We start from the raw sequence: 1,153,433 nt of genomic DNA, 5'->3' as shown, positions 1-1,153,433 counted from the left end.
GCAGGGAATGATAACCCAAGGCATGTCATAAGGTGATCAAATCCTTGCCCTTCCCATCAAAGTCATGTGGCCTCATGGAATGAGGATGCTATTTGGGAGAGGCTGGGAAACAGAGCAGGAGAATAGGAATCCAGGGCCATTAATCACCTTGCCTGCCAACGAGGTGCAATTCAGAAACCAAAGGGAAAAAACAGGGCTAGCTTCCCCAGGCACTCAATCTCCTGAAAGAAACAGCATAAATAGAGTCACAGTTGCCAATGAAGGTTTCTAAATGTTTAAACTAGCCAGTAACGCCACACAGATGGAGAAACTAATGCTTGCGGAAGTTAATGATTTGTACTGTAGTCACTCAGTGAGTTGGAGATAGAGCAGATGTGAACCCCAATCTCTTCTCTCCCAGATCTGCACATAAACCATCAAAAATACAAACCTTCTAGCTCTGAAATCTGCCAAGCCCTTTGTCTACTGTGTGGTCCCCTGTCAACCTTCAACATGGCACTACACAGAAGGGATTTCTTTCCCCTCGCACAGTCTGTACATGTTGGTGAGCTGCATAACCGGGTCTCCATGTTTTTTCTTTTATCCTTTCATTCATCTGACAAATATTTATTGAGTGCTTCCTAAGAGTCAGGCACAGTTCTAGATGCTGGGGACACAGTGGAAAACAAGACGAAGGCCTGGATCTTTTGGAGTGCAGATTCTAGGAAGAGAAGACAGACAGCGAGCAACAAACCAACAAATAAATACTAGAGAGTGAAAGCGCCATGCTGAAAAAAAAGCAGCGTGATGGGATGGAAAGTGACAGCAGGAAATACCTAAGATAGAGTAATCAAGAAAGGCCTCTTACAGGAGGAGACTTGTGAGCTAAAACCCGAATGCCAAGAAAAATCCAGCCATGCGAAGATTGGAGGAAATCAGATTTTTCTACCAAAACACACTCCTATAGACTTCTTCCCCATTTCTGCTCCATGAAACTTTTACCCGAGATAACTTAATTGCAAGGGAGTGAAAGTGTCATCCTATCAGAAATAAAGGAAAAATATTTCATTCTGAATTTTAAAGTTTCATTAGTAAGCTTTGGCATTTTTGGTTAGTGTTAATATTAATTTTTCTTGATATGAAATCCCTTACACATTTACAACAGATGAAGACACAGCAGCGTCCGGTATCAGAGAGGCTGATGTACAAAGGAATTGAGAGGCTCACAGAAGAGATCAATAGCATGGCACATGGGACATCCAGATTGTGCTCAAACTCACCTGCACAGCGGATCCTACACACTGGGGCTCCCTGCTGTCACATCCCTTCCCGTTTTACCGTAGCAGCCTCCTAGCTGGTCTGCCCACTTCTCAGCAACCAAGGCGATTCCTCAGAGAGAAAGTCGGATCACATCTCTCCATTCCCCGCCTCACTCTGACTCACAGCCATATGCGATTGTAGATTGTTGTGGACTGATTTGTGTTCCCCATTCATATATTTGAGCTCTAACCCCCACTGAACCTGTATTTGGAGACAGGGCCTTTAAGAAGGTAATTAAGTTAAATGAGGTTGTTAGAGTGGGGTCCTAATCCCATAGGACTGGCGTCCTTCTAAGAAGAGGAAGAGACACCAGATCTCTCTCCTTCCCTGAGGGTACACAAGGGAAAAGCCATGTGAAGACACAGTGAGAAACTCATCATCTACAAAACAGGAAGACAGGCTTCACCAGAAACCAACATTGATGGCACCTTGATCTTGGATTTCCTAGCCTCCAAAACTGTGAGAAAATCCATTTCTGTAGTTAAAGCCTGTTCTCTGGCGTTATGTTAGATTCCCCCTAGCAGACTACTACAGGGTATTTGCCATCTGCCCTCCTCATTTCCCCTCTGATATGCTCCCCTCTCCCATTTCGTTTTGGCCTTGCGTGACCTCCTGTTCCCTGTACTTGTAACTCTCCCCCCTAGATATCCAATGGCGTTCTCCCTCTCCTCCTCAGGGGCTTTGCTCAGATGTCCCTTCACAGTGCTACCTTCTCTGACCACCCCTGTTTAAAATTATGATGTTCCGTCCCCCATGGCTCATCGCAATCCCCCACTTTATTTTTCTTCACAGCACTTATCACCTGCCAATATAATATATGATTGACATATTTATTCCCATTGTTATGAAGCTCCATGAAGGTAGGGATGGCTAGCTGTTTGTATTCTGCCAAATGGGGATCAAATGCGGATCAAATGCAGAGTATAAGGGTGTGTCTGTGTGTAAAAAAGAGAAGAAGGGGGTGGGGAGGGGGGATAGAAAGAGAGAGAGAAAGGTCATTAGTCAGATTAAGATTTTGCCTGCTGGGGAAAGTTCTATTGAGTTCTTTAACCAAGTTCCCTAAATGTTGACTTACAAATGCTAATCAAATAAAATAACAAAAAAATGAAGAGTTTAAAATGTAGGAAAGAGGTACTATTGCCTAGCACCTGGCAGAGGCCTTGTTACAAAGCAAATATTCAGTAATTATGTGTTGAATCCAATAGTCATGGCTACCAACCCATCACCTCCATTATCTGGTGACCCCTCAGCTACTATGGTCTCATTATGAAAAAGTTTCCCATCCTCTGAAAACTTCACATGTAAGGCAGTGCAGGGTCTTATGTACTGAAGTGCCTAGAACGATGTCTGGCTTCTAGAAGATGCTCAGTTAATAGCTATGATATTAACTGAATGAATTTTAACACCATAGAAAAGTCTAAAGCTCTTCCGTATAGCCCTTTGTAAGGTATCTCATCCCTTTCAGCAAATGAGTTTTCTTTATTCCGCTTAGCTCTGAGCATAGTGTTCAAATTAATCACATACCAAGACATTATATCTTTACCTTTGATGCTAAGAGAATTCAGAATATCTGACATGGCAGGGTGGGAAAACATTACCACAAAATGTAGTAATAGCATTTCACAGTCTGTATAAGACACACAAACTATGTCTACCAAAACCTTGCTGTAAAACTGACCTTTTTAAGTGAACTATTTTTTGAGATTTTAATTTTAATTTAGTTGCTTTTTCAGTTTCATTGGGTAGACTATTTTTTAATGCAATGGAGAGGTTTCTGAGTTAAACAGAAAAAGATTGAGAACGAGCTTATGTAAAACAAATACTCTATCTGCAAGTAGTCACTCCTTAATTAATCCTGAAAATTAGGAAAGTTTGTCAGCTTATTTTGTTGTCATTTTATGTAAATGAATTTTAATTGAATATAGTTGACAGTAAAACTAATATAACATTAGATTAGTTTTAGTTGTACAACACAATGGTTTGATATATGTATATATTGCAAAATGTTTACCACAGTCCACTTAGTTAATAACCACAGCCACAAATAGCTACAAAAAATTATTTGTACCTTTGATAGAACTTTTAAGCTCTATTCTCTTAGCAACTTACAAATATAAAATTCACTGTTGTTAACTATAATCATTATGCTGTGCACTGCACCCCCAGGACCTATGTATCTTGTAAACGGGAAGTTCTTGCCGTTCAACTCCTTTCGCCAATTTCGTCCATCACCCCACCCCTACCCCTGGCAGCCTTCAATCAATCAGTCCTCTGTATCTAAGAGTTTGTTTGTTTGTTTCAGATTCCACATGTGATATCATATAGTATTTATCTTTTTCTGTCTGACTTATTTCACTAAGTCCATCCATGCTGTTACAAATGACAGACTTTCCTTCTTTCTCTATGGCTGAATAACATGCCATTGTGTATTCATACCACATTTTCTTTATCCGCCTGTCCATTATAGATACTTAGGCTGTTTCCATGCCTTGGTTGTTGTTAATAATGTTGCAATGGACAGGAGAGTGCAGATACCCTTTTGAGTTAGTGATTCCATTTTCTGCAGAGGAATACCTGGAAGTGGACTTGCTGGATCATATGGTAGTTGTATTTTAGTTTTTTGAGAAACCTCCATACTGTTTTTGATAATGGCTACACCAATTTACATTCCCACTAACAGTGCACAAGGGTTTCATTTTCTCTACAATGTTGCCAATACTTGTTATTTCTTGTCTTTTTAACAGTCATTCTAACAGGTATGAACTATATGTTAAGTGATTTTCTTAGAGGGTATAATATTGGAATTGGCTGTGTTGCCTATATTGTAGTCAGTCTTCAAATAATTGCCTGTCTGTTGGTTTAAGGGTTTCTATTCTCTTTACACCCATCCCCAAGCCCCAGGCACTTCCAGGCTCTGAGTATGCTTTTGAGCATCCCCACCAGAAAGCAATACAATCAGTCTACCTAGGTCCAGGTAAGTAAAAATTATATGGCATTGGAAGTCAAAATATTGTCCAAAAATATCATGCTTTGATATTTGTCTGGGGATGTCCATATACCTGGGGCTCTAACCCACTGAGCTAGATAATTAAGTCATCTTTGCAGAGGCTAGATTGGTTTCTACATATATCTAACAAAATTTATATTACTAAATCCTTAATATGTTGAATATAATAAATTTATATTTTTTAATTTGAAGAGCTACAGGTGTCATTTTTATGTATTTCCTGTTTAGTTTGTTGTTGAAACAAAATCAATAAACTGATTGTATTGATTTGATATTTGCCCAGGAAACATTTATTCAATGGTATGTTAGTATTAAAACAGTTGAAGAACCAAAATAAAAACATACAAGTGCTTGTTCTTTAGATATTAGTTTTAAGTAACAAAAAATGCTACGTTCTGATTCTAGAATGCAGAGAAATGCAGGAAGTGATAGAAGGAGGTGAGTGTGAGCTGAGACCATATGAGGACATTTAGGCACCTTTACATTTCACACTGAAGAAATGGTGGAAGTGAAAAATGTGCCCCATCTTAAAAGACCAGCAAACCATGAAAAGAGAGGAAGCACATTTTATATCTATGCCAGAGTTCATTTTGGAATTTTTTTTACATCCTTCTGATAATTGTTTTAAAAGAGATCAAAGTTGAAACTGTAAGTAAATAATTAAATTTAGTTGATAAATTTTTAAATATCTCTTCCAAATTACCAAAAATTGAAATACACAGTAAAGAGAAAAAAGAAAAAGAGTCACAACATACAGTGGGATTATATGACTCTCCAGACCCCCATTTCTGCAAAAAGCTTTCCAAATATTCCTAAGTCTAAGTAACTTCCTAGCGGGACATCTCCCAAACCAAGTGTGGCTGAACTCAGAAAGCTGAAACACATAAAAAACAGGCTTTGGGTATATACTTTGTCTGGAATTTATTAGGAAGCAGAAATGCCACCAAAATGGAAATTGCACACAGGGAAAAAAATTGAACCATGCTTTTATCCAGATAGGTTGGAAGTGATGTAATAAAGGCACCATAATTTATATACATAAATGTGTGGGCAACTCCTTCAGAGAGTGACAAATGCAGAATTCCAAGGGGGGAAAAATAGTGGACATCAAAGAAATTTGACCTGCTGCCAACAACCATTAATCTCTTCATGACCTTTTAAATATATAGATACAAAATACAGCTTGTCGTTTTTTAATTAATTTCTTTTATTTTACTTATATTTTAAATTTAATCTTTATTGTGTTTTTTCCATTACCATTCAGTCCCCTTATACCTTCATTACCCCAGCAATCACCACACTGTTGTCCATGTCCATGAATCCTTTTTCCTTTTTGCTCAATCCTTCAACCCCCTAACTTCCCCCTGCCCTCAGTGAGCTGTCATCTGCTCTCCATCTATGAATCTGTCTCAGTTTTGATTGTTAGTTCAGTTTGTTCATTAGTTTCCACATGTGAGTAAAATCATATGGTAGTTTTCTTTTTCTGACTGGCTTATTTCACTTAGCATAATGTTCTCCAGGTCTATCCATACTGTTGCAAAGGGTAAAATTTTCTTCTTTTTTAAGGCTGAGTAGAATTCCAATGTGTGAATGTTTCATAGTTGTTTTATCCACTCATCTACTGATGGACACTTGGGCTGCTTCTATACCTTGGTGATTGTAAATAATGCTGCAATGAACATAGGGGTGCTTATGTTTGTTTGAACTAGTGTTTTGGGTTCCTTTGGATATATTCCCAGAAATGGTTTTGCTGGGTCAAAAGGCAGATCCACTTTTAATTTTTTGAGGTATCTCCATACTGCTTTTTACAGTGGCTGCACCAGTATCAATTCCCACCAACAGTGCAAAACGGTTCCCTTTTTTCCACATTCTCACCAGTACTTGGTATTTATAGCTTTATTGATTATAGGGAACTGTTGCACATGTGGGAAATGTAGCCTAGCTCCCACTTGGAAAAGCCAGTGGGTGAGAGGTTTGGCAGGCAGGACCCACACCCACGGACAGGTTCTCCCGTGGGGAATCAGGCCTGTATTATACCTAGGCTGCTATGAGACTTGCTTTTGCTAAAACTCCCTCACCCTGGATTGAGGCAGCAAATGTTTACTGAGTATCTTTAATTTACTAAAGTCTGTGCTAAACCACCCAGGGATGGAGTGTAACCATTTCAACCACTTTTCCCCTTGAGCTGTAACATCCTTCTCTTTGAAGTAATTTGCAGCATTCTGTCCTTTGTTGCTGTAAAAGGTAATCACCTACAGCAAACCTGTGCATAGTAAATGAGGACCATCCTCGATGTAATGTGCCCAGAAAAGCAATAAAAGCCTGTCCAGGCAGGGGTCGGCTCACTCTTGGGCTCTCTCTAGCCCTCTCACCCTCTCTCGCTTAGAGAGTGGCCATGCCGTCCCTTTTTCTCCACAGGATTTCTGTAGTCCGTGTGTATTTGTCTATTGCTGCCAGAACACAGGATCCTGCTGGCCAGGATCCGCATCAATTGATGATAGCCATTCTGCCAGGTGTGAGAAGGTATCTCATTGTGGCTTTAATTTGCATTTCTCTGATGATTAGTGATGTTGAGCCACTTTTCATATGTCTATTGGCCATCTTTATGTCCTCTTTGGACAAGTGCCTATTCAGGTCCTTTGCCCATTTTTTAATTGATTTGTTTGAGTTTTTGGTGTTGAGTTTTGTAAGCGCTTTATAAATTTTGGATATTAACACCTTATAAGATGTATTGAGGAATATGTTCTCCCATTCTGTGGGTTGTCTGTTTATTTTGTTGATGATATCCGTTGCTGTGCAAAAATTTTAGTTTGATGAAGTCCCATTTGTTTGTTTTATTCTTTTGTTTCCCTTGCCTGGGATATGTAGCTGATAAAAAAAATTCTACAAGCAGTCTGAGATTTTGCTGCCCATCTTTTCTTCTAGGACTTTTATGGTTTCAGGTATAATATTTAAGTCTTTGTTCCATTTTGATTTTATTCTGTGTGTGGTATAAGAAGATGGTCTAGTTTCATTTTTCTGCATGGACCTGTCCATTTTTCCCAACAAATTTATTGAATACACTACACTATCTTTAGCCCATTGTATGAGCTTGCTTCCTCTATCAAATATTAATTGACTATAAAGTTGTGGGTTTATTTCTGGGCTTTCTGTTCTGTTCCATTGATCTATGTGTCTGTTTTTATGCCAGTACCAGGCTGTTTTGATGACTATGGCTTTGTAGTATAGTTGGATATTAGGTAGTGTGACTCCTCTAACTTTGTTGTTCTTTTTCAGGATCACTGTTGCTATTTGGGGCCTTTGTATTTCCACATAAAGTTTTCAAATATTTGCTCTAGTTTTGTTAAATATGTCATTGGAATATTGATAGGAATTGATTTGAATCTATAGATTGCTTTGGGTAGTATGCACATTTTAATGGTGTTAATTCTCCCTGTCCATGAACACAAGATATGCTTCCACTTATTTGTATCTTCTTTAATTTCTTTCTTCGGTGTCTTTTAATTTTCTGGGTACAGACTTTTTACATTCTTGGCTAGGTTTATTCCTAGGTTTGGGGTTTTTTTTTTTTTTTTTGTAACAACTGTGAATGGGATTGTTTTCTTAATTTCCCTTTCTGTTATTTCGTTATTGGCACATGAAAAGGCAACTGATTTCTGGATACTAATTTTGTATCCTACTACTTGCTGAGTTCATTTATCAGTTCTAGTAGTTTCTTGGTGAAATCTTTGGGGTTTTTTAGATACAGTATCATGTCATCTGCAAATAAAGACAGTTTTACTTTCTCCTTTCCAATTTGGATGCCTTTTATTTCTTCTTCTTGTCTGATTGCTGTGGCTGGGACTTCCAGTACTATGGTGAAGAATAGAGCTGGAAGCAGACACCCCTGCCTTGTTCTCAACCTTAAAGGGAATGCATGTAGATCTTGCTCACTGAATATGATGCTGGCAGTGGATTTGTCAAATATGGCCTTTATTATGTTTAGGTATGTTCCCTCTATTCACACTTTGCTAAGAGTTTTGACCATAAATGATGCTGGATTTTATCAAATGTTTTTTCTGCATGTATTGATATGATCATGTGGTTTTTATCCCTCATTTTGTTTATGTGGTGAATTACATTTATTGATTTGTGAATGTTGTATTAAACTCGCATCCTTGGAATAAATGCCACTTGATCATGGTGTATGATCTTATTGAAGCATTGCTGTATTCAGTTTGCTAATGTTTTGTTGAGGATTTTAGCATCTGTGTTCATCAGGAATACTGGCTTGTAATTTTTTTTCTTTATAGTGTCTTTATCTGGTATTATAATTAGAATAATGCTGGCTTCACAAAATGAGTCTGGGAGCCTTTCTTCCTCTTGAATTGTTTGAATTAGTTTGAGAAGGAGAGGTGTTAGTTTATTGGAATGTTTGGTAAAATTTACCTGTGAAGCCATGTGGTCCATGGTTTTTGTTAGTTGGAAGGTTTTTTTTTTATTACAGCTTCAATATCATTCTATATAATCTGTCTATTCAGATTCTCTGATTCTTCCTGATATATTTTTGAAAGATTGTATTTTTCTAGGAATTTATCTATTTTGTCCATGTTGTCTAGTTTGTTATTCATAATATATTATTACAACCCTCTGTATTTTTTTGGTGTTAGTTGTTATTTCTCCTTTCATTTCTGATTTTATTTACTTGTATCCTTTCCCTTTTTTTCCTGATAAGTTTGGTTAAAGGTTTGTCAATCTTGTTTATCTTTTCAAAGAACCATCTCTTGGATTCATTGATCTTTTGTATCACTTTTTAGACTCTATTTTGTTTATTTCTGCGCTGATCTTTATTATTTCCTTCCTTCTACTCACTTTGGGCTTTGTTTGTTATTCTTTTTCAAGTTATTTTAAGTGTGAAGTTAGATTGATTATGTGAGTCTTTTCTTCTCTTTTGAGATAGACCTATAATGCTATGAATTTCCCTTAGGGTTGCTTTCCCAGTGTCCCACATATTTTGGATTGTGTGTCCTCATTTTCATTACTTTCAATGTATCTTTTGATTTCTTCCTTGATCTTGTTGTTAAGCCATTCGTTGTTTAATATCATGTTATTTAGCTTCCATGTCTTTGTGTGTTTTCAGTGTTCTTCTTGTTATTGATTTCTAGTTTCATAGCATTGTGTTCATAGCATCAGAGAAGATGTTTGATATGATTTCAATTTTCTTCAATTTATTGAGACTTGTTTTGTGTCCCAACATGTGGTCTATTCTAGAAAACGTTCCATGTGCACTTGAAAAGAATGTATATTCTTCTGCTTTGGGGTGAAATGCTCTGAAGATATCAATTAAATCCATTTGATCTAGTGTGTCGTTTAAGGCTGCTGTCTCCTTGTTCATTTTCTGCATTGAAGATCTATCCACGAAAGTCAATGGTGTGTTAAAATCCCTGACGATGACTCTATTTCTGTTCATCTTTCCCTTTATGTCCATCAAGATTTGCTTTACACATTTAGGTGCTCCTATCTTGGGTGGGTAAAGATTTTCTTATTAGATTTTCCTTTTATCAATTTTGTGTCCTTTTTTTGTCTCTTACTATAGCCTTGGTCTTAAAGTCTATTTTGTCAGATATAAATACTGCTACCCAGCTTTTTATTCCTCTTCATTTACATGAAACACCTTTTTCCAACTCTTTACTTTTAGTATGTGTTTATCTTTCAATCTGAGATGGGTTTCTTGGAGGCAGCATATATATGGGTCTTATTTTCTTATCCATTCAGTTACCCTATGTCTTATCGTCAGAGCATTTAAGCCCTTTATATTTAAGCCATTTATCCTTAAGGTGAGTATTGATAGATGCACTGTAGTGCCATTTTATTAGACTGTTTTTCTCTGCCTTTTTTTTCCTTTCTCTTTTTCTTCTTCTTCTTAAAGCAAGCCGTTTAACATTTGTTGTAGTACTGGTTTGGTGTTAACAAACTGCTTCAGCTTTTTTTTTGCCTGGGAAGATCTTTATTTCTTCTTCAATTTTAAATGACAGCCTTGCTGGGTAGAGTAAATTTGGTTGTAGGTCCTTGGTTTTCATCACCTTGAATAGTTCATAATAATCCTTTCTAGCCTGAAATGTTTCTGTTGAGTAATTAGATGCCAGTATAATTGGTGCTCCCTTGTAGGTAACTCCCTGTTTTTCTCTTGCAGCTTTTAGAATTCTCTCCTTGTCATTTTAATTATGATGTATCTAGGTGTAGGCTTCTTTGTGCCCAATTTGTTTGGGATTCTCTGAACTTTCTGGACTTGTGTGACTTTTTCCTTTACCAGATTAGGGAAGTTTTCAATCATTATTTCTTCAAATAGTTTCTCAACCCTTGCTCACTCTCTTCTCCTTCTGGTATTCCCATGATGCAGATATTGTTATGCTTCGTGTTGTCTAAAATGTTTCTTAAGCTCTCCTCATTTCTTGAAATTCTTTTTTCTTTTTGCTGCTCTGCCTGGTTGTCTTTTCCTACCTTATCTTCCAAAACATTGATTCTATCCTCTGCTTCATTGATCCTTCTGTTTATTCCTTTTGGTGTATTATTTATCTCAGATATTGCATTCATTTTTTCTGACTGATCCTTTTTTATGGTTTCTATGTCTTTTTTCATGCTGTTGAATATCCTTATAATCATTACTCTAAAATCTCTGTCTAATAAATTGCTTGCTTCCATTTTATCTAGTTCTTCTGGAGAATTCACTTGTTCTTTCATTTGTGGTCTCTGTCTTTCCATTTGGCTGTTCTGTACTTTCTTAGTTGTTAAACTAATCAGTCATTAAGTTGATCAGTTATTAACCTTATCAAGCTTTGATCAGCAGCCTGGCTTAAGCACCACAGGGCAGGGCAGGTAATTCCTAGGGGCAGGACTCTGGTTACCCCTCAGGCTGATACCACTTGGAAAGGAGTGCTCCGCATGAAAGTATTGGCTTCTGCAGGATGCAGAATGACTCAGCACAGAGATCCTGGTGGCTGTTCCTTCAGTTCTCTCCCCAAAGCCACCAACCCCAGACTCTCCTCAAGCATCTCTAGTCCACTCTTCCTTCCTTTTGCCAACACCCAGAGTAAGTGGCTACAAATGAAATTTTGTGCTTTGACCCTTTAAGGGATTCTCTGCATCTCTAGCCATCTCTTCCTGGCAGACAGAAATCTTGCTGCTTTTCACAGCTGGGTGTTATCTGGGTTACTTTCCTGCTCTGGTGCTCTAGGCTCAGGAGCCCTGCTTGGGGTTTAGACCCCACACTTCTCAGGGGAAACCCCCTGGCTGCTGAAATATCCCTCCGACACTTCAGCTACCACCTGCAGGAGCCCAGCCAGTCCTCTAGCACCTCCTCGCACTCCCCACCAGTCACATTGTGGTGAAGTGATTTCTTCTGTCTGTCCTTGGTTATAAGTGTTCACTTATTTATTCTGGATGATTTCTCTACAATTTAGTTGTAATTCCAGATTGGTCCTGGGAGGAGGTTCATTTACTCCTCAACCATCTTGGACCCAATCACCAGGAAGGAGAAACTCTTGATGTGCATCATTTGGATGAATTCTGAGCTCTGCACCCAACTACGGGGCTACAGGGGAATGGGGGAGGAGTCATGGCCTTCCAGCTCTCCGAGCAAACTCCCTCATGTGGTTGTTATGACTTTCCCTCTCGGGATCCACCCAGCTTGTCATTTTATTTCATCCTCAAAGCAATACATTCTTATTTATGATGTTATGAGAGGATATAACATTATGCTTCATTTGACATACATCCACAGAGTGTACAACAACTATGAGAAGATTTCATTCTTAAAAATGAGACATTGATAAATTAACAGCCATACACCTCAAGAATAATGGTTTAAGTCTGACCATAGCCCTCAACTTAACGTGACTGTGATCTTCATTCATCTTCCCGTGGTCAGCAAACCACATCACAGAAACCACTGTATGTGATACATCACCAAGAGCCAGCTTGCTAACCAGGAAAGACTTCAAATACAGATAGCATTGAATTGTTTCAGATGTGGAAGCATGAGAAAAACCTTCAGAATGAAGATAGAATACATTAAATATTGCACTAAAAGAAAACATTTGTGTGGTTGTCTAGAAAACCTGAGAGTTGTTGGCTGCAGTGACCACAGAATTACAGCATTCCATGTGCTAACATTGTTAAGTGATAAACCTTTTTAATGATGGGGCTTTACCAGAAGCCACTTAGCACTCTTCAAATTTATAACTTGATAGGTTTTCAGGGAGAGCTTCCCTTAAAGATATTTCCTTCTTTGGGTTTCTATAATTCTACATCCTAGACACCTCAGCAGTAAAACACAATGTGTTCTTTATTATTTCTTCTGAACTAAATAACCAATATTTACCACCTTGAAACATTACTTCAACAAAGTCTAAATCAAAATAGTTCTGCTTATCTGGACATGAAATAAAGAGGCCTCATAAATAATAATTTAAAGTTCACTGAACTAATGGTAACACTATATTATTGTTCCTCCCACTTCAACCTCAATAGTTAGAATGAAGAGTATGTGGGGGGCGGGGGGTGGAGGGGTGTGAGAGAGAGAAAACAGAAAGACAGAGGTAGTAGATCAACAATCAAATCAAAATTTTGCCCACTTGGGGAAGTTCTATGGAATTCTTTGACCACGTTCCCTAGATGTTGACTTATAAGTGCTAATAACATAACAAAAATTATTTTAAAGAGTTCAGAATACAATGAAGACCTACTACTGTCTAGCACCCAGCAGAGAGCCTGTCACAGAGTAGAGGTGCAATGACCATGTTATGACTGACTGGTCATTGTTACCATAACCATCACCTACTTAATCTAGTGACCCCTCTGCCCTCATCTCCTATCACCATGGAAACGTTTGTCATCACCCGGAAGCATCACCGGTCCAGCAGAGCAGGCTTGTATGTGCTCACCTAGGCCTGCTCATAGCAACCAGCCCTGCTGGCCTGGAAAAATGAATTTCCCTGTCTTTTTCACAATAGACCAAAAATGACATTACTTAATAGCTTGTAAGAAAGCGATTAAGACAATTAATGGGCCCTATCCTCCCCTTGTTTTTCCATTTGAAGAACAGCCCAGAGTCAGTATATAAACTGATCCCAAGCCTCCTAAAACACCCTAATTCTGGGTCCATAGAGAAAGATGAAGCATTGGAATTCAAGGTCATCCTTCCAGGTTCATCTGGAACATTGAGCTGGTCACAGAGTAGGTCTGTATTTTCCAGGAGGAAAAAGGAAAAGGAAGTTAACAAAACAATCATTGTTTACCGATTACTCAGGACTAGTCCTTGCTCCCTTTCTGTTGGCTAGGGGCTGTTTCTGATAGTTCCTGAAACTGAAGCAGCTGGCGTCATTGCTGTGGAAATATGAATCATAACTGGCACTTAGAAAGTAACCAACTAGGGGCTACATATTCACAAATATGGGTGGGGGAACAGAAACAAAAGGTGAAGACCCAGAATGTACCAAAAGAGGGCAAATCAGATGCCAGTCTAACTGGTGCTCCTGGGGGTCAAAAACGGAAATGCAGAGAGAATGATGGTCTTGTCCAGGAATCACCGTCCCACAGAACACAGATTTTGACAAAGCTGGATGGTGTGAGCCATCCAGGAACACGGGGAGGGTCCCCTATGGCAGGGAAACAATTTTTACAGTTTATTTAAACAGGGCACATTTTTACAGTTTTTGGTAGCCTGTGTCCAAAGTGCAGAGTCAAAAGTTACACCCCAAGCCTTGGTGCACCCAGACGCACAAACCGCACCCCCACCCAGCCCTGACATCCTGTCCCTGCCTCTAATTCAGCCTTAAGAGAGCCAGGTCCTCTTGCTGACCATCTCAAAGCCAATTCATGTCAGTCTGTTGCCGCTCAGTGGATTTTAGTTCCATTTTTAAATGACATATTGATGTGAACTTGTTTCATGCTCACCATCCGGAATTTACTAACTTGTAATTTCCTAAGACCCCAGGCTTACCAACCAATGAATTCACATGGTTCAATTACCGAGTGATCCCTAAAATCTTATCACTTGAGTACAACATTTTCCTAAAGTGAAACCTATAAAGAAAAAAAAAAGATGTTCCGGTGATAAACTACTATTGAAACAGAATTGTAAAGTTAGATGTCAAACCATGGGGTTTTGTAAGTAATACCTTCCCAGAAAACTTCTCTGTGATAGCCACAGCGAAGGAAAACACATGATAATTATAAATACGACTTCCACGACCCACAGTGCTTTCACCACTTGCTCCATGTGGGGATGATAAGCAATCGTCCTGCTCTGCATTTGTCGTTAAAGAAGAAATTCTGCTTCACAAATAATACACTTACAGCAAGAGAATATCTTTGTGACTCCAGCATCCATTTTAACGTACTGTTTTTATGGACATAAATTCCAGCCTATGCGTGGGAAGTTTGTTTGGGCAACTTGGGATCGGTGGGAATCGGTCAATGTCTAAGAGGAAAATATGCAGTTCACTTTAGAACCTTTTCCATTTTCCACAAGATGCCTGTCTATATGCGAGTTATGCTACTTCAGTCACTCTGGATTAAGCAACAGTCCATATCAATTTATTTTTTGGGGGTAAAGAAAGATGAATCGAAAGAAATAACATGGCGAGCATGAATGTGTGTATCATGCCAGTTAGCTGTATGTGTGTTTCAGAATAGCATACCCTTATTTATACTTTAGAAACAGTTTCATTCTTAAAATTATTTCAGTGTTAAAATAGATTCATTTTTCTAGTGTTTGAAAACAAACAGGGACCATATGATACCAGAGATACTCCATGTATATAATTTATTTTACTTAAGCAAACAAGTCAGTGATTTTTATAGATCAACAGTGCCCATGCAATTAAATATTTTCTTTCAAAAGAAAAGAATATATAATGGAATGAAACTATTTGAAAACTACCAGTATTGATCAGACTGTCTATATTTCAATAGTATGTTAATGGCTCTGAATTTAATCTAAACTATTATCCTCTTCCTTTTGTTCCCCAGCATAGAACCATCTAAGCTGGTACTACTCAAAGGGCCCTGGAAGGACAGTGTGGCCCTGAGCTCACTGCCACCACACTGCTATGAGGTAGAGACTGAGAGCACGCATCTAGAAACTTTTATTGCAATTTGACAGGGTTTTTTTTTTTTTGCCTGTTAAATCTAATATTAAACATTAAAGGCTTGCATTTCTCATGATTTGTGATTTTTTTAATTTCATTTTTCTTCTCATTCATTTTTACTATATTTTACAAAAATATCAGGCATGAGTTGCTGGAAATTTGAAAAATGGAGCTTTGCTGCAGGTAGTTTGAAAATCACAAAGGGATTTAGACAGTCAGGTGACTGTCTTGTGAATTAAATGTATAACCTCAAATATGTATATTTAAATATACACACTGGTCTTATATATATATATAACAGAAAAATCAACTCAGCAAAAACAAAGCTTAAAGTTCTCTGCAAACTCACTTCTTCATTCTCTCCGGATGTGCCACAGCTGAGGAGATGGCTCAGAAATAGGAGCCGTTGGATAAGATGATGGAAACAACAACGGAATTTGTTATCCCGTGATCCTGTTTATTCTTTCCGTCCCTCTTGCCCTCCCTCCCTTCTTTCTTTCCCGTGGACACTGTATCACCTTCTCTCTCTTTAAAGAGTGAAACCAAGATCTCATCTTCACACACACATAAATTAAATACATCAACAAACTTCACAGAGGTGCAAGAAGGAAAAAAGCGTGTGATAAATGGAAACAAAACTATGGGTGGAAAATATAGCTACATTAGGCTCTAGAGAAAAGCATCCACAGCAAACAAAGCAGTATTCCATCATGAATACCCAGGGCCCCTTTTATTAATATATTTTAATTGTCTTAAAAAGGGATTTCGGATCTGAATTTTTGAAGAACTCTATTTCATTGTGCACCCACGAAAATCCAAAGAAATGTTTTCTATGTAGTGAGTGAATGTTCCTTTAGGTTCTTTGGGGAAAAGAATTGGTAAAGCCATTTCCCCTGCTGAACTCACCTCACTCACCCCAGCTGAACTGTTGTGGACCACAGGACTTTCATCGGGCCCAAGTCATTTCTCCTAGTCTCTGAAATATGGATGGTTAAAATAGGATGGCCAAACAACCATAGCTCTTCCCACTGTGCTGCCCCTTTATGTGTATTCAAGACAATGGAGATTTGTTCTGCCTCAACGTATGTTAGACACATGCCCAAGAGTCTCTGACAACTTTTGTATTTCATTTTACAGTCAAGGAAATGTACTGCCCAGGCTCACAAGAAAACACAGAGAAATGAATCTACATCCCTGAAGCTTTGCAATTCATTTTTCTTCTTTGTTCTGAAAACTGAATTCCCTGGGTTGGAATTTTTTACTAGAATTTTATCTTCTGCTCCTTTCTTTTTTTTTCTTTTTTTTGGATATATTTATTGATTATGCTATTACAGTTGTCCCATTTCCGCCCCTTCACTCAACTCCATCCTACCCACCCCCTCCCTCCCACATTTCCCCCCTATAGTTCATGTCCATGGGTCATACTTATAAGTTCTTTGGCTTCTACATTTCCTACACTGTTCTTACCCTCCCCCTGTCTATTTTCCACCTATCATTTATGCTATTTATTCTTTGTACCTTTCCCCCCTCTCTCCCCCTCCCAATCCCCTATTGGTAACCCTCCATGTGATCTCCATTTCTGTGGTTATGTTTCTGTTCTAGTTGTTTGCTTAGTTTTCTTTTGTTTTGGTTTTAGGTGTGGTTGTTTATAACTGTGAGTTTGCTGTCATTTTTACTATTCATATTTTTTATCTTCTTTTTCTTAGATAAGTCCCTTTAACATTTCATATAATAAGGGCTTGGTGATGATGAACTTCTTTAACTTGACCTTATCTGAGAAGCACTTTATCTGCCCTTTCATTCTAAATGATACCTTTGCTGGACACAGTAATCTTGGATGTAGGCCCTTGCCTTTCATGACTTGGAATACTTCTTGCCAGTCCCTTCTTGCCTGTAAGGTCTCCTTGGAGAAATCAGCAGACAGTCTTATGGGAACCCCTTTGTAGGTAACTGTGTCCTTTTCTCTTGCTGCTTCTAAGATTCTCTCCTTCTGTTTCATCTTGGCTAATGAAATTACGATGTGCCTTGGTGTGTTCCTCCTTGGGTCCAGCTTCTTTGGGACTCTCTGAGCTTCCTGGACTTCCTGGAGGTCTATTTCCTTTGCCAGATTGGGGAAGTTCTCCTTCATTATTTGTTCAAATAAGTTTTCAATTTTTTGTTCTTCCTCTTCTCCTTCTGGCACCCCTATAATTCCGATGTTGGAACGTTTCAAGATGTCCTGGAGGTTCCTAAGCCTCTCCTCATTTTTCCGAATTCTAGTTTCTTCATTCTTTTCTGGTTGGATGTTTCTTTCTTCCTTCTGGTCCACACCATTGGTTTGAGTCCCAGTTTCCTTCGCATCACTGTTGGTTCCCTGTACGTTTTCCTTTGTTTCTGTTGGCATAGCCTTCATTTTTTCATCTAGTTTTCGAACAAATTCAACCAGTTCTGTGAGTGTCTTAATAACCAGTGTTTTGAACTGTGCATCCGATAGGTTGGCGATCTCTTCCTCGCTTAGTTGTATTTTTTCATGAGCTTTGAGGTGTTCTGTCATTTGGGCCATTTTTTTGTTTGTTTGTTTGTCTTGGCGCGTCTGTTACTTAAAGGGGCGGAGCCTTAGGTGTTCACCAGGGCGGGGTAATGCTGGTCGCTGCCCTGTGATGCTGTACGTGGGGGAGGGGCCCAGAGGGAGCAATGGCGCCCGCTCCACTCTCCACTGGATTTCAGCCACTCCCTCCACTACCCACAATCAAATTGGGCCCCTCTGGTGCTGGTTCCCGAGTGGGCGGGCTTGTGCACACTCTAGGCCCCTGTGGGTCTCTCCAACGACCTCTCCTGTGAGGCTGGGAGTCTCTCCTGCTGCCGCCCCAACCCCCATGGGCATTTTCAATCAGAGGTTTGAGGTCTCATTTCCCAGCGCTGGAGCCCTGGGTTACATGGTCTGCTTTGCTCCCCGCCATTTGTCCTGGTTTATTTGTGCGCGAATGTGGGGCTGTGGGGTGCTACCTGCCACTCTGCCTGCCCCATTCTCTGCCACTCTGAGTCCGGCCCTCTTGGTTTATCTGTGCATGAATGTGGGACTGCAGGGTCTGCTAGTGGTCAGACTGCCTGCCCCATTCGTCCCACACTCCGCCAGTCTCGGTCCCACCACAGTAACGCGAGTCCTCTCCGCCCTGGTGCCTGTCTCCACCCCTCCTACCGGTCTGGATGTATGTTTCTTTTTTATCTCCTTGGTGTCGGACTTCCTTTTCGATTTTCTGTCAGTTCTGGTTGTGCAAGGAGGCGCAGTGTGTCTACTTATGCCTCCATCTTGGTTCTCCAAAAATCTTCTGCTCTTTTCTCCATTTCCCCCAGTCTCATGGGGTCATTGAGTCCAAATCAAAACAGTTTTCAAGTGACCAGAACCAAGTTCCGAAGCTCCTACATTTCCTGGAGATTTTCCTTCTTTCCTAGATTTTCCTAAGTCTGGCTGACTTTTCCCTATTAATTTCTTTTCCTCTTTCATCCATTCATTGGCTGATGAGTCTATGAATACACTTCATCTGCTTTTACTTTGCTTTTTAAGAATAAACTGATACCAAGCACACTGTGTTAATTATACTCACAGACAAAAGCATAACAAGTTTAAATGTTGCCACAGTAGAGATTTAAAACTTTATATTGTTAATTAAGCCAGCTGTGATGAAACTGGCAAATAAAAATTCTAATTTGAATGTGTAAATGAGTAATTTGTCTGAAATGGCAATTTTAACTATTAAATGACATTACCCAGAAACCTACTAAGCAAAAGAAGAGAGTGGGCGGGAAACTGGTAAGTGGATTGGTAGGGAAGCAGGGAAGCATGGCCCCCAGGTCTCTGGGTCACCACACTTACAGTGGACAAGTCAGTCCTCCCAGATTTACACCCAACAGGTCCCTGTTCCATTCTTGAGTGTCCACATTTTCTAGTGGCTACTCATTTGTGAAGACCTGATCCTAGGGCACACCAGGGAGGAAGACCCAGGACGAATTATGAGTCATTCCCAGCACATAGTAGGTGTTAGAAAGTTCTGCTTCTGAGATGCAGATAAAATTAAAGAAAAGGAGTAGTTGAAAACCTTGCCAAGATATTCCCACAGGGTCTGCCCAAGGTAGTGTGACAAGCCATTGTCTTTCTGAGGTTATTTTTCTTTGTTATTGATTTTTGTTTGTTCAAGTGCCTTTTTTAAATGCACCCATGATATCATTATCTCTTACATTTTTCTTCACCAAAGAAAAGGGAGAAAGTCTATCAGCCCAAAAGAAAAATTATAATCTTTGAGCTGGTTAAATAATCGTGATTTATTATATGACTAAGCAAATTTTCATTCAAATCAAATACCTCTCAAGTTATTAAACTTATAAGGATTTACTTCTTTTGTAGTGTCCCAAATGGCTTTTTCAATTGTTTCTATTAATTTCACTCATATTCTTGTTGTTGTTGTTGTTGTTCTTGTTCTTTTTCTTCTTCTTCTCCCTCTCCTTCTTCTTCTTCTTTTAACAAACAAGGCCCTTACCCTCATCACAAAACACAGATGTATGACTTAGCACATAAAACCAGTAATTACATACTAATGTATGAAAAATTAAAACATAAAATATTTTTATATAAATAATGATCATAATAACAAGTATCACTCTTATGTTCTTGATAGAAAGTATTGATTGTGACAGTATGAGTGATAATTTTTAGATAACAGTATCCCATTGGGATAAATTAACATTCTGAGTTTTGTAAAGAAACCCTTATTTTCCTGAGGTATTCTGACGTAATACACATTCTTATTTGACAAAGAGCACTGGAGAAATAAAAGTTGATGGAAACTTTGCCAGGTATGAAATTATTATAATGTGTCATTTTTCACACATGAAAAGCCACAAGAAAATAGAAGTTAATATACTTTGAGTCATGTGTGAACACTGGTAGACACGTCAAAAAAGTTTTAACTGAGCCAAAAGAAGAAAAGACTTACAGATGGCTGAATGGTCTTGACATTGATGGAGAAGTATAGGAAGAGGGGCGATCAGATGTTTTACTATTTCTATGAGGACAACTCAAAATTATATGATTAAACTCAGTAGAAAAATTAAGTTTGGCAACATGTATGAAATTACAGACTAGCTGGAACCCATTTATCACTAGAAACATTTACTAAAGGAGACTGTGGAAGAATCTAGTTTCTTTGAAGAGGTTCCTTTAAAGAAAAGAAGAAAACCAATGTCTGTGTCAGTTGTTCTCAGACTTCATTGCATCAGAATCATCTGGAAAGATTTGCTGAAACACAGATAGTCCACCCCACCCCCAGAGTTTCTGATTTAGTGGGTCTGGGGTGAAACCCAAGAGTGTATTTCTGACAAGGTCCAAGGTGGTGCCAATGATGCCATCTGGTTGCAACACTCCGACAGCTATAATCTGTTTACTATACACCAAAACCCCCCTTTTGTACGTCATTTGATGAACAGACTTTTTGATAGACCCCCTCGGGCTGCCTGCCAGCTACAGTACAGTTTGGGCAGCAATCCTGTGTGGCACAGGCAGTGTGATCCTGTTTCTCTCCTGGGCAAACAGGAAAACTGCATCTCTCCGTCCTCTTGCATCTAAATGGGAACTTGTTTCATGGCCAATGGAATATGAACAGATATGATGTATGTACTTATAGTCTTGGCCCTTAAAAAGAAATAGATTCTCCTTATTCTCTCTCTTTACTCATCAGCTGGCTGAATATAGCAGATGCAGCAGAGGTCTCCCAAGGAGGCCCTAATTGGTGGTGGAGCCACTCAGGGAACATGCCAGGACCCCTGAGTCCCATCTTGGAGAAGAGCTACCCATGCAAGATCAGCCCCATTGGACTCTATGTGAGCAAAAAAGATGAACTAAGTGACTGGGGTTTGGAGAATTCTTCAGAGCAACAGCTAACAGTAACTACCCCAATAAATAACTTCTGTGGATAGAGTAATCCAAATAATGTTCAATATTTGTGCAGTTATTTGGATATTTCATTGCAATTCATTTTTTTCTATTAAAATGATTGAAAATAGAAAAATAAAGGCATGTATACTAGTAATAGGAGTCTCACAAACAGTATCCAGGAAAAGATGAAAACTACTAGGCATGTTAAAAATGCTAAATCTTTCACCTCAGCCAAATCTCAGTTAAACAGGCTGACTGCATGTTCACTTGCAAAGAAAAATTGACATGGATGACATGCTAGAATTTAAATCATTCAAATAGCGTGTCTAAGAAGCAAAACTTATATGAAAACAGGACCCCTCACCCATTAAATGAATTGTTTCACTATTGTACAATCAACTTGCAGCCATGTTTTAAGTATCAAAAGTAGAAAAGCTCCTATTTCCTCATTTTTTAATATAAGAAAATTAAAAATCAGAGGGGTTGAACAATTTCCTCAAAGTCATGTTAATAAATAATAGAACTAAGATTTTTGCCAAGATTTATATCAGCCTACAGCTTGGTTCTTTTTGTGATACCTTGCTGCCTCTCACCTCTGCGAAAATTTGGGTGTCTGCCTTTCAAGAAAATATATAAAATGATCTTATGGTGCCCGCTTTGAGCACTTCGATTCTATGATAATGGTATTCCTATAACTTTCTAATCTTATGAATGCAGGAACCCTGTGGAAAATGTCTCTTTGCTATTCAGGTGGATTAGTGCCCAGAAATAGGGTTCTAGTCAGCTACATCATGCTGCTTCTATAAAACATTATTCCTGCAAAGTGTTTCTGTTCACTCAACGTGGAAAACAAAGTTACAACAATATTAATGATCATGCTGCAGTTTCTGTTGGCAGAAAACTTGGCCCCTGTCCCAGTATTCAGCCCCAACCACATCTCAAGAGGAAAGAATTCCTCCCGTCACTCCACAGCAGCCCATTCTAGTTAAGTCAGACCCCTACAGACAGGTGGTGAGGAAGACAAAAGATTTCTCCAGACAGAACTGGCAAACAAAGACACTCTAGCCTTTGGAAAGAAGAAAATAAATTATTTATTTATTAACATCACAATAGTCCTCATAAGAATGTCATAAAGCACCCTTTGTCACTAGTGACATACTAAACCCAATATGTATGAGATACTTCAACTGGAAAAATTATTTTTCATTGACCAGCCAACAACTTTGACCTCCTACAGTATTTTGAGAGCCCACTTTTACAATGAATCAGTTCCACAGTCTTTTGGACCCAATAAAATATGTACGTAGTGGTTAGACTTTGGCTTGTGGGTAGTATAAATGTAAAAATAACCTTTAATAAAGTTACCAGCATCCATGTACCCGTGTGGATACTCTGTACCCATAACTACTTCATGCCTCCGCTTCTGCTGAGATTCGTGCTTGATGGGTGTTTCCTGTGAAGGTTCCCTTGCCCTCTTATCCACAGCACTTCCCTGTGGCCTGCACAGGGGCAGAAGCAGCCACTGGGAGAAATTACTAGTCAGGTGAACTTCCCACATCAGTCAGAAGTTGGAACTCTTCATTGCTCAGGGCACCAGCGCCACAAGCAAGCCCCATGGCCCATCCACGTCTCTGCAAACCTTCTGGCCTTTCTCGTTCCCTTCTGTGAGCTGTGTCCAAATGTGGAAAATGAAACATGATAACGAATGAGAGGAAGGGAGAAATCTTGGGGTGAGGGAGGGAGAGATCTTGGAATGAGTATTCATGTCAATACAAGACTAAGAACACTCTCAGGAAGTGTGTACCCAACAGGAAGTGGTACTGTGGGGACCAGCATTTCTCAAAATTTAATGCACATACGAGTCCACTGGGATCATGCTAAAATGCAGGTTCTGGCTCAGAGTCCAGAGTGCAACCTGAGATGATACTTTTCCAACAAACATTAAGATGGTGATGCTTTGAGAGGCAATGGTATAGAAAGTAAAAACACCAAATCCAATTTTAGAATACGAGTGTGAAAACTTGGACTTCAGTCTGCTTATCTGTGCGATAGGGATTGAGTATTATCATGTAGGATTCTTGTGAGCATTAAAGGACAGGATGACATATAATGAGGCACATAAGTACTCAGTGCCTTGCCTACCACCCGTATTTTTACTACTCTGAGAATTGCAGCAGCTTCCAAAGAATGACGCCCATCGTACACTTGGCTTTTTGATGGTGAGACCAAGATGTGGGGGATGCCGTGAAATGTGTGTGTGTTGAGGTGGTGTGACAGAGGGGTCAGGCCAAATCACCGAGGGAAGGCAGGGGCGGGGAGAAAATCCCGGAGTGAAACGGAAGGTTAGAAGGGGTTTGCCCGCCCTGTGAAGGGCGGAGCCGCCGGAGCAGGGAGCTGGTACAGAGCGTGCGCCCCTGGAGACTTCCCTTTTGCTGCACAAGCCAGCTGAAAGAGCAAACACAAACGTGGCCAGCACGGGCCCTCACTGGCTGGAAGGCTGAACACACCCACTGGCTTCCGGCACAAGCGATTCTGGGAGGAGACTTTTAAACCGAGCACACCAAGAAGCAAAAATTGGTTCTTTCCCCTCCCCCAGTGTGTGGGGGGGTGCGTGTCAACGGTCACCAGGGGGCCTGCCCACAGTGGCCAGTGCAGGCCTGTGAGCGGAGGCCTGGGGCACAGACTCTGAGAGATGCTTGAATCCGGACAGGGACTGCAGACCAGCTGAGCCCCCTGCGCTGACGATACTTTTGGGTGGGAAGAGCGTTTCCTGGCACAACCTTGAACTGAGCTGGCAGAGGGTGGTGACAGGGTGATTTTTCTTTGCTTGTCTCCGGAGAAATGGGCTTTCAGGCAGAAACTTGCCATTACTTCCAAAGACTTTGGTGATAATAGTCAGCACTGTGAACAGATTTTTGTTCTTGTGTTATTTTCAGTTCTTGAACTTAGGTAGCAGTTGTAATGACAAATAGTTAAAGAGCTATTTTTGATGTCATACTCTGACTTTTTCTTTGCGCTTACTTTTGTTTCCCAGATATTTTAGGTAGGAACTTGCCATTAAATAAAACATTCCTTTGTTTTCCACCGAACTCTGTCTTTGGAGATTTGCCTGGTAGGCAGCAAGCACTAGGACCTCCCCGCACCGGTTAGGTTTTGTAACAGTGGGGGCCAGGTACAGAAGGTGGGTTGAAAAGCCAATCCAGGGAATAATAAAAGGAGAGATCCCACCTATACCTTGATTAATACTTAGGTAGAAACTAGACCAGTAACAAATGCATCTATTACATTAGGAGAGGAATTTCCTGGAGAATATGAGGAACAAACTTTGTGGTTTCTTTCTTTATGCCAGAAATAAAGGTATTGAAGTAAGACTGCAGCTACCAAAATACCACATTGCTTTAATCCTCATACTGCTGATTCTCACAGAACACATCCATAGGGATAGATTTATCAACTGAATAAAAGAATGTAAACCACATTATTTTGATGCATTCCCAGAGTATTCCACCAAAATTTTAGTCAAGTGCTTATCCCCTAAATCTTTCCCCAGTTCTCTGAGATGCAGATAGTGTGAGCTCATTTCAGAAAATAATACATTAAACTAACCTCCAATTTAATAAGGATTTCTTGAGTGCTTCCTCTGCCAGGCTAATCTATGTACTAATCACTTGGAATATAAAAAGACATAGCTCATTCCCATGAACAGTTTTAACCTAATTAGGAAGCTAACAAAGAATTATAATACATTTTAGTGAGCGTAACAGAGATACCCACTGAGGAGATACGCACATGACAGAACAAGTGAAAAACACCTAAAATAGTAGTTGCATCCTGGTGGCCCAAAAGCCAAACAGAGCCCCCCAGTATAATATATACAGAGGTGGTTTTTGGTTTTGGTTGAGTTTAATTAGTTGACTACATTAACACAAAAGAAGAGTTGTGCTCAATTTCCTCCCAGCCACAGTCAGCTGAAGCCGAGTAGTGGATGTTCCAATTCACTGCTCTCCCCACTATTTCCTATCATCACACATAAGCTTCACTCATTGAACTTATCAAACTGGCTTGTGTAGGGTGTTCAGTTTGACCTAAGGAGAGATGGTAAAGAAGTACAGAATTTCTTTCTAGAAGGGTGGAGAGAAAAAAAAAACATGTTTTTTTAAAATATATATTTACCTACATATTTACCATTTGGATTGCTCTTTATCTCTTACTGTGGACCTAAATTCCCATTGGGTATAATTTTATTTCTGCTGAAAGAGCTTTTTAAAACATTTCTCACAGTGAAGCTGTCTTATCTTTTATTTACTTGAAATGGTTTTTATTTTGCCCTTAGTTTTAAAAAAAATCTTTGTTGGGTAGAGAATGCTAAGTCGGCAGATTTTTCTTTCAGTGCTTAAAAGATAGCATTCTATTGTCTTTAGGCCTGCATGGTTGATGATGGAAAAGTCCGCTGTAGTTCTGTCTTTGTTCCTCTGTAGATAATGTGTCTTTTTACATCTGGCTCTTTAGATTTTCTTTTTGGCATTGATTTCAGAAATTGAATTATGATGTGCCTTGGTGTGGTTTTCTTTATGTTGTTTCTGTTTGGAGTTTGTTTTTCATAAAATTTGGATAATTTTCAGCTATTACTTCCTCAAATAGTATTTTCATTTCCCTGGTACCACATTTCTAGGATTCTAATCTCACATATGTTGTATGGCTTAATATGCTTCCAGATTCACTGAGGCTTTGTTTGAGTGTGTGTGTGTTTTTGGCTTTGTTTTTAGTCTTTTTTTTTTAACCTGTGCTTAATTTTGGGTAGTTTTTGTTGTTATGTCTTAAAGTATGGTTATCTTTCCTTCTGCATCATATAGTATACAGGTAATTCTAACTAGTCTATTTTTCATTTCATGTATTTTTATTTTTATTCTACAAGTTACATTTGTGTCTTTTTTATATCTTTAATTTCCTTTCACGATGCTCATTTTCTTTCATAACCTTAGCATAAGAATAAGCTTTGAAATAGCATTGTTAAGGTCCTTGTATACTAATTCCATTATCTCTATCATTTTTTAATCACCCAAAATTATTTCAATGTTCCCTTGTTATGAATCATATTTTCACACTTCGTGGCATATCTAGTAATTACTTTTTGAATTTCACATATTGTGAGTCTTATCTTATTGGGTGCTTACTGTGTTCCTTTAAAGAACCTTAGATTATAGGGCAGATCAGTTTGACCTATGAGAGACTAGCTTTTAAGCTTTTTACTGTGGGTTCACAGCAGCTTTTATTCTAGTACCAATGTAACCCCACTACTAAGGCATGAGCCTTCTAAGGACTCTGCTAACGCTCCATATATTTTAAAGGTCCTTAATTCAGGCTGGTGGAAACACAATCTCTTCCCAGTCTTACGTGAGCTCCAGGTATTGTTCAGCTAAGTGCATTCTGGTATTTCTTTCCCCAGTCTTGGTAATTTCTTCACATGGGTGTGCAGATAATAACATTCAGCCAAACACGCATGGGGTGAACTCTGGAGTTACCTTCCCATTTCATTCCTTCTGTTCTGGTAATATGCCCCGCAAAGTCTAGCCTCCTTGGTCCTTCCAGACTTTGATCTTTGTCTCCTCACATCAGGGAGACCGCTGGGTTATGCTTTCATTCCCACACTGGGAAGTGGCCTGGAAACTGCCTTTAAACAAAAAGCTATGCACATCATAGAGCTCACCTCATACACTTTCTCACTCACAGGAATAAAATCTGGTGATCCAACATCTGACACTTTGTATGATTTCTAATTGTTTACAGTGGGATGGTGATTGGTGTATAACTAACTGTCCATGAGCAGAAGCAGAGATAGGCATAGTTGTTAGAAAGTGAAGACACGAAGATCATTTCAGGCAGAAATGATCACATACGCCAAGGCAAAGAGGTGACAAACAGCAATCATGAGTATCAGGAGGTAACAGTTTGGTGTCGCTGCACCCTAAAGTTAGAGGCAGGAAAGGACTGGCAAAATGTGTGCCTGGAGCTGGGGAATTTGGGCCTCGGAGATCATATGACTGAGAACTGTGAAACAGGAAGAAAGGCAATGGGCAAAGAGTTAAGAGACCTGGGTTTGAGTTCTAGTCTATTATTGGCTCTAACCTTGAGCAACTTTGTGTGCTTTTGTTTCCTCAACTGTAAAACTGGCCTTCACCAGTTCTTATCCAAGACATTATTTCAGGACAACATTTCTGTAACAGAGCTCAGTGGAAGTGGAGGACAGTTCAAGCTGGAGTCTTTAGAGAGAGTAGATTATTAACAAATAGTATTTATTGATCACCTACTAAACTACATGCCAAAATTGATGCTGAGAGTTTTAAATACATTGTCTTTGCTCCTTACAACAACCAATCTTACAAATTAGGAAAGAGAGAGAGGTTAACAGCTTGTAAACATTGACATAGTTAAAAATGGTGGAGACAGGATCTGAATCCAAGCCTCGGTGACTACACTTTGCTGCTTCCATCCTGGGCCCAAACATCAATATGTCTTTAAAACTCCTTGAGTGATTATAATGTGCATTCAGGGTCAAGAACAAACCTACTGGAAATATTAAAAGCAGGTTTGAGACATCCAACTCAATAATAACAAGTAATGCCTTCAATACTGTTTCTCCTCCCCCAGTACACCGGTTGGATACACTGTAATTATGCATGCACTACACTCCAACCCCATAAGGGGCTGGGTGGTAGGTGGATTAGTAAAGTTTTAATTTTCTGGAAGACATCTTCCTGGACCTTCCCAGTTTAACAAATGGTCAGTTTTACTATCTACTTGTGCTTTTTGCAACAGTGTAGACCAACTGAACATATGTTATTTATTAATGTCAGAGTAAATTCACCCCACATTTTATTCAATTTAATTTTTGGAGCATGTTGATGGCATTGGAGAAGATTTTACAGTACTCGTGGCAACAGATTAAAACCTTACATACTAGGGTCTAGGTACTGTGCTGAGCAATCTACTTGTATTATCTTGGTTAATTCTCACAACAATCTCATGAGGTAGGTACAGTTATGATTCCTGTTTTACAGGACAGTGCGGCCGTAAGCTACACTGCGGGTCATCCAGAAAAGAGGCCCAGGAGTCCGGCTCTAGAGCTAGGGCCCTGCATCGTGCTGCCCCTCTCCTAGCAATGGTTGCTGGTCCGACGGAAATGTTCTTTACTTCTTTTTAAGTTGTAAACAGCAAAACTAGAACAATCAAAAGGGTTAAAAAGTATTGTCCTACCATCCTTTTAAAAGGTAGAATGAACAGAAAAGGAAATTCTTGGTACCCTGAAACCAAACTTTCATATTCTTCTGGTCTATTGTAGGTGAAACCTCGTTTTTGGTACATGGGTCATTGCTCAAAAGCAATGCGTTCCTTTATCTTTTTGATCTGTGTGTGGTCTCAGTACTGCACGAGTGCTATGGGCCATGGCACAAGTCTGGCTCTCCCTTCCCCAGCAAGGATTTTACTACGCAGACCACGTTAACGTGAAAAATCTGGAACAAAGAGAAACTTTGACCAGCAACATTACGCTCACAGCTAAAGGGGCTGCGTGATGAATCACCCATTGAGAAAAAAGGACAATTCTAAAACATTTTCTTTCAGTATGAGAATCACTAACATCTAATTCAGAGATGAGTACTTAACAGATCTAGGGAGTTGAGAAGCCAATGAACACAAATTGGCTTACTATATAGGTCTCTGATATGAAGTAAAATGGTTTATACAGAGCCATTTAACCTGGGTGACTACATTTTGGGTGACTAATTTTTAGTGTCGAGCAGGCCACAGGCTTCCATGAGCTTCTCCGGGGGACAAATAGACATTTTTCCGCCAGCATGTAAAATGGCTTTTCACCCTTCTAAAAGAAAAAGACAGGGGAAGAAGTCACTTTCCCAGTGGCCTCCAACACTAGATTCCCACACGCCTCCCAGAAAATCTGGCAGTGAAAACAGCACACACTAGAAAAATGCATAGATGACTCTGTTGTTTCCTTTAGGCATTGGTTTCAACTTCCCTTTAACAAATAAAACTCTTTGATCAAGCTTACTATAAAATATTAAAACGAACACATTGTTTCACCCATACCCCCAGCTCCAAGGTAGAGGAGGTTAACAAAAACTGAAGAAGGGAAGCCAGATGCAACATAATTGGAAATTGGATATTAGCCCAGAATAATAGCTGATCAACCTTACAGTTCTACCATTTTTCATGTAAGAAGCTTTTGACCCAGTGTAGAGATTATTTATTCTGTAAAACCCTGAGAGGAGTGAGTGCTCTGTCCCAGGGCATATTCAGTGTCAGTATTCTAGGCGGGATTTCCCCATCGGGCAGGAGCTTGGCCTGAATGACTCTGGATTTGGGGTAGCACGCGCTGAATTTGACACTGCGCAGATCCACCCAAGGACAGAGCCTGCCCCCGGGCTAGAGCTGCTGAAATACTTCCGACAAGGTTTCCTTGTGGCAAGGGGCGATGGGCTGGTTCCTCGTGAAGGAAAAACGTTATGCAGCCCCTGGGTGTGTTGCGGTGAACATTCACTATGGGGGGCGGGGGCAGATGGATAATGAGATCTGACTCCCAGAAACTTTGCGACAGCTTCTCTCAGCGCTCTCCGTGGTCCGCTAGCAAAGGCCAAATTCCTGACTCCATGGAGGCGTCCATCCCACCCCAAAAAGTGGGAGGTCTTTGTTGGGTCCCTAACCTACAGAGTCTGAGGCAAAGCGGCGGTCACCCGCAGCAGAACACTGTGACGCTGCAGGTCCTAGGGACGATGTCCCAACCACTGCCCTGCCGAACAGGCTCCTGCCTGCCTGTGTCCTTTTAACAGCCGGACACCCACAGTGCTGTTTCTCTGCTCCTGTTAGAGAACCAGAGTCGTCAGCCAGCAGGACCAAATCAATTCGAATTTCCCAGATTAAAACTTGAAATTCTTCTGAATACAGTCACGTGAACATGTTTTTGGGTCCTACATTTAAAAAATAAAATAAAAAAGCCTAACAACTGCTTTATTCTTCTAAAGTAGTAGCGTGAGTTCCACAGCTCGCTGTGCTACAGAGGCAGGACCTGCAAATCCTGCTTGAAATCTAAGATCTGCAGAGAGCCCGGGACTTTGCTGCCACCAGAGCAGGCCTGGCAGCTGCGAGTCCGTGGGGTTGCAATTCATCCTCCTTTCCCTGCGCAGACAACACTGCAGGGCTGTGCGGGAAACAGTATGTGTCCAAGCCGATGATGAGAGCCTTCCTGTGCATTTCATCAAAACCAAAGCCGAGACCAGAGGGTTACGTCAAGGAAATCACATCAGACAGTGCCCTTTCAACATCTAAACTCCTGTGCCTTGAAAACACTAAATAGAATTGATGATTTTTCCCCCCTGAAGCTATTTGTTCTAAGTTCATAAGGAATGCCAGGAAAACCATCTCTCTTTTCTCTTGCTTACAAGAAGCACTGGGTGGAAAGGACAGGCAAGAATCAGCAGGGGACAACATTAATGAGACAGCATGAAAGTGAGTATGAGCTGTTGTGCTACTCCTATTTTTGGCTGTCAATGGAAGCAATTGGAACTAATAAAAAATAAAATAAATACAGTTGGTGGTGGTGAGAGTGGCCGGGGGAGAAGGAATGCTCTTTCTGGTCTTCCCTGTTGCTAAGCAGATAGAAACTGCTTCAGAACATTGCATCTGATTTCCTGACTACATGCTCTCTTCCTTCTTTATACAGGCAAGACAGTGAGATGCTTAAAAGTCGCTAGAGGCCTGAGTTCTAGACTCAGCTCTACCGCCACACTGTCTACAGTTGTGCTCATAACCTTGGACAGTAATAAAACTAAGTAACATGTATAGAGTACCTACTACAAGCCAGGTACTCTTGTCAATGCTTTGTGACTTAGCTAATCATCACAATGATAGTAGGTACCGTTTTCATACCCTTTGTGGACGAGACAGCAATTCAGTCACTTACCCAATGTCATGTGACTCATGAGTGGAACACCTGAGATTCAGGTCCAGACCGTCTGCAGAGGACAAGCTCTTCATGACTACACGACCTTTCACCTAGCTGAGCCCCGGCTTTCTCATCTTGAAAAAAAAATGTAGGTTCTAAGCCTCATAGATTTATTGTATTAGTTAATGAGATATTATATATATACTGAGCACAGGGCTTGGGGTATAATAAGCAATCAAAAATGCCAGCTATTCCCTTTTGCCTTTCTTTCCTTCTCTTTCTTTCAGCCCAGTCCCAAAGAGGTGGGACTGGTAGAGAGGGCTTGGAGAAGTCGTGCCGGTTTCTTTTCTTCCCCGCCCAGGGCGTCCCGCACCCATATACTACTGTGTTGCATGACTAATATTCACAGGAATAATAGGCCACTGGGTGCCAAGCACATGTGAGAAATATACAGAACCCATCATTTTACAAAACCTGTTTGTTTCCCAAGCCCGCCCAGGCTCTGCTGAGTGAGTTTAAGATTACTAGCAAATATATCCATTGCAAACCCTTTTAGCCAAGAGGGTCTGCTGCTTTGTCTTGAAGGCTTTGTCTCTCTGCAAGCATACAGGACTCTTTTATTTCAGCTGCAAGGGAGTTTGGGTAGCAGCCAGAGTCTGTAACATTTGGGGTCCCTAAGCCTTTATGCATCTGTTGTTTGGCCATCAAAACTGACTGCATTGACTTGGTTGGAATTACAACTCAATTTACACCCTATATTTCCCCCTTACTTATTCCTCATCGTACAGGACTCGAGATTTAACAGCACTTCTTTGACTTTCTGGCCTCCTCTCAAGACTTTATTCGATTTCTACAGCTTATACAACAGTGTTCTCTGCAGCCAATACTAACTCTTCAATTGGATACTCTAATCAGACACTTTTTTTTTCAACAAGCTTCTAGCAGCCTCTTCCTCTTCTGTCTTGGAGAAAAGAGAGACAACTCAGCAAAAATAAATAAATAAACAGACAAACAAATAAATAAACCTCCATTTTTAGAATGAGGCAAAAGCTAGCTCCACAGGTGAAAGAAAGCCGACTGTCCTCAGAGTGGGGACAGTGCTTTACCTGAGAGAAAACCACCTCTGCAGGTATTCCATTGCTGAGAAAGCGACAAGGCCGCCACAACTGGGTGTGATCAAGTCACTGAGTGTCGTTCCTGATGCTCACTTGTCACATGATTTGGGACAAGTCTGTTTGCTTCTCTGGGACTCAGTTTTCAAATCTGTAGAAGAATATTCTCTGGCATCTTTGACACAGAGCTTAAAGTATTTCACCATATGTTACCTCTTTCATTCTCACAGCCCTGGAAGTCAGGCACAAATACTTTGTTTTAGGACCTGAAAGGAAACAGAGGAGCAAAGAATGTTGGGGCTGCCCACAGTTGTGATGTAGCGCAGATAGGAATTCACACTATTTTAATGCTAAGTGCTATTGTTTTCTAGAAATGTCTTTGCCTCAAAATGGAATTCTTAACAAAGAAATAAACCACCTTGCTTGCATTGAATGGGTATGTAAATGAACTTAGGGGATTTGAAAACCCAATCTAATAGAAAACATTAATGCTCGGTCAGGAAGAATAGGTCCAACAGAGTTTCACATTATAGAAATAATTCATACTCAGGGTCTACCACCTTGAAACCCTGACTATTTAATCCTCACAGTTACCTTGTGAAACACATTATTAGTCATTATTAGCTCCATTTTACAGCTGGAGGAACTAAGGAAGAGTGTTGGAATGGCTTCTCTGGGGCCTCAGAGGAAGTCAGTACTGCACAGGGGAAATTCTTGTATTTGCTCTCTCTTTTCTTCATGCAAATAGAGAAAACAGGTTGTCTGGAGAAGTTCTCACAGCTGAAATCATGCCTGCGCTGGAGGCACATTCCCATCACGCCAGCTTTTGGGTACAGTAGCAGCTATCAGATTTCTAAAGTCCAAAATAAAGACAAATGTGAGCTCCATGTTGGGAAAACACCCTTAAGGGTGTGTTTCTCTAATTGTAGTCCCTGGGCCGTCAGGAATTTGGGAGAACCCTAAATCATTCACAGACTGTGACACTTGTGCTGTGATTCATGACTTAACTACATATTTGATGGCATTCAATTAAAAGCTGATGTCTTCTTAGGCATGTCTTAACCAAAAACAGTGCCAAGCTTCCCATTGGTTTTCAACATGTAGGGATGTTTGTATGTTGTAGTGAAGTGTGTGTGTCTGTAATGTCAACTAGGCATTTACTGAGCATTAACTACACATCAAGCACTGTGTCTACTTAGTGGGAAACAGAAACAAAAGTGTTCTCTCTCCCCTAAACAATTTAAAATTTAGGTAAGAAAACAATACAATATACTAAGCTCTGGTAAAACATGGAATTTAAATATATGTTATTTTTAATTTTGTGGAACCCTGCATTTCTTTAACTTTTTTAATCCTGAAAAAAAATTTAAGTACCTAATAATGCCATTATAATTAGTTCTTCATATTTTAAAAATAATTTTTAATCTCCCAATCTATATTCAGGTTTAGAATTTCCTAAAAGGTCTTACACTTAAACTCCCTTATAAAGCAATTACACAATTAAAATACAAATAAAGACTGCTTATTTTACATTGATCATCTATGAATTTAGGATAAAATGGGGACTTCTACCTGCCAGGTGCTATGCTCTGTGTTGAGCATCAGAGGATCAAACATGATTCTGACTCAAGAGTGCGGTGGGAGAGAGATGCGAGCCGATGATTGCGGTGCGGCAAGGAGAATGCTGGCTGGCACACCTACAGTATATCGGAGGATATACAGCCGGTTCCTAGAGATCAGCCATATGGCCGTGTGCGTGCGTGGCGGGGTTGGGGGGGCAACAAGCCCAACTGAGACACCCTTACCTTCTGCTACCTCCCCTTCTTCCACTGTCAAATAATAGTTGTGTTGCTCTTGAACTTCTCAACCATGTGAAAAAAGACCTTGAGCCCCACCAGTGAGAGGACCAAATAGACATAAAAGAGCTTCCTTGAACAAGAATATGTAGTCAAAATTCCAGGGCATGGTTGCTTAATTTGTGTATTAACCATGGCTCAATACCTCCTCCTTCTGTTGTTGGCCATCTGGCGATTTCACTCCTGACATTTGTGCATACAACTGGTTGTGAGATTCCACTCTTTCAGCTGCCATCACTTCCTGTGGTGATAAAAGTTAAAATACAGGATTGCAATAGGATTCAGGAATAATCTGCGAACACTCTGTTTTTGTTTGATCTGTTTCACAGAAAAACAACATACTTGTTTTATTTTATGGAAAATTAACATTCCTGTCAAATATTCTTTTACAGTGGTTTTGATGAAAGACTGTTCTAGCTAGTCTCCAAAATTATTCAATGGTTATACTTTTGCTTAATGTCTTAAGTACTAAGAGAAGTAGTAAGAGAAAACCCTGTAGCAAACATACAGTTTTGACATTATTAGCAAGGGAAAATACTGTACAAAGATAATGATGTGTGCCTAAATACCTATCTTAGGCTAAACTCTTTGAACATAAGAGAGTTATAAATATCTTTGTTTGAAGTTTTGTGGTGAAATAATCATTAGAAGCTTATGTAGATAAGCCTTGATTGATAACTATCTTATGAAAATATTGTTAAAAGGCTGTGCTTTTGCTAGGTAATGCAAAGTACATTTTTAAAATTCCATATTGGTGAAGTTTATGTAGTTTCACTCTGCAAATCCTTACTGAGTTGCTTCACTTGACACTGTTGTCTATACATGCTTGTCATTTTTAAAAGAAGTAAAGATTATAGTTACCCAAGAAGTACTTACAATGATTACCATAGCAGAGATAAAATTGTAACATTACCTCATTAAGTATTGAGCAATTACAAAGTACCACACGCAATGTTAGATGTTCAATGTGTGTATTATCTCATTTGATCCTCTTGGTTACCCTTGAGATCGGTTTATTATCTACCCCCCGCCCCCCTTTTTAGATGAGGAATCTGAGAGTCAGAAAGAGAAAGACATTTATCCAAGTGTATTAGAGTTAATAAAACACAGAGCTGGGTTTTGAACTCAGGAACATCTAATTCCAAAGACTTGTCTCTTAACTATTATCTGCTATTTCCCTGTTGTCTTTGGTAATATACTTGCTAATGGGAGATCTACTTGGAGCAAATACTTACTCCTAGTTGGTAATATAGTAACATAGCACCTTACAGTTTATCAAATGTGTTTGTATATCTCAGAACATGTAATCTCTTAACAACCTTTGAGGTAGGTGTTATAAAGTTTAAAGTTCTCTTTTTTAGACTGAGTTCATTGAGGGTCAAAGAAATTAAAGGACTTACCTTGCTTAAGGCAGCATGAAGAAGGGAAGCTAAGTCTTCTGGTGTCCAATTCTCTGCTCTAATTACTACACCATTTTTACTCCAAATAGCTAGAAAAAAGGGTGATGGAAAGTTTGTTCTACACAAACATATAAGCAGGTGAACCCAACAAATAAGGAGGCATTACTATACCTCTTTATGCTAATAAAATGTAATTCAAATTAAAACATGTCAATTTTTATTTGTTTACAAAAACTTAGTAGCAATTAAAACTGTTAACAAGCCTAATAATAAAGGCCAAAAGCATCAAATATTTATCTATCATCATAAAATTGTAAGTTTTACTGATTATAAGATATATTTATCTTAGTTTGTCTATTTAATAACCTTTCAAAGACTGCAGACTTTTAAAAATGATAGGTAATAATTTAATTTTTTTTTCACTGCAGAAAATAAAAAAGGGGAAGCAATCATTATCTACCTGTTTTAATGTGGAGAAAGGGACATTTTTTCAAAATGAATTGTTAATGAAAACTGGGAAAAGATAAGGAACAAAAACAGCTTTGAGTCTTGTTAGTTCCTGAAGTTTAAATTTTTATGTCTAAAATGGAGAGGAAAGAATAAAAATTTAGCCCTCTGAAAGATGTTCAGAGAAAAACATCATTCAAGAAGTCACTGGCAACAATAATTTACACATTGTATGCAGAGCAACAAATTCTGTTTCTGTGCTTTGTATTTGGAGAGGAAAACAAGTCAAAAGGAAAAATTCCAAAGAAGGTTCAAATTTATTCTCCAACCTCAGAGCCAAGTTCAAGTTTGCCTGTGTGGTTTTATTGCTTAGTTCACACACACAAATTAGCACTGGCAATCCTAAGAGCCAGCTTTGAAAAAAATCTTTTGCTTCTGGAGTTGATGAAAGAAAACACTCTTTCTCAAAAATGTGATTATTTGGTTCCTCACAAGTTCAAAATGTGTGAAAAGAGAGAGGGGAATTTCTTTAAAGGAACTTGCTTCTACCACATTTTAAGATGTTGATTGTTCATCAATGGTGGGCAATCAGGGGCTTCTAACAGCAGGGAAACATAGTGGCGTCTTTCAAATTAGTCAACAGGGAGCTTAGTGTCAAATTAGGTATATAACCAGAATACCTTGGAGTTGCTTTTTTCAGTTACTCTTTTATAGGGAAAAAATAATACAATAATTTACATTTCGAATCATTGGGATTTAACAGTGACATTTACTACAGTAAAATCTCATTGAAAAAAAATCTTGCTATAACATTCTCTCAAGAATAAGTTGTTATAGTGATAGCCAGATAAAATGTGATTTGCTCGTAATGTGAAAACTACTACTATGCCCTACCATCTGCACTATATATTACTGTGAAATTATATTGAAGTTATATTGAAATAAGTATGAGAATAATGCCAATTGTCTAACCAAAGAAAACACAAATCTAACAGTTTAAGAAAGGATACGAGAAATGTAAGTTATAAAACGTGCATTTTGCTAAAGTCTTACAACACAACGCGCGGGAAAAGAGAAGTCCAGAAGTTGAGAGCTCTGTGTTAAGCTAATACGTGGGCAGTCTCTCTGTCCTGGCAAACCACACAAGTCACTTGTAAAACACCCTGGGCGTTCACATTAGAACTTTATCTAATGTCTTCAACACTTCAGAAGCCACTGCCAGTCAAGAGAGTTATTAAAAATGCATTCGCTCTTTTTTCTTGGTCAAACCGGGAAAGTTTTTTGAAATTTTGTTCTTGGTGATATGCATGGTGTTTGTACGGGTTTGAGTTAAGAACAGCCTTAGAAATCATTTGTTTACTTCTTTAAACAGACACCAGCCCCTAAATCTGTGTTTTCATCCAAGTGTGCTCATTTCCATGTATTTTATCTTAGCATCTTTTTACACTTCATAGAAGAAAATTCTCTTCTTGACATAACACTCTCAAGAGATAGAACTTCCATTAGATGTGAAGATTTTAAAACTGCTTCCTAAATTGGAAAGCATTATTTACATCTCAAAGAATGTACATCACAAATGGTTTCTAAAAATTAAAAAGCACCCCCAAACAAGATACACAATATATCCACTGAGGATTTTGAATAAATCTAATATTTAAGTGATTAAGAAACCACACCGAGTCTTTCTGGCTGAACCTCTCATGACCACCTACTCTGGGTAGATGGAATGAAGTTGAGGTATGGGGGTATGACATCTGGCAAGGCCTTGCGAATTACGATTTTCTTTTACAACTGCAAACCATATCCTGGTCAGGTCTCAGTGGGGTTTACCGCTGTCAGAGCACACAAGGTTTGTTTTGATCTGCTACGGAGTAACACACATCGCATTCGCTTCACACTAATAACATCCCCATGTCTGGTGTGCACCAATCCAGAGCCTACTAATTAAAGGTTGGAATTAACCAAACACAGTTTTACTACAAAACATGTGAAACTTATTAAAACTTAAAAGTAACTGCTGATTCTCAATGTAGGCAGAACTGAAGAATGTGGGAGTCTTGTGAGGTTACTTAAGCAAAAATGTTAAAGCGCATTCAGAATGCTTGGGCCTGTCTTTTCAGTACACAATGTGTTAACATAATAGAAAACGGTGCTGAAGTTTTCAGATTACACAAACCAAGAGGTAAAAAGGATTCACCGGGGTTAACTCCTGCTCTGAGTTTTTGGTTTAACAAGTAATTCTATATGCAGTTGTTATCTTAGCACTTTCTCACCAGAAAACTGTTGGTTGATTTGGGAATGAAAGGGGGTGCGGTGGTGATCGTTGGAAGACAGCAGAGAGGGTGTGAGTTTTGGCCACTAAGTTACATAATTCAATATAAGACTACAGCTTGACTTTTTTTATTTTTTAACTATACATAATATACATATTTAAAAGTACTGTTTCATAAGTATACAATTTGCTAAATTTTTCACAAACTGGATTTATCCTTGTAACAAGTACCCAGGTCAAGAAACAAAACATTCTTGGCACTCTCCCAGATTTTTCTTTAACTTAGCAATGCAGTTTCACCCACAGTGTGCACCTAGATCTTGCTCTTGTCATGATTTGAAAGAATAGCAAATTTCTGAAGCTGGAAAACAACAGAAATGAAAATAGCCATCACTGAGTTCCCTCTGCATGTGGTTGTGACAGAGCTACTGGGTCCCAACACGGGATATGTGACGCCAGCCACTCAAGCTGCATCCCAGGAAGGCACAAAAGAGGAGAAAAGCATTTCAATGAAGAGATCTAAGGTGGCAGTGGAGCAGGTAGATGTTATGCTCACCTCCTCCCAGGACCAAACTTGAATTACAACTAAAATATAGAGCCATCAACCTCAAGACTAGCTGAAGAGAAGTGTTACAACCACATCAAGACTAATAGGAAGGGCAGAGACATGAAAAGGGCTGGCCCTGCTTCCACAGGCGGTGACTCAGATTCCAGAGGGATATCTCAGCTGCAAAGGTTCCCCGTGAGGAGCTGGGGTCTCAACCCCAACCTGGGCTTCCCAGCCCAGAGCACCAGAGCTGGGAAAATATGCCCACATAACATCTAGCTGTGAAAAATCACTCAGGATTCTGTCTACCAGGGAGAGACAGGAGTCTGCTAGAGACACAAATCCCTCTTAAAGGGCCAACAAACAAAATCTCATTTGCAGCCACTCACCGTGGGCTCAGACAGAGGGAGGGTGGAGCAGACTAGTGTTGCATAAAGAGATAGGGGTTTGTGGCTCTGGAAAGACAGCTGAGGGCACAGTCACCATGAATACTCCCTCCCATACCCCCTTCTTGAGTGCAGAAACCTGTTTGGAGGTTGCTCCACTCAACTCTCCTCCATATGGCATCAATCTGAGGGAATGCAATAGCCCCAACCTCTGGACTCCCTGCTACCCCACCCTGCAAAACTCATGCCCTCTTGAGGAATCAGCTACCTGGGCCAGGGTGTACACTTCTGTGCAGACTCTAGGGGTATCAGTGACTGAGTTATGTGGCTTTGGGGTGGGGGCCATTCCTCTCACTTTCCCATGAACCTGACTGGCGTCTCCTCCTCAAGAAAAATTCTCTGGGTTCTGATGACCCCAACCTCTGATGCCTAGTGGCTCAGCCCTGCTAAGGTCTGGGCAGAATCAGGGACAAGCTGTGTTGTGTGATTCTGGGGGGAGAAGGACACTTCCCATACCTTCTCCCAAGCCTGTCTGGCACCTCCCCCTTACAGTAGATCCACTAGCCCCATCCTCCCGACTCCTGGCAGCCCTGCCCTGCTGAGATCAAGCTCCTGGAAGAATCTAGGATAGACGAGTTATGTGGCTCTAGGATGGGAAACATTTTTTCCTCACATGCCCAACTGGTGCAGAGCCTTCCCTTCACACAGCCAAATCTTGATCTATTTGGACCTGGTAAACTCTCCTTCTTTTTTTAAGATTTTATTTATTTATAGTTAGAGAGCGGGGAAGGGAAGGAGAAAGAAAGGAAGAAACATTGATGGGCGAAAGAAACATCAATTGGTTGCCTCTCACACGCCCCCAACTGGGGATCTTGCCCACAACCCAGACATGTGCCCTGACCATGAATCAATCCAGCAACTTTTCTGTTTGCAGGATGACACCCAACCCATTGAGCAACCCCAGTCAATGCTGCGCATGAAAACCTCTCTGTCCTCACCCTTATGATTCCCTGAACTCCTGCCCCATCACAAATGTGCAACTCTCCCAGAGAGTGGCAGCTAGACTTGATACACCTTGGGACATTTGCTGAATGGCCTCAGACACAGCACTGGCACTGAGTTTGACTTGTATCAGTCTAGTTAACACCACTCATTCCTACCTAGGAATCCAACTAGAACCTACTTTGTGCAACTCAAGTACTACAGTGGCTCTTTCAGTGAATGAGCCTAACAGGCAGCAGATGGGCAGAGGACAGTCTTCAGGTGCCTTGGGACTTTTGCTGACCTGCCTCCAAGCCCAGTGCTGGTAAAAGCTGGCTTTCTGAACAGCTTGGTCCTTCCCATGCACACCCAGGCCAAGCAGAGGGAGCCACAAACTGTGGATCACTTTGTAGCTCCAAACAGGTTGCCCAAGGCCAGTCATATGCAGGGTCTACCATTGGTCTGCACACCAGAGTCCCTCCCAAGGGACCCCAGAACAAACACACCCAATGGCCAGCTTCAGACAACATCACAGCAGAATGCAATTAGCTTGACAAGCAGCATATCCAAAGAAAGTTCTTAGCAAGCACAAGACCCTCATGAGGTGAATTCTGCTTCTGTGATCGGCATCTGCACAGCAGTTTGTACACTGTGGTCAGGGTTGATCCTTAGAGTCAGCCAGCCTGAGAGCCAAACCCACACACAGGTGGGTCAATAGAAATGAAGACTAAATAATACCTGGAGGGCTCACATGACCCACACAAAGGGACGTTCCTGGAGCACCCAGCTCAGGTGATCAAGGAGACTGCACCATTGTGTCCCACAGGACACCCATTACATAAGGCCACTCTACCAAGACTGGGAGTCATGGCAGATCTACCTAATACACAAAAACAAACACAAAAGGGCAGCTAAAATGCGGAGACAAAGAAACATGGTGCCAAATGAAAGAACAGTGGAATCTCTAGAAAATGAGCTAAATGAAATGGAGACAAGCAATTTATCAAATATACAGTTCAAAGCAATGGTTATCAGGATGTTTAAGGAACTTAGTGAGAACTACAACAGCATGAAACAGGGCATAAAAACCATAAAGAAGAAGCAATCAGAAATGCAGAATACCATATCTGAAATAAAGAATGCACTAAAAGGAATGAACAGTAGGTAAGAAGCAGAGGATAGAATCAGTGATTTTTATAGACAGTGTAGCAGAAAATACCCAATCAGAGCACCAAAAAGAAAAAAAAAATTTTAAATGAAGATAGTTTAAGGGACATATAGGACAACATGAAGCATAACAACACCCACATTATAGGGGTACTAGTAGAAGAAGAGAGAGAGCAAGGGATTGAGAACTTATTTGAAGAAATAATAACCAAAAATGTCCCTAACCTGGTGAAGGAAAAAGACACACAAGTTCAGAAAGCACAGAGAGTCCCAAACAAGACAAACCCAAACAGAGCCACACCAACACACAACATAATTAAAATGGCAAAGGTTAAAGACAAAGAGAAAATCTTAAAAGCTGCGAGAGAAAGGTAGTTAGTTACCTACAAGGAAGCTCCCATGTGATTGTTAACTGATTTATCAACAGAAACATTTCAGGGCAAAAGGGATTGGCATGAAATATTCAAAGTGATTAAAAGCAAGGACCTACAAGCAAGACTACTTTACTCAGCAAAGCTGGAATTTAAAATTGAAGGGGACGTAAAGAGATTCCCAGACAAGAAAAAGCTTAAGGGCCTTGGCTGATGTGGTTCAGTGGATTGAGCACTGGCCTGTGAACCAAAAGGTCACCAGTTTGATTCTTAGTCAGGGCATATGCTTGGGTTGCAGGCCAGGTCCACAGATGAGAGCATGTGAGAGGCAACTGAAAGATGTAACTTTCACACTTTGATGTTTCTCTTCCTCTCTTTCTCCCTCCCTTCCTCTCTCTCTAAAAGTTAATAAATAAAATCTTTAAAAAAAATCTATTACCTAAAAAAGAAAAAGGAAAAGCTAAAGGAGTTACCACCAAACCAGTGTTACAAGAAATGTTAAAGAATATTCTTAGAAAAAGAAGAAGAAGAGGGAGAAGGAGGAAAAGGAGGAGGAGGAGAACGGGGGGAGGAAGAAGAAGAGAAGAGGAGAAACAACAGAAGAATATAGTTAAAAGAATAAACTGTCAAGAAATAAGTACCTATCAAATCACTTTAAATGTAAATGGATTAAATGTTCCAATCAAAATACATAGGATAACTGAATGGATAAGAAAACAAGACCTATATACACAGAGCACATGGAATTATGGGCTACAAGATTTGAAATAAAAGAAGGGCTCTCGGGCTCTCAGGCTCTCTCGCTGGCTCTATCTTCCTCAAGGAGGCCTGAATGATCCTGCTGCGTCTGCCTGCATTTCCTAATGGACTGTATGGGAAGGGACTCTAGACACAGCTGAGGATCAGGCTGGCCTGGCAGAGGGTGGCAGGTTTATTCTCTGGGTGTTCTAGAGGGGACAGGTTCTGAGGCACAAGCCTTCCATTCTTCCAAAATTGTGTAACTTTTGTGTCTTATGTTGTTTGAGTTTGTAAACTAACCCTATAGAAATAAAATAATTAAAACTAACAGGGGGAATGATAGGAGAACTCAGGTATTAAAGAGTTTAGCCTTAATTGATAGACTTAAGTGCCTAATGCATGTGGAAAGTTGTTATTCCAAAATTGTGAAGCTTTTGTCTTTTTTTAAATTATTTTATTGTTGCTCAGTTACAGTTGTCTGCATTTTCTCCCCACCCCTCTACCCCACCCCAGCCAAACCCACCTTCGTCCCCTGCTTCTACCTTCCCCCTTGGTTTTGTCCATGTGTCCTTTATAGTAAGTAGTTCCTGAAAACCCTTCTCCCCACTGTCCCTTCCCCCCTCCCCTCTGGCTATTGTTAGATTATTCTTAACTGTAGTGTCTCTGGTTATATTTTGTTTGCTTTTTTCTTCTGTTAATTATGTTCCAGTTAAAGGTGAGATCATATGGTATTTGTCCCTCACCTCCTGGTTTATTTCACTTAGCATAATGCTCTCCAGTTCCATCCATGCTGTTGCAAAGGGTATAAGCTCCTTCTTTCTCAAGACTCCTTTCCCATATCAGTGAAACTTTGCCTCTGGAACTTTGCCTAGAGGGTATGGCAGGCAGCAGGACCCCCCTTGCTGTTTGGTAACAGATCTGTCAGACAGAAAATCAGCAAGGAAACAGCCGCCTGTTTAATTGACATATTCAGAGCATTTCACCCAAGCAGCAGAATATACATTCTTTTCAAGTACACATGGAAAATTCTCTAGGATAGACTACCTGTTATGATACAAAGTAAGTCTCAATAAATTTAAGAAAATTGAAATCATATCAAGCATCTTCTCTGACCTTAATGGTATGAAACTAGAAATCAATCACAAGGAAAACACTGAAAAACACACAAAGACACGGAGGCTAAATAACATGTTACTAAACAATGAGTGGGTTAACAATAAGATCAAGGAAGAAGTCAAAAGATACCTTGAAACAAATGAAAATGAAAAGAAAACAACCCAAAATCTATGGGACACAGCAAAAGTACTACTAAGCGGGAAATTCACAGCATTACAGGCCTAGCTCAAGAAGCAAGAAAAAATGTAGATAAACAATATAACTTTATACTTAAAGGAATAGAAAAAGAACAACAAACAAAGCCCAAAGTGAGTATAAGGGAGGAAATAATAAAGATTAGAGCAGGAATAATTAAAAAAGAGTCTAAAAAATAACACAAACGATCAATAAAACCAAAAGCTGGTTCTTTGAAAAGATAAACAAGATTGAGAAACCTTTAACCAGACTCGTCAAGAAAAAAAGAGAAAGGACCCAATTATATGCAATCAGGAATGAAGGAGGAGAGTAACTGACACCAAAGAAATACAAAGGATTGTAAGAACATGTTACAAACCACTATATGCCAATCAGTTGGACAATCTGAACAAAATGGATAATTTCCTAGAAACATACAAAATAAATCAAGAAGAATTAGAAAATCTGAATAGACAGTTTACAATTAATGAAGATGAAGCAGTAATTTAAAAACTCCCAACAAACATATGTGCTAGACTGGATGGCTTCACAGGCGAATTTTACCAAACATTCTAAAAAGAAGTAGCTCTATCCTTCTCAAACTATTCAAAACAATTCAAGAGGCAGAAAGACTCCCAAGTTCATTTTACGAGGCCAGCATTATACTAATTCCAAGGCCAGATGAAGACACTACAAAGAAAGAAAATCAAGAACAATATTCCTGATGAACATAGATGCAAAAATCCTGAACAAAATATTAGCAAACAGATCCAGCAATACATTAAAAAGTTCATATACCATATCAAAGGGGATTTACTCTGAGGATGCAAGGTTTGTACAATTTCTACAAATCAGTAAATGTAATGGATAAAAACCACATGATCATATCAATAGTAGCAGAAGCAGCATTTGATAAATTGCAGCACCCATCTATGATAAAAACTTTCAGCAACATGAGAATAAAGGGAACATATCTCGGCATAATAAAGGCCACATATGACAAACCCATGGCCAGCATCACACTCAAAGGGCAAAAACTACAAGGATTTCTTTTAAGATAAGGACCAGACAGGGATGTCCACTTTCACCTCTCTTATTCAACATACTACTGGAAGTCCTAGCCAGGTACATGCAAAAAAAAAGAAAAAAGAAAAAAAGAAACTAGACCACCTTTTTACACCACACACAAGATTAAATTTAAAATGGAAATGACTTAAGTGTTAGACTGAAAACCATGAAGATCCTTGAGGAAAGGCAGCAAAACCTCAGACACTTTTCATAGCGATATTTTTTTCTGATATATCTCCTTGGGCAAGGGAAACAAAAGAAAAAATAAGTAAGTGGGACTATACCAAACTAAAAAGGTTTTGCATATCCAAGAAAACCATCAATAAAATGAAAAGACAACACACTGAATGTGAGAACTTATTTGCCAATGATATATTTGATAAGGGGTTAATTTCCAAAATGTATGCAGAACTTACAAAACTCACCACCAAAAAACCAAACAATCCAATTAAAAAGTGGGCTAGGGACCTGAATAAACACTTATCCTAGAAGACGTACAGATGGCCAACAGACACATGAAAAGATGCTCAACATCACTAATCATCAGAGAAATGCAAATAAAAACCACAATGTGGTATCACCTCACATCTGTCAAAATGACTATCATCAATAACTCAACAAACAACAAGTATTGGCAAGGACGTGGAGAAAGAGGAACCCCTAAGCATAGTTGGTGGGAATGCAGATGGGTGCAACCACTCTGAAAAGCAGTATGGAGTTACCTCAAAAAATTAAAAGTGGAACTGCTTTATGACTCAGTGATCTCACTTCTAGAAATATACCCAAAGAAACCCAAAATAGTAATTCAAAAGAATATATGTACCCCTATGTTCACTGCAGCGTTATTTACAATAGCCAAGATTTGGAAGCAGCCCAAGTGCCCATCAGTAAGTGAGTGGATAAAAAAGCTGTGGTACATTTGCACAATGGAATACTACTCAGCAGTAGAAAAAAAAAAATCTTACCTTTCGTGACAGCAAGGATTGACCTGAAGAGTATTATGCTAAGTGAAATATGTTAGTCAGATAAAGTACCATATGATTTCACTTTCGTGTGGAATCTAATGAACAAAATTAACAAACAAAAGAGAAACAGACTCATGGATCCAGAGCACAGAATAACAGCTGCGAGGGGAGGGAGATTGAGGGGGCTGGGTAAAAACTGAAGAGATTAAGCAAAGAAAAAAAAAAAACTTCATAGACAGACAACAGTATGGCGATTACCAGAGAAAAGGGGTGGAGAGAGATAGGAGAGGGTAAAGGGGGGTTAAATGGTTGTGGAAAGAGACTTGACTTGGGGTGGTGAACACACAATAGTGGACAGATGATGTGTTATAGAATTGTACACCAGAAACCTACATAATTTTATTAACCAATGTAACCCCAGATAGTCCAATTAAAATTTTTTTTAAGTTCTTTTCAAGTTTGCTCTGACCAATGTGGTTCAGTTGGTTGGGCTTCATCCCACAAGGGAAATGCCGCCAGTTCTATTCCCGGTGAGGGCACACACCTGGGTTGCTGGTTCGGTCCCCATTTGGGGCACATATGAGAGGCAACCAATCAATGTGTCTCTCTCACATCGATGTTTCTGTCCCTCTCTATCTCCCTCCCTTCGCCCCTCTAAAAAACTAAATACATAAAATCTTTTTAAAAAATTAAAATACTTTTCAACTTAAAAAAAAAACCCTCTTTTCCTGGGAAGTATGCTCAGCCTGTTTATAAGAGTCATGAAAGCACTGTGGCTTGGGGACCAAGATCGCAGGACCTGGGATCAGAGATGCTGTCACCACAACTTACTAGAAGCAAGACCTGGTCCAAGTTGTTTAATCTCTCTGAGCCTCAAGAGCCCCACTAATAAAATTAAGATATGCTAATCTCACTGAGTTTTTGAGTGGATCAATGAGATCCCCTACAGTTCCTTGTGAAAAGTGCTGAACACAAGACATACTCAAAGATTATTATAAATATTATTGTATAACAATCAAATCATTATTATCATTATTATGTCTGAAAAACTGATTCACCCATTGGAGAAACCTCCCGGTTTTCTCCTCTGTTGAATGTTAGTTCACCCTCCTCGTGTAGGTTTTGTTATGTGTCTTTCAGCCTTTTAGAACAAAATTCAAGGCTAAAGAGTAAGTGACCTCTGTTGGTGAAAGAACCTGTGTATTCCATCCCTTCTTCTCCGGACTTACATACATCTTTAAACAAGTAGTACCTTCTAACATGTATCCTACACCAGGTTTTCAAAATATGATGTGCATAAATGTCACCTGATTTCTCAGGCTCATACTTAAATATTCTTTCAGCAGACCTGGGAGGGGCCCAGGAATCTGCATATTAGCCAGTGCCCAGGTGCGTCTGACCTAAGTGGTCTCTGTACCACCCTTTCAGAAACACAGACCCCCTGAGTCTCAGGACCTAAGAGATTATAAAAAGAGCATCTGTTGATGCAGAGGAATGTTCACTGACTAACTTTTCTAGGCTGAGCAGATAGTATTTACAGTTGACACTTTCCAAACATTAAAGGAATTTTTTAAGGAATTCTCCAAACATGTGGGTTGCTGGCCTTCATTTCAGTTAGATCGTTTGCATGTCATTAAAAGTCCTAAGCGGAAATGAGATGCTAATGAAATTGGTTGAGTGAAATCAATGCAAAGTTAAAATTCATAAAAGCAAAAATAAGATTCCTACAAATGTATAAATGTAAATTTTTCTCATTATGGTTTTCTATTTCTTGAGCATTTTCTCTATATTTTTGGCTTTTTCAGTTCCTCTTATTTCTTCCTGAAATGGGCTTATAAGCACCAGAACCCAAGACATTTTTGTAAAAATTTTATTTGTACATATGCACTTAGAGACATCTATTTATATATCTTGAGTTAAGTTGAATGCTTTGTTGAAAAATAATTCTTCCTAACCTTTATGCTCTGCCCTTTTTTCTTGCCATCATCATCACCTTATTCAGTGCGTAGTAAATTATGTCCACTTCCTTAAAAGATGTATCCCTTAACTAAGTTCAGTTATAGGTCTTTCATGAAAACAACTTGATATTCTTAAGTGAGATTGCAGTTCAGATTATAAGCTTTCTTCAGTTGCGCTCAATAAGCATTCATGTAGGACCCGCTATGTTCCCAGTTCCATTAGGCTGGGCTGATTGTTTTCACAAGTTGATGAGAGAATACCGACCACATTGTGGTGGATCACAATTGGAACAAGGAAGAAGCACCAGTTCTCTCCAGCAAAGAAGAGCTCGTAGCACATCTTAGCAGCAGATAGATGGTACAACCCCAACACATTTGAATTTGCTTTTATGGAATAGATAATTTTCATTTTCCTTCCTAGACACCCCACTTACAAATTCCTGCCCAGAGAGCACAATTGTTGGAAACTCTTCCCTTATATAGTTTTAGTCTGCTCAACCCTGTCCCATGGCCTGACACTGTCAAATTTGCTGGCTTTTCTAAAAGGTCCTGAGCCAATCCATTTCTAGGAAAGCACCTGCTGAAGTGAGGAAAAAAGCTTTGGGACTAGATAAAAATATGCCAAAATCAGTGCTTGTCTTGAGGAGAAATAGGGTTAATTAAGAGTGATTTTTTTATATTCTCCAAATTTTCCATAATTAAACTGGTATTTTCATAATCAGAAAAAGTAACTTAGAAAAAGAATAAGAAAAAGTAAATCTTAAATTGGGGTACCCTACCACCAGAAAATAGGGTATAGAGCCATTGTAATCGGGGCTATTAACAGACATCCTTAAATTTAAATGCACATTAAGTTCAAAATGTACTTGCTTTGAAAAAGGACTCTTGATAGAATACACAATTGCTTTTTTCTTGGATGTCAAGATTTCAGGCATGAGGAAGACCAAAGATGGTTTAGTTTTCTTTTTGCCCCTCAAATTTTCTAAAATAAGCACAAGTAATTTAAGCACAAAACAATAAATATTCTTATTTGGAAAGAAGATTTTAGACTCATGTAAGCCCACAGGTAATTAGGCTTCACCCAAATTTATCTCTGCTCTACAGGAATTTGCCTAAACATTTTGAGTGTGGTTGTCAATTTCTTCAAATAACATTCAATGAAATTTAGTTGCTTTAATGATTTTAATAATTCGGTATCTTGGAAATATTCTTGATTTTTAAGTCTATCTGGTTTTGATATAAATTGAATCCAGGAAACTGTACAATTAACAAAATTCTATCTTTTTTTGGATATGGCCTTTTAAGTAATCAAGCTTCAGATTTACAACGTGGGACTTGTGGAAATGTCTCGTTACCTAAGATTATCATAACCCTGGAAATGACAAACTTAAAAATTTGTAGATTCATTTTAAGACCACAAAGAAGGCTGAAAGAAGGAGTCTATATTTATTGTGACCAGGTGTTCCTGGCCACTATCTTTAATAGCTAAGACCACATTGTTCTATCCCCAGAGCTCTGTTCAGGAAGACATAAAAGGTATGAACGTCTAAGAGGGCCTGGTAAACTCTTCACCCTAACTGCTCAAAGTGTACCTCATTCTTTGGGTAGAACTTAGCAGCTTCCAACTAAAGGTGAGAAGTGCTAAGATTTATGAAAACAGATGTTGAAGTCAGTAAACTCAGTCTGTGTCTAACACATCATCCCAGTGGATCAAATAGGAGTATAAGAAATTAAATTCCTTCAAACAAACAAAAACGAGAAGGCAAACAAACATGAAAAGACAAATGATAGAATTGGCTAATTCTAGGCTCAGCCTGAGTGGACTCATCATAGAAATCATTTTATTCTTATGTTTCCTCATTTAATTTTGAAAACAAAATATTGTTAATATTGAAAACAAAATTTAAGACATATAATACTTTTAAATAATACAATCAGAAAAAGGCAAACGATACACATATCCATATGGTTTAACATGCAAGGTCCATATTTGTAAGCCTAAAAAGAGATTATATGTTTATAATACAACTAAGGATAATTTTCTTCAATTGAACCATTTCTGAAAAGAAAGCTTTCTTATTTTATCTGTTAACAACTTTTGTCATGAAGATTAAATTGATCTTTAAAGTTAGGGGTGTTTTTACTTTAAGCAACAAAGCAATGAATGACCTCTAGTGAAGGGAATATGAGCAGACAGCTCTCCAGCACTGACCCAGAGGACACTGGTTGCCTTGCATGATCCTCCAATAACTTGCACAGTCCTTGGGTGTGGGCTAGATAGGCCCTCTCTGCGGTTTACTTTGCATAGACTAGGTTGGAATGACAATGGAGAATAGTAGTTATGGGCTGGAGCCAAACAGCTTGGGTTCAAATTCCAGTTCCCCAACTTCCAGCCAAGAAGGAGGTATAGGTAGCTATACTTTGCCTCCTCACACAACCAAAAGGAGTACAATAAATTTTAAAAAACAAACAAACAACCAGAATTGCCAGAAAATCAAACTGTATGGAAGCCCTACAACCAAGGAGTTAAAGAAGAAACATTAACTCAGACTGGTGGGAGGGACGGAGACAGGCAGCTAGGACAGAGAGGATGCATGGAAAGCTGGTGGCTGAAGGACCGGGTAGGTGAGGTGGCAGCTGGCGGTTCCACATTTGCATGTGGATAATCTGGGAGGAAAAATTGGAGAATAAGATAGACCATACAACCAAGGGTGCTGGTGTGGGGAAATAAAGCCTCAAAACCTCTGGCTATAAAAACCTGTGCAGGTTGTGGTGGTGGAAGAAACTTCCAACCTCACAGGAGAGTTCATTAGAGAGACCCACAGGGTCCTAGAACATACACAAACTGACCCACCTGGGAATCAGCACCAGAAGGGTCCAATCTGCTTGTGGGTAGTGGGAAAAGTGACTGAAAGCCGACAAGAGCCAAGCAAGGGGCATTGTTCCCTCTCTTACCCCTCCCCCACATACAGCACCTCAACACAGCAACATGGGTTGCCGTGCCCTGGCCAATACCTAAGGCTCCACCCCCTACAGTGTAACAGGTGAACCAAGGCAAAGAAATATGGCCCAAATGAAAGAACAGACCAAAGCTCCGAAAATACAACTAACCAATGAAAAGATAGTCAATCTATCAGATACAGAGTTCAAAACACTGGTAATCAGGATGCTCACAGAAATGGTTGAGTATAATCACAAAGTAGAAGAAAAAGTGAAGGCTATGCAAAGTGAAATAAAGAAAAATATACAGGGAAGGAACAGTGAAGGCAAGGAAATCAGGACTCAAACCAATGAGTTAGAACACAAGGAAGAAATAAACATTCAACCAGAAAAGAATGAAGAAACAAGAATTCAAAAAAAATGAGGAGAGGCTTAGGAATCTCCAGGACAACTTTAAACATTCCAATGTCTGAATCATAGGGGTGCCAGAAGGAGAAGAGAAAGAGCAAGAAATGGAAAACTTATTTGAAAAAATAATGAAGGAGAGCTTCCCCAATCTGACAAAGGAAATAGACTTCCAGGAAATCCAGGAAGTTCAGAGAGTCCCAAAGAAGTTGGACTTAAGGAAGCACACACCAAGGCACATCATCATTAAGTTACCCAAGATTAAAGATAAAGAGAGAATCTGAAAAGCAGCAAGACAAAAGGAGACAGTTACCTACAGAGGAGTTCCCATAAGACTGTCAGCTGATTCAAAAGAAACCTTCCAGGCAAGAAGGGGTTGGAAAAAAGTATTCAAAGTCATGAAAGACAAGGACCTACATCCAAGATTACTCTATCCAGCAAAGCTATCATTTAGAATGGAAGGGCAGATAAAGTGCTTCCCAGATAAGGTCAAGTTAAAGGAGTTCATCATCACCAAGCCCTTATTATATGAAATGTTAGAGGGACTTACTTAAGAAAAAGAAGATGATCAAAACTATGAACAGTAAAATGACAAAAAATTCACAACTATCAACAACTGAACCTTAAAAAACCCCCCAAAACTAAGCAAACAACTAGAACAGCAACAGAATCACAGAAATGGACATCACACAGAGGTTTATCAGTGGGGAAGGAGGGGAGAGAATAGGGGAAAAGGTACAGGGAATAAGAAGCATAATTAGTAGGCACAAAATAGACAGGGGGAGGTTAAGAATAGTATAGGAAATGAAGAAGCCAAAGAACTTATATGTACGACCCATGGACATGAACTGAGGGGCAGAGAATCCTGGTAGAACAGTGAGTACAGGGCAGAGTGGAATAAAGAGGAGAAAAAATGGGACAACAGTAATAGCATAATCAATAAAATATACTTAAAAAAAGTAAATGTTCATTAAAAAAACAAATTCCAGCTCCCCTATTTACTAGCTTGCAACCTTAGGTGGCCTATTTTAGTTCTTTCTGCCTGTTTCCTCGCCTGCAGATAAAGATAATACTACTTATCGTAAGTTTGATAGTGATACTATTGAAACAGGGCACAGCCAAAAGGGGGGCCTCAAACAGGGATTTGCAGTGGGGTCCAGAACTCAAGGTGTCCAGGAAATATTAGAAAAATATATATAGGATGCCCTCACCCCCACAAGCCTGAGCTGGGGGAAGGGACACAGGGAGCAGGGCCATTCAGAGCTATTTTGTATGGCAACAGCTTTGCAGCTAACCCCTGGCATGGTCGTTTAACATATCTATAACCTTTAACTGGTTTCATGGATATGTTAAATAGCTGTGGCCAAGCTTTGAGCCAGGGGGATGGGAGTGACTTCTACCCAAGATGTAACTGGGAAGCAACTCCCCCTGGTTACAGTGCCTGGGTGAGAGCTTGGAGATGATTGGCTCCATGCCGTGGGCCTACACCTCCCCAGACTTACTATGGCAGCCCAGTAAAGCTGGAAGAATATGGGTACGCTGGCAGGTGTAACTGATTGTAGGAGGAGTCGGAAATGGGGCTGCAGAGGAAAACTGGCGCTGGGACTAAAAAGCTAGGCACGGCAGCCATACCAGAGAGAGGACCATGTGGTTTGGGGGGAGAAGGGAGAGGATCACACAGCTTTGGCAGAGTGAATAGGAGAGAACCACATGGTTTGGGGGGAGAAGAAAAGGGAGAGAGGACCACTGCGGTTTTGAAGGAGAAGAGAGAGGACCATGAGGCTTTGGTGTAGGAGGGAGAGAGGAAGACGCAGCTTTGGCAGAGTGGGGACCCCTTGGCGGCCACACAGCTGATGGTGCCAGGAGCCTGAATCACACAGACTTCTACTTCTTTTCCTGAAATACGGTACCCCAGACTGGGCAGAAGGAGAAGGAAGAACTGTGTGTGTCTGTGGGTATTCTGAAGGACTTTAGTATCTTAATGAAGACATTAAGTCATTACTCTAAGTCTGTATAACTTTTAAATGAATAATTCCTTTCCTTTTCACCAGCCTCTGGCATTAAGAGACGTCTTTCCTCTGGGGGCAGGCAAGGAGAACCTGAGGGGGACCCCCAGAGAGAAAGGGGGGTCTTTTATATTGTTCAGCCCCCACCTGCCCCATCTGTTCTGTAACACTATCATAAGTATCAATAAAGTTAACCCATGCAAAGTTCTTAGAGTAATGTCTATGCATAGTAAATAGTTTTAACTGTATTCATAAACGCAGTGAAGGTACAAAGGAATGAAATCAAAAAGGAAGAAAGAACAATTGCCAAATAGTATTGTGGAAATTGTTTTAGAAAAATTGGAAATCACATGCAATGCATTCATAGTCATAGTTATGCAATTTTAGAGTTGTCTATCTTTTTTTTTCCCTTCGTATATCTGGGTAAAAGTCTCCAGGAACTTGGAGTGGAGATCTCTATGTTGCCATCTAAATTTTGCCATAAACAACAACCAATCTCCCACAAGGCTGAGATGGTGTTTTTAAAGAAACAGCAGTAATCTGTGGCACATTTCCACCTATAAAAGTAATGGCTAAAATGTGTTCTCAATTTCACTTAGAACCCATTGTGTTAAGAAGCAAATCTTTTGGGGACTGGATGTCTGTCACATTCCTGTGTAAAAAGTATTTTTTAATCCCACTCTGCCAGTGGGAAGTGGTACAGAAGAAGAAAGAGGCTACCTAATGAACGGGAGGCACAATGATGAGTCTAATTCATCACATTTCTCAACAGATTTCTTACAGCAGTCAAATGAAGAGGAAGGTAACAGAGAATTACTACCTTTCACTCAGCACTTCTCCCTCTGCCAAGAATTTTTAAAATGTCACAAAAACAATTCACACGCTTCATGGATTGTGAACAATTTTCTCTGAACCTTCCACTATGTATCCAGCAGCACCCAAACCCCATGTAATCCAAGCAAGACAGCAAATAGCCAACGAACCCTCTGCCCTGCTACCCAAATGCCCCGGGGTATGGAGGAGAGGACCCCGTGCAGCACTCGCCCACAGAGAAGGGAAAGCAAATGCTGCTGGGGGGGGTGCACTGTGAACACACTGCAGCTCTGCCAAAACTTGGGGAAACCGGAAGCCATCACGCAGAGTGAGCGCAATGAGAAGCTCCCACCGATGGTCATCTCACCAGCATGGCTGGTTGCAAAGAGGAAAAGATACTCTCAAGCCCTGCAGTGCCAATCACTTGCAAGCCATGAAAAGGATTACCTCTTTGGATGGCCAGAATTTAATGCACTTCCTGAGGCATGAAAACAATAATTACCACTAACATCGTTGAAAGCTTACTGTATGCCAGAAACTGTGCTAATGACTTGACTACAAAGATTATCTCATTTAATCCTAAGAACCTTATTTTACATGTAGAGATTAAGTATTTTACCCAATGTCACCCATTGGCAATGGTGACTCACATAATCAGTATTCAATATGTATTTGAATGAAAAAGTGAAGTGAATGCATGGCAAAGTGGATATAGTTTTCTAATAAACTATAAGTGCGCACATATTACTAGCACTGAAGGGAAAAGACACCAAAAAGAGACTGAGTGATCTGAAAATGACTAGGCTCAAAGTGCTTTATAATAATTGTGTTGTGGGGAGAATCTTTAAGGGAGGTCACTATTGTTAATCTCATGTTTATGTTGTAACCCTGAGACTCAGAACCTTGTGTGTGGTTTTGGAAAGGTATCTCTGATAGAAGGGGTTACACGTAATGATGCTCTCCATGACATGGAAATACTAAGGATCTCCAGTGTCAGGAAAACTTATGAGTGTTGTAAGAGGTAGTTTTCCTCCTCTAATTTGAGACAGCTCATGCAAAAAGAAATACAAATAGCCAATCAACATACAAACATATCTTCAAACTCAACAGCAATCCAATTTGAATTGCATCGATTTTTTTTAAAAAGAAAATTACTAGGATTGTTTAAGAGATAGGAAGCATTGTTGCATACTGCAGAGAAATATAATGATAATCACACTCCCTCTTCCTCATTATCTCTTTTTTAACTGAATTTCCCATGAGTATTAAGCTTCAACTAACTTTTAAATATTCTGACTAACCATTATCATTACTGTTGGGTTGGGGGAGCAATTTGAGCTAACAGTTTATTGGTCTCCAAGAAATGGTAGCAACCCCTTTTTCTCTTCCATCTAGTAGTAATCCAAGCACTCATTTGTTCATTTATTCATCCTACAAATATTCCCAGAGCATCTATTATATGTCGGGCTCTGGCAAACCAGACACAGTCCTACTGCCAGCATCTTACAGTCCACCAGGAAATCTAGTGGTAAACAAGTAATCGCTCCAATAGTTAACAGATTACAACGAGACATGCTATCAGGGAGAAATACATCATGCAGGAGGGAAGCGGTGATGACACATGCCAGCCTGGAACAGTCAAGGAAGAGTTCGCTGATAGGATGTTTAAGCTGAGACCTGAATAGAAAATATGGAAAATGAATGGAGTTGGCTGGGGTGGGGGGTGGGGAGATAATAAGTAAAAAATGTGCCGAGCGAAGAGAACAGCTTGTGACAGCGGGTATAAGGACCACGAGGCAGAAAGAAACTGAATGCAGTATGGGTATTTGTTCCAATTATTAAAAATTAACACTTCATTGGTTATCAACAGAGCAGTATTTTTCTAGAAACTGTCATGTAAACTAAGCACTGGAAAATAGGGTACTACAAGACAGACCAAGAAAAGTATTCAAACCCTAAATAATCACATCATTGACCATGGTGTAAAAAATTGTTAGGAAATATTTGCTCAAGGAGCAACCTCTGGGAAGTTCATAAGTCTACCAAGGTTCTCCTGCCTCTCTGAGGCTCTGAGGCTCTCTTGCTCCACCTCTCACCATACAGAATGAAAGAGAGAGAGAGAGAGAGAGAGAGAGGGAGGGAGAGAAAGAGGGAAACCTGCACAAGAACCTCTTCCAAAACATTTAGGTCTCCCAGCAAAACAGTGTGGCAGCTAGCTGGCGCCATTGCCTTTTCATTTTGTTCCCCCCACACTTCCTTCCCTGAAGGCCTCCACCCACCTTTAACTGAGATTTATGCATCTGCCAAAGTAAGCAGAGATGCCTTAAAAAAAAAAAAGAATAAGAATAAGAAGAGGGAAAAGGGGGAAATGAAGAAAGTAAATCCCCTCAGGACGTCTTGCACTTGGGGATTCACACAGCAAAACTATCTGAATGCCAACCTGACTCCTGTAGCTTTTCAAAACACACAACAACCGGGTCACTCAGCTTAAGTGGCATAAAAAGCAGACCCACTGACTGATTGCATTCACAGTGTGTGGTCCAGAAAATTAATCCATTTGGAGAACAAAGCCCACACCTCTTCTTTGCAAGTTCATTTGGTTTCCTCACTTATTGTTTCCCCCAGGTAATGCCTGCAACCTAAGTAGGATCAGTAAAGTAAGTAGCTCTTGATAAAGTGCAGGAAACATGGGTGGGGGGAGGTGTGGAGGTGGGGCAGGAGAGCCTCCATTATCCTGGGACCCAAGGAAACTCTTAAGGTATGGATAGTGTAGTATTGAGCTAAAAGTTACTAAAATTTTACTTATAAATGAATATAAAGCTCAACCACAGATTGTTCAGCATTTTTCTAATCTGGAATCCCTAGAGACCACTTTGACTAAAAGAGTCCCAACGTGGCACGGATATGGGGTGTCTCCCAGCACACATGGGCTTTTCAACAGTCTCACACCTTCGTTAAGAGGCCAGGCGGGGATTTACTCTTTCCCACCACTCTACATAGTCACTCACAGTTTGTAAGAGGCTTTTAAAAGTAAGTTCTGAACAAATTGTGTACTATTTAAGTTTATCCTTAGTTCTGTTTAGGTTTGTCCTTAGTTCTGTTTTGAGTCTTATAGCAGTCTCATCGTTCTAAATAAACAAACAAAAAAACAGTCCTTTTTTTCTTTCTACATTTTACTATTTCAAACCAGGTGAACAATTCCATAAAACGTGAAAAAAGCAAGGAAGTGTTCAACGCTGAAGGACCCGAGCTGGGGGGAGGGCAGGAGGGACATGGCCCCTCCGCAGGCAGCGGGGGCTCCCACGTCAGCGCTAAGGAGCTGCGTGTAGGCGGCTCGCGCCCGGGGCTGCTGGGGAGGCCGTCCTGGCGGCTGTCCCGAACCGCCCTCGGCCCCCGGCCAGCGGTGTGGGCAGGGCGGGGGCGCGGCCGCGCGGGGCGGGGCGGGGCGGGGCAGCCAGCTGGAGTGGGCGGGTGTAAACACGCAGACACGCTCCAGGCACGGAATCTCTGGAACGCGGCTGGGTGAGCGCCGGTCAGGATCGTACAGTTTTAAATAGTTTTTCTCTAAAAAGTGCTCTAGGTCTGCAGTTTTTTTTTCCTTTACTTTTTTTTTTTAAGCTACGAGAATGAGCAGGTGGACTGTGGTCTCCAGGAATGGTGGCGTCACCCGCTTCTTGTGCTTTTCCTTTGGGGCCCCCGAGCAGCTGAGGGGTGGGGAGGGCAGGAGGCTACAAGTAAACATTTGGACTTGGGCTGGGTCAGCGGTTGGTGTTGGGCGAAGCCAGGGGTCCCAGGCTGGAGAAGTAGGTGCCCCTCCAGACTCAGGCCTTGGGAGACTCAGCATGTGCTCCCCTCCCCCGTCACAGAACAAGACAAGGGTTAAAGCCAGAACAGATGCCCAGGAAGGGGGTACCGCCGCTGTTCCCAGCACCGGGGACAAGAGTGGTCTTCGAACAGGGAGGCCTGTGGCAACCCCTCCCCCAAGTCTCTGGAACTGAGGGAGGGGGTGGGGTGGGGCGAAAAAACCAGTTTTGAATTGAGCAAAATAAATGTTTTTCTTTGTCACAAATGTCCTGTGCAGTGGTGGTGGCACAGAGTCGGGAGGTCAAGAGGACTATGGGAAGTAGGGCCAAGTGAGAAACAGGTTTCTTAGAAACACATTCAGTCATCCAGCTGAGCCACGAAGAAGCCTAAAATCCATTCCTTTTTTTTGCATCTCCTTAAAATGAAGTATTCTCAGCGAGTGCTGTATGAGCCACCCTCCCTGTGAGCATTACACACGACTCTCAGAGCGTGTGACCACAGTGCAATGCACAGTCGAGCCCTAGAGCTACTCACTACTCTTGGTGTCCTATTTCCCCTAAGCTTTTGCTCCTCAAAGAGGGACATCTCTGGGCAGAAGCACCAGTTTTACTGATAAAGTTAAATCGACCCCGTTGAAACAGGGCAGTTTGAACTAACAGGGAGTTCAAAGGAAGCAGGGTAAGGGAAGGTGCTTGGAAACTAATGGCCTGGCTTTTGAATGCTCAGCCCCCAGGCTGTGATCCAGGGAGTATCAAACTTCGAGGACACTCAGTATTGTGGTGAAGGTATACCGGCTCAGCAATGCGCTGCTGACGGGACAGGGAACCAGAGGGAAACAATTTTCTCCGGAAGCTTTGGGGGATGCACAGATACATTTAATAATAATATTTGATGGGGGTGGAGAAAGAGGTTTTTTTCAAGGAGGACTTTCTCCGGCACCACAAAATTAAGGGTTTTTCTAACTTGATCTTCTTTTCATCCTTCCCAGAGGAGGAAATTGTAAAGGCCAGCCCTTGAAAAATAATATAGTAAACTCTAACTTTATTCCCCTAATCTCTTAATAATGCTGCAGCTGGCCATGATCTATTTAGCATAACAAAAAAATAATGTATTTGTACCAAGCAGATTTGAAATGCTTTAAAATAGTGAAAGCTATTTACTTGATTGATTAAGTTAAAGTGTTTACATAAAAGTGTCGTATTTTGACATCAGTCATACAACACCACATCTGGTACTTTTAATTAAATTGTGTGAAAAAGACTACATTTTATATTCAGTCACAACAATATGGCTAACGGGAAGTACAAACGTATTCGTCATGCCCAGGGCCTGGGATCTGCAGTTAAGGCATGTGGCTGCTAAAATCCCCAGACTTGCAGTTTGCAGAGCTTTCATAGCCTCCAACACATGTTTTGCCTGAACAAAGATGAGGAAACTGGGCCCCACCTCTGTGAGCCAACGGTTATTATTTTTCCTATTTTGATTTAAACCTCTCCAAGCGCCATCAGTGAACTAAAATGTAATGAGAATTAGAATAAAGTTATCTTAAGGAATTGGTGCTCAGAGCCCAGGTAAGGCGTTTTGTTTTTTTAAACTTTATTCCTGCAGATTAGGAAATAAACTCAAGAAACTTTAATGGAGGAACAGGGGAGTGAAGCCCTATTATTCATTCAGTGTGGGAGCTCATTTGTATCTTTGAAGGGTGGAACTCACACATACCTTAAACATGGCCGGCTCCTACCGAGTCTCTTGATTTAAACCACTGGTCTTTTCTTGGAAGAAAATTAAGATGAAATATTTTAAATATAACAAAGGACAAAATGGCTTGGCCTGTTAAGGCATGCTTATTTCACTTTTAATATAGACAAATAATACTTCAAAATCCTCTTTCTATTTTTTTTTAAGTTAAATTATGTCCACCCCATGTGCAAATTCAATTTACTGACTAAGTACACAACGAAGTCTAGCCTCCCTGGGAACCATCCATTTGCCTAAGACGGTAGAGGAGACACTGCTATATTTTCTTAAAGAGATTCTTGGCATTTTTTTCCTCCTTCATTTCGACTTAAAGACTACCTTGAGAAATGTTGCCCAGCAGTAAAAGGAAAATGAGTTCAAGCTTCAAAATCAGGAAATTTGGGTAGTAAAAATGTAAGTTATAAAGTCAATGCTGATCGGAAAATAAATTGAGCTCTTTTAAATGGTGGGCTAAGTGTCAGCCCTGAGAAGTAAAGACCATCCAACTTCCTATAGAATTATTCACCCTTCCTCAGGCAAGCGCTGCCTCCAAAAGGCTCTTAAGCTGAAAAAGGATATGTGGGCCCAGGATGGTGAAGTATTTGAAGGCACACAGGGGTACGCACTTGTTTACCAGGTACTATGTTCAATTTAAGGAAAATAAACGTGAAGGCAGGGACCGTGAACAAATAGAGGGCACGGTGGCTCATAATTGCAAGGAAGCTTAGGTAATGCTCTACGCGGTGTTTGATTTAAAATGTTAAAATATTAACAGCAGTTTTCTATAGCAGAGTGTTCCTATCACAGTGAAATGACTCATAAGAATGCTAAATTCAAACCAGATGGGCACAAACATTAACTGGAAAAAAATTCAGATTTTTAGGGGTCAGCATGGGTCTTCATAAAAATGAAGACCTTGTCTGAGTTAGTGAAAAATGAACTTTCAGTGAGAAAAAAAATAAAACAAGAGAAAATATTAGTGACTTTATTTTAATTATACAAGCCACCGTCAATTAGAAGAACTAACATTTACAAAACTTTACATTGCCATTTTAATTTGAAAAAGATGACTATGGTAATCTTGAGACTTCAGATAAACAGGGACTTCAATGTCTCCTGTGCAGCCCGAGTCAGGGACACATGAGTTCAGCTGTGTGACACGCTAAGATTCTACAAGAGTCTCTTTGCTTCCCACCGGGAAGTTACCCTCATTGAAGATTTGTGTGGTATAGAAACCTCCAACCGTCAGCCACGGCATAATGCCAGCCTCTGCTCCTCTTTCAACAGACCACAGGGGAAAATTCTCACTGCTGGGTCGGATACCCAACCAAATCTCCTCTGCTCTCTTGTTAAAAATACGTTCCCTTGCATTTCTTCCTTTTCGTTTTTTTCTCCAGAACTTTTTACCATTTGCAGATTGTCTACAACATGTGCTGTGTTTAAATGTGTACATACCCTACAAGAAGAAAAATATGTGGGCTCAGAATTAATATTGTTTTTGACTTATAGGGAAATTCCAGTTGTGTTTAACTTGGACTGTGGGATCCAGGAACGTTACAAAGAGGAGAAACGAATGTGTTTTGAGCAAAAATGTGTATGGGGAGTTCCCTACTGTTTTGTTGCTGGAATCTTGGACAACACGGGGGGAAATGACAAGCACATAATTTAGTCTGGCAACCATACCACTTTGTGCTGTGAGCCTGTCAGTTCTTACTAGCTAAGTAAGGGCTGGCCTGCTTTGGTGCGAGGATGAGAGACCTCCCAGGAACAAGTAGGTACTTCAGGAAATGGTGTTTCTCATTCAGTAGGTGGCCTCTCCTCTTTGGGTCCGTGTGAATCAACACCCCGCGTGGTGTTGGGGGCACTGTGCTGTTTACCTTTTGGATGAAACCTAAAACCACAGACCTAACCATTTGTGGTCACCAGACGTCGTATGGCAGACTTTCTAAGAGCAGTTGTGTTAACTCAGGAATCCTGGCGCAAGTCCAACTAAAGTAATTACATTCTGCCTTCCTAAAATTCCCCCTGCAGTTTCAATTGAATACGATAGTCTCAACCCTCCAACTCACAGCGTCGCTAGGCATGGTGGTTAGCATTCCATGGAGGTGCAGCCTGTAATTCCATGCTGGAAGAAGTGATTCCCTATTCCTCACCAAGGTGTGGTGATGCTTAATTAATTCGTGTTCGTAAAAGCATGTGGAGAACCTCAGTTTAAAAGTGCTCATAGTTGGAAAAGGGGCAAGAATGTACACATGCTCATTTGCCCATTAAAGCCAGTGGCCAATGTGCTATGTGACTGTTTTAATAGAAGTACAAATTCAGGACAAGAGAGGTAGAGTTAGAGCCCCACGGCCCTGTGACCTGGAAACATAACAGTGGGGCTAGTGTGTTCAATTCAGGAGGTGCATTTTAAAAAAGCCTCAGTTAAAAACAGCATGTCTTCAGAGGCCACCAGATATGAGAGACATGCTTAAAGGAACTGGTGGTGTTTAACCAAAAAGTAAAGGAAGGAGGAGAGAAAAGAAGCAAAAAAGGAACCTGAAATTTGAAGAGCAAATATACTTTGTAGCCCCACAGAACAGAACCAGGACCAGTGGTTGGAAGTTACAAAGAGAGAAGGGCACTTCTTCCCAGATTAACCAAGGAGTAGACGATGGTGCTAAAGACATGGGGAAGAGGGAGGATTGAAGAAAATGGAGACTGATTTCACAGAACTTCAGCAAGTTTGCCAGAGGGATATAAAACAAGATCATTACATTAAAATCTACATTTTTAAAAAATAGAAATAAAGAAATAAGGAAAAGTACCTGTTTTATGGGAAAATAATTAATTTGCTTTTCACATGTCAAGTTTAGGAATCTGTGCTGAATCCAAGTGAAGACTCTAGCATGTAATACTGGTCCCCAGGGCAAAGGACCTAGTGATGTACCTGCTGCCTCCATTGACATGGGGGAGGGGCCGAGAGACAGAGCATATGGGAAAGAAGAATTCGTAAAAAAAGGAGGCAGCTAGCCAGACCCTCTCCTGTGCAGACATGATAAAATGACATATGACTTGACGATGAGAAGGCCACAGGTTACCTTCAAGAGTAGATTTCAGTAGAAAATTGAATGTACAACATCTAAGAAAGTAGAAATTGGAGAAAATAAATATATTTGAATTCTAGATTTAGAAAACCTGTCATAAAGTACATGATGAAACAGAATCAACAAGAGATAGATTTTAAAATGTTGAATAATAGTGAGTGATATGGGAAATTATCATAAAGATATTATATACACCAAAACAAAATACAAATACAAATAATAAACACTGACTTACGGTTTTTCTTAGTAGTACACAGCATCCTGGGAGTGCATTGACCGGACAGTACATAAGGTTGATTTGGGTGGGGATTTGGTTATTAGGGAAGCAGGGAGTACAAGTTGATAGCAAGTACAATATGAAATTGACTCTCTAGGATGGAATCTAATGAGGATGGAGATAAACCTGGTCACATGATCTGATTAAAGTTGATATAAGAAAGCAGGAGTGTCCTGTCAAGTGTGGCCCAGTTGGTTTGAGCATCATCCCTTAACTGAGAGGTCACAGATTCAATTCCTGGTCAGGACACATGCCTAGGTCGCCGGTTTGGTCCCTGGTTGGGGCACGTAGGAGGCAACCAATCAATGTTTTTCTCTCTCTGTCACATCAATGTTTCTCTCCCTCTCTCCTTCTCTCTCCAAAATCAATAAGCATATCCTTGGGTGAGGATGTGAAGGAAGGAAGGAAAGAAGGAATGAAGGAAGGAAAAGGGAGGGAGGGAGGACGAAAGGAAGAAGAAAGCAGGAGTGGTAGAAACATTCCCTGACACCTGCCCAGCACCACGGGAGGTGCTAGGGGTGAAGGAGATGCATGTATCTATGAGGGAGTATTTAAAGAGTACAAGTGGGAAACATTTGCGTTGATGATGAGGTACAGGTATGATGATCACATCCAGCCTACACCACTTCCTAGCTATATTATCCAAAGCAACTACTTAACCTCTAAGCTTCAGTTTCCTAGTCTGTAAAATTGGGGTGGCAACCTATCTCACAGAGTTGTTACGAGAATTAACCCATGCACTCGGTTCAAAGTAATGACCTAAAGAATTTCCCCAGCTTACCATGTGTTCTTCAACCTACTCTAATCTTCAGCCTTTTCTACTCCTGTCCCCCTGTTGTATGTGATGGCATGCTGTGTCACCATTCCTGACCTCCTGTGAGTGGCTTGCTCTGATTACTGTCCTGCTACACCTCTTCTCTACCCTGCCCCCACTACCCTGCCACACACACACCCATGACAGACTGTGTAGTATATTCAGGGGTGTAGGTTAAGGGTAATGAGCTCAACCTTTCTACATCTTGATGAATTTTCCAGCCCTTTATCTCTCTGTACCCATATCCCATAGCCGAAGCTCAGATTATTAGCTGAGAGACTGTACCCAAATAGAAATTGGGTGTGTATTAGCGGAAAGTGAATTCTTTCTTTAATTGTTGGGCCTGGCTCCAAGATTTCTCTTTCTTCAGTGGAACACCTTAGCTAAGAGTCATTCTGCAGGAACATTTCCTCAGGGTAACCTGATGAGGAAAGAACTTGAGTAGCAAGCCCCATAGAGACAGCTATAGCATAAGAATAGAGAAATAAGAAGAAAGTGTATGGTGGGAGATCCCAGCCCCTCCACTCTGTGATTCCTTCCACTCAGAGATTTTCCTTTGCAAACAGTGCAATCCATACATTGGGTGGGTGAGAATTTAGCTCTTTACTGCACTTTGAGGAGACCAGGGTGCATTTTGCCTTAAAATTAAGCCAAACATTTTACCATCTTCACAGACTTTATAATTCACTTCCAACACTGAGATTTTTAAAAAGAATAAAATATTATTTTTAATTATATTTTATTTATTATGCTATTACAGTTGTCCCAATTTTCCCCCTTTGTCTCTCCACCCAGCACCCCCACTCCCTCAGGCAATCCCCACACTATTGTTCATGTCCATGGGTCATGTATAGGTTCTTTGGCTACTCCATTTCCTATATTATATTTTACATCCCCATGGCTATTCTGTAACTACCTATTTGTACTTCTTAATCCCCTCACCTCTTCACCAATTTCCCAATATCCCCCTCCCATCTGGCAACATCAAAATGTTCTCTTCCGTGATTCTGTCTCTGTTCTTCTTGTTTGCTTCATTTGTTTTTTAGATTCAATTGTTGACAGATATGTATTAGTTTCCATTTAATTGTTTAAAGTCTTGATCTTCTTTTTCTTAAATAAGACCCTTTAACATTTCATACAATAATGGTTTGGTGATGATAAACTCCTTTAGTTTTCTCTTCTAGGAAGCTCTTTATATGTCCTTCAATTCTAAATAATAGCTTTGCTGGATAGAGCAATCTTGGCCGTAGGTCCCTGCTTTTCATGACTTTGAATATTTCTTACCAATCCCTTCTAGCCTGCAAAGTTCCTTTTGAGAAATCAGCTGACAGTGATTTCCACTGTCAGGAACTAACTGCTTTTCTTTTGCTGTTTTTAAGATTCTCTCTTTATCTTTAACCTTTAGTATTTTAATTATAATGTGTCTCGGAGTGGGTCTCTTTGCATCCATCTTGACTGGAACTCCCTGTACTTCCTGGCCTTGCATGTTTATTTCCTTCACCAAATTAAGGATTTTTTTTCATTATTTTTTTCAAATAGATTTCCAATTTCTTGCTCTTTCTCTTTTCCTTCTGGCACCCCTATTATACAAATGTTGGACTTCTTGAAGTTGTCCCAGAGGCTGCTTGCACTATCCTCATTTTTTTAAATTCTTTTTTCTTCTTGTGTTCTGATTGATTGATTTCTGCTTCCTTGTGTTCCAAATCATTGCTTTGATTCTCGGCCTCATCCACTCTACTGTTGTTTCCCTGTAAATTGTTCTTTATTTTAATTACAGTATCTTTTGTTTCTGACTGGTTTTATTTTTATGCTGCTGAGGTCCTCACTAAGTTCCTTGAGCATTGTTATAACCCGTGTCTTGATTTCTGCATCTGATAGATTGCTTATCATCATTTTGCTTAGTTCTTTTATAGGAGTTTTGATCTGTTCTTTCATTTGGGCCATATTTCTTTGTCTTCTCTTTTTCGCAGCCTCCCTGTGTTTGTTTCTATGTATTAGGCAGAGCTGCTATAACTCCCTGTCTTGGTAGTGTGGCCTAATGTAGTAGGGTCCAGTGGCACAGCCTCCCCTATCACCCAAGCTGGATACTCGAGGTGTGCCCTTCGTGTGAGCTGAGTACACCCTCCTCTTGTAGTTGAGTCTTGGTTACTGCTGGCAGATCAATGGGAGGGATTTACCCAGGCAAGTCAGCTGCAAAGATTGGCTCTAACCACTGACCTCGAACCTCTGCCCTCATGGAGGATCAGCTGTGCAGGGACAGGGTGGTGGTGCTCCAAAGTGGTCTATAGTTGTCCACTGGGTGTGCAGGCCCTGGAGTTTCCTGGGTGGTGCAGGTCAACATCAACCCCCACATGTGTTTTGCCAACGGCTGCCCTTCCTAACCTATGAAGCAATCTAGGATGGCTGCTACTTGTGCTGGGCTTGGAGATTTCTAGACAAAAACCAAGATCTGAATCCAGACTGGTTGCTTCTAGTGCCTGGCCTGGGGCCCCTTAGCAAGAAGTATGAGGGATGGGGCCTCACTGAGGCTAGCTGTTACTTGTTTGAGAGGATTTAGGAAGTTGTGAAGCATGAGCCAAGACCAACCATTTATATGGAAAAGCAGTGTGGGTGGGCCCATAATTTGGGTGAGACAGAGTCTCTGGGGATCCCCAGGTTGTGGCAAACAGAGTTAGCCAGGTTGACGGAGTCTCAGATATGGCACCAGCCTGCCAGCTCTGTGACTCCATGGGGGAGAAGGTTCAGAAAAGTGGCAATTGCCTACCTTTCTGGCTGGGAGAAGTCTGTCCCCCAGCTCTCATCTTGATGCCAGACACTTCTGATTCTCCTGGTTTGCCACTGGTGCCTTTCAAGCTGCTGCCTTGGTACTAGAGTTCAGAGGGAGTAAGTCTGAGTAGGTGGGTCCTTGTGTGGGTTCTTTAAAAGGAACTGCTTGGGACTCCAAAAGTTTCTTCCACTGACTTGATCCCTGCTGGGTTTTGTAGCCAAAAGTTGTGGGGACTTATCTTGCTGGCACTGGAACCCTGGCTGGGGTGCCTCATGTGGGGCTTGGACTTCTTGCTCCCAAGATAGCCCTCCTTAATGTTTATCCTCCACACGTGGATGTGAGACCAGCCCATTCTGAGTCTCCAGCCCTCCTACCAGTGTGAATGGATGTGTTTTCTTTAATTCCATAGTTGTTAGACTTCCATTCAACTCGATTTCTGACAGTCTTTAGTGATGGTTGTTTTGTATTTTAGTTGTAATTTTGATGTGGTTGTGTGAGGAGGCTAGCCATGTTTACCTATGCCTCCATCTTGACCAGATGTCAAAGGTGTGTCCAAAAATATTGTTTTAAATTGAGTGAAATCAACATGTTTTTCTAACTTTTCTGGCATAAATTTTGACTTGTTGCTTTGGCAACTTACTAGCTCTATATGCTAGGAATATGTTTTTGCAGCTCCCCTGTTTTCAGCTTTTCGATACTCCAAAGATACCCTCTTACTAAATGTTTTATTAAGAAAAGATCGGGTGTGTGATATAGAATATGAGTCCTTCAAAGACAGTTCAAGACCAGGAGAAAAAAAATAAATCAAACCTATGATGCGCCTTGTACCAGCATTCACACATGACCCCCAGTAAGGTGCCTTTTAGAGAGTCACCGGTGGACTGGAAGGTCTGCTTATACCAATGACTTCAATTTACAGATGAGTAACACTAAAACTGTAAGAGAAATTTTCTTAATCCCATCATAAGACATAAATTAGATACAAGACAACTTTTATAGTCCTAGTGGTTGGTTCCTTGAACCTGTTTTTCGATCTACTAATTACAGATTCTAATGCAAGAGGCATCAGCACATAAAAATCCATTCTTTCGTGGGAACAATGGTAATTGAAAGGGAAGACAGTAGGATTTATCTATTGCACACTGTCTTTAGTTCACAGGCCAGCACTCAATCCACTGAGCCACATCAGCCAGGGCTTATTGCACACCAGTCTTATCTCAGGTCAGGCTCTTAGCATCCCTGTGGGGATGGCATTACCACCTTGCTGTAAGATGAGAAAACCTATTTGCCTAAAGTCACACAACTTACAAAATGTGAAAGTGACTCATATTTGGCTTCCAAGACCAATTGTCTTTGTTGTTGTTTTTAGTTACGACACATTTTTTTCTGTGTTGATTTCCCATCGATCCTGGGTTTACATGTTAAAATTCCATTTGTAATTCCCTTTTAGCAATAGCACACACCTTGAACCAGGTGAGGGTCGTCATACAGTTTATCCTCAAGTAGCCTTAAGAATTACTTTTAATTCTTCTCATCTCTTTCCTTCTTGGTACCAGTAAACCATTCCCTAAAAACAGTGATCCACAAGCCAGATCCAGGGATGAGAAAAAGGTGGACGGAAAAGAGGCGAATGATGAGAAAAAGGATAAGAAAAAGAGGCGAATCCATTCAATCCCACCTTTCCTGCTAGAACAAGGTTCTTCCTTCACTTGTTAGCTATGTCAAAGATAACTGCCCTGCTTGAAAATGAAGGTGCAACAATGTTTTATTCAAAAAATAACCAGTGCCTCTTCTGGTATATTTGAAAAAGAAGTTCAACCCAAAATTCAAAAAGTTTCACTGCACTTGATCGTGGCGGAGCTATCTTTCTTTTTAATTGAAACAATGACAAGGAATATTTTCTGAGAGGCGGTACAGATTGTTTTTCATGAAAAGATACATTGCAATGTACTCTGTAGTGAATATATCTATTTATTCTTTTAACAAATACTTTTGAGTACTGATTATGGATTAGACACTATCAAACTTGCAATTTAGCTTCATAAGTGAGATATTAAATACATAAAACTTTAGGAACTCTCGCTAGAAATATAATCTTAGCATTAAGACTTCCATCTCGTAATACAAATTGTTAGTTAGTCTTTTCATAAAAAATAAAAAAAGGGACAAATTCTATCATGGAAGTAACTTGTTGATACTAGTTGCAAGAAAGAACAACACAAAACTTCTGAACTTGATAATAATGCTCCAAGCATTTCTTGCTTCCCACACAAATATATATCCGGCCACAAACATAAACACCACCCTCCCACGTAGTCCTGGCACTGCAGAGAAAAGGAGGCATGAAACAAGAATTTCTTATCTCATAGCCTCTTTGTTTCCCAGCTAACATACGGCAATGGGACCCTTTCTGATTTATTTTATTGAAAGCCCCATACACTACTCTTAAATAATATACACTTTTCCAATATAAAATATGGAAAATATTTTCATAATACTCCAAATTCGGTCCTCTAGAAAGAAAATGGATCTCGATGTTTGTACCCTATTATAATTACTGTGTTGGATATAAATAACCTCTTTATTAGAAAAAATCAGAGGGTTTCTGACAGAGAAAGTGAAATTCAGATTATTTAATTAATTGATCTCATCACACAGATGGTTACTGAAGGACAAAAGTAAAAATCATACACTGTCGTTGGAACTGCCACCACTATTTCGAGACACAGTTTCACTTTCAAGACTTTAGGTATGCTCATTCAGTGTAGAGAGTGCACATACATGGATGTTTATTGGTGTTAGATGAAATGAGAAACTGAGTGCCTTTCAACAGAGGATTGGTTAAATAAGTTATGATGCATCCACAAAATGGAAAATCAAAAGTTGCTTGAAAAAGAATGATTTAGGGCAATATGAGCTGATATGGAATGAGTATAACGTATAAGGTCTTTGAACTCCGAGTTCAGTGCTCCGTATACTATGTTGCCCATTTCAGTCAGGGTTTGATCAGGAAAACAGAAGCCACTCTGCGTATCCTCAGCTGGGAGGGCTACATTAGAGGGAGGTAGAAGCTTTTGCAACTGTAGGCAGGACTGGGAAACAAAGGTCGGGAAGGTCATCACCAACGATCTCAGTCTGCAGTACTGTGCTGGTGGTTCTCAGGAGCTCCTCCAGAAACCTTCCTCCTGATCACCCAGCCTGCATGCACTAAAGCAAATGACTTTCACAAAGCCACTGCTAACTGCATCTACCACTTAGAGTGATTAACCACTTGACTCAAATATAAGGCAAGTTCGATGAGAACCAAAACTATTAGCAACCTAATAAACCTTGGTTCCAAGAGAGCTTCAAGAGAGAGTTCTGGGAGAGCTCTCTTAGGTTAATAGCTATGCTAAGAAGCACGCCAGGTCACTTCGGGTTAGTTTACAATAGACCAGATGACAGGCTAAGCCTTAGAAACATCGCTTCGGCCCTTGGATGCTAGATACCGTAGTCCCAGCATGACCTTCAAACCACTCTAGAATCTGGCCCCAATATATGATACCTTTCCAAACTTGTGTTTACCTCCTAACCTCGAACCTAGACTCCACCCTTCCTCACTTCCTCCTCCTGTGCTTCCTTCTTCCTAAAAGGATATGTGATAAATAACACTGTATAAATCTCTTAGATGCAAAAGGCAGAAACTCGCTGAAATTAATTTAAGGAAAAGTAAAAACATTTCATTGTCTCATGAAACTGAAGATTATTGTATCACCAAACACAGCTGGGTCCAGGAACTCTGATGATACCATTAGGATTTGTTCTATCTTTTGACTCTTATTTTCCTCAGTGTTATCTCCATTCTCATGCGAACTCTGCCCTCACTGATAGCAAAACAGCTGCCAGTACTCAAGGCATATGGCCCATCTTCTCTACAACCTCAGTGGAAAAGATTTTCTCTTAAAGCTGCTTTGGCCAACATTCTGAATTTAGGGGTTATAGATCTAATTGGGCTCTGCATTTCCATCCACAGCACTCACTATGACCCAAGTTACACAACATTCCGATGGTTAGGCCTGGGCCACGTGGCTGTCCCTGAAGCCAGGAGTGGAGTCCGCTCCTTACAGTCTGTGTGGAGGAAGAATGGAGATAGGAAATCAGGGTGCTCTTATAGGAAAAAGGAGAACAGACGTTGAACAAATGAAACAAAAACATGTGTCCACTGCAAAGATGGGATTCTTCTTACTCCAAAGCCGAAATTCTTGTGAGTGAGATATGCTCATACACGTGAAGAGATAATTGACAATCTTGTGAAATTCTGCAGTTCTTAATATTTCCCAAAGTGCATCTGTGCAATAATTGTTACAAAGAGTTTATTTTACTTCACTGCTATTTTTAGGAAGTGTTGCTATTTGAAGCAGAATAACTAAAACTCATTTTCTTTGTGTCTGAATCAATAACAATAAATTGTTTCAATTTGGGGAAAAATACACATAATCCTATGCCTGAAAACTGTTTTTATTTTCTGTAACTTTATGTTCTTATTTGTATGCATTCATATATTTTCGTAGTTAAAATATATGGTGGTAGCCCCAGCTGGTGTGGCTCTGTGGATTGAGTGCCAGCCTGCCAACCAAAGGGTCACCGGTTCGATCCCCAGTCAGGGCACATGTGTCTGATCTGGGCCTGGTTGTGGGCCAGGTCCCCAGTGGGGGGTGAGCAAGACACAACCACGCATTGGCATTGATGTTTTTCTCCTTTTTCCTCCTTTCCTTCCTCTCTCTAAAAATAAATAAATAAAATCTTAAAAAATATATCCTGGTGGTAAACAATGTTTTTCATTCAATCATTTTTAAGTTATATAATTATAAACATATTTCTGTATTTTTACAGAAAAAACTAATAATCTGGTTCAGTGATTGCATAATATTCCATTGAACAAATCTCTTATGGTTCCCTTAACCATTCTATTTGGAGAAAAATAGGGGGCTTCCAAATATTTATTATTATACAATCCATTATAATAGACATCTGTGTATATGTAGATATTTTTTAAAGATTTTCTTTCTTAGGTTACGTTTCCTAGAGCAAAATTACTGGGACACAAAATTAAAGTACACAATCAGGGTTAAAAATATAAAATTTGAAATCAGATATCCCTGAGTTTGAATCCCAGCTTTATCACTTAGTCTGTGACCTAAATATGTCACCTAGCCTTTCTGAATTTCTGCTCTCTTCCTGTGAAATGGGGACAAAGATGTCTATTACTAAGGTTGTTGAGAGGATCATATGGAATAATTAATGTATTTAACACAGTGTCTGACTCTCAGCAAACATCTCCAAAATTATACTTAATATTGAGATTGTTTTCCTATGGTTTTAATATATAGTGTCATACTGTTTCCTAAAAATTTTACTAATCTGCACAGGAATCTACTTAGTTTTATTACATTTGTAAAAAAATTTTCAAATTTTACAATTTACCAATTTAGAATGGTTCTACAAGGCTATTTTAACTGGAAGTTTTCTAATCACTTAAGTAAATAAAACTTTCCTCACATGTTTAAGACCAAGCAGTTCTGAACCAAAGAACATCATCTTCTCAAACCTCAATAAGTGAGTCGTTTGAAATCAGTGGTTGTCAAAAGTTTTCTAACCTAAAATAACTGAGAGATGCAATGTACCTGGTTAATAACAGTGATATTTTATGGCAGAGTGTTTCTGCCTGAAGAGCACATCCCTTAGATGTTATACTAGAATTGGGTGATTTACCTTATTCAATTAAGAATTACATATATATGTGCATATATATGTATCTGTATATGTAATTCTTAATATATGCAATATATATTTATTATATGTGAACACATATACAACCACCCAGGACCATGATGGCTTCAACCTCAAAGAGTCTCTCTTCACAAAGAGTCAGTGTTTGGGGCCCAGATCAGACACATGGGAGGATTCAGTAAATAAAAACTCTAGTGGAATGAGCAAGAAATGGGAGAAGAGAAGCCCACAGGAAGAGAGAGACCGAGGACTTTCAAGCGGAATATAACAATATAAATTATTAAGGGGAAAAAATTCATAGTATTAGCATCTTCTTTGCTCATCACAATCCCAGAATAAGAAATCAATGTTGAATTTCTAAGTTAGTCAGTTGTACTCATAATACTGACTCCCAATACTACTCCCAGTAGTCCTCACTCAAGATAGGGAAGAAGTCATAGTTTCTGTAGCTTGTGCTCACTGAAGATTAAAGTGCATTGCCCTTGAGCTAAAGATGGTAGAGTTGAGCTCTTAGAGGAGTTTGAGTTTCCTGAGACTAGGGAATCGATGCAGGACAAGTAGCGAAGGTAGCATCCCTTTACACAGAAGGGTGGCTATGGGGTGCTGAGTCTGTGAGCAAGGGAGGATGACTGGCAGAAGCATCTCTAAGCCTGGCCAGAGCATCACACTGAAGAGACAGAGGGCAGAGACTAGTAAAGACAATTGCATTGGACAACAAACTGTGACAGTAAAAGTGACGTGCTCACAGATTGAGGTCTGTGCCCACTTTTTGTCCCTACTTAAAACCAAGATTCCTGTCTGATAAGACAACATTAAAGAAGAAGCTTCTCAAGTGACCGAAGACAAATTCATGGCCAAACATGTTATGGGCTGAAGTAGAATAAACGTCATCTATAAAAGTAAAGCAGACGTCTGGTTAAGGATGGCAATACCCTCTGTTCTCTCCCAAAACCAAACTGAAACAACAATAAAGAAAATAATTTTAAAGTATAGACCCACAAGTATGAAGAGGATAAGAGACAAAATAACAACATTTTGGAAGCCAGAAAGCTAATGGACAAATGGCAATGCACTGAGTAGACTTAAGAGTTAAACTGTAAGTTAACAACTAAGAGTGCTGATAAGCAACCTGAATTACACTGGGCACCCAGAAAAGGTTCAGATATTAGTGGCATAACATCTCTGGAAGCAGGGATGAGGATGAAGCTAAAAACAGAAGACTCTGTTGGAAGTGTGTTTGAGAATAGACTTCACTCCTCACCAGATCCCTCTATCCCACTCCGTGCAGTTGGCCAATTGCCCTCCTTCCCCAAGCAGAAGACAGGAAGCTCAACTTCTATGGAGAGTAAGACGGAGGGTCTAGACTGAAGGCAAAGATATCATATTGAAAACATAATAATTAAGTGAGAAATGACATCCTTTATGTCGAGACACCCAGCCGCCTTCTTCCATTGAACTTCCAGAATCCCAATACTCAGGCAGGAGGTTGAAAGTCTTCTCTAGATCGTGTGATTAGCCCAACATGAAAGTCTTCAATCAAAAGGCTCAGCCCGCTAACAGTCCACATACACCAAGCCCCTACCACATATACAAAGTTCTAATCGGCTTTTTTCAAAGTCCAAATATTAAACATGAGCAGACAATAAAATGACCAGAAATGTGAAGAAATCCTCTGACAAACTGACCAACCAACCAACAAAAAACAGTGTCAAGGAAATGACTATGTCAAAAATTGTCACTGATAGCCTAAGAATGATAAAGCATTTTCAATGTAAGAATAAGAATCTACTTTTTTAAAAAGAAGAATGTTCATAGTATTTTTAAAATGTCTTGTATATTAATATATAATCAGAAATAAAAACTGAATTGAAAGAATTACATGACTTTTTAAACTTTTTTCAACATTATTAAGATCGTATTTGCTATTTGCCATGTCTATTAGGATATGGAGTATCTTGAAAACGTTTATTAAATGATTACCTAGTCATAGTCATTTTGAGATATTTATTAGCAAATAGGAGTGGATGCAGAAAAGCTCTAAATGTCCAGTTACCCTCAGTATGTAGGGCTTTCAAAGAACTTACAAGAACAAGTTCATTGAATTTCACATTCATTAAAAGAATGGTTTTATATCACCAAATCTGAACCAAATACTTACTAACTTGTCATCACTACCTCATAGCATCTGACAGTTCATTGGAACACCCACTTATGGCAGATTATTTTACAGATTCCCTCCCCACACTACTAATGTTGGTCTTGGACATGGGTTTACTTTTGTCAGTGCAATGTGGGCTGAAGTGACAGGACATAAGTTCCTAGCTTAGGCCTTCAGAGTTATCACCTGTACCCACTCACCTCTCTGGGAGCTTCTGGGAAAACATGCCCCTGTAAACTGCTGCTCCTCCAGTCTGGGTGCCTAGAATAAGAAAGGATGAGCAGACCTGAATTCCACCTGCACTCAGGTTAACTCATAGACCCATGCAAGAGTTACATGCTTATCATTGTAAGACACTGATGGATTGTGGGTTGTTATTTCACAGCAAAACTAGTACACTTATAGATTTTTTTAAAAGATGCTTCCATATTCTGTTTGGAAAAAAAAAGGCCCTTAAAATTCCACACCAATGAGGAGCTAGAAGAAGGAAAAGAATCAGGCTTCACACTCTTCTGCAATGATGCTCATATTAATCGGCCTGTGTATTTAGTTTCCATTTTACAGATACCATTTTCCGAAATGAGCACATATTCACACCCGCTTCAGAATCCCATTATTTACAAACCAGAGCATTAGCAATCCTCCAAACATGGCAGAACTAAACCACGTGTTTGACCAGTCTTCCCATGAAAGAGAAAGAACAGAGGTAAAATAGTTCTTCACAAAATAGTGAAGATTCCTGGGCCAAAATCCAAGTGAAGGCCCGGGAGAGGTAAGCCCAGGGTTCAAAGCAGCTCTGCCCCGAGGGCATTTGCTGATGCATCGGAAATAGTTTTGAAACAAAGCTGTGCTTTGAATGGACTTCAAACGATCAAGAGGATAAAAGTAAAAGCCAGGAGTGTGCCAAAGACAAAGACTATGATAAAGTCTCTCTTACTTAATGTCAGCATAAGGATGCCTTGAAGCAGCCCAGTCTTCACGTGGATTTACAGCTAGCATCTACCTGGGTTGTTTAGGAAACCTGAATCCTTGAAAACAGATTATGATGCCCCCAGCTTGGGAGTGTTCCAAGGCTCCTGGTTGAAGCACAATAATACATTCTACAGGAAAAAAGATGTTTAGGCCTCAAAGCAGCCCCAGATGTGGTGTCCAGCACATAGACAAAAATAACCAAGCACACAGAAAGCAAGAAGTTCAATTGACAACTGGAAGAAACAACAGTGAACAGACCCATAAATATTTGAGATATTAAAATTATCAGATGAAGACTACAAAAAATTATGCTTACATTTTACAAAGATATAAAAACTAAGCCTGGAAATTTTATTGGGAAACAGGAAACTATAAAAAATGAAAGAGCAGATTTGAAAAAGAATCAAATAGAAATTCTACAAATTCACAATACCTATAGTAAAAATATACAAAATCAAGATTTTAGACAAACCTAAGGAACTACCTGTATCAGGTGCAGGACAGATCCTGGCACTACCCTTCCTCCAAGTTCACATATTTCTTTTTAACATTTTTTTAACTGTTGTTCAAGTACAGTTTTCTGCCTTTTCCCACCACCCCTCCCCACCTCCCTCCCCTGTTTCCACGCCGTCCTTGTTATTGTCCATGTGTTTAAAGGGTTCCTGCAAACCCTTCACCCTTACCCCCTGTAAGCCCCTCCCCTCTCCCCTCTGGTCACTGTCAGCCTGTTCTCAATTTCAGTCTTTGGTTACAAGTTCACATATTTCTACAGTAATAATTCTTGCAGTCAAGATAATTCATTTAATTCTTCTAGCTATTACCGCTAGTGCACAGCCTAGGCCATGTGACAGAAATGTGCTATGCTGAGTAGTAGCATTTTACTTTACTTTGCATTCGTACTCCCCACCCCCAACTGAACTATTTCTGTTGATTAGAAAGCGAAGTCCATACCATTGATCTCTTCTGTAAGTAGAACCTCCAAATACACAATCATTTTAAGGAGCAGTTCCAATACAGGATGTTGGGCTAAAGTCCCCAGTAATTACTGGTTTCTATGCAACATTTAATTTCAGAATACAGCAGAAGGGGTTCCAGGAGAAAATTTAGAAAGAATAACAATAAAAACACACAAGGTAAATCAAACAATATATCTCTTCTTTTTTCTCTCTTTAAAATAGTAATAATCCTTTCCTTCCCCATGTTTTCACTGAAGAAAGAATGAGCTCTGTCTTCAGAGGAGCTTGCAAATCAGCTCTTGCACATTAGCTTTCTCAGTTTGCGGGAAAAACAGCTTCTCCCCCGTGAACCAGCATCTAGGGCATAAATAATAATGAAGAAATTTTTTCAATTAAAACAATTTTAATTCATGAGCTGTGTTTAGACTATAGTAGGCATTCAATACATATTCATTTTCATGAATGATGATATTTCTACATTCATTTCTAACGTGCTTGCATTTAATCTTTGAGGTAGATGTCACCGTCAAACAAAAGCTCAGAGAAGTTACGCAGCTTGCTGAAAATCACGCAGTGTGTGTTGGATCAACAACTCAAAACCAGATCTGACACCAGGCTAGAGCCACACAGTGATACTTCATTGTGGAATGAACTTGCTAAACTCCCCGATGTCCAAACATCCCTTGTCCCCGATGAAATGGAGAGAATCAGGCTCAGCTTGTTTTTGCCATTTAGAAGCAATTAGGCATATTTTCTCTCTGCGCTTTCTCCCCTTAAAAGTCTTAACCATTCCTGTGGACACTAAAGCAATATTGTTCTCATGATTAACTGTTTGCTGGAATAACGGTCTAGTCCCTTTTCGTGTGTTTCAGGCAATTCAACAGTCTTCATATTTTTTTATGGTTTGCCATATGAAATATCTACTTGGAAGACTAAGAATAAAACTGCTTTTTCCACAGACTAGTTTCTGTTTCCATTTGGTAAACTCTAATATTTCTTTCTTCTTGTATGTTGAATTCTACTGAAGTCAACGTGCCTTTGCTCTTAGCCCCCTTTTACTACTTTCATGCATGGGCACCAAGGCCGCTGAGCTCATGAACACATGCCTGCCTCAGGGAAGGGCCATACAAAGACCCCTAAAGCCAACTACCTTTGAGTCTCTTCCAAATTCCATGTGCAAAAGCATTTCCCCCCAGTAGACCAAGGCTCCTGGTGACACTTGAGACCTCCATCGCTGCTGTCACCATGCCGTGGGCAAGGGTGCCTCTGACTAGGCCTTCTCTCCTCCGGTCCTGCCTGCCCTCCTCTCCCTCTCAAATTCCTGAGGGATTTCCCCAAACCAACTTTAAACCCAAATCATTGAAACTCCCACAGAAGCCCAACACCAGCTCACCCTCTCTGGACCTCCCCGTGATTCCTCCTCCCCTTTGAAACTAGGATACCTCAAAGACAGATGATTTTATTTTCTATAAAATATAACTTTGTGTCAAAGCTAAAAATTAAATACACTCTGAATTAATGATTTAATCAGTGTTTGTGATTTACAAGAGATCAGCAAATCAGCAAATACTTTATAAAGAAGGAGGAGGGGGAGGGGGGCAAGAGCAAGAAGAACAAGAAGGGCAGAGAGGCGTCCTTGAATGTAGATCTTGCATCTCCAAAAGGAATAAAATTACCGCAATGTTCATCCCAGGAAGCTAACCTCATACCCCTTCTCACAAGTTCTAGTCACAAGTTCCATGTGCACCTTTGTCTTGAGTCCTGAGTGTTCCATGGTTTCTCCTCTTTCATGTGCCTTTGGAACTTCGGTGTCCCTCACGAATACCCTTCTGATAATTGGCACCTGACTCTGCTTCTGTCCTAAATACAGCTTCGGCATGTGGCTTCAGTCTTCCACCCTGCCATCTCCCCTGCAGTATTTGTTTGTTCTTCACCTCATCTAGTTTGTCTGCTTACCCAGCAAGTAGTATACCAGCGAAGACATACTTCCACCCAAGGTAATGGCTTGTTTAGTTAAGGGATAGCTTCCTTTCCAAATGCTATAGCTACAACCAAATTCTAAAAGTCACATCCTACTCTAAAACCTTGAGGTTTGGGGGTGGAGTAGAGTCTGAAACGGGGGTGGGATTCTTATGCTAAATTATATCCATATATTTGTTCATCTTGATCAAGGGTTGTATGCGCTTGTGCACATATCTCCATACAGATATATGTATTAGAATAAAAACATTTATTTACATTGTTCCTTTAAACACACACACACGGCGTGTTGCACTGCATTTCTGCTTCTTATTATACGAGTGAGTTTCCTTTACAGGGATACTTAGATCATGAAAAATATTCTCCTGAGTCTCACTGAGCAATAGTATGACACATAACCACTAAACCGCATATTAAGAAAAAATTAGCCTAAATAAGAAATTGAAAAATTTGTCCCTAAATAATACTGTAAAAGTTTACGGTCCTTCCTATCAAGGAAGCTGTCCATAACTTTAGGGTTTGATAGTAAAATATATACACACACATACGCATATTTCTAATAACAAAGCACCAAAGTAAAATAAACCTGCTTGTCCAAATACGGTTGCATTTCAGTCAAAGTTTTGCTTAATATTTTGAGACGATAAATATTCTCAGCCTGCGGTCTTACATCAGATGCTTATGGTGCCATCTACTGGCCACTGTGAAGTGAGTCTGATGGAGAAACCCGGATTTGGAAAGCTGTTTTCAGTACAAAGCTAACTCCACAGATTCCACGGCAGCCCGATTTTAAGATGTCAGCTATGCTGATGGGACATCCAAATTGTTGAGCTTCAGTGAAATTATACATCTCATTTTTGAACACGGATGTTTGTAATAATACAAAGCCTACGCTGCATTCTGCACCAGGAGCCGTAGACTACCACCTAACTGCCGTGAGATGCCCTGCTCTGTCTGAGCATCAGAATGAGAAGCGGAAGCAGACCTGGCCAACAGTGTCTCACACTATCCCAGGAGCACAGAATGATCCCAGCAGAGTGAAACTGATGAGAGGAGAGGGGAGGTGCTGGGTGTTGCTGCTACAATGATCATCTCTCTGTAAAGACTGCAGTTGGCAGGATTTGTGCCACCCCTTCGGAAGTCATGAGCTCACTGAGGGCTGCAGGAGGTGGCCCCCCTTCACCAGGGACCTTCTGAGCCAGTTCTCTGTTAGGATGCAGTCTTTGAGAGCAGGTCCAACATCTCTCTTCCTCCGTCATCTCCACACTGAGTGCAAGCTCTTTTCATGGCATTTTCTACTTTCATTTGTCTTTCAGAAACTATATTTGTTCTCCCCTTTAAAGCCGTCTGTGTCTCAGGTGCAAGAGACCTTTGTGCGTATTCCATACCTCGCTAACGAGTCCATTTATCATCCTGCCTGGCCCCCTGTGGAGCTACTCTGGGTTTGGAGCTCCCAAGGGGCTGGCCTATTTCAAATGTAAGCCCACCTCAGCCGCAGCAGGAGGGCTTCAGAGCCGTCCCAGCTCTGGGTTAGGGTGGGACCGCGCGGCTGTGGCCCTCTTACACAGGGGTTTGCTCCCCAATCACAAAGTGTTCTGCAGGTCTGCGTGAGGAGACTACCTGATCAGATCAGACTTCAGCTCTCTTTTGAATTTAAAAATCTATGAAAAAATTATTTTCAAACATTACATTAAATTCCAGACACGATGTATATTTTGAGGCTGGACTCCAAGATTCTGAGAGGAGCATAGGGGCCCTCTTGAACCAACGTCAATGAAACACTGTGACTACCTAAGGTCTCTAAAAGAGATGGTGTGAAAAATTTGGTAGAAATTAAGAATCAAGGACAATTCTTTCACCTCTTCACATAAACACAGGTCTCTTTGCATTAAAAATAACAGTATGACTCAGGCAACAGTATGGATGCACATTGAGGATTTTAGCAATCGGTCTCTCCTTCTGAGAAACAAGAAACGGAAACGTTGAAAGGATCTATGTGTTTGCAAGAGCACGCAATATAACGTCCCAGACCACAATAAGAATTTTAAGCAGCAGGTTCTACAAGCATGAGTGATTTTAAAAATAAAGGTTGTACCCAAACATTGTTTTACTTTAAAAAGGCTGGTCTCACTTCAGTTAACAAAGAAAAGGAGGCTGGGGGGGTGGGGGGAATGGTTGTTTCCTGAAAGATAGCACAACCTTAAAGATTCTCTGCGGAAATCCAACTGATGCTCATGTGTCCATAGGTAAAAGGAGGATTCACTGCCCAAAACAAAACACTAGTTTTTCTACCTACATGTGTGAGCCATAGAAGAAGCCTTTTAAAACAGGGTAAGTCTTCAACAATTCAACGCAAGATGAAGGGATACAAATAGATGTGTGCAGGACAGGGAAAGAATGTAAGTTAATACTGACATCATCGACTCCACCCATTCAGAGCCCAAATCTAGCTGACAGAATTTGTGAATTTTCAACTTGATATACTAACAGAGGTACAGGTTTTAGTGTGGGTTTTCTGAGGATTAGTCTTCGTTTCAAGTTTTTAAAATAAAACTACCAATCTGTAAGTGCTATTTTTACTATAGCAAGGAGCTCAGATTGTCCTAGAGGGGCACTCAAAATGTGGCCCCCCCCACAAAACATAACTCCCATTGAATTTGTACCCCAGTCCGATCTGCCGTGGCAGATATGCGCAGAGAAGCTAGGGTAATGTGTTTTCAGTGCCCAAACTTCTGTCTATTCCAAATGTTCATTTCTGTTTTTTGAAATATATGGACCACTCAACTGAGTTTTCTTTGATCAATCCTCCTGTTATTCTCCAGGGATCTGACTGTGTGTAAATAGTGTGGCAACGGAAAAATACGGTGTGCTGAATTCAATGAAAGAAAGAAAAAGAAGTGGGTAGGGAAAAGAGGGAGAGAAGACAACATTAAGAGAAAATAGAGATACAGAAAAGAGTGAGGGAAAGGGGGAGACAGAGAAAAAAGAGGACGAGGGGATGAGGGCAAGTGAGTGAAAGGCATAGAGAAAGGATATCTGGAAGGGGAAGGAAAGAAGAGTGGGAGGGAGTCAGGAGGAAAGAAAACACCAGAAAGGTGAGAAAGGGAAAGAGGGGTGGGAGGGAAGCAAGAGAGAAAAGATTTTTTAAAAGGCAGAAAGGGAGAGAAAAATTACAAGGGTGAGTGAAAGAGTCAAAGAACAGTGGGGGTGCTGATGGGGACAGATTTCTGGAGAGGCTGAGGAACAGAGATGACAAAATAGCCGTTTAGAAACTCAGCAGGCGGGGCTAGAAGGGACAGTATAGGACATCTCCCCCAAGCCTTCAGAGCACAGGTCGGGTAAGAGAAGACTGGCGAGGTTAATGACTAAAGGAGCCCCGACTGGTGCGGCTCAGTGGGTTGGGGGTCACTCAGTCAATTCTCAGGGCACATACCTGGGTTACAGGCCAGGTCCCCAGCTGGGGGTGTGCAAGAGGAAAATGATCCGATCAATCAGTGATCAGTCCATGTTTCTCTCCCTCTCTTTCTCCCTCTCTTCCTCTCTCTCTAAAAATAAATAAAATCTTAAAAAAAAAAAACCCTAAAGGAAAGTCACCCAGTCAGACATCATTGTTGGAAAAAAGTCAGAGGAACAAAACAAACAGGCCCTTAACAGCAGCTTTCCATAATGAAATGCTTGAGCAGCACCCCCTGCCTTCTCTGAGAAATGGGACCCACCATAAGGCAGTCAGAGGTGGTGGGTAGCCAGGGACCAGGCAGAAACAATCGTGATTCAGCGTCTTCTGATGTCATTACACGGCTGGAAGCCAATTCCCAGTGCAGCCGACAGCTCCATAATCAAATAGAAGTATCAAAAACAAAAGGGCAGTAATAACAAAACTCTAATCCCTCTGGTATTTAGAGGGGGTAGACCTTGCACTCCCGGGTCAGGCTGCCTCCGTGCGAATCCTCACTGAGCCACTGCCTGCTGACCTTACTAAAGCCTTTTCTTTACCTGTTTCCTAGTCCGTAAATTGAGATGACAATAGTATTTACTGCCCAGTATTGTGAAAATTAAATAAAAGAATCCATGTAGTGTGACGACTACAGTGCCCGGCATACCGGACACAAGAGGCGCTTGGATTCCTTGCTGGACTATTTGAGCTTCTGTGCCACCCAGCTGTGTTGAAAGCATTGGACTGACTGTATTTCATTTTTGTACAGCACTTGATTATGAAATGCCTTTGGCCTTTATTATGAATGAATGAGAAGGGATAGTACTAGGCTGGCAACCATGCGGTGAGATTTTCCAATCTCTATTTAGCTACTTTTTGAGAGCCTAAATGTCTCACGTCACCAGTCTTAGTTAATGAAGAACAAACTTAACTTGGCATTTGACTTGTTTGGCTGCAGACCTACTGAATACTAGTTGTTTTGAAATGAAAACGGAAAATTTAAACTAAAGCAGGACTTACAAACTTACAAACACTAATGTTGATCTGTTGGTTTTACTATTAAAATAGCTTCATGTCTATTTCAGACGAGGTGCTGATCCCTCGTGACCACCTCCGAGTCGTTCCTGTCACTTCTGAGTGCTCTTTCATTAGAGAGAGTGAAGTAAATCAGTGGGGAAGCTGATTAAAATCCCTGTTAGAGGCAAGTGGATAAAAATGAGATTAGGGAATGGGAGTGCATCTCTAAATCACTGCACTTGACCAAACCAATTACATTTAAGTATGCTTTTGCCTCAGTCCAGGGGAGGAAGAAGTGATCCAGTGAAAAGGAGACTCAACCTCGGAGAATGGTGAGCAATAGTCATTGACTGGTGACGCGCGCGCGCGCACACGCACGCACGAGTTTCCTCGCGCGAAGCGGTAATCTCCCTCTGTAAAACTTCTCCAGATGTTCTTAAATCTGCTTTGCGATAACAATACTTCTTATTTATGGAGTACATTCTAAGTGCCAGGCCCTTAGAAGTCTTACGTATGTAACTTCATTTAATCTTCACAAATCTGTCCCTGAATAGTGTTGCCCTTATAAGGATGAGGAAATGGAAGCTCAGAGAAAAATAGTTACATTTTTAAATACTAATTTGTGCTACATGGTTTTATGTATGCTACTTCATCTAATCTTTTTAATGATTCTGTGAGATGGATTTGTGTCCCCATTAAAGGTGAGAATAGTGTGGCTCATAATTATTTATAGTAGCTACCATTTATTGCATACTAATTGTGTACCAGGCACTTGTCATATCTCTTAAATACAGCACATTATCTCCTATAATTCTTACGACCTATAAAATAAATCTTAATTCCACTTTACAAGTAAGTAAATGAGAACACAGCAAGGCATGCACATGGCTCAGTATCAGTCTGTTTAGATAAGACCAAGCCAGGATTTTCGCCAAGATTTTGGTGATTCCAAAGCCCGAATGCTTAACCCATGCCTTGTAAATAGAGATATAATAAAAGAAATGATAGATCTAGAAGACATGGATTCAAAACCAGTTTGAAGGAGTTCACACTGTCCAAATCTGAAACAATTGAGCATCAAAATAAATAATACAGTCATGGATTATAATCCATGTGATAAGAAGGAATTCATGAGTCCACACTGATATGAATAAATGAAAAAATGAATGAAAAGCAGAGCAAGCTCATCCTTAAAGTAGAAAGCCGACAATAAACAGAAAAAATAATGGAACTGGAAAGCCACCATAATGGCCACCACTGTTGCAATATTAACTCTTGAAAGAAACATCAATGGATGCCAAAATCAGTGGGTGAGGAATGTGGGGTAAAGAATGAGATTTTGTATGGTCTCCAAGGTGCCTCCCCACAAAACATTTATTCATAACAATGGGGAAAATAACTTTACAGTGGAGAGATAAGGCAGACACCACAAACTTAACCAAGAGGTTAACATTAATACCACCAGTAATAAGACAAATAGACACCACATGTCTCTCAGTAAAATGCAATGAAAAGAACACAGCATCCATGATATTTTAGCTAAAAATGTGCTCGGGTCTAATCACAAGGAAACATTAGAAAAACACAAATTGAAGGACATCCTACAAAATAGCCATTGTATGACCTTCAAAAATACCCAGGTCATGAAATGACGGAGGACCTGTTCCAGACTGAAGAGACGAGAGACGAATGGCGGACTGCCACGCGCACCCTTGGATTAGAGAGTCTTTGCTATAAAGGGCATTCCTGAGGAAATTTGCAAAGTTGGAATGGGGTCTCTGGGTAAAAAGTATAGATTTATTCATACCATTCTTGCAATGTTTAAGTTTGAAATTTGTCAAATATAAATATTTTTTAAAAGCCAACCGCTTTCTTTCTGTGTGACCTTGGGCAAGTCATTGAACTTCCCTGAGTTTGTTGTTTGCTCTGTACAGGTGGAGAAATAATTCAGTAATTCCATTGGGACAATAAATGAGATGGTGAGTACAAAAACACCTGGCATTTATTAGGTGATAAATAAATACTGGTTTCCTTTTTCTTTTCAACCTGCTTATCTAATACCTTAAACTTGATCTATCAGAGGTTGGGGGGAGATGGATAGCATGACTTACGCTTGTTTTACAAGGTGAACAAGTAATGAAACATCCCAGAAACTTCAAGCTCAGTGCTCTACTTCAGCTGACCTTCTAATCTGCTTAAGAATTAACATTCCATGGAGCAGTGTTTCCAAAATCAGTGTTCATGGGTGTATTCTGGGAGATCCAGTGAGTTTTCTGGAGCAATTGTTGTCTTTTCATTTAAATTAAAAGAAAAATTAATATAATATTATCAGCATGATTGTATTTAATTGAGAAATGTCAATGTCTATGCTTGCAATTGCTTTTGCAATTTCAGTGCCCACACTTATAATTGTGTTTAAAATTGTTTGGAAACCAAATAGTCCTACTTTTCTTATCATGGGTAATGAGAAAAATAAATCTATTCTATTATATAAGTAATTTATATATTTGCACCAAGTGAAGGCTACTGCTGGTAACTAGAGAACCTTGAATAAGTACAAAAACATGTGCCTTCCTCAAGACATCTTATCATCACCTGTCAAATTGTCCTACTATAAACAATAAGCAGAATAAATTAGTAAACGATATGTTGTTAGAAGGTCATAAGTGTTACAGAAAAAGAAAAATTAGAGCAGGTTAAGGGGAATCAGGAGTGCTGAATCCTGATTGGAGCAAGGTATCAGGTTCAGTGTGAGACAGATTAGCCAGAGTGGGTCCCATTGAGAAGGTAACAATTGAACAGAGACTAGGTAGAGGAGAAGGAGCTATCTGGAGCAGATGTCTGAGAGAAGCAGATATGTTGAGGAAGAGGATTTGAGAAAGAGAAAGCCAACTCACTAAGGCACAAGTATGCCTGGTATGCTTAAAGAACCGCAAGGAACCCAGCAAGGCCGGAGCAGATTAAGGGAGAAGGAGAATGCAAGGAGACGATTGTCAGAAAAGTGAGGGTGGGGAATGGGTGATATGCAGTGTTGTAGGGCACGGTTGGGGCTTTTAGTCTGGGTGAAAAGGGGTTTTGAGCAGAAGAGTAACTTGAAGTAAGTTACAGTTCAAAAGGACCACTCTGAAGGGACTGGAGGTAAGAAAAGTCGAAGCAGGGAGACCAGTTAGGAGACTGTCTTAGTGTTCTAGGTGAGAGATGACCATGGCTGAGAAGGTGGTAAGGACTGGTAAGATTCTGGTTCTGGTTTGCAGGTTGAACCAACTGGATTTGCCTAGAGATCGGATCGGATAAGGGTGTGCACGGGAAAGCTCAGTAATGACTCCAAGGTTGTTAAGGCCCGAATAATCTAAAGACAGATTTTCCAACTACTGAAAAGAGAGAAAGTCAGAGCAGTTTTGGAAGGGACATACTAAGTTTGAGATGTTTATTAGGCATCCAAGAGGATACACGCATCTGGAGCTCAGAACCGGCTGGAGATGGAAATGTGGGTGTCCTCGGTATTTACAGTCACGGTCTGCAATGTGACGACAAGGGAATGCAAGCCAATGGAGGGTGCAAAACAATGAGCCCTGGAATCTTCCATGTTGAATGTCTGGGGAGAGAAGGATCCACAAAAGAAACTTAGAAGGAATAACCAGCGAGGCAGGCAGAAAACCATGAGTAAAACATCTTGGAAGAGAAATCAAGATAAGGCTTTTTGGTCCACTTCTTCACTCATCTGTAACAGGGCTCTACATCACATTGCAGTGCCCCCCGCCCCACACTATGCATGAGCTTTGGCAATGGCCTATTTTGGTGGGTGTGAATGAAGCAGAAGTTTGAAGCAGACTTGCACAGTTCATTTTATCTCTTGCATTTCTGTCGTTTTCTGTAAGAACACGTTCTGGGTAGCTGCTGGTTGAAGGAAAATGAAAGACCTGAACCCAACCTGTAGCCTAAACAGATCTGCCCCATCTACCTCACAGACCTGTGAGTAGAAGCAACAAATTTATTGTTACAAGCCACTGAGCTTGTGATACATCACTGTAACCACGCAAAAGTCTCAGGAACACTTATACGACCCTAAGAGAAGTCCCCTGCCTTGATTTAGATAAATGATGTGACATTTCTTGCACCTACATGATGTGGTGTAAATTCATTCCTGCCAGTGTGTGTGCATGTATGTGTTTTAATATTTCTCAGTTGATGTTCATGGCCAGGCTCAGAAACCACTAGATTAGATGACCTCTAAGGTTTCTTCCCAAACTAAAACTTAGTGATTCTATACAAGCCAGCTCATGTGATTTGTTCACCGTGTCACATGTAGCTGCTCCATTCTGGCAGCTTCTGCTTTAAGTCAAGTGGAGGTCACTCTCTCTCCCTATGCTTTAGCATCATTACTTTTGAGGTCTTTGCAACAAGCAAATGCAAGAATCCCCCACCCTCCCCAAGGCTTATAGTACAGCCTTCTGATAAGGGAGAAGGAGATGAGTGGGAGATGGAGTGGGGTGTGGTGTGAGTTACTGCGTGGTGTGGGAGGAGCAGGAAGACAGTGGTGCTGCAGGCTAGCCCCATGCCCCTGGACTTCCGGGTCAGACATCTACTCGCAATAGATCAGGAGGGGGTCTGGAAATAGGGCAAAATTTCATTAACAGCACAAATGTGGAAATAAAAGTACCATGCTGGAACTACTGGGTAAATGTTAATACTTAATAGATTCGCTGTTTGAATAGAAAACCTATACTAATTAGATAAAAAATAAAACTATGTGGAATATTTGAAAGTCTCATCATTACAGATGTTCCACTGATAACCCTAGAAATTCCTAGACAGGGCCTGACCTTAAATGTAGGTGGATATTGGAAAAATAACTTCTCTCTCTCTCTGTCTGTCTCAACAAGCTCCCTGGAACTTCTGGAGAGCACACAAAGTTAATGGGATATAAACTCCACATTTGAGGAAACTCTGAACACTTTTAAATTTCAAATTTATCTTAATAAGGTATAAACATAGAAAGCAGAGCGGTATTCGCATCAGCTCCAAAAAGATTCTTTCTATCCAAAGAGATTGAAGTTTACTGGATTAGAAAGGAATTTCCCTTTTTATCTTTAGAGACTATAGATTCCTTCCTTTGTTATTATTTCCTTCTGTTTTTCTCCTGGAAGGCTGATCTTTTCCTATTTTTTTCTTACTGATCCATCTCATCCTACCTCAAAGAAAGAGAGTTGAGGTCTGGACAGACCCTGGACTATGTTTCATTGTTCAACCATTCTATCCTAGGCTGTAGAGCTCAGCTGGTTAGAGCACTGTCCTAGTACCCCAAAGTTCTAGATTCAGCCCCCTGTCAGGGCACATACGAGAAGTAACCAATGAAGGCATAAATAAGTGGAACAATAAGTCTCTCTCCCCCTTCCTTTTTTTCTCTAAAATCAATCAATCAATAATTTTTTTAAAAGGAAGGATTATTTCTTAATTGTAAAGGAGGCATAAGGATCTTATATCTGTTCCTGAATTTTCTCGAACATCTTTAGACCCTGGTGTCTTTCCTTAGTCAACTTTCATTTCAATGGCGTGTGTGAAGGTACACATATTAGAGGTGATAATATATTTTTAAAACACAAGTCAACTTTCTTTAAAAACGTACCTGTTCTTCAGTCATTCTGGGAGGCTACATGCTTATTCCAGTTTTGAGACATCAAGAAGCTTTTAAGGCTGGCTACCCTGACGGGAATATTGTTATTTGACAATATAATCTCTATTAAGTTCATCAATCTCAGTTAAATATACATATCGGTTCAATAAATCAATTTCAGCTAAATAAAATTACAGTATGTACATACAATACAAGGTATTCCCAACCTGCAGCTGCTCAAAAGAATTATTTCACTCACCTCTAAGATACATTATTAAGTGAAAAAAGACACAACAGCATGTGTAGCGTGCCATCACTTACATGAGGGGGAGAAAACAATATGTGTGTATACATTTATAAAAGCACAGAGTATTTCTGAAAGGATATACAGGAAACATTAACCGTGGTTACCAAGGAGAGCGTGGCAGGGTGGGGAGGAGGCGTGGAAGGCAGAAACCGCCCTGTGACTTCATACATGAATTTGTCATGCATATGTTTTACCTAGCCAAAAAATAAGAAGAAGAAAGACGTCTCTCTCCATCCCATTTTTTAATGGTTCTGTTGTAGAGCACTCTCCTGACAGAAGGTTGGGTTTCGGGGTCCAGCAGGTGAAGGTCTGAACCCACACGCTAACTGACAGACCGTCTTTGGATCCATTAACTTTCCTGAACATTCATCCTCTTCTGTGTAAAGTGGGAGGAACAGTAACGACCTTAAGTGCGCTCCTTGGGAATTAAGGAGCACAATGACTGGAAAACACTAGGCACGCAGAAAACCGCAGCCCCGATTTCCTCCCTGCGTGCAAGAGGGACCGACTTTGGTCATGTGATGTCCTTAATAATTTTTAAGCAGTTAATTGATTGCAGCTTGTTCTTTTCCACCTCTGTCGCCTCCAAAGGTTGTAAACAAACTTTTGATAAGAAACCTCTCCCTATGTCAAGGGGAGCAGAGCTTGGTGTTTCAAAACCACAATCCTGGTTAAGGCTTTGCCATGGGAGGGGGGCGAGAAGGTGGATTTAAAGAAAAAAGAGGGAAAGAAAGTTTTACTACTTGTCTTAGGACATGAAATTTCGCCATTAAATTTCTCTCTTTTACATCTTGATGGCTAGTAAATCCCTAGCAGCCTTAGTATAAATGATATTTATACCTCATCTGCTAACACTTTGCAAGGAATTAGTTTAAGCAATTAAAATCTTTCCCTTCCCTAAACACCACCACCCATAAAACAGAGGACATTGAAAGGGGAGGCCAACCAGTCTCTAGTCCGAATTGCAACTTAATGTGATTTTATAACTCTCTGCTCAAGACCCTTTACTGCCATCTGCTGGAAAATTATAGGTATCAAGTGTACAGATCCCCCAGGCCTACAAAACAATGGCACCCTGGAATTGTGCAACAGGAAGCTCACACAACTGTGAGCAACGTCCTCAAACAAGCTTCCCAGCTTTGCCAAAGACGGGCACCACTCTTGCAGCACAGGCACCACTGACAGGTAGCTGTCACTTTCTGGTCTGTGTCCCTCTTGCCGGCTTGCCCGCAGGAACTTTCCTGGCCCATCCATGGTACTGGACTGAATGCCTTTTTGGTCCCTTTCCCCAGAACCGCTAGGATGGAATATCTGCAAGGCCCCTTCAGACCATTTCAAAGACCCCTTCAGGGGTTTATGACCTCCCCAGGTGAAAAAGTTGTTGAGGAGTGTGAATTCATCTTTCCCCCATTGCCTGAGGCAGCCCCATAAATTGTGACAGTCAGGGGAGGCGGAATGGAATGCAGCATTGCAGGCAAGCTCTGCGGTTGGGAAACAGATCCGACCAGATGCCATCGACACAAGGCAACCGGCCATTGGAAACGGCTGAGGTCTGGGGTGCTGGGGAGCAGGGAGAGGACAGGGGGACTAAGAAGTCCCCAGGGGCTCACACAGCCAGGCAGCTCCTCATCTCAAAGACAGAAATGAGGTTTAGCCTCATTTTTTTTCAGACCACTGATTGCTTTATTTCAAATTACCCTAACTACTTAGCATGGTAAATTAAGTTGAAACCCCCAAAAGTTTGTAGAGGATGTCATCTAATCTGATTAAAAGGAATATTCCCGTCACAAGTGAGGGAGGAAATGGAAATTACTCTGAATGCACTGCTATTAAATAATTTGCATAGACTTGCATATGCTATACATCAGAAAAGCATATGCTGTTTAGATTTAATGAAATAATTTTCCCGTGCTAAAGACTGTTGTAGTCTCTGTCCTCCTCTATCTGTCTTTTTCTTTTCCCATCTGTGTCTTTTGGAATGCTAAAACTATTTGATGGCGAGGGTACACAGCTATGCACAAGTTACATGAAATATGCTAGTAATCTTCCCGCTGGCAGGGCTGGGAGGTCCTCAAACTGCAACCTTCCCACGTGCCCCCCTCCGTTGTCTGCCTCACATAATTAAAGGCTCCCTTTAACAGCCCTTAAAAGGTTCAACTTGATTCATTTGGGGCTTCCATTGATGGGGGGAGGGTGGTTTTAACCTTTGGCTCTGCTTCCCAAGTGATGTTTTCCTAACCCTAAGGAACAGCATCTAAATCAAAGGGAAAATGAAAGGACAAATCTCCACCGAGCTCATGTCATCCGTATCTGTGGAGTCTGTGACGCCGCCTTTGTGCTCGCACGTGTGCACTAATCGCCCTTGAAAGATTGTTGTGCCTGCTCCACGTTTCGAGGTTCCAGACCTTTGACAAATGTTGGCTGCTGTGAAAGCCTCACCCTCATTTTTATCAATGGAGGCAAGGAAGCCCGGATAGATGACCGTGATGTGTTAGCGGCAGAGGGGTGGGAGGGGGGATGAAATCTATCTATTTTCGTATTCTCTGTGGATAGTCACTCGTTTTTGGTAATATTTTAGCAGATCTCATGTTCAGTTGTAATGTAGCCAACAGAGGAATTCTAGTGAATTCCCCAACAAAATTACATTAGGATCAAATGTGATCGTTATAAACACTAACCAGATGTTGGGGATGGACTGGATATAACTCTTTAAGCCCCAAATTACAGTATAATAAATGCAAGCATGGGGATCTGCCAATGCATCTGAACTTCGTGTCGGAAACCAGGTCTGACCTTGCGTTAACTCTATAAGGAACTGAGAGTTTCCCCACTTGCACAGTTAGGGTGCATCCCAAGTCCCCAAGTGCTATGTTGTCATGAGTTTTATCACTTACTTGAAGAATGACGTTATCGGGTTCTGGAGAAAAGCCAATCTCAATGCAAGCATTTTATTAACACGTTTGAAAGGAACCAGAATTGCAGATATAAATGACCATTGAGGTTATGAAACAAACCTGTGAAATAACGTACAACACAATATTAAGATCACATTTGTCCTTGGTAAATCTCAGGGAGTTGAGATACTATAATCAGCACTAAGCTAGTTTACTACATAAACCTGCAAACTAGCACAGGCCCAGAGCAGAAGATGAGATTCAGCACGGAAAACCTTCAATCTCTGCCTCTGAAATTTGTTTTTTATCTCTAGGGCTAATATAAACTGATAATTTGTATCATAGCTCAAGATCAGTATTAAATGCATCCTAATCAGAATGTCTGTGATTATCAGGGAAGATGACTATTTCAAATATCCTATTGTCCAGGAAAGGAAGAAAAAGGAGGCACTTTGGAAAGCTGGAATCAATAGACTAACCAATCTGTTAGGTAGTAAACTATAGCAAACCTACTATCTGCATGACATAGTGTTGGATGTTGCTGGAAGAAACAGAGAGTAAGAGGAAACATTTAAAGGGGTGCCAAATATGCATCAAATCCTTTAAGAAATGTATGTTTTTTATCTGGATATACCAAAGCATAGAATGGTCTCCCTGGAGAAATGTAAAATAAAGTGCCAAAGACATGAGCTATAAAATCCCCCAAATACTAAAGTTAAATCACCAAATAAAATAATAGATGTCACAAGTCAGCATAAGTACAGCATTGAGGGGCTCTGTGTATCTCCCACCACCAACTCTCCAAATGAGAAAAAGTTATCTTTAGCAGTTAAAAAGTATTTGGAAAAAAACCCCCACAAGAAATCAGCTACCAAAAAAATGTGAAACCTACATGATGATTACAAATTGTTAACCAAGACTATTTTTAAAATCATACACTTTTGCAAAAAGAATAAAAATCTCACTATCACGTTCATATCGTCTGTGAACTCTTCCTCCTCTCTTTGCCCATGGCTTCCCCGATGTTTTTGTCACTTAACATACAACTTTGAGGCAGACAAGGGGCACAGACAAAGGGGTTCCAGGAAGGGAAGGTCATCCTAGACGGGAGGACTTGGATGAGCTGGCATCGTGGACCTTAAGGTACTCTCCGAACAGCCCAAACCATCCACTGGTAAACGATATGTGATATATCTATACAGTAGAATATTATTCAGCCATTAAAATGAATAAAATTCCGACACAAGCTACAACATGGAGGGACCTTGAAGACATGCTCAGTGAAAGAGGCCATACACAGAACCAATATTGTCTGATTCCACTGTTGTGTGGTTTGCTTAAATAGGCAAATTCAGAGACGAAAAGTAGAACGGTGGCTGCTGGGGGCTGCAGGGAGCAGGGATTGGAGAGCCATTGCTTAGTGGGTACACAGTTCCTGGGTGAAACAGTTGGAAATGGACAGCGGTAGGTGATGTCAGCACAAGATTGTGAATGTACTTAATGCCATTGACCTGTACCCGTAACAATGGTTAAGATGTTAAATTTTATGTTATGTATATTTTACCATAACAAAAAATACCCAAAAGAGAGATTCTTAATATTCTTAGGGGCAAAGCCGGTGGAAGCCAAGACCGGAAGTCCATAGGGGAGAGATTACAAAGTGTGGTAGAGCGGGTTTGCTGAAGTCAGATTTCCTCCCAGGTCAGTCAGGCGACTGTGCATAACACAATAGGGAGCAGGGACTACTGCGAGAATTTAGACGGCCTGATCCACCTTAAGGCAATAATACTTCAATCAGAAAGCAAAGCAAACACTGTACAAAGTATCTTCAGGGAGAGGACACCAATTCTTCACTCCTCACAGCAGACATCAAACAAATGTCAACCTACAACAAAATGCTTATTTGGGGGCTTCTACTTGTAAGCTTATCTTATCAGAAACTGAAAGCAGAACTTGTGGAGTGAGATAAGAAGATGTGTAACAACAAAACAACCACCCTTTACAGTGAGCTACCATGAGCTAGGCAGGCACTGAAAGTGTTTTACTTGTGCTTTCTTATTTAATCCTCACGACCACCTATGAGGTAACAACTCCGGTCATCCTCATGTTGTCAGTGCAGAAACGGAGGTGCAGAGAGGTTAAGGCTCTCCCCGGGAGGTAAGTGGAAGAGCCATCTGGTTCCAGTCTAGAGTCTCTGCCCTCAAGGCATAAGAAAAGGTAAGCACCAATGATCCCCAAACTGGAAACCTTTCAAACACAGAGGGTTAAAGAGACATTACTATTTAAAGCCATGAGAGCGAACCAAGGTGGCAAAGGTAAGCATATACCAAAAGGGGACAATGGGGTCAGGAGCTCATCTTATATCCATATGCCAGTGGGAAGTGAAGGAAGGAAATGTAATGCAGATGGAGGAGTTGTCAGAGATGGAAAAAAACGCCAAGAGTATTAATAACACCAAGTTAGAGGAAGAGAAGTTTTCGAGAAATTCAATGACATCGAATTCTACAAGGAAAGGACTAAGACTAATCTCATACTATTGGGTTAGAGTGCAATAATAAACAACCTCCAAACCTGGTAGCTTTCGAAAAGCAAAGTCTAATTCTTGCTCAACATACATGCCCATGCCTGGTTGGTCAGGGATCGTCTCCACACTGATGCTCTTTCCCCAGAGTCCTGGCTCACCGAGCAGCCCCTGAGGCACTGCCCTTCATCGTGGCAGAGAGGATGGGAGAGTGGCTGACTAAGGCCTAGCTCTTAAAAGATTTTGTACTTAAGTACACATGTCACCTCATGTCACACTGTGCAACATCAGTCATGTGACTACATCCAAATGAAGGGGTGGGGAAGTGAAATCCCCCCATGAACCTAAAGGGAATCAAACGTGTGATGGGCAGCACTAATAACAACCACACTTCGAGTAGTCACAATAGCAATACACCCCTAATATTTAGACAGTGCTCCACAGATTTAAAACATTTTTACATATATTATCTCACAGGAGCCCCACAAAGCAAGGTCTGTTTTATTATTTCCATTTTAAAGCTTTGGAAACAGGCTCAAAGAAATTAAGCTACTTGCCGAAGGTCACTTACTACTAAGTGGCAGGGCTGGGATTTGAACTCTGGTTTCCTGACACTTAGTCTATCCAGGGCTGTTTCCTGGATGCCTCCAGGCAGACAAATGGGGACCGATGCCAGATTGCTGTGGCTGAGAAATCAGTTGGAAGTGAAGAACTGGAAGAGTGTACGCTAAGAAGCTTAGATTTGATCTTGCAGCCATGGGAAGTTTCCTAGCTGGAGAGTGACATATCGGAGGGAAGGTCGTAAAAGGCTTAATTTACAGCCCTTCAAGTGTGCCCCAGACAGGCATCAAGGCAGCCACACACTCCTGGAAGGATTAATAGTTTCAGCCTTTTGGGAAAGCGGTTTGGCAATATGGTTTGGGAGTGTTTTAAAGAACAGTTCATACTCTTCTAGAATTCTTCTACAAGAATATAACCAGATAAGGATGTACATGTAAGGTCATTAATATCACAAGAAAATATTTTAATAGCAAAAATATTGGGAAAAAGTTTAAATGTCCAAAAATAGGCAAATAAGAAAATTTATTGTTTACCCATAAGACAGAATAAGAGGGAACTTATCAAACAACACTTTCAAAGAATTTTCAGAGGCATGGGAAAAATCTTCATGGTACAAAACTATGGGGGGAAAAGGATCTAAAATGATACAGTGTGAGAACAATCACAAACATATACACGCATGTGCATAATCTCTGGGTGGTGGGATTAGGAATGACTGCATTTCATTTAAACTTTCCTAGAGCTGCTAATTTTCTACTAAATCCATGTGTTACTTTTATGAAAAAAAATTCATAAAAATAAAAAGAAATGGACAACTACACAGGTGAATTAGAGCCAAAAAAAACAATCCAGGGAAACGGGGTTTGTTGTTTTGTTGGAGTTAGAAGATGTCATACTGCCTGTGAGGCGAAGGGGCGCAGCTACCACCGAAAAGATCTAGCTATCAGCCACGGCAGAAGTGGACCTGAAGAAAAGACCACTGGTCACACACAATCATTTCATTTAGCAGTCCCCGTTTCTACAGAAAGAAAAAGAATAGAATGAATCCTGACATTAGGCAGAACGTTACTGCTGGTGTGACTAGTTGTCAGTGCGTTATGGTTTAGAAAGAGATTGGTCTGAGAGTAGAGGCCTGGGCTCCTGGGCTCTGTTATGAACTCCTAATACCTTGCAAAAATTGGGACCTCAATTTCCTCATCTGTTAAAAAACACAGGGTTAAAATAGGTGATCTCTAAAACATGTTTCAGCCTTAAATCCTATACTATTTTTGTCCGTATTAATTTCATGTTAATGAAACCAACCTGCAAGTGTATTTGGGTAAAACATTTTCAGCTAGACCACCCACCAAATCAAACTAGATTGGAATGCTTTCATATGTGCCAGTATTCTAGGTGCCATATTAAATTAAAACAGAGTCCTTGCCTCAGCATCTAACATTTCCAAAAATGGTTCATAGACTTAAAGGAAAAGTTAGCTGCAAGACTTTTGAAAAGCTTTAGAATGGAATGAATTTTTGCGGGGGGGTCCAAGGACTAAAAGAAGCTCAGTTAGAGGTGGAAGGTGGGGAACACCTCTAGCACACACACACACACACACACACACGACAACCCTCTGATGTGCCCCACCTTACTTTGATACTTAGTAAGGGTGAGTTTGGTTGTCTTTTTTCTGTTGGACACAACTGCCATCAAGTAAGAAATTTGGGGGCTGGCGGTACTTGCAAATATAAGATGCAACCGAATTTCATTCACTCAGGATGGGAGCATGAAACAGATCCAACTCACCTGAATTTCCAGATAAGAACAAAAGCATTCATTTAATAAGCACAGTAAATATTTAAAGCAGGAGGAAGCCAACTTTTTCTTAAAAGGCCAGACAGTAGATATTTTAGGCTTTGCAGGCCAGAGAAGGGTCTCTGTCACAACTACTGTGCCTTTGTAGCATGAAAGCAGCCATGGACAAGTGGGTATGATTCTCTTCCAATAAAACTTTATTTACAAAAACACATGACCAGCCCTTCTGCCTGCCCCTGTTGTAAAACCTTTTTTTAAAATTTTTTAAAGATTTATTTATTTATTTTTAGAGAGGGGAAGTGAGGGAGACAGAGACGGAGAGAAACCTCACTGTGTGGTTGCCTCTCATGCACCCCCCCCACTGGAGACCTGGCCTGAAATGCAGGCATGTGCCCTGACTAGGAACCGAACCAGCGATCCTTTGGTTTGCAGGCCAGAACTCCAACCTCTGAGCCATACCAGCCAGGGCGTAAAACATATTTTTTATTCAGGTACCCAGTTAACATTAGGAGATGGGGGTGAAAAGGAAGAGGAAGAAAAACATAACGAGTGGAAAGACTGGGATAAAAAGGGAAGATTCAAGTGGGGAAGTAGAAAAAGAATGCAAGAAGGGAAGTGATTTGAGACCAAGGAAAAAAATTAATGTTCACACAGAAGCATGGGGGAGGGAGAGGGAAATACAGAGGAAGAAAGACAAAGTGATGAAGAGAAACAGCGTAGAAGCAAGAAATATATTTCTACTATTGTCCATGAGTCACAAAGAAAAATGCTGGGTGTGTTTTAAAAACAAAATTCACTTACAACTAAACATGGTGGGATTTTTTTCCCCTACGAAGTAAATTAAAAGTGTTTGACTCACAGCTTTAAGTTTTTATTTAAATTTTTTAAAGTAATATGCAAGAAAAACAGACCGAAGGAGAAAGACTAAAAGTAAAGGGATGCAAAGAAAAGGGATATTCACTAGAGTGTCCCAAATGGGGACCAGGGCTGTGACAGCCAGGAGGGAAGAAGAATGTGTCAACCTTCCCTGTCCTTTCAGTCTCTGCCCTCTGGAATTCCAAGTGCCAAGTGTGATCTGCAACCCTGTGGTCTCACTGGAGTTTTCCTGGTCAAAATCTTCAGGTGGCACGTGCCCAGCAGTAACACAGCCATCCCTGTTCCCCAGACCTGCAACCCATCTCAAGTCCAAGTGGTCTCAGCCTACCCTTTGCCTTTCCAGAAACTGATCAATGACAGATTCCTCCGGGGCACTGTGAGCTCAGTGCGTACACTACTCTTTAATGACAAGGGTGGAAAATTAACCATGGGTCAATTTCCTCATCCATTGGTCACAGCTTTGCATTTCCCTCCAATTAAGAATTACACCAAAAGGACCTCTAGACCTATGGGTCCTCTGCCACTTTAGTTCTAACAACTGAAGTATGCTCTTCAGTTCTGACCTTTTAAACCTTGTGACCTGAGATGTGAGTGTGAGGAAAGAGCATAAAGGATTTATAACCATCAGGCAGAATTAAATTTTAACCATCTTAATTATGTGGGGATCTCCCACTCTCCACCCCCTTCCATTTCTTTCTTCTTTTATTTAATCTTTATTATATTTTTTCCATTACCATTTAGTCCCCTTGCACCCCCCTCCCCACAGCAATCACCCCACTATTGTCCATGTCCATGAGTTCTTGTTCATTTTGGCTCAATAGCAAAATGAACTCTCTTTCCTCCAGAGATAATTCAACAGCTTCTTTTCAACCTATATACCTGGCTTTAAATAACACGCACATTCAGGAAGTTCTTCTTTACATTTAACCCAAATCCCTTCTGCTACAGTTAAAACCCATTTCCTCAGTGGAGATTTGGAACAGCTGGTTCCCATTCTCTTTATGGCAACTCTTCTTAAAGATTCGTAGGCTTAGAAAGGTCGTCTATACCAACTTCACCTATAGCTTCCTCTTCTTAAGTATTTTCCAAGAATATTTTCCTATACAGTTATCAATAACCAATTGCCTAGTCTGTGGAGAGTTGACTCACTGAGCAAATTTCTACAGCGGAAGAAAAACCATAGCCCCTATCCAATTACTCAAGGGATTACCTGAATTATTAAATACCTGTGCTTTTTCTAAAACACTTAGCTGGAAGTTTGGGACAGAACAAAAACTGAAACAAGAGCACAATGCTTGCTTATGTCTGAACAGGGAAGCATGTGGGAATGGCCAATCTTTGGCCAACTGCCTACAGCTCTGCTCAAGCACATCACCTCTCTATGTGAGCAAAGTGAGGCATTTTAGAATTTTGACAAATAGCACCCAATGTCGGTCTCTCACTCAAATTTGTAATTGTCTTCTCCCCATCACATATCTCAAACTGTTTCTTCTCTAAAGCATTAAAAAAAAAATCTTGGAGCAATACAAAAGATCTTCAGCTGACTTTTAGGAGCAAACAACATATGTTCTCGAACATCTGTGCTTTTCCCAAGCTATTTTTTTCCCCATTATTGTCAAGAGAAAAGAAGTTTAGTGGAATGTTTCTCCACAGAGACACAAGTCTATAATACTCCCTGTTGATTACATATGAGACACAAAATATTAGTTTATTAAAAGCAGCTTCCACCACTGCTGTACAAAGCAGTTCTCCGATGGAATAGATTTATGAAGTAATAGCTGAAAGGTATGCAGATCACAAGATACATGACAAATGTACTTTATTACATGGATCAGAAATACCATATGTACTAGCAGTTACCCAACTAAGACTATTTAAAGGTTTTGCTGATATTGAAAACTATAAAGACACAATGTGAGAATGCGAAAGTGTTTCATAAGATAGTGCAATGACAAGATAAGTCATCGCTTTAGGAAATTAAATACATTCTGCATATTATAAGCTTAGTGTATTATAAAACTATGCCATTCTTTAAGTCAAAATGCAGGGGACTTTACCCCATTCATTGTTTAAAGCAGATGTTTATAACGTTTTTCCATAGTTTAAAGTGGAACTTAGTGGAATGAATACCAGACTTAACACTAACAAGTTTAGAAAGGTTTCAAATTTTGTTATTTCCACAAAAAGATACTAAAGTCTGCAATCATGTTGTGCCGAGACTATAGAGAGCAAAGCAAGCACCATACATGTCAGACACGACAACTTCCTGCAAGGCATTTCTTGACTGGGAAGGACTTTAGCAGCTTTCAACCCAAATTCCATGTATAGTAGTCTCCCCTTATCTGAGGTTTCACTTTCTGCAGTTTAGTTACCTGTGGCTAACTGTGGTTTGAAAATATTAAATGGAAAACTCTAGAAATAAATAATTCACGCCATTCTGAGCAGCGTGATGAAACCTGAGCTGTCCAGCCTCCATCCTGCCAGAGATGGGAATCTCCCTTTGTCTTGTGCATCCACGCTGTACATACAGTCCAGGAAGATATTTTGAGAGAGACCACATTCACGTGACTTTTTATTACAGTATACATTTGAGCCTTGAACAATGCAGAGGTTAGGGGCACCAACCCCACTTCCCACATAGTTGAAAACGTTGTATAACTTTTGACTCTCCAGAAACTTAAATACAGTTGTCCTTTGGCATCTGAGGGGAGTGGTTCCACGACCCCCCCACCCCTGCCCACTGCAAATCTGCAGATGCTGAACTCCTTCATACAGTATGGTGTGGAACAGCACATTCAGTTGGCCCTCTGCATCCCTGGATTGCTGACTGCAGATCAAAAACAGTTTTCAATCTGTGGTTGGTTGAATCTGCAAATGCAAAACACAGAGACAAGGAGGGCTGACCGTGTTTATTGGAAAAAACCTGCCTGTAAGTGGACCCTCACGGTTTAGACCTGTGTTGTCCAAGGGTCAGCTGTATTGTTACAAAGTTTCTATTTTGTTATTAGTTGTTGTTAATCTCTTACTGTGCTTAATGTATAAATTAAGTGTACCATAGTCTAAGTATGTACAGGGAAAAGCATAGTATACAGAGGACTCAACACTATCTGCAGTCTCAGGTACCCACCCACTAGGGATCTCGGACTGCATCCCCTGCAGATAAGGGGGGATTGCCATACAGTATCTGAATCCATTCTGCTACCTTCCAGCCAGGTGGCTCTCCAGCCGTAGCTGAACAGGGCAGTGCTCCTAAGGCTGCCTGTTCCACCTCCCAACATCTTGGTTAAGTTCTTCCTTAGGCTGAACCAGTCTGTCTCCGAGGGTCCCCATCACACACATTCATTCGGTCTACACTCTGGAACACTCGTGCTCCCTAGTTAACAGTTGCATGGATTTGAGCAAGTTTACTTACCTCTTCAAAACTGTTTCCTCATCTGAAAAGAGGGATAATAGGAATGTTGATCCCACAGTACTGTTTTAAGGGTTAAATGAAATAACATAGGTAAAGCGTTTAACACAGTATGCATTCTCTAAATGTTGGTTATTATTATTAATCTACCAAATGAGTCTTATATGTCATCACGTTCTGTTTTTCTCCTGCTCTGAAATAGGTGCAGAAGACCCTTGGCTTTCAACTGTGGAAAATTTAGGGTTTTTTGTAGGCAGGCACAAATCTGGCCCCGGCTTTCCTGCTACATGCGGGGCCCTGAGAACAGCAGGGGCTGCTGACCTGGTGTGAGTACTTAACAGCTCCCACTCTCCTCCGACAGTTCCTTGTAAAATCGGTATGCACCTGCTGCGGTGGTATTTTCATATCCTGGCAAATACAGGGGAACAGGATTCCATGTTATGCCTAACCTGATGCCAGGTGGCATCAGAACTCAGTCACTTAAATAGTAAGCTAAGTGAGCAATCCAAATATCTGCATCTCAGTAGAAGTATTTATAAATTTGGCAATTCCTTCAAGTCTCTTTAGATTTCTCCCCTTTATCTTACTTTGTGGCTAACACTTCACTAGTCTAAACCACACACCACTACCCCTCCCCATCATTATCCAGTCCATTTCAGATATTTAAATCAAGTCATTGTTAGCCAGTCTTTTCTTCTCCAACTCCTAAAAATCATATCCCAGATGAAGATTCAAATTTTGAAAACATCCAAACTTTCTAGTAAGTGAATATATTCTGCTACACATTTTATGCTAGACAGCATGTCAACTGGTGGAAGGAAAAGGAACCTACATCAATGTGATATTAGAAAAAAAAGAAGGGATCGAAATCATTATTTTATTCTACCTTAGTTTCAACTGCAGTCCCCATTTCTTCTCTGATTAGTAGCTTGGGCACTACTAATCTTGGACTTCACCTTTGGGGTTGGGTCGGCCCGTTCCAGGGGAGTGCTACCTGGGCAACTTCAATCCTGTTTAGGCCCAGAGATTTGAGATGGGGTCTATAAATCATTTCTCTGCTAAAATGTGCTTTTTATCTGATCCTAAGCTTGAATCGTGGATTGAATCAACAGTAGGTACTCTTCCCTAAAACTAGCTTTCTTTCTTAGCAAGTCTGCACATTCTTTAGAGGCAGAATAGCACTGTAAGACTGTAGGCTCTGGAGCCTGTCTGTATTTGAGTCGCACCTCTCCCAATTTTAACTGCATGGACTTGTGTGCCTATTTCCCCATGATTAATAGAGATATTAGTAGCCAACTCATTGATTGCTGGATGAGTTAATAACTTTAATTGAACAGTTTAGGATTAAATGATGTACACTAAGACCTGACATATGAAGCAACTGATAAAATGAAAGCAATTTTGATTATCCTTAAATATTTTAATTTCTTAAAAAACCAAAAATAAAATGTTATATTCTATTCAGAATGTGATTTGGCCCACTCAGTCTAATTCCAGAAATGACTTGGTGCTTAGCTTGAGCTCCACCTGGTGGTTCCACTGCAGTCCCCTAGAAACCATGAGTCAAATAGAGAGATGATTAACTTTCAAAAAAAGGATCTTTTACTCACTTAAAAGATTAAAGGACACTGCTATACTTAAGTTATAATCTTTAGGAATAAAGCAGCAACAGTGATCCTACCCCTGCACCCAATTTTGAATGCCAGTCTAAATGCCCTCCTTCAGAGGGGGAATCTGGCTGGCGACACAGCCCACCAGCTCGGAGCAAGACAATCGCCAGAGGCTACAGGCCACCTGAACATATTTCCCAAGTCAGATTTTTGATAGTGGTGCTCTGATTTACCATGTTGTTAACTGGAAGTTAAATCCTGACTGGACAAAGTTCACGACTGGACACACTGAAGTGAACATACCTACATCATTATGAGGCCCCGGATGAAAGCTCAAAGCAACTACCACTGGAGTCCAATTAGAGGTTTTCCGCAACAGAAAACATGTACACATCCTGGGCAGTGGCCTCTGACCTTAACTAAGGAACACCCAGTTAAAAAATACCTGACAATGTTGCCAAAATATAAATAAGCACTAAACATGTAACATCACTGATATGGACAATTCTCAATAGGGAAAAAAAGGCAAATAATTTTGTTAGTATACTTAGGCTGATAATCTTCAGTGCCTAAATTAGGTAATGTCAGCAACTTTACCTCATAAACATTTATTTACTTTTTCCTCACAAACTCCATTTATTGTTCATAACTATATGAAAGGGCAAAAAAGGTCATGAATGAAGTTTATTTTCCAACTCACATCTTCTATTCACTTCTTTGAGAAAACTTACTGTATTTAAAAATTATCCACTCACTTTTCAGTGAACTAACCACTGAGTAAATTGAGAAAAGTCTATTATATAAAATAATTTTTAAGACTTTACTGGCATTAAGTTTTGCAGATTCTAAACTTCTAAAAGATTTGGGTCAGGTCCTATTTATCTGTAAATTGTGTCCCAGCCTAGCAGTCTGGCACAAAATTTGTGTCCTGACGACTGACTGACTTACGGTAACAGATCTCACTTTTAACTTGGGTTTCCTCTGACGTAAACAGCCTCTTCTGAGCCGACGCCCATAAGGACACCTTGTGTGGTTCCCTGTGCCCCAGCACCTGGAAAAGTCCCTGGCACACAGCAGGGACTCAAAATAAATATCTGTTGTTCCAATGAATGTAAAGTGATGGTTAATATGATTACAGTGAAATTTCAGAGGGAATGCGAAGTTTAAAATACTTTACCAACATTTCCAACAGTGTATTCTATTCTACTGAATACTAGTTTCAAACAAAGTTAAACAAGTTTCCTTATTGCTAGGTCTCTATAATACAATACTAAGTACTAAGTAAATACTGTTTGTGTATCTTCAAGTATGTAGCATTTCCCAAAATGATGTGACCGTGAGAAGTATTTTTTTACCAATCTGGAAAAACTGATTTTGAGAAATGTTGCATTATATTAGGCTACATGATATAAAGACTGACAAACATCAAACCAGGCACCAGGGTGTCTAATCTCCTTAAAAGATGGATCGTACTAAACTTGTGCATGTTAATATTCTATATAAAGATTTAAAAGAAGAATATGGTCATTACTACTAGAATATCTTAAGGATAAATGAAAGAAAAGATATTCAAAACCTAAACAAAATATTTTATTATAAATTATATAAAATCAAAACTCAAGTACTACTTTTAAGATCCACTGACATTGTATTTTAAAATAACACCATGTAATTAGTTTTCTTTATATCTGGGTTAGTGTATCATGTATCTTTACTAATACCAAAACAGCCACAACTGCATTAATACAATAGAATTTTGATGTCTCATAATCCTTACATACCAAACAGCATCCAATTAAAATATCAATAGCTTTCACTCATCAAAGAAAATATTTTATTCAAGTTTCCAAAACAAATTTAAGGAGTTATGTTGAGTTTGAACTGAAGAAAAAGGCCCAGTTAAAATATGGAAACAAAGTTTTCATTTGGTAGAAGCTGAAATCAGTGTATACATTCTAATCAAAGATCTGTCCCATGTGCCACGTTTCACATTTTTAAAAATCTACCAGGCCAAGCCCTTAGCCGCCTTCACTGCTTTTGTTTTTCTTTTCCCCTTCCCTTTCTCTCGCTTTGCCTTCAGCCTTTTCCTCTGCCTCTGGTTCATCCATATGGGGTACTGTCCGTGCTGGTCTAGAAGACTCTTTTTGTTTCTCTTAATATCAGTCTCCATTTTCATGTCATCTGAATTAAAAAAAAAAAAAAAAAAAGGAAAAACTATTAATACTCCTGAATGAAAAAACCACCCTGTAAAAAAGCATATTAATGCAACGAGAACGTCAGAAGTGAAAGTGGTCCAAAACTACAAAAGAAAAAAATCTCTTATTTGTGTATAGCACTTTGACTCACACACTGAAAACCCCTTACGACACATTCAGTGAAATCACATACATGCTACTGTGTGTTCCTACAACCATGAAGGACACAAAAAGTATTTGTGAGGAAAGAGACATCATATATTTAGTCACTAAGAAACCTTCTAAAGAACGCTGTCATGGCTGTCCTTTGGAATAATAAAGGTTAAACAGGGACCATTTAGGATGTGTGAATTTGAGTTACTGCGTTAGGGATAAGTATATGGTTCTGAGTCAATGTGAATTACAATTCTTAAATTAAGTGCATTCTTGAGCTAAATAAGATAGTTGAGCCAGTAAGAAATGTACCCACATTTCTACTGGACAGGCCTTAGAAGTAAATGAGGTAATTAGGAGTGAATGGCCACTTCTAATGATGTGAAGTTGGAAGAGGTGGAGTAGCAGAAAGTAGAGGCTTTATATGACAGAGATGGACGGAAAATAGAGAAGAACTGGATATATCCTACCATGTTTTTCTATCCAGATAACACACAGAGATCCAGTTCTCCTAGAGACTCAGCTCTACTAACAGGAGACGCGGCAGGAAGCTCAGTGCAACCATGCTATGGCACATCCACCACCAATCTTATTTATTGCGGAGGACATGCCCAGAATGTCCCTCCCTGGGAACTGACCGGGGTACAGAAGGTCTTCCATGATCTCAACCATCTGACACTGTATTAATTCATTTATCTGGTTTATTTCTCTCTCCTCCAAAACAGTGTAAACTCCACTAGAACGAAAGCCATTTCTCTGATATGCATCTCTGCTTCCACAGTAGCTGGAATAGTGCCTGGTACATATTAGCCATTCAATAACTCATTATTCAATGATTATTCTGGGTGTTATTCTAGGTTCTAGGGATATAGTGGTCCAAATATCCTCTTTCCTCTCACGAGGTTTAAAATAGTCTGTTGAGGAGAATAACAAAGCAAACTTCGGCCTATGGTATGCAGTTTTTTAGAGTGGTTCTGCATCTCTCTGTACCAGAATCACATTAAGTAGGACATGGTAGACTCTGGTAAGCACATGAAAAGACAATGTAGTGTTTTAAGTAAGATAATGATAAGATTTGATTTATATTCTAAAAAAGGTCACACTGATTGATAGGCTGAAATGAATCAGAAAGGAACGAGAACTTAGAAGCAAAAAGGCTATCATAGTTCAGCCAAGAGATGATGATTACAGTGAAAGCATAAATGAGAAAAGTGGATAGATTTTCGATGTGTTTTGGAGATACTCAGGATGTGCTAATGGTGTAGATGTCAGAGATAAAGGAAAGAGGGATTGAAGGTAACGTCAAAGTTTGTGGCTTAAGAAATTAAGTGGGTAGTTGAAAGAGTATAAGGGGACACATAAATTTGAGGGCAGAGATGAGGAACCATGTTGAAAACAGGTAGATTACTAAATGTGGAGACCCCTCCAACCTCAGTTCCATCCCATTCAGTTCTTGAAATACTCCAAACATGAGGGCTGCCAGGCATTCCCCCAGGCAGGAGATGACAGAAAAGACCTATAGGTTTTGAGAGTTCTCCCACAACAAAACTTTCCAGGGCCAACCCAATCATTCTGCAAGTCCAGCAGGTGATAAGCTCTACTTCACACCTTGCCCCCTCTCCACAAGTTTCCACCCAACCAACATTTTAGTGCATTACCTTTCAATATAAACAAGTAGTGATCACCAGACATCGGAGAAAAGCCTCCAATAAGAAAGAGACAAAGTAATGGAAGGGAGGAGGAGAACCCAAAAAGAAAGATAAACAATGCATAGAAAAGATCAAAATCTGTAAAAGAAACTGTAATTAATACCCTCAGTGATAACAGAAAAGGAACAAATCTATAAATAACCACAGCCTACTAAAAAAAAGAATTTTAGAAATTAAAAATATACAAAACCAAGTAACAACACAAGAACTAGATGATAAAGTTCAAAAAATCACAAAGTATAACAAAGAAAACAGGAGAGAAAATAAAATTAGAGGATAAATCCAAGAGACTTGAGAGTGAATGGGCAACTAGTATGCAGAATATATAACTTTGAAACTATATATATATAAGTAAATATTAAAAATGTTTTGATTAACCCACTGCAATAAAATCAGTTTGAAGCTTATAAAAAAAAATTACGACTTAACAGCAAAAAGACAAACAATCCAATTAAAAAAAGGGGCAAAGAACTTGAATAGATCTTTCTCCAAATACACAAATGACCGACATACAATGAAAAGAAGCTCAACATCATTAGTCACTGGGGGAATGCAAATCAAAACCATGATATACCACTTCCCACCCAGTGGGAAGGGACAATACTAAAACAAAACAAAAAAAAAAAAAAAAAAAAAAAAAGGAGCCCTGGCTGGTGTGGATCAGTTGGTTGGAGTATTGTCTCATAACCAAAAGATGTGGGTTCAAATCCCAGTGAGGGCACATGCCTAGTTTGCGGGTTTGTTCCCTAGTCTGCGCGCATATGGGAGGCAAGCAGTCAATACTTCTCTCTCGCATCCATGTATCTCTCCCTTCCTCTCTAAAAGCAATAAAAAAAATTGCCCTCAAGTGAGGAGAAAAAAATAAATAAAAATTTAAAACATGGAAAATAACAAGTACTAGCAAGAACACGAAAGAACTGGAACCTCTGTAGATAGTTGGTAGGAATGTGAAATGGTGTGACTGAGAGAGAAAACAGTAAACACGGAGTATCACATGACCCAGCAATTCCATGCATAATTATATATCCCAAAGAACTAAAAACAGATATACAAACAAAAACTAGTGCATAAATGTTCCCAGTAGCATTATAAAAAAGAGCCAGAAGGTGGTATTTATTTTGCTGCCAAAGTGGTGCATTAACCATGTGAAAACCAGTGAGTCTTTCCCTGTATTGAAACTATTATGTACACCCTCCAACTTTAGACTATGATTAAAATTTGGAGGTCCCTAAAACCTGTCTGTCAAAATCAAATACAAGGAAATACTGATTTTTAGGATAATAATATAAAGGCATAGAACTCTTAGAAAGGGAACTAGTTTTTGCAAGGGGTGAAATGAAGAAAGGCCTACTTTTATCCTGCCTAGTCTTTGACTGAGTTGTGTACCTTCCACCGATGGCATCCAGGTTTGTCTACTCCTGAAGCACGTCTATTTCTGAGACATTTAGGCTATTGTGCAGGCATCAAAGGCCCACTCTGCATATGAAAACATACCTGTTCACATGAACTGACTATACAGTAGTTTAACGTAAAATCTCCAGTAGCACTATAAGCCTCCAAAGAATCATGTGGGCATGGTGGGAGGTTTGTAAGAAAGCATGTGTGGGAATGAATCAAAGACAGGGAGAAAGGAAGAAAGAAAAAAGTCACAAGAAACAATTTTTCTTAAAGGAAGCACATAAACTCACCTTTTTCATCTTTCCCCACACACTGGGTTTTCACTTCAGAATGTTTGGCCACCACCACGGTTGCTATCTCTTGAACATCTTTCATTAAAACATCAGTATCTACTTTAAGAATACTCTTTAGTCGGCTAAGTTCCTTTGGGGCATTCTTTTTTCTCTTTTCAGCACGCATCTTCCTTTTCCACTTACTCCGTAAGCTTTTAGCCATTTTTTTATCTGGAAAGTTAACAAAGATACATATTCAAAAGCAAGTATTTGCTATCAAAAAGGGGCAAATGCTTGGAAAACCAGATCAAAAGGTATCTCTACAAAACACAAACAAATAGAAGACTCTTTATTGCTCTTGATTTATGATGGCTTAATGTGCAACTTATGTGAGGATCAACACGGCTACATACAGCCGTTAAAGAATTAAGAATACCAAATCAAACTCCCACAGTCACCGGCTGAAAGTGAAGCCAATTCTGAAAGTTTCTGGAGTTTCCATACAAGGTGCAAAAATTTAATTTCCCCCCAAATCCTGATTTCACTCTACAGGACACCCACCTAAGTCATCATTATCCACCACCTCAAGTCACTTTAGCTTTTTAAACTTGACTGTTTCCACTCTTGCTTTCTTCCCATCCCTTATTCCCAGCCCCAGATCCTCCACAAAGTGGTTAGTGTGAGCTTTTAAAAACTTAGAGCACATGATTGCCTTTCTTTGATGACTTCCCACCTCCTATCAATATATTCAAGAACTACAAAGTTATTTGTGACCTGACCCCCTGCCTCCTTCAACTGTCTCACCTCATGCTCCATCTCACCCCCAGGAACCAATTACATAGGAAAAGACTCCAACTGGTGACAATGCGGGGAGAGTGGGGATGTGATGAGGGGTGGGAAGGAAGGGATAACAGTGATTAAACAGGGTTTAGAAGGAAATTTTTGAGTGATTTACAACATTATCTTAATTGTGTTGATGGATTTATGTTTGTCAATAATGCAGTTATATAGAAATCATTAAGACATGACTGGGAAGGGATGGGTGGGGGGAGTCCAAACTATGTCCACTTCACATTTGTTTCCCTGTTCCTGAGAACTGATCTTTTCAAGCCTTGCTCCTTCAATAGGTCAGAAAGGCCTTCTCTGACCCCATAAGCTCCCCTCCTTTTATTCTCCATGCTTTCATCCTCTTCCTTCCTTTTCAATATGTGCTACAGTCTGAAATTATTTATTTCCTGTCAACCCCGGTGGGCTGTGAGCTCCACTAGGTCTTTCGCCTTTAGATCTCCCAATACATAGCTCTTTGAATATATACAGCAAAAGCTAAATAAAAATTTGTTGAATTAATGACTATCTCTTTTTGGACGCCAGCAATAACAAACTCACTGTCGTCTTGTGTACAACCCAAGCCCTGTAAGCGGCGGGATTAGAAGGGTTTCGTTAAGCAACCCGGAGGGTCGAGGTTAACCTGAGCGAGAAGGAAGATGAAGGGAGGACTTCAATTCGCAGAGAGCACGGAGAAGCCCAAGTGCAGCCACCAAGGCCACGAGACCCTCGCCCTCAAGTAAGGCTTGTCTCTCTGGGCCGGGTTCACGCTTGTCCAGTGATGGACCAGGTTTCTCTACGGCACAAGTTTCTACAGACAAGTTTCTCTATGAGAGGCTAGAATCAAGGAGCAAGACCCACGCCCCACTGGACACCAACTCACCCGAAAAGGGTCACCACTCAGCCCACACTTACGACGACCGGAAGCCTCCTCACTTCCGTCTTCCGGCCTCCCCGGTCCACTCTCTCCCGCCCCCCCCGGCGCATTGCACGCCGGGAGCCAGAAGTCGCGGCGAGCCTAGAGGTGGCGTCTTCTGGAATTCGGCGCTGACGCGCTTCCTGCCTTTGGAGCGTGTGCAGACTTTGGAGTCTGGCTCCTCCCAAACAAGTTGCCAAGTTGAATTTGAAGAATGCGGAAGAGAATCCCAGCGGAGGTTGGGGGCCAGCCCGGCGCGCTTCCTGAGTGTGGCCGGGGTAGCCCTGAGATTTTAATTCAAGGAGTGACTTGGTCCAGCTGACCCAGCCTGTCAGGTAGGGAGCTCAGAGCCCACCTTTAGCTCTCGCGTTCAAACAATTCTAATGGATTTCCTTAGACCGAGAGGCCGAATTGAGATCTTTACTGCATCCCTTAATTACGTACGTTTTCCCATTCTGGGTGAGGGTCTCATGGATCTGTGCATCTGCCAAAACTTATCAAATTGTACACTTTAAGTATGTGCAATTTATTGTTATGTCAGTTATACCTCAAAGAAGAGGTATATATAACCAAAACAAAAAAGCCTTTCCCATCCAAAAGAGAAGTTCAAAGGGTAAAATGATCAAACTAATTCGGTTTAACCAATATTTACCTGGCTAATTATTAATGTATGCCAAACAGTTTTAAACTTAGGATAGCTGTCTTAGGTGATGATGGTCACGTTGGTCACAAACACCACCAGTGCTTTTAATTATTTTACGTGTGTTCCTAATATGTAACCAGACAGATCTGTGATGTATTTTTGACTCCAACACTTCCTTGTGATATTGGTGAATAATTAATGTCTCAGAGCCTGGATATCCTTGTCCATTGAAAGAAGCTAATACAACCTAACTGATCCCTAGGTAGGTGATATGAGCTCAATTCTTGGTAACTCATCCTTTTTACATTACAATTCAAACAAAGCACAGTACTATTTGTCAGTGGTGTTTCTTAGAGACTTACAAGATTAAAAAGAAGGAAATGAATCATCTGTCAGATGGCCTCGTAGATTCCTGCCTGGTTGTTAATAGAGTTCTTACTAAGACAATTTGTGGGTACCTTTTCTCTGTAAAATCGGTGTCCTTTTGGAAACCTTGCATCATATGGAAATTAGTAAACTCAGAATGTAGTGAATTTTTCTTAACAGCTGAAAAGAGCTAACATACATATATAAAAAAGCATGCCAGAGAGACCTACTTTCTTTAAATAGATTAAATTCTTATAGAGCAAGTGAGTTTCTATTTTACAAGTTAACCACATATTAGAACATAGCCACTTCTTCCAAAAATAAATGTTCACACTGCATTTTAAATTTGAGAAAGCTCACTTTTAGCTAATCCAAATTGACTGCACCTTGCTTAATATACTAGGCCAAGGCTTTTGAATAGACATTTGGCATCAGAAAAGAGTAAAAAAGACTTATGATAATGTCTTGGTGTTAAATATATGCCATAATTCAGCATTACTAATGCTTTAAAAAGCTGAATTTTAGACTGTATTATTGAAAAAACCGTTTTAACCTAAGTTCATCAGCGGTCTGTATAAAAGCTGTTCTAACAGAATAAATGGCCATGGTATATTTAAAAATCCCTAATTCATTCCCTCCATCAAACATTTGGGTATGTACTCTGTGATAGGCACAATGCTGGGTATACAAAGATGAAGGAAACCAAATCACAGTCTTCAGGAAACTTTAACCCCTAATGGAGGTACAAGGCTTAAGGACTAAATTGGACATTGCTTCTTTCTCCCTCACAGAGCTGGATGGAGCCTGTGGGATTGGAAGCACAATTGGGTACCTGACAAGAAGTGGGCTGCTTCTCCATTTAAATGGAGTACTAACACTATGGACACCAGCCAGTGGGGCCCCTGCAGTCAGGCCTCTTCCATGGAAGCCCTGATCTGTGTAATCACTGAATAAAAACCAGGAAGACTTCTGGGGTTCAGAGGGTGACTCCATGTTACCCAGGCCCTAGATGATGGGAACTTCAAGACAAAGCTCTACCGAGGGGTGACTAATTTTTTGGCATCTTGGACCACACTGGAAGAAGAGTTTTCTTAGGCCACACATTAACTACATTGCAAAACATAATCACAAAAATATCTCATGTTTTAAGTAAATTTACGATTTTGTGTTGGGCTGCATTCGCAGCCATCCTGAGCCGCATGCGGCCCAGGGACCACAGGTTGGACACTCCTACATGAAAAGAACAAGCAAAAAGAACCTAAGTTCCCAGCTACTCCAAAAGGTCCACAGCTGGCTGCTGACACCACTGATGGCCAATGCATCAAGTGGATCGAAGCTAGGTGTCAGAAGAAATGGAGGCAGATAGACAGGCTGCTGTACCTCTTCCCCCAAGTTACACTCAGTGGAAACAGTTCTCCAAAACTGCTTTTTCCTAGTTTTCTTCCTATCTCTGACTACATTTTATACCTTGCATCAGAGTTGCCTGTCATGCTAAGTCCTGCTAATTCCACATTTTTTATGATGTCTGGAGTCTGCATATTTTCACCTTCGCTTGATGTAAAAAATTGAAGTTGCACACACTTTTATCCAGTAATTCTGCTCACAGGTATGTTTCTTTCCTGGGCAAACTCTCTTATCTGTGCATACTGGTACACATTATAGGGACGTACAGAGCAGGCCTGAGTATGATGGTAAAAAAGGAGGAACCGTATAAAATTCAGTGACAGAAGAATGTATGAATAACTACCGTTCATTTATAAAGTATAATACTCTACACCAGTGTTTTTTTCTCTTTATTAACTTTATTGGGGTGCCACTCGTTAACAAAGTTATACAGGTTTCAGGTACACACTTGTGCAACACATCATCTGTATACTGTGTTTTGTGTTCACCACTCCAAGTCTATACCAGAGGTTTCCAAACTTATTGGTCTTATGATCTCTTTACACTCTTAGAAATTACAATATTTGTCATACCAAAAATTAAAATAATTGAAAATTTGTCATTTTAAAAAGAATAATTACATGTCTACATTTTTGTTTAAAAAATTGTATTTCCCAAACCAAGAAATAATTTACTGAGAACAGTAGCATTGTTTTACATTTTTGAAATGTCAAATCTGCTTTTGCTTATTTAGTATCTTTATTTCTAATTCAGTACATTCTGCCTTTGAACTGAAAAAATTAATAATAGCAGTTGACATTAACTAAGCTCTTAGTTTATATGCTATATCTATCTCACTTAATTCATGTATCAGCCAATAAGGTAGGTACTATTATACCCATTATAAAGATGATACAGAAAACCTAAGTATGGAAGGATAAATAACTTGCCAAAGGCCACATCAGTTAATTGCATAGCAATGATTCTAATCTAGATGCTCTTACCCACTATGCTGTGTTAAACTTAAGTACAGCATTAATGCAATTAAGTATTCAATGACTAATTAATTGATAATGATGGTCAAATTTACATCTAAAACTTACTAGAAGCTAATTACATACTACTAAATTTTTTCTAAGTTTTTTTAATCCTCACCAGAGGATATGTTTATTGATTTTAAAGATAGAGGAAGGGTGGGGGATGGGGAGAGAGAAAAAAAAGGAGGAAGGAAGGCGGGAAAGGAGGGAGGAAAGAAGGAAGGGAGCAGGGAGGGAGACATCGATCAGTTGCCTTTGTACATGCCTTGAGTGAGGACTGAACATGAGACCTTTTGGTGCATGGATGATGCTTCAGCCAACTAAGCCACCCTGCCAGAGCTCCATATTACTAATTTATTTCAACTTGACAGCTGGAAAAAAATCATGCTTAGTGAGTGTTATGGACTGAGTTGTGCCCTCACCCCCCAATTCATATGAGGAAGTCTATCTTAGTCTATTAGGGCTGCCATAACAAACTAGTAGAGACTGGGTAATTTATAAACAACAGAAATTTATGTCTCACAATTCTGGAGGTAGGAAAGATCAAGATCAAGGTGCCAGCAGCTTTGATCTCTGGTAAAGGCCCTCTTCCTGGTTCACAGACTACATGTCTTTTCACTGTAAGTTCACATGGGAGAAGGGGTAAGAGATCTCCACAGGGTCTCTTTTTTTACTAATTCCATTCCTAAAAGCTCTACCTTCCTGACCTAATCACATCCCAAAGCTGTACCTCCTGAAACCATCACACTGGGCATTGGCTTTCAACATATGAATTTTGTGGGACACAAACATTCAGATCAGACCACTGCAAAGTACTAACCCCCAGTATCTCACAATGTGACTATACTTGGAGCTAGGGTCCTAAGCAGGTAATTAAGGCAAAATGAGGTCACTAGGGGGCCCTAATCCAATGATGGCATCCTTCCAAGAAGAAATCTAGACACACACAAGTACAGAGAGAAGACCATGTGAAGGCACAGGGAGAATATGACCACCTATCTACAAGACAAAAGAGAGGCCTCAGAGAAACCAGCCCTGCCAACACTTTGATTTTGGATTTCTAGCCTTCAGAATGAAGAAAATAAATTTCTGATTAAGCCACCTGGTCTGTAGAACTTTGTTGTGGCAGCCCTAACAAACTAATACAATGAGGGAATTTGCCACAGTTTCACTGGCCCTTAGCTCACTGCTATAATTTTAAAATGAAACCTGTACTCAAGAAAACTAATAATGTCAAATTCTATGTCAAAATTTCTGACTTTCAAGCAGACTTCTCATTTTAATATGAGTAATTCTCTTTTGAATTTATCTTTTATAATATTTCTTTTCTAAATAACATTAAAATCTCCTTGTAAAAGGAGATTTATAATTTATATTGGTAAGGACACAAGTACTTTAAAATCAATCAAATCTACTGTAACTTAAAAGAAAATTTAGGTAAAGCCATTAGACAAAGATAAATTGATATTTGTAATCTAATCTCATGAAATTACTTTTGAATTGCAAATGAACAATCTATGTATGTATGGCAAGTTCAGGATTAAAAATATTTTTAAGATTTTTGATACCCCTTATACCTGAGATTCTAAATCAAGGATTTAGAAATGAGATACCATAAAGGATAGTAAGATTTATGTTACTATTATATAAACTAGTAATTATATATTTAATTTATGTTATATTTTACATATAATTACTGTCATAATAGTAATATAGCTATAGTGATGTTATATTACATTTTATATATATTATATTATATTATTATACAGTAAATCCTCATTTAATGTCATCAATAGGTTCTTGGAAACTGCAACTTTAAGCAAAACAACATATATAACAATGCCAGTTTTACTGTAGGCATATTTCTGGTCACAAAAGCATACCAAACTTTTAAATAAAGACCCAAAACACTTGTAATATTAAACATTGAAATAAATGTGAGTTATAAATTTAAGAAAGATCAATAAAAACAAGTAAGACCATTATTTTGCGACCCACTTCTCTAGTTTAGGGTGGTGGGTAGCGGAGCCTACTCACAGCTCAGGGCTCAGGAAGCACACGCGTACCCCCACTCACTCAGATTGGGGCAACAGAGACATGTAGTTCACCAAACGTGTACATCTTCGGGATGTGAAAGGAAACCAGGGTACCCAGAGAACGCTCATGCAGACATAGGGAGAATTTTCAAACGTCACACCAACAGTGGCCCTGACTGGGAATGGATTTTTTTTTCTCATCAACATTATAATGAAATAACGCTGAATGAAATGACATTATCCAAGGACCTGCTGTATTATAGTAATAGCTCCGAAGTACAGAGCATACAATAAATTAATGAAAGTATTTAATAGTCAATTATGTCTCTAACTTTATCACTGAGTCAGTAATAAAGTATTATTAATGAGTCAGTTTCTATATCCCACTTTCAGTCACTTTTTATGAATGAAATAGTTTCTACATACTGCTCTCAATCACTTTTTATTAACTGCTTCCAAAAACCGCAAGAGGTGAAGGAACAGATTGATGATATCCAAGTAGAGGTTGATGGAAGCTAATACATACTCTTCAGGTGACAGCCTATGCATCAGTGAGTGTGTGTCATAGATGATGAATCCGCAGAAAAGAAGGGCTCCTACAGCAGCCATGACCAATTCCATCGTCTCACTATAAAAAAATAACTGTAGGCAAGAGATTAAAATAGTATGTTTGTATTAAAGAACCCTATTAAATGCTTAAGTTACTTGCTCTTAAGTTACATATGCTACATATATATTTAATAATGCTGTACAACTTTGAATACAAATGTTAAAAGCAGAGAAAGGCAAAGAAGGTCCACTCTGGCTTCTGTTGGATGAAAGAATGAATGGATGAATCAATGGATAGTCCCCTATTAAATTATCCATTTGACTTTGAACAATAGCATCACAGATATTAAAGTTTTTTTTCATAATTACATGTGCCACTTGGAGGTTAGCAATTACAAATGAAGGCCTCTTTCTGTGTAATTTAACTCATTTGTTCATCTTTTTTTCAATCAATGATGTTAACGTAAGACCTTGATTTTTCAAAAGATAATTTTATAATCACTCTATATACAGATATTTCAGATAATTATAACTAAGTGTCCTATCATAAGATATACCTTACAAAGCTTTTTGAGATTATTTATACTGGCATGGCAAGAATTATATTTGAAATTACTATTCTAAAACAACTCACCTTCAAGATTCCTGACAAACAAAGAATCCACAAAACAGCAAACAGTCTATAAAAACAATATTAATAATTTAGAATATTGTTCCTTACAAAAAACCTTTGTAAACCCATTCAATATTTTCTCAAGAAATAAATCCATCCTGATATTTGTCAAAGAATAATTTAAATGTAAGAACTCACAAACATACAATGAATACTGTAGAATAACCAGAAATCGAAAGAACAGCTGTCTATTCAACATTTGTTTAAATGGTATACAAAACTAGTTAAGAGTGTCAATTTCTAAAGGTTTCAAATGAAATGCAAAGAAAATATTGATTTAAGTAGAAATACATTAGAAGTATTTTAATTTAACAGAAATCTATAAAACTTCTAGAAAATATTTACATGAACAAATAAAAATTGCACTTTAAACCAAATAACAAATTATTCTGTGAATATGCATATCCATTTAAAGTTCCCAAATGTATTCTCTATTTTATTCTAATGTATTATAGAAATTAATTATGTACATAAATTTGCCATTGTTAAAATTTTGATACCACTTATATATACATACAGAAATATATACACTAAAAAATAGAAACAAATTTAGAGTGACACAAAAATAGAATTAGTAGACAATGACATTAAAAATATATTCCATATGTTCACGGATGTAGAGGAAAGTATCAGCATGAGAGAAATGAAAGAAATATAGTTAAAAACTACAAACTGAACTGAATTTCTATAGACTAAAAAATACAGTATGTCAAATGAGAAATACTCTGACTCGTATTAATAGTGGATTAGACACTGAGAAAGAAAAGATTATTGAACGTGATTATAGCTGCAGAAACTAACCAAAGTAAATCACAGAGAGAAAACTACTAGAAAAAAAATGAACAAAGCATCAGTGAACTGTGGAACAACATTAAGAATTCTAACATATGTGTCATTGGAGTCTCAACGGAAAGGAAAAAGGGGAACATAAAACTATTTGAAGAAACAATGGCCAAAAATGTTCCAAAGTCGATGAAAAGTTTAAACTGATATATCCAGAAGCAGAAACCCTCCCCCCTCCAGGAATATCATAATCAAATTGCTGAAAATATTAATCAAATAACTGAGAAAATCTTAAAGACAGCTAGAAGATTTAAAAAAAAAAAAATTCCCTGGCTGGTGTAGCTCAGTGGATTGAGTGCGGACTGCAAACCAAAGGGTCGCTGGTTCGATTCCCAGACAGGACAATGCCTGGGTTGCTGGCTAGGTATCCAGTTAGGGGGTGTGCAAGAGGCAACCACACATTGATGTTTCTCCCTCTTTCTCCTTCTTTTCCCCTCTCTCTATAAAAACATGTACAAAGGAATAAAGGAAAGATAGCAGACTTCTTGTCTGAAACTACACAAGCCAGAATGCAGGGGAGTGACATCTTTAAGAACAAAAAATAAATAACTTTCAAAAACAAAAGTAAAATAAAGATTTTTTTCAAACATACAAAAGCTGAGACCAGACCAGCACCACAAGATGTGTTAAAAGGAAATCCCAAAGGCAGAAGGAAAATATTTGATGGAAATTAGGTCTACACAAAGAATTGGAGAATAGAAATGGTAAATATGTGGATGAACATAAAAGCATCATCTATTTTTCATATCTTTTAAAAAGATAATGTAATGTTTAAAGCAAAATTAATAACTATTATGAGGTTTATAATATGTAGAACAAAAAGTTATGGTACAAAGGTAGGGGAGAGCAGCTATAGGTACACTATACATGAAATGGTATGTTATTTGAAGGTAGACTATGATAATGTAAACATGTACACTGTAAAACCTAGAGCAGATTATATTTAAAAGAGCTATAGCTATTAACCACAAAGTAGATAAATAGAATCAAACACTCAATCCAAAAGAATAGAAGGGAAGAGGAAAAAGGATCAGGGAACAGATAGGACAAACAAAAAGATATACCATGCTAACACAATCAAAAGAAAGCCAGGGTAGCTACATTAACAAAGCAGATTTTAGGGCAAGGATATTGCCAGAGATAGCCCCTTCATAATGGTGAAGTGGTCATTAAAAGGAAAAACAAACTGACAGTGACCATGGGGGAGTTGGGAGGTGGATAACGGGGGGGGGGGGGGGGGGGGGGGAGAAGGGGACGGGTCAAGTCAAGGAATATGTATAAAGGACCTGTGGACAAGGACAAAGTGGGGGGTGGGGAGGAGGATTATTGTATGAGGAGGCAGTGGGCAGGGCAGGGGAGAGTAATGGGGGAAAATGGGGACAACTATAATTGAACAATAAAAAATATTTTTTTTTAATTTAAAAAAAGAACTGTGGACTTAGTTAAAATTAAACTTGGCTGATGGTTTCTTTGCATTGACACTGTGCAGAGGTTATTATGCCCATGGGAACCCAGTGTTAGGTTACTTAGTAAGCATTAACATCTGTGAAATGCTAAGACACATATACCAAAAAAAGGACATAGCAGTCCTAAATGTTTATGCATCTAAAAAGAGAGCACGTCATGAAGTAAAGTCATAGAACTAATAGGAGAACATAACCAGTCCACACTTGCAGCTGAAGAATTCAGTACCACTTTTACATTGATAGAATAAGTGGGCAGAAAATAAGTAAGCATACATAAGACTTGAACAATACTATCAAGCAGTTTGATCTATTTGACATTTTTCTGTCATTCAACAGCAAAATATACACCTTCTAGTACATAAAGGATATGAACCAAGATACTATAAAATGAATCTCAGTAAATGCACATGGACTAAAATCATATAAAATATGTTCTTTAGCAACAGAACTAAATAAATTAAATATACGTATTATAATTGAGTGTAGTGAACTGAGGGTATGTTGAGATTCCAGTCCTCAGCTCTCTTGGTGGAATGGCCACAAAACTTGTCTGGATACATCTGGCACACCTAAGTTAGAATGAAGTGTCTTACCACCTCATAGCATAGATCCTTCAAGATTGAAAGGGAATCAGGACTTGCTTTTTTATACTTAAACCCTAGGGAAACTCCACAGCTTCTGCACAAAGAAGTACGGGAAAGTGAGATTAAGAACTGCAGATCATCTGAGATTTTACCTTAGAAGCTGATGAGTTAGCCTGGCACAATTGTGTCGATGCTAATAGTAGAACACATGAGACTCCTGGGTCTGAGATGAAGGACAGTGTATTATGACAGTAACAGTAGGACTATCACTGTAGAATGGTGTTGTGAAAGTAAAGAAATGAGAGAGCTAGAAGGATAGAAGGTTGAAGAAAGAAAGTGGGGCACTGGCATTTAAGATTTCACCAATGGAACAATCCCTAGTGATGGCAAGGTCCACAAAGTGGCCATGGCAGGGAAATGAAAGTTGCTGCAGTAGAAGAGGTCCAGAGATATTGAGAGGCAAAGCTGATGGATAGGCCTAACATGTAGTTTAATGCTAAGGTCTTTAAAAAAAGAGGGAGGCTTGACCAAAAAAGGGATCAATGACAGTAATGAGGAAGGGTAGGAAGTGTATCACCAGAAAGCATAAGCCTTAAGTAATGAATTTCTGTTATGCTGAAGGAATAATGAAAAGTGGCACCAAGAAATGCTAGCAGTTTTCAACACTAATCCCCACCACCACCCGAAGCTACATAGGGTGTGGGAGAATGAACAGCTAGAGAATAGTTCTCAGGGAGGAATTAAGTTTCATCTGAGATAAGAAAAAAGAAAGAATATATTATGAAGAGACTGAAATACAGGGGAGATTATTTCTTGGGTTGGCCAAAAAATTCTATCCAACTTACACTCTATCTTACGGAAAAATTTTTTTTCCGTAAGATGGCTCTAGTAACGCCTAGTTGTCTTTAACTTCACTACAACAATTTTGTTAGATTGTGCTGTGACAGCTGTCATATCAGCATGCATTTTTAAAAAAACACCAAAACCGGTGAATTTTTGTGTAGCTATTTTAATATTGAAGATGGGAGAAAATATGCAACATTTTCAGCATATTATGCTGTATTATTTCAAGAAAGGTAAAAAGGCAACTGAAATGCAAAAAGGATTTGTGCAGTGTATGGAAAAGGTGCTATGACTGATCGAATGTGTCAAAAGTGGTTTGTGAAGTTTCATGCTGGATATTTCTTGCTGGACGAAGTTCCACGGTGGTTGGTAGACCAGTTGAAGTTGATAACAGTCAAATCGAGACATTAATTGAGAACAATCAATATTATACCTTGCGGAAGATAACTGACATACTCAAAATATCCAATCAATGAAGTTATTGGTGAAAATGAAAAATGTGTCTTCTAATTTACAAAAAAAAATTATGGACTTTTTGGCCAACCCAGTACCAGGAAGGAGTTCTAGTTGGTTAGGTCAGTTAGAGACTGGGATGGGAAGAAGCAAAGAGCAAATCTTTCGTAGTACAGAGCCGCAGATATGTATGAAGCACCTCCCCCCCAGTAAGGAGTTAAAAAATGCTGCCTGCCCCTAATTCAAACTCCATTTTAATAAAACTATATGCATCTTGCACACTTATCAGTGTTGCCTAACCAACTATATTTCATCCCAGCAGAGATTTCTGGTAATTTGGATAACCAGGGAAAAAAGGGGGAAGGAAAGAAAGTTTTGCAAGACTACACTTTTGTAAATTTTTAGTGTTGTAACAGGAAAAAGAACAGAAAATGGTTGCCTGATTATTTGCCAACAGGAAGCCAGGGTGAGCTTAAAGAGTATTCATTCTTAACAAGTGAGGGCAACAAAGTACCATTATCGTAATATAAAAAAGATCATTCCATGAATCGATTAGTTTCAAGAAAGATACAGGTTAATCGAATGGATCAAAAGATTTTAAGTGTCATGCAGACACTTCCAAACTCTTGCTTTTTTACCACAAAGATGTGGATGGTTTTGGTAACATTTATGTTAAGACAAAGACCTAAATAATATAGGTAAATTCCATACCATTCATAAAAGAACACAAGCCTAGACTCTCGGGAAACCTGATTTTTTTTTTTTTTTTGGCATTTACTTCCCTTTCAAGATAGAGGGGAAGGAAATGATTCAAAGCCACTTTTCATGTCCTTGGATGTTCTGGGAGAGTAGGGCCAGGTCCTGGAACTCAGAAGAGATGACCTTTCATTATGCTCCACTTTAAAAGACAGTATTCAAAGCTAACAGTATAGCACTTCTCTCAAAACTACCTATAATATTAAAGGTATCTATCATAGCCATGAGTATGTAACTTACCCTGCTCCAAATTTGCTGAAATCTTTCTTAGATTGTAGAGTATACATAGTCAAACCAAGAAATACTGCAGTCGTCAGTACAAAAGCTTGCAGAATAATATACACATCATAGAAAGTAACTGTAAAATTTAAAAATACTAATTAAACATTCATATAAATATAATGTAAAACAGCTTTTCCTGGGACTTACATGCTTTTAACTGTGCTACTTGGCAATAAAAACAATTATGAAAAGACTCCTTATTCAGCCTTGAATTTTGATTGGTACAGTAAAACCACACCCATAAGACAATAAATAGGCTCCAAATACAAAATAAGGAAGTCACATTATTATGAAATTAAAGAAATGACCAGAGATTACACAGCTAGCCAGTTAGGAGTTTTAGGGATATGGTGGAATGATTCTCACTCAATCCCTGTTCTAGCTGCAGTTTATCTGTGGTGATTATCCATTATGGCTTAGATATCAATAGGGATGATTCTGGGTACTGTAGCTGGCTGGGAATTCCTGGATAGCATACAGCAGTTCTAGCAATCACCTGGTTAACCACACCAAGTTCATCAGCCCAAATCAAAGAAATTGGGCAAGAAAAATACTGGGGCTATTTGGCATTGTCTGCCATTCACCAACCCTGCAGAGAACCGAAACCAACCACTATTGGCTTTATATCCAAATCTGCAGTATCTCAGAGTACATTGTACACCAAATTTCCTTCCATAACTTTAGAATGATCTTCTGGATTTACTATGACTAATGCAATGCAACTGCTTAACATTTTAAGAGAATGATAAATTATAACCTCTTTAAAGGAAGTTAACTGCTTTGAACCCAAAATCATTTAAGTTATTTTTAATTTGTCAGGGATTAATTATCCAAGTTCTTTCTATTCTAAGTGCTGCATTATTAGAATTCTTTTTATGCCATTACAGGATTAGGAAGGTGAATGCAGAAAGATAAAACATGAAATCACTTTGCTTCTTGTCAGTAATTTCAGTATATGATTATGTGGAAAGATATTTTAATAATCAGGAAAATGATGTTCTCAAATTATCCCACCTATGTATTTCTACCCCAGTTCTAATAACCGTGAAATAAATCTCTTTTCTACATCCCTTACAAATGGTGGGAGTCAAGGAGGGCAGAGCTAGACTTGATAATAACAATAATACATAATAGGTAACAATGCTAACAATAAATAAATATTAATAATACTTCCTGTGGTGTGAAATTTCAATCCTATTTATTTTAGTAGTTATTATTTTCTTATATTCTGATTCACTTATAAAAAGAGGTGGAATACATAGATTCAATAAACTGGCAAAGAAAGATTTAAAAAGTACTGATAAAATAGATAGCTATATTAACCATAAGGGTTAACAATTTACTGACAGTAATAGTTAATGCTGACCCTTTTGATTCTCCAGATTAAACATTTTGAGACAATCAGAATGTTTTAAATTGTTAACAAATCATGAAATATTTGAGGCATTACATAGGGTACATCAAGTAATTATAAAACACTTCCTTTCAAACACATATTTAACACCAAATACAAAACAGAAATTACTAGCTTTTTTGTGTTTTGATAAAATATAAGGATATAATATAAAGCACAGTTTGATGCAGGCATTTAAGAGGCTGAGCTGTGATGAAAGTACATGACTCAAAACATGTTATCAGCTCCTCTAAGATCTCTTTAAATTAGGGAAAAGATGAGCTATGGTTGTCTTATTTTTATAAATGGATAAACACAACTGAATATTGTTTTCCATTCCTATTGTTTTTCTAATTCTTTTCCACTTCTTCTATGCTCAGCTGAACAATGGAAAGTTTAAATGTTTAATTTTTACTTATATTTTAGAAATTCTTTATCCTATGCCATCTTTTTGAAATATAATAATCCATGATGTTAAGATTTAGCCCCAAATATCTTTTTACCCAGCATATTTATCTACATTAAAAAGTAAGTGTAGCCCTGGCTGGTGTGGCTCAGTGGATTGAGTGTCGGCCTGCAAACCAAAGGGTCACCGGTTCCATTCCCAGTCAGGGCACATGCCTGGGTTGCAGGCCAGGTCCCCAGCAGGGGGTGCGTGAGAGGTAACCACGCACTGATGTACTTCTCCCTCTCTTTCTCCCTACCTTCCCCTCTCTCTAAAAATAAATAAATAGAATCTTTAAGAAATAAATTAAAAATAAAATAAAGTTTCCAAATTAAAAAAAAAAAAGAAAGCGTAACATACAGAAGCACAATTATGGCTTACCAACAAAGGCCACAGTCAGAGCTTCCAACAGTGTCTAAGAGAAAAAAAATTGAAATTACATAAATTCATGCAAAATGAACTATGTCATGTACATGGTTCCCATTTCTAGTTCAGTGTGATTCCATATGCATGATCTCATTTTAGCTGCAGAGCAGCCTTTTGAGGTATATGGGACAGATAAGCCCACCATAATGAAAATGAGACCTCAATATATTGAGTGAGAATATTTAGATTCTAATTGTGATCCCATCACTCCTTAAACTCTAACTATATTTTTCATATTTATAAGAAGATTATGGAAATAACACAGAAAACTTTATTTTCTCTGTGTAATATAAATAAAAATGAAATTGCAAATCATGTGGACATTTATAAAAACTATCTCACTCAAACTCAGCAATATTAAATATTTATATTGAATCACTAGTTCTTAGTTTAATATTAAATGTATAGATAGCACTCTGATGTGGCAGATTCTTAAAACTAGCTCAAAATATTCTGTCTTTCTTCCTTAGTAAAAAAATTTTTACCTGGACACACAGTTGCTAAGATTAAACAGTATATTTTTCAGTATCCTTTACAGCTAAATCTGACCACAGGACTATGTTCTAGCCAACAGCATGTGAGTAGAGATGTGTACAACTTCTGAAAACAAAGAAGTTTTCCCCTTCCTTTTCTCATTTTAACACATAACTGGATGGAATAGATACAGTGGTGCACATCTTATAACATACCACGCTAGGAATAGCTGAACCATAGCGGGTACCTGGGCCCCTGACAACTCCACTAAACATTCATATTTTTTACACAAAAGAGAAATAAGCCATCTTGTTCAAGCCATGTCAGAAGTAGCTGAACTCTGATCCTAAACAAAAGATTTAGGAATATTGAGCTTTAACCTCTAGCTTCTTTTTCCCCTTAATTATATATCTGTATCTTGTTTTATATGCTTACTCTAGTTAATTTTTTTAAATCAACCATCTGATAGACCTTATCATAAAAGCAAAGCCAGAAGTAACAGCAGTGGCTGTATGATACATAGAAGCATTCCCTATAAACCTTTGCTACCTGAAATCAAGAAATCATTAGAACCACAGCAAAAATGGTATTAGAAATTGTAATGTGGAGGCAATAATGCCACTGACACATTTTGTTATGTTTGTTGTTGATAGTGTCAGAGACGTAGTAGCAAAAGATGACAGAAATATTTTTTCTGGGCAACATTCTAGATATTTGTGACATGATTTAAGGTGAGAAATCCTACCATGCTCAAGTATCAGAAGGGAAAAGAACAATATAAACAGGAGAAAAGGTAAAACTAGGACAATATACCATCACAAAATAACGCCCTTTTTTAAATGTGCATACACACACATTCATATACACATACATACATACACACCTCCTAAGGCAAAGTGAGACCCATCTCCTTCCTATTTTGGTAGAGCAGGACAAAATAACCTAGTATCAGAGGTCTCTGAGTAATCAGAAATGCATTTTACATACTTCCTTATTTGTTAAACCATTTTTACCTAGTTGTAGCTAAATGATCAATAGTTGTAGCAGTAAGTAACTATATCTTGCCCATAAGCATTTGGCTGATGCTTTTCTAGTGGGTCCTCTCCCTGCTGGGCAAATGCTGGTCCATACCGTTGGCTCACAGAGAAATCAACTAAGAGTCTTTCTGAAAGCAGACTGCCTATATGTAGAATTGAAGAGGAACTCTACATGATGCCGTTTCTTTTTCTACTTCCTCTTTCTATCTTTGCTGATTGGGACAGGAGTTGGCATCTAACCCAGGGGCTGTCAACTCATATTGGCTCTGACCTGTGCCATTAATTAGCTGTACCAATCAGATTCTTTCTCACTTAGAAATCTAAACTCAGAGAATAAAGCAATGGTAGCAGGAGCTAAGCTAAAACACTCATGAATCATGCGAGCGCCCACAATAAGCCATGTTAAAACCAAAGACAGCAGAGGGGAAAACTCTGTGTGAGGACAGCTGCACAATAGAGAAGAAATGTAATGGAAGAAGGAAGAGAAGACCACAAACTCTTGCTGTTGAATATACTACAACAGCATCATTTCTAGAACCTTCCTGCTAGTTCCTTTTTTCCTTGAGGCCTTATGGGTGGGTTGGTAGGTTCCCAAGATATTCCTTATATCCTTAAAATCAACTCCCTGCTACTAGTGATAACTTGAGTTAGAGTGTTGATACCTGGCGAACAGAAGAGCCTAAGATTTAAATGAATAACCTTTCTTATAACAGAAATTTCCAAAGTCATGAGCTTTTATTTCATCATATTAACAAAAACTTACCAGAATTCCTAAACTTTCTTTAGTTTAACGCAGTTTAATCTGATGAACAGCATTTTCAATCTTACTTGACTATAAATATTCTTAACATTAGTTTGGAATGTTTTGATATAAATTTTTAAGTCAGAACCCAAGTCACACTGGATATGAGAATGGGAAAAATAATTTTCAAAATATATAACTTGAGCCTTACCAACTTATTCTGGTCATATTCTAAGGCTGAGTTTTTGTAAGTAGTAGTTTGGATTTTAATTTTCACAAGTATCTCAACAAACATGACTTAAACTTGAGTTCCCCCAACAATGATTTTGAAAAAAGTTAGTAAAGCACATCAATTGAACAAAATGGTCCTTTAAAAGAACAGTGTAATAAGATAAAAGTAATATTGAGGAGGCAGGCATAAAGATTTCAATTTAAGGCCTATGAAATGAAGGCCACAGTATAAATTTTTTCCCAAGAAAAGCACAGAATATTAGGGGTAGAAAGTATCACAAGGATAATCTACTTTAATATTTTCATTTTACATATGAGAAAACTTAGGTACATGCCCTGTCATATATCACATAACCAGATAGTGGCAAACATTCTAGATATTTGGCGGTCATGATTCCAATTCATTATTTTTTCCACTACATCGTAACACAGAAAAAACTTTTGAAACTGACAAAGTTTAAAAATTTTTACAGACTAAGAGATTACAGAAAATTTCCTAAAATATTCAAATTTTTAAAAATCTCATTAATTTTGTTCTGCTACTATTATACGTATATACATTCAATTAAGTAAATAAATTTAAAACTCAGTAATAAATGTTAAAGGGACAGATAATTGTCAAAGTACTCACAAATCCAAAAAGCAGGTATAGGTTAAGGGGATGTTTATGTCTGTTTAAAGTCAATGCAAAAATCAAACCCAAAGATCCAATGGCAAACACCAAAATTAAGGCAGGACTGAAAGACAAAATGAAAAGTAGTTTCAAGTTTAAAAAGTAGCATAAATAGTATTATCAAATTTAATAACATATGTCTATTTTATGTGTTTGTGAAAGTATTAAAAAAAATTGGGAAGGATCCACACAAAATCGTAAAAAAATTATTTTTCCATCTGGGAAATTTGAGGAATATGAGATGGGGAGGAGCAGCCAGACAAAGAAGAGAGCCCACAATGCAGAGGGAAAATTTTTCCTTTTTACTTCATGAATTTCTATCATATTTGAATAATTTTTGCAACTAGCACACTGCATTTTAACTAAAAGACAAAGAAAAGCTATTAAATAATAAACATATTTTATACCTAACTACTTTTTTTAGGGTATTTGCTATGTAGCTATAATTTAAATTAAAGGATTTTTCCCCAAATCGCAAACTAACAATTCAAGACTCTCATGTAGGGAAAGGGAGGATAGAAATTGTGTACTCCTAAGAAAATATTCATTCCTTATTTGTAATAAAGAATCTATTTTAGCCTTGAAAATAATTACTTTGGAGGTCAGATCTTAATCAACTTTGGGATAAATCATATGGAGCTCCTTTGAAAACTTTTCAGTGAGATTATCCTAGTCCTGAGCCAACACTAAGATAAATTAAGTACACATTATTAAATACTTTTATTTTTCAAGCATTTTATTAGACTTTGTGGACAAGGCTTATGTCTAATAAAAGCACAAAAAAATGAAGTCTTGAAAACTGCATACTGTAAAAATTCTGAATACTATTCCAGGAGATAAGGGTTTAACCCTACAAAACAGTAAGCTAAAAAGTTCAGAAGTAAACACCAGGTTGTAGAATAGCCTGGTACTGGCATAAGAACAAACACATAGACCAATGGAACAGAATAGAGTGCCCCAAAATAAACCCAAGTCTGTATGGTCAATTAATATTTGACAAAGGGGGCAGAAGCATAAAATGGAGTAAAAATAGCCTCTTCAACAAATGGTGTTGGGAGAGCTGGACAGCTACATGCAAAAAAATGAAACTTGATCACCAACTTACACCATACACAAAAATAAATTCAAGGTGGATAAAAGACTTAAATATAAGTCATGATACCATAAAAGTCCTAGAGGAGAACATAAGCAGGAAAATCTCACATATTCTATGCAGCAATATTTTCACTGATGTGTCCTCTAGAGCAAGGGACATAAAGGAAAGAATAAACAAATGGGATCTCATCAAAATAAAAAGCTTCTGAACAGCTAAAGAAAACAGCATTAAAATGAAAAGAGAACCAACCATTTGGGAAAACATATTTGCCAAAACAAAACTAATCTTATTTACAAGAGTCAATAATGAACCTTTTTTACATTCAAACATAAAAAGTTAATAGAAAAAAAAAGAACTTTGTTTATGCCCTTTTGATCATATGCAGTGGCTGAAAGTGATTTAGAATCATCTTACCTTTCATGTACAAATGTCCGTATTGACTCAAAGTATAAAAATAATGCAGATGTCATGGTAGTTAAGAGAACTTGCAGAGAAAGGATGGTGTAGACTTTTCTTAGAAAGGCTAAAAAAAAATTTACACATGATTATTTTCTTAAGCATTTAGCATAAAACAGCAAGATCAAATTTCTTCTCATAAATATTAAATTTTTATATGTATTCTTTCTTAAATCTTAATCCAAATAATGTAATCTGTAACTAAAACTTAAAGAAAATGCTTCCAAAGGAATAAAATTTTAATGGTAACTATCCTCTAAGAAGCATGAACTTGAAAAAAATTAATGTGCCAGAACATAAATGTTTTCATCGAAATAAAAAGATAGTACTAAATGCATTATTTGTAAACAGCACCATACAACAAAACAAAAGATTAAAAACACAGTATTTTTAAAAGATTCTATCTTGAAAGTGAAATGAAGGACTAGAAAGCATAGAGTTACATATAAATTTAAAAAGTAATTTTAATTTCCAAGCAGTACAAATGTTTCCCTAAAAGGAAACTTCTCCTTAAAAGGCAAACAATATATAAACTTACTTTCACATATGTATTTTTATTTCTCACTTATGGTACCTCTGCCTCTAATTTCTATACAATAAGAAATTCTTACTTTCACAATATTTTATCAATATCCATAAATGACTCCAAGGCCTAATGATTTAAAAATACTTACTAAAGTCTTCCGCTACACAGATAATATAATAATACACAGAACACCCAACTCACCACCAGCTTCAGAAACAAAACATTAACAGTTCCCAATGTAAGTATACTATATAAGATATATAGTATATAAGTATATAAGTATAGTATATAGTATATAAGTATACCTCCTCAATGTAAGTATACTGTATAAAATAATAACATATTTCTTCCCCTCATTCTCTTAGCTAACTGATAATCATCTTCCTAGATTCAGCCTGACATATTCCCCCAGTCTAAATTAAATGTTCTTCCTCTTGTTCCCAAAGGACCCTAAACATACTTCTAATCATCTTACTTTAAAATTGATAAATCTTACTTGTCTTTTACTCTCATTAGACTATTAAGACTATAATCTCCCTAATAATATGGAGAATGTCTTATTCATATTCATACCACTAGCACTCAGACAAATAAATTTATATGTAATTAATGAAAGGAGAATATTGACAGTTGGGGGAAAGAAAAGGAAGAATACATGCCAGGGTGTTAATAAGTTTTCTTTGGACAGTATGACTAAGGATGGTTTTCATGTTCAGTTCTTTGCTAAGCTGTGTTTTTTACGTATCACTAATAAATGTGTATTACTTTTGTAATTAAAAAACATTTTACAGAAACCTGTGCTTAGCCAAAATAATCCTTATGCAGATATTCCAGATCACAGCTTTATCTATACTCTTTAAAAATGGGATCTTGCCTTAGCTGCTGTGGCTCAGTTGGTTGGAGCATCGTCCTATAAACCAAAAGGTCAAAGGTTTGATTCCTGGTCAGGGCACATGCATAGGTTGTGAGTTCACTCCCCAGGAGGGGTATATAGGGGAGGCAATCTATAGATGTTTCTCTCACTTTGATGTTCCCCGCGCTCGCTCACGCGCTCTCTCTCTCTCTCTCTCCCCCCCACACTTTCTGGAATCAATAGGTATATCCTCAAGTGAGGATTAAAAAAAAGGGGGTGGGGGAAGACCTTAAATCAAATGCCAGGAAAAAGCAACATTTGATACCCATTTTGAATAACTAATATAAAAAGTGGCAAAGGATATGCACACACTGATCACAGGGGAAAATAAAAGACTCAGTATGAGAAGACAAGCCCAACAGCAATATCTTCTATTTTTATTTTGAGTCCTGATTTCTCTCCTTCTAACATCTCAAACTTAACACAGCCAAAACAATAACTTCATTTCTACTTAATTCTGTCTTCCCAGTCTTCTCTTCAGTAACCAGCACCAACACCCATGAAGATGAAAATGTAGGAGTCATCTGATTCCCCTTCCTCTTCCCAATCCATTAACAACTACTACTGTTTCCAACTGCAATGTAGAACACTCCATCTCTTGGTTTCTACTGTTACCTCTCTAGTCAAAGTCTGTATGATCTTGGTCCTGGACTAGTAGAGTAGCCTAATTGGTCTCCATGCTTTCACTCTAGTCCCACCTAATTTGTGCTCCACACAGTTGTAAGAGTGATCGTTTTTGTAAAATAAACCATATCCTGTGATTCCCTGCTTTAGTACTTTTAATGATTTCCCTTACACTTAGAACAAAATTTAGAAGATTTGATGGGCCCTATAAGGCCATGTGTGGTATATAGAACCTAGCCAACCTCACCTCACACCACTCTTCCTTTTCCTCCTATGCTTTACCCACATCAGCCACCTTTCTATTCCCCAAACATGCTAAAGTCTTCCTTCTTCTGGGTCTTTGCCCTTGCTCTTTCTTCTACCTGGAATGCCCTTATCTTCTTTACATGGAATGGTAGTTTAAAATATGTCCACAATTTTTGACATTTCCTTTAAGTGACTCACTTCTAACAAAAAGAATAAGGCAGAAGTAGCAGTTTATGTTTTATCTAATGGAATGAATGTTAATAAGAAGCGTAGGATACCCTCAAAGTTTACTGAATAGTTTTATTGGCAAAAAACACACCAAATTATGCCTGTCCTAACTTTGGATGCTGGGTGTATGGGTACAAATATTGTCTCCTTAATGCCAAACTCTTCAAGAGGAACTTGGCTTGCATGTGGAAGATAAATAATTTGTGGCCAGAGGAAAAACTGTGGTGGTTTAAAGTATGCCTAAAAATTGTTTGACACTACCTTCAGAAGATGAAGCCTAAATCCCCTCCCATTGAGTGTTGACTGAACTTAATGACCTGCTTCTAATGAATAAAATAATGGAGATGTGACAATGTGCATAATTACCATGACAAGGTCATAAAAAGCTCTACAGCTTCCTCATTACTCTTAAGGATCACCTGCTTTGGGGGAAGCCAGCCACCATGTTGAGGACACTCAAGCAGCCCATGGAGTGGGTCAGGTGGCAAGGAAATGAGCTCTTCTGTCAACAGCCATATTAGATTTCCTGGTAGCTGATCCTCCAGCTCAGACAAGCCTTTAGCTGACTGCAGCCCCAGCCCACATCTTGACCGGAATCTCATTGGAGACCCTGAGCCAGACAGACTATCTAGCCGAATCTGTCACAGATTCCTGATTCTCAGAAGCTGTGTGAGATAATAACTATTTGTTGTTTTAAAGTACTACATTTTGAGGTGATAGTCTATAAAGAAATAGATAACTAATACACCTGGCTAGCTCCTTCTCACACAACTGTCACCTCCTTTCCCTGAACATTCTATAAAAGAGCTGCCACTATAAACCCTGGGGGTCTATTCCATCCCTATTTATTTTCTTCAGAGAACTTATCATAGCTAGTGTTCTATTTAATTGCTTACCTATCCCCAATCAGATAATATTCCTGAAGACTGAAATATTATCTGATCACTGCTATATCCCTAATATCAGTACAAAGTCCAATAAAGTTGTATAAATGAAGGAAAATGTTCACCTTCACTGACATGGCTAAATAAATGCAAATTAAAACAAGGTAGCATTTTTCCTGCCGCAAGAGTTAGCAAACTATGGCCCACTGGCCAAATCCAGCCCACCACTTGATTTTGTAAGTAGTTTTATTGGCCACCACCACATTCACTCATTTACATTTCCCCCTACAGCTGCTTTTGCACTATAATGGCAGAGCTGAGTCATTGCAACAGACACCTTATGGCCCCATAAAGCTGAAAATACTTACTATTTAGGCCTTTGTAGAAAGTGTTCATCAATTCCTGATCTACCAGATTGCCAAATATTAAAAAGTTTAGATGTAGTCAGTTTAGTTACCATCCTAATTATCAGAGTTCCTAAGTTAATAAAATGCCCTGGCAGAATTTAAATATTCATGAATGAACAAATGTTTATTGAGTTTCTGGTATTCAGTTCAGAATTGTTAAAGTGATATGAGACATACAGAAGTAAATCAAGTATAAGACAAATTTTTTTGTTTAAAAATAGTCTACATATGCAGACAGATAGAAAAAGCATTCATCTAGGGCATGGGTGTCAAACTCATTTTCATGGGGGGGGGGCACATCAGCCTCACAGTTGCCTTCAAAGGGCCGAATGTAATTTTAGGACTGTGTAAATGTAACCACTCCTTAACTAAGGGCAAGGAGCTCTATATTTGACCCTTTGAAGGCAACTTCAAGGCTGATGTGGCCCCTGGTGAAAATGAGTTTGACACCCCTAATCTAGGGGTTATGAAATCTGGTTTCTAGTCCCCCAGCCTCACTGCAAAGAATCATGTTATTTTAGACAAGTGTTCTGAAGCTTAGTTTTCTGTAAAGCCCGGGTGTACATTATTTCAGAGATTGTAATTCTAGGACAAATGGCAATACTATTACTAGAACATTTTTGAGCATTCATATATCTAAACCCAGCCCTCCAATGGGATTCCATTTCCTTCTTGAAGCTTTCCTAGATTATTCCAGTTCACAAGCTTTATTTATTTATTTATTTATTTAGCTTAAAAGTTATTTATTAGGTCATAGCCTTTAGGTTAGTTGGGTGGTTCATCTCTGGGCTGGCTCTACTGGGGCTGGATAGTCAAGGATGGCCTTCACTGCCTGGCACTTCAGCTCAATGGCTGAAATAGCTCCCCATATAGTCTTTCTTTTTCAGAGAGTTGGCTTAAGATTACTCACAGTGGGCAGAAAGTTTCCCATAATAGGAGAGGGTGAACTCCAAAGTGCAAGTACCTCTCAAGAAGTTCCTTATGTCACATTTATTACCAAATTGACCAAAGCAAGTTACATGGCCAAACCCATATTCCAGGGATGGGGAAATAGATTTCACTTCCCAATGGAAGAACAAGGTTGCACTGTGAAATGGAATATATATAAGAATAAAAGGGATTATGGCCCTCATTTTGTAAATAATCTACACGTACAATCAAAGTTAAGCTAGCTTTGAGTGTTCAACTAACACTGTAAGTAACTTCTCTCCATGTCTCAGTGCTCTTAGTTCCTTCCCTAAACTCCGTCTGGATTTGGCACTTTAGAATTTAATTAAGATGCTATCACAGATTAGTTTTGCTACTGGCCTATCTAATACCTTTAGGACAGCAATTGTGACTTCCAAACCTTTCATCTCCTCACTGCCTTTACATGTAGTAAAAAGGGGGCTGCTTATTTAAAATGTAATTTATTTATTAAATGTATAATGATAGTACCTTGACTCAACAAGGTCACTCTAATGATTGCCTTCTATTCACACACAGATTCCACCTCTGCAGAAATTTCATTTCCTGCAATGGCTTCCATTTTTTTATTCCCGTCCTTCCCGGAAGGAACTCATTTTCTTCCTTTATCACTTCTGGAATTAGGAGAAACTCTCATTCTGCCACTGGCATCCATGAGATAGCCAGGAGTTCTTATCTACTCCCAGTACTTCCATACCAATTATTAATTACTCTAATCTGTCACACTGTCAATGTCAACTTTATGGTTGGTTAGAACCTGAGAATGTCTTATTGGTTTAAAAAACAGAAACTAAAAAACTGAGTTTTAACACCAATCCTCCTAAAACTCTTCCAAAAAATTGAAGAAGAGGGAACATTTCTGAATTCATTCTATGAGACAGCATTACCCCAATACAAAAGCCAAAGACAGTACAGGAAAACTATAGACCAATGTTCTTGAATGAATACTGATGAAAAATTCTCATCAAAGTACTAGCAAGCAAAATTCACAGCAGATTGAAAGGATTACACACCATGGCCCAGTGGGATTTAATCCTGGAATGCAAGGATGGTTCAACATACAGAAACTAATCAACATAATATACCAAATTAACATAATGGTGGGGGAAAACATATGATCATCTGAGTCAATGCAAAAACATTCAATAAACTGAGAATAGAAGGAAACTACCTCAGCATAATAAAGAACATACTCAACAGTAAAGAATTGATAGCTTTTTCTCTAAGATCAGAAACAAGACATGGATGCCTGCATTTGCCACTTCTGTTCAACACAGTACTGTAAGTCCTTGCAAGAGCAATTGGGCAAGAAAAAGAAATGAAAGGATCTAAATTGGAAAGAAGTAAATTATCTCTGTTCACAGAAAACATAATCTAATATGTACTGAATAGAAGACCCTAAAGATTCCACAGACTGTTAGAATACAGAAATTCAGCAAAGTTGCAAGACACAAAATCAACATGTAAAATTAATTGCATTTTTATACACTAACAATGAGCAACCCAAAAAGGAAAAGGAAATTAAGGAAAAAATTCCATTTACAATAGCATGAAAAAGAATGAAATACTTTGGAAAAAATCTAACAAGAAGGCAAAAAGACTTGCACACTGAAAATGACAAAACTGCTGAGTAAAATTAAAGAAGTCACAAATGACATCCCATGTTCATAGATTGAAAGACTTAATATTAAGATGTCCATACTACTCAAAGCAATCTACAGATCTAATACAATCCCTATCAAAATCCCAATGGCATTTTTTGTGCAGAAATGGAAAAATGCATCCAAAAATTCATATGGAATCTCAAGGAGCCCAAATAGCCAAAACAATACCGAAGAAGAACAACAAGGGTCACATATGTCCTGATTTTAAAACTTACTACGAAGCTACATTAGTCAAAATAGTGTGGTACAGACATAAATACAGACATTTAGAACAGTGTAATAGAATAGAGGCACAGAAATAAACCCTTGATATATGGTCAAATGGTTTTTATCAAAGATGCCATAACCATTCCATGGGGAAAAGACTGACTCTTCAACAAATGGTGCTGGGGACACTGGATATCAACATGTAAAAGAATGAAGCTGGACTCTTACCTTGCACTATATACAAATTAACTCAAAATGAACCAGAAACCTAAACATAAGACCTAAAACTATAAAACTTCTATAAGAAAGCATAGAGGAAAAGCTTCATGACCTTGTATTTGGCAATGATTTCTTGAATATGAGACCAAAAGCACAGGCAACAAAAGTAAAAATAGCCACAACAACACAAATAACCCAATTAAAAAATTGGTAAAGTCAAGAGGATGAGAAGACAAGCCACAGACTAGAAGAAAATATTTGTGGACACATCTGATAAAAGACTAATCCAAAATATACAAGGAATTCTTAAAACTCAACAATAAGAAAACAAAAAAATCAATTAAAAAGTGGGGAAGTGACCTTAATAAGGTATCTCACCAAAAAAGATACACAGATAGAAAATAACATATGAAAAGATGCTCAACATTTTATGTCATAGGGATTTTCAAATTAAAACAATGAGATACTACCACACACTTATTAGAATGGCCAACATTTAAAACACTGACATCACCAAATGCTGGTGGGAATGTGGAGCAACAGCAACTCTCATTCTTTGCTGGTGGAATGCAAAATGGTGCAACTACTTTGGAAGACAGTTTGGCAGTTTCTTACAAAACTAAATATACTCTTAGTATATAATCCAGCAATTGTGCTCTCCGGTACTTACCCAAACGAGTTAAAAACTATGCCCACACAAAAACACAGACATCCAAACAAACCTGCACATGACTGTCTATGTAGCAACTTTATCCACAACTGCCAAATCTTGGCAGCAACCAAGATGTCCTTCAGTAAGTGAATGGATAAATAAACTGTGGTACATATAGACAATGGAATATTATTCAGCAGTAAAAAAGAAATGAGCTATCAAGCCTTGAAACATATGGAGGAATCTTAAATGCCTATTACTTACTAAGTGAAAGAAGCCAATCTGAAAAGGTTACACATACTGCATGATTCCAACTACATGGCATTCTGAAAAAGGCAAAACTACGGAGACAGTAAAAAGATCAGTTGGTTGCCAAGGGTTGGTGGGAAGGAGGGACTAATAGGGAGAGCACAGAGGATTTTTAAGATAGTGGAATTATTTGTATGATACTGTAATGGTGGGAATATGTTATCATATATTTGTCAAAACCCAACGAATGTTCAATACTGAGAATGAACCTTAATGTAAACTCAGGACCTCAGATGATAATGATGTGTCAGTGTAGGTTCATACATTGTAACAAATGTTCTACTCTGGTGCAGGCCATTGATAGTGAGGGAGTCTTTGAGTGTGTAGAGGTAGGGGTGTTACAGAGACCCCCTGTGGGTTCTATTACTCTGGGTTCTTTTTGCCCACTACCAGTGTGACCGACTCCCAATGCCAGAGTCTTATGAAAAAGAACTATTTATTCAAAAGTTATACAGATTTAGAGTAATGGCGGAATGTCGTCATTAAATCCCAAAGTCCCTTTAAAACATCCACAAACACACACACACACAGAGTCCTGCCTCCCCTTGCCAAACCAGGCCAGTCAGGGGTACCATAAATATCTCAGGAAAAGAAATAAAAGTCCAGAGCTCCGCTAGGCTCTGGTTCTTAATCCAAAACTGCATCCTCATGGTGGGCCCGGGAATCCTGCATTCTTCCGAACCACATGGCCAAGACCTGGCACTGCTGCTACATCAGCAAGAGGCTTCACCTTCCCCAGCTGCATGGTCAAGAGTGAGTGAGAAAGAGAGAGCCTCTCATGGTTCTTCTTTCCTTCCCGCATGATCCAGAGCTCAAGCATGGCTGCGAGGGAGAGTGTGAGACTAAAAGATAGAGTTCCTTCTCAGCTCCCAAACCGCAAAGTTAAGCCCCAGCATGCTGCCACTCCTGGGTTTAAATCCCCAGCTTCTTAACTTCAATTTCTCTGGTTATATTTTGTTTCCTTTTTAACAATAAAAATTTTTTAAAAATAAATAAATAAATCCCCAGCTTCAGTCTCCCTCCATAACCCCTTTTCTAACTCCTCCCACACTGGGTAACATTTGCCAGCACTCTGGTTTCTTCAGTGTTTTTTCTCCTTTCTCCACCAAGCAGGGCTAGGATTTGCAGGCGCAGGAAGCCCCTGCGGCTACAGGCCTGCATCTTGGGTTACAGTCACGCCCACCTCCCCTGCTCCAAGCAAGCCTTGCTTTTCATATTACAAAAACACTGGCCAGCCCTAGCTGGTGTGGCTCAGTGGATTGAGCACTGGTCTGCGAACCCAAGGATCACTGGTTCGGTTCCCAGTCAGGGCACATGCCTGGGGTGTGAAAGAGGCAGCCGCACATTGATATTTCTCTCCATCTCTTTCTCCCTCCCTTCCCCTCTGTCTAAAAATAAATAAAATCTTAAAAAAAAACAACACTGGCCAAGTTCTCCAAATATGCAAAGCAGCTCTCAAAGGCCCTGCTCCACTTCCCGCATACCCCAAGTGACCAAGTGACAGCTGTGGGGATTTTGGGATTTGGGGGGGATCTCTAGCTCAACACCCCATTACAGGAGTTCTCCAAATATGCAAAGCATGCTCTCAAAGGCCCTGCTCCACTTCCCGCATACCCCAAGTGACAGCTGTGGGGATTTTGGGATTTTGGGGGATCTCTAGCTCAACACCTCATTACAGGGGTATATAGGAACTCTCTGTACTTTCCACACTTAATTTTGCTGTGAACCTAAAACCACTTTAAAAAATAAAGTCTATAAAAAACAAAATAGGCAAAGTAATTGAATAACATTTCTGAAGACATACAAATGGTCCATACACATATATGACAAGATGTTCAACATCACTAATTATTAGGGAAATGAGAATCAAAACCATAATGAGATATTTCATACCCATTTGAATGGCTACTTGAAAAAAAAACCCAAAAACTGTTGGTGAGGATGTGGAGAAATTGGACTCTTAGACAATGCTGGTGAAAATATAAAATGGTGCAGCCTCTATAAAATAGTATGGTTGTTTCTTGAAAAATTAAAAATAGAATTACCGTATTATAAAAAAAATAGAAAATATATCTTGGTGTCTGTCTCAGGTTCCTGACACAGAGCTCCTGAAACCCTTATAATTTCCTAAGTGATAAAAGCACTAGGTGCACCTTTTGTTCTAATATTTAGTTTTTGACCCCTATTCCTAAAATGGCTGGTCCCTTGTAATGTCCTGGGTGATAGGAGTGTCTTTGTTCTACTTAGTGGCTCTTGGGATGGCTTCTGGATGGCTCCTGGACAAAGGCCAGTCACCAGAAACAACAAGCCATGATTAGAAGTTGGAATTTTCAGCCCAATCCCCATTTTTTTTTCTGAGAAGGAGGGATGAAAATGCACTTAAAGGTCAATCATGCCTCCATGAAGAAGCCTACATAAAATCCCAATAGTTTAGGGTTAAGAGAGTATCTTGGTTGGTGAACACATCCAGCACACTGGCAGGGTGACACATCCCAACTCCATGGGGACAGAAGCTCCTGCTCTTGGGACCATCCCAAGAGACCTTGACCTATGTATTCTTCATCTGGCTGTTCATCTCTATCCTTTGGTAAACTGGTAAATAAAAGGGTTTTCCTGAGTTGTGAGCCACTCTAACAAATTATCAAATCTGAGGATGGGGTCATGGGAATCTCCAATATGTAGCCAAGTCAGACAAAAGCAGTGGGTAACCTGGGGACCTACTACTTGTGACTGGCATCTGAAGTGGAGTGGGAGCAGCCTCATGGAACTGAGCCCTTAACCTGTGGGATTTGATACTGTCTCCTGGTAAGTAGTGTCAAAATTGAGTTACATTGTAGGACACCTAGATGGTGTCACAAAGAACTGCTTGGTATGGACAGGAAAAAAAACAAAAACACAAACCCCCACACATTTAGTGACCAGAAACGTCAGAAGTGTTCTGTGTGAGAAGTAAAGGAGATACAGGAGGAAGAACTGGGATTTTCTGATGGAAAAATAGAGTTTTTTACCAAAACATATTTGATGTAGCAATTCCTTTTTTGGGTATATATCCAAAGGAATTGAAAGCAGGGTCCCAAAAAGATATTTTTATACCTATGTTTATAGCAGTATTACTCATAATGAGGTGGAAGAAACCTAAATGTCCACCAACAGATGAATTTGTTTTATATATAAAATGGAATATTATTTAGCCTTAAAAAGGAAGGAAATTCTACAACAGGAATGCACTGTGAAAACATGCCAATTTAAACAAGACGGTCACAAAAAAACAAATACTATATGATTCCACTTACATGAGGTGTCTAGAATGGTCAAATTCAGAGAAACAAAAGGTAGGAAGGTAGTTCAAGGGCTGGGAAGAGGGGGTAAATGGGCCATTCTTTGATGAGTGTACAGTTTTGCAAGATGAAAAAGTTCTGGAGGTTGGTTGCATAACAATGTGAATACACTTAACACTATTGAAACTTAGTACCCTCAAAAATGGTTAAGATAGTTAATTTTTAATGTTATGTATATTTTACCACAATTTGAAAAATGTTTAATTAAAAAAAAACTGAGCTCACTTGCCAAAATAATTCCAAAATTCAATTTCAAAAATATAGATACTAGAAATCAAGATTCTTCGTGCATCAGAGCTTCATAATTAGTTTTCCAGAACAAATTCCAACTGCTCCGACAGGATGAAAATCTGGGGCAGCTCCCGAAATCAACTGGCTGAACTACAGCGGGCAATGAATTCCACTTACGTGAAACTGAGCATTTTAAATTCAGAATAATTTCTGCCCATTGGATACTGCATATTAACTTAAAACTAGTATGGTATTTTGACTGACTTAGAAAGCGCCCATTTCCAACAACTGCCCCAGCAACACTCAAACCTATGTTGAGTTCTAGGCCCTGCAGAGAGAAAATAGTGAACAAGTATAGATAAGGTCCCTCACAGATCTTACAATCCAGCAAAGGAGACAAACAGAAAATTAAAATGCGTTCACACGCCCTAACGCAGAAACATCCCAGCGGATAACTCGGTGCTGGTGTACTTGAAAATGATCAAACAATAAACTTATTTTCACCGAAAAAATAACCATAGTTTCTTTTGATTTAAAGATGGAAAGGTAAGGCTACTGAGGCTTTTATCTGCCCCTTTCTACACCGAAGACGAAGACGACAGGACTCAAGTAGTATGGACTCCAGTTTCGATTCCTGGGCGCTCAGCTAGCAGGCCTCTCAAAAGCGGGGAGCCCCGCCCCCCGGCGGCGAGGGCGCTTTTTCTCGGAGCCCGTAGAGGGGAGGAGGCGGAGTCGGAGGGGGCGGAGCAGGCGGAGGAGGCGAAGGGGAGGAGGCGGAGCCGGCGGAGGAGGGAAGGGCAGGCGGAGGGGCGGAAGAGGGAAGGAGGGGCGGAGTCGAAGGAGGAGGAGGCGGAGCCGGCGGAGGAGAGGGGAGCAGGGGGAGGGGGCGGAGGAGGAAAAGGCTTCCCCTCTGAAGCCCAGGAGACCTGCGCTCTCCCTCGGAGACTGGCCCGGGAGTGCACTGTCCCTTCCGTAACCCGCCTCTTGAGACTGCGCAGCAGGACCGACCAGGGGAGGTCGAGTCTGGAGGGACTGAAGGAGGGGGCGACGTACCCATTCGGATGTGCACGCTGGCAGAGGCCACGCAGCTTCCATAGTTGAAGTCGTCCTCTATCGAGGAGCAGGGATAGCGGGGGTCAGAGCTGGCCATGTTGGCAGCACAAGCCCCAGCTACCTCTCCGAACGAGGAAGGCGACACAGACGTCAACGGCCCTGGGCCACTTCCGGATGAAGCAACGCAGCTCGAACGAGCCGAACGGCTTCCGCGGAGAGAAGTCTTAGCCAATCCACGCTCTCGCGTCAGAAAAGAGTTAGAAACAGTGGCTCAGGTTAGGGTTGGAGCGAAGACGCGTCACATTCTCTGCGTCTCTGAAGTGAAACCTTGCTCAGATCGCCCTCAACGAGCTTTTTTAATCCTCTGGCTGGAGAGTTGCTAAAAGCGTTAGAAGCGAAGTCCTACCAATACCTCCTTTCAAATACTTGCTGTACTCCTTCAATAATCGCACTGGGGATACATTTTTTAAAAAAATTTTCAGATTAAACATTTACATGGTTTTCAAATTTTATTTTTTATTTACAGTGCACATTCATTATCATTTTATATGTTTCAGGTGCACAGTATAGTGGTTAGGCAATCATCTTCTTTATAAATGGTCCCCCTCATATTTCCAGTACCCACTTGGCACCATACATAGTTATTATAGTATTATTGACTATATTCCCTATGTTGTATTTTACATCCATGTGACTATTTTCTAACTACCAGTCTGTACTTCATAATCCCTTCACCTTTTTCACCCAGTCCCCCAACTCTCCTCCCTTCTGGAATCTGTCTGTTCTCTGTACCTGAGTCTATTTTTATTTTGTTTGTTACTTTGTTCAATAGAGTCCACACATAAGTGAAATCATGTTATATTTGTCTTTCTCTGGCTTATTTCATCTACCTTAATACTCTAGGTCCATCCATGCTGTTGTAACTAAGATTTCATTCTTTTTTTATGGCCAACTAACATTCCATTGTATATGTCGCACCACTTTATACCCACTCATCCATTGATGGGCACTTGGGCTGCTTCCATATCTTGTCCATTGTAAATAATGCTGCAATGAACATAAGAATGCATACAGTCTTTATAATTAGTGTTTTGGGTTTCTTTGGGTCATAAGGCAGTTCCATTTTTTATTTTTTTGAGGACCATCGACACCATTTTCCATACTGGCCGCACAAATTTGCATTCTTTTTTTTAAATTTTTTTTTGTTATTCAATTACAGTTGTGTGCCTTTTCTCCCCATCCCTCCACCCCACCCCAGCTGAGCCCACTTCCCTCCCCCACCTCCACCCTCCCCCTTGATTTGGTCCATGTGTCCTTTATAGTACCTGTAATCCCCTCTCCTCACTGTCCCCTCCCCACTCCCCCCTGCCCATTGTTAGATTGTTCTTAACTTCAATGTCTCTGGTTATATTTTGTTTCCTTTTTTCTTTTATTTATTATGTTCCAGTTAAAGGTGAGATCATATGGTATTTGTCCCTCACCGTCTGGCTTATTTCACTTAACATAATGCTCTCCAGTTCCATCCATGCTGTTGCAAAGGGTATCAGCTCCTTCTTTCTCTCTGCTGCGTAGAATTCCATTGTGTAAATATGCCATAGTTTTTGGATCCACTCATTTGCTGATGGGCACTTAGGTTGCTTCCAGTACTTGGCTATTGTAAATTGTGCTGCTATGAACATTGGGGTGCACAGGTTCTCTTGGATTGGTGTTTCAGGATTCTTAGGGTATAATCCCAATAGCGGAATTGCTGGGTCAAAGGGCAGTTCCATTTTTAGTTTTCTGAGGAAATTCCATACTGTTTTCCACAGTGGCCTCACCAGTCTGCATTCCCACCAACAGTGCACTAGGGTTCCCTTTTCTCCGCATCCTCTCCAACATTTGTTTATATGGATTTGTTTATGTTGGCCACTCTGACTGGTGTGAGATGGTACCTCATTGTGGTTTTAATTTGCATCTCTCTGATGGCTAGTGATGCTGAGCCTCTTTTCATATGTGTCTGGGCCCTCTGTATGTCTTCCTTGGAGAAGTGTCTGTTCAAGTCCTTTGCCCATTTTTTAATTGGGTTGTTTGTCTTCCTGGAGTGGAGTCGTGTGAGTTCTTTATATATTTTGGAGATCAGGCCCTTGTCTGAGGTATCATTAGCAAATATGTTTTCCCATACTGTTGGTTCTCTTTGTAATTTGGTGCTGTTTTCTTTAGCCATGCAGAAGCTTTTTATTTTTATGAGATCCCATTTGTTTATTCTTTCCTTTATGTCCCTTGCTTTAGGGGACATGTCTGTGAGGATGTTGCTGCATGGAATGTCCGAGATTTTCCTGCCAATGTTTTCCTCAAGGACTTTTATGGTGTTACGACTTATATTTAAGTCTTTTATCCATCTTGAGTTTATTTTTGTGTATGGCGTAAGTTGTTGATCGAGTTTCATTTTTTGCACGTAGCTGTCCAGATCTTCCAACACCATCTGTTGAAGAGGCTGTTTTTGCTCCATTTTATGCTCCTGCCTCCTTTGTCAAATATTAATTGACCGTAAAGACTTGAGTTTATTTCTGGGCTCTCTGTTCTGTTCCATTGGTCTATGTGGCTGTTTTTATGCCAGTACCAGGCTGTTTTGATTACAGTGGCCTTGTAATACAGTTTGATATCAGGTATTCTGATCCCTCCTGCTTTGTTCTTCTTTCTCAAAATTGCTGCAGCTATTCAGAGTCGTTTATGCTTCCACATAAATTTCTGAAATGTTTGTTCTATATCTGTGAAATATGTCATGGGTACTCTAATAGGGATTGCATTGAATCTATAGATTGCTTTGTGTAGTATGGCCATTTTGATGATGTTAATTCTTCCAATCCATGAGCATGGTACATGCTTCCATTTGTTTGTATCTTCCTTAATTTCTTTCTTCAGTGTTGTGTAGTACAAATTTGCATTCTTAAGAACACAGCATAAGGGTTCCTTTTTCTCAACATCCTCACCAACACCTGTTTATTGATTTAAAGATGATAGCCACTTTGATAGTTGTGAGATGATATCTCATTGTGATTTTAATTTGCATTTCTCTGATGATTAGTGACAATGAGCATTTTTCATATGTCTATTGGCAATCTGTGCATCCTCTTTGGAGAAGTGTCATTCATGGGGATGCATTTTTAATTATATTATTTTAACAATAATATTAATCCCTAAATTTAATGAACACTCCTATAAATCAGGTCTTTTGAATGAGATAATGCTTAATCCTGGAAGACAAGTAAGTAGATTCTCAAGGGACAAACATCTGCAAAAGAGGAAAAGGGGCAAAGCCCAGTGGGAGTAGGGTACAGATGGCAAAGAATAGGTTGGATAAACAAAGGCCAGATTGCTGTATGTTGTACCAAATGCAGAACACATTGGAGAGTGTCCAGACCAAAATCAGGAAAGAGGTATATTGTATTAATTTAAAAGAAATGATGGTGACAAATTCAATGAATCAGTGAATATTTGTGATATTGTTGTCATTCCAGTACAAAGATGAGATGTAGATATACCCAGAATAATGTCATCCCAAGATCCTTGTGAGATTTTTTGATGAATTTACATTTTTTAAAAGATTTTATTTATTTTATTTTTATAGAGAGGGGAAGGGAAGGAGAAACAAAGGGAGAGAAACATCATTGTGTGGTTGCCTCTCATGCACTGCCTACTGGGGACCTGGCCCACAATCCAGGCATGTGCCCTGACTGGGAATTGAACCAGTGACCCTTTGGTTCGAAGGCTGGTACTCAATGCACTGAACCACACCAGTCAGGGGTGATGAGTTTACATTTTCCCAGTCTCTACTTTAACCATCATATCAAAAGACTTAGTAAGTGGAATTCAGAATAGCTGTGGAACCATCCATTCTGGAACTAAATTCTTAAACTGTATGTTATTGGAAGCTTTTGTCAAAGGAAATAACCTCACTTCCATAAAGGTAAGCCAAAAATACCTTATATTTTGTGACTTTACAGTTTATAAGCATATTACTCATTTTAATATAAAATCATAACAATAGGATTTATTGTATAAAACAAATTGTAGTTGAACTGGCAACTGATCTTTTTACTGACTAAAAACTGCATTGCATTAGCAAAGTTTGATCCCATACCTCTTACCAATTACAAAAAATAAATTCCAAATGGATGGTGGATCTAACTGTGAAAGACAAAACAATAAAACTTTGAGAAGATGATATAGAACTTCATATGATGATTGGCATAAAGAAGGCTATGACTCCCCCACTACACCCCAACCCTCACAAAGCCCCCAGGGAAATAACAACAACAACAAAGAGTACTGAGAGTTATGGAACCAAGAAAGAAATTATTAATTTGGGGGATATTATATATGGCTTCAAAAACTATTTTAGTCTGCTGGGGCTGCCATAACAAATTACTACAAACTGGAGGGCCTAAAACAACGGGAATTTCTTCTCTCACAGTTCTGGAGGCCTAAAATCAAGGTGTCGGCAGGGCTAGCTGCTTCTAGAGGCTAGGATAATCTATTGCATGCCTCTTCTGTACCTTCTAGAGGTTGCCAGCAATTCTTGAATTTCCTTGACTTGTGGCTGCAACACTCCAGTTTGTGCCTTTATCATCACTAGGCCTTCTTCCTTTTGTGTCTCTTGTGTCCAAATTTTCCCTCTTCTTATATGGACACTAGTCATAGGATTAGGGCCCACTGTAATCCATTGTGACTTCATCTTAACTTTTGCAGATTGCATTTGCAAACCCTTAATATCCAATTATCCACAGAAATTAGGACTTAAACATGTATTTGGGAGGTATAGAAGTCTCCTCATAGCACCAGTGGTGACTTTTCACTTTTGTCTTAAATGATAAGTATAGGTTCACTAGACAGAAGATATTCAAAAAAATCCAAACATAAAATAACTAGAACAGATAAATTGAAAAAGACCCAGACACATATTCTAAACAGTACAGAAGGGTAAGTTTTGGTGACTAGCACAATGTCTACCACAGTAGGTGCTCAGTCAATTTTTCTGGATATATCAACCAGTCAAAATTATTAAGAGTTCCCTTGGTCTATGTGGCCAGAAACAAGGAAATTGATTTTATAGGCAATGATCAGTTTGGGGAATGGTGATTTGAGATGAAAACAAGAAATGGAAATAAAATTATTCAGTAAATCCTGAGCTAGGAGTTAAGAAGAGAATGTTTAGGTCAGGTTAAGGCTAAGAACACACATAAGAAAGTGGCCCATGTAGAGATAATAGATGCAGAGTGACATCATTTGAGATCTCTAAGATCTGGAATAAAAAGATAAAAGAATTCAGCTTGTGGGTACATAATTCAAGTCAGAAGAAGAGTCAGCTAAGAAAATAGAACAATCAAGAATATAGGAAGGGCATACTAAATATCATCACAGAGGACACATAAGTAAAATTTCAAGGAAGATTGAGTGATGAGGGACTAATGCTATGGGACTGTCGGGATAAGACCTGAGGAAAGGCTATTTGATCTGAAAAATTACTAATATTTTTAGACCCAAATATGCTGAATATTTAATATGTAAACTTGTTGAATTTGCCAATATTAAATCTGGGCTTTTATTTTTCTTTCAAGAGTTCAGAACAATGAAATAAATTCAGTACAAGAAGAACAAGAGGAACCATGACCTCTATGAAAGGCCAGAAAATGTGGATAATTAATTACCAAGTGTTTTTAGGATGTCCACCCTGAAACCAGGAGGTATGATATCATATTTCAAACTTAGGTACAGAGGGTTTCTTATGGTGTGAATGCTTGTGTCCCTTCCCAAATTCGTATGTTGAAGTTCTAAATCTCAGTTTGGCTGTTTTTGGAGAAGGGGCTTCTGAGGAAGGAGTTAAGGTTAAATGAGGTCATAAGGGTAGGGCCCTGATCAGATAGGATTAGTGCCCTTGTAAGAAGAGACACAGGAGTACATTCTCTCTCCTCTTTCTTTCTCTGTCCCTCTCCCTCCCTCTGTTGTGTATCAACCAAGGAAAGGCCATAAGGTGGGGAGCTCTCACCAGAAATTGAACCCTGCTGACACTTTGATTTTGGACTTATAGCCTCCAAAACTGTGAAAAAATACATTTCTGTTATTGAAGCCACACAGTCTGCAGTGTTTTATGTCGGCCTGAACCAATTAACTAAGGATTTATTTGGGAGATTTATTTAATAGCAAGGAAAAGAAAGTCAAATCATTGAGAAGGAATATACAAAATTTGTGGTTATAATATGACATGACAATGAGATTTGCTTTTGTAAACACTTTTTAAGTATTTTTTTCAACAAGCATTGCATCCAGAGTCCTTATAGCCATTAACAGTTTTGTCATCTGTAAAATGCAGGAATTGGACTAAATCCGCTTTGAGCTTTCCTCATCTCAAATTGCAAACAATCTCAGTAAATATTTTACTGCAAGAGAAAAAATTTTGCCATATTCTCAGATTCTTTCACATGTTTGGGGTTCTTCTAGGGATAAATAAATATTGGCTTCAAAAAATTAAAAGCTTAGCTAATATTGAAATTAGCATGAAAGCCCTTGACTTAAAATTATTTGATTATAAAAATCAGACTTTAAAAGTCAATGATGACTAGGGAAAAGTTATTATAGCAACACATCATGACATGCAAAGGGCCATAAAAATGTTTTTTAACATTAAAAAATCCCATATTTTTTTATTGTCGTTCAATTACAGTTGTCCCTGTTTTCCCCCATAATTCTCCCTGCCCTACCTACCCCCACCTCCCACATTTAATCCCCCCCACCATTGTCTTTGTCCATGGGTTCTTTATACATGTACCTGGACAATACTTCCCCTTCTTTCCCCCATTATCTCCCTCCCCCCTCCCATCTGGTCACTGTCCATTTGTTCTTTATTTCCATGTCTCTGGCTCTGTTTTTCTCACTTGTTTTGTTGATTAGGTTCCACTCATAAGTGAGATCATATGGTATTTGTCTTTCACTGCCTGGCTTACTTCACTTAGCATAATACTCTCCAGTTCCATCCATGCTGTCATGAAGGGTAGGAGTTCCTTTTTCTTTCTGCTGAGTAGTATTCCATTGTATAAATGTACCACAGCTTTTTGATCCACTCATTTACTGATGGGCACTTAGGCTGCTTCCAGCACTTGGCTATTGTAAATTGCACTGCTATGAACATTGAGGTACATCCATAAAAATGATTTAAAAAGAAAATAGTCAAATGGCTCAACCATGAAAGTCTTGGAAGAAGTAATTTTCTATACTTCAGAGTTTTCTAATCATAGAAACAATGCAATTTAATTGAAAAATTTCGGAAAACACAAGATAAGAAATAAAATCACCAATAACCTTTTCCATCAACCTTAAAAGGATAATTATTAAAATTTTAGTATATATCATCTTGTGAAATAATAGATTTTTAGAAAAATGTTTTGATGTCTTAAATGAGAAATAGTTGAGTTATAAGACAATGGAATCATAGTTAGTTATATAGAGAGAAATTATATATATAATTAAGGTTAAATGAGGTCTGGAGTATAAATATATATATAGAGAGAGAGAACTGGAGAAATAATTATTGCATGTTATTTTCATGAGGTCATTTTGATGGAAGTTGAAACCATTCAGTTTTCACTTTTTAAAGTTATGTGCACTCCAGATGTTCCATCCCATTACTGATCTTTACCGTGTCCCTGAACCCCGAGGCACCTATGACCCACTGTAGAAAGGCTCAGGGATAGGCAAGGCTCAAAGATGGGATAGGATGGTGATCTCTGTTTTGAAAAACCATGTCCAAAACCAGAAACTCTACATCCCACACATCTGTGTGTCCTTTGAATGTTTGTCCTTAGGGATGCTGGGTAAATAGCTGGCACCAAGATAGTTGTCTCATACACACTAAGAGCTGTTATCTGACTCACCTGTTTTCAGATTTCTGAGGCTTTGATGCCTGTGCTTAGCTGGGGCTTGGCCACTAGTAATACCCTATCTCTGTGCCACTGTCACCAAGGCCTTCAGGGTTTCCTCAGCACCTCCATTTGTTAATATTTGCTGTTCATTACACTCTTCTCTCCAGCTGGGAACTCTTCTTCTAGTACCCAACATTTGGAGGGGGGAGGTACAGTTGGAGAGGATTCCATGACAAAAGGTTAGGGTACATAGTAAAATAGTTTTGAGGTTTAACCACAGCCCTCTCTTTGCCAGAAAGCATGCATGTGGGAGGGTGGTATAGTGCAGGGTCTGGGTCTGCATGGATTCTAGTGCAGTCTCAGGTGAACCTAGAACTTCACACTGCTTCTGACCACACTGTCAGAATCATTCTCCACTGACATTTATTCCCTTAGTGGTGCAGTTGCCTTTGTCTGCATTCCAGTTCTGTGCCCATCTCATATCCCTCAGGTGTAGTTGTATACATTTGAACTCTAGTTTTCAACAGTTTCATTTTCTTCCCATAGGTTTTACAGGCCCTCAACAAATCAGGGAGTATTTATTACCAAATGTCTGTTCAGTGTATCAGTTAGGATGTGGTTGGCTGAATATAACAAGATTCCTGCCTTAAAAACTGGCTTAATAAAGTAATTTATGTTATATAAGTCCACAAGCAGGACCGTCTCCAGGCATAGAATGAATGAACCATTTAATGATGTTATCATGAATCTGGTTTTTTCTCCCATTGGACCATCCCCAAAGCTCATTTCATTCTAACACTGATGATCTTCATGTGGTTGCAAAAGGGTTCCAGAGGTGGCCAGAACTGCCATGTGTTCCTGTGCAGATCCAAAGACTAAGAGGTCTGAATGAGACTCCATCCCCAAAGCCATGTATTGCTGCCAATATCAGTAACATGCCAGCCTGAATCTCAGTGCATAGACCACTGCAATTTTAAAGTTGGAGGTCAGGGTAGACCTCTGCCATGTGGAAAGAGCATACCAGGCAAGCCAATAGCATGCACAAGGCTCTAATGTGGGGCTCGACCTGGTGTGTTCAAGGACCAGCAAGGAGACAGTGTGGTTAAAGCAGAATGAAGAAATAATATCAGGGGGTAACAGAGCAGAGTGGGAGAGGGAGGGAGAGAGACAATTCAGACAGTATAAAGAGTTTGACTTTTATTGTGACTGAAATTAGAAGCCAGTGTTGGCTTTTGAACAGAGGAGAAATGTAATCAAATTTGATTTAAAAGGATCACTCTGAATGCAGCGTTGAGGAAAGCTTGTAGGAAGCAATAGTCAAAGCTGTTTCAGTTAGGGGACAACTATAGTAATCAGACAAGATATAATGATGACTCACATCTAAGGTGGCAGCAGTGGAGGTGGGGAAAAGTGTCAGATTTTAGATATAGTCTGAATAGAATCAGTAGGATTTGCTGGTGAGATTGAATGTGGTCTATGAAGGGTGACTATAGTTTTTGGGTTGAGCAACTGGAAGGATGGAGTAATGTAGAGGGGGAAATGTGAGTAAAATTAAATTTGGGAAGCATGATTAAGAGTTCAGGTTTGGACATGAGTCTGGAGTTCAACAGAGAGGTCTGGGTTAAGCATACATGGCAGTCCTCAGTAGATAAACATTACTTAAAGCCTCAATACTAGTTGAGATCACAGGGAGCAGGTGTAAATAGAGAGGAAAACCACGAACTGAGACACTTCAATCTTAGAGTTAAGGGAGAAGAGGAGGAACCACAAAGAAAGATCAAGAGTGACTAACGAAGTAAGTGAAAATATTTGAAAATGTGAAAGACAAATGAAGAGTGTCCAAGAAGGAGGTGATGATCAATTGTGTCAAAAATTATTGATGGGTCAAGTAAGATTTGAACTTGAAACTATTGTATTTAGCAATGATGTGGACACAGATGACCCTGAAGAGAGCAATTTCAGTGGAGTAAGGTGGGCGGGGGTTCTAATTCCACTGGGTTTAGTCTATGGCCATACAACTCTGAATGCACCTGGTCTCGTCTAATTAGAGTGGGTTTAAGAGGAGAAAAATTGGAGACAGCAAGAATATTCAATACTTTACTACAAAAGGGAGCAGAGAAATGTGGTCGTTGATAGAAAAGGAAAGTGGTATCAAAGAAGTTTTACTTTTTCTTGAAGTGAGAAGAAATAACATCATATTTGTATGCTGATGGGGTTGATCAGTGAAGAGTGAGAAATTGACAACATGGCAGAGAGTGAGAACTGCTGTCCTTGATGTCTTGGAGTAGGAGAGAGGAGATTGGACCTGGTGCGCAGGTGAAGGGATTTGACTTAGCTAGGTGCCTAGGAAATTCAGCTATGGAAAAGCCGGGAGAGTGTAGGTTGGTAAAAATGCTGCCAGGTAGGTAAATGTGGTAGTGAGATTCTGTGGAAGTTTTTTCCTGATGCATCAGTATTCTCAAGAAATATTCTCAAGATCATCAGCAGCAGAGCATGAAGATTAGGGAGAAGATGATGGGAATTGAGGAGAAAAGAGAAAGCATAAAACAGTTGTTGAGGAGACCAGAAGAGTAAATGGACTAAAGGCACATAGTATAACTGCTTGAGAGCATAAATGACCCACTTGAGAGTCAAGGCTTTGATTTTAAACTAAATCTAATTAACAAGGTTCCCCCTCCTTCCCCAACAGCTACACTTAGGTGCGTGGGGGCAAAGCCAAAACTTGGAAAATTAGATTTAATCAGGATGGTAGATTTGCCAAGAGAGTTCAACAAAGTGACAGAGGAGCAAGAAAATGGAGGGCTTATACAAAGAGGAGTTATAATGATTGAGTGTAGAGTTAGGGGTAAGGAGAAAAATGAGGACCTCAAGAGGATGGGACCAGAGTTTGGATTTGTATTCTGCTAGGAAGGGAGTGTTGTTGAGGTCAGAGTACTACAGGGAATGCACTGCAAGGCCAGGTGGTGTGGACAGAGGGTGGATTCATACAACAGAAAGCATGGACGGGGCCAGTTATTGCTACTGACAAGCTCTAGGGCATGGGTGTTCACACAAGTGGTTGAAACTAGGTGGAGGACAGGATCATTGGAGAAGAGGAGTCTAGGAACTCAGTGCAGGATATTGGAAAGATCATAATCTACTCTACATATATTTTAAATCATCAAGAATTAAGACAGAACTAGTATCAAAGAGAATTACAATAAGAAGGAGCTATATAGTCTAAAAATGAGGAAACAGAATTGAGGTGGGGTGCAGAAGATGACAGCAAGAGTGAAGAGTAGCAAGTGATATAACCTGATGATACAGAATTCAAAATTCAGAGGCAATTCTAGGGAATGGGGGTAGGGAGGCATGGTCTGATACTAACTATCCACATTGAAAATACAAGAGATTTCACATAACCTATATAGATTTCATGTATAACTAATCTGGCTTTCACCTAAAATTCTTTCTTTTTTGTAATTCAGAAAATCTGGCAAAGTAGGCCTTGCTGACTGCGTGTCTTTCCCACAGTGACCTCCTGGCTCCTCGGTGTATCTGAGTGTGGCTCCCCTGTTCTAGCAATTCAAGAGCTACCAAAACATAATGGTGTCTCGCCTCCATTGTTCACCTTATTCATGTAGTCCCCTTGAGAGATACATAGGGTTTCTTAAGCATGTACAGATTGGCAATAAAATCTTAGCCATTTGAACAAACGGATACAGAAACTCTGGCCCAGACATTGCAGTTAAGAACAATCTAACAATAGCCAGAGGGGAGGGGGGAAGGGATAGTGGGGAGAAGGGTTTTCAGGAGCTACTATAAAGGACACATGGACAAAATCAAGGGGGAGGGTGGAGGTGGGGGAGGGAGGTGGGTTTGGCTGGGGTGGGGTGGAGGGGTGGGGAGAAAATGCAGACAAGTGTAACTGAACAACAATAAAATAATTTTTAAAAAAGAAAGAAACTCTTGCCCAAACGGCATCGCCTTTACTAATTTTCAAAAAATAGGTTGTGTAATACTTGAGCTGAGAGCAACTTGAAAAATGCGAGAAATACTAAATGATAATGTATCATCGCTGTTGATTTCTAGGGGGCGCCATTCCCAAACACTGCAAATCTGAAAGGTTTCAAGTAGGTGTTGATGTTTTTTCAGTTCATGGTCGTTGTCCACTCTTATAGCCACTATTGCTGGGATTTTGCTCATCACTTTCAAAGCATCTGCTCTCTTTGTCAGAGCATTTGTATCATGCCTGCTGGGGGATGTTACAGCATAAGCGGTAGAAGATTTCAAAGCAACAGTCAATTTTACTTAAACTCCATGTTGAAAACAAAAGGGAAATACTGTGAAGCCCTTTGAAGAAGCCCGAAGTAGTCAAACAATGTTTCAGCAGGAAAGCCCGAGAGAAGAGAACATAGTAAAGCCAAATACAGTACGGAGAAAGGGGCAGCCTCGTGAAGAAAATTACTACAATTTTCTTTTACTTAGTTCTCTCTTGTTTCTCTGTTCTTGGCATTTATGCACATCTTTTCCAATAATCAGTTCCTACACACACACTGACCTGTTTAAATTCAGTGAAAGCTGGGAGGAAAACCCAACCCTTTAGAGTGGTTGTTGGTTGTCTTCAGCGGAGTAGGGCTATGAGTGATTATTTTCTTCTTTCCATTTTTTCTAGGACTTCCAAGTGTTCCGCGATGTATTGGTTTTGTGACTGGATAAAAAGAAATGCACTTTTAAAATAAGTAATGACAGGTCCGTGATCCATCCACGCCAGGGGAGAGTCACGCCTGGGCACTCTCCCTTAGCTCTGCAGTTCTGGAGTTCCTCCAGCTTTCACTGTTTGCTTCATCTCTTCGGCCACGTCCCAATTGCAGAGGAACGAAAAAACTTCAAAACTTGAACCAACAATGAGGAATCAGCAGAGGTGGGGAGACCCCAGCGCCCCGCCGGTGTCCCCGGGGATAACCGTGGGGAGCGGCACTTTGCGTCACGTGGGGCCCGCCCCTTCCAGGGCCTGGGCTCTGCGTGTTCTGCTGTCTTGGGCGACGTCTGGAAGCAAGATTTCCGCGGTTGTGTAACGGCACCTCGCGGGCGTGCAGAGGCCTGGGCCCCGCATCGCTTCTCCTCCTGGCCCCTGGAGTCCGGCAGCCGTGCCATGGCCTGGGCGGCGGCGACTGGGAGCTGCGGGGCCCGCAGCGCGCTCTCGGTGCACACGCTCCTGTTCGACCTGCCGCCGGCGCTGCTGGGCGAGCTCTGCGCGGTGCTGGACAGCTGCGACGGCGCGCTGGGCTGGCGCGGCCTGGGTGAGTGCCGCCCGCGGGGGCCCACGCGGCCGGGGAGGGGCGGCGGGGCCTCCGCGCGCACTCTGTGTCCGACCCGCCGCCGGCAAAGCGCGCCCGACTCCTGCAGCCTCCGGGTGGTTCTCCCGGGGACGCTGCCCTTCCCTCCTCTTGGAAGGGGCGCAAACTCCCCGAGACGCGCGCAAGAGCTCCCCCTCCTCTTTAAAAGAAACTTTGGGTACCGCTGCAAGATTAAATGAGTGGAGGCTTGGGAAAAACAGCTACCCGCGTGAAACTACCTAATGTTATCGACCATTCCTGCCTTAACGTGGCCCGAATATTGTGACTTGGAAGGTCTATGTGATGCCTTCTTGTCATCATTGCTGTTACCCTAGATAGGGGTTTTCAATGCACTCTCAAGTGACCACCTGTGGCATGCTAAAGTAAAATGCTATTTGTAACTCATGTGGCTCTCTATTTTCTTAATTATTTCATTTTCCCAATTTGATGGAATGAAGGTTTATGCTAGAGAATGGCTTTTTTTTTTTTAATCTAGAAAGTTGGCTTCAAAACTCCATTTTATGCAGTCATTGGAAAGTTGAGCAACTGCCTGTTGGAAGTGTTGAGTGTGATCGCCAGAAATGATTCAGACAAAGATCTTTGTTTGTTTAAGCACAGGCATTTTTGGTTAGCTTTAATACTCCATGATGTCACATGTGATTTTAGTTGAAAATAAACACAATTAATTAGCCTTGAAATAGCTGTTTTTCTTACCAAGAATAGCAGAAGGCCTCTGAGGAAAAAAAAAACAGTCTTATTGTTGTTGATGAATATGGTCCCACTGTCTGGAATGTGGCATTGGGCTTCTAATTATATGAAAATTGTTTCTATATTAAAAACTCAATAATTTTAAATTGTGATTCGTAATTCCTCAGAAAATGTTACTTGAGTATTTGGTTTCTGAAGAGCACAGACATTTCCAACATGAGTTTGAGGGATAAGATCCCTCCCCAGCCAGATCTTTGGATAACGGATGATGGCCATTGGCAGCTCTTGCACCCATTGTCTTCCTAGGGTTATGTACTTTGTGAGAGAAAAATGTTTTCAGCCCAGCCCACAGATAAAATGAGGCAAGGTAGGTATTATAAATGAGTGAAATTCACTGATGGAGACGTTGAAAATGGAAGAGCATATGTCTCATTTAAAAGGGGCGGTTAATAATCAGCCTCCGGCCACTGCTGCTTTTCAGGAAGTTCAGCCCCAGTGTTTCTGGATCTCTCTTTCTCTCTCTCCATTGAAATCCAGAAATTCATATTTTACATAGGTTGTCTCATATAACCCTTCCAATTGCCCAATGAGGCAGGTGCCAATATCAAATCACCAATGTTTCAATAGGTGAGGAAACTGTGGTACAAATTAGTTAAGTAACTTGCCAAATTGACACAGCTAAGAAGTGGTAGAGCCAGGACTTGAACCATGGCAGGGCCTGTGCCCTTACCCACAGCCGCTCTGTACTTCCCGCTTCCCAACCATGGCATCATCAAAGTCATAAGTACTACTGTGCTCTTTCTGCTACATCTTACAACCTCCCTAAGATACAGGCATTTCTGCCATGATAGAACAATTCAGTGAGCCATTTCAAACAGGCAGCCCCATTTTTCTAGTGGTGGGAGTATATGAAGACCACCAAAATGAGAACAGCAAAGGCTGTTTATTCAAAGCAAGAAAGTCGGCCACCATCGCTTCATTTGACAGAGACACCAACGCAGGCAGAATGGAAAAACTTTATAGTGGAAAAAAGAGAAGGCTTCAGGTGGGTCCTGACTGGAGGCTGCTGGCATGAGGAGGCTGTAAATGTGGGAGGAAGCCGTAGACTTCTAGCCAACTAGAAGTGGGGCATCCTATATGACTGTTTATGGGGTGCATGTTTGGCTTTCTGTATTTGGCCCTAAGTTGGAGACAGGGGCAAAAAATAGGGAAGCTGTCAATGATTAATCAAGTTCTCATCATTTGGGCCGAATTGCTACAGGGGTTATTGTTTGGTGTCCTGGACTAGTAGCTACAGGTACCAATTTGACTTCCTAGACTGGTTCCTGTAGATGGTTAATTGACTTCCTAGGCTGGATGACACATGCTGTGGGTCAAGCATCCATTTTTACATATAGTCTGACAATATTCATTCTGTCATAGGGGAAGGGTCTCAAATGTCTGCCTTGCTTCTCCAGCTACAGTTCATTGTGCAAGGGAGGTGTGCCTCCTGACAGCCTACACCACATAGCTCTGAAAAGACCTGGAGCACACCAGCTGCTTTATGGATTGTTGTCTCATTAAGAAGGGAAGACTGGCTCAGTTCATGGTAGTGGAGTGCAACTGCCTGTGTTAAATATGACGAGTTTCTCTATTGGCCATTAAAAGAGAAAGAAGGGAAGAGGAGCAGGGAAGGAAAACTTGACCTTAGAAGGGGAGTAAGAGATTGTTTGGGAACTGGATTAAGGAGACAGTTCTTTTTATGCCCAGGACAGCTGCGAGCCTGAAAATACAGTGTCCCAAAATGCCACAGACAAAACAACTAGAATAGTAACAGGTAAGACTGTCTTGAGCTGATAACGACTCTTGATGGTGGTGAGTATCAGGCTGTATTTACAGAGGCAGCTCTGACATTGGTAAATTGTATGGCAGCTTATATGATATGATCAGGGTATACACAATAATAAAAATGCCCAAGCTCCAGTCCTAGAACTGTTGATACAATAATAAGTCTGCATAGAGGGTCCGGCATCTTTCTGTTTTTCTTGTCAAGACCTATAGGTGAGTCTAATGCCCAGCTTGCTTTGGGAGCCATTGCTTAGGCAAAATTCTCTTCTTTAATAGCATCCTAATATAACAGTTATTTTACCACACTCTTTTATTACTCCCCTTAATTCTTTTTATCTTTAAACAAATTCTACATATTAGTCTTCAAATCATTTATATAAAGTATTATTATTTAAAAGAATGTAATCACAAGGTAATATATTCTCTGGTTTGACACTGAAATAAAGAACAAACTGACAGTAACCAGAGGGGAGCCAGGAGGGGATAACGGGGGAAAGAAGGGGATCGTCAAGGAATATGTATAAAGGACCCATGGACAAAACCAAGGGGGAGTAGGATCGAGGGTGGGAGGTGGGGATGAGTGGGGAAGGGTGGAGTGGTGGGGGAAAATGGACACAACTGTACTTGAACAGCAATAAAAAAAATCAAAATATATATTCTTTGGTTGATGATGATTTTATGGCTGTGTAATGAAAGTAGAACTCTAATTGGGAAATGTTATTTATCTTACACTACCTCATAGACATAATGACATATCTACAGAGCCTGTGGTGACAACTCATTTCACTCTATTTGCAGCTGAGTGGTATTTGAATTAAATTGTTTGGAGCCCTTCGGTGATACACTGAGAAGGAAGCCCTGTTTACAAATACTATATAACGGGTTCTATTCAATTTTCTTCCTCTCAAAAAGGAAAGAAAATTATCATAGAAATTATTAATCACTTTAAAACAAATCAAGTGTAAAATCACATTAAACATGTATTTGAATATTCAACACAGATTTTAAATAGTAACAATAATAATAGCTGCCATCTACTGAGTTTACTATTTGCCGTACATTGTGTGCTAAGCACTTTATATGGATTATCTCACTGATTTATCTCAGAAACTCGATGAGGTTGGTACTCTTCCTGTTTCCATTTTATAGACAGGGTAACTGACTGTCAGAAAATTTAAGTAATTTACCTCAAGCCATAGCCTGGTAAATCACAGAGCAGGATTCTAACTAGATGGTCAGACTCCACAGCCTATTCTCTTTAAAAGAAAAGTTTAGACTATCATTTAAAACAGTTTTAAATTTCCAGAAATATTTAGAAGATAGACTGGAGAATGGACTCTACATTCTTCCCACATACTCTTCACCCAGTTTCCCTTATTATTAGCGTCTTACAGTAGTATGATACATTTGTTACAATATTGATACATGATTACTAAAGGCCATACTTCATTCAGCTCTCCTTCATTTTTACCAAACATCCCTTCCGTCTTCCAGGATGCCGTCCAGGACTCCACGTTATGTTTAGTTGTCACGTACCTTCCAGCTCTTCTTGCTGTGCTGCTTTCTCAGACTTTTCTAGTTTGGGGAAACTTTGACAGTTTTGAGGAGTACCGGTCAGTATTGGTCTCCTGTTTTGTACAGTCAAATGTCCCGTGGCTGACACTTGTCTGATATTCCTCTGATGATTAGATTGAGGCTATGGGCTTTGGGGAGGCAGACCACAGAGGTGACGTGCTGCTTTCATTACATCACGTCAGAGGCACACAATATCTGCCTGACTTCCCACTGTGGATGTTAACCGTGGCTGAGGTCGTGTCTGTCAGGTTTTTACACTTTAAATTACTACTCCCATCTTCCATAGTAGACTCTCTGGAAGGAAGTCACTAGGAGCAGCCCACCCGTAAGGAAAAGAGAGTTAGGCTTCCCCTCCCTGCGTGGAGTAGAACCCATGTTCTTCTGACCATCACCATGTTGTTTCTCCCGTCTTAAATGTTCTGCCTAGATCTCATTTCTACTCTAAGTTACAGCCTGCTTTTCTGTTCCCCTTTATGGTAAAATTCCTAAAAAGGGCTACTTACACTCTAGTTCCTCCATTCTGCCCTGAATCTGCTCTGGTCAGAATGTCACCCCAACTGCTCCATTGAAATTCCTCTCCTCCAAGGTCACTGTGGCTAAATCCGATAGTCAGTTCTTCATCTTATTTGACACAATGGATCATTCCGTCCTCCTTGACACACGTTCTTTACTTCTAGGACATTACACTCTATTTATTTCCTTCTCTTTTTACAGGTCACTCTTTACCTCTCTGATCTCTTAGAGTGCCCTGGGATCAGTCCATGGACCTCTTCTATTTATCTACTATACCCACTGTCTTGTCAATTCCCCTTTTGTGCTAATAACGCTCAAATTTCTAGCTTGGGTCTCTCTTGTGAACATCAGCATCATCCATCTACATGCCAATTTAACAGACAACTCCAACTTAACAGTCCAGAAATGCTCCCCTCCCCTGAAGTTTTTCTCCATCCCAGTTAATAGGCAATTCCATTCTTCATTTGTTCAAGCCAAAAATATTAGTCTTTTGTGACTTCCTGCTTTCTCTAACAAACCACATCCTGTCTCTCAGGAAATTCTGTTGGCTGTGCCTTCAGGATCAAGCTAATAATCTGACCTCTTCTCACCACTGCCACCCCAGCCACCCTGGTCCAAACAACCGTGAGATCCCAACTGGACAATTTCAGCAGCCTCCTAACTGGGCTCCCTGCTACCGCCCTTGCCCTCCGCAGTCTCTTTTCAACTTACAGGAGCCAGTGAGTAAAGTATACGTGTAAAGTACCTTAGGTCATCCTATTCAGAACCTTTCAGCAACTTCCCATCTCTCAGTAAACAACAAAGTCCAACATCGCTTTTCTCACTTCCTTCTTTTTTGATAGACTCTAGCTACACTGGCCTCCTTGAACATGCAAGGAATATTTTCCCTGTAAGTAACCTAGTTGAGGCTTACCTGCTCACTTCCTTCATGCTTTTGATTAACTGTTGCCTACCCTGACCACTCTTTTATTTTTTTTATTTTTTAATTTTTATTGTTGTTCAATTACAGTTGTCTACATTTTCTCCCCACCCCTCCACCCCACCCCAGCCAAACCCACCTCCCTCCCCTGATTCCACCCTCCCCCTTGGTTTTGTCCTTGTGTCCTTTATAGTAGTTCCTGTAAACCCCTCTCTCCACTGTCCCCTCCCCACTTGCCTCTGGCTATTGTTAGATTGTTCTTAACTTTAAAGACTCTGGTTGTATTTTGTTTGCTTTTTTCTTTTGTTGATTATGTTCCAGTTAAAGGTGAGGTCATATGGTATTTGTCCCTCACCGCCTGGCTTATTTCACTTAGCATAATGCTCTCCAGTTCCATCCATGCTGTTGAAAAGGGTATAAGCTCCTTTCTCTCTGCTGCGTAGAATTCCATTGTGTAAATGTACCATAGTTTTTGGATCCACTCATTTGCTGATGGGCACTTAGGTTGCTTCCAGCACTTGGCTATTGTAAATTGTGCTGCTATGAACATTGGGGTGCATAGGTTCGTTTGGATTGGTGTTTCAAGGTTCTTAGGGTATAATCCCAGCAGCGGAATTGCTGGCTGACCACTCTTTCAAAATTGACACTGCCACATGCCCCATATCCCTTTCCTGCTTCATTTTTCCCCGAGTCACTTGTCCTTCTCCACATACTTTATCTGTCTTTGTTTATTTGTTTATTAGAGACAGACTCCAGAGACATTGAAATTAAGAACAAACCAACAGTAACCAGAGGGGAGGTGGGAGGAGACAACTGGGGGGAAGGGGGAAGGATTGTCAGGGAACATATATAAAGGACACATGGACAAAACCAAAGGGGGTTAGGATCCAGAGTGGGAGGTGGGGATAGCTGGTTAGGGGGGACTGGTGGGGGGGAAATGGAGACAACTGCACTTGAAAAAAAAAGAATTAGCAAGGTAAAAATATATATATATTAAAAAAAATAAAATAAATTTTGTTTGTCACCTAAAAAAACCCTTCTGGGGCAGAATCTTAGACAAAGCATTGTACCACATCATGGTCTCTGCTTCTAAGGATTTTCCAACCTAATGAAGGCAACAGATCTATACAGATCCCATACAAAAGTTAACAAGGGAAGATAGTGGGGGTAGACAGTGCTGATCATTACCTGGGTATGGATTCTGAGTTCCAGACGTTGGTGTTGAGGGTGGACTGTTCTTAAGTTCTTTCCCAGAGGTAATGTTAGATCCTTACCTGGGTCTTGGATTGAGAGAGCAGGAGAGATGGGGGGATACCTGAAAAACCATGCACAGCACTTCCCAGTTACTAAGTTACGAGTCCTGTTCAAGTATTGGGGGAAAAAATACACATAAGCTTAAGTATAGATTAGTATGAATTCTTATAAAATTTCTTAGCTAGTGGGTATTGATGGTATGGTCTGGAAAAAGGAGTTGAGTTAACTTACACTTTAAAATTTTTTTACTCTTTGAAATTAAAAATATCTTCGATCTTAAATGTTCTTTAAAAAAAAGCCTAATTTTTTGTGTGTTTTGTAGGAAGAAGGGAGAGAGTCATCTTTTCTTTTTCCCATTATGTTCTCTCAACACAAACTTTGTGAGACTGCAGTCTTAATTTCTTAGGGGTTTTAGCACGTGGTAAAATGCAAATAAAAAAGACCTAAAAAGGGGTGTGTTGCGTTATTCTAAAAAACCCCTTCAGACACATATTTGCATATGGGGAGTGATTTCTGCAGCTGAATTCCCCAGCGGTTAGCACTACCTAGACAGCCCTGCCTCTGCAAACAGAGAGCCTTTGAGCACCTTTGAGCACTGAGTGCTTATGAAGCAACCAGTATCTTCAGATAAACTAGTCTCTGAACTGCTCCAGGCAACTTTTTGGTGTAGATTATGCCAAGATGCCTTTCAAACAAAAGATTTGCCTTCCCCAATGTGGTTTCAAACAATGCTTCACTACAGCATATTTTTTAATTTATCTTTTCATTTAGAATGCTGTTAATTTTAACAATACAATCATAGAGTTTATTCTTTTTTCCTATTAAAATTATTTATTTATTTTTATTGCTCAAATTTACTGTATTTTCCCTTTACCATTTAGTCCCCTTGTATTCTTTATTTGTTTAGTTTTGTGAATAAACAAAGCAGTATGTCCTGGGAGGGGACAAATACCGAAGGATAAGAGAAAAGTAGAAATATTGAGGATATAATTAAGGTCAAGAGTTTGCATCCTTTTGCATCAAATCGAAGGTATTGTTTTATAGAATTCAATCTAAATGAATTATACATTTTATGGATGCTAATAATGCTCTATAGTGGTGTTTATATTCAGAATGCATCATCATTGGACAAAACCTATTAAGGTTGCACTGTAAATCAGTAGTTAGAGAAAGAGAAAATACATTTCATTTCTAGTCCTGGAAGCAACCCATGCATGCAGAATCCATCTTAACTGAAAAGTAGTTCAGTTTCATGCCATGAACTATTCTTATTAGAAAAATGCCTTTGCCTAATCTGGCTTTCCTTAGACTTCGTGCAAACTCAGAACCCTTTGCCCCTGGTCAGGGTTAGGGAACCAGCATTTTTGGCATCTGTTCATTTACCCACCAGCTAAATCTCAGAAATGTGCTTAAGGAAGAACATTTTACATTAGCAGTTTTTCAGCCAAGTAACCGGATGGGAGAGCACAGACTCATGGCCTGTTGCACTTCTAAAAGGAAAATTCAAGCACTTTTTTTTTATAAAAGGAAAAATAGGGATGGAATTAGGTGGGAAATCTGACATCCCTGGGACTTGAAATGTTAACTCCGTCCTTTACTTCCAGAATATTGCACTCTATTTATTTTCTTCTCTTTTTCCTTAATAGTTATAAATCATTTCTTTCCCCCCATGAGAAAATGTTTACACCTTTTTATGTGCAAATCTTGTATGTGAGCCTCCTGCTACTATTGATACCAGATGAATCTTCCAGAAAGTAAAGCTTCATCTTTGCATCAGAAAACTTAGATTGGCCCATCTCCTTTCAGGAAAAAGTTGAACTCGTGCTGACACTCAGAGACCCTCTCTGTCACTCAGCAACTGTGTATGGAACGTCTACTGCGTGCTGCACACGTTCTTACCAAGGTAACTTGGGGACTTCATGAAGGTTGCTCACCTTTTCCGTAACACAGACCCTCTGCTGTAAGCAGCACTGGTCTCCCCTGCCCTCTCATGGCCTCTTCTTCTTTCCTGGAACAATTCCTATTCGACAGGCTCTTTCCTCACTCAGCCTATTTAAACTTCACCCCAATCCACCCAGCAGAGCAGCTGAGGTCCCATCACCTTCACGCTCCCTCCCTGACTGGTAGCTCACAAGACCATCTTCTTTCTTCACCCCCATTAAGTGATGTACATGTCTTATCCCAAAGATTCAAAGTGTAGAGGGAACTATTTTATCTAAAAAAGAAAAGAGAGAAAAAGAACCTTGTTATATGCTATATAAATATTATTAATGTATATGACACATTATGCCTAGTACTCTCTAAATATTAGCCAAATTAATTACCAATAGAAAAAGTAGAAACCTAAATTTTCCCTGTACTGAAATTTGATATTTAGCATTACCTTGTTGGAATGTTAATTTTGAGACTAGGAAGCATTTTAAGGACTGGGGAGGTGGGTTTTAACGTCAGTGCTCATGTAATGCTCAGGCCAAGGAAGGGCAGACTGATTTACTGTATGCTTTGGGAGGGATCACTTTGAAAGGCGTTTACTAACGAGAAGTTTGAGATTGCTCAGTGAGGCTGTGACTTGTCTGGAATTGCACGGTAGGTCAATGGCAGAGCCACCACTAAACCAACGTGTCCCTACATACTTTCAGGAGGCCAGAAATGCTGTCTTGACTGGCAGCTTTTCTCCTTAGAAGACAGTATAGTCCATGAGGCTCAGAGTTCATTCTTTTGTCTTTTTTCAAACTGAAACTCCCTGGGAGTGAAAAAGTGATTTTTTTCTTCCTGGGATAGTGTACCCTGTCCTATAATTCCTTTTAAAAATTGGCCTCTCTTTAGAAATACTCACAGTTTTAAACTTGGCTCAGGCTCTAGAAACCACTCCTCTAGGAAGCCTTCCATGATGCCCCCACCTTTAGTTAGGGACACCTTTTCTTGCTCCACTCACACTTGGTGCATGCAATTACTACACTGATTTGCAGTATTTCCTCCAAGAAATTTTAAAAATAGGTAGTGTTTATGAAAAATGTGCTTCAACCAAATAGGTCAATTATGTCATCATAAAGAAATACATTAGAGTTACCACATTTTTGCTCTAAAATTCCCCTTCTATTTTTTTAATGATGAACTATTAAAATATATATTAGCATTTGGATAGTCCTTGCCTCTTCATGTGAGATATCAACTCTTCAAAGAAATGAACAATGAATATATTGTTGCTAGAAGTTAAAATATGGAATAAGGGCATACACATTCCAACTTAATGATTCACACATTTTATTGTAGTTTTTTTATTGTGGCTTTATCTATAGCTTTAAGCACACTTTCAAACTGAGTGTCTCTACTTTATCTTCTCTTGTTTGATATGTACTTACAAAAGCTGCCATTCCCTTTCACTCTCTTCTGGTATAAAATGAGACTGAAATAACAGAAAATTCAAGCTAAAACTTGTGTGTATTAGTCAGGATAGACTAAGTTATGCTGCAGTAACAAACCCCCCAAAAATCTCAGTGGTTAACATGACAGAGGTTTACCTTTTGCCCATGGGAAGAGCACTGAGTTTCCAGGGCAGTTGACCTCCACGTGGTGATCCAGCATTCCAGGCTGCTTCGGTCTTAAGGCACCCCCATATCAGCATGTGCTTCTGCCATTGCTGTGGTGGGGATGGGAGCCTGGAGAATTGTACCTTGGCTCTTCAATGTTCCTGGCTGGACTTCTTGGAAAAGTAATTAATAGCAGGGCTGGGGCAGGGGAATACAAAATGGGCCTCGAGTATCTTGTAGGCCAGAAAATAAGGAAGTGTTGCAAAAATGATAGGGTTTGTCAAAAGAACACAGGAGCCAACCTGAATGGACAAAGCTGGAACAATTTTAGCAACAAAATAAATAATGATAGCATTAGATTTTAACCCACAGAAAAAATATTTATGAGTCCATGATGAAATAAATAAATAAATTAGTTAAACAAATGGGGGAGAAGAGACAGCACTTTCTTACAGAAGAATTCCAGGTAAGGAACATAGAAGGGAAATAAAAAATCACCATTAAGCAAATACCAGAGTAATAATCACAGTAAACAAGATCCATTAATAGATGCAAACATTTACGGGCAAAATCTGAGGAGAAATAGGGTATTTCCATAGTCTTGAAGTATTTCTCCCAGCGTGGTTATTAACTATAAATGGAAAGATAATTTTATAGTGCAGATTCTGCTTTACCTGAGCGATCCAGACAAACATCACCAGTGTATCAGACGTCAGCTCACGAACCTCTTGATATTATGCACGAAAAAAGACCTAACAGAATTTTCCTGTCCTGAAAGATAAGGAAAACCCAAGAAACATCAGATTGGAAGAGATTCAAAAGAAGTAACAACTAATTGCAATGTGGGAAACTGGATGGGATTTTAGAAGAGAAAAGGGACGGTGGAAAAACTGGTGAAATTAGAATAAGGTCTGTAGTTTCGTCATCATTAGTTCTAATCACTGGACTGTGGTTATGTAAGATGTTAGCATTAGGGGAAACTGGATGAGGAATTAAAGTTGGTTCAAAATAAAAAAAAACTATAAAGAATTGAATAAAACACATAAGGCACACCAAAACAAGTATTCTAATAAAGTGAACTATTCTTTGGTTCTTCCTATTGCAATTTCCTACAGCGGAGCGACTTTCAAGCAGCTGGCTGGATGTTCGTCACATTGAAAAATATGTAGACCAAGGTAAAAGCGGAACAAGAGAATTACTTTGGTCCTGGGCGCAGAAAAACAAGACCATCGGTGACCTTTTACAGATTCTTCAGGAGATGGGACATCATCGTGCTATCCATTTAATTGCAAATTATGGTAAACACTGATTTTTATTATATGGGTCTTGGTCCATTTTGTAGGAATTGTACTTTGTAAATGTAAATATTGCATTTTATCCAAGACAGTGACTGGTTGTGCTATATGTTACTGATTTGTTACCAGTGGCCTTTATCTGAAGTGGGCCTTACAGCTTCATAGCTTTTTTAGTGACACTTCCTTCTCTTACTACCCAATTTATGCAACAAATTCCTTTCTACCACTTTATAGCTCGAGGTGTTTAAAAAATTTCTTTTACTTACAAACTACACTTTTTGAAATGTTTTATTCTTAGCAATGCAAATCAACTCCCTGCCCAAAACTCTAAAACTCTTTGAATCATAAACATAATCAGAATTGCAATATGAATACAATATAGATAACGCTATAATTCGTTTCATCATATGATTAGAAGTTAAAAATATAATTGGGTTTCTACCCCCATATTTTAGTGTAATTGATATACTTCCAGAATAACTCTGGAATTTCTTTTATCTGTCCTGTTCTTTTTACGCCACGGCCTCTAATTCCGCCTTACCTGTTTACTGTCCATTCCACAGTGGCCTAATTCTTCTTCCTCTCTTGTCTGTTTCTCATACTGTGTCACACCTTACATTTAGAGTAACCTGATACGTAAAGCGCAGGAAGCATTCTCTGTCAATAAAATAATCTCCTAATGTCACCTGCTCTGTTTACTCCACTTTAGATTTATTCACTTCAACAAGAATGATCTTGAGTGATCTTGGGTCTTAAAGACTCAGGGCTGTTAAGTTGGAAACTTTTGAATCAGTGTCCTTCTTGTTTGCTTCTTTCATTCAGGGGTATTTTTATTTCTGTACATTTGCACACATACTCTTTGATAATATACTTTGTGCACTTGAGCTCTATCTTATCACTCACAGAAATTTGGCACACACAAAGAGGAAATCTTGAGAGATTGGTACCAGAAAACTGTAGCTTCAGACTGACTTTCATTTTGTAGATTTTCCGTGTTGACGGGATGTTAGACAATTCAGTAGGCTTCCACCATGATATTATCTGTATAACTTGGCTAACCCCTTTTTGTCTTTTGCACACCATTTCTTCTCTTAGTTTCATAAAGCAGAGTGCTTCACTATGAAGCTGACTGATAAATTAAAATGCAATGGGTCCCTGGGAACTGAAATCCAAAGCCGTATAATTATTTGAGCCTTTTCCAGCCAGTAAAACCACCCATACAACTTGCTGTTCACAGTATAAACTCACACCATTTTGACAGGACACATGGGTATGTTTTATATGTCAGTGTTCTGAAATATATTTCATGGTATCTTTCACTGTCTATGTTGTTTATTTATGTACAGAGAATGAAGTGGACTGTGAGTAGACAACAATTTCATATTCTTGGTTGACTCCTAGTCTGTTGCACATGCAATACTGATTTTATTTTTTAAGTGGGAGATTAGCTGATTGATGGAAAGATAATTATTTACTGCCCTAGTACCAGAAGATAGGTAAATCTGAGATGAAGTGTAGGATAGCACCTTGCTTGGAATCTGTTACTGAAGCAAATAGCATTATTTAACTGCAATTTATTGAATAGATGCTTTGAGTTATCTTTAAAAACATTAATTGTATATGTAGCTTGTTAAAAGCAGCAAAGTGATGATTCACTGGAAACGTTAAGTGTAGCCTGCTGAACAGATGTCTCCTATGATAGCTACTCACCGATTTAGGAATTAAGATAAAAGATTTAGTCTTTCTTTGTTGCTAACATGCACAAAGTTATCAGTTATACAAATAACTTATTATCCATCTAGATGTCCATTTTTGCCTACCTTTTCTTTAAATTGTTCAGTTTGGTGGGGTGGTTTTCATTTTAGAGAAATTTCTTACCTTTTATTTGCCAACCTCCAGAGATCACTTTATAGACTTGGATTTTCTTAGGAATCTTACTGAGAAAGGCTTTGTGTTTCTTGCTAGTCATCATTCCTGCAATTCAGCTGGCTCATAGGTGGTTTCTTCACATCCATAAATTCCCTCAAATCTCAGGACATAACCAAGTCATTCAAGAAACTGAAGTCTTTACTTGCTGCCATTATATTTCTGGCACGCATGTCTTTGCATATCACATTTCACATTTGTATTTCAATGATCAGCAACTGTTTTTTAGCTTTGGCGTGAAATCCACAGCTTTCTGCTGGCTTCATTTTGACCCTCCCATTTTATAAGACAATGAAGTATTTCCTCTCTTTTTATGAGCTACAAAAGAACAATGACTTTAGTGCCCTTATATAGGAGACTCTTCTGCGTGGCATGGGCCCAGCTCCCACTCGGAAAAGCCAGTGGGGAGCAAGGTCTGGCACACAGGACCCACGCCCAAGGATAGGTTCTCCCGTGGGGAATCAGGCCTGCATTGTACCTAGGCCACTTTGAGACTTGCTTTTGCTAAAACTCCCTCACCCTGAATTGAGGCAGCAAATGTTTACTGCATATCTTTAAAGAAACTTCCTAAAATCTATGCTAAACCTTCCAAGTGTAACCAGTTAACCACTTTTCCCTTTACATTTGCAAATATCCTTCCTTTTTGATGTAATTAGTAACATCCTCTCCTTTGTTTTCTGTAAAAAGTAACCACCTAAAACGAAACTGTGCATAGTAAATGAGGACCATCCTCAATGTAATGTAGCCAGAAAAGCAATAAAAGCCTATCGAGGCAAGGGTCAGGGCGCTCTCCTCTTGAGAGAGTGGCTGTGCTGTCCCTTTTCCTCCACAGGACTCAGTAGTCCATGTGAGCTGCAGACACTGTGGGCCAGGGTCCACATCATCCTTACAGCCCTCAAACTTCAAATTTTGTTCCACATAACAAGACCTTATTTATGATGTTTGGGTTTTTTCCCTGCCTAATTGAACTGATCAGAATCTCTAGTATATTGCTGAATAGAAGTGGCAAGACCAAACATCCTTTACTTGTTGCTGATCTACAAGGAAAATATCCAGTCTTTTCCAATTATGTGTGATGTTATCTGTAGGCTTTTCACAGATGTTCTTCATCAAATTAAGGAAGTTCTCTTCTACTTCTATGGTTGTTATTATGATAGGTTATTAGATTTTACAGATTTTGTTTTTCAATCTATTGATATGGTATATTTCACTGCTTGATTTTCATGTATTAAGTCAATATTGGATTTCTGGGATGAGTCCCACTTTGTCATGGTATATAATCCTTCTTATGTGTCTATGGGTTTGGTTTGCTAATATTTTGTTGAGGATTTTTGCAATTATATATATAAAGGATATTGGTCTGTAGTTTTCTTGTAATGTTTTGTCTGGCATTGGTATTAGGAAAATATTGGCCTGAGGATGATTTGGGAGTTGTTACCTCCTCCTCTATTTTGGAAGGATTTGTGAAGGACTGCTGTTAAATCTTTTTTAATTATTGGTAGAATTCACTTGTGAATTCATCTGTACCTGGACTTTTATTTGTGGGAAGTCTTAAAATATTAATTCAATCTTTCTTTGTTATAGGCTCATTAGTTTTCATTGTGATGTTTATTTCTTCTTGAGTTAGTTTCAGTAATTTGTGTTTTCCTAAAAATCTGTTTCTATCATCTAAGTAATCTAATTTTTTACATATAATTCTTTTTTATTGAATTAATTGGTGTCATACCAGTTAACAAAATATACAGGTTTCAGGTGCACAATTCCACAATACTTCATCTGTGTACTATATTGTGTGTTCACCATTCCAAGTCAAGTCTCCTTCCATCACCATTTATCCCCCCAAACCCTCCTCCATATTCCTCAATCCCCCACCTCCTAGGAACCACCACACTGTTGTACATGTCCATGAGTTTGTTCTCTTTTTTTATTTTTGCTCAGTCTCCTACCCTCTTCCACCCACGCTCCTACCTCTACCCCCCGACAGCTGTCAGTCTGCTCTCCATCCATGAGTCTGTCTCTTATTTTGCTTGTTAGTTCATTTTATTCATTAGACTCCACATATGCGTGAGATCATACGGTATTTGTCTTTCTCTGACTGGCTTATTTCACTTGGCATAATGCTCTCCAGTTACCTACAATTGTTCTTATATTCCATTATAATTCTTTTTCTGTAAGGTTGGTAGTTAGGGTTCCTTTTTTCTTTTTGTTTTTGATTTTAGTAATTTTAGTCTTTCCTCTTTCTGGATGAATTAAATAAAAGGTTGCCAATTTTGTGATCTTTTCAAAGAAAATACTTTAGTTTCATTGATTTTTTTTCTATTCTTTATTTCATTAATTCCATTTTAATCTTAACTCTTTCCTTCTGCTTCCTTCAGCTTAGTTTACTCTTCTTTTTCTAGCTTCTTAAAGTATAAGTTTTGGTTATTTTGGACATTTTTTCTTCTACTAATGTAGGCATTTACAGCTATAAATTTCACTTTAAGCATAGCTTTCACTATATTAAGTTTTGATCTATTTTCATTTTTTTTAAAGATTTTATTTATTTGTTTTTAGAGAGAGGGGGAGGGAGGGAGAGAGAGGGAGAAAAACATTCCTCGGTTGCCTCATGGAGGCATCCCCAACTGGGGACCAAACCCACAACTCAGGCATGTGCCCTGACCAGGAATGGAAGCGGCACCCTTTCACTTCTCGGAGCTACGCTCAACTGACTGAGACACATCAGTAAGGGCTGTGTTTTCACTTTCATTCACTTTCAAAGTGTCCTTTAATTTCCCTGCACTTTTTTGACTTATTTGTTATTTATGAGTTTGTTGACATGTATTTGTGAATTTGCTAAATTTCCTAAATTTTCCTCTATTACTGATTTCTACTTTAATTCCATTGTGGTCAGAGAATATGCTTTGTGTGATTTCAACCCCTCCAAATTTATTGAGGCTCATTTTATTGCCTAACATATGGTCTATTCTGGAGAAGGTTCGATGTGCACTTGTGAAGTATGTGTATATTCTTCTGTTTGTGGATGTAATGTTCTACAGATGTCTGTTAGGTCTATCATGTGTGGTTTATAGTGTTGTTCAAAGAGATTTGTTAACAGTTTATTGTGTTTTGTTGCCAGTCTTATAAGCAAATAATTTAAGAAACACTATAACACAATCTAAGAAAAATTTGAAGATGGAATTAAAATTTTCTAAAGTCTGAATGAAAATCTGAGAAGCAACTACAAAATACTGCAGGGTTTCAATCTTTTATAAGATGCCACATAGACTATCTTAGTTCAGCAACTGTAATAGAGAGAAGTTACAATCTAAAATTGGAGAGTGGGAGGAGAAACAAGGAGCTTCCCAGAAGAGAAAAAGCTAAAAAAGTTTGTTAACATCAAACCAGTACTGCAACAAATGTTAAAGGACTTGCTTTAAGAAGAAGAAGAAGAGAAAGAGGAAAAAAACAGAGGAAAACAGTCTAACAATAAAATGGCACTACATATATATCTAAGAATAATCACCTCAAATGTAAATGGCTTAAATGCTCCAACCAAAGAAATAGGGTAGCCAAATGGATAGGAAAACAAGACCCATATATATGCTGCCTCCCAAGAGACCCATCTCAGATTGAAGAAACACAGACTAAAAGTAAAGGGATGGCAAAAGTCATTTCATGCAAATGGAAAAGAAAAAAAGCTGGGGTAGCAGTACTTATATCTGACAAAATAGACTTTAAAACCAAGGCTATATAGTAAGAGACAAAGAAGAACACTACATAATGATAAAGGGAAGTATCCAAAAAGAAGATATAACTCTAGTAAACATTTACACATCCAACACAGGAGCACCTAAATATATAAAGCAACTCTTGATGGACATAACGTGAGAGATTGACAGAAATACACTCATAGTCAAGGGTTTTAACACACCATTGACTTCAATGGGTAGATCTTCCAAGCAGAAAATCAACAAGGAGACAGCAGCCTTAAACAACACACTAGATCAAAAGGATTTAATTGATATCTTCACAGGATTTCACCCCAAAACAGCAGAATATACATACTTTTCAAGTGCACATGGAATGTTTTCTAGGATAGACACAACACAAGTCTCAATAAATTTAAGAAGATTGAAATCATATCAAGCATCTTCTTTGACCACAATGCTATGAAACTAGAAATCAATCACAAGAACACTGAAAAACACATAAAGACATGAAAGCTAAATATCATGTTATTAAACAATGAATGGGTCAACAACGAGATTGAGGAAGAAATGAAAAGATACATTGAAAGAAATGAAAATGAGGACACAACAATCCAAAATCTGTGGGACACAGCGAGCAAACCCTAAGAGGGAAATTCATAGCATTACAGGCCTATCTCAAAAAAAAAAAAAAAAAGAAAGAAAAAGCTCAAATAAACAATATAACTTCAAACTTAAAGGAACTTGAAAAAGAAAAACAAAGCCTAAAGTAAGTAGAAGGAAGGCAATAATAAAGAGCAGACTAGAAATGAATGAAATAAAGTCTAAAAAAATAATACAAAAGATCAATGAATCCAAGAGCTGGCTCGTTGAAAAGATAAACAAGATTGACAAACCTTTACCTGGACTAATCAAGAAAAAATAGAAAGGATGCAAATAAATAAAATCAGAAGTGAAAGAAAAGAAATAACAACTGACACCAAAGAAATACATAAGATTGTAAGAAAATATTATGAAGAGCTGTATACCAACAAACTAGAAATCCTGGATGAAGTGGATAAATTCCTACAGACATTCAATCTTCCAAAACCAAATTGGGAAGAATCAGAGATTCTGAATACACAGATTACACCTAGGGAAATTGAAGCAGTAATCAAAAAACTCCAAACAAACAAAAGCTCTGGACCGGATGGCTTTACAGGAGAATTTTACCAAACATTCTGAGAACTACCTCTGTTCCTCAAACTATTTCATAAAATTCAAGAAGAGGGAAGGCTCCCAAACTTATTTTGTGAAGTCAGAGTTATCCTAATTGCAAAGCCAGATAAAGATACTACAAAGAAAGAAAATTAAAGGCCAATATCTCTGATGAACATAGATGCTAAAACCTCAACAAAATATTAGCAAACCAAACACAGCAATGCATCAAAAAGATCATACACCACAATCAAGTGGGATTTATTCCAGGGATCCAAGTTTGGTACAACATTTACTAATCAATAAATGTGATTCACCACACAAAAAAAATGAAGGATAAAAACCACACTATCATATCAATAGATGCAGAAAAAGCATTTGATAAAATCTAGCACCCATTTATGATAAAAACTCTCAACAAAGTGGGATTATAGGGAGCATACTTAAATATAATAAAGGCCACATATGACAAACCCACTGCCAGCATCATGCTCAATGGATAAAAACTGTAAGTGTTCCCCTTAAGATTGGGAACAAGACAGGGAGGTCCACTTTCACCTCTCTTACGCAACATAGACTGGAAGTCCTAGCCACAGCAATCAGACAAGAAGGAGAAATAAAAGGCATCCAAATTTGAAAGGAAGTAGTAGAACTGTCTTTATTCACAGATGACATGATTCTGTACATTGAGAACCCCAAAGATTCCACCAAGAAACTCCTAGAACTGGTCATTGAATTCATCAAAGTAGCAGGATACAAAATTAATATCCAGAAGTCAGTTGCATTTTTATATGCCAATAATGAACTAATAGAGATGAAAATCAAGAAAACAATCCCCTTCACAATATCTTCAAAAAGAATAAAATTCCTAGGAATAAACCTAACCAAGAATGTAAAAGGCCTGTACTCAGAAAATTGTAAGACACTGAAGAAAGAAATTGAAGAAGATACAAATAAGTGGAAGCACATACTGTGCTCAAGGATAAAAAGAATTAACATCATTAAAATGTGCATACTACCCAAGGCAATCTATAGATTCAATACAATTCCTATGAAGATTCCAATGACATATTTCACAGAACTGGAACAAATATTTCAAAAATTTGTATGGAACCACAGAGGCCCCACATAGCAACAGCAATCCTGAGAAAGAAGAACGTAGTTGGAGGAATCACACTACCTATTATCAAATTATACTATAAGGCCATAGTATTCAAAACAGTCTGGTAATGGCATAAAAACAGACACATAGATCAGTGAAACAGAATAGAGAGTCCAAAAATAAACCCATACCTTCATAGTCAATTAACATTTGACAGAGGCAGCAAGCACATACAATGGGCTAAAGATATTTTATTTAATAAATGGTGTTGGGAAAATTGCACAGATATGTACAAAAAAATGAAACTAGACTACCTTCTTATACCACACACGAGAATAAATTCAAAATGTACTAAATGTTACATTAAATGTTAGACCTGAAACCATGAAAATCCTAGAAGAAAACATAGGCAGCAAAATCTCAGACATTTTCAATGGATCTATCTCCCCAGGCAAGGGAAACAAAAGAAAAACAAATGGGACTACATCAAACTAAAAAGTTTCGTGCAGCAAAGGAAACTGTCAACAAAATAAAAAGACAACCCACAGAATGGGAGAACATATTCACTGATACATCTGATAAGGGGTTAATATCCAAAATGTATAAAGTACTTATAAAACTCAACAGCAAAAAAGCAAACAACCCAATTACAAAATTGGTAAAGCGCCTGCATAGACACTTCTCCAAAGAAGACATACGGATGGCCAATAGACATATGAAAAGATACTCACCATCACTAATCATCAAAGAAATGCAAATTAAAGCCACAGTGAGATACCATCTCACACCTGTCCAATGGCCATCTTCAATAAATCAACAAACAAGTGCTGGCGAGGACAGGAGGATCCGTAGAAAAGGGAACACTAGAGCAAACTAAAAAAGGACTCATGGAAATCGACAACAGTGTGGTTGACTGCTGGTAGGAGGGAGGTGTAACGGACTAAAATGTAATGTAAAAAATATACAATAAAGATTAAATTAAAAATAAATAAAATGAAATTGGGGAGTGGTGGTAGATGTTTAGTGGTTAACTCACACATAAACATGCATACACATACATACTTCTGATACCTTATAGCACAAGGTAGGATATGAAATAAACTAACCCGGGGAAATATAACCCCATTACCGAAAAAAAATTAAAATATATATGCAAAAGATGATAACAATGTTCCATTATCCTTTCAATTTTTTCTATCATACTATAATATTTTTAATAATGTCTAACAATAATTTAGGTAGATATTCATGTTTTAAGTGAACCAAATATTTTTGTGTAATATTTGATCATTAGAATGCTATTCAGACACAAATTTGTAACTATTCAATGGGAATGAAACTGAGCTTTAGAAATGAACATTACTGTCAAAGTGTTTATTTTCATGTGTAAGAAAGGATGAAAACCAAGTTTATTAGGAACATAACTTTGTTGTTTTATCTAGCTCCCCTTATTTCTTTCAGGAGCGGTGTTGAATCCCTCAGAACTGAGACATCAGGGAGATGGATTTCCAAACATGTTCTCCAAGGTAGAGTGTGTATGCAGATAATGACCCTTGAACTCTGTTGCATATGTAGTTGAGCATAGGAATGAAATGATCAGACACAAAAATGCTGGACTTACAGGTACTAGTTTAAAAGCAGAAAAGCCTTAGCTCTCTCACTCTGCTTATTTGAGGATTCAGAAAATTAGAGATTCATGAATGTGTGGAGAGTTGAGAGCTTTCTCCTCTCAGTGATCTGTCAGAGATGAGACTTAGAACTATTAAGGATACTGTGAGTTATGCATTTGTCTTAACTCAGCTTTTCATTTTCCTTTTCTAATTGGTGTTTTGCATATTGCTGTTAGCTTTTTATTAAAGCAAATTAGCAGTGTTTGTTTTTATAGCAATAGAAGTCATTTAAAATTGACTATCACTGACTATGACACTGATACTTGAGTTTTCACAGGTGGCCTGGAAGCCTTAAATATAGACATGGCAGTGAATACTACTGAACAAAATAAAATAAGTTTGCTTTCTACTAGTTTTCCTGTAAGTCAGATTTCAGTGTATTGAACTATATAGTCCAGGGGGAGCTTTGGATTCTGTTGAGGTTCTGTTCTACCCACACTCATGAAGCTGAATTTCTGTAACATGTATCTCTTCTCTTAGGAAACAGCCAATGTCACAGTGGATAATGTTCTTACTCCTGTAGATAATAAAAAAGGTAAAACAAAAAAAACCCCAAGCACCCCAATTTGTTTCATTTTTAAAGATTTTATTCATTTATTTTTAGAGAGAGAGCGAAGGGAAGGAAAAAGGAGAGAAACATCAATGTGTGGTTGCCTCTCGCCCACCCCCCACTAGGGACCTGGCCTGGAACCCTTTGGTTCGCAGGCCAGTGCTTAATCCACTGGGCCACACCAGCCAGGGCCCCAATTTCTTTTAAATCATGCTTTCAATTAAGTCAATTGAGAGAGGGAACTATCTAATAAAAAAAATATGTTACCTGTTCATTAATATGCAGATTCAGATAAAAATTTTTATAGATATCAAAATATTTGCAATTTTGACTGAGCCGGTTCTGATGAATGGTATATTATTGTGATATTAAAAATCTGTTGGCCAATTGAGGCCTCAAGGGGATTTCTTGTTTTCTGTTAGTGAAATTTGCTATGTTCATGAGTTATAGTTAAGCATTAGAAATTATGTTGGGTTTTATATAGTTTTAGAAATTTTCATAGCATTTGCAGAGACTTTAGAGATGTTCGTAGAGCAATCTGGAAAGTCACTATGAACATCCAGTTATTTTGTACCTCAGCTTTCCTACTTTCTTAGCAGAAAGAATAATTTCGTTGTACCTAGCAACCATTCTGAGAAACTTTAATGGCTATCTAAGGCTAAGGCTCCCTTGTCTAAACTTTGCTACTAGATCTGATGCTTCTTTGGTTCAAAAGAGATTTAGAAAAATTTGGTCCTTTAAGATTTAGCAATAAGGTCTAAATCAAACACTAAATGTGGAAATAGAGCCAAATTTGGTTTCTGAAGGATTTAGCCAAGCTTTTGCCTTTGAATTTGTATTTGATGATCTTTTCAATGTTTCCTCCCCATTTCTGCTTTAGCATCTTCCTAATTTACTCTGAGTAGGTTAGGCATTTAGCATATTTGGCTTATGAAATATGTTTCCATCAGTCGTTCTTAGGGAATGTTGTTTAGTCATACACATCAAGATTTCCACTAGTATGGGGTGTGTGTGTGTTTACTGGGTTTAGATTTATATTCTAATGACAAAGAAACAGAATCTTGGGAAAGTTCCCCTAACTATGCTTTTTGGCTGGTCTTTTAGGAAAGATGATAGAATCACTGCTCTATTATGGAAATATCTAAACGGCCATTTGCTCTGTGAAATGAGGGAGCAGAGAGCACATGGTGGGCCTCAGTTTGGTTCCTGGGCCTCACCCCACTGACTCTCCACTGGCCTCTGATGTGTTTCTAATGTGGAAATCCTGGTTCTTCGTAATGGTGGCAGATCTGACTCTTAAAAAAAGAAAAGGTAACTTATCTTCTCCCTACTTTCCTTCCTAAGGAATGCTGCTTAAATCCTCTATCAGCTTTGAAAACATCATAGAAGGAACCAACAACTTCCACAAAGACTTCCTAATCGGAGAAGGGGAGATTTTCGAGGTATACAGAGCGGAGATCCAAAACCAAACCTATGCCATTAAGTTATTTAAACAGGTATGGAAAGAATTAATATCCCAGGATAGTCACTGTACTTATTTGCTCATATTTCATATTAGAAGGTGTCATGTTTTCATCAAGATGGAGAAGATGTGTGTTTGAAAATAAAATTTCATAAGTGAAAATTTCACAAGTGATATGTGACCTCCAGTGACTGGAGAAATGCCTGAGAAATGAATGGCTGTCCTGCAGGAATGTGGAAGTTAAATCCTTCCCATCCCTAGGTGTACTGCATGAGAAAGTCTTTACTGAAAAGCCTTGCAGGGCCTTTGGGACTTTGCTTCAGATGATCAGATTGTGCCTGCTGCTCCAGTGTTCATGTTTGTTTGGTTTTTTAGGGTCGAAAGTGTCCTCTCTGGGCAGCCTCACAGGCAAGCCACAGGTTGGCATCCTGTGTTACTTTATGAATTCTCTTCTATCACAGCTCAGGAGTGCGGGAAAGGGAAGGCTTCAAGTAGGAGCAGCTTGGTAATGATCCGAGCAGGAAATCAGGAGACAGCTGAGTGATGGCAGCCAGGGAAGCAGAACGGGTGTGGAGCAGTCCAACTCAGGAGTCAGGAAGAGCTAGGTACACAGCACACACCCAGAAGAGCTTCGTTGTCCTTCGCTGTTAGGCAACAATTAATAAACATTGTCTAAACTCCTGTGTGGATTGGGCACTGAGCATACACAGATGAATAAGGCATATTCTCAAGTTGCTCACAGCTTTATAGGCGGAAACAGCTGGCTAAAAAAAAAAAAAAAAGATTAAACTACAGTGTGAGAAGTACTTTAGCAGAGATTTGTCCAAAAGATCCTGGGAGCACATAAAATATAACCAGAGTGGGGGCACATCCAGCCCCCAGAAGAGTGCCTGGCACAGAGTAACCAATTCAATAAACAGTTCTGCAGTTAACAAACGGGAAAGTGGTTGAAAGGAAGTGGCCTTTCAGCTGGATTTTGAAGGGTGAGTAGGATTTTGGCAGGTGGTGAGGGAGGGGGAGTATTTTTGCGGTGGAATAATAGCAGGTGCAAAGGCCTGGAGGTGCAGGCATGAAAGCAGACATCTTACTCATGATAATAGATCATTCAGTGGAGTAGAGGTTAGTGTGGGGATGGGAGGGTAGTGGCAGAAGATGATACTGGGAAAACAGATTACGTTCATGGATGATTTTTAAGAGAGAGCGAAAAGACTGGATTTGTGTTTTTAAAATAGAACTTGGGTTGCAGGTTACAGGATGGGCTGGAAGTGGGCAGGAGCATTGGAGTAAAGGGGACAAGAGCTTAGACTAGAGGTGCACTGACCTGGTAGAGGGGTATTTCAGATGTGTAAGTTAAGAAACAGACAGGCCTTAAGCCAACATTCTCAACCCTAATATTAGAATCACGTCAGGAGCTTTTAGAAACTGAGCCCCTGAGTGTCTGGTTAGGTCAGGGAAGTGGCGGTGGTGACAGGCATCAATATTTTTAAAGGGCTTCCCAGGGGGTTCATAGGTAGCCTGTGTCGAGAGCCCCTGCTGTGAGGCGGGGTAGGGATGTCAGCAGAAGGGATGTCTGAGATGTGATATGAAATGGACTCAAAATAGTGATCTGGTAGATAAGGCTGGGGAAAGAAGGGAGAAGGAGGGAGGACCTAAAGTGAATCCTACTTTGCAGCTGAGATTTCAGGGACTTCAAAAAGGTTATTAGCCTGATTTCTCCATTTCCTCAAATTGCCTTTTGCCCACTAATTCTAGACATCTCAAAATTTCTGATAAGATGAATCATCTAATAAAGAAATGAAACCATCTACTGGTAAAACCACTTAACAAAAAGAATGTGTTTACTCTGGAGGTGGCGTAACCAAAGCCTGTTTCTTGGGGCCTGTTGCATCTCTGGCCCCATTAGTACATTCTCTTTCAGTTGTGCCCCGGGCCACTTCCTCAAAGGCTCCATCCATGACCTTCCTCTTCCCTCTGCCGCTACCACCAACTCACACTCCCTTTTGGGAGTTTTCTTTCCAGGACTCTGGCTTCTGTCTTTGTTTTTAGATCTCCTTCCCTTCCTGCTCCGGAGACAATTATTTCTCTGAACCACCGGAGACAATTATTTCTTGGACTGCCTCTGCTCCCTCCAGTATGGTTTTGCCAGCCGTCCTCTGTGTCGCACGGCACCGCAGCATTATCTCGTAGTACTGATGTCCTCATCCCTGTTTCCCAATAGACTGGAAGGTTTTCTTTAAGGGGACTTATTTAACTTTGTATCCAGTGCCTCGTTACAGGGCCTGATCCATAGTAATTACTCAATAAATGTTTGTTGAACAATGAAATGAAGGACAAATGGCTTTTTAACAAATTTAGCTGCTGAGCTCTAGGAGTACACAGACAAGAGGTAACAGAGGCACCGAGAACTAGAGACTGTGCAGCGTCCTACGCACACTCATACAAACACACCCACACACACATTTATCAGAAAGATGAGATAATCTAATGAAGCATGAACCACAGAGCATTTTTTAAAAGGAATGTGGTTCTGTAAAATTGGACGTCGACTTTGATAACCTTTTGTAGAGGGACTGAGGCAGGGAAATGTACCAGCTGTGTTAGACAAGTGCCTCCAGCACCTGGAGAGCTTGTAGTTCTGATTCCGCACATCTGGGTGGGGATCCGAAATCGAGCATTTCTCGCCAGCTCCGGGCGAAGCTGACGTTCCTCGTGCACACACTACGCCTTGAACAGCAAGAATGCTAGGCTAGCATGAACACTGAAACGAACCCCTTCGTTTTTCAGATTAAGAAAACCATGACCTTGAGGTTAAGTGACAAAAAGTCACAAATAGTGAGTTTTAGAAATAGGCCTGGGGCCCAATCCACTTGGATCACACCACAATGTTTTTTTAATATAAATTCTCATAAAGATGTCTTTAATTATGATTTTTCAGCCTAGTTTATTGTTTCTGACTTCCTGAATTAACTTGGAAAATAGCTTTCAGAATTACTGGATTTCTCCCTCTTTATTCCTGAGGACAGAGAGCTCTGAAAACTCTGCCCTGTCTAGCATTTGCAAATGATGGACACTTACAGCTGGCAGGACCTAGGAGCACGTTTAATTTAACTCCTTTATGTAAAAGTTAGACACCTGAGATTCAGACATGCAATGACACAGGGTGTACGAAGCCGTTGACGGCAGTGCCAGGCACAAAGTAGGTGCTCAGTACAATGTTATGGAACCCATTAATTTATTCAATAAATATGTGCCAGGCACAGGGCTAGCTTCTGAAGCACCTTTGAAGTAAGGGGTTATATTTTTATTTGCTTCCTAAATCCATCTTTTCAAAATCAATACAGAGGTAAACTTGGACCATCATAATTCAAACGACCCAAGTCACAAATGTCACAAATCTTGTTTTTCTGTATGACATTTAGGAGAAAAAAATGCAGTGTAAGAAACAATGGAAGAGGTTTTTATCTGAGCTCGAAGTTCTACTACTGTAAGTATATTTTGCCTGGAATGTTTTCCTTTGTGCCTGGTTTTCATCTTTTTGTTCATCTCTGATTCTACAGCACAGAGCTTGGCATGGTTGGCATTTAATAAATGTGATATTAGAACTTTGGGTAAATATCGGACATGTGTTTTAGTATATTTCTTGCAGTACATTTTAAAATAGGCCATTTACATGGCCATTCATGTGAACATTTTAACAAGAAACTGTCATGAGGAAGTAGGTTAAATCATGTGTGACTAACATGGCTGAGTATAAAATGATTCTTAGAACTTTAGAATTGTATATATCTTACCATTTCCCCCTTCCTTAGAGACATCCCAGTCCAGAAACTGTTTTATCCGTACAATCGTCCTCAGGAAAAGAGTTCTAGACCAGGAAATCAAGTGTTTTGATACACATACTATTTTCTGGGAATTTGTTTGTGAGCCTGAGAGTCCTTGGGGACAAACTAAAATTACTTCATTTTTATACATATTCATATACGCAGCTGTGCAGCCTGCCTCGTTGAAGGCCCCTAACCCTAAAGAGTTCACTCATCACCCTTCACAAGTAGAAAATGTTCTTTTCCAGTGTTTTCTAAACCAATATGTGACTGGGGGGAGGGGGAGTCAATCCTTCTGCTTTTATACCCAGGCCCCAAAATCAAAACATTAAAGGCTAATTCTAAACACTTCATATTTATCATTTAGTCAACAGAAAACTGAAACCAAAATTGCAATAAAGTTTCTATATTTAAGCATTATTTATTTGCTTATGAATAAGTTGAAACATTTCCAAATTCCAAAAGTGCAAAACGGTGAACAAGAAAACAATTTCTTCCACTATTATGCAGCCGCCCAGCTGATTTCCCCAAAGGCAGTCATGTCGTTAGTGTCTCGGACGCCTTTCCGGAGAGAGATTCCGTGTGAGCGTGCATGTGTTTAGTCTTCTGCTTTCCCTCTTCTCCCACATGAGGTCGCACACTGTGTTCATTTTGCTCCTTTTAGTAGGCCATGTGCACTCTACTGTAATTTAATTAAACACTCTTCTACTGATGGGTTTTTATTTTATTTTTTATTAAAAAATAATGCTGCAACAAGAAAACTTTTACATATGCTATTTCATACCTGTTTGATTATATCTAAGATAAATTTACATAAATAAAATTATAGGGTCAAATGGTGATATGTATGACATATTACCAAATTGTCCTCTAGTAGAAGTTATACCAATTTATACTTACACCAGTCATATGTAAGAGCACCTGGTTCCCAATATTCTTGCCAACATAGCATTTATTCTTTTTTTTTTTTTAAGATTTCATTTATTTACTCTTAGAGAGAAGGGAAGGGAGGGAGAGAAACATCAATGTGTGGTTGTCTCTCATGTGCCCCCTACCTGGAGACCTGGCCTGCAACCCAGGCATGCGCCCTGACTGGGAATCATACTGGCAACCCTTTGTTCGCAGGCGGGTGCTCAATCCACTGAGCCACACCAGCCAGGGCATAGCATTTATTCTTAATGTTTAATTTTTGCCAGTGTGCTAGGAGGAAATAGTTTCTCAGAGTAGTCTAAGTTTCTTTTTCTATTATGAGTGAATCTTTTTATATATTAAGAGATATGAAATATAACTTTTCTTCATTTTTTATTGGACTGTTGTGTACTTTTCTCATGGTTTATAAGAGCATTTTATATATTAGAGAAACTTACTCCAGTTTTATGTTATGAGATACAAGTAATTTTTTATGTCATTTGTCTTTGCTTATTCTAGTTTTTGCCATGTGGAAATGGTTTTCATGTAGTTGAATTTAATATTTTCAACTATATTTTCTTTTATGAACTCTAGGTTTTATATCAAAGTTTAAAAGGCTTCCCCCACTGATAGGTTATAAAATAATATTGCCATTTTTTCCAAGTACTTTTATGATTTCATTTTTTTACATTCATATATCTGATTCCTTTGGATTTCTTCTGGTAAGGTATTTAAACATTAATTTAGAGAGAATGAACAACTCTGTGATGCTGAATACTCCTCATGTGCCATCATTATTATTTATATTTTAATATTTATTCACCAAGAACTTTACATGTTTAATTCTTTAATCCTATGTGGTAATCATAGGATTACCTGTGTGGTAATGAACTTACCTGTGAGGTAAGTACTGCTATTATCCCTATTTTACAGATGAAGAAATAGAGGTAGATCCTATCTTTTTCTTTTTAATAAGATCCAACTTATTTCCTAAATCATCTTCAATCTCCCTGGTCTCAGAGATTTACTTATAAGTCAGATGCAGCTTTCTCCTTTCAAAACATAGTATCTGAGATGTTTGGAGTGGGATTAAGAGAGAAGTACATGAGTAAATAGGCAATTTCAGTAAATTAAGTGATATGAGGAAGTACAGAACACTGAAGAAACAGGAAATGGTACCTTGGGTGGGGCAAGGGGAGCCACAGAGTAAGCTTCTTGGGAAAAGTAACATCTAAGCTGAGACCTGAGGATGAGTTTTTGGTTTTTATTTTTCTTTAATATCAAGGGAACTCTTAATCCTTGTGCCTTGAATAGAGTTGTAAATATCTTAGAACGTGGCTTCCGATTCTTTTTTTTTTCCTTCTTCTTCAAGGAAAGGGAAAAGACCTAATAATTTCTGAGGATCTGGGATTTAGCTAAAGGTTTAAACTTTAATTTAATTTTCACAAGAATCTCAGGAAGTAGGTGTTTTACCTACTTCCATAGATTGGCTGGCTTAAACAACAAAAATTTATTTCTCACATTTCTGGAGTCTGAGATGTCCAAGATGAAGGCAGATTTGGTTCCTGTGGGGACTCTCTTCCTGGCCTGCAGGTGACTGCCCTCTTGTTTTGTCCTCACATGGTGACGAGAGGGAGCAAACTCTCTGGTGTTTCTTCTCATAAAGGCACTGATTCCATCAGGAAGACTCCACCCTCATGACCTCATCTCACCCTAATTACCTCCCGAAGGCCTCATTATGAAACGTCATCACAGAGGGGGTTACGGTTTCAACATATAGATGGGGTGGGGCATAATTCAAATCGTAGAGACCAAATAACTTGTCCAAATTTACACAGCTGATAAAAAGAAAACCAGAGACTCAAACCCAGGTTCATTTGTTGTTCAAGCCTGTCTGCTCTTCCACATCGTGGTAGCTTGCATCATGTTTTATCTGCAGGGGCACTCAAAAATGTTTATTGAATTGATTTCAAAAGGTATCTGACCTGTTGATCTTCAGAGCTATATAATCCCAAGTCCCACTGACTTAAAGCTTTTTAGTGAAAGGATGGGTGAGATGGGTCCACAGAATTCACATCAGAAATCATTTCCTATAACAGTTCCATGTTCCATACCTTGACAACTTCTAAAAAAATCATTTTTCTGGTAGATCAGTAATCATTAAAAATAAGCAAACATTCATTTCTGCTCTGTGAGTGAGAGAGCAGAGCCATGTCTGTGTGTATACAAGGTCTTCTATCAACTGCTTATCAACAGATTTATATTTCAGTAAATCATTTTAAACTGCCAGACAATCAGCCAACCAGTGGCATAGATCAGCTGTTTAAGCAACCAAATATACCGACTCGGGTCCTTTGCAGCGCATTGCTGTGCATTTCATAGATGTGGTCTGAGTCATAATAAGTGCAGCGACCTTGTGTCACAGTTTTTCACATATTTAACAATAAAAGTCTCTCCGTGTGTTTGTGTATGTGTGTATGTGTGTGTGCTCACACACACACCCCCCCTTTCCTGAGGAGGAGGAATAGGACTAGAAGGGAGATTAGATTACATGATAGATAGATAAATATAGATAGATAACTCCCTATAGATAGAGATCTATATATGTGTGTGATTTATACCAAAGTTTTGCTGTTGAAGAAACAAATAATAGGTCTTTATAAATAGAACCATTTTCTAAAAAATAGCTTTATTTATTTGAATATCCCCAAGCATGCCTACTACATAGTACGTATTCATCAATAATTGATGAATTGAACTGAATTCACAGTATGTGTGAATTTCACATGTTTTATGTTTCACAGTTGTTACCCGGGTTCTGTTGGTTTTCACAGTGACGGCACATGCATTCAAGAAATGGAGCTTTTAAAGAAAGGAGCCTGAAGCGTGTGTCTTACACTGACACAGAATTCCATGAGTTAAAAGCCAGTGATATGTTTTTCATCCTCCGACTTTACTAGTCACGTGGATTTTAGATAACAATACAGTCTTTGTGAAGACTTTGAATATCTCTTTTACCTGCATGGCCGATGTCCAGTACAGTACCTGTGTACTAGCTCTCAACAAACAGATGACTGAAAACAAGTTTTCTGTGCTCTTCTATTTTGGTGACTTACATGTATCTACCTGAAGCAATGAAATGGATAATTTCAGTTGCATTATCTTTATTTATTTAATAAATACGTTACATTGGGTTTATGCTGATAAAAATAAGTTAATATTGAATATTGTTATCTATTTGTTGTAAAACTTCCAACACCCCAAATCTTAAGAACTCTTCACTTTCTTAAATTTTCTCTCTTATATTTGGATGTTTTCTATGTATTTGCATGGTCACAATTAATCACAGAGGGGCTAGCGTTTGTTAGAACACGTTTGACCAATTTGGAAAGCAAATCTGTGATGTATCCAATGAATTACTTCTCCCTTGGCCAAATTTATGTCCTGCTTTAGGCCTATTCCCATCCCCAAACCAGAATGTTGTTCATTTCCTATTCAAATAGCAATTTGATGGACTTAAATATCTTTTGTTTCAAGATATCATCATCCAAACATACTGGAGTTGGCTGCATATTGTACAGAGAGTGAGAAGTTCTGCCTGGTTTATCCATATATGAGAAACGGATCACTTTTTGACAGATTACACTGTGTAGTAAGTCATTTCCATTACTCTGCTTGCTACTTTGGTTCCCTGAAGCCCCTGGGGAGCTGCTGAAACCTTCGGCCAGAGCTGGGAGGTCAGTGTGTGTGGTCAGGTGAGGGGACAGCCCACGATGGGTCTCCCAAGGAGGCAGAGGACTTCTCCACAAATTAATTTCTTACTCTTAGAAGGCTGAATAAATTCCTGAGTCACTATGTGTTGTGCAATGTGGTGGCCAAAGAATTTATTGAGTCCTTACTCCTTATTGATTCTATATCTCAAATGAATGTACATCAACTACCCTTATTTCTCAGATAATTTTTATTTGTATAACTTTGCCAAGGTTCCACCCTTCAATACAAAGAATAGACATAAAAATGATACAGAATCCTTAAAGAGAAGGAAGCTGAACAAATGCCACCTCTTCTCATGTGATGCTTTTGAAATATAAGTTTAAAAATTGTTTCAAATAAGTTAAGTTTCATTTAATATGAGAATAAAACCAAATAATTCTCAATCTCTCATACTATTATGCCACAAATATTTTCTTTAATGAACTTTTAAACATAGTCACCTGATTATCCATATTTTCAGTAAGCCAAAACTAACATTATTAGGTATTTTCGCTGGTTACAAAGGCCTAGAACCATCATTAGGAGTAGAGGAAAGCCTATGTTGAATTAAAAATACGTATGGTAACCACACCCCACTTCGCCATCAGCTTCTATTCTGGCATACGGCTGTGTAATGAACATGCACACAGTTTTTACTCAGAAAGTTCCACTAAACCAATCACTGTTGTCTTTCTAGGGTGACACAGCCCCGCTCTCTTGGAACACTCGAATCGGCGTATTAATAGGAACAGCCAAAGCCGTTCAGTACCTGCACAGCACCCAGCCGTGCTCGGTCATCTGTGGCGGTATATCAAGGTAAGTTATCCCAGGGCTTTAGGTTACACCTGAAAGCCCCTCCCATCATTGCAAGTGAGTTAGACTTCGTGCTATTTTCTGTCTATAGTCCCTGGCATGTATGTATATGTTAAAAATGCTCATCTAGGTATTTAAAATCTTACCTTTTATTAATGAAAACATATCTACCAAATAAAAAGATATATTTATGCTGCCAAAGGGAGAGTTTATATTATCTTTGAGAATTATTAATGAATAATGTAAGACAGTTTCATGTATTCTATTAATTATACGTGATAGCAGCCTGTGAACTGAACCCATATTAATCTCACTTAAAAAAATGAGGTTAAAGGAAGGATTAAGTGACTTATACGGGGATTCCTAGCAAGATAACAGTAGTAAATGACAACTAAAATTCTTTGTCCTTGAGTCTCCTGTGCTTGCTGATGCCTCTGAGCCTGCTGCCTCCTGGCCGTGTGTATTCATATGTGACAAGCTGAGCAGCAACTCCTGTCTTCATTTTTGAGACATGAGAAAATTAGAAGCAATACTTTCCGTCTTCCTCCTTCTGCAGTGGACGTAGGAATCATTCAGAGAGTAGACAGCCTGAGCAAAGCCTCCCTGGTGAATTTTTCCTATGTGCCCTTCATCTTGAACTTGTCCAAAAGTAGCTAAATACACCACTGCTGGACAGCAGGGAAGACTCAATTTAAAAGGCTGCTCCCTCTTCTGAACCATCTCCTAGTACCTTGAAAAAAATTTTTGGCATGCTTTTGAGTTGACGAAAGAGGGGCAGATTGCTTGCTCCTTTGTTTTGCTGATGAAATGAACTCCATATGAAAAGACTAGATTTTCATTTAGTCCTGGAGGAGCCAGGATTACCACCCAGAGATGTCTGCTCCTGTAGCAATGTGGTGATTCATCAAATACTAGTGGCCTCATAAATCTGCATAAAGTTGGTGCACCCTCACGGCACCTGAGACATAGACAGACAGTGGAGGTCTCAGAGGTCTGTGGTGTCAGCCATTGGGGTTGGTTCCAAAGGGCTGAGTTGGCCACCCCCAACCTAAAACTACCCTCTTTCCACCCAGCTCTCAACCAGCCCTGCCCAGCAGGTGCTCAAATATGTTTTAACTGAGTGAGTAAGTAAGTAAGTAAATAAATAAATAAATAAATAAATACCTAGAATTTTGCTGTGCATATATTCTTCCCTTGGTTTAAACTTAAAATGAACATGAGCTTATTTTTAATCTCAAGCAGTAATGCATGAATTTAATTAATTTTCTGTAGCCTAATGTGGCTAAGTTGATCAAATTCTCCCCTGAAAGCACAGCTTGATAGGAAAGATGGGTGAGAAGAAGGACAGTGTCGAGTTTTGGTGTGTGATGGGAGAAGGGGACAGGGAAGGCCACCCACTGGAGCAAAGTGAACATGGCGGGGTGGGATACACATCCAGGCCCCTCCCGAGCCACAAGGTTTCCCACCTCTGACGCTGAGTGAGGAGACTTGGATGTGCCCCTCCAGCATCTCACTCCTGGTTTAAGTTAGAGCGCAGACCGTGGACTCCGATTTCTGCTTTCTCTCTAATGTTTGGTGCCTTCAGGCAGGAAACAAGCTCAGAGGCAGAGGATTGCCTGCAGAAGATTTTTAAGGGTGTGCTCTCAGGAACAACTAATGTCAAGGAGGAAAAGAGCAAGGGCGAATTGCGCTGTTGGAGAAGCTGGGCTGGGAGACTGTCATAGAGGCCTTGGCCGATGCCATGGGGACTGCTGACGTTGGGGTGACCCTTGAAAAATATCCTAACGTGAGGCAAGGCACTCAGGTTTTAGTACCCCTTCATCTGATTGGCCCTAAGAGGGGCTGTAACTTGGCCAAGACAGCTCCCTCCTTCCAAAGACAGATGCCAGGTGGGGGCTTAGCTGTGAGCCATCAGCAGCCCCCACCCCCGGATGGGGAGCAAGTGCCTCCCTGGATTTTGAAGGAGGGACCTGGGCCACCCCACTGCAGCCACCACAGTTATGCAGGAAGGTTTGACTGGGCGCCGCTCTGCAAAATGTGACCAAGTGATTCTTTTTCATGTACTTTCCTTCCCACCTCTTTTCATCTTTCCTGATAGTTCAATAGAAGATGACTTTCTGCTTAAAATGTGATTCTGAGCAAATTGTTTAACTTATCTAAGCCTCAGTTTTTTTCTTCTGCAAAATGCTGATAAGGATAGTGGCTTCTACCTTAGGGTAAAATGACAAAGTACGGATGGCGCCTGGCAAAGTGTACGCACTCATCAAATGGAAGCTCCTGTTACAATTGGTCACGAAGTGGTAGGAACAGCAGTAGACGAGGCTAAGAGACGTGATAGCTAGTCAGCCTTTTTACTTCTCCCTTTTTTACTTACTGTCTTAATTCATTCAGGATTCTATCACCAAAATATTATAAAGTGGGTGGCTAATAAATAACACACATTTATTTCTCACAGTTCTGAAGGCTGAGAGGTCCGAGATCATGATGCTGGCCTGCTCTTTGTCTGCGAGGTCCCACTTTCTGTTCCCAGACAGTCATCTTTTCCCTGGGTCTTCACCTGACTGAAGGGGCAAGGGATCTCTCTGAGGCCTCTTTGTAAGGCACTAATCCCTGTCATGAGGGCTCTACCCTCACAACCTAATCACTTCCCAAAGGCCTGCCTCCTAATTCATATCGTGTCAACACATGAATTTGGGAGACGCCAAACACTCGGTCCATAGCACTTTCCCTCCATCGTCAATTTATTGTGCTTGACAGTGGACCCACAAACTAAGATCTATTTTAAGTAAAATCACTTCTGTGTTAACTGACATACTGAATGCTTTAAAAAAATTACACATTTTAGTTTTAATTTTATTTATTGAATTGAGAGAGAAAGAGAGACATTAATTTGTTGTTCCACTTATTTAGGCATTCATTGGTTGATTCTCATATGCTCCCTGGCCAGAGACCAAACCGTAACCTTAGCACATCAGGACAGCGTTCTAACCAACTGAGCTACCCAGCCAGGGCATATACTTATTTCAGTTCACAAACATTTATGGAATATCTGTTGTGTGCAGACCACTGTATTAGATCGCAGAGGGGAAGACAATGATCATAGTCTCGTCCTTGAAGGTTCAGCCTGGTGATCAGAGAGACAACACAAACGTAACATATAAAGTGCAACTCTAACTACACCCAGTGCATGGTTGGTCTGAGAAGGCTTTTCTTCTAATTAGATAGTTGCAAGCCAAGCCTATGAGGAGATAGGTCATGGCAGTGGATTAGTTGAAAGGATGGAAGAGAATGGTCCTGATAGAAGTAATAATATGTTCAAGGGAATCAAGTGAAGAATTGCCAAGCATATGATGAAAGCAAGACATTGATTGACTGGAGTGGAAAGGGTAAGGTTGGAATAAGGAAAGATAAGACTAGAGAGAGGAGCAAGAAATGTGGGCAGGGCTTGGACAGCGGCTTGAATGCTAACTAGGCTGACGACCTAGATTTGGTAAGTACGGCTCTCTTTCAAGGGACTCTGAGGCTTCTCTGGGGTATAGGTAGCAACGGAAAAGTTCTGGAATCTCTTAGGTGATATCACAGTTTTAAAGGAGGACATTTATTCCAGGGCCAATACCCCAGGTATGTGTTTGGATGTGCTGATTTATAAAATCATCTAAATAACACTGCTAGATGTGTGCCCAATGGGTAATAGGGGTATCAAGTACCAAAAGACATCTGATCAGATGGGAAATTTCATGGAAGAGGCAGGGTTTAAACTGGAAATGTAGCTAGCAATGTACTTTATGTTTCTAGTTGGTGAAGGGTCTGCCAATTGTTGCCTTTCTGAGTTTTCCAAAAGGTTCAAAGACTCAATATAACCATCTACAGACTGTGCCCAGGTGTGGGTCAGGGTATGGAGTTCTGGGGCTGTGGGCATTTATTGAGAATTGGGGCTTCACAAGTGCTCATCAGTGCATTCCTCTCCGTTCCAGAGCTCATCAGCCTCTTCCACAGCACTGAACTCTTGAACTTTCTGCTGAGCCTGCCAGCAAATATGTGAATTAGTGCCAACTATAGCAGTAGATCTCCCCCTTCCTTTGGTGATGGGCACACCTGTTCTCTAGAAACTGGAATGAGACCAACTCATTTGGTTCAGGGCACTGAGCATCTGTCAGATGGTAATGGCCAACGGTCTTGGCCAAAAGTGAATTGGGTGACCTGAATAGTCTCCTGAATCTCTTAAATGAACCCTTCACTTTGCTCTAAATGTGGGCCTCCCTAATTCTTGGTTCCGCTACTCGTATGGACAGCCTAGTGCTCTTAGGAAGGTCTGCAATCCCTACTCTTCTGCCTTTGTCATATTAATTTTTAATTCTTTGTAAGGAAAGGCAGCTTCTAGGGGATATGTCATTTTATCACACAGCGCTGATAATTGACTGAAAAAAAAGGACATTTCAAAAAGTGTTAAATAGTGATCTTTTGATGAGTAAGTCAGGTCCCTGTATTTGTTGGAGTGAGAAATGGGAGCTATTATTACCTTTATTTTCTTTTCTGCATCTGGGCCTCAGACTGATGGATCACAGAAGAGTTTATTGTACATCATTTGATGTTATTAAATAATGTTTTAATAGTATGAAATAACATGGAACAGTATGCATAAAGTGAGATTAAGTGAAAAAAGCCAAGTTGAAGTAGTATAGAGTACTATAAATTTATGATTAAAAATAAATTAAAAGTAAAACAAGAACATAAATAAGGCTTTATTGAGACAGAGAGATACAGCGTTTTGCTGAATGGCTTAGTTTTTACTTCTACATTATGTTTTTTAAATTTTTATGTAAGGGTGATGTGCTATTCTTATAATAAAAATAATATTTATTGGAAAAATATAATTTGGCATCTGGCCTTTCTATCTCAAACTCAGGAAGCAAAAGAAATATCAGTGGTGAGTCTCTAGTTATTAAATTATGTCCAAAAGTTCATTTCATTCATTCTCCATAGTTACTTCCATCTACAGAGAAGCTTGGCAATCTTACACCTTTGTGGTTTTTCAAATAGTTTAAGAAATGAAGATTGTAAGATCATTATTGAGCAGTCTGGAGTGTGTGCAACACCTGTGTTTAAGCACAATGAAACGGTGTCTGCGCTGTCGCTGGAGGTGACAGGGAAAGAGCACAGGAAATCTGGGTTCAAGCCCAGTCCTGCCTCCTACTCTCAGGCCCTTGTTTTCTTCTCATGCGTACGCTCAGAGCCAGCTGAGATGATCTCAAGTTGGATCTCTTCTTGCTTTCAAATTCTGTGACATTGCACCAGCCGGCTTTTGTACTGTGCTCTATTTCCAAGTCTAAGGATTGTAACAGGAGAAGGATGCCATGCTACATTTTTAAAACCCCAGTCAAGCTTTATCCTGATCAGCTTCAGAGTGAGGATGAGGAGTGCAGCTATGTTAGGGAAGTGCCTCCAGAGACCTGCTCACCCTCGGGCAGGTTAGGCAAAGTCCAGACTTGCCTGTTTCCCAGAAACACCTTCCCCAGAGTCTTTTCTCTCTTTTTCCCCCTTTTCAACAACCAACCCAACAATGACAACCAGTGATGTCATTGCTGTCTCTGTCTCTGGCTGAGTGTACGGCCTTTGAGTCAGGAAGATCTCAGCTCAAATCCCTGCTCTACTACTTTCTAGCAGTGTGACTTTTGTTAGGTCTCCTCATCTGGAACTGAGTAGGCTCCACTCCTCCCAGATTGTGGGAATGGAGCAAGATAATCTGTATAAATTCTGCACCACCCAGAATTTAGCAATAAGCTGCAATTTCTCCCACCTGATGGAGACGGCCTCTTCCACCTCCCAAGTGACTCATCCAACCAGTCCTGGACCCATGCATGGCACGTTGTCAGAGTTCCATCCAGGTGCAGATCTAATGATTAGAGCTTTCTTTATATTAAGCTAAAATCTGTGACTTGTTCAGTCACTGTTTGGCACTGGAATTAACTACATGTACCTAAAAAAAGGGGGAGATAGTTCGCTTAAATTCTGCTTTGTAATCAACCCTTACTTATTTTTTTATGAGTAGCTGAATAAAAAGATTTATTTCCAGTTAACTATAGTAAATCGAAAGAGCACTGAACACAGGGAAAGCAGGACTAAGCCTTAGTCCTGGCTCTGCCATCAAAAAGCTGCTTTGCATAGAATAAGTTATTTTAGCCATGTGGGCCTCATTCACCTCATCTGAAAAAGAGCAACTACACTATAGCAGCGATGAAAAATCCATTTCATCTCACATTGATTGGTTGGCAATGATTTCTCACCTGCAGTATTGAAAGAGAATCTGGGGTGTGTACATTTTGCACTCGATTAGTGATGTCTGCCAAAAATATGGGAGGCTGTTTTGGCAACATTTGGGCCACGTATTTGCCATATGAAGAATGGCCTAACCTATTCGTGGTTTTAAATTCTCTTAATTGACAAACTGATTATATGAACAAATGTTTCCTTGCTATCACCTGTAGATTTGGCATTATGCTTATGTAAACAAGTGGGAACTTGGAGAGAGGAGGAGGAGCACTAGAACTCAGAGGAAACCTTCAGTGACAACTTCATGGAGGAAGTGAACCTTAGGCTGCATAGAGGATTGGATGAAAGTGAGGAAGGAATACTATGCAGGTGAAGGGAACAGTATAAAGAAAGGAGATCAAATGTGTGATGGCAGATGGAGACTAAACTTCTGGTGGTGAGCATGCTATAGTGTATGCAGACATCCAATTATAATGTCGTACACTCAAAACTTACATAATGTTATCAGCCAATGTTAACTCAATAAAAAATTTAAACTTTTAAAGAAAGAAGGACAGAAAACCTTTCAATGTCAACGTGCAGTCTGCCCTGACTGCATTAGTAAGTGCAGATACCTCAGGGTAGCTCACGGGCTGCAGATGGAGTGCGGAGCTCAGGGAAAGCCCGAGGACTTCAGACCCGACCTAAACGCCCACCACATCATTTATCAGGCTTGCCAACAACCCTGACTTTAGGTGCTACTGGTCTTATCTCAATTTGACAGAAGAGGAAGCCCAGACCTCCAGAAATCAGTACCTGCTTCTGCCACTCATCTGCAGATGGGGAAAGGAGATGGGTTTCCATGCCTGTGTGGGGGCTCCTGGGAGCACGTTGGCTTCATTAAGCAGAGGCAGGGAAATCGGGCAGAAAAGGAGAGCATAATTAATATATGCAAATTTGGAAATGTTGACACTGGACTCCTTGTGAAAATAGCAGCAGGCAGTGGACTGAGGTGGAGATTTGGCCTGGAGTCTGCATGCAGCGTCTTCGCCCTGTTCAAGCAGTGAGCGTAAATAGCCTTCCTACGGGACACTCTGTCAAGGACACACACAGTTGCAGGACACGAAGGAAGATGCCAAGCCCACATTTCAAAGGTATTTTCAAGAAGTCTGGTGGTTCAGTTAGCCCAAAGATGTCTTAGTAATTTGAACTCTTCAAAGAGGATGTTACAAAAACAAATATTTACTTCCAGATGGTGGAATTTGAGGAGGAAAGGATTTAAAGAAAACAATCTTAAAGAACTGAAGTCTCTGTTCGTGACAAAAAAGCCTCACATTTTTATTTGGGGAATGAAGATGTTTTTGAATTACAAGATCACATAAAAGCATCTGAAAGCAGTAAACCTCGCTATTTCCATCCTAGCCCTTGGTGAGCTTAATTGTTTTCATATTTATGAACGAACTTAAATTCCAATGCATTTTATCCTGGACGTTTTTCAGCCCACACATTCACCCCTGCTAGTTTCCAAAGCCAGGAGGCAATCTTGGTGAACACTTCTAATGTTTCCTGTAGGACTGTCATCCCTTTGTATTACCATTTGTCTTTTGCGGGTGAAACAGCCTTTCATGTATGGGAAGGGCTCTAGGAAAGAAAGGAGGGAAGAAGCTGTTTGTTTATAAATGAAGTTTTAAAAATGGACGTTGGTCCGAGATGTTTGGCTATAGTAGGTACACAGAATTTCCTCTGGGAGGGACTACAAAGGCTGAGTGGGAGGGAAGAAGAGCAGGAAGCCGCAGATTGGCCCCTTCCTACAACCAGCCCACCCTTGCCTGAGGGCCCGTGCTTCTCCTTACTCCCAGAGTGGATGGGTTTGGTGAGACCTGGCTCCCGCTCAGTATTTAGTGAGAATGGCAAAGCCTGCAGGAAATGCGAAATGTTTGTTTCAAAATGTTTCACTGATTGTTTAATTAACCAGTCTCCTCCCTTTCCCTCTCCCCAACAAAAATCTACATTTGTTTTTCAGAAACATTTTAGATATAAACAACTTTTTTTCCTCAGACTTTCCTACTTTCCCCTTAGGGCCTCCTTTCTTCTTAGATATCTAAATATGCTCATTTCCCCCCCAAGAGATGCCAAAAGAATGAAATATCACATAAGTTAAAATTTCCCCTCTTTTATTTACCACCACGGACTCTAAACACCAACATTCATTGATTAATACCCCTGGGCACATACATGTATGCACACATATGTACAAACTAATAGCTATATATTTTTTCTTTCATTGGTCTTAAAATGCCTGGAAATGTTAATTTAGTCAGATTCTTCCAGAACTTTTCTGGAACTGTTTTGAAACACAGCCACTACCTTGAAAGTAGTTAACCCAAGGGCCCTGGGTACTCCAGGGGCAGCCTGCAACCCCCTTACTTTTGGTATTTCAAATTGTTGTCCTTGAACTTGTAGTGATAGCCAGCCAAATTCCCTGGGACTTTGAGGTAAGATGGTAGGTATGGAATGGACAGTGGCTAGCCTACATCCTTCAAAGCACATTTCTAGGCCTTCCCTGTATATCAGGCACTCTGCTTCCATTTTCTCATTTAATCCCTGTAACAGCCTTGTGAGTTAAGCATTGCCAGATCTGTTTATTGACAGGGAAACTGAGGTTACGGAAGTTGTGCTAGTTCGGCTGGAAATGAAATTTCACATGTACAGGAGGAGTACCCTGTACTGACCGGGCCTTTAAACAGAGAGCCTAGGACTCATAAGGTAGCCATTAAAGCAAAACGAGTTTTAGTACTGTCTCTGAGTCCTGCCTGGCTACAACAGGAGAGAGAAGGCTGCCTCACCCAAGGAGGGAATAAGGGTCTCAGGCTCATACCGTTTTAGACCACATGCCCGCAGTCTGCAGTTGGGGAGTGGGTGTGTGCCCTTTCCCAATCATCTGCAGGTTCTCAGAGAAGCTGGGCCTTGCCTCATCTGGTGAGGGGGATCTTGGTGTTGCAAAGGCAGCAACACAGGCAGCAACATGTCCTGTTGCCTCAGGCTGTCAATGAGAGGCCTCTTCGGTCCTGTTTATCTCTACGGCCAGTTGGGTGGAGTCTGGACTTTTCCTGAGAGTTACCAGGCACTCGGGGACTGCGCTACTGGGCACAAATAACTCCCCATAAAACCCTATAAAAATAAACATATCTGCAAAAACCAATCATGCACTTACATGTCAAACATGGTATGTGCACTTAAGTTCAAATCTTGCATCGTAATCTAGGTGTGTCATCTTGCCTTATATTTAAGGGCCACAGACTTCAACTAAATTAGGAGACAAATTGGTGGGCAAAGAAAGCAGTTCTTGTAGCCTTTGGGGGACTCAGTTCCCCTAAAAGAATTGTCTTAGGACCCTTAGCAAGGGGGAGACTCAGTACAATAATACTCCCGGGCAGGATAAGATCACCACCTTGTGCAGGATTTTCCCTGTCTCGTTAGTGATCCTGCCACTGACCCTTCTGCTGGAAGAATTATCTAGAGAGGTCTCTCTGCTACAGCAAGTATCTTATGGGAAAGACTAGAAGAAATAGGATGTATGCCCTGGCTGGTGGCTCAGGTGATTGAGCACTGGCTTGCAAGCCAAAGGGTTGCTAGTTTGATTCCCAATCAGGGCACATGCCTGAGTTGCAGGTCAGGTTCCCGGTGGTGGGCGTGCAAGAGGCAAGCACACATTGATGTTTCTCTCTCTTTCTTCCTCCCTTCCCCTGCCTATAAATAAATAAAATCTTTTTAAAAATAAAATGAAATGGGAAATATTTTTTAAAAAAAGAAATAGGATGTAGGAACACTAAATTAGGTGGGTGGGCCGTTGTATCCTTCTCATCTGTGTCTTCGGTAGCCACAATAGCCAGCCAGCAAGCTGCCCTCTTATTGCATGGTATTGTCACATGATTTTAGCCATCTGTGTTGTTTTCATTTTGGTAGCCTGCTTTCACCCTATAGTATAAACGTATTCCGTTGACCTACGTGTTAGCTCAAGGCACTTTATGTTAGAACATTCTATTTAAGGTTGAAGCAGGGGGACGAATTAGGGCAGAATTGATTGTTGAAGGGCCTTTCGCAATTCCCACTTTCCTGAAACAGAACATCCTTCTTCCTTGGCTACCATTAACCTTTATTTAGAACAGAGTAAATCACTGGACTCAAAATTTATGTTATACACTAACGTCGGCTGGTAAACAACTTGTCTTTTCACCAAATGTCATTATTCAAAGTGTGAAAGCAGTGCCCTCGAACAATTTCGCATTCTTATTGATGGCCTCTCGAGGACCCAAAGTCCTCTGTTGGGTTTTATTGTGTAACACATTGTGGTCACAGCTCAACTCATACAGAAACGTGGTTCATCAATTGCTGGAAGCTTCCTGCCAGTTTTGCTGAGGGTCAAATAAATAGATTAGATTATGGTTGTTGTTACTTTTTTTTTTTTCTGCTTAGAAAAAAGCTATACTTCAGGGAGTCTAAGTGTTCCACACATTCAAATTTTTGGATTCCCCTGGTTCTGGCATTTTAAATTGAGACTTTTATACCTTCTTTAGAGTTGGGGTGGGGGAAGGAGAGGGCCAGATGTTCGACAATGAAAATCTGGCCGTCCCAGCGTTGCTGTCCTTCCCCAGGCTGAAAGGAAGTGGGGGCAGGGTGCAGAAGAGAGCCAGGCTCCGCGTGCAGCCCAGGCTGGAGGGGCAAAGGTTGGTCCTGGTGATGAGAGTTAATGAACTTCCCTGCTCACCTCACCTCCTGGCACACCTGGCAAACTCCTGCATTAAATACCTTGGCAGTCAGAAATGATCAGGGCATCTCCAGAAGCCCTGCTCTTGATCTGAACTAGTGAAGTGTACACCTAGGGAAGAAGTAATTATGGACCAAGTGTCTGTTCTTCCCGAGAGCTACAGAGAAGGCATGATCCGGCTCTAGTATATCCCTGTCTTCAGAAGCATGGCAGGGTAGCTAATACTGTTTCCGAGCGAGGAAAACAGAGAATGGGTGAGGAGTGACAGAGATGTGTGGGATCCGGGCTGGTTTTAGAAGCTGCCGGGTTTGAAGTAATCTGGGGTGAAAAGACAAGGCAAGGAGAAAAATGAGGACTGTGCTTATGATGCAAGTCTCCTCCCTGCCTTTCTCCTCATAAACGCAAGGATCACACAACAGGTCAGGGCTTTGGGGATTATGCAGAATGGGGGCTCTTTGGACTTTGTGATTCTGCTAGTTTAAGGCATGCCTTTCTGGTCCTGGAAACCCCATCATTTCGTCTGTTGTCAGCTCAGTCCTGGACAAAGTCTGCATTAGAATTCATGAGGCCTTAGTTTTACATCCTCTAAATAGAACCAGGGCTCTGAATATTCTGCATCATAATAATGCCTGCAGTTCAGGCCTGTGGAGCTGGGGTGTGCCTGTCAGTGTACTAATACAGGGACAGAAGGGACTTCTGGAACTTTCATAAGGTCCAGTACTTGTTCAGGATTAAGAACTTCTTATTTTTACCCTGCAGCTATTACCACTTTTAATAAGAGTGTGCAGTACTCCAGATGTACCATATGGCATTTTGGATGGGCAGGTCTTTTATTAGTAGCTTTGTCCACAGGGGACAAAAAACAAGTTCCAAACAGCCGTAAACAAAGTTGAAAAGTAGGTAACTTTCTTTTAGCCCACCCACCTCTTTTTATCCATATCCATCTTCTCTCTCGTGAGCAATTGCTAATCTTCATCTTAGCTGCCATTACTGAGCACTACCTATTGGCAAACAGTAGGCTATTTATGTGCCCCATATGCCTTCCTTGAGTTCTGTCGTTTTCCTCATTTCACTTCTGAGGAAAGATGATACTGAGGTTTAGTGGGTGAAGTAACCCACTGGCGGTCCCAGAGCCAGGTGTGGGCCAAGTGAAACGCGCCTCGCCCTTGGCTTATCGTTCCCACCCCTGCTGTGGCAGCCCTTCACCAGTCAAATAAGCTCATGCTTACTCTCAGCCAAGATGTTAAGTGATTATTAGGGTTTTTATGCAACTGATGAACAGCTAAAAATGACTCCAGGCACTTTGCCTTTGCCTCTATAGATTGTTATATTTTATAAAAGGACTCAAAGACAAGGCCCTGGCCAGGTAGTTCATTTGGTTAGAATGTTGTCCTGACACGCCAAGGTTGTGGGTTCAATCCCCGGTCAGGGCACATGCAAGAAGCAACCAATGAATGCATAAATAAGTAGAACAGCGAATCAGTGTTTCTCTTTCTCTCTTCTTTCCTCTTTCTCTAAAATTATTTTTTTTTCAAGACAACACAAAAAAGCCATGGATAATGGGACAATGGATTAGGGTTTTCCCTAAGGCAGGAGCTGCTAGAGATTCCTCACACCATTGTGCGAGTGGCTCCAGGCAGAGCATTCCACAGCAGAGCTCCACGCACATCACAGACTATTGTTATCTGGTTAAACCCAGATGATATGCTCATCACATGGAAGCAGAGCACAAGGAAAGCTGCTGTGGTTCACTTCAGTGTCACCTGCTGACAGAGCATCAGCTTTATCCGCCAGCTCCATAATGTAGCTGTAAATTCATAATGACCACTGTTCCTAGGTGAGGATTTTGTTTTAGGTTTTAATAAGACTTGGAGTTATACTTTAATAAAATTGAGCACATGTCCTCTATTTATGGAAAATTATGGATGGTTTTAATTTATCCGTGTTTGTAATTAACCCGATAAAGGTGAGCTTGCCATGTTATTTTTCACCAAAATGTCTTATTAATGTCTTTTTCTTGTTTGTCCTTGCTCATTATTTTAGCACCAACATACTTTTGGATGATCAGTTTCAACCCAGACTGACGGGCTTTGCCACAGCACACTTCCGACCGCACCTGGAGCACCAGAGCTCTGCCACAAGCATGAGCAGCAGCGGCGGCAAACACCTGTGGTACATGCCGGAGGAGCGCATCAGACAGGGCAAACTCTCCACTAAAACGGATGTCTACAGCTTTGGAATCGTAAGCGCCGGGAAGGCTCTAAATTGAGTTGTACTCTTGAAATCCCTGTGGTTTTATTAACCAGTTGCCACCCTGATAAATTCAAGTTTTAAAAAAGGCATTCACTTTGAGATTTATGATTTCCTGTTACTTGTCTTATACATTAATTTTGTATGATCAATCAGCAACAAAATATAAATTTATTAATTGGAATGAACTATACTCATTGCTAAGGTGAATAGTCACAACTCATTGTGTATATGTATTTAACTTTCTGTATATTCTTTGTAGGTAATAATGGAAGTTCTGACAGGTTGCAAAGTGGTGTTAGATGAACCAAAGCATATTCAGCTGGTGAGAACTGTCGTCCTCTCTGCACCTTGGTCATTTTCTGATAGGGTTCTCAAGGAGGTTGTCTTCTTCTCTTCCTAGAGGGACCTCCTTATGGAACTGATGGAAAAGAGAGGACTCGATTCATGCCTCTCGCTTCTAGATAAGAAAGTGCTTCCCTGTCCTCGGAATTTTTCTGCCAAGCTCTTCTCTCTGGCAAGCCAGTGCGCTGCAACGCGGGCAAAACTGAGACCATCAATGGATGAGGTACATATACACACGGTTTTATTACAAACTAAGCCTGTAGAATAATGGAAAATCTAAATGGGAGAAATTGTGTGTCTGAGTGAACTCTTCAGTAATGAGACAAATCTAGCCGTGAAAGAGAATTCTAATTCAGTACATAGCTTTTCCAGGTCAAAAGGTCACATCACTTGGTACTCTGGTAGAGGTCGTTATTGGGTAGAACCAGGGACCTGCAAAAATTTTAATGAAGAGACATAGTGAGTACTTTAGAGGGAATATTTCATTTAAACTTTCTTAAGAGAACTGCCCATTAAAAATTCAGTATTTTTCTTATTGTTTTTTATTTATTTATCTGCCCAATTGATTCAATCATCCATTCATTTAGTATTTGTTTACAAAAACAAATATTTATTTAGTGCCTGATTTGCATGTGCCACACTTCGTGCTGGATGCTGGGGACCCAATAGTGATCAAGCTGTGGTTGCTGCCCTCAAGTCCACGGTCCCTCAGTGAACATGCACTTTCAGTACAGAAGATCAGCGTAACAGTGGGTAGGAGCACAATTAGAATACAGTCTAGCAGAGGGAAGTCAAGGAAGCTTCTTCATGGAGCTGACAGCTGAGCTATGGCCTGAAAAGCAGAGTGGGTTTAGGTAGCCTTCCAATGGAAGGACTTCCCTGGCAGAGAACATACACCTGCAAAGGCTCAAAGCGGGTGGATTTCATGTTGCTGAGACCACAAGGAGTTCTGGGTAGTTCATGGAAATGGGATGGGGGTGAAGGAAAAGCTGCAGTGGTTATTATAGAAGGTTCCAGGTGGTTGAGGGACATGAATTCCATTGTAGAAGTTTGAGTTGTATCCTGAGTCTATTGCAGAGTAATGGAAGGGTTTTAATCAAGGAGTTGACACCATCAGAATATAAAAAGCACTGGGCTGGGAGTCAGGCGAGCCGTATTCTAAGCCTGCCACCACCAGGAAGGGCTGCGGGACCTTGGGCCCAGGAAGGAGCTATGAGGTCTGTAGTAGAAAGAACATGGAATTGGGAGCCGGAGGTCTGGGGTGAAGTAGCAGCAGGTCTGCTCCTTACTGACTAGTGATATTGATTGATTCCCTTTTTTGAGACTCAGCGTCATTATTATAAAGTGCAAATAATAGTGTTGTTTGTGCAGATTAAGTGGAGTGATGTGTGTAAAGCACTTTGTAAATTGTAAAGCTCTCTATCTGTATTCTTTTTCTTTTTAAATCTTTTTTATTTTAATTAAAAAAAAATTTTATTGTTGTTCAATTACACTTGTCTGCATTTTCTCCCCACCCCTCCACCCCACCCCAGCCAAACCCACCTCCCTCCCCCACCTCCACCCTCCCCCTTGGTTTTGTCCATGCGTCCTTTATAGTAGTTCCTGAAAACCCCTCTCCCCACTATCCCCTCCCCACTCCCCATATAAGGAATTCACACAGCTCTATCTGTAGTCTTTTAAATTACATATGTGTGAGAAGGTATGTTGTATATTATTTTATACCAGGTCAATGGTTCTGAATTTGGGCTGCACATCCAAATAAACTGCGAAGCATTAAAAATACAGATTCCTGGCCTCCCATCTCCATATTTTTTGAATGGCAGCCTTTAGGGCAGGGATAAGGGATCTGTATTTTAAGAATGCTCCTCTATGCAAATCTGGCACTTGAGAACTATAGATTGGGTTCACTGTACCACAGACCCTTCCAATTCTCCACATATTAAGGTTGCAGTGAAAAATGATAAGAAACTCACCCAAGATCACAAAGTAATGGTAGCAAATCTAGGCCTTAGGCCAAGTCTCGATATTCAATTCAATGCCGGGTTTTTTCTTTATGCTTTACTTCAAGTCACTTAATTTACTCATTAAAATGAAGGATTTAGCTAATCTCTAATACCTTCTCATTCAAAATTCTATAGAAGAACTGATTTCTTGAAAAGAAGAGCATGTTCCTTAATAGGTAGACAGAAAAGAAGGTAAAATGAAAGGTTATTCAACTTAACTGGATGTTTGCTTCTTGGTTAATTAGGTTCTAACTACTCTTGAAAGTACTCAAGCCTGCTTATATTTTGCTGAAGATCCTCCCACATCACTCAAGTCCTTCAGGTGTCCTTCACCTCTGTTCTTGGACAACGTACCAAGTATCCCAGTGGAAGATGATGAAAGACAGAGTAATCATTCACTGCTTCATGACAAACATTTGAGAGAAAAGAGAATGACTCAGAAAATTCCCTTTGAATGCAGCCAGTCCGAGGTTACATTTCTGGGCTTTGAGAGAAAGGTGGGGAGTAGGAGAAATGAGGACACTTGTAATATGCCCAGTTCTTCTTGTGAAGAATTTTGGCTTCCAAAGCATGCAGCTCCACCCCAGGACTCAAAGACCTCTAGTATGAATGCGGAACCTTCTGCAGAAGCTCCAGACCATTCTTACAGGAGCAGGCCTGTGGAGGAGATTAGCTGTTCCTCTGGATTCTGCTGGGACGAATGTGAACAGCTCCAGAAGGAATCCACTTTACCAGAAGATAAAGAAGAAGGCAAGTATTATTGAGGTGTGTGAGTACAGGTGCCATCCTGGAAGACATTGCCTTCCTAAGTCATGCCAAGAGGATGACCAATGGTGACCTTGGTAACAATATAGACCAACAGTCTGGACAGCCCCATTATTTACTTCCCAACTCGCAAAACAGAGTGGCTTAAAAGTGTATTTTATCGGGTAATTGCCTCATGAGTAAACTTAGGCTAAATTCTAGATTATTTGAGGTCATGGGCTCCAACTTCAGACCAACAAAACAACCAAAAACTACCAAAAAGAGACTGGATTCCAATGTCGTCTTCAGTATGAGTCCTCAGGGCTTTCAGTCTTCGAGGTATGTTCAGTTCAGTTGGACTCCATTGTTTAGTTTGGCTTGTGTACAAAGGTTGTAGGAAGTGCCTAATTTGTAAATATTAGTAGATGCCCTTTAAAGAGTTGCCCTTTTGTTTACTTTTATTGACCCCTTATTCTTTTTTTCTGTTCATCCCTACCAAGCCTGCAGTCTGAAAATGAGCCAGGTTCACCCTCGGCTATGACATGTTCAATGCAGAGAGGGGGTTCTTGCCCAAGATCTGTATTCTGTATTTAAATTCTTCAGGTAGTTTATCACATATGATATAGTTATTTACTGTTATTACAAGTTCTTTTTTAAAAAATACATACTTAGGGACCTATTATATCCTGAGTAGAATGTGTGAAATTCTAATCAAGTCATCTTTGTTTCTGAGAAAGTGGCTGGTCACAAGAGCCGAGCAGATTCCTGTTATATTCTGTAGCTTCCAATTCAGTGCCTTTACTCCTGCAGTTTCCTGGGTTTCTCCCTTTTGAAATCTCACCCAGTCCTTCAGGGCCCAGCAGAACCACCATCCTTCTGGCGGCCTCCCTAATCTCTCTAGCCAGAAGTGCTTTGTCAGCATTTTCAAAGCAATTATTGGTATTCCTATTTTATACCAGTCACTTCCTGAATTATATCAAAGTTGCTTGTGCCACCTTCTCTCTCTGACTAGACCTGTAAACTCCCTGTATTCATTTTCTATTGTTGCCAAAACAAACCATCACAAACTTAGTGGGTTAAAACAACATTAATTATTTTGTGGTTCTGGATGTCAGAAGTCCTTGGCATTCCTTCTGCAGGCTTTAGGAGGAGATTCATTTTCTTACCTCTTCAAGGTTCTAGAAGCCACCTGCCTTCCTTGGCTTGTGGCTTCTTCCTCCATCCTCAAAGCCAGCAATGTAGCATCTTTGAATCCAGATCCCCCTCTTTCTCTCTGACTTTTTCTTTATCATCTCTTTCCCATACCTTGGCCCTCCTGCCTCTCTCTTACAACAATCCCTATGATTGCATTGGGCCCACTCAGGTGGCCCAAGAAAATCTCTGCATCCCTAGATCTTTAATTTAATCACATCTGCAAATGTCCCTTTACTCTTGTAAAGTAATATAGTCACAGTGTTCTGGGAATAGGACATGGACATCTTTGGGGGGCCATAACTCTATCACATTTCCTGAGTGTGTAGGGGCCACCTCTTCAAGGCCTAGCATGTTATCCTATACACAGCAATTGTTTCCTTATAAGTTGAAGTAAAGTATCTCCATGAACTCACGCAATCAAAAATTCAGCTAGCGTAACATTGCTGAGTAAATTAACACAGTGAGGATAATGATTGTCTGTGTGATGGTGGGTTCAAATACTCCAGGAAAACCAGTTCCAGAGGATTTACAGAATCTCCCTCTTCAGGGCATTCACAATAAAAGGATAGACCTCTAGCTTTCTGTGCATCAGAGGAATATGCACATGCCCTGTGTGTGTGTGTGTGAGTGTGTGTGTGTGGTTGGGTTCATCACAGTCTGATTGGAGGCTGCATTCAAGAACAACTGATCAAGGAAAGAAGCCATCAAGAACTAGGGTCAGGTTAGCAACCAAGGTCAGACACATGGAACTATATACAATTCTGAGGAAAAAATGACGAAATGGCAGAAAATGAGGTTCAAAACACAGTAAGCCTTGGCCTGATTGACAGGCCCCAGAAAGGCCCCAGGTAGGCAGTTAGGAGAGGCCGCACCCACAGGCGGGTCTGCAGGGGGCCTGGCTGTGGAGTGCTGTCTTCCCACCGGAGCAGGATGCCTGTCTTCACGGTGCTCCCAAGTGGCCCCTGCGCTAAGACTAGCAGGGGAAGAGGCTTGGACTTGACTTCATAGGATTTTAATTCTTGTGACCTGTCCTAGTTGGCAACTCTTGATTATTCCTGTTAATGAAAGGAAATAGCAAAAGCCTTTGGCATTTGGCTTTATACATTACAAACCATTCTGAGGCTGATTTAGCTTGTTTTATAAATGTCTGAAAGTACCTTCAGTGAAAGGTCACCACGGAAGCTCTGATTAACACCAGGCCTGCACCATCACTCGATACATGTGTGATCTGTTGATTTGAATTCACGTATTTGACTTAAAGCATTGTTCTTAAACTTTAATGTGCATCAGAATGAAGTGGAAGGCTTGCTAAAAGCACATATTGCTGAGCCCACCCAGCTTGTGATGCAGTAGTTCTGGGGTTAGAAATTGGGCTTTGTAACGAGTTCTCAGGCCATGCTGCCCTAAAGTGTTCTCAGCCTGCTCTAGGGCAGTAGGTACTACCTTTCCAAAGAGGCTGCGTGGTTTTTAAAACTAGTGTCAATTTCTTTATATTCCAGCAATGTGGTTAATTAATCTCTGAGCTTTTTGATTAGATCACCTTGCTGGGGGGTGTGGGGGTGAGTATTTTGGACATCTGAAGGACCAAATCAGATTAGCTGGCAATACGCTGATTAATGATATAGTAAGCAGATGCCACCATGGCTGGAAATTACAAATTTTCTACTGAGTGAAATTACCAATTTTCTGCTGAGTGATCCAGTCCTCCTGACTAGATTTGCCTTCTAGTGGGTGCATTAAAAAATGTTGATTAAGTAATTAAGTCTGGCATTCTGTGATGGGCAGTAAGGGATACCTCACAGCTTCATGATGGGCAGAATAAGAAACCAAGAATGAGCCTCCAAGTAAGTGTTCCCTCTGATCAGCAAACATGAATTAGTCAAGAATTCCGCTCCTCTTCATCCTTATAACACACTGAGAGCAATCCTCCAGGCAGGCTCTGTTTATTTGTTAGAGTTTTCGTCACATTATATGATGCCCCAAAATATTTCATTGTTTTTGAAAATAGGTTTGAGATTTCTGACATAATCAATTTTATTGACTCCTTGAGAATTGTTATAATGATCTGTGACTCACTGCATAAGAGTAGTTTTATACAACGGCACATCAGCCTGTGTAAAACAACTTTTGTGACCTGACTATGGTGAGTACAGGAAGTGAGGGTTATCCTGGGTAGTATTTACTAAGCATCTGCCAGAACCAAGGCACTGTATCGACTACTGGGACACCAAGTAAGGAAGAAAAGACATGGACTCCAGTAAACAGCTGGGTGACATCTATTATTTGAACCATCAACCAATGGGACTAAAAGCAAAGGTGAAAAGGAGGGGACAGAGATTACTATGCTCTTTTGAGAGGCTAAAGAAGGCTTCTTAGAGAAGCTTCCTGGAAGACAGACAGGAATAAGAGGAATAGAATAGAGTGCCCAAGAAGCATTCCAAGAAGGCTCTCCAGAGAATTGGGGGCCCACAGCTCTACCAGAGCTGTGCATACTACCACCTCTGGGGTTGGAAGAATGGGGTGAGGGCAAAGGGAACTGGGTCCAGAGCTTTGCATGTCTTTTCCTATTTCATCATCACAACTACCCAGAAGGTATGAATCCCATTTTATAGATGAGGAAAATGACTCAGGGAGGTTAAGGAACTTACCTGAGGTCCTCCCAATCTGGAAGAGCCAGGAATTGAACCCACATCTGCCTGACTTCAAAGCCCAATGTTCTTTTCCTATGAAAAGGCATGAATGTGAAGTCATTTGCCGATCCCACAAATTTTCAGTAAGCGCACAAGCCTTGCCGCATCTTCTGCCGTTGTCACTGTCCTGCTTGTCTGCCGCAGTTCCCTGCCAATGCAGTCGTTTGATGTAAATAATATGAATTAATCCATCCATTCACTCACTGAATAAATATTTACCAACAGCCTCCTTTTCATCAGGCACTGTTCTAGGAGCTGGGGAAATGATGAAGATCAAACCCCACAAAACACCCTGCCTTCATGGATTGTACACTTGACTGACTGACTGACTGAATGAATGAGTGAATGAGTGGGTGAACAGGAAACACTGGGAGAGTTGTAACCACAGTTCTAACATTAACTGGCAGCTCTCCACTCCACAAGCCGCTGTCTGAGAGTGGTGTCTGGATGTAGATCCTGGCTCCTCCGCCAGCTCTTGTGTAGGGATTCCGAGGGGTTTTCTCCTTGTCCTGTTGGATAGCTGATCTCCGTGGCAGCCCATCACTTTGCTATTACTGTGCATGAAGCAGTCTGTGACACGTTTTGTGGCAAATATGACAGATCCTATTCTCCCATTGACCAATAGTTTTTTTCAGAGCAGTTATTTGCTAGGGTGGCGTCTGCAGCAGGCTGCTTCTCAGTCATCTGAAACACCTGCGCATACCTCATCTCACTCTCCGTGATGGAACTGTGGTTGGCTTCTTTCCTCTCCTCCACAACATCGAAGCTTCCCTGGGGACACAGGTTATAGCCTGCTCATTTTTGAGTCCCTAACAGCTAGTACAGTGGTTGGCGCATAATATGACCCAACAATATTTATAAAATGAATGAATCAAATAGTCCTTTGAAGTATCTTCAAAATCATTGGTATCTAGTGTATTGATACTAACATCTAATTGTACCCAAAGTTTGTCTTCCCGATACCCATACTATCATCAATCATTTGCTTGTAGAGTTCCATCTCAGCATTCTTGGATAAAAGTTATGAGTTCCAAACATTAACATATGAGATGTATTTTAAAAGAGGAATGAGGCATTGTGTACATTGCTTGTCAGTGTGCTTCACGGTAAGAAGTATTCCCACATCATGACTAAGCAATGATAGACCAACATTTTGACAGATAATAAACCAATTTTGTTGTATTTTGTTTCCATCTGTCTGTCCCAAATTATAGATATTTGATGGTTTATTGGATTTGACATGCAAGTACTTTCTTGGGAGGCATTTTCATTTCAAAAGATCAACATTACCTACCAAACCTTCACACAAGAGCCTTCTAATTGATGTCATCTGCCTCATTGCAAACTTCGTGGTCCTCTATATAAACAGCAATATTTCTATAAATATTTTCATAGTTTTTCATTTGCTTCTTAATTTTAAAATTTTCTTACAGATCAACATTGGTTGGAATGGGGGTAAGAGGGTAGAAATAGCTTACTTGCAATAGGGTGCAGGAGCACGTGCATATTTAAGCCTTCAGTACCTATTGAGCTGGTTGCTATCACTGTACATCAAGGGAAATGATCTCAAAGAAGTTGACTCTTACCCTGAGTCACACTGATGCTGGAATGGGTACCAAACTGAACACTTTTTACTCAATTGCAGGAAATACCTGCTCTGAAAAGGGGTGACTAAAAAATTTAAAGTATCTTCTATTTGAAAATTAAAAAAACAGCTGATAATATGTGTGTTCATTATTTTACTAGTGTTAATTTTACCCTCCCAGATTGGCAGATATTGAAGCAGTTGACAAGAATATGGGCAAATAGACATTCTTGTTCACTGTTGGCTGGTGTAAAAATTTGTACTTTTCTAAGAGAGCAGTATATATCAAATTTGGCAATACGTATCAAAAATTTAAATGGCACACTTTTACCCAACAATTTGTTTAAGTATGTATCCTAATAAATAAAAATTACATACCTGTGTAAACAAGATGGCAAAGATGTACTTTGTGATGTTTAGGACATTCAAATGTTGGAAACAGCCCAAATGTCTTTCAACAGAAGATAGGTTACATAAATTATAGTACATACGTAACGTTGACTTGTATGCAGCTGTCATGAAAGGTTATTTAGATCTTTATTGCTATGGAAATTTGTCCCTGAAATATTATTTAGTGAAAAATCAGATTCCAGAATAGCATGTTTAATATGGGCTCATTTATAACACTGGATACTTTATAATAATATGAGTTTCATAGAGAGATCTTTGCCAAAAGGTTAATGATTTTTTTTTTCTGGGCTGTAGTATTTGGGTGATCTTTACTTTCTTTAGAATTTTATGTATTTGAAATTTTTATAATGAGCATGTATCATTTTTTATTATCTGAAAATAATAAAGATATTCTTATTTTGGAAAAAATGTTTTCTACATTTCTGTATTTGCCTGCCTCTCTGCTTAGTTGTGACTTTGGTAAGAACTGGCAACTAGTAGCAATGCTTCTATTCCACTGGCCGTTCGTTCTGTCTGTGTTCAAAGCCAGGGGACTGAAGCTCCCAGACATCTGTCTGGTGTCCCCTGAGTAACAAGTTTTGAGAGAGCTTATACAAAAGCGATCCAAAAGGCAAAACCAGAAAAATTGCAATACAAGAACGGACAGTGGATTACAATACACAACTGAGACTACTTTGTAATTAAGTATTAGTCAATTTTGGTAAAATCTTTTAGAATTGTCCTTAGTGGCTAAACTTACAAATCAGTATTTCAGCAAATAACCTACAGTTAAATGGAACCTTCCCTTTGGGGAGATAAAACTTTCATCGTAAAATATCCATTCCCCAGGCTTGTGGCCCACCATCCCTTGTTAGCCTGTGTAGAAACTAGAACTTGCTGAATTTAGTAGACTCTGGGCTGTAGTTAGCAGTTGAAAATAAAACTTGCGATAGTGCAGAGAAATTGTGACTAAATACAGTGTTTTTCTCCAGCAGGTAGAGATAGAGTCGACATAACAGTGCTAAGGGGATTCACAATGATGCATTAATTATACAAGGAAACAGCAAACCACACCCCAGGGCAAAATTCCAATTCTAATTAATTCTATCTGGAGGACCTGTTTTGTGGGCATAACTAAGTTATAGAGGGTGTAAGTATGATAAAAAACACTTCCCTAGCCAACCCGCTAAAAGATAAATTAGTGTTGGCTTTTTAACAGCATGATACAGACACAAATTCTGTTCTTTTGGTACCAAATTAATGTGTTGGTGCCGTTTGTGTTTCTGGAAGAGAAATGCCAGGTAATACCAATTGCAGCACCACTGCAAAGATTTCAGCAAATGAGACGTTGAGGAATCTAATAAATAAATAGAGTGTAAAATAAAGTTATTCTGACAGCACATTAGAGTGAGGTATAAATAGCTTCCTAATCTTCTTAATCTCATTATTCACTAAGGATAGTTTCCCGTCATTTGAAAGTGTATATGCTAATTATACTGCACTTACAGAACCATTAAACTTGGGCCTTATGATATTTCTTTTTCTTCTTTGTTTGCAACACAGGGTTTCTTGAAAAGAGCTGCGATGACTTCAGCCAAGGGCAAACACTGTTTTTATTTTATATGCCCAGAGAGGAATGTAAGAGTCCAGTATGCTTACAAGGCAAACATGCATGATTACACTAACTCACTGCCCACAGCTCTAAGGCTATTGCCTGAGACAGGAAGCCAAGCAATCCCTGACATTTTCATCAAGCATTCGACCGCAGTTAGAAGAGGGGGAAACAATTCATGGCATTACGAGTGCCCTGTCTTAGCCATTAACATGTATTTGTCTAATAAAAATACTACCTTATTTTAGAAGACAGTCTGACATGTCCCCGTCTTTCTCCCTCTCTCATGTCCTGGCATCATCGTTCCTTACTTCAAGTCATTCGAGTGAACCAGGCGGCACCATCGCATCCCAGTTAAAAGACCACATCAATTCCACAAGGTTTCACGTCACTACACTCTCACTTCACGTGAGACACTCTTTCCAAGTCCGTACTCTGGACCCTATCACCACCTGAAGTTGTTAACATCAGAAATCATGGCATGCTGCCCCTGACATCTTGTTATATGATTTCTTCATTTTGTTTCTGGCCTATCAGTGATCATCTTCTTCCTTCTCCATCCATATTTCTTTTGCACAGGCTGGGCCATGGGTTCTCTGCATCAGTGGTTGTCCTTATGGAGAAATAGAACCCCACTAGGTATTTCAAACAGATGGAATTTAATACTGGGAACTGATTACCAAAGGATTGGAAAGACTGGAAGAGAGGGGGGATAATGAAAATGTGTCCTGGCTGGTGTGGCTCAGTGGATTGAGTGCCAGCCTGTGAACCGAAAGATCACTGGTTTGATTCCCAGTCAGGGCACATGCCTGGGTTGCAGGCCAGGTCCTCAGTTGAGGGTGTGAGAGAGGCAGCCGATCAATGTATCTCTCACACATCGATGTTTCTCTCCCTCTCTTTATCCCTCCCTTCCCCTCTCTCTAAATATAAATAAATAAATAATCTTTTTAAAAAATGAAAATGTAAAGTTAGAGATTAATAAGTACAGGAAACCATTCTCACTCTTATGAATGAAGGAGCCAAAAGAGGAAAAGTGTAACTGGGAGCCCGTGACCACTGCCCTGCTGAGGCCGCTGAGAGCCTGGTGCTGAAGCTTCTGCCTGGAGCTGCCACGGAGGGCTGCAGCAGTGTGGACTGCGCCACCTCTGCGGCTGCGCCTGCCACTGCTGGGGCCCAGTAGGAAGCAGGGAAAGATAAAGCTTCTCCATTGCTTCCACTCTCCATGAAGAGGAGTTAGCTTCCAGGAGTGTCTGGGGAATGCAGTGTTCTCAGAACTACAGAGGAAAGCACAGGAGGGCCAGAAGGGAGATCGCTATGGGCCAACAGACAAAACCTACCCTTTGTCTATTCAGCATGTATTCTCACCCTTTAGTCTGCGTTGAAACTTCCAGGGACAACAACAATATCACGCAAATACCCTTTAAATAATTGAAGATGCTGTCACTCTCCCCAAAGAGAGGCACAAGTTCTCATCAATCATCATTTCCATCTCTAAGTGATCTTAATATTGCTTCTGTTTGAATTTTCTAAGAATAAAAGTAATCATCACTAGTATTTCTTACATGATATAGGAGAGAAGAGAGGTTAAAAATAAACCGTCAGTTAATACACACAGATACATACAAAAGAAAGGAACTATGCCCAGCTGCTATAGTCTTCGTTTCTATGATTTCTCACAAGGCTGCAATTTACACTCACACTGTGCTTCTTCCATTCTTTTTCCACGTTCCCTTTGCCCTCGGCCAGCATACCAGTCATACGGGATTCCTTCCCTGATGGTGTGCACCAATCTTCACTCCCAGAGAGTGCGAGTCCTCAGGGGTCCTGCCTTAGTTAGTGTGCTACGATTGGACAGGTGAAGCTGCAACAGCGCTGCTCAGAATTCCCGGGATTGCCACCTGAGACCCCCCTGCCCTCCCTGTGCTCCCCGATTTGATCTCTCCTTATAATTGCAATCAGCACCCAGAGCTGCGTAATGACCTGCTTCTTTCTTTCTGGTTCAGTGGCCTGAAGAGCCAAAAATGAGTCTTTCAACCTCCAGGTCAGTGAAACCATTGTTGTGTCTACGTGGGAACATTTCTCACTTGAGATCTAAGGCCTTTAAATTAGCAGAGCTCAAAACTGAAGGGATGGAAAGCCCCCAAAAAGTGTCCTAATCATTGAGTAATGGGAAAAATGTTAACTCATCAACAGCGCTCTTAAAATTTATCATACCAAGTCAAATGTAATACTTTAAATAGGGTAAGCAATAAGAATATTAGTTTATTCTGTTATTTAATTTGGGTGTGTTTCTGTTAACTTAGTCTAAGGTTGTGCCAAGTGCACAGACATGCATGCACTTGTGTGTGTGTACATAGGCATATGTGTGGTGAGTGTGTATGTCTTAAAGTCATCACTTCATACCAGCTCTTCCTGAGCTTATGGAGCAAGCCCTCGAGGCCCTTTTTACATAAACTGCTGAGAGCACATATCTCTTTCATCTTTTCCTGTGTCAGCCCTGTTTAATAATAACAAGACGAAAACAGCTGAGTGACTAATCCAGGTCTTAGGAATTGTTGGTAGTGGAAGAGGAAGAAATTCAACACTGGTCTTGTTGCTCTAATCCGGTGTGCTTTCTGTTGTACTTTTCTATGTGGAAATACTGAGCAGCTATTCCAGTAGACTGGTTCTTAGCCTTTGCTGCCTGATAAAAATGTTTTTTCAAAAGGCTTGCATACATAACTTTGAAACATTAATAACATTTCTATGAATCTATCCTATGAAAATAATCATGGAGGTGCAAAAAATTATAGCCAGAAAGATGTTCATTGATACACTGCTTTGGAGTAAAAACCAAAACTTTAATAAAATAATTACAAGATAAAGTTGAAGAACACCCCAAGACAGTGATTTTTAACAAATTTTTTTATTGTTATTCAATTACAGTTGTCTGCATTTTCTCCCCATTTCTCCACCCCACCCCAGCTGAACCCCCCTCCCTCCCCCACCTCCACCCACCCCCTTGATTTTGTCCATGTGTCTTTTTTTAAAATATATTTATTGATTATGCTATTACAGTTGTCCCATTCCCCCCCCACTCCACTCCATCCTGCCCACCCACCTCCCTCCCACATTCCCCCCCCATAGTTCATGTCCATGGGTCATACTTATAAGTTCTTTAGCTTCTACATTTCCTACACTATTTTTACCCTCCCCCTGTCTATTTTCCACCTATCATCTATGCTACTTATTCTCTGTATCTTTACCCCCTCTCCCCCTCCCACTCCCTTATTGATAACCCTCATGTTCTAGTTGTTTGCCTAGTTTGCTCTCGTTTTTGTTTTATGTGTGGTCGTTAATAACTGTGAGTTTGCTGTCATTTTTACTGTTCCTATATATATTTTTTAATTTTTTTTCTTTTTTTATTGTTATTCAATTACTGTTGTATGCCTTTTCTCCCCATCCCTCCACCCCACCCCCGGTGAACCCACCTCCCTCCCCCCCCTCCACCCTCCCCCTTGGTTTTGTCCATGTGTCCTTTATAGTAGTTCCTGTAATCCCCTCTCCCCACTGTCCCCTCCCCCCTCCCCCATTGTTTATAATAGTAAATAGCTGACAAGAACCTAAAAGTGCAACAACTGGAAATTTGTGAAATAAATTATAACTTGGTGTCGTCATTAACATAATATTATACAAGAATGTTTGCCCTACATCATTAAGTGGTAAAAGATGGATTACTAAACACTATATAAAGTGGGATCCTATTTTTTGGCGAAAAGAAAGTATATGAATACACAATTATATAAAAAGGGCTAGAAGAAAATAAAAATGTCTCAAAGAAAGTGGGTGTTATGATTAGAGTGATGTGCCACTTTTTCATTTATCTGTATTTTCAAACTTTTCATCAATGAATATGTATTACTTTAATCTTTTAAATGATTGCCATTATTAGAATAGTTACAAATTAATTTTTGTAATAATATGTGGTGGAATTTGAATACTAAATAAAAATTATATGCAACAATACATCAGTATTTTCATTACATAGCTTTTTGTGTAAGAAAGCTGCTTTTTCTTTCTACTTCACGTGCAATTAATTTCTTGTAGCGCTATTCCACTATAGTAGCTCTTTAAACTTATTAACTGCCAGCATTTCTATTTGTAAAAAGCCCTGCATAAAAAGACGGGGCTTTTGTTGTTGTTCTCTGGGAGGGGCTGTTATAAGATAGTACAGATAATAACCACCGATCGAAGATTCCAGGGACTAAGCTTAATCTGCCAGACAGTCACGATCCTGCTTCCGGTGGGGAGAGCCGCTGTCCACTGAACCGCAGAGTGCACCCCTCACGATCCATCCTCGGCAAATGCGTTGGTTCCCCGGGGACCCACAGGAGGACGCGGGCAGATCAGCATGCCGTGTCCTCCCCTGGCCAATCAGGAGCCCCACGTTTCTACGGGAAGTGCAGCAGCAGCTGGATCAAGGAATGTCAATATTCAACTATAATTCAATTAAAATTTAGTTTAATGTCTAAATCCAAGGAATTTAAAGCCAGCATAATTAAAAGGAATGACTGTGAAGTCGTCAGGTGTTTATTCTCTCTCCCGTTCTCACCCTCACGCACTCTCTTCCCTCCAGGGTTGGCTCTCGCCCTGCTGACCTCCCCTCCCAGGCAGTGCTGCTCTGCCTGGTGGTGGAACTGTTCGTTTGCTTGCAAACAAACTTCTCTTCATTCTTAACCTGCTCAAAGACGTTTTCACCCTTCCTGTTGTCTTAACGAAGCCTGGCTGTCATCACGAACACCGCCCTTCTCCCTTTACAATTTTGTCCAGTGAGGGGTGCTCGTTCCCCCATGAACCTGACCCCTCTAGGTCTGGGAGGCGGAGGTCCGATTCTTCCAGCTCCACTCTGCTGCGCCCACGCCATTGACCTCCCGGCCGGCCTCCCGCGCAGGCATCAGCAGGTGTCCAGGGCAGTCGCACAGGGCCCCACGCACGGAAGTGCCCCGGGCTTGGGGTTTAACGCTCTCAAGTTGATCTTGAAACTCAACAACTGTTACAAGCTGAATTGTGCGACCCCACTTATCTGCTGCACTCCTAACCTTCTGCACCTCAAAATGTGACTGTATTTAATATTTTACTTTATTTTATTTTAGAGAGAGGGGAAGGGAGGAAGAAACAGAGGGGGAGAAACATCCCTGGCTGTCCTCCACAAGCATCCTGACCTGGGATGGGGCACAGCCTGCAACCCAGGCCTGTGCCCCGACCAGGAATCGAGCCAGCATCCTCTCAATTTGTGGGACACCGCCCAACCAACTGAGCCACACCAGCCAGGGCTGCGTGTGTCTGAATGTAAAAATAGGGCCCTTTAAAGACCCTTTAATTAGGTGGAATGATATCATTTGGGTGGGTCCTAATCCAATAGGATTGGCAAGAAGAGGAGATTCCTGAAGTTATAAAATTCCTTATAGGAAAAGGAGGTTAGGACGGAGACACAAAAGAAAAACGATGTAAGCACAGGGGGAGAGCGCGGCTTTTCACAACCAAAGAGAAAGGCTGCCAGACAGACCAAACCTGCCAAAATGTTGATCCCAGACTTCTAACCTTCAGAACTGTGATGAAATAAATTTGTTGTTTAAGCCACTTAGGTTCTTTGTTAGAGCAGCCCCAGCAAATTAACATAACAATTTCAACTAATTTGAGTTTTGAGGGAAATCTGAAGGGACAGTGGTGCATACAGGGGTGGGGGGAGTGGTGGGAGGGGGTGGGGGGGCCTCGGAGCCTTGGCTTTCGTGGGATCCCACCTTCTACCACCTCCCTACCTTTCCTGGTCAGGTTCTTGGCCTCCCACTACCCCTTCCCATCCCCAAACTCTTCATCCTGCTCAGCCCTCCCCTGCCTGTCTCCTCCCAGGGCAGGGACTGGCTCACGTCAGAGTATCAGGCCCACCTGTGTCCCACCATTGCCCTCCGGCTGGATGCAGGTGCAGGTCGTGTTGAGATGGGGGAAACATCACCTCTGGCATCTTCAGCGAGGGCACTGCAGCCCGATCTCTGCTCCAGGCTGGCAGGGCCTCAGGGTCTGTTGGGTGGGCTCTGGGCTGGGGTGAGTCTATCACCTGCTCCGATCCAGGCACCACGTATGTCCTGGCAGGTATCATTCCTTGCTAGCCGCCCTTTTGCTCTGGTTTGCTGTGGTGTGCTGTGAGAAGGGAAAGACTGATTTCTTCACGTCCAGCAGGGGTGCAGCAGATCAGCGTAGCTAGAAATCGAACGCCCAGTGAGCCACCCACAAAGTCCCCCACTGGGCATCCGTCAGGGTCTGCCCTCACTCTGTCCAAGGGACCGCAGTGTGTAATAAAAATAAAAACAGTAAATAAAAACACGATGACAGTTCGAGAGAGAGTGGGTGCAGCAAAAAGGCAAAGGAATGGCTTTTTCCTTAATATTTTAGTATCTTTAACAGCATTATATTTGAACAGGGCCCCCACATTTTCATTTTGCACTGGGCTCCACAAATTATGTAGCCAGCTGTGCCCAGCCCCCATGTAAAATGTCGCCACTCCCAGGGCTCAGACAACCTGGCTGCTTTTCCCTCTTCCCTCATACTCTTGCACACAAACAATTCACTCCGTTGCCCAGTCTCTTTATCCCGGCTCGCAGCCCTTGCAGTGTGGCAATCCACTGCCAATGTGTCAGGCCCATCTGCAACCCTCTGTCTCTCGCACCTACCTTTACACCCAGTCTCGGAGAACAGCTCACTCCTGCGGCCCACCCTCCTTCAGTGGGGATTTAAGGCATAAGCTTTGGGGCCGATCAACCAGCTGGGTGACACTGGAGGACGGAGCTGCTATATGGGTGTCCTCACCGGTTGCAAGGTTAAGTAAAATAATACAAAAGAGGTGTTTAGCATGGTGCGTATGTTTCCCCTTGGATCACAACTTCCTATCCCTCTGGCCCTCTGGCCCTTACTCCCATTGAGATGGTTCCCAACGCCAAGATCTCTGGACTCTCAATTTCTCTCTATTCTACCATGACAATCCTACCCCGACTCCTAGGCTTAACTTCCTTTTACTTTTTCTCTTTTTTTAAATTTTGGAAGCATCCTCAGTTTTTTCTGCCATATTTGACCTGCAAAATATCTGATCTGCAAAAAATTGTCTAGTTCTCTCCCCCGGATCTGCTTTCTGGATCCCTGGGCGGGTACTGGGACGTCACTGCTATGCTGACTGTGGCCTGCACACTGTGGTCTCCACTTTAGCCCATTCATCACGGCTGCTCGTCCCAGGTCATCTGTCGCCTCCACACCCAACCGTAGTCACTAGGTTTCTCTTCAAGACCCCCTTCCCTTTCTGTCCTCTGACTCCGAGTCCTTGTGTCTGATTTCTGTCTGATTTCTACTTCAGAGGGAAAAAAGCAGACGTTGGGCTTGACTCTTCACTCCCTCTCCCGCTCCGGGACAAGCCCGCCGATCGCACGTTCTTCCCTCCTCCTGCCCTCCTCCTGCCCGCTCTTCCTCCATCTGTTTTGTGGCCTTTTCCCTCTCTGCGGGGGATCCTTTTCCTCCCCTTTACTCAGTCAGTCGTCCTTTCCACTTTGTCTTCAGCCTCTCATTTCCCATGTCTGCTTCTCCTCAAGATAGAAATCGATTTTTAAAGATTTTATTTTATTTATTTTTAGAGGGGAAGGGAGGGAGAGAAACATCAATGTGTGGTTGCCTCTCACACACGCCCTCCTGGGGACCTGGCCCGCAACCCAGGCGTTTGCCCTGACTGGGAATCCAAGTAGTGACCCCTCTGTAGGCCGGCACTCAATCCACAGAGCCACACCAGCCAGGGCACAGCCAGGCTCTTTGATAAAGCAGTTTGCACTGGCTCACACCCTTCTTTCACTTCCCATTTGCTCCTGAGCTCCTTAAATACAGGGTTTGCCCTCCATTCCACTAAAACTCTCTCTGAGACAATCAGTGGCCTCCTAATAGCAAACCCTAGTGATCCACATTCACACTTTACCACACCTGATTTCTCTGCAGCATCCGACATTGCTGAATTCCGCTTTCCATCATGCCCTTGTGCCCACAGCCTAGCACAGTGCCTAGCACCCTGCAGATCTTCCGGGATTGACTAGGTAAATGAAAAACACTGCAGAAATGCTGCACCGGAATTCCACTAGGGGGCACTTTCTCTACATTTAGGAAGAAATAGGTCAGGCACTTAGGAAATCAATTCTTTATGAAAGATTCAGCTTTGTGTTTAATTTGTAGTCATTTGTTGTTTATTTGATGGAAACTGAAATTCTGCCATGTTGTACAAGCCTTGGAGCACTGTACGATTGCCAGCTCCTTCTGGTTCTAATGGATAATGTCAATATTCAAGTTTGTGTAAAAAACAAAATTCAACATGGCATTTAATTTTGCGTGTTATGAATTTAGACCACTGAATTTATGTGAAAATTTCTTTAGTGTTTTCCAGTTAATATCCTCAGATAAGGCTACTATTGAATTTGTTCATTACAAATAGGTTTATAGATTATCCCAAAGACCCGTTTTCTAAACCTTTATTTCTTTACCACCTCCTCTCTTATTTAACCTCAATTGCAAAATTAATGCTGTATCCCTACTGATCATATTGATCTGCCTAATGCCACAGAGATTTTAATCAGGGGAATGAAAAGGGAGAAACTGATTTTACTAGCAATTAATACCACTTAAATGCAGCAGAAATACACTTAGCATAGAAACAGTGTTACTCTTTTGATGACTCCCTTCAGTACAATATTCTTGACTGCTACAAAGCAACCACGGTACCAGGATTCTGTTTTTAAGGGACAACGTTGTTCTTAGCAACACGGAGAGCGTAATAGCACAGCTAATGGTCAAACGCCAGGATTATACTCGCTGTCAACCTTCTAGGAAACACAGACACATCAGCAAATGATAAAATACAATCAGGTAACTGTGTCGACGGACCATGCAATAAGAACCAAGGGGCACAAGGGAGGAATTAGTTGAAGGACGATTGCTTGATGGAATGAGCTTCAAGGAATATGTCGTCAGCTTCCGGAAAGTCCATGAAATGTCTCCCCCTCTAATGACTGCACATGGACGCCGGTTATTTCTCCATAGCGTGTCAGGGAGACTCTATCTATGTTAAAAACACTTAGTGTGTGTGTGTGTGTGTGTGTGTGTGTGTGTGCGCGCGCGCGCGCAGATGCTTAGAGGTTTTGATATTAGGGACAACCACATCACTTTGGACAATCTTCAGCATTCACTGAACTGGAAGAGGGCCTTGCTGCTTCAACTTGGCTTTTGCCCACCCCTGAGCCAATTCTGGAAAGCATTTTGGAGTAATTGGGTCTGCACAACCTCTTCTCACCAGCTCAACTTGGAATCCTGAAGGCATGTATTTCTCACCGAACAGAAAGCGATTTCCAGCCTCTGCCTGGAGCACTCTACCTGCCCACAGTGAAGTGAACGCTCCTCCGTCCTCTGGACATTAACAGAAGGGGGGCACCGGGTTTGGCTCAAGCGTTTCCTCAGAGAAAACCTGCCCTGACGTCCTGGATTCGGTTGAATGCCTGTTAAAAGTTCTCTTTAGCTGTAAATATTTCTCTTCTGGAGCACTTATCACTATTGTGATTTTGCATTGATTTTCTGGTGTTAAAAGATAAACTGAGGTATATATCAAATTTAAGAGTTTATTTGAGCAAAAATGGCATAAGGCAGTGCCAAACTGGAAGTGGTTAGGGGGGCTTCACTTACACAAGCTGGGGAGAGACTTTTATAGAGAAAAAGTGGAAGCGAAGTAAGGAAGTTATTCACTGGCTGTAACTGAAAGGGTAGATAGCTGTTTGTGATTGGTTGTCCTTAGGTTTCGATTTATAACCTGGGGGAATTTATAGGCTTAGATTTGGGTTTGCTTATGGAGGCTGCCACAGCATTATCGTCACCTTAGTCAAAAGGCCTCCTGGTTTAATTACTTTAACACTGGCAATTATTTAATTAATTACTGGCTCCCAGGCTTAGCTGAAAGTTCTGGGAGACCTCCAGGTATGTCATTTCTCACCATTGCCTGGCAAAATGTCTGACACAAAATAAGCATTCACTAAGTGTTTGCTGAATTCACACATGCACGAATGTTCCAAAGGATGAGTAAATAACTTTGCTAAGCTGTAACACTGATGGCTTGTTCTGGAAAAGAGAATGCATGTACGCTGGTTTTTCTCCCCGGAGAGACTTGAGGCGGGGAGATGAGCAAAAGTGCTTTGACTTCGAGCCCTGCTGAGAGAAAAACTCACAGCTTCTATCAATTCTTTAAAGGCAGAACTCTCGACTTAGAGTTGAGATACTTTACTTAGGAAACTTTTGGGAATGTCACTACATGCGTGAACTAGTGAAGGAGGGCCAGGTATGACAGGTGTGGCAGGAAGTTTCTCCGGGATGCCAGCAGTTGACATGTTCACCCATTTCTCTGTGCTCGTTTAGTCTGTCATTTTCTCTCCCTGTGGAACACATCTTAGAACCCTTGACTGCTAGGGCTGCCCAGGATTGCACCAATTAGCAGCGACCTCATTTTAGGTGAGCCACAGAAGTCACACCATTCTCCGGCCTTCTGTGGTCCTCCTGTACAAGCAAAGTATCCCAGTCCCTATGCTGTGTAGCTGCAGGAACTACAGTCACCCCTAACTCTCCGGGGGCATTCCCGGGAGGATGTTCACACGGCCTCTCGTCAGCTGCGACCACCAGTGCCCACCTGCCCCCATGCTCCTGCCTGTCGCCTCTTTGTCTCCCCTGACATTCCAGCTCTTTCAGAACCACTCCATCCTCACCTGGCCACGCAGCCCCAGCCTTATGGGTCCAGCACGGTTGTCTGTAATGTGCTTTATAAAAGGCTGGAAGGAAACAGAGTGGAATTGCTGTGTGAAGTAAGAAACTTTTGACTCAGCGGTCAGACTTACCTCACTCCTACTGGTCTTCCTTGGCCTGGTCAGATGCCAGGTTGCCAGAAGTGCTCTCCTTTATGAAACGTTTCTTCTCCTCTCTCCCCTATTCTCTGATCTTTACACCACAGCGCCCTGCCCCCCACCCGCTCCGCCCAATTCAGTTATCATCCAAAGAAGGCCTCCAAAGACAATGCCCTTTTCGCATTTTATCTACAACAGTTTCATTCACTTAAGTTTGCTTCTTCTTATTCTTGTCAGACTCTGAGTCTGCGTCCTGCATAGCCAAGAGTTTCTCCAAAGCTGTTATCTCTCTGAGATGAACTCAGCTGCACTTTTCAAATAGTAATTTTCCCCACAGGAGTCCAAAAGTCCTAGTGACTTCAAAGTTGCAACAGCTTGCCTGTGATAGATTTTAGGCCAGAACCTTTTTTTTCTGAGACTTCTCACTTCCAATCCAGTACACTTTCTGTATAAATCTCTCTAATCTTCTGGTCTGAGCGCTCCTTGCAGGCATGGAATAGTTATCTAGCTCAGCACAGTGCTTCATCCATATTCCCTCAACGTTCTTGACCCAAGCTCCCAAGGGCGCCCCTCGGGCGCCAGTGACCAACTGTGACCAGTAGAGGGCAGCAGAGGAGCGAAAGCACAGGCCCTGGAGGGAATGGGACGGAGTGGTTCAACCCAGTAAAAGCCAGAAACATGAAAAACAGAAATATCATGGAATGCAAAGTGCAGGGTTGTCAAATTTAGCAGATGAAAATACAGGACGCTCTGGGACATGCCTATATTAAACGTTATTTGTTGTTTTTCTGAAAGCCAAATTAACTAGACATCCTGTATTTCACCTGGAAACTCTCAACGAGTGTCATAGCCCAGGAACCTGACGCTCAAGAAGTGGCCTTGGTCCTTGTCAGAAACCTGTTGGATGGAGAGGGTGCCTGGTGAGCTTACAAAAATCGGATGGTAACAGTTCAGAGGGGATTGTGACATCTCGATATGTGGGCAATTCATATCTCCACTCGGGGCCTTTGGCACAGCGGACAGGGACAGTCCCGTTGAGAAGGTGACACTGAAAGATGGTGAGGGAGTTAGTCACACAGATCCTTGGGCAGCACTGTCCCTGACGGAACAGGCAGTGCAAGGGAATAAAAGGGGGCCTGTGGCTGAGGCGGAATGAGCAAAGGGGATTGCAGGGGTGGGGTGGGGTGGTGTTAGTGAGACCAAGAGAAGAGCAGAGCATGGAGGAACTTGTGAGCTTTTGCTTTCACCATAAATGTGATGTGGAGCCATTCCAGGGTTTTGAGCAAAGGAGTAACACTGTAAGACCTGTTTTATTTTATTTTTTAATTTTTTTTAAATACATTTATTGATTTTAGAAGGAGAGGAAGGGGGAGCTAGGTAGACAGAGAGAGAGACCCCGATGTGAGAAACATCAATCAGTTGCCTCCCATATATACCCCAGGTGGAGAACCTGCAACCTAGGTATGTGCCCTGACCCGGGACGGAACCCGCAACATTTTAGTGTATGGGACTACGCTCCAACCAACTGAGCCCCACCAGTCAGGGCCTAAGAACCATATTTAAAGGATCACTATGGCTGCTATGTTAAGGAAAGGCTATCGAGAGCAAAACTGGAGACAGAAGACCCGACTATGGGGTTACTGCACTAAGGTGGAACAAAGAGGAAGGCAGAGCTGAGACTAGGGCAGGAGCAGCGGAACTGGTCAGAGGCAAGGAACTCTGGGTTTATTTTGAAAGTGGAGTCAATGGGATTTGCTGATGGATTGGATATGGGGTCTAGGAGACAGAGAGTGGTCAGGGATGAGTCCAAAGGGTTTGGCAAGAAGGGAGAATTGCTGCAGTGGTATTCCTGAGCAGATGAGAGGGGACTGGATCTAGACTGCATCTAAATGAGGACTACAACTAAGGCGTTCATACTTTATAAAATCAGTGAGAAGGAACATGGTGCAAAGTACAATATTAATAATATGTTTGCATTGTGAGGACAATGGATAGGAAAGGAGGAAAGTGGACGAAGCCAACCAGGAGGAAGTTGTAGGAAGTTAGGTGAGGTGAGTACAGATTAAGGTGTTGGTGTGACTTTCAGACTTGAGTAATCAGGGCTCCTAACCAGGGCCCCAGGCATCAGCGGGTATCACTCTTTGAAGTGATTTCCTCAAATCTGTGGCCCTCCCTGGTACCTGGGACCAGATGAGATTGAATTGGCCTCCGTTGGGATGGGGCACTCCAAGCCAGGACTGGGGCCCCATGGGCTCAGTCCTGGGGCCCCATGGGCTCAGTCCGCAGTTCTCTGTGTTGGGCTGCTCTCCTACCTGCCATCTAATGAGTTGACCAGATGTCCCAAGTTGCCCCATGATTTATGTCTATTCAGTCATCCTGGGCTGTGGCCAAGTCCTGGTTCTGGAAGGGTGACATGGAAAGCCAATCATGCCTCTGGGCAATGCAGTTTTGTTTTGTTTTGTTTTTAAATTTAAGAATTGTGTGAGGTTGGGCTGCCAAAATGGCACTGGCATGCCGATTCCGGATGGCTTAAATTGTTTACATACAGTGGGGCCCTGCAAAAATAAACATGTGCATGGGGCCCTACACACCCTAAGGATGGCTCTCAGTGTGACAGAGCAACGAAGGGGCAATCAAAGAGACACTGTGTTTTAAAGGACAAGGAAGAACAGACACAGCCTGGGGATTATCGATGTAGTGATCTGCGTGTCATCTGCTTAGGTGAATCCCCCACTACAGAAATGCCTCACACCCTGTGCTCACCCACTTTGTTCGGTAATGATATGATTTAGCAAAGAGATAATGGGTGGAGCTTTTTGAAGAGCAGTATGGGAACTGCAAGGAAGTAGTTTTTTCCTCAAAATATAAAGTCATGGTCAAATATTATGGGAAAGGTGTCAGCCAACAATAATCTCTCCAAAACAGAGCCAGCCAGGAAAGGGGTGAAGAACATTCGTTTCTCCCACATGCACTATTAATCTTAGACCCCTTGCGTATAGAGTTCTTCCAGATCGATCCAGCAGCTACATGAAGAATAAGTAACCCCCATGCGGTTTAAGTTATTTATCACTTATATGTGACACTGTATTGTGGGTATCTTTTAAAGCCACTCTAAGATCTCAAAGACGTCTATGTATGTTTTAAAATCTCAAACAAATGAGAGAGGCAACACGTCAAGGGGTTCCATTCTGCTACAGAAGGAGTCCCCGCGCAACCCGGTGTGTCCTAGGTGTGTGCACAGGACTGTGCCTGACCATGCAGCAGCAAGCTGGCTGCGGGCACGACTCCCTGGGTTCAAGCCCTGCTCAGCTACTTCCAGCCTCGAGTCGTTTTACCTCTCAGCAGCAGTTCCCTCGTAAGTAAAATGAACATTTTAATGGTATCTGCTTCATGATCTGTTGTGAAGAGTAAATGAATTCATTCATAAAAAACACTTCCTGGTTGACATACTATAAACACTCCAAAATAGCCATTATTATTGTTTATATCTAAAGGAAGGAGATAAAAATACACAAATGTTCTATGTCCTGAATGTGAAAACATTTTCTCTGAACTCTCCAAATTCTGTTTTCTTCCACCGAAAAAAAAAAAGCTATTTTCAACATTTTCTATGCCTCACGGAATCTGCCGTTGGGTAGTATGAGTTGTTACCAGTGTTACAGCTTTTTTTTTAAGAAAACTTTTTGTTTTAAATTATTCACACCTGGGGACATGCCTATTGATTTTACAGAGAGTGGAAGGAAAGGAGAGGGAGAGGAGAGACATCGATTGGTCGCTTCCCCCTCCCGTATACAGTACAGGCCCAACCAGGGATGGAACCTGTAACCGAGGCATGTGCTCTGACCAGGAATCAAAAAGGCATCCTTTCGGTGCCCAGAACGGCACTCCAGCCAACTGAGCCACATGGCCCGGGCAAATTTTCACATTCTTTTCTCTGCTGTTCTGCATCTTCTTCCCTGCTCCTCAGTGGAATTCTCTTTCTGCATTCTACTCGTCTTTCAGTCATCCCTTCTTTTTTTGCTCATTATCAATTCAACTGATTCTTTATATTTTCCTTTTGTCCAGTACTTCATAAGCTAGGTGGGCTTTCCCCCCCTTGACCAGAAGTAGATGTTGTATGTGGAATCTCCCCCCAAGAGAAGGGAATTTTCCCACCATCTAGAGCCAACCCAGGAAAACACACCTGCTATCTGGAGGCAGTTTGATTTCTGCATCGAGGCTGAGCCTGTGGAACATTCAGATACATTTCTGTTCCGTGGAGGGCGTCTTCCTCTACTGCTGATTGTGGGTTGCACACGTATCACACTTTTCACTTGTTCTCCAATTTGCACCACTTCTGTTCAATAATTCATCCCTCAGCCGACATAGCCTGCTATTTATCAATGTCAATTTAGTAACATTTCTGCCTGTTTTCTTTGATCATGTCTGAAATAATAAATCTCTAATCCAGTCATTCTCTGTCCCCTTAATTGCTTTTATTTTGATTCTTAGTTCTTGCCGTCACTTGATATTTATATTTACTTGCTCTTTGACTGTCTCCTCTCACTAGAAATTTCAGGGACTTGGTTTGTTTTCTTCAGTGTTCTTCTCCAGGACCCAGAACAGTAACTGTCCTAAAGTATATATTGACTAAAAATGAGTTACAATCTTTTGCTGCTTCTTTCTAATACTTTCTAAACATTTGCTGCTGTTTTTTTCCTTGTTGTATAAAATAAGATCAATAGTTTTCATAAAATGCCTAAAAATCAAGACCGACATGGCTGACCAGGAGTCAATCCCCAGCACCTCTCTGGGGGTGGCAGAGGTGATGTGTTTTGGGTTTGGTGTTACCTTGGTCAGGCATGTTTGTTAGGAAAGTAGCTTATAGAAAATATATTTAAGGAGGCAACAATTTTTAAAGAACATATTCTCCTAGAACTTAAAAAGTCAAACATATATATAACTGAAATATAAAGGCATAGATTTAGCTCCATAACTATTTTAGCTTAAGTAAAATCTTAGGTGATAATGTGAGCTAGGTACATTGCATTGCCTCGAGGTGATGGGGGCCATTTTTCTGTAATATTTAGAGACAAGGGCTTAACATCAAAGTCAACAAGTTACATTAACATTTTAACTGAAGCACCCAGAGAGCAAAGAAGAGGGCATGAAGTTTTATCTTTTACCTTCAAAGTTCATGTCAAGTTTTTATTCCATATAATCCTTATTTTTGAAATGTCAAAACAATGTATTAAATATTATGAGTCAACTTAACACTCCAAAGGCCTTTTATCTTGAGTCTGTTTGTCTCTTTCCGGTATTTCACTACTTGGAACAAGATGTCAGCTCTCTGTGGGCAGGCTTTCCGCTTCCCCAAGTCTCTGCTGGCGCAGCACAATGCCATCCCAGGGTTCTACCATTCAGAGCTCCTCTGCACCAGGCCCCGACCCGTCCAGCCCTGCGTCCCATTGACTCCCAATCTACATACTTTGATTAAATTATAGAAACATTTTCGGCAGGGGAAATTATTGTTTCCTTACGTTTCTCACCAAACCTACCAAATACAGCCATCTAGGACAGGTCAGCCTTGTCAGGAAGGCTCCCCTAGGCTCTGCTGACAAAAACAAAACAACAACAACAAAAAACCCTGCCACTCTGCAATCTTAGCGGATTAACACAACAAAGATTTACTCTCATTTATTCCAGGTCCGCAGAGCTCTGCAGGGCATCTGTCTGTTACAGGGTGGCCTTTGCTGCACCGAGCACTCCCACAGTCAGCGGCGGAGAGTTGAGAGGTGCACTTAAATGCGTCCCCCTGAAGTGACATGTTGCTCTCATTTTATCAGCCACAGCAAGTCAGATGGCCATAGCTTCAAATACAGGGGGAAACACAGTCCTATTGCCTACCTAGAAGGAGAGGGGCACCAGTAATATGGACAATTGTACTACCTGTCACACATACGTCCATCTGTGGATGGAATGAAATCTAACACATTTTTATTATAATTTCTGCTCCATGAATACTTGCCAATCTCTTTGGTAATTCTATTATTTAACTCATTTCCTGTTTTAATTCTACCATTCTCCCTTGGACCCTGTTTTAACAAACAAAAAAGAGAAAATGCTAACTTAAATATTCATCAGGATAAATTAATTTGAAGTGTTTCTCAAAACTCTACCTTAGTCATAACTCTACCTCAGTTGGCTGCTTTACCTCATCTCATTAATTAAACAGGTCACTAAACCTTATTCCCTTCCCACTCTTCCAATAAAATGTTTAGATTTTACTAATGATAACTTCACAGTGTGTTACTTGCCTTGATACCATCCAGGCGCTCTAAAGGAAATGTATCGTAAATATAACCAGAAAACACATTAGATGTAACCTAGGAAAAACTTCTGTGTGAGAAGCAGTACAAATGATACTAAATTCTTTTGTTTCATAATTCAGATCAATTGATTTGTTTAATAAGAATTTCCTAGGAGAGATTTCAAGGGGATATTGAAATGAGAGCTTAGTTTCTGCTAGATGAATAACCACGTTTTTAGAAGAAAGCGGTTAAGCTTCTGTTTGCAGCCCTTGGTGGGCACCCTGTGGCCTCCTGAAGCCAGGAAAGTTGTGGCTCCAGCCTCTCTCTCTCCAGCCTCATTCTGGGCCCACTCCTCATCCACTTGACTTCAGCTACTGGCCTCTCTGTCAGCTCCCAAATCCCTCTTGTTCTTCCCCGCTCTTCCCCGGTAGCACGTCCCATATACTGGATTAGGTACGGGCAAATTATGGCCCGTTCTGTACAGCTCTGTAGGTAGGAATACTTTCACATTTTTAAAGGGTAGCAAAAAATAAGAGAAAGAAGAAGGATGAGGATGAGAATTACGTGAAGACCATATGGACTGCAAAGCCTAAAATATTTACTACCTGGTCCTTTATTAAAAAAAGTTTTCTGACCTTTTTTTCTAAATTGTTATGTTTCTTCATGATATTATTTACTTTGTGCCTCAGTTCCTTGGGTTTGGGCAAATTCACAGTTAGATCTAGAGCGGCGCTGCCAGGGTGGTAGTCAGAGCCCCACGCAGCCACTGGGCCCTCGAGAAGCGGCCAGTTCACGTGAAGGTGGGCTGTGAGGGTAAAATGCACACCGGATTCCAAAGGCCTGGGATGGAAAAAGTGTAAAATATTTCACGAATGATTTTTACATTGATTACCATGTTGAAATACTATTTTGCATATATCGAATTAAATTCATCAATTTAATTACATTTAATTAAATCAGTTATTAAAATTAATGTCACCTATTTCTTTTTTCAATATAGCTATATTATAAACTTTTAAATTATGCACGTGGTTCACATTATATTTCCATTGGACAACGCTCACCTAGAGCCATGACTGCACGCAGGTTAAATGCTTCTGGCAAGAATACTTCATAGGTGATCGGACGCACGTCACTGTTGCATCACAGCATGAGACACGTTAGTTCGTTCCATTTTTGATGACACTAAGTTGATAACTTGTTTAAAGGGTGACTGACAGGTGCGTATTTCCATTGTAAATGCACATTTTCCTCTTCACAATTTGGAACCCGCTGTAGTCACGAGCCTATCAGTTTCCCACTGATTTTTCACTTAGTGGTCTTAGTGCCCTTCGGTGACCCTTGGTTGGATCAGTTATTTCACTGGAGATTGCAGCATGGTGTTTAATGTTTTTCAAATTTCTTTTTGTTGTTGTTTTTTAGTATCACAATGGACCCACCAAATTTTTATTTGCTCAGTGCATGGCAATCAAGTGCGATCACTATTCTTTTTGATACTCAGATCTCCCTGATCTTGCCTACTGGGAGGCCCTTCACGTTGCTGCCTGAACCCCTTTATCACAACTCCATCAGATTCTGAGTGCTTCCTTACCTCGCGGCCCAAAAAGTCCCCCGCCCACCTTGTACTTTCCCTGTCCCACAGTGGAATGAGCAATTTATTTGTAGCCATGTCTTAAGAAACCTCCATTTCTTTGAAGAAGAAATGGCATTCCCAACCAAGATTGCGCCAGCAGACACGGCCAGAATTACTGGGTGGCACTGCCTCCAGCCCAGCCAGTAAACAGCTAGAAAATATATTTAAAATGTAAAAAATCACAAACTCATATTTATATTTCCAATTCAAGTTTAATATTGTAGGCATTTTTCTTAACTTCTTTTATTTTAGGTTTGTATTTTTTATGTACATTAAAAACCTTCACTTGGTAAAGCATGAAGACGTTTTCTTATTTGCTTTATCCTGTACTATGTAATTTCAAAATTACAATAACAATATTAATTAACATTAACCACAGTGTGCGGTGAAATTTAACATTTCTTTGTAGATCTTTTGTCCTTAGAATATAATCTACCACGGATCTACAGTCACGTTACCAAACAGACCTGCGTGGGGGGATGATATCCTATTACTGAATGGATCCCCCCTTCTCCTGGAGTCCCCCTGTAGTAGGTTTGCTTTGTCTACCACCAGGGACTTATATATCTCAATGTCAGAGATCGGTGAAAAGGAAAGGAATTGTTTATTCAGAAAGTTATACAGACTTAAGAATAATGACTTAGTGTCTCCATTAAGACCCCAATGTCCCTTAAAACACCCATAAACACACACAGTCCTTCCTTCCCCCCTTTGCCCAGTCCGGGGTACCATATCTCAGGGAAAGAAATAGAAGTCTGTGGCTCAGATGGCCCCCGGTTCTTCCCAGTAGTCCGTGCTTGGCTGGCAGGCCTCCCTCAGTTCCCAGCACCATCAGCTGTGCCGCCACAATCTCCAGTTCTTAATACAAACCCACGGGGCACCTTCTCATGGCCCACCAGCAAGAGTCCTTTCACCCCTTTCTTTCCCACAGCATCTCTCCTTCATTCTTCCAAACTGCTAAGAGAGAGCTCTGCATCACTGCTACATCTTGCTTCCCAGCTTCCTAAGCTGCATGGCAAAGGGAGCCCCAAAGCCGTGTGGTTCTCCCTCTCTTCTTGCCAAAGCTGTGTGGTCCTTTTTCTTGCCAAAGCTGTGTGGTGCCCTACCTAGCATGGCTGCCAGGCCTCGGTTTAAACCCCAGCACCAATCTTCCTCTGCAGCCCTATTTCCTATTCCTCCCACAATCAGCTACACCTGCCAGCATTCCTGTATATTTCCAGCTTTACTGGGCTGCTCTAGTAAGTCTGGGCAGGTATGGCCCTGTGGCATGGAGCGAATCATCTCCAAGCTCTCACGCAGGTGCTGTAACAGGCAGGGATTGGGGGTTCCCTCCCAGTCACATCCTAGGTGGAAGTCACTCCCATCTCTCTGGCTCAAAGCATGACCTCAGCTATTTAACATATCCAAGAAACGTGTTAAAATTATAGATATGCTAAATGACCATGCCTGAAGTTAGTTGCAAAACTGTTGCTATGCAGAACAACTCTCAATGACCTTGCTCCTTGTGTCCCATTCCCCAGTTCAGACTTGTGGGGGTGAAGATATCCTATATTTTTAATATTTCCTGGACACCCTGAATTCTGGACCCCATTACAAATCCCTCTTTGAGGGCCCCCTGGCTGTACCCTGTTACAGTCAGAGTAACTTAAAACATTTATTCAAAGTATTCCACAGTAACTCGAGGTATGTATTTTCCCTGAGAGTTTATGTTACCCGTTTGACAGACAGTTTGATTTATTTCTGTTTGTGTTCAATTTTAGGTTTTGCTTTCTGTTCTTTTTTGAATGCATGAAACATTTACATGGCTCAGATGTCAAAACCATTACCAAAAGTTTAACTCAGAGATCATGTCCCACTCCTGTCTCTTTTATCCTGTTTCCACCCGATCTGTAAGTTTATTATTTTCATTAATTCCTGGTTGATCTTGCCTGTATCCCACCCGCCCCCCCCTTCAAATCAAGCATAACATACACATAGGTAAAACGATATGCATCATTTATATCCTTCTCTTTCTTATTTAACATCTCAGAAAACACTCCCTGTCAAGTTCACAGAGATCTTTATTCTTCCTTTTTTTAAAAGTTGCTGAAGAGAACTACACTGTGTAGATACACTGTAGTTTATCAGTAAGTCTCGCACTGATGCACATTTCTGCTATTTCCAATGATTTGCTATGATAAAAATTACACAGTGAGAAACCTTTTTTCTATGTTGTTTTGTATTTTTGGAAATGTAGCTTCAGAAAAGATCCAGAAATCTCATTTTTAGAAATATCCCAAGTGATTTTGATGTTGCTTACTGTGTATAGCAAAAATGGTATCCAGGAACCTGGAATTGTTCACATTTAAGAAAAATGATGGATTGGGAAAACAATGAGGAAGCAACCGGTAGAGAAGCAAGGTTCTCACACCCTGAATCCTTACCTACGCTACCTAGTAGAATGCCATTGAGTTATTATACTCTTCACTTATGTGGAAAAGACACCGGCATTTGGGCTGCCTGTCACTACTGAACCCAATAAGCAGAGACGGGGATTGAAACTTTATGGGCGCTTTATTCAGATGACCAGCAATCTGAGTAGATCATGGGTTCATACCCTAACAGACCACCTTACATTTTCTTTCCAAGCCAGCGTTTTTCTCACAGAGAACAAAGTGTGGTAGGGGTTTTGAAATTCAGGGAAAATCAGATTAAACAACTGCAGTATTCTTGCCCTGGGCAGTTAGCTGTTCCCAGGGGAGGGTGGTCCTCTGTCTCTTCCCGGAACACAAAGGCCAGGATGCTTCCAGTTGTCTCCAGGTGGTCATCTTTAGCAGTACCCCAGGAGGTCGGCTGTTTTCCCAGGAGCCAGGATGGGCCTTATCTGTAGGATCTGAAACAAAAGCTTTAACATATGCATTACTTACTAGGCTTATAACTACCTTAAACTAAAATTTTTCAACCCTTGAGTCCCCTATCATTCCCCACCACTAGTATTAAACTGTCTTATTTCTACGAGATCAGCTTCATATGAAGTATTCATTTTGTTGTTGGGCATGTAACTTAGCATTGGACTGTCCGGTGAGGGGATTAGGAATAAACCCCACTGCAGACCCACATAAGGAGGCACACTGTATGCAACAACAAGCTATGATACTGAAGACAATGACGAGGACAAAAACAATAAATGCCTCTTGTTCTTGAAGACCAGTGATACTAGCCAGCCAGGAGGTTAGTTTAGACAAATCAATGCCAAAGAATCCCTGTCTGTGTTTTATATTGGACACCGCATCATTTACTTGCTTTATTTTATGCTCTATGAGCTGTGAACTATCAGTTAGCTTAAAACAGCAGAGTCCTTTAAATTCTTCACATCCATGATTATGCCTTAAAAGAAGGCAGTCTATAGCTGCACGATTCTCCAATACTGCTTCTCTTACTTGTCCTAATTCTTGACTAACGGCACTGATGGCTTGGAAGGTGGCATTCAAAGCTTTTGCCATAGTGCAGGCTAATCTGCTTATTTCTACATGCAAATAGGTTACCATGGCTGGCATTACAAATATGGTTAAAGGCACATATTCATCAGGGCTAAAAAGCATAAGTCACTGTTACAATCAGGTGCAAGGGAGAGATCCAGTGGAGCCTGGGGCAGGAGGGGCTTCTGAGGCATAAACACCATCAGTCTTCCCAGAGAGCATGGTCCCCCAGAACTGTTTGCTGGAACATAGGAAGAGACAGTCATCCCACATATCAGAAACCATCCTGTTGGCAATTTAACATGAGCATAAGCATGAGATACGTCAGTGGTGGTGGTGCAATTCACCTTCACACCTGCGGAGAGCACAAGACAGTCTTTAGTGCAGTTGACAAAGGTTGTACACTCTCTAGCTGGGGCTACATCAGCGACTTTCAATGAAAACATTTCCCTGTCCTTTATGGTAACTATAAATATCAGAGTAAGTCATTTTCTTTTTGATATGCTCAAACACAGTATAATTTCTAAGGCTTTCCAAAGGAGTACAAAAACCTATAAGACATGAAGTGAAAGTAAGTTTGACCTAAGTTCTTCCTGCAAGACAAAAGTCAGAAGTATTCAGAACATTTTTTGCTAAATATACCCAAATATTTTCATCCCATCTGAAGGGAATAAGTTGTCCATGACAAGGGGTTAAACAGGAGGTAATGAAGAGAACATAAGTCATTGCTTCCGAAGATTACTTTTAGGTCTTCTTGAGGTTCGGCGGTCCATTGTTCCTCTAGTGCTTTTTTTATCCTGGTGTGATGAATCCAAGGTTTGTGCCAACTTCACTGCAGTTGGGGTGGTGAGGAGTGTGTCCCAAGGTCCAGTCCACTTCTCTTCTAGTTGACTCTCTGGAGATCCTGTCCTCCAGGTTTTGAGTAGCACCTTATCTCCGGGCTCGAATGGATGCAGAGAACCTGTAGGGGAGAAGTCTCTAATACCTGCAAAGTCATTAGTTATGGCTAAAGTTTGACTTTAATGATGTACATATTTCTTTATCTTCATTTCTTTACCTTCATCTATATACATGTTTCCCACCCTAATCATAGCTTGAAATGGCCGCCTGTACACAATTTCATAGGGACTCAAGTGAATCCCACTTCGAGGAGCCACCCTTATCTTGAGCAGGGCAATAGGCAAAGCTTGACGCCGATGGAGATGAATTTCTTGGCACAGCTTGGCTATATTTTTCTTCAAGGTGTGATTCATCTTCTCTACCTTCCAAGAAGCCTGAGATCCCCATGCTGTGTGGAGTCTCCACTTGATTCCTAAAATTTACTAATTTCCTGTGTAATTTCTGAAAGAAAAGCAGGTCCATTATCAATCTGGATGCTGCCAGGGAGGCCAAAGTGAGAGGTTATTTCCTTCAGTAAGGCTTTCACTGCTTCCAAGGATTTCTCCGTTCTAGTAGGATAAGCTTCCGTCCATCCTGAAAAAGGTTTCAACAAAGACTAACAGATATTTCTACTCTCAGACCCTTGGCATCTGAGTAAAGTCTATTTGCCAGTCCTCAAGTGGACACTGTCCTTGGTATCACTTTCTTTCTCTCCTTTGATGGGGATCTGTCCTGGGGTTATTCTTCTGGCACACAACACATCTAGCAATTACTTTTCTTATGGCTCTAGAAATTCCAGGACCTGTGAGCCGTGGTTTTGAAGCAGGGTGCAGCCAAGAGGAGGGCCCCAAGAAGGGATTTGTAATGGGGTCCAGGACTCAGGGTGTCCAGGAAATATTAGAAAAATGTATGTAGGATGTCTTCACCCCCACAGGCCTGAGCCAAGGGGGATGGGACACATGGAACAGGGCCATTCAGAGCTGTTTTGGGTAGCAAGAGCTTTGCAGCTAACCCCTGGCACAGTCATTTAACATATCTATAACCTTTAACTGGTTTCATGGATGTGTTAAGTAGCTGTGGCCATGCTTTGAGCCAGGGGGATGGGACCAAATTCCACCCAGGATGGGACTGGGAAGCAACTCCCCCTGGTTACAGGGCCTGCGTGAGAGCGTGGAGATGATTGGCTCCATGCCATGGGGCCACACCTGCCCAGACTTACTATGGCAGCCCAGTAAAGCTGGAAGAATACGGGGATGCTGGCAGGTGTAGCTGACTGTAGGAGGAGTCAGAAATGGGGCTGCAAAGGAAGATGGGCACTGGGATTTAAACCTAGGCCCGGCAGCCATAGGAAGAAGAGACCATGCGGCTCCAAAGTAGTAGGGAGGACCACAAGGTTTTGGGGGAGAAGGAGGAGACCACGCGGCTCCAAAGTAAATGGAGAGGAGACCATGCGGCCCTGAAGGAAGGAGTGAACCATGAGGCTCTGAAGCAAGTAGATAGATAGAGGTCCATGTGGTTCTGAAGTGGGGAAAAGGACCACGCGGTTCCGAAGGAGAGTAAAGAGGACCATGAGGTTTTGGAGTGCTTCTTCTTGCCACGCGGCTTAGGCAGCAGGAGAGACTTTGCAGCCATAGAAAAGGGGAGAAAGGACTCTTGCTGGTGGGCCATGAGAAGGTGCCGCATGGCTTTGGATTAACTGGAGATTGCAGCAGCCACACAGCTGATGGTGCCGGGAGCCTGAATCACGGACTTCTACTTCTTTTCCTGAGACACGGTACCCCGGACTGGGCACAGGGAGAGGGAAGGACTGTGCATCTGTGGGTATTCTAGAGGACTTTAGTATCTTATTGAAGACATTAGGTCATTATTCTAAGTTTGTGTAACTTTCAAATAAACAATTCCTTTCCTTTTCACCAGTCTCTGGCATCGAGAGACGTCTTTCCTCTGGCGGCGGGCATTTCGAACCTAGCAGGTGGGTGTGGGGGAAGGAACCTCCAGAGACAGAAAGGGGGAATCCTTTCTGTAATAATTTATCGTGAAGGAACCACCCCCCCCTTGCTCTGTAACAGTTTGACATAGGTGGTTAATGAGTCTCCTCCATAGTGTGTGGCCCCATGCAAGTGCTTCACGACTGGCTCTACTACATGTTCAGGAAAACAGTATAGCTCCTTTCTTATTCTTTTTCTATCTGCTATCAGGACATTCTTCATCAAACCCCCAACCCCTAGCTCTCTCTAAGTCTGCAGTTGAATATTCACAAATTGTGACAAGCAGAACAGGTACCAAGGGCATTATAAACATTCTTTTAGCAGCCTCTTTTGCTGCCCATTCAGCCAGATTGCTTCCTCTAGCCACTTCAGTGTCCTCTTTCTGATGCCCCCGGCACTGCATAACTGCCACCTGTAAAGGTACCTGAAGAACCTCTAATAATTTAAAATTTTCTGCTGCATGCTTAATCTCCTTTCTATTGGAGGTTAACAGTTCTTTTTCTTCCCAGATGAAACCATGTGCATGCAAAATTAGGAAAGTTTCCCTTGAGTCAGTGTACACATTCACTCTCTTTTCACGCAACAATTTCAGCACCCTCGCCAATGCAGTCAGTTCAGCTTTCTGAGCAGAGGTTCCTGGTGGCAGGGCCTTGGCCTCCACTGCTCCTTCAAGTCACAACTGCATACCCAGCTTTTCTGCTTCCTTTATCCATATAACTGCTTCCATCTGTACAGAGAGTCCAGTCTGCTTCTTCTAGAGGATGGTCCTGTAAACCAATTCTGCTAGAATACTCTTCATCAGTTATCTCAGCACAGTCATGTATTAGCACAGCCAAGTCAGGCCCTGGGAGAAGAGAGGCAGGATTTACCTAACTTACAGTTTTCAGGGAGACGTTGGGATTGTTGAGAAGAATGGTTTGGTACCTGCCCATTCTTCCAGCAGTGAGCCACGTATTTCCCTTTTGCTCCAGCAGGCTCAACACTTACTTGCTGGGGCGCATAACTGGTATAGGCTGTCCCAAGGAAAACCTTTTCAGGTTCCTGCAAGAGCTCACAGGCTGGCCACCCATGGACAGTGTGATCTAATTTCCTTGACAATTATGCGATGGGCTGCAAATGTCACTAAGCATTTGGGTGAGGAATCCTAGGGCAACACCCTGTCTCACACACGTATTACTGAAAGGGCTTCAGTAGGTTTGGAAGCCCCAAGGCCATTGCAGAAGCCAGGGGCACCTTCAGGGACTCAAAAGCCTGAATACACTCCTTTGTCCACTGTAAAGGGCTATATTCTGGTCCCTTCAGAGCCGCATGCAGTGGTTTAGCAATGAGCCCAAAGTTTGGAATCCAAATGCAGCAGTTGCTTGCCATCCCCAGGAATCTCCTTAACTGTTTCCTGGTGTTGGGAGGGGTCCTCTGTGGACTTCTGTTGAACCGCCTGCACTATACTCAGACTTTTCTGCTCAGGGACGCCTTTCTCCATTCCTTCAAGGAGACATCTCTTATAAAGTTCTAAGAGAGCAAGGCCATCCCCAGTAGGGTCCCAGTTGGTCTTGGTTAGAGGTATTGCCCTGGGAAGGCCCAGAGCCCCCTCTGGATTTTCTTGGTGTAACCTCCATGCCTCTTCATTCACCTTATCCAACACCAGCCTCTGCTCATCCTCCGTAAGCAAGATATTTAATAAGGTTTGTATGTCTGCCCAATTGGGATGACGGATGGCAAAAACTGATGCAACCAAATCAGTCATTTTAGCAGGATCATCTCTATAAGAAGGGTTTCAGCTTTCCCAGTTTAACAGATCTGATGTAGAAAACAGAGTATGTGCCCATAATATCCAGCAGGCTGTTCCTCTGGCCCTACTCCCACTGGAAGTCTCCGCAAAGGACATTGTCCTGCCTCGGGAGGGGCCCTTTCTCCACCGATTTGGGTTCCCTGACTGGTTGCAGATGCTGATGCCAGTTCAGGCGCACTTTCCCAGTTCCCTCAGCCAAGTAGATCCCCTGGGGCTGTGGGAATTCTGAGCAGCTCGCAGCGGTCACAAAATCTAGATTTTCCTGGTCCCTCTCCTCTGAGCTTCTATCTTTCACATGCAAATTCCCTTTTCTCTGAGCCATTAACTTGTTTTTTTTTTTTCTCATTCTGCATCTTTATCATGTAAACTCAAAAAAAAAAAACCCACAGCTTCTAGGTAAGGCATTTTGTCCCACTTTTCTGATTTTTGACAAAACAACTCTGGTTACAGTATAATACAGTAATTTAAAGACCCATTCAGTGACCAGTGCTCTCCTGAGTCTAAATTATACAGGACACAAGCTGAACAATATTTAAATAACACCACATTTGCTCTAGTTATACGTTTATAAGTTGATGAACTAGCCAGAACTCGCTCCAATGGGCTATTTCCTGGAAGGGAGGCCTTCCCCGCCCCCCCCCCCCCCATTCTACCAGACAGCGAGTGACCAAACCAAATCAAAAGACATCCTTTTTCAAACAGAGCTCCTTCAAACAAAGGGTATCCAAACCAAATCGGATGTCATTTTTTCAAACTGAGCTCTGTAAGCCAGAAAGGTACCTTTACCAGATGAACTAAGTTGTGACTCGGGATTTTAACCTGAACCAGAAAGCGCAACGATTCAATCAAATGTGATAAATGACAAGAAGTGCGGGAATGAGGGGGAGAATCCCCAAGTGAAATCACTTGGCAGCTGCTTGGGATTCTCTGAATCCAAATCCCCGGGACCTCTCAGCCCAGCCAGCCAATGGGACTCCCCATCAAATACTCAGACTTAACCGCAGAATCCCAAAGTCTGTCCCGGAACGGAGTCGCCAAAATATGAAACCAGAATACACTGGCATTCGGGATGCCTGTCACTACTGAACCCAATAAGCAGAGACAGGGATTGAAACTTTATGGGCGCTTTATTCAGATGACCAGCAATCTGAGTAGATCATGGGTTCATACCCTAACAGACCACCTTACATTTTCTTTCCAAGCCAGCGTTTTTATCACAGAGAACAAAGTGCGGTGAGGGGTTTTGAAATTTAGGGAAAATCAGATTAAACAACTGCAGTATTCTTGCCCTGGGCAGTTAGCTGTTCCCAGGGGTGGGTGGCCGAATGGTCCTCAGTCTCTCCCTGGAACACAAAGGCCCGGATGCCTCCAAGTAATCCCCAGGTGGTCATCTTTAGCAGTGCCCCAGGAGGTCGGCTGTTTTCCCAGGAGCCAGGATGGGCCTTATCGGTAGGATCTGAAACAAAAGCTTTAACATATGCATTACTTACTAGGTTTGTAACTACCTTAAACTAAAATTTTTCAACTCTTGAGTCCCCAATCACTGTATGAACAGAACCTTAACTTCCGGAGTGCTGTCCCCAAATCATCACGTTGGTAACAAGGATATCCTATGTATACACACATAAGTGACCTGGATTTGGGCAGAGAACAGCTTTCAGTTTGGATGTGCTAAGGGGCATCCAATAGTGGCATCTAATTACTAGTTGTTTGCACAGGTGGAGATCAGATTAGAGTGTTGGCTGTAAACAAAACTAAGTATTCTCTAACCAAAAAGGATTTATCTGGGAGAAAGAAAGGGTTGTTATCCAGTTTGTGCATACATGGAGGGCCAGAAGGTGAAGAAGATAGAGAAGAAGCATGAAACCCCATTTTATAGAGAGGAAGAGCAAGTTAAGGGGAGGGGCTGTTACAACCACAGAGGTCTGTTGTAAACACAGAGGTCTTCTGGTAGGGCTTTAGTGATTGACACATGTTGTGAGAGCTCACACCGCAGGCCTGCCCCACCCCACCCCACCCCTCAGTAGGAGGTAGCTGACTGAATAGGTGAAGGATAATTGAAGGAAGGACTAGAGTGAGAAGGTGCTTAGGATGGAACTCTGGGGAATACCAGTACTTCAGAGGCCAGTGGAGGAGTCCAAGGAAAGTATACATAGCCAGAGGCAGGAGGGACACCTGAGAAGACAAATCTCAGGTGTCCCTCCAGAAATCTGAGTGTTACAAGAAGAAAACTGTTATCAGTGTCAAATACTGTTGACAGAGGGGGTAAGATAATAGCTAAAAGGTATCCACTGGGTTTAGCAACAAAGAGACCAGTAGTGTGACTTTTGACCCAGCAGATTCCATGTTGTAGTGGGAACAGCCACTGTGAGTGTTAAGGAAGGGATTCAACCTCATACAGATGATTCTTGGATACACTGGTGGTTTGTGAGCTGCAGCAGAGCACTTTTCTTCTCAAAGCAACAAACGAGGACATTTGTACCCAAAGGACAAAAAAAGAAAAAACAATACAATGTTAATAGTATTTTCTTTTGTAAATTTTTCTTAAACCTTTGGTGCTGGCTGTTGTTTATACTAGAATCTGTTCTATAAGATGCTTTTGGATTTAGCAAACAGTATACGCTCAGTTATTTTAGGTGTAGTATTGATAGAATAATTTCATAATGAACAGTGTCAGAATTGTAATTGTAGTAAATATTTTAGGTGTGCCTCAAAGAGCATGTTCAAACAGTATTCCATCAAGTATGAGAATCACAGCACCAGAATAACTGTTTAAACCACTGTCCTTTCTCTCCTGCTTTGCATCCCCCATCCCCATCTATACTCTGGGCTAAGAGTGGATGGATTCCCCCCACCCTGCCCCACTGTAAGCAGGTAGCAGCTTAAAGAAATTTGGGAGACCAAGGTGTACTTACTGAGAAAAAGATGAAAAGGACTTTGAATGTCACCCAATTCAGTGGCTTCCAGACCTGGCTGGGCATCAAAATAAATAACCTGGGGCGCCTTAAAAGACAAACCCCTGGGTCCCTGCCCTAGATCCAGATTCAATGGGTAGAATGGAGACTGGACAGCTGTACCCTGAATAAGTGCCTTTGAATTGATGATAGAAATTCAACTCCTTATGGAAACGGAGGCCCAAAGCAGTCACGACTAGCCAGAAGGGTCTCAGGATTGGAGATTCACTGTTTGGTGCTTTGGCTGGTGGCCAGCCGGCCTGAAGGGCACCTGGCACTTTGTTTTGGGGGCTTAAGGGAGGACTTGGTTTTCCCGGCTCTCTGGTCTCATTGGACGTGGCCTTTCTCCTCGATTCTCTCTCCTTACGAGATGTCCTGGGCTAGAGGCTCAGCAGGTGCCACACCTGCCGCTGCCCAGAGGGCTGATTTCGTCCAGGCCTGTGGTGGACACTCAAGCTTGGTTACCCCGCGCAGCGGAAGAGCGCCACCCCTCTCCGCCTGGCACACAGCCCGGCCAGCGGCTGGGGGCGGGGCTTCGCTGCTGCCCCGCCCCTCCGCGCGCGCGCCGGCGTACCGGGAACCTGACGGCCTTGCAGTCGCGGACCTGATTGGCTGATGGCGGCGGTGAGCCCGGCCGGGGTTTTCCTGAGTTTGGGTTGACTTTCGGAGAATTGAGTTATGGCCACTTCGAGTCCGCGGCTGCGGGAACTCTGCGGACCCCTGCTCCCATCCAAGGCCCTGGTGGAGGAGAGCGATGACTATCTGATGGAAGACGTGGAGGACGAAGATACGGCGTTTGTCGATGCCGAGGAGCTCTGCAGTGGGGGCGTAAAGGCTGGCAGCCTCCCTGGGTGCCTCCGAGGTGAGGAAGTGCCCGGCCCCTGGGGCTGGTAATGGGAGATAAACGAACTGCTTTCTAGTGTGGCCCTGTCCTCGGTGAGGCGCCCCATCGCTGTTAACAGGCTTGCCCTGGGACGGCCTCGCTGTTTTGTCCAACTTAGGATAAAATAATATTAATATAATAGCAGTGACTTGAGCAAATGCTGTGTGTTAGGCTTGTGCTGACGTGTATTATCTCATTTAATGTTCGCATCCCTTTGAAGTAGCTTTATAATCGAGGATATTTATAACAGTGGGTGTTGCGCCTGTGTTCACACGCGGAATCAGGGCCTGGAGTCAAATATGGGATTATTTTTCAGCTGCTTAGAAAACACACACACCCAAGAAACACCTTCAAGGCATTGTTGTGTTAATAATATTGATATCCTTGTTTACCTTGTGTTGTTTCCTTTGCTATAGATTATACTTATGACTGCTATTTAAGAATATTTTAATGTATAGACCAGTGCTGCCCTGTGGAATTTTCTTTAAAATAGTCTTGTTTTATATTTGCGCTGTCTAGTACAATAGCCACTACCTACATGTGGCTGTTGAGATCCTGAAATGCAGCTAGTGCAGCTGAGGACCTGAACTTCAAACAGTCACATGTCAGTGGACAGCACAGGTTTAGAAAATCTTTAAGTATCTGTGGAGGGTTTAGTCATTTATCCTAAAAGTATCAGTGACTGGCTACCATGTTCCAAGCAAGGTGTTTGCTGCTGGGATACCCTGGAGAGAGAAGGTGATGAGGTTGCTGTCCTGACGGAGCTTACTGTCTAGGGAATGAAACAGACATTCTTTAAATAATCACAGAAGTAACTATAATATTACTCAGTGCTCGGAAGAAATAGTAAGGAGTGCTATGAGAGGTTACATTCATGAGATTCAGGTAAGGCTTTCCTGAGGAAGTGACAGTTAAGCCAAGGTCTGTGGTAAACAGGATAAACAGTAAGGAGGAGGACATTTAAGGCAGATGGAACAGCTTATGCAAAGGCCCTGTGGTGGGAGGGGCCGTGGCATTTTTTAGAAACTGCAAGAAGGTCAGTATTGGCTGAAGTCAGAGTAGCGGAGAAAGGACTGCTTTTAGAAGCGGAACGGCAGACTTTTGCCAAGCACCATGCTCACCTCTTGGAGTACAAACGCTAATGAAGCATTGTTTTCTAGAGGGCTTACAGTGTGGAGGAGGGACACAGATGAACAAGTGAGTGGAATATAGACACTCTAATAAATATCTGTACAGGGTGCTGTGCGTGAGTGTGTGTGGGGGGAGTGCGGAGAGTTAAAGAGAATAGTGGATTTGATAAAAACATTGGGAGAGAGGTTTTAAAATACACTAAATTAACTTTTTTTTTTTTAAGTTGTAATTGCTGATGAAAACACTCAAGAGCAGTGTGAAGTGTTTGGACGTTTTCCATTAACGGGTCCTTGGTGGCGAGTGAAGGTGCAAGTAAAGCCTGTGGCATCAAGGAACTATCACGTTCAAGGATTTCCGTCGTACTTTTTACAGTCCGATATGTCACCACCAGATCAAAAAAGTATCTGTTCCCTCTTTCTTAAAGACTGTGAGGTCTCCAGTGACACTAGAAATACATTTTTAGCATGGGTAAAGAACACATCAGGCTATAAAAACCTCAACTTTGAAAATCTTAGGGAAATATTAAGAAAGTTCCACAAAGAACATGGGAGGAATGGTCAAAAACAATCTACACAGGCTGAACAGGAAGAGTCCCAACCAGGTCATGAGAGGCGCCTTCCTGTGGAAAACACAAGTAGGTGTGATTTTTATCATCCAGTTTTAGTGTAATTGAGAGACTTAATGACTTAATGTGTTTTCAAATATTGCCACTGTGTCATCTTGGCATAGTATTCTTTTTAAATTGGTTTGATGAAAATGTGTATATATTGCCTCTGGAGTATATTGATATTCCTGGTTCCTCATCTTTACTGTGAAGAGATTGGATGAGATGATCTTTAAGCTCCTTTCCATTCCTTTTCAGCTCTAAAACTATGGTTCTCTCTAACTTTCGTGTACATAAAATTACCTTGAGGTGTTAAAAAGTTAAGTTGTCAATTATTCTATTTAAGAAGGCAGAAGAGAAAGGCAAGCATATTAGTAATCCATTTTGGAAAAGTTTCAGTCCAAAATGATTTAAAGTAATTTTTAATATGGACATTCACATATGTGGAATATTTCAGGTGTTATTTCAAATAAATCTGGCAGGACATCATCAGATGACTTTAATGATGAAAGGATCATGATTACAGTAAAAAAGTGATTAAAAGGTTAATATGTACATTATTTTTTATGTTTAATTTTGAATTTATCTTTATATCATTGAATCAAGAATTCTATTCTTATTATTTGCAAGCAAAATGACGCAAAGGCTAAGAAGTGGTTACCTAAGCATTTAAAGAATGTAAATATTGGTGTTAAATACAATGAAAACTGTCTCAGTACGAAATAAATTGTTGCAATGTCAATTTCCTTGCTGGTTAAAGTAAATTTATTAATTTCTCTTTGATTTGCATTTCTCGAACTGGTTGTACTAAATGAGAAAATCCATCAAACCAGTTATCCTGAGCTCATTTGTGTGTTTTCATTTGCTCTTTTCTCATACCCTGTAGTTCCATTTATAAGTGTAATGACAGCGTTGCAGTTTCCAAAGATAATGGAATTCCTTCCAGTTCTTCTGCCTCGACACTTTAAACAGCTCATAAGCTCAAATTCTAAAGATGTGTTGGGAAAGATAGAAGAGATTTTAGGTACGCATCCATGGAAACTTGGATTTAGTAAAGTAAGTAGAACATTTGCTTAGCATTTGGTAATCTTATATAAGGTGAGATTTCTTAAACCTGACAATTTTTGCATCTCTTTTAAAGGAAAAAATTTGTATGGACCTGTGTTGATCTATTTTTCTTTGAGTGTTACAACTAAATATAAGTTCTTATGCCTCTAGCTCTTATGCAATCAATTTATAAAGGAAACAAAATAACAAAATAAGTGGCATTCAGATTATTAGTAACTTAGTTATATAATTTAATATGACAGAAATCTTTGGTAACTTAGTTGCCATTTGCAACTTGAGCATAGATCTCATTGAAGACACACGTTTTTATGAGTTTGGCAAATTCATTCTGCTCTGCAACTCAATCCCCCACTTTCCTATTGCAACTTTTGAAAACTTTCCCTGTTCATATGGTATAGAATGATATCATTTGATTTTTTTATTTGGTTCCTCAATTGTGATTTATTACAATAATACCATTTGTAAACGACTCCACGTCTGTCATTGTAGACCAAGAGTAGTAAAGTGACACTGTGAGGTTCCAGTGGCATTGGAAACTAAATGTGGCACTTTAATTTGTCATTAAATTTCATTTGGCAGTTTTCCAAATGAAAATACAATTTAAAAATTCTAATATAATTTTTGTATCCCCCAAAAATGTTTACAGACATTGCTCCCCACCTAGTTTGAGAAATACTAGAATAATAAATTTGTTCCCTACATCAAATGACTATGATTTCTGTATGCTTTGGAAAACAAAATTCTGGAACATTAGATTATTCAGCTATATATAGTTCCTCAGTAGAGGAGAGAGACAGAGCAATGAGCATTCTAGTGGGAATGCTCACTAGCAAGTGGGAAAAGGGGGCTTGAAGTTTCCTGTTCACCATCCAGAATAAACACTGTTACTGAGGTATTATATTAATTTGCTAGGACTACTGTAACTAATGCAGACTGGGTAGCTTATATAACAGAAAGTTACTTTCTTACAGTCTGGAGACTGCAAGTCCAGAATCAAGTGTCAGCAAGGTTGGGTGTTTCAGAGGCCTCTCACCTGGCTTGTAGCCTTCTCGCTGTGTTTTTACATGCACATCTCTCTGTCTGCGTTGGCTGTGTTCTAATCTTCTCATAAGTCATATTGGGTTAGGGCCCACCCCAGTGACCTCATTTTAACTTAATTACCTCTTTAAAAACCCTGTCTCCAAATATGATCACATTGTGAGGTACTAGTGGTTAAGATTTCAACATATGAAATTGTGGGGGTGTCGGGGGGGCACAATTCAACCCATATAAATATGTGTGGAGCTGGTGGATGACTGTTAGCATTTGGGCAGAATTACTGCGCGCAAAGAAAACTAAAGAAGCCAAGAAAATGAGGCAGTCACAACATACACAGAGTTTAACGTAAAGTTAATGTCATTATGGTACATTGTGTTGCTTATCTGAATCCTATTTATACTGATTTAGCCAAAATCGATGAACCAAATGTGTACTATAACTTTTTTCAAAGATGGAAAGGGGAGAAGCATAGGTGGAAGTGATGGTTTAGAAGAGAGAGATCTTCTATAGAGAAAGACTTTTCATAGTAGGGAGTTAATATGGAGGGTGGGCGGAGGTAGGAAAGGGTAAAGAGGGTCATATATATGGTGGTGGAACTTTGGGAGGTAAACACACAATAAAATATACAGATATATTTCATAGAATTTAATTGAAATACAGGTACATGTCTCCTAGGACTTAAAAAATCATTAATAAATAACATACTATAATTTTAATAATGCTCATTAACATTTATAGTTTTTATAAGGCACTTGAACTTTATTTTCTTAAAGATAACCTACAGAGAATTGAAGCTTTTGCGATGTGAGGCGAGTTGGACAGCGTTTTGTCAGTGCGAGTCTCTTCTCCAGCTGATGACTGATTTAGAGAAGAATGGATTGATAATATATTCTAAACTGAAGCAGCTGTGTCGAGAGCATGGCCACACGTATGTAGAAGAAGCTGACTTGACTTCTCAGCTGTCAAGCTGTATGTCTTTTCATGATGTTTGGCAGTCTCTGCAGTTTTTGAAGGATATCGGTGTGGTGACAAACAAGAAGACCTGTATCTTTCCTTATGAGCTTTACCGGGCCGAAAGAGACATCGCCTCTTTAATAGGTGCCCTGATGACGAGGCCTCCGTGGCGTTTGCATGTCGACGTCAGAAAGGTGCTTGCATCTCTTCATACCAAAAGACCCGAGGATTCAAGAAGTGACGATACACTGAACGAAAGTACACCTGATGAAACAAGATTAGAAACTTGGGAGGACATTCTGAACACACAGGGCAGTGGTGGCCATATCTGGGATAATGGTGAAAATGAAGATAATGCAGAAATAGGTCAAGGTCAACTGGACCAGGACCAGGTGGCAGCTCTGGAAATGATCTGCTCCAATGCTGTGACAGTCATAAGCGGGAAAGGCGGTTCTGGGAAGACCACAATTGTTAGCCGTCTTTTTAAGCACGTAGAGCTCTTGGAAGAAAGCGAAGTAAAAAAAGCTTGTGAGGACTTTGAACACGACCAGGATGTACCAGCAGAGTGGATTACCTTCAGCCAGCAAAGTCTGCTGAAGTCAGACAAGGCCATCGAAGTTTTACTTACTGCACCTACAGGAAGAGCAGCTGGTTTGCTGAGAGAAAAGACTGGTTTTAGTGCTTACACACTGTGTCAGGTAAAACCTTCTTCATTCTTTTCTCGAGAGAAAACTTTTGCTTTAGAGACAAACTTTACTTACTTTACTTTTCATTTCTTCCTGACAACAGTCAGTAGGTATTTATGGAAAGTCCTCTGGATCCTTGCCCTGTAGTAGTGAATCATTAATGATCAGTGTCTCTCAAAACAACCCATCTGTAAACTGTTGCTGATTGGCAGTGAGGTAGGAGCTGGTGCCAGGAAGTAAAGCAGTGTAGTGCTTCTTTCCTTGAGAAAGTCTTATGAAAAAATAAGTCAGCTCAACTCAAGTGTATGTTCCATGTTGTAGTCGTTTTAAATGCCAGCACAAGCTCTGTTTTGAGCTGGACTGGTTACATGTGTGTCGTAGTTCACAGACCCAATTTTAAAAGCATTGGAGTTGGAAGGAAAAGGTTTATATTTTGTAGAGTTAAAGCTCCATGAAAGTGAGAACTTCGATCATCTGGTTTAGTTTTTCACCTTCACCTACAACTGTGCCTGGCAAATAGTAGTCACATAATACAGTTTTCAAATGAATTAATATGCATGAAAAAATAGTTTGGGCTGTAAGTAAGAGTCATGAAGTTTTAAACTTGTAAAGTGTGGTAGAGGTTCGTCTAGCCCTGACCTCCGTTATACAGATCAAGGAACTTAATCATTGGAAGACTTCTGAAGGAAATAACACTTACAGGAAAGGCCTTTCCAAAAGCGTAGTGTGTATAGAGGGTTTTGAAGTGACTGCATTAATTGGAATTAAGTCTGTGTATTGCAAAATAATGGAAATTAAATTTGGTTTAGACAGGAAATTTGAGCTTTAAAGTTTGTAAAGTATTTTGACATCTCATTAAATCCTTGATAAACCAGTGAGGGGTCAATGATGCTACCTCCGTGTAACCAAACTGGCCGTTGAACTTGAGGGGTATTACACGATTTGCCCAAGATCTTCACCAGGCGCAGAACTAGCACTTGGATTCAGGTTTCTGATCTCCCAGCTTGTTCTTTCCCTGGTGACATATTTTCCTTTTGTATTATAGACCTTGAAACTTCACAAAGAAGCTTTATTGGTCTTGGTTTACAGGGGAGCCATTTAGATTACTAAGCAAGGGAGTAAAATGAAAGCAGTTTTAAGGAAGATTACATAGAATTACAGAGCCACGAGCCACCTCAGAAATTACTTTGCCCATTACCTTAATGTGTCACATGAGTGAACGCAGACCTGTAGCAGTTGAGTGCAAATCATTGTGGAAGGGTCTTCGATCAGTTAATGATTTCTCTCTATTACACTTTCACGTCTGATGAGTGGGAAGGATTGAATTAGGAGAGGAAAGGCCAGAGAGGGATCATTACTAAATTTCATCTTACGTTCCAACTCTGATCAACTAGTGGTGTCTAAACATCTGCTTGGGATGCTGGGAGAACATTTCTGAAGTCCCCTTTAGGCTCAGAAGAGAGTAAGGGCAGGGCTGGCACTTGCGCCACTGACTTACCGTCCTCGGGGTAGGGTACCAGACTCAGCGCATGAAAATACAAACAATCTTGAAGTAGAAATAAGTACCAAATATTGCACTGAACGTACTAAAAGCCCTGTGTTTTTTATCTGAAATTCAACTTCAGTCCTATGTTTTGTCTGGCCATCCCATCTTGTGTTGGTGGGTAGGGGACACGGCTGTAAGGTTAGTGGAGGAATCTAGTTTCTCGTAGATGTGGCCTGTATTGAGCTGGTGGCACTCAAAATACAAGGGAAAACGTTAACCAGTCATTTCTAACTAATGCAATACATAAAATAAGAGAAGGGAAACACTTAGCAGTGATTCAGATGTTCTATTGTGAGACAGGTTTTTTTTGCTTCAGGGGAATTGTTACATTTGGGTGGGAAATAATGAATGCTTTTACTTAATAGACATGTTGAATCTAGTCGCAGTAGAAAACTTAAATAAATTGGTAGTTACAAAATAGTCACATGGATGTAAAATATAGCACAGGGAATGTAGCCAATAATACTGCAAGGACTATGTATGGTGCCCGGTGGGTACTTGAAATATTGGGGCGATCACTTTGTACAGTACGTGATTGTCTGACCACTATGCTGCACACCTGAAACTAATACAAAATAATATTGAATATAAACTGTAATTGAAGAATAAAATTGAAAACAGATATGTTACCATTTAAAAAATATATAGTATATGTATATTTACAAAATAGAAATATTTCTGGAATGATAGAGACCTAAATATTTAACATTATCTGGCTGTAATTTTACAAATTTTTAAAAGATTTTTATTTATTTATTTTTAGAGAGAGGGGTAAGGAAGGAGAATAAGAGGGAGAGAAACATCAATATGTGGTTGCCTCGTGCGCGTCTCTTACTGGGGACCTGGCCTACAACCCAGGCGTGTGCCCTGACTGGAATCAAACTGGCCAACCTTCGGTTCACTGGCCGGCACAGCACTCAATCCACTGAGCCACACCAGCCAGGGCCCTCATCTATATTTTTAAAATAGGAAATATTATTACCTCTGTAATATATTGTTACCGAGTTGTTGATGGTGGTGGGTTTTTTAAAAGTTGGGAAGTTAGGGAGTTTAGACTATTAGAAGAAAAAGTAATATTTTCGTAGTTAGGATGGGAAGGCAGCACTTTTATTTCCAGGATGGAGTGTTATAGTTGGGAGACGAGGAAGACTGAAGTGGTCGCTCAGAAAGAAGGCCAAGGTTTATTTGGGAATGGAAAAGAATAGGAGCTTTCTCTGGTCAAAAGGAGTAAGGGAAGGGTTGAAATTTTTGCTGTGAAATAGTGATATTTGCAAAGCTTGTTAAACACACTTAAGCAGTCATTAGGAAGCACTTTTTAGTATTTGATTTTTTTTTGTTTTTAGATTTATTTATCTTTTTTGTATATTCATCTCTAACATTTGTATTCTCTTTCTTTAACCTTTCCCCCTATGTTATTAGACTTATACTCCCTTCCTCCAATTTAAGAGTTGTTTTAAAATAACATGTTGTAAATGGTTTGTTTGCTTTTTTTTGTAAATTTTATAACCTGAACTTAGAAATGCAATACTTTACTTGTAGGTCAACTATAGCTTCTATTCATGGAAGAAAAAAGCGAACACGAGCAGTCCATGGAAATTTTCTTCAGTTAGAGTTCTAGTTGTGGATGAAGGGAGTTTGGTATCTGTGGGAGTCTTCAAATCCGTGTTAAATTTATTGCTTGAGCACTCCAAACTTTCTAAGCTTATTATTCTCGGTAAGTTAAAATATCGTTGGAATTCTAATTGTTTAGTTCAAAGCATTGTGGTTAAGCGACTGTTTGTTCAATTTCAGTATTTAATGTCCACATTTTACAGGTGGGAAGTCATTTGTCAGAGCCCATGCTAAAACTACACTGAGTTCAATTTGACCACTCTCTTCAGCAGTTCGGGTGGTTCTTAGTTTTGGCCAGGGTATTAACAGGCTAGGATGTGAATGAAATAGAGTCGAGAGGGGTTACTGCTGATCTCCTAAAGGATGACTATTAAAATGGTAAAAGTGTCACAGATTCAGACTAAGTCAAGATACCGATTAATTTGGAAATAATAAAATATCTGGATTATAAACCTTAAAAGTATTTTTATGATTTTAAGCTAATAACTTAAATTAGACCTCACCAGTCTCTTTTTTTCTTTTCAATTTTAGTGACATTCAGTTAGATTCTATTGGGTATACTATTCTGAAGATTATATGAGTTAATGGAGAAAAAAATAGAATTGCAGTGTGAGAATCAAATTGTATATAAGTAACTTTTTTAGATATTTGAGGATATTTTATAAATAGTTGATTCTGCCCTGTCTGGTGTGGCTCAGTGGATTGAGCGCTGGCCTGTGAACCAAAGGGTCACTGGTTCCATTCCCAGTCAGGGCACATGCCTGGGTTGTGGACCAGGTCTCCAGGAGGGGGCATGTGAGAGGCAACCACACATTGATGTTTCTCTCCCTCTCTTTCTCCCTCCCTTCCCCACCATCTAAAAATAAAAATAATTTTAAAAATCTTTAAAAATAAATAGTTGATCCTATTAAAGGCTTAAGCATTCTCCCATCTTTCACCCAGAAAACAGCTTTTCTTTTCTGTATTGTTGGCTTGTTTGTTTAAAGTAATAAAAAAAAAAAAAAGAGTAAATCATTATATTACATTACTAGAATGTATCTGTATCAAGTGCATTGGATTTGTTTATTTTGTATTTTGTATGTTTATTTTATTTATTTGAGGCTGTAGATTCTTCCATGTTTGGTAAGACATTGAGCAAGATTGAGTCAATACAAGCTCTCTGAGGCCTCTTTTTTTACACGTTGGCCAAAATATATGTCCTTTAACAGTTTGCCTGTGGTTATTGGTATGAAAGAAGTTTGATTGAAATTTTACCTTGTTGTGTTATTGCTAATTTTTATATCTTGTTTAATCTGAATGGTACTTGTTTTTTTTTTAAAGATTTATTTATTTATTTTTAGAGAGAAGGGAAGGGAGGGAGGAAGAAAGTGAGAGAAACTTCAATGTATGGTTGCCTCTCACACACCGCCTTACTGGGGACTTGGTCCACAACCCAGGCATGTGCCCTGACTGGGAATTGAACTGATGACCCTTTGCTTCACAGTCTGGCACTCAATCTACTGAGCCACACCAGCCAGGGCTGAATGGTACTTTTTGTTAAATATTTTTAAAGACAATGTTCTCAAGTCATTTTAAACAAAGATTTTGGGGGCCTTTTTTTTCTCAGAGTAAGTTTGTTTTTATAATTATGGCATATATCAGTAGGAAGAAATAAAAGTAATTCCTAAATTTTAGGGCCCCAGTTACCTAAACCTGCTGTATCTATTTCCCCCCCCGTTCAGGTGATATTAGACAGTTACCCAGCATTGAACCTGGTAACTTGCTGCAAGATCTTTTTGACACTCTTAAGTCAAGAAAGTGTGCTATTGAACTAAAGACAAACCACAGAGCAGAATCTGAGCTAATTGTGGACAATGCTACAAGGTAAAAATATAAACTTTTGTGCTTTCTCTCTGTTGTATTAGAAATAAAAGTTTAAAAATACATAATAGTTTTTGAATTAGGGTGATTCAGTGCAGAACATTTACTGTGCCCTTTCAGCAAACCTATTCTGTCCTTCAGGTACATATACACACAGCACACACATTTTGCCCTACAGTTAAAAAACCAAAGTTAGTATTTTCTATTATTGGTCCAATAATGCATTTAAGAATAAATATGTTTTCCTGATTTAAAAAGTGTACGTGTGAATTAAAGTCGTATCAGGCATAGAGACTAGAATACGCCCAAGGGGAACAGGGACTTAGAAACGAGTTCAGTAGAGTTCAAAGGAGAATTGAGGGAAAAGATTACCCATAATTTTTGGAAGAGAGTCCAAAGCAAAATAAACGAGTATGACATTTTCCTTCTTGATGAATTTTGGTGGCATCCATGACACACGAATCTCCTTTAAGCAGTAAAGAGCACTTCTTTTCCCTTAGCCTTTGCCTCAGTCTTCAGAGTGGTCTTCTGTAGTAGATGTGATGGGGCCTCAGCGTACGAAGAGACTGTTTTAGTCATTGAACAAAACTTACCTTTGTCTTTGACTCTCTTTTACAAGATGTTTTTCTTCTTGAACGTTTCCTTGGTTGGATATTGGCAGAAACTAGAACATTAAAACCTGTTTTCTCTATGTCCTTGTCTACCCTGGATAGGATAGGGGTAGTAGAGGAAGAATTGTTAGGAATAGGGTAGATGATATAGGTATATATTAAAACATTAAGAAAAATAATGCAGTCGGATGTATAATATTCTTTTCCTGTAACACTTCTGCTGATTTTGGGGATGTTGGTAGATGTTTGGTCATTTTCAAGCCTAAAAATCTTAGGAGAATCTAAAGCACATTCGAGTTCTTAGAGCTCAGTTTTATCTGAAATTTAGGAATGCCTTTCAGTAACTTTTTTGATACCATTTGGGCTGAGCTGTGCTTCTTTCATCACTTCTTCTTAATCACCATCACCAAATATTCAATGACAGAAGCACCCGAGTGATACCAGGGAAAAGCTCCTTGAGATAGAAATATGTTACACGTCCTGGGTCAGAAATAGGAAATTTGTGGTGATTCTCAGTGCCCAAGAAGTTAAATCTGGGATATTTCCAGCAGGGACAGCCTTCTTCCCTCTCCTGCCCTTCCCTTCACCTCCACTGGGAAGGGTTGCAGATGCGTGGTGGGGTGCCACTACCTTGGTCTCCAGGGAGTCAGTCATCTTCCAAATAACCAAGGAGAGACTCCATTATGTCAAGGCACTTTCCCCTCACTCTGTTTTCTGATATAATTTGCTAATCTTGGGAAATACAAGAACTAAAGAGGGATGCGGAAGAAATAGAAGCAAAGAAAAGATGTGGATATTTGCTTCAACTGGGAAAATGAGGCCGTACATACGATATACACAGAAGAGGGGAAAAGAAAGAGTAAACCTGTGGATAAGGCTCCAAAGAGTGCAAACTAATTTAAATAGAAAAGGATCTGGAGCCAAATGGGCCCAGATTGATGCCTAGTTCCCCTGCTTCCTACCCCTGTGGCCTCGGGCAACCCACTAGAGTTGACTAAGTCTCATGTTGCTCACCTGTGAAATGAGGCCGTCACTTAACCTTGTATAGTTCTTTCGCCATTTGGAGAAAAGTAGGTCAAGTTCTCACAATGGTGCTTAGTAAATTCCCTGACAGTTTTTTCTAGTGCTTTAATTTGCTAATTCTGTTTTAAACCTCAGTTGCTATTTATGTGTATATGGGTAGTCTGTTTGCCCTATTTATATAATAACAGAAACTAATTATTGTAATGACATTATCTCTGATATCATGAAGACATATTTTTGGATATTAAGGTTCTTGGTGTATGATTTTATCTTTTTCAAGAATCTCAAAACGCCAATTTCCAAAATTTGATGCAGAGCTGACTATCTCTGATGATCCCGTATTCCCTGTCTCAGTACAAGATAAAACATTTATTTTTGTGAGACTCCCAGAAGAGGATGCTAATTCTCAGTTATCAAAAAATAATTACCAATCTCGTAAGTATGAACTTCTGTGTTATGTAGGGTTAAGTATTTCAGTTTTGTAGTATAGTTATTAAATCAAGAGTTATACTTGTATTTGATGGTACAGATAGATATGTATTGCTAGTAAAAAATCAGGCACTGAAGATAATTTATTAATCATCAAAAGCAGATTACTCTAGAATTTTGTAAAAAATAAGCTCTTGTCATGTACATACTAAGGGCTCAATAAATATTCGTTGAGTGAATAAATTAATGCAGATGATTAGTTTAAAATAAAGCAAAGCTCCAGTAATCCAGGTTCATTCAGGGGAAAGCATGTCATAATGAAGTTTTTTCCTTCATAGAAATTGAAAAAGTAAATACATTTGTTATTTTGAGTATATTTGTGAAACAAAATTAATGGCTGTCAACTGTTGCCAAGTTGAGCCCTAACATTTCTGTCCTATTTCTTATTAAATGGACAAGCACTGTTTCTAACTAAGGGTGTTAGGGAGACACCAGGGCAGGCTTGGGTGAGAGCGTGGGATAGGAATCTTCGCCCTTCTGCGTGCGATGCGGGTCACGTCACTCAATCCTTTGTAGAGGGGAGTCACGTGCAGTGCTTCTGGAGCTGTTGTGAGGGTTAAGGGCGTTCATCGATTTTGAGGAATTATATAAATGTACTTTTTGATAAATAATAGATACTAAATTATCTATTGCAAATGAGCCTAAATAGATTGAACCTTTTGATCTTTATTATAAATGTACTTAGCAAACTTTTAAAAATAGTGTAATGGTTTACTTAGAATGGAATTAGTGAACATTTGAAAGATTGTTATTTGAGAATTCATTGTAGTTGCCACAGTTCTTTTTTTCTATAATTTTTATTATATTGTGTTGATTATGCTATTACAGTTGTCCCACTTTTTCCCCCTTTGCTTCCCTCCACCCAGCACACCCCCCATCCCTTAGGTAATTCCTCCACCATGGTTCAAGTCCACAGGTCATGCGTATAAATTCTTTGGCTATTCCATTTCCTATCCTGTACTTTACATCCTCATGGCTATTCTGTAACTACCTATTTGTACTCCTTAATCCCCTCACCTCCTCACCTACTTTCCCTTCCCCCCTCCCATCTGGAAACCATCAAACACTCTTTGTATCCATGATTCTTTGTTCTTCTTGTTTGGTTAGTTTGTTTTTTAGATTTAGTTGTTGACAGGTATGTATTTATTGCCATTTGATTGTTCATAGTTTTGATCTCCTTTTTCTTAAATAAGTCCCTTTAACATTTTATATAATAATGGTTTGGTGATGATGAACTTCAGTCTTTTCTTGTCTGGTAAGCTCTTTATCTGCCCTTGGATTCTAAATGATAGCTTTGCTGGTTAGAGCAATCTTGGTTGTAGGTCCCTGCTTTTTCTTTGGTTATTTCTTACTAGTGCCTTCTAGCCTGCAAAGTTTCTTTTGAGAAATCAGCCAACAATCTTATGGGAACTCCCCTGTAGGTAACTAAATACTTTTCTCTTGTTGCTTTTAAGATTCTCTCTTTATCTTTAACCTTTGGCATTTTAGGATCTTCTGATCTGTAGTCAGATGCATATCCATTGCGCCACTGGCCTGCACCTACCTTTGGCATTTTAATTATGATGTGTCTTGGAGCAGGCCTATTTGCATCCATCTTGTTTGGGACCTTCTGTGCTTCTTGGACTTGCAAGTCTGTTTCCTTCACCAAATTAGGGAAGTTGTCTTTCATTACTTTTTCAAATAGATTTCTAATTTCTTGCTCTTTCTCTTCTCCTTCTGACACCCCTCTGATGAGAATGTTGGACCTCTTGGAGTTGTCCCAGAGGCTGTTCATACTATCCTCATTTTTTTGGATTCTTTTTTCTTCTTGTTGTTTCTTCTTGATTGGTTGTTTTTTGATTCCTTGTGTTCCAAATTATTGATTTGATTCTTAGCTTCATCTACTCTACTGTTGTCTCCCTGTAAATTGTTCTCTATTTTGATTAGTGTATCCTTCATTTCTGACTGAATCTTTTTTATACTGTTGAGGTCCTCACTAAATTCCTTGAGCATCCTTATAACCAGTGTTTTGAACTCTGCATCTGATAGATTGCTCATCTCCATTTCTTTGAGGTCTTTCTGTGGAGTTTTGAGCTGTTCTTTCATCTGGGCCGTGCTTCTTTGTCTCTTCATTTTGGCAGCCTCCCTATGTTTGTTTCTATGTATTAGGTAGAGCTGCTTTGACTCCCTATCTTGGTAGCATGGCCTAATGTCTTAGGTTTCCTGTAGGGTCTGGTGGCATAGCCACCCTTATCACCCAAGCTGGGTACTTGAGGTGTTCCCTTCATGGGACCTGAGTACACCCTCTTCTTATAGTTGATCCTTGGTTGCTGTTGGCACATCAGTGGGAGGGATTTACCCAGGCCAGTCAGGGGCAAGGTTTGACTATGACCACTGCCCACCTACCTCTGCCCTCCGTGGAGGATCAGCTGTGCAGGGGCAGGGTGGTGGTGCTTTGACTTGGTCTGTAGCTGTCCACTGGATGTGCTGGCCCTGGGGTTTCCCGGGTGGTGCAGACCAAGGTCAGCCTCCACCTGTATTTTGCCCCAGGCCACCCTGCCTGAATTGTAAAGCAATCTGAGATGGCTGCTACTTGTGCTGAGCTTGGAGATTCCCAGGCAAAATCAAGATGTGAATCTAGGCTGGGTACTGAGAATGCTAAGCCTGGGGCATAGGGGTTGGGGACTCACTGAGGTTCAGCTGTTGCTTGTTTGAAAGGATTTAGGAAGTTGTCAAGCGAAAGCCAAAACCAGTCATTATATGGAAAATCTACTGTTAACAGCTGTAAATTGGGTGGGACCTAGTCTCAGGGAATTACGAGGGCAGGGCAATCGTGTTAACCAGGTTGATGGAGTCTCAGATATAACACTGCTTATCAGCTCTATGGTTCTGCCTGCTTTTCTCTCTGGGAGGAAGCTGTCCCTCAGTTCTCACCTTGATGCCAGAAACTTCATTCCTCCCTGTGTGCCACTGGTGCCTTCCAAGCTGCTACCCCGGTGCTGGAGCTCAGAGGGAGTGAGTCTGAATAAGTTCATGTGGAGGTTCTCTAAACTCTCCATGAGTTTTTTCCACAACTCAATCCCTGCTGGTTTTTGCAGCCAGAAATTGTGGGGGCTTATCTTCTGGCACTGGAGCCCTGGGCAGTGGGTCCTGATTTGGGTGGGGCTGGGACTCCTCACTCCCGAGATATTCCTCCCAAATTTTTAATCCAACACACATGGTTGTGGGACCAGCCTGTTCTGTGTCTCTCCCCCTCCTACCAGTCTGATCCATGTGGTTTCTTTTATTCTGTAGTTGTCAGACTTTCATTCAACCCAATTTCTGTTGGTTCTGACTGATGATTGTTTTATATTTTAGTTGTAATTTTGATGTTGTTGTTCGAGGTGAACCATGTCTGCCTATGCCATTATCTTGACCGGAAGTCCTAATTGTCATAGGTCTTAGAGGTGTATCATTCCTTCTTTGCTTTCACTCTGTGTGTGAAATTAAGTGACATAGGACTTTATCTTTAAGCCTTTCTCCTTTCTGTATGTCACCAATCTCAGTTCCCTTGGGTCAGCATTCATTCACATGTTACAATATCCCCCTTTTTGTAAACCTTGGTTTCAAACTTTATTCTCAGCCTTCTTCAGCTTAATTAGGTGCAAAGAATGATTGGCGTATAAGCAAACACTGAAAAGAGCTGCAGCGTCCAAGGGGCTAGTAGGGCTTACAAATATCAGAGATCTGTATTTTATCAGATCCAGAAACAAAATTTGAAAAAGCAGTCATAATATAAAATAGCAGCTCCCAGTAACGTCTTCACATTCATCTTCTTCAGAAGTTGACTCAGTTCAGTTTGCTTCATTCTTGGAAGTCTCGTCAAAATTCTCCACGAGATCTGGGACTTCATCATCATCCTTCTCTCCTGTAGCAAGTGGCGCTTTCCCGTCCACAGAGTGTTCGGGCAGAGCTTCAGCGCGTCCCCTTAAACTAGTCCGACTCTGCGACAGGCTTATTTAACACGCTGGGCGGCATTTCTGTCCGCTGACGGCCTGTGATGGTGAAAGTGTTCGCTGCCAGAGGTGCTTGAACTTTAGGCTTGTTAAAGTGGGTCACTCTTGTTTTGTGAACATATTTACCTCTTCAAACCAGAGATATGTGTATCCCTAACTTCCTGAAGGAGGACTGAAGTTTTTTATCATCTGCTCTCGCTGTTCTGGGAACCACCTTCTTTTCTCTACGAGCAGTGCCGTTCCCACCAATGCACACTTGTGCCTGCAGTTTGCGAGTCCCTCTCGGTTCATGGTAGTTTCTTTCATCTTGCTGGGGACAAAGCAGGGCTGAGTGGGGGACGAGGGTTGGCACTCGGGGTCTTTGGCAGACCAGCTGAGAATAAGCACCCCTTTTTCTTTGTAATACATAATCTTCCATGAATGCCTTCTGCTGTTTTTGATTATAGAAATAATTTATATTCCATAAGATAGTCAAATGATACAGAAGTGCTTGAAGTAAAAATTAACATTTCCCTGTAATCTTCCTTTTGCCTCTCCCTCAAGACAACCCTGGAAAGGTCAGAGACATAGTAAGGGCTTGGTGTTTCACATCAATTGGGTTATAGGCTGCATGCTGTTTTGTGATTTTTTTACTAAACACATTGTAAATAGTGGATAGATATTTATTGTCACAGCCTAGTTAATAGTAGGTACTGGTATAGAGAAAGGAAATGAGACTTAGATGGTTAAGAAACTTGGCCTCTTTGCCACTCCATTTAGATTTATCTAAAATTCGGTTTGCTTCTTTCTGGCACCATTCTTTACATTAATGAAAATGTACTTAAAAAATTGTCTCTCTCAGAATGGTAGCAGAGCTTCACTGATGCTGTTTTCCTTTCTTCACTACAAATTTTACCTGGAAAATTAGTCTCTTCTTTAAGAAAATCGAATAAATATTCATTAGAGAGGCCTATAGTACTTTTTCATTAATTAATTAAGTTGTTGAGTAAATTATTCCCAGTATTGTGGAGTACAAAGACCTAAGACAGGCTTCATAGCCTGGTTAGCATTTTAGAGATGTTAAAACGTGAGAAAATCATTAATCTTAGAATTGGTGAAATCCAGTGTCCATGTTGAGATACTGTACCTATTATCAGCGAGATGCAGGGTAGAGAGACTGAAAAAGTCGAGGAGCAGAATAGCAGGATCCCGTCCATGTAGAAGCAAACAGTCTTCTTTGGAACCTTTGGAAATTCCTGTTCCGGAAGACCGGGGGTTGCCTGGGGGTGAGCTGAGTGTTGGCCATTTCTTGGTGATAATCCTCCCTTCATCTGAAAAATGAAGTGCCCAGCTGGCAACTAGTTCAGTCTTCCCCAAACAGGGCATCACAAGGCCCAGGCTTTTTCATTCTCCTGTGATACCCCTGCTGTGAGGGAAAAGCACACAAGCCTGGAATGTTCTCAATTTTTATAGCCCCTCTCTTTGCTGAGACATGTTTTCTGTTTTGTAAGATTTTTGAGAGAGGTGAGAGGAAGCCCGCTTCTCCGTGCTCTGAGGAAGGACAGGCTGTGAGTGCAGGTCAGCAGTGTTAGGGATCTGAGCTCTCTCTGCAAGAGGAGTCCAGCCTCCCTGCTCCATTTGGAAAGTTCCTTTGGCTTCCAAAAGCCTCAGTTTCACATTCATAACAAGGGTGTAGTGGTGACAGTCACTCTGGGCATAGTCACTGTGGGAGGGGACGCTCCTGCGGCGCTGGGCTAGCCCTTTAGTTACTGAATCCTGTGGGGGGGAGGGACACGGCTGGAGTGGGAGTGGGCCTTGTGGTGTTTGGGGAGTAACTGTCTTCCAGCCATTGTATAAGTATCTCAGTATTTTATACTGGTGTGTGCCCACTAAATAACTCATGCCTCGTGCGAGTGCCGTGCGGATGAAATTAAATGAAATAACAAATTATAACTCACTTCCTCTAGTGTCACCAGGACTTAAAGAAATCTTGCATTAGTGATTCTGTTACATATTTTATGCTCTTGTTTGTAGTTTAAATTCTGCATTCACAAGCCATCATTGAACACGCAGTGATATAGTACAAATGAGAAGCTGTCCTGTCTGTGGCCGGAACCCTTGTCTTCATTTTCTCTTCTGTCGCTCTGGCTGATGTAGGGAATGTGGTTGATATTCCCAGGGTGAACTTGTATGAACGTTTTTCCGCACCCGTTAGCAGGAATTCTGAACTTGTTTCTCCACAGAAACAGTGTTGTAATTTGGTGCTTTTCCATGTTAATTTTTTTCTCTTGAATTGTCAGATTTATATTCTGCCGTTAGCACTTTACTCAAAGAAAATGACCTACAGCATGCAGAGACATCACAATTTATTGCATTTAGAAGGTAAAGCATTTGCAATATTTTAATGTAGTTAATCTAGCTTTTAAATCTTATTGCTTATTAATATAGATACTGTTTGAATAAGAGTCTCTTCTAGTTCATCACTGTTAATCTCTCTTGAGGTATTTCTTTGTTACATGTGCAGAAGGCAGTTTCTAAACGGAGCTCTTTCTACAAAATGGTATCCAGTATTTGGAAACTCACAGGAAATTGGAATGGAAGAATTGTTTATGTTAAGATCAAATTTACAAAATACTTCTTCTGGGAGACTTTTTATAGAACCCAGTATGTCATAGTTGTTGATTACAGAAATGCACACTAAACAGGTACCATTACGTGACCCTTGCGTTTTTACGTGTTTCAGGCAAGACTGTGATGTCATCAACGTCTGCTGTGGCAAGCACTACACAGGCCACCTGATCAAGTGAGCACCGCGAACCGAAACTCTGGGGGCAGTCCTTCCCTCGTTCACTGCTCTTTGTTTGTTTGGACATTTATCACTGTAGCCACATATTTAAAAACCGTTTTTTCTCATTGGTGAAGATGATCTAGTCAATTAAATATAATATATATTCTTAGGAATTGAGTTTTTGTTAAGAAAAATAAGGAATGAAACTTTCCTTGTGGTTTCCAGGTTGGCAAACTCCAGCTTCTCCAAGATGAGCGTGGGGCATTCAGGAGCATTTTTCAAATTACGATATCTGTGTAGTGTCTCCAAGAACCTTAGCAACAGGATGCCCACAGAGAATACCATAGTGAACATCAGTCAGAGAAACACGAGTACAGAGAAGCCACTTTATTTACACATAGGGAAAATTAACTTACTTCCATTGCATTTCCCTGCACCTACTATTTATTAAGTGCAGAGAACCCAGAGAAATGTTAATTAAGGGAAGACACACACACACACACACACACAAATAAATGTTAGGTAGCCTAACACAGGGTTAAAAAGCACAAGATTAGGGCCATGCAGTCTGGGTGTCAGTGACTGTGAACTTGGGCAGGTAAGTTCACCTTTCCATGTATGTAAGAGAGGATACTTCCACAGAATTTCCTCATAGGGTTGTAGTTAAGGATGAAATGAAATAATATGTCTATGCATTTGTTGCAGCAACTGGTATATTGCCAGCATTCATTCAATTTGCTGCTATTTTAATGTGTTACAATTATTATAAGAGAAATACGTGTAAGTGCTGTAAGACCCGAAATAGGGTAGTGATAGGAGTGATTGGAGAGGAGAGGATAAATTTAAAAGGTAGAATCAGTAGATGCTTGAAATCAGTAGATTCTTAAAAATTACCAAGATTTTTGGTAATTTTTAGAATGTAGAGGGAAGGAGAGACGTCACCGCATATGCCGAGACTTCCGACTAACCATTTGGCTAGGCCGTGGTCTTGAGTTCGAGGTGGCGCAGAGAGTGCAGGGGATTACACCTGTGGGAGCCTTGTTTCTTGTGGATCTTTGGAGAACACAAGTGGAGCAAAGAAAGTGTAGAAATTATTTTGAGCATTGGATTGGGTCTGAGTGGAAGTTACTGCTTAAACAAAATGAAATTAAGGTTTTCTAGACTTAGTGATTGATTATCATTTTCTAACCCAGAGACTATCAGAAGAGACTTATATTTGGAGTTGGTGATAAAATTTGTTGTACGAGGAATGCATATCTCTCGGATTTACTGCCTGAAAATACCTCTGATAGTCAGCAAAATAGTGAACTAGGGGCCAGTGGTGAAGACTTGAATTGGACTCCACATGATGTTGCTAAAAATAAACATGACTTTGAGAGTGGTATTCGACTCTGCAACGGAGAAATATTTTTCATAACAAATGTGAGTGATAACAAAAGTACCTTTTTACCTACTAGAGATAGGTTTCGTTTTTCAGCAATTGCCCTAGGCTTGATTCAGAATCCAGACATTGGAGCTGACATTCTTCCTCCATAATATCTTGTTCAGGATTTTTGCATCCGTGTTTGTGAGGGATATTGGTCTGCAGGTCTCTAGTAATATCTTGTCTGGTTTGGGTGTCAGAGTGATGCCGGCTTCATCCAATGAGTTTCTAGAAGACTTTGTGAAGAAACATTTTTAATAAGCCTGAAGTGCTTAAGTAACAAGGACAAGAAGCAGGTGGCACGTGATATTTACAAAGCATCATTTCCGTGATGGCTGCATACATAAAGAAACTGGAGAAGTGGTCACCTTGAATTTGTTCTAATTGTGTGAACACCCTCTTAAATTTGTAAGCTTGTTCTTTAAAAGCGGTGAGGAGAAGTAGTTTTTGCAAAGAGTTATACGCAGACTTACGTTGTCAGTACAAGAAATAAAATGTATAGACTTCAAAATAAGAAAGGCAACACGGGCTGTTTTCCAGAGAGTCAAATTTGGTTATGTTTCAAGGACCAAAAACTTCCATTTGTGTTTATTAAAATGTTTGTGTGTATGTATAGTCAGGTGGTGCCTAAGCATAGATTTTCAGCCTTTTGAAATTCTTAACAATCACAGGGTATATGCATGCTGTTTACTTACGAGGGGCCCCCATTTTATGTTCAACGATAGATGTCTTCACAGTGTGCTTATTTGAAAACGTTCCGAACAGTTCTTTGTTGTGGTGACAGGATAAAACGGATATAACTGCTGGAAAGAAAAGATCTTTGACCATTAATAATATGGCTGGCCTGGAAGTCACTGTGGATTTCAGGAAACTGATGAAACATTGTCGCATAAGACATGCATGGGCAAGAACTATCCACACTTTTCAGGTAAGCCTGGAGGTGTATGAAGCTATTCAAATAGCTGGCCACACGACAGAATACCTTGTGTTATTTTCTTCCTAATTTTTATTGCTTTTTCTTTTTTTTTTTAAAGTAGGAAACAAAATGCACCAAAGTACAGAAAATACTGTACAGCCATAAACCTTTTACTCTTGTTGACTTTAGAACCCTCTTTACTCAGGAACTAAGACGCCATAGTTAATGCCCCCCTTCCCACCGGGGAGAGGGGTCAGGACCGCAGGGCTGAGTTTGTCTCTCACTTCAGTGTCCTGTGTTGCTGGGCATGGCACTGCTACCCGTCTTGTCTTTATTTAAAATTTTGATATTTTGTTCGTCATGGATCTTTTTGGGTTTAAATTTTGACTTTTAAAACTATTACATTCAAGTATTATTTATCTTGATGGTTGAGTTTCTTGGCATCCTCTTAAATTTTGCATCCTAGGCAAGGGCCTCACTTATTCCACCCTGGTCCAGTGCCTTCCCACCCTCCTCAGAAGTGGCTTCCGCTCTGCATTTGTCCTTCATGTGGAAACGAGATTACCAAGGTTTACACAGATGGTATTGTGATGCTTGGAGATTTTTGTGACTTGCTTATTTTTGAATTTAATCATCTATTATTGGGGTATAATTTGCATACACATTTTAATTATAAAGCTGGATGAGCTTTGAGAAATGTATCCCCCTTCTCCACCATTGCGAGGCAACCACCTTTTATTTGGGAGTAATTTTAGACTGACAGAAGGGTTGGGGAGATAGCACGGAGAGGTCCATATGCCCTTCACCCAGCTTTCCCTCATGTCGACATCCTACATAATTCCGGTATGTGTCAAAAAAGAAGTTGCTCTTGGTACGATGCTATTAAGTAAACTATATACTTTATCTGGGTTTCACCAGTTTTTCATGGTGCCTTTTGTTGTCGTTGTTCGAGGATCTAATCTTGGACTACAGTGTATTTAGTGCAACTTACTTTTAAGCTCTATTTTAATACTCTTGAGTTCTCATAAGTTATGTGTGGCTCTGTTACATATCTCATCGTTTCTGAGCTCCCCTCTCTGACGTTGGAATGTTGCTTTAATGATGAAGCTGTATCGACCTCCATTTTTATGCAGAAAAATTTTATAGGTTGGTTTATATCCTCTACAAGTATGTGGACATTAATTAGTATAGATTTTTAAATTTTTAAGTGAATGGTGGTGTATTTAACTTATCCCGTCTCAGTTCCAAAAAGCATTTGAAACGGCTACAAAAATGTGCGCAATTTAACATGGTTTTTAAAAAGATACAGAAGTGATATCAAGTGGAAAATGAAGGTAAGGGTGGTAAAAGGCTCCTGCCAGGAGCGGGTTGGCAGGCTGCTGCGCGCACCGGCCCGTGTGTTTGCTGGTGTAGTTGGACTGCGGGGCTGGCTCCAAGTTCCCAGAGTGAGAGAGAAACGGTCAGTTGATTGTGTCTGTATGGATAAAAATACAGCCAGCTGTGAAGATGTGCAGTATTTCTGGCTGTGAGATCCTGGAGAATTTTCCCTCGTGGTTTCTATAATCCTGAAAACTCATATCATTCAGTCCTGGGAAATTTTCTTGAATAATTTCATTAAAATTTCTTGTCTTGAGTTTTCTCTGGTTTTGTCTTTCTAGAACCTTTATTATTTTGGACCTCCAGAGGTGATTATCTCAATTTCTTATCTATCTCTTTTGTTTTCCATCATGTTATCATTATGCTGTATTTTCTGAGAGATTTCCTCAAAATTGTAATCTAGTCTTTCATTATAATCCAGGCAAATGAAGAGTGAAAGGGGCTTTGTGGTTACTGGGTTGAGGTTGGAGTAAATATCTCTAAGTGTTCCTTTTACTAAACCTGGCTTTTATTTCATGGCTGAAATAGCATCCCTTACCTCCGAGGACATTCATCATTATCTTATATAAGCATAGTTTGCTTCTTCCAAGTTTGGTTCAGTTCAACAAGTATTTATTCAGTCAAACTCTGTTCTGGGTGCTTGGTATAGGTCAGCCCATGAGGCAAAGATACCTGCCAGTGTGAGGGTTACGTTTGGTGGGGGAGAGGATAGAGACACACACAACTGTAAACAAATAGGTAAACTACGTAGGATGTTAGAAGGTGGTAGATGCTGTGGACAGAAGTGGTGGTGGGGTACAGTTGTAATTTTAAATAGGTGGACAGCATAGGCCTCATTGAGAAGGTGGCTTTGGGGCATGGACTTGAAAGAGGTAAAGAAGTTAATCATGTGGGTATCTGGGAGAAGAGCATTCTAGGTAGAGGGTAGAGCCAAGGTCAAGGTTCTTAGGTGGGAGCCTGTCTGGCATATTTGAAGAACAGGCACAGCAAGGAGGCTGCTGTGGGAGTGACTGGGGATGAGGTCAGAGAAGTAATGTGGGGTAAGGGGGGTAGGGGGATAGGGGACCAGGTCACCTTCTAGGGTCTTGTAGGACTACCTGTTATCCAGTACAGTAGTCAAATCCGGCTCACCACCTGTTTTTGTGAGTGAATTTTATCGGTGCGGTCACATTTATTTACGTACTGGCTGTGCCTGCCTTGCACCACACAGAAAGAGGTGGGTAGTAGCTGTAGAGATGGTCTGGCCTGTGGAGCCTAAATATTTATTCTTTGACCCTTTATAGAAAAAGGTTTTGGACCCCATTCTAAAGTCCCTATGGACTTCCAGATTCTAAATCTGTAAAAAGATGAAGGGTTTTAATCGTTTGTGTCTATTCACCCAAGTTGTAATTTTAGAGCAAATTTAGAGAGTAGTTATATATGTAATTAACAGTTAATGCATAGCCCTGACCAGGTGGCTCAGCTGGGTGGAGAACGGTCTAATACACCTAAAGGTTGCGGGTTCGATCCCTAGCTGGGGCACCTACAGGAGGCAACCAATCAGTGTTTCTCTCTCACACTGATGTTTCTCTCTCTCCCTTCCTCTCACTCTAAAATTTATAAACATATTTTTGGGTGGGGATTTTAAAAAAGATGTAAATATATAAAATGTGCCTCTTTAAGAAGTTTGATAGTGTTGATGGTTGAAGGAAGTGTTAAAGAAATGGATATATGATTTATATGATTTATTGAGGTGAGGTTAGGAGTCCGTGTCCTGCTTTCTGAGCACACCTTTGGCATGATGTTTTACTCCTTGTCATTCATTCAGTGCCACACCGAATAAAGAACAGTGAGCAAAATAGATGCGGTCCTGCCTTCACAGGGCTGACAGTCCACTGAGGAGTACAGTTAGGAAGTTACGTTCTGGTCTGAAAAATTCTGCCATAGAGGAAGTGTAGGCTGCTGGAAAGTACAGGGGTGGGAACAGGGGCCTAGCCCAGAAGCGGGCCAGGTGGGGGCTGTGGCCTGGGGAGCACTGGCAGGACCACAGGGAGGTTCCCTGTGCTGGACGGGCTGGGCTCGTGGGAAGGAAAGGGGAAGGAAGGAGGTAGGGGAGCCAGGCCGAGGCTGGCTCTTCAAGGGCCATGTGAGCCATATTAAGAAGATAGGACTATGAGAGCCTGGGAGCCATGAAGGGGCTTTAAGCAGAGTTGGATGCGATTGAATTTGCACTTTACAAATGTCACTGTAGTTACTATGAGGACAGTGGATTGTAGCAAGTGTGAATACAGAGAGACTGATTTTGAGGTTATTGAATTTTTCTCAGTGTTACTTAATCCATAAGTAAGAGTTCAGTTAGCTAAATTTAGGTAGACTTTTACCTGTTTAGGAATACACAGTGCAAAGTCCAAAGGAGAAATGGTGCTGTGTTTCTGTTAAATGCAGTTAGCATTTCTATAATGAAGGACCGTGTAAGTTAGTTTCTGAGACTCAGCAGTATTGGGAGGAAGTGTTTGTCAAACTTTTACCACCTGAAAATTGGATCAAAATCTCCGTGTTTAGGGGGATAGAAGTGCTTTTTGCGTAAAAGGTTGTTATTTGTTTGTTTTAAGTGTGGATCTGTATTTCCTCAATGTCAGTCTTGTCATTTGTCTCCCCACAGTTCTTCTTTTGGCAGGTAACATGGAACCTTAGGGGAGATAATGGTTCAACCCACTTCTTAGTTTATGTTGGTGCAGCAAATACAGCGGCCGAGGATAGCTATCAAACCTGGAACTTTTCTCACAGTTACATGGTGACTTTGGGCATTTTTCTTGTCTGGAAAATTCTTGGTTTGCTACATTTAAAAAGCAAAGGTCCATTGTTCTCCTTTGTTTATCTTGAAAAAGTAATTGGTTCAATAATGGAAAAATATAGAAAAGTACAAGGGAAAAAAATTATCCATAGGCCCTTCATTTTGGAGACAGTCTAGTTATGATTTTGATAGAATTGCCTTCTTTTTTGTGATTTATTTTGTTTTGTCACATATTTGTGTTTCTTTTGTAGGTACTTTTCTGGATCAGAGTAATTTTATTTTGTGTTACATAGTCGTGATACACATATATATGTACATATACATATATATATCCAGTTTTTAAAATTTTGTTTTTTAAAGCATCTTTGATGTTTGCAAAATAGTGTATCAAATATATGTAGATACTTGGTATAAATATATGTAAATATATATGTATTCTCCTATCATTGGATATTTAAGGAGTCTATTTTTGTAATATAAAATACCAGTGGAGTAGTACCTTTACACACAAATCTCACACAGCCATTTTAAATTATTTTATTACTTGGCATTGCGCATAGACTTTAGAGTTTATCTTTGGGTTTTACAGGCCAGTTGCTGGATCCATGGGGCCTGAGCTCAGCAGCATAATTAGAAAACATTAGCGCATGAGCTCTCGGATAACGAAGAAAAGGGACCCCATAGTACTGAGTAGTCCGGCCAGGGAGTGGGTGCGTGGGGGACTGGCCAGTTCTCTGCCTCTGTGGATGAGGACCTGAACCCCTTACGCAGTTTTAAGTCCTCCTGATGCCTTCTTCCCTCCCAGGGGTCCGAGGAGCAGACAGTCGTCTATGTGGTCGGCAAGGCGGGCCGCCAGCACTGGCAGCATGTTTACACCGCGGTGACCCGGGGCCGCAGCAGAGTGTATGTCATTGCGGAAGAGTCTCATCTCCGGAGCGCAATTTCGAAGAAGAGTGTCCGCAGAAAAACTCGTTTAAAACAGTTTTTGCAAAATGAGCTCTCCGTGAGCTGTGCATCCCCAGCAGATCCTGCGTCTCCGACACAGAGCTCCCGAAACAGCGGAGGGCCCGGTGTACAGCCCTCCGGGTCGCCACTCCCGGCCAGCGCTGGGACCGACGGAATCCCCGGGAGCCAGGCCTCTGCGGCGGGGGACCGGGTGCCTGCCTTTGCTGGGAGGTGGAAATTTTCTTTCTCTGATGAAGCAGAAACAGATGAAGATCCGCCCACATCGCGAGGGTTCAAAAGAACCTGTGTCATGAATGAAGATGGAAGTCCAAACAAAATTCTTATGGTAGGAGTGACGTTCTTATGGGCTCGACCTTCATTTAAGTATTGCTAGCTTCAGTGTGCTTACCTGTACTAAAGTGCTATGTATTTCTGTTAGTGTTGCTCTGTGCTGCAGGGTGCAAAACCAAGTGTTCTCTCCTCTCTGTCAAATTCCCTCTGCCACACCCAGTTGGGGCCGGTTGTGTTTCTCACTTGGTGAAGGCCGGCACTCTGGGCAGCCTCAATCACTGGGCCTGTGGGGGGAACGTCCTGGTCATCCCGAACCTTCTGTCCGCATGTCTTTCTGCTCAGCCTCCTCTCCGTTTTGTAGGCCAAAATCTCACTTTTATACCAGAATGCCACTGAAGAAGCGGCTGGTTCCAGTCATCTTGTCAACCTGAGAGGCCTCTCCTTAGGTCTTGTTCTTGACTTTTTCCCCTGACATTTCTAGTAGTTTTAAATGCTGCTGCCGTTTCAGCGTTTCCTTCCTTGATTGCACCGGTACCCGATCTCACACCCTCCCACCTCTCTGTCTCAATTCCCCTCATTTCTTCACTCCTCATCTTCCCATCCTCTGACTGGAGACATCGCCCCAAGGGCCAGTTCCTTTTTCCTTTGAGGACTGTGTCCCCTGTCTAAGTTTCAGCTGTCGCCTTTGCACTGATGATTTGGTCAACTCACAGTTTTCGGCTGCCTGCTACATTTAAGGGATTGGGAATTCAGCCGTAAGTGACAGTTCCCACTCTTGCTCTGATGGCCCACGGAGGGGACAGAAGGGATATGTGAGTAACTTGGTGCTTCATTAAGTGTTCTTGGCACTAGAGAGGAGATGATGAACCAGCTCCCCAATCTGCGTCTCTGATCCTGGAGATGGACTTTCTGGAACCACAGCCCGATCTTTTTTCTTTTCTTTTTTTCTGATTTCTCCATTTCAAGCAACATTCACCCAGTTATAGAAGCTTAAAATTTTGGAGTCACCTTAGACTCACCTTGCTTTCACCCTTTACCTCTACTTGTTAGATTTGTTGCTAAACGTATCTCTCAGGAATTTCTTTCATTCCATTTAGTCTGGGCAATTTTAGATCCTTATCTCATCTTCTTGGATGACTGCTCACCCGGCTACCTCCCCCTCATGCTCCCTTCTCCTAGTACTACTGTACACATCCTTACCAAATTAGCCCGCCTTATGTGCTCCGCTGTTTAAGAGCCTTCAGTGGCTCTCTCGTGCCTACAACATAAATCTAGACTATCCACCTTGGCATTTGAGACCTTTCGTAGTTTGATTCCAGCTTTCCCAGCATCATTTTATTTCCCCCTCTTCTTATTCTGCTTCAGTCAAACTAGTCTCTTCATTCACTAAAATGAACCAAATTTACTCTCACTTTTTCGTTTGGCTTTTATTGCACAACTTAGTTCAGATTCCTCATTCCTTCTGCCTTCCCTCATTTAGCATTTTTAAAAATTTAGATCCTTTTCTCACCGGTCTAAATGTTGGAGGGAGGAAAACAGGCCAGTCTCTGGCTTTCTTGACATTACAATCTACCAATGGGTCATAGGCAGTAAATACAAGAGAAATAAAATGTTCAGGTCAAGAAAGATTCTATGACGAAAATAAAGGTAGTGAGGTGGGAAATGACGAGGAGGGGGCAGGAGGTGCTACGTGGTGGTCAGGTAAGGCCTCCCTGAGGAGATGACCCATGAGCTGAACAAGGAACAGCCAGGCGAGGCTCAGAGGAAGTGCCTCCTAGGCTGAGGAGCTAAAGATGCAAAGCCTGGAAGGGACTGACAGTATTGGAAGGGGAAGACAGGCCAGTGTGGCCAGAGAATGAGGAAGAGACGGGGTGTAGGTGATGGTGGTGGAGGGAGAGCAGGGCTATGGCGGGGGTGGGGGGGTGGGGGGAGCTGGGATTTCATGCTATTTGCAGTGGGAACGCTTTGGAGAGCTGTGAGCGGAGGGGTGGGATCATCTAAAGTGCGCTTGGAAACAAAGCCTCTGGCTGCTGCGCAGAGTGAACTGGCGCAAGGCGGCTGGAAGCAGGAGCCCAGCCACAGTTGTCCTAGGGAAGGCCTAGTGAAGAGCAGGGAGGGCGAAGAGAAGGGGTCAGATTCTTGATGTGTTCCAGACATAGAGTCTCTATGACTTGCCGATTAGATGTGAGGGGGTAAAATAAAAAGTAAACCGAGAGGAGTTCTGGATTTCTGGCTGAAATGCCTTGTGAATGGTAGTGCCGCCTCCGGAGATGGCAAGGCCTTGAGCAGAACTGGATGAAGCGACTCACTGAGAAAGTCAGTGGTTGGTAGAAGAGTTTAGGACCTGAGGGTGGATTGGGGTGGATAATGTCTATTTAGGAGGCATTAGCATAAAGTGGTAATTAAAGGACTAGGTGAGTTAATTTCAGGAGAGACCACAGATAGAGGAGGGGCCTTATAGTAGACCTCCCAACTTACAGAGGTCCTGCAGAGGAGGGGGAACCAGGGCGGTGGGAGGAACGAAAGCCTGATGAGTGCAGGTGGGAGACTCGGAGCCGACAGTGGGGAGGAAGGTGTGGAGGCAGAGTGTTTGAAGAGGGTTCCTGTGAAAAGAAGCAGAGAGATTGGGTTGTATCTGGATGGAGGACTTGTGGTCAAGGAGGGATTTCTTTATTTTGGATGGGTACGCTGAAGCATCCTAGAGTGTTTCTAGAATGGTCCAATGGAGAACAAGACACTCATGACTGGGGTGGGGGGGCGGTAACTGCAGGACTGGTGTCCTGAAGTGGGTGAGATGGAACAACCAAGAGTGCAAGTAGAGGTGCTGCCTTTAGATACACTTGGGGTCGGAGCTCTGCTTCCATTGCAACTAGATGGTGGTGGGTGCAGTGTGTCGCTGAGTTTAGGGAAGGAAGGTGAAGCTGTTCTCAGTTGATTAGCTCCTCCCATCTTATCTGTCTTCATAGTAGAATCCAGCTTAGTTTCTGTTTTGTTCACAAAACCCTCCCTATCTCTGAACGAACACCTTTCTCCTCTGTACAGCACTAGTACTCAGTGTGTTTGACTCTGTGAATGGAGCTTCTTGAGGACAGCATGCTGATTACATAATAACTCAAATATACTTAGTGATTGAATTATGAGTTGTGAATATGTCGCATTCCATCCTTTAAAAAAAAATTGGACCTTCAGAGTATTGTTCTTTCATGTTGTGTTCAAAGTCATACTTATTTTATAGTGTCCTTCTTGCTTTGAGGATTTCTTTGAAAATTACTTTTAGAGGCAATATGAATGTTTATAAGGGAAGCAAACTTCTATTGAGACCTATTTTAGTTTTCAGAAATACTCTAAAGTCATTTCTTTCATAGTTTTATGAATTGGATTATCCAATTTGGGTAATACCATTTTGTGATTTTTAAAAATTTTTATCTTAAAATTTTTATTTTTTTAAATTATATTTTATTGATAATGCTATTACAGTTGTGATGATTTTTCCCCCTTTGCCCCTCCCGCACCCAGTACCCCCCAAATTCCTCAGGCAATCTCTACCCCATTGTTCATGTCCATGGGTCATTCATATAAGTTCTTTGGCTACTCCATTTCCTATGCTGTAATTTACATCCCCATGGCTATTCTGTAACTACCTATTTGTACTTCTTAGTCCCCTCACCTCTTCACCCATTCCCCATACCCCCCTCCCATTTGGAAACCATCAAAACGCTTTCTGTATCCATGATGCTCTCTGTTCTTCTTGTTGCTTAGTTTGTTTTTTAGATTCAGTTGTTGACAGATATGTATTTGTTGCCATTTTATTCATCATTTTGATCTTTTAAAATAAGCCCCTTTAACATTTCGTATAATAATGGTTTGGTGACAAAGAACTCTTTTAGTTTTTTCTTGTCTGGGAAGCTCTTTATCTGCCCTTTAATTCCAAACGATAGCTTTGCTGGGTAGAGCAATCTTGGCTGTAGGTCCCTGCTTTTTATGACTTGGAATATTTCTTTCCAATCCCTCCTACCCTGCAAAGTTTCTTTCAAGAATACAGCCGACAATCTTATGGGGACTTACTTGTAGGTACTAACTGCTTTTTTCTTGCTGCTTTTAAGATTCTCTCTCTATCTTTAACCTTTGACATTTTAATTATGATGTGTCTTGGAGTGGGCCTCTTTGCATCCATCTTGTTTGGGACTCTCTGTGCTTCCTGGACTTGCAGGTGTATTTCCTTCTCCAATTAGGGAAGTTGTCTTTCATTATTTTTTCAAATAGAGTTCTAATTTTTTGCTCTTTTCTCTTTTCCTTCTGGCACCCTATGTTGTGAATGTTGGACATCTTGAAGCTGTCTCAGAGGCTGCTTATACTATCCTCATTTTTTTGGATTCTGTTTTCTTCTTGTTCGGATTGGTGGTTTTTTGCTTCCTTATGTTCCAGATCATTGATTTGATCCTTGGCTCCATCCACTCTACTGCTGTTTCTCTGTAAATTGTTCTTTGTTTCAATTAGTGTCTCCTTTGTTTCTGACTGGTTCTTTTTTATGCTGTTGAGGTCCTCACTAAGTTCCTTGAGCATTGTGATTTTTGAAAAACTGGGTTGGATTATAAATTATTTCCAAGGGTCCCCCAGAAGCTTAAGAGCTGCTTTCCGTGCTGACAGCAGCCTTGTTGCGGTGAGCTGATGCGGACTCTGGCCAGCAGGGTCCACGGTGTTGTGGATGCGACAAAACAAATTCACATGGACTTCAAAGTCCTGTGGAGAAAAAGGGATGGCACGGCCACTCTCTGTAGTGAAGAACGCCTCACCCTTTCCTTGACAGGCTTTTATTGGCTTTCCAATAGCATACATCAACGAAAGTTCTCATTCATTATGCTGAGGTTTGCTTTAGGTAATTACTTTTTACAGATAACAGAGGAAAGGATGTTACTGATTACTTCCTACAGATTAACAAGGAAAAAATGTTGCAAATGCAAGGGAACAATCAGGGTAATTGGTCTGGTGACACTCTGTCTTTGGGACAATTAGCACAGACTTCAGGAAGTTACTTTAAAGATATGCAGTAAGCATTTGCTGCTTCAGCTCAGGGTGAGGGAGTTCTAGCAAGAGCAAGTCTCAAAGCAGCCTAGGTATAATGCAGGCCTGATTTCCCACGGGAGAGCCGATCTGTGGGTTTGGCTTCCCGTGTGCCAACACGCACCTATGGGCTTTCCAATAGGGCTGGGCTACATTTGCCATTCCATGTGGATAGGTACCCTATAGTGAGCCTTTGGTTTCCCGGGCTGTGTAGTAAAGATTAGATGGTGCAGGTCACTGGGGGCCTGTTGGAGAATGTGCTCACAAAACCTACCTGTCCTGGGCTGAGTTCTAAAGGGAGAAACATGTATATTCTGACCCCAAATAGGTGCGAGATGGTTAGAAAGATCTCTGAGAATGTGCTGACACAGTGTGAAGTACTGGCACATTAGTGAGCTACCAGCAAAGAAGAGTGTGGCCGGAGCACAGCATGCCAGCGGGGGCAGGGCAGAGGGCACCTGGGGAGTCAGGACAGAGACAGCGGCTCTTCCAAAGACGTCGTGCATTCTTCTACAGCTGTGAAGAGCACTAGAAACATTTAAAGGATTGAAATTTATGAAGGTGACTTTGACAGGACTTGAGTAGATTATGGTTAGGCAGACCCGAGGGGATGAGCTCCCAAAACAAAAAGATTATTTCCATAGCTGGTACAAAATGATTACGCTCTGAACTCAGGTAGTAGCAGCTGGGGTGGAGCAGAGAGGCTACGGGGTATAGTTGGTGGCACTTGGTCGTCACTTACTTATACAGGTAGGGTCGGACATGAAGATGATTCCTAGGCTTCTGGCTTGGGCATCCAGGGGGATCCAGGTACCATTAATCAGGATTTGGGAAAAGAGGCCAGGGGACAGGTTTTGTGGGAAAGTGGTAAAACTGGACATGGTGGAGAGGAAGTGTTTTCTCCCTGGAAGTGCTAGGACCACTGTGGCTTCGTTCCGTACTCCAACTCAGCTCTCGGGCAATGAATTTCTGTCTCAGCAAAGCATTTTCTTTTTCTGAAACTAAATGTATTAACTTACAAAGACTATGGGATAAATAAGGCTTTGACTGGACAGAAAAGTGAGGCAATTCCAAAGAAAGACTCTTTCTAAAAGTTTCTGGCTTTATTTCTGACTAACAACGTGGGATAGGGTTAGGTTTATGCAGTGGTGCCGAGAGGAAGCGGCAGCATTGTCCATCTTCAGGTCTGCGCTTGCCCCAACGGTCGCGCGCTGGTGAGGCCGGGGTTGCAGATCTGTGAGCACAGAGTGACTGGGGGGCGGTGCCTGGTGCTGACTGTTGTCACAGCATTACAGCCGCAGCACGGGCCCATTCTCTAACCGAAGGGGACACATTTTCTCACAAGGTCTGCCGGAAGTATGTGGCATTTACAAGAATCCCTAGAAATGAGGACTAGAATTCAAAGCTTCAGGGCTGATACATTAGGAACTTCTGTGCTTTTGTGATTCTAGACTTTCAGGTGCCTTGAGATGTGTCATTTCTAAAAGATTAAATTCAGTGACAAGGGCTGCCCACATCCACTTTTTTTTATATTCACTCTGCTGCACAAGAACCAAATCAGCTTTTAAGTTCTACAGACACTAATGCTGGGCTCCTCCCAGACAGCAGCTTTTGCTTTTCCATGGGTTAATAGCTTGGCTTTGGAAAAATGTTCCGAAAGAAAATGTTAGCCTGGTTTTTTTTCATTCCCTAGCCTACCCCCAACAGAAAAAGAGAGGAAAAACAAAAATCTCCCTTTAAATAAAAATATGTGTGTAAACATTCTAAAGTTTATCACATACATCAGTGATTTCCAGAATTTTATAAGGAAAATGACATTTTAACATAAAAAAATTAGGAAAGACATAATCACATAATCCCTGAAAAAAGAAGAGTCCTTATATTAGTCAGGGTTCTCTAGAGAAAGAGAAGCAATAGGATATGTCTGTCTGTCTGTCTGCTTGCTTGTCTGTGTCTGTCTGTCTCTCTGGGTTTGTTTTAAGGGATTGGCTCTTGCCCTCGTGGAAGCTGGAAGTCTAAAATCGACAGGTAGGCCGGTAGACCCAGGGGAGACTTCCTCCCTGGGGTGAGGTTGGTCTGTTTTTTCAAGGTCTTCAGTCATGGGAGGCCCACCTATATTATGGAGGGTAATCTGCTTTACTCCTAGTCTACTGATTTAGAGGCTAATCTCATCTAAAGAGTACCTTCACAGAAACACCTAGAACTATATTTGACAACATAAATATCTGGGCACCATGGCTTACCAAGTGGACACAAAATTAACCATCACAGGCACCTAAATGGAACAGATTTTGTGTTGTGAACGATTGAGCCGTGCCTGTTTTTCTCATTTCCCCATGGTGGTAAAACTTCCCCATGACCATACTGGTCCATTGACTTGTGTGGGGATCACTCATAGTGCCAGGAAGATGCTTGTGGCCTAGCCGTGCTTCATCTGACCACAGCTGGGGCCCACACTCGCTATACTGTTCTGCAGGAACCATCTTGAAATTCCTAATTTCTGAACACAGGGCCTTCATTTTAATTTTGTACTGGGTCACCAAATTATATAGCAGACTCTGTCCACATCTTTGGAAATTCGATTTATATACCCATTCAGCAAATAGTCACGTCTACACGCCAGTCCCAGAGCTGGGTGCTGGGGATACCACAGGGAGCAGAAGCCAACACGATCCCCCAGGGAAGGAGCTGACAGCCGATCGCTCTGGTCTGCTCCAGCCTTCCAGGGGCGGGGGAAATGTATTGGGTCTTCTGCGGAAGCAGTCGGGGGGAAAAAAGTGCATAGGGTAGACTGATTACATTTTTACAAAATTAACCGTATTTTTATTGTTTTCCTAACAGGTAGAGGAATCATCTCCGCAAGTATCTTCCAAACTTCAGAATTTGAGACTAAATAGTTTGACCCCCAGGCAACTTTTCAAACCCACAAGTAATCAAGAAACTTAATTTTCCTTCCTTTTACTCAAAATAATTATCTATTTTTTTCATTCAACAAAGTGAACATCATAACTTCAAAGTATCAGGATAAAAGAGGATATCTGTAACTGGAGTTTTATTTTAAGGTGTTCGTATTATAGATGTTTTAAACTCGTTTGATCAAAGAAAACCTTAATGATTTCAATGTCTGTCATGAGAACAGGTAGCACTGGACATAAATGACAGAAAAGTGCCATCTGTACTTTATAAAGAGTTTTGTTTTTAGAATAATGCCTTATTAACTTCTGTGATCACTGTGAGTGACCTTCGCCGAAGGGGTGGAGCAGTGGCCGTGAGAAACTGTAACGGCGTCTCTCACCGACACCAGAGTCAGGGTGTCAGGTCTTCTGCGAAGGGGTCGCCTCCCAAGGCTGCCATTTGCTCCCTCACTACTGCAGGCTCTGCCTTACCTGGGGCTTTTCCCGGAAACTCCTTTGAGTGGGGACACACCATTTTCTGTTTTCTGAATTTGAGATGTAGTGGACGTGTGGCGTTGTCTGAGTTGCAGGTGTGAGACTTGCACCTCGCGTTGTGATTACCGCTGTAGCATTAGCTAACGCCTCCAGCATGCCACGTGACTGTCATTTGCGGGGGCACATTGCTTTGAGGATTCTCTATTTTGGGAAAATCTTTTCTCAGAGTGATTTCTATTTTTTTTAAGTTTTATTTATTGTTAAATGGTAAAAGAAATAACTAAGAGGGAAGATTTACTTGATACTCAATGTTTTAAAAATAGCCTTATTGAGATATAATTCACATACAATTCCCCCCGTTTACACAGTTGAGTAGCTTTTAGTATATTCACAGTTGTAATACCAATACCACAATTTTAGAATATTTTTATATGATCACCCAAAGAACCATTGCACCTTTTAGCTCTAATGCCCTCCTCCCCCCTAGCCCTGGGAAACCGGTAGTCCACTTTGTCTCCGGATATGCCCTTTGTTATGACGTCTCTGATTTAGCATGATATTTCCAGGTTTCATCCATGTTGTAGCATGTATCTATCAGTGCATCTCTTTTTTAAAAAATAAAAGATTAAAAACGATCATGTACAAAGAGCTAGCATTGCTTCTTTAATTGAGTAGATGTCTTGGATAATCCATTCAAGGAACTGATTTCCTTGATGAAGCCAGTACCCTTTGTGTAGTGACGGATAAACTGGCCACATAGACCGAGGTCGTATTTCTACGTCAGACTGAGTGGGTTTGAGCCCATGTGGCAAGCTCAGGAACCTGGCCGAATTTTTGCAGGTGGCTCCCGTAGAGCTGCAGGTGGCCCACCTTGCTTTCAGTGGGTCCGAGAAGCAAAGGGCCTTCGCCTGTTTTTATTTACAAATAATGTTCTATTGTAAGGATATGGCACATGGAATTTATCCATTCATCAGCTAATGGACATTTGGGTTATTTCCACTCTTTGGCTATTATAGCTAATGCTGCTATGAACATCTGTGCCTAAGTTTTTGTGTGAACATATATTTTCATTTCTTTAAAGTATATACCTAGGAGTGGAATTGCTGGGTCACACCATCACTCTGGGTTGAGACCTTTGAGGACCTGACAGACTGGTTTCCAAAGTGGCTGCACCGCTTTGTATTTATGCCAGCGGTGTGTGAGGGGTCCGGCTCCTCGTGTTCTCTGCAGCACTTGTTACTGTCTGACTCTGCTTCCAGCCATGCAGTGGCTGTAAAGTGAGGTGTCATTGTGGCTTCCGTTTGCCTTTGCCTATGGTGGTGATGTTGGCCATCCTCTCATGTGCTTATTTCCATTCATTCCTTCTCTCAGGAGAAATGTCTGTTCAGATCTTTTGTCAATTTATAAATTGGGTTATTTTTCTTTTTATTATTGAGATATGAGTTCTTTATATATTCTGCAAAGAAGTCTTTTATTAGAAAATTTGAAAAAATTTTTTTTTGCACTTTGTGGATTTGTTTTCACTTTCATAGATTTTTCTATCATCTGCAAATAGAGAAAGTTTTACTTCTTCCTTTCGAATCTGGGTGCCTTTTAGTTCATTTTCTTGTCTTACTGCCCTGGCTGGAACTTCTAGTAAACTTAAATAGAAGAGGTGAGAATGGACATCCTAGCCTCGTTCCTGTGACTTTTCAGAGTCTGCAAGGCAGTCTGCAGACATGCAGGTGCGGTCTGTTCAAGTTTATGTAAACTTACCTCCTGGAGTACTTGTGACGTTCCCTGAGGGCAGCTGTGTCACCTACAGTAAATGTGCCGTTAGTCTTGGGAGTGTTCCTGTGTGCAGGCCGTTTCAGCACTTGGACATGCTTCACCTCTCGTCCTCACAACAGGCCTGCAGTGCGGATGTGACCGCCAGTGTTATGGGTGGGGAAACTGAGTCCCAGTAAATTTCACACCACCAGTGAGCTGGAATTCAAACCCAGATCTGCTTTCAAATCCTATGCTCCTCCCACTCTTCCGTGCTGCTTTTCAAGTTTACGGCAAAACCGCTCCCCTTTAAAAAATTATGTAGCAATTAGCGTTGTGTAGGCCTCAGCCTCTAGAACATGAAAATTCATTCAAAGCTCCAAAAAAGTGCATGTCATATTTTTTTGCTCTTTAAAATCACTGTTTATTCCATTTGGTAGAGGATTTTTTTTTCCATACAAATATTTGCAACAATTTTGAATCCCCCAAAACCATACATAGATGATAAATACCATGCTATTAAAGTATTAAATTTGTACAAAAATACTTTACAGTTTAATACTTGTTTGTTACAAATAAAAATACATATTTAAGTGACTCATGATCTTTTTTTTCTTAACATGATTCTGCTTTATACTTTCTTGCCCTGGCGGTCCTGAATTGTGATTGAAATAATATATCTCTTTGCACAAAAAGAAAGGTGAACGTTTTCCTTAAACAAAGGACACAGTGTTCAAGTGCTTCATCTAAGCGGTTGTTTGAGTTGTTGACCAAAATGGAAATGTTTGCAAAATAACCGTTTCGATATGGAGATTCTATAATCAATATACAGATCTATTTTTTTATATTCACCAAATAACAGTTATTAGTGTAACTATTCAAAATATCTGAACAAATGAAAACAGTTGCTGACAAACATTAACTGCAACTGTCCCAATTTATTGCTTTGAGGGATGGTAATAATTGGCAACGCATTCTGCGGAAATGTATTTACAGTTTCGGGAAGGGGCGTGGCTCCGAACAAAACGTCGTCCAGTGTCGTCTTTAAGTGCATGTGCTGTACACCCCTCAGTAGAACCAGTTTTTGAAACATGTCGAGCAAGGTGATTTTGATTCGCCTATGGTTAGGATAAACCTTTTAATAGACTTAATTCTTAAATTCTTAATCCTGAATTTTAAAAATAGGATAACTAACTCTCAGTGTTACTAAACACTCTAATTCATTATCAGAGATTTTCAGCTATTAAAAATGTGTCCTTAAAAAAAAAAAAACAACAGGTCACAAGACATATCCTGTTTGATAATCTGTTGCATAGGGAATAGCATACATCTTAGTTAAAATCATTCCTATACTTGGGCAAAACAGTTACCACCACCTATTAGGATCTCCTGCGTGCATCATTGCTGAAACGTTTTAAGATAATTGTATCCCTGTACCCCTCCCCTAGCAGCAGCCAGTCCCAGCAGTTACCAAACTAGTTCCTCTAGCAGAGCCAGCTCTATGAAAAGCCTTGTTGGTCAAGTTCTTACATTAGTGACTTCATAGTAAGAAACTGATTTCAAAGTGAATTAAGGGAATTATCATAGAGAATATTTTTAAACAGACATTTTTCAAAAAGTGATAGGAAGATGAACTTGTAAAAAAGTTCCTCCGATGTTCCTTGTGGTGGGGCGGCCTACCTATTTTTCTGTTTCTCTACCGTTGGGCTTGGCAGGGAACCGTCTGCTAGATACCATAGCGGTCACCAAAAAAGTAACCTCTTCTACTTGAAAAGGGAAGTGAACATGAGCCATGAGAGATTTAAAAGACCCCTGTGCTTGCAGTTAATGCCACGCGATTATCTGTGCTTCAGATGTCACAGAAATCTTAAAGGGATTTTTTTTAGCACCATGTAGATACTGTCTTTTGTCCTGCTTTATAGAAAGCGTTGCTATAAGGTGTTAGTGGGCTCTCGGATCTCCAGGTTACCGCCATGGCTGGGCTGTTGGAGAAAAGCACTGTTCTGTTCGCTCCGTTCTCCTGGTAGAGTCTGTTCTATAGATTTCTGTGAAGCCAGTGGGTTTCTGCTAATAACCAGGTCCAGCTTATTACCGGATTCTGCGATGAGGGGCACAACGAGGCAGCAGTCAAAGTCTCTCGTTCGGACATGATTAACCTAACAGGTCAAGAAGAGCCATTCTGAATTATTGTTCTAGTTACAAAACAATTCCCCAAACCCCAGGGTACAGGTCAGGCGTAACACGTTGCCTCGAAGGGATTTAAACCAGCACCTCTAAAGAGAGGTCCAGCCCTGCGCTGACCATACCATAATGAGCTCATTAGCTTCATAGTCTCTGCTACTGAGTTTTAATGCCCCTGAGTGCAGGGGACAAGGACACATCCCAGCAGCCCCATGGCGAACAGATTGCCTCGCTCACAGGTGCTCCAAGAGCTGAATGTCACCCCCAATTTACAGATGAGGAACACGAGGTGCAGAGCAGTTAAGAGATTTGCCTCAAGAAGCAGTTGGTAAGTGGTCAAGCTAAGATGTGATCCCAGGCAGTCCGGTTGGTTCCAAAGCCTGTGCTCTTGACCATGATGCTGAAATACCCCCATAAGTGGCCCACCCCCTCCTCAGCATATACATGCACACATCTGTCATTTCTCCTTATTCTTCACCATCAGAAGTTTTCACAATCTACATGCTGCTTTCATCCCGCGACTTTCCATTCTCTCCCCAGTCGGACCTGACGCTCATGTTGCACAAATGGCCCCACCGTCCAATACAGGACGCGGGTCTCGGGCTCTCATTCTCTTTGGCCTTCAGCACTGGTCGCTCTGAACACCTATTGCTCCTTAAGACTCTTTCTTGGTTCCTAGAACATTACTTCGTATTGACCCTGTTATCATTTTAACAGCTTGCTTTTAGTCCTTTCCTGCCTTTATTTCTTCCTGTCCTTTACATTTTGTTTTCCTTAGAATTTTATCCTTGGCTCTCCTCTGTTTGTGACTATAAAATGCGCACCATGGGCAACTTCTTCCAAACCCATGCCTCCAGCACCCAAAATCTTTAGCTGTAGCTCGAACACCTCTCCTGAACAGCAAAGCCGAGCCACCTCTCCGAGGGCCCCGCTAGGAGGCGCGGAAGGTGCTGAAGACGGGTGTGGTGTGGTGCAGCGCCGTCCCCATTCCCGCCTGCGCTCCTCTCCTGTAATCTTCCCCTTCTCCCCCTACCCCAGTGCCTCAGTAGTGCCATTGTATTCTTTCTAAATGGTGAGTTACGCCATTCTGCTTAAGAAATGAATATACCTCCAGAATACAGTCCAAGAGCTTTATCATGACGTTTAAAGTTCTTCACAGGCTGAATTCAGTCTACTTTTACGGCCTCAGTTTGCGTCAGAGTAGGTACAGCTCCAACATATGGATTAGGAAGACCCTCTCCGAGAGTGAGTGACTTGTCCATAGTTCCTCATCAACTGTAAAAGTACCCATGGAAAATAAAGTGCCCCGTACGTCCAGGACAAGACTAACTGGTCTACTGCCACGGCAGAAATAATCACCAGAACTGGTGTAAAACTCCCTAGCGGGTTGATGGCCCCTTGCTTCAGTGACCGCACCTCAGTGCCATCGTGCTGTGAAAGTCAGCTGTTTGGTGACAGACTCGTTCCAGTGGAGCACATGGGAAGACTGATGTCGGTGCTTTCCTTTTGCAGAATGTCCTCGTCCTGAGAACTGTTGGAGAACTTGCTTTGCTCAGTGAAAGTACACCTGACCACTACAGGACTCGATTAAATAAACAGGGTTCAGCTCTGTGGCTTCAGACACTGTGTTAGTTACGGAGATAGCACACACTGTACAACGGCGAATGGGAGAATAAGGTACTGGCCTCATCCTCGAGAAGTGTATAACATGCTGGGGAATATATACAGGGAGACAGGCAATTTCAATAACTGGTAAATTCTACCAAAGGAAAGCTTCTAGTCTAGGTTCAAGACAAAGGTGGATGGATGGGCACTGCCAAGTAAGACTTAGAAGAATTTAATTAATTAAAGTTCCACCTGCAGTCTTACCTGTAAGAGCCTGTCATAGGGCTTCAAGCCACCAAGGTCTCCCGGCCCGGCTGGGCGAATGTTTTTGACATACACGCCTTTCTCCAGCAGGCCGTCTGCGACGCTGAACCCAAAGTCCTCCATGTCGGAGCTTTTGTACAAGGTCACCTGGAAAGTGAGAAGGGGACATTTAGCTGGGCTGGAGAGTCTGGCCTGTGAATCTTCTTGACAATCTTCTCAACGTCATTTCAATAACACAATGGATTTGTAATATATTAGGCAGCTCCCCTAGCCCTGCAGCTTCCCCCTGCTTAAAACCCAAGAATATTCTTGGAATTTGTAAACTTCCACCCAGAACAGACAAGTAGGAGGAGAAAAGCTGGAGAGTCCTGGTGGGTGTTTTTGCTGTTGTTGTTTTTGAAATAGCAGTTCTTGGGTATATGAGACTTTCACTAGGGCAAGCTGACTCCTCTGTCTTCCTGACAACTCCCTAGTGTCGGGAGCAGCCGGGGCAGCCCCTTGTCCCGATGGGCACCAGAACCAAGCCAAGGACCCTTCCTTCCTGCCCACCCCTGCCTGGGGCTGTGCTGGGTGCAGAGCCCGGCATTTCTTCTCCCTTTGAAGAAGCCCATGAAGCCCCTCATTTTATTTGCTGTGGTACCCCAATCGGGACTTCAGTAGCATTGGTTAAAAAACCCCTGAGGTGCTCGTGTAACAAACACCTTGCCCTGGGGCCTGGCTCCAACAGCGCCCTCAGTTTGTGTCCAGGGTCGAGTTGAGCAGCTCATGGCATTCGACCTTCTCAGCCCTGGGCCGCAGCTGGTTTTCTCTGCACCTAAGCCAGCTGCCACCAATGAAAGCTTCCGCCAGTGCTGGTTCCTCCACCTGACCACCTACACAAGTTAGTCTGAGGCTCACTCATTCATCAAATCGTTCATTCGGCCAGTGGGGAATGAGTCCCGCCATGTTCTACGCACAGTTCTGGGTGCTGGGAAGCAGCAGGGAGGAGGCAGGAGAGTCTGCCTTTCAGAGGCAAACGTGTTACATGTTATGTTCACTGGGCCCAGTGTGGGACACTGCCAGGTGGCAGGCTCAGCACTTCACACTGTGTTTAATCCTCACCTGAGGACGTGCTTATTAATTTTAGAGAGTGGGAAAGGCAGGGAGCAAAAGAGGGAGAAAAACATCGATCAGCTGCTTCCTGTATGTGCCCTGACTGGGGATGGAGCCCACAGCCTAGGCATGTGCCGGGGCCGGGACCAGGAATCAAACTTGTGACCTTTCGGTTTAAGTTTACAGACGTCACTCCAACCAACGGAGCCACGCCGGCCTGGGCATGTCATGCTCACTTAGCACGTTAGGGTACCCACTGCTTTTTCTAAGTTTCGCCAAATGATCTCCGCAAAACCTTATGCATACTTCAAACAGTGATTGGGGCTTATTTTTTACTCTCTGGATTTAAAAGTATATATTTTATTCTGTTTCTACACAAAAAATACACAGACATTTTCTTGTAAAAGAGTAAAAAGTTTAGAGCTATACAGGGCAAAACGTGAAGATGAAAACTTTTAGAGCAGGTTTATTATCTTGTACCCAGTTATTTTACTTCAGGGAGGTATGGAATGTGGAAGGAAATGAAAGGTGGTCAGTTTGTGGATTTTTAACTTTACTGGGCAGACAGGTACATCACCAGGCTGGCTGGGCCAGCACTAGTCACCCCTGAGGCAGCCCTTGTGGTTGTCGCCATGCTGGAGGTGGGAAAATGCAGTTTCAGGGGGTGTGATAACTTGCCCCAAACCAGAAGGGTAACAATCGGTGCAGCTGTGCCTGCTGGCCGCCTGTAGCCAAGCATCTAACCGTCACTGCACCGTCTCTCAACACATCTTATTTCATAGATTCTAGGGCACGTGCCATTTTTTTGTAGTTTAAAATATCCGAAATCAGACTATATTTTATAATCAACAGCACCTTAGAGCCCATGAAATCAGGTGCCAACATAGAGCACCCGGGCCTGTAAAGCGCGGCTCAGCCCAGAAGGCCCCACATCGCTCAGGCGCGCGTGCAAAGGCAGAAGCTCAGGCCCTGCCCTGGGGCCGACTGAACTGGCACCTGAGGATCGCTAGTGATCTGGGTGCACGCTGAGGTTTTTCCTGCGCACAACTTCACAACCCAGGGCTGCCACGTGTTCTGGAAAAGGAAGCAAAGAAACTAATGGTTGATGAGACGACACGCTTTGCAGGCTCATTCCATGATTGTGTGTGTGAGCGTGCACACGCATGAGCGCTTGTGCACACACCCGCACTGGCCGCTACCATGTGCCGGCACTAGTTTAATGATTGAAGATGTATCAGTGAAAAAAAAAAAAAAAAGACAGCAGTGAACTAAACAGAGCTTCCATGAGTTTATAGTCCAGTGAATACATCTAATCTAACCCTCCTACCAATCCTGCCAGATGAGTAAGAGTCTCAATTTTCCATCAGGTAGTAGACACAAAGTGTTAATCTGAGATGACCCGATTTCTGTGGAAGGATCAGTTTCACAGCATTCAGCTAAATGGAATAGTAAGCCCCATTTTACCACAGAAGGCACGAGTGTGCCTATGCTCACGTGTAGCTTAGAAAATCCAGCGCCCCATCTGACGGTGCACCCTTGGATGCCTGGGGAGCAGAGGGTCAAACTGTGTAAATGAGACAGTAGTCTTCCCGCACCAACCCCACCTCCCCACCCCTGCAGGAGCGGAGGAGATGACTTTCTTGGTAAATTGAGCTCATGTAAAGCAGGAGAGAGTGTGAAGATGCCCCCTTCCAAATCCGTAATCCGGTGCCTGCCACATAGTAGGGTTATTACTTTTGTTGAGTAGATGAAAAGATCGGTTCTGACATGGTGAGTTTGGAAGCAGTTAGAACTGGCCACCATAGGCTGTAAATGTGAACTAAGAGGGATTTAATTTTGAGCTTCAAGCCATCTGCCCACCCCTTGCAATCCCTCCAAGGGCGGGCTGGAGATGAGCAAAGCTGCACACACCTTGAGTGGGGTGGATGGGGCTGTTTCCCACAAAGATCCAATGGCGACACCTTGTGGCCATGAGAGGTGAGAGCACTTCTGACAAGGGAGCCAGGCCTGCCCCACTTAACAGCTGAAGAAGCCCCATCCTCGGAGGGACAGGGAGAGAGGTGAGATGGTAGGTCTTCCAGCTCGAGGTGCTGGACTTCTTGCTAACAAGGTCTATGGGACTTGAGGGAGCAGATTAAAAAGCAAACAGAATGCTGCTGTCTCTACCAAGTTTGTGGAGCAGATCACGCAGACAGAGAAATGAAAGTTCGGGGAGGGTTAGAAAGTTGCCCGAGGTAAACAGATCGCAAGAGACAGAGGTGGCTCTGACTGAGACGCTCAGATCTTCCCATGGCACACGGCCTTAATAAGTACTCATTTTAAAGGAGAACTTTCAGGTCCCTTTATAGTTATGGTTTTGCCATAGGCCATAGGACAGGAGAGTTCTGCCTCTCTTTCCTACCGTGGGCCTGGAGTAACAGGGAGGTTCCTCATTGCTCAGTTGGCCAATGGATCTCGGGCGTGTGCTCCACAGCCAGAGCCCAGGAAGGACAGAGAGAAGAGTGGCACCAAGTGTTGCCAACACTGGTCAGTGGCCACACATCCAGAACATTCCTGGAGGGCGGTGAGCAGATGAAGGTCACAGCTGTTGACCAAGAGGCTTCGTTCTCCTGGGCCGTAGACTCGATGTAGGTCTATGGTAAACTCTTCAGAATAAGAGGCTCATAAGTGATTTAAATTTGAAAGTAACCTGTTTCTCTAGAAAGATTTCCTGAGGTTAGAAGAGATTGAATTTTAATAGCCAAGTGTATTGTTCTCCTGGAAACAGCTTAGAAGAGCACATAAGGAAAATGAAATTATTTTTAAATGACACAAAAGATAAGATTCCAGAAATCAATAATTCACCAAACCGGGCGGCCTAGCTGGCTGCTCTCAAAGCAGACGTAATAAATTGTGCCGTGTAGCTGCTGCTCTCTTGTTCCACTGGAGATTGGTAGCGGTTACTTCTGATTTATTTTCTGTCCAAAAATAATTCTAAGGATTCTGAGGTTTAGATCATATTTTTTTAAAAAAACTTCCTCTGCACAGATGCATCCCTTTTCCAGGCACTTTCCTACACAAGATTGCTGTCGGTCTCCCAGCCACCCTGTGCAGCGGACTCACTCCCTTCCTACTAAGGGGGATGCTGACTCTTGAAGACGTGGATGGACAGACTGGTCCAGGTAGAATGTATAAGCTCTAGAATTCACTACTAAAATATCTGACCTCGTTAGCTGTATTTGTCAAGTCATGATTTTTTTTTTTTCCTGGACACATAATCTCCTAGCTAGTCAGGCAGCCTTTATCCATTTCCAACCGCCCCGCCAACTAAAGATGAAATATGTTTCATGATGGCTGCATTTCTTCTCGGAGAGCCCTTTGTGGCTTTCTTTGGACATCCACAGGCACTCCTGCTCACGGCTCCCAGAGGTATTCGGGGTCCACCCCAGCCCATCTGAATCAAGACTTATCTTGTAGGGTTTCTATTCCGTGCAGAGCAAAGGATGCTTCCAGGGAACCTGGACTAGATTTTTCTGTTCTAAAAGGGCCAATGAACATAACTCTTGGAATGTATCCCCAGGCAAGGATACAGTGTTACAAAGCTCAGTTCCACTTTAACTCTTTGTCAGCATGTGTTGCTGTTGCTTCTAACCCTCCTGAGAGTGGAGCTTTGGCGGGAGGGAGCAGGGTTCACTACAATTCAAGCTGAGCCTTGTTTTATACTTTTGTGCACATGTCTGAACAATGTCCTTGAGGTAAAGATCAGAAACCTAATGCTTGCGTTTTCAGCTTTGACATGTGTGAAATGCTTTCGTGGCAGAGCCAATTTCCTCACCTGGATGTTAAGGGCAGTTGTGCCTGCTACCTTCAGCAAGTCACTTTGAATGACAGCCATCCCCAGAAGCAGTCTCTATACGCAGGCAGCCTCCCTATGGCTCAGCCTCTTGTCCAATGGCCTTAAGGACCAACTGATACCTACTTCTCAGAGATGGTACTGGTTTTCCCATAAACCACCGGGCAGGTGGGTTTATTCTTGCAGACACTGCTGGGGTAGCCTCCTTCCTTTAACCCTGACAGTGCAGTGATGTCAGTTTTGAGAACAAACCTACACTACCTGTGGGGCTGAAAGGAAAAACGAAGTATGGCCTTCCCAGCCGCATTCTTCCAGGCCAGGAGAAGCGATGTGAGTTTATGCCACTCCAACTCACAGCCTGCAAGATGAGCTGGGTCAGAGAAGGCAGCTGCTGCCCTCCTGTCTGGGGAGTCTCCTTGGCAGGGGAGAAGAAGAGACAGCTGCTTCACACGGCGCCTCCTGCTGCTCCCTGGCAAGGCCGTGGCACATGAGCTTGAAACATGGGGCCCGAGCGTGAGAGAATCAGCATAAGTATGAGCAAGGCAGGGGCTGACAGGGCCCTTGGAGAACCGCATCCCAACCGAGGGAGCTTCAGGGCTTCCCCATTCATCCAGAGCACCTTCATGGCTATCATTTCACATCATATCAAAGAGGAAGGAATTAGATCATTCTTCCAGGTCTTCAGGCAATCAAACCAAGCCACAGGCAGCTGACGGACACCTACTTATTGTCAGCTCGGTCCCTGGACCTTCCCATTTGCCCCGGCCACCATGAAGTCAGCCAGTGGTGGCCGCCTCTGCTCCTGTAGCTTTGCTCAGGACTGCCTGCTGGTTACTCGCAGCACTTGCCCCTTGGCTTTGCCTCCGCTCTCCGCTGCCAGGTCTGCCCTGGGCTGGCTCTCCTCCAGCCGCTGACCCTTCCTGATTCCCTCTGCAACTTGCTGACCTCCATTCCCTGCAGGTGTGTGGGTAAAAATGTGCTGATCACCATTCCGACGTGTGTGTGTGTAGGGGCAGGAGACGTTTCCCACCACCACCAAGCAATTCGGTTACACCAGCTGGGTGTCCTACAATTCAGCTCAATCCTGGAACGACTGACCTGAAGATAGTATCAGATCCCACCGGTTCAGGGCTCAGTCTAACAAGACTGCCCCCCAGCCCCTTCGGAGGCCAATTGCAGGTCTAGGTTATCACCGAGGCTTCAGACCAACTGGCTTGGACAGAGGTTCCAACAACCCCCTCCTTGCCAGAGCAGCTCACAGAACTCAGGAAAACACTTTACTTACTAAAATACCAGTTTAAAACAAAAGGATATAACTCAGGGACAGCCAGAGGGAAGAGATGCAGAGGGCAAGGTCTGGGGAAAGGGCCTGGAGCTTCAAGCCCCCTCCGAGGGCACCGCTCTCTGAAGTTCTCTGGGCTCTCCTTTCAGGTTTCTGTGGGCTATGGAGGCTTCATTACTTAGGCTGACTAAGTGAATCCCGGGCCATTTGTGATTGAGCTCAACCTCCACGCCCTCTCCCCCCCTCAGCCTTAGGGGCTGTCCGAACGCCAGTCACCTTAATAGCATGACAAAAGACACCATTATGCTCTCAACACTTAGGAAATTCCAAGGGTTTTAGGAGCTCTGTGACAGCAAGGACAAAGACCAAATATGTATTTCTTATTATAAATCACATCATCACTGTGGGCTTCTGTGCTTCTGGGGCAACTGCACCTCTGGGTGGGAGACCTGACTTCCACCCACCCTCCTGGCTGGTGGGGATTCAGAGCCCCGCCCACTGCCATTCAGGAAGGATAGCAAGTTGCAACTGACCACACGCCTACTGCACCGAGCACTAACAGCTTGATTTCATTTCCTCATTCCCAGGATGGCGGGATGGTGGGATGGCTGTGGTCTGACACTACAAAGATTCTCAAACAAGGAAAGAGCTCTGTACCCCACCTCCAGGAAAGGAGGAGACACGCACTGGCTGGACAGTGTCGATGTCCTACCATAGCTCTGCCGGACAAGCGACAGGGCAGAATGACGTAGGGGAAGGTGTCCGGCAGGCTTCTCTCCAGGGACTGAAGCAGGGTGCAGCCAAGAGGAGGGCCCCAAGAAGGGATTTGTAATGGGGTCCAGAACTCAAGGTGTCCAGGAAATATTAGAAATATATATAGGATGTCCTCACCCCCACAAGCCTGACCCAGGGGGGATGGGACACATAGAACAGGGCCATTCAGAGCTATTTTGGGTAGCAAGAGCTTTGCAGCTAACCCCTGGCACAGTCATTTAAAATGTCTATAACCTTTAACTGGTTTCAAAGATGTGTTAAATAGCTGTGGCCATGCTTTGAGCCAGAGGGATGGGACAAAATTCCACCCAAGATAGGACTGGGAAGCAACTCCCCCTGGTTACAGGGCCTGCGTGAGAGCTTGGAGATGATTGGCTCCATGCCATGGGGCCACACCTGCCCAGACTTACTATGGCAGCCCAGTAAAGCTGGAAGAATACGGGGATGCTGGCAGGTGTAACTGACTGTAGGAGGGGTCGGAAATGGGGCTGCAAAGGAAGATGGGCACTGGGATTTAAACCTCGGTGTGGCAGCATAGAAAGGGGAAGACCATATGGTTTTGAGGGGAAAAGAGAAGACCACGTGGTTCTGAAGTAAATAGGGGGCCACACGGTTCTGGAGTGAATAGGAGGACCACGAGGTTCTGAGGGGAAAGGAGAGAACCATGAGGTTCTGAAGCAAGTGGATAGGTAGAGGTCCACGCGGTTCTGAAGGGAAAGGAAGAGGACCACGAGGTTTTGGAGTGCTTCTTTTTGCCACACGGCTTAGGCAGCAGGAGAGACTTTGCGGGAAAAAAAGGGGAGAAAGGACTCTTGCTGGTGGGCCATGAGAAGGTGCCACATGGCTTTGGATTAACTGGAGATTGCAGCAGCCACACAACTGATGGTGCCAGGAGCCTGAACCACGGACTTCTACTTCTTTTCCTGAGGGAGAGGGAAGCACTGTGCATCTGTGGGCATTCTAAAGGACTTTAGTATCTTATTGAAGACATTAAGTCATTACTCTAAGTCTGTGTAACTTTTAAATAAACAATTCCTTTCCTTTTCACCAGTCTCTGGCATTGAGAGACGTCTTTCCTCTGGCGGCGGGCATTTCGAACCTAGCAGGTGTGCGTAGGGGGGAGGAACCTCCAGAGACAGAAAGGGGGAATCCTTTATGTAATAATTTATCGTGAACCACCCCCTGCCCTGCTCTGTAACAGGACCCCGACAGTCGGGAGACAGGGTGACCTCAGGAAGCTTGTAAGTGAACATCTTATGGGTAATAGGGTTACGACCTGTAAACACATTTGATCACAACAGACACCACGAAGACATCAGAGATGGATGATCAGTCCCCGGGCCAGAGTGGGACTTCGGGGACGCTTTGAACATTTCTGAGGAAGAGGCTGGTGGACCCAAGACTGGTGGACCCGAGACAGAAGCGGCGAGACCTGGGATCAGAAAGCGAGACACAGGCAAACTAGCACGCACACACACAGGCACACTACTAGCACATCGTCTAACAAGCCTGCCTGGGGTGGTCAGTGTCTGGGGACGGCAGCTCTGACTTACCCGTCCTATTGCTCCGAGCGGAGCTCAGACTCAGTGATAAGATGCAAATTGACTTCTGGCTGCTCCAAATGCAAATGATTTCTTTCCATTGGAAAAGATAACCTCAAAGGCTTTGCTTGTATTTCCCTACTGTCATCAAGAAGCTTTATCGTAACTAGGAAACCTTACTGTCATTCTTTTTCCTTTTTTACCCATGGACTAGAAAAATATGTATACGTGTGTGTGTGTAAACCTCCCAAACTCATTTGCATACAAATTACATTTTTTTACATTTTGTAATGTTGTTTTAGCGGCATCATAGACAAGGGGAACTGATGGAAATGATACGTTTTGTGGACTGCCAGGGCTGGATACCATTAGTCGTATGAAGCGTACACCCTAAATTCCAACCCTGATTCTACGATCCGTGGTCCCTCACACGTTTGGGTATTCACTCGCCCTGTTTCGTGGGGAGGGAGCGTGCTGGTCCCACTGGACTGACGGGTGATTAGTGACTACATACACACGCGACTGTCTTTGTAAATAGATCCTCACTCTGGCTGACACCTCCGTCTCTGTGGACTCTGAGGCAGTTGGCTGAGCCTCCTTTTAGTCTGGGATCCTGAGGAGATCTCATTTGCTGGGTTTCTGACAACATACGGCTTTGGCAAGACTCTGACTGACGGTGACTTCACCAGGGAAAATGGCGTTTGTGAAGTCTCTTCGCCCCATACTGGTTCTGACCCTTCTTTGCGAAGGGACCAAACTGAGGTTCTGGGAAGTGACAGGGCTAGTGACTGTCACGCTGGGACCAAACCTCGGTCTGCCTGGCAGTGAGGCTTGTGTCTGTCTCACTTGTCACTCCTCGTCTGAAGAAAGAGAAGCTGGATCAGACTGGTAGGCAAAAGATTCAGTGGGCCTTTGAGCTCCTGTGACTTCCCCAGTGCGATAAGTCCACACGAGCCGTTTGGAGGAGGCTGGGTGTGACGTCGCATTTGCTCTGGAGTAGCAACTCCTAATATCTGGTGAAGAAAGAGGCATGTGCCTGGATAAGATATGTATCTCCATTTTACATTTCCTCCTAGGGCTGAGCCTCTTCCTGACTCAGGGACAGCATCAGAAAAGAAGCTGCCACAAAACACCCTATAATGGCACTCCTTCCAGGGAGTCAACCCCCTTACACCATGGAGAGGAGCAAAGGTCCCCTCTCCAGTTACTCAAACAGACGCCGATGCAAAGGGGACCTGGCTGCGTCAGAAAGGTTGATGGCAGCAAACGCAGCCCCAGGAAATAAAAAGGCTCCCAAGTGACTCAAATGCCACCTGAGTCATAAATAAAAGTAGATGCTGGAAAATTATTTTAAAAACATTTCTGTAAAAAGATAAATAAAAATAGCTGCATAGGAATCAGGCATACAATTTAACTGAAAACACTCATCACAGAGTCCAGGAAATGCCAATGTGATTTTTTAAAAAAACCCAAATGCTCTGAATGTGCGGAACTTTCTACTCTCCTGAATTTATTTTCTTTTTTTTCCATAAACTCTGCAAAGAAGTGAAGTTAGACTTCATCTCAGAAATAGATGAAGTAGATCCCACAGGACATTTAAGCTTCAGAAGGGAAAGAAGGGCTATCAGTTAACTGTAGCTAAGATCACAGGCCTCTTATTTGTAAAGAGGAAGAATTTGTGATAAGCTACAGGACAAACCAGAATTCATTTTAAATATAAAACTCAGAAGTTCCAGGTCCAAAGATGCTACCTCATTTTTTTTTACCTTGCCGCCAAGTGTTGCCTATGAAATAGAATAATCACCTAATCACCTCAAGTTAGCGAAACCTAAGGGAATGATACTTGATCTTTAGGGTACAAAGGAATCCATTGAAGAGGTTGCTAAAATGCAGATTGTCGGCCTGCAGTCCCAGAAAATGCTGGCCAGGTAAGTCTGGGTGGGGTTTAGGAACCTGCATTTTAACCAGCACTCTGTGTAATCAATCAAGGTCATCAGAGGTTCACATGCCAAACTACTCTCTAAGGCTGCAGGCCACCAGCTTTCAGCTGAGACCCATTAAAAAGCCTTGAAATCAGCTTACCGCAATCACATGTTAAAAAGAAACAGAAAATAGGAAATCTCAGGGTACAATGTTTGGATCCGTTCACATGAGCGTGGCTGTGCGCCTGTACTGACACGCAAGATAAGACGTATTTCAGACTCTGACTCACCAGGAAAGCTTGACGAGCAGTGTTCTAAGGGGACATGAGTGCCACTTCCCTGGGACCTCCCCCTGCCCCCCAACTAGGCACTGAACCGTCAGTCAGCTCCAACTTCCTCCCCCATCCCCACGGCCAAGAGGGGAAGTGACGCTTCATTTGCTTGTTCTCAAGGGGTCAGGAAGGACAGCCAGCCTGTTGGGTTCAGGAATGAATATGGACCCCGGAACCATGCGAAGGAAGACCTGCCAGGACCTGGTAGAGCCTGAGGTACCTCAGGTGATGTGAAACAAACAGAAGCCACTGAGACTCTGACCTGCGCTAGGGATTCTGAAGGCCTAAAGGAAGGGCAGGACCGGTGAGGAGCACCGGCTGGAAAACGGGGGGCAAACTATCGAGAGAAGGTTGAAACTCAAGAAACTGAAAGATAAGCCCACACTTGATTCTTCCTGCACAAAGATGTCAATAATCCATCATCAGGAGATGGAGGGGGTGCTGCTTTTGTTTTTTCTCTCTCCAGGAATGGAGATGGATGCTTGCCAGCTTCTAGTGGAAGTTTGTAGGTGCTGGCCTGGACCCGAACAGGTGCACCCCTTGTTCTCATGGAGACAGCTTTCACCAAGTGGTCGAGGGCAGCCAGAAAGTAACACCGGGCATGTTCAGAATAGCGTGCTGTTCATCTCACCCAGCCTCTGCACTCTGGACTTTCCAGCCCCGTGGGAATTCATCCACTAGGTTCATTTAGAAAAGTCCACGCAAGGGGCCCGGGAACTGAGAACCAGCCCTCATTCCGTGTCATGCGGTGTATGCCGTCTTGGGGTGTTCTTCAGCCAGAGGAAGGGATGTTTTCTAATTCCCTGGCCTCTTCTCCACACCACCACGCAGAAGAGCACCTTTTCCTCACCCTTACAAAGATTTCACACAGGCTGGCAGCGCCCCGATGGACGGGTCACGCGGGTCTACCAACAAGCCACTGCACTTGTTCACGGTGTCAGGTAATCGCCCAGAGTTCAAAAGTCACCTGCAGGCAAACACGTCTTTGCTCTGAGCCAAGGGACTTCTCTAAGGAGCGACTCTCCTCTCAGGCGCTTCAAAACTGAAGAGCGTTTGTAACACACACATGTGGATGGCCCATCCGAGTAACCGAATTCACTTACAAAGAAAAGAAACCTGAGATGTGGGCAAAAACCACTCCCAAGAATTCCCTATCTCCAGGCCACAACACCCAGGACCCCATCGACTTATGAGAGTCTTACTTAGTTTGGGATCGATTCAGAAGGCGAGGCTATGTGGGAAGGGCGCTGAGGTGAAGGGGAAAAGCAGCATCCTATCGAGTCAGTCCGGTTGGCCCATCGGTGGCTGCGATCTGGAGGCCGCCCAAAGCACACACGGGCCCGCATGTCCAGCCAGTCCACCCCTGCCCTTCAGTGTGCTGCTGAGTGGATGATGTGTTTTGAAAAGATTTTAACAGGATCTATTTTCAGCCCAGGTACTTTTTAAACCTCAGCCATAACAATTCACACATCCAATTCACCATCATTATCTGTGCTAAATGCTTTCGGTGCAGGAGAGGAGTGGAGACGGTCCTTTTGCATTGCTGGGCTACCAGTAATTTTCCCTGGAAGAGACTGCTTTACTCCAGAAGGAAGAACGACTCTGTTTTAGAATTGCTATTTCCCTGTCCTGCAGATGGGGTTGGTCAATGTCTGCTGAAGAGGGCTATGGTGAGGGGCATAAATCGATAAATTATAGCACCTAGTAGGCTCTCCATACATGTTGGTGTCCTCTCCCTTGGGGGCTGAAGGGGGGAGGGCTGTTAAGCGGCTGCTCTTTGCCCGGGACAGCGGAGTTTTAGAGAAGAGGATGAGACAGTGTTCCTAAATTCCTGAACGAGGAAGGCCCCGCCCTTTTCCTGGCACAACAGATTTAGCACTGACTGTGCAGCTTCTGCAACTGAAGACCCAGGGGACTCCTTCTGACCTCCTCACGGTGTTTGTCAGGTAGCCCCTTAGGTCCTGTGAGAGGGGCTGAAGGCTGGTGTTTGCTACACAGACATATCAATTCACGGCACCTGGGTCACCACCCCAAAACGTCAGAAGCTCCTTTGCTTTTCTGTAAGGTTCTGTAACTCCCCATAGTGCACAAGGCCCCAAGTCAAAGGTCTGGTCATGTTGGAGTGTTCTCATTCCCTCAGCACACCACACTCTTTGACATGCCTTTGTCCACGGCTCATTTTGTGCTTGGCATACCTGCCCGTTCTCACCTTCCTGCAGAGCGAACACCTGCTTCTAGGAAGCCCTTCCTGTTCCTGCGTAGTGGGCAGGGTCCACCCTCTGTCCCCCAAGGCTGCCTCATCTTGCGTCTATCGTTATACCCTCTTCCCACTGTTTCCCACACTGTGCCCATCAGACTGTGTGCTTCCTGGGGCTCACCACCCACTCTTTAAGTGAAGGAATGCACAGTACCTGTACTAAATGAATGAATGAATGAATGGGTGGTGAGAGAATGAACCCAGAAATAGAATACCAAGTTCAGAACCCAACTTCCCACACTGTCCTGTCTTTCACCATATCCTTTGTCAGCTGTAAAGTGAATACCTATTTTTCATACGTGGTTAGGGAAAATGAAGTCTTTAGAGGAAAATAGGAGTAGCTAGAATGTCACCTCCTTTCATTCTGACATTTATTTGCTTTTCTGGGTAAGCCAAATAATCGCTAGTGAATAGATTATTAACTACAGGGCGGTCTTGGCTCTCAAGAAAAATGGAGAGACTGTAAGTATCCTTATGTATTAACAATAAACGAAGCATTGGTTCTACCAAAGAAAACCGGAGACGCCTCTCGCCACTGCTGTCCTTGGCCCCGGGTTCCACGAGCACTGTCACATACACACGCTCGGTTTAAACTCTGCCAGCAGCCCAGATTCACCTCCGTCTGCCATCGTGGGTTTTCCTCAGTGGAGTAAAGCAGGGCCACTACCATAGCAGAGATGGAGCATCACCAGGGCTCACCCGGTCCTGACCCAAGACATCTACATTGTCTTGAAGAGAGCTCCGTGTCCCCTGGCTAATGTGACAACCTGCTGGCATCTGTAATTATGGAATAAGCCTCCCCATAGTGTACCCGAACCCTCTTTTCAATGAAGCTATCAATGTAAACATTCAGGAAAATCCTTTCCTCCCTTCTGATGAAGCTGGAATGATAGACCAATCATCAAAGCTCTATGTGACACTGGAGCCTCAAACTTTTGTAAGAAGATTTTGGCCACAAACACATTTTTTGGGATTAATTCACTGCTTGAAATCCAATTATCTCTGTTTCACAGAATAGTGTCTCAAAGGTCCCGTTGGGAGAATGATCACAGTCTCTGCCGATCTACCTTTAAGCTCTGGCTTCCTTCCTTGCCTGAGCCCAAGTACAATGTCATTGTCATGCTTCCGCCTGGCACTCAGGCCGTGCGCAATGGCGAGTAAACAGGACCCTAAGGAAAGAGAAGAGAGCTTCCTGACCTTGTGCAGCTCCACGGGAGTTGGGGACACGATCTCCTTTATTTCTTGTTTCATTTTTCTCAGGGGGACGGACTTCCTGCCCACCTCTGAGGGCAGGGTGTTGCTCCGCGTTGTTTGGCTATAGTGTGGCCGTGAGCTGCTCCGTTCCTGGAAGCTGGCCTGTCGCCCCAGCTGACTTCGAGGTGTTGGGGCCTCATGATTCAAACTCATCGTGCTCCCCGACATGATTGTTGCCTGTGGCATTGACAATTTTCAGAAACAATTAAGCCATGGACAAAGAAAAGGATCGGGTTGCTCAACATTAAGCACATTTTTGCTTCTGCCCAAAGTACGGTCTCTTCAGGGCATAACCAAAGGCTGGAGAATGGACGTACTCATTAAAGTATGAAAGTCTGGAAAAATGCTTTGCAAGTGCCATTTATAATGCACATCTCAAATCCAATTTAAGTGCTTAAGCTGTTGAGTTTATTTAATCAAATACCACCCCCGGCCATTCAGAGGCAAATTGAAAAGCTCTGATATTTTGCTTACTGTAAACTACAGTTTAAGCATTAACTTTCCACTGAGTGGGCTCTAAAGATGGGGCAACCTTCATGAGGCAACCTTCAATCTACCTTACAGAAATGAACTAAGAACTTCTCAGTAGAGACCAGGCTGCCTCTACTGCCAATGCTGCCTCCAGCCCCACCTGGAGAAAACAATGGGCTGACACCAGCTATGGATACAAAGACAAGAGCTTCTACCCAAGCCTCCTTGTCTATGGTCTTTCCTTTAGCCCGTGGCCTTGGCCCACAGGCTTGCAGACCAGCCAGGTCTCTGCAGTATTTGGCATAGGTCAGTGTTTCTTAGAAATGGCCTTTGTTTAATAAGATCCTGAGAGTTGTAAAAGAATCACTATTTACTATGCTACTGGGATTCAGCCCTTTCCACAAAGCTGTGACACCTGGGTTGGATTTCACCAGTGAACTGGGAAGTTTGTTCAGTTTCAAGTATGTTCCTTATATAATATGTAGGGAACATGCATATTATGTTTGTACAAGGAACAAGATTACAAGATTAGATTCCCCAAAATGAGTGTCTTAGAAGGGAAACCAGTTTGAAGGGAAACCTGTGTGAAACCAGTGTCATGTCGGGGATACCCATTTCTCATGGTTAGAGGACGCTTAAGTCCCGAAACTATGCCTGCATTCCTCAATTTGACGGTTGCATGAAGGTAAAACACCACTGGTGAATCTGCCGGGAAGCCTGGGCACAGAAAACAAGTCCCAGGTGCTGCATTACTAACTGCAACAGGAAGTAATGGTTGCCCGTGATACTGATGCTAAAGGCACCAGTACCAGAAGTGTAATCTGTTGAGTGCTTGGAACGTATTTAAGTCCATCCATCCATTTAAGACTCACAACAACTTTGTGAAATAAGCACTATTATTCCTCCCAATTTATAGGTGAGAAAACTGAGGCACGAAGAGGCTGACTTACCCAAGGTCACATAGGTAGTAAATGAGCCAAGGGCACTACCTAAAATTATAGATCAGGAGGAAACACTGCAAAGTGAATGGAATTTTCATTTGTTATCTAAGGTTTTGTAATTCCAACTTCACGTGGTGTACAGCTATAAATATACCATGAACGAGATCTTTGAATGACAGGCTAGTTTTAGCACACTTGTACACATATCTACATCTCTGTTGAAAAAAGAAATAAGTAAACTCACTAGGATCCTGGCTAGATCAGTTTTTTAAATGATAATTTTGAAAAAGTAAATTATGAATAAAATCTTACTAGTCATTGAACATTAACACATGCTAAGTGCCATTTATATATGTATGTGTGTGTAGAATATTGTTTAATAATGTTGTGTGGGAGGTATTGTAATTATTATATCTCCCCATTTCGGTTAAGGCAAGGGATGCCCAAAAAGTCAAGCAACTCGCCCGAGAGTCTGGGATGGCAGCCTGAGCGATCTGATTCCAGAACCCTCATCGTTTAAGAGCAGGCTGTGTGCCTCTCAGTCAAGTCTTAGGTTGAAACATATAAAAATGACTTTTTAGCAGATTAAAACACCCTAATATTTAAGCCAGTATGAATTATCCATATTTTAGCTTATGTCAGATACACTCCCTTTTACAAATAAAACCTTTGAATTACTAGGTTTGTTGGTATCACAGGACGCCCTTTTATTTCACAGCACTTAACGCACCTGTGCCATTTTTCTGCTTAGTCTGCGGTGACAGACAGCACCCAATGACTGCTCTCTTGCTGTGTGACCATCCACCTACTGCTTTTTCCCGCTTAGACTAGTTATTTACTGTGTTAACATCTATTTTTTTGTATTCATTTTTCATGGGACCAGCAGGAAACACATTGGAAGTAAAACACTTCGTCACTACAACTGGGAGACATTAGTTTGCTTTGATAAGGCTTAGTCACTGCAGAAGGTTCAAAACGACCTAGGAAGGGTCTTGTGATGGAAGCAATGACATCTTATCAAAAGGCCTTTAGTTCCAGTGTTCAACAGGTGGCTGGACTGTTTTGTTTAAAATGAACTTCAATTGAATTAGTGACCTCCATGGCGGTCTATAAAAATTAAAGCGCAAATATATAAACCACGATAAAAAGTTAAAAGGTATTTTAAACTATCTAGGATTTGTTTGGGCTCTCAGAGTTATCTATTTCCTGGTTTATTCTACACGATTCATAATTTACAGTTATAATTCCCTTTTTCTAAATTAACAGGGAGATAATTGATATATACAAACAACTTAGAAGGCATATGTTCAAGAGTGTTCTCTCTGACATTTAAACCTTCTTCCTATATTAAACAAAAAATAGTTAAGGCAGTGTTCACTAATCAGACAAATGGCAACACATAATTCATTTCTATTGAACATTTATTAAATGCCATATAAACATTAGCTCATTATAAAACCATTTTAAAGAGATATATCTGATAAGACATATTAAGTGACTTGTCCAAAGTCTTAGTTAGAATGTTTCTCTTTTGTTAAAACTATACATTTTTCAGTGCTTAAGTTGAAATTATTGCTAACAATGGGGAAAATGACTAGTATAATTTTCATTTTCATTTCAATTGTAGTCATTTTTATCTTAGTTAATCCTCTACATTTGTTACAGTTATAGTATACTTTAACTTTTAATACTGGGTGTAATTTCATAGGCAGGGACCTAGCTCAAATATTTTTTTTTTGCAAGGGATCAGAGTTCACTTAAACTAGTAAATGAATGTATTTTGTGAAAAAAGTGTAAATAAGGCCCTAATTTATGGTTTGCCAATCATTCTTTCTAGTTGAGGACTTTAATTTCTCTTTGGCTTATACATTCAACCCATTTCCTTTCTGAATTTCTAATTTCAAGGACCACACTTGCCTGAAGCTATGTTATAGAAGATTTATATATAGGCTGTTGGAACATTTTCACTGGATAACTCAATTTCTGGATGAAAAACACAACCTCGTATTATCTTTTACATCATCTGCATTTTTACCTGATATAAAAGTAGCTATTAGAAGAACAGATGCATGTGTCTTCAAAAGAGCATCAGAATGCAAAATGAAAAAGGTACATGAGCCAAAACACGCTTTCAAAAGCAGGCATACGTTCAAGGCTTGTGAATTGAGCTCATTACCCAGTTTGGGCCCCTTGGCTGATCATTCTCCACACAGGAAGTGGTAACAGTTTAAATAGGCCCACTGAAGCTTAAGCATTCTACACTTTTTGCAGGTTGGGTAAAAAAGGAATCAATTGCTACCATTTTAATGTATTCAATTTTATAGGATTATCCATCTCCAGGTCCTTCAACCATGCTCTGAAGCTAAAATTCATGCCAGGTAATACCATGATGTTTATAAATTCAAATCAATACTTTTCTCTAGAATTCTCTTTGCAGATTCACAAACGTCAGAACCACACAAAATATTCACACATGCAATTTCGAAGCAAAATAATATAAAGATGAGTAATCATTTTAGAACTGCAAGAGTTCCACCCAGTTATGCCATTCACATTCCTTATGGTGACTCGGGGACCTCATATGACATCAAAATAAAAATGAAACTTTTGCCACTTTATTTTTTTACAGCTTAGAAATTTAAAAGAACATAAAAGGAAATAGTCCAGGACTTCCCAGACCAAAGCGTGAATACCGTCAGCAAATTCATGGCTTTGATTAAAGAACTCAGCAGGAGTTCAGCTCTAACACTGTCTCACCCAGACTCCTCAAGTTCACACTAGGTTAATACGGAATCAGGATTTGCAGTCAACAGCAGAGCTCTGTGTAACACTGTGGCTGCTTAAGCCGCAGACTGGCCTTCTGCGCCAGCTGCACCATCATCTATTTCAAAGGGCAAAACAAATGAGACAAAATTTCCTCTTATGTTCCTCTTCGCGATCAAATTAATTTCTATACCAGGTACAAATGAAAACATGCCAAAAAAACCTTTCTAAAGCAACTGAGGGAATGAGATGCGCCGCTGCTGGGAGACTTAGCTGGCTCCTTAGCGATTCGGTGGAAAACAGGTACAATCAGGGTTAGCAGGGAGCGATGGCAGAAGCCACAAGTCAGTCAGCTCGGGGTGGGGAGGGGGGGGTATGTGGAAATGGGGAAATAAATACTTTTAACTGCATTGTATCAAATCAAATTGCTGTCCGGAAGGCAAGGGGGCAGGGGAGGCAGCTGCACAAGCAAAAATATAAACATAAAGGGTAGCTACCAAGAGATTCATGTTTCTCAAAGACACACGCCTGTCAGCTTTCTCCTGTGGAAAGGGGTTAAAGCTTTTAAATGAACTGGTGTGATAAATGCAAACTCAAAAGGACCAGAAAAAATGAATGTCGAAACAATGAAAGTAAGGAGCAGGACGGAGGCTACCTCAAGCTCTCTCAGAATCCCCGACTGCCCGCAGGTCTCCAGGTCTTCCAGCGCCTGGGACCAGAAGTTTTCCTCTTGCTCGGCCTCCGTGCTGTCGGGCGCCCCTGTAAAACTGTCACCAAAAAGCACGGCTTTGGTTAAGAAGTTGCTAGACATCATTTTTTTTTTTTTCTGTGTTCAGAATCTCTTTCCTTCATCTCACACACACAAGAGAGAGTCATTTTGGATTTGCTTTTCTTCCAACTGTGGCCTCCAGCTAGGGCCAGCTACGATGTAAAGATGCTTTAGGAAACGTGAAGTGTGGTGCAGGATGAAAGGAAGGACCGTGGTCTTATTGACTGAGTTTCAGAGTACTCACGGCTACTGCTGAATGAGCTGCATGAACGCGCAGTTTGTGTGGGAATATCTTTTAGCTACCATAGCTACAGGGAAAGAGAAATCAGACTTTTCTCTAGGAGAGAAAAATGTGTTTTCCCCACCTTATGATAAACAACAGTATGGATCAATTCAGTGCAATCATTTTTTATGAATTTCCTTAATATATTTTGGTAAGGGACAAAATGCTAAAATATATCTCTGAGTTAAAAATATGGGACCCTAGATGGACCTTTTTTTTTTTTAATGCAAGTTAATGTGAAACTACCTTCTAAATGAAAAAAATTGAGGGGGAATGAGTCACAGATTGAGGACACAGTTTTCAGAAGTAGATTTCCCCCACATGGTGCTGCTATGGTTTTCTTCAGGGGACACCCAGGTCTTGCCCCGTTGTGTGGTGAGGCCCAGGCTCCCACTGCAGGCACAAAGTTTAGGCTCCTGCCATGAGGGCAGCATGGATACCTATAGCAGCCTCAGGAAGCCAGAGCTAGAAATCTGTGTGGACGCAGAGAAGCTCACATCTGGCCCAGAAGAACTCGGAGCAGCCTGGACGGGGCAACAGTCGATGGGAACCTCACCCGCTGACTGTGGACCGGTCCCAGTCTTCATTGCTCAGCCCCACATCCGGGTAAGTCTGGCTTCGAGGCTTAGTGACTGGGGACAAGCTACCTCTCGGCTTGGAACTCCTCCAGTCGTAGGTGTTGAAGTTGTATCCCGAGGCCTGAAAGCCAATGCCTGAAACAATAAAACAGGCATTTTATTCTGTGTCTGAGAACCTCAAGAGAAGTCTGTTGACTAACTTGCCTTTTTCTGTGGTTTCCACTAGTTTGTTCAAGGGATTGACTTGAACAGAATTTGGAATCACAAAAGCCATCAAGATAACACTGAAGTCTTATATTCGAAACACATCCACACCTATTATCCCAACTGATTTTAACAACATCCCAGAGGTAAAAGACCTTTAGACCCCAGCAGGAGGGGCCAGGGAGCTGGGCACGTGCTTTATATGGCTCCTGCCCTACCCTGTGTGGGCAAGAAACCTACTGGGTCAGAGGATGTGCCCAGCAGACTTATATCCAACCTTTTTACAGCAAGTTCCAGAAAGTCAGAATCCTGAATTTCCTGCCTAAAAAGCCCTGAGTCCACTTTGGAGCAGTGTGAGGGCTTCTTACCCAAGAGGGACCTTCTGAGAATGGACTTTGCCTCCATTCTCAGATGAGGGTTCTGGGCCCAAGAAGTGGTCAAGCGGCTGCTGGTCGCAGGGGTGTGGACAGAGCTTGGATATTGGGCTGCAGCCACAAGTGTTAGGGATGGGCCTGGGAATTAGTTAATCAGAGGAGATGGGCTGTGTTCGGAGTGGTATGGCCGCAGACGCAATTACTTACTCCAATGAGAAATGACATTGTCAGCAAGTAGAGGGGTCAAATAACAACAGCAGCAACAACAATAACAAATACATAGTACGTGCTTTTCTGCACCCAGAACTCCATTAAATGCCCTCTTTGAATAGCCTATGTACCTTACGTACCTTCATAACTGTTTCTGAAACTATTAGTATTTGCATTTCACAGGTGAGGGTATTTAAAGACTCAGAACCGTGGTTCCAGTACCTAAGGCTACTGCATACTTTCTTGGGGGATCCAGTCATAAATTTAGGAGACTTAATTTTCAGATCCTCAAGTTCCACCTGCACGTTTTCCCAAAGCAGCCCTGGTTGAGCAGCTACCGGGGTGTGAGGTCTGCCAGTTCTCCCCCTCACCTCCACGTTCACAACTGTTTTCTGCCTCTTTACAAATGAGTGACATTTCTCATCCAACTGAAGCCTTTGAAGGAGCTTGGCCCCCGGATATAAAGACTCTAAGATGTCAAGTCAAAAGATAATAATTTGGGAAAGGCTGGCTCCTGAGGGAAGGTCTCGGAAGAGCAAGGCTGTGTTTCTACAGGTACAGACTCACAGCCGGCTTTGACCTTCCCTCCTCCACGGGTCTCTCTGCACCTCAGAGTTGGAATTCACAAGTACTGGGAGGGGGGCACTTTGTTATGGTTATTTGAATTGCAAAACTGAATACTGACTTCCTCTCTGACAGGGAGTTAAGTCTGATTAGCTTGAAGCGTGAGACAGTGGGGGATGTTTTCGACAATTAGCTTATCTAATGGACATTGTCTATGAATTTGAGCTAAATCCTTGGCTTTGTATTTTGACAAAAATATATTTAAAGCGATTTACAACAAACTGGAAATTCTAGTCTTTGCAAGTATTTAAATTTTGGGAGAAACGCCTTTAGATGACAACTGTAAATGTATGATGGGGTATGCAGTGTTTCAGAATTCTTTTGGGGGCCCAGCGAGAGCGCCGGGGCTTGCTGCAGGCCTGACTCTCTAGCTTGTGCTGCAACCTCGGTCACAGCTCCATCCGCCACTGGAGGCTGTGGCCCACTGCGTATGTGTGTTCACATGTGTGTACAGGGTTGCAATATAACCTGTGTTTCTTCCTGTGCTTAACAACACTTAATGCAGTAAACAGGCCTAGGCTCCTGTTCTCACATACGATTAAATGACCGGATCATGGGTCTTTCTCATTCCTGTTCCCTGCACTTGTTAGATCCTACAATGCCATCCTCGCTGTTGGTTACGTACAGCCCAGAGAAAGCAGGGTGGCCAAAAGATAATGCTCTGACCAGCAGGGTTTGATCCCCAGCGTGCAGGAGAATGCCCACATGGAACTACTCCACCAGCCTTTTGTTTTAGGAGACCAAGGCTTAGAAGTCCTTGGTGCAGAGGAAACATGCACAGTTCAATATCTCAGTTTCGTCCCCAGATAACCGCAGGAGTGTGGCTAGCCATTTGGGAAGAAATCTTGCATGATGTATGTGCGGTTTTCTGTCAAAAGTGGCGAATGAATGGAACACACAAGTCCCCTCCTGTAGCGGAGTGACAGGGTAACACCACGTCTCTCCTGGCTCCCGACAGGGATCCGTTTTCTCCTTCTGAACCGAAACAACCACCCCTAAACACAAGAAGTTGTACTTTTCGTGATGCAAAAAGAGTTAGGGGAAGCCTGCTCCTCGCTCTTCTCAACTGGCTTTACGCCTGCTGAGAGCCAAATGCTAATGGTGTCCTCCTGGGGGTGACCTTTTCTGATAAGCATTAACCCATGTGACCATTCAGTTCCCTGGGGAAATTCCAACCTGTTTTAAACTGGGTGGATTAACTTTCTTATTTTCCCTCCAGCTGTTGTTCGGAAGGGGCTCTCGGTGACTTGGGCAGAAGAGCAGGTTGGGCTGGAGCAGATGTGCAGCATCGCCCCTGGACAAATGCCACCCTCGGCAGGCACATCTCTCTCTACCAAGACCGCTTTGTCTTATTCAGCACTATTAAATGATTATCATATTACAACAAAGCAGGACATGAAAAGGGAATAAAATTCAAATATCTTCAGGTCAGGCCTAGACTCAGAAGACCTGGGCCTGGTTCACGCTATGCTGGCATGGAACTGAAGTAAGAAAGGTCCTGGGTTCAAATCCCAGCATTGCCACTTCCTCACCCTGAAGCCTTGACCAATTGCCCTCCAGTACAGTGACACACGCCTCATCAGGCTGGTATGGGAATTAAGGAGAAGAATGTCCACAAACACTTAGGAAAGTGCCTAGAACGCAATGAGGTTTAATGAACATAGATGTCCATTACTTCCACTATTTACTAAGCCATTCAACTTCTCAAGATCTCAGTTTGCTTGTTATAAAATAGGAAGGAGGAAAGCCCCAGCGTTGCTCATTCAAGTACATGCTCGGTGGCCCCCTAAGTGGCTGGTATTGGATGAGTGGCTGATATGCAGACAACCACGAAACTGCATGGTTCAGTGTATGTCTGGGAGGGAGGGAGGGAGAAACAGTCACGGAAAGGAAGAGTTCTAGTAGCATGGAAGCGGTATTATCTTTTTAGTCTGCACACACGGAAATGCAAGTACGGAGCGACCCGTTTGGCGTGGGAATGTGGGCCATGAAAGGCGCCATAGGAAGGTGACGTATGAGCTTGGAGTTGGAGGGTAAGTTGGCCCCTACAGTGCAGGTATTGGGTCAGACAGTGTACGCCTAGCAGAAGAGGCTGGGAAAGCCTGCTTCCCGCTCTCACGTTCCATCAGTGTGTTTCCGCTCTGCTCCCAAGGAGGGAGCAGCATGCCAGGACTATGCCAAGGCTCCCCCTTACCGCCTGTACTTCCTCCTCCCCGCAGGAGGGGCTGTGATTTACCTAACTGTCGGGTTTTGGGAAAGAGCACTGGCATGTACACTTGGCCCCTTCTTGGCTTTCTCTGGATCCATTCCCTCCCACGGCTGCTGCTCTGTGAGACAAGCAAAACGGGGTCCCCTGCTTGGGCTCTCTAAGCTCAAAGGGGCATGGGAGACCAGGACCGTGCAGTTAGCTGACCGTGGCTCATCAAAACAGCGTTTTTTTCTTTATTCTTAGTATTGGAATACCAATGTTGGGGTTGGGCATTACTGCTCAGGATAAGACTATGGCTCCTAGCTTTTCTTAAAATTGTGTTAACTACATAAAAAGTTCTGGCCAGTGATATTGAAATGGAACTTCTAGAAGCCTCATTGCAACCCTCTTTCCTGCTGCCTAGAATGTAGATACAACAGGCGGAGCCCTGGTAACTGCCTCAGACCCTGGGATGGAAAACACGTGCCAAGCACAGTAGAGAATAAATATTTAAGAGCATGGGTCCCTTACGATGCTGGGAGTTTTATACCAGCTCTGAAATGCCTACTTCTTTATGACTTAAGGCTAGTATTGGGATTTTAAGTTCTATTCAGCTGAACCAAATTCAACTGATGTGCTGGCTTACAGCTTGCTCTGTGGACCTGACACCCCCTCATTTAAGTCTCAGTGTCTAGGTGTGGGGTGGGGGTAGGGGCATAACAATCTTAACTCTGTACAGTCAATCCAGCTTTCCCGGCAAAAACAAACAAGACACAAAAGTTGTTATTTTAATCCATACCTGACCCCAATTTCAAATTTTTGACTATTTTAGAATCGATAAGGGAACAGGTGAATTAATATATCGAAACGCCTGGAGCTGCCAAGGCACCAAAGCTTAGAGAAGAGCGGGAGCTCAGGATGCGTGGAGTGGAAGGCACGGCAGTGGAGTGTCAGGAGATAAAGTTGGTAAGCAGTTGAAGAGGCCTGTGCTTTAAACTGTGCTTTAAGGACCTTTCTTTGACTTTATCCTAAAATGAAAAAGAACCATCAAGAGAGATTTTCTTAAAGGGAATGGCAAATTAGATTTTGTTTTCTAAGGACGATCAAAGTAAGGAAATGATCGAGGAAGTAAGTATTTCAGGCCTAAAGGAAGTGTATGACAAGGGCAGCGGCGGTGGAAAGACGTGGCCCATGTTAAGTTAGGAGGAAGTAGGAAGATGCCTGGGTGCTGATGATCCCATGGGGCCACCTGCCCCCTCCAGGCTCTGACTGCAGTGGGAGAAAAATAACCCTGTGTCTCGTGGGAACACCAATATTTGGGTTTTCTTTTACATGTGGGTGAATTCGACCCCTAATTGATGCAGGTGGATGATGCTATAATGATTTAAAATCGGTGGAAATTAAATTCTAGCACAGGCAAGCTGGTTGCCGTAGGTGAGAAAAAGTTACCAGGCCCTGAGGAATATCCCTTTACACCAGGAGTTCAACTCATGAGCCACAGAAGGGGTGGAATAAATGAGGCAGCCCAGGTGTGAGGAAAGTCAGCTGCCAGAAATATGAACTTTGTTTTTACTGAATTATAGTTTAAGTACATAAAATTCAAATACAAGCATGATATTGGAAACTAGGGTTTAACTTCAAAACTGATAAAGGCAACAAATTGAAAGATGAAGCAGTTTCTAAATTTTTATTTCCTAAGTGATTATTCTTCCTACGTAAAATTAGAAAACTGTCTCTTTTTATTTTTTCTTCCTCTCCTCTCCTTCTCTTCTTTCCTTTCTCCTTCCTTTCTTTTCCTTTCTTCCTTTTCTTTTCTTTTTCTTTCTGTCTTCTCTAGATTTCTTATCTGGTCTTCCACTTTGTATCATGTTAGGGGTGCTATGGACTATTGTATCCCCTCCAAAACTCACATGTTGGAGCTCTCACCCGCATTGTGACTGCATTTGGAGACAGGGTCTTTAAAGAGGCCAGGAAGTTAGATGAGGACCGGACTGGTGTCCGTACAAGAACTGTAGACGGGCACCAGGGATGCAGACACACAGAGCAGAGGCCACGAGGACCCACTGCGAAGAGGCCATCTGCAACCCAAGGAGAGAGGCTTCAGGAGAAACTGAACCTCCTGACATCCTTATCTTGAATGTTTAGCCTCCAGAATGGCGAAAAGAATTTCTGTTGTTTAAAGGCATGCAGTCTGTGGTGTTCTGGTACAGCGGCCCAAGCGCGCTGATATGGGGTAAGAGATTTAGTCTAGATCCCTTTCACGGAGAGTAAGGTTAAGTTTTATTCATCTGCGTAATGGAAAACAGGCCTTCACCCATGAAGGCACTTCCGAAAGCTGATGGAAGCTTGATAACGATTTTTATTTTTAGGATAACCATACCTCAGATATTTGTAACATTCTGATACTACAATACTATACTATTTGGTTTTCAGTATCACATTATGCAAATTAATACCTTTCATTTAGCTCTAATTCACACTCCATATTAACTTAGAAAAGTGGACTCAACAAAGGTTCACATTCATAAGGTTTGAAATCCAAGAATGGCTTTGGAACTCAACCTCAGCTCTACAGGTTTGGGACTTACTTTCTTCTGTCATTGCTTCATCTTTGGATGCCACTTTCGGGCTAGGAAAATGAGTCAGCTAACCCCCTGCCAAACTGGTTTCCTAACGACCCAATTTTGTTAAAAAGGAGAAAAATCAAATCATATGTTTGTGTAACTATTTGTAATTGTTCTTGACATGAAGTGTTGAAGGTGTTTAGACAAGACTGGTTTGAAAATGGCAGAGTAGTTCTCCCTTCTCCCAGAAATCACCTCAAATCAAAAAGGACGACAAATAATAAATAGAACGTGAACTTTATCTTCTGCAAACCTACCAGAAAAGCTACCCAGTTCTCTGAAAGTCAAACGAGGCCTGCGGGGTTCTGCTAAGAAGCCAAGAGGAAATATTCACAGCCAAAGCTTTCAGAAAGGGCCCCATCTTCCAAATCAGAAGCCGCGGGATAAAGCAAGACAAGAAGCTTTGTCTGGATCACTGTGGGTTACACGGACTGGTGGCAGGAAGTGCCCTGAACCCAGTTCCATACTAGGGAAAAGCCAGGAGGTGGGCTGAAAGACAGCACCTACAGATGTGCCACAGACTGCGGGAAGCAATCTGTTAGCAAGGCAGGCTGGCAGGGTGTCTGTGTTGTTGGCAGTCTGCAGTTGCTGATCTCTGCTGGCTGAGAGAGAAAGCACTCATCACAGATACTGGGCACGGGGTACGTTTTGCTAGTCTGGGACACAGCTTGGGCTCTTCTGTCTCAGAACCTCTTGCAGACTTCCAAATCAGGAGGAAGTCATCTCATTCAAAGATGAACAATAATTTAAAAGAAACTGGTATACCAAGTTAATATGAGAGAGAGAGAGAGAGAGAGACAGAGAGAGAGGGAAAAGGGAAGAGAGAGAGAGAGAGAAGAGGAGAGAAAGAGAGGGAAGGGACAAAAAGGCTACCATGGAGCAAATTATAAATATAACCAAGTATTGATACATTATCTCAAAATTTAAAAAATACACACTGAAACCATCATCTCTGTAAGAGATCAAAGAGCTCAAGGAAAATTGGGCAAGGCAAGACAACAGAAGGAGATGAAAAATAAGTGTGTAGAGATCAGAAAAGCAAAGGAAAGGGAAAAAAAAACCCTGTGTGGGGAAAGTACTGCTGAGCGCCTTGCTCTGTGCTGCTCCCTGCATGCCCACGCTGTGCTCCCTAACCACGGTAAAGGGCGGTGGGGCTCTCCGGCTGTACTGTTGGTGTCTTTTACCAGTCATCACCGTCCTTATGAGAACTATAAGGAAGCATGGAAACCAATGATGCATCCCGTTCGGGTCATAAACAGAAACAAATCTAAGAACAAAATAAAGTTAATCAAATTAAAAGAAAAACTTTATTTTGAAAAGCCAGAGTGGAGCTAATAAATAAATGCAAGAGTCAGTTCTTTGGGGAAAATGCTAAATAAAAATAAGCCATTACCAATATAATCACAGGAAAAAATAAAAATACAAATTCACCAAATACAGAACAATATTTGGGATATAATTATAGAAATGTAGAAAATAAAAATAATAAAACAGGGTATTACTTAGTTGTAGGCAAATACATAAGAAAACTTGGATGAAACAATTTTTTTCCTGAGAGAATACAAATGATAAAAATGACCTCTAGTCCTGGCTGGTGTAGCTCAGTGGATTGATTGTGGGCCTGCAAACCAAAGGGTCACCAGTTGGATTCCCAATCAGGGCACATGCCTGGGTTGCAGGCCAGGTCCCCAGTGGGAGGCACATGAAAGGCAACACATTGATGTTTCTCTCCCTCTCTGTCCCCCTCCCTTCCCCTCTCTCTAAAAATAAATATTTTTTTTAAAAAGATGACCTCTAAAAGGATCTAGGAAGGATCCAGCAGTCCTACGTCTGAGTATAGATCCAAAAGAAATAAAATTGGTATTTTAAAGAGATGTATTAACTCCTGTGTCATTGTAGCATTATGTCAACGTAGCATTGTAGCATGTAACAATAGCTAAGATAGGGGGAAAAACCTAAGTATCAGATAAATTGATAAAAAGTGTGAGACATATATATATATATGAATGATATATATTATATACATGAAACTTATTTAGCCATAAATAAAAAGGAAGTCCTGCTATTTGCAAGAACGTGAATGAAACTAGAGGAGATTATACTAAGTGAAAGATGCCAGAGAGAGAAAGACAAATAATGTATGAGCTCACTTGTATGTGGAACATAGAAGAAGAGGGAGAAGGAAGAGGAGGAGGAGGAGAAGAAGATGAAGAAGAAGAAGAAGAAGAAGAACAACAACAACAACAATAAGAGCAAGAAGAACAAGAACAAGAACAAGAAGAACAAGAATGAGAATGACGACTCATAGGAACAGAGAGCAGAACGTGGTTGCCAGGGGCTGGGCAATGGGAGAAATAGATGCTGGTCGAAGGAGGAAAACTTTCATTTATAAGATGAATATGTTCTGGGAATCTAATGTACAGAATGGCAATTATAGTTAATAACATTGTTTTGTGTACTTGAAATTTGCTAAGAAAGCCGAACTTGAGTGTTCTCACCACACACACGGTGATGGACATGTCAACCAACTCGGTGGTAATTGTTTCATATATATATATACATATACATACATACATATATACACACACATACATACATATATATACACATACATACATACATATGTATGTAAAATCATCACTTTAAATCTACACAATTGTATTTGTCAATTATACATCAATAAAACTGAAAAAATCAGCTCAAAAGAGAGAAATATCTAAAGATGGTGGGATAAGAAGACAGAAATGTAAATACCTGAGTTGAGAGTCAAGAATTACAGACATCACAAGACACTCACTGTCTGAGAAGGACAGACTCCAGGTACCAACAATTTGTTAAATTTTTTCCTGTATTGATGACCTTTGCTAAGTCCAGGGAAAGCAATCAGAAGGCTTTCTCAGAGTTAGAAGGAGGAATAAATAAGACAAGGGAGCCCAAAGCATACGACTTTGATAAGGCAGAGGACATGAATATAGAGAATGGGACTGGAAGAAGCTGACTCAGAGGCAGACTAGAAAAAGTCTGTATCCCAGAGCTACAGTCTAGAATTGAGCCATCCCATTGTGGGACTTCTTTGAACACATTCCTTCTTTCTCTACCAGCTTTGATTTTCCGTCCTTTTCTCCTTTTCAATGACTGAGTACTACTTTGCTCCATTGGTTAACTGGCCCTTCAGCTGGGTAACCTCTTTCATGAGAACAAGGCCACATCTCTTTTGTCCAACATTGCACGCCCATTGTGTACTCACTTTACACCGTGCCAGCCATTACTTGTTTGCTGAAGGAATGAATGGGCAAGCCTGACATTTTGGACAAGAAATAGAGAACAGTAAGGAACGTGGCTGCAGAGACATCAGTTTCTGGCTCAAGGAGGAATCACAGAGGTGAAACACCCTCTTGAGAATGGGGCAAGTACTTTAGGCTGAAAGGTGCGGTGACATCGTGCAGTCTTCCTGGGACACAGCCGAGTCTGCGGAGAGGCTGGAGGGATGGGTTGGAGAGATCATCTCCATTTCACAACACGATCATTAACATGAAAAGAAGCATGGTTCTATGCCTTGCTTTTAAAAAGCCGACTTCACAAGCACATCTGGGGAGATCTGGGTTAGCCCAGTAACACAAGTAAAGGAAAAAAAAAACAGATTCTGAGTTCTTGGTAAACAGTAAGCTCAAGATGAGTGACAGATAAGATGTGACCATCAAAACGGAGAGGCCGCACTGGTAAGTTCTACAGCCTTCAGTGATGGAGATGACAGGCGTGAATTGCTCTGGGCTGTCAGACTACTGCGTGACTTCCCTTTCTGAGTACTGCACTTTGATAAGTATAGCATTAAATTTGAGCATATTCAGAAGAGAAGCCCCCAGGATGATGAAGATATTGAAAAGTAGGTTATGCGAGGGACAGTTCAAGGAACTGTGGCCGTTTTGCTTCAAGAAGGAGATTGAAAAGAGGCATGACAGCTGGCTTTGAGAACCTGAAGGGCTGTCCAGGGGAAGAGGCATCAGTCTCCTGCCGAACGACCTGAGAGCACAGCTCCCTCTCACAGGAGGGAGCTGCAGGCGGCTGAGGAGCTGAGACAGAGCTGCCTGCTTGGAGGAGGGAGAGCTGCCTCAGCAGCTGGGAAGCAACCATCACGGGGTGTCCAGCCCAGGCAGCGTGACGGCGTGCCACAAGGCTGGCCACGGCCCCAAGGGCTACCCTGACTTTTAAACTCTCTCCCAACACCGAAATCCTGTGATCCACGGGCCTTTTGATGTCTGTGTTCGTTATGAGGATCATCTGAGATTGATTTTGTGAAAGTGCTTTGTAAACACTTAACTGTTTTACAAATGTATTGTTACTATTTTCCCATCACCTTAGAAGACCTCTGTTCCGTCCTGATTGATATTTTCTCTACTTATCTGCAATCTCTCTTCAACTTCATATAGATTTCTGATTTATAAACACCAAATTTAATAGTATTATTACTACTATCCCCTGTCTAGGATTTCAAATGTCCACAATGTTTCATAAATAATAAATGGCTCTTCATTTTTCTCTAAAGAGGCAAAGGCCCTCTATTTGGCATGCTGATCACGGTTCTGGTCCTGTGGTGGAAAGGGACAGGGTCGCTAAGTTACTACACACCGTCTTATGGGACAGAACTCATAAAGTCATTGGCATCCTCACAAAATCTCTGTAACAAAAAGTATCCACATTCATAAACAATTAACAAACACATGAATGCATTAACCTCCAAGTCTAAGCTGGTACAATCTGACTTCTTTATCCAGAGTGACCTCTGGTGGCCCATCAACTCCCAGGCAATGAGAATATCTATTATTTCATGGCATAGTTTACTTGTTACCAAGTATTACAACTTAGAAGAGTTAAGTGCCAGATAAATAAAGAAAGTTCCAATAATACCATATGATCTCACCTTTAACTGGAACATAATCAACAAAAGAAAAAAGCAAACAAAATACAACCAGAGACATTGAGTTTGGGAACAGTCTAGCAGTGGCCAGGGGGGAGTGGGGTGGGGACAGTGGGAAGAGGGGATTGCAGGAACTATTATGAAGGACACATGGACAAAATCGGGGGGGATGGTGGGGGTGGGGGAGGGAGGTGGGTTCAGCTGGGGTGGGGGGGAGGGAAGGGGAGAAAAGGCATACAACTGTAATTGAATAACAATAAAAATTGGAAAAAAAAAAGAAAAAGAAAGTTCCAATTCTGTTTTGGGTGGTGTTCAAAATATTTTCTCCATCAAACCCTAATATCATCTCTAACCAGTAACAACCTGACAGTTTTGAAATATTTTTCATTTTTCTGCCCCCTTCAGGAGATTTAACAGAGAGTAAACTGGGGGGCCCGGAAAACCGCAAACTGGGTGTAGACTCTCCTGAAAAGCAGTTAACTACTAAGCTACAAAGCAACCCTAAAACCCAGACATTTGATCTTAAAACTGTCTATTTTATTCTCTGGCTGAGTTAAATCCGGGTCAGAAAGGGGATTCGGAGGCTGAAATTTCTACAAGGCAATAGACAAAAGGACGCCTCAGATAAGGAGAAATACAAAGACTTTTTGGACACACTTCTCTCTTGATGCTACGTATCATGAGGAAGGAGACAGATTTTTAAAAGAAGCTTTTAGTGTTCACTCTGAATTCAGTCTCACACATTGTGTTTATTCCCTGTTAATGAGGGTTAACTTTTAACGTAGGTTATGCTGGTCCACATGCAGATGGTGTCTATGACATCTATTAAATACTTTTATATATTGTCATTACAATCCTCTAATAATGAGTGTGCTGGGAACCCCCTACAGGGTTTTAAAAGTCAGGAGGAGGCAGGAATAAATAAATCATTGACTAACCTCTTGTGCTTACTGTCAGCATCCCCAACCCATCTTTGCTGGAAAAGGTAAGACAACGGGGCCTGTCTTCAGTGGGCCGCCTCATTGCATGGCTTCCCTCAGATTAATCTGTGCTGGAAGGACCAGCTCCAGACTGAACACTTGACCCTTGCAGGTCTAATGGGGGCCTACTGGTGTTTGATAAATGTTCATGATTTATCAGCATTAAGAAGGGGGAATGCGGAGCTACTACAGTAATGCGTTCTATATGTTACATCGACGTGGACACAAGGAAAATATATTCTTTTCGTGGAGCAGAGGGTGGATCTTTCAGGAACATGGGCTTCAACAATGACAAATCCACTGTTCCTCAGGGTTAGGACACACCTTGGTTCCCGTAGCTGGCGTCGATCCCAGAGCCGTCCCACGAGTCCACAGCACTGTCCACGCTGGGCACTGTGGAGGGGTACGTGTCGGGGAGTTTGCCGGGCTTCTGCGTGGGGGAGGGGTCCTCCTCCACATCTCCCAGGTCACTCAAGTGGCTGGGAACGGGGAATTTCTTGGGACTTGATGCTGACTGAGCTTTAAAGACAGGAAAGCAGTTTGAGTATCAGAATAAATCTAAATAAAAAGATATCAAACACTCCCCAGCTAGAGTCATTTTCCTAGAAATACACACATAGGCATTTGCACATGCTTTCTGGGACGGAAAGGCACAGGAAATTCTTAATTGTGGCTCTCAACCCACTCACCATCTGTCTGTTTCTTAATTTTCAAGGTGACAGTCTCTCCTGCCATCTGTAACAAATGGATGGCTTCACTCAGAGGCTTCCCTTTCAGGCTGCTGCTGTTGATGGCTAGGATTCGGTCTCCGATGTGGATCGCGCCAGTTCTGAAACACCAAGCAGGAATAGGAATGTAGAAACAATCCCTGCATGCTACTGAGTGTCAATTCCCGGCCAGACTTTATATATTCATAACAGTAAAGACTTGGCAAGAGTCTCTAGAAGCCACTGTTAGCTGTCTTCTGGGCAATGTTACAAGACGACTGCATCTGTTGTGAATTACTTTTTAGTTTCAAATAAAAGTAGAAAAATTGTTTTAATTAGTATTTAAAGTGGACTTGTGTGCTTGTTAAATTCCAAGAAAGCTGAGTCATTTGGTAACTCTCTTAAAAATCCCAAGGAAACAATGTTGGACAATAAATGTAGTGATGTTTTAGCATGGGGCATTTCTTCTTTGTACGGGTCTGAAATGTTGAACATAATCATTGTCCCAGCTCACCGGAAGTGATGTTCAGGGAGATGGGGAGTACCCCAGACCCTGGTGTAGCAGGGCCCCCTGCTGGTGGTTCCAAGGGTCAAAAAAGGCCAATCTCAGGAATCAATGAGTCCTGCACCGCATAACAATGGAAATATGTTCTGGGAAATGTGTCATTAGGCGATTTCAGTGTCTTGTGAACATCACAGAGTGCACTTACACAAACCTAGGTGGTATAGCATAGCACACCTAGGCTGTATGGTATAGGAGGAAGAAGTGCTCCTAAGCTCTAAGCCTGTACAGCACGTTACTGTACAAAACAACATGAAATCAAATCAAGCACAAGAGAAAGTGATGCAATCAAGAGACTCAGTGACCACGCGATGTATGAGGCTGCCGCCAGCATAACACAATGTAGTGCTTTACAGCAAACGTTTTTATGTAAGTAGAACGAGCACACTCTAACATAACAATAAATAGTACAGTATACTAACTACATGAACCAGTAACATAGTCATCAATGATCAATCACTATGTACTGTATGCAACTGTATGCTTGTGCTGTACTTTTACACGACTGGCAGCACAGTAGGTGTGTTTACACAGCATCACCACACACACGTGAGTAACGCACTGTGATACCATGTTTGGACAGCTACGAGTCATTAGGCGATAGGAACTTTTTTTATGGGACCTCTGTGGTGTATGTGGTGGTCGTTATGGGGCGCAAGACTGTAGTGATGGGTTCAAATCCAACTCTGCCACCTGCCAGCTGTGGGACCTGGGGACCTTATTTTAACCCCTCTGGGCATCCGTTTCCTTATCACTGCAATGGGGGTAATCATCTCATAGGGCAGACCTGAAGATTAAATAGGAAAACATAAGTGAAGGGCCTAGTAGGTTATTTGACACACGAAAAAAGAAAATGAATTTATTGATCAGTAAACTAATTAACCTTTGGCCTTTCTCCTGCTCTTCCCATCCTCACCCAGGTCTGAACTAGCAGAGTGGAATTTGTGATCTGGTGTTCAGCGCATCTGCCTTAGTTTGGAAGCACTGCGTGTGGAAGGAGAAGAATCACAGCAGCCAGCTCAGGGATGCTGAAACAGTCAGAGCTCTTTCTCTGAAGGCTGCAGAGTGGGAGTCCCGTGTGCCAGCCTCCCCTGCACTGCTCACTAACTACCCTAAGTGAAGGGATCAGCCCAGCTCACAGGGCTGCTTGTGACTGACAGCTGAGGCCGTGGGCAGCTGTGCTGGGCAGCCGAAGCAGCTCTGGGTCATGCAGCTTATGAGTGGCTGCTTAGCAAGTCCACCAATGCATCAACTCTCGAATAATTTTTTTCCCTGAAAAAAAAATCATTCATTCTCTCACAAACAATCTCCAGTTTATGAAAGACCTACATTGTAAGCCATATAACATTTGACCAGTAGCTTGCCACACCAGATAAATATTAATCTTTTCTTGTTTTCTCCCTAGCAGAGATCCTTAGGACAGAAGGATGCCTGAAGAATACCATATTGTAGGTGTCTCTGTTAATATCACAACATGAAATTCCTACAGGACGACCTTTCTGAGTGGCCTCAGGGCCCTCATCTGGCAGATGAGGATGTTGGATGAGATGACTTCGAAGGCGCCCTGCATCTCCAAAGTTCTGCAGTCCTACATCTCTAGTTTGAAAATGCTCATCCTCAGGTGTGAGCGTGAATGGCGTGTGTGCGCTCCTGAGTTGGTCACTGAAGTGCAGATCTGGCCGTGACGTGTGGCGTATCCTCCCCACAACATGTCTCAGGGAGACGTAGTTTAATGGGAGGATGGGGTTACGTGCTAATAAAAACAATTTGCCAAAGGAATAGGCGGACATTCCAAACTGCAAGATATTACTGAGATATTACACTTTGTTTCCTGAAATCATTGAAGATAAAGGCTGTGTTGTCCTCCCCTGAAAACAGGGCAGCTAAGGCCAGTGCCTGTCAGGTAACAGAGGCTCAGTAGGCGTTTGCTGAATTGAAGTGGACAAGCCTGTTAACCTCCCTGAACTTCAGCCTCCTTCTTTCAAAGTGGACACAATATAAATCTACCTCCAGTCAATTGTGGTCGGTTTATACATTTCTAGAGACTAATATCAATGCTAAGCCCACAGCACCTTTCACTGCCAGTAAGATGTCCCTCAAAGTCACGTTGGAGCGATGGCTGAGAGTTCTTAAGCTCTAAAGTCTCTCTTTTGTGCAGATTTGAAAAAGTCAACAAATCAGCTGAGCAGGAGAGGAGAGCCTGTCTTTATGTGGCTGTGAGGAAGGAAACCCATCTCAGACACAGGTCATGGTAACAGTTCCTTATTTTTACCTTTCAGCTAATCCCCCTTTAGTGAGGCTTGAAATGATTATAGGATCAAATGGCTCTTCAGTTCCTGAAATCGTGATGCCAAGGGGCCCCCCATAGCGCTTAAGCTCCACTGTGTAAATAATTGCTCCGGAACTTTCTTGTTCATCTGCAATAAATGCCAAGGAATCATAATTGGTTTCTTTGGAAAGAAAACAAAGCAATGAGACACATATATTCAGACATAAAATAAGAAATTCAGAACATCATCATCAGAGCATTATGTCTCAGGAAATAACTATTTTGGGAAGTAGCGTTTCCTTAATAGGGTATCACATGCTAACAGGGAGACAGTGGTCGGCTCACTGCCTGACGACTTACATTTTACATCTGAGAGTGGTCCGCCCAGCTGGCACCGAGGGCCCTTCACACAGTGCCCATGCCCAGCACAGTGCGTGCCCAGCATTTGGTAAGCGTGCCATCAATACCCGTGGAATGACCACAGGGCTGAGGAGACCAGTTGGGAGGAGAGAGTGGTGCAGTGACGAAGAGGTCAGGCCACACAATTCCTATTTCCAGGCCTTACAAGTAACTAAGTTTCAATACAGAAAAGCGGATCTTACCCAGGGTCAGAGCACACTCTAATGTATACATGGTTAAGTGGACCTGAGGGAGGTTGGACTGGAAATCTAGAATCCCTTATACATCATTCCACCGATTGTGTCTTAAAATGTAAATCCTATTGATGAATTCATGGATATTAAAACAGAGGTGTGAATGATTATCTCTTCTATTCCTGAGATTAAAAGCCCTGTAAGTTATGTTTCTATAGCACATACCAGGCTGCCACCCCATCATAACTTAATTTTTGCTAATTTTTTATATTTTTAAACTTTATTTTTATTGTCGACACTATTACAGGTGTCTCCATTTCCCCCCCTTTGCCCACTTCCACCCAGACCCCGCTCCCCCTTCCCTCTGGTCATCCCCACACTGCTGTCCGTGTCTGTGGGTTCGTTGGCTAATCTCTTCATTTTCTTTTTGCTATTTACCATCAGCATGAAGGAAGTGCAAGTGTGGTCTGCCTAAGCATTGGTCTGAGAGATGCCATGAGATGCCTTCAACAAGGGTGGGATGCAGATAGGAAGTCTCAGGGTCTTATTTGCTAACGGCATGCTGAAGGATTTTGAGCCTTTCTTGTTTTATTCCTCGGGCCCGGGAGCTGCAAATGGTTAAGGAGCCTTTTCATTTCTATACCTAAGGATGCAATGAAATGGTCCAGTAGCTACTTTAACTAAAGAGTCAGCGTTTGCAGTCAGACTGTACCACAGTGAAGCATGGCCACAGTCACATTTCTGCAATGACCCCCTGCTCATTTATGATAGGAGACCCTAAAATAAGGATGGGAAAAAAAGGCTTGAATTAACAATTCAAGTGTCTGTGCGTACAGTGAAAAATCACAATGAAAATAAAATGAAAGGTTTATAGTAATGTTGGAAGCGATGTGTCCTCTCCCCCCAGCACTTACGTCACCCCTGACCCCTGGGTGGGGAGTTCCGAATACGCCCATTGCCTGCACCTCCTCAGTGCTCTACTCCCAATAGTCTCCAGACACACAGAGTTAAAGACCAGCTTCCACCCACCACAGTGTTTAGATCAACACCTAGTGCATTAAAATCTCCTGTGTTAGACTCAATTTATACTGGCAGCGGAGAACCCTCTGTATCAGCAGTTTTCACCCGGTGTGCCGCAGCACACTGGTGTGCCGCAAGAATTTTTTAAACGTGCAATACCCGACTACTCGGTCAGGGGCCCTGACCTCTTTTCCCTTAGATTGTCGAATAAAAAAGTGGCAACAGCCAGCACACCGATAGCTTTTTGGTGTGAATGAATCCAAGTCATACCTATTTTTTGGTCAGATCGGCAAAAGATAGAACATTTATTGGTGTGCGGCAGAATTTTAGTAATTGGTCTGCGTGTGCCGAGATGGAAAGGGTTGAAAATCGCTGCTCTGTGTGAAGCCCCAGTGGCTCCGAGTGGCGGTTCACAAGCTTCTCTCAGGTTTCTACTCCCGCTGCCGCAACAGGCTGGGGGTGGTTTGCTAAGGAGCTACTGAGATCGATGTCAGTTAACCACCGTTAATGCTAGGGGAGGTATGATGCTTCATTGTACCATTTTTCTCTATTTTTAAATATTAAAAAATTTTATAATATCAATGAAATATTTTAATAAAATAGTACTTTATTAAATAATACTTCATTTAATATATTTATAATATTTAATTTAATAATTTTATAATATTTATGACAATACATATTCCACTTAATAACATTTAATTTAATAATAACTTTGATTCCCTCAGAAAAGTCTATCTGGATGCCTCAGGTAAACAGGTATTTAATTAGCTTGGCTTCCTCATTTTCCTAGATGGCGGTGCCGGCGGCTGCCTGCCTGGACACTGTCTCACCCAGACCCTTTTTGCCCATTTGCCGCCCAGGCGAGGTCCCAGAGCACCCACTGCCACCTGCTCGAGAGGAGGCCCCCATCTCAGCTCCGCCCAGGTTTTCTGAATAATGGTTTCTTCCAAACTGTTTTTCCTGGTAGGGATCCAGCCTTTGCCCCTCTCCCTCCCATTCATTTTCAACAGTACTGCCGACACACAATTCCTTTTCTTTTCTCCCTGGGATATTTTAAGGGCATAAATTTGAATATGTTACTCTCTCACTTGATGCTTTCCATTGGCTCCCCAATTCTTTAAGAATAAAACACAACCTCTTTCTTTGCATGAGCGGAGCTGGAGCCTGAGTGGATTTCTGAGGTCACACCATCTTCCCATTCCAACCCAATCTTCTAAATTCTCCCTCACTGCAGTTTCTTTCAAAGCACTTTCCTGACATCTTTACCCTTGTGCACAAACATCTTTCTTCCCCTGGGGAATTTCTACTGTGACTTTAAAACATGGCTCAGAGGTCTTGTCTTTCAGGAAGGTTTCCTGGCTCCTCGGCCGGAGCTAGAGGCCTTTGAGCTCGCTATGGATTCTTCTGGTGTTTCTCACCTTTTTAGTTCAGTCCTTGCTTCTGTCCCCAACAAGGAGAAAAATTGAATTAAAATTCTTCCTGACAAGAGGACTAAGATTCACTCAGGTAGGGCTGAGCTTTGCAGGGCCACTGACCTTTATCATGTAATATCTAAGATTCCTCACTCTCTGAGAACTGACTTTTGCCCCCATTGGGAAGGCATGTTCTAGCACGTTCTTTTCACTAGATGTTTTAATTATTTCTCTACTTGTCTCCTCTATTAGAATAAGATCACCTTGAAAACAAAGATTTTTATCTTCACATCCCCAGTGCCTGGAGCTACATCTGGCACCAAGGACACTTCAGCAGATGCCGGAACAAATGAGCAAGAGCAGGGGACTGACTGTGGGAGTGGGGCTGTCAGGGTAGGGGTAAGCCATGGGGAGAATGGTGGGACAACTGTAACTAAACAACAATACATTTTTAAAAACAAAACAAAACTATCACTGTCTTTATCTTTGTCTACTAACATTCTCACGGATAGAAATAACTGGAATATTAACTTCCAGTGGATTCTCCATCCTATACTCTATCATGAAACTAAGCCTAAATAAAAGGTTTCCACCCAAAAAAAAAAAAGGATGCATGAATGTTAATGATGTTAATGTTAGTATGTAGCCACTGGTTCTGAGGCAGGAGATTAAGAAACTAGGAAAATTCCTGGGCAACTGGAATGGGGAAACTGAGACAAGAAAATTAAACAAGGCCAAACAGTTTGAACAACTTACAGCCAGCTGGTAAATCACCAGACCTTATCTCCCCTAACCAAGGACACTTGAGAGCAAATGGTTCATACCTCTCCTCCCTGACCAGAGAATGCATAGCCTACCTGGCCATAAACGACAGGCCTCTGGGGAAGAGAGGAATACTACTGCAAACAGAGAGATAACCCCTGAACAACAGGACTGAGCTTGGGAGGAAGCTACACAGCTCCCCTTTTGGCTCCCTCTCCCCTTAGTCTCAAGGGAAAGGGTGAGTCTGAGCTCTCCTAGGACTTGCCCCTCCCCAACTCCCACGTTTCTGCTATATAGACTTGTTTCTGAAAGCTCCAGGGGAAGGTGGATGTTAGGGTTTCTACCCACCATCTTCTCAGATTGCTGGCCTGTGATATTAATAAAAGTGTAATCGCAATCTAATCCCTGTTTCTGCTTTCTGGCTAAGCATGGGCAGGCAGCAGCGCAGGGGCTGTGGACTCAACTCAGTTGCCCCCCAGTTTTGGTTCCAAGGGAAGAGCTCTCTAAGAGAGCTCTGTGGTCATCCTCCCTGCTCCTCCAAGGTCTAGTTACCTTCTCCAAAGTGAGGCAAACCCAATCTGGCTCATTCAAAGTGTGAGAATGAGACCTGGGCTGCCACTGTGGGAACCCGCACACATGGAATATCCTCCTTTCCCAGTCCCAAGAGTGGCTGAGCCAGCTTCAGGCTGCACTTCCAGTTCCAGCTGCCTTCTAGGGCTTTAGCTCAACTGGCATGTGAACGGTTCTGCAGCTTAGCAGCAGGGTGATAACTGCCCATGTGGCTCAGGTGGTTTTGGAGGTGGAAGCACTCCAAGATACCTTCTCCTTGGGGCTGCTCCAGCTTAGAAAGCAGCAAGTGGAGTGTTGAACCATAACAGAAACTTTCTGAAAAGGAAAAATGCAGGATCACCAGTAAGATGCAAAGTGAGCCTAACCAGATGGTAATGATATTATAAACAGCTTTTATATTACAACAGAAGGTTTACAACTATTAGTGAAAGACATGAGAGGGGGCCAGCCTACTTGTTTGTTCTGCTTAGCTCTAGTTAAGAAAATGAATGGGACCACGGAACAGATGCAAAATGGCAGCATTACTTATGGGCAACGTGATTTTCAGGCTTCTTGAGCACCGCCTGTTTAACAGAACGAGCACTCTCTGGCTTGAATCCACAATGGCAGCTGATTCCGCGGCCGAATAGGAGGCTTGGATTTGCAAGAGAGCCTTTGGAATGCATAAATGTACAGGTCAATCAAAGTTCATTTCAATGGAAAGTGATGGAATGCATTTCAGAGTAAAGCTGCATTTCTTGGAGGGGGACAGGCCTGTGTAAACAAACCATTTAGAACAGCTTCCTTACTGTTTGTTACATGATCTAAGCAGAACCTTAGAAGTTACCGGTATCTGGGACAGATTTGGAAGCCTCCATTTCTCTCTTCCTACAATTCCTTCAAATTCTCTACTGTTTTTGCTTCAGTTCCTTCTCAGATCTCCAAACTCTCCCTTCTGCATTTACATTGGACCTAGATGCAATCAAGGCAAAACAATAGATGCTACTTCAAGAGGGTTATTTGATCTTTGTGGGGCTTGGGATTAGGGAATAACCATTGTTTTAGAGCCTGGGATCCAGGGAAGAACCCTTTGGCTGTACTTAATTTAAGTTTCTGTGGTAACGAAAGATAGAAAATGCAAAGGCTCCCAAAGGCAGCATAGTCTGAATAGAGAGGGAGGGAAATCCCTACAATCAAGTGTTCCAAAAGATCTGGCCACTGTGAAATACAGCTAAAATTAGCTTTAATAACACCATAATAATGACTATTGATCATTAACATTCATTGGGCCTTATTAGGTGCCACACATTATTGCTGAGCACTTCCATTCATTACCTCCTTTGATCTGAAAGCAGCCAGAGAAAGTAGGCATTAAATGGACATTTATAGATGAGAAAGCTGGTGCTCGGAGAAGTTAATTTTCCTAAGTCTCCCAACGTATCAGTTGTGAAGCCCATCTAGTGCTCTTATTCACTTTATTCTCCTGCTTCCCCAGACTGGACGACAAACAGTTGATTCAGTTGCTCTCAAATGTCTCATTCAATGTTTTAGTAAATGGTTGTGACCTGTGTTCCCTGACCAGCTACTATGGCCTCACTCTCCTGCTATAAGTCTTCCCCATTGACTTCTGGGATAATTTCAAATGTCTTAACATCGTTTAGAAGGGCCATAATAATCTGGCTTCAGCAGTTCTTTACTCTCCTGCTTTGAGTCCTTACACATAGTTGTTGCTTTAGCTACATCTGCTAGTAGGATACGCTGTACACTCTGGCCTCCTGCTTGGTTCGTACTCCTCCTGTGACTAATTCCAGCAATACCTCCCAGACAATCTCAAGACCAAGGTTGTTAGAAGCATTCCTTGAGCTCTCCAGGCATCAATGGCAGCCTCCACATTCTCTTAGCATTCTGTGCATACCCCTAGAACATCCATCATGTTGTTAATCATTGACTTTCTTCTGTTTTCCTTATAAAGGTGGTGACTGATTTAAGGGCAGGCAGGGAGTGTGTCCCGTTTAATCTAAGAACTGGCAGTCCTTAGCACAGTCCCTTTCACCTCATAGACACTATGAATGCTGACTGCATGAACGAATGAAGAAACAAAGACTTAGACAACATCTGAAAATCATGCTTCGATTGCACTTTCTTTTGGGAATTTCTTTCAAAACTGGGCTAAAGCCTCCAGCACCACACTGGGTTCTGTGCTAGGGAAGAGGTAAAGCCCTGTGGAGTAAAAAGCCCTTACCCCATTTTGCATGATTTACCAAGCTAAGCAGATCTCAGCTACCTTCCTTGCAGAGAGAAAAGGCCAAGCCAGGGGTGAGGTACAAGGCAGAGCACTGAAACCAATGGGGCTGAAAGATATGCTTAATATGCGTATTATGATTACCATAGTGTTAGGTACAGGGACGGTAGGGAAAGGTCTAAAGGGGAAAAAGTGAGCCGGAGGAGAGCAACAACTGAAAGTAGGATCTGGCTCTTCCAGTGCTCAGTTGTTGCTGAAACTCCTCCCAGTGTGTCTGCTCAGCCTGGCTTTGGGATTGCAGCATCGCCACCCGTGAGCTCCAAACTTATCCACCCCTGGCTTGGCTTTTTCACTCTGCAAGGAAGGTAGCTGAGATCTGCTTAGCCTGGCAAATCATGCAAAATGGGGCTCTCCACACTGCTTTGCCTCTTCCCTAGCACAGAACGCAGAGTGATCCTGGAGGCCTTATCCCGCTTTTGAAAAGAAAACTCCCCAAAGAAAGTGCAATCGAAGCCTGCTTGTACGGAGAGGGATGCGAATGTTGGCAACATAAAATCAGTTGCTTGGGAAATAACAATGAGTAGAAATCTGTGCATATTTTAAAATGTTGGTTATATATTTGGACAGAATCATCCTTCCTGGCCGTACAGTTGGATCTAAGTATCGATTTGTTTTGACTTTGATTAGGAATCGTGAACACATTGCCTGACATAACCATGAACTCTAGGTCTAGAGGGTTTGATCACCGGTGATTCCAGAACATGGACAATAACTCATTATTGGTTTGGATGAAATTATAAACACCAGAAGCTCCCTTAACCAAGCTCCAATTCACCAATTCACTGGATTAATTGTGGCTCTCCATCCTCTGTCAATTACATTGGCCGATGACAGAGAATGCTCCAGATTAATCGGTTTCTCTCTAGCACCCCTGTGAATGTCTGCTCTTGCTACCTCTCGAGTTGTAAGCTTAAAAAATTTAGAGTTAATTACATTTATTCCCAGGCCTGTTTTGTCCCAGTTCTACTTGTTATTGTAACTACGTAATTTAATGAATCTTACATAACCTATGAAATATGAGATTAGTGTTTCTATGAAAATAAAATCAAATGCTTGGAAAGATGCAATAAGGGGGGCTAATTAAGCAAACATCTACTATTAATTATGCAGAGGAAAAACCCAACAGCATTGGGGAAAATAAAAGTCTAGATGGGGTAAGCATTCTGATTGCTTTGAATTTTTAAAATTCTCACTATTAAAACAAATAAACAAAATAACTCCTACAAGTGGAAATCATAAACTGTGTATTATGGTTTAGGCAAACAAGTAAAAAGACTTGTAACTATAATCAGCAGAATATTCTTATGAAAGGCCTTGGCTTTACCCATAAGGCTGGCAAAATTTTAAATTAAACATTTATATTGTAGATGTAAATATACTCCCTATAATTCCCCACATTAGCTGACTCTTTCAATCAATGGCCTTTTTCTAACGAGCTCTAGTCGTATAATCAGATCAAAGGGCTTCTACTGCGGGGCCTCAGAGTGCAGCCCTCAGACCAGAGCAGCACCCATCGTGGTGAAGTTTGTCAGAAATGCAGAATCTCACGCCCCATTTGGGAGCAGTGCCCAAGAACTGTGTTTTTTAAAAAAATAATTCTTAATATTTTAATTATAGTTGGCATACACTATTAGTTTCAGGTGTACAACATAGTGATCAGACATTTATGTAACTTATGAAGCAATCGCTCCTATAATTTTGGTACCAATCTGGCATCATACATAGTTATCACAATATTAGTGACTACATTCCCCATGCTGTACTTTACATAGGGAATGTACTTTACATTTAACGCCCCTTATTGAATGTACTTGACATTCCCAAGACTATTTCGTAACTGCCAATTTGTACTTCTTAGTCCTTCCCCCTTTCCCTACATTCCCCCAACCTCTCTCCCCTCTGCTAACCATGTTCTCTGTATCTATGAGTTTGTTTCTGTTCTGTTTGATTGTTTTTTAACAAGCTCCTCCGCAGATTCTGAGGCCCACTAGAGTTTGAGAAGCACGCCTCCAGTGGGTTCACACATTGCTGGAAGCAGTAAGAATGGATACAGCCCTTTTAGACGGAAACATGCTACAACACACATCTTGGTGAGATTTCCCTTTCCATCTGACCCAGCAATCTTACTTCTAGGAATATTTTCTAATGAAATAATTCAAGAGAAGAAAAGTTGAAGAACGATATCTATGCATAAAGACATCCATGATTGTACTATCCATAAAATAAATAATTAAAAGTGATCTAAGTAAGAAGAACGGTAAATTATAGTCAGTAAATAAAAATGACATATATTAAGAGTTATAAAATCATAATGTATTTATAAAATTAAGTAAAAATGTAACACGCACTATGGTTATAATTATGTAATATAACTATCAACTTGAAAAGGACTTGTTCTGTTGTATTAGGGTGGTACTGGGTGCTAATTTCATTTAATTCTTTAAAAATTATTTAAATACCAGTTGTAATAAGGACACTATCGTAATTATATCATTTAAAAGCACCATTACTTAAATACTGCACTTCCAATGCACATTTTAAAGACCCTTTTAACTATGTAAAACTCTGCCGCAGTGTCACTAGCCAGCTGTTGTTAGTAAAACAGCAAGATCTACTATCTTTTGGGACAGATGGGCAGTTAGAGAAATCAGTGTTAACTAAGGAGGCTACGAGTACCTGAGTTATCCTCATCTTTGCGGATCTTGAGCTTTACCAGGTCTTCGCACTGCTGCAGGATCTGAACCGCATCTTCCATGGAACAGTTGTCCAGCCGAATGTTATCTATTGCAAGCAATTTATCCCCAAGTTCCAGGGTTCCGGTTCTGTTAATAAATGCAAAGCAACACAAGAGTACCGATGAGCTCTTCACCAGGCCATTGAAGAGGCACTAAGCGTAACGTAGCGTTATGGTAGCCTGCAGAGGAAAAGGGGTTCTTCAACTGTTCAAATTGAATTTTATTGACAACCCCCCTTTTCCTCAGTCTTATTTTGGATGGCCACCATGACATTAAATTGCAGGGTATTAAAAACAGTTTTTTTTCTTGCACTGTCTTTGAGTAAACCAGGACAACATTGTAAGCTTCACTCAGAAATTCTCAGGTTCCTAGGAAGGAAGGTAATGTCTCTGGTCTATAGTCAGACCCCTGGAGCTTCTCTGCACTGTTGCGCTACCCTTTTGATTCTTGGCAGTCTAGATACTAGGACAGGGTTGAGGGAGTGAGGAACGCCAAGGTGGGATGCACTTCGGGGAGGTCTGAGACGTGGCGCCTCTGTCATTTCCCCTGCACGGGGAAACTCAGCGTGGCTGCAGTAGGAAGAAAACCTACCTGGAGTGCGGTGTTTCCATCGAGAGTGTAATACTGGCAGTGGACCACTGCAGGACGAGTGAAGATTTTCCCGTCATGAAGCGAGAAAAAAGTACAAATGCCTATGCGTTTGCATGCGCATATAATGTACGTGCATATACTGTATGTGGATTGTTTCTGCTTTAATTTAGAAACGCCTTGGAATGGACCAGAAAATCCATTTTGCTTACCTGTGTGCCACACTGCCTTTTTTGATATCTGAAATGACAAGGGGGTCTCCTGGTTTTCTACTGGACGGTGCTATAAAAATGAAGACAGAATAGTCACATCCTTATACCCATGATTCCCCTACTACTATACATTTCCTGTTTTATAACAACTGTTCATGCAAGCATAGTGGGTATGTAAAGCAGAAATGACCAACAAAGGAATTAGAAATGTGCCCAATGCATCTTCTTGCTGTAAAAACACCTTTACATTAAAGTATTTACACACTTAAAAACTAAAGTCAAGTTATTTTAAATTTGTAATTGCAAAAAGCAACTGGAGAGCTGCCCCTCAGATTTAAATCTGTTTTAACCTGTGATTCTCATGAGAGGGAGAATGATGAAGGGTGGATGCTGTAATAAGAGAATATTAACAGCCACGGGGGACTCCTGCTAGGGTCCCTTCTCCCTGCCTTTCTCAGCTCCTTTCAAGGCGGGGGGGACCCCTTCGTTCACGGAAATGCACTGTATCACTCAAGTGTCCTGGGGTGTGGGGAGTGGATGAGAAGCTGTTTTTTTTCCCCCTAGATGGAAATCTTTTGCTAGATATAGTATACATCTTTAAACGTTGTTTACAAATTCATACCTAGAATGTTCTAAAATGTTTTGGAATATGACCATTTTATTTGGTTCACAGTAGTAAATATTTGGTGTTACTTAATTATATTTTATGCATATTCATAAAATAATCATGTGCACATAAGTTTTCTTGAGTTGACAGATAAAACTATTATCTGGCGCAGTGGTCAGTTCTGAGCTTCATAAATTTTCTTAGAAATATTTCCATTTGATGAGAATGGAAACAAATTAAGAAGAAGTCTACTTAGAATTAATCTTAAAGATGAACTATAGTCCAAGTAAGTACAAAAATATCACCTTAATTTAAGAATTTAGAAATATCATTTAATTTAGGCTGATATGAAAATTAACCACAGCAACATTTGTAAAAAACATTTTGCTTCCAGGAGGAGATGTTTTGCCAACCTAAGCCTGTAGTGATCATTAAGAGGCCCCTAAAGTAAGATTTTCTTATAAACAGTCTGATCACCCCATAATAATCAGAGAACCATATCATAGCTCATCATCCCATCTGAATCCCAGGAAAATGTTTATACACAACAACAGATGGTTTAATATCTCAGCACAACATGGAAAGGAAAAGCAAACACATATACCAATACCTTACCCACTATCTAAATTAGTCCACAGGAAGTGTTAATGGGGCTTCATTTAATCATTATTTTTGGCTTCTAGCAAAGAATGTAAAACATTCTATTCACTACAATTAATTCATAATTTATATCTCTACTCAATGATTTGAAATAGTTCCTCTAGAGGAATATAAACTTCTAGCGTTTTTACTCATGTCATATTTCAGCACAGCAAATTGTTCTGGGCATGGGCACAAAAATAAAAACTTTGTTATTACCAGCAAGTATGACTTTTCTAGCATCTGCCAATGAATTTACACATTCACAAAAATGAATATTTTGCCAAACAGAAGTAACCATCACAGAATGCTCAATATTTCCCTTGGTTTAAAAAAAATCCATGTTCCCTTGAAATGATCTGAAACAAAACACTAGTAGAGGCAAGAAAATACATTAAACCCATCTGTGTCTTCTTTGCAGCAGGAAGAGAGCACGGTGACCTCTTGGACAAACTCACTCCAATTTGCAGGGAGGTCTGAAACTTCCTATGGTCTACAGACAAGTGTGGTGGCCATTCTCACGTTTGCTAGATCCTTCTCTTTCTCCTTTAACCAAGACCATACCTGAGGTTTGAAAGGTTCATCATGGTGGGTGCCCACTGGTTTGACAAAGTCGAGCCCATCGGTGGGTCCAAATCTCTGTGAGCTCCTGACAGCGTTACCACCGAGCCTACCAGGCACGTTAAATGTGGCGATGCATGCTTTGGGGACTTGGGCACGGTTTGTACACCCTGAGAAGATGTCACACACCAACATGCTTTGCTTGGATTATGGTGCTTAAAAAAATTAAATTAGCCGCCAGCATATCAAAATTGTAGGTTTCATATAAATGTATAGCTTCTTTAAAACAAATTGGAGGGGCAGTATGGATGGTACAGTGGTTACCGGGACTTGGCAGCCAGACTGCTTGTGTTGAACACCCTGGCTCTGCTGCTTATTAGCCATGTGTGCCTGAACATGCAGTCTTCAGGCTCTTTAGTTTCCTTCTCTGCAAAACGGTGAGGACGGCAATAGTGGTGCTTATCTCATGGAGTTTTTGCTGTAAGGTTGTTTTCGCAGGTGAAGGGATTAAACCAGTGCAAGTAGAATGCACTACGTAAGTGTTACTGTTATGATTATCCAGCCTCCCTGGACTCACTTTCCCACTGCCCCCTTTGGATGGAGCCTTCCGTCTCCCTTTTGTTCTCTTTTAAAAATGTTTTTCAAAAACAGTTTACATTCGATATTATTTTGTATCAGTTTCAGGTGCATAGCATAGTGGTTAGATCATCCTATTTTTTATGAAGTGTTCCCCTCAATGTTTCCAGTACCCACCAGGCACCACACATAGTTATTACAATATTATTGACTATTTTTCCTATGCTGTACTTTACATTCCTGTGGCTACTTTGTAAAGACCAATCTGTACTTCTCAATCTCTTCACCCTTTTTACCTGGCCCCCCAACGCACCCCCTCCTCTGGAAACCATCAGCTTGTCACTGTTCTCGTCGGAAGGATCTCACTCACTGACTTGTCTCACTCCTGAGGGCTTCTGAGTTTGTATTTGAGTGAGAATACGCTAGCACTCAGATATTTGAATTCGATCAGAGTTCTCTACAGAATTATTCCTTTAACACGTAGTTATTGAACACCAACTATGACGTAAGCACTTCTGCTTTGGGCACTGGCTATGAAGCCCCAGAAAAGTTGGATAAAAAGGAGAGGCTGGGCTGGTTAGGGAAGAAACAGTTTTCTCCCTTCCTAGAAGTGATTCCTGCTTGGAAGGCCATACAGACATGCCCTGTGGGGAGGAGGTTACACTAAATGAGGAAGGAGTGTGGCTTAGAAAAGAAGGGTAATGAAAGGTTGTTAGGTCCTGAAAAAGAAAGAAAAATCATAACCTTTTGAAATCTTGATATAAGCTGGGTCAACATACAGAATTAAAAGGCTGACAAAAGAGCAAAATCCCATGTTATAGGATATATATATATATAATTTAAAATACAGCCTTTTTCCCACTCATAGTTCATAATGTAACTTTAATTCAAACTCTTCACTTGTATCACCAATGTCAGTTGTTTTATTGTTACTGGAGACCATGTTTTAAGTCATCTACAAGCTTTTTCAGAGCTCACTGTCAGGTCTTCGACAGCGTCTTTGCTGCCCCAAAGCGCAGCTACCCATTTGTAATTACTGTGTGTCTCTCATGCTGCCCATAAGTACACAGTCTTGATCCTCACAAGGAAACTACTTACTATATTACTTTTTTAAATTTACTTTTTATTTATACAAATTTTTATTTAATAAAAATTACACATGCATACAATTTAAAGAGTTAAAATTCTAAAAGAGCAGCCCTTATTTTTTGCTTATCCAGATGCAACTTCTATATCTTGATACAACCAGATGCTGCTTATATATTGCTAATAGCATACAACTACTAACACTCACTTGCAGTGTTATTTATTTACTTCCTATTATGAAAAAGGAGGAGTTAGTTTTCTTTCACCTCTATACCACCATCATGTTCACATGTTTCTATTTTCATGAAGTATCTTTTTTCCATCCCTTTACTTTCAGTCTGTGTGTGTCTTTTGATTTAAAGTGAGTCTCTTGTAGTCAGCATATGTAAGGGTCTTGTTTTGTTATCTATTCAGGCTCCATTTGTCTATTGATTGAAGCATTTAATCCATTTGCAATGGATTGAAAATAATTGTTGATAGATATGAATTTATTGGCATTTTATTATGAATTATTTTGATCTTTTTTCCTTCTTAGAGAAGACCATTAATGTTTCTTGTAATACTGGTTTATTGGTGATGAACTCCTTTAGCTTTTTCTTGACTGGGAGCCATTCATCTGTCCTTAGATTCTAAATGATTGTTTTGCTGGATAGAGCAATCTTGGTTGTAGGTCCTTGCTTTTCATCACTTTGAGTATTTCTTGCCAATCCCTTCTGGCCTGCAAAGTTCCTGTTGAGAAATCAGCTGACAGACTCATGGGAGCTCCCTTGTAGATAATTAACTGTTTTTCTCTTGCCGTTTTTTAGGTTCTCTTTTTGTCTTTAACTTTTGGCGTTTTAATTATGATGAGTCCGGGCCTCTTTGGGTCCATCGTGTTTGGGATTCTCACCCCCATGATGGGAATGTTGGCATGCTTGAAGTTGTCCCAGAGGCTCCTTATATTGAACACTATCCTCATTCTTTTTATCCTTTTTTCTTTTAGCCATTCTGATTGGGTGATTTCTACTTCCTTATCTTCCAAATTTCTGATTTGATCCTCTGCTTCATCTACTCCATTGCTGACTCCCTGTAATGTATTCTTCATTTCAGTTAGTGTATTCTTCCATTGTTTTCTAAATTATGGAGTTGCTGTTGAGAAGTCTGATGCTATTCTGATTATTTGATTATTATTTGTATTCTGATACATTGCATAAAAACTCCCTCCTTCCTTCTGCCATTGGAAGCCTGTATATTTGCCTTTTTTGTCTTAGTGTTTTTAAAACTCATGATAATGTGCCTTGGTGTAGGTCTATTTTCATCCATGGCTCAAAGTACCCTTCAATTTGGAAACTGATATCCATCAATTCTAAGAAATTTTCTGAAATTTATTTGGTGCTTTACTTTCTTCTTTCTTCCTGTAATGGCTATTATTTGGATGTTGTGTTATTTGGACTCATCCTGTATAATTCCTATCTACTCTGGATTCCTCATTTATTTTTGTTCTAATTTCTAGAAACTTTTCTCCAATTTATTCTCTTATATTTCATTGAATTTTTCATTTCTGCCATATTATTAAGCTTCAAGAGCTCTTTTGTTCTCCTCTGTATGTTATTTAGCAATAGTAATCATTTCTTCCCTCCCGTGGATATAATATCTTACGTTGCTAATGATGTTAATGACAGTTTCTTCCTTTCTTCTTCCTGCACATGCTATTTTTATGGTTTTCTTCTCTATCTTTGGTGGTAGTCTTGCATATTAGATTCTTTCCTCAAGTGTCTGTTTTTTTTCTTAGCTCTCTGTTCACATGAGAGTGTGACCCTAAGAAGCCGAAACTTGGTACATCTGAGTGGAGCTTGTGGAGTTTGGTCTTTGTTGTCTAGTCAGACCAGGCTGTTTCTCTGGGTCAGACAGCCCTGATTCTTTCTCTTGTTTGGAGGGTATAAGTCTGGCTACCTGGACTCTTTGAGCGATCTCAACAGTCACTACGTAAACTTTCACCTGCGCTGGTTTTAGAGCAGCCCTGCAACACTCAGCTGTGCTCTCCCCGTCTGGGGACCTGCTGTGTCACGCTTCCCAGAGAATAAAGCTGGGCTTCTGCCAGGAAGGAAAGGAGCGCCTAGCTGTGCTAAGTGGGAGAAGGCATCTGAGGGACTAATTCATTCTTCATAGACTTCCAACCAATCCTCTTGTCTTAGTCCTACCATGACTCTCACTTAGAAGTTCCTGATTTCACCAATTCCTGGGCCTGTTGGGAGTTTAGGGTATAAGTCAGGTTCACTGTCAGCTTTCCCTTCTGCATCTTTAAATTGTCTATCTTCTTTGCCACTTCCGAATTTTGTTGCTGTGTCTATTTTCCCTTTCCTCATCTCTGTATGTTTCTTTTCCTTTTGAAAAGTCTACATTGTAATTTTAAAATGGGGTGTGGCGTGGGAGCGGAGCTAAATGCATGTGTTCAAGCTATCACCTTTGACTCCTGAAGTTTCAAAATGACTAGTCATCCCTTGTTACCAGAAACTTTTCTTACAGGGAATATGGATTCTTTTCCTTTCATATAGTTGTTGGAAGAGGTAGAAATGACAGTATGTATCCTTTGCTTTAAAAAATTTGCATTAGAAGACAGGTGAAATCTTCTGAGTTTTGTAGTGAGTTAAATATGAATCAAAAAGTATTCCAGGAACATTCTACAATATCTAGCCATTCATAGAACATACTCTGCTAGTCAAAGTACTTGCTCAAAGGGCCTGATAAGTGTCCAAATGTCATTGGGGTAAAACACACACACACAATCATTTGGTTTTACTTTAATTTCAACCATACATATATCACTTGACAAGTAAAACAAGTTATTTGATTTGAAGTGGAGCAGTGAGTAGAGACTTTATAGCAAAGTTGGCAAAAACCCTGAACCATTCTCTTCTAAATATGCTTAAGACTTTAGGGGAAATGACAGATTTGTTGTGCTTGCCACGAAGACTGCTTAATGATTTTCTATGTTTATAAACAGCAGGCCTTTGTTCTTGCAAAAAAATCCAGTCACAGCTAAAAAGGAAAGCCAACAAATTAACTGCACTCACAAGATGCTGTCTTCTGCTATAGTGTCTGGGAAGGTTCATCCATCAGACACCGGTGGGGACGAGTGGTAACGTGACAGCAAAGCCAGTGTTAAGTCAGACAGATGGGTGTGAATCCCTGTTTAGCCTTTATAGCTCTGGGTTTTGGGGCGGGCTATCCACTTAGCCTTACTTTCCTCTCTGTAAATTGGCATAGATGTCACAGAGCCACTGTGAAGATTAAATGGGAAGATACATAAATTGCTCAGAGCCATGCTCGGAACAAAGTAGATACAAATTCATTTGATAAAACCAAAAAAGAAAACATCAGTATCAGAAGGATATTACTGACAACTGCACATGGAAACCAGGATTCTCAGGCTTGAAAGTCAGGTGGGCTGCGCTCTCTGACTTCTGACTGGGTGAGGGGTCAGAACGTCACGATGCTACTTCCTGTCCCAAACCGCATCCTTCTGCTAGGTCGGTCCACTTTGTTTGTTATGATAAATTACTCCATGTTATAGCAAAAAACATCAATGAAAGTAATGCCTGATGCTAATGTGCTATGAATGTCCTATCAAGAACTTAAGAAAATTAGTCTAAAACTGTCACTACATCCAAATTCGGAGGGACTCATTTCTCAGTCAATTACGTATAAAGAATGAGTCTTTAGCCAAATGTGAAAGGTTCTGATGGTATCATTCAGAGATGAAGGCCCGTTTCTTACCACTCAGCATTTTCACAAGGTGAAGAAGACAAAAGTTTTATAAGGACAATGAGAAATATCAATGAACCTTGGCCGTACCTTGGTTTCACTAAGAGTACCTGTGTATGTTAGAGAAAAGGGCCCTTTGATTTCTTACTTTTAGTGTAGTTGCAGTTGGCACTAAATTTGGTGATGTAGAGCTTTGATTTAAATATTCCCCAGGGCTGTATGTGTAAGGTAAATAATAATCATCATAATGACTCTCATTTGTTAGGGTTATAGTTATATATAAATATATAGTTATATATTAATTGTATAAGGTATTTTAGGCACTTTACGTACACAAACTCTTTTAATATTCTCAACCATGCTACAAAGAAGCAATAAGTACACCATGTTATAGACAAAGAAACTGATCACAGGAAGATTAAGAGAGTCAGCGAGTGGGGCAGTCAGGGCTCTGAGGCCCTGCTGATTCACATTCCAAGGCAATGCTTCTTCAGTTCACACAGCAGCTTTTGCACAAGCATCTATGCTCATCATCTTCTTCAGGGTCTCGTTTCCTAAAGTGCACAGTGGTTAGTAGACTCCTTATTCATTCGCTCAATAAATACAATTTTTAAAATTTAATGTATTTTTTCATTACCCTTTAATCCCTTTATACTCCCCTCCCTCCAGCAATAACCACACTGCTGTCCATGTCCATGAGCCCTTTTTCCTTTTTGCTCAATCCCTCTACCCCTAACCACCCCCCTGCACTAGCTGTCATCCTGCTCTCCACCTCTGAGTCTGTTCCCATTTTCCTTGTTAGATCAGTTTGTTTATTAGATTCCACATTTGGAAATCATATGTTATTTGTCTTTCTCTGACTGGGTTATTTCACTTAGCATAATAGTCTCCAGTTCCATCCATACTGTCACAAAGCGTAAAACTTTCTTCTTTTTTATGGCCGAGTAGTATTCCATTGTGTAAATGTCCCACAGGTGTTTTATCCACTCATCCACCGATGGACACTTGGATTGCTTCCATATCTTGGTGGTTTCAGATAACATTGCAATGAACATGGGGGTGCTTATGTTCTTTCAAATTAGTGTTTTGGGTTCCTTAGAAGATATTTCCAGGAGTGAGACTGCTGGGTCATAAGGCAGTTCCATTTCAATTTTTTGAGGTATCTCCATACTGCTTTCCACAATGGCTGCACCAATCTGCATTCCCACCAATAGTGCAAAAGGGTTCCCCTTTCTCCACATCTTCACCAGCACTTGTTGTTTGTTAATTTATTAATGATAGTCATTCTGACAGGTGTAAGATGGTATCTCATTGTGGTTTTAATTTGCATTTCTCTGATGATTAGTGATGTTGAGCATCTTTTCATATGTCTATTGGCCATCTGTATGTCTTCCTTAGAGAAGTGTCTCTTCAGGTCTTTTGCTCACTTTTAAATTGGGCTCTTGGTATTTTTGGTGTTGAGTTTTGCAAGTACTTTATAAATTTTGGATATTAACTCCTTGTCAGATGTATCAGTGAATATGTTCTCCCATTCTGTAAGTTATCTTTTTATTTTGTTGATGATTTCCTTTGCTGTGCAAAAACTTTTTAACTTAATGTAGTTCTGTTTGTTATTTTTTCTTTTGTTTCCCTTACCTGGGAAGATATATCTTATAAAATATAGCTTAGAGAAATGTCCAAGATCTTGCTGCCTCTGTTTTCTTGTAGGATTTTTATGGGTTTGGGCCTAACATTTAAGTCTTTGATTTATTTTGAATTTGTTCTTGTGTGTGGTAGAAGAAGGTGGTCTAGTTTCATTTTTCTGCACATATCTGTCCAATTTTTCCAATGCTATTCATTGAATAAACTATATTTAGCCCATTGTATATGTTTGCTTCCTCTGTCAAACATTAATTGACAGTAACCAGAGGGCAGGTGGGAGGGGATAATGGGGGAGAGGGTCTTCAGGAACAACTATAAAGGACACATGGACAAAACCAAGGGGGGATGTGGAAGCAAGGGAGGGAGGTGGGTTTGGCTGCGGTGGGGGGGAAGTGGTGGGGGGTAAACTGTAATTCAACTGTAATGTTCAACTGTAATTGAACAACAATAAAATAATTTAAAAAATATTAATTGACTATAAAGGTGTGGGTTTATTTCTGGTCTCTCTATTCTGTTCCACCGATCTATGTTTTTATGGCAGTACCAAGCTGTCTTGATTACTATGACCTTATAGTATAGTTTCATATTAGGTAGTGTGATTTCTCTGACTTTATTCTTCTTTCTCAGGATTGCTGTTGCTATGTGGGACCTTTTGTGGTTCCACAGAAATTTTTGGAACATTTGTCCTAGGTCTGTGGAATATGCCATTGGAACCTTGAGAGAAATTTCTTTGAATCTATAGATTGCTGTGGATAGTACGGACATTTTAATGATGTTAATTCTCCCTATCCGTGTACCCAGTATGTGCTTCCACTTGTATCTTCTTCAACTTCTTTCCTCAGTGTCTTATAATTTTCTGAGTACAGGCTTTTTCCATCCTTGGTTAGATTTATTCCTAGGTATTTTATTCTTTTTGAAGCAATTGTGAATGGGATTGTTTTCTTTATTTCCTTTTCTGTTAGTTCGTTATTGGCATATAAAAATGCAACTGGTTTCTGGATATTAATTTTGAATCCTGCTACTTTGCTGAATTCACGTATCAGTTCTAGTAGTTTTTTGGTGGAATCTTTGGCATTGTCTAAGTATAGTATCATGTCATCTGCAAATAAAGACACTTTTACTTCTTTCTTTCTAATTAGGATGCTTTTTATTTCTTCTTTTTGTTTCATTGTTGTGGCTAGGACTTCCAGTACTATTTTGAATAAGGTGAAAGTGGATATCCCTGTCTTGTTCCCAATCTTAAGGGGAACGCTTGTAGTTTTTGCCCGTGAGTATGATGCTGGCAATGGGTTTGTCATATATGGCTTTTTTTATGTTTAGGTATGTTCCCTCTATTCCCACGTTGCTGAGAGTTTTTATCATAAATGGGTGTTGGATTTTATCAAATGTTTTTTCTGCATGTATTAATATGACCATGTGGTTTTTATCCTTCACTTTGTTTATGTGGTGAATCACATTTATTGATTTACAAATGTTGTACCAACCTTGTATTCATGGAATAAATCCCACTTGACCGTGGTGTGTGATCTTTTTGATGCATTGCTCTATTTGTTTTGCTAATGTTTTTTTGAGGATTTTAGCATCTATGTTTATCAGGGGTATTATTGGCTTGTAGTTTTTATCTGGCTTTTGGAATAAGGACAATGCTGGCCTTGTAAAATGAGTTCGGGAGCCTTCCCTCCTCTTGAATTTTATGAAATAGTTTGAGAAGGGGAGGTGTCGGTTCTTCTGGGAATGTTTGGTAAAATTCACCTGTGAAGTGATCGGGTCCAGGACTTATGTTTGTTGAGAGTTTTTTGATTACTGCTCTAATTTCACTAGGTGTAATCTGTCTACTCAGATTCTCTGATTCCTCCTTATTTAGTTTTGGAAGATTTTATGTTTTCAGGAGTTTATTTATTTCATCCAGGTTGTCCCGTTTGTTGGCACATAGTCGTTCAAAATATTTTCTCATAATTTTTGTGTTTCTTTGGTGTCAGTTGTTATTTGCCCCTTTCGTTTCTTATTTTATTTATTTGGGTCCTCTCTCTTTTTTCTGATGAATCTGATTAAAGGTTTGTCAGTCTTGTTTATCTTTTCAAAGAACCAGCTCTTGGATTCATCGATCCTTTGTATTATTTCTTTAGACTCTTTTTTGTTTATTTCTGCTCTGATCTTTATTATTTCCTTCCATCTACTCACTTTCATCATTGTTTGTTGTTCTTTTTCAAGTGCCTTGAAGTGTAAAGTTAGATTATTTATTTGAACTTTTCCTTGTTGTTTGAGATAGGCCTGTACTGCTATGAATTTCCCTCTCAGGACTGCTCTCCCTTTTGTCCCACGGATTTTGGGTTGTTGTGTACTCATTTTCACGTGTTTCTAGGTACATTTTGATTTCTTCTTTGATCTCGTTGTTGGACCATTCATTGTCTAACAACGTGTTATTTAGCTCTCACATCTTTGTGTGTTTTTCGGTCCTTCTTCTGATCGATTTCTAGTTTCATAGCATTGTGGCCAGTGAAAATGCTTGATAATGATTTCAGCCTTTTTAAATTTATTGACTTTTTTGTGTCCTAACATGTACACTATCCTAGAAAACTGACCACATGCACTTGAAAAGTAGGTATATTCTGCTGTTTTGTGGTGAAATGGTCTGAAGAATCAATTGAATCCATTTGCTCTAGTGTGTTGTTTAAGGCTGCTGTCTCCTTGTTGATTTTCTGTCTGGAAGATCTATCCATTGACGTCAATGGTTTGTTAAAATCCCCAACTATAAATGTATTTTTGTTGATCTCTCCCTTTATGTCCATCAAAATATGTTTTACATATTTAGTTGCTCCTATGTTGGGTGCATAAGTGTTTACTAAGGTTATATGCTCTTGATGGAATGTTTCCTTTATCATTATGTAGTGCCCTTCTTTGTCTCTTACTATAGCCTTGGTTTTAAAGTTTGTTTTAGAGGTGCGGGCCAGTGGCACAATGGATAAAGTCTATTTTGTTGGATATAAGTACTGCTACCTCAGCTTTATTTCCATTTCTACTTGCATGAAATATATTTTTCTATCCCCTTAATTTTAGTGTGTGTGTATCTTTTGATCTGAGATGGGTCTCTTGGAGGCAGCATATATATGGGTCTTGTTTTCTTATCCATTCGGCTACCCTATATCTTTTGGTTGGAGCATTTCAGCCATTTACATTTAAGGTGATTGTTGATACATATGTAGTGCCATTTTGTTGGTAGAGTGTTTTCCTCTGTTTTCTTCTTTCTCTTCTCTTCTGTCTCCCCCTTCCCCTCCCCCTTGTTAAAGTAAGCCCTTTAACATTTGTTTAAGTACCAGTTTGCTGTTAACAAACTTCTTCAGCTTTTACTTGTCTGGGAAGCTCCATTATTTCTCTTATTTTAAATGATAGTCTTGCTAGGTAAAGTAGCCTTGGTTGTAGATCCCTGCTTTTCATCACCTTGGATATTTCACACTACGCTGTAGAGTAATCAAATAACAATCTAATTGGTGCTCCCTTGTAGGTAACTACCTGCTTTTCTCTTGCAGCGTTTAGGATTGTCTTTAAGCCTTGTCATTTTAATTACGATAGGTCCCAGTGCAGGCCTCTTTGGGTCCAACTTGTTTGGGACTCTCTGAGCTTCCTCGACTTGTTTGTCTTTTTCCTTCACCAGATTGGAAAGTTTTCAGTCATTATTTCTTCAAGGAGGTTCTTGATCCCTTGCTCATTCTCTTCTCCACTGGTATTCCCACAATGCAAATGTTGTTATGCTTCATGTTGTTCAAAATGTTTCTTAAGCTCTCCTCATTTTGTAATATTCTTTTTTCTTCTCTGCCTGATTGTTTTTTTCTACCTAGTCTTCCAAATCACTGATTTGATCTTTGGCTTCATCTAACCTACTGTTTATTCCTTTCTGTGTATTACTTATTTCAGATATTGCATTCTTTATATCTGACTCGTCCTTTTTTATGGTTTCCAGGTCTTTTTTTCATGCTGTTGAGTATCCTTATAATCATTACTCTAAGCTTTCTATCTGATAACTTCCTTGCCTCCATTTTGTCTAGTCCTTCTTCTGGAGAATTCTCTTGTTCTTTCATTTTGGGAGTGTTTCTTTGTCTTCCCATTTTGGCTGCTTCTTTGTATTTCCTGCCTTAGTTGTTAAACTAATCAGTTGGTAAGACAATTAGGTGTTAAACTTATCAAGCTGTTATCAGCAGCCTGGCTTAAGCTCCACAGGGTGGAGCAGAGTAATTCTTGTGGGTGGGGCTATTGCTTCCCCTCATGCTGATGTTAGGTGGAGAGGAGTCTGCCTGAGAAAGATGTTTTCTGCAGGATGGGGAATGACTCAACATAGGCATCCTGGCTACTGTTCCTTTACTTCTCTCCCCATAGCCACCAGCCCCAGACTCTCCTCAAACCTCTCTTGTTCACTCTGCTCTTCCTCTGCTGGAACCCAGGGTAAGTGGCTGCAAATGAAATGTTGTGCATTGGCCCTTTAAGAGGCTCTCTGCATCTCCAGCCATCTCTCCCTGATAGACAGAAACCCAGCTGCTTTTCACAGCTGTATGTTATCTGGGTTCCTTTCGGACTCTGGTGCTATAGGCTCGGGAGCCCAGCTTGGGGTTTAGACCCCGCATTTCTCAGGGGGAACCCTCCAGCTGCTGCAATATCTCAGCAGAAGTTCAGCTGCTGCATGAGGGAGCACGGGCATCCCTCTCGTACCTCCTCTGCACTTCCTATCAGTCTTGTTATGGTGAAGTGGTTTCTTCTGTCTGTCCTTGGTTTTAGGGCTTCTCTCCAGCTAGTGTTCAGTTGGTTATTCAGGATGATTTCTTTACAATTTAGTTGTAATTCCAGATTAGTCCTGGGAGGAAGTTAGTGTAACTTCCACTTACACCTCTGCCATCTTGGATCATCCAATAAATACAAATTAAATGAGCACCTTGTATGTGGCAGGAGCTGTGCTAGGCCCCAACAGTTCACTATTTCATCACAATGAACATGGATTCTGGCTTTTCTTTCTCTTAGCAAATTCTGCTTTCTCAACTGGAAAAATATAAGCATTTTCCACAAGAAGACACAAACTCTGTATGGCGATGATTAGTCATGTAAATGGTGCTATAGCTCTAGAAGGGCTGACAAGCAAGTGGGACAAGCTTCTTTTCTCTTTCTGGGAAGAGCATCACATCTGTTGCTTCCACTAGTTACTTTAGCTTGTTGCTGGCTAATTCAGGCCATTCTCATGGTGGGTTGGTTGGGTAGTTTCCATTATTGGTATTAAAATCAGTTTTAAAAGTAATACTTGGTGCATATATAACACTATTACATAGTATGATTTGAAGTAGTTCTTTATGTGAGTAAAATATTTTGTAGTGTCCATAACTATACTTTAAACAAGCTGAACATATAAATATCAACTTAAGTAATATATGACAAGATTAGTTTTCAAATGAATATTCTCCTCTATAGTTAAATTATATTTTAAATATATCAATTTTAAGAATAAAAACACAAAAAGACCTTTTTCCTAATTAAAATTTGAGAATAAATAACTGTGGCAAAATGTGTAGCAACAGACACTTCTGAAGAAGTGTCCCCAGGAATGTACACTAGCAGAGAGCATTTCTCAGGCAGGCGGTGTTTCTCCAACACTTAGCACAGGGCCTAGGCATGGTGGGCACTCACAATGTAGTTATTTAATGGAGACAAAAGGAAGAAAGAATGGAGTGGAAGGAAGGCAGGGCCTCTGCATGCAGCCAGCAGGGTGTGCACTCCGCAACTCCAAGAGGTACCAGTATCACAGCCAGTACTGATGAAATAAATGAACAGAATGGAATAAATAGAAAAAAATGATAGCAGCCTTAAAGTTACATGGAGGTTGCAGAATCTATCTTTAACTCCAAATATTTTTAAAACAGTAAGTTCTAATGAGTTCTTTCTCAATTTCAGTAACCACAGCTGTTGACAGAATAATGGAATACCATCTTTGCTTCATAACGAACAATTTGAGAGGTTAAGTGAATCAACTAAAGGCACCAATGACTTTTGTAGCACCTAGAATAGGTCTGGAGTCTCCAAAACCTCCTTTCTTCTTTCTACTACCGTACAGAGGCACATCAGACTTGTGAGCCCTACTTTCCTCCCAGTAAGTCACCCTTGGGATTTGGGAGGGAGTGACACACAGGCCCTCTCGTATACATATAGCTTCTTGTTCTTACCATTTATTTTGTATTGTAGTTTCACTGCTTTTAGTGTTATACTAGTATATGTGATTTACTAGTTATAAATAAAATTTCATTTTCAGTGTTAAATTTATATGGCCAACGTTGAATTGGACAGCCTCCATTTCATACTGCTCAGTTGAGATCTCTTCGTTTTTGCCATAACCGCTGTGCAAGTGTGTAGTGAGGCGTGTTTACGGAGCTTCATCACTCTTTCTGGAAGGGACCACCCCTTGGTTACACACACTGCCTCTATGTCTCCTTTGGTCTTTAGGCATTAATCATTTGCTTCATTTTCTGGGGGGCATTTACGGATACACTTAGGTTATGGATATTAAAAGCACAAAGACCTCAATTTCCATTCTATACAACTCCGCTGGGACTGAAATTTTCGAAGTTGTTTTACTCAGAGCAGTTCTAAATCTAGAGCCTGATGAAAGGAGAGAATTAAATACATTTATATATTTTGTTTTTCTTTTTAGTTCGGTTACCCAGACACGTTGTACTATGGAGACATTCAGGAAGGTGCTAGAGGAAGGACATTGTTTTAGTCTTGCAAAATAGATTTTAGATGCACTGTGGCCAAATGGAAAAGTGGTTTTAAGTGTAAATAAATTTAATTTTTGTTAGTTAAATAGATTATTGTGAAAACTTAATCCATAATATATTGAAATGTAGAGAATCTACATGCATTTATATGCTCATTTAATTATTCACGGAGGGTGGCAAGAGACACATTTATTGAGTACTTATTACTTGCCAAGGGATACGCTGTAAATATGTTATTTAATACAACCCTATCTTTTGTAAATATCATTTCCATATTACAAATGAAGAAACATAAGATTAGAGAGCATTCAAGTAACTTACTTCATTCCCACAGCTTGTGAGTGCTAGAGATGTGATTGGCTTCACATTTTTGTATCATTACATAGAAATTTGGCAATGACACTGAAAACATTTGCCACACTTGTAAACCATTTGTCAACACAATTTTCTCATGTACTTTTAAAATACTACATTTTAAAAGAAATCACTTCTACTTACAACTTATGGTTATTCCAAGTTCCACATTGTGCTTTTTGGGGAGCTTTACATGAAATGTTCCACTACTTGGGATGACAGACTCTGTAATTTCAAAACAAAAAAGAATGTGTTCATGGAAGATCAGGAAGAACGAAGCACCCATCAATGACAATGCATCCTCTGTAGGTGAAGCTGTAGAACTGAAGTTAGGTGAATGAACGCCTGTAAAATCCCGGTAAACTAAGCTCCTGGTGAAAAATGTATGTCTCATCCACAGCAATTGTGCATAACTCACAGCATCAGTGGAGTTCGCTATTTCTGAAGTGCCACTAGGGAACATGTGCATCAGATTTGCCTGGGATGCAAGTTAAAAATATGGGTTCCTGAATCACCCCAGATCTATAGAATTGGAATCTCTGAAGATGGAGCCTCGAAATCTGCCTTTTAAACATATTCTTCAGGTGATTCTTAGGCATAAGAAAGTTTAGGAATCACAGGCCTGATTTTATTATTTTTCCCCCAACTGTATTTTCTAAAAGTTTGCTTTCAGCCATTCTTTTTTAAAATCCTTGTATGAAAGTACTAGGGGGAATAGATTTTAGGAAAGATTTCAATTTGGTGTAATAATTGTTGATTTGGGAGAACAGGGGAGGGAGGTGCCTTAATTTGTAATATAAACACTGAAAAGTACACTTAAAGAGCAGAAGTAGGAGTGATATTTGAAACATTTTGCAACAAGAATGGTACTGCCCATAACCAGCCAGGCTGGATATTGACCACAGTTGGGAACGCAGGGGGCCAGGAGGCCCCAAGTGCACCAATGGTGACTCTTTAGTTTTTGGGTCATGGGGAGCTACAGAAGGTCCCAAAGGGGGGCAGAAGGAAAGGTGACGCTCCACCTGCAGGGAGAAAAAGAGGGGATTCCAGTGTTTACTCTGTTGGAGTGAGGGCATCTTTGCCTTCATCAACTTCCTCCCACTCTTCTGAATTCTCCAGTCCTGGCAGGTGTGGTCCAGTGAGGGTCACAGACAGTGAGATGACACCTTTGGCTTTGCTATTGTCCTCAGCTAACATTCTGATGTGCCAGGAAGGACATTTATTTCTTTATTTGGTTGTTTATTTCTTTAGAATTTGTACCCTCTTCATTTCCCAATAGGATTTGTGCTAGATAAATTATTTATATCCCCCAGTAGATTTTAAAAAGGCTGGCTAATTTTGATATAATGGAACAGGAAGAGGAAAATGAGGCAAGTAAAAGACAGAGGTGTGCTTTTCTTTCTTATTTCAGTTGCTGCAAGTATCATAATTATTTACTTCCAAAATAGTTCTCAATTCCCTGCCTTCCCTCCATCTCTTTCCTGAGACCTCTCCGTTCCCTATTCCAGTAATGGAAAATTAACTGTCACCTTCTTCCCACTTCCAAAAGGACAGGTTAGGATTTTGCAATGAGCACGCAGACTGGGGGCAGAGAAGGCATCAGGAAGTGACCCCATTTTCCCCAATAGCCAGTGTGCACAGAGAGGGGAGGAAGAAACAAGTACAGACAAGGAGAGAGCAGAAGGTCCTCGAGAGAACCCGTACGCAGCTGGACAGTCTTTGATGTCTGGTTCTAGAACTTCCTGGGGCTCCCTGCTCGAGGGCTGTGACACACCTGTGTGCTTCCAGTAAAGGCCTCTTTTCCATCTAAACTAGCCTGAGTGCAGTTCTGTTGCTTGAAATTGAAAGATCTCTGATGAACCATTAATCAAGTAAAGGAAATGGGGTGGAGCTAAACAGAAGGGCCCCACAAGTGTTCATGGGTGTAGCATGAATAAATTATTTGATTACTCCGATAAAGCATGCAAGTGTTCCTAAGTAAATGTGTAAGAACCCACAGAGGAACCAATGGCTTCCCTATTTCTGAAGCTCATTTCATGTACGTGTTAGTTTTATCTCTTTTAAGAAAAAGTTCTCTGTGAAAAGGGAGGGGAGCCCATTGTGTGCTGGTATGTGTATATATGTACCCATGTAAGGATATAACGTCTTGCCCATGATACTATGCTATACAAGTGAGGTCCTGAATCCTAAGGGCTGGGAAACACTGGAATAGTTACTATAGCAACATTTTGCTTTTATAAATTTTTAATGCAGGGAACCTTGACCAAGATTAACATTGTTAATGACGCTGGAGGAGATATTATCACTTCCTGGGAAACAGTAATGGATCACTTTTGACTACATAAGATTTGAAATATTCATAATGATGAACAAATAATAACAAATAAATCTCTTTGATCAATCTGTGTGTTTATTTTAATCTTTAAATGCCAAAATGATTTATTTTATATTTGGTACTTTTTTTCCTCTACAATTACTTGGTGGTTAAGGGCACATTTAATTTGTTTTTTTTTTTTAAAGAAATACCAGTAAAGAGAAAAAAGATCCAATATTTGGAGAAATAATAGTTTTAGAATAAGTAAATAGAACATTTATTTTCTTAGACTCCCATGTCATTATTTTGCACTTCCCTGGTTTTGGTTTATTTTTGTTAATACTATAATTAAAAACACATTTGGGTAAACAAAGACTTCCTTCCTTCCAGCTGGTCTGCTCTTTCTGCCTGAGGCATTCATTGTTGGCACAGTAAAATAATCATAATTCAGCAACCTGGACGCCCTTGTGAGATTAGAAAAAAAAATAATGATTCTCAGGGGGATGAATGTAAATGCTCAGCTCCCGTCCACTCAGAGGAACGCACTGGGGGCTCCAGTCAGGATGGCAAACAGCATTCGACAGGATTTTCTCTGGGACATGTTTGCAGAACAAAGCCATAGTTTTTCCAACAAAAGAACTTCAGAGTTAAAGTAGAAATGACAAGTATTCATGATATGGTAGGTTGGTATTTTAAAAGACAGTGTTGAAAAAAGATAATATGTAAATCGTGCATACGTTATGACTATAGCTTTATAAAATTACATATATGATGAAGGAAGGTAAAGTAATGTAAAAAATTTCATTAGTATTACTACAATGTTGTTTGTATAGTAACACTCATTTAAAGGGATAGATTTAAACAAGAGTGTACTCACCGTTAAGATTCTTAACCACTCCTTATGTCACTTAAAATGTTTATAAAATAGAGATAGCGCATTTCCAAGACCCAATAGCTTGGGAATCAATATCTGGGTATAAAATATTTCTGAAGAAGTATTTTGGAAACAGAGGGCTCACATCCAGATGACTAGGAGTGAATCCAGGAGGACTGGTCAATCTTGAAATAGCTAATGTCTAGAGATTTCTTATCCATATTCCAAGTTCTCTAATGGCATTTTGGGGAGTTGAAAAAAATAATAAAGATTTAGAATAGTGAATGGGAAAATCAGTGAGAAAACCAACCAGACTCATGTAAAGGGGTTTTCAAGGTGGGTGTTGGGCCAATAAAAGTCAGAAGCTCTACACTCACAGCAGGTCAACTTGCGTGGTCCAGCAGGTTTTTGTCAAGAGACCTCAGCTGCCAAGGAATAAGAGCAGACAGTAGGTGACTGAATTGAGCCAGAGATTAAGACTGAGATTTCCAGCAGTTTCTAACAGATTCCAGTAATTGGTAATGACTGACTAGAGTGTTACATTGAGGATTCTGATGCTGTGTCTGAACTAGTGGGAGGATACTGGCATCAGTTAGTGATGGCGCAAGGGAGAAGGGAAGGACAGCACAGGAGCCTATTCTTTTCTGGTCCTCTTCTATGTCATTTCTGTCCATTAGAAATGGGTCATTTCTGGAATAATCAAGGGCAGGTGGAGACGGCCTGAGGTGCCTTTTTCCTGTCCCTTGGAACAATGTGGGTTTAATAGACATAATTTCTATTTTTTAAGAGCTTAAAGTTAAAGCACTTAGTCAACATATACATAAAATATACATATACATTAAGTATGGATTAAACAAAGAACGAATGTTAAAGATACACACAAAATAAACATGCCTGAATAGTACAAGTAAATATTTAGGTACTGCTTATGAAGAAGGTCACACTGTGCTGGGCTTTCCACTGCTGGAACACACTGACTAAACGCTGCTCAGCGTCCTGTGGTGCACAGGACAGCTGCCTCCCATCAGCAGACAAGGTCAATAGGGCAAGATTCAGAAAGCTAGATGGTTCATGCTGGAAACTCTAACATCTTTGTGAAGAGGCAGTAGAATAAGTTATGGAAAAGATGGGTGAAATTCAACAGACCCGGAACCTACTACTCACTTTGCTGCATGACCTTGAGTTCCCCCACCTGAACCCCAGTGCCCCCACTTACAAGTAAATAAAGGTCCTGGATTATGAGTCCTTTCACCACTAATGTTCTGTGATTGCAGTGAGGACGTGCTGAGGCCGGTGGACAGCCGCCTTTGAAAACCACGGTTGCACTGCCATCTGACTGATCCTTATAAGGTCCTTCTACTCGATTGTTGCTTGGCCATAGCTAACTAAAAGGTGAGGATACCAAATCTAAGTGGGGCCAGTTCGATCCTTTCTCTTGGGAATTATAAACCAGACCTGGCTGCTGCTCTCTGGATACTTTAGCAAACATGAGATGGTCATGTACAATTAAAAGTCGGAGAAAGTTTGTACAGAGACAAATGGAGCAGATGAGCAGAAACAAGCAGCACCAAAGGACCAGGAGTCCCAGAGAAACAGTGGATATGAAATCAGTTCTTCGTGCAAACTGAAATCCTGATGTGAATATCCATCAGGAGTGCCAGGTGAACATCATTCATTTACTCATTCATTCATGCATGCATTCACCAACTACTGGCAGAGAGCCTCTTGTATTCTAAGTACTATTTTGAAGTACATTCATGAACAAAAGGCACAACGTCCCTGACATCATAAATTCTTCTACTGGAGAAGAGAAGACAATAAACAAATAAATGCACCACACAACCTCAGAGCTTGAGAAGGGTTAAGAACCATAAATCTGGGCAAGAGGACAGAGAGTGATAGATGGTTAGGGAAGGCTTCTCTGAGCAAGCCACGTTTGAGCAAATTCCTGAATGAAGTGAGTGAGCCATTCACACATGCTGGGGAAGCGCTGCCCAGGAAGACATTCTTTGATGGGGTTGTGCTTGGCATGACAAGAGCAGCTAGTTCTTACCCACTTCCTCATTCCAACTCCTGTCCTCCTGAGAGATTTCACTGTGCGGAGGGTCTTTCCATCACACTGCATTCCCAATTCCCAGACCTCTGGTTGAGTAAGATTTGCTTCAGCAGCTCACTACCCTTGCTTGGCTGTCTCTGAAATCCTGAACTCTAATATACTACTTTGACCTCAATATCAACTTTCCCTCACTATACACATTTTTCTTCTTGAAGACTCCCAGTTACTTAAGCACCCTCTGTCTTTCCAGTCTATCAGGCTGATCCTTTATTAATTTCCATCCATCTCCAACCTAGACTTTTGCAAACACAGGCAGTATGTGTAGTGGTTAGAGGGTGGTCTTGGAGCCAGATTGCCTGGGTTAAGATCCCAGCCCTACCTTTAACTACATGGGCCTCCTGTTTCTGGGAATGTAAGGATAGTAATCTTCTCCATTGTTGTTATAGGACTAAGTGAGCTAATTACACGTAGTACTTAGACATGCCATAGAGTAAGCTATTGGTAAATATTATCAGGATCATATCAAAGATGCTATTACCATAATTATTCACCTGCTCTTCCTGCAACAATTTGAACCTCTGTGACTTAAGTTCTCCTTCTGTTGAACCTTTTCTGGAAATCTCAGTCTTTGTCTCAATCTAATCATCTACCATCTCTGCTCGTATTCCTCAGCAGCTGAGGTCTCCTGATGAAACAAACAAACAAATAAAGCCCAACTTGACTATGCTGCAGGTTGGAGCTTCTGGACTCTGCTTGGCCCACCTGCCAGCTTGAAAAATCTCTCTACATGAGTCTGGTTGGTCTCCTCCCTGATTTCCCATTAGCTATGCTAAACCTTCGCCATTCTTTTCAACATCCCACCATGCTGACCCTCTCACTCTCATTTGATGGTTCTCACAGGGACTTCCTAATCACAGCTAAAAATGTATCTATATTCTCGCATTTTTCTCTTCAAACTCATAGGAAGAGGTCTCCTACTTTCTGTTTTAGACTAGTTATCTACCCATGTTCTAGATAACTTCCCCTCTCATCTCTTTGGGGACCCAATTTCCCCAAATATCTCTTTTCTCCATTCATTTTAAGCCCAAACACATTCAAATCTCTCCAAGCTCAACAAAGTAACAAACCAAATGAACACCCCCTCTGAACCCTGGATCCCCCTCTATCTGTTGTCCCACTTTCTTTCATCTACAGCTAATTTTTTTGACTTTGCCAAATGTGCCCTGTGACAAACCCGATTCCTGGTTGAGAATCACTGATAAAAAGACAAGGCAATATAAAATGGAGCGCTGAGTACACAATTAAATGCTGTGAAGCTCTAAAAAGAGGAGCCCGCAGTGTCCTCCAGTCCCCTCTACCCATTCACTGCATTTTGCCTGCCAAACCCTCTTCCAAACACCAGTTGCTTGGCGGACAGCACGCACAGCTCGTCTGCATTCCCCTCTTCCCTCACTCAGCCCTCAGCTCACTACAGTCTGACTTCTGTCTTCCGGTTTCTGAGACTACTCTGCAGTGTCCCTTCTTCATTGTCACACCCAGTGGACACTTCCTGCCTAATATTATTTGAATTCTTTACAGCACCTTTATGCTATTGATGGTGACTTTTGCCTTGACACTCTTGCTTTGGCTTCCAAAATGCCACCTTCTTTTGGTTCTCCTCCCACTTCTTATAGTAGATACTTGTCATCACCTTTGCTAGCATCCTTTCCCTTTAAATCTTACTACTCCTTAAGCAGAGTCCTTTCTGCCTGGGACTTTCCCTAGTGGTCTCCTTATTACAATGACTTTAACAATCCCTGACTTGGTGGTCCCTCCTCGGTCCTGCTCTCTGGCCCAGGCCTGATCCTGGCTCCGGGAGGTGCTACCTGCAGTCTTCTGGGCACTTCCTTTTGCATTTCAGTGGCAACACACACAGTCAGTAGGTCTGTTCTCATCTTTCAGCAGTTCTTGCTCTTGTCAATTGACTGTGAGGTCCTGGATGATATTGATCCTTTTTATTTCCTCTTTCAATGATCCAAATATAGGACAGAGCCTAGTGCTTAGTAACTTGTGCTCGACAGTTGTCTTTTGAATTCAGGAATGAGTGTGCTTGTCCTTTTTTCCTAGCTTTAGTAGTGGACTTACCTGCTCACGTCTAAAATAGGATTTTTGCTATCCCCAAATTCCCACTCTTCAAGTCTTCTTCTCAGTTCGACGTCAGTATTTACTTAGCTGCTCTCATCTCCCCAATCTAATTCATGGGCAGGTTCTGTTAGCCGTGGTCTAATTTTCACCATTTGCCACCATCTCTAGCTCTAATCACCACCTTGTCCAAACCACCATTATTCCCTCCCTGTTCAACTGCAACCACCTCCTCATGGCTTTTCTACTGCTGCTGCTGTCCCTTCTCATCTCAGAAGGCTAGCTCCGAAACATTGACCAGGTTATCGCGCTCCCCTCCATAAAATGCTGCTTGATTCCATTATACTTGGAATAGAATCCAAATTCTTTACCAAGGCCCTTCATTACCGAGCCCTTTCCAACCTCTCCCACCCCAACTCTACATCCAAGTCTGACTCTCAGCCCCTACTCCCTTATCTCCCCTAGCAAGAACCCCCTCTGCTGTTTCTCAAACACACCAAGCTCATCATTCTGGTTCGCATCTTTTACTCTGGCTGTTCCCTCTGCCTGGAATGCTCTCCTCCCAGGTACTCACATGGCTGGCAACTTCTCAAGCTTCAAATCTCTGCTCACATGCCACTCCCTTAGAGAGTCATCCTATGAAAATAGCTCCCACACAGTCATTCTCTAAGCCCCATTCTGCTTTATTTTCTATTATTGTCTTAATTTATATTGGTTAATTTAAAAATTAACTTTCTGTACAGCTGTAATGTAATCTTCACTAAGACAGGGATTGGTTTTCTTTCCTGTCTACTGCTGCACCTCCACTGGATGGAAAGGAAATTGCCCCACAGTAATTACGCAGCAAATATTTGTAGGGACAATGCACTCTCCGTGTCCAAAGGCATATCTGTACTGACTGGTAAAGGTTATTGGCTCTGCGAGGTACTATTTCATGTGTGAAGACAACTTTCTTAAATGGGAACTGGTATCAACCCTTAAAAGCCACACAAATGTTAGCTACTGACAAAGACTCCCATCATGACCAAACTCAAGCTCCTCTGGCCCTCTGCTTGACTAGGACTTGTCCTTGTCCTAGTCCTTAGCCTGCTGAGCCATTTTAGCAAGGCTTGCACGAACTCAATGTATCAAGAATACCTCCATCCTTGAATCAAATTCCTCATCCCTCCTCCGTTGCTATCAAGCTCCTCTTAGTAATCTCCCACCCAATAGCTCCCTTACCCTCACCTTGCCTGCTAGCTATAAATTCCTGGCTGTCTTTGCTGTTTTTGGAGTTGAATTCAATCTCTTTTTCCTATTGCAAGGCTTGATCTCTCTTGCAATAGTCTTGAATTAAGTCCTTCTTCTTTTTAACAAGTGTCTGGTATAATTTCTCTTTAATACCAGAGACCAAATAGTTACCTACTGGGCTTGTATAAATCCATTTAATGAATTTTCATTGTTACCCTCCAAACCTTATGTTCTTTGCAGTGGGAAGGGTTAAAGAGAGGCTTTTCTTATCTGTGTGACTGAAGAATATGGTTTCTCTAGCATATAGGAGAAAGTCAGGAAGAATAAAGGTTACATGATTTTTTTTTATCAACTTTATAGTGGCTATTACTTACTTATTTTGTCACATTTATTTTCAACTGTTCTTGTGGTGACATTTTAATGAATAATACGACAACAATGCTCACTTCAAAATGACACCCCAAATCTCCTAAACAAAAGCATATTAGTATATAAAAAATAGCTCCCTTTCTGCCACATAATCCATATAATTCACATGCAGTCCACTCCTGACTCTGCAGCTGCCTTGTGACTATATGATCATACCTGCAACATCAAACTCGATTTCCAGTGTGACCTTGCTCGTGATTGAAGAGTCTCGGAGGAGCTGATTGGCTTCCTCGAAGGTGCTGTCTTCAGTTGGAATTCCATTAATGGCCATCACTCTGTCTCCAATCTGTAGTACCCCACATCTGAATTTAGAACCACATGTTAGAGGTTGTAGATAGGGTTGTAGATAGAGGTTGTAATAATTATCAGCTGCAGTTGCCAAATCTGCTTTGTTTGATCCTTGCAAAATGCCATAACCATTGGGTCTTGTTTTTGCAATGCTGTGGGAATCACGTTAGGTCAGCTACAATGTCTTACACTCTCACATCTCACGGCTACACATGTGAGCAAGGGAGTCTTGAATTATCACAGCAAAGTAATTAATAATTCATGGTATTGTCCTAATCTGATCTGAACCAATATACAGTAATGATGAATGTACATTCCCCCATGGCAGAGAAATTATTAAAGTTTGAATGGAGAGATTTTTAAATAGATTTTTTCCTTTTAATTAATATGGTCTCTAATCCCCGGTGGTCAAAAATCTGCTAGATAAAGGCATCCATGCTCATTATTCTTCTCAAAACTGATCAAGAACATAAAATTTTATTGTCAGAATGGAGAGTTCATTACATCTTACGTTTCCCACATTAAGCACTGTCCCATAACTCATTAGCTGTCCAAAGGCAGCCAGCACAGAAATGCAGAGCAGGAAAAGATGCCGTGGAAGATCTCACCTCTCTGCCGGGCTGTCGGCTTCGATATAGGATATCAGAGGTGGAGAGGAGAGAGTCTCAGTGGCAAACACGCTGCCCTGCAGCTGGATCCCAAATCCTGTGACGGGGTCTGCTGTCAGCACAACCTCTGTGGTTTCTGTGTGAACCACCTGCCCGGCCAAGCCCACGGTGCTGGAGGCTAAAGACACTAGAGGCAAAAAGACAGAAAAGAATGATTTTAGGTTGATACAAGCACCAGGAACACCAGCATTTCTGAAACAGATCATGTCTCTGAAAAACAGCTCACTGGCAATGGTGGCAGGTTATATTTTGACCTCGTGCAAACAGTGTAGCCAGAGCTGAACAAGATGCGCGAATCTTCCAGTACTGGTCACATTTCAGTCACAATACCAGTGTAGCCGCCTCCCCTCACATACATCCATGTGAGGGACAGTTGTGGGAACTGTAGGAAGAGGACAGCCCCAGGGTCAGGGCCAGGGCACCAGGGTTATGGTCCTGGCTCTGCCACTGAGCAACCGGTGGTAGATGAGTCATTTCTCTTTTCTATCTAGAACAAGGGGGGTTAGGCTAACTGGTCTAATGCTTTTTTCCACTTTAGCCATCTGTGTCTAAGCTTTAAGCTTTTTGCCAACAATCTGTCCTCCAGCTTTGAGGACAGGATGTAAGTCTGACTCCCAGAGTGGCGGGGAAGTGCTGGTCATCGACCTTGATCTAGCATTGGGCTGGCATGTTGGAGTGGTTTAAATGCGACATTCCTCTTGCTCTCAAATTTGGTCTCTTCAGTCCCCGTTTCTTCCCACTGGGTCTCCAACCTACTTTGTAATCATTTACTTCATTTGTTCCTCTGACTCGCTTCTGAGCCCCCAGGCGCACATCTCTGCCTTGTTCCCATCCCCAGCCCACGTCCTGAGTGGCGGCTCTGCTCCTGGATGCCTTCCTCTCAGTGCTGCCCACTGGGACCTCTGCCTCCTCTGTTCTCTGTGAGCAAGAGCTCTGTCGGCAGGGCTCTCTGATGGACTGTCACTTCCTCCAGAAAGGGACTTCTGGCCCTTTAATTGAAACCTGATGACACCATGTACCTCAAAACACTCTCCACCCAGAAGTTGTTTTCTTTCACTCTCCTTGCACGGCGCAAAGAGAGAGAAGGGTTTTTAATACTCCTTGCTTTCCACGTGCAGTGCTTTTTAAAAAAAAAACCCTCAAACCACTCCTGTTTATAGGTCCATATTCTGTACTTATTTCTGCTTTGTCTCATCTCCAAACCCATAGTTTTCTACGTTTACAAAACCACCCCTCCCCCATTTCCTCACTGACTTCAGGACTTGGCTCTTCATCTCTCTCCTCTAACCTACAGCTTTTCCTTGTCCCGAGTGTCTTTGACACCATGGTAATAATCTTCCAATGAGCTGGATTTATGGTTCTCCAGCGCTCCCAACGCTGGCAGGCCCACCCTACGCCAGCTCTCTGCCAGCAGAGCCTTGTGCTGCACCCTACCTTCCTTCAAAATGGGTAGAGCTCGAAGATCTCAAAATCTGAGTCCTTGTTGATCACATAACCTTATTAGCTATCTCTCCCAGTCTCTCTGGTCTAATTTTCTGCTCTTTATAACTTCCAGTCCCATTTCCTCTCAGCTGTCTCCACGTATAGTGGTTTTCAAACAGTATTTTTAGCAAGTTTTTCCCCCTTCAAATGAAAGCATATAAGGGATGCCCTTATATTCCAGACACAAAACAGAGCTAGCGCAGTTGTAGGAACGAGGCCCCCCAGGCTTCCTCCTCCCTCATGAGGGAATCTGGAGAATGCAGTTTGAAGGCATTTTTAACCATTGCCTTTTACCAGCATCATTTCCCTCCATACTCCAGCTGGGCCCCTAGTGGCCATTTCAATGATATACCTGCTAGTACCAGAGATTCTGAAACCTCATGTGATTTTCTATTCTCTGTCCCCTTTGGTAATGCCCAGGTAACTCCACCGCTGCTACTAAGTTGCTTAAGGGTATTAGAGAAAGTCACGACAAATTCTCATTACCACAGGAGGCCCAGGAATCTTTCACTTTGTGATGTTTTGGCACCTTATTAGATTCCTTACAGGGTGTCTCAAACATTTCTACCCTCACCAGGATCAAACTTGACTCTACTTCATTTCCTACAAGACTAAAAAGACACAACCATTGGACAAGAGTTCTGTAAACAACAGTGTTTCCACCTTGATTTCTCTGTATCAGTGATTTTCCCCCTTTTTCATTTCACGGCACACATAAAATAATTACCAAAATTCTGTGGCACACCAAAAAGTGTATTATTATGATTATTATTTTTTGCCAATCTGACAAAAATATGTATAAGTTTGATTCATTCACACTGGGTGGCTATGGTTGTGTTGGCTGTTGCTATTTTTTAATTTGACAATCTGAGGGGAAACAGGTCAGTGTGCCTGACCCTAGTCAGGTACTGCATTTTAAAAATTCTTGCGGGACTCCAGTGTGCCACCGCATGCCGTTTGAGCAATGCTGCTCTGCATCATCATCTGTTCTCTCCCCTTCATTTCCCTGCTGAAGGCGGATGTGTCATTCTCTCCACTTCCAGGCTAACTCTTGAGTATTTTTGACACTATTCCTTTCCACTCCTGTGATTGTATGCCATAAAATCTTTCTTGCCACTTTTTCCAACTTTCCCACTCACTACCCTCGCTTTCTGACTTCTCTCTATGATTGGTACTGATGCTAAATGGCTTGAAGTTTGGCTTCTGCCTTCACCCTTCCCTGAAACTACTCTCACGGATGGCTTCCTAATTGCTAAAATCAATGGCCTCATCTGCTCTAACCACTTCGCAGCAACTGGCTTTGGGAACTGCCATTTTCTTTCTGAAATTGCCCTCTTGGTTCTGATGAAGATTGGTTCTTTGTTTCTTTTTAGAATTTTTTTAGTTTTTAATTTTTGGAATTTTATATATTTAAGGTTTTTAAATTTTTATTAAATCATTTTTATTGTTATTCTATGACAGTTGTCCCAATTTTCCCCCTTTGCCCTCCTCTGCCATCCACACCCCCACCAGTTCTTTTCTTTTTTCTTTTCTTTATGGGTGTTCAAGTATAGTGCGACAGCGTGGGTGGAACTGGAGAGCACTATACTAAGGGAAATACACCAGGCGGTGAAAGACAAGTACCATATGATCTCACCTATAAGTGGAACCCACCAGTTCTTTTTGCTTTCTCTGCATTCCAAACATAGCACTGTCTGTGGTTCTGTCCTAAGACTTTTTAACTCTCATTCCTTCCCTCATTCACTTCCAATAAAACATGACCTCTGCCTGTACCTTCTCAAACTTACCTCTCTAACGATGAACTTCCTGACTTGATGGATGTCAACCACAGTGAGGTCACGTGGATTCCTCAAACTCAACATTTTCAGAAAGGAGTTAATCACCTTCTCTTTTTCCTTGCCACTAGTACATTTACAGTCCTTCAGGCTTGAAATCTGAGTAGCCTTTGACCCACAACTCCCCATTGTTTCAAACCGAATCAATTTTGTTTAAATATCCTTTTCCTTCTTACTGAAGGTAAGCCTTAATCCAGGCTTTCATTACTTTTTACTTCAATTACTCTAATAGAGATGTTTCTGGGTTCTCTCATGCCCAATGCTGTCTGGATATTATCGCCGGATTGACTTTCTCTTCATAACGAGGCCCCAGTTCATCTACTACTCTGCAGGAGAGCCTCACCGGTGCTCGTGTAGAAGACTAGGCTTTCAACAAGTGCCCCTGCCTCTTGGCTTCTGCCAACAGCCAACAAATTGCTGCCAAAGTGGCTTTTCTATCAAGGCCATCCCCCCAGTTTAGAATCTTTCGGTGTTTCCCTTTTTCTATAGAACAACATATTCAAATTACAGTAGAGCACACAGAACACTTCCTGAGTTCATTTTCTCCTGTCCATCTAGCCTCACATTCTTCTGAGCTCCTTTCGTGTGCCATTTGTCTTCAGCCCTGTGTCGTACCTCTGTGTCATTATACGGTGCCCTCTGCCCCTGGAGCCCTTACCCTGTGTTTTCAATGCCCCTTCCCCCGCCTTATCCAGGCAGAATTAGGTTATTTACTTTTCTATATGTCCAGATTCCAATACATGGTCCTATTTTAGCATTTGCCAGGTTTACACTTCCCTGCCTATCTCTCAACTTGACCTTCAGTTCTTTAAAGATTGGGACCAGATCTTTTCATCTCTAAAGCCCAGTGCCTCTAACATTCAGTGAATGCTAAACAAACAAACAAACAATGAATGATTCACATTTTGTGGTATCTGCATTTTCCATTTTGGAACCAACATTTCATGTAGATTCTGCTAAGAAACTATAAGTCATTCTTTGAGACCCAAGCTTTTGTATGATGTGGATCACTCCAGCACTGCAGCTGATGTGGCAGAGGATGGTGAGGCAGATCATTGTCTGGAAGGAGTGAGGACAACTACTTCTAAAGAAGCACCGTGGTTGTTCCATCTCAGCAGGATCAACGTCAATGAGATTCATGCAGCCTGCAGTGGGGAGTGAAAGTAGCCTCCAACCCTAAGCTTTTTCCAGGTGGTAGCCTACAATTTCCAATGCTAAATACATAACAAAGGGAGGAACCACATTTTGTGATATCTGCATTTTCCATTGGGCTATCATATATTTTAATTGAATTTATTGGGGTGACATTGGCTAATAAAATTATGTACGGTTCAGGGGTACAATTCTATACTACATCATCTGTATACTGTATTATGTGTTCACCACCCCAAGTCAAGTCTCCTTCTAGTCCTGGTTTATCCCCTTTACCCTCTTCTAGCTCCTCCCACCCTCTTTCTCTCTGGTAATCACCACACTGCTGTGTGTGTCTGTGAGTTTTGTGGGGGGTTTTGGTTGATCCCTTTATATTTTTCACTAAGCCCCCTGGCCTCCCTCCCCTCTGACAGCTGTCAGTCTCTTCTCTGTATCTGTGAGACTGTTTCTATTTTGTTTGTCAGTTTCTTTTAGTCATTAGACTATCACATTTTCTAGGGTGCCTTTGTTGACGTCAAGTGTACTTTGATTTCCCTCCAGATCATTCGTTTTTTTTTTCTTTAATTGTGGCACAAAATCAATAGAAGATACCATTTCCTGTCAGTAAACATCTGGAAAGTTGTGTTTTTTTTCCAGATAGTACTCATAGGAAGCAGGAATATAATATTAGAACATCATCTAATTGGCAGATTACTTCCACTTCTAGGTGAAGCTTCTTTTTTTTAGACTTCATCAAAAATACTTTCTGAGAATCTTCCTATAGGTTCACATTAATATTTTTGCCATTTAAGATCTCAATTTGGTATAGACTTTAAGCCTACTTAATTGAAGTTAAAAACTGATTTTGAACTTTTAAAGTCAGCTGATTACCATCTCCACTAAGAAAGAATAAAAAAGAAATGGTCAATTTAATAATAATAGGGGACATTAGGTTAGATGTAATGAGTACCTTTTCAAAGGAGAGACTTGTTATATTTTTTCAAACAGAGAAGATAAAAAATTTCATTCTGTAGAAGGTTTGAATACAGAAATAAGTACTAATTCACTGTGGGTATCATTACATTTATAAGCACTATCTAGAGGCAAGTTGAGGTGATAGAAATCATTAGGAACTTTAATTTAGAATTAAAAATGTATTAAACATTGGTTTTATAATCATTTGAGGTTGTAATTTATCTAATAAATATAGGATTATATTAAATCTAGGAATTTACAATTAACTCCGAAAGCCCTCTGATGCATTGGAATACATTCTTTGAAACAGTAAAATTTCATTTGAAATTGTGTGTATTGATTATTCCCAGGCATTAATGTCTTAAAAATTATTACCAGGTATGAAAAAGATAAATTTAAAAGGTAGATTTAAAGATGGTGAACCAGAGGGAAAAACAACCAATATGACTTGGAAGAGAAAAAGATGAGTTTGATTATCTTGCTTCATTAATGTGGTCAACCCGCAGAAGAAAATAAAGGTGACCTATGAATTATTATCCTATAATTTAAAATTTCTATAATGAATTCTCTCTCCAGTAGCAAATGCTCTTACAAGGCTCTGGCTCTGGCCCGAGCTGTGCCCATTTCTGCTTGCAGGCGGAGACGGAGATAACTGCACTGCTGACTTGCCTCGTCTCAGTACCACTAACTGGGATGCGCCACGGCCGCGGCCAGAGTTCACATCTGCCCTGCCCTGTCCTGCCCCGCTCACATTTGGAGGGCTCTATTCCCAACCCTTCAGGTTTGCGGTGAATGACCCTGAGTTTTGGTCAATTCTTGTCTTTCCTAGTGTAAGGAAGGGAGAAAAACCAAAGACAGCTTTTTAACTCCTAAAGTTTAAAAATCAGCCAACTGTCTCTTTAACTTAGAAGGCTTTGAGGTTCACTGTCAGATATAAACAGCATTTTAAAAGTATAGAGAGCAAAGGACCTCAAAGGTTTACTAATTACACAGTGTTTGCCATTATTTGACCCTGTAATTTAAGACAGCTCACCTAGGTGTCCCACATTTAGGACAACCTGCTGTGCACACGACACATTGCGTACCCCATATCCAGTTTAGGAGTGTGGGGGTGGCCAGCAGCTCCCCCACTGCGTGGAGGCTGGTGTGGGCAGCAGGTCTTAGGCTATCAACTGCCAGCCTGTGTGCATGGTCACTTACAAAAGCTTACCGTTAGCTGCCTTTGTCTTCCATTCTTTTTTCAAGGGTCGATGGAAGGGATAAAAGTAGTTAGGTTTTTTCATTCTCTTCCTTTCAGCTCTTTGCAATGCTGCCCTCCCTAGTTGTAAGTGACGGTGACAAAAGAGGCAAAGACCATTCTGGGCTTGCGTTTTAACTTGTACTCTTTGCTGCAACTCAGGCTGACTAGGAACAGGCAGAGTCTCTACATGGGCCCCGTGTAAAGGAGCGGGAGGCAGAAAGCCAGGGAAGTAGCCAGGGCCACCTCTCCGTCATGCCACCATCACAGGGGGGTAGTGGGGCTTCTGGAAGGAGCCTTGGCCTCCACAGTAGAAACAGGGGCAGCCCAGGCTGCGGGGGAAAGGTCGGCACCATTCCAGCAGAGGTGATGGGAGGGTACCCTCTGTGACACGGCTCTGCACCCTCCCAGGCTTTGTGACACTCCTCAAAGCCTAGTGCGGGGCTGACTCACCACTGTCCTGTGATGCAGACACAGAGCTTTGCTGTTTAATCTTTGGAACACGTTGCCACAAGTTTCCTGTACTTCCTCCTCTGGTCAATGGTATGGAAGGTTTTAATATTTATGTGAGAGATTTTATAATGCTCTGGCCATGTCCTTCCTTTGTACTAGAAACCTATGTGATAATTCTTTTTGTTTTTTAGGTTCTGGCCCCAACTCATCACCAATAGAGCAAAGGGACTTTTTGTCCTTTTCCTGACTTTGCTATCATTCACCATCTGTACAAGTAGCATGGCTGCTATAGAATGAAACGTAAGAATGAGAAAGGGGGCCAGTAAAGGGTGGCACAGAATGAAGGCCTAAGTAAGGCAGTGGAAAACACAATGGTACAGGACAGTGGAAATAAAACTTTTATTATCAGTTATTTGGAAAAACCCTTACATCTGATGTGATCATTCCAAGCTTAAGAAAAAAAAAAAAAGAATAGAACTTAATCCTCATTTGTGTGTGTGTGATTTTAGAATACTATCTTCTTTCTTTTTTTGTTTTTAGGTGTTTTTGAAGTTCAAGGAATAAAAGTTCATAGCTTTTGCACCTTATTATTTGATTAAAATAAAAATATATGCTCACCTGAGCCTACCATTCTGGCAGGTATAATATGTGTTGTTGTAGTGGCTAATGTCCACGGCAAACACAAATAGCTACAAATTTCTTCAACCAGCTTGGTGTTTACATATCGGCTATGTTGGAGAATGATGTGCTGATTCAGGAGAGAACTTATGAGTGGGCTATGGACATCAGAGACATGTGGCCTCAGCTTTGTTTCCTACTACAGAATTCGAGATGTGTAAATATCAGCCTGAAAGAGCCAAACATATTATCATTCATTTGTAGTCTCTAATGTCCTTAGTCAACACAGTAAGTCTTAACTAACACAAATGTTTAGCCATTGAAGCAGAAGTACAAACATTAATGAATTTGTTTTAGTTGCTCTTCCCTGCTGAGAGCTGTTAGCCTGTTTCTACCAATGAGGAGTGCTGTATGTGAAGCTATTACATGGAGAAATATTCATATACAAATATCCACCACAAACCCTGAAGGCACTGGATGGGAGATTCAAGACCTATGTATTTTGCTGTGTAACCACTCTGCAAAATGCATCCATTTGAGAGGAATGTCAGCAGAGTTTCACACATGACAGTTCAGATGCAGGCAGAATAATAGCTAACATTTAAACTATTCAAAAATAGCTAACAATTAAGTAGTGCTTACCATTTACCAGGTGTTGTTCTAGCATATACATAATTATAGTACTAATTTCATAATCTCGACTCTAGAGTATATTTCTTGCCTTTCTGGTGGTGAGGATATATATACTCACATAATCTTCACAATTACCCAATGAAATAACTACTATAATTATCCCTACTTTGTAGCTAAGAAAAATAAGTCTTGGAAAGCTTAAGAAACTTGCTCAAGGCCCTAGAGCTAGAGACTAACAATGCTGGGATGGGAACACAGGCAGCCTGGTTCCCAGGTCTACGCTTGTATCCCGTGCACCATACTGCTTTCAACTAGTTCCTTCCAAGAGTAAATATTTCACTCAAGTGTCAGGTAAGAAACATGAGATTCTATAAGCTCTTTCTTCTCCCTTTGACTAAACTCAGTCTCCCTTCTATCTTTCCTGATTTCAAATTTACTGTCATGTACATGCACTACAGGTGACAAATCTCACGTATGAAAGGACATGCACGTCAAATCAGGAGTGTGCCACAGTGGTGGCCCTATCTCTTGCAATGGTCTTCTTTGCACTTCTTCTGTTACATGAAGAGACCGTTGCCTGGGTGGTTGGTGGGTAGTCTCCTACACGATGGTGGCCTTGGTGGCACTGGCAGAAGACCCGCCTGCCCAGATCAATCCCTGGCAGATAAGCTGAGGGGCCAAAGGTTCAACCACGCTTCTTACAAAAACATTCTCTCTGCACTACCAGCTTTGAAGTGTCTGGGTTTGGCTTTATTTCGGTCGCTTAAAGATGTTCCTTATTTTATTCTCAAGGTAAGTGCAGCAAGAGACCCCATCTTCTTTGAGCTCATTTATAGGAATCACAATCATGGCCATGAGAAGGGACATAATAGGACAAAAACCACACTGTAAACTATGGTTAGGTCTGGTTGGAAAGATAGGTGTTTTCCTCTAAAACGTAAATGTGATGATGACGGGGTTATGATCTTCCTCCACAACAAGAACAAAAATCAGGAGTGACTTGTATTTCTTCCCTGTTAACGCATTCATTCACCCCTTTTCTCTTGGCGTGTACAACCAGCGATCCCCGAGCAAGTAGCCAACCACATCTTCCTAGTCTTGCTAGTCTATACTGTGCTTGGCTGTCCCAGAGGATCATATTCCCAAGAATTATATTTGAAATTCCTAGACCTTAAGGTGCTCATTGTAAAGACGAGCATCCTTCTAATCTTCCTAAGGCTGTAGTGGACACAGAAATGCACGCATGTGTTAGAGAAGTGGTTCTCAATGGGGTAGTTTGAAAAGGCAACTTATTACTTTTTGGAGGGAGAAGGGTCATGAAATATAATTTAATATGAAGCTTATAACATTAAAAATGCATGAGATTATTATATTTACCAAAAAGGGGACATAGTTTTCAAAAAATTACTTTAGAGTGATAAGATACTAAGAACAAAGGTCATCTCCAAAGCTACCTAGGACATAAGGAAGGAGTTTTAAAGGAAAAATCACATCTTTGGTTATTTTATTAGATCAAAGGAGCAAGAGAAAGTTCAAATAACAAGCCAAAGGCAAAGGGAGCATGAACTAACAAATTTGGCCTGAAACTGTATTCCCTGTAATCACTATCATAGAGGTAACACATATCATTTGAATGGTCTTTGGCACAGAGCTGGGGCTCCTTGGCATCCATCTATCCACCCGATGTAAACTCTCCCCATAGACTCTGTGCATCAAAGACTTGCACCTGCCCACATGTTTCCTCCAGGCCAGACGACGCTGGCTACCATTCCACTTACGTGAGCTTTTGAAGTCTTTCTTTTTCAGTCTCCTCCGCATCATGGTTCCACGTGGACTAGTGGAGTAGAGGCTGCGAGGTAAAGTCCCCATGTTCAGGGAGCTCAGGCTGTATGCACTCATGGAGGTAGGAGAGAAGGATGAAGACACCAAAGCTGCTGTAAGAGAGCGAAGACTTGGCACACAGCATTCTTGGGCGGGGGGCAGGTGAGCCTACCACACTTGCCAACCAGTAAGGAACAATCCAGAAAGACACACGTAATGCACAGCCATGGCAAGCCAGTGCCCCGACCAGACCAAGATCAGGTCTCAGGAGCCACGGAGGCAGTGCTTTAGAAGCTGAGTTACAAGAGCCCACGGGCACCTGAGGAGCAGCACGACCCTCGTGAGCACAGTGGAACACAGAGCTCTATGAGTTTTGCTTTAGACACACACGCACCCCCCCAAACGTTAACACACACACACACACAACCCCAAACATTAAAACGAGTTTCTGCACAAACAGCACAATGCATCAGATACATAATCTCATTTTCATGGCTGCTTTCTGACATGAATTTCCAAGTAATTCCACACATACAGAGGAGACCTGCAGACATCGTATGCTATACCATATTCTGAATTGTCCTGACCACATATAAAGCATTCTGCACATTTTCATCCTTTCCTAATGACAGATGCTTTCTGACAGAAAAGAAAAAGACTCAGGAGATGTCAGAAATGATTAAGTTGCTATTACAAAAAAAAAATTAAAGAAAGAAAGCATACAACACCCATGAAGCCAAATACAATATGAATCAGATGAGCAAGGAGGGAGAAGAATACGCGTATAATTTAAATGCGAGACCAGGAGGAGAAAGCCTGGAACATTACGAGGGCTGTTTGGAGGAGGCGCTTTCGGGAATGTCAGGGCAGGCACTCGGCAATGGTCGGGGTGGTGCGTGTTATAGTGATGGTAGGTGTGAAGGCTGCAGTGGTTGCTGGCCCAGGAATCCCAGGTAAGTTGCCTGTCGCTCCTCTGAATTTTCACTGCCCACATGAAGTGATGATGGGAAATAAGAAAAACAAACAAAGAACCAAAAAAGAGGAAAAGTAACTGAATTGCACAAATAAAAAGTATAACAAAAATGAAAGCCTCTTGCTAAAAAAACCGAAACAAAATGTGTATCTACTGTCTACTGGCTTAGCCCTTTTCTTCGTGGTCAGCAAAAGAGATGATTAACATCAGGACGGAAACTTTCATCTTCCCAAGAACAATGCATGTCTTTCCCCAGCCCATTTTTCCCTCTTTTAAAGACGTCTCTTGAATCAATTTCTAATATCCCCCAGCGCTTCACGGCAGAGATTAAAAACATTTTTTAAACTTAAAGTCAAGCCCATAATGATTTATGGCACATGATTAGTAATTGAAGATTTGCAAATCTTGGCTAGTTAGCAGCACTTGTTTTGAGAAAGAAAAAAGGAGAAACAATAAATCAAATGGACTCATGAGTCAAGTGGTTTACTGGTCATATCACAATGTATTGCTCTGACATTTTCAGTTCACTACGGTCCATCACTTGGACGTAATTTTCCTGGACGATAAACCACTCTGATCACCCATCAATATCAGAATCGCATCTGTATCCCAATAAGGAGAAGATAAAAGTCTCACCCTACTTAGTCTTTTTTAACTTTTGAAAGATGACTACATTTGAAAGCAATAATTCTTAAAATAGTTCCCATGTTCTTATATTTCCTGAAGAAAATTTTAATAAAGTTTATTTAAAAATTTTGGCATCCTCTTTATTTTAGAAAATGTATATTGTATTTCCATTCTAATTTCAGTATTGCTTAAGTTTGATTTTCTACCCATTGTTCTAAAAGACGACCAACATCACATTTGTTACTGTGTCTCGTATGCAATTTTCCATTTAACAATCTTAAATAATTAAAAATAACACACGAGCCTATATCTCCTTCTACTGTCATGATTCTAAAGCGAGATGCCTTACGTGTGAATAATTTAACAGCATTTAATCACGCAGAAAGGTCAAACACTCTGCAAGTATTTAAAGGAGGGCCGTTTAGATAAATGCTTGTTTTACCATCTGTGATGCCAGCCTCCCCCGCCGCTTCGAAGGCTTTGTTGAGGGAGACGGCTTGTGCAATGAACACTACAGCATGGACGGACCACTGAGGGCTGAGGTCGCCTGGGTTCCCCCTCTGGTTCCAGCCCTTCCCCTTTATGTAATCGTGGTTGGTGACTCAGCCTCAGTGTCCTCACACGTCAGGCAGAGATCCTGAAAACCTCTACCCCACAGAACAACTGTGAAATTTACGTGTGTGGGTACTTAGCATGGTGCTGGTACACACAATAAAGACTATTGAGCTATTATTAATAATATTGATTCTGCCTACTTGCTACTGACTTCCCCCAAAATGAAGTATCTTTTAAAGAAAATAGAAGTGTCTCTCACTCAACAAACTCCACACATTGAACACTTAAGTTTAGAGAATATCTCAGCAATGTGCAGCCACCGGAATTTTGCAGCTCCAAACCTTCTGGCCCTCACCTTCTACCCCAATGCTCTTTCTAGCTTGGGGTCCATGTCCTTCACCACTATTCTAATTCCAAGCCGACATCTGCCTCACCTAGACCACGGCCCCACTTTCACACTTGACCCCGTGGTTCATCTCCTACGTACCTACCTTCAGATCTCCTACGTACCTACCTTCAGGTATCCACCACACAGCATGATTTTTAACATTCGCAGGTTAGATTATGTCACTCCTATTTAGTCCACTTCGCTGGGTTACAATCACCAAGAGATTCAAATGTGACCCCTACTTACCTCTCCAGCTTCATGCCCTACCACTCCCCCCATCACTGACTGTTTCAGCCACACAGTCTTAGGTTTGTTTCTAACACAAGCCAGGCTCCTTGCCACCTCAGGGCATTTGCTATTCTCTCTGTCCCTAATATTCTTGTCCCACTGGTTTGCATGGCTGGCTCCTTCTCATCATTCGGGCCTCAGCTCAGGTGCCAACCCCTCAGAGAGAGGTTGTGGCCAACCTCCGTGGCCGAAGCAGCTGCCCTCTCCCACACTGTTCCATTACAGCTTTATAGTCTTCATAGCACTTATTACTATCTGCAGTAGCTTCATTGATTTAACATATTTTCAGTGTTTGAAACTAGAAGTCCATGAGAATAACAATCTACCTTGCTGTCTTGCTCACTAGATGTACCACAGCAACTTTAACCATGTCTGGTACATAATGGCCGACGAATGAATGAATGAGTAACTGAATGCATGACTAATAGGAATATCAGCAAGAACGTCCACGTCTACACTGCAGCAATATTTTCCTTGCGATACAGAGTGCTGCGAGGGAAGGCCCTAAGGGATTTTCCTCCACCCTTCCTACTCTACTTCGTGGTGTACGGAAAGAGTTTTGATAACAATGTGCCGTCATCGCTGGGTCGGGCTAATCCGCACCCACAGCCACTCTGTTTTACTCGTTACCAAGTATTGCCTGCGCTTCGAGTGAAGTACAGTGAGTGGACTTCAGAATTCTAAACTTAACTTTTAATCCAGTTCTTCATGGAGTGTTTTGAAAATAACTGGGCATTTTTGGGTATGGTCAGGCCCAATTAATAAATTGATAAGGAAGGTCATATTGACCACCTATTGTGTGCCTAGCACTGTGCTAGTTATTGCAGGCAGGTTAAATGTAGGTCATCCTCCTTACCTTAACTCTGAAATATCATTGGGGACTAATGCTTTGTGCATATGAAATAACTGAGGTAGAAATGACATAAAATAATGCACAAAATTGCACGTCACATATAATGAATACAAAAAGTACTCAACAAATAATGCAGGCCAAAGAAGACAGCTCTGCCTATTTTGAATGTTCACAGCAAATTTATTTTGTTTTATGGTGTGTACTTGATAGTCATATATTAGGCAAGTATTTCAGGAGTTAAAAAATAAAATGTTACATTTTTGGCACACTATTTCATTTTGCAAACAAGCATTCTCCCATTTAATGGTCTCAATAATAACAGAAAACTTTGCTGAGCACTTGCTATATGAGGAGGGACCCCATAAAAAGCCCGGAATTATCTTTTGGAGGGCGGGCCCCTGTAGTACAGGCTTCCTCCACTAGGTGAGTATTGTAGGAACCCATCTGTATCAGTATACCAGCTGGCACTGTTATGAGAGGCTGCATTCGGCTTCAGTGAATTTTTTTTGAAGACTCTTTAAACACTTTTGCCCATTTCATGATGGGTGATTTACCAGCACACCCGTCTACACCACACTGAGTGTTCGGCAGTTTTTGACCAAAAATAGCATAACCTGTCCCCCCCAATGCCCCCCTCCATATTCACTGGATCTTGCCCAGAGTGACTTTTTTTTGTTTCCCCTGATGAAAAAAGTCCTCAAGGGGAAACGGTTTGCCAGTATGGAAGAGGTGAAATAAAAAAACAGCAGAAGCACTAAAAGGCATCAAAATCCAAGAGTTCAAAAACTGTTTTGAGTAGTAGGAAAAAAGTCTTGGTAAATACATTGCATCAAATGGCAAGTACTTTGAAGGTGTCTGAAGTTTAAACATGCAAGAATAAATATACAATTTTTATCAATAAACAGGGTTTCTGAGGCCCCCCTTGTATACCAGATACTGGGCTAAGTGCTTTCTCATAGACTATCTCATAGTGTTCTCAATGTAACTATGGGGCAGCCATTATTATAACACGCATTTTACAAAGAAGAAACTGAGGTATAAAAAAGTTGGATAACTTGCTTTAGGCCCCAAATGGTAGGGCCATAATGAAACCTCTAGAAGTCTGAGTCCACAGTCCCTTCCCTCAGGCACCATCCTGCACTGCTTCTTCCTATGGGTGTTCCTAAGTCCTTTGTTACAGATTCATAAATAGTTCAAATACAGTGCTCTTCCCATCATTCTATGCTGACATCACTGCTGAAGTCTTAAGAGGTATCTGGCATGAAGTTGTCCTCTCTATCGGTGCCCTCTTGCCCCGTTGGGACATCTGAGGGTGCAGGCACAGCCCCTGGTGACGGCTCTGGGAGCTCCTTGACGGACATCCTCTTGGTACAGAATGTATCGAAGGTTGTGACTCTGCTCACATTTTCCCCCCCAAAGTCTCACTTTCCTTCAATTGTGATTATGTCTCCCAAAGACCTGCACTGGGAACAATTTCTAACCTCACTGCCAGCAAAAGGCACAGTTAACCTCTGATTCTTAGCTGATGTGCCCCGTTTCCACATTTCATGAGAACACTGTGGCGAATGCTTTGTTGCTAAGCAAAATCTGGAACATGTGGTATCCCCAGCCATCTATGGGATGAGAGACATGCTATTCAGGTATTAGACATCTTGAAAAATAACTAGAAATTTCTTGTGGAAAAAGTCCACTATATATGAAAACAGAAGTTTTAAAATGATAAATACCATAGATTTTAAAATATTTTTTTCTCTTCACAACTGTGATTTAACTATATTTAAGAGACAACGTTTATTTCCTTTAGGAAGTGCAAGTCTGATTTTAATGTAAAGTGTAGGGAGCTGCTCATATGCTAGATAAGGAAGATGGTGAACAGTTTTCAGCAAAAGTGCATGATGTGGTCAGAAATTAGAATTACTTAAATTACCCGTTCCCTGAGTAATTGTAAATGATATCACGTTTTTCACAGTGAAGAAAAAAAAATTGTTCTCGGTCTCCATACATTTTACTGTATACATTTATTTTATAAAATTGTCTTGGCAGGTAAAAATATTTACTACTTCATGAATTGGAAACTATTTGAACTATTTAAGATTTGCATACAGGACAAATAAAAAGGAGAAAAATGAGGTTGCTAAGGACAGTGACATTTTTAAACGAGCTTGTTAAACATTTCTGATTCACTGACGCCTGAATCTACCAAGCAAAATCTCATGCTGAGGAAGCACTACATGATGTGCGTTCTTCCACCTACTGTGCCCCCAATCCAAGGGCGACTTCAGATTAATTTAGAAGAAACTTACAGTTCTAGAAATCTCTCAGCCAGTGTGCAGGCCGAGAGGCCCGCGGGGCCTCCCGACAGGACCGCTGCGCATTCCTGGACTGCACCCCCTGGAGTGCCTTACAATTGCTATTCAGATGAGGCAGAGTTTCTCTTCGTGACCTGCCTATGCTGCATCATTTCTCTACTCCAATGTGTAAAATTAAAATCTGATAAAGGTAATGCTGTACTAGAGATTTTCATTAGCTCCAGGGCCAGCTAAGCTCCATTTAATTAAAAGCCGTTGCATCCAGCTGACTCATTTAGTATGAAAATTATCTGGTCCCTCTTTTTTTTTTTTTTTCAAACTGTGGAAAGTGCAGTGTGTTCTAGAAGGTGGGAGACAGGTAATACAAATGACTTCATAGGCAAAATTACAGTTTCAGAGAAAATTGTTCTCTTTCTCTAAACATACAGAAATGAGTCCTTCACCTCTAGGGCACCTTGAAGACACTAGTGAGTCTTCAAGGAATTGATTTCAAAGACTGAAAAGAAGGGTACTTGGCTTAAGGAAAAGGATGGTGGAGGAGTTGGAACAAAGACCCCACTTGGGAGTCTTTCTTCATTTGATTTTGGGTTCAGAGTACTTTTTCTCACCCCAGGTTTTGTTAAAAGACATCTAGCTGGAGTGGGGCAAAGGTGGGTTTATAATTGCGAGTACGTGAAACGCAGAGTTTATTCTTCTATTATTATTTGTTAATTATTGTATTATTTTCCATAAGAATGACTGTAAACCTACTTTTGCCCCACCCTGTAAATACTCAGCAAACATATCCGTGATCTTCAGGATGGTAACAACATAGATTCCCTTAGCTGACACTTGCTATTGAATAAATATAGTCAAATATTATGATTCTGCCCTGGTTGGTGTGGTTCAGTTGACTGGGCACCAGCTTGTGAACCAAAGGGTTGCTGGTTCGATTCCCAGTCAGAGCACATCCCTGGGTTGCAGGCCAGGTCCCCAGCAGGGAGTGCAAGAAGCAATCACACATTGATGTTTCTCTCCCTCTCTTTTTCCCTCCCTTCCCCTCTGTCTAAAAACAAGCAAATAAAACCTTTTAAAAAACCCTAAAATACATGTATAAAGGACACATGGACAAAGTCAAAGGGGGGGAGGATTGAGGGTGGGACACGGGGATGATTGGGGTGGGGGGAGTTGTCAGGGGAAAATGGAGACAACTGTACTTGAACAACAATAAAAAAGAGAGAGAAAAAAACCTCTCAAAACCTAAAATATAAAAAAAACCCACTATGATTCTCTCAGGAAAGATGTTTGGTCAGAAAGGTTCTTCTCCATTCTAAGAAATACACTATTCTGGCAAACAGACAAAACATACAAAAAATCAACTACTCATACAACTATGTCCCCCCCTCCAAATATCTGAAGAGTCTGCTATTCATACCCACTTTATAACTATTTTAAAAATGAGAGTTTTACTGTTTGACTTCATTATCCTTCAAACAGAGTGGAAATTCAATATAACAGGATGCCAAATTACTTCCCTCCTCTCCACACTCAATTTGCACCAAAGGCCTTTTTTTAAAATAGCAAATATTACTAGCCTGAAAATTCTTCAAAACATTCTCGAACAATGTTTTTTCCCTCAATTTGGGGTTTTTGAATAAATTCCATGCCGCGTGGCAAAAAAGATCTGGAGGAGAAAGACCAGTAAACAAAGGTAATCCATTGTTTTGAAAGGAAATGAGAAATTCAGTATCTGCCTAACTCTGCTGGAGGAAGCAAGCAATAATCGCAGGGCGCAGATACAGAGGCTTATCCAGACAGATCCTCTCACCATGGTCAGGTCCCTTCAGAGCCAGGCGGGTCTGATGATGGGGAAGGATCTCCAGCTTGACCTGGTCGGTGGTGTTGGCCAGGAACTGGGTGGCTTCCGCCAGCGTGCAGTACTCCATGCTGGTTCCGTCGATGGACAGGATGTGGTCCCCCACGTGCAGTGCGCCGCATCTGCGGAAGGGAGACAGGCTCAGTGCTCTTCCTCGTGTAATATGACTTTCATGTCCTTTGTAGTTAAATCTTCAGTGTCCATTTGCTCACAGAAAGGAAAGTTAGAGTGTTATAGGAGACACCACCTATAACAGTGTGAGCTGTTAAGTACCTATGAATGGGAATGTAAAACCTTGTAGAAAATACAGAAAAACTCAAGCCAATGTTTTTCTGTTGTCCCTCAAAAAAAGTTACTTTGGGGTAATGGTGCCAAAAGTTGAGGGGGAGTGAGCAGAAAGAGAGGGGAGGACAGAAAAAATGTTTCCCTTGACTTTTTCTGTGATTTTTTCTTCCTGGGTTTTCCCGTTTATAAATAGGAGTTGGTGAATATTCAGAATGTCAACATGTGACTTGCAGAGTTGGAATAGGGTTGTTTACAGCTATTTATGTCTGAAGGGGAAATAACCTGGGGGGACTTCAGCTAAGGCTTTCTCAGAATCCTTTCACACAAACTGCCAGAGGACCAGGTCTTTATTATTGTTTTATTTTGTTATTCTGGAGTTGTACTCTTATTAGTACCAAGGTTCTCGAAGACGATGGAAATTAATGCAGGTAGTAATAAAAACAAGCCTTTGTGGTGAGAGAAGGGGAAAGCTGGGGGTGGGGAGGGGCTGGCTGCCACTACATCTTGCTGAACTCAAGAGACTGGCTCCTGGGTGAGTTGAGAAAAGCAGACACAGCAGTCAGCATCCTGACATGCCAGTCAAGAGGACGGCTCCTTGCAGCGGTTACCACTGTGGAGCGGGAGAAAACAGAGGGAGAAAATGGAAGCATCCTGCACCACTGAACTGGGTGACACCCCTGGATCAGTGGCCACCAGGGTTAAAGGACTGATGTCGGGTAAGACCTCCGGGACGCCCTAGACTGACCGCCACAGGGGATGCTGTGGGTCATCGCTCCACCATCAGAGCTCCACCAGGCACGCAGAGGGCATATGGAGAAGGTGGCTGAAGACATGCAGGGTAGACTGGGCATCTGAGGATATCTAAACATTGCCACAGTGGGAATAGTCTACTTCTGAAGACAAAAGCCTTTCAAGCCACCCCTTCCATCTAAAAATAGAATTTTCCATGTGGATGTACTTGGAGTGCTTCAGCTATGGGAGGTGGGGTTTTTCTTACCAGGAGCTGTGAAATAATTTATTAGGTGGTAAAGTCATTCTTTTTATCCCTCTTCTAACTTGTAAGTCTAAAATATTAATTAGGAAAATGAATTCAGGAAAAAAGACTTCCTATTTTTACTGCCATAGGAATGAATATTTTCAGGGACCCTTGAAGATTGTGAAACCTTAAGATTGACATACTGTAACAGCTGGTCCTTTCTTTAGAGATTGTATAGTTAAAAAAAATCATTTCATTTATTGAAGAAAGAAGGAATAAGATTTCGTGGTGGCAGGATCTAATTGATAACAACAATTCGGGACAAGCCATGGCTTTTCTGTGTGGAGCATAATTAAGTTCTGCTTAGCTCCCCTCTAGGACACAGTAGGAAAACTTGCTCAGTTGTTTGCCTTTTTTCTTTTCCATTTTTAAAGGCCGTACCAAATGTTTGGCTGACGCGACATTACATCATGGGGTGGCCGATTAGGTAGGCAAGTTTTTAAGCCCTAGAACAGTAACTGGTTTTCTAATTGAAACTAATTGGCAGGAGAGCTGTATTTTACTCTATGTGTATGTGTGTGTGCCTGTGTGTGTATATATGTGTATGTATTACATGTGTGGATATATAGACACATATATGCAAAAGGTTTACCGTTGTCAACTGTAAACCTCTTTGCCCACCTCTGTTTATGTGTGTGTGTTTTAACCCACATGCAGTTTTGAAAAGTTGGCACCTGCTCCGACACTCACCTGTCTGCAATGCTTGCAGATTTAATTTTGTCTATGACAATGACCTGTTTGTTGCAGCACATCGAGGTAGTCAGGGCAACCCCAAGGCTGGCACCAGGAGTTTTGGCAACTTCAACTAGTAATGGCCCGGATGCTGTTGCCACAGAATCTATGAAAGAACAAATTTCAGAAAACAAAACAAAACAAATAAGCAAACAGACACACTCCAAAGATGGAGAATGTTCAGTCTGATACTGGTCTGAAGCTTACATTTGCCTCCAAATAACACCCCCACAGCCAGTAGTAACTTCTTAGGGCATCTTTTAGGATACCTGTTCTATCCAGCTTGTATTTAGTAATATTTACACAAGTTTATCTCTTCAGTTAAATTTTAAGTTTCACGTCATTTGGGATAAGGTCTGTGTATCTTTATGCTGTCTATATCATTTGGTACATACAGTGCCTAGCATATACATCACCCAGTAAATATTTTTAAGCTAATTAATTCAATAAACATCTTAGCATGTACTATGAATGGGCGGATGGTTGAAAAAAAAGGAAGGGAGGTAGGAAGGGAGAGGGAGAGGGAGGGAGGTGGGATGGATGGAAGGATGCATGGATGGGTGGATAAATGGATGATGTCCCTAATTAGCCACTTAATAGGAATGCATATACTAAATTGAATTTGTACATCCATTGGGTCTTTCCTTATTCTAGACCTGATATAGGGTCACCTCTCCCTCAGGAGTTACTTTCCACATGCTTTTTTTTTTGCTTTGGAACATTCTTCATTCCTTCAGTTCCTACTTACTCCTGGGGACTCAGTGTAAACATCAACTCCTCTGGGAAGCCTCTCCTGATCCAAGGTTTGGGGAGACACCTTTCTTTTGTGTACCCACAGCCTGCTATTCTCCTGCTGTTGTGGTACACACCTCACTGCTCCATAATAGCCGGCGTGGGTTACACGCCTTTGTCCTTCGCCAGACTGTAGGCTTGCTGTAAAGGCAGAGACTATGCCTTGTCGATCACAGCATCCTCAGGTCCTGGGATAATGATGGGTACACAGGAGGTGTGTCATAAATAGTTGTTGAATAAATGTATAAACAAATGAGAAAACTCATGAAATTGTTTAAAGCTCAGAAGAGGCAGGGGTTATACAGGAAAAGAGCCTTGGACATACAGTTAAAACATCTGCATTTAATTCTTCTTTTCAAAATATTTTAGTCATGATACTTTAGACAAGTTACCAAAGGCTTCTCAGTCCACTTGCTTACCTATAAAATGGTATCTGTTCCTCAGTGTTTATCACAATGAAATCAAAGTGTAGTTAAACATTTTATAATTTGCAAAGTGCTACATAGAATATTATTACTACTGATATGTGAGGACCTCAAGTCTTGAGTCATCTAATTTTTCAAGGCTGTACATTACTTTGTAATATTTTTCTCATTTCCTACTGCTCTGGTGTTTGAGACTTCATTAAAAGCACCTTGTTTTTTCTGCAAGCACATCTTTATCACCCACGTGCCTCTCAGACCCAGTGAGCTAGGGAATCTGCACTCCCGTTGCCGAAGCCCAGGCGGTACGCACTGACTCATGAAGCTGCAAGCTCCACGCGGAGAGCCATTTTCAGTGTGAGATGAAATAACATTTCTTAAATGAGGCAGAGACAGCATATTCATGCCAGCAACATTCATATTCAGTGCTAAGGATTCTTGTATGTGCTATGTTTCTTAAATGATTGGTAATATCGAAGTAATTTAGTCCTAAAAATTAATTTACTCTTAAAAATGGCTGAGAGACATTACATCCGGGCCTCTATCTTTTCCTGTCAAACTAGGTCAGTCCCATTACTAATGGCTGGGAGGAACCAAAGGTCGTGGTCTACTAAGAGGACTTTCCGACTCTGCAGTTTCACGGCTATGATTTTCCCATTATTTCATCACTAGCTCCCAGACTTTGTTCTAGACCTAACTCTACAGTGGCTGCTGCTCTCTGGTCTTGCTCACCTTGCTGGGCAAATTTTCCTCACCTAGGATTTTACAGAGAGGGGTTCCTGTGGGTATATGCAACAGTGGTTTGCTCCTCATCTGCCTCAGTTGGCACTCTCTGGAAAGAATTCTGGCCAATCCCTTTAGCCCCTGTTTTGGTTATCCTTCCATCATGCAAACGGGTAGTTGATTCTGCCCACCTTCAACTCTAACAGTCAAAGTTCTGCTGCTAACCCAATGCACATGACCTGATGTCTCTAGTTCCACCCCAGGAGCTTGTTGGCCTTTTCTTCCTGCTCAAGTCGAACCTCACGGGAGCTCTGGCCTATCAGGGTGTTTTCTACATTATCTTCATAGAACTTTAGAAAGACTAATTTCCTAAATGACTTCCCATGGACCTATTGAATTTTAATAGATAGGTTTGTGAGGTGACAATCACATATGCTCTTTTGCCTGTTTTTTTCATGTCTAAAGATAAACTTATTTAGTTTAACAGATGAAAGTAATAAAATTTCTCTGTTATTTATTAACTTAATGTCATACAAATGACAGAAACTGATAGTTGTTCCTTGGTATCCTATCTTCCCTTCCTGCCTTATCAGTAATAAGGTTCCTAAGTTTTAGCTGAACAAATGGCTGCCCAGCTAAGAACAGCATTTCCCAGACTCCTTTGCAGTGAGGTGCAGCCATGTGACTAAGTTCCAGCCAATGGGAAGTGAATGGAAGTGAGATGTGAACCATTCTGGATGTGCTCTTAAAAAAATGGCTGTTCCCTCCTCTACCTCATTGCCTACTCCTGGCTGTTACAGTGTGTGCCCAGAACTGTGAGCCATCTCCAACCCTGCAGACAACAGCACAGAGACACAACACAGGGGAAGCACATGTTCCTGAAACCATAACTCCAGAGATTGCTTAATCTCCCCCCAAATCTACAAAGATCCTGCACCTTAAAACCATGAAGAGACAGGAATACTCTGGGTGCCTGGGGGAAGGTGCTGGCTGGCCCTAGGAGAATCTGCCAGACTGGCTTAACTAGAGAGGACTCTAAGTAAACCGTGATGACTGACATCTGAACAGAACCATGGAGTAGAAGGTGCTTATTTAAGTTCTAGAAAGAAGCAGATGGTATACTCAAATTAGGATAATTTGAGGGGAGTGTAATAAAGGGACTATTTAGAAAGGTTACAGGGAAACCACAAGGGATAATGCAATACTCTAGGGCCAGAAGCAAAAGGGCACCATATCCCATTAGGCCAAAAGAGGCAAAGAATAGAGCTGTTTGTGGAGCCAGGATTCTGAACCAGGACTGTGTACACAGGGCTACCTGACAAGAGCTGGGGCCTTCAGTCAAAGGATGCAGCCAGCCCCAGTGAATGCACAGGGAGGAAGCTAGGAAATAGCATCCTATGTCATGGTCCTCCCTCCTGTGATCTCCTGCCATGATTACCAATTAGCTAAACCCAGAAGGAGCCAGAAGGCATGAGAACCCATCAATGGGCTGGTAAGTCATGGCACAGAATACATGAGAAGCATAGTGAGTGGCTCTGGGGGTATGAAGAAGGGTATCCTTATTTGTGTATGTCTCCACTCAACTTCTTTGCACAAAAGTCTGGAGGCTACTTGCTTTAAACAAAATACGTAATATAAGGAAGAAGAAAAAGTGACTACAAGTGCCTCGCCCACAAGGGTTAATAGAGAATTACATAAGGACTCTGAGCTACAGGTAAATACACAAAGAAAGTAGGTCACAAACTGCCAGGGGTTGGGGACAGAGTGATCGCTTCAGTTTTGGAACTAGACAGAGGTGATGGCCTCATAACATTGTGAATGTATGAAATGCTACATTCATACGATTTACACTTGGAACTGGTTAATTATGTGTTATGTGCACTTTGCTTTAATAAAAAAATGTTGACTCTGAACTTCTGGAAACCAAGACAACAAAGGAAACATGGCTAAATATGCAGCTACCACTGCTAGAAAGGAGACAGTCTGTCCTTACGATGGAAATAAAGGTTCTTCGAGCAGAGAGCACTAAAAGGTATCTCTCCCCTGGGTTTTATATGAGTAAATGCTGCCAACTGATAAGTGAGTAATGTCCTTAACACATTTTTATAATAGGGTGCAGAGGTGGTTTCCAATGGCTGCTCCTTCATCAAGGTTGAGACATGAGATTAAAAAGCAAATCAGTGATGTTGTCTCTATAATGGGACAAGCTCATGTGATGGTCAACTTGATCTAAAGACAGATCTTGGGGTAGACAGACCGGATGTCTGTCTGGGGGTCTTTCATAGGTACCAGCAGTTTTCCCCACTTAGGTTTCCAACAGAAGCTGCACAGTAGAAGCTGTGATGAGACCCTGGTATGCTGGCAGTTTATATACATGACGGAGACCACATCCAAAAGCTTTGGATATCAGACAAATCAGTGGCAGGATTAATGTACTATCTGGAGGCTGGAGAAGCCTAACTGTATTCTTGCAAGATTAGAAGGTCACCCACCTCACGTACCCACAGAGCAACAGTTTCTAAGCCTGCAGCCTAAGTCATTTATGCAACAGCATGAATTTAAAATACACCTTTATGGAGTGCTAACTATATACCAGGAATATCAGAAGGTGCCGGGGACTCATAGATGAAAATGTAGTAACCCCTTGGGGTCCCTCCTTGCAGAGAAGGTGGGGGAGCAGGTAGACTCTTGGCTATCCCGATGGAAACTTATTCCGTTGAACCTCATGAAATTTCCAGGCATTTTTTTTAACTGCAGGACATCAAATGTTTTCAATTCCCCTCCCTCCTCTGCCCTGATGAAACCTTTAATCTACTAGGGTCAACATACTTATAAAACCATAGTGGGTTACCTAATAGAATGTAATTTCCAGGCTTCTCGGAAAATTCCGCAAGCATGGCAACAGATCCACAGAAGATGGCTGAAGCTCCCTGTCCGTAAGGGCTGCTATAGAAGGGCAGTTACTATTACCAAACACCTACAGTGTGACAAGGGAATGGGAGTGACGGGAGAGACCGACGGGGAACTGAGCAGCTGAGCATGGTGAACTGGGATGGTTGGGATGAGTGTATTAGATGAGATAGGATTTGATCTGAAGGTCTCTCAGCTGCCTTTATTTTAATGGGTTGTAGGAAAACAACACAACTATTTTAACGAGTACTGCTTTGCAGCATTACCCATGTGGCAGTTACTTTCCTCATCGCAGAAGGGGATCTACAAATGTTAACGTTCAATGATTATTAGCCTTTTCTGGCAATTGCTTTCCATTATACAAGTTTCCCCACAACATCAAGAAGCTCATACTGCCTTGTGGTATTAAGCCTATTTCCCTAGCTGCCACCCAATTTCAGCCTCAGAGGGTCTCATGAAAAGTAGGGGTCCAAAAGCCCTGGCTTTATTCCAAGATGTCTAATAAGAGGCACATGAAAAGAAAAAGCAAGCAGACAGGGTGGATGAATGGGGTACTCTTATTTAAGGCTGTGCAGGAGAAAAAAAATGGAGTGTGTCAAAATGACAAAAAATAAACAGAAGAAAAATCAGGAAGAAATAATCAAGAACCCATCCCCCTGACAGATGATTAGTTTATCCTGCTGAAGTGAAGCATGGCTGAGAAAAATGGATCACGCAGATATAAATTATTCATGGTTAAAGATACCTTAGTCATTAAGATATTTGCACCACAGCTGAAGCCCTTGCATGCTGTGTTGATTTATAGGCTACATAATTATGTAAGATATGGCGATGATTGTTTGCACGGGAAGCACACTGGATTTTTTATTTTGTTAATCAGTTTTTCCACTCTGAGCCCTGCAGTTCAATCAGAGTACAAGGCTTGATTAGAACCTCCCGGGGGGTGGCAGAAAGACTGTGTGGTCACAGTAGCTTTGCCTGCCTTATATTCCTTCAAATAAAAAGTACCTTTGGGAGGCTTTTCGACTTACCCATTAGTTAAAAGGATGTTTATTAGTGATAGTCTTATTCAGACGATGCTACTAATAATGTCAACTCTTTTCAGATGAGCTAAACTTTAATAGAAATTTTTGTTAACTTAAAAAAAACCTGCCAGTTTATTTTTGTCTATTGAAATATACTACTTGGGCAATATTCCGGTATAACAAAAAGTAGACTTTCCATGTTCAAGGGAACTTTATCTTAAACCCTAAGTTTGTCCTGGGGAATTAAAGACAACTTGAACAGTTACTGTATTATAAGAGGGGTCCAGAGCAAGGGAAACACAGGTAGTGTCAACTTGGCTTTGGCTAAAGTGCAATTGGTGATTAACTTTTATTCTCTGTAGCAGGCTCACCCTAGTCATTTGATTAACTCTAGAATATTTTCAATCCCTCCACCCCCCCCCCCCCATTTTACATGACAGATTTTTTTTTTTGGTAGCCTGCCTGAGTTACAGTGTGTTTTTAAAAATTTATTGAAGTAAAAGGAATATACAGATAAATACATAAACCACAAGTTTGCAGTTGCTAAATTTTCATAAATTGAACACGTCTGTGTAACCACACCCTGACCTAGAAATAAAACATTGCCAGCATCAAAGAGTCCCCCCACCATATACTCCTTTAAATCGCTCCCCTGTCCCGCAGGGAACCACTATCTTGACCTCTGACAGCACAGGTTAGTATTGTTTCACCTTACGCTTTTTCAAAAGTAGACTTAGTTTATACTTTTCTGAATCTGGCTTCTTTTGCTCAATGCTTGGGAGATCGTGTACAATGTTGGGGGTAGTTTTCGATTATCCACTCTCATCACTATCTCATATTCCACCGGGAGAATGTGCCATAATTCATCCATTTTACCCTTTAGGCATTTTTTGGTTCCTGGCTAATACCAGTATTGTTGCTGTGAACATTTTAGGTTGTCCTTTTGTGAACACAGGTGTGCACTGCACAGGCGGGAGTCAGGACCGGGAGTGACACAGTTGGGCTGTAGCGGATGAATACGTTCAGATTAAGTAAATACTGTCAAAGAGTTTCCCGAAGTGTAAATCCACCTTCTCTCCCGCAGGAAGAGAGGGTCTCAGTTGCCCTATATGTTTGTCACCTCGTTCGGTCTTTTCGGTCGCAGCGCTGGGGGGAGCAAGCAGTGGTTTCCCATCGTGGTTCCAGTTGGCAATCTTTTGCAGCATAACGGTCATTCGGGCACCTTCTATTAGGTCATCGGGCTTACTGACTTGTGGGAATTAAACACAATTTGATATGCGTCCTTTATTGGATATGTAGTTTGCAAATATATTTTCAAGCCCCTGTATGGTGTACCATTTCAGATTCTTAATGGTATCTTTCGATAAAGAGCCCTTAGTTATTACTTTTTTTATGGTTAGTAGTTTATGTGTTCCGTTTAAGAAACGGACGTGCGGTAGTCGTGATGATGTTTTCCTGTGTTTTTTTCAACAGGATTTGTTATTTAATTTTCACATTTATATCAGTAGTCAACCTGAGTTGATTTCTGTGTCTGGTGTGGGGTAGGGTTACAATGCATTTTATCAACATGGAAATAAATGACCCATCATCATTTTTTGAAAAGAGCATTCTTTCCTCACTCCATTTTATTACTGCATCATAAACGGGTGACTGTGTGTGTCTGGGTCTGTTTCCGGGCACTCTCTCTGATCTGTTCCATTGGTCGGTAAGTCTGTTGTTCTTGTGACAGTTCTACACTAGCCTAGTTACTGAGTGTATGTTCTCTGGTCTTGTCGTTCTTCAGGACTGCCTTGGCTTTTCCTGGCCCTTTGCAGAGTGATATTTTACTGTGTATCTAATTAAAAAAAAAAAAAAAGTAGAACCCAGTAACTAAATAAGTGAAGGAGTTTAGGCTCCAGCTAAAGGAATAACAATACATGAAATAATTGTGTTAGGATTTACATATTAGGTTTCAGTGTTAAATTTGATAGAAGAAAGGAGTATTTATAGATATTTAGACATGTCTTGTAGAATACAAATAAAAGTCTTCCAACTTAAATTTCTAGGGCTCTTATTTTGTCCCATGTAGATAAAGGACAAAGAATTTTTAAACTTTTAAAAGAGAAAATTTTAAAAAGTCAGTTCACAAAATTTCTTAAAGGAGTGTCTGAGCTCAGCCATGGTGACCTGAGATATACTTAGTGGACAACACCGCGTCCCTCACCACACAAGCTCTGAAAGCGGCCGCTTCCATTGTCAGTTCTGTGTGGACATTTCTTTAAATTCTGTCTACTAGGAGAAAGCGTTCAGAAAACTCAAACAATTTATGTCCTATTTGCTTTAGAAAGTGTAAACAAGAAAATGAATCTGGCATTTTAGTGATATCAAATGGTAGTAAGTAGAAATGTTGGCCCCAAAGTGACAAATCCTTTGCCTTGACTATTCAAAAGATTTGGCATATACACAGGGCTATGCATGACCATCATATTCCATTTTATCATCCTCCAGAAAGTCTGATTCCTCCTCCCGACTCTAAAAATAGTCCCTGTCAGGTTTTTCTGAGGTGGATAAGAGTTCCACACAGAAAACAGAATGAATCTCCACCAGGTTCTGCTGAGGCAGAGAAAGTACTTAAGTAGGAGTAAGTGTCTGTCAGCCTGAAAAAGAATTCCTACTGCTCAGGATTCGTCACCTCCCAAGACTGGGAGGAACAGTCAGGAAGAGTTAATGACTCAATAGTGAAGGCAGACTCTCTCTGGAATCCTGTGCTAAATTTGGCTTTATGTTTACAGTTAAAAAAAAAAGTATCCTAGTTCTCTAGGAACCAGCTCTGAAATATGATGAATAACAACCAATGCAGACATCCTAAAAGCCACTTTAGTTGTAAGTTGCTAAAAATATATTTAGAAATATGTTAAGCACCTATATTTCTGCCTGACCTTGGGTTTTCACAGGAGGTAAACACAATACTAAAAAACAAAAACAAAAGAAAGTGCTGGACAACTGTAGACGTCTAAAGATATGGCTAGATAAAAAAAAGGAAAAACTATTTGACCACTATGTATTAAAACTGCCAATGCCGTGTCAACGCAGAAGCAAAGGAAGTCTGACCAAAGTGAAGGCACTAAGAGACCCTCCGCCTCACCCCTCCTGGGACCAACATGACCACTGACCATTGGGTAGGAACAATAAGCACACAGTCCGGTGTCTTGAATCCTGTGGGTCCTGAATAAATATTCATAATATTAATCATAAAATAAATAAAATTTATAATTGGAAGTTTTGACATATAGGTGGAAGGGAGAGAAAATAAATTGGATCATGGATGTCAAAATCAGGATCTAAAAAAGTTTTGACAGGTTGGAATGATGGGAGAACATTTAGAAATTATTATTTAAGAGGGTAAGTGGTAATATGCTTTACATTTTTACTGTGAGTTCCACAACAACCCTCTGGGATGGGCCTGGGCATTGGAAATGCTCTCCACATGATTCCGATGTGCAGTGAGGCTGGGGGCTCCTGCTTAACGCTGTAGGCCTTGGTTGTGCGGAAGTTGCCTATTATTAGAGGGGTTCCAACAGAGCTTGGCAAAGAATATCCTAGGGGAGTCCAACCTTTTGGCATCTCTGGGCCACACTGGAAGAAAAAGAGTTGTCTTGACCACACATTAAATACATTGTGACAAGTAACACACAAAAAATCTCATAATGTTTTAAGTAAATTTATGATTTTGTGTTGGGCCACATTCACAGCTATCCTGAGCTCTATGCGGCCCACGGGCTACAGGTTGGAACCCTTGAATTTCACTCATACGTGGAATCTAATGAACAAACTGAGCTAACACACAAAACAGAGACAGACTCATAGACAGAGAGCAGATGACAGCTAAGGGGGGTGTGTGGAAGGACTGAGCAAAAAGGGAAAAGGACTCATGGACGTGGGCAACAGTGTCATGATTGTGGGGGGCAAAGAGGGGCATAAGGGGGCTAAAGGCTAATGGGAAATACAATAAAAATTTAAAGAATAAAATCAATAAACATTAAAAATTAATAAAAATAAAATATTAGATGGAAAAAATTAGAAAATGTCCTGAAGGGATCCCAGCATTGGATAGTGGCACCAGTAAATAATGCTGAGATTCAGTTATGGTGGCGTGTTACCAATTTTGGAGAACACCTGCCTTCAGAAGCGTGTTTTGACCATCCTATTTTCACCTGTTTGGTTAGATAGGTCTATAGGCATTTCTTTCTTGGCCAGGTTTTAGATAGGGAGGGTATTTAAGTGAAAAATAGCACTTTGTGCCACTAAAGATAAACTACCACTCAGAGAAATGAAAACATCTGAAATACTTCAAGAGACCAAAGCAGAAAATTTCCCTAAACTAGTACACACAGCAGAAAGAAGAGCCAACTAGATGTGTGGGGATCTTGAGAATCTATGGTGTCCAAGTCCATTTTGCACATTTGTAGAATTAAGAAAGGCGAGCGCCTTTGCCAAAGGACAAAAAGTGAATGGACCATTCCATTTAGAACCCTTCACTTATGGAACTGTGATTTTGATGATGGTGCTACAGTACCACCCATGAGATCTGTACAATGTTCAGAAGTGAACACAGACCCTACTTTAGGGGTACAGTTAGGGGTACACTTGTGGTCTTCTCCTGGGCTCTCTGGTTCTCTCTTCTCTTTGGAGACAAGCTAGATTCTACCGCTTCTCACTTGTTACAGAAATCTGGGCTGCAAGAGCTGTGCTCAGGAAACCGTGAACATGTCTCTGGATAAGGAAAAAGAAAAAAAAGGTAGAAGGATTCCTGGAAAATTATGCCTTACTCCCTTAACCACCTTAATTTGAATCAATAAAAATGCCTGAATGATTAAACACCAGTAGATAATTAATTCAGTGTCTTACTTTCTTCCCTCTTACTCAGAACTCACTTAGGGTGCTTAATGTTACATATTTGATGTTCTGGGATTTTTTTTTCCTTGCTCAGTAATGTGCTTAGGCCTAAAATAATTATATTTTAAATGATTAAATTTTACTTTTATTTTTAAATACTCCCTGTAAGACTTTTCTTTTTAAAAGAGTCTTCCATTTCAATTTCAGACTCTTAAGTATAGAACACACAAAGATATATCCCATTACCTTTTTTGCTTTCAAACCTTTCATCCACACTTAAAACATTTATTGTGTCATATATTGGCTCTAATTGCTCTCAGTCTTCTGTGGGCATACTATTGGATTTGTGAAGTCAATCTGGGTTTAATCCCGGGTTGGACACAGTATGATGTGTGTGACACTGGGCAATTTATGTGACCTCAAGACAGTCACTCCATCTAGGAAAAATAAGGATAATCATATATATGTCAGAAGGTTGCTATGACAATTAGAATTGATAAAATGCATAAAGTACTTTGCACAGTGCTTGGCAGAAATTAGCCACAAAAATTGTTAGTTCTCTTTTTCTCTACTATTTTTTGGGTTAAACTCAGGGTATGTTGATGCTGCTCAAATAATTTCCTAGTTAATGTGAAAAATTACTTGCTTTACTTGGCCAGAGAAAGAGGAGACTCCAGTCAAAGAAATTAGATTATTAAGTTAATCTTTGCCTCTATGTAAGATGCAGTGATATTGTCCTTAAGAAAAAGTTATGAAGAGAGGAAGGAGGGCAGGAAGGGGGGAAGCCAGACAGTGTTCTAGTGCATCATTAGCTAGATTTTCATGTGTCGTTTCACTTACTTAACTTTAAGTGTTGTAAATGATTTCGATACTACTCTCTCTGCAATTTCAAATTATCTGCACTGCTATGGATTGAGTTTTATTATGTACACCTAGTGAATCCACATCTTGGGCAAAATACTCAAAACACATCAGTGCATGGAGCCTCTGAACTACACAAATTATGACAATCAAATTAAATTTTTTCACAGGTAGGATATTTAATATTCTTGCTAAATGATATCTTCGGCTTGACTGACCAAGCTAAATCCTATCTCGGGCCCCTTATATGCCCTCCCAAGGGTGAAAAATCCACTAGAAAGGCTGCGAAGCTTTTGCCATAACTCTGCTTGGATAGTAACATGCAAGGGAAGCAGATTCTGGAAGGTGAATGTGCCACTCAGCACAAAACTGCCTTTCTAGGAACTCAACAGATATGTTCAAGGGAAGGAAATCACCTCTGAGAAGAGGAACAGATATGTTCAATGAAGACAATCACCTCTCAGAAGAGGCTCCAGAGCACTCAAGGATGCCCCACAGGGTGAGACACCTCAGTAGAGTCTGTAACAAAACTTCAGAGGAGTCCTAAGAAGCAGGCAACCAACAGTGGTGAACCCAAGTGCATGAGATGAATAGACCAGTGGGATTCTACGTGAGCGCAGCTGAAATATTACTTGAGAGTTTCACCCAATTCTTGTAAGCTAATCATAATCACTCCTTCCTACTCTGTAAGAGAGAAAGTGTGTGTAGCTTAGTAGCTACAAACTTAGACATGACAAAATGAAAAGTCTCCAGTGGGCCTAAAGGTCAAGTGTCAACACTCTGCTTGTTTGAATATACGATGCTTATCTGAAACCACTTCTAGGAGTGGCTAATCGAATCTTCCTTTTACCTGTGCCTATAAGGCTCAGGCCTCTGTGGAAGGCATGGAGTATGACAGTGTTTGGACAATGAGTATCGATGATGCAATAGATTTATGTTTCTCATTAGCTGCTATTGTTGAAACTAAAGAGAAGCTGCGATCCTCAAATGGACTTCAGAACACCAAGATTTCAAACAGCCAAGACATCACAGCAGGGCACCTTTCAAAAGCCACATTACTATGGACTTATATCATGAACACTCATACATGCTGCTTTGTTAAAACAACGTTGTTCTAATGTAAGATGGCTGGATCCAGGGTGACGTGGGCCACTTTACACCATGATCCCAGTACTTCCCAATTTTGAGAGAACTGGAGAGAAATAATTTGTTGCTTATATATCTTCTTTGGGCAGTCTAGTATATATTTTTTCAAAGTCTTGATCTCTAGGCTAACATTTACAGTTAGAATTCGGAGCTATGGTGTTCCCGAATCCCTGGAAATAGCTAATGAACATTGGGTAAGGAATCAATTGTGGGTGTGGACCAATGAGTCATGGAAAACCCATCCATGTAGTTCTCTAGGATTCAGCACCATGGTGTTTTTATTTATAACCTGGAAAAAATGTTTTTTGAAGGGAAAGGCAGGGAAGAGAGGAGTGAAGAAAAGGAAAGGGAAAGAGGAGAAGGGAGGAAAGAAGGAATGAATAAAAATATCTGAATATGAATACATATTGGCTACATAAGGCTTTATTACATCTTTTACTACTATTTTTGGAGTTCTTTAGAGAGAAGGAAATGTTTACCCTCAAGTAAGCAAAACATAGTGGACACAATGCTTTTAAACTGTCTGCATTTCATTCATTCAACAAATACTTGGTATACACACAAATATTTTTCCCCTACATTGGACATATGAGGTCTCTCCAGAAGGTATCCAGCCATGTATTGTGAAAAAGAGATATTTATTGAAGGAGATACAAGAAACATTGTACATAGGATGATGACACCTCAGTCCCCTTCAAAAAAGGCATATTGGGACCTCACACAGGTCTCTAAATTGCCATCAGCTGCCCCATTGAATTTTCCTGAATCTTATCAATGGCTCAAAATCTCTTCCCTTCCAAAGATGATTTTAGTTTTGGGAAAAGCCAAAAGTCACTGGGTGCCAAATCTGGGCTGTAGGGGGCTGAGGCACCTCGGTGTTTTGATATTTTGCCAAAAACTCTGCATGAGACATGATGCGTGAGTGGGCATGTTGTTGTGATAAAGCTGCCAATCAGCAGTTGCCCACAGCTGCAGCCTTCTGAATCATCTGAATGGTTTCCACAGAGGAATGCTCAAGCTTAACTCAAAATTTGATGCAGATTCATTGCTCTACTCTAAGTCATTTTGATGTGATGGCCACACAGTACACATGCTCACTCAACAGTGTCTACCACCCCCACTGACTAGTACAGTGAAGTCATCATTGTTCACACATATGTATTCCAGTCCACTCTCCCTGGCTGCCAGGTTACATCTGTGTTGCTGCAGACCATTCTCGTTATGTTAACAATGGACTTTTTCCAGACAGACCTCGTATACTACACATACAGCAGTGAAAAAAATCCACAATAGGGATAAGGACATTATATGTTGGATCCTTGAGGTGGATCCTTATGGTATCCTTATCCTTACAGTTTAATGAATAAGATGAGGATTATTTCACCAACAAATTAGCATTATAATGGTGATAATTATTGAGAAAGAAAAGGATTTCCTAGGCAGTTAAAACAGAAAGACCTAATTTAGTGTCGGGGAAGTGACATTTAGGCTGAGACATTAGAGGATGTACATTAGACATTAGAGGAATAGTTGGGTAAGAAGTATGTGTTTGTACATGTGCAGGGGTTGGAGAATCACTTCTGAGGAAGAGGGAAGGGAATTTGCAAAGTCCCTGAGGATAGGAGCCTGGCTTGGGGGAGGTGCTTAAAAAAGAGTCTTGGGGCTCAAAGAGAAGTAAACAACAGAGAAACAGAAAGGATGAAGTAGGGGAGGCCACCCTAGAGACTGAGCATGCAGGGACTCATAAGCATGACACAGAGTTTAATTTTATTCAAAATTTCGTGGATGACATTAAATGAGAGGACACGGTTCAATACGTGCTATATAAAAGACTCCCAGCTTCTGTGTGAGCCTGGATGTGAATGGAAGTGGGCATAATAAGAGTGCAAATAGACCTGAGCTGGGGGGTGCCTGCAGTTCTCGGGGAGACAGGAGTGGTGTCTGTGAGATGCAAGGACAAGTGTGTGGAAGGAAAAATAGAGACAAGCAGGATGATTGGAGAGAGAAGAGTTTGGACCCTGTGTAAGGGGGAATAGGAAAAATAAAGGATGGCCCAGCCTTGTAATTTGAGAACTGTTTGGATGAAGGCACTACAGCCTGAGAAGGAGAAGACAGGAAGGATCAGAGTAAGGAGAGAATTTGTGTTCATTCTAAACATTTAGTTTGAAGACTTTTCAGGTAAGTGTTACACTAAGACTGCTCTGATGGTTAAACTACTTTTAAGTAAAGGTTCTGGAATTGAACATAACAGTTTGAATTCTGGCTCTGTCATTCTTTATGTTAGCAAGTTATTTATTTTCTCTGATTCTTCAAATGGGAATACCTAGCTCTGTCTCTGTTAAGGTAAGACTACAATAAGATAACATTTATAAAAGGCCTTGAACACAAAAGGTACTTAATAAATGAAAGTTACTATTGCTATGAGTTGCTAATAGCAGTGTATTATTATTTTTTTGATATATTTATTGATTATGCTATTACAGTTGTCCCATTTCCGCCCCTTCACTCAACTCCATCCTGCCCACCCCCTCCCTCCCACATTTCCCCCCTATAGTTCACGTCCATGGGTCATACTTATAAGTTCTTTGGCTTCTACATTTCCTACACTATTCTTACCCTCCCCCTGTCTATTTTCTACCTACCATTTATGCTATTTATTCTCTGTACCTTTCCCCCCCTCTCTCCCCCTCCCATTCCCCTGTTGATAACCCTCCATGTGATCTCCATTTCTGTGGTTCTGTTCCTGTTCTAGTTGTTTGCTTAGTTTGCTTTTGTTTTGGTTTTAGGTGTGGTTGTTAATAACTGTGAGTTTGCTGTCATTTTTACTGTTCATATTTTTTATCTTCTTTTTCTTGGATAACTCCCTTTAACATTTCATATAATAATGGCTTGGTGATGATAAACTCCTTTAACTTGACCTTATCTGAGAAGCACTTTATCTGCCCTTTCATCCTAAATGATAGTTTTGCTGGATACAGTAATCTTGGATGTAGGCCCTTGCCTTTCATGACTTGGAATACTTCTTGCCAGTCCCTTCTTGCCTGTAAGGTCTCCTTGGAGAAATCAGCAGACAGTCTTATGGGAAGTCCTTTGTAGGTAACTGTGTCCTTTTCTCTTGCTGCTTCTAAGATTCTCTCCTTCTGTTTCATCTTGGGTAATGTAATTATGATGTGCCTTGGTGTGTTCCTCCTTGAGTCCAGCTTCTTTGGGACTCTCTGAGCTTCCTGGACTTCCTGGAAGTCTATTTCCTTTGCCAGATTAGGGAAGTTCTCCATTATTTGTTCAAATAAGTTTTCAATTTTTTGTTCTTCCTCTTCTCCTTCTGACACCCCTATAATTCGGATGTTGGAACGTTTCAAGATGTCCTGGAGGTTCCTAAGCCTCTCCTCATTTTTCCGAATTCTTGTTTCTTCATTATTTTCTGGCTGGATGTTTCTTTCTTCCTTCTGGTCCACACCGTTGATTTGAGTCCCAGTTTCCTTCGCATCACTATTGGTTCCCTGTACATTTTCCTTTGTTTCTCTTGGCACGGCCTTCATTTTTTCTTCTAGTTTTCGAACAAATTCAACCAATTCTGTGAGCGTCTTAATAACCAGTGTTTTGAACTGTGCATCTGATAGGTTGGCGATCTCTTCCTCGCTTAGTTGTATTTTTTCTGGAGCTTTGAAGAGTTCTGTCATTTGGGCCTTTTTTTTTTTTTTTTTTTGTCTTGGCGTGTCTGTTACTTAAAGGGGAGGAGCCTTAGGTGTTCACCAGGGTGGGGTAACGCTAGTCGCTGCGCTGTGACGCTGTACGTGGGGGAGGGGCCGAGAGGGAGCAATGGCGCCCGCCCCACTCTCCACTGGACCTCAATCTTTCACTCCACTACCCACAATCAAACTGGGCACCTCTGGTGCTGCTTCCTGAGTGGGTGGGCCTGTGCACGCCCCAGGCCCCTGTGGGTCTCTCCAACGACCTCTCCTGTGAGGCTGGGAGTCTCTCCTGCTGCTGCCCCAACTCCCACGGGCATTTTCAGTCAGAGGTTTGGGGCTTTATTTCCCCGCGCTGGAGCCCTGGGTTACTAGGTCTGCTTTGCTCCCCGCCGTTTGTCCGGTTTATCTGTGTGCAAATGTGTGGCCATGGGGTGCTACCCGCTGCTCTGCCTGCCCCGTTCTCCGCCGCTCTGAGTCCGGCCCTCTCAGTTTATCTGTGCGCGAATGTGGGGCTGCAGGGTCTGCTAGTGGTCAGACTGCCTGCCCCTTTCATCCCACACTCCGCCATGGCCACTCTTGGTCCCGCCATGGCCACTCGAGTCCTCTCCGCCCCAGTGCCCATCTCTGCCCCTCCTACAGGTCTGGATGAATGTTTATTTTTTATCTCCTTGGTGTCAGACTTCCTTGCCGTTCGATTTTCTGTCAGTTCTGGTTGTGCGAGGAGGCGCAGTGTGTCTACCCACGCTGCAATCTTGGTTCTCATCAGCAGTGTATTATTTTAGAGAAAAGATTGAGTTTTGATATTGACATTTATAAACTATGTCATCCAAGCAAGTCATTTACCTTGTTTTTTTTAATTTTTAAAACAGCCTAATATCTTCCTTTCCTATTTTACAAGGTATATAAAAATAATAATTGATTTCGCCATTTTTGATTTAGCCTTGAACCTAGAGATCCCACTGATAGGTCCTGGAATCAAGATTCTTTTTTTGAGGCAATCCTCATGCAGATTTGTGTAACCACTATAGGAAACAGTATGGAGTCTCCTCAAAAAGTTAAAAATGGAACTGCCTAGTGACCAAGCAATTCCACTTCTGGAGATTTAACCAAAGAAACCAAAAATACTAATTTGAAAGAATACATGCACCACCATGCTCATTGCAGCACTGTTTACAATAGCCAGGATGTGAAAGCAGCCCAAGTGCCTGTCAACAGGTGAGTGGATAAAAAAAAATGGTGGTACAGGTATACAACAGAATATTACTCAGTGATAAAAAAGAATAAAATCCTACCATTTGAGGCAGCATGAATAGGCCTAGAGGGTATTATGCTGAGTCAAGTAAGTCAGACAGAGAAAGACAAATAGCATATGATTTCATTTATATGTGGAATCTAAACAAAATAAACAAACAAAATGGAAACAAGGGAATTAGGTGAAAAAGGTGAAGGTGTAAGAAGTACAAATTGGTAGTTACAAAATAGTCATGGGGATGTAAAGTACAGCATAGGGAATATAGTCAATAATATTGGAATAACTGTGTATGGTGCCAGGTGGATACTGAAAATACTGGAGGAATCTCTTTGTAATGTATATGATTGTCTAACCACTACGCTCTACACCTGAAACCAATACTAAATAATTTTGAATGTAAACTGTGATTAAAAACAAGGAATAATTTTAAAAAGGAAGATTCTTCTCTTTGTATCACAAGAACGAGATTAGGAACATCTATAGTCTGTGACCCAGGAGACCTGTGGGGACAACTCTGTGAGGAGAACAGTGGGGGGTAGGGAAGGTCTTTCTTGAGGTCAGTCTCATGTATGCTCACTGAGAAGGAACAAAACCCTCCCTAAAATATTCAAATGTGAATTCCAAAGTTCTTATGCAATATTCTAGAAATGTAACCTTCAACATTAAATGCTAAATGTACAATGGCCATGAAGCCTGTAAAAACGGGATGTTTTCCAGGAACATGTTTTATTTAGGCAGTGGGATTTGGTCCCCTTGTCCACTTAAGGTGTAAATGAGTTCACTGAGCCCTGTGTGAAATGACCTGTTGCAGAAGTCACATGCATTCCTGTATTTAGCAGAAAGTGCCAGAGTTCCATCATCAGCATAATCCTTTCAGGCTTTCTCAAAAAAAAAAAAAAAAAAAGGACGTTTGATTTGACAGTACTTAAATACTTAAATAGATGGTCAAGAACTGACCTTATGATCAACAAAAGTGCTTGTCTGCTATTCCTTTAAAAATATATAAATAAAAGCAATTCTCGTGTACGTAGGACATGTGCATGGCCTCAAAGAAACTTATCATGCCAAGAGAGATTTCCCCTGACAAAGTTCAGTCAGCTTTTCATTTTTCTAAACTACACTAAAATTAAAAGGCTAATTTTCCCCTTAAGGGATATGTTTAATTTTAGAAGCATAATATTCAATCTGAGGAAATTTTAGCCATTTTATTAATTTATTAAATGTCTCAGAATGCCAAGATTGATGGCTTCATAGCAGCATGTTGGCCTTATGCTTATGACAAGAATGCTGGGAAATAATCCTTGGGACATTTATTGCTGTTAATGGGACTGCTGGGTTCTTGTGATTAACAAGGGAAATGACCAACTTTTCTTTTTAGATAGTGGCTTTAGCTGTAGCCATTTTAATTCAGGTTGAACTACAGTTTACTATTGTATTTAAAATATTTTTATTTACAGTATTTTACTTTGGAGTTATGTTAGTATAAAAAGAAGTGATGATAACTTACATCTTTTGTGAGGAGTTACTAAACTCAAAGAGTCACAGAATACTGGAGCTACAAGCTCCGTTGAAATGATGTAGTCTAGTCCCCTCATGTCACAAGTGAAGTATAGTGGTAAAAAAGATTTAAAGGATCCTTCTGATTCTACCACAATGCATATCACTTAAAATATAGTCAAATGGGCCTTTAGGGATATTAAATTATGAATACATGTTTCTCCTACTCTGAAACCATACTCATCACCTTAGCACCTAATATAATACTAAAACTCTAGAAGGAATGAGCTTCTGAGTGATATTCTACAGTATTTTTTAAAATATATTTTATTCCCGGCTGGTGTAGCTCAGTGGATTGAGCACGGGCCTGTGAACCAAAGGGTTGCTGGTTTGATTCCCAGTCAGGGCACATGCCTGGGTTGTGGGCTGGGTCCCCAGTTGGGGGCATGCAAGAGGAAACCACACATTGATGTTTCTCTCCCTCTCTTTCTCCCTCCCTTCCCCTCTCTCTAAAAATAAATAAATAAAATATTTAGGAAAAAAAAGACAACCTTTAAAAAATATTTATGTATTTTATTGATTATGCTATTACAGTTGTCCCATTTTTTTCTCCTCTTTATTCCCTTCTGCACTGCACCCCTCCTCCCACCTTTCAGTTCATGTCAATAGGTCATACATATAAGTTCTTTGGCTTCTCCATTTCCTATACTATTCTTAACCTTCTCCTGTCTATTTTGTACCTACAATTTATGCTTCTTATTCCCTGTACTTTTCCCCCATTCTCCCTCCTCTCCTTCCCCACTGATAACTCTCCATGTGATCTCCATTTCTGTGATTCTGTTCGTGTTCTAATTGTTTGCTTTGTTTTTCTCTTATTAGGTTCAGTGGTTGATAGTTGTGAGTTTGTTGTCATTTTACTGTTCATATTTTTGATCTTCTTTTTCTTAGATAAGTCCCTCTAACATTTCATATAATAAGGGCTTGGTGATGATAAACTCCTTTAACTTGACCTTATCTGAGAAGTACTTTATCTGCCCTTCCATTCTAAATGATAGCTTTGCTGGATACAGTAATCTTGGATATAGATCCTTGTCTTTAATGACTCTGAATACTTCTTTCCAGCCCCTTCTTGCCTGCAAAGTTTCTTTTGAGAAATCAGCTGATAGTCTTACGGGAATTCCTTTGTAGGTAACTATGTCCTTTTCTCTTGCTGCTTTTAAGCTTCTCTCTTTATCTTTAATCTTGGGTAATGTAATTACCATGTGCCTTGGTGTGTGCCTCCTTGGGTCGAACTTCTTTGGGACTCTCTGAGCTTCCTGAACTTCCTGGAAGTCTATTTCCTTTGCCAGATTGGGGAAGTTCTCCTTCATTGTTTTTTCAAATAAGTTTTCAATTTCTTGCTCTTCCTATTCTCCTTCTGGCACCTCTATGATTCGGTTGTTGGAATATTTAAAGTTGTCCTGGAGGTTCCTAAGCCTCTCCTCATTTTTTTGAATTCTTGTTTCTTCATTCTATTTTGGTTCAGTGTTTTTCTTCCTTCTGTTCCAAAGCGTTGATTTGAGTCCTGGTTTCCTTCCCGTCACTGTTGGTTCCCTGTACATTTTCCTTTATTTCATTTGTATAGCCTTCACTTTTCCTCTATTTTGTGACCATACTCAACATTTTCTGTGAGCATTTTGATTATCATTGTTTTGAACTCTGCATCTGATAGGTTGGCTATCTCTTCTTCATCACTTAGTTCTATTTTTGGAGCTTTGATCAGTTCTTTCATTTGGGCCATTTCTTTTCATCTCGGCATAGCTGTTACATTGTAATGGGTGGAGCCTTAGGTATTTGCTGGGGCAGAACAACCCAAGGCGCTGTGTTGTTCTGCTGTATGTGGGGGCAAGTTCAAATAGGGAACAATGCCACTTGCTCAGCTCCTGGCCAGCTTTCAGTCACTTCCTCTGCTACCCACAAGCAAATTGGGCCTTTCTCGTGCAGATTCCCAGGTGGGTGGGCTCATGCATATTTCAGGACCCCCTGGGTCTCTCCAATGAACTCTCCTGTGAGGCTGGGAGTTTCTGTCACCAGCGCAACCCCTGCAGGTTTTTACAGCCAGAGGTTTTGAGGCTTTCTTTTCCCATGCTGGAACCCTGGGTTGCGTGGTCTGTCTCACTCCCCAGTTGTTCCTCCTGGTTTATCTGCATGCAAATGTGGGACAACCCAGCCTGCCAGCCACTACCTTGCCCACCCTGGTCCACCAGCTGCTGCCTCATCTGGTCCTCCAGCTGCCGCTTCTTCCGGTCCTCCAGCTGCCACTTCATCTGATCCTCCAGCTGCTACTTTGCCATGTCCTCTCCACCCTGGCTGCCCATCTCCATCCCTCCTACCAGTCTGAATGAATGTTTCTTCTTTAACTCCTTGGTTGTTGTACTTCCATAGAGTTTGATTTTCTGGGAGTTCTGGTTATTTTTTGTTTTTAAATTTGCTGTTGTCCTTGTTTTGGTTGTGTGACGAGGCAAAGTGTATCTACCTATGCCTCCACCTTGGCCAGAAGTTCTACAGTATTTTTTATATTGTTACCTTACCATTATTTAGGCATTTAAAAATGTTAGTATGTACCTTTTAAAAGGCAAAAGACTTATATGATATGAAGATAAACCAGAGTATAATGGGTACCTCTTACTTTAAAATCAGACTATCCAAATCACTTCAGAGACGTAGAAACAAATGGCTAACTTATTAGGGATGAGCCTTCAAGTACATGTCTGTCCCCAAGCCCAAGGAGACAACCAGGGTGTACCAGGCATGTGGAAGCTGGCCTAGGAGGGCTGAGTCACAAGATCACAGGGGATCACAGGAGAGGGACAGAGAAAGTGGGCTGTGCCAATGAGTTAGGTTGAATATCTCAGTTCTCAATTCTATTTTGCCCAAAATCTTCACATTCCTTCCAGGAGTCCTCACATACCTATTTTGGGAAATAAGAGATTAGATAGAGAAGAATGTTAAATAAGGCAACAGGAATTTCCAGTGGGGTCTTTCTTTCTGAAAGACCATACAAATTACTGTCTTGGAGCCTGGCTGGCTGAAACAGAAAGGTCATGGTCATAGAGCAAGGATCACAACCCCAAATGCCAAATGCTGCAGGATGTAAGCATGATATGGACTTGCTGTAAGGTATTGGTGTCAGGGAAACAATTTGGACCAAATGGAGAGTATATTCCAAAAAGGCAGTCTAAGACCCAACTCAAGCCAATGGGTAACATGCAGAAAGGCTGCCCAGTGTTACCAAATTGTTAAGCGCAGCTAGATATTTAGATTTTTTTAAACAATGAAAAGTCCTTGTTTTTAAATGTTAGAAACTAATTCCAACTATTCAAAACCACTATGCAGACCAAAAAAATACATGTTCCATGCCATGCCCTCCAGTTTGTTGCTTCTTCTTCAAAGGAGCATAAAAAGTGTGGATTAACCATAAGCAAAATCCAGTTGTGACAATACCAATAAACCTATATTTTTATTGCAAAGGAGTTAATCATCACTTATAAAGACCTATCACATTTAGATCCATCTCTGATAAAACAATTACTTGAGCATTACTTATTTATGTTTGCTTAGGATTAATTATAAATCAGGACTACCCATCCATGTAGCTGGGCAAAGGTAGAATACACTTGGGTATTTTTAAGGAAAGGGTAACATTCTTCTCAGTATCTTTGGCTTGCATGCTGGCTTATTTCAGGTGAGTAAAATGAAAGGTATAAAGCTGAGCAGAAAAAGTAATAGTTAAAAGTAGAGTCATGGATTTAGGGGAATTCAGAAAAACACTATGGATAGATTAAGAGGTTTTGTGATTTAAAGAGTCAGAATGTCATTCAATGTAATATGGTATCATAAAGTAAATTCATTAAAAAATTTAAATGGTATTTTTATTGTTTATGCTATTACAGTTGGTCCAATTTCCCTCTTTGCTGACCTCTACCCAGCACCCCTACTTTCTCAGGTGATTAATCCCTACACTGTTGTCCATGTCAATGGGTCATGCTTATATGTTCTTTAGCTAATCCCTTCACCTTTTAAACCTATAATATAAACATTGATGTTTCACTGTATTCTAAACACACCCACTTGATGATGATTAGTCATAAGAATGTCTAATCTCTGGGTGAATGCATTGTTCAATCCACAATTATCATCAAAGCCTCCTATGTGTATGTTTAAAGACTCTTGTATGAGAAGTGCTATAGAAATAGGAAAAAAGATAACTTAATTAGTGTCCCAAGGAGTCTAAGGAAGCTAGTGATACAACCAAAAGATACATAGATAACTAAGGCAAGGCAAAATGGAAACACCCCCAAGAGTTGCCAAGAAAGTGCTACAGGGGTTCCAAAGGGAGAGAAAATGAGAGACTGAGTGAGCCAAATAAGAGCAGGACCAGGAGGGAGGTGGATTTGACTTGAATATTTATGTAGTATATTTTTGAAAGGAATACTAAATATTGGGCACAACAGTGGGAAAATTCAGGACATTTTGGAGAAAGATTTTAGTTATCATTCCACATTTATTATCCACCTTTATTATTATTATATTTTGTTGGTTATATTTGACTTCTACGAAAATGACTAAGATTACTGTTTCTTAGTAAGAAAGCTTGTTTATATTACACTCCAGTGAGCCTTGTGTTATATAGCCAACAAGAAGTCCATATTAACTGACAGCTGTCCATAGCTCTTCCCATGGAGGACAGGGGGAAACTATAAAATAAACAATGATTAGAGAATCTTGTAATTTTTAAAATCCAGAGTAAGCTATAAGTCAGTACAGATTGGGGAAAATCTTCTATACCTCTTGACTCTGTTACACTGGCCTTAGAAATGATATTCAAAATGCTATCCATAAGATAACAGTATGCTCTTCTTTCCAGCAAAGAGTGAAGTATCTTTAACTTAATATACATTCTCAGAAACATATTTTAGAAATATTTTCAGCAAAAGTTTAAGTAAAATAAGTATTTTGATGAGTATTAGAAAATAAAATGATCCAGAACACATCATTTACCAAATATTCTTCCTACCAAGGACTTGATGTTGTCACAGATTAAAGCTTCACCTGCCTCAGTCCAGGGTAATGGGACAACTGGGGTTCATTTTAGCGAGGTGGACCATGGGAATACTAGTTATGATAGGTACTTTCTATATAGTCATTCACTTAATCTCCTTATCAATCTTTTAAAAAGGTACTATTATCATCCCTACTGTAGTGATTGGGAAGCTGAACCTTAGAGAGGCTAAATAACTTGTCCAAGGTCAACAGAGAGCCAACATTCAAAACCAGGTTTGTTGACTTCAAAAGACACTAAATTTTACTGAAGTCATTGTTTTCAAACTTTTGCCCTCCAGATGGATTTTACGTGACTTGATTTTCAACACAAGGGCTCTAATACTTAATTATTTGGTAATACATTTCACCAATAATGGAGGGGTTTTTTTTAACCTATAAACATTTAAAATAATTAGTTATATTTATTGAGTACATATTTATGTGCCAAACACTACATATGCGTTAATTCTTTTCCTCTTCTCAGCAACTTGTATGTGCAGTAGTATAATTATAACCATTTTACAAAGAAAAAGCTCTGGCTTCCGTGACTCCACGCTCTGCCTTGGTTCTCCATCTCCATCAATGAATGCCTCTTCTGAATTTATTTTCCAGGTTCCTCTTCATTTTCCTGACTTATCACTATTGGAGGGTCCCAGAGCTCAGCCCTTGGGTCTCTATCTTCTTCATTCAAGCTTACTCTCCTAAGATGCCTCATGCTTTTAAGATTCATCTCTGTGCTGATCATGCAAAAATTGATATCTCCTGTCCTAACCCCTTCTTAAATACCAAACTGTCTACTCCACACTTCCATTTGGATGACGGATGGACATCTCAAACATAACATATCCAAAACTGAACTCTTAATTTTCTCCCATAACTATTCCTCTCACAGTCTTCTTTATCTCAATAAATTTTCCTTAAAATTTTAGCACAGTCTCAATTCTACTTTAGTTAATAAAATTAATAGTTTCAACAGTGTTCCCAAATAGAATACTGAATTTACTAAAATTTATGATCTGATATTTACTAGAAAATATATGTGTCTAGAATCAAGATATCAATATCTATGATTGTACATGCATACGCACAAAGAAATATAGTAGTTTGTGTACTTTTAATAGTGTATAAATAAAGTCAATATTTATATCTATGATTGCAAACATATACTTCCTAAGATATATTATGCCATTAATTTAATGGTTTGTAAATAAATGAAAGCATTAAATGTAAAATCAATGCAAGAAGTATGTTCTCCTGGCAAATTAAAAGGTGCTCCACATGGTTATTCATCCAGGAAACATATATTAAACTTACAAGAGGATACCACTACATGCCCATCAGTATGGTTAGTCTGAAACAGCAGACTGAAAAGAGCAAGTGCTGGTAAGGATGTAAAGCAGGGGAAACTCCCATACACTGCTACTGGGAATATAATATTTAACTTTTAATTGTGTTTTCAAATGGGCATACTGAACTACAGAGTGAGAAAAGAAGTTGAGAGACGGAAAGAGAGTAAGCAAGTAATCACAACGGTGGTGAAAAGAAGAAAGAAAAAGGAACTTGAAAGAAATAAAAAATCCAACGTTTGTTCATTTGCTTAATAAAGTTAACAAGGCTTAAAATAATACAATAAGAGAAACTCAAGATGGCAGAGAAGTAAGTGAAAGCTACACTAACCTCCTCCAAGGACCGATCTGAATTACAACTAAATTGTAGAGAAATTATACTGAATAACCAATTGAATACAACCTGGAAAGAAGCCTTATAACCATGAACAGACAGAAGAAATCACATCACCATAACACGTCTGGTAGGGAGTGTGGAGGAGGTATGTGAGGACTGGCTGGGCTCCCATGGGTGACAGCTGAAGTTCTGGAGGGATATTTCCGAGGCTGGGGGATTCCCCCTGAGAAGTGTGGGGTCTAACCCCAACCTGGGCACCTCAGTCTACAGCACCAGAGCTGGGAAAGGAACACAGATAACATCTAGCTGTGAGATGCAGTGGGGTCTGTCTGCCAGGGAGAGACAGCTGGAGACACACAGAGCCTCTTTAAGGGCCAATGCACAAAATTTCATTTGCAGTCACTTACCCTGGGCTCTGACAGAGGGAGGACAGAGTGTGTTAGAAATGAGTGAGGAGGGTCTGGGGCTAGTGGCTCTGAGGAGAAAACTGAAGGAATAGCTTCCATCTTTCCTGTGCTGAGTCATTCCCCATACTGCACAACCCATCTTTCTCAGGCACAGACTCCTCTCTAAGTGGCATCAGCCTGAGGGGTAGTAATAGCCCTGCCCACAGGGAATTATTTTCCCTGCCCTGTGGAGCTTAAGCCAGGCTGCTGAGAACAGCTTGAGACTCCATCATTGATTAAGTTGAACAACTAAGGTGGAATGCTGGGAGCTCTGAGACGTTAGCTGATGCTGTCCCAGGCTTGGTGTTGTTAAAAGCCAGCTTTGGTGTCCAGCCTGGCTCTTTATGCATGCAAATAGGCCTAGCAGAGGGAGCCATGTGCTATGGATCACTGATAGCTCAAAAAAGGTTACCCAGAGCTAGTCACAAACAGCATCTGCCAAAGGACTCCACCAGAGGCTTTGCAGATCTACCTAATACACAGAAACAAATACAAAGAAGCAGCCAAGATGGGAAGACAGCAGTAGACTCCAAATGAAAGAAGAAATCCAAAAGAAGAGCTGGGTGAAATGGTGGCAAGCAATTTGTCAGATAGTTTAGAGTAATGATTATAAGGATAGTCAACAGCATGAAAAAAGACATAGAAACCATGAAAAATAACCAGTCATAAATAAAGAATGCAATATCTGAAATAAATAATACACTGGGTCTATGGCCATACCACCCTGAACATGCCCGATCTCATCTGAAATAAATAATACACTGGAAGGAATAAATAGTAGGTCAGATGAAGCAGAGGACTGAATCAGTGATTTGGAAGTCAGGGTAGAGAAAAAAACTCAGGCAGAGCAGCAAAAAGAGAAAAGAATTTTTTTAAAGGAGGAGAGCTTCAGAAACATTATAGACAACGTGAAATGTAACAACATCCACAGCTTGGGAATACCAGAAGGAGAAGAGAGCAAGCAAGGGATTGATAACCTATTTGAAGAAATAATGACTGAAAACTTCCCTAATCTGGTGAAAGAAAAAGACACACAAGTCCAGGAATCTCAGAGAGTACCAAACAAGTTGGATACAAAGAGGCCTACACTGAGATACATCATAAGTAAAATGGCAAGGCTTAAAGAAAAGAAGAAAATACTAAAAGCTGCAAGAGAAAAGCAGGCAGTTACATACAAGGTAGTGCCAATTAGACTGTCTCCTGATTTCTCAACAGAAACATTTCAAGGCAGAAAGGAATGGTGTGAAATATTCAAGGTGTTGAACAGCAAGGACCTACAACCAAGTCTACTTTACCCAGCAAGCCTATTATTTAAAATTGAAGGAGAAATAAGGAGCTTCCCAAACAAGAAAAAGCTAAAGGAGTTTGTTACCAACCAACCAGTATTGCAAAGAATGTTAAAGGAGGGCTTGCTTTAAGAAGAAGAAAAAGAAAAGGAAAAAGAAAACAAAGGAAAATAGTCTAACAATAAAATGGCAGTAAATATGTATGTATCAATAATCACCTTAAATGTAAATGCCTTAAATGCTCCAACCAAAAGAAATAGGATAGCTGAAGGGATAAGAAAACACGACCTATACACATGCTGCCTCGAAGAGACACATTTAAGATTGAAAGATACAGACACACTAAAAGAAAAGGGATGGGAAAAGATATTTCATATAAATGAAAAGATCCTGGGGTAGCAATTCTTATATTCAACAAGGCTATAGTAGGAGACTACAGAATCCTACATAATGATAAAGGGAACGATCCAACAAGAGGATATAACCCTAGTAAACATTTATGCACCCAACATAGGAGCACCTAAATATGTAAAGCAAATCTTGATGGGCAGAAAGGGAGAGATCCACAGAAATACAGTCATTGTCAGGGATTTTAACAACTCATTCACTTCAGTGGATAAATATTCCAAACAGAAGATCAACAAGGAATCAGCAGACTTAAACAACACACCAGATTAAAATGTATTCAATTGATATCTTCAAAGCATTTCACCCCCAAACAGCAGAATATACATATGTTTCAAGTGCACATGGACTGTTAACTAGGATAGACAACATATTAGGACACAAAACAAGTCTCAATAAATTTAGGAAGATTGAAATCATATCAAGCATCTTCTCTAACCACAATGCTATGAAACTAGAAATCAATCATAAGAAGAACACAGAAAAACACACAATGATATGAAGCTAAAAAACATGTTATTAAACAATGAATGGGTCAACAATGAGATCTAGGAAGAAATCAAAAATACCTTGAAGCAAATAAAAATGAGAACATAGCAATCCAAAATCTGTGGGAAAAAAAGGAAAGAAATCTTAAGGTGGGAATTCAAACAACAAAAAAAGCTCAAATAAACAGTTTAACTTTACACTTAACAGGAACTTGAAAAAGAACAACACACAAAGCCCAAAGTGAGTAGAAGGAGATAATAAAGATCACAGCAGAAATATATGACATAGAGTCTAAAAAATGATACAAAAGATCAGTGAATCTAAGAGCTGCTTCTTTGATAAGATAAACAAGATTGACACACCTTTAACCAGACTCATTAAGATAAAAAGAGAGAGGGCCCAAATAAATAAAATCAGAAATGAAAGAGGAGAAATAACTGACACCAAAGAAATACAAGGGACTGTAAGAAAATATTTTGAAAAACTATATACCAAAAAACTGGACAACGTGGACTAAAGGGATAAGTTCCTAGAAACATACAGTCTTCCAAAACTGAATCAGGAAGAATTAGAGAATCTGACAGACAGGTTACACCTAGTGAAATTGAAGCAGTAATCAAAAAACTCCCAACAAACAAAAGCCCTGGACCAGATAGCTTCACAGGTGAATTAACCGAACATCCAGGAAGAACTAACTCCTCTCTTTCCCAAACTATTTCAAGAAATTCAGAGGAGGGCTCCCAAGCTCATTTTATGAGGCCAGCACTATCCTAATTCCAAAACCAGATAAAGACACGATAAAGAAAGAAAATCGTAAGCCAATATGCATGATGATCATAGATGTAATATCCTCAACAAAATATAGCAAACCAAATATAGCAGTGCATCAAAAAGATCACACACCATGAGCAAGTGGGATTTATTCCATGAATACAAGGTTGGCACAACATTTTCAAATCAATAAATGTGATCTACCACATAAACAAAGTAAAGGATAAAAACCACATGGTCATAGCAATACATGCAGAAAAAACATTTGATTAAATCCAGCACCCATTTATGATCAAATCTCTCAGCAAAGTGGGAATAGAGGGATCATACCTAAATATAAAAAAAGACCATATATGACAAACCCACTGCCAGCATCATACTCAACAAGCAAAAACCACAAGTGTTCCCCTTAAGATCGGGAACAAGACAGGGATGTCTGCTTTCACCTCTTATTAAACACAGTACTGGAAATCTAAGCCACAGCAATCAGACAAGGAGAAATAAAAGATATAAACTGGAAAAGATGAAGTAAAACTGTCTTTATTTGTAGATGACATGATACTGTACATAGAGAACCCCAAATATTCCACCAAGAAACTATTAGAACTGCTAAATTCAGCAAAGTAGCAGGTACAAAATATCCAGAAATCAGTTGAATTTTATATGCCAATAATGAACTAACAGAAAGAGAAATGAAGAAAACAATCCCATTCCCAATTGCTTAAAAAAAAAACAAACCTAGAAATAAACCTAACCAAGGATGTAAAAGACCTGTACTCAGAAAATTATAAGACACTGAAGAAAGAAATTGAAGAAGATGCAAATAAGTGGAAGCACATACCGTGTTCATGGATAGGAAGAATTAACATCAATAAAATGTCTATACTACCCAAAGCAATCTATAGATTTAATGCAATTCCTATCAAGATGCCAAAGACATATTTCACAGACCTAGAACAAATATTTCAAAAATTTATTTGGAACCACAGAAGGCCCCACATACCAACAGTGACCCTGAGAAAGAACAAAGTTGGAGGAATCCTCTGCCACTTAATATCAAACTATGCTATAAGGCTATAGTAATCAAAACAGCCTGGTAATGACATAAAAACAGACACATAGATCAATGGAACAGAACAAAGAGCCCAGAAATAAACCCACATCTTTATAGTCAATTAATATTTGACAGAGGAAGCAAGCACATACCGTATTTTCAGACTATATGACGTACCCCCCAATTTGGGAGGAAAATGGGGGTGTGTCTTATAGTCTGAATATAGCTTATCTGGCTTGGTGGTGGTGGGATGGTGGTGGTGGAGCAGGGTTTTTTCCCCCTATTTTCCTCCTCTAAAACCAAGGTACCTGTTATGGTCTGGTGTGTCTTATAGTCCAAAAAATATGGTACAATGGGCTAAAGGTAGTTTATTCAATAAATGGTGTTGGAAAATTGGACAGATACATGCAGAATAATGAAATTAGGCCACCTTTTTACATTACACACAAGAATAAATTAAAAACATTAAATACTTAAATGTTAGACCCAAAACCATAAAAATCCTAGAAGACATAGGCACAAAATCTTGGACATTGCTCATAGAACTTTGTATGGGATGTATCTCCCCAGGCAAGGGAAACAAAAGAAAAAGTAAACAAAGGTGACTATCAAACTAAAAAGTTTTGCATAGGAAAGGAAAACATCAGCAAAATAAAAAGACAATCCACAGAATGGGAGAATATATCCACCAGTACATGTGTTAAGGGGTTAATATCCAAAATTTATAAAGAACTTACAAAACTCAACACTAAAAAACAAACAAGCAGCCCTATTAAAAATTGGGCAAAGGACCTAAACAGACACTTCTCCAAAGAGGACATACGGATGGTCAATAGATATATGAAATGATACGCAGTGTCACTAATCATCAGAGAGATGCTAATTAAAACCACAATGAGATCTCATCTCACACCTATCAGAATGGCTACCATCAATAAATCCACAAACAAGTGCTGGCAAGGATGTGGAGAAAGGGAACCCTGTTGCACTGTTGGTGGGAATGCAGACTGCTGCAGCCACTGTGGAGAGCAGTATGGAGATACCTCAAAAAGTTAAAAATAAGTTCTGCCTTTTGACCCAGTGATCCCACGTCTGGGAATATAACCGAAGGACCCCAAAACACTAATTCGAAAGAATATAAGCACCCCTATGTTTATTGCAGTGCTATTTATAATCGCCAAGACACGATAGCAGCTCAAGTGTCCATCAGTAGACGAGTGGGTAAAACAACTATGGGACATTTAAATGATGGAATTCTACTCAGCCACAATAAAAGAAGAAAGTTTTACCTTTGCGACAGTATGGATAGGCCTGGAGAACATTGTGCTAAGTGAAATAAGCTCGTCAGAGAAAGACAAATACCATTTGATTTCACTCATATATGGAATCTAATGAACAAACTTAACTAACAAGCAAAATAGACACAGAGGGGGAAGAATGACAGCTCATGGGTGGGGAGAGGTTAGGGGGTGAAGGGACTGAGCAAAAAGGACAAAGGACTCATGGACATGGACTACAGTGTGCTAACTGCGGAGGGTAATGGGGTAGAAGGCGCCAAAATGGTAATGGAAAAAATACAATAAAAAATAAAAGTAAAAAAATAAAAAAGAATACTATGACAAATGTAGTATGTAAAAAGTAATTAAAAAAATAAATGTGTGTCCTTTTAGGGCACTTGGAGCCCTTAGGCTAAGACTTTAAGTCAAAATTCCTGCCCTGAATGCAGGTGTGAAAGTAGGTGTGGAGATTGAACAACTAGCCCCGATCTAGTGTCTGGCATATTAAAAAACTTAATGTATGATTAAAAAAGTCACAAATCAGTGGGTATGTGATAGATTCTTTTTTAACCAATCCAGGTATATTGGTAGGTATTTAGAAAGATATTATTTACATCCTAAGAAAAATCTTAGATCCAAAAACCAAAACCAAAACCAAAAGGAAACAAACTTCAGTATAATAAAAAGAGCAAATAAACTACCAAGAAAAGTTTTTACAAAAAATTAATGTCTTTAATATATAAATAGTTTATGCAAACCAATTTTAAAAAGAACTAAGGGCACCTCCAATAGGTAAATGAAGAAAGGACATATGCAGAGAGCAGAAAACAAAAATGGCTAGTGTTCATGTGAAACAATACTCACTTGCATGAGAAAATTTTTTTAAGTCAATTAAAACATAAACGCAACTTTCATTCAACATCGGAACGATTAAACACCCTAACCGTCAGTGCTGCCGAGCGCCAGGGACAGAGGTGCACTTAAAGCACTGCGGGGGGTGTGAAATACAGGATGAGGCGAAAGTGGGCTTGCGGTAGTGAGTACATGAAACCCAGAGTTGATTCTTGCACTACTATTTATTACTTTTTGTATTATTTTCCGTACAAACAACTGTAAACCTACTTTTGCCCCAGCCTGTAGTACAACCTACGTGGGGGACAATTTGAAATTACATTATCAGATATTTCAAAAAGAAATATATTCTTTGACTTAATGAAATCAGAAATACTGACAAAGATTTGGGTAAAAGGATATTCATTCCAATTCTTTATAATACCAGTCTACTGGGAAATGGTTACATAAATCCAGAATATATTTCGGAGTGTGATGTGAAGTAGGAATTTAACTGACTTTCTCTCATGTGGCTGACTAATGAATGGACTCAGCATTGTTTACGGAAGAGTTAGTTCAACGCCTGCCCGCCGATGTAGGACTACGCCTCGGCTTCTCTGCCTGCACTGCTCTGTTGCTAGCCGTTCCATTCTCTTCTGTCGGTCTCTCCAGCCCACGTTAGTATTACACACACTTAAGGGCACAATTTTAGAAGAAGTCTTGATGTGGCTCAGAGCAAGCTTCTCTGCTTTCACATTGCTCTGAAAACATTTTGTTGTTTTCCCTCCCACTTTTCCTACTCTACTTACAGTTTAGAAACAGCTTATTAAGATCCCCCACCCTCAAGATTCTTTTGAGATTTTGAATAAAATTAATTTATGGATACATTTTAGAGAAGTGACATCTTTCAGATATTAAGACTCCCCATCTAAGAACATGACAGAGGTCTTCATCTATTACCGTATTCTTTGTGTGTGGGTGTGCATATATATGTATATATATATATAGACACACACATATGCATATATATGTATATAAACACACACACCTTAATGGCTCATACAACTTTTGTTATATTTATTTTTTACAGGAACCTTATTATTTTATTTCTACTACAAATGGTATCTTAAAATGTCAACTTTCTGTTTCTGGCTGGTATAGACAAACGCTTTGTAAAATAATCTCATATTTAGCAACTTAGAGGAACTGTTAATGTGTTCCCTTCCTGAGGGCCTACTTTCCTCTATATTAGGGGGATATCTGATAACTCTGGAGTGTGACAACTGTCAGGCATCATTCAAAATTTGAGTGTGAGCTGGGGAGAAGGCAGACAAGTGGGACACACCACCCCCTCTTGACTGACAATAATAAGACAGGGAGAAATCTTCTCTGAAGTGCTGCCCACCCCCAGGGGGAGCCCCTGTCTCTCTGAGGCAGACTGTGGGCCTTACAGGCTATTATATTGTCTTGAGTTTGGAAGCTGGTTCTCTCTAAACCTTTGGGTTTTAGCTTACCTGTCACCTCTTCAATGGCTACCCTATTTTTGGCACCTGCCAACACTCACCTTGCCTGCCCTGACTCCCTAGTACAGAACCCCACCCATGCCCTTCACGGTAGGCAGTGATCACACTTTATGACTGTTTGTTTGGTAAAGCCTGGTTTACTGTCTGTTCTCCCCATGAACTGCAAGCTTCATAACACCAGGGACTGGGTGTGTTATTCTGTATTCCTGGTACTTGCCACTAAGCTCAATAAATACTTTCAGACTGAGTGAATGAGTTAAATATGTCAAACATCTGTTTCAATTTTTAATGTTAATTATACTTTGTATCAACATTTAAAATATATTTACTGGTATGATTTTATTGTAGCTTCATCACTGCCTTTTAGAATAGGCATTAGAGTGCCCATTTGACAAATGAGGAACTAAGACACAGGAAAGTAAGTAGCATGGTCCAAATTAATAGCTAGAAATCAGTAGAGTTGAAAACAGAAGCCAAATCATCTAACTAAACATCTAATTCAAAAGCCATGTAACAAGTGAGAAAGAGAAAGAAAAGAGGGATGGAGGGAAGCCCAGACAAGGGAAGAATGAAGAGAGAAAAGTTCATTCATAAACAGGACATATTGTCCTATTTATTGCTAAGAACTCTGGAAGTCTCACACCCTTTAGGAAACCTTTTACCTCTCTAAACCATCTCATGCTGACAGGCAGATTAAGAATACTTTCAAGCAACCCTGCTCTTGAAGAGCGGGAAATAAAGGGATCTGTAGTTAGAGAATCCATCTCTTTTTCTGTGCTGCATTGCACAAGCATAAAACTTGTTGGTAAAGTCAGGTCACATAATCAAGTCTGGTAATTGTAAGGAGTACTTACAATATAGATTTAAGTTTCAATTTCAGGTTCCAATTCATTCTCCCATAAATTTTCCTCCTTAGTCAACATGTCACAAATCTTTGGCCTCTCTTAACATTTAAAAGCCACATGAGACTACCGTCCCGGTTTTATTATAGTTGTGAGAGTAGAAATAAAATTACTTTCTACTGGAATCATTATTGAAAGAAAGAATGAGGCATCCAACTTCTGATTTTAATCAATGATATTACATGTCTGTTTCCTTTCTTTGTCCCCAAGTCTGATGATAAAATGGTCATTTCCATTCATTCTGATTATCTGGCTTCATATTATAAAGTTACGAAAAGGAAAGAAATCCCCTACTGTTCCTAGTCTCTGTAGTTAAAGAACAAGTATCCCTTATGTTAATAACACTATTTTTGTGCTTTGGAAGGCAAAAATACTTTCTTGCCAAAGGGTGATCACCCACTTATAACTACTGATTGCTAGGTGAAACACTGACCGAATGAGACCTTCTTATAGAGTATATTGGCAAAAGAACTCTACATTGCTGAAAAGTACCACTCACCTCTTCCTGAACCCAAACAGAGTAATGATATGGTCTTGATGAAATGCTGTCTGCCGCAGGAGGACCTAACAGTTAATTCTCAATACAAAGTGGTTGCTCAGGGATGGAGGGTGGCATGTCCTAAAGCTTAGAGGTCACGACTGCAGGATGCGGACATACCCATTACTGAGACGTCGTATTCTATCAGCAGCGTTGCTTCTTGTCCACACTGTTTAAGAATACTCATGGCTTCAGCATGCGTGGTCCCAAGAAGGCGAATTCCATCCACACTGAGCAACCTATCGCCAGGTTTGATTGTGCCCTCTCTGAAGGGAGAACAAAGGAACAGTCTCTATTAATTTCACATAATGGGGCTTAGCATTAACAGTCATTTAGCCAAAGTTGTTCTTTCACACACGTTCTGCCATCCACCTCATTTACGTTTCCTTTCAAGCATCAGGTGTGACGGTAAGAGAGTAAAGAGGTAACCCTGAACAGAAAATTGCTGCAATATGACAGTCAAGAATAAGAAAATAACCACATATGAGCTAAAATCTAAAGTTACTCACAATTAACTCTTGGGGTGCAAAAGTAATAAAAGCACATTTCTCTCCTCTAGATTTTGGCCTACATGTCTAAAATTGATTTATTAGAGTCCAGGAAATAGCATCCACCTATTTTCCTAAAGCCAGGTGAGCAGAAAAGCCTGCTGCTTCCATTCAATTTATTACCAGTGAACCCAAGCAGGATAGGGAACACTGGTGAAAAATCCCCTAGTCTGTAAAATTTCCTACTGATTTATAAGGCCATTTGGCGATCATTAAATTGATTCAGTCTCACATTCACTGGAAAAGTCAGGCAACTACGATTCCCCCTGCTGTGACCACAGACAATGAAGGGCCAGGCATTGGGAGAAGGCCCCCTGGGGACCTTAGTGACATCACTAGGGTCTAGCTTCCAGATCATAACCATCCTGCCTCCGGGAGGGACACAGAGACGAAAAAATCAAGTGGCAGGATTTGGGAAGAATAAAAATGATCTCTTAAATACCTTTCAGCTAGATAACTATCTAAGTGTTTGGCTCTAAATTTTTAATCTTAAATTCTTAGATTTCCTTCAGGCCTACATTAATATGGTACCACGCTGCTCACAAACTAGTAGCCTGCTTCTGATTTTCTGTCAACTCCAACTCTAAATGTTAATAAGACATGAAAAGGCATGAGAAGGGAGAAAGGCAATATTTCCCTGGAAAATTTGGCTTTGTATTATTCTCTGGAAAGGCAAATATGCTTTAGTACAAGTGAGAAAACAGTGTCTTCATATTCTCTTATTTTATATTAAATATTAATTTTAAAAAAATGTGAGCTCATAGTATGAGCTTTGAAGGAGAGTAAACCTGAATTTCTACCCTAGTTCTTCAATGCACTAGCTGGCAAGTCCGCTAACCATAATGGACCTCAGTTTTGTCATCTGTAAATGTAGATTAAAATACTTCATTTCATGGGTGGTTGGGAGGATAAACTAAGATAACGTCTGCCAAGCACTTTGCACAGTTTCGGGCACATAGTAAGGGCTCAGTAAGTAGTATTTATTATTATTGCCATTTCTGTTGCTTAAGAGAGGTTTTCAACATTTATCCTGGTCTGAAACAGTGCAGTCAGGGGTGATCAGTGCATTTTTTTACCCTTCCACAAGATCTAAGGGTAGGTGTTGTGTTCCCCCACCCCTGTGGGGTCAAGTTTTGCTGTGGAAATTAATACAAAGATAAGTACCTCCTGAGATATTTAAGTGAGTTTTCTTGGGACATCCCCACTGAGGTTTATAATATTCAAATTAGCCAGGAAAAGACAGATCTAGAGACCAACGATATTCCTTTTATTTTATTAAAAGTTACTTCCATTCTGACATACATAAGCATCATCAAAAGGTAATCATAATACTGATAAGGATGTTGATAATAGTGAGAATCAGACCACTACCGCCTGTCTTCCAGGTTAGGAGACTAGCAATTGGAGCTGTTGCATTTCAAGTGCCTGCCTTAAAAATACCAGCTGCCTTTTATTACGTATCTACAGTATGATAAGTCCCCTGCGATGTACCACATATCTCCAGTCTTTGACAAAGCTTGAAAGGTAGCTATTATCCATATTTTACAGTGGCAGAAACAGAGCTCAGAACTCTTAAGTCACTTGCCAAAGACGAGTGCCAAACCTTTCGTTTGATTCGGCAGCCTAACTGAACTATTTCAGTTTTCACATTCTAACATATCTAGTTAACATCTATCTTATACTAGGAAATTTATAACTCATCAACTTCTATGCTAGAGTCCTTAAGTCTATTTGGATAATGACACAGAAAGATGAAGTTTACCTGTCAGCAGGCCCTCCAGGACGAACACATGTTATCACAACGGGACGAGATTTATTTCTATCATCATGTGCTCCCCCTAGCAAAGAAAAGAAATACAGCTTCTTTCACTAAAAAACTTCACTCACAAAATGCCAGCCGAGAAACTGAAGTACATTTTGCTGATGTGTGGAGAAAACATGCACATTCATTCCCTCTGGCATATAATAGCATCAAAAATCTTCTTCATTTTATATGGAATCTGTTTTCGAAATCATTTCTTCACCTCTCACTAAATACAGGTCTGTAATCACAGGTGATATATAAAACATTGAACTACTAGTGTGACAAGAGCGTCCACTAATCATAACAGGTACGAGCCCATTCAGAACAGGGGCCAGTAATAAACAAAGTGCCGGTGGCGATACCCGGCGCTAGTTAGCCTGGGCTATAATCCAGGTGAGTAGGTCTACAGCCTGACACACAGGGAGAGGAAATGAAAGTAAAAGAAAAAACCCAAGTAATGAAAAGAGAAAAGAAAAAAAGATCAAAGTGGCTCAAATGGCCTCCATTAAATTACTATGTTGAAAACTTGGGGGCCAAACTTGGCAGATTATGTCAAGCCAATTAGAAACCCTAGATGGGAATTTTAATTTGGTATAAAAAATTTCTTAAAAATGTTTGAAACAGAGATGCTTTGAGATGGAACGTAGTTTATTATACCTCTTCTCTTTGATCTAGGACCCCGTTGTACACCTGGTTTAATCTGGCTCCCCCAGGATCCACTTGAGATGCACCCATTGTTCTGCTTATTAGCTTGGAGGCAGCCCGTTGCACCTATGGACAGACGCCTGGAAGGTTCTTCCTAACATTCAGCTCACATCTATCTCTTTTCAACTTCCATCCACTCATCCTTGTTCTGTTATCTACAGCAGTAAAATAAAAATGTATACTCTCTTCTACAAGAAATGTTTTCCAAGGGTTGAAAACAGTGATTGTACACCTGCGAAATCTCATCCTAAGGTTGAACATTTCCAGTTTCTTCACTGCTCTCCACGAGACCTGACTTCCTTAAACATCACCATCCCAGCTGCCCATGGGGGTGGTCTCCAGTCTGCCAGCATCTGACTAATAGGACTGTTACTGTCACGTAGTCGTTCCTGAACCTTTGCCTGGGAGGACAGACTAACATTTCCTAAACTTGGCACAGGTAGGGAGGTCAACTTAAAGAACCTAGCCTAAGAGAAAAATACTATTGTGTAACTTCTCATTTTCAAGGTGACCATAAAAAGATAAATTTGCTTTTCTTCAAAAGGGTATTGATTTAGAAAAGACAGCAAGAAACCTTTCCATAGTTCTGATTTGGAGATCTAAATGTAAATATATAACAGTGAATGATGCTAAAATGTGAGAGAGATAGCTCTAAATTTCATGATATATGATATTTTTATCAGTGTTTAAAATAATGAACCAAATTTCATGGTCTGCTTAAGTTGCAGAAATTTGGTGATGCAAAGCCAAGTGTAAAATCGCTCAGTACAGTGGTACTCTCAATCCTGACTGCACAGTAGCATCGACCACCTGGGATGTGTTTGTAAAAGTATCAGCACCAGGCAGGGCCACAGTGCAAACCAAACCTGAATATCAGGCTCCGTCTGTTAGATGACTACACCTACCTGCAATTTTATAGTTGAGAATAACAAGATACAGAATAAGTGGACAGTTTTCACTTTTATCCAAAGTGAAAAGTAACTTATGGCAGAGTGATTTTCTTATTGGCCCAAACCAACTCCCATTGTGTGATGCTAAGGGAATTAACTGAAATTTAACTCTCCAAGACTTAGGTCACAATGTCATTTTTTATTCTATGGATGCAAGCAAGCTTCCATTGTTTAGTGAGTCAAGGTTTTAGAACCTGTGACATATCATTGGAAATGTAACTCCATTCAGTAGCTGAAAGCCAGCGTTATTGTTCTAAGACCCATTCCAATTGGTTAAGAAAAAATTCTCCAGGACTAAATGAATATGCTTCATCTGAAATACCTTCCCTTCCTCTCTGAATGTCCTGGTAGTCTCCACAGACCTAAGTTTAGCTCAATATCTATGCCGCTGTAAAGCATTATGTGCCACGGTAACGGTATCCACACTACTTTTTTACCGAGCAATTCTTTTTGTGATTAACCGATGATTCTTAAGAGATGGATGGTGGCCACCTTTCGAGGCAGAAAGACCCTCCAGATAAGTCTCAAACTGATCTAAAAATATGAGTTCTGTGTTTGATTCTCATGGAAAAATTACGCAAAATTCCACAAACTTTTATGGAATAAAAGTTCAACCAATGTAGTGAGGGGTTATTTAAGCCTACAAAAATGTGTTACTCATATACTAAAATTCATTAGTCCTGAGGTTTCAAAATCAGTATAATGCTAAGAAGTCTGATGTCCACACAAATCTAGGCAACATTCAATCATTTATTCATTCATTTACTAAGTACTGAAAGTGTGCCAGGTAGTGCCCCAGGCTCCTATGAAAAGACTCTTACTCTGCGTGCACATACGGGTATTTGAAAGTTCTGCAACCTGCGGGAAGAACACTTTGTTAACATTATATCATCAGTTGTCTTGAGGTGGTTGTGGACTTCAACTACACATTTTTAGTTCTTAATGCTAAATTACTGTTGGTCTAGCTTTTTCATTAGCAATTTGATTGGTTATTGATTAACCATACAGCAACTAGTGACAAATATTTGAACCAGCAGCAATTTTACAGCAGCTTTCCAATAATTAGTCCTGTAGGCTTGTGACTCAAGTGCCTCTCTTTCACACCTATATTGCAAAGACAGATTTGTATACACCACTCTCGTGCTCAAATTACTTGTACACTGACTTTTCATTATATCCATCTAGTTCTTTTACATGGCAGTGTGGAACTGGTGAAGGTAAATTATTAGGGTGCACTAGGGCCTGGTCAGAAAAGTGTAATAACTACTGGTCTAAGCCACTCAGTGAGTTCCTCATTGCCCATTTTTCCCGCCGCTCACTGGAGCACTTTATCAACTTATGTCTTAAATTCACTGGACTGTAAGTTACTGTAGATAGAGGTCCTGTCTTATGACTCCAGAGTACTTGGCACTACGCTGACTTGTTGACATATCCTTAATAAATGTTTGATTGATTGACTTGCTAAAGGATTGATGCAGAATGAAATCTAACGCTTAAAGCTCAGTCAATTAAGACAAGTCTATATGAATGAACGCATCTCTTTTACTCCTTGACGTTTGTATATTTATTAAGATACTTAGTTAATTTTAATTAATGTTTCAATAATTTAGGTAGAATTTTGACTGTCGTGAAATACAATGTATAATAGACAAAGACAAAAAAATCAAGACATGTGAAATCCTAAAAAAACTCCTTGTTGCCTATATAGTTCCCTATTGAGCCTTGCTTTCACACTAGGAATTATAAGTTGTCAATATCTGCATAGTCTTTAAGGGATAAAACTGCTAATGAGAAAAAACAGAATATTAAAAGCCAAAATTACAGCTCAGAATTAATGGTTTTACAGACAAGCTGGAGTCACCTGATATCCTTATTATTAATGTCATCTCATCCCCATATTAAGATGAGTTGAGCTGATGTACATAGGTCCCCAAGGGACTGAATTATCTTCAAGCCATTTTTAGAAAACTACAATATCAAAATATTTCAGGAGAATAAAAAGTTGCTTAATCTTAATGTCCTAAATCAAATCAAGCCATACTCAACATTATTTTTCCAAAGCAAACAATAATCTTTATTGAGTTTATGAACTTGGGGATTTATGGCAATAATGACTTTTTTTATTTTTGTTTTTATCTTTAAAAAAATTAAATTAAAATATAATATTATATTAGTGTACAATATTATATTAGTTTCAGGTGTACCACACAGTTATTCAACATTTATATACCTAACAAATTGATCACCAAGATAAAGTCCAGTAATGGTCTGTTACTGTACCAAGTTATTAAAATATTATGGACTACATTCCGTATGCTGCACATTACATCCCTGTGACTTATTATTGTCTTATAATTAGAAATTTGTTCTTTCCCACTTCTTTTTTTGCCCATTCCCCCACTCCTTCCTCTCTAACAACCTTCACTGATTGATGGTTTTGACTCAGTGACATAGAAAAGGGTAGAGGGAAGGTAAAAGACACGTGGAGAAGTGGCAAATAAGTAGGATGACCGTGGATAGACAAGGTCTACAGACAGTGACTTCTTGCTCTGCACTGACAGACTGAAAATAAAGCTAGGTCATCTGCACTCCACTTGTGATTCCCACTCCTCACTAATTTTCTTTAAAAAAGAGTGGGTGCAAATATTATAAGGTGACTTCATATGCTGGAAACATCAGTGTCTTTGAGGATGGCTCTCTAGTTCACTTCCGATATTTCATTGATGAATTCTCCAAGAATATCTGACGGTTGGTGTTTTCTAACCATCACCTACCTCGTATTACAAAACCAAAGGTATTGCCTTCTTTATGTAATGTGACCTCCACTGTCCGGAAAATAACACTTGATCCTTGGACAGCTGAATGCAGAAAAGAGAGAGGGAAACGTAAGTCTTAAGTCATAATAACATTTCTAAATTTTTTGATTGGCATAAAATATAGAAGATTCCTGTTGTAAATAATTCTTGTTTTGAGTAATAAAACAGCAGTAATTTATTTGCAAAGAAAATATTAGAAAAAAATAATTGGAATGACATATAAATACCATAAAAGTTATCTGCATAAGTGACTTATATAGGTTCAAAATCACAGGCATTTGCTTTTCGCTTGTGTAGCCAGTTTCTAGGTAGATGACAAAATTCCGTAGAATAAGAGAGACACTCTTCATATGATAAACAGAATTGTTTTTCCTTTGTGAAGTACAAAAACAATACGATTTTTGTAAAACTTATGAAACAATTAATGTGTTTATTTTTATTTTTCCAGCTAGCAAAGGAAGAACAAGTATTCTCAAATTGTCATTAAGAGATTAAGCTGATATGAATAGATTTTCTGCACAGTGCAAAGCAATTAAACAAAGATATCAGCAATGCAAATGAAATTTGGAGGGCAAGAGAAATCCTAAGTACATTCAAAATATTCCTATTGACTAATAAAATAAAGATCAACTTAATTTTACTTGATATCATCATGCTTACGTTGTTTTTGCCTGCTTATTGCTCTCATTTCACAACATAAAATTACACGGCCAGGGTGCAATCTCTAATTAGAGTACACACAGTGTGAAGGTATAAGTTGTGTAAGGGTATAGCCACTGAACTATTCTGTACAACCGTTTTCACGAAATTGGCGAATAATCCTGTTATATAGTAAGCTTGCTGAATTAAAAACAAAAAATGTCCACAGATTAATGTCTTATCATTATACATACAAATGGTTTTATTCATGAAGAGAGAAAAGTTTGGAAACTGTATAATTTGATGGTTTTAGATGTTGGTTGAATTTGTATAATGATACCAAATTATCTAATGCTATTTTCTTTTTTTATTTTTTAAAAGATTAAAAAATATTTTCAGTACATGTCAATGACACATTTTTACCTTGTTACTAGATCTTGAAGGCTATTTTATATAAAACTATCAACAAGAAATACATAGACATGATTTAAGGCATTTTAAAAAAGAACACTTATTTCCATTTCAGAACAGTTCTTTCCATTCCAATTATAATTAAGCATTAATTATAATCATTTTTATTAGAAATTCTGAATCCTCAAAGGAACAAACACGAGTATTAAAAGTACACAGCTACATACACAGGCTTGCACTCATCCAGCCAGGGCATAAAGTGTAATAAGAACTTGGATCTGCTGAAAAACAACATAAACCTAGCTGACCAAATGTTTTGGTATACTGCTGATTTAATTAAATGTCATATTCTCGCTCTCAGGGGAATTTCAGTTTATTCTAATCAGCCAGGAATAGTACATACACTGAGCTGAATCTATTGAGATACAGTTTTAAATAAATAAAAAATCGAGTGTTAAGCCAAATGTTTTCTTATTTCTATGACCCAACAAGCCACTTGAAGAAATTGGTAAAGAACATGATCTTTTTATTCTATTGCTAAGGCAGGAAAGGAAATGATATGGGGAGAAATAATTAATGAGCATCTACTGTGTGCCAGGAACTCTGCAAAGTAGTTTACAAATATTATTTTATTTAATCATTAAGTCAACATTCAATTATATACAACCAAATCTAATTCTGGGCCACCTGTCCTTGTTGGCTGCGTGTCTGCTCTGGCAATGCAATGTATTGTAATTTTAATTTTTTTGAGCTAAATCTTACTGACCGTGAAATCTTACAATCAAATCTAAAGTCAATATAAAGACTTTTAGGATTATCTACAGTTTAAATTGTCCTCACTATTGGTGTTCATTATTGACAAAGATAAATGTCGCTGTTGACTATATTTTAATACACTGAATGAAACAGATTTGGTCTTCCCAATTTTTATTTGTATGACTGGCTCCTGGTGACTATGTTTTTATATTCAGAACCGAGATATCCTATCAGGCTGCTCCTTCAGACTGAATCCCAGAATGAACCAGGTGGAAGAGATCTGAAACATCACCATCACCATCATCATCATCATCATCACCATCACCATCATGTCTATCTTGCTTAGAATTAGAACCGGGAAGAAAGAAGGCTGTCACAGAGGCATGCTTTAACACATTTACTTGGATTAAAGAAGGCTCCTGACAGAAAGCTAGTCTGATACAGCTGACAGTCTAATAGTGAGGGCTGCCTCTGCCAATCCCCTATGGCATTTTTCATAAAACAAAACATATTCCATAAAATATACAGCTCCAAGGTTTGAAGAAAAACAGTATTCAAAGATGTATAAAGCAGACCAGAAGGGCCCAATTTGATTGTGGGTAGCATAGGGAGTGACTGAAAACCATCAGAGAGTGGAACAAGCACCATTGCTCCCTATCGGACCCCTCCCCCACATACAGCATCACAGTGTGGCGACTAGCCTTACCGGCCCTGGTGAACACCTAAGGCTCCTCCCCTTTACATAACAGGTGTGCTAAGACAAAAAAAAAATGGCCCAAATGAAATAAGAGATCAAAGCTCCAGAAAAGATACAACTAAGCGAGGAAGAGATAGCCAACCTATCAGATGCACAGTTCAAAACACTGGTAATCAGGAAGCTCACAGGATTGGTTGAATTTGGTTGCAAATTAGATGAAAAAATGAAGGCTATGCTAAGAGAAAACAAAGGAAAATATGCAGGGAACCAATAGTAATGGGAAGGAAACTGGGACTCAAATCAACGGTGTGGACCAGAAGGAAGAAAGAAACATCCAACCAGAAAAGAATGAAGAAACAAGAATTCAAAAAAATGAGGAGAGGCTTAGAACCTCCAGGACATCTTGAAACGTTCCAACATCCGAATTATAGGGGTATTAGAAGGAGAAGAGGAAGAGCAAAAAATTGAAAACTTATTTGAACAAATAATGAAGGAGAACTTCCCTAATCTGGCAAAGGAAATAGACTTCCAGAAAGTCCAGGAAGCTCAGAGAGTCCCAAAGAAGCTGAACCCAATGATGAGCACACCAAGGCACATCATAATTACATTAGCCAAGATGAAACAGAAGGAGACAATCTTAGAAGCAGCAAGAGAAAAGGACACAGTTACCTATAAAGGACTTCCCATAAGACTGTCAGATGATTTCTCCAAAGAGACCTTATAGGCAAGAAGGGGCTGGCAAGAAGTATTCAAAGTCACGAAAGGCAAGGGCCTACATCCAAGATTACTCTATCCAGCAAAGCTTTCATTTAGAATGGAAGGGCAGATAAAGTGCTTCTCAGATAAGGTCAAGTTAAAAGAGTTCATCATCACCAAACCCTTATTATATGAAATGTTAAAGGGATTTATCTAAGAAAAAGAAGATAAAAAATAAGAACAGTAAAAATGACAGCAAACTCACAGTTATTAACAACCACACCTAAAACAAAAACAAAAGCAAACTAAGCAAACAACTAGAACAGGAACAGAACCACAGAAATGGAGATCACATGGAGGGTTATCAACAGGGGAGTGGGAGGGGCAGAGAGGGGGGAAAGGTACAGAGAATAAGTAGCATAAATGGTAGGTAGAAAATAGACAGGGGGAGGGTAAGAATAGTGTAGGAAATGTAGAAGCCAAAGAACTTATATGAATGACCCATGGACATGAACTATAGGGGGGGAATGCAGGAGGGGGTGGGTATGCAGGATGGAGTGGAGTGAAGGGGGGGAAATGGGACAACTGTAATAGCATAATTAATAAAATATATCAAATTACGCCCTTTCCAACTATTTAAGCTTATGGACAAAGAATTTCAGGTGTTAACTAAAAAAATGGATGAAGATTATATAATATTTCAAAATTCTCTAGGGATTAATGGGAAGGCACTGCTCTAGACTGTAATACATAAATGCCTGATACTGTTTGGTAATATTCTTTCTAAACAGTCTCAAACCATCACATAATTTTAAAGTCAAAAAGAACTTTAAAGCTCATGTGGATCAACCACTTCATTTTCATAAAGAAAGTGAATCTTAAAAAGGTAAGTGGTTTGCTCAAGATCAACATTCCATTTTTCATCTACAGAACGCACACGTACACATGCACACACGCACACACACACACACCCTTCCACCATATCTTCCAGTCTGTGGGGTTGGCTGAGTCTCAGGTTGCTGTGATTCTTGAAAGAGTTACTAGTCTCAGCCTCAGGGGACCTGTCTTCAGCAGTCAGCCCTCCTCCCAGGTCTCTGCTGGTGGCCTGCTCCCGCTCTGGCTGCCTGAGCTCAGTGGAGGGGATGCTTATTAATCCCTTCAACATCCTGAATACAAAGATCTTATTAATTTATCCAAACATAATAGAAAATGACAAAGATAATCCTTGGAGAATAGACCTCCTCCATCTGTTATCTACTCTAAAATTCACACTTTATTTTCCCCTTTTCCCATTAGATCTATTGCATGAAGAAGAAAAAGCTATATAATCACCAAGTCATGATAAGTTTTAACTTCTGAATACATCTGCTATCTACCCCCCGCCTTTAACCCTACTAATGCTATATTTATTCAGGTTATGACCTCTTCTTTGAAAATTGTAATAGCCTTCGGCTTATAGCTTCTGATCTATTTTCCATTTGGCTTCTTAAAATGACATGTCTAAAAACTCAGATCTGGTGATGTCTCTTCCTTGGCTTTAAAGGCCTTTAAAGGCTCTTTATGGCCCACTTGACACCATCCAAGATCCCCCAACATGGCTTAGTTTACATGGCCCCCATTGTTTGGCTCCTGTTTACATTGTTGGCCTCACCCCTGCTCAGGCCTCTCTGTTTTTGCCTGCAGGCTCCAGCAACTCCACCCTGTAGCTCAGCCTGTGCACTGGGCTATGTTCTTACCGCCTTGCTGTAGTCTCTGCCTGGGCAGTTCCTCTTCCCACTGCATCTGCATAACCTCTTCCAGATCTTCCCAGAAACCCCCAGCTCTGGATAACCCCAAACTTGGCCAATCTCCTTATTGTCCTTACCCCTGGAAAACTATCCTAAGAGTTTCTTTTAGGAAGATACTGAGTTTTATTGATATTCATATCCCCAGTGGAGTAAAAATGCTAAATCAAGGAACATTATTAGCTCTAGATATATGGTTTCTCTTAACTTCTGGGCAATAGCATGAGGTAGTTATTTCAAAAGAAACAGATTCTTTTGGAGTTCAAGAAAACACACACTTTCAGTATAATAATAAAAATGGTAGTAATGGCTAACATACTATGGCTTACCGAGCATATGATAATGATCTAAATACTTTATATGAGTATAGCCTTGAATTCTTACAAAAATTCCACATCTATTATATAGATGAGAAACCCAAGGCTCAGAGAATTTAAATAACATGTCCAAGGTCCCGAATAGCAAGGGGTGAAACTAACATTTAACGAGCGACAAGTACAAGCACTCAACCCCGGACTTCGCTGCCTGCGCTTGCTGAAAATGAAAAGTGGCGGAGCAAGGTTTTTGAACACAGACTTCAGTTGATTTTGTTATAAAATCACATTCGATTCACAATAAGTATAAGAGCTCACGATTGGTTCTGTACACTCACTCCCCTAGTGCTGTCATCTGGTCCCAAAGCTCCCAACACCATCGACATTCTCATGACTCTTAGATTTACATTTCCAGCCCAGAGCTTTCTTCCAAACTGCAAGCCACATCTCCAGCTCCCGACATTTCTTCTTTGCATGCCAAGCAGGCGCCTCCACTGGGGCATTTCAAACAATGAACTGCTCTCGCTCTCACAAATCAGCTCTGCCCACATTCTTAGCCACCCCATTCATGGCAACCCCAACCTTCCAGTGGCTCAGGCTCAACGCCGGGGTGGTCCTGGACTCCTCTATTTCTGCACATCCCACAGCAAATCTGTCAGAAGGTCCTGTGGGCTCTGCCTTCAAAATAGATCAAGAATGTGATGTCCTTGTGCTGTCTCCACCACCACCTCTACTGGAATCACTGCAACAGCCCCCCAGCTGGCCTCTCGGCATCTGTCCTTGCCATGGCAGGCTATCCTAACACAGCAGTCAGAGGGAGCCTTTCAAAATATAAATCAGGTCACATCACTCCTCAGCCCCTATAGCATTCAGAGCAAAATTTAAGGTCCTTCAAGTGGTCTACAAAAATACCTCATCCCTTACCTGTCTGACCTCCTCTCCTACTTCCCTTCATGCTCATTCTGCTCCAGCCACACTGCCCTTCCTAGTGTTTCTAGAACAAGTCCTGATATATTCCCACTTTTTTACCTTAGCCCTGGCTGTTCCATCTTTCTGCAATTCTCTTCCCCCTGAAATCCACACAGCCAGCTTTCTCACCTCCTTCAGGCCACTGGTTACGTCACTTTCCCAAAGAAGCCATTCCTAATTACTCTGTTTAAAATTGCAATCCCCAGCACTCACACCCCCCTCTCCTTGCTTTTTCTTTTTCCCATGGCATTCATGCGATATAATTAACTTATTTATTATGGTTTTGTTTTCTGTTTTCCCCAGTTAGAATGTAAACTCTATTGATGTACACAGTGGTGGTGAGAACCTAGTAAATGCTCAATAAATCATTGCTAAACAAATAAGCTGTTATTGATTATTAATATTCAATCTGAGTTCCCACCAGCACAGAAAAGCTAAAAGCTTTCTCAGGACAGCATCCACATTAATAGCTTAATAACTGGAGAGGTGGTTCTAGAAGAACATAGCTTAAATGTAGGACAACAGTTACACAGAGCACAAGGTGTGCCTTACAATGAAGAAGCCTGTGGACTTTGGAGTCAGGGAGCCTGAGTTCACAGCCTGAGTTCACATACTGACTTTGCTGCTTACTAATCTGGGAAAGATATTTAAGCCTCTATAAAATGAGAATAATTGTGATAATATTGCCTATCTTGAGTGTTGGTTGATTAGTGTATTTATTATTTGTCAAAAATGTTTACAGGGGCATGCATTGTTTTAAGTGCTTTACAAATACTCATTTAAGCCTCACAACAGATCTGTGAGCAGGAACTAATATTATGCCCATTTTCCAGATGTGGAAACTGAGACTCAGAAAGCTTAAGTAACTTCCTCAAAGCTATATAGGTAGTAAAATATGGAGCTGGGGTCTGAAGGTGGCTGTTGACACCAAAGCTCAGCTCCGCTGCGCTAACTGCCCGTGTGGTGAGCAATGAGTGTATTGATGCAAGTCAGGTTCAGTATAGTGTCAGACATTTAGAAAGACCTCTAAATGCGTTGGCTGCTCTTGTTACATTATAATAATAATTATTAATTGACAATAATGTGTTCTAGATCCATCTTTATGCTTCAGAAATTAACACAACTATAAACAATCAATATAAAACACTTTAAAAATGCTTTTCCTAAACCTAGTCACTAAGTGCAAAGCCTGGACAGAACTTAAGCACAGAACTGACAAAGATGTTTACTGTTTATTAAAATAGCTTAACTGGCAAATACAGTGTTCACAGATCACCTTAATGGAACATGAGTTCTATATAATACCACTGTTCACTGTGCTCTTTTCAATTCTTCCTCAGCAGGTTATACGTTTATCAATTCAAATAAATTTTAAATATTAAGCAAATATGCTCTGTCACTCCTGTAATGAGACAATGATGGCAAAAGGGAAAGAATGAAAAACAATTATTCTAGGCAAAACTGTGGCGCAGCCTTCTGCCTTGGGTTGTGATTACTTACAGACTGGCGGCAGCTCGTATTCAACTTCAAGAACCACTCTTTCCCCAACGTTCTTCAGCAAACTGATGATCTCGTCGTGACGGAATTTGGCCAGGTTGATCCCGTTCACGGCTTTGATGTAGTCACCTACATCCAGCTGATCACTCCTGCAAAAGGGGGAATGTCTTGTCAGTGGACCCCTCCTCTCCACAGGCCTGGCAGACTCAATTTTCCACTTTCCCTTCACGATTATGCGTGCAAGGGCCACGTAGCAGAAGTCCCTGCCTCCTGGGCTCTGGCTGGTTCCTGATGGTGGGAATGCAGCTCTGGTGGATGAGACTCAACAGATCCCTTCTATGCATGCTACTGTTAACCTTCAGAAGTCCTGTGCTGACCCCTAAACCAAAAGGTCGTGAGTTCGGTTCTCAGACAGGGCACCTGCCTATGTCTGGGTTCATCTCTGGTTGGGGAGCATATGAGAGGCAACCAATTGATGTTTCTCTCTTGCATTGATGTTTTTCTCCCTCTCTCCCTACCTTCCCCTCTCTATAAGCCTGTCCTAGGGTGAGGAAGAAAAAAAAAAGTCCTGCTCTGGGTCTGCTGCTGCCTCAGATTTTTTCCCCTAATCCTTTGCCTCTTCTAGTTTTAAAGGGCACCATGAAACAAAATACAGAGAATTTTTTTCGTTGCTCCGCCCATAAAGGTTTGGTTGTCTGGGAGGTAGATTATCCAGACCCTAGACCCAACAGGCCTTTTTTCTTTCTTCCCATTCTCTCTCAATTCTGCCACCTGTCTTTTGAACATTTCACAGTTTTCAGTATCTCCACTGGGAATTAGCTAAGAACATCAGCTTATTTTGCTCTTTACTGCTTACAACATGAGTAATAAAGAAGAGTATTGGTGAGGACGAAGTTATAATAAAGATACTGGGTTTCAGTGACATTCATGTCTCTCTTTACCACCATAACAGAACCCTGGGTACTTCTGGGCTTTTAGTCTAACTTTGCTTCTAAGCCAAGAGCGAGCAGCTAGACAAATGACAGAACTTAAAATTTGTGTCACTGATAAGGACCGTCAGTAATATTTTCTCCCCAAATAGAAATACCTAATTCATGTATTTTACATGAGTCTGGTTCCAATCGTTCCTTTTTCAGCAAGCCTCCCTAATCCGCTGCAGCCTGCAGTACAGTACATCACTGTTGCCTTGGGTTTACTGATGCTCGTTGGGCAACTTAACTGCCTACTGCTCCGTGACAACTCTTATTTGTCACTTTTCACTATTATGCAGTGCTATTATTCCTCCCACACTTTTCATGTTTTTTATTCCATATTTCCCCTAATAGGTTAGAAGCCCCCATCGGGCGGAGATCTTAGTTTTAATCATTTGGGTTTACTACCTATAAAATGTCAGTGCCTTAAACAATGAATATTTGGTGATGGATAATACTCAGTGTAATCGGCCCAGCACTACTTTTAATTACAGCATCAATACAGCTGCAAATGGCAGTTCCCCCTCCTCCCACCTGCCTCACAGGAAGAAGCTCTGGGGACATATGCAGCCCAAGCATCACGGATGGGCCATGGCTGCTGTAAAATAAAGGAGGCTGTGGGCGTGGAAAGACGCCTCTTAGAATTGCCTGAAGAAAGGAAATTAAGATGCTTGTGTTGACATCAGCTTGTTTTACAAGTACCTCGAATCATGGAGCAATCCATTGGATTAAACTTATAAATTAATTGTAGAAACTGGTTCGCCATAGGTGGCAATCATTATTTCAGATGACACTTTATAAGGCAAGAACTCTAAAGCTTAATTGGTGACCATGGGGGCAAGAGCACTGGTGTCCAGGATTTAAGATACATTAACCTCACTTTGAATGAAACCTGACCAGTCTGTCCGCTGTTTCTAAGGTGAATTTTGAACCTGTCTGCAAAGCAGGCCCGCCCTGCCCAGCATCTAAGACACACTGCCTGTGGCGACAACACACACAATTTGCAGCTCATTGGAACAGGCACAAAATGAGACCTCCTCGTCTAAGCCTTCTGTCCTTTGGAAAATCACTTCTTTGTCTTGATGAAAAGGAAAATCTCACAAGTAGTAGAGTAGAGAAGATGCCAGAAAAGCAACACTGCTGCTTAGAGGCCCAGCACGGGGCCCAGTGAGGCCCTCGATGACAGTTCTGGCCGTACACGTTACATGGGTCTTCTGTTCTGCGTGTACATGATCAGTGTCTCTTCCCACCGCAGCCCTTCTGTGTTCAGTGGCACATCTGGGGCCTAGAGCCATATAGGTGTTTTAAAATTAAAATCTTATGAGGGCCTGGCTGCTCCTGAGATGGTCTCCCTGGTCTACTTTGGCACAGGCCAGAAAAGCCATATTTCTGAAACGTGCCCCACTGGTAGAGGGCAGAGGGCAACTGTCATTTATTTACCAGTGACCTCTTCTGATGGAACTTTCATTTCTGGATTAATTACCCTCTGTGTCCCCTTTTCCACACTTCCTTCCCCAAGATGTTGTTACCTAGCAGCAATTCCTCCTTGTCGCAGATTAGATACTCTTGGCTTGCCATCCTTGTCAACTCCTCCCGACACCGTCAGTCCGAGGGTGGTGCCTTCCTTCTTCATCAGCTCAACAATGGTGGAGCCCTTGAATTCCTCTGTTTAAAAAGAAGAAAAGCATTTGCCTCATGAAATGAGATTAGAAGCACAAGATGTTGGGGAACTGACGCTTCTCCATGAATTCTTCCTACTTTTTCTTTTACGCGAAAAGATCTGTGACCTCTTTTCATTGCAATTTGCAGAGTATCTCATAAAGATTGCATGCAGATATTCCATTATAGGTTATTAAAATGGGTACCAGTGGGACAGTTCATTCTAATTTCACAAGAAATAGTCTGCCATGGCTTACATACAAATGATAATACTTGCCCTTTGTTTCCTGCCGTTCAGAAGCGACTTTTCCTGGTTTCTCTCCTTGTAACTCCAAAGAGAACAAGGGAGAGCTGTAAAAGCTGGGGCCCACACATTTAAAAATAATAGTACAGATGCATATGGTATAGCAGTAGGGTCCAAGTTCATGTTACATTTCAACCGATGAAGAGAGCTTTCTACAGGTTTGAGAAAAGCAGTATTGACTCTCTACTCCTCCTCCCACCCCATCTTTCAGAAAACAAAGTACAATGGCTTCATGTAACGACTAGCATGACTCCTTAGAAAACATGTCACAAAGCAGGTTTGCTCCTCAGAAACCTGGTAATTGCTGCAAAGTCCTCACTGTCTGCACATAAAAAATTCTAAATCTTACAGATCCTATGGGGATAATGTCTACACACTAAGAGGGAACCCAAATCCAATCGTTTGATTTCAGGCACAACTGAAGGTAAGAAGACTTTAAGAACATCCTTCTTTTCAGAAATAAAAGTGAGTCAGGTCAACATTCATGAGTCCAGAGGCTGATTATGACAAACACTGCTTCCCAGTTCTCTGTGATGTTATTCCCTCCTCTGCACACACACTTCCTGGGTAGGGATGGGGAGAGTGGACAGTGTCCCTCCTCTTCCTAAGTCAGGTTGTGATTTTCGGTGGTCATGCACTTCTAGCACATGAAAGACACCGTTCACATTGCAAGAACAGACTTTCTTTTTCAAAGTCAAAAGAACCAAACAGACTGTTTGCACACCTCTGCTCCTTCATTAATTACATAAAACATGGTTAATTATTTTTAAAATCTCTATGAATGCTTCTCATAACGGTTTTTAAGTTGTTGTTGCTGGTATACTATTCCATGTGCCAATGAAAAGAAATCGAATTATGCTGGGGAAGGAAATAATCTCTCATCTGATTGAGTAAGAAGAACAGACTATCATGGATGGGAAAGGAGGCAAGTGGGGGCAGGGACAGGTCACCGATTGCCTCAGTGACATACAGAATGCCATTCTAGGCAGGCCTTTTGAGAGGGCCAGGTCCTGCGACCTCAGCACCCAGCACACGACTTTTTCACGGTAGTTTCGTGACACTGCATATGTGAGCTGTCACTGCCCTTTAAAGTAGAGAAGCCAAGGAAGAGTTTATGAGTGTGAATGTGGTCAGCTTCATTTACTACACTTTGTGCGAGAACACATAATGGTTGAAATTCAAGAAGCAAAATTCCTGTCAAGTATACAAAGCATGGAGACTTTTATATCATTTACCAGAAGCATTTGAAATAAAGTCCATCAGGGTGTGCATTTCACCTGTGTCCCCTTAAAACACAGCAAAACAACCCCCTATATATCCCATTAAAACATACATAGGCCCATCTGATATTTGCAGAGATCAACTTAATAACTCCTCCTATTAATCTTCTTGGCAGAAGACTAGATATAAACCACTTAAGAAAATAAAGCTGATAATTAAAGTAATGAAAATCACATAACAGATGATGACTATTCACAGTACAGAGACATAACGCACTCCACAATTTTGTCCAACAAAAGAATTCTTTGCATTTTCTTTAAATATGTAGACTGATCTTGTATATTAAAACATTTGAGCCCTGGCTGGTGTGGTTCAGTGGATTGCGCACCAGCCTGTGAACCAAAGGGTCACCAGTTCAATTCCAAGTCAGGGCACATGCCTGGGTTGCAGGCCAGGTCCCCAACAAGGGGCGCATGAGAGGCAACCACACATTGATGTTTCTCTCCCTCTCTTCCCTTCCCTTCTCTAAAATAAATAAATAAAATCTTTAAAAAGAGAACAACAAAAAAACATTTGATTATAGATCTTAACTTGAAGAGTTAGAAGCATGGTTTTTAACAGTACATCATAGAGGTCAGTCAGAAATGTGCAAAGAAGCAACTATGAAATACTAATACATATCAAGGGAGAAGTAAGTTTCAATTCATAAGAACTTCATTCCTATTTGGGTTTTCAAAAACATGCTTCTTCCACTATATAGGTGCAATCTTATGGGATATGGACAACAGAGCTTCCTTCAGAAGGAATCCAGGTCATTCTCAGGCTTCTGGCTGAACCCTAAAAATCTAGAAAAGCTCAATTTAATTCATTTAATTTGGTTTCTGTTAAAATATTAATCCAGCTGGGCTTTTTAAACTGGCAATAGTCAACTACTCTCCTATTTAAAAATATTTCAAATCTTTCCCCAAGAGCTAGTTTTAATAACACAAAAGCTAGAAAATATTCATGCACCAGTTAATTGAGTTATTTGTGCATTCATTGATTTAAGCATTTATTGAGTGCTGACTGTGAGCTAGACTATCAAACCCAAAGATGGAAAAATTCTGAGATGCTTACAACCTATTCACAGAGGCAAATAAGTCACAAACCAGCAGGCCAGAGTGTGGGTTGTGGGGAAGGGCCCAGAGGAGAGTGTCCGGGCAACAGTGCACACTGAAGGCTTACTGTTCCAAGTGTGACATTCGTGCCACAATTTTGTTTTCTGTTTAATCTGTCTGTACTCATCGATCAGGATTAGCAAAGCAAAACAGACCAAAGGAGAAATCTAAATCAGGTAAAACTCAAGAGTAAAGATAAAATATTGTTGCAAGAAAATGCACTGAATCACTTGAATGTTAACTGCCAATAAGCAGCGCTAGTCTCTGAAGGATTGACTAAATCTTTTACGGGGATTTCTGAAGGGGGCAGGAGAAAAAGAAGCAGTTTGCAGAGGCAGGAACATGCTTCTGGAGTTTGCTTTTAGCTAACCTGCACTCTCTACTAGATTAATCAATCATTTTATATCTTTTGTGGTGTTTAATGTTTGCATAATGATTTAATGGCAAAGAGAAATGAAGACAGATGCATTCATTTGCATGAGTTCAATTTCGTATCAAGGCCTACTAAACCAAGTGAAACAGTGGAACTTGGGCAAGTCAATACACAGGGCAATTTCTTATTTGTGATTTAAATTGCAAACATCGCTTTCTGAATCAAGAGCACCACGTAGCAAAGATTGTGGACTCTCCAAATCAGCAAGCAACATAGACATCAGCTGATGCCCAACCGGCAAGGAATCAGATGGTTCTGCATTTGACGGTTTCCTCAATCACCATATTTAGTTATCTGAGGAAAATTTTGCAGGCTTACATCTGTATGGATACTCAGCATCATCAACAAGAAGCTCACTGACAGAAGGGGATGTAGTAGTTTGCTGTTACTCTTGGCTACTAAACTCCAGAAAGTTTTAGGAAAAATAACAATAAGGCCTGTTGAAAGCGAGAGAATTCTGAAAAAAATCTTCCAAACAAATAAAATTTAATAACATATTAATAGATGGCTACGAAATTAATATGCAAAAACCATAGACTTTATATTAAACAAACAACAGCCAGTTAGAAGTTATCATAGAAGGAAAAATAATTTTTTTCTTTTTTTTTTCAATTTTTATTGTTATTCAATTACAGTTGTATGCCTTTTCTCCCCTTCCCTCCCCCCCACCCCAGCTGAACCCACCTCCCTCCCCCACCCCCACCATCCCCCCCGATTTTGTCCATGTGTCCTTTATAATAGTTCCTGCAGGAAAAATAATTTATAAGACCCCAAAAGTTAAATCTGAGAAACAAAATTAATGAAAATGTATAAGATTCATATGAAGAAAACTTCAAGACAAGTCTAAGGGATATGTGATCAGAACGAACGGAAAGGCACCCAGTCCTTCATTCAATGAAAACTGAGCACTTGCCGCAGGCACTGTTCCAGGCTTTGGAGACACAGCGCTGTACAACACGGAGAAAAAGCCTGCCATCTCAAAGCGAATATTCCAGTGGCTAGCGTAGCCCAACACCAACAGGAGGACAGTCCACCTTAAGTTAGTCCACGAAGTTCACAATATTGATAAAATATTAATAGGATTTTTGGTGGGCACACGATATTTTACATTAGCACAAACATGGAACACGAGCCTGTGAAAACATTCTGTGACTCGTGTTCCCCAAGCACGGCAGCTTGCTGCTTAACGCTGCTCTGAAGACACAGAGTCGGCCTACTCCTGAAGCCTGCCTCGATGAGGCAATGGAGTTATGACTAGACTTCCAATTGTATCGCCCTCAAGAGAGATTATAAAAAGACCCATACATCCATGGATGACTCTGTTGACTCCTAGAGTTCTGGTTTGCAAACTGTGCACGAGGGTGCCTCAGGGCTCCACAGTGACCTCCCCACACCACCATGGCTGGTGGTGAATTTCTGTGAAATTCCCTTGGAATTTCCGAGGGAAATACAGCTGCACTCAGTACTTGGTAACCGTTGGACATAACACCGCTGACTAGCTGGAGACAGTTTTTTTTTTTTGAACCCTTTCTTTGCAAAGCTGGATTTTTGGTGGTTGCTGTGACAAGACAAAAAAAATATCCATGTCAAAATCCATGTGGAACAGAAAAGGAAGTTGTAATGTTTAATTTGATTTGAAGGTTTGAGAAGTTGTGTACTGTGCAGAGATTACTGACACCCTAAGGTCTCCTTGAACTGCGAAAGTTTGGAGACTTCTGCCCAGCACCTCATTCTGTCTGCATCCAGCTGGTGAGAGGAGAGAGAGAGCTCTCTTACACACCACCACTGACCTCCTTCTGCTCCCATACCAAAGGCAGGAACTTGCTGCCTGCCCACGCCTAACTGCAAGGGAGGCTAAGAATTGGGTGGTAGACAGATGCTGAGGCAGTAGGCTAGGGAGGACTTCTGGGGGACAAGCAGACAACCCATGAGAGACTGAAATTGGCCAGTAGCTATGTGGATGGCATGGACTCCATAGTGCAGGGGTCCCCAACCTCCAGGCTGTGGACCTGTACCAGCCCGGGCCTGTTAGGAACTGGGCTGCACAGCAGGAGGTGAGCTTGAAAGTAATGTGCTTGAGTCATCCTGAAACCATCCCCCAACCCCAGTTCGTGGAAAAATTGTCTTCCATGAAACTGGTCCCTGGTGCCAAAAAGGCTGGGGACCACTGCCATAGTATATAGGAAGGACTGCCCTGAGTCACAGAGCAATCAGTGTGTGTGTATGTGTGTGTGTGTGGGGGGGTAGGATAGGGTGAGGAGCTATGAAAAACAAGAGGACCTGAAGTTGTCTGGCTTGTTGGTTTTGGGGGATATTGACATCAGTCACTAAGAAAAGGAATCTGAAAAATGAGAGAAAGTTTGTGTTGTTGAGACTCATTGGAGGGGAGCAGTTATATTATATGTTGTCATATATAGAGATACTAAATGAGACTTAAGTACCAGGGAAAAACCTAATCTTAGTATAGTTTCGTCACACCCCAAGCAAAATGAGGGGTCTGTAAGATCCTCACCCCATAGCTGTAACATAAAAAGAGAAAATGCATTTTAAAAGCCATTACCATAGGCATGTTCAGCAAAATAGGCATTGGAGAAGCTCTTTACTTTTTTTTTTTTCCTCACCTGAGGATATGTTTATTGATTCTAGAGAGAGAAGAAGGCAGGGAATGAGAGAGACAGAGAGAGATGTAGCTTGTTTGCCTCCCTCACTGCCCTGACAGAGGAGGAGACCTGCAACCTTGGTGTGTGCCCTGATCAGATATCAAACCCACAGCATTTTGGCAAACAGGATGATGCTCCAACTAACTGAGCCACCTGGCCAGGGAGAAGTTCTTGATTTCCTGATGCTTCATTAACTGCACAGACTCTTAAAAAATCATAAACAGTGAAGTAGAAATATTACTGATAAAAACTTGACACGGTAAGCCACAAATTTCAAATGCTAGGGGTAGAGACAGTGGTTTGGTCCCTCTGTACCCGCAGTGCCTAGAACTGTGCCTGGGAGAGTCGCAGGTGCTTCCTGGTAACTGCTGAGAAATGAGCCATCGGTCTCAGTGCAGGGATCTATGACTGGGCAATGGGCATTGACTTGTGGCAAACAGAGTTATTGCTGGATGGTGCAGAAGGAAAATGATAAAGCAGCAGAATTTGAACAGGAGCAGACCTATGTCCCTAAGCTTCCTTCGTTGATTATTTTTTACTATTGCCTTAGTAAGTGGGATTGAGGCTCGCATCAGAATACTTTAGCTATGTCTGGGTATTGCTTCTGGAGAGAATATAATTGCTCACACTACAATTTTATCTGTATATTGCTGTTAGTTGGTGCCACTGGAAAGTTTATCCCCCTCAGGAAATGAACAGATGCTTTTTCCAATACTCATTTCAGATTCCTCCTAACATCCTCTGGTTCAGCAAAGCTGCAGGGATCAAAGCTGGGTTCTGGTGATGCATGGCTGCACCTGCAGTCTCCCACGCTAGCAGAGGAAGGTCTACTGGCACTCTCCACCTGTACGTGGTGACATGAGGGACCTACCAGAATTTCGCTCATCCCCCGGGAATCTGAGCATACGTCGGACTAGTGGAAGGGATGTATAACATGTAAATATTACCTGGCACAAATGGCCACGTTAAACAAAATTATGATCAGTATTTATCTCACACAGTGATGGGGAGGACTGGATTAATATCTGTATGTTTCTTAGAGCACTTTAAGAGAAAGAGGATATACAAGTATGCAGTATCAAATACAAAAATCTGAGACCCTTGAGATTATGTGATATATAGAGCAGGATTTTTATCTCTATTTTTAAATATTTTATTTATTTATTTTTAGGGAGAGGGGAAGGGACAGAGAGAAGGAGAGAAACATCAATGTGTGGTTGCCTCTCACGCACCTCCTACTGGGGACCTGGCCCGCAACCCAGGCATGTGCCCTGACTGGGAATCATACTGGCCACCCTTTGCTTTGCAGGCCAGCACTCAGTCCACTGAGCCACACCTGCCAGGCTTACAGAGCAGGATTTTTAAAAGGAGAAGAAAGATACAGACTTTTGGTATAACTGATTCAGATAGCATATGTCTCCTAAAGCATCAAGAATAAAAATCACTCCTTGTAAAATATGGTAATACTAGAATTCTTTCAGTTTTCTGCTTCTCAAAAAATGATTTGTCAAAATTATTAAGCTTCCAGTGTCACAACATAATAACAAGTTTTTAAAGTTTCTATGGGTCTTAATTTCCTTATTTCTAAAATAGGCAAATAACAGTACCTACCCTTAGAGTATGGCAAAGATTAACTGATAAAATTCTTACAAGAAACTTATTATAGTACTAGTCACATAGTGAATGTGCAATGTTATACGTTAGCCATGGTATTATTATTATTATTATTATTATTAGAATATTGGAAAATTCCAGGTATTCAGATTGCCAATATTTTACTGTATTTTGAGATGCATAGAAGATAAAACAATTAGCAGTGGTGTTTAATGACTTTTAAAATCACAGACTCCTTGAGAATCGAATGAATCCGTGGGCCTTCTCCCTGGGAAACTTCCAGGGAATTCACGGACACCCTAAGGACCTTGAATCAGATTGGATTGGAGCAAACTCAAAGCCCAGCCTCTGCCAGGCTGACATCTCTGTGTGTGTATGTCAGGTGGGGATCACGGAAGAGTAAACAGTGCCTAAACCTATCAGTCACGTGTTCCCACACGGTCACCTACGTGGAAGTAACACCATAGTCAAGAAACAGGAACTAACTCACCTGGAGAAGCTTCCCTTCCTGAGCAGGACAGTGGTGGGTATTTACATCTGAGGCTCCATAAGGACCAGCAACTTCTGGGGACCCAGCCGTTGTACGTGCTTCAAGAGCGCCAGGCAATTTTCCTCTGGGCAAACCCTCCGCCTGTGATTTTTTACTTGTAGGTGGTGTAGTCACATTTTCAAAGTTGTTGACATGATTGAAAACTGGATTCTTCAAGTTAAACTTCAGCAATCGGCAGAGCTAACTTTGAGATTACGCTGATTCTCAGTGTTCTCCTTGAGCAATTAACTGCATTCTCATAGCTACTTGTGAACCCTTTTGGTCCAAAAATATTTTTTGAGCATCTTCAGACTCTGCTATAGTAAATTGCTGAGCAAATTAATGAGACATTGTTGGGGAGGGATTTTTTTGGATGTCTTTTTTGGTATCCTTTTGGCCAGTATCTTATGCTAACTATTTACACATGAAAAGCTGGAGCAGTGGTGCCAGGGTTACAATGACAAGAGGGTCTGGTCTGGGAGTCTAGCTGAATGAGGGATGAGAGAGAGGTATGACTTGTCCAGCTGGTGGGTGAGAAGAAAGGAACATTCCAGAAGTGAAGGAAGACCCCCGAGACAGACAGATAGTAGGTACGATTGCTCTTGCAGGTAGTAAGAACTAGTCATCAGTGAGTTAGGTGGTTTAGCTAGTGCCCAAGTTAGGGGAGCTAAATATCACTTAGGGGATGTTGCTTCTTCAAAGATAACTGAAAAGACAAAGCCTGGGATCCCATTTGGCCTGAAGAGGAAAGCGAAAGAGTGACACCAATAGGTAGCCTGTCTGGACCGCAAGGAGCAGCTGAAGGCAGGGAAAAAGGGCCACCGGGATGGATGGAGCTAGGCCATGGGGGGGAACTGAGGGTGGTGCAGCCAGACAATACCTTCACTAACCACCCAGGGCCATGGGGAGGACATGAGTTTTGCTTCCCATCTGCCCAGGTAACCAAGCATGTGCCTTGTGGACGCTTTGCACCCTATGCGGAAGTCCTGCTCCTGGCTGCTGATGCCCCTCCCCTCCCCCTCAGGGGCACTGCCTGAGAGGCCATGTGGGGTTTCCAGGGTCCCTTTACTTAGGTTTTTGGTTTGGTTGCTCTCTGCCAGTGGGCCCTGAGAATGGGCAACTCACTTCATACAGGGACTATGGCATGGGGGGCCATGGGGCTAATGGAATGCTGTGGGAGTCTCCCCTTCCCCCTTCACCCTGCCCAAGACAGCGGCAGGAGGGCATTCTTACACTGAGCATGCATAAGTCTAGCAAGATAATTGGATAAGGGAGAAAAGGCTCCTACCTGCTTCTAGTACCAGATTGTGGGTGACACCAGGGGAAGGCAGGCACGTGAGTAACAGAAGTCAATATGGCCACAGTGGGAAGTGCTGGACCAAAGTGGCCTGTCTATCTAGCCTGGGGAAAGAAGGAATTGGTTGGGAGGTGGGCCCATCCAAGGATAGATAGTTTAGTAAGCTAATTGTTTATTCTGAGAAAGCACCGGTCTGTCCCATACCTGAAACTAATATCAACCCAGGGGAACCAAGAAACTTGGTCTCTCTGGCTCGTTGCTCGCTGCTTGAGACCTGCACTCGGACGGTGCACTGGCTTGCCTTCTCCATGGGCCACGTGACCTTAGCAGTCCCTAGAAGCTGCATGGCCAATGGCAACACCAGCTCCACATGAAGCCTCCAGAAGAGAGCCTGAAGCTGGACAGCTCCTGGAACGAACTAAGCTACCTGGATGACCACTTAGCAGTGCCTTGGGCTCCAAAGCACAGTACTTTAAAATGGAGCAGGAACTCGGGGCACTGCCTTTTGTTCTGGTCTTGCTGAGGATGGCTGGGTTTTGTCTGGGTTTTGTGGAGGAGATGAGCTTTGAGACGGGGAGTCTGCCATTCCCCCAGATCAGTCAGCATCTGAACAAAATCATCTTTCCTTTCCCACCAGCACCTACCCCTAGAGTTTGTCTTTTGATGGCAGTGGGCAGCTGAACCCGCATGCTCAGTGTAAGAACGCCCTCCTCAGTAAATAGGAGGATGAACTTCAACAAGAATTAGACTTCTTAAATAATCAGGGCAAAATGGGATTTATGGCTGTACTTGCTTTGCCTCCTCCTTCCATGGATACCTAAGTACCAAGGAGTCTGGCGTGAGTTAGAGAACCTGGCTGAATAAGGAAATTAAAATAAAGATGTCCCTGACACCTTTTAAGATTAAGCATCATTTTAAAAGCCGTTAATACTTTAAAAAATATTCTCATATCCATTATTGAATTCAACCTTCAGGATAATCCTGTGAAGAAGATATTACTCCCATTTTGTAGATCAGGAAACTAAGATTGGAGATTTGCTAAGCAGAACTTTGTGTCTGTTTTAAGTACATGAAATTGCCTCCTCATGTAACTGAATGTTATTAATTTTCAGTCATCATAAAGTAATTGCTCAACAATGGGCACACAAATGTGTAGATGAAATCCTACTGAGAAAAGGGCTGAAGAATAAGTCCAGCCTCAGGCTCACTCCAAGCCCCTAGGGTAACAGTAAACCAGTGAATCTGTCCTCCTCATTTTGTTACAGGTGTCAGGGGCACTTATTTGACTTTCTCATATTTTATGACACTTGGTCCATTCATAATAAAGGAACAGGTGGAAAAGTAATAGTGTAGTCACTGCAGATAACCAAGAGGCGAGGTGTCAGGGGAGCCCTGCGGACTCTCCGGGGAAGCCAGGCAGCCCGTGGTGAGTTTGAGCTTCATCAGAGCCTCACTGAGGCCCTGCTGGAATTCAGAACTGGAGGGGGCTGCGCAGCCCATGTCAAAGACAGCTGCCACACCCCACTCCCAGCTTCCTCCACCCTGGCAAGGGGGTAGCCTTGTCTTGTGGCCTCTCTCCTGTTCCCCATGAGAAACAAGTTTGTTCTTGTCCCTAGGGAAAGGCTCCCCACTAGGGTAAGCAGCAAGGGAACTAGCAGACGAACCAGTCATTATTATTTCCTCTCTGCTCAGTCCTTCGTTTCAGTATCTCAATCACCATGTATCACATCACCTTACCCAGTTATCTTGTAGCCTCACTCTCAGAATGAAATGCATTAGTCCTTTCCATCCACCCAGCCATCCATTCAGCCATCCATCCTTCCATTGAATCTCTACTGATTATTTGCTAAATGCTAGGTTCCCTGATATCTAGTAACAAACAAAACAGAATTAGTTCCTGCCCTCATGTAACTTGTATTCTAGTGAGAAACACAGATTTTAAGCATTTAAAAATCAAAGAAAATATGGATTAGCAAAACAAAGGGTAAGGAACCTGGTCTGGGGCTAAGAAACAACTGCTTGAAAAGTATTTGTAACTGTTTCATTATGTCCTGGAAAAACCAGCCGTGCTGCCTTGGGCACGTCATTAGCCCCTCTCTGTGGTTGAACTAACTAGTTAAAAGTGCCGTATTTCATTGACTTCAAGATACCATCACTTAAAAGGCACTCTGATATTTTACTTACCACTAAGATATGCTGCCAATAACGTTACAACATCATGCTTCCTTATCACTAAGTTTAAAAAATGTTTTTCCTTATAAAATCACTCCAAGTGCATACATGGAAAGGAAAGCTTAGGTTAACTAAATGGGTTAAGGAAACCCCACATCTTCTTCACATTCACTCTCTGAAGTGGTGTCACTGATTCCACGTTCCTCTGCACGGGGAGAACGGCGGCAGTGAGGCAGGCTTCTTAGAGAAGCTCTGTTGTTGTCTCTTGGCCTTTTTTCCAAGCTGCTGAGACTTCTTTGGCAAGTTTTGATGATTGTGCCTCTTTGATGTTATGTGAAAGTGTCAACAGAATGTTTTAGACAATAATGCATGCTGCTTCCTCAAGTGGTCCTTCAATGGTTTATTGTCTGAAGCTTCTAGGAGTTCCACTATCCAATCACCTCATCAGGAATTACAACCAAGTAAGGGCGCGCTCGGGCAGGGAAACATGGCATTACAACCGCTGCAGGTTCAAGAAAAACTGTAAGACGAATCCTGGTTTCACGGTTGTTAAAACGTGTGGGGGGAAATGGGTCTTTGAATAAATGAGATACAGCATGTCCCTCCAAACTCCACTGTCACCTGAAGTTCTCAAGGTGCACAAGGAAAGGGGAGGCAAGCAGGCACAGCTCGAAGTCCCTTGTCCCGCCTTCAGCTGTTCTTGGCTATTCTCTTTTGTTCCTCTATGTACGATTTTGTTTGCCAAGAGGTTCTTACTGTAAAAAAAACAAGTGTGAACCCCAGGAAATGGCAGATTCGGCCAGTCCCATCTCTGGCATTTGGTACGTTTATAATAATAATGAACAGAAGAAACTACTGACTCTGAAATTTCCAGGAATTTCACTACTATTGGCTTCTTCCAAAGCCTTGAGAGGGACCCTAACGATGTGTTCACAGGGCCACATGGCTTTTAAAAATTGAAAAATACACTTTTGTGGTCTTAAAGAGCTGCCTCCCCTCAAAGTGTACAGGTTTAAGGTGCCACAAAACCTAGCTCTTGCTTTGACAACGCCATTTTCCTTCTGTGTAGCACTGAATGCGTTGCCGAGTAGCCACGTGCATTTTCTCCTTTGATTCCCACAGAAACCCAGGATCTTAAACATGAAAAGTCTGAAGACTTTCCAGGTTAGATGACTTGCTTAACGACACCACAGCAGCCAAATCATTTTGCTAGAACTTAAAACCAGGTGCTCTAACTCTAAATTCAATCTTTCTACTGTATCACTCCGGTTAACCATGGGTTGTCTTGGCTTGACAGTTGCTAAAGGGACTCTTACCAAAAAATTTTTCATATTCTAATCAAAAGTTTTAACACTATGTTCTTTGACTTCTTGAGTGTAGGTATGAAACATTACGACAAATTGTGGTTCAAGTGGATGGTGAAAGTCATTTTCATACAACGGGTGAAAGAATATTTACTGGTTTGAATTGAGTTATTGACCTGCCAACCCTCATTTGGAAGGTCGCGCCAGTTCCAGAAAGTGACAACTTGGTGTTGGAATTTGTGACAAAGATGCCCTGCTAAACATCTAAAGAAAAGGTTTACTCTTTTTTATTTGTTTGTTTGTTTAATCTTTGTTAAACCCAGTGATATATGGACACATAGGGACATATTTTTGTCATATCTGGAATATATATATATATATTTCCTGAAAAAACATTACCTCTCTCTTTTCTTTCCATTGCATATTTTCCTTTAACAGATTCATCATGTGGTCTGAATACAATAACTGCCCTTGTTGTCAAGCATGAACAGAGCAGCGGACAATTCCTTTTTAAAAGCACAATGCCCTACCAATGCCTTTAAAAAATCCATTAAAGAATATCTCACCAAGCCCATGAGAGCACTACAATAATTGCTTCTCTTACCCAGGTGAGAAAAGAACATATCTGTCAACTAAAGAAGTGCAGAAGCAATTAACACCTCAACACTCTACTGGGAAATTGCCCCGATTAAAGAAATAACAGGGATGCTTCGTGGTTATTGTATTGCTGATATTTAGTTACTAGCATGGCTGTAGAATGCCTAGTCATTCTCATCTAGCGTCCCCAGTGCAGCAGGGCCAGGAGCTAGTCGGGGTGTATTTGGGTATTGGCATGTGTGGCACATGTAGTTCTTTGGTCACATTTTTCAGAGGCTGAATGCACACAGAGGGCCGGTATACGCACTGATGGAATCAACACGTTAGGCCCTGGCTGGCGTGGCTCAGTGGAGTGAGTGCTGGCCTGTGAACCAAAGGGTCACCAGTTTGATTCCCAGTCAGGGTACATGTCTGGGGTGTGTGGGCCAGGTCCCCAGTAACCACATGAGACAACCACACATTGATGTTTATCTCTCTCTCTTTCTCCCTCCCTCCCCCTGTCTAAAAAAATAATAATAAAATCTAAAAAAAACCCCTCCATATGTATGGATGACTCAACATGCAAGGCTATGTGTGCCTTACATCAATTACTTCTCAGGTATCAAAAGCACAAATGGATTGTCTGCAACCACAATGAAACTGCCTTATCTGTCCTCCTCAAAGGCTGGGCTACGAAATAGAAAGTTTGTGTTTACCAAGCCTCTGTACAGCCAGCGGAGGCACATGACTGAGCTGGGCAGTGAAACTGATAGATAAAAACCCTCTCGTTCATCAGCAGCAAGATCTAGATCTCTCTACAGGTCCAATCCATCATCTTTCCCTCTTCAGGGAGACACCCAGTAATGTTATCTGCAGACTTTATTGAGTGCAGGCTGGGTATACAAACCTGATTAGGGTTTTGAGAGACACAGAAGCGGAAAATAGGGCCTGGGCTCCTGACAAGCTTAGTAAAGTTGAGTGTATTTCTTTTCTTCCTCCCCACTCCCACCCCTGCCCCACCACCAATGCTTGGCTGTTGTAAGAAGGACCAACGTCACTCCTAGAATTCCCAGAGGAAATCATGTAGGAAAGACTAATACATATTTTTGCACAGGGGAAGTCAGGTAAAAATGAACAAGCATGCATGAGGAAAAGCAGCCATGAACCTGAAAGATGCTGGAAAAGACTTTCAAGGAGGAGGGCAGTTGGTCCACCAGGGCTGGTGACTGAATTAAATCACAGATGATCTTAAAGGTTACGTGGTTCAATACTAACCTCCATTTAGTTTTTATTATGTACCTATAGTCATCATCCATTGCTGTCTGAAGACCCCCAGTGTGCTCTCAGGAAGCTACCTGTGTTTCCTTCAGACAGTTTCAATGAATAGTAACTACATTTATTAAGCACTTGATGTGTGCTAGGCCTCACTTCATGTGCTGTGTGGGACAGACTCTGGGTGGTTCATCCTTCTCTCTAACTCCTGATCATACGCCCTTGTTTCGTCCCCTTTACTTGAGTGCAGATGTGCCCTGCATTTGCATCTCATCAGCAGAATATGGCAAAGGTGTCGGGTTGTGTGTGGTGTTGTGAATGTCATGGCGTACCTAAGACTGTGGTACCTGTCTTGGTGGAGACTTCACCATCTTTGTGGGCGTGGAGGGAGCAGGCAGTCGTGGTGGGGCTGAAGGTGTCCTCTGGCTGACAGCCAGCAAAAGCATGAAGCCCTGAACGGAATTCTGCCAGCCACCTGAGTGAGCAGGAGAGCAGAGCCTTCCTCAGCCACGTGTGAGATGAGACTGCTGCCCCGGCTGACACCCAGACGGCAGCTTTGTGAGACCCTAAAGGGAGGACTAGATAGTCATGCCTAGGTTGCCGACCCACAGAGCTGTGAGATAAATGTGTGTTGCTTTTAGGCTGCTAAGTGTTGGTGATGTTGTTACACACCAATAGATAACTAATACTCGGTGGTCCATCCTTATCCACAGGGTAAGTTCCAAGATCACCCCAGTGAATGCATGAAACCTCAGGTAGAACTGAACCCTATATATACTGTTTTTCCCTATATGTACATACATACTTTTGATAAAGTTTAACTTATAAATTAGGCACAGTAAAAGATTAACAGTAAATAATTAAACAGAACAATTATAACAATATCCTATAATAAAAGTTATGTGAATGTGGTCTCTATATATGTATGTATGTATGTATGTATGTCTATCTATCTACCTACCTACCTGTCTATGTAATGTCTTTCAAAATATCTCGCTCATCTTTTCACTTAAAGGAAGCACCTTGTGGGTCATTTTTGGCATATCCGAATTACCAGCACCACTACTCTTGCACTTGGGGGCCATTATTAAGTAACGTAAGTGTCACGTGAGCACAAACACTGCAACGGCATGACAGCTGATCTGCTGACCGAGGTAAATACTGAGTGGCCAACGGGTGGGTAGTGTACGCAGTATGGATACACTGGGCAGAGGGACGATGATTCATGCCCCGGGCAGGCCTGAGCAGGGCATCGTGAGATTGCATTGCACTGCTCAGAATGGTGTCCAATTTAAAATGTGTAAGCTGCTTATTTCTGGAATTTTCCATTTGATATTTTTGGACTATGGTTGACCATGAATAACTGAAGCTGCAAAAAGCCAAACCATGGATGGGGGGAGCTGCTATAGATGCTTTCCATGCATTAACTCATTTAGTCCTCATTACTCTCTCACTTCATACAATGGGAAAATTGATACATGAAGCATGAAATTAAGCATAAAATTAAGCAATGCGTCTAAGTCCACAGAGCAGTAGGTGGCAGGGCTGGAATTCAAATAGACAGGCTTATTCCAGAGCCTGTGTTCCTATCCGGTAAGGTTTGCTCCGGTTCTCCACGTCTTAGACGTTCTTCCAAACCTCACTCCATGGATCGAAAATCCAAACGCAGGTGTTAATCAGATGATTAAATAAATAAGAAAACTGTAACCTGAGCAGCAGGGTGTGGACATAAAATAGGGTGAAGAGGAACAGATGCTGCCTCGAGGTATTTGCTGGCCCAACAAACACGTCTGCAGGCTGCACTCAGCCAATGGAGTGACGCTGGTTGGTGACTGACATATGAGCTCTCGTTATGCCTCTGAGGTCATGGGGAGCACGCTGACTCCTCTTCCATGTCACTTGAAATACTGAAATCCAGTTATCACATTTGTCTCAAATCTTCTATTTTCTCCTATTTACATGAATGGCGAGATCCTCGCATTTTTGTTCCTTCTTGCAGATGGTCTTCTTGACACGAGTATAAAAACTGAAAAGGTTTTGGTTCCATGGGGTATCAACCATCAGAGGTGTCTCCTTCTCCCCTTCTCCATCTGCTGGGGTGGGCGTGGGAGGCCCACAAAGATACAATTCCGCTAGGTAGCTCTAATCCTTTAATAGCCCTCTTGCCATCACAGTATTTTTAAAGAAATTACCAAGGTATTACACGGACACATTTTAGTGTAAGATTCAAATGATACATAAGCGTATGGAGCAAAGCCACACTCTCCCTCCAGTCTCATCTCAGAGAAAACCATCGCTGGTGTTTGTGTCCAATCTTTCATTCTCTGTTGAGACACTAACATTTCGTTTAAATTGGATTAAACAATGCAATGCTACTTTCAATCTAACAATATGTCTTGGAAATCTTTTAATGACATGACCTATAGGTCTACCTCATACTTTTTTTTCCAAAGAGTTTTATATTTCTTAGAATGGCTGAATCCTAATTTGTTTGAAGAATTCCTTCAGTATTATCCTAGAAACATTAGGTTGTTTCCAATATTTTACTAGCGAGCAATGCTTCAATGAACATCTCTGTATATAGTAGCTGGTACATTTTATTCCCAGTTCTGCCCATTTTCATGGTCAATCACACCCCACCTGCCCACTCATGACTTACTGAAGGGACGCTCATACCCCACTCTCTAACAATGAGGAACCTGAGTTGGGAGAGGACCCCTTCTATTGCCATAGCCACCCTCCTCCAGAGTCAATGATGTTTGCCTCAGAGACAATGCCTTCCTATGAGTGATGGTGAAAGTGGTCATTGGGAGCTACTTACATTTTTTTCAAAGCATTTCTTTATCAGATTGGGATAATTCTCAAAAATCATCACAGCTTATAAGTAGGCAAAAATGGTTACACCTTTGTGCACAGATGTGAGGATTACTGTAGGATATATTCCCAGAAATGTTTGGAAAAGTGCATATACTTTTAAACATCTTGATTGATGTTACCAAAGCATCTTTCAAAAATAGATATTCCTACCAACAATATATGAATGCTATTACTTTTCTGTGTCCTCAATAGCACTTGGCCATAATCATCATTTTTGATATTTGTCATTTTTTGCAAACTCCTAGTATTTTTTTCTTCTTATTCCCAGTGCCTGGTGCCTTTTGTTCAAAAGAGGAGTTGTTGTCATCATAATGGCTACCACCTTCCTCTGTCATCGTAGGAAGAATAGCTACTAAAATATGTTTTATTAGAATATGGACAACTTTATCATGTGAGAACTACAGCTAATAGGAAGTGTTAGGAGGCTTTCAACTGGAAGAATTTTTCCAAGTTCTCTAGGCCAGGACAAGAAGAACATGGGGAAGAAATCTGCTGTTAGAAGCTGGTATAAAGTTACTTTTAGCATGGGGAAATGCTGAGCTATTTGATTCCCATGATGCATCTCCAGTGGCCCCTAAGGGGAACAATATTAAACTAGGAAGGATAGAATTTAACATGAAAGTAAGAAGAAAATTATGCTCAAGGTAGGTAAAGGGACATTAAAAGAGTACCTTAGCTGTTTAAAATATATTTGAGTTTCTAGAGTCAGATAAATTACCTCCCAGAGAATTAAAAGAATGTGCAGATGTGATCGTGAAACAAAGATAAAGATGAAAAATATGCCAGAAGGCTGGGAATGAGTGAGCATCTCAATTTCTACAATGAGGGGCTCTGAAAATCCTAGCTCTCTGGGACTGACGGCATGTTCTGGCAAAATCTTAAAAAGAATTATGATATCACTGAAGAACAAGGTATGCAAACCATCATGATGTATAAAGATAACATAATGTGGATGTAATATTTGAGTATTTCAGTGGGTTTTCAGGGACATCTGTCATGATAACCTGTGAGCAGAACAGAAAGTCTATGGGGTTCATTAAGGATGCAAATTAGTGTTAATGAGGGAAGATCACAGTTTCTGGTGGGGATACTGCCGAGCTCTGTCCTGGGTACTGCAATGCTCAAAATTCTTCACACTCTTAGATGCTAATCAAACTTGTGGCCAATCGGTTGCTAAGAAATGTAGTAAATACATGTGGTGACCAGGAATTGAGACTATTTCCACCATGGTGAAAGGTGAGTTGAATCATTGGAGAGCTGGGCACGTAGCTGAAAGATTCAGGTAATTCTAAACTCAAAAATAGCTCTGTTGTTGGATAACTTGGGCTTGTTACTTAAGCCTCTGCGAACCTTAACTTCTTCCTCCATAAAATTGGGATAATTAACTATTTATTTTGAATAAGTAAGACCAATACATGACAGATGCCCAAAAATTTTAAGTGGCTTCCATCCCCTCTTCTCAAATTTTAACAGCTTAATATAATAGGAATAAATGTGCAGACAACTGAGTGAAGTGTGTGGAGTTGGCCAGCATTTCACAAAGTGCTACCGCTCAAGGGAGAAAGCCTAACTCTTAAGAGAAATTCATAGGAACAAGACCTGTAAGTTTGAATTGACTAAAAGTTCAATGTAAGTAAACATCATTATTTCATGTAAAATATAATCTTAATCTGCATTAATCAGGTAGAGCATCCAGGTCAGGAAAGACAGTGGTTTTCTTGTACTCTGTTACACAGCTGGTGAAAGGGGTCAGTTTTGGCTACCACATGATAAGAAGCATGAAAAACTGCAGAAAGACTAACAGGTTGAGGAAAACATGCCACAGAAAGCAAGGTGGAAGGAAGGACATGCTTTACGTGGTTAAACAACGATGACTCAGGGAAGAGATAACAGGTGCATTAAACTGCCTGAAAAACTTACTTTGGGGAAGTTCAAAATAATCAGAAGAACCAATGGGTGGAAGTACAGGGTGGGAAACTTCAGCCCATCAGCACGTGGAATAGTTTTAATAGGCAGACATATAAAAAATGGGGGTTACCTTCTAAGATTGTGTTTCCTGTCTCTGAAAATATTTAAAAATATTTTATTTTTAGAGAGAGGGGGAGGGAGAAAGAGGAGAGAAACACCAATGTGCGGTTGCCTTTCACACACCCTCCCTACTGGAGACCTGGCCTACAACACAGGCATGCGCCCTGACTGGGATTCAAACCGGTGACCCTTTGGTTGACAGGCCGGCACTCAATCCACTGAGCCACAGCAGTCATGGCCTGTGTCTGAAAATATTGAAGCAAAAGAAGTTAGTGGTGGAGTTCTATATTCAAGGAGAAAACAGAGGGAAAGACGTGTGTGCATGCATGGGAGTGTGTGGTAGGTTTAGGTGCTTATTAGAGAAAGAATGATAAGAGCATTAACTAGCTATACTTCTTACTTCCTGGAAGTGTTGTGAAGGAGAAAAGAAATGGTATTTATGAAAACGCTTAGTCCAGCACTTGGAACATAGCATGAAGTGAATGGCAACTAGTGTTTTTGTGACTCTCTCCAGCTTTTCTCACTCATTTTGTAGATTCAGTTACTCTGGTGATCACCACGTTCTTGTGACTCCCTAGGCTTCGGGTTAATATTGTTCAACGTCTGTTTTATCTTATAATATTTCTTTTCACTTTATAGCAAAAGCTCTGCATACTTTTCACCCCCATTCAAATGACCCATTTCTGAACTATAAAGCAACAACTAATTATCAATATACTGACAAAGTATACAGCATGGGGATTCTCAAAGTCATTTATTCTGAGAAGAATCTTATCCCAAGCCAGTGTTTGCGAAGTATGGTGCATATAAACATTGGTGCATAATTTGATGGGGGCATATAAACCTTTAAAAAAATTTCAGAGTTAAAAAAATTAAATTTATGTTAGAAAATATAATTAGCATATCAAATAACAGATAATAAAGGTTAGGATAAAACTAAGTAAAGGAGTGAACCAATTTGAATTTACCTAAAATCATATGAATTATAGTACAGGAGGAAGACAGACATAGAGCAAACATTGTGAAGATGACATGTGAGTGACTGGAGTTTGGGAAGCTGTTCGAAGTCATGCAAGCCCAGTGGATATGAAAGGAGCGTTAACGGGCTCGACCGCTCTGTTCTACAGAAAACTGTGCGAGATGGTTCTTCACTTTCCCCCATGCCCATCAACACAACTTGCACCCTGACTGAGTTTGTAAGGTCACTTCATTAAAAAAAAAAAGCCTGGATTGAAGGTCTCCCTACCCCACAGAGTAGGAGAATTAATTTTTCTTTAGTGCACAGTAATAGAGGAAAAAGACTTTTTCCCGGTAGCTCTCGAGCACATATCCTCGAGTCTCTTGTAAAACGTTCTTTGGACACTGAGAGGCTGCAGTGGCCATTGTCAGTGTCACTCAGTCTGATTACTGTGTGCTCCCAGACCATCAACCGAATGCCACCCCTCCTGTAACACAGGGGGCCCTGGAAATATCAAGTACTAATTTACTACCAATAATTTGGCCCTGAGTTGCATGTTGGGAAAATCATTGTTTAAAAGTCATTTGCTGCACATGTGCCAGTTTATTATATTTTACCCATGTTTCCTAAGGTGTGAGAGAAGTTCAAACATAATAGACTCTCATTTCTCCGAATCACTAACGAAAGCCGCAGCACAGAGCACACAAATCAAGCAGCTCCCACTGCCCAGCGCTGTGGAGAACTCGCTATGCACAACCAGCCATACCGAAGGTGGGTCATTTCTCGGGGGCAAATCCCTAATGTGTACCTGCCATAATGAGTAATAAGTTCTGCTTTGCGTCACTCTATTTAAAGACTCCGGCTATTTTTGCAATTTTTTAGCCTTTTTCCATAACTGAACACTTGAATAAATCATTTTCATCCTGTCAATTTTATTGTTAAATTGTGCTCAAACTTTCTCCTAAGGTATTATAGGACTGCACAGACATTTTTCTGCTCAAACAGAAACAGATGAAGCTGGGGGGGAAACTGCTGGCCTTTAAAATTCTCTATCTTCTAGCTGACCTCTATTTCACCCATTAGTGCTGGGCAGCGGGCGATTTCCTTGCAAATGTCACAGTTGGTGCAGCCTCAAGGCTAACGTGCACGGCATGTGAGTCAGAGGACGTAAGGTAACAGGCTGTGTTGCACATTTCTGCAGGAAAGTACACTAGTCATAAGGTAACAGCGTCTCCAGGAGAAAACCTGCCTGCTGACCTTTGCCTGCTCACTCGTTCCACAACTGGTGGTTGAATACCTGCCATTTGATAAGCACTGTTCTATGCGCCGGAGACATGAAAGTAAACAAGACATATAAAGTTCCTGTCTTTGAAGAGCTTACATTTTAGTGAGGGAATGAGAAAAAAAATCTGTTTATTTCAGATAATGATAAATACCATGGGAAACACAAATAAATAAAAAAAATGGGGTGTGGGCAGAATCTCACACGTATCTTCAGTGTTACTAAGAGTTACAACTTTATGATCTTAGAAGGGTCTCTCTAAAGAAATAATAGAATATTGCCAATTTTTTCTTTTTTTAGAATAAACACATAAGCTTTATTATATTTTCCCATTACCATTTAGGTCCCTTATACCCCCTCGCCCAAGCCATCACCACCCTGTTGTCCATGTCCATGAGTCCTTTTTTTATTTTTGCTTAATCCCGCCACCCCGTAACCTCTCTGTCACCCCCCACCAAGTAGCTGTTATCTGCTCTCCATCTATGAGTGTGTCTCTGTTTTGCTTGTCACCTCAGTTTGTTTGTTAGATTCCACATATGACCAAAATCAAATGGTATTTGTCTTTCTTGGCTCATTTCACTTAGCATTATGTTCTCCAGGTCCATCCATACTGTTGCAAAGGATAAAACTTTCTTCTTTTTTATGGCCAAGTAGAATCCCATTGTGTAAATGTCCCATAGGTGTTTTATCCACTCATTTATTGATGGACACTTGGGCTGCTTCCATATCTTGGCAATTGTAAATAATGTTGCAATGAACATAGGGGTGCTTGTGTTCTTTCAAATTAGTGTTTTGGGTTCCTTTGGATATATGCCCAGAAGTGGGATTGCTGGGTAAAAGGCAAATCCATTTTAAAAATTTTTTGAGGTATCTCCATACTGCTTTCCACAGTGGCTATCTGCATTTCCACCAACAATGCATAAGGGTTTTCTCCCCATCCTCACCAGCAATTGTTGTTTGTTGATTTATTAATGATAGCCATTCTCACAGGTGTGAGATGGTGTCTCATTGTGGTTTTTATTTGCATTCCTGATGATTAGTGACGTCAAGCATCTTTTCATGTGTCTATTGGCCATCTGTATATCTTCTTTGGTGAAGTGTCTATTCAGGTCCTTTTCCCATTTTTTAATTGGGTTGTTGGAGATTTTATTGTTGAGTTTTTAAGCAGCTTATAAATTTTGGATATTAACCCCTATCCGATGTATCAGCAAATATGTTCTCTCATTTTGTGTCTTGCATTTGTTGATGATTTCCTTTGCTGTGCAAAAACATTTTAGTTTGATGAAGTTCCATTTGTTTATTTTTTCTTTTGTTTCCCTCACCTGGGGAGATAGATCTGATAAAAAAATTGCTATGAGCGATGTCCAAGATTTTGCTGCTTATGTTTTCTTCTAGGATTTTTATGGTTTCAGGTCTAACATTTAAGTCTTTGATCCATTTTGAATTTATTCTTATGTGTGGTGTAAGACAGTGGTCTAATTTCATTTTTCTGCATGTACCTGTCCAATTTTCCCAACACCATTTATTGAATAAGCTATCTTTAGCCCATTGTATGAGCTTGCTTCCTCTATTGCATATTGACTACAAAGGTGTGGGCTTATTTCTGGGCTCTTTGTTCTGTTCCATTGATCTATGTGTCTGATTTTATGCCAGTACCAGGCTGTTTTGATGCCTATGGCCTTATAGTATAGTTTCATATTAGCTAGCATAAGTCCTCCAGTTTTTTTGTTCTTTCTCAGGATTGCTGTTGCTATGTGGAGCATTTTGTGGTTCCATATAAATTTTTGAAATACTTGTTCTAGTTCTGTGAAATATGTCACTGGCATCTTGATAGGAATTGTGTGAAGCTATAGATTGCTTTGGGCAGTATGAACATTTTAATGATGTTAATTCTTCCTATCCATGAACACGGAATGTACTTCCACTTATTTGCATCTTCTTCAATTTATTTCTTCAGAGATTTATAATTTTCTGAGAACAGGTCTTTTACATCCTTGGTTAGGTTTATTCCTTGGTATTTTATTATTCTTGAAGTAGTTGTAAATGGGGTTGTTTTCTTTATTTCTCTTTGTTAGTTCGTTATTGGCATATAAAAATGCAACTGATTTCTGAATATTAGTTTTGTATCCTGCTACATTGCTGATTTCATTTATCAGTTCTAGTACTTTTCTTGGTGGAATCTTCCAGGTTCTCTATGTACAGTATTATGGCATCTGCAAATAAAGACAGTCTTACTTCATATTTTCCAATTTGGATGCCCTTTATTTCTCCTTCCTGTCTGATTGCTTTGGCTGGGACTTCCAGTACTATGTTGAATAAGAGAGGTGAAAGCGGACATCCCTGTCTTGTTCCCAATTTTAAGTGGAATGCTTGTAGTTTTTGCCCATTGAGTATGATGCTGGCAGTGGGTTTGTCATATATGGTCTTTTTTATGTTTAAGTATGTTCCCTCTATTCCCACCTTGCTGAGAGTTTTTATCATAAATGTGATAAACATTTATGTGTTTATAAATACAAACATGTGATTACGTGTTGCAATGTATTTAATGTGTGGTTCAAGAAAACTTTTCTTCTTTCAGTGTGGCCCAGAAAAGTCAAAAGATTAGACGCCCCTGATTTATTCCTTCCAGTGTATTATTTATCACAGATATTACATTTTTTATTTCTGACTGATCCTTTTTTATGATTTCTATGTCTTTTTTCATGCTGTTGAATATCCTTATAATCGTTATTCTAAAATCTCATTCTGATAAATTGCTTTCTTACGTTTCATTTAGTTCTCTGGAAAATTCACTCGTTCTTTCACTTGGGGTCTATTTCTTTGTCTTTCCATTTTGGCTGCTTCTTTGTATTTTCCACCTTAGATGTTAAACTAATCAACCACCAATCTGATCAGGTGTTAATCTAACCTACCCATAATTAGCTGTCAGGCTTAAGCACCATAGTGTGGGGCAGAGTAATTCCTGCATGCAGGGCTATTGCTTCCCCTCAGGCTGATGCCACTGAGACAGGAGAGCTCTGCCTGAGAAAGATGACTCCTGCAGTATGGGTGATGACTCAGCACAGGGGTCAGCTGTTCTGATGGTGGCTGTTCTCTCAGTTCTGTCTCCAAAGCCACCAACTGCAGACTCTGCTCAAGTGTCTCTAGTTCACTCTGCTCTCCCTTTCCCAGCACCAAGAGTAAATGGCTCCAAAAGAAATTTTTTGTGTTGGCCCTTTAACAGGCTCTCTGCATCTCCAGCCATCTCTCCCTGGCCAATAGAACCCCTGCTGCTTTTTACAACTGGATGTTATCTGGGCTCCTTCTGGCTCTGGTGCTATAGGCTGGGGAGCCCAGCTTGGGGTTTAGATCCCACACTTCTCAGGGGGAAACACCTGGCCACTGAAATATCCCTTCAGCACTTTAGCTGCCGCCCATGGGAGCCCAGGCAGTTCTCTCATGCCTCCTCTGCACTCCCTACCAATCACATTGTGCTGAAGTGTTTTCTTCTGTCTGTCCATGGTTATAAGGCTTCTCTCCAGCTTGTGTTCAGTTGGTTATTCAAGATGATTTCACTACAATTTAGTAGTAATTCCAGACTGGTCCTGGGAGGTTAGTGTAGCTTTCAGTTACTCCTCTGCCATCTTGGATCTCTCCATCTTAAATATTCAGTATTTTAACACATGTAAACATCAGTGTTTTGGGTTTTTAATGCTGACTTTGAGGGCTCTTCTGGGGCACACCCTGGACCTTAGGTCCCTGATGTATTTGCCCTGGCCTACTGGGTGCTTTTGAGGATGTAGGCACAGCCTGACTGAGTAGCAAAGGTTCTTGTCCCTTGGTGTTTTCCCATGTGGGTAATTCCTTCACTTATAGTAGAATTTGACTTGAGAACTTTGGGCACACCATGGTTTTTTAAAAACATTTATTTTGAAATGGAAAATTATGAGTTGCAAGGACACTGTAAAGCACTCCACACACACAGAGACACTTACTTTTTTTCTAAATCATTTGAGGGTACATTGCAAATACAATGGCCCTTTACCACTTTTTTTTCTAGCTTTATTAAGGGGCAACTGAACGAAAAAGGTAAGATAACTAAAGTGTACAATGTGATAATTTTCTATAGTATGCACTGCACAGCACTATTCTCTGGATGACATTTCATACTTGCTTGATTCAACTGACTTTGGTGTCCTCTCCATGGAACTCACCCATTTTCTTGGATGGGCTCAATGGTGGAACTAAACAGAGGAAGCAGAACCAGGCCTGAAAATCAGAGTAACTGACCTTCATACACCGAAATAGTGCTACAGCTATAAAATCTTACTGCAAATGCCACACTATATACCTGCTCTAATAATGAAAATTTAGATCAATGAACCATCAAATTGTGTGCTAACAAAGAGAGGCAAATGCTGAGAAGAGAGGGCAGAACCCTCAAAATTCCTGCCCTTTCCCCTTAACTCAAGTTGGTCAGCTTCTCCATGGTGCCCAGGGTGCTGTATTATTTTCCAGACTTTGATTTTTCAGCAGGTGTTGATGATCCTGGATGTATTCTGTACAGCTTGAGTGTATATATCTTGGGCTAGCAAACATTTCATAAATCAGCTTCATATTTTTACAACCCTTCAAATACCCAAATGTGAACAAAAAAGGCTTTATTCATATCAACTCTATTCTATAGGACCAAATTGATCTGTATTTTCCTATGTATTCTGGAAGGAAAAAAAATCCCACATATAATTTGTGGTTTCATTCTGGCTACACAGTTAAGATATTTTTTTCTGGGAAACCAAAGTTTGCAAATGCAATAGATGTGAGTACTTTATATCATCCTGAGTTTGTGAACTGCCCACAATTCTTTGTCAAGACTAGCCTAAGAAAGAAAGCTACACTACCCGGAAAGGGAAAGCAAGTCAAATAATACACAAACTCTAGTCTTTGAGGTCTAGTATAGCATCCTTCACTAACACTAAATAGACATGATTAACTGCCTCATCTCCAGTTGGGTAAAGCCACAAATTATTGCACACTGTCAAACCAGCAGTCTGTACAAATTTCCTCTAATAATTTGGACAAACCATTCAAGTGGTCAAACTTTAATACACCAGTAAACTTTCAAATAAAAAATCAAATCAATAGATTCTTTTTAGTAAATATAGATGTGTGTTAGTTAAAAATATCTTTGTACTTGAAATTCATCTCTCTGAAAAAAATGGGTATAAATTATATTAAAAATATCCAGCCTTAATACTTTTTTTTACCAAAATGTTGTCTTTAAATTTAAACTACAGTATCCTAGGGACACACATCATTTTTTTTTACTATCATCATTATTATTTTGCAAAAATGTAAGATTAAAAATCTTTTTTCTTACACATTTTATGCCATAAGAGACATGATTAAAATGATGAGTTTCCAAATAACATGAATAATACATTTACCTTTTATCCAAAGCAAATGTATTTTGTTCTTAAGAGATGTTTAATCCATTTTTTCTCTCTCTCTCTTTCTCTCTCTCTCTCTTGCTCTCTGTTTTGAGTAGAGCAAAGGAGGGCAATGAGGGATTTACACTTAGAATTATTATTTAATGTGGGCATATATTTGACTTGTGATTATAAAATAATTGTAGTAATTTTGAGTTTAGATGGGTTAGTAAATTTTGATATGAATGAAAAGCAAATTATATTTCTGTTAAATATTCAAGGTTACCTTTTTGGGCCAGAATTATTAAAAAGTATTCTTTATTATGCTATGAAAAGTGTGGAGCCTAGGTTAAGAAATTTTTTCCTACTTATATGTATATAAATATTTACCCCAGAAGTAACAGGTCTATATTTTTAGAATAAATTTCAAAGAACAGCTTAAGCTTTCATAAAACTTGGATAGAGAAGCTTAAAATCCTTTCACTATCCTACACTCTTCACCGTCTTCCATCAGAAAAAGTGCTCAATGGTTGAATTCAATCACTATCTTAGGATCATTGGGAGTGGAAGAAAAGATACAGCTCTTTTAAAGTTTCCTTTATAGCTTCCTGGTGTTTGCTTACACCCTAGTCACTTGGGCAGCAATGGCCTCCGGCTGCCTCTGCACTGAGCGGTGCCTTTGAACTGGGAAGATTCCGGTGCTGGTAAATGAGTGGAGCTCTCCTTTATGCCTCCTTTTACTTCCTCAGTGTACTTTTCTCTAGACACATATTTCCTTGCTACCAGGGTAGTAATAATACCTTTGAGTAAAGAAAGATTGGGAGGTGAACACAGGGGAAAGGCTCAAAGGCTGTGAACTTGCATTTTTATCTTATAGCTCCATGTGGTCCAACTTAGTTCATCAGGAGAACACTTCGGGATTTTTTAGCTGAAGCACCAGCAAATAATAAAGAGAGTGCTTCCCCCCAGCCTTTTCTTCTTTCCATTTTTCCCTTGTGGACTTAGTGGGGTAAAGGTAGACATGGTAGGTGACTGGTTATGATCCCTCTTTGCTTTAAGTGACTTCCTGGCCAATGATCAGGGAAGACTCCCTTCCTCTTGTCAGAACCAGAATTGGTACTTTTAAGATGACAGTAAGGGTTTGGAACTCCAAGTGTCAGAAGTCAGTTAGGAAGCATCCAAGAAGTTCTTTGATTTTTCTCCTTACAGATGATAGTAAATATTGTAATAATCGGCTATTAACCCCTTTGTTTTCTCAGCTGTCTGGCTGGTGAAGTCTTTTTTCTTGGACTGTTCTAAATAATGAAGACGACTTTGAACACTGGCTACTGCCCTTCTGGCCACTACTGGCCACTGCCTTATGAGAGATGAACAAAAAATTCTGTCTATGTTCAAATTCCACAAAAACAACCCATGAAGCCTACAGAAAAGGACTCATGATCCAGTGCCTTAAATTGTCATAAGGAAGAGCAAAAGGGAAATTTCCAAACGAAGATTCCTGGCCTCTACCTTATGAGAGGTGAACAAAAAACTCTGTCCACGTTCAAATTGCAAGAAAATAACCCATGAAGCCCACAGAAAAGGACTCATGATTCCAGTGACTTAAATTGTCACAAGAAGGAACAAAAGGGAAAATTCCACAATGAAGAATCACTTAGTATCATGAACTAAGGATTAAGACGAATAACTTCTGTGTACCTAACATGTAATTTTAAAAATGACTCAGTGACTTTAAGGAAAAGTTGGGCCCTCAAACATGTGTTACAATTTAGTTATGACATTGGAGAACCCATGGAAGGAAAACATGATGATCGGCAGTACTTTTGTCTCCTGTCATATAAAGTGGTAAGGACATTGGGAGTTCTCTTCACTCTTTCCTTCAGAGAGTACTGAGTATCAGCTAATGTAGAGAAGACAAGAAGGAATTGATGGATAACTAGCGCTCGTGAACTTCAAACTTTGGGTTCTTCCTCAATGCAGAGAAGGAGAAGGCTGAGAACACAGCCCATAGCTGACTTCAGTACTTTTTCTAAATGTGCCCAGCACTAAGACTGATGTTTTATAGTATGGAACTGAAGAAATCTTAGGACTGGGTGATGCCATCTAATTATTAAGTTCAAATTACTCTAGAATCTTAAAAGCTCACAAGCAAGGATGTATAATATTCACAATATGCCTCTTCCTAAGCTATGTACTTTCATAATGAATGTAAGCCTTTGAAATAATAAAAATAACCACATGTAGTTCTTATACAAATAAATAATAATCATAAACAGGGCTGCTCAGAACTGAACTCATCTTGCTCCCTATTCAAGTGGAAAATTTCCCTTTTCACTGACGGATGTGCCGAACCATGCAATTTAATGTTGAGAACACTGTTTTGTTTCTCCTGAACTGCTCAACCTACTACACTCTAAAACCCTTTAAGATTTAGCTGTACTCAATTTACTTGTATAAAATACATAAAGACATTATTTTTGATAAATTTCTAAATGTATTACTGCTTTTAACCCTTCTTTTAAGTATAGTTGCCTGCATTAGAAGTTTTCCATGCATTACCTAGTTCCAATAATGTTTAAATAATATTTTTAATTGCATTCCTCCTTTAAGAGGGTATTCATTCTCAAATTCAAAGCCTTAACATATTGAAGATTTGGGGTAAAGACCTTCAAAGATATCACTCGAGAAAGTTTTGTTGACGAACAGGTATCACTTAAAAGTATTACAAGAATCCTAATCACAGTTTCCTAAGGAAACAAAATTCCAGAATTTTACAAGAGTTGTTTGGTGGAAATAAATCCAGGTTCAAAGAGATAAGAAGAAAGGAATAATTTTTATTCAGCACACGCATGATTTGCTATAGCAATTTTGGACCCCTTTGTTCTGCCGGTTGTGACTCAGAAAAGAGATGCTTCTGTAAAACTCATCCCCTGAAAACAGAGATGAGAGCAAGTAAATGAGTGAGCGCTGATTGAAATTCAAGTCACTTCATAAAGAATTTGCACACAAGATGAATTCTCACAAGTTGGCAAGCTTTTCCAAAGTCTAGCTTTCACGAATATTGTTTGAACAAGTTGTGTGGAATGCCGTCTGTGCCCTATGGAATAGCATACTTTTTATTACCGAGGTGGGATTATTTAGGATCACGAAATAACAGGGTTCAAAAGTAAAACAGCTGAAAAATCCAACAATCTGGGCTAACCTGGGATGCTCTGTCTCCTCACAGCCAATGCTCCATCAGGCGGCTTTGTCTGGCTGGCGGATTTAGTGTAGGGACTCTCATCTGCAAAGGTACAATGAAGGGTTTGGTTAATTTCCATCCAGTTTCTAATGCAGTGAAGGTTTTTAGAGGATTGCAGTCCTTCTGCCAGAGAGAGGTGATACGGTATGGTGCAGTAGAAAAAGTCGGTAGACCTCAGTACGAACCTCAGCTTAGCTGTGGGACAAGTTATTGAAAATGCCCTGAACATCGGTTTCTTCTTCTATAAAAGAGGGATATATTTTCTTATCAACCTCTTAGGATTGTCAGGATCAAGCCATAGTGCACATGAAGGCATAAAATGGAAAGAAATATGCAAATATAAAATGCAAATTATTTGCCTGTGGGTTACTTTCATTGACAAATAAGTATCAGTGAATATCAGTAACAGGAAGGCAAAGAAGGAAGAAAATGGCTCAGTGGGCACTAAGAGTAATCAGGTAGAAGAACAAAGGAAATGTTGTATTTCAGATAAGCAGATGACAGGTGATTAGTATTGCAGGGAAACAAAGAAACACAGAGTTAGTGGGTTCCAGAAAGTGTGGACTGGCATCCAGGGCCAAATGGAGGGAACAGGGACATTTAGAGCAAGACCAGAGGAGGGAGGTTAAGAACAGGAAAGGAATGATGATTTGGCAAAAGAAGAGGTAAACTGCAATGAGCTGATTTGCCTTTTAGAAAGAGATGAAAATAATCTGCAGAACCATAAAAAACAACTGAAAAGACAGAAGCTCAGTATATCTGTGAGAGGTAGGCAAGAAGCTCAGTAGGTGACAAGATGTTAGAGATGATGGATTCATCAAATTTGAGTAAAATAATTTTTGTTAAATCTGGAAAAGAATTTAATCTGGCTTGGAACATAGGAGTAATGATCTAGGATGGCAAATATTAGGATTAAAGTAGAAAAGAAGAATTTTTCCTAGTTTGCATGTGGACATTTGTTTAAAAGACATGTCTGAGTAAAGATGAGGATGTATGTGGTCTCAGTAAACAAATGCAAAATGATATTATCTAGCACATCTAGTCAGGCTACATGACCCAAGTGTTATTTCTGGACACACTCTAAGGTTGGTTTGTTGTTGTTAAAATAGGAAATCATCAAACGATTGGAAAGAAGCATATTGTGCTTGGCAAAATACTAAATGTAACAAGGATTTAATTCAACAACAAGGCTTTGTCATGTGAAAACATTAATTCTCCCAACTAAGTGGTTTGTGTTTTAAAATTGAGGAACTTGATTTCTCTCCAGGACGGACGTACTTCTGGTCGGAATGATTCATGATTTCTGCATAAAACTAACAAGGTCTTTATAAGAAATGACAAAAAGGAAAGATTAACACTGCTGTAAACTGCAATTAACTTTTAAAAATGGAAGTCACACTGTTTTATGTTTACATTCCATTTGTCACACAATTCTTTATATTTTTGCAACCATAAACTACCAACTCTCAGATACAATCCAATCAACAGCATCACTTTTGCTTATGCAGCGGTAACCTAGACCTTTGACTGTTTACTTTGCAAATGCAATTTTGAATATAATCACAACCACAAAACAAAAGTCTCCATTCGCCCCACGATGCTTTCCACAGTGGTGACTTAATAACCAGGCAATGTGCTTTACATATATACAGCATCTAGTAAAACACATTTACTATATTGTAAAATCTGGATTCTTTATAAAGCCAATTAAAATATATTTTCTTTTATTATCCCAAAACTTTGGGACAGTATATTTATGAATACAGAGCACTGGGCTGGGGATACAGATCATAACAACCAGTTTTAGGGAGAGCATCTTGGAAGTCTAAAGGTTTTCTTCAGTTTTCAACTTGTCAAGAGTCCAGCCAATTAAAATCTTGGTTTGAACCCAGTGTTAGATTTCTTAAAAGGCAGTAAGAGATTTTCCCAGGGGATGCTGATTTTTTTGTTTGCTTGCTTGCTTTTTTTTTTTTTTTTTTGGTACTTGATACTCTATTTGAAGAAGCCATTTAAAAAAATTACCCATTTTGCATTACAGAAGTAGTCAACCCTGGTGAAATTCTTTTCTCGTTTTATGAGTACACTGTGTTTGAAAATAGAGCTGAGACAGTCTAGTTATGCACATCCTGCAAAGGCTGAAGCTGAATTATGGATGGCCACTTGGCCAGCTTCCACCCCCAGCTCCCATCCTTATTCTCCTCAGTCACTGTCCTTACTGAGATGGGCGAAAGTAGACAATTAGCTAGAAGCCAAAAGTTGTATTGGTCAAAGCATCAGACTGCAATAAGTTCTATATTATCTAAAAATAGCTTGCCAAAGTCCCTCAGGGTGAAAGCAATAATTCCTAATGCTAGTGAGGCAGAATCTTGGCGACATTTATCAGGAGAGTAAAAGGACACCATAGCCACAGAGCAGCGGGGCACCAGTTCACATTTGTTGTAAAGGAATTTTTTCCTAAGAATACCTCTCTATTTTAAATCTGTAAGAGGCGTTATGAGCCTTTTATAAAAAGCAACCTATCACAGAATGAACACATCAAGTCTCATCATGTGATTTACTCAACGTCAACCCTTGATTCAAACTTTGTTTGAAAATAGAAGTGGAGGGAAGATACTGAACGATTCACTGGCAGATGGTCCCATAATAGGACACTAAAGGACGGGAATGCCTGGGGTATATTTTTAATCCTTGAGCATAAAGTCATGGAGAGCTATGGAATCCTCTGTCAGAGTTTTCCATGTGGCCTTTAATGGACATTTGTAGATGTATCACTAGCATTTCATGATTGTAAGAGATGATCTAGATCGCTTTAATTTTATGGTTACAACTTGAGGCCCCGAGAGGTAAATTTATAGGACGTATCTAGAGTGCATCTAGACTGCATTTCTTGTATGTTTATTCCCAAGCTCTTTCCTCTTTGTGCATTTCCTCTTGGATAGACAATGAGATGTGCTAGGTTAACAGGTGCACATTTCTGTATCACACAGGCAAGTGAATGGACCCAAGGCTCCAGCAGAGACCTTGTATAATGTGAGTTAATTCCTATGGAGAAGGCTATGAAAATGAGCAATCTTAGCCGTGTGTATATATCATATGTGTATATAAAACCCATTCCCCTCTCCTCCAAATATTTGTTTGTCTAATATGGACTACACTTAAATTGCACTACAGAACCAATTTATACCTGTCATTTCACTTTTTTTGCAAACAAAATAATAAAATAAAGTGCTCATACAGTTCACTGTTCCTTAGTAAGGGCCTCAAAATTTCATTGAATTATAAGATCTATGTTAACACTTCTTTATCAGTAAGGCACTAACTAGACCTTCAAGTTCCATCCACTTATATGTAGATTAAAAACTGACCAAATAATAAGGAATCAATGAGTGGATAATATTTCTAGAACAGTACCAGACACATAGTATGCATTCAGTAAATGTTTGCTGATAGATGAATGAATTGTATTCAAGTTTTCAAACTAAAGCATTTATTGTAGATAAGCAACCTGAAGAAAGTCAAACTTTTGTTGTGAGCTGTCCTCCTCCTACCTCTGACTTGTTCCCGAGGCTTATCGCCTGTGCCATTTAAAGCAATGACATCATCCAAGAGATACTGAGTATTGACTTACAGCCTGTTAAAAATCTGTAACTCTTTATAAAATGGATATTAAAATATTTCTTTTAACTTTCACTTAGACTACAGAAGGGTTGACTGAACAATCTTTAAAATAATGCCTTCAAGCAAAAGAATTCTGACTTTCATAGCAGGCTCCCAGCCATGACTTTAGTGGTGGGTCATATTAACGAGGGATCCTTATGGGAATTCACTACAGGAGCAAAGCAGACGTTCGGCTGGTGAGCTAGTGCTCACTGAAGTCAATGTTGCAAGTCATCATTATGCACATCTCAGGGTAGAGAACTGTCAGTCTTTTCTAATGACATCTTAGCAGAGAGGTGATCACTGTCACACATGAGAGCTACCCACTGTCAAAGGGCTGCAGAGTGGTCGTAACAAGGAAGAGCACGGGAACCCTTTCCGGTGTTATCCCACGGGGCAGGAGAGAATCCCCTCCATTAAGTGAAAAATCGACACTGTAACAGAGGAACAGAAAGGGCTTAGTCTGGCATACATTTAAAACAGAGTGAAACGATGGGGTGGGGGGGCTCAAACCATCGGTCCCCATCATTCCCTCCATTTTGGCCAATCTCCTCGGAGCCAAACACACGAAGGCACAGGCGGTTTGTTTTGATTACATGTTCCAAGTGAAGCTGGCGTTATAAACTCGGAAAGCAAGCAGCAGGCACCTAAGGAGCCATGCTTCATTCTGCCTCACAACCAAAGCCCATGTCCGAGCTGAATCACATCTTGCGGGATGGACTCAGGTCCCCTCATGTCATGACCTCGAATGGTTGCCTGGCATCAAATAGCTCCCATGTGTAATCAGGCTGGTTCTTGTCTTCCCATCTCCTGCCTCTCCCACTCCCAGGGTCTGTCTGGGCTTCCCAGATGAACCGGATATGACTGTGGTTTCAAAAATCTCTAGCTTTGTTGAAGAAAAAAAATTTAATTTCCTTTGGCTGAGACTAATCAGCCTATGCTAAACAATTCCTAGCAACTAATTATGCACAATTGAGGCACCTGCTAAGCCAGCAGATCCCTTAACTTCCTGATGAGGAAAAAAATAAAAAAGGCACTTTGTGCAATTAAACATTATGACCATTTCCTAGCAGTGGGGAGACAGGCGGCTCACGCAACAGTGTTCAGGCACGCCATTACACACTCGGAAGAGAACGCTGTTTTCATGAATGAACAAAATGAAATCCGTTGTGAAGGAAATAATCTGTCTCTTGAAGTCAATTACATTCCACAAATTTTAGTGCCTACTATGTGCAAACGAAGAATTAATTGGATAAAAGATAATAAAACTTTAAGTAGAATGGTGATTGAGGAATCCTTATTACTTCATAGGTTTGAGACAGAAATGTGCTTCATTAGCGGAGGGGGAAATGAGCATGGACTTGGGATGCTGGCAGAAGTGGGGAGTGGGAGGGGAAAGGGAGCATCACTGCAATGAGTTTGTCCACAACTTTGCAACCAGAAAAACCAAGAAACAGGCCCTTTTAATTTTTTTCAGCTAACGTGGAGGTTTTGTGTGGTGTGGGACTACCATCTTTTTGGTCCTCAGGGCCTGTGAACACTTCATCTCAGCCCAGCACGAACGTCTTGCGCGCTGGCTGTTTCCTGCAGACACTGGACCTCCAGTTCCGTTTGCCACCTTGGTGGTTTGATGGCACACTAAAATTTAAGCAGGATTTCCTGAAGGATAGCTCTCAAAGGATTTTGATAATAGGATTTATACAAGTATGTCGTTCTCTTCTTGTTAAAATAACGCACAGCTCTAAGCACAGTGCCTTGTATAATTTAAAGAAATGCAAACTCAACGATTTGGTCAAAGACCCCTCTTCAACCTTAACTAGTTCTTAATTCTATGTTAAAATAACACTGTTTTTCTGGGGTCATACAAAAAGTGCCCCCACCCCCGCCCCCAATCTTTCCTGGAGTCAGAAGTTTCTGGGTCCTACACAGACTCAGCTCTGTTGTGCCGGCACATGGAGGCTGTGGCGGATAGCTGCTTACAACTGATCTCATCGACAAGGAATTTTCACCTCCTTCTTCAATGGGATGAAGTGGTCCACACAGCTCGTTTCAAACCAGAAGGGAGAATGATCTGAGCTTGACGGTGGGAGGCAGAGTCCGCGTGCTGCTCCTTTGCGGTCTCTGTCCTGTTAGGAGATGATTTCCTTCCCCCACCCAATGGTCCACTTTCCCTCCCCTCTTGTTATTCATTTAGCCTTTGCGTGGCATTGACGTCTCTCCTTGACTCTGCACGGTTTCTTATAGTTTTATAATCTAGACCCAGATGTGCTTTATATTATTAAAGGGGATCAGGTCCTTTGCTTTTGAACATTAAAAAAAAAATCATCCAAACAGAGCACAAATTCATTTTTAAAACACATGTCCAGTGGCTCCTTCACAATGATAGAATGCCCTCACAATTACATTAAACACAATCGGACAACCATTTCAGGGATTAAATATTACAGCTAAGAAACTGCCCCTCATGCATATTTCTGTGGGGAGGAAGACCCCGGTCCAGCGCTCACGCGTTGCTCTGACAGTCACAGCGATGCCATTTTACAGTTCAGGCAACTTTTAAATGTGGTTCTGTGGCTCAGTATTTTTCCTCCTTTTTCTTTTTCTTTGTTAACAAAGTTTGTGTGAACTGAAACAAATGTCAACTGCTGGCAAATTAATTTATACAAATCAATGATCAGAGAGTTACTAGTACTAATAAATTTCTAAATGAAAAAAAAAAGCGTTACCACCACCGTTTGACTCAGTTTCCAATATACAAGCTGAAAGTCTGTTTCTACACCTTGCATCCCGGAGTTACGGAAGGGGAAAGGGAATAGAGCACCTTTGTAACCTTGAGTAACATACTGGAGCTAGGAGAACAGACCATTGTTCCTCAGGGCCACTGATGAGACGGAGGCCCAAGGACCACAGGTGACTGCCTCTGTGCGCCGAGACCCACTGTGTGACTCCCGACACCCTCCTTCGTGTTGACGGGTGCAGTGGCCTTAGAAACAATGCTCCAAAGGATGTTTCCAATGTGGTGAGGAAAAGTAAGCTTTTTCCAGGAGTCTATTTCAATGAATAATCAAAACAGTAAAAACTACAGGTGAGACTTTGCGGTAACGAAGAAAACGGATTTAACCAGAAGTTATCAGAGTGCAAGACAGAGGGAAGGAGAAGTAAACCTTGGGTTGAAGCCCCTGGTTGTATGTAAGGGATGTAAATTATATGAAGAACTGTTAGGGTTTTATTGTAACATGTAGATTTTTTTCCAGTATATACCAGTGCCATTGGTTTCCTCTACAAGTAATCCAAATAATTGCTTATAGGCCCTTCCTTTATTTCCAAATTTGTGCATCATTCGATAAGTAGTTCAAACAGACCTGTGTCAGCCAGAGGACTTTTTAAAATGTCAGTAATCCCAATAATGCCCTAACAATTACAGCCAGCCCTCATTGAGCACTCATCAGGTGCCAGCCTGAGTCCAAGCACTTCAGATGTATACCCTTATTTCTTCCCACAATACCTTAATAAAGCTAAAGTAACAGGGAAGGATAGATTCACTTTACAAAAGGAGTCCTGGTTTTAAGGAAGAACTTGCCTTGTTCATCCTAAGTAGTAGGTTCCAGGGGGACTTTTATAAGAAACTGCTATTATGCTATAACGAGGACTAGAGCAGAGTGGGCGTACTACGTGCTCAGCATGTACAGCCTACTGTGCTGGTGCCTCCTGTATGAACTGTCAATACTTGCAACAATGTAATTGCACAGGTACAATTACACCGCTTGAAATAGGATAAAGAGGCTTATAGAGATGAAATGATGTTCCTACATGTTCGGAAGAAGTGCAGAAATGAAGGTTTAACTTATGTGTCTTTATAGAGTCTGCTCTTTGCCACAAGGATATACTATTTATCAAAATCTGATTCACATGTCTTTTGAAGTGTGTGTGTGGGTGTTGCAGGTGTAGCGCGTCTGGGCCTAACCTGCGTGACTACATGTCACTGATGGAGGGACTTGAGTCTGCACTTGAAGATGTCCTGGAATTTCAGGTTAGAAAAGAGTATTTCTCCCAGTTTATAGATCTCACTTCTTTGTCATGATTTCTTGGCTTAATTTATGATATAGCATTCAAGGTTTTCCTGGCACATTAACAAATCATCTGAAGGAACGCCTTTTAGCCAATAAGCTCCAAGCATTGTAGGAGATGCAGGCTGGCTGGATTTATCTAACTCCTCCAATCTGTGCCAGCCATCTTCTACTGATGGGACATTTATGAACTGGGTCCTCCTACACGTGGTTTATCATCTTAAAATGAGTAAGTAGCAGGGCACTCTCTTTTCTCTTCTAGTATTCCAGCTAACATGTTCATAGGCTGCCGCTTACGATATCTCAAACCTTTCATTAGTGTCACGCTCTTGGAGGGAGAGAATAAATCTTGGACTAGGTGACATCTAGGAATGCAATGAAGAAACCGGTGGCCTGCCTTGTGCAGCTGGCAAATGGGACCGTCGGGTCTGTCTTTGTTCTGGCTCTGGCTCTGGCTCTCAAGCCCATCTTCGAACAGCCAGGCCCTGGAGCGGGGGAGCTGCACCCTCCGTTCTCAGGCTCAGGAGCGGCTTCTGGGCAGCTGGGTCACTGGGCACACAGGTGTGGGCTTTTTGCTAGACTTGGGAATATCACAGGGAGCCTTTGAAACCCAGGCGATTAACACACCCATTAGCCATTCTTCCCAAGACTGTCACCTCTTCGGGCCTTGCCTTAATATCAGGGCCTATCTCAGAACTCACTTTTTTATAGTTTGAAAACTCCCAGATTTAACCCAATTTCTAAGTGTGAGCCAGTCCCCTTACATACCATTTTAGAAGCCAAACCTTCTTGCTACGAGGATGGGAGGTGAGGATCACATGTGGATCCCTTGGGAATAATGTATGTCATACATATGCCTTGGGTTGTCACATACTTTGCTTTTTAATTCATTGCCAGGTCAAGTGAAAGCCGATAGATGACTGATTACCAAACAGATGACATGTGTTTTTAGTGCTTGATTAAAGTGGGATTTATCGTGGCTGTCAGAATCCAGGGAGTCTGCGATTATCGTTATTCAAAGCTGTCCACTGGATATTCTCTGGTTTTACAGTGACAGACAGTGATTATATGAACAAAACCTTATGAGGGTGTTAGACCAGAAGTGATGTTTTTTATGGCAAACACTAAACCCATTTTTAAAGCACTAAAACTTTACTTTACCTGGTGGATGAGGGAACTGAGTGATACATCAGAGCCAGCAGGGATGCCACAGTGGCAACCACATGTTTCCATGGTAGCACTTCCTCTACCACCTTGTAACTATCAACCTGCTGATCTCCACGGTATGAACTCCTCTGAGAGAAGATTTGCTTTCATAGTCAAAGGTATTATTATGCCCATTTCACAAGTGAGAAGACTGAATCCCAGGGAAGTTAAAAATCTGTCTAAGGCTAAGCAGCTAATAAGGGGCAGAGACAAGATGCTAACCCATGATTCCAACACCAAAGGCCGTTCTTTTCCCAGTATTGCTGCACTGCCTCAGTGAGGAGCTTGCACGACGGAACAACCAAAGAACCCGTAGTGGGAGGAAAGTCCGTTATCCGACCATTGTAAAGAAATCTGGGTGTTGCCTAAACCTGTCTCCCCTTTTCTATTGTAATAAGGAGGCAGATACGTGACACATAAGGCTATGGGTTACCATCTGCTGAGCTCTTAATATCAGTGAATTGGAGAAATTCAGTGATATTAAATGGTCTATTATGAGTCAATTTGTCAGGGGCAAAAGAAAAATTAAAACCCAAGTACCTAGATTTAATAGTCCAAAGATTATTGAATTATCTTCATTTGCTTCTGAGACAAATTATTCAGACATACAACTTCCTTATGAATTACTTGCTTGTCTAACTCTCCTTGGGTTCTGTCTACTTCATCAACTTTACTACTTTTCCCCATAAATCTTGCTTGAACAAAGATTCAGCTTTTATAGTTAATTAGGGCGAACAAGGAAAATGCAGTTCAACTCCACAAAATGTGAATGCTTAATTTTGAATGATTTTGTAGCATTATACTCAATAGGACTCTTCCAATTTTCCAATTAACAAGTTACTGACATTTACAAACACCTAGCATAATAGAAAGCTTTTCCTTCTGTCACTGTTTGTTAGTTTCATTTCTGAGTTTTGGGTTGGCTTTCAGGACACTTCAGTCATGAGAGTAATCATATGAAACTATTGAACTCTATAGGCAATAATAGCTTAGAGGAGTTTCATTTATGATAAATGAAACTTTCTCAGATTCATTCTCAACGGCCATGTAATGTGCCTTAAGGTACTTTAAAATCACACCATTCAAGCTTTAGAAGGGCACTCCTACACATTTAACTCTGAGCTGCAGTGTATTTTATAACAGGCTCTTATGAAATATAACATTGACAGAGCAACAGGCAACTCACTATTTCTCAATGTGAACATTGTTTAAAATTTCTAGGTAAGTCTATCTAGGCAAGCCATGTGAGACAATCAGAAAGGTATATATCCGCAAATACACACACACATACACACAATGTCTGACCTGGAAAAGTCCAGCCATTGTTAATATAATGAGAACAGTTTGCATGACATCTATGTAGCCTGGCAGCCAAGGAGAGTGGACTGGAATGTGCATGCGTGAACAATGACAGCTTCGCTGTACTAGTCAGTGGGGTTGGTGGATACCTTTGAGTGAGCATGTGTAGAGTGTGGCCGTCACATTCAAAATGACTGAGCGAGTAGAGTAACAAGTCTGCATCAAATTTTGTGTTAAGCTTGAACATTCCTCTGTGGAAACTACTCATATGATTCCGAAGGCCACAGCAACGGGCTACTGGTGATTGGCAGCTTCATCATGACAACATGCCCACACATGCATCAAATCTCATGCAGAGTTTTTTGGCAAAACATCAAATCACCCAGGTGACTCAGCCCCTCTGCAGCCCAAATTTGGTGCCAGGTGACTTCTGGCTTTTCCCAAAACTTAAATCAGCTTTAAAAGGGAAGAGATTTCAGACCATCTATGAGATTCAGGAAAAGACGATGGGGCAGCTGATAGTGATTGGAAGAACTGTGTGAGGTCCCAAGGTGCCTACTTTGAAGTGGACTGAGGTGTCATTGTCCTATGTACAATGTTTCTTGTATCTTCTATCTTCAATAAATGTCTCAATTTTTCATATTACATGGCTGTTTACCTCTGGACAGACCTCGGATATTTCATAGATGTAGTCATCCACATATATGTATCTATTTATGAGCACTTTTAGGAAAAAGTACACATATGAACAGAGGAACTCAAAGGACTCCTTACCCCTACGACACCCCTTCTATCCTTCAGGGCAAAATATAACGGGTGGAAGTTGGGGACCGCCAGCTTTATCCTAATGACTTCTTACTGAGCCCCGCAATAGAATGACCAAGAGCTCAGGGCTAACGGCAAGACCTAGGATGGTACAGAGCTTCTGTAATGTTCTAGAAATTTCAACTTTTACAAACTATATGCAAATTCATGCAGTAATTTATATAGTTCATAGACTTTGGAATTCTCCATTTAGGATTGCCACATTCTATCAAAAGATGCCGTAAGAGAAATTGTAATTTAGCTTGGAGACAGCCTACAAATAAGTAATGCAGGTAGAAAAACAGAACAGTTATGGGAGAAATTTGTCCATCTCAGTGGTCCAAAGTGCACAATTCAAGCCCAGCGTAGCAGACACTGTTGAGGCGGACATGACTACCATTGGACAAGCACTGTCTCCATATCCACTGCATAAAAAAGTAGCTTAGAAATATTCTGTGTGTGCCGTAGATCTACTGAACAATTTGGGTACTGATTTTAAGTGTAGCTTGCCTTCACATTCCCGCCCCCCCGTAGTAAAACTGCAGCCTTTATTGACTTCTATTTTGTTTAAGACAAGCTTAACAAAACACTTGATATTTATTGTGGAAGACAGAGTAAACAAGACATAATGGTTATTTTGGGTACAATAAAGCTCAGATATCTGCTTCTTTGACAATTAGGGATGCACTGCTTGAAATAAGCAGAAGCATTTGTGCATTATCTGAAAACTGTCACATTTATGTAAACAGAGACCATAAAACTGAAATATGCAAGTATCACTGGTGCTACTCTTGTCAGCATCTTCCCTCTATGAAATGATTTCAAGGGCTACTGTCTTTATTCCAATTATGAGAGGTTTTAGCTAAAAACCTATTAGGTCAAAAATTCTGTGTTAAACCAAGTGTAAAGCTTTGCCACCTTTGTTAAATATCTACAAGCTTAATTGAAAAAAAATGTTTCATTTGGTGAAGAAATACCAGAAAGCCCCAAGCAACGTGCATAATTAGACCATCTTTGTTCATTTCCTTTAGCCCTCTTTTTCTTTAGACCCTAGAACTTCCTTTCTGCACTGCATATTTGTGCGTAACTGAGACGTAGGATGACGTAGAGGCTGAACTCCCTCTAAGAGCCCTCAGAAACATTTGAGGGCTGGCTGTTCAGTGAACGTCTCAAGCTTAAGGACTGGATATGTATCCACCAAATTACCTCTTGTCATTTAGACGAAATCCTGTAGGCCTATCGCAAATTGTAAAAATATAGAAGAGGCAGACATCGACCGCATTTGCTGTGCTCTGCAAAGACAAGCCAACTGGATATAGGTGAGAGAAGGCGATTCCTTAGTTTTCCTCTTGAACTTCTCTTCTTAAGGTTTATAGCAACAGAGTGCATGTGCGTACTGTTCTTATAGCATTATACTCATGCAATGACTACGTTACTCGGCTGCATGACTGCAAACTATTTGAACATAAGGATGTTGTAGAGTTAACGTGATAATGTGGGAAGCGCACAGACTTTATATTCATAAAATGTTTGAACCCTGGTTTCTCTTTTTTCTTTGGGCAAGTTACATAAATCCTTTAAGCCTTGATTTTCTCATCTCACAAAAGGGAATAACGATAGCTATTTTTCCCACTTGAGAGAATTAGTGGGGAAAATGCATGTAAAGACCCGGGTAGATAGCACAGGCTCAATAGTAATAGCTTCTTCATGAGACTCTGGCCCAGTATGATTTCGTGGAACCCTTGGGCCTTGACACATATTAATTGATCATATGTAGTAGAAATAAAAATAATGCAAATGGTGACTTTTAAAAGGCTAGAATTTGTCTTATTAATTTGTTTTTTTTTTACTATGAGGGAAACACAGGACCCAAATAATAGAGAACAAAACCTGCTCTTTACACATAATGGAATCAATTAGACATGAGTTCTGAAAGGGCTAAACATGACCCTTAAAAAGGTAGTTAATCCCAAAATTATACTATTAAGTATAAAACATAGCTTTAAAATATAATAGAGCAGTCCTGGTTGGTGTAGTTCAGTGGACTGAGCGCTGGACTGTGAACCAAAGGGTCGCTGGTTCAATTCCCAGTCAGGGCATATGCTTGGGTTTCAGGCCAGGTCCCCACTAAGGGGCATGCGAGAGGCAACAACACATTAATGTTTCTATTCCTCTCTTTTTCTCTCCCTGCCCTCTCTCTAAAAGTAAATAAATAAAATCTTAAAAAAATATATAATAGAGCAAATCCTCCCAGAGGTAGAACTTAATCCCTTACACTAATCACACAAGGTGGGTAAATGAATATTCTTTTATGATACTGGGATACTATTTTTTTAATTTACCACTTTTCTAGTGCCCTGGTGGTCGGAGAACTACTACTTCTTGTAAAGTTTTAAATTATAATGAGGGAGATGATTTGCTCATCTGATGCTTTATATGTAAGTATTGCTAATTGCACAAATCTGGCTTGTATTTGATCCATTAAGTATCTCCAGTGATACCACTTTGTACACAGCCCAACTCTGAGATGCACGGTCTGTCTACACATAGCAAGTTTCCTATATGTTACAGTTAGGTCCAGAATTGTAATGAAATAATGTGAGAAACAATTGGTTAACAAGGCAGCCACCCCTTTAAATAATTTGTATGCACTATTCTCCTTGTTTTACATGATAAATGGCAACAAAGGAGAGGGTAGTATCATTACCATATTTGGAAACAACTATGAAAAAAGAAGAACTTTTTAATTTCTTTCTATAAAATTTTATTTTCAGAGTGAAATATGGCAAAAGGCGAGTACTCTTCCACATTATAAATCATCTGCCAGATAGGAAAAGCAATCTGTTGGAAGGCTGCCCAAGGCACACCGATTCGTTCTCTTTTCCTGAATCACTATTAGGGTGCAATTGTCTGTACTTTGTCATTCATAATGTGCACTTTATTGCCCAAATTTTTGAGGGGAAAATAAGGATGCACATTATACATGGGTAGTGCCTGAAATACCTTGTATCTGGTCTTGTGTTTTGTAATTATTTGTTACATAAAATTTCTTGTTCCATAATATGTTCAAAATTAAATGCTAAAATTCCTTTATAATATGAAAAACAAGTATCTAAATATAAATAAACATTGAATTAAAAAATTAAAGCAAAAGATTTTTTTCTCCAAGTTTGGGCCAAAAACGTGGGTGTGCATTATACAGGGCAAAATACAGTACTTCTCATTGAATTTAGGTTTATTCTGTGCAAGCATTAAAAAATATTCTCCTGCATCCTGGAGTTTAAAACGATAAAAACAATACACACTTAAAATGTAGTATAACTAGTCTCCATTCTGGTCAGAAGATTTTCTAGAAATATGTCTTAAGACATAAATTTTAAAAAGCTTTTGATAAAATTCAGCATCTTTTTATGATCAAAACTTTCAGCAAAGTGGGAACAGAGGGAACATGCTTAAACATAATAAAGGCCAGATATGACAAACCCACTGCCAGCATCATATTCAACAGGCAGAAACTATAAGTGTTCCCCTTAAGATAGGGAACAAGACAGAGATGCCCACTTTCACCTCTCTTATTCTACAGTACTGGAAGTCCTAGCCACACAGCAATCAGACAAGGAGGAGAAATAAAAGGCATCCAAATAGGAAAGGAAGAAGTAAAACTGTCTTTATTTACACATGACATGATACTCTACATAGAGAACCCTAAAGATTCCACCAAAAAACTACTAGAACTGACAAATGAAATATGAAGCAAGATACAAAACTCATATTCAGAAATCAGTTGCATTTTTATATGCCAATAATGAACTAACAGAAAAAGAAATGAAGAAAACAATCCCATTCACAATTGCTTCAAAAAGAATAAAATACCTAGGAATAAACCTAACCAAGGATGTAAAAGGCCTGTACTCCAAAAATTATGAGTCACTGAAGAAATAAATTGAAGAAGACACAATAAGTGGAAGCACATACCATGTTCATAGATAGGAAGAATTAACATCATTTGGGTAGTATGGACATCATTAAAATGTCCATATTACCAAAAGCAATCTACAGATTCAATGCAATTCCTATCAAGAGTCTAGACATATTTCATGGAAGTAGAACAAATATTTCAAAAATTTATATGGAACCACAAAAGGCCCAGCCTAGCAACAGTGATCCTGAGAAAGAACAGAGTTGGAGGAATCACGCTAACTAATATCAAACTATACTACAAGGTCATCGTAAGCAAAAGAGTTGGGTACTGTCACAAAAACAGACACATAGATCAATGAAACAGAACAGAGAGCCCAGAAATAAACCCACACCTTTACAGTCAACTAACATTTGACAGAGGAAGCAAGTATATACTATGGGCTAAAGATGGTCTATTCAATAAATGGTGTTGGGAACACTGGACATATACATGCAGAAAAATGAAACGAGACCACCTTCTTATACCACACATAAGAATAAATTAAAAATGGATCAAAGACTTAAATGTTAGACCCCAAACCATAAAAATCCTAGAAGAAAACACAGGCAGCAAAATCTTGGATATTGCTTGCAGAAATTTTTCATCAGAAATATCTCCCCAGGCAAAGGAAACAAAAGAAAAAAATAAACAAATGGGACTTCATCAAACTAAAAATATTTTGCACAGCAAAGAAAAAACATCAACAAAATAAAAAGACAACCCACAGAATGGGAGAACATATTTGCTGATACATCTGATAAGAGGTTAATATTCAAAATTTACAAAGTATTTAAAAAACTGAACTCAGAAAAACAAAAACAAAACAAAACTTAACAACCCAATTTAAAAAATGGGAAAAGGACCTGAACAGACATTCCTCCAAACAGGATATACTGATGCCCAATAGACATATGAAAAGATGATCAATGTCACTAATCATTAGAGAAGTGCAAATAAAAAACCACAGTGTGATATCATCTCACAACTGTCAGAACAGCTATCATCAATAAGTCAATAAACAACAAATGCTGGCAACGATGTGGAGAAAGGGAACCCTTTTGCACTGTTGGTGGGAATGCAGAATGGTGCAGCCACTGTGGAAAGCAGTACAGAGATACTTCAAAAAAAAGATTGCTTTTGACCCAGCAATCTCACTTCTGGGAATGTATCCGAAGGAACCCAAAACACTAATTTAAAATACATAAACACCCCTTTGCTCATTGCAGTGTTAATTACAATCGCCAAGATATGGAAGCAGCCCAAGTGTCCATCAATAGATGAGTGGATAAAACAACTATGGGACATTAACACAATGGAAGTCTACTCAGCTGTAGAAAAGAAGAAAGTTTTATCCTTTGCAACATTCTAGATGGCTCTGGAGAACATTATGCTAAGTGAATAACCCAGTCAGCGAAAGACAAATACCATATAATTTCACTCATATGTGGAATCTAGTGAACAAACTGAACTAATAACAAAACAGAGATACGCTCATAGATGGAGAACAGATGACAACTACTGGGAAGGGAAGTTAGGGGGTGGAGGGACTGAGCAAAAAGGAAAAAGGACCCATAGACTTGGACAACAGTGCGGTGATTGCTGCAGGGAAGACGGTATAAGGGGACTAAATGGCAATAGAAAACATAATAAAGATTAAATTTTAAAAAAGACACATCAACTAATGTTACTTTAAAAATTTCCCTTATCTCTTTATTCTAGACAGGTTAGCAGCATTGCTGGAGTCGATCTTTCAGCTCCCTTGGCTCTGGATTTATCAGATGGCCCTGCTTCCCACCTAACTCACCAGTCTCCCCTCCTCGGCCTCTGTTGGTGCCACCCTCCCTGTTTCCCCTCCCTCTTTCAGACCTGTAAATGCTAATATGTCCCTCATGTTATCTATATCCCCCTCCTTGTAGCATTCATTTCCACACCTTTAAATGCTAATGCTTCTCCATATTTTATATCTGTAGTCACGACCTCTCCCTCAGCTCTAGACTCAGGGTGTCTATCAGGCATCTCTTCTTGAATATCTTCACATGTCCAAAACAGAACGATCGATTCCTCCACAACTTCAACCTCATGGCATTCCCATTTAACCAGTTGTTCAGGCCAAAAACTCTTGAGTTTTCTTGGATCCTCTCTTGCCCTTACATTCTACCTTGAATCAGTAAGCAGGCTCTGCTGGCTCACTCTCAGACTATCTCCAATCCATTTACTTCTCACTACCCTAATGTAAGCCACCGTCATCTTTCTGCGCTACTGAAACAACTTCAGAACTTGCCCACCTACTGCCCACGAAGCTTCCAAAGTTGTATTTTAAACACGTCCCCCCACCCCGCAAAAAAAAAAAAAATCACATTACTCTTTGGCTTAAAGTTCTCCAGAGGCTCCCTGTTATACTTAGAGTAATACCCAGATAGATGACCATGGTGTCAGGTGTAATCTGGCCCCAACCCACCTTTCCACCCCTGTCTCATATCTTTGTCCTCTCTGCTCACTCCCCTCCAGCCACACTGGTCTTCCTTCTCTTCCTTCATCATGCTCTGGTCATGCTCACCTTGGGGCTTCTACTCTTGCTATTCCTTCCACCTGGAACATTATTCTGCTGGTCCTTCCACAAACAACCTCTTCTTATTATTCTGTTTTGATTATATCATCTCTTCATCTTTGAGAATCCTTTCCCAATTTGGCCCTTTCTTCCCATGTCTATCCATTAATTTACTTTATTTCCTTCTCAATACCTAAAACTAGGTACCTGAAATGTCTACACATTTACTTGCCTAGTATCTGTCTCTCCTACTGGAATATGAACTCCATAAGAACAGAGGCTGGGCGTGTATTGTCTATTTGTCTTAGCCCATACTAGGTATTCAATAAGTATTTGTTGCATGACTATTCTAAGTGCATTCCTGAGCAACACATATATGTGAAGATATATAGACATACCATATAATAAAGTCAAATGTAACAAATTAAATCACTTATAATAACTTAAAATAATGAAGTCATGCTCCTGGTCCTAGAGTTCAAGGACTGAGAAGGGCTTTAAAAAGCATAGCGCAATCTCTCAGAGAGAGGCAGAGAGCCACTAACAGTTCACAAATCGAGACAGGCAGAGTCAGGCTTCGTCGGATCCCCACTGCAGCATGAACGGGAGCTCCTCATTACACACCACGCACGGGAGACTGTGTGGGACTCAGTGACTACACAGAGAGATCTAAATTCAGCACTGAAGCACATACCCACTATGCACAGCAAGTAAAAATAGGATCTTGCATCACAAATCTGATTTATCTTCAGTGAATATGCTAGTGTTCATAATACACGGCAACTTTTAATTAACAGTATGCTCGCATTAGAATTTAGAATGTTTTCAGGTACCATGAAATGACACATGTCTTTTAAAGGTATGACCAGAAAAGTTCTAACTGACAGTTTCTCTCCACAAATGTTCATCAACATCACGTCCAAATATCTGCACAGCTGCATCATTATCTGGGTGGCTTTAGTTAAGAGACATGGTGTATGTAATGCAGCCCTCTTGAGCACCCAGGGATTTTTGGAAGTTGAGACAGGCTTAGGCAACTTTAAATTTTTGACACAATTGGTATTGTTTAGAATAAAGACATACTGAAATGGGATTATCAAGATTATGGAATATTTTAAATAATTACATTGAACAAATCAACTTAATTCCCCAAAGAGTGCCTATGGTTATAAGATTTATATTAAAAAATGTATTCTTCATGCACAAGAGATTCTTTGATCTACTGGGAAAGCAGAGATTGTAAAACTGTAAGAGGAACACCTTCTCCTTGCAATGATGGCCGTGAATCTCTGGGGCATGTACACGCAAACAACGATAAAAGTCTAAGTTTGGGGCTCTCCATGAAGGTGTGACTTGGCCCAAGTGGCCGTCCTAGCACCCAGACAAGTCTTGTGTATCTGATCTACTTTGCTTTCCACCTTCTCCAACTGCAGTTAAGTGATGTGGGGAGAGGATGGTGGGGGATGAGAGAGACATTAGCCTCAAAAGGCAGAGGAAACCAAGCACATGAAAAGGGAGCGAGCAAAAAGGGAAAAGGACTCATGGACATGGGCAACAGTGTGGGGATTGCTGGGGGCGGGGAGTATAAGGGGACTAAATGGTAATGGAAAAAATACAATAAAGTTAAATTAAAAATAAAAAACAAAAAATGAGGGAGGGACAGAACCTTTCTAGTCCTAGAACTTGAAACCCAGCAACCAAACAAATTAAAATAACTGATGTAACTCTCTTCATCTCTTACAACCTACCACCTCTCTGGTTCTCAGGATAAAATGAGTAGCTGTTTGGGATTCGCAGTTACTGTGGCTGACTCCCCAGTGAGGACAGTCTGCATGGGCCATGGCCAAATCCTGACATCCACATTCCAGGCACGGCTTGAAACGAAAGCAAACTACCCATTTACCAGAAGAAATCCTGAAATGCCTTACTGGAGTTGCAGGTGTGTGTTCTGAAAGGTCTACCGAGTGCTGAAAGGTAAGGGCACTCATAGGACAAAGGAAACCAACCACACTTCCTCAAGAGCTAGGGAGCAATGTGAAGCAATAGATGGACATGTGTGTGCATGTGTGTGCATGTGTGTGGGGGGAGGTGGAGAGCTGTACAGCCTGAGGTCCCTTTCAGCTTCAGAAAATCAGCTCTCTGGTGGGAATGAGAAATAACTCAGCTTTAATTATCCAGAGACCCCATCTCAGGTCTGCCTCTTTCCCCCACACAGCCAAGGGGGAAAAAAGGAGAGAAGCTTGTGAATGACTGCACTGATGGTCCCATTCATGGGTTTTTTTGTGACATTATTCATCCAGTAAGTTGTAGTTCTTCACTGTTTTAGTAGAACGATGCTTAATCAAAGCTAATGATATCCGGCTATCTGAATCACCATAGGCATTAATTCAGCAATATGAATGCTTCATCGCATTCTTGTTTTATTTCTGTCAATATTAATTAGATCATTTCCCCCAAAATAATGGCAGTCACAGGGATCACCTGGGTATCCCATTTTTCTACCCCAAGTGGGCATATTCTAAGAGCCTGACAGGCTACAGAAAGACTGGTTTTAAAGATCAGTTTCCAAGACTTGCCCAAATATGGGATATTTATATATATGTATTTGGTTTTAACATACCATAACCAAAACCCAGTATTAAAAAAATGGGCCTGTGATATTAATAGAAATTCACACAAAAGGAATACAATAACTCTTAAAAGTAAAAAATATGCTGATAAACTTGCTCATAAGAGACACAAATTAAAACTACAAGAAATATCTTTTTTTTACTTCTCAGATTAGCAAAACCCTACCAGTTGGGTAACACACACATTGGAGAGGCTGTGGGGAAGCAGGTGCCGTTGTGCGCTGCAGGTTGGAATATAACCTTCAAAAAGGGCAATTTGGCAACACTGGACAGAAACTGCCGGAAAGAGTCCAGCACCACCTTCATCTACAGCAAAAGACAAAAGTTGGGATGCTCAGTAGCTATCACATATCGTCTTGGCAAGATAAACAAAGGATCTGTTTATTTTGTTTTTTACAGGCTTCTAATATTGGGAAGTTAAAGCTCTTATTACTCTAAAAATTGATGTTCGGGTAGATATGAACATCGTATTAAAACATTCAGATACAAATATAAAGGGCATTTTCTCCCATTTCATTGTTGTTGCAGTTATTTGAGGTCTAACCTGGATAACTGAAAATAAAAAAGAACCCAAGGTATCAATATGAAGATGTAAGACAGAATAAGATAAAGTAAAATGTACATGTTAAATTCCAAGGAAACAGTGAATAGAGAAATAGTTCAGGAGTCATACAGCAAGTAGGACTATGAGTTCCATTTCTGTTTCAAAAGGCAACCGAAAACTTACATAAAGTATTATTAGATAGACATATTATGTTCAGAATTCGCAGTTTTAAAATGACACATTGAGAAGTAGGCACTAGACCCCAGGGTCCGAGGGGCATTATGGAGTAGGATAAAGGGGCCATAAACGGAGCCATTATGGGTGGTTTGCCTTGGTCTCCCTGAATCAACAGTACACACAGGGACTTTTTGCTTTATTCCTAGTAGAAGCTTTGACAAAAATGTACTGTGGGTCCATTTCAAGAAAAATCAGTAAGCTTCTAGCATTTGCCACATATCAGGTAAAAGAAGGAAAAGCAACACATAAACCCTGATGGTGAAATCAATGAAGGCTATAAAATGGCCAGAACATTAAAATTTTTGTTTTTATATGCCTTGCACAAGAGAACCAAAAGGAGAAAGAAAAAAAAAGATTTAAGGGTAATTATGAAGTAACAACCTCAGCATGGTTACAAAAAGCAGGCAACTAGTTATTGCCCATCTAAATTTATCCTCTCATGAAAGAGCAAACACCTGAAGAGAATTCTGCATGTAGGGAGGGTAAAGAAGAATGAGATTTTACAAATACTGGTTGACCATTACATGGTTTCGATTGTTAAAGGAGGAGTAAAAGCAATTGATTTGGGGGAGGTTGAAATTACTGTCTCTTACAAACCTTGAATAGAAACAACTCTTACATAGAAAGCACTTCACAATTTCAGTACAATCTTACGTCCATTCTTTCATTTGGTGAGCTGATATACCATCTCTGTAATACAGACACATAGAGACCAAAGCTCAGATGCATTCAACTACCTGCTTAAGGTTGCACACATAGTAGAAAGGACTGAAGCAGAGATTCCAACCTAGTTCATGACTCCGAAGTTTCTGTGCTTCACAGATACTCAAGAATACATGTAAATAATTGTACCCAGCTATCTTTAAAAAAGGAGGCATTCGGTTCTCCTTCAGAGTAACCAGGCAGGAACTAAAGGTATTTTGAGAGTCTGTGCCAGTGGTGTGCTGAGGGAGCTCTCAAAAATAGGTCCAGTGTTAGTTATAAAGACACACTGATGCATTGTTACCATCCAGGACTTTCAATTCCATGCATCCAAAGAGGCAATAAAATTTTGAGCCATCAATTGAGCAAGGAATTGATTTTCCTTTGATTCAAATTCCTGAGTACTCTACTCCAAAAACCCGGGAAAGCTTTGCTCTCACCTTCTGGTCATCCCACTTCAATATGAGACAGCTGTTAACAATTAGAGATGCTCAAAGAACAATAAACAATTAAGGAGCTGGCAGGATTGATCTTATGATCCAGGTAATAGCTCTCTGAGGATATTGTGCCTTTCTTGAGAGTGAGAATAAAAATAAGATCTTTATGAAGCTGCAGACCAGTGCTTTTAAAAAAATCTTGGTCTTCCCTTGATCTGCATCCACCTGCCCCTACTCCCTCCCACCATCCATCAAAAGCTTCTTTTACTCAAATGGGAAGAGTAGCGAAAGGGGCTTCTTCCTCATCAAAGATTAGGAGTTGGGTTGTAGAAATTCTTTTGAATCTGGAAGCTAGAGAATGAGAGTATTCACTTAGAACATGTCTTCCTGCCCAAGCCTCTCTGATTGGCTCAAATAGGCACACCCACAAAATTACAAAGGCAGAAGCAGATAACAAGTGAATTAAAATTTCAAGGAGATTATTATATTTAGAAAAGTTTTTGCTTAATTTTAGGGAAGTATTTTATAAATTTCAGAGCATAGTGATTCTTTTACATTATTTTTTTTGTATCGTGGTATAATACACATAACATAAAATTTGCCATTTTTACCATTTTAATTATACCATTTAGTGGTGTTAAATACATTCACCATACATCTCCATAACTCTTGTCACCTTGTATAGCTTAAACTCTATACCCATGAAATACTACCTTCCTATTCTACCCTTCCTTCAGCCCCTGGTAACCTCTATTCCACTTTCTGTCTGTGAATTTGCCTCCTCTAGGTACCTCAGTTAAATGAAATCATACAATATTTGTCCCTTTGTGTCTGGCTTATTTCACTCAGCATAATGTCTTCAAGGTTCATCCATGTTGTAGCATAATATCACAATTCCATTCCCTTTTATGGCTGAATAATATTTCATTGTATGTGTATACCACATTTTGTTTATCCATTTATCTGTCGATGGACAATTGGGTGGAGTCCATGTTTGGTGACTGAATAATGCTGCTATAAACATTGGTGTACAAGTATCATTCCAAGTCCCTATGTTCAATTCTTTTTGTGATTTAGTTAAGAGGTTTGTCGGATCATACGGCACGTCCATGGTTAACTATATGAGGAATCCACAAACTTTTTTCCCACTGTGACCGTACCATTTTATATTCCCACTAGTAATGCACAAAGTTTCCAGTTTCTCCACATCCTTGACAATATTTGAAACTTGTTGTTTTCCATTGTTTTCTGTTCGTTTTGTTTTTGAATGATAGTCGTCCTAATAGGCATAAAGTGATAAGTCACTGTGGTTATAATTTCATTTCCCTAGTGATGTTGAGTATCTTTCCTGTGCTTATAGGCCATTTCTGTAACTTCTTTGGAGAAATGTCTATTCAAGCCCTTTGCTTATTTCTTAACTGGGTTGTTTTTTATTGTTGTTGTTGTTGTTGTTGTTATGGTTGTTGAGTTGTAAGAGCTCTTTATATATTTTGGAATATATCTGTTCCTTGTCAAATATATAATTTGCAAATATTTTCTCTCATTTTGTGGGTTACCTTATTACTCAACAGTGCCCCTTGATGCACAAAAATTTTTAATTTTTATAAAGTCCAAATTATCTATTTTTTGATGCTTATACTTTTGATGTCCTATCCAAGACATCACTGTAGTGATTCCATTTTGAATAACATCTGGTACCATCATTAAGCAGCATTCTTAGGTTACTCTACAAATCACCTTGGCCCCAAATAAATCCCAAATGAATACAATCTGATAGCCTAATGAGCAAAAGATGCATGGGTGACTTCATATTGGCCTCCCATTGCCCTTAAGTATAAAAATATGTAACAAGATAATTTAAAACTTTAAGTCAAATTGTATAATAGGTAGCTATAGTTATGAGTTAATACCCCTAAAGGGAGAAAAAGGTAGTAAAATTTTAAGGATGAGTATTTAAAAATTTACCACTGGATAGATTACAAAACCTCTCTTGCATCTGGATAACATATATAGAATTTATTGATTCTCTCTGAATGCATTAAAGAATTAAAGCATGTAAACTAATCATTTTTGCTAAGAACCTACAGTAAAGAACCAAAATTATTCTCTGCCACAAGCACCAGGCTGAGGGCTAACAGCACACACATTCTTCTTCATACCTCTTTCCCTTTCTAATATATCTTAAAGAAAGACAGTGGTTATTATTCAGTATTCCCCATGTGAAATTTCTTGTATAATGCAGTAAGTCTTAAAAAGTCATTTGGGAAGTTCATTTTGCTTTCAGGATTCTCATTCATAGTTAAGAATGCTTGTGGGTATATTTCATTTAGCCTGGACAACATTTCCAAATTAACTTGTTCCAGAGACTGTAACATTTGCAGCTAATTTCCAATATAACATTTAGAAATAGCTCAAAGTGAAAACTCACTATTGGCTTTTTTTGCCATGTTTAAAAGCCAAATGCAAATGAAAACCAAGGCAAGACTATCTTTTATTTTTAGATCACGTATTTCAGTTCTTTTTCCAGGAAAATAAACTGGTTTAGTGGCAAGCTTGTAATGTCATTCTTTGTACACAGGGCAGGAAGGTCTCAGAGAGGACAGGACGCATGTTAACATCTGCCATGACCCTATGCTTGAAAGCTGCTGTTTGAACACAGGCCTTCACATGAGCAGATGTGTGGTTGTGTTCTCTAAGTCACTTATTTAGCTTCATTTTTTGTTAACCAATATAGCTCAAATCTTGTCTTTTAAGTTCCATAAGCTTTTCATTATGGATGACTTCCACTATGCTTTGTCCAAACTAAACTGACTCCATGATTTGGTCCATGCATCTCACTTGCAAATGAACAGATTTTCACATATATACTTTCCCATATGAATGGATGAGCAGTAGGTCTTAGAACATTCTTTTCTGAGTGTTTATCATGTTACAAATTACTACATTAATTTTCAAAGAGACTCAATAAATATTTACAAATTCAGATCAAAATATAGTCATTTATATTATTAAACAAGAAATACCATAGTTGGTACTAGTGATTATTAATAAAATTTCCCTCTGACAGTATCCATAAAATGAGGAAACTCAAAGTGATGAAATTAACCTTGAAACTTGAGTTAATATAGTTTTTCAAGCATTAATGGGAAATGTTACTGAGGTAGAAAATTTTTGCAAACATAAATTTTAAATGCAGTTTCCAAAAAGAAATAATTATAAGATCACTGGCCCCCATCCTATGATCACCACACCACTGTCCATGTCCATGAACCCTTTTTCTTCTTTGCTCAGTCCCTCAGCCCCCTAGCCTCCCCATCCCTTTAGCTGTTACTTTGCTCTCCATCTATGAGTGCGTCTCTATTTTGCTTGTTAGTTCAGTTTGTTCATTAGATTCCACATATGAGTGAAATCATATGGTATTTGTCTTTCTCCGACTGGTTTATTCACTTAGCATAATGTTCTCTAGGTCCATCATGGAGATCATTGTTGCAGAGGGTAAAAGTTTCTTCTTTTTGACAAGGATGCCCTCTCTCACCACTTCTATTCAACATAGTATTGGAAGTCCTAGCCACAGCAATCAGACAAGAAAAAGAAATAAAAGGCATCCAAATTAGAAAGGAGGAAATGAAACTGTCACTGTTTGCAGATGACACAATAGTGTACCTGGAAAATCCTATAGACTCCACCAAAAAACTACTCGACCTAATAAACGAATTTGGTAAAACAGCTGGATACAAAGTCAATACTCAGAAATCAAAGGCATTCCTGTATACCAACAGTGAAACTGCTGAAACACATATCAGGAAAAAAAAATCCCATTTGATATAGCAACAAGAGAAATAAAGTACCTAGGAATAAACCTAAGCAAGGAGGTAAAAGACCTGTACTTAGAAAACTACACAACACTGAAGAAAGAAATTAAGGAAGACACAAACAAATGGAAGCATGTACCATGCTTATGGATTAGAAGAATTAACATCATCAAAGTGGCCATACTACCCAAAGCAATATATAGACTCAATGCAATCCCTATTAAAGTACTATGACATATTTCACAGATATAGAACAAACATTTCAGAAATTTATATGGAACCATAAACGCCCCCGAATAGCTGCAGCAATTTTGAGAAAGAAGAACAAAGCAGGAGGGATCACAATACCTGATATCAAACTGTATTACAAGGACACTGTAATCAAAACAGCCTGGTACTAGCATAAAAACAGGCACATAGACCAATGCAACAGAACAGAGAGCCCAGAAATAAACCCAAGTCTTTACGGTCAATTAATATTTGACAAAGGAGGCAGGAGCATAAAATGGAGCAAAAACAGCCTCTTCAACAAATGGTGTTGGGAGATCTGGACAGCTACGTGCAAAAAAATGAAACTCGATCACCAACTTACACCATACACAAAAATAAACTCAAGGTGGGTAAAAAACTTAAATATAAGTTGTAACACCATAAAAGTCCTAGACGAAAACATTGGCAGGAAGATTTCAGACATTCCACGCAACAACATCCTCACAGACACATCCCCCAAAGCAAGGGACATAAAGGAAAGAATAAACAAATGGGACCTCATCAAAATAAAAAGCTTCTGCATGGCTAAAGAAAACAGCATTAAAATAAAAAGAGAACCAACAGTGTGGGAAAATATATTTGCCAATGATACCTCAGACAAGGGCCTGATCTCCAAAATATATAAAGAACTCACACGACTGCACTCCAGGAAGACAAACAACCCAATTAAAAAATGGGCAAAGGACTTGAACAGACAATTCTCCAAGGAAGACATACAGAGTGCTCAGAGATATATGAAAAGATGCTCAGCATCACTAGCCATTAGAGAGATGCAAATTAAAACCACAGTGAGGTACCATCTCACACCGGTCAGAGTGGCCAACATAAACAAATCAACAAACAAATGTTGGAGAGGATGCAGAGAAAAGGGAACCCTAGTGCACTGTTGGTGGGAATGCAGGCTGGTGAGGCCACTGTGGAAAACAGTATGGTATTTCCTCAGAAAACTAAAAATGGAACTGCCCTTTGACCCAGCAATTCTGCTGCTGGGATTATACCCTAAGAACCCTGAAACACCAATCCAAAAGAACCTGTGTACCCCAATGTTCATAGCAGCACAATTTACAATAGCCAAGTACTGGAAGCAACCTAAGTGCCCATCAGCAAATGAGTGGATCAAAAAACTATGGTACATTTACACAATGGAATTCTACGCAGCAGAGAGAAAGAAGGAGCTTATACCCTTTGCAACGGCATGGATGGAACTGGAGAGCATTATGCTAAGTGAAATAAGCCAGGTGGTGAGGGAAAAATACCATATGATCTCACCTTTAACTGGAACATAATCAACAAAAGAAAAAAGCAAACAAAATATAACCAGAGACATTGAAATTAAGAACAATCTAACAATAGCCAGAGGGGAGTGGGGAGGGGATAGTGGAGAGAGGGGTCTACAAGAGTTACTATAAAGGACACAAGGACAAAATCAAGGGGGAGAGTAGAGGTGGGGGAGGGAGGTGGGATTGGCTGGGGTGGGGTGGAGGGATGGGGAGAAAATGCAGACAATTGTAACTAATAAAAAAAAAAGATATTCAACAACTAGTGGTTGAATTAAAAATAAAAAGTAAAGAGGAAAAAGGTTTCTTCTTTTTTATGGCTGAGTAGTATTTCATTGTATAAATGTCCCATAGTTATTTTATCCATTCATGTACTGATGGACACTTGGCTGCTTCCATATCTTAGCGATTGTAAATAACACTGCAATGAACATAGGGGTGCTTATGTTCTTTCCAATTATTGTTTTGGGTTCCTTCGGATGTATTCCCAGAAGTGGGGTAGGTGGGTTGAAAGGCAGATCCATTTTTAATATTTTGAGGTATCTCCACACTGCTTTCCACAATAGCTGCACCAGTCTGCATTCCCAACAGTGCAGAAGAGTTCCCCTTTCTCCATATCCTCACCAGCACTTTTGTTGATTTATTGATGATGGCCATTCTGACAGGTGTGAGGTGATCTCTCATTCTGGTTTTAATTTGCACTTCTCTGATGATTAATGACATTGAGCATCATCTCGTATGTCTAATTGAGCATCTTTTCATATGTCTATTGGTCATCTGTACATCCTCTTTGGAGAAGTGTCTATTCAGGTCCTTTTCCCATTTTTTAATTGGGTTGTTTGCTTTTTTGGTGTTGAGTTTTGTAAGGTCTTTATAAATTTTGGGTATTAACCCTTTATCAGATGTATCAGTAAATATGTCCTCCCATTCTATGGGTTTTTAAATTTTGCTGATATTTTCTTTTGCTGTGCAAAAATCTTTTAGTTTGATGTAGTCACCTTTATTTTTTATTATGTTTCCCTTGTCTGGGGAGGTATATCTGATAAAATATTGCTATGAGCATTGTCTGAGATTTTGCTGCCTGTGTTTTCTTCTATAATTTTTATAGTCTTGGGTCTAACATTTAAGTCTTTGATCCACTTTGAATTTATTCTTGTGTGTGGTAGAAGAAGGTGATCTAGTTTCATGTTTCTGTACGTATCTGTCCAACTTTCCCAATACTATTTATTTCATAAACTATCTTTAGCTCACTGTATGTGCTTGCTTCCACTGTCAAATATTAATTGACTATAAAGTTGTGGGTTATTTTGGGGCTCTCTATTCTGTTCCAGTGATCTTGAACGTTTTGAATATAAGCAGCAGAAGCTAGGAGTAGCTGGATAGCTTATACTCTGAAAACATCTGCTTACAGTTTGCCCTCATAAATCCGCATGGTCCTTATTTCTCTTGGTCTCTCCGTCTGCCAGTGTCCCTGTCTCCTGCCAAGCTGTGGAAGGTGAGAAGGCCTTACTCTCTCAATTAAAAAGAGATATAGTTACCAAATGTGCATAGTATCCTGATGAGAGCAAGGCCTATTTCCTTCTACACAGGTGACTCTGCAGGTGGATAAAGGAAAGGGCACTGAGATGGGACACCCTGGACTTGGCACGGATGCCAGTTTGCCAGGATTCATGCTCTTCTGCTCTCTGACCTGGTCCAGATAATTTATTTGCATGGATGTTAAGTTCCAAATGTCAGTGCGCACTGTGTCTTCCCATTTTCTAACCACAGGACTTACAGATCAGGCTTTTGCTCAGCCTGCCAGTGGCTGCTGAGCCATTAGCTGGCAGGACAGTGGCTGTGTCCTACAGAGCACCAGGACAGCTTCGCGCTTTCCTGTGATGAAGAATACTCAGGTGCTCTTCCGTATCGCTGAAGACAGCTCAACACGGAAGACTCTGTTACTACTGGCTTTTCATCACATGGTTTCTTTGTGGAAGAGATCAGTGTCTGACCGTAGGATGCTATGTTTCTGTACTAGGAAGGAGACCGAAACCCTGAAATTCAACACAATGATCGAGTCTAGCAAATCTCTTTACCAGAATACCAGACTCCCAACTGGTTTCCCTGACTATTCTCCTTCAGTGATCAGACCTCTGAATGTTAAACAAAATGAAAATATCAGTTATTTGCCCATTTACTCAGTAACAACAGATAACCACAGTTTATTGCATGATGTCCACATGTCAAGCACATGCCCTACAAGTGTCACCGTGACTGCAGCAGGGCCCACAGTGTAGTCAGGGAGGGACTAACATGTAGGCACTGTGGTGGGCAAGTGATGTTTCTGACTAATTAGCCGCTGTTTTCCCCTTTCTCTCACCAGTGCTTGGATTTACCTGTGGAAACATCTTTCTCTCATTCGCATGCTATTTAGGTGGAGCCATTTGTACCTGCAGATTTGCAGAGGGGGTGCCAGATACCTAGTGCTAGCCAGTCACTAGGTATACCTATCCACTAGGTATAGCACTGTGTCCTCTGGGGCACAGGGAGGTTCAGAGATCACTGGCGCTTGGGTTGGAGCTGTTAGAAAGGGACAGCTTCTACTTCTGAAGGGGGAGCTGAGAGGGCGTAAGGCTACTGAGGGAAGAAGCCAGCCTGTCTGGGAATGAGAAGGGGAGAGGGAGGGAGGCAGGAAGGCAGGCTGAGGTGGAGCCTGAGGGCAGGCTGGGGGGCCAGAGAGAGGGCCAGAGAGGCACACATGTATAGACATATGAACTAGATTGATATGGATATATACATATATTGATATATATAGACATATCTCTACATAGATATATACATATATTCTATCATCTATCATCTATCTATCTATCTATCTATCATCATCTACCTACATGAGAAGTGCTAGTTCCAGCTTTTGAGTGTTCAGATCTAGTTGTGTACCAAAGCTCTCACGGCAATAAGGATAATGCTGATAAACCACGGAATGAGCACCAGGAGGAGGAAGCCACCTACTCTGCCTGGAGCAGCTGGGGAAAGACACATCCACCTGGCACCTGCCTATCAAATGTTACCTTTTCAGGGAAAATTTTCTTTTTTTTCCCCCCATCCCAATCCCAAAAGAACTACAAGCTTCCTATACTATGTTCTCCGTAGACTGAGAGTTCATAGGTACCAAAGAGCATGGCTTGGTCATAAGTGTATCTCCCAGTGCTTAGCACTGTGCGTGTTAGATAGGATATATATTATGCCTCTGATGAAGATCCCTTGAGTGCCTTTCTGCACCCAGCCCTGCAGTGAATGCAAGGGGTTCGAACAGCAGCAGAACACTGGTCCTGCCCTTGAGGAATTCAACAGGATAACTAACATGTACGGAGAACCAGACTTAACCTTAAATAACTTACTCTTTTTCTTACTTTTTCCCTTCTCCTCTCCATGTCCTTTTCCACTTCCTTGGGACCTGTAGACTAACCCCCATCAGAGTTTAACACAAGCATTACCATGTCACTTATCGGAGTCTTGCCAGTTTAGGTCCAGTGTTCCTGTTACAGGTTCTCAAAAGAGCTTGTATTTCTCCTTCACACAAGTCAGTGCTTCTCCACCAGGGATGATGTTACTCCCCCTTCTCCAGGATATTTGATAACATCTAAGGATATTTCTGATGATCACAACCAGGAGGGGGTTTACAGTGGGTAAAGGACAGAGATGCTGCTCAACACTGGACGACGTGCATGACAGCTCCACGCACCAAAGAGTCACCTGGCCCAAAGTGTCAACAATGCTCAGGCTGAGAAACTCTTACACAAATCATCACAGTTCAGAACTACTGATCAACTTTTGTCAATATTTTATCAGTACATTTTCCCTCACTACACTCGAAGTTCCCAAAGCAAAGGGACTAAGTCTGTTTTGCACCATTATATTTCCAAAGACTCAAATAGCAGGGCCTCAACAATGATTTGTTGAACACTGTCTTTAAAGAAATGTTACATCTGCTCTCTGAAACAAACACGGTGTTGAAGTCATTGCTCCTTCTTTCCTGCAAGTGTTAGATTAGCAGGCAAAATTTAATTCTTGGTCTTCATTTATCATTTTCTGGACACAAAAGTTCTTTGCATGGTTGTGTTCTGGTTTAATTGAGGAGGCTTCATTCATTTTCATTTGAAAAGGTAAGTTTTAACACATTAAGAAATTCTGGGCAAGTTGACAAGACCTGGAAACATGTAGCTCTGGCGCAGTAATCCCGCATGTGGAATTCTCCAAGCCTCACGGACACAAACAGCAGGAAACCTAACATGCGTGATGACTAGCATGTCACAGAGTTATCACAGGGGCATCATAAAAATATCCCTGAAATAAACAATAATAGAAGCTCCTATACTTCATATCTGCTCCCTAATAACAATAAGTTGGATTCTATTTAGCAGTGTCTTCGATGAGCAATAATTCTAAAGCCTCTAATTATAACCTTGAGTCATAATATTTGCTTTCAAGCTTTACCTCAAGTGTGATTCAAATGTGATGTTTCTATAGAAGTCAATTTCTGGAAGATCTTCAATGTAAAAACACTGGGAAAGGATGTGGTTAATTATTAAAGTGGATCTAAAACAATGTACTAAAATATACTACTTTATACAAATAAAGCAATGAGTTTATAGAGGAGACCATCCTTAAAAGCACATAGCAAATGCACACTGGACCTATATTCACCAAGAGATGTTTACCTTCTCAGGGAGATAGTGAATTATTTAAACACACACAGAACCTTCATTTGAAAGCATGCTAAAACTATTCATCTTTTACATTTCCCCATTGAAATTTTCTAAGAAAAATGCCTGGAGATTCTAGTTTCAATTGATACAAGCTTGATTTTCACTTAAAAATAAAAAAAAGATTTGCTTCTCTCCTCCCATTTCCCTCTGCCCCTGGGAAAATCCTTAGGTCTCTGGCTCTCGCTCTATCAAACACAGGTCAAGTCTTGGCAAACTTTAGGCACTTTTTTGTGTGTATGTTTGCTAGGTACTTACTAAATCCTAAAAATTTGGAGTCCTTGTCCTCAAATTCCAACTCATCGTCTCCCTGTATTTTTTCCTCAGCTTTCTGCTCTCAAGATGCTTAAACTCTTGTGGGGCAGAAACATGCAGACTATAGGGCTCAATTTGTGCAAAAATATATTTTTGAATGAAAAAACAGATCTCATCTGAAAGGTGAGAAAAGTAAGGCTTAAAGAAGTTAGTTAAAAGCATCTTAAAACAGAAGACATCTTTCTGGGCTTTGAAAGGGCACGTATATTCAAGGCAATTTTTCTACCATCACGAGACTGCAAAGTCCATAAGGGTGGGAGCAGAGACTCTGAGAATGGCCCGGTGCCACTCTCACGAATCCCAGAGCAGCCTCGCTTCTCCCTCTCATTGCCCTTCAGTGCGGTGAAAGATGCTCTCCCGTAGATGAAAGTCACTATTGAAGGATAAACGTCAGTTCTTAGGATTTTATTAGGAATGCCTTATGTAGACAAAAAAAAAAAAGCGCCCAAAAAATATTCCTGCTAAGCCAAGTTTCCACATATGTTGGCTGAATTTAATGTGATACTTTGGGAACAGTCGATAAGGAAGGTAAAGCCCCCTATTACTGTAATGCTAGTAAGATAATTGGGAAAGCTAGTGTTTCCTTGGGCACAGCCTTGATGGGAAAAAGCACTGGAGCTAGGATTATTTGTGATTCATTTTTATTCCTTACACAGTAACTTGCGCATTATAGGTGCTTAATAATTTTGTTCCTTGACTTTGTTTACTGCTCACTGCTTTGTTTACTAAAGGTGCCATTCAAATAGAACATGAAAATTTGTTAACAAGAAAAATAAATACTACCTACACCCAATCTTTTTTATCACTATATATAAAAAGACATATATAGTGTGTAGTTTTTGTTATTTTACTTCATTTTAGTAAGCATTAGAAAGAGGCAAGATTTTTCCTCTCTCTTCATATAACGTCATCTACTGTGGCCATCTGACTTTTCACGTAACAAAGGGAAAGCACAATGATTAATATCCTTGTCCTAACTACAGGAGGCCAGTGACCAACTGCAGCACGGTGCTTCCACCATAGGAGCTGGTTGATACAGAAATTTCTGTCTAAGCAGAAGACTATCATAAGATGAGTCTTTTTGAAGTAACAGAACTCGAGTAAAAGTGGAAGGAATATGTATTAACATGGAATATGTGACAGGGAAGACCCAGTAGTCTTCAATAGTCTCCACATATATTTTTCTATTTAACTCTTTTTTAAAAAAATCCTCACCTGAGGATATTTTTTTTTCTATTGCTTTCAGAGAGAGAGAGAAAGAGAGGGGGAGAGAGAAGGGAGAAAGAAAGGGAGAGAAAGAAACACTGATGTGAAAGAGAAACATCGATTGTTTGCCTTCTTACACACATCCCAACCAGGAATCGAACCTGCAACCTCAGTGTGTGTCCTGACGGGGAATCAAACCTGAGACCCTTCTCTACAGGATGATGCTCCAACCAACTGAGCCACACCAGCCAGAGCACTCTACTTAATTCTTGTATAACCTCATGAGGTAGGATTCTTTCTGACAGAAGTTCAACATGGAAATGACTAGGGAGTACTGTGAAGGGGCAGTGAGGATACTGAGCGCATCTCAGTGAGCACACCCAAGGGCATTCATCTCCTTGGTGAGTCTCATTCAGGCCCTTTGCCTCGTGGGACTCAAAACTCTTAGCACATCCAGAGTGGCCCCATTTCTAGAGGTAAGAAATGTGTCACCAAACTGAGGAGACTAATATATCTTGAGACTGATGTCTAATTAGAAATTTTCTGTCCTACATACAAGAATACTTGCTAGAAGCAGAACTATGTGACAAACAAAATATAACCAGAAGGTTGCTGGGTGAATGGGGAATGAAAAGGAGCTATGTCTAAAGGGATGGCAACACCATTGTAATGGGAACTCTTTACAACAAAAACACTCGACAACAACTCCTGTCTTTGCGTTAAAGGTGATGTACATGTTGAGCTTGGGATCCTTGAAGACCACTAGCTAAGACTTCCCCTCTTCCCTGGATGGTGTCAGTACTTACTTCTGTGGCCTCCTTTCACTATACTTCCAGTGAGGACCCAATCCTGTTCAGGTGAACACTTTCCTTATGGTCTCGTATTAACACATCTGGTCAGGTTATAGTTGTCTTGCTTTTTAAGAAGTTGTTTGGTCTCATGTTGAGAAAGTGGTTCTTAACCATTTCTGAATCACAAACTTCTTTAATGTTAAGTTTTGAAAGGTAAGGATTTTAAAAAGGCACACAAACAAGTACAAAAACACAGTATTTCTCAAATTCTAGAAATCTACACTAGAATCCAAGATTTAAGAGCATTGCTTAACATAAATATGCATATTCCTGCTATGATCTATTATAGATTCATAAAGTGTAATAGAGTCTGAGGGGGGCCTAGGGTCCTTATGAACTGATGTCATTTTGATTTTATAACTAAGAAAAGTCAGGGAGAGCAAGTGACTTTCTCAGGGGCCAGTAAGGGGCAGAATAAGTAATCTATTAATTTTGGTAGCAGATATAAAGAACATCTGTAATTTTTAGGATGACTCCTTATAAATAAACATTTCATCCCAAATTTTAAAAAAATCAAAAAGAAAGGAGTGAAGAAAGAAGGAAATGGGTGTTTTATGACTTCTGAATATCTAAAGATGGCCACAACTTTTTTCTTTCCATCAGTAAAGATGTGGCTTAAGTTACCTTTATCTTCATTTTACCAAAGGGCAGAAATTACCTGAGGCTAAATAACTTGCTTGAGTTTTGTTAGCTACAAGGGACGGAACTAGAATTTGAACAAGGAAGTTGTGTTCCGAAGGCTGTGCGTTCACCCACTCTGCTGTGTGACAGACTAAGCAATTCCTGGCTTCAACCATCTCTATTGGCAAAGTCTTCAACTGATGCTGCCAATGGCAGTCAAATAATAAACTCTAAGTACTCTTGAAAGAACTCTGGATCTTCAGATCCAAGGCAGTCAGATTCCAGGATAACCCTCAGATAGATGGGAAGAATGAGATTCATATGCTATTGTTCAGTTTTTCAAAAAGATGCAAAAAAGAGATGGTTTACATTTAGGTTAAAAAATGGTCTGTCTTTTGCATTTTCCTTTTGTGTTGTGTTACATTTCATTAGGCAACAAAGGCTTCTCTTCTTCCTCTCCTGGTAATAAGCAGTGATTAATCATGATCACCTGCCATGCTTAATTTAGCATTCATTCCATGAAAAGGTTTTCCACCCCCTCCAAGGTGAAATTTACATTTTAATGCCCACAGATAAAAAAGTATAGCAGTATGTATTGCATTTTTTTCCACTATGAAAACCATTTTCAGGAATTTAGAATGTTAAATAATCATTCTTTTTATGAGACTAGCTCTAAAGATACATATAAATTTTGAAATCTATGGTATTACTTAGCAATTTTAGTGCTTTACTTTTTGCAGCCAATCATGGAAGAGTTGCTTTTATAGCTTTCTCTGCAGAGTCATCTTAATTATAGGGAAATCCCTTTACAAATGGCTCTCCATTTACAGTGCTTCAGCTGGAATCTAACATTGGTTTTATTGAAATGATAAAAAATTACTCTTCCCAGGATATAGTGTGATGAATCAGGATTGGAAGTGAACCGCATTCTGTAGCTTTAGTAAAATTCAAACTTACATATTTCCTTCTAAACAGTTTATCCCAAGGAGGCTTAATAAAGCAAAAAATACTTTAGAGTTTCAGAATCCTAGACAATTTTTCAAGATGAAAGGACTCATACATGTTATCTGACTCAATCCATGCATTTAATCGACAAATAAGATGAGTTTCACTCAATATACAGAAATAGTGATAGAGCTGGGACTGTAAGCTCTGTGGACTGCCATTGTCCCTTTCAGTCACTGCCTTTCTTCTTGTGCTTTTCACAAAGCTCACGTGGGTGGAGGGTTCTCTGGCCCTAACAACAGGACTTTCTTCTAGTCTTTCTTCATAGCACTTACAACAACTTGGCACCATGTTTTATATTTATTTGCCTATTGCCTTTCTCCTCAAAGAATGTTAAGTTTCACAAGGGCCCCAGATTTGTAGCTTCTAACAATGTCTGGCCCCAAACAGTCATTGTGGAGCAATGTGACCTCCTAGGCTGCCGGTAGGACTGCAGATGGGAGCGGTCTGGCCTGGTCTGGCAGAGCTGAAGCCACGCACACTCACAATCCAGCAGCTCCACTGCGTGGCGGACACTCCTGAGGGGCTCTAGCATGTATGTCACATGAGATAAACACATGGAAGTTGAACGGGATAGCTTTTGTGGAAATAACCAAAATGTATGCTGAGAGGACAATAGAAACAATAAAGAAAAATAGATAAATAATAAAAAACACAGGATGATATTACATCTGGGGAGAAAAAGAAGAATGCTTGAGAGTACATGGGCTTCACATGATCATCAATATTCTGTATTTTAAGCTGGGTGGTAGGCATGTAGATGTCTTCTTCTTATTATTATTTAAAACCTATATGTGCATTCTGTATATTCTTACTTCATCTATGGAGACTATTTATTAACAATTAAATAAATAAAATAAATGACAATCTGCGATGCTCACAGCGTGAATAAACAGAATATAAAGCTTCAGGTTGCAGGGCATAACCAGGATAGATAACAAAGCAAGCACAATTCCGATATAATAAATTACTTGAACTGCTTCGAAGAGTTGGTTGTATAAATCACAATTTTACCAGAAGTGCTGCAAAATCCATGGTGGCTAAAAAATGCAGTATGAACAGTAAAAAATCTTTTGTATGGTGTCAACAAAGACTCCACATCATGTACGTTCAGTCTGAAAGCCATTGAGATACACATACTATGGTCAAGAGCAACATGTTTCCATCAGGGTGAGAAGGTATTGTCCACCTGAAAATATTTAGTATATTTTGTATGGCTGGAGGTGGGCGTGATGGTGAGATGTTAGAGTGAGAGCAAAGAGTTAATGAAAGAATGTTGAACCCACTAAGAAATGCCATATTTTACATTTTATTCCTCCAGGGTAAGCAAATTATTCTGGGGCACTGACGATGTGACACATAACTGTTTTAGGTGAATTCACATTTATCATTTTATTTAATCTCCAATACATCACTCTTGATAGGTATTACTTTTCTCATTTTACACAGGAAAAGGGTGAGCGAGAGAGATCAAATAACCTGTGCAGCGTCACCGTGCAGGGGAGTGTGGGCATTCAAACCTAGATCTCACCCAAAGCCCAGTACTTTGGCCATTATTCTGTTTCTTTATGACTGCCTTAAAAATAGTTTTCTTTCTTTTTTTGTGTGTGTAAGTGACAGCAAAAATCATTAACAAGTCAAGAGTTAATCATTGAGGCTCTTTGCTTCTCCCCCCAATTTAAGGGCTTTTCCTATATCTTTGACTATATTCCTGCTCATTATTTATTTCTTAACAAGATGAACCAAGGAAATAAAATATGGAATCAAGTCTGTCAATTTGGGTTCTTGAAAACTAAGATCATCGTGTCTAAGATGTGTCTTAGGATTTCTTTTTTTTTTTCCATTTGTTCTTAGCCATACATCCTGTAACGTACACAAAGTACATGTGGTATACAGTGGGCCCACAGTGGGAGCTTTGGAGTGTCAATTCCTTCATAAGAACCCAGAGGCAATACTCAGAGCTCTGTGCCCTTGGGCATTTCATACAATCTCTCTGTGACTTAGTTTGTAAGATGGGGATAGTATCTCATAGTGTGGTTGTCAGGATTAGATAATATAGTGCATGTAAAGCATTTAAAAGTGCTTGATACATAATAGGAGTCTAATAAGTATTGGGCATTACTATTAGTAGCAAATGTACATATGTATATTTCTTATATATAATAATAAATTGTAGGTATCATGATTATGATTAGGTGCTATACTTGGGTGCCATGTGGTACGGCTGGGGGAGGGGAATGAAGCACAGAGGTAAGGCGTCTCAGCAGAAAAGGATTAAAATGACCTAGAAGAGGCTGATCTTAAGCTGGGTTTTGAAGGATGAGGAGTTAGATACATGAAGAAGGTGTATGTGTTGGGTGGTGGGAGGGAATGCGGGAGAAAGGAAACTTCGGGCAAGAGGAAATGGCATCAATGAAATCTCCCAGCATGAAAGGGCTCGATGTATAGGGCAGATTGGTAGGGCAGGTCATAAGCATCCAGGGACCAATTACAGTGCAGTAGTTGGCGTGAAGATCGAATTGATGTGGCCCATAAGGGACTGGGTAGCAAGTGGGAAATGACTCTTTTAGGGAGGCAGGCTGTGAAGAGATTGTCATTGTTCTGAGTTAGAAAGAACCAAAGAAAAGACTGATAAATGATCCAGCAAAACAATGTCCACTTGAACTGCGAACAAAGTCTTATTTAATCGTTGTACTTTCTAGGATGAAAGTCTAAAATTTAGGAGATAAAAGTTGTAGAAAATATCTGCATCAAATATCCTTATTGCCACTTTTCTACTAAAAATCACCACACATGAAAATGAGCAAAATCTGTTTTCTCATAACATACATGAGGAACTGGATGAATTTAGTACAAGCGTGGATATACCAGTAGAATTAAACTTGAAGTTAAGACAAACTCTAAGGAGATAGAATTCAACAACATCACTCTTCTTCCTATCCACCCTGAACTACCAATAACCTCTTGAATATATAATGAGCCTTTCCACATACCCACAGCTCACTCCTCTTTTTGGCTTTCAAAATTGAAGGGTCATTTTCTTTGGGAACCTTCTCCAATCCTCCAACATGTTTTAGGTGCACGTTCTCTCACTCCCAGACCTCATACATGCTTCCTTCTTAGCACTAATCACATTGTAGTATAATTGTTGGTCTTACACTAATTTGGTTGGCCAATAAACAAGGTCCTTGAAGGCAGGAACCATGGTTATTCAGAAGAGATCCCATGCTTGACCCTCTATCCCTAATTCCAAGCATATTACTTAGCACATATTTGGCACTAATTAAATGCATGCAGTTTGTTGATTAAACATCGGACAAGTATAGATTGAAAAATAAATGTATCCTTTGAGTAACAAGATGACTTTAAAACAGATTCCTTATTTTTCTATCTCAAAACTACAAGTAGATTATAAGGCAAAATGCCCCAGAGATACCCAAGGTAGGACAGAAATGTCAGACAAAGTCTCACCAAGTTCTTTGAAGGGGTGGGATAGGAATTTTTTTTCCTTCTTTGTCCCCTGAAACTCTCATTTGGTTTCCAGTTCAGTCCACCTTCGAATCAATAGTTACAATTTTTCATTATTGTAAAAGAAGTACAACTCTCTCATCCACAAAATAGGCTGTTAGCGCATTCATCGCTGGATCATTTTCTCCACATATGAGCATAAAAACTAAAAGAGGAATATTTAAGGGATTAACGCTTCAAGTAAAACCCATGCACAGTGTCCCATAATTTTTCAAGAGAAACATCTCTCTGGTTCTCTCAAAGCACATTTTCACACCAAGGAAAATCACTTGACTTTCAAGGCAAAAACAGACAAAATATTGCCTGGAAATAGTTTGTATACCCTTTTGGGGGCAAAAAGTTCGTTATACAATAAGAACAGAAGATTACAATGCATCAGACACCAACAATGCAACATAAAGCATGTCAACCCCCCAATCTCTGCATGATACCTAAGACATGCTTGAGTTGCCTGAGGATAAGTAGGCCTAGTAGATACAGGCACATTTTATTCACACTTCAGACAAATACAGTTTTATCTGACACATCGAGGTAGTAATCCCTCAGGGTACCTTGTCAGTTGTTCAGTTCACTTAACTATGCCAGACTGTAATAATCGAGACGGCACTGATGCCTCACTGAACTCACAGAAAAAGACGTATGCCGTCAAGGGCAAAGATCAGCACAGGTGCCACCACAGCTCGGGAGCAACAGCGGGTGGGGGCTCTGAGAAAACTTCCTAATACGTGAGGTGAGTGCTGCCTGTGTAACATATGAGGTAGGTCTTACCTGTGTAATACCTGAGGTGCTGAGTAACACCTGAGGTAAGTCTTACCCGAGTAACATCTGAGGTGAGTCTTACAGGATGAGCCTAAATGAAGTAAAGTAGGGGTGGGTGTGGACCTAAGAAGTTGACCCCAAAACATTATCAGTTGAGAGTTTCATGAAGAACTGAAAGGATCCCCAAGGGTGTGATATTATGGGTAATCTTTCTCCCTCACTTTAGACCTATCAACCCCTGCCATTGTGCAGATCATGTTCGTATTGATCTGATGAGAAAGGGAAATAAATATCCTAACCCTTTATTCTTAGTAAATAATAAATTATATTGACAATGAAAAAAATGTGGGGAAGGGCAACAGTTTCTATACCAACCATATTGTCAATAGAAAGAGAATAAGAAAAAAAAGATCATGGTGTCGTGGATATATACAAAATGGCCATAGCAGCAATGTTTTATTCATAGCTTCATTCACCAACAAAAACTGACTGTGCACCCTCAGTGCCAAATTGCAAGGCAGATTGTAATGGCGAACAAGACACAGAGCTTAGGCGGCCTTATCAATTTAGCGGGAGAGATAAGCCAGTGAACAGGTTCTTACAATGCAGTGTTAAATGCCATCCTAGGGAAACTTTACAAGATGCTAAGGGAAGACACAATAGGAGCAACTAAACTGCACTTTGTAGGGAGAGGGAGGAGAGTGACATCTAAATTGAGGCCAGAAAGAAGAGTTTACCGAGGAAGGGGAGGATGGGGAGGAGAGAGGAGTTAGAGGAAACACTTGCATCTCGTGGGCTGGGGCGGCACGGGAAGACTAGGACAAGGAATGCAGTGAGCGTGAGTGGTGGGGGGCTGTGGATGTTAGAAACTGAAGCTGCATTGCTAAATAGTAGGAGTCAGATCAGCAATGGCTTTGAGATCAATTTAAGCAGTTTGAACCTGTTTCTAGGACAGGGAGGAGCCACTGCTCTACCTGCAACACACAAATGACAAGCAGATCTGTTTTAGGAAGATCCCGTTAGGTCTAGGGGGGAGAACTGTCTGGAGGGGCTCAGGCAGGACCCAGGCAAACAATTAAGAATCCAAGTATTTGGAAATTATAAGGAATGCTTTTATTTTTGTAAAGATTTTATTTATTTATTTTTAGAGAGGGGGAAGGGAAGGAGAAAGAGAGGGAGAGAAACATCAATGTGTGGTTGCCTCTCACGCACCTCCTACGGGGACCTGCCCTGCAACCCAGGCATGTGCCCTGACTGGGAATCGAATCTGTGACTCTTTACTTCACAGGCCAGGGCTCAATCCAAAGAGCCACACCAGCCAGGGCCTGAGGAATGCTTTTAAAGTCCACTTGGAAGAAGGAATGAATGAGAGTAGACAGGAATCCTTCTATGCCCTTCACATTCTGTCCTGGTCAAGACATTAAATTTATTTTAAAACTAGGATAATTAAAAGACAGTAGTAATGGTGCAGAAATGGTACTGGCAGATAAGTGGGAAAAAAATAAAGAAATAAGCTTAAGTATATATGGAGATTTAGGTGGTGATAAAGATGGTAAGAGGAATTATTTAAAAAAATAATTTGGCTTTCACCATGTGTAACAACAAAATTAACTCTAGATAAAAATTTCAATGTACAAAAGCAGGTGAAAACCATGACTAGGTAATTACAAAAGAAGAAAAACAAATGCTCAATAAACATAGATACCATTTTTTTACCCAGAAGATTGGCAAGGCTGAAAAAAGTTCATAATATTCATGGGCACTGAGATTAGAAGGAAATAGGGATTCATCCTTCTCCATCGGTGGAAAAGTATAAAATTCATATGTCCTTTCTGGAACATAATTTAACAATATAAATCCAACCGTTGAAAATGTGCATGAAGTTGAATCAGAAACTCCATTCTTAGGAATTTATCCTAAGGATATATAAGGGGGGACCCTGCAAAAAATGGAATTTATTTATTAAAAAATTGTGTATTTATTCTTACATGTTAAAACTTCAGTCACCTTCAAAGTACTCTCCATTTGATGCAATGCACCTATTTAGATATTTCTTTTAGTGCTCAAAACAGTTTTTGAACTCGTCGATTTTGATTCCTCTTAGCACTTCCGCTGTCTTTTGTTTTACTTCTTCACATGGCGAGTGAATCAATAAAGTTATTGAACTGTGGATATAACTCTATTATATATTATGTATATAGGTATTTGAAGAGGAAAACGAGGAGAAATTTATATAGTACTATTAACAGTCATGTTCTCTGGTGTTTAGATTATGCTTGGTTTCTGTTTTCTGAAATGTTCTTGCCACGAGTACGCATTGCTCTTACAATCATAAGAAAGCAAAAACTCTCATCCCTTTACAAAGAAGTGTCAGGAATAATGGCAACGGTGGAGTTAATAACTCAAGAGAATGCAGGAAAGAGCAAGTATCACATTCCAAGTCATTGACAAGGGCCAGCTATACACTCGCTTCTCTGTGGATTCAAGAAAGAAAAAAAAAAACTGACATGGAAACCTCTTTCTATCACCAACCCTAGAGAAAAACGAAAACCCTTGTCAGGAGAACCGGCAGTACTACTGAATGAATTACAATATATTTTGCACTCCAGTGACACAGATAATACAGACACGGGCCACACTTTCACACTCCATCCCCACATCATGCCTGCCCATTTATCAAAACGTGTCAAATTCTACAGCCAGTACAACTTAGTTTAAAGCAACATGGTTTTTTCTTGTGCAGGATATGGCACATTTGCACGAATCCCCATGTCACTCTCTGCTCTTTCACTTATAAAACAACAAAAAGCTGTTTCCGGTATCTAACTCTGCGTATCAGATACAGCATGCAATAATATGGTAAATGTTGTTTTCATAATAATCTAAACTCAGTAACAGTAAATGCCCCCTTACTTCTATAATGTAGAGTTTTCTAATATCCTGTTGTGCACACTAACATATAATCTTAAAAAGACCATGTTCAGTGGAAGAGCAGGCATTTTTACTGTTGTTATTATTACTCCTGCTTACATAGATTAGAGAAGTTACTATCAGAGGAGTTCCATTTCCCCAAGGGCTTCATGGACAATTGGCCACCAATTCAGATTCACATTTTGCTTTCATAATGGTATTTTTTCAGCTTCTAACAATGGCACTGTTTTAATGAGAAACTCTGGAGTTGACCGATTTTATTTTTCTGCCATCTATATAATACAGAATTTTAAAATTATGAAGCTCATAAAGTTCATTCTCCTTGCCTTCCTGAGGAAGAAACTAACGCCCAGGGAGAGTAGGTGACTCTTTTCAACTGTCACCAGCAGAATGGGAGCCAGACCTCAGCTTCCCTACGTCTGTTCTAGGTTCCTTGTGTAACAGAGAACCTGAGGACTCTACAGCCATAAGGATGTACAGAGCGTTTCACATACATTTCATTCTCACCGTAGCCCTGTGAGGTATTATTATTCATCTCATTTTATAAAAGGCTAATTGTTACTTGGAGAATTGAAGTGACTTGGTAACACTTCCAGTTACAGAGCCCAAGCCTTTTATTCCCCAGGCCAGAGCTTTCCCACCCTGAAATCAAGGCTGGGATGTGTTTTCTGTAATCCTTCTCAATTCAAAGGTACCCATTGCCGAAAAAATTTTGGAAACTTAAAATTATATAACAATCTTATGAAAAAATTCACAAATTTATGACACTTATTTTCCAAAAAATCTTTTAGATCATATCGCTTCTCAAAGCATTAGTATTCTACAGATAATTAAAAATTGAACTCAGAATAATGAAAGCTTACCACTGTTTAGTTTAGCAAGAAATGCAAGAGGGCTCTGATCCAGGTTGACCTCTGTGTCATTAGTATCAGGAAGCTCACAGCTTAAATGAAAATCATCAATGTAAGCATCTAGGGCTTCAGAGGCAGAGGAATATGGCTTTTCTTTATACTGGATGGAACCATCAGTGTTAAAGGAGATGCTGTTGAGGGCTGGAAGAGATGGTTCAGAAGTGCTAAAGCGATGTTTCTTATCTGACTTTGCCATGCCTTTCACAAAATGGGCTGCAAACTCTAAACACACACAAAAAGGTATACAAGATTTCAGTTATGTAGGAATGAATAAAAATACAGAATCCTTGCTAATCACTGCATTCTGTGTATTTACTTTTTACAAATAAAATTACTTTTTACCCCCCTTTATGAGCTATATAGATTGAGCTCTCAAGCAATGTGTGTTGACTGACGGTTTCACCGACACGGCCACAAGTGTAAACTGTACGTTAGGCAAGGATGAGGCAACTAACAACGTAAGCCTTGACAGACAAGGCGTAAAATAGAAGGGTTGCTTTTTTTTGACTTAAGTTTTTCTCAATCAAATGAGTAGTTCTGGAATCTAGAGATGTTTTTATTTGCTACATTAAAACAGGACAAGCCTCCAGAATTGTGGCATAGTTTTTAATTCCTACGCCTGTTCTTATCTCACTGATGGGACAGGGAAAGTCACATGTTAAGGCAGTAACGGGGACCCTGGCACAAAAGTGATGGCACAGAGAGACTAGGTAGCAAGATGAGGTTAGTGCTAAAAGGCATTAGAATTTAGTGGGGGATGTTGGGTCCTCTGATCTTCTGCTGCTTTGACCTTGGTGCAAGAATTCAGCAACTTGCCCTGGCTGGTGTGGCTCAGTGGAGTGAGTGCTGGCCTGCAAACCAAAAGGTCACCAGTTCAATTCCCAGTCAGGGCACATGCCTGGGTTGCAGGCCAGGTTCCTGGTAGGGGGTACTCCAGAGGCAATCACATATTGATATTCCCCCCCTCTCTCCTTCTCTCCCTTCCCCTCTCTAAAAATAAATAAATAGAATCTTAAAAAAAAAAAAAGGAATTCAGCAACTGTAGACCTCGCTGTCCCATCTTGCATCCACCACTTATTCTCTATAGTAACTATAAAAGGTAGGTAGCACTAGTACCCTAATTTTCAAGATGAGAATATGGTGGCTGTTAGAGATTAAATAACTTGTCAAAAGCTACAGAGCAGGGAAACAATAGCCAAGGTTGAGCCTCAGTGGTTGGATCCTCCGCTTAGACTGAATGGCTTCCACTAGACCACCAGCCCACTGCCTCATGTGCTGGGACCGCCGTACAAACTGTGATCTCTAAACATCGGCCGCAGCTAGTGTGCCAGCAACGTGTGCCAGGGGTGAGTGCCCAGGTTCTGTGGTCTCTCGTTTCTCTGAGAGTATTCATTGGTACCTACATGGGGAAATGCCACTTATTTGATAAGAATATATACTTAAGTGCCCAAGAAACAGTACTCACTTTTTCAGGCCTTTGAAATGCAAATGACTATGTTGTAGTTTCAGAATGTTACATTGTATGACATCATAATACCTAACATTTTTGTCTGTGGGATATTTTTTAGAGTCTTCTAGTGTAATGGAGTTATAAACAAAGATCTTTGAGAACTGGAAGAAAATTATGGATCATCTTCCCACAAAAATGTATACTGACAGACGCAAATACAACGGTTTCTAGGGCTCTGAAGCTCTTTCATGCCCACCTCCCTGCATCTGAACCCTAGGTTCAGAATTTTTGTGGGAAGAAAGGAAGGGAAAGAAGGCTAGCTAGGGAAAGAATGAAAGGAAGATCCTCGCTGGAGATGGAACAAACTAACCGGATATCACGAATTCCTGGATCTACGATAATAAAGTACCTTTTGACTTTCATGGCCTTGCTCAAAAAATACTTTATCTGTACGTCATGAGCACGGTCTTCTTCCTCCTCCTCTTCCCTCTCTGGTCTGTAGTACAGATTTGTCATTATTGCAGACAATGGGCTTTAGAATGAGGGAGATGTGGGTTAATCTTGGTTCTGTCTTTCAATAGCTGTGTGTCTCAGTCCCTCCCTCATATGCGATTTACTCACTTTTAATTCTATTTCATAATACTGAGCTCATGGGGTGGATGTGTTTGATTTGCTGCTCCTTTGCACCAGGATGGCAAGCCAGGGCTAGGATATTGAAATACTTTCAAAACAGTTGGAAAAAGCTCCTGCCCTTCATGTGCTTCCACCTTCCCCCCAACACACCAGTGCCTTCTGGCTACCCCAGCCCGACCCACTTCACCCAGAAGCCCTGAGACCTCCTCCCAATCCAACAACTTCATAGACTCTGGCTCTGTCGGGCTCTTCTCCAGGCCATGGCCAATGTCCATTCTGTCTGGTCAGTGTCTGACTTTGCGGATTATTGAACGTTTTGAATATGGTGCCTGAGAGGATACGGGATGCAGTAAGTGTCAATATTTTTCCTTTCCTCATCCTTAGATGCTTTGACTCTCCCTACTCATTTTTATTGTGGTTTGACTAGGTAAAAGCCGGGTACATGTCTTTTTCCCTCTACAAGTGAAAACAAAATAAGGAATGGGTGGGTATCCCCCTGGTTTTCTAGCCCATTGTAATTGCTCAATAAATGTTTGTTGAATTGAATTTCAGCCAAAATGTTCCTTTCAATATAAAGCATTCCACTATGACTACTGCAGTCATGAAAACGTTTTGGAAAATCAAATCCTTTTGGTTTACTAGCAGATGCTGAGAAACTATGAAACAGGCGGCTAGAACAATGTGTTCACATCCAGGATTTAATGAGAGAAAGACTGAAGTCACAGAAAGCAAGAGGTTGATGAGAGAAATCAGTGAGATTATCCCCCATGATGGAATATTGTTGAGCTTCACTTAAGGCCAATCTTTATCACCAAACTGTTTAATGTGTATCTACCACTTAATCTAGTTTTAAGTGGATATTTAAAGGCATTTTCTGTGTTACCTAATTGCACGAATACCATTGTAAAGGAAACTTGATAATTAATTTTTCCTAAAACAACAGAGGGGAAAATCAATGTATATGATATGTCAATGATCCTAATAAAACAATCAATTTTATTTTGTAACTTTCATTTTATCGTATACATAGTAATGTGCATAGTAATGTGCAAATTCATTCTCTTGGTTTTCCACCATGTGGACTTATAGGGGCTAAGCAAAGAAGGAAATGAACACTTGTGTCATTTAAAAAGCAAGGAGACCATATGTGATAACTAAGAAAGAAAAAAGAATCAATACATTTCCTAGTCATAAATCAAACACAATGCAGATTATTTGGATATTCCCCTCTGGCAATTTCATGTTTGCAGTTGGTCTCTCTCAATTCTCTTTGACAGTATTTTTAAAAATGAATTCAATCTGTAAAAATCCTCAGAGTGGATCCATCTATCAGGAAGCAACCGATTCCTCAATAATATAGACAATTACAAGCAGGAGGACCAGAAAAAGTCATCAGCTCTGTCTCCCGCATTACCTTAGGTCAATCACAGAAGCAGACTCCCTCAAGCCTGAGCAGAGAGAAAGGTTCTGAGATTTGCACAAAGTTCAGTTTCCCTCTCTCATTCAATTCAATTAAACACACAAGTATTGACCACCAATGTGCAAGGGACCATGCTAAGCTCTGAACAGGGATACAGTGATGGACAAGACATTAATTCCTTTCCAAGGAACTTGTAGTCCACTAGGAAAAGTAAAAGCAGCATATAAATGAATATAAATATAACCCAAGGAAGGACATGTAAATACCACCAAGCACCCCAAGAGTGGCTGGAACACAGGGAGAAGATAAAGTATTGTACTTTTGTTTGGTGGAACTGGGGAAAGTTTAACTTTAGACAGGATGTTTAAACTAAGACTTACATAAGAGGGAGGTTTTAGACACACGGAAATGAAGAAAAGGGGCATGCTAGGAAGAAGGGACAACATAATCAAAGACACTGAAATAGAAGAACCACATGCATATATGGATGGAGGAATATATCTGATCTGCTTGGGTTATCAGGTAGAGAGAAGAGGCTGAAACACTGTATTCCATACCACACAGGCCAAAGTGGTGAGTTTTGGGGCTAGGTATTGCATTTATTTTACAGAAAAGGAAAACTGAGCCTCAGAAAGGTTTCAGATTTGAGAATTAAAGATTCAAGGTTAACATTCTTTCCATCACACCCCAGTGTCTACTCTCTGCCATCTTTCCCCGACAGCTGAGTGAAGGAAGCCCAGGGTTTCCTGGCAACCCCTTCTGTATAAGGAAGGTGGCTCGCCTCAAATCCAAGTAAGAGTATTCCACCCACTGTGCCGCTCCTAGAACCCCAAACCCAGTTTAAATCATGGGTAGAATAATGCTTTTAAAAGGCTACTTGGGTCACCTGGCCAATTGGATACCTTGCTGGTCCACATACCCCAGCTGTATATGTCTCAGGTGCGTGAGGGAGACGAGGGAGCACCAGGACAGGTTGCTCCCTGAATCTTGAGGGCTTCGTCCAAGAGACTTAGTAAGCAAATAAAGCACATTTTACTAGAGGGATAATATCCTATCTGTTGTCAGTACGACTCTGAGGATATTTTGAGCTCTGAGGAAATTTTGAGCTCTTAAATCGAGATATGAACATGGTATGTTTTGGAATTTGAATTTTAGTAGAATACAGTCTGTGAGATGCAACATATGTTTCATCAGTAGCAAGGACCTAGTGGAAAATACTTCACAAGTTATCTCAATCACCAGACCCTAGGACAAGTAATACATTCTTCGAAAGAGAGCTTACACATAGGGGTCACTATTAACTGTTCAGTTTAGACCACAGGCTCATCTTAATTAACAAGAAAGAATTACAGAAGAAACCAATGTTTGAAACACACAGGATGTTACACATCAGAGAGAGTCTCTTCAGATTTGTGTGCTAGTCACTTGGTACACGGCATGCCACGGGCCCAGACACACACAGGCGCTACCCTTGTGTTTTGTTGGTTTGGGTCTGTAAATATTTGGGATTAACAGAATATTGCAGTGTTGTGTAATGCTCTTCTACAAATCCAACTGGCAATCCCTACATGCTTGAGGGTGAAACATGAAATACTTCCCTCAAACTACACCCCCTCATGTATTCAACAATTATTTCTTGTAAATGTAGGAAGGTAATACAGGGCAGAGGTCAGGAGACTGGCTCTGGTACTACAAATCCAGCAGCATGACGTTGGGCCAACTACTTATCTTCCTTGTCCCCAAACCTCCTCATCTCTAAAATGGGCATGGTAGTAAGACCCACCTCATAGCCCTGGTGTAAGGATTAAAGGGGGTATTATGGGTGACACTTAGAACAATGCCTAATATACATGGAAAGTGCTCAGTAAATGTAGTGAGTGGTTATTACTATTACTGCCTAGTGTATGTTGTTATTACTGCCTTGTTTGTGTTAGTATTTGTTACCTACACACCCTCTTGTTAGAACATTCATTTTCCATCAGCACGCACACACGTTCCGGTATTAGGAGATTCTACTATGTGCAAACAGTGTGTAGCAACTCTGGAATATTAAGCATCCAAATAAGAAACCTAGAATTTCACATTCCCTAGATGAAAGGATTATCCTAAAGACAGATCGATACTTGATTCATTCCACATCCTAGAATCTTCTCTAGAGCCCAGGACAGCCTGAGGCTTGAGGAAAGATATCAGCAAAATTTAAATTATTTCCTAAGTCTTAAGCTTTAAGGGCTATTGTGCTCTGCTGTAGGGAATGCTTCCTCACTATGTCATTTAGATTTTTTTCCCTCCACCATTTTCAATTTCTCTTTATTTCCAAATCAGAATACATACAATTATTGTTTTTTTTTTAATGTGGATGTAAGTGCTTCAGCAAAAATAGCTGCCAAAACACTTTAAAAATTTTTATTCACTTTAACACACCATGACTAATTGGGGAAAAGAGCAAACAAGCATATTAGGATTATGTCTGCAGGCCTGTAACCACTCACTGGCAGGCTGGCAACATGCGAAGTAGAATTTGACAATATTGGATAATGAGGAAAAATATTCTTTTGCTTGGTAGAAATCTCTATGGACAGAATTTTGGGGGGGGAAGGGGAGCTTTTATGTACTCTTTCTAAACTAAATAATATCATCCATCACTTTTGAATCCATTGTTCTTATTAAGAAACAACAACAACAAAAGTAGAATCAGGAAGGGAGCACGTGGGACAGCCAGACCCATTTCCTACTCTAACGTGTACCATAGTTTAAGAGTTTTCTCAGCAGAGGTTGTGGCATCTTGAAATTATTGTGAGAAAAATTAAAATACTAGGAAGCAAAAGGGGGTTGGGTAGTATGTTTAAATTCAGGGGAAGAGAAGTATTCTACCTTCTGGGAAAGGTGAAAACTTTTCCTAATGAGAAATCAAATAATGTGAAACAAATTCTTGTTCTGCTACTCCTATACGCAAATCCCACAGTGGCAGCTATGGAGGAAAACTAGAAAATAGAGGAGGCAGTGGTTTACCTTTACGGAGAGAAAATGTGTTTGAAACTTGGCGTTCTGGGCAGTTAGTGGTAGGGTGTCAATGAGCAGAGTCAGTAACACGTGGTGCCTCTGCCTGGAGGGTGCTGACGAAAGGATCTCAATGGTGACTGCTTCTCCCATGTGCTTCTCCCTTCTGGGACCAAACCTGATTTGCCTAATGAGCAGTCTAGCCTTTCCTCTTAGAATCTGAGAAAAAGATTTCCACTGCAGCCACTCTTGCTTGGGACTGTTACTTTGGGGCCCATGTATGCCTCACAAATGGCAGAAAGGCATAGATGAGGATTTGGAAACAGCCTTACAGTTTTTCATTTTTAGTGTGTCTGATCTAGAAAGGAGGAGTGCCAGTTGCTTTACTTGAAAGACTCCAGAGGTAAAGAAGGCTATTTTAAAACAATTTCCAACCCTAAAGTGTTTTAATTTGGTTGTTCTGGGATAAATTCTATTGTGCGGACAATTAATTACATTGGGGCAGAAAAGTTGTGGCTGGTGAGTATGTGGGGGCTTTGCCACTCTTGGGGGGAGCTGAATCCTTGGATTCCTTGACACGGACCCAGTTTCCATGTACAATTTTTACGGGGTTTCTAAATTTAAAAGGAATTAAAAAAAAACAAATCTCTTTCCCACAAGTATTAATATGTAATCAATCTAATTATTACCTTACTATAACTTTAAAAACATCTGTTTTGGGGAAAAACACCAAGTAACTAAAAGCAGACAGTTTATAAACTTTAGAGGTCCCTGTAAGCTGAACAGCTCACCTTTTCCCAGAATATTTAGCAATTTTGTACTAGCCCACCTATCTCCTGAAAATATCACCTCGAGTGTCCTAATTTGGGAAACAGAATCAGTAAACCACCGAACATCTCCGAATCAGCAGTTCCTCCACTTATCAATCTGCTTTACTAAAATAGAAGCTTCACCCCAGTGTTGCCTTTTTCCAGCTTCTTTCAAACCTCAATCTAACATGTCAGCATTTATGTCACTGAGAGGATATTGAACCCAGGAAATCGTTGATCCGCACTAGACCTAAAGAAAGAAACTATTTGCTATATGACTTCAGCATAGAAAGAGCTGGCTGTTTAAAAAGAAAAAAGGTTGACAAACCTTTATTAGAGTCACCAAAAAAAAAAAAAGAGAGAGAGAAAGAGAGCGAGAGAGAGAGAGAGAGGACTCAAAATCAGAATAAGAGATACTACAACTGACAGCACAGACATACAAAGGATCATAAGAGACTGCTATGAACAACTATATACCCACAAATTGGACAGCCTAGAACAAATGGGTAAACTCCTAAAAAGAGACAACCTACTGAGAATGAATCATGAGAAATAGAAAATCTGAACAAACCAATTACTAGTAAGGAGATTAAATCAATCATCAAAAATCACATAGCAAACAAAAGTCCAGGACTAGATGCCTTCACTGGTGAATTCTACCAAATATTCAAAAAAATAATACCAATCCTTCTCAAAATATTCCCCAAAAAATGGAAGAGGAAGAAACTATTCCAAGTCCAGCATTTCCCTGTTACAAAAACCAGACAAGGACACACACACACACCACCACCCCACCCCCGCAAAGAAAAAAAAAGAAAAAAAAAAAAGACAATTGCAGGCCAATATCCCTGATATATATAGATGCAAAAATCCTCAACAAAATACTACCAAACCAAACATGACAATACATTAAAAGGATCATATCCCATGATCAAATGGGATTTATTCCAGGATGCAAAGCTGGTTCAACATCCACAAATTACACATGATACACCACATTAACAATATGAAAGTTAAAAATAATATGATCATCTCACTAGATGCAGAAAAATCATTGGACAAAATTCAACATCCCCTCATGATAGATACAAACTCCCAACAAAGTGAGTATGGAGGAAACGTACCTCAGCATAATAAAGGCCATACATGAACAGCCTACACTTACCATAACAACCAACAGCAAAAAGCTAAAAACGATTGTTCTAAGATCAGAAACAAGAGAAGGATGCCCAGTCTCATCCCTTTTGTGCAACATACTGGAAGTCCTAGACGAGTAATTAGGCAAGAAAAAAATTAATAAAAGGCATTCAAATTGGATGCCATCCAAATTGGCACCTAAAAGGAAGAAGTAAAACCATCACTATTTACAGATTCCATTCTGATATATATAGAAAATCCTAAAATTCACCAAAATACCACTAGAACTAACAAATGAATGAAGTAATGTTATAAGATACAAAATCAATTTTCAAAAATTGTTTCTATACACTAACAGGCAGCTAACAGAGAGAGAAATATTTTTTAAAATTCCACTTACAATATATCAAAAAGAATAAAATACCTAGGAATAAATTTAATCAAGAAGGTGAAGACCTGTATTCTAAAAACGATAACACATTAAGGAAAGAAATTGAAAAAAAAAGCCCACAAATAAATAGAAAGATATTCTGTGCTCACATTTAAAAGTATTTATGATTAAAATGTCCAAACTACCCAAAGCAATACAAAGATTCAATGCAACCCTTCTTAAAATTCCAATGACATTTTTCACCAAAATAGAGTAAACAATCCTAAAATTTGTATGAACCACAAAAGACCCTGAATAGAAACAGCAACGGAACGAAGCTGGGGGAATCATGCTCCCTGATTCCAAACTCTAATACAAAGCTATAGTAATTATAAACAATATAGCATTGGCATAAAAACACATCAATCAATGTGTGATCATGACAGACTAGAGATCTTAGAAATAAACCTATGTATATATGGTTAATTAATTTATGACAAAGAAGCCAAGAATATACAATGAGCCAAGAACACCACTCTTTTCATTAACTGGTGTTAGAAAACCTGGAAAATCACATGCAAAAGAATGATACTCAACCACTATCTTACACCAGACACAAAAATGAATTCAAAATGAGTTAAGACTTGAATGTGGAAAATCAATTGTAGGATGGCAGCATAGGCAGACATGACTCACTTCTTCACACAACCACATCAAAATTACAACTAAATATAGAACAACCTTCACTCAAGAACATCAGAAATCAAGCTGAATGAAGTCGGACAACTACAGAATTAAAGATACCACATCCATCCAGACTGGCAGGAGGGGAGCAGATGCGGAACAGGCTGGTCCCACACCCATGTATGGTGGATAAAAATTTGGGAGGGATATCTTGGGACCGAGGAGTCCCAGACCCACATGAGACACCACAGCCCAGGATTCTAGTGCCAGGAAGATAAGTCCACACAACTTCTGCTGCAAAAATCAGTGGGGACTGAGTCAGTGGAAGAAACTGCTAGAGCCCCAAGTAGTTCCTCTTAAAGAACCCACACATGGACTTACCTACACAGACTCACTCTCTCTGAGCTCCAGCACCAGGGTAGCAGCTTAAAGGCATCAGCGATATATAGGGAGAAACTGAAGTGTCTGGCATCAAGGCAAGCAAAGGCCATTATCCCTTTGCTAAACCCTCCTTGAACAGAGCTGGCAAGCTGGTGTCGTATCTGAGACTCCATCAACCTGGCTAACACTGTTTGACCTGCCTTGGACATCCCCAGAGACTCTGTCCCACCTAAGATAGAGGCCTGCCCAAGCCGCTCTTCCATAAGAATGGCTGGTGTTGGCTCAAACAAGCAACATCTGACCTCAGAGACCTAGCCAGATCAGATTCACAGTTTGGCTTCACTTGGGGATCTCCAGCCCAGCACAAGTAGCAGCCATCTCAGATTGCTTTCCAGCTCAGGCATGGTAGCCCCAGGCAAAACACAGGTGGAGGCTGACCTTGGCTTGCACAACCCAGGAAACTCCAGGGCCAGTCCACCCAGTGGACAGCCACAGACCACATCAGAGCACTGTCATCCTGCCCCTGCACAGCTGATCCTCCACAGATGGCAGAGAGGTTGGTGGTCAGTGGTCACAGCCAATCCTTGCAGCTGACTGGCCTGGGTAAATCCCTCCCATTGATCTGCCAACAGCAACCAAGGCTCAACTACAAGAGGAGGGTGTACTCAGCCCACATGAAGGGTGCACCTCAAGTACCAACTTGGGTGATAGGGGAGGCTGTGCCACTGGACCCTACAGGACACCTACTACATTAGGCCACACTACCAAGACACAGAGTCAAAGCAGCTTTACCTAATACATAGAAACAAACACAGGGAGGCTGACAAAATGAGGAGACAAAGAAACATGGCCCAAATGAAAGAACAGATCAAACCTCCACAAAAAGAGCTCAATGGAATGGAGATGAGCAATCTATCAGATGCATGATATAAGGTTAACACTGGTTACAAGGATGCTCAAGGAACTTAATGAGGACCACAGCAGCATCAAAAAGACCCGGTCAGAAGCAAAGGATACACTAACTGAAATAAAGAACAATTTACAGGGAGACAACAGTAGAGTGGATGAGGATGAGAATCAAATCCATGATTTGGAACATAAAGAAGCAAAACTGACCAATCAGAACAACAAGAAGAAAAAAGAATCCAAAAAATTGAGGATAGTATAAGCAGCCTCTGGGACAACTTCAAGAGGTCCAATATTTGCATGACAAGGGTGCTAGAACCAGAAGAGAAAGAGTAAGAAATTGGAAATCTATTTGAAAAAATAGTGAAAGAAAACTTCCCTAATTTGGTGAAGGAAATAGACAGGCAAGTCCAGGAAGCACAGAGAGTCCCAATTATGAGGGATATAAAGAGGCCCATGCCAAGACACATCATAATTAAAAAGCCTAAGGTTAAAGATAAAGAGAGACTCTTAAAAGCAGCAAGAGGAAAGAAGTTAGTTACCAGATGGTTAGTTGCCAAATGGCAGGGGGAGGTGGAGAATGGATGAAGAAGTAAAAGGATTAAGAAGTACAAATAGGTAGTTATAGAATAGGGGATGTAAAGTACAGGATAGGAAATGGAGTAGCCAAAGAACTTATAAGCATGACCCATGGACATAAACAATGGTGTGGGGTTTGCCTGAGGGAGTGGGGAGTGCTGGTTAAGGGACTGCAAAGAGGGAAAATTGGGAAGACTGTAATAGCATAATCAATAAAATATAATTAAAAGAAAAGAGCTGAATGTAAGACCTCAGTCCATAAAACTTCTACAAGAAAACATAGATAGTAAGCTCTTTCATATAGGCATCGGTGATTTTTTAATCTGACACCAGAAGTAAAAGCAACAAAAGCAAAAATAAACAAGTGGGATTACATCCAACTAAAAAGCTTCTGCCCACAAAGAAAAGCATCAACAAAATAAAAAGCCAACCTACTTAATGGGTGAAAATATTTGCAAATCATATATCCAATAAAGGGTTAATATCCAAAATATATAAAGTAGTTATACATTGAATAGCTAAAACCGAAACATTCGATTAAAAACTGAACAGAAGATATAAACAGACACTTCTCCAAAGAAGACATTTAGATGGCCAACAAGCACATGAAAAATGCTCAACGTCATTAATCATCAGGGAATGCAAATCAAAGCCACAATGAGATATGACCTCACATCTCCCAGGACAGCTATCATCAAAAAGACAAGAAAGAACATGTTGGCGAGGATGTGGAGAACAAGGAGCCCTTGTGCACTGTTGATGGGAATGTAAATGGATGCAAATACTATGGTGCATCCATAGTATATAGAAAATATTATAGAGGTATCTCAAAAAATTAAACACATAGCCACCAAGTGATCTAGCACTTCCATTTTTGTATATTTATCAAAAAGAAAGAAAGAAAACACTAACTTGAAAAAATATGTGCACCCTTATATCCACTGCAGCATTATTTGCAATAGCCAGGATATGGAAACAACCTCTATCCTCCATGTACACAAGTGGATAAATGGATAAAGAAACTTATATATTATATACGTGTGTGTATATATGCATATATATATACATGTATGTGTGTGTATATATATGTAATTCAGCCATATAAATAAATGAAATCCTGCCATTTGTGACAACATAGGTGGGCCTTGAGGACACTACGCTAAGTGATATAAATCGGAGAAAGACAAAAATGTATGACCTCTCATATGTGGAATCTAAAAAAAAAAGAAACAAAAAACCAAGCTCATATACACAGTGGAAAGATTGGTGGTTGCCAGAGGCAGGGGGTGGGAGAAATGGGTGAAGAAGGTCAAAAGGTATAAGTAAATAAACAAATACATGTGGTCAGCTCTGCCATACACCTCATCTAAGATGACCGCCTGCCTGAAATGTCATTGCGACTCAGTGGACCGTGGCACGAGCACACACAGACTCCCCCCTGCTAGTGCCAAACCCATAGCAATGAAAATTAAAAATAAAATGAAGGGAGCATAGCCACACTTAAAAACAAGAGACTAGTCTGTGGACCAAACTTTAAACTGAAAAGGTACACCATTGGGTGCAGTTTGGGATGGCATAGCAGGCTCAGGACGGGACACAGACTCTAGTGACTTGAGGGACATGGGCTCAGAGAGAACAGGACTAAGAGCCCCTCACATGCAGAAGTCCATGGATGCAAGGTCACTGCCTAAAACAGGGAGCTAGAGTGGGTATGCACGCCAGTGAGAAGGTGTTGAAAATGCTGTGATCACTGCCCAGGACTGTGGTCCCTGCTTAATTGAGGTGCCAGGATGAGTAGAGCTACCAGGCACCAAACCTTGGGTTTTAGATTTAAACTACCCGACACAGAGTCATATGAAGACCTGCTTGTCAACGGTTGATTCCCAGAGGACAGAAGGAGACAACCACAAAAATTCTGAACAAGGAGAGGTGATCTTAAGAAAAGAAAAAAAATTCAAAAATCAAAACAATTAAGAAAAGCAACGACAAACACAACCAAACCAAAACTTCCACCTACGATAAACTTGCAAACGAAAAGCTTAGTATAGTACCAAAGTGAACACAACTGCCAAAAATAGAATGACAGCAAATATAAGTGACGTCCTGTAGAGGTGGTGGAACTTGAACCAGATTTGTAGGAAGAAGTTTTGGAAAAATAGAAAAGGAGTGGGGGGCATTTTGTGAAAGAGAAACATCCTGTGAGTTGAAAGTGGAGCAGTGCTTGGTTTCTCGGAGGCACCAGAGGGGTGTGGAGAAGGTAAGGGATAGTGGGAGGGAGAGGTGTGCTTTACAAACTGAGGTGGGGCCAAACTGCGGTGTGACAGCTAGGTGCCGGGAAGAGAAGCTGAACTTGATTTGTGAAGAATGTGCGCCAGGCCAGGACGAGGACTGCGGAAGAGACAACAGCACTGCACAGGGTGGAGAGATTGGGAAGTGCAGGTCCTCAGACATTTTGAGAGGCAATGACAGTGGGTAAGACGTTAAAGGATGATGTCTGCACGATAATGATGTAATAAAAACAGAAAGAGCTGTTTTGAACGTAGATTTCGTAAGTAACAGATTGGGTTAGCCACTGGGGACAAGCAAGAGAGAAAATGTAAATATCTCAAGTCTGGGAGGATACTGCCATTAACACAATGGTGAAAATGAGAGAAGGCATTCCCTTAGAAATAAAGAAAAAATCTAATTCAGTCATGCTGTTTTTCACATTCTTATTTTGTTTTCATTATCTATTTTAAATAGATAGGAAGATGGAAGATGCAGGGAGATGGAGAAAACACGGGCTGCCTACGGACCTGTCATCAGGATTTAACAAATGTTTACATTTTGTCAAAGTTACATCAGATATCTTTAAAGAAATACAGTGTTGCACATACAATTACAGACCAATATCTCTACCTCATTTCCCTCCCGCTTCCCCCAGAGGCAACCGCTGTCCTCGAGTGGGAATTGCGTCCTTGGGCTATAAAAGCTTTTATTCTTTCTCTACAGATGGCTGTTCCTACAATATATAGTATTGTTCTGTGTATCTTGAAAATTCACATAAAATCATTCCGCATATTTTTGCAAGTTTTAAATTTTTTCCTCATTATGATGCTTTGAACATGTATTCATGTTGATACAGGTAGACCTATTTTATTGATATATCGTATTTGAAGGAAATTAGACACACTGAAGGTCAAGTGAGGGATTGGAACTGCACATGTTGACTAGGAGCCTCCAAGCACACAGGAAATAACTGTGAGTATGGATTTGTCTTGCAGACAAGGGTGAGGCACCCACTAGATTCAGGTTTTTTCATGCAGTGACTCTTATTGTTGAAAGCCCCATGGCACCCATTGTGATTGTGACTGATACTCAATAAATGTTTGTTGAATGAATAAACAAACCAATGGGTGAATAAACACCTCCCCGCCACCCAGCGTGGGATATGTAAGGCACAGCTAGGAAACTGGCAACCACAGGCAAACTTTGAACTAAAAGTGAATTTTGTTAGTCAACACAGTATTTTAAAAATAGAATCAACATTTTAAAATTGGAAGATTTCCCACTTAAAGACTAGATTCCTGGCTTTTATTCTAAACTCCAGTTATCTAACAAAACCTGGCCTGTACTGGCTGGTACTTCTGCCTGGCAACGATTGCAGTGAGTAGCTGCAACCACCTTTCAACAGGCCACACGTTTTCAGCGAGACACCTCCATTTCCCATTGCCCTTCCCACACAAAGGCCAGTTGTCAGTTAGCGTGGATTATTGCTTGACTGGTGTTTTTCCCGTAGTAAGAAATATTTCATTGTAACCTAGCCTCTAAGAAAGAGGGGACAAATGGACCTAGAGGGCCCAGTGTGCGATGCATAATTGGAGAGGACACATTCCTTTGCAGAAGTGAAAACTGTTATCCTTAGGTGTTTAACACGCAAACTGTGTCCAGGCCAGACAATCTAGGCCATGGGGAATGGCACTTATTTAGTTATTAGAGAAATGCCAAATGTCTGGCTTCTGAACTGTTTCTCTCTTTGGAAGTCACTTCAGTGCCCAATCCTCATACTCGGACAGAATGGAGCATCAGAAAAGGTGAGGGGGACAGGCAGGCTCACTGTTTTTAAGTGGGGTGTCCTAGTGGCCAAAAGTGATTCTCTGAGTTTTACTTCGATCCTGTGCACCAATAAAATAGTCCTTTCAGTTCCTTTACATCAATAGATTATTTTTTATTAAGGAAAATGGTCTTTGAATAGAAAGTAAATGTTTTCCAGCCTCCGAAGAGTAGGGGAGAAGCAGAATCTAACAGCTGCACCATCCCTCCTCTTGTGGTTACCTGGGTTGGTTTGAGCTGGTTTATTTCCTTTCCACTGCATTTGAATGATGTCCCCCACATTTAGCATGTTCCAAATTGCCATAAAAATTAATAAAATCTCTATAGACAGCTAAGAGAACAACAATACCCAAAGCGTCATAGCCACTTTTTCCAAATAACAGGAGGGACTATTTTAGGTGAATTTATGTTATTTTTAAAAATTTGTTTACAGTGGTATTTTAAGTGATTTTAAAGTTTCTCAAATATTTGGCAAGCTCATTTGTTCTGAGGATTTAACTTAAATTTTGGTTCATACAGAAACATAAAAGGCATTAAACATTTTGTAAGTGAGTTTAGTCTTCTCTCACCCTAGGAATGTAATTGCTTCCTGATAAGCTCCAGGGAGGGCAAATTCTCAGGTTTAAAACATACGAACTAGTGAAATCAATGGTACATAATTATCTCAATAGTTAACAAACAATATACATGATGAATAATGTTTATTCAATTGATATATTAATGCAAAAAAACCCCCCAGAGAAGTAAAGACAAAAGAAATCAATAACAATAGAAATAATGCACAAGATTATTGCTACTGTTAATTAGCTAGTTACTTTGAGAACTTAAAGTAGCTGGTGCTGACTGTGAATCTGGCTGAGGACTCTGGGCAGCCAGGAGAGGTCCTTGCGAATGTGAAGAAATGCCTCGTAAGTAAGGTACAATACTAAATAACTTGTGGTCTTGCTTTCTTGTAATCCCTGCCTTTATGGAGCATCTCTGGGGCATGACTGCAAATGGGTATGATAAGTAATCAACTGAAAATCCCTCGTTTAAAAAGCAAGTCCTGAACTCTGCGCCTTGCTTACTCTGCTCTAACAATATCGTCCCCTTGGTGAACCTCACCTGCCAAGCTCATTCCTACCTCAGCACCTTTGCACTTGTGGTTCCCCTTGTGTAGAACACTCTTCCCGCAGATACTCTCGATACGGTTTTCATGTCTTGGCTCAATGTCCTCTCATCAGAGAGGCCATCCTTGACTACCCTATCTCAGATACTCCCGTCCCTCTCGGTCTCTGACCCCAGTTCCTCCTGTAACTTTATGAACAACACTGAGAGTGTGCAGTTACTCATAGATTTGTGTATTGTCTGACTCTACCCGCGGTCATGCTCTTTAGTTGCAGAGACAAGACTTGTTTTGTTCACACCCATGTGAACCCTCACCGCCCAGAGCTTCACCTCACATTTAGTAGGTGCTCAGTAAGAGTTATAAATAAATGAATGGATGAAGCTGCCATTGTACATTCCTTTTTGAAAATAACTTGGCTTTATTTCCTTCAAAACAGAACAAATGTTCTGTTTTTTCTTTGGGTCTGTGTGATTCTGCTATAGAAATTTTTTTCAAAACAACATATTTAAAAGCTCCATGCCTGCATGTGCGTAGTACAGTATTACACAATCCTTGTTGATGTGAATGCTAATGTACTATTTCCATTTTACAGGCTTCTAAAAAAGAACATAAGCCCCAGTCTCTGTATAGGCTGTAACTTAACATACACGGTATAGGCACACTGAACCCAGCCTAATAGAACAATTCTTTTTCCTTTCAAATGGTTGTTCATTCTGACAGTGTATCCAGTATGTTCTCTAAACTTGGGCATTTAAAGGACATATTTCTTGAAGGACCCAGTTTTGTAGCACATACCTGCTGGAGGCTCAGTAACTGTTACCTCTCGGTAAAATGTTGCCATGCAATTCTCCAGTAAACTCTCTCCAGTGGAAAAGAAAAGAAGTTCTACCTTGCTTTTGACCAGAAAAATGGTCTTATGTAGTACAAATACATCTCAAGTTAACACAGTTTCTACAGGCAACATAAACATAGGATTGTTTTTCTATTAAAATAATTCTGTTTGCTGTACAAAGATGGCTGTCCAAGTAAATCAGTGTTCCTGCTTCTCTAGAGAGAAAAACTATAAACTATTGTTTTCATGGTTGTCACACTGGTGCCTAAACTGTGTCAGAGTCACCAGACTCAGCCCCACCATTCCCTAGCAAGCGGTTGGACATCTTTGAGGCTAAGGAGTCAATACTGTATCCTCATTAGAACTTCCTTCCTTTATCTTCAAATCTTTATTTTGCTATTAAAATGATCTCTAGCATTCATACCCTAAAATAATAGCTAAATATTAAATATTAAAATCAATATGATAACACTTATTACAATGATGTACCTATATGTTCAAGTGAATGGTAGTATCCTAGTATCAGAATATTCATCAAATTGTTCCTGTGTCAGAGCTAAACGTTTCATTCTATTTGGGGCAAGGAGGAAAATGATTTAATTCATGAATTATCCTTTTATTAATATTTTAACTCAAGCATCTATTCCTCAGCTAATGCCCTAGTATCAACTGATTATTATTAATCTAGGGTCAGTTACTGAAACTATACTTATACTGTACAATTACAACATTTCAAATGTATACATTTTATGGGAATATAATACAACTTGATATTTATATACAATTTTACAAAGAACTTGCACATCCATTTCTCATAAGCCATTTTAGTCTACTATTTCTTACAGTTACAGGAGACCATTCTGCGTGGCGTGGGCCCAGCTCCCACTCGGAAAGGCCAGTGGAAAGCGAGGTCCTGCACACAGGACCCACGCTCAAGGATAGGTTCTCCCGTGGGGAATCAGGCCTGCAGGAATCTGTACCTAGGCTGCTTTAAGACTTGCTTTTTGCTAAAACTCCCTCACCCTGAATTGAGGCAGCAAACGTTTACTGCATATCTTTAAAGTAACTTCCTAAAATCTATGCTAAACCTTCCAAGGAGGAGTGTAACCAGTTCAACCACTTTTCCCTTTACACTTGCAAATATCCTTCCTTTCTGATGTAATTAGCAACATCCTCTCCTTTGTTTTCTGTAAAAGGTAACCACCTAAAGCAAACCTGTGCATTGTAAATGAGGACCATCCCCAATGTAATGTGCCCATAAAAACGTTTAAAGCCTGTCAAGGCAAGGGTCCTTGAGAGTGCCATCCCTTTTTCTCCACAGGACTCAGTAGTCCATGTGAATTTGTCTCATCTCAGCCACAACGCCGCGGACACTGCTTGCCGGTGTCCACGTCATACGGTAACACATACTGGCACATTTCTAATTTCGGGGGAGATGTGTGAAGTGAAGGCTAAGTGATTAATTTTATTATCAACTCCATTTTATTTATTTATATGTATAGATTGCCCAATATGTTTTAGGCATTTTGCTAGGTGTTGGGGATACTGAAAGGAGTGAGGTATGGGCCACCCATGCCCATTACATTAGTGGCTATTTAGGTCGGGGAAAAGAGCATCCAATAAATTTGTGTGTTTGACATATACATATGTATTACATATATAAATATATATTGTAGGTTATACCTACACATATTATCTGATCTCTCTACGTCACTAATTATACTCTGAACACACAAATATTGAAGTTGGAATGGCTGTTGTAACTTTTAAGAAAATAAAAGCTTAATATGCAGATATGTGGTGGCTTCCCTAGAAACATCAGACGTATGCTGAAGTTTTCAGACTTGATTCAAGATTCATGACATTATAGAGACTGAGTAATACGGGAAAGAAACATGACTTCTATACAGTAATCTGAAGCAGAATCGTTCTTACATGCAGGAAGCAACCTCTGCAGCTGATTTAACTCCCTGTGCTGAGTATCAGCTGTCCAGAGAGTTTACAGTTCTGCTTCTGGAGATTTGAGTCTTGAGCAGATTTTGCTCATCTGGAATTTCCAGCGAAAAAGATCAACCAAAGTCCTAGAAGTTTATTTCTCAAAGAAGAGATTATTTTCTCCAACACCAAAAACAAAACAAAACTAGCTCTGAGAACAAGGTCTTGTGGAAATAAAACCCTGGTGAGATTCTAGAAAAACCAGGGAGATGAGAAAGAAACCAAAACAAACCGTACCCATTACTATTTTCAATTTGATTTGAGGGCAGCCTTGTCTATAAAATTTAATATAATCTTTATTAAAATGTATCAGAGGGAATTCATTCAAATATTAGACTCTATATAACATACATTTTACACTCCGTATTGTCTAAAATTTCACTGAGATGATGGAAAAGATGGGACAATTTATTCTTTTTCCCAAATTAATATTTTTTCTGTGCCCTCATTTAGTTTTACTTTAAGCATTACTGAAGTATTTCCTCAAGTCTTTACAATGGCTACAGTCCTATTTATACAATTAACAACCTATTTTCTTTCCATTTGTGCCCATAAGATATTTTAAATAAAATGATTAATTCATCCTAAGATAGTCTTTAGCACTTCATATTTCTCCATGTGTCTCCACTGAACAGTGAAATTTCAGCCAGGCAAGATTTAGATAAAGCAAGGATCTCTTCCCTCCCATAAATAACGCTGCAACCTTTCTTATGCTGGGTTCAACGAGAGAACTAAGCCCCAATATTCTAAGCTATCTATACTCCTACGCACGTAGAATGTCACTAATTGTGCGTCATCCTTGGGAGAACAAAGAAAATAGTCACTCAAACATTTTCAGTGTTCTGTGTTTCAAATGAGGAACCAAAGCGAGAAAGAACCAGATTTACTCTGTTCAAAATGACCTTCTAGGGAGGTTTCCCTTCTCTGCATGGCTAGTACCTACTCATCTTCACGGCCCCTTCGTTATTTCACAAGTTCACTGTCGGCTCTGGTCCTGCCTCCTCCCTCCCCAGGCTCCCCTCCAGACTCCCTATTTCCCCAGTTGGCCCTCCAACTAAAAGTCTGGCCAACTTAAATATAGTATGGAGGAAATCATGCATAAATGATTGAACTCCAAATCGTTTCAAGATAACACATTCCTTTGGGAGGGAGAGAATTCTACGGAAATTCTGAGCACAACTCCTAACAAGAGTTGAGACTCTTGCACACTGCCACCTCAGGTACACCGTCTCTGAGAGGTGCAGAAGCACATGTTCCTTCAGGTGACTGGAGGAATTATTTCATGATGCTTCTCCAAGTTATTGGTTACAGACATGTCTCCTCCTAGGATTGGGTTAAAACAAGACCAAAAAACCCCTCACTGCTTTAAGTATTTCTGTCACTTACCTAAATGTTGAAAAAGAACTCAGGAAAAAAAGCTCTTCCTTCCCCCAGAATTATTGAGATTCTGTCCCATGCTACTGCCTTCTCTGCCGGGTCACTTACTATAATGACTTTTTGGGGCATAATTCCTTCGTGGTGGGCTCTCCTTTGAAAGTGTGAAGCCACCTGACATTGCAGAACTGTGACTCATTTTCCCCATAAAACCAAAAAATGGTTAAGCCTGGGTCCCTCAATCTATTATCTTGCATTAAAAAGCCTGTTTTCCACTGTTGGTTACTGTTCTACCCCTGCTTTATCACACCAAGATGAGGTAAGACTTTTTGTGGTTTTCACTGATCCTTTTTGCCTTTGATTCCATAAATAGGAACTATCTATGAGTCAAGCTGTAATCTTGGATTAGAGCCCAGCCTATTAGCTTTTTCAAAAGGGTATGCCATTGTACTACTATCAGAATCAGTGTAGATAAGAATGTTTGTTTGACAGATCAAATTCTAAGTGGTGTAGCATCCCCCTTCTTGTTAATCTTTATCAGGACAACTTGATAATGTTCTGTTCAATTGGAATTATGCCCACAGGTTTTACCAAATTGAAATATATGCCACCATTTTCTTACTAGGGTGTATTGATTATTGCTGTAAAGAACTTAGCACAAGATACACTTACAATATATAATGTTTATATTTGACAGATTTCTGACAAATATAATTGAGGAATGACAAACCGAACCTCCCCCGAGAAGCCTACTTATTCAACTATCATGAGGGAGGGATAAAAATCTTTATTGCTAGACTCCTCAGGAAGTGGTTGCATTCAAAAACTAGACCGTGTTTGAAGGTCATCTGCCTCTTTTGTCATCCGGTTGGCCGACTGGTAATAGCTGCCTCTTAAATGTTATGACTTCAAATCATCCTGTTCATGTTCATGGCACGCAATGTGGTGGTTTTGTTGAATTGACTTGATTTGACAGATTAAAAATGCAGATGCCTCAGCCCTTTGGAAGTGTGTGGGGTGGGGGAGGGTGTCTCATCTAGCTACACACATGCCCGCAGTTTATTTCTGTGTGAAAGTGGGGGGAGCATGTCTAAAAACGCATTTGTCAGACTTGAGTTTTTGTAGCAGGACGCAAACCCTCAACTCCAAAGCCTGTGGGTCTAATTTTATAAATAATACCATAGAACACTGCACTTGAGAAAATTCTCAGAAGATTCAACTGCTAATTTTTCATCTTCCAGTACTTGTCAAGAGTGCCTTTAAAACAATTAGTTATGAAAGCTACTGTCTAAGAATCTAGTAGTGACTGGTGCTCTGACTGCTTGCTATACTCCAGTCTCTGCTTAACATCTCTTCCAGGCTGTCTTATCTGTCTTCTGCAGGGCTACTGCTACTTTAAACAAAGTCCCATCACCGAATAAATTGAGAAAATACTGGATTATTTCAAACTAATTCACTTTAATTCCTATTGAATCTCTAACGGATTTAATATGCTAATATAATTTTTGAATCTACAGAAAATAGATTACAGTTTGATGCATTTTTCCAAGATAATTTAACTTGAACTCACTTTCAGTGGGGTAACTATGAATATATAGCATAATTAGGTTTCTAAAGAACAAAGGTTGGGAAATGCTCCAGATATCAGTATGTCCAGACTCAACTATCTGAATTTCCTGAAGAAATTACTTCCCTGCATTATGATATAATATTTCAAGTACATTTTTTTATTATGCTGTTGCAGTTGTCACATTTTTTTTCCCATTGCCCTCTCTGCCCAGCACCCGCCTTCACTCAAGTAATCCCCTGCCCCCCTTATGTTCATGTCCATGGGTTGTGCCTGTAAGTTCTTTGGCTTCTCCCTTTCCTATACTATTCTTAACATCCCCCGGTCTATTTTGTTCCTACCAATTATGTTTCTTGATCTATGCATTTCCCCCACTCTCCCCCTTCCCCCTGCCAGCTGATAACCCTTCAAATGTTCCCCATATCCATGATTCTGTTCCTGTCCTGGATGTTTGCTTAGCTTGTTTTTGTTTCTATTTTTTAGATTCAATTGTTGACAGTTGTGAGTTCATTGTCATTTTAATGTTCATAGTTTTGATCTTCTTTTTCTTAAATAAGTCCCTTTAACATTTCATGCAATAATGGCTTGGTGATGATGAAATTCTTTGGCTTTACCTGTCTGGGAAACACTTTATCTGCCCTTCCATTCTAATTGATAGCTCTGCTGGACAGAGTAATCTGGATTTTAGGTCCTTGCTTTTTATCACTTTGAATACTTCTTGCTAGCTTCTTCTTGCTTGTGAACTTTCTTTTAAGAAATTCAGCTGACAGTCTTATGGGAACTCTTTTGTAGGCAACTCTCCGTTTTTCTCTCGCTGCATGTGAGATTCTCTCTTTATCTTTAACCTTTGCCATGTTAATTATGATGTGCCTTGTGTGGTCCTCTTTGGGTCCAAATTGATTGTGACTCTGTGTGCTTCCTGGACTTGCCTGTCTATTTCCTTCACCAAATTAGGGAAGTTTTCTTTCACTATTTTTTCAAATAGATTTCCAATTTCTTGCTCCTTCTCTTCTCGTTCTAGCACCCTTGTCATGCAAATATTGGACCTCTTGAAGTTGTCCCAGAGGCTGCTTATGCTATCCTCAATTTTTTGGATTCTTTTTTCTTCTTGTTGTTCTGATTGGTCAGTTTTGCTTCTTTATGTTCCAAATCATGGATTTGATTCTCATCCTCATCCACTCTACTGTTGTCTCCCTGTAAATTGTTCTTTATTTCAGTTAGTGTATCCTTTGCTTCTGACCGGGTCTTTTTGATGCTGCTGTGGTCCTCATTAAGTTCCTTGAGCATCCTTGTAACCAGTGTTAACCTTATATCATGCATCTGATAGATTGCTTATCTCCATTCCGTTGAGCTCTTTTTGTGGAGTTTTGATCTGTTCTTTCATCTGGGCCATGTTTCTTTGTCTCCTCATTTTGTCAGCCTCCCTGTGTTTGTTTCTATGTATTAGGTAAAGCTGCTTTGACTCTGTGTCTTGGTAGTGTGGCCTAATGTAGTAGATGTCCTGTAGGGTCCAGTGGCACAGCCTCCCCTATCACCCAAGTTGGTACTTGAGGTGTACCCTTCATGTGGGCTGAGTACACCCTCCTCTTGTAGTTGAGCCTTGGTTGCTGTTGGCAGATCAATGGGAGGGACTTACCCAGGCCAGTCAGCTGCAAGGATTGGCTGTGACCACTGACCACCAACCTCTCTGCCATCTGTGGAGGATCAGCTGTGCAGGGGCAGGATGACAGTGCTCTGATGTGATCTGTGGCTGTCCACTGGGTGGACTGGCCCTGGAGTTTCCTGGGTTGTGCAGGCCAAGGTCAGCCTCCACCTGTGTTTTGCCCAGGGCCACCCTGAGTGAGCTATAGAGCAATCTGAAATGGCTGCTACTTGTGCTGAGCTTGGAGATTCCCATGCAAAGCCAAGCTATGAAACTAATCTGGCTGCTGCTAGTGACTGGCCTAGAGATCATTGAGACCAGCTGTTGATTGTTTAATAGGATTTAGGAAGTTGTGAAACATGAGCCAAGACCAGCCATTCATATGGAAAAGCAGTTTGGGTGCGCCAGTAGGTTTGGTGGGGCAGTCTCGGAGGATCTCCAAGATGGGCCAAACAGTATTAGCCGGGTTGATGGAGTCTCAAATATGGCACCAGTCTACTGGTTCTGTGGCTGAATGAGAGGAGGGCTCAGAAAAGGGACAATGGCCTCTTCTCTGCCCAATACCAGATATCTTAGTCTCTCCCCTTATAGCACTGGTGACCTTCAAACTGCCACACCAGCACTGGAGTTCAGAGGTAGTGAGTCTAAGCAGGAGAGTCCATGTGTGGGTTCTTTAAGAGGAACTCCTTAAGGCTCTAGAAGTTTCTTCCACCGACTTAATCCCTGCTGGTTTTTGCAGCCAGAAATTGTGGGGACTTATCTACCTGGAACTGGATCCCTGGGGTGGGGGTCCTGATGTGGGGCTGGGCCTGCTGGCTCCAGAGATAGCTCTCCCGAATTTTTATCTACCAAATGTGGGTGAGAGGCCAGCCCATTCCACATCTGCACCCCTCCTACCAGTCACGATGGATGTGGTTTCTTTAATTCTGTAGTTGTCAGACTTCGATTCAGCTCAATTTCTGAATGTTCTGAGTGATGGCTGTTCTATATTTTAATTGTAGTTTTGATGTGGTTGTTTAAAGATGGGAGCCGTGTCTGCCTGCACCACCATCTTGACTGGAAGCCCCTATGATATAATATTATATCCTTGCCTTTTCATAGTGAGTAAGGGATTTAAAAATAACTTTTATTTTTACCATAACATAATTATACCATCTAACACACATTAGATAAACATATCATACATTCCTTCTGGAATTTATTGCCAGTTACAGATTATCTCTCCAGGTTTTTGGTTTTTTAAAGGGGCACTGAGATTTATAAAGACAGTAGGAGCTTATATTTTCCCTTTGAGTGCTAGGGGACTCAATCTCAAATGTGCTTTTATATAATAACAGACATGTTCTGGGATGTGGAGAATTTTTCTTTCTAAATAATATTTTATGTTTTCTGTACTATAATTGGGTGTCTTGATGTTTAGCTTTTGTCATTGTAACTGAGTTAATAAATTCTATGCCAATAAATGTGGTGAAGTATACAAAGTGTGAAGATTTAATTCAGATAAGTTATATAGATTATCTACTTCAGTGTCTCAGAAGTAGCAGCATGAAATACTAATGTTGATATTACTTCACTTTTTAATGTTAATAGTACAGAGTGTAAAACATAAAAAGTTTCCTTCCTCCATTGTTTCTTGTTTTTCCATTCCTCAACAGGAAACCCTTTTTTTTTTTTTCTTACTGTTTCACTGTTTCAGTTGCCAGACCTCTAGAAATACCAAAATAAATGTAACCATTCCTTCATTTATCAATTTTAAAAAGTATTTGTCAACATTGTGAAAAATGCATTTTATGTCACTTACACGGTCCTCTCTTTTCTTCTTGCTCTTCTCTATTTTGACAGTTATCATTAGTTCTTCCATTAGTTATATTTATGAAATGTAAAATAATGTACTTAAGTTTCATTTAAAAAATCTTTTATTGAAATACAGCATACACATAGAAAGTGCACAAATCAAAAGTGAGCAGCTAGATAAGTTTTCACAAAGCAAACACAGCTCAGATGAACATATAGAACAGTACCAGCATCACTTAAATCCTATGCCTATTTCCACTGTTTTGATTTCTAACCTCATACATTTATTTTCAGTGTTTTCAAACTTTTAAAATGATTTTATTTATTTATTCTTAGATGGAGGGGAGAGAAGGGAGAGACAGAGAGAAACACCAATGTGCAAGAAACTTTGATCAGCTGTATCTCCACACCCTCAATTGGGAACAAGGCCCTCACACCAGGCATGCGCCCTGAATAGAAATTGAACTGATGGCCTTTTAACTTGCAGAACGGCACTCAACCAACTGAGCCATGCCAGTCAGGGCATGTTTTTAAACTTTTTGATGAATGAATCATATACTTTTTATATTTAGCTTCTTTCAGTCAACATTACGCTTGTGAGATTTGCCCATTTTATTACATGTAGCAGTAGTGCTTTCTTTTAAATTAACACAGTATGGCATTAAATACCATAGTACATCTATTCATCTACTGTTAAGGAATATCTGAGTTGTTCCCAGTCTTGTGCTGGTGTATACAGTGCTGTGATTGTCATCCTTGTGCAAGTGTTTTGAGTCAAATATTACAAATTTTTGTTGTGCATAAAACTAGGAGTGGAATTACTAGGTCATATGTAGATACTACTAAACAGTTTTCCAAAAGTGGCTTACCAAATTATACCTCCAACATTTGATAATGTCATCTGTTTAAGCATAGTCTTTTTTTTCTTAATGTGTCAACTTCACATAGTACCTTGGATATATTCTACAGAAATTGAGAAGATTAGCAGCCCTCCACTTTCCTCTATAAAATTCCATGCTTATTGGCTATATAATTATATTATAAAAGGTTATAACATGTATATATTTTCTCTAATTATAATTTAATTTTGTGCTTTCTCTGTACAGCTAAGCTATAAAAATAAAAATCTAGGAGAGAGAGAAACATCGATTGCTTTCCAGCCATTTGTGCTATGACCAGGATTGAACCTGCAACCTAGAAAATAATTGCAGAAGAGCCAAGATGGCAGAGGAGTAAGTGAAAGCTACATGAACCTCCTTCCAGGACCAATCTGGAATTATAAGTAAATTGTAGAGAAATCATCCTGAATAACCAACTGAATACAAGCTGGAGAGAAGCCTTATAGCCAAGGACAGACAGAAGAAACCACTTCACCACAACGTGACTGGGAGAGAGTGCGGAGGAGGTGCAAGAGGGCTGGATGGGCTCCCACGGGTGGCAACTGACGTTCCGGAATGATATTTCAGTGGCTGGGGGGTCCCCCTAAGAAATGGGGTCTAAACCCCAAGCGGGGCACCCTAGCCTAAAACACCAGAGCTGGAAAGGAACCCAGATAACATACCGCTGTGAAAACCAGTGGGATTTCTGTCTATCAGGGAGAGACAGGTAGAGATGCAGAGAGCCTCTTAAAGGGCTAATGGACGAAAATTTAATTTGCAGTGACTTACTCTAGGCTGTGGCAGAGGGAGGGGAGAGTGGACTAGAGTTGCTTGAGGAGAGTCTGGGGCTGGTGGCTTTAGGGAGAGAATTGAAGGAACAGCTACCTGAATCCCTGTGCTGAGTCATTTCCCATACAGCAGAAGCCATCTTTCTCAGGCAGAGCACTCCTCTCCAAATGGTGTCAGCCTGAGTGGAAGCACCAGTCCTTCCCAAAGGAATTACTCTGTCCCACTATCTGGTGCTTAAGCCATGCTGCTGATTACAGCTTGATTAGATTAACATCTGATCCTCCTAATAGTTGAATAGTTTAAAAGCTAAGGCGGGAAATACAAAGAAGCAGCCAAAATGGGAAGACAAAGAAACAGACCCCAAATGAAAGAACAAGAAAATTCTCCAGAAGAACTAGATGAAATGGAGGCAAGCCATTTATCATATAAAGAATTTAGAGTGATGATTATAAGGTATTCAACAGCATTAAAAAAGACATAGAAACCCTAAAAAGGACTAGGCAGAAATAAAAAATGCAATATCTGAAATAAATAATACACAGGAAGGAATAAACAATAGGTTAGATGAAGCAGAGGATAGAATCAGTGTTTTTGAAGACAAGGTAGGAAAAAAAAAACCCCACCCAGGCAGAGCAGCCAAAGAGAAAAGAATTTTAAAAAACGTGGATGCTTGAGAAACATTTTGGACAAAATGAAGCATAACAACATTGACATCATGGGAATACCAGAAGGAGAAGAGAGCAAGCAAGAGATTGAGAACCTATTTGAAGAAATAATGACCAAAATTTCCCTAATGTGGTAAAGGAAAAAGTCACACAAGTCCAGAAATCTCAGAGAGTCCTAAACAAGCTGGGAGGCCTATACTGAGACATATCATAATTAAAAAATGACGAGGCTTAAAGACAAGGAAGAGAATCCTAAAAGCTGCAAGAGAAAAGCAGGTACCGTATTTTCAGACTATAAGACGCACCGGACCATAAGATGCACATAGGTTTTAGAGGACGAAAATAGGGGAAAAACCCTGCTCCACCATCCCCCACCCCCGTTTTCCTCCCAAATGTGGGGGGTGGGTATGGGGAGTGCGTCTTATAGTCTGAAAAATACGACAGTTACCTACAAGGGAGCACCAATTAGACTGGCATCTGATTACTTGTCAGAAACATTTCAGGCCACAAGAGAGTGGTGTGAAGTATTCAAGGTGATGGAAAGCAAGGACCAACAACCAAGGCTACTTTACCCAGCAAGGCTATCATTTAAAATCAAAGGAGAAAAAAGAAGCTTCTCAGACAAGAAAAAGCTAAAGAAGATTGTTAACACCATACCAGTACTGCAACAAATGTTAAATGATTTGTTTTAAGAGGAAGAAGACAAAGAGAAAGAAAAAATAACAGAGAAAACAGTCTAACAATAAAATGACACTATATAAGTATCTATCAATAACCACCTTAAGAGCCAATCTTATGGGAAAATATATTTGCCAAAGTGGAACCTAATGAACTAAACAAACACACAAGCAAAAAGGAACCAAAGACATGGAAATAAAGAACAAACTGACAGTGACCAGAAGGATGGGGGAAGGGGGATAACAGGGGAAAGAAGGGGAAGGGTTGCCAAAGAACATATATAAAGGATCCATGGACAAAGACAATGGGAAGTGGGGTGAGGAAAATTGAATGTGGGAGGTAGGGGTAGGTTGGGCAGGAGAGAGTAATGGGGGTAAAGTGGGGACACCTGTAACTGAACAACAATAAAAAACATAATCACCTTAAATGTAAATGGCTTAAATACTCTGACAAAAAGACATAGAGTAGCTGAATGGATAAGAAAACAAGACCCATATATATGCTGACACCAAGAGACCCATTTCAGGACAAAAGATATAGACAGACTAAAAGTAAAAGGACAGAAAAAGATATTTCAAGCAAATAGAAAAGAAAAATAGCTGGGGTAGCAGTACTGTATCTGACAAAATAGACTTTAAAATCAAGGCTATAGTAAGAGACAAAGAAGGACACAACACAATGATAACGGGAATGATCCAACAAGAGGATATAACCTTACTGAACATTTATGCATCCAACATAGGAGCAACTAAATATGTAAAGCAAGTTTTGATGGACATAAAGGGAGAGATCCACAGAAATACAGTCATAGTCAGGGATTTTTATCACCCCATTGACTTCAATGGATAGATCTACCAAGCAGAAAATCAATAAAAGACAGCAGCCTTAAATGACACACTAGATCAAATGGATTTAATTGATATCTTCAGAGCATTTCACCCCAATGAAGCAGAATGTACATACTTTCCAGTTGCACATGGAATGTTTTCTAGGATAGGCCATTTGTTAGGAAACAAAACAAGTCTCGATAAATTTAAGATTGAAGTCATATCAAGCATCACTTGTGACCACAATGCTATGAAACTAGAAATCAATCACAAGAAGAACATTGAAAAACATGCAAATACATGGAAGTTGAATAACATGTTATTAAACAGTGAACTGGTCAACAATGAGATCAAGGAAGAAATCAAAAGATACCTCAAAACAAATGAAAATGAGGACATGACACTTGAAGAATCTGTGGGACTCAGGGAAAGCAATCCTAAGAGGGAAATTCATAGCATTTCAGGCTTACCTCTAAAAATAAGAAAAACCTCAAATAAACAATCTAACTTCATATTTAAAGGAACTTGAAAAAAACAACAAAGCCCCAAGTGAGTAGAAGGAAGGAAATAATAAAGATTAGAGCAGAAATAGAGTTTAAAAAAAGATTCTAAAGATCAATGAATTCAAGAGCTGGTTCTTGGAAAATATAAACAAGACTGACAAACCTTTAACTAGACTCGTCAAGAAAAAAAGAGAAAGGACCCAAATGAATAAAATCCTAAGTAAAAGAGGAGAAATAACAACTGACACCAAAGATATACAAAAGGATTGTAAGAAAATATTATGAACAATTATATATGTCAACAAACTGAACAACCTCGAAAAAATGGATATATTCCTAGAAACACAATCTTCCAAAACTAAATTGGGAAGAATCACAGAATCTGAATAGACAGATTACACCTAGTGAAACTGAAGCAATAATCAAAAAACTCCCAACAAATAAAAGCCGTGGACCTGATCACTTCACGGGTGAATTTCACAAAACGTTCTGAGAAGAATTAGCACATCACCTTCTCAAATTATTTCAAAAAATTCAAGAGTAGGAAAGACCAAACTCATTTTACAAGGCCAGAATTATCCTAATTCCAAAACCCAATAAAGATACTACAAAGAAGAAAATTATAGACCAATATCCATGATGAACATAGATACAAAAATCCTCAACAAAATTTAGCAAACCAAATATAGCAATGCATCAAAGAGATCATATATCACGATCAAGTGGGATTTATTCTGGGAATGCAAGGTTAGCACAACATTTACAAATCAATAAATGTGATTCACCACAGAAACAAAATGAAGGATGAAAACCACATAGTCATGTTAATAGATGCGGAAAAAGCTTTTAATAAAATCCAGCACCCATTTATGATAAAAATTCTCAGCAAAGTGGGAATGGAGGGAACATACCTAAATATAATAAAGGCCACATATGACAAACCCACTGCCAGCATCATATTCAACAAGCAAAAACCACAGGTATTCTGCTTAAGATCGAGAACAAGACAGGAATGTCTGCTTTCACCTCTCTTATTCAACACAGTACTGGAAGTCCTAGCCACAGCAATCTGACAAGAAGAGATAAAAGATAAAAATTGGAAAGGATGAAGTAAAACTGTATTTACAGATGACATGATACTGTACATAGAGAACCCCAAAGATTCCACCAAGAAACTACTAGAAGTGATAAATGAATTCAGCTAAGTAGCAGCATACAGAATTAATATCCAGAAATCAGTTGCATTTTTGTATGCCAGTGACAAACTAACAGAAAGGGAAATTAAGAAAAAAATCCCATTCACAATTGCTTCAAAAAGAATAAAATATCTAGGAACAAACCTAACCAAAGATGTAAAAGAGCTGTACTTGGAAAATTGTAAGACACTGAAGAAAGAAATTGAAGATATAAATAAGTGGAAGCACATACCATATTCATGGATAGGAAGAATTAATATCATTAAAATGTCCATACTACCCAAAGTAACCTATAGATTCAACAAAATCCCTATCAAGATTGCAATGACATATTTCACAGAACTAGAATAAATTATTTCAAAAATTTATATGAGACCACAAAAGGCCCCACATAGCAACAGTGATCCTGAGAAAGAAGAACAAAGTTGGAGGAATCACTCTACCTAATATCAAACTATACTGTAAGACCATAGTAATCAAAAACAGCCTGGTAGTGGCATCAAAACAGACACATAGATTGCTGGAACAGAATTCAGAGCCCCCAAATAAACCCACACCTTTATAGTCAATTAACATTTGACAGAAGAAGGAAGCACATACAATGGGCTGAAGATACTTTATTCAATCAATGGTGTTAGGGAAATTGGACAACTATGTGCAGAAAAATGAAACTAGACCACCTTACACCATACACAAGAGTAAATTCAAAATGGATCAAAAACTTAAATGTTAGACCTGAAACCATACAAATCCTAGAATAAAATATAGGCAGTAAAATCTCACACATTGCTCATAGAAAATTTTTTTATTGGATATATCTCCCCAGGCAAAGGAAACAAAAGAAAAAAAAAATAAACAAATGGGACTTCATCAAACTAAAAAGTTTTTGCATAGCAATGGAAATATCAACAGAATAAAATATAATCCAGAGCATGAAAGAACATATTCGCCAATGTATCTGATAAAGTGTTAATGTCCAAAATTTATAAAGTACTTATAAAACTCAATACCAAAAAATACCAACAGCCCAATTAAAAAGTAGGAAAAGGATGTGAATAGACACTCCTTCAAGAGGCCACACAGATGGTCAATAGACATATGAAAAGATGCTCAATGTCACTAGTCATCCGAGAAGTGCAAATTAAAACCACAATGAGATACCACCTCACACTGGTCAGGATGGTCATCATCAATAAATCAACAAACAGTAAGTCCTGGAGAGGATGTGGAGAAAGGAGAACCCTGGTGCACTATTGGTGGGAATGCAGACTGCTGCAGCCACTGTGGAAAGAAATGTGGAGATTCCTGAAAAAATTCAAAATGGATCTGCCTTTTGAGCCAGTGATCCCACTTCTGGGAATATGTCCAAAGGAACCCAAAACACTATTTGGAAAGAACATAAACACCCCTATGTTCATTGCAGTGTTATTTACAATCACCAAGATATGGAAGCAGCCCAAGTGTCCATCAATAGATGGGTATATAAAACAACTATGGGACATTTACACAATGGAATTCTTCTTGGCTGTAAAAAAGAAGAAAAGTTTACCTTTTTCAACAGTATGGATGGACCTGGAGAACATTATGCTAAGTGAAATGAGCCAGTCAGAGAAAGACAAATACCATCTGATTTCATTCATATGTGGAATTTTAATGAACAAACTGAACTAACAAGCAAAACAGAGACAGACTCATAGATGGAGAGCAGATGACAACTACTGGGAAGGGAAGTTAGGGGGTGGAGGGACTGAGCAAAAAGGAAAAAGGACTCATGGACATGGACCACAGTGTGGGGACTGCTAGGGGTATGAGAGATAAGGGGAGTAAATGGTAATGAAAACAAGTACTATTAAGATTAAATAAAAAAACTGCTAATAAATGACAAATTCAAAATAATGATTTAATAAATATTATTCATTACAAAACAGTATAATGTGATGAAATCTCTAAAGCAGGAGATGCAATTCTGTTTCCAAATCTCTGCTACTCCATGGAAGTATTTCAAGTATAAATGTCAAGTTCATTCACCACCAACTGCTCCAAAACATGACACATTTTACATTGATTTTTACTTATTATTGCAGCTTTTGTACTCTTCAGGGTTTCTGTCTTTCCTTATCTGGTTGACAAAATAATACTTATATCTGTACTTCATCATTAATTTTATCCAATGTATGCATTAATTGTTATGAGAAATCCACATTCTTGGGAAGATGTTTTTCTCCAAGCCTTCTGATTTTGATGACCTGTTCTAATTTGGATGAACTGGTCTCTACTATGTAACTGCCATTCTGGGGTATCTTTCTACTGCACTCTTAAATTAGATACACTGTTTCTTGACTTTTATAGTTTCGTTTTTGTTAGACTCTGTGTGTGTGTTTTGCTTAAGTATACTAAGTAGTTATTAATATATTAAGTATATTAGTTATTTCTAAAAGCACATGTTGAATATAAATTGTCTGAAATATTGCATGCCTAAAATGTCTTTATTTTATGCTCACCCTTGATTGATAGTTCCAGGTTTAAAAGCATGCCTTCTCAGAACTTTGGAATCATCGAAAAAATTTTTCTTGAACCTAGTGTTAATACCATGTTGACTCTCATTCCCTTATAGGGAATCTATTTTTATTTCTCGTGAGTTCTCAGGATCTTCTCTTTTACAGAATGCCTAGCATTTCAAGAGAATGTTTCTATGTGTTTCTTCAGTCTTCCGGGTCAGGGGTCAATGGACTTTTTAATCGGAAAACATTCTTTAATTTCAGGAATTTACATCAATCATTCCCATTAAAATTTCTTCTCCCTTCTTCCCTCTGCTCTCTCAATGTCTTTTGAGGTTGCTGTTGTGTCTTTCCCATTGATCTTCTTGGTACATAATTTTTTAATCTGCCTTAATTTTGTCAACCTTTTCTTCTAATGAATATTTATTTTAGTAGTCATATTTTAAGAATTCTGTATATTTCTCTTTAGCCCCTTTACCATTATGGCTGGTCTTGTTTTATGTATGTGAGTGACACATTTTTCAATGTTTGGGGGGCGACTAAGTAGAATTTTACAGACGTATGTTTTGTTCCCGAAATGCCTCTTCTTTCTTCAGGTCAGTTGTCAGTCCTCACATGTCAGCCGTCATCAGCTTATACTTATTAATAAAGAACTAGGTTGCTTAATACAAGTAGGTAGTATGCATTATACAGATATGTTTTCTCAACCAACCTCTCCTCTGAATGACAGGGCATGACACCTGGCTGGCTTTATGGGAAGGCTTGTGCTGACAAACAGCAAGGCAAGCAGGCATGTTACACCTGCCTACTCCTCACTGACTCCATGTCAAAGTGGGCAGGGCTTTTACTCTGAGGGTCATCATCACTGCAAATCCATGAGCTTCTTCAAAGGCTGGATTTCTAGTTGTAGATTAGGGAACAATAGTATAATGAGGGTGATTAAAAGGGAGGCAGGTTGACTTTTTCAGCTGCTGTAGCCTCCAAAAAATTACTTCGTTTTCTACCCTCTTCTGCCTAATCTCCCAAAGCAACACAAAGTTGGAGCCTGCCTGTGGTTCCATTGCCAGGAAGCATCACTCCCCCTCCACTTTCTCTGTATTTTCTTTGCACTGTAATGTCTGCTTTGGTCTGTCCACTTTCCATCTTTCAGAAATTTCTGAAAATCTCTGTTGTCTTGAAATTCACTCCTCCCATTTTTTAAACTGCCTTTTTTTTTATATTCATGGTGACCTTTGGGTTGTAACCAAGGAAAAAGTTTTTGGACAGTGAGCCCCTAATCTTTATACAGATTTTAACATTTCAGGGGCACATATTTAAAAGAAATAATATCATCTACATTAAAATATCATTAGGAATTAATATCCTTGGAAACTGTCTTAATCTGAGACTTTATAAATGAATCTTCACAGCATATGTACCAAATTTACCAAAAAACCATTTAGAAAACAAAGGCAAAGAAATAAATTTCTTTTTGATACGCAGTAGTTCATTTAGAATGGGAAAGACTCAAGCAATTTAATCAGAAACTCTGTGGAGTCCTAGGTTTTCCCCAGATTGAATTTAATTAGGAATTTTGTCATGCAGAATTTAACAAGTTTGTCCTTCAGCCTCCAAGCTCCCGGCGCAGTTCCTGGCTGCCTGCCAGGGTCTTCCCTCAGACCACTCTGAGCCGGCTTCCAGAGAAGGCGGGGAAGGAGGAGGGCATGAACACCCCTCTTGTTAAATGGGAAACTGGGAAATTAGCAGGTGTTAGGGATGCTGAAGCTCCTTGAAAATGTCCTAGGGCTTCTTCACATGATGTGAAAATCTGAAAGAATATTTTTGAAAATCAGGAGCTCTGGTAAAAGGAAAGGAGTTACCTGAAACATTCAAAATCCACAGGGAACATGTGAGATTGATTAATCCAGGAGATCTTTAGACATTAACACTGCCCACTCAACATGACATTTTCTTTGCACCAAAGAAATTCTGTGTACTTGCTGGTGACATAATAATAAGTAAGGGATGCACACTAACTTCCAGGAATTCATGGTCTCATGGTTGCATACGGATAGGCAGAGAGTCCCCATCTCATTTAGAAAGCATAATGAAAAACTTCTGCACAGGTTTTATGACTGAATAGAGCAGAGTCTACTCAGTGGTATGTTTGTGAAAGAGTACCAACTGACTTTCAGAGGCTTAGGGGGAAGCCCTGATTTACAGCATTTGCCAATTTCCATGGTGTCAATACTCACACCATAGCCAATTTCAAGCTATAACGTGATGTCACCGAATGTGGAATTGCTAAGAGATGTGCAGTAGCACACCGTTAACAGTATTTCTATAATACTGATACACCAGACCTCAGCGGTATAGATAATCAAGTGGAGTACAGTAATAATTGATAATTAGGAAATAAGGAATTTTGAGTTTTACCTTTGTCTTAATATAATTTATTTAATTGTAAGTTTACATACAATAGTGTTTAATAATATATGTGTTTAACAACGGGCTCACAAAACTCTTGAAAATTTAACTCTTGGCTCTTTTAAGCCAGTACAAGCTGGCTCCAGCATGCAACTACCCCTAGCTGGAAGCTGGGATGGCAGACTTCCTTTGAAGTCTGTTGGAATACATTACCTTAAGTCAGTCTATTTCAGTTAGAATTGGGATCAGAAAGGTAATAAAAGAAGGAAAGAGGGAGTAAGGAGAAGAGCCGATGATGCCCAGAGAAACTATGCATTCTATATAGCCCACGCAGCACAACTCTATAATCCTGCTTTTTAACATGCTCTCTCTAATTATTTTTTAAATCCTCACCAAAGGACATTTTTTCCTTACTTTTTAGAGAAAGAGAAAGGGAGTGAGAGAAACATCAATGTGAGAGAGAAGCATCTATTAGTTGCCTCCCAAAGGGCCCGAACTGGGTACTGAACCACAACCTAGGTAGATGCCCTGACCGGGAATTGAACCTACAACCTTTCGGTTACCAGAGGATGCTGCAACCAGCTAAGCCACACCTGTTGGGAACCGCCCTACCTGGTTTCAGAAGCTGTAACCCCCTGTGGCTAAGGCTGAGTGACAGACCTTGGGACCCTAAGCCACTTAGGAGGCAAAGCTTATCTCCCTGGCAGGGGCAATGCCTCTGCCCCCTTTACTTCACCCTGCCTGGTCCTGAGTGGGTGACCAGTTAGCCAGTGCCTGGTAAAATTCCTCAAGGGAGGGATGACGTAAGACAGGCATGGCCATGAGGGGGCCCTTAGGGAAGGACTTGGGGGTTATAGAAAAAGGGGCTGATGGACCCTCACCCCTCGGTTTTGACATAGCCTGAGTCCTCATTCTGTGTGCAAGAAGTCTCCCAATCTCTTGGCTGCCTTACTTCCCCTGCCTGACTTAAGCCTGAAACAATGCTGGATGTGGGTGCGGCCCTGTGCTGGAAAGGGTGGGTTCCCCAGGGTGATCAGTCCTAAGAAAGAATGCATAAAATCCCGTGAAACCTGCTTTGCTAATACCCTCAACTTAAATGATCAGGGTCCAAGCGTGAAATGAGTTTGTTTCGCCAAAGTTTTATGGCCCTTTAGCTATCTGACCCTGACTCAGAATAAGCCCTCAGAGTTCTTTGAATGTTATCTATTGTTTGATCATTACTGCCTGACAATGATTGACGAGCTTTACCCATATGCCCTGTATTCCTATGCAAATAAACCCAATAAAAGCCATCGAGGAGCAGGCTCCTGGCCCTTCTTTGAGAGTCAGCCACCTTTCCTCCCCAAGCAGATCATGTCTTGGTAGACTTATTTCCATCTGTGGCAGACGGGGGCCTCTGCGGGCCAAGCTCCCCCCTCACACTGGCCAGGGTTAACCATGATCTCTTTAAACAAGCACCTTCTGCTTAGGCAGGAGGGGATGGGAGGAGCCCTTAGCTCCTGGAAATATTAAGGACAAGAAATAAAATCACATGAAAATAAAACATTCCATCCCTGTCTCGATATTCCTTCTAGTTTATGCTGATGTGGACGGCCAAGAGGACCAGTGTGGAGAGCAGCAGATCAGTGGTCCACTAAACAAAATGATCCAGTGGAAATTCTAAATTAGCAGTGTGTTCATAATATGGAGTTGGGGGGCCAAGGTTAGCTGGGGCAGTCCTGGTGTTCATGCAATGCGAGTGGCTCACGAGTCCCAAGTGGTTGTGTCAGTTGTCATTTTTAAACTCTATCTTAAAAACTCATCAAAATGTGTACACTCAAATGTGTTATGACCTGGTTATGGCTTCCTTTGATCTCAACTAACAGAGAACCGGGGGTTAATTAGTTTAATTGCTGGGGGAAATGATTAGCTACTCTAACTGAAAGAAGTCTAGGGATAGAGCCCAGAACCCACTTAAGGCAGCTCTTGTCCAGAGGGTCAAGTGGTGACACCAGGACCTGGTGTCTCTTTCTTTTGGTTTCATTTCCATTTTCAGATGGGGTCTGCCTTCCAAGTCACAGGAAGGCTAATCTGCTCAATTTCTCCCTTCCAGCAGTTGAATAAAATTCATGGGCTTGTCTCTGGTTGAAACAAGTGCTTAAGGTCCAGTGTGGCATCTCTATGAGACTCCCACATACATTTGCACAGTACAATTTGCACAATCACCTCGGGAATTTTTCAAAATTCCAAAGCATAGATCACACCTCCAGTCAATTTAGTCACGAACTCTGGGATTGACACAGGTATTGTTATTTTCTTAAACTCCCAAGTTGATTCCAATATAGAGACAATTTAGAAGCCCCTGGATTAGGAGCTCATAAGAATGAGCTTTAGAATCTCCTCCTAATTTACTAATGAAGTCAAGTTGGGTTAATTTCCTTAATGTCTACCTCAAAATCTTTCTTCCTATGCTTCCCCTCCTGTGTGATAGGAGCCTTCCTCTTGCTGGCCCAGGCTGCGTCCCTCTGCAGCCTCCATCCATAGTGTGTCCTCTTCCCTGTCACCCTGCCCTGCATTGCTCTAGGAATCATCCCCTCCTCTGGCATGCATCTTCCAGTCACCTCTCTGCTGACTCCTTCCTCAAGGCCTAAAAAATAATGCTCGGATCTCTCCTATCCCATAATGCCCTTCTCTATTCCCCGTGGCCGACTCTCCACCCCACCAGAGGTTACCACCCAGCTGTAGCCTCACCTTCGCTGTCCACCTTAGAAGAGTGGGCTGCACTCACGGCCTCTAGATATGCCTAAAATCCTTCTAATCTGGTTGTGGACATCACTACCCTGCTGGAACTGTTCTCTCAAAGGTCAGCAATGACCCACTTACAAAACCAAGTGGCTGTTTCTTTCTCATTCTGTTTCTTACTGAAGGCTGCTCTCTCCCCTGGTTGAAATATCATCTTTGCTTTGCTTTTTGGATAATAGGGACTCCAAAGCTGCTTCCCTTGTTAATTTCTTTCTGTCACCTTTGTTAGCTTAGGAAAGCCTTTGAGAACATGTGTGGGATGTACATCCTAAACACAGCTCTCAGGAAACATGTATCAGGATATATTATAAGGAAAACACACTAAGACAACCATTTAAAACACAAAAACATTATTTAAGATATTCAAAACTTATACTTTATCAGAGCAAAAATTTGGAAACAAGCTAGGTGGCTATGGTAACTGGTAATCCACACAATGGGATACTAGAGGGACAGTAACATTTCCTGTGACAAGTGTGTTGACATGCACAAATGGGTATAATTTTAAGAAGAAGATGTCGGGCAAACATACGTATTGTGCATGTAGTCTAACTTCAACTCTCATTTGACAGCACGTACAGTAAGTCGTAAATCAAGTTGTTTCCTGACTCCTCCTCCACACAGCGCTTCCCATTAGAGCCCTGGCCACGTATCTTTAGAGACATTAGGTTTTACCTTTTCTCCTAATTCATCTTTGTTTTAAAGTTGTGCAGAAACTTTTCTTAGTACAAATTTTAATTACTGTGCTTTGTCATATATTCATCTATTTAATAATGTAACATGAATTAATAATAAGGAGCTTTTTCCCATTTTCTAATAGCCCAAGCAGCTTTGTCTGAATTTAGGTGGTTACCAATGACTAAGAAATATGAAACCATTTTGATTTTATTGCTTTTGTGAAGGCAGCGTCAGCGTCCCTCTTCACATTCCAAAGCTGAAGTGACACCCTCCAAGGAGGTGAATGTAATAAACATCCGAGGCAGTGTTTGGATACAGGTGGCATTGAAACTTGAATAATGCAATTAGAAAATAAGTTTCGCCCCCAATATTTTCTTCTGTAGGTTTAATAAGGCAAAGATTATGAATTTTTAGTTTTAAATATAATTCTCAGGTATATGGGCAAAATAATGACAAGAGACCACATAAAAAAGAGAAAAAGAGAGAGAAGGACCTACACATTGACTGTTCCCTTATATTCCTAGAAATTACCAGAATACCATTATTTCACTGTCTCTTAAATAGTGAGAAAACTACTAAAAATATATTTCTGCCAGAATAAAGTGGCTTTACTAAAATAAAAAAATTCAAATCAAATACAGTAGGAAATTAAAATTAAACTATCTTCTTATAGCTAACATGAGCATAAAACCACATGTCTTCAGAAATGATTTTTAAATTATAGATGAGGAACCTGAGATTCGGCGAGGAGGTGCAGTTCTTTTTTTCTGCCACACAGGTAAAAGCAGAAGAGCTGAGACGGATCAGACATCTCACTTCCAAGTCAGTTCTATTTCCCCCAAACCATACAGAATGGCAAAGGATTAGTGGTGGTAACGTTGGTTGACTTCTCTAATATTCTAGGTGGGCAGGTCTATGGTTCCCATCGTCCTCTCCTACTCTAGAAAAAGTGGTAGCAAAAAAATGAAACATTAGGTCTCATTTTCCCTAAGTTAACACAAGGTTAATACATTAGAATGCCTGTCCTGGATTGGCCTCTCTTTTCCCAGGAATAAACAGCTTTTCCTCCCCGATCAGCCTCCGTCATATCAGAAGCATATGACTTCTTGTTCATAGAAGGTTATATGAGGGATAGCCAAATATTCCATCATAAAGATGGGTTCTTCTTGGAAGGAGGTAAAGTATTTCTAACATGCAATTTCAACCCAGAAGATGGGGGAGAAATAAACCTGCCACTATGATAACTCTGGCCAGCTTTACAAAAGAAAAGCTTCAGACCACTAGGAGTAACATGGCCCCAGCCACCGTTCAGTGTGTTACCCTGCTGAGAGCCTGGACTGGGAGCACAGCAAGAAATCCATCTCAGTGACCACCATCAGCACTTGTGGGAGAACACCAAGACCTGCCTGGGGTCCGGTTACAGAATCCGCCTATTCAAGTGGGGTCTCTCTATTTGCGAGACAAATATGCCTTGTGCCCTAGCAACAGATCAAACTCCAATGAAAGAAGACAATCTTATTCTGTGAAGCAACTTTTAAGTGCCTGTTATTTTTAAAAGCTTATAGGCTGGAATGATAAATACACTAGCTTTGATGGGATAAGATTAAGATGTAAAGGCAACAGAGAAAGGATATGCTTTCAGGTAAGATTTGAAAAGGGACAGGAAGTTAATGAGGTGGAGAGACAGTCAAGCTGTTCAGATGGCAGGATCTGACAGAGGAGGCCAGCAGGGTTAGCAGAAGAAATGAGGATGGGGAGGCAGGAGAAATGAGGTCCAGCTTAGAGAGAGCATTCTCAACCTAGATGATAATCAATTCTGAATCATATCACGGAGTGGATGAGGAGCCATTAGAGCAGAATGCTGGAGGAGCTGTGCGACTAGACACAGACAGATGGCCAAATGCAGAGGGACCTGAGCAGAAAGTCTGAGGTTACCAGAAGAGGAGCAATCATGTTCATTGCGTTCAATGCCTGATACAAAATTCTTTGGATTAGAAGAATGTTGCAGAAGGGAAGAGATAGGAAATACCTTTCCTCTTCCATTCAGACAAAAAAAAATTCAAATGCATTCTTGAAGTTGATTGAGACTACACACAGAAAGGGAATTTCTGAATAGAAAAAATTTTAAACATGAGATGAGCATCAAAATGTAAAGGGATTCAGAGGTCACTTCAACAATCCTTTGAAAGTTTATCAGATACATTGTGAGGTTTTTCCTGTTGGAGAGAATTAAGATTAAGATTGCTGGCTGTCTAAAATGGTCGAGTTTCCATTCTCTCAGGAGACAAATACTAGATTAATGCATGCTGATTCCATGATGGGGCGGGGGGGGGGGGGGGGGGGGAGTAAGGATTAAAGACTGTGAGGAAGAGCGCGTGGGTGTGATCAGAACAAAGCCCTTTAAACCTGCTCAGCACCAGTGGACAAGCAATGCCTCTGAATGTCCAGGCAGCAGAAAAGAAGGAAGGATGTAAAGGTTGGGAGGAGAGATCCGGGAGAAAGAGACAGAGAGAAAGAAGGAATGCACAGCAGAAAGCTGCTAGATACCTGCTGCAAGGGCTCGCTCGGATACCCCATTGGGACGCAGGTCAACAGGGCTGCCAGTAGGAAGCTGATGGAAGGGGGCAGGGAGAGTTAATTCTATTCTAGGCCATATGTGTGTTTGGAAAGAGACAGAAAGAGAAGGCAAGTAGAAAATAAAATGACGGCTAAGCCAGTTATAATGAACAATTTTGAAATCCACACTAAGATGAAGATGGAAATTTGTGGACATGAGTTTTGAGCTGGTAGACAGAAGACAGAAAGATAAAGTGAATGGAGACAAAACCCAAAAGGTTACGAGAGCATGGTCCCTGTGGAATGTGAGTAAATATTTATTGGCTGATGTTGACTTTGGCAGACAGAATAACGCTTGTGAAAGGAAAATGCCGTTGCCAGTGGGGCATGAAAGTTCTGATCTTTGAACTATAAACAGCGGCACCTGAGGAAAAAGTAGAGTAACACCTGTAATCACTGCGGAAAATGACTCTTTGCACATGAAGCCAACTGATCTCAAGGAAAAAGAGATGACACCATTATGACAGGAAAAGAGACCAAAGCCTATAAAAACCAAGAGAATAGATCCCCTTCTCGAAGAACACATTCGCTTCTCCTGAGGCCCTGTAGCCCGTCTCACAGGTAAGCAGCTGTGAAGGTAGGTGCCAAGGAGCCTGGCTTTACTTGCTCAAGAAAACTCCTTTGTCAGATGTGGCTGGAAAGCTGAGACAACGTTACTTTTGTATTTGGCTCCAAGGCTAGGTAATCAGTAGGCAGCCTCGTTCTGGAGGAAGGGAGGAAGAGCAGAGGCAGAAGCCAGCATGTCTTCTCTAGACTTCCGTATCAGAAGTACAAGAATACTTTTGACAGTCCAGGTCAGTTGGTGGCCCAAAGTTCCTGTCCTAACGTCAGGGACAGGCCTTTTGGGTAAAGGTTATTTTCTGTTTGTTGTTTTGCCTTGGTAGGGGGCTGGTAAGGTAGACGTATAGAAACAGTTGCTTGAAAACTTAATAAGAAAAAAGACTCACTTCCCAAGTCTGAGAAGTTCATCCAAAATATGGCCTGCCATATTACTGGGGGTGACATTTCCATGTGGGGTGATCAGAGGACTTGTCTATAAAATATAAATTTTACAGATCTTTTACAATTACTTACCAAATAATTAATTATTTATTTAATTATTAAAAAGATACTGATTTTGAAATGCTGAATACCCCTGTAAAATGTCCCAGCCCAGTATTCTAGTACTCAATAGATACTTGTTAAATGGACAGTGGATGAATAAAGAAACCTAAAAAACAAGTAAAATACTAAGAATGTGTGTAGAAAACAGTTTCCCTTTAATTACATCCTTTTTCCTTAAGAGAATTAAAAGGATATTGTAATTGCCATACTGCTTTTTCTGATGGGTGACATCAGCCACAAATAGCAAGGTAAGTCTTGGAATCATGAAGCAAATCTTTCCCCACTTCTAAGACCTTGGAAAGTTTCTAGCCACAAGGGGTCTCATAAAGAACTTAAAGCATTGACTAAGAGCTCACAGAAAATTCAAGTCCTATCACTTTCAACAATGCCAGTCCAACGCATGTCAATAGTTACACTAAGCACCCTCTATGTGCAGGGCACTGGGCCAAATGTCTGGAGGGGGTGTATTAGGTGCAGTCCTAGTGAGTATAAAGAAGTATGTGTTTCTGGGGGTGAGGGTGAGGGTGTGGGAAGTGTGTGGGTAGGGAGGACAGGACACACATTTCACCTAAGTGCATATCCACACTACCCGCTCCCCAACCCCCCAAAAGGGGGCATTTAAGATTGTGATTATTCCACATACATTTTTGGTTTCAGTATTACAGCCTAAGAGAAATAGCACCACTGGTAGGGGTGAGGTGCAGGAACTCATTAATCCATTTTACAACAACAGGTAGCACTGGTGGTACTTGCACTTCTTTGGACAGGGGATGGCAAGGTAAGGTGTTCCATTACTCAGGCACGTTCCTGGCTAACATTTGAATATCCAGTCAAACACACATAGAAGCCAAATTACAGCAAATCGATTCCATATAGAGATTTTATTTTAGTCATCAACTGGCAGTCTTCAGCCAAATACCAAATAGAAAAGAGCAGATATAAAGATTATGAAAAAAGTGAAATACCAACTACAAAGAAGCTATCGATACTTTCCTCATTGATCTATTACGTTTTTAACAACTATCTTAGTAAATATTTAAATCTCCTTTCACTGCATGAGATCGATGCTTCCATAAGACTCAGAAAACTGGAAAAAGAAAATATTTTTAAGAACTAAAAATTGCTTGGGTTCATGTTCATTCTAATATGTAGGATTTATAAAAGAATTTCTGATATGCGTGAACAGAAAATATAGATTGTTTCATGATTATAATATAAGACAAGGATCAACTTCTCAACATCAAGATAAGTAAATGCTATAATCAGATAAGAACTTTTTAGAATAAGAGAGCTTTAAAAGTCTTAACCAAAACCATCACATAAAGAATAGTTTTTTAATAGCAATTCATAAACAGAAATTATACATTTGTACCAACTGCAGAGGATAAAGTCAAAACAGTATTTACTACCCAAAGCTAACAGCCTAAATTTAAAATAGATTGTTTTTCCTATTTCCCCCCCACAAAATACCTTTTAAAGGACTTGCTCTGCTCTCCAAACAGCTTGCAAATGCATTCGGTAAGTTGGGCTATAGTATTTATTCTCTTTCCTGTTATTGACTCAAGATCTATTTCTCACTATTTGCTTTGTGTTCATTCTTCTGCCAAATAAAATATTAATTGCATTTTTAGCTGCACTGCTGGTGATCAGAGAACTCTGATATGTCAAGCTAAACTGATAGAAATAGCATCCATTAACATATTTATAGGTTCAGAGCTTCTAGCGCATAATTACACCCATTAATTACTTGACAGCGCTGTATATTACAGGCTAAAAAAAGGCATTTTCAGCTACACACTTTTACCCAGAGTAAAGTTTTTTTTTTTAATAATAAATCCTCTCTAAGGAAAATTCTATCTAAAGGAAATAAGGCAAGAGGGCTCACATATCTATATGCACCTAAGGCAAGCTTTTTAAAGCAACTGCTCACTAACTTTGGAATAGAATGCACCCAAAGTAAATGAAATGGCATAGAGAGAGTGATTTCCCAGAAAAAATACTTCAAACATTAGACAGATTTAATGAATATTTTAGAGTTCTAAGAGAGGCAATCTCAAACAAGTAATTCTTGATGATAAGACACAGAACAATAATTTTTACTTTCAAATAAACTTCAAATGTCACCTAGGACCAAAGCATTTCAAATTACCTACATTTCTGAATGTGCAATTCTAACACACTAAAAAAAATTGACGCCGCCCTGGGAAGAAGCCCAAGGGATGTGGGACACTAACAGAATGAACAGTAACGCGGTGGGTCCCCAGCTGCACGACTGCGTGTGTCATGGAAAGGACAGTGACACACTTGCCACCTCTTGACCAGTTAATCAGCGAGCAAAATGATGGCTTCCCGTAATAACTTCAGCACCGGACCCACACACATGTTCTTTTCAGCAGTGAATTAAGTCATTAAGAAAAACAATAACAACAACAACAAAAAAACAACATACAAGCTGGCTTCATGATTTCAGCAAGAACACAACCAGGACGTGAGGCTGGAAAGCAAAGCCGAGTCTACCTGTACATCTGTATCTATACATATTTCACTGAGTTCTTTGTTGCCTGATAGTAAATTGAGAAGAGAGTCATATTTGAAAGTAAAAACCATTAAACTGTGTTTATAGGCTACCACAACAGACTCGGTGAGGGAATAAGAAGAAAAGCACAGTACCTTTAGTAAGTCGCCTCAGAATTTGACAACGGCATTTAAAAGAGACAGCTATCATTCTTGCTCACTGCTTTCTGTGGCAAAGTATACTCAGGGCTCTGCTCTGGTGGCTACAGCAGCAGCATATGAATTCCTTGCGCACATACCAGGAGAAAGGTAGTCCCAGTGGGGAGTGACAAAGCTTAATTCCTCTTGGCTGATGCAGAGGTCCGCCACATGTCATCTGGCAGAGCTGTGTCATTCACTACTACTACCACCCCTGCCCGCCACCGCCTCCTCCCCCTGCACAATCACAATGGCTTAGAAAGTAAGGCTGTCTCGATAGCAACAAAGCACCAAATTGTAGAAAGCAGGGAGAGGAGCCATTCCATAAATCTGAGACTAAGCACTGAGCGATGCATTCAGGTTTAGGCAAAGGGCTATGTATTCCAGCCAATACAGCCACCCCCACCCCCTTCTTCTCAGCAGCAAGTCCGCCTGTGTGCTTTATGAGTCTCATTTAACTGGAAATGCAAGCGAAATGCTTGCCCTCTTACTTTAGGAAGAAATGTGTGTATCATATACTGTGTTCTTTTAATAACAAAAAAGGAAGGCAAAGGAGGGAGGCAGTTTATTTTGGGGATTCAGTAGAGAATACTATTTTAACTTATATAAAGGGAGAAGCCTTACGATAGTGTCCGAGAGGCAGACATCTGTGGTACTTTACAAACCCAGGAGGGTCAAGGCAGTCTACGTATAGAGATGAAGGGGGAAGGGCTCGGGCAAGGCAGCTCACCGGGCAGAAGGAGTCCCGGCCCCTTTCATCGCCCTGTCCAAAAAAGGACTTGGCTGGAAAGCAACACGGTCAAGACTGTTTCTGAAGATGCTGGGAATAACAGCAAACAAGGCCAAGTATTTCTATTTTTAATGTACCTCATTATTCTATTTCCCAAACAACCCTCCCCCAAGCCATCCTTCTCATTATGCAAATAAAAGTCTCGTGGCACAGCAAATGTTTGTCAGTATCTGCTCCAATGTAGAGCAGATTAACAAACCCTTCACAATCCATTCACACACTGACAAGAAGGTGGAGCGCATTTCTTCATCTGCCAGTGCCTGCCTACTGGCTATCCAGCCAGTACTAACACCGGGGATGCAATTTTAATCAAAACCCAAGAATCTCCCACAAGAGTTTACACAAACATTCAAAAACCAAACAAAAAGAAATATACAATTGGTCAGGAACCTTAAAAAAATCAATTGGTCAAAAAAGAAAAAAAAAGCCAAAACACTGTCCAAACTATTTGATTAACATTTCTAGGGCTATATGAATTATTCATATAGTCTTATCCTCTACTTTGAGGCTGTACAAAAACCTTTCAAGCTGGCTTCTAAAATAACTTCCAGTATTCCAAATTTAGTGACTGATCTTTCTCCTTTTCATTCATAAATTCCACATTAAGCCCAACAATTTCAATCCACTGGTATTGAAATGCATATGCGTTTTATTTTGGGTACAATAGAAAAAATGATTTCTGTGTGAAAAATAGCCAAGTATCACGAGCATCTACTTTAAAGGTTTTTGAAAGGAACAGAATTCCCTTACCAAGGATGGTCTAGCTGAAGCAGTCAGCCATCACTAATCAATAGAAAAGTAAATTAAATGGATTGTATTGCAGAATCAAATTTTTATAATTGTTCCAATTAGCCTGAATCTGTTTTAAATTTCAATCCATCCCATTTTTGTCCCTATTAGGTCATCCCTATAATATTTTAGTCCCCTCGACAGTTAATGCTCTAAAAGAAAATGTACCTTACTGCTAGAGAATTGGTTTATTAGATAAAGTAAGATAAACATTTATAGTTAGCTCTTTAAAAGATCTTTTTCTCAATTTAACATCTTTCTTCAAATCCAGGCACTCAGAATATGCAGCTGTCAAATAGCATTAGTAAAATCTTGCCCATGAAGCATCACCACTCCAGCCCATTATATTAATGTCTATTCAAATAAAACTCAAAATCATACAGAAATCTCTTGCCCCTATGCTGTTATGCCTACTCAGATCTAATTTGCTTCTTCCTTAAGGCTAAAATGTTCAAATATTTCCCATTTGACTAGAACACTCAATTTTTTAAAGATTGTCACCTGGTCCTAAGAAAGATTTTCAGAGCTACTAAGATGTCCTATATTTCTGGCAGGAGAAAAAAAAACTCATTCCAGAGCCCTTTGAAAGGTTCCCGGGGGCTCAAATTAAGGGATTTTTTTTTCTCTTTGGATATTGTGGCTGCCAATCCATAAATATCCTATTAGCCAGTTCAGGCTCAGCTCCAGGAATCTTATAGAGCTGTCCCGAAGTAACCCTTTTCCAGGAAGTGGGGGCATCCGCATGTGTTCCCACTGTCCCTCATTTCTGGCCCCAGAGACTTCCCTGGGAGGGATTCCCAGCTCAGTTCTCGCCCTCAGCCCTTCCTCCTCCCTTCACCTAATTCAACCCTCACCTCAGATGCTGGCAAAATGCTTTCCAGAAGAGCAACGCTTTCTATCTCAAAACTTACTAACCTGCAGGACAAAGGTCCCAACTGGCCAAGGCAACTGGTAGAACTGGACCACAGTCCCTTAACACAAGACACACTGGGCAGAGGGACCTTCATTTCTCAGCCACCAGATTGCTATAAGCAAGTGTCCTGGGCCCTGTAATCAACCACGTTAAGTATGGTGGCTCAGCCGCGTGGATAACTCAAACCTTACCACATGCTCTTTGACGGTCACCAGATGGAGACCACGGAGACATAAGGCAGTCAAGGTGGTACAAAATATGTACCTGGTCAAGCTCTAAAGTGACTGATCTGGAGAAAAGCTAGTTCATGGGGTTTATTTTTCTTTTTTAAAACTCGATATATTCAGGGCTGATTATTCTCTTAAAATGATAATTCATACTTTAGGATTTCTTTAACATAATAAATTTCTGAAGGTATAATACAAATATACAATGTTTATACAGAATTGAATGAATTACAAAGCACTTTCACACATAATGTATCATTGGGGACACTCTGTTACAGGTTTTTGTTTAGATAAGGGCTCTGGTTCTACAGAGAGCATTTTCCATGGAAGTCACTCAGCTACTGAAAGGTAAAGAACAGGAAAGAATCCAAGCCTTCTCACCATGAGTGAATATTCTTTCTACTCTTTGCTTTTTTTCACTGTGTCCCTTTTCCATCCATAGAAAACATCATCCAGATTATACACACACACACACACACAATTTCGATTGACCATGAATTTTTAAGTGCAGGTACATGCCCTTCTGAGGCACAACTAATGTGTCCAGAACCATGGTGACCTGAAAGAACCAGAAACAGGACACATTTAAGACAGGTGCTGCCAGGTACCAGACTGTTATGCACCAAGTTTTTGCCACAGTAGTCCATTCTGAATGGACAGCTTGTCCATCCTGACCAGTTGGTGTCTCGGTCATGCTTGTTTTAAATACTTTCAATATCACTGTCAGTGACAATATGATACTGACTTCATCACAGGATGGGGGCTGGGAATGTAGATCAAAAGATCCCTTCGGATTGGCACAAGGATTCCAATACATTTGCAAAACTACTCCACAGCACCACTAGCAGGTGGGAACAACCCTCTTCCAAACACACAGACATGACCGTATTTTGCTAATTTTTCTCATGTCTTAATTTCCCTCCATCACATTCTTCTATGTAACATCTCCACCCCTCAAAATAAACACTGCTGTTTGCAGACTCTTCTGGTTCTTCCCTAGGAAGAACGATCAGAAACCACAAGTCCCCTGCCACATGCCTACACCTGGGGAATTTATTTTTTTTAAATTTATAAAAGTACTTCCACATTAAACACTCCCCCATTTTATATCATTAGAATCAATCTGATTAAAGTACTAAAGTAATTTGTACCTTCATCCTCATTTCAACTGGTTTGGTAAATCTGTTACAACATACACTTGACAGATCCCATTTGTTTGATTTTTTAAAATTTAAATATTACATTTTTCTTTGAAAACAGTTGATTCAAAATGCTTAACATGTTCAGGTCACTATTTAAACAGCACAAGACATCCTGAGTAGTATTAAATGTACTGATTTCCCCTCATAGTTAATAACTGCTAGGCACATCCCAAGTCTTTGGGGTATTTTAGAACACAATGTTCACGGAGATCTTAAAATGTGACCAGCACTCCTTTTGACTCTTCATGGACAATTTCATTGATTTATCTATCCTTAGGTTCAAACAATCAGCCAATTAGGTGTCCTTTTCAAAGATGCTGAAAGCAACTATGAGCCTCAAAGATGTTATAATGCTTGTGGCCCCTGACTCCCACTTAGTTCATGGAGTGTGTCAATGTGAGCCCAAACATTAGCACTGGGCTCCAGACAGAACCTGTCACCACCAAGTTGCAGCCGAGGACTCCTCAGAGAAGCAGGAAGTGCAGGACCTAATTTATTAACAGAAGTTCTCAAGGCGTGGAGATTTGCTATAATTGTCCAAGACAGGATTTATTAGGCATTTTCTACAAATATTTTATGAGGAAACATTTTTGTAGATGTAATGATGCCCTTTAGGGGTGTCATTAGGACATACACTTGCAAATCTGGGGTGATTAGAAAGCACTTAGTGGCTCTGGGCCTCTGGGGTACGGTGACTGGAAAGGGTGGGGGTGATGCACACTCCCTGTGTTACTGGCTTGGCTTCTCCGGTAGAGGCCCAATGCCCGTCACGGTGCCCAGGGAAGAAGGTTGTCTCCACTTCACACCAGAAGGCCAGGAAAGCTCCCACAAAGGTAAGGGCCTTAGGAATTTCTCAGCTGAGAGCATCTGGTGGGAAATGTTAAGGAATGGGATACATAGAAAGCGAGAAATACAGTGCAAGAAGAAGCCTTCCAGAAAACATTCCCCTAAATTAAGCCCGGGTTAAATCCAACTATTTAATGAGGCATAATGTACAGAAAAGATGGTGTCATGCCCAAAAGCCCAGGCTTTAGATTTAAACTGATTGACTGTGAATCCTGTTTTTACCATTAAAAGGCTGGGTGACCTTGAGCAAGTTTTTAACATCTCTGTTCATCAATGGCAAAATGGTGAAAATCATTTCCAGGCTTGTTTTAATGATTAAACTGAGTTATTTGTGTAATATGCCTAAAACAGCAGATTTGCAGACAGTCACTATATACTTGGTAGGGAGCAAAATCGTATAATCTGGCTCTGGGAAACAGTGCCAGCTCTCAAGGAGGGGGTTGGGACTAACAACTAGAATGATCGCATTTCCATAAAGTCTCTCCTGACGGCAATGGTAGGAGGTGATTGCTCCCCCTCAACTCCTACACGTGTTCCTGCTCCCATGCCGCTCCTTTCTCCTGCTCCTAAATGATGGGACTCCCCCAAGTCCTGCCACAGCGTCTCGGCCTCCTCTGACAGCATTTTGTCTCCTTGCAGGACCTTAGCAATCACCTCCCTAGGAAGACTCCCAAACCTCGATCTCCAACCCAATTTGCTCTCATTCCAAACCATCTTCTCTGATCCTTGATTCCCATATTTTTGGGCGCCCTTCATGACCATCTCAAATTAGCCTTGAACCAAATCTCTTCCAGCTCCTCCTTTTATCCCCAACTGGACATCTGTTGCTTCTCACAGACATCCTCACCCTCTTCCTCATCAGTTCATTCAAGTCCCCCTCTAAGGCAAATTAAATGCAAATTAAAACCACAATGAGATCCCACCTCACACTTGACAGAATGCTATCATCAATAAATCAGCAAAGAACAAGTGCTGGCAAGGATGTGGAGGAAGGGGAAACCTTTGGAACTGTTGGTGGGAATGCAGACTACTGCAGCCACTGTGGAAAACAGTATAGAGATGCCTCCATACTGCTTAAAAATTTAAAATGGGCCCTGGCTGACATGGCTCAGTGGATTGAGTTCTGGCCTGTGAACCAAAAGGTCACCGGTTCGATCTGCAGTCAGGGCACATGCCTGAGTTTGGGACCAGGTCCCCAGTGGAGGGTGCACAAGAAACAACCACACATTGATGTTTCTCTCCTTCTCTTTCTCCCTCCCTTCTCTTCTCTCTAAAAATAAATAAATGAAATCTTAAAAATATAAAATTGAAATGAATCTGCTTTTTGACCCAGTGATCCCACTTCTTGGAATATATCCAAAGGAACCCAAAACACTAATTTGAAGGAACAGAAGCACTCTTAAGTTCATTGCAGCATTATTTACAATCCCCAAGATATGGAAGCAGTGCAAGTGTCCATCAGTAGATGAGAGGATAAAACACCTATGGGACATTTACACAATGGGATTCTACTTGGCCATAAAAAAGAAGAAAATTTTACCCTTTGCCACAGTACGGATGGACCTGGAGAACATTACGCTAAGTGAATAAGCCAGTCAGAGGAAGACAAATACCGTGATTTCACTCACATGTGGAACCTAATGAACAAACTGAACTAACAAAGAAACAGACAGACTCACAGATGGAGAGCAGACGACAGCTCTGGGGTGGAGGTTGAGGGGTGGAGGGGTCAAGTGAAAAGGAAAAAAGGACTCATGGACATGGACCACAGGGTGGTGATTGCAGAGGAGAGGGGGCTATCAGGGGGTAAATAGTAGCGGAAAAATATAATAAAAATAAATACATGATAATTTTTTTTAAAAAAACCTCTCAACACTCCCATTCTGACCATCAGCATCCTAGTCTGACCCTGCATGGTCACTGCACACAGAAGTTTTTTCTAATAAACATTTGTTAGCTTGTTCCAGGCACTGAGGCACTGGGCCCCCTGCTGGGTGCACCAGCTAACTCATTCCAGAATCAGTGACCAATACTTCAAAAAAACCTTTTTTTTTAATCAATATCTGAGTAGTGTCATGGGAGCAGCATTACACTTCAGATTTTAGTGTAAGTCAAATTTTGTTCTTTTGAGGGCTAAATGAAACATACAATACTTTCACGTAAATAATAGCATGTAGTATTAGTATAACATGCAGCCCACATTATGTCAAACACTTGTGAGCAACAATTTGCAGACAAGTACACTGAGGAATTAAGAAAAGTGGACAATCCAATAGGAGAAGTTCTATGTTCCTAACATAAAAAAGACTACCTGTAGAAGCACAGACTAAAGCTGCTTGAGGGGATGCTAACTTTCCACAGCCCAGGTTGCGGCCCCGGGCCTGTGTGCCACTGAGAAGGCAAGAAATGCAATTCATTCAACAGCCCAGCCATAGGCAGTGGTGGGATGCGCACAGAAGCCAGGTTAGACCCGGGGAAGCAATGAGACGTCTGAAAGACGTTGGATGAAGTGGCTATTTCCAGTGTCCTGTCCATTCCCATCCTATTGCCTTTTTCTGCTTTATTTTTTTCCTAGAGCACTCAACACACTATTTTAGTCGTTTATTTTCTGCTCCCCCCACCCCCTGGAACATTTTTTTAAGTGAGGACAAAATCAACAAGATGTTTTGTTTACTTTTTTCACTGCCTAGAACTACACCTAGCACATGTTCATATTATTTGTTGAATAAATGATTTTTTTTGGCTTTCCTTCCAGTGGACTACCTTTATAAGCAATACTGTTTCTAAAGCTCTTTTACAAAAATGAACTTAGCAAATTACTATTTTAAAAAAAGAAGCTCTGCCACTTTAAGAGCAAATTCTCCCAAATAACATGTTTCTCTGCCTGTTTGCGGAGAGGGGGCAGAGAGAGAGAGAGAGAGATGTGACATGTGCCCTCCTTTCCAGAGCACACCTCAGATTTATTCCTGGTGCTTCTGACAAGATGATTCATAAGGACCCTGTTGTTCTCCAAATAATATGAAGAAACACACAGCCCAGCTACTTTTTCATTTTTCATGAAAGTCAAAGGCAGCAAGGGCAACAAAGGAAAAGACCAAGTAAAAGATGCAAAAATTAAAAGAAATCTCTCTTTGACTTGGCTCTGTGAATGGAGAAAGTAGCAAATACATATTCATCCTGATAATCCCATACACTCACCCTCTTAGCTGCATTCGGATCTAACACGCATAATTACAGCATAATCCTGACAAGGATATAAAAATGTACGTATCTCTAAAGTAACTGCGGATGTGTCTGTTTTTAAAAGTTTCCATATCCTGTAACCAACGGCTAAAAAATCATGTAATCCCATCTTCAATAGGGCTTTATACTGCAACAATTAACCTCCACCCTGACCTTGTTACTGTTTCAGCTGCTATTTTGACAGCCTTCATTTTGTGGAGGTAGGAGTTAAGCTTTCCACAGTAAGAATGCATGCATTAAAGACAAGCGAACTCCAACACAGCCTCCTCAGCCCTAAGACACCTTACCTGTTCAAATAAAAGTGAATTGACAATATTTTAAGGTGTTCTATAGATACATAAAAATCTGAAGAATTTAAATACAATGAGGGAAAAGTCTTGATATCGTTATCATGTCTGATACAATGAAATGGACAAACTCCACCTCTTCAAGCAACGTGAAAAATACACACAATTGGGTGGCAAGTGCCACCACCCACTAGAATATCTTAATCAAATGTCACTGAAATGATGGCAGAAAGTACAAAAAAGGAAAACCACACGTGGGAAATAGGATGGCAGAACTGAAAGATATCCTAAGGAGATGGAAGCCTCAGGTGAAGTTCGGAGGCAGTTACGTACAGACTGGCCGTTTGACCTCAGGTAGAAGTTCCTGAGGACCTCCTCCATGCCTCTAACCACAACGGGCCCTGGAAGTGCAAGGTGAAAAAGATCCAATCTCTTTGTAGGAAAAGTGTATTAGTGGGGAAAGTTCCAACTCGGAACACTATACACAGAATCCAGAATTCCAACCAACACACTATGGAGCTGCTCCACACGAAATGCCGTATGACTTCATAAGTTGGTTGTGCCTGTGCAACACCAAGGCCCATTAAAGAATAATAAAAGACTAATAACACCTTGGTTTTGTTTTGAAGACCCACTCTCTGCCCCTGTGGTGTGGGTGCGGCTGCAGCCCCTTCTAGCTGCCCCTCTTGGGCAGGCATTTGGTCAGGCCAAGTGGGGTCCCTTTAGCCACATGTACCGGTCCAGAAAGAGGCAGTGACACAAGCTAGCCAGATGAGATGCAATCCCAGGATTTTTGTCAGAACTCTGCAAAGTAGAGACTGTTGTTCCACCAGCAATGGTAGGTTATGAGCCTGGACCTGCCACCCTATTACCACTTTGGGAGAAGCTGCCTGTAAACCATTCCAAGACTGAGGAAAAGAGAGTCAAGAGATGGAGAGTGACAGATCCCTGGACATGCTGTTGCAACACCTGGATCCATCCCTTCCTGAAGCCACAACACCCTGGATTTTCAGTTATATATGTCAGTACTATCCCCATTCCACTAGTCCATTTTGAGTTGGGTTTCTGTCACTTGGAATCAGAAGAGTCTTTGCTAACATTCTTTCTAAGCTTCAGATTCTTGGTCTGTAAAATAAGGAGGTTTTCTCTCTAAAATCCTTTATGGTTCAGCCATTCTACTACAACACCGAATGCACCGCTCTTACAGAGCTGCTTGGTGAACAAGTGAGATAATGAACAGGGATGCACTTTGTCAATTTTAAAGTGCCCTACAGAGATATAGGGGTTTATGAAAATGATGATATTCAAATATATACATATGTATATATGTATGTAAGTATATATGTATATATATACACATACATGTCCAAGTACGTGTGTATGTGTGTACCAAAAAAATATTGGGAGGTCCAGAGTCAGCCCCACAGTAATGCAGTTCTAAAAGTACAGACTCAGAAAACTAGGAGGAGAAAGGCCTCACTCCTGTATTTCTCTCATTTTATCAAATCTCACAGGTTTCTACTAACCATATCCCATCTTCCTAAGCTTATTACCACACCCCAGAATGGCCCTTCTCTTTCGCTTAAGAAAAAAGTGTGCATTGTTTTTCATTTTTTCCCTATAAAAGTAACATTAAAGTGCTCCCTGGGGATGTTTAGCAAAACAAACACTTTTAATCACTGGACTCTGAAAAATAAAGTCAAGGCGTTCCTTTTATTTCCGTCTAACACAGGAAACAAAAATAACGCCTAACGGGGGAAGGGCTCTGTAGAGCGGAGGGAGTGCAGAGACAAGGGGAGAAAGAAAAGAACCCAGTGTAGAGGGATGTTCTAAACTGGGTTTCTCTCTCTCATCAGCAACCTTCTTAGGATCCAATACATGAGCCCCCTGAGATCCAGCAAGAATGGCGCTGGGTTTGGGTCCTGGCTGTGCCCTGGGCTGAGCATCTACTGGAGGGCAGCAAAGGATCGGAGATGGGAGTGCAGGGCTGAGGCCGGCTGGCTGAGCTGACCCGGGCACCAAACTGAGGCCTGTGGCCCGGAGAAGACCTTGGTCCAGCCGCCCATAATAGGACAGGGAAGATGAATTTGCAGGGGCCCCTTACAGTTCCTCTATGGCTTACGACAAAGCCTGTGTTGATAGCAGTGTAAGGTCTTAGCTGAGTATCCAGTGACAGGAGCACAGGGAGAGTCACCAAAAAACCGGGGCACTGGGGCAGGGGAGCCAAAGTCAAGGAAAGGTCAGGAGGAGGTTGGGAAAAGCTGTGTTCTGGCTAGAATTCAGGGGACGCATTAGGTCAATTGGTCATGATGACTGTTGTCATCTTTTCTATCATCACTGTCATCATCATCATCACCATCATCATCATCATCATCATAGCTAGTGCTGACGTGGAGCTGGGTGCAGGTCTAAGCCTCATTGAATCCTCACAAAAACCTAGGCAGGAGGAACTAGTGTTATCCCATTTTTCAGTTGAGGGAGTTTCCTTCCCCTATTTGCCCACCACACGCTGGAGCAATGCTGGTCAAGCCCTAGGGGCCTGAGAGCTTCTGGAGGACTTAGGCAGTCTTTTCATTTTGGGGTGTCAGGGCCCAGAACTTGGAGAACACTAGGTTCTTAATAATTTTTTTCTCGAATGAATGAATGAATGGGGTATAAAGCAAAAGGACTAGAAGAACCATGTGCTATTTCAAAGTGAATAGTCAGGATATAAGAGGCCAAGGACTAATCACAAAAGAGCTGCAGCTCTCAGACGTGGGTGCCCAGGAGCAGCCCCAGGGACCGAGGCCTGGCAGCAGCCTCCCACCGCAGGTGGTCTTCACTACTTCTGCACCTTTCCTGTTCCAGTCCCTTTCTTGTAATACTAGAGAAGCCGAGCGAAGAAAATACTTGAGGAAGCATCAGATTAACCAAGGGCTGGGGGAGTACCGCATAAAGCATTCTGCAATAGGCTGGGGCTTTCGAGTGTGAGGTCACCTGAGTGGTCAGGATGCCTCAGGAGCATCTGGAGGACCTTGGCTATGAGAGCTCTAGGGAGCAGGGTCAAGTCCAGAGCCAGTCTCCCAGTTCCGGTCCTCTCTGCTCCCTGAGACTTCCTTTTGCCTTCTGCCCTTCCCCAAGCACACATCTTGGTTATCCGATCCCAGTCTCTCAGGACTTTTCTTAGAAAATTTTAGAAACACCTTGGCTTCCGAAAATGCAGTAGAAGCACTTCAAGGGCCAATTCCAAATACACCCAGACCACTTCAGCCACAGAGAGCTCTTAAAAATATTCCGAGGGACAAGAAATAAGCTTCACATATGAGGGAGATGGGTAAAAGATTTCCCTTCCGTAAAGCAAGAAATAGTCAACACATTTAATTAAAAATAAATGGGGAAAAGGTTACTTTCAACACTTTACAGGATATTAATAAAATGCATACACTTTCAAAAGGTAGCCAAAACCATCGACTTTTACCTTTCTGTTGTGTAGATCTCTAAATGGAATTTAATGGTCGGCTATATTAACAGACCTGGAATTCTACAATGTCCTCAGAATGGCCTTGCTCAGTAATTCTTCCATATTTTTGGTTCTGAGTCCCAGTAGTCAACAGAAGATTCTCTTTACTGGCTTTTTTTAAATTCCAAAGCTACCTTACTTTAAGCTTCATATCTAATGTTTTATTTTCTGAACTGCCATTACAAATGAGTCCCCAGGAAGAGAGGTCTTCCACAGATCCTCTCTCTGGACTTGTTTGGGGAGGGATAATCGATCAAAAGGGAGTCAGAAGAGGATGAAACCTTTTGCAGAAGCCTAGGGTAATGGCTGTGCACCAGCCACGGAAGACCCTCGGTTTACAGAAAGCACACGAGCTGGGTGGGGAGCTGGTGGAAATGCATAGCTGCAAAGTAACAACCAAATCTACTTTTTCTTCCCCCAGTAAGGAGCATCTTCTAAGTAAGAAGTTAGAGACCCATTTGATATGATTCACGGCACACGGCAGCTCTGGAGTAAATTCACGTCCGTCTTTCCCCTCCCTCCCCCTTTCAGTTTTCCATTATCAATCTCGCAGCGGGGGTTGGATTTCTGCATTGGCAGCAATAGACAGAACTGTAAGCAAGTGAATTCCAGAAACCACGGCAGGCTCCCACGTTGCCATCCGCTCCTCGTTCCTGAGACACAGATGCCACGTTGCTGCTGCAGGTTAAGTCAATTCTCAGTCATTACTACTGTAATTTCTCACTTATGTCAGGAGCTTATTTTGTGCAAACCTTTAGGAAGCCTCACTCATTTTGAGAAGGTTCAGATGGAACGAAATTTGAGCAGAGCACTAAGCTGTCATTTTCCTTTTTGACACGGCTATCTTATTCTAAAGTACCTTTTTTTTTTTTTTTACTTTGACTGCTGGGATGACAGTCGGGGCCAAAGTTGTCCAGAGACAAAACAGAAGGCCATCAATCACCGTTATTTGGAAACCTCATCTAGAAAAGGATTTATGATCTGCTCCTTTCAGAGGAGAGTAAAAACCCCAAAGATTGAATAAAGCATCTCTGGTGATGCATGGCAATGAGATGGATTTCGCAGAAGACCTGGGGCTGGCTGCAGCCCGTCAGAAGTGCCACAACATGCCAGCTTGTCTGGGACCGCTGGGGGGCACGTGAAGAGTGGCCAGGGCGCAGGCAAAGGCAATCAGAACAGCACAGTGGTTAGCAGCGCAGGCTCTGGAACCGCAAACCATGGTATGGGCCAGGGAAAGTTGCTAAACACCTCGGTGTCTCAGTTTCCCTAGCTGCTCAGAGGATGGTTACAAGGATTAAAAGAGTTAAGATATGTGCCAGGAGCCTCTAAACAGTTCCTGAAGTACAGTAAATGCTACACAGGTGTCTGCAAAACCAGGTTGTTGAGATGGTTAGGGAGTTACGGTGACTAAAGTGTGTAGAATATAGTCCAGGGCACACAGTAGGTGCTGGAGTGTCAGCCATTGTGACCATGAATGTTGTTATGGTAATAATGACAGTGGCAGCACTAGCATTCCCTAACAGGGTCCCCAAGGGGCAGGTCTCGAGCTTGCTCACCCCGGGCTGACGTCGGAACTCAGGTCGTGAGACTGGCAGCGTCTGGGGCACAAGAGGTTTTGTAGGTTTGTTCGTTTCACTTGAGCTGTTCTGAAATGTTACGAATTAGTTGTATACATCAGGAGTTTCTGCAGCTCACTTAAAATTATGTATCTGTGGCTTGTCTTTAAAAAATCCACAGGTCACCCCACACTGGGCCAGCTCTCCTGTGTGGCTACTTTCAGGGGGGCCAAGCAAAAACTGCCTCTTTTGATATTTGGGGTGTATCGCCCCTCACCCCAGTCCCCACCAGGCTTACTTCATTCACTCTGTTACCTGCCTGGCCTTTGTAGGCACATGTTTACCACCCCGGCCTCTAAATTATTCTAGGCCTCTTTGGCTGACTTGCCTTCAGACGGAATGTGTTTTTTATGGCTCTGATCTCATCTGAGACCTGTGAACTCTCCCTGGTAAATGCACACAAATACCTATGTTCACAGCATACGATAATTCCAGGGGGATCATGGACCCCCTAAAGCCCGCTCATGGAAATACTCTCAGCATTAAGGGCTTATTCATGAACAAGTAAATTCCGGTAATCCTCAGTCTTCCTTAGATTACTGTTACATCCACGTCGCTGCAAGGGGGGAGCATGATTAATATAAGTTCTGCAGAGGCTAAACTGAAGGACTATGCTTAGGAAGATTCAGTGCTTTAAATTGATGAGAAATTTAGTGGTTGATTTGGTTTCAGTCAAATTTGACATCTTTAAAATAAAGGTACTACATGGGCTTGCTATCTCCTTTCACCTCCTAAACACTCCTCAACTCCAGCCCCTTCCCTCCACGCCTCACAGACAGGGTCGCTGTGAGCCTAGATTGGACAATTGTGAGTGTTAGACACAGGCATCCCACAGACGCTGTGGACAACGGCTGGTTGCCAGGGAGGAGGGTGAAAGAGGTGACAGAATTGAAGAGTACAGATTGGTAGTTACAAAATAGCCATGGGGGTGTAAAGTACAGCATAGGGAACAGAGTCAATAATATTGTAAGAACTATGTTTGGTGCCAGGTGGGTATTGGGAATGTTGGGTGGAGTACTTTGTAAAGCATATGACTGTCTAACCACTATTCTGTACACCTGAAACTAATACAAAATAATGCCAAATGTAATTTGTACTTGAAAAATGAAAGTTTCAGCTTTTTTCTAAAAAAAAAGTAAAGGGAAAAGAAAAAGGCCTCCCTTCCTCAAAACATTTTACTGCCATCTGCTGGGCGAAAAGTGCCCACACTCACTACATGTGTTCATTCATCACATCTACGGTGAGAATGGCGGCCCCTCAGCACAGGGTCTGTGGGCAGTGCTGAGCTGCACGGGGGTTCCTAGCCTGACGGAGCTGTCAGCACCCCGGACGTGGACGCACCCTTCTGACAGAAGCCTGTTATCCAGACAAGGCAGCAGACAGCGGTGCTTACAAGCTTTGTTGTTTTGAGGGTTTAAAAAAAAAAAACTACCTACTTCCTTTTTATTTATTTTATTTTATTTTAATCCTCACCTGAGGGCATTTTTTTCATTGCTTTTAAAGAGAGAGAGAGAGAGAGAGAGAGAGAGAGAGAGAGAGAGAGAGAGAGAGACATCAGTGTGAGAGAGAAACATTTATTGGTTGTCTTCTTGTATGAGCCCCAACCAGGGATCAACCCTGCAACCTATGTATGTGCCCTGACCGGAATCACACCCACGACCTCTAAGTCTACAGGGCAATGCTCCGACCAACTGAGTCACACTGGCCAGGGCTGTTTTGAATTTTCAAAGAACTTCCTGTTTTGACCTACTTTTAGATTTAATGAGAAGCTGTGAAAAAAGAAGAGAGTTTCCACATGTCCCTTACCAAGGCTCCTCCAAGAAGTTTTGATTTTGTAGCCACAAAAATCAGGGTTTAAATCAAGATTCTGACAAGGTCTTGGCAGATGGGCACAGTGCCAACACACTGTAAATTATATGATATTATCATCATCCACTAGCATCGGTTTCCTTAACTGTAAATGAAGATAAAAATATCTACTATTAAGGTTTATATTAAATTACATGTAAAGTATTTATCACAGTGCCTTGACATAGAGTAATTAATTGTCATTTATATTGGTAGTGATAGTAACCGTTCTGTTTCTGTGGTCTAATGTTCTTCAACTATAGTACGCTGTCATCCCAGTTTTCTAGGTATAAACTAAGTAATCACTGCTAATGAGATGCTTCCATATCCTAGGAGGCAGACACCAATTCCTGGATGACCACACCAGGCATCCCAGTGACCAGGAAATACTCAGAAGCTAAGGGCAGAACCAGCCCCAAGTTGAAGGTATGACTAATAGGAACCTTCTACTTTGTCTCTCATCTGACACCTCTCTGGGTGGGTGCTGATGCTTTAATTTCATAAGAGAAAGGCAACTTTTTAAAAAATAAGGGAAGATTCTCCTTCCGACTTCCAAATCATCTGTCCCTAGCAAGTCATAAAAACCATCGGGCTCCCAGTGCAGGTGTGTTAGGTTTCCAACAAGAGAAATGAGCTACAGAAGGACCGTTGCTCCTGCAACAGGCTCTGACTCCCCGGGGTCATGAAAAGGTCAAGCAATTTGCGAAGAGAAGACTTGCTCTTAGAAGGGCAGACACTTTGCTCAAAGTCCTCCTAGACTGCTGACACAGCATGCAACCTAAGCTTTTTCTTTACAGCATCTGTTTATACAAATTCTGACCAGGTGGCACACCCTCTGCTCTCGGCAACAGTATGCAGGACAGAGAACACCTGTTCTAAAAGCGGACTGATTAGCCCAAAGTTGGCACACAGCACGGGCTTGGGGCCACACGTGGGGAAGAGATCCTGCCTTCTGGTCAGCGGTTGGCTCTAGTCCACATCCACTGCTAATGGGATTGATCCGTGGGCATATATCTGAGAGACTCTGCTAGGGACACGGGTTGTTCTGCCTCCAGACTGCTAGTATGTGCTGTAACTAGCTTAACAGCAAATGTTTCAGACTCTGGGTAGGGTGATAAAGGTACAAAATGAGCGTGATGGTCCTTGCTTTAGGGAGCTTCCCAGGGAGGGGGTTACTAAAGACGGTAGAATGAGATGGAAATGTTATTTACTGAATGCCTTTCCTGCAACATAATTCACAGACACAGGATCACTTTAAACAAGTAACAGTAATTGAGTGGGACATGTGTTATATCCGTACCATCAACAGAATGTTGTAGAAGCAAAAAGGATGAAGCAAGTTAGTGAGGTGAATGGAAAAGTGAGGGAGCAAGAAGCCGTGGGAAAGTTTCACGGAAGAGGTGGCCCTGGAGCTGGATCTTGAAGGGTAAGTAGGAGTTTGTCCACGGGGGAGGGATGAGGGAGGAGGGAGGAAGAACTAGGTGAAGAGCAGACCACATTACAATTTAGCTTAATGCATTTTGGGGAAGCTAATAACAAGCAAAGTTACTATTATTTCAAAACTTCGTTTTCTTATGAGGACAACACTTGAGGCTCATGGGATGTGAGCCATGAGCCCCATGTTGAGGCTCATGGGATGTGAGCCTCAACACTTCCCATCTATGAGGCTCTTTACAAATTTTGGATACTTTCATATCTGAGGAACGGTCCCTACACCCAGTGGACATAAAGAAATGCAAGTCCACTCAGCACTCCAAATGCACAGAAAATGGTAACTTTGCATACTCCTTGTCATTTTAAAATTTCTTTTCTGATGAGGGAGACGCCAACCTAAAGTAGAATAGTAATCTAAACATTACTATGGATGGAGTAACAAACAAGACATTCTGCAAGTTCTTTATTCCATTAGTCATGAAGGTCAGAGGCCAGAAAGAATATAAGTTAGAAAAAGGTAGAATAAACCCAATATGAAAAAGAAAAATAAATCAATTTTATATTTCGATTATAGTTTATGCTCAATATAATTTCCTATTAGTTTCAGGGGTACAACATAGTGGTTAGACGATCATACACTTCACAAAATGACCCCCCTTGACATTTCCAGGACCCACCTGGCACTGTACATAGGCATTACAATATTACTGACTGTATTTCCCATGCTGAACTTTACATCCCCGTGCCTGTTCTGTAACTACCAATCTGTACTTCTCAATTCCTTCACCTCTTACACCCAGTCCCCCAACACCCTCCCCTCTGGCAACCATCGGTCTGTTCTCTGACTCTATAAGTCTTCGTTGTTGTTTGTTCATTTATTTTATTCTTTTATTCCACATATAAGTGAAATCACATGGTATTTGTTTTTCTCCAACTGGCTTACTTCACTCAGCATAATACCCTCTAGGTCCATCCGTGCTGTTGCAAATGGTAAAAATTCATTCTTTTTTATGGCTGAGTAATATCCCTTTGCATGTATGTATGTTTTATCGATTTGTTTGTGGATGGGCACTGGGTTGCTTCCGCGCCTTAGCTACTGGAAATGACGCCGTAATAAACATAAGGGGTGCACATATTCTTTAGAATTAATGTTTTGGAATTTTTCAGATGTACACCCAAAAGATGAATTGCTGGGGTATAAGGTAATTCCATTTTTAATTTTTTGAGGACCCTCCATGCTGTTGGAAAAGAAATTAAAAAAATAATTGTCGTTATAGAAATTTAGACCTAGGAGGGCTGTCAGATAACCTGCACCTACCAGGACACTGCAGATGCTCAAGAAAATACTTGAATGGCTGACTGAATAATTGTTCCACTTCACTGGTTCACAAACTGCGTCCTGGACGGGTCTCTGGGCCTGACAGCCCCGATGTCGTTTTCATATAACAGTGAAGGTTTCACGTGCTGTGCAGACAAGCTTGGCCTCTGCCTGGTGTGAACCAGGGCTTCATAAATACTGACAGTGCATAAATGAAGAAGAAAAGCAAATGTATTAATAAACAGAAGATTGGAATGGTCTGAACTTTACTAATCAAGAAATAAGAGAGTAAATTAAAGGGAAGGCAATAAAGACTGAATTTCATTCCCTAGTCACGTACCTGAAATTTCACCTTTGCCATATCCTACCTTCCTTGGATCAAGAAAAGCATAAAAATGACATTTCCCTCATTTTGGATGGATGTGGGAAGGGTAAATACGTTAATATCTTCCTTGGAGAGAGCCACTGCAGGTGCTGATTTCATCATTATAAGCTTCTTATGAAAACACAGCTGTCACAATTTTAAACAAACCATTTTTGAAGATATCTCAAGTATCTTTAACTAGAACAGGGAATTGGCTAGGCGGCAACAGGGAGAGCTGCCAACCAAACAACCCACCTGTCCTCAGCCTGAGACTCGCGTGGGGCTCAGTGTCGGGGCACTCACAAACTCCAGGCTTGACCTCAGGTTGTGCAGCAAAGGGCCGGCAAGCGCGCGCCAGCCTCGCTGAGCTGCGTGGGGACAGGGAGAAACAAATTCATCTTTCTCTGTCCATTGAGAACACTGATTTTGAACTAAATTCCAGGAGAAAGGGTATAAAGAAGATGAAAGGCAATGATTTGGAAGGCATTTTAAGTGGGTTATTCTCTTTGTAAGAAGCACTGACCTTACTCAAACTTCATTTCTCATGTCAACACTGCAGACAAATTGCTCTAATCAGCAAATGCAAATCAAGATCCCTTCAGTAAAAGCAAGTGGAGTAAGAATAAAAGCTTATCGATCTATTTATTATTGATCTGGTCCACACATCTAGATTTACTTGGATCCTAAAACTAGAAAAAACCCAACTTCAATGTATAGAATTGAACAGAAAATTATATCAAAAGCAATGGTTTCTATAATATTTACACATACAGATGACAGAAATTCAAAAATGTGTGTAAGTTAGTACTCATGAGCCTTGAGCAGTTCAATGACTAACCATTGTTTTTCTCCCGTCCAAGGTCAGAAACGACAGATGTGCAATGGAGTCGGTCAGGGAGAAAGAAGAAAAGTCTCTCCTTGTAACTAAAAACCTGATCTGGAGGTCATGGCTTAGTGTGAGAACACCAAGGGCTGGCTAGCTTGTCCTGAGTCAGGTGGACTTACTCTGTCAATGTCCCTAGCAGTGCTGAACAACCACACACCCCCTGCAGGAGCCTGTGTCTGCAGAATGTAAGGTATGAGCCTCAAGGAGAGCTGGCTCCCAAACAGAAGGAGGGAGGAGCTGAGGAGAGCATGCTCAACTCTTTTCCGAAACCAACTCTATCCATCCGTCCACCTCCTGTGAGGGGGCAAGTCGAGGGAGAGTCATGCAGCAGGAAGCTTCCCTCCTCCTGCCCAAGAAATATCAGAGACAGGCACAGAGTATTGTACTGGCAACAGAAATGAGGACATAACCCAGCTGTGGTGGGGCATGCGGAACACCAGAGAAAAACTCCTGGAGGGGTTTCAAAGGATAAGCAGGAGTTAGGCAAAGAAAGGAAGAGAGAAGAGGGAAAGACGTCCCAGGCAGAAGGAAGAGCATCCGTGAAGACATGGATCTGAGGAATGGCGTGGTGTGTGCTGGGACAACAGAGAGTTTGACGTTGCTGGAGTTGTAAGTTCATTCTAAGAGCATGAAGGCGTGAGGTTTGGTAGGTAAGCGGGAAAGGGCAAGCTGGGCAGAGCCTTGCGTAACATGGTAAGGGGGGTGGGCTTCATCACTGCTTCCAGGAGCCTTTGAAGGTTCTCCCTCAGGGTGTGCTCCTACCAGATCTGTGTTTTAGATAGATTGGCTGTTGAGGATGGACTGGACGGGGAAACATCAAGTCAGTCAGGGGAATTTCAAGTACTTCCAGAGACTGGAACTACGATGATGGTGTCAAGGACCAAAAGGAGAGGACAGAATTGAAAAATATTCTGCAGGGCACACCTGGCAGAAGTTAGGAAATGCTTTACTGCAGTCTGAGTCTTCTGGCCTCCAAGCCGTCCTTTTCCAACCCATTCTGAATGCTCTACAGGCTGCCTAAGACCCTGCCACGTGCCAGGCACCATGCTACATGCTTGATCTTCATGTTCACCCTCAGATTATAAGTCTTGCTTGGCAAAAGAGGAAATTGAGGTTCAGAGATGTTAAGTCTAAGAAGCCCAGAGAGTAGATGATGGAGTTGGAATTCCTATCTCAGCAGTCCAACTCCAAAACCTCTACAACTAACGAAAACAGACTCTCTCTCTTCCTGCACACATTCACTACTCTCTACTGTTATCCCCTGATGTCATCTAGGCGCCCAAGTGGTCCCCCTGGTCTCCTCCGCCACACCCCGCCCTTTCTCCATTTTCATAGCTGCCTCTTGGCCATTGCTTACTCTGACGCTTTTCCACTGAGTGGCTCCTTGAGCTACTCACTTTAATTATACAACAACACAGTTCTTTTGTGAATATAAAATATATGCACAAGGTAAAACATCCAAACAATCTACTTGGGAACACAGTAAAAAGCAAGTTCTCCCACAAATCCTTTCTCCATAAGCAACTATTGGTATCAATTAATAGAACGCTTCTGGAAGGATGTACAAGACATAAATGAGCATAGGTAGGTAATACTCTCTGGACTGTCCATTGGAAGGTTTCTCCAGCTCCTGTCTTCACTGCTCTCTTCCTGCTCTGGGTTCCTCCCATTACCCACAGAGCCGTGCCCCAGAGTTTAGCACACAATTAGTGTCAGGTTGTTTCATAAATATTAGCCTTGTCTCCTTGAGGGCAATGGCTGTTACAGACACATCAGAGTGTTAGACACACAGTAGGTGTTCAATAAATACCTGCTGATTAATTAAACCTCCTTGAATTAACTTCACGCTCACTTAAATGCTGTATTTTATGTAAACCTTTTACAGAACTTATTCACATAGCGTTTTTACACTGTTCCTTTTCTAATACTGTTACATTGTTACTGTCTGCTTAATTGGTCATCGATCTCTTTTTGGAACTATAACTGTACAAGTAGTTGAAAAAAACTATATAAATGCTGATATCGTAGTGAATGTGGTCATTCAAAAATCGAAATCTCAAGACACCCAGGTCTCCTGGAACTGGCCACACAACAGAAATTCCACCTCCATTTTGAAGAGTCTGGGAAGTAAATAATAGCAACAAGTAGTACAGATCCCCTTGCAGCACCTGGCAAGGGTGTTGTTTCTGCCATTTCTACCTGTTTACACTCGGCTATACACTCAGCTGGGCTCCACTTGAAATGTTTGCTCTATTATATTAATGATATTCCATTAAAAGGAGGCCACCAGGCTTATTTAATTTACTCTTCCAGGGCATGAACCTCAGAAAATCTGGGAGAGAAAGACAAAATGCTTCATTTTACTATGATTCAATGGTGTTTTCATTACAGAATGCTCTAGAATTATACTTTAGTCCCCTAGTTTGGAATTTCTTCTGCTAAATTCACTTTTTTGGTTCTCTTGACATTTTCAGTCATGGTTTAAATACCTAGAGTTCTGCTTTTAGGGTAGTACTTTTTGATCCTTATCACAACGAAAGCGCTATTGTAGGGTTCATGTGTATGGCTTGCTCTGTGCATTTTACAAGCCCAAAGAAAATTACATTTCAGAGAAAGTATATTTCTAATTACTAGGAAAAGAGTTACAACAAAGTGGCCATAAGAGGCAGTGTAATAAAGACAACATGAATTAAAAGTCACCATAGCAAAGAAAAAAAAGAGACAAAATGCAATGCACAGTAATAACTTATTCAGAAGTCAAATACAGAGTGGGTAGAAGAAAAAAGGAAGTTTCTTTCACGTACAAATTAATGACTCATTCCATTTTACAAGAGGTTTATAGGAAAGGGTAAGTGTCTCTTCTCCAGTGGAGTAGATGGATGTTACACTCAGCCCCTCCCAAGACCAAACTGGAATTACAACTAAAATACAGAGCAATCGACATGAATAACCAATTGAAGACTAGCTGAAGAGAAGTCTTATAGCCAAGGATTTACAGAAGCTACAGTGAGACTGGTAGGCAGGACGGAGATGCAGAAAAGGCTGGTGCTGCTTCTATGGACAGCAGCTGAAGTTCAAGAGAGACATTTCAGCTGTGGGGTGGGAGGAGTTCCCCCTGAGAACAGTAGGGTCTCAAGTGCACATGGAACACTTTCTAAGATAGACCATGTGATTATATCAATAGATGCATTTGACAAAATCCAGCACCCATTTATGGTAAAATCTCTCAGCACAGTGGGAATAGAGGGGACATACCTCAACATAATAAAGGCCATATACGATAAACCCACAGCCAGCATCACACTCAAGGGGCGAAAACAAAAAGCAGTTCCCCTTAGATCAGGAACAAGACAGGGATGTCTTCTTTCACCACTCTTACTCAACATGGTACCAGAAGTCCTACCCACAGCAATCAGACGAGAAGGAGAAATAAAAGGTATCCACATTGGAAAGGGAGAAGTTGAACTGTCATTATTTGCAAATGACATGATATTAATACTATATATATATAGAACCTTAAAGATTCCGCCAAAAAACTACTAGAACTGATAAATGTATTCTATTCAAAAAGTAGCAAGATACAAAATAAAGACCCAGAAATCAGCTGCATTTTAATACACCAATAATGAACTATCAGAAAGAGAAACTTAGAAAACAATCTCATTTATAATTGCATCAAAATGAAATAAAATACCTAGGAATAAATTTAACCAAGGACGTAAAAGACCTCTATTTGGAAAGTTGTAAGACACTGAAGAAAGAAACTGAAGAAGATACAAATAAGTGGAAGCATATAACATGTTCATGGATAGGAAAAATCAACATCATTAAAATGTCCATACTACCCAAAGCAATCTGTAGATTCAGTGCAATTTCTACCAAGATATCAATGGTGTATTTCACAGATATGGAACAAATATTCCAAAAATTTATGTAAAACCACAAAAGACACAGAATAGCCACAGCAATCTTGAGAAAGAAGGACAAATTTGGAGGAATCATGCTATCTGATATCAAACTATTCTACAAGGCCACAGTAAACAAAACAGCATGGTACTGGCATGAAAACAGATATATAGACCAATGGAACAGAATAGACAGCCCAGAAATAAACCCCCACTTTTTATAAATTGATTTTAGAGAGAGAGGAAGAGATAGAAAAAGAGAAAGAAAGATCAATATTAAGAGGGAAACATGGATTGGTTGCCTCCCATATGCACCCCGACCAGGGATCAAACCTACAAGTTAGGTATGTGCCCTGACTGGGAATCAAACCTGTAACCTTTTGAGGTAGAAGATGATGCTCCAACCAACTGAGCCACGCAGCCAGGGCAAACACATATAATGGGATAAAGATAGTCTATTCTATAAATGGTGCTCAGAAAATTGGACATATACATGCAAAAAAAATTACAGTAGACTACCTTCTTACACCAGGCACAAGAATAAACTCAAAATGGATTAAAAACTTAAATGTTAAACCCCAAACCATAAAAATCCTAGAAGAAAACATAGACAGTAAATTCTCAGGTATTTCTTCCTATCAATATTTTTTTTCTGATGTATCTTCTCGACAAGGGAAACAAAAGAAAAAAATGGGACTACATCAATCTAAAAAGTTTTGCACAGTAAAGGAAACCATCAACAAAACAAAAAGACACCCCACTGAATGGTAGAAAACATTTGCCAATGATACACCTGATAAAGGGTTAATATCCAAAATTTATAAAGAACATCCACAATTCAACACCAGAAAAACAAGCAATCCAATTAAAAAATGGGCAAAGGACCTAAATAGACACTTCTCCAAAGAGGACACACAGATGGCCAATAAATATAAAAGGATGCTCGATGTCACTAATTATGAGAGAAATGCAAATTAAAACCACAGTGAGATCTCATCTCACACCTGTCAGAATGGCCATCATCAATAAATCAACAAACAACAAGTGCTGGTGAGGATGTGGAGAAAGGGGATCCCTTTTACACTGTTGGTAGGAATGCAGATTGGTGCAGCCACTGTGGAAAGCAGTATGGAGTTACCTCAAAAATTACAAATGGAAGTGCCTTATGACCCAGTGATTCCATTTCTGAGAACATATCCAAAAAAACTTCAAAACATTAATTCAAAAGAATATACGCACCCCTAAGTTTATTGCAGCACTATTTACAACAGCCAAGATTTAAAAGCAGCCCAAGTGCACATCAGTAGATGAATGGATACACCCCAATAAATTCAATAAAAACAGAAGTAGTAGTTGGAATCCGAGGAAAACAAACTACTAACAGCAGCCTTGTGAAAAATTATTTCAGACAATTTTTGTTAACTTCAATCAATTTTAAAGGAACACCATGAAGTGAATGAAGTGCAAGTAAGCACAGGCATGCAACCCTCACTCTGGTTGTATACGTATTTATTGTGCTGTAAACTGTGCTGGTGAAAGATGAAGGTCCTACCTGGAGCCTCTGGGGACTAGACACTTAATTACACGGAGCTGTGACTTCCAGGGTAGGGTAGAAGCAGAGTGGGAGACCTAACAGCCTGAGGTTGTGGTAGGAATGGGGAGGGAGGAGGAACAGAGAAAGAGAAGCCGGTGAGGTTTCAGGAATTAGCAAAGATGTGGAGCCTTCCTGGAGTGTGAATGCAACTCAGTGAGGCTTCAGCTTCCCGACTGTGTGTGTGTGTGTGCGCGTGTGTGCACAAAGAGTGGAAAGTGGAGCTGAGGGGAGGTGTGGATTCTAAGGCCCTGACAAAGAATCTGAACTTTATCCTGAAAGTCGTGACCTTCAGGAAGATTTTAAGCCAGAGCAGTGGCATGATCATATTTATGTTCAGAAGACAACCAGGTGGCTCCAGCATGGAGGATAGATGGGAGAAGGCAAAGGGAGAGAAACCGGATCTGCTAGCAGGCTGAAGCAATAATCCCTGTGGCAGGTGAGAAGGACCTGAGCTAGGGCAAGGTGGGCAGGAAGTGGAGATCTGAGGAATGTTAACAGGACAAGTAAATGAGGGACACGAGGAGAGAGGAACAAGGAAAACCAAGGTCATCCCCAGATGTCAGGCCTGGGTGACTGCTGGAGGGTAAAGCCAGTCAGAGGACAGAGGATAAAACAGGAGAAGCATTTCAAAGAACTCTACACACATGTAAAAGTATGAATATCGACTTAAAGAAAAGCCACAGGCTGGGTGATATCATGCCTATCAGACATTAAAATATTATACAAAACTATAATAAAGCCATGTGGGGGAGAGGGGAAACGAGCAGTTACTGTTTAATAGTTATTTAGTTTCTGTGGGATGATAAAAAAACTGTCAGTGAACAGTGGTAACGACTGCACCACACTGTGAGTGAACGTAATGCCGCTGAATTGTACACTTTAAGAGTGGTTAAAACGATACGTTACAATAATAAATAAAAATGGATAAAATGAGGAATAAAACAAAAGTTATTTGAGAAAGGTATGAGCAGTATCTGAAGCACGTGCAGTATGAGGAATGCAGTGGGTGATGAAGGACATATCAATACCAAAGAGACAGAGGGTAACACTAGCTAAGCCCTCCTCAAAAGGCAATTTAGATACGGTACAAACACCAAAATAAACTCTAGTTCAGTGAAAAGAACTTTCAAAGCATAAATGCAATGGAAGAAATTATAAAGAAAACGATCAACAAATTTTCATATTTAAACAATCTTAATGTTAAAAAATTAAAAGGTAAATCTGAATTGTAGAGGGTTTATACAACATGAGAAAGGTTAACACTATTCCATGAAGAGTACACAGGGATCAATGAAAAGTTCACTAGGATCTGCAGAGACAAATGGACAAAATATCTGAAAAAACAGTGCAGAAAAGGGCAAATACAAATATACAATAAATCTATGAAAAACTCTTCAGCATCATGAATAATCACACAACAGCAAAGTAAAACAATGAGATGTGATGTTCATGTATTGAGAGTTCAGTGTATTGAACTCATAAATTGAGAGTTCAGCTACCCTTCCTCCCCATGCAGATCATGTCTTCGTAAACTTGCTTTCACCCACGGCGGACTGGGGGGGTGGGGGAGCCCTGCGGGTGGAGCGCCCCCCCACATCCCTGATAACCTGTATGTAGTGAGAGCCTTAAAAATGTTCTCATTCTTTGATCCACTAATTGTATTATAGAGACATATTCTAAGGAAATATTTAGAAATACAGCCAAGATTCTTACATATTATCATAGTCTTTTTTTCCTACTTGGACTTGGAGACCTCTTTGCCTGTAACATTTTTTTTCCTCATCATTCCTTTAGATAATTCCCTCGTTCCCATCAGGTGTCAGCCAATTTCTGGATACTGACCACATTGCTATCTCTGCCATACACTGTCACAGCATCCTGAAGTCCCCTTTATGACAGTCACTGTGTCAATACTGGCTGCGTCCCTCTTGTCTAGATGTCTCATCTAGGTGGTAAGCTCCATGAGGTCTTCTTTTCTCTGTTATATGTCCATCACCTAATAGAGCCCTTAATACCAATTACTTGTTGAATGAATGCGTGAATGAATGACTGATTGCTAAGAAAAAAACTACAATCATTTTTACTTTCTCCTTCCTTTTTTCCTAGGAGTCTTTACAGATGATCTTATGTGACTTTGCTATTCAGGATAAGTACAATAAAACTTATTAAAACAACGTGCTTTCATACTGTTCACCTTCTACACTAAAAGTTGATACTCTATAAACTATGAAATACTTACTTTGTAGGACATAACACTCATAGAAACATCCTTTTCAGATGTGTTTTCAATTTTTCTGTAGAAGAAAAATGAAAACAAAGCGAACCACCTTTCCACTTTCAGGCTGGCTCCCCATGCATACAGCTGTGTAAATTATGTACACTCTTGTAATGGTCCATCTCCCAGTGCCCGCATGTTCTTGGAGATGCCCGACAGTACAGCCTTCATTCATGGCTTCTATGCTGTAGCTATTGTTCTGAGAGCTCCCCGGGTGGGACCCTTAGATTGTGAGATATAAGGAATATGTATTACTATTGCTGATATCTGCACTTACGTTGACAGGTTAAAACATGCCATGTAAATAAGCAACATGGAGAAAATCTGGCTTACACTCAGTCTCCTAAAGTCCAATTAGTAAGAGTAAACACAATCTTTCTTCTCTGAGGAGCAGCAATAGGTCTTGTGATTTTGCTGCCTGAGCCAAGCGTAGTTTTAAAAGGAAAAAGAAAATGGTGTTAAACACTCGGGCTGGCCCAGTCAGGGGCACTGGTCCTCTCCATGGACCTCACATAATACTTCTTTTAAAACAAGGTAGATTTGTGTGTGTGTGTGAAAGTGGGACAAAAGATGGTAGCGTCCTCCTCCTTCCTGCTCATTCCTCCTTTACAAACTTGGAACCCGGTGAATGTCCCATAATTCAGCCGCTTCTGAAACTCCTTTCAGTGCCCTGTAATGCAACGTACTGAAAATCCAGGAAGTTCTGCTAAAACAGTCCTCCATCAGTTTCACATGTTCCTAATTACTGCTTGACTTCAGCATAAAAAAGAAATCAGTACTTTAATTAAACGTACATTTAAAATAGTATACTATGCTAGGTTTTAAAAAATAACACAGGTCTACTCTAATTATGCATAATACTGCATATTAACTGAGAGTCCATTTTGCCTGGGAGAGGTTATTAACAATTTTTAAAAAGCAACACAGAGAAGTGATGGGTATTTGTGTAACAGTCCCTATTCTAAGAATGCTATTAATAGTCTCAAAGGGCGTAACTGCAGGATCCCCTATTACTGCCTTGTGAGTATGTAAGGTGACGTGGCCCATCAAGTCTCTGAAGCCCCCGGCAGCACCGGGAGACATGCTGGGACACAGCGCACAGAGCACACGCACCCAACAGGGAGAATGCCGTGATGGCGCTCCGGATGCTCTTTTACTCCAGTGCTGAGTAACGTATGAAACAGAGCTCCCTGAAGAATCAAAGGTGGCAAATTAAAGGTAATTTAAAAAAAAAAAAACAAGATAGGAAAAATATAACCCCTGTCTAAAACTTTATTTGTTTAAATCTTAGGTATCTATAATGAAAGAAGTGTCTTTTGAGATTATTTATTCAAGGCTATGCTAGATTCACACCGGCGCACGCTTTGTTAGTTTTAAGTTCTGTCCGGAAGTTTAAATTTGCAGTGCTTGTTTTCTTAGTTCAGACTCAGGTAGACAATGTTGATCTAGTGTTTCCACTAGATTTCAAATAAAGCATTTGGTAATCAAATAAAGTGATGGTCAAATAAAGTAAGTGATTATCAAGTAACATATTTCTAGAACAGAAGAAAAGATAAAATCAACCCCTCAGTGATTCTCTCAGCAAACTTCTCAGTCTTCTTTTTCTTTTCAAAACGAAACAATAGCAAGCACAATAGAAACAGCACATCAGGAAGAACAGTAGCCTGGGGTTGGGTGCACTGAAGAATAGAAAGATGGCAACAGCGGGCACTAGAACATAGTTATTAGTAGTATTTACATTGTGCAGTCCTATGGATGTGGATTTTTGACATTGAATCAGGATAGCCTTACACCTTCCTGAGCACCAGATTCACTAATGAAACGGTTGCATCTGCTTCCCAGTCAATACGGCAAAGTAAGGCGCACTAACCCTCGGGAGTGCTGTGATATGATGATAAGGGTCGGGTAGGGTGGAGGGGCCTTTCTCACTGATGAGGTGAGGGGGCAGGTGCTTCCTGGAGCAGCCCCTGGGTACCACACGTGAGCTACGATGGACCCATGACTGGTTTCTATGGAAACTGAAAATAGTATAATTTTGTACCTTAAGATTTTTATAGCAGTTTTAAAAATTCCTTTGATAATGATAAATCATAGGTTCAAATATATGATTTGATAGTTATATTTTAGGGCTACAATATTTTTACTTCTTTAGAGTATTAAGGGAAATTAGTTTTTATGCAGCTCTCAAACATAAACATGTGTTTTATGTGTTCATGTAATATTCATATCCTTTTTATACTTCATATTAAAAGATAATTAAAACAGTATGTCAGGTAGAACAGAAGACTATAGCTCAATATGTTTATGAAAATGAAAAATCAAATAAGCTTGTGGTCTGTCCACAATGAAAATACATGAAGTTAGGTTATATTAAGTTTTGATTGAGTACATACTTAAAATTATATGCTTACATATTTTAAAATCGACAAATTCTTTTTCTTTGACTGTCTTAAACTACATTTAATTGTAGTTGACTCCCATCTACTGGCTAAAAATGATATTTTTTGGTGAAATCATTTTTTGTCAAGATTTTGACACAAATAAACACAATTCGTAAAATCTGATAAATGAGTAACATTACTATGCAACATGATTTTCATAACCAGAGGATGTAAATTAATATAAAAGATAATATACCACCATGAATTAGAGTCACATGAAAAATAAGGAAAAAGGCTCCGAGGGCACTGACTACACAGCAAAGAAAAAATTCAAAACAATAAAAAGCATTTTGAAACAAACTTGAGGGCTCATCCAAGTATCTGGTAATCGTATTCAATGACAAATAACTTTTTAAAATGATTGAGAAACAAAATGTCTCAGGATCTGTGAGATCTGTCAGATCTATGAGAAGAAAATGTTTCTGCTCACTGTTTTTTAAATCAGTGACTTGAAAGATTTTCAAAGCATATGTATAAAAACTGTTGATGACTCAGAAGGAGGAAGGGCACCCATGTACTGCGTTTCAACCAACTCCGGACTCAACCTGACCTCAACAGCGGGCGCATAGGTTCACAAAAGTTAATCCCTTCTCTGCAGTTCCCAAACAAAAAGCACCCAAAACCAAAAGTTGTTTTTAACCCTTTTGGTGGCAAAACCTGACCAGAGCTAACAGGAGGTACATCTTTATTAATCCCAGTTGAATATCCATACCTTGCACCGCAGCAGGATTCTATGTCTGACAGCAGGGTGCAGTTCCTGGACAGTGTGGGAGGCGGCACACACAGCAGGTAACATAAGACTCATTGTATTAGCCTCTAAAGGCTGATATTTCAAAGCGCGTCTGCCTCACGGACTCCTGATAAGGGACTGTGAATATGTAACAAAAGTAAACTGAAAGGAGTAAATGTCCACACACACCCGGAACCAAACATTCAACAGCACAAACGCAGAAGCAGAGAGACCGAGTTCACCAGCAGCACACTTAATAAAAGGAGATCGGTTAGTTTACAGTGAGCTGCCCAGACCTTTGCCAGTCATTTTACATAAATTAGCAATAATTGTGTGAAGTAAAAATAATACTCTAGTTTTATAGCTGAGAAAACCGAGGCTGCCTGTGGCCAAGCGATCCCTGCAAAGGTCACAGCTATCACACGGCAGACCCAGGATTTGAGCCCAGAGCTTTCTGACTTCTACTGGAGGACCTTGCCCACCACTCTGCTTTCTGAAACAGGGTAGGGAAGGGACTGGAATCTGAATCGTGTAGAGAATATCGGAAGGAACTGGGGAAGTGTTGCCAGAAAACAGTATTTGGGGGGACAGGAGTAGGAGATGGGGTGGGACCCAGAGGCACAACAGCTCTCCTCCGTATCAGACTTTTATGTGGAAAATAATAAACATTTTGTTTTTAATGGCAACTACAGGGACTCAGATTTCAGCTCAAGATAAGGGGGCATGTGTAATTTTCAGAGACTGTAAGCTTCCCGAGGGCAGGGGTATTGGTCTGTATTGCTCACTGATGTGCCTAAGTGGCTAGAACACAGCTTACCCAGTAGCAGTTATTCAATAAATTATTTGTGGGATGAATGAATGAGCTGACAGGAAAAGAGCAATTCGAGTCTGTTGTGAGCGGTGGTCCCTCCAAAGCTCCTGATAGCTACCTTGCTTATCTTCCAGACCAAGCTGTATATAACTGTTTACTTTGTCCCCCATCACCAGGTGAGCTCTGTAAGCCAGGGATCCTCTTATCCTTTATCCTCAGCATCTAAGTCAATGCTAACACAGAGAAAATGTTCAATAAATGCCAGTTGAGTTTATGACTATGTAAATAAATAGTAGATATGGTTACCCAGACTTGCTGTATAACAGATTGCAAGATTGCATTTGAGTCAAAAAAGAAAAAAAAATCTTGGCTTAAAATGTGCACATAGCCCCATTTATTTGTGCACAACAGAATTGTTGTACACAAATAGTTCAAATTGAGCCCTAAGCTTTTACCTCTTGGTCTAGAAATACAAACATGTACAATCTGGGGCTCAGAAATGAGAGCATCACCATTTAGTGATGCTGCTGGTTGTATTAGAGTACTAATTCTCAACAGCTAGGGCTAGACATGGCTCTCTAAAAAGGAGAGAAAAATCTAGTAAACCCTATACAGATGTGATTCCTCTGGTTATATAACGGTTATAATGCAGATAATTGATGTACACAACTTTCTAGGGCTTTTGTATAAAATTTTAATTTAAGGATAGTTTTAGGTTTATAAAAAATCAATGAAGATAGCACAGAGAGTTCCAATATACTCCACACCTAACTTTCCCTTTTAAAAAAGGGGAAGTTAGTGTGGTACCTTTGTCACAATTAATGAACAAATATTGATAACTATTACTAACTCAATTATGTATTTTACTCAGATGTCCTTAGTTTATACCTACTGTTAGTCCGTTAGCTTGGCTTCTTCTGTTTCAGGATCCCATCCAGGATAACACACTGCATTTACTCATCATGGCACCTTAGGCTCCTCGTGGCTGATAGTCTCTCGGACTTCCCTCGGTTTTGATGAACTGGAGGGTTTTGAGGAGCACTGGTCAGGTATTTTATGAAACGTCCCTTAACTGGGATTTGTCTGGTGCCTTTCCTCATGATTAGGCTGGGGTTGTGTGTTATTGGGAAGAAGACCAAAGAGGTAAAGTGCCCTTCTCAGCATATTATAGGAAAGACGCCTACCAGCAACATGACTTGTCCCTGCTGACTGTCACCTGGCTGAGGTGGTGGTTGGCAGGCTTCTCTGCTAGGAAGTAATTCTTTTTTCCACTTTCCATACAGTGATCTTTGGAAGGAAGTCACTGTGCGCTGACCATATTTAAAAAGGGGGGAGTTATGTTTCACCTCTCTAGAGTGTTTGACAAGTAGAACAGGGCAGAATTGTGTCTTAGAGAGAAAAGAAATAGTTTGATAAGGGAAAATTCACTCTACCCTTTGAGAGATTATACACTAGGGTGGGAACGCTTAGAATAATAGTCTCAAAGTATAATTGGCGCTTTACTCTCTACAACATTTCCAGCTGAGAAGTACTCTATGGCTTTCCTTTTTATTGGAAACAAGCTATTCCTTCATTATGCTTTTTCCATCTTTTGTAAATCTGCCTTATTCCTGAAGGAAGTGGATATTTACTTGTTAAAACATATTAATGTGGTACATGGATATTTCCCAACCTGATCAACTTGTTTCCAAATCTTTAAATGAACTTGCTCACATATAAACAAAATGCAGAGAAACGAAATGCAACTTGAGAATTTACTGTTGCTCTAACCCCCGAGTTAACGACCCAAAATCCGAAGAAGAAACTCAGCCCGCTCTCCTGTCATACCCTTTGCAAGGCCTTATGATTAAAGAGGATCTTAACATAAATAATGCATGGTCAATAACACAGTACACCAAATTGCACTTAAAATATTCATGCAATTCTTTAAAAAATAAAGCTACCAAGTGCAATTCAGGCTGAGGCTTCAGAAGGGATACAATATATGAATGATTCTGAGTATCTCTGACATGAATTTACTGAAGAATCTTCTACAGGTTTCTGTTTTTCTGGATCACTTTAGCATAGTTTCTGAAAATACCACATAATGTGCTGTGTCTGGCTCAGACACGGTAGATTTGTCTTCAAGCAGTCTGTTGTGACTTTATAGAGGCTATCTCTTCCTTCATTCTGCAAACATAGAGACATAACTTTCTAGACCAGCACAGGAAGAGCTTTGGGCATGGATTTGGAGCTGAGATGCATCAACTGGTATAGAGCTTGTTAGGTCTGATTTCTGCTTTCAGGCAAAGTGTTTTCAAAATGTTTGGCTAAAAGTGTAGTTAGCAGGAAAATAACAAGAACAGGATTTTAATAAGGGATATTCCTAAAAGTTCCCATTTAAAAATGAAAAGCAAACTCCCTTAAAATAGATTCAAAACTGATGCATCTCCGTTGTCATTAACAAATACATGTCCCTGGGAAATAAAATTTTGTAAATACTTATACCAAAAAATCTAGAGATTTAAAAAAATGTATGAGCATAATTAAATCAAGAAAGTTTTCTAAGTACTGTAAATCAAAAAATAAAGCACTGATCTTATCATAGATCAACAAAACATTTTGACATCAAAAAATTAAATATTTCTTAGACCTAGAAATAAATGAACAAAACAAAATTCACTGTGCTCTTAGATATCAAAAAGCCTAAACTATGAAAGTTATAACACATATTTATATTCATCACTGAGATTTATTTAGTACAATAATTGAGTTCACACTGATCTAAACCATAGTAAACGTATACGTCTTATAAACTAAACGACTGTAAATCCAAGGGCATGAATACACAACTAGTGGATAAACTAGAAATTCACATACCAAAACACCTTTTTGGAACTCAGAATTGGCTTGTTTGGTCTGCCGCAATGAGTTATACACTACAAAGCATGACTAATAACATTGCTAGTTAACCGCCTGAGTTTGAGGACACCCAAACAGTTGTTTGCCAAGTTGCTCAGAACACTCTGAGTCACTGATCCTAAATGCGTAAATCAAATCTGGACCATTAATTGGTATGAGCAGAGAGGATACCAAATGGTTCAGGACTAGTATCATTTTTAAAAACAAACATTCATGTAAACTTATCACATCAATGAAATATTAACTGAATTCAACTACCCATGAACTCTAGTTTGCTTTTTATGTCAGAGACAATTTTTTTAAGTAATAAGTATTTTTTAATATATTTATTGATTATGCTATTACAGTTGTCCCATTCCACCCTCCCCCTCACTCCACTCCATCCTGCCTACTCCCTCCCTCCCACATTCCCCCCCTATAGTTCATGTCCATGGGTCATACTTATAAGTTCTTTGGTTTCTACATTTCCTACACTATTCTTACCCTTCCCCTGTCTATTTTCCACCTATCATCTATGCTACTTAAGTAATAAGTATTTTTTAAATTAGAATGCTTTCAAACTTGAAGTTTAATACAATTTTTTACATCATTTGTTCAATATACAATTAAATGTGCTATTTCCAAGCTATCTGATTTCTGACCAGTATTTATGATTTCATATTTTTGTTAACCTTGGTACTTAGCAATTGGAAAAATGTTTTACATAATAAAATCAATATGGTACATTTCATTAAAGGAATTGGATACTATTTAAGGATTAAGCCTGCTAATAGTCTTAAAATTCAGTAAGAATTAGAAAAATGTCGGAACCTTAATTTTCAGTGGGAAACAAGTTAGGATTAGGTCACACATAGGTCACATAGTTACACATAGTTACACATAGGTCATTGAAGGATTTGTTGAGGTCAGACAGGATGTTGACATCACACAGGCATTCTTGGGATAGCTTTCAATTTTGAACATAAATTTTGAGGGAACTTAAGACGCCAGTGCATCTCACATAGACAACTCAATCACATGACTATGACTATTTGGGCATGAACGAATAAAGGCAAACATAAGTACTGTATACTGATAGATACATGCAATGAATAATAATAATGTGTTTTACAGACATTGAATTCAAATTAGAATTTTCACCCCTTGCTATAATGTGAGCTGGGGTGAATCACTTACTACTCAGACACAGTTTCATCATCTTTAAAATATATGTTTTATAAGTTCTTAGGATTAAATTACATGGTAACAAGTGGAAAAGGCTTGACCCAGTGTTTGGCACCTACTCTGCAGTCCCAGACTATCACTGTGAGGTGGTTACGTTTTGCTCGTCTGTCTTCCCCTGCAGGCTCAGTGCTCGTTGAAGGCAGTCTCTTCTTCTCTATATTCCTAGGACTGTATCTGCAGATTATTAAGTCCTCAAATCGGTGGCTAAAGCATGGAGCGTGAACTCTGCAAATTCAAGAAGTTCAAAGTACTTTCTTAGACCACTTCTCTCATATCTTTAAGATTTCGAGGCAGAAAAGACAGGAAATGAGCCAGCAGCCTACTTCTTCTTCCACTAAAATAACATAGTACCCTTCCATCAAAAATTTGCTTCCCTGGTTTTTGTCTGTATGACAGTCAACTCCTCTACTTTCTTCAAGTAGAATGGGCAGTAATAAAGTCATCTACTCCCAGCGAAAGCAGAAAGTACCTAAGAAATTGAGCAGGAATTATCTCCTATGAGTCAACTCTCTAGCAAGTGGTCTCATTCCTCAAAATACATTCTTTGATCACCTATTATGTGCCAGGTATTGCTACAGTGACAAGTAAAACAATCTCTACTCAGGAAATTTAAAATCTAAGAATGTATGCATTAAGCCAGACTATAGTGTGCCTAAAAGTTACCTGGGGTAGATTCTTGGGTTCCCCTGCAGAAGGCTAGAACTGAAATTTCCAGCTCTTGGTCCCAGAAGTTGGGCCAGCTTATCTCTTGAAGCCCCCAATTTCAGTGCCATTGTTTATACTGTGCCGCTTGCCTGAAAAAATATCCTCCACTTGCCATCACCCTCTCCACTCACCCTTCGCAATTCTGCTGCAATGCTACCTCCTCTAGCAACTTTTTCCCATCATCCCACGTGCCCAGCAGAGTTAATTCCTTCTTTCTCTGACTCTCTGTTTACCTTGTACCCATTCCTATCAATGACAAACTTACTTGCTGTGTGATTTATTGGTTTACATAGCTGCTTCCAGAAAATGGGCCCCATTCATCTCTGCAACCAGGTCCCTACCTGGTCAGGACACATTTACAAAATTATAAATGGAAAAACTGTAAAGCTCCCTGATAAAGTTGGGAATGTCCTTAGTCAGAGATAGGCAAGAGTAAAAAAAATCCATTTAAATTCATCCAGCTGCCAGCACAGCGACCCAACACTGTCAAGCCCCCCAAACTTCAGGGTTTTGACAAACCATGGAATTATATGATCATTTAAAAAGTCCCTACAAGATGTCTTCAGTTGCAATTTGTAAGTTCTAAATCAATGTAAAAAAAAAACAACTTTACTCTCTAAATCTACCTATCAGATCTGTTCAGCCTGATTTAGATCTAATAAAGATGTTTTTTGGAAACTAAAACTAGAATCCAATTTATAACTTAAGGATATGGTATCTTCAGGATACAATGCATTTGAAGTAAACCTGTTCTGTTCACACTATATTTCATTGAAAATAATAATTTAACTCCTTGAATGGTGTGTGTAGGAGATGGTGAGAATTAAAGAAAAGACAGAAGCACAGAGGATCAGTAAAGAATGTGAACTGGCTCAATGACCACTTTATTGCCAGCTGTGTCTGTGCCCTCTACACCTTTCATTGTCTATTCTGTTACTAGAAAAGTTTGTGTCAGAAAACATCTAAAATAAGTATATGACATAATCTTAATTTTTCTGTAATTCTACTAAATAACCTCTTTAAAGGATACCAGTCTGAAATGTTTATGTTTTTATAGTTTTGAACTTACAGATAATTATTAAATAATCACTGCATTTTTCATGCACAATTTACAATGAATGTTACCTTATTTAGTATGCTACAAAAAAACCCTTGCATGCCATTAAGTCTTATTTGATGAGCATTTGTTAACATGACTTCTTCAAAAGTGTTACCCCTTCTATATGCTTGGTGAATGTTGTTCCCAATCTTCCAGATGGTCAAGCCAAAAAAATGGGGAGTCAGCCTAGCTTCTTGCTTCACCATACACCCAATCCATCCATTCATACAACCATCCATCCATCCAAATCACGGTCTCGTGTCTCTACCTACTCTCTCCTCTCTCCTTGGCCCAGGTATGCTGCTCTAGATTGGAGCATCAAGTCTGCTTTTCCTCCGTTCTCAGCTGTGGCCAATGCTCCTTGTAACTTCCCATCTGAAAAGCCTCCCATTATTTTCTGCTGCCAAGGGCATAAGAAGCTGTACTCTTCAGCAAGGTGCACAAGATCTTTCATGAACTGCTTCCCTGGCCAAATAAAAATTAGGTTATAACCCCTCTGACAATATTCACTGCACTACCTGTACTTTCTGAAACTTGACACGACTTCTCACTCCTCCTTAGACTCTTTCCATACTACCCTCATCTCTAGAGCCTTCTTTTCCCTTATCGAACTGGTACATCCCTATTTTATCCATTAGATCTGAATGTAAGCATAATATCCCCACAGCAACCATGTAATTGTAGTTTAACTTCTGTTAGTTTGTTTTCGTGTCTGTCTTCCCTCTAGATGAAAGACACTGTGGGCAGGGGCACGTCTTTTCTTCTATGTTGCCCCCGTGTCAAGAGAAGTAAGTGCCTCACACGGGGAAGACAGATAGTAATATGGGTTGAATAAATGAACTTAGCCCATGACTAAGGCTGGTCCTGCTCAGAGCTGTGCCAGAAACTCTAAAAACATTAAAGCGCCTAGTAAGTGGGAACACACGCAGAGTTGTAACAGTCATCTCTGTCCTTCTCTCCTGTCCTCACTGATTCTGCAGTGGGAGCTTTGATGAAGACACGCTCGATCTAGGAGTTTCAGAAGGGAAGGAACTCTGACTATCGGGAATAACCTAAGAGGGTTTGCCCGCACAGGAACATTCAATCAGGCTCCGTCAGTCCCCGGGACCCCTTTGACCAAAAGAGGCATTGCTCACCTGGCATGAGTATTTCACTCACCCGTCTATGTTTCCTCCCACTAATGATGCTTTTGAGTTTTATTTATACCCATCTGTGCTATGGAGGATTTGCTGTAGCTGATAATATCAGGTCAGTTTCTTTATCTAAAAAATTATAACACCTTTCTTTTTTCCCTGTTATAAAGTTCAAATGTGATAGTGTGAAACTAATTTGAGAACTATAAAAACATGAAATAAGTCTAATTAATTCTTACTAGATTATGTGAATTCATTTATTTTCTACTTGTTTCTTAATTGAGCTTGGCTGTTTGATGAAGCTGGGTTTTTGATTAGAAGAAAAGAGACTCAGATGTTTTGGTTATTGGTTCCCTGATCTGGTTGTTCACTAGATGCCCAGGCCCACCTCTGATGTGGGAAGTCTTGGGCCCAGGAGAGAAGCCTGAGAATTTAATTAAGCTCCCAGGGGGACTCCAATAATCAGCTAGGTTGAAAATCGCTGTTTTAGGTTTTTATCCTTTAAGAAGGTGTTCTTCAAAGTGGAAGCATGTGTTATAAACATACACATCTGGGCCATGGACAGGCTGAACTAAAATCTAGATGTTAAACATGCGTCCACCACTCTTCTCGACTCCGTAATTATGGGAGCTTGACTGGGAGAGATGCCACAGGTGAGGGGCGTTTAAAAGGAGAAAAGAGTGACAGCTGCATAAGCTCCGCAGTCCCACCTCTAGGGACAGGAACCTCGGGCTTGCCCCGAGTGTTGCTGTAATTCAGCGACTCCAACGGTCTCCTCTCCTGACCCTTGTCGCAGTCACATAGCCCAGGCAGGAAACTGATAAAGTTGCTGAGAACCTGATCACTGTTTATATAACTCTGTTTTCACGACAGGATATGGTTCTAAGCTCCAAAAACCTTAGTCAAGAGTGATCTTTAGAAACACAACTTATCCTTTGATCGGCAACTGTCTGTTGCCCTAGGGGAAAAAAGTCCAGTAAGTTACAAAACGCACATAATTTAGAACAGCCGGTTTTTATTTCTAGACAACTTAGGACAAAAAATTCTTTTTCCTGAATTTCACAGACAGGGGGCAGCATGCACAAGCCAACTGTACAAGCAGAAGCCTAGGTGCCAATTTTACAGAAGATGCTCTCCTTGAGAAATCTTTGTGTAATGGCCCTTTGAAACTACGAAATACTGTCTAGTTATTTACAATGGGCTGGCATTCTGCTCACTGCAAAAAAAAAAAAAAGCAAAAACCCAAAAACCCCTAACATGACTCAGGAAGCTGTCTATTTCTTTGGTTCAGAAAACGCATGCATGTGATGTGACCACGGCTTCGGAAAGGGTGTACACACACAAGTGAGGACACGAACCATGCCAGAAAACCCAGTCGTTGAAAATGGTAGCCGAGCCCTGGCTGGTGTGGCTCAGGGGGTTGGGCTCGTCCTACAAACCGAAAGGTTGCCGATTTGATTCCACGTCAGGACACATGCCTGGGTTGCAGGCCAGGTCCCCAGTTGGGGGCGTGTGAGAAGCAGCCCAAACATCTATGTTTCTCTTCTCCCTCTCTTTCTCCCTCCCTTTCTCCCTCCCTTCCCCATTTTCTAAAATTAAATAAATAAAATCTTTAAAAATAAAAATAAAAATGGTAATGCATCTTGTTGTGCTCTGTCATTATGCAAATCCAAGAAATGTACTGCCAAAGTGATTTATGTTAGAGCAGTTGAAAGATAATTAAAAATTTAATCTTCAGCAGATCATTTAAAAATTGACCCTCGACGGCTGCCAATGCTTTATAATGGTGATGCATATTGAACAGTAATTGTGTTGGTCTCCTTTTATTAGAAATGATATTGGACTTAAAATCAATGTATCCAGTTGCCAAACAAAATTAAGTTAGTGGACTTTAAAAGATACTGGTTTTAAATGTTATTTGGTGCTGTAAAGAAGTCTCTTTCCCATTTTTGTGATTGGGTAACACAGCTACTCTTGGACTAGAGGGTAACAAAGCTGTAGCTCTCTTGTATAGGGACAACGGCTAGATGGCACCCTGTTTCCAGGGAAGATGTGCTCCCACAGATAGGAGCACTGACGAATCAGGGCTAGTGCGGTCATTACTACACAGTTTCCATGGTGATCTGATATCATACTTTGGTAACTGCTCTTCAAATCTCCCGACTGGTTTCCAGTTGGAGAGCCTTCCAGCCACACTACCATTCGCACCATAGCTGGTCGGTCCTCCAGGCTGCAGTGAGGGCCTTCATTAATGCCCAACGATTCTACCACCCCTAACGTCCTGCTGATTCTAAGCTACCATGAGTTGCCAACACTGGAAAAGAAAATGAGGAAGGTTCTTCTAAGATGGTTGCCAGGGTTTTTTCCAACTTGTTGACCCTAAGAGCCCACTCTAACTCTCTTATTTTACAGAGAGAAAATAGAAACCTGTGTGGTTAACTTTAGGGTGATTTTTCTAGCAATTTGGAAAAAAAACGGAAAGTAATTGGAATTAAAATTAAAATTCACCTAAGCTATTTTTATAAAAGAGAGAATGCTAAATTGTTTTTCTTGGGGTGGGGTATGGGGAGCAATAGGTATTTCCACAATTACATTTGAGAAACAATAGGGTAAACAAAGTAAAGCAGATTTCCTTCCTATAGAAATTTTTACTAATTTCTTTGAGAATCTGTGGAAAGGGTGATGGTAAATAAAAATGTTCCCTAAACAATTTTTCTCTTTTCTCACAGAGCACTCTTGAGATCTAGAAATCTACAGAATAAATTTGGCAGACACTATTACAGACACATGGAGTGACTATATAATTTATTACCCAATTAAGGAAATTTTGAGAGTAAAAGAAGATGCTACTAATATTTATGCTGAGAGAACAGGCATAAAGTGGGACTGACCTAGATGGGACGTATGGCCACCACACAGAGGCATGAAACAACAACAGCAAAACATTTTGCAAGCTGCAGATAACAGAAAGGTAGTCATAATTCTGATCCCCAACTTGAAGGTTATAATCTGCAAGAATGATGAGCACTCTTCTGTGTTTCTCTAGAAAGCAATAACAATAATAATGACAACAATAATAATAGGAGGAGGAGGAAGGGGAAATTACAGGAAGGAAGATATTTATACAGTGTACAAAGGGACTTTCTAGCAATTATATGCATCCAGAAAGGAAATGAATTCTGTTGGGAAGATGTAGCTCCTCCCTCCCTCCCAAGAGGTATTCAAACAGAAGCTAGATGTTAACTTGTGAGGGATGCTCTGTGAACGAGAAGTACCTGATTTCTAAGAATCGACTAACATTTTTACGATGCTATGATTTCAGTAATAGGAAGTTATCATCAAGTCCTGAAACATTACTACAGTTCAGTGCAAATAAACATGCTTATTTTAAGGAAGGACTCAAAATGTCTTATAATCTAACACTTTGCAATCAACTGTTTGCCCAAAGGCATATGATGAATACACTATTGAACAAATGAATCACCATCAGACATGGCCTGGTTCAGTTGGTTAGAGCATCGTCCTGATACACCAAGGTTGTGGGATCAATCGCTGGTCAGGGCACTGACCAATGAATACATAAACAAGTGGAACAACAAATCAGTGCTTCTCTCTCTGTATATAAAATCAGTAATTAAAAAATATTAAACCACATTGAATACTTTGCCATGAGGCTTTGTTCTCAGAGAGGCAATTTCATCTATGTAAAAACTAATGCTCTCAAAATTCCCAGGGGCAGTGAGGTTAAAATTAAAAATTGGGAGGTTCAGACTTAGGTACAACTTACAGATGAACCAAAAGGAAAGTGGAAGGAACGTTGTAGGTCATTCTCATTCAGTTTGTTTATGTCCATTTAAGGACACTGGCCTAGGGATATAAAGCATTTTGACTGGTATCACATGATAAAATCATAATTAGGTGTGAATGTGAATATGACATGTACAGAAGATTAAAATTATTTTATCTATTCCTAGTCTCTAATCCTTCCTGGAAAAGAAAATTCAAAGTAAAGGTAAGAACAGAAGTAAGTAATTGTGTCAGCTTTAGTGTCCTTCAGTAATGCTATATAGTAATGTAAGACCAAAATCTCACATTTTGCAGTTGAGAAGGTAAAGGGCATGATGAATGTCCAACAGCTAGAACGGGAAGAAGCAGAACGCTAACCCCAGTCATATCACCTGAGGTAAGTACAGTAGTATTTTCATTATGCTCACCTGCCCCCTACAATGATTTTTGTCTTGCCAAAGCTATTTTTGATTTTTTATTGTATCGAAGAGGCCCTGTGATCCAATCAATACAGAAAGCCGAACAGAAAACCCTACAGATGGATTCGTAGGATCCATCTGTCCTCTGGCCTTCGCTAACCCTACATCAGGCCACTAGAGCCACAGGCTCAGAGCTGGGTCCTCGGGACGCATTGGTAGGTATCTTTTGGAAAACAAATGAACAAATGAAAGAACATAGTCAGGTGAATTTCTGCACATGGGAACTGTCCATCAAGTAAGAGTTTCTCATCTTCTTTTTGGCTTCAGCATGCAAACAGGGAGGTCACACATACACCTGGCGTCACCATGGAGTTTTCTGCAGCAATACAGAGCCACACCACAGCAAGATGTCTATGTGCAAAGCACTCTGGGATAGCTTCAGACCAAGAGAAGGTAGGTGAAAACAGAATTAGAAATTAGGTGAGACAGCTTCAACACAAAGAATTCAAGCACGGCCACCCATTTGGGGGTCATTCTGCAAACATATCTAATGAATAAAACGCAGTGGTTCAATGAAATGAACATTTCTTTCATTATGTCAATAGGTCATAGATTAGGCAGTGAAGTGCCAGGGGAGAGATGGGTTAGGATATAGAAACAAAGGAAAACACAGAAATGGTCCCTTGTAGAAGTGGCAGGGCAAGGAAGCATCGAGCCCTCAATCCCAACACTTTACCACGCCTCCAGTCCCAGATCAGTACGCGATTACTTGTAGGAGACTGGGAGTTCACACTTGAGTGGTAAGAGACAATGGTTGTACGTGGCTGTGCTGAACTAGAAACAGCTTTCTGGGGACAATTGTTTTGTTCTCCACAGTGAGAAGTTCCTGCCATACCGAACAGGGTACACACAGTTCCCCCTTTATACACATCAGCACTTTTTAGCAAACTGCCTCTGTGATACTTTCCTGAGAGAAGAGCCGATGGGGTGCCAGTGATTCCATAGAAACTGACCGCCCATGTGACCTCTTCTCAGTCAGACCTGAGCAGGGGGCTTGACGGGCTGGGCTGTGCTGAGCACTCTGTGGCCTGTTTTGCATAACTGAGGCAGAGGGGACTTCGCTGCATCCAGCTTTGTATTTGCTAATTGTCCAACACCACACGTGTCATTTAAGCATAGAACGTCATTTCAGTAAGAAGTCAGCCAGCCTTCAGCTGACTTAAAAACTGATCTCATACGTCAGTCAGAGGGCATCTGATGTCCAAAACGGACTCCAGAAATGATGCTGAACCCCAGGCAGGCTCACAGGCTTGGATAGATGTCTGACTGGTATTCTGTTCTCTGGAGCCCTTCCTTTCCAGTCATTTTGTGCGTCTGTAATGGGCAGATAAACAGAGCTACCGCCACCCTGGCTTTCCCACAACTCCGTTTGCTGCTCCAAGAAAAAAATGGGAGATTTCAAAGAACCTTTACCTGCAGAAGTAGAAGGGGCATTATCAAAGCAGAGTCCAGCAAAGGGCTGACCCTGTGTTGGACATGGTGGCACGACGGCAGGTGTGCCCAAGGCCCTGACTGCAGCAGACCCTTCCCTTCCTGCACAGCTTCCTTCTCTGCACTTGGTCACGCTACAAAGTTCCTTCCACTTTCCTTTTGGTTCATCTATAAATTGTACTGAAGTCTGAACCTCCCAATTTTTAATTTCAACATCACTGTCCCTAGGAATGAAAACCCCACCAATTAGAGATTCCTTTTATAACAACAGAAGCTTTTTAAGGTACATTTAAAAAAAATAGAATACATGAATATTACATAATGTAAAGGCAAACTACAGAAAACTTTTAAGTCTTATTCAGAGCTAATCTTGGTATTACTTTTATAGTTGTTTCTCCTGTATATATATAAATACACACATTTTGTACTATATATGCCATACAAAATATATATTTTATTGCTTTTACAAAATGGAATGCTTTTCACTTAGTACATTATAAGATCTTTTAAAATCACTGAATCGAGTGTGTAAAAATTCACAGATTCACAGAATATTAGAGCTGGAAAGCTGTAAAAGACCATCTATTCACACTTTGTCTACACTTGTACTATACATTTTACATTGCAACTTAGTATGTGCATTCATATTTGTTATACAGATACACAAAACGGAAATAAAAGTTTCATGTTACACTTACCCTCACTATATAAAAAGCACTATGATGATTTCTATTTTAATTTTATTATATTAAAAAAGTGCCACTGACAACACCAAAGGCTTGCAAGACTGTGGAGCAACAGGAACTCTCATTTATTGCTGGTGGGAAAGCAAAATGGCACAGCGACTCGGGAAGACAGCTTGGCGGCTTCTTACAAAACTAAACATAGTCTTACCGTGCAATCCAGCACTCCGGCTGGATCCAGCACTCCCTAGTGTTTACGCAAAGGAGCTGGGACTTATGTCCACGTACTCAGATGTTTATAGCAGCTATATTCATAATTGCTAAAATATGGAAGCAACTAAGATGTCCTTCAGTAGGTGAATGGATAAATAAACTGTGGTACATTCACACAGTAGAATATTAATCAGCACTAAAAAGAATTAAGCTATCAAACCATGAAGAGACATGGAGGAACCTTCAACACATGTTACTAAGGGAAAGAAGCCAACCTGAAAGGGCTACATACTGTATGAATCCAACTACGTGGTGTTCTGGAAGAGGCAAAGCTATGGAGACAGTAAAAATATCAGTGGTTGCTGGAGGTGGGGAGGAGGGATGAAAAGGTGGAGCGCAGAGATTTTTAGGGTAGTGAAAATACTTTGTATGATACCATAATGATGGGTACATGTCATTACGTGTTTGTCCAAACCCACAGCATATACAGCAAGAGTGGTGAGCCCTAATGTAAACTACGGATTTTGGATGATTAAGATGTGTTAATGTAGGTTCATCAATTTTAACAAATGTCTGACTCCGGTGGGGGATGTTGATCACGGGGTGATCCTGTATCTGTGGGTGTGGGGAGTATTTGATGCATTTCTGCACCTTCCTCTTAACTTTGCTGTGAACCTAAAACTGCTCTAAAAAGTGATTCTTTTAAAAAGTGCTGGTAGAGATTTTCTGTAGATTTACAACTCACTACCGGGTTGCAAACCACAGTTTGGGAAAAAAAATCATTTAATTCAATCTCTTCTTCTAAGAAGATGGAAACAGACTCAGAGAAATTGTGATTAAGTGATTTCCTAAGATCACACAGTGACTGAATGGCATTGTCACAAACAGGACCCAGCCTCTTTGTTCCTATCCCACACCGTCTCTGAACCTCCTGGCAACTCTGAATCACTAGCCATGGTAGGTAGAGGGTGTGTGTGTGTGTGTGTGTGTGTGTGTGTACGTGATGGTAGGGAAGCTCACAGGACCCAAAAATATACAGGAAAGTGCTCAAGATTTTTCATGAGAAAAATAAATTAGTATCTCACACTGTTTTATAATTTGCTTGGGCAGCTGGTCCAGTTAATTTTCACATCCAAACAAATACCAAACTAGCACGCACGCGAGTAGTTAGAATAACTTTAAGCCACGGCATTGTAGACTATGTGAGATCATCACTCTGTGGTTTGGCAATATATCTTGACTTTTCGAAGTTCAGCTATTTTCTATATCTGCAAAATGAAAGTGACTGCCCTTCACATCTAAAAGAATGTAGGACATAACTCAAAAAAAAAAAGCACCTATATGTCTTGTTTTGCCCATTCCAGCGCAGGCTGAGTGACAATCCAGGGAAGCTGTGTTCCACATGGGAACCCCATGACCCCAGCTGCCTCAGTCTTGCGGCACCACCACCTCCACCATTTCCACCTGGCGTCCAGGTCAGTACATTAGGAGAAAAAGAGCTGGAGGGCGGCAAGCTGGCTCTTGAATGCATTGGCCCAGCAGCATCCTAGTAATATCTACTCACAGCTCAATATCTAGATACAATAACTGGCCCCACCCAACTGCAAGAGAGCCAGAAAATGTAGGGGTGCAGAAGCCATAAGAAGTAAATCTCTCTCTCTCCCCTCGGAATGATGCCAAAATTGTTAGGAACCGACTGTAATGAGCTATATTAGTGCATACTGCTCAGCCTCACCAGTCTAAAACTTAGTACCCAACATACCGTCACGTTTAGCGTTTCTGTTTTTCAAACTATGATCTGAGGGCATGAACAGTACAGTTTTAAAGGCTAAAGCACCTATTTATAATTGCCTTGACCTCTAATAACCAATGAAGCAGTCTGTCATGGAGCTATAATATTTTGTGTCCACAGAGGCCCCAAAGTCTATTGCAATCATATGCAGAGACTACACTCTGGTGAGCAGAATATTTTTAGCACAGTTCTCAAAGCATCACCGGCTGAAAGAATTTTAGCCAGTCCAGTTAGCCACTGTATTTTGCCCATTAAGTGAAATCAGCTGGATTCTAAAATGAAGTGACACCAGTCATTACAATCAAATGCAAATTTCTTCAAGGGACCCGATGTGACATTGACCCTTCAAAACATTGGCTGAGAGCTTTGACCGTTAGAGTTATTTAAACACACACTGTACATAGTTCAGTCCACTGGCCAACCTGTTTACATTGTGATACTAGAAAAATGTAAAACCTCTCTTTCTGGAGACTACACAATAAAAAATTCCCTAATACACAGCTCAAACCTCCCAAGTGGTACGGTAGAAGGCAGTATGGCTCCACATTTTTTAGTTTCTATGGTAGGGTGGAATCCCTTCACAGAACCCTTCACAGAACAGATGGACTAGATCCCCCTACCGCACTGACTTTGGCCCATGGATGTGGCAGAAGTGAAAGAATGATCATTCCCAGGTGAGGCCTTAAGAGACGCAGTCCTCTTGGTCTTCTACTGTCTGCCAGGACTTAATGAACCGGGGAGCTGCTAGTTGCGAACGAAACACAAACGGAGCAGACCAGAGCCCAGTCTGCTTCAGAAGCAAAGCTTCCAGCCAGTCCACAGACCCAACAGAGAACAATATAAACGGAGGTTGTTGTAAGCACTGACATTTTGTGTTTGTCTATTTTGCTATGTTAATGGAGAAAAACCTAACTGATACAAATGAGGAAAACATAGAAACGGAATCATTTTCTTTTACTTATTTCCAAAACTACTTCTACAAATTTTCCATTCTTTAAATATATAGCCTCTTAAAAGAAGGTAGAAAAAGAAGAGAAATGGCATGGAAATTAAGGATATTGTTTTAAGAGGATCTATAAGAAAAAGTGTAGATGCTGAAACAGAGAATATGGGTATAGAAATATACATGTACCTTCTGAGGAGCTGCTGATGTACTCAGAGAAGTCTGGACAAATTCTGTATAAAGAAAAGGGTTTTAGCTTGCCTAAGACCATAAACAAGAAAAATCTCAATTTTTTTTTAGTAGTACTGTCCTTGATAATGTTAAATCTTGACCTGGGTTAAGTCCTCAATTCAGAAAGTTGATTAATACTTACAGATGTTAGGGCTTTATGGAAGAGACTAGGCACGTTAGAGAAAAACACCACTACAAATACACCGCCAAAGACAAAAGATCCGCCTTGGGGGCTGGTGTGTTATGGAAATGAAATGGAAGATAATTTAGACTTTAAAGTAGTTTATATTCTGCAGCCTACAAAAATTTCCTTATGTTACTTTTAATTTTTAGGATTAGTTTGGCTACAGATGACAAAAATTCCAAATAAATAGTGGCTTAAACACAAGCGGATTTCTTCTTTCATAAAAAGAGTGCAGAAACATTCAGGTCAGGGCCACAGTGGCTCCTTGCAATGCCACACAGGCCCGGGGTCTGTGTGTTGCTCCACAATTCTCTGCACACAGCTCCCTGTTTAAGCTCTATGATTGCTTCCTGACCTCCAGCCATCACATCCACATTCACAAAGAAGAACAGAGGACAAAATAAAGAAGATCAAGCCCTTTCACTTCACAGACATTCCGTGTTACATTTTAGTGTATGTCATATGAGCCAGAACTTAGATTCACAGGTCACTTTAAAGGAATGCACCCATGCCCTGGCCAGGTGGTTCAGTTGGTTGGAGTGTTGTCCTGTACACCAAAAGGTGGCAGGTTCGATCCCCAGTCAGGGTGTGTGCGGGAGGCAACCAATCCACGTTTCTCTGTCACACTGATTCTCTCTCTCTCTCTTTCTCTCTCTGTCATATATCCTTGGGTGAGGGTTAAAAATATACTTTGTAAAAAAATAAAGGTATGTACCCAGGCTTTAAAAATGGGTTTCTATCATCAAAGAAGGATAGGATAGATTTAGGGGATAAGTAGCCTCTGCTGCAATTTTTATTGTGTCAACAATGCAACATACAGATAAGTAACCAGCAGCCCTGCCTGCCCAAAAACCTTATGGCAACCCAGGCCAAGAAATGTGCAATAATAAAACAACAGCACTGCATTTTGAAATCTAAACAAAATATTAATATTAACTCACAGAATCCCATCATACATAAAAGAAAAACAAAATCAAACATTAAAAAAGATGACATCTGTCAACTTTCCTCCCTCTCTCCCTTCCTTCCTTCTATTCCTGGGTGCAGATTAAAATCTACAATCTGGTAATCTTTACCATAATCCAAAACATCTTATCAGTGAGACCAAAAAGGGTTGGTGGATTAATTGGATTAAGAAAAAGCTTTTGACATGAGGATTAAATATAAAACGTGATGACTATGGTTGATAACACTGTATTATATAATTCAAATTTGCTAAGAGAGGGGAACTTAAATGCTTTCCCTAAAAATATAAATAATTTTGTGAAGTGATGAGTTTTTTAATGAACTTTAATGATGGGAAAAATCCTTTCACAATGACTACGTATATAAAGTCACCTCAATGTATACTTTAAATATTTTACAATTTTATATGTCCATTATACCTCAACTAAGCTGAAAAAAGGAAAGCTTTGTTTAGACAGAACAGGTTAGTCTTGATCACTAATATGAATGGCCTAAATCTGAAAAAGGCACATACTATCTTTTGCCTTTTGATATTTAAGTATCCCCGAGGATTTTGTTTAACATGAAGATAAACCAGGTTGGCATTAATCTTTTCCTGTACATAGAATATTTATTTTGAATGTGCATAATTATTCATGTACAGGGTGGAGTAAAAGTAGGCTTACGGTTGTCTGTATGCAAAACCAGGTTTATTTTTGTATTATTATTTATTAATTATTGTATTATTTTCCATATGAACAACTGTAAACCTACTTTCACTACTTTTTTATTCCCCCCCCAATCAATAGTACATGGCTTAACTGCAATGATACAATACTATAAGAGAAATGGTGAGTATAAGGATACTTCTTGTGTGCCAGGCACCATGCGATGCACCTGACATTGCTTATTTCATTTAATTCCCTTTTCCAAAAAACCCTAAAAGGAGAGAGTGTCTTCTAATTTACAGACTAGGAACTCAAAATGGGTAAGTAATCAGCTCATAGTCACGTTACTCGATACAAACTGAAGTCTTCTCTGACTGTAAGACTCGATCAAGCTTAACTAGTGTTTTATTACAGTACCAATCATAAGGAAAATGGCAAGCAGTTTGAAGAAAGCAGGATAATTAAATATTTACCCTTATCTTTATACTTCCTCTTTGCTTATCACCATCTTCTAGTTAAATGAGTATTCAGAAAATTCTGTCTCTCGTCCATCAAGCAACCAATGACCAGCAGAGCGACTCATATATAATGGCCACTCGATAGCTGCAGAATGATCGACTGAAATGTGAACTCATCACACGTAGTGGAAGCTTTATTTTTAATTCCTTTCATATATATTTTATGATATACATTGTATATTTCATGTGTTTTAATACACAATACATATGTACCATACTAATGGTTTTTCTTTCACAGTAACACTTAAAATGATAACCATTTCCCAACATCTTATACAATTCCACCACTCTGAATTTCTATTATAAAATATCATCTATCATTAATGTCTACTAGTGATTTTTAAATTGTTTCATAAATAGCTATAACTTTAAAGGTCTTAATACTTGAACTATGTGTATATAGTTTACTGAAACATTTTGGAAGCAGGAACAGTGATTGGAAAATGCATTATTTATTGCTTGCAATCATATTTACAATGTCTGTTAGTAACTTAAAGATCAACAGCATTCTCCTGATTGTACAACAGTTATAATTATCTGTCCAAAAACAGCTCCAATATAAAAAATATATTTAAATTAGGCATCCTTTTCCCCAAAATAGGTCACTCAAATAAGACACAAATCATCAACTTAAAATATGCTGGTTCTTAACAAGGCCCAGACCCTAATTGGATGTTAGCCCAAGAACCAGATGCCAGGAGGGTCTCCACACGGAAGAGACTGATCTCGGATGTGGTACTTCCCACCCCCAGTGTGCAAGGGGAAGGTGCAAGAGCACAGCACTAAACTGATGTGCAGAGAGAGCGAGTTCTTACATCAGATCATTAAAAAATTTGCATATAACCTCTCTCTCCATGTACCATGGGTTGCCCTACCTGTCCCCAAAACTTTAGTATTCTCTACTTTGGGGAAGAATAGGCACTAAGGAAACACTGAATGCATGATTACAGCTGTGAAAATTAGAGTCGTTTTGATCCTTGATGGTTAAATACCAAAGGGGGACTGTGAGCCCCCTCTTCTAGCTCTGGACTCACCCAGTGCACTTGTGGTCTTCCACCCACGCAACTACCTTTTCTGCGGGAGATCTCATTAGGCATTTTCTCTGTTGGTGAGCTTCATAATCTTAAAGAGAACCACCGGATTGCCAAAGAATAAAAGAATAGATTGTATAGATTAAAGCAAAACAGAATGAAATAGAATGTAAAAAGGAAAGAGGTTGTTATAATTGTCATTTAAAAAAGACTTAAAATGAAAAATGTTGAACTATTATTAAGCTAGGATTGTAACCCATTGGACTTAGAAGAGATTTTAAATTATTCATGTCATAAAAATGATCTTAGCCATTTGGAGTTTTACATGCCTTAAATTCAGTTTTAGAAATTGTGGGGTGAGGGCGCTGCAACTGCATAAAAGCACCCGAGCGCTGTATGCGGTAAGGAGGGTCACTGGCAGTAGCACACTGCCCAGGTCGACCTGCTTGTGGCCACTTACAAAAAAACAGTGCCTCATTTAATCACCGGAATTCCCAATACCAATGATGGGAACATGACTATTTGTCATCTAAAAAATCATATGTATGAGCAAACATTGATGAAACATTACTTTGTGCCAGAACCTGGTAGACAAGGAAGGAATTAGGTCACAATGAAAGAAAAATACAACAGGGAATTTCACAACAATGTGAACAGACTTAATGCCACCGAACTGCATATTTTAAAATGACTAAAACGGCAGATTTTGTTATGTATATTTGAGCACAATTAAAAATCTCTTGAAGAAGGGAATCTGAACTTTTGTGATAGCATGGATGGAACTGGAGACTGTATGGTATAACAATAAGCCAGCTGGTGAAAGACAAGTACCATATGACCTCACTTATAACTGGAATCTAATGAACAAAATAAACTAATGAAGAAAATAGAACCAGAGACATGGAAACATGGAACAGACTGACAGCTGTAGAAGGGGAGGTGTGAGGGGAGAATGGTGGAAGGAAGGGGAAGGGACGAGTCAAAGAACATGTATGAATGATTCATGGACATGGACAATGGAGAGAGGATTGACTGTGGGCAAGAGGGGTGGGCTGGGTGGAGGGGGCAAAGGCAAAAAAGGAATTGGGACAACTGGACAACTGTAATAGAATAAAAAATAAAAAAAATTAAAAAAGCAGACCACAACAGTAAAAAAAAAAATTCTTGAGAGAATTCTTCATGTCAGAATACATGGGCTAATAACATTTATACAGGGCCTATTCATATTAGTGAATAAAATATATCAAGGACCTGACTTTAAGCTTGTTAAACATATATGTACTAGATTTTTGGTTTATAAGAAATTTGCTTTAATTCAAAAGATTAAGAAATGCAATGATGAGAATTAAACATTCTTTTTAGCTCATCCTCTAAGTGTCATACCTCAATGGTCCACTATCACATAATTGAAAACATTAAAGTAACAGGAAAATGGCACAGGAAAAAAAAATAGAGTATTTGATGATCCAGAAAAGTCATTAAGAATTGTGCTGGGTCTAGTTTGTGATGAAGAGTAATTTTGCTATCAACAGAAAAAAATACAGCTTTTTGATTATAAATATCCTGAATAAGTAAGTATTTACTGTGGAAAAACAATACAGCATGCAGAGAGGGAAACCTGCCCTTCACAGTTGTTAATATACAGTGGCAGCGTGGCAAAGACTGCTAATTGACAAACCAATACCCCTTCTCTCCTTCCTTAACACTGATTTTTTGGAGAGACGGCAATATATTTAGACAATGTACTCAATGATATATTTTCCAGGTGACTAAGTGCTAGTCAACAAGACGTGAGTGGAAGGTTCAGATAGGACTTCTGGGGGAAACTCCTTTAAATAGAGGGATGGCTTACATGGGATGTCACCCTTCCCCTTAACCTTCTTCTTCCGTGGGACTTGGAAGAGATGGCTGAGACTCTGGCAGCTGCTTTGGGGCCCGCAGGCAACGACCACATGATAAGAATGTCCAAGCAGGAAAAACGGAAGCTTCCGAGATCTCAGGAATGGCTGTGCATTGTCACATGTGGGCCGCCATCCTCTCAAATTCTCATCACAGGGGAAAAAGAATCAACTAATATTTTAAAGCCGCTATCTTTGGGTGTTTATAACTAGCAGCTGTATATCATTTCTAACTAATTATCAGGTAACATAGCAGTAAAATGGGTATGATATCGCACTGAAAGAAGAGAGCCCTCTTCAAATTTTAACCAAAATGTCAGTAGGATTTTAACCTCACTGCACAACATGCAAACATTTTATTCCAGGGGAAATCAAAGGAGAAAGAGTAGTTCCTTTTATGACATTTCAGAGTGAAGTGTGCGGCACCAGCCCCGCAGGGCACCATTCTGAACACACAGCTGATTGCCGTCGGCCCGGAGACAGGTGGTTTCCACACAGGCTGTAACCAGCAGAGGCACAGCGTTAGCACGCAGCCCACACAGCAAAGACAGCAGGAATCAAAGTTGCTTGCTCCGTAAATCTGCAGCTCTGAATGGTACATACGCTGGGCCCTCAGAGGTCTAGTATAATAAAATTCCTATTTTAATTACAGCAGCATACTTAAAGTGCTAGCATTAAGGCTGTGTCAGCAATTACTTTTTTACAACGTTATTTTCCAGAGAATAATGAAAGTGTGTGGGACTGATACCTTGGCCTGAAAAGAGGCATTCGGCTCTCCATGCACATGCCTTTTCTTGCTTCTGACAAATTAGAGGCCCAGCCTGAGCTCTGCTTCGTGGATATTGTGAAAGAGAAAATTCTAAACCAACAGGCCTCCAGATGACTTCGGCTTTGATTGTCTGAAATTCAGGTCTGGGAACCGTCAGGGGTGATCATGTTGTCATGGTTCAGGACAACGCCTGTGGTTTCTATGGGAACAAAGGCTCACAAAGATTAGTGCTTACACATTAAAATCACCTCTCTGAACTGTACCTTAAAGAAGGAAACCAGAGTCATGATATCGAAGTGTTAGCTGCCTTGGTACTTAGACCTCTTATGGAATGATTTGTGTCGAACAAAAGAGGCAAGAGACTCAAGTCAGTGCAAGAAAAATATTACCTCAGAAACGGGAACTCTCCAGAGATGGCTGGGATTAAACACCTAAGTTTTGTGAATGGTGGAAAGAGAGGCATGAAAACACAGCAAAAAGGAAGCATTAGGAGATTTGTTATTAGAAGTACCACTAGAAGAACGGAGGCTTAAAGAAGAGTGAAATCTCTTTATAAGACTGTTAATATATCAAAGGCTACACATTAAGTCAAGAATCAATGATAATAATACTAAGTATAATTAATGTAATAGCTAACGTTTATTGAGCAGTAATTGCGGACAGGCCTTTTGATAACCTTTGACATGTAGGAACCCATGCGGCACTAATGACAACCCTATAAGGTAGGTGCTGTTATTCCTCCCTTTTCACAGATGCGAATGCTGAAGCAAAGGAGTACTTGTCCTCAGAGTGGTGGTGGGCAGTTAAAGGAGCCTCCTGCCTTCTGTCCTTAATGCTATTTAAAGGCACATGAATGCCTTGGATGGTGCACACATCTACTGAATAGCAAGCTTTATTACAACCGACTTCAATGGTTTTGTGAAAGAAGGCTAAGCAGCTTTTAAAATACTCATGCAGAAATGAAGAGCCGTATGTGTGTAATGTTGATATGACCGTAAGAATTTTCCAAGGCACAGAGAAAACATTAGGATTCTGGACCAAACTAAAGTTACAGAAACTTGCTAAAAGAGACCACAGCGTCAACAATAAAAACTCTCAGTAGCCCAGTGATGGTGGTGACAGGGGAGCCTGGCAGGATCACAAGCCAGCATCTGCACATGAATTTCTGACTCACTCCATATTGCCTGTAGCCATTCTAAGACTCCTTTACGACAGAAGGGAAAGCCTGATCCAAGTTGATAGCAAGATAAAAAGTTTAAGTGGCAGCAGTTGCGGGGCGGGGTGGTGGACATGGAGGCGACAAGAGAGGAGAAAACCTGAGAACAAAGGTGTCAAGATGGGGGAAAGTCAGGTGTCAGGGGGAAAACCATCAAGATTTGTCTGAGGAAGTGAGCCAAAGAAAAGAGGGCTGCCAGAAGAGAGAGGCAATTGATCAACTGATCAGAAGTGGCGGGACTACCTGATACCCAAGCTGCCATTACTAAGGCAAATCGTCTCATAACCCCGTTTCTTACAATTTCAGCATGAATCCATTCCTCCAGGAATATTTTTCAGCCTTAAACAGTAACTACAGGCTCTCCCCTCTGCTCCCCCCTTGCCAATAAGCTAAGACAGCCCTTAGGATACGACACAGTTAAATAAGAAGAGGAATCTTGAGACAGACATGCAATGCAGCACCCAGGAAAAGGACAGTGAAAGTGAACATGGAGTCTAAGTATTTGAACTGATATTTATCTGCCGCTAAAAATCTCTGGGGGAACAAAAGCTATATGAAAAATTTAAAGAGATATTGGGAAAGAGGTTTGCTAGGTAGATGAACTGGTGTCATAAAGATGCATCAAAATTAGACAAGACTCATTATGGCACGTCTGGGAAAGAAGTCTTTGAATTGAATAGACACCAGTGCTTGCCTTGGCCCTCGGTGGCTTCGCAAGTCTTCCTGTCGTTGTTGTTACAGCGCTAACATGCAAACGTTCACAGAGCTCTGCAGCCTGACAATTATGCAACAAGAATTTTCAGGCACAGCTGAGAAGTGGCAATGAAGACTGATATTTGAAAAGTTGACCATGATTAGGCGGCAATCTGGGTCAGTGAAATAAATAAAGCACAGAGCTAAACAACAGCCAGCTCCCTTCTCTCTGGCACCAGAAGGTTACTAAGTCATCACCCCTCTGCACAAGGTGCTCGTCTGCTTAGGCTGCAGTTCCCCGTGACGGACTGACTGCCTGTTTCCACCCCCCACGTTCTGCAAATTGTCCTCTATTTCACCTCTGGTGTTCCCAGGATGCCCTCTGTCTCTTACACACTCTCACCTCATAAAATCACCTCATTACTCCTTATCTCTGTGGTCTTTCCAGCATAACTCCTATCTCCCCCTTTCCTTTCCCTTCAACCTAGTGGAGATTATTTTAAACCCTTCGGAGATTATTTTAAAAAGCTACCAATATTGCCACATCTCTTTGCTTCATCTTGGACCTATTTCTTTTTTCTCTTGTCCATCCTTTAACTAATATTTAATCATCACCCACCATGTGCCAGATGGCATGTCAGGCATTCAGGATAACATAAGAAACAAGGCAGACTGACTTCATGTCCTCACGATGTTCAAATTCTAGTTGAGGAGGCAGAAACTAGGCAATTATTTTGTAATGTTGTGACGAAGTGCCACAAAGAGGAAGGGCAGAGTGCAGAGACAGCATTTAACAATGGGAGCTGGCCAGGTCAAAGCAATCAAGGAGAGCATCACTGGGGGAGGGAGGAAGAGAAACAGAAAAAGGAAAGGGTGGGAGAAAACCCATTTCTGGGGCCCAGGACCCCTTGGCTGGAAGGTTTCAATACAAACAGAAGCTCAGAGGTTTGAGGGCTGGAAAGAAGGACAGAGACGGACTGAGAGGGAGTAGAGCAGAAGAGCTGGTGAGGCAGGCGGAGCCAGAATGTGAAAGCTTTGTTAGTTAAAGATTTGATTTCTTTATGATAGGAGCAATGTGAAGCCTCTGAAGGGCTTCAAGCAGGAAGGAGAGGCTGTTTTGTAGGTTTTGGGAAAGGTCATTCCTGTAACATGCAAAAGAGGGATCTCAAGAAGATGCAAGGTGGCCAGCTAGGAGGCCAGGGGTGGTAGTCAGTCCAGGGAAGAGATAATAGGTGCGAGCAGTGGGAGTGAATGGAGATGGGGGGAAGGAAGGGAAATTAATTATGAAGAGTAAATATGGCTAATAAATGCCCTCTGTATTTCTTTTATTGCAATGACATGAAGGTGTTAAACTGGATGGAAGTTACTTTCTCAAGCTACCACTTCACTCCTGCCAGAAACCCATTTGCCCAATTCCTCTGTTACACATGCAATGTTCCCTTGTCCTTTATTTTATTCAGAAGTTCCTCATGAACTTTGATCCTTGACCAAGAGAGCCTAAGATATTTGTTTACAGATTGACATGGTTAGTAAGTCCGTATTTTTTCCCAGGGACTACAAACGCTGGGTTTACAATGTGCTTGGGTCATAAGACATTTCTGAGCTCAAAGGATCATGATATTGAAGTTGTCAGAGGCACAGAGAGGGAATGATGGAGCCAGCAGTGTGACTCTGAAACTAACTGCGTGAGGAGAGGCTTTGCCTTCTAAAGGAGTCTCTGGCTCCCATTCCATATACGAAGGAAACGTATTACTGAGATTTCTCACGTGATGATATCCATATTTGTCAGACTAACTATTTGGATGATTATATCTCAATTACTTCTCTGTATTAGTTGTCTTCCTGGGCATGGGATCATTCAACAGTCCCCTACACAATCCTCTATTTCCACTCTGTAAACCCAGCCTCATCTTGGATTCTGGAACTCAGGCAAACGAAACTGAAGGAAAATATTGGATCACATTTGTTCTTTAAAGAAAAATCAGCATCAATCTAACCTTCCTACAAGCCTGTTGAGGCTGAGTCCTCAGAACTAGCCTCTACCTGTTCCTGGGGTCCCCATATTCTTTATACATGAATTCTAGTAAACAGGTTCCTTCCTGTGCCTCTACCCTAGTAGCAAGCCTTGTATTCCTATCTTTTTTCACTCTCTTATGCAAAACTACGCCCTGGCATTTTTACTTAGGCTTTTCTGACAGATGCCCCAGATGTGAATTCAGTAGATCCTCAAATACAGCCAGTGTCAAGGGGTCTGGTGGCTGAGCATGGTCTGGTGGTCAGACGCTCTAATTATGATGGCATGTATACCGGACCCCCGATGACGACTGTAAGTCTGTCTGCTGCCATAATCCCTGATTTGTGTTCTGCCTGCCATTCCCATATCCACCTTCACCCTACAGCGGGACAGACCTACCCCAGGTCACGCTTCTCTCAGTTTGCTTTAGCCACCTGACTTTCACTGGGTCACGCGCAGCCCTGCCGGTGCCTGTGAGGCACAAGTGCTGCAAATGGCAGTGTCGGGATCGGCGTGTGGTTCCTGACTTCGGTGAAGTGAAGTTAGGACGAGAGTCACCCCAGCTTCTCTCCCAGAATCTGAAATGTGGCCAGCAATAATTTTTGGATTCTGGCCCAGGGCATAGATGGGTTGAAGCTTGAGGTCTAATGCCAAGAGTGCTTTTAACTCATTAAAGAGGTTGGATAAATCACTTAGCCTTCCATTGATTCATCCCATTAGAAGAATACTGGGCCAAAATACGAGAAAGTAAATGAAGACTATGTTTTCACAATCAAAGCTGTAAGACCAGTTAATATTTATGGAGTGTGCCAGACACTGTGCTAAATGCTTTGGATAATTATCTCATTTAATTCTCAGAACAATCCAATAAGTAGTTATATAATTATCTTGATGTTACATTTGAGAAAATTAGGCTTAGAGTGATGAATAACTTGCCTAGGATCAAAAGACATGGGGGTTAGGGGCCAGCCCCAAACATCTTCTGGACGGGGGACGGAAGAGTTTATATTTCTTCTCAGCAAAGCCACATGCACTGAAGACATGGATATGGACACATATGTTTAAAATGTATGCAAGTTTAAATTTCAAAGTTAGAAATGTAATTAAAGAAAACATGTCCAATTTGATCAAGCCGCTGGAATCTGTGAGAAAGGAGCTTGGGGGGATCAAGCATGACATCAGGAAAACAGCTCCCCTGTCTTTAACAGCTGTTCGCTGCTCTCTTTTTCAAAGAAGATGCGACATGTATTCCTCCAGCAGGAATAAAAGAGAATTATTCAGAGTCAGTTTACTCTCTTAGGTGCTTTTTGGGTAGTATATCTATCAATAATAAAAATTTGACAAGATTTTTTAACTTAAGAAGTACTTAAAAATCCTTTATTTCAGAGGCCTGTCTCCAGAGCCTGTCCATAAGAATAATTCTCCAATTATGTTGTTCATGCTCTTTACTCACATCTACCTTCTCTTTTAAAAATGAAATTTCCAGAACAGATAAAGCAACTACATATAAACACTTAACAAATTCACAGGGAAAATGTGAGGAGGAAGTAAAATCAGCCACACGAGAAAGTTAACTACGGCTAAAATGCCAAAGATATAAGGTAGTTACACTAATGTGGTATGTGGCTAGACCGGCACTGTCCAAAAGAAATAATATAATGTGAGCCACATATGTAATTTAAAATATTCTGTAGTCATCTTTAAAATGTAAAAAATGAGTAAACTTGATTTTAATAATCCAATACATTAAAAAGTTATTCCAACATGTTCTCAGTCTAGAAGATATTTCATATCGTAGTAAGACTTATTAAATTATACACATACATATATCTGCTGAAACTTGGAAGCTGGTATGTACTTTTCACTTACGGCACGTCTCAGCTTGGAATAACCATGTTTCAAGTACTCTGTAGCCACGCGTGACTAGCAGCCACGGTACTGGACAGCACAGAGCTAGGCTGTCACAAACCCGAATATTCGTCAAGTGTCTAGAACATCCTGGCCTCCCGTCTTCAGAGAGCAGCCAGCTCCTTTCTCATCCTCTTCTTTTCTAGCACTTTTCCCTGACATTGTTTCCCGTCCTCTGCACGAATTCTTCACTAAATTCAGACAGGAAAAAACAATTTTCTGTCAACATATCACAATACAGAAGAAATTACACGTCACCGTACCTATCTTCCTCAGTTTTATAGGGTACCTAGGTTATTTCCCTGCCCTGACGTCATTTTATTTTCACATAACTTGCCTCTGATTTGTAAGGGCTGCCACACGATTACAACGGCAAACTCCATAAAGAGTTTCCTCTACGAGAGGCCTGATCTTTCTTTCTGACATTAACTGTCCTGTTCCATTTACATTTTTACTGGAAGCAGCCTCAATGCATCTTTTCTTTCAGGGAAGTTGGGACATTTGTTACCAACGAACTACTAATAAAACAGTTTCCTTATGAAAGACTGAAGCAGCGGGAGGCAGAGACAGAGAGGCAGAGACCGAGAGAGAATAGAGCCCAAAGTAAAACACCGACCCCAGACGGCACTGTTTGCTCGTGGGCATAACCACGGAGCTGGCAGGAAGTGGCCTGACGGAGGTACGCTGCCCCAGCAAGGGGGCCCTGACACAACCACCCACCCCCTCTGGAGGGAGAATATATCGTGGCAGGAAGATAATGAGGAAGTCTAGAAAAATCACCATGACATGTCCACGATGATCCTGAAGAAAGGTGAACTGGAAATGAGGTGATAAATGGAGGTACACTATTTGGTCATGTGTGGTGTGTCACACCATACACATTTTACCCAGAAACAATATCAAAAGGCATTGCGTTGTGAAGTTGCTTCAAGGGAGGGGTGGAATGGGGAGTAGGAAACAATACCATTGGCGCAAACGGCTGCTTTTTCCCCAGGTGAGAATAGGAGCCTGCAAGCTGGAAGAAGAAAAGGGCAAATGAAACATGAGGAGGCACTAAAAAATAGAGAATGTCAGTCCAAGTTACTCTCTATATTTTGATAATTAACAATAATAGTTAATTCAAGGCAGCTAGTAACTGGCAAAAGCAGGAGGGAGAACAGTCATATTTAAAGAAGAGCAGTGCACGCCTTTCTGTGAACAGAACAGTTCACGTTCAGATGAACCTGTCAACATACCACAGCGCCGGCGCCTTTCTCAGTCAGGCTTTGCAAATAAGTAGGCCAAGAAGAGATGTCACCTCCTCGAGGCAAACCAGCAGCCCTGGAAACCCCACTGCAAGGATGAGGGCACACGTGAGAAAGAGCTGAAACGAGAGCTGGTCTGAAGCTAGAATGCAGGCACTGCATTTTCTTCACCTAATGCTCGCCCCTGGGCTTCGCATAATGCCTGGCACACAGCGGGTACTCATTAAATGCTTGTTGCAAATATTTTTGGGCAATGGCTACAGCTGCAGGTTTCTAGGAGGTATATCTCTATCCCCAAGTAGGCTGTGGTATAAATAAAGTGTCGAGAACCACTAGGCTAGTGGCACTCTCCCTAAAAGTGCTACAGCTAAGACTGAGTGGCAATGGGAGCCCTGCTATTATCTGAGCTGGTGGAGTGCCCAAAAGGATGTTTCTCGTGAACCTCAATCAGAGTAGGGGTCACTAGGAAGACCCCTATCAGAAGCCAAGGTATGGCTGATCCACCCAGACCCATGGGTCAGGAGCCTGGGACCTGGGAGAAGCCAATATATCAGTTGGTACAGAACAGTGGCCATGCCCTCTGCGGGAGAAGTTGAATAAATAAATAAATAATTGCCACAATGTGTGTGGATGTTATTTGTAACCAGGTACTTGACCTTTAACAGGACATAGAAAGAGTGTGACCTGGAGTGTCCTGGATATCGTGCAAGTTCCCCAATAGCAAGGAATAGCATGGAATGTTAACTTTAACATTCCATGGTGACACCAGACAAAGTTAATGGCAGTAAGAGTAGTGTGCTAACAAATTTATTTATCTTCTATTTGGAATCGTTGGTTCCTAATGAATTACCATGGGGCCTCAGATATGGAAAGACCGAAACTTTGTGGGGCCCCATTCTCCTCTCCATTACATATTTGAGAGGGAAGGTGGCAAATCCTCATTAACAGTAGCCTTTTTACCTTACAGTTAAAAATACAGACACTATAGCTGCATAGACTTCCTTGTTCCTATCTATGATAATAATTATTTCTTTTTCAAAATTGATTTGAGGGGGGGGATGGGAGAGAAGGAGGGAGGAAGGGAAGAGAGAGAGAGAGAGAGAGAGAGAAAGAATGAGAGAGACCGACCAGATAGATGGGCATTGTTTTTTTTGTTTCACCCATTCATGCATTTATTTGTCGATTTTTGTATGTGCCCCAACTGGGGATCACACCCACAATCCCGATGCATCAGGACGAAGCCCCACCCAACTGAGCTACCTGGCCAGGGCAACAGTTATTTCTTTCCCAGGTGCCTTTCCATAGCTTCCTGGGTCACAATAAAAATATTATCTTTATTCCACGAGCATGAGCCCTAAAGATTCATCTAGCTCCTATTCTTCCAGGTGGTGGCAGTGGGAAGTTACCAAAGTAAGCAGCATAGTAAATTAATATATGAACAAAGAAATACATAAAAACACTACAAAGGAAAGAAGTTAAACATTGCTCAATGCTATTCTTACTTCATGTCTCTCTTTCCCCTTCATTTCTTACCAGTGCATTTGACAAGATGATCCTTTATTCCTGAAGAAACAAAAAAGGTCCATCCCTGTAAGAATAGCCTTCCCCTTCCTCTTCACTTCTCCAATTTTTCATTCTTTCTACAATACACAGTCTACCCCTTTTGAGGGACTGGTGCCTGAGAGACAATAAAAAGCAGAGGTCCCTGTTGTTCCTATGCAAATTATTCTTTCCAGAGTTTCTGGTTTCTCTTGCTCCTAGACTCCTTAGGGGAATTCTCGCTGTCTTATCTGTCTTCCTGGATTTGGGTCCTACTGTGCATTTTGACTCTCTGACATGTGTCGGAGCAGAGGTCCTGGTTGTGAAGTGGTCTGCTCTGGACTCCAACCGTCCACTCCCAGGCCGCCCTGGAGGCCCAGCCCAGACACCGGTGTTTCAGTGTCAGCGCCTTACTCTGTGTAGACGACCCAGGATCACCCAGGCTCTGATACCACAGAAAGGTTATTTTCCCTCATCCTTTGAGTTTCCTACAAGGAATTCCCCCAAACTATATTTAAAACAGTTCTATGACTACTACTGACAACTGCTAAATTCATAGCACTGTATGGCTATGTTCTATATCACCAGCAGAAGATTAACGAATTGGGCTTCTACCCGTAATGAAGCCGTTTGGTCCTATAAAAGGCGAGGGTAGAAAGCACTGCATTGCTGTGGCCACAGGAGTGTCAGGGACAAAGTACGCCGTGCATTGCCTGACAGCCGTAACTGAAAGGATTGCTCCACACAGGAGGTCCGCAGATAGTGAGAACATCAAAGGCTCCTATTGCTCCCAGGCGGCAAAGCTGCCGAATTACCTCACAGGAGGTCTGACTACAACATATATAAAGTAGTCAGTAAAAAGGACTGCAGTTTTACAGAATCAGCATTCAGGAACAGTCAGTAAGACCCAGCAGAAAATATACAAATGACCTGCAGTGATTTATACAGAGACCAAAAAGACCTCATTGGTTTGGCCAAGATTATAGATAAATCAAAGCTGAGGAAAGGCAATTTATGGGAGTAAATGATAAACTGGGAATCATACAGAGTAAATGATAAGGAAAAGCAGGCTGATCAATAAATACATTCATTCATTCAACATTTATTATGTACCTAGTAGGTCCCACATATTGCGATAGGAGTTATAGAAGTGAAGATGAACAAGAGAATGTTTTTGTTCTTGAGGAGCTCACATTCTAGTACAAAGACAAACGCATAAATAAAACACTGTAATAGGTGGTAAGGGCTATGGGAGAATTATGTAAAGCCCTTTACAGAGCAGAGAGAAGTGACTAACTGTATGGAACAAGTGAAAATAACCTCTGAATCACCTTAAAAGGGAGAAAGATTTGGCATGCAGGGAGAGGTACAGAGACAAGTGAAAGTGTAAGAAAGGTTGGAAACACCAGAGGAAGAAGGTGTAATTCACTGAAAAGGATCAGGTAGGAAGGAGCGAGGCACCGAGGCATCTCAGAAGTCATGAGAGGACAGGGGTGTTCGATGAGCACAGTTCAGGCAGCAGGATCAGAAGCAGTGAGGCTGAGCTGGTGAGGTGCTGGCATCACCCAGCCATACCCAATCAGGGACACATGGGACTTAGGCTGCTGTAGAGCATATGAGGTCTGTCCAGAAGGTATCCAGCCATGTAGTATGAAAAATAGAGACATTTATTGAAGAAGATTCAAGAACAAGAAACTTTGTACATAGGACAATGATGCCTCAGTCCCCTTCAATGTAGGCACCTTGGGACCTCACACAGTTCTACCAATTGCCATCAATGACCCCATCGTATTCTCCTGAATCTCATCGACAGTCTGATATGTCTTCCATTCAAAGGTGATTTTAGATTTGGGAAAAGCCAAGAGTTGCAGGGTGCCAAATCTGGGCTGTAGAGGGGCTGAGTCACCGTGTGATTTGGTGTTTCACCAAAAACACTGCATAAGACGTGATGCATGAGTGGGCACATTGTTGTGATGAAGCTGCCAATCACCAGCTGCCCACAGCTATGGCCTTCTGAATCAACCAAATACTATCCACAGAGGAATGTTCAAGCTTAACACAAAATCTGATGCAGATTCGTTGCCCTACTCTCTCAGTCATTCTGAATGCAACAACTACACAGTACACATGCTCACTCAACAGCATCTACTGCCCCCACTGACTAGCACAGTGAAGTCATCATTGTTCATGCATGTGCATTCCAGTCCACTCCCCTTGGCTGCGAGGTTACATCAATGTCGCCGCAAACCATTCGTGTTATATTAACAATGGCTGAACTTTTTTCCAGACAGACTTTATATTGAGAACTTAAAATTAAAGCAGGGTAAATTTATTCACTTGAAGTTAGGTCTCAAAAGTATTAGCCTAGCATATTTCATAAAATTAGCATCATATGAAGGACCATCCAGCCATAAGAAAAGACAAATTTTGCTCTTTCAGGATTTGCTGGTTGTCATGTCTACTAAATTAAAGAGAGAGAGAAAGAGAGAGGAAGAAAAGAAACATCAGAAATCTTGTTGCTTCAAGGAGATAGCCAACCTATCTTATGCAGAGTTCAAAACACTGGTAATCAGTATGCCCACAGAATTGACTGAGCTTGGTTGCAAAATGAAGAAAGAAATGAAGGCGACACAAAGTGAAATAAAGCAAAATATACAGGGAACCAAGAGTGAAGGGAAGGAAACCAGGACTCAAATCAATGATTTGGAACAAAAGGAAGAAATAAACATCCAACAGGAACAGAATGATGAAACAATAATTCCAAAAAATGAAGAGAGGCTTAGGAACCTCCAGGACATCTTTAAACGTTCCAACATCCGATCATAGGGGTGCCAGAAGGAGAAGAGGAAGAACAAGAAATTGTAAACTTATTTGAACAAATAAAGTAGGAAAACTTTCCCAATCTGGTGAAGGAAATAGACTTCGAGGAAGTCCAGGAAGCCCAGAGAGTCCCAACGAAATTGGAACCAAGGAGGAACACACCAAGGCACATCACAATTACATTGCCCAAGATTAAAGATAAGGAAAGAGTCTTAAAAACAGCAAGAGAAAAGGAGACAGTTACCTACAAAGGAGTTCCCATAAGGATATCAGCTGATTTCTCAAAAGAAACCTTGAAGGCAAAAAGGGGCTGGAAAGAAGTATTCAAAGTCATGAAAGGCAAGGACCTACATCTAAGATTACTCTATCCAGCAAAGCTATCATTTAGAATGGAAGGGCAGATAAAGTGCTTCCCAGGTAAGGTCAAATTAAAGAAATTCATTGTCATCAAGCCCTCATTATATGAAATGTTAAAGGGACTTATCTAAGAAATAGAAGATCAAAAACTATGAACAATAAAATGACAACAAACTCTTAACTATCAATAATTGAACCTAAAAAACAAACAAAAAAACAAAATAAGCAAACAGCTAGAACAGGAACAGAATCACAGAACTGGAGATCTCATGGAGGGTTATCAGTGGGGTGGGGGAGGAGGGAATGGGGGAAAAGTTACAAGGAATAAGAAGCATAATTGGTAGGCACAAAATAGACAGGGGGAAGTTAAGAATAGTACAGAAAGTAGAGAAGCCAAAGAACTTATATGTACAACCCATGGACATGAACTAAGGGGGGTGGGGAATGCTGGAGGGTAGAGGGGTGCATGGCAGGGGGGAGGAATAAAGGGGAGAAAGAAATTGGGACAACTGTAATAACATAATCAATAAAATATACTTAAAAAACAAAAAAGATACTTCAAAAATACAATATTGCTGCTGAGAGAACTTAGAAGAAAAATGAATCTCTGTAAGAAGAGCTAGAAGAAAATTTAGAAGTAGAAGAACATCCAAAAGAGTCAAATGGAAGAACATCCATTCCATAACTTTCCATGGGCACTGGGTATTTTATAGTCTCACTACTCAAATTACGGTTCTCGGGCCAGCAGCCTCAGCCTTGGCGGGGAGCTTGTCCGAGATGCAGCATCTTGGGTGCTGCAGCCCGCACTTGATTCAAGAGCAGTTAAGAAGTTATTAAGAGCAGTTTATAGGAATCACATGCAGATTCAGGTTTGAGAAGACTGTTCCAGAGAACTGAGGAAATGGTTCATGCTCTAAGAGGGCATGGAAACTGTGGCGAAGGCACTAAGAAGAAACACGCCTTTCCCACCTCTGGTCCTCAGCGCCCTCCTGTGGTTCTCAGTTGAAAATTCTGCAGCTCTCAGACACTTCCCTGGAATGTCTCAAAACACCGACATTGAATACAGGCGTACAACACTGTGACTGAGTTTAATTAGGTACCAAGAGAAAAAGAACATGATTATCTCATTAAAGTAATATTTCACACACCAAGGTGTGAAAGGCCGATTGGAATGACATTCTCAGCAATGATTGACATTTTAAGGGTATTTGTTAATTCAAATAAATTTCTAATTGGTAGTCTAAAGGAAAGACTTATGTTTGAAATGGGAAGGCTTCCAAGTGTGTATTGTCCCTGCCTACTGAAGGCTACTGCTGGCAGAACAATAAATTATTAGGATCCACTTATGGGCCAAATAGTGTTATAATTAATTAAACCATCTTCATCTGAGTTATGGAAATAATGGTGATGATAGGCTAAGCGAACTTGCTAAGATTAAATTACGTAGGATTTTGAAAAAGAGGCATGGATAGATAGAACAATAAACTGGACTTAGGATTAGAAAAACTGAAAGAACACATTTAGTTGGATGTTGAAAAGAAGTGAGCTGAGAAGTGAGCTGACAAATTACATATTCTATACTACAAAACGACTTACAGATGATCACTAGAAAGAACATAAGGGATAAAAATAAAGTCGTACCCAGATTATTTGGCTGTATAAGCTATTTAAAATTGAAACTAGCCCAAAAAGAGGGGAGCAGTATAAAGTGAAAGCCGAGAGGCACCTATGCACAGGCAAAAAGTGTTTTTCAGTAAAAGCTTCTAAAATCAGGCAAGTTGTAAGCTCTTGGCAGGGGTCCAAAGTTTAAATTGTCTACGGTAAACACGAATCAAAAGACGCGTTTCCTTCTGTGCTTTCCCATTTTCTCATTTCTTTCTATGCTTTCTATGCTCAAGAAGAAAAATGAAATAGTTTTAAAAGGAATTTTCTATTTGAACAGCAGTGGATGGAAATTGTGTGGGAGAGCAAACACAGTAAGAAAAGCTACACAGGTAGAAGTTTGTCTAGACTTAAACAAAAGCTTATACACTGCAAAAGCCAAGTTAATGTTTTTAAGATTTGACCTCTTAATCTGATAAGCTGGTTTAACTATAACTGCTGTGTGTTTTTTAGGGTTGTCCTGAGAACTTGGTGAAGTATAGTCTCACTCAGTAGCATTCAAAAAATATTTGATCTTTTGTTTAATTTCAAAAAGAAGGAAATAGGGGTCACAATACTATTTTGAATATAATAAGCCATAATTCATACTCAATAAAAGTTTTAAAATTATAAAAAAGAGGAAGGAGCCCCAGCCTGGTAGCTTAGGTGGGTGGAATGTCATACCGATACGCCAATGTTGCGGGTTCAATCCCCCGCACGAGGACACACAAGAATCAACCAATGCATGCATAAATAAGTGGAACAACAAAAGTTGACGTTTCTCTCTCTCCCTCAAATTAATAAAAATGTTTTAAAAAGAGGAAGGATATATATTTATATGTAAATATGTGTACATATATCCATTTCATATGTGTATATATGTGTGTGTATATATTTATGAAAGTCCTGCATTCTTATTCCACAACTTCGCGGCCCTAAGCCATCGATATTAACTGCTCGTGCAAGGGCTCTAGAGCCAGACTGCTGGGGTGCGAATCCTGCCATCGCCATTTCAAACTGTGCAATCTTCGAAGGCATATTTAACTCCCCGTGGCTCAGTTTCCTCATCTGTAACACACAGGCAACAGTAATCCCTGCATCTCACATGTCTCCATGGCGTTTGTGCTCGTCTGTCTGCCTTTTTCCTTGCCTCTCTTGACTTAACTGGCAGCAGCACATTCCTTCCCCCCCAGTTGTTGACGGCATGTTTCCCAAGTTCCATCAGTGATCGGCCAAAAGTTGCACTGACAACATTGCTTTATGCCTAGCAGCCGTAGGATCCAGAGAGACGTCAGGTTCAGTTCCATCTGTGCTGTGCAGAAAATTAAAATCTCTTTGCTGCACAGTGCCCAGTGACCAGCCCTGAACCCACAAATGGTCTGCTGGGTCTTGGCTGTGTGGACTTCCCTTGTGGCTTTTCCCATCCAGATGCGCCTGGGTCTTTTGATATTCTTGTTCCAATTTGATTGCTACTATCATTTAAAAGTAATTTTTACAAAGCATATGGATAAGTCCTGCATCGTAGGAAATATTTATACTGTACATAAGTGTATCCAATCCACTTTTATATGTATAACCCCAGACTTTTCGCTATGGGTACATGGTGGTTAGATAGATAGATGACTAGTACAACCCTAGAGCAGACCCTTAATAAACACTTGTTGCATAAATTAATTACTATGCCAACTGTATCAGAGACTGCTAGTTGCCTACCAGTATCCACTCTTCTCATTCTCTCCTTCTTTTATAGAATCCCCCGATTTTATCTGGGTATATCCATTACAATAGCTTAATTGCATGTTTGTCTCCCTCATTACAACACAAGCTACTCAAGAACAAAAACAATCTCTTCTTTAATCTCATTGTCTTAATTCCTAACACAGTATCTGGCACCTACTAGGTATGGAGTAAATGTTGGATGAACACCACCATTTACTGGTGCACTTGTTTTTCAGCATTGTTTCATCAGTAGACTTTATGAAGGAAACTCGGTTCTCAATGGTTTTTACCTTGCCATTCACCCCGATGACTTGCCTCTTCTTAGTCATGTATTAGGCCTCGGCTTATCTGTGGGAGGACTGATGGGCTATTTCTATCCTCTGAGTTTTCTGTAAGCCATTGGTATATTTTCTTCCGTGTTTTACTGACTCTACCCAGATGCCAGTTTTATAAAAGTATAATCCTTTTCACTGACTACTATATAGCAGTCAGATTTCCTGTGGAGGTAATTTGGCAATTTTGCCACCTGGGGAAAGTGGGGATGACTTATCTCCCAGCCTCCCCTGCAGCAAATCATGTGACCGATTCGATGTATGCATCTTCTGGATGTCCTTTCGTCCTTGCTGCTGGCTGAAATGCAGATAACTGGTGGTGAGACACCCTTGGGGAAGACGATGCTCCAGGGATGAGGGAGCAGCAGGGCAGAAGGACCCTGGGTCCCTGTCACCATGGACTGCTTGTGTGCAGCTGGGTACATGTGAGAGAATGTCTTAGCTAATATAAAAGCAGGTTTTCTCATGGGGGTTACCTTTCTCACACTCCTCTCATTTTTCAGGCAGACAACTGAGCACTGGTACAAGTATCCTTTTTGGATCCCGCCACCTGCACAAGGCACACCCAATAATGCAGAGACAGTGCATTCAATTTGTAGTCTCTCGTCTAGACCAGAGTATGCGCATGCCTTTTTCCTCCCCTAACAGGCGGTTGTATCAGCTTACGTTCTTCTGCCCAGTACTGTCATTCCAGCTGAATTCCACTGTCAAGCACAAGGATTTGGAGAAAATTCTACATTACATAACATGAATTTAAGAACAAGTTTTATTTTCCTAATAAAGGGGACCCTTGACACTTTCGTCATCCCACAGAAAAGCATCCTGGGGCAGGGTGCTGCTCTGGCCACAGTTTAAGACTGCATTCCAGGGGAGAAATGGTGCTCCCCTGCGTGCCTTCATTTTACAGGGCGAGCGTGGGAAGCAGCCTCATCAGTGCTCAATGCCAGGCAGCCGCAAAGCAGGGTGCCAGCTGTTTATATGAACAATTGGGAAAGCCAAGTGTCTGGATGCTCAGTCCACCCCTCAAGGGGAGGAAGCCACAGGGCTTGTAGGGAGCTGAGCTTGGGTGTAACCTCAGTGGGTATAACCCACTGGGAGAAGGAGGCAGCCCCTCCTCATGCACCTTGTCCCAGCTAGCTTATTGTCCTGTCAACCCACAGTCCACCCAGGACTGACACTCCCTGTGCAGTCTTGGGGACATAAACTGCTTTCGAGTAACAACTTTAAACAAGTCTGCTAAATCAGATCACAGTGCCAAACTACCTAGAGAAGGTCAAAGGAATGCAATCCTACAATCAGTCTCCAGTGATACAAACTAACAGCCATCGAGTTTCCTAAAATCAGCAGAAGACTGGTGAAAAGGGGGTTAAGTCACCAAACTACAGATATCAGGGTGAATTTAAAATAAATTCTTTAGATGTGACCATTAAAAGAGCATAGGCAATGAACTACAAGTCATCTCCTAAAGTAATAGGGAGACTGATTTAAATCAATAAAGACTAAAATATCCCAAGTTTGCTGTAACTTTATTCTCTTTCATCTTCAGATATTTATTATAGTAGTCTGCTTTGTTGGGGGGGATAGCATTGATTAAAAAATGTTTTATGTTAAAGTAAAGATGCTATCCACATGAGAAACGAAGAAAGAATTATAGGTGCAGCTTCAGGAATCCTCCGGAGCTCTTGTTACTAGATTTTAAGGCAGGAACGTCGGAGTGGTTGCCCCCAACTGTCCTGTGTGTTCAGAGATGGAACACTTTTATCTCTATCAGCTCTAACTGATATAGAGCTATATCCGCTCCAAGAGATACAATGAAGAGGGAAAGGAGAACTGGAAAATAAAAGACCAAGAAAACTAAAGCACCTAGAGGAGTAAGGAGAGTAGGGAAACTAGGAGAGATGCGACTGTGTAGGGGTGCACCAAAGTACAGACAGAAGAACTAACCAGCATACCTGGGAACTATTCTTCTTCCCATATTCTGCATTCTGTACTCACCCAAACCCCAACCTCGTCCACACACTTCAGAAACTAAAGGTAAAGCTGTATTCAGGATCTTGTCCTCCATAGGGCAGTGTGGAGCCCATGGAGCAACTACTGAGTGCTGGGTTCAATTATTCCCATTTTAACCTGGCTCAATAGTCACCTCCTCCGTGATGTCCTCCATCCCTACAGGGCAAGAGCCTCGAGGGGAGGAGGTAACACTTCTTGATTTTCTTGACTGGCTATTAGGCAGCTGCTCCACAGACGGAATGGTATTGGACTATAGGCTGAGACTGGTGCTTTCATTAACTCCAATGAGAAACAGTTCACAGCTTGCTTAGTTAAAATGAACAGATCTGGATTTTGCATCAAATTTCCCTCACTTATAAACTTGGCAAATTTGCTTCTGTGTTTTACATATAATTTGAAAGAACTGACAAAACGTGTCACCAGCTTAAGGACTACACTACGATCCAATGGTGGGAAATCTAAAGTGACTTAAATAACCCTGCTGCAATTTCAAATAAAGAGCCATAATGAGTGACTATCGGTAAGGTAAGCACCTCACAAATCCAATGTCATAGGCATGGAGAGAACACTAGAATGTCATTCACACTGGCAGGCCCTCAATTTTTCAACTAGTCACCAATGAAAATGCTTCTTGTATAGAGGAAATATTTATCCACATTACAAACCATAACGAAGCTTGACATAACCATTTATTACGGTTAGAAGCTTCCATTTAAGAGACACGGAGACTATGCCATGGACCGTGGCGGGGGCGTAACAGAGTGAACTGGCTGGAGTGTTGAAGGTTTCTGTCGAACACCTGCTAGTCCTCCGTCTGAGAGCTCCACTCGTCTGCCATTTGCAGGGGATGAAACTCCCAGGTCTGTTTTAAATGTTTTCTAATTTGAAACAAAATGACATTTTGTTTTAAATTAAACCAAACACGTTCTGATACAGGGCAAAATAGAGTACTCTCAAAAACGTCATAAAGATTTTCAAGGACAGTCGTACTTTTAAAAAAAATCTCAAATCTTAAATACCTAGAAAACAAAGACTCTTTCTCACTGTTATGTCCCAACTCAAAGCCTGGTACATATGGGCAATGAACACATTTAATTTAATGATACAACACTAATGCCCCTTAGTCGCTAGTCAGTAGAAACTACTGAATTATGTGGATATAGTACCATGGGACAGTAACATCACTTTCCTATACCTCTTAATTAAAATCAATTTTTGTAAAGTTATTAAACTATCAGCTAACTAATGAAACACTGACTGAATTCTTTTGTACCTTAGTCATTTAGAGAAACCATAGGGAAATATATGAAGTGTACATGTGACCCTTACCTTCAAGAAGATTGTAATCTTAGTGAAAAAACAAAGCTTAAATTTTTAAAATTTGCATTATCAAAATATTGCCTCAGATTTGAATCAATACACATAATATCTATTTTAAAAATAAATTTCAGTCCAGCAAATCAATTAATATTTACTTATAATGTAAAAACAACAATGGAGAACTATAACTCCTTAAATTTCTCAGTTATTTCTGACCATTTATAATCTGGCTGTATTATTTCTAGTATTATTTCTCACTGACCCATCCCTCCCCACCAGACTGCGCACTGAGCCAAAACAGAATAATACTCCCTCCTTCTCAAACTCAAATCCCTGTGTGTGCTTCATGCTCTTCTTTACTGATGATGTAGCTACCCAACTTACCTCTTCTTTTTTTTAATCCTCACCTCAGGATATGTTTGTATTAATTTTTTAGAGAGAGAGGAAGGAAGAGAGAGAAACATCAGTGTGAGAGACAGACATAGACTGGTTGCCTGCTCTACAAACCCGGATCAGGGCTTGAACCCCCAACCTTGGTATGTGCCCTGACTGGGGGTCAAATCTGCAACCTTTTGGTGTACTGGACAATACTCCAACCACCTGAGCCACCTGGCTGGGGCCCAGTATTAATTCTTAACCTAAAAATAAAACAAAAACAAAAAATCTCACTGCGCCAAGATTGCTAGTATTTACTAATACCTGTGCTTTCCCTCTTTTGTTGGGACATATGGCTAAATACATTTCCGGCTCCCTTGCACTTGGATGGAAGGTAAGATAACAAGTGGGAGGGGCCTAGGGGCCCCATATTACTCTGTGGAGCAGAGGGCCACCTTCCATCACCGCTGACCTGCTTTGGGCTGTTAGCCCGACGTGAGTGAGAAAAAAAACAAAACAAAACTTCCTGTTTGTCAAGCCACTGAGCTTTGGGAGTTTATCTGTCATACCAGCTAGCACTGTTTACCTTAACGATTACACCTACTTATCTTTTAATCATAGATCAAAGATTGCTCTGCAAAGTCTTTTCCACCCTCTCAGGCAGAATTAATCACCCTTTCACTGTCTTCCCCGAGCATTTATTATGTATATTTATCATTTAATGCTGTCTAATTTATCAACCAGCTTCTGAGCTCCCTGAGGGTAGATACTATTTGTTCACCTGGGAATCCTTAACCTAGACAATGTAGCTTCTCCGTGAATGTTTACTGAAAGTCCTTGAGTGATCCATGGTTTATGAACTTTGTGTTAATTTAGTAAAGTGCTATAAATGAACTTGATTTAAAACACAAAAGAAAATAATTTTTTTCCAGTTGGTGAGAAAATACTGTTGGATCCAGGGATGTATTCAACGTACATTTGAATGCCATGCTTAAACACTAACATTTCTTTGGATGACATAGTTTATTTATTCTTTTATGATGCTTAGCAATGTGAATCATCAAATGCAAGTGCAATAAAGCATTTCCTCTTCCTGACTCTAAATAGCCCCTGTGGGTTTCAGTGACAACCTGATGGTAGGTAATTATAATCTGTTGCAACTTTTGGGAATAGTTTTATTGTTCTTTTTGGCAAAGGAAAACACACTATTGAAAGGATACCTCTGGTGTACACTCGAGAATAACTTAGCCAGAAATAATTTAAAAGGGTCTGCAGAACAAGTGTTAACATAAAAGTGAAAATATGCAAAGGTTCATTTTATAGTCCATAATATCAGAAATTGAAACAAAACCCGCACATTGCTGGGTTCATAGGTATCACGTGCCTGCTTCTCTCCCCAGGCTGCACTGCCCTGCCGCAGGGCTTCTTGGGCAGTACGGATGGGATGGAGAACCACGCATGCACACTCATACCCATGCACACACAGAATACAACTGGATTAAGTCCCTGGTTGAATTAATGAAAGAGACAAAGTATTACATCCCCACACAGCTTCTATTGGCCCTGAGACCTCTTAGCGAGGGCTGGTCCTACACTGCTCACTCCATGTAGGGTCTCACTGGCTCTAAGAGCACAATTCTTCCTAAACCACAGTCATTTATTTATTTACCCTCACCCAAGGATATGCTTCATTGATTTCAGAGAGAAAGGAAGAGAGAGAGAAATGTTGTGAGAGCAAAAAACATCAATCGTTTGCACATGCCCCAACCAGGGATCGAACCCGCAACCGCCAGATGATGCTGCACCTGGCTGAGCCACCTGACCAGGGCAACTACTGCCCTTTAAAACTCAGGGCTCAGATTACTATTGCAGATTAAGTAAGACTAACATGGAGTTCTCTTGACTCTCAGACCAACACCAGCCTGAGGGAAGCCCCTTCTCTGTACTGCGGGAATGAGGAATGGAGGTCAGAAAGCAGCGGAAGGTGGCAAGCACAGAGGCCCTGAGAAAGCACTCTACATTCCTGCATTTGGGGAAGCCCATCTCCCCGAGTCCCCTGCTTCTTTCCAACATCCTTTTATCAACTGGCTGTCATATGAGCTTGGTCTGAGGGCTATAATCAAAAACCCATTTCCCAACACACAAAGCTATCCTACCATTTACCAAGAAGTAAACAAGTGTAATTTTCACATTTTCTAAATGGGACACTATTTACAACATGAAATATTTTCACATCTTCTCAAATGCCACTACATTTAATTTTTTTCTAGGATATACTAAGACTTCTCCAACATAGTGTTGATTCTAGTAAAACAAAGGAAAGTTGAGCCAAAATAAAACATAAGGGGGTGCATGTGAGATGCATCAGGAAATGTTCCTATGGGGGGAAAAAAGCCCAGAGTAGGAATTTAGAATACAACTGCTAGTGATGCTTTCTGATACTTAGAGCATTGAAAAATAAAGACGTTAACATTTTTTAGAAATATGAAATATCTTGGAAAATGCACTCACTGCATTATGTGATAAATAAGTGACTAGGGTAAGTAACTAGGACTCAAGGGCAAAAAGGGCAAAGGGTGTGGGGAGCAATCTTAAAATCATGCAGCCAAGTAATAATGATGCACTGACTTCTAATGTAAGACATACTGACTAACAGCAAGGCTCTTACGTGATTAAAAAAGAAGAAAGACAAAGGTAGAGTGCTGTAGTGATCGCGTCGTCACCACCAAAGGGCAGCATTCCCAGGGTCACATTCCCTTGGCCGTGCTTGCTCCTACTTGGGTAGCTCAGGTTTCACCACCAGCACCCCTTGTCCTGGGAGTGTTGACTGTTCCCTTTTGGTTGCTGCCACTAAGCGCTGGATCCACCAGTCACCCAGCTGGAGTTCCTGGCTTCTCCTGCTCCTTACAGATGTGGGAGCTGGCATCCCACGCAACAGCTGGAGAGGCTCAATGCCACCTGGAAATGTGGGGATTTACCTTCCCAAAGGGCACACTCTGACCTATCGGAGACAGGAAGCACCTGCGTGGGAGGTGGGTGGATAACAGCCCTCACCTCCCTCCTATCCACTGTTCTGAGCCCTGGGGCTTTCTCCTAGCAGGTCCAGAAAAGTTCCACATGCCAAGCGAATGGAGCTACCAAGTGACAGGCTGTGTGTCCATTGGTGGCCTTGTGAAGTGGTGACTAGCCCTGGAACTTGCTGCTTTGCATTGCTTCACCTTCTACCTTGCCTCCCTCTCCTTCCCCCCTTTTTAAAATTGTAGGAAAAAACACGTAAACATAAAATTTACCACCTTAACCACCTTTAGGTGTAAAATGCAGCAGTGTTAAGTATACCTACTTCATCATGCAACGGATCTCCTGCGGAACTTTTTCCTCCTGCAAAACTGAAGCTCCGCACCCATTTCCCCTCCCCCAGCCCCAGGCAGTCACCACTCACACTGCTTCTCCCGGTGTGACTGCTTAGATACTGCACTTGTCTTTTTGTGGCTCCTTCCCTTTTTCTTCACCTCCCTGACCTGGATTTGTGTACCCTAAATAAAGTGTTAGCATTTCAATCCTTGCCTCAGGTAAGTCTCTGGAAAACTGAACTAACGAGGAAAATGGGGGCAGACTCAGAGAGGGACAGCAGGATGACAGCTAGCTGGAGGGAGGGTAAGGGGTGGATGGATTGAGCAAAAAGGAAAAAGGACTCATGGACATGGACAGTAGTGTGGTGATTTGGGGCAGGGGGGAGTATAAGGGGAATAAATAGTAATGTGAGGAAATACAATAAAAATAAATAAAAAGAAGACAATTCATTCTAGAACACAATATTCTGAATAACTGAGTGAACTTACTGCAGCGGTAAACCTGTCTCTTAAAAAAATCCTTGATCTGGACACCGAAACTAGTCTAGAAATTATACCATATAATACCATTTCATTTCATAGGCACCTTTTTTTAAGCACCTGGTTTTTATCATAATTTTTTATTGTACATATTAAACCAGCCACGAGAGCTCCGGTAACGGTGCTGACAGGGCGTCAGCGATGGCGAAGGTGGTCAGTTTAGCAGTGATGATAGAAGGGAGGGTTAACCATTAGTGAGCACTACGCATCATCCCATGTAATCCCACCTGCAATGAGGTAGGTCTCCCCGGCACCACAGGACACGTGAAGACCTGGGATTACCAAAACCAACTGAGAACTTGTATCCAGGAAGTGGCGGAACTGGGGTGTGAACCACAGCCTGTGTGCCCTCAGAGCAGGGTCCCTAACCATGTGTGCTCCAGACACGGCCTCTCTCTCAGTCAAGTCCGTCCTAGCCCTCCTGTACGCCAGAACTTTGCTAATGCTGAAAGCATCTTTCTGCTGTTGCTAAATCCCCGAATTGATTCTACAAAATCAAAAAAGCTCACCGGGGTATAAAACCCTCTCTACTATTTTCCCCCAAACAAATCCGGAACAAAATAAAACTTCCGCGTATATTTTATTACAAAATAAAAGAGAAAATGTATAAAATCTGTGAAAAATAATACATACTTATAAAATATAGTTAGTTTAGAAAAATAAAAGTAAGAAATATCTCTGGAAACAGAGAAGCATTGTGAAGTTAATCCGGGACAAGAATGCACACAGTGAAGACTACGTACTCCCAAAACTGTAACCATCCTTTGCCAGTCCTTCCGAGTCTGTCTCCAACATTCCAGGCTCCACAAAAAAAAGCCTTATGTCCCCTCCTCAACTCAATGGGACCCCTTCTTTCCTTTGATTCCCACCACATGGTACCTCTCCTGTGATCCGGAACTTGTTTCAATGTTTGTGCCCCATCCTTGTTAGTGAGCATTCTCTTTTGTTCCCCCAAAGTAATCTGGGGTCCCTTTGTCTGGTAGCATGATTCCAGCAGGGTGCCTGAGAGGTAGCACAATTCAGTGAAAGGTTTGAGTGCTGTACAACTCTCAAAATTTCCACCCAGGGTAAGATGCCCTGACGTACGAGCACCACCTCAGCTGCTTCAGCTCAGCCCACACCTTTCAGCTGACTTAGCAAAACGGTCCATTCCTTCTGACCGTTATACTTCACAAGTGCAATCCCATCATTTCATCCCGTTCTTCCTTTCTAGTTGGCCCCCGCCCCATCCCCTCCTGCTGGACTCCATTGTGACAGATCCTGACTTACAGCCTGCCCTTCCTTCACCCTAAGCATCACTACAGGTAAATCTTTTCAAAGCACAAGCCATTTCCCTATTCAAAAATGTCCATGAATTCTTCTTTTTGTCTTCCAAATTTAGTACCAGTGGTTTCTCCTGTCACCCAAGGCCACACCTGTCACCATCTCCAGTCAGAGCTGGGCGCACGCTCTTCCTCTCCGCTTTCTGCTCTGCCTGTTTCCGCTTCTCTGCTTACCTCCACACCTGAGATGAAGCCCCCGCAGCCTCACCCTCAAGCCTTTACCAATCCTTCCGAGTCTGTCTCCAATGCTCCAGGCTCCAAAACAGAGCCTGATGTCCCCTCGTCAACTAAATGGGAGCCCCTCTTTCCTTTGACCCCACCACAGGGGGTCTCTCCTATGACACCCAGTTGACTCTGCCCCGTACTACCCCCCTACTCAGTAGAAAGCTTCTTAAGGACAGGGGTGTCATATTTGTCGATTTTCCTTTGGAGTCTAGCACACAGCGAGGCTTGGTAATAATGTTTTTTTAATAGAAATAGGAGTTTGACCTCAGTCTCAAGGGCTTTTGGTGTTTATAAGCTGAATTTTGAAGGAACCCTAGAGCTAGAAGATTCAAACCACAGCTTCTAAAAGTCTTTGTGTTTAATTAAACAGTTAAACAAGACAGGCAACATAGTTTAGCAGGGAAGAGCACAGATTCTGTAGCCAGACGGCCTGGGGTTGAGTCCTGGCTCTACCACATACTGGCTATAATGTGACTTGAACAGGTTACTTTACTTCTCTCTGCCTCTGTTTCCTCATCTGTAAAATAAGAATAATTACATTGTCTACCCTAGAGGGCTATTAAGAAAAATAAATTAGCTAGTATGTGTCTAGCACTTAGCTCAGTGCCTGACAAATAATACATTAATACAATATTAAAACTGAGTCTCCATGTTTTTGCTCTTTCCCGGATAATCACCTTCTGTTTTGAGATAATGGTTTCGTGAACTTGGAGGAACTTTCTGGCAATTTGTATTTAACTAGTATGAGCTTTACTTAACATTACATGTCAGGGCATTTTTGTCAACAAGGAGATACTAGACTGCAGGCGATTTTCCTGGCCTAGAAAACGTTTCCTGGCACACACCTGTGTCAATAGTTTCATTTCCCCTGGTCAGAGGGGCCTGTGAGGGTGAAGGCCACGCCCTCCGCCAGCGCTGCCGACAGTGAAGGGTGGGGGGCTGGCGCCGGGAGCAGGTCTGCCGGCGTCCTTTCCCAGGTTCACTTTCCCATTACCTGCTGTTAATACCCTTTCCTTCATTGTTATTTCACAGTGTGTGCTGTACACCTTAGAATTTGTGGCTAAAATCTGCTTGAATCTTTCAGCAAATAGATGCAATATTTGGTGCAATATTTGGTTCGCTTCAGTTCCCTACACCCCACCAGCCCCCTTCTGTGCTAGACACGGTGCTTATGCTGGGAAATCGGAGAGAAATGAGGCACGGTCCTGCCCTCCAGGTACTCCCCTTCATCTGAAGGAGACAGACAGAAAAACACACAACTGGCAGATAATATGTTAAATGACTTAACAGGAGAATAGACAGTCTGCAGCAGTTACACGGATTGATTCTGCCCTGGGGATTGGCTTTATTAAAACATCCAACAAATTAATAAACAATACTGTTCGATTCCATTTCATCACTCCCTGTGTTTAATGTGTTTTGTCTAAGAGGCTGTTACCAGGGGCTGTTGAGCTGAAGTACTGAAGACAGTCACTGTCATATTCTTGAACGTTCCGTTTACGGAAGCCACGCCCACAGTTTGTTCTGTTACTCCAAGATGCAAACAAAAGTGATACGTGATACTTAGGAAATTGTAGCTTCAAAATGGATCATTAGCTCCCTACTGTTAAACTAACCCTTGCTGCCTTCAAAACAGGCCCTGGTGCATCTGCTTCCCTTTGTGCGACCATCACCAGATTTCGACGTGGGCCCCTGAACCCCGAAGGCCACTGACTGCCCGCCGCAGCTCTGGGGGGTGCTCTCCAAATCAGCCACCCTGGGGATCCAATCTTTTTTTTCCCAAGCTTCCCTCAAAGCAGTTATGCATTTGCAGGCTTGAATTCATGTCCCCTCTAGCCTACCTCTGTGCAAGCTATCTGGTCTTCAGAAACAAGCTCCACCTAGTAATGTGCTCTGACATAAAATTACAAACAACTCTCGGTCTCGCCACAGTCAATGATAATTCCCCAGGACTCAGCGTGACAAGGAAGAAAAGGAACTGGAAAGAAACTAGACACTTGCCAGCATGACTGTTAAATGTCAGCTATTTTGGAGTTTATCCCCACACGAGATACTTCTTTTGTACTGTGAGGACAATCACTGAAAAAACATGACAACATAATAAAGCCACAGAAGACAAACCCGTCATTACAGCTGCAAGAAATAAAACACAGATTAATGTCACCACAGTGCATGTCAGGAGGGATAATGATGATGTATACAAATGAAGCTTCTCATCCTGGACAAAGGGCTTAAGTATCACCTAAAAGTGAGTAATAATTATACACAAATCACCAATGACAATGCTGTCTGCTCAGCATCTATTATGTTCTCACATTGTCGAAGAGTTTGTTTTATGTTTTTCTCTGAAAATTCTCTCAAAGTCTTCCCACTTGTATTCCAGTGACACAAATTACAAAGCGGTGCAGCAAGCACTTACACTGCTTAACACGGCAAGTGCAGCCTGCCATGGGCGGCTGGGGGCATCACGCTTCCCCATGCTACACCATGTGCCAAGAGGACTGCAGCTGCGGACGGAAAAGGCCAGAGTGATGTGGACCATGCAGAGAGGCCATTTGGCTGTCCAAACCAAGACTGCATATAAACAATCATTTGGAAAATAGGTTCCATTTGTGTTCCTGGACGCAGAAAAATGGCGGCAGAGAGTAAAAAAATAAATGGGAAAGAATCGGAGGGCAAAAGCTGACCAATATAAGGAATGCAGTGTCTAGTTTGAGGATTAAAGATGAAAGGAGCTAGAATTCCTTTATCTTGGCCCTTGGCTATAGACATTTCACTACCAATTAGTAGTCTTAGCGTGGTTGGTTAGAGCATCACGGTACTCATACCAGCCTTTGCAACCTCAAGGTATGCCTTAGGAAAACAATAAATGACAAAACAATTTTGCTAAGAGTTATTACTTCATTTATACTGCAATCCTTGGGCAAAATTTAATGGAAGCTCAACTTTTCAGGGTTGTGCTTTATTTCCTAACAGGAAGTCCTCTTACACTTGTGAGCAAACGAATGGGTTATAATTACTTCAGCCCCATCTAGTCATAGGTAAGTTCTAGAAAGCTTACATTTATTATATTTATTAAAGCCTATTAACATTTACAGTTGTTTAAAAGGATGGGGGGGGGAGGAGATGGTGTTTTCTATCTCTTTTCTTTGTATTTTCCCCTGTTGGGAAAACGTGTAGCCAGACATGAAGAACGTCACTTGCCCTTGAGCAAATCCTGCGTCCCTGGTCCATAAGCCATTGGCGTATAGAGCCAGGACTATGCTCTCCATCCATGAGAAGGAGACCAGCTTAAGTAGACTGAAAAATGTAACAAATCCTTCATTGTCAATATCACTAATACTTATTCAGGGCTTCCTACATTCCAGACACTGTTCCAAGCAACTTACATGAAGTACCACATCTAATCCTTACACCACCTTAGGAGGCAGGCTGTATTATACTGCTTATTTGAAAGATAAGGAATTGAAGTATATATATTTATATTTTTTCTCATAAAGAAGTTACCCTCTTGCAACTTCAATACAGTACATGACTAGAAAGGAGATGAACTTCCTTATCTTCCTAAATGTATACCCTTCACTGAAGGTACGTTTGGCCTTCCTTTCCAATGGAACAGGCCCTTGGTCACAGCCTGTTCATCTGATCTGGTAATGGTATTTCATGAATTCAAAGCCCTCCCTCCTTCTCTCCCTTCCTTTCTTCCTTCCTTCCTTTCCTCCCTCCCTCCTTCCTTCCTTCCTTATTAAAGTATAGTTGACATGCAATATTGTATTAGCTTCAAATGTACAACATAGCGATTTGACACTTCTATGCCTTATGGTGTGATCATCCCAAGTTGAAAAAGACCTTGGAATAATCTATGCAGTAATCAGTGTTCAACCCACTGCAGGAAACATCCTTTTTGAATAGACTTCCGGCAATCATCGGAACACCCAAGCCTATCTTGTCAATACAGAGTTCTGGCTGCCAAAGTTCTCATGCTGATTCATGCTCATGACAAGTCTCTGAAATGGCTCTTTGTTAGTCAACCAAGAACTTCTTCCTTGGCAGTGTTATTCTATGCAAGGGAAACAGTCAGGAGTAGTGCCATAGTTTATTTTCCTTATAAAAACAGAAATTGGATAAAATCAAGAGTGTGATATTACAGATTCTAGTAGGAGACTGTTCCCCATCTGTGGGCTGGGAGCTCGGACCCTCTTTTCCGGTGGTCATGCTCCTCGCCGCATCTGGCTTCTCTGTTGCATGTGCTAACATTCCTTCCTACTGCCTTCGTGAAACCACACTAGAAACGAATATGTAAGTTTTATGCTGAGTAGCAAGATCTTGATAAGTGAGGCTGAGGCAGTTTTTACTTTAATTTTATAAATGGTATGAAAACTCACCCACAGTCAATTTCCGGGAAAGAATTATGCATTGGATTGAAGAGAAGAGACAGGCAGAGAAAAGGGGAGGTAGCGGGAAGTAGAGGAGAAAAATGAGCGAGGAGGAGAAAACGACTGCAGAGTTAGGACCTCCCTAGGAAAGGAGTGTATGAGCACCGTCCCCTTCAGGACTCCAGACCACCCAAGAATGTTCTCGTGGTACCACCGTCCATCTTCCGGAGCCCCTTCCCATTACCCTCCGGGACACCAAGGCTCTGGTTTTTCCCCTGAACTATGAAAATATGCTCAGAAAAAACTCCTGAAGCTCACCCACACTGAGGCGTAAATGATTGATAAAATATGCACACCATCAAAAGTGTACTTTTACCAAATTAACCTTGCACTATAGGGCCAAAGCTCCACATCTTGTACAGTATCTCAACCAGCAAGTGGCAGAGGCACTTCGGGGGCAGTGGCAGTGGCCCTCTCCAAGACCAGCCTCAGTTCCCCGGGGCTCCCTTTGGACTTTGTACAAGAGCTCAACAAGGCTTTTCAGATCTCTGCACTTGGCATCTCTTCTGAGAAGGTGGCCGGCATTCCAGGCAGAGTTGACCACTCCCTTCTTTGAACTTTTACTAGCACACGGCACATTCCCCTCCGTTAAAGCATGTACCCTAATGTACTTTGAGTTCACATGTCTGTCCCCTGCACTGGACTGTGAGCTCCTTGGGGGCAGACGCGTAACTTGGTCACTTGTACATGCTCAGCGCTTGTGTCACGCCGTCTACTAATCTAATCTTCTTGAACCCCGCTACCAATCAAATCATCTTTCAATCTCAGAGAGCCATTGCATAGCTTTTGAATATAGATGCTTTAGTTTGATTTACTTCAAAAATTCAGTTTAAAACACTTTTATGGTCACAAAGAGGCATCTTTCAGTTCCAAATTGGGTTTACATTGAAAGTAGTTCACATTAACAAGATATCTCTAAAAACTCTCTTTCAGAAGCAGCATCTAAAGGTAAGAGACTTAGTGAGAAAAAAAAAGCAGACAAAATTGCTTTCATTGTTTATCTCTTCTATGCTTAGATGCTTAGAGTTATGTCAACTGAAAGGTGTGCAACAGGATTAAAGGCATTAGAGTTTTCTGATGTATCTAATCAAGCAGCACAAGCGAAGAAGAATGCTATATACCATAATTTTGGCCTTCCCAGCAAGTGTCAGTCTCTATATTAAAAAATTATATACGTATAATTTTTATATATATAAAAAGATATATATATCTAATCTTTAATCAGTATAACTGATCTTTGACAGGATTAATAGGCTACCAGGCACGATTTCTCATGGTAGGCTGAAAAATTACAACTAACATGAGCGAAAATTATTTAATCACTGAAGCAAAAGACAAGCAAATAAATTGATACATGAGTCAATTGAGATGAGCAGCCCCGCCAGGATGTCAGCTCGCCTCTCCTGAGCTCAGCCACCAGAGACGTAATGCATACGTTCTGGTGCCATGGAGAGGTAATGTCTTATAACAAGATAACAGCCTGGAGTTTCTCTCTTTTGGAAACAAGTTGAGGCCTGGTGACGCACTGGTGACGTGCCTTGTTAAAACAGCCACAGACTTTGTGAAAGGAGGGCTCAGAATCACCACAATTCCTGTCAAAGGTTTGTATCTTGCAAGCTTATAAAAGGAAGAATCAATTCGCTTCAGCAGTGAGTAGTAACTTCTATGTCCTTGAAGAGGCACTTTGAGAAATGCTAGCGTCACAGAACTATACATCCAGTGACATTGATTAAATGCTCTATTTGCTATATATTTTATTGAAGGTGGAGGTGGGGCGGCACATTAATATTGCCTGCTCATTCTTGGAGGAGCCTCACTGAGAAAACTAGGAAAGGCCGTCTTCCATTAGGGAAAGCCATTTGCAAATCACGGGCACTTTCTGATGAACTTCACTGAAATGAATAGTTGATACAACCTCCGTGTAGCGGGCACCAACTTCCCCAAATTACAGTTTTTATTATCACCAATCACTGAAGTCTACAACTGCAGACTCATACACAGCCACATGCAGCTGGGAATGCTGTAGACCTCATTGGTTGGGGCTTGCAGCCTTGCCAATTGCTTCCATGGTAATAAAGACGAGAATCTGCCAGCACAGGGGATAATGCACCCGAGGGAACTGAGAAAGTAGTAATATAGGACTTTGCGGGGCCCAGTGGACTCAGACCCAGAAGGCCGAGGGAATGAAGGCAGGTACAATATGTTCCCGTTTCTTTGTTGTCTCTGATTCTCCCCATGGCTTGGAGGAAGTTATTTATCTTTCCCATGCTCAGGTTACAGTGTAAGGGTACGTTATGGAAAATAAATATGTCAGCTAGATACTGTTGATACATACTCACACTTGGCCTTTTTTCTATATTTTTTGATACGACGGAGTTTTATTATTGGTGACTGGGGACAAAGGCAATGCTTGCATTTAGAGTCTTCACATTTAAGAGTGAGAAAAAAAATTAAAAACTCAGGTAACCAGAGTGAGAGGTACATGGTTCTTAAACTTTACTGCACATTAGAGCAGCCTGGCTACCTTTGGACAAATCCCAGTACCCAGCCTGCATCCCAGACCAATCCATTCGAATTTCTGGGTAACTCCAACGTGTGTCTGTGTCTGAGAACCAATGGTGTGGGGTTCTGCAGCAGCACCTGGCCTCCCTGAATCCAGCGGTCTTGCTCTTGAGTGTGCCTGAGAGCCCCCGGGAGCCCTCGTGAAAACACACATCACTGGGACCCACTCCCAGACTTTCCGGCTCACTGGGTCTGAACTGGCACTCCTGACAAGTCCCCAGGTGACACTGCTGTCCAGGGACCACACTGTGAGGACCACTGCCTCAATTAAATGTATTCGGCAGCATGAATGATTCACTGACTAGACCCATTCTTTTACCTTAGCCTTGCCACTGCCATCAGGATCCCTGATGTGCCAACTGAAAATCCAGATTCTTGGGCCCTACTCCAGACGTGCTAGACCAGACCTTCACTATGGATGAGGCCTCATAAACTTTATGTTACTACCCATCCCTCGTGATAATGTTCAATTAAGTATGAGAACCACTTCGTCACTTCCTCTTCCTGAGTGCATAAGAAACAGTTTACCCTTAATGACCAGTGACCGGGGCACGAAAGGCCACCAAGCCCCAACCTGAGAAGTGGGAAAGAGTAAAGTCCCTGTGGTGAGGCTTCCTCATCGCATTTTTCTGTGGGGCAGAGGTCAAGGTCACAGGTGCCATTTTCAGGACACAGTGTCTAAGAAATCAGCTCCGTCACAGACAAAAGGCTTCAGTGTACAGAGCCTGCACTCTTCATTTTCTTTCTTATTGCTGCAAATCCTCTGAAGGTAAGATTAAAAAAAAAAAAGCTCTCTTTCTAGAAAGTTCACTATAACCACCACTGGTACTTTTTTTGTAGCATCTCATTAAATCTTCCTAGCTGCATCCATTCCTATCTCTGCGTCCACTCCTGAGATCACAAAAAATAAGCGTATTAAGGAGGATATTTCCTTTCCCATCCCACCTTGCTGACACTCTTAGTTTTCATTAATGAGGAACATGGGTTCTGGATAATAGTTTAATTGTTTACAATGGAAAATGATTCTAGTAATTTAGTTGGAAGAGGGGTGTTAGAGCTCTGCAAATATGGAACTGTACTCCAAGTGTGCCACTCACAAGCTGGTGACCTTGGGGAAAATTAGTTAACCCCCGATGCCTCCATTTCCTCGCCTATAAAATGGGGGCCCTAATAATGGCTAATGCATGGGATTGCTGGAATGAACTGAAGCACAGAAAGCACTCAGCATGGTGCCCAGCACACGGTAAGTGTCTGATAAACGCGAGCTTTGGTTTTTATTATGACAGAGTGCACACCCAGCAAATGCTGAGTAAAGAATGGGATAAATGAATACACGAATGACTAGCCAAGTAAACAATAGGGAAGGCAGTCCTTCAGGTCCGTCACACTTCAAATTCAGACTAAGTTAGTGCTCACGCATCTAAAATTTAAGAGTGCGTGGATGAAGAGTTTGATTTGGCATGAAGTTCATTAATAGAAGTGCTATGAAATTTATTTTTTATAGCTGGGTCAGGTCCAGGTTTATTCTGTGAAAGTTATGTTTCCCAAAAAGGAGGAGGAAGGGAGGGAATACGGGAGGGAGGGAGGGAGGGAGGGAGGGAGGGGAGGAGGGAAGAAGGGAGTGTACGTAGGCTTTGCATTTGATGGGGCAAACAGTTAACCAGACTAGAAAGGCAAAGAGCAGGGCTGGCCATAAAGTCCTGAGGCTGACCCACTGACCCTGCCCCTGGGGAGCTGACGCGAGGCCATGGAAGAGGGCCATCAGATGACCACAGAAAAGAAGGGACTGAGGGCTATGTGGGCCAAAAAGCTCCAAAGATGAGCTGGATGGGTCAGGGATCTGTTTTAATTTTATTATGATGGATTTTCTCCCCTTGATATTTACATGTACAACAAGCCATATTCCCCATCTCATGGCACCAGCAGCCCCAACTTAAACTTTGTCAGCTTAACCCCTAATAAAACTCGGCAGCTGGCCTATGTCCTGTGGATCATTATTCGGAGACGCGCCAAAGACCTGACACCACAGACCACTTCATCTGTTGGAACCCTAATCCTCCATTCAATTCAGAAAACGCTTATTTAAAGAAAATTCATTTTTAATGATGATATTTTATTCTCATTATTTCATTTTCCTGACCTGATACGCCAACGTAATACAGTAATACAATGCGCCATTAAGTTTCAACTTATTTAAATGTGTGTGTTGGGCCATGAGCACACAAGACCTTGCACACACAACAGACACAGCCACCCCTATTCCAACTGTAGAGCACATCATAAAATAGGCCTCCTCGTGTGTCGCTACAGGTCTGTGGAGTATTTGTTAAAGCTGAATTAAACCTGGGGCTCGTTTTGGTCTAAAGAGCTTTGGATACAATCTGTACACAGCCAATCCCAGGTGAGACTGGCCCCAAAGAACAGGTTAATTCTAAGACTCACTCAAATTTGTTTTGAGGGTCACACAACTGACCTGGCATTTACAGGGGCTACTGTGCACAAAAGCCATCCCAAGGTCTGAGAATTGCCTTTTGGTTTGGGGAAAAAGTAAGTCTGTTAAGCCTGAAGTAAACAAGAAAAGTTACTTCACCAGCTCAGGAAAAACCGAAGTGCTCAGGGTTTGGGCTGCACGTAGCCAACTCTTGGAGCTACCACAGAGCACAATCCATGGAGGCACACTGCAAGTGCCACGCTGAAAGAAGGGTCTTCAGTTTATTAAAACAGGACCCACACACATAAGTGACACATAAAATAAATAAGAAGTCAGTACAGCGTGGGAGAATTGGGACACGGTCAAGAAAGAATACTAAAGGGTGATCCCAAAGTAGAGTGTAGGGAGCTAAATCCCCGAATAAGCCGAACCCTTTGGAACATTACTGAAAATGACACAAAGGACAGTTTATTGATGGGGTTCAAGATCAGAAGCATAAATCCTGGTGGCTCCAAGCTTCCATCACAGCTGTGTGGTCTGAAGGGCTAATGGGGTATATCTTTAAGAGAGGAGTGAGTAACCGCCAAGGGAATAATACATTCTGAGAGAAAAGCCTGCTGCCACAAGAAAGATAATGGCGCCAGGTTGGAGCAGGGCCTGATTCTGAGTCATTAGTGTGTGTCACCTCTACCCCGTAGGCTTGTGACAGGGCTCTGGGGACTGGAGATGGAAAACGACTGCTTTTTAAAAGACCTTTTGGCTTTGGAGAGCACAGACAAGGTCCATGTAACAAAGCACCATATTCTGCCGTGTACAATGCACACCGCATTTTTGGCCCAAACTTTCAGGATAAAGAATCTTTCATTTTATTTTTTTAATCCTATTTATTTATTTATTTATTTATATTTAGAACAAAATCAATTATCGTATTTCAGGGTATTATTTTATATATGTATATCGTTATTGCTTTGTAGAGTTATACTTTTAATGCATAAGCATAAATAAAAGAATTAAAAACATTTATATAGATGCCAAATTAGTACTACCCATGTATAATGTGCATCCTTATTTTTCCCTCTAAAATTTGGGCAAAAAAAGGGCACATTATACATGGCAAAATATGGCAAAATAGTACAAATGGGAGGGAAAGAGCTTTTCCCATTTCGGTGGACTCTTGAAGCCCACTGGAGACTCAGGTGGGGTCAGCACCCAGGCTGGCAGCCAGGCCTCAGAGCACAAGGACTGCGAGGGGACCCAGAAAAGCCACAGGAGACAAGACCCTCCCCAATATGTGCAGCTGGAAGACAGAACTTTGAGACCAAGTGAACAAAGACTTCCAACAAGAGTTGGAGAGCTGGTACATTGAGATTTGAGAGAAGGAATTCCTGCAATTCCCTTGATTACACACATATATATATATATATATGTTACAAAACCAGTATATTTAAGAATAATTCAGTGCAGTATTGTCATGTAGTAAAAAAGGACAAAACTAGATGCACAGTGTATGGTTCAAGGTCATTGTTCACTCACAACATTGTTGCTTCTATTTTGCCATCCATCAAAATGGAGGTTACGATGCTCATTAGCTCATCCCAAGTTTGAGGGATGCTCCACAGAGATCATGTTTTCTTGTGAAAATGCTGGGAAAACTGAAACTCTTGAGGCTGCCATGCCCCACATATCTATGCACCGTTTGTATAAAGGTACAGAATCTCAACGAAACCAATACAGAGTGACATGACTGAGTTAAAGTGAAGGTAGTGGATAATGACTAAATGAAGATTCATAAAGCACTCTGCTGGCATGAACAATGAGACAAAATCAAATGAGATGGAATGTAACAGGGATATACTTTCACCAATATAAAACATTTGAACTGCACAGGTGTAAAAAGTGGGGAGCTGCAGCCCTAACCTTAGAGCATCGGATGCAGAAAGCACCTTGGAGGTTTCATTTTACTGCAAGCTGAATTATCAGTCACCGGTAAGATCTGGATGCGATCAGGGAATGCAACCTATGCTGCCTGATTGGAAATACCAGCCCAGCAGCAGAGTGTGGGACTATTATTTCTCTTCCACTGGAAGTACATCTGTACCACTGCAATCTCCATGAGTTAACTATTTGCAGCACAGTTTAGATACACTCTGGGATGATGGGCTTTAAAGGGATGATCTGGAATCATAATAACCATGAACAACACTTTTCAGTAGGAGGAAAAGGAGAGTGTTCAAAGTTCCAAAGAGTCAATTTACTAATATACTTTGGAACACAACTCATTCGCGAAGCAGGGTGGGGGTGCTTGCTCTCTCTCAGGGAAGATCTGAGAAGACAGAGGTAAATTAACATATTGATTTCCCAGCACTCTGAAGGCCAGAAGCAGCATACACTGGGTCATGTTACAAATGATGGAACGCAAAATTAAATTAAAGGGTGCATCTGTGCTCAGCCCCTAATTGCCAGCCGAGTGGATGTTTTTAAGGAGCACAGAGAGGGAAAAGAGAGAAATGAGAAGAGGAAGAAGCAAGGGGAGTGCATTAGAGAGCCTGAAAACGCAGGCCGTAACAAAAGCAGGGGAGGAGCCCTTCGTTTCCATGCCCAGAGTAAAGTTCTCAGTGCCTGTTCAGGAAAATCTCAATCATTGAAAATCCTAGCGAGGGCATCTTTGACAATACGAACAGAAGGTTTAGAAGCATTCCTCTGACAACATTTCAGGCATCCGAAAATGTTATATGGGTAGGGGAAATTACTTTCTAGTCTTATTTTTTAAAATCATCATTTTATACATCAATTTTCAGACTTAAACCTGTTTTTAAATTCCCAGGTTAGCTTTAATGTTCCTAATTGGTCCTAGGGTATAGTTTATTTAAAAAATAGATCCCTCAATTAAAATGTTTAATTCCTCTGTGGCCTCTTCCTGTGGTCAGCTGGCTACAAATCAGCCCATACCAGATACCAACTCCTCATTTAAGGAATACATGCTAGGAACTTGGTATGTACAGGGGTGGTCAAAACTAGGTTTACAGTTGTTCATATGGAAAAAGACATGCAGGGCCCTGGCTGGTGTGGCTCAGTGGATTGAGCACAGTCCTGCAAACCAAAGGGTCGCCGGTTCAATTCCCAGCCAGGGCATGTGCCTGGGTTGTGGGCCAGGTCCCCAGTAGGGGGCACGTGAGAGGCAACCACACACTGATGTTTCTCCCCCTCTCTTTCTCCCTCCCTGCCCCTCTAAAAATAAATAAATAAAATCTTAAAAAAAAAGAAAAAGACATGCAGGTTATGACCACTACAACAGCTTTCTTAACATTCTTAACTCTGTGTTTCACGCTCTCACAACTGTAAACCTACTTTTGCCCACCCCGTATATAATACACATATATATAATTATTTATAAGTGTAAACAATTGCCTCTATTAGTACAAAATAAAAACAGAGAAAAACAATTGATCTTGTTTTTCTACAAATCTACTCTGTGGAAAACTGGTATCCTGCAATATATTGATAGTTATTACTAGGAAAAAAATAGTTTTCTGTAGTCAAATGAATTTGGCAAACACTGAAATAAAAAGAGTTTTCTTTACCAGAAGATTTCTCAGAACCCTTAATACACTTATGCGCATGGAGGAGGGAGATTCAGCATAGCATTTCCAAAACGGAACATTTGGTAATGTCTCCAGGGACCCAAGTGTACAGGGAAACCCAGCCCGGAAAATGCTGCTCAGCTTCCTGACCCAACTCACACTCCTCTGTCCAAATCCATTCTCAAATCAGATTTTCAAGAGTCTCAAAAAGAACTGATTGCATAGCCATTGGCCTAATGACCTCAGCAGCCAAATGCCTAAGGCCACAGACCAGAAATTGCTGCTCAGTTTTAAGAAGATGAACCAGATAGAAGCAGACAGAGCTACCAGAATCTAGCTGAACCGTACTTACTGTCACCTACATAGGTATCCAATTCAGTCCTACTCAGGTTTTGTATATTTAAAGTGATGCTTACTTTAGGGATGAGAAATAAGATAACCAATCGACTATTTCCATCCTGAACACTACAGATAGAATACATACTTGCTCAAAACCATGTAATCCAATAAAGCAAAGAGTTCCACTGACAGATATTGCTGTCCTTTTAATTATTAAATCGATAACACAATTAGGTAGCATAATTCAAACAGAATTACGTCATTCATGCATTCATCATCAAAGGTACGGTAACTGCTCATTGTGAATTTAGCAAAATTATAGTCATTGGGGGAGGGTATCAAAAATGAGAGGTCAGCCATGCTCTTGAGAAGCTGTAATAAAGAGTGGGACGCAGGACAGAGACAGTTAGAATACAAACAGTGTTTTTATAATAGATGTAAAGTGCGGAGCAGTTTGGGAGCCCGGGGAAGGAAAAAGAGTGGAACAAAATCTATTTTATTCTTTGATTTAGAAATGAAGGAGATTCACCACAAAATTATGGCAATACAAGAACACTTTTACTGACAGAATTGGCAAAGAAAAAATTATTGATTAACTGTTCTAATAATAGGAAAACAAACACTCTCATATATTGTGGATGGGAGTCTAAATTTGTACAACCTTTGGAGACAACAATTTGGCAACATCTAGGAAAATTAAAAATAAGCATCCCTATAACTATTCCATTGCTGGACATTTATTGTGCATGTAAATTCACACACATGAGCAAAACCATGTCGATTCAAGGATATATATTGTGTTGGTTAGCCACACACAGATGTAGCCTCTGGCCTCCTTCGAGGCATCAAGCACATCTCACCGTCTCAGCGAGGTCTACCCTGGGCACCCTATTTCAGATGGAAACCTCTGTTCCCCTACACAATTTCTCCTTTTTCAAAGCAGTATTTGTTATCTTCTGACACACTATATAATATACCTACTTTTCGAGATATACCTGTCTATCTCTCTCCTGTAAAATGTAAAATCCAAAGGTAGGGGCATTTCTCAGTTTCATTCACTGACATAACGCAAGTACTTAGCAAAGCGTGTGGCACAGAGTAGACCACACGCTTTCTTGTACATTATTACTTTCTTTTTCCCTTCTTCCCTTCTGTACCATAGAGGGCAGAAACCACCAGCCACTATTAGCTAACGAGCACTTGAAATGTGGCTAGTCCACATCAAAACCTATTGTAAGTGTAAAATACATACTGGATTTTGAAGAACTGTACAAAACGTAGAATGTAAACCAGCTCATTAACAATTTTAATATTGGCTGTATATTGAAATGATACTATTTTGGATATACTGGTTCAATGAAATCTATCATTCAGGTTAATTTCACCTATTTCTTTTGATTCTTAAAAATGTGGCTATAATAAATAAAAAATAAGACATGTGACTTTTGTTTGTGGCTCATATTCTATTTCTATTGGACAGTGCTGCACTCTGTCCAAAAAACTTGATAGATATCCCCACACACATGCATTTATTGCCAAGAATAGTAAAGAGACTGAACTAGACAGACAGACTTGGAGTAACAACCGACTTTGCTTTCCCTTAGCTTCTCTGAGCCTTAGGTTCCTTTGCTGGTAAAGTGGGGATATGATCAGCTACTGGCAGGACTATGGTGGAAATCAAATGAGATAAAGGTACTTGGTACACAAAGGTGTACTATAAAATAACAGCGTTTTGGAATTGTTTGCCCGAGAAAATAGTTCATAAGGCTGCTATGAAACCATGAGCCCTACTGCCAGGCTGTGGAGCAGTATCATTTTTGTGCACGCTTATGCAGACTGAATTACCTGTGGAAAAAGAGAAGAAAGACACCCAATGAAGAAAGGCAAACATAAGTGGGAAAACATAAGCAGAGGATAAAGGAAGGAACGAAGGGTCCCATTTTAAGTGCCAGGTAGGGGCCATATTTCTACATGTAGTTTCAGAATATTCAGTAGGTGCCCAGTTGCTCCACAGTGGAAATTTCAGTAGCGACAAGGGAAATGAGAAATGATGGAAAGCTGTGGACTGTGTACCAGTGCAGTCCGAGACATGCGGGCAGGGTCTGAACTGACCTTGCGACTAGGGGGTGTCGGTTTGGGAACACTAAGCAGAGCTCTGCTGAAAGTGATGCTGAGAGGACAGCAGCTGACCTCATGGCCCTGGAGCCACGTCTCCCCAAACAGGAATTCGTAGAAGAGGAAGAAACCAGAACACCTGTTCCATGAGGATGAAGTGCTATGCTTGAAGAAAGTGCCTTTGTTAACATATAATGGGTTGGCCAAAAAGTCCATTTAGTTTTTTGGCAAAATAAAAGACACATTTTTCATTTTCACCAATAACTTTATTGATTTGGATATTTTGAGTATGCCAGTTATGTCCTGCTATTGGCTTCTTGTGGGTAGAGGTCATGGGTGCTGCTAAACATCTTCCAATGCATAAGACAGCCCAACAGCAAAGAATTATTTGGCCAAAATGTCAATAGTACCAAGAAACTTCACAAACCACTTCTGACACACTGGATCAGTCACAGCACCTTCTCCATACACCGCACAATTTTTTTAAAATTTCGGTTGCATTTTCACCTTTCTTGAAATAATAAAGCACAATAAGCCAAAAATGTAGTATATTTTCTTTTATCTTAAATATTAAAATGGCTGCACAAAAATTCACCAATTTTGATACTTTTTTTAAATGCATGCTATTATGACAGCTGTCACAATATAATCTAACAAAATCGTTTCATATGAAGTTAAAGACAACTAACCACTACTAGAGCCATCTTACAGAAAAAAAAAAACCTAAATGAACTTTTTGGCCAGCCCAATAATTTCAAGGAGAGCATGTTATCAGATTTAAGGAGCCCGAGAACAGTTGTCTTTCTTACTCCAAGTCAATATGGCCAGTTTTCAAATTAAACTGGACTTCACAATCTGCCAAACCATAGGGCATCAAGGGGAATAATAAGAACCTCTTGAAAATAAAAAGCTTGTGCAATGTAGTGTAGCATTTATTTTAGTGGCTGAATTTATTTTAATGGCTTTAGAAACGATTTTAGTTCTGTATTCAAAGAAACATTAAGAGGTCATTTAGATTTTTCAGTTCCACGTTACTGCATTTTATGGAGGAAATTCTGTTAAGTATTTGTGAACTGGTGGAAACAAGAAGCCCTCCCCAACCCACCCCAAGGCATATTCCTCAGGGACCTCACAGGTAGACCTGTTAGACTATTCGACTAGTCATCAAAGACTATTAGAAATGAGAAGGCTTTTCAGTAAACTGAGGACCACAGGACAAAGCAGCTCAGAGATCAGAACGATAGTATCACAGAATCAGCAACCCTGGAGTGCAGTTCACTTCCCTCCTTTTCCCCCTCCCCGCCTCCCTTCCTTCTTCCCTCCATCCATCCACCCTGCCCTTCCTTCCTCTCCTTCTTTCTTTGTTCTCTCTCTTTCTTCCTCCCTCCCTTCCCCTCCCCCTCTCTTTTTCAACCTACTAACATTTATTAAGCACATGCCGTGTGCCAGGCACTGGGAATGCAGTGTTTAGTAATACTGACGGGATTTCTCACATTACAGTGGTTGTCATGGGGGACGCCCAATAAACGAAGAAATAATGTCACAGAATGGTAAGTGCTGTGGTGAAAATAAAATAGAACAATGTGGTACAGAATGACAGGGAAGCAACTACCAACTGGAAGGTCAAATCTGTTTGAAGAATGACATTTAAACAGATATCTGTGCGGCAAGAAACAGTCGACCATGTGACTAGATTCAGAAGCACATGCCAGGACAGCTGGAAGGCCCTAGAGCAACTAGTCAAGGAGCAGAAAGAGTCGTGTGGCTGGAGCACAGGCCATGGAGGAGGAGTGGCAGACAGGGTAGAAAGGGGTGTGAGACCCTGATGCGCTGCCTGAGCAAGGTAAGATGTTTGCACTTTATTCGGGATGTCACTGGAGAGTTTCAATTAGCAGTGGCATGTCTGATTGACATTTTTAAAAGACCACTCTGAGTGAATTCTGGTCAATGGTGGTGGTAGTGGCAGCATAATTCTGTATTTCCCCAAATTCCCCCCTAAAAACAGAGTAACTAGATAGTCAAAACCCTAGGGACAACATTTACACAAAACTAGGAGACAACGCAGCTCATAAACTCCAAATTCCCAGTTGGTGGATCAAGTCCGCAGAGGAGGAAGCAAAGAGGCATCTGACAGATCCGGGAGGAGGGGAACCCCAGCTGCCCCTCACTGGGGCGCGGCTGAAGCTGCCCAGTGCAATAGCCAGTGAGGGCCAGGGCCAGAGGTCGGCGGCAAGGCCCGAATGCCCCTGTGCACTTTTCAGTGTGACCTGACCAGGGCTTCTTTCCACACTGCGGACCCCACACAGAGGAGAAATTACTGGAAGTGGAATCAAAATTGAGCAGGATGAAAACAATAGTGGTGCAGCAAAGAGAAGACCCGGGTAAAAGGGAGGCACATTTCCCAAAGCTGGGCCCCGCCATACCTCCTGTTCTACATGTTCTTATTATGTTGTGACCTCGACACCCCTCCTATCCAGTGACTGGGTCTACGTTCCTGCCCCTTGAATCAGGGCATACATTAATCAATAGAGTGTGGCAAAGTGACTATGAGACTTTGGAGGCTAGATCATAACAATGCCATGCACTTGATCTTGCCCTCTGGGGATGCTCCTTCTTGGAACCCAGCTGCCATACTGTGAGGAAGCCCGAACCAGCCCACAGGGAGAGGCCCTGCATAGTACTCCAGTTGACAGCTGAGTTGAGGTCTCAGCCAATGACAAGCTAAAGGCCCAGAAACTATGGAGTAGACAAGTTCTCTCTGCTGTGCTCTACCTGAACCCTGACCCACAGGATCCAAGCGCATGATGATAGGGTTATGTTCTCTACTGAGGTCTCAGGTGGTTTGTCACCTAGCAACAGCAACAGAGATACCATCGTTTTAATTAAAAATTTTAATCTCATGGCAAATTTATAAGGCAGGCTTATTTTAAAAGTCATCTTACTTTCTTTTTTAATTTAAATATTGTATTGTTTATGCTATAACAGTTGTCTCACTTTTTCTCCTTTTGCCCCCCCCACCAGTCCATCCCCACACCATTGTCCAAGTGCACAGGTCATCCACACATGTTCTTTGACTAGTCCCTTCACCTTCTTTCAACCAGTCCCCACCTCTTACCTCCCCTCTTAGAGCTGTCAGTCTGTTCCATGTTCCTTTGCCTCTGGTTCTATTTTGCTCATTAGTTTATTTGGTTCATTAGATTCTGTTGATATGTGAGATCATATGGTATTTGTCGATCAACGACTGGCTTATTTCACTTAGCATAATAGTCTCCAGTTCCATCCATATTGTCACAAAAGGTAAGAATTCCTTTTTTTTTTTTACTGCTGTGTAGTATCCCATTGTGTAAATGTGACACAGCTTTTTTATCCACTCATCTACTGATAAGCACTTAGGCTGTTTCTAAGTCTTGGCTATTGTAAATAGCACTGCTGTGAACATTGGGGTGCATAGGTTCTTTTGAATCGGTGTTTCAGGATTCTTAGGATATATTCGCAGCAGTGGAATCACTGGGTGAAAAGGCAGTTCCATTTTTAAAATTCTGAAGAAATTTCATACTTTTTTCCACAGTGGCTGCTCCAGCCTGCATTCCCAGCAACAGTGCACTAGGGTTCCCCTTTCTTCACATCCTTGCCAACACTTATTTAGTTATTAATGATAGCTATTTTGGCAGGTATGAGGTGATGTCTCATTGTAGTTTTCATTTACACCTCTTTGATGGCTAGTGACTTTGAGCATTTTTTTTCATATGTCTGTGGGCCATCTGTATGTTCTCCTTGAAGAAATGTCTATTCAAGTCCTTTGCCTATTTTTTGATTGGATTGTTTGTCTTCCTGGTGTTGAGTCATATAAGTTCTTTATATACTTTGGAGATTAAATCCCTGTCCAATGTATCATTGTTTTCAATAAATTATAAAATACACTCAATGTGTATGGAAGGGCTCCCCTTTGAAAAGAGTAGCTTAGTGGACTGGTGTAGCATTATCAATTTTCCTTTGCTTTGGGTAGTAACTCTTCCTAGCAAATACTTCAAATGACATGCCAGAAAGGGTTTTTTTTTCAAATAAATCATCCATACTCATTCAGATTTTTTCTTTCTATCTCATTTTGAAACTCATTTGCAAATGGTAGAAATGGGGTAAAGCAGGATGACCACATAATTTATCATCTAAGCTAGGATAATTTTTCAAAACAGTTTTATTGAGGCATAATTCATATACCATAAAATGTGCCTATGTAAAGTATATAACTCAATGTTTTAAAGAATTATCATCAGAGCCCTGCAACCACCAGTATAATGTAACTCTAAAACAGTTCCATTCCCCCCAACCTAGGAACATTTGAAAGTGAAATAAATACAAATAATAATTATGCAAAAATAACAGGTATATGCTTGGCGTATTCAAAGTCTGTCCAGGGAAGCCAGACTGCATCATCACCTGCAGGAGAGGGTACAGGCAATGCGAAGAAATCTGTAAGACCTCATTCAAAATAGTAGCCTGCTGTTTAAATATTGGCTTAAGGGAAATAATCAAAAATGGAATTGTCATTCCCGGCTGGGGCCAGGGGCCAGGGTGTATAAACTGGAAGAGCCGCTTTTGAAAACGGGCGCTCTCAATGGAGGCTGAACACATGCCTACATGATGCCTGGAAATCCCGCTCCAAGTATAGTCAAATGAAATGACCGCTCGCTGTACGATTTCATTCACATCGATTTTAAAAATGTGCAAAAGCAATCTGTCATGGTACAGATCAGCAGAGTGGTTAACCTTGGACAGGAGGTGGTGACCAGAGAGGGGCCTGAGGGAGATTCCGGGGGTGCTGGTCATGTTCTGTTCCTTGATCTCGGTGCTGGCTACATGGGTATGCTCACATCATAAATATTCAGCAAGTTGTACATTTTTAATTTGTGTACTTTCCTATATAAGTGTTAGACATCACTAAAAAGCTCACTATAAAATAGATAGGATTATGTTTGCTAGAGGAATATTAAGAATCTGGATGGAGACAGAATTTGCAAACCCATTACCAGAAGCTCTCTTAAGGAGAGCAATTAAAAGCAGTTACTGTTCACACAGTAACAGCAAGGTGTTCATTTTCTCCTTAACACCTTTCTCTAACTAGAGGCAATAAAATTCCTAGGGAAATAGAGGTGGTGAAAAACACACAGTCCTTCCCTCACAAAAAGGAATGTGTAAGTAAAGACTGGAATAATTAACTACTATTTAGGAATGGTGGAGGCTTTTTAAGAGTTTTTAAATGCTTTTGCTAACAGGCTAGTGTTTAAGAGTTAGAAGTAATATTCAAGATCATTTAATCAATGTATTTCACTTCATAGTTAAGGAAACTAAGGTCCAGAGAACTGATAGGATTTGCCCCAAATTCACAGCTAGTTAGTGTAAAGGCTGAGTCCAGAATCCAGGACTCCTGACTCATTAGCTACTTTTCCTATTACTACTGGAAGCCACTCTATGGCTTACCATGCAAAACAACTCTGTGATAAGAGCATTCCTATTGATCTAATTTAATCTCCACAAAAGACAACAGGTAAAAAACAATTACCCCCATTTTACAGAGAGGAAACTGACCGTGCTTAGAAAAGTTTATATACTTTGACGAGGCTAAAATCAATTAAGTAGAGGAGCCAGGATTCCAATTAGTTCTCACTCCAGAGTTTGAGATTTAACCAGAGAGCAATACTGTTTTTTTGAATTAATAGTACATCACTATGTTTCTAAGCTGAAGAGTCAGTAAGTATATAGATGTGTTATTTCTTGATCATTGTGTCATGGGGAAAAAAGTGAGTCATTTATTTCTATGGTATAATCCAGTTCTTCTCACTTAATCACATCTGAGGACAATACATCCATTGGACCAAGGATAACTTCAGTAGGCACTAGCATTTTCCTCTTGGCAGCCGTCTCTAAGTGAAGTGGCTGTGCTTAGCTTTCTAGGAGTTATTCAACACCCAGAGAGATGACCTTGCAATAGCACCTCTTTTAATGACACACTCTATTTCCTTAAGCAACGTTCTTGACAACATACAGTAGGCAATGCTAAAGTACTTAAGTATCCATGGATGTTTAAGATAAGGTCCTCCAGGTAGAGTCTAAGTAACTATTCATATCCTGAAGTGCTGAAAACCCTCTTTTGAGTTTAATACAAATATGAGAGAAGTATATTTGGATAAAATACATTTGGTCTGGCAAAAGACAGCTTGCTGTAGGATTTGATTTTCCTCACGTTCTTTCTAAATACCTAATCTGTAGAACTAAGACATCTAAGACGCACAGGCTCATTCATTATGTATTGCAGAATGTATTTCCTCCCATTCATTCATTCATATTGCAAAGACTCGCAAGTTAATAGAACAGAACAAAAAATTGTATTTTCCTTCATAAGGTTGTCATAATTTTAAATTTATGATATGCAAGTAGAGATGGAGGAAAAAAAGGAAATATTCTTTGGAGAAAGATCATAATTTAAGTCAAGGCTCTCTCTATAATTTATTTTTTACATTGTAAGTAAATAACGATGTAACATAAAAAATAAAATATAAGAACTGAGTATAAATGATTATTTTATTCAGTTATACTCCAAAGATCATTATTATACGGCCTAACTTCTTCCACTCCCATGGCAGACACCACTAGCTGATCAGGGCTTAGCATGCCATCTGGCATGACTTCCCAATCTTTCTTTCTCTGACCTCATAATCTTTCTCAATACTAACATTTATCACTTATTATATGGAAGGCACTATACTAACTGCTTTCCATGAATTGTCTCCTTTCAGAGCCTCACAATATCCCTAGTGAGAGTAGTACTATTACCCTCCTTTTAGAGATGTGGACACTGAGAATCAGAGGTTAAGTTACCCAGTTGGAAGGTGCTGAACTAGCATTCAACGTCCGGTTCATTTGACTCCAATGTGCATACTTAGAATGACTACACTATCACGGCCAGCACTCCCCCAGCTGACTAGGTAGTACGTAATGCAGAGGCTACTTGTCATCCCGGTTCTCTATGCATGTATTCCCTCTACAGCACTGCGAACAGTAGTCACAGAAAAGATTCAGTTTTGTTTTCTGAAAAATAAAAATCTTTCCTGAAAGCTACTCAGTGTTTCTCAGCCTTGCTTTTAAAGGCCACACAGAGCAAAATCTTGGGTTGCACATGGTAGCACTACTGTACGTCCAATCTCCTCTCTGTGTTTCTGCCAGGGCTCCTCCTTACTAAGGTAAACATCTTCAGTTCTTTCAGCCAGTTCATATGTGTCTTTCATGAGTCTGGTCATTGCTCTCTGGCAGTGCTTCGGTGTGCCCACATCTCCCTGAAGCACCCAGGGTGTTTCTGGAGAGGCCTGAGCAGCCCCCAGCGCAGCAGGGCTATCCTGCTCACCTGCTCTGGCCCTCTTTGCATCTGAAGACTGGTTTCCCAACCAATCTCATAGCTCTGTTGACTCATGCTGACTACTCAATATTCTACTAAGTCAGCATAAGCCTCAAACTCCAGAGAAGAAAAAGCTGGCTAGGAGAAGGGGAAAGCAGAAGAAAGTTAAGAACTGGTGAAAGGAAGAAGGTTGAGGAAATGAAATCATTTCTGACAAGAGAGACTACGAATTCCCCCATCAAGGTTTCCTCATGTCTCAACTGAATATGCTCAGAAACAAAATTTAGTAAAGCAATAAGTGGTCCAGTCCAAAATGCTCCCTCTCCTACTTGGCCTAAAATCCCATATTTTAAAGATTTATTGCAAAATAAATCTTATTGTTAATAAGCAAAAACAAACAACAACAAAATAAAACAACAACTTCATCTGTAATAATATGAGTTTTACATCCTGCTTGTTTAAAAAAAAACTTGGTTTGGTGAACTAAGTTTGGTCTTGAGATGGGATAAAGTTTGCGGGGAAGGTAAAGGAGGCTGGGAGTTTGGGGATGGGTGGGGGAGGGCTAGAGAACCAAAATTCATTCTGGAGGATAGACACGATGACTATGCTTTGCAAAATAAAAATCAGCACTCATGGATTAAGAGGATTACTCATGGACCAAGGGTTTTGACTGGCCAAGTGGCCGCACACCTGAGACACAGGAGGGCAAAAGTATTCTTGGTGGGCGGGCCTGGAAAGAACATCACCACGTGAGCCACGCGCTAAATGCAGGAGCGCTGCGATGGTTTCTGGAGACAAGCTGACCTTCGTGGCCGTTCAGCCGAGGACCAACTAAGCTGCAGCTTTCTTCTCCCTCCAGCCCAAGCACAGATGTCACGTATCTCTTATCACACACAGGCGCAGGCCATGCTCTGCTTTTCCCAGCACCCCCAGTGCCTCACACAACGTCTAGTTAGGAGCCCTCAAGGATGTATTTTGCCAGAACAGTCCACTGAACCAAATGTCTGGCCTGGCAGGGCTGTCGCTGGAAGGAAAGTGGGAAGAGCCTTGTTTGGCTGGCTCTCCAGGACATGCTGACTCCCAGGGGTCCTCACTAGGCAGAGAAAGAGTCCACAGTCGCCTTCTTGCCAAACAGGGCCCCGCTGACATGGAACCACAGGGTGGAAACTGCACCAAGGTCTGACTAACTTTGGTTTTGCTGTCATCCTCACACAATTTAAATTAATCAAGGTGGCGGCCTAATAATTCTGAGAAAGAGCCACCGCTGATCCCTCTGTTCTAATCTTTTAGATACCTGAAAGTAGGGAAGGAAAAACCAAAATGACAACGACAGCTTGCTGTAAAGCTGTGATTGCCATTTATTAGGTTTAATTTTACACACCAGTGACCTGGGATACCTAGTATTTGACCTCTAAATGGCCCTGGCTGAGCCCAATTACCATCTGGCAACACACACACCTGTATTTTCTGCAAGTCAACACGTTAGTAAGGCTTTGTGTTCGTGCTGTAACTCCAGACAGATGAACTGGATGCAGTCCTGAGGATGTGGGTGGTCTGTTAGAGATTAAAGTTTACACAAAAAGGGTCAGGAAATGTTCTGCTTTCAATGGATGCACTGGCACTGCGAAACTGTGGATTACCTTTGTTGTTGATTTTAAACGATTATTGTAGCATGAATTCTTTCATTCAGGAGGCTACTCCTCATGCCTGCCTCCAAAACAACATATGTCATCCTGAACATCTTTAGGTCGACCAAAAACATAGTAAACTACAGGAATTATAGCAAATAGGGACCTTCGGGGGACAGATGGGCGCAGCCGGCAATAGTGACTCGCCTGCCCATTAGCCAGTACCTCTTACTGTGCTAACAGCACCTCATTTTTTCTTTCCCTACTCTCGGTTTGTATGACCCAGATTTCTAGTCCTATCATTTTCCCTAGGTTCCAGGTGTGGGTAGGTGACCCAGGACTGGTCAACTGGGAAGTCCCATTCCCCCCGGCCATAGTGATGGGCGCAAAGCACAAGACAGATCAACAGAATCCACTCAGAACTATTCAAGAAAAGCAAAGTTGAATGTTGAAGGGAGAAAAGAACAGAATCAAGGCAACCATGAGACTTTTTTTAAATTAAAAAACAAATAAATTACTTTTGCTAAAGACAGTTTGAATTGAGTTTCTGTAATTTTTTCCTTAAAAAGTCTGGACAAGGTAGAGAAAGGCTAGTCTGCTGGAATTTCATTTCTTCTGATTTACTGTATTTGGACAATAGCACTTAATTTGGATGGCTACACAGACTTAAGATGGTCCCAACAATTCTGGCCTTTTAGTATTCACAATCTGATGTAATCTTCTCCTCTTGAGTGTGGGTTAACCCAGTGATTCTCTTTTAATGAACAGAAGGCAGAGTAATGGGTTTTCTGTTCCAAGATGAAATTACAAAGAGACTGTGGCTTTTGTCTTGCATGACTTTCTGTCTTTTTCTCTTACTTGTTCTGAAGGAAACCAGCTGCCATGTTTGCACTAACGGAGAGACACACGTGGAAAAAAAAACGATGTCTCCAACCAATAGCCAGCAAGGACCTGAGACCACAGCTACACCAGTGAGCTTAGAAGGGGATCCTTGCCCAGCCCAGCTTTGAGAGACTGCAGCCCCAGTCTCTACCTTGGTCGAAGCACTATTAAGACACAGTGAGCATGAGGACCCAGCTAAGCTGCAACAAGATTTCCAACCCATAGAAATTATGGTATAATAAATGTTTGGGGGTTTTTAGGATACCATATTTTATAGTAATTTGTCATGCAGCAGTAAATAACAAAAAGAATGAAGTTAACCCCAAACAGATAAACAATAAAATACTCATCCTTTGCCTCTTTGTTATGTTCTCCATGACAACTCTCAATTTATATAAAGCACATTATTTACAGGACTTCACAAATGCAGTTTCAATATTTTCAAGTAAATAGCATAATTCTACTATATTGATAAAATATATTTAAGTAGAAAGATTCTTTGAAAGTCTGACAATTGAAATTTCATTCTACTGTAGACTAGTCTATTCAATAAATACTCTTTTGCACATGCTATGTTCCAGGTACAGGAGGATAAATAGGACAGGTTAGAGAGCCTGAGGTTCATCCACGATAGAAGAAATGCCCATAAGATTGGGAAACAGAAGAATCAAGACTAGTGCCACTACTCACTAACTATGTGACCCTAGATAAGCCATTTAATTTTTTAGTGTTTTGACCCCTTATGTATAAAATGGGAAGGCAAGAATAAATATAGCTGATCTATTAGCTTCAAGATTACTAGAAAGACCACAGAGGGAAAATATATATAAAAGCATTTTAAAATTCTAAAATGAAATGAAATAAAACTATAATTAGCCACGTGGTACATATATACAATGGAATACTACACAGCCATAAAAAAGACAGAACTCTAACCCTTTGCAACAGCATGGATAGACCTGGAGATTATTATGCTAAGTGAAATAAGCCAGTCAGTGGAAAACGGATACCATACGATCTCACTTATATGTGGAATCTAATGAAAAAAGTAAAGTGATGAATAAAATAGAAACAGAGACATGGATACATGGCACAGACTAGCAGCTGCATGGGACAGTAGGGGGTACTGAATGAAAGAAGGTGAAGGGACTAGCTAAAGAAAACATACACATAACCCATGGACAGACAACAGTGTGGTGATGGCCTGAGGGAAGGCGGGTAAAGGCTGGGTGGAGGTGAGCAAGATGGGGGATGGAGGGAATGGGGTCACCTACTATTATGTAAACAATAAAGTTAAAAACTGTAATTATTTTGATGTTTATTATAAAAACATACAGGCTTTACTACGGAAATAGATAAGAATAATTCATAATTAAGTTGTTATTTACTGGGACATGATATTTCTTTTTCTATGAACTATTTAAACATGTCCTTACATTTGAAATTTCAAAATTGAAAATCCCAAAGTTTTGTAAGTGTTAAGCATTCCTTTGAAAACTATGCAATCTGAATTACTTCTCTCCTGAATTTAAACCTCTCAAATTTTCATTTTAATTTAGTTTCTGTGAGGAAAAAGTTAAAATTGTTGAAAAAACTGATTAAAACAAAGAACATAAAAATTCTAATAATTTTGGTCAGTTAATAACTTTTGCAAAAATGTTTCAGCCCTTCAAAAAAAAAAGAAGAAACTTTTTCTTGTTACACTTAAAACAATGTTAAGAGCTACCATTTAGAATGAATTAAACATTCTCATTACTTCTATTGTCTTTCTCCACTGTGCTTCCTCTGATATACTTCATGATTTGATCAGATCAACACTTTGAAGTCAACAAAAACCACTTTATTTCTCATATTTTCATTAGGCGACTATACTTAAATTCATTATTCTAATCCAAATAACAGGTCCATTGATAAAAATGCAAAGGCAAGAGTAATTGATTCCATTTTAGGGAAAAGATATCAACAATAAACTGCTTTGGATGGAGCAATCAATGGTTATTGAATTTTAGACTCCAAGCTAATATTTCCAGCTACACAGGTCCTTGAGACTCAAGTTGCCCACTTTGCTTTTAATGAACAAGGTCAAAATCATGAATTGAAATAGTAGGACACTAATAGAAAAATTTTAGCCTGAAGGCATCATAAACTACCACCTATCTTTCCAGTAGGCCTAAATGTTAATATACACATTGAAGTTGAAGACAGATATGTCCCTTGGAATCCACTATTCTAGTTGTCCACAGTTTGATGTGAAATAAAACAAAAGTAACCGTTTATTAACCTCTAACGATGGGCTAGCCTAAGTGCAGAGGGAATACAAGGATGAAGTAAACAGCAGATGAAGTAGATAAAATACAACTGAAAAAACTTTGAGAAAGTGTGGTGAGAAATGATTTGAGGTTCCTAGTTTGGACAAAGTGTTAGAGGACCAAAGGCCTTTGAAAGAGAGAAGGGAGGTGGAGCGCATGCAGGGAGAGTGAGACAGGTACTGAGTTCAGTCTGGGGAATGCTGGAATCTGAGGTGACTGAGCACCCAGACGACAGTTGGCAATAAGGATCTGGAGCTCATTCGTGACATCTAAACTACAAAAGAGGAAGGAGAGGTTGCCCAGGAGGAGTTCACAGACAGAGCAGGATAAACGTGCCAGCACTAAACTCTGTGGAATTCCAAAGTTAAAGGGAAGCAGGAGGAAGAGGTGATCAGAAGTGGGGAGAAGAACCAGGAAGAATATGCACCACAAAACCAAGAGAGAAAAAACCCAAAAGACCAAAATGGGACAAACTGTCAAATGCTACAGAAAAATCAACCAAGTTAGGGAAGTTTTAAAAGCAGGGGAGCCACACTCAGGAGGCCCCTGTGACCTTTGCTGGATCACTTCCGGGGGGAGTTGCAGGTGTGCAGTCCAGAGAGCTGTGAGGCATGGGTCCATCAGTCTCGCACAGCGATTTTCAACCTGTGTGCCACGTGAATTTTTAAAACACACGATACCTGACTGTTCAGTCAGGGGCACTGGCCTCTTTTCCCTTAGATTGTCAAATTAAAAATGACAACAGCCAACACAATAGCTATCTGGTGTGAATGAATCAAAATTATACCTACTTTTTTGTCAGATCAGCCAAAAAAAATTTTTTTTGGTCTACCATACAATTTTAGTAATTTGAGTGTGCATGAGCTAAAAAAGGTTGAAAGTTGCTGGTCTAACATTAACTGGGCACCTTCTTTGTGCTTTGGAGATAGGAAAGTACAGCTGTATATATGAATTTTTTTATTTTGGTAAATAAAAGATATCTGGGGAAGGGGATGTGGGGAAGGAGAGTCAGAAGAACTTAGAAGTTGTCCATGTCTTCAGTTGGGAGTGAGTTTAGGTGGGAGGAGCAGGCTGGGATATCAAAGAGAGGCTCAATTTGGGAATCATTGCTGAGAGAAGGGAAAAGAGTGGCTGGAGATAAAGACAATGATGAATGACTAGTACTGAAAGCCCAGATGAGGCTGGGATGCATAAATTTGTAACGCAGCCAACCTCCATGTTTGGGCAGTCTTTCATCCAGTCCTGTCACAGCCTGAGAGCAGGAGGAAAGGCCACAGATAGTCTGGGGGCACTAAGGCCAAGCACTGGCAGGCTCGTGAGGCTGAAGTGCAGGGAAGACAAACAGTCGAGCACCTGGTGACCAAGCAGAGAACTTGTGCCAAACAAAAGAGTGAGAAGCCAGTCACATTCTGACAGGTGGAAAGAACCCATTGGGACTCAAGGGCCTGGTGAGTTTAACATTCAGGTTTGAGGGGGAGGGAGAGATTTAAAATGTGATTTTATAAGAGTTTTGAGGTGACAAGGATATAAAAATGGAGAGAGAAAAATCTGCTAAAATTGAAAGTTACCAAATGTCTTAATAAAGCAAGAGAAGTGATTCTACATTTAAAAAAATGGTACTTTACTCTACCTCTTCTCCATATAACTTAAAATTTATACTTTGCTCTTAACATTACATAATTCCAAGTAATACCAGGGCATTTCTGAGACTTGCTATTACATTTCAAACTAAGAGACTCCTGTAAGTTAATAAGGTATTGCAATTTTGATTATTTGGGAAACTTTGAAACTTAAGAAGGAAAAACTTTAAAAAGTAAAAATCACGCCTTCCAAGTGAAAAGAATAAATAGCTAATTGCTTGAGACAATTACAAAACCCCAAGGAAGACGCTTTGACAAAGCCAAACTCAGACTGGATAACGTGTGACATAACCTAACAGTAAGAGCTCCTTAACCACTGTTGGCAAGAGTAAGAGTAATGTTCACTCTTCAACTTTATCTCAAAGTAAACAATTTCACTCTATTTGAGAAATATTCCCATAACCAAAGTTGATATGTGAGCATTTAGTTTTGGGGGGGATATGATTCATGTGTGACATATAAATAGACAATATAAATAAAGAAACCTAGTTCTGCTATCATTTTCCAATGCTTACGAATTCCAGGATTTATTCGGAGTCCTTAAGAGAACTCTTTATTTTTATGACAGCTTTATACCCATACTGACATTTTTGTTTCTATAAATGCATTTATACTGTGTAACTTTCAATGATTTGAGTCTTAGGTATCAAAGACACAGCATGCATTCATAGTCAGGTGTTCAGATGGGCAGATGTGTCGCAGCCCTCCTGCTCTCCCTTCTATGCTGCTGAGGGGTTATGAGCAAGGCTTAGTCAAGGTTCCCACCCTAGACTGGATTCGTTTGCTGCCTTGGTGATAGTAAGTTCTCCTCCAGTCCAAACGAGCTGTGAATTACATACATCAGTTATGAATTTCAGATTCAGTGGGGAAACACATACACACACAGAGTTACACCAGAAACTAAGGCCAATGTCATGGTCAAGGCATAATTGCATTCAAAATAATTTACTAAAGAAGACTGAGAAGAAATTTATCTCATTACAAAAATGGTTAGTCATAACAGCAATTGCCGTTGGGGCCTCTTTTACTGTTAGAGGCATGGAATTATAACCAAGATGACTAAGGAGTTTATCAACCTGTCAAGAAGCCTGAAGTCCCCATCATGACAGCGTCCTTGGGCAGCAACATGGGGGAGGATGACACACGGTACTGCAGTTGCCAGATGAGACACACTTGGCCCAGCTGGCACAGCACAGAATAAGTGCTTAATAAATACTCAGTAACAAGTTTTAATAGCTCAGATCATTGTATGACATCCGGGCAGTTAATTAAGCTCTTTCCGCCCAGTTTTATGGACAATAAGGATAAAAGCTGTCTCAGGGAGTTGCAAGAATTAGATGAGATAATTCACATAAAATGCTTAGCACAGGGCCAACATGCACTCATCTCAAAAGACCAAGCGTTAAGAACTGTGTACCAAGTGTTTGTTGAAAAAGAGAAGGCAAGCCTATAAAGTATTATAAAATATAAACATTTCCTTTCTCCTTCCATTTTCTTTTCATTTAGAGTTTCTAAAAATCCATTGAAAGTTTGTGTTTTTTTGTTACTGGAGCCGTAGGGAAGAAGCATGACCAGAATTATGGATATTGCAAACTCAAATTGTTTTCTAAACATTTCAGATATTTGAATGGGATTATAAAGTAATGAGAAAGGTTTCTGCAGGTTCCTCACGGGAATCAGTCTCCAAAGATCTTCAAGCAAGAAATATCTATGGATGGCCCAGAGTGGGCCCGGCAGTCAAGGCACTGTCCCAGGTGCTGAAATAGAAAGCTGAGGAAGTAGCATTTGCAGGAAAGACATTCTTACAGATAATCACAAAACAATGGAGTGAGTGAGGCAGCGGCATTTCTGTGCAAAGGCGCCTCAGATCTAACGTCTGGGGCTGAGGTGAGTGGAGAGCTTCCCAGGGAGGCAGTCTTTATACAAGGGGGAGGGCTTGGGGGGAAAACAAGAGGAAAAATACATCAGGTTCAGCAATTAAATACTATGTCAGTTCCATTGTTAGCTGACTCTGCAATCCTGAGTTAGATATTCTCTCTCTTTAAGCCTTAAAAACAATTACTGAGCAAATTACTATGTTGTTATAAAAATCATATATAAAATCAAAGGGCTGGATTGGAAGATCCCAATAGTTTTCCTTAGCTTTAAGATTCCTTGTATGCCTGATCATCTTCCAAATGATCCTAAAAACACCATTACACAAAAAGCTTTGGGATTTTTAAAAATGGAAGCGATGCTCGTCCGTATAAATCCTGAGAACTTGGTAGTGGTAGATAAAGCGGCCACAAACAATACTTCTCCAGTGTTGGGAATTCCCCAACTCTACTTCAATCTGAAAGACCACTGTAAATCCATAAAGTAGAAATTTATAACTGACTGTGAGCCCCTGTAGTTTTCACCCTAAATTTTGACAGCTGCTCCCTTAAAAGTGATATGATTCTAGTCAGGATGAAATGTACTGAGCAAAGTATTTTCAAAGTGTAAGTTCCTATTCATATCATCAAAATGCTTACAGAAATTAGTTTTTTCACATGCCAATCACAATTTACAAAAACACGTGTTAACCCGGACTGCAGTCATTTCTAAACTCTCCACTGTAGTTATTCGTTAACCTACATCTAGTTTCTAGACTCAGCAAGATGCCGCTGTTGGCTGCACATTCTTTACTGCTTACGTTTGACACGTGCCTAGTTTTACCTAAAAAATGGGGCTTCACAAATCAAATGTTATTTCCTGCACGTGCAAATTCATGAATCACACATAGCCAGCAGCAGAAAAACAACAAGAAAACATAAGACCAGCTCAGTAGTAATTAGAAGCCCCTGTTTTCACAAAATGCAGGCCACTGTACTAAAATTAGGCATAATTTTCAAATATGTTGTTCAGATATATCTCCTGAAAAGAAGTTTGGAAAGTCATCAGAAAACAGAAATATTTTTTAAAATCTTACACTAGGTTTTTTATAAATTAAAAGATTAACCCTCAGAATCATATCTAACAAACAGTAACTAATCTAGAAAACAACTTCGTTTTCCAACAAGCAATATAAAATGCCCTGGTTATCTACTGCTAGTAAAATAATAAGCATTTCTCTGTGAAGCACAGTGATGCAGCGGTTGTACAACTTTGCTCACTCTCTGGAAAAAATTTCCTTGACGTACAATCTTTCTTACAAAATGCACAAGTCATTGAGAGTCTCTACAGTATGGTGATTTTCAAATACTAGGAAAAAGCATAATATATTTGTGCCCTACAAAAAACAAACAAACGAGAAACTATAAAACAATCATACATTTTAGGATCCTCTGATTACATGGCAAGCACACTTTTAACTAGCCATATGTAAGAACTGTGCTCAAGTGAAGTTTTAGAGTCCAAGTGTAAAAAAGATCATGGCACACTTATACTAATCTGAAGGTAGAACGAGCAATTTTTTCATCCCCCCCCCCAAACCATCGTTACTTTAAGCAACACTTAACCTGGCAGATGAAAACTACCATATATACCATATGAAGGGCAACCAGAGCCCTCTCTTTTTCAGCAAAGTAAAGGTTTTCTGCGATAACTATTCCTCTTTTTTGTCACAGCCACACTTTACCGATTACTGAAATTTTGCAAATGCATTTATGGTCAGACCGGGCTTGAAATCTGCATTTTTTTTTAGGAGAAATGCATTCGGAATTCCAAACAACTGATTTTATAAATGGACTTTAAGGAAACAGCCCAGTCAGAAGAAGTCAACGCAAATATTGTATTAAAATGAATAACTACATTTCTAACTCCTGAGGGTGTAATGCCCTGGCCTCCTATGCAAATCTTCACACAGTGCCTCTGTCTCCTCAGTCAGGGTCAGCTCAAACGTCTCTCTCCCAAAGAAGGATCACCTTAGCTGAAATGCCCCTTTCTCTGACACTATGTCCTGTAACTTTGATCTGATTTTCTCCACTGAACTCAACACTACTTTTTTATTTTCTGTTTCCCTGTTAGATCCCCGGTTCCAGTGGGGCAAAGACCTTCTCTGTCTTGTGTACCCCTCTATCTCCAGCACCTAGAATGATGCCTGACACCTGGTGGGTATCATCAAGTAGTTGCTGGATGGATAAAGATGGTGGGATGCTTACCATAAATTGAGTCTCCCTATTCTTCACAGGGCATGGAATTAAGAAGAAAGTGTGAGTTTTATACTCTATCATATATTTTAAATATTATTAATTATAAAGAATTCGTTTAGCCACACGCTCATAATATTTGGAGTTCAGTTTCTAGAACAGAAATCTTTGAAGGTTTAGTATATTAACTGAAGTTCAATTTAACTTATCCACATCCATAGACTAAACTGTTGATATTTAGTTTAAACCCACAGATCCAAAGAACTCAGTTCTATATGGTTCGATGCTTCAGAAAAGCATTTTGTCTCTAAGCTTATGATACAGTTAAGGAGATACTGGGGTAGAATTCTAACACTTCAAATTTAAAAAAGCATAAAATCAATTCTATTATATATTCTAAAATACCACTGGGAATATTTCCCTCTGGCATCATGGTGAATCATTCTGTATTCCACACTTTATTGAGACTTTTTTTTTCCTGAGTTGGTACTTAATAAGTACTTCTTGACTGAGCAAATGCACAGGGTATTCCATAGTGGAGACAAAAACCTGAGTGCCCACTTGGGAGCTGCTATAAATAAATACATACATATGTACATGCATACATACGACAAAAAACAGACAAAACTTTGCACATAGTCATTTGAGTGCCTATCCCTCCACCTTAAAAAAAAAACACTTAATGGTTTTTAAGTCAGTTTACAGAGTTGTGAAACCATCACCACACTTTTAGAGCCTTTTCACCGTCCCGTAAAGAAGCCTTGTGCTTATTTGCATCAGTAGATGGCCTTTGAGTCTGGCCTTTTTTCACTCAGCATATTTTTGAGGTTGTTCCATGTTGTAGCATGCACGAGTCCCTATTTTTCTAAACTCATTTGAAGTAGCTTTATCTCTAGGACACCACAACTGAATGTACAACATGAATAAAAAAACCCCAACTTTTAAATCCTAACACCTATTTGAGTTGCATTTCCCTTCACATAATCAATCCCCATTTAACCTGCTATATCATCATTATAAGAAATTAATCAAAGGAACAATCAATTCAGTACTCATTACAAATTCCCTTATTAAGGTATTCACACAGTTGATTCCTCTACCTGTTGAAGTTCTATTAATTACATCATGGGAACGGCATGTATTATCCCTTTTCCTGGTTTGGCGCCAGCACTGGACTAAGCAGGAAGTCCCCCTCACCAAGTTCATCTAGTCCCAGGATTCATCCCTCCAGTCTGTACGCATGGCTTGCAAATCTCATGGGTCCTCTACCCTCACCGTAATTCCAGCTTCTACCTTTAAAGCTGCCTCCTAACAATTCTCCTTGGACATCTTCTTGGTGACTCAAACTCAGTAGGTCGAATATATTCCTTCTGTTTACACCTGTGTTTTCCCACAAGTGCCATATCTGCTCTATTACTTATGTTTCCCCCTCTAATCCCTTTTATACACCACTCCCACAGTAATCTTTCTAAAGTACAGCTTTTTTTTCTGGTTGTGCCCCTACTAAAAAAACCTACAGGAGTGCTTTGGTGCCTAAACAAAGAATTTAAGCTCCTTTGCCTGCCATTCATAAGTACCCGACATGCTTACTCAGTGCCTTTATGAATAAGGCTTTCTTCTACCAACATTTGCTCAGTGCTCCCTGTGTGTCAGGCACTAAGTGCTGTACTATGACATTTAGTTCACAAAACCCTGGTGAGGTATTTAGTGACCAACCCAGTTTCACAGACGAGGAAACTGAGGCACAGGCAAATCTGTTTGTCACGGTCACATGTCTATTAAAGGAGAGAGCCAGGATTCCAACTCAGGCAATCTCATCCAGGCCCCACATCCATAACTAGCATAACACAGCGGCCGCTGGGAGAAATTGATGCCAACTTACAAGGAAGAATGGGTGTTGTTTTTTATCTAACAAATAGCTACATAAATCAGTGTGTGTGTGAATGCGTGTGTGTGTGCATGTGCCCATGCTTACCACACATGCCCTTTTGGGGGTCTCACTGTCCTGTACATGTATTTCAAAGCACATAGTTTTGGGGAGCATTCTGATTGGAAAGAATTGTCTTGTATGTCTCCAAATCTTCTTTCATGCAGCTGTAGATACTAGTGGCAGAACTCTGGGGAGATGTGGGAGGGGAGTTGCAAGGCCCCCTCTAAAACAAGATTCAACTATGAAGGCAAAGCGAGAACCCAGAGCATTAAATACACAGCCATCGTGCTGCTAAGAGAAATCTGCTCACATGTGCCCACTGGCTCTCTCCTTCCTCCAGCTGCTTCGGCTGTGTGCTGTCCTGAGAGATAGAGCTCTCTGGCTCAACCTATTACTGATTCCTCTCTCAGGGTCTTTATCATCCTGCGCTGGAATATAGGGCCCTAATTTCATGAATAAGAAACTGAAGAAGCATAGAGATCCAAGTGAGACATCTGAAGTCACATAGTTCCTTAGTCTCAAACAACAGTGGGGGGATTGACTGTGGGAGTGGCAGGGGGTGGGCTGGGCAGAGGAGGGCGGAGGAGGGCAAAGGAGGGCGAAAATGGGACAACTGTAATACAATAACAATAAAATATTTTTTATCCAGAAAAAGCAAATTACATTTTTGGAGGCTAGAAAAAAATCTAGCTTCCATCTCTAGTACTTATTTCTTCTATCAAATGAAAATACCCAATAATCATATTTTCTAAATTAAAAAAAAATTACCCATACTATCAGACTAGAAACTAGCCCATCTGAGTTTCAATCCCAGTTCTGATTATTTCCATCTAGGTGATGTTCAGTTTGGGTGGCCCTAGAGACCTCAAGGATTGGGACTATGACTCCAAAACTGGGGGGGTCTCCTATCTTTCATCTCATCTCTTTTCTGTGCTGCCTGGATTCTCTCCCATTCTAGACTTTCTTTTCCCATTTGGTAGAGGGCATTGAGTTGAATTTGCAAGTTCCCAGAGGAGCACTCAACTGACCCAGCTTGGTTTATGTGTCCATTGCTAGATCAACCACCATAGCCAAGGAAATGGTGTAATATAATTATGTTAGTTTTGATCAATCAGTGACGACCAAACTGGAGTGGACACAGGGGCATTTTAAATATGAGATTGCCCTTCCCAAGGAAAAAAATAAGAGTTTTGGGGTAGACATATAGATGTTCACCACATTACACAAACAGAAAGCACTATGTGTTTTTCATTAAATAAATGGAAAGTTTGGTAACTTCTTAGAAATAAAATTTTTTTAAGGAAAAAAGAAAAATTATCACATGGATGTGGGCCAAATCCCATTCCAAGCACTTCTGGGTTTGTGTAGTTAAAACAAAAATAGCATTGAAGGAATTACTCACCTCCACATACCATATGTTACATTGGTGAAAAAATAATGTGAATAGAGTGGAGGCACGACATCTTATTTCACACTAAATCTAATAGAGTCTATATTTATTTGGGTCTAGATAAAATTCTGAGAATATATTATATTTGTTGAAATATGCAAACAAATGAATATATAATTCAAACACTTTTAAAGAGATGTAGGTTTGTTCAGTGGTTTGCCTTGCCTGGAAGGGAATGTGATCGTACTGGGAGACTTCAAGGAAAGTGGGATGCCCATTTATCAGGGATGCTGCGGAAGAACTTCCTGGACTCAGCAGCAGGCCTTCCTAACTGAACTAGAAGACTCTTCTTAATTCTAAGATTCTCTGATAGAACTATGCCATTCTAAGTCCCCTGAAGGGATAGGCATTGACCAAGAGGCTGTATTTGCAAACCCCAGGGCAAATAGGAGGTGACACAGAAAATACTGGTAGCTGGTTTTCTGAGTCACTGGCAAGCGCCGCCATTACCATCATCTATAAATAAGACATCATGTTCATTGGACTTGGAACATTATATTAGAAGTTAGCTTTTCTTCAAGAGTTTAGTTTAAGATAAGATGACCTACTGCTCTAAAGAATAAAGCCTCCTAGGAGGGAAATTAACAGTTATATTCCTACATAGATGGATCTGGTCCGTAAATACTGGAAGAGCAATTAGACAACTGAAAGTAAAAGGCGAGCGTGGGATAAGGGATGGAGGACCAGGCTCTAGCCGGAGGTCTGCCTTCTGCGAGGATCATTGGGGGCTTGCCTAAGTCACTGAACTTGCTTGTATCCCAGTTTATTCACTAAAAAAAGTTAGGTTGGATTCTGAGGTCACTTTCAACTTGAATGTTTCTTTAAATTATTCCAAGCTTGAGATAATAACACTGGTGGCACAACATACCCCAGAAAAATGGAACATGTTAGCCAATCAATTTTCAACAAAACAGCTATACTACAGGCGGAAAGCAATTCTTAGGAAAGAAAGATAAGCAGTATTTTTCATAAAACAAGCATGTTTTCTCTCCTACATAACTGATATGTCTTCTAATTCGTTTGGGATTTCTTGACTCAAACTTAGTACAGGTAAGGTATAAACCATGAATGTCTCACATTCAAGACCTGTCAGTTCGATGACCACTGTTTTTAACATAGAAATAAATGGCTTTTATGCTTGTAAACCTTGGAGGGTAAGGATAACCTATAAAATGTGCTGCCCCCTCTCCCTCCATTTCTCCCTTTCCTCTCCCAACCCCTCTTCCCTTATCACCACCCCCCCACCCCCCAACCACGGGCTGAGGAAGGCAACATCCCCTTCGACTGGGTGTGTTCAGCTTTTGCACACATGGGAGCAGGGATCAGCCATCTTTCCAAAGTCCATGTAAAAGTTCTCACTCTAGTCGTCTGGCACCCTTATCAAGAGAGAGTGTCCTAATTAGATGTCAATTCTGGGAAGGAAAAGGTATGCAATTATGTGAAATGCCAAAAAAAAAAATCTGTTAAAGGAACTAGTGAGAAGAAATTACTTGAACTAGTTACCCACAACCAATTCCAAAAAATTCTCACACTGTACACACCTATTACCGAAATGTGTTTTGTCCAAGAGGAACAATGCAGGGCCTTTTTCAATGAAGCAAAAGGAAGTGAGCAGCCCTCTTAAAATGCAGTTTGAACGTCTCAGGCATGTTAGATGCACACATCGTTTAACCAAGTAACTTAGCTAATGATGCTTTTATACAGGCACACCACAATTATTGCTGAACACCTATCTATCAGAACAGGCAAACACCACGTTCACTTGTAAGTACACATGACCTTTTTTCACAGATCCAAAGCATATTCCCTGAAAGGAGGCAGTAGAAAAGGTGAATGGGTCACTAATGACTGCCCTGAGCAGCTTTCCTGCACAGCTTTCTCTCACCTCGTGAGGCCTGAAGAAAGCTGAGAAGGGTGGTTCCCATGGGGGAACTCGGTGCCTTATTCAAGGCCACCACACGTGTGCTCAAGGTGCCGGGGCTGTAGGTGAAAGTGGCTCATGCACTCCTATCCATTAGAGATAAATTCCTCCCTTTCAAGTAATTCCATAGCCCTGCCCTGCACGACCATGGCAGCTCAGAATTTCAATATGAATATGAACAGTGTTGAGAGAGGGCTTATAAAATATATATTACGTGTGTTATAATTCAAATATTAGCAAGTGTGGCTAAATAAATACATACAGTGAGAGGGTTTATTTTTTGTATCACAAATTAATCAAAATGTTATCTTCCAGAGCCATTAAAAAGCCATTGCTCGAACACAGTATTTATTGAAAAAGAAATAAAAGCAACAAACATAACAAAAGTGAATACTGAGGTCCTTCTCCAGCTCTTTGCTACATTCAAGTTGATGGATCAGTTTTGTAATCAGTACCAGTTTGTTTGTTTTTTTTTAAGGAAAAATACCAGACAAATCATCTAGGTGAGAATTTCAGAGTAAATGCTGCTTCTTGACAGCTAAGATTGAATAAAAGATGAGGTCTAGAATTTACCAACATGTTCAGAATTTCGTAGGTTTACAAATATTCTCTGAAACTCCTTAATATTCAACGATAGATTGTTATCTCAAAGGAACAGAAATCTTCCTACCCACAATTCCTGCCAGAAAAACAATTCCCTCCAGACATCCAGGTGAATTTTTTGGTGGAAATCCCAGTTAAAAGTTCTTTAGCCAATATGTTTATCTGAACTGTTTTAGAATAAAACGAAAACTATAAAGATTATGTAGTTCTAGAACTTGAAATATCTTAAGCAATAATTCCATCTCCTGTCATATTTCAGGAAATAAAAACACAGAAAAGTCTGGGGATTTGCCCAAAACATTTTTCTAGAAGCCATAACTCTGGAATTATGAAAGGATAGATGAGAGACAAAAGCAGATTTTTAAAAATCAAATGTGGTCACCCCCCAAACAATGGCGTACATCATATCAATATAAAACCAGGGAAGATTTAAAATCAGTCTGCCCTCATCGTCACTAAAACTCAATTTTGATGGAGTTACAGAAAAATCATCTATTTTCAGATTAACCTCTCTCTCAAAGGCCCAGGGTCTCCTGACATTCTAACCAGGCTTTTGCAGGTCACGAGAACATAAAGTGCGTTGTCTTTAAGATGAAGAAAGGATGGCAAAATTCTGAGTGAGAATCCACCACAGAAGAGACATTAGTTAGGGATAAAGTGAGATATCAGCAAGCACTTGAGAATGTTCTAAAGGAAGAACATACTTATTGGAGAACTTTCTGGGAGGGTCTTTCTAGCACGATCTTTCACTGTTATCTGTACACAGTTCTTGCGGTGAGCTGAGCCACTACATAAACTGACAAGGCAGAGCCGTAAGTTTCTCTCAACAAACAAACAAACAATGTAGGAAGAGAAATAAGCGCAACGACTCTTCTGGTTTGTCAATGGTACCGTTAACTAAGATGTGAATGTCATCAGTGAATTCTACCAAGTTTTAGCCTCAATGTAAAACAGTTTTCCTAAGCCTTCTAGAGAAATGCAGGACATAAACTTTCAAATTATGCCAAAGACTAATTAAAACAGACACACCGCAGATGTGACTGAATTAAAACCATATTACCCGTTGGAGAGGATTGGTTTCACAGATCAGTCTCACTCTTTAATACAAATTCTCTACAGCCGTAAAATGTAAGTGGATGTCTCTCCCACTCAGTTCAGAGATGCCTAGAAACTGAAACCAAAAGATACGCTGAGAGGTCACTATGGCTTACGACGTGTCTTCAGAAGCCCTGGCTGCTTAACTTTTAATGAAATGTCAAATCCCAAGTGTCCGCATCCACTGTGACACATTCTGTTTACCCCACATCAGTTTGAAGTTGGCAACTCAACAGGCATCTAACTCCACAAAGCTGTATCTTACATAATGGGGGCTTTCTAATAAATCACAGGGGAGCACGTCAGTTTTGCATCTAAAGCACATAACTTTCGTTGGTTAGCTTCTTATTCTTAGCGTGGCCATGACAGATCAGAGAAGTTAAGACACGATCCCCTTCGACTGACTGCATTCGATGGATAAAGGCTGCTGTCTTGGCTGTGGCCTTCTCCCAACTCTGGTGTCAGGGTATTTTATAGCCACCTCCACAAACATTTCTCTCTCCTAAGAGGCACATTTGGTAAACTTATAAAGTATCTCTGTTGTTTGAAAATTCTTACCTAAACTAGTAGGATGCAGGCATTTGAAAGAGATTTTTTCTCTATGTATGAATACGTCACAATACAAACTCAAGAAGGTATAAATTTGATTCATTATACAGGGTCGGGCACAAATAACACCCCTTTTTTGTAATAAAAGTCTTCTATTACAAAATCATAAGCATGCAATTCTGTAACATAACAATACCACACTCAAGTACACCATGTGACATTTTAGGTGAAATGTTCAAATTGCTGCCCATCTCATGTGAGACATTCAGGTGCCCTACCAACCACACTCAAGCAAGCCTTACTTCTGCCAGACCCTGTATTTATTGGTTGTAAGAAATTTGTACAATGCATATAACGTAATTAAAAGTTCCTGTTTCTTTTTTTTATCTCCAAGTTTTCAGAATTATGCATGCCAGCTGACACTATTACTTGATATGACACAAATCTTAAATTCTTGAATATATTATGGAAACTAAATTTAGGAAACATAGACTGTCACTACATTACAGCAGATTATTCATGTAAAAGCATTATAGAAGAGAAACATCTCCAAAACTCAGAGATTACTCTGTAAAAGCCACACAGCCATATTATCAAGGCAAATGTCAAAGAATTATAACTTTGCATTATTGTGTTGTTGCCACCACATGAATTCTCAACTCTCAGCTGTCATCAATCACAACAGAATTTCTGGCATGTAGACCAGATTCTCATGGATTTTTATACCACAAAAATGGATCCTAAATTATTTATTGGTCAACACTCAGAGGTTGTAGATGGGATATATTACAATAGACATGAAAAGGCCAGGGAGAATTAGACTCGAAATACAAGTTTATAAAGATCCTTCTTCAAGAAAATAAAAATAATTCCTAATTTTGTAAATGTCGCTTCTATATAACTATCAGTTCTATGCATTTAGGGCATCTCATAAACCCAGTGATTCTGCACACAGCTGTTCCTCTCTGCGCCCTTGGGCATTTCTGGGCACTTTAAACCTATTGGGACAACTCTAAACCTCACCAGGAACTAAAGGGCTGCTAAGTACAAGAAAAACTCTAGTTCTCTGCTATTTATAAGCTAATTTACAAAAGTCTTAATATAGATATATTATTTATTCAAGTCCCACTGCTTCTAGTTGACAACAAATAAGAGTTCCCTTAATTTGCTAACAAAATTATAAACATGAATCAAAGAAAAGCATGTGAACTTCCTTATATAAACACCTCAGATTCATCACAGAAAACTGACGGGAAGTTGGTATCCAGAGCATTAATCATCACCATCAACTTGAATGTGAACAATTATTTCTTCCAAATGATCTAGCCTTCCCTCTTCTAAAGACAACACAGTTATTTTTAAAGAACTCCAACAGAACATAATTTAACCATCTACTGCATTGGCTTGCAAGATAATTTTTGAATGGTTCATTAAAATGGTAACATAATCAATTCACTGCACCTAAAATATTAATCATGTGTACAGACCTGGGCTAGGTACATTGTCTGCATGCCATCTGATGGTTTTTCTTGAAATAAATCAAGCAATATGTAGCACTTCAGTACTTAGAGACTGTGCACGTAGAACACTATCTGGGAAACCTTTGCACCGAAGATGAAAGCATCACACAAGGTGTATTGTTACCCCGGGCATGCGAGGAGGAACAAGGGGGTGGAAGGAAGTGCTTACTTCGAAAATGCTCTGAGGCGTAGTAATAGACATCCTCATAGCCCTCGTGGTAATCCTCTTCAGGCCGGTACTTTTTCCCCTTTCTTCTCCTAGATCTCCTTATTTGCTTGACGAAACCCAGGAAGCGGTCCATCTCTCCCTCTCCACGCAGCCGACTCAGCCAGCGGCGGAGCTGAGACAGCCCAGCTGCTCCGGGAGCTGGTGGAGCATGAATACCCTGCACCGACCCAGCCGTGCTACCCTTCCCTCTGCCTCTGTGCTACCATCGATGATCAGGTTTTAGCCACGGGATGGAGAAATAACAGCGACAGGGGTTTGCCTTGACAAGATTTCTTACTTTGCTGGGTCAACTGTCAAATGTGCAATTTAAGAAGAAAAAAAAAGGAAAAGAGGGAGAAAGTAAAATGATAAAGACGACAAAACAGAAAAAAATAAACAGTTAAGCTTTTGCCTTCAAAGAGCTTCAAAACAAAAGGGAACAAAGTTCAAGAGATTCAGCTGAGGGGAGTCCCTGCACTAGAATTTCACTATCCAGTATCTCCATCGTGAGGGGCGGGGGTGGAGGAGAAGAGAGGGGCGGGGAAAACAGGCCCCTCAATGGACTGAACCAAAGCTAGAGACAAACCAACTTTTTCTGACCTGCTAACCCCACCCCCTAATCTAACGCCCTTTCTAGCAAAGCTCAGAGCTTGGGAAAGTTCTTGGAAAGCTACCTTTTGCGATGGGCAGATCGATTAACTCTTTGTGCACTCTTGCATATCCTACTAAGGAGCAGTGAAGTGGTTTCATCCATATGCACTGCCTCTCGCTGAGAAAAGTGTGCTGTACGTGTTAATTGGAGCAGCAGGGAGAAGGCTCAGCAGCTGCTTTCAAATGACACATTTACCCACTGGGCATTAACGTAGTCCAGTTGCTATTTGATCTAAATATTAAAATGCACTTCACAGAGAGGCTTCTCATAAGCATTGTAACAGCATACTATAATCAACATTTTTTTTTAAACTGCATGGTTTGGGGGAAAAATACAAATAATCCAACTCTGCTTGCAATTTTAGATGAGTGGTTACTTTTTTAAAAATATGAAAACAAATAAGCTAAGGAGCAAATAAAACTTAATTTTTGCTTAAGACGGAGAAAGAGAATTTTTGAAAAATGCTCACATCCTGTTCGGCCTTTGTCTCTAAAATCACTTCTTTTTTAAGTACTGCAATCAGAAACACTTCAGACTAGATGCGAGAGGTACTCGGAAGTCTAGACAGGTCAGCGTTAATCATGGACAATATTTTTCTCTCTAGCTTCTTTCTTCAGGTCTTTAAATGAATGGAAAATTTTAAAATCAGGAAAAATTCGACTTGTTTACAATACAACTAATTAAACACGGCATCATATTACCTACTACACACGTAATATACTGTGACTTCATGTTCCCAGAAATGTAATTTTTTAAAAAGCTTCTTACTGTATGAGAGTTGTTCAATAGCTACGTAGTATCAACTTTGTAGGGCCATTCCAGAAGGACGTGATTGCACTTAGCACTGTCTGTTGTTGGAGTCACAGGCAATTTGCCTCTCTTCTAGATCTAAATAGCTGAGACGTGTAAAGGTAGATTCAATGTATTCCCACTATTCTCACAGATTCCCCGCCCCCCCCCCCCCCCCCCCCCGCTTTTTTGTATGCCTTACAAGTGAGGTTGTGAAGAGAAACACAAACTCAATTATGGGGACAAAAAGATACTATAAAATGTTTTACGGGCATCTTTATACACAAATTCACTTGTCCTTAGGTGTCAAGTCTTTTCTTTATTATTCTGAATCCATCAACCAAATAAATTAGAACAGTTAAAAAACAGTGAAATTTGAAAATCTGAATCTAGACCTTGAATAGGTCAATAAATGAATGATAATAATACATAACCTTTTAATTTGATTTTCTTAACAACCTTTATAATGAGATGATGCCTCTAGAGATGAGGAAAAAAGGTTCAGTGATGTTTTAGTGGTTTGCCCAAGATCACAAAACTAACATTGCCAAATACTACCTACTACAGGTATTTTTTCATACAAATTACAGGTTGTCTTGACTAAGACTTACCTGCATTCAGTGATTCATTGTTTTCTATGAGTTTGTTATAGAAATGGAGTTTGAAAATAATTACTCGCTTTCATTTTTAATTGGGCAAAACATGTATCCTGATTTAAGTAATTAATTTGTCAAGTACACATGCTCCCAGAGATTATGCAGACAACAAAATTTACCCAACTACCTCTAAATTATTATAACTCCTAAATTAGTGGAGTCCACGTTATTTGTTTTGTAGTTTTAAACTCCCAGTTTAATCTAAAAGGACTGACATTATGGAAGATAACACTTCACAAGAGAGAAGGTACTTTTTTGTATAGACCAACTGAAAATATTCCACCTCAGTTGGCTGACTTTTAATTGCAGTATTCCAAGAGCCTGAGAGTTTCTCAAACAGAGGTAAGCAACCATTTAAAAAAAAAAAAAAAAGAAAGAAAAGACCAATGCAAAGTAAAAATTGTCTGCATACCAAACTGTTTTCAGAAATTATGCTTTAAAGCACCTTTCTATTATTTTCCTAGTTTTGAAGACTTTTATTTGGGAAGTTAACATTTCAATATCTGATTGTAAGGAAAAAAATTTATACAAGAGGAAATTAGATGATGTTGGGGAAGGGTTTAGAGTTCCGCCATGTGCCTGGAGGGATATGGTAGAGGAAGTAACAGCCCTCTTAAAACAATCGCAGATGCTCGGGAAGCAGGCACAGGGAATCTGCCGTTTAGAGGAGCTTTACCCGAGTCACAAAGGATAAAAGAACGTGGCAGTGTACCATGTGAGGGTGGGGTGGGAGGGAGCATGCATTAATGTGTCACAATCCAAAAGGTAGGGGAAAGACACTTGCCACTCTATCTGAAGGGTGGTACAGGTGGACGGGCTCTTTTAATCCAACTTCCTGGGTCTGCACCTCTGAATTTTCCCCATCTTCTATCTTAAATCCTCCATAATTAAAGATGGAGGACCGATCTACAACAAAATCTAAAAAAAACTCGAGGTTGTGCAGCAGTTGGCTAACACCCCCACGATAACTGGCCAATGAGTAGAGTGAAGCGCAAGCAAGTCCCATTCAGCAGGTTTGCTACAACTGCTGAGAGAATCGCCCTTCTTTTCACGGCACAAACACAGGTAAGTGGGGTTACTCGTCAGTTATTGCACTCTATGGTCTAAACAACTGGGATAGTTTAAACGCTGCAAATGGCAGTTCACAGAACAAGTATCACCCACAAATGTGCTTTGTTAGGCTCACTTAAGTGTTGTTTTGTTTGTTTGTTTTAAACTGGGCCAACATCTGAGAGTCAGGAATTTCACAATTAAATCAGATATTTGATTTTTCCTGGAAAAATCAGAAGATCTGGCAACTCTGGGCCCAACTCCAATGTGGCAACTATTAATTAAAGCCGCGTGCTGGCTGCCACCCATGAATAAATATGTACTCTCCACTGAGCCGCAGCCCCTTCCACTGGGCCCGATTCTCTTATTCAGCTGCCACCTGGCCCCTGCAGGCGTTGCTGCCTCTGCATCCTTGGCCGGGCTACTATCCTGACTAGCCCGTTCCAACACACTAATCTCTTCAAGAGCAATTTCAGCTCCCCTATATTTTCATGTAAAGACAAGAGATTATTATGACAAAATGGGTTTAGTTGTGCTAAATGTTCACCAAACTATAAAATTAAATTTGTTAGGAAAAAAAAAATTGTTCACACGAGAAAATTAAAAAATGTGCTTCAATAAAATTAGCAAATATATACTAGCAAATACATTTTTTTTAGAAAGCTAATTCTTTTCTTTCTGGGAAGTAGGCAATTGCCTGAACAGCATTCACACGGTTTCTGTACTCTTCTGCATTAGATTCCCCATCCCGTTGGAGGGAAAGAGGAATAGACCAACTATTGAGATTAAATCTTCAACTGACAACCTTCCCTAGACACTCAGTAAGTTGTACTCTTTTATGCATGTTGAGATCGAGTAATGGTTACAGTATTTTTTTGAATAGCAGTATGAAACATAGAGTTTATTAGAAGAATCTTGAGACAGTTAATACAATAAGACCCTTTTTAGATACCATTGTGTTTGCACGTGATGCCCAGAACTGTGGCAGACTCCCCATGACCTTAGGGGACACAGTCGGACACACTGAGGATGGCAGAGTAGAAGGGAAAGCACTCTGGTCCCTGGCAGTGACAGTGTTCTCCCCCCTGTTAGACCCAACAGTACTCCATTGTAGCGAGTGATTTGTACTATCCCACTTTAGTAGACCCCATAAAATTCATATATCATGTGACCGTGCATACATAATGTAAATATAAAATACCTTGTAAATAATATATGTAAATACATGTTTAATAATATATACTTAAATTAGCAAATCTTAGGACACTACCACGCTAGTAGATGTAGTTAGATCCCTGCACTTACTTCTGAGAAGTAATTTCAAATTCAAGACATGATTAGACGCCATTCCATACAACATAGAGAAAATAAAATGGTATTGTTATAGGTAGCCAACACAATAAAAATTAGTATAATCATATTAAAACTGTGAAGAATATCTCCTGTCAAAGGAATGAAAAGAGAAGTCACTAACTGGGAGAAAGTGTCTGCAAGGGAAACATCTGATAAGTGACTGCTGTACACAGAACAAAATATAGAAATACAAAAGGCACTCTTAAAACTTAATAATAAGTAAAACTACCTGATTAAAAATGGATCAAAGGCTTTAACAGACACCTCACCAAAGAAAATAGACAGATGGCAAATAAAAGATGCCCTACATCACATGTCGTCAGGGAAATGCAAATTAAAGCAGTAATGACACACCAGCACACACCTACTAGAATTGCCGAATCCACCGCGCGGACCGCACCAGAGGCTGGTGAAGATGTAGACAAACGGCGACTTTCCCTCACTGCTAGCGAGAACGCAAAGTGGTACTGCAACTTCGGGTGATGGTTGGTTTCTGACAAAGCTAAACATATTACTACCATACGATTCATCAACTGCACTCCTTGGTATTTGCACAAAGGATCTGAGAACTCATGTCCACACAAAAACCTGCATTTGGATGTTTATGGCATCTTTACTCGTAACTGCCAGAACCCGGAAGCAACCAAGACATCCTGCAGTAGGTGAGAGGATAAACTGTGAATTTTTAGATAATGAGATGTTATTCAATGCTAAAGGGAAATGAGCTATCCAGCCCTGAAAAGACATGGCGTGACTTAAATGCATATTACTAAGTGAAAGAAGGGAAAATGAAAAGGTCATATACGATATGATTCCAACTATATAACATGCGGGAAAAGGCAAAACTACTGAGACAGTAAAAAGATGAGTGGTAGCCAGGAGCTGGGGAGAGGGAAGCATGATCAGGCAGAGCACATACGGTTTTTAATGCAGTGGAAAACACTCTTTATAATACTGTAATAGTGGACACGTGTCCTTGTACACTTGTCCAAACTCATGTACTGCGAAACAGCAAGAATGAACTCTAAGTAAACTACAGACTCGGGGGGTAATGCCGAGACCGTGGAGGCTCGCGGTTGGCAGCAATTGCACCACTCTCGTGGAGATGTTGATAATGAGGGAGGCCATGCACCTGTGAGGAGGGAGTGCGTGAGACACCTCTGCCACGTTCCATTTTGCTAGGAACATAATGCTCTAAAAAATAAAATCCACGTAAGAAAAAAAACCTTACACCTCTGTATTTAACAGTGTTAGCTTCTAGGCTCAAATAATTATAAGTAAGTTTTCACCTACTTCCTCATTTCAGTACTTCCAGCACCCCAGACGCCCATCCGCAGAATTCTGATGGCCCCCCTTTCACTCCCACCTTGCCCAGCACTGGGACAACCAAAATGCCCATGTAAATTTGCAACAGGGGGCATGGTGGGTTGCTCTGGCTGACAATCACAAAACTAATTTAACCCATCAAATGCTGCCTTACCCCTGGGATTCTTCCTATACATTGTAATAATTCCCCACCCCTTTGTGTTGTTCTTGTTTAAGATACTTTGAAATGTGAAGACTAATTTTATCACTCAGCTATTTCAACAGTTGCTATAGAAAGATATGTAGTGGTCTAAGAAATATGAATGGTATAATTCTAACAGTTTATGTTCTTGCTCTTCATGAATTTGTACAAAATTTAAGAGAAAGTTTCAAAACAAATGCTTCAAATTAAAAATAAGTGTTTCAGCCCTGGCCGGTGTGGCTCAGTAGACTGAGTGCTGGCCTGCTAACCAAAGGGTCACCAGTTCAATTCCCAGTCTAGGGCACAATCCTGGATCTCGGGCTAGATTTTCCAGTAGGGGGCATGAGCGAGGCAACCACCCATTGATATTTCTCTCCCTTTCTTTCTCCCTCCTTTCCCCTCTCTAAAAATAAATTTAAAAAATCTTTTTTAAAAACAGTGTTTCACACCGAGATCAAGACATTTAAATGATTGTTCTTGCAGTAACTACCCTTAGATTTATTGGACAGAAAACACTGTTGGTTTCTAAAATTAAGTCATTCTCAAAAAGAAGTCACCAGAGCCCTGCAATCAACAAACACTCCAATTCTTACATTTATTGAAGTAGTAGAAGCACTTGTTTTCATTGTTTAAAAAGATTTAATAAAATGATTTTACTCATGGTCATAATCCAAACAGGGCTCATCACAGCCTGAAATTAAATGCTTTTGATGTAAAAAAGTAATTTAATAAAAAAAATATGAGGCACACATATCTGTGGGTAAGTAGACACAGCTACAAAGAGATAGGCATTCACTGTTCCTGGCAGGTAGTATGTGCTCAATAAATCTTTTTGTTGCATTCATATGATGGCAATGCCAGCATACCTTAGTTAATAAAGGGGAAAAAGTGTAATGACAAGGATTTTTAAACCATTTTGGATTTACAAAATATTGAGTTAGGAAAGACTTCAGAGATCCTTCCCAGCCTCTCTATTCCCCTCTTCCCACCAATATTCAAGCCCTAGTTCCCACCAGATCCACACCGGAAATTGTTCAAGGCCCAGTCCTAGAGCTGTCTCCCCGTGAGGCACCCCCGACTCTACTCTGCGGCAGAAAAGCGGACTTTTCCTTTGCACTCCAATAGTACTCGGTTTCTGCCTCTTTTAAAGTAATAACTCTCCCCCCAGCCCCGCCCCAGCCCCGCCCCACCACAGTGCCCCTTGACTCAAAAATCTAGTTGGTTAGTGTATAGTAGCAGTTAGTACTACTTTGAGGTATGGACAATGGTATGCATATTTTCATTTAATATGCTATCTTTGTTTTATTTCAGGGAAAATTACAAGTATATATTTATTTAGGACTTTAACTCTGCTATTTTTCCTTATAAGGCTATTTTCAGTAAATTAACCAACAATAATATAATGACAACAACAATATCAAATTTAAATATTTCTTGCTATGAGCCAGTATCTAAGAGTTTCGTGTACTTATTTAATCCTCCCAACAATCTTACAATGTTGATACAATAATTTATCCTCACTTGTAGACAAAGAAAAGAGATACAGGAAAATTAAGCAACTTGCTTGTAGCCACACTGCTAAGGTGACAGATTTACTAGTCTGAAATACAATTCATAGATTATGTAACCCTCATGTACATAATTTTTAATTAAAAAAATTTTCAATTACAGTTGACACACCATAATTATATTAGTTTCAGGAGTACAGCTCAGTGATTGGACATCTATATAACTTACGAAGTGCTCACCCCACTGAGTCTAGAGCCCATTTGACACCACACATAGTTATTACAGTATTATTCACATCTATTATTTAAAATATGTATGTACCCTATAATAACAACTCAGGAAGTTTAGCATTTATGTCCTTAAATATCATATACTGTCTTTCGAGAGTTACTCTACTTTGACAGTATTGTTCAATGATTAAAACAAGTTGCTGTGGTGTTCAGAGGTCACTGGATACATTCAAATGAGTGATCTAACGGGTTTACTTAAAGTTGACAATATGCTAGAACTGATTTCTTCTGCAAACATGTAAATGATGAAATAAGCTAGTCGGTGAAAGACAAAGACCAGATGATCTCATCTGTAAGAGGGATCTAAGCAACAAAATAGTGAACAAAATGGAACCGCAGGCAGGGAAACATGGAACGGACTGACAGCGACCAGAGGGGAGAAAAGGGTAATGGCAGAAAGAAGGGAAGGGACTAGAACATGTATGAGTGACACATGGACATGGACAACAGTGGGAAGTGACTTTGGGGGGGATGGGATGGGCAGAGGAGGGCAAAGGGGGAAAATCTGTAATAGAATAATAATAAAAAGTGATTTAAAAAAAGGAAGAAAAACTTTATTTTTCATTTTATTTTTCAATTACAATTTATATTCAATATTATTTTAATTAGTTCCCGGTGGATAGCATAGTGGTTAGATAATCATGTACTTCACAAAGTGGTCCCTATATTTCAAGTACCCACCTGATACCAGACATAGTTATTAAAATATCATTGACTATATTTCCTACACTGCATATTATATTCCCAGGACTATTTTGTAACTGCCAATTTGTACCTCTTAATCCCTTCACCTTTTAACCCAGTCCCCCAACCCTCCTCTCCTGCTTCTATTTTGTTTGTTAACTCATTTTGTTCTTTAGATCCACATTCAAGTGAAATCATATGGTATTTGTCCTTGCCTGTCTGACTTACTTCATTTAGCATAATACCTTCTATGTCCATCCACGTTGCTGCAATGGTTAAGACTTCATTCTTTTTATGGCCGAGCAATATTCCACTGTGTATATGACCACACGTCTTAATCCACTCTTGTTATTGATGGGCACTTGTGCTGTTTCCATCGCTTGGCTGTTGTAAATAATACTGCAATGAACACAGGGGTGCATATATTCTTTCCGATTAGTATTGTGGGTTTCTTCAGATATATGCCCAGAAATGGAATTGCTGGGTCATAAGGCAGTTCAACATTCCCTTTTATGATGAAAATTTTAGATGTGAAGCTAAAAATCTGTGAAGAGAATGTATTTGTTTTTCAAATTCCCTTAGTGCAAAAAAGTTTGAGATCGCTGCCTAAATATAGTGGTGGTTCTTTTTCACCTTTGCATTCTTAGCTGGGAGAGCATGTTACTGAATGCACAATGTCCGATGGGCGGAAAGATGGAATGAAGAGTGAATAATGCATGAATAAATAATTGATTGAGCGATGATTGAAGAGACAAGATTTGCCTAAGATTGCTCCCTGAGAGTGGGAGAGCTTTTCTACGGTGGAATGTGGCTGTGCCCTGTCACACTGGGCTGGCAGGTCATGGAGAAGACAGGGTGAGGCCACCCCAAATCCCCCCACACTTTCCATCATATCCTCCTGTCACTTCTCACTGTTAGAAACTGCTGTGAATACGTGCTTTCTTCCACGTTATCTGTTTCTTCTCTTCTAAGACACGAACTCCATGAGAGTAGGAACATTTGCCCTTATGGACACTGCTGTATCTTTAAGCTGTGAACAGTGCCTGGCAATATAGGCAAACAACAAGCATTTCTTGAATGAGTGAATGAATGAACAAATGAATGAATCAGATTTGATGTGAGATAAGCCCATACTGTTCATGCTTCATGGAAACATACTCTTTAAATTATTCCAGGACCTTTAAAGTTTCCTTCCTGAAAAGTATATTAAACACCAAAATCACCAAGCAAGGATATGAAGTAGAGCCAGCCCTAAAGGTTGCTCAAAGCTGGCATGGTTAAGTACCTAGCATGTCACAGGTGTAAAATACATTTGATAGAGTCAATAAAGGAATCTTGAGCCCTGGCTGGTGCGGCTCAGTGGTTGAGTGCTGGCCTGCGAATCAAAGGATCGCCAGTTGGATTCCCAATCAGGGCACATGCCTGGGCTGCTGGTTAGGTTCCCAGTGGGGGGCACGTGAGAGGCAACCAGACATTGATGTTTCTCTATCTCCATTTTTCTCTCCCTTCCCCTCTTTAAAAAACAAAATAAATAAAATCTTTTAAAAAATGAATCTTGAAAATTACAGACATTCTAAAAGCCTCTTTAAGCTCATGGTTTTCAACTCATAACTAATATACTCTAACCAAGTAGAAAGATGGCTGAGAATTCTCCCCTCTTTCCTGTTACACACTCACTGCATATTGAATGCTGATGGTGCAATACGTATGTAGGTAGGGTCCCCATGAGCAAATAAATGCCAATGAAACAGCCAAAGGTTCAATAATAAAAGTTAAAAAGAGAGGCATGAACATAAGTTAATCCAAATTGGACAAACAGCTTCAGAAAAATCAACAGCAGACCAGGCAAGTGAGCCTGTGAAGGACAGCTAGAATTGGGGTCTAAGGAAAAGCCTGAAGAGAAAAGGGTCAAGGAGGGAAGATGAATCACATGGCAAAGCACTCAGAGAAAGAAAAAGGAGAGAAATTTAGATTAGGTTAGTCATCACAACTCGAAAGTGAGTCTGTAGGAAACTATTTTAAATACCAAGAAAATGTTCCTGTAGCCAAATGAATCAATTAAAAAAATCTAAGCTTTTGGAAATGCAATGCTTTGGTAAAGTAAATCAACCAACCAAGGAAACATAAATAAACAAATAAATGTGTACCATTTAAAAATAGATTTTTCTTGTTCTCTAGTAGCCTGGAAGGACAAGTGAGAGAGAGAGAGAGAGACAAAGATAGAGTGAGGAAGGAAGTGTGAATGAATTCTCAGGCAATAGAAACCATTAGGTAATATATTGTTCAGAACCATCAATATGGAGCGTAAATAGATCCTGTGAAGCTTCCCAATTACCTAAAAGAACTTCATAATCAGCACTATTTTTTCCCATCACTTGAAAGCATCTGGCTTCATAAAAATAATAACACCATGCAGCTATCAGAGACTTTTTAGACTAAATCTTTCTATCTATGCTATATTACATATTCAGGAAAAATGTCAATTCAGTACTTTGTGCATTTTCAAACCCCTGTAACATTCAGATGGCACATTTACCAGTTCAAATTTGGGGATTATTTTTAAGTTTTAATTACCAATTTTCCTATGCTCATTCCACACTTTGTTATTGGTTGACTATATTGATTAATTTTGTGTAGTAGAAAAAATCGAAGAAAATCTTCAAAGACTGAAAGCATAATCTGTTATTCAAGCACTTTGAAGTCTAATACATTTGGAATCTCAGAATGACTGCCTGACATTTCATTTTGCAAGAAGTCTAAACAACCACAATAAATTTACAAATGCAGACATGCCACAGTTAAATTTCATTTCACGCTCCGTAAGCAAACATTATCAAACTATAAGCGCTGTCCTCCACCGTCTTTCTAACTCAAAATCTTGTAACCAGTGGATGGTCGACCTTGAAATATTTCACAGATGGATGAAGTGGCTTAGTTTATTCATCATTTTGCAGATTAGCAAACTTAGGCTGTACGTACTCCATAGAGCAAGTAGCTCTATGCTTTATTTAATGAATAACACAAATAATTGGTGATTAGACAGAAGCAAATTAGAGACCTAATTAGGAATTGTTCAGTGGAAAATTCTTCTAAAAATAATGAGTATTTCTTTCTGCATTCAAATTTCTTTAGAAACATGCTTCCACTTTCATTTCTTAACGGCAAATTTCTTTAAATAGTTTGCATCAATCTCAATGAAAGCGGGAAAACACTTTCATTGAAGAAATCATCAGATGATACAGGGCTTCGTGAAAGTACATGAGGACTCAGTGCAGCAGAGCACCAGGTAACTCCTGCGTTTATCAGGATCTACCTGCATGTGTTTATATATAAAGAGGAAGCTTTCTTTACTTAACTGTGTTTGGTTTTGTAATTCTGCCGATTCATTTTGTCATTCTGCATGCATCAGTTACTTAGTAAATGTAATAAAGATACAACATTAAAACACACAGGGAAAAAACTCATAGCACACTTTATATTCTTGATGCCAAAATCCCACTTAGCATGTGAGAGCCTTCTGTTCAACTTTTATTATTCAGTTTAAAAACTGTTACACGGTATCAACTTTCAAATACAAATGATTAAGACAAATTATTGATGCCGATTTTATATCAGGGCAATTTTTTTCACTAATCAAACATTAAAACTGACAGATGGGAACCAAAGACATGTCTTTAAGTTGCAATACACACTACTGACCAAGAGGGAAGCTTAATCTTACAGAACCCAAGATGTGAATTTCAGTCATGATTTGTATCTACCACTATGGGCAATGCAAGTCAGCTGTGTGTATCCATGTTGACCTTTTCTGTCATGCCATTGGGGCATCACTGAGTAAATTTCTTTCCATGAGCTGTACCCCGCTGACTTCAAATTCTCAAGAAGTGATGTCATTCTCTCCGCCATCCGGGAGCCTGTGGAGCCGGCCAGGAACAGGACTTCTGCAACAACAAACATGTCTGGAAGGCGGTGGTCCAAGGCCATTTTTGCTGGCTGTAAACGGGGTCTCTGGAACCAAAGGGAGCACACAGCTCTTCTTAAAATTGAAGGTGTTCATGCTGGAGATGAAACTGAACTGTATCTGGGCAGGAGATGTGCTTGTGTGTGCAAAGCCAAGAACGACACAGTGACTCCTGGTGGCAAACCGAAGGAAACCAGAGTAATTGGGGAAAGGGAACCCGTGCTCATGGAAACAGGGGCATGGTTCGAGCTAAATTCCGAAGCGACCTCCCTGCTAAGGCCATTGGACACAGAGGCCGTGTAATGCTGTACCTCTCAAGGGTTTAAACTCATTGAAAAGTAAGTAAGTGAAATGGATTTGTTCTCTTGTGAAAAATAAAAAGAAGTGATGTCATTATTTTAGTGATGCAGTTAAAATTGAACTCCTATTCAAAACCCACCTGTGGACAAATCTGAGGACTCGTTTCATATGCATTATTAAAGAAATAAAATTCAATTATTTTTATGCAGTAATGACTGCCAAAACTTAAGTTGCAGAATATGTTCATTAACCCTAGCATAGCTGCTTTTTACACCACCTTTGAGTCACTGGCTTACTTAGCTGTGGTTCCAGGGCAACACTGTCCTTTTCATGGTTGTAGGCTGAATGCCGGAGTGTGTATGTTTCCCTGTATTCAACGGTTCTTTCCAAAAAGAATTTATTTACTGACTGCTACTATGTGACCAGCTGCACTGAGCTGAGAATTAGTGATACCATACTATACAAATACAGACAATGACCATATCATTTTTAAAGATAATCAACAAAACAAATAAGCAAAAAAAACCCCCAGAAACAAGGAAATAAAGAAGAACCTGACAGTGACCAGAGGGGAGGGGTGAGGGGAATTATGGGGGAAAGAAGGGGAACAGGTTCAAATGACCCATGAACAAGGGCAATGGGGTGGGGATTGTCTTTGGGAGCAGGAATTGGACAAGGCAGGGGGGAGCACCAGGGGTGGGGGAGGATAGGGACAACTGTAACTAAACAAAAATAAAACAAAATAAATTAAAAAATTAAAAAATAATGAAGATTTTTTTGTTATTCTATTCGAGTTGTCTCAATTTTTCCCCTTTGCCCTCCTCTGCCTATCCCACCCTGTGCTCCCACAGTCCATCCCCACCCTGTTGTCATGTCCATGGGTCATTCATACATGTTCTTTGTCTAGTCCCCTCCTTTCTTTCCACCATTATCCCCCTCCCCCTTCCTCAGAAAAGGAGATTGATAGTTTATAGAAAAGATTTTTATTTTTAAAAAAAGAAAGAAAATCCATAAGAAGGAGCTACCTAGGATATTTATATCCTTAATTTACATGTATATAATAAGTGCTCCATATAAATTATTTTAAAGAGTGCAGGAATTACTAAATTCAGTCTTCCACTGGAATCGTACTAAGAAAGGAAAAATCAAATCTCATTATAAGGCATCACATCAGTGATTCTCATAGGAAAGGGGCTCATAAGAGGGAAGTGTCAGAATCACAAGGGGAGGAGTTTTTTCCAACTCAAAATGACCCTTCAAAACCCAGGCCAGGGATTCCCTCCTCCAGGAAGGCGTATGTTGTTATGCTCACCCTCTACCATCTTCTCCAAGGGCTCTAGGCTTGGTAGTTACAGCATCCAGAGCCTACTCTGTGAGTTAGGACCCTGGGTCAGGTGCTTTAACAAGGAAGTAAGGGTGTGTAAACAAGACTGACGGCTTATTTCTTTCTCATATTAAGGTCTGAGCTGGTAGGTAGCAGCTAGGGCCTGGGAGAGAGCCGGTGGCACTGATATCTATAAAATCAGCTGACGATCTGTGTTATACTTCTATCTGAAATGTCATACCTTGAAATGCTGTCCTTATGCCCCTAAATGTGACTCACCACTGCCATGGCCAAGTGCCAGCCTGAAGGAAGAGGAAAATAGATTAAGTAAAGTTTCCTTGTAAGAACAGAACCAGTAAGTTGCACATATTACTTCTCAAGACCACTGTATGGCCACGCCTCACTGCAGTCGAGGAAGGAAGGAATATGTGGTTTTTCTAGCTGGATGGCCAGATGCCTAGCTAGAATGTGGGAGTTTCTATTAATAAAGAAAAAGTATTGGAGGATAACCAATTTATCTCCCCTCCCTTACTTTATTATAGCATTATTATTCTCTGTTGCAATTGATACCTACTTGGTCTTCCCTGGGGCTGATCTCGAAGTGTGTTTAGCAAAGAGGCAGTGTTCTATTTATCTGTTCTATTTATCTGCATTTCCCTGGAACCTGGCATAGAGCTTGGCCTCTAGTGGGCACTCAATCCCTGTGTACTGACTGTACTATGGGCTCTGTCGAAACTTCATTTTCTTTGTACAACAACCTATGGAGGTAGGTGCAATAATCTCATTTACTGTATATGTGCTGATACTTATAAACTTAAGCTTTAAAGACAATACATGATAGATTTAGTATTTGAAACCAGTCTCGTATGACTCCTCAAATCCCTTGCTTTGACAACAAACCATGCTGGTACATTTTAAGTGAACGACAAAACTTGGGGCTGCTATTTTAAAATACAGCCTCAAAACCTTACATTAGAGATGTGTTCAAATTTTCAGATGATTATAACAACATTAGCAGCCTTATCTTTATCCTACACCAATGCATATTTTCTGAATGACAAGAAGTAAGAATTCTAATGGTACAGACTGAACGTTTTACAGAATCTTGAAAACATTTAGAATAAAACCAAAACTAGATCCTCAGCCACTTGTGCTCATTAAACATTGTTTGCCCTCCTGATTAGGGCTGTCAGCTTTTATAGACTGAACTTGAGAGCTGTGATATCTATATTTTTATAAATATAAAGTTTTATTTTTCTGCAGTACACACACTTAGCATGCAACCTACCCTCCTGACACTTTTTTGAATTTACAATACAATCTGCTAGCTGCAGGCACCATACTGTAGGGCACATCCTCACAGCTCATTTGTCTTACACAACTGAAGCTGGGCAGTGGGAATGCAAGCTGGTGCCGCCCTGATGGAAACTAACATGGATGTTCCTCAAAAAGTAAAAAATAAACCTACCATATGATCCAACAAGTCTGGGTCTTTATCCAAAAGAAGTGAAATCAGGATCTCAAAGAGAGATCAGCAGCCTCGTGTTCACTGCAATGCTAGTCACAATAGCCAAGGTGTGCAAACTATTTAAATGTCCCTAAACATGTGAATGGAAAAAGAAAACATCATATGTACATACAATGAAATATTGTTCGGCCTTAAAAAGAAATAAAGTTCTGTTATAAAATAACATTTTAACCAATGCAAATTAAGTTCCTAGATCTTTGAAGTGAGACAAAAGTGAGGCAATGTTTGCAAAATAGTATTCCTCACAAATACCCCTTTCCTTGGGGTAAAAACGGGATTTTATCCAAAAGTTTGAGAAACATTAAACTAAACAAAATCAAGCAAGTTTCTCAACTGAAGGGCTTCTTAGAGCTCCTATGGCACCTTTATGCCACCGGGAGTCGCAACTGTCCGAAGGGAGCAAACTTACTTCACCACCGCAGGTGCTTTATCCCACGGACTATTCCGCAGCAATGGTTCTTAAACTCTGTTGTCAAGAATTACACCCTCTTAAAAATTATTGAGAACAGCCCTGGCTCGTGTGGCTCAGTGGATTGAGCGCTGGCCTGCAAACCAAAGGGTTGCTGGTTCGATTCCCAATCAGGACACATGCCTGGATTGCAGGCCAGGTCCCCGGTAGGGGGTGTGTGAGAGGCAACCACACATTGATGTTTCTCTCCTTCCCTTCCTCCCTCCCTTCCCCTCTCTCTATAAATAAATAAATAAATAAAACCTTTAAAAGAAATTATCAAGAACATAAAAGGGCTCCTGTTTATATGAGTTTTATATAAGTTATATCTATTGATATTTAACCATATTAAAAATAAAACACCATACGCCATGCAATCCCTCTTCTGAGTATCTATCCAAACAAGTAGAAAACATTCCCAAAGATACATGCACCCCTGTGTTCACTGCAGCATTATTCCCAGTGACCAAGACATGGAGACAACAAAAGTGCCCTTTGACTGAGGATTAGATAAAGAAAACGTGGCACATATATACTATGGAATAGTACTCAGTCATAAGAAAAGATGAAATTCTGCCATTTGCGACAATGTGGATGAACCTTGAGGATATTATGCTAAATGAAGTAAGTCAGACAGAGAAAGTCAAGAACCACGTCACTTCACCCAGAAGTGGGGTATGAAACTGAAACCCATGGACATAGACAGTAATGTGCTGGCTGCCAGAGGGAGGGGGTGGGGGTGGTAAAGAGAAAGGGCCAAACATTCTGCATAGCGACAGAAGGCGCCTGGACTGCGGGGGGCGAGCACACAGGCCGTGTATAGACCGTGTCATGTGGAGGGGTACACTCGAAACCTCTATGACCTTGTCGACCAATATCACCCACATATACTTAATTAGAAATAAATAATAAAAAAGGAAAGCAGACTTTGCAAATATATTTATTAATTTATTTAAAAATAACATGCTAATGTAATAACATTACATGTTAATATAAAAACATTAGATTAATATTAGAAACCATTACATGTTGATATACCACATTTTAGAAAAATCACTACATACCCAAAACAAAAAATTTTGTGAGATTAGCATTTGTTTTATATTTTTACAGATCCAATGTGTATCTTAGTAAGAAAAAGCTTCTTTCTCCTGTCAGATTCTGCATTCAATCTGTTGTGAGGTGTTGTCTGACCAAAGTATATGAAGAAAATCCAAAGTCACACAGATATGTAGTTGGAAAAGAAAGGAGTATTTTAATGGCCTTTTCAGATCATTGGGGATATCCTTTTTTACACCATAATTAAACAGTAGTTGAATTTTTAAAAAGAGTTTATTTATTTATTTTTAGGGAGAGGGGAAGGGAAGGAGAGAGAGAGAAACATCCATGTGCGGTTGCCTCTCACACGCCCCCTACTGGGGACCTGGCCTGCAACCCAGGCATGTGCCCTGACTGGGAATCGAACCTCGATCCTTTGGTTCACAGGCTGGCGTTCAATCCACTGAGCCACACCAGCCAGGGCAATAGTTAATTTCTTACTTTCTTATTTGCGATGTGGAATCTGAAATTTTGTCAAAATATTTTTTGTACTCATTAAAATTGATTGCTCTAGCTTACTTTTTAAATAAATTTTTACACATGATTTTGTACTATTGTGCACAGTCATTTGGAAAATAATTGGTTCAGTGACTTATGCAGGTCTTGTAAACATTGATATGTTTCCTTATTCCGTATCAAAACATCATGTTCATCATTTCCACTGATCTTCTCAGAACAGTCAGTAAGTATTGGGAAGCTGTCAAGCGCAAGACGGTGAATACAAACATCCCAAACTTCAAACTGTCACTTTAAAGCTCAAGTTTTATCTTTGGCAGCAACTATGATGTGTTGTTATCTTTGAAGTGATAGGTTCATTTTATTCATTTTCAAGACAATATTTGCCAAATGCCCAAGTTTGAATAACCATAGTTTACTCCATGAGAAAAGTAGCTAGTTTCGTTCCCCATTCAATCAAACAACCGCTTTCTCCTGAGACAGCACACCGCTTCGGTACGCAACAGGACTGCTTTAAGAGTACTTTCCTATTTCATAATGTAGATTATTAAAACTATGTTTAATATCTCGTTAAGAACACTCTTAAGTGAAACCTGGCTTTTGCTTTTGTGGTGATGAAGAATATATTTTTGCTTTTTATGGTGGGGAAGAATATAATGGCTACGTTTTGCCATTTTTTGCCATTGTCTTGGTGCTAAATCTGCAAGGGGTAACAGGGTAACAGCAACCAACAAGGACGCCCAGGGTCTGTGGACTGCACTCTGAGAACCCTGTTACATGGAAGCATGTCTGGGTAAAAAGACGCGAGTACCTTGGTTTTCTGTTATTTACTCCAAGTTCTTAGAAAAGCTTTCCAAAAATCTTAGTACAATTTAAAACTTTAATAATTTCAGACATATAAATGCTAACAACTTAATGTCTTTTACAAATATTTAGTTTAGAAAGAATAATTTTTTTATGTAAAATTTTTGTCTGCAACTGTTTCTGAGTGAATTGGTAGAGGAAGACCTTTACTCGGCTGCCCACCTCAGTCACCAGGTTTGCCTCCACTAGTTTTTTGTTGTTGTTTTGGTTTCTCGTAGGTAATCTCCAAACGGTTACGTGTGTATGAAACCCTTGTTCATTCGGTGATTTTAAAGCTAAGACCACAAATGCAATGCTTTCAGTTAATAAACTCAGCTGGTGAAAATTTTATAAAATTTAAAAATCAACTAGAACAAAACATAACATAAAGTGGTAGTTATATTGAATTATAATAAGAAACATCAATATTTGAAAACATTAAGGAACTAATTTTTCAAATCTTACTTTCTGTAATAATTATGCTAGATTATTCTTAGCTTACTTGCCTCACAGAAACACTATGGTAAAAAAAATGTGAATTAAATCATTCACACTCAACAGTTAATAAATATTTATTCAGTAGCTATTTTCCAACAGGAATTAGGCTGAGGGTTGCAAAATATTTAGTAGAGGAAGCTTTTAAATAATAGACATTGCTATATTGAATCTATTTTTTATAATGCCAGTACAAAGTAATTTCTGAGATTTTTGTCAAAAATGTCAAACTAAACTGATAACTTTTAATATTCACTCGATTCAACCTACTCCTATTCTAGCATTTATAGTAAAATTATAAACTTGGTGGAGAAAAGTAGTTTAATGTGAACTTTTGCTTGACATTGTTTTTAAAATTTATCATAAGACAATGAGTACTACAAAAATGTTGCTGAAGATTTGGTATCTCCACAAATGATAGAAAGTTATAAGGGAATAAAAGTCAATGATAACCTTTTTCTTTACGGATGCCATGAGTACTCAATTCAGAACCACTATGGCATAAGTAATTGTGTTTCTTCCCTGACTTTCTGCTTCCTGACACAGGAAATAAACAGTATTTCTTTAGATTCTATTTGCTATTTTCTTACTTAAGTTGAGAAAACATGATACAAATGTCAGCCTACAGAAATAAAAACATTAACCTTGTCAATACAACTTAGTCAAAGTTATGTTTTAATTTTAGTGGTGCTTACTAGTCTGCCTAGGCAAATTAAATCAATAGTAATTAGACAACTCTCTTACTCTTCAGACTTGTTCTTCTGGGTTTTGGTAAAAAAAATAAACCACTGAGATCATTGGCAACACCCCTCTTCTGAAGCAGAGTCAAGTGCCCCTTTACGAGGGGCACGTCCTCTGAGAAATGCATCGTTCGGTGATATTGCCGTTGTGTGAACATCATAGGACGCACCTACACAGACCAGAGGACACAGCCTCCTGCCCACAGCGAGATGGGACAGCCTGTTAGTCTTAGGCTACAAACCTGCCCAGCATGTTACTGCACTGAGTACCGTGGGCAATTGTAACGCAATGGCAAGTATTTGTGTATCTAAACAGAGAAAAGTGACAGTAAAAATATGTCACTTTAAAAAGATGTTTTAAAATGGCACAACTTTTAATGGCACATCTTTTTTTAAAAAAGATTTAAAAAATAGAGCACTATTTTAGTATGAATGGAGCTTGCAGGACTGGAAGTTGCTCAGGGTGAGTCACTGAGTGAGTGGTGGGTGAGTGTGAAGACCTAGGATATTACTATACATTATTGTATATAAATACTGTACACTTAGACTACACTAAATTTATAAAAAATGTTTTCTTTCTTCAATGACAAATTAACCTTAGCTGACTGTAAATCTTTTACTTTATAAACTTTTTAACTTTTTGACCCTTTTGTAATAATACTTAACTTAAAATATTTACAGCTGCATAAAAATATTTTCTTTCTTTATACCCTTAGTCTATAAGCTGTTTTCTATTATGGATTATTTTTTACTTATAAAAATTATTTTGTTAAAAACTAAGACACAAACACACACCTCCGCCTAGGCCTACACAGGACCAGGGTCGCCCGTCTCGCCTTCTTCTCTCTGCACGTCTCCTCCCACCGGAAGGTATTCAGGGGCAACGACACACGAGGAGCTGTCATTTCCCATGGCAACAGTGCCTTCTTCTGGAACACCTCCTGAAGGGCCTCCTGAGGCTCGTTTTGAGGAAGCGACACACTTTTCAGAAATAGGCTCAAGGTGGTTTGCTTGGTTCGTTTCCTTTTTTCACCACAAATATGCTTATAAACAGATCATGAACAGTCCTCACCATTAATGAAAACCTTTTGGTTTTGGATTAATATTAATATATCACGTATTTTTTATTTTAATAGTTCATTTTTATTATTTGTTCCATTACTATTTACCTCCCTTATGCCCTCTTCTGCCTCCACCCAGCTCCCTCCCCACGATCCCCACACTGTCAGTAACCGTCCACAACTATGTGTGTTAATGTGCATCTGTGGGTCGGACACGTCTTTTCTATGACGGGAAACATCCAGACTGCCTGGAACTGGCTACGTTTTAATAAGCCTCATGCTTTTACTATGATGTGCTACTGCTGTATGGGGCACAGGGAAGACAACAGCTCTGTCTGGTGTAAATAAAGCTAAGTTCTCTTCTTAAAAAGAAAAAAAAAATGGTTAAAAGAGACTGATGAAGTCTGCAAAACTTCTGCTAAACCCTTCACTGTGAATTTTCTTAGGGTGTTTTTCTTCGCCTGCAGGTCTCCTTTTCACTTGCCTCTTCTTGAACTAGGCGTCCTGTTCCAGTTCCTACAGCTCCTCGTCAGTCAGCTCCTCGGGAACCATCTTGAGGAGCCCCTCAGTGTCATCCTCATCCGCACCCAGGTTACAGCTGTTTGCTGCCTCAGCCGCAGCCTTGTTGATCTGCAGCCTCCTGATTCTTAGCAAATCCTTTGAAGGCATGGGAGCTTCTTGTGTGTTCTCTTCCAGATGCCACCCACTCTCCCTGGTGGCATCACTCCAAGCCCAAGCCAGTCTCTGGATGCAGCCGTGGATGTTGTATGTGCTCCTTTCAGAACTGCATCAGTGTCTTGCTCAGACGCAGGAAGTCTAGGCAAAGGTCCTCCTCAGGTAGGCAGCCTTAAAAGCTGCTACAACTCATTGATCCATTGGTTAAATCAAAGAGGTGGTGTTTGGAGGGAGAAACACCACTTTGATATTGGAACAAAGATCATCAGTGAAAGAAAGGTGTCGGGGAGCATTATCAACAATAAGCAAAATGTTGAAAGGTTTGTTATTCTCTTAACAGCAATTCAGGAGTGCATCTTAAAAGAGGAGCTGGGTCACTCACAACTTCTTATCGCTCCTGATGTACACTGGCAGAGCGTGCTCATTGATATGCTCGAAGGCCCCGTGGTTCTCGCTGTGCCAGGTCACAAGGGGTTTCAATTCGTAGCCTGCAACATTGCTCCCAATTAAGACTGTTTTCCTGCTTGTCAGAGCCTTGCAACCTGGCATTAATTAGCATCCTTATGAATAAAAGCCCTTTCAGGTATCCACTTCCAGAACAGGGATGCTTTGTCCATTACTTAATATTTGCTTTGGCAAGTAGTTTTCCTCCACAACCAGCTTGTTGAGAGTTTCCAAAAATTCTTCTGCCTTCACATCAGCACTCGGAAACTTACTACTCAAGTTCACATTATGTAACGAATAACTATTCTCGAATCGTTTCAACCACCCAGAGCTAGCAGTGAACTCAGCATCATGGTCAGGCCCAGCCTTCTCTTCCCACATCGCACACAAACATTTTGCTTTGGTTGTGAGCATCCCGGTGCTGAGAGGGATGCGCTTCTGCGTCAGGTCTGCAAATCTGGGTCCTTAGGAGTTTCTCCATGCCTGACAAAGCCCCTTCTCAAATTTTTGTTAGTCTTGTTCCCTTCCATAAAGCAGACATTTTAACAGCTTCCATCGCTTTGTTCTTGCTCTTCAAGAAGGCAGCTATGATGGAATGGGACGTGCCTAACGGGCGCGCAATAACCATCACTGATTGTCTGACTTCACAGTCCTTAACCACTTGTAATCTCATTTCCAGGTCAGTCACTCGACCTGGCCTCTTACTGGCAACATTGGGAGTGGAGCAGAGTTTTTAGGCTGAGTGGCCATGGAGAAGAAAACGAGGTTAATCAAGAGATGCGGTAAATATGAGATGTCTGAGGCTACTGGTGGTGTAACACAGCTTACATTTTACAGAAAACTTTTTATATGTAAGTAGGGAGAGTACACTCTGTAGTAAGTGCATTAACCAGTAACACAGTCGTTTACTATCAAGTAGCATGTGCTGCAGCCAGTCATATGTGCTGCACTTGCATGTGTACAGCACAGTAGGCTTGTTTATTCCAGCGTGACCACAGACACGGGAGTAGCGTGCTGTGCTAACACATTACAATGGCTATGACCTCCTGAGCAATAGGGATTTTTCATCTTATGAGACCATCATCATACTTGTGGTCCGTCATTGACTGAAACGTCACTATGCGACACATGAGTATAGTCTGTGGAAGCAGGTGGCTTCTCAGGGAAAGGAGTGGGACTGTATATGAGATCTGGACGCCCAGCAGAATGAGGGGGACTTCTGTGTACATCTCATCAAGCAACAGAGAGTGGAGGCTTGGCTACACTCAGTTTGTGACCGAGGTTGTACTCAAGGTTGTGAGCGTCACATCCTCGGCCAACCACATTCACCCCAGGAAGGAAACCCAAATGATGAACATTTCTTACACTGGACCAGAGACAGAACAGGGGCTGAGTGATGGCGCCATGTCTGTCTTTTATGTGTGTGTGTGTGTGCGCGCACACAGCATCCAAATAAATGTGCCTCCTTTTCTTTTCAAATACTTGGTCTTCGGAAAGCATCATGCTGTTGAAACATGTAGGTGTGCTAGGAAGGCATTAATTAGACTGACTGTAAGTGACTTAACAAATCCCAGAAGCCATACTGCGACATACACAGAAGCAGAGTGCCTGGTGGAAGGTGCCTTCATTATTCTGTTTTCGTATTTTCACCTGTAATTCTTCCTGGCTAACAAAACCGTACAGTTTCTCAGCATACCTGTGAAAGGCTCTAAAAGCCAGTATCCCATTCTGTTTACAAATCCAAGCTGGTGATGCAAACCTAGGTCTCTTGCCAAAAACAGACCTGGTTACTGGTTTCAGCAGAGCCTGCTAACTCACTGCATGGCCTTGGGCCAATGACTTTCCCTCTCTAGGCTAGTTTCCTCATCTGTAAAATTGTACAAGATGATAGCTTATGTGTTTGGCACCTCTGAAACTCTACAACTAAGTGATTAAAAGTCCACGGACATAGGAACATCTTGAATATCAAAACTTCCTAGGAAATTAAACTAGTGTGGTGAAGAAGTTTTTTTTTGCAGTTACGTGCTATTTGGTGCATGCTGGTAATGTCTCTCAGGTTGTTGCCTTTGTATTTGTTTGGGGAGATTAAAATTCCCTGAGCATGGAGATCTAACATTTCTATATGGTTAATTACCCAATAATGTCTAGTCAAGTGCTTTGCACATTAACATTTTCATGATAAAAATGATTAGTAATCATCTAAACCTTCTATTGCTAAAGTATTGGTTTATAAAAAATTATACCTCCATTAAGATTCATCTTTTTCCTTCATCAGTATTTACTACATACTGTGGCACCTAACAACCATTTGTATTTATCTCTATAAAGTATGCTTTTGTACTTTAAAAAAAACTAGAGACATTCAATAGAAGCAATACTGGAAATGAAGCATTTCCTCAGTAAACAGCACCTGTAATTCCAGGGAATCATTTCTCTGTACCAATGCCTTCCTAGAGCTGAGAACAGTGGCACTAACTTAAAACACTCGTGAGGTACCGGCTCCTAGGAAATATTTCTGAAAGAATTTCCAGCAGACAGCATAAGCCTCCCTCCCTCCCCAGACCCAAACACCAATGCATACCCATGTGCTTTCACTGCCATGCGTGGACTATATTTCTTATTGGTTGGACAATGTTTAGAAAAGGAAATGCAAAGCCAGCCACAACTCTGGGAGTTGATGGTTCCCAAGTGTAACCAGTTCTAATTCTGCTAACAGCTCTGTCCTTTCCAGGAGAGCGCATGGCAATGGGCTCCGGCTGTCAGAGAACCTAAGGTTCACTCTTTGTACAAGAGTCTGACAAGTTTTCAGATGTTAATGTCACTAGCAATGTTTTCCATAAGTAACCATGGCAGAGGTGCCCTGAGTATGCCAGGGTTTTCTGAAAGGGGTGTGGAACAAAATGCCCAAACACTACCAGGTTCCAGGATGCATCTGAAACACACACACACACACACACACACACGCACACACACACAGAGTGGGTGAATAAAGAAGCAAGAGTTACTGGTTGAAAGGCACTTTTGGAGAGGTTGTTTTGGGGTTGCTAAAGGTGATGCTAGACAAAGAAAAGAAAGATGAATGCAGACATAGCACATGCTGTTTAAGCTCCAGCTCAGGTGAGGCCCCTGCACCAGGACTGCCTCCTGTGACCAGTCATTCCTTGAATGGCACTGGGCAGTTTTACTTTCTGATTTGACACAGCTCAAAGGACCTCACTGGGCTTTGGCACTGCATGCGGCCTTGGAGGTCTTGATGTCCAAACACCACCTTCTCCCCATCAGGCTAAATCCCTCTGCAAAATCTGGACAAGAGGTTGTTCAGTTTCTCCAATTTGTCCAATGATGTCAGAGTTAAATAACTAACTGGGCTCTGTCTACAGGAAGCACAGAGGGGCCCATTATTCAAGGATAATTGGTACCCAGAAAAGGCAACCAAAGGGAAACCACCTAAAACAGAATTTAATTTCATAGTGTAGGGCAGAAATAAGAAGGCTGGAAAAAGGAACCAACAAAAAATCAAGTATTAACTTTTATTATTTTTAGAGAGGAAATACTTTTTAAAATTCCACTGGAAATTTATACAGTAAAACAAAATTGTGTGATAGCAAAATTTAACTTTATGCTGGACTCCATATTGGACTTTCACAGCCCAATCTAAAAAAACAGTTTTAATTTTTGTAAATATTTTCAAAGGTTTTATTAATTTTCCCAAAGACCTTCCTTAATCCCTTGACACATAAATCAATCACTTTAGAAATGCCTGTATTACCACCAGTCTTGTCTATTTTTCATCTTCAATTTTTAACTAATCCAATTGCATCTTTAGATTTGAGATGTTTGTCCACATCTCCTTATCAATCTCATGAAACTCTTAATCTTCGGCAACATTTTAAATTTATACTATTTCTCATGGTCAGGAAGAGTAATCAGACATCTCCATTTAGGGTATCTCTTAAAAAGGAAGAGAGGTTGGTTGAAAAGAATGAAAGACAAAGGTAGATAATAAATACATGGAATGTAAGGACATGTTTTAAAGAACACACCTTTCTCAATTACTACAGCTGAGACAGGTAAGGCACTTCCCGTCTTTATTCCATGGTTTCTCATCTGTAAAATGGGCATAATGTTAGTGCTTACATCACCAGCTGCTTGTGAGGATTATTGCAGTAATCAGCCCACAACAAATGTCAGCTGTTGCCCCCCTGCCCCTGATGTTGTAATGAAATGATGGGGATGCCCTCTGAGTGACTAATAAAAACCCTTTTTTTTCATTTTTCAAGGAAAAAATTATATTTAAAATTGTTAAAAAGCATCTTCTGTCTCTGGAATAAAATTTTTCAATTAAGATTAAGGAGCTAAATCATCAAATAATATTCAGAGTTTTTATTATCCCCAAGTACTTGTAAAGAATTAGGCAAATTGAACTAAAAAGTTAGTAAAATGTTATTTTTTTTGATAATTAAATCTAAGTCCTGAGTTCTGTTATTACAAGTGCTACCAAAGTTACAGATTTAAATTATCACCTAGCAAAATCTCTGCCCTCCAAATATCAGATGAAACTAAAGTCACTAAAAAGAAAAAAAAATACAACAATATATTAAGTTCTATCCAATAAAAACATAACTTAAAACTGAGAAAGAAATTATTTTCCTCCAAAGCTCAAAATTTTAAATAACATTAATCTGAGTTAAAATTGGAGTGAGAGCTTCCAGTCAGGACGGCGGCATTGGTACACACAGCTAGTCTCCTCACCCAGCCACATCAAAGTCACAACTAAAATATAGAACCGCCATCACTCAAAACCGTCAGAAATTGAGTTTAAAGGAAGTGCAGCAACTACAGAATTAAAGAAACCACATCCATCCAGACTGGTAGGAGGGGAGGAGAGGTAGGATGGGCTGGTTCCACATCCACTTGTGGTGGATAAAAATTTGGGAGGGATATCTCAGGAGCAAGGAGTCCCCCAGCCCACACCAGGCCCTCCAGCCCGGGTTTTAGAGCCAGGAAGATAAGTCCCCATAACTTCTGGCTGCAAAAACCAGTGGTGAAATAGTCGGTGGAAGAAACTTCTGGAGTTCCAAGCATTTCCTCTTAAAGGACCCACACATGACTTAATCAGACTCATTCCCTTTGAGCTCCAGCACCAGGTAGCAGCTTGAAAGGCGGCAGTGTTAGACAGGGAGGAGCTGAAGACTCTGCCTTCAGGACAAGAGCTGGGGATAGCTTTCTCCCAGACAAAAAGGCGGACAGAGGACATTGTCCCTTTTTCTGAACCTTCCCTCCACAGAGCCACAGAGCCAGCAGGTGGGTGCCATATCTGAGACTCCATCAACCTGGCTACCACTGTTTGTCCCACCCTGGAGATGCCCTGAGGCTCCATTTCACCCAACTGAGGGGCCCACTCAAACTGTAAACAGTGGCTTTTCCATATAAATGGCTGGTCTTGGCTCATGCTTAACAACTTCCTAAATCCTATCAAACAAACAACAGCCAGCCTCAGTGAGCCCCCATACCTCTTGCTAAGGGGACCCAGACCCGGCACTAGCAACAACCAGCCTAGATTCACAGCTTGGCTTCCCCTGGGAACCTCCAAGCCCCATACAAGTAGCAGCCATCTCAGATTGCTTTACAGCTCATTCAGGGTGGCCTCAGGCAGAACATGGCGGGGGAGGGGCTGACCTTGGCTTGCATGACCCAGGCAACCTCAGAGGCTGTGCACCCAGTGGACAACTACAGACCACATCATAGCAGCACTACCCTGCCCCTGCACAACTGATCCTCCACAGATGGTGGAAGTTGGTGGTCAGTGGTCACAGCCAGTCCTTGCAGCTGACTGGCCTGGGTAAATCACTCCCATTGGTTGAGGTAAATCTGCCAACTGCAACCAAGATTCAACTACAAGAGGAAGGTGTACTCAGCCCACACAAAGGGTGCACCTTGAGTACCCACTTTGAGTGATAGGGGAGGCTGTGCTACTGGACCCTATAGGACACCTACTACATTAGGCCACACTACCAAAATACAGAGTCAAGGCAGCTCTACCTAATACATAGAAACAAACACAGGAAGGCTGGCAAAATGAGCAGGCAAAGAAACATGGCCCAAATGAAAGAACAGATCAAAACTCCAGAGAAAGAACTAAACAAAAGCAAGGTAAGCAATCTGTCAGAAGCAGAGTTCAAAACAAAGGTTATAGGGATGCTTGAGGAACTTAGTAAGGACCTCAATAGCATAAAAAGGATCTAGTCAGAAACAAAGGCTACACTAATTGAAATAAAGAACATTTCACAAGGAAACAACAGTAGAGTGGATGAAGCTGAAAATTAAATCAATGATTTGGAACATAAGGAAGCAAAAAAATAATAATAATAACCATACAGAGCAAGAAGAAAAAATAATCCAAAAAAAACAAGGAGAGTGTAAGCATCCTTTGGGACAACTTCAAGTATTCCAACATTTGCATCATAGGGGTGCCAGAAGGAGAAGAAAAAGAGCAAAAAGTTGGAAATCTACTTGAAAAAATAATGAAAGAAAACTTCCCTAATTTGGTGAAGGAAATAGACATGCAAGTCCAGGATGCACAGAGAGTCCCAAACAAGATGGATGTGCAAAAAGGCCCACTCCAAGACACATCATAGTTAAAACCCCAAAGGTTAAAGATAAACAGAATTTTAAATGCAGCAAGAGAGAGGCAGTTAGTTACCTATAGGAGAGTTCCCATAAGACTGTCAGCTGATTTCTCAAAAGAAACTTTGCACGTAGGGGTTGCCAAGAAGTATTCAAAGTCATGAAAAGCAGGGACCTACAGCCAAGATTGTTCTACCCAGTAATTCTATTGTTTAGAACTGAAGAGCAGATAAAACATTTCCCCAGCAAGAAAAAAACTAAAGGAGTTCATCATCACCAAACCATTATTATATGAAATGTTAAAAGGACTTATTTAAGAAAAAGAACATCAAAACTATAAACAATAAAATGGCAAAAAGTACGTATCTATCACCAATTGATCTAAAAAACATACTAAGCAAACAAGAAGAACCGAGTCAGAATCATGGATATGGAGAACATTTGGATGGTTGCTAGATGGGAGAGGGGTGTGTGGAAATCAGTGAAGAGGTGAGGGGATTAAGAAGTACAAATACGTAGTTACAGAATAGCCATGGGGATGTAAAGTACAGTATAGGACATGGAGTAGCCAAAGAACTTATACGCATGACCCATGGACATGAACAATGGTGGAGGGATTGCCTGAGGGAGTGGGGGCTGCTGGGTGGAAGGGAGTAAAGGGGGAAAAATTGGGACAATTATAATAGCATAATCAATGAAATATAATAAAGCAATTAAAATTGGGGTGAAAGTGGGAAGAATTCTCAAGTTCTGAATATATCATTAGCTTAACTCTTCATTTCAAAATATTCACTAGGTATATTCAGTGTTTTTTTCAATGCATAAAGGAGACTATGGGAATATGTATGGAGGGAAATCAATATATGAACAATATACATCGTGAATATATTTTACATTTTCCAAAATGATTATGAGCTTGTTTTAAGCTATTCTTATCTCTCTCTCCTCCCTGAGGTAAGCTTTTGGATGTAGAGGGAAAAATCCAAATTCATTTTATCACACTATCTGTCATTACATAATAACATCACCCAAACTTTGTAGCTCAAAACAACACCCACTTCTTGTCTCAGTTTCCGTGGGTCCTCTGCTCAGGGGCTCACAAGGCTGCCCTCACTGTGCCTCAGTGCTCATCTGAAACTCAACTGGCGAAGGATGCGATTTCACTTAATCAGGTGTTTTGGAATTAAGTTTCGTGCAACTGCTGGCTGTCAGCTGGAGACTGCCCTCAGTTTATAGAGGCTGCCTGTGGTCCCCTGGTGCTCGGTGCTCCTCAGTGCGGCTTCTTGTCTTGTCAAAACCAGCAGTGAGGGAGGAGGGAAGAGGAGAGGGAGACAGGGAAGGGGAGGGTGGAGAGAGACCAGCATGACAGGTACTACAATCTTACGTAACATAAACACATAATTACATACATGTAATCACTACGTCCCATCACTCTGCCATGTTCTGTTGGGTGGAAGCATGTCACAGGTCCTGTCTGCACTCAGGTGGAAGGGATCACACAGGGCATGAGGCCCAGGAGGCAGGGGACATGGAGGCCACCTCAAGAACATGTCTGCTACACTCCTCTATTTTAATAGTTGCCAGATTCGTTTTTAGTGAAAGAAAAGAATGACAACATTGATTTTTATATCAAAAAAGTCTCCACCTCACTCCACACCTCGAACCCATGAACTGAGTACTGGTCCTTTTGATGTATTACTTTGAAATGATTGTGAGAACTAGATAAACATTTGCCTATGATTCAAACTTAAAAATAGGTTCCTTTTCATAAAAATACATTTTGCTAAATAAGTCTAGTGCACAAGAAGTGTGTCTCGTTCTGGTTTTCTCCGTGGTTGCTTACCGGCCACAGGCTGCTGAGATGAAAGTATGACACTATCTTTTCACGCGTCTTTCCCTGGGAAACACCTCGGCCAGTACCAGGAAGCAGGGACATCTGTCACACATTGCACCTCAGGATCAAAAATGGACCAAATACTAGTCCCAAGATGACATACTTTACTAGCGTTGTGGTGAGACATTTCATCTTAGCTTAACAACCATGCATCACCACTCCTTCTACAGGCTATAATAAATCCAAACCAGTCCTTGTGAATTTTAGATGACATGATCACAATTACGGATGATGTCGTATGCGACAGTACAAGGTTAAAGACATTGCCAAAGGCTATACTAAAAAGAACTAATAGATAGACCTGATACTTGCGGTTTTGACATTGAGCTCACCCTTCAAAATATAAGGTCACACCATCCATTTTCTAACGTACTGATGTGCAGTACTGAAATGATCCAATTTGGACATTACTGGCATTATCAATAACCAATACCTCCCAGCCCCATAGCTTTTACATTTTTCAAAACACCTTATAACTCTTACCTCAGTTTGGATAAGTAAAAATGGAATCAAACATGATGTACCCCTACAACTTTTTAGTCTGACTTTTATTATATGCAGTGAATTTTATCTCTCTTTTGCAATGAAAATTATATTACAACCTTTTCTTCAAAGCTCCACTCCAACCATTCCTCAGGTGAGAAAGCCTCCTGAGGGAGCCTTCTGCACTGGGCTGGCGCATCTGCCCCCTTCACACACCCTCTGCAGGGAGATCTCTGTTACTGTGTCTCATTCAGAAACTTTGGTTGTTTTCAAGTGTGTTTTCCATTTCATTTGCTAGATGGAAACCTCACGAAGGGGAGGAATTTTATATGTTTCTATTTTTCTTTGGGGCTGCCCCTATAATGCCTCATAAAAGTGCTCTTGCTGATAGAAACATTCAGAATGGGTATCAACGATCTGACATTCGGCTGCCGATTGAAGGATCTTCACCATTTCTGAGTGTTTCCCCTACTTGTCCTGCGCCCCTGTGGTAGGCTGAAAAAAACAACTGCCTCCTCTTGTCGCTGGTTACTAGCACTCATCTTACAAAGCTATTCGAAGACTTGATTCATTCTCTAAAGCAATACAGCCCATGCCTTTTAAACTTTAAAAAATTACAAAATTATTTTTTCAAAATCCTCCATGGAATTCTCAACATATATAAGACATCAAAGCAATTTTGCTCTGATGGATGGTGGGGGGAGGGGCAGGTGGGAGTGGGAGCAGAACTAGCCAGCCTTCCCACCTGCCCTCCACCCCCAGCCCAGGACCCCCCTTCAGTGGCCTCAGGAACCAACGGAAACTCTCTCTCCAAGGCAGTAACTTCTGAATCTCATTCCCACCAACTACAGTCCTTGGGAGCTGGCCACAGAGACAAGTTCAGGCGTGCATAGGAAGCTGCTGTTTTTCCCCTCCAAGGTGACACTTGGGTCTGTTTCTCTAGGAATGATAATTAGTTCATGTTGATTTATTCACATTAGCACTATGTTAATGTTATCGATATTTTCAAGGACTGTGAGATATCTTACATTAGCAATTTCTCTCAACAATGATGACAGAAAGAATGAGTTGACTTGGCCATCCCAAGTTTAAAGGTAGGACTAATCAAGTTCCTTTCAAAATGTCACATGCTGACCCAGCCAGGTTCCCTGGACATATTTCAAAATTATAATGGCTAAGAACAACGCTCTGTGTGTGCCCTCCCAAACAACACTTCAAAAGAAGAATTTCACCCTCCACTTGCAGTTTTTAAAAACTGAGACTAGGAAATAGCCACACTGGCCTCTTGCACCCACATCAATCTATCTCCAAGACATATGCTCTTTCTAAAGTCAGTCCATGGAGACATGGGTTGCCTTTGAGAAGGAGCAGATTTTCCTCTTTTCTTGACAAGTTACTTAACCTTCAGCAGCCTCAGTTCCCACCTATCACATAGGCCACAGTGAACACTAAATGAGTTAACACATGTATGGTGCTTGGCAAAACCTCTGGAATACAGTAAGGTGTCCAGTACATATTTTTCACCATTATTATGATTTATTAATAAGTTTGAATTTTAAGTTAGACTTTCCTCAATCATTCTGCACTACTCCTTGGTTTATCCAGAGTCAATAAAAGGGGAAATTTTAGCTTCTGTCAAAGATCAGGATGAGTTGTGGATTGAAACAAGCTACCTCAGAGTGTCTCCTTGTGTACACTTAAGACCTGTACCTGCCTGCTAAATTAGTTTCATGCTCAGAAAATATCAAGAGGTTGTGGAGTTCATCTTCAAGCGGTGGCCTGGTCCCTGCTGAGTTAATCTTCATTGGTTTGAAATGCCTCCAGAGAAAGAGATTTCATAGCTTCCTGTGGTAATTGATTCAAATGTCACACTTGGATAGACCCAGAGCCATGAGCTCAGAGGGCTAGTGTTTCATTTCGGGCATGAGGTCTAGAATACGCAAAACGTAATCTACAATCTTCCTATAGAGACCCGGACTACTGTACAAAGGGGCTTTTTGAACTTTAGCTGACATCCTGCCTTCTAAATCAACATTTAATCCATTCATCCTTCCATTCTTCCTTGGAACTAATGAATATCTCAATTTAAAAACCTCATTGTTTATGGAAGAAAATCATTCTCCTTTAGAACTACAGAACTTGGGAAGGAGTGATTTCCTGCAAACTGAGCCCAGTTAAGGGAGCAAATTTGGGGTGAGGAAAAAGCACAGGGAGTACTTAACTTGTTGTAGTGAGGTATTAAGAAAATCCCTAGGCTGGAAATAAGGAGAAACAGATTTCACACCAGGCCTCTTCATTACTTGGTTATCTGGCTTTAGGCAGACCCACACACAGGGCATGATGACAGCTACCCTGTTTACTGCACAGGCGTGTTGTGACAACCAAGCGAGACCATGTTAAGTAAAGTGCATCAGTGACTAAAATTGGGAGTAACAGGTGGCTCCCCGGGGGGAAGATCTCTGCTGCCACCCAAGAGTCTGACCTACAATCCTCACAGCATGACACAGGCACCCCAACTTCTGAGTTCTACCCCTGCAGGATGGGGTTTGCTTTGAGATCTGTTCCTCCTGGTGGTTGAGTGACTGCCTGGGGTGCAGAGACATAGAGATGGAACCCGCCCACCCAAGTAAGGGGCAGAATCTGACTGTGAAGTTCCCAATTTCATGAAGCCAGTTTTCTCCTTAAAACTGAGGTCCATTGCTGCAAGGTGCCACCAACTTTCCCTGCTGCTGCCATAGCACTGGAATTAAGGGAGATGCTTGAGTCAGTCTAGAATTGGGCAAAAGCTGTCTATTTGACGGGGTTCTTGGCAACGGCTTCAAGGCAGGGTGTGTGCACTCCAAGGCAGCCCTTCTGGAATATTCAACTCTTATCAAGAGTGAGGCTTCTTTTGCTTTCTTTGAGAAGCATCACCATATTGTTAACCTGGGCCCCAAGTGAGACCCACAACACCCCCTTTTCTGTACGGATCCAAGGTGTCCTCACATCACTCAGAGATTCTACCATTTGGTCTCCCTTTTGTCCAGGGGAAATGGGCCGTTCTCTTAGGCCACTGGGACCTGGCTTCTCCCATCTCCTCTCTTCTCCTTCTCCTCCCCTCACCACATTTCTCCCCTATTCCACATATAACCTGCAGACCTGAACCCCCACCCCACCTCACAGCGGACCCTTACTACCAGCCTTAAACTGTGAATTGTTATTATGAGGCTTGTCATCATTATTGTAATTTAAAAATCATCCTGAAGTTGGACACTGTTTCCAGCTGAGTAAAACAAGTCACAACATTATTTTTCTGTCTCCTACATTGAAAAAAGGGTAAGCTCAAGAATCAAGAGTAGAGAGAAAAGCCTTGGCAAATAATAACAGACAACATTTTAAATGCTAATCATTTAATCCTCCATGCAGACCAATGACTTGGGTATCACTCTTACTAGCTCCATCTAACAAATGATTATACTGAGGCTTTGAGATGTTGTATCATCCATGTTACACAGTTGATAAGCAGCAGAACCAGGATGCAAACCCTTGTACTGCACTGCCTCTGAAATAATTTAGCAAGGGCCTTTTTCTCCTCGCTGACAGTTTAGTACATGCATGAGAGAACAGTGACTCTGAATTAATACAGATACAAGATAAAGAAAGATAAGGGTTTATAATCCCAAATCAAACAGCTTCCTTAGGATCAAGGAAAAACTAAGGTTTAGTTAAATAGCAATTAGTAATAGGCAAATTAGCAGCCAGTATGTTAGCATTTCTTTCTATTACCTTAAGTACACATGATTTACCTTAAATACACAACAAAGTAGTTGAAGTCTGTGGATGATTTATGTCATTTTAGTAGAAGCACACAATTGGCTGGACTGTGTATGGGTAAAGTGAACCCTTTTATATAAGCTTGCTACTGTTGTTGGTAAGGAATGAAGGCTCTAATGAAGTAACAAGTATGATAGGATTATTTTACCATCTGATGTGTATGAGATCTCTGCACCCATCTAAGGTACAATGAATGACAACACCATGCAAACCTCAACATTTCTAAATACTTGGAGAAGAGCCCAGGCTTGGAAGCCCCAGGACCCCATGTCTTCCCAGAAGATGCCTGCCTCCCCCTCACCTCCTCCGGCTTCCAGACTTGCTGGGCCTTTATCCACACCCTTTTATATAAGCCTGCTACCAGTTAATGAAAGCTTTCAGGCAGTGACATAGTGGCAATTACATCAGCATGCTCTTCAATACAGCCTTTAAAATAGGCCATAGCTCTTGGAGTGGAAATGTTGTTGGAAGGATCCCCACAACCACCCTCCCCAAAATTGATTTCACTAAATTTAGAAAGAAAATACAGCAAGTATAAGTTTTTCTCTGCCCATGAATCTCTATTTGTAAACACATATGTCTCTTAACTCGTAAACATGAACTAATGAGGACCCCTTCATTGGCAGCGTAAGAGACTGGCATTGATAAAAACGCCTCCATTAATAACATGGATTAACAGTCCGCAGGAGGACTTGGGGTCCTCCTTCCCTTGTGTTCACATTCACAGACTTGAAATAAGTAATATCATTAATAGGCCGCATTTGCAGTTGGCCGCAGGTTGCTCACCAATAGTCTGAGTGACGATTGGTTCATTTGAAGAGGAGGGTGTTTATTGCTCACAGTTGGGAAACCTGACCATCAAAGCCGCACAGAAGCAGCACACGGCTCTGTCAAAGAAAGGAAGGGTGCATTCATGTTGCTTTGCTCTTCAAAGTCCATCTTTCCCATGGGGGTTACAGAGGAGGAAGTGCATGCTTTTATTCAAACGATAATTGCTGTCAAACAATCGCGCAGGAAATCATTTCCACTGTGCACTGAATCATCGGAAGCTGTCACTTCCACTTATTTCCCTAGACTTACATCCCTCGTGGCTTTTCTCTTTCCAACAGTTAGTAATGCCTTTATTCTCTCACTCAAATTAATTTAACACATATTTACTGAGTACCTACTATGGAGCATACCAGGCCAGCAGTAAGTAAAATATTGTTCCAATCTTCAAAATCTCACGCTAGAATAAGGGAAGGAGAGATTTAGGGAGGAGTCGCGTTAACAAAGTTGTGGAAAACATACAGAGAAAGAATAGAGAATCAAGCGATTGATCCTACTTGGATGGGTCAAGGAAGGCATCCCTCACACACAGGGAAAGAGATGTGTGAGTCAGCCACTGATGGGCACGTGATATACCTTCCGAAAAGGAGAGCATTCCTGCAGGAACAGGCACCAAGGCCCAGAGACCTACTGTGATTAGTTCAGCGTGGTAAGTTTGCAGACAAAGTGAAATGAGGATGGAGACGTTGGCAAACGCAAAGTAATGGAAGTGCATATTAAGGTGCAGTATGCAGAGTGGACTGAAGAAGGGTATTAAAGAGACAGTTAGAAACCTATTACAATAGTCCAGGCACAGTGGGCGAGGGTGTGAACCAAGGCAGTCATGGAGGGATACAGAAGAAAGGTCAAATGTTTTAGGCTTAGAGGCAGAATAAAGAAGCAAGCATCAGGGATGAGGATCCAGTCTTCGGCTTGGGTTCTTTGAGAAGGGGGATGTAGAATCCAGCAGGAGGAAAATCTGGGGGAAGGGCAATGAGTTCATTCTTTCCAGAATAGCAACAGATGAGGTATAAGAACTATTCTTCATTCATTACTCTATTACCAGGTACCATTTATCCTTCCATGTTTTTTTAGAGTACTAATTCTAAAAACTTAAAAAAAAAAGCAATTCAAGTGTTTCACAGTAAGAAAGCTTAGTGGGCAATGGGTAAAATCGTTAAGAGAGAGAGAGAGAGATGAGGTTGGAACACCAGGGTTACACTAATGAGACGGGACTCTGGGAGCCTAGAGTGAACACAGGAGATGCAAAACTCGGATCAGGCAGGAATCCTGCCGGAAGCAGAGGTGTGACACACTCATTCATGCATGGGGACAAATCAACTGAGACATAATAAAGCCAAAGAATTTGACTAGAACTGTTTGGGATCAGTGACTGGGTTAAACTAACAGGAAAGGAAAGCACAAGGACAGAACATCCCCTGAGAAGGTGGCACGTACTTTGGTTAGAATTGATAAAAATAGGTGAGTGAGTCAGATAATCCTTTCTGCTTTGGTAACGGCAGTGATTGGGCAAGTGAGAAAATGGAGAGGTTAAAAAAAGAAAAGCCCACTGAATAAGGAAGAAAGACAGAAGAGGCATAAGGATAACAGGATTGTCAGAGTAAAATACGGGGGTCATCGATAAGGGCAGCTTCCTATGGATACAGGCCAAGTTTAAACTTAGCCGTGAATAACACATCTCAAAGGGCAAGTCAGAGTGGGGACAAAGCGACTCGCTGCCTGGTCACAAACACTACAAGAACTCCAGCGTCGACATGCACATTTTGTAGCAAACGGCAGTGAAGTCAAGACACCAGATGCTGGCGCTGCAATAATGAAACTGTTGCTATGAAAGCAAATTAGACTAACTTCAATTTAATTCCCAATCAGCTCATATGTGTGGTCAAATATAAAACGGAACAGAGAAAAATGAAAAAACAATTACTGAACAGAAAGAACACTTCCATTCACTGTCGGTAAATAATGGACAGGGTAGAATGATTTAGTAGGCAAAATTGCTGAATCAGTGATTCTAGAATCCCTAACGGCCCTATTAGAGACCGCTGTGGGCAAGTAACAGATACAGGCCCCAACTGTGCTTCCCTATGTTACCTGCTTACGAGGTCAAGCTAATAGACACAATTCTGGGGATGAGAATTTCGAAAGGATTTAATTCTGCAAGTCAATTGCATGTAATATTCATCTGTAAGTTTATTTTAAATATACATTTGCATACACATGCTAATGCCTCAGTCTATGCATATATGTATGAGACCGTATGAGGATTTACAGTCATATGAGAAACATCTGAAAAATTCAACTCTGTCAACTCAGTCTCAGCAGCTGTGCAGCAAGAGAAACAACAGAGGGATATATCCGCACAGGGAAACACTTGGGCTTCAAAGGCCAAAAAAGACCAAAAGAATTCATGGCACGGTGGATTCCCAAAACAGCCTAAGTAGCAGTCTGCTAAATGATAGCTTTCTTAGAAGAGTGGGTATCCCACCTGGTCAGGCTGAGAGGGGGACACAGAGTTCAGGTCAACAGTGTTCATTTCACACTTGCTCTGTGCTAGGCTCTCTGCCAAGTGTTCCGTGTTCACAGAGAGCCAAGCATAGGCCCTCGTACCAATCTCCTCTCTTATCTCAGTGTTATCACCTCTTACATTTGACGATGCGTTCAATACTCTAGCTAGCAAATATAATCCATAAGGCTGCAAATTCAATACCACTGAATCCAGGACTCAAATGGGAAATGAATGTAGATACTGGTATTTACTGGCTTTGGCCCCGCATGGCCGTGCTGTAGTTCATGCATGCAATTCCTCTCCCACGCAAGCCCATAAACGCCTCCAGCGGCAGCGACCCCAAGCACAAGGATAAAGCAGTCCCTCAATGTGTAATTAAAAGAAAAAAAATGGGAGTCTACTTGGGAGTTTAAAGTAATAATAGTAATAATAATAGGCTTCTGGTACAGATTGCCAACTAAAGCAAACTTGAGGGGCTTTTAATCTCCATGGCTAAGCAGTGAAGGTTATTTTCATCAAGGACCAATAATGAGCTACGCGTTTGAGGTGGTGGCTTTTAACCGCTAATGAAAATAGTGAAAACTCAACATTTTCCTAATGTGAATCTGCCAGGGAAATGACTAGAAAACAATGTAAGAGGCAGCCGAAAGGAAGAGTATTTGTCCCAGACGAGAGCAGGGAAGGAACAAGATGATTAGACAATGACAGGAAGGGCTGCACCGCTAATGAGGCGAATGGGAAACTTTTCCTAGCTGATTGGCTGACATTTTTCTTGCCAGTGATATTATTACTCACCTTGTAAAGTGAAGTCATTTTATAATATTAGGGCACAGTATTAACTCTGAAATACCCAAGATTTTTCATACTACTTTTTCATACTATTGTTGCAACTGAAACCTACTGAATTCCTACTATGTGCCAGACTTGACAGACAGGAGCCCTGGACCTCTAACTGGTCGTCTGGGTCGCCCGAGAGGCCCCAGAGGGTAGGAACTGTGTCAGCCTGTCCAGTGCTGGCCCAACGGTGCTGCAGTCAATTCTGCGCACACAGGCCCGATGCATCTTCTTCACTGTAACTGGCTGGGCCTTCAGATATTTTTTCCCAATGGGCTAAAATATTTTAAAATCCTTTCAAAAGTTAAAAGAGTTGCCAGGTAAAATACAGGATACCCATTTAAATTTGAACTCCATATACTGATGAATATTTTTTAGTGTAAGTATATCCCAAACACTGCACAGGATATACTTCAATTAAAAATAAGTTATTTGGTGTTTTTCTGAAATTCAAGTTTAACTGAGCATCCTGGCAAAATCTGGCATAGCTGAGCTTTGCCAGAGAATCCTCAGGGTGGGGTGGGAGGCAGAAGGTACTGAGAATAAAGATCTGAGTAATTGGAGTACAGTGGAAGCTTCCCATGGGTTCATTCCTTCTTCCTTTCCTCTTTCTTTTTCTTGCCCCTTGCTAGGCCTTAAAGGGATACCAAGAAATTTATGTCCCTCTCCTCAGTGAGCATGCTCCGGATAAAACAAAAACAGCGGTATAATAAAAGAAGACATGTATCAGTGACAAAGAGGAGGCTGGGGGCAACGTCCTACAGAAAGAGAGAGTAAAATATGGATCCTTATAAATAAGCAAACAGCCTTTAAAATAATTCTAAAACACCAAGATAGGAGATGAAGCAGGTCATCACATGGGGCTTTTTCTCTATCCGTCACATTCCTCCACACATAGGTTGAGGCTTAGCCTTCAATTCTTTAACTTATTTTCTATAGATACCAGCTCATTGTTATGCCTCTGTGAGTTTGGCTCAAATCTCAAGTCTCAACTGAGATTTTATGATGTACGTCCTTGAAGGTGACCATAGTTAAGGGATGTAACAAAGCAACCAGCCCGGAGAACCTGGGGAGCTGTGCCAACAGCCCGAAGGAGCCTTTGCTGCTTCTGGGGAACATACTGGGGTAAACACCCTCCTTTCATGAATGCCAAGCACAAGGCTTCTATTTCCCTATCTGCAAGTCACATTTACAAAGACAAAAGTAGGCAAAATCACTATCAATACACACACATGTTCAAAATATAGATTTTATTTTTAAAGTATGTACAGGACAAAAGTTTTCTGTAATCTTCCCGGGCCTGATTATTTTTGCCAAAGTAAAATCAGCAAAGCAAAGACTTTGCCTGCCCCTCTGCCACTCCCAGCATGGAGATTCATTTCGAGTGCGCCATTATTGTTCCCTTCATCAAGAAGAAGAATATTTTAAAATTATTTTTTCTTAAAATAAAAGCACAAGCCTGTTTTAGAAAAAACAATTTTAATGAACAAATGAATTACCCTCCCCCCACACACCCCTGACCATCTAGAATATTTGCTGAAGGTGTACACCTACATATTTCTGATATGAGACTAACAGGAGATTACTTATATAATCTTATGTATACGATTATATATATAATCTTACTTAAGCAGTTGAGATCTTATTATACATATAATCTTTTCTATTAGATTTTGTACATGCATATGACTTTATATTAAGCAGCTATCCCATGATTGGATTTGTCGCGTGTCTATTATTGCCAGAGATGTTTCGGGGGCAGGGCAGCCTGCGTGGGATCCCAGCCCCCTACTTACCATCATGTGGCCATCAGCACTCACCGTCTTGGTTTCCTCTGGATGTTGTTGAGTCATCAATGAGTTAGTAATGAGTACATAGTGCCTGACACATTATGAATGCTCAATGATGTTAGCTATTAGTATTTTTATAACTATGATAATTATTTTGCACATCTTTTGGGCGTAAAAGGCTAGAAAAATCAGAACAAGGCTGTAGGTAAAACTTCAGTAGGACTGATAGAAATTTCTTTGATACTATTAGAAATGAAATTTTGTATAGATTTCCAATATTTGGCACATAATGGATATTGACTTGATGCTGTTGAATGAATTGATCAATGAATTATTGAACAATGGCTTTTAGCCTAGGGGCACAGGTCACATTTTTATTTGTTTCCATGTGTAAGATGTACCTCTGGAAACTGAAAAAATAAAATATAATAGAAAGTCATCAAGTTCTTAGGTCCTTGAGATCAAGAAAAAGGTTCAGCCTATAGGACCACTTGATATAATAGGAAGAAGGTTGTTAAAGTTGTCAAAATATCACATAAATGTGTATTTGGGAAGAGATTCATGTATCTCATTGAAAAGAGCTTCAAACTAGAATTGTCCAAAAAGAAATCATGATAAAACCCTTAGAAAACACCAAATAAAAATGGAGAGAAAGAAAACAGCAAAACAGCCTGGTTTGGGAGACAAAACTTCACTTCCTAAACCCACAATGTAAGAAACTACTTCTTAATTAATGACAAAACATTTAAGGATAAAAAAGATTCCATTTACAATAGCATCAAAAAGAATAAAATACTTAGAAATAAACTTAGGAAGACAGAAGACTTGTGTATACTCAAAACTAAAAAACATTGCTGAAAGAAATTAAAGACCCAAATAAGTAGAAAGATGCCCACTTTCATGGACTAAAAGACTTAATACTGTTAAGATGTCTACCCACAATGATCTTCAGATTTAATGTAATCCTTATCCAAATCCCAATGATGTTTTGTGCAGGAATAGAAAAATCCATCCTAAAATTCATATGGAATCTCAAAAGACCCCAAATAGCCAAAGCAATCTTGAAAAAAAAGAACAAAGTTAGAGGTTTCATATTTTCTGATTTCAAAACTTATTACAAGCTATCGTAATCAGAATGGTGTGATACCGGCATCAAGACAGGCAAAGAAAGTAACGGAATAGAATAGAGCCCGGGGTGGGGTGGGGGGAAGAATCAGAATACAGAGACCAGAAAAACAAACAAACACGCTCGTGCATATATGATCACATATATGATCTTTCAAGAACGGTACGAAGACCTTTCAATGGGGAAAGAACCGTCTTTTCAACAAATGATGCTGGGCAATTTGGATATGCACATGAAAAAGAATGAAGGTGGACCCTTACCTGATACCATATACAAAAATTAATTCAAGATGGATCAAAGACCTAAGCAAAATAGGGGCTAAAACTTTTTTAGAAAACATAGAGGAAAATATTCACTGCAATGAATTTGAGAATGGTTTCTTGAATGTGCCACCAAAAGCACAGGTAACAAAAACAAAAATAAGTAGCTTGGACTATTTTGGAATTTAAATTTTCTGTGCATGAAAGGATACAATCAACAAAGTGAAGAGAATTTACAAAATGGGAGAAAATATTAGCAAAGCACATATCTGATAAAAGGCTAGTATCCAGAATATATACCTATATGTATATATTCTGGATATATATATATGTATACATATATATATGAACTCCTATGACTCAACAACAATGTGTTTTAAAACAATGTGTTTTAAAAAATGGGCAAAGGGCTTGAATAGACATTTCATGAAAAAAAGATATACAAATGCCAATAAGCACTTGAAAAGATACTCAATATCACTAATCATTAGGAAAATGCTAATGAATATCACAATAAAACACCACCTCGTGCCCAATAAGCTGACAACTATTTTGAAAAATGTGTTGCTGAGGAAGTGAAGAAATCAGAACCCTCATGCACTGTTGGTGGAAGTGTAAAATGGTTCAGTCACTATGGAAAACAGTCGGATGGTACCTCAAAAAATTAAAAATCGAATTACCACACGATCCAGCAATTCCACTTCTGGACATATGCCAAGAGAATTAAAAGTAGAATCTTGAAGAGATAGATATCTTTATGCCCATGTTCATAGCAGCATTATTCACAGCAGCCAAAAGAGAGAAGCAACCCAAGTGCCCATCGATAGAGCAATGGATAAACAAAATGCGGCATATGCACACCCTGGAATGTTACGCAGCCTTAAAAAAGAAAAATTGCTGACACACGCTACAACCTGAATAAATGCTGAGGACTTTGTGCTAAGTAAAATAAGCCAGTCACAAAAAGATACTCAGAAATTCTATATAGTTCTGCTTGTATGAGGTACCTAGAGTGGTCGAATTCAGACAGAAAGCAGAAGGGTGGTGGCAGGAGCTGGGAAGGGAGAGGACATTGGAGAGTTGTTGTTTAATATTCCAGTTCTGCAAAACAAAAGAGGTTCTGGAGACTGGCTGCACGACAGTGTGCATGTAATTAACATCACTGAGATGTACCCTTAAACCTTCATGTCATGTGTATTTACCACAATGAAAAGGAAATACACAGTAAGAATGTTTAAGAACAAATACAGAAATACGCCATGACAAATTCTTGATGTCATTTTTAGATTCCGCATTTCTCTTTTTAAATCTCCGTGTAAGTATATCTCCCACACAAAACTGTAATTTGCATGGGATCGTGGGCTGGGTCCTATGATTCGGGCACACAGTAGACTTATAATAAATTTTTGATAGTTGATACAAATGACCATTAACATGATAATGTTTGGTGAATCTTCTCAAGCCTTAATACTCTCTACACTAGCTGAGTTGAAGGAGAATCTCTGTCCTGCAGGAACATCTATTCTAAAGACAGAAAAGCCCAAACAAGAAACACTTGATTTGATTATCTTAATGAAGTGCCAGAGGACCACTGGCACTTCCTAACCTCCCTCTCTTCCTGGCCCCCGAGGGCAGGGTAATTTGATATCTAGGCAGTGCTCTACACCTTTGCCCCTGCAACCGCCCACACAAACTGTCTGCTTTCATTAAGCTGGACTACTCTTTGTCGTCCATATTTGCAACACCCATTTTGCTTCTGGACCTTTGTTCACATTATTTATGTCTCCTGCTTAGTAGTCTCTTGCCTCAACCTAAGAGCTCTCAAGGCTGCCCCCTGCCGGACGCATCCCTCGCAAAAAGCCTTTGGGGCCTGCCATTGTGGTGATTGCTGCCATTCTGTATAATTCTCATGCACTGGGATTTTTTAAGTCTATTATTCAAATATCCTTCCTTCTCAACAGATCTAGTCACCAGCCCTAAACTGTACTGACTGTCTCCTTGACATTTCCACTTGAATCCCTCAGTCCCCTAATACCAGCATGCCCCAAGCTGAACTCCAGACTTCATGCCACGACATAGGCCCCTTCCCGTTTTCTCAGTCATGATGAACGGGCCCCGCTGAACAAGCCAGAAAGCTGGGTGTCATCTTCATCACCTACATTTCTCTCATCCTCCGTACGGACCTCTCAGGGAATTCTGTTGGCGTTATATCCTAAATACCTCTGCCCTCACCAGCTGCTTGCGGCCTCCACCACCCCTTAGTCCAGCGTTGTCTGAATCGGGAGGTCACTGCCGTTGAAAAGAGTTCACTCTACTCACAGGTCCCGAGAGACAGAGAACATGCCACACCTCAGGGGCCACACAGGGACTCTCTGGGGCGGTGGGAAAGGGAGGGACTGTGGGCCGGAGCTGTGATGGCGGTTTCCGCAGGAAGAAACGGGTGGGACCGAGTAAACCAGCTTAGGGGTGGCTACTTTAATAATTTCCACGGGCTCTGGGGCCCAGGAGGTTCTTAGAGCAGGTGAGTAGTGGCCCAGAGTATGACAGCCCCATAAAGGAGGTGGCGGTGGTGGGGACTTAATCAGCTGCTTCAGAGGGAAATTGACCAGCCTCTCTCCAAGGCCTCTGACCAGGGTCAAGACAGCATTTAAACAGCTTTATTACAGGCATATCACCCTGGGCTCTTTACTTCAATAGCCTCCTTTTAAAGGTCTTCCATCAGTTGCCCTCTTCCATCTCTAACTCCTTCTCCATCCTCCTCTAAAACCCTTCAGAGGTTTTCTTTTTCCTTAGAGTAAGGACAGAATCCTCTAACCTGGTTTATGAACCCCTTACTTCCCCAGGCACAGCTGCACCCTGCTTCCTCTAACTACATACACTTAGTTCTCGACTATTGTATATATAACTTGTTATTTGCTCCACAGAAAGGCACTTCCTGCCGAGAAGTTGCAAGAACTGGGATGAACCTCTTACATCACTTCCAGCAGTATGATTTATTTTTATGTGGCAAATTAAATAACTTTAATTTTAATTAATCAGATATTGCTGTTCATTATACATTCTTATCTGCATCATTAATATGCGCATTGAAAGTAAAATGCCTGCATTTTTCCATATAAAGAATAGGTCTCAAGTCAACATCTTAACTTTGATTATCGAATCTTGAGATAAATCATGTTCTGTTCAGAAAAACCCATGTTTCTAGGAACTTTATGAGCTGATACAGCCACAATACTGCTTTAGAATGTGCCCGACAACGCCATCAGGCTCGTAAACATCCTCAAGATCCGACAGTAGCAGGTGAAAAACTCATTTCATGATGACATTTTTCCCACAGCATTTAAATTGCAGACGTAAGATAGGAGAATATGGTTTAATTTCCTTTTTATTGATGCATTACCATCATTTTAAAGAAAACATTTATTTAACAGGTAGCAAGTAAGTTTATTTGATCCTTGGATTTGCCATACTTCCCCCTACTAACTTGAAATTTCTTACTCATTTTTCCAGGAGGCAGAACCAGCCATGAGCAATGTGATTTGCATCATCTGCGACTTTCAGAGGCCATAACACCAACACCATATTAAATCAGTATTAATGGGCTTCGTGGAAAGACACATTAAAAGCCTACTTGAAAACAAAATTCTTTTATAATAACCCGAAATTAGTTATTTTATTTCTAAATCTTTAACCATTTCTCCTTCCGTCCTTCCTCTCTCCTTTCATCCCTCCTTCTCTCTCAGTTTCTCTCTCTTCCCACTCACCTCCACCCTTCCCTCTCTCCTAATATGAATCTATTCTTTCAGCCTTCTGTCAAATGATGAAGCTTTACTGTAAGACTAAGTAAAATATCACTCTATTGTATTTGCAGTTGGCAAAGTTTTAAAATTGTTTTTGGTTGTCCATTGTTGCTTTAATGCTTTGTAAGAATGGATTTCAAACTTTGCATCCTGGAATCACAGATCTTAATGCCATAGAAACAAATGAAACATTTTCAGTGAAACCACGGGGCCTAGAACACACTAGAGGGGCCTCTTGGATGCCTAGGACTTCAGGAACACTCCTGCAAGAGTTGCTGAATAGAGTTAGCGGACAAAGAAATTCAGAGCACATTTACTTAAAATTACATCTTTCTGATATAAAAAAATAATATGTAGATATATTATTTTCAGATAGGTAGCAGCTGGCATGGAACCATATCCATTCATTCTGTCTCTCTCTCCCTCTCTCTCCCTCTCTCTCTCCTTTTAAGCCTTTTAATGCTCTTTTTAGTAATGAGGAAAGGAATATATGACCTCTCTCCTAGTGATGTCTCTCTTTTTGGGCTTCTTGGCTGTTTAATTTCTCTCCCTGACTTACGGAACATCTCTGAGCCTTTATTAATTCAGCAATTAATAATGCAGGTAAAGTATCAAGCGTGGGATCTACAAGTGCTTATTGATTTATTCATTTATGCTGACCTCATTCCAAAAGCAATTTGAGGTAAATAAATAGTAGGTGCTGAGTAAATGTTAGTTTTCTTCCCTTCCTTCCTCTATTTATTTATTTTTTAGTGCTTGCAAAAGCGGTGACATTTCTTTTTTCTTTATTGACACTCTTACAGATGTCCCCCATTTCCCCGTTTGACTCCTCGGCCCAGCCCCAGCCCCGCTCCAGCCTTCACCACACCATTGTTTGTGGCCATGGGCTATGCATATGTGCGCACATGTTCCTTGTCTAATCTCTTCCAGTCCCCTTCCTTCCTCCCTTCTTGAGATCTGTTAGTCTGTCCATGTATCCATGCTTTTGGTTTTATTTTGTTCGTCAGTTTATTTGCTCATTAGATTCCACATATGAGTGAGATCATATGGTATTTGTCTTTATCTGACTGGCTTATTTTGGTTAGCATACTATTCTCCAGGTCCATCTATACTGCCACAAAGGGGAAGAGTTCCTTCTTTTTCACAGTCGCACAGTATTCCATTGTGTAGGTGTACCAATCTTTTTTATCCAGTCATCTACCCATGAACACTTGGGCTGTTTCCAGATACTGGCTATTGTAAATGATGCTGCTATGAACAGAGAAATGCATATATTCTTTCTAATTGATGGTTCAGGATTCTTAGGATATGTTCCCAGAAGTGGGGTCACTGGGTCATACAGCAGTTCTATTTTTTGTTTTTTGAGGAAACTCCATACTGCTTTCCACAATGGCTGTACCAGTCTGCATTCCTACCAGCAGTGCACGAAGGTTCCCTTTTCTCCACATCCTGCCAGCACTTTTTGTTTGTTGATGTACTGATGATGGCCATTCTGACAGATGTGAGGTGATACCTCAAAGTTGGAGGGATCACAACACTGAACATCAAACTATACTGCAAAGCCACTGTGGTCAAAACAGCCTGGTACTGGCACAAGAACAGGCATACAGATCAACAGAACAGAACAGACAGCCCAGAAGTCACCTCCTTCCTCTATTTAAATTACCCTGAGTTTCTTAGAAGGGAACAATAAACTAAAAACCAAGAGGAATGTGAGAATAGAGGCTATGGAGGTAAAATATTGGTAAGTGGTATGGCTGATCCTTTGCAAAAGCCTCCCTGTCGGAAAGAACAACACCCTTCACAAGACTCCAGCCACCTGGGAGTGGACACAGGAGGCTGCACACGAGAAACAGGGAGATGGGCAAGTAAGTGCATTGCAGGCAGCAGCACGCTTTCAAGGCTGGAGCTGTCCATCTGAGCGCTCAGCAGCCCAAAGCCAAAATACAGAGTTTTGTTATAGTTACATTTGAAGTCTACATAGCCTTTTTATGCTGCAAACAGCTAAGCAAATCCCCATCACGCAGGCCTCACAGCCAGCGAGGAAGACTTTACCAGCTGGGCCATCCTAGAAGTGAATACAATGCAGTGAAATCAGAACATGAGGCTGAAGTGCCCCTATGTCCCCTCTCTGGACTTGGTTCCTCCATGTGCAAAATGGGCTAATTTAAGTTCCCTTTCAGCAATAAAACCCCACAATTCTACCTTTCTATACACAGAAACTGGCTAACTCCATTCTCTGAATTTTAGTTTCTTTTTAAGATTGTTCTTCTTTACATTAAACAAGCACAGTGTTAAAAGAGTAAGCATTCTTTTTTTAATCCAAAGTCATTTGCAATTTTTAAGTTGGCTCTGTCTTTACAGACATATAATTGTAACACTGTATCAAAAACCAACCTTTCCTAACATTTCACAACATGAACAATTCAGACTTCATCAGGACTGATATTTCTTTTCCTCTTCACATCATCAAGAATTAGAGTCATCGTCTATACTGAGAAGGGACAGAATTTCAAAGTAAAAAACTCAGTTGCATTTCAGAGGTAAAAGTCTTTCGTGACCACAGCCAGTACTTTCGTTGGGAGGGACTGAGTAGAGACCGAGAGAAGAGTTGTCTATAAAAACACAAGTTCACCTTGCATATTTGAAAACCTTTTAACAATCAGAACCCACATCAGCTGTGCCAGGGTATTATTTTTAAGTAAAGTGGATGCCTTTCCAAAATTGCAGGTGATTTGCCTTAAGACAGGAAAGAGGCCAAGATTTGCCCACTTTAAGTTAGCAGCTCTCCCAAGGAGTTAAATTTGAAGTCAAATAAAAAGCAACATAATTTAGAATGAGACCACAGTAGGAAACAATCTCTTACCACCTCATGAGTTAAAGCAGGATTTTCATTTACCCCAAACAATAAACAAAAAATGCTGCCTTGGCTGGTGTGACTCAGTAGGCTGGGCATCGTCCTGCGAAGCGGAAGGTCGCCAGTTTGATTCCTGGTAGGGGCCCAGACCTCGGTTGCCGGCCAGGTCCCCAGTTGGGGCCGTGTGAGAGGCAACCAACTGATGTCTCTCACACACCAGTGTTTCTCTCCCTCTCTTTCTCCTTCCCTTCCCCACTCCCTGAAAATAAATAAGAAAATCTTTTTAAAAAATGTTTTTAATGCTTATATACAAGGATACACATAACATAGTATATATGTACTCGTAAAACTATTGTCCATTAAAATAAATCTGGATTATTTTTTCAAATCAGTACAAATTTGTATAAATTTTATAAATATATTTTTTGAAAAATAAAACGTATTTTCCAAATACCAGTCAAACATAGATATCAACTCTAATGATTTTGAAACACTTACTTGGCACATTACTAATGGGAAATCTGGGCTAATTCCCATGTAATTCAACTAATGCAAAAGATGTAAAATGGTTCCATTTATAATTCAAAGCCTGGAGTCCCTGCAAGTAAAAGAGTTTTACTGTTAATACTGCAAATTATTAGTGCTATCAGTCTACATGTCTTCGGAGAGTAGACACATTCTAACACAGACCAACCTCCATTTATTAAAATAAAATAAAAGTAAGTAAAACATGCCAGGCTGGCAAAATGCACCTAACCCTCCCAAACAACTACTCTCCTTATTAAAGTTCCGCCTAGTAAATATGAAAAGCATCGATCAACAAGATGCTATTTAACTTAGAGTTCACGTCTATCTCACAGATCAAACACAGAGGCTTTTTCTCCTAATGGGTGAATTTTCAAGTAACCGTGAGAGATGTCTATACATGAAGAACAGGAAAAGAAGATTTTAAATCTCTCAGCTGCTGTGAAGTTCATGTACTTTAAGATACTCAAATACTTCTGTAAATATTCCCAAATCTTTCCTAAGTGAGGCAGGTTTTATTTTTTCTTTCTAAAGACTTTATTATTACCTGTCAGCAGCGAGCGACGCATTTGCTATTTGGCTTCATTCCTAGACCAAATGTAAAAGTCGTCCCCAAAATGAATTATAGAGTAACTGGCAGTGCAAACTGTTGGACTGAACTTCATTTTTGGAATTTATCTTTTTTTCCTCCTTACATAAGCAAAAGCTCAAGTATCTGAGGGAGCCATTTTAACAATCTTGCTCTTAAGTAATAATTAAAGCTCCTGCTACACAGGAGTTTTATGTCTTTATAAATGTCAGCCCGGTCCTAACGAATCTGGGCTGCTTCTCAGCAGCTCTAACAACATATCCAGGAAGATATAAAATTTTGAAATGTCTTTTTGCCATTTACACATTTATAAATCACGGGCCAAAGTTAACAGCCAGATCAAGTGTATACCTTTTATTGATTCTTGAACCAACAATTAGGGCATGCATTCTAGTAACAGAACTCGTCCCAAATTACATGATGTTGGGGCTACAGAAAGATTTAACTATCTGACGTTCAATTACCCTTTATTCCTTAAGAATATGAATTTTTTTGTGTTTTGAATACCCTCATTTTATATTATTTTTTATCTTTTTATTGTTGTTCAAGTACAGTTGTCTCCATTTTCATAAATACGACTGGTTCCTATTTATGGGGGTGTTTTTTAACATACAAAAACCTATTTTATTTTTCTAAATAGATACTGAAAGTACTAGGTTATTTTTTATACAAAAAATATCAAAATATGTCTGGCTCTATTAGGATTAATAAGTAATAGATGAACCTTTTCATTCTCTTTGGGTCGACAGGCATGAGGGAAAAATAAGGAGAGGGAGAATCCAGGAAGCAAAGGTCTACTGACCACTTGCTGTACGCCAGATAGTGTACACTGGGAATACAAATAGAAAGAGGTACAGGTAGTACCCTTAATGTGAAAGCTTGTGAGGGAACAGTTAAACAGATCGAATTAAAATGAAAAATGGCAACGAGATAGCACAGAGGAGAGATGTTCGTGCTAGGTGGTGGGACATGGGGGAGACGGAGGAGACCTCCCCGGGAGGCAAGGAAGTGCCTGACAGGACAAGCAAAGGCCTGACAGTCACAGCGGAGCTGAGACGTTTAGGGTGACTGGTCCCAACATGTGAAGAAGAAAAGGATGGGAAATAGGGCTAGAAATAAGGTAGCTCATGAAGGGCCTTTAATGACTCAATAAAGTTTTGGTTTGATCCTGAGAGCACTGGGAGCCACTGAAGGATTTTTAAAAGAAGAATTCAGATAAGTATTTTATATTAGTTACTCGAATAGGTGTGGTATTATGGAGTGCTTTTGGGACTAGCATTTATTAAACAGCTATTATAGTCCTGGCTGGTGTGGCTCAGTGGATTGGGTGCAGGCCTGCGAACCAAAGGGTACCGTTTCAATTCCCAGTCAGGGCACATGCCTGGGTTGTGCGCCAGGCCCCCAGTAGGGGGCGTGTGTGAGAGGCAACCGCACCTTGATGCTTCTCTCTCTCTTCTCCCTCCCTTCACCTCTGTCTAAAAATTAATAAATAAAATCTTTTAAAAAGCCAGCTATTATACATCAGGCTCTTATATTACCTTGCTGAATCCTCACAATAATCCTACATATCGTCTCCAGTTCACAGCTGAGAAAGGGGACTAGGAGGAAATTAAATGGTTGAGCAAGATCACACAGGTGGTGAGTGGTGAGGCTGGAATTAAAATGCCGCCTGGTATATGCGATCTCTCATTTTTTCAACTATGTCAACATGTTGCACAATGTGCAAAATGCAACATGAACAGTGTATGTGCAGCCTGTTTCATGACAGATGCTGCTCTGAATTAAAACCTAAGTCGCGGTGTTGATGCAAGAGGGCATCTGTGGAATGGGGCCAAGGACAGGAGCACCAGGGTCACGCTGCTCACGAAGGCAGATAATACGGAAAAAAACCAAATGCCTTCAATATGGACTTTATGTCCCATGGCCCTTTGCTAAAAGAAATTACTTATTCTCAAATTACAGTATCAATCTTGGTCAACAGCATCACTCTCAAATTACAGAGTCAATCTTTGTCAACATCATCACTATGTAAAGTAATATTAACAGGAGATTCTCTCCCATCTGCTTTTTTTGGTGTGTGTGAGGGTGGGAGTAGGGAGGAAGGCTGAGGTCTGGGGAGAAGCTACAGTGGAAATCAAATGGCTTCCTATGTTACTAAGTCATTAAGCTCGAGTGGGGTCCTGGACAGTGTGGCTCAGTTGATTGGAGCATCATCCCGTACCAGGGGTGTCCAACCTGCGGCCAACAGGCCGCATGCAGCCCAGGATGGCTGTGAATGTGGCCCAACACAAAATCATACATTTGCTCAAAACATTATGAGATCTTTTTGTGATTATGTGTCACAATCTATTTCATGTGTGGCCCAAAACAACTCTTCTTCTTCCAGTGTGGAACAGAGACTCCAAAAGATCAGATACCCCTGCTGGGCGTACACTAAAATTTGGGGGCTTCCATCCCCAGTCGGGGCACATTCCTAGGTTGCAGGTTCGATCCCTGGTCAGGTGCATAAGGGAGGCAGCCAATCAATGTTTCTCTCACATTAATGTCTCTGTCTCTGTCTCTCTGTCTCTCTCTCACCCCCACCCTCTCTCCCTCCCTATCTTTCTCTAAAATCAATAAACATTTTCTTAAAAAAACAGAGATTGAGTTGGGCCCTGGTCAGGTGGACTCAGCTGGTTAGAGCACGGTCCTGATAAGCCAAGATGGCGTGCTTGATCCCTGGTCAGGGCACATACCAGAGTCAACCAATAAATGCAAAAATAAGTGGAACAACAAACAGATCTCTCTCTCTGTCTCTGTCTCTGTCTCCCTCCCTCCCTCCCTCCCCCCCCTTCTTCACTCTCTCCAAAATCAACAACAAAAAAGTAAACAAATAAGTAGTAGGCTTTACCAGGTGCTACCGTGCACACAAGGCACCTTATCTAACTGGTCAGATGCTGTTAGTTGCTTCCGAGCACATCTCCATCGTCTGAAAATGAAAGTACTCTCTAAGCAAGCTGGTTTTAAAAACATAACCTTAAGAGTGTTATATCTGGAATCAAGCAGAGCAAAAACATATCTTTGCATTGTTTGCATCTTCCTTCTCATGCTGCCACTCCAGGGATTCAACATCCCCACTTCATAGGTGAGAAAACACAGGGAATGAAGAGAAATAACAAGAACACTTCCACAAGTTGGTGAATGTCAGACTCTGGGTCTTCGAATCTAAGCCTGTTGACTCATATCACATAATGCTTTATCTTCAAGCGTCAGAAAGAAAAACTAATAATGTATTTTCGAAAGTCAAAGCATTTACAAATCAACAAAAAGTCAGAAGAGGCCCTCATTTCCACATTTTCCTACAAGGATTTTGTAGATTATGTCATTCTAAAATAGCAAAAGAAAAGGCCCTGGCTCTCATTATCCCAACGCTAGTAACTAAGTATAAACACATGAGTGAAACAGTGTGCTGAAGACATGGACAGAACTATCTAGACTGTGCTAGAGCAGTGGTCCCCAGAGTGGGTCTGAAGAACACCAGTCTCATAAAACACTCTGTTTTTCCAATAAATCTGTGAAACGCTAAATACTTTATTCTCACCATAGGGATTCCTAATGCCCTTGGGCATATAGAGGGTTTGATAACATAAAGAAACCTGTTTGACTTTCATTCAGAGTGTTTCAAAATGATAAAAGTGGAGCAACAGAGGTGGTTGAATCTCAGTGACTGACGTGCCAGAACATTTTACAAGTATAACCCTTCTAAATGGAACTCCATCAGAACACTTAAATCAAGAGTCAAACCACACCATTGATTTCATGTGATTTCCACTTAATATCAGTTTTTGCATAAAAATAATAATGATTGCCTACTATGAGCCCGGTGTTCTGCTAGACCAGTGGTGGCAAGGAAGCTGAAACTAGTGTGCCAGTCACAATGAATCTGTAGTAAGTAGCTTACTGATGCGTGGTGTGTAGAAATACTGTGGGGCTAAGCCTAGTCTCCAAGAGAAAAAGTGCCATGATTGACTTGTAGTAACTACTATCTGCCACAGATGCAGAACAGAAGATCATGTGCCACACATTTTCCACCCATCAGCTGGGCACTGAGGATCCATAACTGAATTAAATGTAGCTCCTGGCTTCAAGGAGCTCATTTGGGGGATGGGGCAGCAAGGCACATCATCATGTAATTCCAACACAGTGAGACAGGAACAAGAACAGGAGGCCCTAACACACAGACGAGAAGAGTGATCAGCTAGCCTCAAGGATTAGAGGTACTGGATCTTAGTCTTGAAGGCTATGTGCAAGTTCATCACACGTGCAGAGGACAGAGCATCAAAGTCAGTACCATGGGCCAAGGCAACCACGAAGCAGAGGGTGGGAGTGAGGAACAGCAGGCTCACTAGCTCCTGGAGCGCAGGCACTGTGGAGGGAACACTTCCCACTTTTCTTTGTTCATATTTTCCAAAGCAACCCTCTCAACACGCATCATGTGTTTTTTGTCTGCAGTCTTTTTAATTTACTTTTTTTCACGTTCAGTATTGTGAAGTTATTCAGCGTGGTAAAGAAAGAGATGTTCTGTTTAATTAAATAATATGCTTAGTAGAGGATTAGTGTATATGCATGAGATCATTTTTAGTCCCATTTTCAAAATGATCCATATGCTCTCAACTACAACAAAGCGCAACACAGTTCACAGTGTGGCACTCTCCCTGCTTCTCTGTGATCATTTACTTCCCCACCACGGCGAGCGGCAGGGCTCTGAGCTTTACACGTGTAAGAAAGGACAATGAATATGCATCAACGTTAGGACTTCCTCCAGAACTACTCTTAAAAATATAAATCACTCAAACTGACTGGTATTTTCTTGGCATCTTGTCCTTCTACAGACTGTAGACTGCAGCTTTCCCATGAATGGATGGGATAATACATTGTATTAGTAACTAGTGACTCGACTGTCTTCCCGGGAAACAGTTCCTTTTCTTACGGAGAAAGGTGAGGGCAAAATGAAGCGGTCAAAAGCACACCTTTAAAAGTGCATTCGGACAATAACCAGAGGCAGTTCGTCACAGACTTCTTTCAGAGGAGCTGTCATCTCACCTCCAACCTCTTTACGTTGAGAACCAAATCCTCTACCCTCCAGCGATTTCCGACCGGTGTGCCAGGAGAGCTTTTAAAACACGCACTGCCTGACTATCTAGTCAGGGACACTGACTGCTTTTCCCTTCGACTGTCAAATAAAGAAACGAAAACTGCCGACACAACAATGGCTGTCCAGACTGAACGCCCTGTCTTCAGCCACAAATGTGTAAGTCATACAGCAGAGCTGCACCTTTACTGGTCATTTCACATAATAAGGTTCTGTCTGGTTACTTCTCGGTACCAGAAATCCTTATCTATAAGGACAGGCACTTAATTTTTTAGAAAGTCACTTTGGAGAAGAAAGGGTAGGTCATTACTATTACTTTTTGTATAAATCAATCAAAATTATGCCTATTTTTGTCATATTGACAAAAAATATATTTTTTGGTGTGCCGCAGAAGTTTAGTCATTAGTTTATATGTGCCATGAGGTGAACAAGGTTGGAAATCACTGCTCCACTCCAAGCAGAAATGAACTGGAAGCAAAGTTAAGAATGAAAAATGAGCTAGCGGTACAGAGGGGCACATGAGGAAAGCGCTAATTGAAATGGAGGAAAGCCTCAGCCCTGACAAAAAGATCTAGTACTTTAGAGTTAATTCGCTGTCTTTATTGTTGATGTTGGCTGTGGGGAAATTTGGTGTATCAGAGCTATTCCTTTAAAAAAGTAAGATAGTGCTGCCCTGGCTGGTATGGCTCAGTGGATTGAGTACTGGTCTGTGAACCAAAGGGTCGCCAGTTCTGTTCCCAGTCAGGGCACATGCCTGGGTTGTGGGCCAGGTCCCCAGTGGGGGGCACTCAAGAGGCAACCACATATTAATATTTCTCTCCGTTTCTCCTTCCCTTCCTCTCTCTAAAAATAAATAAATAAAAATTTTTTAAAAAGTAAGATAGTGCTGATTGACAAATTACCACCACACCCTACAAGACTGACCATTTTGACCTAGTTTTCCTATCTATCACCCAGTCCCTGTGAATTTGCGCAGGTATTTCTCCCTAACAACTGCCACTATACCTTATGCACACCACTTTGTGTTTTTAGGAATATGAGCCATATTTGGAATGTGTACTCACCACTGGTATCAGGCAAACCAGAAGCAAAACCATTTTTGACTCCAGGATATTAAATGTAAGAAATTGCCTGGAAATAACAAAATGAAGCTTAAATATTCCGTGCCTTTTCTGAAGAATACCGATATTAGCCATCAAAGACCATGGCCATTTAGTTCCTTTAACATCACTGTTAGGATCCACAGTGACCTCCCAAGATGCAGCAGTTTTATTTTTGCCAACTATGTATGATTCTGCTGCTAAAGCATTATTCAAATGTACTACTCAGGCATGCACAGTTTGGCTCACAGGCATGCACAATACATGAATTAATAAATGCTAACACAAAAAGAAAAAAGACTGAATGAAACAATTTTCTTGAACTGCACAGCAACCTTCCTACATACAGTAACAAAAAAAACTGTAACTTCCTTATCTTACTGTGCTATCTAATTCCACCCTCTGTGGGAGACTCATCAAGGAACCTAGATAAAACCACCACTCTCATATAAGTATAGGTAATTACAGCTATATTAACCCCTGAACATGATTTTGAACGGATCAGTGTCAATCTGGGCAACTCCTAAAAACAGTGGCTCTGTGGGTTACTCAACATCCTGGTGAATGCTGACTTGCAAGGGGTACCTGATTGGATTTGGGACAGAGTATTTGCATTCTTAGCTCTCCTGAGCTCAGCATTAATAGAATCCTATCCTGTTACAAATCCCTGTTGCCACCCACCTGCAGTCACTCCCCACCTCCTCAGGATGGCAAGGCTCCATCATGGCGCCCCCCCACCCCATACACACACCCTGATATCTGAACTCAGAAGAACCAAGGGCGGGTACAAGTGATCACTGCCTTCATTTGGGAAGTCACTCTTAAGTGCTTAACTTACAAACTTTCCAACATTTACATTGTAATGTAAGGTACTCAAATCCTTGGTCTGGAAAGCAATCCCATCCTTTGTTATCTATAAGAAGTTAGAAGGATAGATAACTTATTGTAACAGCTTGGGCTTTGGAGCCTGACGAAGCTGGTTTAAGCTTTAACTCACCTCTGACCCGGCTGGTGATTGACTTTGCACAATTTCCTCTTCTGGGACAGTACTTTCTATTTCTCAGAGTTAATACAAAGATGAAGTGTGAATCTCAGCCCTGTGCCTACCCATGCTTGCACCTAGCACATCCCTGGCTTGGCACCCACATCACTGAATTGGTAACTTGGTTTTATATCCTTCCATCCCGACTATGGACTCCCCGATGGCTAGCATCCTGACGTGGCCATTTCTGCAACTCGAGGCCAAGACACATTGTTTGACACATAGTAGGCTCTCAACATCTGTTTCACATTAAAGGAAGAGGAGGCACTTAATAGTTAGTGTTTCTCAAACTTTAATGTTCACATTAGTCATCTGGGAATCTTGTTAAAAAGCATATTTTGATTCACTTAGTCTAGGGGGGCCCAAGATACTATGTTTCTGACAAGCACCCCAGTAGACCCATGCTTCTGAACTACACTTTGAATTACTGGGTGCTAGTATCCCTTCTTCCCTTCCTTCCATCCTTCCTTCCTTCCATCCTGGCCAACACAGTAATCCACAAAGTGGTGACAGAGCTGTTTGTGGGCAGCTAGCTCTGTGAGGAACCACATCCAATCCATGACGCAAACACAGAGAACGGGGACACCCAGGCCAATATTAGTGTGGAATTATATGCTGATATATCTCTACCCTATTAGACCAAGCTATTAAGTAAACTCCAATGCTAATCGTCAGAAAAATAAAAAGCTCTTTAAGGAACGAGAACAGGTTCACTATACTTCTAGAGGGCAAGACTACATAATAACGTGCCTGTATAAGATACAAATTTGTAAATAACTGACATTTAATACCTTGTATTTCACAAAAGTGTCATATTCTCTACCGTAATGTTAACAGAATGAGTATTTATAATGCATGCCAGAAATGCACACAGCCACACTTGGGAAAGGGAGCTGTCTTCTGGTTACCACACAGTGCCATCTGCTGGACAGCAGCTGAGGTGCAGCAGATAAAATACAAGATACGCACTGGGAATGAAAGGAAATTTTCGGCAGCTTCTCAAAGAGATTTATGCAAACTAAAACAACTTCCTACAAATCTGCACTGTTTTATTTGGAGAGAATCTTGCACAGAATCTATGCTCTTTTTCTTAGAAAAGTAGAACAGCTTTATAAAGATATGTATATTGGTGCAGGGCCAAAGGCTGAACATACACAAATCCCATATGGCCATAATGAAGAAAACTGTTTCTTTCTATAAAAAAGTAAAAATAAAACACTTTGATTTCCTGGGCACATCTGGAGTTACGGACTCTTAGTCAATAAAGTATCGGTGCACACTTTGCAGCACCCTCCATAAAGGATATAACAAAGTACAAAGTTCGAATCCCTGGTCCTGTTCAATTACGAGCACAGGTTCCTCCTGAACCCTAAACGTGGTCAAATTCTTTAACACAAATGGCAAGAAAAGAATAAGGGGGAAGAGACAAGGCTTACATAAGTCTTTCTCGTTGACCCAACCTGCTCTGTCATAGTGTAACTTTGAAGTGATTTTAAACTTTCCTATGTGAATATGCTCTCAGTCTAGTTGCAAGAGCTGATCCATCCAACCTGACCCGTCCAAAACCCTTTAGCGAACTTCCACGTGGCACGGAGGACACCCATGTCATCTCACCTCCTTCCCAGACCAGCCTTGTGTGTACTGCACGTGTGGGGTGTGTAAGGAAGGAGACAACCGCCGCTACTCGCATTACCTCTCTGGCAGTCCGCACGGTGCAGTGTGCAAGTATATTCAGCGAGGGTACTGTGTTTACAGAGACCGACATAACAAACCACTGAAACAGGAAGAAGTGACTGCTACAGATCGACTGCAAAATCATCCCTTGCTGCTTCCTCAAGTCTCTCATCAGTAGTTGGATGTAGTCGAAATGAATACAGGTGAGGCTGAGTCAAGACATTCAAACTTTGCAACTGTAGGAGCAGGTTCAGTAGACTGGGTGAATGCCATTGAATTTGCTCCTGGGCAGCCCCACTGTGGCCCTTCTGCCCCCTCTTGCACTGAAGCACCCCTGCAGGGCTCAGTGACCAAGGAAGACTCGGAGAAGGAGCAGCTGGCAGTGGAAGCAAAGCAGCAGCTTTGCCCCTAGGAGCAGCTGCAGAGTGCCGCTGTGGGGAGAACTGTGTGTATCTCCACGGAGGCTCCTGTGGTCTGTGTGGGTTGCAGGGCCTCCAGCCGGTGGATGCTGCCCAGAGATCACAACACATAAGATCTTGCTCTGGGGCCCATGAGAAGGACAGGGAGCTCTTGTTTGCGTACAGTGCAGGAAGGACAAGGTGTGTGGGATCTGCATGGAGGTGGTCTACGAGAAAGCCAACCCCAGCAGGAGCAGCTCTGGGATCCTCTCCAACTGCAACCACACCTACTGTCTCAAGTATATTCACAAGTGGAGGAGGGCTAAGCAATTTGAGAGCAAGATCATAAAGTCCTGCCCCAAATGCTGGAGCGCATCTAACTTTGTCATTCCGAGTGAGTACTGGGTGGAGGAGAAAGAAGAGGGGCAAAAATCATTCAGAAAGAAGAGAGGCAAAAATCACTCCTCGGCAAGGAGTAACAACACGTGTAGGTATTTTGGTGAAGGACATGGGAGCTGCCCATTTGGAGGGAATTGTTTTCACAAGCGTGCATGCCCTGACGGCCATAGAAAGGAGTCACAGAGACAGAAAGTGGGAATATCAAGCACATACCAGGCCCAACGAAGGGACCACTTCTGCGAGCTCATTGCGGAAAGAAAACAGAAACCCCTTTGACCACGATGAAGAAGAGGTTGCCACCTTTGAGCTGGGCAAGAGGTTGCCTATGCTTTTGGCTACAGGTGGGGATGATGACCTGACAGACTCGTAGGACTCGTTTCAGGATGAGCTGGAAGGAAGATTTTCACGACTCAGACCTACAGCATCTGTGCGAGCATGTGGATGGGCCTGCAGAGCCTCAGACAGCAGCTGTCCCCAAGCGGTGGAGTCCTCTGCCAGGCAGGCCTAGCCACTGCAGGCGCTGTCAGAACAACCTTGACCCAGGGCCTGTCTTCCCGATCCCTCACCTTTCCCCGAGGAGTGTGTTGTTTTCTCTGGTTAAAAAAGTTACAAAAATAAACCTTAAAGTTAGTTTTTTCATAACATGAATATAACTGTCAGACAGTAAGTATAGGTTTATTGCATCATCTGTTTCCAACCAGATTCACACAGGTGGAGGGTACTGTTCATAGACTTTCCTGTACTCATTTTGAGGACCCTGGGTTCAAAAGTCACACCATTGGCCCTGCTTTGGCCTCCAACAATAGGGGTGACAGGTGAGGGATCTGGCCTGTGGTGAGTAGCCTCCTGATACAGACTTGAGGTTTCTGGTGACATCTGCACGTCTGTGTTTTTATATCTGTCCCCACCCTGCAGTCCCCACCCCGTGCACTTGTTCTGTGGTTCCGGTCTCTTGTTTAATTGCACACAAGTAATAAACTACTGGGCAACCATAAAAAAAGAAAAAGAGCTGATCACTTAGGTCTTAGGCCATCTTTGATTTTAAAGAACTAAGCAGATGTGTTAAAAAGAATAAAAAATAATGGACATATTAAAATAACAATGAGTTCTATGAAATACCTACTTTGCGGTCTTAGAAAAAATATTTATGTAACCCGGTCCTTTTAGGCCATTTTCCATGGAGGATCTCAAAGGGCATTACGCAATGACCCCCAGAATGGCCTTACGGAGGTTTTCCTGATTCAGAAGTGGAATGTACGAATAAAGTGTGGGTCAAGAAAGTATCTCGTAGGTACTTTAGAGGAGTATTAAGTGAATTGCCTGAGGTCACAAAGCCCGAACAGTGAGGGAAAACAGAACCTGGAACACCCAGACCTTGGTTTAAAACACCTAAGGCAGTTCCTCCAATGGAGAAAACGGCTTTCTTGCGACTCAGAAGTGGGACTGGTTTCTGCTTAGCGAGACCAGGAGCACCGAAAGGCCCCTGGAAGGTAACACCGGATTCGCCAAGAGGGCTGGGAACACAGTGGGACAGATTTCTCACCTGGCTGTCTGGTCTCATCCTGCGGAATATCCTCAGTAGCCTGGGAAAGCTGACCTTTCTTTCCGACTGTCCAGCCTCACCCCCACCCTCTCCAGGCCTTCTTCACCTTAGAGGGCCCAGCTGTTCGGGGAAGGAGCTGGCACCCCGACCGATCTCCATCAATGGTTAAGGCAGCACTGCTCTCCCCTTCCCGCATCTTCAGGAATTTCCAGTACGCTGCATGCACAGAGCCACAGCAGAGCGGACTTTCCAAACACTTGGCAATCCAATATGGAGCCCCTGTCAGCCGTGGGAGTTATGTCAAGTGCTGTGTCGAGACTGAGCTAATGGGGAGTAGCAGGAATGCTCCTAGGAGGGGCCAAGAATGCCCCAAACCACAAGGCCAGGCCCTCGGATAAGGAGCCCCTCTGAACATCAGTATGAGTGGGACCTCCACCCTTGTGGGCTTGGAGAACTTGGAGCTTCCATTCCACCAGACCGTGCAGCCACTGCAGGCACCTGGCTTTATTTGAGACCAGTGTCTGCCTCTCCGTCTGCGGACACCTGTGACCAGGGCTTCACACCTGATGCTTGCTCTGCTCGCTTCTATTAGCAGTAAACTCCCCTTGCATGGGACTCTACTGGCCCATTGGGGAGGTCGCCCCTAACAAACCTGGCATTGTGGGAAAACACCAACAAGTGTGAGTGCCTCCTTTCGGAGATGCTCCCTTGCCCAGGACACTGCACTTTGCACGAAGCTGAACCAGCTTTGTAAGCAGACTCTCACATGGCATGATGATGAAAATTAAAATATGAAACATGGTACTACGGTTGAAATATCAACACAAAACAAGCACATCAAAGTTGGTTAGGAAAAGGATCCCTGATAGCGGGATGGCATCCAGTAAGGCTCAGAAAAAGGAGAATGTTCTTTTGCTATAGGTGCTGACGTCTAGAACCAAAACACTTTACCCACCTGAACTGAAACCAGAGCTGATACAACTTTATTTCTTGTATCCCCTTTTCTAGCCAATTAAAGTATCTACTGTTCCCTAAAGCACCTCTACGTTTTCAAGCACCACTGCGATTGTTCCTATCCTTCACCCACTCACTCACTCACGCATTGGACAAACACTTACTAAAGCCAACTGCGTCTCAAGCACTGTCCCAGGTATTAAGAATATAGCAGCGTACAGAATAACCAAGCCCCTGTTCAGTGGAGTTGCCTTCTGAGGAGTGAGTCAATCAATAAATAAGCCAATAAGTACATACCAGGGATTAATAACTCACAGGAAGAAAGAAACAAGCAAGTTAAGGAGACAGAGTGATGCGGGAACTGTATTTGAATCATCAGAGACAGCATTTCCGATAAGGTAACAACGGAACCTTATCAGAACAACTGAAGAGGTCGGAGGAGGAGAGGGAGAGAAAGGCCTGCCTACAGGGAGGAAGCATACTCCAAGCAGAGGGAAAAGCAAAGGTGAGAGGTGTCTGGTTGGCACGTTCAAGGAAGAGCTAGGAGGCCCACAGGCGCACCAGTGAGAAGAGGCCGGGAAGGAAAGGAAAGGAGGCAGAAGACACAATGGGAAGATCACATAAGGCAGAGCTCCTCAAGTGCTCTGAGGTAAAGAACACTTGTCTGTTCTTTCCAATCCATTGCAGATTAATTATTTTATAAAATACATTAAAATATCACAGCAATATCTACTGCTATAGAAGTTTCTGCATCTATTTCCACAGACCCCTGGCAGTTCTCAGACCAGCAGTGATCCCGGGCCACAGAGGTAGAGTGGGGGGAGGTCAAGGCCAGTGCTTGGAATTCTATTCTAAGGGACCTGCATCATCACCTCTAGACGGTTTTGATCAGAGAGACCTCTGTTCTTTCAGACCAAATGCCCTTTCCCCACTGCACCTGTCAAGGTCTCGCTCAGTGACACGGACCATGCCCACCATTCACAGAGAACAGGAGCACTTCACGTTCACCTATCCTGATCTGACCCCGCGGCGTCTCCTCTACCCCCACCACAAGGAATCGTTTTCCATGACAATTCTTCTTGTTTGGTACACTCTTCATGGCATTCATCTACACTGTATTAAGATTTTTAGTATGTGCCACATCTCACCAAAAAGTCCGTAAACTCCTGGATATCAGAGACGGTTTTATAAATCTTGTACTTATTATGTTAACTTGACAGCCAATACATGCTCTTGAATTGAGTTGTAAAGTAGATCTATAAAATTCAGTCATCAATAATATGTGTGACTACATAAAACAATTTTTAAAGGCCCATTTTCAGCACTCTGGAAGAAGTGCTGACATTTTTCAGGCTCCCTGTTACTTTACAGATCAAATCCAGAAAATTATTACCGGTTCAAAACTTTTGTAGTTCTATTCTCTCATCTATGGCATATTTCTTGAAATAAATGGCCCACTGGCTAGAACTTGTTACCATCTTAGTGGTATATACATCTCTTTGCTGGTGAAATGTGTTGTAATACGATTTGACCTGCAGAGATGCAGGATTTAAATGCTCCCTTAAAAAGGCAGTGACCAAGAAGCAGCACTGTTTGTGTGTGCCCCAGCCCAATAGTTCATTTTCAAATTAGAAGTAATGGCCTGCTATGTTAAATGAGTGGGAGACAATTAAACACCTGGATTTGGAGACTCTAATAGTCCAGCAGCAAGTTGGAAAATGTAACTTTCAATATTTTAGCCCAAAGAAGCATGACAAGAAGTTTATTGCTCTAAAATCCAATATGGAAAAGTTTGCAGTGATTCTAACTTTAGTTTTACTAGCGGAAACAGAGTTGGCTGTGCAATCTTTTGAGTGTTTGTCTTTGGACTGAATCACTATTTGTGATGACATTCCTAATCTTTTCCCTCAATATCACAACTTTCCCCTTTACAAAAAAGGAAAATCTCTTTAGAGTAGGAGGGAAGGCAGTAAGGACTACCTAATTAGAGCAGGTTTTTGCTATAACAAAATACTAGACTGGGTGGCTTCGAAACATATAAATTTATTTCTTACAGTTCTGGAGGCGGGGAAGTCCAAGATCAAGGCACAGGCAGATTCAGTGTCTTGTAAGAGCCTACTTTTGAGTTTATAGATGGCACCTTCTTGTTGTGCCTTCACAGGGTGGAACGGATGAGGGATCTCACTGGGATCTCATTTATAAAAGCACTAGTTCCATTCAGGAGGGTTCTATGCTCATAACCTGATCACCTCCCAAAGGCCCCACCTGCTCATACCATCGCCTTGGAGGGTAGGGTTGCATGAACACTAAATCTATAGCAGTCAGCAACACATCTTACTCATTACTACATCGTCCATTCATCCAGACACCCATCCATCCATCTACCTGCTCATCCACTCACCCACATCACCCACATACCTCTCTCCCTCTGTCTCTCTCTGTCTCTCTCTGTCTCTCTCAATGAGAACATTATAAATGTTTTCTTTCTCAAAAATCACACAATTTAAAACAGAGCCCTGGGAGTATCTTTACACTTACCTTCCTGTATTCCTGGATGGTCCCCTTTCTTCAGCAACTTTCCTATTTCTGCCTTTTCCACCAACCCACTTTTCTTCTTTCCCTAAATTTAATCATATTATTCTATACATAACTTTCCATGTCTTTCTGTCAACTTCATAACATTTGCTCACAGGGTCTGTGTAAAGCAGGAGAAGAACAAGGACCGGAGGCTGTCCCTTGCTGGGCCTTCTAACTGGTCCCCTTCCTGGAGTTGTGACTTTAACTGATATCCCAACAGACACTTCACTTGGTGGCTTCTGTGCCAGCACTTTGCCCAGAGAAAACCTGTGGAAAACCTATGATCATATGAAAAAACCTGTAAGAAAAAGAGAAAGACCTGCTTCTAAATGATTTTTTAAGGCAGTTATATCATACTGTACACCTTAAAACCAATGACCAAAATTCGACCTTCTGGAGGGACGATGGTGCCCCTTGACTGAAATGCTATAATACCAGGCCAGCTTGAAACTCTGCGTTAGCTTCACTGCTTTCATTACAAATTTAAAACAGAAAGTGTAAGCACTTGGAGGTTCTCTCTGGGCAGGTTGGAGTAGGCAAAGGGTAGACGAGGATTGTCTTAGTCCATTCATGCTACTCTCACAAAATGACAAAGGCTAGGTGGCTTGTAAACAGCAGAAATTTACTTCTCACAGTTCTGAAGCCTGGATGTCCAGGATCAGGGTGCCAGCACGGGTGGGTCCTGGTGAAGACCCTCTTGTGGGTTGCTGACTGCTGACTCCTCTCTGTCCTCACATGGTGGGAGGGCCCAGGGAGCGCAGTGAGGTCTGTGTTTTGAGAGCACTAATCCCATTCATGAAGGTCCCACCCTTCTTGACTTCAGCACCTCCTACAGGCCTTACTTTCTGATATCATCACCTTTGCGGGGGGCGGGGGGTCAGGATTTCAGTATGATTTGGGGGAAGGACACATTCAGACCATAGCAATGGTAAACTATGGAATTAGTTAAAATTTACATGGAGCATACTTATCAGAACACAAGAAGAAAAAAAAGTGTATGCTGTTGATCAGAATGAGCAGAGATAGACAGGGCAGGAGGCGGGGGGAATCTGTGCTAGTAAAGGGTGAAGCGACAGAGGCCACTGCTCAGAGAGAGGAGGGAGGATTCCTTTTAGAAACATTATCTAAGTGAGGAAGATAAACAGGTGGGCACAGGAATGCTAAGGCATTTTTGGCCAATATTTTATGTCATCTCAACCAATCTCACAAGTATGATATATAAAAAAATAGGATATGTAAAAAAAACAAATTTTAAAAAATTATACAAAAAAGTATGATATGTAGATGTTACCCTTTCTGCATGGACAAGGAAGTCCTAGTTCCGTGAAGTTAGAAAAGTTACCTGAAGTTATGGCAGGGATTTTAAATCCAAATATATTTGACTCTAAAGCCTGTCATTTTTCTACCACGGCACCTTAAGAATAAAAATATCTACAAAATAAAGTTGGGGTTGAGGGAAAAGAGGGCAGTCATCTACTCAAAACATGGTAAAGCTAAAGGATACAGAAGTTAATTTTTTATGTGAGTTGCTACTGCAGCACTTATTAGGCAGATCTGAAAGCTGAAGTCATCTTTGAAACAGAGGGCAAATGAACGTTAAGAATGCACGATGTCCTGGGCCTACCTGACAGACTGGACATAAATAACTCACCAGGAGTGGCTGTAATACAATTGAAATGTCTCCGGGAACTGCAGGATGGAACAGTGGAACACCGGGCCAAAATGTACAATTGTCATTTATGAAGTTATCCTGACTCAAGGAGTCTGGGAGGCTGTGGCCTGGTTCTGATACAGAACACGGGTTCTGGAGGCCTGGACCAGGAACTTGAACTTGTGTGCATGACTGGCAGGCGGGCTCCGCAACTACGATGTTTCAGGCACACCGTGGGAACTCTGCCCCTCTCGTATATCTCTCTCCAGAGTGTATTAGAGTTATTTATGTAGATATCTCACCACCCCGAACTGGGCTGTAAGCTGCTTAGCAAGGGCTGTTTCTTACTCGCCCTGGGCTCCCTGACAGCCTGCCACACGGCTCGGCTCTGTACCGAACACATGCTCAGTATCTAGCTGAATCGCCCCCTGACCACATCAGTAAGCACACCTGCTGGGCGGAAAGCCAACTGTGGTTTCTGCTGGGGAAACACTCTTTCACTGATCACTAGAATTCTTTAAGAGATTGGTGTCAGTTTGTGGCCAAGAGGAACCTGTGGACATACTTTTCCAGCTGAATTGCACGGTGATTGGGAACATGTTCTTCAGGGGAGGAAAACTGGTTCAAAACTATAAATGAGAAGGAAGGATAAATGTATAATTTCTCTAAATGAAAGGAGTTAATATCAAAGTCTGTTGCAGCTGACCTTAATTAACATTTTTTCAAATATAAATCATCTGGCTGATGAAACCATAAAGTGTTCCAGATTGCAGATAAGAAGTCAAGCTGATGAGCATAAATGACAAAAAAGAAAAAAAAAGGCAAACAGTTGAGTGGAATGAAATGTGACAGATGTGCTTCATCGAAGACAACAACAAACTAATGATTAAAATGCTAAAGTATCATATAGGATGATGGACTCGGAATGATTAGTAACAATTTAGGAAAGCAATGAACGTCCTAAGTGCAAGCATTTCTACTTTTTTTCCTAGTTAATATGTGAGTGAGATATTCCTAGCATTCACGCAGACAAAGGGAAAAGCACAATCACCAAGACAGTTCGAAAATCCCTCCCAGTGCTTCAGAAAGCACATCCAGAATCAGACCAACTGGGTCAAAATGCCAGCACTTCTGCTTATTAGCTATGGGGGTGCCTCAGTTTCTACATCTGTAGAGTTGCGTCAATAATATTAGCTACCTGGTAGGATTGTTGTAAAGATTTAAAAGAATTAACCTATAAAGTGCTTAATATAGTGCCTAGCACACAGCAAACACTCAGTAAGTGCTGGCATCATCATCGCCACCATCACCACCATCACCATCATCATCACCACCACCATTTATTCTCAAGGTCACGTTATGCCAAGAGACAGGAACTGATGAGCACGGAGCCCCAGGCCGAGTGTAAAGTATAAAGACTGCAGAGTTAAGTTGACTTGATTTACCTCTTTTGATATTTCCCTTCATCTCCATTTTACGCTGGGTAGTGTTTTGCTAAGAAAGATTGAAATTAAATTAAATTGAGCAATGTCTTGCTAAGGCAAGGGGTTTTTCTTGACGTGCATACATTGATGCAAAATCGAACACCTTGGCCTGCAGGCAGACCTGAGTGTTTCATCAGCTCGCCGTCTCTCGTGTTTGCTTTTGGACACTACCTGGATAATCGCCAAAGAGTTGTGGCCAGCTGAAAATCTGTTTGTCTTTTAATGTATCCCCTCTTGTGCTTAACTATCACATTGCCAAGCTACCCAGCACCTTTTAAGCACCCTAACTATGTCTGGGAAATCTGCAGCCTTATGGATCTCGCTTTATCAGGGCAGCATCCAGAAAACTCAAGACTAAGACTCCTTTGTAACCGGATACAGGCGATTGGACTAGACTTGCCAGTCAGTCAAGTGCTCCTGAATCTTTGGTTTGTAAACAAGCAACCTGAGGAGACAAGCCTGGGGGAGGCCATGTTGGTGGCCTTGGTGGCAGCAGAGGCATCCAACAACCAGGGGCAGCCAGCCCGGGAGGTTCCTCGGTGTTCACGGGCAACAGCAACAGTTTCAATTTCCTTGTCAGGCCCATTCAGATTCACAATTTGGGATGGTTCCTATTATGTTTAGACTCCTCCCCACAGTCCTATGAGCTCCCTAATTTCCTTATAATAAAATCCTTTTCTAAGTATTCAGCCATAGCGGGTTTATGGTGCTTCCAGCTAAAAATCTGGACTGAAAGAGCTACATCTATTAGTAAAGGGGGTACAGGCACCAACCAGTGCTAGTAATATATATATATGTATAGAATACCTGGTGTTTAAAAATGGCAGTTGACATAATTAAGTCTACCCTAAATGTGCAAATTTATTCTCCAAATTTTCCATCCATACTGCTTCCATAGAGAAGGAAAGAGGACTTTGTTCAGGCGTTTGCAGTTGAAAATAATGCTTTGCCTTTATAATGTCAAGTTTACCTTGTCAATCTTTCTAGTTAACTGTACTATGAAATAAATTACCCCCTATTTAGTGACTTAAAACAACAAAGGTTTTATGATGCTCACAGATACAGGGGTCAGGAATTTGGATAGGGCACAGAGAAGATGTCTTCCTTCTGTCCCAAGACCTGGACCTCAGGCTTCTTGGCTTCCTCAAAATATGGTAGCCTCAGGGTCACTGGTCTTGGTACTGTCAGCTCAAATATCTCAATAAACAAGAGGGGAGGTACATTGCCTTCCACACTCATCTTGGAGCCCACACGATGTTAACTGCAGCACACCCTATTGGCCAAAACAGCCAGGAGCCTGCCCATATTCAAAGCGAGAGCAATTAGACTCTGCTCCCTGACGGGGAAGTGACAAAGTCACGTTGTTAAAGCGCACAGGGGATGAGAGGTGGTGTTGGATACGTCTTCGCCACAGTGACAGGCAATATGGATTTAGAATCCGAATGTCAATTCTAAAGATGTCTAGGATTGACAGCCAGATATTTAGACCGCTAGGGCACTTTGAGGCTGAACACAGGCGTGTCTCGGAGATACTGTGGTTTGGTTCCAGCTCACCAGTATAAAGTGAGTTTGACAACAGAGCGAGTCATAATCTTACTGATGGAGGGTCTTACCTTCAATTAAAAAAAAAATACACCTTCTTTGAGGCGCAATAAAGAGATGTATGCACGAACCGTCATAATACTCCGCATCCAGTAGGGGTCCCAAAAGCATAAGCTAACTTGCTCAATTTTGCTTTCTATTTTTCATCCATCAGTACATTATTTGACTATGGAATGACCATCTAGACAAATAAGGCAACTACTTAAACTCTGAATACTAAAGTCTCTCAGTAATAGTCCATATTAATGTATAATTTTTGTCTTCTTTCGGCTTCTCATAAGTCCCTGGTGCTATGACTCCTCTGCAAGAGAGTTAAGGATCTCTTGAAAAATCTTGTGTTTGCTTTCAGAGCGACGTCGTGAATATAAAATCATTTTGGAGATAAAAGGATTTTTTATGATGCCCATGTACTTCCTCTAGTTCTATAGATAGAAGATGGTGTTGATAATGGCAGGATAATTTATATCATGCGCACTGAGCAGATCATTGCAGCTGAGTTTTCCATTGAAAAATGCAATTACATTTCTCTACATTGTAACACCACTGCGGAAAGATGCACTGAAATCTTTCCTGACTCCCTTCTAGGCAAAAGAGGTTCTGCTATGAAGAGTCTCTTAAGATTCTTAAAGGACATTTCTCCTCATCAGTATGGAATCTGCAGGAGATATATGCTGTTTCAAGATACAGGCTCATCCCTTATTCTCTTGGTAAATTTAAGAGCTTTGACTATCTGATTGCAAAGGTAAAACCGGAGAGCTATTAGTTTTAGGGGACCAATCCTTTCCAGAAGAATATATATCCAGCATCTTTTTTAATGGAATGTGCATTTGTTCCTCAAGGTCAAGGCTTGGGTCTGATACACTGATGCCCAGTGCAGTACATTTACATAGGAGTTGTTCAAAAAGGTCCACTGATGAGAACCTTATGATTACACATTACTTCCATGAATATATAATTCATGTGCCACAATGCGGACTCCTTTATATGTGGCAAGGATTTTAGATTTTAAACTTCTGGTGGCTTCCACTCCACTAGGTGGTCATTACGTTCACATTCTAAGATATATTACACTTCATGCACATACACCTTGTCTGTAGGCTACTAGGTCAAATCACTTCAGCACCGGTAACAAGACGCACGAGGGCAGGAACCACGTCTATCTTACATATTTCCTGCACTCAGCGCAGCGCGTCATACAGAGTAGTTGTTCAATAAACACTTACAAAACGATGCAGTCATTGATTAGATGAATGAACAAATGATGATACGCTTGGGTCTTAAGTCACCTTGTCTTGTTCATTCATTATCTCATAAACGAGTCTCAGCCTCAAGATAAAGTTGGTAATATCCACATTGTTACAAAATGGGGCCTCAGCATTTTAGGAAATATTTGGCTCACGTTCTGTACTGTCATCATCAGAAAGGATTGAATTTCCACCAGCAACATATGCAAAGATTCCCAGGCATGATTCTTGATTGGACTGAACAATTGGACATCCTGCTCCTGTTAAGCAAATGGGAAGTGACCGGGATGCAGTTATCTGGCTGCAGAACTTCATTTTCACGCGCGCTTCTCTGTGGTTGTTAGGGCTCACGATGCCACGGGCTGCTTTATGAACACTGCACATCCGCCATAAAATAAAACCCTGGCATCAGTGCGAGTTACTAATCAAATTCCATGCGCATCCAGAATTTTGCTAGTGTGTACATTTTAATAATGAGGTTGTCTTAAGGCTATTGAAAGGTAGTGCAAGTCTTCATTGCTTAACCCAAGTCTGCCACTTATCCCTTCACTTTGCAGTTTTACTAGGATAAACCATCCATCATATTGCGGTGTTTTAACTGGTTACAAATTAAACAGGAAAAGTAATAAGAAAAGAAAACTAATTTTCCTAGGCTACCCTAATCTTGCCAAGCATAAAAATGCACTTAACTGAGAAAACTGCTGAGAGATTCATGCAGAATTTGTGTGCTACTAAAGAAATCATTATAACAACTAATTTCTGGGAATAGAGTTTCTGTAAAAGTGAATGGAGACATCTTTTCCAAAAATAGTGTTGCAATAAAATACAGCTTTATTCTCTACTAACTTAAAAAGGGTTGTATTAGTATAACCTCATGTAAAGTCATATATGCAAATCTTCAGTGTGTCAGTGACAAAAAGATTTCAACTGTTAGGTAATTTAAAGTATTAGCTAAAAGGAAATGTGTGAGCATTTAACTTAAAACAATGAAATCTGTAAGAGTAATAACAAGGATCAAACTGGAATGAAAATTAGGCTACCTAGCTGCTTAAAGAAAAAAATTCTAGTTAAGTTAGAAAGAAAATCTAAACCAAGTAACTTGAATTTTATCTTAAGTATAATTCTTTGTCGCTGTCATTGTCATCATTGTCATCATCATTATAACCGTCATCGTCGCTGTCGTTACCCTTTACCAGATATTTTACACTGTAACGAGCACTTCACGCACATTTTCTAATTTAATCTTCAAAAACTGCTCTATGACTTACGTTCTATTATTACTTATGGTTTACTGTTAAAGGAACTGAAGCTAAAGCAGGTTAAGTAGCACGAATTCTTTGCCTAAACTTCTAAGTGGTAGGTTCAAATTCCAGACAGGCCGATGCCGCATTTCCTCATAATTATCATTCATCTAGAGGTGCTTCTGACAATAGGTCTGAGGGACGCAGGAGCTACAGACATAACGAAGCTGTCAAGCAGATCATGAGCCACACGAAGCGTGACTGGGTATGTGACTAGTTTCAGGTCACTGAAATTTTCTGGTTCTCAAATTCCTAAAGGAGGTGGTAGCACTAGGCTGGAGATTTGCAACTGGGTGGTGCCAACCGCTAGGGAGCAATCTAGACATTTATGAGAACATTTATCAGGCCTTTAATGTATACAGTGTCTCCGACTGGATGTGCCACCACACCAAGGACTCACCTGCTCTGGCCATCACCTTCCACCACGCATGGCAAAATCAACTGAACCCTCCATCATTTACCAACAACACACTCCCCATGTCATATATCTGAACACTGTTCTTTGAAATGGGGGCGGCCCTGTTATCACTGAGTAAGGAGTTTGATTATTGCCTTGCACTCAATATTCATTTATGCATTCATCTATTCAACAAACTGTAATAGAGAACCTCATAGTGGACCAGTCTTATGGGCATTTGTGAGCAAGGGTTGGTCACAGAGGTTATAATGAATGGGACAATCCCACTATGTTCTATGTTCTTCACAATTTCCCAAATGCTCCACCAGACATTCAGATGCTAGAAAAACCCTTTTTGCAATTACCTGAGCCTACACATTAACCCCTTTTTCACCTGTAAACACAAGCATGTTTTGTTTTGTGCGATTTTCATACACACTGATTTTTCCAGGTTCGCAGCTACAATGTGTGTGCATGTGTGGGTCACTGTGTGTGTATGGGTGAAACTGTTTCATTTCGAACGTTATCAATGATAGTTCACCACCTGGGAAAATCATGCCATTGACATAAGGCCATTGACAGTATTTGAGTTGCCAACACCACATACCTGTATCTGACAGAATTTGTGGCCGTTCCATTCGTGATGATGTTGCATACGGGTGCGAGCATCTTACTACCTCATATGTCTTCCGGGAGTCACGCTCACGCGTTTATATGTAGATGCTGCTGCAGGGATACGGGCATATGTAATTTTAAAATAGTATAAATATAATTTTAATATAAATTGTATATAGTTTTATCTATGTATACATATATTCACCTCTATTATACATCATTTTCTTCTTATTTGTCCTTTATATTTCAGTCAGGGTGTTACATTAATTTTTAAAAATCCTTGTGTGTTGATTGTATTATTTATGACATTTATTTTAAGCCACTAAGTTGCTGCTACTAAATATCTGTCAAAGAAAAGGTGCATTGGTCCTGACAGAATAAAGACATTCCGATAATAAATACTATCTGAGGTCTCGTTCAGCTTTAAAATTCTATTCCGTCCTATTAAATAAAGCCATAATCAGTGATTTTCTCTACAAAAGTGGCTCTAGCCAAAACCAAAAATAAATTATACACTCCCACTTATTTAGCATTACTGCTCATAGAACACACATTTCTGGAAATTCTCTAATTTGCACATTTTTTTTTCAGAATGAGAAATGCCTTTCCTAGTCCATGCGGCAGAAAACGGCATTCCATGTACACCTACATATACTCATTCTTTCTTCTTGTCCCACACATAAAGCAGGCCTGGCAGAAAGTCAGTTGGATCAGAAAATGAAATGAGGCTATGCTTATAAATTAATTTTAAATGAAAAACTATTTTAAAATTGAGCAAAAGGAGGAACAACAGAAACAATGGATGGCAAGTGAGAGAAATGACATGGAATTGAAGTAATTTGATTACTCTGCACTGTGGGCCGACAGCACAGCGCTGTCCAGAGGATCAGAATGAAGTGCCCTAATTATAACAAAAGAAGAGCTTAAAGTCTCCTCAGTGCTTTGTCATCTAAAGGGGCCCCTCAGTCAAACAACCATTAAGCAAGAGTTCAGAACTCGTGTTAAAGGGACTTGAATGGCCTTTCTGAAGTGCCTCCTCACACTCAGATTCAATTAATTCAACAAAGATTTACTGAGCACCCACTGAACAGATGGGCAGAGCACTGCGCTTGGTGCTATGAAGTTCAATGGAAATGATGAGATTCCTACACTCTGGATTGCTGCAGGACACCATATGTAAATAAGTCTGAAATAAGGAAGACTGTAAAGCAAGCTGTAAGAGAGGTACAAAGTGCTAAAGTAACCTGAGAGAAGGAAAGATTCATTTCAACTGGAGAAATCTGAGCAGGCTTCTTGGATGAGGTAGGATTTGAGCTAAACTTGAAAAAGAAGAAGAAAAGCTTTGATAAGCAGAAATGAACAGAAGAGGGAGGTAGCCCAGAAACAGGAAACAGCTGGAAGCAAAGCCCAGAAGAGGATAAGATGTAGGGCAAACTGGAGTGATGGTATTAGGGTGCAGAAGTAACACTGGGCAGGGCCAAAATAAACCTGAAATCCAGGTTGAGAAGTTGGGACTATATTCTATACATTCAACAATCATTAGATGTTACAGAGCACCTACTATGTATCCAATTCTACTGTAGGTAGTAAGGCTATATCAGGAAACAAGGCAGACAAAAGTCCATGGAGCTTGCTATTTAATTGGTGAAATACACAAAAAGATAATAAGAAAGAGTATATAGTGTGTCATAAAGTAAGAAGTATTGTAGAGAAAAATGAAGGGATGAGGAGTAAAGGTGTTGCCACTTTAGAATGTCCAGGGAAGGCCCCGCTGAGAGGGTGGCATGTGAACAGCAGCTCACGGGAGGTGAGAATATAGTATGTAATGGGATTCAAGAGTAGACTGTGACCACTACATACCTGCTAGATGAGCCTGGAATCGGGACACTGACAACACTGAATGCTGATGAGGAAGTGGAGCAACTGGAACTCACACACACTGCTGGCAGGAATGCAAAAGAGAACAGCCACTTTGGGAGACAGTTTGGTGGTTTCTCACAAAACTAAATGTATCTTACCACCCATTTCAACAATTGTGCTCCTCGGTATTTACCCAAAAGAGTAAAAAACTTACGTCTACTCAAAAACCTGCGCATGGATGTTTACATCAGCTTTATTCATAGTTGCCAATATGCCCTTCCCTAGGTGAGTAGAAAAATAAACTGTGATATACCAGATCGTGGAATATTGTCCTGCACTAAAACAAAATGATCTATGAAGCCATGAAAAGACATGGAGGTACCTTGAATGTATATCGCTAAGGATAGAAGCCAATTATACTATACAATCCCAACCAGATAACTCTTTGGAAAAGGCAAAGCTATGAAAAAAATAAAAAAAAAATCAGTGATTACTGGTGGCAGGTGGGGAGGACAGAGGCGAATAAGCAGAGCACAGAGCACAGAGGGATTTTAGGGCAGTGAGAGTACTCTGTATGGTTATGAGTTCAATGTGGGTTTATCCTTGAGAGGAAGAAAGGAAGGAAGGGAGGGAGGGAGGGAGGGAGGGAGGGAGGGAGGGAGGAAGGAAGGAAGGAAGGAAGGAAGGAAGGAAGGAAGGAAGGAAGGAAGGAAAGAAAAAGGGAAAAGTAAAAGAATATACCATTCTGGCGGGTGACATGGACAATGAGAGAGGATATGAGTATGTAGGAACAGAGAGTATATGGGAAATCTCTGCACTTTGTGCTCGGTTTTGCTGTAAACTAAAATTGCTCTGAAAGACAAAGTATTTTTTTTCATAAAGGAGAAATTGTACACAATTTAGAGAATCAGATTTGTGTTTTGAGGTGATAACTCTGGAAACAATATGGATTACTGATTTGAGGGGTGCATTGTGGGGGTAACCCAAAGGAGGGAGAATGAGAAGCAGCACAATGCATTGCATACCACAGAGCATTCATGATTCCTAGCTACAGTCAGTGTATAAGAAGATACACAGATAAAGAGAAACACCAAATGCGATCAGTGGTTATCTCTGAGATGAAAAGAAGAAGGGAAAGAAGAAGGAAAAGGTGACATAGGAAAGGGTCCACAGGCGGCTTTGTCTGTCTTGGCTGCTGCCCTTCTGAAACCGCTAGTGGCTGCACAGATGTTTGCTATGGTAACCTCCATTACTACTGAATGTCTGAAATAGTACACAAAAATAAAAAAAATTATAAAAGCGAAAGCTAGAAATAATTAAAATAGTTCACTTACTATGTACCAGGCACCTAGTGTTACACCGGAACTACCTCGATTTATCCATATAACAACCCTGTGGAAGGGGGTACTATTATTATTGTCTTTCATTTATTTAAAAATATGAGACACAGACACTCGGTAATTTGGACAAGATCACACAACTAGCAAACCAAGTCACACAGTTTCCAAACCAAGGCAGCAAAGCTCCAAAGGCACTACTTGAAACTGAGGCAAGGAGATAGTTAGAAATGCGACTAAGTCCAAAAGGCATCTCACAAATGCAATATATGCTAAAGAAAGCTACCCCAGACATCCTCAGCCAGACAGCCCGAGTTCCTGAAATAGTTACTTCACTCTCCACAAGTAGCTGGACCCGAGGTAGGAGACTTGGAGACAGTATATGAAATAACAATGAGGAAGCCCGGAGAGGCTGACATCAAAGCAAGTAGCTGACATGACACTTATCAGCATCCTGAATTCTGAAAATAGTCTTGTAACAGCATAGTAACACTTAAAACCACAGCCGGCCTGTGCACTTTGATACTGAACAACCTATAGTCCACCTTAGCATCATTATAATCTGATTGTAATAAATTAGCATCGTGGTTTCCACTCCCCAAGTGGGCAACCAGGGAGAACTATGGGTAATCTCATGTGCTGTGGAAGACAAATTATCTAACTCCTAACACGAGCACAGTAGAAAGTAAATTAAGAATAGGGAAGTTAAAAGCCGTATAAAATTATAACCCCTCAGGCAACAGGGGGCCTTTGTCCATTCACGGATCCCATTCGGCCAGCTCCCATATTCTGTAGAGTGTACTGTCCTTAGTAAAGCTTGCTTGCTTCGCTTTACTCAGTTTGTGTGACTCGTCCAATTCTTTGTTCGCGGTCACCAAGAACCTGGCTACCTGTGCTCACCTGTGACAAAACCACTGAAGAAACTGCCTTTCCAAAAATAAATAAATGTTTGAGTCGGAGAAAACTGAACAGTGAAAGAGATTTGACAAAGATAGCAACAGAGTTAAGAGACACTGTCAAGGGAGAATGGGTTGAATGGGGACCGGTTATACAATTCACGCATTCATTCATTTTTTGATTATTCAACTTTCAACACATTTTTGAAGCTTATCAGGCAATACTCCAGATGCAGCAAAGTAAGAATAGCTAAGATGTTTTATGGAGAATCGGAATACAGTGTGATCAGTGCGACAATAAAGATATGCATGGAGGGTAAGGGAGTCTGTGGGTGGCATACCTAAAACCCAGACTTTAAAGCCATTTCAAATGAGGAAGAATAAAATCAGTTCAGCAAAGGTGGAGGTGTTTATTCACAGTGGGTGGAGGTGTTTACACCAGACGTGCTTGAAGAAATGAAAATGGTTAACATGGCGGGGGTGGTGAGTATTTGCAAAAAATGAAGACGCAGCAGTAAGCAAAGCCCAGCTCATGAAGGACAGAGGTAGAATGGTCAGCCCTGCAAAGGTGCAAAGGAGCTAAGGAAGGATGTAATGAAGAGCAACTTTAGTGTGTAAGGGAAAGAGAAGATGAGGCCTGAAAACCTTACATTTTCTAGAACTATAAGTGGTAAGATCTTCTGCTAAGAGAAAGGAAGGTGGGGGAGGAAGCTTTTGGATAGAGGAGATCAAAAATAGCCATGTTAATTAAACTGACAGGAAATTACCCGGGGATTGAAAATAAATGCTTCATGACAAAACTGAGGATGTAGTGATGGTAAAGTGCCTCGACGCTGAGCTCACGGGTCAGCGCACACACATCAGTCAACCCCACAGCTGGGCGATCCCTGTCCGTTCTCAACCATCTGGGAGCAGGAGCAGAAAGCGTGCAGAAACAACCAGGAAAGAAAGACAAGCAGGGTGGGCGTGACGGATTCTTGGACTAATTTTTAAATTATTTATAAGGTTTCAATGGCTAATAAAAAAACATAGACTACATATATTGCTTCCAACTCAAAGAATTTATAATATAATTGGAATAGAGCAAAAGCAATAGGAAGAAAATGCCAGCCAAGGGCAAAAAGTAGTGGGAACAGGACGGAATATGTATAACCAATTTGTAGGAGCCAAAGATTGGCCAGAAGAATTTCAAAAGAATGTGGAACTGATTAACTGACCTGCACCACTACATAGGCAAGCCCTTGAAAACGGGACTTTTGTTAATTTTTTTAAGGTTTCCTCCAATAAGTAGTGAGGTGAATCGGAAAAACATCTCACCTGTGGCCCAACAACAGCAATTAAGTTTTTAAGCAGAATTTTGGTTACTCTTCTGTTCTTCCCCTTTCTTGCAAATAATACATGTCTCAAGTGGGACAAAGGGAATTTTCACTTCTTATCCCTTCATTTCTTAATTCCTGCAGATAGATATTGCTCCAAGTGGGCTAATGGGCTATGTGGTGACTAGTACAAAGAGTTTTTCAAAGAAAAAGGCCCCCCATGGGTAGAAAAAGAAGCAGCTTCTGAGTGCAGTAGGTAGCAGGGGAAGGAGCAGCGGTATAGAGAGCTTCATTTTCTCTAACACTAATTCCAGAGGTTAGTTTTAAGAGTTAGTCTACGGCAGTGATTTTTCAACTTTTTCCATCTCGTGGCATTCACAAAGTAAGTACTAAAATCTGCAGCACACCAAAAAATACATTTTTTGTCAATCTGACCAAAAGGTAGGTATAATTTTGATTCATTCACACTAGATGGCTATTGTTGTGTTGATCGTTGTCATTTTTGTACTTGACAGTCTAAGGGAAATTAGGTCAGTGCCCTTGACTAACTTAGTCAGGTACTACATGTTCTAAAAATTCTTGAAGCACACCGGCATGCCATGGCACACCGGTTGCCAATCGCTGGTCTATGGAAATGTGATCCAGGATCACAAGGGAGGTAAAGGGTAAAAGACTGAAGGCATCACGGAAGAAGCTGAAGCTGCTAATTGGCTCTAATGATCTGAATGCAAATTAATAAATCTCTGTGCTAAAAATTACACGCATATATAATCAAGACTTTTATAAGTTAAGCGCTCTATTTAATCCATTATTCATATTTTTCCTTCGTGGGACCTGGTAGAGATGGAGAAGCTTTTTTTTACTACCTTTCCTGCACCACCCATCCATCACATGCATCATTGAGCTTTACAGCTTTTGAAGGTCTTGTTTAAAAAAATCCAAGGATTGCAGAAATGAAATCCACAGACAGTTTTACAAAGGAGGGGAAAAGGACCAAGCACAAAGCTGTGGAAGGCTCGGGGGACTGAAAATTCCCAGCAAAGTTGTCTACTTAAGAACCCTTGGACCCAACAAGGAGAAAAACTTGAAATCGCAATGTGTGGCTGAGGGCTGTCAGAAATAATAGGCGTATAATGACTCGGCTATAACCAAATGGTCAGACCGCATTTTCTTCCAGGAAGACTGGAGTCGTTGTCAGGATTAACTGAGATAATTTACATGAAAAGGCCCAACAGTGTGCCTGGTGCAGCAGGTATTAAAAAATGTCGTCCTTTCATTCATTCGTCCAATCACCCAGACAAACCACATCTGATTCCAATTCTACTTCCTATTTTATTTTTTTCCTGGACTTCCTCCCTGTATTTTTCTCTTTGCCCTCTTTTCTTTCCCCCTTTTCTCCCCCCTCTTATGCTTTCCATCACATACACAGGCACCATTTAGCTCCTCTGGGGGCACAGGGATTGGACCTCATCGTTAAACACTCCCCAGAGGCCTGAATCCTCAGGGCTCATGGCCGGTGCCCCCTGTGTAAACATACCTCATCCGCCATCATGTAAAAGCCCACTCTTATCAACACAGGTGTTCAAGCACCTGAGCCAACATAGTGCTAACAGTAAGTTGAAAAGGGACCACGCCTGGAATGGTGGCAGCCAGGCCAGTGGTTTACACAGGTGGAAACTTTCGAGAAACTTACAGGTGGCTATTTTGTACTTGAGATCTATATAGTTACAGGAGATAAGATAGGAGGAGTCAGTCGACCTGAACCAAACCCCGTTTTAGAACACTACGTACCTGTGACCCTGAATAATCACCTAACTTCTCTGTGCCTCATTTCTTTATCTGCAAAATAGTTATTATGAAAATGAAATTATTCAATACATCTAAGGCATTGAGAACAGTATCAGAAATGTATTAAGTGCCAAATAAAATATTAACTCTATTACCACCACCCTCATCATCATCACTTTAAGATATGGCCAGAATGAATAGTATAATCATTAAAATGAAAGGTAACAGTGGTATTCCGCTTGTTTTATTCTTCGCTTTTTGGTTTTAAAAGCCCCTTCCTTACGCTCTCCTTCTGGCCTCACAGCAGCACTGTGGACCAGGAGGCTCTTTCTCTCTCTTTCGCAGACAGGGAACCTGAGCTGCCTCACACACCCGCTCTACGCCGCCACTCTCTGCCAGGCCATAGCCGAAGAGCACCTTCCCTGGATTCTGGTTCCAGAAACACGGGAGACAAACACAGAAGCAAGGTGAGAAACCAAAACTGGGAGGAAGGCCCTTCCCTCTTGCCCCTCAAATGCCATTAATCACCAAGTTATATGTATTCTACACCCTCTCTTTTTTTTCCAGTATGTGGAGCTGCTTTTATTTGTATGGTTTTATTTTCAACAACGTTTTTATTGTTGCTCAAGTACAGTTGTCTCCATCTCCCCCTCTCTTTCATTCATTTCCCTTCTTTCCTTCCCATCCTCACTGCCCTGACCTTTGTCATCTCTCACCTGAATACCTGAAACCACCACTTGCTGTTCACCCTGACTGTTGGGTCTCTGCCCCTCACAGCCACTCTCCACATGAAAACCCGTCGTGGCACTCGCTCTTTCAGGGGCTCCCATACCCTGAAGGTATGCGATACCCTTCCCTGACCGACTCCTCCAGTCATGGTCCCATTGTGGCTCTGTGTCCCCTCCTCCCCCTGAAAGCTCTGTTCACCTATTCTGTAATGATTGGCTCTTGTCTCCACACTAGACTGTAAGTTCTTTGAGAGCATGGACCATATCTTCATTTTTTCAGCACCCATCGAAATACCCAACTCATGGTGAGCACTCAGGAAAAATATGTTGAGTAAACAAGCCGAAACTCTACCGTGCAAATAGAGAGGGATGGGGTACAATCCTGACCGTGTTTACGTAGTATTGCATCAGTGGACACGTTCCTGGAAAATTGCTTCCTTTAAGTAAAAATTTAATCTGATTAGAGACTAGGGACTTTCCAGCCTTGGGGAAAGGATGTTAGAAAGAACCCGGTAGTTTTCCCTCACTGTCTCAATGATTGTAAGCTCCACACCGAGAGGGCCCATAGGTAGGGTAAACACATATCCTGGTCGGCACGGAAACGCTCCGATTTATAACTGTAACCCCGGTGTACATAGTTATACTACATGGTGTAAAAATGGGCAGACTGCATTTCAGTTCTGTTACCTTTCAGCTCTGTGACCCTGGTCAACTTCTCTGAATTCCTGGTTCTCCATCTGCAAAATGGTATCTGCTTCATGGGTTATTAAGATTAAATGAGTAATGCCTGCAAATGGCTAGCACAGTGCCTGGCACATTGCGCACAGCTACTCCTACTGTCACTGAGTCAGAGAAGGCCACCACCCCAGTGCACCTGCGTGGGTAAGCAGAAGAACTGCAACGACTAACTGTGAGCTCTCCAACACGTTTGGGCAACAAATCGATCAGAGTTCTAACTCAGACCCAGTGTGAGTGCCTTTTCTGCAACCTTACAATGGAACTTGTAAGAGCAGAGAAATGGGGAAAGGCAGGGCAGAAGGATGCATGCTTGACTGGTGTCTTTTGTTAATAATTTAAGTGCGATCACTTAGTGCTTTTGCTTACAGCAGGGAGCAAAGAGCTGCAGCTCCCAGTGCTGCCTCAGAGCCCCTGTCAGCACAAGGGAGCAGTGTGCTGTCTGAGAAATCGCCTCTCTCCAGCCTCTAGTAATTACAGAAAGCATATCATTGAGGACCTATAACCGGTAGAGAAGGCTAAGACTAGAAAATGTGATTATTGCTCTCTAGAATTGTCTTATGATAAATGATAGATTTCTGTTAGAGAAATGAAAATCAAAATATAGGGGTAAAGTTAATGCAGCTTAAAATATTACTATTCAGCAGAGTTGGCACCAATTCTGGAAATGAATGATTGTGAAATGCAGAAGTTACACAAAACAAAAGCTTTGAGAGACAAAAATTGTAAATTGATTATGAAAAGAGAAGTTACAAACTTCACATAGATAAAGCTTACTCCTGAACAAAAGACCTGCCCAGTGAATATCTAATGTACAAAGCAAAAAGTAACTAAATGCAAAACATAATATAAAAGAACAAAAAATAAAATACTACTTATGTAGGTCCTAGAATAGTATTTTGAAGTATCATGTAAAATATGTATCACTCCTGGAAATTCCTGTTGCCTCCAAGTCCCCCGCTCTTTGAAGCTGAGGCATCCATGGCTTACAGCAGAAGTCAGGGCCAGGCAGTAGAAAGAAGCCACTGTCCATCTCGGACTTCACAGTAGACTTGTTCTAAAACAGTTCATGAACACCTGATTTTCCCTTGTAGGAGCTGGGCACTTAGAAAGAGGTTGTCCCTGGACTCCAAATATATGCTTTAAATATCAAGACTGGCTTGAAGAACTGGGTATAATATTCTGTGATGAACCTAGTGGGCCTTGCTCACTGAGATCAAAACCCCAGAAGGGTATGCAGGAACTCTCCAGAGAGACTTAGAGGAAAGCAGAGGACACTTTTCCAGTGAAGACTCTCAAAGGTGCCAATGCCACTCAAGAAGGCTTCAAGAGTACAAATCCCAGTGGGCAGGTTTTGACGGAGAGGACAAGTCACTCCTACTTTCCTCTGTACCAATTCCCCTTGGACCTAGAAAATTCCTGTGGGCCTTTCAGAGGGGCGAAAGGGAGTGGCTATGAGTGCCGGCCGCTGTGCTGTGTTATGTTATCGGGGTGGGTCTGAGACATTGAGAACCTACAGCAAAAGCTGTGGGAAGACCAAAGCCAGGATTTTATGTGGGTGTGGCTGAGTCTCAGGAAGAAAATAGCACCAGGAAAAAAGTCAAAGTGATAAGTCAGCAGAGAAAGACCTCCAGGTCCTGACTGTGCTGAGATCAGGGACACTTCAGTAGCAGATGCGGTGAGGGCAGGGACTGTGCCCAACAACCAGGGAGGGTGAGACAGCTCAGAGAAGGCAGGGAGAGCCAGAAGACAGCTGATGAGCCAGCTGCTGCCTCTCCTCCAAGGCCTGGATGGTGAATAGTCCACACCCCACTCTGCTACCCAGATGCCACCTGAGAGCAAAGGAGAACTCGAAAGACTGAGACTTTACAAGAAAGATGAGCTAACCTAGTACTGACCTTGTAACCGTGAATGAACTAAATCATGTAGAAATGGAGAAATGAAGACAAGTGCCACGGAGAAAAATAAAGTGATGGTATGTGGCTCTACGTGAAAAACCCTCCAATACACTATATGTCCAATCTGTGGAAAATTAAAGTGGTGGCATCTTTGTTACCAAAGTTAATACTGGAAAGATCATTTGACATCTAACACAAAGGAGAATTTAGTTTCTTCTGTCTCCCTAGGAAAACCCTCCATATAAAGTGAGAAATTACAGGAAAGATCACAAACAGGACACTGTGGATTGGGGGTGGGAGGCAGTGTAGTTAGAACGTACTGAGCCCTTCCACACCATGGTAACCAATACAGTCTTTGCTCAGTCCTCACCACAGCCTGATGACACGACACGGGCACAAGCTCCCCTCTTTCAGGAAGGGGCTCGAGGTTCACGGAGATGAATGGACTTGTACAAAGTCGCACAGCTGACTGGTGGCAAAATCAGGACTCAAACCCAGCTGCCCCTGGCTCCCCAAAGTTCAGGACCTCTTTTTCTTGAAAGCAGAATCAAATTTAATGATGTCAGCACCTGAAAACTAAAGGGGAAAAGGCTGAGGAACAGAATTCTCGTGTGTGCTTTGCAGTATGTACTAAGAACGTGGCTGCCACCAATTTATATCTCATAATACCAAAAAACTCAATGTTCCGAATCATAATGAAGCATATATTGGAAATGAGATTATTTCTTATTTGCAAAGTTTAGAGTGTGTTTGCTACCTTCTTGAAGTCTGTATAAGTGTAGTACAATGTATTATTAATAGTTTAGCATGGATTCATTCAAACTCAAGTGAAAATATGCACTTAATAAGCTGAGAGTTATTTTATAACTGATATGGGAGCTGATATAGAACGACTTTTGAAAGAAAGGAGGTTATCCTTAAATTATATGTAATAGAGACTTTTAAGGTAGAAGTGCTCATAACAAATAAAATGAAATAAAGCAAAAATGCTCTTAACAAATAGTTTTAAACATTTAAAATTGCCTTGGTCTAATAATTACCGATACTGGATGACTTCAAACTTTCAACTTCTGCCTACTTCTCATGTCCAGTTACAACCTCACCCCTGAATCTTCTCCCTCTTCAGTCAAATGCTCTTTTTTGAAAACAAATCTAAGAGATTTCCCTGCTGAAAACACTTTCGTGTTCCCAAGTTTCAAAACCTTAACATCTCCCAGTGATCTTATAAGAGTAGACTCTTGAGTTTGGCTCCTGTCTCCAAAACTCATTCACTCCATCCTCCATCTATTCTAGAAAGGCAAGACCACTTTCAGTTTGTGGTAAAAATAAGCAAAACTAGTAAGGTAATAAAAGTGACAATAACAGCAATGTAACAATAAGAAGGAAAACAAGTATCTATATGTCATCACATAGAAACATTTGATCGTGACAGTACCTCGAAGCAGCCATGGTAGAAGTTGTTATTGTTCATTGCTGCTATTCCCGCTGTTCCATCCATTTCACAGCACAGAGCACAGGAAGTCTCAACAGAGGCAGGTCTTTTTGCAAGGTCACACCCCCATGTGAGAGCTGGAACTGGAAGTCAGAGTCTCCCTGCGCTCTTTCCCCTTCCCTCCCTATCTCCCTGTATCACTCTTTAGATAGTAAATGAATTTCAAATCTTAAATGTTGGTGAGCTGAGAAAACAAAGCAATTAATATTGTAGTGTATGAACCACTTGATCTTACCCTTTGTTTTTCTGGCTTTAATTATGTCTGCGTAGGAGGGTCAGCTGCTTTGAAGACTTTGCCTTCTGGCGTTGCCTAAGGAGTAAAACATTTTTAATACAGGTTGGCATTCCAAATACTAGCGGTACTTGGCAATAATAAGGACTACTACAGTATAAAAACTTTGGAGAAAGAAGGCTTAGAATGATAGTATTTGGATAATGTTTACAGCCATCACCAGGTATTCGTGGGGTTAGTTCCAGGACCCCTGCAGATACCAAATCCATGGAAGCTCAAGTCCCTCATATAAAATGGTGTAGTATTTGCATGTGACCTACTGCAAAGAATCTCGAGATCACTTACACTACCTAACGCAATGTAATGCTGTGGAAGTAGCTGCTACCCTGTACTGTTCAGGGAACGAGGACAAGAAAACATGTCTGTACATGTTCAGTACAGACGCAACCATGGTCGGCCAAACTATCAAACGCGGTACACACCCGGAACGAGGTAAGGCTTTTTTTCTGAATATTTTTCATCCGTGTTTGGCTGAATCTGCAGATGCAAACCCTGAGGATATGGTGAGCTGACTGTCAATGTAAACTCGCTCAGTATCTCACCATCCTGGCGGGTAAATGGGACAATACGGTACCTACTTCCAGGATCTGGGTAAGCGTTATATATGAGATCGTGTCCTAACATGCTCAGAATGTTGTCTGGCACACCAGGAGCCCATTAACGTTAGTAGGGTCACCATGGCTAATGACAAAATAATAAACCACTGACACCTTCATCGGTCAGTGTTTTTTGTTTTTCTTTTCTGGCTACAAGGATATTTACATCTGATATTTAGTTGCTGTTTAACTAATCTCAAAATTCTATATACATTGTTATAGACCAAATGTTTGTGTTCCCCCCAAATTCGTATGTTGAAATCCTCACCCCCCATAGGATATGGAACTAGGAGATGGGGCCTTTGGGAGGCGATTAGGTCAGGAAGCTGGAGGATTCATGAACGCCATTAGTGTCCTTGTAGTAGAGACTCCAGAGAGGACACAGGGAGAAGACAGCCATCTATGAAAACTGGGTGCTCACCAAGACACCAAACCTGCTGGTTGACTTCCCGGCCTCCAGAACTGTTAAGAAATAAACTTCTGCTATTTTAAACCACTCAAACTATGGTATATTTGTTATGGCACTCCAAGATACATGTTTTGACAGTGTGTTTGGATGATCACGTTTTATGTATTGCAATTCTAAGTTGCAATCTCTTCAGGAACTGACCATTAAAATATGATTATTTTAACCATTTCTTTATAAACTTTAGAGTTCACTTTGCTAAAAGAAACAGAGGGGTGGTTCCCACGCTAAAGTGCTCCTGACCTGAAGAAAATTTTTACCACTAAGAGTGTGTGATGATATTTATTCCCAAATGCTTCCCTATGAGAAGAAAAAAAAAACTACTTTAATTAAATGTAAATTTAATTTAGATAAGGATCAGCCTGTATCAGCAGCACGCTGTCCTCTGTGTGCACCAGAATCATCAGGACTCTGCAGCGCTCTCAACATATACAGAGCCTGGTTCCCACCCCTGGGGACCTTGATTCTCCTGGGCAGGGTGGGGCCCAAGAGCTAAAAAATGTGAGTCTACTCACATCGTAGCAATGGGCACTCACGGCTGAAAACCAGGGTCCCAAATTAGATTTCCTAGTTCCTATCTCGCTAAGAGGGTTTGTGAGTCTGTGATGTTTTTTACTGAACACAGTTGTTATTATCAGACTTCAGAAGCCACATTTAAGTAAATGAAGTGATGTTTTGATCTGAGGAACAGTACCCTAAAAAATGTGAAGACTAATTTAAATAAACAATCTGGCCTTGTAGAAGCACAATGGGGTGTTAATGAAGAATTAATGCCAGAAAACACAGTTGGTCTATGGAAAAGCGAGACTCTAAGGAACATGATTTGTCCAGGGGAATAAAGCCAGCAGCAAACTCCAGCACCGAACCTGTTACTTCTTCTACTGTAAATTGAACTGTTTGTATCACACAAGAGTTCTTTTGTTTTTTAAAGATTTTATTTATTTACTTGTAAAGAGAGGGGATGGGAGGGAGGCAGAGGAGAGAAACATTGATGTGAGAGAGCAACGTCAATCAGTTTCCCCTTGCCTGTGCCGGGACTGGGGACCAAACCTGCAACTTAGGCATGTGCCCTGACCTGGAATCAAACTGGTGACCTTTCACTTTGCGGAACAACACCCAACCAACTTAGCCACGTGGGTCAGGGCAAGAATTCTTTTCTTTTCTTTTTTTTTTTTTACAGTTTCAAAGATTTTGAAAAACTGTGATCCAATTATGTATGTTGAATAGTTTTAAATGTCTATAAAAGTCAGTTAGCTAAATAGTCAGTGATATAAGCCAAAGTATATCCTTTGCTTCTGATCAGAATTGATATAGTTAATTTTAATAAAAACTAAATAATACTAATTTTCGTAAATTTAATTTCATACCATTTATATAATGTTTTAAAGCATAACGTGTGACATTTATTAGGTCTGAGCTGCGTTCCTGGGTAGGGAATGGGTAAGTGCTAACCTATTATTTCTCACATCATTAATGTGGGACTGCACTTGTAAAAAACAACAACAACAGTATTGTAACAATATTATTGTGGCAACAGTAACTGCCATTTATTGAGTGCTTATTATACAATAGGCATTGTAGTAAGTGTTGCAGATGAACAGCCCTTAATGTTTTTATAGAAGTGTCATAGATAGGTAAGCGGAGGCTTAGAGAACTTAAGGTGCTTACAAGCACAGCCATTTGCTGCTGGCAAAATAAGGATTCCGATCCAGATCTGTTTTGTTTCAGGGCCAGTGCTCGAGCCACAAATTTATACTGCCTTAAAATAATCACTTTGACCATTCAAAGTTCAATTATTTAAAATATAAAATTAACATTTTTGGATGAAATTCTAGTATAATTTAGGTTGAAAAACCACTGTTTGAGAAAATACTGATGATGCTGAAGGTTCACACTGATACAACCTGAATGGAAGACTGCGAAGATTGTCTTTGTTAGCCTGAGTGACAGAGAAAGAGGATACAGGGCTCAGAACTGATGCACCTGTAAGTCCTATTCTCTGCTCTGTACCTGAGAATGAGCACCTGGGAATATAAAATTAGAAAAACAGGCACAGAGAAAATTTTTAAAAATGCAAATAATTCAGCGATCGTTCACTAGAATACAAATGATTTTATTATACATGTTACCGGGCCAATCATCTTTAGACCTAAGAAGTAAATTATCCAACAAAAAAAACGTGTAGCAGGAGGGCAGAGAGTGTAACGGGGTAGCGGATGTGCTGTGTCCAGAAAGAATTCCAGGAACTGAAGCGAAGGCTGTGGATCTTCTCACCTTGCGGACTCCGTGTGGGTGCTCAAGGACATGCTGCCGTACTTCTCAGAGACGTCGATTACCCATGGGGGGGGGTGGCGGGCGAGGGCGAACAAGGAAAGTGTGCCTGTATTGTAATGTCAATCTTAAAATTATATGGTTGGGTTTCTAGGAGTAGTTTTAGGGTTGTTATAAGGTGTCTAGAAGTCACACATGCTTAGATTAAAAGTTTTGTTTTAATGGAATAAAAGTGGAAGGATCTCAGAACAATCTAAAGGTCTTACGTTTCTGCTGAAAGGTTGAGTCTATGTTTGGAAGGCAACTAGCAGAAGTCCCACCACTTCTGTGAAATAATACCAATAACGACTGAAAACTCATATAAGGCTTCTCGTAACCTTACTAAGAAACAGGCTGCGGTTGTGACTCAGGGCTCCAGAACTGCTCTAAGACTTCATGTAAATTGTGTGTATCAAGGACCTGGCAGGGCTGCCAGCCTGAAAAAAGTGTTCTTATCTGAGTGTCCACCTAGGCATCAGCATGTGCTTCTGGGAGGATGGGAGGCGGAGGGCCTGGCTGCAGCCAGGAAGCCGGGAGGAAGCATTTATCTCCCACCAGAAGGGTGTGGGCCGGTGCACTGATGCCTGAAACACAGGCTTGGCTGCTACATCCTCCACATCACGAGGGATGGAAGCTGGGGTGACTGAGCTTCTGTCTGGTACTTCCCCACAGATCACTGACCTCTACTGCTGAGAGAGCACGAGGATACGCACCATAATCCTGGGCCAGTAGGAAGGAAAATGCTTTGACACTGAGATTCTCCTTCCTTCTCTCAGGGGGGAATGTGTCTTCAGAAAGTGTTCAGAGATGAGGAGACCCCATTGGAAAATACGCCAAAGATGAACTCTTCCTCTATGGATGTGGAAAAGGAATTAGAAGCCTCCTGAGAGGATCCCACCATGTTTCCTGAGAAAGCAGGAGTGAGAAGAACAGAGTATATGATATTCCTCCAGTGGGAAGCTGTGAGCAAATCCAGTTCAAACTGCACGGGGCAGGTGCTGGTCTCCTCTCTAGCGGATGGACATAGGAAATACAGCTCTGACAGCAGAAGCCCAGGACCTGCACAGGCTCAGGCAATCGTGGCACAAAGAAGCAGGAACCGTGCCATAGTGAGGGCGGCGGCACCCACACTGGCCATGTGGCTCAAATGGCAGCTGGTGAGAGACGGAATTCGGAGGTGTGGCAGAGGTGGTGGAGGGGAGTGTCAGACTGGGGGTCTGGCTCTTCCGAAAGTCACTCCACTGCAGAGCCCAGAAGGGACAGACAGGAGCTCCACCACCAAACCCACCCTGGTCGCAGCCACTATCCTCCCACCTAAAGCAGTCTCCTTGCTTCCCCGCTTCCCCTTCAGCCTTGACTCAACATAACTGCCAGGGAGACCCTTTTCAAACTTAGAAATAATTTAAGACTCACAAGAGAGTTGCAAAAGTAATAAAGACTCTGTGTACTTTTCACCCAGTTCCCCCAATGATGACACATCACATACCCATAGCATGTTATCAAACAAAGAAAATTAACACGGGCACATTATGATGAGCTCAACTACAGGTCTTATTAGGATTTCACTACATTTTTTGTGCACTTATTTTTTACTGTATAGTTCTATGAAATGTTATCACCTGTACAGACCTGTGCAACCAGCAGCACAATGAGGATACAGAACCGTTCCCTCACCACAGAGGAATGCCCCATGCTGGGCCTTTCCCGCCACACCCTCCCCAACCCCACCCCTGGCAACCTCTGATCTGTTCTCCACCACTCTGATTTTGCCATTTTGAGTATGCTACATAAATGGCATTATACAGTATAAAACCTTTTGAGATTAGCTTTTTTTGGTCAGCATACTGTCCTTGAGATCCATCCAAGTTGTTACATGTATTTAATAGGTCCGTCTATTTTATCCTTGAGTAGTAGTATTTCAACGTCTGGATATACCAGAGTTTGTTCTTCCATTCGCTCTTTGAGCACAGAGGGACATTTGGGTCGTTTCCAGTCTTTGGCTTTCATAAATACAGCTGCTATGTACAATAAGGCACAGGACTGTGTGCAGACATAAGCTCCCATTTCTCTAGGTTAAGTACCCAGGAGCGTGATTGCAGGGTTATATGGTAAGTGCATGTTGAACTTTATGGGAACTGCTACACCATTTTCAGGATCATTTTAAAGCAAAGGGCATGTTATATCACTTCTTGTTCAAAACCCTCCAGTGGCCTCTCATCTCACTCCAATAAAAGCCAAAGCGCTCCCAGTCATTTCGACCTCACACGGTTTGTACACACACTGCCCCCACTGCCTCTAACCCTGCTCGTATTACCCCATTCCTTGCTCATTCTGCTCTGGCCAGCCTCTCACCAACCAACCCACTGCTAACTCAGGGCCTGGCCACGGCCTGCTCACCCCTCAGAAGTGCATGTGCCTTGCTTCCTTGTCTTCAGTGCCCAGCCTTTAAAATTACAGTACTTCCCTTCCTGCTTTATTTCATCCCAAGAGGGAATTTGCAGAAGTCTTTCTCCAATCTCTTCTGTGAGTGCCCACTGGGGCTCATGGAGAAAAACCCTTAAGAGAGGGTATACTGCCCCAATTTCTGCCGCCCCTCAAGGCCTCCACAGTCTCGCCTAGTCTACGTAGACCCACCACTGGTGCCCCACTCAGCCTACCGCACCTAAGCCAGTGTCTGCATCTTGTCTGTTTTTGCCGGTATCTGTCTCTCCTTAGATTTTGGGTCAGCTATTGTCCTGCAACCAAGTCTCCAATGAGTTTGAAAAAATACGTAAACTTACAGTGTGATGTGCTTTTTAACTTTTTCATTGTAAGGAGAACAATGCTCTCTCCAACTGTGTACACAGCAGGAAGAAGCCAGGTTCTTCCTGCTCCACGGCGTGTGCTGAACGTAGTGCTCTGTGATCACTGGCCCTGCCCCACGGCCCTGCCTTTGCCTCCCCAACTCCTCATAGACCCAAGCATGCCCTGGTTGCTGAGCCAATCCGGCAAATGGCAGGAATTAGATCAGAAGACAGAGACGGCCACCCAGTCACAGACCTGGGAATTTAACTGTGCTCTCAATCGCCACCACAGTGGATAAGCAGGAGGCATCCAGAAGGCCTCCCCATGGCAATTTTTCCAGCCACTGTGTTAGACAATTTTTTCCACGAGCTTCTGGATATACTAACCAAAAACTTAGGCTTCCTACAGGACTGGAATCCGACTGCTGGGCTTACATCTTGTACCTTACTTAACCCCCTCCCTCAGGATCTTGTCACCCTCCAACCAATGACTGTGAATCTACAGTGAAGGAACAGGGTCTTCTGATGTGTCTCAGCTGTGCCTGACTTTGCCCTCTGTGCTCCACCTGGAGCCCCAGTGAACCTCTGCGACTGTGGGCTGCGCAAGCGCACCCATCTTTTGGACACATCTTTGGGTTGCTCGGGTGCCCATTCAGCAGAGCCAGTCCTCACAGCCCCACATGGTCTGAATCTGCTCTCTCCCCTTGTTTCTGCCTGAGCCCTGTGCGTCTCAAGTTCACTGCATACTCTCCTGAGCACCATTAATAAACCAAAACAAGATACGATTACCGTTCATCGTCTTATGCAGGGATTTGTCCTTAAAAGTAAAGGCAGCTCCAAACCTGCCATTGTCTCCTGTGGTTAATGTAAGTGTGCTGCTGCGTTACTTTTATGTTAATGTTCATTATCAAAGGGAGAGAGCGGCTACACGTCTTATTGTTCCCTGTGGTTCCTATTATGTGTCTTAATTACAGTGTTAATATTCCTTTATTTCCAGGTTATCCTGAAGAATAAATATACTTAAAATTCAAACTGTCTGTAGACATTTCTGCAACATAGCAGGAAAGTCAATACTCATGTCATTGAGAAAAAAATGTTTTCTCTGTTCTCTTCTACTTCAGAATGGGAGCAGAGGTAAGGAAATGGGACAGGGTAGAGGTGACGAGAGGGGAGATGGAAAAGACAAGCATGAAACTGCAAAGTCACTGGCAGTTCTGCTATGTTGATAAAGACTACATGGCCGTTATATCTCTATCTATATCTCCCTCTATCACCTCTTCTTTATCCACTCATCTATCCACGGACACCTACGCTGCTTCCAAGTCTTGGCTGTTATAAACAGTGCTGCAGTGAACATAGGGGTGCACACATCTTTTTGAACTAGTGTGTTAGATTCCTTCAGATAAATATTCAGACATGGGATCACTGGGTTATATGGTACTTCTATTTCTAATTTTTTGAGGAATCTCCATACTGTTTTCTCTAATGGAATATTACTTGGCCATAAAAAATGAAACCTTATCATTTTCAACAATGTGGATGGACCTAGAGGGTCTTATGCTGAGTGAAATAAGTCAGACCAAGAAAGACAAGCACCGTATGATTTCACTTATATGTGGAATCTAAAAAACCAAAGAAATAAACAAGTAAAACAGGAACAGATTTACAGACAGAGAAAGCAGACAGGTGACTGCCAGCTGGGAGGGGTATTGGGGGCTAGGTGGAAAGGTGACAGGATTAAGATGTACAAATTGGTAGTTACAAAAGTAGTCACTGGATGTAAAGTACAGCAAAGGGGAAATATAGTCGATAATCTTTTAGTAACTATGCCTGGTGTCGGATGGGCACCAGACTCATCGGGGGACACTTTGTAAAGTATGATTGTCTAACCACTGTGCTGTACACCTGAAACCAATATAATATTGAACGTCATCTGAAGGAGGAAAAAAGTTTAAAGAATGAATGACTATTTTGTTTAGGAAGGTATTAATGAATTTTTAGACAGAAATAGTCAAGCATGAAACCAAAGAGAGGGTTGTGGCTAGACAATTCTGCATATGAAGGGTAGAGAGAACTGGAGGGGAGGGGAGGTTGGGCGAGAGCCCAGAGCCTATATCAGGGCTCCTCGTGAGAAAAATTCTCTGTGACAGAGGGCCATTTAGCAAAAGAAGTGTCTCCACATTCAATCCTAGGCTTTTTGTGCTGTGTTGATGTAATTGCTAACTGACCCTCCTACCCCAAACATTTATTAAAGTCTGTTATACCCCAATAGGCTTTGTATGAGTAATCTGCAGGAAAATCTACGGGTGAAAAGCCAGGTATGGATCAAATTGGAGCAGAAGGAGGAAAGGAACAAGGAAGATCAAGACTTCAATGAGAACTAAAACTCAATTCCAGAAGTGATTGTGAGAATATCACGTCTCAGGAGTTGGGGTAGGGTTTTTGGTGGCCCGGGATTCCACCTGGGATGCAGAAGAGAGGGCTTAAGTCAGTGAACTCCTGAACTGTCACCTGTAACATGCTTTTGCATGTGAATGCACACCCATTCTCAAAGGGTGGCTGCGGTAACGGATGAAGTCCCCAAGACACGAAGAAAGACGCGAAGGGGTTAAAAGACTGTGCAAAGGCGGCTTCGGCAGACTGAAAAATACGTCTTCAAGCTGTTTTTAGAACAAGAGAGCTCCAAGCTAAGCAGCCATAATAAATTCCGTATTTTAAGTGTCACGAAACAAGAATTAGGAAGATAGCTTGGCAGTTTCCTGGGTGCAGAATTTCAAAAACATTCCCACAATGAAAGGAACAAATAATTAGAATGTGTCAAGGCAGTTTCCAGCCATCCCTCGAAAGTCCTGCTTCAGCAGCAGTGGGCAGCTGCTCGAACAGAGAGGCGGCGGCATGACGGGTGAGCGTGTGGGCCCAGGCGCTGGGCTGCACGAATCCAAGTGCCAGCTCAGCCACTTGCCGCTGCGAGATTCTCAGCACGCCACTTCCATTCTCTGTCTCCATTTTCTTATCTATAAAATGTGAACATCAGTAAATAGCGCCAAATATACAGTGCCACTGGGAAGGTGACAAGAATTAATACATATAAACCATTTAGATTGGCAGCAGGTACCCAGAAAGCACTTGATAAGCGTTTGCTCTCTTTCCCGTGTGAAGTGAACAGCTTACTAAGCGCGCTCCAAACCTTGACCTGAGAGCTAGGAATCACGTTCTCCCAAGAGAATTGCATTCTCTTGGAGCCTTCCACGGAGGCGATGCTCAAGACAGAACAACTTTTAGCGTTTCTGCCTCTTCTCCGTGAGCATCTGGCGATACGGAAAACTGACGCTACTGAACATCAGCACGTGCTTAAACACTGCTTAGGTGAGGATACACTCTTTCAATGGTGAAGACCCTGAGCCCATAGCCAAGGCAGGCAAACGGCAACTTTAGCACACTTGCCTCGAAGACCAACTCACACATGAACGGGAAGGAGCCAATGATGGTGGCATTTGAGATCTAACAGAAAGCGGTATTTCCTCTACACGGAGCTTTTCACAAAGAGCTGGCAAAGTGCTGATGTGAACAGAGCCAGTTATGGAAAAACAGGGGACATTAATACTGTGACCATGCCACATAGTGTTTAGACCAGGGATTTCTTTTTATGACTTATAACACCTGAGTCTTCTGGACTTCATTTTTGAAATACCTTTCTTATATTGCTTCGCTCCTGGTGTACACGTGAATCCAACATATACACACATCAGTTACGGTTTTATAAAGCCAAGTAATAATAATCCCCGCCACAAAATGCTAGGATCTATTTTTCTACAAGAGCCAAATCCTTGAAAAACAAAGAGAAATAAGCAATACTGACAAGAATATATTGTCTAACACTTATGCTATAAAAATCTCAAACAAATAATAGTTCAGCTGTTAAGGGGAAAAGTAATGTTTATTTATCACTTTTATTACCTAAATGCCTTCCAAATACTATGTCCCTAAATCCCCCAAATCCTACAAAGTGGAGGAACTTTAAAGACCATGTTACTGATGTTAGCCACGGCAAGAGCTGAGGCTCACAGCCAGTTGTGGCTGCAGGCCCAGGGCTAGGCCCACCACGCCGACACCTTGGGACGCAGACTGCAGAACCCTTCTCGGTAACTGCTGTACTTTGTGACATTGTTTCCATTGCAGAGGCTCATTCTCAAGGAATGCTTCCCAAAACTTAACCTAAATCCCCCTGTTCTTCTCTCCTTTAAACAATTCCTTTGTTTTGTGTCTTCTATGGGGACAGAGAACATTGGCAGTGACCTCCTTAATGGCAGTGATTTAACAATTATAGTATCACCGCTACTTCTGACTAAATGTGTCCCACTCCTTTACTTTCATTAAAGGTCCAATTTTCCAACCTACTGCTAACTGTATTTGCTCTTCTCTGGACTGCTTCCAAACTCTTGATATTGCCCTCAAAATTCGTATATGATACAGAGGTAGGAAAAATTAACACAATGATTAATACACAATAATATACAAATTGTTTTTGCATATTCCTAACTGTAAATCCACTTTTCCCACCCCTGTATATGCCATATATACATTGCTCTAAAAACAAAGAACCTATGCCAACTAAGTCTGGAATAACGCCTCCCATTCCTTCATCTGAGAGGGGGAAGCAGGAGAAAGAGGGAGAGAGGGGGATGGATTTACTCATTTGTAACTTTAATAAAAGCTTTACCTCGTTAGAATATTTACTGTCAACTTACAATCCACTATCATCACAGCTTTCTTTTTATGACATTCTTCCCTCGTGCAGCCTATGCCCAGTGTGGAGCGTTTATTATTGACAACTATAATCTGCCTTAAAATTATTCCCTACCGCGTGCCAAGTGCTTTGGTGCCCCGAGGGGGAATAGCCAGTGCTGGAAGGGCCTAGGTTGCTAAGGAGGAAAATTTACGTAAGGTCTCAATTCCAAGCATCCTGACAGTGGCTGGGGGAGACAGCAATTGGGCAGAGCGTGCAGGTGACAGCACGACCCCTTCCAGCAGGGCCAGTGTGCACACAAAGGGATTGGGTTGCCTTGTTTCTCGTTGTTGTTCCCCCGCACCCCTCTTGGGACTTGTGCCTGAGTAACTCACTCCACCTTCCCAATGTGGTCCCTATTGCTTATTCAAGCTTTTATTTTTTTCACTGGAACACTCCTTTAATGTGTCCCAGGCTGAATGTGGTCTATCTTGTTTGACATGAGCAATCCCACAGGAAGTTGTAGGGAGGGATGTAGAAGACCCCAGATCAGTAAGGGCTTAAAGGGAGCTCTCTCACTCAGTAGTCCATGAAACACTCACTCTGTGAGGTGCTGCTGGCAGCACAGAATCTACTTCCCAGTAGATATCATTGGAAATAAACTATGTTCCTGCCCCATGTGCAACTCTAGCTAGCCCTGCCCAATGCGTCTTCTGCTACAGCGTGGATTCTAGAGTTCAATGGCAAACAATTGCCCTGTTCTGCCTACCCCACCCCACCACCACTGCAGTGAGGGCTGCCCTGAAAAGGCTCTGAGCCTCTTTGAAAAACTCTGTGTTCTCAGGGAACAAAGGAATAGCAGAAATAGCCAGGAACATATTCTTGGGCAAGACTGGTTCTGCATGTGATTTTCAAGCAGGCATTTCCGGTCTGAAAATGTCTTCTTGGGTGCTAGTAATAAATAGAAAAGGATGGGACTGGAGTTGGGAGAAGCGTGGAGACTGGTGAAGTAGAACTAGATGTCTCTGCTTTGCAGTCATGAGAAAGCTACAGAAAACAGCATCAGGTATGATGAGTGTGGTCTGCACGGAGCAGAAACCCAGACACGTGACTTGAACAAGACAGAAGCTTCTTTCCCATTCGGATGAAGGAAGTATCGATGTAGAGGGTACATATGCTGCCATGTCAGCTTCAAAGTCATCAGGAATTCTGGATCCTATCTTTCTGCACGGCTTTCAGTCCTGAGGCCCAAGGCGGCCGTGGAACGCCAGATACAGCATTTCAGGCAGAAGAAGGAGGAAAATGGGAAGGGCCCAAAAGGTGTGCGTCTTAGCTGAGTCAGTCTGCTTTACAAGGCTTTCCTGAAAGCCCACCTAACACCTTCAGCTTCATCTCATGGACCACCCAAGGGGAGCTGGGCACATTGCCAGATTAAAAAAAAAAAAAAAATCAGGTTTCCGCGTGTGAAAGTGGAATGGGTACTGGGTATATATCTAGCAGTTTCTACACTAAAAGCTGAGACCAACAAAACGCTTTTGCTCTTCGTTCTTAAACCCTGCATGTTTTCTGAAAGCAAGGAGGACATGTGCCACCATGTCCCCAGCAGCTACACTCTCCCCGGGCGGTGGGAGGACACAGGGACAAGAACAGACCAGGGTATTTCATTCGGCTGCAGGGAAATTTATCACTCACATCATTTAGATTATTTTTAACCTAAAAATGAAAAGAGATCTTGATTATATATAAGTAGAATAATAGAACTTTATCGAAACAGAGGGAGCTATTGAAACAGAAATGTAGAGCTTTGTTTGCAAAACAAAAAACATCCCTTGGAGGGGGAGCTGGTTCAACAAAAAGAATGAAACCAGTACATATCTGCAATTTCACGTGATGAGGGAAAAAAGATATAAAGCTCAGTTATTTTAAGCAATAGGAAAAAAAAAAGTGAAAGCAGAATGGAGCCTAAGAGTTGTCGCTCGGAGACAAGGGATGGCTTCACTCACCGTGAGTATGGCCCGCCTGCTGGAAAGGGTGGCCCTATATGTTCCACTTCTGTGTCCTTATGCTTCCTGAGACCCTGTAGTAAGCACAACCTCCGAATGAAAAAATAAGGTTATACGGTTTGACAGGATTTTCTTTATTTTGTGCCAAGGTATGGAATGGCCTCACAGGTAAGACAGGGCTTTTTTCAAGAGATCGCTTTTGTGGCAAAGAATAAAAGCACTTGAACTCAGGGCTAGCTCAAGGAAGCTGGCATGTATGCTGGATTTAATAAACCAGATTTGACCTTTACAATCAGAAACTGAGATTCTCTACCTGGAGTTTCCATCACCCTGCAGATAACCCCAAGCCCACGTCTTATTGCTGACCCGAGGAAAGCCTGTTATCAGACAAGAGTCAGGGAGCAACAGGTGGGTGAAGACCTGCTCTTCCTATTTCCTTGCTACCTTATTACTTCAATAATGGACCAAAGTTCCACATACTGTTCCACAATTGTATTGTAAAGTTTGGGGAGCGCAGCCACACACAAAGCCTTCCTGAAGTTGTGGTGCACTCAACAACAACAAAAGTATTTCTTCCTGAGATACCCTCCTGTGCATGTGCATATGCAGAGAAAAATGACCTTGGGAGCCAGATACCTCGTTGGCAACCCAAAGTCTGTGCTTCACTGGGCTAGGGTAACACTGAGAAAGCCATGAACAATTTCCACAAGCAAAAGTAGGAAACCAGTTCCTTGCTGCCTTACAGTGATGCTGCAGCGACTCAATAATACACATCAGGCAGCTGCCAGTAGGTACTCAACAAATGGTAGAACCTCTCCCTCTCTCCCACCACCCTACCTCATCCCACATTAAGCCCAATTTGATCATGCAAATACATTTGGGGTTAAATAAGGATGTCAATGCAATAACATAGCCATGGATAAACACTTCTGCTCCTTCAGTGGGACATTAGGCACAGATCTCCAAGAAACAGCTGACCTGGGCGATGGTTTTGGGAAGCACTATAGGAAGGAACAGAAATATAAGAACACCAGCCTCAAAGCTCAGGTCACACAAGCAGGCTCCCAGATGTCATTTGATGGTCTTCATCCCACGCCCAACAGTCCCTGGCTTTAGGTAACAGCTTGTGAAAACTGCCAGTTCTGTCTATCAGCTCAGAGCTGAAGTCACCAGGTAAGGCCAGTTTGGAATGCTGCCTAAGAGACGCAGGGGGAGAGTGAGAGTGAACGGAGCTTTCGGCACCAATGGCCTCATGCAGGAAGCAGTGACAGTTTTCCGGGAAAATTCATTTAGAAATCATGTAATGTTTTTGGATTCAGACACAGAAACAGTGTGGTGGCTCTAAGAGCTTAGATGTTAAACTGAAAGATAATGACCCCAAATGCATATTGTTTTCTGCTGCTTTTGGAATATTTAATAGTAAAGGTACATGTCCTGTCTGAATTGCTCATTATTTCAATGCTCAGAATCGAGCACTAGGGAAAGCTTCATGTCTACGTGAAAAATTAATTGCTAAACTTTATTTTTCAAACCAGTAGTTCTCATCTGTTTACCATCAAATACTTGTTATTTATACAAATAACTAAGATACTTTTTAAGAGTAAATACAAGAGAAGAGTATAGAATTAAATAACAGGCTATCTGAAATGAGACCAAAATACCCCTTAAGAGTCTTTCTTGTTAGTTCACATTTAACAACTGGGAAAACCTTTGCCTAGGACTGTGCTACAGAAGTCAGCGAACAACAACAGAGCACAAGAAACATTCAGAGCCCTGCGCCGTAATCCGTAGTTCTCACTTACTGTGACTATTCTAGTTCTATTTTAATTATTTACTACAGTACTTCATGGCAGAGTTTAAATGTGCCAAAGTACGTTCTCTGAAGTTAAAAAGCCTGTGTACTACAAAGCTCAGGAGTACTTTTCCCCAGTAATTGTTTTTTTATAGCCAGGAAAGACACTGCTTTTTAGAAGACTTCCAAGGTTATTTAGTGACAGAGTAGAATAAATTATGTTCTACTGTTTACCTACTTCTACAATTTGTAGATTTTAAAGATAAAACATGTTTTACTTTTTTTTTAAATCTCTGAAGAAAACATATATTGGGAGCCTCACTTAATAAAATTCTTAGGTTTAAGTTTTAGGTTTTCAAGTTCTCTCCTTGAAGGGGAAGTGGGAAAGAAAACCACAGATAACAAGTAATCAAAGAAAGGTTCTAGCAAAGACTAAACTTTCTCTTTAAAGTCTACTTATTGAACTTAAATCAACAGAGACAAAAAGTCTTAAACCTATTGATTGTTCTTCCCCCAAATAATATGAAGGGAGAGAAGGTGTGTGATAGCCAATAATGAGTTAGGGATCAATGATAATTAGATAACACCACGGACGGACGCCTGCCTTTGCCACCCTCAAGGACAGAGTGAACGGACTGCTGCTTTTCCACGGGGCACAAGAGCAAAGGTAAGATGGGGAGTTCTTCCCTACTTTTACTCCATCAAGCAAACGGCCCCAACGCTAGAGCCCCTCGACACAGGAACGCCCTGTTTCTGCACCTGGGGACATGTTGGGACACTGGGCGTTTCTTCCACAAGACGGCACTGGCTGCTCACAAGTGAGGTGAGGACGTCTGCTGTAAGAAAAAGCACTCGAGGGGGCATTTAATAGCAGGTTAGTACCCTTTATATAGCAAATCTATTCATCCTGCCTACAGCTGAAGGTTTGTTGCTCCATAGTGTGCCTCCAGAAGTGAACAGCAGAAAGGGGCAACATTTTTCTTCCTGCTATACAGGCTAGAGGGCACTGTTGTATAATCTTAGTAGATGTGTCTTCAACCTTTCAATTTTGCACACCAGTTACTGAACAAATACAGGGTGGGGCAAAAGTAGGTTTATAGTTGTGAGCATACGAAACAGAGGTTATTCTTGTATTATTATTTATTGTGTTATTTTCCATATGAACAACTAGAAACTACTTTTGCCCTACCCTGCACTGGAAGGGAACCAGTCTGGGGTAAAGAGAAAGGGAAGGTAGAGGAGAGGCTAAAGAGAAAGGAACGAGAGCCAAAAGGTGTTTTGGAAGAAGGACATCCTAAACCGTGTTCTCACTCACCCTGCATGGCCTCTGTAGCAGTGTTCACGTGTAATTACTTGGGGGACCAGACGAATGCATTCAGTCGGCACTCAGTGGATCCTATTTGGGTTGAAGCAGGAAAGCAGAGCGTGGAGACATAGCTGACTACTGACAAGACTGGGGATGACGAGAAGCCTTAAATTGACCGTGTGAGCTGACAATGAAACGTCCCCAGTGAAATGTTCTATAAACAGGCTTTAAGTTACAACTGGTTTTGCATATGGAACAGTTTTCAAATTCATTATCAGTACTGAACAGGTAAGTAACCTATTTGTCTGAACCACCCTGGGTTTCACATTCGCCGCAGCTGTGTGCTCCGCGTCATCCCTCTCTCAGCAGCTGACCTTTTCCCAGACATCACAGCAAATATTGGAAGGGTACAGTGACTGGTGTTAGAGAAGCCATCTAAGGGAGAGGTGAGGGAAGTAGCAAAAGCTCATATCACTAGGGGCTAGTGCATTACAACATATTAACAGGGCAAAGTAGTAAAACAAAGAATAACAAGGACAGGAGAAAGGAATCAGTTAAAAATTAAACACATTGATAACAAGAAAAATATTTAATGCCACTTTTTTTAAAGATTTTATTTATTTACTTTTAGAGATGGGAAGGCAGGGAGAAAGAGAGGGAGAGAAACATCAACGTGTGGTTGTCTCTCACATGCCCCCTCCTGGGGACCTCGCCTGCAACCCAGGCATGTGACCTGACTGGGAATAGAATCAGCAACCCTTTGGTTCGCAGGCCAGCACTCAATCCACTGAGCCATACCAGCCAGGGCAAGAAAAAATTTTTTAAATGAGTCAGTGAACAGTATTAGCGAAACAATAAAAGACAGAAGATAGTGAGAACATAGAGGAATGTGCTAAAAAGGAAGAAAGATGTTTAGTGCTGGGCTAAGTTGGCACCTATGCAGTGTCTGAGGTGGTCCTAGCTAGCACTGCATGCTCCCCCTGGGTTGGCTTAAATCTGGGGTTCATTTTTTAGAGGAGAAGTCCGAGGTGGTCAGCGTCAGGGCAAACATCTTACTACCTCCACTTCTCTTAGAACTGCAAGAAAGAAATTTTCTTGGCTGTAAATTACGGCCGTTCTCTCCGCTAGAGGGCCCCTGCAGGGGTGCAGAGCTCTTTGAGCAAGACCTCTCCCGCTCACCCTTCTGTGGTCCAGCAACATAGTGTGCTCCATAAAAATATGTCTTCTACCTTGTATTCACTGCATTCTTCTCTCCTTTGCCTCACCAACAAACTCCCTGGAAGACAGTTTTCAGTACAAAGTACTGTTTCTTTAGATAACACTCTCTCCTCAACTTGTTTTAACACAGCATTTACGCCATGACAAAGGTCCTGCAGACAGACCGCTAACCTAAGCACCAGACCACAGGAAGCATTTCAAAGCTCCTCCCGCTCCACCTGACCAGGAAAAGGGTGTTTCCTTGAATTTCTCTCCTCCTCTGGTTTCTGTGACCAAGTTTTCCCCAGACTTTTCACTGCTCTCTGTCTAGGCCTGCTGCAGACCTTCAGCGGCTTCAGGTGGGCCCCTCACACCTTTCCCGGCAGTCTCTGACTGCCCTCCTGCCAGGCTGTGCTCCGGGCTCTTATCCGTCTCTTCTCTTACCGCGTGGCTTTTGACACTGAGTGTCATTAAAATCTACATTTTTAGCCAAGGCCAGGCAGGACACTTAGAAGCCATAAACCCTGAAATTATATTTACTACATGATGTAACTCAAAATAAAAACACTGCTGAGCCACTAAAATGTAAGTTTAAGGAAGTGAAACAAAGTTCTTACCATTTCCAAGATTCTGACACCTTTTTGGGAAAATAATAAGCCTCTTTATTTTTCAAAAATCGTGTTCTTACTTTGGGTACTCTAATTTTGCTGGTGCTCTAATCCTTGTCCCCTGAAGGGCAATCCATCATTCTGGTCCTGAGGCATCTCTTTGATTGTTGGCATATGTTATTTCCACAGTCAATTTTGCATCCTCACGACCTTTCCCCCTTCTCTGCTCTAGCCATCCTCTCTTCCCAGGTAACGCAGCAAAGGAATGGAATTTGTTACACAGTTGATGGAGAACCTCAATCTGTTTTACTTTTCCACCCATGTTTTCAGGTATTTCTTTGTTCTTATTTCATGTTTCTGATCTTCTGTGCAACTGGCAGTTCCTCCTTTCCACGCTCATTTACTCTCTCTTCTTCACACCGCTCCCCTCCACCAGGTTTCAGTGACGCAGCACTTAAATGAAGCCGCACTATGACAAGTGCCCCTTGCACTCGCAGATGCTGTTCCTACCTTCTGGACCCCCTTGTCTTCTCTTCACCTGACTAAACTGGGTTAGATCTCAGCTTGCTGCCATTCTCTTCAGGGAATCTCCCCTCGCCCGTTAGATGAGGCGAAGTGCATTTGCTGAATGTTACCCAAGCCTCCTGACCTCCTCTCTATGATCTCGGGGCATTAGTCAGGGCTTGTTTAATACCCCCTAAAATGCGTAAGAGCAAAGACCACTTCTGCCTTCTTCAAGGCCATGTTCACAGTGCCTAATGTTCTCCCCATCACTATAGATACATGTTGGATTGAACAGATGACACAGAAGTAATAAAATGGCAGTCTCCCGTTTTATTCTTCCAGGCCCAGTTCAAATAAATCTTTTTGCCCCCAGGCAAAAACATAGTTCCCTCACAGAATTTACACATTTCATTATAATTGTTCAGAAGTCAACTAGCCAAAATGTCAAGGCCATGAAAGACAAGATGAAGCTGAGGGCCTCTCCCAGAAAGGGGGAGATTAAAGACAATGTGGGATCCTGCAGCGGACCCTGCAACGGGAGGGGATGTTAGTGGACACAATGGTGAGACACAAAGTGTGTTAGGTTCGTTAACAGTACTGTACCAAGGCCAGTTTCTTAGTTTTGATAATTGATATGAAGATGATGTGAGATATTAATATTAGGTAAAAGGAATGTTTCATACAATTTCATACAATTTTTAAGACTTTTCTCAAAGTCTAAAATATTTAGGTTCCTAGACCCTAACAGTGCCCAGCATAGCAGGAGCTCAATAAATACCAAAGGCTTTTACAATTGTTTGCCCCCACTTTGGTTATTTGCAGTCTATGTTTTCATCGTGCCCTTCCTCCCTCACCTAGCAACAGCTTGGCGTCTTCTGGGAGGACCGGTCCCAGAGTGCATGTGCTTGAGAGGCCAGCACCCTGCCTTTTGGTGGCAATGACACTGCAGTATACTCGACACAGCCTGCTTTCCTCAGGACCGAAGATAAGAAAGAAGAGTTGTGCCGGAGAAAAGCGAAATATAAATGGGGAACCTGGTCTCTGTGTATCTTGATTATAAATTGTCTATATTTCTCTTTGAATTTGAAATGTATGTTATTATTTGAATGCCAAGATAGTCTAGATTCCCCGTTGAGCATCTTTTTCTTTTTTATGATTTTAATATATTCTTATTTTATTTCACACATTGAGGACTGATCACCTTCCCACTAATAGCATCTCATCTCAAGTTTTATGAAGAACATGTTTCTCTAAAATGTCATAAACATATAAAAGGGTATCTTTATCCTAATGCATTGTGACAGAAATACAAAACAGCATGGCTTTTAAGATAACTTATAAAGGTTGAAAAATAAGTTTAAAACCTCAGAAATCCTTGTAAAAACATCCCTGAGCATTTCTAAGAGCATTCTAAATTTAGTTCATCACTTTAAATGACTATATAATAGCACATGTAATTAATAAGAGCTGTAAGACATTCTAATTAGCTGGAAATTTAAGAAGGGTTTCCTAAAAGGTTGAATCCTTCATAGAAATTTAGGGTCAGTGTGTAGTCATTTTCCTCTTGCTCATAAAAACTTTGACTTGCAATTATTTGCTATTGAAAACACATGATACTCTATTTCAGCCATCACTCAACTGTCATTTGCTCTCATAAACCATGCTCAACTACCAAAGTTAAGGTCGTCTTAGCAAAGGAGAAGTCCCTCCTGTCTGTTTCTCAGCCTCCTCCGCTAGGGCTTTCTGCTTTGCACAGCCACCTACCCGTGCACCTCTGTGGCATCCATCCTCTCTGTATCCAGGTGCTCACACCTTACAAACACAAACATCCACAGATGGCGAGTGTGAAGCTTGTGGCAGAGGCTTCCTACAGCAACCGCTTTATAGCACAACAAGGAACTTGCCACACTCTTGTTCCTTTAGCATAAAGTATGGGCAACTACAGAGGGCGGGGCAATTTCAACTAAAATTTAAAAAATAAAGAAGGAAACAGAGAGAGCTCCAGTTTTCAAACTATTTTGAAAACACTTACTGAACACCCGGATGCTGCCCTCTCTGTGAGGTACCCCAACCCTTCTGCAGGGTCAGCGTGTCTCGCGGCTCAGTGGCACTTGCTGTATGAGGACCACGATGGTGAAATCACCTGCTGAGTACCCTGCAGAGGCGGCCTATCTTTCAGACTCTCTTGCTCTTCCATTAAAAAGATGAACAAAACCAATCTTACATTTTAACAAGCTTTCTATATTTAAGGGTAGGGCTTCCGTACACAAAGAACTAAATATATGATGACATCCCTAATTAGACATGCATATATCTAAAATACTATCTGTAGTGAGCTGACCAAACACAATAAAATGGTTCCAAGTTATTTCCATAATAGTGTCCAACCTCCTAAAAATTGATCTGAGACCTTCCATGAACTGACTGACAGCATCCAAAATAGCTCATCCCCACACCTTCAGTTTCTCACCTCATCTAAGCAAATCATAATCAAGCACAGCATTCTCTCCTTGGGTCAGGGCATTTAACCAAAGTTTTCTTTAATGGTCTCCTAAGGTTAAAAGGCACTGGTCAGTCTGCTGACAGACTTCACCAATAGCATGAGTTCGGGTTTCACCCTCTTTATGCCTAAGTGCAAATGTGGAAACAGGGCTGAGGGCCTTACCTATTTCCATCTTCAGGGTTGGGCCTCCCCTTTCCTTTCTCCTCCTGGGTTCTATAAGATGTAATTTCACATTTGGGTAATGACCAATGACTTAACAAAGCTCCTAGTTCATCCCAGTCAGAGCCAGGAGCCACAACACGGAGGACCTGATGTTACCACGCAAAATGTAATGAAACCGAAAGCCAACAGCAAAAATGTTTAAGCAGTAAGGGGTATGTCATTCAGCCTTTCCGATTTAAGAGCACATGAAATTGGTCTAGGAAGGTATACTGGCATGGGCCTCTCCTACTTAGCATCTGTCTCCTAACCTCAAAAAAGATCTTGAGGAAAAAGAAAAGAAAGAGTAAGTTTGAAAATGCAGCACAAAAAAACCTTGAAATAAATATATTACGAATCAAAGAACTAGAGGTCTAAAAGAAAACCAAAGAAGCCTTCTAAGTTCAGCCTTGTAGATCAGTGATTCTCCAGCAGTGTCCCTAGAGGTTCTTCAGAGGTGTTCAAACCCTGAAATTCCACTTAATCAGAGAAGCTCCATTTGTATCCCTTACATACTAAGCCTCCACGTCAGACTTCAATTTGAAGGACAGGTTCTGAAGCTTGAAAAAAACAAGCTTAAGAAGCATTATTTCAAACTACAGCCACTCATGCATTCATCCATTCAATAAACATTTATTAAGCATCTGCTATGTGCCAAGCACTGTGTTGTGGTTTAAGAGATACAAAAATAAGTAATGCATGGTTGTTGCCTACCAGGGCTCTTCCTGGAGACAGACAGAGAGACAAATGAAGCAAGACTCGGAGCTGAGTGTGATCAGGTGCTACGACCTGGGAAGAACGGGGAGCTTTGAGCTTCCATAAAACAAATGCTTTAACATCTGGAAACCGGCTTTGAAAGTCCACTTAAAACATATCCAGTGGTGGGTAATTCTATAAGGAAGCCAATTCTATTTTTAACATTTGTAATTATAAGAAAAGTTTCTCTTTAGAGCTGAAATCTATGTTCCTGTGGCTTCAATCCGTCAGCTCCAGTTCTGTCTCTAAGTCTACACAGACCAGGTCCATTAACCTTTTCCACAAGATTGCCTTTTAAGACTTGATTTAGGTCATCATTCCTTCCTCTTGCCTTTCTACTCTCTAGGCATACAGCCTTTATTTCTATCAATGATTTTATGGTTTCCTGTAACCAAGACAAAAAGGGGGAGAATTCTGGGAGAACAGAGGCTTGAAAAAAAAAATGGCTCCTTCTATGAGAATTTTGTTTTGGAGGGATAATTCTAAGAGCAGTTTTGGTGCTATCCTGGAATTCAGGGAATAATTATACATCATAAAATGTGACTAGAGATCTTTAAAGCTCATTTTTCTTCATAACCTTCAGAATTAATGGAAATCTAGAGGTGGCCAAAAGCATACAAGAACATATACATAAAAATGGTTCACTGAAGTTCCATTACAATACGTGCTATGTTCAATTGCTGCCCTTTATTAAAATGCACATTTCAATACACAGTTCAAAACTAAATGAACACCGCGTACGAACAGTGTCCATCCACGCCCGCACAGCCATCTGAGATACGCTGCCTGAGATGGCTACTTCTCTAATTAGCACAGTCTCGAAGCAATCAAGGAAGATCAATCTATAAAACAAACAAATATCACCCATGTTTGTGGATTTCATGGTCACTACCTATTTCTCATTAGATTTTACTGTTTCACTTTCTAATTACTTTTAATTATTGAAAACTTTAGAAAATTACCATGATTAAGTAATATTCCAAAACGTTTTACATGGGTAATTGTATAAAGCATTTCAGCATCTCTTTTTAGTTACAATTTCTATACAGAGGAATTTCACCATATCCTGAATTAAGGAGCTCTGAAGGTCAGCGAGAAATCCAACACACATATAACTTTATTTCTGTGAAAATAAATCTGTGAAAATGTTTTTAAGATGAATTTTCTGAACACAGGCTTTGCATAAGAAGTATGTTTCACTATTATAAAATGTAAATACCACCACCTGCTTCCAAGGGAATTGAAGTAATATAAAAGCCTTTTTTTTAAGTATGTGTAGATATTACTATGGTGAGTATTGAATTTGACTTTGATCGTCCTGGCAGCCTAGACAAAAAGGAAAACATGAAAGAACATGTAATTATACTTGATGCATCTGATAAGATAAAATATTCAGGGGGGCATTAGGAATAAATACATTTTTACCGCTTAGTTTCGAAAAAAATTTATCAAGAGGTACTAATCAAGGGAATTTAAACAAGGGGCATTTAGTAATGCTATGTCTTCAACAAAAATAGGTTAGTGGAGACTGAAAAAAATCCTAAAAATGTTATGTATTATATAGGTCTTCTATAAAATTTGAGGGCACAGTTTTAATGCCATTTAATGAGGGGTTTTTTAAAAGATTTTTATTTATTTATTTTTAGAGATAGGGGAAGGCAGGGAGAAAGAGAGGGAGAGAAACATCAATGTGTGGTTGCTTCTCGTACCCCTGCTGGGGACCTGGCCCACAACCCAGGCATGTGCCCTGACTGGAAATCAAACCAGCAACCCTTTGCTTCACAAGCCAGCACTCATTCCACTGAGCCACACCAGCCAGGGCTAACTAATGAGGGTGTTTTTATGAAGAATCACCGAGAAGAAACTGGCAAGCATAACTACCATATTTTGCTGTGTATAATGCGCACCCACATTTTAGTGCGCATTATACATGGGATTATTATACTTGTTATTATACCCATGATACGTAATCACTATATCAATGTATAATGTGCATCCTCATTTTTCCCTCAAAACTTTGGGCAAAAAAGTGTGCATTATACACAGCAAAATACAGTATCTCATGAACTGTGATCACTAATTCATGAGCGTAACTGAATAGAAAAGAGATGACTATTATTTTATTTCTCTTTCTCCACTGTTAGTGTCACAGATTATAGATGGCAGTTACCTCAAGTTTAAACTCTAAGGAAAAGGCCTATAAGGCAGATACCTGTGTTCATGCCCAAAAGAAGAACTTAGGGTGCCAAATATAAAACTGCAAAGTTATTCCATTACAGAAGCTGAAAAACTGTTTATAATTCTTGCCTGGGTAAGAGGTCACCTAACCTACACAGAATTCAGCCACAGCAGCACCTACGGCCAAAATTGGCCTCAAGCTTTGGACTCAGTCAAGTTCCTGAAAAAGGTGCTTGTTTGTAATTCCAAAATATCATACCAAAGAATACTATTTCTCCAAGTATTCCTTTACCCCAAGACGTCTCAGAGCTTTTAATGAGCTAGCATGCACTGTGGACCTCCCAAAGTGCGAAAGACTGGGTGGTTAGCTTATCTGTCCACAATGCTCTCATTTTACAGAGCATCTTGCAAGATTAATGTCCAGTGGAACATAGTTTGGAAAATATCACCAGGTATGCCATAAGCCATACTTTAAAAAACAGATGTCGCCACCTCAAAAGAAAAAAGAAGAAGAAGAAGAAAGAGAAAAAAGACAGTGTTCTTACAATCGTTCTGTCAGGGATGGTCTATGGACTACGGAAGGCGGCTATTAGAAATGAGGCGATCTTTTCTCACTGGGCAAATAGCGTGTCCTGGGATCATAACTCCTTTACTCTAATCTATGATACTATCCCAAAGACTGTGGGAGGCAAATAATCAACAATGCTGGCCCCAGTGATGATAAGAGACACTCGTCCAGGTTTGCTACCTAACCCTTTGGGGGTTTTGTTTGCTTGTTTTTAAACAATATTGGTAAAGGTTACAAATACTCTTGAACAGGCATTTTCCTTTTGATTTATTCAGGTTATCTCTTGAACTGTAATTTTTGACCTTTATTTTCTCCACAACACATGTGACAGATGAGATTTGCATACACATATTCGCAGGCCCAACCTGCTTCTGACAAAATCAAACCGTGGTGAACTAAACTAATAGTGAGAGAATCTGTGCTATAGTACTTATAAACGTATTTCACCGGCTTATGGGGCAGGAAGCCACAATTTAAAATAACTCAAAATTTAGTCAGTTTATGTGTAAAAAATAAGTAAATATAGTTATTTTTATCTCAAATAATTGTCATGTGAGTCTCTTTTCCCAAACGCTATTCCATAGGTAAAGTTAATTAAGCAAAGGACATACATCGAAGAATAAGCATAAGAATACATTACTTTATTGTTTCAAATTATAGGACACAGAATATACAGATTTTTAAATGGTAATGAGTGTGAGCATATTATTGCAAATTTTACTTGCATCATCATCTTCTCTGCTGTTTGGCTAGTTACGGTGATGTAGATGTATAATTAGCAATTATCGAAATTTGTACTAGCACATCAGCAATCATCACAGACACTGGCAATTCCTGGTGTGCTTGTTTCAGTTCTAACCCCTTCTCTTCCCCCTAAGAAGAGATTTCATAAAGCAATGAGCAGCACTATGGGGATAAATTAGAATCTACTTTAGACTATGTAAAAAAGGAAATCATTACAAAATCTTGGAATTTGTTAGGGCATCCAGTACACTACAGAAATGATGGATTGATATATCATTTCATAGTATGTAAGAACTGCATGTATTAAAAATTGCCCGTGGGAGAGGCCCACCCCGTCCAAATTTCCCCTGATGAGAGGTCTGGCAGATCACAGAGTGCACAGAGGTCAGGACCCCCAAACCTGGCCACCAAAGAATCTGCAAGAACTGTGGCAGGGAAAAACATATAGGAGGACACCGCAGATGGGTTCATCAGAAAGCTGAATTAAAATCAGAGTAGAGCTGGGGAAAAAATCAAACACGATTTCCTATTTTATGAGACATAAAACGGGCCTCTGGATGGCCCAGTTTTGTGTCTTCCAATTCAACTGATCTTGAGGGAATTCATTTCCTAAACTCCGGGCCCCCTGAGCCAGGCAAATGGCAAAGTTTCACAGGAACCTGAGCAGACCCGAACCTTGCATGTGACGCGCCCATCCTGACACGTTCCAAGTGAAGTCTTAATCATTGAAAGGAATACATATCCCCAGCAATTCACAAAGTGAGGGAAATACTGTCATTTTCTCTTTGGCAAAGGCCCACTAACTAGAGTAACACCATGAGAGTTAGACTAGCTTCACTGCCAAGGCTTCCTGGGGGAGGAGTTCTTGGTAGTGAGAGAGTCTACGGGCTTCGCAGACAAGCCATCTGGAGATGGAAGAGGGGGTTGTCTAGACAAGGAGACAACTAGCTTTAGAAAAGAAAAGGAGTCCACTGTGGCAGAGGAGAGTGAGACGGAGAGAGGGTGAGAATCACGTGGAGCCTGTGTTCTCAGCAGGCATAGACGTGGGTGGGCATCAGCCAGTGTGACGGAACAGAAACGCCCATCCGTCTCCAGTCTTCTCGAGCATCCACCAGGCAGGTTCCAGACAGGGCACAGATCTCCCAACGGTGAGGCTGCTCCTGCAGGGTTTCCAGTTAATGAGAAAGAAACTAAATGGGCTGAATAAGGGAGGGGCCGACATCTTATGTGCGGGGTTGGTTTTGAACGCGCCGGGTTTCAACAAGCCTGACTTTTCCACAGGATTGGTTCCTGCTGCTCACTAAACAAGTCTAACAAGCCAGGAGAATACGCCAGACACCGGGCCAGGCACTGACTGGGGATGAGATGAAGAAAAAAACATAGTTCTACCTTTCGGTGGCTCTGCACCTATTAACACTCAATCGAAACTGGAAGCAAAATGAGAGGAAGCCTTCAGAACACTCTTCTCACAGGAGCCCTTGGTGAGAAACTCATCAAGCCAGAAAGCACCTGACAAACTTTGTAGGGGGCCGGGGTGGGTGGGTTAGGGACCTCCTGAGCTTTGTCCGAACACGATGGCACCTCAGCATGTGCACACACACATGGGTATGCACACACATGTGTGCCCGCCCAACACGTGCATAGTGGGGCCCCCATGAGCCCTAGGCATGTCCACCTCTGCCCAACATACAAAATGATTTTATGAGAAAACCTAGTAAAAAGGAAAAGGGTAAATAAAATTATTTTTTTAATTCAAAACTCAAAAACAAAGTGTCCAACATGGTACTTTAGGTTGTGGCTCCTAAAAATAACGAGATATCTGTTATCACTGCCCTCTCAGACTGGAGTTCACAGCAGGGGGCTCTACGGGGCTGAGCCATTCCCATGTGGAGAATCCGAGAGCAGGAGAGAAGCCTTGTGTTCCCACTCCCCTCCGCCCACACACCGCTTGTAAGGGATCAGGTTTAGGCAGGTAGGCGCAACTCCCCTGGGAAGTCTTGGTTTTGCACAGACAACAGTCTCAGCGCTTCACCTTCCAGCAAACCCTTCAGAAGCTGCCAGTGTACCATAAAGTGCCTTTCATGTTTTAAAAAAACCGCCTTCAAATAAAAAGTATTAGAAGCATTACATATTTTTAAAGAAGCAAAACACACATACTTCAAAATCTTACATTCCAACAAGTTTCTTAGAGGATAAAAGAATATTTAAATCTTTATTTTTTTTCTTTTTGCACAAATGTTAAGGGAACCACCATCAGGAAAAACAGCCAAGAAAATCTAGGAACTGAATATTTTGTTCAGCAAACAATATCTTAACATGAAATAACTGTACTTTCTTATACTGTGCCCTTTTGCCTGGGATCAAAAGATATTTACTTTTTCTGGAGGCCTGATATTCTAAAGAAATCACTTGCATTTCTGGTCCTATGTTAAAATGAACTTTGTTCAATACAAGACAGATGTCACATAGCACCAGAAATAATATATCTTTATCAAATAAGTCAGATTGGACTTTTGTCTGTAAGTAAGGGTTCAAAACTGTGTATGTTCAGATAATACAATTAAAGTATGACATTAATTGAAAAACAAAAGGTAAAGACAATTTTCTTTTGTCACAGGCCAAATGCAGCGCTTCATCTGAATCATTATTTATGTAAGACCTGAAATATGCCAGAGGGGAAATTTACTGCATTCATTTCAACCACTAGACATTTTAAAGAATGTCATGAACCAGTTTTTAAACATTATTTCAATTTCCCTTGTTTTCTCAGCATCATTCTTTTTAAATCAGGTATTCTAGAAAACATTAAATTGGACCAATTAAGTCATTTTATATCATGTTCCCTCTGGTATTTATAATTTTCAAAATAATTACTCATGTCTCCTTTTATCTCTCTGAATCCAAACTACTTAGTCAACTGTATTAGTCAGGGTTCGCCAGAGAATCAGAACCAACAGGTTATGGACGGATAAACAGAGAAGGTGACAGGCATCTCTATGTATAGACAAAGATTTACTATAAGTAATTGGCACACACAATTATGGAGGCAGGCAAGTGTTGAGATCTGCCCCGCCAGTCAACAAGCTGGAAGCCCAGGAGAGCTGATGGTGTGGTCTCAGTTGAAGCCCGAAAGCCTGAGAACCAGGGGAACCAATGTAGGAAGAGCAAGTTTCCATTGACAACCACGGGCCGGGAAACAACAAAAGCCAATGTCCCACTTGAAACACAGTCAGGCTGGATGAATTCCCTCTTCCTTGGGGGAAGGTCAGCCTTTTTGTCCCCTCAGGTCTCCAACTGATTTGACGGGGCCCCCACACATCTGAGAGCGCACTCTGCTTTACTCCACCAACTCCAGTGTTAATCTCCCTCCAAACATCCTCACAGAATCATCCGCACTGATGTTTGGCCAAATATCTGCACACCCGTTGCCCCAGTCAACTCAGCTGACACAGAAAACTAAGAAAATTAATCATCATACCAACCAATGATATTCCCAATTGTACTTTTTTATTTTGTACTTTCCCCTCATTTCCCAAAATTTCAGAGCTTTAGAAGATTAAAATCTTTCTAAAGAACAATTAGTCTGAATTAGTCAGAAAAACCTTATTAATAGCAATGTTTTCTTCTCAAGTAGAAAAATGGTTCTTTTCTTCTCATATTTATAAGAGTTTGATATTATCTATGTTAGCTCTCATAATAAAAGTGATATTATCAAGATAAACTAAAAGAAAATGTCAAGCTTAAATTCAAATACCAATCTTCATTTGGCAACTTCTCCCAAAACTCCCTGAATGCCGTTATGCTACAAGGTAAAGACATTTTATAAAAATATACAATGAAAAGTAAGAATGCATGAATAAATTAATACAAATGTCACAGAATCTTATTAAAGTTTTCTTTAGAGCCTTGGAATAACCTTAAAATGCATGTGGAAAAATAATTCACAAATACTGAACTTCTCTCCTGAAAGGTTCAGAAATGGGTGAGGCCAGAGAATCTTCTGCTTCAGGCTCCCTGCGAGCTACACCCTTGTTGTGACCATGATTCAGTGGCTGACTTTCTGGCGGTTCAGAAATCAGTTTAGTTTGGTTCCCCCAGGCTGTAAGAGGTCTCATGGAATGGATTCACAATAGTCTATTGAAGAAGAAACCTATTTATACCCAAATCATCAATAATTTAAGGGTCAGATTTTGTCTGACCCAGGAACTACAGACACACCTGTAGGGAGCAGCTGTTTTATAGTCTTTCCTGGGGTTGGGGGAGGAGAGGGTGCTCACCAGAAAGCAAAGTTAGCAACAGGCAGCTGGCTTGGTGAGAACAGAGGAGAGCAGTGATTGTGATACTCCTGAGGGAACTGGCACGGTGTGACCTGATGAACTACCCTTCTCTACCCCACGGATACTTTTGTGTAAAGAGCGAGATGACTCATGGATAATCCAAACACTTGCCCTGCGGGCAGCACTGAGAAAAACGGAAAATTCTTTCGCTGCAACTCCCTTTGCTTTTCTAGACTACACAAGAACTTGTTTGCACTTATTATATCATTCTCCTTCATCTTAGCTTACATAACAGACTGTTGTCTGTTCCTAATGATGTAATTAATGGGAGGCACCTCAATGACACCAGTGAAATAAAGCAAGAATTTGGTTTAGGGCTTGATTTTGCCCCCAGACAATTACCTCAATTATCTAATTCCAATGAGAGGGATAAGGAAATGAAGTAAGCCCCCCCCAAAATGTGTCACAGTGTACAATGTTGACTCACCTGTACACCAAACTAGGATAGACACTTGAATAAAGAAAAGGGCTGTAGATGTGATAAGAAAAAAATTATAGATTTCTTTTTTATCTTACAAACAGAATCACCTTAAGTAAATTTTTACCTTGGTAAAGCTAAAGTATTTTTAGGTGGGGATGTTTATTGGTACATTGAGTATAATATATTTCATTTAAGAAATGCAGTTAATGAGAAATATTAGAAAAGCAAAACTTTTCAATAATAGAAATCCAATGGAGATAATATTTTGTAGACATATCAAGAAAATTTATATAAATAGCTTGCTTGTTGATACATTTAATTTTGGGAATTATAAACCAATTTAAATCATGGAACCCATAAGGATTATCAGTAATTTGGATGAGGCAAGAAAAAACTAAACTATTTAAATGCGCCAGATTTTTATGAACTTATATGAAATATTAAAACCCCAGTCGCCCCACAGTGTCGAGGACTGCTCTCTCCCACCTGCATCAACGAGCATGTCCGCGGCTTGGCTTGCTCGTCTCCTCCCTCGGGTCTTCACCAGCCCTCTGGCTCAGCTTCGTGTTTCGCGGCTCCCCTCTGTAATCACTCCTTTGCCTTCATGCCTGGTCCTTCTCCCCAAGAGCATGATCACTTGTTTATACCCAAACATGTGCCTTCTCTCCACCTCCCTGAAGCAACTGAAACGCAGCTAGAGAAAAACCCACAACCGCAATGACGAGGCACGCGTTATCTTGACAGTACTAAGTTGAGTGAGACGAGTGAGACGGAAGAGGACAAGAACCATATGATGTCGCTTACATGTGGGCTGTAACACAGAAAGCAACGAATTAACAAACCAACCAACCCAGATACAGACAACAGAGTGGTGGTTGGGGGGAGGGGTGCAGGGGGAGGGCAAAGAGGGTCGAGGGGGTCAAACACGTGGCAATGGAAGGACTGGACTCCAGGCAGTGAGCACACAACAGAGCATACAGACATCAGAGTAGAGAGTTGTACGCCTGAAATTTGTATACTGTTATTAACCAACATTACCCCAATAAATTGAATTTTAAAAGAAAAAAATAAGCTCAAAAGAACACTTAGCACCACCCAGTGACTCTCAGAGTCACCAGGAAAAGTTGTCCGGAGTGAAAAGTAGCATCTGGGAAATGTTGGAAGAAACTCAAGGACTGAAGAGATCTTTCACTGTCTGGTTCAGAATTACCTCCCTACCGTTTATCACTCTTAGTCAGTATTCTCAAGATTCCTGGGGAAAAAATTACATACTTCATACATACTTTGGTTACTGGTAGGCATGAACATCCTTAATCAGGCCCAGATCCCAAAAGGCTTCCCTTAAAATTTCATAACCTTGGGGAATCTCTATTCAGCTTCTTCCTCATCTTTTCTTTATTTGAGCATTAACTTCTTTCTGGGCGTTCTGATCCTATCACCTGTTTCACACCTGATCAGGGCCCAGGAAGACAGAATCTCCTGCCCCGCTGAGTCTTTCTCTTGTTTTGAATGTAGCAGTCTCTACCTCCCCAGCACTCCCACCCAGCCACCAAACAACGGGGATGCCACAGTGGGGTCCATTCACTTGGAGTGAGGCACAGCAGGCCTCTCCTGAATACCTCCTGGCAAACTGTAACATGAGGCAAGAGTGCTTCCTGTCCCTCCCTGTCCTCTGGGATGGCACAACCCAGCCTCTGAACACGGACATCTAGATGGCAGGAAATTAAAGTCACACTACTGGGAAATGAGATGCCCTGATGTTACTGTTAAAGGCAGGTGATATGTGAGCCTTTGTTACCAATCATGAGACACCACTTCCCACCCAGAGGGAAATAATAGATGAGTTCAGAAGCCTTTCAGCTCAAAGAACTGTTTACAACAGCAAAGAAAATGCTATGATACCCTCCATCCTGATATGTCATCCTGGGAGACAGATGAAATATCCAAGAAAACTGTTTTCCATAAATCCGAGATGTGTCAACTGCCTAAAGCTCTGTGCAAGATTCCACAGGAAATACTGAGAGGGGATTGCTCCTGAATACGGACATATCAATATACAAGAATAAAAACCCCATCTGGATCATTTGAAAGTGTCTGGGCTGCCTTCCAGCCAGGCTCCTGAGCAATTCCTGTGCTTTGTTCTTTGTTCAATTCCCAGCTTAGCACACCTTCCATCTGCCTGGCCCTGTGTGCGCTGATTTCTCCTGGCGCTGCAAACGCCTGAGTCCGGCACACTTCCCGCCACACCACTGGCCACAGACAGTCACTCATTTGTGCCCTCAGGACAGGACATAATAGTGAGTCAAACATCAATCAGCAAAGAACCAGGCTGAAAACACAAAATGGAAGTCACAGTTTCATCTAATTCTGCTTCAAACCACCCAGGAAAACTGGCAGCTGCATCAGGAGGCACTTAAATGCCTGAAGATTCAGTTTCATAGATCTAGAGGTATTTTTTTTCTTGACTCTGAATGTTCCTCTTTTACAGATCCTTATGATATCAGGCTGTCTTTCATTTCTTCTCTTTGTCACCACAAAGCAGCTCCAGGAGCCGTTGCTAATTTCCCTACTTACCGGCTATCCACCTGCAAGGAAAGAGGGTTAGAAAAATATGACCACTGCCCCCAAGAGCAGAAACACAGAAAATTATTGACATCAAACAAACTGTGTCTCTCTCAAATGGGTTATATTTTTATAAAGGATATGGCTGGTTTATATTTCATTTACCAACCAACTGTTTATAAAAATCAACAACTGTGAAATTCTCTTTGAGAAAGAATGAAGAAAACCAATTAATAAATACACAGAACAATCAGCAGCAAACACTTGTTTAATATATCCAGCTCCCCTGCCTCTAGAACACATCAGTAACCCCCAAACAGTTTTTCATAGTTCAAGGCCTGCCCTGGGAAGTTGGGGTTGGTCAGGGAGAGGAAGCATCATTCATTCTCTGTCTCTTTTTTCCCCTCTGTGAGATCACGGTTCCATTGTGTCACCTTAAAGTAGAACGCAACAGCAGCTATTTACATTCTAACCTTGTGAGAGAATTTCATCATGTACCTATCGGGTGCCTAATTCTCATCTAAGGTTTCCAAATGTTGGGTGCACAACAGAAGATTTGGGAACATGAAAGTGTTGGGCAGAGACTGCTACTGTTTTCAATACCCAGTTCTTTTTTTCTTTAAAAGCAGCTCTCTATAGTGTTATAGGTGGCAATGTGCCTGGGTTAAAAAAATAAATAAACAAACCATAATTCTCAAACTTCCTTGTATTTAATAATATCTAAACACTTAGCAAAAGTCAATGATGGGCTTCGGAGAAAATGCTACAAAGGGAGCTGACTCGGGTGACAGCCTTTGCCCTTCCTCCTTTTCTCTATGCTCCCATCTGGAATGTGGGCACGATGATAGAACTCCAGCAGTGATTTTGTAAATATGAGGTAACCTTGAGGATGGAAAGCCTGGCATAAGAAGAACAGAGCAAAAAGACAGAAACGGCTGAGCCACTGAGGACTGCATAAACATCACAGAAGCCCCCAACCACCTACCTGGCTTAAGATTTCTTTTGCATGAGAGGAAAATGAGCCTCTATCTTAAGTTTCTAGTAACTGGAGTTTACTGGCTGCTGAAACTAACCTCAATAGATAATTGTTAGGTTGTTCAACTCCCATTTAAAAAACTCCGTTTTACAACACTGTACTGTATCTGGCAGATTGATACCACCACGAATTCGTGGTCCACAGCATCAACTGATTCCCCAGAAATGCCTGCGCTCTCAGTCACCATCATTATTTCATCCTAACTGAGCAAGAGTTCTTCCACGTCTCTCCGCCTTTCAAACCTCTGTCCTCTTTTTAATCCCACTCACCTCCCTGCAGACCTCATCTTCCACTTAGGAAAAAAAGAAAAAGAAAAGGTAGAAACCATTAGATAAGATGACATAGCTTCCCTGACCGGACCCACAAATCTCCTGGTGTGTGTGAGCCAGTAGGAATCACAGGCCCAGACTCCGGATTCAGAAAGAGGGGGTTGGTGTCTCACCCACCTGCTGACAAATCTTGGGAAGCTCCCTTACCCTCAATTTCAATTCCTCATCTATAAAGTGAAAATAAATGATGTAGCTGCACTTGGTGAGCTATTGGGAGGAGTAAATGAGGTACACATTTAGCAGACCTGAACGCAGCACCTGAAACACGGGAAGCCCTGAAACGCTGGTCGTCCGCGCTGTACTTACGTCCGCACTGTGTCTGTCGCGATCACCCCAGCGCAAAGAGCCTGACACTCTGGAGGCACGTAACAAACATTTGCTGAGTGAACTATACATTAAACAAATTCCACTTAAAATCTAAGGGAAAGCCCCGAAAAATAAAGACTGGTATCTACGATGGAGCCCAGGTTGCAGGTAGAGAGAGAGAGAGAGGTGTGTGTGTGCACCATCAGCTGACAGAGACAATCACATTCTCGGAATTCTGTTTGTCTTCTCTAAGAAAAAATAAAACACTCGATACAGAAATCCGCTTGGCTAATGTTCACAGAGATCTCGTAGCGGGCTGACTGAGAGAATGTCGAGCACTACCACGGAACAAGTGATGCCTAGCTCCTAAGAGAAGCCAGATAAAAATTAATATAGCAAGATAAAAATGTTCATTCAAAATATAAATGAATTATATCATTAGTGACAAATCATTTTAAACACTATGATGAGATTCGCTTTTCTAACAGATTTTGGGCATTTGGGAAGATAAGATTCATAGGAAAAGGGTTAAGTAAGGAAGTACATAGGACTCTCTAAGATGAGTTCAAGAAACAGTGCCAAAAAGAATTCTTAAATCACCTTCTGTACACAAAGTCAGAGACCCCTTTAAACCAGGTGAAGACCTATCCCCACACAGCGACAGGGGAGGTGAGAGTGCCAACAAGACACGTTAGGGCCGGCTGCCAAGGAGCAGGAAAACCAGTGAGCCCTCCATGAGCTCAGTCAGGAACAACATACTGGACAATAATCAGCATTTTGAAAAAAGTAGTAAAAACACAGTTTTAAGTATGTGTGGCCTATGAGAAGTATAATACAATATCGCCTTTATATTACATAGAAGAGTGAATGAATATACATTCAGTTTTTATTTCTCTGAGTCACATAGAGAGGATACCTGAAGGATATCCTAAAAACCCTATTTATTAGAGTCAAACCTGTTTAAGAAAATTTCTGAACAGCCCTGGCCAGGTGGCTCAGTCAGTTGGAGCATCGTCCGATACACCAAAAGGCTGAGGGTTCAATCCCTGGTCAGAGCGCTTACAGGAGGCAACCAATCGATGTTTCTCTCTCACATCAGTACCTCTCTCTCTCTTTCTCTCTCCCCACCCTTCCTCTCTCTCTAAAATCAATAAATATATCCTCAGGTGAGGATTGAAGAAAAGAAAGAAAATTTCTGAATGGTAAAGAGAAGTATCATGAAAGTATGAATGATAAATTAATGAGTTGACTAATTTTATTAGACATTTTAAAATAGAAATAATAATAATAGGTATCCTAAGAGGTGGATCAATAGACAGTCATCACGGGCAACTAAAGAGCCTTCTCAAAAGAAAGCTCCCCCCTCAATATGAGCAAAGTCATTACCCCACAATGTACTTCAGAAGGAGTCACCAAGGAGTTATTTTAAATTCTCAGTGTTTTACAGTCAACGTTACCAGTCTCTCTGACAAAACTACAGTCTTTTACATGTAATAACATTCTTCACCACCTAAGAGGATGGTTACTTTATTTTTTTTTTCCTTACTCCAAATGGCCCATTAACGAAATGAAGGGTCTGCTCAGGACTAGCAAGACCCCCATGGCTCAGAGCATAAAATCAGACTTTAAAAATAAGCTGCTGCTCTAATTATCCTTCCCTTCCTCACCGGGTACTGCAGTTCACTGAGCAACGTGAGTGCGAGTTCTGCCCCAACCACTTACCAGCACTGGAATAGGCGGCCATCGCCTGCTTGTCTGATCTCGTTTCCATCTACGGAATGGGAGGGTTAGATTAGACGGACGTTCAAGCCTTTCCAAATATGACACCCAAATTATTCTAAGTGGTTTTTGACATTTAATTGGCATATTTGGTTGGTAGGTCCTGAGGTTATTTGCTTTCAGGCAAATTTTGCCCGCAACAAAGACAATTTTGTCAGGTGCAAAGGTTACGCCTGTGTGGTCCAAACAAGCAGCCTTTTTTTTTGGGCATGAAATACTGAATCAAAGCACATTTCACCAGGCTACATTTTTCCATTAGAAATATAGCTCTCCATTAAAATAGCAAAGTAGTAATATTATCACAAACCACACCACTAAAAAGAAAGAAAAAAATAAATGCATGAAGGCACAGTTGGATATGAACTATTTAAGCTAATCATAATATTCTCCCAAATCTAATTAGAAAGCTCACCATTCATTTGTTCATTCATTCATCATTTTTTATTGGACGTGTACTATGTGGTAGGTGCTGTGCTAAATATTCTTATCAAGTAAAAAGCCTTCTAAGGCATAGACATCACCCCAACCTGTTACATTACCACAAGGTCTCAGAGCTTTTCCAACATCAGAAGTCCTTCATTACATGCTTCCATCTTCCAAGGGAGAAAGAATTAATCTCCTCAGGCTTTGTACCTTACAGAGGCTTCCAATTATGCAAGCCTGTCACTGAGCTTCTGTTGTACATGCCTCTATCATTCCATTATTCTTTCAGAAGCCACTGATTCTGGCTCCAATAAGCATTATCTCAATAAATATGTGGGGCGTGCTCAGTGTGTGTCAGGCAGTGGGTTATGTGCTAGAGACACACGGTCAACAAAGCAGTAGGAAGTCCCCACCCCCACAGAGCTTATGATTGGGCAGACATTGATTACAGGTGAATAGGATCAGTAAGACTTGTCCATATGCTCTTGGTCATTCCTGTCACTGTTCTTATCATCTGTTTATGTGACTACCCTGTGGGTTTCAGTTCTTGCAACACAGTAGAAACACAGCAAGTATTTCCTAAATAAAAATTTTCAGTCCCTCTCTCTTTGTGTTCACAAGAAGGGAACTGCTGCTCCATAGAACTCGGCTGCCACCAGTAAAGAATGAATTAAAACTCATTATTAACACATCTTTAGTCATTTCTGTAGATTCCTACCTTAAAGGAATGAATGCCACTTAGTATTCCTCTTTCCCCTTCCTCCTTCCAAATGGAGCCATGATTTAGCTCTGGCCTCTCCCTTTCACTGCAGCCCATAGTTCTTAGGGGAAGTAGAGCCTATTCCTAAGGGGTGACTCCAGGTAGCCTGCTCTACCATGATTGGCCTTGATGTTAATGGTTCAGGGATGAGCACATGACCTAAGTTAGCCAATCAGACTGAAAGAAAGGAGAACAAACCCTCTCTTCCACTACAATTAAGGACAATTGCTGCGAGTGGTGACAATTACCTTGTGAAAGCCAGTTTGAGGTGGGGAGTAACACACAGAAGAGATGGAAAAATGGAGTCTGACCTCCAGCTTCCAGTTTTGTGTAATAATGTATCTGCTTACTTTTTATGCCAGTTTAAGTGGGGTTTTCTGTCACTTACAGTTCCAGCTATCCTGGTATAATCCTCTGGAACTATTGGTTGATCTCCAAATTCAGACAGAAGAAAATGTGCTTTAGAATAGATACATATTTTTAAGTGTAAATTCTGACCAGAAGGACAGCATATCACCTCTGAGACCCAGTTGGAGAGTGAAGCATTTGTTACTACAGTTTTGAAGTGAAAACTGTATTTACTATGAATAGTTCATAAGGTTTCTTTTCCCTCTCTGTAAACATGGTGTTCAATACCCTTCAGAATACTTAGAGGTACTTTAGTTTTAAAGTTTTCTTTGAATTGGAAAGAAGTTCTTTTAAATTAAAAGCAACATAAACAATCTACATTGGATAATTCATTCATCCATAGAGGAAAAAAGGTTAACAGTAAATAACCCAGAATAAAGAACTTTTAAAAGAATCATGGATCATAGAATCACAGCTGGAAAAACCAGAGAGTTGCTAGATTAATGCTTTTCAAACTTTTCCACTGAAATGCATGAGAAAAGCTTTGATGAGGATGGAAATAGTGCCTAAAGGTCCCGCCAAATGCATGAAATATCTCTGGCATTTGACTTTTTAATCTTAAAAATGCAAGGCAATTTTGTATCTGGAGCAGAATTATTATTTACATAGGATTTTTCCCAAACTCGTCATGAAATTGACAGCCCAGAAGTTGCACAGTGTGTACACTGTTGCTTCGAAATGACCTCACGGGCACACCACTGTGCATCCCCAGGGGCAGATGGCATGTTTACCCAAGTTCAAGTGTACCGCTATAGACCACTACCCTCATGTCACAGATCACAGAAGTGAGGCCAAGAGAGATTTTTTCAGTGTGCCCAAAATTCTGAACAGAGTTATCAGCAGATCTGAGAACAGAATCAAATTCATTCTAACTTCCAAGACCAGTACTCTCTCCAAATGCTTTCTTCAATCACCGTATGAAAATAAGAACCCAAATTAAAAGGTCAGCTATAGCTCTAGTCAAATTCGTGAGTCTGTGGGTCCTATCCTGAACGTGCTCCGCCTCAGTGCCTTTGCACGGGCTGTGCCTTTCCTCTAGACAGCTCCTCTGACTCTCTGCACAGCTGGCTTCATCCCAGCAGTCCTGTCTCAGCTCAAATGTTACCACATTACAGAGAAGCCTTCCCTGACCACCCTATAAAGCGGTCCTCCCCAGGCCCCAGTTACATTCAGTCACATCAGTCTGACTTGGTTCCTTCCTAGGACATAGAACAATAAGAAATTACCTTATTTATGTATTTGTTCCCTTGTGTATTGTCTGGTTTTCTCCATTTTCAATATAACCTCCATGAAGGAACAGTCTATTTCTGTCTTGTTCATTGCTCACCCCCAAATGGGGGTTCACACATAGAAGATGCTTGAAAAATATTTTTAATAATAAGTGATTTTATTATTCCTACACTCTCTTGCATTATCCTATCTCTCTATCTTTTTCCAAGTTGTTAGTCTCCTAGAACACTTTTCCTTCTTCACATCTGCCTGCTCAAGTATTACCATTGTAAGGACAACTTAAATTTTACATCTTTTAGGAAGCCTCCCCTAGATCTACTTAACAACTTGCTTATGAGAACATTGAGAACAGGAAACTTGCCTTATTCATGCTTGTATTCCCAGATCCTAACTTAAGGTAGACTTTTGATCCCCGCCCTTCACTTCCATCACTTGCTAATTGCCTTTCCCATCTCAGTGCATTTCTTCTCTGTGTTCTAAAAGGCCACTGTAAACGAGTGGGTCAAAAAATGGTGGTACATTTACACAACAGAATACTACACAGCAGAGAAAAGAAGGAGCTCCTACCCTTCAGGACAGCATGGATAGAACTAGGGAGCATTATGCTAAGTGAAACAAGCCAGGCAGTGAAAGACAAATACCATATGATCTCACCTATAAGTGGAACCTAATCAACAAAACACACAAGCAAGCAAACTAGAACCAGAGACATGGGAAAAAAAGAACAAACTGACAGTGACCAGAGGGGAGGGGATACGGGGATAATGGGCGAAAGAAGGGGAAGGGTGGTCAAGGAACATGTATAAAGGACCCACGGACAAAGGCTAGGGGGATGGGGAGGAGGGCTGAATGTGGGAGGCAGGGGTAGGAAGGGCGGAGGAGTGTAAAGGGGGGAAATGGGGACACCTATAATTGAATGACAATAAAAAGAAAAGACCATTGTAAGGTTATCCTACTTGTGACTGTATTTTCCATTATGCCAGTTCTGTTCCTTAAATACTCCAGTGCAAATTTTAATGTTGTCATTTCATTTCCCCCCTTGCAATCTTTTTCTTATGTCATCCCCTCCCCACCCCCGGCTATTTCAAAGCAATTATTTCTTTTGGGCTTTATATCCTTTCATTCAGATTCTGCCTCTTTGTAGTTGATGTAGGATGCCTACATTATTTGAAATAACATACTATTTCCTGTAACAAATTACATTCAGAAGTAATCTCTTCCTCTGATCTTCTATCTTGAAACTTCTTTCCCGTAACCTGCATTGTTCTTTTCTGAGCCCCACATTTAGATGTTCCTCTGTTTTCATCCTAGAAGGAAGGGAGTTCTACCCAGACTCATGTGTTAACCAAACAGGTGATTCAGAGAACTCTTAGTCCAATCCACTGTCTGCCAGGGAGCAGGTCAAATCCCAGATGTAAAGCAAAGGGACAATTGGTGTGCCAGTCAATCCTGCCTCCAGGAGTCTAGGCTAATTCAGAGCAGTTCTAACAGTCCCATGTGGGATCCCTTCTGAACTCTGTGGAATGATGGAGTTCAGCAGTATAGGAAAAACCAGCATGCACAGGGTAAATGACTTCCTAAGACACAATGCATTCCACCCTCAACCCCGTCTATGTTCTGCTCTGTTGTTTCTAAATTTACTGCCTTCAAATGGACATTGAAAGTAAAAGGAACAGAATTAAAGCATCTTCACAGATATAGAATAAAAGAAAAAATAGCAAGGTCCAAAAACTGAACCTTAAAAATTGCTACATTTAAGGACTAGAGAAAGAAGGAGCAGTCCAATGTCAAATAATAATCACGTCATGTCACCAAAATGACTTAGGGCAAAGGGCGGGTTGAAGTCCTGCGAAGTGATGATCATCAGTGTCAATGATTTCATCAAGGACAAAGAATGAATACTGTGTGATTCGGAGGCCCCTGATGTCCTTGGAATTTTCAGAAGAATAAAAAAAAAAGAGGATCACTCTGGAAGGTGATTATGCAATGAGTAGAACGATGAAGAAAAGGAAACCAGGACATACTTGCTGAGGAAGATTGACAGTGAAATACAAAGGAGAAATAGGTAGTAATATGTTCGGAGAGATGTTAAAATCTGCAAGTACTATTTAAATCTCAAGGTAAAAATAATAGGCATAATCTCCTTTCTTGTGTTCGGGAAGACTATCTCAGGTTTAAAAGATATCAAGAGTAACCAGTATGTATATCCTTTTTAAAACAAAAGGGCACAAGTGAGATGCAGGGAGAGGAATTAAACCCCAGAAATCTGAGAATATTAGCTAAAATGCTAACAAGGAAAGGCTCTGTGATTCTTCTAACCCTGCATCCAAAAATTTCTTCCTTAACTCTGCTGAATCACCATGAAATTTTCGGACCTCCCTTTTTTATGTTTTGTTAAATTATTATATGGCCACAATATCAACTACAGGTTATATGCCAAATTCTGAAGACTTCTTACAACTAAATAAACCGGTGATGATGTATGGTTTGATGGCTATACATTATAACACTTACTGAATAAGAAGATGATAGCAGAACAACAGTGAAATTCTTTTGAATGGTGTTAAAAATATGTATATGTTTATAGGTAAGGAAAAGTCATTAATTATTTTCTTTCATATCTTATATTCTGGGAGTATCAAAGATCTAACTATTCTTTTCAACTACAACCCAGCAAGACGAAGTTATTACCTAAAGGCTCCCGGACTCAAGCAAACTTGGTAAAGGCAATGGAACGCAAGAATGAGAAGAGCTGCGTGTCCCGGTTTTCATCTGTACCCCCAAAGACAGCCTCACAAGATTCCATCCACCCAGGAGCGCACTAGACTACCTAGGACTACTTGAGTGTTTTTACTTCATTAGTCATTTAAGAAAGGAGACAAATTGGAAACTCTTCCACTCTAAGAACTAATTCCTGCCCTAGAAAAACAATCATCAGGATCATCCACCAACTGCCTAAATGTTTTAAGTTTTATTAAGCGATTCACTCAAACAAGTATTTATTGAGGACTCCTATATCCCAGGCTCTGAGACTTAAGCAAATAGGTCACTTGGACACCAACACTGAATTGAGACTCTTAGTCAAGTGAGCAGAAGGACAAAGATTATATATACTATGGAAACAATGTCCAAGGCATTAGGCCTAACAGGCTAAAGTCAGAGGCAAAAAAGACTCACAGATTATTATCAGTGTACTTTATTGGCAGTGACCTTAGCAGGAGATGACATTATTCCTATAGTTAGCAATTTCATTTCATTTACAACCTTTCCTATGTGTGACATCTTTTAGCCTTTAGTCTACTTGTTCTTCTGGATGCTGGACTTTCTGGCTGAGCATAAATTTCTAAAGTAAATAGGTTTTGATGATCTGACCTAAACTTTTTCTTGAGTACAGTCAACACACATGGAGCCTGGTACTACTTTTCCAAATCTCATGCCGATATAAAGGCATGACTGAGATTGTCTCTTCCCCAAGTAGCTGCACCAGGGCTCGGGATCATCAACATGTTAATTCTCCAGAGAAATCTACAATAAAAGATGAGATCACTTGTGTGTAATTAAACTAAAAATAAATTCTGTCTTCTGTGGCAATGACTGCTGACATTTTCCCCAAACATAACTCTAGTCTTAGGAGAAAATCAGCTTAGCATTCTGTTGATTTTGAAACTCAATTATCATACCACATGCATAAATTTACTACTGAACTTCTTCCACACAGTCAAACAGGGTGTACATCTTAGTTTCTGCATAGGCAGTTCACGGAGCAAAAATTCACTGAGGGCCTACTGTGTACCCAACCAGTGTCACAGGCTCTGAGGACACCATAAGGAAGTGAAATGAAATGAAGTGACATGTATAAATATGACCTCTGCCCTCATGGATCATTTCAGTGGGAACATGTATAAGTACACCACACACATACACAGAGAAGTAACAGCCACTCATCGAAGTGAAATAGGCTTCCTTTCTTAAACTTGGAAATGCTTACATAGTGTCAGGTACCTAAACGAGTCACTAGACAACTTTTATTCTGCACAGTCTTAAATGACAGCCCAGGTTTAAATCTCGGCAGATTCACATAATGGCTTGCGGCCTTTCCCCCCCTAGAGCAGGTTGTTCTCCCTCGCGGAAGTTGCCTTTAGTAGAGGTATTCTTTTTCCATTCTTAACCCCACCAACCTCTCTGAGCAGCGTTCCTCGCTCTCCCAGAGTGAGCTGAAAATGTGCTCATGCAGTTGTCTTCTCACATGAGAGCACGTTGCTTTGAATGGTACTCTCTTGCCCTTCATCTCACCTTTTAAAAGATTTCCAAGATCTACTTAATACTGCACGCAATGTGGTCACTTATCTTTTCAGGTCATTTCTTACAACTCACTTCTTAGTCCACAGAACTGCTTTTGGTTCTCAGCCACCGCAGGCTCCATCTCCCCTGCAGGCCTTGGCTCACACTTCGCACCTCACCTGGAACAGGCTTTCCCCACACTCTTTCCCAGGCAAAACGCTTACTCATCCATTAATCCTTAGTTCAGACATTATCTTCTTCAAGACACTTTCTCTTACCCTTGTATCTCTGCTCCCTGGGGGTACTTTTAAGTTCTCTTCTTCTGTGCTTGCACAATACATAAAAAAGAACCACAGTAACTGGACTTACCACACTGTCTTGTATATCGTCGAAGTGGCAGATCTGAAAGAGGAGATGAAGTCCTCATGTTTGTGGACCACTGTCTCATACAGTGCTCTCCATATAGCAGACACTAAAAAGCATGTTTGCTGAATAAATAATTGAATTAATTTTAAAAGCATACTTCAATAGATGTCTAATAGTGACTACAGCTTGTGAAATTATCAAGTTCCCTAAACCAAAGACTATTTCTTTGACTGCTGGCATCCAATACCTTTTTTATTTTTTAACACAAGATATCTATTAATGTAGCTTTCCGTTTTAACTAGATAGTAAACACAAGTCAATGCTTGTTTAAACTTGAAAAATCCTACAGGGATCATGGAAGTCGATGGAGGAGACACAGTAAGCACCTAAACAAATGTCTGTTTTGAGATCTTCCCTGGGCCCTGGAGACACCAGAGAGAACTTCATTAGCAAAGACCTTTCTTCACCTATGAGATCATGCACGGGGAATTGCCAAAGCCCTCAAGGCAAGGAGTGGGTGACGTCAACTTTATCCAGAGCAATTTAAATCTGCAATGCCACATCCTCCAAATGAGCTCTAGATTTTTTTTAAAAAGGACTTAAACGTGTTTCCATTCACTGTTCTTTTCTACCCTTCGCAGCTACTCCTCTCACAAAGAGATGAACATGTGCGTTGATTGTGACTATTCCCTTCGTAGTCTGGATTTTTTTTTTTTTGCCTCAGTTAGTTGCTACTTTCTTATCTCTGAATCAGCTATCTTTGTAGTAAAGTTCATAAGCGTTCGAGTTTTGAACTTCTGTTGTATAATAAAATATGTATCTGGCTTTTGTCCTGGATTCCTGGAAGGGAGGTTGTTCTAAACTCAGAATTGCCCAAGTGATAGGAGTGTGTTTGTTATCCACAGTAGGTCCTGGCACTTGAATTTATGCAAATGAAGTGACTCATGATGGGTCCTTAGATAGTTTCAGGAGGGGCGGGGCTATGCTGGAAAGACCAACCATGTGATTCAAGGGGTGGGACTTTGAATCACATGATATCAGCTCAACCTCCAGGGAGGAAAGTGAGGCTAAGGATTGAGTTTAATAAATCATGTCTATACAATGAAACCACAATAAAATCTCTGGGCCCTGAGGCACTGGTGAACTTCCCAGTAGGCAGACAGAAAAATCTGGGACGCAATGTGCCTTATTCTAAGGAAAAAATACACTAAAGCTCTGAGTTCAAGACCCTTCCAGACCTAGGCCTTTATGGCTCTTCATCTGGCTGGCTCTGATTTGTATACTTTATAATAAAAATGTAGCTATAAGCATAGTGCTTTCCTCAGTTCTTTGGGTTATTCTAGTAAATTATAAAACCTCAGGAGGTTGGATAAACCCATGAATTTATAGCCAGTTGGATACAAATGCAGTGCGAAGTTGTGGCTGGCATCTAATGTAAAGGCGGTCTTGTTGGGGAGTCTGCAGCATCAGAACTATATTGTAGTATTACACTGTTCTACCATGGTAACAACACAATTACCATATTTATTCAGCATGAATAAAAAATGTCAGGCCTAGAGTCAGGGGACCTGAGTCCAGGGTCAAACCTACCATTTAAGAGCTCTGTGATCTCGGGCAAGGCACATAATTCTTCTGAGTTTTCTCATCAGTAAATGGGAGGGGAGAGAAGGGAGTTGGACTCAGTGGCTGCCATTTCCCATGTTTATATTGGTCCCACTGGGCCTCAATTTGGAGGGAAGCCAATGACGGCTTTTTCCTCTGGATGATTTTCTTCTATAGTAGGGACGTCAAACTCATTTTCACCGGGGGCCACATCAGCCTCACAGTTGCCTTCAAAGGGCCGAATATAATTTTAGGACTGTATAAATGTAACTACTCCTTAACTAGGGGCAAGGAGCTTGGCACTGCTGCTGGGTAGAAACAAGGTGCCAGGCGGGATAAAACAAGGTGGAGGGACGAATTTGGCCTGCGGCCCTTGTGTTTGCCATCTGTGTATATAGAGGCTTCTCTTATTACCAATGACTGGCAAATAGATCTGAGGCTTTTGCACTTGCTGTTCCCTCTACCTGGAACACTCATCCCCCAGATATCTGTGTGACTATGGTCTAACTTCCTCTAAGGTTTTTCTGCACAAATGCCACTGTTCTGCTGATCTTCGCTGGCCATATTATCTACTATTTCAGCCCCATACCCGACAATTCACCATCTCCTTCTCTGCTTTATTTTACCCCATGACATTTATCATTAACTAGCATGCTATACATGTCAATAGCTTGTTTCTCTTCTACTTCCTCTGAAAGCTCTGTGAAGGCAAGGATCTTTATTGTTTGCTGAATGACAAATAAATAGTATGTGCTTAAGAAGTATTTCACAAGTGGATCAATGATTAGCTTCCCTGAGATCCGATAGACAGAGCAGCTTATTAATTAGGTAATCCGCATGCTCCTATCTGAAGTAACTGTAAAAATGATTCCTCCCACAATTCAAAAAGGCTAGAAGAAAAAGTATGATGATAGATAGTAAGAGAATTCTAGGAATTGTAGTCAGAGTAAGAAATTACGGAGGTTAAGAGACTTGGGGGTGATAAAAAGAATCAAAGAATAGAGATGACGGTAATGAGCGAAATGGATGAGATAGCGCATTGACACACAGTAAGACCACAGATCTCGGAGCGTTCAAAGATGAAGAGAGGCAAAGGAGTAACGGGAAAACTGTATAGCTGTTAATGATACTATAATTCTGAAAAGTGAAAAATGACTTTATTAGTCACAGCAAAGATTATGAAAAACAGGTGGCATGAGACCAAGACTCCGAAATACTGAGAAACTGCAGGGGAACAACGGCTTAAGGCTGCTGTCCGATACAGTAGCTGCTAGACACAAGGAACTATTAAGCTTTTGAAATGTGGCTGCTCTGCATTGAGAGTGTTGTAAAAGTACAAAATAAATGCCAGATTTCAAAGATTTAGTACAAATAAAAATGTAACACATATCATTTAAAATGTTTACATTAGTTAACAAATTAAAATAATAATTATGGATATATTAGACTAGATAAAATATATAATTAATACTAATTTTACCTCTTTCGTTTTACTGTTTTAGTGTGGCTAACGGAACATTTTAAATTATATATGGCTGGCATTATATTTCTATCAGACGGCTAGCCTAGAAGGTGTACGAGGAATTCTGCAGGTTTAATACCAACCCCTATGAATCCGGAGAAAGGAAAGGAGGCATGCTCTCCATCAGAGAAGTGTGCTACGCAAGCAGTGTCTTCAAGGGAAAGCAGAGTTTCAACATCGGGGAGGAAGTGAAATGGTTACTATATTTGGGAAAAAAAAAAGGTATAGTTCAGGTGTCAGAGACAGGGTGGTAGATAAATCACGGGAGAGGTAGACACTTTGAAGTTCATGTACTCCATGCTGGTCCCAAAACTGGGAGCATTTCCTTTAGTCCAGAGCAACTTCTTTTTGGGAGACGAGTGATGAATAAGCCATCCAATTATAATATTGTCAACCAAAATATTTATTAAGAACTTCATACAACCTCGGCTGTAGGGACCTAAAAAGGAAGGAGTTCCTCCCCACAAATTGTTCTCAGGCTAGTAGGAGGGACAGGTATATAAAAATAGATAAATTCCAACATATATCCTTGAAAATACAGTAATTATGTGCAAACTGGGCCCTAAGGTCAGAGCCGAAAGTGAGATCTATACAATTGAAGGCCTGTGTACTATTTCAACTGAGGCATGGGCTATAGAAATAGTCAACTTAGCACAATTTCAGCTCTAGCTACAAAAGGGTCATGCGTTCTTTTACTAAAAAACATCAAAGCTTTTGTCTGGAAAAAAACCCTATTTCCCATAAGACTTTGTAGATATAAAGAGAAATAGCCAACTGTTTACAAACATATTCCACTCTCTCTCATTTAATCTATATTTCATTCAAAATCTTTAACAATACCAGCTTATTATCTGCCATATTATTTTTAGATGTCTTTATATGTGTCTATACAAAATAACAATGTGTCTCTAAGTGCTACCTGCTTTTACTATTTTAAGATGCCAGATGGTTACAAAAGAAAACACTATGTCTTTCATTTTCTTGATTTCTTCCAAAAATATAATACTGTTTGGTATTTTACTTTCTAAAACATATAATATGAAGCAGCAAAATCTCATTAGTAGAAACAAATCAGCCTGTGTCTGCCCTTTGCCTCCTTTCTTCATTTCTTCAAAGGCACCACAGTAAAGGTAACTGCTGATAACAATGGTAACATGCATGTGTGCTTGTGGTAAAAACCGAGAGTCTCTGTGGCTCGGCCGTGTTCGAACAGGCCCGTGGCAGGACGAGAGGCATTGGGCATCAGTATCAGAGAGCCCTAGATCCACATCTCACCAGTACAGCTTATTAAATTTAGAACCTTCAGAATGTTCTTCAACATCTCAGAACTTCAGTGTCATCGCCAAGATAACGGAGCTCGCCTGATGCACACACCCTGCACTGTGAACGTGAGATGATCGTTCTGGCACAGGGCAGGTGCTCAGGAAGTGTTAGTTCTCCAACCCTTTGCCTTTCATCCCAAGCCCACTGCCTCCACCCCAACCTGGTCATGGCCACATACCCCAACCCCCAAATAACAAAGTTACATCAATCAGCACAGCAGGTATCGTTCTCCTAAGGGCACCAGCGCATCAGTGAAGGCAGTTGACCATATCCTGTGTATTAAAATGAAAGAACATGATTTCAGAATTAAAATGTCATTAATTTCTATTAAAAATTAACTACTTGAGGATTTTCTAGCAAAATTAATCCAAGCTAATTGAATAGCCCTGAAGAGCAGGAGAACCATCAGGGCCATTGTAGACAATTGATTCAGTTCCTGCAAAATTAAAAAGCAAATTGTAGAGGGTTGTTATGACAATCTTCTCCCTATCAGCACGAATAAGAGCTCAGGAGCTTCATCCAAAATTCAATAGCAGAACAGTACCTTAACAATAGCCCTAAGAGGGTGTGTTTTTATCATAAAAATAACTTGCCTGAAATCCTCTGTGGAAAGAAATAAGATATAAATTTAATTTTTTACTCAGTAAAACTTTCCATTTTTGATATCAGAGTCTCACCTCTTTTAATTGAACAAGAATTATTTCCACAGAAAAGTTCCTAAGAACAACAATAATGCATTTGATTAAAATAAACCACAGTGCTGAGTACAGACAGTCTCCAGTGAATTGAGCACTTAATAAAGGTGCCGGAAATGGCAAATGAGCAGAAAAAGCAAGTAAGCCTTACCAGTATGTTACAACCACACATTAATTCAAGTGATTTTTTAAAAATCCATTCGAGACAGGTAGACATTTTTTATCACAGCGGTGTGGGTGAGGAGGCTCAGAGAGGGTGGCTTACCTAAGGTCACACTTCCTAATTGCACTGGGGCCCAAATCAGCTGATTCATTTGGGGGCCTTCAAAATCCTAGTGTTGGAATGCCCACCCCCAGGGAGGTTGGTAAGTGTCCCGGCCACAAAGGAATCCTATCAGTAACATTCCTGACATGTGGTTATTTGGTCTCTAACAATTCCCATGACCCACTCCTTTTATAAGGTCATTATTGCCATTTCTGAAATGTCTTCTTCACAATGAACCTAAATCTTCGCCCCAGTTATTTTTATCCTCCCATTCTGACTACACAGCATAAATCCAATGCCCCTTCCATACAAGAGCTGGTCCCATACAGCTGTTTGCACTTCAAAGCTGAAAACATTCCTTCCACCAATACGGTTCCACCGTGAGTTGCTGCTATGGGTAACATCAAGGTACCAGGTCCAAAATCCCTTGCTCATTTCCACCTTCCCATTTCTTCCCACCTTTTGATTTTTATTTCATCTCACCCCTGAGATATTTAAAACAGAATCATAAATAGACTGATAAATAAAAGAATGTTCGGTTAAAGACAACCAGTAACACAACCAGGATCTTCCTGAAACACCTGGCACTGTGCCGTGGACGGTTATTTATAATCTACATGTGTAAGAATCAACAGAGTTATCAAACCTCTTTGTCCTTCACATTCAAATACAAAATTAGCCAACTGTGTGCACAACCAGCATTTATCTGAACACCGACGTCCCGCCACATCCTATGCTAGGCTTTGCGTCCAGAACTACCCACACGGAGGAATCAGTAAGACAGACTGTCCACCCGGAAAAGGGTAATAATATTATTATTATCAAATACCTTTCATTGAGTATTTACAATGTGTATTTAAGTGCTTCACGTGCACTAATTCACTGAACCCTCACAATGACCATATGTAGGTGTTACTGTAATTACTATTTTCTGATGAGAAGACTGAGTTCCAGAGAGGTTGGGGAATTCTTCAGCCTCTCTTTCTTTTCCCACCATTCTTTTCATTTTTCTCTTTCAATTTTCGTGGTTCTTACTGGCTGCCCAACATCCTTGCTAATGTTAAGTACTGTGAGGTTTTCTTCATTCACTAATTTACATTAGTATGTAGATGAGTACCAGGCTTCTGCCCTTCCTACTTTCTTGACCCACTTCCCCTCTGATGCACAAAAATGACCAAGGTTGGCATTTGGGTGCCCCACCTCTGACTTGATGCTTGAACTGAACAATGAGATATATTTTAAATAGTCTGGGGAGTATATAATATTTCAGAGCATGTTACTCATCACGCCCAACATCGTTCCTTTCATGCAATACCTGTAGCAGGTAAGAAGGGCAGGTCAGAATAAGCAGTGTGCGCTATGACACGGAAGATTCCATTTGTAGATGATGCTTTAAGACATGTGCTTTGGGGAAGAGGGGGACAAGTGTGAAAACTCAAGGGTTCCTTTGCTGACAATTTTATCTTCCAATCATATGCAGCATCTTCCGTCTTCCTTGTTGGCACGTCCAATGGGAGCTGATCCTGGATTCCTCTACACAATGCCTCATCTGAAGGACACACAGGGGTTAGCCTAGAGAGGGAGTGGGCAGAGCGCATGGAGTTGGGGCCTTTACAGCGGGGGCTGAGCATGTGCTCAGGCCCCTAGATGAGGAGGCTTGGGGGATTCCAGGAGCAAGAGCTGATTTGGAAGGAAGGCAGAGGGAGCATCGTCAAGGAAGAAATTTTCTAATGAGATTATTTGAGTGTTGTGAGGAACCACACAATACACATAACAATGTAACTGATATCCATAAATTGATTTTCCCTATTTAAGTGTTATAAGCATGAAAGACATCTTTATTTAAAAGACAGCATTTAATGTCATCTGTATTTCTCTTTTCTGAAAAATGTCTTCAGTTCATAACAAATGCAAAAGGAAAGAAAGGCAGCAAGCATGTCTCTAATTAAATTTTTAAAAGGGAAGCGGCATTACAGCAAATGCATTTACAGATTATTCGCTTGTGAAATTTCACTTGACAGATATCATAATCCTCTTTTTAGTCTTTGGACCAAAGCACATTTAGATTTTTGGTTTGTGTGTTTTGTTTTTTTAAATTAAAAATGGACCTTAAAAACACAATGTAACTAAAAATCTACTAAAACAATAGGAGAATTTAATTCGATATGTATATTCTTAGTTTTTAAGTTCCCTTTGGATCCATTTGAAGCAGACAGCTGGGCCTTATTTAATAGTCTCACAGGTTAAGTAAGTATTTTTGCAAAGGTTCACTGTGGCCCAGGTAATCTGAAAGAAAAAAACTAATATATCTACCATCTCCAATCCCTGTCTGATACCCTGAGGTGATCAATAATTCCAACTCGCAGGCTTTGCAGGGCTTAATGTTACATTACCACGGATTCTTCCAAGTAGAACTTCAGCGGGAGGGGTGATCTGATATCCTTCTGCAGTTGTTGGCAGAAAGGACCTTGAGAGGCTGTTGTGCCCGTGAACCAGCATTCAGTCCTCATTTACCCTTCGGGATTTTGATCTGCTACATAAAAGGGTCAAACTCCATAATCTCAAGGGCCCTTCCCCTCTCATAAACTGTGAATTGTGGATGCCTTGGTTTCCTCCGTTACAGAGTTGGAACACAACACATAGCCTGACCCTAAGGCTATTATAAGTCTATCTTTCCAGAGCAAAAGGCTATGCCCTTTTAAGTAAATTGACAGACAGCTGGAAATTCATGACGATCAAGTGGAGTACTGATTCATTTTAGTTAGAGTGCTTACATTTTTGATGGAGTCCTCTGTTGAAACACGGGCCAGTGTATCCCTTCTAAGCAATGAAGACAAAGAAGAGGTGCAACTCTGAGAATAAGTGGGCAGTTAGAGAACCCCAAGATGTGTGAGAAAGTCCTGGGGCTTGATGAGCTGATGGGGCGGGGGTGGGAATGGCAGGAGAGGAACACAGAGGGTCAGAAGGGAAAGGTAACTGATGTCTCCATTGCTGCATGGCCCAGCATGTCACTCAGAAGGCCCACACTGAGCCATTTTTTCAAAGATTTTCTTTCTTTCTTTTTAAGAGAGAAGGAGAGGGAGGAAGAGAAGAAGAGAACATCAATGGGTTGCCTCTCCTACACACTTCAGACTGGGACTGGACCCACAACCTAGGCATGCGCCCTAACTGGGAATCAAAAGAACGACCTTTCACTTTGCAGGACGATGCCCCAACCAACTGAGCCACTCTGTATTCCTTCCTCATCAACGGCTTTAACGTTAAATTATGCAGGAGGTTTTGAATACGGGGTTTGTCATTCTCTTCCACAAAATAACAAGATGGACTACAAAAACATGCACCAACTCTAATAAAAATGGCACACAAATGTTCATCTTCAACCACAATACCCTTTAAAATCCAAAAACATTTGGCTCAAATATCTGTCGGATTAATCCATCAAATCAGTGGATTAATTAATCTGTCAATAATCCATCACATTATTCCCGATTATCAATGCAATAATCCCATGCCCTCCTCCACATTTTAGCAAGTCCCGGAGACTTACATGCCCTGGCTCTGATTTTCCAGTTTCTGCTGAATTCATATCCACTGCTTAGCACCCTGCACCTCTGCACAGACCCAAATGTGGGGCTCCCTTGATCCCACCCTTCCTCCTGCTCTGCAGTTATTCACAGCTCTTGTTCTTAGCAGAACAGTGAGAGAAAGATGATGTGTCAGGGGCAGGGTTACTACTCAGTTGCCCAGTCACCAACTCAACCTTTTCCTAAAAGCCCTCTCTACTTCCTTCCCTCCAAGAATTCTCATGGGGTCATTCCACTTAGGCCCATCACTATTTACTTGCTCCTCTCTCCCCCTGTACTCCCCACAATGCCCAAGAAAATTCTACATAATCTATTACTTAGAGCAATTCAATTCTCTGTAGGCCTGCCTTAGAAACCAAACTCCTGGCCCAGCTTTGAATAATCCGAACCTTTTAAAGAGAGTGTGAGATTATAGTCTTCCCTTAAAAATGATTGGTAATTCTTAGGTAGTAGTTTTGTTTTCAAATAATGACATTTTCTATTTAAAATGTATTCAAATATATCCTAAATCAGTGATGTTCAACCTTCTTCTTCTCATGGCACACATAAACTAATTACTAAAATTCTGCAGCACGCACACACACACACACACACACATATGTAGCGCCAATCTGACAAAAAATAGGTAAAATTTTGATTGATTTACCAGAAAAAGTAATTACCTACCCTTTTTGCTCCTAACTGACTTTTTAAAAAATCAGGTACCTACACTTGCATATAAGGATTTCTGGTACCAAGAATTAACCAATCAAACACAACCTTATTATGCCATGTGACCAATAAGATGCAACTCTATTACATGACCTATATATTATTATTCAAGACAGGGCATTCACACCAGAGGAGTACTGTTGTGTTGGCTGTTGGCATTTTCTATTTGTCAATCTAAGGGAAAAGAGGTCAGTGCTCCTGACTAAACAGTCAGGTATTACATGTTTTAAAAATTCTTGCAACACACAGGTTGAAAATCGCTGCCCTAAAGGATGGGCATCTCTCCTAAACAAGTGGTAGCCCAAATGTATTACATGGCTTCCAAAAGTGGCATCCAGAGTGTATTATTCTTTACATTTTAACAGTTATTCTCAAACATTAGCATGCATCCAATCAACCAGAGGGCTTGGTAAAACACAGATTGCTGGGCCCATCTCCAGAGCCTTGGTTTCAGGAGACTTGGAAATTCGTGCATCAAACACATTCTGGGCATTGCTATTACTCTGTCCCTTGAAGAGCCACTGCTCTAACAGAGGTTCTCAGCCCTTCCCCCTGAGAGGGGCAGGAAGCGCAGCAGAGTGCTTTGACTAACATAATGGCTGGAGCTTTCTGCTGAAGGTGTAGGTAGCAAATACTTTCACTTGTCCCCTGTCAGCCCACATACAGTGATGAATCATTCTGTTCCCACAGATTCTATTCTATTTCCTTAAGATCCACAGAGCAAGAGTTGGTGTGGTCTGCATATTAATCATTCCTCGCAGACCCTGTCATCACGGCACTTCTAAGGATACGCTCAGGTCTTACATTATAAATGTGAAACGGTTTAGAAAATGACGCTCATTTTCCGTCCCTATCGTTTCCCCTTAATCATCATGGTTGTTGCTGATTGCTCCCCACTGCCGGTGGGGAGAATGTGTAAAGAGTGAGAAGTTTGAAGGAGATAGAAGCAGTGGATATAGTACACAATCTTTCGTGTGTTTAGCGTTGAGATGTGACAATAACTTTTGTACTCTCTGAGCAAGTGATAGATGGATGACTTCTGGCAGAGAAACGATTGATGCTGATTTGACGGCTGCCCCCACAGCATCATCGACACGGCATTGTAAATGAGAACTGTAACCAAAATTTTAGCTACTGTTCAGCATCAAACGTTCAGCATCTTCTCATCAGCCAGATTTCTCCCGAGACAGGCTATTTCTGCAGGAATCCTTAAATTTAGCAACCTAATCAATAGCCAAACATAAGACACAAAGCCACACACTTAGTGACAGGCTCTATCAGCAACATCTGCAGCTGAAATTAAAGAACCACCTTCCTGGTTCGGCATAGAAAGGGAAGTTGCTCCTGTACTATCTTTTCCTGCCTCCTCTGCCACATATTTAGTTATTTTCAGAGCCATCTCTAAGGATGTAGGACCTTAATGCTTATAAAAGAATGGCCAGTAATACCCCTTTATAAAGGGGGTTCACCTCAGAGTGTCAGATCACATCAAGCTATACAAGCCACTCCCACCGTGCCAGAGAAAGCGTAAGAATGAAAATCAGAAGATGTTTTCCTTCCCAAGGCCAGGGTTTAAAGGTTTACATTAAAAGACTGATTTTTATAAAACCTTTGCTTCCTGTGTACTGGAACCATTTTATTCTTTTAAGTTTCCATTATATATCCTTCTGGGGGGGGCAAGTGGACTTTAAGGGTCTGTCTTTAGATAGTATTTAGTCAGTTTCTCACACACTGGGCTTGTTAGGTATCTATTTGGCTCTTTAAGAAAATGATTTGAAGACATAACAATAAGCATCTTATACCATAATTTAAAATTACTATCGATAAGAAAGCTGTTAAAAAAAGCATGTATATTAACTTAGTTGCAGCACCTGGTTCCTAGCAAAAAATTCTTGAGAGTTTTCTATAAAAGGAAAAAGAAAACTAAACAACCAAGTAGAAACAGTCTTCTGATTGAAGGAAAGAATCATAAAGCCACTTTCCTCCAGTTTTACTCTGAGCAACTAGATTGAAAAGTCAAATGAGAGGTCTGCACACAATGAACCCTGGTAGCCTACACGATGTGAATACAAATGTATGGCTAACAGGAGACTTCCCAAGCCTACTACGCTAATGGTCACAGTGAACCGATAAGGGGTAAATTAAAGATGACTAGAAAACATATATTTCTTTTAAAACCTCTTCTAAGAGAATGACTGTCTCATTAAAGTTACACTGTCTTAACTGTACAAGTTAAACTTGCACATCTTAGTCTAAAAAAGATAACGTGCGTTCTAAAAAGATACTTCCCTGATTGGCCATGGCAAACCACCACCCTGGTGTTCTAAGGCTTCCTCAAAAGTTGGCTCTACAAATCCAAGGTCGTGAACTGATAACAGATGTACGACTTTCAATTTCCTTTACATCTTCCTTCTCTCATGTTTGTCTCTATCCAAAACCTCATCAAAATATATCAAAACCTTTCTGACCCTTCTGATTGATGGACTCAAAACCAATTTAATGTCCAGATTGCACTACATGATTTTAGATACAAAAATACAAGAAATTCCAAAACAACCAATAGTTCTCATAATTAATATTTTTAAATGCTAGCTGAAAAACAATTTAGATATATTAACACGCCTATATTTTAAATGAGATAGTAGTTTCTAGACCCTCAAAAACATTTTCCTTTCGTCACTCAAAATAATTTTCTTGATTTCCTAGAGTGTATATCCAATCTGAATTAATTTATTACTAGTCTTTATATATATATATATATATATATATATATATATATATATACATACATATACACATATATATATAAAGCCACAACTTAAAAAAATTAATTTTCTCAAAAAATATTTTCCAAGTATGAAATCAGTTTGTTTTAACCAGTATAGAAAAAATAAATAAAATAGTGTAGCATAAAGGAGAAGGAAACAGAGTAAAAATTAATAAAATATAGTGCATGTAGCAACTGAAGTACTGATTACTGAAGTTTTAGAGTTTTATTTCACGTGTGTGTGTGTGTGTGTGTGTGTCTATACTAGACCATGAGATAAACTGGGTCATGGCCAAAATATTTGGAAAAATACTGTTCTAAAACATGCTGACATTTAATTTTACTATATTTATTTTTAAAAGGAATGGCCCTGACTGGTGTGGCTCAGTTGGTTGGGCATCATCCGGCGAAGAGGAGGGTTGCTGCTTTGATTCCTGGTCAGAGGCACATGCCTGGGTTGTAGGTTGGGCCCCCAGTCAGGGGCCCAGTCAGGGCGTGTTCTAGGGGCTACTGATTGATGTTTCTACATCGACATTTCCCTCCCTCTCTCCTTCCCTCCCTTCCCCTCTCTCTAGAATCAATATATAAATAAATAAAATCTTTTAACAAAAGAAAAAGTAACGAATATGGATGAGTAGATGACCATTTGTTTCTGTATCTTAGAGACTGCGTACAATGTGTAGGTTGGCCACTATGCTCATGCTGCCAGATGAAAGAATTTGCTTCTGAAGAAATTGCTTATAATAAGTTGAAGCTAAAGATTGAGCAGCCCAACATCTGGTGCCTGGAACATCAATTTACAAGTATCTCAGTCACTTTGGCTCTCACCCAACCACGTGACCTGCATTTATCAAGACTAATTTATACAGACACCGTGACAGGCACGGGAAGAGAAACAGTGAACAAAAAAGTCATGATCCCTATGATCCCTGCTGTCCTGGAGCTTACAGTCTAGCAGAGAGCAATCAAACGAATACACAAATACGGTGTCGTTACCGCTGTTACACGCGCTACAAAGTATAATACAAAAGATAATGAGGAAGCCTCACCTGGTTGAGAAAATAATATTTAATATCATTAATAATCATGTATAACATCTTATAGTAATATATTTTATTGATGTGAACAGTACTTAGGTAGTATTAACTTCCTTGAGGAAATGACATCTGAACTGAGATCTTAAGAATGAGAAGTAGTTTACTAGGTGAAGCAGTGTGAAGTGAGGGCTGGGGAATGAGAACATCCCAGGCAGAGGACCCAGCAGATACAAAGCTCCTGTGGCAGGAGGCAGCCAGCGCACTCCCAGGAATGGAAAGAATGACAGTTGTCTCGGCCTGCCCCAGAGATCACATGGGGAAAGCGTCTTGTCACGTGAACGTATAGGGGTCAGTGGGAGTCAGAACAGGCAGGAACGTGCAGCCTTGTGAAAGATTTTGATCTTAACAAGGGGGAGAGCATATAATCAAATTTCTCTCTTGAAAAGATTGCTCTGGCTGCAATGTGGATAAGGTTAGGGAAAGAACAAGAATGGATGTGAGAGAACCAGTCTGGAGATTATTCTAGCCTGTAACAGTAATCCCTAGTGTAGTCCGTGGGAAAGGTTCTGCTAGCTTAGCCTTGAGTGTTTGGCTAGGTGCACTCAGGATAAAGAGAAGCAATTAAGGGGTGAAATAAGTAAGGTGACTGAGTAGACTTGAAAGAGTAAGTAAGAGAAGTACTTTCAGGATATTTCCTAGGCCTCGTGTTTATAGACCTGGATGGACAGTGGTGATGTGGAAGAGGGTTTTCCATGACTGATCTTATTTATCCTCTTGCCCTCAACTATGGTAAAGTAGAATTTATATGTGTGTGTGTGTATGAATGGCAGATAAACACTTTTTCATTTTAATATAAAGCAATGTATATATCCCAAAAAGGGAAGATATTTGGATAAGCAGGTATGGTATTCAGAAAAAAGGTATGGGCTGAAGATTTTAATTGACAATAGATGGGGATATAGATGGGATTATTTAGGAAAAAATGGTAAAGTGAGAGGAGATGAGGGGGAAGAGGAGGAGCAGAGACAGAAAGAGATGGCAGAGGAGGGAAAGAGAGGGGAGAGGAGGGAAAGGGGAGAAGGAAGAGGCACTGGGACTGACTGAGAGGAACTGCTGGGAGCATCGCTGGGTAGCTCAGAGGAGGAGCACACAGAAAGGCTGAAGAAAACCGTGTGCCCAAGTCAAAGGAAGCAACAGTTTTAAGGAGGAAGAAGTGACTGCTGAGAGATTAAACAAGATGAGGACTGAGAAGTATTACTTAGCTCTTGAACATTGAAGGCATCAAAGAGCCCAGTGATCAAGAAGATTACATTATTAAAAGCACTGACTGAGTTTCTATTATACAAGTGTTGAGAATTTTAAAGCTCAATTTTGAGCTTTATAGTATAGTATTATTATCCACGGCCTATTATTGGGGCCCAACGAAAGGGTAAACAACATCTCCTTTTATAACAATAGTATAAACATTTTTTCATTTTTCCACGATTGATCCTATCTTCTTGCCCTTAACTATGGTAAAGTAGAATTTACATATCTATATGAATGGCAGATAAGCATTTACTTTTTCATTTTAATATAAAGCATAATGTTTCATCTCAATAGAGTTCAAGTTTCTCTGACTCAATACATTCAATATCCTTCACAATCACAATTCAATCTGAAATGACATCTCATTAAAAACATTCTCTATGTGCTGCTGGATGAATGAGTTCAGAAATTGCATACAAAATCCAGGCCCTAGAATACTGAACGGAAGAGGATTCTGATGAGTCAACATCTGCCATTTTTAGTTCATTTTTATCGTGCATACTTGCAAGCTTATTCAAGTTTCTGATTAGAGTTACATGAGGACTTTTATAAACATTCTGTAAAGCTTGACCACAGAAATTTAGACAAGACATAGAAATTTAAATTTCAAAGTTGGCTGAGCATGGCTGCAGCCCAAATCAGAAGAGGAAATGTTATACGGGAGTACATTTTCAAAGCACAGAAATTGTAAAGAAAGCATTCAGCCAGCAACAAATGGAAAGTTACATTTATAGCATTTTTAATCTTAAAAAAAATCTAAAACAAGCATGTGTTCATTGGTTCATGTTGTCCGTATTTACTGTCAACCATTTGTTGAGCACTCAGCCGCAGGTCTGAATGGACGGCATGCTCCAAGTGACAGGAAAACGACCATCAGGCCAAGGCTGGGAAGGAAAAGACTCCGAAGAAGGTGGATGTATTTGTCTCAGTCGGGGGGCTGGAGGATGACCGTGCTGATGCCAGCCGCTGTCATTCACCTGGCACTTACTACTGCGCCAGGCTCTGAGGGACCACCCCATGGATTGTCTCAGTTGATCCTGGAAGCGATTCTCTGAATGGGGTAATAATGTCATTATTCCCATTTTAAGAAAACGAAAATAAAAAATTGTCTTTATTTTGGTGTTTGGTTTGTTTTTAGCATAAATCACAATGCTTAGAATGGTTATCCTTGAGACACCAAGAAAAGCTAAACTCCGCTTAGCAAAATACTGGTAATAGAGGAGGCAGGCTTTTAGAAATGTCGTCACTAAGAAACATGGTTATGATTCGGTTACTGTGTTGGTGTTCACGGGCATCAGTCGTTTCTTGGGAAGACTCTCCGTTCTCCCCAAGGATGACAGATTAAGGAGGCAGTAGTATACAGGATTAGAAAAAAGTAAAAAATAAATGGCAAGGCAAGAATAAAAGGAGATAAAACTGAGTAACGCTGGGTAATGCTGTATCATCCACTAACTGACAGACCAGAGGGTGAGAGCAATGCACTCACTTGGCCTATGCCGTCTACCACCGCGGACCGGCCTCTGCCTACGCCTGTAATAAACCTTCACACTCAAAGTCGGGCATCCTGCTCAGTAGATTACAGTACTTCTTTCTGATCCCCAAATCTGCTTTTAAAAATACTGTCAGAGTTGTAATTGAATAACAATAAAATAAAAATAAAAAATAAAAATACTGTCAGCCCTGGCTGGTGTAGCTCAGTGGATTGAGCGCGAGCCTGTGACCCAAAGGGTCGCCTGTTCAATTCCCAGTCAGGGCACATGCCTGGGTTGCAGGCCAGGTCCCCAGTAGGGGGTGTGCAAGAGGCAACCACACATTGATATTTCTCTCCCTCTTTCTCCCTTCCTTCCTCTCTCTAAAAATAAATAAATAAAAATAATAAAAATAAAAATACTGTCAAACCTATCTCGTTTGCAACTGTAACACAACACTGCTCTCAGAATTCTCCACTGATTCTCCTGCATAGAGTTCACATTTCTCTTACTTAGTTCCAAGGCCTCCTCCTTACTTAGAGGCTTTGCCTGTGTCACCTCTCCAGCTTTATTTACCACTACCTCTGCCTCTGCCTGGTCCACCTAAATCCCCGGTCTCATCCCTTCCCTTCTCCTAATTCCTTCCTCAGGACAGCTCTACTCAGTTTCTTCTGCCAGAACATCTTCATAACTCTTAACAGACACTCTCACCAATAAAAAATTGTTATAGAGTTCAGCAACATTTGGGAAAATAAACGCATTCTAACTTAATGGCATAGAGAAGGGAGTTTCAAACTCTTTTAGCTACACAGTCCTTTTGTCAGTGAAATTTCTCCCAGGATCCAACCACTTAGGACTAGACCCCGAGGGGATGGGGGGATGTCTGGGGCAGCCCAGTGGACTGGGTGGGACCCCACTGCTGCCCCAAGCCCAGCAGCTCTCTGGGTGGCTTTGGGGTGTGGAGACAGACCATCCACCAATGCCAAAAGCACAGCCTAATTACAGAAGCTTTTGGGAAGTTAAGTCAAACATTCAGAAACCCTGTAGCACTAAAAAAACACGTGTAAACCCACTTCTGTAAAACAATATCAACCATGAAACAAATATTAAAGTGCCTACTATGTGCTGGGCACTAATTTGAGCATTTAGGCTATATCAGTGAAAACCAAGGTCCCCTGCCCTTTAGTCAAAATCTAGCAGGAGGAGAGAGAAAACCAAGAATGTATATAATACATATATAAATGATACAATTTATTAGAAGGTGATGGGTGTTGTTGGAGGAGGGGAGCCGAAGGGGAGTAAAAAGGAGACGGAGTTCCAGACAGCAGGACAAGAGGGGGAGGCATGTTGCAACTATAAAGAGGGCAATCAAAAGGCCTCCTGAGTGAAGTACCATTCAGCAAAGCCCAGAAGAGGTGAGGAAGTTAGCCAGGGTTTGAGGGAAGAGGTAGCGGTATCTGGCTTTAATTGGTACTTTTTACTGAACCACTTACAGTGGGCCAGGCAAATTGCTATTAAGTTAGAACAAGTTAATTTGCAGAACCGTTGTGAAGGCAGTAGAAAGAACTGCCATATGATGTTCAAGCAGCTTCCCTAATGATAAGGTCTTTAACAACATTTATCTAAACTGAGAACTTAACATTGGTACAATCCTATTTATTAACTAACTTCCCCACTTTATTCAGATTTCAGAGTTTTTCCACTAATGTTCTTTCCCAGTCCAAGATAGCATAGTGCATTGAGCCATCACGCCTGTTTATTCTCCTCCGGTCTGTGACGGTTTCTCAGCCACTCCTCGATTTTCATGACCTTGACACTTTGAAGCAAACTGATCAGGTATTTTGTAGAATGTCCTTCAAGTTGAATCTTTTTTCCTGGTTTTTTTATAATGAATAAATGGGGGTTATAGATATGGGGGAAGAATGTAAAGTGCCCTTCTCATTTCGTCCTATCGTTGGTACATGATATTAATAGGACTTACCACCGGTGGTGTTCAACTGGCTCACTTAGTTAAGATGGTTGATGCACGCCAGGTTTCTTCATTGTAAATGCCTATTTTTCTCTTCCATAATTTTTCAAGATTTTATATATTTATTTTTAGACAGAGGGGAAAGGAGGGAGAAAGAGACAGAGAGAAATATTGATCAGTTGCCTCTCCCACACCCCCAACTGGGGACCTGGCCTGCAACCCAGGCATGTGCCCTACTCAGGAATTGAACCCACTGAGCCATACCAGGCAGGGCTCTTTTTCCATAATTTTAAAAGGTGAGTCACTATATCCACACTTAAAGAGAACTAGACTAGAACTCTTGGAGGGGGGCATATAAAACAGTTTGTGTACTTACATTAAAATCACCACAGTAATTAATAAATCTTTGAGATGAGGAGGACAGTTTGAGGCTGTGTCCATATCCTATTTCACCTTCTCCAAGTCTAATCTTGTATATTCCCCGCCCCAGTCTTAGAATCAGCCCTTTCCCCTTTTAACAGAGAACTATATTCAGAAACTGTCTGGGGGCTAGGGATGCTTGCTGCTACTGAAATGTCCCTGCTTCTAGGACCTCTCGGCAACGTGCACACACATATCTGTATTTATTTCTGTATCTACATGTGTATATACTTAAGTTAACACTTAAGGTGTGGGGATGCACATTCCGCCTCCTTGAGAGTGAAGTAGCTCCATGAATTATTTAGAATTTTTCTGCACAGGAGATTTGTCTCCTGTTCTCCACTTATTTATATTAATATACTCATGAATCTTTATTTCACCTTGGGATTATAATCCAATACTTTATTTTGTTGTTCCAATCAGACCAGCTGTGGTACTCGCCCTGGCCATTGGGAGCTCTCAGTTGGTTCCTGTCTCCCTTTGACTTACCCTGTCATTGCGGGTTTTTCTTTAACACTTCCTCACTTTCTGGCACCAGGCTCATTTGGTACATTTCCTAACCCAGTCCTAGAATCAGCTATTTCTCCAAGGATTCCTGGTTTCCTTTATTGGAGAATGGTATTAGGAACCCAGATCGGGGTGCTGGGTGTGCCCTACATTTATGAGCTAATAATTTATCATAAATATTTTTCAATGTGAGTACACAAGTTAAATTATCGCATTTTGAATCCGCACATAATATTCCACTGTGTAGATAAACCATAGTATCATCTACTGATGGATATTTTTACTGTCTCTAAATGTTTTGACATTATAAACAATGCTGGAATAAACTTTCTGTATTAAAATCATTACGCTCATGACTAATTATTTCCTTAGGATAAATTCCTAGAATTACAAATAGTGAGTTTAAGACTTTAAATGCATGTTATGAAAAAGCCTTCTTGAGTCCCACCTACAGAAAATGACTGCCCACTGCTCCACACGCTCTCCAACATTAGTTACATCATTATTTTTTATCATTACTTATTTAATGGATAAACCTTTTTGTAGTTGTAATTGATTGCTAAGATGAACAATGTTTTTTTAACATATAATCTTTACTATATTTTTTCCCAATACCATTTAGTGCCCTTAAGCCTCCCCCCAGCCATCAACACACTGTTGTCCATGTCCATGAGTCCTTTTTCCTCAATCCCTCTACCTCCTAGCCTCCCCCACCCACTAGCTGTCATCTATTCCTTATGTATGAGTCTGTCTCTGTTTTGCCTGTTAGTTCAGTTTGTTCATTAGATTCCACATGTGACTGAGATCATATGGTATTCTTCTTTCTGTGACTGGCTTATTTCACTTAGCGTAATGTTCTCCAGGTCCATCCAGACTGTTGCAAAGAGTATAATTTTCTTCTTTTTTACAACCAAGTAGAATTCCATTGTGCAAATGTCCCATAGTTGTTTTATCCACTCATCTACTGATGGATACTTAGGCTGCCTCCATATCTTGGAGATAGTAAATAATGCTGAAATGAACATAGGGGTGTTTATGTTCTTTTGAATTACTGCTTTGGGTTCCTTCAGATATATTCCAAGAAGTGGGAATGCTGGGTCAAAAGACAGATCCATTTCTAATTTTTTGAGGTATCTCCATACTGCTTTCCCCAGTGGCTTCACCAGTCTGCATTCCCACCAACAACGCAAAAGGTTTCTCCTTTCTCCGCATCCTCACTTGCACTTATTTGTTGATTTATTGCTGATAGCCATTCTGACTGGTGTGAGATGATATCTCATTGTGGATTTCATTTGCGTTTCTCTAATGATTAGTGATGTTGAGCATCTTTTCACATGTCTATTGGCCATCTGTATGTCCTCTTTGGAGAAATGTCTACTCAGGTCCTTTGACCATTTTTTAATTGGGTTGTTTTTTTGGTGTTGAGTTTTGTTGTAAGTACATTATAAATTTTGGATATTCACCCTTTATCAGATGTACCAGTAAATATGTTCTCCCATTCTGTGGGCTTTTTATTAAGATGAATAATGTTTTAAATATTCACTTGCCATTTAAATCCCCTTAAAATTTTTTTTCTATTCCTTTGATAACTTTTCTATTGGTAGACTTTTTTTTTTAAAGATTTTAGTTATTTATTTTTAGAGAGAGGGGAAGGGAGGGAGAAAAAGAGGGAGACAAACATCGATGTGAGAAAGAAACATTGATCGGTTGCCTCTCACAGGCCCAGACCAGGGACCGAACCAGCAACCCAAGCATGTGCCCTGACTGGGAATCAAACCAACACTCTTTTGCTTTGCAGGACAACACCCAACCAACTGACCCACACCAGTCAGGGCAGTACACTTTTTACTAATTGATATGTGCAGTCCTTGTGTATTAAAGAAATGAACTCTTTGACTGTTACACACAAATTTTACCACCTTGTACCACTTCATCACTTGTCTTCTAACTTGGTCTATGGCCTAGTCTATTTCTTTTTAAACAATAACTTTCCAAATACCAAATTCTATAAATTTAAACTAATTTATAGATTTTTTTTGGCCTAAGCAACATTTACATTTTACAATTTTGCTCATGGACTAAAAAATGTGTTTACTCTTACATTTTTGCATTATGTGGCAAATCTAAAAAAGAGCTGATGATGTATTATTGATTCTGACACAGTCATGAAAGCACAGATTATGCTACTATTAAAACTTATATTTTATGACAGGCTTGTCAGGTTTAATTTATGGCTCATACACATTTCTGGCTCAGTAGCCACAAGTTATCTCCTTTTGAATCTTTATGATATAGCACATTTTCTTGCCAGAGCATTTTTTCAAGCATCTTGACACATTCTAATAAAAAAAAAGAAAATACACACCGAAAATTAATAAACAGGACATATCATTTTTAAAAGCAATTTCAAATATATATGCTCATATATGTATATATAGATCTCCACTTATTTCTCATGCTAGTTTCATATTTTATAAATATATTTTTCTAATTTTTAGAAAATGATATAACATGAAAATCATGTTGTCACATTTCTATAATTTTCTGAAAATAAGAAACAAGTACAAAATGGAACTGATGAAACCATCTTCTTTAGAGTAGCAGTGACATTTCAAATGAGGAGAAAATTGTGTGTGTGTGTGTGTGTCCTAGGAATTACCTAGGATGGTGGGGTTGAGGAAGAGCCGTCTGAGAACATTCTAGTCATGTGCACAGATGTGGCAGTGGGAAGATATATGGTATGTTCAGTAAACAGAGGTAAGGTGGGCAGGGCCAGACGACATGGGCCATTGAGTCTCATTGAGGATTTGAATCCTTAACCTAAAAGCAGATGGAAGCACATGTAAGTGACTTGTTCAAATTTATTGTTTTACAAGATTCCTGAGTAATATAGAGAATGGATGATAGGGAAGTAAAAATTCCTGGAGACCAGGACTGAGGCATGTCAGTGGTCTCGGCTCTAGATGATGGTGGCCTCACCAGCAGCCATGGGCTGCAAACGTGGAGAGAAGGGAATGGGTACAGCTGGCATGCAAAATCCACAGCACTTAGCAATTTGATTAAAAGCAGGGAATGAGGGCAATGGGTGGATAGCAGTGCCTAATCACGAGATGGGAAACAGTAAGAGAGAAGTGTGGTAGGAAGGTGAGTATGTTTTATTTTGAGCTTTGCAATCTCTTAGAAATAACCAAGAAAGTATGATGTCACTGGAGCTCAGAAACAAAGTCTGAACCGAGGTTCTATAATGAGTATAACTACCATGTAGATGCATAATTGAATCCAAGAGTGTCCTGGGGCTGCTTAGGGAAAGAAGATAAGCAGTGGTTCTCAACCAGGGGCAGGAAAGATATTCTGCCCTTGGGGGACTTTTGAGAATGTCTGAAAACGTTTTTGGCTGTCACAGCTGAGGGCATCTAGGGAAGAGAGGCCAGTATCCATACAATTCCAATGGCTAAATATCCTACAGTGCACAAGACAGGCCCCTGTAATGAAAACTACCTACACCACATGTCAATCAATAGTGCTAAGGCTGAGAAGACCATGATGGCCCAGGAACAGAGACTAAGGAAGAACAACCACAGAACTGGGAGGAACGCCAGGAGTGTTGGTGCTGGGAACACCAAAGGGAGAGAGTTTTCAAAGAAGACGTGGGCAACAAACACTGCCAAACGTTGCTACTGCAGAACAAGTATTGCATATACGGGTTCAGAGTCTAGTTGATACAGAAACTGTTTTTTATCATTTCCCCTAAAATGCTTCCAAACCTGTGTTACTTTTCAACAGGCCACAACATAGGTACACATTTTTAGAAAAAAATGGAATTTTGCAGCACTTATTAATCCCAACTCTGGTCAGCTTTCTCAATGTCTCCATTTCTCAGATGCTTACCCCACAGAGGAGGAAGCTGATTTTGTGTAGAAGCCGTAAGAGTCAGGAGAGAAGAAAGAAGCAGGGAGTTTGGGTAGGAGAAAAAACAATAGCCTTTACATGGAAAAGAGCAAAGTCCACTTACACATACGAAGGACTCCAAATGAACATTCAGAGTTCGTTATTTGGAATTCTGTGTGCATCTTCCCACACAGACAATGCTATAAGAAGTAACTAAATTTAAGGAAAAACTACGCAGCTGGTTTTACCTGTAATACCTGTTGACATTGATGACAGCCCAAGTTGTAGAGGACCCTGATTTCAGGAGGTTCAGGTGCCTTTCAAACAATTCAAGAGCCTTCCCCTCTTTTGGGAACACACTTGGTCCCAATTTTGTTAAAGCTCATCTGTTCCTCAAACACTTACTGAGTATCAGTATCAGCCTGTGTCCCCCACTAGACGCTAAGCTCCGTGGAGCCAGCACCACGCCTACTCTATTTACTACTAAACACTAAGAAACTACCATTACTGCCTGGCATTCAAAAAACAAAAATTGATTAATGAATGAATGAATGATGAGCAAATGAATGAACATACTTCCATTTAAAAAAATAATGTTTGCTGACCCTAATATATTTCGAAAGAGTGAATTATTATGCAGAAATAAACTTTTAAAAATAGGCTGGCAGTATAAAGAATGCTGTTTTGAGCCAGAAGGTCACCCATAATTGGGCCAGTGCTGCCCGAGAGCCCACCTGGGGGTCAGCCTTGCTCAAATGGTATATGCGTATTTATAGTTATATTTTTATTCCTCCCTTTCAGATATTAAAACATCTATTTCCACCCCGGCTGTGGTAGTGGTGACGCAAGTGTACTGCAAGTTAACAAACGGTTGTTAAATTTAGGAAGAAAACAGTCTGTTTGATAATAAAAGGAAATCTTCAGGAGAGGCAAGTTTTTGAAATGTATGGAAACCTACTAACAGGATTACTGTATTATCGTAAACAATTTTATGCAAAGAAACTCCCACATTGGACTTCAAAAGGGAATGGAATTAAGACAGAAAAAGTGGGTCAGGTGGAAAAGACTTTTCTGGTTAGGAAAAATAGTCATCAGGGAGCATTTTACTCAAGCATGAGGCCCTTGGAAGGTGCTTTTCTTAGAGCTAAACAGTGCCATTTAGACCAAGGCATATTGGAGAATGGAAGCATCTTCTCAACAGCAAACAGGCAGGGAGGGCAAGAACAGGGCAATCCGTAGGAAGCCATGCCATCAAGCTCTCAGTTAAATCCACAGCAAAAAAAGAAAAAAAAAAATGCAGACACGCTTTAATGAGCCAATTAATGTGTAGGATTCTCGGGCTGTTAGATGTTAACTGCACTAATACAGGGTCGGGCAAAAGTAGGTTTACAGTTGTTCATGTGGAAAAGTAATGCAATAATTAATAAACAATAATACAAAAATAAACTCTGTTTCACGTACTTACAACGGTAAACCTACTTCTGCCCCACCCTGTATATCAGAAAACAAACAAAAAAAGACAGGAAGACCCTGATTAAACAATACTGAATAAAGTTTAGTCAATAATTTTATTCTGGAGTGTATTTTATTAAAGGTTGCCTCAAGTTTAATATCCTTTGGTTTATGATGTGTAATTAGTAACTGCTAGGAATACTGTGTATTTCAATAACTATTCCCATACAGACACATCCACAAGCATAACAGAAAGGAGTGCTTCATCACACTCAGCAATCCACACCCACAGTAATCTTCTGTGGTTAATACTTAGGAGCTATACGCACTAATGTTCCAAACTATAAACACGGTGAAATAATTTTAAATGGCATTGATAAGAGCTAACAATTACTGTGTGCACATTATGTGTAGAGGCTTTACATATATTTCATCTGCGCTTCACAACAAACCTATGACAGTGGTATCAGAATTGGACCCATATTCTAAATGAAGAAGAATAAGGAATAAAGTAGTTAACTAACTACCAAGATTCTAGCTCGGGGCTAGAATTTGAAGCACACATTCTTCTCAAGGCTCTATAACGTAATGCCATACATAACAACAAGGTTTTCACAGGACGTTTGGAAGGAGCGGGCAACTTCTCGGTGCATGCTTTGAGTTCTTGTTTCCATTTCACTCTCCAAACTCCTCGTTCTTCAGCGTCTGCACACTCTTCTGGATTAACCGCATCCACTTCCAGGGCTTCCATTTTCCCTTCAAGTTGAAGATTCCCAACTCTTGGTCCAACCCAAACCGTGCTCCTCTACAGGAACTGTCAATAGACATTTTGACTTGGACGTCATTCTGCTACTGAAAGGTAGACAGGACAAAACTGAACTCAGTGTCTCCGACCCACCCCCCAAACCCACTTTTCTTGCCTCAGAAAATATCTATCTCTCTTTCACTACTTAACCCAGGAATTTGGGAGTGAGCCTGGACTCCCTTCTTCTCCCTCAAAGCCTACATCCAGACAAATCACAAGATCTTCTGATTCCAACTCTCCCATCAGTCTAGTCTGTCCGTCCATCTGGACTTCCCCATCAACTTCAGCAGGATCACAACGACCTCCTAAAAGATATTCCTGCTTGGGACCACATTCTAAACACTTTCCATAGTGCTGCCAAAGTGTTTAGTTTTTTTTTAAAGAACAAATCATGATTTTTATTTATTCATTCACTCATTCATTTATAAATTTGTTAGCCAGGCATCATTCCACCCAATGGAAATACAACACTGAATAAAAGGCACGATGGAGCTTCATTCTTGTGGGGAGAGACTGACATTACACAACGTGTGTGTGTGTGTGTGTGTGTGTGAGACAGTGATAAAAGCTTAGTACTCCCTCATGTATACACACCCTGGACTTCATCCTTATTAAGCTCCTTTTAATTTCCCAAACATGCCATGCTCCCATGTCCAGGCCTCTGCACATGACATTTCTTCTACTTAAAATTCTCTTTCCCCTGCCCTTTTCACCAAGCTAACTCCCACCTCCTTCCAGCAGGTCTTCCCTGATCCCCCCAGTTCTAAGTTTGTTATCCATCATGGGGTCCCAAAGCAACTTAACCTGACCCTTTATAGACTCTAATTGCAAAATTACTCATCCGTAGCCCCTTCTAATCTAAAAGTGCCCAGAGATCAAGAACATGTGCCCTGATGACGTGATAAATATTTGTATTACTTTGGTGAGGCGACCTTAACAAAATACCAGAGACTGGGTGGCTTACACAACAGAAATTCATTTTCTCACAGTTCTGGGAGGTCGAAGTTCAAGACTAAGGCGTTGGCTGATGTTGCTTCTTCCGAGGTCTCTGTCTTTCATTTGTAGATGGCTGTCTTCTAGCACTGGGAAGATTAATCCCCATCATGTCCTCGTATGGTCCTCCCTCCGTGCATGTGCATCCCTGGTGTCCCTTGGCGTGTTCAAATTACCTCTTCCCATAAGAACACAAATCAGATTGGTTGAGGGCCCATGCTAATGGCCTCATTTTAACTGAATCACTTCTTCAAAGGCCCTGCCCCCAAATGCAGTGACATTGCGAGGTGCTGGGGGTTAGGGCTTCAACATTTGGGGGGACATAATTCAGCCCAGAACAACTCAGAGCTGATCTTGTTTTGTCTACAGCCCTACCGCTTCCCTACTCCCACATTACTTTGAAGCAAATGGAAGATATATTCTTTAATCAGTAAATATTCTTTCAATATCTTTGGATAAAGACAATATATTTTGCTCTCTAGGACAAAAGAGATAAGTCCTACTTAATTCTCTCATTATTTGCTAAGATCTTTTCTGGTTTTTAAGAAACAATGATGTTGTAACAAAAGATTTCTTCTCTTTTGAAAACATTTCCCTTTATAACAATCATTTACAAAACAAATTTTAAAAATCTTCAATATGGTAGCTCTTCAGTCTCCACTCTAAATATGGGAAAGGAGGTATCTATGCACAGGTTTAGTTAAGGTTTAGTTTTTCTGCATCTGCTTGTGTGGCTGACCATGAACCGTGTGTTGATGTACGTGTGTGTGTGCCTAGAACATAGTATGCCTAAAACGAAGCTAACAGATTTCAAAGTGCATTCTGAGAACCCATGCATGCTATTCCATGCATCACCAGTGAGATCCAAGAAACTAGGCTATTTTTTCTTTTCATTATGGATGCTCTTTACAGCACCCCACTCCCCTAACAGCCGTTATGGCAACATTCTCCTCCGCCAGGACAAGAAAGCAGCAAAGCTCATCCTCTTGATGCAGGACAGAACCGGGGAGACTTCTGAATTACAGCCTCCCCAGAGTTTGGATGACACCCTTGCAACACGCAGTTTCTGCCAGGCAGCCTGCTTTCGAAGACGCCGTCTCCACTCTGGCTCTTCATGCATGGAGAAGATAAGGGGCAGATGAAAGAGACGGGCTTTATTTTCATTGGAAACCCTACATATTCTGTCCTTAGATAGAAAATTGTACAATAACAATGAATATTATAACCACGGAAAAATATATGGAAGGCATAGGATTTAACAACTAAAAGATAATTTTGTCCTTGCAAATGTTTATAAGAGAATATAAAAGAATGGTTGTATCCCAGAAATAAACTGAATGGTTTTATCCCAAAAGTTTTATTCAGCAGAAATTCATGAAACTGGAACAAATGGCCTTGGGTAAGAGTTCTACAAATGAAAAATATAGGTATACTCACTGATTTTTTAAAAATAAAATGTATTTTTAGAACAGTTTTTTATTTACAAAAAAGTGGCAAAGATAGTAAGTTCCTACAACCCCAGAGAGGTTCCCATATTATTAACATTCTACATATGCATTTCTACAATTAATGAACCAATATGGATGTATTATTATTAACTAAAGCCCCTACTTCATTCATGTTTTCTTCATGTTTCCCTAATAGTGCTTTCTGTTCAGGATTCCACTCAAGATAACACATTTCATTCCGTTGCCATGTCTCCTCAGCCCTGTCTTGGTTCTGACAACTGCTCAGACTTCCCTTGTTTTTAGGGGTCCTCGTTTTTGCAGAACGTCCTTCAGTTGAGACTCATCTGATGATGGACTAGGGCTGTGGGTTTCGGGGAGGACAACTGTGGAGGTCGGGTACCATTTCCATCACACTGTATCAAGAGTACAGAACGTCAGCACCACTTTCCACTGAGGCTGTCAATCCTGACCATCCGGCTGAGGTGTGTTTGTAACTACTGCAACCAATACGCAGTTACACTTCTTCCTCTTTTCCGTACTGGGCTCTTTGGCACAAAATCACTGTGCACACCCCACTGTTAAGGATTGGTGAGTTATGTTCTACCTCCCTGGAGGTGAAGTATCTACATAAATTATCTGCAGTTCTGCAGAGGAGACCATCTCTTCCCCGCCGCCCCACCAGTTACTTATCTTTCGTACGACGGTGCCACAGTTTGTTTAGCCATTTACTGACTGAAACAGATCTTTGTTGCTTCATTGTTTCTTTTCTAATACATGCATTTAATGCTTTCAATTTTTCCCTCTAAGCACTGCTTTCACTGCATCCCACACTTTTTGATAAACTGTGCTTTCAATCTCATTTTGTTCAAAGTATTCTGACATCTTTGATACACATGTTATTTAAAAGTGTTGTTTAATCTTCAACACTTTTTTTTGTTTGTTTGAGGATTTTCTGAGTATCTGGTATTGATTTCCCCTATTATAGGCTCATGACATACATTGTATGGTTTCTACTCTTTTAAATTTGTTAAGATGTGTTTTATAGCCCAGAATGGGGTTTATCTTGATGAATGTTCCACGCAAGCTTAAGAGGAATGAGCATCCTGCTGTTGGTTGGATGGAACATTCTGTAAGTGACCATTAGATTAAGCTGATTGATGGTGCTGTTCAGGTCAACCATATCCTCACTGGCTTTTGATCACTGCCTGCTTGATGTATCAATTACTGAATTGGGGTGTTGAAGTCTGCAACTACAATAGCACATTATCTATTTCTTTGCAGTTCCATCAGGTTTTGCCTTGTGTATTTTGATGCTCTGGTGTTAGGTGCATACATGTTTAGGATCGTTACACGTTCTTGGTGAAATCGACCTGTTTATCATTCTTGAATGTCTTTCTTTGCCCCTGATAATTTTCCTTGCACTGAAGTCTTCTCTCTCTGAAATTAAGATAGTGACTTCAGCTTTATTTTGATTAGTGTTAACACAGTATATCTTTCTCCATCCCTTTACTTTTAACCTGAGGCTTTATACTCTCTGTGCTTCCTGGATTTGTATGTCTATTTCCCTCACCAAATTAGAGAAGTTTTCTTTCATTATTTTTTTGAATGAGTTTTCAATTTCTTGCTTATCCTCTTCTCCTTCTGGCATCTCTATAAGTAGGATGTTGGCATGTTTGCAGAGTCTTCGTATACTATCATCACTTTTTAAAATTCTTGTTTCTTCTTTCTGTTCTGGTTGAATGTTTATTTCTTCCTTATGTTCAAAATTGTTAATTTGAATCTCAGTTTCCTTCCCTTCACAGTTGGTTCCCTGTGGATTTTTCTTTATTTCACTTAGTGTAACCTTCATTTCTTCCTTTATCTTATTGCCATACTCTGTGAGTTCTCTGAGCATCCTGATCACCAGTGTTTGGAACTCTGCATCTGATAGGTGGGCTATCTCTGTTGCATTTAGTTCTTTTTCTGGAGTTTTGTTCTGCTCTTTCATTTAGGCCATATTTCTTTTTCTCCTCAGTTGGGCAGCCTCCCTGTGTTTGTTTCTGTGTATGAAGTAGAACTGACTCCCTATAAAAGGCACCTGTAAATTGAGCAGGATGGAGCCTTAGGTAATTGCCAGGGTAGGGAAACCCACTTTACCACTTTGTAGCTCTGTGTGGGGTGAGGGCTCAGAGAGCGGACCACGTCACTGCGTGGATTCTGGGGGTTTGCCTGGCACTTGCCTCATTTCCAGTCATTTCACCCATTTCCTATATGTGACTGGTGCCCTTCCAGCTGTTGGCCAGGTGTTGAATCCCACAGTAGATGGGTTTGCATATGTTTTAAGACCATGCGGGCCCTTTAAGTGAAGTTTCCTGAAAACCCTGCAGTTTATTCTACCATCCCAGCACCCACTGGTTTTTACAGCCAGAAGTGATGGGGATTAATCTTCCCAGTGCTAGAACCCTGGGCTGTGTGGTCTGGCCTGGGATCACTCACTCTCAAGGTGTCCCTCCTGATTTTCATCCACCACACGTGAATGTGGGACCACCCATGCCCATTCCACTGCCTCTCCACACCACACGGTGTCTCCTCGCCTCTCTGCCCCATCTCCTCATCTCCTCATCTCCTCCCCCACTACCCATCTAGATAAATGTGGCTTCTTTAAATCCTTGGTTGTCAGACTTCCACATAGTTCAATTTTCTGACAGTTCTGGACGCTACTTGTTTGGGGATTTAGTTGTAATTCTTTCTATGGTTGCGCAAGGAGGTGAAGTGTGTCTACCTATGCCTCTATCTTGACTGGAAATGAATCACAGTTATTTTCAAATCCCTATGTCATCATTCCAAAATGTATGTGATACCTGAATCTGGTTGTGATGCTTGCTTTGTCTCTTCATACTGTATTTTTCGTTGCCTGTGAGCAGGTCTTGTAATTTTTTCTTGAAAGCCAATCACGATACATCGGATAATAGGAACTTAGTTAAATAGGACTTGAATGTGAAGTTTTATGTTAACCTGGCTAGGAGCAGGGTTGTGCTGAATGTTTGCTGTAGATGTAGGTGCCAGAGCTTCAAATTTCTTTTGTGTCCTTGTTCTGTCTCCCCTGTTACCTTTGGGTAGAGTCTGCATCCTGAACTTCTTCAGGTAGAATCTAATGTTATTATAGGGGAGCCTGATGGTGTGGCGATAAGGAGGGGGGAAGTGGGAGCATTCTATAATCTTATGATTAAATCTCAAGTCTTTTGGTGGGCTTGTGCTGCTGTGCTGTGACCTTTTCCTGTGTTTCTTAGATTTTTTTTCCCTCCCCCTTAGGTGATACAAAAAAAGTTAGAGAGCGCTTGAATCAGAGAAATGTCCTTCCCTCAGGAAGTATAATATTCTGCTAAAATCAGTTGCCCTGGAGAGTTGATCTTTATTATAGAGAATGCTCTGGGAGTATTTCATAATGGTTACTTTCCCCTCCCCTTACCAGAGCCACTGTGAGATCCTGGTGGGCTTCCTAGAGGCAAAAGCCCAGTAAGTTTGAGGCCCCATGTAAAACTGTCGTGCTCAGGAATCTCTCACTCTCCAGCTACACCATATTCAGCCTCCAGCAATTCATCAAAATTTCTGCTTAAGTGGTCTCTCTAGTTTAGGCCCCAACTGCTTCAGCTGCAGGGAAGCACATCTTAGCTGTGACTGGCTGGATTCACCTGTATGTCCAGATTTCAGGGTGGTATTTACCCTGGAACTGATGGTGGATTCAAGAAAAGTCGATGAGTTTCAGCTTCTTCAGCTTTTTGTAATTGTAAGGATGAGAGTGAGGACTTCAAGCTCTTTATATGGTGGAGGATCTTACATTGTTTTCTCATACCCAGATTTTTAATAATTATTTTTATAGAAAACAGAAATGTTTACCTGCAAAGTTTTATTGAGAACCAATAAGAAGCTTAGCTTAGTACCAGGTACTCAGGAAGATAAAAATTCATTCATTGGACAAATATTTATTAAACACCTATTATAGCGCTAGGCCATGTACTATATAGCAGGGAATGGTGATGTAGAAGACAGCTATGGTCCCTGCCCTTGTAGAACTTATATTCTAGTGTGGGAGACAGAGAGAAAATCCACATGCAAACAGTAACTTCAGCCTTTAAGCTCATCAGAGTGACCAAACAAAATGTAATAGTCATAAAAAGTACATATGTTTGGAAACATTGTAAAAGGTAGTTCAGCAAAGAAAAGGACTGGAGTGAGCTGAAGTATTCTGGGGCTTCAGCAGAAGTTAGAATTAAGGCTGGGAAGAAATGTCACTTTGATAAAGGGCACAGCGATGGCAAAGACCTGGAGGCGGTAATGAGATAATATGTTCCAGTACAGCCCGTACAACACAATAACTTGTTCCAACACGGCTTAGCTGCAGTGCCGTTTTCAATGCAGCAATACAAAAAAGAACAGCAGCAAAGGTGGCTAGGGCCAGAATTAGAAATCTGTTCAGCAAGAACCGTGAGGACTTGTTATTAAAACATCAGACAGTGAGTGGAACGAGGAAAAACCTCTGTGCTCGGACTCAGGAAGACAACTAGCCTCTGACACTGACCAGTCAGGGGCCCTTGGGGGAAAATCACCTGGCTCTCAGTCTGTGTCTTCACCTTTAGTAAATAAAACGTTGAATCACTGAATCCTCTTTCCATTTAAATACTCTAAGGCTCCGTGTGGGAATCTCTCGTACATCATTCCCGACAGGTAGGAATCTAGTCTTTGCGTGAGTCCACCGAATGACAGTAAGCTCACTCCTCTTTAAGGCGACCCATTCAAAAGAACAGGTGTGGACAGTGAAATTGATAGAATGCTTTTGTTCCCAGTGAGCTGAAATCTGCCTTTCCATAATACACTCTGTTTAAAGTTTAAAACTCTAGAGTAGCTCTGTCCAACAGATCTTTCTGCAATGATGAAATATTCTTTCTATACCTACAGTGCTCAATTCAGTAACCGCTAGCCGCATGAGGCCATTGGGCACTGGAGATGTGGCTACTCTGACTAGAAAACTGGGTTTTTTAAAGATTTTATTTTAACGTAAATGGCCGCACGTGGCTAGTAGCTACAGTGTTGGAACGTGTGGCTCTAAACAACCCAGAATAAGCTTGTCCCTACCACGTGACAGCTCCTCACATATGTGTGATAGCTCATTCTGGCATGTCTCCCAAGCTTTTCCTTTTCCATCTCGCTAGCCATGCTAAGAGTCTCTAACCATTGTTCGCATGACATACTTTGTAGCCCCAAATTTTTACATGCTAATTGACTCACACTCAGTTGAGGTCCACAGATGGTTTCCAGAGACTACAAAATACTGCTGAATTTACATGTAAATCTGTTGTGTATGTATGTGCATATTTGATGGGACAGCTTCCGTGGCTGCCTTCAGATTCTCAAAGGAGCCCCTGACCCCCAAAGAGGGTCCGGGTAACAGGGGAAGATAAAAGAAAATGGGACACAATAGGTATTAACGTTAGTTCTGAAACATCATATAACTGTCCAGAGGCTGAGACGAAAGCAGACCTCAGGACCCCCTAGAGCCCAGAATTACCTCCACTTCAATACCACCAATGTACTTCCACACAAAAGTTGCCTCAATGTCTTTCTAAAACACAGCCTCTCATTCTCTTGCTAGAAACATGGTAACATGTAATTTTTATAAATCTATGTGTCATATAAAACTATGTTATTTTCAAGAGAACTATGATTGGAAGTATTGTTTTAAAGTATTCTTTAACACAAGAAAAGAAAAAATACACTATGTAGCTTATTCAGAGTCCTTGGATACTTACTTTTCATTTTTTTTCTGACTGACACGACTTCTTAAAAAAAAGAAAACGCACATCAAAACCCTCTTTGCGGGCCGTTAAAGACATCTAAATTCCCTTGGTTCAGCTCCTGCTGCCTCCAGATAGAAGGGTGTCTTCTGAAAAGATTTTTGAATTCTGAATAGATTCATCACACTAAGTCAGAACTTGCAGTCTGTCAAGTAATCTAACCTCTATTGGCCTAAATCAAAACATCGCAGCTATGCCAGTGCTCATCCTGGTTTTAAAGAACTCCAGGAAAGATCTTTCTGCAACCCCTTAAATAGCAATTCATTCCAATGCCACTCAGTAAAAGACCTGGTGTAACATAACACTAAAATAATTTTGTAGACAGCATACTGCCTTTTTTAAGGGTATTTATCAAGTAAAAGTACATCATCTATTCGGACAGTTGTGGCTTCTTTTTATATCATCCTAATTTAATGCAGGCATTAAAATTGCATAAGACCCTTTGGCATATTGAATATTCAAGTCTACAGTTTTCCTAGATTCCAGGGTTTGAAGGCATTCTTTCTTTTTACTCTCCATTTCTTTTTCTCTGTTTTTAAAATATTAAACAAGCAATTGCAGTGACTGCAATATAAAAATTCTAAATAAACAAACCAAAAAAGAAGTCCCCAACCTGACATTACCCCATACCTGTAAAGTTACTTTTTAATAACAATTGACTACATGAGAGAATATGAAAAGTTTCAATCTATCTTTTTGTAATTAGATCTTTATGCACACATTTTAGAACATCTACTTTTATATTTCTAGTTTTAAAGAAAGAAATCACAGATGTGAACAAGTCTCTCTAAATAAATCACCCTGAGTGGCAGAACCTGGGGTCAGTCTGACCGCCCAGAGTCTGAGGTTTGCTCTTAGGAATGAACTATGCTGTGAATGCCTAAGAACCACCCCTCCCTGCCCCCACACACATGCAAACACACGCTCAGATGTCTACCTGACTGTTAAAGCAAGACCAAACTCAGAATCTGGCCCCATTTCGCCACCTACAACACCTCCTCCCTGTTCCCTATCCCCTTGACCCCCACATCAGACCCCTGGAATTTATGCCAAGTTATCTCTTCAGTCCACCTTTCACCTCTTTTATTCTCAACCCAGCAGACAGAGAGGTACTTTTAAATGTTAGGTCATGTTACACCCTCAACATGTCCAAAATGCTTCCCATATCACTCAAAGAAAACGCTAAAATCCTTACATGCCCCACAGAACTGGTCTTCACTCAAGTAATGTCACATGCTCCATGAAGTGATCTGTTTAAATCTCAAACCCCACTCCCAACACACACGCATTTCTTACCTCCTGGCCAGCTGTACTGCTTTTCCTTACTACTTAAATCTAACATATTATAGACTTTACTTTTTTAATCTAATTTGTTGACTTATTTACCTAGCATCTCCCCCATCTAGAATGTAAGCTTCATGAAGGCAGGAATTTGAACATCTAGAACTCTGCCTAGCATTCAATAACTAAGTAGTCGGTGCATATATTTAATGAAAAGGTTACTGTACAGGACAAGGCAAAAAGGTAAAGTAAAAATGACCATAACTTAAACACTGTCTAAATTCAACTCTTCATTTAAATACTGGTATCATCCTCTGAATTTTTTTTAAATAGAAATGTTTTGTTGTTATAAAGTAATCAAAATGCTCACTTAAAATATCAAAATTAAGCTTTAGCAAGGTGTCTAGTACACGGTAAACATAACAAATGTTTGCTACTAATGACTTTTTATTGCACACTTTCCTTGGGATAAATTCTTGGAAGTGCACCTGCTGGTCATAGAAAGAGGCATATACATTAAGTGCCTAAGAAAGTTTAATCTTCAGGGCTCCTCACTTGCTGCAGCCTCTTCCAAGACATGTAAAGGGGCCTCAAAATATGTTCACATGTCCATGCGTTTTTGCAAATTTTGTACAATAACACATTTTAACTGCATCTGGTAGGACTGCTGTTGCCTTCCACTCCAATTTCCCTGTCATCAGGCTTACCCTCCGACTGAGTGGCTATGGAGCAGCCATGGGCACTTCCGGAAGCCAGGAAGGGTAAATCGAGTAGAGAATTGTATTTTAGTTTAGTACCGTGGGATTTATAAATGGACTTTGAGGTCAGTTCTGAAGATAGTTAGCGATAGCTATTCAAAACTGAAATGGCCAGGAATATCCCCATGGTCCATCATTTCAACTCACCCTCCAGGGACCAAAGGTCCCATCCCAGTGAGAATGCCTTTCCCCAAACCTGGCACCAGAAGCAAGTGGGTGGTGGGAGAGAAACCAGATTTGGTATTCACAGAGCCGGGAGCTCATCTGTAGAAAATTATTCCAATCATCAGGTGTCTAAAATTGTAAACAAAAAATTCAATTCCACTTTCATTAGTGCCTAGACTAAATGGAAGTAATCTTCTGTCAGGATTATATTCAATAATGTAATGTATTCAATTATAAACACAACAACCTTGTAGCAGCACAGCAACCAGCAAATAGGTGTGCATGTGAACTTTCAAGTTTTATGCATCCTATTAATAATAAAAAGAAATTTCCATCTACCATGCTAGAGGACTTAATTACCTTTCCTGTGCCTTTGTAGAAAATAATACAAAATCCTTGTCATATGAAAAGACAATCAAAAACTAAACAAAATAATATAAGAAATAAAATATTATAGATGAATATCAGGAAGTTAGACTAAAAGTGTTCATATACATAATATGTACATTCCGGTCAAAGGTGAAATCCAGAGAGACATATTAGCCAGCAGGCTATTCCAATGACCCAGGAGAGACCAGGTGAATGGAGGTCTAGGGCAGGGCACCAGTAGCAGAGGTGAGGAGAAGTTGCAAATGTGTTTTGGTCTCTAGTAGCGACAGACTCATTCTGAGACACTCATAGCAAAGCTCTTATGAACCACGCCCTGGAGCCTCTCTCATTCAAGTTTGCCACTTAGAGATGGATTTTGCGATGTTATGTTTGTATTTACCAATATCATAAAAATGTGTTACAAATTTTTTCTCATTAAAGCAATCTATTTACTTTCATATCCAATTTTGTATAAGAATCTTTTTTAAAAGACCTCCTCTGCAAAAATGCTTAAGTCTCAGGCTTCATAAGCCCTGTATCTGCCCCTGATGATAGAATAGATCCGCTTTAAGTTTTGATCCAGACTGCTTAATTTCCTACAGGAAAGATTACACCAACTGATGCTCCTAGCGTCTTTACACTTCATCAACAATGTCATTATTCTAAGCTTGGCCAATCTAATAAATGAAATTTTAATTTGTGAATCTTTGATTACTAAGATGCTGAACATATTTCCTTAAATATATTGCCCATTTGAAAATCTTTTCTTATAGACCACCTTGCCTAGTCAGGCCATTTTTCTATTAGAAATGTGGTCTTTGTCACTTGACAGGCACACAATAAATGCTTACTAAACATCAAATACTGGTACTCTGTGTGTATTTATACATACATTTCATTTAAACTTTTTACCTCTGAATGCCATGTTTCTCCAACTAGAAAATAAGTTCAACAGGCAGAAAAAGTTATTGATGGGCAGCCTTCATATACTATATTATAGTATAATATGATATATTACAACACATCATATATTTACTTAATATTTCATATCCTTCACCAAGCACAGAACAACAGTATTTTAAAGTGGCGATATTTGAAACAGAATCTAAACTGCTTAACCCAGGACCCCACCCCCCACTTCTTAGTCTGAACAGCAAAGCCATTCAATCAATAGGAGTTAAATACAAATGTGTCACATGTCCTGCCAAGAGAATAGTCCATTGTCTTGCTTTAAATGAACAGCAGACTTGTCTTCATTATTTCCACTTAACTCCACTCTTCTTGAACTCTTTTACACTTCCTCCATAATTTCTTAGTGTTTCTTTTTTGTCTGGCCCTCAGATTCCTAGACCTCTCATACACATCTATATATATATATATACATTCAAGTTTGTGAATCGTAAAGCTAATGGAAATTTGAGAAACAAATTCTGTTTTTTGAACTGAATATAAATTTTAGCTAATCCTGAACTCCACTCAGACTTTTGAACACACTTATATGATTAAAAATATAATGTCAAAACAGATGCAAATTGCTATTTATAAGGAATATCAGTGAATAGCTCCCAGAAATAGTATTCAATTTTGGTTCAATTGAGAAAAAAAACAAAATATAAATATTAGCATTCCCAACATGCCAAGTTCAAGATCAGGACATCAACCTCCATCAGCAAGCCTACGAAATATAAATTCCTTCAGGATTAAGGAAGTTCTGAATGTTCATTAAATTTTATAACATATCTTTTAAACTTTTTCTAATGTAACAGAAAAGTGCACAAATATAGCTTGGTGAATTCTCACAAAATGGTCACTTCCAAGTCATCAGCCCCGTTTATGCAACAGCGCTACCAGAGGCTGGGAAGCCCCATCATGCCGAGCCCAATCCACCACTTCTCCCCAAAGCACACCAGTATCCTGACTTTTAACATCATGGATTAATTTTGACTATAATTTAATTTTACATAAATGGGAATCATCCAACATACACTTTTTTCTATTTGGGTCTTTTCTTTCATAATTATGTCTTTTCAGGCAACAATGCTAGCCTAAAGACCCAAGGTTTTTTGTTTTTTGTTTTTTTAATACATCACTACAGAATGCTTTCCTTCAGTAACTATAATTAGTTCCAAAGTTGGGGATCTTCTTTCAATAAACTTTTACATTTTACACTTTTAATCCAAATGCAGAAATTATCTCAACAGGAGTTAATTCACAGATTCTGCCCTAGACAGTATTAATGATTTTTTTTGTTAGAATGAAGTACAAATTTACACATACAAAAAGGGAACTACCTTTTTATTGGACCAAAAGAGTAATAATGAAGCACTATGTGCTAAGATTTTTGAAAGTTTACCTTAAAAGCACTTCTACAGAAATAAATTTTTGAGTTGTAGATCAAATCAATGCATATATAGCAAAATCACATAATTTTGATTTACCCATTTTTGACTGTGTCATTTGAAATAGCCCCCCTCCCCCTCCCCCATCAGCCTGTGCCTTTGGCAATCACACGAACAGCTCCAGTCTTCCTCCGAGTGGCCCGTGTCTCCCAAGCAGGCAATGCTGTGGTGTGGATGGTAGTGCCGCACTTCAGCCCTCCTTTCTTTCATCTGTCCCAGACCAGCTGTCTTCTATTTTTTCCAAAGCATTAAATGTTACTAGATTAAAGCCCCAAAATACTTCTGTATTTGCCTCAAAAGCTAAGATAAAAAACTAAACAAAAATAACTAAGGAAAAAATTTAAAACTCTATTTTAAAAATACTGCATTTCCACCAGATAGTTCATTTTCCTCTTGTGCAATGACATTTTCATTTTCTTTTACTTGATCTGACTTCTAACCAAGTTCATTCTAAAATTACAGGCCGCTAAGCCTTTGAAACTTTTATCTGCAGCATTCAGGATCCATGGGGACAAATGGCAAAGTGGCAGACCGTGACAGGGCCACAGCGCGAGCCCACAGAAGCCGGCCAAGCGCTGTGCCTTGGGCGGCTGCCTCAGCCCTCTGTGCTAGGTCAGTAACTTTGCACCATCTGGGTCGCTGCCCCAGGACACAAGATTTACTAAACCCGCTGTGACCCAGGTGCGACTCTTCCCAAAGAATTTAATAGAAAATACACTGCTCTCCCTAAACATCAATGAATTCTAAACATTTTGATCCCCATGACCCTGCCTGAGGATGCACACAATATCCACAAAGCCACAAGGTTTCTCTTCTATTTAAAAAAACAAAAAACAAAACGAGCGAACACAAAACACCCTGTCATCTTTCAGGTACCATTAGATAATTCTAGAATTACTTTTATATTAGTTAACACATTTTGGGGAGAAATGTGTTAATTCATATAAGGTAGAAATAAACTCAATGAGTGGACTCAAGAGTAAAAGAGACTGGTTAACCTAGTTTATATAGCAACAGCCCCCACACAGAAACACTAAAAAGTTAGAGTTCTGTAGCTCCTGTTTCCATGAACTCGTCAAAACTTCTCCCAATGCCTCCCAGGGCTCCAAACCTCAATTTTGGATGTGGACTAAATTTTGCTTAGGTAATGAATTATGTCTTCCAAAAAGATATGTACCTATACCTGTGAGTGTGAGTGTGCTCTCACTTGGAATGTGACCTTATCGGGAAATTGGCTCTTTGAAGATGCAACCAAATTAAGATGAAGTCATTACAGCGAGCTCTAATCCAATGCGAATGGTGGTCTGTAAGAGGACAATGCCACAGTGCCATGTGATAGCGGAGGCAAAGACTGGCCTGATGCAGCTGCAAGTCAAGGAACACCAGGGACTGTCAGCCAACATAAGAAACTAGAAAAGGGCAAGAAAGGATTCTACCCAGAATCTCAGAGAGAGGACGGACGTGTTGCTGCCTCGAATTTGAACTCGTAGCCCCCAGAACTGTGAGAGAATAAACTTAAGTTGTTTTCTGCCCCCCAGTTTGTAGTGCCTTGTTGAGGCAGCGCTAGGAAGCGAATACACACCACGCGGAGCACACAAAGCAGAGCGCCAGCAAGTCATCTCTAGTTCTCCTTCTTGTACAGAACCCCCGCTGCCAAATCAGAGCACTCACAATCCGGTAGCACTCACTACACTTGCTCAATGCTCAGCTCTCTGTGATGAGATGAAACACAGAAACGGTTCATCAATTTGCTTCTGAGAAAGTATTTTGTCCTTCTATCTGAAAGTGAGTGAGTGGCGTTCTAGAAATGCACACTTCGAACAACAGCTAATATACACGGAGTGCTTACCATGGGCCAGAAACTCTTCTAAGAATTCATTTGCATTAACTCATTTAATTAGTACCACAACCCTAAGACACTTACTACCCTTATTATATACAGTAAATAAGAAAACTGAGACAAGAAGAAATTTACTTCCCCAAGGTCACAGAGGTAGAAAGCAGCGGAACCATCTATCATTTGACACCCCAGGCAGCCTGACTCAAGAGCGTCCCTCCGCTAGCATCCAATAGTGTCTCTACCGCTAGATGAAGTTTTGACCATTCAGCTTATCCGTGTTACTGTTTCTACTCAGTGCCATTCATCTTCCTCCATTCTTCCTGCCTTGTTCTCCATTACTCGTTTTGGGCATGAGCCAAATTACCACTAGACAATGTAAAGGACCCGTGCATAGCAGAGCTGAGTTCTTTGTGCAAATGTGCCGTTTCCTACTTTTCCTGGGGCGGAGAGGTTAAGTATTTTGATTTAAAAGGCCTCCTATTTCCATTGAATTATAGTAAGCAAGGCTCCCATTTATGTCAACCAAGCACTTAAGCAGAAAGGGTGACAATGTCAGCAAGCCTTCCTTTCACATACTTAATGTGCATAATCGCTAATCAGGAGTTGGCTATGCAGTAGAGTGGGTTTCCCAATGATCCACAAGTAGAAGTGGTCTCTTCCTCTGTCTAAACCCCCTTAACATGTAGCGCCTCTCATGATGCTCATCAGAAACCACCTTCTATTATAATTATTTGTCTTCAAGTGTTACTTCCCTTTTTGCATCTTAAATTCCAGATGTCAAAATTATATTGTATGTCTGTTTCCTTGCATCAACTTCCTTGGTGCTTGCATAAAGCAGGCCTTCAAAACACATTCAATATATTCAATGAATAACTGCATAAGTATATAATGATCATAATATTAAGCAAGTGACTCTACTCTAATAATATGTTAAATTCTACACAGATTGGTTGTTCAACCCAACCCACTGAAAGCAACACAAAGAAAATTCACCTACAAAAATCAGTTCCTATCTGTTACCAAAGTCTAAATTAAATTTAACATTGAGAAGCAGAAAAGAAAAACATTTACCTGTGCAGTAAGGTCCTGAGCCACCTTTAACCAAAGATAGGTTAAGAAAATAAACAAAAACCTATAATTCTCAAAGATGAAGGAAGCACACACACTTTGCTGCAGGTATTTTAGCAGCATATTTGCAGAAAGGACTCAGCTTTGCTACACACAGGTCCTTTACATTTTCCTAGACGGTGAGGTGGCTTACTCAAAAAGGGGGCAATTTCTAAATAAGTGTAGTGCCTAGATTTTAGGCTTCCTAACTCTCAGACTTAAAATTCATACACCTGGGCTGCATTTTGTGATTTTTGGGGAAATTGCTTTCTTTTACCTTTAGAACTGGATTCTAGTTCTAGCTCCTCTACACGGTAATAGAGAAGAGCTACCGTTAAGAATTTACAAAGCACAGTTTTATACTATATTATTTCATTGTAGATAATAACCCTGTGACTTTGTTGAGAAAATAGAAGGTCAAAGATTTAGTTCACTCATTTAATAGGTGGCAGTTCTGGGACTCAAATCCAGTTCCTTCTATCTCCAAACTCTGTGCTCTTTCTCTGTCCTTTGTGCTACCAATGGCTACCTGCCTACTAAATATCCATTCTCCTTCCTGGTTTTGAGTGCGATGGTAATATCCCAATGAAAAAGTACTTCACCTCTACGACGGCCCTCAATGATTCCCACCTTGTTGCGCTTATATAAACCTCCCCCGCTGAGTGTGGGTTGGGTCTAGTGACACTTCCAACAAACAGAATAGAGCAAAAGTGATGTGACGTCACTTCCAAAATTAAGTTAAAAAGAGACTGGGGCCTCCGTCTTGGACCACCCTTTCCCACTCCCTTGCTCCCTCTGAGGGAAGCCACCTGCCATGCTGTGACCTGACCGGTGAAGAGGTCCTCGTGGCGAGGAACAGAGAAACTCTGGCCACGGGCCAGGAAGGAACTGAGGCCATCAGTCCCACAACCCGTTAGGGGCCGGTATCTGCCAACAATCACATGAGTGAGCTTAGAGGTGGTTTCTCTCCCAGGCAAGTCTTCACATTTAGCCACAGCCCCAGAGGACACCTTGACTGCAGCGTTGTGAGAGGCTTTGAAACAGAGGTACCCAGCTAAGCCTCTGTCCTGACCCACAGAAACTGAGATAATAAATGTGGTTTCAACTTCTAAGGTAGGATAATTTGTTACACAACAACAGATAACTAACACCGTTCCTCTGAAGGGAGGGTGTTACGTGACCTATGAGATAGATATAAAGCAGAAGTCCAATGAATGGGCCGACTGGAAAAGCTACTGCTTTCTGAATAAAAAGGGGTAAATGCGGCTGCCATGAGCTTTTGGCACTTTTCTCTTTCCAACCTTCCTTCCGCGAATGCAGATTTGATGCCTGAGATTGAGGCCGTCACCCCATAACCATGGCCACAAAGCCTGCATGCTAACAAAGGAAGACAAAAAAGAGGGAAAGAACCTGAGTCCCTGATGGCACCTTGGAGCTGCCATCCCAACACTGGGCTGCCGTCCTCTTGACAGTTCATTACAACAGAAAAAGAAACCTTCTTTGAGTCTTGTTATTTAGAGTTAAGCGCAAATACTAACTAATTTACTCCTTTTCCAGCTTTGCTGCATGTTCAGTTTTTTCTATGAACCTGGAGGTTAATAACATCCTCCCTTTTTACCCAGAACAGATGCGTTGAAGTGATCTGTTCTCATAAAATGCAATATAAAAATAAGACACTATTGCTACTTTATTTTAAGAACTCAAAATATTATTAACATTTAATGACAAGATCAGGCATATTACTGACAATGAATACATATACATAAATAATTTTAACTCTTAGCAATATTTTTTAAAAAGCAATTTACTAATAACATTTTGAAAACTAAAATAAATTATTTATAGGTAATTACTTTAATAATTACATCATAATAAAGTTTTTTATTTATATACCTCAACAATAAAACCAATATAGAGTTTGAAATCTACCTTGTGCTATACATATGGATTTGATGAAGTTCTATGTTTTCAAAATAATTCACAAAAAATCTGAAACACAAGCCCAATACGTAGCCAATTAAACTCAATACCTAGCTTCATTAGGCAGTACCATCAACGTAACTTACAGGGTATTGTGCCTGGGGCAACTGCACAGTACGCCCTTGGCCGCTGCCACCACAGACACACTTACGGGCGCTACCAGGGCGTATCATGGTGGCTGTGTTTTTGAACAACGGGGCAGGAAGCACATCTTCCACCAAGGGGGACATGAAACCCACCTCCTGTCTTCGCAGCATACAGATGACAATGATCACGGCAGAGAGAACCCAGATGGGGATGGGCAGGTTAGAGATATGTGACCACAGCCAGCAATTTGCAGAACAAACTCAAAAGAAGCAAAGCCACACTTAAAAATCCACAGATAAATCAAGCCTCTGGTCTATACTTAGGACTATATTTCAAGAGCATAAGTAAACAGGAAGACACAGTTATGAGCCTACAACAAAAAGTAGACATCTCTGCAGATGCAAAAGCATAGGGAGGTTCCAGTCTGGACCAAAATTATTTCCATGTCCCCGCTGGCTAAAGACACTCACCAGGGCTCTTTCCTGAGGAGAAGCCCATGACTAATATCAAAAACCATTATATGATATAGACAATTTATCATATATAAGAACATGCAGAAAAGTATGGGACAGTCATAATCAGTTGTGGGTTTAAATGCTCTCAACAAATCCTTGAATTGTCTTCATAAAGCATCAGAATTATAATGATGTTAATAATATCTAACATCTATTGGATATTTACTATGTGCTAAGTTTTGTTCTAAGTCCTTTCTGTGTACGAACTCTTTCAATCTCACAACTCTGAGCTAAGTGCATTAGTATCATCCCCAATGTACATAGATCAAGAAACTAAGTAACTTGCCCATAAGTAGGAGGGGATATAGCTGTAGAGATAGGCTCACTCTCAACTACTACACTGAAAATACATCCAGATGTTATCTGTTGACTAGAAGAAGGACTCTGCCTGGCTATTAGAGTCAAGCTATTGTTCTCTAGTAAGCAGCCCCAGGTATGGAAGTTTAATTAACAAGACATTTAAATCTAATATGTCAGCCATGTGTTCTGGTTATCTACTGCTGTGAAACAAACTATTTCAAACTATCCCAAACTTAGTGGTTTAAAACTACAACAATCATTTTATTTTTCCCATACATTTGCAATCGGGTAGGATGTGTCTTTGCTCCGCAGTGTCAATCAGGGTGGCTGAAAGGCTTCTTGGGCAAAGAGTGACTCTGTGCTTGCAGACTATAACCATCTGAAAACTCACTCACTCACATAGCTAGTAGCCGGCTGTCAGGTAGAGGGGGTCAGCTCAGGTGGTCAGCAAGCATACCTACCCACACGTGTCCTCACAGCATGTTGAATGGATTCCGAGAGTAAGCATCGCAAAACAACAAGGTAGAAGTACATGGCATTTTTATGACTTAGCATCAAAAGTCACGTGGTATCACTATTGATCAAGGCAATCAAGCCAGCTAAGGTTTAAAGAAGACACAGACCCCACCACTCAATGGAAAGAGTGCCAATGTCCTATGATAACACAGCTTGCAGTAGGAGATATGTGGTGGCAAACACAACCTGTCGGAACAAGGCAATTATACCTTTCCAAAAGCTAAGTATAACGGACAATTACAATGAAAAAATTAAAGTGATGTCAACAACATCCTAATTAAAATTTTTAATTGTGAGTTATTTTAAAAATAAAATTTTCTCTGCTTAAATTTCCTTCTATTATAGAGCTCTAAGACATTTCAATTTACAACTTAATTGTATGTGATCCAATTTCAACTTCCTGGGGACCAAATCTGAGGTTAAATCACCCTTCCAGTGGGAACAGTTAGGGAAACAAGGACTGATATTACGAAACATCAGAATTTTTCTATCGTTGGTTTAACTGGAAAAATAAGAACTGCCAGTCAGGCTTTCAAAGATAAAAGTGTCATTTTCAGTAACACCTACTACTACGTCTGAAACATTTCATCTTGCCCTAAAAAAGCAGTGGAAATCAGAATCTCAGTTTGCTTTACCCAAGAGGTCAGGTCATTTGTAGATCCTTCACTGAGGACACTAGAAAACAGCTCCACCACTGTAATTCATGCGCCTCTGGTCAATGATCAGCACTAGGAACTGATTTCATCCTGATTACAAGGGCTCGGTATTTTTTGTGACTAAAATTCAGGGCAATATTTTTTAACGTGCTGTGTACTTTTCCCTTCACCACCATTTTCACCCCTGAGAGATACGGTGCTGCAACGCGAAATCCCTTTCTCCGAAAGGCCTGAACCTTATCCATTATTTAACTCAATCAGGGATCTTGGTTTCTGTATTCCCTCTAAGTACACATCTAGAATCCATGCAAAGAGATACACTTGTGTTAGCAAAATTCTTATCTGAAAATGATTTGGAACCAAATGGAAATTCTAAAAAGCTCAGAGATACCGTGTAAATGGAAAGATAATACACAAGAGCTCTCTCTATCTAGGGTCTGTTCAGCAAATAAAGGGTTGGGCAAGAGTACTTGAGCCTTCTGACTTAACAAAGGGTAAAAGCTTAAAAGGGGTCAGAAGAAGGTGAAATGAGTTGGAGTAGAGCTGAACTTCTGGATGTTTCTAGGAAAGAACAAGGAATAAGGATCTAGGAGGCAAGATATAAAGGTGGGCAGGTGGGGGAGGGGAGAAATATTCTTCGTTGTCTCCCCTACCGGGCTAAGTTCTTTGAAAACAAGGGTAGCTGTTGGTTTGTTCACTGTAATGCCTCCAGCACCTAGAACAGTACTTGACAGGTAGCAAATATGCAACCAGTTCTTGGTGAATAAATGAATGATAGTATAGAGAGTAGTAATCCCCCAGATAAAATACAATGAGAGGTGGGAATCCGTGAGATTACTCTCTTGAGAGCAGACAGTGTGCTTTGGACCTTTGCCCCCTAATCAACCTACTCTTCTCTCTCCCTCCTCACAAGTCTCAGCCAGAGTAGGATGCTAGCCTTCTCCCTGACCTGGAGGTCTAGAGTGCAGAGTTGTGGCTCCCCATCACAGATGTAAAGGAACATGTGCCACAATCTACTCACTGAGCACAACAGGTCATCTTTGCAGTCCAAATGCAAGTATCCCCACCTTCTGGACAGGAACAGTACCAGGAGCCTGCGCTTACTAATAGCACGCTAAGCTGACCTTTTACTTACAGGGTCAAAAGGTCACAGCACAGTCACCAGAGAGTGTCACTTACACATCTTCCACTCTCACTGGGGTCCACTGAAAAAGGGGAAAGGAGGAGGGTTTTTCTTCACTTAAAGACTTCTTCTTAAGAAAATGTCTTATTTCAGCTGCCCCTTTCTCGGCCCATCTTGACAACCACGGATGCTCTCGGGAATGCCCGTCATTAGCCTGATATGAACACAAGGCCGTGAGATGGGTTTTATCTCTTCTTTATGCTCTAGGTGAATCTGCCTTATTTCCAAGCCTGCCTCAGTCACTAAGTCCAAGTTACTGAATCCCAGGGCTCAGCTCCTTCATTTATAAAACTAGAGATCAGGAATAAATAAACTTAAGTCTCATCTAGCCACAAATTCTTGAAATCAATAAGTAATAAAGAAAAGAGCCCAAACACTAAGTTTTCTGACAGTGTAAAGAAACAATGGTGCTAGTTAATTCTTTCCTGTAATCCAATCATGCCATTTACTTCTTTGACCAATAATTAACCAAATGTTTACTGTGTACTCACTACTTGCAGAGCATTCTGCTCCTTCTCTGATGTTCCAGAACTAGGAGTAGTATCTGCTTGAATGTTCACCCTTGTTTTGGGAATTTCAGGTTCCTATTCCAAATTGTGATAAATTATATGATTTGTTCATTTACCAGTTATTCAAGAGACTTAAAAAGCTAAGGACACATTGATTAACTCTCAATAAAGACAGACTGATTTGGCTACTTTATAATGGAAGATGTTTAGTGTTTGATATTTGCTTAACTTTGTGAACTAGAGTAATAGATAGAGAAGCTAACTAGTAATCAGAACTTTTATCTACATATGTTTCCAGATTCTAAATGCCATCATAACTACCATTTGCTGAGCACTTCCCATGGACCAGCGCTTTATATTCCACCTTCAACACAGCCCTCTAAGAAAGGTATTTAGTCCCACAGAATGCACAACAAGAGAGGTCCCAGGTTGTAAAAGATTGTACAGTGAGTCACAATTTCCTAACTCAAAAGTTGTGATTCCCACAGGCAATTTTCTACCAACATTCTAATTTCCTAAATTTCTGTTCATCAGCTTCACAATTAAAATGCAAACTTATTCAATAGACAGTCTGTTCTTCGTTTATGGTCTGAGTAGCCGGTTGCTGCACAGTATGGGAAGTTTTTACTGAATGAATGTAGTTTTTGTCTTGTTGATAGTATCAAATTTGAGAGTTGTCACAGTGAAGATCAGTGTGTCCTTGGGAGAGAGCCATGGCAGTAGAAATCATCTTCCCCAAGCAATTAAAGGGGTGTCTGGTCTGTTCGCCTTCAGGGTTCAGAGTGAGACCCATCTGTTCTGCCCTTATGCAAATAGCCTGGTAGCAAAATTATTTTCAGTTCCTCAAATGAATACATCTAAATAGGTTACTAATCATCATTAAACAGAAAATCTTTATCTCACACTTAGAAACCTTTTTTAAAGGCCTAATAAGGTCAGTTTATACTAAAATGTTTCTAAGGTTAAGCTTCAAATTGGCTTGGGAACAACAACAAACACTGTCACTAGACAAGAAAGAAAAATCCCGGAAGATAGTATTTGTTAGTGGGAGATGGAATCCCTAGCTCCCACACAACCTGGCTGAGGGCACCAAAACCTATAATGGAATTTTAGTTACAACCAGAGAAATAAATACAATCAGCTCTATTGATTGCTGCAATGTGGGAGTCAGGGAAGAAAAGTACAAATGATTAAAAGGGAATTATAAAATCCAAGGGAAAATGATAAAACTGCAAATACACAGTTAGATGTTGTTTGGTGCAACCTCATGGAATGAAAATACATGGAAGCATTACTGCTGGTGCTAAGATCATTATATTGCGCCTATTCCAGATTAGCCATACATCAATACAGACGGTGGGGCAAAAGGAGGGCTACAGCTGTTCACATGCAAAGTAACACAATAACTATTAAACAATAAATACAAGCAGCCCCGGCTGGTGCGGTTCAGTGGATTGAGTGTGGGCCTGCAGGCTGAAAGGTCGCCAGTTTCGCCACTTGGTTCCCAGTCCGGGTACATGACTGGGTTGCAGGCCAGGACCCCAGCGGGGGGCGTCCGAGAGGCAACTGATTGATGTATCGCTCACACATCTATGTTTATCTCCATCGCCTTCTCTCTCCTATCCCCTCTCTCTAAAAATAAATAAGATCTTTCAAATAAAAGGGAAAGAATAAGCTATGTGTTTTGCATACTCACAAATGTAACCCTACTTTTGCCCCATACTGTATTTCATTAAAAGGCATGGCCCATTTCAAGGATGAAGTAAATACTGCCTCAAATTCTAAAAAGTCAGAAACCTAGGAACATGGCATTTGTCTTGACTATCTGGGGAAAGATTGTTAAAGCTGTAAAAATAATGTATTTAACACTTACTAGGTTGTAGTCGGGGCCAGGTCTGAAGATACAGAGGTAATCAATAAAACCTACTAACACGAAGGAACTCATCTACCACTGGAAAGGTCAGGAAGAAAAAGGAAGCTAGCAAATGTTGAGTATTCTGTACACCAAGCATTGTACTAGCAGCTTTGCAGCCAAGAGTTCATTTTACACAACAACCTGGACAATTATGCTCATGTTACATTATTTTCTCAGTATTTTTTTAATAAAAGAAAGCTTATTTAGAAAGTCACAGAGGGAGAGGCAGTGAGCCATAAAAGAAATGGGCTCAGGAAACCAGTAACAGAGCCACAAGAAGGGCCCTTGGAGCAGAGCAAAGAGAGAGAAAGGTAAAGGTAACACATCTGGGAGGAGGAAGAGGGGGCCAGGAAACATGCAGGTATTTTCCCAGCATCACTCGCATTTTACACAGAGTTCACCAAAGCTCAGGGAAAAAATGTGTATCTTGCCTAGGATCACACTGTCATGTGGCTAAACTGCGACCTGAAACCATTACCCCCGTCCTTTCCGCTACTCAGACAAACGTGTAGAACAACGTACAGCAGGCTGGAGGGCAAGCGCTGCTTACAAGACAAACTACCTTCCTGAATAATCAGCCTTTCACTTATGTGGGCTGTATAGGAAATCTGCCATGTAAAAAAATTGATGAGTAATCATTAGAGATATGGCTTCTATTCGAAATGAGGGAGAATAAGGCATTGTCACAACTGACAGGGGAAGAAAAAACAATTCGTCCGCATAGGTAAGTGAGGGGAAATGAATTATTTTATATGAAGGGCCAAAGTAAAATATGGAAGTGTTAGTCAAAGTTCTGTATTAATTTCTGTAGGTAATTATTATTTTGAATGAATGAGTGCAGAAAAGCAGGAAGACAACTTGGGCACAACCACCTTTTTCAATAATGAGCAGCAACACACTCACAAATTCATACTGTGAGGGCCAGATGACTTACTAACAGCAATGCTGAAGTTCAGCCAGTTAGATATTAATGGTAATATAAAAGCTGCGCAAAAACAATTTAATCCAACCCAAAAATACACTTAGTGATAATAAGTATATGTGAATCAATATTAACGACGTCAACAAGAACACTAGTGTTCGTCCACCTGAACAATTTTTTAACTCTCTAGAAAGTATTCCACCATAGCCCAGCTCAATTTGATTCCAGATTAACGACACTAAAGGGAGCTCTCTGCCTCAATTCCAGCTGCTTCATGGAAGAGAAAGTGCTTTCACAGAATAGGATACATTCAAACACCTCTCCAAATATGACTTAAATAGACAGAAACCTTGTGGTACTTTTAACCATCTTCAAATTTCCAAGAATCTTGTGGGTATGTTTTATTTCGTAGACATAAACTGCACTCAGTTGAATCTTGAATCCCACTCATGACTAAGCACTGTGGTTTGCTAATGCAGACATTCAGGGACAACTGCAAAAACGTAAAGCATCACCCATGTTGATCAAAATCTGCACATCTCTTCTAAAGCTTCATTTATTCTCAGTGTGCTACACAATTCTTAAAGAAGCAATAATTCCATTGATTGTAAGACAATTTAGCAATAGAACATGTATAAATAAGCAGGCTACATTCGGTAACCACGCTCCTCGCTGGAAGCTTAATACCCGCACCTTCAACAATAATTTTAAGGTGTCGAAAAACAAAGCTTTGTTTCTGGTGAGCCTTTTACTATCAGTTCAATTGCAGTCTGTCAATTTAGAGAGAAGTGCAACCAAGCAGGCAGTTGACTCAGAGACCTTTAAATACCAACACATCCTGATTAAAACAACTTGGTAAATGTATTCAGCAAATGCTCGAGATAAGAGGCGTGCTGTAACTAACTAACGAGACCTGACACACAGCCACAGAATGCTCCAGCTAACAACAGAACACACATCTTCTCTCGTACCTACAGAACACTGTCCCAGATCGACCACATGGTACGCCATAAAGCAAGCCTACGAATATATTAAAAAGGACCGAAATCATGCAAAGTATGTTTTTTGGCCACAGTAAAATAAAGCTAAAAATCAATAACAAAGACATTTAGAAAAATCACAAATATGAAGACATTTTAAAAGCACACTTCTAAATAACCAATAGGTGAAAAAAGCAATGACAAGGGAAACAAGAAAACAAAACGTTGAAATAAATTAAAAGTAAAATACAACAGACCCAAACTTACAAGATGCAGCAATATCAGTACTTAGAGGAACATTTATAGCTGACAACATCTACATCAAAAAGAAGAAACACCTGTAGTCAAGAACCTGCCCTCCCACGACGAGACCCTGGGAAAAGAAAAGCTAACTGTACCAATGGCAAGCAGACAGAAGGCAGGAAATAATAAAGATCAGAGCAAAAATTAATAAAATAAAAAGTAGTAAAAATAATATAGAGAAAATCAACAAAATCAAAGGTGGATGTTTAAAAAGATAAGCAAAATTTACAAACTTTTGCTAGATTGACCAAGGGAAAAAAAACCCCTCAAATTACTAAAAATCAGGAATAAAAGGGAGGGCATTACTTCCAGCCTTATAGAAATAAAAGGGTTTATAAAGAAATACTATAAAAAACTACATGCCAACAAGATAGATAATCTAGAAGAAATGGATAAATTCTTAGAAACATACAAACTACCAAAACTGATTAACAAGAAATAAAGCCAGGTGGTAAAAGACAAATACCCTATGATCTCACCTGTAAGTGGAACCTAACCAACCAACCAAACAAGCAAGCAAAAGAGAACCAGAGACATTGAAATTAGAAACAAACTGGCAGCAACCAGAGGGAGGTGGGAGGGGGTTATGGGGGAAAAGGGGGACAGGTCGTCAAGGAACATGTGTAAAGGACCCATGGACAAGGTCAAAAGGGAGTAGGACTGAGGGTGGGAGGTGGGGGTGGGTGGGACAGAGGAAAGTGGTGGCAAGAAAATGGAGAAGACTGTGCTTGAACAAAAAAAGAAAAAGAATAATTTGAAAAAAAAAATCTGAATAGACCTAAAACAAGTACACAGATTTTATCAGTGATTTTAAAACCTCCCACAAAAAAAAAAAACCCAGGCCCAAATGGCCTCACTAGTGAATTTTATCACACATTTAAAAAAGAGTTAATACCAATTCTTCACAAACTCTTGCCAAAAGTTGAAAAGGAGAGAAGGCTTCCTAACACATTTCATCCTCACTGTGACACCAAAGCCAGACAAGTTAAAAAATGAAAACTATGGTCCAATATCCCTTATGAATATACAATAGATGCAAAATCCTCAATGGAACATTAGCAAACAGGATCTAGGAACACAGGAAAAAGGCTGTATACCATGACCAAGTGAGATTTTTCCCAGGAGTGCAATGCTGATAGGGTATCTAAAAGCCAACTAATGTAATACACCATTTAATAGAATAAAGGACAAAACCACATGGTGATCTCCATAGATAGAGAAACGTATGTGATAAAATAAAATACCTTTCATGATAAAAATACTCGACAAACTAGGAACAGAAAGAAATTTCTCAGTGTAAGGAAGCGCATCTACAAAAACCTGTAGCTAACGACAGACATAGTGGTAAGAGGCAGGATGCTTTCACCCGAAGATCAGAACGGAAGCAAGACAAGAATCCTGCTCTCCTGAACTCCGTTCAGCACTTACTAGAGTCTCTGAGCAGGGCAATTAGACAAGAAAATGAGATCAACGTCACCCAGACTGGAAAGGAAAAAGTAAACTCTATTTGTAGATAACACAGTCTCGGACATAGAAAACCCTAAGAAATCCATCTAAAAAACTACTAGAACTAATAAGTGAATTCAACAAGGTGACAGGGTCCAAGATAAAACACAAGTTCAACTGCATTTCTACGCACTTGCAATGAACGATCTGAAAAACAATTAAGAAAACAACTCCATTTACAATATCAAAAAATAAATTACTGAGAAATAAATTTAACAGAACTTGTATAAAATGTATACTTCAGAACTAGAGAACACTGTTGAAAAAGTGAAAGAAATCAAAATAAATGGAAAGTCTGTTCATGAATCAGAAGATTTAATAGTGTTAAGATGGCAACACTGTCAACATTTATGTCTCACTAATATGTCTAACCAATACTTACTATCAGCCTCCCACGCATTCTTTAAGAATGTCACCCTTTTGGAGAGACTTCAATCAGTTATGGATAAGCCTCTGAACTCTGATCTCCCATAAATTCCACGACAGCTTTGCGCACACACAGTGGTCTGCCGCCTGACCCGCAGCAGTTCAGTAAAGGTTACTTTAAAATTTAGAAGAACACTTCAACCTCAATCAGTCCAAACACTGTTGAAAGAGTTGTAATGTTACAACTCTTCTGGCTTGTCAACGTTGGGTATTCTGGCAAGGCTTTCAACGTTGCCTCGGCTCAGAGTATAGGGTTGCCAGACTTAGCAAATCCAAACAGCACACAACCAAGATGCCAGGTTCAATTTTAATTCTAGACAAATAACAAGTAATATGTTAGTATTAGAATGTCCCATGCAATGTTTGAGGTGGATCTGTAATTTTTTAATAATGCATGGCACATCCTCATACTAACACATCATTTGTAATGTGCAGCTGACATTCAGATTTAACTGGACGTCCTGTATGTTATCTGTCAAGTTTGCCCTAGAGGATAGAAATCAGACCTCCCACATCTCCATCTTCACTTAGTCCTGATGTCACATTGCCTAAACTGCATTTTTGTAGAAATGCTTCCTGGCTAATGCAATCTATCCCTCTCTTACTCTCCTTGCTTATCCTAGCTCTGTTCCTGCTAGAGACTTTTGAAATGAGTTCTGATTACCTCTTCAGATTTTGCTCCAGCTCAGCTCTTTGCTTTAAAAGAGCTAAGTCTCCACCCAACATAAACTATTCTGAGGCCTTGTGCACTATCTAAATTCTCTTCCACAGGCTCCAGGAGTGAAATAGAAGGGAAAAAAATAGTAATCAAAATACATCTGCAGTCATGGAATGAGAGCGACGCAGCAGATGCAAGGCAATAAATATTTGCTGTAGGAGAAAACTGTTCAGTACATTCAATCCCTGTCTCCCAGAGGTCGCGAGCTCCCAGACCCAGATGTGCTTTACTTGGCCACACGGTATAATCGTCTATGGTGTTTTTTTAGAATTTTCAATTAATTGAAACTTAATAATCAGGATACTACCTTAAAACCCTCTCTGTGGTTTTCTTAAAAAATAAGACTCAGCAACTCGGGGCCTGCCTTCCTATCTGATAAGCAGAGACTGGAGCTGAAGGACCCCCCCGCCCCAGAATCCTAAAGACCCTACCACTTACCACGGTCTCACCTGCGTCCCGCTACACATAGGGATGCCTTGGAGTCTGTGACCCTCTCGTATAAACCCTGCACTCCCCCAAGCCCATTCCCTGGTTGCTACTCCCCATCTGCGGAAGCTTCGTGAGCTAATCAGGCATGTCACACCTAGCAGATCCCTACCTCCCACTGTCCCTACGAGTCATTTGTACAACGTCCTACCTGGTCAGAAGATTTGTTCACCCAGATGTAAAATAAAGCTGAATTCCACACAAGGTTTAGAGTGTTGCCGATGAGATACGGACAAAATATCCTGAGGAAAGTGTGTACCCACTTATAAGTCAAGAGGGAAATGTGAGGTTTGCAAGCCTGTAAGTACTTCACACTAAATGGACGGTGTTGCAATGCAGACTCGAAGGAACAAACGCAGTGCTTTCGCTGTGTTTAGAGCATGATTAATGCAACCGTTGCTCACAGTCAAAAGAACCATAGCACAACTATTTTTTCCCCTGCTCAAAATATACTCTGTCAGTCGTACATCTGTCAAAAATTGAAGACAACCAGAAGTAACGCATTGAAATCGGCAAATCTTCATGTTGAAATTTCCTGACCTGAATATTACAAAGAATGTGAGACACTCCCTCCAACGATACCGACAGAATAATTGCTAAACGCTGCATACCAGTGGCAGAGCAGACTGGAGCACAGACTCCTAGTGTATGTAGTACATTATCTCACGTTCACTCCGCAAATTCCCTAAACTTGCAACTACGCAAAAGGACTGTTGCCCCAGGAGCTTAATGGAAGAAAATGCTGGCCTTTTTCACAAATCAATTCATACAACAAAGTAAACCAAATCCTCTAAGTGGTTTAAATAAATAACTATTTAATCAGAACAGCCATATATGATTAATTGGGTTCATGATTCAGGACATAGACTGTGTATTCATTTTCTTTTCTCATTTTTAGAAAGTCGTGCGATCATTTGTAAGAGAGCCCAGACACGCCCTTTTCCTGTAAACTGGAACCAGAATCATGGTTTTCTACTTTCCTTTTCTTTAGTAACTTCTTTTGTCTTTCCCTTTTTCCCTTCCTTTTCTTTTAATATTTAACTTCAGAGGTTTCTCTAAAGCAAAATGTCCTTTGTTCCTATCAGGGTTAAATCAAAGTTACAGATGGCCTTTGCCACCAAGGAAGGCTATCTGAGGCAGAGGAGCCAGTCGCCACCTGCGCCTCCGCCCTGCTCGGAAGCACCTTGGCTTCTCCCCACCGTTTGCTTTCTGCTCTCCCTGGCCAGTCCTGGTGGGCGTCTGGTCCCTCTGCATGCTATGCCCCAGTGGGCATGCAGCCTTCGTGTGCAAAGGCAGCCCCTGCTTCCTTTCCCCCTTAAGCAAAGCTGCTCAAATCCTCCATGTGCAACCTCAAGTAAAATTCTCAGTGGCAACACCATCTTTCAGTAATTTATATATCATCTCACCCTGTTTCCTCCCTGCCCCAACCCCAACAATAGCGATTTGCTTAACAGTGTTACATTCTATTCTAAGTGGCAAACCACTGCTACAGAAAAAAATAAATACGCCTCACTTCGTATATGTTTTGTTATTTACAGTAGTGTTGTTTCAATTAGCTTCCTGAATATGTAATTTTCTATGACTAATTCTGTAAATAAAGACTGAAATCTCGAAAATAATAATTCCTATCATTTTTTCCTCTTTTCCTCATCTATTTTAGAATGAAAATATCAAGAGAGAGAAGATGTTCATTAGTTTCCTGAAGCTGCTATAACAAATTACCACAAGCTTGGCAGCCTAAAACAACAGAAATTTTTATTCTCTCACAGTCTGGAGCTCCAGAAGGTTGAAACCCAGCAGAGCCACATTCCTTCCCTCCAGGAGCTCTGGGGGAGAGTCCTCTCTTGCTTCTTCCGGCTCCCAGGGGCCCTGGCATTGCTGAGCTTGGGGCTGCATCATTCTACTAGCTCCCTCCATCTTCACATCGCCTTCCTCTCTGTTCGTGTGGCTTCCCTCTGCGCTCTCTTAAGTGGACGGCAAATAGGGCTCACCTGGATAATCCAGGGTAATCTTCCCCATCTCACGATCCTTAATTTCATTACATCAGCAAAGGCCTTTTATCTGAATAGAGTAACATTTACAAATTACAGGAATCTTGGGACTTGGTATCTTTGGGTGGCCGTTATTTGTCCTACTAAAAGATGAGTAAAGTACTAGATATAAAATGTCTCAATTGGCTGAAAAGCACTAGCCAGCCTCATGCTATCTTTCAATTAAAGAGCATATTGCAGATTCTACGTTCTTATGAATATAAACAAACAGCAGTTGTAACAGTCCCTCAGCACTTAGGAGCTGAAAAAATTCCAGATACTCAAACTGCAAAATCACCTGGATGGCAAAGTATTGGACTAAATTACGAAATAATTCAATAGGCAAAACTATACCTCTCAGAATTTGATGAGGACCCAGTCTGGAAGGCACGCCATGAATAGAATAAAGTTCTATTGTTACAAAACCAACAAGCCTAGTTTTGGAGAGAATATAACCTGTTGAAATATGATCCACCTATAACACTTTAGTTGGATGGGAATAAAAGAAAAAGAGAGTTAACAAAATATCCTTCCTGGGACACCACATGAAAACCCTTGAGTTAAATGTTGAGCACTGCATAACAGCAAAAACTACTACAAATATATTTTTTAAGCTTGAAAGGAAGAAATAAGAGTGTTATGGAGTTGGGAATGGAATTCATTTTGGCGAAAATTGAGGAATATATAGTATATGGCTAATTTCGTCAAGCTTCATCTAAGATAGGACAAAATCAAAAACATTTGAAATGTGTGCATTCCAGAAAGAGAGCGGAATTCAATAAATTATCAAAGGATTAACAGCAATGGAAAAAAAGCTCTTTTTGAGAGAAATCACGAGAGCATTTCTGAAAGGTCATACACTAGCTTTGTTGCATTAACTTTGAAAGAAGACAATAAGATATTGATTTCTTTCATCACTGTGGACAGAAAATTTGAAAGCAAGAATTTTTACTCCTTGTGTGAAGCTCTGATCAAAGCAGTCTTGTCATAAGTAGGAGCTGCAGGGAGATTCTTCAGCCCGCCTGCAAAGTTTACATAACAGCTTGCTGCCGATTCCCCTTTGTAAAATTCAAATACTTCAGGAAACACACTCGGAGCTTCACTAAGTGTCCAGCCCTTCTTCTATATCTAATCTGAATGTGCAGCCCAGAGAGGAAGCAGTCAGGTGATAACATCTCCCAGCCGTAAAGAAATAACGTTGACAATTCAAAAATACGATTTGAAAAGTCCTGAAACAGAATGATCAGGACTTTTAACAGTAAGAGAATCATCAGAAACTCGCTACAATGATAACATTACCTGAAGACTTACTATCAGGCACTGGGCTAAGCACTTAACTGACTTAAGTTCTCACAAAAATCTTAAGAGGAAGCTACTATTTTCATGGAAATTTTGCAGCAAAGGAAAATGAAGTGAAGATCCCCAGACTGGCAGTAGCTGAGCCAGGATGCAAGCACAGGGAGTCTAAACCCGGAGTGGAGCCCACATCTATTACTGCTGCCGAGCACCACGTGCTTACCGTGTGCCAGGCACTGGCTGAGGAACCTCACTCTTATGAGATACTCTTCCCAACCTCCCTGGGAGGACAGTACTGTTGTTAAACCCAGCTAAGAAAACTGCCACACAAGAAGATAATGTAACTTCTCCATGCTCACACGGTTAGTAAATGGTAGGCCAGCACGTCAACACAACAAAGAAAATTCTAAAGGCAGCATACCTGACAAGTATGCCAGCAACAGTCAAGGCCAGTGACTTGTGCCATATTTAATAAGACTTCCTCTGAACAAGCACAGAAGGGGGACCCAGCCATCTAATCTGCCTGTTGAAGGATGACTACCTGAAACCTCTGTCTCCTTTGACTTCTGAGCATAATACCCCTATGCCAGTTCCCCAGCTTTTCAAAGAAGAGGATTAGGTAGCATCGTCACTTTTAATATATTTTAATGAGGGAGACAGTGCCAGGTTTCCTAACGACCTGATGCTCTAAGGGTGAGTATACATAAGGAAAGAAATAGACAGAAGCATCCATTAACAAGTCAGAAATAATAGAAGCGCCAAAAGGAAGTCTAAAATAATTTTCCCACTGCTGCCTGTATTCAGTCAGGTAGGTACCACCACCATCACCACCACCACCACCAACAACAAAAAAATAGAAAGAAAGAAAGAAAAGCCACTCTGCCATCCTTCATCTGAGGGAACTTTCAGGTGCATCTAAGAGGCTGTTGGCTGGCACACACCTAAAGACAGACTCCAAAGAGAAAAATAGAGGAAATAATTTGGTCCACAGCAGAGATAAGCAACAAGTAAACCAAAAAAAGGCGTGTGTGTGTGTGTGTGTGTGTGTGTGTTCTTTTCCTACTTACCCCGAGGAAGCTCATAAAGGCAATCTATTGCTTTGGTTTGTAAAGTCAAGTGTTTCCATGAAGTGTATTCTCTAGTTCTTACGAATTCAAGCAAGGATCAAGTTAGGACAACCACCGCTCACCTTTTCAGGTTCCCTTTAATGTCTCCAACGGCAAACAGAACCCTGGTAGGGAGAGCCCAGTGGTGATGGGTGGGGCAGGGCAAAAAGTGCCTTAAATTACTAACTAGATACTGTCAGGATTTTCTTTCTGCTGTCACACACACACACACGAATACACAAAAAGTACAAAGGGACACTCCGTGCCAGTGTGCAATACAATTATCTACCAAATTACAGGGTAACAAGATTCATATGGGAGAAGAAAAGGAATCTACTCAGCATTTACTCAGAAAAGTAATATCCAAAATATGTGTGACCAGTAAATACAACCCACCTTCCTGTTTTGTAATTTTCAATAATCCATTGTATTTTTTTATATGTGCAGAAAGCAATTTAAGGAGTTACCCCTCCACCCCCCTCCAAAAAAAAAATTAGAAGAGTGAAGCAAATGAAAAAAAGACTGAAGGGCAAATATGACATTGCTGTCCAGACTTAGAAATGCAATTGTTTTAATAAATATACAAGGTTTAAAACACAGGTAAGTACACTCCACATCCCACGTTCCACTTGTTGATTTTACTAGTCTCATCTTTCATTTCCAACATTCCTGCCACCACAGGAAAATTAGGGTCATGGTATGAGAGCATTCTTGCCATTAAGTCAAAGGTGGGATTTTCTTGCCCATTAATGCCTTTGATATCTATACTATACACTCGCAAGGACTTAACTACAGTCAACCACCATTAAGCTTTACAAACCGCTGTGTTCTAGCCCTACAACGTGCACCCACATCTCAGAAATAACTCTGCCCGTATAAGGATGAATTGAACAAAAAAATATTCATGGCGTATTCAGCTGAGGAAAATGAAAGAGAAACCCACAGAATTTTTGCAAAAATAACAATTCATGAATAAAACATCCATACAGTATATTGCCTCAGAAGGAATCAGTCATAATAAAGGTTTCTATGACATAGGATAATATGCATGTATTTAAACTTTTCTTTTTGAAAAATGACAGATCATCATCAAAACCCTTCCGCATTCATTGAAAAGATAACGCCAGTCTAAACGCTGACGACAGAGGCTGACAACTGCCTCTTTCATGTGTGCTGAGGACACCGCCCCATTCATGCTCAGAGTATACACACACACACACACACAAATAAAAATAAATAAAAAGGAAAAGTAAATCTGCAGAAATAGCAAACTCTCTGAGGGGAAAAAAGGGGAGTTTGTATAAGCATGTCTCAAATCCATTCACCATATTGCATATAAAGACTTATCTTAAAGATTTCCAAAAATAAGGCTATGGAATCAAATTAACAGAAGGCTGCTCAATATATTATTTACATTCTGCTGGCTTTCAGAAAAGAATTCGATTTCATGTACAATAAAAGACACATCAAATCAGAGCTGATAAAAGAGCAGTTTTGGGCAGTGGTTATGAGCCCAGACCCTGGAGGTTGGCTGGGTTCTGAACTCCATGTGCACTCACTTTGTGAGCTTGAGCAAGTTACTTCACATCCCTAACCCTCAATGTTCTTGCCCATAAAACTAAAATGCTAACACACAGCTCTTAGAGGACTGTGTGAAGCAACATACAAAACAAACATAAAGTGCCATGCTAGCATTGAACTAGTAAGAGCTCAGGAGATCCCAGATGTGTGGTGGAGTAGGTGGAAGGTACATTCACCTCCTCTCAGGACTAAATAGAATTATAACTTAATTATGGAAAAATCATCCTGAATAACCAACTGGACACTAGCTGGAGAGAAGCCTGATAACTGACTTACAGAAGAAACCGCTTCACCACAACATGACTGGCAGGAAGTGCGGATGCACCACAAGGCTGGCTGGGCTCCCACGGGTGGCATCTGAAGTTTCAGAGGGATATATCAGTGGCCGGGGGGTTTCCCCTGAGAAGTGTGGAGTCTAAACCCCAAGATGGCCTCCCCAGGTTAGAGCACCAGAACTGGGAAAGGTGCCCACATGAATCTGGCTGTGAAAAGCAGCAGGGTTTCTGTCCACCAGGGAGAGACGACGAGAGACACAGAGAGCCTCTTAAAGAACCAATGCACAAAATTCCATATGCAGTCACTTACCCTGGGCTCTGGCAGAGGGAGGACAGAGCAGACTAGAGCTTCATAAGGAGAGTCTGGAGTTGGTGGCTCTGGGGAGAGAACTGAAGGAACAGCCACCAGGATCTCTGTGCTGAGTCATTCCCCATACTGCAGGAGCCATCTTTCTCCAGCAGAGCACTCGACTCCATGAGGCATCAGCTGTGGGGATGCAATAGCCCCACCTGTTGGAATCCCTCTTGCTCCACCCTGTGGCGCCTGAGCCCTGATGAGTACAGCCAGAGGCTCTGGCAGTGATTAAGCCTAACAGGCAGCCTGCAGGCAGAAGTGGATCTCTTCATTGTTTGAGACTTTAGCTGACCCTCCCCTAGGCTGGGTGCTGGCAAAAGCCAGCCTTAGAGCATATCTTGGTCCTTTCAACATGTACCCAGACCCAGCAGAGGGAGCCACATGCTGTGGATCACTGATAGCTCCAAACAGGTTGCCCAGAGCCAGTCACAGGCAGCATCTGACATAGGTTTGAACCAAAGTCTTTGCAGATTTATCTAATACACAGAAACAAACACAAAGAGGGAGCCAAAATGGGAAGACAAAGAAACAGACCCCAAATGAAAGAACAAGAGAATTTTCCAGAAGAAGAGGTAAATCAAATGGAGGCAAGCAACTTATCAAATATATAATTCAAAGTAATGATTATAAGGATGTTCAACAGCATGAAAAAAGACATGAGAACCATAAAAAGGGCCAGTCAGAAATAAAGAATGCGATATCTGAAATAAATAATACACTGGACAGAATAAACAGTAGTTAGATGAAGTAGAGGACTGAATCAGTGAGCTGAAATACAAGTATAGGGTAAACGGAGGCAGTCTGGCTTCCTCACCCAGGTGTCTGGGCAACTAAGGGAAGCAGTTTCCCATAACCTTGAGACTGGGCCTGATAAGTAGTGTTCTCATAGCCTTGAGACTGGGTCTGATAAACTGCTCCCATAGCTTTGAGTGGGCTCCCAGCCATAGTATGACACTGTTGCATAACATCTGTTGGCAGCCTGCCAGCTTTGCCTGTGTTCTAGTATTTAAGGGGGTAGAGTACCATGACAGGTGCCACACTGGGGGACAAGGGCCAGGCTGGGTGCCAGAGGGGACAGGTGACATGCAGAGACATAGAGACATGCAAGGGGACACACAGATTGAGGTGTACACGGCTCACCCACCCTTGTATAAAGGTATGTCAGACATCCCAATGGCTCCATGAATTTTCTTCCATCGCCCCAAATACCAAACACCTGTCTGGCCTTGAACAATCGCAACCCAACAGGAAGAAAAAAACACCCAATCAGAGAGGCAAAAAAATCAAAGAATTTTTAAAAATGAGGACAATTTAAGGGACCTTTGGGGCAACATGAAGTGTAACAACATCTGCATCATAGGGGTACCAGAAGGAGAAGAGAGAGAGCAAGGGATCAAGAACCTATTTGAAGAAATAATCACTGAAAACTTCCCTAACCTGGTGGAGGAAAAAGACACTCAAGTCTAGGAAGCACAGAGTCCCAAACAAGATGGACCCCAAGAGGCCCACTCTAAGACACATCATAAAGAAAATGGCAAAGCTTAAAAACAAGGAGAGAATTTCAAAAGCTGCAACAGGAAATTAGTTACCCACAAAGGAGCTCCCCTTAAGATTGTCATATGATTTCTCAACAGAAACATTTTGGGCCAGAAGGGATTGGCATGAAATATCAAAATGATGAAAAGCAAGGACCTACAGATATGGCTGTTTTACCCAGCAAGGCTATCATTTAATATTGAAAGAGAAATAGAGCTTCCCAGACAAGAAAAAGCTAAAGAAGTTTGTTAATACTCAACCAGTATCACGAGAAATGTTGAAGAGCTTGCTTTAAGAAGAAGAAGAAAAATAAAAAAAGAGAAAATAGTTAAAAATTAAATAGCAATAAATACGTATCTATTAATAATAACTTTAAACGTAAATGGTTTAAATGTTCCAACCAAAAGACATAGGGTAGTTAAATGGATAAGAAAACAAGATCCATAAATATGCTATCTTCAAGAAAAAATAAACTATTTTTTAAGAAAAGAAATAGTAAGAGCTCAAGAAGCTACAGGAGCTATTATTTTGTAACTAATAATAGTAATTAAAAAAATCTACAACTCTCCAAATTGCCAGGTTATCCTCATTAACCACTTAAAAAAGAAAAAAACCCATATGCTTTCACTACCAAATATGTGCATGCCATACAGTTGTAACATTGAAGAGCCTCACCCCTTCTCTTCTGCAGAAAAAAAGTCATTTCACTCTGATACAAAGGTGGCCTGTAAGAGGGCCTGCAAACTTTGGAGAAAAAGTGGTTCAAGAATTAATTTTATATTTGTTTCAAGGACTTAAGCAATTGAGGCAGTAGAGTTTTATATCATGAAATAAATAGCAATGACTTTGATTCGATATATTTTAAGAGCAGGAACTACCAGCTGGCTACTTTAATCACGATTTCTATTTTTAAAAACTGCATCCTCTTGTGTCCCCAGACTGAATGAGCCACAAATTGTTTCCCCTGAGAATCAAGGGGAAAAAAAGTAATTTATTTGATATTGTACATATAATTGCTGAAGATTTTGACAGAGGAGATTACTGGGCTTTCTTTTTGAGAGTAATTAGCCACTGCATTCACCTGCCTTGATTACAATATGGAGGAAGATGCTTATCTTCCAATTGACTTTGACAGAAGGGCATGTGTACAGCTCATCTAAAAGCTAAATAAACTTAGTTGGTGCAGTTAAAAGTCAAGACACCTAGAGGACAGTACTGTTTGATATTTTCGAGGAGTGGAATTTGATCTACAAAAAACATATTCTTACCCACTGTCATCCTCAGAGTGGCTTTATATGACATAAATTCTTTAGAAGCATTAACAGCTTGTGATTGATGCTGAATTACAGTTGACCCTAAAATGGTTCTGCCTGTGGATTAGAGCCTGACCACAGATGGATTGTTCCGTGTTGTGAAAGTCTTCATTGCTCCTGAACATCTTACTGAAATAGACTACAGCTGGTTGATCCTCGTACAGGGCAGATTATAGGACTCAGTGAAGGCTGCTGAGAAGGCTGTACATTTTGAATGTGCACCCAGCAAAATGCAGATCTGTGATCAGGGAAAACCAAAAGCCATCCTTTTCAAAAAATAGTTTCGTCTTAGGTTGAGTCCATATTAAAGAAACTGCAGTTTGGGGACAAACATCAGTGCCATCACTTGGAAAGGATTTGGACTGTTCTCATGATACCTCCAGGTAGTACAATAGTTACTTCTTTTTTGACTTTCAAATAACATCTCCACATTGGTTTTTTACTAATAGGACAGATGTAATGAATACAAGAAGGTATTTCTAGGCAGATGAACCACTCCTCATAGTGTGCTTCTTAATGGTCTGGAGTTAACTAAGATAAATTTCCATGGGAATGGAACAGGACTGTTTCCAAACCTTCCTTTTCCGTAGCATTCATCATTGATTCAGACAAAGGGAGGGAGAGAAAGAGAGAGAGAGAGAGAGAAAGTGTGTGTGAAGCTTAAGGGGTAGTGCAAAGCTAAGAGTACAGGTAATATACAAAAGAAAAAAAATATTCAAACAGTGACAAACAGATTAGATGAATGAGCCAAAACATAGCAGACTAAGTTTAATTCCCCACTCCTAAATTCAAAATACTGATTGCACAAGTATAGGATTAGACTTAATAGAAATTTGTGTTTAAAAAGAAAAGAAAAAGAAGATATAGGTGTTTTAGTTGCCTTCCAAGCTATAAATGAGTCAAAAGTGTTATAGCTATCCGCCCAAAAAAACTAAAAATCTGAAACTAAATTAAAAGATAAAAGTGCCTAAAGCAAGAAAATGCAATAGTTCTTTTCTATAAACAGCCACGGTCACACCAGGAATTAATGAGTTTAGTGTTGCATGCCACATTCCAGAAGGGCACTGACAAGCTGGAATATATGTGGGGAAGATGACAAGGACGTTAAGGGGTTTAAAAACCGAGTATGGGAAGGAACAGAAAGGAATTAAGATATTAGTTGGAAGGAAAACTTGTGGAAGAACAGGTCAGTGGTGGTGTGTTCACATCCCCATTGTAGCTGACCCAAGGAGCCATTAAGAGCTGAGGGCAGGAATGGGGCAGGTAGAACCACCACCCCCCCGCCCCATCCTCCCCCCCCCCACACACACACACCACAACTGCTGAGCCTTTGGTCCAGGTCACAGCTGAATTATGGTATGTCCAAGGGCCCACCCACTTTTAGGGAAACATCAAAACCAAATCCACCAGGATGCCTGACCCTCGCTGCTTTCCTTGGCTACCTCCTAAGCGCAGGCTTCTGTTCTCCAATGTCACTTAAGTTCTCTGTTACGGCTAACAAACCACCCCAGAACTTAGGGGCTAAAACTATCTTTCCTGTCTCACGATTGTGCAATGTGGGCTAAGCTTAGCTGGACAGTTCTTCTGTTGATCTTGCTGGTGGTCACTCAGGGTCAGCATTCAGCTGGCAGACTGGGGGCTGGGTCCAGCTAAGATGACTTGGTGCTCTCTGTCTCTCTCTCTCTCCCTGTCTTGTAGTGTTAGGGGCTCTTCCTCTTCACATGGCCTCTCCATGTAGTCTCTCCAGCCAGGTAGCCAGACCGCTTTAATGGCATATAAGGGCCTGTAAGAGACTAAAAGCTTATTCCTAGAATTGCCACCCCCTCACTATTGGCATGTTCTATTGATTAAAGCAAGTCATAGGTTCAGACCAAATTCAAAGGAAGAACAGGATGCAAGGAGACACGGTTCCCTGGGGTCACTCATGGTACAGGTGTCTCCCCAGCTGCTGCACTGATGTTCCGGCTCCACCAGTAACCACTATCCCAGCTGCTATGCCCTCAACTGTGGCCTCTGGAACCCTGGAATTCACGGAATCCCCCATAGGTTCAGCCTCATTTCTGAACAGTGATTTTCACTGCCTTGCCTTCCTCTCCTTACTTTAACTGATACCTGGCTACCCAAGAGGATTCAGGTCTGCTACAGCTGTGTTGTCTCTGACACCTGCGCACTTCCAGGCCTGTACTGGGAGAGTCTGATCTCCCAAGGCTTCCTCTAGACCACTGCTGTGTTCCGCTAAAGTACACACTGACTCCCCCCTCTTATTTTTGTATCGATTCCCCTTACTCACTGAAAATTTAAGGACTCTTTTCAGTCTCTTCTCACCACAGATCCTTCTATCATCCTGTGTGAGCCAATACACTGCTATCACAGGTCCTTGACTTCTTCACCTTCGGTAACCATCCCCTGAGCACAGTTGCCCACTCCGCTGTCACATTTCAGACCTCACCATCACTAAAACCAAAGCCACTGATCCAAATATCTCATTCTCCGCCCACAGTCTACTATTCTTCCAGGTTGCTAGCTCAACTACCACCTCACTGTGCATATATAATGTATGTTACATTGTGTGTGTGTGTGTGTCTGTCTCAGAGGCATTTTCAATCCACTGACTCCTTTATCCCTACCTATAAGTCCACTAGTGTAGTCATTATCACCCTCAGCCAACAACTCTCTTTGATACACCACAAAATGTCCTGTCCTTTGCCCCTCCATCTCATCCTCTGCCTAACCTACCCATTTGCTTTTCAGTCCATGAATTCGAGTACCTGAGCTCTCTTGCAAGAAATTACAAAACCAGAGATTAGTTTACAATAAAGTTATAATCATCACCCTCAACCCACTAGCAATCCTACTTTCTTTCTGATTGACATGTTCTCGTTGTCTCAGCAAACAACTATGTCATATATTACTCCATTTTCTTATTTCCTTCCTGATATCTACCACCTCCCACTTTTAGCAGGTGACCTTGTTTCATATTTCACAGAAAAAACAGAAGGCACTCAAAGCCACGGACCTTCCCTCAACATCTGGCGAGTATATCAGCAAACCTGCCTGCAACTGCAATCACTTGTCTGCTCTCCTTCCAGTTACAGTGGAGGGAGTGTCCTTTCTCCTGTGAAAGCCCAGGGCCTCCCCCCCACACAATTAGTAATATCAGAGGCCTCATCTATTGTCCTTTAACTCTGCTGCCTCATCACTTCTCCCACCCTACTCTTTCCTTCCCAAACATCTAGACCCAAATATCTTAAAAACAAAGAAAACCTCTGTAGACCTCCTCTTCCTCTCTAGCTGCTACCTTCTGTCTCCTATCCTTCGCAACCAAATATCTGGTGGGGGGTGGGAGGTGTCTCTATATCCTCACTTCCTATTCATATACCTCCCAACCTACCCTAATCTGGCTCCTGCCCTCACTACTTGGCTGAATCTGTTCTTGCTACGGTTACTATTGTGATTCCAGTTTCCAACCTCAGCCTCCGCCTTCCAGCAGCAGCAACGTAGGACATATGAAACCAGGCCTTCTTCTTAAAATGCTCTCTCTGCTTAGCATAAGGAAACCAATTCTCCCATGTTCCTTCCTACTCCCCTGGTTGTTCCTGTTGAGTCTCATTTGGTGTCCTTGTCCTCCTCCACCCAAACTACAAGTGTACCCATCTCCGCAAGCAATCTCGCCCACCAGCATTGCTTCAAAGAACCATAAATGCCAATGATGTCCAAATTACTTCCCTATATCTTTCCTTTAAGTTCCACATTTGCACGTCCAACTGTCTTCTTGACATTTCTACTTAGATATCTCACTGACATCTCATGTTAAACATCTCCAAAACTCAAATCATCATAATTTCCCACTACATGTGCCTCTCCTTCAAGGTTCCCCATCTCCTAAACAGCAACTTTATCCAGTTGTTTACATGAGATAGCTGGGAGTCATCCCAGATTACTCGCTCCCCTTTACTCAACCGTCAAAGCAACTGGTCTACCAAATACAGTTGACCCTTGAACAATCAAAATTTGAACTGTGTGGGTCCACTTGTACGCAGATTTTTTTCAATGAATTCTTTGAACAGATTTTTAGAGATTTGTCAGAATTTGAAAAAACTCATTGGTGAACAATGTAACATAGAAATATGTCTAAAATTAAAAATACATTTGGTATGTCATCAATGCATAACATATATGTAGATGCTACTCTATTTTTTCATTTACTACCATAAAATATACAGAAATTATAAAAAGTTAAAATTTATTAAGACTTACAAACACAGACCATACACGGTGCCATTTGCCGTCAAGAGAAATGTAAACACAGGTAAAGATACAGTATTAAATCATAACTGCACAAAGTTAACTGTAGTAACACACACTGTCCTGCCGTAATAATTTCACAGCCACTTCCCGGCCGTTTCATAGCCACTCGCCGCTACTGCAGTGAGCTCCAGTGTTGCAAGCATCCTCTTGAAATGCCACGTAATGCTAATCATCACACGAGCAGTACAAATCTGCAGTTCTCATGTATTTTTTATTGTTTTGTGCAATACCGTAAATCCTGAATGACACCACGGGACCCATATCAAGTGCCACTAGTGATGCTGAAAGTGCTCCCAAGAAGCAGAGAAAAGTCATGACATTATAAGAAAAAGCTGAATTGCTTGATACGTCCCATGAATTGAGATCTGCAGCTCTGGTTGCCCACCATTTCAAAACAAATGAATCCAGCCCAAGACCACTGTAAAAATAGAAAAAAGAAAAGAAATTCATGAAGCCATCACTGCAATTATGCCAACAGGCATGAAAAACTTGTACTTTTTGCAAAATACCTTTTTTTATCTCATATTGAAAATGCAGCTTTTACATGGATGCAGGATTGCCATAAGAAAGGCATAGCAATAAACTCTAATATGATTCGAGAAAAAGTGAAGTCATTACATGTCAACTTAAAGCAAAATAAATGTGAAGGATCTAATGCTGGAGAATTAATGCCAGCAAAGGATGGTTTCATAATTTTAAAAAGAGGCTTGGCTTTTAAAAAATGTCCAAATAACAGGAGAATCAGTTTCTCCCAATCAATAGGCAGCAGATGAGTTCCCAACCACGATTAAGAAAATCACAGAGAAGGAAAGATATCTGCCTGAATAAGTTTTTACTGCAGACAAAAGTAACCTATTCTGGACAAAAAAAAAAAAGCCACATCAGACATTTATTAGTAAGGCAGAGAAGTGAGCACCTCAATTTAAGGCAGGAAGGGACAGGCAAACTCCACAGCTTTGTGCAAATGCAGTCGGGTTTATGATCAAAACTGCTCTTATCTATAAAGGTGCCAACCCCCAAACCTCGAAGGGAAAAGTAAAACACCAGCTGCCAGTCTTTTGGTTGTACACCAAGAAGGCCTGGACAAAGAGAACCTTTTTTCTCTTTGGTTCGGTTCCATCAACACTTCCCCTGAAGTCGGAGTTACTGGGATGCCCAGAAAGTTGGTTTGGTTTTTCTCCATAAGATGGCTCTAGTAGTGCTTAATTGTCTTTAACTTCATTAGAAACAATTTGGTTAGATTGTATTGTGACAGCTGTCATATCAGCATGCATTAAAAAACACTTACCAAAATTGGTAAATTGATGTGTAGCCATTTTAATATTGAAGATGGAAGAAAATAAGCAACATTTCCACATATTATGCTTTATTATTTCAAGAAAGGTAAAGATACAACTGAAACACAAAAAAAGATTTGTGCCGTGTAGCAGAAGGTGCTGTGAATGATCGTACGTGTTGAAAGTGGTTGGCAACGTTTCGTGCTGGAGATTTCTCACTGGAGGATGCTCTACCATTGGGTAGGCCAGTTGAAGTTGACAGTGATCAGATCGAGACATTAACTGAGAACAATCAACGCTGTAGCACGGAGGAGATAATCTGTCCACACCAGGTTAACTCAAAATATCCGAATCAATAAACTTTTGGTGAAAATGAAAAATGTGCCTTTTATTTTATGGAAAAAACCATATGGACTTTTTGGCCAACCCAGTACCTTGCCAGTAAAAGACTGCCTTTTAAAGTTCTTGTGCACAGTGCCCCTGGCCACCCAGAACCCCATGAGTTCAAGAGCAAAGGCATCAAAAAGGTCTCCTTGCCCCCAAACACAAAGTCTCTAATTCAGCCTCTAGTTCAGGGGTTATAAGGACCTTTATGGCTCATTAGACATGGTACTCTATGAAAAGGATTGTAAATGTTATGGAAGAGAATACCATGAAAGTATGGAAGAATCACATACCACTGAAGTTGCCAATGTTGTTATAGAGAAAGCCACAAAAGCCAAATTCCCACTAAAAAAAACTACGACCAGACATTGTGCATGATTTCAGAGGATTTACAGCAGAGCCGATCAAGGCAATCATGAAAGAGAATGTCAGTATGGCATATTAGGTGTGTGGGGCGGGGGGGGGGGGGGGGGGAGAAGGGTTTTAAGATACAGATCTTACAGAAATTCAAGAGCTAACAGACACCGCACCAGAGGGATTAACAGAAGACGACTTGCTGGAGACCAGTGCTTTCGACCCGGTGCAAGGCAATAAGGAAGCAGACCTAACAGGAGCAGGGCCAGAAACGAACTGGCATTAGACAGCCTGGAAGAAGAGTTCCCACTTTTCAAGACGGCTTTTGACTTCCTTTCTGACATGGACCCTTCTATGATACAGGCACTGAAACTAAAGCAAACAAAGGAAGAACGGTTGGCACCGTATAGAAATATTTTTACAGAAATAAAGAGGCAAAACAGTCACACAAATCATGATGTATTTCTGCAAAGCTACACATGTGCCTGCCTCTTCTGCCCCCTTCCACCTCCTCCACATCTTCCTTCTCACTACCCCTGAGACCAACCCTCCCCCACCCCTCCTCCTCAGCCTACTCAACAGGAAGATGACCAGCGTGAAGACCTTTATGAGGATCCACTTCCACTTAATGAATAGTTAATAATCATCACACCATACAGTTAATAAACTTATCTGTTGTATATGTGCGTGTCTTGGTGTGAAAATCTAGTGAGTGTATGGCAAGAACTCTGTGAGAATTTTTGTGTCATTAGCATCATCACTGCCTACGTGTTCATCGTGTAGACCGTCATGTGCAAGACATGTATGGAAGAGGATTGCCTGCACTTCCACAGGCATAAGGTGAAATAAAACTGATAATGCCCCGGCTGGTGTGGCTCAGCGGACTGAGTGCTGGACTGCGAACCAAAGGGTCGCCGGTTCGATTCCAGGTCAGGACACATGCCTGGGTTGTGGGGTCAGGTCCCCAGTTGGGGATTCGGAAGAGGCAACCACATATTGATGTTTCGCTGCCCCTCTTTCTTCCTCCTTTCTCCTCTCTCTAAAAATAAATTTAAAAATATTTTAAATAAATAAATAAATAAAATTGATAATGTGTTGGTTTTCTTTTTCATACTGTTTTATACCTTTGCTTTCAGACAATCACATTACCTTACAACATGTTTCTCTCTCATGTAATTGGAGAAACTGTATTAGCCGATCATCACAGGTAAGCAGTTTTTTAAAAAATGTAACAATGTTTCCAGTAGTGTACTATGAATATGACTGTAATACTATATGCCATAAAAATTTTATAATGATTCATTCATTAGTAGATAGGCTAAGCTTTTGTGAAGCAATCATACCTATTACACCAGGCTACCATAAAGCAATCCTATTGCTGCTTCTTCAGTATCAGTTCGTGTGGGCACCGACAGGAGGTTCGTCTTGTGAACAGGTGAGGTGTATTTACGGTACTGACAGATACACGGCACTACTGTAAATGCACTTCCTCTTCCTTACGACTTTCTTAATAAAATTTCCTTTTACTTTATTTTATAAATACAGTATATAGCCTTGGCCAGCATGGCTCAGTTGGTTAGGCATCATGCTGCAAAGTGAAAGGCTGCTGGTTCGATTCCCAGTCAGGACACCTGCCTGGGTTGCAGGTCAGTCCCCAATCGGGACACAAATAAATTCTTTGTAAAATACAGTATATAATAAATGTATAATGATATAAAACATATGTTTCAATCAACTGTTTATGTTATCCCTGAGGGTTCTGATTGACAGTAGGCTATTAGTACTTAAGTTTTGGAGGAGTGAAAAATTATACACGCATTTTCAACTGTATGGGGGTTGGCACCCTAACTCATGTTGTTTGAGGGTCAACTCTAGCCAACTCAATTGCTTCTCTCTGTCTCCAAGTAATTGCTTAGATACGCAAATCTACTGAAAACCATCAGTAATATCTCAGTTCCCTTAGCAAAAGAACAATATTTTTAAGAAGGCCTTGCCGGATCCTGCCCCTGCCTACCTCTCTAGCTGAAGCTCAAACGACTTACCTTCCCTCCTCACTCAGCTCCAGCCACCCTGTCCATCTTCTACTTCTTTAAATACGCCAAGTTCTTTTCCTTCTGCAGGACTTCAAACACACTGTCCCTCTGCCTTATTTGCTCCTCAAACCCTCGCAATTCTCTCTCTCTCCCTCTCTCCCACCCTCCCTCTCTCTCTTTCTCTGTTCCCCACCGCCCCACTCATCCTTCAGGGCCCAGTTTACAAGTCACTTTCTCAGGGAGGCCTTACTTACTGCCCAACCTAAATTTGGTTCTCTGTTATCTGGTTCATAGCACCTGGCACTACGGAAATTTGAAATGACATATTCATTGATGTATTCAAGAATTTAATATCAACCTTATCCACCAGTCCAGGGGTCAGCAAATTTTTCTTTTCTGAAAATAGTCAGAAAATAAATATTTTAGACTTTACAGGCCATGGGATCTCTGTTGCACCGACCATTTGCCATTGTTACACAAAAGCAGCCATAAGCAATATGTAAAAAAAATGATATGCCTATGTTTAATAAAACCTTATTCACAAAAACAGGCAGTGGGCTGGATTTGAACCAAAAGCCCTCATTTGCAGACCCCTAATCTAGAGTGTCGCTTCCAGGGAGGCAGGGACAAGACAGTTTCACACTCACCACTGTGTCTCTGTTGCCAAGTAAGTGCCTGGCATACAGTAGTTGCACAGCAGGCATTGAATGGATACACCTGGAAGACTGTCACAATAAAATGTGCTCCACGTGGCTCTCAGATCAATGAGTACAAGTTATAGGAGAGCAGATTTGAGTTCAATGCAAGGAAAAACTTCCTACATGTTCTGCCAACTTTACAGAATTACCATAGAGTTCAGCTAAAACAACAGATGTGAAAAGTGTTCTCTAAACTACAAACAAAATATATGTTGTTATCAGTAAGAATTAACAACTGACCAAAAACACGGGTAGGTTACCCCCTGAGGCAGTGGGGTCCCTGAGTTACTTAATGAATGAGAGCCTGAAGACCGGTCCACCGGTGCTCCAAGACAAGACTTTTGCATTGGTTGGTAAGAAGTTGGACCAGAAGACCTTCAAGATGCCTTCCAACTTGAAGTTTCTCCATCACTTGGGACCTTCCCATTATGAGCAATAATGTAGTTACAAAGTACCTTGTAAAAAGAACTTTACGTGCCATGACTTATTTATTTCTTGAAACATCCCTTCAAGTTTAAATGGCATTATGTTCATTTTGCAGACAGGACGCGGAGAGTCAGAGATGTTAAGGTGAAGGGGTAGACGCAGGGCCAGGAGCCAGACAGACTGTGACCGCGCTCTTCCCACGCACGCCACAACCGCCGCAGCCACACGGCCCCCTGGCAGGCATCACGCCCAGACCCCCAAATGTACACATGCAATCCCCAACGTGTGCCTGTACTTAGGACTGGAAGATGAGCCCCTCGAAAAGCAGTGTGCACCACATTCATTATAGGGGCTCTGATGGAATGATGAAGACATGTGTGTCTTCCACAAGTCATTTTTTAAAACAATTTTCCATTGAAATATGCTGAATAAATGTAACAGCTTTGTATATAGGAAATAATTTATGTCTAAGAAACATTTTCACCTTTGTGAGAAAACCTATTATTTTTCAATCTATATTTCATAGAAGGGAAAATAGGTAGCTAAAGTACTGGGTAATATTATAAATTATTACATCACATAATTGGGGTAACATTTGTTGGGGAAAGAAAATACCAGCCACAGCACAGAACAAGTATTGCTTTTTCTGATTTTCAAAGAGAGAGTAGACTTTCCACTTCCATATGCAAGTGCTTATACGAAAATGGCAATTTTTTATTTCAGAAGGAGGTCAAAAGCTAATCTGATGGTTAAGTCAGAGCAATGGGATTATAAATGCTCGCAATTATCTTCAAATCAGTCATCTATCTTTTCTACATTTTTAATGATATATATTACTTGTGTAATAAAATTGTCAAAACAATCTGATTAGGGTATGTGTTTTTTAATATTTTCTCAGTAATTTATTGACCAAATCCTTTTTAATTACTCCATCTATCTACTGCTCAGTTATTTGGCCTCATCTACTAGAATACAACGGGAAATTATGAAGGAGCAAAAAAAGCCTCTGAACAGCCCAAGTAGATGTGATCAATCTAGTATTCATGCACATTCATCGCAGGAGGGCTTTCTGAGACCTTCTTTATTATTTCACAGCAAGTTCTAATAAACCTGGGTAGTTGGTTGCCAAATCCTTACAGAGCTGGGGAGCCAGCTACAAAGGGATACGCAGTAGACAACACAATTATCCCCCCAGAGTGTCACAGACACTCAGTCTGGGCGGGACTGAGTCCCACCTCCAGGGATATTCTCTGATAACAGGGTAATATCCGAATATTCCCACATCCTCTGCATAGTCATTGCTGCATCATATCCAAACCAACAAGCACTCAGAATTCCTTGGGGAATTGGTTCAGAAGTTCGTCCAGTCAGCACAAAGCTCAGGATTTCTACTAACAATATGGGTAAAGATGCTCTTCTGATAGCAAACCATGAAGATGGAAAACCTAAAAATCCTGCGACTATTTTTCACCGTGATGCAGAGCAGCCCGAGGATAAACCTTACACATGGAGCCAGGTAAACTTAAGTCAGTTCTCTGGTCTAGCCGCCAAAGAGGCCAACTTAGCCTCAGAGATTCTCAGTTACTTGAACCAACATAAAGCCCCTGCATTGTTTAAGTAAGTCAGTTTGTGTTGGATTCTGTGTTAGCCATAAAAATCTTGGTTTTCCCTGGAGAGTCACAATTCCCAGCTACTGTCCCAGTATAACTATTAACAGAGTTCCCTTTCACTTCCAAAAGTAATCTGGTTTGAATGGCCAATTACATGAGTGCCCACATCCTAACTCATGTGGGTGAAAAGGAGGGTACTGGGCAGTCAGAAAAGGCCAGAGCACTCACAGTGACCCCAGAAAGCATATATGAAGGACCACGGACAAAGGCAAGGGGGTGGGGGACTGAATACGGGAGGTGGGGGTGGGTAGGGTGGAGGAGAGTAATGGGGGGATAATGGGGACAACTGTAATTGAACAACAATAAAAAAAGAAGGAAGAAAAAAGAATGCACAGAAAGTGTATTTTAAAAGGAGACATAAAATTCAGCATCAGTGCAGGGTCGCGTGATGTACAAGCAAATCGTCCCATATATATTGATAGCCCTAGAGACCGTCACACTGAAGCAGCATTTTCCCCAAGCATCTAAAGATTGTCTTCAAACTATAACTAATGCAACACTTTCAAGGGGGGTTTCTGGCCCATTTTATTTGAGAAAAGCTTCAGTCTACGACTCCCCTTGGAGACTTCAAATACACATGAACACATTAAAGGTCCTGAATGATCCTGAAAAAAATTATTTAATTTTGTCTACCCAGTATTTACCCATTTTATTTGATCACAGAATATTGTTTTTCTAAGATACCTATTAATATGCTATGGATATCTCTTCTGTTGACACCAATTTGGGAAAAGCTGTAGTCAGTAATTAATGACTTGGAGTGATAAAAAAATCAAATTATATTTAGTGTTTTGATTTATAGTGTTGAGAATATTTAATATATTCTAGGAAAATTTCCTTACAAAATGCCTAACATTTTTTTTATTTTTCAATTACAGTTGTCCCAGTTCCATCCTCCCTGTTGCTCTCCCCTGCCCCATCCACTCCACCCACCCCTGCCTCCCAGAGTCAATCCCCACCCCATTGTCCTTGTCCTTGGGTCCTTCACACATGTTCCTTGATCTGACCCTTCTTTCCCCCATTATCCCCGTTCCCCACTCCCCTCTGGTCACTGTCAGTTTGCTCTTCATTTTAATGTCTTTGGTTCTATTTGGCTCGTTTGTCTGTTTTGTTGATTAGCTTCCACTTATAGGTGAGATCATACGGTATTTGTCTCTTGCTGCCTGGCTTATTTCACTTAGCACAACACTCTCCAGTTCCATCCATGCTGTCGTGAAGGGTAGGCGCTCCTTCTTTCTTTCTGCTGTGTAGCATTCCATTGTGTAAATGCACCAGTTTTTGATCCATTCATTTACTGACGGACACTGAGGCCGTTTCCAGAATCTGGCTCTTGTAAATAATGCTGCTATGAACATTGGGGTGCATAGGTTCTTTTGCATTGGTGATTCAGGATTCTTAGGGTATAATCTCACAGCGGAATCGCTGGGTCAAATGCAGTTCCATTTTTAATTTTTTGAGATATCTCCATACTGTTTTCCGCAGTGGCTGCACCAGTCTGCATTCCCACCAACAGTGCACTAGGGTTCCCTTTTCTCCACATCCTCACCAGCACTTGTTTGTTGATTTGTTATTGATGGCCAATCTAACACGTGTGAAGATTGTGGTTTTAATTTACATCTCTCTGATGGCTAGTGATGTCAACATTTTTAAGTGTGAAATAATTAAATAAATGAAAAAATAAAACATCACCTCTCTTAGTGATTACTTAAGAATGGTGAATAACAGAATTTCAATTCCATAACTAAAATAGCACCTTCCTAGGTTTGATGGATGTTTGGAGGGTGCAGGTCCTATTGTCCAGGAGAGAGAGAAAAAGCTACGAAAGGCAGCACCTATACACATCAGTAATTAAGTCTAAGTGGAGTTCTACTCTACCAAAAAATGTGTAGCCTGATATACTTTAGCACTTTAAGATGCTTATTATTCCAGAGATCAAATCAACCTTAATGACTTTAGAAGGGACTTGAGAAATGGCGACCTGCGCTAGATAAATTCTCAGCAAGCTTGGGGGGCTCCTTCACGCTGAAATATAAACACCTGCTCCGGAGAAATATGCCAGGGTATATTTCACTGTCCCCGAGAGGGGTTCTCTGCCTCTGCGCAGAATAAAACAAAAAGCATCAGAGATGCACTGAAATAAATCCTGCTCACGGCACACAGACTGGCATCTTCATTACAACGTATGCCTGTTGAATTCTTATAATTCAGGAAGTCCTCGGAGCTTTCAAGAACCACTCCAAAAAGACCTCTGACAGGAATCCCATGTTAGGCGCCTGAAATTGAGGGAGTGAGGAAGGAGAGAGAATGCGGGGCTTGACTAGAGCATCAAACTCAAAAGTCTTTCAAGGAAGGAAACAAATAATCCTCAATGGATACTGAGTATAAACACTGGCTTAAGGGCTGCAACTGGTTGTGCTGGTGAGAGTGCAATTTCCCTTCAGTTCCTACAGGCGGCGGGGTACATGCCGCAGGGCGATTCGCAGCAGATGACAAGGGAAGTTGGCATAAAATAAGAAAATGTTGTTGGGGGCGGGTGCTCAGAAACAACATCACCCCCGCGTGAGAGGCAATAACAAAGTGGCATTAGATTAGAGCGTGAAGTGGAAACGACCCCGATGGTTGACTACAATGAGTCCTGGACACAGGGAATCCCACTTTGTTCACTTCGGAGGACCTCTCAGGAGGCTAGAGTAAGGATTTAAGGGGGCGATAACATCTCACTTAAACTCGGAATCATGTAACTCTAGGTTATGAAAGGGAGTGGGGGGAAGGTCTAAGGTCCTTCACGCCCAGATGAGTCACAATTTCAATTACCTATATATTTGTTTAAGATGCACATGATACTATCTCTTGAAAGAGAAAACATCACTTTGCTTCATAGTTCATGTTTGTGTAAATGTAAGAAATTAGGTTAAAATGGTTCCTTTCTCTAAAGAAGACAGAACAAATGACAAGCACTTGAGAAATTAAAGCATTGAGAAACTAAACAATTCCAAATATATGATAACTCCAAATTCATATATACACATGCAAGGACAGGTATGCAGGGAGGCAGACACATAGAATGACAGGCAGATAGCCGAACATAAGGCAGGAAGCCAAAGTACGAAGGGGTAATCTGAAGTACTCACTAGTATCCCGACCCTTTGCACTTATTTCAGAAGGATTTTCACGTGCATTTAATCTGAGCCTCCCACCATCCCCTTGGACAGAGTAGTGTTGTTCCATTTTAATAAAACGGAAATCGAATCGATGAAGCTAAATGATTTGCTCGCATGCTTCACGGTAGATGGGAAAGACGGGGCTGAGACTCGTATCTGATTATTCCTGACCAGCTGTCCCCTTCATCTTATTTTAAACAGAGTTAAGAATTTCGGGGGAAGGAATTCATGTCTGAACTTCCCAACTGATGAGGAGGTCATCTGGGCCACTCAACTGGAAACAAAGAAACAAACTAGCATAATAATATCACCTTGTGTCTGTAGAGGTGCTTTCGCATATAATAGTTCAAAGTGATTTGCTTACATCATTTCCTTTGCCTTTAAATATCCCTATAAAATATATAGCACAGATATACTTTCCCCCATTTTTGAGATGAAGAAATTTGGATACCTAGATATTGAATCACTTGCTCAGGGTCATGGGAAAGGTTAGCGAAGGGGGTAGAATTACTAGAACTTAGACCCAATGGTGGTTATTCAATTCCAAAGGGACGTTTTTACTAACCCAAGAACATCAGTGTCGATACTTTTCTGTCTTCCACTCCCTCTTCTTCCATTCACAACGGGGGACTTACTGTATGCACAGCCCGTGCCCAAGGCTCTGGGAAAGGCAAGTGAATAAGACAGTGAATCTTCTCTCTAAAAATTTATAATTTAAGAGAGGATCGACACCTATTTGCACTCAAAATACCAGGAAGAATGAAATGTGTCCCATTTTAGATACAAACAAATTCACCAGAAGGGAAAGGTCATCCATGAATGGAGACATCAAGGAAAGGTTTGTGAATGGTTGTTACACGTCCCAGTTCGCCAGGAACACCCCTAGTTCATGGTGGCTGTCCCTGGAGCAGCCTCTGCCTCTCTCACACTGCCCCAGTTTGTATAATAAATTACAGGACCAGCTTTTCAAGAAGGCAGTGAAGTTATGGTTGGGCTTTGATGACAGGGGTGTATTTTAATGGCTGAAGATTTGGAAAAAAATATTAATAAAAAGGAGGAAACAAGTAGAACAACCATAAAATATTTCAATTTAAAAAAGGGGGGGGGACCAAGAAAGCCAAAGACAGAGGCAGAAGGGGAAAGCCCGGCCACTCTGGCGTGACGGATAAGCCATGGCGTCCATCAGCTTTTCCTCCATGCCACAGCTGACCCCTGAACAACAAGGTCCACTCACACTTGGAATTCTCCAATAAATACAAATAGTACTGCGAATGTATGTTCTCTTTTTTATGATTTTCTTAGTATCATTTCATTTCCTCTAGTTCGCTTTACTGTAAGAATATAGTATAGAATACATATACAAAATATGGGTGTGTTAACCAACTGTTTATATTATCTGTAAGGCTTCTGGCCAACAGTAGGCTATTAGTCGTTAAGGTTTTGGAGAGTCAAAAGTTATACTCAGATTTCCAAGGGCACAGGGTGGGGTGGTCAGTGTCCCAAACCTCTGCGCTGTACAAGGTCCCACTGTATATGACCACTGCACCACCCACCTAGAGATGGACTCTCGCCCGGGCCAGGTGGCTCAGTTGGTTGGAGCATTGTCCCGTACACCAAAAGACTGTGGGTTTGATCCCCTGTCAGGCACATACTCAGATTGTAAGTTCAATTCCCAGTTGCAGCATGTATGGGAGGCAATCAATTGATCTCTCTCTCTCTCTCTCATCAATAAACAAAGCCTCAGGTAAGTATTAAAAAGAGAAAGAGATATGGAACCTCTTTCCTCTAATCTAGGCTGGTCCCTACCTTGACCAGAAAACACTGGAAGTAATGCGGAACCCTGTCTAATCTTCAAGAGGCTGAGCAGTTTCTGCATTTTGCTCTTGAAAAGAGCAACCAAGAAGGCTGAAGATAGAGGCAGGGACAAGAACATGTCAAATCAGCCTGAGGCCGTTCCAGCCAGCCCCACTGAGGTGCCAGTTTATGAATGGAGGAGTGGTTAAGGCCATTTCAGCACCGCAGACACCACGGGAGCAGAACAACTCTTCCACTTGCCTCGGTTGCAGAATTCTGAGACAGATAATAAACTGCCTATGTGTTAGGTTATTAAATTCTAAGGTGGCTTACTATAACTGCAATAAATACCTGGAACACTAAGTGAGTAGAACATGAGAATTTAAGCTTCGCAAACGTGTGGTTGGTAAGGTGGGTATTCTCTGTGGTCCTATCCAGGCTCAATCTTAGGAGAGCTTTCCGTCCCTAGGTCTCAGAGGTAGGCTTTCTCAGTGGTTCTGTTCCTCCTCCAGTCTGGGCCCAAGACCATTTCCTCTCCTCACCCACGCCTACATCACCTGGGGAGACTTTACTGGGTCACCTGCCCGGCCCTCAGTCTTTCTTAGGAGCCCCCGGTGAAGCCTGTGGAGAGAGCCTTCAACTGAGTGCACACTCCCTCCTCATATCTGCCACCCACACGGGTTCTTTTCTCTCCTGCTATCTCACTTAGCCTTTAGGGATCCTTCAACAACTTCAGCTGAATTCAGGTTATCTGAATTCAGATTATATGGCAGACCTGCCTTCCTCCCTCCCAAGTTGCAACAAATAAGCCAAAACCTGCATTCAGTCTCTCCTTGCAGGTGTCTGTTTGCCCTTGGATTTTAGGGCAATTCTTGCCCTGCAACTTCGAGTCTATGAAGGGTTCAAGAAAAGTTACGATTTGGGCTATTATAATACTTCTCAGATCGGGTTTCCACATACCAGATGGAAGCCAGAAGCGCAGAGCTGCTTTTTCAACTGCCACCCAGGAACTCTAGGAGGCCCAGAGGGGCATCCGGGCAGCCCCAAAGTGGTGGTGGGGTGAATAAGTGGGCCTCCCAACTCCGCTACTGTCTCAGTCAGTCAGCTGCATTCTTAAAAACCAAGATGATCTCAGCTTCAGCGGAAAGGGATGTGTGACTGAAGATGGCTGGAAAACCACTGACCCACAGCAGGATTTCCGATGCACCAAGCAACCAGTCCCTTCCCCAGGCCTCCTCCTCTCCCAAAGCCTGAACCCCTTCTACGGGGAGAACAGCTGGCACACCACACTCAAGAGGGCAAGTCTGAAACACAAATACTTCATGGGGAAGCTGACTTAAATTCACATGAAATGGAGCTGACAATAGAAAACATTTCCCCTAAAAACAGGTTTTCATAAGGAGGACACAGCACAACCACCGAGTCTGAAAAGAAGTAAAAACAGGCCCCAGGATGGGGACAGAGAAATGATTTCAAAAACGAGGGTTCAGGCACAACAAGCAAACTTCTGACTTCACAATCCGCCTGCAGTTGGCAGAGACACGCACATCTCCAGGAGAAGCGGGCGGTCCAGGAATCTGCTTCCCAGCTGCACAGCCCAAGCAACCTTCGTTAGCACCGCAGGGGGCCCTGCGTGGTGACAGGATGTAAATACACACACTTTCCCCTCAACCAGCTGGCCTGGGTGCCAGCGACAGACACACCACGGCTCTCACCTCCTCCGGCCCTGGCGCCCCAGAGCTGTAACACTCAAGGATGAAACATGAAGGAAGGAAGGGAAATATGTTAAAGATGCGCACCATGAAAAACGGTCACTGGAAAGCCACTCAAAGTTGGAGCACTAGCAAAGAAAAGCGCTTCTCCGGCAAGTGCCTTCAGTTTCTAAGCATCGCATGAATCATCTAAGGAAAAAAATCTTCACAGCTGGAGAGGTAACGTCTAGAAAAAATGCTAATATTACTGAACGTTACTGCTATCATTTCAAGTGAGGGTGACTAGGCCAGCAACAGCATTAGCAATTTGCAAATCAGGGCTCGGGAAAAATGCTAAAAAGGAGAATAAATGTAGAATTAAATTCTCTTTTAATCATTAGATACAATTACTAAAATAAAGGCAGGTGGCTCGTGATAAATTACATACAAATGGAAGACTAATGTGAAGGCCCTGAAACATTCGAGAGGGCCATTGTTCTCTGCAGAAGACACCTGGATCTCTAAATTGATACCTGAAAAAGGTAAGTATTATGGGAAACGCATGTCCGCCTCGCTTCCTTTAATGTTACTTGAATATGTACATGAATCTCATCTTTGCAACTAAAACATGAACCCCTTTGGAGGTCAGTCCTTTCTCGCGACTCCTCTTCTTTCACATTATGTATAAAATGAACGAACAGAACTAGACAACAGAAATACCTGAGAAACTAGTAAATGTGGAAGGCAGTATTCAGCCCAGGCACAGAGCATGATATCACACTGTACTCTTCACAATGTCGTGTAGGGAAAGTTGGGGCTTAGTAAATCGCTAATCTTGCTTCATTTCACAGTATCACTCATGAAATCTTGGACCTTTGATGGCTGTGCTAGTTTAAGCTTACACATAACATTTAATGTCTAAAAATATTTAAGTATCAGTAATGGTAAAGGAATTATCAACTTAAACTGTCAGGAAGTGTTAACCCAAGAGCAGATAGTTAACGCACATTTAAACCACTTTAGTGGGTTAAATGTGAGACGGTTTATTTTTCTTTCCCTTACAACTCTATTGAAGTATAAGTGACATGCAATAAACTACACATATTTAAAATATGCAGTTCAGTAAGGGTCGACTTCTGTATACATTCAAGAAGTCATTGTTCCCATCATGACGATAAACACATCCATGACCCCCACGACGTTACTCCTGACTCTGTTAGCCCCTTCCTCCCACCAAACCCCGTCTTCCACTCCTCCCCTGTCCTGTCCCTAGACAGACAGTGATTTCTTTGCATTTTTTCAAGTTTGACATAAAGGAGGTCTTACAGTATGCACTCTTCTGGGAAGGTCTGAGGTGTCGGGCTTCTTTTACTCAACACAATTAGTTTTAAGGTTCATCCATGCTGCAGCACGTATCAATAGTGCATCCCCCTTCTTTTTTTTTTGCTTAATAGTGCTTGTTTGTGGATATACCACAGTTTGTTTATGCATTACCTGGTGATAGACATTTGGGTGGCCTGCAGTCTTGATTTAACCGATAAAGCTGATATGAACATTCATGCACAAGTCTTCAAATGTACACGTTTTTATCTCTCTTGCACAAACACCTGGGAGTGGAATGGCTTAATGGTTTGGTAGGTAAAATTTTAACTTTTTAAGAAACTGCCAAACCATTTTCTTCAGTGGTTGTACCATTTTACACCCCCACCAGCAGTGTATGAGAACTCCAATTCTTCCACCTCCTTTCCAACACTTGGTATGGTCAATCTTTTTAATTTTAACAGTTCTAATAGGTGCGTACAGATACCTCATTGTGGGTTTAATTTGCATTTCTTCAGTGACTAGTTATGTTGAGCAGCTTTTCATGTAACCAATTACCATCCATGTATCTTCTTTCTTAAATGCCTCTTCAAATCTTCTGCCCATTAAAAAATTAAAAAAGCTCTCTGTTTACTTGTTATATTGAGTGTTCAAAGTTCTTTATATATTCTGGATAGAAGATCAGATATAGGCCTCACAAATACTTCTTCCCAGTCTGTGGCTTGTCTCTTCATTTATTAACAATGTCTTTCATAAAGCAGACATTTTTAACTTTGATAAAGTCTAATTTATCAATTTGCTTTTGAATTGTGATTCTGGTAATGTAGCTAAGAAATTTTTACTTTACCCAAGGTCAAATAGGATCTCTCCTATGTTTTTGTTACAAAAGTACTATTTTAGGTTTTACTTTTTGATCTATGACACACTTTGAGGTTTTTCTAAAATATGGTTATAAGGTGTGGATTGAAGCACATATTTTACATTTGAATATTCAATTGGTCCAGCACCATTTGTTAAAGACTATCCTTTGTCCACTAAGATGCCTTTACATCTTCAGAGAAAAGAAGCTGTGTGTGTCTGTGTGGATCTATTTCTGGATTTTTCATTCTGTTCCATTGATTTATTCATCTATCTTGATACCAATACCACTGCACTGCTGTGATTTCTATAGCTTTATAATTAATGCTTAAATCAGCTAACTGGTCATCCAACTTCATTCTTTTTTCATTTTTTTCCAGGTGTTTTGGCTAGTATTCTAAGTCCTTTGCATTTCCATAGGAATTTTAGAATCGATCTGTCAATTTCTACAAAATATGTTTATTGGGGTTTTGATTGAGATTGTATGAAATCTACAGGTCAGTTGGGGAGCCACAATCGAAGGCAGGAATCAGAACTCCCACTCTCGTCCTTTCCTCCCTCCCTGTCAGCCTCACTCCAGTGGTGGACTAAGGACTAGAGGGTGGAAACCTGAGATCAAACTAAAAGGTAAGGTGTCTCCGGCCAGTAGGTTCCCTCTATCACCTTTTTCTGTCCTTCTATGCTTTCCTTTCTGTGATATTTTCTCTTTTCTCCTCCCCTCCTTCTTTTCATGCATATTACAGATTAGTTCCCCTGCTTCCCGTTAACACCAGCACCTTCCAGCCAGGGTTGGAAACCAGAGTTTAAGAGCCATTTCTCAACTCTCAGGTCCCTGATGCAAGCAAAAAGCCCTTTTGGGAGAATACACATTTGGCCATCTTTGGGTCCTATCTGAGCAAGTCATCAAAAATAACAATGTTTTCCTCCCTGTCTATACTTTCCACAATTCTAGAGAAAGATAAAACACAGACAAAGGATTAAAACCACGAGGGCCCAAAGGAATGAGGATTCCTGTATATTTCCAAGGAGGATGCTGCCTCACAGGAGTTCTGGCTGGGGCCACCCAGGGAACAGCAAGGGGAAGGACAGAAAGCAGCCACACAAAACCATTGGGAAGAAAGGAGAGAGTAGTCAGCAATGAAAGGGAAGTGGAGAAGAAAGGGGAGAAAATCCTGGCAGAGGCAGCATATCTGAAATAGGACTTTCTGGTACACTGTTCCTAAAGGCCTTTGGCTATTCATAGGACCTGGCTATAAGTCCAGGGCTGCCTCTGTAATAAAATAACTATTAAAAAAAAGTATCACCCTGCCTGCTGTGGCTCAGTGGTTTGAGTGCAAGCCTGGGAACCAAAGGGTCAAAGGTTGGATTCCCAGTCTAGGACACGTGCCTGGGTTGTGGGCCAGGTCCCCAGTTAGGGGTGCATGAGAGGCAACCACACACTGATGGTTCTCTCCCTCTCTTTCTCCCTATCTTTCCCTCTGTCTAAAGATAAATAAATATTTTTTTAAAAAATTAACATCTTATTTATCTTGTGTTCTAAGTGCAGATTAACATATACATTATAGAGAGGAGAGGTGTTATGACCCTGACCATTATCTGAAATTTTTAAAGTCTCTGTATCTCTTAGAACTTACAAAGAATCAGAAATACAAATGGCTACTCTTCTATATTTAATTTTACTTAATTTCTGGTAAAATCAAAGGAAGAAAATGATTGGTATACATGTGTTTTAATCAAAAGATCTTTACAACAACATGGTTGTCATAATTATCCCTAGTCAGTGGTTCTCTCACCAACAATATCCATAAACTTATTCCAATTTGAAGAAATTATGACTGCCATTTTCTCTGATTTTGTCCCAGGGATACTTCCTAAAGATGTGGTCGAGAACCTATGCCAATTTCTGAAAGAACTCATCTCTATTTGACTATTAGAAAGCACAAAATCCCTTCTCTAAGAATAAGCAAAGGGAAAAATCACACAGGCTGTGAAAAAAATTCTTCAAAACACAAAATGTTATTATTCGAAACTAAGAAAATAGAGAAGTTTAAATTTCATATCCACTGATTTATAATTATTTCTTCTTTTAAGCAAGCTTACACTTTAGCCTTCTCTTACCATAGAAATATCAGGTACAGTAGATAAATGTACAGTAGAAAGACAATCCTAGCACTTTCAAATGTTCACTACCTTTAGTATCACCTCATAGACTTGAATTTCTAAGGCTAGACCATCACGGGTTTATTTCTCCCAGGGTTTTTACTTGTAATTTCCACACCTGCCACCAGGTGGTATCTTGGGTCACAATGGTAAGGGTCAGCTAGGTTTATACCTCCAGGTGTGGATAAATGAAAGAATACATAATGCAGAATACGTAAGTATGCACATTCTATTAAAATTAATGAATGAATAAATAAATAATTTACATTGCAAGCATAAATTATTAAGTAGCTCCTAATTATCATGTATAACAAGTGCTTTCTCAGCAATCTAATCTGAATTTCTCAAAATAGCCGTAACTAGCCAGTGCTGTTCTTTTCCCTTATTGTTGTTGTTGTTTCTTTTTTCTTTTTTCTTTTTTCTTTTTTCAGCTGGAACAGTGTATAGTCACAAGGCTTCTTCAGCAGCATGAATCTCTCTGGTCTATTTTCCCAATTAGGAGGTTTACTTCCTCCTTGGGCTGCTTCACACTTGTCTAAATCCCTAAACACCGCCTCTAATGCAATTTCATTGTCATTGAATTACTTAAGATTATTTATTGAATACCTTAGATACTTTCTGTTAATTGTGCTTTTTGTTAAAAGGACAGTGTCTTTTTTTAAGTTCCTATTTAAAAATATTAAAAAGTACAAAGAAGAAAATAAAAACCATCCCTAAACTCACCACCCAAAGATATCACCATCAAAAGGTGCTACAGGTTTTTTTCCATAGTTCTCTTTACTATCCTTTTTCCTCTGTTTGATTTTTTTCCCATCAGATTTCTTTTCTACTTCACTACTTGTGATAATTCTCAGTGCTCCAGTTCTGTTGACTCCTCTACAAAGGTTTCCTGCATGGGGTTACTAATTGCATGCCCCTCAAAGGCTTGTTATGAAGATTAAATGAGTTAAAATATGTAGGCCTTCAGCCCTGGCTGGTGTGGCTCAGTGGACTAAGCGCCGGCCTGCGACTCAAAGATTTGCCAGTTCGATTCCCAGTCAGAGCACATGCCTGGGATGTGGGCCAGGTCCCCATTGCAGGGCACCCGAGAGGCAACCACACACTGACGCTTCTCTCCCACTCTGTCTCACTCCCTTCCCCTCTCTCTGAAAATAAATAAATAAAAACTTAAAAAAAATAATACATAGGCCTTTAGAACAATGCCTGGCCCCTAGTAAGTGCTCAGTACCTGCCAGCTCTTGTCATTATTCCTATACAGGTTAGCTTTCACATTTTTCAACTCTGTAATTTTTTCTCTTCTTCCTTTTTCTGATGACCTTCTTAGCTGGCTATAGTTTCACACATGCAACATTCCCTCAAGTGTTGTTGAAAGCAGTAAAACACATTTTATAAGATTATCTCACATCTCATGATCAATCTGTTACAGAAAACAATTCCTCTGAACCCTTAGGAAAATGGTCCTTTCTGATCCCTTTCTTTGGCATAACAGAATCTCTGAATAGAATCCACAAGAGAGTCTTATTTTCCAATAAAATAATTTCTTGAGTTGAACTGCTTTCTGGCAGAATTTGTTGTGGATTCCAAATCTTTCTTAGACACACATCCCTATATGGACTGAAGAGAAAATGGTCTAGATTGGGGAAGAGAAGAAGGAGGACAGTGCTTTATCAGTAACGACAACCAGCAGCCCATGGGGACAGTCAAGGAACCAGAACGAGCATCTCTGGACCTCCCATGTGGATCCTGTTCCTTGGAAAATGACCCATTTTCCAAAACCTCTGCCTGATGTGGCAGCCACACCAAGAGCAACCTGAAGAGCCTTCCCCCTCACCAAGCCTGGTGCTTTGCTTGTGGTAGTCAACTAGGTAGGAAGCAAAGGTCAAGGGTACCCTCGGTAGATGTTGAATTACAAATGCTGGAACTACCAATGCGTCTATCCATTCATTCCATAAATAGTTATTGAGTAAGATGTGCCAAGTACTGTGCTGAATGCTAGGGATACGATGTGGTACAGCACCAGATACCATCCTGCCCTCTGGCACTCAAAGTCTAATAGGAGAGATAAATACCAAGTAAATAATCATTAACATGACTGTACAGTTAGAATCACAGACTGCGGCAACAGGAACTAAGAAGCTGCTCAGGCAGTGGAGGTAGTTCAAGGCCAGTGCAAAGCCCCAAGGCCAGTGGTGCCCATGAGGTCTGTGTGGCTGCAACAGAGAAGCCATCGTGGACACAGGGCTAGAAGGCAGGAGAGGTTTGTGTTCTGGAAGTCTGCCTTGATATAAAAACAGTCAAAACCCCTCAAACATTTAGGCAGAGATCACATGGCAGACCTGCCCCTTAAAGGGACCATGGAAGTCTAGTGAGGGGCAGGAATTGGAAGAGGGCAAGACGGATGGAGGGAGACACACAGAGCAACTTAAATCTCAATATGCCGTAATCTCATGTTCACCGGCCACCCTTCAACCTGCCCTGACTTTCAAACACTGCCTCACTCGGGTCACCGGGTCACCGGGTCACCGGGTCACCATCCTGGCCCAGAAGGGAAGGGCCTCTAGGACATCCTTCAACCTGGATCATCTGAGGAAGCACCATAAAAACCCCCATCACTTTATGACACAGGGACTGTATCCTTTCTTTGCTGGTTTCTCCCGTTAATGCTGATTTCCCCTATTTCTGTGTCCTTTCAGCCATTCCACTAAGAATTTGGGGAGTACTGGGGGCTCTGCTTCCACCAACCTCCAAACCCCGTGGTTTCAAACACTGCCTTCTGAAAACTGAACATTCAAATCAAAGAACCACATCTGAACAGAACCACGTTCAAACAGATGTATTTTTAGTAATCTCTTCACAAGCATATTATGGATAGTTGTAATTATATCAGCAATTTTCAGCATCCATGTAAGTAGAAATTGTTGTGAAAAGATTGCTAAAAAAGGAAACAGCTCCCATACCACTGTTATCTACTATAATGCAGAACACAGCTCAGTGTGGCAAATAGGCAATTATGAGGAATTTTAAGAACTTTTTAGTCAATAGCTTCCACTGCTTCGATATTTTTTACTAACCAGATTAAATGTTCTAGCTCCTTCCCTCTCCCTTTTCTCCACACTGGGATTTCAATGTGAGGAGTAACATACCCCCAAGCAGACAGCAAAGAGTCTCTGAAGAACCCCCGCATACCTGTTTACTGCAGTCCCAGCAAACACACGTTCTCATTTTACGGGACCAGTACTTTACCAATGAATTTTTAAATCAGTCAATATACCACTTGTGGAAAACACTGGTTAGACAATTTATCAATATTTTTACAACTGTCATTTACTGGAGGACCTATGATGTAGCATCATAGTCTTAGTCACTGGGAAACATATAATGAGATTCACTGGTATTCTTATTTTATTAACATAGAATCGGGCTCACATGTTTACTAGGTTTGCATAAAATTTAATCAAGGTCAAAAAATAAACCTTTGGCAAACCTGAAAGTAAAACTGATATATTTTGATTACCAAGTCAAAATTCTGGCAACCACATAACATTGCTTTGACTTTTTCCATCTATTTTTAGAACAAAAGTCCCTTTAAAGCAGTAACTGACATATGCCAGTCAAGCTTATTGAAACTTTCACTATATTGCTGGAAATTTCTAGCAACCATGTTTTTATTTTTCTGTTTTTCTGTACTTTTGTATTTTAAAACATTCAAGTTCTTCAAATGTGAATTGCTTGCGTGTTTTTCTTGTTTCCAATAACAATAATAGAGAAAAAATCAAAATCAGTCTAGAATCTGACTCTAAACTTTCCTTGAGGCATCAGAAGATAACATTACTGTAGGGAAGTAAAGGCTGTTGTGAATATGCACAGGGATGCAAACCTTAAGGCGACCTATAAACACATCCCCTGCCCAGCACACACTGAGAAACGCCCATCTCTTCGTGGTACCATAACTCGAGCAATGTGGTACCTATACAAAAAAGCAAAACTAGCCATTTATCATATTTTTTATACTCAAATGGCAAAAAGTTTCCAATTTGGACCTGTACTTTAAAGTTATCATTTTCTCTCTTGGATTCATAAATATCTGTTCAGTTATTTCCCATATCCCCTTAGTAATAAATAATAAAAAGAGGCAGTTAGGTCTCCATTTTCACCAAACCTTCTGAAAACAGCAGATAAAATTAAAATTACTTCTAAGTATGAAAAAATGATTGGTGCTAGAGTGAGTTCATTTATTTAACTTTTAACACCCCCCCACCCCGTCGATATTTCTATTTAATTTTTTTTAACCAGAAGCAGTCTTCCTCCTCAGCCCAAGATGCATAAGGGTAACTAGGATTAGACATGGTTCCTTGTTTACAATGTCAACTCTAAAAACTTTCAGAGCTTTGATAGAGGAGAAATATGGACAACTACAAAAGTTCTAGGATTTAGAAACCTAATTACTAAAAAGTCTCCTTCTGCTCTTTTTTTTCCATCAATGGCCTTGTTAGCTCTGTTTTCTTGATCCCAGAGGTGGAGGTGAAAGAGGTAATATCTTAGTTTTCTTTACCTAATCACCCTAATCACCCACCCCACACTAGGTAAAATAATTAATAAATACTTGCCTAATAAAGATCTGTTGAGGGAATGAATGACCCAAGAGAAAAAATGTCACAACAAGAGCACGTGCCTGTTTCCCCCACAGAGGCCCTGGGACCAGCTGTGCCCCCAGACGCGGTGGGCCCACTCTCATCTTTGCTCCCCACCATCCGCCCTCCAGCCCTCACTAGAAGGCTGCGCACGGCCTTCCCAGGGGAAACCCCAGTCCTAAACGTTGCTGCAGCTTCGCCCTCCACGCCCTTAGCACCGTTCAACACTGGACGTTCCCACTGGAAAGCTCCCAACTTTTATGAGGTTAAATTACAGAAAATCTTCTGCTACATCTTTTCTTTCATTTACTGACTTCTTTATGTCATCCCCCAAACACAGTCACACCGTCGGGGCATGGCCTGCCTTCTCTCTGGACACTACCTTCCTCCAGCAAGCTCATTCATTCTCAAAACTTCCATGATAATTTCCTAGAGATGATTCCAAAATCTCTACTCCTAGTCCTCATTACTCTCAAGGCCTCCACATCTGATTCCCAGGGGCTTCCTTGGCCTCTCCACCACCTAGATAGCTTACTACTACCTCACATTCAACAAGGCAATCCTGAACTCACGGTCTTGCCATTCTCGCTGTACCAATCCATCTTCCTGACTTCCGTTCTAATTAACGGTCCCAGACGCCCAAGCTTAAAGCCCCGGGATCATCTCTGATCCCTTCCTCTCCTTTACCTTCATATCCAGTCGAGTGCCTAGTTCTTTACAGTTTGCCTCTATTTGCCTCTCTCATCTCTCCTTTTTTTCAGCTAACCAATCTACTGCAAATGACCTCCATTTTGTTTTTGTTTACTATTCCTTTGTGTGGGGCTTTCACATTTTAGTCTCATTTTCAACTGCTTCCCACTGGGATTCTAAGCCCACTCGATTATTAACTATTCCCCAAACACAGCCCCTATTTTCCTTCCTCATCGCCTTGGACCATGCTACTACTCCCTCTGCTGTGTATGCCTTTCCACCACCTCCATGGGTTGTTATCCAGCCCAATGATGGCACATTTCAAGCAGTGTCCTCTCCTGAAGCTGTACCTGATTTCCCCAACCAAACATGGCTTATTTCCCCTTGAAATCCATGGTTTGTTGTTGTAGTTTTTCCCACCATCTCTCTTCGGACATCACAGGCTCCTTACAAGGATAAACTACTTCTCATGCCGGCCCCTACTAGCCAGTAGGCTTTTTGAAGGAAGGAGTCATATTTTATACCTTTATTTTCCATGTAGAAGCCTTGCATACAAACCAAATTCAATCTTTGTATTTGTTTGTAAGTATGTATTTATTCTCCCCTCAATAAATATTTGTTGAAATAACAAAACCAGTTGCTTTTACGTTTATACCCCTAACCACCTACAATTCCCTTACTCTCTCCTACAACAATAGTCCTCCTTCAATGTTGCTAAATACTGATGCATTCTGATATTTCAAATAAAACTTATCTAAAAGCAGTTTTAGCTCCCAATCTTTTTTCTCTCCTTCTCCTTTCTGAAACATCTATACCAGGAACTCTTAACTCAGCACTATTGACATTTTGGACCAGATCATTCTTTCCTGGAGAATGGGAGAAGGGCCTATCCTATCTCCACCAGGACTATCAGATAGAAATAGAATTAAAGTTATAAATGCAAGCTACAAGTGTAATTTTAAATATCCTAGACATTATCGCACCAATATCGCATACAGACATTTTTTGCTGGGATAAGAAATCATTTTTCAAGAAGAATAAAGAAACCTTCTCTTTTCTTCCCCCCAGTCATTCACAGCTATAAGCAGATATAGCAAAGTTCAAATCAGTCATAAACTAAGAAAATTTCAAAGGAGATTCATGATAGGGGATCTAGGACTTTTTAAAAAGTAGGTGTAAAAAACGATGGAAAAACCAAGAAATGGCTGGATGATTCCATTTCACTAGCTTAGTGCAATTTATCATTAGGTCATATAAAGATGTCTTCCACACTCAAAATTCCCAACCCAGAAATAATACCTATGTTACCACATAACATATATCTAGATACCCAACACAAGGTGTTCTCACAGTGTGCACGAAAAGCTTAAATATTGATCTCTTTCCAGTTTCCAGTGAGTCAGATGTTACAGAGGTGGGAGAGACACTTACTCCAAATCTTCTCATTCCAACCCTTTCACTCTACAAATAATGAAACCAGAGTCAAAACAGGACTGGAAATTGGCCTGACACCCTGGAGCTCATGAATGGAAGTCTAAGCCAGAATTCGAGTTCAGGGTTCTGGTTCCAAGCCCTCTTCCCACCCTTTCCTCACTGTGTAATTTTCAATGAGTAGCATCACCTGTTGTACCACTGGTTTCTTCACATCTCCAACAGAAGCAATGATATCTACTTTGTACATTCCTTGTGAAAATTACTCCCAGTAAATTAGTATGTATGAAAATACAAAACACAGTGCTCCTGTGATCCTAAATGTTTGCTGAATCTGAAAAGGACACACGTAATAGAATCAAAAGGTAAGGAGTAACTTGCAGATTTATTTTAATCCATTCTTACTTCTCAGGAGTATTATGCCTAATCAATAAAAACTGGTGAAAATTGAAATTGTTATTTAAAAGCTTTAAGGAAATACAGGGTCCGGCACAAATAACGCCCCTTTTTATTACAAAATCTTTTATTACAAAATCATAAGCATGTAACCCTGTAACGTAACAACATCACACTCAAGCACACTATATGACAGTTTAGGTGAAATGTTCAAATTAAAACGATAAATTATCACACTCATATTACGACCCTACCAACCACACTCAAGCAAGCATTACTTCTGGCGGACCCTGTGTATAAGACCCCTCTCGACAACACATTCCAATAAGGAACAACTCTTATAATCCGAAAGTTTTCCTACAATATGTCTACATTTTTCAGTCAATGTTTCAAGAACCAAAAAAAAAAGAATTTAATCATTACCTTCAGTCCACCTGGGCAAAACAAACCTGCCAGAGGACACTGGACCAGAGGAAGAGTCCCCTACTACTTAAGTGGATTAGGGTCACAGCCTGCTTCCTGCACTAAGCCTTACCCTGAAGGAAGGACTGATTTCTAGTTCCTAAATACTCCATCTTTCCTGGTTTGGCTAATAGGGAGGCTTACTGTGCCAGTAAGATAAACCCAATTTTACCAAATTTCTTCTCTTTCAATAGAAGCATAAACTCAATCACTCTTGGAAAATGGAGCTTGCCATTGTTTCCATGAGATAACAGCATGACTCCTTCAAATATCTGAAAAATACTATTAAGTTATCCCTTAGAGCTTCTTTACTCAGAAAAATTTTTTAAAGATTTTATTTATTTTTAGAGAGAGGGGAACGGAGGGAGAGAAACATCAATGTGTGGTTGACTCTCACACCCCCCCCACAGGGGACCTGCCCAAACCCAGGCATGTGCCCTGACCAGGAATGGAACCAGTGACCCTTTGGTTTGCAGGCCTGCGGTCAATCCACTGAGCCACACCAGACAGGGCTCTTGCCTCAGAAATTTTAATATTAACTTTCTGGGTTCTATAGAAAGGTGGGCACTTTAACAACACCTTGTACCAATATTCTGTTGTATTTTGGTCCAATTTGAATTTAGTTGCAATCGTCCTCTGGGTAAAATGAAAGAAACGTGCTTTTTCTTCCTCATGTAGTTCTATAAAGCTCTGGTTTCCTGCAGGCTCTTTTATCTAAGGACATCTCTTTGAATAGATACTTCCTGCCTAAGCCTTCCCTCAGTGGGGTGTTCATGGAGGAGGGTTTGCGCTTTAGAATTCAGACCCTCAAGTTAGAGAACAAAGTCTGAATCCGCCTGTCCTCCAGGATACAATGAAAGAGCCAGCTGTTTGCTTAGACATTTGTCTGAGCAGTATTTTATTCAGCTATTATTAGTTTTAATGCTGTAATTAGATGTGCAAATGTACCCTGAGGTATGTTTGGATAGGAACATCATACAAATCAGAATCGACAATGATGAACACAGCTGCATTGCTGCCAATGATCAGGCATTTAAATAAGCGCTGGTGGTGTGTTTGCTGGAAAACGTGATTCCGTGGGTGGAGAGGTTAGTGTGGACAAGAGGCTGACAACGGGACATCAAAAATATCATAAAAACAGAAGACAGCAAATGCGCTGGCTGCAGCTCGGAGACTGGAAGTAATCTCCCTAACCACCCTATCTAAAATAGCGCGCTGCTCTCACCCAGACATATCACATGTACAAACAGGTTTTTGAACTTGGGCCTGTTGTGCCTCCCTTCCCAACAGAAGTTCTAAGAGAGCAGAGATAATGTTACAGCCTCAACCCTAGAAGAGTACTCAGTCTCTCCACATACTAGAGTCTCAAAGAAGTATTCCTGAATAAATAAATGGATAAAAATGAATTGCAATATACACTGAGGAGACTTGGTGTAAATGACTTCTCTTCATCTACAATTGTCATAAAATCATTTACTATTTACAGCTGGATGGTATCAAGTTCAGCCTCATCTTTTCACCATCGGACCTGGAGGTTTGGGTTGCCTTAGTGACTTGTCCAAAGGCTTATAATTAATTAGCCTGGACTCGGACAAAACTCTTGGTAGCCGAGTTTGCACTTCATTATCCTTTTTTCGTCTACGACCATAACCATCAGAGGAATATATTAGTGTTCTTTCCCACTCATCTTGTATTCCACTAAATGAGTACAATCATAATAGAGAATAAAGACGTCAGCACTTCTGTCCCCTCACAGCACTCTCAGTTGTGCGTGGTAATTAAATCTCCCTCATAAACTGCGGCTTCTAGAGTCCTCCCTCGTGTAGCTCCAAATCACCCACCCTTCCAACCCAGGGCTTTCCAAGACCTTGTCCACTTACCACTCCAAGTCCCAAAGCCTTGACTCCTTGACAAGGTTTCCAAGAGGTATACCCACCCACTCCTGCCCCTATACTTCTTCCTAATTTTACAAAAATAGGAATCCAAAGTACAAGCACAAGACATAAGCATTATATTTCTGGAAACAAGAAAACCCTGCAGAATCTTGGACAAGTGTGTAAGCCAGTGTGGTTTGAGGGATATGAGTGCGTGGTTAAATAATGTACCAATGCTATACGAATAAGAATAAAATACTCTAATACTGATGCTATACCAACGCAATGTAATCGTTTTGGGGGATTCAGAAGCCAATTCTTAGAGTGCCTGCAGGACATTATTACAAACATTGATTCTCTCTACATACTGCTATAGAAATAAAATATAATTACTTAAGTCTTTGGATTCTTAATTAGTGGAACTTCACGGCATTTTGACAAAGAGGGTTTACAATCTTCTCTAAAGCAAAAGCAGACAAAGAAAATGAGTTATATTTCAAACAAAAACAGCTAAATTAAATATCATTTTTTACCTGTAAAAGACTACATCTAGTTCCTAAATCACTAAAGTATAATTGCATTTTTCATGGGTCACGACCAGAAAAGTTTACTCAACCTTTTGTTCTCAAGCAAAATGTTAAAGTTATGAATTTTCTCTTATATTATTTTTCAGTCTATCACTGGGACATTAACCTAGACTGTGGCATATTTGATCTAGCTTGTTAAATATTAGGTCTTCTACAGCTTCACATGTTTTTTCTTTAAATAACTTTTCAACAGAGGAAGATTCAGTATGCCTGAAGCTACTTTAAATTATGCACCATCCTGAAACATACTGAAATTGGCAAAAGCTGTTTATCAACTTTAAATATTCAAGCTGATGACAAACATAAACTCATCAATACAATTCCCGTAGGCCATCTTGTATCTATAACCATTGTCTGACTAATCAATGACTTTTAAAAGCTTCCTATATTGGTATTCAAAGCAGAAGGGCTTCCAAGCAGAAACTGAGCAGAGGCACCGAGAGGAAGAAGAAGTGAGGACCTGGGGGGAGGATCCCAAAGTTTCCTCAAACCTTCCCTGCGACCTCGCTCGGTTCCCCCCTTCACATTCCATGGGATGTCTCTGAATCCCTACCATACATCATGTCTCTCTTTTAAATGTATTCCAATTGGTGTCTGTGGCTTGGAACAAACATCCTTAACTATTAAACTAAAACAAAACTCTCTCCTTAGAGTTTCACAACACACACTAATATAAAAAGCTTCAGAGAACTCCCTCAGTTTCTATTTTTGAAACGACAAACCAGGAGAACTTTTTTTCATAACAGCTACCAACAGCCTTTAAGTGAGCGCCCCAAAGAGCCTTTTTGAAAAACGATGATAGATACATTAATATAAACTTATACAATGTGTTTTCTCAACCGAGGCATCTGAAAATGTGGTTGTTAACAGGAAGGTTTGAGGAAGAAACCCACACAGGCGTCAGCCTGTTCTATCTTAGCAAAGGCGGAAATTCTGTACAAACCAAAAGGTCATTTTCCCCCTCAGAATTAATTCAGTTGCTGCAAATACAGGTTTTGCCTTAGATGATCCACTGTTGACATGTAAAAACACGATCAATCAATACTTTAATGCACTCACTATGAAGGAATACTACACACATTCCAAAGTCCCAGGCAAGGCCTTAAAGGGCACCACAGCCACAGGACCAAACGCATGCCCCAACCACTGTAAACATGGAGCGAGAAAAAGCCACAAACCACGTGCACATACATAAGCTCTTAGCGCGTATTCCTAAAACAATTCTGAATGAAAAAGAGAGGTCCTGAAAACCTAAAGTTATAAACAACCTGACTGAAAATCAGGAGTTGGACAAGACTTGCATGCGGGTCGGGTGGAATATTGTATTTTTAACTCTCTGGGAAGTTCCCCAAAAGCACAACTGGTAAATGCACCATTGGAATTCAGTGGCTGCTTAAACACCAGGCTTATTCTCAGACATCTGAACAACATGTTTACGTAAAAGGAAGCAGGCCCTGGATCTTTTTACATGCCACGTTCTACCAGACATGGGCAATAAATAAATTCTAAATAGTGACTCTTCCGTTACAAGCACATAAAATGAAAATAAATTTGTTTCAGAGAGGATAAAAGGCAGTAGGGTTAGCTGCAGAGTCAGAAGGAATTTGAGCTTGAACGCTGGAAGTGATTCTGCACAGCTGGGCTCTCTAAATCTATTTAAACTACAGCCAACATGGGGGCTAGTCAAAAGTCAATGAAGGCCGACAGCTCCATTTCCGAAAAGCGCTGCAATACGGGTTCTGTACCGATAGGAGGAATGTGGAAGAGTGTCATAGTAATGATCATCGTTTTCGAAAGACACCTACATGGGGAACCTTAGGAGCGTGAAATGCTATGGAGAAAATCACTTCTAGATCAATGAAGGCTTAGTACTTTAAGCACTAAAAACATCTTACCAATTTTCCAAGGATCCTTCCAGAATATACTACACACCACTAGACCTTCTAAACTAGAATGCTCAAAACTTGATTCTTGGTGAGTCCTGGGCATCATTATGAATGAACATCGCTATATTGTGCCCAATGGTCTCTGGTATGAAAGGATGTTTTAATATATGCTACATATGCTGGACCCCGGCTGTGGTGTATTTTAGGTTTATGTTTGCTTTCTTAAGCTTTTCTCTTCTCCCAGTTTAGCCAACCAGCTATTCCTTCTTACTATTTTCAAGCTGTTTGCCCATTGCGAAGCCTCTCTCCTCTCGCCCTTTCTAGTTGACAGCTTCTCACACTGCTGTAACCTTAGAAATCAGTGTTTCAGGTGAGAGCAAACAGGCTGACTCGATGCCTCCATCACAATCCCTGACTTCTGTGGCATCTATGGCCCTTGTTCACATCCTCTCTGGTTTTCAGCCACATTCCACGTAACTGCAGGTTAATTAGAGCCCATGTAGACTCCATCCTGCCCATTGCCCCTCCGCAGAAAGTTGTACTGGGCTCCAATAGTGTGTGGCCAGTCCCTATTCAGCAAGTTGAAATAATCTTTGACTCAATACGACCTCAGACACAAAATATATCCTTTTAAATGTATGTTTCTTCCTCTGTCAGTAACATTTTCAAGTGATCTTTCTGAGCCTTGTCCTGAAATCCTTCCCACAAACACATAAATCCTATTGTGATCATATCATGGAAAAGGGTCACAATCTCAGTAAATGAATGAATAATGTACTCACAGAGAGTTCTCCAGAACTCAACTCAGATGTCCCTTCATGGAACCCCAGAGAGTTCACAGTGTATCTGTCATTTTCATGTTTAAATGGGAAGGTAAGAAATATGAATTCGGGCACAACCACTTCCTACCTCTATGACCTTTAGCAGGTAACTTATCCACTTCATACCTGGATTTGCTCAATGGTAGAATGAAGACCCTCAACTGACAGAGTTAAAAAGAGAAGTAAATGAGATATTTGAAAAGAACTTAACACAGGCCCTGGTACTCAGAATATGCTCAACAGAGTTTAGTTACCGTGAGAGTTAATTTTATGTGTCAAGTTATCCAGGCCACAGTGCCCAGATATTTGGTCAAACATTATTCCAGATGTTTCTATGAACCTGTTTTCTGGCTAAGAAAACATTTAAGTAAACTTTGAGAAAACCAGATTACCCTACATAACGTGAGTGGGCCTCGTCCAAGCAGTTGAAGGCCTGAACAGAAGGAAGACCGACTTCCCCCAGGCAGGAGGAAATTCTGCCAGCAGGCTGCCTTTGGATAGGACTGCAGCTCTTCCCTGCGTCTTTAGCCTGCTGGCCCACACCACCAAATTCTGGACTCACCACGCCTCCACAATCATGTGACCAAATTCCTGAAAATCAGTTTCTCCCTCTCTCTCTCTCTCTCTCTCTCTCTCTCTCTCTCGCTCTCGCTCTCAATCTTGATCTCCCTCCTTCCCTCCCTACCCTTTCTCTCTCCCTTCTCCCCCTCTCTCTCCATATATGTGGAGAACCCTGACTAACACAGTTACTATTATAATCATTTATAATCATCATCATTACACCAGTAAACCACATCTACTGGTTGTCCTCTAATTTCAAGTACAAAAGAGATAGGTAAAAAATCATAATTTCCTCAAACTTCTTCAAATAAAAAAAATCAGACATCTCCGTAAATGCCCCAAGGTTACTTACCTAGCATATGAGACTATCTTGGTGTCAAAATGTCACGTCCCCATTCCTAGGGTTGCACATAAATTTAATAACTTTAATATTTCTGTTTCTTTTTTATAAGAAATTTTAAGGAAGAAAAGATACAGCAAAAGAAGACCTGCAATTAGTAAATTAATTGTTTTATATGTTTTCACTGCTGTATTTGTTATACTATCAGCTCCTTAAAGGCAGATACAATGCCTGTATCTGTCGAGCAAAACTACAGTAATGTTAACAGCATGATTACACGTTTATTGCCTACTGAGTTAGTAGGTATATGCTTCAAAGATCTGGGTTTTGCTCATAAAACTATCATAAAATGAAACCCCTTTTTCTAAGAAAGGTAATAAACTGGCTTCATGTCTTTGAAGTATGGAATTTTTCACAATCTCTTTTCTTATTTTTTTTTAGCAGAGGGTCAAAAGATATCCTAAAATCTCATAATTTTATTTTATTTCTACTCATAGGATATAAGTATCTTTATTTCTCTGCCAAGCATTTTATTTCTTTGCTTGTTCACATCTCATAGCTGATCCATCCTAAATTTCCAGTCTCCCACCTGGTGTTTGGCTTTAAATATCTTCTTTAATCATCGAAAACACAAACTCAGCGAGAGGGCCAGGACGCACATGGTCAGGAGGCCAGGCCTGAGGCCATGTTATGGGTGAGACCGATTAGGATGGCGCGGAGACAGAAGGGACATTCTGATGGGCAGGGGTGTACGATGACTGTGAGTCATGAGTTGGACTGGAGTCAGGGGCGGGGACAGAGGAAAACAGAAAGAGGTGGGTTCTAAGCATGAGTGAGAAGGAAAGGGTGAGTGTCCAGGGGGCCTATCTCGACAGAAGCAGAATACATCTTTGGGGCAAGCTGCAAGGAAACAGGTAGGGAGAAGAGCCTCACACAGGACAAATGGACTTGTCCACAGTGACAGCGCAATTTGGAATGAGAAAGAATTCCAGGGCAGCGCCATCTGCCTGCTGTCTGGGCTTTAAACGGCCTGGCCAGAGTGGGTAGATAAAGGCTAGCAGGTGTGAGCCGCTTGCTGACAGACAGAGGCCAGGGCTGGCTCTGCAGGGGCCAGTGACTGCAGCAGGGAGGGAGGCCGCGGGAGCCCTCGTGTTCTATCGCCGTCGTTGACAGTGACACGGCATACACTCTCGCTTTGATTTTCACCCTCTTAAGGGACATGAATTAAAGTATTCATCTTTATCACACACACTTATCTTCTGGAGCCTGTTAATAGGAGGAATGATTAAACTCTGGAAACAGCCTAAAGTCTGCTACAAGAACTTGGGAAGAATCCAAAAATATTCCCACTTTCACTAAAACTATAACTGTTCAGTCCCCAAGATCTTCTTTCTTTTCAGAGAACTGGAAAGTGATCCCAAGGTCTTAATTGAAAGCAAACTATACCAGCCCCTCTTAAAGATACAACTAAAAGCATCCAGGCATAAGTGAGATGGTTTTTATGCTGTTGATTTCTCAAAGATGAACAAAGAAGGCTTAGCCCAGAGCAAGAGAGAAAAGCAGACACCCAGCTTTTCTTTTATGTACCCCCCATTTTCACAGTTGGGGCGACACCTTCTCACATTCCCACCCGTTCTCCCAACAGGCAGAAATCATGATGCTTTCTCCGTACTCAGTACTATTTAGAGCCAAACAGAAACCCCAAATTCCAGAAAACAGTTTATTAACTCATTAACATGTTACTGTAAGGCTGAGCAAGTTATTACTTACCTATGTCTGTATTATTTGCATTTGCAGAAGATAGGAAACTTGAAGTTTTTTTTTAAAAAGGAGAATTTCTAATGTGGAATTTCAAACAGTGAGTAGATAAAGAAGCTGTTTGAAGGGAATTCAAAGGCATTTCTCAACTGCTGAATTGAAACAACTTATCTTGGGGCCCACTCCACGCACAGGTTAACACTGACCCACAGAGAACATTTTATAATAGAGGGATGAGTTTTAATCTTAAGATATTTGCCTATGAATTCTGAATCTTCAACTCTAAAGAACTGGAAAGACACACTAATGCTTAGAGAAAGCTAATGGTGCTTCCGATTGCCCCAGAGCTCTGTATCCATTATTCTCTTCCTGGGGGGACAGAAGGGGTGTGGCAGTGGGGGCATTTCGTCCACCAGTTAAATATCTTTGCAGAAAGCAACCTAGTTACATTCTGTCAAGGGATTTAATCCAAAGAATTTGTTTCCCTCAGATTACACATGCAAAATTGCTCCAGTCTTGAGAGAACAAGCATTTGTAAATACTAAAAAAATGAATGAGAAATTAAGCTGCTTGGATTTACCACTTATCAACATAGTATTATTTTCCGGGGAAACCACCCAACCACTTTCTTGCTCACATTCATCCACTATAGGATATTAAAGTGATTAATTTTTTATACAGATTTGTTGAAGCGGCTGTACGTTTCCCTTGAAAATCTCTGAAATGCAAAAGCTACTGTGAAAAGCTAGCACAATTGTCGTCACAACCAGAATTACTGTAAAATTCCCGTTGACTCTGGGATGTGTTAGGTATCACAATCGCTCTTTATCTCATCCTGCCGCGTACGAGCAGGCACCAGCTATTGCTAGTTCTCTAGTGACTGTCACAGTGTTTCTGGTTTAGAATTTAAACAGATTCTAATCTAGAGTGTCCTGTCATATATTATTCCATGTAAAAAAAAAATTGGAACCTTCTACAACAAAATCTGTGCTCTGAAGACATTTTTTAAAAGCTTTTTTGTGTTGTACTAATTCAGAAGGAAACACCGAGTGGGCCCGCAGCAGAATAATTCTTTCTGAGTACTTACTATGCACTAAATGTTATGTATGTTAGTCCATTTAATCCTCATAATTACTGGATGAAGAAGGCGTGGTAATTATCTCCGTTTTAATCACTGGCAAACTGAGGCACAACGGCATTAGTAAGACTTGCTGAAGGTCTTGCGGCTAATAAATGGCAGCCAGGATTTGAATGAAAGCGGTTAGCTTGGCCGATGAAGAATATGAACACAGCAGAGGTGGGATTTAAAATCATGCTATTGGGGGGGGCGGGGAATCAAGATATGTCTAACTACACTGGGAAGAGTGGGCCATTTCATTCTCAGATTTTTTTTTCCTGAAACTAATTAGCAAGCAAAATACTGGTAATTTTGTGTAAGAGGAGAGCACGGGAGGGATGGTGGCAAAAAGAAGAATAGGGAGGGAAAGAGAAGACAGCAACTGAAAGAGATCCTATACATCAACTTTTGTGTGGTTTTAAGGAAGCAGAAAAAATCCTCATCACGGGATGCTTAGAGCCTTCAAATAAGTTAATAAGAAACGCTACAAACTTAGAAAAAATTTCTTTCTGCTGTGTTGCTCTTCCAACCACAAAGCATGTCTGTTACAGGATACAGCTTTCCTGGAAGGGCCATTATGGACACAGTGTCCTTTTATTTTAATTCCCTGAAGGGAAAGGGAGTCACCTGCATACTGTCTGGGTCTAGGAGGCCAGACACTGGAGTAAAATCTGAGTAAGCCAATGTGGGATCTAACGGAATTCTGGCACACGAAGGAATTCATCTCAAGTTTCAGCTCCCAGCTGTAGCTACGTTAAGAAAAGACAGCAAAATGACGCCTGTAGTGGCAGTGGGGCAGGCCAGACCACTCTGTTTGGAGGCTGGGCTTGCAGGTGCTAAACCTCCCACTGGCTGTCCAGGATCACCCTACGCCAGTCAAATGCTGGTGACAGCGTTGGGGCTGTCGGCACTTCGGCCACAGCCAAGGCAGCCAGCATCAATTAGAGGCAGAGGCTGTACTGACCCTGGCCAGGCCCGAATAGATGGACTCCTGGCAGGGGAACAACCACTTGAGGTGTCTTCAGTTGACCTCCATTTCCCAAATGAGTTCCGTCAGTCTCAAAGTCAAAGATGAAAACTTCGCCTCCTGAAAGGCACAGAAATGAGTGTGCTGTATAGTGCAAAGAACAGTAGCTGTGGAGACAGGAGCTCCATCCTCAGCTCTCTCGTCCCCCTGCCACTTGACCTTAGGAAAATCAGAGGATTTCTGTGATAGAGGCTCATGTGAATCAGCAATTCTGACAGTATCGAATTTTCAAGGGTTCTACCCAACATTCTCGACATTGTTTTCTGTGCTCTAGCTAGGCTTTTTGCTTACTATCAATTCTAACATGACTGAATTGCATGCTAACTTTTAAAATTTCGAGCCCTAAATTTTAAATCTTATGGAACATTTTATATAGGACATAGTAAATTCTGATACTACCAAAATACAGAACTACCTCACCTATGTTCAACATTTTAAGCTGCTACTGAACACTTTCGTAATTTTAAATTAAATTTTAAATACCTTTATTTTTAATTAAAACCAAGTTCCAAACACAAAATATAAAAACAATTCCAAAACATAAGGGAATCTATCTAAAATGTTTCAAAACACAAACCAATTACACAAAATAAATTTCTATTAAGTATGGAACATAATTAAAATTTACTTAGAATCACAGTAGTGGGATCCTTCGCTACAGGAAATAATGCTTGTGTGGAAATTTAAATTCCCTAATCTTACTGTAAAAGGGGAAAAGGAAAAAGACACACCATTATCCTAAATAGCCATTTTCAGAATTTTAATTATATTATTGTACTTTTTATGGCATGTAAAATAAGAAGACTAAAGAATTACTAGGCTGTTAAATTTGCATTTACCTAATTAAATTGACATACTGTTAGACTTTTTGATCTGTTAAATGTAAGTTTTTATTTGTTCAATACAAAATTACCATTTACTACATAAGTGTTTTAATGAAAGTAGCATCCTAAAGGCTTTTAAACATATCAGTAAAAACTAAAGATGGTTTAGGAACTCTATAAAATCACAAATTCTGGTAGTTTTATCTACTAAATCCCATCATTACTTGAACATAAGTTCCTATTTTCCTATTTAAAGAGAATACTACAAACTTATAATAGATAATGGCAACTGAGTTTTATGTTTATTTTTCTAACAAAAAAGCAATATATTTTTATTGTAAAAAATTTGGGACATAGCGGAAAATACAAAGAAAAAATTCATTTACAATCCAATTGTAAGATAACTGTTAATATTTTCATGCACTTCCTTTCTGGCTTTTTTCTGTTTATTTTTCACACAGCTGAGGTCAACACACACATCATTTAATATTCTACTTTTTATACCTAACATTTTTCAAGTCAACATTTCCCATGTTATGCAAATCCTCTTTTAAAAATTCATTTGAGGAAGAGATTTTGTTCACTGCTATTTCCTCAGCACTGAAGCAATGCCTGGTTCAGTACAGGCAATCAATGGATATTTGTTGAATAAATTAGTGAATAAATTATTTATCCTATCGTTTATTACCCTATGACCGTAGTGCTCCATAGTTAGGTTGTTTTGAATTTTTCACTGTTATTCGTAATGCCACACATATTGGTATATAACAATTTTTCAGTATTTAGGATTATTTATTTAGTAACACATTCCAGAAGTTGAGTTACTGGGTCACGGTTTGTATAAACAATTTTAAGACTTCTAATACTTATCATCGAATTGCTTTCTCCCAAACAGTACCTTTGTAGTACCTACTTCAGCAACCTTTCTGCAAAAGCTTTTCTGACTTCACAGGTGACAGTGATCTCATGATGATTTTACTTGTAAGTCTTCAATTACCAACATCGACTATTTCTCCAAGTACGTATCAGACATCTGGATTCCTATGCTCTGAGTTGCCTAGTCATAGCGGGCACGGATCCCCTCGTCCGCGCTCTATTCCCTGCAGCGGTAGCACGTATCCTGTGTGCCCGCTCACGCTTCCTCCTTACTCCTCTTTTGGGGAAAAAAGTTGCTCCTGTTATCCCTTTCATATAACGTTCAAAATATTTTCTCACTTTCACACACAGACACAAATACAGATATACACATATTATAAGATTTTAAAATATTTTTGCTTGCAACAATATATAGTGTAGAAAAATTGAAAGCATAGATAAACAGAAAATAAAAGTCGTGGATACGCACTATTCATGTTTTTGTATGTATCTTTCCAAATTTTGCTCAGTGCTATACCATTTTAAAAGAATTTATGTGCATACTGTTCCGCAATTTTGTTTTACTTAATTCTACTTCATAAACAACTTGCCATATCATCAAATACTCTTCATGATACTATTAACGAAACACCATGGTAGATAAAGAGTATAGAATTTAGAGGCATACAAATATGAGTTCATATCTTGCCTACAAAATCCTAACTGTAACAGCTTCTTTAAACCCTTTGCTCATTGATAAAATGAAGATAACAACATTTATTTCAGATGGATTGTTGTTTAAATGAAATGAAATATAATTTTTAAGGCAATTTAACAGTGTGGTGATAATAGGTGCTTACTAAGCATTTATCAAATTAATGAAGGACAGATGAAAAAGTTTTTTGTTTTAATTTGCCTTTCGTTGCTTTTGTGTGTGTGTGTGTGTGTGTGTATTTGGATTTGTACAATTGTGTGTGTGATTGGCTTGGGCTATACCAACTCTTCAGATCTTCTTTCCTTTTCTACTGGGATAATTTTAAACCTTACTGCTTTAAATTCACTCATTCATTCATTCAACAATGAATGAATGAATATAAAAAGCAACTTATAAAAAGCAACTATGATGAGGTTACTAAGAAATGAAATGGAAGCCTGGAGATGCTTGAGAGAGCCTGCCTGTGAATGAAGCTAACATAGGAAATAAGCAGACCAGAGATGGAGCGTGCCTGGATCCAGCTATGCCTGAACATTTCATTTATGGCAGCATCGTGAGTCATACAAGTTCTACCAAGGGCGATGAGTCCCAAGCATGTGCCAAGTGCTGAAACATTTTTTTCTCATCAAAATGCAACAAGTACAGGGTTTGATGAGTTCTGAACCCCATGAGTACCAAGGTATAACTGCATTTCATTATCTACTGATCAACAATTCTTTATCTGCATCAGGGACTTGCCCTCCCTGGAACACAATGGCTCAGATACCATCTCAATTGCTTGCAGACCCCCTGGGGCACAAAGGTTGAGTTGCTTGTCCACCTCCTGGAGTCAGGAGGTCCTGTATTCTGGTTTCTGGAACAACAGATTCCCACATGCATTGATCACTTAAGCCTATGGACTATAACTAAAGCTAAAATCTTTAACTCTTGAGTTTCCCTATCACAGGCTGAAGCCACAAAAGATGAATGATGAGGCAGAAGTCCAAGTAAATTGCTAGCTGGTGCACCCATGGAAGCCATAGGAGTAGAAATAAGGGAAGCCAGCGGCCAGGGATGCTGGTACAAATTGTTGGGCTGCATACCTGTCTGGAACTTTTAATGGATTCAGAATATTGATCACCATCTTATCACCGCGACCCCCTTCTGAGAGACCCGCCTTGCTTGTACAAAAACCGTCCCTGTTGGTCCTTTGCTCTGGACCTGTGACATTCTGGCCTGTTCTGTTCCAAGTTGTGGCTGAATGTAAGACGCACAATAAGTCATCTCTTTTGCTGTCTTAGCTGTGGGGGGAAAAGACTCATTCTCTTTTCTGCCAAAAAAAAAGAAAAGAAAAGAAAAGAAAAGAAAGAAACTATGTGTTCACTTCCTTATAGATAGTAAACTTTTGTCTTTTAAGTTACAAATGTTCTTCCTAGTATACTACTTGCCTTTTAATTTTGTTTGTGGTAGGTTTGAGGTATAAAAATATTAAATATTCATACAACTTATTCTATTTTCAGTGTTTTGTAACATGCTCAGAAATTCCTTCTCTGCTCTAAGGGAATTCTTTATGATTTGGAGTGGATAGAGAATAAAGCCCTGATTAAAAAATAAAATAAAAAACAGTCCCCCTGGCCAGGTGGCTCAGTTGCTCGGGTGTTGTCATGCACACCAAAAGGTTGCAGTTCAATCCCGGATCAGGGCTCATACCTAGCTTGTGGGTTCCATCCCCAGTTGGGGCGACTACCAAAGCAACCAACTGATATTTCCCTCTCACATCAATGTCTTTCTTTCTCCCCTCCCTCCTTCCTCTCTCTCTAAAATCAGTTAACATACCTTCAGGTGAGGATTAAAAAACAAAAGTCTTAGGCCAGAAATGGAGGAAAAATAACTGGCTTGATATAGAACCAGCTTTATACAATGTTGACTTTACACCGTAACTCACTTTTCAAGGGCAGGCTAGCTTATTCACATTTGTGTTTCTGGCAACTAGCACAGCATGTGACATGTAGTAGGTTCTCAATAAATGCTAAATTTTCCGAACAGAGAAAAAAAGAGAGATCAGGAAGGGCAAAGTCAGTAACCAAATATCAGAATTGAGAGGAAAGACTTTTTTTTTTAATCCTTGTCCCAGGACACATTTGTTGGTTTTAGTGAGAGAGAAAGAAACATCGATGTGAGAGACACTGCTTGGTTGCCTCCTGTACACACCACAACCAGGAACCGAACTGCAACCTGGGTATGTGCCCTGGCCAGGAATCAAACCCACAACCTTTCAGTGCATGGGAGGACACTCCAAACAACTGAGCCACACCAGCCAGTGAGAGAAGATTTTAATTAGAGTGACATTAGTAAAGAAAAAACTTGACAAAGTTCAAAATCACACACTGTCTACAGCACTGATGTTCTTCATGTTTGAAGGGATAACACCTGTGTTAACATTTTTCCAAGCCCCCAATATCTCAACTACTCTATTTGGCAGCATTTCTCCAAGTGAGTGCTGAACTACATGATCTACCAAGATGGTCCAACAGCAAGTCCTACAAGATCTGTCTGGAAAAGGTCCAGCCATTGTTAATATAATGAGAATAGTTTGTGAGACAGGGATGTAACCTCAGCAGTCAAGGAGAGTGGACTATGATGTGTAAGTATAAACAATGACGACTTCACTGTACTAGTCAGTGGGGGAGGTAGACACCGTTGAGTGAGCATGTGTACTGTGTGGCCATTCCATTCAGAATGACTGAGTGAGTACAGCAATGACTCTGCATCAAATTTTGCATTAAGCTAGAACATTCCTTCACAGAAACTATTAGGATGATTCAGAAGGCTGCAGCTATGGGAAGACTGGCAGCTTTATCACGACAATGTGCCCACTTATGCATCACATCTCATGCTGAGGTTTTCGTCAAAACATCCAATCATCGAGGTGACTCAGCCCCCCTACAGCCCAGATTTGGTGCCCTGCAACTTCTGGCTTTTCTCAAAACTAAAATCTCCTTTAAAAGGGAGAGATTTCAGACCATTGATGGAAAATAGGAAAGGGCAGCTGATGGCGACTGGGAGAACTGTGTGAGATCCCAAGGTGCCTACTTTGAAGGGGACTGAGGTGTCATTGTCCTATGTACAATTTTTCTTGTATGTTGTATCTTCTTCAATAAATGTCTCTATTTTCATATGACATGGCTGGGTACCTTCTAGACAACCTCATATGATCAAATAAATGCAACCACTGCATATGTTTTACCCTTTCTCTTCAACTCACCCATACACCAGACACAATGAACTGTCACATAAATAAACACTCAGAAATTCCTCAAGTTTCAGTTTTCAAAGGAGACAGAGAGGAAGAAGCTATGGTCAGAGTTTGTCTGGGGTGCCCAGATAGAAAAGCAGGAACCAGGGAAATGCTGGATCCTAATAAAAAGTAAAATCAGTGTTCTGGGATTTGGGAAGACACCAGAAAAAGCATACACTTGGGATACAGGAAGGGACAAGTGACTGGAGAAGACACAGACCAGGAAGAAGGCATTCAAGGATGTTGGCAGGAGTAAGGCTATGTGGCAGTAGGACTAAGAAATAAACATCAGCATCCTGGAACCAGGAACCAAGAATAGGAGCAGGGACCCAGGCAGACCCTAAAGATAGAATGGAGGGACTTGGCAATAATGTCTACCCCCCAGCACCAAGAGCTGGGCTGGACCACAACAGGTAGTGGGATCCCTGTGGACACCACTGATTTGTTTCCCAGACAGGCCAGTCTTCCAATGTTCATTTACTAGGGGCAAGACCGATGCACTCTGCAGAGGGATTATTTTAAATTTCACTTGACAGTCTATCCACTATGGTAGGAGGGTTACGGGTGAAGGCTTGAATTAACTAACACCATGTTTCTGAGTTATTTCAGTGATATGCAGCATCTATTTAGACTGGTACCTGGAAGCAGAACCCTTAATTCCACTGTGACAGGGATTGAGTACAAAGGGAAAGGGACCACCAATGCCGACTCTAGTAACAAATGAAGTTCTCCCAGGCAGAGGTCTCCCTGGGAGACTGTGACTGGGCCACACAATGAATACAGGGGGGGCTCAGGAAGTACATCTAGCAGTTAGTAGAGTGGGAAGCCAGGCAGCTCTGATTGGCTGTAAATATTGCAAAGTCCAGTGGCGGAAGGGGTCTGGGCTGGCAATTGAATCCCCTAAGATCCCAGGTTAGGTTTTCCACAACCTCAAGTTACAGAGCACTCTGCAGTTTTTGCTTTGTTTTGTTTCATTTAGTATTTTTGTGTGATTGAAGTATTGGCGAAAATCTAAATCATCCGCATCTTTGCAGGTTCTGTAAACTGAAAGATAATAAATTGTTTGGTGTATGATTATTTGTGTTGGTTTAACAAATATTAAAAGCCTCACACTGAACAAAACTACTCTTTGAATGAAGTCACTGACAGGAGGAGAAGTGGGAAACTCTGATTCAAGAGCTTGATGTCAGGCTGAACCACGTACCAGCAACAGAATAAACAGTTGTGGTTTTATAATCAATCCTTTTACCCAGGTAAACTTAGTTCTTTCTACAGCGAGTTTGGAGCCTTTATATATGACACCAATTAGCCTCAATAAGTCTCTAGGTTATGTGCATAATTATTTTTTCAACCATTTTAACCAACTGTCCCTGTGCTACCAAATATTTAGTTCAGCATGAGAAATTTGTGAACATCACTCTTACGGCTCATGAAATACAGGGATCTTAAAAACATCCTGGAACCTAGCTTCTAAAGCAACCCTCAGGTAATTGCACTACCCACAAGAACATGAAAACCCGGACTTCCTCTTGTATATGATCTTGTAATTAGCACACTCATCTCGATTTCACAGTTCTATATATAGCTACCATTACTGAGGGCCTACCACTAACAGGGACTTTTATGGATACTCTTAAAACTGATTACAACCCTGCAGAGTAGGTGTCGTTATGGTCCGTTTACAAAGGAAGAAACTGAGAAGTCAAATAGTTTGTCCAAAGCCATAGAGCCACTTAGTGTAGAAGTTGGTATTCAAATCCAACTCTGACTCTAAGGGCTCAAATCTCTAACTAGCCTGCAGTAAAATCAAGTTTCCTAAACTGTTTTCCCGTGATAATTAAAGGAAAAATTTTGATCACTTGACAATGTTTTCCACTCTCTTGCACAGTGACATGAAGAAGAGTCCATGAGGGCCTTCAGTTCACTCAGGAGTCTTCCTTGGGTTCAACAGCCTACAGGAGGAGTCGGGGTTTACATCGATCAATTAACTAGTGTTCATTGAATGCCTGAGATTTTGGGCCAGGCATTACAAAAAATTATAGTGGCCTAGTAGAACTGATTGTTATTCTGACATTCTAATGTTGGGGGGTAAGGGGAGAAACCAAGAAAATACCTTGGGAATTTAGAGATAGACTACAGATCCTTTAAGATTAAAGAAACACTGAATCACAAGAAATGACCATTTACATGCAATAGGAGTCTGGGAAAAACAGTTGTTAAAGAGGTGCTTTGGGGGCAAAAACTATTGCATTAAACCAACAGCCTTAATCTAAGTATGATTCATGATTATGGTGAATTGAGATTCTTTACCATGCAATCAACTCTATCTAAAAAAAAAAAAATGATGCAGTTAAGAGTCCATGTATGTATCAATGCAGCCTTAGAACAAAGAATGATGCTATGTAATAACATTACAAATGTTTTCCCAAAAATACATGAACATTCCCTAATAGGCTTGCCATATACTACACAGCCCTTTGGTCTCAGTAATAAGCAAGGAAATTGATTAAGTACTACTTCCTGTGTTTGATATTAAGAAAAAACAAATGGCATAATAAATTATTCAATTAAAGACCATTTTTTATTTCACTCCATTAGAGTACAATGAATTGGCTTAGAAAAATTAGGGCAAAATATACTAATCTTCATTTTACTGGCATGTTATTATACACTGGTAAAACCTATTAGGCTTATCTAGAGACAAAAGAAGGCTATTAGAAAGATATTGCCTTCAGTTCTTTCCTAAGAATCACAAATTTAAAATATATATGTAGAGAGAGAGAGATAAGAAAACGTGTAAACTATGTTTGTTTTTTTTTAAAAAAAAAACACCTTGTACTTAGAAAACCTTTTTCAAATGCCACATATAATAAAAACAAAAATTAGTTTTCACTTAAAACAATTGCATGATTTAATTCAGTGATATGTCCTAGTACCAAGTGGTAATATACTATTGACTTTTACATAGCTTTTGAATCTAGACAGAGAGCGGAAGATTGTCCTAACCTTTTCCTAGCATAATTTTTCATAGTACCAACTCATTTTGTCTCATATTCATTCCCTTAAGAAATCTTAAATATCTACATCAAGCCTTGCATTGTGGCTGGCAGGGTGGACACAGAAAAGTACGACACAGCTACTAGCTGACAGAGAAATCATGTCTTAGAATATCAAGAAAAAGATTTTCACTGTAAAACACCCTTCCATCATTTTCATGCTTTAAAACATCAACTATATCATCAACAGAGGATAATTCTAGCAGAAAACATTTGTAGCTTTAGATGTGAGAGAACATCTTCATGAGCCAGTCTACAGATGATCGTTGGTAGAAGAGAATCTCCCTGTTCAACGGCCACCTTCCTCTCTTGGAATAAGAGTAGTCTTTTTAGGTCCCTGATGCTTCTTTAGATAGACCAAAATTAATATGGCACTAAAAATTTTCCTGGTTCTCTTTCCCCTGGCATCAAGATGCTCAAAACTCAAACATAAACCTTGAAAGTAATGGAAAACCTAAATATGAACGTAACCAGTCTATCATCTGAAAATCCTTTCTGACTCTTTTAGTAACACTGCCTTAGAGCCTCAAATCGTCAGATATTTCCTGAGCAGCTACTATGAACGAAATACTCCTCCGCACGCTGGGAATAGAGCAGTAACAAAATAGATGACAATCCCTGCCCTCACAGAGTTTGCACTAACAATAGGCACACACAATGTACAAATAAATAAATAAATAGTATACAGATAAGTAAATAAAATAAACATGGAAAAATTAAAGAAAGAGGGGAAATGTTAGGGAGGTTGCAATTTCAATTAAGATAGGGAAGGCCTCACTAGGAGAGCTACATTCACGAAGACTTGAAGAAGATCAGAGACGGAGTCGTACTGGCAAAGGGGTAAGTGCAGAGAAAGACCCTGAGACATGAGCGAATGTGGTGTTCCTATGGCTGGTGTGACGGAAGTAGAGTAAATGGGGGGTGAGTATGGGGAAATAAGGACAAGTGGGTAACCAGAAGCCTGGTAATGTAGGGCCTTACACTTTGGCTTTCAGTCTGAGAGAGACAGGAAGCCATGAAACAGTTTGGAGCAGATCTGAGATGTTTCTAAAGGATCACTGCGGCTTTTCTGCAGAAAATAGCTGTGAGAATAGAGGACAAGGGGACAAATGGAAAACGAGTTAGGAAGAGAATGCAATAATCTAGGTACAAATAGATGAGGGTGGATTGAACTGAGTTGTACATGATGGAGGTGGGTGATAATAAGCAGATCCTAGATATATTTTGAAGGTGGAGTCAATGGAATTTCCCGACATTTCAGATGTGGAGTGGGAGAGAAATAGAGGAGCCCAGAAAGATACCAAGGGCTTTGACATGAACAAGGGGTAAGATGGATTTGTCATATATCAAGATGGGGCACACGAGACAGGAGCAGGTTTGAGAGAGAGAATCAGAAGCGTGATTACAGATATGTAAGGTGAGATGCCTGTCTGTTAGACGTGAAAATGGAGAGGTTGAAAGGTGAATTGGGAAGCCTGGAGTTCAGGAGAAGGACTAAGCTGGAGAAACAAATTTGGGATGGTCAGCATATTGATGAGACCGGATAAGAGCATGAAAGAAGAGGAGGCACAAAGACCAAACCCTGGTGTACTATATTTAGACAGCAGGGACCTGAGGGGAAAACCACCAAATGAGATGGAGGAGCAGGAGAATACAATGTGATGGCTTAGAGGCCAAGTGAATCAAGTTCAACCACAGTAACAAGAATGAAGACAGGGTTACATGAGCACAAATTCAAGCAGAAGTTCTCTTCTAATTGCTTCTATTTTCTAAGTGAAATGAGAAGCAGAGGCTTCAGGTGAGGAAGAGAATGGAAGAGGAGGTACTGGAGATTTGAGGAAGAGCCCTGACTGGTGTAGTTCAGTGGGTTGGGTGCCAAATTCCAAACCATAAGGTCTCCAGTTTCATTCCTGATTAGGGCACATGCCCGGGTTGCAAGCCAGGTCCCTGGTTGGGAGTGTGTGAGAGGCAATGATTCTCTTGCACATCGACATTTCTCTCCCTCCATTTCTCCTTCCCTTCCCCTTTCTCTAAAAATAAGTAAAATCTGTTTTTAAAAAGATTTGAGGGAAAAGGAGGGAGTGGGAAGTATTCATCATTTGGGAAGGGAGAGGTCATGAATGAATCGACCAAGGAAATGTAGCTGGAAGACCCGGCAGCACTGAAGGCCCATCTGAGATTAGTGATCATGAAATTAAAGTGAAACCACTTAGCTTGGCTGAGTGCTTTTCTCCAACCACATTAAAGTACACAGGCACAAACTAGAGTGGTAGGGTTGGATTTAACCAGGTATTCCAGATGAACCCTACAAAATGAGAGAGGGAAGAGGACATTAAGAGTACACCCAACAGACTGGTAATAAGATACATGAAGGACTTTAAGTTGGGAAGAAGGGAAATGAGGATGTGAGAGGGGTGTAGAATGGTACAAAAGGCAGTACAGTCCATGGAGTTTAGGTCCCAGTGGGACTGAAGGATTGATTGCTGGCGTCAGGATGACAGAGACTGAGTTAGAAAGAGAGAGAATGACTGGCCAGCAGGGTGCTGAAGATGAAACAAGGTGGGCTGCAGTCACTGTGATTGCAAAGTGTAGGTCAGCAGTTCTCAGCCATGTTCGTCTCGGATGGCTTTACGACACCCTTAAAAATTAGCGAGGACTCCAAAACACTTTTGGTTATGTGGATTATATCCAGTAATATTTATCATGTTAATACTACAAGAGAAAAAATTTAAATATAAGAAATATTCAAGTACACATTCCATTAGCTGCCAGAATGAAGATGTTCATCAGATATCACATAGTCCCTGCAAACTACACTGTGCACTCTCCAATAAATGAATGCTCAGAAGGGAAATGATGTTGTATTATTATTATTATTACTGAAATGGTTTTTAACCTAAGAGAATCTCTGAAAAGTGCCTTACGGACCCACAGAGGCCATTGGACCTCACTGAGAACTGCTGGTCTGTGTGTGACCGTGGAAATGAGGTACCATGGATATAAAAATTGAAAGAGAGGAGGACAGAGGACTGAGAAACCAGGAAAGGAGAGAGACAATTTACGTGAATGATGAAGTCACCGAGAATTATGACAGAAGTAGCATGGGAACAAGTGGTAGTGAGCCAGGAGTTACAATGGCCATAGACTGAAGTGACTTCGACAAGGAGGAACAGCAGTTTGTGCAGTGTGATGTCACAAGATTCAGAATTAGGGATCTTTGGAAAGGAGGAAAGAGCAGTGTGGAAGTAGCAAAGAAGAACAAAAGGACCTTGTACCCCGTCTGCAGGGGTATGTGAAAGGAAACCGCCACTACCTGAGAGGGCACAGAGGAAGCAATGCCCTAAGCGTAAGTCAAGTTTCAATTAGAATAAGGGGAAGGGGAAGTTAACGCAGGAGACTGAGGACAGGGTGTCCAACCCAAGGCCCAGGATGGCTATGAATGCTGCCCAACACAAAATCGTAAGTTTACTTAAACCTTTTTTTTTTCTTGCTTGTCAGTTTTCATTAGTGTTTGTGTATTTAATGTGTGGCCCAATACAACTCTTTTTCTAGTGTGGCCCAGAGAAGCCAAAAGGTTAGACACCCCTGAAAGGATTTTGCTGATGATAAACAATAAGTGCCAGAGAATGCAACAGAATGAGAGAGAAGGAACTGCTGTGAAACAAATTACCCCAAAACCTAGCTGCCTTTTAAAAACCATTTAATTATGTTAATAGATGCTGTGGCTAGGAATTCAGAATGGACACAATGCGAATGGCTTGTATCTGTCTATTCCCTGTTACCTCTGGCCTCAGCTGTGAAAACTCAATAGTTTTGAGGACAACTCCAACAACTGAGGGCTGAAATCATCTAAAGGCTCATTTGTTCACGTCGGGTGTCTCAGCTGGGAAGACCAAGCTTGCCAACCAGGGCACCTACACCTGGCCTCTCCAGGTGAACTAGCTTCCTCACCTGGTGGCCTCAGGGTACTCAGAAGCAGTAGAGCCATTTAGTGGCTCAGGAATCTAAACATAACTGTTCCAGCTAATAAGGGGGAAGCTGCATGTCTTCTGTATCCCATGCATAGAATTCACACAGTATCACGTCCGGCATGCCCAAATGGTTAAAGTCCAGATTCAAATGGAGGGGACACAGATACTCAATAGGAAAACTATCAAAAAAAATTCAGAAGCTATAATGTTTGTTTGTTTTTTAAATAACTATGTTTATTGCTTTTGTAATATTTTCCTGATAAAAATCTGCTGTCCACATTGAAAATAATACTATAGTGCTAAGTAACTTTAAAAAAACACCAGCCTATAAAAAATTTCATTATTCTCTAATTTTTATAACATTTTTTATTATTATTCAAGTACAGTTTTCTGCGTTTTCCCCCCACCCCACCCCACTGCCCCAGACCTCCCCACCTCCATGTTTGCATGCCCCCCCTTGTTATTGTCCATATGTCCTTTATAATTGTTCCTGTAAACCCTTCACCCTTTTCCCCCATTATCCCCTCCCCTCTCCCCTCTGGTCACTGTCAGCCTGTTCTCAATTTCAATGTCTTTGACTATACTTTACTTGCTTGTTCGTTTTGTTGATTAGGTTTCTCTTAATGGTGAGATCATATGGTATTTGTCTTTCATCGCCTGGCTTATTTCACTTAGCATAATGCTCTCCAGTTCCATCCATGCTGTCACAAAGGGTTGGAGCTCCTTCTTTCTCTCTGCTGCAAAGTATTCCATTGTGTACATGTACCACAGTTTTTTGATCCATTCATTTATTGATGGGCACTTAGGTTGCTTCCAGCACTTGATTATTATAAATTGTGCTGCTATGAACATTGGGGTGCACAGGTTCTTTTGGATTGGTGTTTCAGGGTTCTTGGGGTATATTCCCAGTGGAATTGCTGGGTCAAAAGGCAGTTGCATTTTTAGTTTTCTGAGGAAATTCCATACTGTTTTCCACAGTGGCTGCACCAGTCTGCATTCCCACCAAGAGTGCACCAGGGTTTTCTTTTCTCCGCATCCTCTCCAACACTTGTTGTTTGTTGCTTTGTATATGATGGCCATTCTGACTAGTGTGAAGTGGTATCTCATTGTGGTTTTAATTTGCATGTCTCTGATGGCTAGCGATACTGAGCATCTTTTCCTGTGTCTCTGGGCCCTCTGTATGTCCTCCTTGGAGAAGTGTCTGTTCAAGTCTTTTGCCCACTGGAAGCCATAATGTTAAAAGCAGGGCATCGCCTTTTGCCCAAAAGGAGCAGTTTCCAGACATTTAAAGATGAAATTCATAGGAACATTATAGAAGCCACTGACTAAATCTTCTGCTCCTGTCTGTTATGGACCGAATATTGTAACCACCCGAAATTCATACATTGAAGCCCTTAGAGTATGGCTGTATTTGGAGATGAGGCCTCCAAAATGTAGGTAAGGTTAAATGAGGTCATAAAGATGGGGCCCTAATTCCACAGGATTAGTGTCCTTATAAGAAGAGAGAGTAGAGAGCTTTCTCCATCCCCCTACCTCATGAATACTCCAAGGAAAGGCCATGTGAACTCACACAGTGAAAAGGCAGCCACTGGCAACCTGAAACGAGAGCTCTCACCAGAAGCTGACCACACCGGCCCCTTAACCCAAGACTTCTGGCCTCGAGAACTGTAAAAACTAAATTTCTGTCATTTAAACCACCCAGTCCGTGGTATTTTGTTATGGAAACCTGAACTGAGCTCCCTCCTTTATCAGCAGTATAATCAGTAGAGGATGAGAGGGCAGGGTTTTGAGTAAATGCAGTCATTGAATGCAGAGTCCAGATCATACTCAGTAATTTTATGTAATTTTTGGTAAAAAACACACACACACACACACAAAACCAGAGCTACCCTTCAGTGGCAAGGTGTTTATGTATTTATGTATGTGTGTGTACACACATGCACACACACATTTGCATCTAAGATCACTAACAAAGCCAGATGAGGTGCTATCTCAGCAGATGGAGCACTACAGGTGTCTGATTCTAGCCTGGCAAATTTTCATTCTACTAACTAAAATTATAGGAGGAATGAAGTGAAATAGTAACAAAGAAACTAAATTTATATTGCCTTGTTCAAGGTTTTCGTTTAATGAAAATGTGCTCTGCATTTACTAGAAAATTATACATTTAAAAAGAAACATTTGAATTCATCTGAAAAATCTAATTTTAAATGCCACTCTCTTTTAGTGGATAATCCTGACACTTTATAAGAGGGCAATGTAGAAATTCTGTGACTGAATTTGACTTCATGAAGATATTAGTGCAGTCTTTTTTAATGGAATTTCTGAATATCAGTAGCAGGAGATATAAATACTTAATGTTAAAAGATATCAAGGAGGAATGCTATTCACAGATTATATATCAGAAAAATAGAAAAATAAATATCTTCCACATTATCTGAATGTTTACCTATGTTATTTTTACTGTTTTATCGCTGTTCTTTAATGTACTAGCAGGGGAAAACTATATTAACTTTTTCTCAAATGATGAACTGTGCCTTAAAAAGATAAAAACTCTAGTAATTTATGCTGTCAAACTCTGTCAAATTGTCACTCTGCTATATTTAACAATTGTGAAAGAAATGAACACTTAGCCAATAAAAAACCAAATCATTAATTTTTAAAAGGTTTTATTTATTTATTTTTAGACAGAGGGGAAAGGAGGAAGAAAGAGAGGGAGAGAAACATCAATGTGTGGCTGCCTCTCGCACCTCCCCTTACTGGGGACCTGTTCCACAATCCAGGCATGTGCCCTGACTGGGAATTGAATCAGTGACCCTTTGGTTCACAGGCTGGCACTCAGTCCACTGAGCCACACCAGCCAGGGCCAAATTATTAATTGTAATATCAACTCATACACGAAGTCTTTAGTATATCTAGTGTCTAAATGTCTTTATACAAAATACAAAGTAAACCTTTAAAACACATCAATATCTAATAGATAATGCACATTGTAGTTACACTACCAATCCTGAGAATATGTCAGTTCTCACGTTCACACATATGCTGATGAAATATAAAGGGTAGACTTAAAATAAACTATTAAGGGAGAAATGTTCAGATTGTAGGGAGAGGTGCCCACCTATAATGATGAGAATAGGACTCATCCCCATATCATTCATTCACCCTTCTGACTCCTGTCCCTTCCAGTTTGAAGGGTTTAAGTCACATAAGCCACTCCAGATTTCTGGTACAGCAGAGAACGGGAAAAGGGAGGGAGAGGGGAGGGAGACAAAAGATCCGATGTAAGTGGCCAATATCCTGCAAGAATTCAGAACTCCTGGACAAGTACAAAAGGATAGAAAAACTAACACCTGTGTAGCTTTAAGAGCATTAGTGAGTGTTTTGACCAATAACACTCATCGTCTAGCATGACGGTCCCTTCTTTACACAGGCAGCATTCAACACGGCGCTGAAGCAATGAAGTGGTGATATCTGCCGAAGGTGCCACTGGACACAATGGCGAGGGCCAGCTACCAAGGTGACAAGACCAAACGGGAACAGTCTCACTTCACTGGAACCAGGGCACAACGCCCAGTCACAGAGTGTGCCAAGTCCAGAGCAGTGAACTCAGTGAGGGTCACACAGTGAATGAAATGCCCTTGACCCAGTGCCGTGAGAACAATGAGCTTTCCCCTTCACCCAAATGCCATCTTGCCAATGAGAGAAGAGGAAATCCTTGAGAAATAAGAGAACCAACCAAAGAGTTTTTAAACCGGAGACTAATGTGCTGGGGTTTTTTTTGCCTTTTTCTTTTTTATTGAATTTTTTGGGATGACACTGGTTAATAAAATTATATAGCTTTCAGGTATACAATCCTATTACATCATCCGTATATCGTATTGTGTGCTCACCACCCCAAGTCAAGTCTCCTTCCATCACCATTTATGCCCCCTTTACTCTCCTCTACTTCCCCCACCCCTCTTTCCCTCTGGAAATCATCTTACTGTTGCTCTGTCTCTGAGGTTTTGTTTGTTTGTTTTGGGGGTTTTTTGGTTTTTGCTTAATCTCTTCAGCTTTTTCACTCAGCTCCCAACCCCCTCCCCTCTGGCAGCTGTAAGTCTGTTCTCTACCTATGAGTCTGTTTCTATTTTGTTTGTCGGTTTATTTTGTTCATTAGAGTCTACGTATGAGTGAAATGATATGGTACTTGTCTTTTTCTGACACACTGATTTCATTCAGCGCAACGCCTTCCAGGTCCACCATCAGATGGTTTCCATCTTCAGTGGGAATGAGATCTTGAAGGTAAGATGAAAGCAGCTATAGAAAATAAATTATGTACATCTTAAAAGTACTATACACATTTATATACACACACCCCCATCCTTCTAGACTCTGTTCCCCAACCCCAGCTACATGAACATATTCTAATCCAGTACTATTCAACATGTGATCTGGAGAAATTCCAGGCGTCCAGTCAATATGTCGGCATCAGTAAACACAGATTGCCTTCTCACACAACCACATCAAAATTACAACTAAAATATAGAACAACCATCACTCAGACCTGTCAGAAATCAAGTTGAATAGAAATGTGACAACTAAAGAATTAAAGAAACCACATCCATCTAGACTGGTAGGAGGGACAGAAATGCGGAATGGGCTGGTCCCACATCCCACCCGTGTGGTGGATAAAAATTCAGGAGGGATATCTCAGGAGCCAGGAGTCCCAGCCCCACACCAGGCCTCCAAGCCCAGGGTCCCAGTGCCAGGAAGATAAGCTCCCATAATTTCTGGCTGCAAAAATCAGTGGGGATTGAATTGGTAGAAGAAATTTCTGGAGTCCCAAGCAGTTCCTCTTAAAGAACTCACACACAGACTTAATCAGACTCGCTCCCTCTGAGCTCCAGCGCTGGGATAGCAGCTCAAAAGGCATCAGTGGCATACAGGGAGAAACTGAAGTGTCTGGCATCAAGGTTAGAGCTGGGGGACAGCCTTCTTCAAGATAGAGAGGTGCGCTAATGTCCCATGTCTGAACCCTCCCTCCACAGAGCCACAGAGCTGACAGGCTGCTGACATAACTGGTACTCCATCAACCTGGCTAACACTGTTTACCCCACCCTGGAGATCCCCACGGTCTCATTCCTATCTAACTTACGGGCCCACCCAAGCTGGTTTTCCATATTAATGGCTGGTCTTGGTTCATGCTTCATAACTTACTAAATCCTATCAAACAAGCAACAGCCAGCCCCCCATACCTCTTGCTAAGGGGCCCCAGGCACGACACTTGCAAGAACCAGCCGAGATTCACAGCTTGGCTTCCCCTGGGAACCTCCAAGCCCAGCACAAGTAGCAGCCATCTCAGATTGCATTACAGCTCCAGCAGGTGGCACCGGGTGAAACACAGATGGGGGCTCACCTTGCCCTGTCCCACCCGGAAAACCTCAGAACCTGCACACCCAGTGGACAACTGCAGACCACATCAGATCACCACTATGCCCGTGCACAGCTGATCCTCCGGGGAGGGCAAATGTTGGTGGTCAGTAGTCATAGCTAGTTCTTGCAGCTGACTGGCCTGGGTAAATCCCTCCCATGGACCTGCCAACAGCAATCAAGGCTCAACTACAAGAGGAGGGAGTACTAAGCCCACACAAGGGGTGCACCTCAAGTATCCAGCTTGGGTGATAGGGGAGGCTGTGCCACTGGACCCTACAGGACACCTACTCCATTAGGCCACATGCCAAGCTCGGGAGATGTAGCAGCTCTACTGAATACATAGAAACAAACACAGGGAGGCTGCCAAAATGAGGATACAAAGAAATGCGGCCCAAATGAGAGAACAGAACAAAACTCCAGAAAAAGAACTAAACAAAATGGAGATGAGCAATATATCAGATACAGAGCTCAAAACACTGGTTGTAAGGATGCTCAAGGAACTTAGTAAGGATCTCAACAGCATAAAAAAGATCCAGTCAGAAATGAAGGATACACTAATTAAAAAAATAAAGAACAATTTACAGGGAAGCCAAGAATCAAATCAATGACTTGGAACATAATGAAGCAAAAAAAAACAAACAAAAATAAAAAAACAGTCAATCAGAACAATAAGAAGAAAAAAGAATAAAAAAAATGAGGATAGTGTAAGCGGCCTCTGGGACAACTTCAAATGATCCAACATTCGTATCATAGGTGTGCCAGAAGGAGAAGAGAAAGAGCAAGAAATTGGAAATCTATTTGAAAAAATAATGAAGAAAACTTCCCTAATTTGGTAAAAGAAATAGACATGCAAGTCCGGGAAGCATAGAGAGTCCCATACAAGATGGATGCAAAGAGGCCCACTCCAAGACATATTACAATTAAAATGCTAAAGTTAAAAATAAAGAGAGAATCTTAAAAGCAGCAAGAGAAATGCTGTTAGTTACCTACAGGGGATGTCCCATAAAACTATCAGCTGATTTCTCAAAAGAAACTTTGCAGGCTACAAGGGATTGGCAAGAAATATTCCATGTCATGAAAAGCAGGACCTACAGCCAAGATTGCTCTGTCCAGCAAAGCTATCATTTAGAATCAAAGGGCAGATAAAGAGCTTCCCAGACAAGAAAAAACTAAAGGAGTTCATTATAACCAAACCATTATTATATGAAATGTTAAAGGGACTTATTTAAGAAAAAGAAGATCAAAACTATGAATAAAAGAATGGCAACATATACATACCTGTCAACAATTGAATCTAAAAATCAAACTAAGCAAACAGGAAGAGCAGAAACAGAAGATGGATGGGAGGGGCATATGGGGGAATGGGTGAAGAGGTGAGGGGATTAAGAAGACAAATAGGTAGTTACAGAATAGCCACGGGGATGTTAAGTACAGGATAGGAAATGGAGTAGCGAATGAACTTATTCATAACCCATGGACATGAACAATGGTGGGGGGATTGCCTGGGGGAGTGGGGGGTGTGGGTGGATGGGGGCAAAAGGGGAAAAATCAGGACAACTGTAATAGCATAATCCATAAAATATAATTAAAAAAAAGTACAGAAAAGATTAAACTGATCAGGTAAACCATTAAAAAATAAAATGAAAGGAATTATAATTTTTTTAAATTAAAATTAAATGTAATGTTTAAGAAAGAAATGTGATCTGTGGATAACGCCAGGCAGAAACCTGTTTATGGCCTGTCCATGGTTGGGTGAGCACCGAAAGTGAGTGCAGGCGATTAGGAATCCTAGAGCAATGTGACATTGCCCAACATCTAAGTCTGTGGTGAACGAGCTCATCTCACGGAACAGGACGTGGACAAGCACACATGTGGTCAGACACACGTGGGAGCTGCACATGGCACACTCAGTGTGCTTCAGGACTATATACCAGACTGAGATTTTTTTTTAAAAAAGGCCTCTCCCCTACCACAAATAGTTCAAAAGTACTACTGTAGATCAGCTCGCTGCCTAGTACTGCCACCAACCACAGTGCCACGCTGGGTTTCGTACTTAGGATCACAATGTTGCAAAACAGACCAATGAGAATAGAGGACTTTGTATGCAAATGATGTGCTCACGGCCAAAGAGATAAAAAGCTGTTAAAACCAAGGTTCCATAGGACTTCAACTAAAAAGAAAAAAAGAAGACAATATTCTTTTCCATAGAACGAGTACCATATTCACACTGCAAGAGGGGATTTAGTATCCAGCAAACAATATCGAGTTACACGAAATAAATGTTAACTAAAGTTATTGATTTTTTGGTAGTTTTGTTTGTATTTCATTGGTAAAATCTGTTTTGGTTTTGTGGCTGGATGAGAACTATAACCATTAGGAATTTAGTCCTAGTTTCATGTTAGTAAATATTTAAATAGAGTAATAAATTTTAAAAGTCGGCAGTGGGGATCTCCCTTAGAATGATTCAATCAGAGAAGTAAGGCTATCTTGGGTATTGGGTTGGAGTCAGAAGCCTGGACCGGAGAGAAGAGGAACTGAGGGGCAGTGGGTAAAGGCAGGGTCTGCTCAGCATCTGAGCTGGACTTTTCCAAGCACAGCCAAGAAAGAGGCTGCCTTGAGGAATTGTGAAGGCTATGTATTGTAATTTGCATCATTTGAGTTATTTTATTACAAATGGAAGCCTACAGGGGAAACATAACATATTTGAACTTCATTTTGGAGGACTAAGAATTAAGATTTTTTAATGAAAATTTCCAGTTTATGAAATAAGTTACACACGTAATGCCTCCATCTGGAAAGCACCAACTCACAGACAAAAGTACTTCAAGAATCTCAGTCTTTCAACAACTTCTTCCCTTTGCATTGTAACCATGTAACAATGATAGCTTTCACCAGCAACATAACCCCTGGCGGTTAGTATACCCAGAATCATCCGTACTTGACAGACGAGAAAAGGGCAGTTCAGACAAGCAGTTTGTGCTTAGACCAAATAATCAGGAACACAGCTAAGAGAAAACTTCAATTCTGGTTTTCCAATCTTGAGTCCAGTATAAAAAGTATTTAAAACTTTATTAGTAATTTTTAAATCCACCCAATTCTATTACTGGGGAAGACATTTGTATAAAATAATTACTACTTTTCTCTCTTCCAGTTTAAAAAAAATCACTTAAAATTCCAAAGTAGTTTTAGGAGATAAATGCATAGAATAATAATTGTTTTTCCTTTAGGATTAGAGATCATATGGATTTTATATAATTAAAACAAAAAACGAATGTATATTAAGCTAGCATCATGCCCCAGGCTGGTACCCAACCACTTTGGTGGTCCTCTATTTTTACATTATTCTACCAGATCATGTTTCCATTTTCTCCCTACAGAGATTTGGGAGGAGAGGGAAAAGAAAGGCAATATGTGGTGGAGAGAATATGAGGCTTTGTAACCAGGCACTGGGTCTCCAGACACAACTCTGACTCTAATCACTACCCAAACCAGAGCCCTACACCTCCACATTTCCTACATTCACCTGCTCACCAAGTCACCTCCTGAGTATCTCTGCACGGCCTGAAACAGGACAGTAGCCTCTTACCTAATCCCCACCCTACCTCCATCCCTCCCTTTTCCAACCTTTCCTGCTTGCTGCCAGGTGACCTAAGATGCAAATCTGATTGATCCCTTCACTTCTTTCTTGGGAGTCCTTCCTTCAACTCTTCATCACCTGCTGGATACAATCAGGACTGTTCAATCTGGCCTGCAAGGTCCTTCCAAAGCTGGCTGGAGAGTCTCATCTTCTCCCACCCACTGTCCCCACTTCATGGGGAAATGCATATTCATATTCAACACTCAATATGTATGTGCATATTCTGTATTTCAGCCCCTTACGAAATAAGTAGTGGCTCCTGGAATATCTGTTTCCACAGAGCTTTGGGGTACACCAGGCCCCTTGTCTGAAATATCCACCCTCACATCCCCCCTCAACTTTCTAAACTCCTCCCCTTCCTTCAAATCTTTTAATACTTCCTCTGCCCCACCTCCTCTGAGAACTGTCTTCAAAATCTTCCTTCTTCCCACCTGCCCTCCGCACATTCCACCCCTCTTCTCTGCTCCCTCAGCATTAATCTGCACGGGGGGAGGGAGGCTGTACCTGAGTTACCTGTCATATAACTGACTCTCCTCAAAAATGAGAGCCATGATTTCTTCATCTCTAGTATCCATCATGGCAGTGAGTGGCCAATAAATGTTTCCTTAATGTACCAAATGTTGCCTTGGATACATTTCCCTCTACACTGGAGTTTCTTCTTTTTCATGAGAGTCAGAGTAGAATATATCGAAGACCTTGGCCTTTTAAAGGTCTGTATTTCAGTGTAGCTTTTCATAAAACACTGGCCTTTTTTTTTTAGTAATATAGAAAGTCTTTAAAGAATAAAAATTATCATTTCATCATCAGGACACCCTGAGGTGTTGAGTTTACATATCTATATGAACATATAAAATTAATGGTAACTCTATGCAAGTTACTGCCATAAATTCCCCCACACTTGGTAATTTCATTTAATCTTCCCATGAGGAGGATGTTACTTGTCCTCATCTTAAAGAAGAGAATACAATGGCTCTGCCAGTAAAAAGAGCTGGGAAGTGCTGAAGTGGATTTAAACCCGCTGCTATTCAACTTCCAGTGTCTTGTGGGCCACCTGTCTGCTGGGTGTGGTCAAGGAACCTACCCAGGATTGGAGCCGCGTCTTCACATGCTGTTCAACACCTGATGTGGTGCGGAACGTTTAATCACTGTTGAACTGAAAGGCAATTGGGTGCATTTTAATTGGTAGATATATTTAAAAATGTTAACTTTCCCATAAAACAGACAGCACTGTTTGGCCACTGACACGCCTAAACACGCAGCTCTCTTGAATAAGGAAAAGTGTATGGGCACATTTGTATACTTAGGAAACCTTTGAATTTAAGAAGAAATCCACTTCAATGAAAGATAAAACAGTGAAAACCAGGTTTTGCTTTAGCATTTGAATAGCATTCTCTGTTAGATGTGTTACTTTGTATTACTATTACTTCTGCACTTTGTATTACTAAACTACTATTATAATTTAACTGAAAATAAATTGATGAAGTCCTAAATGCCTTCTACCATCAGCCATCACCCGCATTTAATATAACAGTTTTAGAACTCATGATATTCAATTTTCAATATCCTTTACCAATTACTGTTGATACCACTTTTTCAATCAGGCAGCCACAGAAGGAAGCAGCATCTCAAGTCCCTTTGGCCACTGGGCCTTCTGAGAGATGGTCCAGCTGAGAGTTCAGATGGATGGTTTTAATTAAATAAAGTGTTGGTGAAAGAGAAAATGCACAATACAGTAGTTTCCCAGTTTGCTGCACTGAGGAAGAATACCTAATTCTTGTTAATTCTTGCCTTCCAGAAAAATACTTTTTGAAAAGGAGGAAAACTATGTAATTATGCCAAATCTTTGGTGGCAAAACCACTCACTTAAATGAGTTTTTTAAGTTTAGTCAAATAATTCTACTTAAAGATATGCTAGTGTTTCAATGCTTATGGTTAAAGTTAATAAAACTATGTAGCAAAGTCAGTTTGTGAAAAGCCCAAAATATACCATGGAAGCCTCTTCCAAATATATGTGACTTTAAAACTCTTCTAATGAAAAATTTGGTGCAGTTTATTACAATTTTGTTTAAAAAAAACCCATAAGATGTTACGATGAAATATAATTAAAATTTTCATTTCAGGAAATTTAAGTGTTTTGAATTATCTCTTCAGAAACTGCTCTCAGCTTTGCAATTTTAGTTAAATATTATTCCTTCTCTGATGGTCAGTTTCTTCATCTGTCAGGGTAAATAATAATAATACCTACCTTACCGGCACGTGGCAAGGGTGCACCCAACAATGCCTGAGAAACATCGAGCACAGTGCTCGACACACAGCAAACTCTCCATGCGTTTAATTTCCACTCCTTTCCCCACAGCGCTAACAAGTCGAAACTCAACTTTCAAACTGGACTTTTTGTTAAGCAGGCTGTGTGTGGCAGAGTCACTAGACTGTCTCATGATGTGGGAAATGAAACAGACCAACGCAATAATAAAGGCACACTACTTAAGACTCCTACACTTTCTTACAGATATTTTATAAAAGCTACTTCTTTATAGCTAAGATATTCAAATACTCTCATTCAACAAAATGGAAGCAAAATCTCAGACACAGTAATTCCTCCAGAAGTCTAAAGAGAAGTTCCTGAGTTCACTTGTAAACCTCCACAACGTACGAGAGACGAGCAGAAAGGCAGGAGGAAGAGGAGCTGTACGAAATGCCTACACTTTCCCCTGGTGAACATACAGGGTCCAGCAGAAGTAACGCCTGCTTGAGTGAGGTTGGTAGGGTAACAATATGGGTATAACAATTTACAGTTTTAATTTGAACATTCCACCTAAAATGTGATATGGTGTGCTTGAGTGCGATATTGTTATGTTACAGAATTACATGCTTATGATTTTGTAATAAAAGACTTTGTAATAAAAAAGGAAGTTATGTGTGCCGGACTCTGTACACATGTTTGTATGCATACAAGGCAAACGGAAGGCATTGTTAATTACTGAGGAATCTATTCCTTTACACTGAGATTTTCCTTAACATCTATAGTCCTATTACATATGATCAGCTAATAAGAAGAATAAACAACTAATAAAGTACTTAATTTAATTTGATTGCAAGAGACATGAAATAGAACAGTTTTCAGAATCATTTTACTTCTCCCAAAACAGTTACCCAAAAGTGTAATAGGTGGTTTATCAGCTCAGGCAGAAAACTGGGGGGAGGACAGAGAGATGTGTCCTGAATTTTACTAGTATGTCACTGTACATGAGGGGATCTTAACATGTCATTTGGACGCGACTGCATTTACTGCAACAATCACATGGCACGGTCTCCCTGTTCGCACTGCACGCAGTAGCAATAGTTCACTCAGTATCATCTTCACAGAGGCCTTCAAGACGAACCCAGGTTACAAATGCTGTGCAGGGATGGCATGAGTTTATACAGATTGGCCAAACCTCTCTTTGTCTGTGCCAATATCAGGAAAGTGAGTTTCCTAAATCTTTGAGTTTAGTATATTTTTTTAAAAAAGGATAATACTGAGAAATACTTGCTCAAATACGTGGTACTTAAAGAAGCTAGCAGCCTGTATTAATTTGCATTATAGAGATTTAGCTCAATAAAATCTGCATAAAAAAATGTTAAGAGCCGTCTCCATAATGGGTTTTAGAATATTTAAATGTACATTGAGTGTAGAGAATGTGGAAAGAGCAATGCTTATATGAGTACATCGAACCTTAGAATTTAATGGTAACATATTAGAAATTGACTTTTTGGTGAATGTTATGCCCGGACAAAATTTAAAAGGTGTTTGTCCCCTGCCCCCACAGCCTGATAGTTTAATCTTTATGTTTATATTTAACAAGAACTTGATTCAATATTATTTGACTCAATTAAATTTGTAAATTCCAAAGAAAAAAGTTAAATGCAATCTGATTTCACATACAAATAGAAAACATCAGTCATTACTTTACAATAAAATTCCTTCGAAAAGATAAGCCAGTCTCAAGCAGTGGGCTCTGACACATGCATTAAAAATCAGTTAATTTAAATATCTTTATATGTATACACACAACTGAAGCACAAAGTAGGAGATTTTAAAAGAAACAAAACACATGTATTTATGCATTCCCATTGAAGCAGAACCTCAAAAATAAGTACCACGAACAAACAAAACCAATACCAATTTAAAAAGCATCACATGATATAAGCAAAAAGAAAGAAAACTTTAACGTGAAAAAAGACATAAACTAACAAAGGCTCCCTTTTTTCTCCCATGGGAGAAGATATGGCAGAATACACAACTTCTGACTCAGATTTTTACCTTCTGGAGAAAATTCAGTCTTATCTCCACCAAACAGATTAGCTGATCACCTTTCAAAGTTACCATGTATTTCTAAAAGATATATTTTGTCACAATCCAAAAATCTACTCATTTCAGCATTCCCATTAAATTTGTTGGCAGCACTGCGGTGTTTTCTTTAGCAAACAGATACACTGCACACCAAGTGCACTGTGACGCTCACTCCATGCTTGACAGAGCGCTTGCATTTAGTGCTGTTACCTTGTTACAAACTGGCACCACTATTTGCAACTTTTAAGATACAGTTAACTAAAGGGAAGAGCATTTCTAAGGCTGGAATGCATTTTGAGTAGCTAAACGTAAAGTCGCTCACCAGAAAATGTGCTGGAAATGTACACACATTTCTATTAAGGAAGTGGTTTAAAAGGGATGAATTCCCTGAGTCATTAAACAGGTTGTGCCACCTAGAGAAAAGCTGGAAGCCGTGCATTGGCTCTTCAGTAGTAAGCACTATTTCAAAAGCCCGAAACTTCTGGCATGCTCAATAACCAAGCCACCCTCCATACCAAATCATGAAGCTGCTGGAGTAAGCTTCCCTGACAACTATGCCTTCAAACACCAGACTGGCCTCCTGCTTTCCTCACCCACCTACCCTGGCAGGACCCTTTAACCTCAGCGCCCACTGTAGCCACAGCCCATGAGAAGCCAGCATCCTGAAACCCATCCAAGTCTAAAGCATTTTCCTGAAAGCCAGCACAGGCAGGCCAGGGTGGAAGGAGCAGAGGAATAACCCTGGAGGACCTTGCCAGCCAGGGTCCCTCCGGATGCTAGCAGAGCCACAGCGCACACCTCTCCAGCCCTTTGGGGCCTGTATTGGAAATTCTGGTGCACTCGGTATGTCATATCCAGGTTACCAAGCTGAACTCCCTGGCCAACCTCGGCACAAACCAAACACCATAAAATGACCTCAACAGCACTAAGCCTTTAAGGTGCAAAGGGCCTTCAACTTTCCTCTCCGTAAGTCACTGAAAAGCAATGAGCCCAGCACTCTGGTCAGGCCGAAACACAAAAGATCTACAAGTAACCTGGCACGGAGAGCCGCTTTTTCAAAGAAAATAGACAGTAACTGTGAAAAGCCCGCAGTCCTGCGGTATTAACTTGACAGCCGGGACTACGCTCGAGCATAACTCATCTCAGAGGCGTCACTCCCAGTCCCAGCCCCTCAGCCTAGCGACAGCCTTCCACCTCCCACTACCCCTTCGGGAGACCTGCGGCAGCGCCCACTTCCCGCCCCCGCGCTCTTCCTCCACCTCCTCCTCCTCCTCCTCCTCCAACCAGAATCTCCAGCAACTTTGGTCTTGGCAGCACCATCGAAGCTGACCCAGCTACGGGGACACCGCAAAGGCGACCGCAGGAGGAGGAGGAAAGTTTGGAAAGTCACTTAAAGCACTGCAGGGCCCCACCCCCCACCCTAACCCCCAGCACCCACCTGGCACACAGCGGCTCCAGGCTCCACGTGTGAGCGGGCCCTGGAGAAGCTGGAGTTCCCCTTCTGTTTTCCCCAGAAATATCTTTCTCTAAGCGAGAAGTTGGCTGCTGCACCACCATCCCTTTACCCCCCCTTTCTCCCACCGCCCCCCTCTCCCCCCGAAAAAGAAATCTGAGTTCGCACGCCGCTGCCTGGCTTCGCCCGCGGCACCAGTGGGCGCGGCGCCCCTCCCCCGTCGGCCGGCGAACACTTCGGGAGGGAACTGGGGAGAGGGAGGCACCGGGGGGGCGGCCCCCGGCCCGGACCCCCGTCCCTGCCTGCCCCGCGCTGCGCCTCACTCACCTCTCTCCTGCTCTTCCGCCTGCAAGCAGATGGGGATATTCTTCTTCCACCCCGGCATGGTGCCTGCTCTCTGCGCTCGCTCTCAGGCTCGCTCTTCCTCGCTCGCTGGCTCGAGCCCTGTCTCCGAGGCTCGCTCTCGCCCTCTCCCGCCGGCCGCTGCGCGCTCGGGGCTCTTCAGCGGGGCTGGGGCGCCGAGGCGGCTCCCGGGCACATCGAGGCGGCGCCGCGCGCCCTGCGCTCGCCTCAAACTCGCCGGCGGCCCCGGGTGGCGGCGGCCGGGCCGGACCGGCCGGGCCGGGCTACAGGGGCTGCAGCGGCGGCTGCCGCGGTGGAGACGCGAGGCCGGGCCGGGGACGGGGGACGGGGGGCGGGGGGCGCGTTCAGGCCGAGAGCGGGGGGCTGCGGAGCCCCCGGGAGGTGGGCGCTGGTGGGAGGAGTGGGCTTGCGCCACCGCCTCTTTCCCCTCCTCCTCCTGCTTCTTCCCCTTCCTTGTCTCCCCGCCGCCAGCAGGTGGGACTCGGAGCCGCCGCACAAAGCTCCGCCGGCGGGTGGACTGAGGCTGCGGGTTCCCCGACCGCCTCTCGGCGGAGCCTCTCCCGAGACGCGCGCGAAGCTGAGCGGGCACGGAGGGGGCGCGCGCGCTCACACCCTCCGCGCCCCGGGCGGCAGGCCTGCGAAGGGCCCGCCAGGTACAGCGCCTGGCACCCGGCCGCGGGTGCGGAACCCACGCCGCTGCCCCGCAGCCACCACTCCTCCCTCGCCGAAGCCAACTGGCCGCTCCGCCGGCTTAGGCGACGACCTCACAGGAGTGGAGGGCAGTGTCCTTCCCTCTAGTCCCTCCTCCTTGCTGCTCCCCCTCCCCGCCCTGCCCGTCGCCCCCTCCCCCAAGTCCAGACTTTGCAGCTATGGATTCTCTGAGTTCGCCCCTCAACTAAGGGAAATAGCAACTTTCGGAATGACCAGCAATAGTTTCAGGAATGCATTTTTCTGGTGGGGTGGGAAAGGTGTGAGCAGAGAACCTCTTTTGTTTCAAATGAAGCAAGGAGACCTTGACAGAGTGAATATTTCATCGCGTCTTAAAGGATAAGAAGGGTTTTATGATCAGGTTTTATGATTAGTTGCTTCCCCTTGTCATGGGCTCATAGAATATCGGTGGAAGAATGGACGGGGCGGGGGGGCGGGCAGCCTAACAGTAGAGCCTGAAAGATTCTGCCCAGACAGGAGGGCACTTGCTTGTGATTTCGAAAGGGTAAGACTAGGAGGGGCTCCTGACAGTCTTCCAAATGACACTTGGCAACTGCATGTCCTGCTGACTTACGACATCCATTGTCCTCGAGGCAGGGGTCCTGACTGGATAATGCCTGTGTGTTCACCTCCTGAGTGTCTGATGTGGACTGAAGAATTTCGGACCCTGAGGCTACCACTACTGGTGTGTAAGTTGTTGGGGACCAGCCACCGCACGGTTGTAACTCCAGCCTGCAGTTGATTTTGGCCGCTGAAGGAACTGCAGTTTGCTCTCCCAAAGTGAGGACATTGGCTCTTGCCAGACTTCTTGCTCTCTTCTCTTGGAGACATAATAATACAGCCAGAGAATTTAATAACTACAAAAGACAGAAAATAGAACTTTTTTCCCTGACATTGCATAAGCAATCTTATCAGGCTGGGATGTCTGCTCCTGCTGCTGCCTCTTGGCTGGGTGGCCGACTGTCATTACAGAAATGCCCAGATGCCGAAGACAAGGGGCCATCCTTCTAAGCAATGGAGAGGCCCAGGTCCAGAAGCTTCCAGGGTGAGAGAACTGAAGGGCTAGATGAAGGGCAGAGTCAAGCCATCCCAGGGCGTTATCAGTAGGCATCTGGTCTGCGCTGCTCAAATCTTCTTTCCAGATTCTTTGAAAAGTAAAATCCAGAAAATCGATATGAACATCACACCTGTCACCCTTAAATGATCCACCCTGTCCCAAAATAGTCTTGGCCTAATCTCGTTTCAAGATCTAGTCCCACTATCCTTCCTGTGGAGAAAGGCATTTGTCGTGGATTCCCCAAAAAGGACAGAGCAAACCCAGCCTTAGCCAGCTGGTGTGTGTATCTGGCAAAGACCCAGGTTTTTAGCACTGGCCATCTTTGTTTTGGTTCTAATAGCATCTTATACAGCGTTTGATGTGTGTGTGGTTGTTCTAATGAGCATAACTCTAGAAAACCTACACACTAAGGTATGGATTGAACCATACTCTTAGAGTTGCATTCAGTGGCACACTTGTCCTGCCAAGACGAGTGACAAATACCAGTTGATAAGAAGTGCCAGCTGACAACTGTTAAAAATTTTTTTTTCTTTTTTTGAGAGAGAAAAACATCTATTGGTTGCCTCATATTCGTGTGCTGGCTGGGGATTGAATCTGCAGCCTAGGCATGTGCTCTGACTAGGGATTGAACCCACAACCTTTGGTGCTCCAAACCAACGTAAGCCACACCATGAGGGCACAACTGTTAAAATAATAGTATTTTAACTCAGGTAGACAAAATTCCTACTATGTGTTAGACTCTGAGCTAAAAACCTGGGATCTACATTACAATTAAATAGTCAAAGATCAAATTAATACATTCTGTTATGGGTTAGGGTCAGATATGATTTTACAGATTATGCAAATGAAACTGGTAAAGAAACTCTTAAGAATAGATTCCTGTCTTCCCCAACCTCAAAGTACTCATTATCTGAACTCTCCTTCAACATACCCAACCTTGCATCATCTTTGTGTGTATAAGTTGTCAATGAGGCTCTGAGTTCGCTCAGGTGGGAATATGGCTTATCACTTTGCATCCTTGGAGCCAGGGACAGCAAGCATCAGTGACAGCTGATGATGATAGGATTTAACCTCACTGGGCTACGCCTAGAATATCACCTCAGGGAAATAGGCCCTTAGTGAATCCTTTTCACAACACTATCCTATCTATCACTTGATAATTTCAAACCAGAAACAAAAGAGATATCTAAATCATTGAAAACTGAGTCATATATTTGTCTATTGTTGAAGTCATCTCATATTCAAAGCATCATATATGAAAATGTATTCCAAGGAAATTGTAATGCTAGGGAACTTTATGAGGAAGATGCCCACCTGCCAGTAGGATAAAAATAAGGTATATATTTTTTTCCTTTACTAAATTTGAAATTCAATCTCCTTTAAAGGCTATAACTGCAATTGCATCTACAATGTTGGTTTCTAGACATCAGCTCACTTATACAATATTAAGAATTTGTGCCCCCCTTTTTTTTTACAGATTTTATTTATTTATTTTTATACAGAGGGGAAGGGAGAGAGAAAAAGAGGGAGAGAAACATCGATGTGTGAGAGAAATATCAATTGGTTGCCTCTTGAAGTCAACCAGGGCCCTGGCCTGCAACCCAGTCGTGTTCCCTGACCTGGAATCGAACCCGTGACCTTTCGCTTTGCAGGAGGACACTCAACCAACTGAGCCTCGCTGATCAGAGCTTGTGCTCCTTTTTTGGACGTAAATTTTTCTAAGTTATTTGTTCCATTTGAATGGCCTTATACTATGGATTTAAAAAACTCAAAGTTTAATTTAAATTAATTATTTTACCTTAACCCGAATACGCAGTTGGTTGCACAGGCCGTAGGATGTAATCCTAAGTGTGGCCTCGCTTGATTTCCTTTTCTACTTAAAATTTTAAAAATGAAGTGAAGAAGAAACCTGTTCCCTTCCTGGTAGTGCCTCTGTCACCTGGTAGAAAAGTAAAAAAGAAACAACAAACAAACAAAAAAAACCCTTTAAAAATGTTATCATTTGATCTACTTTTCAAACTTATGTGGACGCGCCCACAATTTCAATTAAAAAATTGAAAATGTATCTGATAGAAAGAGCAGCCTCCCTTTCAACTTCTTTGTATTCTGACAACTGAGCTTCCAAGTCTCCTGCTCACAGGGCTTTCATTCTAACAGAGTGTGATGATGACTTCCTGAGACTGAATTTCATGAGTCTGAGGAGTCCCCCAGGAGACATAAAATCCCAGCTGTTATTTTGGATTGGCTCCAGGGCCTAAAAACATCCACAATATTTTTTTTAATCAGGCATTGACTTTTCTGAATACACACACTGCATGCCTAGCAGCCACCTGAAAGTTTCAGTGCTGCTACCAAAACATGCCCTTTTTTCCTATGGCATGCAGTGAACTTGAAATCTCTTTTAACACTTGACATGCACTCCTAGTGGGTACCCACAGATTCTTTTAGATGCTGTTAACTCACTTTTGATGCAAAATCTGGAAGTTTCCTTGGATAGTTTGTCTTCTTGGGGGGAAAAAAAGAGAACAGAAAGCAAACAAAATGAATCAAAATGGTTTTCACTTTAAAATCTTCAGTGAGGAGAATATAACTGGGTAAAGGGGGAACATGAAAGAGAAGAACTCTAGCAAGATTCATTCCAGTAAGGCTTGTGTGAAAGCAAACTGAAAGTTCATCTAAGAAAAACAGTCGAGTGTATTTTGAAGTGGCAGCACAGGGCACAGCAGTTGGAGTCAGAGAGGCTATGGTGGTTAATCTCATGTGTCACTTGATTGCGGGGCGGGGGAGCTGTATGAGACGCCCAGATTTTTGGTCATACAGTATTCGGGAGGGTGTTTTGGATGAGATTAACATTTACGTCAGTGGACTGAATAAAGCAGATTGTCCTCCCTAATGTGAGTGGGCCCATTTCAATCAGCCGAAGGCCAGAATAGAACAAAATATCTGACCCTCCTCCAAGAAAGAAAGAATTCCTTCTGCCTGACTGCCTTTGAAGAGAGATGTCGGCCTTTGGCTGCCTTGGAACTGAAACATCACCTCTCCTTAGGTGTCGAGCCAGCTGGCCTAACTCTGCAACTCTGGGCAATTTCTTTAACCTAACTCCGAGTTCCCCTATGTTTCAAATGTAATACCTATGTGACAATGTTATGGTGAGCACTAAATGAGCTATTATAGGTAAGGCAATTAGCACACTACTGACATGTCGTTAATTATAGTTGGGAATAGATATTAATGCATTGGTTAAAAAAGAAGTTATGCAGGACAGTCTTTGGGGAGTCATTGGCTAGGCTTCAGACATTCCCTAAAATAGTATGCAAATTTCTGTATGTATGTTTATGATTCCCCTCTACACACACATACACACTTTTGGATACAAGAAAGTCTCTAATTTTCATCAAGTTCTCAAGAGGATGCCTAATCCAAAAAAAGAATAAAGGTCCTTGAGAAGAATGGGAAGATTTCATAATATACAATTAACATCAGTTTTGCTAAAGAAAACCAAGTGTTAATCCAAAAAGAGGTTTACCTTCCTAAATTAACATTAGGATTACTGACATTCAAACTCTCCCTTTGCAGTCAAACTTTTCAAAAAAGTAATCTATTCTGCTGACACCCAAGTTTTCAAGACTGATTCACTCCTAAACTAACTGCAATTTCTCTCTGCAAAAGGCATTATCATCATTTCGGGCCCCTGGGGCGAAAATTGGAGGAATATTTGATTCAGTCCCAAATCCCCAACTGGTTACCAAGTTCTTTCAAATCTACTCTTGAAATGATTCTGGTGTCTCTCTCCTTCTTTCCCATGAACATTGCCTTGTTGTTGTTTCCCTTTTAATAAAACGACAAGTTATCTCTCTGCTCTTGCAAGTCTTCCAATAATTCATCATACCTATTTCATACCTATTGTCTTTAGCCACCACTGCCCCCCACATATGCCTCCTCCCTCCCTCCTTCCTTCCTTCTTTCCTTGAAATGCCCCAATACCCACTGAAAACCCCTCTACCTTGTATTACTTCTATTCCCTAAACATATAATACGCTTCTCAACTTATATATCTTTGCTCATTAGAATTTAAATAGGCTGAGTGCCCGAGGCTAAAAGAAGTCCCCTTACAACTGCTGGAGTCAGAATTTGAGCCCAGGGGTGTTGGGCTTCTGAATTAATCTTTCCACCCCACATTAAACTATCCGCTTTCATTTTTAACTACTGTCATCTCTACCCCAAACAAAATTGTTTCTATCTTTCAAGGCCAATTCATATTCTACCTCTTCTTTAGATCTTAACTTCTCTCATTTTCCCACCCCCTGTACTACCATATCTTCATGTACATGGTATTTTATTACAGCTTATGTATAAGTCTGATCTATCCTACTGCACTATCAGTTTTTATAGGGAAGTGTGTGTCAAGCAGATTCTGAAGTAAAATAGTCTAGGTTCAAATTCATGTGTATAATCCTGGGCAATTACCATATTTTTCAGACTATGAGATGCACCAGACCATAAGACGTACCTAGGTTTTAGAGGAGGAAAATAGAAAAAAAAAAAAAAACCTGCTCCACCGCCACCCCCCACCCCCTAGCAAGCCAGGTAAGCTACATTCGGACTATAAGACACACCCCTCTTTTCCTTCCAAATTTGGGAGGGGAAAGGCGCGTCTTATAGTCCGAAAAATACGGTACTTGCTTTTCTCTGCTTTTGTTTCCTTATCTATAAAATAGGGATGATAACAATAAGGCCAATCTCACATCTTTGTTGGGTAGATTCAATGAGTTAGTGTGTGTCAAGCATTTAGCCCTTGCCTGGCACACAGGGAGAATCCATTAAGTTTCGCTTGTTACTATTATTATCATAGGGCCAGGCATGTGCCTTATGCTTCTGGGCATTGCCACGGGCATCAAGCATTGCATCTTATAGTATGTGCCCCATGGAAGCTTGCTGAAAGGATGAATGTTAAGAATAGTTGTCATTTCCTAAGTAAATCTCCAATGATCATGAAAACTTGGCCCATAAACATACTAGTGATGGGAATTTCACTTATTTCAATAAAGCTTGACAATATTTTGAAAGAAACCTTTTAGGTCAGAATGGAGAACAATGATTTTTTCAAAAATTATTATGATGATGAACAAAAGCAAAATGACTAATGGAAAGGAGGACTAGACATAAATAAGCATTCCATCAGGAAAATTAAATAGATGGTTCCTACATTCATGACAAAACGTTTCTAATAATGAATTCAGGTTTAGCCCCTGGAGTATCTAAAAAATTAGAGCAATGAAGTGATTAAGAAAACTGACTTCAGAGGAAAAATTTAGGTAGCTAGCTACATCTAGTATAGATTGACGAAGCAATGACTAAGAGCTTTCTTAGTTGAAATTCATAGGATCAGTAGAAAAGTAAATGCCAGAAAGGGGAAGGAATTCTTTATCATGTGGACAGGTGATAAACAAAAATAAATTAAAGGAAGGGGTAGGTTGGTCAAGAGGCAAGATCTAATTGGTGCATACTGATGGTGAAAAACACTGGTTAAAAGACAGTGTGCCCACTTATTGTACTAGTTAGGGTACAGACTCATACAGCCATTTTGGAAAGCAATTTGGCTATATGTAAGTAACGCAAACTGCATATCATTTTACATAGTGTGCTATTTTTAGAACTGTCTCTTAAGAAAATTATCAAAGATTTATGCTCAAAGATGTTTATCACATCCTTATTTATAATGGCAAAAAATGGAAAGGTCCTAAATGTTCAATAATAGGGAATTGCTCACAAAAATTATATTAACTGTTGTAAAACGCTTAAATGTCATGAATTTAAAAGATAGTAAATTTTCCCTGGCTGGAGTGGCTCAGTGGATTGAGTGCCAGCCTGCAAACTGAAATGCAGCTGGTTCGATTCCCAGTCAGGGCACATGCCTGGGGTGTGGGCCAGGTCCCCAGTAGGGGGCACTCGAGAGACAACCACACGTTGATGTTTCTCTCCTTCTCTTTCTCCCTCCCTTCCCCTCTCTCTAAAAGTAAAATAAATAAAATATTTAAATAAAATAAAGTAAAAGATAGTAAATTCTAGCCCTGACTGGTGTGGCTCAGTTAGTTGGGCTTCATCTTGCAAAGTGAAAGGTCGCCAGTTGGATTCCTGGTCAGGGCACATGCCTGGTTTGCAGGTTCAGTCCCCAGTCAGGGCACATAGGAGAGGCAAGCAATCGATGTTTCTCTCCCTCTCTTCCTCCTACCCTTCCCACCTCTCTAAAAATAAATAAATAAAATCTTTTGTAAAAAGATAGTAAATTTTCAAGATATAAAGTTCAGCCAAAAATAGAAAACAGAGAGTTATACATATACTATATTTCATGGGTTCTAAGATACATAGTTTTTCATATTTTAACATACTTAAAATTATAATACCTCTTGTAGTTTCAGTGCCTGTGCATGTGTATTAAAACTTGCAGATGGGGGGCATCAGCTAAAGTCAAGTTCTGGAAACAATGGCAGAATATTTTCAAGAAATACTACATCACCAGTACCCTGGTGGAGAGAGAAGATAATTGTGCAGAAAAACACAAACATCAAAAAGTGAATCACAGAGTGAATCGTAAGAGTTGAAGTTGAGTATAATAAAATTTTAGGAATACTTAACCAGTTAATTGCACTTACCTTTTATTTATGTAAGCTCAAAATATTTGATAAAAACTGTATATAAAGGATATCTTTCCACAGGTATAAGTGTTGTTACATAGCATTTGCAGTTTTTTTCTCTTGATTCTTAATAGTACATAAAATTATAGTAGATGTTAATATAGATATTCTACATCTATAGATTATTGAAAAATAATATGTACTCATATATATATTATGAATCCAATTATTTTTTAGTGGGGGAAAAGATAAATCAAAACATGTTCTCTCTGGGTGTTAGCATTATCTGTGAATTTTAACCTGTTTTCATACATTTTTATATTTTTCAATATTTCTAAAAAACTGTATTACATTTTAATAGAGAAATCTTAGTAAATATTTTCAAAAACAACAGTGAAAACAAGTGGTTGAAGACTTGTGATTTTTTCCAATTACTCTGGAGTTAGGATATCTGTGAGGAATTCTGAAGTAAATAGACTAAGAAATTGAATTTGAGAAGTTTGAGTTTTATTCTTGCACCTGCTAGACTAGCCACTTACAAATAATTTGAGTTTTCTAGAGTGTTTCTATTCCCATGTGTAGGAATTATTCAATAATGTTCACTCACCTCCTTCAAAGTAACAGTGAGTGAACATCTGGAATGAAACGAGTAGATTATATCATAATTGCAGGGAGTCCCGGCAAAGAGCATGAATAAAGCATTTTGTAAAGTCAAATCTACCTCCATTTAACTTAACACTAAGTAGCATTTATTTCCACACTAGCTCTGGGGCCCAAACCAGCCAATCCATCGAAATCCCCAGGAATATTAACTCAGAGCCGTTTCTGTATGATATACCAAAAGGTTCAAAAAAAAAAAAAAAAAGGTCCCTTAGGGATTTGTAAGCTTATTTATTTTTACAACCTGAAAAGTTCAGTCTCAGCATTGAAGGTGAAGTGCCTTACACATATATATTATGCATGTATGAACATTTCTTTATATTCTCTTTGACTTTAAAAAATCTGCTCAATGAGCCTTCTTATTCCATACTTATTATATGTGATGTTTCATTAAGATCCATGGATAGATTAGTCCTAATTTATATTTATATTATTTAAGCGCTACCAGTGATATTTGCTACTGATTATGTAAATGGAAAGTAACACAAGATTTATGGCATGATTTTCCTTCTTGCACTTGGTGACTAGGTTGCCTCCTCATTTTTATTCATGCCTTGAATGATAATCAAGTCTCTTCCATTTGCCCACCCTTTTGCCTAAGCTTTAAGAAGCCATGTGGCTGGAAGTGAAGGTGGAGGGAGAAATAACTGCTCTTGGTGCATAATGATAATAGTGAGCACCTCCTAGAAACCACGAAGCAGGTCAGCTTCCAAGAAGAAATGCCAGCCAGCTTTCTGTAAGCGAAGAGGCAGGAAGCTTCAGGGCTTGACTCGGAAGTTCTCCTAGCCCTGTGCTTTACAGCCAGCCCCCCGGAGACCAGAAAGGACCTATATTAGGGAAATGTCTATAGAAGATTAACAGGTAGGTAGAGAAATGCCTTCCAAATGTTAATGAACAATAATAGACCAGATGAGCACCAAGAAGTGTGACCATTTATAGCCACCCCGAAAGGCTAGACTGCAAATTGGCCCATTTAATGGTTGTGAGAGGAAATGCCTCTCCTTGTGAAGGAACTGTGACAAATCCAGTCTTGTGAAAAGGGAAAATCATAAACAAGTTAAAGATGCTTCAAAACAACTTTCCTAAATTCACTAATTTATTAACTGAGTTTTCCATTATAACCCAAGTGAAACAAACAAACAAACCAGAAAAGAAAAAAAGGAAAACAATCTAGCAGACCCAGACGACACGCCGTGGTGGCACTGTCTCAGGACCGCAGTGGGTTTGCCAGTGCCCGCAACAAATTGCATTTCATCAAGCAAGCAACATCACTGAACTTCAGCGAAGTGTACTGCGTAGTCTGCTAATGAAACGGACTAGGGCCTCCTATCTGCCTGTAATTTATTTCTATTTTTAACTCATTTCACGATTCCAATTACTATTGTAGTGTTTTATTCTTCTTAGTCGAATTCAGAGCAGCCTGGAAGGAATTTTACTTTGAGGCTGCCCCCAGCCTTTTCAAATTCTGACCCTTCTCAGCAATCTCTGTTCCACCGCTGCTGTTTGTTCTTTCTCCCTGGAGCCTTCCCTCTGCCACTTCAAGATGCAGACCTTCTCGCCTCCTCTCCACTCTCTCCAAAGCGCACCTTCCCCATGGCAATCTTCGCCTTCCAAGTGACAGTTACCTAGTCTGATGAAGTAATCTCTGTTCGTTTACGATTGCCCACTGTTGTGCACAGGAGAGCATGTTTCATTCCCCAGCCTCTTTGCCCTTCCAGGAAGTTCTGCTGCTGGCCTTTGAAAACTGTCTTACTTGTAAGAGGTGCTATTAGCTGGGGGAATTTTATTTTATTTTTTCATGTTCAATTTAAATATTTTCTTGTTTATGCTATTACAGCTGTCCCGATTTTTCTCCTTTGCCCCCCTCTACTCACCCTGCCCTCCACTCCCACAGTCAATCCACACACTGTTGTCCATGGCCCAGGGCCATACATACATGTTCTTTGACTAACCCTTCCCCTTCTGTCAACCCGTCACCACCTCTCCTCTCCCCTCTTACCGCTGGCAGTCTATTCCATGTTGCTATGCCTCTGGTTCTATCTTGCTTGGTAGTATATTTTGTTCATTAGATTCCACTTATAAGTGAGATCATATATTATTTGTCTTTCATCAACTGGCTTATTTCACTTAGTATAATAGTCTCTAGTTCCATCCATGCTGTCACAAAAGGTAAGAATTCCTTCTTTCTTTCTGCTGCATAGTATTCCGTTGTGTAAGTGCACCACAGCTTTTTTATCCACCCGTCTGCTGATGGGCACTTAAGCTTTTTCCAGCACTCGGCTATTGTGAATTGTTCTGCTATGAACCTAGGGGTGCATAGGTTCTTTTGAATTGGTGTTTCAGGGTTCTTAGGATATATTCCCAGCAGTGGAATCGCTGAGTCAGAAGGAATAAGAAGAGCCCTACATGGGAAAATGGGACAGCCCTTTTTGTTATCCTTCAAATCACAACACAGAGGAATAGTGTCACATGGGTAGTAGCTGATGCACTTCGCTCTTGTGGATGGTTCTGCAACAGTTCTGTTCAAAGCTTCTGTGAACTCAGCATTCGCTTGAACCCTAGAAGAATGTCATGTAAAGCAATGTGCATTTTCATGTCTATAACAAAGTTTGAAACATTTGAACTCTCTATTAATTGGTATATATTTAAACTTTTCTTGCAATGGTAGAAGAAAGGCTTTTGGCATTAAACTGCTGCTGTGTAGATCCTAAATGTCTGAAAATTCATTAAAATAGCACTTTAATTTTGACAGAGTTGAACTACTGGGAAAATTAATTGATTGTTTCTCACTTGAGCTTTGGAGAAATCATTAAGGTTTTCATGGTTTACGGAAAATTGAGAACTGAAGTACACTGAAATCAATATGTTATCTAATGTATAGAGAAAATGGCACTTCAGATGAAAGAAAGCATAAACAACTCTTCAGAGCCTTTTCTCTTTCTCTTGATTCAACAAGCATATTTATATAGAGATTCTATATTTACTTGTATTCAAAATCCTTAGTCAGTCATTTCATTGTGATACGCATTGTGAGGACAGAATAATGAGGTCTAAGAGATGAGCCACTGCATTTTAGAATCTACTTTTTCTGTTAATTTCAAAAATATTCAGGACATGATACAAAATACCAGGATGACAAATCTGGCAGTTAAATTTTGCATGTTTATTGCTGCTTCCAAGTACCTCCAATCTCAGACTGACCCTTTACCTCCTTGGGTAGCTAAAATCACTTTCAATTCACCATCCTCCTATACAGTGATATCCACAGCAGCCCATGGGGCATCAAATATGGTGGGAGACCAGTAAGAATGTGTTCGCAATATAGCATTTGCGAGCATAAACCTCATCGCAGAAGCACTGAGTAAAGTAACCCCATAGGTAGCAGATTGGTTATCTTGGTTGTCATTGGAGACTTGAAAACCAGAATGGTTGTCTAGTAAGAATTTACCCTAGACCAGGTACTCTGAGATATTTGGCAGGTGCGTAACCAAACCAGCGAGTGCTCATTAAGTTAGTATTTGGTACTTGACATGTTCAGTATTTGTTTGTCTTTAGTCTCAAACTTTATCTGAGTTAACCATGGTTTTCTCTATTGGAAAATTAATAATCTGTAAGGAACATACGATGAATAAACTCTTCAAGTCTCCTTTTAAAATCGTATTCCAAACTTCCTTATTTTGTAGTTTTATTAACAAAGTCTGTGGAAAACTCAAGAAACAAGCGCCTAATCAAAGCAAGGTTGAATGCCAGTTCATCCCGTGGTTGTCAGCCTGGCACACAGCCCTTCACTGGTCTTCATGCTGCCAACCTGTGGGTGACTAATCTCGGCCTTCTTCTCCCACAGTCAATTTACCCTGTTATATATTCCCACGATAGGCATCTCTGGACATGTTCTAACAACTTGTTCAGAGGAAGGCTTTCAGGCGAGATGGAAGACTAGAAATTTTTACTGCTTCAATAGTTCCTCATAAGAATATAATTTATTCACCTGTATCTACAAAACTACAAGCAAGAATTTCTTGTTCATGATTATACTACATATGGCTGCAGATTTATTGAGACACCAAAATGAAAAAAACTCAAAAGATTCATTGTAGCATTATTCTTTAAAAAATTTTTTTTAAATTTTCACCTGAGGACATTTTTGCATTGCTTTTCTTTTTTCTTTTAGAAAGAGAGGAAGTGAGAGAGAGAAACATCGATGTGAGAGACAGACATAGATTGGTTGCCTCCTTTATGTGCCTGGACCAGGGATGAAACCCACAACCCAGACATGTGCCCTGACCAGAATTCAAACCCACAACCTTTCAGTTATGGGACGATGCTCCAACCAACCGAGCCACACCAGCTGGGCTGGCACGTATTCTTTAAAGGAGGTGAGCTGGTAACCAAAGCATAGACTGGGGTTAGGCGATTTGAGTGTTATTACTGTTTTTCTTTTTTTACCTGATCTGTTCATTGATCCTAATCATTGGACATAAGCACTAAACCATGTTCTTTTCTGAGCAATGATTCTTTTTTTTTTCTACCTCTAGGTTTAATCCTACAGTCTTTGAGACAGCTGCGGATTATTCCTTCTGCTACTACGGAGATTACATGTCGCCCTCCTACAAAGAGAATCCTTGGGTGAAAGCACGGTGTCCGTGAAGTCCACATTAAAATAGACCTGTGTTATGTGACACATTAACTTATTCATGTCCATCATGATATAATTAGAGGTGGATTTATTGCATGTTAACCAATCAGTGGCCAACTTGGTAGGAAAAATTAACAGCAGACTAGAGAGACAGCAGAAATCAGACATGAAGTTTTTCTTCAGAAGACAGACTTACAGTGAGGGGAGAGGAAAGGTCCCTGGGCCAGCGACAGAAAGACACTGCCCAAGTAGAGAGTGTGGAATCAGCTAATACTGAAGGGACCCACCAGAGACTAACCCCATCCCTCACAGTTCTATTGTGGCTGCTGTTTTCCAACAAGTTCTTTAAATAAAATATCCAAAGCCTGCAGCAAAAAGAACAAAATATTACCAGGTACAATATTACATTTCTAAGGTTTTCTTTTTCAGCTCTATTTTTAACTTTGAAATTGCATTTAATTCTGATGGCAGTAGCAGTAGACTGACTTCTAGTCTCATAGAATGATTTGTATTTACTGAGACCCATATCATTCTTTTTTTAAATCAGAAAAACAAAGTTGAAAAATAGAAATTTAAGTACAGAAGGCTCTCGTCAAATGTGTAAATATGGGAGAAGGAATAACGTAGTGGTGATCAGCATAGCACACAGCAGAACTGCACTGGAGTCCCAGTTGCATCGCTTACTGTCTATGAGAACTCGAGTGGCCTAGTAAGCCTCAGTTTCCCCACCTGTAAAATGGGAATCATAACAGTACTTATTTCAGGAAATATAAGTATCCTATGAATTAGCTGTTATTAATTTTTTAAGTTAAATATTATTCTACTAGAATTTACTTCTGTGATTTAAAGGTTTTATAACATTACAGAGGCAGCTACCACTGAGTGTTTTCGACAATCAGTAATCAAGGAACCATATATCTACAGGTTAATCTAGTGCTCACACACGTGCTCTATGAATATGAAAGAAATATAAACGCAAACTTTTCCTTTAAGTTACATGTCATAGTTAGAGAGACAAGACTAATTTATGCATATGTAATCATCAGCAAACATATGCAGTATTAGTAAGTAAAACTGTGGTATTTATTTAAAAGTTGTTTGGTACAGATGTTATAAAATCACCTGTAAAATAGTCATGCAGCATAGTCCTTAGTCTTGCAAAACCTCAAAACAATTACTGTACATATAATAATAAAATAGAGTAATCCATGAAAATAAAGCCAAAAGTTGCAGTGAAGGATCAGCCCCTTCATTTGCATTTCCTCATTGTACTTTCCTCACTGCATGGGCTGACAGTGCACCCGTTTCACCTCTGAGCGGGTAACGTGCAGGGCTGTCCCTCTGGCGCAGCGAATCCAGACCGAAAGAAATGGACTCTTTTCCACACCTCGTTTGTTACCTAAATCCTCATTGCTGGGCAAAGACCCAATAAGCATAGCCCGCTTTGGAGAAGGCGAGTCTGCTAGTCAATCAGGATCCAAATGTGCAACTGGGCAGCCCTACATGGTAGGCTGCAGAAACACAAGTCCTTGGTCCCTTTTTCTTACACGTCCCTCAAACTAAACATTGCTATGTGATGATTCTCAGGATCTATTTAGAAGTGATTATTCATACATGGAAACAACTGCAACAAGCACTGGGAAAGAGGTCTTCTAGACTTTACTGGCCTCTCAGAACTACCCCGGATACCCTGCTACTCCTGAGGTGAAGAGGGGAAGGCGGTTATAGAACTGAGGTGCCCAAACAGGCTTGCTTCGGTGGTAACGTTTTCTTTTTTTCCAAAGTGAAGGCTAGAATTGCCTGGCTCTGGGAAATACTGCCTGGGAGTTACTGTTTCATGGTTCAAAAAGTTTGTTTACTGAGCTTTTGTTCTGATAATGATCTGAAAGTCAGTTTTACTTTGGAATGAATGGCAAGTCTAACTTGAATTTTTTTTTTATTTGAGCTGTGTTACAAGAGGTCAGAAATGACCATAACACCGATCCATGGAGGAACACAGAGTTATTTCCTGTAAAGCAGCTAATCTTGTCTCTGGTTTAAAGTAACCTTTCAGGAACACACATGCGTGCGCACCTCTTATTCCGTCTACAAATTTTCCCTCACCTCACAAAAGAAGGGTCAGCAGTGTGAAACAATCAGTAATTCTTATATAAATCAGGTCACTCATCTCGCCACACCCTTTTGACTTTGACAAAAAATGTACCAATCATTCCCAAGAGTAAACTGTTTCTAATGAAAGCTCTCCCCTTTGGGTCTGACAGTGCTGGGAGGTGCAGAGTGGTTACAGAGTCACTCGGGTCTTCAGAAGTGTGACTGCAATAAGAAGACACGTTTTCAAGGCTGGCTGATGAAATTCATCTATTTATTGTCACATTTTTATAGGTGTGTCATATCTTATTTAAGATATTTCATATCTAAATAAATAATATTATTTAAGATATTGCATATTTGTCACAAAAGGTTCGCAACAGCATAGGTGGAACGGGAGAGTATTATTCTGAGTGAAATAATCCAGACGGTGAAAGACATATACCATATGATCTCACCTATAAGTGGAACCTAATCAACCAAATGAGCAAAAAAGAATCAGAGACATGGAAATAAAGAACAAATTGACAATGACCAGAGGGGTGTGGGGAGGGGATAATGGAGTAAAGAAGAGGAAAGGTCAAGTCAAGCATTGTGTACAAAGGTCCCATGGTCAAGGACAATGGGGTGGAGGTCATCTTTGGGATCAGGGGTTGGGTGGGTTGGGGTGAGCAAGGGTGGAGAAAAATGAAGACAACTGTAACTGAACAACAATAAAAGACATTCATCCTGATAAAAATAATTTCAACAAAATTAAAATGAAAATAAAGAAACTTGGAAATATATATACATATTTTAATGGTATTGGCCCTGGCTGGTGTGGCTCAATGGATTGAGTGTGGGCCTGCAAACCAAAGGGTTACTGGTCCGATTCCCAGTCAGGGCACATGCTTGGGTTGCAGGCCAGGTCCCCAGAAGGGGGTGCGTGAGAGGCAACCACCACTGATGTTTCCTTCTCTCTCTTTCTTATTGCCTTCCTCTCTCTCTGAAAATAAATAAATAAAATCTTTATTAAAAAAACTGTCATGGGGAGGAAAGGGTAACTCTAAATTTTGTGGAGACTAATTACAGAATTCTTCATTTACATTTTCAAAAAAATATCCCATAATACTTTAATGGTTATTCTGGCATCATCTGGGAACACACACACACACACACACACACACACACAATTTGAAGAGGTAACATTGCCCTGGAAGGTATCCATTAAAATGATTGCCCCAAATACATTCGTCTGAATAATATGTATTATGTTTAAATGCTTATTTTAAGATTTATGTATATTTCTACTGATGTTACCTAGCCTTTCTTTAAGGAACAATAGATTGCATATCTAGGGAGAAATATTGATCAAGAGTGAGCTCCAACTTCATGTGTGAACTTGCCCTAAAATACTAGATGTGAATAATACAGATTTACCTTGTTAAGAAAGTGAAAATACTTTCAAGAGTAAAGTTATGCTTTCCACTATTAAATGTGACTTTCTTGGAGGCAATTGTGGAAAAAGTTGATGAGCAGCTAAAAAGACAGGAAAATCAGGCTGAAATTAAGGCTATGACCTTTCTATCATGATATAATATTTTAAGGGAAAATATGCTGTGTCTGGCCAGCTTTCTGTTTCTCAATAGCTTTAATATTGTATTTCAAATAAAAGGAAGAATAGAAAAAGGCCAAAAATAATCATCTTTAAAAAAATAATAAAATCTCATCTGGTTAAGGTCAGAAATTGCAGCTATGTTTATTGAAAAGAAAAATAGCGAGAAAATATAATCTTATTGATTCCACATGTTTGATTTTCTATTTCAGTTCAAAATACTTCTGTCTTTATGCTAACTCCTGGTCTCAATGTTAATCTTTTGCAGGTTGGCCTGCACTACTAATTCTAGAAGGGGAATCAGGAAGGCAATCTATAATTTCATAGACTGCGACAATACCTCTTGCAAGAAAAATTTACAATGGTTGGGAGTTTTGTTTTTCTTGTTACTTTTCGCTATTAACACTCTTTCATAAAGCTGTTACTTCTTCTGTGCCTAGGAGGCAAAAGAGCTGGGCCCTTTGTTGACTTAGTTCATCTAAATGTCAACTCTTTTTTTAATGGAATGAGAATTTTGTCCTAATATTTTGATTTAAGGCTATAACGACATGACCTTTAAGATTCTTTCTTATACTATGGTCTCTGATGATTTTATTATACCTTTCCTTAAAATTAATAGTAAAAGCCATTGTCACGATCGTTAGGTAACATTCACTGTTGTGTTTGCTTATGGCAGAATGTGAAAATATTTAGGTGAGCTATGGCTTTCTTTTGGGACAATACACGTCTTAGGCAATCTCCGGAGAATTTTCCTAGTGCCTGAGACAGAGGAAGCATTGAAAGATTTCTCCTCCAAAGATGATTACGTTTTTCAACCGAAGGCCTTTCTTTCCTCCTGTGCCGTCTTTGTGTTGCCCCTCCTGTTAATATCCCTGAAGTGTGATATTGATATATGCTCGCTAGAACCACACAAACAACAGAATTTAGCACAACTTAACTCCCATATGACGTGCAGTCAGTCAACGTACAGGCATAAACCAGGGTGTTGTAATTTAACTCCTTACTCTGATGCAAATGCTGTCTCTCAAGGTTCCCTGGTAGGTTTGCTGGCCTCATTCCTCCCTGTGATCTCTGGCTCACTCAAGCCTGCCTCGCTGGCTCCCTGCTCCAGCTCTTTAGTTCCGGGTGAGAAGTGCTCTGACTGCAGTGGCCCCAGTGCTGGCCCAGGGGCTCTGCCTTCCCTCCAGTCTGCCCTTCCCTCATCAGATTTCCACCCTTCCCTGAGCCGGGGTCTTTGCTTTCAGGGCTTGCAGCCTGGTCCAGTTCCACACAGACCTTTCTGTTCTGCTTCCGCTCATTTTGGGGTTTTGTTGTTGTTAATCACTTTACACAGCCTGATCACATTTCTGCCAACTGATCTTTTTACACTTTCAGAATGTCCTGATTTGGATTAGCATATCGCCCTTGCCTTTCCATTCTCTATAATTGCATATCCATACCGGTAGACTAAAGAATGTTATCTACATAGAATTATTAACATTCAGTGTAATGAAATACATTAAACATGTTCAAAATGACATGAATTTACATTGATACTTAAAAATACTACTCATTAGTCATGTTTGGGAACTGGTAACAAAAGCAGGGGCAGGGACGGAATCAAGCATTTATCACGCTTTTCCCATAAGAACCATATCTCACAGTAACCAAAGAGTTGATGAGGGCAATTTTGGTTTGTTTGTTTTAATGAACTGCAGCTAATAAATGGAGAAGGGATAATAGATTTTAAATGTCACCATTTTGCAATCCTAATGAAATAAAGAATCCAAACAATGACCATCAATTGCTTCTAACCTAATAAAGAATGCATCAAGCTGACAATACCAGAATCCACTGATCAAGTTTAACATCACAAAAAGGGAAACAATCACACACTCGGTGCCTCCTTGTATGATGCAAAAGAAAATATACAACACATTATGACATATTATTTTTTAACGATTTTATTTATTTACTTTTAGAGAAAGGGGAAGGGAGAGAGAAAGAGAAGGACAGAAACAGCAATGTGCAGTACAAGGATCAGTTGCCTCTCACATGCTCCCAACTGGGGACCTGCCCAACAACCCAGGCATCTACCCTGACCAGGAATCAAACCAGTGACCTTTCGGTTCGCAGGCCAGCACTCAATCCACTGAGCCGCACCAGCCAGGGCAAAATATTCTTGAAAATAATTGAATGGGATTCTAATCAAGGCCTCTATATCTAGCTGCCAATTTCATAGGAAATACAGGAGATGGAAGGTATCATAGGAAAGCAATTAGCAAAATTCCAAATATGGGAAATTGTACAGGGCAAATTATCTGCTGTCTTCAACAAATTGAAATAAAAAAGGAAAAGATACACATATATTTCAGCAAACTATAGGGACATATTCATATGCATTATATGCATTTTGTCTTCTGATTTGAACTAAGCAATTGTAAACAAATGATCTCTTAGAAAACAACCAGAGAAATCTGAAGATGGGTATTTGATAATATTAGGGATTTTTAACTTTCAGGTATGATAATGGTACTGTGGTTATTTTTTTAGAAAGAATTCCTAACTTTAAAAGACATACAATATTCATACATAAAGTGATGTAAACTCTTAGATTTGTATAAAAGGAACCCAGGAGATGGAAGATGTAGATGGGATATAAATGAAAGAAGACTGGCCATGAATTGACAATTGTGGAAGCTGGTGATAGCTACACGGTAGTTCACTGTACTACTTTGTGCACTTTTGCATATGTTTAAAATTTTTCATAATAAAAAAGTTTTAAAAGATTCAGTAGCTAATACATTTCTCTGCAGTTGTAATAGGAGCTCGAATGTCCAGAGAAAAGCTTATTCTAGGAATTATAGCCTACAAAATAGAATCTACTCTGTGGGAGTGTAGTGATTTTCTCAACCCACTTTCTTCTCTCTTTTTCCTCCAAAAAGCTTCAGAAAATATGATACTGTCTTTTACAATGTGGATAGTGAATGACTGGAGGGTGGAAAGAAAGGTGTTCACTAGGAAAATAGAGGGTTTATCTGTGAGTTTGGGGTAACCCCTGCTTTGTCCTCACCACTATAGAGAGAAATGTGGTGATTCAAGCTGGAGGTGTAAATCTCAGGTGAGTGTAAGTCCCCCTAAATGCCCAGCACCGCCCTCCAAGTGTCCCAGGGCCACCTGTGGAAGGATCGGGGGAGCCACAGCCGAGGTGCTTGCTGGCAGTTTGTTGCTGGGCCTGGGGTCGGGGCGGGGGGAGGGTGGTGGTAGATAAGGTGCTGTTCAAGGAGTAGGGTTGGAGGAAACTGAGAACACAGGTTCTGGGAGATTCCTAGGGAGTTCATGCCGTGCCAGGTCCAATTATAATCCTGACTAAAAATTAAAGAGTGAACATAAAGGGTTAAGATGCCACCACAGTCACTTGGCAGGCCTGGCAGGACTAGGGCAGACAGGTCAGAGCCCACCGAGTGTGGAAAGGCTCAGCCTTAAGACCGATTAGAGTGGAGACCAAGAGTCAGGAGCACACACTTTCAAGGGTTGGAGAGATGCAGTGGATTTAGTTAAAAGGCACTGTGGCCCATTGATTATGAGATCTGTAAGTCCGATGTCACATGTAAGCACATTAATTCCAGGTGGTGGACACCATTCACTTAGGGTGGAGGGGAAATTTGAACCCTGGTCTGAGTTCAAAATCTGTGGTTTTCCCCTTGTACACACTGCCTTCCCGGTCATTGAACTGACTGGGCATGTGGCAGAGTCTTCTCACCAGCAGCTCTGTTCTGTGCACTCGGTATTGTTCTTGTCTGGCATTCCTCCCAATCCCTTGTTAAGTGCCAGTCCTTTGCTTAGGCAACAGTAGAAGAGAGCCAACGCTGGCACAAAAGGAAGAAGAGGGAAGACTCAGTGGGAAAACGTGGGAGGCAAACTCACCTGGGTTGAATGCTGGTTTAGCTCTTCCCAGCTCACTAGCTTCTGGCAAGTTTCTTGTCCTTTAGGGGTGTTTTATTATTTGTAAAATAAGCAGAGTATTATCTATCCTGAAGGATTGCTGTAAAAATGAAATTTAAACAGAACATAAAAATAATGTTAAAATAACCAGGAACCCCTCTGCCCCTTTCAAAACTGTTTTTTTGGCCATTTGGGGTCCTGAGATCAATGCAAACAGACCAGGGGATAGCAGAATCCTGGGAAGTTTTGTTCTCATGAGGCTTCCCCACACCAAAATGTCAAGTACTCGACCTGTCCAAACTTGACCAGGAAAGAGTTCTTTTTGTATAAAATTTATGAGTCAAAATATTATAATACCTTGCCTGGTCTCTTCCCAGGAGTAGCCTATCCCATCAGCACAGAAGTCGGGGAGCTGGAAGGGAGTTTCCTGCTGATCTGATCTTATCCAAAGAACATTTTTATTGGACTGTCCCATGATTCTCAACACCCCCAATGGATCAGGCATCAGACTTGCAAAGGCAAGCAGCCTGAGTAATGTATATGAAAAAGGTCGATTCCTTTGGGCTGGGGCAAAGATGTTATTCTAAAGCAATTAGCTGGAGCACTGTGTTAGGTGAAGTTTAAAATGCTTTTTCAAAGAGATCCAGAACTACGGAGGATTAAAGAATAATGTGATGTAAGAGGAGTTTATTCCCCTCCCACATTATAATCCTTAAGTGAGTCCAGGTTGAGTGATGGCCCTGCTCTGCGTAGGCTATGGGGTGTGGAGAGAGTGGCAGATAATGGGGAAACAATAGTTGTAAAATTTTTTGCTTATCTATCAAGGTCTTTATGTTTTTAAATATTATTTCTACATATATATATAGCTATCACTCACTAAATATTATCACCTTTCTTCTTTTCCTATCATTCTATATCAAATATGTTGGGGAGGTCCAACTTATTTGCCAGTAATTGTATGAAATATATAAAAATTAAATTTGCAAGTAACATTTCACTTCACCACTGTTTAAAAAGTAGCCTTGGCCTGGCCAGTGCGGCTCAGTTGGTTGGGCGTGGTGCCATAAACTGAAAGGTCGAGGGCTCGATTCCCGGTCAGGGCACACGCCTGAGTTGTGGGTTTGGTCCCTGGTTGTGGCATATGCAAGAAGGAACGGGATCAATTTTTCTCTCTCACATCAGTGTTTATCTCCCTCTCTTCCTCCCTTCCTTCCCCTCTCTCTAAAATCGGTGAGTATGTCCTCAGGGGAGGATTAAAAAAATAGCCTTACTTTTCACTAGAACAGTCTCCAGGGTTGTTATTGACTCTGAGTCAGGTTTTTATGCTTGTCTTTTTAAAGGGTCGCCTGAGCAATGTTCAATAGCAAGGGACTTTATTATTGAGTTTCATTTTAAATGTCTTACTAGGTTAGCTGCTGACAACTCTAAATTTTGGCTGATTATTATTATTTTTTAAATCACTAAGAGTAAAAATGCAGAATTTAAGGAGCAGGGGAAATAGGTGTTCAACCTAGTTCCCCTTTATCACTTTCTCAGGACTGTTTTTGATCAATAGCCATCCTATCAAGAACAAGTCTCGAGATGAATGCTGTACTGTTGTTCATTTCAAGCTAAGTTGCTGAAGACATTTCTACTGTATTTGTTGTCTCTGCTTTATAAATACTTTGGGTTACCAAAAGATCATTATAGAACGTCCCTAACATTAATCTTTTAAAGTCAATCTCTGACATGAATAATGAAGACTTTTCTTTTTCGAGACTCATGGGACTGACTTTAGATCGACTAAACAACTTTTATTCTGATTATTTTGCATGGGTTTGTACTGTTTTTCTTTAACAGGTGATACATCCTTATGGAACCTATTTTTCCACTGTTTACATGACCCCCAAATATCCAGATGAGTAAATACATTTATCGATTATTTGTGCCTTTGTCTTCTCAGCACGAAACACTTGGCAGAGACCATCATCAGGAACACTAATTGTGTCCTCATCCCTTACACAGTAGTCTGTGTGTGTAGGCAGAGCTTCAGTCAAAAGCCAGACTGGATGGATCACGCTAGTTTTCTTCAATTCTGGGCAATATCCCAAAATTGAAACGAATTGTTCTCAGAGTTGCGGGGAGTGGATATCTGAAATCACTCCTTTACAAGCTGTAGGAAGCTTCGGAGTATGAACCAGTAAAATGTCAACTTGAAGGAAATTAATGGTTTCAAATCCATGAGCTTGACCTTAGAGAAAAGGTTGGTCCCTGAGAAACCACAGTGAAGGAACAAGAGTTACAGTGGACCTACGCAGAGAAGAATTTCTAAAGCACAAAGCCTCAGAGGTCCCCAGACCAGCAGAACTCTGTCATGAAAAAGAAGCAGGACAAATAGATTTTAGTTCCAATGCTACTTGTTATTAGCCACTTATGTTCTCTAAAACCCATTGAGCCAATATAGTGGGGTGGTTTAGCATGTGACCCTGGGAGCCAGACTGTAAGGTCACAGGGCTATTCGGTCACTTACCACTTGTGAAGTCGGGAATCTCAAACTCCTTAAGCTTCATCTGTAAAATGGGACCAAGAATAAAACCTAACTCTCAGGATTGTGTGAAGAGTCAGTGAGTGAGTATATGCCCTCTGGGTACACAGTGGATGCTGAGTCATGGAGCTCCTGTTTTTATTACCCCCGTGAGCTGCTATGGGGAACATCTGAGATGAAAGATATGAAATTTTGTGATGCCTACACATGGCCATGCAAATTCAGGGTATTGTTAGTTTATTTAGTTCTCAATTAGACCTACCTTAGCAGCTCATCAGAGGTCTGGAGGAAATCCCAAAGCCTAATGGGAATGAACACTTCTGTATTCTGATAGGTCCCTACGACTTGTGTTTTCAGGAATTTAGAAGACATGTTTCTTCTTTGTCTGGACCTGGTCAAGTAGAGCCCTAACGCTGCTGGCAGCCTGCGCCTTACCTGAATGGTTGCCTGTTATCTCAATAAAGCACAGGCTCCTCCCTGCCCTTGGAGCCGAGAACTGCTGAAAAATGCTGAGAAAGAGATGGGAATAAAAAAGTCATATTCGTTCATTCTTTCTTATCCTACCTTAGACTCCACTCTTGTTAGGTTTTCTGGCCAGTAGATTAGCTATCCTTGGAGTTGGTCCATAGGCTCACAGCCTCCCTTCTTACATAAAACTGCCTTAGTCAGGAGTTACAAAGACCAGCTTTCTGCCTCTGCAGAGACTGAATTTAGTGTACAGGGAATTGGAACATTCACTGGGGTAAGTTAACTTGAAATGATGTGGTTTCTGCTACTTGAGAAATATTTTTGAAAGAAAAAATATACCTAAATGTTGCTATTTAGATGTTGCTGTGGGAGTATAGAACAGAATGAGAAAGGGGGCTTAAAATTTGTGAAGATGCTTTGAATTCCTTAATCAGGATTCTGTTATCAGAATCCAAGAACTTTTGCTACTTGATAGTAGTCCTACAGAAAATCCAACTTTTCCCTAAGGCCTGGTGGTATCATCGACTTAGACCTCCCAAAGAGCGTTAGAAATAAGTTTTGTGGATGAAATGACACCTGGAGTTACATATAGTTGGGAAAACACACAGTATTTTGAAAAACATCCCTGAAACTAATCTCCAGCTTCAGAGTAAAGGAAATCAATAAGCAATAAGATTCTGTGACAGAAATTCTGAAAATTTCCCTTTTCTCTTCAAATGGATGACCTTGCATGTTTATGCTATGATTGACATTTTTAACAGTTACTGAGTGACTATTCAGACAACAAAATAAAATTTACTCTCCATATCCTTGCAAAACACCCATCCCCTTGCAGCCCTTGAGGTAATCTCAGCAAAGGGGTATTTTGATCAGTCTAATCCTCAAAAGAAAATCTGAAGCTACCTTCATGGCCTTTCTTGCCGCAAGTAAAACACTGCCCGGCAGTACACACCCCTCTTAGCCCATTGACTAAATCACAGCAAAAAGTCCTCTTCCTCCAATCTTCCATCTTGTGTAGGGCGGCCCTGCATTCTGCTTCTTTACTACCCTCACACGCCCGGCACCATGTCGTAGGTAAAGATGGGTAGGTGGATAAAACCTATTGATTAAAACATATTTGTGCCTGTTTGCAAAGCACTCAGAAAAGTACATTTGATGATGAATTGCAATGATCCATAGCAAGGAACTAATAAACAATAATTAGTTAATGCTACCGCTCATCCAGGCAGAGGTCAACACTGCCTCATGAATGAGTGACTCAGCATCACGAAACTGTGAGGTGTTTCCTCTGCAGCCAAATTTGGCCCTCTCCGCAGTAATCAGAACAAATTGCTCATCAGGAAAGCAAGGATGGAGAATCATTTGGCAGTATATCATAATGATTATTATTACTTTATAATGTTTGCTGTGGAAACTCCTCATTGTTGACAAAAACCCACTCTCCCCTGCTTCTGTGCATATCTTTGTTCCACAACGAGATTGCATTTTCTTGTCTCCTTTGAGACAAACTGTGGCCATAGGGACTACATTCTCTCTCTCTCTCAAATCAATAAATAACATTAAAAGAAAATAAAGTGAATGGAAGTTACGAGTATGACATCCTGCCTCATTTGCTTAAAATGAAATTGGTGCTCTGGACCTGTTCTCTCTTACACCTGCTAACGAGCCCAGAACCTGTCTTTGACCAGGCACAGGAGAACCTGCTCCCTCTGGGGGGTTGCCAGAGTAACCAAATGGGAGAAACATGAGCACCTGAATGCCCGTGTAGAGCAAAGCCACCCTGCGCTGCTCACTTCAGGACTGCAGTGTGTGAGGAAACAAACCCCTTTGTTCTCTAATCCTCTGTATTTTCGGATCTTTTTGAAAAGGCATCTTAGACTCTACCCTGACTCAATAAATTATGCAATATATCCTTTCATGAAAGAAAATACAATAATAACATATATACAGTTCACCCTTGAACAACACGGTGGGCACGGGTGCCAACTTTCTCGTGTAGTTGAAAATCCACAAGTAACTTTGGACTCCCCCAAAACTTAACTACTACTGTTGACCAGAGGCCTAAATAATAGCATTAACAGTTGATCAACACTTATTTTGTATATGTGTTATATACTGTTCTTTTAATACAGTAAGAGAAAGGAAAATCTTATTAAGAAAATCTTATTAAGAAAATAAGGAAAGGAAAATGGACTTAGAGTACTGTACATATTTACCGAAAACAATCTGCATACAAGTGGGCCTGCGGGCTCGAACCACATTGTTCAGCAGTCAGCTGTAATTATATTCATTTTCTGTATCTTCATAACAAGTTACCATAAACTTAGCGCCTTAAAGCAAGGGAAATTTTTTACCTCACAGTTCCGTGGGTCACACTTGGGTGGGTTCTCTGCTCAGGGTCTCTCCAGGCTGAGATCAAGGCGCTGGCTGAGGCCGCCATTTCATCTAAGGTTCAGGGTCCGCTTCCCAGCTCAGGTGCTGTTGACAGGATGGCTTCCTTGCTGCTGTAGACCGGGGTCCCTGTTTGCTTGCTGGCTGCAGGCCAGTGACCACTGCCACCAGCTCCTCGAGGCCGTCTGCAGGTCCTTGCCTCGCGGCCCCCATCGGCCGTTCACAACATGATTGTTGTTTCTCATTCCAGACCATCAGACGCATCTGTCTGACTTTCTCAGATGCCTACGATCTGGAGAAAACTCCGCTTTTAAAGGGCTTGCCCAACTAGGTCAGACCTACCCTGATAATCTTCCTTTTTGCATATTAGGGAATATAATCCCAGGAGCAATATACTATCAAATTCATAAGTTCTGTCCATGCCCAGGGAAGGGATTATACAGCGCGGTACCTCAGGGAGTGGGAATCTTGGGTGAAATTTAAAAATTCTGCTTACCACCATCACCTTTAATATACATATGTAATACAACATACATGTGATATATAATAGCTCAATATAATAATTATTATGCTTCTATGCGCCAGGAACTTATAAACTATCTTTTATGCATTTTATCATTTAATCCTCACAACAAGCCTATGAGAGATTATATTATATTCTTCATTTCACAGACTCAAGAAATAACTGGGCTTATAGAGGTTAAATAATTTACCCCAATTACACAGACAGTAAGTGGCAGAATCTGAATTACACCCAGCTCTATTCCCAGGCATCACAGACTTTGGAATCGGACAGACCCTTTACACATGCTCCTGGTACCCTGTAATTCGCCTTCACAGCCTTTGTCACAATGCCAAGCAAACAATTTCTATGAAATAAATTAATTATGTCTGTCTCCCCAGATAGACCAATAACTTCATCAAGTCAGTTATGTCCATTGGAGTGTATTCAAATACAGTTACAGAAAACTTGACTAACAGTGTGTTGAATTAATAGGGACTTATTTTCTTCATCTAAAAAAAGAGAGTTACAGAGGTAGAGGCTGCTGGTAATGTTTCAGAGGCTCCACAATATCAGGCTGCCTTTTTGACTCTTTTGGTTTTTACTTCATGGGTTCAAGATGGCTTTTGCGGCTCCAGCCATCACATCCGAATCAAGACTGGAAGGAAGGAAGTGGTGAAGGTAGTTGTATCTGTCTCCTTTCAGCGACAAAGCAAACTTTCCATTCTTGAGCTTGGATATACTGGATTGCTTACAACTCCAAGTTGAAATGGGGGGCTGAGATAGTGAGATTTTGTACAGTTCTAAACTGAGGAATAAAAGTGTAGTAAATATTTGGTAAGTAAAATTAGTGTCTGTCGTAGGCAGGGATTGTATCTGTCTTATTCATCATTTATTTCCTGCACCCAGTTCAATGATTTGCACATAGTAAGGCCCTAATCATTGTTGAATGAATGTTCGCTAAATAATGCATGCAAAAAGCTTAGCACAGTGCTTGGCATACACTAGGTAGTTGCTAAACTGAAATCATTGTCGCTAACTATCGTGTTTAGAGCCCCCAAACGTGCACATGTGTGCCTGTGTGTGTCTGATCGATGCTTTCCCACGCTCCAGGCACACCACAGAGATACTGCAGATTCGGTTCCAGACCACCATAATAAAGCACATACCACGATAATGTAAGTACTAATCTCTTTGTTGGTGTAGGGTCTTGTCCTCTGTTTATAAAATACACACACACACACACACACACACACAACACCTGTGAAGTGCAATAAAGCAAAGAGCAATAAAATGAAGTATGCCTGTACTTGGGTTGATTCAGGGTAAGCACCAACAGCTGATGGGTCTGCTGGGCACATTAGCCACAGAAGGGCCCCGAATGGAGTCTGCTCTGAGGTGGGAAAGTGGGAAGTGATCAATCTCCTTTTAGCCCCCCAAGTTCTTGCAGGTTGGCAAATGGGGACAGTTTGTAGCAATTGTTCCTCTGCTGCTGGTGAAGCTCAGTTTACACAGCTAGTGAAAGGATGAACGCTTAAAACTTTCTTTCTTTTGGTAAGGAGGAAAAAAAGAAAAACCTGTCTAAAGATGGCAGGACTTCTTTGCCTGCAGCTGAGGTGGAAGGACCTTCCCGACCTCTGTGCCACCACCCTCTTCCTGGCAACATTCCAACAAGCTGGCTGGTCTTCGCCTTCTCTCCCGCACCCATGGCCAGGCAGCCAGGCATGTCTAGATTGCCAGGTGAAAGAGACGTGGGTCTGAGAGGCACAGGTCTACTCGTGCATGGGTTTTTTGAGTAATTAATACTGCAAATGTATTTTTTCTTCCTTATGATTTTGTCAGTAACATATTCTTTACTCAAGATTACTTTATTATTAGAATACAATATATAAGACATGTAACATACAAAATTTGTGTTAATTGACTATTATCAGGCTTCTGGCCAACAGTAGACTATTAGCAGTTCAGTTTGGGGGAAGTCAAAAGTTATATATGGATATTTAACTGTGTGGGGCATCAGTGCCCCAACCCCAACATTGTTCAAGGGTCAGCTGTACACTTCTGACTCTGCTCACCATCTCAGACTGTGTGGGGGGTCAGTGCCCCTAACCCCATCATAGTTAGACTGCTGATTGAGCAACAATGCTGGGAATCGCCTATACGCTGTTTCCCTTTTCCCTAAGTCAACACTATGTAACTTGGGTGATTATATTAGTTCCCTAGGGTTGCTGTAATAAAAGACCACACTGGTGGCTTAAACAACAGAATTTTGGAATCTCATGACTCGGGAGGCTGAAGGTCCAGCAGGGTTGGTTCCTTCTGAGGGCCATGGCAGAGGGTCTATTCCAGGCTTCTCCCCTAGCTGCTGGCATTTTGCTGGCAATATTTGGTGTTCCTCAGCTCGTCTTCCTTCCTTAACTTAGAGAAGCATCACCCCAGTTTCTGCCTTCATCTTCATATGGTGTTCTTCCTGTGTGCCTCTGTTTCTGAGTTCAAATTTCCCCCTTTTATAAGGACACAGTCATACTGAATTAGGCCTATTCTGATGATCTCATCTTAACATGATTGTCTGCAGTCTCTATTTCCAAATAAGATCACATTCAGAGGTACAGGGGTTTAGGACTCCGAAATCTTGGGGGGATACACAATTCAACCCATAACTATCAGGAACTGGTACATGTATAGTTTCCTTTTTCTTTCTTTCTTTTTAAAGATTTTATTTATTTATTTTCAGAGAAAGGTGAAGGGAGGGAGGAAGAGAGAAAAAGAAACCTTGATGTGTGAGAGAAATATCTATTGGTTGCCTCTTGCACGTCCCCAACTGGGGACCTGGCCCACAACCCAAGCATGTGCCCTGACTGGGAATCAAATCAGTGACCTTTTGGTTTGCAGGCTGGTGCTCAATACACTGAGCTACACCAGCCAGGGCTGTCCCTTTTTCTTAAACAAAGGCCAATATTGATACCTGGGCTTCCTCAAATGTTAAAATTACTTCCAGAATCTTGGACAAGAATCAGGACCTATGAAGACAGTGATTCTATGACCTGGATTTTTTAAAAAGATTTTATTCATTTATTTTTCAGAAAAAGGAAGGGTGGGAGAGAGAGAGGGAGAGAAACATCAATGTATGGTTGCCTCTCACGTGCCCCCTTCTGGGGACCTGGCCCGAAACCCAGGGATGTGCCCTGATGGGGAATCGAAACGGCAGCCCTTTGGTTCACAGACCAGTGCTCAGTCTACTGAACCACACCAGCCAGGGCCTGACCTGTATTTTTAGGACAACACAGGTTCCATGAAATAATTTTAAATAAAAGCAATTGATTAATCATAATTATAAGAGATTTATGTTTTATGCCTTTATGAAATTTCTCAGGTTAATAAATGGTCAAGTCAGGAAAATTAATGATTATGATTACAGTTACCATTTATGGCACATAACTTCTACATGCCAGACACTGTATTGGGAGCTTAACCATAATAATACTACAATGTAGGTGTTAATAGGCTCAGGTCATGGATGAAGAAACTGAGTCTCAGGACAGTTAGAGGACATCCCTAACGTCAGGCCCCGCCTAGAGGGATGAATCCAGAATACAAATCAATATACAGGTGTGGGCAAAAGTAGGTTTACAGTTCTTTGTATGGATAAATATGCAAGAATAAATAATAAAAGAATAAACTGTGTTTTGTATACTCACAACTATAAACCTACTATTGCCAACCTCTGTATGTTTGATTCCCAAAACGGTTACAAGCATGCTGCCTGTTTTTGTCTCAGAAAATATGGCTGCCATGCATTTGTGGTTCAGATCAGCTGTACAAATTACAATGCCTGAACAGGAAAAAAATTAGTCTCTGAACAAATTAAACTTTTGAACAAAAAGAGAAAAATGTGACTCAGAGTGCTGATATGACCCTTCATTGACTTACTAACATTAATTCCATCAGATATACGAGGTCTGTCTGGAAAATATATAGCCATTTTATATGAAAAATAGAGACATTTACTGAAGAAGATACAAGACACAAGAAACATTGTACATAGGACAATGATGCCTCAGTCCCCTTCAAAGTAGGCAGCTTGGGACCTCACACAGTTCTCCCAGTCACCATCAACTGCCCTGTCATCTTTTCCTGAATCTCATCAACAGTCTGAAATCTCTTCCCTTTCAAAGGTGATTTTAGTTTTGGGAAAAGTCAAGTGGCAGGGCACCAAATCTGGGCTGTAGGGGGGCTGAGTCACCTGGGTGATTTGCTGTTTCCCAAAAAAAATCTGGCATGAGACATGATGCATGAGTGGGCGCATTGTCGTGATGAAGCTGCCAGTCACCAGTTAGTTGCTCGTAACTGCAGCCTTCTGAATCATCGTAATAGTTTCCACAGAGGAATGTGCCATCTTAACACAAAATCTGATGCAGATTCATTGCTCTGCTCACTCAGTCATTTTGAATGTGACGGCCACGCAGTACACATGCTCACTCAACGGTGTCTACTGCCCCCACTGACTAGTACAGTGAAGTTGTCGTTGTTCACACATACACATTCCAGTCCACTCTCCTTGGCTGCCAGGTTACACTGATGTCTCACAATCTGCTCTCGTGATATTAACACTGGTTGGAGTTTTTCCAGACAGACCTAAGTACCATGATTATACCAAAAGAACAAGCAGTGGTATGTTTCAAATGTTGTTTAAAAATTTGTGGACTGGTTGTTTTAAATAACTTTTTCAAGCCCTTAAAGTATTATTTTTACCCTTTGGGGGCACCTGCAGGTGAAAATTGAGGGGGCATATTTCAAGTCTTGCATACATCACTAAAAACATTTCAGGAAGAGATAGGCATTATTGAGAGTTTGATAATAGAGTTTTTAAAAAGTCATTTGTTTCAAATTACTTTTGTGGTCTAGAAAATGTAGATTCCTCATCAAACTATTTAATTGAAGTCTTAACACCCAGGTTAAGTTGCATTGAAGAGAAGATGAAGAATCTCTTTAAATCACTTTGCTGTGATAGGATTTTGTGGATAAGAACCTAATTTAAAACAAATGGGCCACCGGCTAGATTTAGGCATTTGTCATACAAATTTTAGCTCCAAATCTATTTGCAGTAATGGATTTTGCTCTATTGTGAAAATGGTGAATTGTTTTGGACCTTGTACCTTTCTTCATGTGCAGGTGGTAACTGATGAGGTACTTTTGGAAATTTTGCTCATTACCAATGTCCTGTGTTTATGATGATAAAGTGAAAGAATTTAGTACAGGTGTAAGCCCTGCTTTATGCCTGTAACTACCCACTTAAAATATTTCTGCCCAAGGAATTCAGGTGCAGAAACGTCCCATATTCATTCAATGTATTCATTAAACATCTACTGTGGACCAGGCACGGTTCTAGGTCAATGAGATGTATCAGCGAACACACATAAAGATCCCTCATGGGATCTCATGGAGTTTACTTCTATTAGGGGGAGACAGGCAACAAACAATAAAATAAGAAAAACAATCAGAAGTATCAGAATAAAAGAGTAAGAAGGTGATTGTGCCATGAGAAAAAGAAAAAAAGACAGCAAGAGGCATTCGGAATGTGGACAATTTATGTCATCATTTTAAATAGCTGGGTCAGAGCAAGCTCACGGCGAAGATGATACCAAAGTCTCAAACTGGAGAAGCTAGAATCAGGGTTTCCACTAGATGAAGTTGAGCAGGACCCAAAAGAGAGAGTGCATGTGTATTGGAAACGATGGCCATGGTTTGGATGCTGTTGCAGAGCAAATGCCTGGCAGAGGAGAGTTCTGGAGACAAACTACATTCCCTCCTCCCTCCATTCCTCCCTCCAACTTAACCTTATACAGTGGTACCTTGGTACTAGTCACTAATTCATTCCAGAACTTGCGACAAGTGCCGAAACCAATGAATACCGAGCAAGTGACGAGGGATTAAGCCTTTTCTCTTGCAGTGCTGCGTCGTGACTTGCACAAGTTCTAGCAAGTGTGACGCGTCCTGAGCAAGTGCCTAGTGCTGCAACATTCTTTCCTCATCAAAATGCAGCAAGTACTGGGTTTGACAAGTCCTGAAGCCAAGGAGTACCGAGGTATGACTGTATTTTAAAGAAATTTGTGTGAAACAGAAATCACTGGTTTTTTCTTAAAGATGATGGGGCCAGGGATGGAGGTAAATGGTAGTGAGATGATTGTGTGTTAGCCCAGCAAATTACTCAGAGGTGGCATTCTAAAGTCAGCTCAAGACTAAAGGGAGATACTGAAATTTACCCTTGAAAATTCCTCTGGAAAGTGCCCATTGCAAACTAGCAGACATCTCTTATGACCTCGGGATGGCCAGGGTTTGATTTTGGGGTTTTTTTTGGCATTATCATTGATTTCTGTTTCTTTGGTTGAGTAGTGGGTGAAATAATTGATTTGTGTTGTAGGGTCACATTGACTGTTTGAATACAGGGTGGGGCAAAAGTAGGTTTACAGTTGTGAGGATGTGAAACAGGGAGTTTGTTCTTATGTTATTATTTATTAATTATTGTATGATTTCCCGTACAAACAGCTGTAAACCTACTTTTGCCCCAGCCTGTATGGTAAGAGGTTCACAAGGGACCTGAGATGGACTCAGGTCACGGGAGCAGATTCACATCTCTTGTCTCTGGGAAAGAAGATCGTTGAGGGGGATGGCAGACAAGTGCTATTTACCTCTCTCTCTTCCTCTCCCAAGCAAGCATAGTTGAATTTGCATAAATTATTTAAAATAATCATGTAATGACCCTGTACCTAGCAAGCCTCCAGTCTTGTGTTGATCAGCTACTGTCAGTGTGCTTCCATCTCTCCTTCTGCCTCTCGGAGATACTGTCTGACTTCCGCTTGCCTGATTTCTGCTGCTGTACAAAGCCACCAATGTGTGGGGCCCTGTGCCATCTGCCCTTTTTTACTGTTCAGTGGAGTTATCTCTCCAAAGCTATAGAAACACCTGTATATTTTCCTCTTGGTCTCATTCATTTAGTTCAATAACAATGAGTGAAATGAGTTAAAGAAAAAGCTTATACAAAATATCACAATTCACTTCTATATGTACTTCACACTTTCCAAACTAGGAGAACTGCTGAGGACAGTAAGAGAATTTAAGACAAGTTCACAATATTATGAAGCTTGAAGACCCTTAACTTAACTTTTAGTAAGGATTATTCTGATTACACATGCATAAACTTCTCCTTAGGGGATAAGAAATAAGAAGATTAAGTTGTCTTTTTCTAAGCAACACATTACAAGCTTAACTAAGATTAGACACATTATAATATACAACTAAGATTATACATTTAAGATTCTAGTTACCTAACTTAAATGTTTCAAAAATTGAAGCAAGATCCTCAAAATGCCCAAACTAAAAATAAATGAAAGGTGGGAGGGGGTGGAGGTTTGTGTGTATGTGATAGTTTTGTGTATTATGATTGTGCTTAATCAATTAAGTACAATACTAAATGTCCAGCCCCCCACCTGCTCTCTCTCTCTCTCTCTCTTTCTGGTGAGGAGAGATACAAAAGTTATAGGATGCTTCCAGAACTTGGTGATTGTAAATAATGCTGCAATGAACATAGGGGTGCTTATGTTCTTTTGAATTAGTGTTTTGGGTTCCTTTGGATATATTCCCAGAAGTGGGATCACTGGGTCAAAAGGCAGACCCATTTTTAATTTTTGAGGTATCTCCATATTGATTTCCACAGTGGCTGCACCAGTCTGCATTCCCACCAACAGTGCAAAAGTGTTCATCTTTCCCCACATCCTCACCAGCACTTGTTTGCTGATTTATTGATGATAACCATTCAGACAGGTTGGAGGTGGTATCTCACTGTGATTTTAATTTGCATTTCTCTGATAATTAGTGATGTTGAGCATCTTTTTATAAGTCTATTGGCCATCTGTACATCTTCTTTGGGGAAATGTCTATTCAGGTCCTTTGCCCATGTTTTAATTGGGTTGTTGTTTTTTTTTTGGTGTTGAATTGTATAAGTTCTTTATAAATTTTGGATACTAACCCCTTTCAGATGTATCAGTGAATAAGGTCGCCCATTCTGTGGGTTGTCTTTTTAATTTGTTGACGTTTTCCTTTGCTCTGCAAGAACAGTAGATGAGTGGATAATACAACTATGGGACATTTACACAATGGAATACTACTCGGCCATAAAAAAGAAGAAAATTTTACCCTTTGCAGCAGTATGGATGGACCTGGATAATATTATGCTAAGTGGAATAAACTAGTCAGAGAAAGACAAATACCAAATGATTTCACTCATATGTGTAATCTAATGAACAAACTGAATTAACAAGCAAGAAACAGACTTATAAATGGAGAGCAGGATGACAGCTAAGGTAGGGGAGGTAGGAGGGGCTAGTGAATGGAGGGACTGAGCAAAAAGGAAAAAGGACTCATGGACATGGACAACTGTGTGGTGATTTTTTTTGGGGGGGGAGGAGTTTATAAGGGGACTAAATGGTAGTGGAAGAAGTACAATACATTTTTTTAAAGGTTATAGGGGAAGCAATTAAAAATTTAGTTTTTCTTCTGGTAGAGTTTCTAAAGTGAAGAAATTTTCAAAATTGTCAAAGATAATTGTGTCTCCTAAGTTTTTATTTTGGCTTCAATGAGAAAGTTCCCTTAGGTAGTATTTCTGAGAAATCAGTGTAGTTTAGAAATGGGTAACATGGACTTTATTCCAAAAGAAAAAACATAAAAGACTTAAAATGTACTGCTTCATCCTGGCTGACTGCCAAGTTTCCAGTTTTCAACAACCTTTTTTTTTGAAGATTTTATTTATACATTTTTAGAGAGAGGGGAAGGGATTGAGGAAGAGAGGGAGAAAAACATCAATGTGTGGTTGCCTCTCGCATACTCCCAACTAGGGGACCTGGCCCACATCCGAGGCATGTGCCCTGACTGGGAATTGAACTGGCTACCCTTTGGTTCTCATGCAGGTGCTCAATACACTGAGCCACACCAGCCAGTTCTCAACAACTTTTTAATAGATGGAATAACCCTTACTAATATCTAATTTTACATGTATTTAGGATAAAATAGTTAAGCCAGTCCAATGGATTTAATATCAAGGATTAGTTGCTTAAGTAATTTAAGGACTACTTTTTAAAATGAAAATTTAGGAATGAAATTGCTTTCTAACGAGGAGTCCTGTGATGATATAATCTGTGAAAATTCCAAGCACACTTGGAATGTGGGTGAGGGAGTGGGGCATGACCTTTGAAAGGGAAGGATTCCTGGGTACCCAAAAATTCTTTAGAATTCACTGTTCAAAATGACCAAAGGGAGCTGCTGTCTAGGAGAGTTGTAGAGTGAGACCTAGTCCCTGGGAAGTCACTGCAAATCCTCATACTCCACAGACATGTCTGGAGGATCGGCCGGGCAGTTTGCCTGCCAGGGAGCTACTTGCAAAAGGAATCATAGAGCCTGGTGGGAAGGAATTCACCCAAAAAAGATTGAGGTATGTGGAGAGCAGGACCAATAAAGTGGCATTGGTCTGTTCAAGACAGTATAAAATATATAAAACAAAGTGGAGTCACTCATGTCAACCAGGATGGCTGTCCGTCAGCCATGACCCTTTGGTTCAAGAGAGAAACTACCTAAGTCAGAGTAAACACATCTGGCAAGAAGACACACCTAAGATATCTGCACGTGTAATTAGAACAGCCAGGTCTGCAGAGTGGGACCAGCCACAGGTAGGCTTTTGTGGAAATTCCACACTTACCATCATGGATGTCAAGCACAACAGCCATGTAGCACCCATAGGCTCCTGGGCAACTCCCCACTTGGCATCAGGGGTGCCAAGACATTTATCAAAAAGACCCAGAAGGGTGGAGTATATCACTTCTGAGGTATAACTGAGGCAGGGTCCAGCCCACTGCTGAGACAGCCGAGCTCCACACACCAGAGTGCTGCTCCATGCCACACTGATCTCCTGTGGCATCGCTGCTGGAGGCCCTGCCCTGCTGGACTGAGGACTTCGTCTGCCCTGCTGCCACCTGGCTCTGGAGAACCTTCTTTGCAAGACGCTGACAACTCCCTTGCCCTACACACTGTCTCCTGGACCTGCAGACTGAGACTCCGGGACTCAGGTTTGTTATTCCCCATTGATTCCTGTGTGTGTGTGTGTGTGTGTGTGTGTGTTATATTTCTCTTAGATTGTTAGAGTGTGAACAGGATATTAATGTATGTTGATATTGTACTTTGAGTGAACCTGCATTCAATAAAAGCTGAGTGATTAGCATAGTCACTGTGTGTGACTCTTGTCTGTTCCTTGGTGCTGGGCTGCTCAGCAGTCAGCTAGCCGAGCAGTTGCCAGCTGACTGATAGGAAAGACTATATCATGAACATATGCTCGTGACAAGGTGTGCCAGCTTGGCCCAAGGACAATGGGTCATTATCCAAGGGGAGGGACACTCTGAGGTCAGGAAGGTTCATGTTGCTCAGATTTCTCTTGGGCTCTTGTATGCAAAGGCCAATCCCCAAATCTAGGAAGAAGAGTATGTAGTAAGAAGCCAATGAGTGGCATCGTTTTAAAACACAGGTTGGGCAGCGTGACTCTGTGACCTGTAACAGAATACAACCCAAGAGAGGGGCGGGGTAAATTCCTCAGTTCAGCCTGAAGGCAGTTGGAACGCCTTGCAGCAGTTACTAGCTGGAAATGCCATTCAGATCAGCCATCTGGGATCCCTTGGCCATGTTCTATGGGAGAAAGAGCAAGGGTCATAGCCACCTGGTTGCTGGCTATCACTATAACCTGACACGCAAGACAGGGCTACTGGAGCAAAGGGGCAAAGGCTCCGTTGTTGCAGCCAGGAGGGTTAAATCCAGGAACCCATGTAGCAGCACACCCTCTGAGGCTTCCCTTAGCTACTGCAGGAGGCCTGAGACCAGGATGGAGCTTCCCAAGATTCATATGGAGTGACCCAGACCAAACAGACGGTCTTTTGTTTAAAATCTCTTGATCCTGTTGCCTCACTACCCTCCCCCAAGCTGTGTGACCTGAGGAAATACAGGTTAGGTATATAAGTGCCCTTTATTCAAAAAGCCCAGCTTCTCTACTGCTTGCTCCTCTCCCTCCCCCACCCTGCTCCCAATATGTGCACAGTGCCTTAAAAGTGATAACACTGAGCATCTATAGCATTCAGTGAAGATTCTACAAAACTGAAACATGGCTTTTACTTTAGAGTTGTTTAACCTACTTTGGGAGTCATCATAGGTTTAAAAGATGAAGCAGAATGAAACAAGCAGAACAAATGAAGATAAACATTCTGCATAGCCATTGTGTTAGGACGAACAACCTGGTGGGTTCATTCAAGAGAGGAATAGTGCTTTCGATTTGTGATTGTAAAATCCCAGTCCCTTCTGTGCAGTGTTAGTTCAAGCAGTAACACACACACATGCACACACTCAGAGGGAGTTATCTGAAGTAAAGCAAGGTCATTGAACAGCACTTCCAGCAATTCCCCGTGGTAAAATTTACAGTTCTATTGCCCTCCTCAAGAGATGACAAAGTAAGTAATAGCCATGAAAATTTTAAGTGCCCATATTTGAATCTCTTGGGCACTGTGAAGAGGGAAGCAGGCCCAGAGTTCATTCAAAATTCATGCCATAAAAGCCAAGCACCCCCAAAGTGGGAACTGGAAGCAACCTGGCTGTGTGAGTTAGACACCCAGGTAGAAATCCAAGTTCTCTCCCGTGTCATCATGGAAAAGGTACTTGCTTATCTCCTGCCTGAACTTGGGTTCCTCATCTGTACAATGGGAATAACACATACCTTCGAGAGTTGTAGGGATGGAATATATGTATATAAAACCTAGTAAGGCGTCTGGCATGTGGAAAGCATTAGGATTGTGGTTCTGCACATGGCAGCAGCTGCCTCCTCAGCCACAAAACTGGGCAGAGACGGTGGTGTGTGGTGACAGGAAATGTGAGAACTCAGTGAAACCAGTGTTCCTGACTGTGTCTAGAAGAATCATTCTGGGCTCTGGCTACCTTTCTGTGCCACAGCCCTAGACCCTCTGTTTCATTCTGAATCAAGGGGTAGGTCATTGGCTTCACCTGCAGCCACCCAGTGCCAATGTCAAGGTCATGCTCACTGCACCAAATGCCTAGAGCTGGGAATCTGAAGAATGCTGCTCTGTCTTCAGAATCTTCACTTCTTGGGTACACTTCTCTGTCACTCTGATGTGGCTCTGGGGCTGGGAGTAGTTGTCACTGCTTCTTTCTCTTTAATGCCACTGTCAACCAGAGTCACTGTCAAGCGCTAGCCACTACTGCTAGCTCTTAGCCTGGGCCCTGATGCTGGGAAGGGTTTGGGAGGAAGAGGGAGGTGTTTCTCCCCAATGTTGGGCTGGCCTTTCTTGTTGCTCAGCTGGAGTCTGGCATTGGGACCATGTCTCTTTGGTGCTGCTCAGTAGCCCCAGCCCTTTTATTTGCTTGAAGGGGAAAAGGTGTGTTTCCAATTAAAATAGAGAGAAATCTGGGATGTCAGCATGCCCTAGCTCTACCTTCCCTGATCTACCATTTAACAATGCTGTGAAAATTATATTGTTTAATCCAAACAACAACACTAGAACATGGATAGTAGTCCCCCCCATTTTACAGAGGACAAAACTGCAGACCTGACAGGTAAACCCTTTCGTAGGTAGTTGGAGGCAGAGCCAGAAAACAAACCCAACTTTCTGGCTCCAAAGCCCCTCAGCTTTCCATAAGCCTTAGTGGGCAAAGGTCTAGCCCTATGAGTTATATCCCCGGTATCTCAATAGTAATCCCCATGAGGTTCTCAATTATAGTTTGTTAAATAAATGAATATTGAATGCAGGCATGAGGCAATAATCGAACTACTCCATGATAATAGGGCCATCTCCATTTCAAAGAACAATATTCAGGTATATAACATGGGGAGCGTGTTTTTTATAAATGACGGAGGGCTCAGCTAATTTGCAATGCACAGTGGAAGATGATGGACAAGTAAGTCGTTGGTGTGGTAACACATCCAATCGAAGACACTATATACATTAAAGACCTGAGCAAAGACAGGTGTGGTCTGTGCAAGTCTGCTTGGACACGAACCAATGATGAGAACAAACAGGAATAACAACAGCAGGCAGGCCTGACAAGTGACTTTTTGCAGCTAAGCACATTGATGTTAAGCAGGGCAAGAGAGTTAGTATGTAGAGAAAGAAAATGTTAGGGAGGAAATGAAACAGAATGTGGAGGAAGGGGAAAGGCAGGAAAAGAAGCTCACTGTGTATGGGGCAAAAGAAGGTAACAGATTGCTGTATAGATGAGGAGGTGGAAAGAGATTCTTTCCAGCAGCTTCTGTTCCTCTGTCCACACTGCAAAGAAATGAGAAGTTCCCCTGAGCATTGTGGACACGGCATTCTCTTCTTCTTTTCCCCTTTAATAAGTTACTTGTTTGTAAAAGATATCTTAACGACAGGTTTAGAAAATAAAAGTGTTTTTCCACCAACAGAAGACTTGCCATATGAGTTGGATTACACGCCTCAAAAATCTCAGGAAAAGACACAGAAATCTAAGTAACGAGATAAAAAAGAAAACACCATACTATCTCTGGTTATCGGCCACTACATGTCTTAAAATATCACCCTATTGTGTGACACTACAACTCATTTATAGAGTCGCTGGTCACCCAGTGTTTACTAAATCCGAGTAACATGGACAAGGCTGGGAGCTGGGGACAACGCCACACTGTCCTGCCTTCAAACAGTTCACATAATTAGGGGATATAATTGTGTGTCTTCTTACCAATAAGATATGTAAATGAGTCTCTGGAAACACTCTGCCTGGGACATGGGTAGGAGATGGGTAGGAAACGTTTCACAGAGAAGGCTGCCTGTGCGTTACATGGAGAAAGGTAAGTAGCAAAAGAGGGCGGCGGCAGGCCCAGGCACCAGGAGCAGCGCGAGTGCCAGCTGGGGAGCCTGTTCAAACCCTGTAAACCCTGTAAGGGGCAAGTCCAGACTCTGTAGGGCCTGGAGAGTACACTTGTGGGGATCCTCTTTCATAAAAATGATAAAGATCATGAATATAAAAATGAAACATTAAAGTGAAGATTTATTTAGAATGAGAAAGTAGATGACAACTTACAAATGTAAAAGCTTACAAATATTACTATTTTCACAAAATCCAGAAAAATAAAATAATGTGGAATTAATTAGCTGCCTAACATATAACTCTACAGGATGGAGGAATAAGCTGCCCACAGCACACTCTCCACAAATTTAATAAAGATCAGTGATGAGATGATAAGATCTTTGTTCTGACCTTTTACAACACCTGTGCTGTCACAGTGTTTGATTGTGAATGTTGCTTAGTGGTGGGTTACAAATGAACAGATCCGTTTCACTTTGTTACTGGGTTGGCCAAAAAGTTCGTTTGGTTCTTTTTCATAAGATGGCTCCAATAGCACTTAGTTGTCTTTAACTCACTTGAAACAATTTTGTTAGACTGTATTGTGACAGCTGTCATATCAGTGTGCATTAAAAAATTCTTATAAGAATTGGTGAATATTTGTGTTGCCATTTTAATATTGAAGATGGAAGAAAATACGCTCATTTTCGGCATATTATGCTTTATTATTTCAAGAAAGGTTAAAACACAACTGAAACAAAAAAAAAGACTTGTGCAGTGTGTGAAGATGCTGTGACTGATCGAATGTGTCAAAAGTGGTTTGCGAAGTTTCACACTGGCGATTTCTCTCTGGATGATGCTCCACAGTCGGGTAGAGCAGTTGTTGAAGTTAATAGTGATCAAATCAATTGAGAACATCCAGAACATTAATTGAGAACAATCAACATTATACCATGTAGGAGATAGCTGACATACTCCAAATATCTAAATCAATGAAGTTATTGGTAAAAATGAAAAATATGTCTTTTATTTTATGGAAAAAACTATACAGACTTTTTGGCCAACTCAATGAATAGAGTAGCCCATAAATGCTTTTCAGGTGGCAAAATAAAGTTAAATATACATATATGATATTTACCTGACATAAATGTAGTCAAACTAAATATAATTCCCAAGTCCACTTGTCCTTAGCTGGATTCCCACAATGCCTTTGTCCACTCCAGTGCCACTCAACACTAGGGGGCATGTGATGGAGGGAAAGCTATAGTAGCAAGAGTGTTTTTAACTGATAGTGGTTCAAAATATCTTAATTTTCCTAATTTATGAAAGCATAAATATCCTTTTTAATAAAAATCTTTTCTCCTTTCCACCCTTCTCTTCTAAACAATTTAGTTCGGGAGTGCTAGTGGTGCTGGTAGTGGCAGCATGAGGTATCAGAGCCTAAATGGGATGGAGGAAGAGGGCCTTTGTGTGAGGGAGGCCAGGGAAACAGGTAGATGTGGGCTGTCAGAGCCCAAGAGGAATGAAGAGGTTGTCCATGAGGCCCAGTGCAGGGCATCGGAGTCCAACAGCACCAAGTAGGAAATCTGAGCTCGGGGTGGGGTGAGATTGGGTGATGGTAGTAGCAGCAGCCCAGAGAGGGGTGTCAGAGCCTGAATGGGGGGAGGAGAAAGCCAGTGCATGGCTGGGTGGTGTGTGGCACATCCATGTGGCAGGGATGAGGGAGACGATTGGTTACATAAAAGGGGAATTGATCCAATAGGTAAATAAACTGAGGGTTTGGCAGTCAGGTCTCTCACTGTCAGAGAATGGAGTTGCAAATACGCTATGGAGACACTAACATGACCCTGGTGCTGTTGGATTGCGAAAGGAGGTAACAGGGGAACTCATATACAGAAAGATATGCAAATATAGATGTAAGCATTTTATACGTACGTTCCTTAGCTTCTCCACGTAGAAGGCTTGGAAACAGCAACACCCCCGAAGCAGTGAGCACCCCTAGTGCCACCTCTTGTTTTGTCAATACTATTCCAGGTTTTGAGTAGGGAAACTACAATATGTATAAATTTGGAAATATTATTGTAGAAAACAAGAGGTGCTCAAAGAATAATGGGGACATATCAAAATTTATAGGAGCAACCTTGAAGGGACTCCCACTGGCCAAATCTGGGCCAATTTGAGATCAAAATAAAGTATGATAATAACAGATTATTGCTCATTGAATAAAATAATAATTATGAATTCACACCAGTATAAATAAATTAATTAATAATAAATGGGGAGAAGAAAAAGCATTTACTGACAGTAGAATACCAACTAATAAGTGTAGAAAGAATGAGGGAATTGGAAAATCAACTTTTGGCAACCATTACAGTAACAATTCAAGTCATCAATGAATGCTAAGGCTAGTGGGTGAAAGAAGAGGAAGTTCACAGTGTCACAGTATCTCCTACAACACATTAATTACAAAGCGGAAAAGAGTTAACATTAGACTAGAGAAACCCAGCAAACACCAACTCAATCATGATCGAAGTTAACATCTCCAATAGTAGGACAAATGGAAATCGTGTACTACCTGGGAAGATGCAACGAGAACACAGCACTACTTCTGTGATGTTCCTGCTAAAGACATATGAGTTGGTTCTAATCATGGGGAAACATCAGATGAACCTGAATGGAGGGGTATTTTACAAAATATCTAGTCCATAATTTTCAAAAGCATCAAGGTTATGAAAGTCAAGAAAAGACTAAGAAACTGTTCCTGGCTGAAAGAGACCTAAAAGTAAATGCAATACATAACCCTAAATTGAGTCACTTTGCTCTCAAAAGCACACTATTGAGACAATTGACAAAACTCAAATTGAGTCTCTGGATAGTAATAATGTTACCTATTTTTGCAATTTTCCCGTCACCTTTAAATTATTAAAAAGCACCTACACATCCATATGGACATATAGCTATGGCCCTGTCACACACCCTGGAAGGGGTCCTTAAGCTTTATTAGTATCATGGTAAGTCTGCTTTTGTCTGAGAGCACATGAAGATGGGATGCATTCCTAGAAATAAAAGCACTAATGAAATCAATAAATATGGTTGTTATAACGTACATTTGGGAAAGTATTTTTCCAGTATCATCCCCTGGCTATTTCTCTTCATTTGTCTTCAAGTACCTGGAGTCCTGACATGTCTCCAACCCAAGCATCTCCCAACTCAAATAATGGAAGGTTAATCCTTCTGGTCTGCAGTAGTATTTTTTCCTTATGTAGTAATAGTTAGAGTGCTTCTCTAACGTCAAAAGCTTTTCACCAATTCCTAATTATCTGACGATTGCTCTTCCTTTTTTCCATTATTTATCTCTTGAAGGTGCCTTAAGCATCCTTGGAACCTGAATTTTATACTGAATAATTTCACTTCTATGTGGAATCTTAAGCAACTGAACTCATATGAACAGAGAGTAGAATGGTGGCTGCCAGGGGCCGGAGGGTGGGGAGATGAGCTGTTGGACAAAGGGCAAAAACGTCCTGTTGTAAGAGGTGTAAGAGCTGAGGACCTGTGCACAGCATGGGGACTACAGTGGACAACACTGTGTTGTGTATCTGGAAGTCGCTGAGAGAGCAGACCTAAAATGTTCTCACCTTAACAGCAACACAAATATACAGTCAACCCTTGAGTGACATGCGTTTGAACTGCGTGCGTACACTGACACATGGATTTTTTTCAATAAATACTGTAAATGTAATTTTTCTTCCTTATGATTTTCTTAATAACATTTTCTTCTCATTAGCTTACTTTAATATAAGAATGCAGTATATATATAATATATATAACATACAAAGTACAGGTTGATTGACTGTTTACATTACCAGTAATGCTTCCAGTTAACAGTAGGCTGTTAGCAGTTAAGTTGTGAGGAGCATGAAAAAGTTTACGTGGGTTTTTGGTTGTTTAGCGGGTTCAGTGCCCCTAACCCCTGCATTGCTCAAGGGTCAACTCTAGTAGTTATGTGAAGTTAAGAATGTGTTAACTAACCTTATTGTGATAATCATTTTACAATATACCACATTGTACACCTTTAAAATTACTGCATTGGACACTTGAAATTTCTTAAAAAGTAGATTTTAAGTGTTCCATCACACACAAAAATTGTAACTATGTAAGGTGAGAGATATGCTAATTGGCTTGAGTGTGGTAATCATTTCTCAGTGATTGAAACATCATGTTGTACACCTTAAATATATATAATTTTCATTTGTCAAGTATACCTCAGTAGAGATGGAAAACAATAACAACAAAAATAACCTACATTTTAAGTCCAGGTTGTCATTTTTCCTTTACTCCAACATGATTAGTTCAAAATATAACCTGTATACTTTTAGTTAGTTATCATGGATCCAAACTCTTTGCCAGATCAGAAAAACGAATGACAGAGAGGCCATGGAAGAATAAACCACAAAAACTGCAGAATTAGATATAACTTGGGAAAGCCCATTGGGATCTCATTGACTGAAAGTACTTGGCAGCCTTTGAAGCAAGAGGAAAAGTATGTAGTACCAGTTTAATGTAATACGTTAGCAAACAAAAATGGCGAGGCGAATCAGTGTTACCGTGTGGCTGTAAAAGGGGGTGTTCCGGTGTGACTACAGTGGGAGGTAGGTTGGGGCCATGGTATTAAGAGTGTTTCTTTTTTTAATTTAAATTATGTTTTTCAATTATAGTTTATTTTTTAAAAAATTTTTATCTTCATCTGAGGACATTTTTTTATTGCTTTTGTGGAGGGGGGCAGAGAGAGAGGAACATTGATGTGAGAGAGAAGCATCGACTGGTTGCCTCCCCTGCACACCTGGACCAGGGATCACACACGCCTGGACTGGGGATCAGACCCACAAGCTTTCAGTTGCAGGGGACACTCCAACCACCTGAACGGCACCAGCCAGGGCTCAGTTACAGTGCATAGTCAATAGTATTTCGTATTAGTTTCAGGTGTACAGCACAATTGTCAATCACATACCCTACACAGTGCTCCCCCTGTTTCCAGGACTTCCCTCGCACCGTGCATCATTATCACAGTATTATTGACTCCTCTCAGGACCCTTCACTCTGTTCCACAGTATTGAGTTTTATTGGCATGCTAAGCTGTTCAATTTTGTTCAATAACCAATAGAGTGGTATTGTAGTTATTTTAGTAAATCAGAATTGTGTTTAAGAAAGAATCTGAAGGAAATTTGGGGAATAGACTGAACATAAGAAGCGTGGATACAGAGGGGACTGGAAGGAAGCTATTAAAAGAGCCCAGACGTCATAAAATTCTGATCTAAGCCAAGGGCAGTGGGAATTGAGATAAAAAGTTTTGTTAAATCTGTTGCAGACAACCATTGGGCTCAGTTCCTATAGCATATGTAAAGTGATAAAAAAACAATTAAGGAAGATGCTTAGTTTCTAGCCTGGATGGCTTGGGGGAATGAATAGTGAGAGTAGCAGACACCGCTGGCGGCATGCCTGTATGACTGTCCACCACGTCGTAACAGGGATGCTGATTGCCTCCCAATAGACCTTCTTCCTTGGTAACAAAGCCCTGGACAATGTATCAAGCTGACAATGACATTTACCAGCCTTCTTTTCAATAGAGGAAGAAATCTTGCCTGGGATATCCAGGAAGTCTCTTTAAAAGAGAGATTGAGCCCTTCTCTCTCATTTCCAGAGCTCTACTGCCTAGAATGGGGATTCTGGGTGGACTGTGGAATGGAAGCCTCACACAGAAGAGTTAAAAGCTTGGAGGAAGCCTGGATCCCTTATCACTTCCTGGAGATCATAAATTACCCAGGATTTTCTGTTTTGGGATTCCTTTATATATTTAAGGCACCAGTGAGTTGGGTCTTTTTTAATATCAGTGAAACCTAATCCTAACTGATTCGACTACCTGGTAGTTCTGATAGAACGCTGACTCTGTTCAGATACCCACACCCTAAAGCAAAACATATGGTACAAGAGAGGTGGTCCTTCCACACTGGCCCGCCTTTCTGCTTTGCAGTAGATAATTTTAAAAGTGCATGTGACACAGTTTTTGCCAAAGGGATGGGAGGAAAAGTCTTCTAGAGGAGTCTTGGGAAAGATTTTCTTTGCTGTTGTGAAGACAAACAGGATTCCTATTTTCCTTCAATGGACTGATCTGTCTTTATGATTGATGCCTGGAACCACAGCAGCTGTCTCAGGAGAGGCCAGCCTGGAGATAGTAAGCCAATGGGCTCAATGTCATTTAGCCCCTGAGCTAACCTGTCAAGGGACTGACCTATCTTCAAAAGTTTCATTATGTGAAATAATATTATCATTATGCGGGATAATTTTCCTTATTGTTCCAACCAAATGAGTCTGGGTTTTCTGTTCAAGTTGAAAGCATCCTCACTGATAGCTTATGAGTTCAAAAATGGAGAAACTGATGGGAGGGATCTAGAGAGAGGATTCTACTTTTTAAATGTTGACTTTAATGATTTGTTATGACCATAGAAGCTTGAAGTAGAGGTGGAGCAGAACACAGGTACTGGGGATCATAGGTATATAGGGGGTGGTTGGAGCCATAATTTACAAGAACCCCTCAGAGAGCATGTGTCGATTGAGGAAAGGGTCATGGATGAATGCCTGGAAATTTCATTTAAAGCATGAGCAAAGGAAGAGTCATAGAAAGAGAAGACAAAAGTAAGGAGGGAAATCACCAAAATGTAGTGGTTTCAGAAGACAGAGAAGGGTAATTGCTGCAGAGAAGAGACTGTGGGGTTTAGTGGTGGGGTGTTCACTGATGCCCTTTGAGATGCAACTTGAGTAAAGAAGTGGAGGCAGGAGCTAGCTTACAGGGGACGCAGGAGCCTGGAAGATTGGCTACTTTAGTGGTTCTCAAATCTTAGAGCAGCTTTGTTTTATTAGAAGGAAATGATTACCACTCAGCTTTTGATTCCGTTCTGAAGCTGGAGCCCAGGAAGCTGCATTTTAAACAAGGACTTGGGTGACTGGTGTGAGTTGTCCATGAACAACAATTTAAGGAGCACTGGGCTACTCTTCCTATGAATTATTTATGAAAAAAAGGAGAAAGGTGGCAATTTGAGGCCAGGCAGGGTTGATGGAAGGAATTTATGTTGGTGAAGACTCAAGCATTATTGAAAGGATACAGGAATAGAGAAATGGAAGGTAGTGAGGTGATACCTGGTAGCACGAGGTCCCGAGAAGGACGTGGTTGGTAAAGGATGGATTCTCCAAAACAGAAAAGAAACAGATGAGGAGGAGTAAAGCTCTCTACCCCAAACCACTTGCAGTTCATTTTTCTGTGCTTTTCCACATCTCCTCTTTCTGCTTTCTCTGTCCTCATGGATGTGTTCACTCTGCCCTCTCTTTTTCTGGAAATCCTTAGAGTTACCCTTAAAGATTCTGCCCAGTTGTCCTCTCCTCAAGAAACAAACGAATGAATCAAATGCCACGATTAGGAACTTACTGGTAGAGGGTTTTGATTCATAAAAATTATTTTAATCAATTAGATCATTTAACATGAAATGAGCTACCTCCAGAAGAGGTGGATTTCTCGTTTTGGGAGATCACCAGCAGAGGTGGGAAACTGTCTTGACCAATGTTGTAGGCAGAATCGATGCCCAGGATTGATGCCCCAGAGAAGCTCGAGTGCTTTTCCGGCTCTGAGATTCCAGGGCTCTTGGCACAGAAGAACCTCCATAGGGATGAGGAAAGAGCCAATAGGGCACAGAGCTGGAGGAAATTGGCAACTAGGGGCAGCATGTGAATACTGCAATACCTTTATTCCTAAAAATAGAAGGTAGGAGGGCAGAATTCAAACTAGGTTTTACCTTCCTTCTGATTTTTGTGTTAGGTTGGCTTAATATTTCCCTAACTCCCAGCTAAGTGCTCGTGCCAATGTTTGATGTAAATTTCAAGTCAAAACTTGAAACTGCCTTAGGCTATGTCTATGCCTCAGTCTCACACTGAAGAGAATTTTTAGGCCATCAGTGAGGCCAATCCTAATGTTTCAAGGTGAGTGAATTTTTGCATTAGGCATGAAAAAAGATAATCAAATGCTGCTGGCTTTCAGACTCTCAGCTTTTTATGGGCAGAAATGGCAAGAACCATTATCAACAACCACTGTATTAAAGCAAGGCGGAGAGCAGTGATTGTTTGGGGTGTGGGTAGTATTTTTTCCTCCAAAATAAATTTATTTAATGACTGTTAATAATGCATGGGTTGATTTTTCCATGAGTGAGGTACATATAGTCAATTACTGCTAAGTAAGAAGCTAAATGCAAATAAGAAAAAAAGACAAAAAGAGGTGCTGTGCTTATTGTGAAAGACAAAGTTGAGTACTATTAATTATATTAATTAATTGGCTTGAATAATGTCTCAAGAAGAGAGGTTGATTAATATCAGTAGTGATGAACTTAAATTATATAACAATCTCTTTAAAGCATTCCATGCATTTCACAGATGTTCTTTTAGACAGGTACCTCCCTCAAGCCTTCAATTTCTAGTTTATCATGGAAAAGCAGGTGCGAGTGGGCAGGTGTCTTGTGATAGTTATGCAGAAAATGGCAAGCAGAATCCAAGCTAAGAACAGAGCTCAACCACTGTCCTTTCTAATCCTTCAAACGCAATTTGTGTTTTAAACTCTTTTCAGAAAGGCTCGTATTAGTCAAAGAATATCAAGCATTTGGCTGCAATAGGAGTGATGGAAATAGTAGAAATGACTTCACAGTGCCTGACTGACTGAAGGAAATGATTTCCTGGTGGAATGATTTGTTGAAGTAGTCCTGAAAACAGGTGGTTTAATTTCTCACCCTTCATTAATGGTGTGAAGCCCAAGCATATAATGGGCACAGTTGGATTCAATCTGTTTTATACACCCATGCTTGACATAACAACAAGGGATTTAGATGCTATTATGAGAACATGTTTCAAAGTCTCCAACATACTTCTCTATCTCAATGGATTTCAAACATCCCCAGAACCCTTGCGGGGCCATTGATGAACTTGCCTGGAGCAAATCACTGTACCCTAGAACAACATGTCCAATAAGTTACTTTGTAGATTATAGACTGCTGTGCTGTGGTAGCTGAACAACAGGGTCTGGAATGGATTTAAAGGAGACAAACCGGTTATGAAATCAGTCCAGAAAAATATGGCCCTAAAACTTAGTTGCTAGGCTAGAATGAAAAGCTTCTAGTGTCTGAAATATTATTTAGAAATACCTATGGCTCAGTAATAGGAAAGAGAGAAGGATTCCAAGACATATATTTTTCTAATCGAGAAGAAGACAGTGGTTTTATGATAGTGTAGAATGTATTCAGCACAGAATGATAATCAATTCTGGTTGGAGACTGGGGCCTGCAGGGGGTAGTAATACACATACGGTAAAAAAAAATGCAGGTGGGATTTACCCACATAGCAAAGTTTTTGCCACTATATCTCCTAAGGCAAGGGAAATAAGGGAAAAATAAACAAATGGGACTACATCAAATTAAAAAGCTTCAACATGGCTAAAGAAACCACTGTCAAAATGAAAAAGGAACTGACTATATGGGAGAATGTATTTGCCAATGATACATCAGACAAGGGTTTGATCTCCAAAATCTATAAAGAACTCATAGGACTCAACAACAGGAAGACAAACAATCCAATTGTAAAATGGGCAAAGGACCTAAATAGACAGTTCTCCAAGGAGGACACACAAATGGCTCATGGACATACAGAAAAATTCTCAACGTCACTAGCCATGAAAGAGATGCAAATTAAAATAAAAATGAGATATCACCTCACACCTGCAAAAATGACTATCATTAATAAATCAATAAACAAGTGCTGGTGAGGAGGTGGAGAAAATTATACCCTAATACACTGTTGGTGGGAATGCAGGCTGGTATGGCCACTATGAAAAACAGTATGGAATCTCCTCAAAAAAACTAAAAATGGAACTGCCTTTTGACTCAGTGATTCCACTGCTGGGAATGTACCCCAAGAATCCTGAAACACCAATTCAAAAAAACCTGTGCACCCTGATGTTCATAGCAGCACTATTTACAATAGCCAAGTGCTGGAAACAGCCTCAGTGCCCATCAGTACATGAGTGGATCAAAAAACTGTGGAACATTTACACAATGGAATACTATGCCACAGAAAGAAAACTCCTACCTTTTGTGCCAGCATGAATGGAACTGGAAAGCATTCTGTTAAGTGAAATAAGCCAGTTGCTGAAGGACAAATGCCATATGATCTCACCTATAAGAGGAATCTAATGAACAAAATAAACCAATAAGTAACATAGAACCAGAGGCATGGAAACATGGAGCAGACTGACAGGGGCCAGAGGAGTAGGGGGAGGGGGATAAGGAAGGAAAGAAAAGGAAGGGATGTTCAAAGAACATGTGTGAATTACCCATGGACATGGACAATGGTGTGGGGAATGACTATGGGAGTAGAGGTGAGGACAAAGGGGGGGAAATTGGGACAACTGTAATAGAATAAACAAGCATAAATTTTTAAAAAGCAAAAAAAATATTCAGAGGAAAATATTAAAATCATCTGTAATTGTAATACCCATGCTTACTTTTTGGTGTATTTTCATCTAGTCACTGTTTTCTATGGAGATATAGGGATCAGTAGTTGTCACTTTGCCTACGAGTATGTGATTGTGAGACTTCTGGCCAAGATGGAAGTGTAGGTAGAAATGCTTTGCTTCCTTGCACCACCAAAAGAAGGACAACAAATTTAAAAACATGAAACAACCAGAACTTCCAGAAAAATCGAAGTGTATGGAAGTCCAGCAACCAAGGAGTTAAAGAAGAAACATTCACCTGGACCGGTAGGAAGGGTGGAGAGGACCCGAGACAAGGTAGTGACAGGCCACAGCAGGTGAGGCAGCAGCAGGAGGGCTGAGCGGTCCCACATTATGTGCAGAACAAGTGGGGAGCGAGACAGACTGCACAACCCAGGGTTCCAGCACAGGGAAATAAAGCCCCAGAAACTCTGGCTGTAAAAACCTGTAGGGGTTGTGGCGGTGGGGGAAACTGCCAGTCTCACAGGAGTGTTCGTTGGAGAGACCCATGGGGTCCTAGCACATGCACAAACCCACCCACCTGGGACTCAGCACCAGAAGGGCCCAATTTGCTTGTGGGTAGCAGGGGAAGTGACTGAAAGCAGGACAAGGGCTGAGCAAGTGGCATTGTTGCCTCTCTGACCCCTCCCCAACATAGAGGGAAGTGGGTTGCCCCACTATGGTGAATACCTAAAGCTCTGCCCCTTACAACATATCAGGTGTGCCAAGACCAAGAAACATGGCCCAAATGAAAGAACAGATCAGTGTTCCAGAAAAAGAACTAAGCAACAAGGAGGGAGCCAACCCATCAGATGCATAGTTCAAAACACTGGTAATCAGAATGCTCACAGAAATGATTGAGTATGGTCACAAAATAGAGGAAGAAGTGAAGACTATGCAAAGTGAAATAAACATACAGGGAACCAACAGCAAAGGAATGAAACCGGGACTCAAATCTACGATTTTGAACAGGAGGAAGAAATAAACATTTAACCAGAACAGAATAAAGACACAAGAATATTTAAAAATGAGGAGAGGCTTAGGAACCTCTGGGACAACTTTAAACGTTCCAACATCTGAATCATAAGGGTGCCAAAAGGAGAAGAGGAAGAACAAGAAATTGAAAGCTTATTTGAAAAAATAATGTAGGAAAACTTCCCCAATCTGGCAAAGGAAATAGACTTCCACGAAGCCCAGGAAGCTCAGAGAATCACAAAGAAACTGGACCCAAGGAAGCACACACCAAGGCACATCATCATTGTATTACTCAAGATTAAAGATAAGGAGAGAATCTTAAAAGCAGCAAGAGAAAAGGAGACAGTTACCTACAAAGGAGTTCCCATGAGACTATCAGCTGATTTCTCAAAAGAAACCTTGCAGGCAAGAAGGGGTTTGAAAGAAGTATTCAAAGTCATGGAAGGCAAAGACCTACGTCCAAGATTACTGTATCCAGCAAAGCTATCATTTAGAATGGAAGGGCAGATAAAGTGCTTCCCAAATAAGGTCAAGTTAATGGAGTTCATCATCACCAAGCCCTTATTATATGAAATGTTAAAGGGGCTTATCTAAGAAAAAGAAGATCAAAACCATGAACAGTAAAATGATAACAAACTCACAACCATCAACAACTGAACGTAAAACAAAAACTAAAACTAAAACAAACTAAGCACACAATTAGAACAGGAACAGAATCACAGAAATAGAGATCACAGGGAGGGTTATCAGCAGGAAGTAGGAGTGGGGAGAATGGGGGAAAAGGTAAAGGGAATAAGAAGCATAACTGGTAGGTACAAAATAGACAGGGGGAGGTTAAGAATAGTATAGGAAATGATAAAGCCAAAGAACTTATATGTACAACCCATGGACATGAACTAAGGGTGGAGGGCGATGCTGGTGGGTGGGGGAGTACAGCGAGGAGGGGGATAAAGGTGAGAAAAACATGGGACAACTGTAATAGCATAATCAATAAAATATATTTTAAAAAAGAGTGTGTGACTATAACGATGACCACACACATTGAAACCACACAAAGTCATTTTACTAATCAATGGGGAAAATTCAATTGTTCTGTGACCTTCAAAGTTTTTGTTGAAACATTAAAAAGTCTCTTACTGTTGGTTATAAATATGTAGGGAAACAGGAAATAGTAAAATTAATATTTAACACTCTGTAATTTAAAATATTAGAAAAACTGAAATTAAAGTGTTTCATTTCTTTGTAAAATATTAAAAGTATTTTGAAAAAATGCAGATGGGATTTGAACACAGACAGTTTGGAAGAAAGGAAGTTTGGACTTCATTTCCTCTGGCAATTTTTCTCTGATCTTTCCAGACTAAGTGTTTATTAAGTGCTCACATAATATCTTTTATCAAACACATATCACATTTCTTTGCCATTGTTTCTTAAATTGTGTGACTTTCCCATTATACTCAAAGGCTGTGAGGACACCTTCCTCTCCCTAAACACCCAGCAAAGACTCTGGCACACGTAAGTGCTTGATACATATCGGCTAAGTAAATGAGTGAGTGAACATGGGGAAGCCACTGACGGCCTTGGGAAGCCATGTGATTTAGAAGAGTCACAGGGTGGTGAAATGTAACACACCTGGACAATACAGTTAGGGCAGTCTCCAACCCCCTGTTGTCACCTAGGAGAGTGTGGGACCTGAGGGAGCAGGAGAAAGCTGCAAAGCACACTACTTCCATCCCTTCCACTGCTGGGGGCTTTTTTCATTTTCCTACCATTGATTGGTCTTCGAATCAAAGGAGAACTGAGTCTTAGAGGAGTTTGTGGGATTTCTGTGAAGTCACATACAGGACCAGAGCTGAGACTAGTTCTCAAGTTCCTAAAATCCTATCCAAGAGCTCTCCCTGTTTTGCCTTTCTACAACTCTTCAGAAAGATTCATCTTCTGGCATTATTTAGGATGGATCTAAGGAGATATTATAAGCAAGGAGGGGTTATCTTCAGATATGATACACTGGGGGATCCATGTAAACAGGGATCCATGGAGGATCCATGTAGTGTGAATGAAAAGAAAGACATGGCTCTGAAAGATTTTACAAAGAAAGTTTATTGATTTGACATTAGGTTAGATCTAGTAGAGAGGTGTCAGGAGTAAAATGATTGAAAATACTAATTCCTGAGCATGCTCATAAATACGAGTCAAGAAGACAGTGCTTTCACCCAATAGCCTTACATAATAATAAATATAGAGGACTCTGTTAAAACAAGGCTTAGGCTGGAGACTGCACTAGAAGAAGGGAAAGAAGGACAGGAGAGGATTGGGAGGTCATGGGATGAAGAGCAAGGGGAAGGTGAGGGTGGTAGAGAATACTATTTGTTGCTACATAATTAACTGTCCCTCTTTTAGCAATGATGGCATTGTGAGCTACACAACTAAAAATTATATTTCCAGGCTCCCTTACAGAATATGTGGACATGTTTTGAGCAGTGAGATTTGTGATAGGCAGCTTGTCAAATGGTCCCCAATGATTGTCCCTCTTGCCTCACCTCCTCTTGAGTGTGAGCTGGACCTTCCAATGAATGGAACATAACAAGACTAAGGGGATGTCACTTTACAGATTAGGTTACAAAGAGATACTGGCCTGTGCTCTCTTGGTCTTTCACTGTGAGGGAAGCCAGTTGCCATGTTGCAATCTGCTCTATGGAGAGACCTGTATGGCAAGAAACCGATGCTTCCAGATCCAGCCAGCAAGGACCAAGGCCAGCTGAGGGCTTCGTGGGTGATCTCAGAAACACCCTCCCCAGGTGAGCCTTCCGACAAATCCAACTCAGCCAACACTTGGATTTGAAAGACCTTATTACAAATTAATGATAGTCAAAATTTATCATAAATGTTTTGAATTTTACTCTAAAATTTGACCTTAAAATTCTATTTATAATATTTTCTCATGTATAAGATTTAAAATTTTGGGTAATATCCAATATTTCCAATTGTCTTTTCATTTGTTATGTTCAGAAAGAGTCTGCTCTCTGAGTTCAGACAAGTGTTTCATTCTATTTTTGAACAAATGTAAAACACTTTATTTAAGAATTGGATTTATATTTTAGCTATATGAGTCTCACATATATTTAAGTCTATAACCTGGAAATTAACTCATGCACAACAGCCTTGATGAGAAGAATATTGAGTTAATTTGTTATGACCTCATAGTACCTTTGACTTTTTATTAGTAGCATTGGTAAAACATAGTCAGGGTTATTTTGTTGTTTAGAGACTAGTCATGTTCACATCTTACATGTGTCTCTGAGAGACAATATGGCACATCCCTGGGAGGACTGCCTGTAAAGCAGCGCTGACTTTGTGTGGTTTAGTGATGACAGTGAGTGACAGGCCATTCTCTTCAGCAAACTCTCTTGCTTTATCTATTGGGGCTGCCGTGAGAGGAAGTACGTAATTCCTGCTCCTCACAAGAATTATGATATTTCTGTTCTCAGGATCTTTTCATTTTTTCAGCTATCATCCTACATGTTCATACGTGATATATTTAGCATCCTTAGAACCCTCTAGGCACCTCCTTCTCCTGGGTGGAGTGCTAATCAGCATTGCTGTTTCGGTAGATGCCAGCAAGTGGGGTGTGCTGGGAGCTGGGCTGTGTTGCTGTGACCAGGGAAAATGGGTGCAATAAGCAATCAAGCTTTCTGAAATTCAATATTTTAATACATCTGAAATTTATTTCGGTGTATGGTGCAAAATGGAAATCTAATATTGTGCTAATAATCTTAACAAGTAATGATTTATTTCCTCCATTTTTTGCAATTCTACTTCTTTCATACACAATTTATATATTTATGTAAGCACGCATGTCTACACATACATGTACACACACACACATGTGGAACCTCAGTTCTCAAACTGAATTCATTCAGGAAGGCTGTTTGAGAAGCGATTGTTTTGAAAGCCGAATCACACCTCAGAGACACATGACTGATCAGACGGGGTCAGCGTGAAAGGGCTGTCGAGTTGAGAACCAAAGTTTTGTTTGACAAGCTAGACATTCTTTCTGTGAGCAACTTGGTCAAGAACTGAATTGTTTGAGATGAGAGACGATTGAGAACTGAGGTCTAATTGTATGTCTATTTCTCAAATTTTCATTCCCTTTTCTTCTATTGGTCAGTTTCTTTAGTCTTGTGCTACTCTCATATTGTTTTCAGTATTCCGGTTTTAAAGCATATTTTAATATTAAATACTGGTAGTACAAATCACCTTCTCTGCCAGTAATCAAGTTATTGCTTCTCAGCTCCAAATTCACCCTTCATTGAATGCTCTGGGATAATGGAGCTGGGTCCGTTAAACATCTCCCTTTGCCAGCTGGCAAGATAATCTTTGTCAGCAGAGGGCACTAAAGAGACAGTGCAAGAAAAGGGCCTTACCTTCTCAGTTTGAAAGAGCTTTCCTGGCCATCTCTGCAGCAGACATGGCCTCTTTAGCAACTAGTCTTGCAGCGCACATTAGTCTGAAGTACCCAACAGCCAACAGATTCCCCCTTTGGGCAGTTTTGTAAAATGTTTTAGTGAGACACCTGCCAGTGAACGGCTTTCCACAGCTTTCCTCGGCACTCCAGAATGCAAATTTCAAGCGAGTTCCACTGGTGCAGAACCAGAGTTATTTTTGCCATTCCGTGAGCCACAGCTGTGCCTTCAACAAGGTCTAGGTCTCAGTTGTTGAGAGAGGCTCTTTCTTAGCTCTGGAATACATAACCGCTTCGTATATCATTCCCATATCCTTTAGCTCTCTTTACTTCGTACTACCTAACCCCTCATTATTCATTCCAATCCCATTTTATAGTTAATAAGTTTTAATATTGAACATTCTCTGAACTAGTGTTTTGTTTCTGTCTCCTAATTTTTCTAGGTGAGCTTTTAGAATATGTAAAATTCAAGAAAAATCCTTTTAAATTTTCCATTAGAATTAATTACATAAAGTACATATAATACAATTATATGGAATTACATTAATCTTATATATTAATTGTGAATATTACTATATTTTCAATATTGAATTTTTCCTTCTAGAAAAAACAGTTCTCCTTTATGTACTTTAGAAAAACAATTCATTTTTTAATTTTTGGCCTACAAATTTCTTGTTAATTTCTAGATATTTTGTTGGCTGTCATTGTGAATGTGATCTTTCCCCATTATGTTTTCTACCTGGCTCGGAGGTAATGGTTAACTAACTGACCTCCTGCAATTTGGCTCCCAGCAAATTGGCCTTCTGCAGAACTCCATGGAACTTGGATAAAGCCAGATGTTAAAACAATCAATTCGGGCATAATAGTGAGGTGGTGGATTAAGTCACTGGTCATATAAACTGCAAACGCAAGACGTGAGTTCTTATGTCTGCTTTAGTTACTATGATTGCATAACAAATTGTCCCAACGTTTAGTGACATAAAACAATCATTTATTACACTCACAGGTCAGGAATTTGGACAGGACTTGGTGTGTGCAGCTTCTCTCTGCTCCTTGATGGCTGGGACTCAGCTGGAAGATGGGAGGGTTGGAAACTGAAATCACCTGACGGCTTGTTAACTCACCTGTCTGGCAGTTGATGTTTGCCATTGGTTGGGGGGCCTCAGTTCCTCTCCACCTTGACTTCTCCATGTGGTCCCTTCATGTAGGCTAGTGTGTGTTTCCTCATACCATAGTGGCTGGTTTCCTCAGCCTGAGCCTCCCCCAAAGAAAGCACCAGTTGAAAACTGGGTCCTATTGTTCAACTAGTTTTGAAAGTCACATAAAATCACTTTTTCTGTATTCTGTTGGTCAGAGAAGTCACAGGTGCACTTGAGTTGCAGAAGAGACTAAATAGATCCTACTCTTGATGGAATATTTATTTTCTATTTTCCAAAATTATTTAGGAGAGGTTAAAAAAAAATTATTGCCCTGGCTGGTGTGGCTCAGTGGATTGAGCATCAGCCTATGAACCAAAAGGTTGCTGGTTCGATTCTCAGTAAGGGCATGTGCCTGGGTTGTGGGCCAGGTCCCCAGCTGGGGGCATGAGAGAGGCAACCAGTTGATGTTTCTCTCACACATCGACATTTCTCTTCCTCTCTCCCTCCCTCTCCTCTCTCTAAAAATAAATAAATAAAATCTTTAAAAAATTATTATTGCTGCTTTCAAGTAGTCAAGATTTGTTTGAAAGTCTGTTATTACAACTAAGTTATTAAGAAAAAATATTTTCGTAGACACATATACTATTTTAATGTGCTTGTCAGATTAGTTTATGTTTACTGAATTAACAGATTAACCCCTAGATCTCCGTGGTTTTATGCAACGAATGTTTATTCTTGGTCACACGACATGCCGAATGGCAGGTTGGTAGGGAGCAAGCCCTACAATTGCCCCAGATTGCTGCCGTGGGGGCATTTCCAGACTGCAGTTCAAGGCTGAGGAACCTCAGTCAGATTTCAGCTGAGGGACAGAGGTAAGGATTTGGGAGACTTCAGGTGGCTAGAGCTCATAAGACCGAGTAACAGAGAGGAGAAATCTGCGTGGAGGTTGACTTCAGAAGTCTTCAGATGGTCCTCCCCTAGTATTCAGCAGAGTACCGACCAGCACACACATGTGGGGCCACCGTGTCAGGCTGAGGACAAAACCACTCAGAAGGATTGCAGGTAATGGTGCCCCACAGCAACACAGGGCTAGGAATAGTGCCTGTTCCCCCAGCCAGACTGGAAAGCCTCATTGTTCACAGGCGTCGGTAGAGCACTCAGAACCCTTTGTCTCTGTAGTGAGAAATAATTAGGCCTAGACCAAAGGCTGCTCTGGTGTTGTCTAAGAAATCTTAAAAATAAGACCCAAAGCATTAAACGCTTTTCAAGTAACTTAGCTGCATCCCAGAACAAAGCTTACGAATATTGGTGGTGACACAAAAATATCTAGCTCCCACCAAGGTAAAATTCACAATGTCTGGCAACCAATAAATAATGAACAGCCAGGAGAACGCAGAACCTGTTTCCCATGATGAGGAGAAAGTCAATGAATCAAAACTGACCCAGAACTGAGGCAGATGTGAGAATTAGCAGACAAGAACATTGAAAACGTTATTTTAACTGTATTTGATGAGTTCAAAAATTGGAGAAGTTATTTTTAAAAAAGGCCCAAATAATCCCAGCAGCAGAATTGCTGGGTCAAAGGGAAGTTCCATTTTTAGTTTTCTGAGGAAATTCCATACTGTTTTCCACAGTGGCCGCACCAGGCTGCATTCCCACCAACAATGTCTAGGGTTCCCTTTTCTCCGCATCCTCTCCAACACTTGTTTGTTGATTTGTTTATGTTGGCCACTCTGACTGGTGTGAGATGGTACCTCATTGTGGTTTTAATTTGCATCTCTCTGATGGCTAGTGATGCTGAGCATCTTTTCATATGTCTCTGGGCCCTCTGTATGTCTTCCTTGGAGAAGTGTCTGTTCAAGTCCTTTGTCCATTTTTTAATTGGGTTGTTTGTCTTCCTGCAGTAGAGTCCTGTGAGTTCTTTATATATTTTGGAGATGAGGCCCTTGTCTGAGGTATCATTGGCAAATATGCTTTCCCATATTGTTGGTTCTCTTTGTAATTTGGTGCTGTTTTCTTTAGCCATGCAGAAGCTTTTTATTTTGATGAGGTTCCATTTGTTTATTCTTTCCTTTATGTCCCTTGCTTTAGGGGACGTGTCTGTGAGGATGTTGCTGAAAAAAATAAAAAAATAAAAATAAAAAAGGCCCAGATAAAATTTTGAGACATAAAAACTATAAAGTCTGAGATGAAAAAATATACTGGATGGTACTAATGGTAGATGAATAGGAGAGTTCCTGGATATCTGGAAACTGGTAAATGTTGTCGGGAATTGTACAATAGGTAAAAAAGGTTAAATCTGCATGATATCCTTGTGATAAAGGAGGTATGCAGAAGAATCCCATGTGATTCAATGGGTGGCCCCAAATGCTGGTCTCTGGTGGGCTGCTACGGGACTCAGTCTTCCATTTATCCTCTTCAGAGGATGGATTACAAACTAACATAATGAAATTGCATGAGAATTTATATGCTAATGGAAGTAGGTAATCTAAATTATATAAATAACTTATGTACAAGATTAGGGATAGACATATAAACTGCATTATGCTTTAGAAAAATGTGTTTCTTGTTCAATTTTGTTTAAGCCTGAAATGGTTTATGTGAAGAGATTATGTATGTAAAGAGCAAGAAAAATTATTTTAAAATCTATCTGAGAGCTACAAATAAACAATTTCACTTTAGAATGGGAAAAGGACTTCAAGATTATTTCGTCTAAGCCTTCATTTTGCAGTTGTCATAAGCATGTCGAGAGGTAAAGTACCTTTTCCAGCCTGCCAGCGAGTCAGCGGTGTAATTTAATCCTGTGTCGTCTGTCACTTGTGCGCTCTCTCTCCCTCTCTCTCTCTATTACAGTTTCTCATGATCCACACTCTACAGGGAAAGGCTGACGTTTCCTCTGCTGAACATAATGGGTCTTTTCAGAGGGAAAGTACTGTGAATGTCTTAGACTGAAACATGGATTTTCAACTCTGGATTTCCATTGAGATTTAGGATTTCTGTAAAAGAGGCCTCAGTCAATGATTGGCTCGGCCAGTCTGACAGCTGGTGGCCCTTGGCCCCACGCTTGTGACACACTTGCTCTTCCCAGGTAGAAAGAACCCTGCCCTGCGAGCATCATTCCCTCCTCACGCGGAAAAGCTGTTCAGACGGACTCCCCAGCTGCCCGCCTCCCCTCTCTGGCCTCAGGTTCAATTACCCTGCCATCACTCCTGCCGCTGCAGTGACTCGGCATTTATTCTCTTTCTCCAACACACAGAACCATTTGGGAAAACCTTTCTTTCCACGTGCTGCTCCCTGTTCTGAAAGCTCTGACACCAGATCTCACTAACACTGGCCAGACGGCTCAGCTTAGCTGTGACCTCCCCAGAGAAGCCTTCCGTGATGATTCATTCTGAAGTACCTGCTCACATTCTTGGCTGCTTTTCATCCCTTTTTCTCTTTTATTTTTTTCATGGCATTTATAACCACTTGAAATTTAATTTTTTCTTTAATATCTTAATGTGTTTATTATTTATCTCTCCACACATTCTACTAAAATGGAAGCCTCACCAGAGCAGGGTCCTTGAACAGTCTCGTTTGCTGCTAGATACACAGTGCCTGGAACAGTAGCTGGCTCAGGGAAGGATCTCAATGAATGTTTGTTAAATGAATGAATGAAGTCCCCACTTAGACTCCCTGTCCCACTTCCAAAGTGGGGATCACCTTCACTCGGGTCTCATATTTCTGTGCATACAGGCATGATCAGAATCGGGCAGAGTGGAGGGATTCCTCTTATTAGATGAGTTACTGTTAAATTAGTATACCTTTGTATTTGAAATAAAAGCCAGAATTTCAGAGCTTGAAGAACTTCAAGGGTGATGATAGGTAGGTAGATAGATGACTGAAACTCACAGAAGTAAAGTGACACAAATATTTCCAGGTAAAGTGGAGACATAATCCAGGTTTCCTGACTCCTAATTCCATGTTTTTTTCTATTGACTTATGTTCCTTCTATAAACTCGAAGACTACGCATGAAATAAAAAGGGAGAAGGAGTGTGTTTGGACAGGATGATGGATAGTAAGAGAAAGTTAGGAACAGAACGATTGATTAGGAATGTTTGTCACAGCTACAGAATCAGAAGTGGTGATACACACCACCGCTGGTCTGAAGGGGTTCAGGGGTGGGGAAGCATATCCAATGACTCGTGGTGTCTTAAACCAGGAAACCCTAACAGAGCAACAACTACTTCAATCATAAAGGGCATGAGTTGCATGCTCTCTTCCCCAGAGGAGAGCCATAAGCTCCAGTAAGCAAAGCTACTCTGCATAAGGAGCGCTGAGAGGTTTTATGATTGCCCCATTATTTAGGTAAATCAAATCAATTTTCCATGCTCGTGGAAGATCTCCTCTTAGGAGAAATGTAATGCAAATGTAAGAAGCCATGATTTCTCACAACTGTCGCATAAAATTCTATCTTTTGTATACGTGTCAGAGCTATAAAAGTAGAGATAAATGTGGATATAGAACTGCCTTCACTCAGTGTGACTTGTGTAGGGAGAATGACATTAGATAAGACAGACATGTGTTCTCCCTCTAATATCACTATGTTATTAAAGTATTGTTTGCAAACATCTAAGACTACGCTCAAGAAGAAATATCCTCATAACTTGCATTTTTGGTAGGGCTTCCTTAACTTCATAAATGATGAAACATGGAATCTTTCTGATAAATTTTGTAAAGACGCAGGCTGCCTGCATTTCCACGTGTGCTACATCTTTATTAACTCTGGAATACTTTGGCTGTGTTCAGAATGGTGAATTTCAATGTATTGTTTCATTGCCACATTATTTTGGACAGAAACTAAGTAGGAGAAACTATATTATTCAATACAAACTTAGAAATAAAACAGTTTTTTCTCATACACCACACGTGTAGGTGTGGGTTAAGCAGAGAATTCATTGGGCAAATAGATGTGAAGGGAACTCCTGACTTACCTCTATATTACCTGTACTGAGAGAAGTGTCTAGGCAAGTTCAAGGACCAAAGCACTTTCCTGTGTGGAAAGTCAGGAGCAATGTAAACAGTGGTAGACTTGGGATTTTAGGCCCTTATTAGCAATGTGACCTTGAAATAGTGACTCAACTGTTAAGAGTTTTAGTTTCCTCATCTATAAGTAAATGATAATGATATTACCCTGCCTCTATGAGAGGGTTCTTATGAGGACCAAAGGAGATAATGTCCAGGAAAGTGCCTCATAAACTACAAAGTATTATATAATTGCATTTACGCATGGTGGGACGACCTGACTGGGTGTACGAGGGGCAAGGTTAGGAATTCAGAAATATAGAGGCAATAGATCTCCCTGCTTGTTTAGTTAATTATGCTCTCACCTCCAGGTATCGAAGAGACATATATACTGGCACATGTGTGTGTGTGTGTGTGTGTGTGTCTCCATATATATCTATATTCATGTCTGTTCCTCCAAAGGGCTAGGAGTAAGGCACCCCGGTAATAATGACCAGACCCGGGATGATCCAAATTTTGGTTTCTACTATCATTTTCCACTAAAAGCAACCAGGGTACCTTGGAGAAAGGTTGATTTCAGGATTAGGGCAGGGAAAAAAATGTGAGCCTAGTGTTTCTTGTGTGAGAAGGTAAGGAAGTACTCAAAAGTAGGGGTCATGGCAAAATAACCCAGAGGCAGCTTAAGGGGACTTTCATTGGCCAATTCTGGGGAAATTTAGCATCAAAATAATAGGTGATAACAATGTGTTATTAATCACTGAAAACTCATGAGTTTATACTGGTAATAAATAAATTTGGAAGAAGGAAGGAAAATGCTATAAATCTCATTATTGAGAAAATTAATAAAATTAGAATATGGGCTGCAGACTAAGTGAAATTATTGTATTCATGTTAAATTTGTAGAATTTGATAATATACTGTGGTTTATATAAGATATGTTTTCTTAGAGAAACACACTGGAGTATTGAGGGATAAGAGGGCATGCTATATATAACATATTCTAATAGTTCATAAGTACATGTATTTAATTATATATAACTTTATATATACATACATATATATGTATATATATGGGCCTGAATGGGGTTTTTTATTAGATAAACATGCAACATGAATTTGCTTCCTTGTTTTATCCAATATTGGCTGTCTTAATGTTTTATCTCTCTCTTTCTTTAGCACTCGAAGTGCAGAGGGACAGGTGAAATGGAAGCATAAGAGGTATAAAGGGGCTATAAGAGGAAATATTTGGTAAATCTTTTATTTAGAGGAAATGCACTTTCCTGTGTGGAAGGCATTCACAGAGAGAAGCACACCCGTAATAAGTGTAGAGCTTGATGAATTACCACAAGGTGAACACGTGTGTCAAAGCATCCATATCAGGAAACAGACCATCACACCTCTGGTCCCAGCGCCCCTCTCACGTCCGTTCCCTTGTAGCTGCTGCCTCCACCAGAATGATCGCTGCACTGACTTCTGAGAGAGTAGCTTAGTGCTGCCTGTTACTGAACTTTGTATAAACCACCAGCTTCTTTCCCAACGCATTATGTCTGCAAATGTCATGTTGTGTGTATTGCAGTTCATTTGTTTTCATCGCTACATAGCATTTTATTTACGAAGAAACCACAAGTTATTCTTTCATTTTCCAAGATGGACATCCAAGATGATGGACACTTGGGTTCTTTCCAGTTTGGGACTATTATAAAGAGTGTGACTAAGGGCATTCCAAGAGATGTGTTTTGGTAAATATGTATGTATTTATTTTAGTCATGAAATTTTTATTTTTTAGGAGTGAAATTGCTGGATCGTAGCATACACATACACATATATACATGTTTATGTACATTTATGTGTTTGTGTGTGAATGTATGTATATACATGCATATGTACAGTTTTTCAGTTTTTCAGTTTTAGTAAATGCTGCCAAAGAGCTTTCCAAAGTAGCTGAACCAATTTACACACTCTGGGAGTGTATGAGAATTCGAGTCATTTTATGACTTTGCCAACACCTGGTATTCCCTGTGTTTATTTTTTAAAAAATCCTCACCTAGGATATTTTTATTGATTCTTAGAAAGAGAGGAAGAGGAAGAGAGGGAGAGAGAAACATTGATGTGAGATAGAAACATCTATTGGTTGCCTCCTGTACACACCCTGCCTGGGGATTGAACCTGCAACCTTTTGGTGTACAGGACAATGCTCCAACCAACTGGGCCATGTGACCAGGCCCTGTGTTCATTTCTGCCATTTCAGTGGGTGTATTGGCCTTCTATATCTGCATAACAAATTATCACACACTTAGCAGCTTAAGACAATGCAAATTTATTATGTCATAGTTTTTGTGCATTAGGAGTACAGTTGAACTGCGTCCTCTGCTCGGAGTCTCACAGGTGGCAATCAAGATGTTGGTGTGCTACACTCTCATCTAGAGGCTTGACTGGGCAAGAATCTATTTCCAAGCTGCTTCGGGTTGTTGGCAGAATTCATGTTCTCCCCACTGTATGACTGAGAGCCCAAACTTTGAGCTGGCTGTTGGCTGGAGGCTGTTCCAGGTCCTGGAAGTTGTCCACAGTTCTTAGATGCCACCTTCAATTTCTTGCTACATAGATTTCTCTACCTTGGCAGTTTCCTTCAGCAAGCTCACAACATTAACTCCAGTACGCTTACACAGACTCTGATGTAACATGATATACAACAGGAGTGACATCCCACCATCTTTGCCACACTCCATCAGAAAGACATTACGAGTTCTTGCCTGTAGTAAAGGGGAGGGGGTAACACAAAGTCATACACTTCAGGAGGCGGGAGGTGGGGATCACTGGGTTTCATCGTCCAGGCCCCCACAATGGGTATATTATGGTGTTGCACTATAACCTCCGTTTATGTTGGGAGACTATTGTTTTCAGAACTAACAGGATAAGAAAATAATGTTTACTTAAGAAGTTTGTTCAGAAGTATTCTCAATTATTATTTTTCTCCATCTTGTGAATTAAATTCTCCATCTTTCATTGTCTGTCTAGATACGGGCTCAGAGTATGTAGACTTCAGCTTTTGTGTCCTAGGTAAATCCCCCTGTACATGTGGGGTTGCCGTTCTACCAGCTCAAGGATCCATGCTATTCCAATTGGACACGGAGGACAGAGACCTGAGTCTTAGCTCCAGAGATTTTAGATACGTTGCTGAAATACAAGAAATTCTTAGTCAGTTGCCTGGAAACATAACTTGGCCTCTTCTTTCTTGCTTACTTCCTCTCAACGGCATGAAAGATCACTTTGCACTATTAAGCAGTGGCAATTTCCCCCGAGGGGGGTCAGCATTTCAGGAGAGGATGTTGTGATCTCTGAGATTTGTTTATCACTTCTCTTCACTTCATGGAGTGGTTGGAACCTTATCCAGATGGAAGGTACTGAGTAACTATCAAAACATCATCACGGTTAATATGTTTGCTGAATAACATGTTATATTGGAATCAATAACATCGACCACAAACAACAAAGTAATTATTACTCCTTCAAAATTAAGGAGTCATAAAGTGACCCAGCTAGATAAGAGCTGCATTTTAAAATGTTTCATTCACCGTAGAGAACACTGTCACATATAAATTAATGTAACCAACTGCAATAATATACAGCAGAGTAAGAGATTTTGAATGAAATTACAGCAAGGAGATATGAGAAAATGATTGCTTGAGTGAACTTCAGGACTTTCCCAAATCCAGAAAACACAAAAGCTCATCTAACGTAGAGATTTCTTTTACCGCTAATGATCTTTTAATCTTTTGGAGACTTATTAACTGAAATGTATAGAAGGAAATTAACATCATTGGAAATAAACCTCCAAAATAGTGATTGCATCTAACACAGAAAATGTTACTGTGATAACTCCACCTGGAGCTGTCTTTGAGTCTCCTTTATAATAAGACTAAAGAGCAATCCATTCAGATTTGAATTCCCTGGCGAGGAAGTGGAAAATGCATTCCAAACTATTCAGAACTGTGAAAGAAACACCTGAAAATTATGTATAATGAATAAAGTTCAACTATCATAAGGAGTGAACTTGAATTTCTATTGAGTAGGAAAATGTTTAGCCCTTAAATCTGATTTTATAAGTAAAAGTTGCAGTAACTATTTATCCATGAAACAAACTGTAGGGATGGCATGAGTCATGATTGAGTTCTATTATATTTATTATAAAATTTTAGTAGCCGATCCATCCTAGATTACACATATTTCTCATTTTACTTTTTTTTGCTTATTAAAATGCATATATTATTTATGTATGATACATAAGTAAATAATATATAATATAATATAGGGGTGGGCAAAAAGAGGTTTACAGTTGTATGTGAAATGGTTTATTCTTGTGTTGTTTATTAATTATAGTATTATAATTATATATACTATATACTATATAAGATATATAATACAATACTATATACAACTACATAACCTTATAATATTAATTATAATTATATATAGCATTATATTATATATCTTCAATATATTTTTACATATGTTTATGTTCATCCTAGGTTACACATATTTCTCATTTTGCTTTTTATTTTGAGAAAAGTTCCTTGAAAATAATTTTTCAACTGCATTTATTCCATTCTGTTGGATATGCCAACAGCTAAGAATTTCTCTTGAAATAACATCTTAAACAGGACTGTAGTTGTAGAGCAAACAGTCTTGAATTAACTGCAAGAAAGTCATATCTTTGGGGAATAAGATGAATGCCAAATAACCAAATTTAAATCGCTCTTTTAAAATAATGACAATAATGGAGCAAAGGGGGAAGGATCGTCAAGGGACATGTGTAAAGGGCCCATGGACAAAGCCAGCCAGGGTGGGGAGGACTGAGTGAGGGAGGTGGGGGTGGGTGGGGCGCGGGAGAGTAATGGGGGAAAATGGGGACAACTGTAATTGAACAAGAGTAAAATAAATAAATAAATAAATTTTGTACTAAAAATAATAAAATAATGACAATTTTTACTGACCCTGGTACTGTATACTAAGGGCTCTGCAACCATGCTACAGTGTCAGAAAGCGGGGCCTGGGAATTTAAATCCTCTCGCTTTCTAGTTGAAAGCAAAGTAATGTTGTACACAACTCCATATGCTAGGATTATATATCTTCAATATATTTTTACACATGTTTATGTACACACTTACATATGTATTATTTATATTATATATTATAATATAACTATATACAGGGTGGCATAAGTAGGTTTATGGTTGTTCATATGGAAAATAATACTATAATTAATAAACAACACAAGAATAAACTCTGTTTCACATACAACTTAAACCTATTTTTGCCCATACCTGTATTGTTATATGTTATTTACTTATGTATTATATATAAGTAATATATGTATTTTAATATATTTATAGTTATATATATTCTCATCTAATCCTCTCAAGTATTTTGCAAGGTAAATATTATCTCTGTTTGCTAGGTGGAGAGACCAGAGCTTGCAAAGTCCCACAGTCGCACGACCAGTTGGTGACAAAGCTGTGTGTGGTTCTAAAGCACATTGCATTCTGCTGCTCGGGAAGCCTTTTTCTTGTTGGGCGTATCAGGTGAGGTTTCTTTGGAGGTAATCTTCCCCCAGACTCTGTGGCCCATTATCTTATTACTAGAAGCCTCTATGACTGATTTAAATGGTTGAGTGTAAATTCCAACATTGTTACCAAACTGAATTTAGGGTAAGCTCATATTCTCAAGGCCCCTGAGGCTGGACTATGCAGAAGACATTTGCTAACCTGGCTTTGAGAGTGCTCTTCCACTCGGCTCCAATTTCTCTTACCCCTGTTTAAACACGGTGGATACAAGGTAAGAGGTAATAGAAACTGTATCTATTGATCTTGGCCCCCAGCTCCTGGTACGGAACTCCTGAAACCTGTGTTATTTCCTAAGTAATAGGATCACTAGGAGCATCTTTTGTTCCAATATTCAGTTTGATCCTGGTTCCTGACACAGCTGCTTGGAAAGCCTTCTAATTTCCTGGGTAATAGCAGTGTCTTTTGTTCTAAAGAGGCCACTCTGGGTGGGCTCCTGGGGGAGGGCTGGTCTCGGGAAACAATAAGCCATGATTAGAAGCTTGACATTTTCAGCCTTGTCCCAGTCTCCCCAGTAGGGAGAAGAGCTGAAAATGACGTTAATGACCAATCAAGCCTATGTGAGGAAGCTTCCACGAAGTCCCCAAAGCATGGGGTTTGGAGAGCTCTCCAGTGGGCAAGCGCATGTATACCAGGAGGGTGACCAACACCAAGTCCATGGGGACAGAACTCTTGAGCTTGCGTTTCTCCAGAGCCTTGCTGTAGGTATGTCTTCATTTGACTGCTCATCTGTACTTTTATTTGAAAAATGTACATCCCTTAATAACTGGTAAATGTGTTTCCCTGAATTCTGGAAGCTACTCTAGAACATGAATTGAACCTGAGGTGGGGGTCACTGGAATTTGCGATTTATACCCAGAAGCACAGGCAATAACCTGAGCTGCAGTGGGCTTCTGAAGTGAGGGTTAAGGGGCAGTCTCGTGGGACTGAGCCCTGAACCCGTGGGATCTGATGCTGTCTCCAGACAGACAGTGTTGGAAGTCAGTTAAATTGCAGGACACCCAGTTCATGCGGGAGACTTGCTTTTTTGTCGTGAGGGGGAAAAACCCATCCATTTGGTGGCAGGAGGTGTCAGCAGTGAAGTGTTCTCTGTGAGAAGTAAAAGAGACACACGGGACAAAAATATAGGGAAGAACTTAGTTTTTCTGTACATCAGAGGTGGAAAACAGTTTTTCCTTTACACCAAGTCTGCCACCAACCCTAAGAAGAATGTTATCACTTGGTTCAGCCTCTCCCAACACTTTCTCTTTTCCCTTCCATACTTGAACCAACGTGCAAAATCCAGGGAAGAGAGATTTCTATATTTTTAATTATTTTTTGTCTCTTCGGTTTTTACCAGTTTGATTATGATGCACCAAGATGTATTTTTGTGACTTTGGATTCACTAAGATCCTTGAGTCTGTGGATCAATAATTTTTTTTTATCAGTTTCAGAGAGTGCACAGTTTTTTCTTCCAATGCTGCTAATGCCCCTTTCTCTCTCCTCCCTCCTTGTGGGACTCCGAACACGTGAGCGCAAGGCCTGCTGGCCTGGGCTCACTTCTCTCCTGTACTCTGCTTGTTACTTTTTCTTTAAAAATGCTCTTTGTGCTTTATTTTGGATATGTTCTATTGATCTGCCTTTTTGAGTTTACTAACTTTGTTGTTGTATAAAATATGCTTTAAAAAGAAACCTAAACAACTTTTTGAGATATAACTTACATACCATAAATTCATTCATTTAAACTGAGTTCAGGGACATCACAGGGAATATAGTCAACAATATGGTAAGAACTATGTATGGTTCCAGGTGGGTACTGAAAGTATCAGGGAAACACTTTGTAAAGTATATGATAGCCTAACCACTATTCTGTATACCTGAAACAAATACAAAATAATAATGAATGTAAACTGTAGCTGAAAAACAACAAAAATAAAGTAACATCGGGTAGGGAGAGAATGTACAGGCATACCTCATTTTATCACACCTCACTTTATTGTGCTTCACAGGTGGTGTGGTTTTTTGCAAACTGAAGACAAGACCCTCCACCAGCCCAAAGATTCCAGCTGGCTCTGTTGCCGCATTTGCTTCATCATGGTGGTCTGGAACCGAACCCGCAACATCTCTGAGGTATGCCTGTATTTTGGGAAGAGGGTGGAAGGCCAAGCCATGTTCACAGGCGTAACTGGAAAGGCTGGGATGAGTCATGCCCAGTGGCCCGTCCCTGCTCCCATGTGCAGAGGCCACATGTTTCTTGTGTCTCTTTAGTCCCTTTACCTGTCTGTTCCACCAGGCATACGTCTCCTTTCAAGGCAATGCTTGCTGTGCATTCTAAATCGATTCCTACTTCTGCCTGTCACATCAACAAAAGAGACTTCTTTTCAGCTCCCTCTCTGCTGAGGAGCTTAAAAGACTAGCAGAACTGATAATTGATTCACATTAATGTATAATATGTTGCCCAGCTCTACGGTGTTTAGAACTCAGTAGGAGATTTCTAGAGATAAAAGAACACAATCTACATTTCCTCAAAGAGAGATGCACGGACTATCTTCATTAGGAGTGCATGTGAAAATGCAGGTATCTGGCCCTCATCCGGGACCTACTGAATCAGAACCTTTACTTTCATAAGCTCTCCCAGCTGTTTCTTATGGACCCTAAAGTTTGAAAATGAACCCTTTAATCCAGCAGTATAAATCTCAAATATCTATTGGTGGGACTTCAAGCCGGGGATGCAATGCAATTGCAGAGCTCTCCAAGGGTCTCAGCTGAGCCTTTCCAACTACACTACAGTGATTTCGGCTTCAAGCAAAACTAACCTAGTTTTACATAAATAAATATTTATATAGTATGCCCACAAAATCCAACTTTATATGAACTCCTGGGTGAGAGATGTGAAAGCAAATGAAGATAGTCACTTTTTTTTGAGTGGCAGAAAGAATCTGCAATGCCAGACTTCTATTCTGGGCCAAAATAGATATGGAAAGAAGGTTGGAAATGATTAATTTAAAATGACACAACCTATTTCAAACCTCAGCTGAGAGCGCTGATGCGGTGGCTGGAGGACATCGCGCTGACCAGGATCAGGGCTAGAGCAAAGCTGTTGGTAGCACTGGGCTTCCAAAGATTTGCTTGTGCTGCTCCGTCATGCTGTTCTTAACCTTTTCAGCCTAGAATTCCCTTAGGGGAAATTAAAATGAATCTTAGCATGACAGAAGCACTTTCTCCAGAATTGCTGACCGTCCCCTAGTTCTTCAGATAGATATATCTAAAACCTGTGTGAGGTGTGTTTGCATGTGATTGGAAGGGCTTTAAAAAGGTAAGATAATGTGTTTAGTAGATTCTTTAGTAAAGACCCTAAAAAAACTACACTCTCACCCGCTTTTATTATCAGTCCTTTCTGAGTCTGCCTCTTTGCTTCCTGTGTCTGAGCAAAAGGGCTCTGCAGTTTCTGAGCAGACAGTTCTGCTGCGCTTGGTGTTGGTAAGCTAACAGCTGAGAAATAATGAAAAGTTCCTATTGCTATAACCTTTTTCATAATTTATTTTTTCAAAATCATGGCCTATGTAGTACAAATACTGAAGTGTAAAAAAAAGAATGCTTTCAACCTCTTAGAAAAAAATAGGATGATATATTTATGACCTCAGGATAGGGAAGAGTTTCAATGAGGCACAAAAAGCCTAACTGATGAAAGAAAAGCCTAATAAATTGGAAGCATCAAAATTTAAAACTTCAGCATAAAAGACACTATAAACAAAGTTAAAGGCAAGTGACAGGCTGGGAGAAGATATTTGTAATATATAAGCAATGGTTTAGTATCCAGAATATATAAAGACAGCCTATAATTCAATAAGAAAAAAAAAGAGCCCAGCAGAAAATGCACAACTACTAATGTGCAATTTACAGAAGATAAAATTCAAATGACCAAAGAACATTAAAAAATGCTAAGATTCACTATCACTGAGAAAAATGCAATAAAATCTGTGAGATACTATTGCTTTCTTTTTTAAAATTATTTTTTATTTATTATACTATTAGTAGTTGTCCCAATTTTTCCCCCCTTTGGCCCCCTCCACCCAGCATGCCCTATCCCCTAAGGGCCTCCCTACACCATTGTTCATGTCCATGTGTCATGCATGTAAGTTCTTTGGCTACTCCATTTCCTATACTGTACTTTACATCTCATGGCTATTCTTTCTTTTTTTTTTTAAGATTATTTATTTTCAGAGAGAGGGGAATGGAAGGAGAAAGAGAGGGGGAGGCCCACAATGCAGGCATGTGCCCTGACTGGGAATCAAACCAGCAACCCTTTGGTTCAGAGGCCCACACTCAATCCACTGAGCTACAGCAGCCGGGTCTCATGGCCATTCTGTAACTACCTATTTGTATTCCTTAATCTCCTCACCTGTTCTCCCATTCCCCCAAACCCCTCCCATCTGACAAACATCAAACACTCTTTGTGTCCGTGATTCTGTCTCTGTTCTTCTTGTTTGCTTAGTTTGTTTTTTAGATTCAATTGTAGACAGGTATGTATTTTTTTGCCATTCTTTTGTTCATAGTTTTGATCTTATTTTTCTTAAATAAGTCCCTTTAACATTTCATTTAATAGTGGTTTGGTGATGATGAACTCCTCTAGCTTTTTATCATCTGGAAAGCTATTATCTGCCCTTTGATTCTAAATGAGAGCTTTGCTGGGTAGAGTAATCTTGGCTGTAGGTGCCTGCTTTTCATGACTTTGAATATTTACTGCTAATCCCTTCTTACCTGCAAAGTTTCTTTTGAGAAATCAGCTGACAGTCTTATGGGGATGCCTCTGTAGGTAACTAATTGCTTTTCTCATGCTGCATTTAAGATTCTCTCTTTATCTCTAACCTTTGGCATTTTAATTATGATGTGTCTTGGAGTGGGCCTCTTTGCATCCATCTTGTTGAGGACTCTCTGTACTTCTTGGACTTGCATGTCTATTTCCTTCACCAAATTAAAGAAGTTTTCTTTCATTATTTTTTCAAGTAGATTTCCAATTTCTTGCTCTTTCTCTTCTCCTTCTGGCACCCCTATAATGTGAATGTTGGAACACTTGAAGTTGTCCCAGAGGCTGCTTACACTATCCTCATTTTTTTGGATTGTTTTTTCTTTTTGTTGTTCTGATTGGTTGTTTTTTGCTTCTTTATGTTCCAAATCATTGATTTGATCCTTGGCATTATCCACTCTACTGTTGTTTCCCTGTAAATAGTTCTTTATTTCAATTAGTGTAATCTTCATTTCTGACTGGATCTTTTTTTTGCTGTTGAGGTCCTCAATAAGTTCCTTGAGCATCCTTATAACCAGTGTTTTGAACTCTGCATCTGATAGATTGCTTATCTCCATTTTGTTTAGATCCTTTTCTGGAGTTTTGATCTATTCTTCCATTTGGGCTATGTTTCTTTGTCTGCTCATTTTGGCAGGCTCCCTGTGTTTGTTTCTATGTATTAGGTACAGCTGCTATGACTACCTGTCTTGGTAGCATGGCCTAATGTAGTAGGTGTCCTGTAGAGTCTAGTGGCTCAGCCTCCCCTATCACCCAAGCTGGGGACTTAAGGTGCACCCTCTGTGTTGGCTAAGTACACCCTCCTTTTGTAGTTGAGCCTTGGTTGCTGTTGGCAGATCAATGGGAGGGACTTACCCAGGCCAGTCAGCTGCAAGGACTGGCTGTGACCACTGACTACCAACCTCCACCCTCTGAACAGGATTAGTTGTGCAGGGGCAGGCTGATGGTGCTCCAACATGGTGTGTAGTTGTCCACTGGGTGTGCAGGCTCTGGGATTTCCCAGGTTGAGGAAGGCCAAGGTCAGCTCCCCTATGTTCTACCTGGGGCTACGCTGCATGAGCTAAAGCAGTCTGAGATATCTGCTAATTGTGCTGGGCTTAGAGATTCCCAGGTGCAGCCAAACTGTGAATCTAAGCTGGCTGCCTCTGTGCCCTGCCTAGAGACACTTAGCAGGGGTTGCTGGGGCTGGCGGCTCAATGAGGCTGGCTCTTGCTTGTTCGATAGGATTTCATAGGTTGTGAAGCATGAGCCAAGACCAGCTATTCATATGGAAAAGTCACAGTTAACAGTTTGGGTGGACCCATAAATTGGGTGGGGTAGAGTCTCAGGGGATCTGAGATTCCCCTGAGTGTTAGACAGTTTGATGGAGTCTCAGATATGGCACCTTCCTGCTGGTTCTGTGGCTCTGTAAGGGGAGGGCTCAAAAAGGGACAGTGGCCTCTACCCTCCTTTATGTCTGTGAGAAAGCTGTCCCTCAGCTCTCACCTTGATGCCGGACACTTCAGTTCCTCCCTGTATGCCACTGGTGCCTTTTAAGTTTTTACCCCAGTGCTGGAGCTCAGAGTAAGTGATTCTGATTAAGTCCGTGTGTCAGTTCTTTAAAGGAACTACTTGGGACTCCAGAAGATTTTTCCACAAACTCAATCTCCACTTGTTTTTGCAGCCAGAAGTTATTGGGGCTTATCTTACTGGCACTGGAATCCTGGGCTGGGGGGCCTGGTCTGGGGTAGGGACTCCTTATTCCTGAGACATCCCTCCCAAATTTTTATCTACCACACGTGGGTGTGGGACCAGCCCATTCTGTGTCTTCGCCCCTACCATTCTGGATGGATGTGGTTTCTTTAATTCTGTAGTTGTCAGACTTCCATTCAGCTCGGTTTCTGATGGTTCTGATTGATGGTTGTTCTACATTTTAGTTGTAATTTTGATGTGGTTGTATAAGGAAGCAAGCTGTGGTTACCTAACACAATTTCTCATCCATCAAATTAGACAAAAACATCTGAATAGATCAGACATGGTTCTGTAGTTGCAAACTACAGAAACCAACCATAATTAGTTTAAGCAGGAAAAGAATGTATTAAATTATAGTAGCTAACATTTACTGATTGCTCACCATGTTCTTAGCACAGTTCTAAATGGTTTGTATGTATTTGTTCATTTAATCTGCACAACAACCCTTTAAGACAAGTGCAATTATTTCTCACATTATAGAAGAGGAAGTGCAGACTGGGAGATTAGTCTGCTATTGGTTACATAGCTAGTTTGTCAAGAAACGATAGCTCTTAACATAGTCAGCCTCTTTCCAGCATTCACCCTCTTTAGAGCTGCATTCAATTATCTATTTGAAAACCCACAGAGTCTGTGGGAGGACCAGGAGTCATGCCCCAAATAACACAACTTCAGTGTGCCAAAACTCCATGACCCTGAAGAAATCCTAAATACTGACCATTGTTCGTGTCACCAGTACCAGCACAGAATGTTGCTTCTTGAACCTCTGTTTCTGAGGCCTCTGAAAAATGAATGTAGCTGCTGCCAACACTAGTGGATTCCAAGGAGCCCCTGTTTCCTGTGAGAGCATTGGCTTCCCATTCTTTGTCTGATGTGGGTGAGTCTGATCAGCAGTCTCAGGAGGGTGGGAGAGAGAGTATTGAAATCTACAGAGGGAGGTAGAGACTCATAATGGGTGATTCTCTAAATATAGGAAGGATGTATAGGGTTCTGAGTAGCCAAGAAGAATGACAAATGTTCATTATCCTGACAATACCATGTGCTGAAGATGGAGAGCCTCAAGAACTTTGGAGTGAAGTTGTAATTGGTACAACTGACAGGATTTTGGTGTTTGCACCTACCTACCAATATATATTTCTGGAGAAACTCCCACACACGTGCACAAGAAGGCATGTAAAAGATGTCAAGTGCAACAGTGTCAAGTAGCAAACTAATAGGAACAAACTAACTTTCTATTAGTAAATAAGTAAATTGTGTCATGAAATGAAATACTATCACCAATTAAAGAATAGCCTAGATCTATGCTAATCAGCATGGATGGGTCTCAATAACAGGATGGTAGAAAAATTTTATAAATGATAAATACCATGTGAGTGCATTTATGTAAGTTGAAAACAAATAAAAAGAGCACAAAAATATAGTAAGTATAAAGATATGGACTAAAGAATATATATCACATTCATAATTAGTGAGTAGAAATTGCATCTGGGAAGAAAAAGAAAAGATTGGAACTGGCATGGGAGGGGTTGGGGGAAAAAAGGAAATTTGAATATCATTTGAAATATTTTATTTCCTTTATTAAATTTTGAAAACCAAAGCAAAAATGTGTTAATATGCTAACAGCATTTATTAATTTTTGGTGATGAGTACCTAAAAGTTGGTTAATTTTTTTCTGTATTTTAATAATTTTGAAAAAAGGGGAAATCATGGTTATTTAACTGTATTGTTTGAGTTTTATGGCCCTGCTAAGTTAAAACTTTTGTCCCAAATTTTAAAAGTTTGTTTAGTAATCTATTTGGAAAAATAAAGGGCACAACTTTATTACTAATATGGCAGCAATATGATTCATTTGATTAGCATTCTATTTTGATAACTATAGAAATTTGTACTTTTTTAGGCTTTTTAATATTAAAGGTTCAGATATAATTTTAAGGGTATTAGCTATATTTAACTCCTTTTTCTTTGTATAGTCTGCCAAAGGTTTTCTGGCTAATGAAGCTAGAATCCATTTGGTAACAGAGACTCAAACCATTTTTCTTGATATGAAAAAAATACTTTTAGTTAGTTTTATTTCAATTGCAACAACATCTAAATCAAATATCACTTCATTGAATAGTATTTTAAACATCAGAAAGTTAAGTATATTTTCTTCTAAAATATATATTTGGGATATCCTTGAAGTCACAGTGTTAAAGACAGATCTTTAGCTTCTTATCACCTCCCTACATATTTTATTTTGTTGATCAAATGTTTTGAAGAATTTGAGATTTCAGTATAAACAACCATCCCTAAATATGGGGAAATTTAGTCAAGTCCTCTTAGTTTGGGAACAGATTCTATGTTATGTGTGCAACCACTTAATACTCCTCAGCAAAGCTCACATAGATATCAGCTAGATTCAGCTTGAAGATTAAACTATTAATAGATTTCCAGGACTACAGAGATACAGGGGAAGATATAATCTTCCCAAGAGAGGCTCAGACTACCAAACTACTATTACCTCTGATAATATGAAATGATTACAGTTTTCCTGGCTTAAACTTCCTGAAAAAAACACACAAAATGGTCATATTTAGTACCTACCTAGATTGATGAAGAAATACTTACATGGAAGATTTAAAATGTGTTTTCAAATAATATGAAAGGATTACAGCAGAAGGTGGGGACCAAGTGTCCTCCATTTCTGCTGTTGTGAGCCCTAGATTTAATTGCCTCAATTGATAATTGTAAGAATTTAAGGTAAGCATTTTAAAAAAATCATTGGGAAGAATAATAATAAGCTAAAACAAAGATTAAGAGCTACTACTTATACTAACTTTTCTGGAAGTTTTATGAACACAAGACTGAACTCTGACCTGTGTGGCTCAGTTGGTTAGACATCATCCCACAAATCGGGAGGCTGCTGCTTTGATTCTCTGTCAGGACTCACTCCTGGGTTGCAGGTTTAGTCCCTAGTTGGGGCGCATATGAGAGGCAGCCAATCGATGTTTCCCTCTCACATTGTGTTTCTCTCCTTCTCTCCCTTCCCCCTCTCTAAAAATAAATAAATAAAATCTTTAAAAAATTGAAACCAAGGTTGAATAAAACCTAGTTATCAGTTTCAGATGGCATGGACAGCATAAAGGATAATTAAAATAATCTCAACTTCTGGCCAGGATGGAGGCATAGGTAGATATACTTTGCCTCCTCATACAACCAAAAGAAGGACCACAACAAATTTAAAAACAAATAATAAGCAGAACTGCCAGAAAATTGAACTGTATGGAAGTCTGACAACCAAGGAATTACAGAAGAAAGATTTATCCAGACTTGTAGGAGGGGTGGAGATGGGCAGCCGGTGTGGAGAGGACACATGGCAAGGTAGCGGCTGGAGGACTGGGTGGGTGAGGCTGTGGCTGGTGGACTGGGGGGTCCCACATTTATGTGCAGATAAACCAAGAGGAACAACTGGGGAGTGAGACAGACCATGCAAATCAGGGTTACAGCATGGGTAAATAAAGCCTCAAAATCTCTGATGTAAAAACTTGTGAGAATTGTGGCAGTGGGAGAAACTACCGGCCTCACAGGAGTGTTCATTGGAAGGACCCACAGGGTCCACACAAACCTACCCATCTTGTAATCAGCACCAGAAGGGCCCCATTTACTTGTGGGTAGCAGGGGAAGTGACTGAAAGCCAGTTGAGAGCCAAGCAAGCAGCATTGTTCCCTCTCAGACCCCTCCCCGACATATAGCACCACAAAGCATCAGTATGGGTTGCCCCACCCTGGCAAACACCTAAAGCTCTGCCCCTTGCAAGGTAACAGCTACAATGAGACAAAGAAAAGTATGGCCCTAATGAAAGAACAGATCAAAGCTCCAGAAAAAGAACTAAACAATGAGGAGATAGCCAACCTATCTGATGCAGAGTTCAAAACACTGGTAATCAGGCTGCTCACAGAAATGATTGAGTATGGTCACAAAATGAGGAAAAAGTGAAGTCTGTGCAAAGTGAAATGAAGAGAAATGTACAGGGAACCAACAGTTAAGGGAAGAAAACTGGGACTTAAATCAACAATTTGGAACAGAAGGAAGAAATAAGCATTCAACCAGAACAGAGTGAAGAAACAAGAATTCAAAAAAATGAGGAGGGGCTTAGGAACCTCTGGGACAACTTTAAATGTTCCAACATCTGAATCATGGGATGCCAAAAGGAAAAGAACAAGAGCAAGAAATTGAAAACTTATTTGAGAAAGTAATGAAGGAGAACTTCCCCAATCTGGCAAAGGAAATAGACTTCCAGGAAGTCCAGGAAGCTCAGAGAGTCTCAAAGAAGTTGGACCCAAGGAAGCACACACCAAGGCACATCATCATTACATTATCCAAGATGAAAGATAAGGAAAGAATCGTAAAAGCAGCAAGAGAAAAAGAGACAGTTACCTACAAAGGAGTTTCCCTAAGAGTATCAGCTGATTTCTCGAAAGATACCTTGCAGGCAAGAAGGGGCTGGACAAAAGTATTCAGTCATGAAAGGCAAGGACCTACATCCAAGATTATTCTATCCAGCAAAGCTATCATTTAGAATGGAAGGGCATATAAAGTGTTTCCCAAATAAGGTCAAGTTAAAGAAGTTCATTATCACCTAGTCCTTATTATACGAAATGTTAGAGGGACTTATCTAAGAAAAAGAAGAGATTAAAACTATGAACAGTAAAATGACAACAAACTCGCAACTATCAATAACTGAACCAAAGAAAACAAAACAAACTAAGCAAACTACTAGAACAAGAATAGAATCACAGAAATGGAGATCACATGGAGGGTTATCAACGGGGAGGCGGAGGGGAGAGAAAGAGGGAAAAGTTACAGGGAATAAGAAGCATAAATGGTAGGTAGAAAATAGACAGGGGGAGGGTAAGAATAGTATAGGAAATCAAGAAGCCAAAGAACTTATATATATGACCCATGGACATGAACTAAAGGTGGGGGGAATGTGGGTGAGAGAGGGGTACAGGGTGGAGGGGAATAAAGGGGGGAAATAAGACAAGTATAATAGTATACTCACTAAATTATATTTTAAAAAATAATCTTTGGTGGCATAAAAATACATTGGAATGGTAAACAGTGAGTATCATTTTGTGATAATGGTGATATCCTCTGGAGGAGAAGAGGAGGCTGAATGGGAGGTTATATAACAGGCTTCACCAATTTGATAATATTTTTATTAATTTTTGTGATAGGTACATCATTGTTATAATAATCTTTCTGCATTTTGTTTGCTGGAATATTTTATAATTGTGTTTAAATATTTCAAAGTCCTAGATCATGTGCTATTCTGGATGCCATGCTTCAGAAAATATTTAAACAAATTAGAGACTATTTAGAAGATAACGACCTAAATAGTGATGAGACTGGAGATCCTGATATAAGGTTGAATGGACTGGGGAGGGTTAGCCAGATAGAGAGAGGGATTGGGGGAGGTCATTTGGCACAGCAAGGTACATGACAGATTACAAAACTATTTGAGCAACAGTGCTATGCAAAAAGAATAGACTTGCTGTGTATGACCACAAGGGAGAGATTTAGTAAGAGCTATCCAGAGATAAAATGGCCCCATATCTATACTTGTTCTTCCAAGTTTATCTTGGAGGACTACTTAACATGATTGTCATCCAAGGAACATAAGCAAATTTGAATAACTCTGGAGTTTTCCAATACAATTAGTGGTTTTTATTTTTTTAAATGGTAAACTGTATAACACTTTCACCTGGTCAGCACCTTCATTCATATGGAGATTGTTCAAGGGGTCCTCCAGGCTAGTCATTCCCATAGCACTGAGGGTCTGGAAGTGTGACTTACCCAGCGGCATAATGCGAAGGGCCTGAGGACAAGATCTGAAGGAAAATGTTGGTCTAGCATTTCAGATCTTATTAGATCATTAAGAGGGGTTGTCAGATGTTATAGAATCAAACAGAGTCTAGAAAACAAAATTAGTTGAGTTGTTGATTTTAATAGATGACATAAGACCAAGTCTAATATAGCTAAGTCTAAAATGGCTAAGTCCAGCCATATAAGACAATGGGCTCTTCTTGTCAGTCTAATGCTTAGTTACACAGCTAACTTGAGCTTATGTGAAGGGGTAATAGTTAGCAATAATTAGTGTTGTGTTGAATGGCGGAAGTAATGCAGAAAAGGAAATGTGTCATTTTTGCAGAGAGCATGCCCCACCGAAAAGATAGAGCTATAGTATGGGAAAATACTGAGGTTCGAAATGAAGGGAGATGGTGTTGTAGGGGCATTCAAGCTTGTGAGCAAGTGCAGTGGTCCCGTGACTCGTGACAGATATGGCAGGGAGGGATGTGCTGGGGGTTTCAAATCAAAGGAGACCAGCAAAAATCTTGATAGACTGCATTATAAAGTTTAAATAGTTCTATGCATCAGATATATTTGGTCTAGTTGTAGTGGTTCACCAACATCCCATGGCTGAAGGAGCACCCCAGTATAGAAGTGGCTTTCTACCAGGCACTGCTGCCCAGAAAACATTATCTTTACTAACTGTACTAGTGTCAAAGGATTTCCTAGGATTGAGTCTTTTATTCTGTCCCCTGACATTCTGGCTTGCAGAGTAAAGTCAGACACATTTGCCCTGCAGGTGATGCACATATTAGTGTGGCATATTAGTTCAAATGGCATGAACTGAGTGCATCCGTGGTTGTGTAGGTTTATCAGGCATGTCCCTCAGGAGAAGGCCCAAATGTTTCAAATGTGACTGTGATCCCACTTGTTTCTGCACAGAATTGGCCTAGGCTGGGACTAACCTCTAGAAGAATCATAGAGCAGAGACATGAAAACTTGGATCTGCTTCTACAGGTGGTTTTCTCCAATGATGTTTGACTATCATCAAGGTTAATGAAGAGCCAAGCTGGGTTTGAGTAGGTAAGTTTTTGATTTTCAGGTTTTCAATGACTGTGAGGCCACAGTCATGTGTAGCTACCAATAAAACCCTTTTCTCCACATAAAGAATTCCCAAAGTTGAGTCAGGTTAGATGGATCTGTGGCTCTCGAACTTGAACATGCCGCAGATTCATCTGGAGGGCTTGTTAAACTGTCCAGATGAAGGATCCAGATTGCTGGGTCCTGCCCACAAGAGCTTCTGATTAAATAAGTCTGAAAAAAGTGGAGCCTGAGAATGTGAATTTCTAACAGGTTTTTAGATGGTGATACTAGTGTGGAGAATACACTTGGGGAATCACTGAGATAGAGAAATAAGAAAAAAAAAATAAACCCAACCAGAAAACCATAGAAATCACTTATAGCCAGAAAAAAAATTTAGAATAACCTGGAGTTCTTGATTTTGTCAGGCACTCCCATATTAAAATCACAGTCAGTTTCTGTGATTTTGACAACTGACATTAGATGATCCAACTGACATCATTGGATCATCTAATTTGGACAAAACATGTTGACCCAGCTGCAATATTACACCAAGAGTTCATTGAAAAGTCATATATGTAAAGAAATCTTCCCATCCAGAAATTCAGGGAGTATACCCTTGAAAACTCATTAGAAGGTGGGATGTTGGACCAGGTGAGCAGTATCACCAAATATATAAACTAGTTGAGATGTTTCTACAAAGATGTCTTCACTTATTCTTTGTTCTGTTTTGCCCAAAGCTGTAGATTCTATGAAAGTCTTATTCAGTTAAGTCCAGTGTTTTATAGAACTGGTCAGTAGTAGGAATTAGTAAATGTTTTTAGGCACTAGAAATCCTAAAAAATCCCAGTGTGCTTGGAGAGTTGGCCTAAGGTACTGCCACCTTAATTAGTGCCCTTGAACTTGCAGAAAGCCTTGGTTTTGAGCCATGAGAGTGACTATGTCTGCTTTGCTGGAGCTCAGACACTACATCTAATGTTCAGTTGCACACTTGCACTAACTACACAGAAGCGGGTCTCCTGCCTCTTAGTATTTGTTTTTTGCAAACTTAGATATCTTTTAGAGAATGAGGAGGAGGTGAAGTAGAGATTTAATGAAGTTATAATTAGAGCTGGTGGTAGAATTTCAAGATATAGAAAAGGATATAGGGGCATGGGTCTTAAGGCACTTATTAATTAATGCCTTATTTCAGTCATTTATGTATGTGCTAAGTTCTTTTCTAGGAACAGAGAACACAGCAGCAAAAAAACCAAAACCCCTGTCCTCAAGTGGCTAACATCTTTAAGCAGAAGCAGATGAAGATAAGGGGGAGTTTTGGTAATGGATAAAGGAACCCATTAATTTTTTTATATATACATCTTGACAGGCTTTCCAACATGCAGCTCAATGGGTATGGGACCATGGGGTAAGAATTACTCATTTTCACAAGTGATTTTAGTCGTGTGCTTCTTAGTTTCCTGGATAGGAGCATGATCCATGAACCTACATGATGTCCTTAAATCCCTCTACCATCCACTAAATGTAGGGGGGAACCACTTTTAAATCCATGAGCACAAAGTCTCCTTTTCCAGAAGGCTTCAGTATGGACATAGGGATTGGGCTGGATTGTTGAACAAAGCCAGAAAGTGCATGGGACCAGAGGGCAAATCTCATCACTGTCCAGTAGGTATAAAGCATAGCCAGTATGAAAGATCAGGAATTGACATAAAAATCAAGAGTGGGGAGTAAAGTGCCCAGTGGAGATTGTAAAGTGGGGGAAGATGACTATAAAGATTTATGCCCAAGAATGAATACAATAGGATATATTCTGGATGAATTCCAGAGACAAAAGTAGATATTCGAGGCCAGCTTTTATAAGCTTTTAGCGTATTCTTACTTGAGCAGGGAAGATCCTTTTAAGGAAGCCAGAATGAAGCAAATATTCCCTGATGCATATACTAGGAATAAAAGCAAGCAGAAGTGGAGTAGCAGAAAAGAAAATAGGACTTCATTGATGCACGGAGAAATAGAATGGATGAATATTTACTGAATGATTAATACACGTGCATTAGGGATCTCCAGAGAAACAGAACCAACAGATTATATATATATATATATATATATATATATAGTTATACACACATATATAACATATATATGTAACCAAATTATATATACATATGTAACCAACATATATATATATATATATATATATATATATATATATATATACACAAAATAGAGAGAGAGACTTACTATAAGGAATTGTTTCACATTCCAATGACCAAAGTCTGATACCCATGGGGTAGGGAGTGTATTACTCCCTCACAGAGGCATTGCAAGTTCTAAAGCAGAGAGCAGAGCTGTATAACATTTTCAGAAGGAGGGGACAATAAGACCATCTACCAGGTCCTCCAGAAACGTGGTATGCTTCAATGTTTCCTATAACCCTGGCCCAGAAGTACCACACAGAACTTGAACTTACATTGCACACTCATATGGCTTCATCTAGATGCAGGTGGGGCTGAGAACGGCAGTCTGTGGCTGGGAAGCCTCTTTGGCACTTGCCTACAACAACTCTATGTTATGCAAAGGGGAGTAAGAATTTTGGAAGACAGATGGCCATCTCTGGCATAAAAGTCATCTCTTATCCTTAATCTTAAGAATTAAAAAAATGAGGCTGCTGAAAGTTAGTAACTTGACTAATAATGACTTTAAATCTGTTTGGAGGTATTATATCAAAATCATTAAAAATTCAGTCTCTAGAATCATAGGGACTGCATTTGGAGAGTAAATGCTCAATAAATAATATATTCTTGACTCCACAATATAGCTGAGCTCTTGCTAGACAGGTAAAAATTTACCTCATCATCTGTAGCTTGAAAGTTGCAAAACATTGGCCTCTAGGTTCTTTAAGTTTTTCAATGCACAAATTCGTTTTCATTCCATTTATTTTACTTGAGCTCTACTGTGTACCTGAAACTGTGTGAGGTAGTGGAGGAACAGATGAAAGAGCAATGGTCCAGCTCTTGAGGAGCTGAAGTCTAAACAGAAAGACTGAGATGATATTGGTGCCTATTCTTAATACCTAGGAGTAGAAACACTGAACTAGAAATGTCCACAGAGCTGAGAGACTTGATGATTCCTCCCTGTAGAACAGCATTCATGCTGAACTCCTAAGCACCTAGACCCTGCTGGGCTGACCTGTTAAATTCCCGTAAGTTGGGTCTTTCCCTTGAAATATATTCTTGGTCATCAGCTCTTGACTTCCTCTTTGTTTCTAGCCTGCCCTAGGAAGCTGTCGTTCTCCCCGTTTCTTTTTCATACCTATGCCATCTCAAAAATTTTTTTTAATTTAAAAATGATTGATGATTGGTGCTTTATCCTAGAGAGTTTGTGACTTCCCTTTTTACTTCATTGGTCTTCTTCCCTTCACCGTGCCCTAGCCCAGAGTTTTGAAAACTAGTCTTTGGAACTCCAGGGGTGTTTGGTGTGTTCTGTGGAATCTCAGCTTTTGGCAGAAGCTTTTTTTACTTGATATCTTTAATTCACTGATAAATTTTAAAATTAGTATGGTTTATCAAAACAACTACCTTCTAACGGATGAATGTCTTGCAATCCTCGTGCCTGAGCTTGTGTTTGTACTTATGATTGTGTTCGCCTCAAAGGGCATTATGGAATGCTCATGGGCCAAAGGTTTCAAAGTTACAAAGGTGCAAGAATGGAGAAAGGTGGTGGGCAAATTGGCTCATCGCACAGATGATGATGTTGTAAATATGAAGAATTAAAAAAGAAGAAAACAACCTGTAGCGTAGCACTGGCGTTACGCTTATTATACAAGTACAGGTATATCATTCAGATATTAACTAGAAAAAACTCATTAGCAATCAATATGCTATAAAGAATTTGCTATTTTAATAATTGGATTAAATGCTAACACAAAGATTTTTTAAATGCCACAATGTTAAACTTATCTTAAAGAATTTACAGAACCAGCACTTTATGAATATTGTTCCAGGACCATTAGTCACTGGAAAAATTTTTATTCCACAGAAGACTGTTTATCCTAAACTAGGAAACAAAATCATACAGAGAAGAATATATATATTTTTTCCTGCATTGGTATTGTTGAAGTCAGAATATAAAAATGGATTATGTATAGAACCTGACTTGAGGTTACATCCTTGCATATTAAAGCCTACATCAGCAATATAGTTCCAGGAAAACAACATCATGGATTATTTTAAATTTGGGCTATTAATTTGAATTATAATGATTTTGTTAGTACTTTGTAAATTTACTTTTGTTTTTTAGTTGAATAGGAATTGTGAGCACATGTTTCTTTTACATTCATATAAAATATGTGCATTAAAAAATTATAATAAAATACTGTCAGGCAATGAGGAGAGGAGCCTCTGTGAATAGAGCTTTCCCCTCACAATGAGAATATATCTCATTCAAGCTACGGAAGCAACCATTGCTCATTAAGCAACCGAAGTTCTCATGAGTTCAGAAGTTTCAGACTTTAAATCAGCACAGGCTGAGAATGAAGGTCTGATGACATTGAGGCAAAATTAGGACAATGTGTTAAGATTTGAATCATACTTAGAAATACTACATTTAAAGGAATGCCCATGAGGTGATGGTCCTACTTTTATGGAGGATTAAAATGGTCCTGTAAAATGTCGGTGATAACACATGTTGGGCTCACTCAGTGCTTTTACTTGACAAATTGTTCCTAGTTAATCACGTCCCAAAGCCACAAACCCCAGCTTGTCTTGGTTCTCTGCAGCCCACTGGAATCTCTGATCTTCTGTCTCTGGTGTTCTGGCACTTATACCACTCAATTTAGAACTTTTGACTTTAGGAGGCTGCCTCAGCCACACAGGAGATTGCAAACCAATCATCACAAGATTGTAGAGTCCTTCACTGTAGTTGGGACCAGCAGTTGGTCAGGTAACAGAAACAAAATAGATTAAAACAAGAATACTTAAGGTATGATACTCCTGTACCATAATTATTTTTTTCTCCCTTAATACAAATGGAGCCACAGAATTATGGGTGTATCACTGGGTGTATAAGTTACATCCAATTTCAAATTCTTTAAAGTGGAGCAGGAATTTAAAGGCAGTTGCCACCCTGGGTGGTATGGCTCCGTGGATTGAGTGCCAGCCTGCAAACTGAAAGGTTGCGAGTTCAATTCCTGGTCAGGGCACATACCTGGGTTGTGGGCCAGGTCGCAGGTTGAGGGCATGCGAGAGGCTCACACATCAATGTTTCTCTCCCTCTCTTTCTACCTCTCTTCCCCTCTCTCTAAAAATAAATAAATAAGATCTTTTAAAAAGACAATATTTAAATAATTAATTGATTAATTAATTAATTAAACAAATAAAGGCACTTGCCATCAGCCTGAGTACAGATTCATGTCTAATTCCTTTACCCACTTTTTTATAGTTGTGTCACTTATATCTATTTCAACAGGATTTTTTTTTGGCTTAGCTTTATTAAGTTTCTAAATCATTCATTGTTTTTCATAGAAATAGCTCCTTTTATATCTATACTTTATTAGTATATTCAACATTTTAAATACATAATTGCAAAAACAAAAATAACAACCCATAATTGTGGCCCTAGCCAGGTGGCTCCATTGGCTGGAGCATCATCCCATACGGCTGCAAGTTTGATCCCCTGTCAGGATGAGTACTAGGAGTAATGGAGGCAACTGATTGGTTTTTCTCTCTCACACCAATGTCTCTGTCTCTCTCTTCCTCTCTCTCTCTCTCTCTGCCCCTTCCTCTCTTTCTAAAATCAACAAACATATCCTTGGGTGAGGATTTTTTACAAACACATAATTGCTGTAACTAGTACAGTTGGATGAAAGGGCTTTGGGAACCAGCCCAAGTGACTCTTGTAAACAAACATCAATTGGTGAGCAGGATGAGGGCATAGTGAAGAGTAGAGTCATTAAGCATAAGTGTTGTGAGCATCAGTCAACATGTTTTACAGAGAAGAGCATCATCTACTTTGGCAACCTGATTAAATGGAAGTCAGTCAAAAAATTCTGCACAATATAATTTGTGTGGAAAAAGATTTAAATACCAAATGGAAGCCCAAAGGAGAGAACTGACTGCCTATGATTCTAGACCTCTTTAGCCCTTGATTAAACAAAGGAAACCAAAAATAACTTAAAATTTTTATTTCCACATCTGCACTAATTAAAATATTAGTGAATTATTCCAATACAGACGAGATCAGGCGCATTCAGGGTGGTATGGTCGTAGACTAATTATTCCAATACAAAATGATGATCTGGCTTTATATTTTTCCCTTAAATTTGGATAGAAATATATACTATATTTGCTCTTATTTTTTTGAGTTATCAGTAATTCGGATGTCAGTCATTGTTTTTAATTGTCTGATGTCCTGTTTGTGTAGAGTTAGTACTTCCAGCAAAAGAGTTTTCATCCCTGCAGAAAGGGCAACTTCTGTGGTCTAACCACACAGGTGTCATTGTGAGTGTTTTCTCCTGCTGAGAATGTTTTCTCCAATTACCTCTTTTCCTTTACCTATCCTTGGCACCAATCAAGTGTCTTCACCTTATTCTTCCCCTCTGGCTCCAATCATAGCTGGTCTCCCACCTTATCAGAACTCTTGAGCGCTGTGACATTTAAGGATACCCTATCTTGGATCATTCACTGCCCATTTTATGCGTTTATGTCCTTGGTCTCAAAAGCTGACAGCAAGCCTCTTGGCAGAGGACCAAGTCTCTCAGGTCTCTTTTCTGTTCACAGCATCTTTACATCGCAGGTACAAATGATTGCTTGTTGAGTTGAACTGAAACAACTAACAGGCTGCCAGAAAAAAAGAGTAGAAGTATATTTACTAAAGTGACCAGATTCTTCTGAGCAATTATTAAATATTTATTCTATAGTAAGTATTGTGAAGGATGGTATAAACCTTCAGTCTTAGTCACAATGAAATAAACCATTTCCTCAACGGGAACACAGAGGAGTTAGTCTATTTTAAGGCAGACTTACTGAAATAGAAATTCAGATGGTTCATTTATCTTCCTAGGTTAAGTGCTGAAAAAATTTGCATACTACTACTGCATAAACAAATGTAAGGAAGGCTGTGGCACGCTGTCTTTTATTTGGTTAGAGTAATGCCTGACACATAAAACAAGTTTATTATCATCGTCCTCTTTATCTCCACCACAACCCAAATGAGAGCATTAGAACATGAGTTGACTGCTTTCACTCAACAGTAAGAATAGTTGAGCTTAGATTTGGGATTCCCAACAATAAAATGTTTGCAATGAAAATGTTCTTTACAAGTTCTTTCTCCATCTGTTTCACTTGTTTGCTGAAATGAAAAGGATTTTACTCTAAAAATTTCCTCTGCTTCCTCTTCTTTCTTCCAGAGCAATTTTCTCCTAATAGGAACAGAGTGTAATGTAGCCTAATATGTCTTCAGTGCAAACTCCAGGACTCAAGTGAACTTTCCGATAGAAAAACTCGTTTCTTCTCCTCTCTCTGTGACTCTGTGAAGACTTCCTATTTCTTGAGTCATTTTTAAGATTCTCTCTTTTTAATATTTAGGTATTCCGGCTCAAGGTCACAAGGCATGCTAATACCCAAGGAAGACATTTTACTTGCTGTTTTCCTTGTTCCACACGGCAGGAGTAAAACCAGAATGAGAATTTTATTTCCTACTTCAGGTCGAAGCTATGTGTGTTGTTCCTCTGGGTAGGAGGAGCACTTCTGAAGAAAACATTAGTGTTAGCCTTTGGAGCAAGTGGGCCGTTGATCTTGTGATAAGGTGACTTGAGGAGACTGATACGTTAATATAGAAGACGCGGATTTCCCTTCTGTTGAGTCCCTCTCATGCTACCACTGTTAAGAGCCCTTCTCTGGTGGGGAGAACTTATTAACGATGTGCAATTGGAAGGGAGCATAGAGGATGCTCCCCACTGTAACCAGAAGTATAACTAACAAGGCCCCCCCACGCAAGAGAGAAGAGAGGATCATTTGAAGATAAAAGGAGTGGTTTGAAGGCTTGAAACTTCTTCACCGGACCTCATGGTGCTAACTCACAGGTGCTCACGCATCTATGGATGTTGACTTCTGAAATGCTGTGATTTATAAGAAAAATAAACACTTCGGTCATTCAGATAGCCCAGATATATTTTCATGCGTATTTGGTCTTTGGAACACATTTCCTAAAACTCTTGGAATTTCCTGTGATAAAAGTGGTTGTTTCTTTTGTTATGTTAATGGGTGATTTTTGGAAAGGCCTTAGGGGGGATTGGCCTTAGGAGCTGAAGATTGAGTTCAACTGTCAATGGCCAATGATTTAATCAGTCACGCCTATGTAATGACGCCCCCACAAACCCCCAAAAGGACAGGTTTCAGAGAGCTTCCTGGTTGGTAACCACATGGTAAATGGAGGAGAGTGGTGCACCTGGACAGGGCATGAAAATGCCCCACTCATTCCCCATACCTTGTCCTGTGCATCCCTTCCACCTGGCTGTTCCTGAGTTATGTCCTTTTATGATAAATTTGTAACCTAGTAAGCAAAATATTTCTCTGAGTTCTGTGAGCTGCTCTAGCAAATTAATCAAACCCAAGGAAGGATCCTGGGAACCTCTGATTTTATAGCTAGTTGGTGAAAAGTATAGGTAACAACAGGGACTTGGGACTGGCAGCTGAAGTCCAGAGGAGGTTGTGGGATCTTCTCAACTGTAGCTGGTTAGTTAGAAGCACAGGTAACAACCTGGACTTTCAACTAGTGTCTGAAGTTGGGGTTAGGACAGGGACAGTAGGACTGAACCCTTAACCTGTGAAATCTGATGCTGTCTCTGGATAGTGTGAACAAAGAAGGGGCCACGTACAAAACCTGGGACAGGCTCAGGGGAGGCCTGCATGGCAGTGGCAGCCTTACACACTCAGAGACTAGAAGTAACCACACAGGACAGTCTGAAATGAAAACTTTCTAACTAAAAGTGAGTCATGGCAGGTGATCCTGTCCTAGTGTAATCAAGCAAACTGGAGCCTGTCCACCTGTCACACTGACGTATGACCCAACAGTTAGTGTTGAAAGCAACAGGTTTTTATTACAGGGCTCCAACCTGCAGGGGAGGGCTGGGAGCACTTTTGCCTGGAGCCCTGTTCTTTCACGAGGCCCAGCACTTTCCTTGCTCTCCACCAGGCTATCAGCCAAAAACATGCCCCAAAGTTCCCCATATTTTTATTGTTTCTTAAGCCAGCTGCGCAAACAGTTCTTCATTCCCTTTGAAATGTACACTTGTGGGTTTCGGAGTTGTTATTTTTGTTATTTTTTCACAGCAGCTTTCCTCTTCAGGGTTTGGGATATGTTCTCCTACTGTTCAGGGACACATGTGCTGTATTACACTGGATTATGGTGGAGTCCAGGAGGCTCACGTCCCACAAGAGTGGCCTCTCTGTATGTCCTCAGATAAGCCCGAGTCAGCGTTCCCCGGTCATAGTTCAGCATTCCAGGCATTTCTCATGAATCCGTGCTTGGTTCAACAGGTTCCTGCACAGCTCCATTAGCTTTTCCTGATCCCCACACAGTTTATTAGTTTCTATTTTTACACCCTTTCCTTAATCAGCATGGCTGCTTTCCTTCCTACCCCAGGCCGCGTGGCGGAATCCTAACTTCTGGCCAGCATGGCTTCTCCCTTATGAACCAGCCCTCATTGTGGAGCACTTCACTACCAACTGCATGGCTGCTTGCTGCCTCTTTTTTTAGACCTTATGGCTGAAATTCTCCTTCTACTTTACTACAGACCACATGGCTGCTGCTCCTCTTTCAGCCCTCCCTTATTTTAAATGCTGACCCAGAGCTGCCTATGTGACCTTATATCTGGCCCCTCCTACAATGTGCTAGTTTTGCCAGTTCCCCCTTCTTTTGGTTGCCATTTTTAGTCATGGCAAGAGTACCCTTTGACACAGGAGACTCTGCCTCCCTGCCTCTTGTTCAGGTGCTGTATGTATAAGCTTCCCTGGGTATGTCACGAGTCACTATACATCCTGAAAGTCATGTAGACATCTTACCTGGGGCAGCTATTAATTTGCCTTTTGTTTTGCAAAGTATTTTAAGCACCATATTATTTATTTCCCCCATGGCCCAACCATGGCCTGTGGGGAATTTTTCCTATATTTTGGGGACCCCCACTTTGTACCCTGGTTCACTAAGCTGGTATCTTACTTAACAAAGGTCAATCTTTATCTTAACTGAGCCTGCCTATTGTGTTTTTGCATCTACAATAACTTGTCTTTGGAATGCCAGAGTAATCCCCGTTTTTCCAGACCCCTCAGGGCACAGTCTCCTACTAGAGCACAAGAACATGGAACTCCTCATTGTTATTTTATTGCCCAAATATTATGTGCTATGAATGTTAGTTTTTAACTATCCTATACCGAGAAATGTAAAAGAAGTATTTGTCTCTTCATTTTACTCTTTATCCAGTCTCAGAGATTTCCTGCTTTGCTTTCTCCAGCATCCCTAATCTACCACCAATGGATGTCAAGTAACCCTCCTTATGCTTCCTCCTTTGATTGTAATGTATAAAATAAACTGCAAAACTGCCATTCTCCAGAGCATTTTCTCAATCCACTGAAATTTTGCTTCCTGGCAATTGTCAGTTTGACTCAAAACTTATAAAAATTCTCTACAGGTTTGGATGTTTCTTGTGTCAACAATAGATGGTGTCAGACTTAAGTTGATTTCTTTGACACCCTGCTGGTGTCTCAGAATTGCTTGGTGTTATGTAGGAAACCCCACCACACACGCACACACACACACAGACACACACACACAGAAATTCGTACCAGAACCTATTTAACTTGGATGCCGATTGGATAGTGAAACTGAGTCAGTGTGCAGAATGTATTTTAGCTGTGACCTCTTGGGATGCATACTTGTAGCAAGGAGGAAAAGAGGTGGGGTTTGGGCAGAAAGAGAAGTTGAGCTGAGATGCACCCTGAGGACAGCCTTGGCTGATGCCCTGAGGAGCTTGAGATCTGAAAAAGGTGGTCCTAGTGGTCTTGTGCTGGGCAAAAATGGGCCAGGCCTTTATACTCCCACCATTATCAGCCATTGGAGGTAGGCCATCTCACAAAGGATGTGAGCATAGGTGAGGCAATTCTCTGCAGTTGGGCAATCTCTGAAGCAGCTGACTACAGCTGAAGATTCTCTGCCAACAGCACCCCCAGCTGCCGGGGCAACAAGTCCATACCTGGGAGCGCAGCCCATGCCCACCCCAATGGTTAGGAGTTAAATGCAATGTTTTATTCTCCTTAGGACTTCTCTTTTGATTCTCAAAGACCTTTTTGTTTTTCAAAGTTAAGAAGAAAAATTAGACATTTGTAATCTTTCTTTTTATACTCATGCCATAACAAAATTTTTTTCAAGGTAGTATAGACATCTCTTAAAAAACAGAAAAAAAGATCTATATAAGGATGTGCTTAAAAATGCAAAAATTGATCAAAGATCAGTATTCAAGATAGAATAGAGAAACATGCTTTTTTATAGTCAAAATGATTTGACTTAATTTGACTCCAAGGTTTTTTTTTTTACTTTGTCTACCTGCTGTTTTTCTATTCCCAAGGCCCTGAGTTGACTTAATTTTCATTCTAAACTATAAAAGAGTCCAGATTTATATGAGTTTGCCCTGATATTTATGACAGAGCTGAGAGTAATGGTAAAATTATCCCCACCCTAGATAAAAATCTAATCTCTCCAAACAAGAACTTCAGATCTTCAGTTTAAAAGTGCTGCCTAACCCCAGGGCCAGACCCGACCTAGTCCGTGAGCAGACTCATTGCAGATCTCAACCCCAGATGTCCTGCTTTGGTAGCAGAAAGAAGAGAACAGCCAGTTGAATTACATTTAATATTTTCTATTCATACTGACTACTTGGGGTCTAATCGCAGATCATAAAAGCCCAACTCAGCTGAAATATGAACTACCATTTTTTATTATCAGTGCTCTATGTCATCATTACCAGCCTCATATTTCAAGAGGACAGCTGGTACTTGCAAGGTCAATGACAGTTTTATGTAAAAACCCCAAAGGAAAGGACCACAGAAATCAAAGATTTGGGACAATCATATAGAGAAAGACTGCCATATGCTAACTCATCCATTCCAAAAACTGGACTTTAATTTTTGGTACCTACAATGGAGAAGTGGGAGAAAATTGAAAAGGATGATTTAGTAAAAGCTATCAACATGAGTAATGTAAGTCAAACATTCCGTAAGAAAAGTTGCTAAGGAGAACTACACCCAGATAATTGTCACTGCTGAATGCCCACTCCCTGTTGGTGAATTCATTTTGAGAAAGCTTGATGCTACGGAATGATTCGATTGTACAGCAGGGCAGTAATGATCTCACAGACTAATGAAAACAAATCAAGATCAGCTCAGGGGTACCACGGAATAGATGTGAACATGCTGTGTGCTAGGCTTTCAATGACCTTGGTGTTTTTACATTAATGGAAGAGGGATACCAAATTTTCACAGCTTTTTTATTTTCAGAACTAAATAAGAAGTAGAATTATGAAATCTATGACTGGTGTGTCTCACCTTGTCTCCAGAGGAATAGTGGAGTTATTCTCAGAGGAATTATGAGAAATTATCCAAATCCAGGGTAATTCAGCCCAGATGATGGCAGCATCTGCTTCAAAGTTCTTGATCCTGCCCAGGGATGAAATAAAATGATGCAGACATCTGATGTTCCCAATTATTTCAGCTTTCCATGCTGCCCACCCTACATATTTACCTTCATTGTGAAGTCATGAGTTAAAGCTGTGTGGAGAACACTGTGGGAGAGTAACATTGACTAGGCTAGGAAAACGGGGACTACTGCCAGGACCTAGGAAAAACATGTAGTGAACAAAGTTGTAAGCCCTCAAACTTTCCAGAATATTTTCTTGCCTCTGTACTACTTGGCCTCGCCTCTCAGGCTTCATCAGCATTTGCGTTCATTCTTTGGACCCATGTCTTTTTTTGTTTTCAAACCATAGGCTCTAGTTTGCTGGAAAATTGAAGGGACACATACACACAAAGGTCTGTTTTATTGACAAAAGCAATAGTTTACTCAAAACATTGAATAAGAGGGTTGAAAATTGATTATTCCTCACTCATGTCAGAGAGTCACCAGTCCCAAACCCACCTGAGCGTACTCTGGGATATGGCTACTTTATTACTGAGATGATGAGTACCTTGGTCCCACATCATCACACCTAGGATATGGGAGTTTATGGTGGAAAGTCAGTCAGTTCTCCCAGGCATGCGCCAGCCGGCAGAAGGCCTCCGTTACTGTAAACTCCTCCCACCTCAGCAAGGTCGGCCCCACAGCTCCTTTTTACAGCCTCATTTCAAATTGCTTTACAGTGAACTTGGATGCCCTGCTTCAGCATCTAACGGAATCCCAGCCCCAGCACATACACCGCACGTTTCCAGCAATGGATAGACACTTATTTACCAACTCTCTAACTATTTTAAGTTAAGTTGAATAATCCTTTGGTTTCTTTTTTGTTTTTTTTTTAACTTTTTTTTAAATCCTTTGTTTTCTACAGCCCCATCTATACCTCGCTCTCCACTGCTGATGACGACACCAGAAATCAGTTCTTACTTGTCTCCTTCCACATAGTCTCAGGGGAAAAAATCTAAGACGAGTAATTGGAAACTAAATGTAAATTCAATACAATATTATCTCTCTAAGACATCCTTGCATTTTAGAAGTAAAAGCTTTGTTTTTTTTTTAAGGAGTTACACAGAACCACAAGCAGAAGAGCGAAGTGTGTGTGCATATGCGCAGGAGAGCGTGTGGAGGAGGAAAAGGGGAGCAGATGGAATACCTTCTGTTTAGTGTAGCTGTGAACAAAACAAACTCCACCTTTGCGCCCCAAATTTCATTTCATCTTAGTTTCCTTTTGTGACCTTTGACCAGTCCTAGCAGGGATCAAACCTCAACATAATAAAGGCCACATATGAAATCCCTACTGCCAACATCTTAGTGGGCAAAAACTAAAATCATTTCCCTTAAGATCAGGAACAAGACAAGGGTGTCCACTTTCACCACTCTTACTCAACATAATACTAGAAGTCCTAGCGACAGTGATCAGACAAGAAGAAATAAAAGGCACCCAAATTGGAAAAGAGGAAGTAAAGCATCATTATTTGCAGATGACATGATAGTTTACATAGAAAACCTTATTGGCTCCACCAAAAAAACTGCTCAACCTGATAAATGAATTAAGCAAAGTAGCAGGATACAAAGTCAATATTCAGAAACCAATAGCATTTTATACACCATAATGAACTATCAGAAAGAGGAACTAAGAAAGCAATCCCATTTATTATTGCAACCAAAAAAAGTACCTAGGAATAAATTTAACCAAGGAGGTAAAAGACCTGTACTAGGAAAACCATAGGACACTGAAGAAAGAAATTGAGGAAGATACAAGTGGAGCATATACCATGTTCACGAATTGGAAGAATTAACATCATTAAAATGTCCATACTACCCAAAGCAATCTATATATTCAATGCTATTCCTTTTAAGATACCAGTGGCATATTTCACAGATCTAAAGCAAATATTCCAAAAATTTATATGGACCAAAAATACCCCAAATACCCTCATCAATCTTGAGAAGAACAAAGTTGGAGGGATCCCTGGTACTGGCATAAGAAGACACATAGATCAGACACAACAGAACAGTGAGCCCACAAATAAACCCATATCTTCGTGGTCAATTAATATTTGACAAAGGAGGCAGGAGCATACAATGGAGTAAAGACAGTTGCTGTAATAAATGATGTTGGGAGAACTAGAAAATATCAAGCAAAGCTATCAGTTAGAATGGAAGGACAGATAAAGTGCTTCTCAGATAAGGTAAAGTTAAAGGAGTTCATCATTACCAAACCATTATTATATGAAATGTTAAAGGGTCTTATCTAAGAAATAGAAGATCAAAAACTATAAGCAGTAAAATAACAATAAACTCACAACTATCAACAAATGAACCTAAAAACAAAAAGAAAAACAAAAACTAAGCAAACAACTAGAACAGGAACAGAATCAGAGAAATGGACAGACATCACATGGAGGGTTTTCAGTGGGGAGGGGGAGAGGAAGAATGGGGCAGATGTTACAGGGAATAAGAAGCATAACTGGTAGGCATAAAATAGATGAGGAGAGGTTAAGAATGCCACAGGAAACAGAGAAGTCAAAGAATCTATATGTACAGCCCATGGACATGAACTAAGGGGTGGGGAATGCTGGAGGGTTGGGGGGTGCAGGGCAGAGGGGAGATAAAGGGGGAAAATTGGGAAAACTGTAATAGCATAATCAATAAAATATACTTAAAAAAATAAAATTAGACCACCAGCTTATACCATATACCAGAATTAACTCAAAATGGATAAAAGACTTAAATATAAGTCATGATACCATAAAAATTTTAGAGGAAAACATAGGCAGTAAAGTTTCAGATATCTTGCATAGCATTATTTTTGCCAATATACCTCCTCAGGCAAGAGAATAAAGGAAAAAAAAACAAATGGTACTATATCAAATTAAAAAGCTTCTGCATGGCTAAAGAAACCATCATCAAAATGAAAAGGGAACCAACTGTATGGGAGAACATACTTGCCAACGATAGATCAGACAAGGGTTTAATCTCCAAAATATATAAAGACTCATACGACTCAACACCAGGAAGATAAATAATCCAATTAAATAAATGGGCAAAAACCTGAACAGACACTTCTCCAAGGAGGACATACAGATGGCTCATAGTCGTGTGAAAAAATGTTCAACATCATTAGCCATCAGAGAGATGCAAATTAAATCTACAATGAGATATCACCTCACACCTGCCAAAATGGCCATCATTAATAAATCAATAAACAAGTGATGGCAAGGATATGCAAAAAAGGGAACCCTAGTGCACTGTTGCTGGGAATGCAGACTGGTGCAGCCACTGTGGAAAGCAGTCTGGAATTTCCTCAAAAAACTGCAAATGGAACTTCCTTTTGATCCCATGATTCCATTGCTGGGAATATATCCTAAGAATCCTGAAACATCAATTCAAAAGACTTTATGCACTGCCATGTTCATAGCAGCACTATTTGCAGTAGCCAAGATTTGGAAACAGCCTATGTGCCCATCAGTAGATGAATGGTTAAAAAAAATGTACTGTGGTCCATCTTCACAGTGGACTACTATGCAGCAGAAAGAAAGAAGGAATTCCTACCTTTTGTGACAGCATGGATGGAACTGGAGTGTATTATGCTTAGTGAAATACCAGTCAATTAAAGACAAATACCATATGATCTCACCTATAAGAGGAATCTAATGAAAACAATATACTAATGAGCAAAATAGAACCAGAAGCATAGAATCATGGAACACAGCAGGAAGAAGGGAAGAAGGAGATGGGGACAGATTGAAAGAAAGGGAAATGATTAGTCAAAGAACATGTATGAATGACCTACGGACATGGACAACAATGAGGGGACTGATTATGGAAGTGGGGAGTGCTGGGTGCAGGGGGGCAAAAGAGGAAAATGTGGGACATCTGTAATAGCATAAACAATAAAATTTAAAAATTAAAAAAATTTAAATTCTCATATAAAATTTTTTAAATTAAAAAAAATTAAAAATTGGCCTATCTTATTTGAACTTCTTTTTTATTTTCTGCATAGCTTTATCTGGACTTTCTTTTCTTTTATAATTGTAATGTTATTTACTTTATTTCTCTTCATGTAGTTATTATTCCAGATTTGTAACATGGGCACTTTAGCCTATAAATATAGAAAATTAATAAACACCTTTACTTTTGTCATTGACCTTAAAATACTTCAACTCTATTTAATCCCCATGTGATTTTATTTTATTTTTTATTTTTTGTATTTTGATGCTATAATTTTATTAACTCCCAAACACATTATTGTTGATTATATCATTCAGTGATCGTTCATATTTACCTCCTATCTAACTTTTTCTTTTTTCTTTTTGCATTTCAGCCATTTTCTCTGGGATTATTTTCTCTCTGCATGAAATATTCTTTGAGCATTTTCTTTTGAGAGAGTCTAATTGTCAACACTTTCAGTTTCTGTTGAACTGAAAATGTCTTTATTTTTCTGTAATTATTGAATGATTGTTTTGCTATGTATAGAATCTCTTGACAGTTATTTTTTACCCCAACACATTTAATAGATAATTCTCCTCTTCTGACTTTTAGTATTATCATTGAGAAGTCTGTCAGTATAACTGTTGCTGATGAAGATAATTTTACATTTTTAAAAAATTGTTTACGATTTACTTTGCTTGGTTTTCTGAAATTTTACTGTGGTGTATTTAGATGTGATTTTAAAAAAAATTTATCCCACCGAGGAATCACTGGACAATCATAGAATGTATTGACTGGTGGCTTCCATCTCTAGAAAAATTTTCAGCCATCATTTAATCAAATATGTCCCTGCCTTATTCTCTATTCTTCAGAACTCTAATTAAATACATATCCAATATTCTCACTTTTTTGTCCTGAATTCTTAATCTCTCTTCCATATTTTTCATCTTTTGCTGTCTCTGTTCTGAATTTTGGAAAATTTCTTCTGACCTATTTTCTAGTTCACTAATTCTCTCTTCAGCTATATCTGATCCACTGTTAAAGACAACTACTATTTTTAAAAATCTGCTAAATAACTTTTTATGATTATCTGTTTCTTTGCCAATATTTTCAAGTTTATTTTTCATTTCTGTAAATGTAGGAGGCACAGTTGTTTGATAATCTTTTGTGATTTATATTTACATTAAGTGTGTAGCAGTTTGGGATCCAAGCTTTACAGGGGTTTGGACAGTTTCTAGGTGCCCACCTGCTTTTTTCTGTGCCATCCACGCAGTGAAAGCCACAGCTACTTTTCTTCTGCTTCAGCAAATGTCCTCAAGACTAAAGGGGACTTTCTCCTTGATTAAGTATAAGTGATTTCTTATACTTATAATTTCACCTGATAATTATTTATGTCTTTTCCATGAATTTTAATTGGTGTTTTCAACAAAAGAATTGGCATGAAAAACCTAGTTCTACATATTACCAGAATACATACACGTACAAAACAGGCTTATTGAGGACTTGCAACTTATTGAAAACGAAATGTGTGTGTGGGTGAAGTCTTGGCTGTGTTCCATAACTTTTCAATCACTTTAAGTTTCTAGGAAAATATTATCTATGTATTTAAGATGTAGTCTTTAATTCTTAATTGAAAGCTTGACCTCTCCCCTTCTCACTTGGTGACTTAGAGCAGGGAGTGGCGTGTATGGTAGTATATGGTTAGATTCTAAAACATCTCCTTCCTTTTCCTCTTTCAGGAACTAACTCCTGCAGCATAGATGATACAGAAGGAAGAGTGGGCAGAGCCTCCTCACCTAAATGTTAACTGCACCCTGCCTTTGCTCTGGCTCCATCTGACACAGGGCCCTACTGATGTGAAAAGCTCCTCACCAGCGGTGAGTGTAACTTTTTGGGGGTGGTTTTTTTGTCTTTACCTGGATACGTTCTGTTGATCGAGACTCTCCTCCAGCATGCAAGTGTGTTTCCTATTAGCCCCTTCCGTGTGAATTCCCAGTGCTCTCTCAAAGTTAAATACCTCATTACTTGACCCTCAAAATACACATCTGGGAAGCTCAAGGCTCCTGACTCCTTTGCCCATGCAGATCTATGTGGAACCAGGAAAATTACCAGGGTCTTTTTAAGGGCACCTAGAAAATAGGAATGGGGTAGAAGTTGGACCATTCTTCTTTCCAAGTACATTACACCCAAGCAATGCTGATACGGTGTTTCAAAAAGCCTCCACTTTCAGAACTCTCCACAATCAAGTGCACCTCCAAACCTCAATGAACATGTAGCAAGCAAACTCTCTTTTCTTCATAGATGGAAAGAATTGCTAAAATCACACTACCATATTCCTAGATTCCCAGTGTCCCAAATGCCTTCCCAGGAACTCCCTTACCATGTTCTACACCTATAGATAGGATGCAGGTATATGAATCTGTCTTGAGCCAGCATCCAGCATCCACATATTGTTTTGACTCTCAACTCATATTTTAATATGCCAATGCCCCACCTTATGCTCACCTCTAATATTAGGGATGTTTCTTTCGGAGCTCCCCTTGCTGGGCTTCAGGGAGGAGAAAATAACCTCAAACCTCCTCATTTCCATGTGAAAGAGGAAGAAGGATCCTCTTGCCTTTCCTCTTTATCTTATGTAAACTGTGGGTGGGGAGGGAGTGACATTGGGCTGGGTGCTGTACTGGTACTTGCCATAAGGCTGAGGGCAGAAGGCTGGCCCCAGAGGCTGGTGGTTAGAATGTTAAGTAAAGAGTGCCTTTCATCCTCAAATGGCCTTAGCCATTGTGGGAGAACAGGAAGAATCTGACTCATCATCTTAACTATACACATATGTAAAATGTGTATACCCCCAGATGTCACAGTTGTTCTTCTGTTCTAGAGTGGTGGGCTCTTAAATGACGTAAGAAGATTTTTTCACTTTTTTTCTTTTTCTTCATGTATATTTTCTAATTTTTCCCTAATGAGCACACATTCATTATATCGTAAGAGTAAGAAAGGTTCTCTGCATGCTCCACCTTTATTAATAGATCACTGCAAGACCCCTTTAAGAATATTCATTGAATTATTACTAGTTACATTTTAGTTTACTGGAAACTTGCTTTCATTCTCCGATGTGGAAATAAATTCCTTGCATTCTGACTCTTTTTTTAAAAAGTACACTTGAACTTCAAACTATGCCACCACATTTTGTTTTGACTCTCAACTCATATTTTAATAAAAGTAATTTTTGTTTCAAAGCCATAAGGGAAATGAAAAACTGAAAACTCAATTAAATGTTATATTTAATCTCTGACTTAGCATAAAAATACCTCCTCCAAATGGGAGAATGGTGGAAATAATTGTTCTGACAGGAAAAATTAGACATTCTAAGAGGAAATTTAAAATATGCATATATAAACTTCTGTGACGGCAAGCTCAGGCTTTGCCTCCCCCACGTGGAAAGAAATTCACTGGCATTCAACTAAAGTGCTTCTTGATTGGATTCAATAAATTCTTTGGTCAGTGAAGGCAACAGAGAACTTAGAAATGGTTCTTGACTGGCCTGGTGTTTTTCCATTTTGTTTCTGGCTAGCGATGTATCCTTTGCAATTGTATTTGTTTGCCCCGATACATAAAGTTCATTGGGCCAGCACTTTGAGTTTCCAGTTCGCTTTGAATATCATTTGAACGTTTTTCATTCCGGCATCATGACCTAAACAAAGGCAGAGCTTTCAGTTTCATTAAACATGTATTTATTAATCATCTTCTCTGTGCCAAGTGGTGTGCTAGACACTATGAGAGGCTGGGGAATGAGAGCCGCAACCCTGAGTTGTGCAGCAACAAAAATGATATCCTTGTGTGTCTCACGTTCATTGATCTCATTTGGTCGTTCCTTACAGAATGTCGCTTCTTTTCTCAAGGAAGTAATAGTTTAGTGCAGAGGATAAGAATTCCACATACTAAACAACTAAAAGCAAGATATGAAGGAAATTATTCAGCACTGAATAGTTTGATGTAGTTCATTAATAGAGGAGCTCAGGGATGGGAGAATCTGTGAGCAGCACTGATGGAGAGCGATTATGTGGACTCAGGAAATCAGATGAGCTTGAAGAATGGATGGGCACTGGGTAGGCAGAGTCAGGCAAGGACTCTCTGTGTATGGAAAGTTACAGGAAAAAATGTACAGAGTCAGGAAATAGTCCACAGCCTGATCAGAACAGAGGGGCAGATGATATGTAGAAAAGGACAGTTTGCCATCATTCATGATATGTATATGTCATAAACTAAAAATATTTAAAAATATTTTGTAGGCACCCCCTCTCCCTCAATTTTTCATCAAAATTGGCCCTGTCTGGTGTGGCTCAGTGGATTAAGCACTGGCCTGAGAACCAAAGGGTCGCCAGTTCGATTCCCAGTCAGGCCACATGCCTGGGTTGCGGGCCAGGTTCCCAGTATGGGGTGCTCAAGAGGCAGCCACACATTGATGAGTTTCTCCCTCTCTTTCTCCCTCCCTTCCCCTCTCTCTAAAAATAAATGAATAAAATCTTTAAAAATTCGATGTGCCAAATGTTAATTATTTACCATACAATTAAATCTTTTCAGAATGGTATGAAGAGGGATAATGGCATAGTTTTAGATTCTTTATATGTAGTCTCATTTAATTTATGTGACAAATCTGTGAAGAGAAATTGCATTTGTTTACTGGTACAAAAAAAAAAAAAGAAAAATAGCAATTAAAACAAGAAAAGGGTTTATTTTCTCTTACATTAAAAAACTCCAAAGATAGCCCTGGCTGGTGTGGCTCAGTGGATTGAGTACTGGCCTGTGAACTAAAGTATCACTGGTTCGATTCCCAGTCAGAGCACATGCCTAGGTTGCAGGTTAGGTCCCCAGTGGGTGACACATAAGAGGCAACCACACATTGATGTTTCTCTCCCTCTCTTTCTCCCTCCCTTCTCCTCTGTCTAAAAATAAATAAATAAAATATTTAAAACATTAAAAAACATCTCCAAGGATAGTTCTGGTCCAGTGCCATGATCATCAAAGATCCAGGATTCTTTCACCTCTGTTCATCAGACTTAGTGAATGGCTTCTAGTCTCATGACTGCCTCATGGTTACAAAATGGCCACTATAGTTCCAGCCATCACATCCATGTTCCAGGTGGGAGGAATAAGAAAGGAAGTTGAAATACATAACAGCACAGCTCCTAGCTGAGTTAATTCTCTTTAAAGAGATTATCAAAAAGCCCCATTCAGTGATTTCTGAGCTGTCATCTCACCTCTATCTGTGAGAAATTATCAGAAATATACTATTAGCTGATCATATTCTGTTCCCAATAATACAGACTTTCTACTAGTAAGGAAGAGGGGGATAAGGTATATTAGCTAGGCTAGTAGTAGTGTCTGTCAGAGTAATCTTACTGCCATTTGACAGATGAGGAACCCAAACCTCTAAAGTGTTGAATAAACTACCTCAGTCACACAGTCATGTCCTAAGCCCCGCTCTTTCCACCCTCCATGCAGTGCTTGTGCCTGAAATTCTAGGCTCAGTTTCCCTAGTGCTTGTCTCAGACTTTCTTATGTGCACATTAAACAATTATTCTCTTCTCAGGATGTATCACTTTCCAGCTACAAGGACATGCTTCAGCATCATTAAGAGGATAGGGAACTTAGACAAAACAAATTGTTACATGTATATATTGGGGTCACTTCCTGCAGGTGAGGCTTGTGTAGGTGTAGTCTGTGGAAGTCAGGGAGTGAAGATGCTATATGGATACCATGCCTGCTACCATACGTGTTTCATGTTAGCTCTGCGGGTCTGGTCTCTCCCTACATCTCTCCCATTTAACATTTATCCATGTGTCATTTTTATTCAGATATCCACATTTCTGCCTTTTCCAGAACTGACACCCAGTTACTAACTGCATTCTCAAGAGAAATTATGAGCAAAACCATGTATACGGGAACATTTTACTCAGCCTCAATCTTCAATCTATGAGTTATTTTTGAACATTTACTCTGTACACATCACGGTGCCAGTTCCTACAGGGTTTATTATGAAACATAAGGTACAGTCATGCTTGACCTTAAGCAGTGAACAATCTAGTTGGAAAATGAAATGCATAAATGTCAAATGACAGCTAATAGTGTAAGGCAGTCTATAAGTGCAGGGCAAATGAGAGAGAGATAGAGAGAGAGGGAGAGAGAGATGGATGTTCTAAGCATTGAGAGGAAGGAAAAATCCCTTTTGGCTAAGGAGAGAAAATTGATTTGGTCCCTATGGAACTTACGGAAGTAGAAAGATGAAGGGTGTTTAAGAGGCTTCTTTAGGTGGGGAAAGGAAAAGATCAAAGAAAGTCACAGCAATGGAGACACTGGGTGCGTTCAAGAGACAGGAGTGCCTGTGTCTGGCTAAATTAGTCAATTAGTATGAGAAAGGATGGAGAAGTGGGCCTAGAGAACTAGTTTGTGGTCATAATATGGGCAGCCCCAAGTTCCAGGCAAAGGGATGTAGATTGGAAATGCATTTGGATTTTATCTAACTTGCATATGGCATTTGGAGCAGTACTCAATGAAAATCCTGATTTGAAAGGACTAATTGCAAGCCTGTGTAAACTGTGTTCTGTACAAACAACTTTTCCCACGCTAGGGTTCCTTTTCTGATCTGTATTTAACTGCGGCAGGTGCCATGGCCTCTCTTCCTTCTCCTGCAGCCTGTGTTTCATTCGTGTTGATCCTTTCACCAGCTCTTTTTTAAAAATGAGAGAAAGCAGAACGGATATCAGTTCATTTTATAAACTGGGTTTTGTCAGTCTTACTAAAAGTTTTAGAAAAAGGTCTGAGAGCAGCCTTTTGAATATGGTCTTAGATTATTAAATGATCTTGTCTAGAGAGACAAAGAAGGTAGAGGTTGTCTCCTCTGTGGAACTCGGGGAGGCGCTGTGGCTCTTCTGTGCCTGACTTCCTGTTATTGGTGTTTGCAAATGAGGTGGCTTGCAAAATAGTCGTGGTAGTTTTCCGTTCTATCAAGTCCCAGGAGGAGAATTAGGTGAGAAAATTCGTAGCAGTTTTTCTTCCAAATAGGCAAAATCCTTTAAGCAATGACATGACATTATCTTATTTGGAGTTGTTGAGGATATTCTGGGGTCACAAGTAACAGACAACCTAACCCAAATAAGCTTAGGCAGGAAAGGAACCTACTAGTTTACAAAAAGGAAAGGAACTGGTAGTGTGCAGGGATTACAATGGACAAAATATATGTATCCCCCCCACCCCCTGCCCGATTTACATGTTGAAATCCTAGCTCTCAATGTGACAGCATTAGGAGGCGGGACCTTTGGGAGGTAATTAGGTCATGGGGGTGGAGCCCTTATGAATGGGATTAGGGCCCTTACAAAAGACACCCCAGAGAGCTGCCTTTCACCAGTGTGAAGATACAGTGAGCAACCTGTAACACAGAAGAGGATACTTACCAGGACCTGAGTCTGCTGCCCCTTTGATCTCAGACTTCCAGCCTCCAGAACTGGGATAAATCCATTTCTGTTGCGTACAAGCTACTCGGTCTATGGTACTTTGTTATAGCAGCCTGAAGTAAGACAGGGGCGTACACAACTTCAGTGTGGTTGGATCCAGGGACCAAAGAGATATCATCAGGACACTGTTTGTCCATCTTTCCACTCTGTTTTTAACAACATTGTGTTATTTTTTTTTATACTCCCTTGCTAGGTAAATAGCTATCAGCAGCTTCAAATTTCACAGTTCAAGTCCAGTGATAAAGAACACAGACTTCCTCTCAACACTTGCAAAACAAAACCTTCTGGATCCTATCTCATCAAATCTATGGGATATTTAATTTTCCAAACCTGAGTGTCATGCCCCTCACTGTGGAGTTAGGTGTTCAGTTGGCTAAATTCAAAGTGCATGGACAGAGAATGGGAAATAGTTACTCTATCACAGGAAGAAGGCAAATGGATACTATGGGTGGAACAGAAACTGTCTACAACTGTTTCATTCTAAAATGTGTATCTTTTATTAACACATTGCACAATTCCCCCATCCTTTTCAACTTTCCAGTGCCATTGCCTTATGATATTTGTGAGAAGAGAATACTTGAACCCATATAGCCCAAAATGTCCAGTGTGAGAACCTAGGCTATATATATTTATTTTAGACTAATTGTTGAGAGTAAGATCTAGTTTTTATGGAGCAAATGTTCCATGTCAAAAAATTCACTTTCACTATAATAGTTCACATTCTGACTTTTTAGATAAAGAAACTTCAGTGCAAAGAGGTTAGCTAAGCAACTATTCCAGTGTCACGTAGCTAACAGAGACCCGGCATTGGTACTAGAAATCAGGTCTTTCTGGCTCAAAAGCCAAAAAGCTTCCACTCTCTTATGCTGCCCCTAACTCTAATTTCATTCCTAGAGCCCACTCTCTTTCCATGGTCAAAAAATTATGCTGTGCGTGATCACGGTTTGTTTTTTTTTCTTATTACATTCCAACCCCCTGCCTGTTAATGAAGATAAAGAATCTGAGATGTTCCCTGGCTGGTGTGGCTCAGTGGATTCAGTGCCAACCTGAGAACCAAAGGGTCACTGGTTCAATTCCCAGTCAGGGCATATGCCCGGGTTGTGGGCCAGGTCCCCATTAGGGGGCACGCAAGAGGCAACCACACATTGGTGTTTCTCTCCCTCTCATTCTCCCTCCCTTCCCCTCTCTTTAAAAAATAAATGAAATAGTTTTTAAAAAAGAATCTGAGATGTGAGAGCTGAAAGGGACTTTAAATATTATTCTAGTTCAAAACTAAAAATTCTGCTTCAAAAGACAAGGAGACTGAGGCACAGAGGACCATAGGTTGTTTAAGGTCATACAAGCAGACAGCAGCCCTGGCCCATGCATCTGATTTCAGGTTCAAACTCTGGCTCCTCCACTTTCTTTTCTTGCCTGAATATGACCTAGGGAAAGTTACCTTAACCTCTCTGGCTTTAGTTTGGTCCTCTGCAAAATACGGGCCAGAGTATTATGAACTTCATTGATTCCCAAGTACATCTTGTTTCATATTTTAAAACCTAATGTGATGTAAATGGAAAGCAAATCATAGTTTAATTGTTTTTACTTTCTTAACAGTACAAATATAAAGTAGTGGTATGTTTCACAGTCAGTGATGTTGTTGATTCTATGAAATATGGAAATACAACCTTTATGGGGTTCTTGCAGAAATGCAATAAAATAATAAAGATCTATCATTTAAAACAGTGCCTGGCACATAGAAAATGCTGAGTGAATGTTAGCTGGTGTGGTGGTGGTGGTGATGGTTATACTGCGTATACATAAGACCACGTGTATGACTTGGCCCATTCACATATCTTTTTAGGAGAGAAAATTATCCCTGGGATTTGTCTTCATTTACAGCCTTGTTTCTTTGGCTTGTGGGAAACATAGTAAATTTCCTTCCTTATTCTTCATGCCTGAGCATTGTAGCCTGAAGCTGAATGACAGCTCCCAAGTCCATTTGAACTAATTGTCCAGATTTGTTTTTTCCTTTGTTCAAATCATGTGGCAAAGCGACAAACCGTCACTCATATTTGTGTTATATAGATACAAGGTAGAGCTTATACTCTCTCTCTCCTTGTTTTTTACAGTCAGTTGAGAAAGGTGGTTTTTATGAATAGTTTCACCCAAAATTCTCAGCCTCATCATTTTATGACACAAAAGTGCATCACAGCAGATAAATTGGCATGAGGTATTTTGGGGGTAGAGATTTACCTTTGCTTAGACTAGTAACCATGGCTTACTCTGTTAAGAAGGAAGACTGATAGAATTCATATGTAAGTTTAAATTGTCCCAATAACAAACTGAGTCAAGTTTTACTGATTTCTGAGACAAATTTCTATGTTTTTTTCATTGTATTTCAAGGCACAACTTTGAAAGGCACAATATTCTTTAAAATATAGGGCATTAATGAAAAGACATTGTGTTTCTTTTCTCTAGTTTCCAAAATTTCACTGCTTATAGATTAGAGATCAAAATAGGCGATCTTAACTGTTCTTGTTATTCAGAATTCACAGCTCTTTGTATTATTCTTCTATTCATCATTTCCTCACTTGTCTTTCAGAATGTCTATAAAATGATGGGTTATTATTTCGACTACTTCAGTTAGTGTTTATGCCAGCAGGGGGAACATTATTTTATTACTTTTTGAGAATGAGAGCTATTTCTTGAACCAAGAAATTGAACTTGCTATTTTAGAGAAATAAATCAAAGATATCCTTCTTATCAGTCTCTACTGATTTCCTCTTGGGAGCCTTCTCCGTTCCTTAAAATAGCCCCTACATGAGTGAGAAAGCCTTCCCCATTATATACTGTGCAAATCTCTACTTATTGCTATGTGACATGATAATAAGTGTTTCTGACTTCTCTCTAGACAGGGCGCTTCTCGGGGACAGGGACCGTGGCCGTTTCATTGCTGTGTGCACTTACCCTAGAGCACTAAATTAAAAAGTATGTTAAGTGAAGAAAAGTCTAACCTGAAATCACTCTTAGAGCTCTGAGAATATCTGCGTATTTCATTTTAAAACTGATGTTTTCCATTGGGTGGCAAGATTCATCACCCAAGTAGATGCTTGTTTCTCAGCGCTGCACCTGCAAAGTTGCATGCACCACTTTAGGTAATAATGTGCTGGAGACACTTATAGACACATATTTACTTAATATTAAGCTGGGCCAGAAAAGAAACCAATTTGAAATTGCTTCCTCAGCTGGAAGCTCTATGCCAACAATAAAGTTTAATTTCAGCAGCTGTAGTTCTCAAATCAATAGACTGCAAAGAGGGTGGCAGAATTTCAGTGTTTGGTTTTGAATACTAAGCAGGTCAGAAGTTGCATTATTTAAGAATAAATTTACTGGGTTTTAAAAGCAGTTTTTGGAAAATTGGCCATGGGGATTGATATTATTTTCAGTAAGAATCTCAATCTCCAGAGTAAAAAAATATAGTGTCCAACCAGAAACTGTCACATTCTCTACATAAATGTGATGGGTTTTTTTAATGATTTCAAGAGAAAGACTTGTGGATACATTGAGATATTAAATCACATTAAACCACTGGATATTTTACGTGACAATGAGTTTAAGGACATTTTCTTAGGTTTCTCAAGTAGTTTATTTTAAACAACAACAAAAAAATTGTAGTAATACCTCCTGGGAACTAGACTGTGCTGTGCTAATATCTGACTGTTTTCCCTTGTAGTAGTATTAATATTTGCACTGGAGAACATGTGTTGATGAATAGTGACCTTGGCTATCTTGGCCTTTAAACATTGACCTTGTTTCCATGAGTGTGTTGTTTCACTTCATCTTTTAATAACTAATTATGCTGGTAGTCCCTGGGGAACAAGAGTATCAAATCATGGATATTTTTATAACCAAGCAGTCCTACTTGGAAAATAAATTTTAAAATATAAATAAATTACTTTGTCCTTAGGAAAAAAAAATGAATGGCCTTAAATCTCATCAGGTTCATTGGAGAATGCACTTGTACCAAACAGAGGGTTCCAGGTCCCTGTCCTGGATGTTCAGAGGTTGCGGATGAGAGAAAGCCACATCTACTACGATTTTCTAAGGTCAGGTTGTACAGGAAGGTCTTGAAGTGTTCTGAAGTAGTTGGCAAGAGCTGTCAGCATTTCGGAAGGGATGTTAAAGGTCAAGCTCATTAGTATTTAAAACACAGAGACTGGGCCCTGGCTGGTGTGGCTCAGAGGATTGAGTGCTGTCCTGTGAACTGAATGGTCGCCAGTTCAATTCCGGTCAGGACACATGCCTGGGTTGTGGGCCAGGCCCCCAGCTGAGGGCGAGGGAAAGGCAACTGATCTTCTCACATACAACAATGTTGCTCCCCCTCTGTATCTCTTTCCCTTCCCCTGCCTCTAAATATCAATAAATAAAATCTTTAAAAAATAAAAATAAAACATAGAGATAGGGATGGAGACAAGGACCAGAGACGGTGCTGCATGGGATCTGGAAACTGGACAGCTCCTCTAATCTTGATCTGCTGGACTTTTTTTGTCAGTTCTTGGAAACATGGAGCCATCTCACTCATAGGCTTGGATTCTGACTGATCTGGGATTTTTTAATATTGTGGCCTTGATATTTATGCTGTTTTTATTGAGGGGGTAATAAAAAATGAACTATATATACCTTTCCTGTCCACTGTGGGTTTCTGGCCTGGTTGAGGCTTCAGCAACATGGAGGATAACTATGGAGGAAAGGGGAGGTGAGGTTGTAGGCTACCGCATACACTATCATATTTTCCCTCCAGGCACTTTTTTCTCCTCAAAGGCGGAGATTGATATGAGTAGAGCCCAAGACTATAAAAGAAAAGATGTTCTCAACTCAGTTTGTGGAAGACACTTAAAGTGCCCAGTTAAGTACTTATTTTTCTCATTGAAAGGAACAAAAACACAAGTTTTCCCTTCAATAACAGTGTTTAATTAAACTTCAGGCTGTTAAATATAATGCATACTGATAAATTCTCCATCGAATCTTTGAGAAGAAAAGTATGGCTGTTCAATTCATGAATTTGTTTTGCAGTACCTTAATAGAATATTTTCCTCAGAAAGAATCTTATTCTTTTGTTGATTATGTTCCAGTTAAAGGTGAGATCATATGGTATTTGTCCCTCACTGCCTGGCTTATTTCACTTAGCATAATGCTCTCCAGTTCCATCCATGCCATTGCAAAGGGTATAAGCTCCTTCTTTCTCTCTGCTGTGTAGAATTCCATTGTGTAAATATACCATAGTTTTTTGATCCACACATTTGCTGATGGGCACGTAGGTTGCTCCCAGTACTTGGCTATTGTAAATTGTGCTGCTATGAACATTGGGGTGCATAGGTTCTTTTGGATGGGTGTTTCAGGGTTCTTAGGGTATAATCCCAGCAGCAGAATTGCTGGGTCAAAGGGCAAGCAAACAAAATATAACCAGAGACATTGAAATTAAGAACATTGTAACAATAGCCACAGGGGAGTGGGGAGGGGATAATGGGGAGAGGGGTCTATAGGAACTACTATAAAGGACACAAGGACAAAATCAAGGGGGAGGGTAGAAGTGGGGAAGAAGTGGGACTGGCTGGGGTGAGGTGAAGGGAAGGGGAGAAAATGCAGACAATTGTAACTGAATAAAAATAAATAAATAAATTTTTAAAAAAAGAATCTTATTCTTTAGATGGCCCAAATGACTTTTTGTATTTTATCTTTTCACCTCTGTTATTTTGTCCTGATTCTTGACTGAGATTACTTGTTAGCTGTGGTAAGTTTTGTTTCTTGGGTCAGGTCAGTTATTCGTGTGAGCTGCAGGCCCATGTTGAAGATTCACTATTTCATTTATCCTCCTCTGTGCCAAAGACTGTACTTGCTGAAGGAGCCTTTAAATTCAGTGAGGTTAACAGAGATTTTATTAAACATATAATCTCTGATTAATCATCTTCTTAGATGTTTTACAAGTTAGGTTATAATATTGGCTCATGAAATATTCAACAAGATGTTTTCTGGTTTAAAATATAGCTAAAGACTTCCAGTCAAGACAGTGACAGAGGCAGGCATGGCTCACCTCTTTGTACAACCACATCAAAATTACAACTAAAATTCAGAACAATCATCACTCAGACCCACGGGAAATCTAGTTGAACGGAAGTCTGACAAGTATGGAATTAAAGATACCACATGCATCAGACTGATAGGAGGGGTGCAGATATAGAATGGGCTGGGGGCTCACCCACATGTGGTAGATAAAAACCCAACTTACAGGCCCACCAAAGCTGCTTTTCCACATGAATGGCTGTCCTTGGCTTACACTTCACAACTTCCTAAATCACATCAAACAAGCAACAGCTGGCCTCAGTGAGCCCCAGGCCTGGCACTAGCAGCAGCCAGCCTAGATTCACAGCTTGGCTTTGTCCGGGATCTCCAAGCCCAGCACAAGTAGCAGCCATCTCAGATTGCTTTATAGCTCAGGCAGGGTGCCCAGGACAAATACAGTGGGGGATTGACCTTGGCCTGCACCACCAGGGAAACCCCAGGGCCAGTGCACCCAGGGGACAGCTACAGACCATGTCAGAGCACTACCACCCTGCCCCTGCACAGCTGGTCCTCCTCAGAGAGAAAAAGTTGGTGGTCAGTGGTCATAGCCAGTTCTTGCAGTTGACTGGCCTGGGTAAATCCTTCCCACTGATCCCAACAGCAACCAAAGCTCAACTAGAAGAGGAGGGTGCACACATGAAGTGTGCAACTCAAGCACCCAGCTTGTGTGATAGGGGAGGCTGTGCCAATGGACCCTACAGAACACCTACTACATTAGGGCATATTACCAAGACATGGAGTCAAAGTAGCTCTACCTAATACATAGAAACAAACACAAGGAGGCTGCCAAAAAAAAAAGGAGACAGAGAAATATGGCCCAAATGAAAGAACAGATCAAAACTCCAGAAAAAGAGGTAAATGAAATGGAGATAAGCAACCTTTCAGATGCAGAGTTCAAAACACTGATTATAAGGATGCTCAAGAAACTTGGGGAGGACCTTAACAGCATAAAAAAGATCTAGTCGGAAGTGAAGGATACACTACTTGATGTAAAGAATAATTTATAGGAAAACAACAGTAGAGTGGATGAAGCTGAGAATCAAGTCAATGACATGGAACATAAGGAAGCAAAAAACAACCAATCAGAACAACAAGAAGAAAAACAATCCAAAAAATGAGGATAGTATAAGCAGCCTCTGGGACAACTTCAACTGGTCCAACATTCACATCATAGGGCTGAGAGAAGGAGAAGAGAAAGAGCAAGAAATTGGAAATCTACTTGAAAAAATAATGAAAGAAAACTTCCCTAATTTGGTGAGGGGAATAGACATGCAAGTTCAGGAAGCACAGACAGTCCTAAACAAGATAGATGTGTAAAGAGGCTCTCTCCAAGCCACATCATAATTTAAACCCCAAAGATTAAAGATAAAGAGAGAATCTCAAATGGAGCAAGAGAAAAGAAGTTAGTTACCCACAGGCGAGTTCCCATAAGAATGTCAGCTGATTTCTCAAAAGAAACTTTGCAGGCTAGAAGAGATTAGCATTAAATATTCAAAGTCATGAAAAGCAGGGACCTAATGATATACTCTACCCAACAAAGCTATCACTTAGAATCAAAGGGTAGGCAAAGAGCTTCCTATTCGAGAAAAAACTATAGGAGTTCATCATCACCAAACCATTATTATATGAAATGTTAAAGGGACTTATTTAAGAAAAAGAAGATCATTCAATCCTCCCCCTCCTTGTTGTCATTGTCCATGGGTCCTTTATACATGTTTTTTGATGATCCTCCCCCTTCTTTGCCTTGTAATGTGGGAGGTGGGTGTGGGTAGGTCTCGGGAGAGTAATGGGTGGAAAATGGGGACAACTGTAATTGAACAACAATAAAAAATTAAAGAAAGAAATTTAAAAAATTTTTTTTATTGTTATTCAGTTACAGTTGTATGCCTTTTCTCCCCATTCCTCCACCCCACCCCAGCTAAACCTCCCTCCCTCCCCCACCTCCACCCTCCCTCTTGATTTTGTCCATGTGTCCTTTATAGTAGTTCCTGTAATCCCCTCTCCTCACTTTCCCCTCCCCACTCCCCCCTGGCTATTGTTAGATTGTTCTTAACTTCAATGTCTCGGGTTATATTTTGTTTGCTTTTTTCTTCTGTTGATTATGTTCCAGAGGAAGAACATTTAAGGCACATAATTTCATACAACTGTTTTTGAAATTCTTACTCTTTTTTCCAATTCTTTAGATTCCTTTAAAACTCATTTCTAAATGCTAAAATAATACCTTTATCATTTTAATAAACATGTGTTGTAGGCTTGAAACAAAAGAAAAAGATAAAAACTATGAATAACAAAATGGCAAAAAATACAAATCTATCAACAGTTGAATCTAAAAAACAAACTAAGCAAACAAGAACAGAGACAGAATCGTGGATACAGAGAGCATTTTGATGGTAGCCAGATGGGAGGGGCTATAGGGAAATGAGAGAAGAGGTGAAGGGATTGAGAAATACAAACAGGTAGTTACAAAATAGCCATGGGGACATAAAGTATAGGAATTGGAGTAGCTGAAGAACTTATACACATGACCCATGGATATGAACAATGGTGGGGGTTGCCTGAGGGAGTAGGGGGTGCTTTGTGGAGGAGGGGGCAAAGAGGGAAAAATCAGGACCACTGTAGTAGCATAATAAATAAAATATAATTAAAAACAAAAATATAGCTAAAGACAGGGGAAAATCAGGTAATACATTCAATCTGAATGAACATGGAGAAATTGTCCCACACTCATTCAATATTTGACTAACATAAACTAGGTTATATTGACAATTAAGGAAGAGATCCTTATACCCTTTATCAAGAATGTACCAAATAGTTCTGGCTAAGATGGAGGTATAGGTAGAAACCCTTCCCTTCCTTGCACAACCAAAAAGAGGATAACAACCAATCTAAAAACAATAAACAACCAGAAGTGCCAGAAAATCAAACTTCATGGAACTCTGACAACCAAGGAATTAAAGAAACAGTCAACCAGACTGGTAGGAGGGAGACGGGCAGACAGGTGGACGGAGAGAACCTGGGGCAAGGAGGCAGACCGTGCGGGCGGGGCTGGTTGAATGGGAAACAGAAACTCAGAGCTGACTGTGGATTATGGCAGGGGTTGTCACGGTGGGAGAAACTCTCAGTCTCACAAGAGAGTTTGTTGGGGATTGGGGCTAGAGCCCAGCAAGTAAGCTGCATTGTTCCTTCTCTGAACCCTCCCCTATGGACAGCACCACACACAGCAAAGAGGGTTGCCCTGCCATGGAGAATACCTAAGGCCTCACCCCTTACAACTTCACAGGTGTTCTGAGACAAAGCAATATGGCCCAAATGAAAGAGCAAAACTCCAGAGAAAGAGCTAAGTGATGAGGAGATAGCCAACCTATCCGATGTGGAATTCAAAACATTGGTAATCAAGATGCTCACAGAACTGATTGAGCTTGGTCGAAAAATGAAAGAACAAATGAAGGATACCCAAGTGAAATAAAGCAAAATGTTCAGGGAACCAACAGTGACAGGAAGGAAACGATGACTCACAGCTACAATTTGGAACAAAAGGAAGAAATAAACATTCAACTGGAACAGAATGAAGAAACAAGAATTCAAAAAATGAAGGGAGGCTTAGGAAGCTCGGGGACAACTTGAAATGTTCCAATATCCGAATTATAAGGGTGCTAGAAGAAGGAGAACAACAGCAAGAAATTGAAAATTTATTTGAACAAATAATGAAGGAAAACTTTCCCAATCTAGCAAAGGAAATAGACTTTCAGGAAGTCCAGGAAGCTCAGAGAGTCCCAAAGAAGTTGGACCCAAAGAGGAACACACCAAGGCACATCATCATTAAGTTACCCAAGATTAAAGATAAAGAGAGAAGTTTAAAAGCAGCAAGAGGAAAGGAGAGAGTTACCTACAAAGGAGTTCCCATAAGACTATCAGCTGATTTCTCAAAAGAAACTTTACAGGTAAGAAGGGGCTGGAAAGAAGTATTTGAAGTCATGAAAGCCAAGGACCTACATCCAAGATGACTCTATCCAGCAAAGCTATCATTTATAATAGAAGGGCAGATAAAATAAGGTCAAGTTAAAGGAGTTCATCATCACCAAGCCCTTATTATATGAAATGTTAAAGGGACTTATCTAAGAAAAGGAAGATCAAAAATATGAACAGCAAAATGACAACAAATTCACAACTATCAACAAATGAACTTAAAAAAAAAAGAAAAACAACGAAAACAAAAACTAAGCAAACAACTACAACAGGAACAGAATCAGAGAAATGGACATCACATGGAGGGTTTTCAGTGGGGAGGAAAAGGGGAAGAATGGTGGGAAATGTACAGGGAATAATAAGCAAAATTGGTAGGTATAAAGTAGACGGGGAGAGGTTAAGAATAGTATAGGAAACAGAGAAGTCAAAGACTTATATGTACAACCCATGAACATGAACTAAGCGGGGGATGAATGCTGGAGGGTTGGGGAGTGCAGGATGGAGAGGGGATAAAGGGAGAAAATTGGGAAACTTGTAATAGCATAATCAATAAAATATACTTTAAAAAAAAGAATGACCAAACAACATTGGATTGAGTTGAATTCCCTGAGGTTTTGAAGTCTTTCTCTCACTTCTCACTTAACCTTAAGCTGCTCACTCATCTCATTCTCCATCAAGAGTTCCTCCTGACCACTTTCCATACCAATGCTCTGTACCACCTTGAAAGGGGACATAGGAAAGAAAAAGTGAATGGAGTGGAAGGATGGAGGAAAACGGAAATGGAAGAGGGAGATTACACTGAAACAGTGTTACTATGTGGTCTTCATTATATTCTATGTAATTTCCCTTAGCAGCTCTGTTTGGATTATCACCAAAAAAATATGCTTGAACAAATATGGAGCATCAAAAAAAAATCCCTAACAGGATAGCATCTTGCTTTACCAAATTTTTTCTTAGAAAATAAATTTTGTTACTGTTGTTCAGTTGTCTCCATTTTTCCCCATTACTCTCTTCTACCCTACCCACTTCCCACCTCACATTCATTCCTCCCCCTACCCTGTTGTCTTTGTCCATGGGTCCTTTATACATGTTCCTTGACTTGACCCTTCCCCTTATTTTTCCCATTGTCCCCCTCTCCCCTCCCCTCTGGTCACTGTCAGTTTGTTCTTTATTTCAATGTCTCTGATTCTATTTTGCTCACTTGCTTGTTTTGTTGATTAGGTTCCACTTACAGGTGAGATCATATGGCACATCTCTTTCACTGCCTGGCTTATTTTACTTAGCATAATGCTCTCCAGTTCCATCCATGCTGTCGAGAAGGGTAGGAGCTCCTTCTTTCTTTCTGCTGCATAGTATTCCATTGTATAAATGTACCACAGTTTTTTGATCCACTCATTTACTGATGGGCACTTAGGCTGTTTTCAGCACTAGGATATTGTAAATAACACTGCTATGAACATTGGGTGCAGAGATTCTTTTGAATTGGTGTTTCAGGATTCTTAGGGTATAATCCCAGCAATGGAATTGCCAGGACAAAAGGCAGTTCCATTTTCAGTTTTTTGAGGAAATTCCATACTGTCTTCCACAGTGGCTGCACCAGTCTGCATTCCCACCAATAGTGTACTAGGGTTCCCTTTTCTCCATGACCTCTCCAGCACCTGTTGTTTGTTGATTTGTTTGTGATGGCCATTCTGACTGGTGTAAAGTGATATCTCATTGTGGTTTTAATTTGCATCTCTGATGGCTAGTGATGCTGAGCATCCTTTCATATGTCTCTGGACCCTCTGTATGTCCTGCTTGGAAAAGTGTCTGTTCAAGTCCTTTGCCCATTTTTTAACTGGTTTGTCTGTCTTCCTGGAGTGGAGGCATGTGAGTTCTTTATATATTTTGGAGATCAAACCCTTGTCCAAGGTATCATTGGCAAATATATTTTCCCATATGCTTTGTTCCCTTTTATCAATTTTTCAAATAAATCTCTCCCTTCCTATGGCTGATCAATCCTAGCAGTGGAGTTCAACTGATGAAGACAAATGGAGAGAGCTCCAGCACTTTTTCAGAAGTCTAAGAATGTGCTATCAAGGTGTCCTTTGGCTTCAAAAAAAAAAAAAGCGTAAAGACATGTTTTGCTAAGGTCTGATGAAAAAATATTCACTTGCCATATTCAGGTGACTGTCATTCAGGGATATTTCAAATGAAACTTTTTGTATTAATCACTAGGAAAGGGAATGTCCAAAGGATAAATAAAGTATTCACTATTCAGAAGGTAAAGCACAAAGAGTGGGCATCAAAGATTCTAGAAATAGAGAGATGTTTAAATAGAAAATGTCTATACTTTTGTCAGTTTAAGAGATTAATTTTATTTTTAATACTACATCACTGACTTAGAAGCAACTTGGGGTCACAACAGCAATTGACTCAACCATCTGAGCTCTTCCTTGACCTCTTCACTCTTCCTTGACCTCTTCACTCTGATTCTCTCTTCCTTAACTTTCAATTGCCTTATTTGCAGGAACCTAAATGGGTAGCATTACATTTCCAGCCTTTGAAGTATTTGTGGGAGGCAATCAAAGGATTAATACTCCAAACTTTCACATAACAAATCCAATGATATTTATTATATCTAGCAGACATATACTAATAGCAATAATTACTAATAGCACTAATCTGCTATGGTAAGCAAGGTCTTTAGATCTTGGCCTCAAAGCATTTATAATTTAAAACTATCAATAGAGCTACACATGCTGAAGCACATGTCAACAAACAAGAATAATATATCTAGAGGTAGAAACCAGAACAAGCTTCTAAGGAAAGCAATATCTATAGGTCAGAATTAAAAAAAAATTACCTTCACTTCAATTTACAAAATGTGGGGAGAATAAATTATAGGCATATAAACATTCAAAGGAATGCTTTTAAGCAAAGATATAAAGTTGCAAATTTTGGTCATCCCAGCCTCTCATTTACTCTCCCTTTTGTGGCATCCCTTAACTCTTGACATTTCAGTCATAAAGTGACTTCTGTTCTCTACCTATTTTCCACTATCCAGATCTAATTAGAATAGCAATTTTTATCTTGTAGTTCATTGTAGTCCTCAAGTTCCCCTTTTCTAAAAGGTATGTGTCTTTAAGTCTCATCTCTTTTGTGAAATGAGACTTTACCCCCTGTTAATAGAACTTCAAACATTTTTAAAAATTTAAGCATCAGCCAACGTACATGTTTGTGGGAGTGATGTTTGAGAAATAAATATGCCTTCTTGGACCACTGAGATTATAGAACATAGACTGTACTTTTTCTTGAGTAAGAAGGGTAGACTAAGGTCATCCTTTTATATTTTTAAGTCACCTAGTAAGGTCTTTTCTTTTTATTTTACTGGTGTCAGAATAAACTGACAGTGTGATAATAACAGTGATGAGGATGGAGGTAACAATAATAATTATCCTAATTGCTTAGAGTATCATCAGTTAAATAACTCTGAAGTTCATTTTCTTTCAGAAAAGTATTCACATAAAAATATTTTTTATCTAGGCATATAGGACAATATTTAAATGGAGAACGATGATCAGAAACCTATTAGGAAGAGAGGATGGGAATCTTGCCAGTATATTATTGACAATTTTTCAAATAGGAGGGATGACAAAGGGAAGAAGCAGCATAGTAACATATGATAGGCAGACTTAGGCTTTATTGTGACCTTAGGCAAGTCATTAACCTCTCTAAGGCTCAATGTCCTGACCCCTAAATGGAAATAATAAATCCTATCCTACCAAAGTGGGGTGGAACTAAGGCCTTGAACTCAGTAAATTTTATTTCCCTATTCTTCACTGGGAAGAAAACCCCCCCAAAAAACCTTAAGCCTGAATACAATATACAAAATAAAACCCACAGTGACCATAGGGAGAAAATTGTTGTGTACTATATATTAATGAGCCCAAAGTCTCACAAAAATGATATGTAGCTATTACAAAATAGCCATAGCTTTGAAACTTAAGGCGAAACACATGAAATACAAAATGAGAATTCACAGCAATCCCACAAAACTCTTTAGAAATGGAATCATTTTCTATCTCTCCATTTCACCTGTGGGAGGCTATTCTACCAAGCCAAATTTTTCCCTCTTATAAAACCTTGGTTGAATCCTATACCTAAGCCTTTCTCTAATAATTATACAGAATGTGACTCAGACCATTTTAATCCTTCTATGTGTGCATTGTTATGTAAATTATGCTCAATCATCATTTACATGTTCTCATGCTTTGATCATGTTTTTCCATATATTTTTTACATCGGTTCCCTGCCAATTCCATGTAAATTTTAAGAAACTTGACAGTCAGGTCATGGTTGTATTAGTTGCCAAATAGAATGTGCTTCTTTCAGCCCTTATTTACTTGACCAATCAGAAGTGTCTCTCTGATGACTTCCCATTTGAAACACTGTCTTTGATTTCTGTGATACTGTACACCTAGATCTGCGTGCAGCTAGATCTCCTATCTCAGGTTTTATTTATCTTATTTACTTTTTTAAAGATTTTATTTATTTATTTATTTATTTATTTATTTATTTATTTATTTTAGAGAGAAGGGAAGGGAGGGAGGAAGAGAGGGAGATAAACATCAATGTGTGGTTGTCTCTCACGCACCCCCTACTGGGGACCTGGCCTGCAACCCAGGCATATGCCCTGACTAGGAATCGAACCAGCAACCCTTTAGTTCGCAGGCTGGCACTCAGTACACTGAACCACACCAGCCAGGATGCCTATCTCAAGTTTTACTGTCTCAAATTCCTTCATTTATTCCTTTTTGTGACATTTTAGAATTAGATGTTTCTCAGTGGTCTGTTCCCTTAATTTCTTCTTTTCACTCTATAGATGCTTCCTATATGATCTCACCTGCTCTAGCGGCTCCGTCTGTCATTCATACACATTGATAACTCTCACATCTGAACTCTAGTGCATTCTCTCCTCAGACTTCCAGGTACCTATTTTCTAGTTTACCAGACAACTCCACTTACAAGTCCCACAGGCACTGCAAACTCAGAGTCTCAAAACATATCATCTTTGTCTTCTGCCCCAAGAATTTGTCCTCCCTTCCTGTATTCTCCATCTACACCACTGCCCACGACAGACACCAGGGAGTCCTTCTTAATTCAGTCTCTCTGTCGTCCCATAATCAAACTGTTACCCATTAAAGCTGCACATGCTCGGTGCTTCAAAGATCAATATTCAATATGTCAGAGTTTGAAGTAAGGAAGGTTTATTGATCGAAAAGTCTCCAGCTCTATAAGATGGGGGCCTTAGAAGATTCTCAGATACATCTTAAGAGAGCCCAGAATTCAGGGCTCTTTCATGTCAAGCGAAGGAAGGAGGAGTGGGGCCAGAGGTGGGTGGGGAGCACAGACAGCTAGGTGCAGACAGGGATCAAGGAAGAGTTTAAAATCACTAAGTCTTTCTCTGGCCAGTGTGACTCAGTTGGTTGGAGGATGGTCCCACAGCCCCAAAGTCACAGGTTTGATTTCTGGTAGGGCACATACCCAGGTTGCGGGTTCAGTCTCAGGTCAGTCAGGCAACCAATAGATGTCTCTCTCTTTCTCTCTCTTTTTCTCCATTCCTCTCTTTAAAGCAATGAAACAAACGTCATCAGGTTAGGATTTTTTTTAAGAATATCTAAATGTTTCTTTTCCCTGGTGGGTCTTTTGACTACAGCTGACTTGAGTCTGGTCTGGAGACTCTGGTATATCTTTGATAAACAGTCATTATTTTGTATATATTTCCTTACCTCTTCCGGAAAGGGTCCTTCTGACAAGGGGCTGTTCTAGCAAAAACTCAAGCCCCAAGCAGAATTGCTCTAATTAACTAGCATATCTATAGCAGGAGCTATTATCCTGTGGGCCAGGGGAGAACACAGGCTAAAATTAAGCTAAAGTCAGAGAGAGCAAGCATTTCACTCTGTTACAAAATTAGGCTGCATTTCCTTTGAGTTCCACCTCCTAAATAGCTCTTGATTTTCTTTACTTCTTTGTGTCATCACTGCTACTTGGTCAATCTCTACCAAATTTTTGCTGAATTACGGATATAATTTTCTATTCTTTCCTGGTCTCTTTACTGTGATGCTGGCTTATCCAATATTACCCCATTATCCATATTGGAGTAGAAGTGGTGTTTCCAAATTGTAGGTCTAATTCAAGACACTCACCTGCTTAAAACACATAAATGGTCTTCATAATCCTCAAGATAAAATTCCATTTCCCACCGGGTCTGGTGTGGCTCAGTGGATTGAGTGCCTAACTGTGAACCAAAGGGTCGCCGGTTGGATTCCTGGTCAGGGCACATGTCTGCCTTGCAGGCCAGGTCACAGGTTGGGGGCGTGTGAGAGGCAACCAGTCAATGTATCTCTCACACATCAATGTTCTCTCCCTCTCTTTCTCCCTCTCTTCCCATCTGTCTAAAAATAAACAAATAAAATAAAAATTCCATTTTCCTTAGCAAGGCAACAAGCTCTTCATGACTGCCCCTCCTCCAGTCCAGCCTCATCTCGCCACCTTACCTGCTCATCATCCCCATTTGAACTAGTTGGATTTTCAAAATGTAACATTTGCTCTTGTCTCTGGCCTCTGTGATTTTGTTTCCTTGCCTAGAGAAACTTCCCTCTCCCCACCCTTAATTATGCAGTTAATGATAGAGTATCATTTAGAATGGTGCAGTTGCACACAACTTCTCCTATTCCAAAGTTGCACAATTACCTTGGAAAAGGTGAGTTTTGATAGGCAAGAGCCAATAAATTGTTTCCTTGTCATCTAACTATACTGGCTTTGGTAGAAATTATAGACGGCTATGAACACAAATACCATTTGGGGTTTTTTTGTTTCCCCCAGCCTTATTGAGGTCGTGTGATGATTTGATATACCTAAACTTGGGAGAGGATTGCCCATGCTGGGTTAATTAACACACATACACCTGGCACAGACAGATCTGTATCAAACCTGGCCAGGCCGCGGGTCAGAGGTGGGGCTGAGTGAGGGAGGGGTCAAAGGAAACACCCGAGGTGGCGGGAGTGAAGCCCTGCTGTTAGTGTAGTGCAGGAGGACAGATTTCCCCACCCTCAGGCAGTGACGCACACGGTAGAGGCCCCCCCCCCCCCCCCCCCCCCCCCCCCCCCCCCGCGCATGGAATCTGCATGTGGCTGGCAAGGGTGACTGATGGGGGGAAAAGACCTCCTACGCCCTTCTGGAGCATAATGGCAGGGAAGATGCAGACCTGCCAGGCTAGCCTGGGAAAAGGACAAGATTGGCTGGGGAGTCATTCCGGAGTGCATGGAATTTGGGGCCCGGGAGATTTAAATGGAGGGAAGGGGGAAAGGCGGGCCTTCTCCTTCCCCGTGTTCATACTGTCAGGGGCTGAAGTGCTCCTGGACTGGAGAGCTCCAGCCCCCATGCACAGAGTTCCTGCATAGCTGGCCGCAGCCATGGCCACCAGCAAGGGAAGTGACTGCGGCCTGGTGATGGCAGTACCAGACCTGCGCATGCACACTCCAGGGAGGGAGCCTGAAGCTGGATTGCAGTCCACCTAGCAGCCTCCAGCACTGAACGACAGATAAGGATGGAGTGGGATTTCTGGGTATGGTTTTGGGTTTCAGCCTTTTTGGGTTTTCTGTGATTTGAGGAAGAGAGAATCCTGGACGCAGGGAATCCTCCGTTCCCCCAAATAGTGAAATATTTTAATAAAGACCTTTTTCCTTCCTTACCAACCTTTGTCTTACGCTTGTGTCAGGTGGTGGGCAGCTGAACCCCACTTTTGCACAGTAACACCACTTTATATATGTACCCTTCTTTTCTTTTGGTGAGAACATTTAAATTCTACTCTCTTAGCAAAGTTGTACACTAAATGCTATCAACTACAGTCACCATGTTATAAATTAAATGCTCAGACCTATTCACTTTACGACTGAATTTATACCTTTTACCAATCTCTTCCTTTCCTCCCCTTCCATCCCCCAGCCCACTTTTCTTCTTTGTTTCTATGAATTTGACTTAAAAAAAAAAAAGATTTCATATACCTGGAGGGATGCCAAAACAACAAAATTTATAAAAAATTGTGTATTTACTCCTACATGCTTAAACTTCAGTCACCTTCAAAGTACTCTCCGTTTCATGCAATACACCTATTGAGATATTTTTCCCACTGCTCAAAACAGTTTTTGAACTCATTGATTTTGATGCCTTTTAGTGCTTCTGCCGTTTTTTGTTTCACTCTTCCATTATCAGCAAAACATTTCCCTTTGAGGACTTTTTTATCCAAGAAAACAAAAAAATAAGTCAGTTGCAGTGAGATCTGGCGAATATGGAGGGTAGGGCATGGGGGTCGTGCCGGTTTGGGTCAAAAACCGCTGAACAATCAGTGCTGTGTGGGCAGGTGTATGTGTAAATCGCTCATCATAAAATGGGTAAATGCATTAAGTCTTCAAAAAAAATTCACTGAAGCCGAACACAATCTGTCACAGGACTGCCAGCTGGTACACTGATCCAGATGGGGTTCTAGAACACTCACCTAGCAGGGAAAGCTTGTACTACAAGAGGCCCACCTCCAGAAGACAATGCTGTTTTTTTTTTTTTTTTTTTTTTTTTTTTTAAGTCCCCCATGGTGTAAGTGGAAACTTGTAGTATCTGTCTGTCTTTCTTCTGTCTGGCTTATTTCACTTAGTATAATGCCCTCCAGGTTAATCCATGTTTCCCAGGTCTCCAGGGAGGATTCAGAAACCCCAAATAGGCGCTAAATTAGAAGCCTGGCCCTCAGGCAGCAGCTTTCAAAGTATGCAGATGAACTCCTTTCAGGGACAAACTGGGAGCTGAGTGATTGTGCCTGCTGCCTTGAGCTGCACCCTGGAAAGGTAACTATAGCAAGTGCTTGCACACCAATTAGCAGCTACTTCTTTGTTTGTTACAGTCTGTGGGAATTTTCTTCCCTGCTACTGGCTGGGACCAAGCCTGCTCATCCTTCTACATGTGCTCAAAAAAAGATGGCTGTATAGCATTGAATTACTTTCCTAATACCACTGAGTCACCTTAACTTGTCTCAGTTTTCTTCCTGGATGACCTGGGTCATAAGAAGCAAACAGTAGGCATACGTGAAGCAAATAACTCTCAACCTTGTCATGGCATATTTTATCCTTTCTCCCAACCTAAAATGGAAATGTTCAGGTCTAGAAATAAGTAATGGAATGTACCATCTTTTAATAGAACCAGTGCACTGATTTTGACAAACATTTGGACATAAATTATTTTATGTAACACATACATAGAATTCCTCACACATACTGAAAGAGATTGGCTTTGTAGTCAATAGGTTCTGTATCTGTGATTATCTCTTTGATATTCCCATTTGGTTTCCAACATAATAAGCTAATGACTATTACTTATTTTGCATCCATGACATCTGAAGTCATATCTGAAGGCCTAAGCAGGACACTAAAAATTGACTTCATTTCCATCAGAATTTTACTTAAAGTTTCTTGAAGAAGACATTTGATTATGAGGCAGTTCTCTACCTGCAAATTGCAATTGGATTTTCATAGGCTCATTCTTTATCACTAAAATTCTTCTTCATATGTTATTTAATATTTTTTCCATGAATATTTAGTACGTCTAGTTCTTGGTAGGTGGGTTAAGGACTCAAGGACACATTATGAAAATTAAGTGTGACCTAAAAATGACTAAGAACACCAACCAGAAACATTAATTACCTGAAACTCTGGCTGCCAGAACTATATGCGATGAGCCAGATATCACACGATTATTGCGAAGTGGAATGAAATCTTGGCCACACCGGTCTCGGACACGTGCTTCTCATAATGCTGGGGAAATGCACAACACTGCCTGCGCCTCATACCAAACTCTCAGTCAACAAAATCTAACAGCCTTGCTTCATGACCAGTTGTTAAATTACTTCTCCCACATTCTGCACTTTTACCATTGATTTTTTTAAACCTACACTTTAACTTTACAATTTTTCCCCAATACATTTTGTCTTATCAGTTTTAAGCACTTTTTCAGGCCCATTTGTCGTTGATGGCTTCACTAAGAAAACGAATCATCACACATTGATTCAACCCTCCTTCAGAATATTTCACCGTAGGACATTCCCATCAGGCTAAATTAGGACATTCGGAACTGATGTTGTACTAAATGCCTTTAACTGCTTTGCAATCAATTCCTAGGAATGGAGTGGTGATGGGGACCAGGGAAGAGTTGGAGGGTAAGAGATAAGAATAAGGCTTTGGAAGATAAGTGGATTCTTTTGACATCGGAATCAAGAAATTCATGATAAAGATGAAAAACACAGCTGTAACTGGCGTAGGGAGTGATTCAGACTTCCATCCTGGCAGCCTTTTAACGTTGGCAGCAAGAATTGGGCCTGAAAGATTTCCACCGCTTTGAGTTCTGATGTTCCTTTCGTCTCACCAGCAAGAAAAATCATCCTGGAGCAACGAGCATGCTGATTTTGTTAATTCCCTCAAATATGGCCCTGTTTAAATTGCTGCTGATTAAACATTCTTGACATCTTTCCTTTCTCGAGGTGCCATGACTCATGAGGTGATCACAGTGGAAAGTGAGAGCCAAATCTGTTTCTTTAAAACGTTTACTGGAGGTGAGCAGTGGAAAAACAATAGGAGCTAAAATGATGAATGGCTTTGGTAGGCCTTGTGTCTTTGACCTGTTGATAATCTTCGAGGAGTGATGTATTAGCTGTAAGGAAACATCACCAGGATCTTAATCAGCCCAGAGATTTGAACTCCTGCAAGCCTGAGCTTCTGCCGTTAAAGAGCCATTTCCCAAGTAGGGCTGACTACTCTGCTACTACTAAAGGTCATTTAGAGGCAGTAGTTTTAGCTATGATCACAGATTTTCTCTCTGCCTTACCAAAAATGGTATTCAAATTCACTCCATTATTTGATTCTCTAGGTCCTAGCAGTCTGAACTTTAAGATTACAAAATTACATGCCATAAAGAAAACAAGTATGTGTAGAATGTTAAGTGGAAGTTCATTTATACTATGCTACTTCAACAAAACAAAAGTTAGACTTTCTGTTTCACTTACTGCAATAACAGGAAGAAGAGTACTGCTGCAGCAAATTACTCACTCCGACCTACCGAGTCATCCATCAGACTCTTGTCAGTTGTGTTAAGGGAGGAACTCATCATATTCAGTGCAATACAATAGAAGGAGCACCGCTCTGGAAGTTAGGAGATCAGGTTTTCCATTCCTGGCTCTGCCCACAAGTTGTGTGACCTTGGATAAGTCATTTAAACTCTCTATTACTTTAAACTCTTTAATTTTTCATCCATGTAGACATTAGACTAGAGTAATGTGTTGGGTTTTACATTTCATTCCATGACTTCCTGCATTCTAACAAGAATTATCTTTCTGGAATTTTATATGTGTACCTTACTCAAAGTAGTCAGGGACATTAGTTTAATTACCATTTGGAAAATAATTTGAAGATCAGAAAAAAAATCAAATATTTTTCTTCTTCAAAAAGATCCTATTTTGGGGGGTTAGCTATATGGACTTCAGGGGTCATTTTCAAAAATGTATTCAGTCTCATGTGCAGGACGGCTGTCTCAGGGCTGGGGGATGGGAAGGGTTTAAGTGCTATGAGCTTCATTCTAAGTCTGTCACTGACCCCTCTCTGGGATTCAGACCAGTCATACTACTTCTCTCTCTCTCTGAATAGCTTACTTCTATCTGGCAGTTATTCAGTTATTTAAGCTGGCCTCAAGACACTGTGGCAAACACAAGTAACAATTTGGGAGCACGTGTCCATGAGAGAATGTCAGAAGAATGTTAAAATTTTAAAACTAAGTGAAAACACTACAAGTTGCTTCCTTTAGGCTCTGTTATTGACATTGTAATGTAAGTGCCTCATAATCTGGAGAACTCTAATAGCATCTGTAGGTTGTCAAGATAATAGCTACTGCTACCACCAGCCTACCTGGAAGGATCTGAATATGAGGTAATAGTAATTCAAAAGTCTTTCTCCTGGCTAGGACATGTGAAATGGCAAGTATCTTCCTCCTCTGGTCTATGTGCCTTTCCCATTTCTCACTTTTTGCTGCATCAAATGCCATTTCTTGCTGTGTTTCTCTTCTGCAGAGCTACACTGTTCCACTGGCCAGTTTGTCTGGGATGATGCTCTTTTTTCCCTTAGCAGATACAGGAAGGGATACGAACTGCAGGGGAAATAGAGTTTTATTATGGAAACTTCTTGCTTGGGGGGAATTAGATGGAAGGAGTTCTTTTTTTCTTGTGAAAGAGAACTTATTTAAGAAAAAGAAGATAATAACTATGAACAATAAAATGGCAAAAATACATATCTATCAACAATTGAATCTAAAAAAACAAACTAAGCAAACAAGAATAGAGAGAGAATCATGGATATGGAGAGCATTGGATGGTTGCCAGATGGCAGGGGGTATGGGAGAAAGGGTGTAGAGGTGAGGGGGTTAAGAAGTACAAATAGGTAGTTACAGAATGGCCAGGGGGATGTAAAATACAGTATAAGACATGGAGTAAGTAGTCAAAGAACTTATACACATGACCCATGGACATGAACAATGGTGGGGGGATTGCCTGAGGGAGTAGGGGGTGCTGGGTGGAGGGGGGCAAAGGAAGAAACAATGGGACAACTATAATAGCATAATCAATAAAATATAATTTTTAAAAAAGAGTAGATAGAAGTGGCCTACAGGATTAGTCTCACGTAACTCAATAACAAATGTTAGATTAACTTATCTAAAATTTAGTCTTCTTATTTTATGGCAATGAAAGAAATGTTGATTGGTGGTTACATAAGTTTAGCATACTGTATTATCATGTATCCATTGTTTTATTTTCTCTTTTTAATAAGTCCCGTTGGCTTTCAGGTCAGGATGGCAAATGGAACCAATGCTAAAACTCCCATCTTTGGCTCAAGTTTACACCTAAATTACAGGTAAATATACTTTATAAATTGAAAAGCACAAGGCAACACTCAAAAACATGAAGGGGAAATATATGGACTAGAAATGAAGATACTACCATAAAAATGGCAAAACAAACAAGATCAGAAAAATGCAGTTTCTCGTGGCTGAAGTTGTGCGATTGACACATCTGAAAGGAGCTCCCAAAGGAGGAACAGAGGAAACAGGTGCAGTAGCTACTGCCTGGAATTTCTCAGAACCAAAGGAAGACAAAAGTCCTCAGACTAATAGATTCCACCAGGTGTCAGATGGGGTAAATATACTTTAAAAATTCACCTCTAGATATATTTTAGTAATGTAGAATATTAAGATAAAGAGAAAATCCTACATAATAAGAATCAGATGAACTGTATACTATTCTCAGTAAAAATAGATGCCTAAGGAAGTAGATTGATATCTATAGGGTTTTCCAAAGAAAAATAACCGTGGTATAATTCTAGAGCTAGTAAAGTTATAATTTATGAGGATATTTTAAAGCTACTTACACTTCTAAAATAAAAACCACTATTAGAATAACTTTGAAAGTCTATTTCAACTAACTTTATCTCAACTGAAATAAATTTATAGAATTAGAAGGAAGTAGTGATGTGTAAGAATCAAAAGTGAACAAAAATCAGAAAACTATAATGGAAGTAAAAATGAATGTTGCTTATAAACAAAAACAACATGATATTTTTTTGTTTGGTAATAAGATATGTCTAAAACTGTAGGCAAAAATTACATGGAAATTTTGAAAATGTTTAAAGAAAACTAAAGTGTGGTAAAATGTTTAAAGAATACATATCTTCTTCCGAATGAGAGAAAAATACTAATTAACTTTGGACTTTGTAAAGAAAGATATGTATTAATGTTAAAAATTGCAAGGATCAACAATAAAAATAAAGGAAAAAAGAAAGAAACAGCATACATAATTTTCAAATGAGTAGAAGAGAAAAGGAAAACAAATCCTTGATCAGTTAAAAAAGAACAGGAAAAGAAAACAAGGGAAGATTAAGCAAAGTATAGTGGGTAAAAACACAAAAGAAATATGGCAGATACAAGAACTACCACATTTTTTGGACTATAAGATGCACCCTTTCCCCCAAATTTGGGAGGAAAGTGGGGGTGTGTCTTATAGTCCGACTGTGGCTTACCTGGCTCACTGTGGTGGGGGGCAGCGGTGGTGGAGCAGGGTTTTTTTTCCTATTTCCTCCTCTAAAACCTAGGTACGTGTTATGGTCCAGTGCATCTTATAGTCTGGAAAGTACGGTAATATATCAATAATCATAAAATATATGAAGCATCAAACTTATCTTCTAAAAGACACTCTCATACTTCATAAAACTAAATCCTTCTATGTGCTTTTCCCAGAATCACTGCAGAAAAAGAAAAAATGGATAAAATGCTTAAGAGAACATATATTATGATAAATATCAACATAGAGAAACTGATATAGCAATATGCAAATCATATTTAGCATGGTGAACAACATTAAAAGGGTAAGAGAAAAAAAATACTTAATACTAATAAAAGGAACAATTCCTCTTTAAAAACAAAAATATGTTCCAGAATGTATTCTCCCACCTATCCACACTGTGATCTCAAATTTAATTATGTAATTTAATTTGTTTGATCTTTGGTATTTATTTTTTAATTATATTTTATTGATTATGCTATTACGGTTGCCCCAGTTTTTCCCCCTTTGCCCCCTTCTCCCTGGTTACCCACTTACCCCTAGCAATTCCCCCCTTAGTTCATGTCCATGGGTTATGGGTGTAAGTTCTCTGGCTTCTTCATTTCCTATGCTATTCTTAACTTCCCCCTCTCTGTTTTGTTCCTGCTAGTTATGCTTCTTAATCTCTGCACCATTTCCTCATTCTCCCCCTTCCTCCTCCCAGCTGATAACCCTCAAAATGATCTCCATATCTATAGTTCTGTTCCTGTTCTGGTTGTTTGCTTAATTTTTTGTTTGTTTTCAGATTCAGCTGTTGATAGTTGTGAATTCATTGCTATCTATCTATCTATCTATCTATCTATCTATCTATCTATCTATCTATATCTATTTAGAGAGGGGAAAGGAGGGAGAAACAGAGGGAGAGAAACATCAATGTGAAAGAGATACATCAATGTGTTGCCTCTCACACACCCCTAACCAGGGACCTGGCCTGCAACTCAGGCACATGCCCTGACTCGGAATCAAACTGGTGACCTTTCAGTCTGCAGGCTGGCACTCATTCCACCGAGCAACACCAGCCAGGGTGAATTTGTTGCATTTTTAATGTTCATAGTTTTGATTTCTTCTTTTTCTTAATTATCACCCTTTAACATTTCTTGTAATAATGGATTGATGTTGATGAACTCCTTTGGCTTCTTCACCTTGTCTGGGAAGCACTTTATCTGCCCTCCCATTCTAAATGATAGCTTTGTGGGATAGAGTAACCTAGGTCATAGGTCCCTGCTTTTCATGACTTTGAATACTTCTTGCCAGTCTCTTCTTGCCAGCAAAATCTGCTGATAGTCTTATGGGAACTCCTTTGTAGGTAACTCTCTGCTTTTCCCTTGCTGCTTTTAAGATTCTCTCTTTATCTTTAAACTTTGGCATTTTAATTATGATATATCTTGGAATGGTCTTTGGGTCCAAATTGTTTGGGACTCTTTGTGCTTCTTGGACTTGTATGTCTATTTCCTTTGCCAAATTAGGGGAAGTTTTCTATCATTTTTTCAAATAAGTTTTGCATTTCTTGATTTTCCTCTTTTTCCCCATGATTCAGATGTTGGCACATTTGGAGATGTCCCAGAGCATCCTAAGCTTACCCTCATTATTTTGAATTCTTGTTTCTTCCTTTTGTTCTGGTTGAATATTTATCTCTTCCTTGTGTTCCAACTCATTGGTTTGAATCCCAGCTTCCTTCCCTTCTTTGTTGGTTTCCTGTGGATTATTATTTATTTCACTTAGTGTAACTTTCATTTCTTCTATTATTATTATTATTATTATTATTATTATTATTATTATTTTGCCATGCTCAAGGAGTTCTCTGAGCATCTTTATAACCAGTGTTTTGAATCTGCATCTGATAGGTTGGCTATCTCCATTTCACTTAGTTCTTTTTCTGGGGTTTTGTTCTATTCTTTCATTGGGGCCATATTTCTTTGACTCCTCAATTTAGCAGCTGCTCTGTGTTTGTTTCTGTGTATTTGGTAGAACCACTTTTACTCCTTGTCTTAGTATAATGGCCTATGTCAAATAGACACATGCAAATTGTGTGGGGTGGAGCCTTAGGTAATTGCCAGGGCAGCACACCCGCTTCACCACTTTGTGACTGCATGGGGAGGGCTTGGAGAGGGAACAATGCCACTGTCTGGCTTCCGGCAGTTTCCTTGGCACTTGCCCCATTTCCAGTCACTTCATCTCCTTCCCGTGTGCAACTGGCACCCTTCCAGCTGCTGCCCCAGTGGTAAATCCAGGAATACATGAGTTTGGGTATGTTCTAAGATTGTGCTGGTCCTTTAGGTGGTGAAAATCCAGAATTTTCTTCCACTACCTCAACCCCCCACTGGTTTGAACAGCCAGAGGTAACAGGGATCTATCTTCCCAGTGCTGGAACCCTGGGCTGTGTGGTCTGACCTGGGATTGCTCACTTTGAAGGTATCCCTCCCACCTGTTCTGGCACCTTTCCATGCCACACCACCTTCCCATGCCATACCACCTTCCCACCCGTCTCTGTGCCTCCTCCCCTCCTATCCATCCAGATGATGTGTCTTCTTTGAATCCTTAGTTGACAGACTTCCAGACAGCTTGACTTTTTGATGGTTATGGGTGTTATTCATTTGGAAATCTGGTTGTAATTCTTTTTATAGTTGCATAAGAAGGCGATGCATGTCTACCTATGCCTCCATCTTGACCGGAAGTTCTGGTATTTAATTTTTAAATTACATTTTGAGAATAATAATGCTTAGTTTTAACAATGACAATAAAAATATATATCTCATTTTTCAATTAGCAATAATCAGATGAACCTCATTGGGTATGATACTGCTACTACACAAAGCTATATATCTCATTTTTAATACAATGTCCATAGTTTTTAATGAAATTAAACAGAAAAAGCATTACTTGAGAAATCTTTCACATTTGAAAAACTGATCACATTCTCTTCAGAATGTGCATTCTTTGTTATCCCATTGAGTTATGTATGTTATAAATAAATGTTAGGAATGTTTTTCTTGCTTGCATAATTCTGAAATATAAGGATTTAAATAGTATGTCAGTGTGTTTGACGAAAAGTGCCTCTATTTTTATATGTAGACATCTCCTGCTCTTAATTTTGTTTGTTTCTTACCCCCCCATAGGAAGATATTCAAATCTTCTTAATGATGAAATATTAAATTTTGTTTAATACCTATATATAATTAACAAATTACTTCTAAATTATTTTCCAATTATTATATTTAAAAGTATCAATAACATTCAAGATCATTCTTCCATAATTTATCTTTTCCTGTATAATTAGAATACAGGGAAAAATCAAAGTGACACATAATAAGAAATATCAAAAAAACTCAAAATTTAAGACAAATAAAATTATTTATATCATTCAAATAATTTTAAAAGCACACTGGATGTAAGAGTAATTATTGATTGAAATGTCCTGTTAACTAATTTTTTTTTGTCATTTGTCTTCTTTGATTGTGATTACATAGGAAGCATAGCTGGGACTAGAAAGAAAACAATGAAATATCCCTTGTGGAACACATGTATTATAAGAGCTTAGTGATTGTTTGGAGTCAGTACATGGTTTTGGATTAAATATTGTTTTACTACTATTATGGTTCTAGGTAAGTTAGTGGATCCGGAGAATGGATTTTTCTTGGTTGTATGCCCACCTCTATTTATCAATGCATCCGGTCACCTGAGATTAATGTTGTACGGCAAAAATTTATAGCTTAACACAAAGCAGGAGAATGCTAATTTATTTGCATTCTTCTTGTTATTCCCTAAAAATATTGTTATTCCCTCAACACCTGGCATAGAGAACACACTCCTTTTAACAACAAATATGCTTCCCCAATGCCTGTTTCTTGTCAACAGACACAGTTTAATCTTTGAGAGGCAGATGCACACATCTTTTGGCTAAAAATATGGAGAGTGACTTTACACCAAACACATCAAGAGGGAAATTGGGAACAGTTGCAACACTATTGCTCAGCATTGGAAACCCTTTTATAGTGTTACAGAACAGACCGTGGGGGGGGGAGCTGAACGATATAAAAGACCCCCCCTTTTCCTCCGGGGGTTCCTCCCCCACCTACTAGTTTCGCTTTGCCCGCTGCCAGAGGAAAGACATCTCTCAATGCCAGAGATTGATAAAAAAGAAACAATTATTATTCATTTGAAATAATACAGACTAAAGTTCTTTAGAATACCCACAAACGCACACAGTCCTTCCTTCTCCCTCTGCCCTGTCTGGGGTACCTGTATCTCAGGAATGAAACAGAAGTCCGTGATTCAGGCTCCCAGCACTATCAGCTGTGTCACCACCATGATCTCCAGTTAATCCAAAGCCATGTGGCACCTTCTCATGGCCCACCAGCAAGAGTCCTTTCACCCCTTTTCTTCTAGGCAAAGTCTCTCCTGCTTCCTAAGCCACGTGGCAAAAGGGAGCAACCCAAAGCCGTGTGGTCCTAACTCTCTCTCAAGCTGCCTGGTCCTAACTTTCTGCCAAAGCCACGTGGCCCATGAAAAGACACATGGTCCCAAAAAGAGACATGCCAAATGGATGCGGTGCGTGGGTTTAAATCTTCCTCTGCAGCCCCATTTCCAGCTCCTCCCACAATTGGCCACAGCTGCCAGCATTCCAGGCAGGTGTGGCCCTATGGTATGGAGCCAATTATCTCCAAGCTCTTCTGGACCCCATTACAGATCCCTATTTGGGGCTCCCCTCTTGGCTGTACCCTGTTACAATAGTACTGGACAAATACTGGCCTTATTCCAGCACCCAAAATTCCTCCTTTAGAATGTAATCTCTTAAGAGATTTTTCATTATTGTCTTTACTGCTTAGATCAACAATAGGCAGATTGAGTGAAAATGGCCCTTCAAATCCATTTTTAATCTTTTAAATAAGCAAATTAGTTGTGAATTATTTATCAAGAATATCCTGGTGGGCACTAATACAGTCAAATCAACTTTCTGCATTCATATAACCTAGAGTTGTTAAGCCTTGGAAATACTGCTGTAACTACTGTTTCTTTTCATTTACCAATTTTCAGTTTGCTTTTTAAAAATAATTTGATGTGCTATCAGAGTACTGAAAGGTGTTTGCTTCTTTATCCAAGTGACAGAGTCAAATCACTGGGAAAAATCAAATAGTTCCTGGACAAATTGGGTAAAATGGTTAAAGTAAGAAAGAAACTTTTTAAAAGGAAAAGTCTGTCCATAAAAGTCTAGCCATTGTTAATATAACGAGAATGGTTTGCATGACATTGATGTAACCTAGCAGCCAAGGAGAGTAGACTGGGATGTGCATGTGTGAACAACTAGTGACTTCACTGAGTCAGTGGGGGCAGTAGCTACCACTGAGTGAGCATGCGTGCTGTGTGGACATCTCATCCAAAATGATTTCGCGAGTAGAGCAATGAATCTGCATCAAATTTACATTAAGCTTGAACATTCCTCCACGGAAACTATTCGGATGATTCAGGGACGATGCAATGAGTACAGCACAAATAAAAATGTGGCACAAATGCTTCAAAGATGGTTGAGAATCTGTTGAAAGTGATCCACGTTTTGGAAGGCCTGCAACAAGCAGAACACCTGAGAATGTTGAACATGTATGGGCTGCAATCAACACAGATCAGTGACAGACAGTGTAAGAACTAGAAGCTGACCTAGGGATTCCAAAAACTAGTGTGTCTGAGATTTTGACTCAAGATCTTGAGTCAAAAATGAAATGTATTCTCATGAAATGTATGGTGGCCAAATGCATTCCATGGCTTCTGCTACCAGAGCAGAAGGAACATTGTGCTGCTGTTTCTAGTAACTTGATTCAAACTGCTACCAATGAACCAGATTTCCTCAAGGAGGTCATAATGGGAGATGAATCGTGGGTCTATGGCTGTGATCCAGAAATGAAGGCCCAGTCATTCCAATGGAAGTCACCTGGTCCTCCACACCTGAATAAGGTGCATCAACATTGCAGCAAGATGAAGACCATGTTAACTGTGTTTTTTGATTGGGAAGGTGTTGTCCTTCGCGAGTACACCCCTCTAGGCCAAACAATTAATAAGGAGTACCAATTCAATGTTCTTCTTTGGTTGAGAGATACAATATGACAAAAACAGCTGCCGCTATGGGCAACTGGTGATTGGCAGCTTCATCATGACAAGATGCCCACACATGCACCACATCTCCTGCAGAGTTTTTTGTCCTATGTACAATGTTTGTTGTATCTTGTATCTTCTTCAGTAAATGTCTGTATTTTTCATAGTACATGGCTGGATACTTTCTGGACAGGCCTCAGTACTTTTGGGGGGCTAGGTAAGGGGAATGTAGAGTGTGTATTGTACCAATCATACCACACAAGTCAGTGAATTTGTTGAAGAAAAGAACAAGCCAACTACATTTCCTTGATTTGCAACGTTATAAAGTCAACATGAATTCTCTCTTTTCATTGCTGACCTAAATCTTTAGTAAACCCAAATATCATCAGCTTTTTTTTATGCTACACAGGCTTGTAGACAATATGAAGCCTTATATTTCTCTTATTTCTAATATGCAGGCAAAACTGGCTGCTTCACAACCAGAAGGTTATAAAGTACAGGACAAAATTACAGAATAAACTCAAGCAAAACTGAGGCATGCTTGGAAAAAAAACAAGCAGAGAATATTAACAATGAGAGTAATATAACTTGTGTAGTTACAAATATTATGATGCTGTTAACAAACAAGACAATAGACAATAGTATGATGATTACCAGAGAGAAAGGGGGGCTTGAGCGGGTAAAAGAGGGTAAAAGGGGTGTCAATGGTGATAGAAGGAAACTTGACTTGGGGTGTAAATACACAATAAAATATACAGATGACATATTATAGAATTGTACCTCTGAAATCTATATAATTTATAACCGATGTCACCCCAATAAATTCAATTTAAAAAAAAGATGGCCCTCACTGAGTAGCTCAGTTGGTTTGAACATCGACTAAATACGCCAAGGTTGGGGGTTTGATCCCCAGTCAGAGCACATATAAGAGTAAACCAATGAATGCATAAATAAGTGGAACAATAAATCAATGTTCCTCTCCCTCTCTTTCTCAAACAATCAATAAATAAAAAAAATTAAGAGATGGACATAAATTTAAAGGTTTTGTGACTTTTATGAGTTTTAAAAAGTTGCAAAAGTGAACTCTTATTGAACACTTACTGTAAACCACATTAATTCTCATTAAAATCCAAAGGGTTAAGAGCTAGTAATGTCCTCATTAACTGATGAAGAAACCAAAGTATAGAGAGACTGAATAGCTTGTCCAAATTTCCATAGCTAACAAGTAGGACCGGGGTAGAACTTAAGCACAAACTCTGCTTTCAGAGCCCATCATTTTAACTACTTGGCGTATGGCCTCCTTTCCATTCACTATACTAACATCACTGAAACTATTATTGTAAAACCTTGGAGTGACCCTTCATCAAAATAACAAAAATGCTTTTACAGTGTTTTGCACAAAATTTACATAAAACACTAAACTATTTGCTTTGCCACGGCCTGAGTCCTCATTCTATCTGTAAAAAGTCTCCTAATCTCTTGGCTGCCTTACTTCCCCTGCCTGACTTAAGCCTGAAACAATGCCAGGGATGGATGTGGCCCTGTGCTGGAATGGGGGGTCCCTGGGGGCAACCAGGTCTAAGAAAGAATGCATAAAATCCTGTGAAATCTGCTTTGCTAAGAATGCCCTTAATTTAAATGATAAGGGTCCAAGCATAAAATAAGCTTGTTTCCCAAAGTTTTATGGCCCTTTGGCTATCTGACCCTGACTCAGAATAAGCCCTCATAGTTCTTTGAATGTTATCTACTGTTTGATCATACTGCCTGACAATGATTGATGAGCTTTGTGTATACACCCTGTATTCTTATGCAAGTTAAACACAATAAAAGCCCATTGAGGAACCGGCTCAAGGCCCTTCTCCTTTGAGAGATTGGCCACCTTTCCTCTCCAAGCAGATCATGTCTTCTAGACTTATTCTCATTTGCAGGGGCAGGGAGGGCTCTGCGGGCAGAGCCCCCCCCCCCCCACCTAATACATTAGGCCACCCTACCCAGACAGGGAGTCATAGAAGCTCTACCTAATACATGGAAACAAACACAGGGAGGCTGCCAATATAAGGAGACAAAGAAACATGCCCAAATGAAAGAACAGGTCAAAACTCCAGACAAAGAACTAAACAAAATGAAGATAAGCAATCTATCAGATGCAGAGTTCAAAGCACTGATTATATGGATGTTCAATGAACTTAACAAGGACCTCAGCAGCATAAAAATCCAGTCAGAAATGAAGAATACACAAATTTAAAAAAAGAACAATTTACAGGGGAACAACAGTAAAGTGGATGAACCTGAGAATCAAATCAATGATTTGGAACATAAGGAAGCAAAAAGAAAAAAATAAAATCAGAACCACAAGAACAAAAAAGAATCCAAAAAAACCTAGGATAGTCCCTGGTTGGTGTGACTCAGTGGATTGAGCACCAGACTGCGAACCAAAGGGTCACTGGTTCAATTCCCAGTCAGGGCACATGACTGGGTTGCAGGCCAGGTTCCCAGTTGGGGCCACTCGAGAGGGAACCACACATTGATATTTTTCTCCCTCTCTTTCTCCATCCCTTCGCCTCTCTAAAAATAAATAAATAAAATCTTTAAAAAAACAACAAGGATAGTGTAAGCAGCCTCTGGGACAACATCAAGCGTTCCAACATTCCCATCATCATTCCCATCATAGGGATGCGAGAAGAAGAAGAGAAAGAGCAAGATATTGGGGATCTATTTGAAAAAACAATAAAGGAAAATTTCCCTAATTTGGTGAAGGAAATAGATGTGCAAGACCAGGAAACACAGAGGGTCTCAAACAAGATGGATGCAAAGAGGCCCATTCTAAGACACATCATAATTACAATGCCAAAGGTCAAAGATAAAGAGAGAATCTTAAAAGCAGCAAGAGAAAAGAAGTTAGCTATCTATAGGGGAGTTCCCATAAGAATGTCAGCTGATTTCTCAAAAGAAACTTTGCAGCCTAAAGGGACCTGCAGCCAAAATTGCTCTACCCAGCAAAGCTATCATTTGAATTGAAGGGCTGATAAAGATCTTCCCAGACAGGAAAACACTATAGGAGTTCATCATTACCAAACCATTATTATATGAAATATTGAAGAGACTTGTTGAAGGAAAAGAAGATCAAAACTATGAACAATAAAATGGCAATAAATACATATCTATCAATAATTGAATCTAAAAAACAACTAAACAAACAAGAAGAACAGAATCAGAATCATGGATATGGAGAACATATTGATGGTTGCCAGGTGGGAGGAGGATGTGGGAGAATGGGTGAAGAGGTGATGGGATTAAGCAGTACAAATAGGTAGTTACGGAACAGCCATGGGGATGTAAAGTATAGTACAGGGAATGGAGTAGCCAAAGAAGTTATGTACATGACCCATGAATATGAACAATGGTAGGGGGATTGCCTGAGGGAGTGGGCATTGCTAGGTGCAAAGGGGGAAAAACGGGGACAACTGTAATAGCATAATCAATAACATATAATTTAAAAAAATAAATAAAGCATTTAGAAAAGTTAAAATAAAATAAAATCATCCCTGGGAAAAAAAATTTCATGGACACTTGGCCAGCTTATTGAAAGAATATAAAGGTTTAGCCTGATCTTAAGTCATAAAACACAATAAATTCCAGGAGTAGCAGAGTGAAATATATATATATATATAACATAGCTTTTTAAAACAGAAAAAAATATAGATAAATATTTATCTGACCCTCTAGATACAGAGGATTTTTAAGCTTGAAATCAATGGAAAAATCATAAGAACAAAACACTTAAATATCTTAAAACTGACTATTGTTTCTTAAAAATACTATAAATCATATTTAATATTAAGTAAAAATTTAAAAATGTGCAATATATGGCCAAAAGTTTGACATTTAACATACATACAATTTAACACATTAAGTACTCTTAGAAATAGCTAAGGAAAACACAAAATCCCTTTGCATAAATGTACAAAGCATCGTAATAGCTAAAGCAAATAAATTTTTTTAAATGTGAGTTTGTACAAAAGCAAGACACTTTTTGTCCTTCAAATTAGCAAAGATATTTAAAGATTATAGTAATATTAGTGTGATTAGCAAACATTTTAAATATTATATTAGTGAAGTTAGAGTAAATTCTGCAATTTTATGTGCCACAGGTGGTAGAGTAAGTTGTTGTATACTTTGGAAGAATTAAAAACATCTAAATATCTAATATTGAGAGAATAGTTATATCAATTATGATACAATCACACTATGGAATATGTAGTTAAATAGATAATATATTTATATATAATATATTTCATAGCTGTAATGATTATAATAATTTCCATGAGTTTTTTTTAATTACAGAAGAGTGATGTTGGACAAAATTATATCACACAATATTGGATATATGAAATCTTATCTGTGAAAATGGAAAAATAGAGTTAAATTATGAAAAAAACATGCCAATGTGTTAAAGTAATGATTACCCTGAGTGGTAGTAATCAGGTAGGATTATGGAATTTTTTTCTTTGCTTATATGCCTTTCAAATTCTTTATTATGGGTAGATAAATAAGAAAATTAGTTTAAACTTTCTTTAAACCTTTACCATATGGATTGAGTTAGATCAGTGATATCAGCCTAGCATAATACTGATCCCAGGAACATTTGGCAGTGTCTGGAGACATTTGTAGTTGCCACAACTCAGGGTAAAGATGCTACAACAGGCATCTTGGTGTAGAAACCATGGATGCTGACAAACATCCTACAATACACAGGATTGGGCCCTATAACAAAGACTTATGTGGCTCAAAACATCAGTGGGGCTGAGGTTTAGAAACCCTGAGTTAAGTGATCCATCTTTATGCTCTCAAAACATCCTAAACATACCCCTGTAAAACTCATTATATTGTTGATATTTACTGTTTACAAGTCTGTCTTAACTACAAGACTTTGCACAAATTGAGGGCTTTTAGCTAGATGATTCCTGGCACATAGTTAGGACTTCACTGTCTGTTTACTCATACAACTTATCCAATCACATTTTACTGAGGCTTTCCCAGACACCAGACTCTTTGCTAGACTCTAGATTATAGAGATGATGAACAAGATTATTTAAAAATCCCTATCATCGTAATGTAATGTTCGTAATGTTCGATTAGGGGGGAAGATAGATATTAAATAAGTAAAAATGTAAATAAACAAGATCTTAGACTGTAATGAATTTTATAATGGGAATAAAACAGGTAAGGAGATAAAGAGTAATGGGATAAAGAGCTACTATAGATAGGTTAGCAAGGGAAGTTCTTTCTAAGTACATGGGCTTTAAGCTCATAACTGAAGGATGAGAATGAACTAGCTATGCAAAGACCTTGGAGAAGAGTATTCTGGGAGGAAAAAAGAGCAAGTGCACTTGACAAGTGTATGTTTTATAGATGAATTAATAGCATATCTTGATTAACAATATTTCAATGACAATTTGCTTTGCAATCTACATTACAATTTTTTGGTAGCTCCCTTTCACATGTTGTTTCCCACTTAGCAAGCAAGTGAGAACATAAAATTTGAAGTGCATTTTCCTTTTTTAAGAAATTGTGTTATGTATCTGTCATTTGAACGCATAAATTCAGGCAAGCATGCCTTGGCAGTCCTACTAAATTGTATACATAAGTTATGAATGAGTTTGTTTACAGGATCCAAGAATTACACATATCCCCACAGCTAAGAACTTCTCAGGGAGTCTCTGCCAACTTCACAAAATTATAGTCTTATATAAATCCCACAAGGAGGGGAAAGAAATAATCTTTTCATCCCTGTACTTTTTTTTTTTTAACCATACAGAAACAATTGGTGTTAGAGCAGAGAAAAAGAAATTTGATAAGAATAACATTCATACTTTATAGATCTTTTTTTCCTGCTTATAAGGTCAGAGAACTATATTCAAAATAAAAATGTAGAGATGATATTGAGAAATTGGATAAATAAAAGAATTCAAGGGCCTGTAAATGAGAGGCATACTAGGTAACACCTGTTTCTCTACCTGCTTGATGGGTTACATGTAAATGGTTGAACTGGACATGGATGTCTGGAGAACTAAGTCTGTTCCCTGCAACATATCAGCTTCCCAGACTAGAGAGAAGGAGAAACTCTGATCATGATATATGCCCAAATTATATAGTTTCAGAGAAGAGCATGAATGAAAATGAAAAGTAAATAATGGGCTTTCCCCCAGATATTGCTCTTTAGTCCTGAATTCAAGATGGAGGCATGTTGGTGAGCCATATATTTTCATATTGCCTGTCTAAAGTATGTGTGAGCAAATCTACTCATTAGCTGAATCTATCTATCCATCGTTCTCACTTGAGTGCAGGCTCCTATACAGATAAAATTTCAAGAGCCACCTCTGTCCCCCAAAAGAAAAACCTTGGTAATTTTTAAAAATGTCTACCTACTTACTGAAGAAAACTCTATTAGAACTTGATTTATTTAGATGAAAGCACTGATCTCTCTTTGAATGAAAATAACCCTAATAAATGAATTTTGGCTTTTTCCTTGAAAGCAGATTTTTATAATGGAGAGATCTAGAGTATAAAAACACTGAGCACACGAGAATGATAGGGAGGTAGAGAAAAAACACCAAATGGTGAGCCTGAATCACCACAAGTGAATTTCCCCTACCTCAAAATTTTCTTTGTAGAAGTTGTCTCTAGGTGTTAGTTTAGGTTCCTAGCTATTTGGCAAACTAGATGTATGAGGTAGAACAACTCAGCATGTAAACAGCAAACTTTTAAATGACAGCTGCTTTAAAAACAATGAAGTTAGCTCTGGCTGGTGTGGCTCAGTGGATTCAGTGGAGCCTGCGACCCAAAAGGTTGAAGTTACCGGTTTGATGCCCGGTCAAGGCCCATGATCTGCGTTACAGGGGCAGGTCCCTGGTTGCAGGTGAGAGAGAGGCAACTCTCACACATCAGTGGTTTTCTCCTTCTCCCTCCCTTCTCCTCTCTCTAAAAATAAATAACTTCTTTAAAAAAAACAATGAAATTAACTGACTTTTATACAATAAGAATTTCATACTCAGGTTGCTATGATGGCTATTCAGAATCATCAAGAATCAGGCCATTTACAGTTTTCTAACCAGTCATTAAAGAAATACAAATTTTCTTTGTGGACCAAAATGGCTGCAAGTACTCCAGTCATTCCATTTGCATTCTAAGCAGCAAGGTGGGTGAAAGCACCTTGCCAAGGAATATCTCAGAGGCTCAGCACATTGCTGTCTACAACTTTATGAGCAGCACTAGTCAAATATGCCACCTAGGCATCACTGGAGAAAGAACTGTGTCTTTTAGCCAGGTGAGTCTTCAGTGTTCCATTACTGAGAAGGAAAAGGAATTTGGGTGTTGGGGAAGGCAACTGGCAGATGCCGCCACTTTGGAGAATATGAAAATCCTTATGCTACAAAACACTTCTAAATTTCAGGTAAAATATAATAAATGTACTCTTAAAATTCATTTCTGAGACTTCCATTTCCTGCCAAGATGGAGTAACAGGAACCAGATTTACCCTTCCACTCAAAACAACAAAAAAACGAAACAAACCCCAGAAAAATGTATGAACCAATGGTTTCATGGACATTAACCAATGAAAGACAGCAAAGCCTGAGAGACAATAGAAATGAGGTAAGCCCTATGTTTGCCCCATTTATCGCCCTGAGTTTCCATTCATAGCACCAGATGGGGAACCTGTGGCAAATCCTGGTACATATGTTGGGTTGAGGGGCTGGATTGAGAGCCTGAATAGATCAAGACAGCTAGAGCTTGCAGACAAGAGAGCTTCACAGAGAGAGAACGCAGACACCTGCAGAATCCCCCTCAAGTATTGAGCCCAGTAGTCACTGGTTCATTGATATGAAGAAATCATCCAAGTTTAGGAATAAAAACAAATGCATTAGAGAGCAGTGCTGGGCACGCACAAAGTGACTGTTCCCATCAGGCAGAATGGAAAAAAACAAATTCACAGGGTAATACATAATAACCTCAGGAAGTTGCCTTAGTAATTAACAATTCCATTGAGCACTACTCTGAACCTGTGAAACAAATCATAAAAGGATCAAATCGTTTGTATTCTTGCATCTAAATGCATTGGGTCCCAGAACAAATCCCCAAAATATTTATAGGAATACAAAAATATACATCTGACAAAGTAGTTTCAACATCTGGCATCCAATCAGCTGAGTGAACATCACAAGTTTGCAGAGTATAAAATAATGTCTGAAAATAAATTATATATTTTAAAAGGATTTTATTTTTTAGAGAGAAGGGGAGGGAGGGAGACAAAAAGGGAGAGAAGTGAAGCATCGATGTGTGAGAAAAGATCTGTTACCTGGCTCGCAACTCAGGAATGTGCCCTGACTGGGAATTGAACCAGCAACATTCTGGTTCATAGGCCAGAGCTCAAACCACTGAGCCACACCAGCCAGGGGTGAAAATAAATTATATTTCTATGTATCAGTAGTGTATAACCAGAAATTAAAATAAAAACACCATTTTAACATAAAAAATATAGAGCATGCAGGCATAAATCTGTAAAAAAGGTATGAAAGACTTGGGTACTGAAAACTGTGAATTATTGGTTCACGTGGCGTGAGCCACACAAATGCCTTGCATCTTCTCCTGGACCTATTGCAGAGCCTTCTCTCGTGCTAGGCCTCTTAGAAAATGGAAGCCTTCCAAGTCATCCAATAAGTGGGTCAAAGCAATATACTATATTACAGTCTGTTCTCCAAACTCCAGAGGCCCATCAAGCAGTGTTTTTTTCTTGTGGTAAGAAGTATGAGGTGTCACAATATATTCTTCACCTTAGAAAGGGATATCCCAGTATTTCCCAGTCCAGATAACTTTACTAAATGGCAAGCTCCTGAATCTCAATGGGGCTTGTCTTTCACTTTCTGGCACTAGGAAGTCATTGAGGGTACTTGCCACTTCTTACTCACAAGATTCAGTTAGCATGTTGTCATCAGCCTGGTGGGTCAGTGATAGTCCATGAAATATACCAAGATGAAGAGAAGTATGTGGACATATTATGACAGAGAGCAAGAAAGTTGATATAGATCTGGGTCAAGACAGTAAGTTTGTCCTTGCCATGTAAAAGCAAACTGCTTTTTCCTTTCTACTGATGGAGATTGAGCAAAACACAGTTGCAGAATCAATAGTTGGCCCACAAGCTGAAAGGTCACCTGTTCAATTCCTGGTCAGGGCACATGCCTGGGTTGCGAGTCAGGTCCCTGACTGGGGGCATGCAAGTGGCAGCTAGTAGATATTTGTCTCACATATCAATGTTTCTCTCCCTCCCTTCCCCTCTCTCTAAAAATAAATAAATAAAGTCTTTTAAAAAAATCAATAGTCAGATACTGAATACCATCTGTTCCAATGCAGCTACCGTATTTGGCATGTCAGCTGCAACAGGGACTACCACCTGTTCGTATTTAAGGTATTCCAATGTTATCCTCCATTATCTTGTGTTCTTTACAGAACCAAGAATTAAACCTTGATCTGGTGGGGAACACCACCCTTGCGTCCTTTCAGTCTGTCATAGTGGCACTAATCTCTGAAGTCCCTTGTGGATGGTACTGCTTCTGGTTTATTCTCTTTGCCAAGGGAGAGTGGCAGTTTCAGGGACTTGCACTTGGCTCTTACTAGCATTACAGTTCTTACTTCACAAGTCTTCGGTCAAATGTAAAAGTTCGGTTTGTGCCAAGAATATTTTTTTCTAACTACACATTCAGGACCAGGAAAATGACCACAAGACGGATCTGTGGTCTCACTGCGTCCACTGTAAGAGTGACTTGGGCCAGGCCTCCATTTAGCAATTAGCCTGCATAAATTATCCTTTATCACTGGCACTCAAAAAGTCTGAATATTTCCTTTCTCCAGTGTAAAGTTAGCCTGGAAACAAATCACAGGACTCTCTGGGGAAGGCTTGGAAAAATACATACTTGTGATGACATTGCAGGGTACGTCCTCAAGGACAAACATCCTCTCCTTCAATCAGTTGGCTCTCGGTCTGGGCGCTGGCTTAGGTCTGGAAAATCAATGAGAAATTGTAATTTCCTCTTATAACAGCTGACATCAGCCTGCTACTCACCACCTCTCATTTTTAAAAGTTGCATTTGTTGTTTTTCTACCAATCAGGTTACACCCGAGTCCACTGTCTATTTTGACCCTAGAAACATATGATCTAACAGCCATCAGCCTACATCCCTGTGGACCGAGGCATCCTGATGGTCACTCCACTGTTTCTGCCCATTACTAGGGTGACCAAAGATTTATTGTCAAAACCAGGGCACTTTTGAGAGTGAAATCTGGTGCTATTCACAATTATTCTAGGATAACAGGCAACAACCGTCCTGGGCACGCTGTTGGAGGTTGTTGACCTTACTCATTGAGGTGATTAGATCCATCTTGCCTCTGCCGGGTCAGTGCTGCCACCTGGCTTCTGCCATTTCTTAATCCCGCATCTCCCTCCATTGCAAGGGTCACACTGCAATGCTGCATCTCACACCATCAGCTCCAGCCTATGCAGGACGGCAACCATGAAACTTCTCAAAGATATTGGTGATTCCTTCACGGGTACAATTTGTTGAAGGGAGGCATCCTTTAGTGCCCCTCACAGACTGTTAGGTGGTGGGTCCCCAGGTATTACACAGTAAACTCATCCTAACATTCACATATCCTTGAGCCCTCCGAACACTTTCCCAATCTCATGTCAAGGAAATTCTGGCATGTCTGTCTAATTTAACATAGTCTATTGCTATATCTGAACTTCAGAATATCATGCCAGCTGACTGGCAGGGCTGGGTTCAGGTGTCTTTCCCAAAAGTTGAATCCCAAGTCATAGAAAAAAGCCTCCATATCCATAAATTACCCCTTATGTAGCCTGTATTTTATACTCCTCCCCACTCCCACGTTCTGAAGACTTGGTCCCCCACATGTTGCCCAGGTTCAGGCCTGTCAGGCCTCTATATATCATCCACATTATTCAACCCCCTCGACATGCAGGCTATTTCTTTCTGGGAGCTACTTCTTCATTCAACCTGTGCTGAAATCTGACCCTAGTTTTCAGCCTAGGGTAACGGGTGGCTGTGTGTGCTCATAATCGGCACCATTTTGTGAGACTCCTGCTATAGGTAAGACCATTGCATAGTGTCCAGGTCCCAAAGCCAGTGGAAGGGTCTGCTTTTGCCAATTTAGAGAGATTAGAAGAATTTGGGTGTTAGGGGACCTCAGGCTCCCCTATCTAAAAGCCTCAGTTCCAGATCTCAGGACCCCGTCCTTTCCCATCGAGGTCCTGTATTTCATGTAGGAAACCTGTCAAGTCTGCCGTCCGTCTCCTCTGCAGCTCTGCCGCCCTTACAATGAGATCCGGGGCCTGATTTTCATCACAGTCTCCCTTGTGGGTGCAGGAGTCGAACATTTTCTTATAAACTGCTCTGGAAGCTTATCAGTCAAGGTCGGAGTATTTCCTTTCCCTTAGGTCAGGGGTGTCAAACTCATTTTCACCAGGCCACAGCAGCTTCGTGGTTGCCTTCAAAGGGCCAAATGTAATTTTAGGACTGTATAAATGTAACTACCCTTAACAGTTAAGCGAGAGATCGGTGCTGCCACGGGGGAGAAACAAAGTGCCAGCTGGATAAAACAAAGTGGAGGGTGGGTTCGGCCCGTGGGCCTTGTGTTTGCCACCTGTGCCTCAGGGCACAGTCACAAAAGTAAATGGCCGTTATATCTCTGAGGAATACTTAGAGGAAAATTTCCAGTATATACTGTAGGCCAGTTATGGTGGTTGCTTTCTCAAGCGACCACCCTCCTCTTCAGTCAAAGGGCTCTGAGTCTGTGGACAGACTGAGGTCTGCGGCTGGATAAGAGGCATTGACTCTCCACTGTGGGGACTCAAGTCAGTATTTTGAATATGTGACAAGATTTTTTTTCATCTTGTAAAGATCAAGTAACATTTTATTAGAATGTCTGTATCATTTATGTGGCTGGTGGCCAAACATTTTGATTATCTTGTCATCTGTGATGCTTCTGTGTCCCCATTATCTCTAGGCGGTAAGTGCTGCCACTGAGCTCTGCTTTGTTGGGATCCCAGCATCCCCATGGAAATCAGGGGACCCATGGCAATGGCAGCATCGCACACCACGCTGCCCGGCTTATGGAGCATAAGGACAACTGAGCTTTTCTATGATGCTGATGGTTGTCTCAACAATGTGTTGTTTAATGTCCTGGTGAAGGAAGGGTCCTCTGGGGCATCCGGGATGAGGCACTGTGAGTGGGTCAGGGGGTTAGTGTGCAGGTGTCTTATGATAAATCCACTCCAACGTCCCCATCCTCTGAAACCTGTAAATCCCTTCCTCTGCATTATGTGGGGGAAGTTCTGCATCTCCTTCTCAATGAGTGCATGTCACCATTGAACCCAAGTCCTATCAAGCAACCAAGTTAACTATTAGAGCCTCTTCCAGATGTGCAAGAGAACACATTAAATTCCTCATCTCTGGAAAGAATGACCTTTTCAATTTATTTGACTCAATCCAATTGTAAAACAGAGACAGTGTATGGTAAAGAATTAAACAAATACTAAAAGACTGAAAAGGCAAAATGATAATACCTAGATAACACAGAAATAATAACATAGATAGAAGCTGCCATTCCAAGAGTTGGGCGACAAGAAAGAGGCTGGGCGTATTAAAACTTAGAAGCCTGGAGAGCCTCCGTGTAGCAGGAAATCAGGCCTCCGAGAACATGTGCTGGCGGATGGTATTTCTGAAGGGGTTCTGTTGACAGGCTCTTCACACAAAACTGGAAGGTGCCGGCTGGTTATTTCTCCTCTCCAGGCTTTCAGTCTCCCTCTAGTGTTCTTTTTTGGAAAAAACCTAACAGGGAGCCAGCTGCTAGGCCCACTATTCATAGCGTATCACAAAACAAAGTATAGAAAGTGGGGTTGAAAGGGAAAAATAACAGTTTAGTTACCAGGTCAGTGCCCCTTGGACTATCCGGGTTGCCCGAGGCCATAAACAGGACCCAGTCTCCTCCATAATCCTTATGCTCACCATTGTTCTCACGCCCCCTGGGCCGTGAGATGCGCTATAGCCACACCACAGGCCAGAGCCTCCATTACCCCCTTACCTCATCCCAGTCACCCCTAGATGAAAGCCTCAGTGATTCCGTTGCTAATGCCATCAAGAGTTACTGCCACCTTCACTTGCCACCAGCAGCAGGGTCCCTACTGGCATCAGAACGGAGAGAAGCACAACTCCAAATCCTGTCTGAGGGCTCCGCTTTTGAGGGTTATTTCTGGTCCCAGCAGTCTTAGCCTGGCTGCTCTAGAGCATGGAGCCTGAGGCGAATGCTTATATGTTGCTGCTTCACCTGAGAATGCAAGCCCAGGAGTGAAGGAAGAGAGGAAAGAGCTGGGGAAGCAGGGAGAACCAACACAAGGCACATCACTGAGCAGACTACCACCTGGTTTCCGACAAACTCGCAGCTGGTCTTGCTGGATCCTAAGAGTCTGTCAACTACTGTGTTTCAGGACAGTCCGTGGGATGGAGGGAAGGATGAAGGGTGGATCGTTTTTCTGCCAGCTCCCATTTCCTTTTGTTCTAAGCCTTGCTCTCTGTGATTTTCTCTAAGATTCACTTTCCTGCAATTCTGGTGTGGATGCCTGGGTGCTAAGCCTGCCCTAGGACATCTGTGCAGATACACATTCTGCAGCTGTTAAAAATGAGACAGAATTTTATGTACTGTTATGGAAAACCTATAAAGTATACTGTTAAGTAAAAAAGAAAGTTACAGATGAGCATTTATAATCTCCGACTTTTATTGTCTGTCTCCCCGCTCATTAAAAAGTAGGGAAATGAGACTCTGTATTTATATACCTAGTACTAGTATATGCATAAAGAAACTCTGGAATAACACACGTGAAACTAAGAACGGTACAATAGAACCATGGTAAGAATTGAACATATGGGGACAAGTACGAGAGGGTGGGTTTCCACTACACCGTGTTTTATACTTTGGGCTTTTGGGCCATGAGAATACATTGCTAAGATTCAATATAAAAGGCTGGGCTGGTTGGGGGGGGGGCATTAGAGAACACCTAGAAAAACAACAAGTAAGGAAATACTACTTATATTCTCATATATATATAACTCTCAAGTAGATAAAGATAACAATGATAATAAAAATTAGTGAAGATTAAAAAAAAACCCAGACCTTGTTCTTCAAAAAGTTTAGTAAGATATTCACACAAGACAAATAAATAAAGAGTACAAAAATAAATAAAATACAGAATAAAAAGGGGATGGAAATGTAGACACAATAACATAAACAGCTGGATTGGGGTGGGCAAAGAGTGGGGAAATGGGGACGTCTGTAATAGTGTCAACAATAAAAATAAAGTAAAAAAAATCCATGTAAAAAATAATAATACAAACAAGTATATGCTAACAAACTTGAAAACTTAGAAGAAATGGAATAATTCAAAGAAAATAGATGCTAAAATTAAAAAGTGAGAATTTGAAGAAAATATTAAGAATTAAAAAAATCAAAATCCCACCTCCAAATTATCCCAGGTCTGAATGGCTTTACAGTGAATTCCACCCATTTTTCATAGAAAGGTTGGTTCCTATTTGATACAAATTGTTCAAAAATTAGACTGCCCAGATCAGTTTATGAGGCTAATTAATCTTGATTCTGAAAACATAAGGACAAGTTAAGAAAAGAAAATTATAGCCATTTCTCTTATAACAAAATACAAGCAAATTCTGACCACTATTACCTCCTCAACAAGGCAAGCCACCATCATCTGTCATCTGGACATTTTGCAACAGAGCAGCTCATTGCAATCTATTCCACAAAGGTAATGCCGACATCACTCTCTCATGTCTTTAGATATCTGCTCAAATATCTCTTGATAAAGGAGGACTTCATCTTTTTCCACATTCCCATCACTCTTTATTCTTCATCATGTTTTATTTTGTTCTGCTTTTTACTACCAGGTATATTATATATTGGTTTGTTTATGCTTTATTGTCTGTCTCTCCACTCCAGAATTAAATTTCATGAGAGCAGGGATTTTATTATGTCACTACTGTTTTCCTCGCACTTAAAAGAATGGTTGGCACAGAGTAGATACTCAAATATTTGCTGAGGAATAGTATTTACATAAGTATGACTGCATGAAAAATAATGCTGTATACTGTTTATATATATATATATAAACTTAAAGACATGCATGCATACAAATGATAGCCACCAAATGCAGGAAAATGTGGTCAGTACATGGGGCACTGTTTTATTTCTTATGATGAGTAATAGTTACACAGGTATTTATTATATATTATTTTTACACTTTTAAGGTACTCAAACAGTCAATATATTAATGATCGAGAGTGTAGACTCAAGAGTTGCTTAGAACTGGGTTTGAATTTTGTATCTGCCAGTTTGAAGCTGTATGACTTGACCAGTTGCACTTAATGCCTCTGGGATTCAGTGTCTTTCTCTGTTATGTGGTGACAACAATGCCCATCTTATCACTGAGTATATGTAAATGTATTGGCACACAGTCAGTGCTAGGTAAGATACTTCCTTATTTCCTACCATTGAGTTCAAATCCAACAGAGAATTCTATTTTAAGCAACAAAATAACAACAGACCCCTTGACATGATCTGTCCTTGTATTTTAACGAGCACAGAACAGAGGAAAGACACATGGCTATGTTTAAATTTTGACTATACCTCTTACTAGTCATGCAACCTTCAGCAAGATATTTTTTCTTTTGTCATCCCCAGTTATTGATACTTCTCCTGAAAAAAAGGAATAATTATATACTATTCTATAAACAAACATTGCCAAAACATCTACTATATTCAAACACATGAGACCATGTCTAACATATAGGCTAGCAACTATTGTTGTTACCCAGAACAGGGCTAAGCACTGAGGAGTAGACATAACGAATACATAGACCCCATTCTTAAGGAACTATTATCCTAGTAGTGAAGATAGTCTGACACATAGGTAAATTATAATGCAATGTGAGAAGTTCAACCCTAGAAACAGCATAGACAAGAGAGTGGTTAAAATATGAGAGAGTCTAGTGAGGTGCTCCAAAAACAGAACTCACTGGGAAGCCTCCCTCTCAGTGCCAGCAGGAGCTGTCCAAGGAGGTATTCTAAATGCTTTGTCTTCTCCATCCTTCTTCTTTGTCTCCAGTGACCTCCACCGATGAAGCTTAACATCATGCCAGCTATCAAGGAAGAAATGTTCCAATATCACGAGCATGACAGTGAAGAATGAATTTGGAGCAGAGAGGCAATAGATTGAAAATGGTATAAAGTAACGAATCCACAATTATATTACATGCAAGTAAACTATCCAATTTAATTATCCAATTAAAAGGCCAAGATTTTCAAACAATTACAACTAGGTGCTGCTTACATGAGACACATTTAAGGAATCAGGACATGGAGGATATAAAAACAAAAGTTTATGTTTCTATTACTAGAAATAAAGAAGGTTGTTTCATTATGGTAAAAAGTTAAATTCACAAGAAGTTAAAACAAATTAAAAATTGTATGCATGTAATAACTTAGCCTCAAAATATATAAAGCAAAAATTGATAGCTGCAAAGTGAAATGGACAAATTTATAATCATTGAGAAATTGCAGACAGCATGGATGGAACTGGAGAGCATTATGCTAAGTGAAATAAGCCAGGTGGTGAAAGAGAAATACCATGTGATCTCACCTGTATGTAGAACCTAATCAACAAAACAAATAAGCAAGCAAAATACAACCAGAGATATTGAAATAAAGAACAAACTGAGAAATTGCAAGATACATTTTTTCAGTAACTGATTAAATAAGTAGGTAAAAATTAGTAAAGATATAGGAAATCTGTAGGATTATTGCAGTAATAGAGCTATAGGTCAGTGGAACCATAAACAGAGCCCACAAAGAGACTTACACATAGATGGACTCTCAATGTATCACAGAAGTAGTACAGTGAGTGCTACAGTGAGTAGGAGGAGTGCAGTGAGGGAACAGATCCTTTCCGAAAACATTGTTGGGACAAAGAAAAGCACGTAAAATAAAAAAAAAAAGATCAATATAGTGGACTGATATTAAAACTATAAACTTCTATTTATCACAAGACATCAATAAGAGATAAGAAGACAAGGTGTAAACTGGGAGAAGTCATTTGCATAATATTTATATTATATAACCAAGAGATCCTATCCAGAGCATTAGGAAAAGGCAGACAATGCAATGAAAAATAAGCAGGGGGGAGGTCAAAATTTTTAATAGGCATTTTACATAAGAGAAAATCCAAATAGCCGATAGAGTTTGTGAATCTTATTAGTAATCAGGATGTGAAGTTTAAGCTAGAATGAGATTTACATACTCAGATTTACAATGGAATAGTTAAAATTAAAAGTCTGACAATACCAAGAGTTGGTAAGTTGTGGTGCAAAAGCAACCCACTGCTGATTAGACTGTAAACTGATAAACAGACAATACCTAGCAGGAATGAGGATACATATGTCCTATGACCCAGCGATTCTTCTTCTATAGAATATAGAATATAGTGGATAAGTAAGCAGAGATGCAGACTTAGATGTACCAAAAGACATGTACAAAACTTTTCATCATAGCCTCTTGTATGATAGCCACGTAGCAGAAACAAACCAAATGTTCACCAGTAATAGAATGAACTAAAAATGAAAATGTGACCCTCGTCAGTGTGGCTCAGTTGGTTGGAGTATCACTCAGTAACCAAAGGGTTACAGGTTGGATTCTAGTCAGGACACATACCTGGACACGTACCTGCAGGTTTGATTCCCAGTCTGGGTGAGTATGGGAGGTAGCCAATAGGTGCTTCTCTCTCACGTCCATGTTTCTCTGTCTCTCGTCTTCTCTTCCTTCCTCTCTCTTTAAAAAGCAATGAAAAACTACCCTCAGGTGAGGATAAAAAATTTTTAATGAAAGTGTGGCATATTCATTCTACTGAATATTATACAGAAACAAATTAGCTGCAACTGACACAATGGAGGTAATTTACAAATAATGTGATATGTAGCAGAGGCCAGCTAGAATACATTGTATATCAAGTGCAAAATCAGGCTAAATCGACTGTAACATTTAGGGTGTACACTAATGTGGCAAAAAAAAAGCCTTGCATATAAAGAAAACTAAAACAGTATTAACCATGAAAGCCAAGCAAGTGGCTACCTTTAGAGGGAGGGCAGGGCTCTGACTGGGTGAAGCAAGTAGCAATTTCTGGGCTAATAGCTATATGTATTCTGTTTCTACATCTGGGTGACAGCTGCACGAATGTTTGCTCTTCAATAATTCATTTAGCTGAACATATATGTTTTTGCGCTTTTCTAAATGTGTGTTATGTTTCACAATAAATGGCTTCAAATACAGAAGAGAAACAAACAAATAATCCTAACATGGGTGAAACATTGTGCTGATATTTGCTGTTTGTTCTGTCTTATTTTTTAAAATCCTTACCCGAGGATATGTTTATTGATTTTAGAGAGAGAAAGGGAGGAGAGAGAGAAAGAGAGAGACAAAGAGAGAGAGAGAGAGAGAGAGATCTGTGTGTAAGAGAAACATGGATGGGTTGCCTCCCATATGTACCCAATGCAAACCGCAACTTAGGCATGTGCCCTGACTGGGGATGGAACCCACAACCTTTGGTGTACAGGGTGACGTTCCAACCAACTGAGCCACCTGGCCAGGGCTTGTTCTGTCTTTCAATTCTATTCGAACAGTATTAGAGTATTATCATGTTCAATTCAAGGGTATGCATTATATTTTAGTATCTTTGTCTTCCAAAATCTAGTACATACCTGGCACATGATACACACTCTGTACGTTCACTAACCAGGAGCTCAGAGAACTGAAATGATTTTTTTTCCAAGGCAGCATAATTCTCAAGGAGTGGAACCTGCAAACCCCAGTTTTCTGAGTCCAAGCTGCGTCAGACTGTTACATCTGCCTCTCCACGTTTCTGCTGTGGCAGACAGAAGATCTTCCAATTCTGGTCACTAACTGCACACACAGCTATGTAAAAAAACCCTATTTCCAACCATGGACTGCAAATAGATTGCAAGATTAAAGGCATCTAGAAAATGGGAGAAGAAAAAGTCTTATCTGTCCATGATAGGACAAAATGGGAATTACACACCTTCAGTTGCTATGTGAAATTGACATCAGACAAGTCATCAGCATCCCTTTCTCCAGGCAAGAGGCTCTGTCCTATTACCCTAAGCAAAATATTTGCAAGCATCATTCTGGAAGCAGCAGAAATAATGTTACATTTTTTATTTTAAAGTACTTGGAATTTTTCCTTTTCACCCCCATAACTCACAGTGTGTTTAATGAGTTTATCAGAACGCAGTCAAGAAACATTGATGTAAAACATTATTTGAATACAGATATATAGACTTCAGGCCTAAGTCTCTGTACACATTCACTACTGTGAAGGTAACAAAAACCTGTTTCCTACTGGTTTCTGACAGAAAGTATATAAATGTTTAGCAGAACAAAAAGGTTTCACTCTGTGTACTAACAGTGACAAGCTCAGCAGATTCTCAGCAAGAGAAGCAAGTTCTAGGGACTCTCCTGAGAAAGGGAGTTTTTAAATTTCAAGTCACAATCCGTTAGTGGTTCCCAACCATTTAAGAAAAGAATGAAATAATCAGAAAACATTGGAGTGCATTTCCTACGGTAAGGCTAAGTACTGTTTCATGAAACCTTTGTTTCACATTATGTGGGTAGGTGGGAATACTTGGTCTTTTTGAGTTCCTGGGCCCAATTCCAACGTGTGGGGGGGGCGGGGGGAGGAGGGAAGGCGGGGGCTGGGGCATCCTCACACCACCAAGTAATTCTTAGCACACCAGCTGGGTATCCTACAATTTAACTCAATTCTGACACTGCTACCAGGGAGTGTTAGATCCCACAGGAAAGTCCTACAATTCCCCCCCACCCCAACTCTTCAGACACCGTTGCAAGTCCAGGTTACGCCACCTGTGCTTCTGCCTGACTGGCTATAGATCAGAGCTTCCCATGACCATCCATGGGTTTGATTAATTTGCTGGAGTGGTTCACAGAACTCAAAGACACATTTTAGTTACTAGATCACAGGTTTATTATAAATGGATATACTCAGGAACAGATGGAAGATATGCATAGGGCGAGGTATGGGGAAAGGACAAGAAGGTTCCATGCCCTCTCCAGGTGTGCCACTCTCCCCAGATCTCCATTTGTTCACCTTTTCTTTGGGGATTTGCTGCGGCATCATGACACAGGCATGAATGATGAACTCATGGGCTACTGGTGAAGGATTCAGGCTCCAGCCCCTCTCCCTTTCTTGGCTGGCAATCAGCTCTAACCCAGAGTTGCTTTCCAACAGTCACCTCATTAACATGACAAATGATACCTTTATTGTGCTCATTACTTGGGGGAAACCCCAAGAGTTTAAGGAGCTCTGTACCAGAAATGAGGATGAAGACCACATATGGATTTCTTATTATAAATCACAGTATCACATGCATGCGTGTGGGTATATATCTACAAATTTGCATGTACTGAGTTGTGATATAAAGTGTTTTTCTTAATGTGTACCATGGTAAAAATATGGCTAAAAACCCATCCTTTTAGATGGCAATTTTCTTCTATACTCTACAAGATTCATGTTAAAGGCCTATAACTTTTGGTATGTGTTCATTTTTATGACTGATTAAAAAATTCAAATTGATAAAAAGGAATACTTGTGCAAATGGTATGTCATAGCCTAAGATCTAAATCATCTGAATCAGTAACTTGACAGTGGGGGAGAAGAAAATGGGCTGGAAAAGTCTGTGACATCATTAAACTCAAGCAAAGAGAAACTCTGCAGTTATTTCAATCTGGTCCAAAGGGGACAGGTAAAGAGAAGCTCAGCTGAGTGCAAGATCTGTGCCGAAGCCCACCTGAGACTAATCCTCTAACTACCAGACTCTAGAACTAGTCATCCTACTGACCTTCAGTTACAGATGTTGAAAAGTCAAACGAGAAAGCAGAAGCTTCCTCATTTCTTCCACATAAATAACGTCATCATTTCTCCTTATTTACAGCAAGCGTTCTTGCTTTAGTGGTTTCTGGTCATCTTTGTCCCTAACAGGGCAGGAGTTCGTTGCTTTTCATGTATGAAAGGGATTATAAGTACCTCAACACAGACTCTCTCTCTTTTTGGCATAATGTTCTTATTTATATATTGAATTGTTTGGGGCATGTGAAAAAAGAAACCCTTTAATATTATTAAAACAAATAAACATACAGATCCAGGAGTATCCACAGGTAAATCTCCCTTAACAGGTTACATGGGGAAAAAATTGTTAAATTGGATTATTTTCCCATTGCTTCATTGCTCAAGAGCCTTGACATTTTAGCTTTGGGCTTCTCTGCCAGCCCTTTGTTTTCTTCAAGAAGCTAATGATAAAGGAATTGTGTTATAAATAACCACTCCACAAGCTGTCTATTTCATACATTTAAGTTTTCTTTTACTGTGATTGCTGAAAATAATGATGAAACTATATTCAATTATTACATTTGTGGTAAGAACTTCTTGTCTATTGGTCCAAAGCTACATTACAAGTACAAAAGAATATATATAAAATATCTGTAAAATGATTTGTTAGAAATTAGTAGGAATAAGGACATTCTGTTTGGAAACATAAATGGGCTATGGATCTTCGCAATTTCTTAGGAGTTGTGCCAGAACAAGCAATGGCCTGACTGAATCCTGGACAGGTGAAAAAGAGGCAGACATAGATTAAAGAGCAGTGAACGCTGAATTTTTTATCTGATTCTAACATAATCAATTACCCTTGATCAGCACAACTTCTTTTCCTCACAAGTTTCCATGGGAATGACATTAATAAAACGTTCTAACTTCTGAGAATAGCTTGCTCCCTTTCTGAACTATGGGGCTGAAAACTGCTGATGAGAAGAGAATAAACCTTTGGAAAGGAGATTGTCTTTTTCCAAAATACAAACACTATAGTACTCCTGAAACAGAGTGCAGAGCAAGGGATCCCCAAAGTCCCCACAGCCCGTGGTTGGGAGATAAGGGAAGGGAGAGGGGACTACAGTGTTTAAGATACTCTGCATTACAATGGCAAGTGGACAGCCCTGTCTTTCCTGAAGGGAAGCTGGTGCTACCACCCCAGGCGAAAGGTGACTCTGAGAGCATTCAGTGACTCGTGACAGGGCCAGGGGAGGTGAAAGCCCTCCCTGGAAGCCCCTGTGTCACAGGAACTCTTGCCCTGACTAAAGATGGCAGCTGAGAGAAGGTAGAAGATACGGGAAACTGGCAAATGTAGCTTATTGTAGGAGGGGCCAGAGAGGAGGTCGTGTAGGAAGCTCCAGGTCATAACTTAAAATAAGGGCAGGCAGAGAGAGAGGAAGGCTGGTCCAGCATGAGGGCTGAGAGAGGAAGGGGCAGCCATGTGAGAGAGATTCAGCCATGCTGCCTATAGTGAGGGAGGAGCTATGTCTGCTTCTCTGAACAGGTAGCCATGAGGAAGGAGCCACAAGGCATTCAGCCATGAAGTCAGATAGAGAAAGCAGCAAGCAGCTACGCAGTTTGTAGTCAGGTTTCCACTATGCAGTCTGGTGTAGTAAGGAAGGAGCTGGAGTAAGAAAGAGGAGACCCACCAGGAAACCTGCCTGGAGAACATGGTGGCACGGCTGACGGTGCTGGGAATTGCAAGAACCTGCCCAACCAAACACAGATTCGTGCAAGATGCCCGGAATGCTGACCTGTGGCTGGAAATGCTGAGACTGTAGACTTTTGCTTCTCTAAAGGATGTATAGAGAAGCCACTCTCTCAGGATGTGTGCCTTCCTGGACTTCACCGTGATCCTGTGTAACAAGTCACATGTTTTCCTGAACCAGTCCATGCAGGCTGACAGCAGTGCACCCCAGATCCTGAAGGGGTGAGCTGCTGTGAGAGGATGGAAACTCTGAAACTCACGAGTGTACATTCCATAGGGGATGGAGATCTGTTCGTGCAGCCGGCTTAAGAACAGATAAGGACATGGGGAACTATTGGGCTTGTTTTTGGCTTATAGCCTGATGAGGAGCAAGGGCAGTGCTGGCTCCCGTGGGAGAGCAGGGCTCTGAGCTGAAGTGATTCCAGCCCCCTCGAGGTTGAAATTTTGTAAATAAAAACCTGTTTCCCTCAACACTAGTTGTTAGGTCACGCACCAAGGCTCCAAGTGCATGGGCCCTGCTTTGCTCGGTAACAGTCCCCCTTATCCACCGTTTCACTGTCTGTGGTTTCAGTTACCTGTGGTCAACTCTGGTCTGAAAATATTAAGTGGAAAATTTCAGAAATAAACAACTCATAAGCTGTTCTGAGGAATGTGATTAGATCTCTCATCTTTCTGCTGTGCGTCTCCTGGGATGGGAATCATCCCTATGTCCAGTGCATCCGTGTTGTAGCTAGTCCCTGCCCAGTGGTCACTTAGTTGCCTCCTCAGTTATCAGATTGAACGTTGTGAAATCTCAGTGCTTGTGTTCAAGTAACTGTACACAGTTACAGTTGTACTTTAATAATGGCCCCAAAGCCCAAGATCAGAAATGCTGGGGATTCAGATATGCCAAAGAAAAGCCATAAAATGCTTCCTCCAAGTGAAAAGGTGTGTATGTATAGGAGAAAGCATAGTATATACATAGGGTTTGGTTCTGTCCTTGGTTTTAGGCATCCACTAAGGGTCTTGGAAAGTATCCCCCAAGGATAAGGGTGCTGTATTGCTTATTTCTCACAAGCTCTCTCACTCTCCAGCAAGAGTGTACGGTCCTGTTGGAAGAACTCAGATTAGCACAGCGTCACTGGTAAGGGCCTTCTCCAACAGAAGGCTTACTTATGTGCCAGATGCTGGAGAAGATTTTGAATCTGCACATCTCCATTTTGTCTTCACACACAAAACCCCCCTATGAACTGGAGGCTGTTACTCATTAAACAAGACTCGTTAAACTCTGGATGCTGTTTTCTAACTCATGCATTTCTACCCAACTCCAAAGCCTTGTCACTGCCACGTGCTGCAGTGTGCCAGCATTTTACTTCTATCTCCTCAGATGCTCTCTGCTACCAAAAAACAATTAAGAAACTTCAAGTAACATAAGATGATATTTATATCCCCAAACCATGAAATGCCCACATGTAATTATGCACTTGTTGGCAGGCCATCTTGTACACATAGCTATTATTTAGAAGCTGTACAAATTGATTCAGTATTTTATATTATTACTCAAAAATTTTATTAAGCACCTCATCTTCTAACAATTTGTCATACTGGTGCCCACTCTTGAAAAAAATATTATCAGGTGATTTTTTTTCTATGCTTAAGTTTTGCTTATTTGTCAACAAATAATTTTAGGAGAGACTGGTGTTTGACAACATCCCAATAATGCCATAACCTATATATTAATGACATCACTTGATCCACCTTTTAAGGTAGAGATGCTTCTTTCTGAAAAGACTGAAAGCAGTGCTGTGACTCACCACCACGGAGGACCCAACGTGAACAGCACTGTGCGCTGTATGTCTCGTAGGCTGAACGACGAGCCCTTTATCCCTGAGATTACGTGTGCTCAGGCAGTGGACTCACTGTGTGAAACAAACTTGACAGAATGTGTTGGTAGGAATTGGAAACCAATAAGAAAATTAGTTTTTTTTTAATACCTAGGATTTCAAAATGTTTGTGGATGTAAGATGTTTCTCTTTTATTATTCTAAAGAATTGCTACCCTTTCTCATGAAAAGGTTATGAGAAATAGTCTCAAAGATCTCAGTGCTAAATCTTCACACAAAACAAAACAGAAAACACAATCAAAAGGAGCGTTAAGTGTTAAGTGGTAGAGGATAAGAACAGGAGGTCAGCTTCAGTATTTTGTGAAAAAAATCCCCAAATGTCAGGTGTTTTATCAAGGCCAGTACATACTATTCTCCTATTGCTAGGCTTCTAGAGGTTGAAAGTTAGTATAACGAATGGTGACCCTGAGTCCTTACAAAATAATTTATCAGAAAAAAGAGATCTAATATCTTTACTATAATGAAATACACTATAACATCCTGAATTCATTTTTAATACAAGCATTGTTTGAAAGCATGTTTTTAGATTAACCAAAATTTACTCAGGAAAAAAGCGTCTTTCATTCCCCTAATTGTGAGGATATCTCTTTAGCAGGCTATATATTTTTTGCAGGGAGCACAGTGGGAATGGTAAGGGTGGTGGTACTGGTCTGGTGCTACGCATAAGAAAAGTTAACAGTTTCTACATTTGAGATTAAAATTTTCTTCTGGAGCCAAGGCAGGTAAAAGAAGCCTGTCACCATTGTCCATTATATTTTCTGTGAGATGCAAATTATTTAATACGTGACAGCAGTGAACTTCATTTCATTATGAAGTTACTATTGATTATTTGCTTATTGTCAATTTCAAGCTGATAAGAGAGTACAATAATACTTACTAAAACCAGAGCCCAGGGATATGGAGCAACCTTTAAAAAAAATACCTACAACTGTGGAGCAGGTATAAAAGCCCAAATCTAGCTCATGAATTCATCTAGTCTCTGACAGAAGTTGTACTGAATGACACTGCAGGTTTGGGTGTTCCTGTGAGGTAACCGACCCTAGCAGAGACCCCAGAGCGCAAGATGAGGGGGCACTACTCCTCCCTGTGAGGTGTTTCCCCTTGACTGCAGCAGCTGCCGTCCAGGGCGCTAGGGGCGGTGCCCACCGTCCGCAGGATGAAAATATCCAGGCTCTCTTGAACCTGACGCTATACTCTGAGAAGTGGGAAGAACCGGGAGTGGTGTTTCAGCCCCCGCCCCCATGTGTTTTTAATTGCATTCCTCTAACATTTAAAAATAATTGAGTATATCCTCCCAACATATGTAGATGTATTTAATTCCTAATTGTATATATACATTATTACTCTAATTAAGTACACATATAAGACTTATATAAATAGACTTAAAAAATGAAATACGGAAACAACGATTCTCAGATTTTTTGGCTTTATCCCAGCGGGGGGTTTTGAGCGACTGCTGGAGTGCCCTCCGGCTCCCTCCTCCCACTTAGTGCACGCTGGTCTGAGTGGGACAAGCGCAGCCGGCCTGTCCTTGTGTTCCAGCCCACGAGTCCCCTGACCAGCAACTATCTTATCGAATTTGATTTTTAGGACCAAGATTAAGAAACTCTTGGAAAAGTATTACCACATTTATTCAGAAATACCATTTCTAGAGAGATTATGACAATAGTAAAAGAGAATTTCCTTGGTGTCTAAGCTATTTGTCCTATCGTGATGCATTCTGCCTGGAACAGAGTTAAACCTCATGTGAGAGAAGCCAGCAAGATGGACTTAAGACTATACAAGACTTTAATACAAGTTTAGTAAAAAGAATTCACTGGATAAAAGTCGGACTAACGTGTAGAATTCCTCAATTATTTACTTTAAAAGTCATTGTAGTTAGTTATATATAATAGTGAGTTTAAAATGTATATACTTTGGGTTGTATAAGATCATAACATTTTCACAACATATTCATTTAGATATTTCATAAAATATAAACAACAAAGTGGCACACTTACATATAGTCACAAAAATTTTGTATTAGCTAAATGTTTAAGCAAAATGTTAAGGCATAAATACTTTTAAACTTTGGTTATTTTACTTATAAACCAAGAAATAGATCTTTTCTCCTAATCCTGGCCCAGTTCCACCTTTGTCAGCCCTACCCTTGTTTCAAAATTTCTAATTCCATTTCTTTGTCAAATATTTTGAAATCCAGTCTCACTACAGTCCTAACTAGTCCCTTCCTTCCAATCCACATGCTGCATATAAGTGTCACTTTTCATCATCAGTTTGTAAATGGCAGATCTAATAAGAGCTCAAATCTTTCTAAAGTCAAGTCCATGCCCCGCTGCCTTTCTGCATTTTGTGAGTTGTATGTAATAACTAGACTGGAGTCCCCAAGGGGCTGGCGGGGGATTGCAGCATCTAGCATAGACCTTGTACAAAATGGGAAATCACAAATGTTTGGTGATTTGAATCGATAAATGCAAAACAATTACTTCAAATATACATATTCAAATTATATATTAACATATAATTTTAGAAGTAATTTCAAAGCCACTTAAAGTTCATATTGTCCTTTAAATATATTTTTAAGGAAAAGAATATGGAAAGGAATATGGGGTGAAAACCACTGGACTACAATAATGTACTATTCTAAAGAAAAATACTACAAAACAAGACAGTACAATTTAGGTAGAAATATACTGAAAAGGGAATAAATTCATTACTGGAGGTTGACTTTACAATCTGCATCTAGAATTTTTGCTCTTTTTGGACTGTTCCTTATTCACAGTAGATGGTTAATGATGTACATTAAAAATATAGAAGGATTCCACAAAGGAAATTCACTGCCATGTCATAGAATTTGCATGCCTTTCTCAAGAATTCTAGGACATCAGAATAAGCCAATGGAAATCCTGTTTGATGTTGCCCAGGAAAAACCAGTGAAGATTCCTGTCTCCAGATCCTGGGAATGCTGGTGGAGGGGATTGCAGGATACTAGCAGATGCCTGAGAGAGTCAGAGATCCCTTCTGAGGCAGGAGAAAGTCATCATGGAAGATGAGACTGGCCTTGGGAGTCTATCCAGCCTGGTTAGAAAAGGGCCCTAATGAGAATGTCTCGGGGTGGGGGTGGGGGGCGGTTCCCAACGTCTTTCCAGGGAAGCCCTTGGGAAATTGTTCTAAATTTCCTGTAGAGAAGTTTCTAAATCTGAAAACTAGGGCTACTCTTTGGGGCCCAAAATAGCTGTATTCATCATTTAAAATCAATTCAAGTTTTTCTAAGAGAAATTAAAAAAACAATTCTTTAACAATTTCTTAAAAGCCACAAAGCTCCACCGGCTAAGCAATAAAATTTAAAAAAAAATGAAAAAGATGAATGAATCTGATATAGAAGGCTACTCTTTTGAAATATCACCTGGCATATTTTCTTTACTCAACAATTTACCTTTACCCTCTGTAGTCCTTCCGCCAAGAGGAGCTGGTCACGATAGGAGGCACGTGGTCTCTGGGAAAAGAAGACAATGAGAGCCTTGAAGGAAAAAGTCAAAAAAAGAACCAAGATGGCGGCATAGGTAGACACACTGCACCTCCTCACACAACCAGAACTGACAGAAAATCAAACGACAAGGAAGTCCAACACCAAGGAGATAAAAAATAAACATTCATCCGGACTGGTAGGAGGGGCGGAGACGGGCAGCTGGGGCAGAGAGGACTCGCATGGCCGTGGCGGGACTGAGACTGGCGGAGTGTGGGACAAATGGCGCAGGCAGTCCGAGCACTAGCAGACCCTGCGGCCCCACATTTACACAGATAAACCCAGAGGGCCGAACTCAGAGTGGCGGAGAACGGGGCAGGCAGAGCGGAGGGTAGCAGACCCCGCGACCCCACATTCGCGCATAGATAAACCAGACAAACAGTGGGGAGCGAAGCAGACCGCGTAACCCAGGGCTCCAGCTCGGGGAGGTGAAGCCTCAAACCTCTGATTGAAAGCGCCCCTGGGGGTTGGGGCGGCAACAGGAGAAACTCCCAGCCTCACAGGAGAGGTTGTTGGAGAGACCCACAGGGGCCTAGGGCGTGCACAAGGCCACCCACTCGGGAACCAGCACCAGAGGGGCCTAATTTGATTGTGCATAGCACAGCCAGTGACTAAAATCCGGTGGAGAGTGGAGTGGGCGCCATTGCTCCCTCTCGGCCCCTCCCCCACGTACAGCGTCACAGCTCAGTGTCACAGCACAGCGACCAGCATTACCCCGCCCCTGGGAACACCTAAGACAAAGTAACAGAAGCACCAAGACAAAAAAAAAATGGCGCAAATGAGAGAACACTTCAAAGCTCCAGAAATAATTCAACTAAGCAGCAAACAGATAGCCAACCTATCAGATGCACAGTTCAAAACACTGGCAATCAAGAAGCTCACAGAATTGGTTCAAAAAATGAAGGCTATGCTAAGAGAGACAAAGGAAAATGTACAGGGAACCAATAGTGATGGGAAGGAAACTGGGACTCAAATCAACGGTGTGGACCAGAAGGAAGAAAGCAACATCCAACCAGAAAAGAATGAAGAAACAAGAATTTGGAAAAATGAGGAGAGGCTTAGGAACCTCCAGGACATCTTGAAACATTCCAACATCTGAATTATAGGGATGCCAGAAGGAGAAGAGGAAAAACAAAAAATTGAAAACTTATTTGAACAAATAATGAAGGAGAACTTCCCTACTCTGGCAAAGGAAATCAACTTCCAGGAAGTCCAGGAAGCTCAGAGAGTCCCAAAGAAGCTGGACCCAAGGAGGAACACACCAAGGCACATCATAATTACATTAGCCAAGATGAAACAGAAGGAGAGAATCTTAGAAGCAGCAAGAGAAAAGAACACAGTTACCTACAAAGGAGTTCCCATAAGACTGTCAGCTGATTTCTCCAAAGAGACCTCACAGGCAAGAAGGGGCTGGAAAGAAGTATTTGAAGTCATGAAAGGCAAGGACCTACATCCAAGATTGCTCTATCCAGCAAAGCTATCATTTAGAATGGAAGGGAAGATAAAGTGTTTCTCAGATAAGGTCAAGTTAAAGGAGTTCATCATCACCAAGCCCTTATTATATGAAATGTTAAAGGGACTTACCTAAGAAAAAGAAGATAAAAAATATGAACAGTAAAAATGACAGCAAACTGACAGTTATTAACAACCACACCTAAAACAAAAACAAAAGCAAACTAAGCAAACAACTAGAACAGGAACAGAACCACAGAAATGGAGATCACATGGAGGGTTATCAACAGGGGAGTGGGAGGGGGAGAGGGGGGGAAAGGTACAGAGAATAAGTAGCATAGATGATAGGTGGAAAATAGACAGGGGGAGGGTAAGAATAGTGTAGGAAATGTAGAAGCCAAAGAACTTATAAGTATGACCCATGGACATGAACTATATGGGGGGAATGTGGGAGGGAGGGGGTGGGCAGGATGGAGTGGAGTGAGGTCGGGAGGAAATGGGACAACTGTAATAGCATAATCAATAAATATATTTAAAAAAAAAGAAAAAATAAAGAAAAAGAAAAAGTCATTGCTCTGCCCTGAGTCCCAAATTTGGCTTTTAAGGATTCATAAGGAGACAAGAGTCTTGAAAGACAGCTTTTACGAGAGAATGAAGGATTTCTTTGGAAATCCTTGAAGTTTGGACTTCATTGAAGTTTGGACTTCCTTCTAGAACCAAAGCATGAAGCATTCATCTTAAAAAGTGAACATACAGCGGAAACACTGAGAATGTGGTACAGAACGTTCCTGCAATGCCAAGGGCTGGAAGCACGACAGAGTGGCTTTCTCCACCCCACACCTAGATGTGAGTTTCTGAGGAGGACACATAAACAGAAATACCCAGATATGTTTAGGAGAATGCCAGGTCAGAAGGCTGTTGCTGACTTCCTCAGATATAGGCCAGAAACATTTCTAATGCCTCTCAGAGAAAAGAACCATGGTTAATGTAGCACACAGACTTTAGGCTAGAGGAGCGGTAGAGTCACAGTCACTGAGGGAGGGGCCTAGCTTGGTGGGCCTGGGGACGGTTTCTCAGAGTCCTGCACAGTCCAGCTTAGTACAGAGAAAGTAAGTAATTGAGAGACCCTGGGCCCACATGAGAGGATAGTGTGGATAAAGAAGGGACAATGATAACAAAGTAGGCCTCGCTTTTGGAATAGGGACTTTGGAATAGGAGTCAGGAGAAAGGTCATGGTTATCAGCAATGGGTGCCAGCATTATGGCCCAAAACTGCAGGTAAGACTAACAGAACCTCAGTCAGTATTAGCAAAGACACCCGGAAATAAGAAGACTAAGCTGTACCATGGTGAATGTAATGAGATTGAACACCAGGGCCCAGAGTCCAAGTGGGTTAAGAAATTTCAATTGATGTCAACCATAGGCTATAGAAGACCAGACACTCCTTCCTAATGACATGTATGAAAGTTTTCTGTATGGCCAGAGGCCATTTTGGGAAGCTGGAGAAGACAGAAGAGAGAAAAATCCCCGAGGGATTAACAGTTATCCAGAAGACACCATTATAAACCTTGCAAAGACTAAGATGACATCATCTGCAAGGTAAATTGTTTTCTGTCTCTGTATTAGTTTCCTAGGGATGCTGTAACAAAGCGCAACAAACCAGGTGGCTCAGAAGAACATTCTCCCACAGTTCTGGAAGCTACAAGTCTGACACTGAGGTGTCGGTGGTACCTAGCCCTCTCTGAAGGCTCTGTGGGAAAATCTGCTCTATGCCTTGCTCTTAGCTTCTGGGGTTACCAGTTATCCTTGGAATTTCTTGAGAAGAGTATGCAAATACTGTGTGGCAGTGAATTTGCTCTGTAGGATTCTTCTGCTTCATTAACCTACTTCTGCTTCATTAATCTACTGTGAATTGGAGAAAGTCAAAGAAGAGCAAAAATTTTAGAAGTAGAATATAAAATAAGCTTATTTTTGTCAAGTAATATATTTATTTTCTTTTCCGTATTTTCCACTGAAATTGTATTCTATTGTTTTTTGATATTTTTCTTTAAAATGGGACATTATTGCAGTCTACTGGTTTTCTCTATTTTTTTCCATGAAGAAATAACAAAAATATATTTAAAGAACAATATAAATTTAATGGCCAATGAAATTACATTAAATTCGATGAGTATATATAATTTGAATACAAATATTCAGAGTAACTGTTTTTCATTTGTCAGTTCAAATTAGCAATCTTTTTGATTCCATGTTTTGTGCAAGGTGCTAAGCTAGATGTGACAATACCATGCTAGTCCTTTGGAGACCTCAATGTAGCCATTACATTTCATAAGTACCAGACATTTGTGCTTAATATTTTTTGAGGGGACATAATTCAACCCACAACAGTTACCAATGAAAATGTGGGTTTAAGAGCTACTTCATCTACATGATAATTTACACAATAATTTTTATTATCATCATTTTTTTCCTACTGATTATAGTATGTACTGTACATTCTGACCCATCTCTCGCAGGGCTGACAAACCACAGACTACATGTGAATTCCATTCAACCACCTTTTTGGTTTTACTAAGGCACATGCATCAGCTATAAATGATTCTTTTTTTTTTTTACATTTTTAAATGGTCTAGAACAAGTCAAAGAAGAATAATATTTTATAACTTGTAAAATGTAGGTAACCCCCCAAACAGGTACCCACATACATGGTTCTAACAGAACACACTCATAATCATTTGCGCATGTGTTTCTTTGGCTGCTTTTGTGCTACAATGGCAGAGCTGAGTAAATATAATGCAGATGGCAGGCCTACAAAGTCTGAAACTTTTACCATCTGTCTCTTTATAGAAACAGTTTGCCAATCTCCACTCTATGGTGGTGAGGGCAAAAAGGGGAGAAATATAAAGTGATGAACATGAATGAATGGATAAATCTTCAGAGAGTTCACCTCTAAAAGACTTGAACAAGTGAGGACAGAAATATGAGGGAACGCTCATGAAAAAGAAGGAAGAGAAAGAGGAGGAGAAGGAGAAGAAGAAATATTTGGCAAGTAGCAAGTGTTATATAGAAATGATGTCAGCGAAGCTAAAAGCACAGAAGATTTTAAGGCTTGGGAGAAATTATTAATAACAAGAAAAATAACTTATTTGTGAGTAAGGAAACAAGAATGGTATGTGAAGCTACCATTTGGGATGAATGGCACAATGCTGCTGAATAGAAGACATTAATTTGAAATACTTAACTTTCTTTAACATTCCTAACTCCTTAATTATATTTCCTTCCATCATTTCTGTGAAGATTTATCAATATTTGGAAAGAACGAAATGAATAGTAGTTAGAAGAAAAGAAGATCAAGAGAGTAAAATAGTAAAAGTATATATATCCGCCCTAGTTCATTTCCAAGCCTGCATGAACAATAATATCTCAGGATACCAAAAAGATACCATCATCTCAATCTTTCAAACAGCTGTTGACTATTACTAAGTGGTTACTGATAATCTTCAGAAATTTGGAGAGAACTGAAAAGGTGCTTGAAATATAGTTAGTAAAATAAAGCTTCAAATTAAAAAAAGAAAAAGATGTTGCAAATTATAGGACTGAGAGCTTGCTGTGACTACCAATAAGGCTCTAGAATGAATTGTTGAGTCTTTAAGAACTGAGAAAGGAAACTTGTGATCAGGTTTACTAAAAAAGTCATGCCACATAAACCTCATAATATTTTGATAGGATTACAACATATCTTGATTTTAGAAACTCCTTTGACAGGTTCTCTCATAATAGTCTTTATAGAAGATTTAGAAGAAATGATGTTTGCAGACTAAGAAATAAAATTGGTGTAGTTATGTGGATTTGTAATTGGAGTACTTGATTAATGATACTCTCCAAAGGGCTAATTAATGAATTAAAGCCAAGTCATGAAGAATTTCCTAGGGATGTATTACTGTCTTATTCTCTCTCTTTTTTCATACAGATGGTTTAGTTAAGAATATTGCTGACACGATGCCTAAATTTGCAGAAACTCAGTAACGGTGAGGGGTAGCTAGCATGTCTCACAGTAAAATCAAGATTCAAAAATATCTTCAGACACTGAAGCAAAATTCTACAAATAGACGCCCCCTTGAAAAGAAAAGCAAAACATGACTAACCAAAACCAAAACCAACAACAACAAAAAGATGAAAACAGAGCAAAACAAAACGTGGTTCTCAATGCTAGTTGCACAGTCGAATTACCTGGGGAGAGTTTTATTTAATTGTTCTGGGTGCAGCCTGAACATCAATACTTTTTAGAGGCATCCCAGTGGATTCCAAGCTCAGCTGGAGCTGAAAATCACTTGCCATGCACTAACAGTGAACTTAGAGGAGGGGATGGTAAGTGGAATAACTGTGGCCAGTGTAATAATAGAAAGGTTTAGAGGATTCTGTGGACCAAAAGATCGATGAAGCAACAGTGAGATGTGACAACTGAAAAAGCTAAAATGATCTTAAATTGTAAATATCGAACAGATAATTAGGAAATGATAAAAGTAACTCCCATTTGTCAGGCAATTACTCTTGTATCAGGCACAGTAAAAAGGATTTTTCATGCATTATACAGTTTACTCCTCACATTAAGTCTATGAGATAGATATTATTACCCCCAAATTGTGGTGGAGAACATGGAGGCTTAGTAAGGTTAACTAATTTCTCTAAATCATTTAGCTAGGATATAGTGGGACTAGAGTTTACTGAATTACTCTATGAATAATAAATTGAAGAGGGCCTAGAGAAACTAATTGTATTGGGACTTTATTAGAAAGGAAAAATCTAAGTGATATTTTAATAAAGAATTGTGTTGAAGTGAATATACATAATGAAGGAAATGCAAAATTCAAATATTTTCCTAAGATTTCTAGTTTAGGAGACTGGAATATTTGTGGGATCTATGAAAAGAAAAGCAATAGGGAAGAGGATTAAGTATTTGGAGAAAAATAACTTTGGTTTTTAATAATAGTAGGTAATATTTTTAAAGTGCCTTGTACTAAGCATTATATATTCATCTCACTTAAGCCTCATGTAATCCTAGGAATTATTAGTATCATTCTTATTTTAGAGAAGTTGCTTAAGAATACAGAATAAGTGGGATAGTGGGGATTTGAACCCAGCCGTCTGTGAGTTCGAGCCTGCACTCTGAATCACCCAGCTGCACATGATCACATGCTGTGTTTCAGGTGACTGTGCAATATCTAAGCAGAAACATGCCAGCACAGTTGGAAATGTGGGAGTACAGCACAAGCAAAATGACTGTATTATATGCTCAAGTAATTGTTTATAACTATGCCTATTAACTAATTTTATGGAGCATTAGCACATAAACATTGTTATGTGTTCTAAATATAGTATCACTAGGTCCTAAAAATTGTTATCAAGACTGTAGACATATATGGGGAATATATACTCTTTTTTATACAATTCCTGGCTCCTCCTTTCTAGTTAATATCTCTTGCTCTCCAATAGTGAGAGTTCTGAGTTATTCTTTTTATGCCTTAAATCAAGCCCTCTCTTTTGGGGAAAATCCATGAAAGAAAACTAAAAGTTACTTTGACTCTTGTATTCTAACAAAATGTGTTTTTTCTTTTTTATTAATGTGGCTTCTGTTTTTATTATTATTTTGGCATCTTTACTGAGGTATAATTGATATTTGATAAATAGCACATTTAAAGTATACACAGCGATGAATTGTGACATATGTATACACTTGCGAAACCATTACCACAATTAACATTATGACTATTTCCACCGATTCCAAAACTGTTTGGGGGCCCTTCATATAACCTGTCACTCTCTCCACCCTCATCCTTCTGCAACCACTGATCTGCTTTGTGTCCCCACAGATTAGTTGGCAATTTCTAAAATCATATATCAATAGACCCACAGATTTTGTACTCTTTTTCTCTTTTTTTTTCACTTATATAATGATTTTTCCATTCATTCCTGCTGGGGTGTGTATCTATGGTTATATCCTCTTTATTCGAGGAAGTATTCCATTGTATGGATACATCACAATTAGTTTGACTGCTCACCTGTTAGTGGACTCTTGGGTTGTTTCCAATTTGGCGCCACTACAGGTAAATCCGATATGAACATTTATGATCTTCGTCTTTGTATAGACATATGCTTTCATTTCTTTGGGGTAGATACCTAGAACTGGAATGGCTGGGGCATATGGTAGATGTCTGTTCAGCTCCTTTAGACTGTTTTCCACCAGCGGTGTAAGAGAGTTCCAGTTATTCCACGCCCTCACCAACACACTGTGACCGCCCTTCTGATTTAGGTTCTTCTAGTAAATCTGTAGTGCTGTCTCCTTGTGCTTTAGTTTGTCTTTCCCTGGTACCGAGGATACCAAACACCTTTTCATGTGTTGGCTCCTGTTGCTTCTTTGGTGAAGTGTTTGGTCAAATCTTCTACCCATTTTAAAATATGAAATTCTGTCTTCTTATTGAGTATTATTGAGAAATTCTGTCTTATTATTGAGTTAAAAGTCCTCAGAACTTTTATGAGTTCTGAATACAATTTCTTTGTCAAATACATGTTCTGCAACTATTTTGTCCTGTTTTAAGCCTTGGCTGTACTGTTAAAAGTTATAGTTTGCCCCAATCAGTAAATAGTTTCTTTTAAACCAATTCTATATTATGACACATCTTAATTGTTAATAACTACATCCATTATAATAAAGTGCTCACGATTGTTAGGAATTAATGCAAACTTTTTACTGTATAAACCATAAAATACAAAGAAAGTTTACTTAATTTTTTTACTTAGATTATATAGAAATGTTTGTATTATTTAAAGTTATATAATTACAGTACAAACATATTTCATATAATGAGCAATTTTTTAGAATGTTGTTACTGCTTCACCTATTAGTATAAGTAACAATGATGGGCTGATTTCATGGCATGAATATCCATTCTGAGTCTCAGCACCATTTTATTAAATTTATTTTCGCTAAAAGTACTATCTTTCCTGCCTTATTTTACTGTAATTATTTAAAAAAAAACCCAACCCATTCTGGGGGGAAAAAAACCTGATTCTGTGGGCACAAGTCTTTAATTACTCTTTCACACCTTTCCTCAAAAACGAAACCTTGTATCTGGTAGCAAGCAGATACCCTTTTAAGCGATGGGACAAGATATCATCAGCACATCTGTGTTTAAAGCAAAATGCAGCATTTGCTGAATGCTGATACTTTCTTCCTCACCTCTCTGCCAAAACTGATAATCAGCTTTTATAAAGTTATATTTTTAGTTGCCTGAAATACCTGGACAGTGATCTTATAAATTTATATCAGAAAATGTTATGATTTTTAAATGCCAGGTGATGGTTAATATTTGTCATTTAAAAATATTAAATGCCAAATATTTGTCATTTGTCAAAAGCAAGAATGAAATGGTAAATATTCTAAAGGCAATATCTTGTGACATAAATAATCTTTGTAATTTTCTCTAATATGCTGCAAATGTGTTTCTAACTCTAAAAGAAAAATCCCTTCATAGAATAACAATAAAGTTTGATTTAGAGTGCCACTAAAATTTAACAAAGAGCTTCTAGCAGTTGTTTAGAAGAGAGTAGATAATAGGAAAAACTCTAGCTGTTGCATTGTTTCCAATCAGTTGGAAATAAATCTTAAGATTACTCATATGTAGCATTCACTTCCTTTTGCATCTAAGTTGAATTCAGTATTGACAAATGATCTGTAAGAGTAAGCATTTCGTGTCTGTGTATTTGCATGCAAAACTGTCTACTGGGGCACAAATCACAACTGCCCTTTTCCTCCTCTATTAACATATCAGCTTTGACATTCAACAAAGAATTATATTTCAGAAATTAATGACTACTTGAATAAATACAGCTCTATTTTCTTTATTTTCTTTAAGTCAATTTACAACAAATGTATGGATTAAGCACAGTCCACATTTACTTGGCAGAAAGCTGTTTTAAAATAAATGTCAAATAAACTCATTTTCTATCAGGTCTACTTCTTCCCATCACCCACTGAGAATTCAATTCAGAAAAAAAATAACCAATGGAATAATGATATCCAACTTATGTTTCATGGTATTGCACTGTGATCCCTTGAGATGATAGTAGAACTTTAGAAAGTTTCAAACGTGTCAAGTAGCTGCATAGGAAAGGAGATGGAAACAAAACACAATTCAGTTCTTAGGGATTCTGTATATTCTTCTTCGGGATTCACAAGACATTATTAGCATAGGAAGTGTTCTGAGATGTTCTGCAGTTAAGAAAAGCTGTTTTGCCCTGGCCGGGTCGCTCAGCCGGTTAGAGCATTGTCCTGAAACACCAAGGTGGCAGTTTCCATCCACAGTCAGGGCACATACAAGGACCAACCAATGAATGCATGGATGTGTGGAACAACAAGTTTGTGCTTCTCTCTCTCCCTCTTCCCCCCTCCTTCCTCTCTATCTCTAAAGTCAATAAACAATTAAAAAAATACTGTTGTCTAAACTCTTTTTCTTAACCATAACTCTACCCTCCATCACTCCCCCTATGCCACAAGTGTCAGCTTCTATTTTGACACCTTATGGAACTAGTGTTCGGGACTAGTACACAGTTTGAGAAATGCTACAGTGGAGCCCCCTTGTAAAGAGAGTGGAGAAAGATGGGAATTGATATAAAGTCCTCAAGCATCTTTTGGGTAAATAACCTGGACTCAGTAATACTTCTTTCAAATCATTGGGGAATTGTATGTTACCAATTTAGGCTTCAACAACCATAAATCCACAAAGAAAATTTTGTTCTTTGTCGTATCACTCCAGCCAGACCTTTCCCTTTCTCCACAAGAGTCATTGTCATTCTAAACTTGTCCCTGTTTATTGCCCTTCCACATTCTTAGAGGCCTCTTTCCTCACATTCCCTCTATGTATGTATAAAATGAGACATTTCCTATTGTCTTAGAAGTTCCCAAGATGAAAAGGTTAGGCATAAAATATCCAATTTTTAAAGAGACTCTCCAAAGGGAGCCAGTCTCACCTTCCAGGAGTGACTTTGTTACCATCATCCTACTAACACCCTCCAGTCTGTAAGATGACTACCACGGGAAGAAAAGATTTAAGGGCAATGTGACAATTATTAGTTGACAGATTGCTGGGTCTTTCCCTCCCTTCCCACGCCAAAAAACCCCAAACCAATCAAACAAAGAAAAAAAAAAAAAAAAACAACAAAACACCACCACTCAGAGGAAATGAGAATCCTTGCAGGAAGGGAATGGTTTGGTAAGCTTTGAGGTCTGCCCAAGGTGTTATTAAGGGTGAAGGGAACTATTTGACCGAGTGTGTTTGAAAGCAGTGATTGGAAAAACAAAGCAATAAACATTTCACATTCGTGCCCCCAGAACTTCAGATGATATATCCTGTGGTTGGCCACCTACTAACCTGTGCAGACTTGAGGAGCGTAGAAGAGAAATGGAGAGAAGTGGCAGGACAGAGGTACTGCAGCGCAGAAGCCTGGACACCCCTCATTTAGTGTGACAAATGTGTGTGAGTTTGAACAACAGAACACCCCCTCTGCAATAAAATGGGCTTGAGCCTTTTTGAGGTACCTCATCTATGAGCACTACTTGACACCTAGAGGGCTAAGGAACGCTCGGACACGCTAGGTCATGCAAGTGTGCAGGGGAAAGGCCTCTGAAGGACATCTTAAATAAGTCACAATCTTGACCCTCACAAGAGAATATGTGGGTGTCTGCTAGATACCACCTACAGCCAAGAGAGAAGTATAACAGTAACAATTGAATAAAGAAAATTTGCTTCTTTCCCCTTAGCTTCTCTTTTGCCATCCTCCTTAACTGTATGAGATCTACTGCCAGTAGTGGGTATCCGGGTGGACACTGGACTAAACTGGATTGGACTTTGAAGTCTTCAAAGGGAAAGCTGTGGGGTTTGTCCAACATGTCATTAAGAGTCATGGAAAATGTCTGACAGAGTATGTGTGAAAAACAAAACAAAGTGACATTTTATGCTGGCACTCCAACAACTTTGTATGATTCAATAAATCAGTGATGTGATGTTTCCTCGTTCCCCCTTGATTGATATTTATCTCTAAATATCAAATACTTAATTCACCTCAGCCTTACCATATTTAAACATTTTAAAGACAATGTCAGGATCCATTTCTCATTACAAAGATAAAATATAAATATAAATTTATTTTAATTCTATACTTATGGTAAGCAATTTTCTCAATTTTGCCTAAAATACAAAAAAATTGATATAAAATTTAAGGTTTGGTCAACATGAATGTTCCTCAAGAGTAAGGCACATATTTTGCTCATCTTTGTGCCCCCAATATGTAGTACCTGACACAGTATAGACACTAAATAAATATTTGTGAATTAAGCTAAAGGATTGGTTGATATTTAGAGAAACTTCCAACAGCTTGAAGGACTACATCTTTTTCTTCATCTCTCAAATTCCTTGTCTCAGTTCTCCATTACGACCATTGACTAGAAAGAAACCTTTTAGAGGATAGTCTTTTCTAGGCTTATTTCCTTTTGCACTTAGATTAATTTAGCATTTACAGATCCTAAAAGGAAAGCATTTTCCCACTGTTTAGTAACAAGGTAAATTCAGTGATACACAAATCAAATCTCTAAGTGGTCAAGAAGACAAAATAAAATTAAGTATTATTGAGTGCCTCTTATGAATTTGGACCAGGCTAATTGAAAGAGGCACAAGTGGTTTAAAGTTGGTGATACACGCTCTTAAGTAATTTCTACTCTTATTGGAGGCTAGCTTATAAACACTATGATTGGTTCAAGATCTTTGAAAGGGAAATGGGGGATGCAAAAGGCATTCCAGGTGGGGAGAAGCACTCCAGCAGAGGTTTGGAATATAGGTTCTGAAGCTACTTGCTTAACCTCTCTGTGCCTCTCATACTTAAAATGTGGGTTAAATGAGTTAATGTACCACCTGACCTTTAAGTAAGCGCTTATGATGATGATGATGATGTACAAAAACTTGGAGTTAGGTCTTAAATTGATGAGGGCACTTCCTGTACTAGAATAGTGGGAGAAAGGTCAGAAAGAAAGGGATAGTGACAGAAGGAGCCCACTGGTGGCCAAAACATTTGGATTTTATTTGGTAATAGTCACTGAACTTTTAAAATTGGTGAGTAACACTATAAAAACAATGTCTTGGAAAACTGGCTCTGTAGAATTGTTTGGGATAGGGACAAGTAAAAGACTGAGAGAATATAATAAAAACAGCCAAATTCTATTAGATGCTTACCAAGACCTTTATAAGCGTGCAAGTAATGTTAGTTATAAACATTATTTTCCAGACAATGTGCTAAGTCCCGTATTTTGCTGTACATAATGCACATTTTTTTGCCCAAGTTTTTGAGCGAAAAATAAGGATGTGCATTATACATGGGTAGTACCTGAAATACCTTGTATCTGTTCATGTGTTTTGTAATTGTTACATAAAACTTCTTGTACCATAATATGTTTAAAAATAAATGCTAAAATCCCTTTAAAATTCAAAAAACAAGTATATGAATATAAGTAAATAAAAATTGAATTTAAAAATTAAACAAAAAAATTTTTTTCTGAAAGTTTGGGCCAAAAACGTGGGTGCGCGTTATACACGGCAGAATACGGTATTTTATATGCAATATCTGTTGCAAACTGAATTATGTTCCCCCAAAATTCATAAGTTGAAGCCCTAACTTCCAATGTGAAAATATTTGAAGATAGGGCCTTTAAAGTGGTAATTGAGGTTAAATGAGAACACAAGGTTAAATGAGGTTAAGCGGGGAGGATGGGGGACTAATCCAATAGGACTGGTTTGCTCATATGAAGCAAAAGAGATACCAGAGGTGAGAGCACACAGAGTAAAGGCTGTGTGAGGACACAATGACAAGGCTGTTGCCTGCAAGCCAAGGCCTTAGGAGAAATCAACTTTGCAGGCATATTGATCTTGGACTTCCAGCATCCAGAACTGTGAGAAAATACATGCTGTTGTTTAAGCCACTCCATCGGTGGTATTTTGTTACGGCCGCCCAGGCAGACCAAGCTCATCTGACTCTCTTATTTTTTAGAGATAGAGGAAAGCGGGAAGGGAGGGAGAGAGAGGAAGAGAAACAGTGATGTGAGAGGAAAACACTGATTGGTTGCCTCTGAGTATGCACTCCTACCAGGATCAAATCTGCCACCTTCTGGTGTATAGAATGGCGCTCCAAACCACTGAGCGACTTGGTCAGGGCAGCTCATTTGACTCTTAAAACAGCCTCATGGGGCGATACTCCGATGGTCTTCTGTTACCCACGAAGAAACTCAGGCTCAGGGAGCTAAACATGAATTGCTAAGACAGCCAGTAAGAGGCAGTAAACAAGATTTATACTTAAACTGTCTGACTACAAATATTATAGTTCAGTTGGAAACTGATAGATGAAAGGATTTACACAGTTTGGATTCAGGCTAAAAGAAAGGGTTATCACCAGATGGCAGATTTTAAGCCTTGGGGTCCACACAATATAAATGACTGGATTATTTGTATGTGATGTGTATGCGTATAGTTTCAGGGGAAAGGTTCAGAGCAGAAAGGAATTTATTGTGGTTGAAGGTCTCAGAAACCTCATGATGGATGTGATAGGTAAGCCGAGGGCAGAGATGTGGTATTACTGGGAGAAAAACAGTATTAAAGTAAAAGGATACATGGGGGTGCACAAGAGTAATGAGGGAAATTTTGGGTATGGATTAAGAGGTCAGGTCCCGCGTCATCTGCTTTAACTGGTATTGCCTACAACAACGCCTTGCTTTTAGAAAACATTGAACAACATTTGATGGCTGAACGAAAGAAGAGTAAAGTCAAATTTAATACTTGGAAGGATAAAGTTTTTTGTTTTTCTTTTTTATAATAGGAGCAGTAATAGATTGAGATTGAATTTTCCTCTTGCATTGACTGGGATTTCTTTTTTCTTTTAGAAATGCCCGAAGCTAGCTCCAACTAAGCAGAGAAAAAATCATGGATACTAAAACAAGTAATTTAATATCTAATCGATGACTTCTGTATGTGTGTGTCTCTGGGCACAATAAAACACACTGCCATAGGATTATCAAGTCCACAAACACTGACGACAAAGGATACTCATTTAGCTATTCTGAATAAAACGAGCAGGCCCTAAATATAATCATCAGTAGTTGGCCCATTAATCTTATCATGGTCCTTTTTTTAGAAGAACTGGCTCTTCAACGTGCGGAGGGAGTGTGCCCAGCAGAGGAACAGCTGCCTTTAGAGCGGGCTCTACCATCACTATCAAGGATTACTGTTAGAAAGTCGCTATTAGGCCTTTCCAAGGACACCAAATGATCCGCAATGCGCCTGCCCAAACCGCAGCAGCCTAGCTCTGCAGACATCGCCTACCAGCAAAGCAGAGAAAATCGCTATCGGCTGCAGAAACCCAGTGCCCTGTGATCTGAAGCTTCTTTCCACCATAGCTGCTTTGCCAGACTGCAAATCCCAACATTCATTCCTTCCAAGGGAGCCAATAAAAATTAGTTGCTTCGGCCAATCACACCCTAATCCACTGTAACCACCCCCTCAACTGAATTCTGGGATTTGTGGTTTTCACGTGGCAACATTATACCATCGTGGTTAAGGCAATGTAGGCCACGCACCTCCTTCGAAACGAAAGATCCTTTTAGTAATTCTTCTGTTGGTCTCCAGGCTAACCCCTTAATTAGCACTACTCCAAGTCCTTATACTCCTTAAAAATTGTAGACGATTTCTCTGTCACACAGAAAAAAAAAAAAATCGAGTTATTTTTAGGTTAGGAACACTTGCCCCACTTGTTCCCCCATGCTTTAACCGTCGCTTTTAAGTCTCGCGAGAATGGCCCTTTTAAGCTGTGGTCTTGCCTCCTGAAAGGCGGTACACGTGAAGACTGACACAAGTCTCAGCCAACAGGATTACCCTTTAAGTAGCGTCTCTACAGCGTGCACGGGAGACCTCCGTGAACTCTGACCTCAGCTTTCCGTGGCGTCCCGCGTACACCACCTCCTCCCCCGGAGCGAAGGAGGCGGGTTTTGGCCTCTAGCCCTAGGGAGAGAGTGCGGAGGGAGTGGGAGCGAGACGAGCCGGACTGGAAGTGTCTGGCTCCCGGGAGAGGCCCTGCTATATACTCTTTGCTTCCCATGAGCTCGTTCTCCGGCGAGCAGCGCCGTCGTTAGGCCGGCCTCGTAGCCTCTGCTTTCCCCGAGACAGGCCCACGCTTCGCCGGGGAGGGGGCAACCCGTCGAGGCGCCCTCCGTAGTCGGCATCTGCGTCGGGCTGCGACCCTGGAAGCGGCACCGCCGCGAGTGAGAGGAACAGCAGCGGCGGCAGCGGGCAGCAGCAGCGGCAGCGCCGGCGGGCGGGATCGAGGCCGTCAACATGGCGAGCGCCTCGTACCACATTTCCAATCTGCTGGAAAAAATGACATCCAGTGACAAGGACTTCAGGTAAGGCCGAAATCCGACCCTAAGCCCACCCCGAGCCCCTTATCCACGGCCCCGGCTCTCACACAGGCCTTGCCCCACCCCTTTGGCCTTAGCCGGTTCCTCCGCTTCACGGAGTCCCCAGCCCACCACTGCGATCCCAGATCCCGGCAGTCCCCTTTCCTCTCCCACCTTGTAACCCCTTCCCCCGTTCCTTTCTCTAGGCCGTTGCCCGCCGGAGGTCCGGGGCCCCTTCTGCGTCCCCAAACGTCCCCACCGCATTCTCTGCCACCTTTCCTCTCTCGCCCCAACATGGTTTTCGAGTCCCGGGTAGGGAAGACGAGCGAAATGACCCACCGTTGTGGGGAGAGGAGTTGCTGTAGTCTTGGAGATCGCGAGGCCAGGCCTACCCGCCGGCCCGCCGGGGGCGCTAGGCCGCCCTGCTCTCTGGCCGAGTGGCTGCCCACTCGGGGACCTAGCCTTCTCCTTTCCCGCAGTTGTGAGGGCACCTAGGTGCATTCGTTTTGAACAGTTTGCTTTTTTGAGCTCTCCTCGGAATAGATTATAAACTTTTTCTTAGGGTTATTTCATTCGTGTAAGTGGGAAGAAGGGGGAGGGCAGCCAGGATGGAGGAAACTTGACTCGTAGGGTTTTCCCGCCAGCATCTCTGTCCTTTTCCCTTGTCAGGTAAAAACCCAAGTAGGAACTCGGGGTTTCAGTTTTATATTTTTATATACAAAATTTACTGTCAGAAAGGTGAATTGCTGAACCTTAAAACAGAAAAGTAAACCAAGCAAATGGATCTTATCGGAAGGAGTTTTTTTTTCTAATATGGGGATGGTAAATATGAACTCTTCTATTCTAAGGGACTTGTAATTGTGGGTTCCAAACCCTGGTAACATGCATATTCAACAATTGTTCTGTTTTCACGGATTATCTTGGTTTCTTTCTCTCTCTCTCTCTCTCTCTTTTTTTTCACTGTGTTTACTTATATGTTTTTCTTCCCGCCTCCTATCCCAAGCTCTCGATATTATTTGATATTGGTTCTCTTAAGGTTTAGTGGTTGTATTTCTATGTGCTTTTTAAAAGAAAGAACATGCAGTCTTCTAATAAGATTGTGGCTGAAGAGCTTATTTATTTATTTACCTTATGAACAGTACGATTTAACACCTGAGAACTTGTCCAAACCTTATCTACCAGGAAGATATTTCCCGATTTGTGAAGCAAGAACCATGACAAATGTAGAGATCGCGTTCCTAATTAAAGTGATGTGTTGGCATATTAAAATGGCCAATGAAATGGTCTTAGTTCTGTGACTTCAAAGACAAGTGATTTTTGTCAAATTGGGTACCTGGGGAATTTTTTAGTATTGCATTTGAAACTTTGCTGGTACTAAGGATTTTAGTGTTGTGACTTGGAAGAGACATGTCTGTTTTGGGTATTTTGGTATTTTAGATTTGTGTAGTTCTAGGGCCAAAATTATTGGGGGAAATAAAAGTTTTTGGTGTGTTTTTTTTTTAAGGATTAGAATGTTCTTTACTTCTCTTTGGAGCTTTGCTTCCTCCCAACACAAGCCTTTGAAGTTTAAATAAACATTTGAATGCAACACACATATGACTAACTTTAACCAGTAGAGGGTATGGTGTGATTTCCCCCTCTTCCCATATCTGTCAATTTGGCTCATGCTGTAAAGGTACTGAATTTCATTTTGATTGTGATCAATTTCAGTCTAAAGATAGCACTTTCCATATAATAGTACAATTCTGTTCACTTAGACTTGTGCATGGGTAATATGTTTAGAATAAAGAAACCAAATCTTGTGATAATATATGATTATTGACTGAAGCTTGGCAAAAATATACACGTGGTTGGGTTTTTGTCTTTTTAAACTATATGAGTATGCAAGAAATAGTGTCCTGACGTTAAGTTGTAGTCGGTGTTGGACTTGATCATCTGTCAGTTGGGGCTGGAATAAATCAAAACATTGCTTGGAAGATTATTCTACAAGTATAATATTGAAATAATTTCTAATACTTGGTGGGTATTACAGAAGATACTTTTGGGTAGAAGATATGTTTAGGAACAATGGGTGACTTCCCAGTAACTTGGTATCATTAAGAATTTTTATTTATTTCAAAAAGTTGTGGTATGCTCAAGCCATCCAGTTAACAGACAAGTCTCTGGAACTAAAGCACTGTGTGTATTAAATTACAGACATTTAGATGTTAATTAAAATAGCGAGCATTCGAAGTCAAGTATTTTGAAGATTTTTCTGTATATTTTTAGTATAGGCATCTACTTGAATACATGTCTTCTATTTTAAAGTGATGCTTTCTAATTTCTCATTAGACATGTATTTAGTTGTTTATTTATTTTGATGTAAATATCATTGTTTCTTCTGCTACGTGTTTTAAAATACCTAGTGCCAGAAGGATGTTGAGGACAAAGCTGATTTAACATACAGTGTCTTAACATGCAAACCACACTCTACCTTATGCTAAGGGGAAAAGAAAAAAAACACATCTGAAAGTAAGAAAAAAAAGAAAAAAATGTATTCTTCTCATGGTAGACTCCAAACAGGAAATCTACTAGTCTCAAGATAAGGGTTCTAGTCATGTAGGATTTTTTGTTGTGAAATATCTGTGAGATCTTTGGCAGGCTGCTTAATTTGGTATTAAATTTTCACTGGGGAGACGTAAACATGGGTGATTACAAGAGGTCCTTTACTGGCCCAAAATTTCAGGTCTCTGGATAACTCCATTGTCCATTAATGCAAAGAAGGTAAAGAAATGGGTGCATGTTTCAAAGTTTTGAAAAGTCAGCATGTTAAAATAATTGTTTTGTAGGATTTAAACCATAGACTCAATTTATCAGAGGGGGGAAATGAATGTTCTTTTTCTTTTGTGTTTAATATTCTGTATTCTTTGAAGGTGGGATATATTCAATATATTAAATTTAGTGCCAGCAGGTAGGTGATTCTCTAGGTACCAGAATGAAAACTTAAGTGTGTGTGTGAATCGTGTGAATGCTCCACTTGTGAATAATAATATTGAATACTCAGTGGGTTGCAGTAACAAAGTTCTGCTTTTACTTTTTATACCTCATCACCAACTGAAGTATTCCAAGGAATCAAGAGCTAAAGAAAGAATACCATTCTTTTGTAATAGTTAATGGTTAGTGTTGACTTTAAACACTTGATCCTATTTATCTTTAAGTGGTTACTACCATCTATAGTACAGCTGAGGAAACTGAAATGGTGATGTTAAGTATTGAATACTTGTTCAAGGTCAGTCTGATAGGAGATCTGGGCTTTCTGGATACCCTTGGAACATGAACTCTTAACTACCACAGTGTGCTACTTCTCCAGCGTTTTGACTAGTGTAAGACTTTAATTTCAGTTCCTTCTTAGGCTTACAGAATATTTTGTGCTGGAAGATGCATTTAATTCCCTAACAGGGACTACAAAAAGTTGAAGATCTAGTGCTTGCCCTCAGCAATATCTACATGCTTGTTGAGTGGTTAAGACACCATTGTAAAAAGATAAGTAATCCTTGGCAATACATAGTTGTCCAGCTGAAGTGGCAGAGAAGATGAAAGGGAGGAGATTCATGTTTGTGGAGTATCTGAGCTAGGTTCTTTAAATTCCAGGTAGAGAAGCAATGTGAAAACCCACTATACAAAATTTCATTGGGGGAGAGGGAGTAGATAATCTTGATTGTAGCTGGGTGTAAGTATTGTTCTGGAAACTCTTTGAGGGTAGGAACCTTGTCTTACTAAACTGAATCCTTCACTCTGTTTGGTGCCTTGAACATAGGGGTTCTCAATGGATGCTTGTTTTAGTTGAATTAGATTTTAGCTCCAGAGTTGAGAAAAAAGCATCTGAGGATTTGGGAAGTTTCTTCTATAAGCCAGTGTAAAGTCTACCAATCTATTTTTTTAAATACTATTTGATACAAACTAAAATAATATCACTGCATTTTAGAATTTCCTTGCTTGATACTGATGTGTATTATCCAACTTATGTATTTTCGATATTGGAAGTCATTTTCTCTTGAAAGCTGCTTAAAATGCTAATAAAAATCTCAGTCCTGTTAAATGGAATAATGGATTTCAGAGCTGGAGGGGACATTAAAGGTCCTATAACATAGCTGAAAGCACTGTGGGGCATTTACAATAATGTAACAGTAAATACTAAGTGAAGTTCTCTGGTCTGCTTGTGCTTGGAAAAAACTAGGTTTAATCAAAAGAAGTAGATTTGTAGAGATTAAGAAGGTGATTTTGGACATTTTAAAGTGCTTTGCAGGTTGATGAAAGTAAGTTACTTGGTTTCATTTAAGTGATTTCTCCTGATTCAGGTATATTGGTGACACTGATAATCATCAATGATTACAGCTCACCACTGAAAAAGAGGAGAAAGGGACCTCATTGAGGGAACTGGAAAGAAGAAAGATGACTAAAAATTAGTTTTGTGTACATGGACAATAGTAAGACTGCCTCAAGTTAATTCATAACTCTAAGGGAATAAATGAGAAAAAGTAAGTTAACCATGGTTTGTATACAAGATCTTTAAAAGATAATTCATTTACTGGGTGATGTAGTTGGCCCATATTATTTAGAAACAAGGGTAAAATTGTGTTTATATATGAGGGGAAGGGTTGTGAGAGTTACTCATTTATTTCTACCATTATTTATGCGTCTCTACATTGGATTTACTAAAGGTGAATACGTTTTCCCCTCAAGCAAATTTAAGTCCTGTAGAATAAGCCAGGTGTGTAAGTTATACACTATGACTGTCTTGTTCATGACTGTGTTTGTGGAGTCTGGCACAGTTCCTATTAATAGTACCCCAAAATATTTGTTCAACTAATGAATGAGTGACATTGCCTCTAAGTTATATACACGTGGGACTCCTATAGGATTCTGAAAGTTAACATCTTACATTCCCCCTCTTCTACCTTAAATTAAGCCTTTTTTAATTCTTACTTTGTCTTGTTACATTACCATCCACCAAATGTCCCAGTTGGAACACCTTGATGTCACCCTTTTACTTGCCTTTCTTCTCTTCTTTGGTCCCATGGTAAGTATTTCTTGTTAGTCTCACCATCTCAGGCCTCTTTTTAATCCAATCTGTTGGTAACTCTTCCCTTAGAATTTTCTTCCTCAGTGTTACTGTTGATCGTTGCCTTCTCTACTAATTCCCATTGACTACAAGGGAAACTCTAAACTTCTTAGCTGTTCCCTCCTAAACTCACTGAAATTACTCTCCCCAAAATCCCTAACAATTTTCATGTAACTTATTTAGTGGGTGTTTGTCTATTTGATATATAAGCAGCTTTAACACCTTTTCCTTCTTGAAATTCTCTTTTAAGGTATTCCTGACCCAGCTTGGGTTTATTACTATTATAGTGAGGTAGAACACACGATGTGAGATGTCTCAGCAAGAGGGTTGGGACTTATTTATTTGGGTAATTTTGGGAAAAGTCTAAGGAAGTGATGATTTGGATGTTGTCTGAAACTGGAGGAAATTCTATCATTTGACATCTTGATGTTACAGATAGGGTAGACTATAGCAGAGGAAGAGCTGAAAGTGGTAAAGGAAGTAACAGTCACTCAGAGGGAGGAAGTTTGGTATTTTATTTTGTTAAGTGAACTTGGCTGATATGGTGGTTCTGTGTGGTTGTTTATGTCCAGGAAACAATATGCTTTAGTTGTAAACATCAGACCAGTTTGGAATAACAATGTGGTTTAGCTATGAGCCTCAAATCAGTTCCTGGACTTCAGGGACTGCTGTTTTTTTCTTCCTCAGTCTTCACTTCTGGCCAAAGGCAGATGAATTTGGGCTGCAGGACATTAACTCATGAAGTTCGAATCTTCACTATTGCTGGTGTTTTGTTGTTTAAGGTCAGAGGAGTGGCCATTCAGTGTACTCTGTAGTTGAACATGGCTTATTAATCTTTTCTCCTTTTGTAAGATAAGTGGTTGGACTATCTGATGTCAGAGTGGTTGTTCAATAACATTAAGACTGGACAGGATACATACTCATCTCTAACATCTGAGTCCTGTGGTTTTCCTCCTACTTCTTTGTCCTTTTCCTAACTCATCTCTTAAACCATGCCCATATCTAATCCATTTCAAAGACCCATTAATTTTACCTTGTAAATCTCTGGGTTCTGTAAATCTCTCAGTTGCCAAGAATATTCAGTTAGCGATGCTGAACCATTAGGGTTAGATTCCTATGGGCAAGTTACGGAGTTTTCATCAGTTATTCAGTTTGTAAATTTGTTTTGTGTGTGTTTCTGTTTAAAACCACCTATCTAATATATGTTTATTCATTAACATTGAACTGAAGGCCAATAGCACTGTAAGTCGTGCCTGAAAAATCTTATCTGATATATCTATTTTTTTTGGAAGACACATCACAGTTTTCTTGTACTTAGGAACACAAGACAGCACATTTTGCACTATGCTTAGATGACGCAGATCCCGGCCCACAGGATCTGGTGTTGTGGCTGCAATATACAAATACACACAGACTACAGAAATCCTGTGGAGGAAAAGGGACAGCGTGGCCACTCTCTCAAGAGGAGAGCACCCTGACCCTTGCCTTGACAGGCTTTTATTGTTTTTCTAGGCCCCTTACATCAAAGATGGTCGTCATTTATTATGCATAGGTTTGTTTTGGGTGGTTATCTTTTGCAGACAAAGGAGAGGATGTCACTGAATACATCAAAGAAGGATATTTGCAATATAAAAGGAGAAATGGTCCAAACGGCTGTGTTCCATACCTGGAAGGTCTAGCTCAGATTTTAGGAAGATAAAGATACTCAGTAAACATTTGCTGCCTCAGGGTGACGGAGTTTTAGCAAGAGCAAGTCTCATAGCAGTCTAGGTACAATGCAGGCCTGATTTCCCACTGGAGAACCTATCCACGGACGTGGGTCCTGGCTGCCAACCTCGCTCCCCACTGGCTTTTCCGACTGGGGGCTGAGCCACATTTCCCACACTTGGAATGGTTCCCCACACTTAGGGGTCATTTTAAATAGCAAAATTACCACAAAGAGCACACATATATATAAAATGTGGCACTAAGTAGACTGAGGAGAGGATACAGTGGTGCCTCTTTATCCGTGGTTTTGCTTTCTGCGTTTTCACTTAACCATAGTCAACTATGGTCCAAAAATATTAAATGGAAAATTTCAGAAATAAATAGTTAATACGTTTTAAATTGAGCACTGTGTTGCACTCTCTCACCATCCCATTCTGTCCCACCTGGGTTGTGCATTATCTCTGTTCAGTATACCCTTGCTTCCCTCTTGGTTATCAGATGGACTTGCCACTGAACTGCTTCTTAGTCTTTTACCCTGAGGTACTATAACTCTCAGCACCACCACCCACACAAAAATAAACAATTAAAAATTCCAAACCAGCTTTCCCAATTCAAACCCCTATTCATCCCTTGAGACCCAAGCTAAGCATCAGTTCTTTGGTGTGATCATTGACAAATATCCTTGAGTATTGCTTTAAAAAATTTGTAAGATTGAGGTGTAGTTGAAAAAGTTAAGAGAAAGGGACTGAGTCTGTGTTTATCATCTCAGCCATTACGCACCATACCTAAAGAGTAAATGCTCAAGGGACAGACAGTTTACCAATTTTTTGAATCTGCCACGGACAGCTTTCAAAATTGTCAATTTCCTTATAAGAAGATTTATAGTGCAATTTTTTTTATATCAGATTAACAGAAGGAGGAAATTCTCAGACTTTCCTGGTTTTCAGGATCATTAAAAAGTAACATTTAATTTAATTTTTTTAATGTTTGTTCTATTTTTTTACATTACTATTTAGTCCCCTTAAATCCCTCTCCCCTTATACTATATCAGTCTAGTTTTTCTGGATGCTAATCTTGCTGGTGCTCATTTTAATTAAAGAAAAAAATTTTAACCATTAATTGATTTTTGAAAATCAGTAGACTTATTAGCAAATAAGTTCTCTGAGGTCAGGAACAAAAGTTTTATCTTTTATCTATTCTTTGCCTGTAGGCATATGATCATAATAGGCAGTGAGTGAATGAGTGAATCTCTGTGCTAGTACTATAGAATCACTTCAGAACCGTAAAACAACAATTTTTTACATTGGGATTATCTGCTTATTGAAATTGATGTTTTTCTTTGCAAGATGATTAGCATTTCAAGGATTCTTAGAGAAGCTAACTACTGTGATTATTTCATGAATTTTTTCTAAGTAAAATGGTTGAATATTTTATGTGTAGAAGTGCCTACATTCATGTGCTAACTTAGTTTGCTTTATTTTACTTTCCAGAATATTGTGTGATTTTAATTTACTTTAGTCATGTAAAATGGGGAGGCCTTCCAATTAGAAGAACTGTGTCATTTTTTTAAAGTACATGCCTAAGTTACTTTGTATTATCCCAATTTGAACATAAGTTTTTCCTTATAAGCAGTTTTACAAAATTTGGTAAGAATTTTGCTGGCATGTAGTTTAAAACTTTGTGAAATTGGTATTAAATGAACATACTAAACACTGGAATTCTTAAAATATGCTAATAAGTAATGAGTTGCTAAATTAATAAGTTATTTGCCGAATCCTTGCCACATAGTATATGGCCTACATTGCCAGGCTGTCTGTATAGCTGTTTATCATTTCAGCCCTAATAATTCTATTTTAATTGTTTTAAACATGGATGTTGACATTACTGCATGAAACATAAAATACTGAATTTTTGCTCAAACTGGACCTGGTTCAAATAAAAAGAAAGCATTACTGTTACTTTGCTGTGTATAATGCGCTGCCATGTATAACGCGCACCCATGTTTTAGGCTCAAACTTTCAGGAAAAAAAATCTTTCGTTTTAATTTTTAGTTCAATTTTTTATTTACTTATATTTAGAAACAAAACTGCCATATTCCAGGGTATTGTTTTGCATACGGATATCATTACTGCTTTCTAGAGTTACACTTTTAAAGCATAAGCATAAATAAAAGAATTAAAAACATTTATATAGATACAGAATTAGTACTGCCCATGTATAATGCACATCCTTATTTTTCCCTCAAAAATTTGGGCAGAAAATGCGCATAATACAATGTAAAATATGCTAAGTAGTTATTTCAGTTAGGTTATTTTGATAGGTAGAAGGGAGCCAGGAATGATGGGAAAATTTTATTTGGCCTTTAAGCAGATTTAGGGGCTTTATTTCAGTGTGATTAATATTCTGAGAAATTACTTTTAAACAAACTGTCTGGTGAGGTATAAAGACAACAAACTGTCTGGTGAGGTATAAAGAAAAATCTGCAAGTCTATTTACCTTATTTTTATCCTCTGTTTAAGCTTTTATTTAAAATTGAGGTTAGAGAGTTAATCATTTTGGGTTTTTTGTCAGGCTGTTTTAGTATTAAACCTTCCTTTGGCAGTGGTTCTTAAGGGGATGAGTTTGGATGTCACGTGGAACAAGTTTCTAGAATCACCTCATTGTCATTTTGAAAAGACACCTGATACCTAGTGGTGGGAGTTTGGATGGAGGTGAGAATTTGCATTTTGGAAATTTTCTAGTAATTTATGATATGTGACCTCAGTCCAACACAGTATTACTTAAGAAGGTATTTTTAATGTTTGTAGTTAAGGGCTTCTTAGGTAAAATTCAAAGGAAAAGTTAAGAGGAGCTTTCTGTCCCCTAAGTGCAGTGATGCAGTTAATTAGAGTGAAAGATCAGTCACACTGTAGGCCCTGTCATTAAATTTGAAATGAAGACCAACCTGGGGAAGGTAATTTTGGGTGATAATACCTTATTTAAATTATTAACAAATTTTAATTTTTGATAGGTTTATGGCTACAAATGACTTGATGACAGAACTGCAAAAAGACTCCATCAAGTTGGATGATGATAGTGAAAGGAAAGTAGTGAAAATGATTTTGAAATTACTGGAAGATAAAAATGGAGAGGTACAGAATTTAGCTGTCAAATGGTAAGTTATTGTTTTTTGGTTTTTGGGTTTGTTTTTTTTTTTTACTTCTTTACTATGCCCTCGACCACATTTTTAAAATACTGTAATAATTGGTAAATTATCTTAGTGTTATGCTGTGTCTTTCTGGAGTAGGTGACTGGTGAAAGTTTCGTGTTTTTACTTGGTACATATATTTCTTTATAGTTGCTATATTGACTAAATGTAGCCTTTTATGTATTTTACCTCTTAAGAAGTACATACAGGAAACTCCAGAAAGAGTGGTTCTCTCACTTGTTTCACCTGATGTTTTAGCTTATTTAAAAGGCCTACCTGGCTATCAATTCCTATATTCCACTGTGGGGAAAATTTAAGAACCAGTGATCAAGGGAAGTAAAAACAAAAATAATAAGACGTAAAGAATAGCAGCAGTTAAAACCATACTTAACACCAATCAACACTGAAGATAAAATAGTTACAAAGAACCTTTCTTAAAAATTGTGCGGGCATGATGGAAGCCTCAAGGAAAAAAGAATGTGGGAATTCCAATTGTCTGTGTGTATGGTACAGTATGAGCATTTTGTTAGGCAGGATACTAACAAGAAGACTTGAAAGTTGGACTACTCTGTTAATGCATCTATTTAATTTATACCTACCAAATATTGGAAATCCTTAACAATTGATGCAGTAAGTTATTAGTAAGTATAATGTTTAGTTTCATATAAAAATTAAATGATGGAATTTTATGTCAATTTGTATGTTATATTTGATACAATTTAAATAAAGCATTGCCTCATTACTCCTTTATTGGATTTTCTTATACAGGTTTTAAATTTGTTTTGAGCTAAGCCTTTACATACTTTGCTGTAAGAGCAGACAAAACTGTGAGAAATAATTGATCATTAAAGAATTTCTGGACATGCAGTACAACTTTATTTTATATTGTATATGTTTACCTTGGGACATTTGCAAGCTTAAAATGGGTCTTGAAAAATGATGAGTTGCAGAATAATACAAATGAGCTTGTAATTTTACTTTGTTATTTTTCATCTTTTAATTATTTTGCCATGTGCTCAATTACAAAGTTATGTGAAAATATATGCTGGACATTTATTTATCAGTCTTTAAGTACAATGAGAAAAAGTAGTCTTCGTTCCAGATTGAGAGTTGAGAGGTATGTAGGTCTTAATCCCATGACTATGAATCTTAACTCATAGTAAACTGAGCTTTTGATCTTTTGATGATCTTTCATACTTAAAATTAATGGGTTGGGGAGAAATGACATGTTCAAGAAAATAAAAGAATTTAGATATGAACAAAAGTAATAAATCAGGAGATGAAACTCAAGAGGAGAGAAAATCCCAATAGAGAGATAAAAAGTAGCCTTATCAAGAAATTGGGAAAATTGTCAAAGAACTGATCATCCAAAAGAAACTCAGGCCCAGAAATCATTCACATGCTCTTTGAAAACTCAGTATATAATTCCAGTACGCATAGTTCTAGTACTGTTCCAGAGCCTGAAGTATGAAAACCTTCCAGTCTTTTACTTAAACTAAGTACTGATAACAAATCCTCACTAAAGGTAACACTGTAAAAGAAAACTACAGACCAGTTTCATTTAAAGTTCAAAATAAAATTAAACAATATGTTAAGTGTAACATACCATGATGAAGTGATGTTCATCCCGAGAATATAGGGCAGTTCAATATTATGTGCTGTATTTGTACATTTATTTCATCATGTTAATAGGTCAGAGGAAGGAAAAAATTGGTTAGTTGATAAGGCACTGTAAGATTCTGATTTTGATTAAACAAAAAAAACCCCAAAACTTAGTCTACTTTGGATAATTAGAGGAGTGAAGAAAGCACCTTCCAAAGACCAAAATCATATTTAATGTGTCATGGGAGGAGAAGAACAGGTCAGGTATGCTTTATCTCACTAGAGAGAATTTATCGCCGGTTTGAAGTAAAACATTTAATAACATGGGATGGATAGTACCTTTTTAACATTAAAGTTCATAACCACACATATTAATACCACAACTCAAATATCAATAAATTGCCAGATACCTTCACACAAAAGTCAGGAACTAGGCAAAGATGTGTCTTTGTCCCTGCTACATTTAAGACAAGGGAGAAAAATTAGACACAAAGGAGTTGGTAAAGGTACATGGGAAAAAATTAATCAGGAAAAAATTTAAACAATAAGAATTCAGTGAGGTGACAGGATGTAAAATTAATGAACAAAAAACGGTGGTTTTCATATAAGCAAGTAATAACCAGTTGGGAGATGTAAAAAATTTCCATTTTTCACAGAAATGGGAAGACAAAGTACCCAGGGATAAATTTAACAGAACAATGGTGACCTTGAGTGAGGGTAGTGTAGGATATAAGAGAAACTTTTATCTTTTTCAAAAACTTACATGAAGGAAAACTTAAAAATACTCCTAAAGGATAACAAAAATGTACTTAGAACAAATGGAAAGACATCCCATATTCTTGGATTAGGATATAACTCAATTTCTCCAGGTTAATTTAATGCTGACCTAATTATACAATTCAGTAATTTTTTCGTACAAGCTTAAGTAATTTTGGTGGGAAGGAGAAGGGGGTGGTGAGGTGTTTCAAAGTATAACAGTTTGCCCTTTCCTGTGCACTTTAACGGTTGATGCAGTGCCTTAAGAGGCTAGCACAGAAGGGAAGAGTAAGTCTCCATAAAACCCAGAGAAGATACAGTAAAACTCCTCCTTTGGATGCTGTCTGGACTCACAGCTGAAAAAAAAAAGTATTACAGTTGCTGCAGTTAGGGTGAGAGTAGGGGTGTTGATTAGCCTTACTAGATAGGAAAACATACTCTTTGTGTCTGTAATCAAAACAGTGAGATTGTGAGGCATTAATAGACCAGTGAAGTAAAATAGAATGGAAAGTACATGATGAAGGTGGCATCACTGGTGAAAAGTTGCACCTTTTTCCCCAAAGACTGGATAACCATTTAAAAAAGATAAAATTGTATTCTTACCTCACATACAATATCCCTACTTGAGGTCACCATTGTTTTGTTTATTTTAAATTAGTTTTGCCTGCTATAGAACTTCATTTAAATGGAGTCACATAGCATGTGCACATTTGTGTCTGACCTTTTTCACTGTTATAACATCTGTGAGATTTATCCATGTTGGGTATATTAGTGTATCATGAGTCTATTACTCATTAATAGTTCATTGATAACACAGTCTGTTACATGCTTGGTTTCTTGCTAGGGTTTGGCTATTGTTAATGAAGATAAAATAAATATTATTGTATGAGTCCTTTTTAATTAGTACATGTGTCTTTATTTCTTATGGATAAGTACTAAGAATGAAATTGCTGTTGTCCATTTAGATTTATTAAGAGACTGCCACATTGTTTCCCAAAATATTTGTACCATTTTACATGAAAATACCAGTTGCTCCACATTTTCACCAACACTTGGTTTTGTGTCACTCTTTAATTTTAGCCATTCTAGTAGGTGTGCAGTTGTAGTTTTAATTTATATTTGCTTGATAGTGATGTCCAGTGCTATTTTGTGTTACTGGCCATTTGTTTGTTTTTTGTGGACTTTTCCCAATTTTTAAACATGAGGTTGTCTTTATTATCAAATTTTAAGTATTTTTCACCCTCGCTGGTGTGTGGCTCTGGATTGAGCGCCAGCCTGTGAACCAAAGAGTCGCATGTTCAGTTCTCAGTCAGGGTACGTGCCTGGGCTGCAGACCAGGTCCCCAATTGAGGGCGCACAAGAGGTAAGCACACTTTGATATTTCTTTCCCTCTCTTTCTCCCTCCCTTCCCTTCTAAAAATAAGTATTTGTAAAAAAAATTTTAAGTATTTTTTATATATTCTGGGTATAAGTCCTTTGACACTTTGATGTTTTGTAAATATTTTCTCCTAGTTTGATGAGCTTAAGTTTTTAAATTAGTTTTAAATTTAGTTTTAAGATTAATTTCAACTTTTTTTTTTTTTTTTAAGATTTTATTCTTAGAGAGGGGAAGGAAGGCAGAAAGAGAAGGAGAGAAACATCAGTGTGTGGTTGCCTCTTGCACACCCCCTACTGGGGATCTGGCCCGCAGCCCAGGCATGTGCCCTAGACTGGGAATCGAACCAGCAACCCTTTGGTTCACAAGCCTTGCTCAGTCCACTGAGCTACACCAGCCCATTTTTACCTTTCTTAATACACTGAAAATGTTGCGTGTCTTCCATCTTCAACATTAAAATGGCTGCACAAAAAAATCTTCAATTTTGTTAAGTTTTTTTTAATGCACACTGATATGACAGTTGTCACAGTAGAGTCTTAAGATTGTTTCAAATGAAGTTAAAGACAACTAAGCACTAGTAGAGCTATCATATAAAAAAAATAAATGTACTTTTTGGCTAACCCAATATTTCTAGACTCTGTTCTGTTCCATTGATCTATTTGTCTATTCTAATGCCAATACAGCACTGTTTTATTAGTGTAGCTGAGGCTTTTTCAGTCTTGGCCTATTGACTTTCGGGCCAGATAATTCTTTGTTGTTAGGAATTATCTTGTGTATTCATTTAGGAATTATCTTGTGTATTCATTTAGGATGTTTAGCAGCAATTTGGCCTTTACCCACTATTTGCCATCAGCATTCCTTCTTCCCTCAGAGGTTAGTGATGACAACCAAAATCGTCTCCAGCCTTGGCTGGTGTGGCTCTGTTGGTTGGAGTGTCATCCCGTAAATCAAAAGGTCACCAATTTGATTCCTCGTCAGGGTACATGCCTGGGCTGTAGGTTTAGTTCCTGGTTGGGGTGTGTACAGGAGGCAATTTATCAATGTTTCTCTCAACTCCCTTCCTCTCTCTCTGGAATCAAAAAAAATAATAATAAAAAATGTCTCTAGACATTGCCAGATGTCTACTAGAGGGTAAAAATTGCTCTTGGTTGAGAAAGGCAGGAGTAGGTCTATAGAAGTAAGGTAGTATATGTTTCCTAGCTTCATTCTTTCCCAAGAATATTTTGATTTTTTAGGTTCTTTGTATTTCCATGTAAATTATAGAACTGATTTGTCAATTTTTATTTTTTTATAAATACGCTTGCTCAAATTTTGACTGGGACTGTGTTGAAGCTATGGAAATACTTGAAGAAACTCACCATCTTAACAAGAATGAGTCCTATAATGCAGTATCTTATACTTTTTTGCTGAGTTTTCAGGTTTGTGTACCTAAATAATTTAATCAGTGAATATCCCCCTCTTTTAATCCCAATTTTGGTAATTGGTGTTTTTTCTCTTTATCCCCTTTAATTCCGCTAATTAGGGATTTACCAACTTTACTACTCTTATCAAAGAACTGATTTTATGGTTTGTTATTTTTGTCTATTTTTTCTTGATTTCTCCTTATTTTTACTTTCCTACTACTCACCTTTTCTAAATCTCAAACATTTTTTTCTCTTAAGTAATTCTTGAGGAATTTTCATTATCATTCAATTTGAAATGTTTTTATCTCCATTGTGATTTTTCTTTGATCCATGGATCATTTGGAAGCAAATTTTAAATGTTTCAGGTTATCTAGGTGTTTACTTTTATTTTTACTGGTTTCTCATTTAATTCCATTATGGACAGAGAATGATACTCTTTGAGATTTCAGGGTGTTTGTATTTGGGGTTTTTTGTTTGTTTGTTTTTTGGCTTAATTTGTTTTGTCCGCTTACTGAGATTTCTTTTATGGTTCACCATGTGGTAGGTTTTGGTCAATGTTCGGTGTACACTGGGAGGGAAAAGTGTACTCTGCAGTAATTGAGTACAACGTTTTAGAAATGTCAGTTATGTCACGGTAGTTTGTAGTGTTCTTCAGATTTATATTCTTAGTGATTTTTTCTTTTGTTGATATTAAATACCAAAAGGAGTGTTAAAATTTCTAGCTATAACTGTCAATTTATTTTTCTCTTTAATGTCAATTTTGTACATGTACTTTAAAGCTGTATAACTGGGTATATACACCTTTAAATTATCTTTCTTCTTTTAAAGATTTTATTTATTTACTTTTAGAGAGAGAGGAAGGGAGGGAGAAAGAGAGGGAGAGAAACATCAATCAGTTGCCTCTTCCATGTCCTCAACCCAGGCATGTGCCCCAACTGGGAATCGAACTGTGACCTTTAGGTTTGCAGGACGATGCCCAATCCACTGAGCCACACCAGTCAGGGCTGTAGTTATGTCTTTCTGATGTTTGACCTTTTTGTGAGTATAAAATATTTCTCTTTAAATATACCGTATCTTGAAATATATTTTCACTTATGCTAATACAGCCTCTCCAACATTTTTAAAATTTGTGTTTGCATGGTGTATCTCTTTATATTACTTTAATTTTTAATCTGTTTTTATTTTAAATATTTTATTTTTAGTTTTATTTTTAGAGAGAGGGGGAGGGAGGGAGAAAGACAAGGGGGAAAACATCAGTGTGAGAGAGAAACATGTATCAGTTGTCTGTCATACTTGCCCTGACCTGGAACTGAACCCGCAGCATAGGCATGTGCCCAGACCTGGTGTGGAACGGTGACGTTTCAATTTGCAGGATGACTCCCATCCAACTGAGCCACACCGGTCAGGGTTATATGTTATTTTGTTTTGTTTTTAAGTTTTTATATTTTTATATTTACATTTATTTTTATTTTTATTCATTTACTTTAATTGATTTTAGAGAGAAAGAGGAAGAGAGAGAAACATTGATTTGTTTTTCCACTTACTATACATTCATTGGTTGGTTCTTGTAGTGCCCTGGCAGGGGAACCAACACGCAACTGTGGTTTATCACAGTGACACTAACCAACTGAGCTACCCGGCCAGGGCTGTTTTTATTTTTAAATTGTGTATCTTACAGACGGCAGATAGTTCAGTCCATTGACATTTATCGTAAATATTGATAGAGTTGGATTAAGTGTGCCATTTTGCTTCTTGTTTTTTTTTAATTGTTCCTAAGGTTTTTTGGTTGTTGGTTTCTTTCCCCTGCCTTCTTTGGATTAATCAAATATATTATGGCAGGAATTCTGAAACTTTGATTTGGGGACGCCTAGAATATCACATGATCCTGAAAGTGTCAAAACTATTATGTGAATAATACTAGGGTTTTATGTTCCCTTTGACTCTCCTTTTCTCCTAAGTACACAGTATAATTTTCCAGAGGCCATGTGATATGTGCTATTATAATAGATTGAATTGTTGTTTTCTTTTAAGCCCAAAAGTTAATTTGCAAAAATGTAAAATTTCATTTTTAGAGAATATAGTTATTTTTCTTAAAAACATTATTTATTTATTTTAACATGTAATGGGTTTATTATTGTTACTTTTAATTTCTCATATGGTAAATATTGACAAATACAGCCCACATAAAGAAAAAGTTCTTCAGGGTCTTCATTGATTTTGGAAGTTTTTTTTATTTTTTATTGTTGTGCAAGTACAGTTGTCTCCATTTTCCCCCCACCACTCCCCTCAACTCCAGATCTTACCCCCAGATCCCACCCTCCCTTGGTTTTGTCTATGTGTCCTTTATAGATGTTCCTGAAAACCCTTCCCCATTCCCTCCCCCCCCCCCCATTATCCCTTCCCACATCCCCTCTGGTTACTGTCAGTTTGTTCTTAATTTCAATGTCTCTGGTTATATTTTGCTTGCATATTTGTTTTATTGATTAGGTTTGATTTTGGAAGTTTTAAAAGGGTTTCTGAAACCCAAAACGTTGGGAATCACTGTGTTACAATATTTAATTTTTATTTTCTCTGTCGACTTTTTAGATATATCTGATTACATTATTTTTCAAATTGTCATTCTAGGCTACGGGTTATAAATTGCATCTTATATTTGTCACAGTCTATTAGAATTTAATGTACCATGTGATATAAATTCTGTAAACCTTGCAGTAATATTTTTTCATTTTCTTTCTCCTTTGTGCTATTGGTTTTTAAAATCCATTTGGGTGTGTTTATGTTTATAAATGCAAAAAATACATAAGTTTTAAAATCAACCTTTTATATATGTGTGTATACACACACACACATTTACTGTTTCTGGTGATCTATCTTCCTTTCTGTAAATCCAAGTTACTACCTGGTTTAATTTTCCTTTAACCCAGAAAACTTTGGCAATTCTTGTTGTATAGGTCTGGTGGCAATATATTCTCAGCTTTTAACTGAAATTGTCTTAATTTATCTTCATTTTTAAAAGGTGATTTTACTGGATATGAAATCTAGGTAGTTTTCCTCTGGTTTTAGTTTCATCATTATCTGGCATTGAAATTGTTGCTTTCTAAAATAATAGTTTTAGAGGTCTTACAGTAGTTATCTGTAGGAGGATTAGTCCCACAAAGCTATTGTGTCACTAATGGAAGCTAGAACTCTTTAAGTTTATTTTTGAATTCCTTTTATTTTGAATCCCAATTTTCATTGTTTCACATCAGGTCTCACAACATATATGCCATGTTTTTGTTGTCACTGACATCATTTTGGATTAGGCTATTCTTGGGTTTCTTTAACCTTTTTGTTTATTTTTCTTCCTTTCTCTTCTTCTTTCTTCAGATTTCTCTCCCTACTACTTCTCTAGTCAAGCAATCAGCAGCATTTATTTATTGAGAATATATATGTGAAACATTGATCTAAGTATTTATGAAATTAAACTTTTTATTGTCACTTATGCTTGAGAAAATTCATTGGCTCCAAATTTTACCACATCACATTGAAATTCAGTGGTCTAACTTTAAAGGTTCTCCATACTGTCTGAGGGGCCTAAGTTTCCTGTTATGTTTTTTATCTGCCTTTTGTATCAGTTTTCTCTCCTCATTTCTTTCAATATGCATTCCACTTACTCTAGTCTCTGATCTTTTTATATGACGTGCTCTTCTTTTTTCACTCTATCCCATCAAAACCCAGTACCTAAAAATCTCTTAGGTGCAATCTCCTATAAATAATAACATTGAATTTAAAAGTTTTTTTTTTTTTTTTTGAAACAAAAATTGTGTGGAATAGTGAATGTCTTTAATTCATTTCTAAAGTAGTTAGGTGAATTCCTTACCTTACCAACCAGATGGTAAATTTTTCATGAAAAGGGCTTTCTTTCACTATTCAGTACAGTCCTGAATATAATGGCTCCTCCTCAGTGAGTATTCATGTACTCAGCATTACCTACCGTGTTTTAAATTCTACGGGAAGGACACAAAGGAATGACTTTTCTCTTTTCTCAACTAGCGGACCTACATGCAGACCTTTAGCTGTATAAAACCCTAATATGAAAAGCATGTTAAAATAAGATGCTTTGAGAGCACAAAGTAGTACTATCTTAAGTTTCATTATACTATAATGGGAATCAGTGGGGAAGTAATTGGAAACCACCTTCGAGGAGCTTATGAATCAAGAATTTCTTTTATACCTTTATTTGAACACTATAATACAGGCATAGTGTGTTTACTTGGTGTTGACAGGTGCTAGCAGGAAAATTAATGTTTCTATTTGTTTATTTTTCTGTTTTTGTATTTATCTAGGTGTAAAATTTTGTTTTTCTTCTTTATATTACAGCCTTGGCCCTTTAGTCAGTAAAGTGAAAGAATACCAAGTAGAGACAATTGTAGATACCCTCTGCACGAACATGCTTTCTGATAAAGAACAACTTCGAGATATTTCAAGTATTGGCCTTAAAACAGTAATTGGAGAACTTCCTCCAGCTTCCAGTGGTAAGTAGGAAAGATAACATTTTTCTTCCTATTTCCCTTTGGAGGTATTTCTCCTCTACTCTTCTTTTTTTCTTTCCCTCACTTCTGGCCATGGAGGGAGAGAGGCATTTATACTAAAAGATCTTTGATAAGCATCTCTTTGAATAACTAAGAAAAAAAAAGTCTGGAGTCTTATTTTTGCTTAAAAATAAATTCAATTTTAAATTAATATTTTGATTGAATTTAAGTATCTCATAGGAATACCAATTTTGAAGAATTCTCATGTTAGAGCAAAGTTTAACATTATTGTATGTACTGTGACCATAGAATCTAGTTATGCCATTCTATACAATGAGGTAAAAGATAACCAAAATTATGAATTATTTCTGTTAGCTCTTTATTCTTAATATTAATTTTGCTTTGCATTAGAATTTGTGATATAAAACTTTTAACACTGTTAAGACAGCTGTGAAATAGTTCTGTTTCCTAATAATATTTTTAAAGTTGAACGTCTCATAGCTACTTGGTAATTTTTAAAAAAATTAAAAACAATGAATTTGTCAATTAATTTAGCTTTTGACCTCTGACAGAAATGTTTAGGTAATGTATTAGAATTGGTCTTAACTGCTATCCTTCTGGTTAAAGTTAGCAGGCTAAAAGTTTTTGTCTCATCTGCAAATGGAGTGAAATTATCTCCTTACTTGGTGGAAAGATGTAGCTTAGTAGTAATGTAGTCTGGGTATATAGTTTTTACTCATCTACTTAAAAAATATTTATTAGCCATTCATTATGCTAGCCATTATGTTGGATGGTGCATATATATTATTTCACTTAGTCTAAATATCAGCCATATGTAAGGCCTTAATATTCCTAGTTTGTAGATGAAGGAACTGAAATTCAGGGAGATGACGTTAATTCTTCCAAAGTTTTTTATTACCTAGTTGGGTGAAGATTCAAGTCCGTTACCTTTTAATCTAGAACTGATGCTTTTTCTAAAATATCATACCAATGTAGCTTTAACCTTAATTTCAATAAAATATTTCACTAACTCTAAATATGTTATTTGTAATTGTATTAGCTATATTGATATTCCTCATTTTTTCTCTTACTGTTTTTAGCTGATTTCTGGTTGTTAACCATTCATATTCTTCTTTAAAAATATTTTTTTGCTCACTTTATTAACACAATCTACTTTAAAATAGTAACCTTCATTTATGAGTTATCTGGGGCAACATTTTTATTTTGTAATGAAGTTATGGAAATCTGGACTGGATTGGATTTTATTAGAAGTTACAGCTATCTTTTTTTTTTCTTTCTTTTTTAAAGAAACCTTGTTAATCGTTGGTTTTTAAGTCACTAAATTTAAAAACCTAGGTTACTGGTAAAGAGGGACTTCCTTGCTTTTTCCAAGAACTCACAGCTAGTATTGACTCCATAGTTGGCTTTCATGCCATGCAATGGAATAGTTGTCCACTAGAGCCTGTCTGAGTCACTACTGTTTTCCCTAGGTCACCTGCTCCGTCTGCAGTTATGTCTAATAAGTTATTTTATCGAGAACCAACCCATTTTGAAATACATGTTTTTGTGACATGGATCTCTTGAGTCTGTCATAATCAAGTTTACAGTTGTTGAATTATTTGGCATCTTCCATGAATATAAAGTAGAATTCAGTATACTTGTCTTGAAATTATTATTGGTTGATATTCACGCAGGCTCTGCATTAGCTGCTAATGTATGTAAAAAGATTACGGGACGTCTTACCAGTGCAATAGCAAAGCAGGAAGATGTCTCTGTTCAACTAGAAGCCTTGGATATTATGGCTGATATGTTGAGCAGGTAAACATGCCTATAATTTGTAGTACTTGTAATATAAATATTATGTATGTTTGTTAAAACGCCCTTCTGATAAATACAATAAAACTTGGTCTAAAGTTATTCATGTTTAAATTGTGCCTGTTTATAAGTGTGTAGTTAGGAGTGAGGGGAGAAATAAGCTAATTATATTTATCATGTAATATTGCATAGCAAGCATGTTTTGTATGGTTTTGAGAAATAATAAAATTTGTGATTTAAACATTTCAGTAAAGTTTTTTTTGTTTTACTCTTTTATATTCTTGAATACAATGATCTTAGATAAGATGTGCCTGTAGGCATGGCAAATGTTCCAGTTAATATAATGCTGTTTGTAAACTTCTACAACCATGTTTATAGTGCATGTTTTTGAAGAGGAAGGAACTTGTCCTTTTATGCCTGTTACTTTTCTCTTTTCTTCTGGAAGTCAGACTTGGGAAGGTACAAATATCTAAACAACTCCTAAAGGAAAACACCTCAGACACCTGTCAATTTCAGTTTATCCTTGATTTTCATAATCACTATACGTCGTCATTATAATAAAGTGCCTTCATATGGTACATAATGGACAGCGTATACTTTACAGTAGGACTACAGATTAGAACACAAATGGCTATAAGGCAAAATGAGAATAAATACTAACTGCGAGTATGTGTTTTAGGGTTTAAAATGGAAGGATCCAAGAAAGTTTGTATGGAAAGAGTAGCATTTGAATTTAGTTTTGAAGAACAGATAGGGCACAGGTGTATAGGCCGACATATAGATTATATCAACAATTGTAATGGAGTTAAGGGAAAATTCTATTTTAGTTTTCCAGAATATAGAATGAATAGTACGAAGTCATTTTTGATAGTTTGCAGTCATGTTGAGAAGGGTGAGGAGTTTAAACATTATTAATTTTATAAATATTGAGAAGTCAGTGAGACTTTCTGTGCTCTGTGCCTTAATTGTTAGTATTGTCTTGGCACATAGACACTTGTTTGCTGTTGACTCATTGAACTACACATGTGAAATGAGTTGGAGAGAGGGTTAGACCAACAGGTTAAGTGAAATTTAGTACATAAATGTGTAGAGGAATGACAGTAGGGAGAGGGGGTAGTCAGGAGATGCTGATATTTTAAGTTGTTAACCTTGAAAGAACTGTAATGGAGGAAAAGCTAACAGAAAATTTAGAGATCTAGGAAGGGGAAAATGACAAGATCATTGTTGTTGTTTTTAACGTGCTCTCAAGAGTGTTGGTTGAATATCCTATAAATGAGAATATAGGTCAAGATTCTAGAAGGTAATTTAGGGCTACAAATTTCAAAACTGCATTCACTTAGTTCACGTTTTCAGTTGAGTCGGTATAGATAGTAAGAATTTAGTTTTTCTTTCGTTCTGATTTTGGATTATGTCATACAGATTTTTACTCTTTGAATACAATGAGTTCTGAGTCCAGACATTTCAGTAATGCTCAAACATCTTGAATTTATTTGTCATTTCTTTTTTTATTTTATTTTAAGGCAAGGAGGACTTCTTGTTAATTTCCATCCTTCAATTCTGACCTGTCTACTCCCCCAGTTGACCAGCCCTAGACTTGCAGTAAGGAAAAGAACCATTATTGCTCTTGGCCATCTGGTTATGAGCTGTGGAAATATAGTTTTTGTAGATCTCATTGAACACCTTTTGTCAGAGTTGTCCAAAAATGATTCCATGTCAACAACAAGAACCTACATACAATGTATTGCTGCTATTAGTAGGCAAGCTGGTCATAGAATAGGTAAGAAATGTTTAAATATTTTCAAGTTTTCTTTTGTTAAAAGTATAGATGAATGTTTTTAAGAACCAGTATGCTCTTCTTAGGCGAATACCTTGAGAAGATAATTCCTTTGGTGGTAAAATTTTGTAACGTAGATGACGATGAGTTAAGAGAATACTGCATTCAAGCCTTTGAATCATTTGTGAGAAGGTAAGTTTTTAAGATATCTTTTTAAATAAAAATTTTTCTTTTTTAAAGATTTTATTTATTTTAATTTTAGTTTAAATATGTTATTGATTATGCTATTACAATTTTCCCTTTTTTTCCCCTTTATTCTCTTCTGCCTTGCACCACCCCTCCCACCCACATTCCCCACCCCCACTCCTTAGTTCATGTTCATGGGTTGTACATATAAGTTCTTTGGCTTCTTTAACCTCCCTCAGTTTATTTTGTACCTAGCATTTATACTTCTTATTCCCTGTACTTCCCCCCCCCCCCACCACTTTCCCCTTCCCCTTTCTTGCTGATAACCCTCCATGTGATCTCCATTTCTGTGATTCTGTTCTTGTTCTAGTTTTTTGCTTAGTTTGTTTTTGTTTTTGATTTTGTTTAGGTTCAGTTGTTGATAGTTGAGAGTTTATTGTCATTTTACTGTTCATAGTTTTGATCTTCTTTTTCTTAGATAAATCCCTTTAACATTTCATATACTAAGGGCTTGGTAATGATGAACTACTTTAACTTGACCTTACTGGGAAGCACTTTATCTGCACTTTCATTCTGAATGATAGCTTTATTGGATAGAGCAATCTTGGATGTAGGTCCTTGCCATTCATGTCTTGGAATACTTCTTTTTAGCCCCTTCTTGCCTGCAAGTTTTTTTTTTTTTTTTTTTTGAGAAATCAGCTGATAATTTTACGGGAACTCCTTTGTAGGTAACTGTAGGTCTCCTTTTCTCTTGCTGCTTTTAAGATTCTCTCCTTATCTTTAATCTTGGGTAATGTAATTATATTGTGCCTTTGTGTGTGCTTCCTTGGGTCCAACTTCTTTGGGACTCTTTGAGCTTCCTGGACTTCCTGGAAGTCCACTTTCTTCGCCAGATTGGGGAAGTTCTCTTTCATTATTTTTTCAAATAAGATTTCAATTTCTTGGTCTTCCTCTTCTCCTCCTGGCACCACTATGATTCGGATATTGGAACATTTAAAATTGCCCCAGAGGTTCCTAAGCCTCTCTCATTTTTTTTTTTTTTTTTTGAATTCTTGTTTCTTCATTCTTTTGTGGTTGAATGTTTATTTCTTCTGTTTGTTCCAAATCATAGATTTGAGTCCTTGTTTCATTTCCTTTGCTGTTGGTTCCCTGTATTTTTTTCTTTATTTCACTTTGCATAGCCTTCACTTCTTCCTCTATTTTGCAACCATACTCAACCATTTCTGTGAGCATCTGGATTACCAGTGTTTGAACTCTGCATCTGATAGGTTGGCTGTCTCTTTATCACTTAGTTCTATTTTTGGAGCTTTGACCTGTTCTTTCATTTGGGCCATATTTCTTTGTCTCAGTGGGGACTTAGGTATTCGCCATGGCGGGCAACCCACATCACTGCATTGTGGCACTGTGTGGGGGGGGAGGTGTCAGAGAAGGAACAAATGCTGCTGGCTTTCAGTCATTTCCCCCACTACTCATAAGCAAATTGGGCCCTTCTGGTGCTGATTCCCCGTCAGTTCTAGGACGCCATTGATCTTTTCCAGTGAACTCTCCTGGGAGGCTGGGAGTTTCTCCCACCACCCACAGGTATTTACAGCCAGAGGCTTTGGGGCTTTATTTCCCTGGACTGGAACCCTGGTTTGTGCAGTCTGTCTCGCTCCCCAGTTGTTCCCCTGGGTTTTTCTGCATGCAAATGTGGGACTGCCTGATGCTCTGCCGCTGCACTGCTGCACGTCCTCTCCACCCTGGCTGCCTGTCTCAGCCCCTCCTGCCAGTCTGAATGAATGTTTCTTTTAACTCCTTGGTTGTCGGACTTCCATACAGTTCGATTTTCTGGCATTGCTGATTTTTGTTTCTAAATTTGTTCTTTTGGTTGTTCAGGGAGGCAAAGTGTATCTACTTATACCTTCATCTTGTCCAGAAGTCCCCTATTTATTTATCTTTAGAAAGGAGAAGGGAGGGAGAAAGAGAGAGAAATAGCAATGTGTGGTTGCGTCTTGCGTGCCCCCCTACTGGGAACTGGGCCTGCAGTTGAGGCATGTGCCGTGATTGGGAATCGAACTGGGGAACCTTTTGCAGGCTGGCACTCAGTCCACTGAGCCACACAAGCCAGGGCAAAAAATTTTATTACAAATAGAATAACAATTAAGATCCAGATTAGATGGGTGGTGAGAAATGAGTTATTTTACTGACAGCCAGGAAACTGGCCAGAAATGTATAAATGTATAGCAGATTTTGTAACTTTCCACCAATTTTTTGAGGACTGTCACATCCATTTTGCTAGGGTAGTGGTTCTTAATCTAATAATAGAAACTGCAAATGTACTGTTAGGGGCCATGTAACAGATTCCTCCTCCCTGCCTTGAGCTAGTGTAGTAGCACAGTACAGAGTCTTGAGACTTCACTGGGGGTTATTTGCAGCAGTCCCTTGCCACTCATGGTTTGAAATAGCTTTATAGTTGTATCGAATTGTTAAAATCAGAAATTGTGGGATTCATTTCCTCTTTTTAATCAAGAAACAAGTTATTCCTTTATTTTGGGGTGTGTGCGTCTGTGTGTATGTGTGTGTGTATTTGTCTTCTTAACATATAGCTAGACCAAGCCTAGATGAATGTGCACTGGCATTTTCATGATAATCCTAATTGCTAAAGATCAAGTTCATATAGGCTTTACTCTTCTAGTCATATATTGAGAAGATATAGTATATAGTAGTCTCCCTCATCCATGGTTTCTCTTTCTGAAATTTCAGTTGCCCATTGTCAGCTGCTCCAAAAATATTAAATGGAAAATTCCAGAAATAAGCAATTCATAAGTTTTATTTTTTATTATTTTATTTTTTATTGTATTTTTTTATTACCACTTAGTTCCCTTATATCCCCCTCCCCCTCTCAGTCATCACTGTTGTCCATGAGTCCTTTTCCCTTTTTGCTTAGTCCCTCCACCCCTAATCTCCCTCCATCCCTTAGCTGTCATCTGCTCTCCATCTATGAGTCTGTCTCTGTTTTGCTTGTTAGTTCAGTTTGTTCATTAGATTCCACGTATGAGTGAAATCATATGGTATTTGTCTTTCTCTGACTGGCTTATTTCACTTAGCATAATGTTCTCTCAATCCATTCATACTGTTGCAAAGGGTAAATTGCACCATTTTGCATAGCCTAATGAAATCTCACACCATCCTCTGGGAATGTGAAACATCGCTTTGTCTAGCATTTCCATGCTATATATGCTTCAGACCTTTCGTTAATGGCTGTCTCTGTTAATCAGATCCACTGCTGCATGTTGCAGTGTGTCTTTTACTTAATTTACTCATGTCCTGCTTCATGACTGGGATATATTCAGATATATTTCTTATTAGGTGATTATCTCCTTGTGCAAACATAGAGTGCACTTAAACACACCTAGATGGTATAGCCTACTGCATTCTTAGGCCCTATGTTATACAGCCTGTTTTCCTATAGGGGAGCAAAAATAATTTTCTCTCTACCCTTCTGGGTTCTTGGTTGAGACCCCTTGTACTAAGACAGATTAGCAAGAAAAAAACAAAAGTTTAATAACATGTATACCTCATGTCTACATGGGAGATGCTCATGAAAACTAACTTGCCCAAATGGCTAAAGCCACCACTTAAATACCATCTTTAGTTGAAGAGAAAAGATGGTGTTAGCAGTGGCGGGGCTGGGGGAGTCAGTTATGGGAATTTGCAATAAACAAGGGTAAAGTTGTTATACAGATTTGACTCCTTGCCTTCATTGATACAAATTTTTAGAGATAAGGTCCATCCCCCCCTTTTTTTAGTACAGCCAAGGAGAAACCATTAGAAATAGAGATTTTTCCTCATAAAATGTAAATATCTTTTATACAGGGTAACTTATACTTGGTCTTCTGAGCTTTTTTCATGTCTGCTGTTATATTAACCAGTCTAATGTAATCCTTATGCCAAAGAGACGTATTTTGGGGTGACAAATTCTGTTCCTCTACAAGCTCCTAGGCTACACACCTATTCAGCGTGTTTCTGTAATGAATACTGTAAGCAACTGTATGACTGTAATGGCCCCCAAATGTAAGAGTAGTAAAGCTGGCAGTTCCAATACGCCAAAGAGAAGCCATGAAAGTATATGTATATATAAGCAAAAACAATATATAGGGTTTGGTACTGTCTGCAGTACAAACCAGGGAGGTCTTGGAACATAAAGCCAATGGATAAAGAGGGACTACTGTATACAGATTTCTCTATGCTACCCAACGTTACATCCCCTAACATTCCATATATCATAAAAACCATTCCGGCTTCAGAGATGTTAAAATGTGAAGGTTAAAGTTTATATTAAAATTGCTTAAATAAGTAATTTGATGGTAGAGAAAGATGTAGGGGCATTGGTGTTGAAAAGGCTGAGAACCACTTTCCTATGCTGTATTAAAGGGGAGGAAAAAATCTGGTAACAAAGCAAAATGTGCCAGGGACTGAGTCAAGGAGAAGAGAAAAGTACAGTTACTCAAGACAGCTTTTGTTTTCTTTCTTTAGATGTCCTAAGGAAGTATATCCTCATGTTTCTACCATTATAAATATCTGTCTTAAATATCTTACCTATGACCCAAATTATAATTATGATGACGAAGATGAAGATGAAAATGCCATGGATGCTGATGGTGGTGATGATGATGATCAAGGTATTTGAAATTAAATAGAAGAAATTTGTTAAATTTTCATGAAAGACCCACTGTTATATAGATGGAGTTAATTCTTTCCCCAAAGTGCACTAATGATTTATTTATTTATAATAGTGAAAATGGAAATGACCTCAATATTCAACAATAGCATATTGATTAAGTAAATTATGGGGATCCATGTATTGAACTGATGTACAGTATTTTCTAAATCATGTTCTAGAAAAATATTTATTAAAGCAGTTATTAAGTTTAGGGAAGAGTGGGTAACAGAAATTACTGTGTCCCAGTTTTCTTTCGTTAAAAAACAAAATTCAGCCCATTTAATTTGAGATCTAATTGGCTTTAATTAAGGGATTCATGAATCAAACAGTATCACATCTAGCAATGAGAAGGTCTCTCTGAGAGTTGTATAAAATGAAGGATTTTTTATAGGAGGAAGGGTAGGGCAAGGGAATTATTAGAGGAAAAAAATGAAGGATTATTTTGGGGCTTGGACATCTTTTCTTAGGGAAAGGGTTTTATTTATATAGATTGTCTCTTCTTTCTGTGGAGGATGGAGAGAGCCTTATGTAACAGATTATCTTACTGATGCTTGACCAGAATATTCCTACCAGTTAAGATTATGTTTCTGAGAGAAGTTGGAACTGCATTTAGATCAGGTGTTAAATTTAGGTTGGATATCATGAGCTCTTAGCCCCAGTGATGCCATTTGGGGCCTATGGGGTTTTTTTGTTTAACAATTTTTTTTAAATATGCAGAAGAAATGTAACTAATATTTTTCTCATGGCTGGCAATTATAAATGAATTTTGTTCTTCAGATTTTCTACAAAGCATTTGGTAAGGAGGGAAGTGAAGGTTATTTTTATAACTACCTGTAGATAAACATATTCAAAGCAGTGTGGTTGGTTTACACATAGTTACTTTCATGAAAAATTCTAAATATTGTTTGAAGCTCCATTGAGCTTTAGATTATTCATGAAGAAGCTAAACATTTCTGAGGCTCTTAAGATTGATGTCATGCTGTGATTTGTGATATTTACTCTGGAAAGGAGTAGCACTTCAAGGACATAGGGGTTGCCCATGTTTTGTTGTTTGCTACTATTAAAAGAATCATAATGGAGATGTCTAGTGGGTAAGTAACTACTAGGTATACGAGTTGGTGGATTTCCTCTAATTTTTTTATCACACTTTTTAGTTTTATTCTTTGAATGAATTTATATAATGACTTTCCTTTAAAGTCTGTAATTTTATTAATCACTTAAAAACAAAAAGAACAACTTAAAAAAAAACTCCTAAAGCCATGTTATACTCTAGCCACTACTGCCCAGTTTCTTTCCTTTGCAAAGAATCCTTCCCAGTTCCCTTCCCTGTCTCTCTTGGATCTAGTTTTGCAGAGATGGATAGGATTGTCAGTGACCTCAAATGATTGACTCTTCCTATTACTCAGTCTCAGCAGCATTTCTTTATTTAACATTCAGGATACCCCACTCCTGGTTCTAGCCCTGTCTTTGTGATTACTCCTTCTAGGTCTCTGTACTGGTTCCTCTTCATCACCCTGATCCCTAAACTTTGGAGAATTCCAGAGCTCAGTCCTTGGACTTTTCCTTTATATGCTTAAGTTCTTGTTGATTTCATCCTAGTCTTCTAGCTTTAATGTCAGTGTGCCGAAAATCCAAATTTTATCCCAGCTGTTTCCTGTGAATTCCAGGTTTTATATATACACCTATTTAATTGATTTACTGTGTAGATGTCTAAAATATCTTCTCCTCACCCTCCTTCCATCCACTGCCCAACCTGTTTCTTTAGCCTTTTCCATCTCAGAATGGCACCTCCATTCTTTCTTTAGTTTCTCAGGCCAAAACGTTTGGTGTTACACCTGATTACTTTTTCTCACTTTTCTTACCTGTCCTGCCTCCCCCCACCCCCATTCTCAGGGCTTCTCCCTTACTTTATATTCTTATCTCTCTTTTCAGCATTTTTATTTTCTTCATTACACTTAGTCACTTTCTGGCATTTAGTAATTATTTTCTACCTAGCAGGATATAAGTTTCATGAAGGCAGAGATATTTAGTCTCTTTATTGACTGCTATATCTCAGTGCCTAGGATAGTGCTTGACACACAGTAGTCACTCAATAAATGTGTTGTATTAATGAAGGGAAATCTTAGCTTCTAATATGAATATCCTTTGAAAAAAGCTGTAGCAGTATATTTTCCAGGTTTTGATTGTTGGCTTTTAGTGTACTTACGATGAAAAATCAACTTCAGCAGCTGTATCAGTTATATATAACAGTGTCAGTGATTAGGATGTTTGAATTTTTATAATCTTTTTTAAATGAATTGTATTCCTGCAAAGTTATTCCCATAGCTCAATTGCCATGAGAAAAACTTTGCTTATGTATTTGCTTTTAAATAGTCTATTTTGATAGTACCTTGTAATTTTTGTTCAAATAGGTATTGGTAAAGAAATCAAATGCCTTGGGTTTAGCAATATTTGCTTGGGTTTTCCTATAATGTGCTAAGAAGAAATTAAGTAAATGAGATCGGACAACTGTATTATATGTCCTTGGATTTTCCTAAAGCATAGCTGGCTACCTTTCACTAGCTAATTGGGATGAAAGTCAATGAAGACATGATATCTTTTTCCCCTACTGAGGAATCATTTTAGGGCTTTACTCTTTTCTCAGAAAAACAAAATCGTTGTTAGATAATTTTGGACTACCCTGAGAACTGGTAATATTTTCGCCATCCTTCTGACTTCATGTTACTCAACTGATTCATTCTGATGCTGTTAGAAGGAAATAATATTCAGAAATTTCACACACAAAAAAGTTATCAAGTATACATAAATGGGATGGAATTGTTTATGGTTGGAATATTGTTTAAAGCTTAATAAGAGTTTGGAGAAGATGGTCCTCTGTTACATGGGCAGAATTTTCTTGTTATAATTGAGACAGTGTAGTTTCTCTAAACTACATTAAGATAGTATCTTGAAAGATTACAAATACGCATATTTGTCCTAATGGTCCCCTTCCCCCATTAACAAGTTTAGTGAAAAGTCTTGTAGTCACAAAGAAAGTTGATGTCAGAATTCTTTTTCTCCCCAGAAAATTATTTCTACAGAATGTCCTGAGATTGATAGCTGTTCTTTTTATCACATCGTCTATAGCCACAAATCTGTTTTACGGGTTATCTTCTAAACTCCCCAATTGTTTGTTTGATTTTTCAATAGTGTCAAGTGATTTCTTTGAAATGAACTTCTATTCATATCGTTTAAAAGGCTGGGGCATTTATGATTTTGCAAATATTTATGTTCTAAAGAAGTTTACTGTGTTAATGATTTTAAAGGGTTAATAAGAAGCCCATCATTCACACTATAAATGGGAAAATGTTTAACAATTTAAAAACATAATTATGATGATTTTTCTTCAGAGAGGTTATTATGCGTAAATTTATCAAAGTTAATTTCATCTGTTCTAAGTTCTTCATAAACTTACCTACTGCTGTATATGTTAGTGAAAAGTTATAAAACTATCTTTTTAATAATTCACTTACTGTATTAAAAATAAGCTTTTTCTATGATTAATAGCCTAACATTAAAACTCGTCTTTAGGGAGCGATGATGAATACAGCGATGATGATGACATGAGCTGGAAAGTGAGGCGTGCAGCTGCTAAGTGCTTGGATGCCGTGGTTAGCACAAGGCATGAAATGCTTCCAGAGTTCTATAAGACCGTCTCCCCTGCACTGATATCCAGATTTAAAGAGCGTGAAGAGAATGTAAAGGCAGATGTTTTTCACGCGTATCTTTCCCTTTTGAAGCAAACTCGTCCTGTGCAAAGTTGGCTGTGTGACCCTGATGCAATGGAACAGGGAGAAACACCTTTGACAATGCTTCAGAGTCAGGTTGGTTTAAAGTATGGTTTTGAAAGTCACGCTAGTAAATGTGATCCTTTACAATGGTATTTTTAATGTGGAAATGTGAATTCCAGAACATCTTTAGAGTCACAAAGTTCTGAGATATGTTTGTATAGTAGTTTATGTATGTTCATATACCTTACTTGTAAATAGTTTATTTTGATTGAAGTTTTCTTAATTGTACTAAACAATATTAAAATAATTTTATGATTCAGTAAAGTAATTTTTATCTATGATACTAATGGGGGGGTCTTAGAACTGTGGAGTCAGACTACTTGCATTTGTAGCTGGCTTCACTTCTAATTTAGTTTTGTGAGCTTAGAGAGATTATCCATTTTATTAAACCTTTTTCATTTGTAATAAGGATATAGTTAGAACTGTCTGCCCAAGGTAATGACATTAAATGTAGTGTCTTTACAGAGTAAGTACTTATAAATGGCATCTCTCATTATTAATAAAACACACATTTTCACTTTTAGGACATCTTTTCTAAGATTGTAAACATTACATCTATATAGCTCCCATTTGGTACGTGCTTGGCATTTTCCTATCATAAATGTAATCCCTATGGCAGCCCAGTGAAATGCATATTTGTTTTTTGTTATTCTTTAAAAAAGATTTTAGTTATTTTTAGAGAGAGGGGAAGGGAGGAAGAGAGAGAGGGAAACATCAGTGTGTGGTTGCCTCTCACGCACCCCCTACTGGGGACCTGGCCTGCAACCCAGGCATGTGCCCTGACTGGGAATGGAACTGGGATCCTTTGGTTCGCAGGCCGGCACTCAATACACAGCCACACCAACCAGGGCCATATTTGTCGTTTTTTAAATCCTCACCCAAGGACATGCTCATTGATTTTGGAGGGGTTTAGGGGAGAGAAACATCAATTGGTTGGTTGCTTCTCGTACAGTCCCTGACTGGGAATTGAACCTGCAACCTAGGCATGTGCCCTGATGGGGAATCAAACCTGCGACCTTTCAGTTTACGGGATGGTGCTCTAACTAACTGAGCCACACTGCCTATGGCTTTTATTTATTTTTTTTAATCCCACTTGTCCGTTTTTGTAGATTACAAAACATGTGAGCCAGATTAAACAACTAAACCAAGGGAGAGATGTACATACCATATCTACCTTGTTTTCAAGTAGGACAAATTTTTAAAAATTTGTGGTGAACTTAAAGGTGAACATTGAAGATTAATTATAGAAAGAAATAAGGTAAAGTATATGGTTATATAAGCAATTGAAAAAGGGTACAGAAGTTAGGTAAAATCACAGGAAATTCTGATGATACTGTGATGAAATTAGATAGGTGTTTTGTCTGTAGTTCTCAGATCATTGATTGATATATGTGGCTTTATCTTGGCATTCATAAGATTTATTAGTAATAAATTTTTGCTGTAGGTTTTACTAACAGAACATTAGAATAGAAAGTAAAGAAGCATACATTTTTTTTATCATATCCCTGTTGCTTGTAGCTACATTTGAAGTGAGATTATTATAATGGCAAACTAAAAGCAAAAAAGAGGTCTCATTTAGTGGTTTCTTTTTTATAATTTGTCTTTTTTTTTCTTGAATACTTATCTGTTCTGTGTTCAAAATACAATTTATAAATTATGCTCTGCAAATTTTACTTGAAAATTTTATTATTTGGCTAGATTTCTATTTAATCTTGTGCATTTCATGATTAAAAATTAATCAAGGAGACTAATTTGTTGCTTTGCAGAAAGCTAACAGTTTTTCTCTGTTGAGTATTAAATACAGTTAGAAGAGAATGGAATTGATGCAACAAAGTTTGTATCAAACAATGTTAGCAGTTAGAGGAATTAAAAATTTAACCAAAAAAATAAATTCTTCCCTTTCTCTTCATCCCCAGTAATTTGTGTTAAGTGTACTGAAGAAATACCAATAGCTGAAACAGCTAATGAGTGTGTGGTAATTACAGGTTCCCAACATTGTTAAAGCTCTGCACAAACAGATGAAAGAAAAAAGTGTGAAGACCCGACAGTGTTGTTTTAACATGTTAACTGAACTGGTAAATGTATTACCTGGGGCCCTAACGCAGCACATTCCTGTTCTTGTACCAGGTATGAAAGAAATAGCAAATCACTTTTGGAACTTAGTATTGACTTTTTAATAAAGACTAGATAAGCTTAAATATTCCTTCAAAAGGATAATTTGTGACAACTTAATTTGTACATAGAACTAACTTTATTGTAGAACAAACTTAAAGTTAGAAATTTGAAAGTAAAAAGTTAAATCTTATCCTAAAATCTTGGGCTCTCATATAGATTGTGGAATTTCTTCTACTTTAGTGATAATGTGATGAAGTAGAAACTAGTAATATTTTAGGGATTAGTTTTTAACTTTCCCTTTCATAAAACTATGCATAAAATTATTGGATTTTTTATTGGCTTTTTAGGAATCATTTTCTCATTGAATGATAAATCAAGCTCATCAAATTTGAAGATCGATGCTTTGTCGTGTCTGTATGTAATCCTCTGTAACCACTCTCCTCAAGTCTTCCATCCTCATGTTCAGGCTCTGGTCCCTCCAGTGGTGGCTTGTGTTGGAGACCCATTTTACAAGATTACATCTGAAGCACTTCTTGTTACTCAACAGCTTGTCAAAGTAATTCGTCCCTTAGATCAGCCTTCCTCGTTTGATGCAACTCCTTATATCAAAGATCTATTTACCTGTACCATTAAGAGGTTAAAAGCAGCTGATATTGATCAGGAAGTCAAGGAAAGGGCTATTTCCTGTATGGGACAAATTATTTGCAACCTTGGAGACAATTTGGGTTCTGACTTGCCTAATACACTTCAGATTTTCTTGGAGAGACTGAAGAATGAAATTACGCGGTTAACTACAGTGAAGGCGTTGACACTGATTGCTGGGTCACCTTTGAAGATAGATTTGAGGCCTGTCCTGGGAGAAGGGGTTCCCATCCTTGCTTCATTTCTCAGGAAAAACCAGAGAGCTTTGAAACTGGGTACTCTTTCTGCCCTAGATATTCTCATTAAAAACTATAGCGACAGCTTGACAGCTGCCATGATTGATGCAGTCCTAGATGAGCTCCCACCTCTTATCAGTGAAAGTGATATGCATGTTTCACAGATGGCTATCAGCTTTCTTACCACACTGGCAAAAGTGTATCCCTCCTCCCTTTCAAAGATAAGTGGATCCATTCTCAATGAACTTATTGGACTTGTGAGATCACCGTTACTGCAGGGGGGTGCTCTTAGTGCCATGCTAGACTTTTTCCAGGCTCTGGTTGTCACTGGAACAAACAATCTAGGGTACATGGATTTGTTGCGCATGCTGACCGGTCCAGTTTATTCTCAGAGCACAGCTCTTACTCACAAGCAGTCTTACTATTCCATTGCCAAATGTGTAGCTGCCCTTACTCGGGCATGTCCTAAAGAAGGACCAGCTGTAGTAGGTCAGTTTATTCAGGATGTCAAGAACTCAAGGTCTACAGATTCTATTCGTCTGTTAGCTCTGCTTTCTCTTGGAGAAGTTGGGCATCATATTGACTTAAGTGGGCAGCTGGAACTAAAATCTGTAATATTAGAAGCCTTCTCGTCTCCTAGTGAAGAAGTCAAATCGGCTGCATCTTACGCATTAGGCAGTATTAGTGTGGGCAACCTTCCTGAATATCTACCATTTGTCTTACAAGAAATAACCAGTCAACCCAAAAGGCAGTATCTTCTGCTTCATTCCTTGAAGGAAATTATTAGCTCTGCATCAGTGGTGGGCCTTAAACCATATGTTGAAAACATCTGGGCTTTACTGCTAAAGCACTGTGAGTGTGCAGAAGAAGGAACCAGAAATGTTGTTGCTGAATGTCTAGGCAAACTCACTCTAATTGATCCAGAAACTCTCCTTCCACGGCTTAAGGGGTACTTGATATCAGGTAAGTACCTAGTTTTCTTATTGAAAAAAATTTAACTATTAGCAGGTGGTTGCCTTAAAAGGTGCCTTATGTGGAATTAAAACATTTCTGTATCTTGTTACATACAGGACCCATTGCCTTATGTTATAATATGGAGCTATATTCGAATGACATTCTGTATAAAAGAGTAAAGAGAACATAATTAGATAATGGTTAAATGAATCTGTTTTAGTGTTCATTATGTTCTAATGTTACTCTTTTGTCTTAAAGTGTGGTAAAGACAGATATTTCTTGAGTTAATATATCCTGAGGAGCTTGCTAGTAAAAATTATAATACTAAAATTAATGCATTTAACTAGTTCAAATGAAAGATTCTAGAAGAGTTTTCAGATTAACCAGTGTGATCCCTTTAGACCAAGTAGAAAATAATAGCAGTTCATTCTTAGAATTTGCTTTCTTTTTTAAAAAACTTGTGAAGATACTATGAACAATTTATGGTTATTAATAATTCCCTTTTGTGAGGGCTAGATCCTCCACTGCTGCTCTCTCAGACCTCCTCCTTCCCAGAAGAAACTATTCCTTTTGAAATACAGGGTCCAGCACAAATAACGCCCTTTATTATTACAAAATCATAAGCATGTAATTCTATAACATAACAATGTCACACTCAACCACACCATACGACATTTTAGGTGAAATTTTCAAATTAAAACCATGAACTATTCACCCACATTATTACCCTACCAACCACACTCCAGCAGGCCTCACTTCTGCCGGACCCTGTATGGTGGCATTGTGTTCATGAGTAGACTTTGCCTGCTCTGTTAGCGCTCCGATAGCAATACCCCTCGTGGCCAAAGAGGAGTTTTACAAATTGAAGACTCTAGTGTTAATGTGGAGTGGTTTGAAAAATGATAAAGATGTCCATGGATTTTAGTGGGCTTACATACCAATAGACTGAACTTTATTTTTAATTAGGCTCATCATATGCCCGAAGCTCAGTGGTTACAGCTGTAAAGTTTACTATTTCTGATCATCCGCAACCTATTGATCCACTACTAAAGAACTGCATAGGTAAGTGGAAACAGATAAACATAAGGGTTATTTAGTGTTAATTGTCACAAAATGAATTATTTCAATAACTAAAAATATCACCAGAGAACTCAAATACTTTTAACAGTCTGGTAATAGTTTCATTAGAAAGATAATGTACGATCTTACATTCTGTCATCCCTTCGTTTTATACTGTTATCAGATAATTTAGCAAATAGCTAAAATTAGTAAATATACTAGGTGTCTTTAGAGTCAACTACACATTTGATAATTATATTTTGGGGATAGCCTAAAGTAGCTAATGAATAAAGGGAAAAAATATTTGATATATCTAAATAGTCCTGAAGTTTCCACTTAGATTAATGAATATTAACTTGAGCTATTAGGGCCCCAATTTTCTGTTACTCCTTGTAACCCTTCAGTTCCTGAGAGGATATGTTGAAACTTCTATATGTAAGGTGGGAGCAACCTGGAATAAGAAATATGATTACCAGAGAAACTAAGCGGAGATACCCCAGAAATGGTAGGGCTTTCTCTGTTTCTGTGAAGACGAGAATTAGTGTTTAGGATTGTTTCTCCATGATGTTGTAACTTCTCTGTGGTGTTTTCACCATCAGTTTTCCTAGAGTTGGGAGTAGTAGCTATAAGCCCTCAGAATATGGTTTAGTTCAGTATTATTTGTGGTTACAAGAACATCTTACAACCACTTAGGTAGCTTTTTAAGAACTGGAATTCCTAGACCAAGGACTTGGGCACCACTGATCCTAGTCCATTTCACCATTTGTCCATAATAATAGCAATACTTTAGATGCTTTACTGAAAGCATCTTTATTCTAATTGTATTCTAATTTACCATCTTTGTAACTAAAAAAACGGGGTGAAGAGGTTTAGTCTGGTACATTTAAAATCTTTTTGAACTCAAGCTGTCTCCTAAGCTTTTTGTGTAATCGGAATTTTCCTGAATGGTCAAAATTGAGTTTACCTATCTGTGGTGTCTGAAGTACTTTCTTCCCCCCAGCCCCCCCCCCCTTTTTTTTTTCAAATTGCTGCTGTGGTACATTTAAGTCTTTTGGCACCTCTCTTTTGCTCTGTGTATTCTAAAAGATTGCTGATGGTAGGGTTGAGATTACATAATGATAGCTCCATATGAATACCAAGTGCGTACCGGACATAGTATTCAACAATATGTACATGGTGTTTATTCTGCTCCGTAGCCCTAAAAGGTTTATAATTCTTATTTTATAAACTGTGGGAAACCGAGACGTTTGCCTAAGTAACTTGCCAAAAGTCACAATTGACAGATGAAGCTATTTGGATGATCAATATGACTCCAAAGATCTTTGCTCAATAATCCCTTCTCCACGTTTGTGAGGAAACCAGACTTGTATCTGTTTTCAAGTGCCTAGGTGCTTGCTTTAGTTTTTTGTCCTATGTCCAGTTTCATTTTCCTCCTTTTGCATTCTTACCCTCTTAGCAATTTGTTAAAGATAATAATAAATAATAGGGCTTTTGGAGGCACATTTCTCTTTGTCATCTGATAAATTGTGTACTTGTTAACAGTATTCCATCTTTATAAAGCAGTGGATCTGTCCTCACCTTGTTTATCTTCTTTTGAACTAGGACAGTCATTCAAATTATTAGTTCCTGTGCCTGCTGGCTCCCTCACTTCTCTTTGCAACCCACCTTCTTATAAAATGTCTGTGAAAGTATTTAGGGTACTTTTTGGACTCTCACTATGTACCCTCTGCATTATAGGTGCTTGAGAGTTGGTTATTAATTAAATACACTCACGTTGACACATGATAGTTTACCTGCTGCTGAAAGAAACTATATACTTCACTTAGTATTTTATCATGTTCTTCTCTGACCCACACTGAAGACATAGCAATAATATCAACAACAATAAAGTATCAATTTAGAAAGAATATAATGTATGTTTTATTTTAAGCTTAACATAATTGTATGTTGCTCCTCTTGTAATTTTTTAGGTGACTTCCTAAAAACATTGGAAGACCCAGATTTGAATGTAAGAAGAGTAGCCTTGGTCACATTCAATTCAGCAGCACATAATAAGCCATCTTTAATAAGGGATCTTCTAGATACTGTTCTTCCACATCTTTACAATGAAACGAAAGTTAGAAAGGAGCTTATAAGAGAGGTAAGCTGCTTAGATTACACTTTTTCTAAGATTATCTTTTACTTTTAAGTATATGCACACATTCTGTTGTGTTTCAACAGGTAGAGATGGGTCCATTTAAGCACACAGTTGATGACGGCTTGGATATTAGAAAGGCAGCTTTTGAGTGTATGTACACACTTCTAGACAGTTGTCTTGACAGACTAGATATCTTTGAATTCCTAAATCACGTTGAGGATGGTTTGAAGGACCATTATGATATTAAGGTAAGATGTTTGTGCTTGTTTATAGAATGTTTTAGAAAACTTAGTAGCTACAGTGACTTTTACCTTTGTAGTTTACTTTTGAGAAAAAATTGGTTTGCTAATCATGAATTATAATATGCAACAGTAATAGTGGTACAATTGTAGCATCAGTTAACACACACAGAAAGAATCCAGAAACCATTTCCCTGGAGGAGGTAGTCAAGTCTAAGTGAGTGGAAAATTCTAAGAAATTCTGTGCCAGCTTGCTTAGTGTGTAGTCCCTAGATACTTCTCCTCCAAAGAAGAGTGCAGACTGGTTTTGCCATTCAAAGTATAATCTGTGATCTCTTTGGCTTTTCTTAAAAGTGTATTGCAGTTACTACCCACGGAGGATTTTCTTAGTTTCCCATTACTGCCTTGGCTAATTCTCTTTGGCCTTCTTTGGGATCATTCTACATGATAACCATGTTATTTACCTAAATGAGGGATTTTTTGTTTTCCAGTCTAGTATACTGGGTCTAATATCAAGAGTTTTGTTAAAGGATGACATGGAAGAACGGATTTCACATACCTAAAGCAGTCTGTGCAGAAGCAGACAGAAGCGAAACCACACCACTCTCTAGGTTTAGAGCATGAATGTTGCTCCTAACTGCTCTTTGATTTCTGATTTGCCCATGTCCATTTTAAGTGTGAACTATTAAAGGGTGAATTAAAAAGTAATAAGGGCATTTGTCTTCTTTTCCATCCATGGCCTTTGATCAAACAGGCAAAAGTGGTAGCTGAGCAGTTAGTTACTCAGCCAGACTCAGAACTCCAACTTTCTTGTTTCCATGTGTGGTAGTAACTTGGCCCCTCCCAGAATACACTAAAAAGAGCCCCCAAGGGAGTGATAGCATCTTCTGTTTAATTCTGCAGTTTATAGCCCAAGAGGAAAAAGATCATGGGTTACCAGGCTTTATATAGATAATCTGAATAATCAGTTTTTTTTTTAAAGGAAAATTTGCTAAGAAACTTAAAAAAGCTTTTCTCCTGGTTCAGTTATTTTCTTATTTTATGGTTTTCCATTTTGGCGTACATGAGCTTTTTATTTTTTTATTTCTTTTTAAAGTTATAGATAGGGGAAGGGAGGGAGGAAGGGAGAAAGAGTGGGAGAGAAACATCAGTTGCCTCTCATATGCACCCTGACTAGGGACTGAACCCACAACCTCGGCATGTGCCCTGAATGGGAATTGAACCACTGGCTTTTTGCTTTGGAGAAAATGATGTCCAACCAGCTAAGCTACCTTGCAGGACATACATGAGCTTTTTAAAAATTCTAAATCTATGGCCCTCTCCTAACAGGTTAAGTAAAAGTCTCTGGGAACAGGGTAAACTTCCTCAGTTCTAGTGTGTGGTCGAGATTGAGAACCAATTTTCTAGTGCTGTACTACATTAGGACCACATTATTAGGTGAGGTCTCTGTAGTACTTGTAGCTAAAATTTCTCAGATAAGGTTTGTGACAATTCTTTGAAACTGTAATGGTGCATGCTAGTCATTTGTTAGAATTTGGAATTGTCTTTAGAAAGTAATGCATTGCCTAAGCTGTCTTTTTTCATTTGTAATAGATGCTAACATTTTTAATGTTGGTAAGACTCTCCACGCTTTGTCCAAGCGCAGTACTGCAGAGGTTGGACCGGCTTGTCGAGCCATTACGTGCCACATGTACAACTAAGGTAATCATTGACAGACATCAGGTTAGGCCAGGCTTGGTGTATTCAGGGTTCCTAGTTGATTTGATACTGTAGTTTTCCTGATTTACCCATATGTACCAGTAGGTTTTAAAAGTTAACCGAATGTGGATGTTTTTGAAAAGTTAGCACTATGTAATGCTATTCTTTAAAGTTTTTATGTATATAAATAACAATATGATATAAACTTTGAAGTACTGATATAGGATAAAGAGAGATGTGTCCACAAAAAAGAAAATGTAATTTTGGAGAGGAGGAGGTGGGGTGTGGTGATAATAGAAGACTTTATGTGAAAGTGATGACATTTGAAATGGACCTTAAAAAAGTCAGAAATACTTTTAAATTCTATATGAATTAAGGCACAGAGATGTCAGTGTGTGCTCTATTTGAAGAATAATGAATGCACAGAGGAGCAGTTTCTTGGTGGAAGCTGACGTAGGACTTGCTGAGCAGGTAAAGCTCAGGTTCTCACTCTTTCAACCATGATGGCTCTGGATTTTCTGTTTTCCTAATGGGCTTTGAATAAGATACTCCCTTAAAGGGGAAGGAGACTGCTAAAAAGTTTAAAAACAACTATGCTTAGAATATAGTGTGACTTTGGGACCTATGAAAGAGCAGCTTTATTTACCAGAAATTTCTAGGTGCTCAAGTTTTGTTCATGTAAGAGCTTGTCTTTTATAGCATATAATACAAATTTACTCAATGTTACAGGTAAAGGCAAACTCAGTAAAGCAGGAGTTTGAAAAGCAAGATGAACTGAAGCGATCTGCCATGAGAGCAGTGGCAGCGCTACTGACCATTCCAGAAGCAGAGAAGAGTCCACTGATGAGTGAATTCCAGTCACAGATCAGTTCTAACCCTGAGCTGGCAGCCATCTTTGAAAGTATCCAAAAAGATTCATCATCCACTAACTTGGAGTCAATGGACACTAGTTAGATGTTTGTTCAACACGGGGACCATGACATTGACCATATGATGCACTGAATCGACAGGTTATTCATAAGACGTGGAAAGAGAAGTGTCTAAAAGCTTCAAAATGTTCCACTTTTGTTTTCCTTCATGAAGACAGTTTGGCTTTCTTCCACCTTTGTTTTTGTAACATTTATTTCAAAAATATGTATTTCCATAATCCAGAGGTTGTAAAACCACTAATGTTTTAGTGGTTAGGACAACATTTAAAATGGAAACTAAAACTTAGGCTTTATGGAATATGGAGATAGGGTCCAGGATCATTTGCCCTGTAATGTTTAGGATTAAAATGTTAAAATTTTGTGACCATGAATTTCTTTCTTTTATAAAATTTCTCATATTTAAAAATCAAAAATTCTACAAGACAAAACCATGTTTCTTTCTCTTGTATAACTGTTTCAGCAACATAAATTGATTTTTAGCTGGCACATAAGAAGATCTGTGTAAGGTTTGTTCCATTTCAGGGAGTTTGGCAATTTAAAAAAGACAGTAATATATCATTTTTTTAAAGTGCAGGGATCAACATACCCTGTTGCGCACACTAATTTTGCATGGGCAAGTTTACAAATAATGTATTGTCTGTAAAGCAGCATGTGCAGATTATTCATTATACAAAAGTTAAAATAAGTATTGTATTAGTGTAATTTGCAGATATTTTATTTTTGCACAGAAAACACATATTTGGAGAGAGAGTGAGGAGTAAATTTTTGAAACTTTGGTTTTCTTAATGCCAGTGTGAATTTGCAGATGTTTTCAGCAAATCAAGTCACAGTAACAATTTGCCACTTTTTTTCTATTATAAATTTTCTTACACATTTAAAATTTGAATATTTTAAGTACACAGTT

The 1,153,433-nt window shown here is 40.4% G+C and overlaps 6 protein-coding genes, 1 non-coding gene and 3 pseudogenes across 15 annotated transcripts; 6 read left to right on the top strand and 4 right to left on the bottom strand.

Moving 5' to 3' along the window:
* Positions 1–103,944: 103,944 nt before the first annotated feature.
* LLPH (LLP homolog, long-term synaptic facilitation factor) lies at positions 103,945–109,909 on the bottom strand. Its single transcript, XM_024576206.4, has 3 exons — positions 109,812–109,909; positions 108,122–108,334; positions 103,945–104,557 (listed from the first exon to the last, which is right to left on the bottom strand). The coding sequence occupies exons 2-3, from the start codon at positions 108,324–108,326 to the stop codon at positions 104,379–104,381; spliced, it is 384 nt and encodes a 127-aa protein (XP_024431974.1). The 5' UTR covers positions 108,327–108,334; positions 109,812–109,909; the 3' UTR covers positions 103,945–104,378.
* Positions 109,910–109,923: 14 nt separating this feature from the next.
* Positions 109,924–209,562, top strand: IRAK3 (interleukin 1 receptor associated kinase 3). 3 transcript variants are annotated; one of them, XM_053921200.2, is made up of 14 exons: positions 109,924–110,179; positions 146,796–146,921; positions 153,748–154,375; positions 165,853–166,035; positions 175,405–175,469; positions 176,094–176,148; positions 177,508–177,659; positions 181,045–181,109; positions 185,893–186,007; positions 186,806–186,924; positions 199,982–200,180; positions 200,451–200,513; positions 200,592–200,756; positions 202,782–209,562. In XM_053921200.2, the coding sequence occupies exons 3-14, from the start codon at positions 154,228–154,230 to the stop codon at positions 203,298–203,300; spliced, it is 1,848 nt and encodes a 615-aa protein (XP_053777175.1). In that variant the 5' UTR covers positions 109,924–110,179; positions 146,796–146,921; positions 153,748–154,227; the 3' UTR covers positions 203,301–209,562. The 3 variants fall into 3 exon arrangements, with proteins under 3 accessions (XP_053777175.1, XP_053777176.1, XP_071077108.1); XM_071221007.1 differs by lacking the exon at positions 109,924–110,179 and adding an exon at positions 141,388–141,473; XM_053921201.2 differs by lacking the exon at positions 200,451–200,513.
* Positions 112,634–141,393, bottom strand: TMBIM4 (transmembrane BAX inhibitor motif containing 4). Its single transcript, XM_024576204.4, has 7 exons — positions 141,199–141,393; positions 128,690–128,798; positions 127,138–127,243; positions 123,978–124,011; positions 121,717–121,834; positions 116,493–116,538; positions 112,634–115,951 (listed from the first exon to the last, which is right to left on the bottom strand). Exons 1-7 carry the CDS (start codon positions 141,293–141,295, stop codon positions 115,745–115,747), a joined length of 717 nt encoding a protein of 238 aa, XP_024431972.1. The 5' UTR covers positions 141,296–141,393; the 3' UTR covers positions 112,634–115,744.
* A 31,725-nt stretch (positions 209,563–241,287) lies between the features above and the next one.
* On the top strand, positions 241,288–277,734 carry HELB (DNA helicase B). 2 transcript variants are annotated; one of them, XM_024576414.4, is made up of 13 exons: positions 241,289–241,541; positions 242,917–243,327; positions 244,184–244,353; positions 246,177–247,055; positions 250,129–250,303; positions 251,922–252,063; positions 253,975–254,129; positions 260,437–260,518; positions 260,880–260,939; positions 262,118–262,346; positions 263,132–263,275; positions 268,219–268,704; positions 276,552–277,734. In XM_024576414.4, the coding sequence occupies exons 1-13, from the start codon at positions 241,358–241,360 to the stop codon at positions 276,654–276,656; spliced, it is 3,222 nt and encodes a 1,073-aa protein (XP_024432182.2). In that variant the 5' UTR covers positions 241,289–241,357; the 3' UTR covers positions 276,657–277,734. The 2 variants fall into 2 exon arrangements, with proteins under 2 accessions (XP_045040554.2, XP_024432182.2); XM_045184619.2 differs by lacking the exon at positions 242,917–243,327 and having other exon boundaries at positions 241,288–241,541.
* On the bottom strand, positions 257,648–259,076 carry LOC123478271 (transcription factor BTF3 pseudogene; annotated as a pseudogene).
* Positions 277,735–280,547: 2,813 nt separating the features above from the next.
* On the bottom strand, positions 280,548–930,343 carry GRIP1 (glutamate receptor interacting protein 1). Of its 6 annotated transcripts, none has more exons than XM_045184615.3 (24): positions 929,593–930,343; positions 457,835–457,915; positions 427,411–427,546; positions 424,914–425,059; positions 417,106–417,189; positions 412,635–412,710; positions 410,445–410,590; positions 374,801–374,948; positions 372,742–372,911; positions 365,770–365,925; positions 364,899–365,054; positions 354,697–354,883; positions 353,957–354,102; positions 344,921–345,001; positions 328,820–328,889; positions 327,961–328,106; positions 318,647–318,791; positions 315,795–315,934; positions 315,430–315,624; positions 302,965–303,121; positions 302,012–302,123; positions 297,125–297,358; positions 282,896–283,042; positions 280,548–281,001 (listed from the first exon to the last, which is right to left on the bottom strand). In XM_045184615.3, the coding sequence occupies exons 1-24, from the start codon at positions 929,648–929,650 to the stop codon at positions 280,777–280,779; spliced, it is 3,342 nt and encodes a 1,113-aa protein (XP_045040550.1). In that variant the 5' UTR covers positions 929,651–930,343; the 3' UTR covers positions 280,548–280,776. The 6 variants fall into 6 exon arrangements, with proteins under 6 accessions (XP_045040550.1, XP_045040548.1, XP_045040549.1 ...); XM_045184613.3 differs by lacking the exon at positions 929,593–930,343 and adding an exon at positions 669,242–669,692; XM_045184614.3 differs by lacking the exon at positions 929,593–930,343 and adding an exon at positions 669,242–669,692 and having other exon boundaries at positions 364,899–365,051.
* Positions 681,726–682,190, top strand: LOC112319175 (large ribosomal subunit protein eL33 pseudogene; annotated as a pseudogene).
* Positions 689,874–730,401, top strand: LOC112318992 (E3 ubiquitin-protein ligase makorin-1-like; annotated as a pseudogene).
* Positions 930,344–1,110,129: 179,786 nt separating the features above from the next.
* On the top strand, positions 1,110,130–1,152,893 carry CAND1 (cullin associated and neddylation dissociated 1). Its single transcript, XM_024576190.4, has 15 exons — positions 1,110,130–1,110,577; positions 1,120,390–1,120,533; positions 1,130,062–1,130,216; positions 1,131,908–1,132,031; positions 1,133,549–1,133,805; positions 1,133,889–1,133,994; positions 1,138,504–1,138,649; positions 1,142,261–1,142,553; positions 1,144,506–1,144,647; positions 1,144,983–1,146,476; positions 1,147,434–1,147,529; positions 1,149,497–1,149,666; positions 1,149,747–1,149,911; positions 1,151,496–1,151,603; positions 1,152,330–1,152,893. Exons 1-15 carry the CDS (start codon positions 1,110,510–1,110,512, stop codon positions 1,152,552–1,152,554), a joined length of 3,693 nt encoding a protein of 1,230 aa, XP_024431958.1. The 5' UTR covers positions 1,110,130–1,110,509; the 3' UTR covers positions 1,152,555–1,152,893.
* LOC112319203 (small nucleolar RNA SNORA26) lies at positions 1,123,160–1,123,282 on the top strand. Its single transcript, XR_002976304.1, has one exon. It is a non-coding gene; the product is annotated as a small nucleolar RNA SNORA26 (small nucleolar RNA).
* Positions 1,152,894–1,153,433: the final 540 nt, after the last annotated feature.

Source organism: Desmodus rotundus, chromosome 3 (assembly GCF_022682495.2).
Source record: "Desmodus rotundus isolate HL8 chromosome 3, HLdesRot8A.1, whole genome shotgun sequence".
Taxonomy (NCBI): domain Eukaryota; kingdom Metazoa; phylum Chordata; class Mammalia; order Chiroptera; family Phyllostomidae; genus Desmodus; species Desmodus rotundus.
The sequence above is the reverse complement of the archived record's forward strand: the minus strand, read 5'-3'. Positions and strand labels throughout refer to the sequence as shown.

Bases quoted from the DNA above. Each gene is read 5' to 3' on its own strand.
- LLPH (XM_024576206.4), bottom strand. From the start codon at position 108,326: ATGGCTAAAAGCTTACGGAGTAAGTGGAAAAGGAAGATGCGTGCTGAA. The intron at 104,558-108,121 runs GTGAGTTTATGT...TTTTTAATTCAG, and splicing joins TGTGGGGAAAGATGAAAAAG to ATGACATGAAAATGGAGACT.
- TMBIM4 (XM_024576204.4), bottom strand. From the start codon at position 141,295: ATGGCCAGCTCTGACCCCCGCTATCCCTGCTCCTCGATAGAGGACGAC. The intron at 128,799-141,198 runs GTACGTCGCCCC...ATTTTTTTTTAG, and splicing joins CAGCGTGCACATCCGAATGG to CCTTTCTAAGAAAAGTCTAC. The intron at 115,952-116,492 runs GTGAGTTGTTTT...TCTTGCCTACAG, and splicing joins GTTTGTCAGGAATCTTGAAG to TTATTTTTTTATAGTGAGAC.
- IRAK3 (XM_053921200.2), top strand. From the start codon at position 154,228: ATGGCCTGGGCGGCGGCGACTGGGAGCTGCGGGGCCCGCAGCGCGCTC. The intron at 176,149-177,507 runs GTAAAACAAAAA...TTCCTTCCTAAG, and splicing joins TCCTGTAGATAATAAAAAAG to GAATGCTGCTTAAATCCTCT. The intron at 181,110-185,892 runs GTAAGTATATTT...TTTTGTTTCAAG, and splicing joins GAGCTCGAAGTTCTACTACT to ATATCATCATCCAAACATAC.
- HELB (XM_024576414.4), top strand. From the start codon at position 241,358: ATGGCCACTTCGAGTCCGCGGCTGCGGGAACTCTGCGGACCCCTGCTC. The intron at 252,064-253,974 runs GTAAAAATATAA...ATCTTTTTCAAG, and splicing joins ATTGTGGACAATGCTACAAG to AATCTCAAAACGCCAATTTC. The intron at 268,705-276,551 runs GTAGGAGTGACG...TTTTCCTAACAG, and splicing joins GTCCAAACAAAATTCTTATG to GTAGAGGAATCATCTCCGCA.
- GRIP1 (XM_045184613.3), bottom strand. From the start codon at position 669,374: ATGGACCGCTTCCTGGGTTTCGTCAAGCAAATAAGGAGATCTAGGAGA. The intron at 427,547-457,834 runs GTTAGCCCAGAT...CTTTTTAAACAG, and splicing joins GAGGAGACAGAGCATCCCAG to AGGAATTCAAGGGCTCCACC. The intron at 281,002-282,895 runs GTAAGACTGCAG...TTGACCTGTTAG, and splicing joins CCTATGACAGGCTCTTACAG to GTTAATCATGTCCGAACGAG.
- CAND1 (XM_024576190.4), top strand. From the start codon at position 1,110,510: ATGGCGAGCGCCTCGTACCACATTTCCAATCTGCTGGAAAAAATGACA. The intron at 1,144,648-1,144,982 runs GTATGAAAGAAA...TTGGCTTTTTAG, and splicing joins CATTCCTGTTCTTGTACCAG to GAATCATTTTCTCATTGAAT. The intron at 1,151,604-1,152,329 runs GTAATCATTGAC...TCAATGTTACAG, and splicing joins GTGCCACATGTACAACTAAG to GTAAAGGCAAACTCAGTAAA.